We start from the raw sequence: 1,153,433 nt of genomic DNA on the forward strand, positions 1-1,153,433 counted from the left end.
GCAGTCCACTGACACGTAAATCCCTTCTTCCTGTTGTACCCAAGCTCCTGCAAGCCACACCACCAACTCCCTCAACGTCAACTTCCTCCTCAGTCAGGAACATCAGTATTCCTGCAAACCATGTCACTGGCAAGACTGACGAGTCCTCTCCTATTCGGGATTCCTCCAAAGGATACTTGAGTGGTACGCCTACTGCTACTGTTGCTGCCGCTGCTGTTGTAGCTGCTGGGAGTCGATCGTCCTCCCAGAGGGGAAGTCGGAAGACCACTTGTACTACTTCAACTTAGCAATTGACTGTCCAACAGTCCTTTGTGAGGAAGATGAAATATGACAGCAGTCATCCTGTTGGAAAGCAGATAACTGAGGCCTTGACAGCTATGTTGGTGTTAGACATTCATCCAGTATCTGCCATTAGTTCAGTGGGACTTAGAGAATTGTTTGAGGTAGTGTGTCCCCGGTACCAAATCCCATCTAGGTTCCACTTCACTAGGCAGGCGATACCGAGAATGTACAGAGACATCAGAAAAAGTGCCCTCAGTGTCCTATAAAATGCAGTTCTACGCACTGTCCACTTTACCACGGACATGTGGACAATTTGAACAGGGCAGACTAAGGACTATATGACTGTGACAGCCCACTGGGTAGATGTATTGCCTCCCGCAGCAACAACAGCAGCGGCACCTATAGAAGCATCTCGCAAACGCCAACTCGTTCCTAGACAGGCTACGCTATGTATCACTGCTTTCCATAAGAGGCACACAGCTGACAACCTCTTACGGAAACTGAGGGACATTATCGCACAATGGCTTACCCCAATTAGACTCTCCTGGGGATTTGTAATATCGGACAACGCCACCAATATTGTGCGTCCATTACATCTGGGCCATTTCCAGCACGTCCCATGTTTTGCACACACAATTCATTTGGTGGTGCGGAATTTTTTTTAAAATGACAGGGGTATGCAGGAGATGCTGTCGGTGGCCCGAAAAATTGCAGGCCACTTTCGACATTCAGCCACCGCGTGCCGAAGACTGGAGCGCCATCAAACACTCCTGAACTTGCCCTGCCATCAACTGAAGCAAGAGGTGGTAATGACGTGGAATTCAACGCTCTATGTGCTTCAGAGGATGGAGTAGCAGAAAAACGCCATTCAAGCCTATACATCCACCTACGATATAGGCAAAGGAGGGGGAATGCACCTGATCAAGGGCAGTGGATAATGATTTCCGTCTTGTGCAAGGTTGTCCAACCCTTCGAACTTTCCACACGTGAAGTCAGTTCAGACACTGCCAGCTTGAGTCAGGTCATTCGCCTCATCAGGCTTTTGCAGAAACAGCTGGATAAATTGAAGGAGGAGCTAAGACAGAGCGTTTCCGCAAAGTATGTGGGACTCGTGGATGGAGCCCTTCATTCGCTTTGCCAGGATTCAAGAGTAGTCAATCTGTTGAAATCAGAGCACTACATTTTGGCCACCGTGCTCGATCCTAGGTTTAAAGCCTACGTTGCAGCTCTCTTTCCAGCAAACACAAGTCTGCAGAGGTTCAAAGACCTGCTGGTGAGAAACTGTCAACTCAAGCGGAACGTGACCCATCAACAGCTCCTCCTTCATTTTCTCCCGCAACTAGGGCTGCGAGGAAAAGGCTAATATTTCCTAGCCCACCCGCTGGCGGTGATGCAGGGCAGTCAGGAGCAAGTGCTGACATCTGGTCCGGACTGAAGGACCTGCCAATGATTACTGACATGTCTACTGTCACTGCATATGAATCTGTCACCATTGAAAGAATGGTGGAGGATTATATGAGTGACAGCATCCAAGTATGCATGTCAGACAGCCTGTATGTACACTGGCAGGAAAAAGAGGCAATTTGGATGCCCTTGCACAAACGACTTTTTTTTTACCTATGTTGCCCCCCATCCAGTGTGTACTCCGAAAGAATGTTTAGTGCAGCCAGTAACCTTGTCAGCGATCGGCGTAGGAGGTTGCTTCCCCAAAATGTGGAGAAGATGAAGTTCATCAAAATGAATGATAAATTCCTCCGGGATGACCTTTACCTGCAATTGCCTCCAGAAAGTACACAGCGACCTGTGATGGTGGATTCCAGTGGGGACGAGTTAATACTTTGTAAAGAGGAGGAGCATGTACACACTGAAAGGGGCCACGGGGAGCTGCTGCTGCAGGAAGCCTGGCAAGTGCAGTGATGGCTTCTTGATTAATATGTGTATACAGTTTGTGTGATGTGTGTAGTGAATGTGTGTGTGTATATGTGGTGGTGGGTGGGTGTGTATAGTGTGTACTGTGTGTATATGTGGTGGTGGTGTGTGTGTACTTTGTGTGTGTGTGTGTGTGTGTGTGTGTGTGTATATATATATATATATATATAGTGATGGGGGTGTGTGTGTACTTTATATGTGAAGTGTGTAGTCACTGTAGTGGGTTCTGTGTGTGTGTTTAGTGTGTATATATGGTGGTGGAGGTGTGTGTGTACTTTCTGTGTGGGTGTGTGTAGTGTGTATATGTGGTGGTGGGTGGGTGTACTTTGTGTGTTTGTAGTGTGTACTGTATGTGTATATGTGGTGGTGGGTGGGTGTGTTTGTGTATATGTGGTGGTGGTGGGTGTGTTTGTGTATATGTGGTGGTGGTGGGTGTACTTTGTGTGTCTGTAGTGTGTACTGTATGTGTATATGTGGTGGTGGGTGGGTGTGTTTGTGTATATGTGGTGGGTGTGTATATAGTGTGTACCAGTGGTCGAAATGGAGTGGTATATTTTTTAATTAAATGAAAGTGTTCATGTTAAGCTTCTTTCGCAGGGAGCTGCGCCCTACCCCTTTTCTGAGTGACAGAATGCGCCCTGCTAATCACCAAAGGACTGCCTTCTCCCCCCGCTGCGCTGTCACTTCTCCCCCCGCAGCACTGTTACTCCTCCCCCCGCCGCGCTGATAGCTCTCAGCTGAAGGTGGAGACAGGGTCAGCATGCAGCGGGGAGGAGCAGCCAATCAGATCCTGCGGTGTCTCCTGCCAGTTCTCCGGCATGGTTTGATTCTGCCTCACCACGGCGCTGCGCGCTGACCTGGGCTCCGCCGTCAGCATCAAGAGACTGGCCCTGCTGATCCGGCACAGTGCCCTCCTCCGCAACGGTGAGTGCCGCTCTGCATCTGCCCTGTGCCTGTCCTTCCCTTCCTCCCAGTGCTCTCTACCTGGTGCAGTGTGCCTCAGTGCTCTCTACCTGGTGCAGTGTGCCTCAGTGCTCTCTACCTGGTGCAGTGTGTCTCAGTTCTCTCTACCTGGTGCAGTGTGTCTCAGTGCTCTCTACCTGGTGCAGTGTGTCTCAGTGCTCTCTACCTGGTGCAGTGTGTCTCAGTGCTCTCTACCTGGTGCAGTGTGCCTCAGTGCTCTCTACCTGGTGCAGTGTGCCTCAGTGCTCTCTACCTGGTGCAGTGTGTCTCAGTGCTCTCTACCTGGTGCAGTGTGTCTCAGTGCTCTCTACCTGGTGCAGTGTGTCTCAGTGCTCTCTACCTGGTGCATTGTGCCTCAGTGCTCTCTACCTGGTGCAGTGTGCCTCAGTGCTCTCTACCTGGTGCAGTGTGTCTCAGTGCTCTCTACCTGGTGCAGTGTGTCTCAGTGCTCTCTACCTGGTGCAGTGTGCCTCAGTGCTCTCTACCTGGTGCAGTGTGCCTCAGTGCTCTCTACCTGGTGCAGTGTGTCTCAGTGCTCTCTACCTGGTGCAGTGTGCCTCAGTGCTCTCTACCTGGTGCAGTGTGTCTCAGTGCTCTCTACCTGGTGCAGTGTGCCTCAGTGCTCTCTACCTGGTGCAGTGTGCCTCAGTGCTCTCTACCTGGTGCAGTGTGCCTCAGTGCTCTCTACCTGGTGCAGTGTGCCTCAGTGCTCTCTACCTGGTGCAGTGTGTCTCAGTGCTCTCTACCTGGTGCAGTGTGTATAACATGCTCTATCTGGCGCAATATGTATAACGTGCTCTACCTGTCGCAGTGTGTATAGGAGGTTCTACCTGGTGCAATGTGTATTAGGTGCACTACCGTGTGCTATAATGTGAATTTCGGCTTATTCAGTGTGCTATAATGTGAATTTCGGCTTATTCAGTGTTCTATAATGTGAATTTCTGCTCGTACCGTGTGCTATAATGTGAATTTCGGCTTATTCAGTGTTCTATAATGTGAATTTCGTCTCGTACCGTGTGCTATAATGGGAATTTCGGCTCATACCGTGTGCTGCAATGTGAATTTCGGCTCGTACCGTGTGCTGTAATGTGAATTTCGTCTCGCACCGTGTGCTATAATGTGAATTTTGGCTCGTACCGTGTGCTATAATGTGAATTTCGGCTTATTCATTGTGCTATAATGTGAATTTCGGCTTATTCATTGTGGTATAATGTGAATTTCGGCTTATTCAGTGTGCTATAATGTGAATTTCGGCTCGTACCTTGTGCTATAATGTGAATTTCAGCTCATACCGTGTGCTATAATGTGAATTTCGGCTCGTACCATGTGCTATAATGTGAATTTCGGCTTGTACCATGTGCTATAATGTGAATTTCGGCTCGTACCATGTGCTATAATGTGAATTTCGGCTCGTACCGTGTGCTATAATGTGAGTTTCAGCTCGTACCGTGTGCTGTAATGTGAATTTCGTCTTGTACCGTGTGCTATAATGTGAATTTCGGCTCGTACCATGTGCTGTAATGTGAATTTTGGCTCGTACCATGTGCTGTAATGTGAATTTCGGCTCGTACCGTGTGCTGTAATGTGAATTTCGGCTCGTACCATGTGCTATAATGTGAGTTTTGGCTCGTACCGTGTGCTATAAGGTGAAAGGGGCACCAGTACTAGATAGTATAAGGGGTTCTACTACACTGGACATGCCCCCTTTTGGGTGACCACGCCCCCTTTTCTGGAGCGAAGGCGCGCGCATAATTGCATTTTTGACTTTTCCATATCCCCACTTCAAAATTTCCACTTCGACCACTGGTGTGTACTGTGTGTGTTTGTGTATACATGGTGGTGGGTGTGTGTGTGTACTTTATGTGTTTATATGTGGGGGGGGTGTACTTTGTGTGTGTAGTGTGTACTATGTGTGTATATGTGGAGGGGGTGTACTTTATATGATGGGGGTCTGTGTGTATATGCTATGTTTGGGAGGGCTACGCTAACACCTATTTGTTATATGAGTAGCAGCTGAGGAGGGAAGGGGTTCCACCAGCCCATAGAAATTGGATGCTTAGCGTATTCAACTGTCAGCGCTCACTCCTAAACAAATAATATCACATATGCAGTTTACTTTTAAATTCTGGTATGCTCCAATTTATTAGGTTATAAAGCATAAAAATTAAAAACACAATATTATTTACAGTTTATATGGTTTATATAATGCTGATGGTTCTAATACTCGGGACTAACTAGGGTTAAAAATGTTTTTTTAAAAATACCCTCCTCAGGTCCAGATGTCGGCGGTGCTGTTGGCAGGTCCATGTGGCAGGCGGCTGTGCTATCGGCAGGTCCGGGCAGCAGGCGGCGGCTCCAGCAGGCGGTGAGTATGGGCGGGTTCGGGCATTCCAGGCCGGCGGCGAGGTTTATGCTGTGCGGCACAGTGTGACCTCTAACACCATGTCACGCTGCGCAGTGCACACAGCCGCACTGCCAGGGGCAGGGGGAGCCGAGCAGCATCTGAGCCGTGTGCTGAATTGGCTCAGACGCTGCCTGGCATTAAAAAAAAAAAGCGTTGGCCCAAATACCGGGATTGTAAGCCCCATTTTAGGCCAAAATCCCAGGATACTGCCGATCCCGATCTCAGGATTGGCCACCATATGAGTAACAGGTGCAGCTGTGTGAGTATAGTAATGGGTGCTGCTGTGAGTACAGTAATGGGTGCTACTGGTCTTGCCCCCCCCTTCCCACATCACTAGTCACACCCCCGGTGGCCCCATATAATAGGCCCTTTGTAAATTTCAGCTCCAGGCCTATGTGGACCTTAATCTGGCACTGTCCAGGGGTACTGCAGTATGAGTCCAGGGGTACTGCTGTATAAGTCCAGTCCTGTGGTGCTGTCTTGTGCTGCATCAGTCCAGTGGTGGTGGCATGTGCTGCCATAAGTCCAGTGGTGGTGTCCTGTGCTGTATATTATTTACTCCAAATAAAAGGCTTATGTACATTACTTATATTATTATCCAAATAATTTTTACAGGGTTTGCCCTGTGTGGTGTATGGGTACGCTCGCCTGTGCTGCACATTATTATATTAGCTCCAAATAAAAGGGTTATTATTATTCAAATTAATTTACAGGCTTGTGTGTGTGTGTGTGTGTGTGTGTGTGTGTGTATGTGTGTGTGGTTTAGGGGTACGCACTTCTGTGCCACCAATATTGTGCTTGTATTACATCTGGGCAAATTCCAGCATGTCCCATGTTTGTGCCGCACACTTGTGTCGCTTAGCTTAGTCATACAGCTACCTCATTGCACCACTTTTTCTTCTTTGCATGATGTGTTATGATCCCAGTACTTCTGACCGGAGGAGATCTTATGACAGAGGCCAGAGTACTGGAAGGAAATGCTGGTTACGGGAGCGGGAAAGCCTAGTAACCCCTGGCGCCCTAACTCCGTTGTCTCGCCCGTGTAATCAGAAATCCCCTGCGAGACTATGGTTGCTTGAGCCCATGGCAGCCGCGTTTGAAGGGCGGATTATGTCTGCCCAACTCCGATGCCCCCTCAGGTCTTAATGGGAGACAAAGGGAAATCCGAGACAGGGTGATAACAAGGGGCCCTCTGACTAAGCAACCAGGCCAGGGGCTACAAGCTAACTAACTTAAACCAGAAGTATGTGCGGACAAACCGCCAGGGAAAAGGACAACCAAAAATCCACTAATCCGTAACTCCTATCCAGCACCGCTGGATACCAGAGTGGATTTGTGGGAGCGGAATCCTCCGCAAAAGCTCCGAAACACAATATAACCAAATAATAAATAGTAAGCGGTCAAGCCGCAACACACGGCTACGCCGCGACTTACGAACACCACAGGATGTTAAAGGTGCTCGGTCTGGACTCCAGGAAAAGATGACAACTTCCGAGTACTGGACCACTGAGGACAGGAACGACCGGACAGAACAGGACTGGAAAACTCTCTGCAACTGACACAGCAAACAGGAAGCTATAACCGGCGTCTGTGAGAAGTCCTGAGAGTGCCTTTAAATGGGAGACCTCCAATCAGGAGCCAGACAGGGCTAATTACAACATGCCGTGCAGCTGCATGCTGCACGGCCAGGAACCAGTGAGGTGATTAACTTAGACCCAGCAACGGGGAACGCGGTCCGACAGTGGCGTCCCCGTTGCTAGGGTCTGTGCGGCTCCGTGCGCCCGGCGTCTAGCGTTGCTAGGGAGCCGGCGGCTGTCCGCATGCGGCGTCCCTAGTTGCTAGGCGCCGGGCCGCACTGACGAGCGGACCCTCGGCGCCTAACAGTACCCCCCCCTTGAGGAGGGGTCAAGGAACCCCTAAAGCCAGGTTTCTGAGGAAATTCTCGAAAAAATGCCCTCTTGAGCCTCGGGGCATGGAGATCCTTATCCAGGACCCAAGACCTTTCTTCTGGACCATAACCTCTCCAATGTACCAGAAAATAAAGCCGACCCCGGGACAACTTGGAATCGAGAACCTTCTCCACCAAGAACTCCTGCTGACCCTGTACATCTACTGGTGATTTCCCCTGAGAGACCTTTCGAGGAAATCTACTGGAAGAAACGTATGGTTTCAACAAGGAGCAATGGAACGTATTTCCGATCCGGAGAGTTCTTGGTAAACGTAACCGGAAAGCAACTGGATTGATCTTTTTTATAATATGAAATGGTCCAATAAATTTGGGGCCCAATCTGGCTGAGGTTTGTCGAAGTTTAATGTTGCGAGTCGACAACCATACCCTATCTCCTACTTTAAAAGTGCAAGGCCGCCGGAGCCTGTCAGAAATTTTTTTCTCCCGAAATGCCGCTTTTCTGAGAGCAAGGTGCACTTTTCTCCAAATGAGTCTGAGATGAGAGGTCAAGGTCAGCGAGGAGACAGAGGAATGTTGAAAAAAGGAATTAGCCCTGGGATGAAAACCGAAAACTGTAAAAAATGGAGACACATTGGTGGAGGAATGACAGGCATTGTTGTAAGCAAACTCCGCCAAAGGAAGAAACTCGGACCAATCATTTTGGAGTTTGGCCGAGTACAAACGCAAATACTGTTTTAATGATTGATTAACTCGCTCAGTCTGCCCGTTGGATTGGGGATGGTAGCCGGACGTTAAAGACAATTTCATCTTTAATGAGACACAAAAAGACTTCCAAAATTGTGCAATGAATTGTGGACCCCGATCAGAAACAATATCAGTGGGTAATCCATGGAGTCTGAAAACATGGCGGAGGAACAAAACTGCCAATCCCTGGGCAGATGGCAGTCGGGGAAGAGCAATGAAATGGGCCATCTTGCTAAAACGGTCCACTACTACCCATATGACTCGGCATCCGGCTGACAGAGGGAGGTCTACCACAAAATCCATGGAAATATGAGACCATGGCCTGAGAGGAACATTTAAGGGCATAAGTTGACCGATAGGCAAGGAACGGGGAACTTTATGCTGTGCACAGACTTGACAAGAAAAAACAAACTCCTTAATGTCTTTGGAAAGACCAGGCCACCATACTGAGCGGGAGACTAATTCCAAAGTCTTAGAGATCCCCGGATGCCCGGCAACTTTGCTATCATGAAACTCAGTCAAAACAGTTGCTCTCAAAAACTCAGGGACATAAAGATGACCAGCAGGAGTATTTCCAGGAGCTTGATGTTGAAGCTGCTTTAACTGGGTGAATAAATCTTGTGTGAGACCTGCCCGAATGACTGAAGACGGAAGTATGGGAGTAACAGGACTGTTATCATGAACTGGAAGAAAACTGCGTGACAGGGCATCCGCCTTGGTATTCTTGGAACCTGGCCTGAAGGTGATAAAAAACTTGAAACGAGTAAAAAATAAAGCCCAACGAGCCTGCCGGGCATTCAGCCGTTTAGCTGATTCGATGTACTGAAGATTTTTGTGATCAGTCAAAACTGAAATGGTATGTGTTGCTCCCTCAAGCCAATGCCTCCACTCCTCGAAAGCCCATTTAATAGCCAGTAATTCCCGGTTACCAACATCGTAGAGAATTTCCTGGACATAAAGGCACAAGGATGTAATTCTAGAGAGTCCGGATCCTTCTGAGACAGGATAGCCCCTACTCCAACCTCCGAGGCATCAACCTCAACAATGAAAGGCAATTCTGGGTTGGGATGTCTGAGGACTGGGGCTGAGATGAAGGCTTGTTTCAAGGCCTGAAAAGATACTTCAGCTTCACGTGACCAGTTGGTTGGATCCGCTCCCTTCTTAGTCAGTGCCACAATGGGAGCAACCAGGTCGGAAAAAGAATGAATAAATCTTCTATAATAATTCGCAAACCCTAAAAAGCGCTGAATTGCTTTTAAGTTGGTGGGTTGCGCCCAACTAAGGATGGCTTGGAGCTTCTTTGGTTCCATACAGAATCCCCGAGGGGAAATAATGTACCCTAAAAAGGATACCTCCGTGACATGAAATTCACACTTCTCCAGCTTGGCATATAGGTGATTTTCATGTAATTTTTGAAGAACCTGACGCACCTGGGTAACATGTAGTTCAATAGAGTCAGAATAGATCAAGATATCGTCTAAGTAGACGACTACGAATCTTCCAAGAAAATCACGGAGCACATTGTTAATGAGATCCTGGAAAACTGCCGGAGCGTTAGACAGGCCGAATGGCATAACCAGATACTCGTAGTGACCCGATTGAGTACTGAATGCCGTTTTCCACTCATCTCCTGACTTGATTCGGATGAGGTTATACGCTCCTCTCAGGTCAATCTTAGAAAAAATCACAGCCGAACATAGCTGATCAAAGAGGACAGAAATCAGCGGCAAAGGGTAAGTATTCTTTACTGAGATCTTATTCAAGGCTCTAAAGTCAATGCAGGGTCTGAGTGATCCATCTTTCTTCTCCACAAAGAAGAAGCCTGCACTTAAAGGGGATTTAGATGGCCTGATAAATCCTTTCCCTAAGCTCTCTTTAACATACTCATTCATGGCCACAGTTTCTGGTCCGGACAATGCATATAACCTTCCCTTTGGCAATGTGGCACCAGGAATTAGCTCAATAGCACAATCATAAGGCCGATGGGGAGGCAGAATGTCCGCATTGCCCTTGGAAAATACATCAACAAAATCCTGGTATTCCACAGGAATGGGTGCGGGAATGACAGCAGCAATTCTGAGGGGAAGCGTAATACATTCCTTATTACAGATGGTACCCCATTGTGAGATCTCCCCCGACTGCCAATCAATGATGGGATTATGAAAGGCCAGCCAAGGGTGACCTAGAACCACCGGAACTGCTGGGCAATGGGTAAGGAAAAATTCAATCTTTTCGGAGTGAAGAGCTCCTACCGAAAGTAGAACAGGGGGTGTACAGAGGGAAATAACCCCATTGGACAAGGGACTCCCATCTAAACCATGCATGGTGATACGCCTACCCAAGATTAACTGAGGAATACCTAAGGCCTTGGCCCACGTTAAGTCCATAAAGTTCCCTGCAGCTCCACTGTCAACAAACGCCGACACCGAAGAACAGAGGCTGCCAAAGGAAACTTTAGCTGGGACTAACAGGGAATTATTCGAGGAGATAAGCTGCAGACCAAAGTGAACCCCCTCACAATTCACTTGGTCGAGGCGTTTCCCGACTTGTTCGGACAGTTACGGGCAAAATGTCCCTTACCCCCACAGTACAAACAAAGACCAGAATTTTGCCTTCTGGTTCTTTCTTCAGGAGACAGCTTGGAGAGACCCATCTGCATGGGTTCCTCTATGTCCACAGGAATGGAAAAAACACAAGGAGTAGATCCGACAGGTGCTCCTTTTTCAGCCCTCCGCTCTCTGAGGCGACGATCAATCTTAATAGAAAGCTCCATGAGTTTATCGAGAGTCTCAGGAGCGGGATACTGAAGGAGACTGTCTTTTATAGACTCATATAAGCCGAGGCGAAACTGACTGCGCAGGGCTGGGTCATTCCAGCCACAGTCGTTCGACCAACGGCGAAACTCCGTACAATAAATCTCTGCGGGATTCCTGCCCTGTCTGAGAGCACGTAACTGACTCTCGGCGGATGCCTCTCTATCAGGGTCATCATACAAAAGCCCTAACGACCCCAGAAAGGCGTCTACCGACAACAATGCCGGATCCTCTGTTCTTAAACCAAAAGCCCAGGTCTGGGGATCCCCCTGAAGTAAAGAAATAATAATTCCGACCCGCTGAGCTTCAGTACCTGAGGAGATTGGTCTTAAACGAAAATAAAGTTTACAAGACTCTTTAAAATTAAAAAACTGCTTCCTATCACCAGAAAAACGATCAGGCAAATGCATTTTCGGTTCAGGGACGACCCTTGGGGAAGTCCGTAAAAGATCTTCCTGCGACTTCACCCGAAGGGAAAGATCCTGAACCATCTGAGTAAGTTCTTGAATCTGGCTAACTAGAAGCTGGCCAGGATTTGGCCCTAAACCAGTGGGATTCATGAGGCCGACAAATCTTCTAAACTGAATAAGGGAAAAAATCAAACCCTGTTTAATTTTAAGTTTTGGTCTGGCCGGTTATAATGTTATGATTCCAGTACTTCTGACCGGAGGAGATCTTATGACAGAGGCCAGAGTACTGGAAGGAAATGCTGGTTACGGGAGCGGGAAAGCCTAGTAACCCCTGGCGCCCTAACTCCGTTGTCTCGCCCGTGTAATCAGAAATCCCCTGCGAGACTATGGTTGCTTGAGCCCATGGCAGCCGCGTTTGAAGGGCGGATTATGTCTGCCCAACTCCGATGCCCCCTCAGGTCTTAATGGGAGACAAAGGGAAATCCGAGACAGGGTGATAACAAGGGGCCCTCTGACTAAGCAACCAGGCCAGGGGCTACAAGCTAACTAACTTAAACCAGAAGTATGTGCGGACAAACCGCCAGGGAAAAGGACAACCAAAAATCCACTAATCCGTAACTCCTATCCAGCACCGCTGGATACCAGAGTGGATTTGTGGGAGCGGAATCCTCCGCAAAAGCTCCGAAACACAATATAACCAAATAATAAATAGTAAGCGGTCAAGCCGCAACACACGGCTACGCCGCGACTCACGAACACCACAGGATGTTAAAGGTGCTCGGTCTGGACTCCAGGAAAAGATGACAACTTCCGAGTACTGGACCACTGAGGACAGGAACGACCGGATAGAACAGGACTGGAAAACTCTCTGCAACTGACACAGCAAACAGGAAGCTATAACCGGCGTCTGTGAGAAGTCCTGAGAGTGCCTTTAAATGGGAGACCTCCAATCAGGAGCCAGACAGGGCTAATTACAACATGCCGTGCAGCTGCATGCTGCACGACCAGGAACCAGTGAGGTGATTAACTTAGACCCAGCAACGGGGAACGCGGTCCGACAGTGGCGTCCCCGTTGCTAGGGTCTGTGCGGCTCCGTGCGCCCGGCGTCTAGCGTTGCTAGGGAGCCGGCGGCTGTCCGCATGCGGCGTCCCTAGTTGCTAGGCGCCGGGCCGCACTGACGAGCGGACCCTCGGCGCCTAACAGATGTGCTGTTTGGGGCCTAGTTTTTTAAGTGCCATCCCGTCTGCCATTGCAGTGTCACTCCTAGATTGGCCAGGTGTTTGTGCCGCACACTTGTGTCGCTTAGCTTAGTCATACAGCCACCTCGGTGCAACCTTTTGGCCTAAATACAATATTGTGAAGTGTGAGGTATTCAGAATAGACTGGAAATGAGTGGAAATGAAGCAAGAGGTGGAAATGAGGTGGAGTTCAACACTCTATATGCTTCAGAGGATGGAGTAGCAGCAAAAGGCCATTCAATCCTATACATCCACCTACGATATAGGCAAAGGAGGGGGAATGCACCTGACTCAAGCGCAGTGTAGAATGATTTCCGTCTTGTGTTTCCTAGTTTAGTCATCCAGCCACCTCTGTGCAACCTTTTGGCCTAAAAACAATATTGGTGGTCATTCCGAGTTGTTTGCTCGTTGCCGATTTTCGCTATGCTGCGATTTGTTGCTAAATGCACATGCGCATGGTATGCAGAGTGCATGCGCTAAGTTATTATACACAAAACTTAGTAGATTTGCTGGTGTTCGTGCGGCGCATTTCAGTCGCACTGCTGATCGGTGAATGATTGACAGGAAAGGGGCGTTTCTGGGTGGTAACTGAGCGTTTTCCGGGAGTGTGCTAAAAAACGCAGGCGTGTCAGGGAAAAACGCGGGAGTGTCTGGAGAAACGGGGGAGTGGCTGGCCGAATGCAGGGCATGTTTGTGTTGTCAAACCAGGAACTAAACGGACCGAGCTAATCGCAATCTAGTAGTAGGTCTGGAGCTACTCAGAAACTGCAAGAAAATATTTAGTAGCAGTTCTGCTAATCTTTTGTTCACAATTCTGCTAAGCTAAGATACACTCCCAGAGGGTGGCGGCCTAGCGTTTGCAATGCTGCTAAAAGCAGCTAGCGAGCGAACAACTCGGAATGACCACCTTAGTGAGGTGTGAGGTGTTCAGAATATACTGCAAATGAGTGGAAATGAAGCAAGAGGTGGTAACGAGGTGGAATTCAACACTCTATATGCTTCAGAGACTGGAAATGAGTGGAAATTAATGTAATTGAGGTTAATAATACCGTAGGATCAAAATGACCCCCAAATTATGTGATTTTAGCTGTTTTTTTGTTTTTATCAAAAATCATCCAGATCCAAAACCAAAACCAAAGCCAAAACACGAAAGGGTGGTTTTGGCAAAACCAATCCAGATCCTAAACACGAGCATGGAACCAGAACCAAAACCAAAACACAAAACACGAAAATTGGAAGCCGCACATCTCTACTTTATGATATCCTACCAGGCAGAAGGGGAACACATAGGGGGTCATTCCGACCCGATTGCACGTTGCAGTTGTTCACAGCGCAGTGATCGGGTTGGAACTGTGCATGCACCGGCGCCGCAGTGCACCGGTGCATGCCAGGCGGCCGAAGGCCGTCGTTTCTTAGCGATCGCCTCTGCCTGATGACAGGCAGAGGCAGTCACTGGGTGGGAGGGGGCGGCATTTGGCCGCCGTTTGGTTGCCGTTTTCGTGGTGCGGTCTGGTCAATGCAGGCGTGGCCGGACCATGCGGGGGTGGGCCGCAGTGGATGCGTGACATCACACGCAGCCACTGCGACCCAGGCAGCGACGAGTAATTCCCAGCTAGCCGCAGTTGCTGCGCTGGCTGGAAGTTACTCTACAAGTATAAAAGCATCGCCGCTGTGTATGCTTTTGTATTTGTGCGGGCGGGGCTGGACAGACATGCAGGGCAAACTAGCCCGGTGCTGCCCCCCCCCCTCCTCCCCCCTGCATGTCAGTGTCAGTGATTGAAGCTGTGCTAAATTTAGCTCAGCTACATTCAACTCGGAATGACCTCCATAATCAACAGGCCCCATAGCAAAAGATAAATATTAGCCAAAAGATGTCTACACACCATGCTGCTCTTCTGAGAATGTGCATGAAAGAGATGGTTTTCTACCATATAAGGTTAAGATAGAATTGTCATCCATAGCGGGTAACCCCACCGTAGGGCATGGTTGGCACATGTGCAATAAAGACTTGATTAAAGCCTGGATTATGATGTCACTTTGCACCAGTTCCATGCATTATCGCAAAAGGTCCTTTACGATAAATAATACAAAACAAAAAAGAGTCCCTAAAGTAGGTCCATCCTAGAATGATATGAACCCAAAGAGAAATGTACAGGCGAATAATAAACAGCACAATATGTGTTAGATTTCATCAGCAAATTATACAGTACAATGGGGGTCATTCCGAGTTGTTCGCTCGTTGCCGATTTTTGCAACTGAGCAATTAAGGCAAAAATGCGCATGCGCATGGTACGCAGTGCGCATGCGCATGGTACGCAGTGCGCATGCACTAAGTATTTTAGCACAAAACTTAGTAGATTTACTCATGTCCGAACGAAGAATTTTCATCGTTGAAGTGATCGGAGTGTGATTGACAGGAAGTGGGTGTTTCTGGGCGGAAACTGACCGTTTTCTGGAAGTGTGCGGAAAAACGCAGGCGTGCCAGGATAAAACGCGGGAGTGTCTGGAGAAACGGGGGAGTGGCTGGCCCAACACAGGGTGTGTTTGTGACATCAAACCAGGAACGAAATGGGCTGAGCTGATCGCAGTGTAGGAGTAGGTCTCGAGCTACTCAGAAACTGCTTAGAATTTTCTATTCGCAATTCTGCTAATCTTTCGTTCGCAATTCTGCTATGCTAAGATACACTCCCAGAGGGCGGCGGCCTAGTGTGTGCAATGCTGGTAAAATCTGCTAGCGAGCGAACAACTCAGAATGAGGGCCAATGTACAGTAGCACAGTCACTCATTTCCAGACAAGTAATGGATAATAATGTAGAAGATCTTTATTGTTGATTAGTGATGAGCGGATTCGGTTCCTCAGGATCCGAACCCCCCCGAACTTCACCCTTTTTTGCACGGGTCCGAGCAGACTCGGATCCTCCCACCGTGCTCAATTAACCCGAGCGCGCCCGAACATCATCATCCCGCTGTCGGATTCTCGCAAGATTCGGATTCTATATAAGGAGCCGCGCGTCGCCGCCATTTTTCACTCGTGCATTGGAGATGATCGTGAGAGGACGTGGCTGGCATCCTCTCAGTTTCTATGTTCAGTGTGCTGCAAATATCTGTGCGCAGTGTGCTGCAAATATCTGTGCTCAGTGTGCTGCAAATATCTACGTTCTCTGCCTGAAAAATGCTCCATATCTGTGCTCAGTGTGCTGCAAATATCTGTGCTCAGTGTGCTAATTTGCTTTATTGTGGGGACTGGGGACCAGCAGTATTATATAGTAGGAGGACAGTGCAGAGTTTTGCTGACCAGTGACCACCAGTATTATACGTTCTCTGCCTGAAAAACGCTCCATATTTGTGCTGCATTGTAGTATATAGTAGGAGGACAGTGCAGAATTTTGCTGACCATCAGTATATAATATATAGCAGTACGGTACAGTAGGCCACTGCTCTACCTACCTCTGTGTCATCAAGTATACTATCCATCCATACCTGTGGTGCATTTAAGTTTTGGACAGTATATATATAGTAGGAGGACAGTTCATAATTTTGCTGACCACCAGTATATAATATATAGCAGTACGGTACAGCAGGCCACTGCTCTACCTACCTCTGTGTCATCAAGTATACTATCCCATCCATACCTGTGGTGCATTTAAGTTTTGCACAGTATATATATAGTAGGAGGACAGTGCATAATTTTGCTGACCACCAGTATATAATATATAGCATTACGGTACAGTAGTCCACTGCTCTACCTACCTCTATGTAGTCAAGTATACTATCCATCCATACCTGTGGTGCATTTAAGTTTTGCACAGTATATATATTAGTAGGAGGACAGTGCATAATTTTTCTGACCACCAGTATATAATATATAGCAGTACGGTACAGTAGGCCACTGCTCTACCTACCTCTGTGTCATCAAGTATACTATCCCATCCATACCTGTGGTGCATTTAAGTTTTGCACAGTATATATATAGTAGGAGGACAGTGCATAATTTTGCTGACCACCAGTATATAATATATAGCAGTATGGTACAGTAGGCCACTGCTCTACCTACCTCTGTGTCATCAAGTATACTATCCCATCCATACCTGTGGTGCATTTAAGTTTTGCACAGTATATATATATAGTAGGAGGACAGTGCATAATTTTGCTGACCACCAGTATATAATATATAGCAGTACGGTACAGTAGGCCACTGCTCTACCTACCTCTGTGTCATCAAGTATACTATCCCATCCATACCTGTGGTGCATTTAAGTTTTGCACAGTATATATATAGTAGGAGGACAGTGCATAATTTTGCTGACCACCAGTATATAATATATAGCAGTACGGTACAGTAGGCCACTGCTCTACCTACCTCTGTGTCATCAAGTATACTATCCCATCCATACCTGTGGTGCATTTAAGTTTTGCACAGTATATATATAGTAGGAGGACAGTGTATAATTTTGCTGACCACCAGTATATAATATATAGCAGTACCGTACAGTAGGCCACTGCTCTACCTACCGCTGTGTCGTCAAGAATACTCTCCATCCATACCTGTGGTGCATTTAAGTTGTGCGCAGTATATATAGTAGTAGGCCATTGCTATTGATATATTACTGGCATATAATTCCACACATTAAAAAATGGAGAACAAAAATGTGGAGGTTTAAAATAGGGAAAGATCTAGATCCACTTCCACCTCGTGCTGAAGCTGCTGCCACTAGTCATTGCCGAGACGATGAAATGCCATCAACGTCGTCTGCCAAGGCCGATGCCCAATGTCATAGTAGAGAGCATGTAAAATCCAAAAAAATAAAGCTCAGTAAAATGACCCAAAAATCTAAATCAAAATCGTCTGAGGAGAAGTGGATATTTGCCAATGTGCCATTTACTACATGGAGTGGCAAGGAACGGCTGAGGGCCTGGCCTATGTTCATGGCTAGTGGTTCAGCTTCACATGAGGATGGAAGCACTCATCCTCCTGCTAGAAAACTTAAAAGAGTTAAGATGGCAAAAGCACAGCAAAGAACTGTGCGTTCTTCTAAATCACAAATCCCCAAGGAGAGTCCAATTGTGTCGGTTGCGATGCCTGACCTTCCCAACACTGGACGGGAAGAGGTGGCGCCTTCCACCATTTGCACGCTCCTGCAAGTGCTGGAAGGAGCACCCGCAGTCCAGTTCCTGATAGTCAAATTGAAGATGTCACTGTTGAAGTACACCAGGATGAGGATATTGGTGTTGCTGGCGCTGGGTAGGAAATTGACAAGGAGGATTCTGATGGTGAGGTGGTTTGTTTAAGTCAGGCACCCGGGGAGACACCTGTTGTCCGTGGGACGAATATGGCCATTGACATGCCTGGTCAAAATACAAAAAAAAATCACCTCTTCGGTGTGGAATTATTTCAACAGAAATGCGGACAACTGGTGTCAAGCCGTGTGTTGCCTTTGTCAAGCTGTAATAAGTAGGGGTAAGGACGTTAACCACCTCGGAACATCCTCCCTTATACGTCACCTAGAGCGCATTCATCAGAAATCATTGACAAGTTCAAAAACTTTGGGTGACAGTGGAAGCAGTCCACTGCCAACTAAATCCCTTCCTTTTGTAACCAAGCTCCTGCAAACCACACCACCAACTCCCTCAGTGTCAATTTCCTCCTTAGACAGGAACACCAATAGTCCTGCAGGCCATGTCACTGTCAAGTCTGACGAGTCCTCTCCTGCCTGGGATTCCTCCGATGCATCCTTGAGTGTAACGCCTACTGCTGCTGGCGCTGCTGTTGTTGCTGCTGGGAGTCGATCGTCATCCCAGAGGGGAAGTCGGAAGACCACTTGTACTACTTCCAGTAAGCAATTGACTGTCCAACAGTCCTTTGCGAGGAAGATGAAATATCACAGCAGTCATCCTGCTGCAAAGCGGATAACTCAGGCCTTGGCAGCCTGGGTGGTGAGAAACGTGTTTCCGGTATCCACCGTTAATTCACAGGGAACTGGAGAATTGATTGAGGTACTGTGTCCCCGGTATCAAATACCATCTAGGTTCCTTTTCTCTAGGCAGGCGATACCGAAAATGTACACAGACGTCAGAAAAAGAGTTACCAGTGTCCTAAAAAATGCAGTTGTACCCAATGTCCACTTAACCACGGACATGTGGACAAGTGGACCAGGGCAGACTCAGGACTATATGACTGTGACAGCCCACTGGGTAGATGTATTGCCTCCCGCAGCAAGAACAGCAGCGGCGGCACCAGTAGCAGCATCTCGCAAACGCCAACTCGTTCCTAGGCAGGCTACGCTTTGTATCACTGCTTTCCAGAAGAGGCACACAGCTGACAACCTATTACGGAAACTGAGGAACATCATCGCAGAATGGCTTACCCAAATTGGACTCTCCTGGGGATTTGTGACATCGGACAACGCCACAAATATTGTGCGTGCACTACATGTGGGCAAATTCCAGCACGTCCCATGTTTTGCACATACATTGAATTTGGTTGTGCAGAATTATTTAAAAAATGACAGTGGCGTGCAAGAGATGCTGTCGGTGGCCCGAAGAATTGCGGGCCACTTTCGTCATTCAGCCACCGCGTGCCGAAGACTGGAGCACCAGCAAACACTCCTGAACCTGCCCTGCCATCATCTGAAGCAAGAGGTGGTAACGAGGTGGAACTCAACCCTCTATATGCTTCAGAGGATGGAGAAGCAGCAAAAGGCCATTCAAGCCTATACAGCTACCTACGATACAGGGCAAAGGAGGGGGAATGCACCTGACTCAAGCGCAGTGGAGAATGATTTCAACGTTGTGCAAGGTTCTGCAACCCTTTGAACTTGCCACACGTGAAGTCAGTTCAGACACTGCCAACCTGAGTCAGGTCATTCCCCTTATCAGGCTTTTGCAGAAGAAGCTGGAGAGATTGAAGGAGGAGCAAAAACAGCGCGATTCCGCAAGGCATGTGGGACTTGTGGATGGAGCCCTTAATTCGCTTAACCAGGATTCACGGGTGGTCATTCTGTTGAAATCAGAGCACTACATTTTGGCCACCGTGCTCGATCCTAGATTTAAAACCTATGTTGTATCTCTCTTTCCGGCAGACACAACTCTGCAGAGGTTCAAAGACCTGCTGGTGACAAAATTGTCAAGTCAAGCGGAACGTGACCAATCAACAGCTCCACCTTCACATTCTCCCGCAACTGGTGCTGCGAGGAAAAGGCTAAGAATTCCGAGCCCACCCGCTGGCGGTGATGCAGGGCAGTATGGAGCGAGTGCTGACATCTGGTCCGGACTGAAGGACCTGCCAACGATTACTGACATGTCGTCTACTGTCACTGCATATGATTCTGTCACCATTGAAAGAATGGTGGAGGATTAAATGAGTGACCGCATCCACGTAGGCACGTCAGGCAGTCCGTACGTATACTGGCAGGAAAAAGAGGCAATTTGGAGGCCCTTGCACAAACTGGCTTTATTTTACCAAGGTTGCCCCCCCTCCAGTGTGTACTCCGAAAGAGTGTTTAGTGCAGCCGCTCACCTTGTCAGCAATCGGCGTACGAGGTTACTTCCACAAAATGTGGAGAAGATGATGTTCATCAAAATGAATTATAATCAATTCCTCCGTGGAGACATTCACCATCAATTGCCTCCAGAAAGTACACAGGGACCTGAGATGGTGGATTCCAGTGGGGACGAATTAATAATCTGTGAGGAGGGGGATGTACACAGTGAAAGGGGTGAGGAATCGGACGATGAGGAGGAGGTGGACATCTTGCCTCTGTAGAGCCAGTTTGCGCAAGGAGAGATTGATTGCTTCTTTTTTGGTGGGGGCCCAAACAAACCAGTCATTTCAGTCACAGTTGTGTGGCAGACCCTGTCGCTGAAATGATGGGTTTGTTAAAGTGTGCATGTCCTGTAGTTACAACATAAGGGCGGGTGGGAGGGCCCAAGGACAATTCCATCTTGCACCTCTTTTTTCTTTCATTTTTCTTTGCATTATGTGTTGTTTGGGGACTATTTTTTGAAGTTGTATCCTGTCTGACACTGCAGTGCCACTCCTAGATGGGCCAGGTGTTTGTGTCGGCCACTTGGGTCGCTTAGCTTAGTCACACAGCTACCTCATTGCGCCTCTTTTTTTCTTTGCATCATGTTCTGTTTGGGGACTATTTTTTTGAAGTTCCATCCTGTCTGACACTGGAGTGCCACTCCTAGATGGGCCAGGTGTTTGTGTCGGCCACTTGGGTCGCTTAGCTTAGTCACACAGCTACCTCATTGCGCCTCTTTTTTTCTTTGCATCATGTGCTGTTTGGGGACTATTTTTTTGAAGTGCCATCCTGTCTGACACTGCAGTGCCACTCCTAGATGGGCCAGGTGTTTGTGTCGGCCACTTGGGTCGCTTAGCTTAGTCACACAGCTACCTCATTGCGCCTCTTTTTTTCTTTACATCATGTGCTGTTTGGGGACAATTTTTTTAATCTGCCATCCTGTCTGACACTGCAGTGTCACTCCTAGATAGGCTAGGTGTTTGTGTCGGCCACTTGGGTCGCTTAGCTTAGTCACACAGCTACCTCATTGTGCCTCTTTTTTTCTTTGCTTCATGTGCTGTTTGTGGACAATTTTTTTAATCTGCCATCCTGTCTGACACTGCAGTGCCACTCCTAGATGGGCCAGGTGTTTGAGTCGGCCATTTGGGTCGCTTAGCTTAGTCATCCAGCGACCTCGGTGCAAATTTTAGGACTAAAAATAATATTGTGAGGTGTGAGGTATTCAGAATAGACTGGAAATTAGTGTAAATTATGGTTATTGAGGTTAATAATACTATGTGATCAAAATGACCCCCAATTCTATGATTTAAGCTGTTTTTGAGGGTTCTTTGTAAAAAAAACACCCGAATCCAAAACACACCCGAATCCGACAAAAAGTTTTCAGGGAGGTTTTGCCAAAATGTGTCCGAATCCAAAACACGGCCGCGGAACCGAATCCAAAACCAAAACCCCGAAAAATTTCCGGTGCACATCACTATTGTTGATTAATGTCGGTTGCTGAATTGTTGGAGGCAGAGGCGTAACTATTGGCGCTCAGGACAAATACCAATAAATGGCGCCCCTTGAAAACTATCATTGTGTTTAAAATTCTGGATGAATTTTTGATTAGTACTCAAAAGATGAAATCACAAGCTGTGTATTAAAAGAAGACTCTTTTTGTGGTACTCTCTTGTTTTTTGATGATTTTTATGATGATGATTTTTTTTTCTTTCATAGTTTACTATTAAAATGCAAAATAATAATCATATAGCATTTAACACAAGCTGGAGACACAAATTATGGAAATGCCTCTCTGCTAAGCTTATGAATAGAGTGGAGGTGAGGGAGACAGCGTCTTCTGAAGTGGAGACCACCTTGATATACATGCCACATAGGCCCAGGGCAGCATCTCACAATTGCTATGCAAGTATAGGCACCTTTTTTCTTACACAAAAACAATAGATAGATAGACAGACAGGAACGAGAGAGAGTGAGAGAGACAGACAGACAGACAGAAGAGAGAGAGAGAGACACAGATAGGAGAGAGACGAGAGCAAAACACAAGAAATAGAGAGAGGGGAAAGAGAAAAATGAGAGGAGGGATAGACTGGAAAGAGGGGGGGGAAGACAGGAGAGAGATGAGAGAAAGATAAGAGAGGGACCAGAGAGAGAAAGAGAGAAACAGGAGAGATGAGAGAGACAGGAGAGAGACAAGATAGAGAGACCAGAGAGAGAGGCAGAGACTAGAGAGACCAAAAAGAGACCAGAGAGAGAGAGACCAAAAAGAGAGAGACCACAGACAAAGAGACCAAAGAGAGAGAGTGAGAGACACAGGGGCATTTTTAAGAGAGGAGAGGGCTCACATGCAGCCTCTTTTGCAGGCCCCCTCCTCTCTGGCAGCGAGTAGACTCTGGCATTATTCCAGAGTCTACTGCGCATGCACCGATCTCCGGGAACATGTTCCTGGGGACATCTTCAGAGTGTATGCGCAAATCACTCTGAAATAGACGTGGCAGGACTCCGGAGGGGTAATTATATTATATATAGAAATGCCTATGGAGAGATAGAGAGAGAATAGTGCAAAATGTATCAGTAAATCTGTTCCAGACCACATAAAACTTCTTGCAATTCTTGAGAGCAAGAGAGACAGGAGAGAGAGAGAGAGAGAGAGAGAGAGAGAGAGGGAGAAACTAGAGAAAAGGAGGGAAAAGTAGAAAGGATAGGGAGAGGAGAGAGAGAGAGAGAGAAACAAGAGAGAGAGACCAGAGAGAGAGCGAGACACCAGAGACAGTGAGAGACAGAAGAGAGAGAGACATGAGTGAAACCAGAGAGAGAGAGACCAGAAACAGGAGTGATGCAAAATGAATCAGTGAATTAATTCCAGGTCACACATATCTTCTTGAAATTCAAGAGAGAGAGAGAAAGAGAGAGAGAGAGAGAGAGAGAGACCAGAGTGTAATACAAAAAGCATAAGTAAGTTCCAGGCCGCACGTATTCTCTTGTAATTCTTAAGAGAGAGAGGGGGGGGAAAGAGAGGGAGAGACAGTAGAAAGAGACAGAGACAAGAGACACTGGAAGGAGTGAGAGAGAGAGACTGGAGAGAGGCGGGTGACCAAACTAATTAAGGGTATGGAGACGCTGTAATACGAGGAAAGGCTTGCAAGACTAGGCATGTTTACACTGGAAAAGAGGAGATTAAGAGGGGACATGATCAACATTTACAAATATATAAGGGGACAATATACAGATCTTGTGCAGGACCTGTTTTTGGTTAGATCAACACAGAGAACTCGTGGACACTCGCTCAGGTTAGAGGAGAGGAGATTCTGCACAATACGGCGTAAAGGCTTTTTTACGGTAAGGACGATACATGTTTGGAATTCCCTGCCGGAGGTAATTGTAATGGCCGACTCAGTCAACACCTTTAAGAATAGGTTAGATAAATGCCTAATGGATAAGGATATCCAGGGTTACGGGGCATAGTCACGCACTATGGTTATTATAAAAAAGAGGGGTAAAACATAACGGCAGTCATCAACTTCAGACAAAATTTTATACAAAATAATCATGCATAGGAGACCACAAATAGGTTGAAATCTTTTTTCAACCTTAGATACTATGTTACTATGTTACTATGTTAAATGGAGAGAGAGAAATATAGGAGGGAGAGACAGGAAAGAGGGAGAGCGGGGCAGAAGAGAGACAAAGAGATAGGAGAGAGAGAGATATGAGAGAGACCAGAGAGAGACAGGAGAGAGAAACAAACAGGAGAGAGATAGGAGAGACCAGAGACAGAGACACTAGAGAGAGAGAGAGAGGTAGAGACTAGAGAGAGAGACCAGAGAGAGAGAGAGACTGGAGAGAGAGAGAAAAAAAGACTTGAGACAAAGAGAAAGGGGTCGAAGAAAGAGAGTAGGAAACAGGAGAGAGAGTAATGTAAAATGCCACAGTAAATCAGTAGGCCACACATATCTTCTTGTAATTCTTGAGAGAGAGACAGAGGGAGAGAAAGAGACAGATAGGAGAGAGAGACTAGAAAGAGGGAGAAAGAGAGAGACAGGAGGGAGAGAGACAGGAGAAGGAGAGAGTAATGCATAAAAGCATCAGTAAAAATTGAAATCAGCAACCATACATCGGTGGCCATTCAGACACTGCAGCTATTGCGTCGCGCAGCGCAGTTTGTTGGTGGCAGCATGCACAGTGGGTGCATGGACATACATATTGCGGTCGCATCCCCGATGGCTGCGACCACAATGTGCTGGACAGCGGCGGGTGCTTTTTTGGGTGGCAGCACGGTGTTGGGGAGGGCGGGGCAGGATGAACCAGGACGGGAACTTTGTCAGGGTGGCTGCGTGACGTCAAACACAGCTGCTCCGATAAAAAACATGGTCACTGACCACCTGCAAGTGGTCAACCCTAGATTCGATGCATTTGTAAATAGACTGCGGGCACATCGTGAGGCAGCCCCACACACGATGTGCCCTGTGCTGGGCAGCCCTCAGCATGTGCAGAGATGATCAGATGCTGAATGCATATGCAGCAATCTGCGTTCATCTCTGAATAATCCCCTTAGTGCACTACACTGCAGATGTGCAGTACACCAGCCCTGCACATGCACATCTGTGATTTATGTTATTTAGAAGTGGCCAAACATTTCTTATTTAACCCTGGGCCAGCCAAGCTACCCGATAGTGTGTTAATGTCAGTGGGATCCAGTACAAACAAGAAGAAAAATTTTATATATATATATATATATATATATATATATATATAATTGCTCAAAGAGTGGAACAAGGAGAAACATGCTATATATATTGAATTGCTCGAAGAGCTCACAGTCTAAGGGACTCATTCAGATCTGATCACAGTGGATGATTAGGTCCAAACTGCGCATGCATATGCACTGCAATGCGCAGGTGCGCCAGAGAGCTAAAACGGTCATCGACGGTCAGCAATGGGATGGTGCGAAGGATCCATTCACACGGGCATACGCAAGGTGATTAATAGGAAGAGGCAGTTTGTGGGTGTCAACGGACCGTTTACAGGGAGTGGCCAGAAAAATGCAGGCGTGTCCAAGTCTTTTGAAGGGAGGGTGTCTGACGTCAGCTCCGGCCCCAATCAGCAGGATCCAATCGCACTGGAAGAGTAAGTCCTGGGCTGCGCAGAGACTGCACAAACTGATTTTTAGCAGCTCTGTTAACACATGGGAACGCACACTTGCACAGCGAAAATACACCCCCCCATAGGCGATGACTATCTAATCACAGGACAGCAAAACATGCAGCCCAGCGATCAGATCTGAATTACCCCCTAACTTATTTAATGACTGTACAAAAGCAGTCAAAGTATAAAGCAGGGATAGAACTGCTACTAATGTGAGCAAATTCAACTATACACACCTATTTTCTGACAAGCGTTCACTTCACGTCAATTTCATCTTTGCCTGCAGCGTTCATGAGTGTCAACACTCACTACAATATAATGTTGTTCTACGGCAACATTCATTCAGTGGGTAGCACATAAGCTGCAGGAAGGGCTTGAGATTTTACTTGGAAAAAATATTTCTCAACAAAGCTTGCTTTCTTTCTTTCTTTCTTTCTTTCTTTCTTTCTTTCTTTCTTTCTTCTCTCACTTACACTCTCTCTTGGTGGGCTGCCTCTCTTTCTCTCATTCGCTTTCTCCTGGGTCACCTCTCTTTCTTATTTTTTTCTGGAATGCCTCTTTCTTTCACTCTCCCCCGGGCTACCTCTCTCTCTCTCTCTCTCTCTCTCTCTCTCTCTCTTACTCTCCCTATCCTTACTCTCTTTTTTTCTCTACCCTGTACTTCCTCTTTCCTGTTTAGTCTCTATTTCTCTCTGTCTCACTTTTTTCCTACTCTCCGTGCTGCTTTACTCTCCTGTTGGTCATCTCTTTCCGTTTGGATTACTTCCTTTTCACTCACTTGCATGCACCACTTATGGGGGGAGATGTATCAAGCACTGTAAAGTTTCCACGTCTTCATTCTTTACACTGTTAGCTCTTTCTCTTTCTCTCTTATTGGCTGTCTGTTTTTCTTACTCTCTCCCCTGCACCACCTTTCTCCTCTTGTCATCTTCTCTTTTTCTTTTCTTCCTATATAATTATTTGCCTGTGCTGCATCTTTCTCCTGTAAGGCTGTCTTTCTCTATGTATAATTTTTTTCTCATTCGCCCCCCTCCTCGCCTCTTTTTCTGTCTCAGTCTCCTCACTGTCTCATTACCCTACACTGTAAGATATTGTCCTCCGACTCCCATCTAGATGGTTGCAATGTCTCATCAGATCTGGTGAAGACTTCTGTCCACAAATAAAGAATAGCATAAGCTCAGCAAAGCCACCTTCAGTGCTAAAAGTAGGGTGGTAGGGTGATAAGATTTATGGTGGTACGCAGTACCACCAGCCCACAGCTGGGGCATAATTTATAAGGGGCATTTTTGTGTGTGGGACATAAAATGGTGTCAGTGGCACAACGGTGTGTGACATAATATATAATAGGCATTACGGTGTGGTATAATATGTAAGGCATTACGTTGTGTGGCATAAAGTGTAATAAACATTACGGTGTGTGGCATAATATGTAAATCACCAATGGAGCTTACCTTGAGAAAGACCCAGGCAGGGTTGGAATGCGTGGGTGCCCCATTGGATGATCCGGGAAGGAGAAGGACGTGGTGACAGCATTGCCGATCCAGAGAGGCAGACTGGAAACAGAGGAAATCCCTTGCTGCAGCCGGGAGGACCTGGTACTATTGTGCGCTTTAAGAACTGTCCGTTGTCAGTTCTTGCCTGAATCTGGTAATTAGCCATTGTCCATTCCTACCAGGGTTATACCCAATTGTGAATGCCCTGATTTTGTGCCATTCATCTATCTTGGCACTGGATTTTTTATGTGGATTTGTCCTATGTTACTAAATAAGTGTTTTTTAAAAAAGGTTTTACACTGTGTTCTGTCCATTCATTTCTCTTTCCGGTATAAACCTGAATTAAATACCCTGGGAGAGAAAGAGACTACAGGAGAGCATCAATTAAACCGACCCCCTATACAGCGCTGGTTCAGTGGTATTCTATGTATTGTGTTGTCTGTTTACTGTAGAGGTAGGAGAAACCTCTTTTTAGTGATAACCGCACTAGCAGCTGTTTTTTGCACACTGTGTGATCTTTCAACTCTTCTTTGTTGCATATTACTCACTTGCCTGGCATGGTCGCATCAGATGCGACCACACCAGCAAAGCCCCTTTCACATCTCCGATGCTGGATCCCAACCAGGAAAAACGGGTCCTTCCTGGGTGGGATTCGGCATTGGAGCCTAAGCGCACGCTTCCTGACCCAGCAATTTGCCGGGTCAGTTGCCATAGCGGTGGGGGGCGGAGCAGGCACTGTGAGATGAGCTCATCTCCGCCCGCCTCTCCCTATGTAGTAAACGGGTCCCGGGACGCATCGACCTGTGAACCCGTTTACAGTGCTACTGACCCGGTATTCAACCCGGGAATAACCCTTCTTCTAACCCAGGGTGAATTACCGGGTCAGGCGACCCGGGAATTCTCATGGGCCCCTTTCACATCACACAGTGACCCCTTTTCCAAACGGCAATAAGCTGGGTCGATACCGGGTTATTTTTGCGATGTGAAAGGGTACAAGTGTTTTATCTGACCTGGTCGCACAGGATGCGATCAGTCAGATAAAGAGCGTTAGCAGCGGCAGGGAAGATAAACTTCCCTCCACTGCTGCTCTCAGAGGGATCGGGAGGTCCCTTTGCCTCCCTACACCCTCCCCTCAGTGTTGCCATGCTGCTGAACATTGCTGATCGGTCAGCATGGCAGAACCCCCAACCCAGCGGCTGCAGACAATGGCAGTCACTTGGAAAGTGGAAAACAACCCCCCCAAGCCACCCCGGACCCCCCCTGTGTACCTGGCAGCTGTCTTGGGGGTAAAAAGTAACGTCGCTGTGGTCGCGATGTTACCGATGTTACTAATCATTCCAACCGATGTTCCGATGTTTTAGGGAGGGGGGATCTTTTTTTTTTTATTAAAAAAAAAAGATTTTCTTTTTTTTAAACTAAAATCATTTTGGATAAGATTAAATTCATGTTCTTCACCTAATTCACTCACACAAAAAACACGACGATTTTGGAGCAGTTTTTTGGGGAAAAAACATGTCAGTTAAGTGGTTAAACTGCTTATAAAGGGTCTGATTAAATAAGAAATAAATAATAATAATAATAATAACAACAAACAAAAAAGGAGCAATTTGCACCTGGGAATAAGCCATGTGGCAATGCAAGGGCTATAAATGCATTTATTTTTGTATGCTGGGAAAAAAACGGTTGCTTTTATATGTAGCATACAAATACTGGGCAGCTTTGTTTTTACACTAAAATTTTGAATTAAGGGGGTTATTCAGAGATGACCGCAGATCCAGCCAGATCTGCGTTCATCTCTACACATTACGGGGGGGGGGGGGGGGGGCGCCCTGCACAGGAAAAGGCCGCTCAGCATATTTGAGGCCACCTCCCAAGCCGTCCACAATCTAATTGCGGATGCATCGGAACTGAGGTCGACCCCTGGCAGTGCAGCAATGTGTAAGTCCATGCAACCGCAATGGGCGTGCGCAGTTTGACGAAATCAGCAAACTGCACTGCAAGATTAGCGGCAGGGTCTGAATGACCCCTTCAGTCAGGACAAACAACTCTTTCCAACTTTAAATCTCTTTGCACATTTTAAATCTGCCTTACCTGTAATGCGACGTCATTTTGCCACAGTGTGAATTGCTCCTTTTTACCCCTCCTTTTTCTGATTTGCTCCTAAAATGTACTTGCATTTTGTCGTTGTAACCTGAACAACACTCAAAAACACAAAAACATTTTTTTTTTAAACCAGCTACTGTCCTTCTTTCCATTCATATATAAGTCTCGGGGAAAAGTTTTCTGTATAATGCCTGTGCTTAGTTAGCACTTTCTTCTCCAGATGAATGGCCTTATTATGCCCTCCACTCTTTTGAAGACAGGTTGTCACCACCAAGCTGGCTTTGAGGTGGTATAGCAGCCAGTAATCCAGCAGCACAACACAGCACATGGGAAAGCTGCTCTCAGGCTGCTGCGAGATAGTAGCCAGCAGAGGGAAGCTGTACTTTGCTTGCAGCAGGCTATTCCTTCTTAGAGGAAACACTGCAGCCTTCTGGACTGCGTCTGCCTCTCCAGGGAGAGGCTGACTGTGCTGTTCCACCCACAGGCTGGAAGGAGGGGGTCTGAATGAAAGACAAGACAAGCCCTAAACACCAAGTCACACCGTCAGGGAGACAGCAGCAGCAACTAGGCTGGAAGGTTTTTTTTCCCTTTCTTTCTTAATTCCTTCCTTTCTTTTTCTTTTTTCCCCCCACCTATCAGGGGGAGGAGAGAGAGACAGAGAGAGAAAGAGAGAGACTGTGAGTAAGGAGGCTCTGCAGGAACCATCTGAGTTACAGCACACACAGCCCTCCTGCTTCCCATCACGGGACTATACTCACCACTGGCTGGATTATACTATATACAAGCTCATTTCATAAATAAGGAGAACATTAAAAATAAAAGGGGGAGGAAGACTGACTGGAAGCATTCTTTGCCTGTTGTTGTTTTTTTTTTATATCTAGAGATCTATATTTTTAAGGATAGATGTTTTTGTTGTTGTTTTGGAATTAAAGATTGCTGAAACAAATAAATACAAGGGCAAAGAACTCCTGGAAGAAGACCGCTGCTTCTGCTGCTGCCAGGGATAGTGGTCTCTGGTTGGGAAGAAGGGCCTGGGGGCATTACACCCTGTCAACGAGTTTTCTGCATCAGATATAAGGATTCCAGCTACATGGGCAAACGTTTGGAACAGCAACCAATGTACCCTCAGTACACGTACTACTACCCTCATTATCTCCAAACCAAGGTATGAGCCAGCACCTCTCCCCCAGCGGTGCCTGTGTGATGTGGTTACCCACGCAGGGGGTGATGGATAGGTGACTGTCACACAGAGCACCAGGAAGGTCATGCAATGTGGATTTGTCACCCCATGTACCAAATCCTCTGATTCTTTTTCTTAATGCTTTTTTTTTATTTCTACATTATACCTTTGTTTCAATGTAATCCTTTGTTGTCTGTCCCAGAGATTATATTGGTCTTTTATATTAGCGTAGAGCTCAGTTTTCTGTTATTCTCTTGACATAGGATGCAGATTGGCTTGGATGTCTCAGTGAGTCTCAGTGGCACTTTAGTGAGATCTGTACAATCTGGGCAGCAGAAAGCATGATCCAGCTGCAGGGGAATTCTGTGCTGATCAACTTTAAATGGGAAATGCACACAGCTAAAAGAGCCAAGACAATCTGATCAAGTGTTGTGTTGCAAGTTTGGGATATTGTAACTGTTTGTAACACAAGTGTGAGGGGAGGATGCAGCACTTTCACTGTCTATCAATAAACAAAAAGAAAAGTCATTCAGTCAATAGGGCTGATTAGTGGATAGTGCACTGCTCACATGTCAGAGGTCAAGGCAAGACAATGACCCGATGGGTCATCTGCACTCACTGGATAGGCGACAGACAACACAGACCTCAGGTTTCTGCCTACACAAAACAGCTAAGTCAGGTGGTCTATTTTACATACTGTATTGTCCTAAACATTGTCTTTTGTAGGAAGAACTTTACCGGCTAGTCTCACTCACAGAGGTGTCTCCTGTTCTGTTGTTTGCAATGTCAAGGTCAATTCCATAAGTATTTGTGCTTTTTAAGACCCTCTCAGTGCAGCAGAAATATTTCTTTGTCTTGTTTTCTACATTCATTCATTCATTGTTACTAGTAGAATTGCCGAAAATGACCAATAATACATAACTCAGACTTTAAAGCTTCATTTAAACATGTGTGGTCACTGTTAAATGAAAATCTAGATGTTTTGTGATAGTATTTAAAAAATACCACAAGTCGACACAGACAAGCAGCATCTGGATCTTGTTACTTTTACATGCTTTCAGCTTCTAGGGCATTTGGTTTCAGTCATCAGCATGCTATAGGGTGAGCCTAAATTCTGTATGGGAGAACCCCAAGTGAGAGCATGTCAGCTCAGTCCTCTGCTGGATAAACAGCTAGCACACGCTTTTATATGCTGACATGCTCCAATGAGCAACAATTACTCAGCGACATACACCCAGACACAATACCCATTAATTAATTATTGTCGTAGCTTTCCAGTTGAATCTCCAGATGTTTTGTGCCACACACTCCACAAATGGAAAAAATGTGTTGTATTTCTGACCATTGGAAGTTATCTGTGTAAGCTGAGAAATGAAGTTTGCAAACTGGGAAAAGTTCGCTCAAAGGGTACCTATCTTCTGCAGTTAGCGGAGGCTGCCATTTTGTGGGGTGACAATATTCAGCCAATCAGTTCACTTGCAACTGAAGATGTCACTGATTATTGAGGTATATGTGTCTCATGCTAAAGGGCTGTCACAAAGTCTAAACTGACAGCAGCTCATGATCATTGGTTCCTCACAAAATATGGTGGCGTCCATGGTGTGTAAGCGACACGTATGGTTTAAACAATAATTATTGTAGGGTATGAAAAAAAAATCTATCTTTGGATGACTACTCTTATTTTTTAAACAATAGACCTGAAAGATGGCCCGACATTTCTATGAACGGATGAGACAGTGGCTAGCATTTATCCTGAATGCTTGATTATCAAAAGATACAGTATTTTACTAATGTGAATTATTAATGATAACCATTAAGGGCTGTGTAATATTATATTCCATTCTCGTTTCCATGGTGAGCTTATAATTGATATAACTTGTACATAATATTCACAATTATGGGAATATCATGTAACCCTAGTATAAACTTCCTTTACAGAAATGGAAGGGCCCTTTACTGTGCACCAGCTGTATGCCAAAGTGCAGTGTGGTTATGTTGTTCTCGCTGTTAGTAATAAGCCAAGGGAAAGCGCCCATTATCAGTGTAATGGGTTCTCTTCAGAACTGGATCTGAATGAATGAAAGAAATAATTGTTGCTTGAGGAATTCAATTTGCACGTTTTAAAACTGCTTTAGGAAATGTTTCAAGAATGCTTCAGTGTTTCCTTTATGTTCCATGAGTGACATCATTTTCATTGTAGATCTTCCCACTTAGCATTAAGAAATTAACACCTTCATCTCTTATGTTTCTAGCCAGGTCTACCTACAGTACTGCTTATTGAAAATGTAATTTTGTGAGCAGTTATTATTATTATTATTATTATTATTATTATCATCATTATGGTTGCTTGTAATACCTGATATTTCTGTTTTAATTGAAGTGATGTACTTGACATCTGAGTATTTGAATGTTTGGCATTTAATTAAATATTTTGAATACCAGTCAACACAGCCATGCATATATTATGTTCTGCAATTAATATGTATGTCAAATAGTAAATCCATTAATACATAACTATAATAATAATAATAATAATAATAATAATATTTAAACAAGAAAAGCAGAGTTAAATACTTTTATATGCATATTGATCTTCCCATATGATTTGTGGAAATTCGGAAATGATTCTCTCCCCCTAATGAAGATAGATATCAGGACCAGAGAACTGTGTGCAAATAATCATGAAAAGAAATTAGGCTCAGTAATTGGCAATGACCTAAATGAAGCAGACTCACTAGGAAATCACATCTACTGATATACTAGTGATTCTTATATCTAATTATCTTTTCCATACAGTATTATGAGAAATTCTTTAACATGGCATACTAATTCCTGCTACTTTTGACGTGACAAAGTGCACTTTTATTTAACCATATCAACTGGTAACTTGAGACTCAGTCTGTTCTACTTTAAATCTGAGACCGAAGAGAAGCAGATCTGTTCTAGGATCTCTCCTTTTTTTCCATCCCATTTGTCCTCTGCAAGTCTGCACCGATTTGTAATCCCAGCTCTGGCTGTGCATCCCCACTCATGCTGACTGAGTGCAGATTTTCCAGACCCATCCCTGCTTAGTAGGTTTACTGCATTTTCCACGTTTGACCATCTGGACATACAGAAGGCCTTGTCGAAAGAATTCCAATATGTAGAAGAGGTATAGCTTCTCTAGCTGGTGGTGTCCTCTGGTGTGAGGTAATAGGTGTAAGGAGTAATTCATCAACCACACACTGATTTCAATCCACAATTCTAACCATCTGCAGCCTAGGCATGTGCCAGTGGCATGCTGATCTCATGATAATATTCTGTGCTTACAGACGCACCGGCTGGCGTGTTTAAAATCTGCTATAAATTATATGGCTTTGTAATATGTACTCTGGATTGTTGGTTAGATTCTTGTGTGTTCACTATTTAAATGTCCAACCTGTCATTGAAAAATCCAAAGTAGTGTTGATTAGTATACATATATGCCACTATATATGCTAAATCTCATTTTTAGAAATGTGATTTTGTGTTCTGGCAGTGTTTCAGTGTCATTCGATTTATTTCTAGTCATTTGTGTACGGATGAGTAGAAGCTGTGCTTGATCAGTGATATTAAACGTGACAGATCTTCCGTTTTGTGCTAATTATTGTTAATTTTGCTTTGATTGCATTATCTGTTATCAGAGATAGAGAATTAAACGTCAGATTGTTGACAGTTCTAGGACAACCCCGTTTGTGATTTTTAAGTATTTGTCTTTCCAGTTTCCCAGACATTATGTAACTGTATATCTAAGTTTGCAAATAATAAACGACAACCCAACCTCTGGAAAATATGTTGCAGAAAAGGCTGTAGGAGTAAACAGGACCTGATGTAAAAATCACAAATGGTGTTAGTGGGTGCAGAGACATTTCACTTTACATCCTTTCAAGGCAGATGAGAGCGGGAGAGTAAAACGCATAGGTTCATTTCAGGTCACGTTGGAAAGGGCCTGGACACAGTTGGCTATACACAGATATGATTTCACACAGCACTTTTCGTCTTTATGAGTACGCTTGGCAAGAACTGCTCATTCACTCACGAACATGCCAGTACTGAGGCTTCCAGGAAGTCAACTCTCCCACCCCCCCCCTTTTTTTTTTTTTAAATTCAGAATTCCTTCTAATGTGTTGTTTTGAAAATGCCTTTAATGGCGGAAATTTATACAAGTAGAACCCGTTGATATTTATCCAAAACTTGATTCCAAGGCTGTGCTAGAATTCTGTTTTCTAAGAGTGTTCAGGGCACAGCTGTATGCAATTAAACAGTGTAATATTAAAAGCATGTGCATAAGAGCTCTATTATGATAGAATTGTTCCATATAAAACGGCTGCTTATGGGAAGAACAGAGGAGCACTGAGCACGTATTGATTCATGCATTGTTGTGTTCTGTGTGTGATCTTTTGGGGATATGTTTTTCAAGTCGGTTTACACACTGGGTTGAGTAGGAGGAAACAACTGTGCAATCTCTGGTCTCAGAAAGCACACAGAATATTTCACCTTTTACGTCATGTGCTCTCGTTATAAAGAAATAACAAAACACTCATTATACATTTTATGTTGCTAATAAATAGTCTTATCTTTATGGTTCCAAAACTGTGGAGCTTGATTTCAATTTAAACCCAGGAATTTGATATCTTAGTTACTCTGGATATCCACTGAGCTTGTTTTATTTTCAGATACTTTTACATAGACCACAATAGCAAAAGAGCTGACAGGGTATGTAGATCAATGGGATTATTTTTAATGCAGGTCACAACTGCTGTCACTGCAAGAAGGGGCACAATTACCTTCATCTAGGCAACTGTTACTGTAATGTTTTAATTGTTCTGTTTAACAATATGCAAACGCAAAAGCACAAAGAAACAAAAAATGTAACGTTTAAATGAAGTGCTAGCTGTGGAACAAGTACTTAAAACACCTGCAGTCTCCTTGCCATGCAGGGGCACCGAGTAAGGGGGGCCACAATGGACCCAAGCTTCTCTAGCAGCAACTTTTTGAATGGGGGGGACCGTAAAACCATGTGACCCAGTATTTGCCACTGCAAGAGGGTAAATTAACAACCCACCAACCATCTTTCGCTTTCAATATATGCACCATAACAATGCGCTGTGCTAAATTTTATATCACTATCCAGATGCTATTTAACTGACAAAGGCAGATGCTCTGATGAATAAACTCTGTTTAGTGCATAGGACTCTTCCTTCATTAGCAGTGCATCATGAATCAGGACATATTGTATCTGCCCTGACAGCTTGGGACAGTCCATTATATCAGGACTGTATTACCAGAATCTGAATAGCTGTTAGAAAGTACTGCTATCTCCTACCTATTCTCTAGCAGATTAGACCCAGTACTACCGGGGTCCCAAACTGTATCGCCAGATCCATAATGTGCCTATATATCCCCCAAGGGCACACATTTTCAGGGGCATCCCACAAATATAAAGTATCTCCTGAATGTGTCTACAGGGGACCACAGCAGATATTGGGATAATGAATCTTTAATAACTGGGGCCTACCACAAAAAATAATAAAATATTAAATATTACACATTAATCAAAACAAACAGCAGTCTTTAGATCAATGTTCAATTGTTTTTATATTACCAATGTATCCCACAGAATTCAAAAATAAAATAAAATACAGTAATAAAAGGAAATCTATCTTACGGGAACATAAGAGATAGGGAACCCTTCTAGAGGAGCTGACACCTCTGTTATGGTAACCATTATAATAATAATGAAAATGCATCTTGAGAGGTTTTGGTGCTAAACTACTTATTGGAACACACAATACCACAATAGTATTAACAAACAAATGAACACTGCCTCGGGCGAGATGGGGGGCCCATGTGAATCTTATGTGCTGGTCCTGTGTGATTCAGGTATAGATAATCATTATAGGTACGACAGCGATTCTGAGATCCCGAACTGTAGGGAATAGTAGGTTTTCTATCACTGCAATAAAAAAAATCTCTTCTATCACTCCAAATTCCAAAACAGAGCCCTCTATGTGGTAGAATAGTTCTGCAAAGGGAGGAATTTTAGTTGTTACTTAAAGCCTAATGAAATTGCCAAATCCATACGTTCATCCTATATATGGCTACTGAGTATGAAAAGGGGTACTGGGCAATTTGAAAATTAAAATAAAATAAATTAGAAAAAAATATACTAGTTTGAATTGAATGCAGTGAATACTGATTGTAACAATAAATTGATGTGTGTATAATAAATAAGCAGTGCCCTTACCGGCAAATTGTGGTGAGAGCACCTTGCAATAGTTTTATTCCTCCCATCTGTCTGCTTTGCCAATTGTGGTGCTGCTATGGGTGGGTTCCAAGATGTGGAGAAGGAGGTATCCACTTTTCCCATCTTATGCTGCGTTCTGGCTTTCTGCTAACAGTACCTGCTGTCCCGAGTAGTCAGGTGACTCCTGTTGCTAAGAGATGCTTACAACTACAGAGGCCTACTGCTACCAAAAGACTTAAATTTGGCTGCTTTGACCCGCTGGAGGCAGGCCACACACTTTATCAGGGAAGTTCTTGTGATATGATGTGTCATTTCTGTGTTGCTAATCTGTGTGGCCCAGATTGGAAGGAAAGAATAACACAAGTGAGTTCACTGACTGGCCAATGCAGCCCAATATGCAACCAGCCTGGGAGGGGGACAGGGCTTGCCAGGGAGGCAGAACCACACATCACTAGGAGCACATAGTATGTGCGGAGAGCAACTGATACATTTTCGGACTAGGGCAAGAAGGACCCTATTTGTGAATGCAGTGGTATCGGCCCATGCTTAAGTAGTGGGGTCAGCCACCCATGGGGTTGTGGCCATCCACTACAAAGCCTTGGCTAATCATTAGAGAGGACATGGTCAGGGTCCCTTTTTAAATATATATAGTAAATACCCATATTTACCAGTTAGAGCATTGCTTATTACATGTACTAGACTGATAACAGCAATTCACCATAGTCCTGGAAATGAAGTATAATGTAACATGAATTATAATGTAACATATAGATAATAATTAATCAAATTATAGTGATTGTGTCTACATATACCATATTAATGCACTCTCTACATGGGAAGCGGTTAAGATATCGCTGCACAGGATCCCGGCAATCACAATGCAAACGCCGGAATCCTGCACAGCAGTACAATGCCGGCGCCAGAATACCGGCAAGCAGTGTAAAATGCAGGATTTCTAGAGGAGGGTTTCCAAATGCAATCCACAATCTCCCACTCTGCATAACATTGGAGCAATTATGGGAGTCCGAGGGAGTGGTAGAAGAACCCAGTAACAACCCTGTATATTAATGTAAACAATGGGTTTTTTATACACTGGAAACTGTATTGAATACAGTATTAATATTTTACACTATAGATTGTCTATAGTATTGGCTGTATCAAACATATTTAAATTATACAATCAATACAGTAAATAAGATAAGTGGCCCTGAAAAGATTAAACATACAGATGGAGCCATGCTCATCTGAGGCGGCTCCATCACAAATGAGCACTCCCGGCGTGACTAGGAGATCCATCCGCCTAGTCACGCTGGAGTGCACAGAGACGCTCCCATTCAGAGAGTCTCTGTCCGGGCGCGCGGACGGAGACACTCCCCATTCAAGTGAATGGGGCACGTCTCCGTCACAAACGCGCGCACCCAGATGGAGATGCCGAGTCCTAGGCGTACCTAGTCGGGCGCACGTAAGCACAGACGGAGCCACAGCTAGCGTGGATCCATCTGTAACATAATAAATAAATACACAAACATAATAGAACCAGTACTGCACTTTCTAACCACACATTCTCCCACCTCATGGTAATGCTCCTCTCTCTTCTTCCTGGCAGCTACTCTCTGGTCCAGTGCACTGTTTGATGACTCAGGTTCACAAACTCAGCAAACTTGGTGGAAGAAGCTGCTACCACTGGGCATGTGCAGCAGCTCTGCTCTGTCACTTGAACTGCATGATTTGCTGGCAGTTCTAGTAATTGTATTATATACCATTGCTATTGTTGTCATAAGTGGAACCACTTGATAAGAGGATGGGGATTTCCGGGCAACCAGAAACCCCCTTGCATTTGTCTATGGCAGGACAGGCTATTCTACCTCTGTCGGTGTCCATAACACCCACAGAGGGAGAATATAACCTGAGGCGAGCGCAGTGAGCCCACAAGGAGCTTACTAGAGCTCGTCCGCTACCGGCATACTGGTTGCCAGGATACTGCTGTTGGTATACTGACACCCTGCCCATCGGTATTTCATACCAAACCCCTCTTTATATGATAGGGTAACCCAGGACTGACGCTCAGTGTCTAAAACTCAATGTGCATTATATTCCATTGTAAAAAATAATAATAATATTAGAGATGAGCGGGTTCGGTTCCTCTGAATCCGAACCCGCCCGAACTTCATGTTTTTTCTCACGGGTCCGAGCGACTCGGATCTTCCCGCCTTGCTCGGTTAACCCGAGCGCGCCCGAACGTCATCATGACGCTGTCGGATTCTCGCGAGGCTCGGATTCTATCGCGAGACTCGGATTCTATATAAGGAGCCGCGCGTCGCCGCCATTTTCACACGTGCATTGAGATTGATAGGGAGAGGACGTGGCTGGCGTCCTCTCCATTTAGATTATAAGAGAGAGAGATTTACTGGAGCTTAGGACTAGGAGGAGTACTGTAGAAGTGTAGAGAGTGCAGAGAGTTTACTAGTGAGTGACCACCAGACAGTGCAGTTTATTTAATATATCCGTTCTCTGCCTGAAAAAAGTGATACACACAGTGACTCAGTCACATACCATATCTGTGTGCACTGCTCAGGCTCAGCCCAGTGTGCTGCATCATCTATATATATTATATATCTGTCTGACTGCTCAGCTCACACAGCTTATAATTGTGGGGGAGACTGGGGAGCACTGCAGTGCCCGTTATAGGTTATAGCAGGAGCCAGGAGTACATAATATTATATAGTGAGTGACCACCAGACAGTGCAGTTTATTTAATATATCCGTTCTCTGCCTGAAAAAAGCGATACACACAGTGACTCAGTCACATACCATATCTGTGTGCACTGCTCAGGCTCAGCCCAGTGTGCTGCATCATCTATATATATTATATATCTGTCTGACTGCTCAGCTCACACAGCTTATAATTGTGGGGGAGACTGGGGAGCACTGCAGTGCCAGTTATAGGTTATAGCAGGAGCCAGGAGTACATAATATTATATTAAAATTAAACAGTGCACACTTTTGCTGCAGGAGTGCCACTGCCAGTGTGACTGACCAGTGACCTGACCACACTGACCACCAGTATAGTTAGTAGTATACTTATATTGTGATTGCCTGAAAAAGTTAAACACTCGTCGTGTGACTTCACTTGTGTGTTTTTTTTTTTTTATTCTATAAAAATAAAACTCATTCTGCTGACAGACAGTGTCCAGCAGGTCCGTCATTATATAATATATAATATATACCTGTCCGGCTGCAGTAGTGATATATATATATTTTTTATATAATTTATCATCCAGTCGCAGCAGACACAGTACGGTAGTTCACGGCTGTGGCTACCTCTGTGTCTGCACTCGGCAGGCAGTCCGTCCATAATTATATACCACCTAACCGTGGTTTTTTTTTCTTCTTTATACATACATACTACTACGACATCTCTTTATCAACCAGTCTATATTAGCAGCAGACACAGTACAGTACGGTAGTTCACGGCTGTGGCTACCTCTGTGTCTGCACTCGTCAGGCAGTCCGTCCATAATTGTATACCACCTAACCGTGGTTTTTTTTTCTTTCTTCTTTATACATACATAGTTACATAGACATCTCTTTATCAACCAGTCTATATTAGCAGCAGACACAGTACAGTACGGTAGTTCACGGCTGTGGCTACCTCTGTGTCTGCACTCGGCAGGCAGTCCGTCCATAATTGTATACCACCTAACCGTGGTTTTTTTTCTTTCTTCTTTATACATACATAGTTACATAGACATCTCTTTATCAACCAGTCTATATTAGCAGCAGACACAGTACAGTACGGTAGTTCACGGCTGTGGCTACCTCTGTGTCTGCACTCGGCAGGCAGTCCGTCCATAATTGTATACCACCTAACCGTGGTTTTTTTTTCTTTCTTCTTTATACATACATAGTTACATAGACATCTCTTTATCAACCAGTCTATATTAGCAGCAGACACAGTACAGTACGGTAGTTCACGGCTGTGGCTACCTCTGTGTCTGCACTCGGCAGGCAGTCCGTCCATAATTGTATACCACCTAACCGTGGTTTTTTTTTCTTTCTTCTTTATACATACATAGTTACATAGACATCTCTTTATCAACCAGACTATATTAGCAGCAGACACAGTACAGTACGGTAGTTCACGGCTGTGGCTACCTCTGTGTCTGCACTCGGCAGGCAGTCCGTCCATAATTGTATACCACCTAACCGTGGTTTTTTTTTCTTTCTTCTTTATACATACATAGTTACATAGACATCTCTTTATCAACCAGTCTATATTAGCAGCAGACACAGTACAGTACGGTAGTTCACGGCTGTGGCTGCCTCTGTGTCTGCACTCGGCAGGCAGTCCGTCCATAATTGTATACCACCTAACCGTGGTTTTTTTTTCTTCTTTATACATACATACTACTACGACATCTCTTTATCAACCAGTCTATATTATTAGCAGCAGACACAGTACAGTACGGTAGTTCACGGCTGTGGCTACCTCTGTGTCTGCACTCGGCAGGCAGTCCGTCCATAATTGTATACCACCTAACCGTGGTTTTTTTTTCTTTCTTCTTTATACATACATAGTTACATAGACATCTCTTTATCAACCAGTCTATATTAGCAGCAGACACAGTACAGTACGGTAGTTCACGGCTGTGGCTACCTCTGTGTCTGCACTCGGCAGGCAGTCCGTCCATAATTGTATACCACCTAACCGTGGTTTTTTTTTCTTTCTTCTTTATACATACATAGTTACATAGACATCTCTTTATCAACCAGTCTATATTAGCAGCAGACACAGTACAGTACGGTAGTTCACGGCTGTGGCTACCTCTGTGTCTGCACTCGGCAGGCAGTCCGTCCATAATTGTATACCACCTAACCGTGGTTTTTTTTTCTTTCTTCTTTATACATACATAGTTACATAGACATCTCTTTATCAACCAGTCTATATTATTAGCAGCAGACACAGTACAGTACGGTAGTTCACGGCTGTGGCTACCTCTGTGTCTGCACTCGGCAGGCAGTCCGTCCATAATTGTATACCACCTAACCGTGGTTTTTTTTTCTTTCTTCTTTATACATACATACTACTACGACATCTCTTTATCAACCAGTCTATATTATTAGCAGCAGACACAGTACAGTACGGTAGTTCACGGCTGTGGCTACCTCTGTGTCTGCACTCGGCAGGCAGTCCGTCCATAATTGTATACCACCTAACCGTGGTTTTTTGTTCTTTCTTCTTTATACATACATACTACTACGACATCTCTTTATCAACCAGTCTATATTATTAGCAGCAGACACAGTACAGTACGGTAGTTCACGGCTGCTGCACTCGGCAGGCAGTCCGTCCATAATTGTATACCACCTAACCGTGGTTTTTTTTTCTTTCTTCTTTATACATACATAGTTACATAGACATCTCTTTATCAACCAGTCTATATTAGCAGCAGACACAGTACAGTACGGTAGTTCACGGCTGTGGCTACCTCTGTGTCTGCACTCGGCAGGCAGTCCATAATTGTATACTAGTATCCATCTCCATTGTTTACCTGAGGTGCCTTTTAGTTGTGCCTATTAAAATATGGAGAACAAAAATGTTGAGGTTCCAAAATTAGGGAAAGATCAAGATCCACTTCCACCTCGTGCTGAAGCTGCTGCCACTAGTCATGGCCGAGACGATGAAATGCCAGCAACGTCGTCTGCCAAGGCCGATGCCCAATGTCATAGTACAGAGCATGTCAAATCCAAAACACCAAATATCAGTAAAAAAAGGACTCCAAAACCTAAAATAAAATTGTCGGAGGAGAAGCGTAAACTTGCCAATATGCCATTTACCACACGGAGTGGCAAGGAACGGCTGAGGCCCTGGCCTATGTTCATGGCTAGTGGTTCAGCTTCACATGAGGATGGAAGCACTCAGCCTCTCGCTAGAAAACTGAAAAGACTCAAGCTGGCAAAAGCACCGCAAAGAACTGTGCGTTCTTCGAAATCCCAAATCCACAAGGAGAGTCCAATTGTGTCGGTTGCGATGCCTGACCTTCCCAACACTGGACGTGAAGAGCATGCGCCTTCCACCATTTGCACGCCCCCTGCAAGTGCTGGAAGGAGCACCCGCAGTCCAGTTCCTGATAGTCAGATTGAAGATGAAGATGTTGAAGTACACCAGGATGAGGAGGATATGGGTGTTGCTGGCGCTGGGGAGGAAATTGACCAGGAGGATTCTGATGGTGAGGTGGTTTGTTTAAGTCAGGCACCCGGGGAGACACCTGTTGTCCGTGGGAGGAATATGGCCGTTGACATGCCTGGTGAAAATACCAAAAAAATCAGCTCTTCAGTGTGGAGGTATTTCAACAGAAAAGCGGACAACAGGTGTCAAGCCGTGTGTTGCCTTTGTCAAGCTGTAATAAGTAGGGGTAAGGACGTTAACCACCTCGGAACATCCTCCCTTATACGTCACCTGCAGCGCATTCATAATAAGTCAGTGACAAGTTCAAAAACTTTGGGCGACAGCGGAAGCAGTCCACTGACCAGTAAATCCCTTCCTCTTGTAACCAAGCTCACGCAAACCACCCCACCAACTCCCTCAGTGTCAATTTCCTCCTTCCCCAGGAATGCCAATAGTCCTGCAGGCCATGTCACTGGCAATTCTGACGAGTCCTCTCCTGCCTGGGATTCCTCCGATGCATCCTTGCGTGTAACGCCTACTGCTGCTGGCGCTGCTGTTGTTGCTGCTGGGAGTCGATGGTCATCCCAGAGGGGAAGTCGTAAGCCCACTTGTACTACTTCCAGTAAGCAATTGACTGTCCAACAGTCCTTTGCGAGGAAGATGAAATATCACAGCAGTCATCCTGCTGCAAAGCGGATAACTGAGGCCTTGACAACTATGTTGGTGTTAGACGTGCGTCCGGTATCCGCCGTTAGTTCACAGGGAACTAGACAATTTATTGAGGCAGTGTGCCCCCGTTACCAAATACCATCTAGGTTCCACTTCTCTAGGCAGGCGATACCGAGAATGTACACGGACGTCAGAAAAAGACTCACCAGTGTCCTAAAAAATGCAGTTGTACCCAATGTCCACTTAACCACGGACATGTGGACAAGTGGAGCAGGGCAGGGTCAGGACTATATGACTGTGACAGCCCACTGGGTAGATGTATGGACTCCCGCCGCAAGAACAGCAGCGGCGGCACCAGTAGCAGCATCTCGCAAACGCCAACTCTTTCCTAGGCAGGCTACGCTTTGTATCACCGCTTTCCAGAATACGCACACAGCTGAAAACCTCTTACGGCAACTGAGGAAGATCATCGCGGAATGGCTTACCCCAATTGGACTCTCCTGTGGATTTGTGGCATCGGACAACGCCAGCAATATTGTGTGTGCATTAAATATGGGCAAATTCCAGCACGTCCCATGTTTTGCACATACCTTGAATTTGGTGGTGCAGAATTTTTTAAAAAACGACAGGGGCGTGCAAGAGATGCTGTCGGTGGCCAGAAGAATTGCGGGACACTTTCGGCATACAGGCACCACGTACAGAAGACTGGAGCACCACCAAAAACTACTGAACCTGCCCTGCCATCATCTGAAGCAAGAAGTGGTAACGAGGTGGAATTCAACCCTCTATATGCTTCAGAGGTTGGAGGAGCAGCAAAAGGCCATTCAAGCCTATACAATTGAGCACGATATAGTAGGTGGAATGCACCTGTCTCAAGCGCAGTGGAGAATGATTTCAACGTTGTGCAAGGTTCTGATGCCCTTTGAACTTGCCACACGTGAAGTCAGTTCAGACACTGCCAGCCTGAGTCAGGTCATTCCCCTCATCAGGCTTTTGCAGAAGAAGCTGGAGACATTGAAGGAGGAGCTAACACGGAGCGATTCCGCTAGGCATGTGGGACTTGTGGATGGAGCCCTTAATTCGCTTAACAAGGATTCACGGGTGGTCAATCTGTTGAAATCAGAGCACTACATTTTGGTCACCGTGCTCGATCCTAGATTTAAAGCCTACCTTGGATCTCTCTTTCCGGCAGACACAAGTCTGCTGGGGTTGAAAGACCTGCTGGTGACAAAATTGTCAAGTCAAGCGGAACGCGACCTGTCAACATCTCCTCCTTCACATTCTCCCGCAACTGGGGGTGCGAGGAAAAGGCTCAGAATTCCGAGCCCACCCGCTGGCGGTGATGCAGGGCAGTCTGGAGCGACTGCTGATGCTGACATCTGGTCCGGACTGAAGGACCTGACAACGATTACGGACATGTCGTCTACTGTCACTGCATATGATTCTCTCAACATTGATAGAATGGTGGAGGATTATATGAGTGACCGCATCCAAGTAGGCACGTCACACAGTCCGTACTTATACTGGCAGGAAAAAGAGGCAATTTGGAGGCCCTTGCACAAACTGGCTTTATTCTACCTAAGTTGCCCTCCCACAAGTGTGTACTCCGAAAGAGTGTTTAGTGCCGCCGCTCACCTTGTCAGCAATCGGCGTACGAGGTTACATCCAGAAAATGTGGAGAAGATGATGTTCATTAAAATTAATTATAATCAATTCCTCCGCGGAGACATTGACCAGCAGCAATTGCCTCCACAAAGTACACAGGGAGCTGAGATGGTGGATTCCAGTGGGGACGAATTGATAATCTGTGAGGAGGGGGATGTACACGGTGATATATCGGAGGGTGATGATGAGGTGGACATCTTGCCTCTGTAGAGCCAGTTTGTGCAAGGAGAGATTAATTGCTTCTTTTTTGGGGGGGGTCCAAACCAACCCGTCATATCAGTCACAGTCGTGTGGCAGACCCTGTCACTGAAATGATGGGTTGGTTAAAGTGTGCATGTCCTGTTTTGTTTATACAACATAAGGGTGGGTGGGAGGGCCCAAGGACAATTCCATCTTGCACCTCTTTTTTCTTTTCTTTTTCTTTGCATCATGTGCTGATTGGGGAGGGTTTTTTGGAAGGGACATCCTGCGTGACACTGCAGTGCCACTCCTAAATGGGCCCGGTGTTTGTGTCGGCCACTAGGGTCGCTAATCTTACTCACACAGTCAGCTACCTCATTGCGCCTCTTTTTTTCTTTGCGTCATGTGCTGTTTGGGGAGGGTTTTTTGGAAGGGACATCCTGCGTGACACTGCAGTGCCACTCCTAGATGGGCCCGGTGTTTGTGTCGGCCACTAGGGTCGCTAATCTTACTCACACAGCTACCTCATTGCGCCTCTTTTTTTCTTTGCGTCATGTGCTGTTTGGGGAGGGTTTTTTGGAAGGGCCATCCTGCGTGACACTGCAGTGCCACTCCTAGATGGGCCCGGTGTTTGTGTCGGCCACTAGGGTCGCTAATCTTACTCACACAGCTACCTCATTGCGCCTCTTTTTTTCTTTGCGTCATGTGCTGTTTGGGGAGGGTTTTTTGGAAGGGACATCCTGCGTGACACTGCAGTGCCACTCCTAGATGGGCCCGGTGTTTGTGTCGGCCACTAGGGTCGCTTATCTTACTCACACAGCGACCTCGGTGCAAATTTTAGGACTAAAAATAATATTGTGAGGTGTGAGGTATTCAGAATAGACTGAAAATGAGTGTAAATTATGGTTTTTGAGGTTAATAATACTTTGGGATCAAAATGACCCCCAAATTCTATGATTTAAGCTGTTTTTTAGTGTTTTTTGAAAAAAACACCCGAATCCAAAACACACCCGAATCCGACAAAAAAAATTCGGTGAGGTTTTGCCAAAACGCGTTCGAACCCAAAACACGGCCGCAGAACCGAACCCAAAACCAAAACACAAAACCCGAAAAATTTCAGGCGCTCATCTCTAAATAATATATATATATATATATATATATATATATATATATATATATATCAACTATCTAAGCTCTTTCCACTCGGATGACTTGATTGTATTTTAGTAAATGAATACTGCAATTCCAATCACTGGCAGGAACTATATTCATTTTAATTGTCAGGAATGCAAATCTTGATGTAGTAGCTATAGAAGCAAACCAACCACCCATGTAACTAGATGTATCATCAGTGATAAAATGGAGAGTGATAAACTCTCAGCCAACCAGCTCCTAACTGTCATTTTTCAAATGGCTTGTGACATGGCAGTTAGGAGCTGATTGGCTGGTACTTTATCTCTCTCCATTTAATTACTTTTCTAACTCTTAGTGGAGCTGGTGAATTTAACGGAATATGCCCTTTAACTAACCTAAATATTGGGTGTCCCACCTATTTTGTTTTCAACCATAATTTCTCAACTTTAACTCTCTACTGTAGACTTTGAGTTCATGGCACGCTGGTACTTGTAGTTCAACCACAGCTCTAATTTAACATATTGCTATAATTGTATTACCATTAAGACATTTCTTATATAAAACTATATATGTTTTCTGCAGTTTACAAGGACGTAGAGTGAAAAAGTTCTTTCAAATGAACCTACTGTAACTGAATAAGAATAACTAACTAACTAACTAACTAACTAAATTATCCATTGAAGCAACATGTAGCAAATTAGAGGTTTCTTTGCAAACTTCCTTGAAATATGGCCATGGGCTGATTATTATATTTGCTGCAGTTGAAAATGAAAAATTGGAATTTAAATCTTTGCTTAATATTCTGTGAAATGCTTATGTTTGTCTTGAAGGGAGAAAAGAACGCCTCAGTAATAGCATCACTCATTTAACTCATATATCAGTTATTTTCCTCAATTAAGAATTAACAGCATTTAAAATACATGCCGGAATCATGTCACATAATATTGTAATAATCCAATGACAAGTGAGGCATTACATAACAACTGAGAGAACTGTAGCAATGGAACTATATCAAATGGACCATATAAATATTAGTATTAGTAATGATCTATGTGATTAGGGAGATACTGTACAAGAATATATTAATGAAAATATTTCTTAAGATTACAAAAATATAACTTTATACGGTGTAACTCTTTATATTGGACACTTTTGTACCTAGGTTCTCAACCAGGGGTATATGTACCCCAAGGGATATTCAAATGTCTTCCAGGGGTACTTATGTCTCTTAAACACAGAACGTTAATAAGTCACTAATAAAAAAATTGACACAAGTAATTAAAAGGCATTTTTAAATGCATAAGGAGTGGCTCTGTATAAAATTAGAGGTAATTGAATATATTTACCTTTGAATAATATATATATATATATATATATATATACAAACAGAGAACCCAGCACTCACCAAAGTAAACTCACTTATCCTCAACAATTCAATAAATAAATGATGGGGGTTTAGTTGGTGGATTGGCCAATGCACGGAAGCCTGCATACCGATTTTCAAGGTACCCCACCTTCATGCAGGTCCTACACTATCACAGAGTCTTAAAACCTGACTACTTGACTGCTGCATCATCTGCCTGCTAGATGTAATGTGTACCTGCCACAGACTTTATGGCTTTTAAAGGCACACTAGTCACCTATTGCACTGGCTCAAAGATGATTGCTAAAGAACTGCTGAGACAGGTTCAGGATAATAAAGTCCACACAGGGGTGCATGAGAAAGCTAGTGGCCACGGTTAATAAGAGCTAACCATAGATTAACCCCTTCATATACACACAGAGGAAAAACCACAGCACTCACCACACCAGAAGCGGGGCACAGCTATGCACTTACCACTCACAGGGTGGGGTGCATGTAACACTGCACTGTCCACCACAGAAGCGGGGTACACAGCTGTACTTACCACTCACAGGGCGGGGTGCATGTAGCCCATGACCACATCGCTCTAATAAATACAAACAGAGAACCCAGCACTCACCAAAGTAAACTCACTTATCCTCAACAATTCAATAAATAAATGATGGGGGTTTAGTTGGTGGATTGGCCAATGCACGGAAGCCTGCATACCGATTTTCAAGGTACTCCACCTTCATGCAGGTCCTACACTATCACAGAGTCTTAAAACCTGACTACTTGACTGCTGCATCATCTGCCTGCTAGATGTAATGTGTACCTGCCACAGACTTTATGGCTTTTAAAGGCACACTAGTCACCTATTGCACTGGCTCAAAGATGATTGCTAAAGAACAGCTGAGACAGGTTCAGGATAATAAAGTCCACACAGGGGTGCATGAGAAAGCTAGTGGCCACGGTTAATAAGAGCTAACCATAGATTAACCCCTTCATATACACACAGAGGAAAAACCACAGCACTCACCACACCAGAAGCGGGGCACAGCTATGCACTTACCACTCACAGGGTGGGGTGCATGTAACACTGCACTGTCCACCACAGAAGCGGGGTACACAGCTGTACTTACCACTCACAGGGCGGGGTGCATGTAGCCCATGACCACATCGCTCTAATAAATACAAACAGAGAACCCAGCACTCACCAAAGTAAACTCACTTATCCTCAACAATTCAATAAATAAATGATGGGGGTTTAGTTGGTGGATTGGCCAATGCACGGAAGCCTGCATACCGATTTTCAAGGTACCCCACCTTCATGCAGGTCCTACACTATCACAGAGTCTTAAAACCTGACTACTTGACTGCTGCATCATCTGCCTGCTAGATGTAATGTGTACCTGCCACAGACTTTATGGCTTTTAAAGGCACACTAGTCACCTATTGCACTGGCTCAAAGATGATTGCTAAAGAACAGCTGAGACAGGTTCAGGATAATAAAGTCCACACAGGGGTGCATGAGAAAGCTAGTGGCCACGGTTAATAAGAGCTAACCATAGATTAACCCCTTCATATACACACAGAGATAAAACCACAGCACTCACCACACCAGAAGCGGGGCACAGCTATGCACTTACCACTCACAGGGTGGGGTGCATGTAACACTGCACTGTCCACCACAGAAGCGGGGTACACAGCTGTACTTACCACTCACAGGGCGGGGTGCATGTAGCCCATGACCACATCGCTCTAATAAATACAAACAGAGAACCCAGCACTCACCAAAGTAAACTCACTTATCCTCAACAATTCAATAAATAAATGATGGGGGTTTAGTTGGTGGATTGGCCAATGCACGGAAGCCTGCATACCGATTTTCAAGGTACCCCACCTTCATGCAGGTCCTACACTATCACAGAGTCTTAAAACCTGACTACTTGACTGCTGCATCATCTGCCTGCTAGATGTAATGTGTACCTGCCACAGACTTTATGGCTTTTAAAGGCACACTAGTCACCTATTGCACTGGCTCAAAGATGATTGCTAAAGAACAGCTGAGACAGGTTCAGGATAATAAAGTCCACACAGGGGTGCATGAGAAAGCTAGTGGCCACGGTTAATAAGAGCTAACCATAGATTAACCCCTTCATATACACACAGAGGAAAAACCACAGCACTCACCACACCAGAAGCGGGGCACAGCTATGCACTTACCACTCACAGGGTGGGGTGCATGTAACACTGCACTGTCCACCACAGAAGCGGGGTACACAGCAGTACTTACCACTCACAGGGCGGGGTGCATGTAGCCCATGACCACATCGCTCTAATAAATACAAACAGAGAACCCAGCACTCACCAAAGTAAACTCACTTATCCTCAACAATTCAATAAATAAATGATGGGGGTTTAGTTGGTGGATTGGCCAATGCACGGAAGCCTGCATACCGATTTTCAAGGTACTCCACCTTCATGCAGGTCCTACACTATCACAGAGTCTTAAAACCTGACTACTTGACTGCTGCATCATCTGCCTGCTAGATGTAATGTGTACCTGCCACAGACTTTATGGCTTTTAAAGGCACACTAGTCACCTATTGCACTGGCTCAAAGATGATTGCTAAAGAACAGCTGAGACAGGTTCAGGATAATAAAGTCCACACAGGGGTGCATGAGAAAGCTAGTGGCCACGGTTAATAAGAGCTAACCATAGATTAACCCCTTCATATACACACAGAGGAAAAACCACAGCACTCACCACACCAGAAGCGGGGCACAGCTATGCACTTACCACTCACAGGGTGGGGTGCATGTAACACTGCACTGTCCACCACAGAAGCGGGGTACACAGCTGTACTTACCACTCACAGGGCGGGGTGCATGTAGCCCATGACCACATCGCTCTAATAAATACAAACAGAGAACCCAGCACTCACCAAAGTAAACTCACTTATCCTCAACAATTCAATAAATAAATGATGGGGGTTTAGTTGGTGGATTGGCCAATGCACGGAAGCCTGCATACCGATTTTCAAGGTACCCCACCTTCATGCAGGTCCTACACTATCACAGAGTCTTAAAACCTGACTACTTGACTGCTGCATCATCTGCCTGCTAGATGTAATGTGTACCTGCCACAGACTTTATGGCTTTTAAAGGCACACTAGTCACCTATTGCACTGGCTCAAAGATGATTGCTAAAGAACAGCTGAGACAGGTTCATGATAATAAAGTCCACACAGGGGTGCATGAGAAAGCTAGTGGCCACGGTTAATAAGAGCTAACCATAGATTAACCCCTTCATATACACACAGAGATAAAACCACAGCACTCACCACACCAGAAGCGGGGCACAGCTATGCACTTACCACTCACAGGGTGGGGTGCATGTAACACTGCACTGTCCACCACAGAAGCGGGGTACACAGCTGTACTTACCACTCACAGGGCGGGGTGCATGTAGCCCATGACCACATCGCTCTAATAAATACAAACAGAGAACCCAGCACTCACCAAAGTAAACTCACTTATCCTCAACAATTCAATAAATAAATGATGGGGGTTTAGTTGGTGGATTGGCCAATGCACGGAAGCCTGCATACCGATTTTCAAGGTACCCCACCTTCATGCAGGTCCTACACTATCACAGAGTCTTAAAACCTGACTACTTGACTGCTGCATCATCTGCCTGCTAGATGTAATGTGTACCTGCCACAGACTTTATGGCTTTTAAAGGCACACTAGTCACCTATTGCACTGGCTCAAAGATGATTGCTAAAGAACAACTGAGACAGGTTCAGGATAATAAAGTCCACACAGGGGTGCATGAGAAAGCTAGTGGCCACGGTTAATAAGAGCTAACCATAGATTAACCCCTTCATATACACACAGAGGAAAAACCACAGCACTCACCACACCAGAAGCGGGGCACAGCTATGCACTTACCACTCACAGGGTGGGGTGCATGTAACACTGCACTGTCCACCACAGAAGCGGGGTACACAGCTGTACTTACCACTCACAGGGCGGGGTGCATGTAGCCCATGACCACATCACTCTAATAAATACAAACAGAGAACCCAGCACTCACCAAAGTAAACTCACTTATCCTCAACAATTCAATAAATAAATGATGGGGGTTTAGTTGGTGGATTGGCCAATGCACGGAAGCCTGCATACCGATTTTCAAGGTACTCCACCTTCATGCAGGTCCTACACTATCACAGAGTCTTAAAACCTGACTACTTGACTGCTGCATCATCTGCCTGCTAGATGTAATGTGTACCTGCCACAGACTTTATGGCTTTTAAAGGCACACTAGTCACCTATTGCACTGGCTCAAAGATGATTGCTAAAGAACAGCTGAGACAGGTTCAGGATAATAAAGTCCACACAGGGGTGCATGAGAAAGCTAGTGGCCACGGTTAATAAGAGCTAACCATAGATTAACCCCTTCATATACACACAGAGGAAAAACCACAGCACTCACCACACCAGAAGCGGGGCACAGCTATGCACTTACCACTCACAGGGTGGGGTGCATGTAACACTGCACTGTCCACCACAGAAGCAGGGTACACAGCTGTACTTACCACTCACAGGGCGGGGTGCATGTAGCCCATGACCACATCGCTCTAATAAATACAAACAGAGAACCCAGCACTCACCAAAGTAAACTCACTTATCCTCAACAATTCAATAAATAAATGATGGGGGTTTAGTTGGTGGATTGGCCAATGCACGGAAGCCTGCATACCGATTTTCAAGGTACCCCACCTTCATGCAGGTCCTACACTATCACAGAGTCTTAAAACCTGACTACTTGACTGCTGCATCATCTGCGTGCTAGATGTAATGTGTACCTGCCACAGACTTTATGGCTTTTAAAGGCACACTAGTCACCTATTGCACTGGCTCAAAGATGATTGCTAAAAAACAGCTGAGACAGGTTCAGGATAATAAAGTCCACACAGGGGTGCATGAGAAAGCTAGTGGCCACGGTTAATAAGAGCTAACCATAGATTAACCCCTTCATATACACACAGAGGAAAAACCACAGCACTCACCACACCAGAAGCGGGGCACAGCTATGCACTTACCACTCACAGGGTGGGGTGCATGTAACACTGCACTGTCCACCACAGAAGCGGGGTACACAGCTGTACTTACCACTCACAGGGCGGGGTGCATGTAGCCCATGACCACATCACTCTAATAAATACAAACAGAGAACCCAGCACTCACCAAAGTAAACTCACTTATCCTCAACAATTCAATAAATAAATGATGGGGGTTTAGTTGGTGGATTGGCCAATGCACGGAAGCCTGCATACCGATTTTCAAGGTACCCCACCTTCATGCAGGTCCTACACTATCACAGAGTCTTAAAACCTGACTACTTGACTGCTGCATCATCTGCCTGCTAGATGTAATGTGTACCTGCCACAGACTTTATGGCTTTTAAAGGCACACTAGTCACCTATTGCACTGGCTCAAAGATGATTGCTAAAGAACAGCTGAGACAGGTTCAGGATAATAAAGTCCACACAGGGGTGCATGAGAAAGCTAGTGGCCACGGTTAATAAGAGCTAACCATAGATTAACCCCTTCATATACACACAGAGGAAAAACCACAGCACTCACCACACCAGAAGCGGGGCACAGCTATGCACTTACCACTCACAGGGTGGGGTGCATGTAACACTGCACTGTCCACCACAGAAGCGGGGTACACAGCTGTACTTACCACTCACAGGGCGGGGTGCATGTAGCCCATGACCACATCGCTCTAATAAATACAAACAGAGAACCCAGCACTCACCAAAGTAAACTCACTTATCCTCAACAATTCAATAAATAGCGATGTGGTCATGGGCTACATGCACCCCGCCCTGTGAGTGGTAAGTACAGCTGTGTACCCCGCTTCTGTGGTGGACAGTGCAGTGTTACATGCACCCCACCCTGTGAGTGGTAAGTGCATAGCTGTGCCCCGCTTCTGGTGTGGTGAGTGCTGTGGTTTTTCCTCTGTGTGTATATGAAGGGGTTAATCTATGGTTAGCTCTTATTAACCGTGGCCACTAGCTTTCTCATGCACCCCTGTGTGGACTTTATTATCCTGAACCTGTCTCAGCTGTTCTTTAGCAATCATCTTTGAGCCAGTGCAATAGGTTACTAGTGTGCCTTTAAAAGCCATAAAGTCTGTGGCAGGTACACATTACATCTAGCAGGCAGATGATGCAGCAGTCAAGTAGTCAGGTTTTAAGACTCTGTGATAGTGTAGGATCTGCATGAAGGTGGGGTACCTTGAAAATCGGTATGCAGGCTTCCGTGCATTGGCCAATCCACCAACTAAACCCCCATCATTTATTTATTGAATTGTTGAGGATAAGTGAGTTTACTTTGGTGAGTGCTGGGTTCTCTGTTTGTATTTATAAGAGTGATGTGGTCATGGGCTACATGCACCCCGCCCTGTGAGTGGTAAGTACAGCTGTGTACCCCGCTTCTGTGGTGGAGAGTGCAGTGTTACATGCACCCCACCCTGTGAGTGGTAAGTGCATAGCTGTGCCCCGCTTCTGGTGTGGTGAGTGCTGTGGTTTTTCCTCTGTGTGTATATATATATATATATTTATTTATTCACACATTAGGGGACACTTAGGGGTCGATTCAATTTGTAACGGAGTGGGCCAACCTCATCCGGAATTGCAGATTTTTTTACGCAGCCCAACGGGACTGCAAACAAAAATCAGCGAGTCCATGGTCTTGCAGGGCAAGTCTAATTGAATTGACTCTTTTATGTTCACAACATACATATTAGAGGTTACTTGGTAAATATTTACCATTACATAGGTTTATAAATAAAATAAAATGTATTTATTTTTAAAAAGAGTTTGAGAAAATCTCTTTCTATCATTTTCTTTTAAAAGACCTCAATACTCACATAAAAATTCACAAAAAGTCTTTGAAGTCCTGTAGCATAATTCCATATCTGATATGCATCTAATTGGTTTATGAAATGCAATAACAATTTACTTGCATAGATTGCATAAAGAAGGGGATATAGCTCTTACATGCAGATAGCTGGATATGCTTCTTCATTTGACAGAGCTGAATTAGGAATGAGCCTGTGGTTCCGTTTTTTCCAACCACCTTGTCTCTTTAATAACTGTAGATTGCAATGAAATCTAGTCTTCAAGTGACACCATGCACAGTCAGGAACTCCTTTTGATGCTACAGTGGAAATGGTGAATGAACTGGGCTTACGGGAAGGAAGTCTTGCATATATACTTATCAGTAGCTTCAGGAAATAGCTCAGAAGCAACTACTGTATGCTTTTATATTTTATCTGTAGCCAACAAATAAACATTGGTATCCAGACAGCATCATAACAATTGTGCAATAGTCAAGATTATTTCCTTTTGAGAGATTGTCTATCACCATATTTGTCATTGTGAGGAATAGAACGTGTTCATTTTCTATTAGCAAAAACATTTTTCAGCTAGTTAAAACTGATTATAATTCAAAAGCAGCTGAAGAACACTGAATTAAGTGAACTGAATAAACATGAAACATTCATTTTAATCTAGCAAAGATATGTACTGTAATGGTAAAATACAGTCACTGCTGATGCATCCTTAAATCTAGCATATTCAAAATTTATCATCATCAGGACCCAGTTTTGCAAGCAATTAGTGTTCTCACATCATACAATACACAAATGCCCTTGCTGACAACTGTTCTTTATGCCCATAATATGTTAAGATTGCACAGATGGAGCAATTTTGTTTGAGTCAAGCAGCGCAATCTGGTTTTCTCTGTCTGATGTAATTGCACTGTGTTTGCTAACTTTACATATATTTCAGTCTGAGTGGCGATCAGCTTGAGTAAGTAAGGAGAGGGAGCACATCAACACACAAATGAAGAATGTATACATTCTTTAATAAATAATATTTACACCCAAAATAACAAGATGTTGTTTTCCATGAGGTTTAAGGAGTAATGATGGGCTCCCCAATGGCTGTAAAGGTACCAGGGCCCTCATTCCGAGTTGATCGCTCGCTAGCTGCTTTTAGCAGCATTGCACACGCTAGGCCGCCGCCTACTGGGAGTGTATCTTAGCTTAGCAGAATTGCGAACGAAAGATTAGCAGTTCTGCTATTAAAAATTTCCCTACAGTTTCTGAGTAGCTCCAGACCTACTCCTAGATTGCGATCACCTCAGTCCGTTTAGTTCCTGGTTTGACGTCACAAACACAGGGCGTTCGGCCAGCCACTCCCTCGTTTCTCCAGCCACTCCTGTGTTTTAGCCTGACATGCCTGCATTTTTTAGCACACTCCCGGAAAACGCTCAGTTTCCGCCCAGAAAAACCCACTTCCTGTCAATCACTCACCGATCAGCAGAGCGACTGAAAAGCGTTGCTCGGACCTGTGTAAAATTGCATAGTTTTGTGTGAAAATACTTAGCGCGTGCGCCCCGCGGCCCATACACATGCGCAGATTCGCCCATTTTTAGCCTGATCGCTATTCTGCTAAAAACGTCAGCGAGCGAATGACCACCCAGGTCTCCTCGTAGTATAAGTAATCAAAATGTTTGTTAGGCATACTGTACAGTTTATATAGACAATAGGAGATTTCATAATATTATGTTCAGAAAGCCCTAATTGTCATATTATAAATGTATGCATTTTATTTTTGGACCTGCCTTGGTTTCAATAATTTTTTGAATATTTTAGAATTATTTCTGGAATACAGAAAAAAAAAACTGCATCTACAGTACATCATGTGTAATATGACATTTGTCGCCTCTTGCATCTTTTTGGATGACAAATACAACAAAAAAGTTATATTCTCATAATACAGTACCTCTAGTTCTAGTAATCCATGTACAAAAGTAAGCATTCTGCTTTCACGATTTCCAGTGTAAAAATTCAGGTCTGTCCTGTGAAAATGTTATACATTAGTGCCCTAAGTATTGCAGATATATCAGTCTACAAATAACTCATGACATAATGACATATAACACAGTACACATGATATGTATGCACATTGTAAATGGAATATTTCTGTTCCTACATAACAGTGTTTGTTTCTCCCAGCGCTGGAACACACTGAAAAGCAATGCACCCTTAGAAAAGGCATAGTTTAAGGGAAAATCTGGACAGATGGTACTGATATGATGTATGGTGGCAGCATTCCTCCTTGTTGTGAATCAAATGACCTCATATCACATCCTCTAGCATCTAATGATTGGGTTTAATTGAAATTACGGTAACTTTATAAATTGAATCCTAACTTTCATTGAAACTAGTGATGTGCACCGGAAATTTTTTGGGTTTTGTATTTTGGTTTTGGATTCAGTTCCGCGGCCGTGTTTTGGATTCGGACGCGTTTTGGCAAAACCTCCCTGAAAATTTTTTGTCGGATTCGGGTGTGTTTTGGATTCGGGTGTTTTTTTACAAAAAACCCTCAAGAACAGCTTAAATCATAGAATTTGGGGGTCATTTGGATCCCATAGTATTATTAACCTCAATAACCATAATTTACACTCATTTTCAGTCTCTTCTGAACACCTCACACCTCACAATATTATTTTTAGTCCTAAAATTTGCACCGAGGTCGCTGGATGACTAAGCTAAGCGACCCAAGTGGCCGACACAAACACCTGTCCCATCTAGGAGAGGCACTGCAGTGTCAGACAGGATGGCACTTCAAAAAAATAGTCCCCAAACAGCACATGATGCAAAGAAAAAAAGAGGCACAATGAGGTAGCTGTGTGACTAAGCTAAGCGACCCAAGTGGCCGACACAAACACCTGGCCCATCTAGGAGTGGCACTGCAGTGTCAGACAGGATGGCACTTCAAAAAAATAGTCCCCAAACAGCACATGATGCAAAGAAAAAAAGAGGCGCAATGAGGTAGCTGTGTGACTAAGCCAAGCGACCCAAGTGGCAGACACAAACACCTGGCCCATCTAGGAGTGGCACTGCAGTGTCAGACAGGATGGCAGATTTAAAAAATAGTCCCCAAACCACATGATGCAAAGAAAAAAAGAGGTGCACCAAGGTCGCTGGATGGCTAAGCTAAGCACCCAAGTGGCCGACACAAACACCTGGTCCATCTAGGAGTGGCACTGCAGTGTCAGACAGGATGGCAGATTTAAAAAATAGTCCCCAAACAGCACATGATGCAAAGAAAAAAAGAGGCGCAATGAGGTAGCTGTGTGACTAAGCTAAGCGACCCAAGTGGCCGACACGAACGCCTGGCCCATCTAGGAGTGGCATGTAGTGTCAGACAAGATGGCAGATTTAAAAAATAGTCCCCAAACAGCATATGATGCAAAGATAAAAAGAGATGCAAGATGGAAGCTGTGTGACTAAGCTAAGCGACACAAGTGGCCGACACAAACACCTGTTCCATCTAGAAGTGGCACTGCAGTGTCAGACAGGATGGCACTTCAAAAAAATAGTCCCCAAACAGCACATGATGCAAAGAAAAAAAGAGATGCAAGATGGAAGCTGTGTGACTAAGCTAAGCGACACAAGTGGCCGACACAAACACCTGGCCCATCTAGAAGTGGCACTGCAGTGTCAGACAGGATGGCACTTCCAAAAAATAGTCCCCAAACAGCACATGATGCAAAGAAAAAAAGAGGCGCAATGAGGTAGCTGTGTGACTAAGCTAAGAGACCCAAGTGGCCGACACAAACACCTGGCCCACCTAGGAGTGGCACTGCAGTGTCAGACAGGATGGCACTTCAAAAAAATAGTCCCCAAACAGCACATGATGCAAAGAAAAATGAAAGAAAAAAGAGGTGCAGACATCGCAACCGACACAATTGGACTCTCCTTGGGGATTTGTGATTTAGAAGAACGCACAGTTCTTTGCTGTGCTTTTGCCATCTTAACTCTTTTAAGTTTTCTAGCAGGAGGATGAGTGCTTTCATCCTCATGTGAAGCTGAACTACTAGCCTTGAACATAGGCCAGGCCCTCAGCCGTTCCTTGCCACTCCGTGTCGTAAATGGCACATTGGCAAGTTTACGCTTCTCCTCAGACGATTTTGATTTAGATTTTTGGGTCATTTTACTGAGCTTTATTTCTTTGGATTTTACATGCTCTCTACTATGACATTGGGCATCGGCCTTGGCAGACGACGTTGATGGCATTTCATCGTCTCGGCCATGACTAGTGGCAGCAGCTTCAGCACGAGGTGGAAGTGGATCTTGATCTTTCCCTATTTTACCCTCCACATTTTTGTTCTCCATTTTTTAATGTGTGGAATTATATGCCAGTAATATATCAATAGCAATGGCCTACTACTATATATACTGCGCACAACTGAAATGCACCACAGGTATGGATTGGATAGTATACTTGACGACACAGAGGTAGGTAGAGCAGTGGCCTACTGTACCATACTGCTATATATTATATACTGGTGGTCAGCAAACTGGGCAAAACTGAAATGCACCACAGGTATGGATGGATAGTATACTTGACGACACAGAGGTAGGTAGAGCAGTGGCCTACTGTACCGTACTGCTATATAGTATATACTGGTGGTCAGCAAACTGTGCAAAAACTGAAATGCACAACAGGTATGGATGGATAGTATACTTGACGACACAGAGGTAGGTAGAGCAGTGGCCTACTGTACCGTACTGCTATATAGTATATACTGGTGGTCAGCAAACTGTGCAAAACTGAAATGCACCACAGGTATGGATGGATAGTATACTTAACGACACAGAGGTAGGTAGAGCAGTGGCCTACTGTACCGTACTGCTATATAGTATACTATATACTGGTGGTCAGCAAACTGTGCAAAATTGAAATGCACCACAGGTATGGATATATAGTATACTTGACGACACAGAGGTAGGTAGAGCAGTGGACTACTGTACCGTACTGCTATATATATAGTTAAACTGGTGGTCAGCAAAATTCTGCACTGTCCTACTATACACTACAATGCAGCACAGATATGGAGCATTTTTCAGGCAGAGAACGTATAATACTGGTGGTCACTGGTCAGCAAAACTCTGCACTGTCCTCCTACTATATAATACTGCTGGTCCCCAGTCCCCACAATAAAGCAATTAGCACACTGAGCACAGATATTTGCTGCACACTGAGCACAGTCAGATATGGAGCGTTTTTCAGGCAGAGAACATAGATATTTGCACTTGAAGCACACTGAGCACAGATATTTGCAGCACACTGAGCACAGATATTTGCAGCACACTGAGCACAGATATTTGCAGCACAATTTGCAGCCCACTGAACATAGAAACTGAGAGGATGCCAGCCACGTCCTCTCACGATCATCTCCAATGCAGGAGTGAAAAATGGCGGCGACGCGCGGCTCCTTATATAGAATACGAATCTCGTGAGAATCCGACCGCGGGATGATGACAGTCTGCCTCGGACCCGTGTAAAATGGGTGAAGTTCGGGGGGGTTTGGATCCCGAGGATCCGAACATGCTCATCACTAATTGAAACTCAAGTGAGCATGGAAATTGGTATGCTCGCAGCTTGTATCATAATGTAATGATGACAGCTCTGTATTAATTAACATTCCTAATTACTGTAATGCAGTTTTTCTGTTATTATAATACATATCTGTATTGCAAAAAAATGTACCTGTGTCAATTAGAAGCAAATGAAGGATTGAATAGATGCTTAAGGCAGTAACGAATCGCAAACTCATTTAGTCCATTCAAGAAGGTCGCTAAGCTTGATTTAGATGTGTGGTTCTGTATGTTACAGCTGCAGTCCCAATTTATTGTCAGTGATTAAATGTATTGCTCTTTACCTTTAGTGGGTCTTTTGGGGCTCTGCTGCTCTTTACCTTTAGTGGGTCTTTTCGGGCTCTGCTGCTCTTTACCTTTAGTGGGTCTTTTGGAGTTCTGCTGCTCTTCACCTTTAGTGGGTCTTTTGGGGCTCCGCTGCTCTTTATGTTTAGTGGGTCTTTTGGGGCTCTGCTGCTCTTTACCTTTAGTGGGTCTTTTGGAGTTCTGCTGCTCTTCACCTTTAGTGGGTCTTTTGGGGCTCCGCTGCTCTTTATGTTTAGTAGGTCTTTTGGAGTTCTGCTGCTCTTCACCTTTAGTGGGTCTTTTGGGGCTCCGCTGCTCTTTATGTTTAGTGGGTCTTTTGGGGCTCTGCTGCTCTTCACCTTTAGTGGGTCTTTTGGAGCTCCGCTGCTCTTTACCTTTAGTGGGTCTTTTAGGGCTCTGCTGCTCTTTATGTTTAGTGGGTCTTTTGGAGTTCTGCTGCTCTTCACCTTAAGTGGGTCTTTTGGGGCTCCGCTGCTCTTTATGTTTAGTGGGTCTTTTGGGGCTCTGCTGCTCTTCACCTTTAGTGGGTCTTTTGGAGCTCCGCTGCTCTTTACCTTTAGTGGGTCTTTTGGGGCTCTATGGCTCTTTATGTTTAGTGGGTCTTTTGGGGCTCTGCTGCTCTTCACCTTTAGTGGGTCTTTTGCAGCTACGCTGCTCTTCACCTTTAGTGGGTCTTTTGGTGTTCCACTGCTCTTTACGTTTAGTGGGTCTTTTGTGGCTCCGCTGCTCTTCACCTTTAGTGGGTCTTTTGGGGCTCTGCGGCTCTTCACCATAATTGAGTCTTTTGGGGCTCTGCTTCTCTTTACCTTTAGTGGGTCTTTTTGGGCTCCATTGCTCTTTAACTTTAGTGGGTCTTTTTGGGTTCTGCTGCTCTTTACCTTTAGTTGGTCTTTTGGGGATCTGCTGCTCTTCACCTTTAGTGGGACTTTTTGGGGGCTCCGTGGTCTTTACCTTTAGTGGGTCTTTTGGGGCACTGCTGCGCTTTACCTTTAGTGGGTCTTTTTTGGGGCTCTGCTGCTCTTTACCTTTAGTGGGTCTTTTGGGGCAATGCTACTCTTTACCTTTAGTGGGTCTTTTTTGAGGCTCTCCTGCTCTTCACCTTTAGTGGGTCTTTAGGGGCTCAGCTGCTCTTTACCTTTAGTGGGTCTTTTGGGGCTCTGCTGCTCTTTACGTTTAGTTGGTCTTTTGGGGCTCAGCTGCTCTTTACCTTTAGTGGGTCTTTTGGGGCTCCATTGCTCTTTAACTTTAGTGAGTCTTTTGGGGCTCCATTGCTCTTTACCTTTAGTGGGTCTTTTTTGGGGCACTGCTGCTCTTTACCTTTAGTGGGTCTTTTTTGGGGCACTGCTGCTCTTTACCTTTAGTGGGTCTTTTGGGGCTCTGCGGCTCTTCACCATAACTGAGTCTTTTGGGGCTCTGCTGCTCTTCACCTTTAGTGGGTCTTTTTGGGCTCCATTGCTCTTTAACTTTAGTGGGTCTTTTTGGGTTCTGCTGCTCTTTACCTTTAGTGGGTCTTTTGGGGATCTGCTGCTCTTCACCTTTAGTGGGATTTTTTGGGGGCTCCGTGGTCTTTACCTTTAGTGGGTCTTTTGGGGCACTGCTGCGCTTTGCCTTTAGTGGGTCTTTTTTGGGGCTCTGCTGCTCTTTAGCTTTAGTGGGTCTTTTGGGGCAATGCTACTCTTTACCTTTAGTGGGTCTTTTTTGAGGCTCTCCTGCTCTTCACCTTTAGTGGGTCTTTAGGGGCTCAGCTGCTCTTTAACTTTAGTGGGTCTTTTGGGGCTCTGCTGCTCTTTACGTTTAGTTGGTCTTTTGGGGCTCAGCTGCTCTTTACCTTTAGTGGGTCTATTGGGGCTCCATTGCTCTTTACCTTTAGTGAGTCTTTTGGGGCTCCATTGCTCTTTACCTTTAGTGGGTCTTTATTGGGGCACTGCTGCTCTTTACCTTTAGTGGGTCTATTTTGTGGTTCTGCGGCTCTTTACCTTTAGTGAGTCTTTTGGGGCACTGCTGCTCTTTACCTTTAGTGGGTCTTTTTTGTGGCTCTGCGGCTCTTTACCTTTAGTGGGTCTTTTGGGGCTCCGCTGCTCTTTACCTTTAGTGGGTCTTTTTTGGGGCTCTCCTGCTCTTCACCTTTAGTGGGTCTTTTGGGGCTCCGCTGCCCTTTACCTTGAGTGGGTCTTTTGGGGCTCCGCTGCTCTTTACCTTTAGTGGGTCTTTTGGGGCTCCACTGCTGTTCACCTTTAGTGGGTCTTTTGGGGCTCTGCTGCTCTTCACCTTTAGTGGGTCTTTTGGGGCACTGCTGCTCTTTACCTTTAGTGGGTCTTTTTGGAGCTCCGCTGCTCTTCACCTTTAGTGGGTCTTTTGGGGCACTGCTGCTCTTTACCTTTAGTGGGTCTTTTTGGAGCTCCACTGCTCTTTACCTTGAGTGGGTCTTTTGGGGCTCTCCTGCTCTTTACCTTTAGTGGGTCTTTTGGGGCTCCGCTGCTCTTCACCTTTAGTGGGTCTTTTGGGGCACTGCTGCTCTTTACCTTTAGTGGGTCTTTTTTGGGGCTCTCCTGCTCTTCACCTTTATTGGGTCTTTTGGGGCTCCGCTGCTCTTTACCTTGAGTGGGTCTTTTGTGGCTCCGCTGCTCTTTACCTTGAGTGGGTCTAAGATTCTGCAGTGTGGCATATGGCTTATGGCTGTGCAGACCAATAAGAAACCAGGGACATGGAGCTGCAGGTATCCTTTGCTCCTCCCACTCACACCCTATTTAGCAAACATATTTTAATCAGCAGACAAGCATCATTTAATTGTACTGTGATACAGAAACAACGGAGCCCCGTTTGCTTAGTAAAATGTGCAATATGTAGCTTGCAGGGCTCCACTATTCTGATGTACACCTCAATGAAAATATAATAACAGAGAATTGTGCTTTAAGGATTTGTCCCTGGAAGGTTTCTACTCTGACAATATTTTTGTAGTATTCATCATGTGTGAAAGTATCAGTTCTTGTTCTACATTCTAAATGGATTTTTCACAACGTGTTTTTATACCGCGTGCATGGAGAACTGCACAGCATCGCTCATCTTGTTATGTACAGTACACTGGAACAAACTCTCAGTATTTCCTCTTATTCTGCATGTTTCCACATTGGGCTACATCATTTCTCTTGTTGATTACATGCTGGTAGCATTCCAAATTCAAATAATGTTATTATGACTCTGTCATTGTGGTAATTTGACACGTGTTTCCTTACATTTACATAGAGGGCACCACTTGTGTCAAGTGTAGAATTCTGTTTAGTCATATGAGTTTTGTTACATCATATTCTGAAAGGCCCTTCATACTGTATATATTACCACTACCGATTGAAGTTTACAACACCCCGTTTTTCCAGTACAGTGGCCCTCATTCCGAGTTGTTCGCTCGCAAGCTGCTTTTAGCAGCTTTGCACACGCTAAGCCGCCGCCTACTGGGAGTGAATCTTAGCTTATCAAAATTGCGAACGAAAGATTAGCAAAATTGCGAATAGACACTTCTTAGCAGTTTCTGAGTAGCTCCAGACTTACTCGGCAACTGCGATCAGTTCATTCAGTTTCGTTCCTGGTTTGACGTCACAAACACTCACAGCGTTCGGCCAGACACTCCTCTATTTCTCCAGACACTCCCGCGTTTTTCCCAGAAACTGCAGCGTTTTTTCGTACACACCCATAAAACGGCCAGTTTCCGCCCAGAAACACCCACTTCCTGTCAATCACATTACGATCACCAGAACGAAGAAAAAACCTCGTAATGCCGTGAGTAAAAAACCTAACTGCATAGCAAATTTACTTGGCGCAGTCGCACTGCGGACATTGCGCATGCGCATTAGCGACTAATCGCTCCGTTGCGAGAAAAATATAATGAACGAACAACTCGGAATGACCCCCAGTGTTCTCTGAAATTAAAGCAGAGACCCTGATTCTAATTTGTATGTAATGCCGATGTTTTAGCAAAATGGTGAAGTTTTAGTAAAATGGCGATGTTTTGCTACTGCACATGCGCAAATATCCTCAGAAAACCTTACTGCGTACACGTGGACTGCATTTGCGAATGTGTTTGTAGTTGCGTACTTAGGCCCTAATTCAGACCTGATCGCTGTTGTGCGAAATCGCACAGTGGTTGATAATCGAATAACTGCGCTTGCGTATAAATAGCAATGCACACGTGCAAGGCCAAACTGTGAATGAATCGTTGAAAATATTGATTGTTAGGTATACGCAAGTTATTGACTGGAAGCAGATGTTTGGAAGTGGTGACTGGCCATTTTCTGGGAGTGTCAGAAAAAAAACAGGCATTCCCGAGCGTTTTCATGGAGGATGTGCGACGTCAGCTCTGGCCCCGATCAGCCTGTTTCTATTGCACTGTAGGAGTAGGTCCTGGGCTACGCACAGACTGCACACAATAGAAAAATCATTCAATGATGAGTGAGTTGCGAACGGATTTGCAGATGTCTGCTGTCTGGTGAAGTTTTCGCACACTTGCACAGGGTGGGTTTTCACTCTCTATGGGCGGCGGCTATCTGATTGCAGACCTCTGCAAAATTGGTCTGAATTAGGCCCATAACTGTTCACCGATGTTTTGCCGACGTTGCAGTGTGCATGGTCCATCCTGCGGATCTGCTCACTACTCAGATAAATAAGTCCATCTCAAGCTCATACTGCCTAAAACAGCATTTGCATAATTTAGCACTTTGACTGTGTAAGCGGTCGCATTTGCGGCAGCATTAGTGTATAAATTAGAATCAGACCCAGAACAGATAAATAGTTGCACATAAAAAAAATAATAATAGAATAATTTTGTTTAAAAGAATTCAATCTACGTTTTTGACTCATTAAAGAAGCCACCATTTACAGATATAACCCTGGTGGCATTCTTTCTACAGTGGAAATCAAATATTATTTGGGAAATTGTTTCCAAAGCACTTGCATAAGTTTGCCCAAATATGCTGCACTTGTTGGTTGTTTTGCTTTCACCCTACTGTCCAGTTTATTCCAGATCATTTCAATGGGGTTTATGTCTGGAGACTGTTCTGGCCATTCCATGATTTGATTCCTTGATCTCTTCCTCGAGGGCAGCTCTTACAAACTGTATCCTGGATTTGTTTTGTGTTACTTTCTTGCTGTAGAATGAACCCTTGACTAACTAGATGCTGTAAAATTCAGTGGTAGCCCTTTAGGTGCAGGATGCCACTCTATGCAAGTCGCTGACTGGGGATCCGGCGATAGAGCCCCAGACCATCCCGCTACTGATTCCATGGATGACAGCTGGTGTCACGGTTTTGTTTACTAAGCGGCAGCTTGTAAATGTTTCCACTCAGTGGATTTTTCATACCAGCTCTAGTCACGGTGTGTGATGATATGTTTCCTCACTCCAATGAAAGCATAAATCTTCCATTATTTGATTAAGGAAGACGTTTGCTTTTTCTAGTAATATTTAAGGCATATCATGTGGCATATAATTTATGTGCAGGGAAATTTTATAAGATTGTTATATATCGTTAACTGGCGTATAAAGTGTCTGATTCCCGCTCTAGGGGAACTGTATAGACCTCATATGTTACTAGGTGATGGATAGGCTTTGCAGAAGTACAAATTAGCATTTTCACAAAACAGTTGCACAGATTACTTACCCACTTGCCTGGCATGGTCGCATCAGATGCCACCACACCAGGCTGGGTTTTTCTCTGACACGGTTGCATCTGATGCTACCAGTCAGCCTACTGTGCGGCTGCCGCCATGGTAGAAGATATTCTTACAGAAGTTTCCACTATCAGTGGGACCTCACAGTCCCTCTGCTTACTGGTTCCCTCCCCCCAGTGTCTGCTGTGCTTCAGATCACTGCTGATTGGGGTGGAATACACAACCCTTGGAGATTATTACACAAATGCCTACACCAATCATGTATTATGCTTTCTGTGTGCCTGCTCAAGGTTTTTTTTCTTTTTATGTGGTTTATCTTTTGATGTATTACTTAAATCTTCTGTATTATGTGCATTGTTTGAGTTCGGTGCTGCTTTGCCAAGCAGCCTTCGTTTTTAGTTTTACATGTATAATATGTCTAATATGTTGAGTGTATCGCACAGTTGTAATGTGCAGTATGAACTCGTACGTGTAATGTTTGTAGTGCATGCTACGTCTTTCCCCCTTCTTATGCTACGTTGCTGCTTGGCAATGCATTGTACCACCTGCCCAATAAAGCTGATTCTGATTGGTCAGCCCAGGAGCACCCCCCACCCCACAGCTGAAGAGAGAGTATCCGCTGAAGAAATGTTAAAAAGTAGCCCCTCACCTTCTGTGAGGCCACCCGACACTGCAGAAAGCAGCAGTACCGGGAAAATATTGAGCCGCAATGGTCCGATATGTTTGTACCAATTTTTGTTGTTAAATTTATAACATTTTTTTTTTATATAAAATCCATATTGGATATGTTTAAAAAAAAAATTAGCCAGGTAAGTGATTAAATACTGATGCATACTTACGGGAAACTGAAATATAAACACTGAGGACTTGATTCAAACTAGCATGCAAATGGGGGCATTGAGTTCAGAAATAACAGCAAATATTTGCCTGTATTCAGAGTGGGTGGTATCTATGTGACTGCACCCCACCCATCTGCTTGTGAATGTACTGTAGCCAATGCCATCATTACTATCAGCATTCATTTGCATCAGTCCTATTCTTGGCACAAGAGATGTGTCTAATATCAGATGGATCTGTGCATACACACAACTCTGAATAACCTGCAGTTCCAGCAACACAACCACGGTACACTTATCCTACATTCAAAGCCCACTTGCCTCCCAGTTACACCCACTCATGTACAAGTGGAGTTGTGGCTGAGATGTGTATGACCCTGAATTGCTAATAGTGCTCAGACTAGCGTGTACAGGCTCCGATGCAGTTGCTAAAAATCACAACGTACGTACATAGGGCCTATTTCGGAGTTGATCGCAGCACAAATGTGATGGCAGTTGGGCAAAACCATGTGCACTTGCAGGTAAGGCAAATATAACATGTACAGAGAGAGTTAGATTCGGGTGGGGTGTGTTCAAACTGAAATCTAAATAGCAGTGTAAAAATAAAGCAGCATTGTTTGAGTTCATTTACCCTGCACAGAAACAAAAAACCCCACCCAAATCTAACTCTCTGCAAATGTTATATCTGCCCCCCCTCCCCACCCCCCAGTGCACATTTTTTTACCCAACTGCTAACAAATTTGCTGCTGCGATCACCTCTGAACTACCCCCATAGATGGATTATATGCAACTCTGAATCATACATGGAATGACTCCTAACAAATTCACTAAGTTTATATTGGTTATTATCAAGCAGGATACAGATGTGTCCTCATACATCTTTGTTGCAGTCACCAGGTCATGTGAGGTTCTTCTAGTACTTGGCATTTTTTGCTGAATTGCGTCTTAATTGCAATGCAACTAGGCCGCACGAGGGGACTGTGCTGATTAATTTGATATATCAGTGTGAGTCTCTGAATCTGTTCATGAAGTGCTACAATGTAGCAGCGGCAGCTTTTTTTTCAGTACAAGTTCAGTTCTGCTCGGTATACACACTCAGACACACACAGTATACAAGTGTCATATATCAAATTAATCAGCACAGTCTCCTCGTGTGCCATAGTCACATTGCATTGTGAATAAGATGCATTCGGCAGAAAACACACCCGGCGTTAGCAGAGATGCACGGGACCTGGCGGCTCACTCACGCCAGGCATCTTGCTTCATGGCGTATTAAGGCTGGATGTATGAGGACACATCTGTATATATCTTCGCAATATATAGCTCCTAAACATAAGCTGGCTTGTCCTGCTGCTGACACCCATACACACATATACAATATTAATGTGAATTGTATATGTGTGTATGGGCTTCTATGGGTTGGGGAGGTCGGTCCAACAAATATTAAACAGCAGATAAGATGCGACCTCTCGATCTTGCCCGTTGTAAGAGCATTATAATCCACTTATCGGCCAACACTCCCGAATCGGCAATGCATACACATCTATACAATAAATGGGCATTCCCCCCACTATCGGAAGAACGGTCTAATAATTGTATAGGGGGGCACCTGTATAGATAATTGTATAGGTGAGTAAATCAATGGGTAACTCAGAAGTAGAAATAGATTTTGTTCTGATGATAAAGCATATGTACTGTAGTTAGGGATTCTGGTCATTGCTACACATTCTAATATGAGAGCACATACCATGTCTACAATGAAATTGTCAAAATAATTATATTTTTTTATTTAAGCAAAAGATAATAGCAGTTTGTCTTTGTCAGCCCCCTGATATCTAAGATCAGATCATGATACATGACTAGTAATTGGGGATTCTATATACGGTAGGTTATCCAATACCTACTGGTGCAGAAGTGTGTTCCCTTCCCTATACCCCTTTGTTTAGACTTATTTAAACTAAATGTCTACAGGTTCCCTAGCAGTGCGGTGCTGTACTAACTAATAGATTAAGCCAGTGTATGTTCTGAGTGAGCACCCATGTGTTGGACATAGTCATCATGTGTCCAGCTGTCCATCACAGTTGTACAAGGTCATATTGTCTGGTTTTATAGTAGTTGGAAGGATAGAGCTTCTTGCTCGCATGTATGTTCTACAGACACATGGACATCACAGGTGCACATCAAATGCTTCATTGTTTATGCAGACATTGGATAAAACAACACCTATTAAACTGTAGATCTGTCTTTTTTTTCACACATCTCTACCTTTCCCGATCGGTCAGTGTGATGTGCGTTCTAATGCAACTGTCTCTGAAATGTTGAGTTACTGTCTTTGATCTGTCTAAACATTTGGCGACACAGTTGTACTGAAGACATAATTGCACCCAGTAGGGATTTCTGGCTTCACTAATAAGACTGATCTCTGAATTTGAACTTAATACAATAATTCCTTTAACAATTTTAAATTGTGTAGTGGTGGTGAATGCAGAGTAATGGGAGTCATAGTGGTAGCTTGTAGGCTATAATTATGTTAGTTGGGGGAGTGATACGATACGCAGTAGCTGTAATCTTAGATTGGCAACAACTTAAAGCCTGGCTTTATTAAACAGAGATGCTGTCTTATTGCACATTTATGGTGTTCTTACTGGTTTTATTACATTAGCTGTGAATCTGAAGCAGAGGAGACATGAAAATAAATAGAAAAAAATGATCTCTTTAACAAAGACAAATCCCTTCACATGAATACTGTATGTGTACAAATGACAGGCATAACATTGAAGATGTTTATTTCCCGGTAATGTTTTTATACGCACCCCTAGAAGACCCTTGTTTCAGTCTGGGCTGTTATAATAGAGTGAATATGTCCTAATGTATTATTAACTGATTGCTGTTCTTTTCTTTATGACATAAACAATTGCAGGGCATTTGTTATTGAATCAAAATCCTCACCTTCAGACAAGAATCTTGTTTGTTCTATCATTCTTCCCACCTAACACAGCTCTGCTCTACCAAGGCAGAAATAACCTGGAGCTATCTTTAATTAAATGGAGGCATTGTTATTAGTATAAACTATCATTATTATTACCTGAATAAATTGCTATTTGTCAACAAAATAGTAGAACGCAGCTTACAGTTTATAGTTAATGTGCTTTATATTTATTATGTGGAAAAAAGAAGGTAGTTTACTCCTGCGTTAATTGCTTCTGGAATTTCTTTATTTTAGATTTATTTTATAACTATTTAGTTACTGTGTAAGATGAGTTTAAAACGAGCTAAGTAAACATTAGGGAAAGCTCTCATCAAAACCTCTTTTAGCTAATAAAAGATATATAACACATCAAACAAGTCCAAATTTAGCAAGACTACATGAAAACATTATATGTAGTGTCACTTGCAAGTTTTTTTTTAATATACTATATGTTATGTTCATTGGTATTTTCTTATTTTATAGCTTCTTTCTTGCACAATGTGCATGTTTGTATGATTACGCATATATCCAAAAATTGGCAATGGCCCAAAAAACATTTGAAATTTATTATAAGCAAAACAGTTGCTTGTTTTACAGGTAATTTAATAGTCACCTGAACCCGCTTCAGTGGATGTAAAACACTACGGGCTCTACAGAACTACTAAGTAGATAATATTAATGTCTACTTACTGATTATATTATTATATTGAAACTAATCATGTGATACATTTACAGTGACATAAAAGAGGTTATAGGTAGAGATAAGAACAAGGGGAATTTAATTTAAAAAAAAAAGTGTTAATACACACAAAGCCGAACGTAGTGAAGTACAAGTCGGACGTTTCCTCTAAAAATGGCAATCATGTACAAGGCAAAACCATGCCTAGTTACACGATTACCGCTTTAAAGAAACGCCCAAATTCGGCCAGGATCCCGCACCTCCGGCCAAACCAGAATTTCATTACAAAAAATTCACATTGACAAAGCTTATGACAGTGTGGTAACCACTTATGTCTACCTTTGATTTACAGTACTTTATATACTTCGGGCCTAATTCAAGGTTGATTGCTAAACAAAATTTTCCTCTAATGGGCAAAACCATGTGCAGTGCAGTGGAGGCAGATATAACATGTGCAGAGAGAGTTAGATTTGGGCGGGGTTTGTTCAAACTGAAATCTAAATTGCAGTGTAAAAATAAAGCAGCCAGTGTTTACCCTACACAGAAACAATCTAACCCACCCAAATTTAACTCTCTCTGCACATGTTATATCCGTCCCCACCTGCAGTACACATGGTGTTGCCATTAGAGGAAAATTTTGTTTTGCAATCAACATTGTATTAGGCCCTTTGTATGTAATGTATGCAGTCTTTCAGACAAATGTACAGTATTAGAACAGTAGAAAGATTGAAATTCCCATCTTGGTTTAAAATAACCCTACAACTTACCAATGGCCTACATCAATCATTAGGTGCACCAGCAATATGCCTTTATAGCTAGCAGTATTTAATGTTTAGAAATACTTAACTTTGGGGCCAATTCAGTAAGGTTAGCAAATTCTGCTAATCAGCAGAATTTGCTAACCATTAGCACGCATGCTGGGGACCGCCCAGCATGCTGACCGGCACCTCCCCCCCTGCAACAAGCAGAAATTGCTAACAGCACACAATTTCTGCTTGTTAACAGAAATTAAGGATGACTCCTGCCGGCGCAGCTTAGCTGCGGCCGCAGGAGTCCCGGCGCCATTTTTCCTGTCGCAGCGGCTGCGTGTGACGTCTGCAGCCGCCGCGACCGCCCCCCCCCCCGATCCCCCCCGTTTGCGCGTACCAGCCCACCGTTTTGGCTGGCACGCCCCCGCAACGCTCCATTTCCTCCCAGAAAACGGAGCGTTGCCGCCCCCTACCGCCCCGCAACCGCCTCTGCCTGTTTGATAGGCAGAGACGATTGCATTTTCTGCGGGCCCCTGCAGAAAATGCGGGCGCATGCACCCACACCACCTCAGCAAAAATTCCGTACGAATCGCTACTTGCGATTCTTACTGAATTTGCCCCTTTATTTGGAGCCTATAGTAAATGCAAAAATAACTATACATAAATAATTGAAAAATTAGGAATTTATTTAAAAAATCCAATCTTCACGTAGAAAGTGAAAAGAGTGATTTCAAGCACTAGACGGGATGAATCTCTCTTCCAGCCAAGACTGCAGCTGATTTTTTTGTTTCTTGGAATTGGATGTTCTTAATACTGTTGGAAAGTATCTTGTTTTTGTGAACTGCAAGTGAGTATGTCAGACGTTCTCTGTACCCATTGTCTGAGAAACACAGCTGTCAAAAAAAACAACCCAGAAAGGACATTGGCAGCCCTCATTCAGCAGTAGTAGTAGTGAAATTCCCTGAAGTTCAGATTATGGCGATAGACAGAGCCGGCCCTAACCAATATGATGCCCTAGGCAAGATTTTGGCTGGTGCCCCCTAGCACCACCACCACTAGTTCCGCCTCTGACCCTGCACCCCTTTCCCAGCACCATCACCCCCCACCCATAGCAGTCCTTTTTATTTTGTTTTCCTACCCCCTGTAATTTAAATAAGAACAGCGTGCACATTCGGTGCACAGCCCAAAAAGGTATGAGTTTTTGCTAGCAAGGGGCATGGCCACACAATAGTACCCCCAATTCAAATTATGCTTCACAGTAGTACAACTTTATTCACAATTTATCATACAATAGTGTCCCTTATTCATATTACATCACACAGTAGTACCAATTTACCTTATATACGTTACTTCTCACAGTAGAGCCCCTTATTCACATACCATCATACTGAATTGCTCCTTATTCACATTACACACCATATTGCTCTTTATTCACATTACACCACACCATATTGCTCTTTATTCACATTAGACCACATAGTAGTGCCCTTTCTATATGTTACGCCACACAGTAGAGCACCTTAAACACATAATGCCACACATTAATAATGTATTTATACACATAATACCACACAGTAATGCCCCTTACACATGACACACATTATTAATGTCCTTATAAATATAATGCGCCTTACACATTATGCCAACTCTTATTAATGTCCTTATACACATAATTTCCCTTACATATATGCCTCATTGTTAATGCCCTTATACACATAATGACACACATAATGTCCCTTACACATATGCCACACATTATTAGTGCCCTTATACACATAATGACAGACATAGAGCCCCTTACACATATGTTACACATTATTAATGCCCTTTTACACATAATGACATATATAATAACTGGTGTGAGTCAGCTGGCAGCTTTGCTAACGTCGGGTGCCTATTTTTTGTGAAAGTGCATCTTATTTGCATTGCTACAGTATGTGGCTAGGATGCACAAGCAGCTTCTGCTGATTAAATTGATATGTGGCATGCCTATATACTGTGTGCGACTGTGGCTGTATCTGCATACGAAATGCTACACACAGAATATAGGCATGCCACATATCATTTTAATCAGCAGAAGCTGCTTGTGCCCCTAGGCATGCCAGATGCCCTAGACAATTGCCTAGTTTGCCTATACCTAGGGCCGGCTCTGGCGATAGATGTACATGAGGTAAAGACATAGAGGGTAATTCTGAGTTGATCACAGCAGCAAGTTTGTTAGCAATAGGGCAAAACCATGTGCACTGCAGGGGGGGCAGATATAACATTTGCAGAGTGAGTTAGATTTGGGTGGGTTATATTGTTTCTGTGCAGGGTAAATGCTGGCTGCTTTATTTTTACACTGCAATTTAGATTTCAGTTTGAACACACCCCAACCAAATCTAACTCTCTCTGCACATGTTATATCTGCCCCTCCTGCAGTGCACATGGGGGGTAATTCTGAGTTGATCGCAGCAGCAAGTATGTTAGCAATTGGGAAAAACCATGGCCCTCATTCCGAGTTGTTCTCTCGCTAGCTGCTTTTAGCAGCATTGCACACGCTAAGCCGCCGCCCTCTGGGAGTGTATCTTAGTTTAGCAGAATTGCAAACGAAAGATTAGCAGAATTGCAAATAGAAATTTCTTAGCAGTTTCTGAGTAGCTCCAGACTTACTCCTACAATGTGATCAGTTCAGTCAGTTTCTTTCCTGGTTTGATGTCACAAACACACCCAGCGTTCGCCCAGACACTCCCCCATTTCTCCAGACACTCCCGCGTTTTTCCCTGAAACGCCAGCGTTTTTTCGCACACTCCCAGAAAACGGGCAATTTCCGCCCAGAAACACCCACTTCCTGTCAATCACAGTACGATCACCAGAACGATGAAAAATCCATGTAATGCCGTGAGTAAAATACCTAACTTTTGTGTAAAATAACTAAGCGCATGCGCTCTGCGAACCTTGCACATGCACAGTAAGCGACTAATCGCAATATAGCGAAAATCGGCAATGAGCGAACAACTCAGAATGACCCCCCATGTGCACTGCAGGGGGGGCAGATATAACATTTGCAGAGAGAGTTAGATTTGGTTGGGTTATTTTATTTCTTTTTTAATTCTTTTGTTCGCAATTTTACTATGCTAAGATTCACTCCCAGTAGGCGGCGGCTTAGCGTGTGTAAAGCTGCTAAAAGCAGCTTGCGAGCGAACAACTCGGAATGAGGGCCCGAATTAGGCCCATAGTCCAGTGTTCTGTTGCTGGGCTGCTCTATATGAATGGTTTGTACAGCATAATAAAATCCTGTCTGAATGGAAAACGTTTCTAATAGAAGCATATTTTTGTGTCCCATTCATTTGACAATGCAACAGATGGGCTTACTCTGCTATGTGAGTGTGTTTTTCTTCATATTTACACCATTTTCCTCCTGTTACTTACTCCTTCACAATATATGTGCACAGCTGGGGACCAGGCTTGTTTACAGTGCATCAGTAAACCCAAGGATTTTAAATTCAGACTGGGTAAAAGAAACATTTACATACACATGTGGTGAGGCTGTGTTATTATACATATATATGTATCCGTAATAGCAGAGATAGTCCTAATAGTGCAATCAGCCTGCAGATTATAGGAGCCACAAGTACGCAATAACTTACTAAGTGACATTGGCGATAGCTGTAGGTACACAAAACTCTGTATTTATTTAAATGCAATTACTGATCAACCAGACCTCTTTCTCACTAACAGTGTTTATCATTGAACAACTGTTATTCATATAAAGTTGTGCTTAAATGCAAACAATCTTACTGTGCAACTGGGCATAGCAGCGTCCCTACACTGGTACTTTGGGTTTCACTGTGTGGACTCTTTTCTTCTCTCCTTACATGTACACACTAATGGGTATATTCAATTGAAGTCAAAACTACCGTCTTGGCGGAAAGACAGCAGTTTTCGACTTTTTCAGGTCGGAAGGCGTTCCGACCTATTCAATCCCCGGCGGAATAGCTGCTGATCCGCGTGCTTCTGTCGGAAACAGGGCCAAATCCTAAAGGTTTTGGCCCTGTTTCCGACCATCTCAATCCAACTTTAAAAAGTCAAATTGAGATAAGGGAGCTAAGAGGAGGAGAGGGGGGAGACCAGCGGGGAGACAGGGGAGAACCGGAAGGAGATGGGGGAGAGCAGTGGCTACAGCACAGCATATGCAGGAGGATGTGGCACAGCCCCCACTCACGGCAGCGGCCACATGGCTCCGGCAAGCGAGGTCTCGCTTGCTGGAGCTGGGTGGACGATGTCGTGAGTAGAGATGAGTGGGTTCGGTTTCTCTGAATCCGAACCCGCCAGAACTTCATGTTTTTTTTCACGGGTCCGAGCGACTCGGATCTTCCCGCCTTGCTCGGTTAACCCGAGCGCGCCCGAACGTCATCATGACGCTGTCGGATTCTCGCGAGGCTCGGATTCTATCGCGAGACTCGGATTCTATATAAGGAGCCGCGCGTCGCCGCCATTTTCACACGTGCATTGAGATTGATAGGGAGAGGACGTGGCTGGCGTCCTCTCCGTTTAGACACTTGATTTACTAATTTTGGGGAGCATTAGGAGTACTCAGTAGTGTACAGTGCAGAGTTTTGCTGATAGTGACCAGTGACCACCACTTTTATTTATAATCCGTTCTCTGCCTGAAAAAAGCGATACACAGCACACAGTGACTCAGTCACATACCATATCTGTGTGCACTGCTCAGGCTCAGGCCAGTGTGCTGCATCATCTATTATCTATATATAATATTATATATCTGTCTGACTGCTCAGCTCACACAGCTTATAATTGTGGGGGAGACTGGGGAGCACTACTGCAGTGCCAGTTATAGGTTATAGCAGGAGCCAGTAGTACATAATATATTATATAGTGAGTGACCACCAGACACACAGTGCAGTTTATTTAATATATCCGTTCTCTGCCTGAAAAAAGCGATACACACAGTGACTCAGTCAGTCACATACCATATCTGTGTGCACTGCTCAGGCTCAGGCCAGTGTGCTGCATCATCTATATATATTATATATCTGTCTGACTGCTCAGCTCACACAGCTTATAATTGTGGGGGAGACTGGGGAGCACTACTGCAGTGCCAGTTATAGGTTATAGCAGGAGCCAGGAGTACATAATATTATATTAAAATTAAACAGTGCACACTTTTGCTGCAGGAGTGCCACTGCCAGTGTGACTAGTGACCAGTGACCTGACCACCAGTATATAATATTAGTAGTATACTATCTCTTTATCAACCAGTCTATATTAGCAGCAGACACAGTACAGTGCGGTAGTTCACGGCTGTGGCTACCTCTGTGTCGGCACTCGGCAGCCCGTCCATAATTGTATATACCACCTAACCGTGGTTTTTTTTTCTTTCTTTATACATACATACTAGTTACGAGTATACTATCTCTTTATCAACCTGTCTATATATTAGCAGCAGACACAGTACAGTGCGGTAGTTCACGGCTGTGGCTACCTCTGTGTCGGCACTCGGCAGCCCGTCCATAATTGTATATACCACCTAACCGTGGTTTTTTTTTCTTTCTTTATACATACATACTAGTTACGAGTATACTATCTCTTTATCAACCAGTCTATATATTAGCAGCAGACACAGTACAGTGCGGTAGTTCACGGCTGTGGCTACCTCTGTGTCGGCACTCGGCAGCCCGTCCATAATTGTATATACCACCTAACCGTGGTTTTTTTTTCTTTCTTTATACATACATACTAGTTACGAGTATACTATCTCTTTATCAACCAGTCTATATTAGCAGCAGACACAGTACAGTGCGGTAGTTCACGGCTGTGGCTACCTCTGTGTCGGCACTCGGCAGCCCGTCCATAATTGTATATACCACCTAACCGTGGTTTTTTTTTCTTTCTTTATACATACATACTAGTTACGAGTATACTATCTCTTTATCAACCAGTCTATATATTAGCAGCAGACACAGTACAGTGCGGTAGTTCACGGCTGTGGCTACCTCTGTGTCGGCACTCGGCAGCCCGTCCATAATTGTATATACCACCTAACCGTGGGTTTTTTTTCTTTCTTTATACATACATACTAGTTACGAGTATACTATCTCTTTATCAACCAGTCTATATATTAGCAGCAGACACAGTACAGTGCGGTAGTTCACGGCTGTGGCTACCTCTGTGTCGGCACTCGGCAGCCCGTCCATAATTGTATATACCACCTAACCGTGGTTTTTTTTTCTTTCTTTATACATACATACTAGTTACGAGTATACTATCTCTTTATCAACCAGTCTATATATTAGCAGCAGACACAGTACAGTGCGGTAGTTCACGGCTGTGGCTACCTCTGTGTCGGCACTCGGCAGCCCGTCCATAATTGTATATACCACCTAACCGTGGTTTTTTTTTCTTTCTTTATACATACATACTAGTTACGAGTATACTATCTCTTTATCAACCAGTCTATATATTAGCAGCAGACAAAGTACAGTGCGGTAGTTCACGGCTGTGGCTACCTCTGTGTCGGCACTCGGCAGCCCGTCCATAATTGTATATACCACCTAACCGTGGTTTTTTTTTCTTTCTTTATACATACATACTAGTTACGAGTATACTATCTCTTTATCAACCAGTCTATATATTAGCAGCAGACACAGTACAGTGCGGTAGTTCACGGCTGTGGCTACCTCTGTGTCGGCACTCGGCAGCCCGTCCATAATTGTATATACCACCTAACCGTGGTTTTTTTTTCTTTCTTTATACATACATACTAGTTACGAGTATACTATCTCTTTATCAACCAGTCTATATATTAGCAGCAGACACAGTACAGTGCGGTAGTTCACGGCTGTGGCTACCTCTGTGTCGGCACTCGGCAGCCCGTCCATAATTGTATACTAGTATCCAATCCATCCATCTCCATTGTTTACCTGAGGTGCCTTTTAGTTGTGCCTATTAAAATATGGAGAACAAAAATGTTGAGGTTCCAAAATTAGGGAAAGATCAAGATCCACTTCCACCTCGTGCTGAAGCTGCTGCCACTAGTCATGGCCGAGACGATGAAATGCCAGCAACGTCGTCTGCCAAGGCCGATGCCCAATGGCATAGTACAGAGCATGTCAAAACCAAAACACCAAATATCAGTAAAAAAAGGACTCCAAAACCTAAAATAAAATTGTCGGAGGAGAAGCGTAAACTTGCCAATATGCCATTTACCACACGGAGTGGCAAGGAACGGCTGAGGCCCTGGCCTATGTTCATGGCTAGTGGTTCAGCTTCACATGAGGATGGAAGCACTCAGCCTCTCGCTAGAAAACTGAAAAGACTCAAGCTGGCAAAAGGCAAAGCACCGCAAAGAACTGTGCGTTCTTTGAAATCCCAAATCCACAAGGAGAGTCCAATTGTGTCGGTTGCGATGCCTGACCTTCCCAACACTGGACGTGAAGAGCATGCGCCTTCCACCATTTGCACGCCCCCTGCAAGTGCTGGAAGGAGCACCCGCAGTCCAGTTCCTGATAGTCAGATTGAAGATGTCAGTGTTGAAGTACACCAGGATGAGGAGGATATGGGTGTTGCTGGCGCTGGGGAGGAAATTGACCAGGAGGATTCTGATGGTGAGGTGGTTTGTTTAAGTCAGGCACCCGGGGAGACACCTGTTGTCCGTGGGAGGAATATGGCCGTTGACATGCCAGGTGAAAATACCAAAAAAATCAGCTCTTCGGTGTGGAGGTATTTCACCAGAAATGCGGACAACAGGTGTCAAGCCGTGTGTTCCCTTTGTCAAGCTGTAATAAGTAGGGGTAAGGACGTTAACCACCTCGGAACATCCTCCCTTATACGTCACCTGCAGCGCATTCATAATAAGTCAGTGACAAGTTCAAAAACTTTGGGTGACAGCGGAAGCAGTCCACTGACCAGTAAATCCCTTCCTCTTGTAACCAAGCTCACGCAAACCACCCCACCAACTCCCTCAGTGTCAATTTCCTCCTTCCCCAGGAATGCCAATAGTCCTGCAGGCCATGTCACTGGCAATTCTGACGAGTCCTCTCCTGCCTGGGATTCCTCCGATGCATCCTTGCGTGTAACGCCTACTGCTGCTGGCGCTGCTGTTGTTGCCGCTGGGAGTCGATGGTCATCCCAGAGGGGAAGTCGTAAGCCCACTTGTACTACTTCCAGTAAGCAATTGACTGTTCAACAGTCCTTTGCGAGGAAGATGAAATATCACAGCAGTCATCCTACTGCAAAGCGGATAACTGAGGCCTTGGCATCCTGGGTGGTGAGAAACGTGGTTCCGGTATCCATCATTACTGCAGAGCCAACTAGAGACTTGTTGGAGGTACTGTGTCCCCGGTACCAAATACCATCTAGGTTCCATTTCTCTAGGCAGGCGATACCGAAAATGTACACAGACCTCAGAAAAAGAGTCACCAGTGTCCTAAAAAATGCAGCTGTACCCAATGTCCACTTAACCACGGACATGTGGACAAGTGGAGCAGGGCAGGGTCAGGACTATATGACTGTGACAGCCCACTGGGTAGATGTATGGACTCCCGCCGCAAGAACAGCAGCAGCGGCACCAGTAGCAGCATCTCGCAAACGCCAACTCTTTCCTAGGCAGGCTACGCTTTGTATCACCGCTTTCCAGAATACGCACACAGCTGAAAACCTCTTACGGCAACTGAGGAAGATCATCGCGGAATGGCTTACCCCAATTGGACTCTCCTGTGGATTTGTGGCATCGGACAACGCCAGCAATATTGTGTGTGCATTAAATCTGGGCCAATTCCAGCACGTCCCATGTTTTGCACATACCTTGAATTTGGTGGTGCAGAATTTTTTAAAAAACGACAGGGGCGTGCAAGAGATGCTGTCGGTGGCCAGAAGAATTGCGGGACACTTTCGGCGTACAGGCACCACGTACAGAAAACTGGAGCACCACCAAAAACTACTGAACCTGCCCTGCCATCATCTGAAGCAAGAAGTGGTAACGAGGTGGAATTCAACCCTCTATATGCTTCAGAGGTTGGAGGAGCAGCAAAAGGCCATTCAAGCCTATACAATTGAGCACGATATAGTAGGTGGAATGCACCTGTCTCAAGTGCAGTGGAGAATGATTTCAACGTTGTGCAAGGTTCTGATGCCCTTTGAACTTGCCACACGTGAAGTCAGTTCAGACACTGCCAGCCTGAGTCAGGTCATTCCCCTCATCAGGCTTTTGCAGAAGAAGCTGGAGGCATTGAAGAAGGAGCTAAAAGGGAGCGATTCCGCTAGGCATGTGGGACTTGTGGATGCAGCCCTTAATTCGCTTAACAAGGATTCACGGGTGGTCAATCTGTTGAAATCAGAGCACTACATTTTGGCCACCGTGCTCGATCCTAGATTTAAAGCCTACCTTGGATCTCTCTTTCCGGCAGACACAGGTCTGCTGGGGTTGAAAGACCTGCTGGTGACAAAATTGTCAAGTCAAGCGGAACGCGACCTGTCAACATCTCCTCCTTCACATTCTCCCGCAACTGGGGGTGCGAGGAAAAGGCTCAGAATTCCGAGCCCACCCGCTGGCGGTGATGCAGGGCAGTCTGGAGCGACTGCTGATGCTGACATCTGGTCCGGACTGAAGGACCTGACAACGATTACGGACATGTCGTCTACTGTCACTGCATATGATTCTCTCAACATTGATAGAATGGTGGAGGATTATATGAGTGACCGCATCCAAGTAGGCACGTCACACAGTCCGTACTTATACTGGCAGGAAAAAGAGGCAATTTGGAGGCCCTTGCACAAACTGGCTTTATTCTACCTAAGTTGCCCTCCCACAAGTGTGTACTCCGAAAGAGTGTTTAGTGCCGCCGCTCACCTTGTCAGCAATCGGCGTACGAGGTTACATCCAGAAAATGTGGAGAAGATGATGTTCATTAAAATGAATTATAATCAATTCCTCCGCGGAGACATTGACCAGCAGCAATTGCCTCCACAAAGTACACAGGGAGCTGAGATGGTGGATTCCAGTGGGGACGAATTGATAATCTGTGAGGAGGGGGATGTACACGGTGATATATCGGAGGGTGAAGATGAGGTGGACATCTTGCCTCTGTAGAGCCAGTTTGTGCAAGGAGAGATTAATTGCTTCTTTTTTGGGGGGGGTCCAAACCAACCCGTCATATCAGTCACAGTCGTGTGGCAGACCCTGTCACTGAAATGATGGGTTGGTTAAAGTGTGCATGTCCTGTTTTGTTTATACAACATAAGGGTGGGTGGGAGGGCCCAAGGACAATTCCATCTTGCACCTCTTTTTTCTTTTCTTTTTCTTTGCATCATGTGCTGATTGGGGAGGGTTTTTTTGGAAGGGACATCCTGCGTGACACTGCAGTGCCACTCCTAGATGGGCCCGGTGTTTGTGTCGGCCACTAGGGTCGCTAATCTTACTCACACAGTCAGCTACCTCATTGCGCCTCTTTTTTTCTTTGCGTCATGTGCTGTTTGGGGAGGGTTTTTTGGAAGGGACATCCTGCGTGACACTGCAGTGCCACTCCTAGATGGGCCCGGTGTTTGTGTCGGCCACTAGGGTCGCTAATCTTACTCACACAGCTACCTCATTGCGCCTCTTTTTTTCTTTGCGTCATGTGCTGTTTGGGGAGGGTTTTTTGGAAGGGACATCCTGCGTGACACTGCAGTGCCACTCCTAGATGGGCCCGGTGTTTGTGTCGGCCACTAGGGTCGCTAATCTTACTCACACAGCTACCTCATTGCGCCTCTTTTTTTCTTTGCGTCATGTGCTGTTTGGGGAGGGTTTTTTGGAAGGGACATCCTGCGTGACACTGCAGTGCCACTCCTAGATGGGCCCGGTGTTTGTGTCGGCCACTAGGGTCGCTAATCTTACTCACACAGCTACCTCATTGCGCCTCTTTTTTTCTTTGCGTCATGTGCTGTTTGGGGAGGGTTTTTTGGAAGGGCCATCCTGCGTGACACTGCAGTGCCACTCCTAGATGGGCCCGGTGTTTGTGTCGGCCACTAGGGTCGCTAATCTTACTCACACAGCTACCTCATTGCGCCTCTTTTTTTCTTTGCGTCATGTGCTGTTTGGGGAGGGTTTTTTGGAAGGGCCATCCTGCGTGACACTGCAGTGCCACTCCTAGATGGGCCCGGTGTTTGTGTCGGCCACTAGGGTCGCTAATCTTACTCACACAGCTACCTCATTGCGCCTCTTTTTTTCTTTGCGTCATGTGCTGTTTGGGGAGGGTTTTTTGGAAGGGCCATCCTGCGTGACACTGCAGTGCCACTCCTAGATGGGCCCGGTGTTTGTGTCGGCCACTAGGGTCGCTAATCTTACTCACACAGCTACCTCATTGCGCCTCTTTTTTTCTTTGCGTCATGTGCTGTTTGGGGAGGGTTTTTTGGAAGGGACATCCTGCGTGACACTGCAGTGCCACTCCTAGATGGGCCCGGTGTTTGTGTCGGCCACTAGGGTCGCTTATCTTACTCACACAGCGACCTCGGTGCAAATTTTAGGACTAAAAATAATATTGTGAGGTGTGAGGTATTCAGAATAGACTGAAAATGAGTGTAAATTATGGTTTTTGAGGTTAATAATACTTTGGGATCAAAATGACCCCCAAATTCTATGATTTAAGCTGTTTTTTAGTGTTTTTTGAAAAAAACACCCGAATCCAAAACACACCCGAATCCGACAAAAAAATTTGGTGAGGTTTTGCCAAAACGTGTTCGAACCCAAAACACGGCCGCGGAACCGAACCCAAAACCAAAACACAAAACCCGAAAAATTTCAGGCGCTCATCTCTAGTCGTGAGGTCTGCTGTAGCGCTGCTCTCCCCCGTCTCCCCACGGCTCTCCCCTGTCTCCCCCTCCCCGGCTCCCTCATCACTTTTTTTAAAGTCGGATTGAGATGGTAATTGAATAGCCCTTGTCGGATGCATTCCAACAAATGCATGTCGGAATGGATCCGACTTCAATTGAATATACCCGTAAAAGTTCCTCCCATGTAGTGCATTTTTGCAACTGTAGTAGAAAGTTCTACGTATACACCGCAGATGTTTTGTCACTATACAAATAAAAAGTGGTTAGTACTATTAAAAAAAATATATAGTATATAGTTTTAGCATAAATGTCATTTAAACATAGGTTAAAGGTTCATATAATTATGAATAAGCATTTTGTAATCTAAAAACATGTAAATTGATTTTAGATCTTATCATGATCCGGACACAGCAGTAGCGTGCAGTGAGGTCAGAGGCTGGTGAGGCACTACAGCCATAATGTCCGCCGAATCCTGCCGATGACCCCTACCGCCGCCAAGCCAATGCCCGCTACTGCCACTGAGCCGATGCCTGCTGCCACCGCCAATGGCTTACATACTCGCCCACCATCAACTGACCCAGCCCTCCGCCACTAATTTGCACCTCAGTCCGATGCCGCCAATGCCCGCTGCCTGCCTGCTCATCATACTTGTGATATATTGTACATTTTTATAGAAAAAAAATAAAAATTAGTGTTTGGGAAGGGAGTGGGAGGAGGACATGAATGCAATTTTGTTGTCCAGGGCTTCCATTAACTTAATAGAGAAGGGTCTGAATGGGTTAAAAAATGTAAAAAAAAAATGTGTGAGGTCCCCCTTCCTAAGTATAACCAGCCTCGGGCTCTTTGAGCCGGTCCTGGTTGTTTAAATACTGGGAAAAAATTGGACAGGGGTTCCCCGTATTTAGACAACCAGCACCGGGCTCTTAGACCGGTCCTGGTTCCAAAAATACGGGGGACAAAAGATGTAGGGGTCCCCCGTATTTTTAAAACCAGCACCGGGCTCCACTAGCCAGGGACATAATGCCACAGCCGGGGGACACATTTATGTAGGTCCCTGCGGCCGTGGCATTACCCCCCCAACTAGTCACCCCTGGCCGGGGTTCCCTGGAGGACTGGGGACCCCTTAAATCAAGAGGTCCCCCCCCTCCAGGCACCCAAGGGCCAGGGGTGAAGCCCGAGGCTGTCCCCAGCACCCCTGGGCGGTGGGTGCCGGGCTGATAGCCATAAGTGTGTATAAAAAAGAATATTGTTTTTTTTTGTGGAACTACAAGGCCCAGCAAGCCTCCCCCGCTTGCTGGTACTTGGAGAACCTCAAGTGCCAGCATGCGGGGAAATAACGGGCCCGCTGGTACCTGTAGTTCTACAACAACAAAAATACCCAAATAAAAACACAACACACACACCGTGAAAGTAAAAATTTATTAAAACACACTTACACACTCACACATACTTACCTACATCCCACGCCGGTCACGTCCACTTGTCCATGTAGAATCCAATAGGTGGTTCCTGTAAAAATGAGAGAGAGATTACTTACCTACATCCCACGCCGGTCACGTCCACTTGTCCAGTAGAATCCAATAGGGCCGGTACCTGTAAAAATGAAAATTATACTTACAAACAAAGTAATCCACAGGAGGAGAGAGAGAAATTAATGAATATTATACACTCGCTGACGCGGGATGACTTTAGCACAGACAGGGGAGAGTGCTTCTGCTAACTGGGATGATGGAGCAGGCTCCCCCAATAGTTGTGAGCCTAGTAGCTGTACCCCTAGTAGCTTTGCCCCCTGTAGCAGTGCCCCCAGTAGCAGTGCCCCGAGTAGTTGTGACCCCTGTAGTTGTGCCCCCAGTCGCTGTGCCCCTTGTAGTTGTGACCCCTGTAGCTGTGCCCGTTGTAGCTGTGCCCCTTGTAGCAGTGCCCCTTGTAGCTTTGCCCCCAGTCGCTGTGGCCACTGTAGCTGTGCCCACAGTCGCTGTGCCCCCAGTAGTTGTGACCCCAGTCGCTGTGCCCCTTGTAGCTTTGCCCCCAATAGCTGTGCCCCCTAGCTGTGCCCCCAGTCGCTGTGCCCCCTGTAGCTTTGCCCCCAGTAGCTGTGACCCCTGTAATTGTGCCCCCAGTTGCTGTGCCCCTTGTAGTTGTGCCCCCCAGTTGCTGTGCCCCTTGTAGTTGAGCCCCCCAGTTGCTGTGCCCCTTGTAGTTGAGCCCCCCAGTTGCTGTGCCCTTTGTAGTTGTGCCCCTTGTAGTTGTGCCCCCAGTTGCTGTGCCCCTTGTAGTTGTGCCCCCAGTTGCTGTGCCCCGTGTAGTTGTGCCCCCCAGTTGCTGTGCCCCTTATCGTTGTGCCCCTTTTGCTGTGCCCCTTATAGTTGTGCCCCTGTTGCTGTGCCCCTGTTGCTGTGCCCCTGTTTTTGTGCCCCTTGTTGTTGTGCCCCTTGTTGCTGTGCCCCCCAGTTGCTGTGCCCCTGTTGCTGTGCCCCTTGTAGTTGAGCCCCCCAGTTGCTGTCCCCCTTGTAGTTGTGCCCCCCCAGTTGCTGTGCCCCTTGTAGTTGTGCCCCTTGTAGTTGTGCCCCCAGTTGCTGTGCCCCTTGTAGTTGTGCCCCCCAGTTGCTGTGCCCCTTATAGTTGTGCCCCTTATAGTTGTGCCCCTTTTGCTGTGCCCCTGTTGCTGTGCCCCTTGTTGTTGTGCCCCCCAGTTGCTGTGCCCCTGTTGTTGTGCCCCTTGTTGCTGTGCCCCCCAGTTGCTGTGCCCCTGTTGCTGTGCCCCCCAGTTGCTGTGCCCCTGTTGCTGTGCCCCTTGTTGTGCCCCCCAGTTGCTGTGCCCCTTGTTGTTGTGCCCCCCAGTTGCGGTGCCCCTGTTGCTGTGCCCCTTGTTGTTGTGCCCCTGTTGCTGCCCCCAACACAAACACATAAAAAAAAACAAAAAAAAACTAGAGATGAGCGGGTTCGGTTTCTCTGAATCCGAACCCGCCAGAACTTCATGTTTTTTTTCACGGGTCCGAGCGACTCGGATCTTCCCGCCTTGCTCGGTTAACCCGAGCGCGCCCGAACGTCATCATGACGCTGTCGGATTCTCGCGAGGCTCGGATTCTATCGCGAGACTCGGATTCTATATAAGGAGCCGCGCGTCGCCGCCATTTTCACACGTGCATTGAGATTGATAGGGAGAGGACGTGGCTGGCGTCCTCTCCGTTTAGAATTAGAATAGATTAGAGAGACACTTGATTTACTAATTTTGGGGAGCATTAGGAGTACTCAGTAGTGTACAGTGCAGAGTTTTGCTGATAGTGACCAGTGACCACCACTTTTATTTATAATCCGTTCTCTGCCTGAAAAAAGCGATACACAGCACACAGTGACTCAGTCACATACCATATCTGTGTGCACTGCTCAGGCTCAGGCCAGTGTGCTGCATCATCTATATATATTATATATCTGTCTGACTGCTCAGCTCACACAGCTTATAATTGTGGGGGAGACTGGGGAGCACTACTGCAGTGCCAGTTATAGGTTATAGCAGGAGCCAGGAGTACATAATATTATATTAAAATTAAACAGTGCACACTTTTGCTGCAGGAGTGCCACTGCCAGTGTGACTAGTGACCAGTGACCTGACCACCAGTATATAATATTAGTAGTATACTATCTCTTTATCAACCAGTCTATATTAGCAGCAGACACAGTACAGTGCGGTAGTTCACGGCTGTGGCTACCTCTGTGTCGGCACTCGGCAGCCCGTCCATAATTGTATATACCAGTGACCTAACCGTGGTTTTTTTTTCTTTCTTTATACATACATACTAGTTACGAGTATACTATCTCTTTATCAACCAGTCTATATATTAGCAGCAGACACAGTACAGTGCGGTAGTTCACGGCTGTGGCTACCTCTGTGTCGGCACTCGGCAGCCCGTCCATAATTGTATATACCACCTAACCGTGGTTTTTTTTTCTTTCTTTATACATACATACTAGTTACGAGTATACTATCTCTTTATCAACCAGTCTATATATTAGCAGCAGACACAGTACAGTGCGGTAGTTCACGGCTGTGGCTACCTCTGTGTCGGCACTCGGCAGCCCGTCCATAATTGTATATACCACCTAACCGTGGTTTTTTTTTCTTTCTTTATACATACATACTAGTTACGAGTATACTATCTCTTTATCAACCAGTCTATATATTAGCAGCAGACACAGTACAGTGCGGTAGTTCACGGCTGTGGCTACCTCTGTGTCGGCACTCGGCAGCCCGTCCATAATTGTATACTAGTATCCAATCCATCCATCTCCATTGTTTACCTGAGGTGCCTTTTAGTTGTGCCTATTAAAATATGGAGAACAAAAATGTTGAGGTTCCAAAATTAGGGAAAGATCAAGATCCACTTCCACCTCGTGCTGAAGCTGCTGCCACTAGTCATGGCCGAGACGATGAAATGCCAGCAACGTCGTCTGCCAAGGCCGATGCCCAATGTCATAGTACAGAGCATGTCAAATCCAAAACACCAAATATCAGTAAAAAGCCTCTTTTTTTCTTTGCGTCATGTGCTGTTTGGGGAGGGTTTTTTGGAAGGGACATCCTGCGTGACACTGCAGTGCCACTCCTAGATGGGCCCGGTGTTTGTGTCGGCCACTAGGGTCGCTAATCTTACTCACACAGCTACCTCATTGCGCCTCTTTTTTTCTTTGCGTCATGTGCTGTTTGGGGAGGGTTTTTTGGAAGGGCCATCCTGCGTGACACTGCAGTGCCACTCCTAGATGGGCCCGGTGTTTGTGTCGGCCACTAGGGTCGCTAATCTTACTCACACAGCTACCTCATTGCGCCTCTTTTTTTCTTTGCGTCATGTGCTGTTTGGGGAGGTTTTTTTGGAAGGGACATCCTGCGTGACACTGCAGTGCCACTCCTAGATGGGCCCGGTGTTTGTGTCGGCCACTAGGGTCGCTAATCTTACTCACACAGTCAGCTACCTCATTGCGCCTCTTTTTTTCTTTGCGTCATGTGCTGTTTGGGGAGGGTTTTTTGGAAGGGCCATCCTGCGTGACACTGCAGTGCCACTCCTAGATGGGCCCGGTGTTTGTGTCGGCCACTAGGGTCGCTAATCTTACTCACACAGCTACCTCATTGCGCCTCTTTTTTTCTTTGCGTCATGTGCTGTTTGGGGAGGGTTTTTTGGAAGGGACATCCTGCGTGACACTGCAGTGCCACTCCTAGATGGGCCCGGTGTTTGTGTCGGCCACTAGGGTCGCTAATCTTACTCACACAGCTACCTCATTGCGCCTCTTTTTTTCTTTGCGTCATGTGCTGTTTGGGGAGGGTTTTTTGGAAGGGACATCCTGCGTGACACTGCAGTGCCACTCCTAGATGGGCCCGGTGTTTGTGTCAGCCACTAGGGTCGCTTATCTTACTCACACAGCGACCTCGGTGCAAATTTTAGGACTAAAAATAATATTGTGAGGTGTGAGGTATTCAGAATAGACTGAAAATGAGTGTAAATTATGGTTTTTGAGGTTAATAATACTTTGGGATCAAAATGACCCCCAAATTCTATGATTTAAGCTGTTTTTTAGTGTTTTTGGAAAAAAACACCCGAATCCAAAACACACCCGAATCCGACAAAAAAAATTCGGTGAGGTTTTGCCAAAACGCGTTCGAACCCAAAACACGGCCGCGGAACCGAACCCAAAACCAAAACACAAAACCCGAAAAATTTCAGGCGCTCATCTCTAAAAAAAACACACACACATACTTACCGCTCCTGCAGCGCTGAACTCCGTCTCCGTCCGCCGGTTCGTCTCTGCTGTACTATGGGAGAGACGTCATGACTCATGACGTCTCTCCCATAGTAGCGGTGCTGGCTGCAGCGGGCGCCCACACACCCCACGGCGCCTGCTGCAGCCGGGAAGGGGGTGATTGGACAGCGGATCCAGCACTGGATCCGCTGGGCCAATCACATCTGGGGCACTGACAGGGGCGTGCATTCATCGCACGCCCCTGTCATTGCGACTGTGTTATAAATATCTTCTTTTTATTATTTTAATCATTATGACAGGGGAGGCACTGCCTCCCCTGCCTCCCTTGACTGCACGTACCTGGGACACAGGGGTCATCCTCGGAGGGGGTGACACCAAAAGTCCGTCTCCTCCGCAGTGACAGAAGAGGGTGCTGCAGTGTGACATTCTCCTACAACACAGAGAAGGAGCTGGCAGTGCAGAAACTGGTCTCCGTGGGCAGCCCAGTATCTCCGGGAATGTTGGGCAAGCCCCCGGATTGCTGTAATTGGGATTTAATACAAGGTGACCATAATTAAACTTTGCAAATTCAGTGCTGTCTGTCATTTGATCTAACAACCAGAATGTCATCAAATTGGGTAAGGAGACTAAATTAGCATATGGGAACCTGGGTTCGATGGAAGAAAAATGTAGTGCAAAAAAGTCACCAATAGTGGGAATATGGCGCTGTAGAATGTGAAGACATGGTGAAAATGGACAGACAAATGAATAACAAGACTAAGCTTTGAACAATTACCTTTATTGTGTTACACTAATGATAACACAGTGATAAAACATTTGCTGTTTTCAGTGCCATTATACAGTACCTAATACTGGTTTGGCACTATTTTTTTTTCTTTTCACAAAATCCTGCTTCCGGTGTCCTAATTAGTCTGCCTAGCGAATGTGGTAACATTCTGGTTGTTAGATCAAGCTACAGACGGCTTTTAATAGGGAACCCTGTATATATGCTTTGAGTTAGTTGTATGTGTCCCTTTTATTCCTAATTTCAGTGGAATTGCACATGATGATAGTTTTTCATTTAGGAGATTTTAGCTATGTCTTAATTTTGGTACTAAACTATTTTGGGCCTAATTCAGCATGAGTTGTAGTTTCGCGACGATTTGCCGCCAAAACACCCCACAAATGGTCCAGACACACCTTCGTTGTCCAGACTGCACCCCAAAATATCGATGCCCCTGCCGCATTGCTAGAAGTGAGATGCCATTGCACCTCACTGTAACATAGTAACATAGTATCTGAGGTTGAAAAAAGACAATTGTCCATCGAGTTCAACCTATTTATGGTGTCCTCTGCATGATGATTTGACTAAATAGTAACTATAATGCATGACTATGCACCATACCCCTGGATATCCTTATCCAATAGGAATTTATCTAACCCATTCTTAAAGGTGTTGACTAGAGATGAGCGGGTTCGGTTTCTCTGAATCCGAACCCGCCAGAACTTCATGTTTTTTTTCACGGGTCCGAGCGACTCGGATCTTCCCGCCTTGCTCGGTTAACCCGAGCGCGCCCGAACGTCATCATGACGCTGTCGGATTCTCGCGAGGCTCGGATTCTATCGCGAGACTCGGATTCTATATAAGGAGCCGCGCGTCGCCGCCATTTTCACACGTGCATTGAGATTGATAGGGAGAGGACGTGGCTGGCGTCCTCTCCGTTTAGAATAGATTAGAGAGACACTTGATTTACTAATTTTGGGGAGCATTAGGAGTACTCAGTACAGTGCAGAGTTTTGCTGATAGTGACCACCAGTTTTATTTATAATCCGTTCTCTGCCTGAAAAAAGCGATACACAGCACACAGTGACTCAGTCACATACCATATCTGTGTGCACTGCTCAGGCTCAGGCCAGTGTGCTGCATCATCTATTATCTATATATAATATTATATATATCTGTCTGACTGCTCAGCTCACACAGCTTATAATTGTGGGGGAGACTGGGGAGCACTACTGCAGTGCCAGTTATAGGTTATAGCAGGAGCCAGGAGTACATAATATATTATATAGTGAGTGACCACCAGACACACAGTGCAGTTTATTTAATATATCCGTTCTCTGCCTGAAAAAAGCGATACACACAGTGACTCAGTCAGTCACATACCATATCTGTGTGCACTGCTCAGGCTCAGGCCAGTGTGCTGCATCATCTATATATATTATATATCTGTCTGACTGCTCAGCTCACACAGCTTATAATTGTGGGGGAGACTGGGGAGCACTACTGCAGTGCCAGTTATAGGTTATAGCAGGAGCCAGGAGTACATAATATTATATTAAAATTAAACAGTGCACACTTTTGCTGCAGGAGTGCCACTGCCAGTGTGACTAGTGACCAGTGACCCGACCACCAGTATATATAATATTAGTAGTATACTATCTCTTTATCAACCAGTCTATATTAGCAGCAGACACAGTACAGTGCGGTAGTTCACGGCTGTGGCTACCTCTGTGTCGGCACTCGGCAGCCCGTCCATAATTGTATATACCACCTAACCGTGGTTTTTTTTTCTTTCTTTATACATACATACTAGTTACGAGTATACTATCTCTTTATCAACCAGTCTATATTAGCAGCAGACACAGTACAGTGCGGTAGTTCACGGCTGTGGCTACCTCTGTGTCGGCACTCGGCAGCCCGTCCATAATTGTATATACCACCTAACCGTGGTTTTTTTTTCTTTCTTTATACATACATACTAGTTACGAGTATACTATCTCTTTATCAACCAGTCTATATATTAGCAGCAGACACAGTACAGTGCGGTAGTTCACGGCTGTGGCTACCTCTGTGTCGGCACTCGGCAGCCCGTCCATAATTGTATATACCACCTAACCGTGGTTTTTTTTTCTTTCTTTATACATACATACTAGTTACGAGTATACTATCTCTTTATCAACCAGTCTATATTAGCAGCAGACACAGTACAGTGCGGTAGTTCACGGCTGTGGCTACCTCTGTGTCGGCACTCGGCAGCCCGTCCATAATTGTATATACCACCTAACCGTGGTTTTTTTTTCTTTCTTTATACATACATACTAGTTACGAGTATACTATCTCTTTATCAACCAGTCTATATATTAGCAGCAGACACAGTACAGTGCGGTAGTTCACGGCTGTGGCTACCTCTGTGTCGGCACTCGGCAGCCCGTCCATAATTGTATATACCACCTAACCGTGTTTTTTTTTCTTTCTTTATACATACATACTAGTTACGAGTATACTATCTCTTTATCAACCAGTCTATATTAGCAGCAGACACAGTACAGTGCGGTAGTTCACGGCTGTGGCTACCTCTGTGTCGGCACTCGGCAGCCCGTCCATAATTGTATATACCACCTAACCGTGGTTTTTTTTTCTTTCTTTATACATACATACTAGTTACGAGTATACTATCTCTTTATCAACCAGTCTATATATTAGCAGCAGACACAGTACAGTGCGGTAGTTCACGGCTGTGGCTACCTCTGTGTCGGAACTCGGCAGCCCGTCCATAATTGTATATACCACCTAACCGTGGTTTTTTTTTCTTTCTTTATACATACATACTAGTTACGAGTATACTATCTCTTTATCAACCAGTCTATATATTAGCAGCAGACACAGTACAGTGCGGTAGTTCACGGCTGTGGCTACCTCTGTGTCTCCACTCGGCAGCCCGTCCATAATTGTATACTAGTATCCAATCCATCCATCTCCATTGTTTACCTGAGGTGCCTTTTAGTTGTGCCTATTAAAATATGGAGAACAAAAATGTTGAGGTTCCAAAATTAGGGAAAGATCAAGATCCACTTCCACCTCGTGCTGAAGCTGCTGCCACTAGTCATGGCCGAGACGATGAAATGCCAGCAACGTCGTCTGCCAAGGCCGATGCCCAATGTCATAGTACAGAGCATGTCAAATCCAAAACACCAAATATCAGTAAAAAAAGGACTCCAAAACCTAAAATAAAATTGTCGGAGGAGAAGCGTAAACTTGCCAATATGCCATTTACCACACGGAGTAGCAAGGAACGGCTGAGGCCCTGGCCTATGTTCATGGCTAGTGGTTCAGCTTCACATGAGGATGGAAGCACTCAGCCTCTCGCTAGAAAAATGAAAAGACTCAAGCTGGCAAAAGCAGCACAGCAAAGAACTGTGCATTCTTCGAAATCCCAAATCCACAAGGAGAGTCCAATTGTGTCGGTTGCGATGCCTGACCTTCCCAACACTGGACGTGAAGAGCATGCGCCTTCCACCATTTGCACGCCCCCTGCAAGTGCTGGAAGGAGCACCCGCAGTCCAGTTCCTGATAGTCAGATTGAAGATGTCAGTGTTGAAGTACACCAGGATGAGGAGGATATGGGTGTTGCTGGCGCTGGGGAGGAAATTGACCAGGAGGATTCTGATGGTGAGGTGGTTTGTTTAAGTCAGGCACCCGGGGAGACACCTGTTGTCCGTGGGAGGAATATGGCCGTTGACATGCCAGGTGAAAATACCAAAAAAATCAGCTCTTCGGTGTGGAGGTATTTCACCAGAAATGCGGACAACAGGTGTCAAGCCGTGTGTTCCCTTTGTCAAGCTGTAATAAGTAGGGGTAAGGACGTTAACCACCTCGGAACATCCTCCCTTATACGTCACCTGCAGCGCATTCATAATAAGTCAGTGACAAGTTCAAAAACTTTGGGTGACAGCGGAAGCAGTCCACTGACCAGTAAATCCCTTCCTCTTGTAACCAAGCTCACGCAAACCACCCCACCAACTCCCTCAGTGTCAATTTCCTCCTTCCCCAGGAATGCCAATAGTCCTGCAGGCCATGTCACTGGCAATTCTGACGAGTCCTCTCCTGCCTGGGATTCCTCCGATGCATCCTTGCGTGTAACGCCTACTGCTGCTGGCGCTGCTGTTGTTGCCGCTGGGAGTCGATGGTCATCCCAGAGGGGAAGTCGTAAGCCCACTTGTACTACTTCCAGTAAGCAATTGACTGTTCAACAGTCCTTTGCGAGGAAGATGAAATATCACAGCAGTCATCCTACTGCAAAGCGGATAACTGAGGCCTTGGCATCCTGGGTGGTGAGAAACGTGGTTCCGGTATCCATCATTACTGCAGAGCCAACTAGAGACTTGTTGGAGGTACTGTGTCCCCGGTACCAAATACCATCTAGGTTCCATTTCTCTAGGCAGGCGATACCGAAAATGTACACAGACCTCAGAAAAAGAGTCACCAGTGTCCTAAAAAATGCAGCTGTACCCAATGTCCACTTAACCACGGACATGTGGACAAGTGGAGCAGGGCAGGGTCAGGACTATATGACTGTGACAGCCCACTGGGTAGATGTATGGACTCCCGCCGCAAGAACAGCAGCGGCGGCACCAGTAGCAGCATCTCGCAAACGCCAACTCTTTCCTAGGCAGGCTACGCTTTGTATCACCGGTTTCCAGAATACGCACACAGCTGAAAACCTCTTACGGCAACTGAGGAAGATCATCGCGGAATGGCTTACCCCAATTGGACTCTCCTGTGGATTTGTGGCATCGGACAACGCCAGCAATATTGTGTGTGCATTAAATATGGGCAAATTCCAGCACGTCCCATGTTTTGCACATACCTTGAATTTGGTGGTGCAGAATTTTTTAAAAAACGACAGGGGCGTGCAAGAGATGCTGTCGGTGGCCAGAAAAATTGCGGGACACTTTCGGCGTACAGGCACCACGTACAGAAGACTGGAGCACCACCAAAAACTACTGAACCTGCCCTGCCATCATCTGAAGCAAGAAGTGGTAACGAGGTGGAATTCAACCCTCTATATGCTTCAGAGGTTGGAGGAGCAGCAAAAGGCCATTCAAGCCTATACAATTGAGCACGATATAGTAGGTGGAATGCACCTGTCTCAAGTGCAGTGGAGAATGATTTCAACGTTGTGCAAGGTTCTGATGCCCTTTGAACTTGCCACACGTGAAGTCAGTTCAGACACTGCCAGCCTGAGTCAGGTCATTCCCCTCATCAGGCTTTTGCAGAAGAAGCTGGAGGCATTGAAGAAGGAGCTAAAAGGGAGCGATTCCGCTAGGCATGTGGGACTTGTGGATGCAGCCCTTAATTCGCTTAACAAGGATTCACGGGTGGTCAATCTGTTGAAATCAGAGCACTACATTTTGGCCACCGTGCTCGATCCTAGATTTAAAGCCTACCTTGGATCTCTCTTTCCGGCAGACACAGGTCTGCTGGGGTTGAAAGACCAGCTGGTGACAAAATTGTCAAGTCAAGCGGAACGCGACCTGTCAACATCTCCTCCTTCACATTCTCCCGCAACTGGGGGTGCGAGGAAAAGGCTCAGAATTCCGAGCCCACCCGCTGGCGGTGATGCAGGGCAGTCTGGAGCGACTGCTGATGCTGACATCTGGTCCGGACTGAAGGACCTGACAACGATTACGGACATGTCGTCTACTGTCACTGCATATGATTCTCTCAACATTGATAGAATGGTGGAGGATTATATGAGTGACCGCATCCAAGTAGGCACGTCACACAGTCCGTACTTATACTGGCAGGAAAAAGAGGCAATTTGGAGGCCCTTGCACAAACTGGCTTTATTCTACCTAAGTTGCCCTCCCACAAGTGTGTACTCCGAAAGAGTGTTTAGTGCCGCCGCTCACCTTGTCAGCAATCGGCGTACGAGGTTACATCCAGAAAATGTGGAGAAGATGATGTTCATTAAAATGAATTATAATCAATTCCTCCGCGGAGACATTGACCAGCAGCAATTGCCTCCACAAAGTACACAGGGAGCTGAGATGGTGGATTCCAGTGGGGACGAATTGATAATCTGTGAGGAGGGGGATGTACACGGTGATATATCGGAGGGTGAAGATGAGGTGGACATCTTGCCTCTGTAGAGCCAGTTTGTGCAAGGAGAGATTAATTGCTTCTTTTTTGGGGGGGGTCCAAACCAACCCGTCATATCAGTCACAGTCGTGTGGCAGACCCTGTCACTGAAATGATGGGTTGGTTAAAGTGTGCATGTCCTGTTTTGTTTATACAACATAAGGGTGGGTGGGAGGGCCCAAGGACAATTCCATCTTGCACCTCTTTTTTCTTTTCTTTTTCTTTGCATCATGTGCTGATTGGGGAGGGTTTTTTGGAAGGGACATCCTGCGTGACACTGCAGTGCCACTCCTAGATGGGCCCGGTGTTTGTGTCGGCCACTAGGGTCGCTAATCTTACTCACACAGTCAGCTACCTCATTGCGCCTCTTTTTTTCTTTGCGTCATGTGCTGTTTGGGGAGGGCTTTTTGGAAGGGACATCCTGCGTGACACTGCAGTGCCACTCCTAGATGGGCCCGGTGTTTGTGTCGGCCACTAGGGTCGCTAATCTTACTCACACAGCTACCTCATTGCGCCTCTTTTTTTCTTTGCGTCATGTGCTGTTTGGGGAGGGTTTTTTGGAAGGGACATCCTGCGTGACACTGCAGTGCCACTCCTAGATGGGCCCGGTGTTTGTGTCGGCCACTAGGGTCGCTTATCTTACTCACACAGCGACCTCGGTGCAAATTTTAGGACTAAAAATAATATTGTGAGGTGTGAGGTATTCAGAATAGACTGAAAATGAGTGTAAATTATGGTTTTTGAGGTTAATAATACTTTGGGATCAAAATGACCCCCAAATTCTATGATTTAAGCTGTTTTTTAGTGTTTTTTGAAAAAAACACCCGAATCCAAAACACACCCGAATCCGACAAAAAAAATTCGGTGAGGTTTTGCCAAAACGCGTTCGAACCCAAAACACGGCCGCGGAACCGAACCCAAAACCAAAACACAAAACCCGAAAAATTTCAGGCGCTCATCTCTAGTGTTGACAGATTCCGCCATTACAACTCCCTCGGGCAGGGAATTCCAAACACGTATTGTCCTTACCGTGAAAAAGCCTTTACGCCGTATTGTGCGGAATCTCCTCTCCTCTAACCTGAGCGAGTGTCCACGAGTCCTCTGTGTTGATCTAACCAAAAACAGGTCCCGCGCAAGCTCTGAGTATTGTCCCCTTATATATTTGTAGATGTTGATCATATCCCCTCTTAGTCTCCGCTTTTCCAATGTAAACATGCCTAGTCTATCAAGCCTTTCCTTGTATTCCATCGTCTCCATGCCCTTAATTAGTTTGGTCGCCCTCCTTTGTACCTTTTCAAGCTCCAGGATATCCTTTTTGTAGTACGGTGCCCAGAACTGTACACAGTATTCAAGGTGTGGCCTCACTAGTGATTTATATAATGGGAGTATAATACTCTCGTCCCTAGCATCAATACCCCGTTTTATGCATGCTAATATCTTATTAGCCTTCTTTGCTGCAGTCCTACTTTGGGTACTACTGCTTAGCTTGCTATCTATGAGGACACCTAAGTCCTTTTCCAGTACAGAATCCCCTAGTTTTACCCCATTTAGTAGGTAGGTGTAATTTTTGTTCTTGTTACCACAGTGCATTACCTTACACTTGTCTGTGTTGAAGCGCATTCTCCATTTGGCTGCCCATGCTTCTAATTTAACTAAGTCGTTCTGAAGAGACTCGGCATCCTCCTCTGTATTTATAGCCTTACACAATTTGGTATCATCTGCAAAAATTGACACCATGCTCTCTAGACCTTCTGTTAGGTCGTTAATGAAAATATTGAACAATAGCGGTCCTAATACTGAGCCTTGCGGCACACCACTTAGCACTTCAGTCCAAGTTGAAAAATATCCATTAACCACAACGCGCTGCTTCCTATTATCTAACCAGTTTTTGACCCAAGTGCATATTGTGCTTCCTAGCCCTGATTCTTGTAGCTTGTATATAAGTCTCATGTGTGGTACAGTATCAAACGCTTTGGCAAAGTCTAAAAAGATTACATCCACGTCTTTACCCTGATCTAGGTTTGCGCTTACTGTTTCATAAAAGCCAAGTAAGTTGGTTTGACAGGATCTGTCCTTCATAAACCCATGTTGATTCCTTTTAATGACCTTATTGGTTTCAAGGAACTTCTGAATACTATCTCTTAGAATACCTTCCAATACTTTCCCCACTATAGATGTAAGACTAACTGGTCTATAATTACCTGGTTCAGCTTTACTTCCCTTTTTGAATATAGGCACTACTTCCGCTATACGCCAGTCTTTGGGAACCATACCTGATATAACTGAATCCTCAAAGATCAGAGATAGCGGTTTTGCCAGTTCAGAGTGAAGCTCCATTAGAACCCTTGGATGAATACCATCGGGCCCTGGTGATTTATTAATCTTTAAATGTTTTAATCGGTGACAGACTACTTCCTCGCTTAAATAAGTACCTATCAGTGTGATATTGTCCTTATTGAGATTGTGTGTCAGTCCCTGAATTGGGTCCTCTCTAGTGAATACTGTTGAAAAAAACTCATTTAGTGTGTTCGCTATGTCATTATCATTTTTGCTTAAGACTCCCAACGTGTCCTTCAAAGGGCCTATACTCTCCTTTTTTAATCTCTTGCTATTGATGTATTTAAAGAATTTTTTGGGATTTGCTTTGCTTTCCTTTGCTACTAGTTTTTCAGTTTCTACTTTAGCCGCTCTTATTTCCTTTTTGCAATTTTTGTTACATTCCTTATAGTGCTGAAATGACTCTGCTTCCCCGTCAGATTTGTATTTTTTAAATGCTCGCCTTTTCTTGCCCATAAGTTCCTTAATCTTTTTGTTAAGCCACACCGGTTTATGATTTTTATTCCCTTTTTTGTTACTCATAGGAATATATTTGAGTGTATTTTTAGCTAGCAGGAATTTTAGTACCTCCCATTTCTCCGTAGTATTTTTTCCTAAAAACAAACCTTCCCATTCAATATCCCTGAAAAAATACCCTCATCATTTCAAAATTTGCTTTGCTAAAATTTAAAGTCCTAGTTGAGCCAGTATAGGGCTGTTTGTAGAAGCTGATATTGAATGTGACCATATTATGGTCGCTGTTTCCTATGGGTTCCCCTACTATAATACCCGATACCAAATCCTGATTGTTTGTTAATACCAGGTCTAAGATTGCATTGTACCTAGTTGGTTCCTTAATTAGTTGGACTAGGTAGTTATCATTTAGTGTGTTTAAAAACATACTGCCCCTAGCAGTATCACATGAATCGTTTTTCCAGTTTATCTCTGGATAGTTAAAATCTCCCATCACTACTATGTCTCCTACTCCTGCTGCTTTTTCAATTTGCTTTAGTAACAATTCATTATCAGATGCGTTGATACCAGGCGGCCTATAGCATACACCCAATACTAACTTTTTTGTTCCTTTTTCCCCGCATGCAATTTCTACCCATAATGTCTCAACAGTGTCCACAGTACCCTCCTGAGTATCTTCCCATATATTAGGTTTTAAAAATGGCTTTACGTACAGACACACCCCTCCACCCTTTTTATTTAGTCTGTCTCTCCTAAACAGTGTATAGCCCTCTAGATTGACTGTCCAGTCATGAGATTCATCCCACCAAGTTTCAGTAATGCCTATAATATCATACTGTTTGCTTGCTGCAAGTATTTCTAGTTCACCCTTTTTACCAGTAATGCTTCTGGCGTTTACATACATACAACTAAGATAAGTATTTTCCCTTGCATTAGGGACATCTTTCACCTTATGTGGCAAGGATGACCTGTAATAGTCATTGGTTAGTGCTTTGGTAAAATCCCTTTTAGTACCCATGTTAATAACCTTACTGCCTGCTCTTACCCTCCCCCCAACTTCTCCCCCATTTTGTTTACTACCGCCATCCCCACTATTCTCACTGCATGACCCGTAGTTTTTAGCTAAACCCTCCCCCCAGGCTCCTAGTTTAAAATCTCCTCCAACCTTCTAACCATCCTTCCCCCCAGCACCGCTGCCCCCTCCTCAGTCAGGTGCAATCCGTCACGACAAAAGAGATGGCGTCTGACTGAGAAGTCCGCCCAGTGTTCCAGGAACACAAACCCCTCTTTCCTGCACCAATCCCTAAGCCACACATTTACCTCCCTAATCTCCCTCTGCCTCCCTGGACTAGCGCGTGGCACGGGTAATAATTCCGAGAATATTACCTTAGATGTCCTTGCCTTCAGTTTCTTTCCTAAGTCCCTATAATCTTTCTTAAGGACATCCCACCTTCCGCTAACTTTGTCATTGGTGCCAACGTGCACCAAGACCGCCGGGTCTTTGCCAGCCCCTCCCAACAATCTATCTACCCGGTCCGCGATGTGCCGTACCCGAGCACCCGGGAGACAACAGACTGTACGGCGATCACGGTCCCGGTAGCAGATTGCCCTATCTGCCTTCCTGATGATAGAATCCCCTACCACCACCATTTGACTAGGTACCTCTCTATCTTTTATCCCAACCGCGCCAGAGGGACCGCACCTCTGGATGCTAGAGGGATCAGTCTCCTCCGGCACCGTCATTTCTTCGCTATCATCCTCCGATTCCTCGTCCAATCGGGCAAATTTGTTCGGGTTTGATAGTTCGGAGATGTTGTGCCTCCCCCTCTTATTCTTCCTTCTAACTGTGACCCAACTGGCTACCTGATCATCATCCTCTTCTACCAGTGACCCCTCCCGCAACTCCTCCACCGTTCTGTCTAAACTACGCTCGAGATTGTGAATCTCCCTCAGTCGCGTAACCGTTTGCTCTAGATCAGTTACCTGGGCTTCCAGGGCAACAGTTCGCACACACCTCGTGCAGATGTATTCACACTGGGCCGGTAGCTCCAGGTGTGCATACATCTTGCACGACATGCACTGAGTGAGGTCCTCAATCACAGCCCCTCCCATATTGTTTGCAAGGTCTAACTCCCTGTTACACTCAAAGAAAAAGCAGCAAAAATAAAAAATAGAAGACAAGCAATATCACTTATACAATAATTAAGCTGGCTTATACTTATCTATCTTTGTGCGGTTCTTGGTCCTTCACTTTTATGCAGCCGTAGTGCTCTCACCTGCGGCACCTATACTCCACTTAGCAGTTGCAGTTGTACCAGCTCACTGCTCCTCCTTTTCACTCGGCTTCCAGCTCCTGCTAAGAAAATAAATAAAAAAATGCCCCTCACACCCGCACAATCACAGCCCCTCTGCTACTCCAAGCAAGAGACCCTCTCACTCACTCACAAGGTCAGCCCCTTGCAGTCTCACCAGAAGTTTAATGGTACTGTAAATGTGTGTTCCTGATTGTGTATTAAAAAACTCACCTTTATCTGTATTCTAACTCACCTTTATACTGTTTCCAACTCACTTAGAAATCCCAGCAGCACTTTGAAGAGACCAGCCCCACAGAGCAGGCTCAAAGAGTCTGGTCACTGCTTATATAGGCTCACCCAGCTGTTTCAATCAGCCCCTCACCCTCCTGATTACTCCTGATTACTCACACCTGAGTTAACCCCTCAGGCTATCACCTCACTTTTTTTTTTCCCTCCAAAAGAAAAACAACACAAAAAAACCCCCAGTACAGATGTATTAAAACAAAAAGAAACAGTATAGATACAATAAATCAATCAATCAATCAATCAGAATCAGATTACTTTCTCTCACAAAATTAATATCTCTGTATGGATAGACAGAGATTAATCAGAGTTCACCTTTATACTGTTTCCAACTCACTTAGAAATCCCAGCAGCACTTTGAAGAGACCAGCCCCACAGAGCAGGCTCAAAGAGTCTGGTCACTGCTTATATAGGCTCACCCAGCTGTTTCAATCAGCCCCTCACCCTCCTGATTACTCCTGATTACTCACACCTGAGTTAACCCCTCAGGCTATCACCTCACTTTTTTTTTTTCCCCTCCAAAAGAAAAACACAAAAAAAAACCCAGTACAGATGTATTAAAACAAAAAGAAACAGTATAGATACAATCAATCAATCAATCAATCAATCAATCAATCAGAATCAGATTACTTTCTCTCACAAAATTAATATCTCTGTATGGATAGACAGAGATTAATCAGAGTTCACCTTTATACTGTTTCCAACTCACTTAGAAATCCCAGCAGCACTTTGAAGAGACCAGCCCCACAGAGCAGGCTCAAAGAGTCTGGTCACTGCTTATATAGGCTCACCCAGCTGTTTCAATCAGCCCCTCACCCTCCTGATTACTCCTGATTACTCACACCTGAGTTAACCCCTCAGGCTATCACCTCACTTTTTTTTTTCCCTCCAAAAGAAAAACAACACAAAAAAAACCCCAGTACAGATGTATTAAAACAAAAAGAAACAGTATAGATACAATAAATCAATCAATCAATCAATCAGAATCAGATTACTTTCTCTCACAAAATTAATATCTCTGTATGGATAGACAGAGATTAATCAGAGTTCACCTTTATACTGTTTCCAACTCACTTAGAAATCCCAGCAGCACTTTGAAGAGACCAGCCCCACAGAGCAGGCTCAAAGAGTCTGGTCACTGCTTATATAGGCTCACCCAGCTGTTTCAATCAGCCCCTCACCCTCCTGATTACTCCTGATTACTCACACCTGAGTTAACCCCTCAGGCTATCACCTCACTTTTTTTTTTTTCCCCTCCAAAAGAAAAACAACACTAGCTCATTGCAGCTCTTGTGTGTGCACAAACTGCACAGGGGCTTCAGCATGCGACCGTATCACATATGCATCTCATGCTGAATTCGGCCCTCTGTACCTAATATTTGCTTGGAGTTACTATGATTGTTTTACTACTAGTTTTGGATTTTTTTAAGCAAAAAATACACATTTTAAGGTAGGTAAAGTTAAATATCCTAGGTACAGTTTAAAACTGTGGTACACAACTATGACAGCGACATTCCGAAACATATTGGAAATATTTAGAAATATTTATTTGGATACATTTGCTGAACTAATAAAGTTGTCTTTGTGCTCAATGTCTTTCCCCAAAGCTGTGAGCGACTCTTTCATGCCTTCCTCAAACTTTTGGCCAAACATAAAATAGCAAGTGTTGGTATAACTTGCATTTTGGAAAACATGTTTAGTTTTGTGTATATAGAACTTATTCTTGAGACATATTTGTGCATTCAGTTCATATTTTGGTCAGTTATCCTTGGAAATAGGCATGCGGAATTGCAATAAGGTTTTCAGTATAATCCCAATAATCCTGCAACATTATGTATGAAAATGCAACATGCACTTAATAGAATGCCAGGGTACAGGACTTCTGTATTGTGTCCATCTACAGCAGAGGTTCTCAAACTCGGTCCTCGGGGGCCCACACAGTGCATGTTTTGCAGGTCTCCTCACAGAATCGCAAGTGAAATAATTAGCTCCACCTGTGGACCTTTTAAAATGTCTCAGTGAGTAATTAATACACCTGTGCACCTGCTGGGTTACCTGCAAAACATGCACTGTGTGGGCTCCCGAGGACCGAGTTTGAGAACCTCTGATCTACAGCATCAAATGTCCCCTGCTGGAAACAAAGATACTATACTGTTCATTTATTCTGCTCTCTGTACAAGACAGAAGAAAATAGCTGTTTTTATTATTATCTTTATCTAACATTTGTAAAATGCCAACACTATGCTTCACTATATAATTAGTACAAAGTGTTCTGTCATAACATAGAAACCAAAATAAATGGTAATGAAAGTTCTGCATTTAATAGCTTATTATCTAAAGGGAGAAAGGGAACAATAGAGTGTAAGATATGGGTGGTGTGAGGTGCCGTCTGCTCGCAAATTTGTTGGCTGGATATGTACTGGTAGCATCGGGTAATCGAAAAAGAAAACTGCTTAGTGGTGATGAGTAACCTCTTCAATAGTTTGAATGAGTGGGGCAGATATTTCCACAGAATGAGTGCAGCTCTTGAGAAGTCCATGAGACAATTATAAGAGGCAGTGTCGCCGAGAGCTGCCATGGGCCCAGGTTCAGAGGGGTGTGTGGCCAAATCTGGGGAGGTGTGGCCATGCCCTCAAAAAAAAAAAAAAAAAAACATTCATGGGGCACCAGCAGCCGCAACAGTAGGAATTTTGTCCCCTTTAGCAGTTGGCTCGGCCCCAGTTGGGCCCCTCTAATAAGTCTGAACCTGAGTACCTGCTTCTCCCCCTCTCTGCATCCCTGGTAAAATAATTTAATAAAACAAGTAAACAAGGAAGTTTTCTGAGGGGCATAGTGTATGGTTAGGAAAATACTTAGAAATTAGGTTATATATGAATGGTGTAGAAGGTCCCTGGCATGACAAAGTTTAATATACTTCAGTTGCCCAAGATAGGATGTGTAAATAATATGGGATTAGGACAGTAGCATTAAGCTGCTCCAACAAAGAATATTGTAGATGATAGCAGTGTATGCCCTTGTGGAATAAAATTAATGTTCAATTTGAAAGATAGCAAGTAAAACATTTAAAACAGAGTGATGTAGATCTATGATATTGATCAAATTACTTAAAGAATATGAAAAATGAAGGAGAATGGCTAGATAGTCATCAGTTAGGGCTCCTATACTTCTAAACATCTTTTCCCCATTCCCCCGACCTGACCTGGATCGCCGACCTGATCAGATTATTTGAAAAATACACAATTTGCCTATCGGATTTTTAATAGCGAAATTAAGATTTTTAAACATGGTTAATATTCCTTATTCCACGATCTGGAAATACTGTAGCGTCAATATATTGGTAATGTATAAGGGCCATTAGTTCAGTAAGTAAAGATTTCCTACCCTGGAAACCTAACTGAAGAGAGATAAGTACTGTAGGTGGTAGTATTAGCAGTGCCCTGGTTCCCAAACTGGGTGCCGTGGCAACCTGGGGCGACTTGGGGCATTTGTAGGGGCACCACTAAATTTCTCTATAAGAAACTTGTGTCCTAGGGGTGCCGTGAAAAATATTCTGATACTCTAGTGCACAGTGATTAAAAAAAAAATTGAAAACCACCACTGGTTTAGTGACTTCAGGTCTTTACTGATGATGTAGCAAGCTGGGTAATATTTTCACAAAACAAGTAGGGTGCAGTGAGGTATTAACAGAACATGGGTGAGTAGTGCATACTTTAGGGAAAAGGTAAATGTGACAGTAGAATAAAAAAAAAATAACAAACGCATTTAGCAAGAGAGGGGAGTCAATATTGTGACGTACATGACCTATTTTGAATAGTAATCATGAAGTGTGACACAAAAACACAGATCATACAAAGACAAACACAGAGAAAGTCAAGTGTATTAACGACTCACCATGGGGTAAATTTACTAAGATGGGAGTTCTATTTAAGATGGGATGTTGCCCATAGCAACCAATCAGACTCTCCTTCTCATTAATCTAGCACCTTCTAGAAGATAATACCTGGAATCTGATTGATTGCTATGGGCAACATCCCATCTTAAATAGAACTCCCATCTTAGTAAATTTACCCCCTTGTCTATTGTATTTTTCATTGATAAGTTTTTAAACAAGGTTAAAGCAAAGATTATTTTATTATGTAAATTGTCAATTACATTATGCTGCATCACTTTTTTGCAAGCTACTGTATGTCATTTTCTGCAAATACGCTAATTATAATTGTGAATATTTAATTAGCAAATATCCCACCAAAATATTTAAGCTTGAACATTTACATATAAATATCTGAAAATACAGGATAAAAAGTAAGACAGGCATATCTGTGCAAACTGTTTATTGATGTACTTAGTATGTATGGTTATGACATGTAGATGGTAAAGATGTATTGTGTACAAAGTACAGTAATATCTCTGTCATAGTAAAAAGGTCAAAATCAATTAAAGAGATGCTTTGGCATGTGGAATGCAGCAGGTATAAGGTCAGGTCATCTCTGTGCATGGAAATGGTTGAATTGGTAAAGAGAAAAAAAAACAATGTTTTTTTTTCCCCATTGGAACTAAAGCAGTTAGTTGGATATTTAGACAAATAATGAATATCATTATCAATTTGGATCCAATGAAGAATTATATCAGATAACTGAGAGTGAAAAAGTTCAAAGATACTGTAAATTAAAAGATAAATAAATAGACAGACAGATAGACAGACAGATTTTAGATAATATATATTGATATAAACGGGATGATAGGAGACATTTGAGATATATATCTCTATAATAGTTCTCCAAGATATGTTCTATTTCCAACATACATGTGCAACATCCGCTCAACGATTCCCACTGATAGGGAGATGGGACAGACCTTGGAGAAGAGGAGAATCAGAAACAAGGTAGGTACGGTAACGGGATGGAGTGGAGGGTGGGCCTGGACAAAACAGCAGAGAGTGAGGAGTGACAGAGCAGGGGCAGGATGGGGCAGAACAGGGGGCACACTGAGGTGGCCTATATGCCTGATCCCTTTACTAGAACATACACACCATACATATGCTCACACACCTACAGTACACACACACACATATACACACACACACACACACACACACACACACACACACACACACACACACACACACACACATATATACATACACATAGTGGTTAGATAGATTGATAGATAGGCATCTTATATCCATGCTTAATAGTATATCACAGTGTATTAAATATGGTCCATATATAGGACCACGGATTGACAAAACTTATTTTTGGTTTTCATGCTTTTAGTGGACAGACCCCCACCCATAATCAGCCATCACAAGCTAGCTCTATAATTGTGATCATATGGTCAAAGAGCTGAGATGGGGAACAAGTGTCATAGGCAGATTATACAGTTGAAGTCTGGGGTATACAAAGGGGTGTGGCTTAGTGTTGTGAATCCATGCCGCCTTATGTGACATTTTTGGGGTGTGACCACGTGTCACGTCTTTATTCTTGTCATGCTGGGGGCTAGAACAGCGCTCCGAGGGGGTGACACCAAAAATGCATAGCACCCCCCACCCTCCTTGTGATGCCGCTGATTCAGGGTTATGAAGCAATAGGTGGAGTGGGGAACAGGAGTATTTGAGAATGGGCTCTTGTTAGATTTTTCTGGGATGGAACTGAAGACGGGATAATGCAGTGGTTAAATCCAAAATCATGGTAGCTGGAGAGGGGTAGAGCCAGGGCCGGACTGGCCACCTGTTACTTCTGGCAAATGCCAGAAGGGCCGATGGCTGAATGGACTGGGCCAGCCACACAGAGAGTGTGGCTGGCTTACCAGCGCAGCATCCCAGTGCTCTGCTCAGCTGCTTGACATACAGATAGATGGGGGGGTGCTGCAAGGCCAGACCCCCATAACTCATGGCATGCCTCTGTGAGTCATAGATGTGCCCTTAGCCATGGGAATGCCCCCTCAACTGTGGCCATGCTGACCCCATGTCATGCGCACATGCACACTGGGCTGCTTCACAGCGCTAGTCTGTCCCTGGTGGTAGCTAAGCATTCTGGAGCTTGGTCCTAGTAGCTAATAACGGCCCTCATTCCGAGTTGTTCGCTCGCAAGCTGCTTTTAGCAGCTTTGCACACGCTAAGCCGCCGCCTACTGGGAGTGAATCTTAGCATAGTAAAATTGCGAACGAAAGATTAGCAGAATTGCGAATAGACACTTTTTAGCAGTTTCTGAGTAGCTCCAGACTTACTCGGCAACTGCGATCAGTTCAGTCAGTTTTGTTCCTGGTTTGACGTCACAAACACTCCCAGCGTTCGCCCAGACACTCCCGCGTTTTTCCCATAAACGGCAGCGTTTTTTCACACACACCCATAAAACGGCCAGTTTCCGCCCAGAAACACCCACTTCCTGTCAATCACATTACGATCACCAGAACGAAGAAAAAACCTCGTAATGCCGTGAGTAAAATACCTAACTGCATAGCAAATTTACTTGGCGCAGTCGCACTGCGGACATTGCGCATGCGCATTAGCGACTAATCGCTCCGTTGCGAAAAAAAAATAACGAGCGATCAACTCGGAATGACCACCAACATCTTTAGATTATCCATTATCCATTAGGCATTAGCCATTGTAGTCTGTCTCTGGGCACCATTTTGCAAAAGTTTCCAGGAAAGGATCCTTACTTTGCACTGGCCATTTGCACATGCCCAGTAACTCGGTCAGGTCCCACACCCAGTAGTAAAGTGATGACATTAGCGATCAGTTTATTTCTTACACTTTGCAGGGACTGGCTCCTGTCAAAGCTCCTGTCCTTGCATGTGTTTTTTCATTATTATTTTTTACATTTGGGCAATCCTGTATTTCTTATTGCTGCATTAAGCAGCCATTACAAATTATAATTATCGGGACCAAGTCCCAATAATTAATAAATATGCCCCATAGAGCAGATTTGGAAGTAAATTGGGCATACATTGCTAAAGAGAAGCGTGCACAATTTAAAATGTAATTTCACCCATATCCTGGCCGTAACTAGGGGAAGGGGGATGGGGAGGAGGGGGGGGGCACATGCCCCGGGTGCCAGATTTGAGGGGATTCAATTTGTTACCCCTCCCCACCCCCAACACTGCCGCATCCTCTCCTCTCCCATTCACCGGGATACATGCAGCAGCTATCACCATGTGCCTTGCTCCCAGCGTCGCTGCTGCAGCCTGTGTGGGTGTCACCACTCAGTCTCTCCTGGGCTGGGTAAACCTTGGGAAAGTGTCCCAGCCAGTCATAAGGTTGGGACTTCTATAATGGGCTGTGCATTACCCCGCCCCCCACGGTTCTCCTCCAATCACACTCCAGGACAGGAGCTGTGAGTGTACACAGAAACACAGACACTGGAGACAGCAGCCGCTGAGTTCAAGCACTGACCACACACCCTGCTCCTCTGAATATCATCAGGGCACACACACAATACTGCCTTGCCCCGGGTGACAAGAATCCTAGTTTCGGCCCTGCCCATATGTAGAGGGTTACGTATCTCAAGCTATGATTGCACCTGTGCATAAGCGCCTGTCTTATTGCTAGTCATCATCATCATCATCATCAGCGCACTCCATACTGAGTGCAACAGATGCACCTTCACACCGACATATTCACTTATTTCTAGCTCTGCATCAGCTGCATTTAAAACTGAGCATGTGAGAACATCATCTTACAACTCAGTTCTTCTAAGGTCGTAAGTCTAAATGCAATTGAAATATGTATGCTTCTTTATCGCCCGTGCTTGTGTGGGCCCTTTTCTGAGCGTGCGCAGTATGAATTAGTGCAAGATACAGTGCGCTAACAGTGAGCATATGTTCAACACTGCAGCAGCTAGATAGATAGATAGATAGATAGATAGATAGATAGATAGATAGATAGATAGATAGATATGAGATAGGTAAATTATTTTTCTCTATCGTCCTAGTGGATGCTGGGGTTCCTGAAAGGACCATGGGGAATAGCGGCTCCGCAGGAGACAGGGCACAAAAAGTAAAGCTTTCCGATCAGGTGGTGTGCACTGGCTCCTCCCCCTATGACCCTCCTCCAAGCCAGTTAGATTTTTGTGCCCGGCCGAGAAGGGTGCAATTCTAGGTGGCTCTCCTAAAGAGCTGCTTAGAGAAAGTTTAGCTTAGGTTTTTTACTTTACAGTGAGTCCTGCTGGCAACAGGATCACTGCAACGAGGGACAGAGGGGAGAAGAAGTGAACTCACCTGCGTGCAGGATGGATTGGCTTCTTGGCTACTGGACATCAGCTCCAGAGGGACGATCACAGGTACAGCCTGGATGGTCACCGGAGCCGCGCCGCCGGCCCCCTTGCAGATGCTGAAGTAAGAAGAGGTCCAGAATCGGCGGCAGAAGACTCCTCAGTCTTCTAAAGGTAGCGCACAGCACTGCAGCTGTGCGCCATTTTCCTCTCAGCACACTTCACACGGCAGTCACTGAGGGTGCAGGGCGCTGGGAGGGGGGCGCCCTGGGAGGCAAATGAATACCTATTTTGGCTAAAAATACCTCACATATAGCCTCCGGAGGCTATATGGAGATATTTAACCCCTGCCAGAATCCGTTAAGAGCGGGAGACGAGGCCGCCGAAAAAGGGGCGGGGCCTATCTCCTCAGCACACAGCGCCATTTTCCCTCACAGAAAGGCTGGAGGGAAGGCTCCCAGGCTCTCCCCTGCACTGCACTACAGAAACAGGGTTAAAACAGAGAGGGGGGGCACTAATTTGGCGATATGCTTATATATTAAGATGCTATAAGGGAAAACACTTATATAAGGTTGTCCCTATATAATTATAGCGTTTTTGGTGTGTGCTGGCAAACTCTCCCTCTGTCTCTCCAAAGGGCTAGTGGGTCCTGTCCTCTATCAGAGCATTCCCTGTGTGTGTGCTGTGTGTCGGTACGTGTGTGTCGACATGTAGGAGGACGATGTTGGTGAGGAGGCGGAGCAATTGCCTGTAATGGTGATGTCACTCTCTAGGGAGTCGACACCGGAATGGATGGCTTATTTAGGAAATTACGTGATAATGTCAACACGCTGCAAGGTCGGTTGACGACATGAGACGGCCGACAAAAAATTAGTACCGGTCCAGACGTCTCAAAAACACCGTCAGGGGTTTTAAAACGCCCGTTTACTTTAGTCGGTCGACACAGACACAGACAGGGACACTGAATCCAGTGTCGACGGTGAATAAACAAACGTATTCCTTATTAGGGCCACACGTTAAAGGCAATGAAGGAGGTGTTACATATTTCTGATACTACAAGTACCACAAAAGAGGGTATTATGTGGGATGTGAAAAAACTACCATAGTTTTTCCTGAATCAGATAAATTAAATAAAGTGTGTGATGATGCGTGGGTTCCCCCCGATAGAAAATTATGGGCGGTATACCCTTTCCCGCCAGAAGTTAGGGCGCGTTGGGAAACACCCCTTAAGGTGGATAAGACGCTCACACGCTTATCAAAACAAGTGGCGGTACCGTCTATAGATAGGGCCGTCCTCAAGGACCAGCTGACAGTAGGCTGGAAAAATATCATAAAAAGTATATACACACATACTGGTGTTATACTGCGACCAGCGATCGCCTCAGCCTGGATGTGCAGAGCTGGGGTGGCTTGGTCGGATTCCCTGACTAAAAATATTGATACCCTTGACAGGGACAGTATTTTATTGACTATAGAGCATTTAAAGGATGCATTTCTATATATGCGAGATGCACAGAGGGATATTTGCACTCTGGCATCATGAGTAAATGCGATGTCCATAACTGCCAAAAGATGTTATGGACACGACAGTGGTCAGGTGATGCAGATTCCAAACGGCACAAAGGTGTATTGCCGTATAAAGGAAGAGGAGTTATTTGGGGTCGGTCCATCGGACCTGGTGGCCACGGCAACTGCTGGAAAATCCACCGTTTTTTACCCTAAGTCACATCTCTGCAGAAAAAGACACCGTCTTTTCAGCCTCAGTCCTCTCGTCCCTATAAGATCATATCTGCCCAGGGATAGAGGAAAGGGAAGAAGACTGCAGCAGGCAGCCCATTCCCAGGAACAGAAGCGTTCCACCGCTTCTGACAAGTTCTCAGCATGGCGCTGAGACCGTACAGGACCCCTGGATCCTACAAGTAGTATCCCAGGGGTACAGATTGGAAGGTCGAGACGTTTCCCTTTCGCAGGCTCCTGAAGTCTGCTTTACCAAGGTCTCCCTCCGACAAGGAGGCAGTATGGGAAAAAATTCACAAGCTGTATTCCCAGCAGGTGATAACTAAATTACCCCTCCCACTACAAGAAAAGGGGTATTATTCCACCCTATATTGTGGTACTGAAGCCAGAAGGCTAGGTGAGACTTATTCTAAAAATTTTTTTGAACACTTACAAAGGTTCAAATCAAGATGCAGTCACTCAGAGCAGTGATAACGAACCAGGAAGAAGAGGACTATATAGTGTCCCGGGACATCAGGGATGCTTACCTCTATGTCCCAAATTTGCCCTTCTCACTAGGGGTACCTCAGGTTCGTGGTGCAGAACTGTCACTATCAGTTTCAGACGCTGCCGTTTGGATTGTCCACGGCACCCCGGGTCTTTACCAAGGTAATGGCCGAAATGATGATTCTTCTTCGAAGAAAAGGCGTCTTAAGTATCCCTTACTTGGATGATCTCCTGGTAAGGGCATAGTCCAGGGAACAGTTGGAGGTCGGAGTAGCACTATCTCGGATACTGCTACAACAGCACGGGTGGATTCTAAATATTCCAAAATCGCAGCTGATCCGACGACACGTCTGCTGTGCCTAGGGATGATTCTGGACACAGTCCAGAAGAAGGTGTTTCTCCCGGAAGAGAAAGCCAGGGAGTTATCCGAGCTAGTCAGGAACCTCCTAAAAACAGTGCATCATTGCACAAGGGTCCTGGTAAAAATGGTGGCTTCCTACGAAGAAATTCCATTCGGCAGATTTCACGCAAGAACTTTTCAGTGGGATCTGCTGGACAAATGGCCCGGATCGCATCTTCAGATGCATCAGCGGATAACCCTATATCCAAGGACAAGGGTGTCTCTCCTGTGGTGGTTATAGAGTGCTCATCTTCTAGAGGGCCGCAGATTCGGCATTCAGGATTGGATGCTGGTGACCACGGAGCCCAAGCCGAGAGGCTGGGGAGCAGTCACACAAGGAAAAAATTTCCAGGGAGTGTGATCAAGTCTGGAGACTTTTCTCCACATAAATATACTGGAGCTAAGGGTAAATTTATAATGCTCTAAGCTTAGCAAGACCTCTGCTTCAAGGTCAGCCGGTATTGATCCAGTGGGAAAAACATCACGGCAGTCGCCCACGTAAACAGACAGGGCGACACAAGAAGCAGGAGGGCAATGGCAATAACTGCAAGGACTTTTCGCTGGGCGGAAAATCATGTGATAGCACTGTCAGCAGTGTTTCATCCCGGGAATGGAAACTGGGAAGCAGACTTCCTCAGCAGGCACGACCTCCACCCGGGAGAGTGGAAACTTCATCGGGAAGTTTTTTCCACATGATTGTAAACCGTTGGGAAATACCAAAGGTGGACATGATGGCGTCCCGTCTGAACAAAAAACGGGACAGGTATTGCGCCAGGTCAAGAGACCCTCAGGCAATAGCTGTGGACGTTCTGGTAACACCGTGGGTGTACCAGTCGGTGTATGTGTTCCCTCCTCTGCTTCTCATACCTAAGGTGCTGAGAATTATAAGACGTAGAGGAGTAAGAACTATACTCATGGCTCCGGATTGGCCAAGAAGGACTTGGTACCCGGAACTTCAAGAGATGCTTACAGAGGTCTTATGGCCTCTGCCGCTAAGAAAGGACTTGCTTCAGCAAGTACCATGTCTGTTCCAAGACTTACCGCAGCTGCGTTTGTCGGCATGGCGGTGGAAAGCCGGATCCTAAGGGAAAAAGGCATTCCGGAAGAGGTCATTCCTACCCTGGTCAAAGCCAGAAAGGAGGTGACCGCACAACATTATCACCACAGGTGGCGAAAATATGTTGCGTGGTGTGAGGCCAGGAAGGCCCCACATAGAAATTTCAACTCGGTCGTTTCCTGCATTTCCTGCAAACAGGAGTGTCTATGGGCCTCAAATTGGGGTCCATTAAGGTTCAAATTTCGGCCCTGTCGATTTTCTTCCAGAAAGAATTGGCTTCAGTTCCTGAAGTCCAGAAGTTTGTCAAGGGAGTATTGCATATACAACCCCCTTTTGTGCCTCCAGTGGCACTGTGGGATCTCAACGTAGTTCTGGGATTCCTCAAATCACATTGGTTTAAAACCAGTCAAATCTGTGGATTTGAAGCATCTCACTTGAACAGTGACCATGCTCTTGGCCCTGGCCTGGACCAGGCGAGTGTCAAATTGGTGGTTTTTTCTCAAAAAAGCCCATATCTGTTTGTCCATTCGGACAGGGCAGAGCTGCGGACTCGTCCCCAGTTCTCTCCCTAAGGTGGTGTCAGTGTTTCACCTGAACCAGCTTATTGTGGTGCCTTGCACCTACTAGGGACTTGGAGGACTCCAAGTTGCTAGATGTTGTCAGGGCCCTGAAAATATGTTCCAGGACGGCTGGAGTCAGGAAAACTGACTTGCTGTTATCCTGTATGCACCCAACAAACTGGGTGCTCTTGCTTCTAAGCAGACTATTGCTAGTTGGATGTGTAATACAATTCAGCTTGCACATTCTGTGGCAGGCCTGCCACAGCCAAAATATGTAAATGCCCATTCCACAAGGAAGGTGGGCTCATCTTGGGCGGCTGCCCGAGGGGTCTCGGCTTTACAACTTTGCCGAGCAGCTACTTGGTCAGGGGCAAACACGTTTGCTAAATTCTACAAATTTGATACCCTGGCTAAGGAGGACCTGGAGTTCTCTCATTCGGTGCTGCAGAGTCATCCGCACTCTCCCTCCCGTTTGGGAGCTTTGGTATAATCCCCATGGTCCTTTCAGGAACCCCAGCATCCACTAGGACGATAGAGAAAATAAGAATTTACTTACCGATAATTCTATTTCTCGGAGTCCGTAGTGGATGCTGGGCGCCCATCCCAAGTGCGGATTATCTGCAATACTTGTACATAGTTACAAAAATCGGGTTATTATTGTTGTGAGCCATCTTTTCAGAGGCTCTGCTGTTATCATACTGTTAACTGGGTTTAGATCACAAGTTGTACGGTGTGATTGGTGTGGCTGGTATGAGTCTTACCCGGGATTCAAAATTCCTCCCTTATTGTGTACGCTCGTCCGGGCACAGTACCTAACTGGCTTGGAGGAGGGTCATAGGGGGAGGAGCCAGTGCACACCACCTGATCGGAAAGCTTTACTTTTTGTGCCCTGTCTCCTGCGGAGCCGCTATTCCCCATGGTCCTTTCAGGAACCCCAGCATCCACTACGGACTCCGAGAAATAGAATTATCGGTAAGTAAATTCTTATTTTTCCTGTTGTTATTATATTTTAAAATAGATATGGCATGCATACTAAAAAATGAAATAAACCAAAGTAGAATCACATTTATCTTAACTTCTGCTAGCGTGCCTGCTATATTGCTCATTAACGTGGAATTTATTTTAATTCATTGCAAATTATTTTAAAAATTTTCTTGTTCAGCTTGTAGCCATGAGTTTTCCTGAAAGCAGGAAGGTCTGTTATCTCTGGTTACTGGCTGAGGTAGAATCAGTGGTGTGACTGACTTGTGTAACACACGTGTTCACCTAAACTGTAGCTCATTCTCAAGGAACAGTGAACTGATGCCGACAATTCTGTTAACAGTTGCTTGGAAAAGTGTTTAGGAGAAAGTAAATGAACAAAAGAAACAAAAACTGCCTAGAAGGGGATGTTGTCTTTAAAATGAGATTCTTATAAAGAATTAACTGTCTTCCTGGAGCGCCTCAGGCAAGTCATCTTTTGTCATGAAAAGAAAAGGATCTGTGCTAAAATATTGGTGTCCTTTATAATTTTTTATGTGTTAGATAAACAATCAGTACGCCCTTTTTTATTCATCTAGTTGAATTGGAATGATTTATCTAAAATGTTCTTTATTGTGGTTTGAAGGATTACATAAATTGTCAGTTCATCTGCTGAATCTTGAACACATTTACACATCTCCAAGAGGGGCAGTTTAAGAAGAGGATAAAGAACATTCAATTTTATAATCAGTGCCACCACAGAAGATTCAGTCTTGCATAAGTCTCCCCTATTATTGAGCCGACCTGTGGAAACAAATAATAATTGAGAAACCAGGGCTGCAGACTAAGGGTGTACAATCAGTGCCATCAACCTAGGTGAAGGGTCTAGGGGGCAACAATGGTGCCTGGAACGGAACCTTGCAGACAGTAGCTGCCTGGAAAGTCCATTGTACGTTTGGTATGCGGATGATACATTGACAATAACAATGTATTGGTCGACAGTGAATAGGTCAACACCTTATGGTAGACATGAATTAGGTCGACAGTTACAAAAGATAATCAAGTAGAAAAGGTCGACATTTGAAAGGTCAACAGTGCTTAAGGTCAATAGGAACAGTTCAAAAGGTTGACATGTTCAAAAGATTTACATGAGACTGGTCGACACACAAATGGTCACAGTATTGTTTTTTGGGGAGTTTTCACGTTTTCTCAACATTTGTTTGATTTACGATCCATATAGACGTCTATTGGGAATAGTATCCTGTGCCAAGGGAAGCGAGCTCGCAAGGATACATGTTTGTGCTGATGGTGTTTGCATAATGTGGAATAAGAATTGGCCAAAATAAAACTGTGTATACCACATCTGTCCATTCTGGGCATACATCCTGCAGCCAGCAGTGCCCCCTGGAGTATCTTAAGAACACTCTGGGCAATGCTGTACTTTCTGATGCTGGTAGACCCACCCCTTGGTGTGATGTCATGTTTGGGGGGCGGAGAGCACAGGTCCATGTTCTGGCACTTACAGAAACACCATTAGTCAACACTCATTCCATAAGCTAACTTCATCTGCAAATTACTGAAATTAGAAAATACAATGGTTTACGATGTTGGGGAGGTATTTAACAGATAATTGCCATTAGTGCTGCAGTGTAAACTAGCTTTTTGCTGTATTGTTTTGGTAAAGTCTGTTATTAGTATTAGGCTGGGTATACACAGTCATGACTTAATGAGTTTATAAGGGGCAGATCATGTCAAACTAACTTAATTAGCATCTACGAGGAAGTGAGCGAGAATCTTGACCAGGGAAAAGTAGGGGATGTAGTGTATTTAGATTTTGCTAAAGCCAAATTAAGGGAACTTGGCCTAGGATATACTATTTGTACATGGATAGGTAATTGGATAACAGAGTACAACGAGTATTGGTCAATGGGATGTCCTCCAGCTCGGCACCAGTAGTCAGCGGAATATCACAAGGGTCCATGCTTGGCCCACTACTATTCAAAATATTTATAAATGATCTAGGTATAGGCCTGGAAAGCACAGTGTCAATCTTTGCAGATGATACTAAACTGTGTAAGGTAATTAAGTCAGAAAGCGATGTGGAGTCTCTACAGAATGACTTGAAACCTTGAAACCTGAGCGTCTAAATGGGGAATGAGGTTCAATATAGAAAAATGCAAAGTTATGCATTTTGGGACATAAAAAACAAATGCATTCTATACTCTAAATGGGGAAAATATAAAGGTACCTGTGGTGGAAAAAGATTGGGGAGTGCTCATAGATAATAGGCTTAATAACAGTACAAAATACAAAAAAACACAAATTGAGGGCGCTGTCTAAAGATAGAAATAATTTATTAAAAATAATTTATTAAAATTATATATATATATATCTTTCAATTGTACATAAAACAATATTGCACCATTCAATTACTCTTACTTTAAATGCATCAATTAAACAGTAGTTTGTATTACTTTAAAAATTGACTGCTAGCACAGTCATAATTAGTATTCCTGCTTAAGGATACATAAACTAATCACACCATCTGAAACAATTATATCACAGTGAGATATCTTTTTTTAGATCCTGCCTCTTAAGGAATAAATGTCCAGACTTATCCAGAGGAATAAAATTCCACATGCAGTGGTATTTAAATGCTCATATCCTCCCGCTGGTATAGATATTCACAATATTGTTCCTGAATAACGGATCTTTTTAAAAAGAAGCTGGTCAGTTTTTGCGGGTGTAGCATACACAGGTAATTAACGGGCGTCCCCGTATTTCATAGTCAGTAAAAACCCCTGTTTTTTAATGCTCACCCGTATCTCGTTATGACTGGCCGCCGAGAACTGCGTCTCTTTTCCGGTGTCCGTCTCCACGCTCACCCCAACGGTATTGCCGCTGCGCCGGAGGACTCACAGTGTGGCCGTCTGCCTCTGATCGAATCTGTTGAGGGCAGCTGGAGTCCAAGATGAATTTGCGGCTTAATGCAGGAGCGGCTGTGATGGTTTAGCCAGAGGCGTCTCCCGTCTCCCGTCTTCCGTGGGTGCAGCAAATTTGGATCTCACCGATATGGAAATTGATCTTTAGTTCAGATGGTTGTGTCCACAGGTATAAGGGTGACACTTAACGCGTTTCTCAGCCCTGTGTCGGTGGCTGTTTCCTCAGAAAATGCAGCAAAAAAGGCAAGTAAAGTGCTTGCGTGCATTAAACGGGCAGTTGAGACAAGGGACGAGGATGTAATCCTGCCTCTGTATAAATCATTGGTACGTCCACATCTTGAATATTGTGTTCAATTTTGGGCACCATATTATAAAAAAGATATTGGGAAACTAGAAAGAGTTCAAAGGCGAGCTACTAAATTGATTAAAGGGTTCGAGACATTGGAGTATGAGGAAAGGCTTACTAGGTTAAATATGTATACACTAGAAAAGAGGCGTCTAAGAGAAGACATTATTAATACAGTATCTTCAAATATGTAAAGGGTCATTACAAGGATATAGCAGGGGATTTGTTTATTAAAAGAACTCTGTATAGGACACGTGGGCACTCGCTGAGGCTAGAGGAGAGAAAATTCTACACAACGTAGGAAAGGGTTCTTCACGGTAAGGGCAATAAAGATTTGGAACTCCCTGCCGGAGAAGGTAATAACCGCAGACTCTGTAAATGCATTTAAAAAGGGATTGGACAGATTTTTAACTGGAAAAAGTGTCCAGGGTTATAGCATTTAACATATACTCCTTTCACATCGCATAAATAACCCGGTATCGACACAGCATATTGCCGTGTCGACACGTGTCAGTGTGCGATGTGAAAGCACTTTGCCCGAATTAGCGGGTCGCCTAACCCGGTAATTCAACCTGGTATAAAAGAAGGGTTATACCTGGGTTGAATACCGGGTCAGGCGCAGTGTGAATGGGAGCCGTGTCGCATAGGGAGAGGTGGCGCAGGAGATGAGCTCATCTCCCAGCACCGCCTCCACCCCCGCCCCTGCTGCTGCTGCTGCGCCCCCCCGCTGCTGTGGCAACCGACCTGGTATATTGCCGGGTCCGAAAGCCAGCAAAGCAGAGCAAATGCCGGATCCCACCCGGTAAGGACACATTTCTCTTCCCGGGTGGGATCCGGCATTTGCGATCTGAAAGCGGTAATAGTGACATTAATATCTGGGAGTGGAAAGAATCATACTGTAGTTGTCAATTGGTACAAACCATTACTTCAGCAGGTGCATTATAATATGAACAGCTTAACACAGAATACAAGTTGAACCCGATGGGTATTTTGCCTCTTTTCAACCTCACTAACTATGTAACTATGTAACGGCAAGCTTGCCATTGTGCTGACAGAGTGGCCAATCCAAGTAAGCATATACACTTACTGATAGTCCACTTAATATGTTGATCCTTGTCATCCAGCTGGGCGGACATTTGAATCTGCATGCACAGCTGTGACGTCAGCCATATATTTGAAGTTTTATTGGCCATCGTCTGTGCTACAGGGCCAAAACGAAATGTATGTGAATGACGTAGTTCACAGACATATCTGGTGTACATAACTGCTGACCCTGCAATAACAATGCTACAGTATGTGGAGATGGCATTACATAGATACATAGTTAGTGAGGTTGAAAAGAGGCAAAATGCCCATCGGGTTCAACCTGTATTCTGTGCTATTCTGTGTATTCTAGCATTAAGCAGGGTCTCATAGAGCCTCTGGGAGACTGGCCTAATCTTTCAGCAGTCCCAGAGAGTTACCCAAAACCTGAGATTCTCCCAGTATGACCTAACATCAGTATATACTGTAACACAGTCTGTGTTAGAATTTTAATATATTTTGTAGTCTTTTGTATTGATTTGCACTCAAAATATTTTTCTTAAGCACTTCTGTCATGTTTCAAATGACTTGTCAGGTTATGATGTCACAGTAAATCAATATTTTGATTTTCCAAATTAATAAAAAGTCTTCAATTAAACAGATTTATTACTTAATTTCACTGCAGTTAACTTTAATGAATTGTATTTTAGACTATCCGTTTCTGCTACAATTCATGAATGGTTATCTTGTTTTGTCTCCATAAACAGCCCCGGGGAATAACGATATCTTATAAATAAATTACACAAGTAATTGAAAAAGTAAAGTGAACACATGCATTTTTTTATTTGCAGATTTTTAAAATGTAAATACAAATTAATTCAGGATGTATTCAGTTATCCCTGTTGAGCTTATTCATTAAAAACATTAGCCTATGGGCAGATTTAAAGTAACTAACATGAAAGTAATTTAATTTAATTGTTTATAGGTTTTTCTAGGTGTTATAGGTTTTGTTAAATATTAAGTTACGGATCATTAATCCACAATAACAGTGTTAACATCAGTATATATGAAACAGATAATGGCATTTCTCAAAGTTTCTGAAGGGCTGGGTAGGCAGAAAGTTTTATACTTCTTTATATACTGTATGAGACACCATGGTTACCACTGTCTGTGATAGAACACTACAAATGAGAATGTTCTATATGATTGGTAAGACAAAGAATTATTTAGTTGGTTTTGTAGAGTTTTTTTTTCCCTGCATGATTTCCGGGCAGATTCGATTAGCCGCAATGTTTACTGTACGGGTAGAGGTCTGCATTTAATGCCCAGAGCCATCCAATTATTATGCGCTTCATCCGTGTGCTAAAACTGTGGCTAACACGCGTTAACCCATAGATTCTGTGGTAAGTGCCCAGAATCCATGGGATACCCAATGCATTTTTGCCATTATTTGTACAGTAATGTGTAATAAATTTTAGCTTACATGCAAAAAACAAAAACAAAAACAACAGTAAATGTACCAATACTGTTTTTTTTTTTTTAATCTTCTAATTGTCCCAGAGTTTATTATCACCACAAGAGTGACCCCACATAACCTCGCGGTCTACCGCTGACCGCAAAGTTCCCACCATTGGATACAATGGAGCGCCTATGCGCTACATTGTATCTCGAGTGCGCCACCTGACTGACAGTTCAGGCGCGCACAGCCAATCAGGAGAGTGCCATGACATGGCGCTCTCTGATTGGCTGAAGGGACCCTCTTTGACAGCAGTCACGGGGGGTCCCGCCAGTCAGGGAAAGGGGTCCCATGTGTAAACATGGGACCCCTTTCAGTGCATGGTTCGGGTTCTTCAATTTTTTTTTTACCAAGTACGTGGATTACAAACAAGAAGAGGACTGGAGAAGAGGACCGACAGCTTTGTGTCAACATAGGTAAGTATGTGTGTATGTAGGTGTGCATGTATGTAATAAAGTTGTACTGTCACGGTGTGTGTTTGTGTTTTTTGGGGGTATTTTTCGTAGTAGAACTACAGGTACCAGTGGGCCTGTTTTTCTCCCGCATGCTGGTATTTGTGGTTCTCCAAGTACCAGCTTGAGGGGGAGGCTTGCTGGGACTTGTGGCGCTGCTACAAAAAACAATATTCTTTTTTTTGTCACAAAAGGCTATCAGCCCCCCATCCGCCACCCTTGGATGGGGGGGACAGCCTCGGGCTTCACCCCTGGCCCTTGGGTGGTTGGAGGGGGGGACCCCTTGATTTAAGGGGTCCCCACTCCTCCAGGGTACCCCGGCCAGGGGTGACTAGTTGGGGATTTAATGCCACGGCCGCAGGGACCTATATAAAAGTGTCCCCCGGTTGTGGCATTATCTCTCTGACTAGTGGAGCCCGGTGCTGGTGGAAAAAATACGGGGGACCCCTACGTCTTTTGTCCCCCATATTTTTTACACCAGGACCAGGCGCAGAGCCCAGTGCTGGTTGTTTAAATATGGGGGAACCACAGTCAATTTTTCCCCCGTATTTTTACAACCAGGACCGGCTCAAAGAGCCCGAGGCTGGTTATGCTTATGCCCCACGCAATTTTTTTCAGGAATTTTAACACTTTCAACACCCCTGCCAACTGAAAAACATGCGCTGATCTCTCCATATTATTGTAGTTAGTGAAAAAAATAATATTCTTTTGAAAAATCGATTAAATAATACTTGTGGCTCCTAAATAGACAAACCAAGTAGATAATCACTTCAAATATAAATAGATATGCTGTTAGCAATCAAAAAAGCACCAAAAAAGACATGTTTTTTAAAAATTTTGTTAGATCATGACAGAAAAATGAGGAGGAATGAAATTGACGAAATGACTGTCGAAAAGCATTGTTGTCGAATCGACATTCTTCAATTGAATATACTTTTGTCGAAAAGCCGCATTTTAACATTGCAGACATGTCGTACTGAAAAAAATATCGAATTTCAAAAAGTCGAAAATGAAACAGCAGGTTTTTTGTCGAAAAGTACTGTATTGAATTGTCAAATCAAATTCGACAGGTTTTTTGTGTTGAAAATTACCCGTTTTTCGACAATTTCGGCAATTCGACCGCAATTGAATATACCCTTATGTATTTTAAATTTACAGTAAACATATGTTACAATATACTGCACAGAACTATGGTGTGTTTTCGACAGTGCCTTGCTGTTATTAGTCTGGTACATAATTATTCATGCACTAGCAGTATTTACAATATATATGATCAAGGGGCCCAGACCATGCTTTTTCTTTTTCTTTTTTTGTCTGTTGTGACTGGCCACACCCCCTCTGAAAGCTGGTTAGACCCCTAAGCATGGGCCCCTACCGCGGCATTCCACCAGTTGGCCCTTCATGCCCCAGTCTGACACTGATAGCATACTGTAGTTATTGGGTTTATTGATTTGATTTCTTTTCTTACAATAAAAAAAGAAGAAGAGGAACATGTTCAACAGTAGCAATAATCTATGTATGCATTTAGCTAAGGTAATTCCAAGGGGGATATCCAATTATCCCCGGTAAAACATTGGGTCCAAAAAACGTCAGTTTTCGGCCATTTTTTGGACTTTTTTCTGCTGTTTCACCTATTTTTATTTACAGGCTATCCAGATTAATCGCCTGTAAAAAAAAAACTTTCTCCCAAAATCACACAGGTTCAGTGAAAACGGGGATGTTTCCGGGAATTCTGCTTCGCCTTCCGGAGGCAGATGAAACAAAATCCCCGATAAGCCAGGACAATTAGCCTTGGTAAATTGCCGGGGCTAATTGGATAACCCCCTATGTCTGACAAGTTTGTGGAAACATTTGGGAAAATGTACTTGATTAGTACTGTACTGTACACTACTCAACAATATAATCACATAAATACAGTATAATGCTGAAATATCTTTACTACTGGACACAAATCATTATATGTATTATGCCCTATAATCAGGGCAGTAAAGAGCCTGGCTGGGCACTGGTAATTTTCAGTGGGCGTGGCCTAATCACAGGAGGCGTGGCCATGCACCCTTAGAAAAAAATAGAGAAACAATTGTATTTTAAGTGCCTCCCTACCCATACTGCAGCCCAGCAAACAGCAGCGTGTGCTGGGCTGAGGAGAAGAGCTGCAGTTGCTGCTGCCATGTATGGGAAGGTGGGGGCCTGGGCCCTCCATCAGACCTGTGCCTGTGTAATTTGTACTCTCACCAAACCCCCCTCCCCTCCTCCTTTCAGCGCCACTGCCTAGGATTAAAAAGATGCTAGTAAAAACACATATTGATTCCAATGGCTAAGGGCTGCAAGCCATGCAACATAACTTTATTAGTTTTAATTAAAAAAAAACATAAGAAATATATGCATTTCTTTTTACTGCAACACACATAGCTTATCTGTAGCTTATCTTTCTCTGGCTGCTGCTTCTATTTGCTCCACATTGGATACAGTGCTTGTATATGCCTGTGCACATAGGCGTGCGCACGGGGGGTGCCTGGTGCGCACAGGCACCTCCTAATGTTCGGCACCCCCCTGCACACACGCCTGCTGCTGTCGCCGATTCCCGTCTCTGGACATTGAAGGGAGGAGAGCGCTGCGCGCGTCTCTCCTGCCCCTCACTGTTTCCCCATCTCCGACAGTCAATTAAAATGTCTCTGGCTGTCAGCCAATCAGAGCTCGCAGACCGGCTCTTGATTGGCTGCTGGCCCATGAGCTTTGATTGGCTCACAAGCCGGCGCTATATTTCAAATGGCCGCCAGAGACAGGGACTCTGTGAAGTGAGGTGCAGGAGAGAAGAACGGTGTGCTTGCCTCCCCTCAGCGTCAGAGACGGTAATCGGCGGCACTGGCAGCAGGAGAGTGAGCACAAATGGGGGCATATATGTATCTGGCATCGCTGGGGGCATATGTATCTGGCACTGCTAGGGGCATGTGTATTTGGCACCACAGGGGGGCATATGGATCTGGCACCGCTAGGGGCATATGTATCTGGCACCACTGGGGAATATGTATCTGGCACCACTAGGGGCATATGTATCTGGCACCACTGGGGGTATATGCGATTAGCACCACTGGGAGCATTTGTGTATCTGGCACCACTGGGGGCATTTGTGTATCTGGCACCGCTCGGGGCATATGTATCTGACACCACTATGGGCATATGTATCTGGCACCACTATGGGCATATGTATCTGGCACCACTGGAGGCATTTGTGGATCTGGCACCGCAGGGGGAATTGGAGTATCTGGCACCGCTGGGGGCATTTGTGGATCTGGCACCGCTGGGGGCATATGTGGATCTGGTACCACTGGGGGCATATGTGTATATGGCATTGCTTGGTGTATTAAGTAAGGGGCACCGCTGGGGGCATATGTGTATCTGGCACTATGGGGGCATATGTTTATATTGCTTTGAGTGCCAATAGGCGGTGCAAGAGACGCCCAGTAGGTGGTGGTAAACACCCCTCCGACGGTGCACCCCTAATAAAATGTTCTGTGCACGCCTATGCCTGTGCAGTGCTGATCATAGCAGCGTTACCGGCAGCAGTTATAAAAGGATTTATCTGCAGGGCAAAGGCAACCTGCAGGTGGCACCCCCCAACCCCACCCCACCCCAGGAACGTGTCTAGTGGGAAATCCACCACTGCTTATCTGCATAGTCAGAAATTAAACAAAATTATAAACATAAACAAAAGAAAAAGTGTTAACAAGTGGAGTAAAACTATTATACAATCATGCTGTCCATTTTCTGCAGAAAGAGAAGTGGATCAGGCACATGAATAATGCTTGATCCATCGGCAGTGATTTCTCATTTCACATTGAGTCTCTCAATTTAAAATTATCAATTCAATTACCTCTAAGGCTAAATTACAGATGAGCAAAATTATTGCTTTCTGAATTAATTGTATTGCCTCTAGAATCAATACATGAAAGTTACAGTAATGTAAATAGATTATCAATAAACTTGTTAGATCCTATGCCCTTCTGTCCCTCTGCCTGTTGAAATAATGGCTGTCCAGAAAAAAAATCAAGATCGGTGTGGATATGCATAGAGATATGTACTGCTGTTGAAACACAATGTTTATTAGAGAGTAGGTCATGTGACATTGCTTTAGGAAAACTTGGAGATGGCACAAGACGCAAAGTGTAGTTCAAAACTAGGGTATATAAACACACGCACGCACGCACGCACGCACGCACGCACGCACGCACACACACACACACACACACACACACACACACTATACTGTATATAGATTCATAAATCTAAAGTACAGATTTGGTGTTTAATTCCAATCTGTGACCCATTGATGCGATGCACTTTATGGGTCTAATTTTGAGGTAGGAGTTAAGCAAAAAAAAGTGCAAGTAACTGTGTACTTGGACAAACCATGTTGCAATGCAAGGGGTGCACTTACATTTATGTTTTTGCATGCAGGGTAAATAGTAATTACTTTTGCATGCAGCTCACTCATACATACTAGGCAATGTACATTTGGATTTGGACACACCACTCCTGCAGTGCAATATGATTTTACCAGATACTTGCTCCTTTTTGCTTTATTCTCACTTCAGAATCAGGCCCTATGGGCCAGAGATCAGGACCATAACTAGGGTGGTGCAGATGATGCTTTCCTCACAGAGCATTTTTCCTTTGGGTTTACTGTCTGCATCTACCCCAATTGGACGGCTTTCTATGTGGTGAGAGCTGCAGTGCTGTCCACTAGACATTACAGCAGGCAGCGCTGGGAGGCTGACTAAGGGGGACATGTACTAAGCAGTGATAAAAGTGGAGAAGTCAGCCAGTGTAGAAGTTGCCCATGGCAACCAATCAGCATTGACATAACATTTATAATTTGCATACAGTGCAGCTGATTGGTTGCCATGGGCAACTTCTCCACTGGCTCATTTCTCCACTTTTATCACTGCTTAGTACATGTCCCCCTAAATCCCCTGTGTATGGTTGACCCTCCTTCTTGCTGTGCAAGCGCTGCAGACATGACAGCAGGCAGCTCTGGGCATAAGGGGCTCTACTCTGTGGTGTAATGTGACTAATGGACACTACTGTGCGGTGTAATTTGACTAACGGACACTAATGTGCGGTGTAGTGTGAATTGGTACTATTATGTGGCCATGCCTCTTCACCATTAAACCACGTCCCTAGATTTTAATGCGTGCCTTCGGAATGTAGTGATACTCTTACCAGTGGCTTGGCAAATCCTAGTAATTGGGTACAAATACGCTGTGGTGGTCGCAGAGCCTTTGATACTTGACTCCCCATGTAATCCTAAAGTCGTGCCGAATTGCCGTGGGAATAGAGACGTTGGCACCATGTTTTCTGCATAGGGGATCACAGTTGTAGATTAAGACATGCCACAAAACGGCCATGACATGCCTGTGTTTTTGCCACCACTCCCGTTACCTCCCCCTGACTGTCAATCACTTTGCAGAGAAATCCTCCCTGAAATGGCTAATGGCGCATGCTCTGTGCGACCGTGACGCCTGTGCAGTCGGCCGATAATCGATCAACTCCTTAAATATTGGCATTCTGTACATATCTGAATCAGGCGCTTTATGTGTGTTAGCATGTGTATATGTGTAGCATTGCATAGCACTATACTAGATTGCTTAAAGTGGTTGTATTAGAATGAGGCATTGAATACAGTGTACCGAAAATGCTCCCGAGAGTACTTAACACCTCCTTTCCAGTTATTAAGTGAATTTGTTTTATAGAGACCTTAAGTTGAATAAAATAAGCTGTGAGTCTACATAAATACAGTAATACAACCATTATATGATAATCGTAGTATGAGCAATACATCACCCTTCTACACTTTCCACTGTACAAATCACATATGAATTGAGCTGCAGAGAAAGCTGCAATCAAGTTGTCAAAAATACGAAACAAAGTAAAAGATCATTAAGGCTGTAACAGAAAGATGTCTGGGAAAGATATATTGCAATTAAATCAGACATTCACTGTGTCGGGAAATTGTTTCCTAACAGGGGCTGGCATGATTTCAGTATTGTGAGCTAAAATATGGTCACAACATAGTGTTGTTTCCTTTCATTCTGCACAATACCACTGTATTGCATGTTTGAAAGCACAGTTCTTTCTCATGTTGCTCTGTCAGCCTGTACAGAAATATTTTAGGTACAGCAAATTGCCTGCCAGTATGCACTAATAGCAACAACAAAAAAAAGAGAGATACAGGTTGAGTATCCCTTATCCAAAATGCTTGGGACCAGAGGTATTTTGGATATCAGATTTTTCTGCATTTTGGAATAATTGCATACCATAATGAGATATCATGGTGATGGGACCTAAGTCTAAGCACAGAATGCATTTATGTTTCATATACACCTTATACACACAGCCTGAAGTTTATTTTATCCAATATTTTTAATAACTTTGTGCATTAAACAATGTGTGTGTACATTCACACAATTCATTTATGTTTCATATACACCTTATACACACAGCCTGAAGGTCATTTAATATAATAGTTTTTATAACTTTGTGTATTAAACAAAGTTTGTGTACATTGAGCTATCAGAAAACAAAGGTTTCACTATCTCAGTCTCACTCAAAAAAGTCTGTATTTCGGAATATTACGTATTTCGGAATATTTGGATATGGGATACTCAACCTGTAGTTAGATAGATAGATAGATAGATAGATAGATAGATAGATAGATAGATAGATAGTGAAATGTTGATAGGTGAAGATTTATTATCTCTGTAAACTGATCATGTGATTGGCTAACATAATTAACAGTCACTGTGTGATGTCACTGACCTTTGAAATACAAGTGACTTAGGGGGACATGTACTAAGCAGTGATAAAAGTGGAGAATTGAGCCAGTGGAGAAGCTGTCCATGACAACCACACCCATAAGCATGGGCCCCTACCACTGCATTCCCCCCGGTGGGCCCTTCACTGTAGATGTTTATATAATATATCTTGTGTAAAAATTGTACTGTGTATGCTCAGAACCAGGGCCGTATTAAGATATGTGGGGGCCCCTGGGCAACAAATTTGTGTGGACCCCACACACTGTCCTCCCAACTGCAAAAAACCATCGGAGTAGGAGTACAGCATTTACCTGTTTCCTCTCCGTCCTCCTCGGCAGCTGAGACGTTTCACTATAACTGCGGACGCCGAGGAGCTTCACTCACAGCAGTCTCGCGAGATAATGTCAAATCTCGCGAGACTTCACACTGCAGTGAGTGAAGCTCCTCGGCGGCCGCAGCTGTAATGGAACATCTCAGCTGCCGAGGAGGACGGAGAGGAGACAAGTAAATTCTGTACTCCTACTCCAATGTTTTTTTTGCAGTTGTGAGGACAGTGTGTGGGGGCCCCACTTGTGTGGGGGCCCTGGGCCGACCGCCCCTTCCGCCCCGCCATTAATCCGGCTCTGCTCAGAACGTGTGGACACCCGCTTATGCGCCTATGCAGACTTGTATGATTTTGCCATTTATGCCCACCTACACCTACAGGTAGATTGAGGGAGGTAAGGGATGTTCTGACAAAAGCCTAGTTCAGTAAAGGCATGTATGCACAATTGTAAACAGATACAGTCTGGCACACAGAAACTTATATACCCAGAAAGCAGTATTACTTGCTGGTGTTCAGGTGCAGGGGCAAATAGTGGATGATCCATCATACAATACCATCAGGGTGGTGTCTGATTGGCTCCAAATGTATTCTTCAGCAGGACTATGAACCCAAACATACAGCCAATGTCATTAAGAATTATTTCAGCGTTCTTAATGACATTGAAAGTGGAAGTTTTCCAGGACAACACTGTAATGTAGCATTTCGTATTCAGATACAGCCGCAGTCACACACAGAATATAGCATACTTGCCTACCTGACCCTCTCCATGAGGGAGAAAATGCTCTGTTCCAGGACTTTCCTGGTAATGTATGATTGCCATCCAGGGCCGGTGCAGGGTTTCTCAGCACCCTAGGCAAATAGTTAGCGCCAACCCCCCCCCCGCCCCTGCCAAAACCCTCAGGTAAAATTTAGGGATAGGATAATAGGGTTGTTTTAGCAGTTTGGGTTAGGGCAGAGGTTCCCAAATGCGGTCCTCAAGGCACCCCAACAGTCCAGGTTTTAGGTATATCCATGGCTCAGCACAGATGGTTAAATCAAATTGACTAAGATGCTAATTAAATCACCTGTGGCCAAGCATGGATACATTTAAAACCAGGACCATTGGGGTGCCTTGAGGATCGCGTTTCGGAACCTCTGGGTTAAGGTGTTCAGATTAGGGGTTATTAGGGAGAGGTGTGTGTGTGTATATATATATATATATACATACATACACACACACACACATATACATACATACACACACACACACACAGTGGTCGAAGTGGAAATTTTGAAGTGGGGGTATGGGAAAGTGAAGGTTGTAATTAATCGCGCACTGCTCCGAAAAAGGGTGCGTGGCCACTCAAAAGGGTGCATGCCCTTCAGTGTAGTTTACCACCCCTTATACACATTTTGCACCACAATAGTAGGACCCCTTATACTTTCTAGTACTGGTACCCCTTTCACATTATACCACACAGTATGAGCCGCAAATCACATTATAGCACACGGTATGAGCCGAAAATCACATTACAGCACACAGTATGAGCCGCAAATCACATTATAGCACACGGTATGAGCTGAAAATCACATTATAGCACACAGTATGAGGCAAAATTCACATAAGAGCACACGGTATGAGGCGAAATTCACATTATAGCACATAATGAACCAAAATTCACATTATAGCACACGGTATGAGGCGAAATTCGCATTAGAGCACACGGTATGAGGCAAAATTTACATTCTAGCACATGGTATGAGGCGAAATTCGCATTATAGCACACGTTATGAGGCGAAATTCACATTAGAGCACACGGTATGAGCCGAAATTCACATTATACCACACGGTATCAGCCGAAAATCACATTATAGCACACGGTATGAGCCAAAATTCACATTAGAGCACACGATATTAGCCGAAATTCACATTAGAGCACATGGTATGAGCCGAAATTCACATTAGAGCACACAGTATGAGCCGAAATTCACATTAGAGCACATGGTATGAGCCGAAATTCGCATTAGAGCACACAGTATGAGCCGAAATTCACATTAGAGCACACGGTATTAGACAAAATTCACATTAGAGCACACGATATGAGCCGAAATTCACATTAGATCACATGGTATGAGCCGAAATTCACATTAGAGCACACAGTATGAGCCAAAATTCACATTATAGCACACAGTATGAGCCAAAATTCACATTATGCCACACACATAGCCACATATCTACATACTCACAGCCACATACAGTATACACACACACACATATACAAATACACACATATATACATATACACACACACAGCCACATATATATATACACACACACACACATATATACATTTACACAAACAGCCACATATACACACACACAGCCACATTTACACACACACACACACACACACACACACACACACTGTCCCCACCCTGACACTCTCCTCCATGAGTTCCCTTCTGCTCACCTGTTGCCAGGTAGCCGGGGTATCAGCATACATGAGCCGAAGCCGGGCAGCTTTGCTGTGGAGCGGGAGCCGGACACCCGAGTTGTCATCAGGAGAAAGCCAGAGCTAGGCAGCGGAGCTGTCAGGGGGGTGGGAGCCAGAGCTAGGCAGCGGAGCTGTCAGCGGGGCGGGAGCTGGAGCCTCGGCGTAATCATGCTGCATGGGGGAACCGAACCTTGCAGCCGCACTTGTCAGGGGTCAGGGACGGGAGCCGGGCACTGTACTATTTAAAATCTGCTGCGGACTGGCAGCAAATCAGGAGCGGCTGCCACTGATTGGCTGCCGGTCCGCGGCATATTTGAAATAGTAGCACCGAGGTCAGCATGATACGGTGGCAGACCGGCGGGGACAGTGCTCGAAAAAGTGCCAGTCCACTTCAGGCACTGGTATATATATATATATATATATATATATATATAGATATATATATAGATATATATAGATATATATATATATATATATATATATATAATTGATACTGCGGCACTTGGAGTTGTTTATAGAGAGCAAAGTGTAGTCAAAAAAATTTACATCACATCGCCCCCAGCCTAACCATCCCCAGGTGTGCCTAACCCTGACCCTCCCCCTACCCGCATCTTAATCCTAACCCTCCCCCCGCCCCACAGTTTACACCTAACCGTCCCACACGGCCGTCACGGTGTAGGAGGATGTGGCTCAATCCCGGCTGCACGGAGCACACAGGTGCAGGCCAGGGAGAGCAGACGCTGAACGCTGCCAGGGAGCAGTGTATGGTGCGGCGCCCGCACGTCCCGGCGCTGGTACTCACCTCTCGACAGGATGAGGTGGGGATAGGCATGAGGTGGGGGGGCAGCCGGAGCTCCCGGTGAAGACAACCACGAGGGTCACTTTCCCCGTACTGCCAGTTAGAAAAGTGTTGTAAATGGCAGGGGGATCTACCAGTGGTTGGGGAAGCCCTCTCCGCAGGAAGGTCCCGCCCCCTGCCTCCTCCACGGGCTCCAGCAGCTTCTTTGTTGCCTCCTTAGCTGGTTTGTAGACCCGGCGCCGGCGGAGGGAGCAGTCTCAGATGATGATCATCTGATAGATACATGGTCATCAGCTCGGGAGGGTGGGGGGCGCAGAGCAGTCAATTCCATCTCCTTCTTTTTTTTTTTTTGCTGCACTCAGCGCCGCCCTTCAAGTACTTCCGCCCATAGGCAGCTGCCTAAAGCTGCCTAATGGTGGCGCCGGCCCTGTTGCCATCACCTGTGGTGAAACACCTTTCTTATCAATTAACTAGCTCACCACAGGTGATGGCAATCATACATTACCAGGAAAGTCCAGTAACAAAGCATTTTCTCCCTCATGGAGAGGGTCAGGTAGGCAAGTAAGGAATATAGGCATGTCATTTTAATCAGCATAAGCTGCTTGGGCACCCTATTCACATAGCTGTGTGAATAAGATGCATTTTAACAGAAAAAGTAGCTGTTTGGTTCTACTGAATCATGGCTGTTTAACATGCCTGCGGCAAGGATGTAGGAGTATATATCTGCACCACCATAAGTTATTAGTCCTCTGGTTCTACGGGAATACCATACATTGGGGCATATAATCAAATAATAATTTCAGGATGTCCCCCCCCACCACCCCTCAAAAAACAACAACACTCAGGGGGTACCCACAAATATTAAGGATCCCCCCGAATGTACAGTTACATGGAGGGACTGCAGTAGATATCTAACATATCCCAGGGATGAGCTACTTTCTGGTGGTCCATCATTTCTTTTTTGCCACAAATCATTAGAAATTATAATTTTTGGGTCTAAAACTCAATAATTGATAAATACTGTATGTCTCAATGTAATACAGCTTTCAGGAATATGACCAGGTGGTAGCTGGCAGCTGCTGATGAGTACACAGCCATCAATCAGTTTGATTAGTCACATTTGCAGTAGCCAAATGAAGCTGATGTAGTGTTCTCAGCCAGTGCTGCAGAGGTGACTACTGTTATCACAATCCGAGTACCCTTTTCTGACACAGGTGGTGACTCACACAAGGGATTTATAATGTCCCACCTGCTAAAGTAACAGCGTGAATCCAAGCATCTTTGCCTTGTACATTTTCCTGCTGCCAAACAGCAGATTCTGCTTGAAACAATAAGTTCTGCGTGTTAAGCTGAGCTACAATGCAAGGGAAGAGATTACATTCATTAGAAGTACTTGTAACTCCCCTTCATTATCACGCCAGCAAGATCCATCTGCAAATAAAGGTATGCCTGTATGTGACATAGCTTCCAACACTTGACAGGGGGAGTCAGCGTGAAGGGGTGTGTATCCTCCTCACATCATGTGCTTGTTGCACGTCATATTGGTGCCCAGAGCTGCTGGGCTGCCCCCAGCCTTTCTATATGGAGTTAAGGTGATCAGGATGGTTGGGAGGTTTGATGTGATAAGGGAGTGAGGTCACACTAAGCCATAAATGGAATCCACCAATAATGCATACCTCCCAACATGATCCTCTCCAGGAGGGACACCATAGCGCATAGGTCTGCAAACTCGGTCCTCATTACCTCACTCAGTGCATGTTTTGCAGGTAACCCAGTTGGTGCACAGGTGTATTAATTACTCACAGACACATTTTAAAAGGTCCGTGAGGAGACCTGCAAAACATGCACTGTGTGGGGTAATGAGGAATAGAGGGACTGTCCCGCTGGAATCGGGACAGTTGGGAGGTATGTTCCTGGCTGAACGTAGAAGTTTTTGAAAGCGGCAGTAATGTACAAGGCATGGTCTTGCCTTGTCCGGCCAACTCGGACTTCATTATGGAATATATACTTGTTACTGGCAGCCGGGATCCTGGCTGTCATGATCCCGACAGCAGGATCTCGGCCACTAGTATGCCGGAAGCAGGGCAAGCTCCAGAAAGCCCCTTGTGGACTCGCTGTGCTCGCCACGCTGCGGGCGTGGTGGCTCACTGGCTCGCCACAGGTTATATTCTCTCTCCGTAGGTGTCATGGACACCCATAGAGGAAGAAATGCCTGTGGTGCCGGTAGTCCGCCGGCGGCATTTCACCACCTATTGGGATTCCGGCATCGGCATTGTAACCGCCGGGATCCCGACAGGCGGCCTCGTGATTGGCTCCCCTTTATTACATCCGGCCTCTTATTTTTTTATGGGATTGCTGCATAAAAGCAATAGCTACCAGTATTTCTCAATCAAGCACACTGTCATACTGCCAGGCAGATAGGTGAGAATGATTGCAAGCGGCTTTACGTGTTTTGTACTTGTAATTCATAATTATTAGAATTAATTTATGATATTTCTCTTATGCTACACTGTTTTATTCATCAGAGTCTATAGCAGCTGCTGTGTTCCTCAGCTTATACCCCTCCATTGTTTTCTAAAGGGCGTTCTATCCGTAGCACTCCTAAACCCTGCTACTGAACTACTGCATATTAGTTTATAACTCTTTTACTCTTCATTATTCAAAGTGAGTTTTATAAATTGTTTTCAGATAAAAGCCAAAGGCTTCATGGCATCCTGCAAAGCAATACAAATGAATGTTTATACAGTGTAATAGCGCTACAGATGGCAAGAGGCTGCCATGCTAATAACTTATGGTCTAATTCAGACCTGATCGCTAGCAAGCGATTTTTGCACTGCTGCGATCAGATAGTCACTGCCTACAGGGGGAGTGTATTTTAGCTGTGCAAGTGTGCGAACGCATGTGAAGCAGAGCTGTACAAACAGACTTTGTGCAGTCTCTGCGCAGCCCAGTACTTACTCAGCCGCTGCGATCACATCAGCCTGTCCGGGACCGGAATTGACGTCAGGAACCCTCCCTGCAAATGCATGGACACGCCTGCGTTTTTTCAGACACTCCCTGAAAATGGTCAGTTGCCCCCCCACAAACGCCTTCTTCCTGTCAATCTCCTTGCGATTGCCCGTGTGAACAGATCCATCACACAAACCCATCGCTGAGTGGCAATCCCCTTTGTACCTGTGCGACGTGCCTGCGCATTGTGGTGCATACACATGCGCAGTTTGGACCTGATCGCCCGCTGTGCGAAAACACACAACAGCGATCAGGTCTGACTTACCCCCTTAGTCTCTATATACTGTATTAACATAATGGTCAAAATCCTCATAATATAACATGATTGTATCAAAGTCTAAGCGGCATATTTATCACAACTCACAATTTGAATGCAGATGTGCTAAATATTTTTCATGTAAATTCACAAAGTGAAAATTATATTTTCACTCAAATCTACTAACAGTTTCTTGCAAGGAGACTGGTTCAGATAAGAGCCCGCCCTGACGAAGAGATGTAAAGCCGGCATGTATCACTTCCGACTTCCTCTCCATAAAAATGTGCGAATTAGTAGCTCAAAGACTGGTATAGGGTGACACCATCGGGAGATGGCGATATCTCATCCGGGCCCAGCTCTGGAGTGATATCCGGCTGCTATCACAAATGAAATACTTAATATTTGCTGGTATCTTGTTCAGGGAATATCAAATACTATTTGATAAAAAGCAACACTTTAGACCTTAACCACCATTTAAAATTTGTAGGGAGGGAAATATACAGTAGTATCATACCTCCCAATTATCCTGATTTAATAGCGATAGTCCGAAATAGTGCATGTTTGTCCTGACTCCTGATAATTTGGTCATTATGGTGTCACTTACCTTAAGAGTCACGTACCTTAAGAGTGGGACATCACCATTATGAGCTGGTTCAAGGGTGTTTTTTAAGGGAGGAAAAGGTGGTCATGCTTCCACCGCCAGTGTTGGTGAGGTATGGGAACAGGTTGTACCACCTTCCAGATTGTGTCATTAATAGGCAGATAACCACTGGACAAATCATTGTCTCCATAAGGTCCAGTGGAAATAAAATCCTTTATTAGCTACTATGCCAATATATCACTCTACATTAACTAGATTATCACTAATGAGATACAGGGCCTGATCAGAGTCAGACACAAATGTCGCCACCGCTGCTGCGGGAAAATAAGCAAAAGGCGCAAGAGGCATATTGTGTAAAAACTAAAAAGACACCCACTACAATATTGCGACCATCTGGCACAGCATCAGACCTCTGAGTAACTCTCACTGCCAGCGCCAGTGAACCTGTGTGTGAGGATGCAGTCACTGGCCTAGGCATGTCTAGAAAACAGGGCTGACAGCCCCGCTTTTTCTGCAACGTTCTTCATCCCCACCCACTTACGGAGCTAAAAACATTAGTCAATGGCGACCGATTAGCCACTACGTCCAGGTCTGAATCGAGACCACACTTTGTTGCTGTGAAAGTTGCATTATCATTACTGTATGAATGAAATTGACAATATTATCTATTGTTATATGTTTCTGAATAGTTCAAATAATTTCAGTAAATTGCAAAAACATTATGTACCACGGTGTGCTGTTCCCTGAAACAAACTGTACTCAGTCTGTATGAACACCTGTCCATCTCATGTAACTGAATGTGCAGCGAGTTGCAGCAGCATACTGTATGTGCAGACAATGCAGCTTAAAGCAGGCAGTATGTGTGAAGCTCAGAGAGATGTAAAATATAGATTTAGCTGACTTTGAAATGCAGCATGGTAGTGACCACCAATCAGGAATCAGGAACAGCAGCATTGCTGGGATTCTCACTTATGATGACAGTCTCACTGGTGATTCATCGTAGCCACCATTCAAACCACACAATGTATACTTGTATAATGTACTTACATTATCTGTACATATGGTGTAGGACTGTGGGGTAGATGTACTAAAACCTTTCTAGAGTGATAAAGTGGAAAGAGATAAGTTATACCTCACACCTTTGCTGTGGGGAGAAGCAGGTCTGTGCGCATGTGCCTGAAAAGGGGGTAGGGCCTAGACAAAAGGGGTGAGGCCTAGAGGCATCCCCATTCGAGATGCTGGGCTTTCTCCAGGTTCCACCCACACTCTGAATTGATGCATCTAACCTCCAGCAGTGTGTGCTCCTCCAACTACACCACCCCCACCATCCTACGGGACACTGCGGCCCGTGGATGGGACAGAGGACTGAATGTGGGACAGTTGGGAGGTTTGGATAAGGTACCAGACAATCAGCTCCTAGCTGCCATGTTACAGGCTGTGTTTGAAAAATCACAGTTAGGAGCTGGTTGGTTGGTACTTTATCTCTCTCCACTTTATCAATCTCCAAAGCTTAGTACATCTGCCCCTCTATAACTTAAAAAAATGATGATGAATTAAATACTTTCTTACTAAACCTGTAAATTCTTAGTACCAAAGTACAAGTGAAAGAAGACTATTTTGTGTTTCACTGGCCAATGAGCATACTGTAGCATGAACATTTATTAAAATAGTGTTCAACAGATGATATTTTATGTTGAATGTTTTCAGAAAGCTCTGTATAATTCATAAACACCAGATAAAATACAAGTAGCTACCATGTTTAGTCCGATGTTTGTTAAAAAAATACAATGAGCATTCTTAAACCATTTATCATAGTGATCTTCTGATTACTATTTTTACAAGTGTTCTAGCTGCCAGCATAATCTTTTGCAAGCACTGCAGAGAGACGCACCAGGGACAGATGAAAAACTGCCCATGAGTGCAAGCCCTTAGACAATTAGAGATTTGCAAATATATCTTAGTTCTTAACTCACAAAAGTTAATGAGATAATGGATTAAAGCTTGTATTCTAATTACCCTGTGTATATACTGTAGCACACCAGCTTCAGACCTTATCTGTGAAGTAGGCAATTTCTTGTCCAAGTTACCATGGAGATGGAATTTACCATAGAGGGTTTCTTCTTAGGAGATAATGTAACAAAGCAGGCTCTCGAAGTCAGTATTTCCACAATTAGTTGTCAAGTCTAAATCCATTTTTCCAGAAGGAAGTAATTAAGTTTTTTGCTGTCACATATTATAGCTTTTTTGTTATTCCATTTTACATAATAATATAACTATTATCCAGAGGAGAAGAAGAAAAAAGTACACAGCAGGGCAATTACAGCTGGAGCTCTATTGCTTCTAAAGCACCTGAGTGCCATATTGTGTTCCTGCTGACTGCTGGCATAGGAGACGTGGCAAGGGGTTTACTATAGGACGGCAATAACCCATGGCATCTGTTGCTTCTACACATGAGGGCGCACTGATAGAATACAAGACGTCCTTTAGTGCTGCTTATAATCCACAAGTGCACAGACACAGTAGATGGCACTGCTGAGGCTTCTTTTACTGGAGGTTACTCATCTGACTAGTTTTATAGTGTGATGAGATATCTGCTGAATGGTTTCTACCCCCATTTTCATTCTCTTAATAAGCTATTATCATAATACACAATACAATGGGGCTCCAATTTATATGGATTCCACACAGCAAGATGCATATAGTGAACTAATTCACACCCCCTACCAGGGCCGTCTTTTCGTATGGGCTCAATGGGCTCTTGCCCAAGGGCCCCTGGAGTGTAAGGGCCCTAGGCTGATAGCTGAGGGTCCCCTCTTTCCAGGGGTACCAGGTTTTTGAAAATCGGCCATGGGGAACTGGCGATATCCGACTTGAAAGCAGGGGTCCCCATCCAAGCCTGTTAATTGCTATTCCCAGAAAGATATCTCCGGTTCTGTCTGACTTAGAGTTTCTCTGAGTGGATAACCAAAAATCTGGGACTCTCCACTTTTGGTGGACACTGGCAGCTTGTCTGTACTATGCCCAGAACCAGAGATATCAGCCTTCCAGCAGCTGGTCCCTGCTCCAGCTCCACACACCTAATATGCAGTTTTAGATTTTCTTTGGTGGATTGCTCTGGCTCCTGAACTCTGATCCCCAAGTCCCCAGAACCTCCTGAAAGGTGGGACTCTCTAGGTTTATATCCCATTCAAAGCTAAGAAATATATTTTCAGGAACTTGAGATATCAGCAGTCACGCAAGCTGCCCTCCCACCGGAAAATGAAAAATATTAAGCCCACTCCACTATCCACCCCTCCCCTACGTATTAAACACCCCCTAACACCCTGGAAGTCATGTATCAGGGCTTTTTCATTCAGCCTAATGCCTCCTTCTACAGTTTATCCCCATCTGTGCAGTAAAGGAGTAATTATCATAAATTACTGCTCCAGGTCCTACATGCTGAGCGGAAGATAGAACACCCCCTACCGCCCGCGGGACATCAAAGCTGCCACTGATAGCACCCTCCAGCCCTACCGCTGGAGGATGGGTAGGGGGCCCAGTGCATTGCTGTGCCCAGGGGCCTACACTGCTGTTAAGACGGCCCTGCCCCCTACCCCAGTGCAATTAACCCTGGGATGTCTCAAATGGGAATTCTGTAAAGTGAGTGATAATGGCCAAGGCTCAGGAGCTTTGTTGCCTCATATTCTATGTGAGCTCAATGCGGATTGTGTTCCTCTTTGTATATGACCAGGGAAGGACCAACATGACCTGTAGTTTGTAGGAGGTTTACTAAACAGGGAGCACTAGTGATGATATTGCTGCACAGTACCCAAGGGATAATCAGCAGTTTCCTATATTTTGGGGCCCCAGCGGAGATTTTGCATGGGGACCAGGTTCCATTAGCTACACCACTAGCCATTAAGATTATCTTTCCATGTATAACAATATTTACTTATAACATACTTGGTATAATATATTTTTTCCAGTACATGTATTCTAATTCTTTACAATATCACAATAACATTATGTTGTTAGTACTTAAGGGCTGTTTTTTTGCCCTGAGTATTACTTTTAGGCTTGAAAAAGAAATGTTGTAGGTAGAATAATTGGAGAACAATGGAGAAATACTATTAGAAAGAGGCTTAATACTCACAATTATGTCTTCCAAATTTTTCACTACATGGACTGTTGCTTTAAGCTACTTGGCTATATAAATGAAATAAAATATGGCATATTTTAAAGATGATGCAGGTTTGTGTCAGAGCAGCTTATGACACAGCAGGGGGAGATTGGGATATGAAGTGTAGAGTGTCTTTTGAAGAGGTCTGTCTGCGCTGGTTTCTCAGCCAATGTATCACAAAAGTGCTTTAGATTAGTTGACATTTAACCAAGGATTCATTACCATATGCAAATTGAACTCAGAGTCTGAGTATTAGGTTTTCAAATCTTTCTGAAAAAATTTCGAGTTTTTTTCCAGCCATTTTGTTTCGTTTAACTTAGCGAAATTGCACGCAGTCATGCATTTAGGTATTGTAATTTTGTGCTCTTTTACCTTTATTTTTATTTACTCTTATATATGCTGTACTCTTTTCAGGTTGACAAGTTTTTTTGTACAGAATTAGAATGAATAATTTAAAATAAATATGAATATTATAAGCATCTAAACCTGTTTTTTTTGTTGTTGCAAATATTGACAAATTCCAGCTTTGCATACTGGACAAGTATATATCAAAATTCCCAAAATTTGAGTGTTTTGAACCGATAAGAGGGGCGTGGCTTTTGCACGCTGGGATCGTGATGACTCTCATAATGAGTGTGGGCACACATACAAGCCTGTACTTTTTAGCAAAATGTCATTGCCACATGCTGCGTCCAGCTCGGGAATACCCCATGCAAATAAAAGCAAATGTCACAATCACGGGATGACAGGACTGTCCCGATTAAATTGTGATGGTTGGGAGGTTTAACTCAGTTTTCTATCTAGTGCATGATCCAAATGTAATCTAGAGTACCCCCTTTTATTTAATTTCCTGAACAACATGAACCTGTAACATTTTTTAGGTTTCCTACAAAATAATGTGTGTGCTTTCCCCTGAACTGTAGATAAAACTATCAAGAAGGGGCCAGTTTCAAGTACATGGTGCATAATACCCCCCCCCCCCCCCCCCCACACAACCATCCTAGCTTTGGAGGCAACATCCTGCTTTCCAGGAGGCACTTCCCCATCATCCCATCTATGGGTCACAGTGCTCATGGAGGTGGGGGTGGGGGGTGGAACACTGCATCCATCATAGTAGCTGCTGGAGTGCAGGGTTTGCCCCCAGCATGATGAGAAATTGGGGCGTGACAGGTGATCACACTTCCAAAATGTCATGCACCAAGGGTCATGGGTCAGCGGGCATGAGGCCATGCCTTCTGTTACATGCATAAGTCTTCAACGTGCACGAGTAGATCCTCTACAGGGAATAATAATGCTGGGAGGTATGCTGGTGGAATTCAAAAGTGGGCCCATTCTTAAATTACATTTCAGAATGTCAACAAGCAGTATGTGGGTCCTGAAAGGCAGGTGCTGGGATGTTGGCAACGACTTAAAGCATTTTATACCTGCCAGCAGTACAACTGACAACCATACTTATCTACTTTTAATTTCTCCTCTCTGGGAGAAGCCGCAGTGAACTTCGGGGGCCAGGGCAAGGCTGTGACATCATCAAGCCCCGACACCATTCACATCATTTTAGTCCCTCCCCCACTCCACGGACCCGCGAATACCAGAGAGTATCTCTCCATCCTGCCTGCTTCACTAGGGTGCAGGCAAGATGTGGGAGATCTGCCTGCTCTTCCGGGGGTGCAAGGGGCAACTCCAAAAAACGGGAGCCTCCCACAGCTTCCGGGATAGTAGGCAGGTATGCTGTAAACATTATCGTTAAGGGCCATACACATGTATCGATGTGTACAGAGATGTGTGCTGAGCAATCTAGCACAGACCGCTCAGCACACATCCCTCCCCCACTCAGCAATCTGTCTAGATTGTCTGCTAGACTGTCTGCTGTTAGATTGTGCCTGCATGCAGGCCAATCTAGAGTCAGCGATAGCAATGAACGGGGCCGCGCATTGCTATCGCTATGGAGCATACACACAGAGAGATCCGTGCTTAATTTCTGCGCAATCTAGTCAGACTGCTTAGAAAGTAAGCACGGATCTCTCCGTGTGTACCCCCCTTATTTCATCATGTTTACAGTTTTAGTGCTGAGATGGATAATATGCTGCAACTAGCATTGCTGACATCCCATCACCTGCCTTCCAGGGTCCACATACTGTATGATTATCTACATTCTGATTGTTAACAAGCAAACTACATCCTGTTGGAAACATTTATCATGTAATTAAAGCCATAAAATGCTGCAGCCTCCATTACAAGTAGCCCTCAACCCCAAACTACCATTAAATTAATAATCTATTCCCATACTCATATTAAATGTTTCCCTGTCCCACGCTTACCTTCTTCCATCTGGTGCTATAAAATGCAAAGGTAGATTCTTCTGTCAATTGGGGCACACTCTATGTGACTTGCTATCAGTTGGTGGTGGAAGAAGGTTGAGAAGGGAGAGGTTCCAGAAACTCATGGGCATGCTGCCCCTCCACTCCGATTCTGACGAGACTCTGCCCCTTTTACTATCTTTTTTTGTTGTTGTCCTTTTGTGGGCTTAAAACATTAATCTTCTAGGCTCCTGGGCTGCACATATACGCCCACTCCTGAGACTACCCAGGATGCATCATTTGGGATGTAGTCTTTGTTCTGTGTCCATATAACAGCAGCAGCTAAATTGGGGTACTGGAAAGCTCTTATGCAGGGAGACTTCTGTGCTGCCCCCAGCTAAAAGCACCCCTAGGTATGTGCTTCACATGCCTAGTGGGAAATCTATCACTGCTCAGGGGAATAGGGAAGTTCAATACAAGGGGTCATTGAAAAGTGGAACCATAATAATAGTTTGTATGAACAGTGGACCTCAGAAATTGTGGATGCGCAAAAGATTTCTGTTGCCAACATGTCCTGGTGTCTGCAGCAGAATGGAGATAAACATCCATCTGATTATCCGTTGGAAAGATCCATGTCATGGTGGCAACAGGGGATGAAGAGGGTGGTGTAAGCAGAGCTGTTTCGAGGGCCATTCAAGTGGAGGAGCCAAATGGGGGCACTAATCCATAGGGGGCGCAGTGCGGCCACTTCCATCGGAACTGATGAACGGTGCTGACTGCCAGACAGCAGCGAAAGTACCCTGGCAGCACTTGGCTCAGCTTCCAGGTCAGATTCTGCCTGGGCATCCGGAAATCCCACAGGGACTATGGTGGCACTTGGCTCAGCTTCCAGGTCAGATTCAGGCCCAGGCAGCACTTGGCTTAGCTTCCAGGTCAGATTCTGCCTGGGCATCCGGAAATCCCACAGGGACTATGGCGGTGACACTAGTGACATTGGGGCTACTCTCTGCTTTAACTACCTCCTGCCTTCCAACCAGACTCCCACCTGCTATGTGGCTCGCCTACTCTGGAGATGGAAGTAAGCAGGACTCCAGCTGTATTATTCTGTAAGTGGGATAATTAACGAGTTTGGATTGTTCATACAATAGACTGGACGTTTAGATCAATAAGAGATGTTCTTTTATTTTTTAGCAGAGGGGAGAAAAAACCCTTCATTACGGATTCTGCAGAATTAATATGTTATTGATTATTCCTTCTATTAAATCATAACTATCTGGATTATTTTGATTGTGATACTTTTTGTGATTTTAATTTGATATATGTGTTTATGTTTAAATATTATTATTATTATTATTATTAGTAGTAGTAGTAGTAGTAGTAGTAGTAGTAGTAGTAGTAAAAACTGTTTCCTCAATGTGTACATTTTCCTGGCTTTTTTTATCCTATAAGCCAAAGTCGCTCAGCGCGTTGATCGTCATACCAGTTGATCACGGTGGACACAATCTGCTGCAGCCAGCATTAGTCAGTAAACATAGAAACAGAATTTGACGGTAGATAAGAATCACTTGGCCCAGTGGTTCTCAATCCTTTTTGAATCACGGCGCCCTAGATTATCAGAATTTTTTTCACGGCACCCCTAGACCAAAAGTTTCTTACTGAGAAATTTAGAAAGGAATATCACCTGAAGTAATTTTTGTTTATATGTCATCCTTGGGTTCAGTTTTGTGGTGGGAGACAAGATTTGCTTTTATTTGTCCACATATGTTATGATTAGCAGTAGTGATGTGCACCGGAAATTTTTCGGGTTTTGTGTTTAGGTTTTGGATTCGGTTCCGCGGCCGTGTTTTGGATTCGGTCGCGTTTTGGCAAAACCTCCCTGATCCCATACTATTATTAACCTCAATAACCATAATTTACACTCATTTTCAGTCTATTCTGAACACCTCACAATATTATTTTTAGTCCTAAAATTTGCACCGAGGTCGCTGGATGACTAAGCTTAGCAACCCAAGTGGCCGACACAAACACCTGGCCCATCTAGGAGTGGCACTGCAGTGTCAGACAGGATGGCACTTCAAAAAAATAGTCCCCAAACAGCACATGATGCAAAGAAAAAAAGAGGCGCAAAGAGGTAGCTGTGTGACTAAGCTAAGCGACCCAAGTGGCCGACACAAACACCTGGCCCATCTAGGAGTGGCACTGCAGTGTCAGACAGGATGGCAGATTTAAAAAATAGTCCCCAAACAGCACATGATGCAAAGAAAAAAAGAGGTGCACCAAGGTCGCTGGATGGCTAAGCTAAGCGACCCAAGTGGCCGACACAAACACCTGGCCCATCTTGGAGTGGCACTGAAGTGTCAGACAGGATGGCAGATTTAAAAAATAGTCCCCAAACAGCACATGATGCAAAGAAAAAAAGAGGTGCACCAAGGTCGCTGGATGGCTAAGCTAAGCGACCCAAGTGGCCGACACAAACACCTGGCCCATCTAGGAGTGGCACTGCAGTGTCAGACAGGATGGCAGATTTAAAAAATAGTCCCCAAACAGCACATGATGCAAAGAAAAAAAGAGGTGCACTAAGGTTGCTGGATGGCAAAGCTAAGCGACACAAGTGGCCGACACAAACACCTGGCCCATCTATGAGTGGCACTGCAAAAAAATAGTCCCCAAACAGCACATGATGCAAAGAAAAATGAAAGAAAAAAGAGGTGCAAGATGGAATTGTCCTTGGGCCCTCCCGCCCACCCTTATGTTGTATAAACAGGACATGCACACTTTAATAAACCCATCATTTCAGCGACAGGGTCTGCCACACGACTGTGACTAAAATGACTGGTTGGTTTGGGCCCCCACCAAAAAAGAAGCAATCAATCTCTCCTTGCACAAACTGGCTCTACAGAGGCAAGATGTCCACCTCCTCCTCATCGTCCGATTCCTCACCCCTTTCACTGTGTACATCCCCCTCCTCACAGATTATTAATTCGTTCCCACTGGAATCCACCATCTCAGGTCCCTGTGTACTCTCTGGAAGCAATTGCTGGTGAATGTCTCCACGGAGGAATTGATTATAATTCATTTTGATGAACATCATCTTCTCCACATTTTCTGGAAGTAACCTCGTACGCCGATTGCTGACAAGGTGAGCGGCTGCACTAAACACTCTTTCGGAGTACACACTGGAGGGGGGGCAACTTAGGTAAAATAAAGCCAGTTTGTGCAAGGGCCTCCAAATTGCCTCTTTTTCCTGCCAGTATACGTACGGACTGTCTGACGTGCCTACTTGGATGCGTTCACTCATATAATCCTCCACCATTCTTTCAATGGTGACAGAATCATAAGCAGTGACAGTAGACGACATGTCAGTAATCGTTGGCAGGTCCTTCAGTCCGGACCAGATGTCAGCACTCGCTCCAGACTGCCCTGCATCACCGCCAGTGGGTGGGCTCGGAAATCTTAGCCTTTTCCTCGCAGCCCCAGTTGCGGAAGAATGTGAAGGAGGAGCTGTTGACTGGTCACATTCCGCTTGACTTGACAATTTTCTCACCAGCAGGTCTTTGAACATCTGCAGACTTGTGTCTGCCGGAAAGAGAGATACAACATAGGTTTTAAATCTAGGATCGAGCACGGTGGCCAAAATGTAGTGCTCTGATTTCAACTGATTGACCACCCGTGAATCCTGGTTAAGCGAATTAAGGGCTCCATCCACAAGTCCCACATGCCTAGCGGAATCGCTCTGTTTTAGCTCCTCCTTCAATGTCTCCAGCTTCTTCTGCAACAGCAGAAGGCAATGACCTGAGGGGAATGACCTGACTCAGGCTGGCAGTGTCTGAACTGACTTCACGTGTGGCAAGCTCAAAGGGTTGCAGAACCTTGCACAATGTTGAAATCATTCTCCACTGCGCTTGAGTCAGGTGAATTCCCCCTCCTTTGCCTATATCGTAGGCAGATGTATAGGCTTGAATGGACTTTTGCTGCTCCTCCATCCTCTGAAGCGTATAGAGGGTTGAATTCCACCTCGTTACCACCTTTTGCTTCAGATGATGGCAGGGCAGGTTCAGGACTGTTTGCTGGTGCTCCAGTCTTCGGCATGCGGTGGCTGAATGCCGAAAGTGGCCCGCAATTCTTCGGGCCACCGACAGCATCTATTGCACGCCCCTGTCGTTTTTTAAATAATTCTGCACCACCAAATTCAATGTATGTGCAAAACATGGGACGTGCTGGAATTTGCCCAGATGTAATGCACGCACAAAATTGGTGGCGTTGTCCGATGTCATAAATCCCCAGGAGAGTCCAATTGGGGTAAGCCATTCTGCGATGATGTTCCTCAGTTTCCGTAATAGGTTGTCAGCTGTGTGCCTTTTATGGAAATTGGTGATACAAAGTGTAGCCTGCCTAGGAACGAGTTGGCGTTTGCGAGATGCTGCTACTGGTGCCGCCGCTGCTGTTCTTGCTGCGGGAGGCAATACATCTACCCAGTGGGCTGTCACAGTCATATAGTCCTGAGTCTGCCCTGCTCCACTTGTCCACATGTCCGTGGCTAAGTGGACATTGGGTACAACTGCATTTTTTAGGACACTGGTGACTCTTTTTCTGACGTCTGTGTACATTTTCGGTATCGCCTGCCTAGAGAAATGGAACCTAGATGGTATTTGGTACCGGGGACACAGTACCTCAATCAAGTCTCTAGTTCCCTGTGAATTAACGGTGGATACCGGAAACACGTTTCTCACCACCCAGGCTGCCAGGGCCTGAGTTATCCGCTTTGCAGCAGGATGACTGCTGTGATATTTCATCTTCCTCGCAAAGGACTGTTGGACAGTCAATTGCTTACTGGAAGTAGTACAAGTGGTCTTCCGACTTCCCCTCTGGGATGACGATCGACTCCCAGCAGCAACAACAGCAGCGCCAGCAGCAGTAGGCGTTACACTCAAGGATGCATCGGAGGAATCCCAGGCAGGAGAGTACTCGTCAGACTTGACAGTGACATGGCCTGCAGGACTATTGGCTTTCCTGTCTAAGGAGGAAATTGACACTGAGGGAGTTGGTGGTGTGGTTTGCAGGAGCTTGGTTACAAGAGGAAGGGATATAGTGGTCAGTGGACTGCTTCCGCTGTCATCCAAAGTTTTTGAACTTGTCACTGACTTCTGATGAATGCGGTCCAGGTGATGTATAAGGGAGGATGTTTCTAGGTGGTTAACGTACTTACCCCTACTTATTACAGCTTGACAAAGGCAACACACGGCTTGACACCAGTTGTCCGCATTTCTGTTGAAATAATTCCACACCGAAGAGGTGATTTTTTTTGTATTTTGACCAGGCATGTCAATGGCCATATTCGTCCTACGGACAACAGGTGTCTCCCCGGGTGCCTGACTTAAACAAACCACCTCACCATCAGAATCCTCCCTGTCAATTTCCTCCCCAGCGCCAGCAACACCCATATCCTCATCCTGGTGTACTTCAACAGTGACATCTTCAATTTGACTATCAGGAACTGGACTGCGGGTGCTCCTTCCAGCACTTGCAGGGGGCGTGCAAATGGTGGAAGGCGCAACCTCTTCCCGTCCAGTGTTGGGAAGGTCAGGCATCGCAACCGACACAATTGGACTCTCCTTGGGGATTTGTGATTTAGAAGAACGCACAGTTCTTTGCTGTGCTTTTGCCATCTTAACTCTTTTAAGTTTTCTAGCAGGAGGATGAGTGCTTCCATCCTCAGGTGAAGCTGAACCACTAGCCATGAACATAGGCCAGGGCCTCAGCCGTTCCTTGCCACTCCGTGTCGTAAATGGCACATTGGCAAGTTTACGCTTCTCCTCAGACGATTTTGATTTAGATTTTTGGGTCATTTTACTGAGCTTTATTTTTTGGGATTTTACATGCTCTCTACTATGACATTGGGCATCGTCCTTGGCAGACGACGTTGATGGCATTTCATCGTCTCGGCCATGACTAGTGGCAGCAGCTTCAGCACGAGGTGGAAGTGGATCTTGATCTTTCCCTATTTTACCCTCCACATTTTTGTTCTCCATTTTTAATGTGTGGAATTATATGCCAGTAATATATCAATAGCAATGGCCTACTACTATATATACTGCGCCCAACTGAAATGCACCACAGGTATGGATGGATAGTATACTTGACGACACAGAGGTAGGTAGAGCAGTGGCCTACTGTACCGTACTGCTATATATTATATACTGGTGGACAACAAACTGTGCAAAACTGAAATGCAGCACAGGTATGGATGGATAGCATATATATTTTTTTTTTTAATATATAATTTTTATTAAAGATTTTCAAGAAATATAAAGACAAAGACAAAAATCAAAAATCAATATAAAGGTGGCATAAACTTATCAGTCTGTGCGGTGTGCATCATCGGATAGGAAACATATTAGTCAAACAATAATCTTCATATTTTCAATATAATCCGAAAGGAGAAAATGAGCTAGGTCGGACTAAGTATGTACCAGCAATATTTTAGTGTATCGGAATCAAGATTAGAGAGTACAATAGTTATACACATATCAATAAAGCCACCTACAAAATAAAATACACACAAAGGAACTATACCTATACACACGACAGACAATAAGGGAATGTAGGGAAAGAGTAGAAAGGATAGAAAGAAGAGAGAAGGAAGAAAGGAGAGAAGGCAATCTGGCAAACCTGGATTTCAGTAAAGCGCAAACAGTATTAAGGGGTTCACTACGGCTGGCCGGCGGTCGGGCTCCCGGCGACCAGCATACCGGCGCCGGGAGGCCGACCACCGGCTTACCGACAGTGTGGCGAGCGCAAATGAGCCCCTTGCGGGCTCGCTGCGCTCGCCACGCTATGGGCACGGTGGCGCGCTACGCGCGCCACACTATTTTATTCTCCCTCTATGGGGGTCGTAGACCCACACGAGGGAAAATAAGTGTCGGTATGCCGGCTGTCGGGCTCCCGGCGGCGGTATACTGAGCGCCGGGAGCCCGACCGCCGGCATACAGAAGACCACCAGTATTAAGACCACAATAGGACGTTAAATCTATAGTTCACAAAGGCATCATTAAGTAGTAATTGTAGGGTGTACATGTTCAAAACACATCATAATATGGTTTTTCATGTGCACGTCTAGGGTAATAATAAAAGGCAACCATTTTTGATAAAATGTACGAACACCGGATTGTGCTTCCAATCTAGCATATTTTCGCTCAAAGTGCAATATTTGGAGAAGTTTCTGTTTCACTGCACCCAATTGGGGAGCCGATTTTTTGGTCCAGTGGGCCAAAATACATTTCCTGGCCACTGTTATAATCGTAATAAGTAGGGGAAAGGCAGATCTCTCCAATTTCTGTGCCGTCCAAACAGAAAAGTTGAGCCCCATGCATGCAAGCGGATCAAAAGTTAACTTGGTGGGAAAAAGTGAGTTGACATAAACAATTAACTTGGACCAAAAACGTTTCAACTTATAACAATTCCACATGCAGTGGGAATAATCTGCTATCATAGTTCCGCATTTCAGACAATAGCCTTTTTCCTCGATAACCATGTGGCGCCTTTGACTTGGTGTAATATAAGCCCTATGAAGAGTTTGGATATACACCTCTTGGAGATAACTGGACTGTAAAATTTTTAGTGAAAGAGTATGGAGGGATAAAACATCACTAATCTGAGTAACAGATGGGATATCTGATGCCCATTTGTGTACCAAAGTCAGCCATTGAGGGTGAGTGCTGTAACAGGCTTTCAAAAGTAATGTATACATGTATTTTACCTTGTAGGTTTTATTTAGCAGAAATTCTAGTAGAATATCAATGCTTACAAGTTGTGAGGGGAAAATTGGCGTGGGATGCCTAGTAGCCCAGTCTATCCTAATACTATTTAAATAGTGTCTGACTTGAAATACATAAATCTGTGGGGTAAATTTACTAAGATTCGTATTTTCCCGTTTCAGGTCAAAGTTCAATCACGAATGACATCGAAAGTGTAAAACTGCAACTTTTTGAATTGATTACGACTAATTTACTAAGCTGTCGTATTCGGGTTTTTCTTTTGTTCCGATGTCGATGTCATTCGTGTTTTTTTTTTCTATTTTTACGGCAGTGATTAGCAAAACACTGCCGACTTTTTTACAATGAATCTCGGCCGGATCTGTGTGATCCGTGCTGGGGTTCATTTTTTTTTATTTTTTAAATTAAACACTGTCAAATATTTTAAAAAAAATTGCGTGGGGTCCCCCCTCCTAAGCATAACCAGCCTCGGGCTCTTTGAGCCGATCCTGGTTGCCGAAATATGGGTAAAAAAATGACAGGGGTTCCCCCATATTTAAGCAACCAGCATCGGGCTCTGCGCCTGGTCCTGGTTCCAAAAATACGGGGGACAAAAAGAGTAGGGGTCCCCCGTATTTTTAAAACCAGCACCGGGCTCCACTAGCTGGACAGATAATGCCACAGCCGGGGGTCACTTTTATATAGTGCCCTGCGGCCGTGGCATCAAAAATCCAACTAGTCACCCCTGGCCGGGGTACCCTGGGGGAGTGGGGACCCCTTCAATCAAGGGGTCCCCCCCCCAGCCACCCAAGGGCCAGGGGTGAAGCCCGAGGCTGTCCCCCCCCATCCAATGGGCTGCGGATGGGGGGGGCTGATAGCCTTTGTTGTAAAAGAAAAGATATTGTTTTTAGTAGCAGTACTACAAGTCCCAGCAAGCCTCCCCCGCATGCTGGTACTTGGAGAACCACAAGTACCAGCATGCGGCGGAAAAACGGGCCCGCTGGTACCTGTAGTACTACTACTAAAAAAATACCCAAAAAAACACAAGACACACACACCGTGAAAGTATAATTTTATTACATACATACACACATACATACATACTTACCTTATGTTCCCACGCAGGTCGGTCCTCTTCTCCAGTAGAATCCAAGGGGTACCTGTTGAAGAAATTATACTCACGAGATCCAGGGGTCCAGGTTCCTCGGGGAATCCAGGTGTAATCCACGTACTTGAAAAAAATAACAAAACGGACACCCGAGCCACGCACTAAAAGGGGACCCATGTTTGCACATGGATCCCCTTTTCCCGACTGCCAGAAACCCACTCTGACTGATGTCTAAGTGGGTTTCTTCAGCCAATCAGGGAGTGCCACGTTGTAGCACTCTCCTGATCGGCTGTGTGCTCCTGTACTGAGTGACAGGCGGCACACGGCAGTGTTACAATGTAGCGCCTATGCGCTCCATTGTAACCAATGCTGGGAACTTTCTGCCCTGCGGTTGACCTAAAGTGACGTCACCGCTGAGCAGAAAGTTCCCACCATTGGTTACAATGGAGCGCATAGGCGCTACATTGTAACACTGCCGTGTGCCGCCTGTCACTCAGTACAGGAGCACACAGCCGATCAGGAGAGTGCTACAACGTGGCACTCCCTGATTGGCTGAAGAAACCCACTTAGACATCAGTCAGAGTGGGTTTCTGGCAGTCGGGAAAAGGGGATCCATGTGCAAACATGGGTCCCCTTTTAGTGCGTGGCTCGGGTGTCCGTTTTGTTATTTTTTTCAAGTACGTGGATTACACCTGGATTCCCCGAGGACCCAGGACCCCTGGATCTCGTGAGTATAATTTCTTCAACAGGTACCCCTTGGATTCTACTGGAGAAGAGGACCGACCTGCGTGGGAACATAAGGTAAGTATGTATGTATGTGTGTATGTATGTAATAAAATTATACTTTCACGGTGTGTGTGTCTTGTGTTTTTTTGGGTATTTTTTTAGTAGTAGTACTACAGGTACCAGCGGGCCCGTTTTTCCGCCGCATGCTGGTACTTGTGGTTCTCCAAGTACCAGCATGCGGGGGAGGCTTGCTGGGCCTTGTAGTACTGCTACTAAAAACAATATCTTTTCATTATCAAAAAAGGCTATCAGCCTCCCCATCCGCAGCCCATTGGATGGGGGGGGACAGCCTCGGGCTTCACCCCTGGCCCTTGGGTGGCTGGGGGGGGGGACCCCTTGATTGAAGGGGTCCCCACTCCCCCAGGGTACCCCGGCCAGGGGTGACTAGTTGGATTTTTGATGCCACGGCCGCAGGGCACTATATAAAAGTGACCCCCGGCTGTGGCATTATCTGTCCAGCTAGTGGAGCCCGGTGCTGGTTTTAAAAATACGGGGGACCCCTACTCTTTTTGTCCCCCATATTTTTGGAACCAGGACCAGGCGCAGAGCCCGATGCTGGTTGCTTAAATATGGGGGAACCCCTGTCAATTTTTTCCCCATATTTCTGCAACCAGGATCGGCTCAAAGAGCCCGAGGCTGGTTATGCTTAGGAGGGGGGACCCCACGCAATTTTTTTTAATAAAATAACAACTTTCCCACCCCTTCCCACTGATATACATGCACGGATCTCATGGATCCCTGCATGCCTATCCAATCACGGGAAAAAAAAGCAGGTCTGTTTTTTTTAAGCACTTTTTTACGAGTTGTAATTTTTCACGGCAGTGTTTGTTTTTTTTTGCTTTGCACTTCTTAGTAAATTACCGAGATTCATACTTAAACAGCCGCGTTTTGACCGATGGTGTATTCATTCGTAATTTTTTTCTTGGACTTGCAAAAAATTACGAATGCCCTCATCACTGCCGTGATTATTGCTTAGTAAATTACCGAGATGACACTTTGATGAAAAAACGGCATCTCGGTCAAAATCGGGAGCTTAGTAAATTTACCCCTGTGAGTGCAAGGCAGTTCAAAGCGGTCAAAAAGATCTGAGAATGGGAAAATAGATCCTCCGGGATCAAAAATCTTGTAGGAGGTATCAAGCCCTCTAGATTTCCAGTAATGGAATAGAGACTTAGTCAAGGATGGGGGAAAGGAAGGATTACCCCATAAGGGGAGCAAATGAGAAATGTAGGGATCTCTACGACAAATTTTGTTCAAGGTGACCCAGGCAGCGTATGTGTCTCTAAATAAAATATGGGATTTTATGTGGGTAGGGATATTAGACAATTTGGTCTGAATCAGGGCTCCAGGGGAATATAGGTAAAAAATAGCTTGGTCCAGGGTAGAATCTGTATAGGTGGAATTGTTCAGAATCCAGTCACTAATATATCTAAAAAAGGTAGCTAGAGAATAATTATGTAAATCCGGGTATCCCATTCCCCCATTCGCCCAAGGAGTGATGAGTTTAATCTTAGCAATCCTGGGCCTTTTGCTTTGCCATATAAATTTCGAAAATAAACTTTCTACCCTAGCAATATCTGACTTGTGTAATGCCAATAGAATCATCTGCATACAGTAGTAAAGCTTCGGGAAGATGATCGACTGGATTATAGCAAGTCTGCCTATCAAAGAGACCGGCAAGTCTTTTCATGATTCCAGTTTAGTTGCTATTTTGGATATAATGGGGGAAAAATTTAGGGAGTATAGTTTAGTTAGGTCCGAAGAAATTTGGACACCCAGATAGGGGAAATGGGAGGAAGCCAATTTAAAAGGGATATCGTGGTTGCCAATGGAGTCTGGCTTGGCTCCCCCAAGCAACATTATTTCAGATTTTGTCAAGTTGACTTTGAACCCCGAGAGAGTTCCAAAGGAGTCAAGAAGGTGAAGCAGGGCCGGTAGAGAGTGCGAGGGTTTGGAGAGGAAGATAAGTGTATCGTCAGCAAATAGAGCTATCTTCGATTCAAGTGAATGTATGCGAATTCCATGTATAAGAGGGGAGCTACGTATAGCAACAGCAAGAGGTTCAACAGCTAGAGTGAAGAGGAGAGGGGATAGAGGACATCCTTGGCGTGTACCTCTGTGAAGCAGAAAGGGGGAAGATAAAAGGCCGTTGCATGATACCAGCGATTTGGGGGAGGCATATAATGTACGAATTATCTGTATAAAATGAGGGGGGAAACCAAAATTGTGTAGAGTTTGAAAAAGATGGGGCCATAAAACTAAATCAAAAGCTTTTTCTGCATCTAACGTAATCACCATGTTAGGAGAGGAAGTGCCAGACAACGAAGAAGTTTGGTGAATGGCCGCTAACACTCTCCGCACATTCACTACAGAATGTCTACCGGTGATAAATCCTGTCTGGTCTGATTTGATCAATAAAGGTAATATAGGCTTCAATCTCTCTGCCAATATCTTTGTCAATATTTTGTAATCAACATTTAGCAGAGAGATTGGCCTATATGAACCAGGGAGGGCGAGGTCACGACCAGATTTGGGGATGACTTTTATAATAGCGTCAGAAAAGTACAGTGGGAGAGATTGTTGGTCAATCATAAAGTTGAAAGTTTCCGCCAGCGGTCGTGCTATCTGTGGAGACAATATTTTATAAAATTCATTGGAGAATCCATCGGGGCCGGGCGCTGAGGCCTGTTTCAACTTTCCGATAGCCCAAGAGATCTCCTCAGGGGTAATGCGGTTTAACAGGTTTACCATTAACGTTTCTGGTACTTGCGGTAAGGTCAGGGAATCCCAATAGGAAGAAGAAAGAGAAGAGGTAGGGGGTGAAGAAGAGGGAGGAGGAGGAGAGGTGGATAAGGAGGTAGAGTTCCCTAATGACTCCTCCGGAACCAATCCCGGGGCTGAGTACAGAGATTGATAGAAACATTTCATAGTCTCGACTATCTGTGAATCAGAGTCAGTCTTGGAGCCATCAGGACGTAGCAAAGGGTGGACAACCATATGTGGTCTAGACCCTTGTAGCAGATTCGTTAAGAGCCTCCCAACTTTATTCCCAAACTTATAAAATTTGGAGTGCACATTAAAAAGGTATTTATCTCCTGAATGTTGGAGAAACTCGTTATAAAGTAATTTAGTTTCTAGGTAAGCAGTTTTGTGTGCAGGTGAAGGGTGTGTCTTAAACATTTGGAAGGCAGTAGAGAGTTTCTCTTGCAACTGTAAATATTCTTGTTTATGTTGTCGTTTGGTATTTGAAACAATAGCTATCAGTTCACCTCGAAGGACCGATTTGGCCGTTTGCCAAAAGAGAGGCGGGTTAGATGAGGAATGAGACGCATTTGTTTCTGCGTACTTGTTCCATTCAGTTAAAAGTTTCTGCTTTAGACCTTGGGACTGAAACATGTGAGAAGGGAATCTCCACATCGGAGAAGCTGATTTAGATTTTTCAAGAGCTAACTTCACATTAATCAACGCATGGTCTGATAAAAGGGGGGTTCGATCCCCACCGAGGGTAGGGAGGGAAAAAGGGGTTCGGCAAGTAGTATATAGTCTATCCTGGACCAAGTATTGTGGGATAATGATAAGCAAGTAAAATCCCTCTACGTAGGATTAAGAGCTCTCCAAGAATCTACTAAATTAAGATCCTTGCTGAGATAAGGTACTCCCAATCTAGGGAGAGGAATATTTCGTTTGGGAGGGGGGGATCTATCTAGATACTGAGAAGATATTAAATTAAGGTCTCCACAGACTATCAAGGAGGACAAGTCGCAGGCATGTAAATGTGTGAGCAGTTCAACAAAAAAAGATTTTTTGTATTGAGTAGGGGCATAAACATTACAGATAGTGAAGGTGGTGTCAGCTAGGGAAAGGGACAAGGTCAAGTTTCTACCAAGCGGGTCAGCAAAGACGGAGGTCACCTGTATATTTAAGGCCTTTTTTGCTAGTATTGCCTCACCACATGATTTAGTGTTGAAGGAAGCTGAACCTAACAGGGACCAGTTCATAATTTGAAGCTTTTTCACTTCGTCTGGCATCAAATGGGTTTCCTGCAAACAAATAAGGTCAACATTGTGTTTGTTGAGATAGGTAAAGAGTTTGCGGCGCTTAGCCGGTGTGTGAATACCTCTAATATTGAGAGAGCCTATGTTAAGAGACATTAAAGTGGATTTCAAGTGTTAGCTGTAAGCGAATGCCAGAAGGAGAAAAGTGAAGAAAACAAAAGGGAAAAACATGAGGGTAAGGGGAGACAAAGGACAGGGGGAACCAAACCATCCCTAAAAGTGAAATAACGGACCTCCATAAAAATTCCTGGTACCTGTATCGCTGTGATTACAGGTAGCAGGGAGTGTCTCTTAATAACAAAACTTCAAAATAAACTATGCACGGAAGAGCTCCGCCCTCCCAGTTACTTCTTTAAACATGTAATATCAAAACATAAACAAAGACATCCATACAACATGGACTGCATTCCAATATAACATTATTGCAGTATATAAGTGTATAAAGAATTGCATGACATCGAACCCAAACTGAAACTGAAGTTCAGGTGCGCTGTCAGACAGGGTGAAACATTTGTCAGGTGTAAGATTAAACGCACGGCATATGCCTCATTACAGGGTTACCAATAAGATTTTAAAGTCAATTTCCACATAGTAGGGCAGCAGGAGTCTCACACAGCCATATCATCAGCTTCCGTACTAGGAACTGTCCCTATCTCCTCAGACTCTTCCTTGAGATAAGCTGCAGCATCCGCTGCGTTGGAAAAGTCAGCAAAGCCAGACGCTGTAAAGATTCTGAGTTTGGCCGGGAACAGCATATGAAACTTGCGGTTTGTTTGTATCAGATTAGTGCACACTGTTGAAAAGGAACACCGCGCTCTGGAAAGTTCCACAGAAAAGTCTTGAAACAGCCATAGGGTGTGGGATTCCCAGATGAAAGTATTGTGTTTTCTAGAGGCAGACCAAAGCACCTGCTTATGCAGGAAATTCAGAGTTTTAAAGATAACAACCCTCGGTTTGTGTGCTGAGGCAGGTTTCATCTCTCCCATCCTGTGTACCCTTTCAATCACTATATCAGAGCACTCTGATTCAACATGTAGTAGTTTAGGAAGTGTGTGACGGACAAAAAATTCCAACTGCCTCCCTTTAATGGACTCAGGGAGTCCGGTGATGCGTAGGTTATTACGTCGTGTCCTATTTTCAATATTGTCCAACTTGTCAGACATGCGTTTGTTGTCTAATATCAAGTCTTTAACTGACTTTTGTAATGTATGGATATCATCCATGTTCTGGCTAATGTGCGCTTCAGCCCCTGTTATGCGGTCAGACAGGCGAGAGATCTGTGTGGTAATGTCAGCGACCGCTTTCTGTAATAATGGCGCCATAGTGGCTTGCATAGCCTTAGTAAGTTCCTCATACGAAAGGGAAGCCATCTGTTTACCGTCTGAAATACCTGTGATCCCCTCCAAAGCAGAGATAGGTTTCTTTGCCGCTGGTGTCCCCGGACCAGCGTCCACGCCGGGCGCCATTTTGTGCTCGCCACGCCGCTTCTCCTGGCGTTGCTGCTGCGGTGCCGGAGGCTGTTTTACGGGAGGCGGGGGGCCCAGGAACTTGTCCATGTCTATACCCGATCTGCAGGGGGACTGGGAGCAGTGTCTCACAGAGACTGACAGGGTTAAAGCTGAACGAAGCAACGTGGGGAGCGGAGCTACAGGGAGAAGCTGCTCACTCTCCCATGCCGGAACCGGAAGTCCAGGATGGATAGCATACTTGACGACACAGAGGTAGGTAGAGCAGTGGCCTACTGTACCGTACTGCTATATATTATATACTGGTGGACAGCAAACTGTGCAAAACTGAAATGCACCACAGGTATGGATGGATAGTATACTTGACGACACAGAGGTAGGTAGAGCAGTGGCCTACTGTACCGTACTGCTATATAGTATACACTGGTGGTCAGCAAACTGTGCAAAACTGAAATGCACCACAGGTATGGATGGATAGTATACTTGACGACACAGAGGTAGGTAGAGCAGTGGCCTACTGTACCGTACTGCTATATAGTATATACTGGTGGTCAGCAAACTGTGCAAAACTGAAATGCAGCACAGGTATGGATGGATAGTATACTTGACGACACAGAGGTAGGTAGAGCAGTGGCCTACTGTACCGTACTGCTATATAGTATATACTGGTGGTCAGCAAACTGTGCAAAACTGAAATGCACCACAGGTATGGATGCATAGTACACTTGACGACACAGAGGTAGGTAGAGCAGTGGACTACTGTACCGTACTGCTATATATATAGTTATACTGGTGGTCAGCAAAATTCTGCACTGTCCTCCTACTATATACTACAATGCAGCACAGATATGGAGTGTTTTTCAGGCAATGAACATAAAATACTGGTGGTCACTGGTCACTGGTCAGCAAAACTCTGCACTGTCCTCGTACTATATAATACTGCTGGTCCCCAGTCCCCACAATAAAGCAATTAGCACACTGAGCACAGATGTTTGCAGCACACTGAGCACAGTCAGATATGGAGCGTTTTTCAGGCAGAGAACGTAGATATTTGCACTTGCAGCACACTGAGCACAGATATTTGCAGCACACTGAGCACAGATATTTGCAGCACAATTTGCAGCCCACTGAACATAGACACTGAGAGGACGCCAGCCACGTCCTCTCACGATCATCTCCAATGCAGGAGTGAAAAATGGCGGCGACGCGCGGCTCCTTATATAGAATACGAATCTCGCGAGAATCCGACCACGGGATGATGACGTTCGGGCGCGCTCTGGTTAACCGAGCAAGGCGGGAGGATCCGAGTTGCTCGGACCCGTGAAAAAAAAAGGTGAAGTTCGTGCGGTTTCGGATCGTGAGGATCCGAGCCCGCTCATCACTAATTAGCAGCCACCAGCACTGGTTTTGCCTATTACATTGACCATAAATTATTTGAATTGGTCCTGGACCACCAACCCAGGGTACCCCTGCAAGTCCCCCCGTGGCACCCCAGGGTGCCACGGCACACAGTTTAAGAACCACTGACTTGGCCCATCTAGTCTGCCCCTTTTTTAATCTTTAGGTAATCTCAATCCTATTTGACTCTTAGTTTTTTGTGAGGATATTCATATGCCTATCCAAAGCATATTTAAATTGCTCTTCTGACTTAGCCTCAACCACCTCTGGCGGGAGGCTATTCCACTCATACCCTACCCTTTCTGTGAAGTAGTTTTATCTTACATTTTCCCTGAACCTACCTCCCTCCAGTCTCAGTGCATATACTCGTGTTCTAATACTACTTGAAAGTTTATATCATGTCCCTCCCTTCCCTTCTCTGCTCCAAACTATACATGTTAAGATCTTTTAGTCTTTGCTGGTAAGTTTTGTGGTGTAGACTATGTACCATTTCTTTCACACCCTTCTTTGTACGGCCTCTAATGTATTTAGATATTTCAGGAGATATGGGGACGGATGTAATGACGCCCCAGATCGCCGGAGGCGCGAGATGCCTGCCAATCTCGGATGTTTTTTTTAAAAGGGCAATCACTTACAAGGCAAAACCATGACTTGTAAATGATTGCCCCTTTTAAAAAAGTCCAAGATCGGCTGGCATCTCTCACCTCCAGCAATCTCAGGCGTCATTACATCCGGCCCATGGTCTCCAGTACTAAACACAGTATTTTAGATGAGGCCATACCAATGACCTATACAGTGGCATTATTACTTCTTTCTTTCTGCTACTGATTCCTCTCCCTTTGCAACCCAGAATTTGACTTTCCTTTCTCATTGCTTTAATGCAACAGCGTTCATCCAAGTTGGCCGGAGGCAAGCTAGAGTTTTGTGCCCCCCCCCCCCTTTTAAAAAACAAAAGGGGAAAACAAACATGGTGTGTATGTAAACACACATGGCTTACTTAATTATATAGATAGCGCTCTCAGCAGGTCCACAGAGACCAGAGCCCACAGTGTATTGGCAGGACTCCAGCTACTCTGTGTGACAATGGCTGGTGGGTCAGGGTCATACTAGCAAGTTTCAGCCATCTGCAGCCTCAGTGTTCACCGGTGGGTCCCCTCTCACAGTCCAGCAGCAGTGGCAGGTGCACCGTCACTTGCTGCAGCACAGGCAGTAGCCATCCTGTCCCCTATTGCAGGTGTTAGCATGGCTCCTGGGACAGAGGTAAGTAACTCTGCAACGAAAGTGAGTGCGTTGCAGATCTCAGCTGGAAGAGCAGCAGTCGCACATGGATCCCGCTGTGAGCCACACAGGTGCTGCTGTACCCGCAGGTGCCCCTTCAGGGCTTGGAGGCAGGCATCTCTATTGCCTCTGGGAGTTACGCCCCTGGCTTCTATGCCTTTAAGTCACTTTCCTCCTCAGTAGTTTCCATTATTGTACCATTAGTACTATATTTAGCCTTTGGGTTTTTGAGACCCAAGTGCAAAATTTTGCATTTTTAGCATTAAACTGTAGTGCAACTTTCTTGAACATTCCTCAATAATTTGTTTTACCCTTCCTGGTGCGCCTACCCTGTTGCCTAGCTTTGTGTCATCTGCAAAAAATGCATATTTTCCCTTCAATACTGTTTGCAATGTCACCAACATAGATATTAAAGAGCACTTGTCCAAGTACAGATCCTTAAAGGTACTCCACTGGTAACATTTCCCTATTTAGAATGCATTTACTACAGGTGTCTGTTTCCTATTCTGCAACCAAGTTCTTACCCGTTCAACTGTTTTATAATCCGCTCCCACGCTTTTGAGTTTATTTAGCAGTCTGCGATGTGGGACCGTGCCAAATACCTTACTAAAGTCTAGATATGCCACATCTATGGCTCCCCCTTAAACTATTATTTTAGTAATGGAGTAAAAAAAAAATTAGGCTGATTCTTATTGGCTAGCTGCACACAAGTGAAGAGACCATAACCAGATGAAGCATCTGCTGTTTCTGTAGGCTGTCACTGTAACAGCAATAGCTAATAGAAATCAGCCTGAATCTTATTTCGATGATATGGCAGCTGGCGAGCTGTGTTGAGGGTGTGTGGTTTTTTTCCTATGGGGGCAATGTGTTTACATTTCTTCCTATGGAGGCAATGTACTTGAATTTAAACCTGTGAGGGCAATGTGTTTGAATTTTATCCTGTTGGGGCAATGTGTTTGAGTTTCTCCTGTGTTTCTATTTTTTCCTCTGTGGGACATTGTGTTTGAGATTTTTTCCTGTGGGGCAGTTTTCTTGATTTTTTGGGTGGGGGAATGTGTTTTTTTTTCTCCTGTGTTTATTACTGTGGGAGCTAATGTGTGATTTGGTGGAAGAGCCAGCTTCCATGAACCATGGAAATGCCAAGGCCAGCCTCCTACCATAGTCTAAATATGGCACCATGATATGTTGGGGTGAGTGTTCTACCAGGAAAACCCTAATAAGATCTGTAGCAAATTGATACCTTATTCTAAACATAGTATGCATGGATTTGGGAATGCATATTCTATATATACCATCCTATAGTTTCTCCCTGTGTCCTTAAAGAAAAATACAACTTTTGCATTCGCACACTAGTGAGAAAAGATAACAGAGTGTACAAGTTCCGTGCGCCATGGAAAGTCTTCTCCACCATATAATTTGTAAAAGAAGTGTTCTGTAAATGCCCTGCTTCTAATGCTATTATGGTAATTACATTTGGTTCATATAATCTGTATTTTCTTTGGTACTCCAAATTAGCTATTGTATATTACCATGACAGTGCTTTTGACAAAGATAACAAGGTTAAATGTAATAATTTAGAAACCTTGGTCTAGTGTTAACATTGTTAAATTTTCTTAACAGGAAAATGTGACATTATGAAATTTTGTATTAACTCTCAAGCAGTACTTGAAAGCTTTTCAAACTAATGCAGTCTAATACAGGTCTTTACAAGCGTTTAATATTCTCCTCTCAAATTAGCCACAACAAAAATCAGATGTTTTAAAAGAGCATCAATCCAAACATTATCGTGCTTGCTTGTTTTAAACTCCACATTTCACCTTTGACATTAACCCATTACTGCTCACTGTTCTTACATATGTCAATTGCAGGTGTATTCTACCACCAGGGCTGTTGATAGTTGTAGGGGACACTCGCCAGTTTTCCAGGTCCCTAAAAAGCAAGTGCGTCCTAAGCATCTAAGCATCATTATTATTTTATATATAGGCAATAGGGGCAGTGTGCTACAAAGAAAACCATGTATTTGGAGCATAGGAAATGCGGCTGAAAGCATGTGATAAGTCAACCAGAGCAGCTGTGGTCCCGCTTGCTGGAGCCGGGTGGACGCTGCAGTGAGCGGCGGCTGTGACATCCTCCGGCTACGCTGCCAGCTGCTGTAGCGCTGCGCTCCTGGCTCTCCCCCGTCTCCTCCAGCGCTGCTCTCACCCTGTGCTCGCGGCTCTCCCGTCTCCTCCGGCGCTGCTCTGCCCCTGTGCCCCCACCGTCTCCTCCGGCGCTGCTCTCCCCCTGTGCCCCCACCGTCTCCTCTGGCACTGCTCTCCCCCTCTGACCGCATCTCAATTCGACTTTTTTTAAAGTCGAATTGAGATTGCTTTGAATAGCCCAGGTCGGATCCATTCTGACAAATGAATGTCGGAATGGATCCTGCTTCAATTGAATATACCCCTTAATACATAAGGACATCCGGAAATAATTGTATCCTTAATCCATGATGGGATCCAAAAATAATTCTCGTAATATCTTGGCTTTATTTAGCACAAATATCTCTTAAAACAGGTACAACATTTAAAATGACAAAAGTTCAGTACACATTTGTGGACATGTACAGTATGCTGAACTTTTATCATTTCAAATGTTGTTGGTATATTATAATATATATCACCTTCATTTATTTTTGCAGTACTGTAGTTATCATTATACCTTGCTGAAGATCGATAACCCCCCTACTCCAACAGAAAACAAACGGAACATTAATTTACTAACAGAATTCAGTGGATTGCAAGTAACATCATATCCAGCCAATCCTGTGAGCATAATCCAGTTAATGGAAGCTGTGAAGAAAGAGAGTTGAGAGATTTTAAGTAATCATACTTGGCACAAGGACATATTTTGGGCAAAATGCCCTATCTCACTACAATACAACAACAAAGACGGACCACCAGCTCCAGTGGTACAAGTACTGTACTGTACAATCTTAGGATGGTGATCACAGAAGAAAAACATATGAAAAAGGCTACATAATATCTTACTCCTCCAGGCCTGTGTCTCTGAGCCAGCCGGGTATCACCTAGATGCCCAGGCAATATTTTATTGACAGATTAAAGGGTATGAGTAGTAAGAGAAAACCAGCCTCATTGCTGGAAACTGAAAAACAGGCCTTGTGATTTTGCATACTACGGATATGCAATTAGAGTTTGAATTCATATATACTGTAGCTCTGCATATTAGATGGGGCATGAGAGATGGCTCTGTATATTAGATGTGACATGAGATTTTGCTCTGTATATTGGTCTTTACACAGGCATGGCTCTGTAAATTAGTACCAGGTATATCTCTATTTACAAGGACTAGCACTATAGAAGGCATAAGCTAACATATTACATTTTGCACCAGGGAACATTAAACTGTGCCTCAACTTTGTATACTTGACCCCAGACATGGCTTGGAATATAGAGTAGGTAACAGGTCTGCCTAGTTAGGGGGATATTTATAAAAGCTTACAGCAAGATAAAGTGGAGAGAGATAAAGTACCAACCAATCAGCTCCTAACTGTCATATTTCAAACACAGCATGTAAATTAGCTAATTGGTTGGTATTTTAGCTCTCTCCACTTAATCTCTCTCCAAGTTTTCATAAATCTCCCCCTTTTATTTTTACATACCTGGCACCAGTATGTTCAGCTTGTGGCCTCCAAGCTTTTGGAGCCGGATCTGAGAGTTTGGGTGTCATTGTGTACACCTGCTTATTGTGTAATTGCCACTGGAGCCGACACTGCCAGTAGTTACAGGCACAGTGCTGAAACAGGTTGTTGCTACACAAAAACTCTGATTCAATAAACATACAGTATTGTCAGGCACGCTTTAGCTTCTTGGCACTTTTGTAATGCAGCTATAGGGGTGGTATTCATGTGACCGGCGGTCAGCAGACCGACGGTCACATGACCTCCCCCAAAATCCCGCCCCCTCACTATCCCGACGGTGCCAACCAACAGGGACTATTTCCACTTGTGGGTGTCCACGACACCCGTAGAGTAGGAATAGAACCCGTTGCGACTGCAGGTTGCCACCGAGCCCACAGTGTGGCGAGTGCAGTGAGCCCGCAAGGGGCTTGCTGCACTCGCCGCTCCCCGCCGGGATCCCGGCGTCGGTATACTGCCGTTATCCCAGAATCGGTATGCTGACCGGCGGACAGGAGGCCATTGATCAGCCATACCACACCCTTGCTATAGGTTTACCAGCCTTCTCTGGCCAATTCTGTTTAATACTGTCCAGATGTTGATAGGAAAAATACTGTACTTTGAACCTATATGTGCTGCTAGCTGTGGATAGGTGTTAGGTATGTGATGCCAGTGGCTGGGATCCCGGCGGTCAGCATACTGATGCTGGGATCCCACGACTAGAATGCCGACAGGTGGGCGAGTGCAAGGAAGCCCCTTGTGGGCTCGCTGCACTCGCCACAAGTTCTGTTCCCACTCTATGGGTATCGTGGACATCCACAAGTGTGAATAGCCCCTGTTACTTGGGATTCTGACTGGCGGCATTGTCAGTGGTCGGGATTCCTGCGTCTGTATTCTGACCATCTGGATCCCATCTGCCGGCAATGTAACTACATCCCATGGACAGTTATCTGACACATTTACTGTCTATAGTTGTGACTGTCGGTATTGATAAATACAGAGATTATTTTGTGGCGTAATGATGCTGCAGGTCATCTACCACATGCAATAACATTAGATGTAAAGAATTGTTAGTAACTTTTTGAATGTCTCGGATAGCTAATCAAAATTCCATGATTTCCGAAATAAACTTACATCAACACATAGGCCCTCATTCCGAGTCGTTAGCTCGGTATTTTTCATCGCATCGCAATGAAAATCCGCTTAGTACGCATGCGCAATATTCGCACTGCGACTGCGCCAAGTAATTTAACAATGAAGATAGTATTTTTACTCACGGCTTTTTCATCGCTCCGGCGATCGTAATGTGATTGACAGGAAATGGGTGTTACTGGGCGGAAACACGGCGTTTTATGGGCGTGTGGATGAAAACGCTACCGTTTCCGGAAAAAACGCAGGAGTGGCTGGAGAAACGGGGGAGTGTCTGAGCGAACGCTGGGTGTGTTTGTGACGTCAAACCAGGAACGACAAGCACTGAACTGATCGCACAGGCAGAGTAAGGTTGAAGTTACTCAGAAACTGCAAAGTAGTTTGTAATCGCAATATTGCGATTACATCGGTCGCAATTTTAAGAAGCTAAGATACACTCCCAGTAGGCGTAGGCTTAGCGTGTGTAACTCTGCTAAATTCGCCTTGCGACCGATCAACTCGGAATGAGGGCCATAGGCTGAGTGGCATGGAAATGACAAACTACATTTTAATTTGCCACTTTCCTTTTTTTTCTGCAATGGTCAATGGCCCTCATTCCGAGTTGTTCGCTCGCTAGCAGATTTTAGCAGCATTGCACACGCTAGGCCGCCGCCCTCTGGGAGTGTATCTTAGCTTAGCAGAATTGCGAACGAAAGATTAGCAGAACTGCTAATAAATAATTATTTGCAGTTTCTGAGTAGCTCCAGACCTACTCACAGATTGCTATCAGCTCAGGCCGTTTAGTTCCTGGTTTGACGTCACAAACACGCCCTGCGTTCGGCCAGCCACTCCCCCGTTTCTCCAGACACTCCCGCGTTTTTCCCTGACAAACCTACGTTTTTTAGCACACTCCCGGAACACGCTCAGTTACCACCCAGAAATGCCCCTTTCCTGTCAATCATTCACCGATCAGCAGAGCGACTGAAAAGCACCCCAGAATCCACAGCAAATTTGCTAAGTTTTTAGTTAAATAACTAAGCGCATGTGCCCTGCGTGCCTTGCGCATGCGCAATTAGCAACAAATCGCAGCATAGCAAAAATCAGCAACGAGCGAACAACTCGGAATGACCCCCAATAAGAGCTAATGAACCAACTTAATTTAGACATTACTTAATATATGATTTCTATTAAAAAAAGGATTGCAATATTTACCAGCAATGTTCAATTTTAAAACAATGTTGTTTATTGAATTAAGACAAGATTTTTTTTTGCTTTAATTATAACAGTACTTCTTTTCCACTTCAGTTGTTCCAGCTTTACTTTCTGTAGCTTATACAGGCAATTAACACTTCCCATTTACACTTCATACTGTGCAAATACTATAAAATATGCATGAAATTTTAATGTTGCAAGTTAATGACAATAATAGCAAATATTGTGAATATAATTATGTTTCAACATTAAAAAAGAATCACTGCTAAATTGCTATACTTTATAAAGTTATGGATAATGTCACATATGTGAATTATGTCTACAGTACTTTAATGGATCATTTTTGATTTCTAATGTGCTGTTGTTAAGTGACAGATAATGTAGTACTACAGTATGCCTTATATCAACGATAGGTAGAAGATGTTTGTATCAGGAGGTTGGAAGCCACTGGCGTTAGTGGTGGTGCGTGATGGGCACAAAATGTAGGGAGAGTGACTAATAATACCCCTTTCAAACCGCCTGAGGCGGGTCACACATGGGAGCCTGACACAAGAGCTCCCAGCATGCGCCCCGCTGCCACTGTCTGCAACCCGGCATATTGCCGAGTTGATGACGTCAACGGTGACTCGGTGCGGGCGGCGCTTGGAGATCTCCAAGCACCGTCCGTACACACACAGTCAATGGGAAACGGGATGCATCGACCCGGCTCCCGTTCACACCGCACAGTGAGCCGGGTTAAACACGATTTCAACCCTGCTCGCTAGCAGGGTTGAAATAGCGGGTCACTCCATACGGTATTTTTCCCCTTGCATCTTTCAGACTGCACACGAACATGGGTACTCATGTGCCAATAACACGTGTTCATAGCTGGTGGTCTGAAAGGGGTATTACTAAGAAGAAGCAAGGGGTGCTGGTGGATTCTTACATACAAATATATATTAAATACATTTATTTTTTTTACCATTTGCACATTTGCATCTCAGAGACCCCTTGACACCAGGGGCAGGATGTAATGCCGCCCGAGTTCAGCGGCTTTGCGAGATGCCAGCCGAACTCAAATGTTTTTTTAATGGGGCAATTACTTACTAGGCATGGTTTTGCCTTGTAAGTGATTGCACCTTTAAAAAACCCTCTGAGTTCATTGGCATCTCGCACAGCCGCCGAATTCGGTCGACTTTACATCCTGCCCCAGATGGCAGAACTGTTGGCTTCCGCAGAATCCAGTTTGTGAAATACTGCTCTGCATACAGCACATGGAGAGAAACCTATATTCACTAAATGGGTCTTTCCTGTCTAATTAAGGCTGGAAAAAAAAGTGTGCAAAAAATACATATCCATTAAGCATCTAGTACAGTGCAATCTTAGGAATACAACCATTCAGCCAAGTACAGTACCTATTACATGGCATTGAACTGTATATGCAAGGTTGAGCAGAGCTTTTCAGAGTCAGCTAAACTTTTTATTTTCTAGTTAATTAGCCCTGTTTCCTGTGTAAACTATTTATTGTTAGTTTTCCTGGGCAATCATGCAATCCAAAATACAATTCTTAGAGGCTTGACTATGTAGCTATGTAATGCAAATCTGTACATACATCAGCTCGGGACAGTTGGGAGGTATTGCATACATGACCTTTCATCCAACAATTAGGAATTTATCAAAACAATAAAAAATTAAAACAGTACATATATATATATATATATATATATATACACTAAATTCCTGAATTTTAGCTATTTACAACTATATTTACTGAATATTATCCTGTTCCCATATGAACAGGAATCATTATTATTATTATTATTATTATTATTATTATTATTATTAATAATAATAATAATAATAATAATAATAATAATATTATTATTGTTATTATAATAAGAGAAACAACGATTGCAAACATTAAAATGTATATATTAGAAAGACTATGTCATCACTTGAGACAACTATTGTATTTCATTCTGTGCCATACTCTGGTTTGTAAGTGAAGGGCTGAAGGTGAACAGCAGTAGACAGTATGATTGACATTCGGACTGCCATGCTCACCCTCCTGACATCACATGTTTATGTGTCCAGCTATGACCTTCTCTCTGCCATGCTGATACCTGTGAAATATGTCAAATATTCCTGTGGATTAAAGAGAAAGCCAGACTCTTTATGCAGAAAATTATTATATTACACTATAAATGTATGAATGAACCCCTTTGCTGCAGAGGAGGAGTAAGACTATGGAGGACGAGCAAAAAACCCCAAACCTTTCTATGCAGATGTTTTCCATATATGGGTTGAAGGACACCATGTGCCATATAACGGCCATAATTACAGTACATCTGTAAATGTGGGGTCACCCATATATGAAAGAGGACAGTTCCCTCTTTCAAATTATTTGGCCCACTTAGCAGCTATTGTTTGGTGAGCATCTGTGATCAACAGATAATATCGCCCAACGCTGTGGAATAGTTTTACATAGATGGAGGAAGGGCACATATTGCCATATCTCCCCCATACTGGCCCACACACCCCAGGGGACATCCTGTCTGGAAAGAGGGGAATCTCCTTTCACACGACATGCTCCCTTAGTATTTACTGTATGGTGATAACCAGGTAAAATGGGTCTGATAGTGAGGTGAGACTAAAGCAAAAAAGAACAGGTAACGGTGCAGGGGTGACTGTGCAGGGGTAACCTTCGCAGGGACGTAAATTCATCCCAGTTGGCCGGAGGTAAATCGGAGTTTGGTGCCCCCACCCTTATCAAAAAGGGAAAATAAATATGGTGTATGTAAATGTGTGTGTGTGAGAAGATAGATAGATAGATAGATAGATAGATAGATAGATAGATAGATAGATAGATAGATAGATAGACGATTTACAGAATTATATAGAGAGTGTTCTCAGCAGGTCTACAGGTAAATCGGAGTTTGGTGCCCCCACCCTTAACAAAAAGGGAAAACAAATATGGTGTGTGTAAATGTGTGTGTGTGAGAAGATAGATAGATAGATAGACAGATAGATAGATAGATAGATAGATAGATAGATAGATAGATAGATAGATAGATAGCATACCCTCCAACATGACCCATTCCATTAGGTACAAAATGCTCTGTTCCTGGACTTTCTTACAGTGGTGGCTCCAGAGATGAGGCTGCAGCACAGTCCAAAATTCTAATAGGGGAGCCACACCAACTGCTGCCCCAAACACTGCCAAACATTGCTGGCCAGGACTCACTGACAGTTGGTGTTGCTCCCCTGTTTGGATTTTGGACCTTGCTGCAGCCCCACCTCTGTAACTGCCACTGGCAACAAAAACCAGGAACAGAGCATTTTGTACCTAATGGAACGGGTCATGTTGGAGGGTATGAGATAGACGATTCACAGAATTATATAGACAGTGCTCTCAGCAGGTCTACAGGGACCGGAGCCTGCAGTGGATTGGCAGGGCTTTAGCTACGCTGAGTGACAACAGCCGGTGGGTCAGGGTCAGACTCATGAGATTCAACCGGATGCAGCATGAAGAATCAGTGTTCACCGGCTGGTCCCATCTCACAGTCCAGCAGCAGCGGTGGGTGCACTGTTGCTTGCTGCAGCACAGTCTGAGTGGTACTAGGCAGGAACCATCCTGTCCCCTATTGCATGTGTTAGCAGGGCCCCTCGAGTAGAGACAATTAACTCTGTAGCAACAGTGGGTGTGCCGCAGAGCTCAGCTGGAAGAGTAGCAGTCACACTTGGATCCCGCTGTGAACCACACAGGTGCTCCTGTACATGCAGGTGCCCCTTCAGCGCTTGTTGCCCAGTAGCAGGCATCTCCATTGCCTCGTGGGAATTCCGCCCCTGCACCTTGGCAAAACAGTGTTGCAAAAGAGATTTAGATTTGGGAAGGGTGTGTACAACCTAAGAACATTGTAGTGCAAAAATAAGTTTTTGGGCTACATGTAAAAGCAGCCAATATTTACCCTGCATGCAAATAAAAATGTATTTGCACCCCTTGTATTGCAGCATGGTTTATCCAGGTGCACTGTTACTTGCTCTGTTTTGCTTTACTCAACTCAGAATCAGGCCCAATAACTGATACAATACAAAAAATAAATAAAAGTTTCCACAGATGGGTGAATATAAAGCCCTTACAGATGTGTCCTCGTATATCATTGCTGCAATCGCTACTGTTTTTGATGTGGTTGGTACTTCCCTTGGTGAGTACTGGGGTGAGAAGTTCAAGCAGGTAGTTGAATGTAGGACCCGGACCGTGTTACAAGCCTATGGAGAGCCAGCTCACCGGTGCTTGGAGATGTCATCTTCAAGCACCGGCAAAACAGAAAGACTGTACACGTGCGTACATGTGACTTGGTTTGGAACCATATGAAAAAAACCCCGGTTGAACCCTGGATTTTTGTGGAAAAGGGGTATAAGTGTGAGGCATATTGTGTGACTCATCATGGCTAATGGGTTTTTCTGCATATCACTTTAGTTGCAATGGGAATCCTGGTTAATCGGGTAAATATATTGGGAATATGCTCTTTAAGGGGTAAATGCATCAAGAGATTGGTGATCTCAGCCACTAGACATATCCTGTATTGCCACTCATCAGGCTGATACAGGGGGAGGCATACAATTTGCTGGCTGTCAGGCTGTCAGGATCCCGGCTGTCAGGAGACCAATACTGGAATCCCAACACCTGTTGAAATACTAGCGGTCGGAATCCCGACTGCCATCCAAAATCCCCACTCAGGTGGTGGCCCTTAGCATGGCGAGCGCAGCTTGCCCATGAGGGGACACGCTGCGCTCGCTGACGGTAATCTGGCTGTTGGGATTTCGGCGTTGGTCTTTGACCGCCGGGATCCCGACAGCCGGATATCACACTGAATCTGATACAAAATGTGATAGCACTGCAGTATATCAATATGTTAGTCTTCGGAGAGGATTTGCATTATCCCCTCTATCACATCATGTCCCTGATAAGTCAGAGTGCGGAACTGACCCCTCCATCACCTCATGTCCCTGATAAGTCAGAGTGCGGAACTGACCGCTCCATCACCTCGTGTCCCTGATAAGTCAGAGTGTGGAACTGACCCCTCCATCAACTCGTGTCCCTGATAAGTCAGAGTGCGGAACTGACCGCTCCATCACCTCGTGTCCCTGATAAGTCAGAGTGCGGAACTGACCGCTCCATCACCTTGTGTCCCTGATAAGTCAGAGTGCGGAACTGACCCCTCCATCACCTCGTGTCCCTGATAATTCAGAGTGTGGAGCTGACCCCTCCATCACCTCGTGTCCCTGATAAGTCAGAGTGCGGAACTGACCCCTCCATCACCTCGTGTCCCTGATAAGTCAGAGTGCAGCTTTATTACCCTTGTAACAATAAGGCTGCATATGTGCTGCATGCTTTGTGGAATTTTTGCAGTCAAAAAGGAACCATTTTTTTGACTGCAAAAAATAAAAATAAAAAACACAGAAAAAGGGGTGTTACCTTTTGCATATTTCTCTTCAGTATTGTGTTATCAGAAGATTTATTTTCTGAACAGCAACTATATAGGTCATTTGTGCCGATTTAATTATAATGTGTTCAGTAAAGCATTACAGTATCTGAACTGATCTATCATAGGGGGTAATTCAGACCTGATCGCTAGGGTTCGTTTTTTGCATCCCTGTGATCAGGTAGTCACCGCCTACAGGGTGAGGATATTAGCTGTGTGCAGGTGTGCGATTGCATTTGTAGCAGAGCTGCACAAACATGAGTTTGTGCAGTCTCTGCGCAGCCCAGGACTTATTCAGCGATGCATTGATCGGGGCTGGAGCTGACATCAGAAACCCTCCCTCCAAACGCTGGTCCAGGCCCGGCGCTACCCGCTCAGCGAAGGGATGCAGTGCAGGGAGGCGCTGGGACGGAGAGGCGCTCCCCCTGCTCTGCATTCCTTCCCTGCTGCGCCGTCCTGGCCCCCCTGCTGCTGCTGCTGCTGCTGCTGCTGTGTCTGTCACTGTATGACTGTGACAGTCACTGGCAGCGGAGCCGGCAGCGTGAAAAGCCTCCTCCCTCCCCTCACCTGTGTGCAGCGGCTGTGTACGGGACGGAAGGGGGCGGGGCTAAACGGGACGGAAGGGGGCGGAGCTAAACGGCCCAGAAGGGGCGGGGCTACACGGACCAGGCTGCTGTACCGAGGGAGACTGGCTTAGGTAAGTAGAGGGTGAGAGAGAAGTGTGTGTTTGTATATATGGTGTGTGTGTGTGTATATGGTGTGTGTGTGTGTGTGTGTGTGTGTGTGTGTGTGTGCATACGGTGTGTGTGTGTATATGGTGGGTGTGTATGTGTGTGTATATATGTGTGTGTGTGTGTGTGTGTGTGAGGTATGTCTGTGTACGCGCACTTTATGGATGGTAGTACTGGGGGGGCATTACGTATAATGACGCTATTACTGTGGGGGGGGGGCATTACATGTAAGGACGCTACTACTACTGGGGGGGCATTTTGTGAAACAACGCTACTACTGGGGGGGCCATTACATATATGGACGATACTACTACTAGGGGGGAATTACGTATAAGGACGCTTCTACTACTGGGGGTGCACTACGTATAAGGACGCTACTACTACAGGGGGGCATTACGCGTAATGACGCTACTACTACTGGGGGGGGCATTACGTATAAGGACGATACTACTACTAGGGGGGAATTACGTATAAGGACGCTTCTACTACTGGGGGTGCACTACGTATAAGGACGCTACTACTACAGGGGGGCATTACGCGTAATGACGCTACTACTACTGGGGGGGGCATTACGTATAAGGACGATACTACTACTAGGGGGGAATTACGTATAAGGACGCTTCTACTACTGGGGGTGCACTACGTATAAGGACGCGTCTACTACTGGGGGCACACTACATATTAGGATGCTACTACTACTGGGGGGGCATTATGTATAAGGATACTACTACTACTGAGGGGCATTATGTATAAGGATGCTACTACTACTGGGGTGCATTACATATGACGCTACTACTACGGGTGGGGCATTATGTATAAGAGGAAAAAGTTTGTGCTACATTGTGGCGTAATTTTAAATGGGGGTACTATTGTGTGGCCATGCCCCTTACTTGTGAGCCCACACCCCTTTTCCCGGCGCGAATATGGGAGGGCGCAAATTTATAGTTTGCAGGGGGGCGCCGAACACCCTAGCACCGGCCCTGCGCTGGTCCCTCCTGTGTTTTCCTGTACACTCCTCTAAAATGCCACCCACAAATGGCCTCTTCCTGGGGGTAATTCTGAGTTGATCGCAGCAGCAAGTTTGTTAGCAATTGGGCAAAAACATGTGCACTGTGTGTGTGTGTGTGTGTGGGGGGGGGGGGGGGGGGGGCGCAGATATAACATTTGCAGAGAGAGTTAGATTTGGGTGGGTTATTTAGTTTCTGTGCGGGGTAAATACTGGCTGCTTTATTTTTACACTGCAATTTAGATTTCAGTTTGAATACACCCCACCCAAATCTAATTCGCTCTGCACATGTTATATCCCCCCCCCCCTGCAGTGCACATGGTTTTGCCCAACTGCTAACAAATTTGCTGCTGTGATCAACTCAGAATTAGGCCCCCTGTCAGTCACCTTGCGATCGCCCGTGCAATCGTTTTTTTTCGCACCATCCCGTCGATATGCACCGATGCTTGGTACAGTCGTCCGATGCGCTGGTGCAATGCGGTGCATACGCTTGCACAGTACAGACCTGATCGCCCGCTGGCGAAAACGCACAGCAGCGATCAGGTCTGAATTACCCCATAGTCTCATTTGAAAATACAGCAGTACAGCGTAATAAAGTATTATTCAGTTAACTAGGTTCTTCTTTTTAACTTTCCGCACAGAAAGTAGTGTGTCTGCTGCTGGGGAAGATTTTAATAGCGTTGCTGAATTGGCCAATTTGTGTGTGCATGTTAATACAAAATTATCTCCCAGCACAGCGTTACACTATGTCACTTACCGCATGAGTGGTTAGTTATCACAGAAGTGGGACACTTAGCACTTTTCCATCATTTATCTAAAACTTATTATTTGAGGTGTTCATGAGAGATTGTGTGCAATTTGCTTTCTTTTGTTCACTGGATTTTACCTTACAGCTTTGTCTCTAAGCAGCTTTATGAATGAAAAGGAGCATGAATAATGGATGAATAAAACAGACACATGGCCTTACTATCTATGTTAACCAAGTGAATTGTGTGGATTTCAAAATGTTTTGTTAAAACAAAGAAAATACTTCCAAACTAATGTATGTATGTAATTGTAATCCAAGGTACAGTATTTACATTCTACAGTACAAATCAGAAAACTTCTGTAGACTCTGGGGGTTATTCATAGTTGTTAGCAAATTATAAAATGTAGCAATTTGGCAAAACCATGTTGCACTGCAGGTGCACAATTAAACAACTGGAAACGTCAAAACTACTTTGAAGTGATATTTGTATATATATGCACATAACTGAGACTGAGTCTGTATACAAAGTGCTACAATGCTGCGGCCGCGGCTTTTTCCTTCAGTACCTTAAAGCCACAGCCCCACATCTGTAGTACACTGTGAGTGGTGTTTCTCTGTGTCTGCAATGCGAATAAAGGGCCCCATACACTAGAGCGATAATGCCCGATTTCATCCATTTTCGGGCATTCGGCCCGATATATCGGATGAAATCGGGCATTTTGGAGGTGTTTCCGATCCTATCCCGATGCGAGTTCCCGCGAGCATCGGATCGGATCCTCCAGATTGAATGTGCTGCACATTCAATCAGGTCCGACCTGGGGGCATAGCTGGGATCACCCAGGATTGCCCAAGATACATGGGGGTATATTTACTAAGCTCCCGATTTTGACCGATTTTTTTTTTTTTTCAAAGTGTCATCTCGGGAATTTACTAAACAGAAATCTCGGCAGTGATGAGGGCATTCGTATTTGTTTTGACGGCAGAGATCACAAATACGAATGAATACACCATCGGTCAAACACGCCTGTTATTTGATACAACTCGGTAATTTACTAAAAATTCGTATTCACAATCACTGCTGGCAATAGCCAAACACTGCCAGGAAATGTTAAAATTCGTAAAAAAAAAAAGCAGTTTTCAAATAGACCTGCTTTTTTTATCCATATTCTGATAGGCATGCACGGATCAGTGAGATCCGTGCATGTTTATCAGTAGGAAGGGGTGTGAATGGGTTAAAATTCGGAAAAAAAAATTGCGTGGGGTCCCACCTCCTAAGCATAATCAGCCTCGGGCTCTTTGTGCCGGTCCTGGTTGAAAAAATACAGAGGAAAAAATGACTGGGGTCCCCCCATATTTAATCAACCAGCACCGGGCTCTGCGTCCGGTCCTGGTTCAAAAAATACGGGGGACAAAAGACGTAAGGGTTCCCCGTATTTTTTAAACCAGCACCGGGCTCCACTAGCCAGAGAGATAATGCCACAGCCGGGGGACACTTTTATACTGGTCCATGCAGCCGTGGCATTACCCCCCCAACTAGTCACCCCTGGCCGGGGTACCCTGAAGGAGTGAGGACCCCTTAAATCAAGGGGTCCCCACGTGGGTCACACGCACCCGCTGCAGGCTGGAGAGCGATGAGTAGCTCCTGGCCAGCACGCTAAAGCTGCGCTGGTCGGGAGATACTCTGCTACGATGCCTTTGCACTTCTGCGGGGGAAGGGCAGCACTGACATGAAGGGCGGACTAGCCCTGTGCTGGGCGTCCCCCCGCATGTCAGTGTGAATGATCGTAGCTGTGCTAAATTTAGCACATTATGTTCACTACGTCTTTGAAATAGTGGGAGTTGAGAAGTTTGCATAACAAAAGACTTGGTTACTAATACTGATGATTTTAGTACCGGCACTAACTTACTGACATACCACAAAGAAAAAAACTGTGAAGTTCCACGACAGCCCTACAGTCCTATCTCTCATGTATAGCTAACCTTGCCTGGCTTGGCCTCTGGCTTGTCACTTCTCAAGATCACAAGCGCAGTCACAGAGCTTTTGTAGTCTTCTCTGCTTCCTGCAGATTTAGGTACTGGCCTCCTGCCCCAGTGGACCCTTTAGCTGCCACAGTCCCACTTGGACTACCTCCACAGGCTGCCTGACTAAATTCCACAACAGGCGGCACTTCACCTGGCTGCAACAGTCTATCCTTGACTGTCTCCACTCTGCAGCCATTTGGTGTAGGCAGAACCCTGTGAAGGTGGATCCCTCCAGCTCCACATAGAATCCATGAATCATGCTGTATAGGGACGGAACAGGGACGTGGCTGTGTGATCGCTTCATCATGGCCCCGCCCCCTGCAATGCAGTGCTGAGATTACCGGCATTGTAAGGCAGGGGGTGGGGCCATGATGATGCAATATGTATAATCGTACCCCCCCAGACCACCCACTTTGGACAGCGGCATGGGGTGCAGGGCTGTTGCTGGGTAATGCATGTGGACGGCACTCGGCCAGGAAACTTAGCAACTCTTCCGAAAAGCCAGGAGGGCCATCCAATTTTCGGGAGCCTCCCAGCCATTCCGGGAGAATTGGCAGGTATGCTTCAAGCCTTAATAGACCACATTGGCAGTATAAAGTTCTTGTCAGAATAGATGAATTATTCACATTCAGTACATACAGTATACAGTAAAATAGAATGCATCATTCTGCGCTAGGTTGAAAAATTTTGCACATTTTGACATGTGGAATCTGGTCTTAAGTGTTCTAGTCCTACTACACCCACATCACACAGTACAATTCATCTATGAATTCTGCAATAAATGATTTGACAGATACAGTGTGAATGCCATTGGGCAGGACGGCAGAGCAAACGCAGATTGCTAAGCCTGTGCTACCTTGTGCAGGATGAAAAAGTAAAAGTTGAATGCTAAGAGGCATATCTAATTAGCCAAGGGGTTTACAGCTTGGGAAAAACTGGAATCTATGGGTTTCCCTACATGTTAAACCCCAGTGACTGAATTTAACGCTGATCCTTCCTCCTATCTCTTGAGGCTGCGAGGAAAAATCTGCATTTAGCGCCAGGTTGATTAGGTCCAGGCTGTTGATAAGCTGCGGGGTAAACCCCGTGGCTAATTGGATATGCCCCTAAGACTGTATCACCGGAACTTCCGCAGTATCGCTATAATTCCCAGCAACTTTACTCGTAAAATAGTTCCAGAGACTATTTGTCTTTTACAATGACCTCATCTGAAGTTTGAAAACATGACCTTCCTTCTTTCCTCCCTCCCTCTATAGTGTTTTCCTACTAAAGTATTGCTTGACAGACTAATTGGAGTTATTTCCCAGAAGGACAGCATTGAAATTGTTTCCAGTGACTTCAGATCAAATGCTGTCACTAACCTAGTACATTTACCCCCGGGATTACACAACAGTATTTCTATAGGCGTTAACAATCCAACAAAATGAACTCTTACCAACATATATCCCACTGTAGTTCTAAGTTCTGTAGTTGCTGAATTCATGGACCGCCGCATATGGCATTAGAAAAATGTATAGAAAAATCACAAAAGAATAAATTGTGATTAGTGTTAGGCACCACTTCTTCTGTTACACAAATAGGTTTTTAGTGTTTAATTATTACTTTATTATTTAAGGATTAAAGATAATAAATAAAAATATTACAGAAAAATTCTAAAGATAGGTACACACACTATGATGAGTCGTCTCAGATATCATTCCAACACATATCGAAAAGATATTTCATACACATCATATAATGTGCACACCCGATCCATCGTTCTCGACCGCTGTTCAATAGATTGTCCCATTGGATGTGCTGCACGTCCAATGGAATGACACCCATAGCCCAAACAGTGTAGGTACATGCAGAATGTTACTTATTATAATAATTTTATTTATATAGCGCGTTTCTCCAGCAGGAAAAACATAGTGCATAAGATTTGGTATTACAGCAAGTAGAAAACCACTTAAAAATTATTTTAAAAAAACAGCAGAACCTTTAGAGCACACTGCACAGTAAGTATAATTCAGGGTTGGTGAAGACATTTTGGATAATAAATTCCATGGGTTATATATTGCACTTATGAAATATACCCTGGATGGAATAGGTCACAACTAGAAGAGATGAAACCCTGTATATGGGAGGAGGGGTTACAGGAAGAAATAATATAGGTATCACACAGATTTAGAAAGCAGGCATAAGTACAAGGTGAAAAAAAACCCCATAAATAAACTTATTCAATTTTTTTTGAGGGAATAGCTGAAGTATGACAGCAAAAACTTGCACACAAGGGAGTTGTGCTGTGAAAGCGTCAGCAAGGGATGTGGTGGAAATGGACAGAGAGGGGGACCAACGCAGGATGCAGAGGTCTGGGAGGTCCATTTGCAGCAGCAGGGGCATCAGTACCATACAGAGTGCTAGGGTAGCGATTGTGGACCATAGAGTCAGTGGAGGCAGCCAGGATCCGCCGAGGCAGGCAGGGAGCATGTGGTGCTTCTCATTCAACAGCAGGCGGAGGGGCCCATGGCACATTCAGGGTCCAGAGGATAGTGTGCAGACGGCAACATGGTGACCACTACAGGAAGGTACCCACTGGCAACTCCAGCATTAGCAGTATCCGAGGTTCTATGCGGGAAGATGCTCACCTCAGGAATGTTCTGGGCAAACATATCGTGAGGTGGCACCACGTCCGGCAGCAGGTAGCAAAGCTGGGCATTGTGTATGGGCTGCTGTGGTTGGTAGGCTACAACCCCCTTGGTCGACGTTGGACACACCGTTGACGCTGTGGTACATGGCTTCTCCTTGTTGAGTCACAGTAGTACTTGATTTCTTCAGGACCGCAGGGTGAGTGTAGTTTGTGGAGCAGAGGAGGGGAGCTCTGTGAGCATGCAACCATCCTTGACCCCTACCGAATGTACAGTAGTCAGTAGTCATACATTGTGCCGCCATACGGATCATTTAGTGTGTACAGTGGATGTGATGTATTGTTACTTCGCATCACTGGATCGCATTGTCGGAAATAATGAAAACAAATCTTTGTAAAGTGTGCTTAACCAGGGTAAATATTGATGTATACCACAGATGGTGATTTATCACTCTCCAAGACTTGATAAATCTGGGCACATATTTTCTATAAATCAATGATCAAATTAATTATTATGACATTTCTCATTTTTATTAGTCAGTGTGGAAAAAAATTAAAGTTCACATGGCTGATAAAAAGTTTCACTTTCAAACATACTTTAAAATCCCGGGTTTTTGTGCGTGAGTGCGCATCTACTCGGAATATCTGAAGTTTTCTGATGTCTGAAAGGCACCAACCTGAGAACATGTTCCCGAGTCGGTGCCCCTGCTATTAATAAGGGTTTTTACTGGGTTAGGTGTGAATGGTGCGACCCGGGATATTACTCCCAGGTCACACTCTGATAAGTTGTTCGGGGCTGCCGGGGATAGGGCGGGTGTACATACGCGCACGCAGGGGGGGTTTCTGAGTACCTAGAAACCCCCCCTGGCCGCCGATCTATCGCGCAGCAGTTTACCATTTAAAAAATATATATATTTTAGTTTTGTTTAATATATTTAATTTGCCGGAGCCCCGCGCGGCTGCAGCAGCTCCCTTACAGACGCGCTGAGAGGCTGACTGCCGGAATGTAGGGGGAGCAGCTCCTCCCATGCTGATCACGTGGTGGGGCTTGAGACTGCAAGACTGCAAGAGGCACATGGTGTGGCACAGTCTTCTGTGTCTTCACTCCCCGCTGCGGCACTGACTCCAGGTGATGTGGGTGTCATTATTTCATATTAAATGATGCTCTCCTTGGTGTGTGGGAATGCGGGGGAGATGGTTGTGATGCCTGTCTTCTGGAGAGGGGGGATGGTCGTGGTGCCTGTCTTCTGTCTATCTGGGGGGGGGGGGGTAAAGGATGTTCATGGTGCCTGTGTGCTATCCATGTGGGGGAGGGGGGGTTGTGGTGCTTGCCTTCTGGAGAGGGTATGGTCGTGGTGTCTGTCTTCTGTCTATCTGGGAATGGGGGGGGGGGGGTAGGGGTAGGGTAGAGGATGGTCATGGTGCCTGTGTGCTATCCACATGGGGGAGGGGGGTGGGGTTATGGTGCCTGTGTGCTATCTATATGGGGGGGGAGGGGGGGGTTGTGGTTCCTGTGTGCTGACTGTGTATGTAGGAAGGGGGTTCCTGGTGCCTGTGCAGTCTATCTATGTGTGGGGGGAGGGGGGGTTGTGGTTCCTATGTGCTGACTGTGTATGTAGGAAGGGGGTTCGTGGTGCCTGTGCAGTCTATCTATGTGTTGGGGGGAGGGGGGGTTGTGGTGCCTGTGTGCTGGCTGTCTATCCATGTGTGTGTGTGGGGGGGGGGGTGTCATGGTCCTTATTTGTTGTCTATCTATGTGGGGAGTGGGGGGAGTGGTCATGGTGCCTGTGTGCTATCTATGTAGGTGGGGGTGGCAATCCTGGTGCCTGTGTGCTGTTTATCTATGAATTTTTAATTTCATAGATCTATAATAAGTTATTTGGAAACCCCCCTTTCAAAATCCTGCGTTTGCCACTGGTGTAGGGCTGCCAGGAAGGGGCTGGGATTGTGCGTACACCCTGGCCTGTGTGCCGTCTTAGCTGTGCTTCCAACTTCCCTCACCCGGTGTGTGTGTATGACGTGTGTTTAGGAGTGTGACATGTATTAGTATGACATGTGTGTCTGAGTGTGATGTATGTGTGTGTGTGTGTGTGTGTGTGTGTGTGTGTGTGTGTGTGTGTGTGAGAGTGCGATGTGTGTATATGAAAAGCATATGTGTATATGATTTGTGTGTGTGTGTATATGACATGTATGTGTGTATTTGACATGTATGTGTGTGAGTCTGTGTGTATGTGCCATGAGAGCAGCCCTGGCTTGTAGAATGCCAGGGCAGACCAGGCTTATGTCTGAAAGGGGACGACCCAGGAATTTCCCAGGTCTCAGGTAAAGTGTGAAAGGGGTCCTCGAGCAAAAATCAGGGTTTTTTCAGAGGTGAAAAACCCAGGTCTGAGCAGGGAAATTCCTGAAAGTGGTATAAGTTTGTAATTTATTGCAATGCTTTTTCTTCATGGATTAAAACATTTGTTGAAAATCATTAAAAAACTAAATTTATTTGCATATTTTCTCTGATAATACCACACCCGGTACATATATAAAGTAAAATACACAAGCTAAAGTGCAAGTCTGGAATGTGTACATACAATAAGACATCACACTTAGTATTTGCATAGTTGCTGGCATTTAAGAACTCCCCATAGGAAGACGCAGAGGGGAATTTAGTGAAGTCAGCAGACAGCAGGTCTTCATTGTGTGATTTGCGCCATAGCACTGCCAACCCATAGGGGGCACTATGGTGTGAATAGCGTCACATGATGCAGTACAGTATGTGAAGCATGGTGACACAAGTTGCATTGTCATGTTGAGTTCCGGTTAACGCTTCTCATTCTGACCCAGCTGCCAGGAGATTGCTAGTCTCCCAGAAGCCTAGTCTCCCAGAAGCCTAGATCATCAACTACTTTGCAAGCCTTCAGCAAGTATTAATATTTGTCACTTAAAGAATAAAGCTTTTATTTTAAAAAAAAAATTAGGTCACGCTAACTGGCTATATTCTGAATGTGCACCAAAACAATGAATCTTCCCTTGACAATGATAGATAGATGAGGGTGCAAATGAGATACAGTAGAATGTTTGTGAGACAGACATTGATGATAGAGGACAGATACTGTACATGGGTGATAGATGTACATGGAAAGTAATGGAATCACATTCCCTGGAGATGGGGCACACAGCAGAAGGCACACAAGAAAAACAAAGTTCAAATGCTAATATTAACTAATCACAATTTATTTTATTAATAGGTTGATACTGTACTGTAACAGGAAATAGGTGCATATTCTTTCACACAGAAGATAAAACAAATCATTAAACAAACCCCTTTTCTGTCTGTCAAATGCAACTTTACTGAGACAGTTGTTTTAACAGCATTGTTTTCCTCGGCCAGCATAACCTGTTTACCCAGGCTCAAAGCAGTATGTGTACCAACACAACCGCCTCAAATCTCTGCAAGAGCCTGACAGCTGCTAGGCCAAAAACCCAAAATGGTCTCCTGAGGCACAATGTCCCCTAACACACAGTCCTCTCTCCAGGACTTCCTTTCCAGCTATTGTAGGGGGAAGAGAACGCTACAATACACATGGTATTAAGATTAATCTTGCTCTGCTCTGAAAACCTATTATATACTTCGCATTCTTCGCATGGGAGTTAATGATTTTCACGGTTGTAAATATAAATGAGTGTTAAAAATTTAAATTTGAGACGTCTTAATAAAAGTTAATATTAATCCATGGTTCTTGGCGTTACCTCAGGAGCACCTGTAGCAAATATGGTAAAAAGTAACAGGACCCTTTTTGTAGTTTATTAAATTCTACACACTGGAGGTGTAATCCAAATGTTGATCTGATTGTACATTTTGGTGTTAACGTACACGTTGCGTAATTGGTAATGACATCATTATGTCAACCCCTTTTCATCCCCTTAGGGGAGGTTTATTAATATTCTAATCATGTAGTTTTTCTATTTCCCACTTGTAGATTACCTATGTAAAATTTCAGCTTCCTAACATATCAGGAAGTAAGAGAATTAGGGGTATATTCAATTGAAGTCGAAAGCTGCCGTCTGTCGAAAAGATGGCAGTTTTCGACTTTTTTAGGTCGGAATGGGTTCCGACCTATTCAATATAACCCCAAATTTTTCAACAAGTCGATGAATTCGACTTGTCAAAAAGCACGTGGATCGGCGGAATAGCTGCCGATCCACGTGCTTGTGTCGAAAACGGGGATACAACCGACAGGTTTTGGCCCCCTTTTCGACCATCTCAGTTCAACTTTAAAAAAAGTCGAATGAGATGGGGACAGCAGCACCGGAGACGGAGACAGCCGAGGTGGGGACGGTGAGCAGCGCTGGAGAATGTCACAGCCGCCACTCACAGCAGTGTCCACCCGCCCCCAGCAAGCGAGACCTCGCTTGCTGGAGCCGGGTGGACGTGGCCATGAGCGGCGGCTGTGATGCAGGGAGGGATGGGGAGAGGCAGAGAGACTGGGGGGGGGGAGACAGGGGAGAGCCACGAGCAGACGGGGAAGAGCAGCGCTACAGCAGCGGCTATATAGCCATTGCTGTAGCGCTGCTCTCCCCCGTCTCCCCTCCCGCATCTCAATTCGACTTTTTTAATTGTCGAATTGAGATGCCATTGAATAGCCCAGGTCGGATCCATTCCGACAAATGAATGTCGGAATGGTTCCGACTTCGATTGAATATACCCCTTAGTGATGAATCAGTGAGTGAGGGCTTTCGCATATATATATATATATATATATATATATATATGTATTATTAGGAGCGAAGTTGAATGTTCTTTCTTGTCCTTCTCTGGTAGCAATCTCTGGAACCATTCTGGGGGTAATACATTTCTAATTATGGCAAGTTTTAATACTGATACTGGTCCATCTGTTTGCATTATGAATTAATGCAACATGCAGATATACTGTAGGTGGTCATTCCGAGTTGTTCGCTCGCTAGCAGTTTTTAGCAGCCGTGCAAACGCTATGTCGCCTCCCACCGGGAGTGTATTTTAGCTTAGCAGAAGTGCGAACGAAAGGATCGCAGAGCGGCTACAAAGATTTTTTGTGCAGTTTTAGAGTAGCTCAAAACCTACTCAGCGCTTGCGATCACTTCAGACTGTTCAGTTCCTGTTTTGACGTCACAAACACACCCTGCGTTCGCCCAGCCACGCCTGCATTTTTCCTGGCACGTCTGCATTTTTTCGAACACTCCCTGAAAGCGGTCAGTTGACACCCAAAAACACCCACTTCATGTCAATCACTCTGCGGCCAGCAGTGCGACTGAAAAGCTGCGCTAGACCCTGTGTGAAACTACATCGTCCGTTGTAACAGTACGTCGCACGTGCGCATTTCGGCGCATACACATGCACAGAAGTGCCGTTTTTTTTGCAGCTAGCGAACAACTCGGAATGACCACCATAGCCATTAGAACATTCAGTGCACTGATTGTCTTCAGGTTGCTGGGCAGAATGTACTAAGCCTTGGAGAGTGATAAAGTGGAGAGAGATAAGCTACCAACTACTCAGCTCCTGTAATTTCTTAAACACAACCTGTAACGTGACAGTTAGTAGTTGATTGGCTGGTTGGTACTTTATATCTCTCCACATTATCAGTATCACTCTCCAAGGCATAGTACATTTTCCCCTGTGATTGGCAAAAGTCAATTCAAAGTAATTTAGATACAGACAACATTGCTGGGAATAAATATAGATGTTCCCACATTGATACACGTGTGAAGCACTTGTGCTAGGTTTCAAATGCATAAAGAGTACACACACACACACACACACACACACACACACACACACACACACACACACACACACACACACACACACACACACACACACACACACATTCTGTAGGTAGACATCCATATCTAAACAACTGCTGGAAATAGAAATCTGGAAGATGCACACAGTAATATAAAGTCAAACATATTTTATGCCTTTACTTCCATAAGCTCATGATTTATATATGAGCTTCTGAAGCCACCTGTATAAATGTTATGGCGCTGATGTAGAAAAGTGCTCTTGTTTAGAAGAGGTGAAGCATTTGTCTTGAAGGGGGAACTTGGGGATTGAAAATAGAGCAAACTGCCAATTTGGCATTGCTTGTATTCAACATATAATACTATCTCTGGTTGCAGAAAGCCTTTCAGATGCTCACAGTACAGAACTGTTGAGCCAGCAATTATCAGTTTAATGAGGTTGGGTGGTGGAGGCAGATCAGGTAGTTGGCCTGTTACAGCACAGACATTTGGAAGCATATTGGAGGGATGCACTGACAGATTCTACCTAGAGATGAGCGGGTTCGGTTTCTCTGAATCCGAACCCGCCAGAACTTCATGTTTTTTTTCACGGGTCCGAGCGACTCGGATCTTCCCGCCTTGCTCGGTTAACCCGAGCGCGCCCGAACGTCATCATGACGCTGTCGGATTCTCGCGAGGCTCGGATTCTATCGCGAGACTCGGATTCTATATAAGGAGCCACGCGTCGCCGCCATTTTCACACGTGCATTGAGATTGATAGGGAGAGGACGTGGCTGGCGTCCTCTCCGTTTAGACACTTGATTTACTAATTTTGGGGAGCATTAGGAGTACTCAGTAGTGTACAGTGCAGAGTTTTGCTGATAGTGACCAGTGACCACCACTTTTATTTATAATCCGTTCTCTGCCTGAAAAAAGCGATACACAGCACACAGTGACTCAGTCACATACCATATCTGTGTGCACTGCTCAGGCTCAGGCCAGTGTGCTGCATCATCTATTATCTATATATAATATTATATATCTGTCTGACTGCTCAGCTCACACAGCTTATAATTGTGGGGGAGACTGGGGAGCACTACTGCAGTGCCAGTTATAGGTTATAGCAGGAGCCAGGAGTACATAATATATTATATAGTGAGTGACCACCAGACACACAGTGCAGTTTATTTAATATATCCGTTCTCTGCCTGAAAAAAGCGATACACACAGTGACTCAGTCAGTCACATACCATATCTGTGTGCACTGCTCAGGCTCAGGCCAGTGTGCTGCATCATCTATATATATTATATATCTGTCTGACTGCTCAGCTCACACAGCTTATAATTGTGGGGGAGACTGGGGAGCACTACTGCAGTGCCAGTTATAGGTTATAGCAGGAGCCAGGAGTACATAATATTATATTAAAATTAAACAGTGCACACTTTTGCTGCAGGAGTGCCACTGCCAGTGTGACTAGTGACCAGTGACCTGACCACCAGTATATATAATATTAGTAGTATACTATCTCTTTATCAACCAGTCTATATTAGCAGCAGACACAGTACAGTGCGGTAGTTCACGGCTGTGGCTACCTCTGTGTCGGCACTCGGCAGCCCGTCCATAATTGTATATACCACCTAACCGTGTTTTTTTTTTCTTTCTTTATACATACATACTAGTTACGAGTATACTATCTCTTTATCAACCAGTCTATATTAGCAGCAGACACAGTACAGTGCGGTAGTTCACGGCTGTGGCTACCTCTGTGTCGGCACTCGGCAGCCCGTCCATAATTGTATATACCACCTAACCGTGGTTTTTTTTTCTTTCTTTATACATACATACTAGTTACGAGTATACTATCTCTTTATCAACCAGTCTATATATTAGCAGCAGACACAGTACAGTGCGGTAGTTCACGGCTGTGGCTACCTCTGTGTCGGCACTCGGCAGCCCGTCCATAATTGTATATACCACCTAACCGTGGTTTTTTTTTTCTTTCTTTATACATACATACTAGTTACGAGTATACTATCTCTTTATCAACCAGTCTATATATTAGCAGCAGACACAGTACAGTGCGGTAGTTCACGGCTGTGGCTACCTCTGTGTCGGCACTCGGCAGCCCGTCCATAATTGTATATACCACCTAACCGTGGTTTTTTTTTTCTTTCTTTATACATACATACTAGTTACGAGTATACTATCTCTTTATCAACCAGTCTATATATTAGCAGCAGACACAGTACAGTGCGGTAGTTCACGGCTGTGGCTACCTCTGTGTCGGCACTCGGCAGCCCGTCCATAATTGTATATACCACCTAACCGTGGTTTTTTTTTCTTTCTTTATACATACATACTAGTTACGAGTATACTATCTCTTTATCAACCAGTCTATATATTAGCAGCAGACACAGTACAGTGCGGTAGTTCACGGCTGTGGCTACCTCTGTGTCGGCACTCGGCAGCCCGTCCATAATTGTATATACCACCTAACCGTGGTTTTTTTTTTCTTTCTTTATACATACATACTAGTTACGAGTATACTATCTCTTTATCAACCAGTCTATATATTAGCAGCAGACACAGTACAGTGCGGTAGTTCACGGCTGTGGCTACCTCTGTGTCGGCACTCGGCAGCCCGTCCATAATTGTATATACCACCTAACCGTGGTTTTTTTTTCTTTCTTTATACATACATACTAGTTACGAGTATACTATCTCTTTATCAACCAGTCTATATATTAGCAGCAGACACAGTACAGTGCGGTAGTTCACGGCTGTGGCTACCTCTGTGTCGGCACTCGGCAGCCCGTCCATAATTGTATATACCACCTAACCGTGTTTTTTTTTTCTTTCTTTATACATACATACTAGTTACGAGTATACTATCTCTTTATCAACCAGTCTATATATTAGCAGCAGACACAGTACAGTGCGGTAGTTCACGGCTGTGGCTACCTCTGTGTCGGCACTCGGCAGCCCGTCCATAATTGTATATACCACCTAACCGTGGTTTTTTTTTCTTTCTTTATACATACATACTAGTTACGAGTATACTATCTCTTTATCAACCAGTCTATATATTAGCAGCAGACACAGTACAGTGCGGTAGTTCACGGCTGTGGCTACCTCTGTGTCGGCACTCGGCAGCCCGTCCATAATTGTATATACCACCTAACCGTGGTTTTTTTTTCTTTCTTTATACATACATACTAGTTACGAGTATACTATCTCTTTATCAACCAGTCTATATATTAGCAGCAGACACAGTACAGTGCGGTAGTTCACGGCTGTGGCTACCTCTGTGTCGGCACTCGGCAGCCCGTCCATAATTGTATATACCACCTAACCGTGGTTTTTTTTTCTTTCTTTATACATACATACTAGTTACGAGTATACTATCTCTTTATCAACCAGTCTATATATTAGCAGCAGACACAGTACAGTGCGGTAGTTCACGGCTGTGGCTACCTCTGTGTCGGCACTCGGCAGCCCGTCCATAATTGTATATACCACCTAACCGTGGTTTTTTTTTTTTTCTTTATACATACATACTAGTTACGAGTATACTATCTCTTTATCAACCAGTCTATATATTAGCAGCAGACACAGTACAGTGCGGTAGTTCACGGCTGTGGCTACCTCTGTGTCGGCACTCGGCAGCCCGTCCATAATTGTATACTAGTATCCAATCCATCCATCTCCATTGTTTACCTGAGGTGCCTTTTAGTTGTGCCTATTAAAATATGGAGAACAAAAATGTTGAGGTTCCAAAATTAGGGAAAGATCAAGATCCACTTCCACCTCGTGCTGAAGCTGCTGCCACTAGTCATGGCCGAGACGATGAAATGCCAGCAACGTCGTCTGCCAAGGCCGATGCCCAATGGCATAGTACAGAGCATGTCAAAACCAAAACACCAAATATCAGTAAAAAAAGGACTCCAAAACCTAAAATAAAATTGTCGGAGGAGAAGCGTAAACTTGCCAATATGCCATTTACCACACGGAGTGGCAAGGAACGGCTGAGGCCCTGGCCTATGTTCATGGCTAGTGGTTCAGCTTCACATGAGGATGGAAGCACTCAGCCTCTCGCTAGAAAACTGAAAAGACTCAAGCTGGCAAAAGGCAAAGCACCGCAAAGAACTGTGCGTTCTTTGAAATCCCAAATCCACAAGGAGAGTCCAATTGTGTCGGTTGCGATGCCTGACCTTCCCAACACTGGACGTGAAGAGCATGCGCCTTCCACCATTTGCACGCCCCCTGCAAGTGCTGGAAGGAGCACCCGCAGTCCAGTTCCTGATAGTCAGATTGAAGATGTCAGTGTTGAAGTACACCAGGATGAGGAGGATATGGGTGTTGCTGGCGCTGGGGAGGAAATTGACCAGGAGGATTCTGATGGTGAGGTGGTTTGTTTAAGTCAGGCACCCGGGGAGACACCTGTTGTCCGTGGGAGGAATATGGCCGTTGACATGCCAGGTGAAAATACCAAAAAAATCAGCTCTTCGGTGTGGAGGTATTTCACCAGAAATGCGGACAACAGGTGTCAAGCCGTGTGTTCCCTTTGTCAAGCTGTAATAAGTAGGGGTAAGGACGTTAACCACCTCGGAACATCCTCCCTTATACGTCACCTGCAGCGCATTCATAATAAGTCAGTGACAAGTTCAAAAACTTTGGGTGACAGCGGAAGCAGTCCACTGACCAGTAAATCCCTTCCTCTTGTAACCAAGCTCACGCAAACCACCCCACCAACTCCCTCAGTGTCAATTTCCTCCTTCCCCAGGAATGCCAATAGTCCTGCAGGCCATGTCACTGGCAATTCTGACGAGTCCTCTCCTGCCTGGGATTCCTCCGATGCATCCTTGCGTGTAACGCCTACTGCTGCTGGCGCTGCTGTTGTTGCCGCTGGGAGTCGATGGTCATCCCAGAGGGGAAGTCGTAAGCCCACTTGTACTACTTCCAGTAAGCAATTGACTGTTCAACAGTCCTTTGCGAGGAAGATGAAATATCACAGCAGTCATCCTACTGCAAAGCGGATAACTGAGGCCTTGGCATCCTGGGTGGTGAGAAACGTGGTTCCGGTATCCATCATTACTGCAGAGCCAACTAGAGACTTGTTGGAGGTACTGTGTCCCCGGTACCAAATACCATCTAGGTTCCATTTCTCTAGGCAGGCGATACCGAAAATGTACACAGACCTCAGAAAAAGAGTCACCAGTGTCCTAAAAAATGCAGCTGTACCCAATGTCCACTTAACCACGGACATGTGGACAAGTGGAGCAGGGCAGGGTCAGGACTATATGACTGTGACAGCCCACTGGGTAGATGTATGGACTCCCGCCGCAAGAACAGCAGCGGCGGCACCAGTAGCAGCATCTCGCAAACGCCAACTCTTTCCTAGGCAGGCTACGCTTTGTATCACCGCTTTCCAGAATACGCACACAGCTGAAAACCTCTTACGGCAACTGAGGAAGATCATCGCGGAATGGCTTACCCCAATTGGACTCTCCTGTGGATTTGTGGCATCGGACAACGCCAGCAATATTGTGTGTGCATTAAATCTGGGCCAATTCCAGCACGTCCCATGTTTTGCACATACCTTGAATTTGGTGGTGCAGAATTTTTTAAAAAACGACAGGGGCGTGCAAGAGATGCTGTCGGTGGCCAGAAGAATTGCGGGACACTTTCGGCGTACAGGCACCACGTACAGAAAACTGGAGCACCACCAAAAACTACTGAACCTGCCCTGCCATCATCTGAAGCAAGAAGTGGTAACGAGGTGGAATTCAACCCTCTATATGCTTCAGAGGTTGGAGGAGCAGCAAAAGGCCATTCAAGCCTATACAATTGAGCACGATATAGTAGGTGGAATGCACCTGTCTCAAGTGCAGTGGAGAATGATTTCAACGTTGTGCAAGGTTCTGATGCCCTTTGAACTTGCCACACGTGAAGTCAGTTCAGACACTGCCAGCCTGAGTCAGGTCATTCCCCTCATCAGGCTTTTGCAGAAGAAGCTGGAGGCATTGAAGAAGGAGCTAAAAGGGAGCGATTCCGCTAGGCATGTGGGACTTGTGGATGCAGCCCTTAATTCGCTTAACAAGGATTCACGGGTGGTCAATCTGTTGAAATCAGAGCACTACATTTTGGCCACCGTGCTCGATCCTAGATTTAAAGCCTACCTTGGATCTCTCTTTCCGGCAGACACAGGTCTGCTGGGGTTGAAAGACCTGCTGGTGGCAAAATTGTCAAGTCAAGCGGAACGCGACCTGTCAACATCTCCTCCTTCACATTCTCCCGCAACTGGGGGTGCGAGGAAAAGGCTCAGAATTCTGAGCCCACCCGCTGGCGGTGATGCAGGGCAGTCTGGAGCGACTGCTGATGCTGACATCTGGTCCGGACTGAAGGACCTGACAATGATTACGACATGTCGTCTACTGTCACTGCATATGATTCTCTCAACATTGATAGAATGGTGGAGGATTATATGAGTGACCGCATCCAAGTAGGCACGTCACACAGTCCGTACTTATACTGGCAGGAAAAAGAGGCAATTTGGAGGCCCTTGCACAAACTGGCTTTATTCTACCTAAGTTGCCCTCCCACAAGTGTGTACTCCGAAAGAGTGTTTAGTGCTGCCGCTCACCTTGTCAGCAATCGGCGTACGAGGTTACATCCAGAAAATGTGGAGAAGATGATGTTCATTAAAATGAATTATAATCAATTCCTCCGCGGAGACATTGACCAGCAGCAATTGCCTCCACAAAGTACACAGGGAGCTGAGATGGTGGATTCCAGTGGGGACGAATTGATAATCTGTGAGGAGGGGGATGTACACGGTGATATATCGGAGGGTGAAGATGAGGTGGACATCTTGCCTCTGTAGAGCCAGTTTGTGCAAGGAGAGATTAATTGCTTCTTTTTTGGGGGGGGTCCAAACCAACCCGTCATATCAGTCACAGTCGTGTGGCAGACCCTGTCACTGAAATGATGGGTTGGTTAAAGTGTGCATGTCCTGTTTTGTTTATACAACATAAGGGTGGGTGGGAGGGCCCAAGGACAATTCCATCTTGCACCTCTTTTTTCTTTTCTTTTTCTTTGCATCATGTGCTGATTGGGGAGGGTTTTTTTGGAAGGGACATCCTGCGTGACACTGCAGTGCCACTCCTAGATGGGCCCGGTGTTTGTGTCGGCCACTAGGGTCGCTAATCTTACTCACACAGTCAGCTACCTCATTGCGCCTCTTTTTTTCTTTGCGTCATGTGCTGTTTGGGGAGGGTTTTTTGGAAGGGACATCCTGCGTGACACTGCAGTGCCACTCCTAGATGGGCCCGGTGTTTGTGTCGGCCACTAGGGTCGCTAATCTTACTCACACAGCTACCTCATTGCGCCTCTTTTTTTCTTTGCGTCATGTGCTGTTTGGGGAGGGTTTTTTGGAAGGGCCATCCTGCGTGACACTGCAGTGCCACTCCTAGATGGGCCCGGTGTTTGTGTCGGCCACTAGGGTCGCTAATCTTACTCACACAGCTACCTCATTGCGCCTCTTTTTTTCTTTGCGTCATGTGCTGTTTGGGGAGGGTTTTTTGGAAGGGCCATCCTGCGTGACACTGCAGTGCCACTCCTAGATGGGCCCGGTGTTTGTGTCGGCCACTAGGGTCGCTAATCTTACTCACACAGCTACCTCATTGCGCCTCTTTTTTTCTTTGCGTCATGTGCTGTTTGGGGAGGGTTTTTTGGAAGGGACATCCTGCGTGACACTGCAGTGCCACTCCTAGATGGGCCCGGTGTTTGTGTCGGCCACTAGGGTCGCTAATCTTACTCACACAGCTACCTCATTGCGCCTCTTTTTTTCTTTGCGTCATGTGCTGTTTGGGGAGGGTTTTTTGGAAGGGACATCCTGCGTGACACTGCAGTGCCACTCCTAGATGGGCCCGGTGTTTGTGTCGGCCACTAGGGTCGCTTATCTTACTCACACAGCGACCTCGGTGCAAATTTTAGGACTAAAAATAATATTGTGAGGTGTGAGGTATTCAGAATAGACTGAAAATGAGTGTAAATTATGGTTTTTGAGGTTAATAATACTTTGGGATCAAAATGACCCCCAAATTCTATGATTTAAGCTGTTTTTTAGTGTTTTTTGAAAAAAACACCCGAATCCAAAACACACCCGAATCCGACAAAAAAAATTCGGTGAGGTTTTGCCAAAACGCGTTCGAACCCAAAACACGGCCGCGGAACCGAACCCAAAACCAAAACACAAAACCCGAAAAATTTCAGGCGCTCATCTCTATTTCTACCACAAGCTCGTTTTGTACTATTGTTATACTGTAAATGTATTATTAAATATTTTAAACAAAGAGACATATTTTGTTTATTAGTGAAAAAAAATCATTAGATTTATATTGATACTGCAATGCTTGGCCTTCTAGGATGCATGTGGTATTATTATGTACGTTAACAATCCTACAGATGGAGCCACTGGATGATCCTGGGGGGGATTTATTTTTATTTGGTCGCTGCTGCCAGGACGGATGACTGGTGCACTTCTGACCACCAGCCAGCAGTAGCAGCACCCAGTAAACTTCTGGTCTGAGCAGACGGTTCTGGTTCAGGTGCTGCCCATGCTGTCCAGATATCACACAGGAGCCAGTGACAGCATCACTGCAGTACTGACATTGTGGCACTCTTGGCTGTAACTGCCTCCTGTCCACCATCTGGCCAGCCTCCTTCCCATCCCATCTGCACAGTAGAGATGAGCGCCGGAAATTTTTCGGGTTTTGTGTTTTGGTTTTGGGTTCGGTTCCGCGGCCGTGTTTTGGGTTCGACCGCGTTTTGGCAAAACCTCACCGAATTTTTTTTGTCGGATTCGGGTGTGTTTTGGATTCGGGTGTTTTTTTCAAAAAACACTAAAAAACAGCTTAAATCATAGAATTTGGGGGTCATTTTGATCCCAAAGTATTATTAACCTCAAAAACCATAATTTCCACTCATTTTCAGTCTATTCTGAATACCTCACACCTCACAATATTGTTTTTAGTCCTAAAATTTGCACCGAGGTCGCTGGATGACTAAGCTAAGCGACCCTAGTGGCCGACACAAACACCGGGCCCATCTAGGAGTGTCACTGCAGTGTCACGCAGGATGTCCCTTCCAAAAAACCCTCCCCAAACAGCACATGACGCAAAGAAAAAAAGAGGCGCAATGAGGTAGCTGTGTGAGTAAGATAAGCGACCCTAGTGGCCGACACAAACACCGGGCCCATCTAGGAGTGTCACTGCAGTGTCACGCAGGATGTCCCTTCCAAAAAACCCTCCCCAAACAGCACATGACGCAAAGAAAAAAAGAGGCGCAATGAGGTAGCTGTGTGAGTAAGATAAGTGACCCTAGTGGCCGACACAAACACCGGGCCCATCTAGGAGTGGCACTGCAGTGTCACGCAGGATGTCCCTTCCAAAAAACCCTCCCCAAACAGCACATGACGCAAAGAAAAAAAGAGGCGCAATGAGGTAGCTGTGTGAGTAAGATAAGCGACCCTAGTGGCCGACACAAACACCGGGCCCATCTAGGAGTGGCACTGCAGTGTCACGCAGGATGTCCCTTCCAAAAAACCCTCCCCAAACAGCACATGACGCAAAGAAAAATTAAAGAAAAAAGAGGTGCAAGATGGAATTGTCCTTGGGCCCTCCCACCCACCCTTATGTTGTATAAACAGGACATGCACACTTTAACCAACCCATCATTTCAGTGACAGGGTCTGCCACACGACTGTGACTGAAATGACGGGTTGGTTTGGACCCCCACCAAAAAAGAAGCAATTAATCTCTCCTTGCACAAACTGGCTCTACAGAGGCAAGATGTCCACCTCATCATCATCCTCCGATATATCACCGTGTACATCCCCCTCCTCACAGATTATCAATTCGTCCCCACTGGAATCCACCATCTCAGCTCCCTGTGTACTTTGTGGAGGCAATTGCTGCTGGTCAATGTCTCCACGGAGGAATTGATTATAATTCATTTTAATGAACATCATCTTCTCCACATTTTCTGGATGTAACCTCGTACGCCGATTGCTGACAAGGTGAGCGGCGGCACTAAACACTCTTTCGGAGTACACACTTGTGGGAGGGCAACTTAGGTAGAATAAAGCCAGTTTGTGCAAGGGCCTCCAAATTGCCTCTTTTTCCTGCCAGTATAAGTACGGACTGTGTGACGTGCCTACTTGGATGCGGTCACTCATATAATCCTCCACCATTCTTTCAATGGTGAGAGAATCATATGCAGTGACAGTAGACGACATGTCCGTAATCGTTGGCAGGTCCTTCAGTCCGGACCAGATGTCAGCATCAGCAGTCGCTCCAGACTGCCCTGCATCACCGCCAGCGGGTGGGCTCGGAATTCTGAGCCTTTTCCTCGCACCCCCAGTTGCGGGAGAATGTGAAGGAGGAGATGTTGACAGGTCGCGTTCCGCTTGACTTGACAATTTTGTCACCAGCAGGTCTTTCAACCCCAGCAGACTTGTGTCTGCCGGAAAGAGAGATCCAAGGTAGGCTTTAAATCTAGGATCGAGCACGGTGGCCAAAATGTAGTGCTCTGATTTCAACAGATTGAGCACCCGTGAATCCTTGTTAAGCGAATTAAGGGCTCCATCCACAAGTCCCACATGCCTAGCGGAATCGCTCCGTGTTAGCTCCTCCTTCAATGTCTCCAGCTTCTTCTGCAAAAGCCTGATGAGGGGAATGACCTGACTCAGGCTGGCAGTGTCTGAACTGACTTCACGTGTGGCAAGTTCAAAGGGCATCAGAACCTTGCACAACGTTGAAATCATTCTCCACTGCGCTTGAGACAGGTGCATTCCACCTCCTATATCGTGCTCAATTGTATAGGCTTGAATGGCCTTTTGCTGCTCCTCCAACCTCTGAAGCATATAGAGGGTTGAATTCCACCTCGTTACCACTTCTTGCTTCAGATGATGGCAGGGCAGGTTCAGTAGTTTTTGGTGGTGCTCCAGTCTTCTGTACATGGTGCCTGTACGCCGAAAGTGTCCCGCAATTCTTCTGGCCACCGACAGCATCTCTTGCACGCCCCTGTCGTTTTTTAAAAAATTCTGCACCACCAAATTCAAGGTATGTGCAAAACATGGGACGTGCTGGAATTTGCCCATATTTAATGCACACACAATATTGCTGGCGTTGTCCGATGCCACAAATCCACAGGAGAGTCCAATTGGGGTAAGCCATTCCGCGATGATCTTCCTCAGTTGCCGTAAGAGATTTTCAGCTGTGTGCGTATTCTGGAAAGCGGTGATACAAAGCGTAGCCTGCCTAGGAAAGAGTTGGCGTTTGCGAGATGCTGCTACTGGTGCCGCCGCTGCTGTTCTTGCGGCGGGAGTCCATACATCTACCCAGTGGGCTGTCACAGTCATATAGTCCTGACCCTGCCCTGCTCCACTTGTCCACATGTCCGTGGTTAAGTGGACATTGGGTACAACTGCATTTTTTAGGACACTGGTGAGTCTTTTTCTGATGTCCGTGTACATTCTCGGTATCGCCTGCCTAGAGAAGTGGAACCTAGATGGTATTTGGTAACGGGGGCACACTGCCTCAATAAATTGTCTAGTTCCCTGTGAACTAACGGCGGATACCGGACGCACGTCTAACACCAACATAGTTGTCAAGGCCTCAGTTATCCGCTTTGCAGCAGGATGACTGCTGTGATATTTCATTTTCCTCGCAAAGGACTGTTGGACAGTCAATTGCATACTGGAAGTAGTACAAGTGGGCTTACGACTTCCCCTCTGGGATGACGATCGACTCCCAGCAGCAACAACAGCAGCGCCAGCAGCAGTAGGCATTACACTCAAGGATGCATCGGAGGAATCCCAGGCAGGAGAGGACTCGTCAGAATTGCCAGTGACATGGCCTGCAGGACTATTGGCATTCCTGGGTAAGGAGGAAATTGACACTGAGGGAGTTGGTGGGGTGGTTTGCGTGAGCTTGGTTACAAGAGGAAGGGATTTACTGGTCAGTGGACTGCTTCCGCTGTCACCCAAAGTTTTTGAACTTGTCACTGACTTATTATGAATGCGCTGCAGGTGACGTATAAGGGAGGATGTTCCGAGGTGGTTAACGTCCTTACACCTACTTATTACAGCTTGACAAAGGCAACACACGACTTGACACCTGTTGTCCGCTTTTCTGTTGAAATACCTCCACACTGAAGAGCTGATTTTTTTGGTATTTTCACCAGGCATGTCAACGGCCATATTCCTCCCACGGACAACAGGTGTCTCCCCGGGTGCCTGACTTAAACAAACCACCTCACCATCAGAATCCTCCCTGTCAATTTCCTCCCCAGCGCCAGCAACACCCATATCCTTCTCATCCTGGTGTACTTCAACACTGACATCTTCAATCTGACTATCAGGAACTGGACTGCGGGTGCTCCTTCCAGCACTTGCAGGGGGCGTGCAAATGGTGGAAGGCGCATGCTCTTCACGTCCAGTGTTGGGAAGGTCAGGCATCGCAACCGACACAATTGGACTCTCCTTGTGGATTTGGGATTTCGAAGAACGCACAGTTCTTTGCGGTGCTTTTGCCAGCTTGAGTCTTTTCAGTTTTCTAGCGAGAGGCTGAGTGCTTCCATCCTCATGTGAAGCTGAACCACTAGCCATGAACATAGGCCAGGGCCTCAGCCGTTCCTTGCCACTCCGTGTGGTAAATGGCATATTGGCAAGTTTGAACTTCTCCTCCGACAATTTTATTTTAGGTTTTGGAGTCCTTTTTTTACTGATATTTGGTGTTTTGGATTTGACATGCTCTGTACTATGACATTGGGCATCGGCCTTGGCAGACGACGTTGCTGGCATTTCATCGTCTCGGCCATGACTAGTGGCAGCAGCTTCAGCACGAGGTGGAAGTGGATCTTGATCTTTCCCTAATTTTGGAACCTCAACATTTTTGTTCTCCATATTTTAATAGGCACAACTAAAAGGCACCTCAGGTAAACAATGGAGATGGATGGATACTAGTATACTTATGGATGGACTGCCGAGTGCCGACACAGAGGTAGCTACAGCCGTGGACTACCGTACTGTGTCTGCTGCTAATATAGACTGGATGATTGATAATGAGATGAAATCAATATATATATGTATGTATATATAATATCACTAGTACTGCAGCCGGACAGGTAGATAATATATTTATTAGGTAATGATGACTGATGACAGACCTGCTGGACACTGTCAGCTCAGCAGCACCGCAGACTGCTACACTAAGCTACTATACTCTATAGTAGTATGTACAAAGAAGAAAGAAAAAAAAAACCACGGGTAGGTGGTATACAATTATGGATGGACTGCCGAGTGCCGACACAGAGGTAGCTACAGCCGTGGACTAACGTACTGTGTCTGCTGCTAATATAGACTGGATGATTGATAATGAGATGAAATCAATATATATATGTATGTATATATAATATCACTAGTACTGCAGCCGGACAGGTAGATAATATATTTATTAGGTAATGATGACTGATGACGGACCTGCTGGACACTGTCAGCTCAGCAGCACCGCAGACTGCTACAGTAAGCTACTATACTCTATAGTAGTATGTACAAAGAAGAAAGAAAAAAAAAAAACCACGGGTAGGTGGTATACAATTATGGATGGACTGCCGAGTGCCGACACAGAGGTAGCTACAGCCGTGGACTAACGTACTGTGTCTGCTGCTAATATAGACTGGATGATTGATAATGAGATGAAATCAATATATATATGTATGTATATATAATATCACTAGTACTGCATCCGGACAGGTAGATAATATATTTATTAGGTAATGATGACTGATGACGGACCTGCTGGACACTGTCAGCTCAGCAGCACCGCAGACTGCTACAGTAAGCTACTATACTCTATAGTAGTATGTACAAAGAAGAAAGAAAGAAAAAACCACGGGTAGGTGGTATACAATTATGGATGGACTGCCGAGTGCCGACACAGAGGTAGCTACAGCCGTGGACTAACGTACTGTGTCTGCTGCTAATATAGACTGGATGATTGATAATGAGATGAAATCAATATATATATATGTATGTATATATAATATCACTAGTACTGCATCCGGACAGGTAGATAATATATTTATTAGGTAATGATGACTGATGACGGACCTGCTGGACACTGTCAGCTCAGCAGCACCGCAGACTGCTACAGTAAGCTACTATACTATAGTAGTATGTACAAAGAAGAAAGAAAAAAAAAAACCACGGGTAGGTGGTATACAATTATGGATGGACTGCCGAGTGCCGACACAGAGGTAGCTACAGCCGTGGACTAACGTACTGTGTCTGCTGCTAATATAGACTGGATGATTGATAATGAGATGAAATCAATATATATATGTATGTATATATAATATCACTAGTACTGCAGCCGGACAGGTAGATAATATATTTATTAGGTAATGATGACTGATGACGGACCTGCTGGACACTGTCAGCTCAGCAGCACCGCAGACTGCTACAGTAAGCTACTATACTCTATAGTAGTATGTACAAAGAAGAAAGAAAAAAAAAAACCACGGGTAGGTGGTATACAATTATGGATGGACTGCCGAGTGCCGACACAGAGGTAGCTACAGCCGTGGACTAACGTACTGTGTCTGCTGCTAATATAGACTGGATGATTGATAATGAGATGAAATCAATATATATATGTATGTATATATAATATCACTAGTACTGCAGCCGGACAGGTAGATAATATATTTATTAGGTAATGATGACTGATGACGGACCTGCTGGACACTGTCAGCTCAGCAGCACCGCAGACTGCTACAGTAAGCTACTATACTCTATAGTAGTATGTACAAAGAAGAAAGAAAGAAAAAAAACCACGGGTAGGCGGTATACAATTATGGATGGACTGCCGAGTGCCGACACAGAGGTAGCTACAGCCGTGGACTAACGTACTGTGTCTGCTGCTAATATAGAGTCTAGACTGGATGATAAATTATTGATAATGAGATGAAATCAATATAATATCACTAGTACTGCAGCCGGACAGGTACTATATATATTTATTATGTAATGACTGATGACGGACCTGCTGGACACTGTCAGGTCAGCACAGCACCGCAGACTGCTACAGTAAGCTACTATAGTAGTATGTATAAAGAAGAATGAAAAAAAAAAAACACGGGTAGGTGGTATACAATATTATATATATATATATATATATATATATTATATACAATTATATATATATATATATTAAACTGGTGGTGATTGATTATTAAACTGGTGGTCACTTCAGGTCACGTTGCAACTTGCAACTAGTACTCCGAGGCCTAAGCAGACAATCACAAAATATATTATTATACTGGTGGTCAGTGTGGTCACAACAATGGCAGTGTGGCACTGACTCTGGCAGCAAAAGTGTGCACTGTATGTTATATGTACTCCTGAGTCCTGCTCTCAGACTCTAAGGGGGAAATTTACTAAGCTCCCGATTTTGACCGAGATGCCGTTTTTTCATCAAAGTGTCATCTCGGTAATTTACTAAGCACTAATCACGGCAGTGATGAGGGCATTCATAATTTTTTGCAAGTTCAGGTAAAAAATTACGAATGAATACACCATCGGTCAAAATGCGGCTGTTTAAGTATGAATCTCGGTCATTTACTAAGAAGTGCAAAGCAAAAAAAGAACAAACACTGCCGTGAAAAATTACAACTCGTAAAAAAGTGCTAAAAAAAAACAGACCTTTTTTTTCCCCCCGTGATTAGATAGGCATGCAGGGATCCAGGAGATCCGTGCATGTATATCAATGGGAAGGGGTGGGAAAGTGCTTATTTTGTCAAAAAAAATTGCGTGGGGTCCCCCCTCCTAAGCATAACCAGCCTCGGGCTCTTTGAGCCGATCCTGGTTGCAAAAATATGGGGGGGAAAATGACAGGGGTTCCCCCATATTTAAGCAACCAGCATCGGGCTCTGCGCCTGGTCCTGGTCCCAAAAATACGGGGGACAAAAAGAGTAGGGGTCCCCCGTATTTTTAAAACCAGCACCGGGCTCCACTAGCTGGACAGATAATGCCACAGCCGGGGGTCACTTTTATATAGTGCCCTGCGGCCGTGGCATCAAAAATCCAACTAGTCACTCCTGGCCGGGGTACCCTGGGGGAGTGGGGACCCCTTCAATCAAGGGGTCCCCCCCCAGCCACCCAAGGGCCAGGGGTGAAGCCCGAGGCTGTCCCCCCCCATCCAATGGGCTGCGGATGGGGAGGCTGATAGCCTTTGTTGTAAAAGAAAAGATATTGTTTTTAGTAGCAGTACTACAAGGCCCAGCAAGCCTCCCCCGCATGCTGGTACTTGGAGAACCACAAGTACCAGCATGCGGCGGAAAAACTGGCCCGCTGGTACCTGTAGTACTAATACTAAAAAAATACCCAAAAAAAGACAAGACACACACACCGTGAAAGTATAATTTTATTACATACATACACACATACATACATACTTACCTTAAGTTCCCACGCAGGTCGGTCCTCTTCTCCAGTAGAATCCAAGGGGTACCTGTTGAAGAAATTATACTCACGAGATCCAGGGGTCCAGGCTCCTCGGGAAATCCAGGGGTAATCCACGTACTTGAAAAAAAAAAAAACGGTGTCCCGACCACGAACTGAAAGGGGACCCATGTTTGCACATGGGTCACCTTTCCACGAATGCCAGAAACCCACTCTGACTTCTGTCTAAGTGGGTTTCTTCAGCCAATCAGGGAGCGCCACGTTGTAGCACTCTCCTGATCAGCTGTGTGGTCCTGTCCTCACTGACAGGCAGCACACGGCAGTGTTACAATGTAGCGCCTATGCGCTACATTGTAACCAATGATGGGAACTTTCAGCTCAGCGGTGACGTCACTTTAGGTCAACCGCAGGGCAGAAAGTTCCCATCATTGGTTACAATGTAGCGCATAGGCGCTACATTGTAACACTGCCGTGTGCTGCCTGTCAGTGAGGACAAGAGCACACAGCTGATCAGGAGAGTGCTACAACGTGGCGCTCCCTGATTGGCTGCAGAAACCCACTTAGACAGAAGTCAAAGTGGGTTTCTGGCATTCGTGGAAAGGTGACCCATGTGCAAACATGGGTCCCCTTTCAGTTCGTGGTCGGGACACCGTTTTTTTTTTTTTTTTCAAGTACGTGGATTAACCCTGGATTTGCCGAGGAGCCTGGACCCCTGGATCTCGTGAGTATAATTTCTTCAACAGGTACCCCTTGGATTCTACTGGAGAAGAGGACCGACCTGCGTGGGAACTTAAGGTAAGTATGTATGTATGTGTGTATGTATGTAATAAAATTATACTTTCACGGTGTGTGTGTCTTGTCTTTTTTTTGGTATTTTTTTAGTAGTAGTACTACAGGTACCAGCGGGCCAGTTTTTCCGCCGCATGCTGGTACTTGTGGTTCTCCAAGTACCAGCATGCGGGGGAGGCTTGCTGGGACTTGTAGTACTGCTACTAAAAACAATATCTTTTCTTTAACATCAAAGGCTATCAGCCCCCTCATCCGCAGCCCATTGGATGGGGGGGGACAGCCTCGGGCTTCACCCCTGGCCCTTGGGTGGCTGGGGGGGGGGGACCCCTTGATTGAAGGGGTCCCCACTCCCCCAGGGTACCCCGGCCAGGGGTGACTAGTTGGATTTTTGATGCCACGGCCGCAGGGCACTATATAAAAGTGACCCCCGGCTGTGGCATTATCTGTCCAGCTAGTGGAGCCCGGTGCTGGTTTTAAAAATACGGGGGACCCCTACTCTTTTTGTCCCCCGTATTTTTGGGACCAGGACCAGGTGCAGAGCCCGATGCTGGTTGCTTAAATATGGGGGAACCCCTGTCATTTTTCCCCCCATATTTTTGCAACCAGGATCGGCTCAAAGAGCCCGAGGCTGGTTATGCTTAGGAGGGGGGACCCCACGCATTTTTTTTTATGATTTTACAGTGTTTAATTTAAAAAAAAAAAAAAAAAAACCCCAGCACGGATCACACAGATCCGGCCGAGATTGATTGTAAAAAAAGTCGGCAGTGTTTTGCTAATCACTGCCGTAAAAATAGGTAAAAAACCACGAATGACATCGACATCGGAAGAAAAGAAAAACCCGAATACGACAGCTTAGTAAATCCATCGTAATCAATTCAAAAAGTTGCAATTTTACACTGTCGATGTCATTCGTGATTGAACTTGGACATGATTCTGGAAAATACGAATCTTAGTAAATGTACCCCTAACTGCTCCCCACTGTCAGTGTCTCCCCCACAAGTCAGATAATACACTTACAGTCACACTATCTAATCTATAAATATCACTTCAGCAAGTAGTATAGTAGTATACAGTATAGTAGTACTCCTCCTAATAATGCTCCCCGAAAATACTGTGTCTCTCTCTCTTCTCTAAACGGAGAGGACGCCAGCCACGTCCTCTCCCTATGACTCTCAATGCACGTGTGAAAATGGCGGCGACGCGCGGCTCCTTATATAGAATCCGAGTCTCGCGATAGAATCTGAGCCTCGCGAGAATCCGACAGCGTGATGATGACGTTCGGGCGCGCTCGGGTTAGCCGAGCAAGGCGGGAAGATCCGAGCCTGCTCGGACCCGTGTAAAAAACCTGAAGTTCGGGCGGGTTCGGATTCAGAGGAACCGAACCCGTCTGGTGTTCCGAGACTTTCCCTCACTTAACTCAGTCTCTGCCTAATTGTGAATGCCATCCAGCAGTGTGCTCTTTCAGCCTCAAGTAGGGTTACTGCCAGCAGCCTTGGCAACAGAACATGCCCTTCTACATTCCAGCCACCTCACAGCTGTCATATACAGCTTCCCCCAGGGTTCCGTTATGAATGGTCGACCATGTTATGGTCGACAGTCATTAGTTCGACCACTATTGGTCGACATTGACATGGTCCTCATGAACACATGGTCGACACATGAAAATGGTCGACACATGAAAAGGTCGACACATGAAAAGGTCGACATTAGTTTTTTTTGTTGTTTTTTTTGGGTGTCGTTTTTTGCGTAAAGTGACAGGAAACCCCAAACAGTGCACGCGTCCCCTCGCATGGCTCGCTTCGCTCGCCATGCTTCCGGCAAGGTGCCTGGCTGCGCTCGGCACAGATTACCGTTCCCAATCGTAGTACACGTGGATCGTAAAGTATGGAAAAGTTCCACAAAAATTTTTTTTTTAAGAACTCATGTCGACCTTTTCATGTGTCGAACTTTCATGTGTCGACCATTTTCATGTGTCGACCATGTGTCAATGTCGACCATGTCAATGTCGACCAATAGTGGTCAACCTAATGACTGTCAACCATAACATCGTCGACAATCTGAATGGATACCTTCCCCCAGTCACCCACTATCTCTCTGTCACCCTCATCTCTGCCATCACCCACTGCCTCTCACTTTCTCCCTCTCCTGTAACCCTCTCCCTCTCCATCACCAACTCTCTCTCCCTGTCGCCCACTTCCTCACCCTAGGTTTCTCCTCTGTGTCACTATCTTCCCATCACCCTTTTCTCTTTCCTGTCACCCTCTGCCTCTCCTAGGAATCAGCTTCTTCCCATCATCCCCTGCTTCTCCCTGTCACCCTCTCCATCACTTACTGTCTCTCTCCATCACCTTCTCATTGTCACCCACTGTTTTCCCCCCATCACGCTTTCCGTCTCCCACTATCTCTCCTCATCACCTCTCCTGTCACCCAATGTCTCTCCCATCATCCTTTACATCACCCACTACTGCCCCTGGCATCACCCACTTCCACTGCCTGTCACCCATTCCCTGGTGTCACCTCTGCCTCTCCCTGTCACCTACTGCCTCTCCATTTCCAACTATCTCTCCCCATCACCCACTTGCCTCTCCCCTGCATCACCCTCTCTCTCTCTTCTCACCCTCTGCCTCTCCAAGACATCACCCTCTCCCTGTCATACGGATACAGCATTCCCATTGAGGCCACACCCCTTGTTGTGTGGCAACACCCTTGTTGTGAGTTCACACCCACTTTTACAGGATCGTGCCCACCTTCTACTCATTCAAACACCCCCCTTCCTCTGTCAAGGTGCCCCCCTCTCATTGGATCCGCTCCTAGATGGAGCAATGGTACGCCAATTGTACCTGATACTCCTAGCCTCACTATACTGATATAGGAAATTATGATGGTGGGCGAAGCTGCACTTTCAGCAAATAGACAAGTGCTGGAGTTTTTATGCACGCTTTGCAGATCTTACTGTAGCTTTCACTGAATCCTCTGTACATTATCGGGACAGCATCTTTGGTTTGTTTTGAGCATATTAGTATTATCTTTTATTCTAACAATATCTGTAAAGGTATTAACAATACCATAATTCCCAACTTTTGCAATGACAAAGACGGGGCATCCTACACATGCTGAATGTGTGCTTGCAAAAAGCGCCATGGCTTTTAGGGGAATGCATTATGTCCTCACTCCTCCTCCAGCTGGGGACGAGTCCAGTACTCTGACAGCATCCATTCCATTCACCACTGCACAGCAAAGGTGGACAGAGGTGCAATGGTGACAGAGATTGTGCTAGGATGAGAGTACAAGGGAAGGTAACACATGACTTATGAGGAGGGTTTGATTAGCTTTAATGAATAGATAAAATAGAATATGATAGGGTGAGATAGTAAGTTCCAGAGCAGTGGGACATCGTGGTCTAAATCTTGGATGTGGGAGTGAGAGTAAGTGACCAGAGTTGAGGCGAGGCAACGGTCAGAAAATAAATAAAGGGGGCGGGAGGGGGTTTGAAAATAAATTAGGTTGATGATGTAGGAGGAAGCGATTAGGGCGTTATATGTGACTGTGAGGAGATTGAATTGCACTCTGAGGTGGGAGTCAGTAAATCAGTTGGTAGAGTGGTGAGGCCAACACAGTGGTGGAAAAGGTAAATGAGATGGGCAGCAGCCACTGAAGTGGGGAGAGGCAGGTGAGGAGAAGGCCAGAGGTAGGCTGCATTAGTCCAGGAGGGAAATGACAAGTCATGAATACAAATTTTGCTGTCTTCTGTGGTGAGAAAGGGCTAAATTCTAGGTATAATCCGAAAGTGGAAGCGGCATGGTTGTGAAATTGACTGGATGTGGGGAGTGAATCAGAAGGTGGAGTTGAGGATTATGTCCAGTCAGGGGACTTGAGGAACAGAGGTAAGGATGGTGCTGTGAAATGATAGAGAGTGTCATGTTTGGGGGGATCAGGGGGTCCTGATGGGGCCCAAAGCTCCTCCAAGCTATCAGGTATGGAAACGCTTGCTTGAGGTAACTTCTGCTTAAACAGGTGCTTCTAGTAAGTAAATCAAAAGGTCACAGGTGAAATTTGCATCAATGTGTTTAGTAAATATATTCACTCTGAATGATTTTGAAATGCGTGTAATTACAAAAGTTTGGTTAATTTTGAATCTTTATGTTATGTATGTTATGTGCAGTCAATTGATTTCCTAGTGGGACATGCAGGAAGGCTGTTCTGTGATCCTCAGATACCATGACAATGGCCCTCATTCCGAGTTGTTCGCTCGTTATTTTTTTTCGCATCGGTGCGATTTTCCGCTAACTGCGCATGCGCAATGTTCGCACTGCGGCTGTGTCAAGTAAATTTGCTAAGAAGTTTGGTGTTTTACTCACGGCATTACGAGGTTTTTTCTTCGTTCTGGTGATCGAAGTGTGATTGACAGGAAGTGGGTGTTTCTGGGCGGAAACTGCCCCTTTTATGGGAGTGTGTGAAAAAACGCTGCCGTTTCTGGGAAAAACGCGGGAGTGGCTGGAGAAACGGGGGAGTGCCTGGGCGAACGCTGGGTGTGTTTGTGACGTCAAACCAGGAACAAAACTGACTGAACTGATCGCACTGGCAGAGTAAGTGTCGAGCTACTCAGGAACTGCTAAGAAATTTAAGCTAAGATTCACTCCCAGTAGGCGGCGGCTTAGCGTGTGCAATGCTGCTAAAAGCAGCTTGCAAGCGAACAACTCGGAATGAGGGCCAATGTCTCGAGCAGGCATTCCCAACCTCGGCCCTCAAGGCACACTAACAGTCCAGGTTTTTTTCATGCTTGAGCACAGGTGACTTAACATGTACCTCAGTTATTTTGATTTAACCACCTGTGCTGAAAACTGGATATCACACTGTTAGTGTGCCTTGAGGACAAAGGTTGGGAATGCCTGGTCTAGACACTCTATTTTATCATGCATGTGTGTTTGGGGGATTTAGTACATGTGTAAGTATATAAAAATGATCTGTGACCATAGGGAAATGACATATTATCATAATTTCCCCACCCCAACCATTAAGTGTAATGTACATTATTTAATTCAATCTCATAGTTGCTGCTGGTGGACTGTGCAAATTATCTTAATTGCTTATTTAATTTATTATTGGCAATTGTGATGCAAATTGCAATCATGCAGAGAAAGTGCAGCATTCATTCCCTGAGATATGTATGTAATACCACTTTTCCACCCAAGTGTCAGGTCTGACCTGAGATTTGGAACACATTTCCAAACCAGGTCAGACCAGGGACTCTGACCCTTTCCACCATGGCTCCTACTTGGATTATTCCTTGGGGGGGACTTGTTTACACTGCACACGGGTGCTGCAGCTGCTGGAGTCTCTCAGTAGCAGTAGAGACACCCCCTGATGTCACTGGCCCCACCACCAGATGTGTGTCAGTGCTGCAGGAAGCAGCGTCCCAGCTGTGTATCTCCCCATTGGGGTAAACGAGAGCCGGGTCGGATGACCTGCTTTACCCGTTTACACTGCCCCTTGACCTGCGTCCTTCTCGGGACCAACCCTGCAAGTTAGCTGGGTTGAAATCCCAGGTCACTGGACCTGAATGAATCCTTTTCCTCTGAGCCGCGACCCGGGTTTTTATGGCACTAACCCAGATTTTACCGACAGTGGGAAAGGGGTACAAGTTAGTCAGACACTTAGGGGTATATGCAATTAGCGGCGAATCGCGGCAATTTTTCGGCCGTTTTTCAATTCGACACAATTTGACAGTCGAATTTCGGCAAGTGGGTGCCGAAATTGACCATATTTAATAAAAAACGGATTCGACAGTCCCGCTGACGAAAAACAGCCGATTTGACGGATTTTGTTCCGATTTTTTAAAAACGGGTAAAAACGGGGAAAAACACGGAAAAAAATGGCGTGGGGTCCCCCCTCCAAAGCATAACCAGCCTCGGGCTCTTCGAGCTGGTCCTGGTTCTAAAAATCCGGGGGAAAAATGGACAGGGGATCCCCCGTATTTTTAAAACCAGCACCGGGCTCTGCGCCTGGTGCTGGTGCAAAAAATACGGGGGACAAAAAGAGTAGGGGTCCCCCGTATTTTTTACACCAGCATCGGGCTCCACTAGCTGGACAGATAATGCCACAGCCGGGGGTCACTTTTATACAGTCCCACACTCTTTTTGTCCCCCGTATTTTTTGCACCAGCACCAGGCGCAGAGCCCGGTGCTGGTTTTAAAAATACGGGGGATCCCCTGTCCATTTTCCCCCCGAAGAGCCCGAGGCTGGTTATGCTTTGGAGGGGGGACCCCACACCATTTTTTTTCGGGATTTTACCATTCCATTTAAAAAAAAATAATAATAATAATATTTTTAAAAATATGTAAATAATACTTGTGCTTCCCAAAAAGACAAACCAAGTACCTAATCCCTTCTAATATAAATAGATATGCTATTACCAATAAAAAAACACCAAAAAAACCATGTTTTAAATTTTTTTTTTAGATTCACCCACCAAAGTGTGGCGGATTGAAAATGACGAATTTACTGTCTAAAAGCACTGTTGTCGAATTTCCTAACTTCAATTGAATATACTTTTGTCGAATTGCCGCATTTGTATCATTGCAGAAAAGTCGAATTTGACAAATGTCGAATTTCAAAAAGTCGAATTTTGAAAGTCCGTTTTTTTGACGGAAAGTACTGAATTGCATTGTCGATTTTTTTTTTTGTGTGTGAAAAAGTCCAGTTTTTCGACAATTTCGGGAATTTGACCGCAATTGCATATACCCCTTGATGTTAGGAACAATTTAGGGAAATTAAACCAAACATGAGCACATTGATGCAGGGTGCCAGGCAGGGCTGGCCCGACGCATACGCGATGTACGCGGTTGCGTAGAGTGCCAGAGTGAAGAGGGCGATACGTCCGTGCGGCGGGTCCCAGAGCTGCAGCTGTCACTGATCAGCAGAGTACAGCGACACAGAACACGCTCCGTATATACTGCCCCCGCCATGCTGCTCCCTGGATGCAGGGGTGATTGGACTGCAGCCAGCAGACACAGATAGCGGACTGCAAATCGCGGACACACAGCCCCGGCCACCTGCAGCTTTGGATGCAGGAGCACTGTCACTCAGCCGCCGCCAGCACTAATCCCAGCAGGACACCGTACCCAGGCTGGGGGAGGCTGTAAGAGAAGAACGCTGTGAAGATGCCTCTGATTGCTAGAGAACACCGCGGTGGGGGCTGAGAGGAGCGGGAGATGGAGCAGTGCCAGTGGCTAAGGAGAAGGTGCACAGTAGGACAGTGGAGGAGGTGCTGGCACACTTCAGCGTCAAAGAGAGCACGGGACTGGGCTTGGGGCAAATAAAGGAGAGATTGGGGTCCAATAGTATGTCAGTCGGCTCTCAACCCTGTAGTGTCACATCCCCGCAGCGGCTGGAGTATCATCCCTTCGTTTGCAAGCACCACATACAAGCCGCTGCTGCCAGAGGCCAGGAATCCAGAATCCCACTGCATGCATCTCTGTTGTCCCAAGAGACAAAGCTGGGCCACAGTAGCCGGTGAGTGTGTGTGTGTGTGTGTGTGTGTGTGTGTGTGTGTGTGTGTCTGCTGTGTTGCCGACTGCTGAAGCACAGAAGGACTGGGGAGGAGGTATCACGAGGTGTAGGGAGCAAGGACCTAGGGGAGTGTGTATGAAGCAGGGACTGCAGCGTGATGTGTGTGTATAGGGAGCAGGGACTGCAGGGGGTGTGTATAGGGACTACAGAGAGGGTGTTTGTAGGGAGTAGGGAACAAGGACTAGGAGGGAGTGTGTAGGACACAGGCACATCAGGGTGGGGTGTGTGTGTAGTGAGCAGAGACCGCAAAGGGGTGGGTGGGTGGGTGTAGGGAGCGAGGGACCACAGGGTTGGTGCTGGTGTGTGTAGGGAGCAGGCACCACATATTATATATACACCCACTATCTCCCTGTCACCCCTGCCCAGTCACCCACTATCTCCTTGCATCCCCTGTCACCCACTACTGTATCTACCTGTCACCCACTATCCCCCTGTCAGCCCTGCCTCATTAGTCACCCACTATCTGCCTGTCATCTCCTGCCTCCCCTGTCACCCACTCTCTGTCTGTCATCCCTGCCTCCCTGGTTACCTACTATATCCCTGTACCCTAAGGGGTACAATTATGTGGCCATGCCCCTTTCTTGTGAGACCGCACCCTTTTTGTGGCACGCGGTGTCCCTTTAAGAAGTTTATCCCATCAAGGGGCGCCAAAATTTATATTTGCTTACCAAAAAAAATAAGCTTGGGCCGGCCCTGGTGCCAGGGCACACAGTTTGAGAACCACTGGTTTAGGGTTATTACACAATTACACTTGATAGTTTTTTCTTTATTTATTAATCTTTTAAATTAAATCTGAATTTTCTCCTGTTGTGGTATTAATAAATGACTAACTATAAACTTATTTTATGAATAAATGTACCAATATTTTTTGTATTTAATGGCACTTTTCCTTTAATATGTATTTTTATACATTCATGGAATGTTAAACACTAATAATTGAATTGCTTTGCACAATCTAACATTTCATTTCATTATGTTGCTCAGTAATTATACTAATACTGTACAAGCAAACACATTCTTTACCTGTGAAACACACTTTTGTTATGTGAGTGACAATATGTCGTGTATGCAATTTCCTACAAGGTAGCTTATAAAAGACAGCAATATCTCCTATTCTGCCTTGAGAACAAGACATGTAGTGAGATCAATTCCTGGCAAATGCCTTCCTTATGGTGGCTTTTTGTTCTGTGACCTGAATTCACTGCATGCTGCATGATAGAGAGCAAGTGTTTTCTTTTTTTTCTGAAATAACTGAAGGTGATAACAATGCACAGACTGCTTGTGGTTGTAGCAGTAGAGGACTTGTGTCTGTGGTGTGTGTGCTTGCTGGTATTCCAGCCTTGTGTAACTGAGAAGGCAGTGATTGTAATCTTCAGTCACACACAAAGTGCTGTCTGCGCTATTCAACTATGCAGGCAAAGAGGATAGATTGGCTTTTTAGCAATATCAAATGAGGTGGCTTAGAGAGAAATGATTACATTTTTATTTGTACTTTTATTCTTCAGGATGACAGTCAAGGCTACTTTAACAGCTTTTATTCTATATTTTAAATCCCTTGATCCTGAAAGGGGGATAACAATCTAGAAGCATAAATGTGTCAACACAATACAATTTCATCTCTCACTTCAGTTTTTAGTGTTCTGTTCTGAATTGTTTTATGTTTTCCCTCAATTTTGCATTGGTTTCATGAATTCGTAATAGTCATCTTGTTCAACTGTGGTGTGTACCACTCTGAAATGGAGCATACAGTATCGCTTATTGATCCCTATGTAGTTTTGATGCAGGTTTAGGGGGAGTGAAGACGTGATATCATACTTGCCTACTCTGGTCTCTACCAGGGTAGTCCTCCGCACCCCTGGAAGAGTGGGCACCCCGCCCGCATTCTGTCCACTTCCTAGTAAAGTGGGCAGAACACGGGGATAAATACAGGTAATCTTCGGCACTCGCTGAGGGAACAGAGCCTAATGACGCAATGATATACTAATTGCGTCATTTTAGCCCCACCCCTATGTAAATTGTGTCCATTCGCGGGTGGTTTCCAGTGAGGGGGCAGTGCCTAATGACACATTAGCCCTGCCCTGCCTCCATAGCCGCCACCTGCTTCTCCTCTTCAGGCATCTCCCGGAGAGGAAAAAGAAATGTCAGTAAGTATGCGTGATATGCAGCATCATAACTCCACCCCCACTAGAAAATTAATCAATTTCTGGCATCTTGTGGGCAGCAGGAATGGATTAAGCCTTGAGGGGGCCTGGGGCACTTAAGACAGGGGATCCCACCCCCACTCCTCCATCCCTCCACATTTGGTCAGCACAGATCCCACTTGTCATCCTGCCCGCCCACACTATGAGATTGCACAGTGCAAGTGTAGCAGTGGGGGCTGAGATGTATATTACACTGTGTATATTAAATGTAAACCAATGGTGTATATTAGATTGAAACTTATACAGTAGTTTAATAATTCCTGAATACATATATTTGAGAGACAACTATCTTATACAGTTTTCTTGCAGTGGAACAAAGACAACTTAAACAACCTTAAAATACACAAAAACAAATCTATTATCTATCTTGTCATACGTAGAAATAGCAGAAGCCTCTGTACTTTATACTGGGACAGGACTCAGGAGGACTCTCTATGTGTCTGTGTCACGTCTAGCAGAGTTTGAGGATCCGGCAGCTGAGATTTGCCTGAGGAGGTAGCAGGCTGTAAATGAACCAGATGAGGGGCTGGATATAGTTCCTTCGCATGGGACACGGAGCAATGAAGAATGTAGGCGGGGTTTGAGAGTCAATGGAAAGTATTTATTATGTACAGGGCTGAGGTAGAGAACCGAGGCTGGGGCACGATGGTTAAAGACGTGGCTGGAGGTGAAGAACTGTGGACTGAGATTTGTAAGACGAGACTGTAGATGATGAACTGTGGAACTGTAGATGGTGGTTGAAGACGTGGCTTGAGACAAGGACTGTGGTTTGGAAAATGAGGCTGAAGATAATAATCTGTAGGCTGTGGTCAGTGGTACAGAGGCGTGGCTTGTGAAGGAGATCTGTGGAGTGTGGCTTGAAAGACGAGGCAGAAGACCCAGGGCCGACTGTGCCCAAAGAGTCTTACTGGACCGGGTTTCCCAGGGGCGCTTCCACAGGCAGTAGCAGGCTAGAAATGGCAGGGCTGCAGCAGCAACAGAGAACCGATCAAGCAGGATCAGGAGGAACCAGAATACAGCAGGAATCCTGGGAGCACAGGCTAAAGCACCTACAACAGGGTTGTAACTTGAAGCACTGGCATCCCTGTCCTAAACCAGCCCCCTTTTATAGGGAGAGCTTCCCCTGGATTGGCTGGAAGAAACAGGAAACAGGAACTATGCGTAAAACTTGGTCTCCAACATGGCGGCGCCCAGTAATGCAGACCTTTTTGCAAAGCCACAATGCTCACTGCCCCTGGTCTCCTAGCAACGGCTCAACAAGAGCGACCTGCTGTAGCGGCGTCCCGCCACCACGAGCGGACCCCCTCACCGCCGCTACTGCTGACCATGGATCCTGCGCAGCAGCCCACCTCCGCCGCTGCCCGCACATCGCCAAGGAAGCCAGCCCCGCGGCCCCAGCATACCGGTAAGACTCCGGACGCTGACAGTCTGTCTCTTTTCAGTCCGGAATACTCTCATCAGATAATAAGTTACACTGGACTCAGACACATTAATCTAGCCTGCTGTGTAGGTGAGTTGGGGGTGGGGGGTGTCCCTGGGTCACTTACAGCTCTCTCCTCCCTCCTTCAGTCGGAATCAGGAAGCGCCATCAGCAGTTCACAAAACTTGATATTTCTGTGCCTCTGCCTACACTGCACACTGTCCTGCTTGCATTATGGCTGCCTGGTTCTTCCTTCTGCTGCTGCACAAGAGGGAGAGCTGGCGATGTCAGAGTGCTCTGATAGGGGTACCTCCCGGACTGAGGGGAACCTTGGTTACAGTGTCCCCTGTGCCCCATTCTCCCACCCCCTTAATCCGGTTCTTTTGGTCAGGGCTGCAATAAAACACCCTGCCCTCTTCAGTGAAAAGTTGGCACATTCAGAAATGTGGGCCAGTCACCTTGTAGTCCTTAACAAAATTTGTGAGTCTCCAGGACTGTATAGTGTATGATGTAAACATTAAAAAAAAATGTGAGTCTCCAGGGCTGTATGCTGTATGATGTAAGCATTTAACAAAAAGTAAGTATTTGTATGAAGCAGATGCCAGCAAATTGATATACTAAAAACATCAATGGTCTTTCTATAGCAGTTTGTTCTACCAGTTTTGAATCATTAGTCTCAGACAAGAGTGCTTGTTCGAGATTAGTAGGGACATACAGTACAATATGGAATTTATCTAGCAGCATTAGAGGTTCTACCTAGCAATGAGATTTGAAGAAAGATCAAGGTAAAGAAGCCTAGATTTGTTCTGTGTGATTTATAGGAATAAGCTCAGGACTATAGTGTTCTTGTGGAAAATAACATTATAAGGCATACATTTTACTTTATTGGTCAATAAGTGAAAATAATATGTCTATTTGCCTTTTGAAGAATTTAGAATCTTGGTTATGATGCACATTCAATAATTTCTCTCTGTACCTGTGCAACTAGGTGGTTCACCCCTGTATAGATCAAGGGGGCCTACACTCCCATATGCATCTGTAACCCAGAAGACCAGATCTGTAGACATGTGCAGAACTAGACAAAGAATAAGAAGAATGTCAATATCACAGTTTTGGACCCATCCCTTTTCATTAAATAAAATGATTCCATTTACTGCTAATATGATTCATGTATGGCTTAATTTAATAATGAGTGTCAGATTATGTGGGACTGTCTTTATTTCATGTGGCATTGTTGTATGTTTGAACCTTGGTTTTATGTTATACAAAGTACACCTACTAATGCATTACTCTGCCTTGGACTAGAAAATACAAAGTGACCAATACCATATCTTATTAAAAGTGTAAGATGAGACCTAAATTTTGATGAGATAATAACAGAGGAAGGTCCGCCGAGAGATCTGTCAGGCCCCAAAACTGGTGGGTATGACTAAGGATATGGGGGCATGACCATGCCCTGCTGTGAATACAAGGATCCTCTACAGAAGTTGAGCACTGTGAAAGGAACATGGTGAAACCATCTTAGGGGCATGGTTACTCCTCCCTTGCAGACCCATGCCCTCAGACTTTCAACCACATCCCTCTCTGCATCAATGACGGAGGATTGCAGTGAGAATACTGCCCTCACTCCTATCTCTGAAGCATTCATCTACATATAGAATTAAAGAGCATTGCTGATAGGGATCATAACTTCTGATATCTCAATATTTGGAAGGCCTGCAGTATTTACAGAAAGCAGTCTCAATTATTTTCTCTCCTTACAAAGGCTGTGATGGAGAGGAGAAATTGACAATAGTAATTGAGAAACCCCTCAAACATGTAATCACTTTGAGGTTATCTTGTTGAGACCATTCTGATCTAACCCATATCATAGAAGGAACAATGAAAAAACATTTATCAAAATTAGAGATGTGCACCGGAAATTTTACGGGTTTTGTGTTTTGGTTTTGGATTCGGTTCCTCGGCCGTGTTTTGGATTCGGACGCGTTTTGGCAAAACCTCCCTGAAATTTTTTTGTCGGATTCGGATGTGTTTTGGATTCAGGTGTTTTTTTACAAAAAACCCTCAAAAACAGCTTAAATCATAGAATTTGGGGGTCATTTTGATCCTATAGTATTATTAACCTCAATAACCACAATTTCCACTCATTTCCAGTCTATTCTGAACACCTTACACCTCACAATACTATTTTTAGTCCTAAAATTTGCACCGAGGTCGCTGGATGGCTAAGCTAAGCGACACAAGTAGCCGACACAAACACCTGGCCCATCTAGGAGTGGCACTGCAGTGTCAGGCAGGATGGCACTTCAAAAAAATAGTCCCCAAACAGCACATGATGCACGTAAAAAAAGAGGCGCACCAAGGCCGCTGTGTGACTAAGCTAAGCGAAACAAGTGGCCGACACAAACACCTGGCCCATCTAGGAGTGTCACTGCAGTGTAAGACAGGATGGCACTTCAAAAAAATTGTCCCCAAACAGCACATGATGCAAAGAAAAAAAGAGGCGCACCAAGGTCGCTGTGTGACTAAGCTAAGCGACCCAAGTGGCCGACACAAACACCTGGCCCATCTAGGAGTGGCACTGCAGTGTCAGACAGGATGGCACTTAAAAAAAATTGTCCCCAAACAGCACATGATGCAAAGAAAAAAAGAGGCGCACCAAGGTCGCTGTGTGACTAAGCTAAGCGACACAAGTGGCCGACACAAACACCTGGCCCATCTAGGAGTGGCACTGCAGTGTCAGACAGGATGGCACTTCAAAAAAATTGTCCCCAAACAGCACATGATGCAAAGAAAAAAAGAGACGCACCAAGCTCGCTGTGTGACTAAGCTAAGCGACACAAGTGGCCGACACAAACACCTGGCCCATCTAGGAGTGGCACTGCAGTCTTCTAGCGAGAGGATGAGTGCTTCCATCCTCATGTGAAGCTGAACCACTAGCCATGAACATAAGCCAGGGCCTCAGCCGTTCCTTGCCACTCTGTGTCGTAAATGGCATATTGGCAAGTTTACGCTTCTCCTCAGACGCTTTTAATTTTGATTTTTGGGTCATTTTACTGGATTTTCATCGTCTCGGCCATGACTAGTGGCAGCAGCTTCAGCACGAGGTGGAATTTGATCTTGCTCTTTCCCTATTTTACCCTCCACATTTTATTCTCCATTTTTGAATGTGTGGAATTATATGCCAGTATCAATAGCAATGGCCTACTACTATATATACTGCGCACAACTGAAATGCACCACAGGTATGGATGGATAGTATACTTGACGACACAGAGGTAGGTAGAGCAGTGGCCTTCCGTACCGTACTGCTATATATACTGGTGGTCACTGTCAGCAAACTGCAAAACTAAAATGCACCACAGGTATAGAATCTAGATGGATAGTATACTTGACGACACAGAGGTAGGTAGAGCAGTGGCCTTCCGTACCGTACTGCTATATATACTGGTGGTCACTGTCAGCAAACTGCAAAACTAAAATGCACCACAGGTATAGAATCTAGATGGATAGTATACTTGACGACACAGAGGTAGGTAGAGCACTGGCCTTCCGTACCGTACTGCTATATATACTGGTGGTCACTGTCAGCAAACTGCAAAACTAAAATGCACCACAGGTATAGAATCTAGATGGATAGTATACTTGACGACACAGAGGTAGGTAGAGCAGTGGCCTTCCGTACCGTACTGCTATATATACTGGTGGTCACTGTCAGCAAACTGCAAAACTAAAATGCACAACAGGTATAGAATCTAGATGGATAGTATACTTGACGACACAGAGGTAGGTAGAGCAGTGGCCTTCCGTACCGTACTGCTATATATACTGGTGGTCACTGGTCAGCAAACTGCAAAACTAAAATGCACCACAGGTATAGAATCTAGATGGATAGTATACCTGACGACACAGAGGTAGGTAGAGCAGTGGCCTTCCGTACCATACTGCTATATATACTGGTGGTCACTGTCAGCAAACTGCAAAACTAAAATGCACCACAGGTATAGAATCTAGATGGATAGTATACTTGATGACACAGAGGTAGGTAGAGCAGTGGCCTTCCGTACCGTACTGCTATATATACTGGTGGTCACTGTCAGCAAACTGCAAAACTAAAATGCACCACAGGTATAGAATCTAGATGGATAGTATACTTGATGACACAGAGATAGGTAGAGCAGTGGCCTTCCGTACTGTACTGCTATATATACTGGTGGTCACTGTCAGCAAACTGCAAAACTAAAATGCACCACAGGTATAGAATCTAGATGGATAGTATACTTGACGACACAGAGGTAGGTAAAGCAGTGGCCTTCCGTACCGTACTGCTATATATACTGGTGGTCACTGTCAGTAAACTGCAAAACTAAAATGCACCACAGGTATAGAATCTAGATGGATAGTATCCTTGACGACACAGAGGTAGGTAGAGCAGTGGCCTTCCGTACCGTACTGCTATATATACTGGTGGTCACTGTCAGCAAACTGCAAAACTAAAATGCACCACAGGTATAGAATCTAGATGGATAGTATACTTGACGACACAGAGGTAGGTAGAGCAGTGGCCTTCCGTACAGTACTGCTATATATACTGGTGGTCACTGGTCAGCAAAACTCTGCACTGTACTCCTCCTATATAATATACTGGTGGTCCCCAGTACCCACAATAAAGCAGTGTGAGCACAGATATATGCAGCACACTGAGCACAGATATGGAGCGTATTTCAGGCAGACAACGTATACTGGTGGTCACTGGTCAGAAAAACTCTGCACTGTACTCCTATATAATATACTGGTGGTCCCCAGTACCCACAATAAAGCAGTGTGAGCACAGATATATGCAGCACACTGAGCACAGATATGGAGCGTTTTTCAGGCAGACAACGTATACTGGTGGTCACTGGTCAGCAAAACTCTGCACTGTACTCCTCCTATATAATACTGCTGGTCCCCAGTCCCCACAATAAAGCAGTGTGAGCACAGATATATGCAGCACACTGAGCACAGATATGGAGCGTTTTTCAGGCAGAGAACGGATTAAACTGGTGGTCACTGATCAGCAAAACTCTACACTGTACTTCTCCTATATATAATACAGCTGCTCCCCAGTCCCCACAATTAAGCAATAAGCACAAATATTTGCAGCAACATTAATAAACGGAGAGGACGCCAGCCACGTCCTCTCCCTAACATTTCCAATGCACGAGTGAAAATGGCGGCGACGCGCGGCTCCTTATATAGAATCCGAATCTCGCGAGAATCCGACAGCGGGATGATGACGTTCGGGCGCGCTCGGGTTAACCGAGCCATACGGGAGAATCCGAGTATGCCTCAGACCCGTGTAAAATGGGTGAAGTTCGGGGGGGTTCGGTTTCCGAGGAACCGAACCCGCTCATCACTAATATATACTGCTCACAAAAATGCCGCACAGATATGGAATGGATACTTGCAGTGACACAGAGCTGCAAGATACAGCAATGGCCTACTGTACAACTATATACTGCTAGTCACCAAAATGATGCACTGTCTGTAATACTATATATACTGCTCACAAAAATGCTGCACAGATATGGAATGGATATTTGCAGTGACACAGAGCTGCAAGATACAGCAATGGCCTACTGTACAACTATATACTGTTGGTCACCAAAATGCTGCACTGTAATACTATATATACTGCTCACAAAAATGCTTCACAGATATGGAATGGATACTTGCAGTGACACAGAGCTGCAAGATACAGCAATGGCCTACTGTACTGTACTACTAATTATTATATAGGTGACAGATATAAAGTTACATTGTGAGGGAATCCAGTATACGTTCTATCACCAGGTACCAGTGAATGACCACATCATGTATATAGGTGACAGATATAAAGTTACATTATGGGGGAATCCAGTATACGTTCTGTCACCAGGTACCAGTGAATGGCCACATCATGTATATACTTATACTGGTGGTCCCCAGTCCCCACAATGCAGCACACTGATCAGATATTTGCAGCACACTGAGCACAGATATGGAGCATTTTCAGGCAGAGAACATAGATATTATCAGCACACTGAGCACAGATATTTGCTGCACACTGAGCACAGATATTTGCAGCACACTGAGCACAGATTACGGAGCTTTTCAGGGAGAGAACGCTGCCACATCCTCTCCGTTCAATCTCCAATGCACGAGTGAAAATGGCGGTGATGCGCGGCTCCTTATATAGAATACGAATCTCGTGAGAATCCGACAGCGGGATGATGACGTTCGTGGCGCGCTCTGGTTAACCAAGCAAGGCGGGAAGATCCGAGGCTGCATGTCCAAGCTAAGCTGCATAATGCAGTGTTAGCTAGAGATGAGCGGGTTCGGTTTCTCTGAATCCGAACCCGCCCGAACTTCATGTTTTTTTTCACGGGTCCGAGCGACTCGGATCTTCCCGCCTTGCTCGGTTAACCCGAGCGCGCCCCGAACGTCATCATGACGCTGTCGGATTCTCGCGAGGCTCGGATTCTATCGCGAGACTCGGATTCTATATAAGTCGCCGCCATTTTCACACGTGCATTGAGATTGATAGGGAGAGGACGTGGCTGGCGTCCTCTCCGTTTAGAATTAGAATAGATTAGAGAGACACTTGATTTACTAATTTTGGGGAGCATTAGGAGTACTCAGTAGTGTACAGTGCAGAGTTTTGCTGATAGTGACCAGTGACCACCACTTTTATTTATAATCCGTTCTCTGCCTGAAAAAAGCGATACACAGCACACAGTGACTCAGTCACATACCATATCTGTGTGCACTGCTCAGGCTCAGGCCAGTGTGCTGCATCATCTATTATCTATATATTATATATATCTGTCTGACTGCTCAGCTCACACAGCTTATAATTGTGGGGGAGACTGGGGAGCACTACTGCAGTGCCAGTTATAGGTTATAGCAGGAGCCAGGAGTACATAATATAATCCGTTCTCTGCCTGAAAAAAGCGATACACAGCACACAGTGACTCAGTCACATACCATATCTGTGTGCACTGCTCAGGCTCAGGCCAGTGTGCTGCATCATCTATTATCTATATATAATATTATATATATCTGTCTGACTGCTCAGCTCACACAGCTTATAATTGTGGGGGAGACTGGGGAGCACTACTGCAGTGCCAGTTATAGGTTATAGCAGGAGCCAGGAGTACATAATATATTATATAGTGAGTGACCACCAGACACACAGTGCAGTTTATTTAATATATCCGTTCTCTGCCTGAAAAAAGCGATACACACAGTGACTCAGTCAGTCACATACCATATCTGTGTGCACTGCTCAGGCTCAGGCCAGTGTGCTGCATCATCTATATATATTATATATCTGTCTGACTGCTCAGCTCACACAGCTTATAATTGTGGGGGAGACTGGGGAGCACTACTGCAGTGCCAGTTATAGGTTATAGCAGGAGCCAGGAGTACATAATATTATATTAAAATTAAACAGTGCACACTTTTGCTGCAGGAGTGCCACTGCCAGTGTGACTAGTGACCAGTGACCTGACCACCAGTATATAATATTAGTAGTATACTATCTCTTTATCAACCAGTCTATATATTAGCAGCAGACACAGTACAGTGCGGTAGTTCACGGCTGTGGCTACCTCTGTGTCGGCACTCGGCAGCCCGTCCATAATTGTATATACCACCTAACCGTGGTTTTTTTTTCTTTCTTTATACATACATACTAGTTACGAGTATACTATCTCTTTATCAACCAGTCTATATATTAGCAGCAGACACAGTACAGTGCGGTAGTTCACGGCTGTGGCTACCTCTGTGTCGGCACTCGGCAGCCCGTCCATAATTGTATATACCACCTAACCGTGGTTTTTTTTTCTTTCTTTATACATACATACTAGTTACGAGTATACTATCTCTTTATCAACCAGTCTATATATTAGCAGCAGACACAGTACAGTGCGGTAGTTCACGGCTGTGGCTACCTCTGTGTCGGCACTCGGCAGCCCGTCCATAATTGTATATACCACCTAACCGTGGTTTTTTTTTCTTTCTTTATACATACATACTAGTTACGAGTATACTATCTCTTTATCAACCAGTCTATATATTAGCAGCAGACACAGTACAGTGCGGTAGTTCACGGCTGTGGCTACCTCTGTGTCGGCACTCGGCAGCCCGTCCATAATTGTATATACCAGTGACCTAACCGTGGTTTTTTTTTCTTTCTTTATACATACATACTAGTTACGAGTATACTATCTCTTTATCAACCAGTCTATATATTAGCAGCAGACACAGTACAGTGCGGTAGTTCACGGCTGTGGCTACCTCTGTGTCGGCACTCGGCAGCCCGTCCATAATTGTATATACCAGTGACCTAACCGTGGTTTTTTTTTCTTTCTTTATACATACATACTAGTTACGAGTATACTACAGTATCTCTTTATCAACCAGTCTATATATTAGCAGCAGACACAGTACAGTGCGGTAGTTCACGGCTGTGGCTACCTCTGTGTCGGCACTCGGCAGCCCGTCCATAATTGTATATACCACCTAACCGTGGTTTTTTTTTCTTTCTTTATACATACATACTAGTTACGAGTATACTATCTCTTTATCAACCAGTCTATATATTAGCAGCAGACACAGTACAGTGCGGTAGTTCACGGCTGTGGCTACCTCTGTGTCGGCACTCGGCAGCCCGTCCATAATTGTATATACCACCTAACCGTGGTTTTTTTTTCTTTCTTTATACATACATACTAGTTACGAGTATACTATCTCTTTATCAACCAGTCTATATATTAGCAGCAGACACAGTACAGTGCGGTAGTTCACGGCTGTGGCTACCTCTGTGTCGGCACTCGGCAGCCCGTCCATAATTGTATATACCACCTAACCGTGGTTTTTTTTTCTTTCTTTATACATACATACTAGTTACGAGTATACTATCTCTTTATCAACCAGTCTATATATTAGCAGCAGACACAGTACAGTAGTTCACGGCTGTGGCTACCTCTGTGTCGGCACTCGGCAGCCCGTCCATAATTGTATATACCACCTAACCGTGGTTTTTTTTTCTTTCTTTATACATACATACTAGTTACGAGTATACTATCTCTTTATCAACCAGTCTATATATTAGCAGCAGACACAGTACAGTGCGGTAGTTCACGGCTGTGGCTACCTCTGTGTCGGCACTCGGCAGCCCGTCCATAATTGTATACTAGTATCCAATCCATCCATCTCCATTGTTTACCTGAGGTGCCTTTTAGTTGTGCCTATTAAAATATGGAGAACAAAAATGTTGAGGTTCCAAAATTAGGGAAAGATCAAGATCCACTTCCACCTCGTGCTGAAGCTGCTGCCACTAGTCATGGCCGAGACGATGAAATGCCAGCAACGTCGTCTGCCAAGGCCGATGCCAATGGCATAGTACAGAGCATGTCAAAACCAAAACACCAAATATCAGTAAAAAAAGGACTCCAAAACTCTAAAATAAAATTGTCGGAGGAGAAGCGTAAACTTGCCAATATGCCATTTACCACACCGGAGTGGCAAGGAACGGCTGAGGCCCTGGCCTATGTTTCATGGCTAGTGGTTCAGCTTCACATGAGGATGGAAGCACTCAGCCTCTCGCTAGAAAACTGAAAAAGACTCAAGCTGGCAAAAGCACCGCAAAGAACTGTGCGTTCTTTGAAATCCCAAATCCACAAGGAGAGTCAATTGTGTCGGTTGCGATGCCTGACCTTCCCAACACTGGACGTGAAGAGCATGCGCCTTCCACCATTTGCACGCCCCCTGCAAGTGCTGGAAGGAGCACCCGCAGTCCAGTTCCTGATAGTCAGATTGAAGATGTCAGTGTTGAAGTACACCAGGATGAGGAGGATATGGGTGTTGCTGGCGCTGGGGAGGAAATTGACCAGGAGGATTCTGATGGTGAGGTGGTTTGTTTAAGTCAGGGCACCCGGGGAGACACCTGTTGTCCGTGGGAGGAATATGGCCGTTGACATGCCAGGGTGAAAATACCAAAAAAATCAGCTCTTTCGGTGTGGAGGTATTTCACCAGAAATGCGGACAACAGGTGTCAAGGCCGTGTGTTCCCTTTGTCAAGCTGTAATAAGTAGGGGTAAGGACGTTAACCACCTCGGAACATCCTCCCTTATACGTCACCTGCAGCGCATTCATAATAAGTCAGTGACAAGTTCAAAAACTTTGGGGTGACAGCGGAAGCAGTCCACTGACCAGTAAATTCCCCTTCCTCTTGTAACCAAGCTCACGCAAACCACCCCACCAACTCCCTCAGTGTCAATTTCCTCCTTCCCCAGGAATGCCAATAGTCCTGCAGGCCATGTCACTGGCAAGTCTGACGAGTCCCTCTCCTGCCTGGGATTCCTCCGATGCATCCTTGCGTGTAACGCCTACTGCTGCTGGCGCTGCTGTTGTTGCCCGCTGGGAGTCGATGGTCATCCCAGAGGGGAAGTCGTAAGCCCACTTGTACTACTTCCAGTAAAGCAATTGACTGTTCAACAGTCCTTTGCGAGGAAGATGAAATATCACAGCAGTCATCCTACTGCAAAGCGGATAACTGAGTCCTTGACAACTATGTTGGTGTTAGACGTGCGTCCGGTATCAGCCGTTAGTTCACAGGGAACTAGACAATTTATTGAGGCAGTGTGCCACACCGTTACCAAATACCATCTAGGTTCCACTTCTCTAGGCAGGCGATACCGAGAATGTACACGGACGTCAGAAAAAGACTCACCAGTCTCCATAAAAAATGCAGTTGTACCCAATGTCCACTTAACCACGGACATGTGGACAAGTGGAGCAGGGCAGGGTCAGGACTATATGACTGTGACAGCCCACTGGGTAGATGTATGGACTCCCGCCGCAAGAACAGCAGCGGCGGCACCAGTAGCAGCATCTCGCAAACCGCCAACTCTTTCCTAGGCAGGCTACGCTTTGTATCACCGCTTTCCAGAATACGCACACAGCTGAAAACCTCTTACGGCAACTGAGGAAGATCATCGCGGAATGGCTTACCCCCAATTGGACTCTCCTGTGGATTTGTGGCATCGGACACGCCAGCAATATTGTGTGTGCATTAAATATGGGCAAATTCCAGCACGTCCCATGTTTTGCACATACCTTGAATTTGGTGGTGCAGAATTTTTTAAAAAACGACAGGGGCGTGCAAGAGATGCTGTCGGTGGCCAGAAAAATTGCGGGACACTTTCGGCGTACAGGCACCACGTACAGAAGACTGGAGCACCACCAAAAACTACTGAACCTGCCCTGCCATCATCTGAAGCAAGAAGTGGTAACGAGGTGGAATTCAACCCTCTATATGCTTCAGAGGTTGGAGGAGCAGCAAAAGGCCATTCAAGCCTATACAATTGAGCACGATATAGGAGATGGAATGCACCTGTCTCAAGTGCAGTGGAGAATGATTTCAACGTTGTGCAAGGTTCTGATGCCCTTTGAACTTGCCACACGTGAAGTCAGTTCAGACACTGCCAGCCTGAGTCAGGTCATTCCCCTCATCAGGCTTTTGCAGAAGAAGCTGGAGGCATTGAAGAAGGAGCTAAAAGGGAGCGATTCCGCTAGGCATGTGGGACTTGTGGATGCAGCCCTTAATTCGCTTAACAAGGATTCACGGGTGGTCAATCTGTTGAAATCAGAGCACTACATTTTGGCCACCGTGCTCGATCCTAGATTTAAAGCCTACCTTGGATCTCTCTTTCCGGCAGACACAGGTCTGCTGGGGTTGAAAGACCTGCTGGTGACAAAATTGTCAAGTCAAGCGGAACGCGACCTGTCAACATCTCCTCCTTCACATTCTCCCCGCAACTGGGGGTGCGAGGAAAAGGCTCAGAATTCCGAGCCCACCCGCTGGCGGTGATGCAGGGCAGTCTGGAGCGACTGCTGATGCTGACATCTGGTCCGGACTGAAGGACCTGACAACGATTACGGACATGTTGTCTACTGTCACTGCATATGATTCTCTCAACATTGATAGAATGGTGGAGGATTATATGAGTGACCGCATCCAAGTAGGCACGTCACACAGTCCGTACTTATACTGGCAGGAAAAAGAGGCAATTTGGAGGCCCTTGCACAAACTGGCTTTATTCTACCTAAGTTGCCCTCCCACAAGTGTGTACTCCGAAAGAGTGTTTAGTGCCGCCGCTCACCTTGTCAGCAATCGGCGTACGAGGTTACATCCAGAAAATGTGGAGAAGATGATGTTCATTAAAATGAATTATAATCAATTCCTCCGCGGAGACATTGACCAGCAGCAATTGCCTCCACAAAGTACACAGGGAGCTGAGATGGTGGATTCCAGTGGGGACGAATTGATAATCTGTGAGGAGGGGGATGTACACGGTGATATATCGGAGGGTGAAGATGAGGTGGACATCTTGCCTCTGTAGAGCCAGTTTGTGCAAGGAGAGATTAATTGCTTCTTTTTTGGGGGGGGTCCAAACCAACCCGTCATATCAGTCACAGTCGTGTGGCAGACCCTGTCACTGAAATGATGGGTTGGTTAAAGTGTGCATGTCCTGTTTTGTTTATACAACATAAGGGTGGGTGGGAGGGCCCAAGGACAATTCCATCTTGCACCTCTTTTTTCTTTTCTTTTTCTCTTGCATCATGTGCTGATTGGGGAGGGTTTTTTGGAAGGGACATCCTGCGTGACACTGCAGTGCCACTCCTAGATGGGCCCGGTGTTTGTGTCGGCCACTAGGGTCGCTAATCTTACTCACACAGTCAGCTACCTCATTGCGCCTCTTTTTTTCTTTGCGTCATGTGCTGTTTGGGGAGGGTTTTTTGGAAGGGACATCCTGCGTGACACTGCAGTGCCACTCCTAGATGGGCCCGGTGTTTGTGTCGGCCACTAGGGTCGCTAATCTTACTCACACAGCTACCTCATTGCGCCTCTTTTTTTCTTTGCGTCATGTGCTGTTTGGGGAGGGTTTTTTGGAAGGGCCATCCTGCGTGACACTGCAGTGCCACTCCTAGATGGGCCCGGTGTTTGTGTCGGCCACTAGGGTCGCTAATCTTACTCACACAGCTACCTCATTGCGCCTCTTTTTTTCTTTGCGTCATGTGCTGTTTGGGGAGGGTTTTTTGGAAGGGACATCCTGCGTGACACTGCAGTGCCACTCCTAGATGGGCCCGGTGTTTGTGTCGGCCACTAGGGTCGCTTATCTTACTCACACAGCGACCTCGGTGCAAATTTTAGGACTAAAAATAATATTGTGAGGTGTGAGGTATTCAGAATAGACTGAAAATGAGTGTAAATTATGGTTTTTGAGGTTAATAATACTTTGGGATCAAAATGACCCCCAAATTCTATGATTTAAGCTGTTTTTTAGTGTTTTTGGAAAAAAACACCCGAATCCAAAACACACCCGAATCCGACAAAAAAAATTCGGTGAGGTTTTGCCAAAACGCGTTCGAACCCAAAACACGGCCGCGGAACCGAACCCAAAACCAAAACACAAAACCCGAAAAATTTCAGGCGCTGTTAGCCTGTGGTGTGCATGGAAGAAAGTATGATTGGAAGGGACAAGTGGGAATGTAAAGGCCAACTTAAGGGGCCTACACAAGTGTGTAGGTAAAATCGACCATCGATAATATCGTTGGTCGATAATATCAATGGTTAAAAACATCGCCCAGTATGTAGACCCCTTTAGTGCACACCACCTACATTGTGAGGACATGCCCCCTTGTTTTATGCAGCCTCCTGTCAATAACATTTTCTATACTGTGTGCACTGCTAAACAGACTGCAGTGGATTAAGGGGGTAATGCAGACCTGATCGTGGATGTGCTAAATTTAGCACATTTTTACTATCAGTCTCACAGACATGTGGGGGGACGCCCAGCACAGGGCTATCCCGCCCAGCATGTCTGGCTCTGCCCCCCACCGCACAGGTACAAAAGCACAGCGGCGATGCTTTTGTACCTGACGAGTACCTTCCTGCTAGCACAGCTCCTGCGCGCTGGCAGGCCACTACTCGCCGCGTCCCGGGTCGCAGCGGCTGCGTGTGATATCACGCAGCCGCCACGACCTCGACCCCCCCAACGGTCCAGACATGCCTTAGTTGTCTGGGCCGCGCCCCACCATCGGTGTTCTAATGCTGTTGCCACGCCCCTCCCGCCCCGCGACCCGCCTCTGCCTGTCAATCAGGCAGATGCGATCGCACCAGTGAGATGCTGTTAGCATCTCACTGGGCTCCTGGGGTGCGCACTCCACAAAGTAATTCAGACTACGATCTCTGCAGCTGCAGCAATTCAGTCTGAATTACCCCCTAAGTTACAGCTAAATCTCACTGTAATAAAGAACTTTCTTTTCTAGTTAACGCATTTTATATCCTTGATTGCTAATGTCCTTTATTACTTTTTTCAACTTTTTTAATCTTGAGAAATTTACACTGAGCCAAAATGTTAATCAATTTCTTGATCTCTTAATAAAACTCCATTTAATTTTGTAATAAAAATAAAATATTTTCATATTGCTCTGCCATGTTCTGCATGCTGAATTGTTATCACCTTTTACATTTAGAGAGGGCAAACAGTCTCAGAATGTAATGCTACAGGGCTGACCCAGTCTCTTGGACAGTCTTGTGTGAGGGTTTGCACTGAAAGTAATTTACATATTCTAAGAAGTAGTAAGTCTGTTTATGGCAGATTATAAGGACATGTGATTTTATCACAATTAATTCTGTGACCAAAGGAAAAGTATGTTATGTAAGTTGAAACTAGTTGCGTTACTACCATTGCTGCACGTGGGGGGGTAATTCCGAGTGGATCGCAGCATCAAATTTGTTAGCAGTTGGGTAAAACCATGTGCACTGGAGGGGGGGCGGATATAACATTTGCAGAGAGACTTAAATTTGGGTGGGTTATATTGTTTCTGTGCAGGGTAAATACTGTCTGCTTTATTTTTACACTGCAATTTAGATTTCAGTTTGAACACACCCCACCCAAATCTAACTCTCTCTGCAAATGTTATATCTGCCTCCCCTGCAGTGCAAATGGTTTTGCCCAACTGCTAACAAAGTTCCTGCTGCGATCAACTCAGAATTACCCCCCCAGTCACGCAGCACTACAACAGTTAAAATAAGCGCAAAGTCAGGAGCTGCTGCGATGCTGCCTGCTCTTCTTGGACATCTGCAACTCCTCCCACTGGGAGGAGGCTTGGATATCCAGCATGGACGGCAATGCAGCACTGCAGCAGGGCAAGAATAGCGGAGGATGGGTATGTGCAGCAGGCTCGGACTTGTGAAGTTAGTCAGAATCAGATGGCCAGTGTACCAGCAGTGGTGACTGGATCTGGAGAATGGAGATGCTTTGGATGACACGGCATTCGCATCATTGAGGTGGAGGGAGACACCACGCAACGGGATCACACACCTGACTCGCATTCAACAACCAGCAGGAAGAAAGAACCAAATATTTCCTTGCATTAAACAGCCAGTCCTGAAGCGCACAAATGGCAGCAATAAAAGTTTTGCAGAATTTTTAATGTTGATTAATATCATATTTGCAGGGTGTGGGTTGATATGTAATGATGAGGCTCTCAGGGCATCAGTGGGTAGGAGGTGGGCTGGTATCTAATTATGGGTGTTTTTAGGGAAGCATTGTGTAGGGGGGTGTCAGGTGGTTGGTAAGTAATCATGAGCATATTTGGGGTAGCAGTGGGCAGTGCACACTGTGCCAGCATCCCTCAGCCTGCCCCTCTCCTGTCCCTGTCCTAAGGCACTTACAGAGTCGTCAGCTACATTTCCAGAGACTTTGGCTGGCAGCCATGGTCTCTGCAATGAGCACTGTCCTCACATGAACCTGGCTAGGCTGCCAGAGTCTATGGGGGTTATATACTAAGCAGTGATAAAAGGGGAGAAGTGAGATAGTAGAGAAGTTGCCCATGGCAACCAATCTGCTGCTCTGTATACTTTTATAATATACAAATTATAAATGTTATGTCAATGCTGATTGGTTGCCATGGGCATCTTCTCCACTGGCTCACATCTCCACTTTTATTACTGCTTAGTACATGTCCCCCTTTAAGAGGTAACACAACGGCCTCCAAAATCGTATTGGTCCAGGCACAGGTGGAAACATAAGCGCACACATATAGACTAGTGATGTGCACCGGAAATTTTTCGGGTTTTATGTTTTGGTTTTGGATTCGGTTCCGCGGCCCTGTTTTGGATTCGGACGCGTTTTGGCAAAACCTCCCTGAAAATTTTTCGTCGGATTCGGGGGTGTTTTGGATTCGGGTGTTTTTTTTTTACAAAAAACCCTCAAAAACAGCTTAAATCATAGAATTTGGGGGTCATTTTGATCCCATAGTATTATTAACCTCAATAACCATAATTTCCACTCATTTCCAGTCTATTCTGAACACCTCACACCTCACAATATTATTTTTAGTCCTAAAATTTGCACCGAGGTCGCTGGATGACTAAGCTAAGCGACACAAGTGGCCGACACAAACACCTGGCCCATCTAGGAGTGGCACTGCAGTGTCAGACAGGATGGCAGATTTAAAAAATAGTCCCCAAACAGCACATGATGTAAAGAAAAAAAGAGGTGCACCAAGGTTGCTGGATGGCTAAGCTAAGCGACCCAAGTGACCGACACAAACACCTGGCCCATCTAAGAGTGGCACTGCAGTGTCAGAGAGGATGGCACTTAAAAAAATAGTCCCCAAACAGCACATGATGCAAAGAAAAAAAGAGGTGCAATGAGGTAGCTGTGTGACTAAGCTAAGCGACACAAGTGGCCGACACAAACACCTGGCCCATCTAGGAGTGGCACTGCAGTTTTCTAGCTAGAGGATGAGTGCTTCCATTCTCATGTGAATCTGAACCACTAGCTATGAACATAGGCCAGTGCCTCAGCCGTTCCTTGCCACTCCGTGTCGTAAATGGCATATTGGCAAGTTTACGCTTGTCATCAGACGCTTTTAATTTTGATTTTTGGGTCATTTTACTGAACTTTTGTAGTATACTTGATGACACAGAGGTAGAGCAGTGGCCTTCTGTACCGTACTGCTATATATTATATACTGGTGGTCATCAAAATTCTGCACTGTCCTCCTACTATATATACTGCGCACAACTTAAATGCACCACAGGTATGGATGGATACTATACTTGACGACACAGAGCTAGGTAGAGCAGTGGACTACTGTACCGTACTGCTATATATTATATACTGATGGTCAGCAAAATTCTTCACTGTCCTCCTACTATATATATACTGCGCAAAACTTAAATGCACCACAGGTATGGATGAATAGTATACTTGATGACACAGAGGCAGGTAGAGCAGTGGACTACTGTACCGTACTGCTATATATTATATACTGGTGGTCAGCAAAATTCTGCACTGTCCTCCTACTATATATATACTGCGCAAAACTTAAATGCACCACAGGTATGGATGGATAGTATACTTGATGACACAGAGGTAGGTAGAGCAGTGGACTACTGTACCGTACTGCTATATATTATATACTGGTGGTCAGCAAAATTCTGCACTGTCCTCCTACTATATATATACTGCGCAAAACTAAAATGCACCACAGGTATGGATGAATAGTATACTTGATGACACAGAGGCAGGTAGAGCAGTGGACTACTGTACCGTACTGCTATATATTATATACTGGTGGTCAGCAAAATTCTGCACTGTCCTCCTACTATATATATACTGCGCAAAACTTAAATGCACGACAGGTATGGATGGATAGTATACTTGATGACACAGAGGTAGGTAGAGCAGTGGACTACTGTACCATACTGCTATATATTATATACTGGTGGTCAGCAAAATTATGCACTGTCCTCCTACTATATATATATACTGCGCAAAACTTAAATGCACCACAGGTATGGATGGATAGTATACTTGACGACACATAGGTAGGTAGAGTAGTGGACTACTGTACCGTACTGCTATATATTATATACTGGTGGTCAGCGAAATTCTTCACTGTCCTCCTACTATATATATACTGCGAAAAACTTAAATGCACCACAGGTATGGATGGATAGTATACTTGACGACACAGAGGTAGGTAAAGCAGTGGACTACTGTACCGTACTGCTATATATTATATACTGGTGGTCAGCAAAATTCTGCACTGTCCTCCTACTATATATATACTGCGCAAAACTTAAATGCACCACAGGTATGAATGGATAGTATACTTGATGACACAGAGGCAGGTAGAGCAGTGGACTACTGTACCGTACTGTTATATATTATATACTGGTGGTCAGTGAAATTCTGCACTGTCCTCCTACTATATATATACTGCGCAAAACTTAAATGCACCACAGGTATGGATGGATAGTATACTTGACGACACATAGGTAGGTAGAGCAGTGGACTACTGTACCGTACTGCTATATATTATATACTGGTGGTCAGCGAAATTATGCACTGTCCTCCTACTATATATATATTGCGCAAAACTTAAATGCACCACAGGTATGGATGGATAGTATACTTGACGACACAGAGGTAGGTAGAGCAGTGGACTACTGTACCGTACTGATATAATACTGGTGGTCACTGGTCAGCAAAATTCTGCACTGTCCTCCTACTATATACTACAATGCAGCACAGATATGGAGCGTTTTTCAGGCAGGGAACGTAGATATTTTCAGCACACTGAGCACAGATATTTGCAAGCACACTGAGCACAGATATTTGCAGCACACTGAGCACAGATATTTGCAGCACACTGAACACAACTGAGAGAACGCTGCACACGTCCTCTCCATATCATCTCCAATGCACGAGTGAAAATGGCGGCGACGCGCGGCTCCTTATATAGAATACGAATCTTGCGAGAATCCGACAGCGGGATGATGACGTTCGGGCGCGCTTGGTTTAACCGTGCAAAGCGGGAGGATCCGAGTCTGCCTCGGAACCGTGTAAAATGGGTGAAGTTCGGGGGGGGGGGTTCGGATTCCGAGGAACCGAACCAGCTCATCACTAATATAGACCTAAAAAATAAGTGAGTCTCAGAGCATTGACGGTATCCCTACTCTTTATACTTGCGGGGGCGACACGCAGGTGTTCTTTCTCACACACAGCGCTAAAATGTCTAGTAACAGTCTTGTGAAGATGAAAAGAGACACCTCTGAATCCCACTTCCCTCTGGTATTATGACACTGCACATGTGATCACAGTTCACAACGCAGGGACAGTCACTGGGCCTAATTCAGACCTGATCATAGCCGTGCAAAATTTTGCACAGCTACGATCAGCCACCCTGACATGCGGGGGGATGCCCAGCACAGGGCTAGTCCACCCCACATGTCTGGCCCTACCCCCCGCCGCACAGGTACAAAAGCATCTCACGGCGGCGATGCTTTTGTACCTGAACAGTAGCTCCCTATCAGTGCAGCTCTTGCGCGTTGGCAGGGAGCTACCAGTCGCTCTCTGGGTCGCAGCGGCTACGTGTGACATCACCAGCCGCCGCGGCCCACCGCACAGTCCGGGCGCGCCTGCGTTGCCAAGGCTGCGCCCCAAAAATGTCGGCCCAACGCCAGAGGCCCACCCCCTCCCATCCAGTGAATGCTTCTGCCTGTCAATCATGCAGAGGCGATCCCTGGGCTGAGATGCCGATCGCATCTCTGGCATGCGCCGGCGCACTGCGGTGCCTGCGCATGCGCAGTTCAGACCTGATCACCCGCTGTGCAAAAACGCACAGCAGTGATCAGGTTTGAATTAGCCCCACTGAGTACATGAAGTATCCAACAATGCCTCTCTCCACCCTCCCATTTAACAATGTGATTGCAGTGCACCCTGCCTAATATAACACACACTAATATCATACAGGAGGAACAAAGAATATCACAAGGGCTATCTCCCAGTATATATTACATTACCAACAGCACATAGACAATATGTACTAATATACAGGTGAACCAGCACAACCTGGGCAGCACTAGGCTTGCACACTTTTGCAGAGTGCTGCAGAGAAAGGCGTCTCCCTAGAAGCTGGGGGAGGGCTTTAAAAGTTTTGCTACAGGGCCCACAAATTTCTAGTTATGTCCGTGGTTGAAACTACATACCCCTGGAGCACAGACATAGGCATATTTATAATGGTTGCAGGGTGTGCCCCCAAAGTATACTTACCTAGTTCCTGCAGTTAGGTTCCTCCTCCTCTGTGGCTCCATCTTCCCAATGACTGTAACCTCTTCGGGATGATGGTGCCGTACAATGAAAGCAAATACTTTGGCATTGTGCCAGAGCCTTTGTTCTCTTATGCGCATACTGTACATCATCTTCCCAAATATAACTGAGAAATTGTTGTGGAGGAGGAGGAGGGACCAGCTTGGCAGCACAAGGTTTGATTTGGTGGGGGAGGGGTCTGCCTCTCGGGCTTTACCATGCCCCTGCAACAGTACACTGACATTGATGTTACACGTGTCATTTAGTCCACCTCTAGCACACTGCCGTGCCCAGGGCCAGGTTACACCTTGGGAGTGCCCGAGGCAATTAAGATAGGTTGGAGCTCGGTAGAAGGGAGGGTGGGGATATTAGATTGTGCATACCTCCCAACATGACCCATTCCAGGAGGGACAAAATTCTTTCTACCTGGACTTCCCTCCTAATATATGATTGGTGTCACCTGTGTTGAACTATTCAAGAAAGGTATTTTAACACAGGTGATTGCAGTCATAACTTAAGAAGGAAGTCCAGGTAGAGAGCATTTTGTCCCTCCTGGAATGGGTCATGTTTGTATGGGTTGTGTATATTAAATTTAAACCAATGGTGTATATTAGCTTTAAACTAATAGTTTAATAATGCCTGGGTACTGTTTATTGTGCAACCTAATTGAAAGACAACTACTTTATAAAATTTTCTTGCAGTGGAACAAAGAAAACTTAAACAACCTTAAAATACACATAGACAAATAAAATCTATAATTTATCTTGTCTCATGCAAGAATACCATCAGCCTCTGTACTACTTACACACTGGGACAGGACTCAGAAGGTCTGTGTGTGTGTGTGTGTGTGTGTGTGTGTGTGTGTGTGTGTGTGTGTGTGTGTGTCTCTCTAGACCCTCATTAGATAACAGATTTCACTGGACCCAGACACACAGCCAGGGATGAGAAGAAGCTGGAATCGCTGTGTCACTTACAGCTCTCTCCACCCTCCTATCTCTCCTCTGGTCAGAAAGCTCCATAGGTAGCTCAAGAAACCTGATACTCCTGTGTCTCTGTCTGCACTTCATACTGTCCTGCTCACATTTTGACTGCATGGGTCTGCTGCTGTATAAGAGGGAACGCTAGTCTAGTCATGTCAGTGTCATCCGGCTGGGGGGGGGGGGTGACAAATGGGGTGCCTGGGGTACAGTATGTTCTGGACCCCCCCACCTTAATCTGGCCATAGCCATGCCATAGTTACCCTATGCAATGGACACAGTTGGGGCAGTGTGATCCATCTCAGCCTTCTCATTGCAATAGGTCTTAGCTCGTGCTATGTATGCTCCATCTGTATATGGGAATATACTGTTTGTGCTGTTCTGTTGCCATACTGCTCTTCAGTACAATCACAGGGAGTTAAATTCCTCTTATATAGAAGCAAGTTTCCAAAACATTCAGTTCCTTCCAGGATCAATATTCCTGTTAGGAGGCTGTACTGTGCCCTTCGCATAAGTGACACACAGAAATAAAGTTACATGAAGAATAACTATACCTCAGAGAGTATCAGATATTTCAGGCAATCATAACTAATTACTTTTCAATATTAGCTGAGTGGAATGAGAAATACCACATCTTCCCCAAAGCTTTAACCTTAAGAATGAGTAAGTCAATGTGTATGCAATGAGAACAGAATAGATGCAGCCCTAATTATATAACTCGATGGAAACCATTTCTGAGTGGTGGTAAATTTGTTAGAAGATATCATACTTTCTACAGTGTTACATTTTCTTTTGGGAATGTTTTTTAAAAGGCAGTGATAACAATGATTTTCCTTTAATTTTATGTTTATCAGTAAAATGCCGCCACATAAAATAACTATTGCCACAATACTCTGTGGCCTCAGGAATACTGTCCCGGAGCAGGGCAGCTGAACTTATTGCTTGCCGGTAAAAAAAAGTATTAACAAAGTATATTTTCATTCCTTTTTTTCTGATATTACCATCGTTAGAAGAAGACAGAAGCTATTACAGCCAAAACCCAGCAAATCATATGCTTACTCCCGGTGATAGCAGTCAGGGGCGGTAATCCCTTGATATATAGGTCCATATATCTGGTGATACCATCTGCTTTTCACCTTTTAATAAATCGAGCCCTATGTGAGTTACAAATAAGTAGTTCTTCTGTTAAAATAATGAATGACAATAACCAGGGGTATTATTAGTCCTAAAGAGGCAGGTTTTTACACAACCCATTATTACCCAAGGCTCTTGATTTAGTTGGCGTCCTTCTTCTGCTACTGGGGAAATATATCCTTCAAAGTGCTTTGATTTAAAATAATTTTGGAAGTAATAATTCTAATTTCTAGCACTCTCTGATTGATACTGTATAGAGAAGTGTCCACAACAACAATCTCTGTAGTGCAAAAAAAATTGGAGATAGATGCAGAGAACAGAAAGTGCAGTCTAAGGCTGGATATACACTGTCAGATGTTGGGCTGATGCGCCATTGCAAACGATATATCGTAAGTGCATATACACTATACGATGTATCGGTGGTGATCGCATCCACCCACATCCTGGAGCATGCAGGGCTTTCACATATCTTCTGCTCTCAAGTGCAGAACAAAAGATATGTGACGTCGTATACAACCCACGGGAGCACGCATCGTATACAATATGACATGTACACACTGTCCGATGTGACCATTATATTGTATGATATATCGGGTGCACATTGGACAGTGTGTACCCAGCTTTACTCATAGAAAGTGAAGATACACAGATCTCCCAATCACGTTTTATACAGTATATTTGTTGTACATAAGTATATCTCATTTATATGCATGTGTATACTGTATGTATGATGTGCATCTAAAGCACAATAAAATTGTATCTTATTTCATTATACGTGAACTGCTGCAGATTTTTTTTTACCTTCATTTTTATGACTGAACGCAAATATAGATTTTTACTCTTCTGTTTGTGCAGCAATCAGGCATACATCTAGCATAACACTGAACTGATTTCTGTATAGTATTGTGTAGAGGCTTTCAGACTTATTTAATAAAGCAACTGAAAAGCTCAGTGCAAATATGCTTATTATTGCTTATTATTGCTCCAAGACGCTATCACTGTTCAGATCAACAGGTTTAATAGCTACATACGTTTGCTTAACATCCTAAACAGCGGCACACGCAGGGGCGGTTCTGAGTACCCAGCCCCCCCTCCCCCCTTTCATCCCAATCAGTAGAATTTTCTTTTTTAGAGATGGAGACAATTGTGCCTCTGTCTCAATACAAACCAGGGGGTGTTTCAAACCAGATCGCTGCTGTGCGTTTTCACACAGCGGGAGATCAGGTCATAACTGCGCATGTGTATGCACAGCAATGAACATGCACGTTGCATAACAACAACGGGCATCGCCAGTCAGCGACAGGATGGTGCGAAAATTCCGATCATACGGGCGTTCGCAAGGTGATTGACAGGAAGAGGCCGTTTGTGGGTGGCAACTGGCCGTTTACTGGGAGTGTCCAGAAAATCGCAGGCATGCCCAAATGTTTTAAGGGAGGGTGTGTGACATCAGCTCTGACCCGGATCAGCTTGTTCTCATCGCACTGGTGGAGTAAGTCCAGGGCTAGGCAGAGACTGCACACACTGGATTTTGGCAGCTCGACGTACACATGTGATCACACACTTGCACAGCAAATTTACATTCCCTATTGGGCGGCGACTATCTGAACGCAGGACAGCAAAGTTAGCAGCCCAGCGATCGGGTCTGAATCACCCCCACATGTCCGCTACTGCTTCCGTGATCGCAGCTGCTGCAGTGATCCCTGGATCTCTGGTCGGCAGAGCTCTCTGCGCAGAATGTTCGTAGGACATCAGTCAGCACCTCTCAGTCCTGGGTATGTGTGTGTATGTTTGTATGTATGTATGTATGTATGTATGTACTATGTACAGTACGTATGTGAAGTGCTGTGCATCTTTATACCATATACTATTGACTACTGTAGCACTTTAAATGTATATACCTGCTGCAGTGCCGTAACTAGACATTTTAGCGCTGTGTGCAAGAAACAACATTGGCGCCGCCCATATTTAAAATAGGGCTAGTTTGCGCCGTAGGCGTGCAAAAATATATAAGGGCATGGCTTCATGGGGCAGGGGCTTAGTCACAAAATAATACTAATTCAAATTACATTGTAGAGTAGTCTCCATTATTCAATTTACACCACTTATACACATTACTCCAGGTAAAGCCCCTTTTACACATTACGCCAGGTAGAGCTCCCTATACACATTATTCCAGGCAGAGACCCATTTATGTATTACGCCAGACAGAGCCCCCTCTTACACATTATGCCAGGTAGAGCCCCCTTTTACGCATTACGCCAGAGCCCACTTTTACACATTACAGCAGTTAGAGTCCCCTTTTACACAGTACTGCAGGCAGAGTCCCCTTTAGAAAGTATAGCAGGCAGAGCCGCCTTTTACACAGTACGGCAGAAAGAGTCCCCTTTTACACAGTACCGCAGGCAGAACCCCCTTTTACGCATTACGCCAGAGCCCCCCTTTACACATTACGGCAGGAAGAGTCCCCTTTTACACAGTGCGGTAGGTAGAGTCCCCTTTTACACAGTACAGCAGCCAGAGCTGGGAAAGAGAGGAAGAGACAGAAAGAGAGAAAGAGTGCGAGAGTCATACTTACATTTGGTTTCAGAGCAGCTGCTTCCACCAGGTGGCTGTATCTGTCCTCCTCTTCTTCCTGCCCTAATGCAGCGGCTCTTCGCGGCAGCAGGGCACTGTGAGGGGGCTGGGAGAGACATGTAAATGTTTGCAAAATCATCTATTATATAAATGGTCCCAATCTTAAAATGTTTCTTTCCCTGGTGAATACTGCTCTTTGCCAGTTAAGATATTGTTATAAATAGGCCCCTAAGTCACAGATATGTAAAAAACAAAAAAATCTTAATAAAAAAGATGTTCTAAAGATGTTACAAAAAGTAACATTGGTTTCTGCACAGTCCAAGGTTATAGCCATTTTAAGCGTATTCATTTAATTTTGACTGATGCAGAACTTAAATATTTAATTGTCTTCACTTATATTTACATAACTAATGTTTTTTCTTTTTAATACTAATGAATATTTTTATTTTTTTTTGCTTCATACTCATGCCTGCTAAATACAGAATTACCCTACTATGTTTTAAATTTAAACTATCCAAATACTTATAGGTAAAAATAAATGTAGAGATCTGTGGCCCTCATTCCGAGTTGTTCGCTAGCTGCTTTCGTTCGCAGAGCGGCAATTAGGTAAAAAAAATGGCAGTTCTGCACATGCGTATGGGGCGCAGTGCGCACGCGCGACGTACTTTCACAAAAACCGATGCAGTTTCACACAAGGTCTAGTGACGCTTTTCAGTCGCACTGTTGGCCGCTGAGTGATTGACAGGAATGGGGCGTTTCTGGGAGGTAACTGACCATTTTCCGGGAGGGTGCTAAAAAACGCAGGCGTGTCAGATAAAAACGCAGGCGTGCTGGGGAAACGGGGGAGTGGCTGGCCGGACGCAGGGCGTGTTTGTGACGTCAAAATAGGAACTAAATAGTCTGAAGTGATCGCAAGGTAGGAGTAGGTCTGGAGCTACTGCTTGAAAAAATGTAGACGCCGTTCTGCGATCCTTTCGGTCGCACTTCTGCTAAGTTAAGATACACTCCCAGAGGGCGGCGGCTTAGCGTTTGCACTGCTGCTAAAAGCAGCTAGCGAGCGATCAACTCGGAATGAGGGCCTGTGTTCCTAGTAGGTAGTTTGCTACAGTACATCTGTATAATTGCTTTGCCACTAACAGTTTTGGGGCCTAATTCAGACCTGATCGCTGTGCTGCAAATTTGCAGAGAGCTGCGATCAGATAGTCGCTGCCCCGGGAGAGTGAAAACTCGCCCCATGCAACTGTGCAAATGCATGAGTACGTAATGCAAAAACTTTGCCAGGCTGCGGATATCTCTCAAATATGTTTCCGTGATCTCTTAGTTTTTTATTTTTAATAAATTTGCAAAAAATCACAAAAAATTTTTTTTTCACATTGTCATTATGGGATATTGTGCGTAGAATTTTGAGGGGGAAAATGTATTTATTCCATTTTGGAATAAGGCTATAACATAACAAAATGTGGAAAATGTGAAGCGCTGCGAATACTTTCCGGATGCACTGTAACATTGATTCATGTTGCCATATTAAAACTATTGGCCACAGCCACCAATGATGGCTGTCTTTGACAAAGCATTGATTAGTAAATATACTTCCAAGACCATCACTGCTGAGAAAACAATTTCAGTAAAATGAATTTGCTCATTCTGGGCCTGTTAAGAGCAAATAAACAAGGAGCAATCAAGGAGCAATTTGCTTGTGTGTTTGCAAGGGGTACAAATGGAAAGTAAAGGCTGCTTTTGCATCATACTTACCTACTTTATTTATACTCCTCTCCAGGATAAGCCCGGAGAGGAGAAGCAGGTGGGTTCTTCAGGTGGTAGAGCCGGGTGTCCACCCCCCTAAATGGCAAAAATGATGATGCTTTGCGGGGTCGCAATTTTCGCTTTATCTTCATTTCCTGCACTCTTTACTAGAGATGAGCGGGTTCGGTTTCTCTGAATCCGAACCCGCCCGAACTTCATGTTTTTTTTCACGGGTCCGAGCGACTCGGATCTTCCCGCCTTGCTCGGTTAACCCGAGCGCGCCCGAACGTCATCATGACGCTGTCGGATTCTCGCGAGGCTCGGATTCTATCGCGAGACTCGGATTCTATATAAGGAGCCGCGCGTCGCCGCCATTTTCACACGTGCATTGAGATTGATAGGGAGAGGACGTGGCTGGCGTCCTCTCCATTTAGATTAGGGTTGAGAGAGAGAGAGAGAGAGAGATTGACCTGAGGCTGTGATACTGTAGAAGAGAGTGCAGAGTTTAGTGACTGACGACCACAGTGACCACCAGACAGTGCAGTTGTTTGTTTTATTTAATATATCCGTTCTCTGCCTGAAAAAAACGATACACACAGTGACTCAGTCACATACCATATCTGTGTGCACTGCTCAGCCCAGTGTGCTGCATCAATGTATATATATATCTGACTGTGCTCAGCTCACACAGCTTATAATTGTGGGGGAGACTGGGGAGCACTGCAGTGCCAGTTATAGGTTATAGCAGGAGCCAGGAGTACATAATATTATATTAAAATTAAACAGTGCACACTTTTGCTGCAGGAGTGCCACTGCCAGTGTGACTAGTGACCAGTGACCTGACCACCAGTATATATAATATTAGTAGTATACTATCTCTTTATCAACCAGTCTATATTAGCAGCAGACACAGTACAGTGCGGTAGTTCACGGCTGTGGCTACCTCTGTGTCGGCACTCGGCAGCCCGTCCATAATTGTATATACCACCTAACCGTGGTTTTTTTTTCTTTCTTTATAGTCATACTAGTTACGAGTATACTATCTCTTTATCAACCAGTCTATATTAGCAGCAGACACAGTACAGTGCGGTAGTTCACGGCTGTGGCTACCTCTGTGTCGGCACTCGGCAGCCCGTCCATAATTGTATATACCACCTAACCGTGGGTTTTTTTTCTTTCTTTATACATACATACTAGTTACGAGTATACTATCTCTTTATCAACCAGTCTATATTAGCAGCAGACACAGTACAGTGCGGTAGTTCACGGCTGTGGCTACCTCTGTGTCGGCACTCGGCAGCCCGTCCATAATTGTATATACCACCTAACCGTGGTTTTTTTTTCTTTCTTTATAGTCATACTAGTTACGAGTATACTATCTCTTTATCAACCAGTCTATATTAGCAGCAGACACAGTACAGTGCGGTAGTTCACTGCTGTGGCTACCTCTGTGTCGGCACTCGGCAGCCCGTCCATAATTGTATATACCACCTAACCGTGGTTTTTTTTTCTTTCTTTATACATACATACTAGTTACGAGTATACTATCTCTTTATCAACCAGTCTATATTAGCAGCAGACACAGTACAGTGCGGTAGTTCACGGCTGTGGCTACCTCTGTGTCGGCACTCGGCAGCCCGTCCATAATTGTATATACCACCTAACCGTGGTTTTTTTTTCTTTCTTTATACATACATACTAGTTACGAGTATACTATCTCTTTATCAACCAGTCTATATATTAGCAGCAGACACAGTACAGTGCGGTAGTTCACGGCTGTGGCTACCTCTGTGTCGGCACTCGGCAGCCCGTCCATAATTGTATATACCACCTAACCGTGGTTTTTTTTTCTTTCTTTATACATACATACTAGTTACGAGTATACTATCTCTTTATCAACCAGTCTATATATTAGCAGCAGACACAGTACAGTGCGGTAGTTCACGGCTGTGGCTACTTCTGTGTCGGCACTCGGCAGCCCGTCCATAATTGTATATACCACCTAACCGTGGTTTTTTTTCTTTCTTTATACATACATACTAGTTACGAGTATACTATCTCTTTATCAACCAGTCTATATATTAGCAGCAGACACAGTACAGTGCGGTAGTTCACGGCTGTGGCTACCTCTGTGTCGGCACTCGGCAGCCCGTCCATAATTGTATATACCACCTAACCGTGGTTTTTTTTTCTTTCTTTATACATACATACTAGTTACGAGTATACTATCTCTTTATCAACCAGTCTATATATTAGCAGCAGACACAGTACAGTGCGGTAGTTCACGGCTGTGGCTACCTCTGTGTCGGCACTCGGCAGCCCGTCCATAATTGTATACTAGTATCCAATCCATCCATCTCCATTGTTTACCTGAGGTGCCTTTTAGTTGTGCCTATTAAAATATGGAGAACAAAAATGTTGAGGTTCCAAAATTAGGGAAAGATCAAGATCCACTTCCACCTCGTGCTGAAGCTGCTGCCACTAGTCATGGCCGAGACGATGAAATGCCAGCAACGTCGTCTGCCAAGGCCGATGCCCAATGTCATAGTACAGAGCATGTCAAATCCAAAACACCAAATATCAGTAAAATAAGGACTCCAAAACCTAAAATAAAATTGTCGGAGGAGAAGCGTAAACTTGCCAATATGCCATTTACCACACGGAGTGGCAAGGAACGGCTGAGGCCCTGGCCTATGTTCATGGCTAGTGGTTCAGCTTCACATGAGGATGGAAGCACTCAGCCTCTCGCTAGAAAAATGAAAAGACTAAAGCTGGCAAAAGCAGTAGCACCGCAAAGAACTGTGCGTTCTTCGAAATCCCAAATCCACAAGGAGAGTCCGACTCCAATTGTGTCGGTTGCGATGCCTGACCTTCCCAACACTGGACGTGAAGAGCATGCGCCTTCCACCATTTGCACGCCCCCTGCAAGTGATGGAAGGAGCACCCGCAGTCCAGTTCCTGATAGTCAGATTGAAGATGTCAGTGTTGAAGTACACCAGGATGAGGAGGATATGGGTGTTGCTGGCGCTGGGGAGGAAATTGACCAGGAGGATTCTGATGGTGAGGTGGTTTGTTTAAGTCAGGCACCCGGGGAGACACCTGTTGTCCGTGGTAGGAATATGGCCGTTGACATGCCTGGTGAAAATACCAAAAAAATCAGCTCTTCGGTGTGGAAGTATTTCACCAGAAATGCGGACAACAGGTGTCAAGCCGTGTGTTCCCTTTGTCAAGCTGTAATAAGTAGGGGTAAGGACGTTAACCACCTCGGAACATCCTCCCTTATACGTCACCTGCAGCGCATTCATAATAAGTCAGTGACAAGTTCAAAAACTTTGGGTGACAGCGGAAGCAGTCCACTGACCAGTAAATCCCTTCCTCTTGTAACCAAGCTCACGCAAACCACCCCACCAACTCCCTCAGTGTCAATTTCCTCCTTCCCCAGGAATGCCAATAGTCCTGCAGGCAATGTCACTGGCAATTCTGACGAGTCCTCTCCTGCCTGGGTTTCCTCCGATGCATCCTTGCGTGTAACGCCTACTGCTGCTGGCGCTGCTGTTGTTGCTGCTGGGAGTCGATGGTCATCCCAGAGGGGAAGTCGTAAGCCCACTTGTACTACTTCCAGTAAGCAATTGACTGTTCAACAGTCCTTTGCGAGGAAGATGAAATATCACAGCAGTCATCCTGCTGCAAAGCGGATAACTGAGGCCTTGACAACTATGTTGGTGTTAGACGTGCGTCCGGTATCCGCCGTTAGTTCACAGGGAACTAGACAATTTATTGAGGCAGTGTGCCCCCGTTACCAAATACCATCTAGGTTCCACTTCTCTAGGCAGGCGATACCGAGAATGTACACGGACGTCAGAAAAAGACTCACCAGTGTCCTAAAAAATGCAGTTGTACCCAATGTCCACTTAACCACGGACATGTGGACAAGTGGAGCAGGGCAGGGTCAGGACTATATGACTGTGACAGCCCACTGGGTAGATGTATGGACTCCCGCCGCAAGAACAGCAGCGGCGGCACCAGTAGCAGCATCTCGCAAACGCCAACTCTTTCCTAGGCAGGCTACGCTTTGTATCACCGCTTTCCAGAATACGCACACAGCTGAAAACCTCTTACGGCAACTGAGGAAGATCATCGCGGAATGGCTTACCCCAATTGGACTCTCCTGTGGATTTGTGGCATCGGACAACGCCAGCAATATTGTGTGTGCATTAAATATGGGCAAATTCCAGCACGTCCCATGTTTTGCACATACCTTGAATTTGGTGGTGCAGAATTTTTTAAAAAACGACAGGGGCGTGCAAGAGATGCTGTCGGTGGCCAGAAGAATTGCGGGACACTTTCGGCGTACAGGCACCACGTACAGAAGACTGGAGCACCACCAAAAACTACTGAACCTGCCCTGCCATCATCTGAAGCAAGAAGTGGTAACGAGGTGGAATTCAACCCTCTATATGCTTCAGAGGTTGGAGGAGCAGCAAAAGGCCATTCAAGCCTATACAATTGAGCACGATATAGTAGGTGGAATGCACCTGTCTCAAGCGCAGTGGAGAATGATTTCAACGTTGTGCAAGGTTCTGATGCCCTTTGAACTTGCCACATGTGAAGTCAGTTCAGACACTGCCAGCCTGAGTCAGGTCATTCCCCTCATCAGGCTTTTGCAGAAGAAGCTGGAGACATTGAAGGAGGAGCTAACACGGAGCGATTCCGCTAGGCATGTGGGACTTGTGGATGGAGCCCTTAATTCGCTTAACAAGGATTCACGGGTGGTCAATCTGTTGAAATCAGAGCACTACATTTTGGCCACCGTGCTCGATCCTAGATTTAAAGCCTACCTTGGATCTCTCTTTCCGGCAGACACAAGTCTGCTGGGGTTGAAAGACCTGCTGGTGACAAAATTGTCAAGTCAAGCGGAACGCGACCTGTCAACATCTCCTCCTTCACATTCTCCCGCAACTGGGGGTGCGAGGAAAAGGCTCAGAATTCCGAGCCCACCCGCTGGCGGTGATGCAGGGCAGTCTGGAGCGACTGCTGATGCTGACATCTGGTCCGGACTGAAGGACCTGACAACGATTACGGACATGTCGTCTACTGTCACTGCATATGATTCTCTCAACATTGATAGAATGGTGGAGGATTATATGAGTGACCGCATCCAAGTAGGCACGTCACACAGTCCGTACTTATACTGGCAGGAAAAAGAGGCAATTTGGAGGCCCTTGCACAAACTGGCTTTATTCTACCTAAGTTGCCCTCCCACAAGTGTGTACTCCGAAAGAGTGTTTAGTGCCGCCGCTCACCTTGTCAGCAATCGGCGTACGAGGTTACATCCAGAAAATGTGGAGAAGATGATGTTCATTAAAATGAATTATAATCAATTCCTCCGCGGAGACATTGACCAGCAGCAATTGCCTCCACAAAGTACACAGGGAGCTGAGATGGTGGATTCCAGTGGGGACGAATTGATAATCTGTGAGGAGGGGGATGTACACGGTGATATATCGGAGGGTGATGATGAGGTGGACATCTTGCCTCTGTAGAGCCAGTTTGTGCAAGGAGAGATTAATTGCTTCTTTTTTGGGGGGGGTCCAAACCAACCCGTCATATCAGTCACAGTCGTGTGGCAGACCCTGTCACTGAAATGATGGGTTGGTTAAAGTGTGCATGTCCTGTTTTGTTTATACAACATAAGGGTGGGTGGGAGGGCCCAAGGACAATTCCATCTTGCACCTCTTTTTTCTTTTCTTTTTCTTTGCGTCATGTGCTGTTTGGGGAGGGTTTTTTGGAAGGGACATCCTGCGTGACACTGCAGTGCCACTCCTAGATGGGCCCGGTGTTTGTGTCGGCCACTAGGGTCGCTTATCTTACTCACACAGCTACCTCATTGCGCCTCTTTTTTTCTTTGCGTCATGTGCTGTTTGGGGAGGGTTTTTTGGAAGGGACATCCTGCGTGACACTGCAGTGACACTCCTAGATGGGCCCGGTGTTTGTGTCGGCCACTAGGGTCGCTTATCTTACTCACACAGCTACCTCATTGCGCCTCTTTTTTTCTTTGCGTCATGTGCTGTTTGGGGAGGGTTTTTTGGAAGGGACATCCTGCGTGACACTGCAGTGCCACTCCTAGATGGGCCCGGTGTTTGTGTCGGCCACTAGGGTCGCTAATCTTACTCACACAGCTACCTCATTGCGCCTCTTTTTTTCTTTGCGTCATGTGCTGTTTGGGGAGGGTTTTTTGGAAGGGCCATCCTGCGTGACACTGCAGTGCCACTCCTAGATGGGCCCGGTGTTTGTGTCGGCCACTAGGGTCGCTTATCTTACTCACACAGCGACCTCGGTGCAAATTTTAGGACTAAAAATAATATTGTGAGGTGTGAGGTATTCAGAATAGACTGAAAATGAGTGGAAATTATGGTTTTTGAGGTTAATAATACTTTGGGATCAAAATGACCGCCAAATTCTATGATTTAAGCTGTTTTTTAGGTTTTTGGGAAAAAAACACCCGAATCCAAAACACACCCGAATCCGACAAAAAAAATTCGGTGAGGTTTTGCCAAAACGCGGTCGAACCCAAAACACGGCCGCGGAACCGAACCCAAAACCAAAACACAAAACCCGAAAAATTTCCGGCGCTCATCTCTACTCTTTACTAGGAAGAGGGAGGGATGTGAGAGAGGCACCTACTCTTCCGCAGGTGACAGGAACTACCTGAAAAATCGGAGAGTACTGTAGGTATGCTTTGCATATAGTGAACTACTGAGCAGCTTTTTGTTACAGTGAAACTTAGGAATAAGTTAGTTCACACCCCCCTCCCAACTTTAAGTGTTTTTGCACAATTTAAAATTGCCCCAGCACCAATGCAATATGGTTTTGCCATAGTGCAGAGTGCTCCATTGTTTTATTTGCTCCTAAAAACTATGTTGTACTGCAGGAGGGGCAGATGTACCATGTACAGAGATTTTTAGATTTGGGTGGGGTGTATTAAAACTGAAATCTAAATTGCAGTGTCAAAATGAAGCAGCCAGTATTTACCCTGCACAGAAACAATATAACCCACCCAAATTTAACTCTCTCTGCACATGTTACATCTGCCCCATCTATAGGGCGACATGGTTTTGCCCATTAGTGTTCTTTTTTGGTTTACTAATAATTCTGAATAACCCCCAAAGGGCCTGATTCTGAGCTGAATGTAGGTTTGAATGTGGCCACATCTAGCAATGTTTCCCATACTGCGCATGCGTCATCAGATCCATGTGCATTTTTCAACCGTATTCATGATTCAGAGTGGTGTACAGTATATCACAGCCATTTCTCTGTGGACACTAAATGGGAGTTTCTGGGAGGCACCTGGGCTTGAAAATGTGAACACCTGCAAGAGCACTGTCCTTGCAGATGCATTGTGGGTGTGTAGGCAGAGTCACTCACTATTCTGAGAAGTGTGCATGCCTTTTGGACATCAAATTCAGAAGATTCTCCTGTACCTATGGTAGTGCTGCTGATAATGATGGCTGCTCTTGCATACAGAACAAGGGAGGGGGTGGTGGAATCACATAGATGTGTACACATTAAGACATGCATATTGGGGGTGACTCAGACCCGATCGCTGGAATGCTAACTTTGCTGTCCTGCGTTCAGATAGTCGCCGCACTATGGGGAATGTAAATTTGCTGTGCAAGTGTGTGATCGCATGTGTATGTCGAGCTGCAAAAATCCAGTGTGTGCAGCCTCTGTGCAGCCCAGGACTTACTCCTCCAGTGTGATAAGAACAGGCTGATCGGGGGCCGGAGCAGACATCAGACACCCTCCCTGAAAACGTTTGGGAATGCCTGCGTTTTTCCAGACACTCCCAGTAAACGGTCAGTTACCACCCGACAGATGGCCTCTTCCTGTCAATCACCTTGCGAACACCCATGCAAATTAAATTTTCACATCATCCTGTCGTTGACTGGTGATGCCCGTTGTTGGCCGACGTGTGTGCACATCACGGTGAATAAGCATGCGCAGTCTATTGCTGATCGCCCGCTGCGCGAAAAACCGCACAGCAGCAATCAGGTCTGAATCACCCCCGTAGTCGCATAAGGATTCCACTAATTACAACCCATTTGTAATAACAATGCGGCCGCCTATCATTCTGGAAAGTGCATAGTGCACAGTGACAACAACCTAATTGAATGCACATGAATCAATAAATAAGACTCTTGAAGCAACGACACTCCTAATGTTGGCTTATTATGATTCATTTACTACAGAAATGAGAGTTCAACAAACAATACTTTAAGAGTGTTACGCAAATGTGTAAATGAAACCAGCGGGATGATTGGACAAGTGCATTGGCCATTGGAGCACGACCAAATTGTCAGAAATGCATTAAACAATACACAACTACATTAAACCTCCCCTGTTGTCTTTTATGAAGAGTAGAACGCAAGTAGCTCCCTCTCACCATTAATGATTCTGGCTACATGAGCAACCGACAACAGATATACTTCACTATTTTTCATAGAGCGAATTACGTGATTCTGCTACTTGTCATTGTTTAATTTATTTCATGTCTGCATGTTTGCTACGTTGGATTTAGAAATGGTCTACTCAAGGAAACCGAATTCAGAAGCATTGTCTGTTTTAAATAGCACATCACATTCGTTGACAAAAATGGATAGCTTGTTATTTATATAACAGCCCAGACAATGAATGTACTTGTTAATTGTACAGACATGGATAACTGCCATTCTGTGCTACAATTCCTTTATATTTTGCTTTCAGCTTCTCATTTAAGATAGCTAATTACACAGCACAAACATACTGTATGCGGATTTCTTTTCTTCTCTCAGTTAGATGAGGGCATTTAAGGAGACGTAACTTTTGCTTCGAAGACTAATTGGTAAGAAAAAAAAGGAGACAGACTGCATGGGTGGTCCTGGGAACGGAGATTAATAGAGCAAAGGCAGTCAGTTCTTCTAAGTCATATATGATATACTGTCAAGGACAACTTGTCAAGCAGGAAAATATTGACAGTGAATGTAAAAAGTCTTACATAACTCATGTTATGATGAACAGTGTGCACATGCAGATTGAATTATAATAACATAGTTTTATTCAGATGCAACTACTAGTAGACCGGTGTGTAACATTCTGTAAATCAAGACTCATTTAAAATATTTAGATGAGATAATCTCACATAAGAACCATGCACTTTTGTTTGAATATGGACAGATGCTGTATACATAATTGGAATGGTTGTTTAAAGACTTAGGAGATGTATCAAACATTAGAGAAAGATAAAGTGGAAAGGGATTAAGCACCAACCAATCAGCTCCTGTCATTTTTCAAATACAGCCTGCAAAATACAAGTTAGAAGATGGTTTGGTTGGTACTTTAGCTTTCTCCACTTTATCGATCTCCAAGCTTTGGTACATCTCCTCCTTAGTATGTTGTATAAAATATGTTTTATCGACTATAACAAAAGAATAAGGGGTCATTCAGACCCAATCGCACGCTAGCTTTTTTGCAGCGGTGTGATCAGGTCTGAACTGCGCATGCGTATGCACCGCAATGCGCAGGCGCGTTGGCCACCAGCGATGGTGATTGCCGGACAGTGACGGAATCTATGAAGAAAGCGATCGCACCAGCAATCGCAAGAAGACTGACAGGAAGAGGCCGTATGTGGGTGTCAACTGACCGTTTCTTGGGAGTGTCTGGAAAAACGCAGGCGTGTGCAGCCGTTTGGAGGGAGGGTTCCTGACGTCAGCTCCTGGCCAGATCATCACAGCGGCTGAGTAAGTCCTGAGCTGTGCAGAGACTTGTGCAGCTCTCTGCACAAGCGATCGCACCCCTGCAAAGCGTTTACCCCCTACCGCTGTAGGCGGCAACTACCTGATCGCAGCACTGCAAAAAACCACCTGCGTCACCCCCTAGGTGACTTTGCAAATGTTTGAAATTAGTATGTGTAGAATAATTACACTGCATTATATATGTAGAATCATTATACTGGATTATATGTGTGGAATCATTATACTGGATTATATATGTAGAATCATTACACTGTATTATATATGTACAATCATTATACTGGATTATATGTGTAAAATCATTACAGTGCATTATATATGTACAATCATTATACTGGATTATATGTGTAAAATCATTACACTGCATTATATATGTAGAATCATTATACTGGATTATATGTGTATAATCATTATACTGGATTATATATGTGGAATCATTACACTGGATTATATGTAGAATTATTATACTGGATTATATGTGTAGAATCATTACACTGGATTATATATGTAGAATCATTATACTGGATTATATGTGTAGAATCATTGGTGGATAATATACAGTATGTAGAATCATTACACTCGATTATATATGTAGAATCATTACAGTTGATTATAGACCTGGAATGATTACACTTGATTATATATCTAGAATCATTACAATGGATTACTATATATAAGTAGAATCATTACATTGGATTATATATATTGAATCATTACACTGGATTACTGTATACTGTATATGTATAATGATTACACTGGATTATATATGTAGAATCATTACAATGGATTATATACCTGGAATCATTACACTGGAGGATATATCTAGAATCATTACACTGGATTACTGTATATATGTAGAGACATTACATTGGATTATATATGTAGAATCATTACATTGGATTATATATGTAGAGTCATTACATTATATTATATATGCAGAATCAATCATTACATTGTATTATATATGTAGAATCATTACACTGGATTATATATGTAGTCTTTACATTGTATTATATATGTAGAATCATTACATTGGATTATATATGTAGAATCATTACATTGGATTATATATGTAGAATCATTACATTGGATTATATATGTAGAATCATTACATTGGATTATATATGTAGAGTCATTACATTATATTATATATGTAGAATCAATCATTACATTGTATTATATATGTAGAATCATTACACTGGATTATATATGTAGTCTTTACATTGTATTATATATGTAGAATCATTACACTGGATTATATATGTAGTCTTTACATTGTATTATATATGTAGAATCATTACATTGGATTATATATGTAGAATCATTACATTGGATTATATATGTAGAATCATTACATTGGATTATATATGTAGAATCATTACATTGGATTATATATGTAGAATCATTACATTGGATTATATATGTAGAATCATTACATTGGATTATATATGTAGAATCATTACATTGGATTATATATGTAGAATCATTACATTGGATTATATATGTAGAATCATTACATTGGATTATATATGTAGAATCATTATATTGGATTATATATGTAGAATGCCCCACTTGCAGTGCAACATGCTTTTGCCTATTTCTAACTTTTTTTGGTTTGCTAACAAACCTCAATAACCATCTATATATGTAGAATTATTACAAAGGATTGTATATGTGGAATCATTACACTGGATTATACAGTATAGGTAGAATCATTGTATTGGATTATAGTTTTAGTGTAATATTAGAAAGATTTTCCTTGTATGCACACTACCATGCAGATCACTGTTAATTAATGTTTTATTTATGTTGAATATAATACAGAATTGGAGTACACTTAAACTATTGCATACATTACATATTGGGGAAAATTCAATTGTTTGAAAAGTCGGTTGGGTGTCTGTTTTTTCCTGTCTATTAGATAAGAAAAAACAGACACCCAAATGACTTTTCAAACAATTGAATATTCCCCTATATGTGTATGAATTGGAAATTCAGTGTTTAGAACATATGATGTTATTAATGAACATTACTGTTCACAGTATTAAGATATGAATAATGTGCTGCAGGAAAACCATCTGCATGGATTAGGTTAGAGGTGACTGGTTATTTCTTACATTGGCCCTCATTCCGAGTCGATCGCTTGCTAGCTGCTTTTAGCAGCAGTGCAAATGCTACTCCGCCGCCCTCTGGGAGTGTATCTTAGCTTAGCAGAAGTGCGAACGATAGGTTAGCAGAACAGTGCAGAAATTTTTTCAAGCAGTTTCAGAGTAGCTGCAGACCTACTCCTACCTTGCGATCACTTCAGTCTATTTAGTTCCTGTTTTGACGTCACAAAAACGCCCTGCGTCCGGCCAGCCACTCCCCCATTTCCCCAGGCACGCCTGCGTTTTTATCTGACACGCCTGCGTTTTTTAGCACACTCCCGGAAAATGGTCAGTTACCTCCCAGGAACACCCACTTCCTGTCAATCACTCACCGATCAACAGAGCGACTGAAAAGAGTCGCTCGGTCTTGTGTGAAACTGCATAGTTTTTTGTGAAAGTACCGTATTTTTCGGACCATAAGACGCACTTTTTCTCCCCAAAAATGTGGGGGAAAAAGTATGTGCATCTTATGGAGCGAATAAGACGTGTTTGCGGGTAGCGCCGGCGGCCGGCGGGTAGCGGCGGGTCCTGGATGCTGCTGCTGCGCCGTCATTAGAGGAGCGCAGAGCGCCCGCATCTCAGAGCCCATCTCAGCAGCAGAGCGGGCATCATGTGACTCCCCCGCTCCCCCCACCTCCTACCTCCTCACGAGTGCACCGCGGGCAGCGTTAGCTGAGAGCCTGGATGCAGGGAACCACTGGTACTGTCAGTGTGTGTGTGTGTGTGTGTGTGTGTGTGTGTGTGTGTGTGTGTGTGTGTGTCTATGTGTATGCTGGCTCTGATGTGTGTGTGTCTCTGTATGCTGGCTCTGACAGAAGGCTGCACTGTACAGAATCCTTGTAGGAGTCTGAGAAATCACACAGAAATATCTCTTAGAGGTTGGTGAAAACTAGGGAGGCAGCGCAAGGATGATAAAGCAGAAATGGTTCAGAATATTTTTTTTCCAGTTTTCCTACTCAAAAACTAGGTGCGTCTTATGGTCAGGTGCGTCTTATGGTCCGAAAAATCCGTACGTCGCGCGTGCGCACTGCGCCCCATACACATGCGCAGAAATGCAGATTTTTAGCCTGATCGCTGCGCTGCGAACAACGGCAGCTAGCGATCAACTTGGAATGACCCCCATTGCCTGGCTATGCGGCTGTAAACATTATATTATTGATTTTATCAACTACTTTTCCAAACAATGGGCAGATGTATTACGCCTGGAGAAGGAATAAAGAAGTGATAAAGCAGTGATAAGTGGAAGGTGACAACGCACCAGCCAATCATTATGGATTTTAAAAATGAAAGTTAAAAGTTGATTGGCTGGCGCGTTATCGCCTTCCACTTATCACTGCTTTATCACTTCTTTATCTCTTCTCCAGGCTTAATACATCTGCCCCAAGCTGTCATAGCTATATTTCTATTTGCACCATGATACATACCAAGGGTATATTAACGCCCGAGGGAACCCATATACAGTGGGCCCACTTCTCTGAGTTGCACCGTCCTCACCCAGCCCGCATCTGACCTTGTGGTCCCTCCTCCTCTATGGTGCCATCTTCCTAGTGAGTTTCAAAAAGATCGCACATGCATACAAGAGAGCAAAAGTGCTGGCATAGTGCCAGTGTCACTGGGACAATTGCGCCGCGAAGGAGGAGGGAGTGGTTTGTTGGCACAAGATAAGTATACTCTGGCTGCAGGGTATGTAGTGTGGGGCCTGTATGCAGTGCACACCCTGTACCCATTATAAATACACCTATGATATATACTGCACCTATGTTATCACTATGGTAACTAATGTGCATGACAGTGATGTCATTGAGGTGTTTCTTATATAGTAATTCGTATGCTACCACTTTGCTAGAAAATATTGAATATATGAATTTGTTAACGGATAATCATTTATAACTCGGGAAGGGAGAAGGTTAGAAGGGTAGTACATAGAAGCCTTAATCTTTGCAAACCTGAGTGACTGAATTGTTGCCTCCCAAGTAACATAATGCTGTGCAAAGGGCATACCTCCCAACTAAGCCAGACCCTTCGGACTCCTAAGGCGCCCACGCTCCCAAAAAGGGATGGAGTTTCAAAATGGAGTTGAGCTTAGAAAAAGGGGGCATGGCCCCATGGGTTCCCCCTCCCCTTTCCCCGATCACTTCACTGCTGAATGCAGGACTTTTGGGAGGTATGGAATAGGTGATGGATTCAAGCATAGGTTTGCTATATTACGTACAGTAATTGTATGTTTCAATAGCTACAGTACAGATGTGTCCTCATACATCATTCCTGCAATCGCGCCAAACAGCTCCTCTGGCGCACCAGGTCCCGTGAGACTCTGCTAGCGTCAGGTGTGGGGTTTTTTTTACAAAAATGTATCTTACTCACAACGAGATGCAACTGAGGAGCACCAAGAGACTGTGCTGAGTAATTTGATATATGACACTTGTGTGCGACTGTCTCTGAATCTGTACACAAAGTCCTAAAATGTAGCAGCCGCAGCTTTTTTCCAGTACAAGTTCCGTTGTGCTCCATATACAGTCTCTTGGTGCGTTCTTGCAGTGCGTTCCAACTAAGACACTTTTCCGGTAAAAAATGGCATCCTGGTGACTCACTCGCACCAGACATCTCACACCGTGTGGCGTATTGAGGCTAGTTATATGAGGGCACATCTCTGTGCTATATTTTACTATGAGTTTTTGTATTTTTATTTAAATCTGTTGTGTGTTTTGGTGTTAGTAACGAAGAAAATACTCTATAGTAAAAAAAGAAAGAAAAAAAAAAAAACAACAGTCAGCTGAATCATCCATACTGAAATTCAAACATACTGGGGGGGAATGTAATCGGGTGTGAGAATCAGAAAGTAAGAGATTTTGTGACAGTTCTGGTTTTTTTTGGGTTTTTTTTAAAGTGGCAATTATTTACATGGCAAAACCAGGTTGGTTTTGCCATGTAAATGATTGCCACTTTAAAAAAAAAAAAACAGGAGCTCTCACAAAATCTCTTACTTCCTGATTCTCACACCCTATTACATTCCCCCCCCCCCCACAGTATTTCAGCAAAATCTGAATTGATAAGTGAATGATCAGGTTCGCTCTAAGTTCAGCTAATAATTTGTTCCAAGTAGACGACGATCACAGAGAGTGGATCACAGTGTGTGGATGCATTGGCCATGTTATCAGTTATAAGTAACTGAGTGAATAGTGATGCGTCCCCTTTTATACATCCTACAGTAGTTTGAGTAACTGCTCCTACATTTGCAGAAAAAGCACTTGCGCTTTCAGGGCATGATCGCGGTTTTTGCAGAAGAGCAGAAGTTTGAGCATTTCAATGGAAGGAAATGGTCGGAGTTAGGATTTTCCTTACATAGAGGTCTATTTACTAAGACTTGGGGGTGTATTTACAAAGATTCGTGTTTTGGCCGTTTTGAAGGGTGTTTGAACTCGAATGGTATCGGGTGCATTTTACTGCAACTTTTTGAATCCTGATACGGTCATTCACTAAGCTGCCGACTTTTCACAATTCGTATTTTCCGATGTCGATGTGATTCGTAATATTAGGCAGTGTTTTACGGGAGTGATGAGTAAAACACTGCCTGACAAAACACAAGGAATCCCGGGCGGATCTGTGAGATCCGTGCAGGGCTTCATTGTGTACCTTAAAAAGGTTTTTAAAGTGTTTAAAAATCTGAAAAAAATTGCGTGGGGTCCCCCCTCCTAAGCATAACCAGCCTTTGAGCAGGTCCTGGTTGAAAAAATATGGGGGAAAAATTGACAGGGGTTCCCCCATATTGGCTCTGCGCCTGGTCCTGGTGCAAAAAATCCGGGGGACAAAAAGCGTAGGGGTCCCCCATATTTTTTAAACCAGCACCGGGCTCCACTAGTCAGAGAGATAATGCCACAGCCGGGGGACACTTTTATGTAGGTCCCTGCGGCCCTGGCATTAAATCACTAACTAGTCACCCCTGGCCAGGGTACCCTGGAGGAGTGGGGACCCCTTAAATCAAGGGGTCCCCCCCTCCAACCACCCAAGGGCCAGGGGTGAAGCCCAAGGCTGTCCCCCCCATCCATGGGTTGCGGATGGGGGGCTGCTAGCCAATTGTAAAATAAAAGAATATTGTTTTTTGCACAAGTCCCTGCAAGCCTCCCCCGCAAGCTGGTACTTGGAGAACCACAAGTACCAGCATGCGGGGGTTAAACGGGCCCGCTGGTACCTATAGTTCTTCTGCAAAAAAAATACCCAAATAAAAACAGGACACACACACCTTGAAAGTACAACTTTATTACATACATTCCGACACACACATACTTACCTATGTTCAGATACCGACTCGGCCCACGTCTCGACGTCGATTCCAGGGTACCTGAAAATAAAATTATACTCACCTAAATCCAGTGTGTCGTCTCCTTTTTTAATAATCCACGTACTTGGCAGCGGTGAGGTTACTTTCGATCAACCGCTGACCGCAAAGTTCCCACCATTGGCTACAATGGAGTGCATGGGTGCTACATTGTATCTCTGCCGTGTGCTGCCTCACAGACACTACAGGAGCACACAGCCAATCAGGAGAGTGCCACGACGTGGCGCTCCCTGATTGGCTGAAGGGACCCTCTTTGACAGGAGTCAGGGGGGGTCCTGGCAGTCGGGGAAAGGGGTCCCATGTGTAAACATGGAACCCCTTTCAGTGCGTGGTCGGGTTTCCATATTTTTGTTTTGCCAAGTACGTGGATTATACATTGGACAGAATCTACACTGGATTATGTGAGTATAATTTTTTTCACAGGTCCCCCAAGGATTCTACATGGAGAAGAGGACCGAGCCTCGTGGGAACATAGGTAAGTATGTATGTATGTATGTATGGAGGTGTGCATGTATGTAATAAACTTATACTTTCACGGTGTGTGTGTCCTGTTTTTTTGGGGGTATTTTTTTAGTAGTAGTACTACAGGTACCAGCGGGCCAGGTTTTCCACCGCATGCTGGTACTTGTGGTTCTCCAAGTACCAGCTTGCGGGGGAGGCTTGCTGGGACTTGTAGTACTACTACTAAAAACAATATTCAAATTTTTTACTCATGGCTATCAGCCCCCCACCCGCCACCCTTGGATGGGGGGGACAGCCTCGGGCTTCACCCCTGGCCCTTGGGTGGCTGGATGGGGGGGACCCCTTGATTTAAGGGGTTCCCACTCCTCCAGGGTACCCCGGCCAGGGGTGACTAGTTGGGTATGTAATGCCAGGGCCGCAGGGACCACTATAAAAGTATCCCCCGGCAGTGGCATTATGTACCTGGCTAGTGGAGCTCGGTGCTGGTTTCAAAAATACGGGGGACCCCTACGCTTTTTGTCCCCCTTATTTTTTGCACCAGGACCAGGCGCAGAGTTCGGTGCTGGTTGATTAAATATGGGGGAACCCCTGTCATTTTCCCCCCCATATTTTTTCAACCAGGACGGCTCAAAGAGCCCGAGGCTGGTTATGCTTAGGAGGGGGGACCCCACGCAATTTTTTTTCTGTTTTTACACTAAACTGACCCTTTCCCACAGATAACCATGCACAGATCTCACTGATCCGTGCATGGTTATCCAAACTCGACTTGAAAAAGCAGGTCTATTTTTTTGCTGCTTTTTTTAACGAATCAAAACAAATAGACCCGCACTTGAGCACTCAGAGACTAACACCCAAATACGAATGAATAGTGAATGCCCGTATTGTATGAAATAACAGCCGCGTTTGACCGATGGTCTATTCATTCGTATTTCAGAACTTTGCCAATCAAACCATTACGAATAGTCCAAACACTGCCGAGATTGGTGCTTAGTGAATTCCCGGATTGTGACTTAGAAAAAAAAACACAAATCGTCCAAACTCGGATTTTTAGTAAATACTGGCCTTGGATGGAGACAAAGGGCCTAATTCAGACATGATTGCAAAACCATGTGCATTGCAGGTGGGGCAGATGTAACATGTGCAGAGAGAGTTAGATTTGGGTGGGGTGTGTTCAAACTGAAATCTAAATTGCAGTGTAAAAATAAAGCAGCCAGTATTTACCCTGCATAAAAACAAAATAACCCACCCAAATCGAACTCTCTCTGCACATGTTATATCTGCCCCCCCTCCCCCTCCCATGCAGTGCACATGGTTTTGCCCAGGGGTTCTCAAACTCGGTCCTCAGGACCCCACACAGGGCATGTTTTGCAGGTAACCCAGCAGGTGTATTAATTACTCACTGACACATTGTCAAAGGTCCACAGGTGGAGCTAATTATTTCACTTGTGATTCTGTGAGGAGACCTGCAAAACATGCACCGTGTGGGGTCCTGAGGACCGAGTTTGAGAACCTATGGTTTTGCCCATCAGAGAAAGATTTTGCTGCTGCGATCAGGTCTGAATTAGACCCTAAGTACCAGCCAGCCAGCTCCTGTCATTTTTCAAACGCAGCCTATAACATGGCAGTAAGGAGCTGATTGGCTGGTACTTTATTTCCATCCACTTTATCTCCATCTAAGGCAGTGTTTCCCAACCACGGTCCTCAAGGCACACTAACAGTCCTGGTTTTAGTGATATCCATGCTTGAACACAGGTGACTTAATTAGTACCTCCGTTATTTTGATTTAACCATCTGTGCTGAAGCCTGGATATCACTAAAACCTGCACTGTTGGTGTGCTTTGAGGACCGCAGTTGGGAATGCCTGGTCTAAGGCTTAGTAAATACCACATAGTATGGGACAGCGAACCTAGTTTACAGAGTAATCTGAAAACAAGATTTTAGTCCATGGAGCGAGGTTACTGAAATGAAAAGAGAGGGTGAAGGAGAACCATTTCTAGGGGATTTCCATGCTCCAGAATGACTTGAATGTTGCACTTCTGTGGAGAGTCACATTTCTAGTCACACTACGAACAAATGTAACGAAAACATCACATACTCAAACGTTATATTTAACAGCATCAATTGGATGAGGGATTTGATAATAAAAGTAATTTGTAAAGTTACATTTTATTGTTTTATATAGGTTTCCTTGTGTTTTCACAGATGTGACCATGGGTAAATTGTTAGTCCAGAAAAAGGGAAACATGACGACATATCTTCAGCATTTTAAAGGATAATTATGTAGGTCATAGAGAACATCAGACTACAATTAATTTATCACTGTCAATGAATTAACTTTCCCTGGCATTTAGAAGGGCGATGTTCACCCAGAGCATTGCAAATCCAGGCTCATGCCAGATCCCAATATTGCACATAGATATATATCACAAGACAAAACAATATTTGTCAATGAGCAAGGTTTATGTTTTCCTGCTGTTTTGTTTTTTTAAATACTAGAAGATACTGTATCTTATATTGATTTCTATACTATTGTAACCACACTGCTATGGAGGGATGAGACTGTACTTGAAATATCGAATAAAGGCCCAGATTTATCAAGCCTTGGAGAGTGATAAATTGCATGGTGGTGATAAAGTAGCAGCCAATCACCTCCTAACTGCCATGTTACAAGATGTGTTTGAAAAATGACAGTTAGGAGTTGCATGTGGGTATTGCACATATTGGCCAGGGGATACGGTAGTTAGGTCGACACAGCTTAGGTCAACAGTCACTAGGTCGACCACTGAAGGTCGACATGCATTAGGTCGACATGGTCAATAGGTCGGCATGGTAATTTGGTTGACATGTACTAGGTCAACAGGTCAAAAAGTCAAAAAGTCGACTTGAGTTTTCCACCTTTTTTAAAAAAAAATCAGATTTTTTTAATACTTAATGATCCACGTGGACTACGATTATAGCGGTAACCTGTGCTGAGTGAAGCGAGACCCCTTGCCTGAAGCATGGCGAGCAAAGAGAGCTATGCGAGGGGACACAGTGCACTAATTGGGGTTCCCCGTCACTTTACAAAGAAAAGACGCCAAAAAGCGTTAAAAAAAATTGTCGTCCTTTTGACCTGTCGACCTAGTACATGTCAATCTAATGACCATGTCGACCTATTGTCCCTGTTGACCTAATGCATGTCGACCTTCCGTGGTCGACCTAATAACTGTCGACCTAAATTGTGTCTATCCAACGACCCATACCCCTGCGCCAGTTACTGTAATGCTGGCATTGCAAGTTTCCTGTGCACCTCTATTATGTGCGAGGCAAACCTTGCGAAGTGGTTGGACGTGATTTGCCATTCCAGAAAGGCAAACTGTATCTATCATGCTAAATTGAATACCAGCTATGAGTACTCAGTTTTCTTACATTTTAGATGATTGCAGTTAAGGTTATAGTTGGTATTAACTGTTGTCATGTTCTAAATAATTTTTAAATATATTTAACATCATAATATATTTGCTGTAAATGTGGTTATTGTACATATTTATATTATATACATGTATTTTACAGATGTCACACCGGATATATGAAAAAACTATTCTTAAAATAATTATTGTACCTTTGGAAAAATGAAAAATCTCATTTGTTATGTAACATAAGTAAAGAGATTACTATATCCTTAATTACTAAGCTTTTACATGCTTCAAACATTAAAAAGAGAAAAGATTGGTTTCTATGGTCTGCTGCTTACTGTACTATACATTTGTTAGTGTCCTGAAACAGCCATTTCTGCTTAGCTCCAGCCAGTATGCAGATTGCTGAAAAGCTCCATTAGGTTGTTTGAGGCAAAGGAAACTCATCTATCAGTGTCTGCGAGACATCATACTGTAGCTTAGCTGATCTTGAGCCACTGTCCTTGAGACACTGCTTCCAGATGGATATCTTTCTTCCGTTTCCTAGTTAGTCATCCTCTATGGATTTCACTGGGTTTTTGTTTTTTTTACTTTATCTTGAGGAAACTAAGAAGAAATACTATAGGTAGGTACCCAAAATGGGTTGCAAAATAAAACATGTTGTCTGATTCTGGCAACAATTAAGGCCAACTTTGTGACCATACACAGAATGAGAAAAATATTTTGTGCAACAGTTTTGAAAACATTGCTCATTAAGTATAATTATATCTGAATTGCTTGAATTTTGATGCAAATTGATGAATTTGTAACATCTGCATCATTCCCAAGAAAATGTGTATCTTTTGCTTTAATAGATTATTGGGTTGAGCAGTACAATTACTATGAATGGTGATACCCGGTGCGGCACCCATGACCGTGTGTCACACCCCTGTTCTCATCACACTTTGGGGCTTGCCACAGCACCAGTCTCTCCCAGTACAGCTGCATCACTGCTCGGTGGCACCTTCCATGTGTGTGTGTGGGGGGGACCAAAATAGCAGAGCAGCTGTACTAGTTTACTTTCACCCCCTCGTATGGTGTAACCTGGTGTGGTCCACAACCAACTGGGGTTGGGTTTGGATTGAGAAAACTGTATACCACATTCCAGCAGCTGCAAGCTATTTTTTTTATATAAAGTATGTTAATATCACCATTTCATGCTATGTGAAGAGTTTATAGAAGCATTTGCTGGCAATTCACATTCTCTCTCTGAAATACTGCATTGCAATTTTTGGTCATTTCATATGAAAGAAGATTTTGTTCATGGCATGCTGAGATCAAATATTAGTATCTTTGCTTTGTTGGGTGTTGATTTGCTTATGCATACGTTCTAGGTGTTGGACTTGTGTGGTTTGGTCATTGAGTTTTTAGTTTGTGGACCTTGCTAAGGTGACAGGCAGAGTTAATTATGGGAATTTGGTAATGGCTTTGTGAGCCTCTCCGCTTAAGGGAGAGCAAAGGGAATTGTGGGTATTGGTTGGGAAAAAGTAATACATTCTAATAACTTGATTTGGAATTGTGGTATTTTTAGAAGGTTTTCATTTAATCTCCAATAGCATCTACCTGTAGGAGAGTCCAGGAGGTCAAACATCGTGGAGACCACAGAATGAACTTACCAGGGGTTTGGGTGGAAAGCGGTATTTACCAGATGTTTATAAAGAGGAATACGGGACAAAGTCAGTTAAATTGTAGAATAAATTCTGTACAGACATAAGTATAAATGTATAAACTCATGGCTGTTTATAATATACAGTATTTATGAGTAGTCTGAAGGGACCAGACATGCTGATAATTCTTCAGTCAGGGCAGGTTTGGGTTCTATTGGGAGTAAAGTATATCAGAGATTCTCAAACACGGTCCTCAAGGTACACCAATTATGGCACCACAAGTGTTTTGCAGCGCTGTACAAAGGACAGCACAGGGACAGGGAGACAAAACTTAGTATTACATTAAATAAATAACAAAAATAGAGTACAGGTAACAAAGAGCACCACAATTCTCAAAACATAATAGTAGTGATGAGCGGGTTCGGTTCCGAACCCCCCCGAACTTCACCCATTTTACACGGTTCCGAGGCGGACTCGGATCTTCCCGCCTTGCTCGGTTAACCCGAGCGCGCCAGAACTTCATCATCCCGCTGTCAGATTCTCGCGAGATTCGTATTCAATATAAGGAGCCGCGCGTCACCGCCATTTTCACTCGTGCATTGGAGATGATAGCGAGAGGACGTGCAGCGTTCTCTCAGTTTCTGTGTTCAGTGTGCTGCAAATATCTGTGCTCAGTGTGCTGCAAATATCTGTGCTCAGTGTGCTGCAAATATCTGTGCTCAGTGTGCTGCAAATATCTGTGCTCAGTGTGCTTGCAAATATCTGTGCTCAGTGTGCTGAAAATATCTACGTTCTCTACCTGAAAAGCTCCATATCTGTGCTGCATTGTAGTATATAGTAGGAGGACAGTGCAGAATTTTGCTGTGATCACCAGTATATATATAGCAGTACGGTACAGTAGTCCACTGCTCTACCTCTGTGTCGTCAAGTATACTATGCATCCATACCTGTGCTGCATTTTAGTTGTGCGCAGTATATAGTAGGAGCACAGTGCAGAATTTTGCTGTGACCACCAGTATATATATAGCAGTACGGTACAGTAGTCCACTGTTCTACCTCTGTGTCGTCAAGTATACTATGCATCCATACCTGTGCTGCATTTTAGTTGTGCGCAGTATATAGTAGGAGGACAGTGCAGAATTTTGCTGACCACCAGTATATATATAGCAGTACGGTACAGTAGTCCACTGCTCTACCTCTGTGTCGTCAAGTATACTATGCATCCATACCTGTGCTGCATTTAAGTTGTGCGCAGTATATAGTAGGAGGGGACAGTGCAGAATGTTGCTGTGACCACCAGTATATATATAGCAGTACGGTACAGTAGTCCACTGCTCTACCTCTGTGTCGTCAAGTATACTATGCATCCATACCTGTGCTGCATTTTAGTTGGGCGCAGTATATAGTAGGAGGGGACAGTGCAGAATGTTGCTGTGACCACCAGTATATATATAGCAGTATGGTACAGTAGTCCACTGCTCTACCTCTGTGTCGTCAAGTATACTATGCATCCATACCTGTGCTGCATTTTAGTTGTGAGCAGTATATAGTAGGAGGGGACAGTGCAGGATGTTGCTGTGACCACCAGTATATATATAGCAGTACGGTACAGTAGTCCACTGCTCTACCTCTGTGTCGTCAAGTATACTACAAAAGTTCAGTAAAATGACCCAAAACTCAAAATTAAAAGCGTCTGATGAGAAGCATAAACTTGCCAATATGCCATTTACGACACGGAGTGGCAAGGAACGCCTGAGGCCCTGGCCTATGTTCATGGCTAGTGGTTCAGATTCACATGAGGATGGAAGCACTCATCCTCTCACTATAAAACTGCAGTGCCACTCCTAGATGGGCCAGGTGTTTGTGTCGGCCACTTGTGTCGCTTAGCTTAGTCACACAGCTACCTCATTGCACCTCTTTTTTTCTTTGCACCATGTGCTGTTTGGGGACTATTTTTTAAATCTGCCATCCTGTCTGACACTGCAGTGCCACTCCTAGATGGGCCAGGTGTTTGTGTCGGCCAGTTGGGTCGCTTAGCTTAGACATCCAGCGACCTTGGTGCACCTTTTTTTTTCTTTGCATCATGTGCTGTTTGGGGACTATTTTTTAAATCTGCCATCCTGTCTGACACTGCAGTGCCACTCCTAGATGGGCCAGGTGTTTGTGTCGGCCACTTGGGTCGCTTAGCTTAGTCACACAGCTACCTCATTGCACCTCTTTTTTTCTTTGCATCATGTGCTGTTTGAGGACAATTTTTTAAATCTGCCATCCTGTCTGACACTGCAGTGCCACTCCTAGATGGGCCAGGTGTTTGTGTCCGCCACTTGGGTCGCTTAGCTTAGTCACACAGCTACCTCATTGCACCTCTTTTTTCTTTGCATCATGTGCTGTTTGGGGACTATTTTTTAAATCTGCCATCCTGTCTGACACTGCAGTGCCACTCCTAGATGGGCCAGGTGTTTGTGTCGGCCACTTGGGTCGCTTAGCTTAGTCACACAGCTACCTCATTGCACCTCTTTTTTTCTTTGCATCATGTGCTGTTTGAGGACTATTTTTTAAATCTGCCATCCTGTCTGATACTGCAGTGCCACCCCTAGATGGGCCAGGTGTTTGTGTCGGCAACTTGGGTCGCTTAGCTTAGCCATCCAGTGACCTTGGTGCAAATTTTAGGACTAAAAATAATATTGTGAGGTGTAAGGTGTTCAGAATAGACTGGAAATGAGTGGAAATTGTTGTTATTGAGGTTAATAATACTATGGGATCAAATTGACCCCCAAATTCTATGATTTAAGCTGTTTTTGAGGGTTTTTTGAAAAACAACACCCGAAAACGTGTCTGAATCCAAAACACGGCCGCGGAACCGAATCCAAAACCAAAACACAAAACCCGAAAAATTTCCGGTGCACATCACTACATAATTCAGCTTAGATGTAACTAGCGAGGGAGTAATCACCGTACTACTTGGGGCTGGCGGCCATAGATAGAGATGAGCCTTTACCAGAGGGAGAAAAAGTGGGTAAAGATGGTCGCTGAGTAGGATAGAGCTGTGAGGTAAATGTGTCAAGAAGAGGTCTTTGACAACAAGAGGAAAGAGGGCCCTGCTGTGAAGAGTTAACAATCTAGTGGGAAGGGGCGACAGACAGATGACATGAGGTGCAAGCAAGCGGGAGGAAGCCTGATGGCATTATGTGAGCAAAGCAGAGATGTTCAAGGCATGAGGCAGGGGGATGAAGGAGCAACCTCAGGACTACGTTATGTATCGGAAGGGTATGCTTTGATGAATAGGTGGGATTTCAGTGCCTGTTTGAAGCTTTGCAAGGGTAAGGAGAGTCTAATGGAGCGGGGGAGCGCGTTCCACTGAAGGGGTGCAGCACAGGCAAAATCTTGAACTTGAACATGGGAAGCATTGACCAGAGTAGAGGAGAGGTGACGGTCATTGGCCAACAATAGGGGGCGGGAGGGAGTATGAAGGAAGAGGAGGCTGGAGATGTAGGGAGCAGTGAAATTAGAGATGGCCTTGATGTGAGGGTGAAGAGTTTGATTAGGATTCTGTGAGGGAATGGGAGCCAGTGCAGATTTTGTTGAAGGGGAGTGGCAGATGTGGAGTGGCGGGAGAGAAAGATAAGTGTAGCTGCGGAGTTGAGGACAGATTGGAGGGGAGCAAGATGTGAGCAAGTGAGGCCAGTGAGAACATTGCAGTAGTCGAGTCGTGAGGTGACCAGTGAGTGGATGATAAGTTTAGTTGCACTCTGGGAGAGAAATGGCCTGATGCGAGCAATGTTATGTAGCTGGAACTGGCAGGATTGCGCCAGAGCTTGGATGTGGGGTGCAAAGGAGAGGGATGAGTCAAGTGTGATGCCCAAGCAGCGGAGTTGGGAAATGGGGGAGATGGTGGTGTTGTCAACAGTGATAGAGATAGTGGCAGTGGGTGTTACTCTGGCTGGGGGAAACATAATGAGTTCAGTTTTGTCCATGTTGAGCTTTAGAGAGCGCTCAGACATCCAGGAGGAGATAGCGGAGAACCATCTGCCTTGAGGACCGCTTTTGAGAACCTGTGGTGTATATCATACTGCATAAAAGCATTAGCGTGGTAATGCAGCCAGTCATCTAACTACAATATGTTATATTTCACATTCCCAACCTTCTTTATGCACCACAGACTTTTGTTCCCCTTCTAGAATATCACTCTTATTTTTATATTATGCATCATTTGATTTACCCACTTCACTCAAAATTATGTTTAGAAATGTCAGGTATCGTAATGCTATTGCACAGATTTTAAATAGTAACATGGATATTGTGCTCCTGTCACTGACAACAAATTGGTGCACTGATGACTAGAAACTAATTCACAACCAGTGTTCATAAAGCTCCTTTGTTCTTACAATTGGAAAGAACTGGAGTAGTTCGCTGTTGCCATTTGAAAGCCATGTGCAGATTTCCTTCTGGCAGCTATCCAGCTACAGTATTTTACATGGGATGGCTGACTCAGAGACAGACAATAGCCAGGAAAACAATAGCAGTGTTTCTGCCACTAGAGCTCAATAATACCATAATAGAAATTACATATATTGTCATAGTGTGGAGAACTTTTCTAGGGTAGTTCAGAACCTTTTTAAAGTAACTATTGGAAATATGTATGTGTGTGTGTACAGTATATTCCATATGCTGGCACTCCAAAATAGCCTGCAGCTCATCAACTTGCTCTGGGGCCCTCCTTGATACGGCAAGATCATAAATACTACAATTCAACAGGCGGCACGCAGGAGACTGCTACCAGGTTCTGGTATGAATGGTCGACAATGTTAAGGTTGACAGTCATTAGATCGACCACTATTGGTCGACATGGACAAATGGCCTGCACATGAAAAGGGTTGACACATGAAAGGGTCAACATGGATTTTTGGACTGTTTTTGGTGTCATTTTTTCAATAACATGACCAGGAACCCCAATTAGTGTACCGCGCCCCTTGCATGGCTCGCTTCACTCGCCATGCTGTGGGCAAGGTGCCTCGCTCCGCTATCGCTGCGCTTGGCACAGGTTACCATTCCCAATCGTAGTCCACGTGGATCATAAAGTATGAAAAAGTTAAAAATCTATGAAAAAAAAACAACATGTCGACCTTTTCATGTGTCGACCTTTCATGTATCGGCAATTTTCATGTGTCAACCATTTGTCCATGTTGACCATGTCGGTGTCGACTATTAGTGGTCAACCTAATGAGTGTCGACCTTAACATTACCGACCATCTGAACGGATATCCTGCTACCAGTCCCCTGAGTACCTCCTGTTGAAGTGTAGTATATATATATGCGGAGCAGAGGGGTGGATCTCCCCGGACTTTTAATCAAAGAATTACTGCTACAACAGCTTCATCTTATTGAAGATGAAGTTGTTGTAGCAGTCATTCTTTGATTGGTCTGGGGAGTGCTGCCCCTCTGCTACGCATGTGTCAAGGGTTCTGAACAAGTCCATGGGAGGGCTCCCAGGCAATACAGTGTCAAGGTAGAGTGCCGGTCAAGCTACATGCTATACTACATGCTATATATAGCATGTAGTATAGCATGTATTTTAGCACCTCCAAATATGCAGACAGGTAAATAGGCAATACTCACAGTCTATACATGGGTGACCTGACAGCTGTTTCAGTGGATTTTTATTTGCCATGAACAGTATTTTTCCATTGATGTATATGTGTTGCAGTTGCATACAGATGTCTTCAAAGGCAATACAGATGCTATAATAGGTAGCATTACTGCCCCGCGGTATGAAGTCATGGGTTTCATTCCCATCATAGCCCTAACTGTGTGGAGTTTGCAGGGGTGGATTGACCATAGGGCTCAGTAAGAAGATTCCTGGTAGGCCGTCTTGTCTGTGGGGCCTGTTTTCTGTATTGTCCTGTGAGCCCACCGCCCACATGACAGGCAGCCCACTGCACTCATTACATTGCATTGTCCCCATTCATTCTGTCATTCTATCTCTGTGGAACATTAACTCAGCCATCCAGTGATGCTGCCATGGCTACACTGTATGTTATACCTCTTGTACTGCCCATGTCGGGCCACTTGTACAAAATTTTACAGGGCCACGTTTAGTTCCCAGTCCACCCTTTGGGCATGATGTAATGCCGCCTGAGTTGGGCAGCCATGTGGGATGCCGGCAGAACTCACAAGTTTTTTAAAGGGGTACTCACAAGGCAAAACCATGCCTTGCAACTGATTGCCCCTGTAAAAAAAAGTCCAGAGTTTGGCCGGCATCCCGCATGGCCGCCGAACATGGGAGGCATTTCATACTGCCCCTGGTCTCAGACAAAACCAGGGTTGGACTAGCCTACAGGGGCACGGTGGAGGGGACCCTTGGTGGGCCCCACATCCTGGGCCCATCTCTTCCTCTAGAGATCAGATTCCAGACTGTGTACTTGAATTACACATTATATATATGTTACCTTATACTGCACAAGACTATGATGTATTCTCTACAGTACGTTGCCGATATTTATCTGGCACATTATTATGCATGCACTAGCAGTATTTATATATTTATCAAGATGCCCAGATCATGCACTCTCTAATTGTTAGGCAAACCAATGTAGCAGCAGGCCACACCCCTAAACATGGGCCCCTACCACTGCATTCCCCAGAGGGACCTTCATGTCCCAGTCCGACACTGGACATAACTGCAGCAAAAGACGCAAAGATGGCTGCAATTGCATACAATCAGGCCCTATGAGGAGGGATCCCACCCCGATCAACAGACCAAACCCCCTCAACAAACCCCACCCCCATTAGGGCTGCTTCCATAAATTTCTCAGGCTAGTTTTCCATCCCAATCTGCCCCTGGGAGTTTGTATATTCTCCCTGTGCTTGCATAGATTTCTTCCAGGTACTCTGGTTTCCTCCCACAATCCAAAAATATACTGGTTTATGTGTGTATACAGTATGTGCATGGGCAGACTAGATGGGCCAAGTGGTTCTTACTGACATCAAATTCTATGTTTCTCTCTCTCTCTCTCTCTCTCTTGATATAGATATATATATATATATATATATTGTATATAGTATTGTTTATATATATAAACTCTAATGGTGTTATTTGGCTACTAATGATTGCATGTATTCATGTGGTAAACACTTTAGAAACACTGTAAGCTCCTGTGGGGCAGGGTATGATGTGAATGAGTAAGCATTTAAATAAGACAAAACCAAAATGCCCTTTTGACACTGCACAGTAATTAAGAAGTGTGACTAGGTTCCAGGATACTCTGTGTGATATGGGCTGCAGTCTCTGGCTGTGAGGGCTTGCTGAAAGTTGTACTTTTATAGCAGTACTTCATGCTTTAGTGAATTTACACTGTTCCCCCAAAGGGTGCCAGTGAAAGCTACAGTGCTACTGAGTCTGCTTTAGCATTTGGAGTCTCCCCTGTTTCCTGCAGCTTTTTCCCCTAATGCGTTATTGTATTTATTTAATTATTCCGTCTGGTTGTTTGCTTCTAGTATGAAAGACTTCTGCTGATTATCATATATAATGTATCTAGAAATGTGGCCTTATGACCAAGATGCTGCCACATTTATGTTAGAGATGAGCGCCGGAAATTTTTCGGGTTTTGTGTTTTGGTTTTGGGTTCGGTTCCGCGGCCGTGTTTTGGGTTCGACCGCGTTTTGGCAAAACCTAACCGAATTTTTTTTGTCGGATTCGGGTGTGTTTTGGATTCGGGTGTTTTTTTCCAAAAAACCTAAAAAACAGCTTAAATCATAGAATTTGGGGGTCATTTTGATCCCAAAGTATTATTAACCTCAAAAACCATCATTTCCACTCATTTTCAGTCTATTCTGAATACCTCACACCTCACAATATTATTTTTAGTCCTAAAATTTGCACCGAGGTCGCTGGATGACTAAGCTAAGCGACCCTAGTGGCCGACACAAACACCTAGCCCATCTAGGAGTGGCACTGCAGTGTCACGCAGGATGTCCCTTCCAAAAAACCCTCCCCAAACAGCACATGACGCAAAGAAAAAAAGAGGCGCAATGAGGTAGCTGTGTGAGTAAGATAAGCGACCCTAGTGGCCGACACAAACACCGGGCCCATCTAGGAGTGGCACTGCAGTGTCACGCAGGATGTCCCTTCCAAAAAACCCTCCCCAAACAGCACATGACGCAAAGAAAAAAAGAGGCGCAATGAGGTAGCTGTGTGAGTAAGATAAGCGACCCTAGTGGCCGACACAAACACCGGGCCCATCTAGGAGTGGCACTGCAGTGTCACGCAGGATGTCCCTTCCAAAAAACCCTCCCCAAACAGCACATGACGCAAAGAAAAAAAGAGGCGCAATGAGGTAGCTGTGTGAGTAAGATAAGCGACCCTAGTGGCCGACACAAACACCGGGCCCATCTAGGAGTGGCACTGCAGTGTCACGCAGGATGTCCCTTCCAAAAAACCCTCCCCAAACAGCACATGACGCAAAGAAAAAAAGAGGCGCAATGAGGTAGCTGTGTGAGTAAGATAAGCGACCCTAGTGGCCGACACAAACACCGGGCCCATCTAGGAGTGGCACTGCAGTGTCACGCAGGATGTCCCTTCCAAAAAACCCTCCCCAAACAGCACATGACGCAAAGAAAAAAAGAGGCGCAATGAGGTAGCTGTGTGAGTAAGATAAGCGACCCTAGTGGCCGACACAAACACCGGGCCCATCTAGGAGTGGCACTGCAGTGTCACGCAGGATGTCCCTTCCAAAAAACCCTCCCCAAACAGCACATGACGCAAAGAAAAAAAGAGGCGCAATGAGGTAGCTGTGTGAGTAAGATAAGCGACCCTAGTGGCCGACACAAACACCGGGCCCATCTAGGAGTGGCACTGCAGTGTCACGCAGGATGTCCCTTCCAAAAAACCCTCCCCAAACAGCACATGACGCAAAGAAAAAAAGAGGCGCAATGAGGTAGCTGTGTGAGTAAGATAAGCGACCCTAGTGGCCGACACAAACACCGGGCCCATCTAGGAGTGGCACTGCAGTGTCACGCAGGATGGCCCTTCCAAAAAACACTCCCCAAACAGCACATGACGCAAAGAAAAATTAAAGAAAAAAGAGGTGCAAGATGGAATTGTCCTTGGGCCCTCCCACCCACCCTTATGTTGTATAAACAGGACATGCACACTTTAACCAACCCATCATTTCAGTGACAGGGTCTGCCACACGACTGTGACTGATATGACGGGTTGGTTTGGACCCCCACCAAAAAAGAAGCAATTAATCTCTCCTTGCACAAACTGGCTCTACAGAGGCAAGATGTCCACCTCATCATCATCCTCCGATATATCACCGTGTACATCCCCCTCCTCACAGATTATCAATTCGTCCCCACTGGAATCCACCATCTCAGCTCCCTGTGTACTTTGTGGAGGCAATTGCTGCTGGTCAATGTCTCCGCGGAGGAATTGATTATAATTCATTTTAATGAACATCATCTTCTCCACATTTTCTGGATGTAACCTCGTACGCCGATTGCTGACAAGGTGAGCGGCGGCACTAAACACTCTTTCGGAGTACACACTTGTGGGAGGGCAACTTAGGTAGAATAAAGCCAGTTTGTGCAAGGGCCTCCAAATTGCCTCTTTTTCCTGCCAGTATAAGTACGGACTGTGTGACGTGCCTACTTGGATGCGGTCACTCATATAATCCTCCACCATTCTTTCAATGTTGAGAGAATCATATGCAGTGACAGTAGACGACATGTCCGTAATCGTTGTCAGGTCCTTCAGTCCGGACCAGATGTCAGCATCAGCAGTCGCTCCAGACTGCCCTGCATCACCGCCAGCGGGTGGGCTCGGAATTCTGAGCCTTTTCCTCGCACCCCCAGTTGCGGGAGAATGTGAAGGAGGAGATGTTGACAGGTCGCGTTCCGCTTGACTTGACAATTTTCTCACCAGCAGGTCTTTCAACCCCAGCAGACTTGTGTCTGCCGGAAAGAGAGATCCAAGGTAGGCTTTAAATCTAGGATCGAGCACGGTGGCCAAAATGTAGTGCTCTGATTTCAACAGATTGACCACCCGTGAATCCTTGTTAAGCGAATTAAGGGCTCCATCCACAAGTCCCACATGCCTAGCGGAATCGCTCCGTGTTAGCTCCTCCTTCAATGTCTCCAGCTTCTTCTGCAAAAGCCTGATGAGGGGAATGACCTGACTCAGGCTGGCAGTGTCTGAACTGACTTCACGTGTGGCAAGTTCAAAGGGCATCAGAACCTTGCACAACGTTGAAATCATTCTCCACTGCGCTTGAGACAGGTGCATTCCACCTCCTATATCGTGCTCAATTGTATAGGCTTGAATGGCCTTTTGCTGCTCCTCCAACCTCTGAAGCATATAGAGGGTTGAATTCCACCTCGTTACCACTTCTTGCTTCAGATGATGGCAGGGCAGGTTCAGTAGTTTTTGGTGGTGCTCCAGTCTTCTGTACGTGGTGCCTGTACGCCGAAAGTGTCCCGCAATTCTTCTGGCCACCGACAGCATCTCTTGCACGCCCCTGTTGTTTTTTAAAAAATTCTGCACCACCAAATTCAAGGTATGTGCAAAACATGGGACGTGCTGGAATTTGCCCATATTTAATGCACACACAATATTGCTGGCGTTGTCCGATGCCACAAATCCACAGGAGAGTCCAATTGGGGTAAGCCATTCCGCGATCATCTTCCTCAGTTGCCGTAAGAGATTTTCAGCTGTGTGCGTATTCTGGAAACCGGTGATACAAAGCGTAGCCTGCCTAGGAAAGAGTTGGCGTTTGCGAGATGCTGCTACTGGTGCCGCTGCTGCTGTTCTTGCGGCGGGAGTCCATAAATCTACCCAGTGGGCTGTCACAGTCATATAGTCCTGACCCTGCCCTGCTCCACTTGTCCACATGTCCGTGGTTAAGTGGACATTGGGTACAACTGCATTTTTTAGGACACTGGTGAGTCTTTTTCTGACGTCCGTGTACATTCTCGGTATCGCCTGCCTAGAGAAGTGGAACCTAGATGGTATTTGGTAACGGGGGCACACTGCCTCAATAAATTGTCTAGTTCCCTGTGAACTAACGGCGGATACCGGACGCACGTCTAACACCAACACAGTTGTCAAGGCCTCAGTTATCCGCTTTGCAGCAGGATGACTGCTGTGATATTTCATCTTCCTCGCAAAGGACTGTTGAACAGTCAATTGCTTACTGGAAGTAGTACAAGTGGGCTTACGACTTCCCCTCTGGGATGACCATCGACTCCCAGCAGCAACAACAGCAGCGCCAGCATCAGTAGGCGTTACACGCAAGGATGCATCGGAGGAATCCCAGGCAGGAGAGGAATCATCAGAATTGCCAGTGACATGGCCTGCAGGACTATTGGCATTCCTGGGGAAGGAGGAAATTGACACTGAGGCCAACTGAGGCCACTGAGGGAGTTGGTGGGGTGGTTTGCGTGAGCTTGGTTACAAGAGGAAGGGATTTACTGGTCAGTGGACTGCTTCCGCTGTCGCCCAAAGTTTTTGAACTTGTCACTGACTTATTATGAATGCGCTGCAGGTGACGTATAAGGGAGGATGTTCCGAGGTTGTTAACGTCCTTACCCCTACTTATTACAGCTTGACAAAGGCAACACACGGCTTGACACCTGTTGTCCGCATTTCTGTTGAAATACTTCCACACCGAAGAGCTGATTTTTTTGGTATTTTCACCAGGCATGTCAACGGCCATATTCCTCCCACGGACAACAGGTGTCTCCCCGGGTGCCTGACTTAAACAAACCACCTCACCATCAGAATCCTCCTGGTCAATTTCCTCCCCAGCGCCAGCAACACCCATATCCTCCTCATCCTGGTGTACTTCAACACTGACATCTTCAATCTGACTATCAGGAACTGGACTGCGGGTGCTCCTTCCAGCACTTGCAGGGGGCGTGCAAATGGTGGAAGGCGCATGCTCTTCACGTCCAGTGTTGGGAAGGTCAGGCATCGCAACCGACACAATTGGACTCTCCTTGTGGATTTGGGATTTCGAAGAACGCACAGTTCTTTGCGGTGCTACTGCTTTTGCCAGCTTGAGTCTTTTCATTTTTCTAGCGAGAGGCTGAGTGCTTCCATCCTCATGTGAAGCTGAACCACTAGCCATGAACATAGGCCAGGGCCTCAGCCGTTCCTTGCCACTCCGTGTGGTAAATGGCATATTGGCAAGTTTACGCTTCTCCTCCGACAATTTTATTTTAGGTTTTGGAGTCCTTTTTTTACTGATATTTGGTGTTTTGGATTTGACATGCTCTGTACTATGACATTGGGCATCGGCCTTGGCAGACGACGTTGCTGGCATTTCATGACTAGTGGCAGCAGCTTCAGCACGAGGTGGAAGTGGATCTTGATATTTCCCTAATTTTGGAACCTCAACATTTTTGTTCTCCATATTTTAATAGGCACAACTAAAAGGCACCTCAGGTAAACAATGGAGATGGATGGATACTAGTATACAATTATGGATGGACTGCCGAGTGCCGACACAGAGGTAGCTACAGCCGTGGACTACCGTACTGTGTCTGCTGCTAATATAGACTGGATGATAATGAGATGTAGTATGTATAAAGAAGAAAGAAAAAAAAACCACGGGTAGGTGGTATACAATTATGGATGGACTGCCGAGTGCCGACACAGAGGTAGCTACAGCCGTGGACTACCGTACTGTGTCTGCTGCTAATATAGACTGGTTGATAATGAGATGTAGTATGTATAAAGAAGAAAGAAAAAAAAAACCACGGGTAGGTGGTATACAATTATGGATGGACTGCCGAGTGCCGACACAGAGGTAGCTACAGCCGTGGACTACCGTACTGTGTCTGCTGCTAATATAGACTGGTTGATAATGAGATGTAGTATGTATAAAGAAGAAAAAAAAAAACCACGGGTAGGTGGTATACAATTATGGATGGACTGCCGAGTGCCGACACAGAGGTAGCTACAGCCGTGGACTACCGTACTGTGTCTGCTGCTAATATAGACTGGTTGATAATGAGATGTAGTATGTATAAAGAAGAAAGAAAAAAAAAACCACGGGTAGGTGGTATACAATTATGGATGGACTGCCGAGTGCCGACACAGAGGTAGCTACAGCCGTGGACTACCGTACTGTGTCTGCTGCTAATATAGACTGGATGATAATGAGATGTAGTATGTATAAAGAAGAAAGAAAGAAAAAACCACGGGTATGTGGTGGTATACAATTATGGATGGACTGCCGAGTGCCGACACAGAGGTAGCTACAGCCGTGGACTACCGTACTGTGTCTGCTGCTAATATAGACTGGATGATAATGAGATGTAGTATGTATAAAGAAGAAAGAAAGAAAAAACCACGGGTATGTGGTGGTATACAATTATGGATGGACTGCCGAGTGCCGACACAGATAGCTACAGCCGTGGACTACCGTACTGTACTGTGTCTGCTGCTAATATAGACTGGATGATAATGAGATGTAGTATGTATAAAGAAGAAAGAAAGAAAAAACCACGGGTAGGTGGTATACAATTATGGATGGACTGCCGAGTGCCGACACAGAGGTAGCTACAGCCGTGAACTACCGTACTGTGTCTGCTGCTAGTATAGACTGGATGATAAATAATGATATAAAAAATATATATATATCACTACTGCAGCCGGACAGGTATATATTATATAATGACGGACCTGCTGGACACTGTCTGTCAGCAGAATGAGTTTTTTATAGAATAAAAAAACACCACACAAGTCACACGACGAGTGTTTAACTTTTTCAGGCAGACAATCACAATATACTGGTGGTCAGTGTGGTCAGGTCACTGGTCAGTCACACTGGCAGTGGCACTCTGGCAGCAAAAGTGTGCACTGTTTAATATGTACTCCTGGCTCCTGCTATAACCTATAACTGCTCCCCAGTCTCCCCCACAATTAAGCTGTGTGAGCACAGTCAGATATTATACATAGATGATGCAGCACACTGGGCTGAGCACAGATATGGTATGTGACTGAGTCACTGTGTATCGTTTTTTTCAGGCAGAGAACGGATTATATTAAATAATAATAAAACTGCACTGGTGGTCTCACTGGTCAGTCACTAGTATAACTAACTAACTACTATCAGCAAAATTCTGCACTCTCTGAGTACTCCTCCTAAGCTCCAGTAAATGAAGTGTCTCACTCTCACTCTCCTATCTATTTCTAAACGGAGAGGACGCCAGCCACGTCCTCTCCCTATCAATCTCAATGCACGTGTGAAAATGGCGGCGACGCGCGGCTCCTTATATAGAATCCGAGTCTCGCGATAGAATCCGAGCCTCGCGAGAATCCGACAGCATGATGATGACGTTCGGGCGCGCTCGGGTTAACCGAGCAAGGCGGGAAGATCCGAGTCGCTCGGACCCGTGTAAAAAAACATGAAGTTCGGGCGGGTTCGGATTCAGAGGAACCGAACCCGCTCATCTCTAATTTATGTGTCTACTACCCTGTGCTATTTAACTCATTCATTTGAATGATATAACATGCACTATACAGTAGGGGAAGGTGGTGGTGGTGGTGGTGAGGGGTATATCAACAAAATAGTCCTGGCCTCAAAACCAGACACCCATGCTTTTATTGACAGCATAGACATGAACATAGACCTTTGGGCATGGTCTTCATATTTAGTGAATGTTTGTATGCACAGTCGAAGATAATGTGTTATCTCTAGATCATAGGTTCATACATCGTTTGGTTTTCAAGTCTTAAACTTAGAAAAATGTTATCAGGAAGATTATAAGGCAACTGTATCACTTGCAATCAAAATATATCTAGATCTTCATGTGCACTGTCAGACTTTCAACCCCATCCGATGTCTGATCAGACCACAACATCCTGATTGAAAACATAATGTAATTTAGCATTGGCAAATTAAATATGTTCTCTTGTAATGAGGTAAATTCTGACTCACTGTACAGATGGCCAGTGTTTTCAACTGCCAAGAAGTGAAGGAAAACATTTTTTACTATTTGGAAATATCATCAGTGAAACTGTCCAAAATCTTTTAACCCATATTTCTACGTAGGAACAAATTTTTTTAAAATAAATTATTTGTTTTTCTTTCCCATTCATTTCCTTTGTGGACAGCTTAAAATAACAGATGTGGCCCATTTCATTTGTTTGATCTTTAAATGACAACTAGCAAAGTGAGCACCATGTTCCTGCTGGTGAAGAGGAAAGCACAAACTATATTTAAAAGTAAACTATAAATGTTTATTAAAATATACCATGATCTGAAATTTTCCAACAACATTGTATGATACGTGTCTCCTCTCCATACTTTAGCAGATTCTATGTGGCAGAATTTTATTGTGTATTTCTCAATGGATACAGTAAATTACAATGACAATTCCTCTAACCCCTGTGCTCAAAATTTGGATTTCCACATTTACAGAGCAGGAACTTTCAGCACAAAATGCTACTAATTTAAACAATTTTTTATAATTTAAATTTTATATTTAAAGTATGGTAATTGAAAAGAAAATGTAATATATGATAGACATTCATACACCCGGAAAAAAATTAAGATAACAAGTTTGTATTTTATTAAATTAGTAATAAAACATATTTGAGGTCATAAACATTAAAGCTCTTGGTCAAAAAATCCACATATCGGTTATATATTACTGAAAAAGGACACCACACATTTGCCATCATAATTGTGCAAAGTATATTACAGGTTGAGTTTCCCATATCCAAATATTCAGAAATACGAAATATTCCAAAATACTGAATTTTTTAAGAGAGACTGAGATAGTGAAACATTTGTTTTCTGATGGCTCAATGTATACAAACTTTAATACACAAAGTTATTAAACATACTGTATTATATGACCTTCAGGCTGTGTGTATAAGGTGTATATGAAACAAATGTATTTTGTGTATGTATACAAACTTTGTTTAATGCACAGTTATTAAAAATATTGGCTAAAATTACCTTCAGGCTGTGTGTACAAGGTGTATATGAAACATAAATGCATTCTGTGCTTAGACTTGGTTCCCATCACCATGGTAACTATGGTTAACTGCTTTAATAATACACTGATGACCAGTCATAGTCTTCCTTTTAGTTACTTTATGGCCAAGGAGCTGACAATTGTCTGCAGCTTCTTTGAATTACAAAGAATGTGACAGAGAACACGAGCACCAACTACCATTGTGAGGGATCTACAAACACTACTAACATTGTGTTTCTACTACTAATATTGATCCAATACTGTAAATAGGTTCATAACCCTTAGAGAGGAAAATTTACGTATTTCTACTTTTAACTAATGCAAATTTAGAATTTTCATTGTGTGATTACAATTTTTTATTTGTTCTATAAATTATCTAGTGACATTTTTGTATATTTTTCATCCAGTTCCAAAAAGAGTTTTATTACTTTTGGGGCATCACTTCACAATAATATATTTTATTTCTGAAAATTGTATATTTGTACCATATACTAATGACTGGTGATTTACACATACTAGTATTTTGAACCCATCATTGTTGGATCGCTAGCTGTTGTGCAGACTGCAATCTCTTACTCTCCTCTGGTTTTCCCATCTTTCTCTTCATGTTCCCACTCTTCCCATCTTTCTCTCCCCCATCCTTCTCTCCCACCATCCCCCCACCTTTCATTCCAGAATGGTGCTGCAGGTCATTGTGGCACTTACTTATTCCAGTCATCTCCCAGGCATGGTATGTCTGCAATTTCCCCAGGTGCTGTCACTATATATATAATATACATGGTCGAGTCCCATTATTATGACCACCAGCTAATAGCCGTGTGCAGCATGGACAGCAGCTACACAGGCTAAACTGTCATTTTAGACACACGCCAGGTAGCCCCCAGGTTTATTTTGTTGGTGAGCTGCTCCCCTGTAGCATGTTGGTCGGCCCTCACACATCTTTTAAGCTGATGTTCACCTCTCACATCAATGGCACGTGGTGCTCCGCAGTTAAACACGTCGGTTATTCACAATGGTGTCATTTGTCCAGCCAGAATACACCTTCACCACAGCAGCATGCAAACAGTTCACAAACTGCACTGTTTTAACAATACTGCCACCCTTGGCCCAAAAGCCGATAATCATCCCTTTTTGCAACTCAGATAAATTGCCCCTTTTACCCATGACAGCAACGAGTGATATGTGTACAGACAGCCTGTTGCTCACATTATACTCATACTCACCATGCCAACGCAGGACACTTGACATACCTCATGGGCTACGCGCTGCCAATGTACGTATACATAGTAAAACTAGTATACGACTAGGGTGTTAGCAAGGTATCCAGGAGAAAAGTTTATACCGGCTGTGATAACCTCTCTCGCTGGGAAAGACTGTCATAACACTTTCCATTAGGTTCATGACTTGGTCCATGAGGCCTTGTTAGATAACTGCCATTGTTAAACTCAGAATAGGTCATTCCTAATTATATTGCAGTATATTAATGTACTGTACTGGCTTCCAATTTATTTTATGCATGTGAGCTTGTAATTGATTATTGAGATGTACAGTATCATTGAGTTCATGTGTTTATAGTTTTTAAGTTATGGTACCAGCATGTCTGTGTTTCTATTGACCAAAAACAATGTTACTTACATCATAGGGGAATATGTTTGGCTGCAACCAACAAGTTTGTGTCAGTCACCATGATCTGTGTTGTTTTAAAAAGTGTCAAAGAAAAAGAAAGCATGGCATGGGGTACTGCCCCCCAAAATAATAACCACCCTCTGTGCCTAGGCTGGTATTGAAAAATTGGGGGAGGGGGGTGTTAACATGTTGTGGGAATCCCCCTATTTTCATTAACCAGCACAAGGCTAAACCAGCCAGGGCTGCTGACGCTCTCACAGGAGCCCATGCAGCAAGGGGTCCCCCTGTCATAACGGCAACTGGCCCAATCCCTTGGGAAGTGGTAGCTCCCAATAAAATGGGGTTTCCTGACCCCAGTGCACACACTGGGGGTAATTCAGATCTGATCGCAGCAGCAAATTTGTTAGCTAATGGGCAAAACCATGTGCACTGCAGTGGGGGGCAGATATAACATGTGCAGAGAGAGTTAGATTTGGGTGGGGTATATTGTTTCTGTGTAGTGTGAATACTGGCTGCTTCATTTCTACACTGCAATTTAGATTTCAGTTTGAACACACCCCACCCAAATATAACTCTCTCTGCACATGTTATCCCTGCCCCCCCCCCCCCCTGCAGTGCACATGGTTTTGCCCAACTGCTAACAAATTTGCTGCTGCGATCAGATCTGAATTAGGCCCACTATCTGGACACGTGCAGTGTGACTTAGATGCAAAATCGTTCCACTGCACCTGACATTGACACTGCGTTTGATTCAGAATCGCAATTGACGCAGAATCAGATGTCTTTTTCATTGGCACTAAGGTATTATGGTAGGCATTACCAACCACGGTCCTCAAGGCACAATAACAGTGCAGGTTTTAGTGATATCCAGGCTTCAGCACAGGTGACTTAATTAGTAGCTCAGTTATTTTGAGTTAACCATCTGTGCTGAAGCCTGGATATCACTAAAACCTGCACTGTTGGTGTGCCTTGAGGACCGTGGTTGGGAATGCCTGTATTATGGCATCAGATGACTAGAACAGGGAAATATACCTAAAACAATTGTTGTAATATTCAGCATCTAAACAATTCTAAATGCTGCTCACTCATTGACAACTTCACACATGGAAAAAAATAACTAAATGTATAGCGTTTCACACCAGCAGTATTTATCTTGGCACACATCATTCTCTGTGTAAGGTAATAACCTACTGTAACATAGTGCTTTGTCACTCACAGCTGTATTGATTGTTCCACTTACAAGAAGTCAAAATGAGAAAGAAGTACACAATGGTGTCTTGAGATTGCTAACAATCCCCCAAGGGAGTGGGAGGCATGTGTTTAGTTCTTCTTCAATGGCTTGTTGAATAGAAGTGTTGTTTTTTTATTTTTTATATTTTACTTTTATGTTGCATTAAAGCAATTTTACAAAGATTTGTATGATCAAAATACAGCTGTTAGCTATACTTCTTATGAGGGGAGTAGGGGAGCTTTATTGAAGTCTATAAATACCCTGCATCTGGGCAGACGGTTGTGAGAGAATATAAAAGTTTTATTCTTCAAGCATGATCAGATTTGAAAAAATAAAAATTGAATACAAATTTGCAAACTAGTATGATTTCTTAAAGGGGATGCCCATTTGTGGGTCACTACATCATAAAACATGATGGCATTTCCATACAGCCAATAATATGGGGTATCACTGTCAGGAAATCCACCTGTTAACTGAAGCAAGATGCTGGAGCACATACAGTATAATGCTTTTCATTTTCCCTGTACTGATGATTAGACAATGTACATACAGTAGTGATACAATAGGGCAATATGAAGGCTTCCTTACAGTTTTACTGTAAGCGATCGATGGACTTAGCCCTCCTTTGGCTTGAGTTGCAACAGAAGTCGGCTATTTTATATTTTTTGTTATATATATTTTTTTTTTGTATAATAGTTTTTATTGGATTTTAAACAAACAGAAAACCAAAAGCAATAGTTCACAATACATAAGTATGAAAGAAGGGTTATAGAATTGAACAATCAGTAAAGATTAACATAACACAATAATTGTACAACAGATTGTTCAGTTTGCAAATCGTGTACTACCAAATTTGGCAACAAACAAATAAAGAATAAAGAAAACAACAGATAGTAGAGTGACAAAAGAGAGACAAGAAGAGAGACAATACAGTGACACAAATAGGGAAACATAAAGAGACAGGCCAGGTTCCACTCTAGCCAAGTTCCTAAAACGGCATAATCAAACAGTGAAATATAAAGGTAAGTAAGAAAGCCCAACATAATCAGGTAGTATCAGGTTGTGGGGAAAGTATTTGTGACATATCTGCAGAGGCAGAAATGACCAGGGGAAGTCCACGCCGCTCCCGGAATACCTCCCACTTCGACCATCCCTCCCGCACCAGAGCAGGGGACCTTGAATATATCCCTCCTGTTGTTTCAAATAAGAAATGCTTGTGGGTGTTGTTAATAATAGAGTGGATGGTGGGTATCGCCTGAGATTTCCACAGCTGTCCAATTGCAGCCTTGGTGGAAATTAGGACATGACCAGCCACATATCTGTCACGTAGCGGTAAATCAAACGTCGAGTAATGAAATAGAGAAAACAAAGGATTCATTGGTACCTCCATCCCCAGCACCTCCCGCAAAAGAGAGAACACTTCAGTCCACAGCGGCCGCAAAGCCGGGCATTCCCAGAAGTTATGCAAAATATTGCCCACAATTCCTCCAGCAAAGCCGGGAAACCGAAGGACAGATGCTATGAAGCCGCTGCGGAGTAAAGTATGCCCTGTGGCATAATTTATAATACATTTCAGAATGTTGTAGGCATCTAGAAATGTTAAAGCACCGTGAGGATATGGAGTCCCACTCTTCCTCTCGGAGGACAATAGAAAGGTCTTTTTCCCATTTTAGCTGTGAGGGAGTCTTACCCTGTTTAGTCAGAAGCACTATATATTGATACCATTTAGAAATCCCACCTCCATGAGCAGGAGAAGACAGTCTAGAGTGTAGGGAAGCAGGGAGCGGAGCGGGGCCCACTAACCTATCAGAACAGGAATGGAGCCAGTGACGTATTTGCAAGTATTTAAAAAAGTCCTGCTTTGGTATACCTGAACGGGTTTGTAAGCTATAGAAGGTCACTTAACCTCCTTCCGAACAGAGATTCCTCAAATGCACAATCCCAACATCTATCCAAGCGTCCAACGCAAGGTTAGGTATGACACAAGCGATAGTTCTAAGTGATAAGTCGGCCGACGGCAACAAAATAGTCGGGTCAGAAGCAACAACCGTGTGCTAAAGCTTCAGAGTATTTCTAATCGCTTCCCCTGGGCCTTTCCATTTTGGTACGCTATGAATGGGCAGTAGAAAGAGATCCCTCAAGTCTACGGGACCGAGGAAAGATCGTTCGATGAGGACCCACGGTTTGGGGTTGTACATATTGAACCAATCTCGAGCCTGACTGAGAGCACAGGCGATGTGGTACCCTTCTAAGTTAGGGTAGGCCACCCCTCCAACAGTCTTGGGTAACATCAAAACCTGCCTAGCAATGCGAGGCCAAGACCCCTTCCAGATATAGTGAGAAATAATTTTGTTAGCCCGTATAATAAGTGGTTTGGGAAAACTGCGAGGGATAGCCCGAAACAGGTATAAGAGTTTAGGGAGCAGGATCATCTTAGTTGCAGAGATACGTCCTAGCCAGGAAAGTTCGTGAAGGGACCATTCTTTAATTTATTTTTCAAATGCGTTTAATAAGGGTGTATAGTTACAGTCGTATAAATACCCATCTAAAGATAGATGGATACCCAAATACTTGATAGATCTCCCCTGCCAAGCATAACGGTATCTGTCTTTGAGCAAACCAACAGTGCGTGGTGGAGTGTGAAGCGGTAAGGCTTCCGTTTTGGAAGTGTTTAACTTATAATAGGAAATTCTGGAATAACGGTCCAGAATAGAATGGAGGGCAGGAAGGGAGGTGGCAGGATGGGTCAAACAAAGCAAAATGTCGTCAGCGAATAAACTGATTTTGTGCGTCAGACCTCCTATCTCTGGACCCGTAATTTTCAGCTCGGACCTAATGGTTTCGGCTAGAGGCTCAATAGCTAAGGCGAATATAAGGGGCGATAAGGGACAGCCCTGTCTAGTGCCATTCGAGATATCAAATCTACCTGACAAACATCCATTGACAAACACCCTCGCAGAGGGAGCAGAGTACAGAGCAAATATAGAGTCCAAGAACTCCCCAGCAAAACCGAATTTATCGAGAACCGCTCTCAAATATCCCCAATGGAGCCTGTCAAACACCTTTTCGGCGTCCAATGACAAAATGAGGAGGGGCGTCTTATGCACATCGTAATATTCCATTATGTTGTATACTCTACGAGTGTTGTCCGGGGCCTGCCTGCCTGGAACAAAGCCAACCTGGTCAGCAGCTATGAGAGATGGAAGCAGCGGGGATAGTCGGTTGGCGATAAGCTTTGCAAAAAGCTTGACATCTGTATTCAACAGAGCTATGGGATGGTAATTTTGGACAGCTGCAGGGGATTTGCCAGGTTTAGGAATAGCAACTATTTGTGCCTCAAGCATTTCCCCCGGAAACCTCCCCACAGCTGACGCCTCATTAAAAACAGACAGCAGCACAGGGGCCAAGTCAGCTTTAAATGATTTGTAGAAATTAGAAGGGAAGCCATCGGGGCCAGGGGCTTTGTCTCTCGGGAGTCCATCAATAGCCACTTCTAGTTCTTTTAATGTCCATGGGGAACTGAGGGACAGGCAGGCCGCGGAGTCCAACATCGGGAGGGAGAGTCCCTTTAGGAAGGACTGGATATCAGCTGCACTGGGTTGGGGAGTAGTCGGGTCCGATTTTAAACAGTATAGTGGAGAATAATACTCTGCAAAAGTGTTTGCAATATCATAAGGGTCCGACACTCTAGATCCCGTGGAGGAGCAAACATAGTGGATTCTGGCCTAGCTCGCCTACCGCGGAGCTTCCGAGCCAAAAGGCGACCCGCTTTATTCCCAAGTATATAAAACCTCTGATTCAGTCGTGCAATATTGCGTTGTACATCCCGAAGGGAAAATATGTTGACCTTTTCCCTAGCAGCTAATAAAAGCCTGAGAACAGATCTATTTCGAGGGTCAGCTTTATGCTGCAATTCAAGTCTGGCAACCTCTCTTTCAGCCATCGTGCGCTCAAGTAAGTGAGAGCGTTTAAGCTGTTTGAATGGCCACTCCCCGAACTACAGCCTTAAAGGAGCACCAGTTATTAAAGATCGAGGTATCCTCAGGTCTATTAGTGTCTAGGTATAACTGTATAGAGTGTTGTATAGCGAGAGAAGCTTCGGGATGGTTGAGTAAGAAATTCCCCAGCCTCCAGGGCCCTGGAGAAACTTTGCAGGTCTCTAGATCCCACACTACCCGCAATGGGGAATGATCTGACCAAGTCAATGGCAAAATAGTTATTTCCCGTATGGCTGTCAGAGTCTCCTTATTTGTCAAAACGAGGTCAATTCTAGAATATGAGGCGTGAACATGCGAATAGAAAGAGTAGTCTCTCACAGTGGGATGTTTGGACCTCCATGCATCATAAAGATCGTATTCACCTAGTAAAGGGCGAAGGCCAGTGTCCCCACCCCTGAGAGTCTGATTCACGGGGAGGGATCCTCAAGTAGTGCGAGATCTATGCATAACAGGATCAACAACTTGGTTGAAATCCCCCAAAATCAGAACGGCTCCCTTAGTGTACTTTTGTACAAAGGAACATAATTTCTTGCAGAACGCAAGCTGACCAGTGTTTGGTGCATAACAGGAAACTAAAGTGACCATAATGTTCTCAAGTAGTCCTATCAATATGAGGTACCGACCCTCAGGGTCTACAATTTGAGATTCTAGGGTAAAGAAGCAGTTCAGGGAAAATATTATCGCCACCCCAGCCTTTTTTGTGGGGCCATTAGCCATATAACAAGTAGGGAAATGGCTATCCTGGAATCTAGGGGGGTCTAGTTTCTTAAAATGAGTTTCTTGAAGTGCCACCACATTTGCCTTCATTTTATAAAAAGAGGACAGAGCTAGTTTACGCTTCTGAGGGGAGTTCAATCCTTTAACATTCAGTGAGACTATTTTGACCATATCTAATTAAATTGGGAAGCAGAACGACCGTTTGAGCCAAACAAATACATTCAGGAAGAATACCGTACCTTGAACATTGTGATATGGTGAAAACAAAGCCCTGGGGGAGACAAGACACAAAAGGGGAACACACAAGGGTGGACAATAGAAAGAATAGAGAGAAAGTAAAGAAACAGACCCCGTAGAGATACAGAGCCATAGTAAGATGCCAAAACATCCAGCACCTCACACAACTAAAGAGAGAGGTTGGTGGCCAACCCCCCCCCCCCCCCCGCAATCAACCAGCTGATGGTTGTGAATCTTAACATATAATAAAAAGAAAAAAAAGAAAGAATGGAAAGAAAAATCCACACGACCCACAGATCATAGAAATGTGAAACTATATAAACATGTTATCTTAGGAAAATCACGAAGATCTAGAATAAGCAGGTTAATCCAAAATCCGCAGCAAAACATAATAAGGCAGAGCGCGTATCTTGGCTCCTAAAACCAAGTTCCCAACTGCGCATATTTGTCCAACCTGGAGAGTTAAAACCACAAAACAAACGCAATTTTAGAAGTCAAGCGTGCATTAACAGCAGCAGTCTCTACAGTAACACATCTCTGAAAAGTAACCTCAGCTGACCAGAGGTCGCTCTTAGTAGATAGGCGTATCAGGGGTGTCTCTACTTCTCAACCGTCGACCAGTCCTGCTGGAGTCGGCGATCAGGAGAGCCAGACCCGCGATCACCCCCTAGATTCCATTTACGAAGAAGTCTCATACCTTCCTCCACCGAGGAAACAGCAATAGTGGAACCATCTCTGGAAATTAGCAGACGCGTGGGGAAACCCCATCTATAGACAATGCCAGCCTTCCGAAGAGCTACGGTAACAGGTTGGAAAGAGCGTCTTTTAATAAGGGTGTATTGCGACAAGTCTCCAAATAGTTGAAGCTGACCTAACGCCTCTGCTGAGTCAGAAGAAGGTCTAGCCACTTTGAGCAGAGACTCTTTAATATGGTAGAAGTGAACCCTCATTAGAACATCTCTGGACGATCCCTCTGGAGCACTCCGGGACTTCGGGAGCTGATGTATGCGGTCTATAAGCAGATCCGAGGAAGTGGCAGAGGGCAGTAGTTTCTTGAAAATCTCTATAGTATAGTCATGAAGACTGCTATTGGAGACCGATTCAGGAACCCCCCTGAGTTGTACCTGCGCGAGCGATCTTCCAAATCCGCAACCTTATCCCGTAGGGCAACTACTTCACCCTTGAGGGTATCATGAGAGTCTATAAGGGAATTATGTGAGCCCACCACTTCGCCCATTTTTGTTTCCAGTTGACCGGTCCTCTCACCCAAATCTTCAATAGAGCTCTGGCAGGATTTCAACATGGCTCTGAACTCAGATGTAACTTCATCTTTAAATTGATGTAGCAGGAGTTTCATACTGCCCACCGTTAAAGCCTCACTATCCTCTAGACGCGGTGAAGAGGGGGAGTCGGAAGGGGGGGATGCAGACGCCAGGGGAGAGGGCAGCATGGTCGAGGGTGTCGTGCCAGTCGCAGGAACTCCAGCTTCTTGAGGCTTGTTGCGATATGGAGAAGGCTTAAAAAAGGTGACCTGAGAGACTGGTTTGGAGGCTTTATGCTTCTTCTGAGGCATGACATCGCACTTTTCAAGAGAGACTTCAAATACAGTAGAAAAGGGGTACAGCGGGTCTCAATCCAACACAAGAGCGACCGTGTCGCGTTGAGAGATGTGTCGGCTAGAATGATTGCAGGGAGGCACTAGAAGGACATAATGCAGAGGAGGTCACATCTCAGCACACAGTAGCAGCACAGATTCATGAGAGCTTCCATCCATCCCCAGTTATCTCCTAGCATAGGGGATCTAAATTCAGGAGGCAGATGACCCTGGAGATAGAGAATCCCAATTCCGCAGCTGAAGGGGCTAACAATTAGAAGTGCCAGGCTGGAGGTTGCAGATAGTGTAGATAGACCCAATACCTAGGTGTCAGATATGCCAGGGAATTCAGTGGGATACACAAACACAGGCTACTGTGTGTAGAATGTAGCAGGGATTCCAGCAGCAGCCCTGAGCAAATAAAAATACCAGGGGGCTTATGTATATAATGTGTTCTGGTTTACTAATGCCTGTCCTTCTGCGCTGAACAACCAAGCCAGCGCAGGGAGAGGGCAAGCACATTCACAGCCGCCCAGCAGCAGATGAGAGCAGCCTTCCCCGCCCGCACCGCCTATGGAGCTGCCCACAGCCGTGGACAGGCTCCTGCAGATAACCGAACGCTTTAATGTGCACCGGAGCCCCAGGCACTGTAAGGTAAGCAAGCGGGAAGGGGGGGGGGGTGGAGACCACCGGCCGCTCAGGGCCGCCGCCAGCTCCTGGCAGAGCAAACTGCGAGCCGCTGAGTCACAGGGGGAGACAGCCGCGGGTACAGGCACCGCTCACCGCACTCGATCCTGACCACAGCCGCCGGGTCCCAAGGAGAGTAGGCACAGGTAGCGCTCCGTCCCTCCTCTTCAGGGTAGCCGCTTCTTTTCCCGAGCCCCTCCGCCGAGCGGCCCGTCCGGCCTCACTTCCGGTCAGTAGGGGAGCATACTGCAGTCCCTGGCTTCAAATGGAGGGGAGGGCCGCAACCCGCAGGGACCCTTAGAAGGATCCCCCGATTCCGCAGCCCAGACCCTCCGATTCTAGATGGAGAAGGTAATCAGCAGATGAGGATATGGGGGGGGGTGAGGATCCCCTGGGGCACTTTTTGATCGATCAGAGAATCAAATCTGGCAGGAGCTCTCCAAAGACACCACCTCACAGCTCACAGGCTAGGCCATGCCCCCTATATTTTATTTTTAAAGAAGGGTTTGTAGAAAACTTTTGTTTTTGTGCTTAAGGAGTTGTTGATGGTCAGAGAACTTAAATATATTGGTTAGTTCATATTGGTTCCGCTAGGAAATATCACAAAGCTGATCTCTTCATATAATTGTATTTACCACAGACAGTATGACTTTAGTGAAAAATTGCCTGTCATGTGTACTTCAATTTAAAAGGCAATCTATTGTTATTAACTTTTTTGCTGCTATCTGGTAGAAAAATAAGCATATACAAGTTTTTTTCTAAAGACTTCATTTATGACTTAGAGAGTTTAGACATATTTGGCAGGATGTAATGGAGTTCGAAATTTGCCGGAGGTGCGGATAGCTGGCCAACCTTGGATGTGTTTTTACAGGGGCAAATACTTACAGTACATGGCAAAACCATGCCTTGTAAGTGATTGCGCCTTTAAAAAAACGTCAGAGATTGGCAGACATCCCGCACCTCCTGCGATTTCTAACTCCATTATTTTTCCTGCCGATGATTTCAGTTTGAAAAGATAGTAGTAGGAGATATTAGTGCATCCCCCTCCCATAACTGTTCACTAGAATGGAATTTGGGAAATAGTTAAGATTAATAGTACGGTTTAATTTTAATGCAACAGTGATACAGTTCATTGCAAGACAACCATTACTGAGATCCGGTATGAAATAGTGGCAGACGGGATGCTAGCTCTCAATATAGCGACAGCGGCATACCGTGTGCTGGAATCTCGGCAACGAGTACACAAGCCCCCACGCAGGCTCGCTGTGCTTGCCATGCCATAGGTTCTATTCCCACCAACCAAATGGGAATAATGGGCAGGTGTCTGGATTCTGACCACCAGTATACTGTCGGCTGTTGGGATTCCAGCTTTTTTATACTGAATACTGGGATCATGACAACCGGCATTTTAACTGCATCCCCATTACTGAGGCATTGTACCTGACAATGTAATATTGTTTTCAACTATAAAGTTGCAGAAAAAGAAATTAAAATGTTTAGAAATCACCTTATTATTATTTTGTATATACTTCTTTCACCCAGAAATGCACTGTACATTGCAAGTAGTATGAAGTTGGTTGTTGTCCTAGTATACAAATAAGTAGCCACGTTCATCTTACCTGTGGCACGGCTGCATGGGCACACATGCTGTTCTGAACCGCGGGTGCACCTTAGTACGCCAAGCTGAGACTAAGTATGCCACCCATTCATTCCTACAGTTGTGCGTGTGCATACGCACATGCACATCATAGTCGTAGGCACATTAGTGGCCCCTCCTTTGAGCGGATGAGTACTTTTTGGCTTTGTATCACTGTCTGTGTATCCTTGACACTGTTTATTATGTCACTGTTCCTTATGGTTACATTTACTATGTGTACTTGTCTATTGCTCTATAAACCCTCACCACCCTTTTATTACTCTCAAAAACAGATTGCATAAAAAATCATCTTATCATTAATGGCAACTCCAGAGGTCCAAAATTCAAATAGGGTATTCACACCAGCTGCCAAACATCTCTGTCCAGGACTCACTGGCAGTTGGTGTGGTTCTCCATTTGAATTTTGGACTGCGCTGCGGCTCCACCTCTGGGGATGGCACTACTTATTATTAATTGTAAAATATAATCATCATTACCATTGTTTATTTTTAGGGTGTCACAGATTCCATTTCTGTAAACAGTCATCATACAGAAATTCCATTTATAAATACAATATGCATAAAAACACATACATGAATAGAGTAAGCATTAAAAATAATAATACATGAATACATATGAATTTAAACAATATAAGTGTGCCTCTCTTTCAAGTTAAAATCATCTGCAAAATGAAAATTTTTCTTAAGAACTTCTGCAAGTATAACAAGTAGTATTTTTTAATATATCATTCACTTTATAAGTAAAAACATTTTCAATGTATTTATTTGTCTGCAAAAGGGGTCCTTACGAAATATTTTAAAACATTTTTTTCTTGTGGACTACAAAATTTTCACTATGGTTTGTTTCAATAAAGTTTGTGAAATAATTCACAGTATTAGGAAGTAATTTTTAAATAAAAAAAATGCTTTGGGAATAAAAACACTAGTTGTTTAAAGTAAAAAGAAATAACATTTGTAATGCTTTTTAATAATAAATCTTTTTCACAAATAATATTTAAAATTATAATTTGTAATAATATAGAAACAATCTTACAAAAGTTATCTGTTTAATGTAGAAGTCAGTATAAAACACCTGACAAAAATCTAGTAAATTCAAGTCATTTTAGTCAAACTTTATAAATTATGAACTCATTTGTAATTAAAATAAAAATACATGCAAAGTGCAGTATAGTAATTACTCTTTTGCTTATGCTTTTTAATTTTTTCACTTTAAATGGCAACTTTTTGTTATCTATTTATGTTCAAACATGTTTATAGTCCTATAATGCAAACAAAATAAAAATGTACTCTCTACCTCCATATACTTACAGAATTTTTTTTCTAATTATTGCCCCAAAAAATCATATTCAGCAGAAAATGAATTTGTTAACATTACTTTGTTTTTTGTATTGAAGTACATTAGTAAAACATCTTTCTTGCCCAAATAGCTTGTTTTCTTTCGTAAAAATGCAACTATGCATACTTTCTTCGACCTAGATGTGCTGAACAATCTTTATTTTTTTTTAAAAGAGACAAATATAATTTAAGACTGAAAATTCATTACATAATTACCCATTTTCTCCTGGGAAGTAACTGGACTGAATGGTACAGACTTATGAACAAAATACATTTTTCTTTTGCTGACTGTGTTCAGCTGTCTCCAGATACAACTAAAGGTCATGATAAAAAATAGCATCTCATGTTCTACATTATTAAGATTTTAGCTTATTCTTTTGTTTCTGTAAAAGGAAACATTTTGTAATGTGTAAAATAAAAGCATGTCCTTTTAACAGCTATGTAAAAAAAATAATCCATGACTAGTTAATATATGTCCAGTTATTATCTATGCTAAAATATTACAATACATTCCTGTTTCTGCACTCTAGTCTCTACAGCATCTGTTTGCAATCTAAATGGGAACTTGCATCACTTGTTAGGAATGCTGGCTGAACATACTTTTCTAATCAATGCTTTGTTTTTGTTACAATGTTTAGTGCAAATTTCGAAGCATTATAAATTAGAGTCATTATATTAATTAACAACGGTCCACATTGGTTATTTCCGGACCACAGATATCTTATTTATAGTGTTTTTATACAGAAAAGGTCACCTGGTACTGGATTTCTACTAATTATTTTTTATATGTCAAACCAGATGCTCAAAAGGTCTTACTTTGCAGTTATTTGCCAAAAATCTTGACTATCAATACTATTCTATCTTTTATTATGAGCTAGTACCAAGAAACATCTGTACTTTTATATACTGTTGTTTTATGTTGACAGACAGTACGATATCATAATAGAAAAATGTATAGTAAAAATAAGTCTTCTTAAGGCATACTTGCTAACTTTTGGGATCTCCCTTCCAGAAATCCCATTAAGGGGGTGTCAAGTGGCATGTGCTGGGCGTATGGTGATGGGAGGTGGGTGGGATCTGGAATTATTCCTGGACCTACCAGGAATCAAGGAGAACTCAATGAAATTCATGAGTCTCTTGGACACACTGTGAGAGTAGGCAAGTATTTCTTATTCTGTTAAATAGAACAAATGTCCCATATGTATATTCAGTGACATTTGGATAAAGCATAGCATAGCTATATATGTAGAGTATTACATAGGCAATTAATCTCCATGGGGAATTTATTTCAAACATACTAGTGCAAAAAACTTGTTATTTGCAATATTATGTGTAGAGGTGGTCAAATACTCATGGCATCACATGGTGAAGTTTACTAGATACAATAACTGGTGCACTATATTTTTTATTCATATTTTTTTTAACAATTTAACTGACTAGGGGGAATCCAATTAGCCACAGGGTTTGACACGCAGGGAAAAGCACTCACAGAGCTATTCAATTAAACAGCCTTCTCCCCAAGTGGTAAACATTGGGTTCATGCACGCTAACCCACTGATTCTGTGTAAAGAGCAGAACTAATGAGTTACTTTCAGAGGGTGCATTTATTAATCATAGACCTTTCCTCGCAGCTCCTGAGACTGCGAGGAAAAGTGCATCACTGTGGTTTCATGTGTAGGCTAAACCCCGCTAATTGCATTGGTCAGCATGTTAATCCTGATGGCTGATTGAATTCCCACCATAGTCTATGTTATTGTTTTAAACTATGGTGCACCTGCTTTATATGCCAGCATTGTTACCAATTTAGAGCAGTTACTCCTCTGGTTGTGTTCAGGTTCATGCTGCTAGCGCCATTATCACTGCAATTTTCATCGTCATTACATTACAATGTTTGTTTGAAACAGAGATCACATTCTGCTAATGAAATTCTGGATCACAACTGAGAACCAATATTTCTCCATTCAACTAAACATTGGAATCATGATATGTGTAAATGTCTGGGATATCTTTGCTGCCTTGTGGGCAGTACAAATTCCACACACCTCCTGTTTTGCTTGTGTGCATAAACTATGAGTAGCAAGACATATAAAGCATACTAGCAATGTCAAGGAAGATTAGTGCCCCTTTAAACAGATCATATTGTGAAATAAATGCTCTTATCATGTTACAAAGACATTATCATTTCCCACAAACTCAGCTCATATATGATCTCCCTCCTAGATGGAATTCTAGCATAGCTAAGCTTGTGAGACTGTATACGAGTAGCCATTAATGGCTATATTATATTACAATCAAAACATGTGGGAACTGTCTTTTTTTCACCTAAGTAGCAACTAATGGAAGGCACATTTTTGGATTGCTGTGTTCTTTGATGAGGTGACCACGTTTGTTAGCAGGGATTATTGTGGTGTTAGCAACCTTTTACCTATTTTTTTCCCCAAAGGGAGTCTTTAGCAAGTCTTTAGCAAGTAACACATGCACATCCTCTGAAGGGTAAGAAAAGGAAAAATGTTAGATAGGAAATGTGTCAGTGATAATGAACATACAGTAGCAATGAAATACAAAAGACGCACAAAACCTCTTCCCCAGGGAAAACTATAAACTAGCACCAAGACAAAAAATATATATATTTTAATGGAAGTGATGCCGAAATTAAAAAAAAAATATAATAATTATGCAATGCGAAATTTAAAAAATAATAATAATTATGCAATTCTGAAATTTTTGAACAGAAAATTGGTGAAGCTTATCTCTACCAATACCATAAATTATTGCTTCCAGTATCGCTTCATTCTGATTGTGATTAACTGGAAAAATTGTGTTGCAGATTCGGGGGAAATGGGGTGGCGGGTTGGGTAGGACACCTACACACATGGGCGTAGGACACCTACACACATGAAGGCGTAGGACATACACAAAAAGATTTCCATTGTGCTCTGATGGTTTTGTGTTCCTTAAATAGCATATGAAGTCTTTAAAAAAACAAAACTGGACCACTTTTCATAATAAGATTAGTAGTAGTAGTATTGCAATAAAAATAAATTGATAATGAAAAGGTAACACAGAAATAAAAACAACCATGTAATTTAAATCAGGTAATGTTACAGTGCTGTTTACACAGTGTTGAAGCAAGTGCAGTATGGTGAGGTACTAATAGTATTAGTCATATGGACAATGTACTGTATAAAATTACCTATAGATCATTGCAGGAAGAATCATTTGTTGATATTCAATGATAAGTGGCTGTAAATTAATTTTTTTATTGTTGATACTGATTATTTACTTTCTATGTACTGTGACTGAACTGATTCTGCAGTTCGTATGATTTATTTTACACATTTTTGGCAAAGCTCTGAAATTAGCTTTCTAGCTTTTAATAGCCTTTATTGAACTACGTAGATCTTGTCTGAGGGATGACAGGCCCTCTGTACATGCAGATTGCCATAGAATTTTATGATGACACTGGTTTAGTAAGAATAGTGAGCATAGATAACTGTTTTGATACACTTATATGATATTTATTGTTGTACTGTATGTTAAAAACATGGTGAAACCTGGTTTAATGAGCTGTAACCTATAACAACCAATCAATCATACTATAGATGATATTGTCCTATCTTAGTTTTCAAATGAAAGCTAGCATCTGATTGGATGTTCTACGTTGCACCAAGTTATTAAACCAATCTCCGCATGTTGATTCTCTGATGCCAAACATTTGACTGTAGGGACTACTATTTTTTTACTCACACTTCTCACATTTCTTTTCCAGAAACGGCACGTTATTTGGCATCCAGAAATTTTCGCAAAATATTTATACCCCTGTCCAATTTAAGTACTAGACACATACTAGAATAACGTAGTATGATATCTATTTTATTTTTATGAATATTATTGCAGATTAGGTTAAGAAATAGCTGCCTCAGAAATGCAGGTGGTAGTTGTTTTGAAAAATCTGAACTATTTCTCCAGATGTCAGGTATTGAATTTTCCTCCATTTTTTAGCTGCCAGGTTCCGTCAAGCTGATTTTAGTAGAACACATAAGCCTATGCATTATACCTGTTTTCCTCTCTTGGGGAAGGCAGATGGCAGAATTCAGGAGCCTGTTCCTCCCCTCAAAGCCAACTCCTTCCATGCTAAGTCTCTAGGAAGCTAAGAAAAATAACTTACTTAGTATCAAGAGAAACTGTTCATAGCAAACATGCAACTACCGAAAATATGATCTCAATATGATCTCAACAAGTGAGATTTTCCAGTCATACGCAATACGGTCATCGCGTACATGGATTTCCAAACAATTTAAGTAAAAGAAACACAGTTAGAACAATAAATAGAATGTTCTGCTGTAACAGTGCTGTAAACATATCACCCTTCCCATAGCTGTCTGTTACATTTGGTATATACAATATACACAAAGGAAGATAAATAACTACAAGTTGGATGTTCTTTGTCTGATGTAGAGGAGCATTTAACAGTCAACCTGCTCCAGTTTTATAGGGATCTTACATGGCTGCTCTGTGCACAGAAATGCCTGTGTTAATGGCACAAAAAGTTACATGCACCTAACTCTAATTGAGGCCCTAAATGTTGTGGCTCTTATTATCACACTGATTCAGGGCAATAACACAGTACAGTATGCTCCTTCTTTCAGAGGCTTCCAGCCCCATGTAACACTTGTATATCTGTGTGTGCTATGAAGCACAACGGAACTTGGCATGGAAAAAAGCAGCAGCCTCTGCATTGTATCACTATGTATACAGATACAGAGACTCCGTTGCACATAAATATATAGTATATATAGAGTTACATATCAGATTAATTAGCACAGTCTCCGGATGCATCCTGGTCACATCACATTGCGATTTAGATGCGTTTTTGTCAGAAAAGATGCAAAAAAGATACTCAATGCAAGCATAGTCTCACTCATACTTCCCCACTCTCCTGGATCCTGCAGGAGACACACGATTTTTTGGGTAGTCCCCCACACCCCTGAAAGAGTGGGCAAGCTTCCCACATCCCGCCCACTTCCTAGTGAAGTGGTCAGAATGGGGGAGAAATGTACCTTAACTCTGCAGTCCGTGGGGGTGATTCCATTGTAATCGCACCATTTAGCCTTGCCCCCTATGCAAATCCGAACAAATCACAACATTTTAAACATGAGGGGGTGGGGTATAATGATGTGATTGTTCAGCCTAGCCCCCTTCACCACCCACCTGCTTCTCCTCTCCGGGCTTCTTCCAGATAGGACCAGGCACGCTGAGAGGGGCTGTTTAGCCCAACTGCAGTAATGATGTAGGACACATCTGTATGTCATGTGCACAGCAACTTTGTCTCTCTATATCAGTGATCTCCAACCCGTAGCTCATGAGCTACTGGTAGCCCGCCATAGTATTTTGGGTAGCTCACAGAGCGCACGGGCTTGGGCAGTCTCTGGCACTCCTCCCTTCGTTTTTAATATGGTGCCGGCCGTCAGCCAATCAGAGCTTGTGAACCAGCAGTGGTGGCACCTGACTGGCTGCCGGACCGCGAGTTTTGATTGGATCACTTACCGACACCATATTTTAAATGCCCGCCACCGCCGGAGACTCTATCATTTTAAATGGCACTGCGGGGGGAATTGTATCTGGCACTGGTGGGTGCATTGTATCTAGCACTGCTGGGGGGCATTATTTGTGTATCTGGCACTGCTGGGGGCATTATTTGTGTATCTGGCACTGCTGGGAGGCATTATTTGTGCATCTGGCACTGCTGAGGGGCATTATTTGTGTATCTGGCACTACGTGGGGGGCATTAATTGTAGTTGTGAGTCCACACCCACTTTGTGAGGCCACACCCACTTTGTGTCTCTCCTGCCCCTCAGTCTCCACTCTCCGGTGGCGTTGATTCTCTCTAATTAGGTGCTGGTCCGTGAGCCGGTTAGAGTTTGCAGACCGGCAGCTAAGATTCCTGATTGGCTGCCGGTCCGTGATCTCTGATTGGCTCACGGGCCGGTGCCTGGCACTGCGGACTAGGGCAGCGGGAGGTGCCGCATGCGGAGATAGAAAGAGCCGCGGGTTGGCCACCGCAGCTGTAGGCAATCTCAGAAATCCATGCTGAAACAGATAACATGTATTTAGTACGTACACGTGGAGCAGGAGATAGTACACTGTGGCAAATAATTAAATTAATAATCTGTGCTTTATAGTGACAGATTTCTGAATAGTTTAGATGTGAATAGCTCAGAATGTGGCATACAATTTTCTGTTATAAAGTCTACTTCTTCTGTATTATACAACATAGCTTTTCAGTTAGACAATTATAATACCCAATAGCAAAAATTATATAAAAAATGAATTATAGTGTGTATATTTGTTCTATATAAAATATAATATTAGTATGATTATTTATGGTTTTAATATTCCATTCTCTTTTTATTTCCAGCAGTCTTATGCACCAGCTCCCCACCCCATGGCTCCCCCCAGCCCCAGCACAAACAGTAGTAACAACAGCAGCAACAGCAGTGGGGAGCAGCTGAGTAAAACGAACCTGTATATAAGAGGACTTCCACCTGGCACCACAGACCAAGACCTCATTAAACTTTGTCAACCGTAAGTCAAACTGAAAATTGCATAATATATGTACTAGGATACAAGGCAATCATTTTGTTGGCTTCACGTGTTAAATAGTTTTTCATGCATACATTATTTAATTAAAGCTATTTTACTTAATTGTAATCAAATCCAATCATCAACAATAAAAAGTAAATCAAAATGCATTTACTGTGAAATATCACCGTGATTCAGGTGAAAACAGGAGTAGTGTATAAAACTTCAATGTTTGTGTTTAACAAATGGCAAGACTAGCCGTGTATAAAAATATACTGTATATAGCAGAAAAAGTTATAGACAATATCATGTGTGTCCATTTTTATGTATTATATTTAGTTATGTAAATCCTGGGAGGAATTTGGTATTCAATATCTGACTGAGGCATATTAACAGCTGATGGAGCATGTATGCAGTCTGTCCTATCCTCTGAGAGCCTTGCCCCCCCCCCCCCCCGAGAAATCCCACCCCCCACCCAGAATCACATCTCACCTTATGCAGGCAACTGGGTCCCTCCTACTCGGCAGCGCCATCTTCGCAGTAATATTTGGGAAGATGCACATTTGCACAAGAGAGCAAAGTCTATGGCCCAGTGCCAGAGTATTTTCTATGACTGCACAGCACCATCTTTCCAAAGATGCCAAGGAGGAGAAGGGATTCGCTAGCCGGTATTAGGTAAGTATCCTCTGGGTGCATTTTCCTAGTGATTTCTGTAGTCCGCATGCGCTGCTCTCCGAAAACATGGCAACAACACTATGTTCCCAGTGATATATGCGGCACTGATGGGAAGGAAAGGGCCCCACACTACACACCCTGCACCCATTAGGAATATGCCTAAGTTTCGGACACAATCAATACATTTTGCAAGGGTCTTTAGACCCAATCTATTTTCACATAGGACCAAATTCCACAACTTTCTTTTTATCTGTAATTTATTTTATGCATGGTCAGATTAAGCCTTGGATGGGCCCGGGGCACTAAGACAGGGGGGCCCGCCCCAACTCCTCTGGCCCTCCACTGCTTATCAGCACTGCCCCCCAGAGGCGGAACTACCGCCAGTGCAACCAGTGCGTTGCACTGGGGCCCGCCTCTGTCCAGGGGCCCAAAGCATGTAATGAGTCAAACTGACTCATTACATGCCGCTGTGCACGGGGGAGAAGGAGGAGGAGGGAGCTGAAGGAGGGAGCAGCAGCAGCGCTTTACTACTGGTGGAGGTGCTGCTGCTGCTGCCCCTCTGCTTCACTATAGGCTGTCTTCCGAGAACAGCCTATAGTGAAGCAGAGGGGCAGCAGCAGCAGCGCCTCCACCAATGACACAGCGCTGCTGCGGCTCCCTCCTCCACCTCCCTCCTCCTCCTTCTCTCCAGCCCGGGAATCGTCTGACGCTGCACCGAGGAGCCTGAGCCAGCGGAGACGCCGGAGAGGATAAGTATAATTCTTTCTTTCTGTCTCTTTCTTTCTGTCTCTTTCTTTCTTTGTTGGGACTGTCTGCCGCTATGTGTAAAAATGGGGGACTGCCTGCCGCAATGTGTAAAAATGGGGGACTGCCTGCCGCTATGTGTAAAAAGGGAGACTGCCTGCCGCAATGTGTAAAAAGGGGGAATCTGCCTGCCGCAATGTGTAAAAATGGGGAATCTGCCTGCCGCAATGTGTAAAAACGGGGGACTGCCTGCCGCAATGTGTAAAAAGGAGGAATCTGCCTGCCGCAATGTGTAAAAAGGGGGGACTGCCTGCCGCTATGTGTAAAAATGGGGAATCTGCCTGCCGCTATGTGTAAAAAGGGGGAATCTGCCTGCCGTAATGTGTAAAAAGGGGACGCTGTCTGCCGTTATGTGTAAAAAGTGCATGCTGTCTGCCGTAATGTGTAAAAAGGGGGACGCTGTCTGCCGTTATGTGTAAAAAGTGTACGCTGTCTGCCGCTATGTTTAACAAGGGCACGCTGTCTGCCGTTATGTGTAAAAAGTGTACGCTGTCTGCCGCTATGTGTAACAAGGGCACGCTGTCTGCCGTTATGTGTAAAAAGTAGAGATGAGCGGGTTCGGTTTCTCTGAATCCGAACCCGCCAGAACTTCATGTTTTTTTTCACGGGTCCGAGCGACTCGGATCTTCCCGCCTTGCTCGGTTAACCCGAGCGCGCCCGAACGTCATCATGACGCTGTCGGATTCTCGCGAGGCTCGGATTCTATCGCGAGACTCGGATTCTATATAAGGAGCCGCGCGTCGCCGCCATTTTCACACGTGCATTGAGATTGATAGGGAGAGGACGTGGCTGGCGTCCTCTCCGTTTAGAATAGATTAGAGAGACACTTGATTTACTAATTTTGGGGAGCATTAGGACTCAGTACTCAGTACAGTGCAGAGTTTTGCTGATAGTGACCACCAGTTTTATTTATAATCCGTTCTCTGCCTGAAAAAAGCGATACACAGCACACAGTGACTCAGTCACATACCATATCTGTGTGCACTGTTTAGGCTCAGGCCAGTGTGCTGCATCATCTATTATCATAATATCTATATATAATATTATATATATCTGTCTGACTGCTCAGCTCACACAGCTTATAATTGTGGGGGAGACTGGGGAGCACTACTGCAGTGCCAGTTATAGGTTATAGCAGGAGCCAGGAGTACATAATATATTATATAGTGAGTGACCACCAGACACACAGTGCAGTTTATTTAATATATCCGTTCTCTGCCTGAAAAAAGCGATACACACAGTGACTCAGTCAGTCACATACCATATCTGTGTGCACTGCTCAGGCTCAGGCCAGTGTGCTGCATCATCTATATATATTATATATCTGTCTGACTGCTCAGCTCACACAGCTTATAATTGTGGGGGAGACTGGGGAGCACTACTGCAGTGCCAGTTATAGGTTATAGCAGGAGCCAGGAGTACATAATATTATATTAAAATTAAACAGTGCACACTTTTGCTGCAGGAGTGCCACTGCCAGTGTGACTAGTGACCAGTGACCTGACCACCAGTATATATAATATTAGTAGTATACTATCTCTTTATCAACCAGTCTATATTAGCAGCAGACACAGTACAGTGCGGTAGTTCACGGCTGTGGCTACCTCTGTGTCGGCACTCGGCAGCCCGTCCATAATTGTATATACCACCTAACCGTGTTTTTTTTTTCTTTCTTTATACATACATACTAGTTACGAGTATACTATCTCTTTATCAACCAGTCTATATTAGCAGCAGACACAGTACAGTGCGGTAGTTCACGGCTGTGGCTACCTCTGTGTCGGCACTCGGCAGCCCGTCCATAATTGTATATACCACCTAACCGTGGTTTTTTTTTCTTTCTTTATACATACATACTAGTTACGAGTATACTATCTCTTTATCAACCAGTCTATATATTAGCAGCAGACACAGTACAGTGCGGTAGTTCACGGCTGTGGCTACCTCTGTGTCGGCACTCGGCAGCCCGTCCATAATTGTATATACCACCTAACCGTGGTTTTTTTTTCTTTCTTTATACATACATACTAGTTACGAGTATACTATCTCTTTATCAACCAGTCTATATTAGCAGCAGACACAGTACAGTGCGGTAGTTCACGGCTGTGGCTACCTCTGTGTCGGCACTCGGCAGCCCGTCCATAATTGTATATACCACCTAACCGTGGTTTTTTTTTCTTTCTTTATACATACATACTAGTTACGAGTATACTATCTCTTTATCAACCAGTCTATATATTAGCAGCAGACACAGTACAGTGCGGTAGTTCACGGCTGTGGCTACCTCTGTGTCGGCACTCGGCAGCCCGTCCATAATTGTATATACCACCTAACCGTGGTTTTTTTTTCTTTCTTTATACATACATACTAGTTACGAGTATACTATCTCTTTATCAACCAGTCTATATATTAGCAGCAGACACAGTACAGTGCGGTAGTTCACGGCTGTGGCTACCTCTGTGTCGGCACTCGGCAGCCCGTCCATAATTGTATATACCACCTAACCGTGGTTTTTTTTTCTTTCTTTATACATACATACTAGTTACGAGTATACTATCTCTTTATCAACCAGTCTATATATTAGCAGCAGACACAGTACAGTGCGGTAGTTCACGGCTGTGGCTACCTCTGTGTCGGCACTCGGCAGCCCGTCCATAATTGTATATACCACCTAACCGTGGTTTTTTTTTCTTTCTTTATACATACATACTAGTTACGAGTATACTATCTCTTTATCAACCAGTCTATATATTAGCAGCAGACACAGTACAGTGCGGTAGTTCACGGCTGTGGCTACCTCTGTGTCGGCACTCGGCAGCCCGTCCATAATTGTATACTAGTATCCAATCCATCCATCTCCATTGTTTACCTGAGGTGCCTTTTAGTTGTGCCTATTAAAATATGGAGAACAAAAATGTTGAGGTTCCAAAATTAGGGAAAGATCAAGATCCACTTCCACCTCGTGCTGAAGCTGCTGCCACTAGTCATGGCCGAGACGATGAAATGCCAGCAACGTCGTCTGCCAAGGCCGATGCCCAATGTCATAGTACAGAGCATGTCAAATCCAAAACACCAAATATCAGTAAAAAAAGGACTCCAAAACCTAAAATAAAATTGTCGGAGGAGAAGCGTAAACTTGCCAATATGCCATTTACCACACGGAGTGGCAAGGAACGGCTGAGGCCCTGGCCTATGTTCATGGCTAGTGGTTCAGCTTCACATGAGGATGGAAGCACTCAGCCTCTCGCTAGAAAAATGAAAAGACTCAAGCTGGCAAAAGCAGCACAGCAAAGAACTGTGCATTCTTCGAAATCCCAAATCCACAAGGAGAGTCCAATTGTGTCGGTTGCGATGCCTGACCTTCCCAACACTGGACGTGAAGAGCATGCGCCTTCCACCATTTGCACGCCCCCTGCAAGTGCTGGAAGGAGCACCCGCAGTCCAGTTCCTGATAGTCATATTGAAGATGTCAGTGTTGAAGTACACCAGGATGAGGAGGATATGGGTGTTGCTGGCGCTGGGGAGGAAATTGACCAGGAGGATTCTGATGGTGAGGTGGTTTGTTTAAGTCAGGCACCCGGGGAGACACCTGTTGTCCGTGGGAGGAATATGGCCGGTGACATGCCAGGTGAAAATACCAAAAAAATCAGCTCTTCGGTGTGGAGGTATTTCACCAGAAATGCGGACAACAGGTGTCAAGCCGTGTGTTCCCTTTGTCAAGCTGTAATAAGTAGGGGTAAGGACGTTAACCACCTCGGAACATCCTCCCTTATACGTCACCTGCAGCGCATTCATAATAAGTCAGTGACAAGTTCAAAAACTTTGGGTGACAGCGGAAGCAGTCCACTGACCAGTAAATCCCTTCCTCTTGTAACCAAGCTCACGCAAACCACCCCACCAACTCCCTCAGTGTCAATTTCCTCCTTCCCCAGGAATGCCAATAGTCCTGCAGGCCATGTCACTGGCAATTCTGACGAGTCCTCTCCTGCCTGGGATTCCTCCGATGCATCCTTGCGTGTAACGCCTACTGCTGCTGGCGCTGCTGTTGTTGCCGCTGGGAGTCGATGGTCATCCCAGAGGGGAAGTCGTAAGCCCACTTGTACTACTTCCAGTAAGCAATTGACTGTTCAACAGTCCTTTGCGAGGAAGATGAAATATCACAGCAGTCATCCTACTGCAAAGCGGATAACTGAGGCCTTGACAACTATGTTGGTGTTAGACGTGCGTCCGGTATCCGCCGTTAGTTCACAGGGAACTAGACAATTTATTGAGGCAGTGTGCCCCCGTTACCAAATACCATCTAGGTTCCACTTCTCTAGGCAGGCGATACCGAGAATGTACACGGACGTCAGAAAAAGACTCACCAGTGTCCTAAAAAATGCAGTTGTACCCAATGTCCACTTAACCACGGACATGTGGACAAGTGGAGCAGGGCAGGGTCAGGACTATATGACTGACAGCCCACTGGGTAGATGTATGGACTCCCGCCGCAAGAACAGCAGCGGCGGCACCAGTAGCAGCATCTCGCAAACGCCAACTCTTTCCTAGGCAGGCTACGCTTTGTATCACCGCTTTCCAGAATACGCACACAGCTGAAAACCTCTTACGGCAACTGAGGAAGATCATCGCGGAATGGCTTACCCCAATTGGACTCTCCTGTGGATTTGTGGCATCGGACAACGCCAGCAATATTGTGTGTGCATTAAATATGGGCAAATTCCAGCACGTCCCATGTTTTGCACATACCTTGAATTTGGTGGTGCAGAATTTTTTAAAAAACGACAGGGGTGTGCAAGAGATGCTGTCGGTGGCCAGAAAAATTGCGGGACACTTTCGGCGTACAGGCACCACGTACAGAAGACTGGAGCACCACCAAAAACTACTGAACCTGCCCTGCCATCATCTGAAGCAAGAAGTGGTAACGAGGTGGAATTCAACCCTCTATATGCTTCAGAGGTTGGAGGAGCAGCAAAAGGCCATTCAAGCCTATACAATTGAGCACGATATAGGAGGTGGAATGCACCTGTCTCAAGTGCAGTGGAGAATGATTTCAACGTTGTGCAAGGTTCTGATGCCCTTTGAACTTGCCACACGTGAAGTCAGTTCAGACACTGCCAGCCTGAGTCAGGTCATTCCCCTCATCAGGCTTTTGCAGAAGAAGCTGGAGGCATTGAAGAAGGAGCTAAAAGGGAGCGATTCCGCTAGGCATGTGGGACTTGTGGATGCAGCCCTTAATTCGCTTAACAAGGATTCACGGGTGGTCAATCTGTTGAAATCAGAGCACTACATTTTGGCCACCGTGCTCGATCCTAGATTTAAAGCCTACCTTGGATCTCTCTTTCCGGCAGACACAGGTCTGCTGGGGTTGAAAGACCTGCTGGTGACAAAATTGTCAAGTCAAGCGGAACGCGACCTGTCAACATCTCCTCCTTCACATTCTCCCGCAACTGGGGGTGCGAGGAAAAGGCTCAGAATTCCGAGCCCACCCGCTGGCGGTGATGCAGGGCAGTCTGGAGCGACTGCTGATGCTGACATCTGGTCCGGACTGAAGGACCTGACAACGATTACGGACATGTCGTCTACTGTCACTGCATATGATTCTCTCAACATTGATAGAATGGTGGAGGATTATATGAGTGACCGCATCCAAGTAGGCACGTCACACAGTCCGTACTTATACTGGCAGGAAAAAGAGGCAATTTGGAGGCCCTTGCACAAACTGGCTTTATTCTACCTAAGTTGCCCTCCCACAAGTGTGTACTCCGAAAGAGTGTTTAGTGCCGCCGCTCACCTTGTCAGCAATCGGCGTACGAGGTTACATCCAGAAAATGTGGAGAAGATGATGTTCATTAAAATGAATTATAATCAATTCCTCCGCGGAGACATTGACCAGCAGCAATTGCCTCCACAAAGTACACAGGGAGCTGAGATGGTGGATTCCAGTGGGGACGAATTGATAATCTGTGAGGAGGGGGATGTACACGGTGATATATCGGAGGGTGAAGATGAGGTGGACATCTTGCCTCTGTAGAGCCAGTTTGTGCAAGGAGAGATTAATTGCTTCTTTTTTGGGGGGGGGTCCAAACCAACCCGTCATATCAGTCACAGTCGTGTGGCAGACCCTGTCACTGAAATGATGGGTTGGTTAAAGTGTGCATGTCCTGTTTTGTTTATACAACATAAGGGTGGGTGGGAGGGCCCAAGGACAATTCCATCTTGCACCTCTTTTTTCTTTTCTTTTTCTTTGCATCATGTGCTGATTGGGGAGGTTTTTTTGGAAGGGACATCCTGCGTGACACTGCAGTGCCACTCCTAGATGGGCCCGGTGTTTGTGTCGGCCACTAGGGTCGCTAATCTTACTCACACAGCTACCTCATTGCGCCTCTTTTTTTCTTTGCGTCATGTGCTGTTTGGGGAGGGTTTTTTGGAAGGGACATCCTGCGTGACACTGCAGTGCCACTCCTAGATGGGCCCGGTGTTTGTGTCGGCCACTAGGGTCGCTAATCTTACTCACACAGCTACCTCATTGCGCCTCTTTTTTTCTTTGCGTCATGTGCTGTTTGGGGAGGGTTTTTTGGAAGGGCCATCCTGCGTGACACTGCAGTGCCACTCCTAGATGGGCCCGGTGTTTGTGTCGGCCACTAGGGTCGCTAATCTTACTCACACAGCTACCTCATTGCGCCTCTTTTTTTCTTTGCGTCATGTGCTGTTTGGGGAGGGTTTTTTGGAAGGGACATCCTGCGTGACACTGCAGTGCCACTCCTAGATGGGCCCGGTGTTTGTGTCAGCCACTAGGGTCGCTTATCTTACTCACACAGCGACCTCGGTGCAAATTTTAGGACTAAAAATAATATTGTGAGGTGTGAGGTATTCAGAATAGACTGAAAATGAGTGTAAATTATGGTTTTTGAGGTTAATAATACTTTGGGATCAAAATGACCCCCAAATTCTATGATTTAAGCTGTTTTTTAGTGTTTTTTGAAAAAAACACCCGAATCCAAAACACACCCGAATCCGACAAAAAAAATTCGGTGAGGTTTTGCCAAAACGCGTTCGAACCCAAAACACGGCCGCGGAACCGAACCCAAAACCAAAACACAAAACCCGAAAAATTTCAGGCGCTCATCTCTAGTAAAAAGGAGACGCTTTCTGCCGTTATGTGTAAAAAGTGCACGCTGTCTGCCGTAATGTGTAAAAAGGGGGACGCTGTCTGCCGTAATGTGTAAAAAGGGGGACGCTGTCTGCCGTAATGTGTAAAAAGGGGACGCTGTCTGCCGTAATGTGTAAAAAGAGGAATCTGTCCGCTGTAAGGTGTAAAAGGGTCTCTACCTGGTGTAGTGGTGCTACTGTGCTGCGTAATTTGAAGAATGGAGACTACTGTGCACCGTTTTATGAATTGGTATTATTTTGTGGCCACACCCCTTCCCCACGAAGCCACGCCACTATGTATTTTTGCGCTCGCCTACGGCGCGCACTGCCCCTGTTTTGCATGCAGGGGTGGGGCTCCGATGCCGTTTCTTGCACACAGTGCTAAAATGTCTAGTTACGGCACTGTTGCTAGGTATCCATTTCTCTGGCCCTGAGCAGGTCCCCCTCACCAGATCCTCTCCAGGGGTGAGGGGGTGGACTTGGATGGGATGTGGGGGGGGGGGGGGGGAGCAAAGCATTTTGTCGCACCTGGGCCCACCGCTCGCTAGTTCCGCCACTGCTGCCCCCATTTGTCATCCTGCCCACTCCCACTATGGAATTGCACAGTGCAAGTGCAGCCAGGTACAGTATATAAATTTTTAAACTAATGGTGTATATTAGGCTTAAGCTAATGGTTTAATAATGCCTGGGTACTATTTATAGCTACATATAATTGAGACATTACTGTATTTTATTAAGGTTTCTTGAAGTGGAACAAAGCCCGCTTAAACAACCTTAAAATATACCCATAGACAAATAAACACACTGGTACAAGACTCAAGGGGACTATCTTGTGTCTCTCTCTCCAGTCCCAAATGCTCTTATCAGATAACAGGTTACACAAAGGCTGCTGTGTATGAGGTCAAGGGGAGGTAAGCTAGGACCCCTGGGTCATTACAGCCCTCTTCCACTCCTGTTTCTCTTTTGGTAGCATTGTGCTATCCTGTTCGCATTCTGGCTGCTAGGATTTTCTGTCTGCTGCTGCACCACAAGAGAGAGAGCCAGTGATGTCTGTGTGCTTCGGCAAAAGAGTGCCCCCTTGACAGAGGGGGACTCAGGGTACAGTGTCTCCTGCACCCCTCTCCCCCCAGCCATTAATCCGGTCTGATTTTATGGCCACTTGCACACAAACACACATTGTCTCTGAAAAGAGTTTGTAATGACCTTTTTTACTTTCATCTTGGTTGCCATTGCATTACATCTAGTGACAGTTCTAGGGGTGGGCAAGCAGGGACCGTCGCCCAGAGCACTGCGGCCTGAGGGCATGGCCGCAGGCACTCTGCAGGCAGTTCCTACTCTCACCGCCATTTTTTTTATTCATCCCAGGCTCACAGCACTGCTGCTGGTGGGCTCTTTCCCTCCCACCTACCCAGAATGCTGGTGTGCACTGCATTATGAGCGTGTCGGGATGGATGTAGCAGCAGCACCTCATCATTGGGCAACGGTGCGTTGAACTACATGTAGCCAACCGCCCACAAGCAGCCAGTTTGCATCCTGGCAGCAGCCTGCCTGCCAAAGCCCCTGAAACTGAGGAGGAAACCCATCACCCAGGCAGTCCCAGATCCCGGCCCCAGCAGCAGCACAACACATTACTTGGCCAGCATCAGCACTGTAGGGAGCATCCTGCAAGAGCCCACTAATTGCTGTCCGGAAAGAGATCTGTGTGCCGGCCCCTTGCCAAGGTAAGTGTGGGTGTATACTTGCACTTTCTCACTAGCTTCTATGAGAGTAGACCAACCTCCCATGTCACATCCACTTCCCCAGAAGTATGGTGCCCAAATGACACAATTTGCAGTGAATTGCATCATTAAGCTTCCCTCCCTGTTGTATGAGGTGTGGATTAATAGATCAACAATGTCTAGGTAGACAGTCATTATTAGGTCAACACTATGTGGTTGACATGTAATAGGCCGACAGGTACAACAGGCGTACAGATGAAAAGTGGACAGTGTTTAAGGTCAACAGGTTCAAAAGTTCGACGTGAAAATGGTTGACACACAAATGGTCACCGCATTTATTTGTTATTTTGTCCCAAATGTAGTTCCTTTCCTATTATCTGACCATCATCAGTAGAAACGTCTACCCTCACGACTCGCTTTGCTCACCAGGCTTCAGCAAGTTACTATTTCCAAAAGTTGTTCACGTGGATAGTGAATAAAGCACATCCTAGATTTGGGAAAAAATATACAAAAACAAAAAAACATGTGTTGACCATTTTTATGTCAACCTTTTGAACCTGTCAACCTTTTGTACCTGTCGACCTTAAGCACTGGTGACCTTTCCACTGTCAACCTTTTGTACCTATCGACCATTTGTTCCTGTCAATCTAATGTATGTTGACCATATGGTGTTGACCTAATGACTGTCAACCTATACATGTCGATCTATATTCTGGATAACATTGTTTGATGTCCTAATTTATGTGAGTGGTCAGTGGAAACTGGAACTTAACTGCAACACCATGCCCCCTAACATCCCACCATGATCTCCCGGATGTGAGGCATACATAGAGGTGTCAAGTGTGTGTGGGGGGGAAGGGGCAGTATTGAACACCCGAGTCTGTGCTTGTTGGAGGGGCCCAGCAGGAGACCGGGACAGTTGCTGAGGGGGACATATACATATAGTATATTTCTTCTTTTTTCAGAAGGGGTATGGTCATGCTTCCCAGATTTGGCCATTCCCCATCCAGTACCCGAGCCTTGTTTAACTCTCAGTGGCCCTGGGCATTCAAGTATGCCCTATAGTGAATTATTTTATTTTCTCTTCTCCCATTCCATTTTCTCTTCATCTATGTTCTATCAGCTAAAATGTATGGTTTTTTACACCAGTTCATCCTCAATGTCACTGCTAAGGACATTTAAATGCAATAGTTTCAGTATGGATCCCAGAGGTACTTTTACAAATTCTGTTTATCACAACAACTGTGTTTGCTTTCTCTCTCAAAACCAATGTCTTGCAGTGTGTCAATTTACAACCCAGTCCCAGTGCATTTCGACTTGTTTATCCGTATTCCAGAAGAAAGTGTCAAAGGGTTAATTGAAAGCTAAGTAAGCCACATCTGCTTCTCTATTCTAAATTATCAAGTTATCTAGTCTGTGTGCAAGTACTGCTGTATACTGGGCAGAATATGTAGTAATCAACATTCTGGATCAATCTAAGAAAGACTGAATAACTTAATAACTTAATAATTAAAGGAGCACTGCTTTCCTCTTTATACCTCTTTATACATTTGGTGCACTGTATGTTGTCCTGTGACATTGACAACATTGTCAAGGTCATTGATCACAAATAAGTATCACTATTAAATGATCTAATATTCTCTGTTGGAGGTTTCTAATATGTATGAGATGATTATGAAATCTTAAATGAGTGATATTCTTATCACTTGTTGTGTATGATAAATGATGCTCCAGCCAATCAGTTCCTAACTGCCATGTGTTTGAAAAATGACAGGAGCTGATTGGCTGGAGCACCATTTATCATTTGCAATGAGTGATAACAAGAACATCGCCTGTTGTTAAATCTGCCCGTGTATTGAAGGGAAAATAAGTGTTCATAGAGTAAATACTTTGATAATAGAGCATTTAACTGTTTATTTAAGAAAGGAGTTAAGAGGAGGAGTGAAAATTATTGGCAAAAGTTGAGTAGTAATGAATAACAAAATAGTTTAATAAAATGATGATGATGATGATGATGATGATGATGATGACGACGACGACGACGAAGAAGACAATTATGTATGTCATTTTTAAATGAAATATTTCCAAATATACTATATTCCCTTTATCTGAATAGTTAGATCATATTAATTTCTTTATTTACTGTAATAGGAAAGTAAAGTAAAATTAAAGTATTATTCATGTGGCTGCAATCTATTAAACAAGAGCTGAGACAGCTTTGACAAATTATCTAATGCCACAAAACCCCTTATCAATTTGTTAACAACATGTCACTGTAATCCGTCAAACTGCTTTCAGAGGAACAGAGGCAGGCTATCATTAAATCTGAGCATTCATGTAAAGGAGCCCACTACCGATACTTTTATTACTGTACGTCTAACTATGTCTCATTTTTATATTGGACCTCACTTAGCTATTTTGTTTTCTTGTTGGAGTAGGAAATATAATGTACCTAGAATTAGTATTTTGCTTAAATATTTGACAATAATAGTGCCGGATAAACACAGAGGGCTCTAATCTACTATAAGGTGAGACACTACTATGCAGTTAGTTCACTCCATCACAGGCTACTTATGCATGATCTCCCTTACTTTAAACCAAAATATACAGTAGCAAGAAAAAGTATGTGAACCCTTTGGATTTTCCTGTATTTGTGTATAAATTGGTCATAAAATGTGTTCTGATCTTCATCTAAGTCACAACAATAGACAAACACAGTCTTCTGAAACTAATACCACACAAACAATTATATGATCTCATGTTTTTATTGAACACACCATGTAAACATTCACAGTGCATGGTGGACAAAGTATGTGAACCCTTGGATTTAATAACTGGTTGACCCTCCTTTGGCAGCAATAACCTCAACCAAACGTTTCCTATAGTTGCATATCAGACCTGCACAACGGTCAGGGGGAATTTTGAACCATTCCTCTATACAAAACTGTTTTAGTTCAGCAATATTCTTGGATTGTCTGGTGTGAATCACTCTCTTGAGGTCATGCTACAGCATCTCAATCAGGTTGAGGTTGTTTTGCTAACTTTCCATGGCATCATCAAGCATGGCAGTCCAGTACAATGAAAATCTACTCTAGTTTATACTGTCTAAATACCCCCTACTTAAAGTCTTTGTCCCTGTGGAGGTTGTTTAGGACCTTGGACTTCACAGTCCTTTTTTCTAAAAAGTTTCAACAGGCAGGAAGTGTCAGCCACTTTAGATTTGTGTAGTATGTCAGAAAGGAGGATGACAAGTGAAGGATGAGCAGAATGAGGGATGAAACAAAAATAAAAAAGTTTAATCAAAAAAAGGTGAAAGGGAATTCTCATAAACAAGAAAGTGATAATAAGAAAATGTTGACATTGTAAAACAGTTGTCTAGGACAGAGGTTCTCAAACTGTGTGCCGTGGCACCCTGGGGTGCCGCAAGGCTCTTGCAGGGGTGCTTTGGATTGGTGGTCCAGGACCAATTCAATTTATTTATGGTCAGTGTAATAGGCAAAACCAGTCCTGGTGGCCGCCAATATGTTGAAAAACAGGAGTGAATCATGTCCTCCACCACACAATTGAACCTAAGGATGACCTATAAACACAAGTAATTTAATTTCTCTAGAAACGTTTGGCCTAGGGTGACGTAAAAAAAATTCTGGTAATCTAGGGCGCAGCAATTTCAAAAAGTTTAGGAACCACTGGTCTAGGAGTAAAAGCAATGAAGAGAGAGACAGCTCAATAGAAATATAAAGCATTCTAGAAAAGCTGCCCATGTTTGGCTGCAAGGGAATGAAATCGTCACCAAGCTGGAGTTGCATAGGTAAATGACCTCTTCATATAATATATTATTTACAGTACATGCAGCCAGAGCTTCATGGGAAAACCCACTGATTGTTTGTAGTGGCGATGCATATGTTACTGAGTAAGCTGGGATAGCTGTTACTCAGAATCTGTTGCAAGATCAATTTGTTTTGGGTCTGATGAGTGCTCTTTTGAAGCAGGCCTTACATCATCAAGAAAGGCTGCAGTCCTGCTGGTATCAAGTATACAATTGGTTAGGTATAGGCAGAATTGGGAGGATTAGGGTTATGCTGTAGAGGAAGAGTGTGGGTGGGTAGGGGGTTGTTAGGTTTACATATTCGGGGGTGGGTTATGGAAGATATACTTACTGGAAAACTGGTGCATCAAATCAATCTGCTGGAACTGATGGTCACATGAAGAATATGCTGGAGACGTCGCTGCCATCAGGGCCAGGTAAATAACTGCTGGGCTGCCAGAGACGTTAGGTTGAAATTCTATTATGTCAGCATTTCATCCGTGTAGACATGAATGTCGACATGATCATTGTCAACATGCTAAGTATGTCAGCATTCTCATGTTGACTTAAAGTATATCAATGTGAGAACTGCCAACCAAACATGCCACACCCTTCTTGCTACCTTCTAAATTATTTTTAAGAGAGTCCATAGAGCAACAGAGTTTTTGAGTTGCACATACAGGATGCTCCTGCAGTATCAGCAGAGTGTTTGACTATAAACAAATGGGGTGGTGTAAAAGATCGACAATGAATAGGTTGACAGTTAATAGGTTGACACCATATGGTCGACATGCATTAGATTGACAGGGACAAAAGGTCAACAGTGTCAAAAGGGGTAAAAGGTCGAAAGATACAAAAGGCTGGCAGGGTCAAAAGGTTGACATGGAAAAGGATGACACATAAAACATTTTTGTGTCATTTTGTATGTTTAATTATATCTTAGAGAAATGAGTGGAATTGTGTACCCTCGTGGGCTCGCTTTGCTCACCACTCACAGGACAAGGTGCCTCACTCTACTACCGATGGACTCAGAAAAGGTTACTAAACACAGAAACATAGAATCTGAGGGCAGATAAGAACCACTTGGTCCATCTAGTCTACCCCTTTTCTACCATATTTTTATCTCAAACCTTATTTGATCCTTGTTTCTTTGTAAGGATATCCTTATGTCTATCCCATGCATGTTTTTTCCCTATAGATTGTAAGCTTGCGAGCAGGGCCTTCCTACCTCTATGACTGTTTGTTATCACCCAGTTTGTTATTGTTATTTCAAATTGTAAAGCGCAACGGAATTTGCTGCACTATATAAGAAACTGTTAATAAATAGTAATAAATAAATAATGTTTAAGTTGCTCTACTGTCTTAGTCTCTACCACCTCTGGTGGTAGGCTATTCCACTTGTCCACTACTCTTTCTGTGAAGTAATTTTTCCTCAAATTTACTATACTATAGCATACTATATTCCATATCATAGTCCACATGGATGAAAATTATTAAAAAGTTGAAAAAAACTGGGAAAAAACCCTATTTTGACCATATGTGTGCTGACTATTGCCATGTCGACCTTTTGAATCTGTTGAACTTTTGTACTTCTCGACCTAATGCATTGTAACAATATGATTTCGACCTTTTGACTGTCAAACTAATGACTGTTGATCTATCTTCCGGAACCCAAACAAATGACTAGGTCTTGAAATATCTTAGACACTCATTCACACCCGTGAAGCAATAAGTGTATGTTTTGATGAGGGAGATGAGACGTTTAAGCCACCATGGACACTTCATTCCCTCAAGAGACTGGCCAAACAGAGCTTATATCAAATATTATTACACAATTGTCCTGGGAACAACATATATCTGTTTGCAAACCTCCTGTAAAACTAATACCTGCCATTTAGGACTAAACAGTAGTTAATAAAAGGGGCGCTACACTTTGTGCTACTTCCCATTTGGATTGAAATTCCAATACTTGTGAAATAATTTATAATCAGGAGCAGCTACTTGTTGTTGTTATTATTATTTATACAGTATATAATCATTGTATACCAATGTGCTATAAAAAACATTTTTTGTCATTCACATTGGAGTTTATAGTCTACATTCCCTAACACACAGGTATAGACACATTATAAGGTCCGTTTTATTCAGAACTCAGGTTCAGGGGAGTAACTGTGCTTATAGTAAATGGAGGTTCAAACAAGGACTACAGTGTGCTAATGGGCATGACACTACTTCTGCACGCAGAAGCCAGTGTCAACCAAGTGTAGAATTTACTCCACTCAACAGCAGATGTAAGGGAATAACATTATTCCGTTATAATCTCCATGGTTATAATGGTTTTAGCCATGGCATTTTAAGCAAGTGGTGATAATGTAACTAACACTAACACCCACCCTACATCCCTTCATGCTGTTTTATGTGGCACCATAAGTCCGCATCAAGAGTTTGAGGAGTGGAATGATATGAATGAGTATTAACATCATCATCACTGTTAAAGGTCTGTAGTCAGTCCAAAATACCTACACTTTGTTACCGGTTTGTGTGTTACCCTAGTAATTCACTCCTGCACTGTAAGACGCTATATGTACAAGGTGGTGTTTGCAATGATAACTTCATTAGGTTTATGTATGTATGCATTTAGCATGTGTTTGATATGCTTCTACAAGTGTGTTCAATCTATTAAATTTATCTAGCAAAAACACTTTTCGGGGACTTCCTGGCAATATTAACTGGATGTGGTTAAGAAGAGATCACGGTTTCATTGAACAACACAGGTCTCTTCTGTGCAAGCAAGACTCAGATAAAAAAAAAAGAAAAAGTAAAATGAATGGAAAAATTGTAAAAGAAAAATTACAATTATTTAGCATGTTTTCTTGTGTATTGCTGTTGCCTTCCTGTGATAGGAGGACAATCAGTGAAACATGGCAATGCTTTTGCAGGAGATCACCAGAGAGGGCTACTGTCTACTGTGGAGCTTTATAAGACCTACAGTACCTCCGGGAAAGCTCTCCTTTGCTGTAGGATTTAGTGCTCACTATAACTAACCTCAGCCATAGTTCCCTAAGCATTGTACCTTTCCTGAGGTCAAAACATTTGCAGTGCTAGAGATAATCATCCTCAACCCATCCTAACCCATTCTCTTTTCTTGATAATCATATATAAGGTAAATGATTGCAGGGCTAGTGAGCAATGTGTGAATGACCATATTGTTAACGAAATGGAATGACTGCGCTATCACACTCTGGAATCTATCTACCATGTGTTCTCTAGTTCTCGTACGCTCTATTCCATTGCCTGTAAGCAAGAAACACTTTTATAAGCATAATATTGCTGCTTTCAAGAATGCTGTCATTGTTGAAGCTAGTGTAAAACTGTGAGAATGTCTGCAATGTTAGAACTGTTAAGTGTTGGCACAGAGAGACGGCTTAAAGTATGCTTCACATTGTAATACTGTATGTTTTACAGTAGCCTCACATAACCCTTCTTTTTCTCTGAGTACTGCTCAGTCTATGGCTTCCCTCTTGTCTCCACGCCTTACTCACATCATGTTACTGTCCCTTTGGTATACAGCTATTTTCTCACTGACATAGGCCCATAGTTGCCTACCCTCCCTCATTCTGCAGGAGACTCCCTGAAAGAGCAGCAATCTCCCTGACTCCCTGAATCTACCTGATTGCACCTTACCCCCATTATATAGCTGTTACATTCTTAGGGGAAAAAATTAATCAGAGATATAACATTCAAATGGGATCATCAGTGCTATTTCCCTACATTGTATAATTATAAGACTAGATTTTAAATAAGGTTTATCTGGGAAAATCTCATCGCATGATTTGTGTGCACCTCTGAATCCGGAAAATACTCACTCACTAGTGCACAGATCGCATCACACAAGATCACCACGCACATCTCAGGCTACTATCAATATCACATCCATTGAATTGGCTTTAAATGACTTCATTCTTTTCCACTTCAAAACTGTGGTCTTCCCAGACAGACATAACATCTAATACAATACCCTGGTTAAACACACCTTTAAAAGAAAAAGTGGGAAAAAATTGTTTATATATACAGTATATATATATATATATATATATATATATATATACACATATATATAATAGTGATGGGCGGATTCGATTTTACTCGGTTTTACACGGTTCTCAAAACGTCATCTTATTGGCTATCCAAAACACGTGACATCCGTGAGTCAATAAGATGCCGTTTTGAGAACCGAGTAAAACCGAGTAAAACCGAATCCGCTCATCACTAATATATATCCCCCCATTTTCTATACTTTTTAACAATACTATACCAGTGTTGCATTTTTAGGGTAGGGCTGACACCATTTTATAAGGTTACGTGGGCTTTTAGTGTTTTTATTGAAATTTTATAGTTCATTTACATAGATTTTACTGAGATTTTTCACCTCACAAGTGGCGCTATACCATCTCTTTGCACATGTGTATATATATATATACAGTATATATTCAGCACAGAAACAATGAAGTATAGAAAAGATTTTCGGAAAATACAGATAACATGGAGATACTAAAGGGACATTAAGGAAATGCTTGAGTAAACATGAAAGTCTTGAGTCTGTTTTTGGAGGATTCTACAGTGGGATCCTCTCACCCTATGTGGGTAAGCGAGTCCCAAAGAGTCAGAGTCGCATTGTTAAAAGCCCCAGATTAATTCCTGGAGATTCTAGGATGTAGAAAGTCCTCCGAAAGCAAATGGTATTCCGGTTTGTAGTAGGGGATGGTCCGGACTTCCAACAGTAAATTCCTTGCGAGGGACCCTGTGCTTTCGGATGAATTTCTACATCCAAGTTTAACCGATGAACCTTGTCTACCGCACTGCATGAGGAGCTCACCATCTAGAACCTTGGAGCATCATACCATCTAGCGGTAAAAGTATAGCATTGGACACTTGCATACCTCCTATAACTCATATGCTGGACATTCTTACCATTGGGGACAAAATCTTGGAACGGACTTCCTTTAGATCATTCTTCTTTCATACTCCTGGCGGTTTGGGTAACCCTTGAATTATTTACTGTATTATTTGAGCTTTTTAAAAAAAAAAATATTTATTGGTGCATGCATGTTATGGTATATTTATCCTAAAAATTTTAGTGTATCAACTCTTTATTATTAAATGTGATTTATTAGATACATCATTACTGTTGTCATATTGAACAAATTCAGCGCAGCCTCCATTTTGCTTTTTTTGTTTATCTTGTGGGAGCGACTTCCCGTATATGTCTGAGGCCGCTGCTTGACATAACATCTCACACCTCAAGCGCCCGAGTACCCCTGGGTAACCTTTCCTTTACACATTAATTCTAACCATAACCTTAAAATCTGCAAATATTGGCTGTCGATATTAACAATAAAAATGGTAACATTCTGTCTGTGTCGACATTCTGATGTCAAAATTCTGAATGCAGAATTACCTTCGGTGTTCATTATGTTATTATTGCTGGATAATGTAGAATCACAATTTAATATTAAGTGAATTTCTTCCACTTCTAAAGGCTGTAGTTTATCGCCTACAATATTCTTACAGGGTAACCGGTCTATAGATCTACATTAAAAAGGTCTACAGTCAATAGGTCGACCACTAATGGTAGACATGCATTAGGTCGAAAGGGTCAAAAGGCCAACAGGGTTAAAAGTAGCGACATGTAAAAGGTAGACAGGTCAAAAGTTTGACAGGGTCAAAAGATCGACATGACAGTGGTCGACACACATATGGTCTACACAATTTTTTAAATTTTTACTTCAAGTTTTTCATACCTTACCATCCATGTGGACTATGATTGGGAATAGTACCTTGCCCGTTGCGAGCCATGCGAGGGGGGTCGAGGTACACCAATGAGCTTGTTTGTTGCGGGAAAGTGACAAAACACGCCCAAAAAAAATTGTGTATCTTTTTTTCTGTCAACCATTTCCATGTCAACCCTTTGACCTTGTCGACCGTTTCTATTGTTTTCCTATTTTATGTTGACCTAATGCATGTCTACCATTAGTGGTAGACCTATTGACTATAGACCTTTTTAGTGTATATCTAATAATCCACACCCTTCTTACAGTATGATATTACTCAACCCTGTTACAGTAAATAATGTGATTATTTTAGCTAGATTTTTATAGCCAATACAATGTAATTTTTAAACAATAAAAACAAACATATACAGTATATATACATATATTTTATCTATCCATCTATCTAATAAATATATATATATATATATATATATGTATATATATATATATATATATATATATATATATATTTCTTCCCTATATGTTTAGAAAAATTCAGTCTACATCAAGTCCTTTTGATAAACAGCTTTGTTTAGAATGGATAGATCGAAACAGAAATTATTTTGTACTTCAACTCCCCTTAAGTGCTTTGTGGAATAGAGCGAGCTACCTTCAACAGCTGAGTGAATTTCAGGAGTCTGTATTAAATTATGCATGCACTTTTCCTCTCACACAAGTTCTAACAAGAGCATATCTCGTTACCACTCACCATGAAGACATCTGGATTTTATGGGAAATGGAGAGGTATGATAGCATTTGTGGGGAAGTAAAGAAAACATGATTGACAGGGTTGCTCTGATAAATGATCCGCTAATACTGCAGAGTTAGATAAATATCTTGGAGCATACCATTTTCACTTGTGCTGTGATTACTGTGAAAAAGTTATGCTCTACAATATAAAAATAAACTATGTTCCCAGATGGCTTTTTATTTCAAATATCAGTGTATTTAGCATGTGATGGTCTCTCCTGCACAGTGCACACATGGTAACTTGACAACTATTTATTAGAATCAGATCTAGATTGTCTAGTCCCTCAAACATGGTACTATATATATATATATATATATATATATATATAAATAAGGCTTTTTAATTTCCACTGCTGACCTGATTAGCATGGACTCAACTGACAACTACTGTAGGTCTCGTGTTGGCCTTACCTAGGTCATCTCCATGGTTCCCTCTACACAACACTGGAGTTGTGGATATAAAACTAAAACTAAACATTCCTTATGCCAATCAACTGTGCAGGGTTGTACTGAACAGCAGACACTAAATGTAAATTAGTGATGAGCGCCTGAAATTTTTCGGGTTTTGTGTTTTGGTTTTGGGTTCGGTTCCGCGGCCGTGTTTTGGGTTCGACCGCGTTTTGGCAAAACCTCACCGAATTTTTTTTGTCGGATTCGGGTGTGTTTTGGATTCGGGTGTTTTTTTCAAAAAACCCTAAAAAACAGCTTAAATCATAGAATTTGGGGGTCATTTTGATCCCATATTATTATTAACCTCAAAAACCATAATTTCCACTCATTTTCAGTCTATTCTGAATACCTCACACCTCACAATATTATTTTTAGTCCTAAAATTTGCACCGAGGTCGCTGGATGACTAAGCAAAGCGACCCTAGTGGCCGACACAAACACCTGGTCCATCTAGGAGTGGCACTGCAGTGTCACGCAGGATGTCCCCTCCAAAAAACCCTCACCAAACAGCACATGACGCAAAGAAAAAAAGAGGCGCAATGAGGTAGCTGTGTGAGTAAGATTAGCGACCCTAGTGGCCGACACAAACACCGGGCCCATTTAGGAGTGGCACTGCAGTGTCACGCAGGATGTCCCTTCCAAAAAACCCTCCCCAAACAGCACATGACGCAAAGAAAAAAAGAGGCGCAATGAGGTAGCTGTGTGAGTAAGATTAGCGACCCTAGTGGCCGACACAAACACCGGGCCCATCTAGGAGTGGCACTGCAGTGTCACGTAGGATGGCCCTTCCAAAAAACACTCCCCAAACAGCACATAACGCAAAGAAAAAAAGAGGCGCAATGAGGTAGCTGACTGTGTGAGTAAGATAAGCGACCCTAGTGGCCGACACAAACACCGGGCCCATTTAGGAGTGGCACTGCAGTGTCACGCAGGATGTCCCTTCCAAAAAACCCTCCCCAAACAGCACATGACGCAAAGAAAAAAAGAGGCGCAATGAGGTAGCTGTGTGAGTAAGATTAGCGACCGTAGTGGCCGACACAAACACCGGGCCCATTTAGGAGTGGCACTGCAGTGTCACGCAGGATGTCCCTTCCAAAAAACCCTCCCCAAACAGCACATGACGCAAAGAAAAAAAGAGGCGCAATGAGGTAGCTGTGTGAGTAAGATTAGCGACACTAGTGGCCGACACAAACACCGGGCCCATCTAGGAGTGGCACTGCAGTGTCACGTAGGATGTCCCTTCCAAAAAACCCTCCCCAAATAGCACATGACGCAAAGAAAAAAAGAGGCGCAATGAGGTAGCTGTGTGAGTAAGATTAGCGACCGTAGTGGCCGACACAAACACCGGGCCCATTTAGGAGTGGCACTGCAGTGTCACGCAGGATGTCCCTTCCAAAAAACCCTCCCCAAACAGCACATGACGCAAAGAAAAAAAGAGGCGCAATGAGGTAGCTGTGTGAGTAAGATTAGCGACCCTAGTGGCCGACACAAACACCGGGCCCATCTAGGAGTGGCACTGCAGTGTCACGCAGGATGTCCCTTCCCAAAAACCCTCCCCAAACAGCACATGACGCAAAGAAAAAAAGAGGCGCAATGAGGTAGCTGTGTGAGTAAGATTAGCGACCGTAGTGGCCGACACAAACACCGGGCCCATTTAGGAGTGGCACTGCAGTGTCACGCAGGATGTCCCTTCCAAAAAACCCTCCCCAAACAGCACATGACGCAAAGAAAAAAAGAGGCGCAATGAGGTAGCTGTGTGAGTAAGATTAGCGACCCTAGTGGCCGACACAAACACCGGGCCCATCTAGGAGTGGCACTGCAGTGTCACGTAGGATGTCCCTTCCAAAAAACCCTCCCCAAACAGCACATGACGCAAAGAAAAAAAGAGGCGCAATGAGGTAGCTGTGTGAGTAAGATTAGCGACCGTAGTGGCCGACACAAACACCGGGCCCATTTAGGAGTGGCACTGCAGTGTCACGCAGGATGTCCCTTCCAAAAAACCCTCCCCAAACAGCACATGACGCAAAGAAAAAAAGAGGCGCAATGAGGTAGCTGTGTGAGTAAGATTAGCGACCCTAGTGGCCGACACAAACACCGGGCCCATCTAGGAGTGGCACTGCAGTGTCACGCAGGATGGCCCTTCCAAAAAACCCTCCCCAAACAGCACATGACGCAAAGAAAAAAAGAGGCGCAATGAGGTAGCTGACTGTGTGAGTAAGATAAGCGACCCTAGTGGCCGACACAAACACCGGGCCCATTTAGGAGTGGCACTGCAGTGTCACGCAGGATGTCCCTTCCAAAAAACCCTCCCCAAACAGCACATGACGCAAAGAAAAATAAAAGAAAAAAGAGGTGCAAGATGGAATTGTCCTTGGGCCCTCCCACCCACCCTTATGTTGTATAAACAAAACAGGACATGCACACTTTAACCAACCCATCATTTCAGTGACAGGGTCTGCCACACGACTGTGACTGATATGACGGGTTGGTTTGGACCCCCCCCAAAAAAGAAGCAATTAATCTCTCCTTGCACAAACTGGCTCTACAGAGGCAAGATGTCCACCTCATCATCATCCTCCGATATATCACCGTGTACATCCCCCTCCTCACAGATTATCAATTCGTCCCCACTGGAATCCACCATCTCAGCTCCCTGTGTACTTTGTGGAGGCAATTGCTGCTGGTCAATGTCTCCGCGGAGGAATTGATTATAATTCATTTTAATGAACATCATCTTCTCCACATTTTCTGGATGTAACCTCGTACGCCGATTGCTGACAAGGTGAGCGGCGGCACTAAACACTCTTTCGGAGTACACACTTGTGGGAGGGCAACTTAGGTAGAATAAAGCCAGTTTGTGCAAGGGCCTCCAAATTGCCTCTTTTTCCTGCCAGTATAAGTATGGACTGTGTGACGTGCCTACTTGGATGCGGTCACTCATATAATCCTCCACCATTCTTTCAATGGTGAGAGAATCATATGCAGTGACAGTAGACGACATGTCCGTAATCGTTGTCAGGTCCTTCAGTCCGGACCAGATGTCAGCATCAGCAGTCGCTCCAGACTGCCCTGCATCACCGCCAGCGGGTGGGCTCGGAATTCTGAGCCTTTTCCTCGCACCCCCAGTTGCGGGAGAATGTGAAGGAGGAGATGTTGACAGGTCGCGTTCCGCTTGACTTGACAATTTTCTCACCAGCAGGTCTTTCAACCCCAGCAGACTTGTGTCTGTCGGAAAGAGAGATCCAAGGTAGGCTTTAAATCTAGGATCGAGCATGGTGGCCAAAATGTAGTGCTCTGATTTCAACAGATTGACCACCCGTGAATCCTTGTTAAGCGAATTAAGGGCTCCATCCACAAGTCCCACATGCCTAGCGGAATCGCTCCGTGTTAGCTCCTCCTTCAATGTCTCCAGCTTCTTCTGCAAAAGCCTGATGAGGGGAATGACCTGACTCAGGCTGGCAGTGTCTGAACTGACTTCACGTGTGGCAAGTTCAAAGGGCAGCAGAACCTTGCACAACGTTGAAATCATTCTCCACTGCGCTTGAGACAGGTGCATTCCACCTCCTATATCGTGCTCAATTGTATAGGCTTGAATGGCCTTTTGCTGCTCCTCCAACCTCTGAAGCATATAGAGGGTTGAATTCCACCTCGTTACCACTTCTTGCTTCAGATGATGGCAGGGCAGGTTCAGTAGTTTTTGGTGGTGCTCCAGTCTTCTGTACGTGGTGCCTGTACGCCGAAAGTGTCCCGCAATTCTTCTGGCCACCGACAGCATCTCTTGCACGCCCCTGTCGTTTTTTAAATAATTCTGCACCACCAAATTCAAGGTATGTGCAAAACATGGGACGTGCTGGAATTTGCCCATATTTAATGCACACACAATATTGCTGGCGTTGTCCGATGCCACAAATCCACAGGAGAGTCCAATTGGGGTAAGCCATTCCGCGATGATCTTCCTCAGTTGCCGTAAGAGGTTTTCAGCTGTGTGCGTATTCTGGAAAGCGGTGATACAAAGCGTAGCCTGCCTAGGAAAGAGTTGGCGTTTGCGAGATGCTGCTACTGGTGCCGCCGCTGCTGTTCTTGCGGCGGGAGTCCATACATCTACCCAGTGGGCTGTCACAGTCATATAGTCCTGACCCTGCCCTGCTCCACTTGTCCGTGGTTAAGTGGACATTGGGTACAGCTGCATTTTTTAGGACACTGGTGACTCTTTTTCTGAGGTCTGTGTACATTTTCGGTATCGCCTGCCTAGAGAAATGGAACCTAGATGGTATTTGGTACCGGGGACACAGTACCTCCAACAAGTCTCTAGTTGGCTCTGCAGTAATGATGGATACCGGAACCACGTTTCTCACCACCCAGGATGCCAAGGCCTCAGTTATCCGCTTTGCAGTAGGATGACTGCTGTGATATTTCATCTTCCTCGCAAAGGACTGTTGGACAGTCAATTGCTTGGTGGAAGTAGTAAAAGTGGTCTTACGACTTCCCCTCTGGGATGACCATCGACTCCCAGCAGCAACAACAGCAGCGCCAGCAGCAGTAGGCGTTACACGCAAGGATGCATCGGAGGAATCCCAGGCAGGAGAGGAATCATCAGAATTGCCAGTGACATGGCCTGCAGGACTATTGGCATTCCTGGGGAAGGAGGAAATTGACACTGAGGGAGTTGGTGGGGTGGTTTGCGTGAGCTTGGTTACAAGAGGAAGGGATTTACTGGTCAGTGGACTGCTTCCGCTGTCACCCAAAGTTTTTGAACTTGTCACTGACTTATTATGAATGCGCTGCAGGTGACGTATAAGGGAGGATGTTCCGAGGTGGTTAACGTCCTTACCCCTACTTATTACAGCTTGACAAAGGGAACACACGGCTTGACACCTGTTGTCCGCATTTCTGTTGAAATACCTCCACACCGAAGAGCTGATTTTTTTGGTATTTTCACCAGGCATGTCAACGGCCATATTCCTCCCACGGACAACAGGTGTCTCCCCGGGTGCCTGACTTAAACAAACCACCTCACCATCAGAATCCTCCTGGTCAATTTCCTCCCCAGCGCCAGCAACACCCATATCCTCCTCATCCTGGTGTACTTCAACACTGACATCTTCAATCTGACTATCAGGAACTGGACTGCGGGTGCTCCTTCCAGCACTTGCAGGGGGCGTGCAAATGGTGGAAGGCGCATGCTCTTCACGTCCAGTGTTGGGAAGGTCAGGCATCGCAACCGACACAATTGGACTCTCCTTGTGGATTTGGGATTTCGAAGAACGCACAGTTCTTTGCGGTGCTGCTGCTTTTGCCAGCTTGAGTCTTTTCATTTTTCTAGCGAGAGGCTGAGTGCCTCCATCCTCATGTGAAGCTGAACCACTAACCATGAACATAGGCCAGGGCCTCAGCCGTTCCTTGCCACTCCGTGTGGTAAATGGCATATTGGCAAGTTTACGCTTCTCCTCCGACAATTTTATTTTAGGTTTTGGAGTCCTTTTTTTACTGATATTTGGTGTTTTGGATTTGACATGCTCTGTACTATGACATTGGGCATCGGCCTTGGCAGACGACGTTGCTGGCATTTCATCGTCTCGGCCATGACTAGTGGCAGCAGCTTCAGCACGAGGTGGAAGTGGATCTTGATCTTTCCCTAATTTTGGAACCTCAACATTTTTGTTCTCCATATTTTAATAGGCACAACTAAAAGGCACCTCAGGTAAACAATGGAGATGGCTGGATACTAGTATACAATTATGGACGGACTGCCGAGTGCCGACACAGAGGTAGCTACAGCCGTGGACTACCGTACTGTACTGTGTCTGCTGCTAATATAGACTGGTTGATAAAGAGATGTAGTAGTATGTATGTATAAAGAAGAAAGAAAAAAAACCACGGGTAGGTGGTATACAATTATGGACGGACTGCCGAGTGCCGACACAGAGGTAGCTACAGCCGTGAACTACCGTACTGTACTGTGTCTGCTGCTAATATAGACTGGTTGATAAAGAGATGTAGTAGTATGTATGTATAAAGAAGAAAGAAAAAAAAACCACGGGTAGGTGGTATACAATTATGGACGGACTGCCGAGTGCCGACACAGAGGTAGCTACAGCCGTGGACTACCGTACTGTACTGTGTCTGCTGCTAATATAGACTGGTTGATAAAGAGATGTAGTAGTATGTATGTATAAAGAAGAAAGAAAAAAAAACCACGGGTAGGTGGTATACAATTATGGACGGACTGCCGAGTGCCGACACAGAGGTAGCTACAGCCGTGAACTACCGTACTGTACTGTGTCTGCTGCTAATATAGACTGGTTGATAAAGAGATGTAGTAGTATGTATGTATAAAGAAGAAAGAAAAAAAAACCACGGGTAGGTGGTATACAATTATGGACGGACTGCCGAGTTCCGACACAGAGGTAGTTACAGCCGTGAACTACCGTACTGTACTGTGTCTGCTGCTAATATAGACTGGTTGATAAAGAGATGTAGTAGTATGTATGTATAAAGAAGAAAGAAAAAAAACCACGGGTAGGTGGTATACAATTATGGACGGACTGCCGAGTGCCGACACAGAGGTAGCTACAGCCGTGGACTACCGTACTGTACTGTGTCTGCTGCTAATATAGACTGGTTGATAAAGAGATGTAGTAGTATGTATGTATAAAGAAGAAAGAAAAAAAAACACGGGTAGGTGGTATACAATTATGGACGGACTGCCGAGTGCCGACACAGAGGTAGCTACAGCCGTGAACTACCGTACTGTACTGTGTCTGCTGCTAATATAGACTGGTTGATAAAGAGATGTAGTAGTATGTATGTATAAAGAAGAAAGAAAAAAAAACCACGGGTAGGTGGTATACAATTATGGACGGACTGCCGAGTGCCGACACAGAGGTAGCTACAGCCGTGAACTACCGTACTGTACTGTGTCTGCTGCTAATATAGACTGGTTGATAAAGAGATGTAGTAGTATGTATGTATAAAGAAGAAAGAAAAAAAAACCACGGGTAGGTGGTATACAATTATGGACGGACTGCCGAGTGCCGACACAGAGGTAGCTACAGCCGTGGACTACCGTACTGTACTGTGTCTGCTGCTAATATAGACTGGTTGATAAAGAGATGTAGTAGTATGTATGTATAAAGAAGAAAGAAAAAAAAACCTCGGGTAGGTGGTATACAATTATGGACGGACTGCCGAGTGCCGACACAGAGGTAGCTACAGCCGTGAACTACCGTACTGTACTGTGTCTGCTGCTAATATAGACTGGTTGATAAAGAGATGTAGTAGTATGTATGTATAAAGAAGAAAGAAAAAAAAACCACGGGTAGGTGGTATACAATTATGGACGGACTGCCGAGTGCCGACACAGAGGTAGCTACAGCCGTGAACTACCGTACTGTACTGTGTCTGCTGCTAATATAGACTGGTTGATAAAGAGATGTAGTAGTATGTATGTATAAAGAAGAAAGAAAAAAAAACCACGGGTAGGTGGTATACAATTATGGATGGACTGCCGAGTGCCGACACAGAGGTAGCTACAGCCGTGAACTACCGTACTGTACTGTGTCTGCTGCTAATATAGACTGGTTGATAAAGAGATGTAGTAGTATGTATGTATAAAGAAGAAAGAAAAAAAAACCACGGGTAGGTGGTATACAATTATGGACGGACTGCCGAGTGCCGACACAGAGGTAGCTACAGCCGTGGACTACCGTACTGTACTGTGTCTGCTGCTAATATAGACTGGTTGATAAAGAGATGTAGTAGTATGTATGTATAAAGAAGAAAGAAAAAAAAACCACGGGTAGGTGGTATACAATTATGGATGGACTGCCGAGTGCCGACACAGAGGTAGCTACAGCCGTGAACTACCGTACTGTGTCTGCTGCGACTGGATGATAAATAATGATATAAAAAATATATATATATCACTACTGCAGCCGGACAGGTATATATTATATAATGACGGACCTGCTGGACACTGTCTGTCAGCAGAATGAGTTTTTTATAGAATAAAAAAAAAAACACCACACAAGTGAAGTCACACGACGAGTGTTTAACTTTTTCAGGCATTCACAATATAGTATACTACTAACTATACTGGTGGTCAGTGTGGTCAGGTCACTGGTCAGTCACACTGGCAGTGGCACTCCTGCAGCAAAAGTGTGCACTGTTTAATTTTAATATAATATGTACTCCTGGCTCCTGCTATAACCTATAACTGGCACTGCAGTGCTCCCCAGTCTCCCCCACAATTATAAGCTGTGTGAGCTGAGCACAGTCAGATATATATACATAGATGATGCAGCACACTGGGCTGAGCAGTGCACACAGATATGGTATGTGACTGAGTCACTGTGTGTATCGTTTTTTTCAGGCAGAGAACGGATATATTAAATAAAACTGCACTGTCTGGTGGTCACTGTGGTCAGTCACTAGTAAACTCTGCACTCTCTACACTTCTACAGTACTCCTAAGCTCCAGTAAATCAGGTCAATCTCTCTCTCTCTCTCTTCTAATCTAAATGGAGAGGACGCCAGCCACGTCCTCTCCCTATCAATCTCAATGCACGTGTGAAAATGGCGGCGACGCGCGGCTCCTTATATAGAATCCGAGTCTCGCGAGAATCCGACAGCGTCATGATGACGTTCGGGCGCGCTCGGGTTAACCGAGCAAGGCGGGAGGATCCGAGTCTGCTCGGACCCGTGAAAAAAACCATGAAGTTCGGGCGGGTTCGGATTCAGAGAAACCGAACCCGCTCATCTCTAATGTAAATGTGGCTATAATTTCATTACGCTTATTCAAGCTTTTAGTTTATGCTGTACATACCTCTCAACTGTTGGGATTTTCGTTGGACTGATTTTTTTGGGACTTTCCCGTTGTTCCACCCACTGGCAGCATTGTCTTGCGGTGGTGGTGGGGAGGGGGCAGTTGGGAGGCTCCTGCTACTCGCTGACCTCTTAGCAGAGCAGCAGTGAATAGACGCTGTGCACAGCGTACAGCGTCTATCAACAAAAGACAGAGGGGCTGGGGTCATGCCAGCAGCTCATAATGCGTTGGCCATGCCCCAACAGTTACAAAAACTGGGAGGCATGGCTCATAATTGTGGCCTGCCCATGAAGCCGTGCTCCCTTTCTATAAACCACCCCCCCTTTTTGGACAGGCATGGCCTCACCGTGCAAGGAAGTCCCTCTTTACAAGGTCTGGATGTTGGGAGGTATGGTTTACGTTTCATTTCAACAGCTTGCGATTTCGAAACATTTATGTGACCCTAATAATGATGAGCAGGTCTGTGACCCTAATAATGTGACCCTAATAATGATGAGCAACTGACTGGGATAATCTAAATGATAAATTATATCTGATTCCATAGCACAAATACTGTATATTGACAAAGATTAAGTATCAGTTAAATTATCGGCCTATTCTCTATTTGTGGAGACAAGAATCTGACACAGTTAACTTCCATATATTTGTCTGTTCCTGAGCATAGAAATTAACTTTTATAGCAATTGAACCCACGTTTTTTTAGTTATAAAAAAACCCTCAATGCCACAACAGGACATTTTTCTAGATAAAGGGGGAGATGTGTCAAGCCTCGGAGATAGATAAAATGGAGAGGTTGCCAAAGCAACCAATCAGCTTATAACTGTGATTTTTCTAGCACAGTCTAGGAAATGACAGAAGCTGATTGCTGTGGAAAACTTCTCCATTCATCTCTCTCCAAGGTTTGACACATCTACCCCATAATGAGTCACTTTGACATCTAATGACCCCATTCAGAGTTCGACACAAATGCAAAGGTAGAATGCGACTTGAGACATGTATTGCATTATGTTTCCTATTCAGAGTTGTCCGCAAACATGAGAGAGGACCAAATCTAAATAGGTAGCAAATGTAATGGGCCCTACATACATAACGATCCGCCGCCGAGCTGCCCGACGGCGAATACGGCCGACGAGCGACCCGACGGCGGGGGGGCAGTGACGGGGGGAGTGAAGTTTCTTCACTCCCCCCGTCACGTGGCTCCATTGAAGTGCAGGCAAATATGGACGAGATCGTCCATATTGGCCTGCATGCACAGCCGACGGGGGACCAGCGATGAACGAGCGCGGGGCCGCGCATCGTTCATCGCTGGAGCCTCCACACTGAAAGATATGAACGAGTTCTCGTTCATTTATGAACGAGATCGTTCATATCTTTCAAAAAATCGGCATGTGTGTAGGACCTATTACTCTCTCTTACAACCTCTCTGATATTCATTATTTCTGCATTATTCTTAGGCAAAACATCTGTAAATGCTATTTGTGAATGTGACGTACAATATGACATGAGCTGTAATTTATCAGTGGCCTCAGCTCTGACTATTCTAATTTTCATCTTCAATTTTGTTCTGGTCGACACATCTTCACAAACTTAATTTAGTTCAGTACTGTCATAAACCTAAAACCCATTTTCCCAGAGTTGAGATTACCAATATAGGTGTTCAAATACCCAGACTCGCTATCACAACTGTGACTGGCACAATTGGAAACATAAGCTTTCAAAGAGGTTTTTTCCCCCACAACACATTGGCTGGAACTAACAATTATATTTTATTAAATATTACTATTTTTTTTTTTTTTGTATGCACTTCATTAGTCATCATTAGTCAGTCTGTTCGCCCCCTTATTACAGTATATTGTGAAATCCTAATTTTAGGGTTATTGCATTGACTATGACTTGTGTGAGCAAAAGAAACTTCCCTGTAAAACTTCATTGAGATTGTGAACTGCCTACATGTATCACCAGTGATGATATTGGAACGTGTTTATCAAATTTTGGCACAGAACGAGATATATATATATATATATATATATATATCAATACATCCACAGCATGAGGCTCCAGCAGGGGCTGTGGTGCAGACAGGACCAGCACTCCATTTCAATAAATTATAATGTCATCCAAGACATGTGTGCAAAATTCATGCAAAATCAGCATGACAGGACATAGCACATAGGGGGTCATTCCGAGTTGATCGCACGTAGCAACTTTTTGCTGCTCATGCGATCAACTTGTTGCCGCCTATGGGGGAGTATATTTTAGCATAGCAGGGCTGCGATCGCCTGTGCAGCCCTGCTATGCTAAAAAAGTTTCCTGCAAATCATGACCAGGGTCAGACTTACTTACCCTGTGCGACGGATCCAGCGACGAAGGTCCCGGGATTGACGTCAGACATCCGCCCTCCAAACGCCTGGACACGCCTGCGTTCGGATCTCCACGCCTGGAAAACGGTGAGTATCTGCCCAGGAACGCCTCCTCGCTGTCAATCTTCTTGCGATCGCGCTAGTGATCACTTTCTTCTCTCTTCTGGTCGTTGCCCAGCGACAGCTTTCACCAGGCAACGACGCGCATGTGCATTGCGGGTGCCGCGCATGTGCAGTTCTGACCCGTTTGCACCGCAGCGAAGAACCGCTGCATGCGATCGGGTCTGAATGACTCCCATAGTATTTAAGGCATATCAAATAATCTCACGTATCCAGTATACAGGTATTACTGGGGATATAAATCCGACCCAGCACCAACTCCCAATGGCCGTTTCGGCATCCGCCGTTGTCAGAGGAGTATATATATATACATAGAAAAGGAAAATGAAGATCAGGCGCCTGATGGTGCAGTAATTTCAGATTTTGATTTCTGTCACGACAACACTCATATAGGTATTAAGCGTACCAGATGAGGAAATTTTAGCATGCACATCAAAAAACTGTTGTCTTCTATTGCTCACAGCCTAGGAAGTCGGAAAACTTCCAAGAAGACGACACGTCACGGTGAGTCTTAAATCATCCAAAGCTCAGAGTGTGGTAGAGTCAGCTCACAGCATAGGAGTTCTGACGCCGCTGTCTCCAGTTCAAAAATGAGCGCGTTGCGTGTGCGAGGGAGACGGCGGCTGCGCAGTGACAGGGAGCGAGGAGGAAGGGGGTGGGGGGAGGTGGACCGAGCCTCTCCGTGCTGTGTACAGGCGATGTTCCTTCGGCAGTCCCGGTAGTTACACACACAGCGTGTGTACACAGCACGGAGAGGCTCGGTCCACTTCCCCCCCACCCCCTACCTCCTTGCTCCCTGTCACTGCGCAGCCGCCGTCTCCCTCGCACACGCAACGCGCTCATTTTTTAACTGGAGACAGCGGCGTCAGAACTCCTGTGCTGTGAGCTGACTCTACCACACTCTGAGCTTTGGATGATTTAAGACTCACCGTGATGTGTCGTCTTCTTGGAAGTTTTCCGACTCCCTAGGCTGTGAGCAATAGAAGACAACAGTTTTTTGATGTGCATGCTAAAATTTCCTCATCTGGTACGCTTAATACCTATATGAGTGTTGTCGTGACAGAAATCAAAATCTGAAATTACTGCACCATCAGGCGCCTGTTCTTCATTTTCCTTTTCTAGATTTCTTCCACTATCACCTAGTGGCCTTTCGAAGGACAGAGCTGCCATCCATAGGTTCTCCTGTGGAATTCGGGTGCTATAACAGACAGACTACAGGAAAGACTTATTTAATATATATTTTGATGGTGGATAAAGGGGAAGTAGCGCACTGACCATTTTTTGATTCTCAAACATATATATATATATATATATATATATATATTTCAAACATTGTTTTATTTGATTTTTTAAACAAAGGACAAGAAGTAAAAACAGTTCAGAACAAGGAGTGTTGCTACAAGTCATATAGGGGCATTCAATAACCCTGTGATTCGGAGATATAAGAAAGCAAGGTCAGCATGGATGGTGTTATGGTTAGCATTACTGTCTCACAGCACTGAGGTCGTGGGTTCAATTACTACCATGGCCCTAACTGTGTGGAGTTTGTACTGTATATTCCTCTCACACAAAAATATACTGGTAGGTTAATTGGTTCCTGACAAAAAATGAACACTAATGTGTACACATAGATGTGTTTAGACAGATTAAATGGCCAAGTGGTTATTATATGCTGTCAAGATCAGTGTTCAATACATGTGGGAGAGCATAGGGCATGTATAAAACAGTAATAGAAAAGGGGAAGTCCAAGGTGCTGTCTCTACACTTCCCATGCACAATACGATCGAGTTTAGAATCCACTTACAATTTTCAATGGCGACCCACCCAGATCCGTTACCTTGGTATTTATGTCAGCAAGCAATACTCCCACTTGTATTGAGACAATTGCATCCCCCTTCTCAGAAGGCTTCAACAAGACATATTGACCCGGAAATCACTGTACATATCTTGGACTGGAAGGTTCAATGCAGTGAAAATGAATGCTCTCCCTAAATTATTATATTTATTCCAAATGCTCCCGATTAAGGTTCCAGCACATGTCCTACAATCCCTACAAGCTCTGTTCAGGAGATTCATCTGGGCAGGCAACAAAACGAGATTAAGCCATCTGATATTGTCCAAATCCACTGATACGGGCAGCCTAGGCCTCCCCATACTGCAAAATTACTACTATGACACACAGTTCAGCCACATTATTTCTCTGCATTCCCCTCCCACCCCTCAGTCTGAAAAAGTGGGTCGACAATGAAAATGCATTAACTCCAGATTTCAGTCTAGACTCCCTCCCGTGGTTGCCACTCATTCACAGACCAACCTTGGCCTATACTCACCCCACTATCCCCTTCACCCTGGCAACATGGGATACGATTAACAGATGCATTTCCCTTGCATCTTATCCTTCCCCTCTGACGTCTCTTTGGAGACATCCCTTATTTCCTCTGGGGTTTGCTGATAAATGGGCTGCCCCCTGGATATCGGCCGGAATAACTCATTTTATGCGCATTGTTGGACAAGCAGCCCCATCCACATCTGCAGATTTTCAAGAATGCCATAACCTTCCTGCCGCCCTTCACTACCCTTATCTGCAGATCCACCATTTTGTCCACACTCACTGCTACTCCAGACCCCTTCGCCTACCCTAACTTTTTGAACGTCAATGCCTATACTCAGTAGGTTGTACAGGGGCTATCTCTGTGCTATACCGCTCTGTTCTGTCCCCCGAGCCCCCCCCCCCCCCCCCTCCCACAAAGAACCTTTTGAAACAGCCTGGGAATGTGACCTTGGAATACAACTTGACAATGAGAAATGGTCTCGCATCCGACAACGGCTTACTAAAGCCTCCATCAATGTCGGCATTAGGGAAACAGTCTACAAAGTATACACCCGTTTGTACTTGACCCCCAATAAATTACATTGTATATACCCACACTCCTCAGATCATTGCTGGCGAAGCTGTGGCATGGTAGGCACCTTTTTCCACATCTGGTGGAAATGTCCAGTGATTCAACAGTTCTGGAACATGGTGGTAACCTTTATGGCAACTGTCACTTCCTATTCTGTGCCCATGAACCCTCCACATACCCCTTCGTTTGGCATCAAAATCGGAGAACAAACTGATTTTCCATATGTCCAACGCTTCTAAACTCCTAATCGCCAAATCATGGAAATCCCCATACCTCCAACCAAGAGCGCTCCTTTATCTTATGGATTTCCTCCTTCTAGGTTTTTTTTTTTTTTCTTCTTCACGTTTCCCTTCTCCTTTCTCCTTTGCTTTGCTTTTCTTTCTTTCTTGTATAATTTTTTTTTTTTAGATATGTTTATGGGTTTTTTCAGCCTCTCTTTTTGCCGTACCTTATTATCAACACGATAGAACTTAACACATCTTATGGCATTGTTTTATTGTTGAATTGTCCAGTTTTTTAAATAGCTGATTTATGTGACTGAATGTATTTTAAACCTTTTATACCGATTTTATTGTTGATTTACTGTTTCAGTCATGTATTACTTTTATAATACCATAAAATAAAATAAATTGTTTAAAAAAACAACAACCCAGTAATAGAAATATCTCAAGACATATTCATTGAACTGAGCTTAACTGACAAAGCAAAATGCATACAACTAAAACCATTCCCCCTTTTAAGAAAGGATCAAACGTTACGGAAAGGTTGTAATCAGATGTATAAATAACTGATGTGAGAGGACAGCACATACAGTAGCAGTAGAGCCACCAGACCTTCTTCACCCACTAATCTCAATAGGCAGGAGAGCTGGGCAGAACTGAAACATATTGGCAGGATGTTTTTTTTTTTTTTCGTTATTATCAGTTATTTATAGAGAGCATACATATTCTGCAGCGCTTTACAGAGAATATTTGGCCATTCACATCAGCCCCAGTAGAGCTTATAAACTAATGGGCAAAACCATGTTGCACAGCAGATGGGGCAGATGTAACATGTGCAGAGAGATTTAGATTTGGGTGAGGTGTGTTCAAACTGAATCTAAATTGCAGTGTAAAAATAAAGCAGCCAGTATTTACCATGCACAGAAACAATATAACCCACCAAAATATCTCTGCACATGTTACATGTGCCCCACCTGCAGTACAACATGGTTTTGCCCATTAGTTGTTTTTTTGGTTTCCAAACAAACCTGAATAGCCCCCTATATTCCCTACCACATGTACATGCACACACATTTATGCTGGGGTTAATTTTTGTTGGGAGCTAATTAACCTAGCAAAAAAGGAATTGTGGGAGGAAACTGGAGCACCCGGAATAAACCCACGCAAGCACCGAGAGAATATACAAACTCCACACAGTTAGGGCCATGGTGGGAATCGAACCCATGACCTCAGTGCTGTGAGGCAGTAATGCTAACCATTAAAACATCTGTGCTGCCTTGCATCATCACTTGGAGAGTGATATAGTGGAGAGAGATAAAGTACCATCCAACCAGCTCCTGTCATTTTTCAAACACAGCCTGTAACATGACCATTAGGAGTAGGTACTTTATCTCTCTCCACTTTATCACTCTCCAAGTGTTGATGCATATCATCTGTCCCTGTCTATATAAATACCAGTCAGTTGACTAACCTAGTTTCATAATATGAGATTGTGATTCTGTAATTAGCATACAAATTATACCCCCGACTTCTCATAGTATTGTAGACTGAGGGGCCAATTTATCACCATCCGCATCTGAGGATGCAGATGCGATGTGGTAAAATTGTCCCAATCCGTGATGCAATTATTGAATGCATCACATGGATATATCAATAATTGCATGTAGGGACAGAACTTGCGAGAAAGCTCTGTCCCTGTGAATGCATTCCACAGCATTTTCAAGGTATTTATCTTGAAAAATATCCAGACTATGTGCCAACTCCGGGCACCCCCATCCCATGGCCACTACCCCCCTCTTTGCGACGCGACTCCCCGAGCACTGCTCATACTCACTGGCACCCAAGGATCAATTATCAGTGCTCCAGGAGAGCTGCTGTTCATCGGATCCTCATCATGCGGTGCTGTAAAGTGAGCTGCTGCTTTGCAGCAGCACAGGAGGACCAGATGACCGGCAGCCGCCAACAGAACACTGATCACCGGTCCCTGGATCTGGTAAATATGATTTTTATTTTTATTTTACTTTGTTTCTCTTTTTTAGCATTGTGATCAGCTGGTGTGTCTATTGTGTGTACAGCTGATCATACTGTCAGATTCCTACACAGCTTTCTCTGTCAGCGGGCATAGAAAGCTCACGAAAAACTGCTCCAAAAGTCCTTTAATACATTTAGGTTATACTAAAATAATGTGAAAAGGATGTGAAAACAAACTTTTTCACATTATTATAGTGAAAATGTTAATACATCTGCCCCTGAGAATCAAAATCTAAAGTACCTTCATAGGGAAAAGGGTGTGGGAGATACCCATTTACAGAGTATTACTATCTCGGCAATTGTTAAAATAGCCGACAAGACACAGCCTGAGGGCAAATGAAGGCCAAAGGCGGAATTTGCAAATGATAAAGGTTTCTTCTAAAATGTGTCAATCATTCTTTTCAAAAAAGGCGTCATGCCTGTATTTAGGCACTGACCAGTTTCATTATTTTCTGCACTATGGGGGTAATTCCAAGTTGATCGCAGCAGGAATTTTGTTAGCAGTTGGGTAAAACCATGAGGGTAATTCTGAGTTGATCGCAGCAGGATCTTTGTTAGCAGTTGGGCAAAACCATGTGCACTGCAGGGGAGGCAGATATAACATGTGCAGAGAGAGTTAGATTTGGGTGTGGTGTGTTCAATCTGCAATCTAATGTGCAGTGTAAAAATAAAGCAGCCAGTATTTACCCTGCACAGAAACAAAATAACCCACCCAAATCTAACTCTCTCTGTACAGGTTATATCTGCCTCCCCTGCAGTGCACATGGTTTTGCCCAACTGCTAACAAATTTCCTGCTGCAATCAACTTGGAATTACCCCCAATATTATGCTATGTATCTGTTAAGCGCCTTGAGTCCTATTGGAGAAAGAGCGCTATAAAAATAAAATTATTATTATTATTATTATCTAAAACAAAATGTTTCCTCTGTGCGTGGAACAAGTATGCACACTTTATAATCCTTATATTAACTTGTAGATATGCAGAGTGCAGGTAATTATTAGAAAATATGAATAAAGGAATTACAAGGAAGGAGTAAAGGAAGGAGTAAATGGCATGTCTCACTCTCTGCCATTGTGGGGGAGGGATGAGGCCAGGATCTTCATCAAAGAACAGTGATTTCCTGGCCTCTAGGTAGGACTTGCAGTCACCGGCTTGCGCTACTACATGGGTCATGCTGCTGGCCGATGATCCAATGCTGCAGCCTAACGGGGGTCGGGACGCAAAGCCCCACCCACTCCTACAAAGCCATGCCCCCTTCTCTGAAGTCACACCCCCTACTTGCGGCACCGCACCAGGTGTCACGGCAGTAAATGACGCCTCTGCATTTATTATCCTTGTCTTCTCCAGCTTCTGCATTATTTGCAAGTAACATTTGTATGAAAGTATGTAAATGTATAAAAGAATTGTAAAACTATCATTATAACATTTCTGTACATACAGTAACATAGAAATGTCTAGAAACCAAAATCAGTAATATCCATATTTATCCATGTCACAGGGGTTTATTATATAACAACAACTTAGTAAATAGCCACAGATATATTGTGACTAAAATATTTTTAAATTTACTTAAATTTACTTAACAGTTTAGGGGAGATGTACTAAGCCATGAAAAGTGATAAATTTCACGATGATAAAGTACCAGCCAATCGGCTCCTAACTGCCATGTTACAGGCTGGGTTTGACAGAAGTCTTAGTACATCTGGCCCTTTATGAGTACAAAAATGAAAGGTAACATACACTGGCTTGTCTTTCCCTTTACTGTAATGCTAGGGAACATTGCAGGAGGTTGCAGTTAAAATGCGTGCTGTCGGGATCCCGGCGTGCAGGATACCGACGCCATAATCCTGACAGTTGACAATGCTGACAGACAAAATCCTGGCTCACCAGATCTCTTCCTACTCGTGGGTGTCCATGACACCATGGCGAGCACAGCAGGCCCACAAGGGGACTCTTAGCGCTCGCCCCACTGCCGGCATTCTGGTGGGCGGGATGCCACTGTCGAAATATTGACATCCGGCACCCAGTCCATTGGTAAAACATATGTAACCCATTACACTATAGAGATGGACAATGGAAATCCTTTTTGGTAGAGATGAGCGCCTGAAATTTTTCGGGTTTTGTGTTTTGGTTTTGGGTTCGGTTCCGCGGCCGTGTTTTGGGTTCGACCGCGTTTTGGCAAAACCTCACCGAATTTTTTTTGTCGGATTCGGGTGTGTTTTGGATTCGGGTGTTTTTTTAAAAAAACACTAAAAAACAGCTTAAATCATAGAATTTGGGGGTCATTTTGATCCCATATTATTATTAACCTCAAAAACCATAATTTCCACTCATTTTCAGTCTATTCTGAATACCTCACACCTCACAATATTATTTTTAGTCCTAAAATTTGCACCAAGGTCGCTGGATGACTAAGCTAAGCGACACTAGTGGCCGACACAAACACCTGGCCCATCTAGGAGTGGCACTGCAGTGTCACGCAGGATGTCCCTTCCAAAAAACCCTCCCCAATCAGCACATGACGCAAAGAAAAAAAGAGGCGCAATGAGGTAGCTGACTGTGTGAGTAAGATAAGCGACCCTAGTGGCCGACACAAACACCGGGCCCATTTAGGAGTGGCACTGCAGTGTCACGCAGGATGTCCCTTTCAAAAAACCCTCCCCAATCAGCACATGACGCAAAGAAAAAAAGAGGCGCAATGAGGTAGCTGACTGTGTGAGTAAGATTAGCGACCCTAGTGGCCGACACAAACACCGGGCCCATTTAGGAGTGGCACTGCAGTGTCACGCAGGATGTCCCTTCCAAAAAACCCTCCCCAATCAGCACATGATGCAAAGAAAAAAAGAGGCGCAATGAGGTAGCTGACTGTGTGAGTAAGATTAGCGACCCTAGTGGCCGACACAAACACCGGGCCCATTTAGGAGTGGCACTGCAGTGTCACGCAGGATGTCCCTTCCAAAAAACCCTCCCCAATCAGCACATGACGCAAAGAAAAAAAGAGGCGCAATGAGGTAGCTGACTGTGTGAGTAAGATTAGCGACCCTAGTGGCCGACACAAACACCGGGCCCATTTAGGAGTGGCACTGCAGTGTCACGCAGGATGTCCCTTCCAAAAAACCCTCCCCAATCAGCACATGACGCAAAGAAAAAAAGAGGCGCAATGAGGTAGCTGACTGTGTGAGTAAGATTAGCGACCCTAGTGGCCGACACAAACACCGGGCCCATTTAGGAGTGGCACTGCAGTGTCACGCAGGATGTCCCTTCCAAAAAACCCTCCCCAATCAGCACATGACGCAAAGAAAAAAAGAGGCGCAATGAGGTAGCTGACTGTGTGAGTAAGATTAGCGACCCTAGTGGCCGACACAAACACCGGGCCCATTTAGGAGTTGCACTGCAGTGTCACGCAGGATGTCCCTTCCAAAAAACCCTCCCCAATCAGCACATGACGCAAAGAAAAAAAGAGGCGCAATGAGGTAGCTGACTGTGTGAGTAAGATTAGCGACCCTAGTGGCCGACACAAACACCGGGCCCATTTAAGAGTGGCACTGCAGTGTCACGCAGGATGTCCCTTCCAAAAAACCCTCCCCAATCAGCACATGACGCAAAGAAAAAAAGAGGCGCAATGAGGTAGCTGACTGTGTGAGTAAGATTAGCGACCCTAGTGGCCGACACAAACACCGGGCCCATTTAGGAGTGGCACTGCAGTGTCACGCAGGATGTCCCTTCCAAAAAACCCTCCCCAATCAGCACATGACGCAAAGAAAAAAAGAGGCGCAATGAGGTAGCTGACTGTGTGAGTAAGATTAGCGACCCTAGTGGCCGACACAAACACCGGGCCCATTTAGGAGATGCACTGCAGTGTCACGCAGGATGTCCCTTCCAAAAAACCCTCCCCAATCAGCACATGACGCAAAGAAAAAAAGAGGCGCAATGAGGTAGCTGACTGTGTGAGTAAGATTAGCGACCCTAGTGGCCGACACAAACACCGGGCCCATTTAGGAGTGGCACTGCAGTGTCACGCAGGATGTCCCTTCCAAAAAACCCTCCCCAATCAGCACATGACGCAAAGAAAAAAAGAGGCGCAATGAGGTAGCTGACTGTGTGAGTAAGATTAGCGACCCTAGTGGCCGACACAAACACCGGGCCCATTTAGGAGTGGCACTGCAGTGTCACGCAGGATGTCCCTTCCAAAAAACCCTCCCCAAACAGGACATGACGCAAAGAAAAATAAAAGAAAAAAGAGGTGCAAGATGGAATTGTCCTTGGGCCCTCCCACCCACCCTTATGTTGTATAAACAAAACAGGACATGCACACTTTAACCAACCCATCATTTCAGTGACAGGGTCTGCCACACGACTGTGACTGATATGACGGGTTGGTTTGGACCCCCCCCAAAAAAGAAGCAATTAATCTCTCCTTGCACAAACTGGCTCTACAGAGGCAAGATGTCCACCTCATCATCACCCTCCGATATATCACCGTGTACATCCCCCTCCTCACAGATTATCAATTCGTCCCCACTGGAATCCACCATCTCAGCTCCCTGTGTACTTTGTGGAGGCAATTGCTGCTGGTCAATGTCTCCGCGGAGGAATTGATTATAATTCATTTTAATGAACATCATCTTCTCCACATTTTCTGGATGTAACCTCGTACGCCGATTGCTGACAAGGTGAGCGGCGGCACTAAACACTCTTTCGGAGTACACACTTGTGGGAGGGCAACTTAGGTAGAATAAAGCCAGTTTGTGCAATGGCCTCCAAATTGCCTCTTTTTCCTGCCAGTATAAGTATGGACTGTGTGACGTGCCTACTTGGATGCGGTCACTCATATAATCCTCCACCATTCTTTCAATGGTGAGAGAATCATATGCAGTGACAGTAGACAACATGTCCGTAATCGTTGTCAGGTCCTTCAGTCCGAACCAGATGTCAGCATCAGCAGTCGCTCCAGACTGCCCTGCATCACCGCCAGCGGGTGGGCTCGGAATTCTGAGCCTTTTCCTCGCACCCCCAGTTGCGGGAGAATGTGAAGGAGGAGATGTTGACAGGTCGCGTTCCGCTTGACTTGACAATTTTCTCACCAGCAGGTCTTTCAACCCCAACAGACTTGTGTCTGCTGGAAAGAGAGATCCAAGGTAGGCTTTAAATCTAGGATCGAGCACGGTGGCCAAAATGTAGTGCTCTGATTTCAACAGATTGACCACCCGTGAATCCTTGTTAAGCGAATTAAGGGCTCCATCCACAAGTCCCACATGCCTAGCGGAATCGCTCCGTGTTAGCTCCTCCTTCAATGTCTCCAGCTTCTTCTGCAAAAGCCTGATGAGGGGAATGACCTGACTCAGGCTGGCAGTGTCTGAACTGACTTCACGTGTGGCAAGTTCAAAGGGCATCAGAACCTTGCACAACGTTGAAATCATTCTCCACTGCGCTTGAGACAGGTGCATTCCACCTCCTATATCGTGCTCAATTGTATAGGCTTGAATGGCCTTTTGCTGCTCCTCCAACCTCTGAAGCATATAGAGGGTTGAATTCCACCTCGTTACCACTTCTTGCTTCAGATGATGGCAGGGCAGGTTCAGTAGTTTTTGGTGGTGCTCCAGTCTTCTGTACGTGGTGCCTGTACGCCGAAAGTGTCCCGCAATTTTTCTGGCCACCGACAGCATCTCTTGCACGCCCCTGTCGTTTTTTAAATAATTCTGCACCACCAAATTCAAGGTATGTGCAAAACATGGGACGTGCTGGAATTTGCCCATATTTAATGCACACACAATATTGCTGGCGTTGTCCGATGCCACAAATCCACAGGAGAGTCCAATTGGGGTAAGCCATTCCGCGATGATCTTCCTCAGTTGCCGTAAGAGGTTTTCAGCTGTGTGCGTATTCTGGAAAGCGGTGATACAAAGCGTAGCCTGCCTAGGAAAGAGTTGGCGTTTGCGAGATGCTGCTACTGGTGCCGCCGCTGCTGTTCTTGCGGCGGGAGTCCATACATCTACCCAGTGGGCTGTCACAGTCATATAGTCCTGACCCTGCCCTGCTCCACTTGTCCACATGTCCGTGGTTAAGTGGACATTGGGTACAACTGCATTTTTTAGGACACTGGTGAGTCTTTTTCTGACGTCCGTGTACATTCTCGGTATCGCCTGCCTAGAGAAGTGGAACCTAGATGGTATTTGGTAACGGGGGCACACTGCCTCAATAAATTGTCTAGTTCCCTGTGAACTAACGGCGGATACCGGACGCACGTCTAACACCAACATAGTTGTCAAGGCCTCAGTTATCCGCTTTGCAGCAGGATGACTGCTGTGATATTTCATCTTCCTCGCAAAGGACTGTTGAACAGTCAATTGCTTACTGGAAGTAGTACAAGTGGGCTTACGACTTCCCCTCTGGGATGACCATCGACTCCCAGCAGCAACAACAGCAGCGCCAGCAGCAGTAGGCGTTACACGCAAGGATGCATCGGAGGAATCCCAGGCAGGAGAGGACTCGTCAGAATTGCCAGTGACATTGCCTGCAGGACTATTGGCATTCCTGGGGAAGGAGGAAATTGACACTGAGGGAGTTGGTGGGGTGGTTTGCGTGAGCTTGGTTACAAGAGGAAGGGATTTACTGGTCAGTGGACTGCTTCCGCTGTCACCCAAAGTTTTTGAACTTGTCACTGACTTATTATGAATGCGCTGCAGGTGACGTATTAGGGAGGATGTTCCGAGGTGGTTAACGTCCTTACCCCTACTTATTACAGCTTGACAAAGGGAACACACGGCTTGACACCTGTTGTCCGCATTTCTGTTGAAATAGTTCCACACCGAAGAGCTGATTTTTTTGGTATTTTCACCAGGCATGTCAACGGCCATATTCCTCCCACGGACAACAGGTGTCTCCCCGGGTGCCTGACTTAAACAAACCACCTCACCATCAGAATCCTCCTGGTCAATTTCCTCCCCAGCGCCAGCAACACCCATATCCTCCTCATCCTGGTGTACTTCAACACTGACATCTTCAATCTGACTATCAGGAACTGGACTGCGGGTGCTCCTTCCAGCACTTGCAGGGGGCGTGCAAATGGTGGAAGGCGCATGCTCTTCACGTCCAGTGTTGGGAAGGTCAGGCATCGCAACCGACACAATTGGACTCTCCTTGTGGATTTGGGATTTCGAAGAACGCACAGTTCTTTGCGGTGCTACTGCTTTTGCCAGCTTGAGTCTTTTCATTTTTCTAGCGAGAGGCTGAGTGCCTCCATCCTCATGTGAAGCTGAACCACTAGCCATGAACATAGGCCAGGGCCTCAGCCGTTCCTTGCCACTCCGTGTGCTAAATGGCATATTGGCAAGTTTACGCTTCTCCTCCGACAATTTTATTTTAGGTTTTGGAGTCCTTTTTTTACTGATATTTGGTGTTTTGGATTTGACATGCTCTGTACTATGACATTGGGCATCGGCCTTGGCAGACGACGTTGCTGGCATTTCATCGTCTCGGCCATGACTAGTGGCAGCAGCTTCAGCACGAGGTGGAAGTGGATCTTGATCTTTCCCTAATTTTGGAACCTCAACATTTTTGTTCTCCATATTTTAATAGGCACAACTAAAAGGCACCTCAGGTAAACAATGGAGATGGATGGATACTAGTATACAATTATGGACGGACTGCCGAGTGCCGACACAGAGGTAGCTACAGCCGTGAACTACCGTACTGTGTCTGCTGCTAATATAGACTGGTTGATAAAGAGATGTCGTAGTATGTATGTATGAAGAAGAAAGAAAAAAAAACCACGGTTAGGTGGTATACAATTATGGACGGACTGCCGAGTGCCGACACAGAGGTAGCCACAGCCGTGAACTACCGTACTGTACTGTGTCTGCTGCTAATATAGACTGGTTGATAAAGAGATGTCGTAGTATGTATGTATGAAGAAGAAAGAAAAAAAAACCACGGGTAGGTGGTATACAATTATGGACGGACTGCCGAGTGCCGACACAGAGGTAGCCACAGCCGTGAACTACCGTACTGTACTGTGTCTGCTGCTAATATAGACTGGTTGATAAAGAGATGTAGTAGTATGTATGTATAAAGAAGAAAGAAAAAAAAACCACGGGTAGGTGGTATACAATTATGGACGGACTGCCGAGTGCCGACACAGAGGTAGCCACAGCCGTGAACTACCGTACTGTACTGTGTCTGCTGCTAATATAGACTGGTTGATAAAGAGATGTCGTAGTATGTATGTATGAAGAAGAAAGAAAAAAAAACCACGGTTAGGTGGTATACAATTATGGACGGACTGCCGAGTGCCGACACAGAGGTAGCCACAGCCGTGAACTACCGTACTGTACTGTGTCTGCTGCTAATATAGACTGGTTGATAAAGAGATGTCGTAGTATGTATGTATAAAGAAGAAAGAAAAAAAAACCACGGTTAGGTGGTATACAATTATGGACGGACTGCCGAGTGCCGACACAGAGGTAGCCACAGCCGTGAACTACCGTACTGTACTGTGTCTGCTGCTAATATAGACTGGTTGATAAAGAGATGTAGTAGTATGTATGTATAAAGAAGAAAGAAAAAAAAACCACGGGTAGGTGGTATACAATTATGGATGGACTGCCGAGTGCCGACACAGAGGTAGCTACAGCCGTGAACTACCGTACTGTGTCTGCTGCGACTGGATGATAAATAATGATATAAAAAATATATATATATCATATCACTACTGCAGCCGGACAGGTATATATATTATATAATGACGGACCTGCTGGACACTGTCTGTCAGCAAAATGAGTTTTTTATAGAATAAAAAAAAAAACACCACACAAGTGAAGTCACACGACGAGTGTTTAACTTTTTCAGGCAATCACAATATAGTATACTACTACTAACTATACTGGTGGTCAGTGTGGTCAGGTCACTGGTCAGTCACACTGGCAGTGGCACTCCTGCAGCAAAAGTGTGCACTGTTTAATTTTAATATAATATGTACTCCTGGCTCCTGCTATAACCTATAACTGGCACTGCAGTGCTCCCCAGTCTCCCCCACAATTATAAGCTGTGTGAGCTGAGCACAGTCAGATATATAATATATACATAGATGATGCAGCACACTGGGCTGAGCAGTGCACACAGATATGGTATGTGACTGTCTTGTACTCCTGGCTCCTGCTATAACCTATAACTGGCACTGCAGTGCTCCCCAGTCTCCCCCACAATTATAAGCTGTGTGAGCTGAGCACAGTCAGATATATAATATATACATAGATGATGCAGGCATGCAGCACACTGGGCTGAGCAGTGCACACAGATATGGTATGTGACTGAGTCACTGTGTGTACCGTTTTTTTCAGGCAGAGAACGGATATATTAAATAAAACAACTGCACTGCTGGTGGTCACTGTGGTCAGTCACTAAACTCTGCACTCTCTTCTACAGTATCAGCCTCAGGTCAATCTCTCTCTCTCTCTCCTAATCTAAATGGAGAGGACGCCAGCCACGTCCTCTCCCTATCAATCTCAATGCACGTGTGAAAATGGCGGCGACGCGCGGCTCCTTATATAGAATCCGAGTCTCGCGAGAATCCGACAGCGTCATGATGACGTTCGGGCGCGCTCGGGTTAACCGAGCAAGGCGGGAAGATCCGAGTCGCTCGGACCCGTGAAAAAAAACATGAAGTTCGTGCGGGTTCGGATTCAGAGAAACCGAACCCGCTCATCTCTACTTTTTGGGTAAACTTTCTAATTAATCTACTTTCAAATTCAGAATACAGGCCTAGGATTAGGAATTAATAAAAAAAAAAAAAAAACATACTTACATAACATACATACACAAACAATTACTAAGTTGGCAAGAAAAAAATCTGTTGACGAATAAACCTTGACATTCGCAAACTATACATTTTAAAATAAACAATGAAAAGAATACAGAGCCCTCTTAATGGAAATAAATTACTTGCTTCATTGACAATTAACTCCATTAACTTTAATGACAATTCTTTCCCCCACTGACTTCAATTATGTTTTTTTTCCCCATAAAAATAATAGCTAACGTCTGGTTTGAGTAGGTGTAAATTGTCAGTGCTACAGTAAGTGCCACATCAATGTTAAAGACACTGCACTTAAACAACAGGTATTGTCATTATTTGACATTATTACTGTACATCTGAAATGAAATGGTTATTTTACTGCACTAAATATTTCTTCTGTACTCTCTTACCACCCGTTGCAGCAGGCTGGTGATTCTCTAACTAAACAGAGTATGAATGGCAGCTTTGCAGGGTTATTTGCTGTACAGAAATGCATGGTTTGGATACATGGCTTCATATACTATACAATTCTAATATTTCTGAACTGCATCAGATCCCATCACTAAACTGATAAAGATGGGGCTTCCGGTCTTTGGAGTGGGGTAATGCTATTATTATTATTATTATTTATTTATTTATTTATTTATTTATTTATTTATTTTTTATTATATTTATGTATTTATTTACATAGAGCTGTACAGGGAAAATTACAAATTTAAATACCCAAATAATAAAATATATTCAAACAGGCATTAAAAGGAGGTAATATCAAACAATGATATTTCTATAAAGCTGAGAGATAACAGTAGCATTCAGTGATCCAGTCACCTGGGAAGGGCAGGCAGAAAGGACCAGAGCTACTGACAGGTAAGTGGGGGTGCACTGGAGACAAGTATAGTGCAGGGTGGGGGTGGATGGCAGAGCCTGATTAAGATGGGGGGAGGGGTGGTGGGGCAGGAGACACTGTACCCCAGGCTCCCCTATGTCAATGCAGCCCCCCAGCCGGAGCACACTGGCATCATCGGCTCTCTATCTTGTTCAGCAGCAGAAGGAAGAACCTGGCAGCCAGAATGTGAGCAGGATGGAACAGTGCTTCCCGACCAGAGGAGAGATAGTAGGGGAAAAGGACTGTAAGTGACCCAGGGATCCTAGTTTACCTCCTCTGGCCCCCCCCATACACAACAGCCTATGAGTAACCTGTTATCTGATGAGAGCATTCAGGATTTGAGAGAGGAACACATAGAGAGTCCTCCTGAGTTCTGTGCCAGTGTTTATTTTTCTATGTATATTTTAAGGTTGTTTAAGCTGTCTTTGTTCCACAGCAAGGAAACTTAATAAAATAGTTGTCCCAATTATTTGTAGCTACAATCAGTATCCAGTCATTATTAAACCATTAGTTTTAAATCTAATATACACTATTGGTTTAAAATCAGATATATACTTCTGGACTTGCACTGTGTAGTTCCATAGTGGGAGTGGGCAGGATGACAAGTGTGGGCAGTGCTGACAAACAGTGGAGGGCCAGAGGAGTAGGGGTTGGGACCACTGTCTTTGTGCCGGGCCCCCTCCACCCCAAGACTTAATCAGGCCCTGATGGAGGGCTCTACCCATAAGTCTACAGACTGCAGTTACAGTGCATCCAGAAAGTATTCACATAGCTTCACATTTCCACATTTTGCTATGTTACAGCCTTATTCTAAAATTAATGTTCTCCCTCAAAATTCTACACACAATACCCCATAATGACAACATGAAAAAAGTTTTTTTGAGATTTTTGCAAATGTATTAAAAATAAAAAACTAAGAAATCACATGTATATAAGTATTCACAGCCTTTGCTCAATACTTTCTGCATCAAGCACATTTGGCAGCAATTACAGCCTCAAGTTTTTTTAATATGATGCCACAAGCTTGGCACACCTATCTTTGGGCAGTTTCACCCATTCGTCTTTGCAGCACCTCTCAAGCTCCATCAGGTTGGATGGGAAGCGCCGGTGCACAGCCATTTTCAGATCTCACCAGATATGTTCAATCGGATTCAAGTCTGGGCTATGGCTGGGCCACTCAAGGACATTCACATAGTTGGCCTGAAGCCACTCCTTTGGTATCTTGGCTGTGTGCTTAGGGTCGTTGTCCTGCTGAAAGATGAACCGTCGCCCCAGTCTGAGGTCAAGAGCACTCTGGAGCAGGTTTTCATCCAGGATGTCTCTGTACATTGCTGCATTCATCTTTCCCTCTATCCTGACTAATCTCCCAGGTCCTGCCGCTAAAAAACATCCCCACAGCTGCCACCACTATGCTTCACTGTAGGGATGGTATTGGCCTGGTGATGAGCAGTGCCTGGTTTCCTCCAAGCATGATGCCTGGCATTCACGCCAAAGAGTTTAAACTTTGTCTCATCAGACCAGAGAATTTTGTTTCTCATGGTCTGAGAGTCCTTCAGGTGAATTTTGGCAAACTCTACCATACAGGCCTGATTGGTGGATTGATGCAGAGATAGTTGTCCTACTGTAAGGTTCTCCTCTATCCACAAAGGTATGCTGTAGCTCTGACAGAGAGACCATCAGGTTCTTTGTCACCTCCCTGACTAGGGCTCTTCTCCCCCGTTCGCTCAGTTTCGACAGCCGGCCAGCTCTAGGACGAGTCCTGGTGGTTCCGAACGTCTTCCATATACAGATGATGGAGGACACTGTGCTCATTGGGACCTTCAAAGCAGCAGATATTTTTCTGTACCCTTCCCCAGATTTGTGAATCGAGACAATCCTGTCTCGGAGGTCTACAGACAATTCCTTTGACTTCTTGCTTGGTTTGTGCTCAGACATGCACTGTTAAGTGTGGGACCTTATATAGACAGGTGTGTGCCTTTCCAAATCATGTCCAATCAACTGAATTTACCACAGGTGGACTCCAATTAAGCTGTAGGAACATCTCAAGAATGATCAGTGGAAACAGGATGCACCTGAGCTCAATTTTGAGCTTCATGGCAAAGGCTGTGAATACTTATGTACATGTGATTTCTTAGTTTTTTATTTGTAATAAATTTGCAAAAATCTCAAAAAAAATTTTTTTCATGTTGTCATTATGGGGTATTGTGTGTAGAATTTTGAGGGAAAAGATTAATTTATTCCATTGTGTAATAAGGCTGTAACATAACAAAATGTAGAAAAAGTGAAGCGCTGTGAATACTTTCCGGATGCACTGTATGTTCCTTCATAATAGAACTGTAGTGGAAAGTCAGTCTAACTCTGGACACATTTCTTCACTGTATATTTTCAGAGAAAATGAAGGACTGTGTAGTTGTTTGTTACCTGCAATCGCCCTCCCCCTACCCGAAAGTGCCTAGTGAAAAAGAAATCAAGCCATTACAACAGTTTGGATCAGGGCAGGGACCATTTCATTCTGTTGCTAGCCAGCTGACCGTTCCCCACCATGCTCCAGATGGATTCCCTGTTTCTCTATTATTTAGCATGTACTTATTACGTATTTAACATGTTCATTATGCTATATATTAATTTTTTGGGGTATTTGTATTCATAATATAGCTGCGTCATGACATTTTTTGTTCATCAAGCACAGATAGTTGATTATTTCATAATGTTGGTGGATAGTTATTCACACAGCTAATTTAGGTACAGTGTTTACTAAAGTGTCTCATTTGTCAGCTGCAAAATGGTGATAAAAATCAATGTAAAAGCATTGACAAAAATTTATTATAGAAAAAAACATTCAGCCTAGTCCGGCGGGAGTCATTACAACCATAGTGGTGCCTTTGTACTGGATGTGTTTCATTTTTGTGGTTAAAAGCTATTGTAGAAGAAATGGTGTTTTCAGTGCAGGGTTTGGGAATCAGGAAGCGGTTTGGGAATCATGTACTACGGTCTAACCACAACTGCCGAAATGTGAGCAAAATGGAAATAAGTGCAAATATGGCTTCTAGCTCTATCAATCACTCAGCTCATTAACAGAGGTGAGGGAACAGTTCCAGGCAGTCTGATACAAATGTTACTGTTTTGTGCAAATGGAACAATATAGCGGGCAACAGCATAGTGTGGTTTGGGGTTTGGACTAACAAAGCTGAGAAATGACATGACTACTTTCTAAAATTTGAAACACTGAATTATGAGTTTAAAGAAGAAAGATCAAAAGCAAATCAGATGTTCAGGGTTGCTGACAGTTTTGTCAGGCCCGTAACAGGGAGGGGGCGTGCACAGGAGGTATGCCAGACCCCTTCCTTAAAGAATATGAAAAATTATATATAAAGTGGCGTGGTCAATCCAGAGGATGGTGTGTGCGGGATTGCTTCCCCAAGCAGGGAGAAAGAGGACCAAATGTTGCTGCTGCCTTTCTCCTCAGCCCAGCACACAGCAGTAAGTGCTGGGGAGAGAGGGCTGCAGCAGCAGTCAGTTCTCTCTTTCTCTTCCCGAAATCTGTCTCTCTGCAACAGACCAAGGGGGACAGCGGACATGTGCCCCTCCAACAGGCCGTGGCCTGGGTAAAGAGTACCCGCACCTCCTCCCACTTAGCATCACTGCAGATGTTACACACATACCGTCCTGATTAGCGTGACAATCAGATTTGAGGAAAAATTGAGTTGTAACACAACCATAAAGTGTTTGACTCATTTTTATCACCCTTTGAGGCTCACAACTAAAGAGACCTCCAAGGTATCTGCCTGATTCATGAGGCATTAACCTGTGCTGCTGCCTTTATATTGTATTGTGTTGGCTGGGGAAAAAAGCATTCTTTAACTGTGAGATATTTTTTTACATTTCCTCTATGATGTTACAGTAAGTTTACATACATGGGCTATATGATATAGCATGAAAATTTTAATGCAGACCATCTAAGAGATATTAATAGTGCAAAACAGAACTCAATGCAAATATTATATTTCTGCACTATCCTACAGTCTCCTCCCAACTATGGGTTCTGGCACACATGCAGTATAGGGTAAGTTCCTCCCTATACGTGCTGAGGTCTCTTCATGCTCCTAAGTTCATATCCTTAAGATCAAGTGCCTGATACTATGTCACATGTAATACATTCACAATTGCAGATGGTTAAACTGATCATAAGTCTTTTGTAACCATCCTCCCTTATTTTGATGAATAGAAATCTCTGTGATAACACTGCCTATGGGCACGGGAGCAACAGTCATCATTAGTAATAGTATTTACACCTGCTCCATGCTTGGTGCAGAAGATGCGACTGAAAACTTGCTTGCACACTCCATATGCACAACTCAAAATAATTTGTCGTTCAGGCTACATATCCATTATACACCCATGAGATGTTTTTTTATATACAAACTCCCCACTGGCACCTATTTACCACCCAATAATTAAATTTTAGCCATCGGTGTGAAGCAATTGAGGCACATATTAACTCAGAAACGCTTGTAGATGTTGTGTATGTTGGCAGAGGCGCTTGCACAGTTTGCTACCGTTCAACCAGATTTTGACTTGCGTGCAACTCAGGCCTTACGTGTAAACTCCTGAAGATGCGGGTTATTAAATGACCAGATAAGCAGCTGCAACAGCTTGCATCTGTCTGGGTTCTTTTCAAGGGCACAGCTAGAACTTTGTGGGCCCCACATAGCTTCCATAGACAGATAACTGAGGTTGTGATGTGCTGGATACAGGGGGAGAAGAAGGCTGGCTGCGGACTGCTGGGAGCAGGTATGACCTCTTCGCCCCTCCAAGCAGGCTGGCAGAAATCTGTGTTGTCAGTGCTGGACGCAGGAAGTAGATGTCCGGGGATGCTGGGAGGAGGCTTTACATCATTGCCCCTCTCAACAGGCTGAAAGGTAAGAGTATGGCGTCACTGGATGCAGGGAGAGAGGACCGGGCAGCTGGGAGGTGTGTCATGACCAGCCCTCCCAGCAGGTAGGAATTTGAAATACTTCTTTGTGATGATTGTGAGCCTGTGAGGTGAGAGCTTGGTGCAGGAGAGGCAGGCCTGGATAGTAACCACACCTCCTGCATCTATATTAGCTATGCTCTTAGTTCTTTTCAAGTACCAAGTTGTGATCCTGAGAGCATCATAAGAAAAAGGATCTTGCTTATACTGTAACCATATAATTTTCCTGGACCAGGTGACAAATAATAAAAATTATGCAATCAACCAATTCCTAAAGAATTGAAGTTTGCATGGATATATATTTTGAATTATTAATCAGCATTGTTATTGCATTTTAGACGATCTAATTGAGAATTCATTAGGCACTAGGGGGGCCATTCAGATCTGATCGCTGGGCTGCAAATTTTGCAGTCCTGCGATCAGAAAGTCCCCGCCTCCAGTATATTCGCCGTGCAAGTGTGCAATCCAATGTGTATGCCGAGCTGCTAAAATTAATTTTGTGCAGTGTGTGCGCAGCCCAGGACTTACTCCTCCAGTGCGATAGATTCAGGCTGATCAGGGCCGGAGCTGATGTCAGACACCCTCCCTGAAAACGCTTGGGCATGCCTGCGTTTTTCCAGACACTTCCTGTAAACACTCAGTTACCACCCACGAATGGCCTCTTCCTGTCAATCACCTTGCGAATGCCCGTGAGATCGGATTTTTCGTACCATCCCGTCGCTGACCAGCGATGCCCATTGTTGATGTCCAACACGGGTGCAGACTGCGGTGCATACACAATACGCAGTTAGGAACTGATCGCCCGCTGTGCAAAATCACACAGCAGCGATCAGATCTGAAAGATCCCCTCGTCAGAGAGTGCACTGCGATCCCCATTGAGATCTTTTACATAGATTTAGAGAGGGACTGTCATTTATCATGGTTTGTCTATGTATGGTCCTGGTTGTCATTTAGAATGCTTGTTTTCTCATAAGACATAGGTTTAATATAAGGGACAATCGGCCTGTGCCTGGGGAAGGAGTGTGCATTGTGTTCATCAGCTTTGAGAAATGAACTGGAAGACTGAAAAAGATTAATCTGATGTGAGTTTAACTGATGAAAGAAAATGTCTTATTAATTGGGTGGGAGAGGTTTTGCCGATAACATGTTTTAATTGAATAAGAGAAGCGTGGGATAATGTCCCCTTGATCTTATCTGACAGGGCCAGTAAGGCTTTGGGATGTACTATATGAAAGATGGCTATGGGATGGGGTGAAGTTTAGGGCACCAACATTTCTCAGAATACAGAATATAAATGTAGATTAACTGGATTCATAGAAAAACAGATATAGAGCTGCCTTACTGTGTCTGGAGCATTAGGTTTTGATTACAGAATGAGCAAATGTCATGTCAAATTGTCCACTTTTACATTTCAATATGATAGTCCCACCTTAGATTTAGGGGCAGATTTAACTACAGCTGGGTACACACCTTTATCAAATGACTGGTTTGCCAGACATTGCATTAGTGTGTACTCTTCGCTGATCGACCCGCACACCCAATCCTGGTCGCTTGTCGGGGCTCCTGGTTTTTAAACATGCTATAATACTAGAAGACCCAACCTTAGACAAGTGTGTACCCTCTGCCGACCAAACTGCACACCCAGCCCTGGTCACCTGTCATTTCTCCTGTTTTTTTCAAAACATGCTTATAAACTGGGAGACCTGACCTCTGACCAACCAACCGATACATACATAGTATGTACTCTGCTGAGACCTGCAGCCAAGTACACTATCAGCGTGGCGGCAGTGCGGGCTTCTTCCGGATCTTCCGCACTGTCCAGCACTGCTGCAGGACTCAGCAAATGGTATGGTTGCGGGTAACAAGGAGGCGGGACAGGACACTTTAACTGTGCAAAGTTTGGCAGCAGGTGGCGTGCATAATGATGGCAGATGCAGCTTCCCATGTCAAAAATTATCGCTGCTCGCCACATCATTGACCTACTTCCTAGTGCTGGCTAATATTAGCCAGCATGAGGCAGAGGGTATCAGTCCTATGGGGAGGAGGAGCGATTAAGAGCCCTTCAAAATTAAAGACACCGGGAAAGCCCTGGATGGATGGCAGCCATGTAAAAGAGCGTAAAGGCCGCCACTCTCCAGGTAAGGTGCTGATTAATATTAAAACATTTGGTGTCCTGTTTTTATTTTAATATTTCTTTTACAGGGGGGCCTATAGGTACCAGCTGGCACTGAATGCCCCACATGCTGCTACTTGTGGTTCTCCAAGTACCAGCATGCAGGGGAGGCTTACTGGGACCTGTAGTCCTCATGTAAAATTCAATATTATTCTAACTTTCACTTAATGGACTATCAACTCTGCACCCACTGCCCAGGTGTGCCAAGGATAGCCTGGGCTTCAGCCCCGGCCTTGGGTGCCCTTAAGAGGGGGAACCCCTTTATTGGGGGTCCTCACTTTTCCAGGAATCCCTGGCCTGGGCTGACTAGTTAGGGGGCATGAATACTTTGGCCATGGGATCAAGTTAAGTGTGTTCCCTGGTTGTGGCATTACCCCCTGCTATTGGAGCCCAGTGCTGGTTCTGAAAATACAGGGGACCCCTACTTGTTTTGTTCCCCGTATTTTTAGAACCAGTGCTGGCTTCAAGAGCCTGGTGCTGATTCATTAAATATGAGGGTGACCCACACATTTCATTTTTTGGAAGGAACATTAAAATGCTGTCCCCATCCCCTTCACCATTATAATTCATTAAATTAAATTCCTCATTAATAAATCCCCCTCCCCCAGCCAAAATTATATATTTTTTCAGCAGAATGTTTCAGAAGACACACATATGTCTGCTCAAAAATTGGACAAGCATGTAGTGAGGATTGGATGCAGAATCTGTGAGCAGGTCTGCAGAAGGATTGTATAAACACTCTGATCTGTCGAGGATTGGAGAAGTGTGTACCCAGCTTACAACTGTTATCACTCTTTACTAATCTTAAATAGTGCCCCATCCAATCATCTTCTACCTGTCATGTGTTAAAATAACAGGAGCTGATTGGATTGAGCACCATCTAAGTAGTAACGAGTTATAACAGGAAATTCACTCATTGTTGAATTTGCTCCTTATTTTGTGCAGTGATGGGGCAGTAAAGGGTGGTTACATATATCATAGAGGAGAGAAAACAGAAACAACTGGGGCAGGGAATGCTATAGCAGTTTGTCCTGTGGCATGACATGATAGTATGTCCTGCTATATTTATTATTTTAACATACTTTTTGAAGTTAACTGTTATTGATAACTATCACCAGTGATTGATTAAACCCTGTGGAGGCCCCTAGGCAGTTGAAATCTCAGTGACCCCTCGCAAATTATCTCCAAATATGTTTTTCATTTTACCAACCAACAGTCTATGATCTGGAAACTGTAATGTGAATCTGATGTATATGGTTTATGTACTTTAAGTTGTTAATGGGTATATTACATTAATACACTATTTTCTCTATAGAGTATTTAATGTCAAGTTTTTGTTAATTTGAATTGGTTAAATTTTGCTATCTTTTGGAAACAATTTAAGAAATCAATATTATTTTGATTCGTTGTCGTAAGGCCCCTAAAAGGTGTGGGGCCCATGGGCCAGTGCCTACTCTGCCTATTTGATAATCCGGCAATGAGTCTATCACATATACTGTAATAATAGGCTATGCTCTGTGTGTGAAAACTTATGTATATTATACATATTCCTCCATCAAATATTTTAATTATATGAGTAAAGTAAAAGTAATAATAATTGGGAGCATTGTATTATATTGAAGATGTAAAGGATTATTCAGAGTGATGCAAGAATCCTGTTTTGGCACTTCCACAGAAATACTCCAATTTAATTAATTTCCCCTGTGGCACACTCGCTCTAAAATCATTATTTGGTTTACTTGTGCCAGTGTCGTGAAAAAAAAAGAAAGACCTTTTCTTTTATCTAATTTTAGTGCTAAATTTTCATAACTGTTTTGCAGGTCAATCCAAATGAGTTTCAAGTCAGAAAATACGGTACACAATAATGCAGAACATATGGATATTTATTAGTATACATTTGCTCCTGAATAATAATAATGAAGTGTAACGTGCAGTCTTTATTGAGAATGCACAATGTAGTACTGTAGTATATGTGAAGATTTGTTGGAGACAACTCTTTAAATTATGATAGTATTACATTACATGGAATATTGTTAGTCATAATAATACTCATATTTGCCAAGTTCTGGTCTGCCCCCTCGGGGAGGGGGAAGCCAGCTTGGTGAGGCAGTGGTGTGGCAAGGCAGAAGTGGGCAATACAGGGTACAAGACATGTCTTTGTGGAGATTTCTGGCATTGTATGAGATTGGTGAGGCAACACAATGATTTGATTCAATAGGAATTGGTCCACCCATTTCTCTTGGGGAGACTTGATTACTGTTTTGGGTGTCCTGCAGAGCCACCTGTATATTCTGGGAGAGTAGGCAAGTATGGTCCTACTAGAGAGCATTTTGTTTACACCTCCTAGCTTTTTATGGTGTGGAATCAGGGCTGTCCTAAATTCGCCATTAGAATCCTGTGCACACTGTGGGAGATGCACCTGGTACCCTTTAAGGGGAAATGTTTTCAATCCAAATGGTTACTCTCCCACCTAAATCAGGAGGTACAGTATGTTACATATAATGGGTAGTAATGCTGACCTTTCCAGCTGCAACCACTTACCTGGATATTGTATTAAATGGCTTCCCCTACATAGAACGTTGACAGCAGATAAGAACCACTTGGCTGATCTTGTCTGCCATAAACACATGCACATATTTACCTACAAGGTTTTTTTTTATTATTATTATTATTATTATTATTATTATTATTATTATTATTATTATTATTATTTATTTATTTTTTTGAGGGGGGACACCAATTAACCTACCAGTTTATTTTTGGATTGTGGAAAGAAACCCATGTAAGCACCAGGAGAATAGACAAACTCCACACAGCTAGGGCTGTGGTGGGAATCGTACCCATGATGTCAGTGCTATGAAAAAGTAATGCAAACCATTACACTATCCATGTTGCCTTTGAAGATGTTTGTTTGCTATGAAGACGCCTGCACAACATTAACAAAAAAAAATTGTCTTTGTAACTAAAATAACACACATATGGCAGTTCTAGCAGCCAATAGTTTTTACTTGTAATTGCAATCCGTTTCAAGTAGCAAATTACAGTACAAAGCATTGCTCAAGACATTGTTAAATAAAATGATAACACATTAACTAAAACATTACCACTTTAACTTAGTTTGCCATCAAGTTACAAGAGCAAACAGCTCTTAATGAATCTAGTCTTTGATTCTATACAAATCTCAACTCTACATACTTCACATAATAGGGATATTGGCCTATACTGCGGATCATTTAACATGCTTTGCTTACAATGTGAGGAGCAAAGAGATTTTCTCCTTCTTAATTAGATTTTATAATGATGTTCTTGAGTCAACTGGAGAGAATGTGCTTATTAGGCAAGCTTTAAGTGTTCCGTGAAGTGCCCTGCACTCTCATTACTAACAATCCCCTACTGACCTGTTCTTAACAGTAGTATGTAATTGCAGTAGTGATATAATTTCATACTGTGGTACTTAGTCATGACATTGACTGTGGTCTTGGACATTTAGAACATTTAGAAAATAACTACCTTGGGTAGAACAATTTCAAAACCAATGGTAATTTTCCTTAAGGACAGCGAGAGCAAAGCACTAAGATACACTGCATTGTCTTATAAGCCAATAAGGGCTGATACTACTTTGTTTGATATTGCCCTTGAGCCAGTGGTATTTCATGAGAGGAGGGAGCCCAAGTGTAGTCTCCATATGGGCCCTCTCTTCTCTAGCCGGCAGTGTAGGGTGTATGAGCGGTGAGCGATTGTAGACTCTAGTGCATTTCTGGAGTCTACTGCAGTTAGATTTCCCTGTTGCACATGTGCACAACCCTGGGAAAATGGGTGCTGCGTCATTTTCCTGGGAATTTTGCAGCACTGCCGACGCAGCACTCTCTGGATAGGTAAGTACTGGGCTCAGCATGTGTGGACCCAGGGACTGTGTGTACACTGCACCTATTGAATAATAATAATAATAATAATTGTATAATATAATATAAATGTGGCTCTAGATTAAATTAGCAAGACCCGGAAACGGGTATTAATATACTGTATTGGGGCACTGTTTAATATGACGGGATCGGTATGAAATACCTCCAATCAAAATCCCGACACCAATTGACCGATGGTCAAAATCCCGACAAGGTCAAAATCCCGACATGGACAAAATACCGACATTTAAAATACCGACAAGGTCAAAATACCGACATGTAAAATGCCGACCGGTCAAAATACCGACATGCGGTTTTTTGTGGTTTTTTGTGTGTATGTCGACATAAGTCAACATGGACACCATATAAAGTGTACCGCATCCCCTCGCATGGCTCGCTGCGCTCGCCATGCTTCGGGCACGGTGCCTCGCTGCGCTCGGCACACTATTATATTCCCCCTCCAGGTCCACTGGGATGGTAAAGTATGAACAAGTCGGTTTCAATGAAAAAAATAATGAAAAACTCATGTCGGTATTTTGACCTGTCGGCATTTTACATGTCGGTATTTTGACCATGTCGGTATTTTAAATGTCGGTATTTTGTCCATGTCGGGATTTTGACCTTGTCGGGATTTTGACCATCGGCCAATTGGTGTCGGGATTTTGAACGTCGGGATTTTGATTGGAGGTAAACTGACTGCATCCCAATATGACATGGGTGAAGAACATAGTTCCCTATGTCTTCACCTCACCCCCTGTAATTTGTCTCATTGTTGTTTACCTACAGATGTGTCCACCCATATCTAGCCTTCCTGCACGTTAAACAGCCCTTCTAGTCACGCTGTGGAGCTACTCGGTAGTGCCGAGCTTTTTACGTGCAACCTTTTTGCATTAAAATGCATCTTATTCGCATAATGATGTGAATAGAATGCGCAAGCAGCCTCTTCTAATTAAAATGATATGTGGCATGCTCAGAGCCTCACCCTCAGAAGGAGCACCCACCGCACCCCCCTTGTGACGCCACTGGGCATGCTTATATTCTGTGTGTGTCTGTATCTGCATACAAAATGGTACATTACAGTGTTTCCCTAGAAACCATTTAGTATGCAGTTACAGCCACAGAAGCACAGAAAATATAGGCATGCTGCACATCATTAATCAGCAGAGTCTCCTGGTGCATCATATTTGTATAGCAATGCATATAAGATGCATTTTCGCTTGTTGTCTTGATTTTTTAATCTATCTATCGAAATATATATGTCTATTTATATATATATATATTTTTTTTTTCTAGAAACAAAAGAAGAATGCGCTCATAGTGCAGATAAGTTTGATTTTATTTACACACAGGTAGGTCTATGCAGCTCGCAATGATTAAAGAGACTCGTACCCTGTTTTCCCACTCTGTGGGCTGATTACCACATGGTATAATAAGCTGCAACCCAGGCAAAACCTGCACACCGCCGTCCAAGGACCAGGACCAGAAACCCGTGCCGCCGGCTGAGGATATCAGCCGTGACTCATACGGACACCACGTCAAGGGAGCAGCCGGAGATACAGTGCACACGGGTGGATCGAACGTCTGGTAGACCACGCGTGGTAGGGGCGTTGTCTATCAGACGTTTGATCCACCCGTGTGCACTGTATCTCCGACTGCTCCCTTGACGTGGTGTCCGTACGAGTCACGGCTGATATCCTCAGCCGGCGGCGCGGGTTTCAGGTCCTGGTCCTTGGACGGCGGTGTGCAGGTTTTGCCTGGGTTGCAACTTATTATACCATGTGGTAATCAGCCCACAGAGTGGGAAAACAGGGTACGAGTCTCTTTAATCATTGCGAGCTGCATAGACCTACCTGTGTGTAAATAAAATCAAACTTATCTGCACTATGAGCGCATTCTTCTTTTGTTTCTAGAAATAAATCTTTGGCTCCAGGAGTCCGGAGTCCCCTGTTTGAAGTTTGCTGCGGCACCTACTAGTGCCTGTGCTTCAGCCCGGAGCTAGATGCCTGTGGACTGATTATCTATAACCAGCGCACCTGTATTGCTCTTGTTTGGACATATATATATATATATACACATACAGAAATGCCGGCACTCAAATGCTGTCAAGCCATTACTTGCCCTGGTGCCATCCCAGGTCAGATGATTCCCCATATATTCAGTGTGTAGAGGGCGGCAATCATCATGCTTCCAACGAGAGAATGAAGGACTACTGAGTCTGTTCAAATCATTTGTTCAATGTTTCGGTGTCTCCACCTTTATCAAGAACTCCTACTTCTCGTTGAAAGTCTGATGAGTGTTGCCCTCTACACACTGCATATATATATATATATATATATATATACATACACACACAAACACACACACACACACACACGCACACACACACATGAGATTTGTGCAGTATATATATGCGTGTGTGTATACACACAAACGAGATTGGTTCATGTGACCTCTCACATGTTGTAATGTTCTCCATTTCATTCTATCTTCCCACCAGGCCAGCGCAAGTAAACAACTGCTTCCCCTTAAGGTCATTTAGCTGTGCCTCATATCAGTCATACTATCCCAACATTAGTTGTAAGATGGCAGGGCTGGTGGAGACATGATCAAACTTTGAGGTGCGTAGTATGGTCAGATTTCTTCATCTAAAGGGCGCACCAGTTGCTGTAATTCATTGCCAGCTTGTCAAGTTGTACAATGATAACATCATGTCACGGAAATAGGTTATGGTTTGGTGCACTGCCTTTGATAATGGCAGGGCAGACGTTTAAGATGAGCACCAATCCGTACAGCCAAGCATGTCCACCATAGGCAGTGCACCATACCCAAGCCTGTCTATGTGCTGCCCCTTCATCGCTAGCACACCCCTTGCAATGGCCCTGGCTGAGTCTCTTAGTCATTACTGAAACCAGGATTTTCCCACTCTGACACCACTTCTCTTGCAGCTCTCTCCTCTGGAGGCCTCACATTCTTTTAAATCTTGGTGGTGTTGGGGGTCCTTCTAACCTTCATTTAATCCTACCAACTCAGAGCCATCTCTTCAATATCCCAATCGATTTCCCCACAAAATCCTCTGCCTCTATACTCCTTACCCTCACATCATCATTTGGTCTCTCCCAATGACTTCTTCACCCTTCCATGTGAGTTGGCACTCACCTGATTTTGTCTTCACTTCCCGTTGTGGTATTTCTGATTACTCCAATTTCCCAATCCCCCTATCTGACCATCACCTTCTCTATTTTAACTTATCCTTCTTCTCTTTTCCTCCTCTGCCGTCTAAGGCTACCATCAATAAGTGTAACACTGAGGCTATTGACACCATTTCATAATACTCCCTACTCGACTCGCTTCTTTCCTCTATTCTCTCTCTCTCCTGTCCTGAACAAGCCACTTCCATATACAATGCCTAACTTACGTCTGCAATCACTACACATCCTTGCAAACACACACCTAAATTCTGGCATTACATAAGGACCAGATACCTGTAAAAGTTTTCACAAACTGCCAAGTGATACAGGTTGAGTATCCCATATCCGGAATGCTCGGGACCAGGAGCATTCCGGATATGGGATTTTTCCGGATAACAGATTACCTGTTATCTGTATGGTTTTCGGGGATCCAGCAAGTCAGCAGGGGGGACCGCCGTGAGCCCAGCATGATGGTGAGGGTCCCGGGGGGAACTGGCGCATCAGTGGGGGAGTCCGAGGGGTCAGCGGCGGGTACTGGGAGTCAGCGGCGGTGAGGGAATGGCTGAAAAGCCACTCCCCCACCTGTCTGTGATTGGCCGCAGACTCCAGTGAAGTCATGACGCCGGCCGCGTCATGACGTCACTACAGGACTGAAATATTCCGGTTTTCGGAATATTTCGGTTAACGGGTGTCCGGATAACGGATACCCGACCTGTAGAGGAAGAAATCACGATCTATGGCAGTCTTCCTCCATTTCAAATTCATGCTTTCACCCTACAGTGCTACCCTTTCCATTTCTAAACATTTGAATTTCAAGAATCTCATCTTCTCCTAGTCCTCAATTCCCTGGTATCTCTTCACCACTTTTAACTCCCTCCTCTGCTCACCCCATCCTAACTTTCCCTCTTCCCTCCGACTCCCTCATCTGTCCTTGAATTTGCCACATACTTCACATCTAAAATTAACTCCATACATCAGGACCTCACATCCCACCAGACCATCAGCACCTGCCCCCCCCCCCCATTTCCCAGCCTACCCCTTCCCATCCATGTTATTTTTTCCTGTATCTTGACATAAAGTCATGACCCTCATCCGGTCCACCCCCATTCCACCTCACCCCTTTACCCTATCTCCTCCCGCCTCCTCCACTGCCTCTCTCCTTCTGCTTGTTCCCTTCTTGCCTACCTCACTCTCTCCCTCTCATCAGGCATGCCCTTATTTCCTCCAATCTTTTTTTTTTTTTAAGTGTTTTTATTGACCAGTGAAATATCAGTACAGCTGTATCAACAGTATGCATTATATAAACAATACATTATAAACAAATAGTAACAGTACATGTTATTATACTCCGTATAAGCCATTTTAGCCCAAGATAGTAGTGGTATCTAAACTGCAGAGGGTGTATGTCCACCACTGAAGTGTGAGAGAGTTAGGTAATATCCTTATATGATGTACATTAGTATAGAGTCAGGGGTTCAGAAGTTCAGAAGGGAGGAGGTGTGGAGTCTAATGTCTCCTGCAGGTACCATTTCGTATCTTTGAAACATTTTCGCAGGGCTTCCCTTGTAACCTGGGGAAGGACCTGGACATAGGGTAGCCAGGTTTGGAAAAAATTCTCTGTCAGTTTGTCTTTCTGTAAAGTGGTGTTGGTCCAGTCTAGATGGAATAGATGAGAGATTCTAGGATGTAGTAAGGAGATGTGGGTTGGGTCAGTGGATATCCATTGTGAGAGGATCGTTTTTTTTGTGGCTGCTGCTAGTTTAGTTAAGAGAATACGTTGTCCCTTGGACAGGTCAGGGGGATGTTGTTTCGGGAATATGCCCCAGAACGCCCACATCTTAGTAATGGTAAATTGTAGTTGTAAGACTGTTGTGATGTACGATTGGAGTGTATGCCAGAGTGTATACACCTTGGGGCATGACCATAGGCAGTGTACGAGGTCAGCTTCCGGAGCAGTGCATTTAAAGCAGTGAGAGGATGGTGCTGCTCCGATAAGGTGTCGTAGCTTGGGGGTGACATACGCTCTGTGTAAAAATTTTTGGTGCATTTCTGAGTATGTAACTGAGCCTAGTGTTTTGTCTAAGTAGGTGTTTGCCTCCAAGATTTGCTTCATTGTGAGATCCGTGAATTCCAGTTTCCACTTCAGGAGGCCTGTTGAGCCAGTGTCTACATCTAGTAGAGTGCGGGAATATGTATATATGAGTGCTGTGGGAAAGTTACCGTCACGGGTGCGTTGTAGTGTGTTGTCCAGGGCATGGGATCTATCCTGTATAGATAATGAGGATGTAACCTTTTGTACATAGCAGCATGCTTGAAGGAAAGGGAAGAACGGAATTGGTAAGGATGGGAAATGTGTTATGAGTTGGGAGTGTGTAAGTAAGGTTAGAGTTTCTGCATGTAAGAAATGGTGAATGAATTTCAGCCCACCATCGTGCCAGGTCTGAAATATGGGGGAGGTGTTATGAGGTTTGAATTCTGGGTTATTCCAGAGAGGTAGAAATAATGATGTATGTCGGGGTAGTTTCAATCGTGAGCGGGTCTGTCTCCATGCAAGGCAGGTGGTGGAAATAAGTATGTTGTTTGACACACTGTGTGGAATGGAGGCGGGAGTGGTGTGTAGTAAGGATGCCAGAGCCTGGGATGGGATAAAAGATTGCTCCAACTGTGTGTTGGCGTATACGTCTCGTCCGCCAATCCAGTCCAAGGCTATCCTGTAGTTGGCAGCCAGGGCGTAGGAATAAATGCGTGGTAAATTAAGGCCTCCAAGAGAGCGGGGTTGGCGTAGTTTGAATAGTGAAAATCTAGGATGTTTGTCCGCCCAAATGAATTTGGACAGTGCTTTGTCCAGTTGAGCTAGCGCATGTTTGGGCGGGATCAGTGGGAGCATCTGTAGTACATAAAGGAAGCGAGGGAAGCTAATCATTTTATACAGGTGGCTCCTGCCAGTATACGTAAGGGGGAGATGGGACCATCTGGCGAAGTCTGTATATGTCCTGGTCAATAATGGGGGAAAATTAAGTGAGTAAAGTTTGGATGGGTGATCAGGAAATTTAATGCCTAGGTATGTAATGCAATTGTTTGTGGCCCAATGGAATGGGAACGTGTCCCCCCAACCTGTCTTTATTGAGGGAAAGAAGGCTAAGGCTTCTGTTTTGGAGGGATTAATTTTGAAGCCAGAAACTAGTTCAAATGAGTCTAGGATGTTGAGTAGGTATGGCATGGCTTTTCGGGGGTTGCTAAAATAAAGTAGGATGTCATCTGCAAATGCTGAGAATTTGATTTCGTGATTGGCCAGTTTTATGCCGTGCCATCTATTTTCTCTGCAGAAGTGGCGAAGGAGGGGGTCTAAGGCTAAGTTAAATAATAGGGGGGACAAGGGGCAGCCTTGTCTGGTGCCTCGATGTAAGGAGAATAGTCTTGAATTGTGGCCATTCACCGTCAGAAATGCTTGTGGCGTTTGATAGATACTATGAAATACTTTAACAAAAGCAGTGCCAAAGTTTTGCAGTTTGAGTATTCTGTCAATGTGGGCATGACACTCGATCAAAGGCTTTGTCTGCGTCACAGCTTAGTACCATATTGTCTAGCTCTGATGAGTCGTGAGTTTTGTACATAGCTGCCAGTAATGAGCGAACATTGTGCACTGAGTGTTTGTGTCTCATAAATCCTGTTTGCGCAGGATGTAGTAGTTTTGGTAGAACTGCTTGGAGGCGTGTGGCAAGAATCTTTGTGAATATTTTGAAATCTTGGTTCAGCAGCGAGATTGGGCGATAGGATGACACTAAAGTGTGATCCTTGTTAGGTTTAGGAAGGATTATGACTCGGGCCGTGTTAAAATCTGTTGGGGCGGGGTGTCCCTCTAAAAGCGTGTTATACAATTGTCTAAGGTGTTCGCTTAAGTGTGGAAGAAGTAATTTGTAATAGGACGCTGACATACCGTCAGGCCCCGGGGATTTCCCATTTGTAAGGGATTTGATGGTTGATTCCAATTCTGCTGTGGTAACAGGGCTAGTGAGAAGGTCCCTTTCACTCACTGATAGTGTGGGGAGATTCGCCTGTGTCAAAAATTCTATGCCTGCTGCAGGATCATCAGGTGGTGCAGTGTATAATTTCTCGAAGAAAGTTAGGAAAGTATCACTAATCTGTTCTTGCGTCGTTGAGGGAGGACCGTCTGTGTCTTTAATTGTGGGGATGTACTTCGGTGTTGTATGAGTTTTTGCCATGTTAGCTAATAGCTTCCCTGGGCGATTACCCCAGCGAAAGTATTTATTAGACTGAAAGGAGAGGAATAGTTTGGCTCGTTCAGTACATAGAGTGTCATATACTGATTTAGTGTCCTTATATAGTTTCCTGTTGGTCTCTGATGGATTGGCTAATAATTGTGAATAGGTCAAGGCTACCAGGAGGGATGCCTCTGCCATCCTCTCCCTAAGTTGCCTTTTCCTGGCCGCTACATAAGAAATAATCTGTCCTCGGAGCACAGGTTTGGAGGCCTGCCAGAAAAGGTTTGGGTTATTGATATGTTCTGCATTGTCTTGTGTATAGTTAAGATATGATTGTGTCAAAAATAGCTTGAAGTCTTCAGTGTGGGCAAGATATTCAGGGAATCGCCAGGTATAAGAGTGTTGTCGGGGTGTGTTTAGTTTGATTGTTAAGGTAATGGGGGCATGGTCTGATATGAGTATAGCGGCTATGGTGGAGTCCAGGATTCTATGTATGGTAGAGGCCGGTACTAGCCAATAGTCTAGTCTGGAGAATATTTTATGTGGATGGGAGAAGAAGGAGTATTCCCTAGAGTCGGGGTGGAGGAATCTCCATGGGTCTAACAGCTGTAGGGAGTCTTGCAGTAGTGACAGGGATGGTGGTGTAGTTCTACTGTAGTTCAGTTGTCTGGGGCTGCCTGATACGTCTAGTAATGGGTCTAACACGATATTAAGGTCTCCCCCCATGATCAAGACTCCTTCCGTCCAATCTTGCAATTTAACGTAGATGTCTGAGAAGAAGGAGGTGTTCGGCCCTGTAGGGGCGTAAATACATGCCAGCGTAAAAAGTTCTCCCTCTACCTCCACCTTCAGGAATAGAAACCTGCCCTCAGTATCTACCCAATCGTCTTTGATCTTGTAGTTTAAAGATCTGCGGAATAGAAGAAGTACTCCCCTTGTTTTAGTAGTATAGGAAGCGCTCCTGAAGTCTCCCACCCAAGCGTCTCTAAGTGTGTTGGGATCATTGAGACGCCAGTGTGTCTCCTGTAGGAACACTATATCAGGGTGAAATTTTTTAAGGTGGGTCAATACCTTTTTCCTCTTGATTGGTGTGTTTAGACCCTCTACGTTCCATGAGACTAGTTTAAGAGACGTCTTTAAGCCGTCTTTAGGGGTCTTAGTGTCCCCAGGGGTCGTCATTATCCAATTCCCATTCTAGCGGAGCGTAGAAAGAGTAACCTTAAGCGGCAGCCCTTACCCCCGTCCCAGCTCGCTTGGGGAGGACTAGGATGATGTGTAGGATAAACTAACGGAGTTAAGGCATATATAAGATAACTGAACAATGCAATGCAGAGAGATAGTAGTAGCCGATATGGTATAGGCCACCAGTCATAACATTTTACAAATTTTTGAACCCAGGAAGACAGTAATAATAACCGTCTATCTGTAATAGAAGCTTTAAGTTGGTTACTAGGGGGGGGGGGAGAAAAGTGATAACAACCACAAAACAACTATCAACCATGTGCTATCCATTGGACAAGGGGAAGAGATGTAACAACGGAGGGAGATACTTGGGTCTGAGAAAGTCAGTCCGCATCATCCATTCGAGGATCAGGTTGCGATGTTGGTAATGATTTGAGGAAATTTCGAGCTGCATCTGGATTGTCGAAGAAGTAAGGTTTGCCGCCATGATGGATTCTCAGTTTTGCCGGGTACAGGAGGGCAAATCTGATGTTTTTAGCATGAAGTTCTTTGCATATTGGGGAGAACTCCCGCCGTTGTGTCGAGACTTGAAAGGAAAAGTCCTGAAACAAAAGAAGTTTGGATTCCTTGTATCGTAGGTCAGGGCATTTGCGATAGGCTTCCATGATTTTGACTTTGTCGAGGTAGTTGAGTAGCCTGAAAATGACTGGCCTGGGGCGTGGTGAAGAAGATTGTGAAGGTTGTTTATCAGGACCGATGCGGTGGGCTCTCTCCACCAGATATGAGGTGGGGGATGAGGGTAGATTAAGAGCTGAGGGGAGCCAATGTGTGACCAAGTCCATTAGATCTGTTTGTCTGATGGTTTCCGGCAGGCCAATCATGCGCAGGTTGTACCGACGATTTCGATTTTCTAAATCTTCGATCTTGTCGGCCATGGCCACTAGGGTGTTATCATGTGTTTGTTGTTGGGAGTGAATTGTATGATAGTCGTCCTCCAATGTAGATATTCGGTCTTCGGCTTCAGCCAGCCGTTGTGTGTGTTGGGTCAGTTGCGCTGCTGCTGATGTGATAGCTTCCATTAGAGGAGCCAATTTTGCGTCCAATAAAGGAGATATAATGTCTGATATTTCTCTGGCCCTTTGTATTGAGGAAGGACTGGCTTGGGTGTCGGTGGGTGTCGTATCGTCGGTGGTTCGCCTATTTGGTGAATAAGGGGATCCTTGTGGGATAAGGCTGGGCTCCCTTTCTTTGGCCATTGCCTTATTTTTGTTTTGGGAGTTTTTATTCGTGCGTGGTGTTTTGGCCACGTATTTTTCCATGGTGGGAGGTATATCCTCCAATGTGGTGATAGGTTTTAAACGTTGTCAAATCTCGAGTTATGAAGCAAGGAACCACTGCGTCTGTAGTGGTATGATGTATATTTGTAGCACTCGGTTGTGTTGCGCCGGGTTGGGTTGGGGGAGAGGGGTAGCTTGGGATCCAAGGGGCTAGCAATTAACAATCGCACGTTGTCATAAAATGCCAGGGATCCCTCAGGCAGCCGGGTCAACGCTTTCTTTGAGACCCAAGATGGCCGCCGTCATTTATTTGCACACTTGTTTGTGTGCGTTTCAGTGGGGAAGGTGGTGGGGGGGATGAGCGAGCGGATCGCAATTTTAGCACCAGGTGAGTAATGTGGGTGTGTGTAGTCTCACCCCTGCTCGAGGGTTAATGCTGAAGAGCACGGTGTTGGGAAAGTAGGTGCCTGGCGTAATATGTTGCACGCCCGTGTGTTCTGATTCAGGGGTCAGTTCCCAGCAGCGGGCACCCGGCGCCCCACGCCAACAGGCTTTGCACCCTATCTCCGGGTAATGATGTTTCAGGGAGGTGGAGGTGAGCGGGTCCCCAGGGGTTCACTGCCGCTGTTTATTCCCAGAGGAGCTACGGGGGCTAGCCGCAGGGCCACCTCGTTTTCTGGGGTCTAGTTCCGGGCTTCCCGTTGCGGTCGCTCGCTGATGAGCGGTGCTGATGTCAATAGTTGGGGGGGGTGAGTTGTTTAAGGGGTCAGCTCACCTCTGTTGCTGCGCGGAACTGCCGGGCCATCCGTCCGGTATGCTGTCCTCCCGCTCTGTGGGATCCAAGGCCCAGGACGCCCGCTGCCTCCGGCGCTCAGGGTCGCGCTCTGGTGGTCTCTCTTCCCTCCCGTGGAGCCGGTCGGCGTGGGGGTACGAAGGGCAGGTCAGGTCCCGGGTGACACCAACCAGCGTGTTCCGAGGGCGTCTTCCGGCCTGACAGTCCGTCCGGTCCGCAGCGTCAGCCTCCCAAATCTAGGCCCCGGCTTTGTGGTGGCAGGTAGGCCGCAATCCACGGGAGCCAGTAAAACGGCTCACCAATTCCGCGGCTCGATATTACCACTGTGGGTTGTTCCCACGGTCAGGGGGGTTAGCTTTAGTGAGGTTCAGCGGAGCAGGGGGAGAAATAAAAGGGTTTTATTTCGTGTTTTTTTGCAGAGCTCCTTGTGCAAGCTTCCTTCCACCTCAGCTTCCAGGCCACGCCCTCTATTTCCTCCAATCTTAAAAACCTACCCTTGATCCTAACACTCTCTCCAACTTCCAACCAATTTCCCTTGTCCCTTTTGCCTCAAAACTCCTTGACTGGATTGTTAACAACTGCAGTGTCGTGTGGGGAGGTGAGGCAAGTGAGGCTGAGCCTTTCCTGTCATACTAACAAATAGTCCAGAGTTTGGTTATATAAAGTAAATGAAAAATACTAAGAATATATTATAGATCATATGCCCTGCACTCTCACCTAACAGGAGCCAGCTCCTGGGGTGCCATTAAAGGAATACTGCAAGCAATATCCAAATAATACAGAAAAATACAGCCCCAGAGGGGGATGAAATGGCACTCTCCAGACTTCAGAGGTTTAGTTTTCAGTGTTTTTATTCCAAATGAATGAATGCCCAATGCCAATGTGTCGGTCTGAACAGGGACCTTTTTCAAGGCTAAATAGTGGAATCAAAATAAGACAACACAGAGGAGGAATGGTAACATGGAATATATTATAGATATCTTCTTTGTATTATTATAATCATTTTTATAGTCAAAACTCTGGATGAAAAAGTCTATGACAGGTGAGGCAGTGCCACCCCTGCTTACCTTTTCTGCACATCACTGATCAAAACTCACCAAATTTCCAGCAATATACTGTATACTGCTGCATCTTTGTAGTTGCCCACATGAACCCTTGGGCTCATGTATTGTGTGTAAATCTGGCTATGGTACTAGCCAGTGTCTCCCCAGCCATTTACCTCACAGCATGTCCCTGAACAACTGCTGTAATGCTTTTTTTACCTCCCACTCCTTGCTTGACCCATTTCAGTCTGGGTTCCTTCCTTTTCACTCAACTGAAACTGCCCTCATAAAAGAAAGCAGAATTCCATGCACCATATCCAAGGGCCATTACTCTCTCTGCTCATTGTCCTTTTCCTTTATGCTGTTTTTGACATTGTAGACTACCCTCTCCTCTTGCAAATCCTTCACTTCCTTGGCCTATGTGATACTGCACTTTTTTGGCTGTTTTCCTGCCTCTCTAACCATTCCTACTCTGTCTCCTTTCATGACTCATCTTCTCCCACTCTTCCACTAATGGTGGGTGTCCCCAAGGTTCTGTTCTAGCATCTCGTCCTCCCTCTATACATCCTCTTTAGGCTTGCTCATTATCTCTTTTGACCTCCATTATCATCTCTATGTGGATGAAATGCAGATTTACCATTCCTCCCTTGACCTCTTCTCCTCTCTCATTTCTCCACCTGTCTCTCTGCTATATCTTCCTTGATGTTCCAGAGCTTTCATAAACTTAACATGTCTAAGACTGAGCTGAACATCTTCCTACCCTCCCACATTACCACATTTCCCACAATTTTATTGTCTGTTGATGACAAAACTATCTCCTCTAGCCCCCAAATGCGCTGTCCTGGAGTTATCCTTAACTTTTCCTTCACCTTCGAACCACACATTTAGTACCTTTCGCAGTCCTGCCATTTCTGGCTCAAAAATATTTGCTTTCTCACTCTTGATGCTTATAAGATCCTTGTCCACTGACTGATCTTCTCCAGACTAGACTGCTATAATCTCCTCCAATCTGGCATTCATGACTATCACCTCTCTCCACTCCAAGTAATCCTCAGTGCTGCTGTTCAGCTCATCTTCCTCTCCAATGTATTATGTCTGCCTCCCCTCTCCTGCTCCTTTCAGATCCAAATTCAAGCTTTTCACACTCACAAGGACCTCACATATTCCTCTCCCATTTACTTTTCTGACCTTATCTCCTTTCACACTCCTGCCAGCCCTCTTCTTTCCACACATACATGCCACCTCTGCTGCCAACCGATTACTTCCTCCCACTCCTGCCTTCAAGATTTTGCACGTGCTACTTCCTTCCTCTGTAATTTTCTACACTATCTCTCCCTATCCACCTCTCTATTAAACTTCAAAAGGGCTCTCAAGACCCACTTCCTCATCCGTCATCCATTTCTCATCCAAACCCTCTGTCCCATGGTCACAGTCTACTTCATCTATCTGTGTCATCTCTGTCTGCCCCTCCCATTTAGAATGTACTGTAAGCTCTCCTGAGAAGAGCCCTCTTCCCCCATGTGTTTTCCTTTCCCTACTTATACTATAATCTAATCTATACCCCTACAATGGCAGCTAACCCTTGGTTTCTGCCACCCTGTTGCTTAATTGAGGGTTTTGGCCACTGATACAGCAATGTTTATAAACCATGTTCTTGTCCTGCATTGTCTCGTACTGTAATTCAGTGTTTTTTTGTTCTGCTCTTGTTTATGTACTTTGTAAGGCCCTGCGGGACCCTTGTGGTGTCAAATAAGTACAGGGTGGTAATAATAATAATAATAATAATAATAATAATAATAGTACTGGATTTAGCTTGGGGTGGTTACAAAGTCAAGTCAGTAATGTGTAAATAGAGTAACTGTCTATGCATTGATTTGTAGTGCAAAAATAAAAAATAGGAAGAGATGGAGTCACATTGCTTGCCAGATGAATTTCTGCCTTAGTAGAGCTTTCTTTGAACTTAATCAAGTCTGAAGTTCAATTTATTTACCAGTTGCTTCTAGTTAATCTTATTACAACTATCTAATAATGCATTTTATGTACTGCCTTGTGCTGAGTTATTAGCCAACCAATAAAGTCAAACTAAGTAACAAGCAAGGCAGATGGTTGATGAGGTGTATAACAACTGATAATGGTTTCTGTCATGCTATAGGATCCCAGTAAGAAAAAAGCAGAAAAATATATACTTGACAAACTCTTTATTTTGTTTTGTTGGGATATAACAAAACAAAATAAAGAGTTTGGTTGTCTCTAGCAGAAGTGTTATATATGTGTTTGTGTCGCACTATGAGTATTGCTAGAGATGACAATACAATCAATTTGACAGCTCTATTACAATAATGATACACTAAGAGTATGGCACTAGCTTCACTGGATGACTGGACTGTATCATGGTAGTATCAGTGGCATATCTATAATAAGTGCAGGGTGTACAGTGCACATAGACCCCTGGGTCCGCTGTATGTGCAGAACTCCGATGCTAGATTAGGAAATATGATGCCAGCACCATGTCTATAAAGACTATGGGAGGAATTCAATTAGGCACAAAAATGTTTTCGGGCACATAAAACAGTTTTAAAAAATGTTTCCCCCACTTTCACTATCTTTTGGGGCCTATCCAACTAGCCCTGTTTTTCGCCCAATAAAACACAAGGGGGGAGTGAATTGTGCCCAATACATTTCCACCCCCCATTTAGCCCGATTTTTGACTGATCGCCATTATTGAGATATTTTTGTAGCCAATTTTTTTTTTGGTTCCTGGATCAATGTTTTTTTGCAGTCACAATCGCGAAAAATGGGTCAGTTATATGGGAATTTTTTTTGCCTGACACCGGGCAGGTGAAAAAAATCTGCATTACTGCCAGCTTTCTGGGTTAATTGGATAGCCTCTGGCCGATCAATTAGCCACTGCAATTTACCGCGGCTGCTTGGATTCCCCCCATAGCTTCTGTGATAAGTACACAGACCTAGGTGTCTTATTATCAGGCTTTTTTTTCAAAAGCCTGCTGAGGCTCCGAAAAAAATCCCTGATAATAGCTGCTTGGGCCGTCGCTTCAGGATTAATTGTGGGGATCAATTAGCCCAAAGTAAATGGTTTCCCCCTATGCCGGGAATATACGCTTGCACAAAAGACTGCGGCACTGTGCCTGATTCTTTCATAATCTGCGCATGTGTGGCGTAGTTTATTTTTCCAAAGGGGGTGGGCGCCCATGGATGACCTCACACGAGCTTCCTCCAATCTTATAATGCCCCTGATTACAGTAGTATTATCCTGAGTTTTCTGGAATATCAGAGGATATTCAGGATCTCTGCAGAACATTTGCTTGTGTTTGAGAAAATTCAGGCATTAAAACAAATTACACCCAAATAAATAATAAATGAATACTAAAATCTTTGTTACAAATCATTAGAAACATTAAGCATATTTTAATAAATGTGAGTTTTTGAGGATCCACTGCAGCTGTAAAAAAAATTATATACTACAACATATTCCACGCAGGTTCAGAAAATACTGATTTAGCAAGATAGAGTAATATCTTTTGTACATCTCTTTGAACTTCAGTCTTTTAACCGGGAACCCTATTTTTGGATTGTTGGCAGTACAAGAAACATGTCTGAGCATCTAGCTAGTTCATATATCTGTAAGAACACATTATTATAAATCACAAGACAGGTTATTTTAAAAGGAGCTTAGTAGACTACAGTAGTTTAGGATAGATGGGAGACCAGTGTTTGAAAATTAACCTGTCAAAAAAGAAACCTGACCACAATAAAAGAAAAAAAAATGTATTTCCAAAAAACAATGATGTTATTTATAAAGGAGTAAGAACTATGAAGTGACATTGGTGGGTCTAATATTGGGTCTGTTCATGAAGAAAGTGATAACAGAATTGTAACTTATCACTTTAGAATGCATCAAATCTTTGCGATTTATAGCTTTAATAAGTAGGAATTCATGTATACGGATGTAGCCATGCTCATCATACTGCCATGCGGCATGCTGCAGGTGTGGATTATTAGATCTACACTAAAAAGGTCTACAGTCAATAGGTCTACCACTAATGGTAGACATGCATTAGGCCGACAGGGTCAAAAGGTTGACATAGAATAGGTAGACAATAGGAAAGGTCGACGGGGTCAAAAGGTCGACATGGTCAAAAGGTCTCGACGCAAAAAAGGTAGACAATTTTTTGTCTGTTTTTTGTAGTGTTTTGTCACTTTTCTCCCACAAACAAGCCCCATTAGTGTACCATGTCGCCTCGCATGGCTCGTGGTTCGGGCAAGGTGCTTCGCTCCACTACCGCTGCACTCGGCACAGGTTACTATTCCCAATCATAGTCCACATGGATGGTAAAGCATGAAAAAGTAAAAAACAAAAATGGAAAAATCCAAAAGTCAGCCAGCGGGTTCCTTCTGTGTATGCGATGGTGGCTGAAGTCCTGGGAGGCTACAATGGCTCCTGGGAGTTCAGAGGGCGGAGCAAGCGCCGAGTGCCGGGCAGAGAGCAGTGAAGCATTGAACTTCCCTGCTGTTTCGCATTGCAGTTCATATTATGCCATCCTGAGATGGCGAATCTGAACTCCCTGAAGAAGTGAAACGGGAACTTCTCCATGATAACCAGCTTCGAGAATAGCCCAAAGCAGAGAAAAGCCCTGTTTTCCGCAAAACAGGTTCTTGATCTGCTTTATGAATGTACACCCTATATAAATAACTTTTCCCATGTTCTGTCTAAAACCCTAATAAATGGCAAATCTTGAACCAACTGTAGAACATAATTTTACTCACATATAATCGTGAGCTATAGCAAAAATAAATGATCACTATTGCAACTTGCAAGTAATGATTAAAATGCTCTTTGTTGAATGAGGAAGTGGTCTGCCATCTGCAAAATATGTTACTTTTGGACACCACGCAGTGAGATTATTTTTTATTTTAAATCCTTATTTTATTTTTTAGGTTTTATTTTTGTTTTCATTTTCTATTGTTTAAAATCTATACATAATTTTATCATTCAGTTGCTGCTTTTAATACTATTATACCATGATATTTTTAGTAGAGATGTGCGCAGAGTGTTGTGTTTTGGTTCTAATTTTATCCTTGTGTTTTGGTTTTGATAAACCACCCTCAAGTGTTTTGGCTTTGGATTTGGACTTAAAAAAAATAAATTATAAAAACAAAAGATGTGCGGGTTCGTATTTACCTGGATTTACCCAGATCTCAAAACGGCTCTCAGATGTCTTCATGGATGTCTTCTTGGATCTCGGATGTCACAAGTTTTGGATAGCCAATAAGACTAATCCAAATAAATCCAAACCTGCGCTAATTTTGTCGTTAAGTACTGAGTAAATCCAAACCCGCACATCTGTAATAAAAACAGCAAAAATCATATCATTTTTGCAATCCAAAACCCAAAATTCAGATTCAAAATCAGAATTCCGAATTGAGAGAGTCACATCTTTGAATCACTGAGATCCACAAAATTCAGGTGGATTCGGATTTCTGGAGAACTGTTTTTGAGTGTACGCTATTTTGATCTTCTGATACTTATCAAATGCACTAATAACATATAAGTCCATTATAGGAGCACTTCACTCCAGAACACATCAGTGTATATATTTTACAATGTGTTCAGAGTAGTTGTTACCAATACTGTCTGTTCAGGTATTGGAGTATTGGAATGTTAACCTTCCAGGGCAAGGATATTAAAATGTTAATTATTAAATTAAAAGCATTTTAATCCTTATTTGCAGTAGTGAACATATACTGTTGCTATAGCTGGTGATATCACATGTACAATGATGTACTACAATGATGTTCCGGGGTAGGTTTGAAATTTGCCAATTATCAGGGTTTTATACAGCACTGGGGAAAAATGTGATATTTGCATAGCCCTTGGGAGTTATTTTGGGAGCTTGATCTCTCCCCCAAACTGCAGTCTTATTTATCCACAGGTACCCTAAAGGCACCAACCATACATCCTGTGATCACCTTTACCAGAATGCCTGGTACCATTAAAGGTCACCAACATGCAAATAGTTGTACAAAGTTTCTGCCTGTAGCAGTTCCTAAAAAAAGCATAATGTGAGGATTGGTGAAATATTTTTAGGATTCATATGGATAAATTTACTAAGATGGGAGTTCTGTTTAAGATGGGATGTTGTCCATAGCAACCAGTCGGATTCCAGGTATTATCTTCTAGACGGTGCTAAATAAATGAGAAGAAGAATCTGATTGGTTGCTATGGGCAACATCCCATCTTAAAAAGAACTCCCATCTTAGTAAATTTACCCCATAGTATTAATTAATTATGTAGGTTTTTTTTTAGGTTTTACATGTGCATCCTTGAATGTTTTTGCAGTGCGCATTGTCAGAAGCCAAGTGTTTGCGAGGTCATGCATCATACACAATTCATTCACATCTCCACTTTCAGCTGAAAAGGTATGACTGGGCTGTAATGCAGAGTTCGCACAAGTTTAGCGAGGCTGAATATAGCAAGGAGTGTACATACCTCATAGACTTAGCTATTTAAAGAAACTCGATGCTTGACTAGTAGAGCTGCAATTGCCAGGGACCTCCATCACTGCGGAGATACTCATCCGATTAGCAGACCAGCAACAGATGCCTGCTGGTGGCTGACTGCCAAAAAAACTGTCTGAGGTTGTCAGCAGCAAGTTGGAAAACCTCACTCACATGCTTTTATAACATCCGCTCACCTGTGCAGCCAAATTGGGAAACAAGGAGAGAACAAAAATAAAATTCACTTGAGCAATGTTCTTTTGACAATGTCATCAAGGATGAATGACTGTTACACTCGTCACCTTACAATCTAGCCAGGGACCACACCATATATATATTCCCAACATGTCAAACAGTTATTTGTATAGCGCACACATATTCTGCAGCAGTCTACAGAGAATATTTGGCCATTGACATCAGTCCCTGCCCCAGTGGAGTTTACAATCTAGCATGTTTAATTATTTTTAAACAAAGGCAGGTGCAAAACACTTTCATCTTATTGAATTATAATGATAGAATATCTTTTACTAAAAACAATGTGTTGCAAAGTGTATCCATTGCAGTTTACGTCTGACTAAACCCCACTACTGTTATACATAGTTATGTTGGTGCAATTTGGCACATCATCCTTATTTCCTGGTGACTAGGTTGTGCCTAAAATTATAAGAAATGTTTCATGCTTATAAATATATTGTAGAAATAAGTGTACTGGTGCTAATTTGGGTTGGGTACAAAATCCCAGTAGTTGTGATTTTGACAGTCAGAAGACAAACTTCAGAATCCAGCCAGATCCCGGTAAGTATTTTCACCCTACCCCTTGTCCTAACCCTAACCACCACCCCCTGCCACAGCCTAACCGTAACCAAACCCTCCCACAGCCTAACCCTAACCTCCCCTACCCTCGTAGACTAATCCTCCTTCTAGTGCCCAACCCTAGATCCCCATACTTTTACCTCGGGGAGTCATCCCACTGTTGGTCTTCTGACTGTCGGGCTTTTGACCACAACCAACTAATTGAATGTAAATTTAATTATAACTGATTGCCACTATACATTTAGTGCCAATCTTGCTGAAATTCCCCCAGTCCCGTACAATCAAAACCTCTTCCATAAACCATGAAGTGTCCCATTGCCATACTGATTTTGACTCATTGCCATAAATGTAATTATGTAAGTATACTAAACACAGAACCTCTCCTCTGCTGGCACAACATGTGTAAGCATTATCTAACTTTTCCTGAGAACTAATTGATCTAAACTAAAATATCAACAAAATAAAAATGTCCAGGCAGACTTGAATGTAAAAAGCAGATGTCATCAAAATCTATAAATGATTCATTTAATTAGGATGCAATGTATGTGAGGCTGAGATTACCACAGTACATTAACCATATAAAAACTAGAACCTAACATAACACAGTGGGGCTGGTGTAATGTTGAACAAATGTCTGTCTGCAAGGCATATTTTGGGCTTATTCACACTGTGAACCCTCTGAAAATGGGCGTACACAAGCCAGGGCATATTAATGTCTGCAATGGGTGCCCTCTTCTGAGCAGTTGGCCCAACCCCCAGCCTTGCATCTTACCTTGTGCCAGCAAGCGGGAACCTCCTCCTCCACTGCGCTATACCAGAGATACTGGTGCATGCACACAAGAGGGCAAAGGCTCTGGCAGAGTGCCAGTCTCTGCTTTCACTGCGCTGCATCTATCGTTGCAAAGATGTCACTGGGAAGATGGCACAACATAGAAGGAGTGCTCTGCTTGCTGGCACAAGGTAAGTACTCTGAGTGCAGAGTGTGTAGTGCATGCCCACCAGGACCGAGGAAACCATGTGCACAGCACACCCTTCACCAATTGTGAATACACCCATGCATGCAAGTATGGACAATGCAGAGTCATATGCATCTCAATTGCAACTATACTTGAGACTGAGTAGGCAGATCCGGGATGAGACAGGATGTTCTCACATAGGAAAAGGTCAGTGAGTTAATGAACTGTGGTCTGTGCATATATGGATGTAAGTGAATATATGCCTGCAATGAGGCACACCTTTTGCATCTAGTGTAGGTAGGTGCAAGTTCTCACTGATGATGATGATGATGATAATGATGATGATGATGATGACTCCTACTAAACAAGGCACCCATGGGGTCACATATCCAGGTGTGCACAGCTCTGCATATAGATGAATATACATATGTTTGCCATGCAGGTTTCTTTTGAACAATGTACGAACAGCTTTTTTATTCCAACTCTCTCTGAATCAGGCCCAGTGTATTCACATTTGATCTCCTAACCATACATATCAGATCTATTGGAATATTTTAATTAGTATATTTATTTGAAATTTGAACATATTAGTGATTTTCTGTTTTGCGTGCACAATTATCATTATAAGGGGGAGATTTATCAAACTTTCAAAATAGGTTTAATACAACTCCCCCTATGAGTTGTACATTATCACACAAACAAAAAGATTTATCTGAGAAGCGTATGGTTAAATCAGTGGGGTCACAATATGTTGAATGGTGCTTCCTATTTTACTGTTACTGTTACTGTTATACAGTACTTATACATGATCTTATATTACCATCAAATGCTGTTTTGAGATACTGTATGCATACAGTCTGCATTAAGGTTTGTGTCTTTCCTTGACCAGTAGAAGAGAGTTAAAGTACTGGTTTTGCGCAGTGAACCCTTATGGCTTGCTCTTATTGCAGTGCTGAAGTGCCCTCAAACATCTGCAAATAAATATGGCTACAAACTGTTAATATAATAACTGTTGGCCATACAGTATATTACAAATTATTATTTTCTATGAACTGTTGGAGAACCATTCTTTTTGCTATTTGTTTGTATAATTCTATAATATGATATCTTGTACCACTTTGTACAGTGGATTGTGCTACAGAAAAACCTTAACAATGACTAGATACTGTGTATTATTCAAGATTGGTATATTATTCAAGATTGAATGGAAATGGAATAAGATGATTTTACACTAAAGTATACTGTGCCTGTTGCCTACTGCCTTGTTTCACAGTGATATCACTGACACCAAATTAAATGGTTGGCTGTGTTCCTGAATATTGGCTCTGCCAACAAGATGGGTGTCTCCACTTTGTGTTAGCAAAATGGATTCATTTTTCATTCCATTATCTCATTTTATTTATTCCAATTTAACAGGTTACAGAATAAAAAAATAAAAAAACAAGAAATAATTAGGGATGTGCACTTGAAATTTTTCGGGTTTTGTGTTTTGGTTTTGGGTTCGGTTCCGCGGCCGTGTTTTGGGTTCGACCGCGTTTTGGCAAAACCTCACCGAATTTTTTTTGTCGGATTCGGGTGTGTTTTGGATTCGGGTGTTTTTTTCAAAAAACCCTAAAAAACAGCTTAAATCATAGAATTTGGGGGTCATTTTGATCCCAAAGTATTATTAACCTCAAAAACCATAATTTCCACTCATTTTCAGTCTATTCTGAATACCTCACACCTCACAATATTATTTTTAGTCCTAAAATTTGCACCGAGGTCGCTGGATGACTAAGCTAAGCGACCCTAGTGGCCGACACAAACACCTGGCCCATCTAGGAGTGGCACTGCAGTGTCACGCAGGATGGCCCTTCCAAAAAACACTCCCCAAACAGCACATGACGCAAAGAAGAAAAAAAGAGGCGCAATGAGGTAGCTGTGTGAGTAAGATTATGTTATGCACACCAGTGCCTGCAGGAAAGTACTAGTGTCAGAACTGTTATGCACTCCAGTGTCTGCAGGAATGTACTGGTGTTTGAACTGTTATGCAAAACAAATGGACTCACAGACAAACTGGGGAATATGACATAACGTACACAGAAGGTGATAGGGTAACAAAATACACACACAGTGAACAGAGAAGCCCAGAGGCTAAGGAACTGGGTATCTCCCTTGTATTAGAACTGCTCAGATGTAAAAAGCAAGATGTTGTGTTTTAATACGTAGAGAACCCGAAATGCTGTTGCTAAGGGCAACAGCAAAACCCTAAAGGGTTACCAACGGGTGTGGCAGTAAACTCCTTGGTCAGAGATGGAATGATAGACACAAGGAGAGCCTCCACAATCCTGATTCTCACTTGCAGTGCACAGGTTTAAGCTTACTGCCACTAAACTGACCCCTGACACCTAGCACAGTGAGACAGGATTAGACAGGCAAGTGTTAGAATACAGCCGCAAACTTGCTAAGTTCACAGAGTAATAACAGAACCCCAGCAAGCTAAACGACTGACTCCAGTCTTACTGCTAGGTCTGGATTGGCAGAGTGTAATACCAAATCCCCAGGCCTATTTGCAGTAAGCAACAAACAAATACAAAGCTACACAGTACTGGCTAACTTTCATGAACTGACTAACCAACAGAGATTCAGCAGCATCTGCTTACCCTGAAAAGAGGCCTTATAAAGCAGGTGCTGTCCACGCCCCACTCAGACCTCACAGACTGTGAGCACAAAAACCAGCACCGGATCCCCTGCCGTGCACAGAGCCTATAACCACTGCACAGCAAAAGACCCGAACTGGAGTATCAGCTGCGCTCAGGTTACTCCACTAGCACTTGTCTCCCGGTTGCCATGACGACGTGGCAGCACAGGGCAGGAGACCCTAACAGTACCCCCCCTCTGACGAGGGGTCAAAGAACCCCTACCACCGGGTTTATCGGGGAACTGCGAGAAGAAAGAGCGTATCAGTCTAGGGGCATGAAGATCACAACTGCGCACCCACGACCGCTCCTCCGGGCCATACCCCTTCCAGTGCACCAAAAATGACAGCCGACCCCGAACCACCTTGGAGTCAAGAATCCTTTCAACAACAAACTCCCTCTGGCCACGTATCAGAAGAGGGGAAGGTCTTCCACTGGAAGAAGGATTACTAATCACCCGTTTTAAAAGGGAACAATGAAATGTTTTATTGATACCCAAAGAACGGGGCAGATCTAACTGAAATGCCACCGGATTGATAACCCTGGTGATCTTATAAGGGCCGATGAACCGGGGCCCTAACTTATGAGATGGCTGTCTCAACTTCAAATTCTTGGTAGACAACCAGACGAAGTCTCCTAATTTGAAGCTGCAGGGTCTTTTCCGCTTATCAAAAACCCTTTTGGTCACTAATGACACAGACACAAGGGCTTTCTTCACTTTCCGCCAAATACCTCTAAGGACCGAAACCACAGAGGAACCACCAGGCGTGGAGTCCAGGGGGTCAAAAGAATTGGCCTTAGGATGATGCCCATACACACAAAGGAAGGGAGAGATCCCTGTAGCAGAGTGAGCCGCGTTGTTATAGGCAAACTCCGCCATGGACAGATGAGCAACCCAGTCAGTCTGACACTTGGAGACATAACACCTGAGGAACTGCTCCAAGGACTGGTTCACCCTTTCAGTCTGCCCATTAGACTGCGGATGGTAGCCTGACGACAAGCTGACAGAAATCTGGAGATCGGAACAAAATGCCCTCCAGAATTTGGCCACAAACTGGGATCCGCGGTCAGAGACCACATCAAGTGGCAACCCGTGGAGACGCACAACATGCAGCATAAATAATTCAGACAGGCGTCTGGCTGATGGCAGCCCAACCAGTGGAACGAAGTGCGCCATCTTCGAAAACCTGTCAACGACAACCCAGATGGCTGTCATCCCCGAGGATTTGGGCAAGTCCACCACAAAATCCATTGAAATGTGGGTCCATGGCTTAGATGGGATAGAGAGTGGATGTAGTGGGCCAACAGGAACCCCTCTAGGAGTCTTATTTCGGGCACAGATGTCACATGCCCGAACCCACTGATCCACATCCTTAGCCACCGAGGGCCACCACACCGCCCTAGATAGCAACTCCCGAGTTCTGGCAATACCCGGGTGACCTGCCGACTTCTTGGCATGGAATTCCAGGAACACTCGCTGTCTTAACCTAGGAGGCACAAACAAAAGACCTACCGGAAGGTCTGGAGGAGCCTGCTCCTGTGCTCTAAGGACTAATGATAAGAGGTCCTGGGTAATGCCCACTTTAATACATGATGGGGAAACAATGGGCAACGGCTCCTCGGTGGTCTCCTGGATTGGAGCAAAACTCCGCGAGAGCGCATCAGCCTTGATGTTTTTTGACCCAGGGCGATATGTTATCAAAAAATTAAAGCGAGCAAAAAACAAAGCCCATCGTGCCTGCCTGGCATTGAGACGCTTCGCTGACTCTAAATATGCCAGATTCTTATGGTCAGTGAGAATTGAGACCACAAACTTAGCCCCCTCAAGCCAGTGTCTCCACTCCTCGAGTGCATCCTTAATAGCCAACAATTCCCGGTTACCCACGTCATAATTCATCTCGGCAGGCGAAAATTTACGGGAAAAGTAAGCACAGGGATGAAGGCGATTATCAGACACTCCCATCTGAGAAAGCACTGCCCCAATACCCATCTCAGAGGCATCCACCTCCACCACAAAAGGACGCTCTGGATCTGGGTGTCGCAGCACCTTGGCCGAAACAAATGCCCTTTTGAGACGGGCAAAAGCCGCTTTAGCCTCACAAGACCAGTGAGCAACATCCGCCCCTTTCTTAGTGAGTGCCACCAAGGGCGCCACTATAGACGAAAATCCAGCGATAAATCGTCTATAAAAATTCGCAAAGCCCAGGAAACGCTGAAGCGCCTTCAAACTAGTGGGCTGCACCCAATCCAGGACTGCCTGTACCTTGGAACCCTCCATTTGGAAACCTTCTGGGGAGATAATATATCCTAGAAATGCGATTTGCTGATCTTCAAATTCGCACTTCTCCAGCTTCGCCCCAAGCCGGTGGTCTCTGAGTTTCTGGAGGACTAAGCGTACATGCTTCCGATGTTCCTCCAGGGAATGGGAGAAGATTAGGATGTCATCTAAGTATACAACTAAGAATCTATCCAAATATTCCCTGAGCACATCATTCATGAAATCCTGGAAGACTGCCGGGGCATTACAGAGCCCAAAAGGCATCACCAAATATTCATAATGCCCTGTGGGTATTAAAGGCAGTCTTCCATTCATCCCCCTCTCTTATTCGGATTAGATTGTACGCACCGCGTAGGTCAATCTTAGAAAAAATGGTGGCAGTACGAAGCTGGTCAAACAAGACCGAAATGAGAGGCAGTGGGTATGAGTTTTTAATCGTGATACGGTTCAATTCCCTGAAGTCGATGCAGGGTCGCAACGAACCGTCCTTTTTACCCACGAAGAAGAACCCCGACCCAACTGGAGACTGTGAAGGTCTGATAAATCCCTTATCCAAGTTCTCCTGAATGTACTCTGCCATAGCCTGAGTCTCAGGACGTGACAGGGAGTACAACCTGCTCTTGGGAAGCTTAGCATTTGGCAACAAATCAATGGCACAGTCATAGGGGCGATGGGGAGGTAGTACCTCTGCAACTTTTTTGGAGAACACGTCCGCAAAATCTGCATAACACCCTGGCAATCCTGGCAAACTTAGCTGCGAGAGCCTGACTGGAAGGCTCAAGCAACTCCTGAAACAATCAGTACCCCAACTAAGAATCTCCCCAGAGACCCAGTCAAATTGAGGATTGTGGGCCCTTAACCAGGGTAACCCCAACACCAATGGGGCAAAAGTACAGACAGTCACATAAAAGGACAATTTTTCAGAGTGTGTGGCTCCAATAAACAAAGAAATCTGGCTAGTGCAAGAGGTAATTTTACCTTGGGATAATGGTTCCCCGTTTAACCCACAAATCTCAATTTCCGATGCCAAGGGTACTAAGGGAACAGAGTGTTTTAGGGCGAATTGGCGGTCCATAAAAACCCCGTCGGCCCCACTGTCCACAAAGGCCTCAGTCTTGACAGTTTGACCGAGGATCTTCAAGGTCACCGGAATGATAAAAGTCTTCTTGGGAAATTCTGACTTCTGGCCTGACAGGATATTTCCCATCACCCTCAGGCCCTGAAGTTTTCCGGCTTTTCTGGGCATGATACTACCACATGACCTTTATTCCCACAGTACAAACACAACCCCTGCTGTCTCCTCCGCGTCTTCTCACGCGAGGAGAGGCGGGTAGCCCCAATCTGCATAGGCTCCTCAGAAAAATCCTCAGAGTCTGAGGTTCCCTTGGGAAGGAAGGAAATCTCAGTCTCCCTTTCAAGCCTACGCTCTCTCAGCCGTCTATCCACCCGGATGGATAACTGCATGAGCTGATCCAAGCTATCAGGCAAGGGATATTGTACCAGTTGGTCCTTTATCTGGTTAGAAAGACCTCTTCGGTACTGGTGTCTCAGGGCTGGGTCATTCCACTGGGTATCATGGGCCAACCTCTGAAACTCCGTACAGTAAACCTCAACTGGCCTTCGCCCTTGCTTAAGGATCGAAATCTGAGCCTCGGCTGAGGCCGTCTTGTCAGGGTCATCATACAACATGCCCAGTGCCGTAAAAAAAACATCAACACTTTTAAGCGACGGACAGTCAGGCTGCAACCCATATGCCCAGACCTGTGGGTCTCCTTGTAGCAAGGAAATCACTATGCCCACCCGCTGAATCTCCGACCCAGAAGACTGAGGCCTAAGCCGGAAGTATAGCTTGCAGCTCTCCTTGAAACAAAAGAACTGCGAGCGATCTCCAGAAAAACGATCCGGGAGATTTACTTTTGGCTCCTTAACCCCTGCAGGTGCTGCTGCTGCGGGAGCTCCGCCAGCAGCCTGGGAGGTGTGCATTTTAATGGACAAATCATTAAATTGTCGAGTCAGGACCTGCACCTGATCGACCACATGTTGCAACGTATTTTGAGGGGTATGCTCCATATTCCCACAAAATTTCAACAGGAGTATTAGGCTGCTGAATATGTTATGCACACCAGTGCCTGCAGGAAAGTACTAGTGTCAGAACTGTTATGCACTCCAGTGTCTGCAGGAATGTACTGGTGTTTGAACTGTTATGCAAAACAAATGGACTCACAGACAAACTGGGGAATATGACATAACGTACACAGAAGGTGATAGGGTAACAAAATACACACACAGTGAACAGAGAAGCCCAGAGGCTAAGGAACTGGGTATCTCCCTTGTATTAGAACTGCTCAGATGTAAAAAGCAAGATGTTGTGTTTTAATACGTAGAGAACCCGAAATGCTGTTGCTAAGGGCAACAGCAAAACCCTAAAGGGTTACCAACGGGTGTGGCAGTAAACTCCTTGGTCAGAGATGGAATGATAGACACAAGGAGAGCCTCCACAATCCTGATTCTCACTTGCAGTGCACAGGTTTAAGCTTACTGCCACTAAACTGACCCCTGACACCTAGCACAGTGAGACAGGATTAGACAGGCAAGTGTTAGAATACAGCCGCAAACTTGCTAAGTTCACAGAGTAATAACAGAACCCCAGCAAGCTAAACGACTGACTCCAGTCTTACTGCTAGGTCTGGATTGGCAGAGTGTAATACCAAATCCCCAGGCCTATTTGCAGTAAGCAACAAACAAATACAAAGCTACACAGTACTGGCTAACTTTCATGAACTGACTAACCAACAGAGATTCAGCAGCATCTGCTTACCCTGAAAAGAGGCCTTATAAAGCAGGTGCTGTCCACGCCCCACTCAGACCTCACAGACTGTGAGCACAAAAACCAGCACCGGATCCCCTGCCGTGCACAGAGCCTATAACCACTGCACAGCAAAAGACCCGAACCGGAGTATCAGCTGCGCTCAGGTTACTCCACTAGCACTTGTCTCCCGGTTGCCATGACGACGTGGCAGCACAGGGCAGGAGACCCTAACAGATAAGCGACCCTAGTGGCCGACACAAACACCTGGCCCATCTAGGAGTGGCACTGCAGTGTCACGCAGGATGGCCCTTCCAAAAAACACTCCCCAAACAGCACATGACGCAAATAAAAATGAAAGAAAAAAGAGGTGCAAGATGGAATTGTCCTTGGGCCCTCCCATCCACCCTTATGTTGTATAAACAGGACATGCACACTTTAACCAACCCATCATTTCAGTGACAGGGTCTGGCACACGACTGTGACTGAAATGACAGGTTGGTTTATACCCCCACCGAAAAAGAAGCAATTAATCTCTCCTTGCACAAACTGGCTCTACAGAGGCAAGATGTCCACCTCATCATCATCCTCCGATATATCACCGTGTACATCCCGCTCCTCACAGATTATCAATTCGTCCCCACTGGAATCCACCATCTCAGCTCCCTGTGTACTTTGTGGAGGCAATTGCTGCTGGTCAATGTCTCCACGGAGGAATTGATTATAATTCATTTTAATGAACATCATCTTCTCCACATTTTCTGGAAGTAACCTCGTACGCAGATTGCTGACAAGGTGAGCGGCGGCACTAAACACTCTTTCGGAGTACACACTTGTGGGAGGGCAACTTAGGTAGAATAAAGCCAGTTTGTGCAAGGGCCTCCAAATTGCCTCTTTTTCCAGCCAGTATAAGTACGGACTGTCTGACGTGCCTACTTGGATGCGGTCACTCATATAATCCTCCACCATTCTTTCAATGGTGAGAGAATCATATGCAGTGACAGTAGACGACATGTCCGTAATCGTTGTCAGGTCCTTCAGTCCGGACCAGATGTCAGCATCAGCAGTCGCTCCAGACTGCCCTGCATCACCGCCAGCGGGTGGACTCGGAATTCTGAGCCTTTTCCTCGCACCCCCAGTTGCGGGAGAATGTGAAGGAGGAGATGTTGACAGGTCGCGTTCCGCTTGACTTGACAATTTTGTCACCAGCAGGTCTTTGAACCCCAGCAGACTTGTGTCTGCCGGAAAGAGAGATCCAAGGTAGGTTTTAAATCTAGGATCGAGCACGGTGGCCAAAATGTAGTGCTCTGATTTCAACAGATTGACCACCCGTGAATCCTTGTTAAGCGAATTAAGGGCTCCATCCACAAGTCCCACATGCCTAGCGGAATCGCTCCCTTTTAGCTCCTCCTTCAATGCCTCCAGCTTCTTCTGCAAAAGCCTGATGAGGGGAATGACCTGACTCAGGCTGGCAGTGTCTGAACTGACTTCACGTGTGGCAATTTCAAAAGGTTTCAGAACCTTGCACAACGTTGAAATCATTCTCCACTGCGCTTGAGACAGGTACATTCCACCTCCTATATCGTGCTCAATTGTATAGGCTTGAATGGCCTTTTGCTGCTCCTCCAACCTCTGAAGCATATAGAGGGTTGAATTCCACCTCGTTACCACTTCTTGCTTCAGATGATGGCAGGGCAGGTTCAGGCGTTTTTGGTGGTGCTCCAGTCTTCTGTACGTGGTGCCTGTACGCCGAAAGTGTCCCGCAATTCTTCTGGCCACCGACAGCATCTCTTGCATGCCCCTGTCGTTTTTTAAAAAATTCTGCACCACCAAATTCAAGGTATGTGCAAAACATGGGACGTGCTGGAATTTGCCCATATTTAATGCACACACAATATTGCTGGCGTTGTCCGATGCCACAAATCCACAGGAGAGTCCAATTGGGGTAAGCCATTCCGCGATGATCTTCCTCAGTTGCCGTAAGAGGTTTTCAGCTGTGTGCGTATTCTGGAAACCGGTGATACAAAGCGTAGCCTGCCTAGGAAAGAGTTGGCGTTTGCGAGATGCTGCTACTGGTGCCGCCGCTGCTGTTCTTGCGGCGGGAGTCCATACATCTACCCAGTGGGCTGTCACAGTCATATAGTCCTGACCCTGCCCTGCTCCACTTGTCCACATGTCCGTGGTTAAGTGGACATTGGGTACAACTGCATTTTTTAGGACACTGGTGAGTCTTTTTCTGATGTCCGTGTACATTCTCGGTATCGCCTGCCTAGAGAAGTGGAACCTAGATGGTATTTGGTAACGGGGGCACACTGCCTCAAGAAATTGTCTAGTTCCCTGTGAACTAACGGCGGATACCGGACGCACGTCTAACACCAACATAGTTGTCAAGGCCTCAGTTATCCGCTTTGCAACAGGATGACTGCTGTGATATTTCATCTTCCTCGCAAAGGACTGTTGGACAGTCAATTGCTTGGTGGAAGTAGTAAAAGTGGGCTTACGACTTCCCCTCTGGGATGACCATCGACTCCCAGCAGCAACAACAGCAGCGCCAGCAGCAGTAGGCGTTACACGCAAGGATGCATCGGAGGAATCCCAGGCAGGAGAGGACTCGTCAGAATTGCCAGTGACATGGCATGCAGGACTATTGGCATTCCTGGGGAAGGAGGAAATTGACACTGAGGGAGATGGTGGGGTGGTTTGCGTGAGCTTGGTTACAAGAGGAAGGGATTTACTGGTCAGTGGACTGCTTCCGCTGTCGCCCAAAGTTTTTGAACTTGTCACTGACTTATTATGAATGCGCTGCAGGTGACGTATAAGGGAGGATGTTCCGAGGTGGTTAACGTCCTTACCCCTACTTATTACAGCTTGACAAAGGCAACACACGGCTTGACAAATGTTGTCCGCATTTCTGGTGAAATACTTCCACACCGAAGAGCTGATTTTTTTGGTATTTTCACCAGGCATGTCAACGGCCCTATTCCTCCCACGGACAACAGGTGTCTCCCCGGGTGCCTGACTTAAACAAACCACCTCACCATCAGAATCCTCCTTGTCAATTTCCTCCCCAGCGCCAGCAACACCCATATCCTCCTCATCCTGGTGTACTTCAACACTGACATCTTCAATCTGACTATCAGGAACTGGACTGCGGGTGCTCCTTCCAGCACTTGCAGGGGGCGTGCAAATGGTGGAAGGCGCATGCTCTTCACGTCCAGTGTTGGGAAGGTCAGGCATCGCAACCGACACAATTGGACTCTCCTTGTGGATTTGGGATTTCGAAGAACGCACAGTTCTTTGCGGTGCTTTTGCCAGCTTGAGTCTTTTCAGTTTTCTAGCAAGAGGCTGAGTGCTTCCATCCTCATGTGAAGCTGAACCACTAGCCATGAACATAGGCCAGGGCCTCAGCCGTTCCTTGCCACTCCGTGTGGTAAATGGCATATTGGCAAGTTTACGCTTCTCCTCCGACAATTTTATTTTAGATTTTGGAGTCCTTTTTTTACTGATATTTGGTGTTTTGGATTTTACATGCTCTGTACTATGACATTGGGCATCGGCCTTGGCAGACGACGTTGCTGGCATTTCATCGTCTCGGCCATGACTAGTGGCAGCAGCTTCAGCACGAGGTGGAAGTGGATCTTGATCTTTCCCTAATTTTGGAACCTCAACATTTTTGTTCTCCATATTTTAATAGGCACAACTAAAAGGCACCTCAGGTAAACAATGGAGATGGATGGATACTAGTATACTTATGGATGGACGAGCGACTGCCGACACAGAGGTAGCTACAGCCGTGGACTACCGTACTGTGTCTGCTGCTAATATAGACTGGATGATAAGGAGATGAAATTAATATATATATATATATATATATATATATAGATAGCTATGAAAGCTCGGCACTCACGCATAAAGTGAAAGGTGCTGCGGTGCCCTCCTGGAGGCGAAGACCTCTGGCAATAGAATGGTGGTGAAGGCGGCACTCAAGCAGGCATACACAGCGGTAAAGACTATGTCAGTTTATTCCAACATGTTTCGGGGTAAAGTCCCCCGTCCTCAGGGTCATCATAACAAAACTGAACATTACACCGTACATATATACCCCCAATACAATTACCATTAGAGCTCAAATCCTACTCACCTGTCACACGCCGCTCTGACCCGCCGGACGCTCAGCAGCACTTCCTGGTTGCTCAGCAGTGACGTCATTGGGACGTGCCCCCGTCCTGTAACCATGGGAACCGCCGGGCACGATCTCTGTGCACTGGTGATGCGGCTGGGAACTCCACGCTGCCGGCCCGTGACGCTGTCAGGCTGCGATGAGATAGGGAGGTGTCTAGGCAACAACAAGAGCACAGCAAACAAAACAATATTAACACATATAGTGCTGTACCACTACCATAAAATAAAAACAAAAACATTATCCCACCCCCACCCCCACCTGTCAGAGGTTAACTAGTGCATCAATAACATAGCTGTATATTTGAGTAAATGTCAAACAGCAGAATTGCTGAATGACTAGAAAATAGGAAATAGGAACATAATCTCCAACAGAGCTCATAGTTAGGTTACTAATCATTCTACAGGATTGCCATGTTGTTACTATATATCGTTATTAGTGCCTCACATAAAACAGGTTAATCCAAGATTTTCATTAAGGCCACGCGGTGATAGCGTGCCTAGTTTAAAAATCCACCTAGATTCTCTTTGTAGTAGGGTTCTATCACGATCACCCCCTCTGAGGTTTCTAGGAACATGGTCAATCAACATTGCCCTAATGCTTGGTATCCCATGTTTGTGCAACAGACAATGTCGTGCAAACGGTTGGTCACTATTGCCCTTTTCGAATGCTTTTTTTATAGCACTTCTATGTAGTGCCATTCGCTCACGAAACTGGCGAATGGTTTTACCTACATAGGCTAAGCCGCATGGGCATATTAATAGATACACTACATGTGTGGATGTGCAAGTTAGACGATGGCGAATAGGCAGCTTCTTGCCAGTATGGGGATGGTTGAAGGTGCTACCTGTCATAAGGGTGTTACATGTAGCGCACCCCAAGCATCTGAAACACCCTGGTTTGGTTCTCAGGAAATGTGTTTCCTGTATGCCTGTCATTTTAGAGACATCCAGTTTGACTATGTGATCACCTATGTTACGTCCTCTGGTATGACTAGGTAAAAGTGACGTGTTAGCCAAAGATGTTAATGACCCCTCAGTCTGAATGATAGGCCACAATGACTTGGCCCTACGTACCCTCCTAGTACTGGCTACTGTGTATCTGTTCACCCAAGGCAGTTTGGGGCCACGATTAGAGTGGTTACGACTCGAGGGACTAAGGGCCTCTGCTCTGGGGATACTAAGGGCCTTGGCTCTAGCCTGTTGTAAAACACCATGCGGGTAACCCCGTTCAATGAATTTAGCCTGCATGGCATCCATAGCTAACTCAGTTTCTTAGTCCCTCGAGTCGTAACCACTCTAATCGTGGCCCCAAACTGCCTTGGGTGAACAGATACACAGTAGCCAGTACTAGGAGGGTACGTAGGGCCAAGTCATTGTGGCCTATCATTCAGACTGAGGGGTCATTAACATCTTTGGCTAACACGTCACTTTTACCTAGTCATACCAGAGGACGTAACATAGGTGATCACATAGTCAAACTGGATGTCTCTAAAATGACAGGCATACAGGAAACACATTTCCTGAGAACCAAACCAGGGTGTTTCAGATGCTTGGGGTGCGCTACATGTAACACCCTTATGACAGGTAGCACCTTCAACCATCCCCATACTGGCAAGAAGCTGCCTATTCGCCATCGTCTAACTTGCACATCCACACATGTAGTGTATCTATTAATATGCCCATGCGGCTTAGCCTATGTAGGTAAAACCATTCGCCAGTTTCGTGAGCGAATGGCACTACATAGAAGTGCTATAAAAAAAGCATTCGAAAAGGGCAATAGTGACCAACCGTTTGCACGACATTGTCTGTTGCACAAACATGGGATACCAAGCATTAGGGCAATGTTGATTGACCATGTTCCTAGAAACCTCAGAGGGGGTGATCGTGATAGAACCCTACTACAAAGAGAATCTAGGTGGATTTTTAAACTAGGCACGCTATCACCGCGTGGCCTTAATGAAAATCTTGGATTAACCTGTTTTATGTGAGGCACTAATAACGATATATAGTAACAACATGGCAATCCTGTAGAATGATTAGTAACCTAACTATGAGCTCTGTTGGAGATTATGTTCCTCTTTCCTATTTTCTAGTCATTCAGCAATTCTGCTGTTTGACATTTACTCAAATATACAGCTATGTTATTGATGCACTAGTTAACCTCTGACAGGTGGGAGTGGGGGTGGGATAATGTTTTTGTTTTTATTTTATGGTAGTGGTACAGCACTATATGTGTTAATATTGTTTTGTTTGCTGTGCTCTTGTTGTTGCCTAGACACCTCCCTATCTCATCGCAGCCTGACAGCGTCACGGGCCGGCAGCGTGGAGTTCCCAGCCGCATCACCAGTGCACAGAGATCGTGCCCGGCGGTTCCCATGGTTACAGGACGGGGGCACGTCCCAATGACGTCACTGCTGAGCAACCAGGAAGTGCTGCTGAGCGTCCGGCGGGTCAGAGCGGCGTGTGACAGGTGAGTAGGATTTGAGCTCTAATGGTAATTGTATTGGGGGTATATATGTACGGTGTAATGTTCAGTTTTGTTATGATGACCCTGAGGACGGGGGACTTTACCCCGAAACATGTTGGAATAAACTGACATAGTCTTTACCGCTGTGTATGCCTGCTTGAGTGCCGCCTTCACCACCATTCTATATATATATATATATATATAATATCACTAGTACTGCAGCCGGACAGGTATATATATTTATTATGTAATGACTGATGACGGACCTGCTGGACACTGTCAGCTCAGCAGCACCGCAGACTGCTACAGTAAGCTACTATAGTAGTATGTATAAAGAAGAAAGAAAAAAAAAACACGGGTAGGTGGTATACAATTATGGATGGACGAGCGACTGCCGACACAGAGGTAGCAACAGCCGTGGACTACCGTACTGTGTCTGCTGCTATTATAGACTGGATGATAAGGAGATGAAATTAATATATATATATATATATATATATATATATAATATCACTAGTACTGCAGCCGGACAGGTATATATATTTATTATGTAATGACTGATGACGGACCTGCTGGACACTGTCAGCTCAGCAGCACCGCAGACTGCTACAGTAAGCTACTATAGTAGTATGTATAAAGAAGAAAGAAAAAAAAAAAAACACGGGTAGGTGGTATACAATTATGGATGGACGAGCGACTGCCGACACAGAGGTAGCTACAGCCGTGGACTACCGTACTGTGTCTGCTGCTAATATAGACTGGATGATAATGAGATGAAATCAATATATATTATATCACACTAGTACTGCAGCCGGACAGGTAGATATATTTATTATGTAATGACTGATGACGGACCTGCTGGACACTGTCAGCTCAGCAGCACCGCAGACTGCTACAGTAAGCTACTATAGTAGTATGTATAAAGAAGAAAGAAAAAAAAAAACCACGGGTAGGTGGTATACAATTATGGATGGACGAGCGACTGCCGACACAGAGGTAGCTACAGCCGTGGACTACCGTACTGTGTCTGCTGCTAATATAGACTGGATGATAATGAGATGAAATCAATATATATATATATAATATCACTAGCACTGCAGCCGGACAGGTATATATATTTATTATGTAATGACTGATGACGGACCTGCTGGACACAGTCAGCTCAGCAGCACCGCAGACTGCTACAGTAAGCTACTATAGTAGTATGTATAAAGAAGAAAGAAAAAAAAAAAACCACGGGTAGGTGGTATACAATATTATATATATATTATATACAATTATATATATATATATATATATATATATATATATATACATACAGGTTGAGTATCCCATATCCAAATATTCCGAAATACGGAATATTCCGAAATACGGACTTTTTTGAGTGAGAGTGAAATAGTGAAACCTTTGTTTTTTGATGGCTCAATGTACACAAACTTTGTTTAATACACAAAGTTATTAAAAATTTTGTATTAAATGACCTTCAGGCTGTGTGTATAAGGTGTATATGAAACATAAATAAATTGTGTGAATGTAGACACACTTTGTTTAATGCACAAAGTTATAAAAAATATTGGCTAAAATTACCTTCAGGCTGTGTGTATAAGGTGTATATATAACACAAATGCATTCTGTGCTTAGACTTAGGTCCCATCACCATGACATCTCATTATGGTATGCAATTATTCCAAAATACGGAAAAATCTGATATCCAAAATACCTCTGGTCCCAAGCATTTTGGATAAGGGATACTCAACCTGTATATATATTAAACTGGTGGTGACTGGTGGTCAGGTCACAGGTCACACTATCAGCAACTTGCAAGTAGTACTCCTAAGCAGACAATCACAATATATATTATACTGGTGGTCAGTGTGGTCACAATGGCAGTGTGGCACTCTGGCAGCAAAAGTGTGCACTGTACGTTATATGTACTCCTGAGTCCTGCTCTCAGACTCTAACTGCTCCCCACTGTCAGTGTCTCCCCCACAAGTCAGATAATATACAGTCACACTATCTATCACTTCAGCAAGTAACTAGTACTCCTCCTAATGCTCCCCAAAATTACTACTGTGTCTCTCTCTACTGTCTCACTCTCTTCTCTATAAACGGAGAGGACGCCAGCCACGTCCTCTCCCTATGAATCTCAATGCACGTGTGAAAATGGCGGCGACGCGCGGCTCCTTATATAGAATCCGAGTCTCGCGATAGAATCCGAGCCTCGCGAGAATCCGACAGCGGGATGATGACGTTCGGGCGCGCTCGGGTTAACCGAGCAAGGCGGGAAGATCCGAGTCGCTCGGCCCCGTGTAAAAAAACATGAAGTTCGGGCGGGTTCGGATTCCGAGGAACCGAACCCGCTCATCCCTAGAAATAATTAGCCCACATTTGTTAACAAGACTGTAGTTAGCGAGTGTAGACTTTGGCCCTCATTCCGAGTCGTTCGCTCGGTAATTTTCATCGCATCGCAGTAAAATTCCGCTTAGTACGCATGCGCAATAATCGCACTGCGACTGCGCCAAGTAATTTTACAATGAAGATAGTATTTTTACTCACGGCTTTTTCTTCGCTCCGGCGATCGTAGTGTGATTGACAGGAAATGGGTGTTACTGGGCGGAAACACGGCGTTTTCGGGGCGTGTGGATAAAAACGCTACCGTTTCCGGAAAAAACGCAGGAGTGGCCGGAGAAACGTGGGAGTGTCTGGGCGAACGCTGGGTGTGTTTATGACGTCAAACCAGGAACGACAAGCACTGAACTGATCGCAGATGCCGAGTAAGTCTGAAGCTACTCTGAAACTGCTAAGTAGTTTGTAATCGCAATATTGCGAATACATCGGTCGCAATTTTAAGAAGCTAAGATACACTCCCAGTAGGCGTAGGCTTAGCCTGAGCAACTCTGCTAAATTCGCCTTGCGAGCGATCAACTCGGAATGAGGGCCCTTGTGTCTTCAATGTCCTCCCACCTCTGCATGGTATGTTTCAAGTTCCTCAGTGGAGAAACTTCCTTCATTTAAATCCATTCAGGCACCATAACCTGCAAATGTATCTGTCATGTAAACCATCTTTTCATTTATCAAATACAAGTTCAACCTCAAACACAATTGAAACTCTTTGCAATTCCTCTCTGGCAGCCATATTCTAGCTTTAACATGTTATATACTATACACCATAGTGTACCTTAGTGCCTCATCAGCATTGCCTTCTGTATCCATCTAAGGGGGTCATTCCGAGTTTATCGCTAGCTGCATTCATTCGCTCTGCTGCGGTGATGCAAAAAAACGGCACTTCTGCGCATGAGTATGCGGTGCAATGCACATGCACGCGTACTATTACAACGAACGATGTAGTTTCACACAAGGTCTAGTGAAGCTTTCCAGTCGCACTGCTGGTCGCAGAGTGATTGACAGGAAGTGGGCGTTTCTGGGTGTCAAATTACCGTTTTCAGGGAGTGTTCAGAAAAATGCAGGCGTGCCAAGAAAAACGCAGGTGTGGCTGGGCGAACGCAGGGCGTGTTCGTGACGTCAAAACAGGAACTGAACAGTCTGAAGTGATCGCAAGCGCTGAGTAGGTATTGAGCTACTCTAAAACGGCACAAAAGAAGTTTGCCGCTACTCTACGATCCTTTCGTTTGCACTTCTGCTAAGCTAAAATACACTCCCAGTGGGAGGCGGCATAGCATTTGCACGGCTGCTAAAAACAGCTAGCGAGCGAACAACTCGGAATGACCCCCTAAGCCTTATCTGGGATGCGCCCCACTGCCGGCATTCTGGCGGGCTGGATGCCGCTGTCTGGATAATGACAGCCAGCATCCCGTCTGCCTGTAAACCATATTGAATCCCTTATCTAACAAACACATAAAAACTTCCATTCTGCCCTTACTCAGTATAAAACACACAATGTATTTCTGTTGTCATAGGAAATATAGCATTGTATGGAGAATATGCTATACTCGATTTTCCTTTTCATAAATTTATCTCTTTGTGTTGTATGGAGAAATAAGTAGACCTCTCGGGAATAGCCTAATTGCATCCGCTGAATTTCACAGTACACAGCATTAATACATATTCTGGAAGCATTTTCCATCACAATTGTTTATGTTACTACTAAACATTGGAGCTCTGTCAACAGAGGTTAGGCTCTAATATCACTTTTTGAAACTACATAACTAGCTACACAGTTATAATTACTTTTGCAGAAATCCATTAAATCTGTGTATGCAAATCGCTAAATATTTATCTGTAAGCACAAAGGGCCTGATGATGACTTGGACACATAATGGACATCATATTGGACATCACTCAAAAAGGTGCACATAAAATAGTGTATTCATTCTCATATGCTTATGCTGAAGCATATGCATCACAATATGGTCACTGTTCTGCTCAGGCAGAATATGCACCTGATTTATGTCCGGCATATATCAAAAGTTACACCCATGTTTTTAAAAGTTCACTTTCAAAATACACATTCACATTTCAGTTTTATTAAAACTTTAAAGATCTCTTTAATATAGCAGGTACAATGCTCTATCTTGTGTATGAAAAACAAAACTGGTAAAACATGCACACAAAAAAACATAATATAGACATAAACAACAAAGTATCAACCTCAAAGATTAATTCAAAATCAGAGAAGCAGAAGCGGGTGACCGTCCTCATTAGCAAGTATTTCCTCCTGTGCTCAGTACTGTGGCCACTTACCAGTGTATATGCAGCAGTGTCTCTCTGACATTAAGGACCTGGCCTAACCTACAAATGGCTGACAGAGGGCAGTATATTGTACCCAGTGCTACATAGAGGGCTGGCCCGAGATTAGTTTTTTTTGGTAAGCGAAAATAAATTTTGGCACCCCTTGATGGGATTAACTTTTTACAGGGACAGCACACACGCTGTCGCAAAAAGGCATGATTTCACAAGGAAGGGGCATGGCCACACAATAGGGCTACAGTGAGATATTGGGTGACTGGGGAGGTAGGAGTGACAGAGTTAGTAGATTATGGGAGGCAGGGAGGATAGTGGGTAACTGGATAGGTAGGAGTGACAGGGAGATAGTGGTGACTAGGGAGCCGGGGGGACAGGGCGATAGTGGGTGATTGGGAAGGCAGGGGTGACAGAGATATTGGGTGACTGGGGAGGCAGGGGTGACAGGGAGATAGTGGGTGACTGGGGATGCAGGGGTAACAAGGAGATAGTAGGTGACTGGGGAGGAAGGGGTGACAGGGAGATAGTAGGTGGCAGGGCCCGGGGCTGTTAGAATGGGAACCTGGCACAGTGCTTTCCCTCCCCATCTCCCGCTCACCTCACCCAGCGGTCCAGGCTCTCTGTGGACAATGCGGCAGGGGTGCGCGCCTCATGCTGTCAGTCTGTCACATCACCGGAGTCGGGAAACAGCAGCGGGCAGAGCAGTGACTCCATGTGCAGGTGACACTGTGGTATCCCCCATCCTGCACATATACATCAAAGGACGCTCCTCTGTCTACTGCTGCTCACGCTGTCTCCCTCTCATCACCAGAGGGTTTTCTCATGGCCCCAACCTTGGCTAAAGAGCCGGGTCACACTCGGAGTGCCAGCGGTCTGACTCTGAATGAGGGGCTTGCGCCATTCTATCAATTCGCCCCACACAGGAGAGCAGTAGCTGGGAGAGCAGCAGCAGCCACCATCATCATCGAAATACCCCCCCCCCGGAGTGCTGTGATTGGTTGCGGGTTCTGGCTGGGAGCAGTGAGAGTGTTCCATGCAGAGGTTACGTACTGGAGGCTACGTACATTACGTAACCTCACTCCTCTCACAGGCTTCCAGCAGCAATGCCCTCCACAGTGTGGCGCTCTATGCAGTACTCGGCGTATGTATTGGGCCGGTCATGGCTGCATAACAGGTTTACATATAAATATTACAGAGTCACAAGTTCACAAATAACAATACTAGCAAAGCTGATACTTCGTATCCAAGTGAATAAAGTCAACAACTTTGAGGGGGGTATCCAGTTAGCCACGGTCACTTACCACGGCTAATTGTCTTACTGGGGGATATCCCATTAGGCCTGATAAGCCGTCGTGGACCGTGGCTTATTGGAGTATTTGGAATGGCTAGTGAAGCCTTCTGCTGAGCCATGTGTATCAAGTTTTTGCCTGTGGCAGCGTTTGATCCGCCGGTGCCACAGGAGGGGGAAGTCACAACCCACTCCTGAGGGGGGGCTAGGGGCACCGCGGCTGCTAACAGTGTAAGAATGAGTGTAGCTGCCTGGCGGGTAAAATGGGGTAGCACGCTGGAAAACTTTGCAAATAGTGTGGCGTGGTAAGAGGGGGGAGGAAGATGGGCCGTCTGCTTCTATTGCTACTACAAAATAAAAACTACAATGCAAACATTGTAGTAGGTGGTGGTGGTGGGGATGGGCTGACTGCATCGTCTACTACAATTACTAGCTGCTACTTACCCTTACCCTCTCCCTACCCCCAGCACTGCCTGCACCTAATCCCCTCCTTGCCCCTCAGTACTGCCGCAGCTGTTATCTACCCTTACCCACAGGACTACATACCCCTAACCCCCTACTTCCCCCCCAGTATGGCCTATCTGCTGTCTGTTCTTGCCCCCTCCCGACCCCCATATTTCTGAAGTATCAATGTATACCAGAGAAATATTATCAGTAATTAATGATCATTAATTACCTGTCCCGGGTTTTCTTCTGCTGTGGTTCACCTTGAATAGTTGCCATGAGAAGTTTGGAGTCAAGTTGGACTCGCAATAGGCAGCGATGTCGTTTGCTTGATGTTCCCCTTACATGTGTCATGGAGAAGGCCCACATGGAAAAAGATAGAAACATGATAATATGTTCCTGGTTTACACTGGTACTTAGAAAACAAACACTACATGTATCTATCTATCTATCTATCTATCTATCTATCTATCTATCTATCTATCTATCTATCTATCTACCCAAAAGCAGCAAAAGGGACCTCCATAAATACACTATTGGTGATAGGGAAATAGAGGGATATAAAGGCTAATGCCATTATACCATACTTGCCTGCTTTATTAAGTACTGTATCACCTTCCTTTCCGGAAGAAGCCTGAAGAGGAGATGCAGGTTTCCTTACAGGACCCCGGGATACCATTCTATTTATCTCCAATTCTGCCCACTTCATTAGGAAGTTGGCGGAATATAGCAGGTGTGCCCACTTTTCTGGGGATGCGGGGGACTGCGTTAAAAATCAGATGTCTCCAGCATGTCTGTGAGAGCAGGTATGTATGCATTACATATTATGCCACACACCAAAATGCCCATTACACATTATGCCACACACAGTTATGCCCTTGACACCATTTTATGCCCCACACATAATAATACCCTTTACAAATTATGTTTCACAGTAAGGCTTCTAAATACTTTTAAATTACCTGCTCGTTGTCAGGGGTTTCGTTCTTGTTGCCAGGGGTTCCATGCTCGTTTCCAGGGTTTTCATGCTTGTTGCCAAGGATTACATGAATAGAAATCATCAATGGTTGATAGCTGATGTCAAATATTTACATGACTACATCAATGGTAGAGACACCACGATGGGTCCCCCCCAATGCCAGGCACGGAACCTAGCTCCACTCCCGACAGACCAGCCAAACGCTGCCCCCAGGCTCTAATTGGCAGGCGGCTTACTAATCCATTGCACAGGGATGACCATAGATTGTTGAAACCATTGATGGTTTACCTGTGAATGGTTTTATACCATTGAGGTTAACCATCAAAGGTACCATCGATGGTGACCATTGATGATTAACCCACTGATGGCCACCCCTACTACCTCCATCTTCAGCTGTGGGGGTCAATATCAGGAATTCTTCACATTCCTGATAAAGGTTGAGTATCTCTTAACCAAAATTCAAAATCCCACATTTTTGGGTCCCCTACTGAGATAAGGACATATGTATTATATATTATGTGTATATATAGATATAGTATATAGATATATAATATAATATACATATATATGTGTCATTATCTCAGCAGTGGAACAAAAAATATGTGATTTTGAATTATGGATAAGGGATACTCAACCCATTGGTAAACCTGGCAGCAATGCATCTTCTATAGAAACTAGTGATGTGCACCGGAAATTTTTCGGGTTTTGTGTTTTGGTTTTGGATTCGGTTCCGCGGCCGTGTTTAGGATTGGGACGCGTTTTGGCAAAACCTCCCTGAAAATTTTTTGTCGGATTCGGGTGTGTTTTTTTACAAAAAACCCTCAAAAACAGCTTAAATCATAGAATTTGGGGGTCATTTTGATCCCATGGTATTATTAACCTCAATAACCATAATTTCCACTCATTTCCAGTCTATTCTGAACACCTTACACCTCACAATATTATTTTTAGTCCTAAAATTTGCACCGAGGTCACTGGATGACTAAGCTAAGCGACCCAAGTGGCCGACACAAACACCTGGCCCATCTAGGAGTGGCAACGCAGTGTCAGACAGGATGGCACTTCAAAAAATAGTCCCCAAAAAACACATGATGCAAAGAAAAAAAGAGGTGCAATGAGGTAGCTGTGTGACTAACCTAAGCGACCCAACTGGCCGACACAAACACCTGGCTCATCTAGGAGTGGCACTGCAGTGTCAGACAGGATGGGCGATTTAAAAAATAGTCCCCAAACAGCACATGATGCAAAGAAAAAAAGAGGTGCACCAAGGTCGCTGGATGGCTAAGCTAAGCGACCCAAGTGGCCAACACAAACACCTGGCCCATCTAGGAGTGGCACTGCAGTGTCATACAGGATGGCAGATTTAAAAAATAGTCCCCAAACAGCACATGATGTAAAAAAAAAAAAAGAGGTGCACCAAGGTCGCTGGATGGCTAAGCTAAGCGACCCAAGTGGCTGACACAAACACCTGGCCCATCTAGGAGTGGCACTGCAGTTTTCTAGTGAGAGGATGAGTGCTTCCATCCTCATGCGAATCTGAACCACTAGCCATGAACATAGGCCAGGGCCTCAGCCGTTCCTTGCCACTCCGTGTCGTAAATGGCATATTGGCAAGTTTGCGCTTCTCATCAGATGCTTTTAGTTTTGATTTTTGGGTCATTTTACTGAACTTTTGTAGTATACTTGACGACACAGAGATAGAGCAATGGACTACTGTACCGTACTGCTATATATATACTGGTGGTCAGCAAAATTCTGCACTGTCCTCCTACTATATAGTATACTGCGAACAACTAAAATGCAGCACAGGCATGGATGCATAGTATACTTGACGACACAGAGGTAGAGCTATGGACTACTGTACCATACTGCTATATACTGTATATACTGGAGGTCAGCAAAATTCTGCACTGTCCTCCTACTATATAGTATACTGCGCACAACTAAAATGCAGCACAGGTATGGATGCAAAGTATACTTGACGACACAGAGGTAGAGCAGTTGACTACTGTACCGTACTGCTATATATATATACTGGTGGTCAGAAAAATTCTGCATTGTCCTCCTACTATATAGTATAATGCACACAACTAAAATGCAGCACAGGTATGGATGAATAGTATACTTGACGACACAGAGGTAGAGCAGTGGACTAATGTACCGTACTGCTATATATATACTGGTGGTCAGCAAAATTCTGCACTGTCCTCCTATATAGTATACTGCGCACAACTAAAATGCAGCACAGGTATGGATGCATAGTATACTTGACGACACAGAGGTAGAGCAGTGGACTACTGTACCGTACTGCTATATATATACTGGTGGTCAGCAAAATTCTGCACTGTCCTCCTACGATATAGTATACTGCGCACAACTAAAATGCTGCACAGGTATGGATGCATAGTATACTTGATGACACAGAGGTAGAGCAGTGGACTACTGTACCGTACTGCTATATATATACTAGTGGTCAGCAAAATTCTGCACTGTCCTCCTACTATATACTGCGCACAACTAAAATACAGCACAGGTATGGATGCATAGTATACTTGATGACACAGGTAGAGCAGTGGACTACTGTACCGTACTGCTATATATTTACTGGTGGTCAGCAAAATTCTGCATTGTCCTTCTACTATATACTGCACACAACTAAAATGCAGCACAGGTATGGATGCATAGTATACTTGATGACACAGAGGTAGAGCAGTGGACTACTGTACCGTACTGCTATATATATACTGGTGGTCAGCAAAATTCTGCACTGTTCTCCCATTATATAGTATACTGCGAACAACTAAAATGCAGCACAGGTATGGATGCATAGTATACTTGACGACACAGAGGTAGAGCAGTGGACTACTGTACCGTACTGCTATATATTTACTGGTGGTCAGCAAAATTCTGCATTGTCCTTCTACTATATACTGCACACAACTAAAATGCAGCACAGGTATGGATGCATAGTATACTTGATGACACAGAGGTAGAGCAGTGGACTACTGTACCGTACTGCTATATATATACTGGTGGTCAGCAAAATTCTGCAATGTCCTCCTACTATATAGTATACTGCGCAAAACTAAAATGCAGCAAACGTATGGATGCATAGTATACTTGACGACACAGAGGTAGAGCAGTGGACTACTGTACCGTACTGCTATATATATACTGGTGGTCAGCAAAATTCTGCACTGTCCTCCTACTATATACTGCGCACAACTAAAATGCAGCAAAGGTATGGATGCATAGTATACTTGACGACATAGAGGTATAGCAGTGGACTACTGTACCGTACTGCTATATATATACTGGTGGTCAGCAAAATTCTGCACTGTCCTCCTACTATATACTGCGCGCAATTAAAATGCAGCACAGGTATGGATGCATAGTATACTTGACGACACAGAGGTAGAGCAGTGGACTACTGTACCGTACTGCTATATATATACTGGTGGTCAGCAAAATTCTGCACTGTCCTCCTACTATATACTATGCACAACTAAAATGCAGCACAGGTATGGATGCATAGTATACTTGACGACACAGAGGTATAGCAGTGGACTACTGTACCGTACTGCTATATATATACTGGTGGTCAGCAAAATTCTGCACTGTCCTCCTACTATATACTGCGCGCAACTAAAATGCAGCACAGGTATGGATGCATAGTATACTTGACGACACAGAGGTAGAGCAGTGGACTACTGTACCGTACTGCTATATATATACTGGTGGTCAGCAAAATTCTGCACTGTCCTCCTACTATATACTGCGCGCAATTAAAATGCAGCACAGGTATGGATGCATAGTATACTTGACGACACAGAGGTAGAGCAGTGGACTACTGTACCGTACTGCTATATATATACTGGTGGTCAGCAAAATTCTGCACTGTCCTCCTACTATATACTATGCACAACTAAAATGCAGCACAGGTATGGATGCATAGTATACTTGACGACACAGAGGTATAGCAGTGGACTACTGTACCGTACTGCTATATATATACTGGTGGTCAGCAAAATTCTGCACTGTCCTCCTACTATATACTGCGCGCAACTAAAATGCAGCACAGGTATGGATGCATAGTATACTTGACGACACAGAGGTAGAGCAGTGGACTACTGTACCGTACTGCTATATATATACTGGTGGTCAGCAAAATTCTGCACTGTCCTCCTACTATATACTACGCACAACTAAAATGCAGCACAGGTATGGATGCATAGTATACTTGACGACACAGAGGTAGAGCAGTGGACTACTGTATCGTGCTGCTATATATATACTGGTGGTCAGCAAAATTCTGCACTGTCCTCCTATATAGTATACTGCGCACAGCTAAAATGCAGCACAGGTATGGATGCATAGTATACTTGACGACACAGAGCAGTGGACTACTGTACCGTACTGCTATATATATACTGGTGGTCAGCAAAATTCTGCACTGTCCTCCTACGATATAGTATACTGCGCACAACTAAAATGCTGCACAGGTATGGATGCATAGTATACTTGATGACACAGAGGTAGAGCAGTGGACTACTGTACCGTACTGCTATATATATACTGGTGGTCAGCAAAATTCTGCACTGTCCTCCTACTATATACTGCGCACAACTAAAATGCAGCACAGGTATGGATGCATAGTATACTTGACGACACAGGTAGAGCAGTGGACCACTATACCGTACTGCTATATATATACTGGTAGTCAGCAAAATTCTGCACCGTCCTCCCACTGTATAGTATACTGCGAACAACTAAAATGCTGCACAGGTATGGATGCATAGTATATTTGACCACACAGAGGTAGAGCAGTGGACGACTGTACCGTACTGCTATATATATATAATGGTGGTCAGCAAAATTCTGCATTGTTCTCCTACTATATACTGCACACAACTAAAATGCAGTACAGGTATGGATGCATAGTATACTTGATGACACAGAGGTAGAGCAGTGGACTACTGTACCGTACTGCTATATATATAGTGGTGGTCAGCAAAATTCTGCACTGTCCTCCTACTATATAGTATACTGCGCACAACTAAAATGCATCAAAGGTATGGATGCATAGTATACTTGACGACACAGAGGTAGAGCAGTGGACTACTGTACAGTACTGCTATATATATACTGGTGGTCAGCAAAATTCTGCACTGTCCTCCTACTATATACTGCGCACAACTAAAATGCAGCAAAGGTATGGATGCATAGTATACTTGACGATACAGAGGTAGAGCAGTGGACTACTGTACCGTACTGCTAAATATATACTGGTGGTCAGCAAAATTCTGCACTGTCCTCCTACTATATAGTATACTGCGCACAACTAAAATGCAGCACAGGTATGGGTGCATAGTATACTTGATGACACAGAGGTAGAGCAGTGGACTACTGTACCGTACTGCTATATATATACTGGTGGTCAGCAAAATCCTGCACTGTCCTCCCACTATATACTAAGCACAACTAAAATGCAGCACAGGTATGGATGCATAGTATTCTTGACGACACAGAGGTAGAGCAGTGGACTACTTTACCATACTGCTGTATATATACTGGTGGTCAGCAAAATTCTGCACTGTCCTCCCATTATATAGTATACTGCGAACAACTAAAATGCAGCACAGGTATGGATGCATAGTATACTTGACGACACAGAGGTAGAGCAGTGGACTACTGTACCGTACTGCTATATATATACTGGTGGTCAGCAAAATTCTGCAATGTCCTCCTACTATATAGTATACTGCGCAAAACTAAAATGCAGCAAACGTATGGATTCATAGTATACTTGACGACACAGAGGTAGAGCAGTGGACTACTGTACCGTACTGCTATATATATACTGGTGGTCAGCAAAATTCTGCACTGTCCTCCTACTATATACTGCGCACAACTAAAATGCAGCAAAGGTATGGATGCATAGTATACTTGACGACACAGAGGTATAGCAGTGGACTACTGTACCGTACTGCTATATATATACTGGTGGTCAGCAAAGTTCTGCACTGTCCTCCTACTATATACTGCGCGCAACTAAAATGCAGCACAAGTATGGATGCATAGTATACTTGACGACACAGAGGTAGAGCAGTGAACTACTGTACCGTACTGCTATATATATACTGGTGGTCAGCAAAATTCTGCACTGTCCTCCTACTATATACTATGCACAACTAAAATGCAGCACAGGTATGGATGCATAGTATACTTGACGACACAGAGGTATAGCAGTTGTCTACTGTACCGTACTGCTATATATATACTGGTGGTCAGCAAAATTCTGCACTGTCCTCCTACTATATACTGCGCGCAACTAAAATGCAGCACAGGTATGGATGCATAGTATACTTGACGACACAGAGGTAGAGCAGTGGACTACTGTACCGTACTGCTATATATATACTGGTGGTCAGCAAAATTCTGCACTGTCCTCCTACTATATACTACGCACAACTAAAATGCAGCACAGGTATGGATGCATAGTATACTTGACGACACAGAGGTAGAGCAGTGGACTACTGTATCGTGCTGCTATATATATACTGGTGGTCAGCAAAATTCTGCACTGTCCTCCTATATAGTATACTGCGCACAACTAAAATGCAGCACAGGTATGGATGCATAGTATACTTGACGACACAGAGGTAGAGCAGTGGACTACTGTACCGTACTGCTATATATATACTGGTGGTCAGCAAAATTCTGCACTGTCCTCCTACGATATAGTATACTGCGCACAACTAAAATGCTGCACAGGTATGGATGCATAGTATACTTGATGACACAGCGGTAGAGCAGTGGACTACTGTACCGTACTGCTATATATATACTGGTGGTCAGCAAAATTCTGCACTGTCCTCCTGCTATATACTGCGCACAACTAAAATGCAGCACAGGTATGGATGCAAAGTATACTTGACGACACAGGTAGAGCAGTGGACCACTATACCGTACTGCTATATATATACTGGTAGTCAGCAAAATTCTGCACCGTCCTCCCACTGTATAGTATACTGCGAACAACTAAAATGCTGCACAGGTATGGATGCATAGTATATTTGACCACACAGAGGTAGAGCAGTGGACGACTGTACCGTACTGCTATATATATACTGGTGGTCAGCAAAATTCTGCATTGTTCTCCTACTATATACTGCACACAACTAAAATGCAGTACAGGTATGGATGCATAGTATACTTGATGACACAGAGGTAGAGCAGTGGACTACTGTACCGTACTGCTATATATATAGTGGTGGTCAGCAAAATTCTGCACTGTCCTCCTAATATATAGTATACTGCGCACAACTAAAATGCAGCAAAGGTATGGATGCATAGTATACTTGACGACACAGAGGTAGAGCAGTGGACTACTGTACAGTTCTGCTATATATATACTGGTGGTCAGCAAAATTCTGCACTGTCCTCCTACTATATACTGCGCACAACTAAAATGCAGCAAAGGTATGGATGTATAGTATACTTGACGATACAGAGGTAGAGCAGAGGACTACTGTACCGTACTGCTAAATATATACTGGTGGTCAACAAAATTCTGCACTGTCCTCCTACTATATAGTATACTGCGCACAACTAAAATGCAGCACAGGTATGGATGCATAGTATACTTGATGACACAGAGGTAGAGCAGTGGACTACTGTACCGTACTGCTATATATATACTGGTGGTCAGCAAAATTCTGCACTGTCCTCCCACTATATACTAAGCACAACTAAAATGCAGCACAGGTATGGATGCATAGTATTCTTGACGACACAGAGGTAGAGCAGTGGACTACTTTACCATACTGCTATATATATACTGGTGGTCAGCAAAATTCTGCACTGTCCTCCTATATAGTATACTGCGCACAACTAAAATGCAGCACAGGTATGGATGCATAGTATACTTGATGACACAGAGGTAGAGCAGTGGACTACTGTACTGTACTGCTATATATATACTGCTGGTCAGCAAAATTCTGCACTGTCCTCCTACTATATACTGCGCACAACTAAAATGCAGCACAGGTATGGATGGATAGTATACTTGACGACACAGAGGTAGAGCAATGGACTACTGTACTGCTATATATATATATATACTGGTGGTCACAGCAAAATTCTGCACTATCCTCCTACTATATACTACAATGCAGCACAGATATGAAGCGTTTTTCACGCAGAGAACGTAGATATTTTCAGCACACTGGGCACAGATATTTGCAAGCACACTGAGCACAGATATTTGCAGCACACTGAGCACAGATATTTGCAGCACACTGATCACAGAAACTGAGAGAACGCAGCCACGTCCTCTCGCTATCATCTCCAAAGCACGAGTGAAAATGGCGGCAACGCGCGGCTAATTATATAGAATACGAATCTCGCGAGAATCCGACAGCGGGATGATGATGTTCGGGCGCGCTCGGGTTAACCGAGCAAGGCGGGAAGATCCGAGGCTGCCTCGGAACCGTGTAAAATGGGTGAAGTTCGGGGGGGTTCGGATCCCGAGGAACCGAACCCGCTCATCACTAATAGAAACCAATGGGGGCTGCTGGTGGGAATGAAGGGATAATTCATACATTTACAGTAGGCGTTAACTAATATTTGCAGCGTACCCCCGAAAACGGGTATTTTCAGAGAAATAGACGCAATGATAAATGGGCCCCTGTATCTTATAGTCTCGGCTGGCTAGGCAGGAAGTAAGTGTAGTAAATCAAGGGCAAACATTCAGAAATGCTGTACTCGGCTAGAGATGCGGTCTAATGAGACTTACAGGAACGCGGAATTGCAGTGCAAGCCAGGGATCAGTATGAAGTGTGAGCATAATTAAACCCTACAACATGTGATGTTAAGAAGATCGTTTTGTGTGACCCTTTAAATTTGGTAAATTTCTCCTTACTTATTACTTTTGAAAACAGTCTCTCTGTCCCTCTGCGTCCCTAATGGTTTCATTGCAAATTTACATTTCTATTCTCTACCCCCCTCACACTTGTCGTTTCTGTCTCATCTACCTTTCTTCTTCAGCCTGTTGTTTTACTTGTGCTCGTATGACCAGGCCCCACAATTGTGGCCCCCAGGGTCTCTGCTCACCTTTGGGTGTCTCCTAGCTCCTTCACCCTACTACTAGCACTCATCCTCCACCATCCTCGATTTAGAAGGAGGGCTGAGCAACCAGGTGGTCACGATGCTCTCGTACTGCACCCGCGCGCCGCAGTCGTTACTACTGACAGATAGAGGCTACTGTGACTTCACCATTAGTCTGATGGCTGTGAGTGAAGATAGAGCTAACACCGCCTCCCTCTGCCACCTATGCTGCTACCGCGCACCGCTGTTACTCATAACTCTGCCACCTCTGCTGCTGCTGTGGACCGCTGCTGGGTAAGGCTAATGCTGCTGGCACCGCATTCTAGTTTCATGGTCTTACAGCCTTTTCTTCTATTAACAGCAAAAACTGTTACCCACTGAACTGACACGGTCACCAGCCGTGCGACCACAATCATCTTTCGGTCTGCATTTTTCAGAGGAAATCTCTTCTGCCGACCAGCTGACAGCTATATAGTGACCTCTGATCTGTCGACTTCACTGCTGAGTTTGTGTCCCCGGATGCTGTACAAACACCCCCCCCCCCCCGCCACAGGGGGAGGGATTTATTGACACAGAGATATTTATTGCTACTGGTGTTGGGGTAATATTAGATTGGAGACATATGGACTCTGGGTGGCTTAGTGCTATAATGGATATCTCTAGACACAGTGAGCAACAATACTACAGTGGGGACATATGGACACCGGGGAATGGGGGCACAAGGCCATGGGGAGGATCTGTTGTCACTTGGATGACTGGAGCATTGCTGGATTAGCAATGTATTTGATGGAGCTGCAGCTCCAGGTTCTCCATCAAAATAGGCCTACAACATCTGCTTTGCTGATGCTGTAGGCAGGAAAAAATATTTTCCTGCTACAGCAGCCTGCCAGTTATCGCCCGAGGATCACCCTTGCAGTGCGTTGTGACTCCCCCTTCCTGTGGCACCGGCGCATCAAAAACTGCCACAGGCGAAATCTTGATACACATGGCGGCTCAGTGGAAGGCTTCACTAGCCCTCTCAAAATCTCCAGTAAACCACGGTTCTCTCCAGCTTATCGGGGCTAATGGGATATCCCCCTGTAAGACAATTAGCTGTGGTAATTGACCATGGCTAACTGGATACCCCACTCAAAGTTGTTGACTTTATTCACTGGAATTGTGACTCTGTGATATTAAATGTTTTTATATGTAGACCTGTTATGTAGCCAGGGCCCGACGCATATTCCTAAAACTCAGCTGCATAGAGCGCCACACTGTGGAGGGTGCCACTGCTGCAATACCTGGACTTCTAGCTGGAAGCATGTGAGAGGAGTGAGGTTACATAATGCACGTAGCCTTCAGTATGTAACCGCTGCATGGAACACTCTCACCGCTCCCGGCCAGCACCTGCGACTAATCAGAGCACTCCGGGGTGAGGTGCGATAATGGCGGCGGCCGCCGCTTCTGCTCTCCCAGCTACTGCTCTCCTGTGCGGGGTGACTAGAATGGCAAAGCCCCTCATTCAAAGTCAGACTGCTGGCGCTCCGAGAGTGACCCGACTCTTTAGCCAAGGTTGGGGCCATGAGATGGTGAGAAAACCTTCTGGTGATGAGAGGGAGATGAAGTGACCCGGGGGCACTGTACAGTCTACCCGGCAGCAGCAGTAGACAGAGGAGTGTCCTTTAATGTATATGTGCAGGATGGGGGATACCACAGGGTGACCTGCACATGGAGTCCCTTCTCTGCCCGCTGCTGCTTCCCGACTCCGGAGATGTGACAGACTGACAGCATAAGGCACGCACCCGTGCCACATTGCCCACAGAGAGTCTGGACCGCTGGGTGGGGTGAGGTGAGCGGGGAGATGGGGAGGGAAAGCACTCGGCCAGGTTTCCACTGTATCAGCCTCGGACCGCGCCACCTACTATCTCCCAGTCACCCCTTCCTCCCCAGTCACCCACTATCTGCCTCAGGCTGACAAAACAAAATCTACGGAAACAGCCCTGTTTTCATCTGAAAATGGGGCGTTTTCTATCAAAAATACGCAGGTTTCACTGAACCTGTGTGTTTCGTGAGAAAATTTATTTTTTTACAGGTGACCAAATTGGATAGCCTGTAAAGCACTATCGGGGAAACATTGGTAAAATGTTTTAAAAAAGTCAGTTCTTGTGCCCGATGTTTCTTCTCAGGTAATTGGATACCCCCCCTTAGTCAGCATATAAAAGACCAAGCTCATTAAGTACAACCTTTCTAAATTCTGGTGTTGATCCAGATTAAAGCTAAGTAAAACCACAACTTGTTCTCATAAATATTTTAAAAACCTCATGAGCGGCAATCAGATTAATTTCCTTAATCACTCCACTAATGCTTAACAATCATAGCAGGAGATACAAATTCCTTTTAAAAGCAACCAATTTCTGTAACTGTATCCTCTGATAAAGAATTTTAGTCTAACCATGGACTGTATTCAATTAGCCGTGGTCATGTACCACAATGGGAAAAGGGTGGCTCTGCAGCCTCGGGTTTTAACACCTGGGGTTAATCAATTAGATACGGATTTCTGTTCAAAATCTCCAGTAACTCCACATTTACTGCAGCTTGCAGTCTGATTGTGGGTCTAATTGAATAGCCATGTGGGATCAATTAGTCCATTGTAATTAATCACAGCTAATTGAATCTATCTGGCACATGTTTCTTCCCGTTGTACATTAGGGGATATATTCAATTGAAGTTGAAAGCTGCTGTCTGTCGAAAAGAAGGCAGTTTTCATCTTTTTTAGGTTGGAAGGGGTTCCGACCTATTCAATCTAACCCCAAATTATTCGACAAGTTGAGGAATTCGACTTGTCAAAAAGCACGTGGATCGGCGGAATAGCTGCCGATCCATGTGCTTGTGTCGAAAATAGGGCCAGGTTTTGGCCCCCTTTTCGACCATCTCAATTCGACTTTAAAAAAATTCGAAGGCAGATGCGGGAGAAGAGACGAGGAGAGCCGCGGGCAGCAAGACGGGAAGAGCAGTGCCGGAGGATGTATCACAGCAGCCACTCACAGCAGGGTCCACCCGGCTCAAGCAAGCGAGACCTCGCTTGCTGGTGCCAGGTGGACGCTGCCGTGAGCGGCGGCTGTGATGTGGGGACGGGGAGAGGAGGGATGGGGAGAGGCAAAGAGACGGGGTGGGGGGAGACGGGGGAGAGCCGTGGGCAGACGGGGGAGAGCAGCGCTACAGCATCGGCTATATAGCCACTGCTGTAGCGCTGCTCTCCCCCATCTGCCCGCGGCTCTCCCCCAGTCTAAGCTACCGCATCTCAATTCGACTTTTTTTAAAGTCGAATTGAGAATGCGTTGAATAGCCCAGGTCGGATCCGTTCCGACAAATGAATGTCGGAACGGATCCTTCTTCAATTGAATATACCCCTAGGTGTCCGTTCTTACCAGCACAGGCATGAGGTATGATAAACTCATTATTATTCAGGCATATTAATTAGGTCATCGATAAAGGATCTTTTGTCAATCTATTATTCAATGTTGATAACTAATCTAACCCCTCCATTCCCTTTATAAAGTCATGCTCCTGCAGCCTGAAGCCTCTCTTGTCCTTTCATGGTTGGTGAAATGGTACCAGTAGTACTGTAGCAGCCCCCAGAGAAATGCTCCATTATCTGCCCCCTCCCTCCACCACCTCCTCCTCCAGAATAAATGACTGTACCTACTATATTCTTACTTTTACTACACAGTGTGGCTTATATTTCTCAAAGGTGCACTACAGCAATACAAACCAAATCAGACTTTTGCTATCAGACATTTGTATTAGACAGATGAAAGGTCATTTCTGATTGGTTGCTATGATTTCAATAAAATGTTGTACCTTTCAACACTTTTAGGTAAAATTAGTTATGTTAAGTATAGTTTGAATTTCTGTTTTAGGGATTGTGGCTTTTAAATGTAAACCCTCTGACCCAGAACCACTGGAATTTTCATCTAGTTTTCCCTCATTTATCACAAATTATCACTAAAGCAAGGAATTGTCTATTTACTATACTATATGCTGCGGGTTTAATAAGCAGTATTGTGGGGTTTGTTGTTTGACAATGTATTGTATATCATGTTCCTTTTCCACATAAATGAACTTCCTCTGCAGGCCTTGTACAAGGATACTCACAAAAAGCAATCACTAAGAAGTTAGAAGGAAATGAAATAGGATTATTTTGTTTTCACGGCACATACAAAACTACGTGTCTGGCATCTGTAGGAGCTGGACTGGGGAAAGACATTTTAGGCTTCTTTCAGTAGTTTATCAGGTACAATGCCAACTGAAGAATGATATATCATTAAAATTCCCGACTGCAAAGAATGAGATATGCATTTTGTTGTACAGTATTTGCTTTGTGTTCCCAGGTGTTGCGGTTTTCTCAAGGCAGTCCCAGTTGTTATCACAGGAAAACATGCTTAAGCTGGTGCCTCACTTGGATTTGTGAATTTCCTATTTCATACCATCCATGATTTCCATTTCTGCCATAGGAACAGTGTGGATGCACCACTGTGTGCATGACCATTGCTGTGCCTCCCCCTGCTCTTTTTCCCACCCCTAAAATCATTCCTTCAATTCCCCTATATACCAGCATTGCAGGGACACCTTTCAGAAGGGTATACTGTACCTTCCAGCTGTCATGGAATCAAGAGGGATTAATGGTGAAAGGGACTGTATTCTGTTTAGATGCACTGGGTTCAGCACAGAGGGGATTGTTGAGGTTTGTTAGCAAACCAAAAAAGTTAACAACTGGGCAAAACCATGTGGCATTGCAGGTGGGGAAGATGAAACATGTGCAGAGAGAGCTAGATTTGGGTGGGTTATATTGTTTCTGTGCAGAGTAAATACTGGCTGCTTTATTTTTATACTACTATTTAGATTTCAGTTTCAATACACCACACCCAAATCTAAATATCTCTGCACATGTACCATCTGCCCCACCTGCAGTGCAACATGGTTTTGCCCAACTGCTAACTTTTTGGTTTGCAATTAAACTTAAATAAGGCCAAGAGTCCGTAAAAAATATTTTAATATTTTGGCAAGTACTGCGTACCTTATATATGTCTTATGACTGTAAATATTTCCCAAGTACCCCCTAGTGTATATCAGTACCCCAATAAAGGTATACATTTATATCAAGTGCATATAAATGTTTGACAAGTAACTGTACAGTATATCTTTAAAAGTATATTTAAAAAAATATAAATAAAATAACAGCACTTCGATTTTTTTTACTATATATGTACGGTCTCATGAGTAGCGCCTCTCTCATATTCCCTTCTTGTCTGCACTCTCTTGTATTTTGTTCTACTGTATTACGTTTCTTGTATGTACTGTACTGGGCTTATGACTGTTTTGTATTTTGTTTATTTCGTGTTATGCTTAATTTCACTATATTATTACATTGCGTCTTTTGCTCTGTATTTTGTTTGTTAGACCTTTATTTTGTATGTACAGTACTAGTGTCAGAGTGGGGCATGAAGGGTTCACCAGGGAAATGCAGTGGTAGAGACCCATGCTTAGAGTCTTAGCTAACCATTAGTGCATGGTCTGTGCCCCTTCAGAGATAAATATATGTAGTAAATACTGCTATTGCATGCATGATAATGTTCCAGATTAATAACAGCAATGCAGTATAGAAAATACACCACAGAACTTTTAGCGATTTTGCGATTTTCTCAGAACAGCTTCTGCTAAAAAATGCATGTAAAGAGCCGCCTAGAAAGGTAAAAGACGCACACCGATGCACTCGCAAATATGCGTAGGCATTCACATAATTACAATGCATATGCAGAAATCAAGTAACATTGACATTTCCGACTCATGCACATGCCGGAATAATACGTGAAAGCAGTTGCAGCCACGCCATGTTTTTAAATGCAGTAATCACAGCTGACATCAGAGGCATGCCATGAAAACGCCCATAACACATCTGCGTTTTCCCAACCACTCCCCACAAATGCCATGTAACCTCCCACAAACTACAACTTCCTGGTAATCACTATATGATCGCACTTTGGTGGGCCTGCGATCGCATTGTGAATGCATTTTGGCCTTTGTGCACACACAATGCGGTGCATGCACAGTTATCTGATAATTGGGTCAATTTGCGAATTTGCAATTTTGCAACTGAAGCTAAATTAAGCCCACAGTTATTTATGTTAAAATTCAACCATAAAGGGGTATATTTATCATTAAATATTTGCGGAATATTCTCCCATAACATCCGATTTTAGGGGGTACCAGCACATATTAAGGATGCCCCAGATGTACTATGGTGGGATCTCAGCAGATATCTCTGATCTCTGCTGCGGTTCCTCCATTTTCGTCCACAAATACAGACTCCTTAGGTTGCTGTGGTGGCTGCTGTGCTGCCGGATTTACAAAGCTCTGGAATGTGGATTGTGATAAATATGCCCCCAAATGTGAATTCAGTTCCAAGATTTTAAATCTTTTACAATTTTCAGGTTGTCCCATTGGAGTACCAGCTGAAATATAAAGATAACATCGAAAGTAAATAGAACATTTGGTAATGTAAGCATACTCTGCTTTATATAAAAAAAAATTATAAAAAACTTGGAAAAACCTCGGATTGCTTGAAAGTGTGCCAAGAATATAGCAAGGAAATGTCAACAAATAGCTACACACATAAATAAATGTACATATAAAAATACTATTAATTGAATAAATATATAAATGTAATTTTATATGATGTTTTATTTTTCATCAACGTCATCTAAGATTACTTAAATACAAGTACCGTTTATGTGTTCATTGACTGGGACTGTGCACTGAAAGCTAATTACCATGCATACTGTTTGGATGTCTGCCCATATAAATGTTTCAATATATCCTATTGACATTAACTTTATGTTAGAAAGTCATATTATTTATAATATACAATATTTCCACATCAAAACATAACATGCAATATCAAGATTGATACACATGAACCAACAACTAATACCAAGTACATTCTACCAAAGTAAAATCTTGCTTAGAGGGAAAATTTTATAAAAATAAATGTTCAACATAAAACCTATGCAAATATACTGTAGCAAAATGGGCAAATATCCTGTATATTAATTTAAAATACACTTTCAGTTATTGTAAATAGCCACCAATAACCTGTGCAAGGTCTGACCTGGTTATAGACAAGAGCATTAAAGGGTTATCCAATTACCCACGGTCAATGACCGCAGATACTGTAATTGTGCCACTGGGGGTTATCCAATTAGCCATGTTGCGGTGCGCTCTTCCCCCGATGCCGGCCTTTACCAGGGATTATTCTTCGGATGCCGCATAATCCGCGATGAGTGTCCTGTCAGAGCCTAGATAATTTATCCCCATTCCCATGTGTTATCACACGATCGCGGGTACAATTTCGGCCAATAAGAACCGCCTCTAATTGGATCCCGCAATATTGACCATTGGTCATTAATCGTTATAACCAGAGGTTTTTGTCAGCCGAAACTGCATTGAGGCTATTTTGATAGCTTGGTGTCTATCTGCCTTCCAGGACTAGGTCAGAGAGTGGATCTTATTTAAACTCCTGCCGGTGGCCTGCACTTCCTTCTAAATTGGGGCCCCGTACAAGTCGGGACTAGGTTGGGATTGCTAGAAACAATACTACTTACTTATATAGATAATGTGTAATAATATAGGCCTTATGAATCTTTCCCAATGAGACCCAGACTCTTTTTCTCAAGGTTAATTGGGATATTGAAAATTCCTGTGCACACGTGTCACATACACATACCCCCAAACCATTCTAATTTCATTGGACTGTCAGCAAATTTAACCCGAGTTACAGTAGGTATTTATTGTGCCCACTGCAACACAATTACAGCCCCAATGTGCCAACAATTTGGATTCTTCCATGTTTGGGGGGGGGGGGTATGCTTAACATTAAATATACCAACCCATAAAAATAAGATGCAGTACTGTATGTGAGACATATCACCCAGTATGCAAGAAAATAATTTATTTGATCCAGTGAGTTGTATAAAGCAAATTTGCAAATAATGGTTTAAAATTCTGAAATCAATTAGGAGTTTTACCATCCGTAATTCATTGTGGTAATTTCCCAGTATTTCCCACATATAGGGGGACATGTAGTAAGCCTTGGAGAGTGATAATGTGGAGAGAAGATATTGCAAGAACCAGTCAATCATCTCCTAACTGCCATGTAGCAGGCTGTTGTGCCTGAAAAATGACAGGAGCTAATTGTTGGTCCACTTTATCTTGGTATTACTGAACATGTATCATGGCCCCAAACTGATCACACATTGACCATTCTTGCATTTTAACCATAGAAGGAATGGAATTAACTGCACTTTCCAACATGCCAAATAATGTTCTGATGAATTTTGATTGGATGGTAATCAGACATTTCACTCATACTGGGCCAAATGCAAGATATTTCCAGCCAGCAACACTGCACTGTACACGGTCAGCTACAAAGGCAGTCTTAATGCTATGGTTAACAATGAAAAACTGGATAATGTAGACATTTTTTGGATGTTGACATAAAGAAGTGGTCAAGACAAGTGCAATAAATGAAACATATAACAGCAATGACAATGAAGAACTTGTGAAGACCTTTCAATATAATGAGGCAAAATTAATATTTGGATTTGTTCTTTCTTTTAGGTATGGGAAAATTGTATCAACTAAGGCAATTCTTGACAAAAACACAAATCAGTGCAAAGGTATGTAAAATGATTTCTTTGTATTTGCTTGGTTACTACTGCCTGATTGAACTACAATCTGTTCCGGATTAAGTTTGTGCTGATTATAGAAATGCTAAACTGTACGGCATGTTATATCTACAGAGTTAGCGTGGTATTTCTTGGCATGCAACCAAGGTCTTCTACTTAGAAAGCTCTATGATTTCAAGTATACAAAGCATTTTATTTTTTTCTGTTGCTAATGTTAGCGCTTCAGGATAATTAAGGGTAACTGTGACGTTCTATTGGTACAAGTGCTAATTCTTAATTGCTTAGGATCATGTGGTTATTGTGATTAGAATATAAAAGTTTGTATTGTTTTTAAATGGCTGAAAATATTTTTGTTAGTTTAATTTTATTTCTTATGGCGTGTACACACGGTGAGATCCTTGCTATGCCTGATTTTCACTTTGCGATTTCCCCTGAACTCCCCGGAGCCCAGCACCACCGATTTTGACTAACTTTTCTTGAGATATGGACTATGTGTGCTTACGATTTTGGCTTATGTGAGATTTTGGTTTATGTGAGATGTAATTGACATGTGAGATGAACTATATAGTACACCGATCTAGCAAGGATTGACTTGCCTGCACAGTCTATCTTTTCTTGCGATAACGACCTGGCGGGACCGCGCATCGGGAGCGTATCGAGATCGCAAGTGGCATAACACCTTGCGATTTGCACTAACTTTTCTTGCGATTTTGACTATATAGTCAAAATCGAAAGAAAAAATCTAACCGTGTGTACGCACCTTAAGGCTAATGTGGCAAAAGCAGCGTAGGTGGTAAAGTCACTTGAGCAGTGATAAGCTTTTTGAATACTGTTTCTATCAATTTATTTTAAGGATGATGGAAATCCCCAGCTACATCACAATATGGGCCGCACATTCTGAGTCACATGCAATGCATGTATTTGTGCAAATAGTACAGTAGATGTACTTGCATCTAAGGGCCTAATTCAGACCTGATCGTAGCCGTGCAAAGCTACGATCAGTTACTCAGACATGAGGGGGAATGCCCAGCACAGTGCTAGTCCGCCCCGCATGTCTGGCTCTGCTCTGCCGCACACGTACAAAAGCGCTTTTGTACTTGACGAGTAGCTCCCTATCAGCACAGCTCCTGCTCGCTGGCAGGGAGCTACTCATCGATGTCAGGGTCACAGCGGCTGCGTGTGATGTCAGCATCCACCATGGGCCACCCCCCGCATGGTCCGGGCACACCTGCGTTGCCCGGGCCGTGCCCCTAAAATGGCGGATAAACGCCACCTGCCCGCCCCCTTCTGCCTAGCGACTACCTCTGCCTGTCAATCAGGCAGAGGCGATCGCATGGCTGAGATGGCCATCAGCTGTCAGTCATGTGTCGGCACACTGTGGCGCAGGCGCATGCGCAGTTCAGACATTATCGGTTGCTGTGCGAAAACGCACAGCAGCGATCAGGTCTGAATTATGATCTAAGTCGCTAAAAAGTCACACAACGTATGCGTCCCACGGTTTGTATGTGCAGAGGTACAGTTGCAATTGAGATGCACAGTGGTCCTCATTCAGGTCCAGTTGTCACTGTGTCCTGATGTGCAAAGTGCCAATGTTTGGTACTCTGTGCATGCGCAGGACCCGTTTTGGCCTCATTGATTGACAGTCTGATTCCATTTGAGGACTGGGAGGGAGTGGCAACGACCTCTGTTTCTCCAAACGGAAGCATGCCGCCACTGTTGCAGGGGAGGGATGAGGCCAGGATCTCCGTCAGAGGTTTCCTGGCCTCTAGGAAGCAGCTATCGGCTTGCATAACCCCATGGGTCACCCAGCTGACTAATACTGTCGGCGATGATCTGATACCGCACCATAGGATGCAGTTCGGATCAGTAATGCAGCACGAGGTGTGACGCTTCCTGCTACATTACCATTAGTGGTATCACTGTTGTTTCTATGTAAGCAACAGTGATAGCACCTTCAACCACTTCTGAATGAGGGCCAGTGTTTTGGAAATTTGCTGGGTGTTTGTGGGCAGTAACAGGGAGGTGGCTATTAAAACAGGTGTGGTATAGGAGAACTACAGTAATTAGATAGTCTTAGGTTGACATGCATTAGTGTTAAAAGGTCAACATGGAAAAGGTTGACAGCAGAATAGGTCAACAGGTACAAAAGTGGCGTCTTAGGGCCTAATTCAGACCTGATCGCAGCAGCAAATTTGTTAGCTAATGGGCAAAACCGTGGGGGTCATTCCGAGTTGATCGCTCGCTGACGTTTTTTGCAGTGCATCGATCAGGTCACTACTGCGCATGCGTATGAACTGCAAAAGCGCAGGCGTGTCGTACGGGTACAAAGTGGATCGTTGCTGGGCGATGGATTTAATGAAGAATCTATTCGCACAGCGGATCGCAAGGAGATTGATAGGAAGAAGGCGTTTGTGGGTGTCAACTACCCATTTTCTGGGAGTGTTTGGGAAAACGCAGGCGTGTCCAAGTGTTTGCTGGATGGGTGTCTGACGTCAATTCCGGCACAAAAAAGACTGAAGTGATCACAAGGGCTGAGTAATTCCAGAGCTACTCAGAAACTGCACAAAATGTTTTTGCAGAGCTCAGCTGCAAAGGTGTTCGTACTCTTGCAAAGTGAAAATACACTAACCTGTGGGCGGCGACTATGCGTTTGCACGGCTGCAAAAAATAGCTAGCAAGCGATCAACTCGGAATGAGGGCCCATGTGCACTGCAGGTGTGGCAGATATAACACTTGAAGAGAGAGTTAGATTTGGGTGGGTTATATTATTTCTGTGCGGGGTAAATACTGGCTGCTTTATTTTTACACTGCAATGTAGATTTCAGTTTGAACAACCCCACCCAAATCTAATTCCCTCTGCACATGTTATATCATAACCCCCCCCCCTGCAGTTCACATGGTTTTGCCCATTGTCTAACAAATTTGCTGTTGCGATCAGGTTTGAATTAGGCCCCTAGTGCTTGCACATACAGATGCACGGATGTACACCAGGAAAGTGCTTGTAGCAGTATTAGCATAAAGTCGCACATGCTACAGCAGCAAAAGACGCACACATGGATGCAGCAGTGTCTGCATCAGCAGCAGACCCTAATTATCTTGTATGACTGTGAGACAGTGAGGTGTTCCTAGTCATAGTGGGATCCACATGACTATGGGGGTTATTCCGAGTTGTTAGCAAACCAAAAAAGCACACAAATGGGCAAAACCATGTGCCCTGCAGGGGCACATGTAACATGTGCAGAGAAAGTTAGATTTGGGTGGGGTGTGTTCAAACTGAAATCTAAATTGCAGTGTAAAAATAAAGCAGCCAGTATTTACCCTGCACAGAAAAAATATAATCCACGCAAATCTAACTCTCTGGTGCACATGGTTTTACTCAATTGCTAACTTTTTTAGTTTGCTAACAACTCTGAATAACCCCATATGTGAGCATAAAATAAATTCACTTCCTAGCCCAACATGCTCCCTTCATCTAGGGGCACCCACTGTGACTGGTTCTCTGGCCAGTCATGATGGATATTGTGGTGCTGGTGTGGTTTCACACAGGAGCGGTTCTTGGTGCGGGCAAGCAGTGCCTGCGCCCGGGGCGCTGCCGCAGTCACCCCGCAGGCACTGCCGCCTACCCGCTCCCTGGCTGCAGCGGACGCCGTGGGCTGTGTGGGCGTCCGCTGCAGCCGGCTCCAATGACAGACACTAGAGGTCATTATTGACCTCTAGTGTCTGTGCGGCGCTGCTATGGGAGAGACGTCATGACGTCTCTCACATAGAGAGGAGCCGCGGGAGGCCAGACGGAGCAGCAGCAGCAGCAGCGGTCGGGAAGCAGGAGCGGGGCAGTGGTAAGTATTGTATTTTTTATTTTTGTGTGTGTTTGTAAGCGGCTACTAAGGGGCACAGCGACAGAGGGCACAACTACTGGGGACAAAGCAACAGGGGGCACAACTACTGGGGCAAATCTACTGGGAGCATAGCTACAGGGGGCACAACTACTGGGGGCACAGCGACAGGGGGCACAACTACTGGGGCAAAGCAACAGGGGGCACAGTGACGGGGCAAATCTACTGGGGGCATAGCTATATGGGGGGCACAACTACTGGGGCAAATCTACTGGGGGCATAGCTACAGGGGGCACAGCTACTGGGGGCACAGCTACAGGGGGCAAATCTACTGGGGGCAAATCAACTGGGGGCACAACTACTTGGGGCAAATCTGGGGGCACAGCCATGCCCCTCCCTTATGAAGCCACTCCCCTATTTTTGACGCGCGCCTCAGGCGTGCACTAACTGTTTTGCCCAGGGGGGGTGGGAGCCAGGCGCCAGTGGAAACTTTCGCACTGGGCGCCACAAGGTGTAGAACCGGTCCTGGTTTCACACTGTGATTAAAACTACACAGTTCACTTTTACATCTCACATTTTGGGCCTAACTAACCCAGGCTCCTAGAATAGTTCGTAGAGATATACATGTCATCTGTACATGGCTGAATATGTCCAATGCCTAGAAAATAAGCGCTATTGGCTGATCTGACTACGCTCCTGTAAATAGGAAGCAAGAAAAATGGCAAGGCTGTGTGACATCCATGATTTACCTGTCACTGTATAAGCTGCTGAATGATGACACCAACTTATGTTTCAAACTCCATTTACTATAGAAGTCCAGGTATTGCAAGGCATGTAAGGCAAGGTGCATAAACCATGTAACACAGTGTTTGAGGTAGCTTTAAGCAGACAAATATTTGCAAATAACTTAGCACAGTCTTTGCAACAATCAATTTGGTATTTGTAATACAGGAACACTGCCAGAGACAGTCTGTGAATAGGCAAGAGATAATGGATGCTAAGCTCTCATTCTGGTTCCTTCAGATAAGTTTGGGCACTCACTTTCCAATCTCCAGAGAATCAGTTCTGTCCTGGCCTTCGGCAGCACTCACCAACTTATGTCGCTCTGCAGCATTTCAATCTTATACAGCTCTTATCCAATCTTATACAGCTCTTATCAAATCTTATACAGCTCTCTTACAGTACATATACAGCCTCCTGTGCATCTCTGACACTTGTCTCTTACAACTCTTTCCTCCAGCTCAGTGTTTTCCCACAGCAGCCACTGAGTAGAGATGCTTAAAAGTTGTTTTGAACTGATTCATCAATTCGGCTCTGAAGTTAAAAAAAAAAGATCAAACTTTGAAAGGAAAAGTTGGCGGTTTCAGCTATGTTTGAGGTGGTGAAAACATTTTAAAGCCAGTTCAAACACTTCAGGTTAATGGATGGTAGTTTTTTACCTCAAACTTCAAACTCAAACACAGTAATGTTTGCTTTTCAAGTAAAAAAGAAAAATGTTAAAAATACCATAAGATGTAGCAATTTAGGCTGAAGCAGGCAACAATTTATAGCTCATCCTAAAGTTCTTTTAAAACCTGTGAACTGCAAATTTTAATCATAAAACAGTTGAAATAAGCGGTCATAACACAAGCAAGTCATATTTAATGGCATGTTTACATTTTAGCATCTCAACTACTAACCAGCAGGACATATCATAGGAATAAAATCTATGCAGAAACTGCAGTTGATAACAATGGGCCAGATGTATGAAAGTGCGCTGTGGTTTCCGCTGACCACAGCACACCTTAAGCCTGCAATTAGCGCTTCCTCCTAATATATGAACGGCGTGTTAACGCCGTATGGCCTGGCCGCCGCGCGCCCCCGCCACTTACCGCTACCCCGCTGTAGTGAACGGGAGACGAAGAGCAGAGGCAATGTATGATTGCCTCTGCTGCCCCTTTTCGTCTCCTGAAGCTGACTGTCCGGAACGCCTCCCCCAGGCAGGCGATGTGGTCAAAATGTGCAGTGGCTTTGTTTTTTTTTGTTTTTTTAAATAAACTTTATTTAACGTGGACATTCTTCTGCTGGTCCACACAGCTCTACTGCGCATGCGTCGGGGGCCTCCGGCGGTGCACACAGGAAGAAGGGAGAAGGGCGCATGCGCACAGATTGCTGCGCCAAGCCGATGTGGAAGCTGCGCTACCGCAGGACAGGTAGGATAATGCACTCACACATCGGCGGGGGCCTTGATCATACATTGTGGCGGCGGCTGCGGGCGTATCACCACGATAATGTGGTGATACGCCCCTGGACACATAACGTCCGTTAGGACGTTTTTAATACATTACCCCCAATATTCACTGCGATATGTGGCAATAGATAACCACCGTTATCATTGTATATCGATAAATATGCCTCTAAGTCAGTGTTCTCAAACTGTGTGCCTAGGCATCCTGGGACACTTGCATATCCCTTATACCAGGCATTCCCAACCGCGGTCCTCAAGGCACACCAACAGTGCAGGTTTTAGTGATAGCCAGGCTTCAGCACAGCTGGTTAAATCAAAATAACTGAGGTACTAATTAAGGGGGTAATGTATTAAAAACGTCCTAACGGACGTTATGTGTCCAGGGGCGTATCACCACATTATCGTGGTGATACGCCCGCAGCCGCCGCCACAATGTATGATCAAGGCCCCCACCGATGTGTGAGTGCGTTATCCTACCTGTCCTGCGGTAGCGCAGCTTCCACATCGGCTCGGCGCCGCAATCTGTGCGCATGCGCCCTTCTCCCTTCTTCCTGTGTGCACCGCCGGAGGCCCCCGACGCATGCGCAGTAGAGCTGTGTGGACCAGCAGAAGAATGTCCACGTTAAATAAAGTTTATTTAAAAAACAAAAAAAAACAAAGCCACTGCACATTTTGACCACATCGCCTGCCTGGGGGAGGCGTTCCGGACAGTCGGCTTCAGGAGACGAAAAGGGGCAGCAGAGGAAATCATACATTGCCTCTGCTCTTCGTCTCCCGTTCACTACAGCGGGGTAGCGGTAAGTGGCGGGGGCGCGCGGCGGCCAGGCCATACGGCGTTAACACGCCGTTCATATATTAGGAGGAAGCGCTAATTGCAGGCTTAAGGTGCGCTGTGGTCAGCGGAAACCACAGCGCACTTTCATACATCTGGCCCTAAGTCACCTGTGTTCAAGCCTGGATATCACTAAAACCAGGACTGTTAGTGTGCCTTGAGGACTGAGGTTGGGAAACACTGCCTTATACCCTTATATTATATTCACTTCAATTTATTATTATAAAACATAGGTAACATTTACTTAAAATAGTTTATTCATGTTCAATAAACAGAGGAATAAAGTTCCTTTGCATAAGGCATAATACAATACATTTAATACAGTGGATTTTATATGCAACAATGACATAAAACCTGCTAATTCGTGAGAATATGATGTTATTTCCACCTCACCCTATCGGGTGTGAATTCATAGGGTGGGTTACCCCACAGAAGTTGCAGGCTGTTATGTAGATAACCCAATGCGTTTCATCCTCTTAATGGACTTCTTCAGGGGTATAAATCAATAGATCAATTGGATAGTAAACTGAATCCACGTAGATAAGTTATTATCTCTTTCATAAACCAATTGGGTTCCTCAGAATAATTTTAACACCAAGCAGTTCCTCTAATGGAAATACTTTAAAAGAATATCATGAACTCCCCTTCAATGGGTACCGACAAACTGGAGCTTACATTCTGAAGTATATGTATCTCCCTCTGTTTAGCAGCAATGTTAGGGGCAGCCAGGAGATGCTGGGCTTCAAAAAGGGGGGAAGCTGCAAGTGAAAGTAGTGAAAACAGATAATTGACAAGTGCTGCCAACAGCGCCCCTACCCTGCAGCGCTATGCGCTTTCTGCACACACAGTACATAGTTACGACCTTAGTGGTTTATGACCAATTCAAATTATTTATGGTCAATGTAATAGACAAAAACAGTGCAGGTGGCTGTCAGTCATAAAATATCTTGTCTCTCACCACACAATTGGACCTAAGGTGACATATAAACTAGTGATGAGCGGGTTCGGATCCTCAGGATCCGAACCCGCCCGAACTTCACCTTTTTTTTCACGGGTCCGAGCGACTCGGATCCTCCCGCCTTGCTCGGTTAACCCGAGCGCGCCCGAACGTCATCATCCCGCTGTCGGATTCTCGCGAGATTCGGATTCTATATAAGGACCCGCGCGTCGCCGCCATTTTCACACGTGCATTGAGATTGATAGGGAGAGGACGTGGCTGGCGTCCTCTCCGTTATAGTAGAAAAAGACTGAGTATAAAGACTGAGTGACTTACTTATAATTGTGGGGAGGATTGGGGACGGGGAGCAGCTGTTAGGGAGTACAGTGCATGGTTTTGATTATACCACCAGTGAGTTTAATCCTTTGTTTGTTTCTCTGCCTGAAAAAAACGCTCCACCATATCTGTGCTCACTCAGTGTGCTGCACTGCTGCATGATATATCTGTGCTGAGTGCACTGCTCACACTGCCTAATTGTGGGGACTGGGGAGCAGTTATAGCAGGAGTACAGTGCACAGTTTTGCTGACAGTGACCACCAGTCCAGTATACGTTTGTCTGCCTGAAAAACACTCCTGTCTGTGGTGGCTTTTTTTTTCTTCATACTAGTTTAGCAGTCTGCTGACAGTGTCCACCAGGTCCGTTATTATTTATTATATAGTATATTATATTTATTTTATATATATCAAGCAGTACTGTAGTCCACGGCTGTACCTACCTCTGTGTCGTCAGTGCACTCGTCGTCCATAAGTAATATAATACTATACTATCCATCCATCTACATTGTATACCTGTGGTGGCTTTTTTTTTCTTCATACTAGTTTAGCAGTCTAAAGAAAAAGAAAAAACACCCTAGGGTGGATTTTACTCCAGGCGCTGATTGGGGAGGTACAACACAGCAGCTAAAACAAAAGGAGGTTGGTCAGACCCCCAAGTCACAAGCAATATACAAAAGGAAAATTGAAGCGCTGATTGGTCATATATGAGAGAAGAAGGTCACATGGAAAATCACACATTGATTTGAATATTAAAAGAGAGAAAATATGTTTAAAAAATACACAATGTGAGAAAAATTGGAGAACACAAATGGGTGTTGGATCTCAAAAACAGCTGTGCCCCTCTCAATCTCAGTGAGAGATTAATGAGTGAAGTTCAAACCTGTTCCAAAAGACAGTCCCCTATTAATAAACTCTGGGTGACCCGTTAGTAATCCATCGTGTAAATAATTACCACCAGCAGTTGTCCAAGGTGTTTAAGCGGTTGGCATCCGCAGGAGCTTGTCCCTTGTATGGCTGTGTAAAAGTTCCACAATGGAAAGATGTCCTTCTATCGGGGTCCGCAAATGGAGGCAATGGTGGGGACCTGGTCCAGGTAGAAGTTCCTCAGGGAATTGAATGGTAGACAGTGGGCACGCACAGCAACAATCACCAACGCATTTCGTTGCGTTCACACTTTGAAAAAGTTGCGTGAACGCAACGAAACGCGTTGGCTACCTCATTGCGTTGGCTACCTCATTGCGTTGGCTACCTCATTGCGCCTCTTTTTTTCTTTGCGTCATGTGCTGTTTGGGAAGTATTTTTTTGAAGGGCCATCCTGCGTGACACTGCAGTGCCACTCCTAGATGGGCCAGGTGTTTGTGTCGGCCACTAGGGTCGCTTAGCTTAGCCATCCAGCGACCTCAGTGCAAATTTTAGGACTAAAAATAATATTGTGAGGTGTGAGGTGTTCAGAATAGACTGGAAATTAGTGTAAATTATGGTTATTGAGGTTAATAATACTATGGGATCAAAATGACCCCCAAGTTCTATGATTTAAGCTGTTTTTTAGGGTTTTTTGAAAAAAACACCCGAATCCAAAACACAACCGAATCCGACAAAAAAAATTCGGTGAGGATTTGCCAAAACGCGTTCGAACCCAAAACACGGCCGCGGAACCGAACCCAAAACCAAAACACAAAACCCGAAAAATTTCCGGTGCACATCACTAAATTATAAACACAGTTGACTTCATTTAACATTTCTTTTTACATTTCTTAATAAGATATCTGTGGCCTAGGGGTGCCGTGAAAAAAAAATTCCATTATTCTAGCGCGCCTTGAATCACAGTTTGGGAACCACTGCTCTAAGTGTGTTAGGGTCTCCTGCCCTGTGCTGCCACGTCGTCATGGCAACCGGGAGACAAGTGCTAGCGGAGTAACCTGAGCGCAGCTGATACTCCGGTTCGGGTCTTTTGCTGTGCAGTGGTTATAGGCTCTGTGCATGGCAGGGGATCCGGTGCTGGTTTTTGTGCTCACAGTCTGTGAGGTCTGAGTGGGGCGTGGACAGCACCTGCTTTATAAGGCCTCTTTTCAGGGTAAGCAGATGCTGCTGAATCTTTGTTGGTTAGTCAGTTTCTGAAAGTTAGCCAGTACTGTGTAGCTTTGTATTTGTTTGTTGCTTACTGCAAATAGGCCTGGGGATTTGGTATTACACTCTGCCAATCCAGACCTAGCAGTAAGACTGGAGTCAGTCGTTTAGCTTGCTGGGGTTCTGTTACTACTCTGTGAACTTAGCAAGTTTGCGGCTGTATTCTAAGACCTGCCTGTCTAATCCTGTCTCACTGTGCTAGGTGTCAGGGGTCAGTTTAGTGGCAGTAAACCGAACCTGTGCACTGCAAGTGAGAATTAGGATTGTGGAGAATCTCCTTGTGTCTATCATTCCATCTCTGACCAAGGAGTTTACTGCCACACCCGTTGGTAACCCTTTAGGGTTTTGCTGTTGCCCTTAGCAACAGCATTTCGGGTTTTCTATGTATTAAAACACAACATCTTGCTTTTCACATCTGAGCAGTTCTAATACAAGGGAGATACCCAGTTCCTTAGCCTCTGGGCTTCTCTGTTCACGTTGTGTGTATTTTGTTACCCTACCACCTTCTGTGTACGTTATGTCATATTCCCTAGTCTGTCTGTGAGTCCATTTGTTTTGCATAACAGTTCAAACACCAGTACATTCCTGCAGGCACTGGAGTGCATAACAGTCCTGACACCAGTACTTTCCTGCAGGCACTGGTGTGCATAACATATTCAGCAGCCCAATACTCCTGTTGAAATTTTGTGGGAATATGGAGCATACCCCTCAAAATACGTTGCAACAGGTGGTTGATCAGGTGCAGGTCCTGACTCAAAAATGTAATGATTTGTCCATTAAAATGCACACCTCCCAGGCTGCTGGCGGAGCTCCCGCAGCAGCAGCACCTGCAGGGGTTAAGGAGCCGAAAGTAAATCTCCCGGATCGTTTTTCTGGAGATCGCTCGCAGTTCTTTTGTTTCAAGGAGAGCTGCAAGCTATACTTCCGGCTTAGGCCTCAGTCTTCTGGGTCGGAGATTCAGCGGGTGGGCATAGTGATTTCCTTGCTACAAGGAGACCCACAGGTCTGGGCATATGGGTTGCAGCCTGACTGTCCGTCGCTTAAAAGTGTTGATGCTTTTTTTACGGTACTGGGCATGTTGTATGATGACCCTGACAAGACGGCCTCAGCCGAGGCTCAGATTTCGATCCTTAAGCAAGGGCGAAGGCCAGTTGAGGTTTACTGTACGGAGTTTCGGAGGTTGGCCCATGATACCCAGTGGAATGACCAAGCCCTGAGACACCAGTACCGAAGAGGTCTTTCTAACCAGATAAAGGACCAACTGGTACAACATCCCTTGCCTGATAGCTTGGATCAGCTCATGCAGTTATCCATCCGGGTGGATAGACGGCTGAGAGAGCGTAGGCTTGAAAGGGAGACTGAGATTTCCTTCCTTCCCAAGGGAACCTCAGACTCTGAGGAATTTTCCGAGGAGCCTATGCAGATTGGGGCTACCCGCCTCTCCTCGCGTGAGAAGATGCGGAGGAGACAGCAGGGGTTGTGTTTGTACTGTGGGAATAAAGGTCATGTGGTAGTATCATGCCCAGAAAAGCCGGAAAACTTCAGGGCCTGAGGGTGATGGGAAATATCCTGTCAGGCCAGAAGTCAGAATTTCCCAAGAAGACTTTTATCATTCCGGTGACCTTGAAGATCCTCGGTCAAACTGTCAAGACTGAGGCCTTTGTGGACAGTGGGGCCGACGGGGTTTTTATGGACCGCCAATTCGCCCTGAAACACTCTGTTCCCTTAGTACCCTTGGCATCGGAAATTGAGATTTGTGGGTTAAACGGGGAACCATTATCCCAAAGTAAAATTACCTCTTGCACTAGCCAGATTTCTTTGTTTATTGGAGCCACACACTCTGAAAAATTGTCCTTTTATGTGACTGTCTGTACTTTTGGCCCATTGGTGTTGGGGTTACCCTGGTTAAGGGCCCACAATCCTCAATTTGACTGGGTCTCTGGGGAGATTCTTAGTTGGAGTACTGATTGTTTCAGGAGTTGCTTGAGCCTTCCAGTCAGGTTCTCGCAGCTAAGTTTGCCAGGATTGCCAGGGTGTTATGCAGATTTTGCGGACGTGTTCTCCAAAAAAGTTGCAGAGGTACTACCTCCCCATCGCTCCTATGACTGTGCCATTGATTTGTTGCCAAATGCTAAGCTTCCCAAGAGCAGGTTGTACTCCCTGTCACGTCCTGAGACTCAGGCTATGGCAGAGTACATTCAGGAGAACTTGGATAAGGGATTTATCAGACCTTCACAGTCTCCAGTTGGGTCGGGGTTCTTCTTCGTGGGTAAAAAGGACGGTTCGTTGCGACCCTGCATCGACTTCAGGGAATTGAACCGTATCACGATTAAAAACTCATACCCACTGCCTCTCATTTCGGTCTTGTTTGACCAGCTTCGTACTGCCACCATTTTTTCTAAGATTGACCTACGCGGTGCGTACAATCTAATCCGAATAAGAGAGGGGGATGAATGGAAGACTGCCTTTAATACCCACTCGGGGCATTATGAATATTTGGTGATGCCTTTTGGGCTCTGTAATGCCCCGGCAGTCTTCCAGGATTTCATGAATGATGTGCTCAGGGAATATTTGGATAGATTCTTAGTTGTATACTTAGATGACATTCTAATCTTCTCCCATTCCCTGGAGGAACATCGGAAGCATGTACGCTTAGTCCTCCAGAAACTCAGAGACCACCGGCTTGGGGCGAAGCTGGAGAAGTGCGAATTTGAAGTTCAGCAAATCGCATTTCTAGGATATATTATCTCCCCAGAAGGTTTCCAAATGGAGGGTTCCAAGGTACAGGCAGTCCTGGATTGGGTGCAGCCCACTAGTTTGAAGGCGCTTCAGCGTTTCCTGGGCTTTGCGAATTTTTATAGACGATTTATCGCTGGATTTTCGTCTATAGTGGCGCCCTTGGTGGCACTCACTAAGAAAGGGGCGGATGTTGCTCACTGGTCTTGTGAGGCTAAAGCGGCTTTTGCCCGTCTCAAAAGGGCATTTGTTTCGGCCAAGGTGCTGCGACACCCAGATCCAGAGCGTCCTTTTGTGGTGGAGGTGGATGCCTCTGAGATGGGTATTGGGGCAGTGCTTTCTCAGATGGGAGTGTCAGATAATCGCCTTCATCCCTGTGCTTACTTTTCCCGTAAATTTTCGCCTGCCGAGATGAATTATGACGTGGGTAACCGGGAATTGTTGGCTATTAAGGATGCACTCGAGGAGTGGAGACACTGGCTTGAGGGGGCTAAGTTTGTGGTCTCAATTCTCACTGACCATAAGAATCTGGCATATTTAGAGTCAGCGAAGCGTCTCAATGCCAGGCAGGCACGATGGGCTTTGTTTTTTGCTCGCTTTAATTTTTTGATAACATATCGCCCTTGGTCAAAAAACATCAAGGCTGATGCGCTCTCGCGGAGTTTTGCTCCAATCCAGGAGACCACCGAGGAGCCGTTGCCCATTGTTTCCCCATCATGTATTAAAGTGGGCATTACCCAGGACCTCTTATCATTAGTCCTTAGAGCACAGGAGCAGGCTCCTCCAGACCTTCCGGTAGGTCTTTTGTTTGTGCCTCCTAGGTTAAGACAGCGAGTGTTCCTGGAATTCCATGCCAAGAAGTCTGCAGGTCACCCGGGTATTGCCAGAACTCGGGAGTTGCTATCTAGGGCGGTGTGGTGGCCCTCGTGGCTAAGGATGTGGATCAGTGGGTTCGGGCATGTGACATCTGTGCCCGAAATAAGACTCCTAGAGGGGTTCCTGTTGGCCCACTACATCCACTCTCTATCCCATCTAAGCCATGGACCCACATTTCAATGGATTTTGTGGTGGACTTGCCCAAATCCTCGGGGATGACAGCCATCTGGGTTGTCGTTGACAGGTTTTCGAAGATGGCGCACTTCGTTCCACTGGTTGGGCTGCCATCGGCCAGACGCCTGTCTGAATTATTTATGCTGCATGTTGTGCGTCTCCACGGGTTGCCACTTGATGTGGTCTCTGACCGCGGATCCCAGTTTGTGGCCAAATTCTGGAGGGCATTTTGTTCCGATCTCCAGATTTCTGTCAGCTTGTCGTCGGGCTACCATCCGCAGTCTAATGGGCAGACTGAAAGGGTGAACCAGTCCTTGGAGCAGTTCCTCAGGTGTTATGTCTCCAAGTGTCAGACTGACTGGGTTGCTCATCTGTCCATGGCGGAGTTTGCCTATAACAACGCGGCTCACTCTGCTACAGGGATCTCTCCCTTCCTTTGTGTGTATGGGCATCATCCTAAGGCCAATTCTTTTGACCCCCTGGACTCCACGCCTGGTGGTTCCTCTGTGGTTTCGGTCCTTAGAGGTATTTGGCGGAAAGTGAAGAAAGCCCTTGTGTCTGTGTCATTAGTGACCAAAAGGGTTTTTGATAAGCGGAAAAGACCCTGCAGCTTCAAATTAGGAGACTTCGTCTGGTTGTCTACCAAGAATTTGAAGTTAAGGCAGCCATCTCATAAGTTAGGCCCCCGGTTCATCGGCCCTTATAAGATCACCAGGGTTATCAATCCGGTGGCATTTCAGTTAGATCTGCCCCGTTCTTTGGGTATCAATAAAACATTTCATTGTTCCCTTTTAAAACGGGCGATTAGTAATCCTTCTTCCAGTGGAAGACCTTCCCCTCTTCTGATACGTGGCCAGAGGGAGTTTGTTGTTGAAAGGATTCTTGACTCCAAGGTGGTTCGGGGTCGGCTGTCATTTTTGGTGCACTGGAAGGGGTATGGCCCGGAGGAGCGGTCGTGGGTGCGCAGTTGTGATCTTCATGCCCCCAGACTGATACGCTCTTTCTTCTCGCAGTTCCCCGATAAACCCGGTGGTAGGGGTTCTTTGACCCCTCGTCAGAGGGGGGGTACTGTTAGGGTCTCCTGCCCTGTGCTGCCACGTTGTCATGGCAACCGGGAGACAAGTGCTAGCGGAGTTACCTGAGCGCAGCTGATACTCCGGTTCGGGTCTTTTGCTGTGCAGTGGTTATAGGCTCTGTGCATGGCAGGGGATCCGGTGCTGGTTTTTGTGCTCACAGTCTGTGAGGTCTGAGTGGGGCGTGGACAGCACCTGCTTTATAAGGCCTCTTTTCAGGGTAAGCAGATGCTGCTGAATCTTTGTTGGTTAGTCAGTTTCTGAAAGTTAGCCAGTACTGTGTAGCTTTGTATTTGTTTGTTGCTTACTGCAAATAGGCCTGGGGATTTGGTATTACACTCTGCCAATCCAGACCTAGCAGTAAGACTGGAGTAAGTCGTTTAGCTTGCTGGGGTTCTGTTACTACTCTGTGAACTTAGCAAGTTTGCGGCTGTATTCTAAGACCTGCCTGTCTAATCCTGTCTCACTGTGCTAGGTGTCAGGGGTCAGTTTAGTGGCAGTAAACCGAACCTGTGCACTGCAAGTGAGAATTAGGATTGTGGAGAATCTCCTTGTGTCTATCATTCCATCTCTGACCAAGGAGTTTACTGCCACACCCGTTGGTAACCCTTTAGGGTTTTGCTGTTGCCCTTAGCAACAGCATTTCAGGTTTTCTATGTATTAAAACACAACATCTTGCTTTTCACATCTGAGCAGTTCTAATACAAGGGAGATACCCAGTTCCTTAGCCTCTGGGCTTCTCTGTTCACGTTGTGTGTATTTTGTTACCCTACCACCTTCTGTGTACGTTATGTCATATTCCCTAGTCTGTCTGTGAGTCCATTTGTTTTGCATAACAGTTCAAACACCAGTACATTCCTGCAGGCACTGGAGTGCATAACAGTCCTGACACCAGTACTTTCCTGCAGGCACTGGTGTGCATAACAAAGTGCCCTATTGCCACCCATTGAAATGCATGTTAATATCTCATGCCACAAAAATGAAGTTTAGGGGGACATGTTCTAAGCAGCAATAAGAGCGGAGAAGTGAGCCAGTGGAGAAGTTGCCCATGGCAACCAAACAGCACTAAAGTAACATCTATAATTTGCATACTATAAAATTATACAGAGCTGCTGATTGTTTATGGGGCAACTTCTCCACTTGCTCACTTCTCCGCTCTTATCACTTCTTAGTACATGTCCCCCTAAGTCTTTCATTTGGATGCAGTACAAGGCAAACAGCCTGCATTCCACAAAAAAAGAAGCCCTCTACCACTACCCTCTCATCTTAGCTTGACATGCTAAACTATGTAGGTTATATTACTAGCAGATACAATAGTACATGGGAATAACTGGTATCTGCACTATGTGTTTGCATTATAGAAACTTTGCAAATTACCTTTTATGCCAACTTGGAAAACAGTCAAATGTTTTTGTTTTTTTACACTACAATTAAGCATCTGTCTTTGGCCATTTGAAGTTTGTATGTTTACAGTAATCAATTTCAAATCGCTTTCTTTGCTTTTTTTTTTTTGTTCTGTAGTTCATCCTAAGTGCAAGTGCTTGAAATCAACATCTAATCCTTTATAGTGGCACTGGTTAGTTATGAAATGGAGCTAAATACACAAATATTCACTGCCAATGTCTCAATAGTCTGTTAATAACTAGATACAGTATATGCTTTGAAAATATCACCGCGCTATGTAATAATTTGATTTCTCCATGTGTTAAGGTTATACCGTAGAAAGTAATTTTGTATTACCTTTAAGTATACAGTCGAACAATGTAATGTAGATATTTGACCTTTTGTTTTTCTATAGTATTGTACTTCTGCATTATAGATATATATATTTATACATAATGAATTGTGAGTTGTAAAATAGATTGTATGTTATTCTAGATGTGTAGTGTAATCGCTGTAGCTGCTTGAACTGGCGGCAGTTCCTAAGTTACTTTTATATCTTTGGGCGCTGACAGAATGAGTAATCTATGCCTCCCGGAAAGGGAATAGAAGGGAGTTAAAATGCCAAACATATAGGCACATTTCACTGAATGTGAATTACTATCATCTACATTCGTCCCCACTGACTGTTTAATTATGTGCATGCAGGCTTACTTGCAGTTGAATGAATACATATTGCCATCTATATTCCATCCCGATCTTCCATTGTGTATCATAAAGCAAACTGAGCAGCCGGAGGATCATTATATTTGTCAAACAAAATATGCTGCAACTATCATATTTACTGTTCAGTCTTCAGGTCTTGGTCATTCATCCATGCCGAAGTGCAACTGTGAACCTTGTTGAATAATATAACCTGTTTTGTTTGCATAGCGGTCAGCTTCACATTTGCAACTCCAATGCAATCAAATGAACAGGAGACATGGACAGTAGTGTTGCAGTATAGAATCATAAAACACTATTTTGTATAATTACAGTATATTAGTCCAACATGTTATCGTAATATTATAAACATAAGTATGGTAAATATCATATAAATAGGGATGCAGTCAGAATACTGACAGCAGGATCCTGATGGTCAGAATACCATGATTGGCTCACGGTGGGCGCTGGATTTGAAAAACCATGGCCAGTGCCTTCCACTGACTGCCAAATTGGCGCCAAGTTTAAATCACCACTGCCACGGCACTGCCCGTTGCCAGGAACAAACAGATGGTCCTGGCTCCGGACACCCGCTGCTGCTGCAGCACCAGTGTTGGGATTAGACACTTGATCCCCGCGCTGCCCACTGCTATGTCCCGCAGGGGACACAGATACCCTGCTCTGCTGCTTGCCTGGCACTGGGAGCAGATGCACCATCCTAGCGCTAGACCACATCTCCACATATACAAGGCTATACCAAAATCGGTCTGGCCCGTGTCACTGCCCATGGTATAATGCTAAGAGGTACTACAGTAGCTGCCCTGGTGGCTCCTTTGCCCATTTACTGGAGTGCCTGGATGGTGCATGACTTCCTGGAGAGCTGCTGGGCATCCTTAGCTTCCTGCACCCAGCCTCCTCCTTAGGTGGTAGGCACTGGTGACCCTACCAGGCTGCCCAATTGCCCTGGTACAGCAATGTATGTACATACAGTTTCAGAGAGTAACATGATACTACTATCAAGGATTGCTTTTTCCACTGTATAACATTTTCTTAATTCCTGGTAATTACTTAGCAGCTTGGCCTTCTTTGTTTTAATTTGGAGTCTTGTGTGTGTTCTTAGATTGTTCGGCCTAATCAATACTTCCCAACTGTACTGATTTTGCTGGTACAATGCTATCTTTGGGCACCTTCCTACTGTCCCACCCACGGGCTGCAATGTACTAGTGTGTGTGTGGTGGGTGGGGAGGGGGCAGTGTGCTCTTTCTCCCCTCTGCATGTGGCAATCCACTGTAGAGAGAGATGGGGGAGCAGCTTGGGAAGAGCTGGGCATAACCCCAGTGTGATACAGAATGGGCACATGATGTTTGGTCCCACCCCATTGCTTCTCTCAGTAATAGGAAATCTTTTTTGTGCCTATTTAAAATATAAAAACATTGCAGTGGTGGCTGAGTGAATTTCAAATCCCCGGCAATATTGGCTGGGAGTGGTAAGCAGAGACTAAACAATTTGCCAGCCAGTCTGGGTCTCTCCTGCTCATGCAGTTTGGCCAAACACTTGGCTGCATCTTGATCTCTGAAGCCTATTTCATACTTCAGAAGCAATGGATTCATACTAGCTAACTCCTCATTATCCAGATTGCTGCACCTCCACAAATGTCACCACGGTTCTCCTGACTGAGGTGCACTTGCACAAACTGAAGTCCATGGTGGGTCCATAGTTGCTTTTTGTTGCAGAGTCGCTGTTCTTCATAAATGACCTTCAATTTAAGTATATCACTGACATCTTCTTCCAACAAATAATCGCAGTTGATTGACAGCTGTGAACAAGCCAGTAAAGATTTCCAATACTAGCAAATAATAGTAGCAGCACAAGAAACTCACTGACCTTGGCTGTTGGGTAAAGCTCATCAAAAGTTAATTGGTTTACTTCACCTAGATCATGATTCCATAGGTGGAACAACCTTCCCCCCCTGATGCGCTTGGCATCCTCATGCTGGGTGCTGTGCAAGTTATGTGATAAATTCAACGGAACTGTACATAGTGAAGTCTATTCATAAGAAAACATAAGTAAAACTGACCACTTATAAAAATATACTTTACAAAATATTCTGCTACAAAGTACAGTATCAAGTGAGAATAAGCAAGAAATAAAACCTACAGCCCTCAGGTTTTCCTGCAGTGGCGTCATTTCTATTAGAACCTTCCCATCTTGATGTTACACTTTCTGCAGATTCATGTCAGGTAAAGTAGGTTTTTATACAGTTGATGAGATGAATACAAGCAATAGACAGTTCTCTATTAATCTGGAAGAATGATTTACTCTTCATTAAGTCATCTTTTTTACTTATTTTAATTATAATAAGGAAAATACTATATAGCAATTACTAGTCAGTATTGTATAAAAACAAGGCTATTGACATCTAGAATTTGAGATTTGCCTATTTTTAGCGAGGGAGCTATCACCAGAGGGACCGATTCAGACCTGATCGCTGCGCTGCTAATTTTGTTGTTCTGCGATCAGATAGTCACTGCCCAAGGGGAAGTGTAATTTCGGACCGTGCAAGTGTGCGATCGCATGTGTACGCCATGCGAAAATGTCCCTCAGTCAGCGGACAGCTGCAAATCCATTCGCAACTCACTCGCCATCAAATGTTTTTTTCCAGTGTGTGCAGTCTGTGCGCAGCCCAGGCCTTACTCCTACAGTGCAAAAAGAACAGGCTATTCTGGTCTGGAGCTGACGACACACACCCTCCCAGAAAATTCTTGGGAACACCTGTGTTTTTCCTGACACTCCCAGAAAACGGTCAGTTACCACAAAAAGCCTCTTCCTGTCAATCAGGTTGCGAATGGCTGTGCGATCTAAATTTTTGCACCAGCTTATCGCTGTTTAGTGACGCGCGTGAGCATTGTGGTGCATACACATGCATAGTCAATCGATAATCACCTGCTGTGCAAAAACACACAGCAGTGATCAGGTCTGAATTGGGCCCAGAGAGTTTCCTGTGGAGATTTTCTTTTCCCAGTGCTACAGTCTCTTGGTATACAGTATGGACTATTCCCGTGATGGCTAACCTTGACACTCCAGCTGTTGTTGAACTACATATCCCAGCATGCCCTGCTACAGTTTTGTTATTTGGCCATGCTAAAACTGATGCAGGGCATGCTGGGATGTGTAGTTCAACAACAGCTGGAGTGTCAAGGTTAGCCATCACTGGACTATTTGTTGGAGGCTATTTGCTCTTCACTACGGCTGCATTGTTTTATATAGTTCGCTTCCTACAAAGCTCTTTTTTTTTAACTTTACTTTACTTTTACTAGAAAGCAGTCAAACACACCAAGCATCTCCTGCCCTGCAGTAACTATAGGCTGTGAACAAGACTTAAACAAAGAAAAACCTAACGTATTTCATTGTCACTCAGCTCGCCTCCCTGACTGTGGTGGTTCTCTGAATGACAAAGGTACAACACTCTCGCCTAGGGCCTTAAATATTGATTTCAAATTACTCTCACATCTTTCATGTTAGAGTGGTGGCTAAATCATTGCAAAATAATCTCTTTTACTTGAATTCCCTTGCAGACAGGGTTCACTGAAATATGATTTGAGAAAGAAAACACTTCCCACTGAGTTATATAGTCCGTATACTTATGTGAGGAAAATTTACTCAACCATTTCATGTTAATAAAACTCCACTAAGAAAAGGATTTTCAAATTATAGCTGTAGAGTTGTGGTCTCACAACATGGTTTATGGTAGAAATAAAGCGTATTTGCCCTGGGGTCTAAATGAAAACAGATTATTTTTGCCGTTTAGCTGTCACACACTGTCTGTACAATGCTAGATTTAACCATTGTTAAAGCAAAGTGTAAGTCTTGCATATGATGCACAGATTTTATAGCCAGTTGATTGCAAATAACTCTATAGCCGCTGGCTGGTACCCTGTAATTTCACCACTAATAATACTCTTGTCAAACATTCATAATGGTACACTGGAAGCAATGTGTAATATGACAGCACTGATGTCTATGGTGCGTTTTTCAATTTCAGTGGAAAATACATCATCTATAACAGAAAATTATAACTTATGACCTGGGGGTATTTACCATTTCAGGTTGCTGACATTTTTATGTTTACATACCTGTGATGCAATGGTATATATATATATATATATATATATATATATATATATATCCAGGAAAAGTACAGGCACTCACCACGTCCTTGATAGTAGAAAATGTATTATACCTCACAGGTGTATCTCACATATACCCCTTTTCCACTTACGATCACGGGTCGCAGCCGGGAGCCTGACACGGGAGCTGCCCCCTGCTGCGACCCGTGCTCGTCCCCTTTCCCATCAGCAGTCACAACCCGGCATATGCCGGGTTGGTGACGCTTCTAGTGACGCGGCAGGGGCGGCGCAGGGAGATCACATGATCTCCCAGCGCCGCCCTTCCATACAGTGTAAACGGGAGCCGTGTCGCATCGACACGGCTCCCGTTTACACTAGAACCCTACCCGGATCATTCCCGTGTCCTACCCAGGTAAATAGCCGGGTAGGATTCACGGGTCACTTGATCCGGGTTGACCCTTTTCCACTTGCCAAAAACACGGGTAAATGCGCGCCCCCGTGCATTTACCCGTGTTTTTTGAGCTAGTGGAAAAGGAGTCATAGAGACAGACAACAGCAAAAGATGTCGACGTTTCGGCTCCGTCTGAACCTTTTTCAAGACAGGCAAATTCACATCAGGTTCATACCCAGAAGCCCCTAACACACACCAACCCCTGAAGCACCTTTATAGCAGAGGCACATCACAGACCCCACCCATCAATCAATTCACAGGAAATCACAAAAGCACTGGTAACGCAATGTCACACTTACACTGCAAATATATCCCACCAACTGAACCATAGCGCCCTGTACATATCCGACATTAAAATAGCTAATTGCGACTATTTGCTGCGATACCGGAAATGGCGTGCGTTCCACATCATTTGGAACGCACCCACGTGACCGGAAGCAGGAGCTGTATGGGACGGCTGCCAGCCGTCGCCAGGCAACCACACCAGCTGCACTGATCACTGCGGTGTGCGGTACACACCTGACGGAACGTCACACCACCGCATGATCAGGAAGCGCACGGTTAGCCGTTGCTAGGTTACCGCAATAACAAGTGAAAGTCTAACATAGTAAACAATAGATGGTGTCATATACAGTATATATCGGACCTGGCAGACAAAATATATGATGTTTTAGGGTGGGTATAAATTCCATAGAATCCTGGGTAGGGAAACAATACATATGATCTTAAAGCATATATAACAAAAGAAACACATGCTAGTTGATTATGCCACAGCCACTCTACCAATTAAAATGGCCATGTATCCCTATAGGGTGGACAACAGATATTGGTAGTCACCCACAATAACACAAGGCAGTAGGCATACAGTCCCCTAAGCATAAAAAAGCAACCATTAATTCAATAGAGATAAGGAAAAAACAAGAAAATGTACAGATCAAGGATACTGAATGCCACAAGATACATGGATGCACATACCCCAGGACACAATGGAATCTATATAGGGTGTGTGGTATAACCTCTGCTACTAGGTGTCCCAAGGAGGTCACCAACATAAAAGACAACATAATAAAACAAAAGAAAACAAAATCAAACATATAAACAAGAATATAGATATAATAATCATATATGTTTGAAAACATATATGTTTTTAAAAAAACATATATATATATATATATATGAAAGTCTAGACACAGCCCTATCCGAGAAAAATATTAAACGGATTCGCTTCATTCAGCCCTCGTGGTGCTAGAGTGTCTAACTCATAGATCCATTTGACCTCTCGTTGCCTCAATAGCCTTTCCCAGTCACCCCCTCGTGGAGGTTTTGGTACATGGTCGATAAACATACACTTCATACTTGATATCGAATGTCCTCTTGATGCAAAGTGTTGAGATACTGGTTTATCCGACACCTTGGAGACCAGCACAGCTCGAATTGATGTATGGTGATTGGCCATCCTATCACGAAAGTTTCTTGTTGTCATACCAACATAATAGTAGCCACAGGGGCAGATAATAATGTAAATTACATGGTCCATAGTACAGTGCAGCCGATGGCATATCTTAATTTGTTGGCCACTGTGTGGATGTGTAAAACTTGGGCCAGCCATCAGTGATCTGCATGTGGTGCAATTAGGGCACCGGTAGCAACCTTTCTTAGTATCTTTTAGCCAGGTGTTACTGGTTGCAGATGGTTGCAAAGTCGGACGCATTAGTAATTGTCGTAGGTTTTTCCACGTCTGTAGGCACAGAGCGGTGGCTGCTGGCTTAACCCCTTAAAGACTGGATCAGTGGCTATAATCGGCCAGTGCTTGCGTAGCACTTTTTCAGAATGTGATGAAGCCACGTCGTATGTAGACGTAAAGATCATTCTATTAGCAACTCTCTTGTCTTGTCGACTGTTATTGTTGTGGGAGTGCCTGTACCTTGCTTTGCCAAGACATCTTTCAATGGTTTTTATCGTGTAGCCACGTTCTTGGAATCTGTCTGCCATCGCCTTACTCTGTGTCTCTGTGTCTTCCTCTGTGGTATTATTGCGCAACACCCGCATAAACTGTGAAATGGGTAAGCTCTCTTTTAAATGTACAGGGTGGTGACTGGAGGCATGTAAAAGCGTGTTTCTAACAGTCTCCTTTCTGTAGAGGGTCGAGGCAAGTTTTCCATTGTGTCGGTAAAGTGACACATCTAAAAAGTTAACTTTATCACGGTCGATGTGATATGTAAAACGGATAGTGCTGTCTAGACTATGAAGATAAGCAATCATCCCATAGAACTCTGTGTCGGTCCCTAGCCAAATAATGAAAACGTCATCAATGTAACGAACAAAAAATAAACACTTGGACCCGATCCTTGGCATGATGTTATTAGATTCATATTTGTGCATGTATAAATTCGCGTATGCTGGGGCCAAATTTGACCCCATCGCGGTACCACTACATTGGACATAAAAGTCCTTACCATATGAGAAGTGGTTCTGTCTCAGTACTAAGCCCGCAAGTTCAATTAGAAATTCAGTGGGCGGGCCCTCGTGTGGACCTGCAATCAATGCCTCACGCATGGCCACTAAACCCTCTGTATGCGGAATAACTGTATATAAGGACTGGATGTCCATAGTAATTAACCACGCATCGTCAGGTATTGTACCAAGAGAACCTATCCTTTCAAGAAGATCCAAAGTATCTCTAATGTAACTGGGCATCATCGTCACCAATGGTTGGAGAAATGAATCAATAAAAATTGCCAATGGTTGTAGAACAGAACTCATTGCCGATATGATCGGCCGACCAGGAGGGTCGATCATGGATTTGTGTATCTTCGATAGTGTGTAGATGATTGGACATATTGGATTATCTACTGTCAAATAGCTTGCTATTTTTTGGTCCAACCATCCACACACCAAAGCCCAGTTGATGGTGGTATCAACCAGTTTTTTAATATGTAACATTGGACTACCTCTACATTTCGAATAAACCTTAGAATCTGACAACTGTCTAAGTACTTCAGCATTGTATTTACACCAGTCTGCACCACCACGGCACCGCCCTTATCCGCTTGCCGTATCACAATCTGATCATTATTGGTCAATTTTTTTAGCGCAGCCCTTTGTGCTGAAGAAAGGTTGCTGTACCGTGGTGGTGTAACGCCGGCATACATCTCCCTATCAGTTAGCCTGAGAAATGTGCGTATACTCGGGTTTGTCGACTGAGGATCAAATACACTAGGTCTGGTGAGACCAGTGACATGGCCCACCTCATTGGTCTCATTGGAAAAAAACCTCACGCAGCCTAAGCTTTCTCCCAAATTTATAATGGTCTACAGCCCACCCAAATTTATTGTGTGGGACAGTGAGAACAAATGAAAGACCTAACGCTAGTATATCCATTTCCACAGGTGAGAGCATATATTTAGACAAATTGAAAACAGTGTCTATTGGTATTTCCTTGGGCGCCCTCTTCGCTTTATAACTGCCCCTCCGTGAGGGAAACCTCGTTCTATGTTTCTGTTGGGGTTGGTATCGATCCGGGCGCTCCTCCCTAAAAAAGCACCAAAAGGAGGTCTGTTGTCAATCCCCTCACTTTCAGAGTTAGACTGAGATGAGGAGTTATCCAAGGGACCTTGATATCTACCTCTGGTCTGTAAACGTGGTCTCCGGCCTGCGTAGCCCTTAGACTCGCCCCTCAACCACCTATATACTTGGTTATTGGTGTAATCAGTGTTGACAGTGACCAGTTTCTTCTGCTTGAACGTGATAAGTTCCTGCTGATATGTGTTGATCTGCTCAGTCAAGCGATCAACCCACTTGTCGGCAGTATCAACAACTAATGTGGGCAAGTAGGTGGAATTAAATACGGCCAAGTCCTCTCCCACTTGTTTCAGTTTGACCCCAACCTCCTCAATAATCAGGAGGATGAGATCCAATGAACATTTATTTAGCACACCACACCATTTGGTGCAAAATGTAGGACTATTGCGACCAATGGTGGGTACATTGTTTACACGAAATCCTCTTGGGATTTTCTTGTTCCTATAGTAATCCGAGAGGAATTGGCCATGTAAAGTGAGATCAACCTCACGCTTCCTTAACCTCAATATTTTATGGAACAGGTCTAATGGTGTCTCATCAGGCAGTTTAGCAAATTCCATATGATCGAAAAGCACCTTTTCAGCGACATCATCAGTCAAAGATAAGAAAGTGCTATGTGCTAATTGAAAAGTGACTTCATCAACAAATTGATTAGGGTCATTTGACATACTGACCCAAAATTAAACAGCGCTATTAGATTACAATAATTACATACACAAAACTTGGACCAGGTACAGACACAAGAGTTCACAGATGTTTATCACAAAAATTATAAAAATCAGTTAAAAATCACCATTTGTTAGTGAAAAGAAGGGCATGAGGGCTGTAGGGAACATAAAAGTCCACAAAAAAGTATTATATAAGCATCAAAAAGAGGCGGGTGTCAGACTAAAGGAATGATTTGATACACAGACCATTCCCCAATATATCCATTATGTCCACACTCACTGCTGCAGTTTACAACATGGGCGGTGCTCCGTAAAGGGCTCTCAAGTAGTCCAAAATATATCCAGGAAAAGTACAGGCACTCACCACGTCCTTGATAGTAGAAAATTTATTATACCTCACAGGTGTATCTCACATAGAGACAGACAACAGCATGTCAGCAAAAGATGTCGACGTTTCGGCTCCGTCTGAGCCTTTTTCAAGACAGACAAATTCACATCAGGTTCATACCCAGCAGCCCCTAACACACACCAAACCCTGAAGCACCTTTATAGCAGAGGCACATCACAGACCCCACCCATCAATCAATTCACAGGAAATCACAAAAGCACTGGTAACGCAATGTCACACTTACACTGCAAATATATCCCACCAACTGAACCATAGCGCCCTGTACATATCCGACATGTGGGCATCATAAATTGTAAAACAGCTGCTTAAAATAGCTAATTGCGGCTATATATATATAATGGAAAAATCAATGCCCAAATGCTATTTTAGGATGAATGCTGTTCTTAGCACTTGAGCACTACCACTGAAAATGATAATTATTATTACTTGTAGTGTTATTCCTGTATCTCACTGCATTCTCACAACACTGTGCCTCAACTTAAATAACACATCTGTCCCACATTGATTACTGTAAAGACTTGATGACCCATTACCAATCTCTTTCTGCTCCATTCCGTTTAAAAGCAAAACAGCTAAATCTCCGAGTCAGTCCTTATATTGGACAGCTGTTTTTACTAAGATTCTATTTACAGATAGATTGTTACTTACTAAGCTATCAGTGACATTCTTTTTACTTATGTGCCTTGTCTCTCTCACCTGTTACAGTATCCCATCCTGCAAGGATCTTGTCTTTCCACTCTTTTTTTTTTGTACCATTTCCAGCTATTGATTATAAGACTTGTATTTGCTGCTTCTGTCATTTCTTTTTTCGCTCAATCCTAACCTTAACATCTTTAAATATTTCCTGAAAACTCAACTCAAAATCAGTGCTTGACTCTAGACATAGGGGTCTATTCAATAACTGTCGGAAGCTGCCGTCTTGTCGGAAAGACGGCAGCTTCCGACAGTTTTAGGCCAGAAGGGGTTCCGACCTATTCATTACGGCCCTGTTTATTCCGACAAGTTGGGAATCCGACTTGTCGGAATGCTGTCGGAATGCACGCCCGACAGGTTTTAGCCCCGTTTCCGACAATCTCAATCCGACTTTAACAAAAGTCGGATTGAGATGAGTGAGTTGAGAGCAGGAGACGAAGGAGCAGCGGGGAGAGCAGGGACCCAGCGGCAGCATCCAACCAGTTCCAGGAAATGAGGTCCCGCTTGCTGGAGTCGGGTGGACGCTGCCGTGAGCCTCCGCTGCTGCAGCCGCTGCTCCCCCCATCTCCTCCTCTCCTCCCTATGCGCTCCGTCTCCACCGTCTGGCAGCCTTTTAATTCCTCCCGGTGGTCTGTGCCCAACACCTCCCGGTGAGCTGCCCTCATCTTCTTCCCGGCGTGCTGCCTCCCCACCCTCTCCCCCGGTTTGGCCGCCTACGCCTCCTAACGCCATGGGTGCAGCGACCTCCCCCCAGCTGGCTGTCGCAACCTTCCCCCGGCGGGCCACCTACATCTCCTCCCGGCGCCGCAAACAGCTCCCTCCCCCAGGCGCCGCTGACAGCAGCAGCAGGCCATGACAACGGGAGCGGCCAAATCCGACAGTCAGAATTGGCCGCTCTTTTTAACAGGGGTTGTCGGGTCCATTCCGACAACTGCATGTCGGAATGAACCCGACTCTTATTGAATATACCCCATAAAGTGATAGATCTTTATTAGATAATGTTGCCAATTGGAATTAGTACTCAACACTATTACTAGGCACGACTAGGGCACCAAAGTTTAAGGGATATGGGTCATTAGGTCGACCACACTTAGGTCGACAGTCATTAGGTCGACCACTATTGGTCGACATGCATTAGGTGGACATGGTCATTAGGTTGACATTAACAAGATCGACGTGGAAAAAGGTCGACATGAGATTTTTTTACTTTATTTCGTGTATTTTTCTTACCAGCCCAGGGCACGTTAATGTCCTGCAATGCTGTGGCATGGTAATTACTTGTCAATAAATATACACCTATGGGAATGATTCACTATCACATTTCATGTGCAGCTATTTGTTGGTGTACAGTATGTACATTCCTCTTACTGCATACAGTATGTGTTAGACATAGTTGCCTACCCTCCGTCATTCTTCAGGAGACTCCCTGAAAAAGTAGCAATCTCCCTGACTCCCTGAATAGTCCAGCAATCTCCCTTTTTGCGCCTTACCACCATTATCCAGCTGTAACATTCTTGGGGGAAAAATAAATTAGAGTTCTATACATTTAAATGGGATCATCAGTGCCATTTCCCTGCATTGGTTATAAGGCACAATGGGGCAGATGTATTAACCTGGAGAAGGCATAAGGAAGTGATAAACCAGTGATATGTGCAAGGTGATAAACACACTAGCCAATCAGTTCCAATATGTAAATTAACAGTTAGGAACTGATTGGCTGGTGCGTTTATCACCTTGCACATATCACTGGTTTATCACTTCCTTATGCCATCTCCAGGCTTAATACATCTGCCCCAATGATCCCTGAAACACAAAACATGAACAAATCCTGCAAAATATCATTGTCTTTTCTTCAACAAGTAGATCTTACTAACTTTGGGTCTCATTTACTGTAGATTTGGAAGTAAGTCATTTTCATGACACGCCTCTGAGATGTAGCAGTACACGTCCGCGCTGATAGGTGTTACTTTCACACTCTTCCTGAAATGCTTTTTCAAAAGTAGGCAAGTATGGTGTTAGATGCTTTAGTTCATTCCTCTCTAGTGATTGTATTGTAGAAATTAGATGATTAATGGAAAATAAATTGCATGAAAGTTCATAAAATAACCACAAGAACATTTTTCCTAAATAATTGAGGGCTGAGGGAAATGACTGTGCGCTTTTCAGCCCTATTTCCTGTGTAAAAGATAGTTTAGATCGTAACTGGAATCACTCCAAATGTCGCTGAAACATAGCCTATCATCTTACACAATTAGTTGTAGCCACTGTAAAATACACAATTCCAAGATTTGTAAGAATCTATAAGGAGGCTATTATGATTTAGTAGCTAACATTTTATATTATATCTCAAACAATGTAAGTACGCCTCACAATATTAAGGAGTTTTGAATCGGAAAAGGGGCATGGAAGCAACGGATGGGAAAGTGTAACAGCGGAGGGCAGGTGGAGGCAGAGGGTGACAAGGGAAGCAGTGGGTGACAGGGAGAGACAGTGGGTGATAAGCATACAGTGGGTGATAAGGGTACAAGCACACTTGTGCTTCACTCAGTTTGGCACTCGGTCAGGCAGACTCTGACAGTGGCAGTTACATCGGTTGTGAGCTGCCTTTATTTCACAGACTGCAGTAAATCAGAAAAAATGTACAGCTGTCTGTTAATTAAAGGCAGTATGTAGCTGTGATAATCTACGCTGATAGGTGGTAGGACTTCTCTATCAGTCCGGCAAACACAAGGTTCCTCAGGCAGGTGGGCCCACCCTGCTCTCTGCACTGGGCCCTTGATCTGGCATTGCTTGAAAATGGTCTAGGGGGGCAAGGGAATAACTCATTGCTGGTCTGGGCTGCATTGGGCCCCTTAATGCTCAGGGTCCACGGTGCAATGCACCTGCTGCAACAATGGTACAGTAGTGCCGCCACTGATCAGCTCTAATTGGGACTGTCCTGACAAAATCTGAAAAGTTGGGTGGGCTGATTTAAAAATAAGTTAAGTTGAAGGTAGGAAACCTTTAAAGGCATACAGGAAATGCTGGGTCTACTTTCTCTACAACAGTGGGAAAACCTTAGTCTACTGAAGCCTGGCTTAGGTGTTACCTGAGATAGGAATGGGAACCACAATTCAATATCTTGTATCAGTACTTCTGTATGTTCTAGGTTTTATGCTGAGTGGTTGTTATTAATGATAAAAGTAAGTGAAGTACACTCTAAACAGTACAGCCCTTTGAGAACAAGAACAATCCATGATAATGGAAATCTTCATTCATTTCACAAACTTGGAGCATTAGGGCTAATCAGGTATAGAAATAAAATAAACTCTGCTGTAGCTTATATTGCTTTTACTGGAGCAGTTTAATCATTACTCCGTCCACAAAACCCATTTGCGAATGTAGAAAAAGGGAAGCTCGGAGCAAGCATATTAATCTGATCTCATGATGACATGCAAAAGTGAGATAACCGTAGTGATACACAGCATCAGGGATGGGGCTGCAGCAATAACTCTAGTGCTACAGTGACACCAATATATAATGTGAGGTTTTTATTTATATTACATTTTTTCAAACTTCCTTTCCCATCCTAGACCAAATCCACTGTAGTAGCTCAGTACAGCATTTGACCTACTTACTGTACTCAGCAAAACCATCCAATATTCTGTGTTCAGCAGGTAGTATCGTTACAGTTCCTTCTGTTTAATGTCCTTTCTGGACAGCCTTCTAAGGACCACAAGACCAAGAAAAAATAAAGATAGCCAAAATGTTTTAAAAGAGATAAAAGGACATTGTGCTGTATCTTTTTTTACCACTTCATTTTCACTGTCTACACATTCTTCTTTTGTAAATTGATCATTATGTTGTATATTAAGTCAAACCTCTTCTTTTCTAGGCAGATTACTTTTCTGTTATTTGCATGATATATTAAAAGACAGGATTGAGGCTTCTTGGTGTTATTTTGTAACAACTTCACGTAACAGCAAAGGGAATCACAATATTGGAGCTGCAGCACATCCTTGTAATCTGAATGAAGAGCTATGGAAGGATATTTCTCCGCCTGTTATGTGTTAGTAAAGATCATTCCAGCAATGGCTGAAGCTCAGTGAGGCTCATAATACACAATTAAAATTATATGTGGCTGTTATGTGCTGTTTCAATCAGTGTTTTTAACACAGTCTTTGTGGCTTGATATAAGGTATGCAATTCAAAAAGGAAATATAACCACTACTACTTAAGCTTGTTAACTTTAGCTTCTTGTTGTACTTTATCATGTACAGATGTGTCCTCATACATCTTTGCTGCAGTCGCGCCAAACAGCTCCTCTTGGCACGCCAGGTCAGGCGTCTTTTTTGTCCAAAATGCATCTTAGTTACAACACGACGTGACTAGGATGCACCAATAGACTGTGCTGACGACGCTTGTAAATCTGTGTGTGACTGAGTCTCTGAATCTGTATACAAAGTGCTACAATGCAGCAGCCACAGCTTCTTTCCAATACAAGTTCCCTTGTGCTCCATTGGGGTCATTCTGACCTGGTCGCACGCAGGCGGATTTTTGCACTGCTGGGACCAGGTAATCGCTGCCCACAGGGGAGGGGGTAAACGCTGTGCAGGGGAGCGATCGCTTGTGCAGAGAGCTGCACAAACAAAAGTTTGTGAAGTCTCTGCACAGCTCAGGACTTACTCAGCTGCTGCGACGATCCGGCCTGGAGGTGACGTCAGGATCCCTCCTTGGAAACGGCCGGGCACGCCTGCGTTCGGACGGACACTCCCAGGAAACGGTGAAGTTGACACCCCCAGCCAATCTCTTCCTGTCAATCTTCTTGCATTCACCTGCTGCAAATGCTTTCTTCGTTCTTTTCGTCGCTGCCAGGTGGCGGCCGTCACCGGGCAGCAATGTGCCTGCGCATTGCGGCCCGCATGCATGCGCTGTTGAGACCTGATCGCACGGCTGCAAAAAACTGCAGCGTGCGATTGGGTCGGAATGACCCCTATATACAGACTCAGTGACACACAGATACACAAGTGACACAAATAATATTAAATGAATCAGCAGAGTCTTATGGCGCATCCTATTCGACAAAAAAGAGATGCTTGATGCTAGCAGAGTTGCACGGGACCTGTCAGCTCACTCATGCCAGGCATCTCACACTGCATGGCATATTGAGGCTAAATGTATGAGGACACATCTGGATAGATAGATAGATAGATAGATAGATAGATAGATAGATAGATAGATAGATAGATAGATAGATAGATAGATAGATAGGTAGGTAGGTAGATAGATAGATAGATAGATAGATAGATAGATAGATAGATAGATAGATAGATAGATATTAAGTGAACAAATGTAATTGCACATAACTTGTTAGTATGATTTGTTCAGAAATTTTATTTGATAATCTAGAATTCCATCAATCCATTTCAAACAGACTGTATTCCAAACATTAACACTGGAATGCCTGAGGTGAATTATTCCTGAACTTCTCCTGTAAACACAAGACTATTTATTACACAAGATACAATACATCAGGGCTGCGCACCGGGTGTCAACACACCCGGTGACGCCTCTGCAATACACTCCATGTGTATAAAATAGATAATAGAATAAAACATCGTCTGAATTAGTAAGCAGTGGGGGCTGTACCAGATAATAGCTTTCAACACGGTTTGTAGTATATAGAGGCTGCAGCAGGGACATGCAATGAGCTAAATGGCTCAGGAGGCACTGGCTAGCACCAGAGCCAGATTTACACACAATATATGAACCAAGGGGTATATACAGGTGTAGCAGTATAAACTTCTGGAAATTTTGTGAGTTTTGATCAGAGATGTGTGTAAAAGATAGGCTCACCTGCCAGACTTTTATTCCACAGTTTTGTATATGAAAAATATTTGAATAATGCAAAGAAGATATTTCAAACATATTCTTTGTATTTTTCATATACTTTATACAGTAAAAACTCTGGCACAAATGTTAGTATGACAGGAAATGGTCTGCCTCACCCCATCACACGTCACTGGGCTGTGGATACTCCTGAACACCCTTCTGTGGGATGTAATAAAGGGCATGCAAAGTCCTTGTGCTTGTCAGCCAATCACACCCCCTGCAGCCTTCAACGCATTTCATGTGAAAAACTCTACATTCTTCACTGCCTTGACAAAGAGTTTGTCACTCGAAATGCATTGGTATCTACATGAGGAGTGATTGGCTGACAAGCACAAAGACTTTGCATGCACTAGTATTACCTCCCACAGACAGGTGTGCAGGAGTATCCATAACCTCTATATTCTACAAGCCATGTTGAAAGCTACTATCTGTTATAGTCCTCACTGCTTACTAATGTGAAAAATGGGGTTAGCCTTTTAACTTTAACGCCTGGGACTATTCAATTACAGCTCATTTTCTCACCCATTAAATTATCTGTTTTGGAGCATTAACACGTTGTCTCCTGGATAACTTCCCGGACCTATGTGTTAATGGGTACCGCGAATTCAAAAACTGGAAATTTATTGCATATTTCTTTTCAGGCCTGCTCAGTGCTGAAAGAAATATGGGCTAAGTGAAGTCTGAGGGCTGCACTTCAGGGTTAATTGGATAGCCCCAGGGGATCAATTAGCACACAGTAAATTAAAAACATAGAAACATAAACTTTGATGGCAGATAAGAACTATATGGCCCATCCAGTCTGCCTTTTAGGGCTACAGTATTAGGGCTAGGGGTTAGAGTATTAGGCTTAGTGTATTAGGATTAGTTATTAGGATTGGATTAGACTATTTGGGTTAGGGTGTGTTTAATGGATAGAGTATTAGGGTTAGTTTAGGGGATTGGGTTAGGGTATTAGAGGTAGGTGTTCTGCCAGCACTTGGAGATTTCATCATCTCCAAGTGCCGGTGATCTGGCTCAGCCTATGCTTTTAACAGGACCCAGGTTGGATTCCCGGGTAATTTTTCCGGGACCCTTTTACACTGAGAAGCGATCCGGGTTATTGTAGCAGTGGAAAAAGGATATTAGTGGCAGAGTTCCGGCAATGTTAGATATGCACTAAGTGTATGAGGCTCCTTTACTGTATGTGGGCTAAGAGGTACAGTAATTCTGCAGTGGGTCATGTAACTTGCATTTATGTATTCAGTGTGTTAACCCAAGATTTAAATTGCCCCCTTAGTTGTATAGACAATTGTCCGAATTTTGTTTGTTTGTTTGCATATATTGTATTATTTGGGTGTTTTATTGTCATTTTCCCTGCATGGAGCAACATACACTTTGTGATGCCATATGATAAAATATAATATTATTTATAGCAATAACAATTTCCTACTATTTCTGTTTATATACTCACTAATTCATTCCCTCTGCATTAATTAGTTCCTAGATATCAAGCTAATATAGAACCATAATTTACCATAAGGGAATAGGAAGTAAATGTAAGCATATCTATAGGTACTGGGTACAGTATAATTAAATTAAACCATAAATACTGATAAATGATATCTGATGTTTTAAATACAACATTTGAAAAAAAAAAAAAAAAAAAGCAATAGAATGTATTTATTTATGCATTCTATATAACTACATAAAAAGCATTGCTATGGGAAACCATATTCAGTTCCTGCTTGTTTTAGATTTTACTTCTCTAGATTATAACTACTAGATGAACAATCCACAGCTATTTAAAGCATACAGTATGCATTATTGTTCTTAACTACAACTGTACTATAAGTTCATAATGTACTGTACTTTCAACTTTTTGAACAGGTCAAGACCACTAAAAGCCATTGTGCAATGTTTGCTTTCTGACTTCTTCAAAGGTTGAAAATGTAGGGTTTGATGCTTTAGAGTTTATTTGAATGATATGGTGTGCTGCACTCCAGTCATGTAACTTAAGGGCTTTTAAATGATTAATCAGAGAATTGTTTGACTGTTTGGTTGTCTGGATAATTTTAGTTGTTTATTTAAAGCTATTTGTGCACTAACTGTTGGCTTAATGTCTAGAGCTGGAAAACTGTTGACTTCTAAGACAAGATTTCCTAAGGAATAATCCTGAGTTCAAAAGTCACATAATCTACAATATAATTCACATAAGAATACTGTCTAAGATTTGTTTCTTTAGAATTGTTACAACCAAGACACAGACACACAAACCCAACAACAAATGTTTCTTTAAGATGATAAACAATTTATATATCATATAAACTGTAATTAACAGGAATAACAAAGAGAGCCTAGAGATAATGGCTGACATACTGTCCTTGCTTGCATTGCATAAAGTGCTCCAGTGCTTACACCTTCTCCTTAGAAGTTCTCCTGAAGGCTGGCAGTTTAAACATGAGAGAAATTAAACCACAAGGGATTTTGAGTGATGCTGGTAGTTTCCCCTTTAAGGTAGGGTTCTTAGTGGAAGCAGCCAATAGTAGACAAGTTAGGGAGGAGTTTTTTGGTGATTATAGTGATGTGTGGCACTACCTACCTTCTTTGTTTTGACTTTCCCACCCTTTCCCCCTTGTTGTGGGTGCTTTGTTTGTTGTTGTGCTTGGTGGTATGAATGGTAGTTTAGTTGTGTTTTAGTTTTAGGCTTAGTGGGTGCTCTCTCCTTGCATAGGGATGCGTTGTGAGTCAATTTTCATGAACAGGAAATGGTTACACCATCTGAATGGGTGGGATGTGGAATGGAGAGTTGACCACCAATGTTTGGTTCTGTGTGTGCATGTTTGGTTGTCCTGTCTGTTGTTTTGTGGTGTCACCATTTCAAATTAATAATTTTACGTTTATTGTTTGTCAGTAAAAGTTTGACCAAACTTTAAATGCCAGCATTGTCTGTGTTTTACTGTTAGTGGTTTAAGATATATATTCTAAATTCAACAGTAACATTTGGTGTGTAACACAAAAATGCACCGTTAGTAAGTTTAAGGGGTTATTCCAAGTTGTTAGCAAACCAAAAAAGTAAGCAATTGGGCAAAACCACGTTGCATTGCATGTGGGGCAGATGTAACAAGTACAGAGAGATTTAGATTTGATTCTACCAAGTTTGCTGTGTGTGTGGATCTGAACCCTCAATCAGTGCACTGGATCAAAGAGTAGCTGCCAGGAAGAAGAAAAAGAAGCCTTACATTAGGTGGAAGAATGTGCTTACAAAATGTAGTTCTGTCTCCTACTGATTCTATTATGTTAAGGTCCATACACACTTAACGATAAAATGAGCGACGTCGCTCACTTTCCCCCTCCTCGAGTAACGTCGCTCATTTTATCGTCAAGTGTGTATGCCGCCAGCGACGACTGATGCGCGTCCCCGCGGGTCGGCAACGATCGTCGCTGTTGGTAGGGCATTCATGAAGGATGTGGACTGTCGTCCACGACCTTCATGCAGGGCTGGCGGAGGCGTGACGTCACTGAGTGATATGAGCGGTCATATCGCTCAGTGTGTACAGGCGGCCGCCGACCGGCCGGCCCGGGAGGGGGAAACATTAGACGATGTCGCATGTGTACGGGCCTTAAGTGTATTTATTTATTTATTAATTAATTATGGGATATTTAAAATATTTACTTAGCCACTTATTTTATTTATATTAGTTAAATATGTACAGCCTATACTATAGACCATCTATAGTGTTAATTATTAATACTGTATTCCATACACTATCCAGTATATAAAAAGACCAATGTGTACATTAATGTCCAGGGTAATACTAGGTTCTTCTACCACTTCCCCAGACTCCCGAACTTGCTCCAATGTTCTTCAGAGTGGAAGATTGTGGATTGCATTTGGAAACCCCCCTCTAGACTTTTGTTTATTTTACCTAACTTAGTGTTTATATTATATAATTGCATTAAAACATAATTTATATGTAAATACAAACTTTTATTTTATAATCTTATATTATTATTATTATTATTATAAGCTACCGTATATTTGTGTTTTTAAAGTACTGTAATTTGGCTAAAAAATATTTGAAAGGAAAAATAAATACTGGATTGTTTTAGATTAATGTGTAATAATTTACATATTGATAGATAAAACAAATTAATCTGTAAATGCACTTTAATAATTACTTTTGAATACATTATATATATATATATATATTTATTTATTTATTATTAGTATTATTATTAGGCCAATATTCTTCACTTAGGTTATTTCCTGTTGTTTTTCTATATTGACTTATTTATGTTCTGGCTGAGTATTCTTTCCACGTAGGTTTCCTTATCGGGTGCATGACTTTTTAATCACAACCACAGAAAGCTAAAGAACATTTTACACTCTGGCATATCCCCAAAATAGAGTTTGATCAGGCAGTTTATCAAAATAGTACCCAGGAAAAACATTCTTCAACTTGGACTTTTTGTCCTTACTTACTTCCTATTGACCTAACCATAACATTGTGTCTGGTCTAGTGCCAATTTGTTAACATACACCAACTCACATACGAGGCTTTATAACTGCAGCCCATTATTTTACATAACTTTGTTTTTCAGTTTGTTAATGCACATAGTTTCTTTATACAGACTTATTTCATGCATTTAATTTCATACATAGATCTCATACTCCATAAGACCTTGTGTATTAATATGATTACTATTTTTCATATTTTGTGCTACTTTCTGTTGTATAGTATATTAGACATTGACGCAGATGACTTCACTCAGTTATGGATATAAATCCAAATTGTTAAAATGTAGAGATGAGCGCCTGAAATTTTTCGGGTTTTGTGTTTTGGTTTTGGGTTCGGTTCCGCGGCCGTGTTTTGGGTTCGAACGCGTTTTGGCAAAACCTCACCGAATTATTTTTGTCGGATTCGGGTGTGTTTTGGATTCGGGTGTTTTTTTCAAAAAACACTAAAAAACAGCTTAAATCATAGAATTTGGGGGTCATTTTGATCCCAAAGTATTATTAACCTCAAAAACCATAATTTACACTAATTTTCAGTCTATTCTGAATACCTCACACCTCACAATATTATTTTTAGTCCTAAAATTTGCACCGAGGTCGCTGTGTGAGTAAGATAAGCGACCCTAGTGGCCGACACAAACACCGGGCCCATCTAGGAGTGGCACTGCAGTGTCACGCAGGATGTCCCTTCCAAAAAACCCTCCCCAAACAGCACATGACGCAAAGAAAAAAAGAGGCGCAATGAGGTAGCTGTGTGAGTAAGATTAGCGACCCTAGTGGCCGACACAAACACCGGGCCCATCTAGGAGTGGCACTGCAGTGTCACGCAGGATGGCCCTTCCAAAAAACCCTCCCCAAACAGCACATGACGCAAAGAAAAAAAGAGGTGCAATGAGGTAGCTGTGTGAGTAAGATTAGCGACCCTAGTGGCCGACACAAACACCGGGCCCATCTAGGAGTGGCACTGCAGTGTCACGCAGGATGTCCCTTCCAAAAAACCCTCCCCAAACAGCACATGACGCAAAGAAAAAAAGAGGCGCAATGAGGTAGCTGTGTGAGTAAGATTAGCGACCCTAGTGGCCGACACAAACACCGGGCCCATCTAGGAGTGGCACTGCAGTGTCACGCAGGATGTCCCTTCCAAAAAACCCTCCCCAAACAGCACATGACGCAAAGAAAAAAAGAGGCGCAATGAGGTAGCTGACTGTGTGAGTAAGATTAGCGACCCTAGTGGCCGACACAAACACCGGGCCCATCTAGGAGTGGCACTGCAGTGTCACGCAGGATGGCCCTTCCAAAAAAACCTCCCCAATCAGCACATGATGCAAAGAAAAAGAAAAGAAAAAAGAGGTGCAAGATGGAATTGTCCTTGGGCCCTCCCACCCACCCTTATGTTGTATAAACAAAACAGGACATGCACACTTTAACCAACCCATCATTTCAGTGACAGGGTCTAGCACACGACTGTGACTGATATGACGGGTTGGTTTGGACCCCCCCCAAAAAAGAAGCAATTAATCTCTCCTTGCACAAACTGGCTCTACAGAGGCAAGATGTCCACCTCATCTTCACCCTCCGATATATCACCGTGTACATCCCCCTCCTCACAGATTATCAATTCGTCCCCACTGGAATCCACCATCTCAGCTCCCTGTGTACTTTGTGGAGGCAATTGCTGCTGGTCAATGTCTCCGCGGAGGAATTGATTATAATTCATTTTAATGAACATCATCTTCTCCACATTTTCTGGATGTAACCTCGTACGCCGATTGCTGACAAGGTGAGCGGCGGCACTAAACACTCTTTCGGAGTACACACTTGTGGGAGGGCAACTTAGGTAGAATAAAGCCAGTTTGTGCAAGGGCCTCCAAATTGCCTCTTTTTCCTGCCAGTATAAGTACGGACTGTGTGACGTGCCTACTTGGATGCGGTCACTCATATAATCCTCCACCATTCTATCAATGTTGAGAGAATCATATGCAGTGACAGTAGACGACATGTCCGTAATCGTTGTCAGGTCCTTCAGTCCGGACCAGATGTCAGCATCAGCAGTCGCTCCAGACTGCCCTGCATCACCGCCAGCGGGTGGGCTCGGAATTCTGAGCCTTTTCCTCGCACCCCCAGTTGCGGGAGAATGTGAAGGAGGAGATGTTGACAGGTCGCGTTCCGCTTGACTTGACAATTTTGTCACCAGCAGGTCTTTCAACCCCAGCAGACTTGTGTCTGCCGGAAAGAGAGATCCAAGGTAGGCTTTAAATCTAGGATCGAGCACGGTGGCCAAAATGTAGTGCTCTGATTTCAACAGATTGACCACCCGTGAATCCTTGTTAAGCGAATTAAGGGCTGCATCCACAAGTCCCACATGCCTAGCGGAATCGCTCCCTTTTAGCTCCTTCTTCAATGCCTCCAGCTTCTTCTGCAAAAGCCTGATGAGGGGAATGACCTGTCTCAGGCTGGCAGTGTCTGAACTGACTTCACGTGTGGCAAGTTCAAAGGGCATCAGAACCTTGCACAACGTTGAAATCATTCTCCACTGCACTTGAGACAGGTGCATTCCACCTCCTATATCGTGCTCAATTGTATAGGCTTGAATGGCCTTTTGCTGCTCCTCCAACCTCTGAAGCATATAGAGGGTTGAATTCCACCTCGTTACCACTTCTTGCTTCAGATGATGGCAGGGCAGGTTCAGTAGTTTTTGGTGGTGCTCCAGTCTTCTGTACGTGGTGCCTGTACGCCGAAAGTGTCCCGCAATTTTTCTGGCCACCGACAGCATCTCTTGCACGCCCCTGTCGTTTTTTAAAAAATTCTGCACCACCAAATTCAAGGTATGTGCAAAACATGGGACGTGCTGGAATTTGCCCATATTTAATGCACACACAATATTGCTGGCGTTGTCCGATGCCACAAATCCACAGGAGAGTCCAATTGGGGTAAGCCATTCCGCGATGATCTTCCTCAGTTGCCGTAAGAGGTTTTCAGCTGTGTGCGTATTCTGGAAAGCGGTGATACAAAGCGTAGCCTGCCTAGGAAAGAGTTGGCGTTTGCGAGATGCTGCTACTGGTGCCGCCGCTGCTGTTCTTGCGGCGGGAGTCCATACATCTACCCAGTGGGCTGTCACAGTCATATAGTCCTGACCCTGCCCTGCTCCACTTGTCCACATGTCCGTGGTTAAGTGGACATTGGGTACAACTGCATTTTTAAGGACACTGGTGAGTCTTTTTCTGACGTCCGTGTACATTCTCGGTATCGCCTGCCTAGAGAAGTGGAACCTAGATGGTATTTGGTAACGGGGGCACACTGCCTCAATAAATTGTCTAGTTCCCTGTGAACTAACGGCGGATACCGGACGCACGTCTAACACCAACATAGTTGTCAAGGCCTCAGTTATCCGCTTTGCAGTAGGATGACTGCTGTGATATTTCATCTTCCTCGCAAAGGACTGTTGAACAGTCAATTGCTTACTGGAAGTAGTACAAGTGGGCTTACGACTTCCCCTCTGGGATGACCATCGACTCCCAGCGGCAACAACAGCAGCGCCAGCAGCAGTAGGCGTTACACGCAAGGATGCATCGGAGGAATCCCAGGCAGGAGAGGACTCGTCAGAATTGCCAGTGACATGGCCTGCAGGACTATTGGCATTCCTGGGGAAGGAGGAAATTGACACTGAGGGAGTTGGTGGGGTGGTTTGCGTGAGCTTGGTTACAAGAGGAAGGGATTTACTGGTCAGTGGACTGCTTCCGCTGTCACCCAAAGTTTTTGAACTTGTCACTGACTTATTATGAATGCGCTGCAGGTGACGTATAAGGGAGGATGTTCCGAGGTGGTTAACGTCCTTACCCCTACTTATTACAGCTTGACAAAGGGAACACACGGCTTGACACCTGTTGTCCGCATTTCTGGTGAAATACCTCCACACCGAAGAGCTGATTTTTTTGGTATTTTCACCTGGCATGTCAACGGCCATATTCCTCCCACGGACAACAGGTGTCTCCCCGGGTGCCTGACTTAAACAAACCACCTCACCATCAGAATCCTCCTGGTCAATTTCCTCCCCAGCGCCAGCAACACCCATATCCTCCTCATCCTGGTGTACTTCAACACTGACATCTTCAATCTGACTATCAGGAACTGGACTGCGGGTGCTCCTTCCAGCACTTGCAGGGGGCGTGCAAATGGTGGAAGGCGCATGCTCTTCACGTCCAGTGTTGGGAAGGTCAGGCATCGCAACCGACACAATTGGACTCTCCTTGTGGATTTGGGATTTCGAAGAATGCACAGTTCTTTGCTGTGCTGCTTTTGCCAGCTTGAGTCTTTTCATTTTTCTAGCGAGAGGCTGAGTGCTTCCATCCTCATGTGAAGCTGAACCACTAGCCATGAACATAGGCCAGGGCCTCAGCCGTTCCTTGCCACTCCGTGTGGTAAATGGCATATTGGCAAGTTTACGCTTCTCCTCCGACAATTTTATTTTAGGTTTTGGAGTCCTTTTTTTACTGATATTTGGTGTTTTGGATTTGACATGCTCTGTACTATGACATTGGGCATCGGCCTTGGCAGACGACGTTGCTGGCATTTCATCGTCTCGGCCATGACTAGTGGCAGCAGCTTCAGCACGAGGTGGAAGTGGATCTTGATCTTTCCCTAATTTTGGAACCTCAACATTTTTGTTCTCCATATTTTAATAGGCACAACTAAAAGGCACCTCAGGTAAACAATGGAGATGGATGGATTGGATACTAGTATACAATTATGGACGGGCTGCCGAGTGCCGACACAGAGGTAGCCACAGCCGTGAACTACCGCACTGTACTGTGTCTGCTGCTAATATATAGACTGGTTGATAAAGAGATAGTATACTCGTAACTAGTATGTATGTATAAAGAAAGAAAAAAAAACCACGGTTAGGTGGTATATACAATTATGGACGGGCTGCCGAGTGCCGACACAGAGGTAGCCACAGCCGTGAACTACCGCACTGTACTGTGTCTGCTGCTAATATAGACTGGTTGATAAAGAGATAGTATACTCGTAACTAGTATGACTATAAAGAAAGAAAAAAAAACCACGGTTAGGTGGTATATACAATTATGGACGGGCTGCCGAGTGCCGACACAGAGGTAGCCACAGCCGTGAACTACCGCACTGTACTGTGTCTGCTGCTAATATAGACTGGTTGATAAAGAGATAGTATACTACTAATATTATATATACTGGTGGTCAGGTCACTGGTCACTAGTCACACTGGCAGTGGCACTCCTGCAGCAAAAGTGTGCACTGTTTAATTTTAATATAATATTATGTACTCCTGGCTCCTGCTATAACCTATAACTGGCACTGCAGTAGTGCTCCCCAGTCTCCCCCACAATTATAAGCTGTGTGAGCTGAGCAGTCAGACAGATATATAATATATATAGATGATGCAGCACACTGGCCTGAGCCTGAGCAGTGCACACAGCTATGGTATGTGACTGACTGAGTCACTGTGTGTATCGCTTTTTTCAGGCAGAGAACGGATATATTAAATAAACTGCACTGTGTGTCTGGTGGTCACTCACTATATAATATATTATGTACTCCTGGCTCCTGCTATAACCTATAACTGGCACTGCAGTAGTGCTCCCCAGTCTCCCCCACAATTATAAGCTGTGTGAGCTGAGCAGTCAGACAGATATATATAATATTATATATAGATAATAGATGATGCAGCACACTGGCCTGAGCCTGAGCAGTGCACACAGATATGGTATGTGACTGAGTCACTGTGTGCTGTGTATCGCTTTTTTCAGGCAGAGAACGGATTATAAAGTAAACTGCACTGTCCTCACTAGTAAACTCTCTCCACTCAGTCTCTACACTTCTACAGTAACAGTACTCCTACTAGTCAGCTCCAGTAAATCTCTCTCAGTCTCTTATAATCTAAATGGAGAGGACGCCAGCCACGTCCTCTCCCTATCAATCTCAATGCACGTGTGAAAATGGCGGCGACGCGCGGCTCCTTATATAGAATCCGAGTCTCGCGATAGAATCCGAGCCTCGCGAGAATCCGACAGCGTCATGATGACGTTCGGGCGCGCTCGGGTTAACCGAGCAAGGCGGGAAGATCCGAGTCGCTCGGACCCGTGAAAAAAAACATGAAGTTCTGGCGGGTTCGGATTCAGAGAAACCGAACCCGCTCATCTCTATTAAAATGTTTATTTATTTATTTTGCATTGAGATTTTATATTTTTATTATTCGAATATAAAATTTGAATGGCATACCATACATTGACAAATGCCTAATTAGCCACTCAGTTTTCATGTTTGTTTAATGTTGTTTGGTCTTCAGTGTATATAAATGATTTTAAAACTGTACTTTATTTTTAGTAATAAAAATGGTTTATTGCAGAAACAGATGATGGTAACAAAGTTCTCACTAAAAACGTAATGTGTTGCACTGAACAGTGCCGTAACTAGGCATTTTAGCGCTGTGTGCAAGAAACGGCATTGGTGCCCCCCCCTTATGTAAAATATGGGCAGTGCACGCCGTAGGCAAACGCAAAAAATTGGAGGGGGGTGGCTTCATGGGGAAAGGGTGTGGCCACAAAACAATACCAATTCATACTACGGTGCACAGAAGTCTCCATTATTCAAATTACAAAGCATAATAGCGCACTATATCAGGTAGAGCCCCTTTTACACATTACGGCAGACAGCGCCCCCTTTTTACACATTACGGCAGACAGCGTCCCCTTTTTACACATTACGGCAGACAGCATCCCCCTTTTTACACATTACGGCAGACAGCGTCCCCTTTTTACACATTACGGCAGACAGCGTCCCCCTTTTTACACATTACGGCAGACAGCGTCCCCCTTTTTACACATTACGGCAGACAGCGTCCCCTTTTTACACATTACGGCAGACAGCGTCCCCCTTTTTACACATTACGGCAGACAGCGTCCCCTTTTTACACATTACGGCAGACAGCGTCCCCCTTTTTACACATTACGGCAGACAGCGTCCCCTTTTTACACATTACGGCAGCCAGTCCCCCTGTTTACACATTATGGCAGACAGTGTCGATAGAGAGAGAGACAGACAGACACTTATCATCTCTCCCCGCTGTCCTCTTTGACACTGGCTGGTGCTGCTGTGCTGTGCTGGGGCGGGCTGCGGCTGGGCAATGGAGCTGAGCAGCGCCTGTGGTTGGGGCATGTTGGCGGGTCCTCCCCGCTCTGAAGCTCTGTACAGTGGAGCTGAGGCTTGTGGCTGGGGCATGTTGGCGGGTCCTCCCCGCTCCCATGCTTCATAGTACTACAGAGCATGGGAGCGGGGAGGACCCGCCAACATGCCCCAGCCGCAAGCCTCAGCTCCACTGTACGGAGTCCATACAGTGAAGCTGAGGCAGCTTGCTGTGCTGGGGCGGGCTGCGGCTGTACTGAGCTCTGATGCTCCGTACAGTGATAAACAGGGCCGTGACTGTGCGCTCCCCAGGGCTCTGCCCTGTGTGCGAGGCCCCTCTTGCACACATCTAGTTACGGCCCTGGCACTGAAACTTTAAATGTGTACTGCAACCTGGTTCTGTGATCTGTTCTTTAGTGCATGTATATTATTAACTACAGTATCAACACTTAACAAGCCATCCACTAAAATATGGGCAGTATATATTTTAATGATTACCTTTTCTCATAGTTATCTCATAAAGTGCTCTTGTGGTTTTCAGTATCACCTCTATGTGAATGACACTCACATAAAGCGCCTTTTAGTCCTATTGGAGAAGGAGCACTATATAAATAAAATTATCATTATTCATCTATCCCCAGATCTTCCGCCATCTGTGTTGGTTAGTGTCACCTCTCACCACTGTAAACCCCACCTTGCCGGGATGCCGTCTCCAGCATTCCGAGGCATGTCCAGTGTTGTGTACCTTGTTGGGATGCCAGCATCGGCATTTTGACTGCCAGGATTCCGTCCGCCTGGATCCTGACCGGATCCCCTCAAAACTCACCTTTAGCCCAGCTTATCAAGTTCTCAAAAAACTCTCTTAACCTACATATAATATTCTTCCCAATTACTACCCATGTACACAGAAATTATGTGACCTGGCTGAGTGTGTGTAACTAAGAATTTGTATTTTATTTTTAGAATGCTGTCCATTTTACTGGTGTTTGGCAAAGTGTGTGTGTGTGTGTGTGTGTGTGTGTGTGTGTGTGTGTGTGTGTGTGTGTGTGTGTGGGGGGGGGCTGGGTTCTTGGCTAGCTACACTGACCACATTTCACGCACCTTTAGCCTACAGTATAACGTGTTTTGAGTAACTTCAGTTATGTACAATATAACCCTATAAACTTCATAAACAGTTTATTTTCTGTCACTTCTGTGCTGAAACAACCATCCTACTCCTAAAAAACATTTGCTTTGTGAGTGGATCATATAAATCCATTTCCCTTTGCAGTCTAGCTTGATCAGTATGTAATATGTTAAAGTTAAACTCATTTATCAAACTCTGAGTAAAGAGCAGGGCATTTGTAACTATTTCAACTCTCTTAATTTATGATTTTGTTTGCTCTAATTTGTAAATGCTTCTCTATGCTGGAGCCACATAAATAAATGTTAAAAATAAGCAGTAGTAGTAGTAGTAGTAGTAGTAGTAGTAGTAGTCGTCGTCGTCGTCATCATCATCATCATCATCATCATAATAATAATAATAATACACATCAAAGAAACAGATCACATTTTTCTTTAATGAGGTTTACTGCATATTTATGTTATGATGGTTTTCTGTGTAAAGGATTACGTGCAGTACATAAGCCATCTATCTGTACTGCCATTAATATCAACATCAACATCTCAGATGACATACAGAAGACAATACCCCTTTGTTAGGTCTACCAGTTCATACACAAAATGAATTGCTTTGGAAACTGTACACAGTGAATACAGTTTAATAATACTTTTTTTTTTGTCTGAGTTACATTAGAAACAAATTGAACATTTTTAGAACCGTGCTTGATTTCAGGTAATATAATCTTTCATCCATTGTAACATGGTTATCTTGCAACAGACTCCTGAGTCTGACATTTTTAAGTCATCATGTTGTTATTTACAATGTCGACATTTATAATGTCAATACAATCTTGACATCTATGGTGTTAAAATGTCAACATTGAAAATGTCGCCCCTTCAGGAGGTCGACATGTTCACAATGGCAATTTTAAAATGTTGACATTGTGCACAAACTGTCATTGAAGGGTAAGGCTTAGGCTACGGGAGAGGAGGTTATGGTTAGGAACTGGAGATTTAGGGTTATGCTATGGGAGGGGACGTTAAGTTTAGGCACTAGAGGGAGGGTTAGGTGACGGGAGAGGAAGTTAAGGATAGGCACTAGAGGGAGGGTTAGGCTGTGCGAGGGGAGGTTAAGTTAGGCACTAGAGGGAGGGTTATGGTTAGGCTACGAGAGGGGAGGTTAAGGTTAGGCACTAGAGGGAGGGTTAAGCTATGGGAGGGGAGGTTAAGGTTAGGCACTGGAGGGTTAGGCTATGGGAGGGGAGGTTAAGGTTAGGCTCTAGAGGGAGAGGTAGGCTACGGGAGGGGAGCTTAAGGTTAGACACTATAGAAAGGGTTAGGCTATGGGAGGGGAGGTTAGGGTTAGGCACTAGAGGGAGGGTTAGGTGACGGGAGGGGGGTTAAGGTTAGGTACTAGAGGTATGGTTAGGCTTTGGGAAGGGAGGTTAAGTTAGGCACTAGAGGGAGGGTTAGGCTGTGGGAGGGGAGGTTAAGTTAGGCACTAGAGGGAGGGTTAGTGTTAGGCTATGGGAGGGGAGGTTAAGGTTAGGCACTAGAGGGAGGGTTAGGCTATGGGATGGGAGGTTAAGGTTAGGCACTGAAGGGTTAAGCTATGGGAGGGGAGGTTAAGTTTAGGCACTAAAGGGAGGGTTAGGCTATGGTATGGGAGGTTAAGATTAGGCACTAGAGGAAGGATTAGGCTATGGGAGGGGAGGCTAAAGTTAGGCACTAGAGAGAGGGTTAGGCTATGGGATGGGAGGTTAGGGTTAGGCACAAGAGGGAGGGTTAAGGTTAGGCACTAGAGATAGGGTAAGGCTGTGGGAGCTGAGGTTAAGCTAGGCACTAGAGGGACGGTTAGGGATAGGCAATAGAGGGAGGGTTAGACTGTGGGAGAGGAGGGTAGGCACTAGAGGGAGGGTTAGGCTATGGGAGGTGACGTTAAGTTTAGACACTAGAGGGAAGGTTAGGCTATGGGAGGGGAGGTACGGTTAAGCACTAGAGGGAGGGTTAGGCTACGGGAGGGAGGTTAAAGTTATGCACTGGAGGGTTAGGGTTAGGCTATGGGAGGGGAAGTTATGGTTAGGTACTAGAGGGAGGGTTAGGCTATGGGAGGGGAGGTTAATCTTTGGCATAGGGGGATGGTTAGGTAACGAGAGAGCAAGTTAAGTTTAGGCATAGGCAGAGGGATAGGGATTACTGATACTCACAGCCAGAAGTCCTCATCAGCTGACTGCCATACCAGGTAAATTACCGCTCGACCACCAGGGACTTTTGGTTGACATTCTAATCGTGTGAACATTACATCAGTATCAACATAATGAATGATGATGTGGTCAATGTTGATATTGTGACCATGTCAACAAAATAAACTTCCATGTCAGGTCATTTGAAACTGTTATCACTTGATTGGATTTGTGATACTGACCACAAATGGGAAGAGCAAGGAGGACATTGTTGTTATTTTATATAAAACAGCATATAATGTGTAAGGCAATAATATATATCAATCCCCTCAGAATCCAGTTGGAAATGGCCCTTTTTTATATTGTGCATGCTTGTAAATCTCGTCAGCCAGCGACCACAATCTTTACGCGTCTGTGGTCATTGGGTTACCAGTGGTTGTGTGGTGAGCAAGCCAAATGACTCAGTCTACATGTACAGTATGTTGATAGGATGGTTTGCAATTGCTTTATCTTACTGAGCAAGCAAAGTAGTGTTAACAGGTTACAGTTCACTTATGTTGAGATTGTTGCAATCTGATAAATGTAAGAACAGTTACTGTAGTGTTGACCACAGGACAATCCATTTTGTTGTAAGACTAATATTGAACTGACTTTAGACTGTGATTAGACTAATACAGTATGTGAATTGAAGTCCCTTGTGCATCTATCTTATCCTATTGGGACAATTCAGTTAGCTGCGTACATCTACACTAGTTATTACGGCATCCGTTCAATTTGCCAGCTGTCAGGATCCCGGATGCCGCTGTCAGGATATGGACAGCCAGCATCCCGTCCGCTGGTAAATCATATGTATTCCGTTATTACGCCATATCAACATCACTGATTTTCCAGCATACCTCTATGTAGTGCAGAGAAAGATCTGCAGTGTTGGGGGCCAATAGGTGCACTGCCAGAGAAATGGTTGGCGCACCCCCTATGTCTTCATATGCCATTTTCAACATCTAAAATACTGTACTTAAGGGGGTTTATACATCTCTGTGTTACATACTTTGAGGATGGGCAGAGTTCAGTTCCATAGAATGTGGCATCTGATTATTTGATATTTAAACATCACCAATAATATTGCAGTTTCTACTGCACCAAATGCTCATCATTTGCAAAGCACTCCTGGACTTTATCATCATTTAGCACAGAGTACAGTTAAAGGTCAGTTTAACCTTTGTATCATAGGCAGTGCCCAGTGCTAGTCTAATTCTACACAGATACATTCCACTGATCTCAGCAAAAGGTTGTTGAGATGTTTCTAGAAAAATAGACCTTAAGTTATATCATGACTTACCTGCTATCAAATTACTAAGAAGTGGTTGTCCCGCTAAATATTTGTCCTTTTTTTTTAAAATAGATATTACCATCCATCCACATACAGATGTAAACATATCTAAAGATTTTTTTTTTCCTTACGGCATTTTATTTGGTTTAGGTTATAGTAGAATTGAACTTTGAGACAGCTAACCAATCTAATGGCTTCTGTAAATGTCAATATCCTCAAAGGGAAAGCATCACCTTTTTGGTTCTTTGATATATCAATTAATAATAAATATTTTTCTGAAGTTAGACAGTGTCGTGCAGATGCTTGCTTGTATTAATTTAATGTACGAAGATTTAATGCTTGATTTTATTTAAACTACGGAAATGTTTTTAGTTTAAAAATGTTAAAATGGTACTGCCATAAATGAAAGTGGTTATCCTGATTTTCACAAGATAAAAATGCCTACCCATGTAGTAGATACTGTAGAGAGGTTCTGACACAGGTGGTAATTCCGAGTTGTTAGCTCGTTGCTATTTTTAGCAGAATTGCTAATAGGCTAAAATCCGGCAGTTCTGCGCATGTGTATGCTAAACAATTTTACACAAAACTATGCTATTTTACTCACGGGCGAACAGTCGCTCTGTTGATTGGAGAATGATTGACAGGAAGTGGGTGTTTCTGGGTGGTAACTGAGCGTTTTCCGGGAGTGTGCTAAAAAATGCAGACGTACCAGCAGAAAACGCAGAAGTGGCTGGAGAAACGGGGGAGTGGCTGGCCGGACGCTGGGCGTGTTTGTGACGTCAAACCAGGAACTAAACGGACTGAGGTGATCGCAATCTAGGAGTAAGTCTGGAGCTACTCAGAAACTGCAAAGAAATACTTAACAGCAGAATTGCTAATCTTTCGTTAGCAATTCTGCTATGCTAAGATACACTCCCAGAGGGTGGCGGCTTTGTGTTTGCATTTCTGCTAAAAGTAGTTAGCGAGCGAACAACTCGGAATGAGGGCCATAGTGCACAGTTTTTCAATACAAGCTTAAAGTAAATAAATTAATTTGACTTATACCCCTTTTCCACCAAGGTCCTGGGTCTGACCTGGGATTTGGAACGCATTTCAAAACCGGGTCAGACGCGAGACAGACCCCTTTTCCACCACGGCGCTGATCAGGGTTATTCTTGGATCCGCACCATTCACACTGCATACAAGAGCAGTGCTGGCGCTTGGAGATGACATCATCTCTATGCTCTAGAATGCGGCTCGCCCCATGCTGTAAACAGCCACTGGATTTGATAAATCGGGTTACCAGTTTACACTGCGGCTCACCTGGGTCCTTCCTGTGTAAAACCCTGCTAGTTACTCGGGAAGGATTCACGGGTGACTGGACACGAGTGATGCCGTTTCCACTGACAAAAATCCCAGGATGTTTTGCGTTCTTGGGCAGTAAGTCAGTAGAAAGGGGTATAAGAAAATGCTGGAAATAATGTGCTCAAAGTAAGTAAGCTCAGTGAGAAAAAGATAATAAAATCTACCAATAGCTAGTAGGCAATTGAGGTTGGGCAGATGGATATCAAACTTCGTAGCTGCAGAGTCAGCATGAATGTGACAGGGTGCTCATGGACAATGCTAGAGACTCATTTCATACAAATAAATTCACTAACAGTATATTTGTGGTGTTGCATCTAAAATGTCACAATGAGTAACCTCACAATTTTAAATGATTTATATATAAATAAAACACAGACGACATTGCTGGCATTACAATTATGTCAAATTTTATTGACAAATAATCATTCAAATTGGTAGCAGCACTAAAGGACAGAGAGAACGACAAGCATGCATACAAAGCCAAATATTGGTATTCATCTCCCCACTTACCATAACACCCACCTGTTCAGATAGTATAGCCATTTCATGCACAATACAACTGGCCTACAATGTAGAATGCACCCAATAAGCCTAATGCTTAACTTTAAGAACCGGATTACCATTCTATAATACCATAGCCTAATCTGACCAACAACTACCATACATAACACATACTAAATCTCCTATACACTGAAATACCATCAAAACTGGTCATACCAACAGATGACCTATCGGACCAATATGTTTGGGCAGCCTTATGAATGAAATCACGTTTCACTACACAAAAATAAATTACTATGCTACTGCATTTTCTGTTTCCAGGCAACATCCAACCTTGTTCCAGACCTAACACCTCACCAAACATGCCTCAGCACCATATCCAGCCGCAAACTCTTACAGGAGGGCCAAGCCTCAGTGACAAAATGTATAGCATATATAACTGCCCCCAAAATGTAGTTTCAGAACATGAAGTGCTACTAAAGACTGCATCACCTTATCTTACAATGAATGGCAACACATGCTACGAAAACCCCATCAGTCTATGGGAATGAAATACAATCATTAGCCATGGCAAATTTGGAAGCCCAGAAACCCACCTGAAATGATATATAACATACCGGTAAGTCAGAACCACAAGGAAAAATAAAACAAGAGCAACTAAATCAGCCTCAATCATTCAGCACAAAGACATAGATGGGGAGGTAGGTGGTAAAACAGAGGTAAATAAAAAAATAACCAAGGGGTAGTATTAAATTAAATGAATTACCTATTTAATTGTTATGCCGATTAGACCCTGGGGGAGGGGGACATTCCAAATGGACCCCTACAGTATGTAAGTAATTAAGCCTCCAGTTAGCTACAGAGAAATATAGCTAACAAACACAATTAAATGCCACTAAACCAGATACTGAGTCTCTGTATCAGAAAGACCAATGGAAGCTGCTAAAGTAGCGGCTTCTATAAGAAATAAGTGAGTGCGAAACTCACCCAGAAAACAACCTAACAAGGAAAGGCAGTGTTTCAAGACCTGGCAATACTGGTACTTAGTACCTGGAGACCTGCCCATATGCATCAACCATGCTCCCTCCTGCCTCACTCTAATTTAAAAAGGCTCATGCCAAAGCACTGTCAAAGTCACGAATGAAGTGAAAGCCTGCACCGCTTACCAGCATGGTCAGTAAGGAACACCGCAAGTCACACATATTAACACCAGGTTGAACTAACACATCTAAAATAACAAGAGATGACTTGGCTTGTTAAGAAGAAGCAACCATTGACTAACATGGGGGCGCTATGTACTAATGCAGCTGGGTGTAAAAAATAGGGTAAGAGCTATTGATACCAGAAAGAGAAAGAAAAGGCAAAACCAGAAAGCAGTGGCATCAAAACTCCAACCAACGCCACTAGGGCAGTGACAGCTGCAATACGATCAGGAGAACAGGACAGATCCACCGCTGCCCGTATTGTGCATGCACTGCTCACAAGCAGTTACATCACTAGGGGTGTGTGGTCTGCACTGGGTGACACCATCTGAGGGTTTGCACCAAAATAGCAGAGCTGCTCTGGTATGTTGGTGTCACCCCTTGGATAGTGTCAACGTACAGTGTCCACATTATTTTCTTGTGTGGGGTCTTGGGAGGAAGGCTAGGGGCTGCCCAGCATGACAAGAGTGCCACGAGAGAGGCTGGGGCTGCTCAGAATGGGCTCAAATAATCACTCAGTTGGGCATGGCTTTGCACAGTGAGACCACTCCCAGTCTCACAAGCATGTACACCTTCACACAGGCATAGACTACATTAATGCCACACTGGGTGTCATCAAATGTAGCAACTCCTCTTCATTCAAGGTCCATCCAGGCTTTGCCATAGCTGCAGAGGCTGTAAAACGAAATAAGAGGAGCGCTAAATAAAATTGTACTAAATAATAATAAAAAAGTACCAAATAATAATAAAAACTAAAAATAAATAAAAAATGCACACACCTGTGAAAAAAAGAATTGGTTAGTGAGTAATGTTTACAGCACTTTTGTGCTGATGTGAAAGTCCTGTGTGGGAGTCCCTTTATAGATGCCGGAGCTGCGGTCCGTACTGCGGCTGCAGTGGGGAAACCTATCTATCTTTCTTTCCCTAGTGCTTCCTACCTTCAGTCACGTCCAGACTTTGGTTCTTTTCTTGTGGATCGCGTCCTGCCGGCTGGTCCCGATGCTGGTACACGCACTCTCGTCTCCACACCCATTTGGCGCAGGCGGGATGACGTCGGCAGGACGCGATCCACAAGAAAAGAACCAAAGTCTGGACATGACTGAAGGTAGGCAGCACTAGGGAAAGAAAGATAGATAGGTTTCCCCACTGCAGCCGCAGTACGGACCGCAGCTCCGGCATCTATAAAGGGACTCCCGCACAGGACTTTCACATCAGCACAAAAGTGCTGTAAACATTACTCACTAACCAATTCTTTTTTTCACAGGTGTTTGCATTTTTATTTATTTTTACTTTTTATTATTATTTGGTACTTTTTTATTATTATTTAGTACAATTTTATTTAGCGCTCCTCTTATTTCGTTTTACTGTTATTAATTTTTTTAAAGGAGCAGCTCCATAAAACCTTAAAGCGCGGGTTATCCTTCATATTTAATAGCTGCAGAGGCTGCTTCATATCCAGGCCCTGATACTGACTCCAAGAGGCTGATAGTGGGAAAAGACAGCCGCAGAGATAGAGGAAAGTTACAGTCAGAAATAGATCATATAAAACAGCAAAATTAAGATAAGGCTGGTAAATCAAAGTACAGCATGGAAAAAGGGGGAAGGAAAAGGAAAAAAAGAGTACAGGTAAAGGTGAGAGCAAACAGAGAAATATAAATAAAGACATTTAGCAAACAGATATTTTAGTACAATACATGACTTCTCTTCTTTTAGGATTTTCTTTTTCAGTCACCGATACTTCAGTTCCTATTACAGATTAAAAAAAAAACATTGAAGAGAATATAGGCTTTGGACAAATTATTTGTGTATTAGGGTGTGTAGTCCAGCCATAAGAAAAACCTGTAAGGCGCCCATCATTTTATTGTGATCACTTACACTTTAACTTTAAGCTAGCTTAGCACTACAAATAAAGACACGGACACCAATAGCTAGATTTAAAAGGTCAGACGGTATGTATTGATGACTGACTGGAACTTTAAACTAGATTTTATGTTGGAGGATGGCAAAGAATAAGGCGCTACCAAACGCCAGCTCCAGTCATCTGATTATATCACCGAAACTGAGGAGGGGACTACCACAACAACCACCTCCTACATGCCTAACCCGCATTGCACAGGACCCACCACTCTTTCCTCTGGCAAATATGGATGCTCCCCTAGGGGAGCGTCCGATTGTCCAACCGCAGGGTAAGGACACACTCGCCATCTATACCTAAAGAGGGTGCCCCACAATGACCACTTAGGCCTATATGACCGCTGGCTGGTAGCAACTTTCCCGCCTATCTGGCTTTTAATAGCCGACAAAAGAGAACACCAGAACAGAAAATTTACATCATTGAAAAACATGAGGGAGGGTGGGAGGGGCTGTCCAAATGGCAAGAGGAAGTATGAAGCACATGACCCAAGCTTTTATATGCACTGAAACCTACACCCACAAATACTGATGGACAAGGAAAACAACCTATGGAAAATTCCCAACGTCTCTTGGAAAAACTACCTAGCAACTGCTTTGTCATAAACAACCAATCACAAAAAATGGGGCTCTTATATGGTCTTGTGCTTATTCAGCCCTCATCTAATCTTAAAATAGTGGCATTGGATAAGATTAAGGTTTGTGTTGGCCCCATTGCAAATAAATTGTGGGGTCTCCTATCAATAAAATTGTCAATATGATATGCTGGCGATGTTTTAATAAATAAATACTCCCAGCACCACTAATGTGTTAAACACACTGTAGTGGCCCCAGTTCACATTATGCACACTCAACCCCCAGTCCACATATACCATAGTTCTCACCATTTTGGTGATATAGCTTTGTCTAGGGAACCCCAATGTATGGGGAACCCTGGGTGACCATCCCAGGTGCCCTGTTGTTAATCTAATACTATAGATGGCTAGCCTTTGTTTTTTTGTTTTTTCATTTTTAAAAAGTAATTAATTATGCAGTTTGTTGCCATACTTGTGAGTCTAATAACTAAAAACAAAGACATATTAGAGGCAGGTATGCAATTCATTCTCTGAAGCTTAGCAAGATGAGTTTAAGGCTGAGTACTCAGTACTGATTAGTACTCAGATCAGAGGCGTAACTCTGGGAGACAATAGAGTCAGCTGCCGCCGGGCTCCTGCTCTGAAGAAGGGCACCTCTCCTCCTGTTCCGTGTGTTCAGGGACACCATTCAATTAACTTAATTGACAGCAGCTGCTATCTCTTCCACGGCAAACTCCCTGTCCTCTAGTCCCTGCACCTTATAAGTGACACCCTCTTTATTATAGATACACATTTTACAAGTGTCATACCCAGGATTAGAACCCATGACCTATTACACTGGAAGCAGACACCTTACTGATGGAGCTATTTGCTTCTGTATAGCAATTCCGAGATTTGTAACTATATGAAGTTACTTCTCTGACAATTACAAGTGACTTCATATAGTTAGAATTCTGCGATCGCAATTTCTGCTTGTTGAAAGGGGGGGAGGCGGCAGTCAACATGCTGGGCAGCCTTGCCCTACGATAGGCGTCCCCCAGTATGCTAAGAAAGGGATTGCAAATTCTGCTAATTAGCAGAATTTGCAATCCTTACTTAATTAGGCCCTATGTTTGAACCTATATCTTATATATACAGAAATCCAAATGATCCGGCACTCCCACAATGCTGCAGTCTTTTCTTGGATCAATGAGTTGTTTGCTTGTGTGCCTTCCAATGGACGGTCCCCCCCATTAATAGTAATAGCAGGGAAATAAGGGCGGCACTCTAAGGCTGTGTTACCTAAGTAATCACTGCTTTATTGTGCTCTCAACGTTTCGGAGCACGTGACCCCGTCATCAGGATATAATATGATAAATATTTTTGATCTTAAAACAAAGAAAAAATAGCTTATCGTTGTATACTTTTGATGTTTAGATTGGGTCCTCTGCTTCTGCTTCTGTTTGGTGCCCTTCAGATAACGTGGGAAAAAGAGTAAAAGTGTCCAGGTAAGAGCTCCTTGTGTGTCACACAGGACAAATGATGTTCATCTGTAGCCATTGTGTCAGGCAAGGGACATGGATGGTAAGGTGGCAGGATGATACAGCATTTCCATTCCAACTTCAATGTCAGACATGCAGATGGTACAGTACTCTACATTCTCTCCTTCTGCATCTGCTATATGGGAATATTGGGCAGAATGGGCCTCAGGATGTTTGCCAGCCTCAAGAGCCCTTCCCTTAGTGCAGCTGCCCAATTTTCACTGGAACTGGGCTCATTTCTTCCTCTTTCTAATGATGGTCCAGTACTTCCTCTTCCCGATGATGGTCCAGCTCTTTCTCTTCTCAATGATGGTTTCACACTTTCTCTTCCCAATGATGGTGCCATTCTTTCTGATGATAGGCCAGCTTTTCCTCACACAGATGATGATCCAGCTGTTCCTTTTCCTGACGATGGTCTACGATTGGATGGTTGGCGGCGGCCTGACCTCAGCCATGTCTTGCTGATGTCATTTCCAAGCTAGCTGTGCTAACTCCGTTTGGATCATTGTAGCTGGTAACAATATCTGGAGATATGTAAAAAAAAAAAAAAAAAAAGAGTAAGAAAAAATAGATGTGACTGTGTGATGAGATCTGGTCTCTGGTGACCCGCTGGCAGCAAATACTAGTGACCAAACGTGATCTCTCTTGGGAGGCTCAAGAAATACCAGTGATATCGCTGTGTACTTGGGGTTTATGCCATGGAGAATTAAAATGTGGCATGCGGGCAGCAGTTGGCGATGGCAGTTGCTGATAGTCGTGCTTCACCAACATCGTCTTCCCACTGATATTACACATTGATGCATGTGGAAAATTAGATGTTAGTGCTGAGGAGTCATTACACCAATAATATGATGGTTTGGGGCAGGGGTAGCCAACCCTGGTCCTCGAGAGCTACCAACAGTTAACGTTTTCCAGGTCTCCTCACAGAATCCAACTGTGGATCTTTAAAATGTGTCAGTTAGTAGTGACTGCACCTGTGCACCTGCTAGGTGAGCAGGAAAACGTGAACTGTTGGCAGCTCTCGAGGACCAGGGTTGGCTACCACTGATTTGGGGCATCTAATGAAACTATCTCAGCTCTGCTGCTGGACCCAATGAGTTCAACTGTCATTGCTGCTGCCATCCCTATAGATATATATATATATATATATATATTTCCTTTAAAACATGGGCGGCACTCAGAGACTTGTAGACCAAAATTACATGTGAAGGGCCCCGTAGGGCATGCTTTAATGGTGACGTTTCGGGGTAACAATCCCCGTCCTCGCACACGCGACGTACGGGTACAAAGCTGTTTGTGGTTGTGCTCAGGTTCTAGTGAAGTTTTCAGCTGCACTGGCGGCCGCAAGAAGATTGACAGGAAGTGGGCACTTCTGGGTGTCAACTGACCGTTTTCAGGGAGTGTTTGCAAAAACACAGGCGTTTCTGAAAAAACGCAGGCGTGGCTGGGCGTTCGCTGGGCGGGTGTATGACGTCAAAGCCGGACACGAATAGGCTGAAGTGATCACAAGCGCTGAGTAGGTTCAGAGCTACTCTGAAACTGCACAAACTGTTTTTGCAGAGCTCGGCTGCACATGCGTTCACACTTTTGCTAAGCTAAAATACACTCCCCAGTGGGCGGCAGCATAGCGTTTGCACGGCTGCTAAAACTAGCTAGCAAGCGATCAACTTGGAATGTGCATTGCAGGGGAAGGCAGATGTAACATGTACAGAGAGAGTTAGATTTGGGTGTGGTGTGTTCAAACTGAAATCTAAATTGCAGTGTAAAAATAAAGCAGCCAGTATTTACCCTGCACAGAAACAAAATAACCCACCCAAATTTAACTCTCTCTGCAAATGTTATATCTACCCCACCTGCAGTGACGTGCGGTGGGGTGAGGCAGAGCCTTTGCTGTTATACTAACACTTATGCCAGAGTTTTGACTAAATAAAGTATATGAAAAATATGAGCAATATATTAGAAATATCTTCTTTGTATTATTATAATCATTTTTATAGTCAAAACTCTCAAGTAAAAAGTCTAGGGCAGGTGAGGCAGTGACTCCCCTGCCTCTCTTTTGCACACATCTCTGATCATAACTCAGCAAATTTCCAGCAGTATATACTGCTCAGAGCCAGCCCTAGGCATAGGCAAACTAGGCAATTGCCTAGGGTATTTGGCATGCCTAGAGGCATGCATGCCAAGCCTAGAGCTGGCTCAACCTAGGGCAGCGGCAGTTGTGCAAATCGCGTACTGCATCTTTCATGCTCCAGCCCCAGCAGCACTACCGCTAGCTGAAGCGCTGCCTGCGGTGATGTGCACCCACCCCCTTCCAAATCCCCACTCTTGGCGGCAGTATTTCCTGCTACTGACGTCTCTCCCAGCTCAGAGGTGTGCTAGTACCGTAGTGCCCTGCAGCCGCAAGGAGCTGCAGTGTTTGACTGAGGAGGGGAGCACTTCAGCGTCCAGCCTGAGAGAGTCAGTCCAGCCCAGTCTTCAGCAGCAGCATCGGGTACCCCCAGGTTGGAGTGGGACAGCAGCAGCCAGCAGCAGTGACTCCAGTAAGACACATCTATCTGTAACTGTCACCACTGTTTTGTTCTTTATACTAATCTCTGCCATGCCCTCTGTTCTTTCATGGCCCTGTCACTCCTTTAATTGCTCTGTCACCCCTATCCTGGTCCTGTCACCCCTGGCCTGGCCCTGTCAATCCTATCCTGGTCCTGTTACTCCTGTCCTTGCCCTGTCACTCATATCCTGGCCACGTCACCACTGTCCTTGTCCTGTCACCCCTGCTCTTGTCCTGTTACCCCAATCCTAGCCCTGTCACCCCTGTTCTGGCCCTGTCATTTCTGTCATGGTCCTGTCACCCCTACCCTGGCCCTGTCACCCCTATCCTGGCCCTATCACTCCTATACTGGCCCTGTCTCACCTATCCTGGTCCTGTCACCCCTATCCTGGTCACATCACTCCTGTCCTGGCCCTGTCATCCCTATCCTGGCCACGTCACCCCTATCCTGACCACATTACCTCTGTCCTGGCCACTTCACCCCTAACCTGGCCACTTTGCCACTGTCCTGGCCCCATCACCACTGTTCTGGCCCTGTCACCCCTGTCCTGGCCCTGTCACCCTTGTCCTGGCCTTGTCATTTCTGTCCTGGTCCTGTCGCCCATCTATCCTGTCCCTTTTGCTCTATCCTGGCCACATCACTCTGTCCTGGCCCCACTGTACTGTCCTTGTCATCTCAGTACTGTCCTTGTCATCACTGTCCTGGCCCTGTTCCTCCTGGTCCTGTCACCTTTATCCTAGCCCCATTGTCCTTATTCTGTCTGTTTCACCTCTGCCCTGGCCCTGTCACTTTTATTCTGTGTCTTTCACCTTTGTCCAGTCCCCTCTTTCCTGTACCCACTGTTCTGCCCCTGTCACCTCTGTATTGTGGGCAGGGCCAGAGTACGGCTTGTGGGGGCCCCACTAATTTATGGTATATATACACACACACACACACACACACACACACACACATTCACATTTTAAGGGAGAAGGAAACAGCCAGGACAGTCATGTGATGGCCACAAAATGTCATCTGGCATGACAGCTTTACACGCAGATGGTGCGACAGGCATGGTGTACAGTATGGGCAGCAATAGCTGCAAGAGGGGTCTAAGGGCAGCTGCTGAGAGTGGAGGAGGCGGCACCACCGTTCCCTGGCTGTCTGTATCCCAGCTTCCTCTCAGGTATGGGGCCCCGGAACTGTGCTGGGAGAGGGGTGCTGGGTCCTAGGTGGAACTAGCGCCTGTGCTAGGGGGCACCAGCCAAAATCTTGCCTAGAGCATCAAATTGGCTATGGCCGACTCTGATGCTGCTGCACCTGTTTATAATGCCCACATGTACCCTTTGGCTCATATATTGTGTGTAAATCCATCCCTGGTACAAGCCAGTGCCCCATGAGCCATTTACCTCACCGCACGTCCCTGCTGTCCACTTACATACATTTGATAAAGGCTGTATCATGTCATATATCTTAAGGGAGCACACAAATACTACACTTATTAGACAACCACAACCTTGATGCCCCTTGACTATTATGATATAATTAACACCTTTATAAGGGTCATATGAATAGAGCAGGTAACATTTAGAAAAAGTTATTTTTAATAAAATGTAAGGTTATGTACAAAAGGTAAGAAAACAGTGCACATAAATCAAGGCATACGGACTACTAATGCAAGTCTAGTATAGTAATGATCCCCAGTATTCAAGGCTATCACATGCTAACACTGTGACTCAGTATGTTATCAATAAAAATGAGCCTCTTTCCACCCACTAAATGTCTAGGTAGCTGCTATAAAGTTTTAAAGAAGATGCAGGAACAGTATCCAGCACTGACATTATTTGATCAGAAATTGTTGACGGTGACATATAAATTATGACCTGTGTGTGCTTCACTTATCCAGCAACCTTCAAGCACCGGCTTCAGCAGAGCTGCTGCTATATTACCCACTGATATTATATGTCATCATGAAGGCTGCATGATTAATTACATGGTTACAATTGCACATTAATTAACTATGAAAAAAGAGTAGGGTTTGATAAATGGGAATATCAAAAGAAACCTGAAGGGAAAAAAAGCTCAATTTTCCAAACAAAAATGTAATTATAGTGTTTTGACAGGCAATTGAAAACTAAACATTGTATCAAATGTGCACTTGTGATAATATAACAATTAACTACATTTACCTGCAAGGTTGCAAATAGTCCCGAAGCAGCGGAAATGGATGCCATGCAGTAATTACATATTTCGATGCAAAGACTAATTTGTGACTCATTCCAAATTAGTGTCTTTTAAATTAAGAACTATATAAGCCATTATAGCATATGAAATAAAATAGTTGCTTGTTATGTACTGTTACTATAAGACAGTTTGTAGGCTATTTCCTGTGTGACAGAGTAACTCAGGTGCCACAGTCCAAGGTGCTAAAAGGTTGTCCAGAACCCTGGAAGCAGGGGTGGGTTCCACCCTGCACACTGCAGAGAGACACTTCTCTTTTTAGCTGACCTAGAAAGAGTAGTCAGTGCTCCTGATGCCAGCAAGTGGCCAGGTGATAGGCACGGGTAAGCTAGTGGCAGGCAGGGGTGGATTAGGATGGAAAATGCAGCCCAGGAAATTTATAGAAGCAGCGGTGCGGGTGCAGTCCTCATAGGGCCTGACTATACGCAATTGCGGCCTTCTTTGCATATTTTGATGTAGTTGTGTCTGAGACCAGGGGCGGATTGGAAACTAACAGTGGCACTGTAAAATTCTGTAGAAGTGGCCCAACATTGGCAGCACAAGAGGTACAACATATCATGTAATCATGGCAGTATCACTGGATGGCAGAGTTGCTGTACTGCAGAGATGGAATAACAATAAAAATGGAGACAATGCAGTGTACTGAGGAATATTCTTGGTGAGCCCAATGGCCAATCAACCCCTGATGTCAGGAAGCCCTTTCCAACAGAGCTGAACAACGGGACCTGGGCAGTGGTGACCGTAAAATACCAACATGTTGTCCACTTTATGAACAAATTGTATCCAGCGCCCTACTTGTGTGGATAAATGCTGTGGCAGCAAGATTGTGGTGGAGGTTAAACCCAAAACCTCTAAGGATATACAACGTAAGGGTACACAATTGCGCCTGAATACTAGAGATGAGCGGGTTCGGTTTCTTTGAATCCGAACCCGCACGAACTTCACTTTTTTTTCCACGGGTCCGAGCGACTCGGATCTTCCCGCCTTGCTCGGTTAACCCGAGCGCGCCCGAACGTCATCATGACGCTGTCGGATTCTCGCGAGGCTCGGATTCTATCGCGAGACTCGGATTCTATATAAGGAGCCGCGCGTCGCCGCCATTTTCACTCGTGCATTGAGATTGATAGGGAGAGGACGTGTCTGGCGTCCTCTCCATTAGAATAGAGATAGATAGATTAGATAGAGAGAGATTGTGCAGAGTCGCAGACAGAGTTAGTTTACCACAGTCAGTGACCAGTGCAGTTGCTAGTTAACTTTTATTTAATATAATATATCCGTTCAGTTCTCTCTGCTATATCCGTTCTCTGCCTGAAAAAAAAAACGATACACAGCACAGTCAGTCACACAGTGTGACTCAGTCTGTGTGCACTCAGCTCAGCCCAGTGTGCTGCACAGTCATCAATGTATAAATTAAAAGCTTATAATTAATTGTGGGGGAGACTGGGGAGCACTGCAGGTTGTTAGCAGGAGCCAGGAGTACAATTATATTAATTAACAGTGCACACTTTTGCTGCAGGAGTGGTGACCAGTGCCTGACCACCAGTATAGTATTGTTGTATACTACTAATATCTCTTTAAATATCAACCAGTCTATATTAGCAGCAGACACAGTACAGTGCGGTAGTTCACGGCTGTGGCTACCTCTGTGTCGGCACACGGCAGGCAGTCAGTCCGACCAGAATTGTATTATTTATTATTATATACCTACCACCTAACCGTGGTTTTTTTTTCATTCTTTATACCGTCATAGTGTCATCCTAATTGTTACGAGTATACTACTATCTCTTTATCAACCAGTGTACAGTGCGGTAGTTCACGGCTGTGGCTACCTCTGTGTCGGCACACGGCAGGCAGTCCGTCCGACCAGAATTGTATTATTTATTATTATATACCTACCACCTAACCGTGGTTTTTTTTTCATTCTTTATACCGTCATAGTGTCATCCTAATTGTTACGAGTATACTACTATCTCTTTATCAACCAGTGTACAGTGCGGTAGTTCACGGCTGTGGCTACCTCTGTGTCGGCACACGGCAGGCAGTCCGTCCGACCAGAATTGTATTATTTATTATTATATACCTACCACCTAACCGTGGTTTTTTTTTCATTCTTTATACCGTCATAGTGTCATCCTAATTGTTACGAGTATACTACTATCTCTTTATCAACCAGTGTACAGTGCGGTAGTTCACGGCTGTGGCTACCTCTGTGTCGGCACACGGCAGGCAGTCCGTCCGACCAGAATTGTATTATTTATTATTATATACCTACCACCTAACCGTGGTTTTTTTTTTCATTCTTTATACCGTCATAGTGTCATCCTAATTGTTACGAGTATACTACTATCTCTTTATCAACCAGTGTACAGTGCGGTAGTTCACGGCTGTGGCTACCTCTGTGTCGGCACACGGCAGGCAGTCCGTCCGACCAGAATTGTATTATTTATTATTATATACCTACCACCTAACCGTGGTTTTTTTTTCATTCTTTATACCGTCATAGTGTCATCCTAATTGTTACGAGTATACTACTATCTCTTTATCAACCAGTGTACAGTGCGGTAGTTCACGGCTGTGGCTACCTCTGTGTCGGCACACGGCAGGCAGTCCGTCCGACCAGAATTGTATTATTTATTATTATATACCTACCACCTAACCGTGGTTTTTTTTTCATTCTTTATACCGTCATAGTGTCATCCTAATTGTTACGAGTATACTACTATCTCTTTATCAACCAGTGTACAGTGCGGTAGTTCACGGCTGTGGCTACCTCTGTGTCGGCACACGGCAGGCAGTCCGTCCGACCAGAATTGTATTATTTATTATTATATACCTACCACCTAACCGTGGTTTTTTTTTCATTCTTTATACCGTCATAGTGTCATCCTAATTGTTACGAGTATACTACTATCTCTTTATCAACCAGTGTACAGTGCGGTAGTTCACGGCTGTGGCTACCTCTGTGTCGGCAGTCGGCAGGCAGTCCGTCCATCCATAATTGTATTATTATTATAATATATACCACCTAACCGTGGTTTTTTTTTCATTCTTTATACCGTCGTCATAGTGTCATACTAGTTGTTACGAGTATACTACTATCTCTTTATCAACCAGTGTACAGTGCGGTAGTTCACGGCTGTGGCTACCTCTGTGTCGGCAGTCGGCAGGCAGTCCGTCCATCCATAATTGTATTATTATTATAATATATACCACCTAACCGTGGTTTTTTTTGCATTCTTTATACCGTCGTCATAGTGTCATACTAGTTGTTACGAGTATACTACTATCTCTTTATCAACCAGTGTACAGTGCGGTAGTTCACGGCTGTGGCTACCTCTGTGTCGGCAGTCGGCAGGCAGTCCGTCCATCCATAATTGTATTATTATTATAATATATACCACCTAACCGTGGTTTTTTTTGCATTCTTTATACCGTCGTCATAGTGTCATACTAGTTGTTACGAGTATACTACTATCTCTTTATCAACCAGTGTACAGTGCGGTAGTTCACGGCTGTGGCTACCTCTGTGTCGGCAGTCGGCAGGCAGTCCGTCCATCCATAATTGTATTATTATTATAATATATACCACCTAACCGTGGTTTTTTTTCCATTCTTTATACCGTCGTCATAGTGTCATACTAGTTGTTACGAGTATACTACTATCTCTTTATCAACCAGTGTACAGTGCGGTAGTTCACGGCTGTGGCTACCTCTGTGTCGGCAGTCGGCAGGCAGTCCGTCCATCCATAATTGTATTATTATTATAATATATACCACCTAACCGTGGTTTTTTTATACCACCTAACCGTGGCAGTCCGTCCATAATTGTATACTAGTAAACTATCCAATCCATCCATCTCCATTGTTTACCTGAGGTGCCTTTTAGTTCTGCCTATAAAATATGGAGAACAAAAAAGTTGAGGTTCCAAAATTAGGGAAAGATCAAGATCCACTTCCACCTCGTGCTGAAGCTGCTGCCACTAGTCATGGCCGAGACGATGAAATGCCAGCAACGTCGTCTGCCAAGGCCGATGCCCAATGTCATAGTACAGAGCATGTCAAATCCAAAACACCAAATATCAGAAAAAAAAGGACTCCAAAACCTAAAATAAAATTGTCGGAGGAGAAGCGTAAACTTGCCAATATGCCATTTACCACACGGAGTGGCAAGGAACGGCTGAGGCCCTGGCCTATGTTCATGGCTAGTGGTTCAGCTTCACATGAGGATGGAAGCACTCAGCCTCTCGCTAGAAAACTGAAAAGACTCAAGCTGGCAAAAGCACCGCAAAGAACTGTGCGTTCTTTGAAATCCCAAATCCACAAGGAGAGTCCAATTGTGTCGTTTGCGATGCCTGACCTTCCCAACACTGGACGTGAAGAGCATGCGCCTTCCACTATTTGCATGCCCCCTGCAAGTGCTGGAAGGAGCACCCGCAGTCCAGTTCCTGATAGTCAGATTGAAGATGTCAGTGTTGAAGTACACCAGGATGAGGAGGATATGGGTGTTGCTGGCGCTGGGGAGGAAATTGACCAGGAGGATTCTGATGGTGAGGTGGTTTGTTTAAGTCAGGCACCCGGGGAGACACCTGTTGTCCGTGGGAGGAATATGGCCGTTGACATGCCAGGTGAAAATACCAAAAAAATCAGCTCTTCGGTGTGGAGGTATTTCACCAGAAATGCGGACAACAGGTGTCAAGCCGTGTGTTCCCTTTGTCAAGCTGTAATAAGTAGGGGTAAGGACGTTAACCACCTCGGAACATCCTCCCTTATACGTCACCTGCAGCGCATTCATAATAAGTCAGTGACAAGTTCAAAAACTTTGGGTGACAGCGGAAGCAGTCCACTGACCAGTAAATCCCTTCCTCTTGTAACCAAGCTCACGCAAACCACCCCACCAACTCCCTCAGTGTCAATTTCCTCCTTCCCCAGGAATGCCAATAGTCCTGCAGGCCATGTCACTGGCAAGTCTGACGAGTCCTTTCCTGCCTGGGACTCCTCCGATGCATCCTTGCGTGTAACGCCTACTGCTGCTGGCGCTGCTGTTGTTGCCGCTGGGAGTCGATGGTCATCCCAGAGGGGAAGTCGTAAGCCCACTTGTACTACTTCCAGTAAGCAATTGACTGTTCAACAGTCCTTTGCGAGGAAGATGAAATATCACAGCAGTCATCCTACTGCAAAGCGGATAACTGAGTCCTTGACAACTATGTTGGTGTTAGACGTGCGTCCGGTATCCGCCGTTAGTTCACAGGGAACTAGACAATTTATTGAGGCAGTGTGCCCCCGTTACCAAATACCATCTAGGTTCCACTTCTCTAGGCAGGCGATACCGAGAATGTACACGGACGTCAGAAAAAGACTCACCAGTGTCCTAAAAAATGCAGTTGTACCCAATGTCCACTTAACCACGGACATGTGGACAAGTGGAGCAGGGCAGGGTCAGGACTATATGACTGTGACAGCCCACTGGGTAGATGTATGGACTCCCGCCGCAAGAACAGCAGCGGCGGCACCAGTAGCAGCATCTCGCAAACGCCAACTCTTTCCTAGGCAGGCTACGCTTTGTATCACCGCTTTCCAGAATACGCACACAGCTGAAAACCTCTTACGGCAACTGAGGAAGATCATCGCGGAATGGCTTACCCCAATTGGACTCTCCTGTGGATTTGTGGCATCGGACAACGCCAGCAATATTGTGTGTGCATTAAATATGGGCAAATTCCAGCACGTCCCATGTTTTGCACATACCTTGAATTTGGTGGTGCAGAATTTTTTAAAAAACGACAGGGGCGTGCAAGAGATGCTGTCGGTGGCCAGAAAAATTGCGGGACACTTTCGGCGTACAGGCACCACGTACAGAAGACTGGAGCACCACCAAAAACTACTGAACCTGCCCTGCCATCATCTGAAGCAAGAAGTGGTAACGAGGTGGAATTCAACCCTCTATATGCTTCAGAGGTTGGAGGAGCAGCAAAAGGCCATTCAAGCCTATACAATTGAGCACGATATAGGAGATGGAATGCACCTGTCTCAAGTGCAGTGGAGAATGATTTCAACGTTGTGCAAGGTTCTGATGCCCTTTGAACTTGCCACACGTGAAGTCAGTTCAGACACTGCCAGCCTGAGTCAGGTCATTCCCCTCATCAGGCTTTTGCAGAAGAAGCTGGAGGCATTGAAGAAGGAGCTAACACGGAGCGATTCCGCTAGGCATGTGGGACTTGTGGATGCAGCCCTTAATTCGCTTAACAAGGATTCACGGGTGGTCAATCTGTTGAAATCAGAGCACTACATTTTGGCCACCGTGCTCGATCCTAGATTTAAAGCCTACCTTGGATCTCTCTTTCCGGCAGACACAGGTCTGCTGGGGTTGAAAGACCTGCTGGTGACAAAATTGTCAAGTCAAGCGGAACGCGACCTGTCAACATCTCCTCCTTCACATTCTCCCGCAACTGGGGGTGCGAGGAAAAGGCTCAGAATTCCGAGCCCACCCGCTGGCGGTGATGCAGGGCAGTCTGGAGCGACTGCTGATGCTGACATCTGGTCCGGGCTGAAGGACCTGACAACGATTACGGACATGTCGTCTACTGTCACTGCATATGATTCTCTCAACATTGATAGAATGGTGGAGGATTATATGAGTGACCGCATCCAAGTAGGCACGTCACACAGTCCGTACTTATACTGGCAGGAAAAAGAGGCAATTTGGAGGCCCTTGCACAAACTGGCTTTATTCTACCTAAGTTGCCCTCCCACAAGTGTGTACTCCGAAAGAGTGTTTAGTGCCGCCGCTCACCTTGTCAGCAATCGGCGTACGAGGTTACATCCAGAAAATGTGGAGAAGATGATGTTCATTAAAATGAATTATAATCAATTCCTCCGCGGAGACATTGACCAGCAGCAATTGCCTCCACAAAGTACACAGGGAGCTGAGATGGTGGATTCCAGTGGGGACGAATTGATAATCTGTGAGGAGGGGGATGTACACGGTGATATATCGGAGGGTGAAGATGAGGTGGACATCTTGCCTCTGTAGAGCCAGTTTGTGCAAGGAGAGATTAATTGCTTCTTTTTTGGGGGGGGTCCAAACCAACCCGTCATATCAGTCACAGTCGTGTGGCAGACCCTGTCACTGAAATGATGGGTTGGTTAAAGTGTGCATGTCCTGTTTTGTTTATACAACATAAGGGTGGGTGGGAGGGCCCAAGGATAATTCCATCTTGCACCTCTTTTTTCTTTTCTTTTTCTTTGCATCATGTGCTGATTGGGGAGGGTTTTTTGGAAGGGCCATCCTGCGTGACACTGCAGTGCCACTCCTAGATGGGCCCGGTGTTTGTGTCGGCCACTAGGGTCGCTAATCTTACTCACACAGCTACCTCATTGCGCCTCTTTTTTTCTTTGCGTCATGTGCTGTTTGGGGAGGGTTTTTTGGAAGGGACATCCTGCGTGACACTGCAGTGCCACTCCTAGATGTGCCCGGTGTTTGTGTCGGCCACTAGGGTCGCTAATCTTACTCACACAGTCAGCTACCTCATTGCGCCTCTTTTTTTCTTTGCGTCATGTGCTGTTTGGGGAGGGTTTTTTGGAAGGGCCATCCTGCGTGACACTGCAGTGCCACTCCTAGATGGGCCCGGTGTTTGTGTCGGCCACTAGGGTCGCTAATCTTACTCACACAGCTACCTCATTGCGCCTCTTTTTTTCTTTGCGTCATGTGCTGTTTGGGGAGGGTTTTTTGGAAGGGCCATCCTGCGTGACACTGCAGTGCCACTCCTAGATGGGCCCGGTGTTTGTGTCCGCCACTAGGGTCGCTAATCTTACTCACACAGCTACCTCATTGCGCCTCTTTTTTTCTTTGCGTCATGTGCTGTTTGGGGAGGGTTTTTTGGAAGGGACATCCTGCGTGACACTGCAGTGCCACTCCTAGATGGGCCCGGTGTTTGTGTCGGCCACTAGGGTCGCTTATCTTACTCACACAGCGACCTCGGTGCAAATTTTAGGACTAAAAATAATATTGTGAGGTGTGATGTGTTCAGAATAGGCTGAAAATGAGTGTAAATTATGTTTTTTGAGGTTAATAATACTTTGGGATCAAAATTACCCCCAAATTCTATGATTTAAGCTGTTTTTTAGGGTTTTTTGAAAAAAACACCCGAATCCAAAACACACCCGAATCCGACAAAAATAATTCGGTGAGGTTTTGCCAAAACGCGTTCGAACCCAAAACACGGCCGCGGAACCGAACCCAAAACCAAAACACAAAACCCGAAAAATTTCAGGCGCTCATCTCTACTGAATACGTGGTAGTATTAATTGCGTTATTGAATGACAAATAGACAATATATAAATAAAGAATATGTGTATTTATTCTATAAAAACAGAATGACAGAAGGAAAGAATAGATGAAAAAGGTATGAATAAATGAAAAAAGTAAGTCCAAAGTCCAGTGCAATAGAGTGTGGCGTCCCACCTCGTTAAATTGCACTCAATCGTCTACCACAGTGTGTGGAGGGGCATATAACAACACAGTCCCAAAAGGAGCTCACTATGTGATGTATGGGTCACGGTAAAAAAGTCTATTGCAGAGGCTGGATCCTGTTTCGAGAGGGGGTGCGATCTTCCGACAGCGCTAGCAGTGATGGGGTACCCAAATGGCTGTGCGGGAGGGATAAGTTGCAGGAGACAGGTGATCGCTGGCTCTGGACTCGCCGCTCTCTAACTCAGTCCATGGCGGCGGAAGGTGCCCGTGTAAACAGGCGTCTGCCGCCAGCCAGATCCGAGGAGTGCGGTCGTGTCTCTGGGGGGGGGAAAGTGTCACTGACTTCTAGACCCGGAGCAGGACTGTCCGCAGTGCACCTCCCCACTTACAGAGCCCTTACCTCGTTCCTCTGTGCTCGGTTCCCAACATCCGCTGCCACCTCGCTTCCCTGTCAGTCTTGCAGCTTTTCGTCCGGTTTTCGTCTGGTTTCTCTTTCCTGTTCCTCGCGGTCACGTGACCCGGTCCTGTTCCTCAGAAACTTTTTAGCTGACACTCTGTCCTCTAGGCCAAAAATAGTTTACAGAAGAGCACCGGATTTAAAATCTAAATTATCACATAGTCATCTCAGTAAGACAGAAGTGGTACAGACTACTTTAACAGGACAGAAACTAAGCAAGGTTTTTTGTCACTGCGGCTCTTGCAGTTACTGTAAAACACACAAAGTTAGTACCAAGAAAATCATCAGCTTTGAATCTAACAGAACTGGAGAGAGTTTTGAAATACAAGAACACATCTCTTGCCAAAGCAAGGGAGTGATATACCTCATAGAATGCCCATGCCGACTACAGTATGTAGGCAGAACTATAAGACCACTGAAAACAAGAATATCTGAACACATCAGGAATGTGAAGAAGGGATTGGAGACACACAATTTGTCCAATCACTTCAAAGAAACACACGAGAGGAACCCTGCGGGGATGAAAGTTTTGGGGATTAAATTAGTGTCACCAAATTGGAGGGGAGGGGATTTTATTAAACAAATCAATAAAGAAGAGTTGAGGTGGATTTACACTCTAAAAACGCTGAAACCACGGGGCCTCAATCTAGATAATGAAATGAGATCAGTAGTCATGAATTAATCTCATACATAGGTTTGTTTTATACCTGTTAAGCCATTTAACCCCATTAGCTTATATTTTGGTGGGTCAAGGCATAAGAATCTGGAGATCTTATTTTCACAACATGTATCTATTTCTGTAGTAAAACGTATCAAAACACAAATGATTTTCCCGTATACAATTAGCTCTTATTAATTGGGTAATAATATATTAACATATTTTGTTCACATAATAAAGTTTTCAGCCACTCATTTAATTAAGGTTCTATCCATAACTTACAGACTGTCAATAACCCCATTTATTAACAAGTAACCCATAAACTAGACTGTCAATAACCCCAATTTAGTAACAGATAATGTTCACAAAACTAACCATTTCCCCAGAGATGAACTGCCATCACTTCCCACTATTCACTAATTATTCAGTTTCAAAATCATTTCTATATGGTCTTTATCCATATTATATATATTTTCTGTTTATTTCTATTATTATTATTACTATTATTATTTTCCTTTATCTCATTCTTCCCCTGCATATCTTTTCTAATGTATATATGTCTGTATAGTCGTTTTACAGCAATTCCCTAGTAAAAACCGAGAAGCGCACCCCCTTTCAATGACATAAGCAAGTATGGGCATAAATAGCCCATACTAAAGATGGCACTCAAGGACTCCCTGAGGAAGACCCAGAAAGGTCGATACGCATAGGAGAAAGCACAGGACACCTTTTCAAACAAACTGCTTTAATTCTTTTCAACACAGCGGAGCTCTATATTCCTCAATACATTTATCACCCACGGCGTTGGAGGCTTTGAGGAACAGGACCGGGTCACGTGACTGCGAGGAACAGGAAAAAGAAACTGGACGAAAAGCTGCAAGACTGACAGGGAAGCGAGGTGGCAGCGGACGTTGGGAACCGAGCGCAGAGGAACGAGGTAAGGGCTCTGTAAGTGGGGAGGTGCACTGCGGACAGTCCCGCTCCGGGTCTAGAAGTCAGTGACACTTTCCCCCCCCAGAGACACGACCGCACTCCTCGGATCTGGCTGGCGGCAGACGCCTGTTTACACGGGCACCTTCCGCCGCCATGGACTGAGTTAGAGAGCGGCGAGTCCAGAGCCAGCGATCACCTGTCTCCTGCAACTTATCCCTCCCGCACAGCCATTTGGGGTACCCCATCACTGCTAGCACTGTCGGAAGATCGCACCCCCTCTCGAAACAGGATCCAGCCTCTGCAATAGACTTTTTTACCGTGACCCATACATCACATAGTGAGCTCCTTTTGGGACTGTGTTGTTATATGCCCCTCCACACACTGTGGTAGACGATTGAGTGCAATTTAACGAGGTGGGACGCCACACTCTATTGCACTGGACTTTGGACTTACTTTTTTCATTTATTCATACCTTTTTCATCTATTCTTTCCTTCTGTCATTCTGTTTTTATAGAATAAATACACATATTCTTTATTTATATATTGTCTATTTGTCATTCAATAACGCAATTAATACTACCACGTATTCAGGCGCAATTGTGTACCCTTAGGTTGTCCACTTTATGCATCTGTGAGAAAATAAGGATCACTCTGCCTTGCAAAACTGCTGCTGTTTGTCCTACTTATATCTGAAGTGGTGCACAACAGGTACGTTTTTTATGGACAGCAAAATACGAACACACCATTTAACGAGGTTTCTGGTCCATTTGTACATACAGGTTGCAAGTTATTGTGATTTTGAAAATGAGGCTCATTGGCAAGCTTGGCCAGGGTACAAATGGGCATGTGCCCCCCAGACTGGACCCTTATCAGTGCATAGTTGTTCTTGTGCTTTATGTGATCTGAAGCTGATTGCATTTGTCTTAAAGGCTCCCAAGTTATGAGGTGACTGGCAGTGTATTGGTCCTACAGGCTCCCTTAGATTACTGGATGTTTTGAATGTGTCTGCTTAGGCTGAGATTTTGACTATCTGAGCTGCTGGATTCCTACTCATTGTGCTGACAGTACCCAATTAATTCACTGGAAGCCCTGTTATCAGTAGGCAAAAAAGATAAAATAGCAGTTGAAAAAACATACAGAGAAAAAAGAATACCATAGAGGAAAAAGAAATACCATAAATGTATAAAGCACAAAACTCAAAAAGAGATCTAGAAAAAAACAGTAATATGAAATAGAAACCCAGGTATAAAGTGGAAAACAAGAAAGACAGAAAAGGATGTACCAAGCATTGCAGTGATTAAAGTGGTCCTAGAGAAGTGGTGGAACTCACCCCCCCTCCCACTGGCGTCAATGCAAGAAAGGTATTGCACGCGCCTATGAGGGGCGTGGTCTCAAAAAGAAAGAAGGGTGGTCACATAATAGTATCCCCAATTAAAATTATGCCACACAGTAGCACAATATTATTCACATTACACAACATAGTAGTGTCCCTTATTCATGTTATGACACACATTAGTATCCCTTATACACAAAGCCACCAGTAGTAGCACCCCTAATACACATAATGCCCACAGTAGTAGCACCCCGTAATACACATAATGCCCACAGCAGTAGCACCCCTTTTATAATGCCCACAGTTTTAGTGCTCCTTATACAATGTCCACTGTACTGGTAGTGCCCACAGTGGTAGTGCCCCTTACATAGAGCCCATAGTAGTCATGCCCCTTTGCAGTACCCCCAGTGGTAGTGCCCATTATGTCCCCAGGAGTGATGCCCCTTATGAAGTGCCCCCTTTACAATGCCCTCATTAATAGTGCCCCAGTAGTAATGGCCTTAATGGTAATGCCCCCAGTCATTTGTAGTTATGCCCCCAGTAGTTTAGACCCCAGTGGTAATGCCCCTACGGTTATGACCCCAGTAGTTTACCCCCCTTTAGTTTAGCCCCCCAGTGGTAATGCCTCCAGTAGTTTAGCCCCTGTAGTTATACCCCCAGTAGTTTAGCCCCTGTAGTTATGCCCCCAGTAGTTTAGCCTCCCTGTAGCCCTCATGTAGTTTGCCCCATGTAGTTTAGCCCTCTGTAGTAATGCCCCCTGTAGTTTTGCCCCCTTGTAGTTTGCCCCCAGTAGTTAGAACTCCAGTAGTAATGACCCCAGTAGTTTTGCCCCCTTGTAGTTTGCCCCCAGTAGTTAGAACTCCAGTAGTAATGCCCCCAGTAGTAATGTCCCCTGGTAGTAATGCCCCCTGTAGATAGCCCCCTTGTAGTTTGCCCCTGTAGTTAGCACCCAGTAGTTTAGCCCACCAGTATTAATAAACCCTTGTAGTTAGCCCCCTTGTAGTTTGCCCCCTAGTAGAAGCATCGCTTTCACTCAAACATATGAAGAAAAAAAAAAACAATACCCACCAAGACCTGCACCCACACCTGACCGCTGCAGTCCTTCCGGCATGCGCTCCTCGGCACTACGGGAGAGACGTGTTACCAGCGGGCGCCCAGCATCTCCCTGTGCGGCTCCGGGCACACATCGGGTTAGGTGAGCCGGAGGAGGCGGAACTGCGTTCTGTCTACAAGTGGAACTGGCGGAATGCAGTTCCACCCCGTTCTGGCTCACTTTAAACCCTGATGCATTGCATTTAGGATGTAATACATCCCTCCACTTATCTGGTACATAACGGTGCTAATAATGCAGGTATGCACTTACAATATTTCAAAGGGCAGTTCTCCCGATAAGAACTGTCCTTTATGATACAAGGACTTCCGGGTTTATGACTCGAGAGTCCACCTGCATATGTGGTGAATGATGTGCACTGCAAGGGACACTGGGAGGATCCAATTCAATCCCTCTCAGTACACAATGTGAAGAGAAGCCCATAGGCTTTTATTAGGCAAAGATTGATTCATATCGGACTGAGGGATAAACTCTGAAAATGGCGGTTTTGCACACATTTTCAGCATTCGTACATTACATCCTGCCCACAATGAGAGAAACCAGAGAGAAAAGGCAGAATAAAAAAATAAAAAGAAATGTGCTTAGTTAAGTACATATGTAATCTTTCAATAAATGTATTTTTGGAAGCTTCAATTAAAATGATTTAAATTAATAAATATATTCTTTGTTGGGTACTTGGTAATTGTACAAACATCACTGCAGCTCATCAGCGCCGTGTCGCTTCTCCAACTGCAATCACGGTTGTTGAATCTTACACTTATAATTAACATGGACCATTTAAGTCCAAAAATACAATAATGTAAACACTTAAACAAAAACATTTTTCCAAGAATAAAACCATTTTATACTGTTTCTGAATAGGGAGTATGTGCTGTTTCTTTGATGCTTGTTATATATTGTAGGCTCTACTAACAGTGGTTATCATTAGCTGTATCCCAAGTAATATACAGGGTGAAGCAAGAACAGGCCCTTTCACTGGGGAAAACACAGTTTTCTCTTATTAAAGGTTTTTTTCAATCTGTGTTTTATACCTGTAACTACTAGGGATGAGCGGGTTCGGTTCCCTGAGACCCGAACCCCCCGGAACTTCACGTTCTAAGCCCGTCTCCGAGTCCGGCTCGGAACTTCCTGCCAGACTTGTAAACCAGAACGAGGCAAAACCTAATAGTCCCACTGTCGGATTCTCGTGGGATTTGGATTCCATATAAATAGCCACGCGACAATGCCATTTTCACTCTGAACTTGGAGAGTGAGGGAGACAGACCTCTGTCTCTCTGTGGGTGGTGGCGTTGGGTGGGGTTAGTGTGTTATCTAAAGGGTGCTGCGGCAGTCACTGTGGTGTACCTGTGCTATGTTAGGGGTGCTATCCTGGCTGTCCTGGATATCACTGGTGTTTCATGTGCTGTTATGGCCAGGTGCTGCAGCTGTACATGGGTGTTGCTGTCTTGGATGTCACTGTGTTGTAGAGGGTGCAGGGGCACTGTCCTCCTGTATGCCATAAAATACAGGGGTGCTGCTGGCCCTGTATGCTATAAAAATTCAGGGGTGCAGTTGTTAAAAATTATAAGCACACTGCTACTGTATGCTGTAAAATATAGGGATGCTGCTGGCCCTGTATGTTGTAAAAATTCAGAGGTGCAGTTGTTAAAAATTACATGCACACTGTTCCTGTATGCTGTAAAATATAAGGGTGCTGCTGTTCAAATAACATTACACTGCCCTTATATATTGTAAAAATTCAGGGGTGCAGTTGTTTAAAATTACAAGCACACTACTCCTGTATGCTGTAAAATATAGGGGTGCTGCTTTTCAAATAACATTATACTAGTCCTGTATGCTGTAAGAATACAGGGGTGCAGTTGTTAAAAATTACAAGCACACTGCTCCTGTATGCTGTAAAATATAGGGGTGATGCTGTTCAAATAACATTACACTGGTCCTGTATGCTGTAAGAATACAGGTGTGCTGTGAAAATAAAGGGGCACTGTTCTGTGTGCTGTAATAATAAAGGGGTGCTTTCCTGTGAAATGGAGAACAAAAATTTGGAGGGAAAAATAGTGGAAGATCAGGAATCACTTGCAGTTACTAGTACTAATGCTGAAGCTGCTGCTGCCACCAGTCATTACATTGACGATGCAATTCCATCAACGTCGTCTGCTAAGGCTGATGCCCATTGTCATAGGCCGATGCCCATTGTCAATCCAAGAAGCACAAATTAATAATCAGAAAAAAAAGAAATTATCTGATGAAAAACGCAAAATTGGCAATATGCCATTCACGACACGAAGTGGCAAGGAAAGGCTAAGGCCTTGGCCTATGTTCATGACTGGTGGCTTAGCTTCTTATCAGAATGGAAGCCCTCCTCCCTCTCGAAAAATAGAAAAAATTAAGATTGTTAAAGCACAGGAAAAACAACTGTGTGTTCAGAGATATCACAAATCCCCAAGGAGAGTCCAAGTGTGTCCGCAGTTGCGATGTCTAGGCCTGACCATCCCAAGACTGTATGGAAAGTGGAGGCTCCTACCACCATTTGCATGCCCCCTACAAGTGCACGGAAGAGCACCGCCAGTCCAGTTGCTGATATTGAGATTGAGGATGTCACTGTAGACGTACATCAGGATGAGGAGGATATAATGTAGGTGCAGCTGGTGCTAAGGAGGAAGTTGCCGATGAGGATTCTGATGGTGATGTGGTTTGTATGAATAAGGCACCAGTTGTTGTCCGTGGGATGAGAAAGCCCATTGTCATGCCTGGGCAATATACCAAAAAAGCCACCTCTTTGGTGTGGAATTATTTCACCACAAATCTGGACAACAGGTGTCAAGCCATGTGTTGCCTTTGTCAATACGTAAAAAGTAGGGGTAAGGACGTTAACTACCTAGGAACATTGGGGGTCATTCCGAGTTGTTCGCTCGTTGCCGATTTTCGCTATGCTGCGATTTGTTGTAAAATGCGCATGCGCAAGGCACGCAGGGCGCATGCGCTTAGTTATTTAACTAAAAACTTAGTAAATTTGCTGTGGATTCTGCAGCACTTTTCAGTCGCACTGCTGATCGGTGAATGATTGACAGGAAAGGGGCGTTTTTGGGTGGTAATTGAGCATTTTCCGGGAGTGTGCTAAAAAATGCAGGCGTGTCAGGGAAAAACGCGGGATTGTCTGGAGAAACGGGGGAGTGGCTGGCCGAACGCAGGGCGTGTTTGTGACGCCAAACCAGGAACTAAATGGACTGAGCTGATCGCAATCTGTGAGTAGGTCTGGAGCTACTCAGAAACTGCAAATAATTATTTATTAGCAGTTCTACTAATCTTTCGTTCGCTATTCTGCTAAGCTAAGATACACTTCCAGAGGGCAGCAGCCTAGCGTGTGCAATGCTGCTAAAAGCAGCTGGCGAGCGAACAACTCGGAATGAGGGCCATACTCCCTTATACGTCACCTGCAGCGCATTCATCAGAAGTCAGTGTCAAGTTCAGAAACTTTGGGAAAGAGCATAAGCAGTCCACTGACACATAAATCCTTTCTTCCTCTTGTACTCAAGCTCCTGCAAGCCACACCACCAACTCCCTCAACGTCAATTTCCTCCTCAGTCAGGAACGTCAGTAGTCTTGTAGGCCATGTCACTGGCATGACTGATGAGTCCTCTCCTAACTGGGATTTCTCCGGGGGATCCATGAGTGGCACGCCTACTGCTGCTGCTGCCGCTGCTGTTGTTGCTGCTGGGAGTTGATCATCATCCCAGAGGGAAAGTCGGAAGACCACTTGTACTACTTCAACTAAGCAATTGACTGTCCGAAAGTCCTTTGTGAGGAAGATGAAATACTACAGCAGTCACCCTGTTGCAAAGCAGATTACCAAGGCCATAACAACTATGCTGGTGTTAGATGTGCGTCCGGTATCCGCCATTAGTGCAGTCGGAATTAGTTGATGGACGTACTATGTCCCCGGTACCAAATCCCGTCTAGATTCCACTTCACTAGGAAAGCGATTCCCGGACTGTACAGGGACATTAAGAAAAGTGTCCTCAGTGTCCTAAAAATGCAGTTGTACCCACTGTCCACTTAGCCACAGACATGTGGACAAGTAGAGTAGGGCAAACTAATGACTACATAACTGTGACAGCCCACTGGGTAGATGTATTGCCTCCTGCAGCAACAACAGCAGCGGCACCAGTAGCAGCATCTCACAAATGCCAACTCGTTCCTAGGCAGGCTATGCTGTGTATCACTGGTTTCCGTAAGAGGCACACCGCTGACCTCTTACGGAAACTGAGGGACATCATCGCACAATGGCTTACCCCACTTAGACTCACCTGGGGATTTGTGATATCGGACAATGCCACCAATATTGTGTGTGCATAACATCTGAGCAAACTCTAGCACGTCCCATGTTTTGCACATACAATTTATTTGAAAAATGACAGGGGTGTGCAGGAGATGCTGTCAGTGGCCCAAAATATTGCAGGCCACTTTTGACATTCAGCCACTGCATGCCGCAGACTGGTGCGCCAGAAAACACTCATGAACCTGCCCTGCCATCACCTGAAGCAACGTAATGTTGAGAATTCAACCATCTATTTGCTTCAGAGGATTGAGGAGCAGCAAAAGGCCATACAAGCCTATACATCCACTTACGATATAGGCAAACGAGGGGAATGCACCTGACTCAAGCACAGTGGAGAATGGTTTTCATGTTGTGCAAGGTTCACCAACCCTTCGAACTTGTCACACGTGAAGTCAGTTCAGACGCTGCCAGCTTGAGTCAGGTCATTCCCCTCATCAGGGTTTTACAGAAGCAGCTAGAGAAACTGAAGGATGAGCCAATATGGAGCGATTCCGCAAAGTATGTGGGACTTGTGGATGGAGTCCTTCATTTGCTTTGCCAGGATTCAAGGGTGGTCAATCTGTTGAAATCAGAGCACTACATTTTGGCCACCGTGCAACCTTTTGGCCTAAAAACAATATTGTGAGGTGTGAGGTGTTCAGAATAGACTGGAAATGAGTGGAAATGAATGGTATTGAGGTTAATAATACCATAGGATCAAAATTACCCCCAAAGTTTGTGATTTTAGCTGTTTTAATGTGTTTTTTTTAAATCATCGAGATCCAAAACCAAAACCCGAAAGGGTGTTTTTGGCAAAACCAATCCAAATCCAAAACACGAGCGGGGATCCAGATCCAAAACCAAAACACGAAAAGTAACCTCCGCACATCTCTAGTAACCACCTTTTAGGTGGATGCATGAATGATTCCAGCCAGCCCCTGGTGGGGAGTCAAAGGCATGCAGTACTGTATGTATTGTACATGTTACAAATGTTAACACAGTACAATGCCTGCTATTGTATTTGGCCTCCCTTGTCATACATTTAAACTACTTCATTTTTCTGAGATCATACATTTCATCTATCTTCCATGTTTCATAGAATGCCAGAGCGTAAAGGAACATCAGAAATGCCTAAATAATATAATTTCTAAACACAATACTTTACGATGCATATTTATGCACAGGTTGTAAAGATTTGTCCTCCATGCCTCCTCAGGTTATCATCACAGATCATTATCCGCATCTCAATCAATTGAGCCCATTTAGTAAGCCTAGACCAGCCAAATATTGTTATTTATCTTTCAGTGTACTTATTTTTTCCTTATGAAATAGAATTTAACAGACACAATGCAAAGAGAAAAAAACATGTCTAACCCTCAAGCAAATTTTCTTGTGGGGGAATTCTAAAATCTTGTTGACATTAATGAACTAAGGGACATAGGGGGTGATTCCGACCCGTTCGCACGCAGCGGTTTATCGCTGCGGTGCGAATGGGTCGCGGCGGCCAGACAGGAGATGGACAGGAAGAAGGTGGACCTGGGCATCTCCACAGCGTTTGCAGACGTTTCAGGGAGTGGATTGGAAAACGCAGGCGTGTCCAGAACAACGGAGGGCGGATGTCTGATGTCAGAGGCAGCTTCAGCATCGCAGGGATCATCGCACAGGGTAAGTAGGTATAGGGCTAGTCAAGTTCTGCTTGAATTTTTTTTAGCTTAGCAGGGCTGCACAAGCGATCGCAGCCCTGCTAAGCTAAAATACACTCCCCCATAGGCGTGTACTAGTTGATCGCAGCAGCAGCAAAAAGTTGCTGGCTGCGATCAACTCGGAATGACCACCATATTTAATAACGATTGATTCTCTTGTTATCACTTGTAACTATTCCATACTTTCCTACCCTCCTTTTAAGCTGCAGGAGACTCACGATTATTTGGGTAGTCCTCCGCACCACCGGAAGAACAGGCGGATAGCCTGCACCCCCACCTGCTTCCTAGTGAAGCAGGCAGAATGTGATGATAATACAGGGATTTACTGATCCATGTAGATTGGAAGTGGCTAAATGATGCAAATTCGCTTAATTTTAGCCCACCCCTCTATGCGGAGCTACAATATTCAGCGTTTTTTGCTAAGGGGTGGGGCCTAATGATGCAAGTAAAACCCAGAGGCAAGTGTCACTTCCGGAAGAGTAGTAAAGTCTCCCAGAGCCTGCTCTTGGCTACCCAGTGATGCCCACTTTCCACAACGCATCCGTATTGACCCCCACACCACGCACATTTGTTGAGTGGTGGTGGGGGGCAGTCCAGAAGTTGGGAAGCATGTTTCCTTTATGCTCCAGGGAAAGCATAGAAAGACAGTGCACCCTGTGTGCAAATGTAGAGACTGTTATTGAACATAAGGGGGTAATTCCGACCTGATCGCACACTGCCGTTTTTCGCAGTACAGCAATCAGGTCACTACTGCGCATGTGTATGCACCGCAATGCGCAGGCATGTCGTACGGGTACAAAGCGGATCGTTGCTGTGCTATGGATTTAACGAAGAATCCATTCGCACAGCCGATCGCAAGGAGATTGACAGGAAGAAGGTGTTTATGGGTGTCAAATGACCGTTTTCTGGGAGTGGTTGGAAAAACACAGGCATGTCCAAGCGTTTGCAGGGCGGGTGTCTGACGTAATTTCTGGGACTGGACAGGCTGAAGTGATCGCAAGGGCTGAGTAAATTCTGAGCTACCCAGAAACTGCACAAACTATTTTTGTACCGCTCGGCTGCACATGCGATCGCACCCTTGCACAGCAAATATACACTCCCCATTGGGCGGCGACTATCTGTTCGCACGGCTGCAAAAAGTAGCTAGCGAGTGATGAACTCGGAATGACCCACGCAGCCGTGAAATTATTTTCTGTCCTAACTCATGGACATGTTCCGCCCTTCATCTCAGTTTCCCTGTATTGTGAGTAGTGATGTGCACCGGACATTTTTCGGGTTTTGTGTTTTGGTTTTGGATTCAGTTCCGCGGCCGTGTTTTGGATTCGGACGCGTTTTGGCAAAACCTCCCTGAAATTTTTTCGTCGGATTCGGGTGTGTTTTGGATTCGGGTGGTTTTTTTTACAAAAAACCCTCAAAAACAGCTTAAATCATAGAATTTGGGGGTCATTTTGATCCCATAGTATTATTAACCTCAATAACCATAATTTACACTCATTTTCAGTCTATTCTGAACACTGAACACCTCACAATATTATTTTTAGTCCTAAAATTTGCACCAAGGTCGCTGGATGGCTAAGCTAAGCGACTCAAGTGGCCGACACAAACACCTGGCCCATCTAGGAGTGGCACTGCAGTGTCAGGCAGGATGGCACTTCAAAAAAATTGTCCCCAAACAGCACATGATGCAAAGAAAAAAAGAGGTGCACCAAGGTCGCTGTGTGACTAAGCTAAGCGACACAAGTGGCCGATACAAACACCTTGCCCATCTAGGAGTGGCACTGCAGTGTCAGGCAGGATGGCACTTCAAAAAAATTGTCCCCAAACAGCACATGATGCAAAGAAAAATGAAAGAAAAAAGAGGTGCAAGATGGAATTGTCCTTGGGCCCTCCCACCCACCCTTATGTTGCATAAACAGGACATGCACACTTTAACGAACCCATCATTTCAGCGACAGGGTCTGCCACACGACTGTGACTGAAATGACTGGTTGGTTTGGGCCCCCACCAAAAAAGAAGCAATCAATCTCTCCTTGCACAAACTGGCTCTACAGAGGCAAGATGTCCACCTCATCATCATCCTCCGATTCCTCACCCCTTTCACTGTGTACATACCCCTCCTCACAGATTATTAATTCGTCCCCACTAGAATCCACCATCTCAGGTCCCTGTGTACTTTCTGGAGGCAATTGCTGCTGGTGAATGTCTCCACGGAGGAATTGATTATAATTCATTTTGATGAACATCATCTTCTCCACATTTTCTGGAAGTAACCTCGTACGCCGATTGCTGACAAGGTGAGCGGCTGCACTAAACACTCTTTCGGCGTACACACTGGAGGGAGGGCAACTTAGGTAGAATAAAGCCAGTTTGTGCAAGGGCCTCCAAATTGCCTCTTTTTACTGCCAGTATAAGTACGGACTGTCTGACGTGCCTACTTGGATGCGGTCACTCATATAATCCTCCACCATTCTTTCAATGGTGAGAGAATCATATGCAGTGACAGTAGACGACATGTCAGTAATCGTTGGCAGGTCCTTCAGTCCGGACCAGATGTCAGCACTCGCTCCAGACTGCCCTGCATCACCGCCAGCGGGTGGGCTCGAAATTCTTAGCCTTTTCCTCGCACCCCCAGTTGCGGGAGAATGTGAAGGAGGAGATGTTGACGGGTCACGTTCCGCTTGACTTGACAATTTTCTCACCAGCAGGTCTTTGAACCTCTGCAGACGTTTGTTTGCCGGAAAGAGAGATACAACGTAGGTTTTAAATCTAGGATCGAGCACGGTGGCCAAAATGTAGTGCTCTGATTTCAACAGATTGACCACCCGTGAATCCTGGCTAAGCGAATTAAGGGCTCCATCCACAAGTCCCACATGCCTAGCGGAATCGCTCTGTTTTAGCTCCTCCTTCAATGTCTCCAGCTTCTTCTGCAAAAGCCTGATGAGGGGAATGACCTGACTCAGGCTGGCAGTGTCTGAACTGACTTCACGTGTGGCAAGTTCAAAGGGTTGCAGAACCTTGCAATATGTTGAAATCATTCTCCACTGCGCTTGAGTCAGGTGCATTCCCCCTCCTTTGCCTATATCATGGGCAGATGTATAGGCTTGAATGACCTTTTGCTGCTCCTCCATCCTCTGAAGCATATAGAGGGTTGAATTCCACCTCGTTACCACCTCTTGCTTCAGATGACGGCAGGGCAGGTTCAGGAATGTTTGGTGGTGCTCCAGTCTTCGGCACCCGGTGGCTGAATGCCGAAAGTGGCCCGCAATTCTTCTGGCCACCGACAGCATCTCTTGCACGCCCCTGTTGTTTTTTAAATAATTCTGCACCACCAAATTCAATGTATGTGCAAAACATGGGACGTGCTGGAATTTGCCCAGATGTAATGCACGCACAATATTGGTGGCGTTGTCCGATGTCACAAATCCCCAGGAGAGTCCAATTGGTGTAAGCCATTCTGCGATGATGTTCCTCAGTTTCCGTAAGAGGTTGTCAGCTGTGTGCCTCTTATGGAAAGCGGTGATACAAAGCGTAGCCTGCCTAGGAACGAGTTGGCGTTTGCGAGATGCTGCTACTGGTGCCGCCGCTGCTGTTCTTGCTGCGGGAGGCAATTCATCTACCCAGTGGGCTGTGACAGTCATATAGTCCTGAGTCTGCCCTGCTCCACTTGTCCACATGTCCGTGGTTAAGTGGACATTCGGTACAACTGCATTTTTTAGGACATTGGTGACTCTTTTTCTGAGGTCTGTGTACATTTTAGGTATCGCCTGCCTAGAGAAATGGAACCTAGATGGTATTTGGTATCGGGGACACAGTACCTCAATCAAGTCTCTAGTTGCCTCTGAATTAACAGTGGATACCGGAACCACGTTTCTCACCGCCCAGGCTGCCAAGGCCTGAGTTATCCGCTTTGCAGCAGGATGAGTGCTGTGATATTTCATCTTCCTCGCAAAGGACTGTTGGACAGTCAATTGCTTACTGGAAGTAGTACAAGTGGTCTTCCGACTTCCCCTCTGGGATGACGATCGACTCCCAGCAGCAACAACAGCAGCGCCAGCAGCGCCAGCAGCAGTAGGCGTTACACTGAAGGATGCATCGGAGGAAACCCAGGCAGGAGAGGACTCGTCAGACTTGCCAGTGACATGGCCTGCAGGACTATTGGCTTTCCTGTGTAAGGTGGAAATTGACACTGAGGGAGTTAATGGTGTGGTTTGCAGGAGCTTGGTTACAACAAGAGGAAGGGATTTAGTGGTTAGTGGACTGCTTCCGCTGTCATCCAAAGTTTTTTAACTTGTCATTGACTTATGATGAATGCGCTACAGGTGACGTATAAGGGAGGATGTTCCAAAGTGGTTAACATCCTTACCCCTACTTATTACAGCTTGACAAAGGCAACACACGGCTTGACACCTGTTGTCCGCATTTGTGTTGAAATAATTCCACACCGAAGAGGTGATTTTTTTTGTATTTTAACCAGGCATGTCAATGGCCATATTCGTCCCACGGACAACAGGAGTCTCCCCGGGTGCCTGACTTAAACAAACCACCTCACCATCAGAATCCTCCTTGTCAATTTCCTCACCAGCGCCAGCAACACCCATATCCTCATCCTGGTGTACTTCAACAGTGACATCTTCAATTTGACTATCAGGAACTGGACTGCAGGTGCTCCTTCCAGCAATTGCAGGGGGCGTGCAAATGGTGGAAGGCGCAAGCTCTTCCCGTCCAGTGTTGGGAAGGTCAGGCATCGCAACCGACACAATTGGACTCTCCTTGGGAATTTGTGATTTAGAAGAACGCACAGTTCTTTGCTGTGCTTTTGCCAGCTTAAGTCTTTTCATTTTTCTAGCGAGAGGATGAGTGCTTCCATCCTCATGTGAATCTGAACCACTAGTCATAAACATAGGCCAGGGCCTCAGCCGTTCCTTGCCACTCTGTGTCGTAAATGGCATATTGGCAAGTTTACGCTTCTCATCAGACGCTTTCAATTTTGATTTTTGGGTCATTTTACTGAACTTTTGTTTTTTTGGATTTTACATGCTCTCTACTATGACATTGGGCACCGGCCTTGGCAGACGACGTTGATGGCATTTCATCGTCTCGGCCATGACTAGTGGCAGCAGCTTCAGCACGAGGTGGAAGTGGATCTTGATCTTTCCCTATTTTAACCTCCACATTTTTGTTCTCCATTTTTTAATGTGTGGAATTATATGCCAGTATCAATAGCAATGGCCTACTACTATATATACTGCGCACAAGTGAAATGCACCACATGTATGGATGGATAGTATACTTGACGACACAGAGGTAGGTACAGCAGTGGCCTACTGTACCGTAATGCTATATATTATATACTGGTGGTCAGCAAACTGTGCAAAACTGAAATGCACCACAGGTATGGATGGATAGTATACTTGACGACACAGAGGTAGGTACAGCAGTGGCCTACTGTACCGTAATGCCATATATTATATACTGGTGGTCAGCAAACTGTGCAAAACTGAAATGCACCACAGGTATGGATGGATAGTATACTTGACGACACAGAGGTAGGTACAGCAGTGACCTACTGTACCATAATGCTATATATTATATACTGGTGGTCAGCAAACTGTGCAAAACTGAAATGCACCACAGGTATGGATGGATAGTATACTTGACGACACAGAGGTAGGTACAGCAGTGGCCTTCTGTACCGTAATGCTATATATTATATACTGGTGGTCAGCAAACGGTGCAAAACTGAAATGCACCACAGGTATGGATGGATAGTATACTTGACGACACAGAGGTAGGTACAGCAGTGGCCTTCTGTACCGTACTCCTATATATTATATACTGGTGGTCAGCAAAATTATGCACTGTACTCCTACTATATACTACAATGCAGCACAGATATGGAGTGTTTTTCAGGCAAACAACGTATACTGGTGGTCACTGGTCAGCAAAACTCTGCACTGTACTCCTCCTATATAATACTGCTGGTCCCCAGTCCCCACAATAAAGCAGTGTGAGCACAGATATATGCAGCACACTGAGCACAGATATGGAGTGTTTTTCAGGCAGACAACGTATACTGGTGGTCACTGTCAGCAAAACTCTGCACTGTACTCCTCCTATATAATATACTGGTGGTCCCCAGTGCCCACAATAAAGCAGTGTGAGCACAGATATATGCAGCACACTGAGCACAGATAAGGAGCGTTTTTTTCAGGCAGAGAACGGATAAAACTGGTGGTCACTGATCATCAAAACTCTGCACTGTACTCCTCCTATATAATACAGCTGCTCCCCAGTCCCCACAATTAAGCAGTGTGAGCACAGATATATGCAGCACACTGAGCACTGATAAGGAGCGTCTTTTTCAGGCAGAGAACGGATAAAACTGGTGGTCACTGATCAGCAAAACTCTGCACTGTACTCCTCCTATATTAATAATACAGCTGCTCCCCAGTCCCCACAATTAAGATATAAGCAAGCACAAATATTTGCATCAACAATGAATAAACGGAGAGGACGCCAGCCACGTCCTCTCCCTAACATTTCCAATGCACGAGTGAAAATGGCGGCGACGCGCGGCTGCTTATATAGAATCCGAATCTCGCGAGAGTCCGACAGTGGGATGATGACGTTCGGGCGCGCTCGGGTTAACTGAGCCATACGGGAGAATCCGAGTATGCCTCGGACCCGTGTAAAATGGGTGAAGTTCGGGGGGGTTCGATTTCCGAGGAACCGAACCCGCTCATCACTAATTGTGAGTGGTTACTGAAGGAAGAAGGCTACCCTTTACCAAATGCTGCGTATAGGACCCCACACCATACTCACTACATTTGTATTTTTATCTGTGCTCTCTTCTGACAGATGGTGTTTCTATTTTTAATAAAAAAAAGTAACACTTTCTCTTTATCTGTTTTTGAAAAAGAAAAGGAAGCATTTTCTAATTTTTTTGTACTGTACTATATTCCAGTGATGAATAGCATACAGTAGTTATAAGGGAAACTGAATTGTAAAACTGGATACCATCCTTCCCCCACCTCCCACAAATAAAGATTTATGCACAAGAGAAAAAAATATAGTGTCCTACATAGAAATATAAAGTGTTAAACTCCAAACAGCAATTTGGAATACAATTGATGAGCTACTGCATTCATATAAAATATAGTTTACTGCATTTTGTAGGCAAAACATTTTCAAAATAATTAAGGGGGCTGAGGTTAATACAAAAAAACGTACTTTCCCTAATCCATCTCCTACCTTTATATTACCAGTCAGAATGGAACATGGCGATGCCGAGTAGTAAAATTTGCAGGAGGGCCTTGTTATGGCTGTGCACCCCCTCACAAGGCCACAGCAGTGCTTTTCTGAGAGTATGAGGTACTGGCAAATGCTCATTAGCCCAGTTTGGTAGGTCCCTACCCATGAACCTTTGCCTCACATGCTAATAAGAGAGATCTGAGGTTGGCCCAAAACCAGGCTTCTCCAGAGACACACTTCTCCTGCCTGGTGGCAACTTCCAGCAGTGTCAGAAATCAATTAGGGAGTTGCACGTGACGTTAGTAACCAATACTTTAGGTGCATACACACGGTGAGATTTTGGCTATCTCTAATTTTGACTATCTACAATTTTGACTATGTGATATGGACTATACAATAATGACTATGGGGCTAATTCAGACCTGATCGCTGCTGTACATTTTCATGCCAGACAGCCGACGGCTGTCTCAGCCCTGCGATCACCTCTGCCTGATTGACAAGCAGAGGCGTTCGCTGGGTGGGAAGGGGCGGGCCGTCGGCGTTTGGATGGCATTTTAAGGGCGCGTTCCGGGCAACGCAGGCGTGCCCGTACCGTGCGTGGGAAGGGCTGCAGCGGCTGCGTGACGTCACATGCAGCCGCAGCGACCCTCACAGCGATGGGTAGCTCCCTGCCAGCGCGCAGGAGCTACGCTGGTGGGGAGCTACTCTTCAAGTACAAAAGCATCGCCGCCGTGCGGTCCTTTTGTACTTGTGGGACGGGGGAAGGGCCTGACATGCGGGGCGGATTAGCCCTGTGCTGGGCGTCCCTCCTCATGTCAGGGAACCTGATCGTAGATGTGCTAAATTTAGCACATCTACAATCAGGTCTGAAACAGGCCCTATGTGTGCTTGCGATATTGGCTATGTGCGATTTTGACTAAGTGACAATTTTGACTATAATTTAGTACTTCAGTAGATAGTAAAAATGCACTTGCCTGCACAGTCTATCAAACCTTGCGATACCGACCCAGGGGGATGCGCATAGGGATTGCATCGGTATCGCAAGGTGGCTAACACCTTGCGATTTGCACACTAACTTTCCTGCGATTTTGACTATATAGTCAAAATTGCAAGGAAAACTCTCACTGTGCGGGTAATTCCAAGTTGATCGCAGCAGGAATTCTGTTAGCAATTGGGCAAAACCATGTGCACTGCAGGGGAGGCAGATTTAACATGTGCAGAGAGAATTAGATTTGGGTGGGATGTGTTCAATCTGCAATCTAATTTGCAGTGTAAAAATAAAGCAGCCAGTATTTACCCTGCACAGAAATAAAATAACCCACCCAAATCTAACTCTCTCTGCACATGTTAAATCTGCCTCCCCTGCAGTGCACATGGTTTTGCCCAATTGCTAACTAAATTCCTGCTGCGATCAACTTGGAATTACCCCCTGTGTCTACACACATTTACTGTACCTACTCTCCTGGAAGGTCTCCTTGCTGGAGACCCCTGGAATCCATAAGGATCTCCTGCATCCCACCATGGGGGTAATTCCAAGTTGATCGCAGCAGGAATTCTGTTAGCAACTGGGCAAAACCATGTGCACTGCAGGGGAGGCAGATATAACATGTGCAGAGAGAGATAGATTTGGGTGTGGTGTGTTCAATCTGCAATCTAATTTGCAGTGTAAAAATAAAGCAGCCAGTATTACCCTGCACAGAAATAAAATAACCCACCCAAATCTAACTCTTTCTGCAAATGTTATATCTGCCACACCTGCAGTGCACATGGTTTTGCCCAACTGCTAAAAAATGTCCTGCTGCGATCAACTTGGAATTACCCCCCATATTCTTAGTGAAGTGGGTAGGGAGGCAATACATGGAATTGTTTGTCAGGAGGGGGTGCGGCTAACATGATAAGATACAATGAGAATTGCCTCATTTAGCCCCATCCCCTCCCACAGGCCTACAATTCACAGCATTATGCTGCAACAGGGACGGGGCCTAATGATGCACCCCAGAGTGATTACCTGCTTCCCCTGTCTGGGCTTCTCCTGGAGAAGAGAGTAAAAGTTGACAAGTATGCTGAGCAACTCTGTAATTGGCTGTTTCCCCCAGGCTCTGGGAAGTAAAGATAAATATGGCTAGTGTGTTAAACTGCAAATGTACCCTTCTCTGGCAGTGAAAATTAGATTTGCTGAAAGTCCCACAGCACCCAAATAGCTGACGCTTATGTTTCATGTAACTACTTATTTTCCAAATCAGAGACAAATAAATAAAAAAACAGAAAAACAATTTTCTTTGTATCTGGCTGCAAGCATAAGGCACACATATTGAATCATCTAATTCTCCCCACCTAGTGATGACTGAAGATAGTTGTTACAGGCCTCCCTGAGAAATACACAGTTTAAAATAATGCACCTACTGTAGGCTTTATACTGATCAAAGCATATGTATTAATCCTGCTATCAGAGACACCCAGATAAGTATACACAGATATCAGTTGTGTGAAAGCAGAGAAGCGCTGGTTGAGCGTGTGATAGCTCTTTGTTGCTAGCAATAATAAATATTGGGAAGCTGAAGGCTCTCATTTCACCATTTATAGAAGTTTTCCTTGTGAATGAGAATGAAACAGCAAATAATAAATTACTATCTCAGAGGAGCTGCAGCAGATTTCATCAGATAAAAATGTATATTCTCTCAGCTGTTAAAAAGCTTATGATCTCTTGCTGATGTACCGTAATTATGCATATTAACAAAAATACTCCAGGGAAATTTAACCCCATATAAAATTAATGTACCATCTCTATGCACTCTGTACATTATTTTCATGAATTGATTGGAGCAACTGCCAAGCAAATCAGATATGTGTGGTTTGATTTTAATTTTAGTGTTATTGCTTATTATATATTGGTACCATAAATGTGTTAGAGGAATGTCTTTTTCTACCTCTGTGTTATGGGAAAGCAGTTTTACGAATTCTCTCTTACTGTCAATAACGCTATTACTGACCACTCCTGCTGGTGTTACTCGCCCTACTATACTCTCACAGGTTGTAGCAACGTAGCCACTATCACCATCAATCTCCTTCACCAGCAACTGGAACTGTTTGGTAAGACTGCTAGGTAGCGGGCAGATTGGTACAAGACAGCAGGTGCATGGGTTAGTGGTAGCTCAGTTCTGGATGTGTCTTGCAAGAGTAGAGCAGGAATATTAAGTAGTGTGTATTGATCAATAGTCTTTCTTTAAAAAACTGTTACACATTACATCACTGATAGGTAATTATGATAACTAGTCAAATAGAACATATATGGGTGGGGGATGGACATAGTGCAAGCTAAATCTGCCGGGAGGTACACACACACACACACACACACACACACACACACACAAACACACACAAGCCAAGCCACAGCCACGGGGGGCGGAGACACAGTGCAAGCCACAACTGGTAGATGGGAGAGTGAGGGGGGGCCAACACAGTGGAAGAGACAGCCAGCAAGTGGGAGCGGGGGGTACAGTGGAAGTAATTACACAGGCAGGCGGTGGCACAGCAGGATGTGGAGGAGGGGTGCCGCTGGCTGCCCAGTCAGGGTGGGAGAGGGGGTGGACACAGTGCAAGCCACAGCTGCCAGGTGGGAGAGTGGCGTGGGGGCACAGTGCAAGCAACAAGAGGTGATGGGGGTGGAGCACAAGTCAAGGCACAGCAGCCGTGTGGAAGGGGAAGGGGTACCTCAGGCCACCCGATCAATGTTGGTAACAGTGTTCGGGATTCAGAAGAACACAGAGAGGAATAAAAATCAGTGCTTCAAGTGCAGGTATGACATACCGTTGCACACTGGCACACTTTGAACACTGGTCCACCAAGAACCTTTTAATATTGCAATGTGTCTGGAGCAATTTGCAATATGTAACACTTATCCTCAAACGCTAATTCCCTGTCGATTTTAAACTTGTAAGCAGGGCCCCAGTACCTCTTGGTCTGTCTATTACCCAGTTTTATTTTATCACAGTTTTTTCCCCAATTATAAATTGCATCAGCATTTGCAGGAGATATATAAATAAACAGAGCTAATAAGAAGCTGCATTTAAAGAATTCTGGTTGGTCCTTTCAATCACACACTACCTTCTTAGCCAGATCAAAGACGAATACCTATAACAGGATTGAGCAATAATTTTCGATTTGACCTTACCTAAACCAAAATTAGAAATATCTTTGCATTGATACAAAGGGACCCTACAGTATCAGTTTTACAGGAACATCAGAGACTAAATTTACTAGGTGTGTATTGCCCCTTTAAATCCAGTGATTCAAACTGATGAAGCTGTGGTGGCTTTGAATAGCTCTGCTTAGTAAATTTAGCCCCAAATATAGACATAACACTACTAAGGGGAAGAAGAAACAGATTGGCAGGCACAAAAAATCTTTGTACAGCTATAATATAAATATCAAAACCAGTTATTATTATTATTATTATTATTATTATTATTATTATTATTATTATCCTTTATTTATATGGCGCTACAACACAAGGGTTCCACAGCGCCCAATTACAGAGTACATATGCACATAATCAAAACAGGAAAACAGTGACTTACAGTTCACTATATAACAATGTAACCCAGGATTGGTAAGAACCCTAACAATCACAAATAGCACCATGGGGAGAAATGTGTAAGCAGTGCCACCTTTGATAAAGCTGCAGTTTTCAGCAGCGAAATGCGTCAGCCACCACACATTACACCCCAGGTTTGGACCTTTATCTATTGGAGTTTCCAGACCAGCCACCCTTCAACACAGGCTCCCTTATTTCTAACAGCGGATCAGCCATTATCAGCTAACCAAAGGACCAGTAGTACAAATCGACCGGAACACTTCTTGAGGATTTTCTGCATCCAAGGGATAGTTACCCAGGAGATTTATCCTCTAACAGTGGACACTGGTAAATATATTCCTTCATGGATTTGCTGACTTAAGCTAAATGATCTGCTTTTTGAAAGAACTTTGGAGCTCTATTGCATAGGTGGCACTATAGGAATGGACACTCCTCCACATACAATAATCAGTCATTTCTGAACACTGCTTCCAATCCATGCTGTATATGTTATTGTGGGTGTGACAACCCATATATATAGTAGCTGCTTATCGAAGCAATCCATAGTAAGCGCCAAGGCAGTATTTATTACCTCATTTTTCTTTGTACCATCGCCCAGGGTGCAGGGTCCTGGGGGGCACCATTGCTGCTTCATGGCCCCTGCATCTGGCTAGTAGAACAGCACCCTGTGGCCAGGATTGCTGCCACAGTGATGCACGGAGCACACAATGGACTCCATCTCCTTTTCTGGCCCCCTCACATGAAGTTACGTGATCAGGATGGGCAAAGCACAGGGCAGCAGTGAACCCTGCTCTGGCGCTGATCACAAATATTGTGACTAGCCCAGCATACCCTGATTCCTCCAATCTGACAAAATACATACTACTTCCAAATATTACATACTTGGGCAAAACCTACTGTAGGAAAATTGCACCTTATTAACCAGGCAAAAGTAGCTGCTTTATTAAATAGCCAGTCTGGGAACACATTATTTCTGAAGCACATTTCCTATAGCACAGTGTTTGGTTGATAAGTATCTGTCTTATTCATGCAGAGGAAGTTATCTTATTAAATATGATACAACAAAAGAAGTATTAGATTCTTACTCCATGTGTCGTTCAAAGAAAATATTTGATCTATAGTATCAGAAATCTCAAATACGAAGAGAATCATTATCCTCTTCACAGCTGAAAATAACTTTTTATCTGCAATTTTATGAGTAATTTAAAAATAACTTTTCTTCACAGAGCGTTTAGTTTAAAAGCTGGACCTGCCGCGTTTCATAAAATGTACTTTGTAGATAGGGATTTTTATTATGAGTAGTCTACTATAATACAAATCATGCATTATATGACTAAATGGATAAAGTTCTGTATATAATATGTGTATAAATAATGAGCTTGTATGTTATTGCTTATAATAAGTGAATATAATATGATGAATAATGCACCACTTACAAGAAATCCGTTTCCTGCTAAAAAGTGTCAAGAAAACTTCTTGGTGACCTGGTAAATTTTTTCAAAGGTCAAGTTTTTTTATATGACAGAGTAAAATACCATGGCAACTTATGATTTGACAGTGTTATTTCACTCATCCCTACAAGCCAATTTATCAGTAATACAGTATATCACAGTTGTTCTATACTAGTTGTATACAATAAATACATACTACCTTGTTTGATAGTAATTACAAAGTGCAGGGGAGGTATAGCCACACCCTTAAACGTGCATTGTCACGCACCCCTTGCACAAGCTGGCATGCTGCTTATACGTATCACTTGTTTGCCAAGCACATTTCACAGTGTACATCCACTTCTTGGTCTTTGGAAGTCTAACACTAATGTTGGCTCTTACCCCTTCATTTTTTCTCCTAATATGCTACTCATTTTATCCTAATTTATAACCACCTGCATTGCTTGCCTCTGTGGCGCTCTGTAGCTCTATGGTGAAGTGCAGTAAACGGAGTGCATCCACATGGTCAGACTGCATTGCAATACAAAGTAAATATGATAAGAAATCTCAAGTCTGATATTTTAAGGGCTCTCTATAATGAGAAAAATACCCCAGGAAGTGCATTATGTAATACCCATTTCACACCACTTGGGTAATTGCCAGGTTAACCCAGGTCGCAGCTCAGTGTGAAAAGTTCCCCCCAAAAAATGTGGGTCCGGTGACCCAGGAATCCAGGAAGGTACCATTTTACAGGGCTTGTTATCGGGTAACCCGAGTCATCCAACCTGAGTCCTGTTAGTATGTGTTCCATTCATAGCCTATGGAGAGCTAGCTCACAGTCGCTTGGAGATTGTATCATTTCCAAGCAGAGGCGAAGTCCCAGAAAAAACCTGAGCCCATTCTGTGGTGTGAACGAGTTTCAAGCCACTGTGATATGGCTTGAAACCTGTGTTCAGTGACTCAGGCTGGACCTGGGATTGTGGTGTGAAAGGGGTATATGTCGGCACTTTGAATAATAGAACCATACTTGACACAGGGAGAAGAGCCTAAATTTAGTAAAACGGTTGTTTGTGCCAGAGATAGTTCTTCAGCCTATCAGCAAGCCCTGTAGCTAGCAAATACTGTCACAACTGCCTACTTTAGATGGATTCCAGTGGTACACTTCATGTCTGATAAATATTTGGGTGAGGGGAGTAGAGGAAAAATGCTTTATTTCAGAGGTTCCCAAACGCGGTCCTCAAGGCACCCCAACAGTCCAGGATTTAGGTATATCCATGGATCAGCACAGATGGTTAAATCAAATTGACTAAGGTGCTAATTAAGTCACCTGTGGCCAAGCATGGATACATTTAAAACCAGGACAGTTGGGGTGCCTTAAGGACCACGTTTGGGAACCTCTGCTTTATTTAATTAAAAATGCATTTATTTTCATTAATAGTTATATTAAAACCTAAATGTATTAAATAACAAATAATAACTATATTAAATAATAAGCGGGATATCCAGTTATCCTCGTTAAAACATTGGGGGCCAGATGTACTAAGCTTGAAAAGTGATAAATATCACTGTGATAAAGCACCAGCCAATCGGCTCCTAACTGTCATTTTTCAAACACAGCCTGTGACATGGCAGTTAGGAGCCGATTGGCTGGTGCTTTATCACAGTGATATTTATCACTTTTCAGGCTTAGTACATCTCCCCCAGAGTCTGAAAAACGGCACACGCCGGCTTATTGGGGCTAATTAGATAGCCCCCGGCGGGACAATTATCCCCTGTACAAAAACGGGGCTAATTGGATATCCCCCTAAATCTTTTAAACACTTATTTTTTTCATTTTATTTTTTTAACTGCTGCTGGAAGTAATACTGAATTACCGGTGGACCATCGGCCACACTCTCAATCACTGCACCAGTCTATGGTAGGTGCAGAAGGTCTGAGGGACAATGGCCGCCTGTGTCAGTGAAACTGCGTCTTTAGATGCAGTCACTAACAACAGCAACATGCCCTCGTCTGTTAACCCCATAGTTACTACACCCCCCCTTTCCCCAGTTACCACCATCAGGATGCATGTAGAGAGGGAAAACATTGGGCACTTGTTCTGATGCTCTCCCAATGTCTGACTCAGAATCACCCCTACAATGTCACCAGGAACCATCTGCTGAAAGGTAGAGCTGTGTGTCTGTATCAGCTCTCACATGCATGCCATTATTAGTAAATACTGTAAGAAAATGTTTCTCAGAGGGTAACAATCTAGTATTTTGTAACTACAAGTCTCAGCTTGCTCTCTGGCATGGACAATAAAAGTACACTGTTAAAAGTAATTAACTTACCTTACTTGCTGTCTGTAGTCCATCCTGACTCTTCTGGCTCTTCCAGTGAAGCAGGACTGTTTGACCCCCCTCACCCTCCATGGTCATGTGCTCAAACCATGTTACTCTGTATGGGAGCTGCATGCATATACTAAAAGGGTTCATGCTTGCTAGAGACATAGACAGCGATTTTGCACTAGGGATGACCATCGGTGTGTTTGCCAACTGTGAGTGGCCATCGATGGTCACTAACTATGCTATGGGAGACCATCAATGGTTTCACTAAACAATGACCATCCCTGAATGACCCGCGGGCCAATAACAGACCAGGGGCAGGGCTTCACGGGAGCTTGGGGTGGAGCTATGCTCCGTGTCCCATCATCTTTAAAAAAAAAAAACTATTTGTTTAGGCTAAGCCATCGATGGAGAGAAAACATCTGGCTCTCTCCCATCGATGGCAAAACTTTTCGACATCGGCCATAAACTATCAATGATTAGGAATCACCGATGGTCGATGGCCATCCCTATTCTGCACTGTACGGCAGCTGTACTACACAGCCAGCAGCTGCAAAAGGTAAATAAGGAGATTTATGAGTTTAGCCTGTTCCTGGCTTTGGTCTCATCATCTGCCTGAGCCATAGTTGACAACTTTATGGCTGCCCATTCTGGGAGGAGGCAAGCAGGTTGGCACAGCAATGAGGGGCTATACAATGCCATGATTACAGCATTCTACAGTGGGGGAGCATGGCCACCCAGTCCTACCATCTGCCCACTTTACTCGATAAGCGGATGGCGGAGTTCAGACGGCTCCTGGAGACTTGTACACTTTCCTCGGAGGCCAGGAGTTTCACCTGATTTTCGGGAACCTCCTGGACATTCCAGGAGAGTAGGCAAGTATGGCCTGAGCTCTTCCTGCTTCAGTAGAAGCAGCAGCAGCAACAGGGGCAGCCATGTTTATTCTCCCCGTGGTGTAGTCTCACAAAGTGTGTGTGTGGCTGTTGGGGGGTGATCTGCGGTATGAGGAAGGTAAAGGCCTCCTCTCTGTCCAGACTTGTGACTTCAGTACCGGCAGGCTTTCCCTGATGTAAATGTGACTATAAATGCACTCTCCTTATAAATTGCGATAAGGTGGTTCTAAAGGTAATGTAGCATCTGTGTAACTAACACCTCAGAGGACATGTAAAAGTCTGGTAAAGCTCTGTGGACATCTGCTAAACTATGGAAGCCCTAAAAATGAGCAGTTCCCACTTATTCCAATGATTACAATATTGTTTCTTCAAAACAAAGGGGTCTATTTACTAAGCCTTGGGATGGAGATAAAGTGGACGGAGATAAAGTACCAGACAATTAGCTTCTAACTGGCATTTTTCAAACCCAGCCTGTGGCATGGCAGTTTGGAGCTGATTGGTTGATACTTTATCTCCATCCATTTTATCTCCATCCAACGGTTAGTAAAAAGACCCCAAATTCTGCAAAGTGAAATGTTATTCTTCAAACAATGTATAAAATCCAAATAATAAATCGGACCTCTCAACTGGTGACCCAGATGCTTTTAGATTACAGGTTAGGTCTCCCATATTAGAAATGCTTGGGATCAGAAATATTTTGGATATCAAATTTTTCTGTATTTTGGAATATTTGCATACCATACTGAGAAATCTTGAGGATGGGACCCAAGTCTAAGTAGAGACAGCATGTATGTTTCATGTGCACCTTATACACATAGCCAAAAGTTAATTTAATACAATATTTTTTATATTTTTGTGCGTTAACCAAAGTTAGTTTACATTGAACCATCAGAGAGCCAAGGTATCATCATCCCAGTTGTGACAAAAAATTTCTGTAGTTTGGAATATTGCATATTTCATAATTTTGGATAAGGGAGACTCAACCTGTAGCAGCTTCTATTGATAAAAGTAACACATTTGTGTAAAGAATAGCTGGGCAATATTGCTACCTGGGCTGTCCACACCCACCACATATGTGACCTCACATCATCACCAAGAGGGGGACGGGACCAGGAAACATGGAACATGCTGGGTGACTCCCTGGTGGATCTCCAGGTACCCTGCAAGTCAATAACTGATTGTACTGCCCCATTGGCCTTGCTCCCTAGGAGCCATTCTTCAGAATACAAGAGCTGCTGCATAGATTACGTGTTTGTGTATTATTAAATACAACAGAATATGGTTAAGAAATGACAATTATGAATAGGTATAAAACTATTGTTACAGTATTTCCTTCTCATTGGCTACTATAACAAATGGATACTTGATTATGGCATGTTTTGCATGTTTTATTGCAATAGTGCTAAATGTAAGAGGCAGGCAAACATTGTTAATAAAACCATGAACAACAGATTATGGAGACTCTACACACTCTTCTGACCTCTATTTTCCTGACCTTCCTGATGGGGAAACAGTCCTCTGAGGCTGGATTACACTTTTCATCATCATGAAGCTTAGGATGACTAATCAGTTAGAGACAATACTAAAGAATAGTTTTGTACAAATAAATCATATAAAATGTAAACAATGCAGTTGCTGATGGGAATTGCTACACATTCAGCAATACCTGAATATCAACCAATCATTTTGTATTATTTTAAGTGATGTGCACCGGAAATTTTTCGGGTTTTGTGTTTTGGTTTTGGATTCGGGTCCGCGGCCGTGTTTTGGATTCGGACGCGTTTTGGAAAAACCTCCCTGAAATTATTTTGTCGGATTCGGGTGTGTTTTGGATTCGGGTGTTTTTTTTACAAAAAACCCTCAAAAACAGCTTAAATCATAGAATTTGGGGGTCATTTTGATCCCATAGTATTATTAACCTCAATAACCATAATTTCCACTCATTTTCAGTCTATTCTGAACACCTCACACCTCACAATATTATTTTTAGTCCTAAAATTTGCACCGAGGTCGCTGGATGGCTAAGCTAAGCGACACAAGTGGCTGACACAAACACCTGGCCCATCTAGGGGTGCCACTGCAGTGTCAGACAGGATGGCATTTCAAAAAAATAGTCCCCAAACAGCACATGATGCAAAGAAAAAAAGAGGTGCACCAAGGTCGCTGGATGGCTAAGCTAAGCGACACAAGTGGCCGACACAAACACCTGGCCCATCTAGGAGTGGCACTGCAGTGTCAGGCAGGATGGCACTTCAAAAAAATAGTCCCCAAACAGCACATGATGCAAAGAAAAAAAGAGGTGCACCAAGGTCGCTGTGTGACTAAGCTAAGCGACACAAGTGGCCGACACAAACACCTGGCCCATCTAGGAGTGGCACTGCAGTGTCAGGCAGGATGGCCCTTCAAAAAAATAGTCCCCAAACAGCACATGATGCAAAGAAAAAAAGAGGTGCACCAAGGTCGCTGTGTGACTAAGCTAAGCAACACAGTGGCCGACACAAACACCTGGCCCATCTAGGAGTGGCACTGCAGTGTCAGGCAGGATGGCACTTCAAAAAAATTTGTCCCCAAACAGCACATGATGCAAAGAAAAATGAAAGAAAAAAGAAGTGCAAGATGGAATTGTCCTTGGGCCCTCCCACCCACCCTTATGTTGTATAAACAGGACATGCACACTTTAATGAACCCATCATTTCAGCGACAGGGTCTGCCACACGACTGTGACTGGTTGGTTTGGGCCCCCACCAAAAAAGAAGCAATCAATCTCTCCTTGCACAAACTGGCTCTACAGAGGCAAGATGTCCACCTCATCATCATCCTCCGATTCCTCACCCCTTTCACTGTGTACATCCCCCTCCTCACAGATTATTAATTCATCCCCACTGGAATCCACCATCTCAGGTCCCTGTGTACTTTCTGGAGGCAATTGCTGGTGAATGTCTCCACGGAGGAATTGATTATAATTAATTTTGATGAACATCATCTTCTCCACATTTTCTGGAAGTAACCTCGTACGCCAATTTCTGACAAGGTGAGCGGCTGCACTAAACACTCTTTCGAAGTACACACTGGAGGGTGGGCTACTTAGGTAAAATACAGCCAGTTTGTGCAAGAGCCTCCAAATTGCTTCTTTTTCCTGCCAGTATAAGTACGGACTGTCTGACATGCCTACTTGGATGCGGTCACTCATATAATCCGCCACCATTCTTTCAATGGGTACAGAATCATATGCAGTGACAGTAGACGACATGTCAGTAATCGTTGGCAGGTCCTTCAGTCCGGACCAGATGTCAGCACTCGCTCCAGACTGCCCTGCATCACTGCCAGCGGGTGGGCTCGGAATTCTTAGCCTTTTCCTCGCACCCCCAGTTGCGGGAGAATGTGAAGGAGGAGCTGTTGACGGGTCACGTTCCGCTTGACTTGACAATTTTCTCACCAGCAGGTCTTTGAACCTCTGCAGACTTGTGTCTGCCGGAAAGAGAGATACAACGTAGGTTTTAAATCTAGGATCGAGCACGGTGGCCAAAATGTAGTGCTCTGATTTCAACAGAATGACCACCCGTGAATCCTGGTTAAGCGAATTAAGGGCTCCATCCACAAGTCCCACATGCCTAGCGGAATCGCTCTGTTTTAGCTCCTCCTTCAATGTCTTCAGCTTCTTCTGCAAAAGCCTGATGAGGGGAATGACCTGACTCAGGCTGGCAGTATCTGAACTGACTTCTCGTGTGGCAAGTTCAAACGGTTGCAGAACCTTGCACAACGTTGAAATCATTCTCCACTGCGCTTGAGTCAGGTGCATTCCCCCTCCTTTGCCTATATCGTGGGCAGATGTATAGGCTTGAATGGCCTTTTGCTGCTCCTCCATCCTCTGAAGCATATAGAGGGTTGAATTCCACCTCGTTACCACCTCTTGCTTCAGATGATGGCAGGGCAGGTTCAGGAGTGTTTGGTGGTGCTCCAGTCTTCGGCACGCGGTGGCTGAATGCCGAAAGTGGCCCGCAATTCTTCGAGCCACAGACAGCATCTCTTGCACGCCCCTGTCGTTTTTTAAATAATTCTGCACCACCAAATTCAATGTATGTGCAAAACATGGGACGTGCTGGAATTTGCCCAGATGTAATGCACGCACAATATTGGTGGCGTTATCCGATGTCACAAATCCCTAGGAGAGTCCAATTGGGGTAAGCCATTCTGCGATGATGTTCCTCAATTTCCGTAAGAGGTTGTCAGCTGTGTGCCTCTTATGGAAAGCGGTGATACAAAGCGTAGCCTGCCTAGGAACGAGTTGGCGTTTGCGAGATGCTGCTACTGGTGCCGCCGCTGCTGTTCTTGCTGCGGGAGGCAATACATCTACCGAGTGGGATGTCACAGTCATATAGTCCTGAGTCTGCCCTGCTCCACTTGTCCACATGTCCGTGGTTAAGTAGACATTGGGTACAACTGCATTTTTTAGGACACTGGTGACTCTTTTTCTGAGGTCTGTGTACATTTTCGGTATCGCCTGCCTAGATAAATGGAACCTAAATGGTATTTGGTACCGGGGACACAGTACCTCAATCAAGTCTCTAGTTGCCTCTGAATTAACGGTGGATACCGGAACCACGTTTCTCACCACCCAGGCTGACAAGACCTGAGTTATCCGCTTTGCAGCAGGATGACTGCTGTGATATTTCATCTTCCTCGCAAAGGACTGTTGGACAGTCAATTGCTTACTGGAAGTAGTACAAGTGGTCTTCCGACTTCCCCTCTGGGATGCCGATCAACTCCCAGCAGCAACAACAGCAGCGCCAGCAGCAGTAGGCGTTACACTCAAGGATGCATCGGAGGAATCCCTGGCAGGAGAGGACTCGTCAGACTTGCAAGTGACATGGCCTGCAGGACTATTGGCTTTCCTGTGTAAGGTGGAAATTGACACTGAGGGAGTTGGTGGTGTGGTTTGCAGGAGCTTGGTTACAAGAGGAAGGGATTTAGTGGTCAGTGGACTGCTTCCGCTGTCATCCAAAGTTTTTGAACTTGTCACTGACTTCTGATGAATGCGGACCAGGTGACGTATAAGGGAGGATGTTCCTAGGTGGTTAACGCCCTTACCCCTACTTATTACAGCTTGACAAAGGCAACACACGGCTTGACACCTGTTGTCCGCATTTGTGTTGAAATAATTCCACACCGAAGATGCAATTTTTTTTGTATTTTGACCAGGCATGTCAATGGCCATATTCGTCCCACGGACAACAGGTGTCTCCCCGGGTGCCTGACTTAAACAAACCACCTCACCATCAGAATCCTCTTTGTCAATTTCCTCCCCAGCGCCAGTAACACCCATATCCTCATCCTGATTTACTTCAACAGTGACATCTTCAATTTGACTATCAGGAACTGGACTGCGGGTGCTCCTTCCAGCACTTGCAGGGGGCGAGCAAAATGGTGGAAGCCGCAAGCTCTTCCCGTCCAGTGTTGGGAAGGTCAGGCATCGCAACCGACACAATTGGACTCTCCTTGGGGATTTGTGATTTAGAAGAACGCACAGTTCTTTGCTGTGCTTTTGCCAGCTTAAGTCTTTTCATTTTTCTAGCGAGAGGATGAGTGCTTCCATCCTCATGTGAATCTGAACCACTAGCCATGAACATAGGCCAGGGCCTCAGCCGTTCCTTGCCACTCCGTGTTGTAAATGGCATATTGGCAAGTTTACGCTTCTCATCAGACGCTTTCAATTTTGATTTTTGGGTCATTTTACTGAACTTTTGTTTTTTGGATTTTACATGCTCTCTACTATGACATTGGGCATCGGCCTTGGCAGACGACGTTGATGGCATTTCATCGTCTCGGCCATGACTAGTGGCAGCAGCTTCAGCACGAGGTGGAAGTGGATCTTGATCTTTCCCTATTTTAACCTCCAAATTTTTGTTCTCCATTTTTTAATGTGTGGAATTATATGCCAGTATCAATAGCAATGGCCTACTACTATATATACTGCGCACAACTGAAATGCACCACAGATATGGATGGATAGTATACTTGACGACACAGAGGTAGGTAGAGCAGTGGCCTTCCGTACCGTACTGCTATATATACTGGTGGTCATTGTCAGCAAAACTCTGTACTGTACTCCTCCTATATAATATACTGGTGGTCCCCAGTGCCCACAATAAAGCAGTGTGAGCACAGATATACTGTATGCAGCACACTGAGCACAGATATGGAGTGTTTTTCAGGCAGACAACGTATACTGGTGGTCACTGTCAGCAAAACTCTGCACTGTACTCCTCCTATATAATACAGCTGCTCCCCAGTCCCCACAATTAAGCAGTGTGAGCACAGATATATGCAGCACACTGAGCACAGATATGGAGTGTTTTTCAGGCAGACAACGTATACTGGCGGTCACTGGTCAGCAAAACTCTGCACTGTACTCCTCCTACATAATATACTGGTGGTCCCCAGTGCCCACAATAAAGCAGTGTGAGCACAGATATATGCAGCACACTGAGAACAGATATGGAGTGTTTTTCAGGCAGACAACGTATACTGGTGGTCACTGGTCAGCAAAACTCTGCACTGTACTCCTCCTATATAATATACTGGTGGTCCCCAGTGCCCACAATAAACAGTGTGAGCACAGATATATGCAGCACACTGAGCACAGATATGGAGTGTTTTTCAGGCAGAGAACGTATAATACTGGTGGTCACTGGTCAGCAAAACTCTGCACTGTACTCCTCGTATATAATATTATACTGGTGGTCCCCAGTCCCCACAATAAAGCAGCACACTGAGCACAGATATGGAGTGTTTTTCAGGCAGACAACGTATACTGGTGGTCACTGTCAGCAAAACTCTGCACTGTACTCCTCCTATATAATACAGCTGCTCCCCAGTCCCCACAATTAAGCAATAAGCACAAATATTATTAATAAACGGAGAGGACGCCAGCCACGTCCTCTCCCTAACATTTCCAATGCACGAGTGAAAATGGCGGCGATGCACGGCAGCTTATATAGAATCCGAATCTCTCGAGATTCCGACAGCGGGATGATGACGTTCGAGCGCGCTCGGGTTAACCGAGCCATACGGGAGAATCCGACTATGCCTCGGACCCGTGTAAAATGGGTGAAGTTCGAGGGGGTTCGGTTTCCGAGGAACCGAACCCGCTCATCACTAATTATTTTATGCCTTTTCTATCCTAATTTGCTGCAGAACAGGTACAGCTCTTGATCTAGGCATCACACATGTTCATTTTATTTAATAATTTTATAAATTACTTTTGTATTCCTTTGTGGCCCTTTTCTCTTCTAATTTGCTGCAAATTAGATGTCGATATACTGTAGTCCATATCTCAATTTAATTTTTTTTTAAATAATCTGTTTAATCGAACTATCATTCTTTTACATTCCTTCCACTACATATCCTGCCTCCATTTACCTGTACTTCCCTTGGGTCTCTGAGCTACTTCTTGATTAATGAAAACATTATTGGTTACTTTCTATGGGGCCATATAGGTTATTAAACTGCCATCCTACTGTCTGCCACTGCTGTGTGGCAATGTTTCATAGATGTGCTAGAAAATGCGGTTTGTTAGTGCCCTGTTGCTTAGTTTAGCGAGCTAGCCTTTGGCCAATATTGGAGAGAACAAGATTGCGAGCTGCAAGGTGGTCAAAACTGACTGGAAAATAATGTTATTGAGGTTAGTAATACGGTAGGAACAAAAACATGCCCAACTTACATGATTGTAGCATTTAAAAGAAATATATAGATAAAAAAAACTAAATCAAAACACTTGAGGGTAATTTTGTCGAATTAGAATCAAAACCTAAACACAAAATTAATACAGATCCAAGACCAAAACACAGACATCTCTAGTTCCATCGAAAGCACCAAATTAAATATACTATATGTATGCTACAATGTACAAGTGATAGAAAATAACATTCTGCAATAAGGCATAAAAAGCACTCTCTTGCGGACATTGCAGAGGAGTCTTGACATGTTGTTGACGAGTAAACAAGTCTGTAGAGATTAGAATGTCATCTACAGTAAGTATACTGTATAATTAAGTGTAACAGAAGATCGCCAAAAGTAAAAACAGTTTGGTAGTCCGCCTGTCAATTATAGAGATGTAATGTAATCACAAGATATTTTAAGGTCACTGAAAAATCTTTAAAAATGGTCTCACACTCCATATATGTAATCTGTACACGTGCAGCAGTGAATCAGTAATGCAGAAGTACATTGAAGAAATGTTATTCCACAAATTGATTTAAATCACTTGCAATCTGCAGTGACAATTCTTAATCCACACAGTAAAATATGTTTTAATCTGCAGGAGAATAATATAATCAATTGCAGTTCTTCCCAATCATCAAATGCTGCTGTTGCCCAAGAGATAAATATTCTGATTGTATTATAATACTTACAATTACAACTAGTTTATTAGAGGTCATCTTCATAGAAAGGGTTTGATAATACCAGTTCATCCCCATCATTTCCAATTCCACGCCTCAACTGCATTCTCTGGAACATTGAAAGTACATGAAATTTCCAGAACTACTTTTTTCCTCATATTGCATTCTGCTGAGAAATTCTGCAGGTTTTCCCAGTCTTGCCATTACCACTCTACACATCTGAATGGATTGTCAGAGGAGCATAAATTATACTTCACGATGGCAAAGCAAAAGCTGAACTGGAAGAAGATAACTTCGCTGGAACGTCACAGCTTTACTAATTGGCCAATTCTGTGTCAAATCTCGCAAAATGGCAGATATTCCACTAATCTCTGCCAGAAAGCAAAGCCTTTTGTCTACCCCAGCTAGTAGTAAAGCACAAAATCACAATACTGGATGATGCTCCTGCAAATCCAACCAAGTCCATAGAACCAATAAAATTCAAGGGTATTACAGTGCCCTGGGAGCTGGATATATTATCAGTGTCAGCCATGCTGCCTCAGGCCAATACGATTCATTTATCCCTCTCCTTAGGGTCCTCACCTCCATTACCTCCCTATTACTCTGTTTCTAGACCTAATTCTAAAACATGTCAATGGTACTGACATGCCTCAGAAGCAGGGTTTGCACAGTGGTTAGCACAGCTACCTCTCAGTGCTGGAATCATGAGATCAATCTAGGCAAGGGTCCTATCAGTTAATAGTTTATATGTTTCCCCATGTTTGCATAGGTATTTCATGATGCTCTTATCTCCTCCCTCCCGCACTTCAAAAGCATACTGGTAGCATTACTAGATTCTTACAAAATAAATGTGTGTGTGTGTATGTGCGTGTGTATACACCTGTGTGTTAGAGATTTTAGACTGTAATACCCCTTTCACACCAGCACCTCTGAACACGGGTTTTTGGCACATGAACGCGCATTACCCGTGTTCATGTGCAGTATGAAAGGGTGCCCGGGTTGAAATACCGGGTCCAGTGACCTTTGTTCAACCTTGCTCACTGTTTGGTTTGAACGGGAGCCAGGTCAATGCGCCCCGGCTCCCATTCACTCTCTATGTACAGGCGGCGCTTGGAGATCATGTGATCTCTAGCGCCGCCCCTGCTGTGTCACCGCTGACGTCAGCAACCCGGCAATATGCCGGGCTGCTGACTGCGGTATGAAAGGCGCCTTACCCGGGAATGTCCCTGCATGATCCCAGGACCGTATTCCCGGGTAAGACCCGCAGTTTTAGGTATGAAAGGGGTATAAGCTTCTATCAGGCAAGGGGGTAAATTTACTAAGATTCGTATTTTCCCGTTTCAGGTCAAAGTTCAATCACGAATGACATCGACAGTGTAAAATTGCAACTTTTTGAATTGGTTACGTCTAATTTACTAAGCTGCCGTATTTAGCCTTTTCGGGTTTTCCGATGTCGATGTCATTCGTTTTTTTTTTCTGTTTTTTACGGCAGTGATTAGCAAAACACTGCCGACTTTTTAACAATGAATCTCGGCCGGATCTGTGTGATCCGTGCTGGGGTTCATTTTTTTTTTTTTTTTTTAAATTAAACACTGTAAAATCCAAAAAAAAAATTGCGTGGGGTCCCCCCTCCTAAGCATAACCAGCCTCGGGCTCTTTGAGCCGATCCTGGTTGCAGAAATATGGGGGAAAAATTGACAGGGGTTCCCCCATATTTAAGCAACCAGCATCGGGCTCTGCGCCTGGTCCTGGTTCCAAAAATACGGGGGACAAAAAGAGTAGGGGTCCCCCGTATTTTTAAAACCAGCACCGGGCTCCACTAGCTGGACAGATAATGCCACAGCCGGGGGTCACTTTTATATAGTGCCCTGCGGCCGTGGCATCAAATATCCAACTAGTCACCCCTGGCCGGGGTACCCTGGGGGAGTGGGGACCCCTTCAATCAAGGGGTCCCCCCCCAGCCACCCAAGGGCCAGGGGTGAAGCCCGAGGCTATCCCCCCCATCCAATGGGCTGCGGATGGGGGGGCTGATAGCCTTTGTTGTAAATGAAAAGATATTGTTTTTAGTAGCAGTACTACAAGGCCCAGCAAGCCTCCCCCGCATGCTGGTACTTGGAGAACCACAAGTACCAGCATGCGGCGGAAAAACGGGCCCGCTGGTACCTGTAGTACTACTACTAAAAAAATACCCAAAAAAAGACAAGACACACACACCGTGAAAGTAAAGATTTATTACATACATGCACACAAACATACATACATACTTACCTTATGTTCACACGAGGGTCTGTCCTCTTCTCCAGTAGAATCCAAGGGGTACCTGTTGAATAAATTCTACTCACCAGATCCCGGGTCCCAGGGTCCTCGGGGCAACCATTTGTAATCCAGGTACTTGAATAAAATAACAAAACGGAAAGCCGAGCCACGAACTGAAAGGGGCCCCATGTTTTCACATGGGACTCCTTTCCCCGAATGCCAGAAACCCACTCTGACTGATGTCTAAGTGGGTTTCTTCAGCCAATCAGGGAGCGCTACGTTGTAGCACCCTCCTGATCGGCTGTGTGCTCCTGTACTGTCTGACAGGCGGCACACGGCAGTGTTACAATGTAGCGCCTATGCGCTCCATTGTAACCAATGGTGGGAACTTTCTGCCCTGCGGTTGACCTAAAGTGACGTCACCGCTGAGCAGAAAGTTCCCACCATTGGTTACAATGGAGCGCATAGGCGCTACATTGTAACACTGCCGTGTGCCGCCTGTCAGACAGTACAGGAGCACACAGCCGATCAGGAGGGTGCTACAACGTAGCGCTCCCTGATTGGCTGAAGAAACCCACTTAGACATCAGTCAGAGTGGGTTTCTGGCATTCGGGGAAAGGAGTCCCATGTGAAAACATGGGGCCCCTTTCAGTTCGTGGCTCGGCTTTCCGTTTTGTTATTTTATTCAAGTACCTGGATTACAAATGGTTGCCCCGAGGACCCTGGGACCCGGGATCTGGTGAGTAGAATTTATTCAACAGGTACCCCTTGGATTCTACTGGAGAAGAGGACAGACCCTCGTGTGAACATAAGGTAAGTATGTATGTATGTTTGTGTGGATGTATGTAATAAATCTTTACTTTCACGGTGTGTGTGTCTTGTGTTTATTTGGGTATTTTTTTAGTAGTAGTACTACAGGTACCAGCGGGCCCGTTTTTCCGCCGCATGCTGGTACTTGTGGTTCTCCAAGTACCAGCATGCGGGGGAGGCTTGCTGGGCCTTGTAGTACTGCTACTAAAAACAATATCTTTTCATTTACAACAAAGGCTATCAGCCCCCCCATCCGCAGCCCATTGGATGGGGGGGACAGCCTCGGGCTTCACCCCTGGCCCTTGGGTGGCTGGGGGGGGGAACCCTTGATTGAAGGGGTCCCCACTCCCCCAGGGTACCCCGGCCAGGGGTGACTAGTTGGATATTTGATGCCACGGCCGCAGGGCACTATATAAAAGTGACCCCCGGCTGTGGCATTATCTGTCCAGCTAGTGGAGCCCGGTGCTGGTTTTAAAAATACGGGGGACCCCTACTCTTTTTGTCCCCCGTATTTTTGGAACCAGGGCCAGGCGCAGAGCCCGATGCTGGTTGCTTAAATATGGGGGAACCCCTGTCATTTTTTTCCCCATATTTCTGCAACCAGGATCGGCTCAAAGAGCCCGAGGCTGGTTATGCTTAGGAGGGGGGACCCCACGCAATTTTTTTAAAGAAAATAATCACTTTCCCACCCCTTCCCACTGATATACATGCACGGATCTCATGGATCCGTGCATGCCTATACAATCACGGATTAAAAAAGCAGGTCTGGTTTTTTTTAGCACTTTTTTACGAGTTGTAATTTTTCACGGCAGTGTTTGGTTTTTTTTTGCTTTGCACTTCTTAGTAAATTACCGAGATTCATAGTTAAACAGCCGCGTTTTGACCGATGGTGTATTCATTCGTAATTTTTTTGTTAGACTTCCAAAAAATTACGAATGCCCTCATCACTGCCGTGATTATTGCTTAGTAAATTACCGAGATGACACTTTGATGAAAAAACGGCATCTCGGTCAAAATCGGGACCTTAGTAAATTTACCCCAAGGTCTGATCAGGGGTGGATTAAGAGTGGAGAGGACCTGTGTGCAGATTCTGTACAGGACCCTCTTCTCTGGCAGTGGTTGCAGCGCTGTAGACTCTGGGAACATGGCGTCCGCAACTTATTCCCAGGGATATCTCTACATGTGCAAATCATCGGTAAAATGGGAGCCACACATCCAGTGGGGATATTTTCACAGAGTCAAAATAACGTGGAGCCAGAATAATCATTTGATTACATTGACAAATTAAAATAAATATTCCAGTTAGTTTTTATGCGGGCGACATGTCCACCTTAAACCTATACTGAAATAGCGTGACACAATGAAATCCTGTTATCCCTTCCTGCTGTCTAGTTTTATATTTTAAATCATTCTGCATTTTAAAGTCTGTCTGGGTAGACTATTTCACTTTGTCACATTGTATAAACTTCTGGAAAAGCAAAGTAAACATGATGGACTGGAACTTTGGATTCTGTAGTTAATGATCAGTGGAGGTCAAAGATATATATCAGATACATATATTTTGTACATCTATTTATACAGTATGTATTTAGTGTTGTGGCAATAGCTTTAGTTATAGAAGTTTGAAGATGTTTGTTCAATGGGGGTCATTCCGAGTTGTTCGCTCGCAAGCTGCTTTTAGCAGCTTTGCACACGCCAAGCCGCCGCCTACTGGGAGTGAATCTTAGCTTCTTAAAATTGCGAACGAAAGATTCGCAATGTTGCGATAAGACATCTCTGTGCCGTTTCTGAGTAACTCAAAACTTACTCGGCATCTGCGATCAGTTCAGTGCTTGTCGTTCCTGGTTTGATGTCACAAACACACCCAGCGTTCGCCCAGACACTCCTCCGTTTCTCCAGCCACTCCCGCGTTTTTCCCAGAAACGGTAGCGTTTTTTCACACACACCCATAAAACGGCCAGTTTCCGCCCAAAAACACCCACTTCCTGTCAATCACAGTACGATCACCAGAACGAAGAAAAAAACGTGAGTAAAATTCCTAACTGCATAGCAAATTTACTTGGCGCAGTCGCAGTGCGAACATTGCGCATGCGCACATAGCGGAAAATCGCTGCGATGCGAAGAAATTTACCGAGCGAACAACTCGGAATGACCCCCAATGAAACTAATGAAAAGTGATTTGTGAAAGACTCTCTGCTGCCCCCTGGGTTGTGGTCATCTTTACACAAACATTATGGTAAATTTACTAAGATGGGAGTTCTATTTAATATTTAAATATGTTTGGTTGCCCATAGCAACCAAACATATTTCAGGTATTATCTGCTAGATAAATGAGAAGTAGAATCTAATTGGCTGCTATGGCTGACATCCCATCTTAAATAGAACTCCCATCTTAGTACATTTACCCTAGTATATCAGATTACAGGCCATTTGGTTTACAAACACTGTACTATACAATTTTCAGTAATAACTGAATTCGTAAACTACACGTAAATGAATGAATTACCTATATTAGACAGTTTAAAACAATCATGCCAAAGTGTTCTGTAGAAATGTTTTTTAAGGGTGAAAATCATAAAGTTGCTGAGAAGATTATTTTATGAGATGGAAGATATCATCTGATTATCCGCGTGTAACTGCATGCTCATACAAATCACTCAACAGTTTGTTTAGTTTACAACAAGAAAAAAAAAAAACCCAGAAAACACTGGTTCTCTTACAGGATACTGTAGCTCATCTACTGTACTTTAACTACCCATGTACTAACCTCTCTAGATTTTGTCTTGTTTCACAATACCTTTAACATGTTGTTATACTGTATATCCTCTCATACATCTTATATTGCAATACAGTATCTATATTAATTCTTTACTTTCTTTCCATTTGCAGTCAATATGTTTAGGAGGGTTATGTTCAATATCCCGGCTGTCAGGATCCTGTCAACCCGTTCAGGACAGCTTGTACATTTTCAGTCACCTGTACACTTCATACCATAAATTTGTATAGAGATATTTATGTGGTTATCACATGATTCCCACCTGATTTTTGCAAACATGCATATATGTGCAAATATCAGGGGCCGGATGTAATGGTTTTTAAAGAAGCAAATGTTTACAAGGCAACACCAGGTTTTGCCTTGTAAACGTTTGTTGCTTTAAAAAAATGTACGAGTTCATCCAGGGTCTCGGAGCTACGGCCGTCTCGCAAGCCATTACACCCGGCCCCATGCATGAGCATGGTTTGTATAAGGCAGAAATATATATATATATATATATATATATATATATAATTCACAGAACCAGCGCCAAAAAGGCTTTATGGCATCCTGTGCTGGCCACACACACTGATTGCATGACATCATACTGTGGGGGCGGGGCTGCCTGGAAGAACAGCACAGGTTGCATGTCTGAAGTGCCCAAAGGATGATTCAGGCAGCACTGGTAAGGCGATACTGCTAGCAAGATGGATGGACCTTGGGGCAGCGGCTATGCGCCCCAAGAGCCCTTCACTCTGGGAGACAGCGCCCCGAGTGACGGCCCTGAGCAGTACCACCCTTTTTTCTTATGTCTGCTTCTCATTTTATTATGTTTGTGAATTTTCTTGTTGCCCATTTTGCCCTTCATTTGGTCCCTATCCCAGCAATGGCGAATGGCTAGCAATAGGACAATTGTATCATTGTAAATTTCCATGCAATAGCTTGTCATACATATGCATCTGAGTATTCTCATGCATCTGAGTATTCTCATGCATATTAAATTCTCTTTTAGAAGAACTAATAGAAAAAAAGTAAATAGAAAAGATTTGGCTTGTGCTTTTTTTAGGGCATATAATTACTGAGTACGAGACGTAAAGCTAATTTCTATTTCTGCTCATATTTTAATCAAATTAGGGATAAAACCGTACAAATCCAATATTTATTTTAGCTAGGACTTCCTCTTCAAGTCTTGGCAGAAAAGGAAGAATAATATGACTTGCACATCATTCATATTTCAGTCTTATTAAAGATCTACCATACATTACAAATTTGTTTTTAAGCGTAAAATACAGTAGTGACTGACTAATCAACATTTATTTAAAGAGCTGAATTCCACACCTTTGATGGCATAATTATGGTGTTGAGATATGTTATTACTGCTTCCCACCATTATTCTATTTTCTTGAGGAATAGATTTGCATACTGTATTTTCTCTTGTTTACATATACGTCACTTTGAAAATGCTAATTGAAACTCAATGATCTATATTGCCCAGCACATCGGCAGTAGCTATAACTGCTGGGCGATTTATTATCCAATATGCTTCCGGTCCATTTTAATACAGGGGTCAAGGGGCCCTGTCTGGCCACTCTACCATACAGGCCTGATTGGTTGATTGCTGCAGAGATGGTTGTCCTTCTGGAATTTTCTCCTCTCCCCACAAAGGAATGCTGTAACTCTGACAGAGTGACCATCGGGTTCTTGGTCACCTCCCTAACTAGGGCCCTTCTCCCCCGATCACTCAGTTTAGATGGCCAGCCAGTTCTAGGAAGAATCCTGGTGGTTCCGAACTTCTTCCAATTATGGATGATGGAGGCCACTGTGCTCATTGGGACCTTCAAAGCAGCAGATATATTTCTGTACCCTTCCCCAGAATTGTGCCTCGAGACAATCCTGTCTCGGAGGTCTACAGACAATTTCTTTGACTTCATGCTTGGTTTGTGCTCAGACATGCACTCTCAAGTATGGGACCTTATATAGACAGGTGTGTATCTTTCCAAATCATGTCCAATCAACTGAATTTACCACAGGTGGACTCCAATTAAGCTGTAGGAACATCTCAAGGATGATCAGTGGAAACAGGATGCACCTGAGCTCAATTTTGAGCTTCATGGCAAAGGCTGTGAATACATATGTACATGTGATTTCTTCGTTTTTATTTTTAATAAATTTGCAAAAACAGAAATAAACTTTTTCACATTGTCATTATGGGGTATTGTGTGTGTAGAATTTTGAGGGGAAAAAATGAATTTATTCCATTTTGGAATAAGGCTGTAGCATAACAAAATGTGGAAAAAGTGAAACGCTGTGAATACTTTCTGGATGCACTGTATGTCTATGATTTTTAAAGGTGCCCAAGCATGTTAAAGTGAGGTGAATAAGAACTTTGGGGTAAACGTTATTTAGCGGAACAGATCGTGCCACTATAACACTTCCTCTTTTGCTTCATTACTGAGGTGAAGCAGGAAGGGACATTGATAAGATGTATTAACATCCTGTCTGCCGAAACGGGAGAGTGAACCCCCTCCAGTGATGCCCCCCGAGCACACAGTGCATCAGCTCAGTGCCGAGGCGCTGTGCCTGCTTGCTCGGCCGGCTGCACTGTGTATGTGCCAGATCTCACTACTCACGCACGATCTCCTGCACAGGACAGAGCCGGCACCCACCACACCCTGGGACAGCTGTCGAATAATGATAGCTGCAGGTGTCGGAAAGGTCAGCGATGCCAACTGTTCATACCTGAATATTGCCCCCTCATATCAGCGTGCCGATATGGACAAGGGCGCATAGACCCCCTGTCACTGAGCTTGCTCCGCCAGTGTCATATATGGGGGAGAGGCGGTATCAGTGCACATAACGTGCGCTGATGCCACTTCTCCCACATAACGACGGATCACACATTTACCCCATTATATCTTATAGAAAATATATTTAGCCACCATATCTCATACTTACATAATACAATATTAAATAAGGTATAAGCATAGATAGATTTAAAATACAACAATATATTCAGCAGTTGGATATGTTTCCCTTTAACATAACAGTTCTTGATTCATACTGTAGCTCTATTTTGCAATCTGAATAATATCTGTAAAATGTGGATAACCGATGTGGATAACAAGATGTTTTCATCCTCTATCATATAATTCAGTGGCCCTCTCTGTAGCCAGATAATCCCTGTAAAGCACTCTTGGGCAGATGTATTAAGCCTAGAGAAGTGATAAAGCAGTGATAAGTGCAATGTGATAATGCACCAGCTAATCAGCTGATAACTGTCAATTTACATATTGAACCTGATTGGCTGGTGCGTTATCACCTTGCACATATCACCGCTTTATCATTTTTTTATGCCTTCTCCAGGCTTAATACATCTGCCCCTCTGTTTTTTACAGAGAAAGTCAGGAGAGCAGCAGAATGGGAATTTACAAACTCTGATAACCAGAGTCTGAAATCCAGGATAATCACTATTCTGAATGAAATATTTCTCATTAACAAAAACTGTCATTATCTGTCTGTCCATAAAGGGGTTGCTGTGTCCTCCAGGGTGCGCTGTCCATCTACCAAGGGGCTTCTTTTGTACTATACCCCAGTGTACTATACTATTATTTTTCTGTGACACTTCCGGTCAGACCGTAGTGTATCATACAGGTATTGTTACACTGTAGGTGGTACACCAACTCATACTTGCCTACCTGCCCCTCTCCATGAGGGAGAAAATGCTCTGTTCCTGGACTGTCCTGGTAATGTATGATTGCCATCACCTGTGATGAGCTAGTTAATTGATAAGAAAGGTGTTTCACCACAGGTGATGGCAATCATACATTACCAGGAAAGTCCAGGAACAGAGCATTTTCTCCCTCATGGACAGGGTCAGGTAGGCAAGTATGCACCAACTGTAGGTGGTCCGTCCCCAGGGGTGCTTTGTTGTACATAATGGGGTGCTGTGTTGTTCATCAAGGGGCTGCTGTCTATGACAAGGGGCTGCTGTGCCTGACCCGGAGTGCTCTGTCCATCTGTCAAGGGGCTGCTGTGTCCAACAAGGGTTTGCTGTGTCCATCCAGGGGTGCTCTGTCCATACATCAAGTGGTTACTGTGTCCAACAAGGGGCTGCTGTGTCTGTCTAGCGGTGCTCTGTCAATCTAGGTGTGCTCTGTCAGTCCATCCAGGGGCTCTGCCCCAGGGTAAAAAAAAAAAAAGAAAGCTAAAAAAAATACATATGCTTTTTGTGCTATACCCCAGTGTACTATACTGTTATTTTCAATGCCGGTCAGACTGCAGTGTAATAATCATACATGTATTGTGACACTGTAGGTGGTACCTCAATTACATACAAGTATTATGATGCTGCAGGTCGTACCACAGCTTTGTAGGTAAGACCGCAGTGTAATGTTCATACAAGTATTTTGATGCTGCAGGCTAAACCCTAATTTCATACAAGTATTGTGACACTGCAGGTCGTACTGCAGCTTAATATTCATACACGTACTGCAGCTTAATATTCATACACATACTGTGACGCTGTAGGCCAAACTGTAGTGCAATATTCATGGTTGATGATATTTTAGGGATAGCATCCAAAAAAGCATATCAGACAGTACGTTTTACTACTGGCAGGAAATAAAAGACAATTTGTAGGCCCTAGCACAAACTGGCTTTGCTTTACTTAGGTTGGTCACCCTCCAGTGTGTACTCCGTAGTGCAATATTCATGGTTGATGATTATTTTAGGGATAGCATCCAAAAAAGCATATCAGACAGTCCGTTTCACTACTGGCAGGAAATAAAAGACAATTTGTAGGCCCTTGCACAAACTGGCTTTGCTTTTATTTAGGTTGGCCACCCTCCAGTGTGTACTCAAAAAGTTTTCAGCACAGCCGGGAACCTAGTGTCACAAAACGGAGGTTTACAGTGCTTCCCAGTCACACTTTGACATACATGCGGCGCAGTCCAAAGCACTGTCCGCCATTCGCTGGTCCATTCGGCATCCCACACTGTCAGTCACAGCATCCATTTCAGGATAGTTAGGCTTCGGTTCCTTCCCGGCCTGCTAGGCCTCAGTTCACTCTGAAGCCTAGCCTGGAATACTGCATGAAACTTCCTGATCGTCTGTTTCTGCAGAAAACTCTCCAATCAGGTAGTGTTTCACTGACATGTGATCCCTTCAGCCTATCACCAGAGAGCAAGCGGTATATATTCCAGCTCCAAGCACTGGGAAGCTGTCAGTGCTTTGTTGTCCTCAAGCCTGTAGAGAGCACCTGCAATCTCCTGCTTAAAGAGACAGTGCACTACCAACTTCAGCACTTCCTGATTCCTGTCTCCAGGTTATTTGTAAATCTGCTCCGCTGGTTATCTCATCTCCAGGATATCTGCTAACCTGCACCACTGGTTATCTCATCTACAGGATATCTGCAAGCCTGCACCACTGTTTGTCCTATATCCTGTATATCTGCAAACCTGCACCGCTGGTCAATACAATCTCCAGTTTATCTGCAAGCCTGCATCACTGAGCATCCAGCTATCCAGCTATCCTGTACTGGTTCAATCCCCGCTTCCAGCTATCCTGTACTGCTGGTTCAATCCCAGCATCCAGCTATCCTTTACTGCTGTTTATATCACATCATCCAGCTATCCAGTTTACCTGAACTGCTGGTTCAATCCCAGCTTTCAGCTATCCAGCTAACCTGTTCTGCTGGTTCAATCCCAGCTTCCAGCTATCCAGCTGTCCTGTACTGCTGGTTCAATCCCAGCTTCCAGTTATCAATCTCTACTACAAGTGTCACTCAACTTTCATTGCACTGGTGTCCTCAGTGTTCTAGTTACCCGTATTTGTACGAACACCTGTGGCCAGCCATAGACTTTAGCTGTACCTGTCACGCCTGTATGAGCAGGCCATATATCAAGCCCACACTATTCCGTCATCGGAACTCCACCCAACTAGCTACTAGACCTCGTCTGGTTCCACAAGTACCAACAACCGTGACACCTAATCAGTAAACGGTGTAGGAGGTGATAAAGCTGAATATTTATCGTATATAAAACCCTTTATGAGGTCTAAGAACACTGTACGCTATTTACGTATGAAGTACCGTAAGGGTACGCTCGTTGCGTTACAATCGCTTAGCCGTAGTCGAGACGCTCAAGCGCCACGTTCGCTCACGGCCAAGAGATCACAGGCAGGCACGCTATTGGCTGCTGACTAACGTAATGATTCGCTATAGCGTAGCGGACGCTCGGGACCACGAGGAGATCACCAGCGGCGCTGACGCTCACAATGTTAAACCTTTAAATCTAAACCATAAATAATGTAATATGCTGTAAAACCTTAGTGTAGAGATAGGGTGTAGATGCAACACAGTGTAACCTTATTAACTCAAAAGCTGTTTGAGCGTCACCGACGCTCTGAGAATACTTAATACTATAAGAAATACACAGATATCTGGGCTTAGGGTCCAACGCCTAATATATATATATTATGAATGATATACTTGCAAAAGAATTAATACAAATACAAATCATACACTACAATATAACATAAACTACCTAACCAGATAACTACACAGGAAATATAATACAATTACTATTTAAGGGAAAATAAGAGAGAAAGAGGAGAAGAGAGAGAGAGAGAAATTGGCCCACAATAACAAGAAGATCAATATAGTTGCGGAGAAAAACTTACGCACAAGGGGAAACGATCGCATGCGCCTCTGGACATCCAGCTCCCGATTTTCAGCAATGATAACCGTTGAAGAGTGAGAGCTGGATGTGATCGGCTTGTCTATTTATGCCCCACACACAATACAATTCAATGGTCCCTACAATCTCATTGTTCATTGGACACAGGAATTCCTCCTCGCATTATAACAAAAGGTCATAGGTTGATTCATACAGGTGGGCCGTGACTATTTCCAACAGCTCAGGTGGGAGGGAATCTGGGTTTCCCGCCGCATGGATAAGTAAGTGCAAATACAGTAAATGTTCATAAACTTCTTATGTCCATAACTATTCGCACGAGCGATTAATCCGCTTCAAACCAACACCGGAATATTGCTAATTAAATACTCTTCCGATGGGTACTAAACACCACTGTATTACTCCTGTCTGACCCTTCTTATCAAACAAAGAGGGATTTCTCTGTTCACGAACATTCTATATTAACCAAACTTTCAGAATCTATCAAAGGGACCATGATCTACAAAATACATTATATAGTGAAAATGTGTAACGATTGAGTCGCACGCTACGATCACATAAACTCTACCGTAAATACGCATACCGTGCGCCTGCGGGTGCCCGCGACAGTGAGTATGCGCACGTACGGGAGAGCGTACGCATGCGCAGCACGGACCTGTGTGAGGTGCAAATATGGTAGTGTGCATAGAGATATTTTTCTGACTTTGACAGTCCACCCTTTGGCAGTCAACAATAACTGCCACCTTCTAAAACATTTCAAAAAGAGAAAAATATATGTCAGGGGTTAATACATTTACATGGTTGGGTAGGGGAGGAGAGGAGAAGGTAGGAAAAGGGTATGACCTAGTGAGATAGCAGAAGCATGTGTGTATGAATCCGTGCTTGGGGGTCATGTATCATCGTGCCGTACGTGTTTTAAATCAAGCTTCGAGGTATTGCGAAGTATACATTTGAATTCCTTCTTATCCCGTGGTACGGGTCTGTGGATGGGCTGTCAAACTTTACCGAGCTCTTTTCGGCTTTGGTTGTAACAAAATGGGGGAGCACATTTTAGTTGATGATACATGAATGGGGGAGATATGTGATTGCTGATATCTGTGCCTGTATTCCCTATCGACTATGTGTGTCATTACCTGAGGGTTGTAGAAATGAAGAAAAGACATAATTACGGTAAATGCGGTGGTATTCTATGTCAGGTAAATGTACATTCGTCGATTGAGGTCTTGTTTGGTGTCTGTTGAATGCAGTCTTCTTTGTGCTTTTGCCCATAAGGTGCGAGCAAAAGCTGTCAATGTCCATAGATTTACAAAAGTGTTGGGCTAGCGTAATTTTAAAATTTCTAGGGAAACTGGGGATCCATGGCATAGTTCATCAAAAATCTGTGTATCAGGTTGTCAAAACTTCTTCTTTAATCCATCTGTTGTCTATATATCGGCTCATCAAAATTCCTCGTCCAAGTGGGTCTTTTTACCTTGGATGAAAACGGAAAAACAGGTGAAAGAAACGGACCGTAGAAATCGCATTTTCATCACATCATTGTTTCTACCGTTGGGTCATAAATCAAGTCCATTGGAATTACAGTTTCCTCACTCCTTAAACTCATTACCCTAGTACGACGATTGCACTTCATCAAAGCCTGCCCGCATCTAAATATCAAGCCAATCGTTATGATAACACCTAAGATACATAGGAGAAACTTCCCAACATCCATTATGACTCCTTGAGCCCAGTCTCCTAAACCAGAGAACCAATTTCGCGGGTTCAACCATGACACCCAACCAGTCAGCTCATTACCTACAGCAGCAAGAGTGAGATTGTGTCTCCTGCGAAATTCCCACTTCAGTTGGAGAATATCGTCCATCTTTTGGTCTATGACCTCGACCGGGTCCTCGGTGCTATTCGTAATATATGTGCAACATTTCACGCCGTATTGTGTTGCCAGTGTGACACAATATCCGCCTGTCACTGCTGTGAGGTAATTAAGAACCATTCTATGCTGTACCAGTTCTGTTTTATAAGCCTGAAGTTCTCTTCCAGTATACCTAAACGTGTCATCATACATTTCAGTGATATTATCTAACAAATTGGCGAGCGCAGAAATGTATTTATAATTCAACACTCCTCTGGCGGTGCGAGTGATGTCTAACGCGATTAGAAACTGAATCCCGGTGGATTCATGGATCATGTCAGAGGCCGGATGCTCTGTTCTTTCTATCAGGTGCCGTTTAACTACGTGCTCGTAATGGGTGTGAGTATAAGGAGTTTGGGCAACACGGTGTATGTCTTTCATTTTGTCATGTGATACAGTCATTACTTCAGGCAGTACTTTTCCAATATAACACAATCCTTCAGAGTTTGGGGCAAGCCACTTATACGCCTTTCTCCCGCATATGAAATATGCATCATCGGGGAGAACATATGGGACGGAGTAGGACATAACCATATTACACACCTTCCATGTGAAATCTCCTAACCCTAATTCTTCCATCTGCTTAGTACACGTATCAGGTTGTACGATATGTGCACAGTATCCTGGTGATACCTCTCCAACTCTCGTAATCCTATTTCCTAAGGTATACCTATATCGGAAAGATTTTCCTCTACTTGCTATGTGGCGTATAAGCTCTGTATCTGTAGGCATTCTATCTGCTCTATGCGAAAAGGTCATGGTTTGATTACTCCATGACACTTCCCAATTTCCCGGCTTTCGGGGATTGGAGATGTTAAAACATAATAGGGACCTATCCACATGGTATTGGTGGAGCTTCAAACTAGGAGGGCTGGAGATATTAAACCTCCTGTCCACCGGTCTCCCACCACTTAACTCAAGTACCTCCCCTAACGTTAAAGGAAATGGTACTAGCCCTGATTTGCTATGACCTTGAGGTACTTGAGAGCATACCCAACAATCTGTTTTATTTAACACACTACCCACTAAGGTGTGATAGTCACTCAATGGATGCCGGTCCATATGGATATTAAAACTGGATTGGCATTTCTTTATGCACCCATCCTCAATGACATTGTTACAGAGCCGACAGATACAGTTTTCTTCAGCTAACAATCCTTCACAATTCCTTCTATGGTCAATGCTATCGGATCGTTTTCTGATACTCGCCTTTACTTGTTGGTTAAGTTGTTCTTGGAAAACTACGCCTCCATCTCTGTCATCAGAACCATTTCCAGAACCCCTCTCGACCTCCATGGGACTCTCGCCGGAACAGACTGCTCTGGTCAACATCATGGTCAACAGGAAAATCCGGATCACAGTCTCTTGGGGCAAGTCCATCTTGTAGGAGGAAACGGAGAAGAATGAGAAGGGGAAAAAAAATAATTTGAGGGAAAGGGGATGGGAAGTTGGAGAAAAACAATAAAAGGGAACAGGGGATCGACAACTGCTTTTGGTCTTGTGATTTTCAATGCTCAGGTGCCGCCTCAATTCTCCTGGAACAGACACTCCAGTGATACAACCTCTACCGTCTGTTCCTTATCACGGGGCCTTTCTGGATCAGCAACCTTTTTACAGTGGGACGAATGAACCCAAGTCTCTCTCTCAGCAACCTTCAATGCTGTAGTGCTAGTCAATAAGACCTGGTATGGTCCTTCCCATCTGTCAATAAGGCAACCTGAGCATAGAAAATTCCGTATCATTACATAATCCCCAGGTTCAATGTCATGACAATTACTATCTGGTAAATCAGGAATCACTAACTTCAGATTATCATTTTGATTCCTTAACTGTTTACTCATGTTAATCAAGTATTTTACAGTCACTTCATTGTTACACTTCAAATCATCCGAGGGTTAATCATAACATGCGGTTGTCGACCAAACAAGATTTCAAAGGGAGACAGATTAAGAGGGGACCTGGGAGTGGTTCTGATGCTGTACAGTACAATGGGTAAAGCTTCTGGCCATGTCAATCCTGTCTCTGCCATCACTTTACTCAGTTTATTTTTAATAGTGCTGTTCACTCTTTCCACTTTAGCACTCGCCTGTGGACGGTATGGAGTGTGCAGCTTGCTATCAATTCCCATCAATTTACACATTCCTTGAAAGACATCACCTGTAAAATGGGTACCCCTATCACTTTCGATAATTCTAGGGATACCATATCTACATACAAATTCCTGCACAATTTTCTTAGCAGTAAACATAGCGGTATTTGTGGCCGCTGGAAATGCTTCGACCCAATTTGAGAAAACATCTATACAAACAAGTACATATTTCAAATTTCGACAAGGGGGTAATTGAATAAAGTCAATCTGTATTACCTGGAAAGGGCCGCCGGCAGGTGGGATATGAGATGGTTCTGTAGGTATTGCCTTTCCGATGTTCTTTCTCAGACAGGTAAGGCATGACATTGCTCTTTTACTCGCATGAGATGAAAATCCTGGGGCACACCAATATGCTCTTACCAACTTGCACATCCCTTCCTTGCCCAGATGAGTCAGCCCGTGAGCTGCCTCAGCTAAACATGGAAGGTATGCTCTGGGGGCCACTGGTTTACCGTGTCCATCCGTCCAGAGTCCTGAGGACTCCTGGCCATATCCTTTTGCCTTCCAGACTGCCTTTTCCTGTGTGGAACACAAATTTTGCATCTCACACAACTTCTGGGTGTTGATGGTATTAAATACCATCAGTTGTGTGGTGTCTGTCTGTCTGGGGGTAGCAGCTGCTAATTTAGCAGCTTCGTCTGCTCGGCTGTTACCAAGTGATACTGGGTCTTGGCTATATGTGTGTGCTTTACATTTGATAACAGCCACTCTGTCGGGTTCCTGTATCGCTGTTAGAAGCCTTTTTATGTGAGCTGCATGCGCTACCGGTGTACCAGCTGCCGTCATGAAATTTCTGAGGCGCCATAGGGCTCCGAAATCATGGACTACCCCGAATGCGTATCTAGAATCGGTGTAGATATTGGCTGATTTGCCCTTAGCCAATTCACATGCTCTGGTTAGGGCGACCAGTTCAGCAACCTGGGCTGAGTGAGGTGGGCCTAGCGGTTCCGCTTCTATGGTGCCTTGGTCATCTACGACTGCGTATCCAGTACACAAGTCTCCCGAGTCTGACTGTCTATGACAACTACCGTCCGTGTAGAACGTAAGTTCTACATCTTCCAGTGGGTTGTCACTGATGTCAGGCCTTGCGGTAAAATTTTGGGTCAAATATTCCATACAATCATGTGTGTCTTCCTTTGTATTAAATTCTCCTTCCCCACCACTCTCATCCTCCACCCTTTGTGCCTGTCCAGGCACACCTGGGAGATATGTTGCAGGATTTAATGCACTGCATCTCCTTATGGTGATGTTTACGGGGGCCATTAGTGCCAATTCCCATCTTGTAAACCGCGCTGATGAGACGTGTCTGGTTTGGGCAGAATTTAACAAGGCTGACACTGCATGTGGTGTATGAATTGTGAGGTTGTGACCTAGCACGACGTCTTCGCTTTTCGTTACTAGCAATGCTATCGCAGCATCGCTTCGCAAGCATGTGGGGAGGGATCGCGCTACCGTATCTAGCTGAGCGCTGTAACATGCTACTGGCCTGCTGGCATCACCGTGCTTTAGGGTTAGTACGCCTGCCGCGCAACCAGCACTTTCTGTTCCGTATAGTTCAAAGGGTTTCCCATAGTCTGGCATACCCAATGATGGTGCCTGCGTTAGGCACTGTTTAAGTCTCTCAAATGCTGTCTCGGACTCGTCTGTATGCGAAATCCGATCAGGTTTGTTTGAGGAGACCATCTCCTGCAAGGGTAACGCTAGAATGGAAAACCCTGGGATCCAGTTACGGCAATACCCACACATTCCTAAAAATGTTCTGATCTGTTGCTGGGTTTGTGGCAGAGTCATGTCTCTAATTGCTTGAATTCTATCAGCGGTCAGGTGTCTCAGTCCTTGTGTTAGACAGTGTCCCAAATATTTTACCTTAGTTTGGCATAATTGCAACTTGTCTTTGGAAACCTTGTGTCCTGTGTCTGAAAGATGAAACAGGAGCTGTTTCGTATCCTTCAGGGATGCTTCCAATGAATCAGAACACAGTAGTAGATCATCCACGTACTGTATTAATACTGATCCACTCACTGGTTGGAAAGACTGTAAACAATCATGCAAAGCCTGGGAAAATATACTTGGACTATCTATGAATCCTTGTGGCAATCGAGTCCATGTGTATTGGACTCCTCTGTATGTAAATGCAAACAAATATTGACTGTCAGGGTGCAGAGGTACCGAAAAGAAAGCGGAGCAGAGGTCAATAACAGTGAAAAATTTCGCAGTGGGAGGGATTTGCATTAGGATGACAGCTGGATTTGGCACTACGGGGAACTGACTCTCAACTATTTTGTTAATCCCCCTTAGATCCTGCACTAGCCGGTAACCCCTCCCCCCACTCTTTTTAACAGGGAAGATGGGACTATTGGCAGTGCTGGACGTTCTTACCAGAATGCCCTGTTGTAGCAAGCGCTCTATTACGGGATACACTCCTAATTCCACCTCTGGCTTCAGAGGGTACTGTGGGATTTTTGGAGCTATCCTACCATCTTTTACTTGTACAACTACCGGAGCTACGTTTGCCATTAATCCAGTGTCCTGTCCATCTTTAGTCCAAAGTGACTCTGGTATCTGAGATGTCATTTCTTCTACTTGGGAGGGAGTCCTATTTGTCATAATGGTATGTGACATTAATTTTGATGGGGAGTCTAACATGTCTCGTACTTCCTGAGCGTGATTCTCAGGTATGTCCAAGAATACACCTTCAGGAGTACAATAAATGACGCACCCCATTTTACACAGTAAGTCTCTTCCCAGGAGATTAGTCGGTGCCGATGCAGCCAGCAAAAAGGAATGCTTGGTATGTAAAGGCCCTACTGTAATCTCGGCTGGTTTGCTAACAGGGTAGTGCTGGACTACTCCCGTTACCCCTATGGCTGGAATTGTCTTACCAGTGGTTCTCATGCCCACTGTCGAATTTATCACTGATTTGGCCGCCCCTGCATCTACAAGAAAGTTTAATGATTTACCAGCTACATTGATTGCAATTTCTGGTTCACTCCCAAGGCTTGCAATCAATTTTACTGGCTGCAGATTACAGGTATGGCCACACCCCTATTGGGTATGGTGACCTCCCTGAATCCCGCTGGCAGCAACTACTTGTGATGGAGTTAATTGGGAGCTACCAGAGGCTTGCCAGTCTCTGTTCGGGGGATATCTTTTTGTTTCCCCTGCATGTGGCTCATAACTCCGTTTCTGCGGACCCTGATCCCAATGTCGTGTATCGTGTCGTTGTCTAGGGGGTTGATAATATTTTTTTATATTTCTCGATCTACAGTCTCGTGCAAAGTGTCCCTGTTTGTGACAAGAATAACATGTTACCACATTTGACTTACCCACAGGGTTTGGTGATATTAACACAGGCTGTTTTGTGGTCAAGGCCTGTATACTTACTGCCATTAACTTATCACCTTGTTGTTCCCTGTGTCTGGTGATATTCCGGTCGTGATCAATAGCAGCCTCTCTCAAAGTAGCCACAGACAGACCTCGCCAACATGGTTGTGTGGTCTGTACCCTAGTCTTTAATGACTCTTTTAAACCATCCATCAGTACCGATACTGCTACTTCTCGATGGTTTATGTTTGTTTTAATGTCCTCTATGCCTGTGTATTTTGCCATTTCTAATAATGCCCTGTGGAAATATTCTGCAGCAGTTTCTGACTCTTTCTGTCTAATGGAGAAAATCTTGTTCCATTTAACTACCGCTGGGAAATACTCTTTTAACTGTAAGCTTATTCTTTTTACATTGTCTTTGTTGTACACATCTGTAAGAGGTACATCCTGATCTAATCCACAGTCAGCTAAAAATTGAGTTGCGTCAACATTGGAGGGTAAACATGCTCTCAGCAATATCTGCCAGTCTTTGTTGTTGGGCTCTACCGTGTTACCTTGGTCTCTGATGTATTTTTGGCTGGCAACTAAGTCTTTTCTAGGGTCAGGGAATTCAGACACTATGGTCCTTAATTCCATTCGGGAAAATGGGCTATACATGGCAATGTTCCTAACAGGAGTGACTCCTGAAGTGTCTGTTTTCCCATTTGGAACTACTATTACCTTAACAGGATTAACTCTAACAACCTCATTCTGTGTAGATTCTACAGGCTGTGGTGAAATAGTTTCAGCATAGTGTATGGTGCCGTACTTACCCGTTGATACGACCTCACCTATCCCTCCGCTAGGGGCCTTTGTTACTAATCTCGGGGGTGGAGCTGTGCCTACTGTGGTCTCTGCTATGGTGGCTGCTAGAGAGAGCGCTGAAATTGTTGCCGATTCGTCCTCTTGATCACACTCCTGAGGAAAGTTCAAAACAGGGTACAACTTGCACGGGTTAATACTTGCATTGGTTAATTGGTTAACATTATCTTTAACATTTACACAGTTGCTAAGTGTTTGTGTGTTACACCTTAGTGCGTCATTCTCCGCAACCAATTTCTCTCCTGATATGTATGGTGGCGGTGGGGCCGTGGCTATCAGTTTCCTGATCGAGCCAGATCCCGCCGCCTGAGCCAATCCTCTCTGTATGTCACCCTCCTGTTGCCACAACTGCAAATAATCATAATGCTTGATTCGTCTCTTTGCTGATTTAATGAGACATATCTTTCTCCTTAAATTCGTTAACACTTCTGTGCTGAAGCTACCTACTCTTGGGAATTTCTCCCCGTCATGTACTGTCATTCTCTCCCATTCATCACATAAAGCTTCTGTGTGACTTCCGTACTTTTCACACATTACGTACCTTGCCGACCCGACTGGACGGTTTATGGAATCAACCCGAACCGAGGTTGATCGCCCCCTTCCTGAACAACTGGCCCCCATAATTTGCAGGTGTTACGGACCCTTACAAAAAACCAAGATATTCACGATAGGTTGACGGTAAGGTTTACCGAGCACCTTACTCACTCTGCCCACGCCGACCAATATGACCTGATCACACCGATATGGTGCTGGCGTACTCGACCCAGGGCACCTATTTAACCTTTGTTTACTGGAACATGCGAGGGATATCCGCAGAACACTTACTCTTTCCAGTAAAGGTGAGGTTGTTGGACAATTCCTGAGTGACCAGCGAACTTCCCTTTGTAAAAATAAAAAATTACACAAATCACGTCAGAATGTACAAGTAGCGTTTATGACCTTCGTACACAAATAGTACCGGTCAGGTTTACTAATGCACACAATTACGTGCGGTACAATCGTTCAGCACATAAGCAACTAATCTTATGTACGGAGCGACCAGTGGAATCGAAAATTGCGGCTGCGAATTCCTTCAGCAAGAGCTTGTATGGCCTATATGGGTGTTGCACCAACCCTTTTAGGTGTTGTGCCTGTGGACTGTATAGCGGACTTCCTTGTCTGCTGTACCTGAACCTGCTGGTCTGCTATGACCTCCTGGTCTGTTACAGTATGACCTCCTGGTCTGCTATACTCTAATGCTCAAATTTTATGTTTAACCAAGGATGCCTCCCTAGCCACCGTGCATGTCACTTACACGTATGTACCTCACGAGAACTCGATGATTTCTTTTGGTTCAACCTCAAAATTGTATGTAAAAACACTCACTCACCACATGTACACTTTTGTTTCTATTTCTATTTCTGCGCAGAAATTTCTCTTTAGACCAGATGTGTTACAAATTAGGAGAAGGATCTATTAATTTAAATTTTGAATGTTAAAATAAATTTTCGCTATTTATCGCCTGTTGCGTTATTTATCGCGTGTTGTTTGAGTTACGTGGGCGTACCCAGACGCTCCGTTGCGTAATTTACGCTGCGTGCGTCGGCCTTTGCGCACGCGAGTCTCAGCCCTTTGTTAGAGACACGTGTACACAAAACCAATGTCCACCGTAACACAACTAACACGTTTTATCAATGTAGATGATCCTTGATCATCTACCAAGCACCACACCAATCTCTCTTTATACCTTTAGGTAGAGTTGCGTGTATTTCTATACCTTAACTGTATTACCTTTACTTTTACACTTTAACTATGAAATAGCGACAACTCTCTTAGCACGTTTTATCAATTATAAAATGGCAAACAGGAGAGTGATATATGAAAATACACGAATGAAAAGAAATGCAGATATGCGTGTGTACGCAAGACAGAAATAAACAGTTTTAAAAGGACACTATCGTTTTGTTCTTACCTCCGGTCCCGGATTCCTTCAGCACCCTTTACTAAGCGAAGCAGACGCTTATCCAAACAGCACTACGAGGAATATGATCTCCCGCCCTTTGCTGCTGGATAATGTCTGCTGAAATTACCTAGTGCAGATATGTGAAGGACGGGCGAGCCGCCAATTGATAAAGCTGAATATTTATCGTATATAAAACCCTTTATGAGGTCTAAGAACACTGTACGCTATTTACGTATGAAGTACCGTAAGGGTACGCTCGTTGCGTTACAATCGCTTAGCCGTAGTCGAGACGCTCAAGCGTCACGTTCGCTCACGGCCAAGAGATCACAGGCAGGCACGCTATTGGCTGCTGACTAACGTAATGATTCGCTATAGCGTAGCGGACGCTCGGGACCACGAGGAGATCACCAGCGGCGCTGACGCTCACAATGTTAAACCTTTAAATCTAAACCATAAATAATGTAATATGCTGTAAAACCTTAGTGTAGAGATAGGGTGTAGATGCAACACAGTGTAACCTTATTAACTCAAAAGCTGTTTGAGCGTCACCGACGCTCTGAGAATACTTAATACTATAAGAAATACACAGATATCTGGGCTTAGGGTCCAACGCCTAATATATATATATTATGAATGATATACTTGCAAAAGAATTAATACAAATACAAATCATACACTACAATATAACATAAACTACCTAACCAGATAACTACACAGGAAATATAATACAATTACTATTTAAGGGAAAATAAGAGAGAAAGAGGAGAAGAGAGAGAGAGAGAGAAATTGGCCCACAATAACAAGAAGATCAATATAGTTGCGGAGAAAAACTTACGCACAAGGGGAAACGATCGCATGCGCCTCTGGACATCCAGCTCCCGATTTTCAGCAATGATAACCGTTGAAGAGTGAGAGCTGGATGTGATCGGCTTGTCTATTTATGCCCCACACACAATACAATTCAATGGTCCCTACAATCTCATTGTTCATTGGACACAGGAATTCCTCCTCGCATTATAACAAAAGGTCATAGGTTGATTCATACAGGTGGGCCGTGACTATTTCCAACAGCTCAGGTGGGAGGGAATCTGGGTTTCCCGCCGCATGGATAAGTAAGTGCAAATACAGTAAATGTTCATAAACTTCTTATGTCCATAACTATTCGCACGAGCGATTAATCCGCTTCAAACCAACACCGGAATATTGCTAATTAAATACTCTTCCGATGGGTACTAAACACCACTGTATTACTCCTGTCTGACCCTTCGTATCAAACAAAGAGGGATTTCTCTGTTCACGAACATTCTATATTAACCAAACTTTCAGAATCTATCAAAGGGACCATGATCTACAAAATACATTATATAGTGAAAATGTGTAACGATTGAGTCGCACGCTACGATCACATAAACTCTACCGTAAATACGCATACCGTGCGCCTGCGGGTGCCCGCGACTGTGAGTATGCGCACGTACGGGAGAGCGTACGCATGCGCAGCAAGGACCTGTGTGAGGTGCAAATATGGTAGTGTGCATAGAGATATTTTTCTGACTTTGACAGAGGTTATGTCCTCAAAATGTGGAAAAGATGATGTTCTTCGAAATGAATAACAAATTCCATGAGGAAGACCTTTACCAACAATTATCTTCATAGTTGGCTATGGAATACGCAACATGCATTGACAATCAAGAAAGGGGCTAGCAATGCGCCTGAGAATGTATGAATGAATGCTGGTATTCAAATAGAATCTATAGAAAAAATTTACTAAATGATTCAAAAAATATTACAAAGATAGTCACAATGTGCATCACAACTCACAAAATGTTTCAAGAAAATAAAAAAGAGGGGGGGGAGGAAATTGGGGGGAATAGGTAAAAAAGAAAAAAGAGTGGGTATTAGAAATATTCTTAGTTCATTAGAATTGAAATAGTCACATGTCTACTAGAGGGTGGCATCCCACCTCTCTGGGCTTGGAATATAATAAGTCATATGAGCTCCGATTAAAGTCCCCATATAAAGTAAGTAATGTCTCTGGGTCTGGTATACAATTTGTTTTGGGGACGATTGTCCACATAAGCCGGATAAGGCTTGTAGGTATGTTCCACATTTTTATAGGGGTACCCCTGTGCTGCTCTGGGCGGGGGGACTATCAGCAATGGTGCAAATAATTAACTCCAAACACACTTTCCTCACCGGGGTCCAGATATGGTCAGGGTGACGTTCTTCCACAATGCCCTCCTGATCTCCAGAAACTCCGGGGGTCAGTTCCAGACTTAGGTAAGGGAAATCTCGAGACCTGTGTAAGGCTGCCCGCCTGGGCCCAACCCCTCTCCTTACAGAGCCTTACCTGTCTTCCACAACTGTGTCCTGACGTCCGCAAGCGTCCATTCTCCAAAACACCTTCTCCGGCTGCTGTATTTCATGATGGCTTCCGGATACAGGCATCTGCTCACTTGGTCCTGTGATTACGGCTGCTGCGGCTGTTGCAGCTCCGTGTTAACCTTGTATACAGATGTTTGTTGTTAGTGGAGCGCGGGGGTGGGGATGGTTCGTTTAAAAGGAGCTCTTACATATGGGCATTGAATGCAGCTAGGTGACCATAGCTTTATTTTCTTGAAGCATTTTGTGAGTTGTGATGCACATTGTGGTTATCATTGCAATATTTTAAGAATAATGTAGTAAACTTTTTCTATACATTCTATTTGACTACCAGTGTTCATTCATACATTCTCATGTGCATTTGCTGGCCCCTTTCTTGATTGTCAATATATATTGCGTTTTCCATTGCCAACTGTGAAGGTTTATGCAAATTGTGATATTATTCAATTATTTCTTTATTATTAAGAATTATTAATATTTTTTAAGAACTTTTTTCAATTATCAATTATCTTCAGGGAGTATTTTGAGGTAACCTCCCCTTTGCAATGCTGCTGCCCAAACTAAGCTTGTGAGTGCGAAGTGAATCATTCTAATCACATTCACCAACAATTATGTCCAAAAATGTAATGGTGGATTCCAGCGGGGACGAATTAATAGTGTGTGAAGATGATGTACACACCGATATTGGTGAGGAATTGGATGATGAGGACAATGATGACATCTTGCCTATGAAGAGCCAGTTTGTGCATGTAGAGATCATTGCCAGCAACGCCCACTACTCATTGCCACTTGTTTTGTGGGGTCCAAACAAAACAATCATTTCAGCCACAAGGAGCAGTCCCCATCACTGAAGTGATTGGTTTGTTAAATTGTGCATGTCCTGTGTAATTTATACAACATAAGGGTAGGTGGGAGGGCCTAAGGACAATTCCATCCTGCACCTCTTTTCTTAGCATTATGCGCTGTTTGGAGCATTGCTGACTTCTTGTGTAGAAGACAAATATTTTCATCATTAAACTACCACTGCAGTGCCATTCTGTTTCCTAGATGTGCCATGTTGGAAGTTTAAGGGCCACATGTTTATGCCGCCCACTGCTGTCACTTAGTTTAGTTATCTAGCTACCTTGGTGCAACCTTTTGGCTTAAACTGGATGAAAACAATATTGTGAGCTGTGAGGTGGTAAAAATTGACTGTAAATGAGTAGAAATTAATGTTATTTTAGCTGTTTTTATGATTTTTGTAAAAAAAAAAAATACAGATGTTAAACCAAAACCCTAATGGGCAGTTTTGGTAAAACCAAATACAGTTCCAAAAAACTAAGGAGATACAGATCCAAAACCAAACCCATGACGGGGGCTGGCGCACATGCCTATATTAAATACAATTACAACTTGCTGGGATGTGTAGTTCCACGAATCATACCTAGGCTATTCAATCATGAAATTCATTTGACATAATCAGCAAATGCAGTACAACTTGCTGGGATGTGTAGTTCCACGAATCATACCTAGGCTATTCAATCATGAAATTCATTTGACATAATCAGCAAATGCAGTACAACTTGCTGGGATGTGTAGTTCCACGAATCATACCTGTTGAGCACAAAGAGTGATGAGGAGTTGGTTCACAAGTTCACAATCAACAACAGCTGATGATATAACTTAACGCAGGTATAACGCTATTTTTATAATAACACTTTTATGTCAGCACTTCTACTGCATTTGCTGATTATGTCAAATGAATTTCATGATTGAATAGCCTAGGTATATTGAAAAAGGGTGTTTTTTTTGTATGTTTTTCTCTTTGTAGAGATATAGTTGGCTGCCTTATTGGTATGTAATGTCTGTTTTTCTAAGCTAATTTATGGCCTTAGTTTAAAGGGGGATGGTTTTGGGTGGAGTTTGCAATCATTGCATTCACATGGATATTGTTCCTATTTGAAGTCTAGTATACGGCTGGATAGCCATCGGCTGGATGTGCTTCCATAGAAGTGCTGACATAAAAGTGTTATTATAAAAATAGCGTTATACCTGTGTTAAACCGAAGGAAACCAGAAGAAAAACATCAACACACCAACACTACCACAAAAGGACTGCCTTAATGCCTCAAAAGTATGTAATTCATCTTATGCATATCATCTGTTTTTAAAAAACCTATGAAAAGGCATCCCCAATCTGCTCACTACAGTTCTCTCTTATGCAAACTTATGTATGTTTCTTTATGTAATGATTTCTTGTAAATGTCATTGCATGTGGGGAAGTAGCTCAGTGAAACAGTTTATTATTGCATACTGACTGGTGATTACCTCCTTTGAACATTTACCCATTGTGGTCAGGTGTACTATGTCTTTATATTTAGTAAGGTATAGTCATGGTGTAAAGGACAGAGTATGATTACTGATTAGTAAAAGAAAACAAATACTGAGCAACATCCCCAAACAGGTAATTTCAACTTTAAACTTGTCATTTATTTTGTACGCTCTGGACATGGCTACTACTAACAAATGCACAGAAAAAATTCTTAAAGCTATGTCTGCAAATGCTAGGAGCTTAGGAGACAAAATTCCAGAGCTAATTGCGATAATGACAAGGGATAACCTGGATTTTGTGGCAATTACAGAGTCTTGGTGCAATGAGAATCATGACTGGGACTTAGCTATACCAGGATACAATTTATTTAGGAAAGATAGAATAGGAAGAATAGGAGGAGGAGTAGCAATGTATGTGAAAAAAAGCATAAATGCTACTTTAATACAAAATATTGAAGCCAAAACTGAGGCCCTTTGGGTCACCATAGAAACTGGGAAGAAAGACATTATTCGCATTGGGGTGATCTATAGACCACCAGGCCAGGGGCAGGATTTGGACAGGAACCTATTGTTGGACATCTCTAAAATGGCTTTTAAGGGAGAAGTCATAATCATGGGAGACTTTAATTTACCTAATGTAAATTGGGAGGGGTCTTTTGCAAGTTCAGCTACAAGTGGCAAATTTCTACATTCCTTACAGGGAGCATCTCTCAAGCAATTGGTGAGGGAGCCCACTCGCAAAGACTCAATATTAGATCTAATTCTTACAAATGGTGATAGGATATCTGATATATATGTGGGTGAGCACCTGGGATCCAGTGATCATCAAGCAGTATGGTTTAGTATAAAGACAGGATCCAACTCCTCTCACACAAAAACAAAGGTGTTGGATTTTAGAAATGCAGACTTTGCAAAAATGGGGAGATGTTTAAGTGATTCATTGGCAGACTGGAGGAACTTGGAAGGAGTGCAGGAGAGGTGGAAAAAAATGAAAAGTGCATTACTAAGTGCAACAGACCTTTGTATCAAAATGGTTAGGAAAAGCACCAGGAAAAGGAAGCCAGTGTGGTTCACAAAAGTAGTATCAACTAGCGTGAAAGCAAAAAAGATGGCTTTTAGGAAATACAAACAGACCCAAAATAATAACGACAAAGAGGTGTATCTGGACAGACGGAAGGATGCTAAGAAAGTGATCAGACGTGCAAAGGTAGAAGCTGAGGAGAAAATGGCCCAGTCAGTAGATAAAGGGGGCAAAACTTTTTTTAAGTATATAAGTGAAAGGAGAAAATCAAATGGAGGAATAATAAGACTTAAGACAGAGAGTGGGCATTTGGTGGAGGGAGACAAGGCAATAGCAGATCACCTAAATAATTATTTTTGCTCAGTATTTACTACAGAAGAAGGGATGGGGCCACAGTTAAATTGCAAGGACATTCATAAAAATAAGGTAGATGAAAATACATTTACAGAGGAGAAGGTCCTAACAGAACTTTCAAAACTAAAAGTGGATAAATCAATGGGACCAGATGGGATACACCCAAGGATACTCAAAGAGCTAAAAGATGTGCTGGTTACACCTTTAACAGATTTATTTAACCAGTCACTAAATACAGGTGCCATTCCAGAGGACTGGAAAAGAGCAAATGTAGTTCCACTGCACAAAAGTGGAAGCAAGGAAGAAGCAAGTAACTACAGACAAGTAAGCCTTACATCAGTAGTAGGGAAAGTAATCGAAAAACTATTAAAAGAAAGAGTAGTGGAATATCTTAAATCAAACAACTTACAGGATCCAAAACAGCATGGATTTACTGGTGGGAGATCATGCCAAACAAATCTTATTGACTTTTTTGACTCTGTGATGAAAATAATAGATCAAGGGGGAGCTGTAGATGTAGCATATCTAGACTTTAGTAAGGCATTTGACACTGTCCCACATCGCAGACTGCTAAATAAACTTGAAAGCCTGGGGGTGGATTATAAATCAGTTAAATGGATAAGAACCTGGTTGCAGGATAGGAAACAGACAGTCGTAGTTAATGGAGTGCAATCTATGGAGGGAAATGTTACCAGTGGAGTACCCCAGGGATCTGTACTTGGTCCAGTTCTCTTTAATATCTTTGTTGGTGACATTGCAGATGGTATTGAAGGGAAGATATGCCTTTTTGCAGATGATACAAAGATATGCAACAGGGTAGACACACCGGGAGGGGTCAAACAAATGATTAATGACCTAGGTAGGCTTGAGAAATGGTCAAGAACGTGGCAACTACAGTTTAATGCTAAAAAATGCAAAATCATGCACTTGCGTCTCAAAAACCCAAAGGCTAAGTATAGTATCAAGGGTACTATAATGGAAACTACTGAGGAGGAAAGAGATTTAGGAGTCACTATTTCAAGTGACTTGAAGGCAGGAAAGCAATGCAACAAAGCAATGAGAAAGGCAAGTCAGATGCTTGGTTGCATAGGGAGAGGAATCAGTAGCAGGAAAAAAGAAGTGATAATGCCACTGTATAGGTCATTGGTACGGTCCCATCTGGAATACTGTGTCCAGTTCTGGAGACCCTATCTCCAGAAGGATATAAATACATTAGAGAGTGTACAAAGAAGGGCAACTAAAATGGTGCATAGCCTACATCACAAAACTTACCCGGAAAGGCTAAAAGATCTTAACATGTATAGTTTGGAGGAGAGAAGGGAAAGGGGAGACATGATAGAAACTTTCAAATATATAAAGGGTCTTAACAAAGTTCAGGAGGGAAACATTCTTCAAAGGAAAAGAAGTATTAGAACTCGAGGGCATACATTGAGACTGGAGGGGGGGAGGTTCAGGGGAAATTTAAGGAAAAATTACTTCACAGAAGGGTAGTGGATAAGTGGAATAGCCTCCCATCAGAGGTGGTAGAGGCTAAGACTGTAGGGCAATTTAAACATGCTTGGGACAGGCATATGCATATCCTTACAAAGAATTAAGGTTAAAAAAGGGTTGAGATTGCCTAAAGGATAAAATAAAAAAGGGGCAGACTAGATGGGCCAAGTGGTTCTTATCTGCCGTCAAATTCTATGTTTCTATGTTTCTATGTTACTCCTGGGTTTGCATTTAATATTATTTTACTTTAACTCTCACAGCAGAAGAGAACGCAGTTTGAAAAACGTCTGAATAAATAAACCCCCTATTATTCACATTTTATTTGATAGAAGTTAAGTTTATTTAAAATTAAATATAACAGAATTCAATGAAGTATACTACATATGAAAATGCAGTTTCGTACAGTAAGTTAGGAAGTGTGCATAGGCTCTCTAGCTTGTTTATGATTTATGTGCACTAAGTAAATCAATCAATCTTTCTCTTAACGATTCTTAAACTCAGGTGCACTGCCAGAAAGGAATTCTGTACAGCAATATCCATTGTTTTCACGTATAGTCTTTTTTGTTCTATAAAACTTACTATAAAGCTTTTTCTTTTTGCCATCAAGAGTGCACACAAAAAGTGACCCAAGGGAAAATGTTGCAAGACAATAAAACAGTCAAAACATAAAAATTAGACATAATTAGGGAATAAAAGGCTACGTGATACTTTTTTCTGTTTTGTTTAATTGTATTTCCCTTAGCATACTGTATACTGGTTTGTAGACAGTTGTAATTGAAATATTTTGTTTTGACAGAACAGGAAAGGGAAGTTTTTTATTTGTACTATTCTAAAAAAACATTTCCTTTCAATATAGTATCATATAAAGTAGCAGGGCCAGTTACGTTATTCAGAAATACCATAAGGGATATTTTGATGCTATAACCTAAAACATTTACAACAAAACACTATTTTTTCTAAATGTATTTTATCATAGCTGCAATGGCCTTGGATCCAAGAACATATACCCATACAATCAATTGTGATTGATAATATTTCTATGTACTTTGTACACATGGACATTTAATACATACACCTTTTAGCTGTCAGGTGTGGCTATCGTCTGTTGCAATAACAACATTTAATATCGATCAAACATTCTGGTTTAAACAAGAGTTTCACACTTTGAAATATGCAAGAAGAGTGTGTTCTGTATGCAACACGCTGGATAGTGACTGATCAGCGATATTGAACATTTACTGATGTTGTAGGTAATGTGCCAGAATGATCAATTACCCTTTTCACAATGGACTAAATTCACCTTTCAGTAGAGTATTTAGCGACATAAGCAACATATAGCAAGCCTTGTTTCTGAAGAATAGCTAATCCTTAAAGTCTTTAAAAATAATTGTGTGAAGATGTTTGGGTATCAGTTTAGTGTTCTTCTGGTAGGGCTACTGCACACATCAACAGACACCCTATAACAAAGTCACAGTTCAGCAAATGTGGTGCAGCTAGTTCACAACTAGTTTTATATTTTACTTTTCTGTTTCCAAAAAAATAACATTAAAACAATGCCCTGCTTTAAGTATAATTATAAAGGTTCCCTCTCTACAATTGGTAAGCCTAGGACCGCAAGTTGGTGAAACTTATTTTAGATAAACTATAAAAATATTAATTTTATCCCAGCAAAAGGAGTGCATCATGGAATCTACATTATTCACTTAATCCCCCCACACAACTGAAAGACCATCAGGTTGATGTACCCGATATTGATATATTGGATCAATATATCATTAGCGAAAGTGCAAATCGTTTGCACTTCACTAACGATGACGATCCGATGTGCGGTCATATGTTGGTTCCTCTGATCTTATGTGCTGCACATAAGATCAGGCGAGCTGGGTAGCTGTGATTCACAGGGGTGCGATAGATTGTTGGGTACTTTTTCTGACCTAACGATTTATTGTACTCCTGGTGCTGCCTGGGAGCTGCCAGGAGAGCTGTGGGGGTAATCATAAGGACGCTAGTTATCCTAATGTATGGCCATCTTTCGATGCAGGAAGTACTAGATACTTCTTGCGGTCACACATACTTCTTGCGGTCACACACTGTATAAGATGCAGAGAAGGGCCCACATCTATGGCCTAACAATCAGGCTGTAATCTGACCAGATAGGGATTGCCATCAACTGTAGATGTTTAGCAAGCATCATTAGCTTGTCATCAATGGTTGATGGGTGTCCCATGGATGGTGGAAATCCTGTGTTTCTTCGCCATTGATAGCAAAGAAGGCAGCTATTTCTTTTCTCTTTCCTCTCCCTTTCAGGGTACATGGTGCTAAGCCTTCCCTCCAAGCACAACACTTAGTTCTGCTGCTGTCTTGATTGTCCTGCCACTTAGCACCACCTCCTGTGTAGCACTGCCAAACTGCTGCCCCCTCATGCCTGATTGGCCCGTGTAAAAGCTAGTTAGTGAAACTATTTCTTGGAAATCACTAATGGAACCATTAATGATGTGTGTGTGTGTGTGTGTGTGTGTGTGTGTGTGTGTGTATATATATATATATACTGTAGATATATATATATATATATACTGTATATAGACATGCACAAAGTAAAGGAGGGCACTCACCAATTTTTTAAGAAAGCTTAATAGGTCATTTATTTGTAGTAGAAAATCACAAGTCAGGTCAATGTTTTGATCATCGTCACAATCTTTTTCAAGACATAGTCTTCAAATGAAGTGGAGAGAGGACCCCAGAGCAGCCTGAGTGACCTGGACACATGCACAAATACCTAGCTCCATTAAATGAGCCACTCCCCTTAGCATCATCACTTCCTGTGGCACCACAAACCAGGAACTGAACAAATACAGCTCAATAGGGACACTATTTTATAACCAAATAACCCAGTCATAATAGACAAATAACAAAGGAGCAATTTCAAAGGCTTCATTTAGTCCTAACGGGGATAAGGTCTTTAATTCATGTATCCAGAACATTTCTCGTTTTGATAACTTATTTAAGATATCGCCCCCTCTTTCTCCAAGTTTCACCAGTTCAATTGCTTTGAATGAGATATCTTCCGGATTTGATTTATGCTTTTCTGTAAAATGTTTGGAGACTGTATGGTTGTCTATCTTATTCTTGATGTTTCTAATGTGCTCTTGGATTCGTAGCTTTAGGACCCTTTTCGTCTTTCCGACGTACTTTAATCCACATGTGCACTCCAGTAGATATATTACCATGGACCTAAAGCGAGAAATGTTCTGGATACATGAATTAAAGACCTTATCCCCGTTAGGACTAAATGAAGCCTTTGAAATTGCTCCTTTTCTCTGATACTTCATTTCTCACACATCTTTTATTTCCTTTCTTACTCTTTTGGCACATAATTATGTAAGAAACTGGTTTCCTTGTTATGCATACTTATATCTAGTTCAGATTTGATGTCATAAGCCATCCTATGGTTCTTTTTCAGTAAAACTCTCCACCAGACGATATTAAAACTGACAAACGTGGGAAGGAGTATAAGACGACTCTAAGTGATGTGCAAGACCAATTTTAAAGATACATCCAAACAATGGACATTTGAATGACCAAGAAATAATGAGTTCGCATTATTGTATCGCCCGTTTTAAAAAAATCAACTGGTCTAGGTCCTGTTTATATTACATATAAAATCATTAATATAATTTTTAGTGATAAATTGATAATATATAACTGCACTCAAAATAATAATATGGTACAGCACAAATGTATAGCACTGTCATTTTAAAATTAAAATATAGCAACATAATTCATGGCACTGTCACTTTAAATTATCACTATCTGGTATGATTTATAAATGGCGATACGCCATAAATATTGCCTACACCACAATAGTCATCTATAATATAAGACTATAATGTGATATTCACAACTTATTCTAAAATTTAAACATGGCTAAATAATCACTAAAAGTGGTCCTTCTTTTATTTATTCCTCAAATAATACATTTGTCATCACAACTTCTATGCACTTCTTTATCCTACGAATGGAGATGCGTGTCATCGTGATACATGTACTATCACTACGGCCAGAAGTTAATGGCGGTACGTTCCACCGCATTAACAAATATGTCACTCTCACTAGTCAGCTCACTTCCGCGTCTAGTACGGAAGTGACGCCACTGTCATGGCGGTGCGTGTCACCGCTATTTCTTTCCTTAATTCGTTACCAGTCTACTGGATCTCTCTTTCTTTCACTTCTACGAGTATAATCACCACTAACCACAATCTTCCTGTTTTTACCCACACGATAGCTACTATCTTCACTTCACTGCACTATAAGTATATCACGCCGGGTAGAAATGACGCATGCGTTCCACATGCGTTCCACCGCAATTTCCGATGGCAGTAGCTGTTACTATATGGTATTAATACCTTTTTTTCATTTTTTTCGGTTCTTTCATGCTTTATCCGTACCTAAATCTACTTGTCACTTTTTTGAGTGCCATTTAGAATATCAAAAATCGTTTTCCTCTAAGTACTTTAGTAAAACTAATGATAATCACAGGAAGTGATGTCATCATTAATCACCTCCTTTGGGCATAAATAGAGCAAAGCCTGCTCAGTGTGGTCATCCCCTTGATGAAGTCCTGTTGCTGACGGACGAAATGCGTTGGGAGTACCTGCAGACATCTCCTTTTATAGACAGATAAGCTTCAAACAATTTTAAATTCTGTACGCATGCATTCCAGCCATTGTTATGGACAGATAAGCTTGATATAATTTTTTATTCTGTACGCATGTTATCCAGCCATTTTATGTGTATTTTTATGTGATTATGTGTATTAAATTCTTTGTATTTTTAATATATACACTGCTCAGGCTATATATTGATCTCATTTGGGAATAAGCTAGTTCCCTAATTAGGCCTGTGAAATTAAGCAGTAACACAATACGAAATTCAAACGGTATACACTATGTTAGTTTTCTTCTGTTTTATCCGCATGTTTTAAGCCACAAAAGAGTGCTGCTTGAGCTGAGCTTCTCTTTACCAGATAAGTGTTTTAAGCCGATCCTTATCATCCCTTTCTTTATACCTTCTCTCCCCCTGAATTTATTCACTACACTCTTGGGCGCTTGTTTTTCACCAACTCTTGCAACAGATTTTATATGCATGCCAAGCATATGTTTATGTATTATAAGCTGCCGCTCATATAATTTATTGAGAAGTGTTTTTATTTGAAAAAAAAAGGTTTTTTTTATTATATTTTTATAATTTTATATTTATGGTATAATTATCACAAAACTGCACCTGAGCGCCGTAGTCTCCAATTCTATATATATATGCCTAATTTTGATGCATGTGACAATACATTACTAGGATAATCAATAACTACATACCTTCCTAATTTCAAAGGATTCCTTGTGTTCACATTGCATTAAGCGCACTTTGTTGTTGTGTCTGGCAGTTCTATAAAGAACATATTAGCTACGCTATGCCTGGGCTAAACACATTGCTCAGTTCCAGAGAATGCTTGCTCTGATGCCAGTGGATTGCTGCCAAATAAAGTTGGCAATCGATACTTGATAAATACTACAGCGAGTGCTAGTTTCAACATGTTTGGTAATTATTTGCACCACCAGACATTTGTATTTAACCAATTAATCTGATATTATATATTAATTAATATGTTTCATTGCGTAGTAGTGTCCATCCATTAACAAAAGGATGAAACAATATGGTGGGAAGTACCGAAACTTCTCTAATGATGACTGAATAATGTTTGTTTTCTAGCTACTGTAGTTAACTTGTATATTATATTTTGCCTTCACAATATGTTTATTTCTAATGATCTTTGTTAGAATAATCAGTTTCCTTTGGGAAATATCCATTGCTTGGCACTAACAGAAAATTACAAAGTAAACAGAATTATGTACAAAAGGACACTAATTTATCAAAGCATGTATAGAGATAAAGTGGAGAGAGATAAAGTACCAGCCAATTAGCTCTGACTTTTAAGTGACATTTTTCATACTCAGCCTGCAAAATTGCAGTTAGGAGGTGATCATTTGGTACTTTATCTCTCTCCAAGGTTTGATAAATCTCCCCCACTCCGATATATATTTAGTGCAGTAGGTTTCAACAGCTAACGCATTCGTAGCTTGGTAAATTTCGTATCTCCAATATTTGCTACGGTCCCCCATAGACACATTCAGGGGATCCTTAATATTTACGGGTGCCCCCCCAAAAGATGAGAAATGCAGAAGGTAGTACCAAACGTAATCAGCTCTAATGCTGAACAGTAATGAGAAAAGAAGAGTCAGGGTAATGAGTAGAGGTCGGACTGGGGAATGAAGGGTCCACCGGGGAAGTGTAGTGGTAGTAGCTAAAACCAATCAGTGCAGAGAATATGACCGGCCTCCAGATGAGTGGAGATCATGTGACTACAAGCATCCCCATAGCTATGCAGAAAAGAACTGCTAGTGGTGAACTAAAATGGTGCATGGCCTACCTCACAAAACATACACAGAAAGACTAAAAAATATGTATAGTTTGGAGCAGAGGAGGGAAAGGGGGGACAAATATATTAAGGGTTTTAACAAAGTCCAGGAGGGAAACATTTTCCAAGAGAAGCAATAGGACACGAGGACATGCACTGAGACTGGAGGTAAAGTTCAGGGTAAAGTTGATAAAAAAACTACTTCACAGAAAGGGTAGTGGACAAGTTGATTAGCCTCCTATCAGAGGTGGTACAGGCTAAGACAGTAGTGCAATTTAAACATGCATGGGATAGACATAAGGATATCCTTACAAAGAAATAAGGATCAAATAAGGTTTGAGATAAAAATATGGTAAAAAAAAGGGGCAGACTAGATGGGGAAAGTGGTTCTTATCTGCCATCAAATTCTATGTTTCAACCATAGAGAGAGAGACTATGGGCCTAATTTAGAGCTTGGCGTATTGCTGATGTTTGTGCAATTGAGCGATTATCTGCTACTGCACATGTGTGAAAAGTCTTGAAAAACCCCTACAGCACATGTGTTCCCCTGACTGTATGCAGAGACCGCTATTGTGTACAGTGGTTGCTGGCATTAGAACTGGTGGTGCAAGACCATGGGCATTTCTGGGTAGTGCGTGGGTGGTAGCCTGAAGTGAATGCAAAAGGACTGTCTCATTGGAGTGTCACAGGTATGTCAGTGAACACTGCTGTGTTCCCAAACACAGATCCACACCACATATGCCCTGTGTAGAAGAATTTTTGAAGGGGACACTGCGTATGCCATGATGATGTACAGATGGTGGAGCATTCAGAACTACCGGAGGAGTTGCACCGTTCATCTCTATTTAGCAAAAACTTGGCTGTACAGTGATACTAACAGTTATGCATGTAACAGACAACTTGCATGAAGCAGAGCTTGTGCGGAGCATACAGACACCAGCCAATCAATGTATGTAGTTAGCAGTGCAGATTGCAAGAAATATCACTGATTGTGGATTGCGTTATTCTTATGATCTCGCAGAGCTAAGTGGAACACGTCTGTGTCCAACTGTGGTGCTCTACCACAGTGACAAGATGGCGCCAAGCATACGCAGATGTAGAGAAGGTAGCCATCTTGGATGGGGAATGAAGCCTACATAAAGGAACCAATTTGGCATATGTGCAGTAGTGCTTTCCTGGCTTCAATAAGTACAGTATATGTGAAGGTCTGTGATTGGCTACTAACAAAAGGGAGCACCTGGGCAAAGTTAAAGCATCCAAATCATGTTAATTTTTGCTTCTGCCTTCACAACCCAGGCAGGAAGAGAAGAACCCCTGGACTTTTCTGCATGATGCTAATAGCATATGTGAGTCATTTTCAAATCTAGTAGGTTGCCCCATGCTGTGGTCTCTCTGTTTTAGTGGATTTAGTGCTGAGCTGGTTTGGAATTTGGGGTTGGGCATGCTGAATATTTTTCTATCACTAGGGTGGGACCAGGGGCGTTTCTAGAGAGGAGGAGACCCGTGTGCAGGCCCCATCTGGGCCCCTTCATCTCTAGCTTGTTTAGCACTGGGCAGTAGGGTCCATATGGGACTCTAGCACTGTCCCAGAGTCTACAGCGCATGCGCAGATCTCTGGGAAAATGTTGCGGTGGCCATTTTCCCAGTGATTTTTCTACTGCGCATGTGTGAAACACCAGGAAAATGGTGCCATGCCATTTTCCTAGTGATTTCTGCAGTGCTGCAGTGCTGCTGCTGTGCCGCGGGACTCAGTAGGGTAAGTTTTAAAAATAATGGTTGCACCCATTATAAATAAGCCAGTGGGTGGGACATTTTTACATTTGCTTGTAATTTTTGAGCCAAAATTTGGAAAGCTGGTGGAGGATTATGAGGGGAGGAATGTGGCTTTGTTGACTTGAGCACCACTAATTTGTTTGACAGTTGGCTCCTATGCTGTGGGTAGACAAGAACCCTCTAAATCAAAGTTAACTATGCCTGGCATTGAGCCTTGGTTAATATTATTATTTAAATATTACCTAACATTTTGTGGAGACTATTGGATAATTCACATCTTCTCTCAAGTACCCTGTCCCATAATTTCATGACTGCAGTCCTTCAGTACAATGAACAGGTTCTTCTGTTGTTTGGGAATGAGAACTGACTTACTGTAGTTATGACAAAGTAAATTAACCTATTCAACTAAGTTAATAATTATCTCATTTTTTCCCATTGTTGGACATTTCCCATTTTTAAAACATGCTGTGAATAGGATACTTAATGAAAAGAGTAAAAGTACTCTAAGGATGCCAAGCACAAAATACATATAGTGTGCGTTTTAATGCCTTTGAGTTCTATTGAAAGTGTTAATGAAACAGTAAAGCAGCAGAATCCAGATGGAGACTCTCATCTTAATTAAAAAAGATACTTTTTATGTGTTCAGGGATCCAGAACATGCTTTGCACACAGAAAGCGCTTACTCTTTCTACCATTATTGCTGAATATGCGCAATCTGTTACAAAGTGTTTAAATTAAGAGATACACAAGGACGTATTTTTCTACTTTACAATCCTTGAGTGAATGTATCATTAGTACAGTATGTCACAACAAATGAGAGGCACATCAGCAATGTCAAACTAGATCATGCATTAGGATTCAATAGACTGGCATTTGTTTAGTTCATTTACTGTAAAAATTGGTTAACTGCATTTGCAATGTACCATAACTGCATTTGCAATGTACCAAAACAGAACAGGCAAGAACAAAAATGCACTGTTTTCTTTTTGTGATCAACTTACGTGACCGGAAGGTCCCTCTGCCTCCCTGCACTCTCCCATACTGATTGCCGTGCTGCCGATCCCTGCTGATCGGTCAGCATGGCAGGATCCCCCACCCCCGGTGGCTGCAGACAATATCAGCCGCTGGTAAGTATAAGTCATTGCCCCCAAGACCCCCATGTACCTGCCAGCTGTTCGGGCTCTAAATACTAAAGTCGCGATGTTACTGATGTTCCGATGGTCGTGATGATCCCGATCAAAGTTCCCATGTTTAAAAAAAATAAATAAATATATATATATATATATACAGTCTATCCGGACCGGCACTCCCCCTCCTCAACTTTACTGCTTTGGTGCCATCTCAGGAATTGGTGGGTAGATGAAGCATGAAAAAAGCGGCACTCAAAGTCTGGTGAAGAAGTTAAATATATTTCACACGTAGTGGTGAACCGACGTTTCGGGGACCAAGCGCCCCTTTTTCAAGGTGAACAACAGTGTATACAAGAAAAACATACCTTTTAAAGAAGAAGAAATGCCCGCCAAGTGCTCCTGATCACGCCCGCCCGGCCGCTCGAGGTTCGTCCTCCGCTCCGGCACATCTAGATGACGTCATGTTCAGTGCGCCCTACGTGCGCGTCATTGCCATGGTTACCCGATGTAATCCTCGGCCGGGCTGCGGCGCTGATTGGAAAAATATGTACAGTTTGTGACATCAAAAATTACAGAATCAGCCACCACTAAATAAAATTATTGCAATAAGGTGATACTTGAGCAAATGGGTGTTATATGCAAACCTATTGGGAAATGAAAATGAACAGGAAATACACTCAAAACAATGGTCCACATGGCTGACTGGGTGGTAATTCTATTTAGACAGACTGGTGTGGAATGGATGTGAGGTGAAAATTCCATTGCTATATATATAACAGTGGGATTGTAACCATGAGCAACCCTAAACACTGAAAGGGTTGAAGGGGTTGAAGGGACTGTTGGAATAGTGGAATCGCCCCTGCTGGACCAACTAAGTTATCCCCAGGTATCACCTTGATTGCTGTCAGGTATAAATGCTCTATAGGAAAGAAAAATGTTATGCATGAGTGAAGTCACTAATATATAAGGACAATCACATCAGTTGGGCCCCTGCTAATTGTTATAAATTCAATGTTATTATTACTAAAAGATATTCCAATTCAGTCTCTCGTTCAAACCTAGGGGATTGGTAGTATTCAGTTCAAAAATCCATTTAGTTTCCAAACGTAAGAGTTTGCCATCTCTGTCTCCCCCTCTAATGTGTTTGGGAACATGATCTATGATCATGTGTTTCAGATCGTTCATGGAGTGTTTAGCCATCGCAAAATGTCTTGCCACCGGTTGCTCTGACTCCTTTCCTGCCAAAGCTTGCTTGATGGCCGACCGGTGGAGAGCCATCCTTTCCCTGAATGTCCTGACAGATTTGCCCACATAGTGGAGACCACATGGGCATTTAATGAGGTAGACGATGTGAGAAGTGGTGCAGGTGAGTACATGATTGATTTTATATGTTTTGTCTCGATGGGGATTGTCAAAACTGGAACCTACTATCATGTTTTCACATGTAGTGCATTTGATGCACTTGTAGCACCCGGGCTGTCTGGTCAGGAAAGTAGTTGAAGACTGTTCCTGTCGTTGGAAACCCGTGATGTCTGTGTGGACTATTACGTCCTTGATGTTTCTGCCCCTTGAAAAACACATCATTGGTCGTGTCCCTCTAAGTGACGGTAGCGACTGATCCGAAGTGATGATGGGCCATAAGGCTCTAGTCGCTCTCTGTACTACTGGACTTGTGGTGTTGAACCTAGAGATGAAAGGTATGGCCCGACTTTTTGCGCGTTTGCTGGGTTGGAGAAGAGTCTCTCTGGGCAATTGCATCACCTCCTGCTTGTGTTTTGCGAGGAGTTGACAATTATATCCTCGTTCCCTGAATTTCAGAACCATCTTATCCAGCTCTTCTTCCAGCTTATCTCGATCGCTGATCAGGCGTGATACCCTGATCATTTGAGAGCGAGGCAGACCATTCTTGAGGGCTTTAGGGTGGTGGCTGTTAGCTCTCAACAGGGTGTTCCTGTCTGTTGGTTTCGTGTAGACCCATGTTTGCAATGCGCCCTCTATGATGGAAATCTGTACATCCAGGTAGTGGATGGAACTTGTGCTGGTTTGATAGGTATATTTAACGCCTTCTGGTCTGGAGTTGGTAAGATGCATTAGCTGGTCAAAACTTTCCGATCCTCCTGTCCACAGGAGGAAAAGGTCATCTATATATCGGGAAAAGAATAAAATATGCTGGCAGACTGTTTGCTCTTGAAAAAACACCTTCTCTTCTTCCTCGAACATATAGATGTTTGCAAATGACGGGGAGACGTTGCTCCCCATCGCACACCCCACCTTTTGGCGATAAAATTTGCCATTAAATAGAAAGAAATTTTTTTCCAGGGTCATGCGGAGGAGGTTCATGAACAATGGAACTTCCAATTTGTCCATGTGATCTTTTTTCAAGAAAGCTTCCATGGCTGTTAATCCTGCCTCATGCGGTATGTTAGTATAAAGACTAACTACATCCACCACACACATGAGGGTTCCTTCCGGTACCTGCTGGATGGCTCTCAAACGATTAAGAAAACTGGTGGTATCTTTAATAAAGTACTTGTGAATAAGATGGGCACTTCTTCAAAAAAATCCCCTAGTGCCCATCTTATTCACGGTACCTAAACTGCACAAGAACCAACTTTCCCCACCAGGCAGACCCATCATTGCTGCTAGAGAATCCATCTTTCAACCAGTTTCTGTCTTCCTAGACAGTATACTGCAACCATTGATCTTAAAACACAAGTACTTTATTAAAGATACCACCAGTTTTCTTAATCGTTTGAGAGCCATCCAGCAGGTACCGGAAGGAACCCTCATGTGTGTGGTGGATGTAGTTAGTCTTTATACTAACATACCGCATGAGGCAGGATTAACAGCCATGGAAGCTTTCTTGAAAAAAGAACACATGGACAAATTGGAAGTTCCATTGTTCATGAACCTCCTCCGCATGACCCTGGAAAAAAATTTCTTTCTATTTAATGGCAAATTTTATCGCCAAAAGGTGGGGTGTGCGATGGGGAGCAACGTCTCCCCGTCATTTGCAAACATCTATATGTTCGAGGAAGAAGAGAAGGTGTTTTTTCAAGAACAAACAGTCTGCCAGCATATTTTATTCTTTTCCCGATATATAGATGACCTTTTCCTCCTGTGGACAGGAGGATCGGAAAGTTTTGACCAGCTAATGCATCTTACCAACTCCAGACCAGAAGGCGTTAAATATACCTATCAAACCAGCACAAGTTCCATCCACTACCTGGATGTACAGATTTCCATCATAGAGGGCGCATTGCAAACAGGGGTCTACACGAAACCAACAGACAGGAACACCCTGTTAAAAGCTAACAGCCACCACCCTAAAGCCCTCAAGAATGGTCTGCCTCGCTCTCAAATGATCAGGGTATCACGCCTGATCAGCGATCGAGATAAGCTGGAAGAAGAGCTGGATAAGATGGTTCTGAAATTCAGGGAACGAGGATATAATTGTCAACTCCTCGCAAAACACAAGCAGGAGGTGATGCAATTGCCCAGAGAGACTCTTCTCCAACCCAGCAAACGCGCAAAAAGTCGGGCCATACCTTTCATCTCTAGGTTCAACACCACAAGTCCGGTAGTACAGAGAGCGACTAGAGCCTTATGGCCCATCATCACTTCGGATCAGTCGCTACCGTCACTTAGAGGGACACGACCAATGATGTGTTTTTCAAGGGGCAGAAACATCAAGGACGTAATAGTCCACACAGACATCACGGGTTTCCAACGACAGGAACAGTCTTCAACTACTTTCCTGACCAGACAGCCCGGGTGCTACAAGTGCATCAAATGCACTACGTGTGAAAACATGATAGTAGGTTCCAGTTTTGACAATCCCCATCGAGACAAAACATATAAAATCAATCATGTACTCACCTGCACCACTTCTCACATCGTCTACCTCATTAAATGCCCATGTGGTCTCCACTATGTGGGCAAATCTGTCAGGACATTCAGGGAAAGGATGGCTCTCCACCGGTCGGCCATCAAGCAAGCTTTGGCAGGAAAGGAGTCAGAGCAACCGGTGGCAAGACATTTTGCGATGGCTAAACACTCCATGAACGATCTGAAACACATGATCATAGATCATGTTCCCAAACACATTAGAGGGGGAGACAGAGATGGCAAACTCTTACGTTTGGAAACTAAATGGATTTTTGAACTGAATACTACCAATCCCCTAGGTTTGAACGAGAGACTGAATTGGAATATCTTTTAGTAATAATAACATTGAATTTATAACAATTAGCAGGGGCCCAACTGATGTGATTGTCCTTATATATTAGTGACTTCACTCATGCATAACATTTTTCTTTCCTATAGAGCATTTATACCTGACAGCAATCAAGGTGATACCTGGGGATAACTTAGTTGGTCCAGCAGGGGCGATTCCACTATTCCAACAGTCCCTTCAACCCCTTCAACCCTTTCAGTGTTTAGGGTTGCTCATGGTTACAATCCCACTGTTATATATATAGCAATGGAAATTTCACCTCACATCCATTCCACACCAGTCTGTCTAAATAGAATTACCACCCAGTCAGCCATGTGGACCATTGTTTTGAGTGTATTTCCTGTTCATTTTCATTTCCCAATAGGTTTGCATATAACACCCATTTGCTCAAGTATCACCTTATTGCAATAATTTTATTTAGTGGTGGCTGATTCTGTAATTTTTGATGTCACAAACTGTACATATTTTTCCAATCAGCGCCGCAGCCCGGCCGAGGATTACATCGGGTAACCATGGCAATGACGCGCACGTAGGGCGCACTGAACATGACGTCATCTAGATGTGCCGGAGCGGAGGACGAACCACGAGCGGCCGGGCGGGCGTGATCAGGAGCACTTGGCGGGCATTTCTTCTTCTTTAAAAGGTATGTTTTTCTTGTATACACTGTTGTTCACCTTGAAAAAGGGGCGCTTGGTCCCCGAAACGTCGGTTCACCACTACGTGTGAAATATATTTAACTTCTTCACCAGACTTTGAGTGCCGCTTTTTTCATGCTTCATCTATATATATATATATATTTTTTTTTTTTTTTAATACCTGTACTACTTTTTTTTTTTTAACTAGAATCATTTTGGATAGGGTTAAATTCATTTTCTTCACCTAATTCACTCATAAAAAAAAAAACTATTTCAGAGCGGTTTTTGGAGAAATAATTGTCAGTTAAGTGGTTAATAATACTGTATTTCATACAGTATCCAGTGTATAAGGTGTGTAAGTCGGAGGAGACTAATGGGTGCATGTTTGTCTGGGATAGATGCAAGGTTCTTCTGCCACATTCCCAAACTCCAAGTACTGCTCCAGTGCTCCGCAGAGCTGGACTCTTGGATTGGGGAATGGTGCCCACATCCAGAAAACAAAAAACACATGACAGACAGGGCCTATTGCCACATCTAATGACTTACTGTGATTACTGGCCCTGCATACGTCTGAGGAATTCCATACCGAGCATTTTGTATGAACAAGACCATAGCTTGTTAAGTTCTTATTATGCTTGTTTCATGGGCTGGCCACACTCACTCTGAAATGAAGCTTTTTGGAAACCCCCTCCAGATATCCTGCATTTCCTCTGAGTGCAATTGTGTAGACATATCCTAACACAGTGTCTCTTTGTTCCTGTGCCCCACCTCTCACTAAAGCAATTTCTGAAATTATTATTTTTGAAGTTTATCTAGCTCTAGATTACACATAGCAAAAGTAGGCATTTGGCCTTTTGACAAAATTCATAGCAATGCAGTTTATCAATTCTCTAATAGCCAGAACGCCAGTTTGTCAAACCCTGATATACTGTAGTATCTGTAGTAATTTATCTATCTATCTATCTATCTATCTATCTATCTATCTATCTATCTATCTATCTATCTATCTATCTTTCTCTATGTACTGTATAGATCCAGTATGTAATACCAGCAGATGGGATTCCGGCTGTCAGTATACCATCAGCGGCATCCCATCTGCTTTAAAACCAGCAGCGAGGCAGGAAGTCTCCTCGCGGGCTCGCTACGCTCGCCACTCATCAGGCACGGTGGTGAGCTTCACTCACCACTGGTTCTATTCCCACTCGGTTGGTGGCATGGAATGGGAATTACAGGTAAGTGTCAGTGTTCCGCTCGTCAGTAAAATGACTGCTGTTGGGATTCCGACGTCGGTCTCCTGAACGTCAGGATCGAGACAGCTGGCATTTTGACTGCATCTCATATATATATATATATATATATATATATATATATTTATTTGTTTTTGTTAAATATACACACAGTGTTTCAATTGTTAATCCCCGTTTTAGGAACTTTCCAAACTTCTGTTACAGTATATGCATAGTCTCACACCCGTATTCAGTCTTTATCAGAAGTAATGTACAGAATACTTTTGACTAAAGGTCTCTTCATTTCATACAATACAGTAGAGGTTCCCAAACTTTCCTGTATCAAGGTGCCCAAGAGTATCAGCATTTTTTTCATAGAACCCAGAGGAAAAAAAGTTTTTTTTATTGATATATCAGGAAAAATATATTAAATGTAGTAAATCGAGCCAACCTGTCATCCTTAGGCTCATTTATGTAATGGTGCACACTACAGCTGTGCTTCTGATTCTCCATGTTTTATGATAGGCAGCCACTAGCAGTGGTTTTGCCTATCACTTTTGGTCTTGGACTAGCAATCCAAGGCACCCCTGCAAGAGCCTTGTGACAGCCCAGGGTGCATAGTTACAGAGTTTAAGAACCCCTGCAATAGAGTATAATCTGAGAAAAACTCTCCTCCTTCCACATCCTCAGTACCAGAACTGCACAGAATTAGACTGTCTTATGAAGAGTCTCTTATGTGCTGAAAGACTTTTCTCACCACTTCTCACATATATGAATGGTTGAACGCTTTGATTTTTTTTCCATTCAATGTTCGACTAATCAGAATTTTGATTAGAGGCTTTATAAGAGACCCTTCTCTGCGAATATCTAATTCTGCTCTTATAGTTAGGCAGGATGAATTGCTTTAGATTTTTTATTTGATTTGATTTTTCCTGCTGCACCAAATTTTAGCAAAGCATGATTTTCCCAACTGTGAAACTACAAGTCCCAGTGAGCCATAGGCAGGTTCCCTGGTATTTCTGGCCTGCTCCAACATTAGAGGGAGTAGCTATTGTGCCCAGTGATTGGCATTAGATCAACCTCTAGTGGGATGGTAGGAGCTGGAATTTTTAATAACCCATCCCGCATCACCCCCATGTTGGATTTTACTATGGGCCCAATTCAGACTGGATCGCTGCAGCGGCTGCGATCGCAGTCTGAATCCCTATACTGTGCGTGCGCACCCCGGGAGAACAGTAAGATGCTAAAATCATCTCAGGGCTGCGATTGTCTCTGCCTGTACTTGTATTCCTGAGTTACAGTACAGTGACACAAAAACTGCAGCTTAACACTAAAGAGAGGGTGAAACTTGCACTCATTTTGTGTTTTTGAAGCACATTTATTAATTATCGGTTTTTAGACCTGGTAATTATCACTTTTTGCCACTGCTTATTGCGGCAATAATAAATTAAGGACTGCTAGCAGTCATTAGGAAATACGTGCAGTGACAGGGACTCCAATAGGAGCCAATCCCTGCAATGCAAGCGACCATCCCCCTCCTGTACTTACTAACACATTGCAACCTATTGGACCCCCTAGCCCCACATGTATTTTTTTAATAACTGCCAGCGACCCCTAATTTAACCAGACTGCTCATGTGCAGAATTTAGCCCTTGGTTAACAATGTTTCAAGATGGCATTAAATACCATGGCCATGCTCCAGAAAGCTGCTCATTCTGGAGCTTGGTAAATTTGATATTTTAGCAGTCTCTGTAGATACCTATAGGGGCTGATTTTGTGGTTGAAAACTCAGAACTGCAGCAGATATCTGCTGTAGTTCTCCCTAGATAAATCCTGGGGATGCTTAATATCCCGTGAAACCCCTTCCCTCCCGAAATTGGGTGTTTTTGTTTTTGATAAATGTGCCCCTTAGAGAGAAAGAAAATGAGAAGGTGAGAATAGAGATGAGATAGCCTCATTATATAATATTATGCATCATTATAGCAACTAATTTCATCATTGTACAAAGAAAAGTAACTAAACAATATTATGATTTTAAGGGTGTGTAACATGTTTCCGGATGCACAAAAAATGTAATGTTCACTTTGTCAATATAATACTTTCTGTGCATCTGGAACCGTACTGCACACCACTCGTATGGAGCGACAGACACTTTGCGACGCTATATGATAAAATATAATTACATTTATAACAATAACAATTTACTGCTATTTCTGTTTATATACTCACTAATTTTATTCCCTCTGCACTAATTTTGGTTTATTAGCTCCTATTTATCAAGCTGGTATTAAACCATAACTTACGATAAGTGAAGAGGAAATAAATGTTGGCCTATCTATAGATACTGTATACAGTATAATTGAATGTAACCTTAAATGCTGATACAGTAATTATGTAAATAATGGGGGTCATTCCGAGTTGTTCGCTCGGTAAATTTTTTCGCATCACAGCGATTTTCCGCTTAGTGCGCATGCACAATGTCCGCACTGCGACTGCGCCAAGTAAATTTGCTATGCAGTTAGGAATTTTACTCACGGTTTTTTCTTCGTTCTGGTGATCGTAATGTGATTGACAGGAAGTGGGTGTTTCTGGGCGGAAACTGCCCGTTTTATGGGTGTGTGCGAAAAAACGCTACCGTTTCTGGGAAAAACGCGGGAGTGGCTGGAGAAACGGAGGAGTGTCTGGGCGAACGCTGGGTGTGTTTATGATGTCAAACCAGGAACGACAAGCACTGAACTGATCGCAGATGCCGAGTAGGTCTCGAGCTACTCAGAAACTGCACAGAGATGTCTTTTCGCTATATTGCGAATCTTTCGTTCGCAATTTTGAGAAGCTAAGATTCACTCCCAGTAGGCGGCGGCTTAGCGTGTGTAAAGCTGCTAAAAGCAGCTTGCGAGCGAACAACTCGGAATGAGGGCCAATATCTGATGTTTTAAATACAAAAGACTAATGTTCACTTAGTTTGTAAATATACTTTTCAAAGTATTCACCGGTGGAGTTGCATGTGCTTATGTCATGCTCCGTATGCAGACTTATTCACACACAGTATAAAAGTGCCATACTGTATATCAAATTAATCAGCACAGTCTTCTTGTGCATCCTAGTCACATTGCATTCTCAGCAAAGAAAGACGCCCAATGTTAGCAGAGTTGCATGGGACCTGGCGGGTCACTCATGCTAGGCATCTCGCACGCCATGGCCTACTGAGGTTAGATGTATGAGGACACCTCTGTGCTGTGCAGAAACCTTGCTCAGGCCAAGCATTTTATGGAGTATCAAGAAGATGGATGCCGATGCTAGCTCCTTCTCTAACTGGGACACAGTAACCCTGGCGTCCACTTCAACTATGTCCGACATGACAGAAACATTGTTCTTGGTGGGCTGCATCGCTCCTTGTCTTCCTGGTACCGTCTTCCGCGTTGAAATTCTGCAGAACACTCAAACACGGTGGTGCGGGGTGGTGCTTCCTCCCCAAAAGCAGCTCACAGTCGGTCAAAACTCTCCTGACGCAGACCACTCTAGTGGCCTCTATGAAGCTCCATAACAAGTTTGTGAAGGAAGTGAACATCCTGACTTCTTCAATATGAATTGCTGCTTATATATGGTTCTGGGCTTTGACATTTCACAAGAACTATAGTCAGAATTTACTCTTAACAACCAGTCAGAATGTCTCTACCTATGCACAGTGGCGATGATAGGGGCGGCGGATACAAATCAGACCAAGCCAGGGCTACCAGAGGGGCTCCTGACTGTAATTTTTTTTAAACTAATTTTTTTTAAACATTGGGCTGGATATATTGGAATGCGAGGCGGCCGGAGCTCCGAGTTCCGTTTTTTTAAAGCAGCAAACATTTACAAGGCAAAACCAACCCCTCGTGTCTGCAGGCTCTGGGAGCGTGGGCAGGTATGGCGCGTGACATCATGACACACGTGACATCCGCCGCACCTGCAGTGCTCCTCTGGGAATGGAACCAGGGCGAGAATTTTTGTAATGAGTCCGCGGGTGAGGTTGCCTTGTGGGAAATCCGGCCCGCCCACCCTCCCAAGACCCAGTGCTTCAGGCTGCAGTCTGATCAGCCTGATCAGGCCCTGGACAAGTTTTGACAGAAGCATGTACGGATCAGTGAGATCCGTGCATGCTTCTGTGTAAAAGTTAAAAAGTTAAAAAGTAAAAAAAAGATGTGGGGTCCCCCCCAAATGCATAACTATCACTGGGCACTTTGAAAAATATAAAGTAAAAGATTACTGAGGTCCCCCTGTATTTTCTTGAACCGGTCCTGGTTCCAAAAATACAGGAGGAAAAAGACATAGGAGTCCCACATATTTTTTTTAAAACAGCCTGGGCTCCACTAGCCAGGGAGGTAATGCCACAGCCGGGGAGACACATCTACAGTATATTAGTTCCGGTAGCCATAGCATTAGAGGTGACCATTGTGGTTTACATAGGATTCAGTGTAGCCATTCTCACCATTGAAATGTATGTAGTGGAGCCGCTCCATACACTTCCATAGAGAAGCCGTGATCGACAGTCTGGAAGCACAAAGCCAATCAGCAGGCTGTTACTAAGGTAGCGACTGCTGAATGGCTGGTTGCTCCTAAAGTGACAGGAGTCACCTGGGTGCTGCTCAGTCATGCAGAGAATATGTATGTGGACACACACTTACATTCTCAGGGGGTGATTCAGACTTGATCGCTGGGCTGCTAATTTTGTTGTCCTGCGTTCAGATAGTCACCGCCTCCACGGGAAGTGTATATTTGCTGTGCAAGTGTGTGATCCTATGTGTACACTGAGCTGCTAAAATCCAATGTGTGCAGTCTCTGCATAGCCTAGGACTTACTCCTCCAGTGTGATGAGAACAGGCTGATCGGGGCCGGAGCTGACGTCAGACACCCTCCCTGAAAACGCTTGGACACACCTGCGTTTTTCCGAATGCTGCCAGTAAACGATCAGTTGCCACCCACAAATGAGCTCTTCCCGTCAATCACATTGTGAATGCCCGTGCGAATGGAATTTTCACACCATCCCGTCACTGACCGACAATGTTGTCCAACGCGTGTGCGCATTGTGGTGTATAAGCATGTGCATTTATGACCTGAGCGATCATCTGTGAATAACCCCTTAGTCCTGTGGTTCGGGATTTCAGGTTCTTTGGCTTTTTTAACCCTTTTGATGTATACTTTGGAATGAAGAGGACTGATCTGCACTGAAATAGGTGAGTATTTTTTTTAAAGGTTACTGTGGATTTTACTAGAAAAGAGTACCAAATGGCTACAGGGGATGTAGGCAAGTTTGTATGAGTGTGAGTATGTATGTGAGGGTGCAAGAGTTTAATAAACTTGTACTATCTACTGTGTAATATTTATTTTATAAGGGGACTACAGGTACCAGTGGACCCTTATTGCCCTGCATGCTGGTACTTGTGGTTCTCCAAGTACCAGCATGCGGGGAGGCTTGCTGGGACCTGTAGTTCCACCTGTAAAAGACATTATTTTTTCTAATTTTAACAGATCAACGCTATCCACTCAGCACCCAATGCCCACAGGTTCCGGGGATAGCATCGGGCTTCAGCCCTGGCCTTGGGTTGCCTCAAGGGGTTAAATCCCTTTATTGGGGTGGTCCCTACTGCCTAGGAATCCCCGGCCAAGGCTGACTAATTGGGGGGTGGGTAATGCTCTGGCTCCCGGGACCAATAAAAACATGTCCCCCGGCTGTGCCTCCTAGGTAGTAAAGTGCTGGCTTAAAAAATATGAGGGACCCCTATGTCTTTTGTCCCCCATATTTGTTTGAACCAGGACTGGTCCAAGATCCCGGTGCTGGTTGTTAAACACAGGAGGACTTCAGTCATTTTTTCCCCTTTATATTTTCAACCAGGACCATCTCAAAGTGCCCAGTGCAGGTTATGCTTTTTTGGTCAAGACCCCACGTAATTTTTCTTTTTGTTTACTTTTTACTCTTTCTTAATTCTCACAGACAAAAGCATGCACGGATCTCATTGATCTGTGCATGCTTCTGTCAAACTCACATAATGTAATAAAACTAACGTTACAATGTGTATGTTTTCATACAAGAAAACTTATACACTTTCGCACAATGTAATAGAAAGGGTTTTGCGAGAGCAAGCAGACTATTAGTCCACAATGTAATAGCCCTGAACTTAAAAAATCACAGGCTATTACATTGGCTGCATTTTGGGATAAACTCGCACCTCGACAAGTTTGTCCTGCACAATAAACCCAGACCCTATTACATTTGGCCCGTTATGTTTCAGCTGATGATTGCCAGAAGAGGAAAGCCAGTATGAATGAATCATTTAATCTATAGTTTTGTAACAATTGTTTAAATAATCTAAATTCAGTACAGTTATTTTTGGATGTTACCATTTTCTAGCTTGAAATGCAGTGCTGTGAAGGAAAAATCTAATTACAATGAATAGGGACACAGTTCCTGTGGTGGGTATTTGCACTTCAGTGGTCAACATGAGTGCTCTGAAACCGTATACCCCATTCAATGAAGTGTCACTCTTTTTTGGTTGGAAAATCACCGCATTCTACAGTATGATGCCTATGTGACAATACCCTAAAGTGTTAAGTGCAGTATTTCATGGAATAATTGGAAATATGTTTTCTTTGAAAAGTGAATTAATAATGCCGGTGTAACGTTTCCTGTTAACAGAAAATGATTGGTAAAAAAAAAATCTAAGAGTGTGTTGTAATTTGCCTTGAGAATTAAATGTTAAAATAAATTACAGTAGTGAACATTCTTACAATTCATATAGACTAAAATGTAATCTTAATACTTAGGAAATGTTTTACAGGAAATGCAATGCAATAGCTCCTGTTTGAAAGAACTATGCTAGTATCTGTGAAACATCTGCTTTTAAATGTTCCACTTTATTTTTGGACATGCCAGATGTTTGGTTACAAGTTAAAAGAATAGTTATAAATATTATGCTTTGCTTTGGAAAATGTTCTCCAACTTAAGCACTTAGCTCTGTGATGTACATATTTAGCAACGGGGTAAATGGATGATTCGGAAACTGCTTGTGATTAGACACAGAACTGTAGGCTGTTACCCTTCACCTACAGCAAATATGTCACCCTTCACCTACAGTACATATTCCACCCTTCACCTATAGCACATATGTCACCCTTCACCCACAGTACGTATTCCACCCTTTACCTACAGCACAAATGTCACCCTTTACCTACAGAACATATTCCACCCTTCACCTACAGAACATGTCATCCTTCACCCACAGTACATATTCCACCCTTCACCTACAGCACATATGTCACCCTTCACCTACAGTACATATTCCACCCTTCACCTACAGCCAGGGCCGGCTCCACCGGCTTCCACCCATCCCTACAGCAGCGGCAGTGTCCAACTCCTAGCAGAGATGTACACTGCAACACAGCCCTAACCTCCTCCCCACTAACTGGCGCCGGCCGTGAGCCAATCAGAGCTCGCAGTCCGGCAGCTTAGGCTCCTGATTGGCTGCCAGACCGCAAGTTTTTATTGGCTTGCGGACCGGCGCCTAGTTGTAGCTAGCTACACACCGCCGCAGCCGCTGGAGACTGAGGGGCAGGAGAGGCGCATACTACGCTCTCCTCCCCGCACTTCAGAAGAGACACGCGGTGAGCAGCACGGTGGGGGGCATAACTGTCACTGTGTAGGGACATGTGTATCTGGCACTGGGGGCATATATGGCACTATGGGGACATGTGTATCTGGCATTGGGGGCATATCTGGCACTGGGGGGGCATGTGTATCTGACACTGGGGACATATCTGGCACTGGGGGGACATGTGTATCTGACACTGGGGAAATATCTGGCACCGGGAGCATATCTGGCACTATGGGGACATGTGTATCTGGCATTGGGGGCATATCTGACACTGGAGGGACATGTATATCTGGCATTGGGGGCATATCTGGCACTGGGGGGACATGTGTATCTGGCACTGGGGACATATCTTGCACTGGGGGCATATCTGGCACTATGGGGACATGTGTATCTGGCACTGGGGGCATATCTGGCACTATGGGGACATGTGTATCTGGCATAGGGGGCATATCTGGCACTGAGGACATATATGGCACTGGGGGTACATGTGTATCTGGCACTTGGGGCATATATGGCACTATGGTGACGTGTATCTGGCATTGGGGGCATATCTGGCACTGGGGACATATCTGGCACTGGGGGACATGTGTATCTGGCATTGGGGGCATATCTGGCGCTGGGGGGACATGTGTATGTGACATTGGGGGCATATATGGCACTGGGGGGATATGTGTATCTGGCACTGGGGCATATCTGCCACTATGGGGACATGTGTATCTGGCACTGGGGGCATATCTGGCACTGTGTGGGGCATATATGTATCTGGCACTGTGTGGGGCATATATGTATCTGGCACTGTGGGGCATATATGTATCAGGCACTGTGGGGACATGTGTATCTGGGGGGCATATCATGTGTATCTGGCACTGCTGTGGGGCATATCATATGTATCTGGCACTGCTGCGGGGCATATCATGTGTATCTGGCACTGCTGTGGGGCATATCATGTTTATCTGGCACTGCTGCGGGGCATATCATGTGTATCTGGCACTGCTGTGGGGCATATCATGTGTATCTGGCACTGCTGGGGGGCATATCATGTGTATCTAGCACTGCTGGGGGGCATATCATGTGTATCTGGCACTGCTGCGGGGCATATCATGTGTATCTGGCACTGCTGGGGGGCATATCACGTGTATCTGGCAAAGCTGGGGGCATATCATGTGTATCTGCCACTGCTGGGGGCATATCATATGTATCTGGCACTGCTGCGGGGCATATTGTGTCTATCTGGCACTTCTGGGCGGCATATTGTGTCTATCTGGCACTGCTGGGGGGCATGTTGTGTCTATATGGCAGTGCTGGGGGGCATGTTGTGTCTATCTGGCAGTGCTGGGGGGCACGTCATGTCTATCTGGCACTGCTGGGGGGCATGTCGTGTCTATCTGGCACTGCTGGGGGGCATGCCATGTCTATCTGGCACTGCACTACTGGGGTCATTATGTGTAAGGAACACTACTGTGGCTGTCATGTGTAAGGCTGCTAATTGTGTGTGTGTAGAGGGGGTGTGAAAATATATTTATTTATAGTTTGATAATATGAAGTTGCGAGGCCACGCCCACATTTCCTGGAGTGCATGCGCCTTCAGCGCGCGCATGGGGGGGGGTTGTGCTTCAAAATTTTCTCACTCCTGGTGCTAGTAGGCCTGGAGCCAGCCCTGCCTACAGCACATATGACACCCTTCACCCACAGTACATATTTCACCCTTTACCTACAGTACAAATGTCACCCTTCACCTACAGAATGTATGTCACCCTTCACCCATGGTACATATTCCACCCATCACTTACAGAACATATGAGCCCTCTCTGATCAGTCATTATAATCACATTTTAAGAATTTGTAGTATAACCCTTGTGTTTGTTTCGGGCTTAATTTTAGCTATACGCTTTTTACTGTATTTGTAAAAAATCATGGCAAACAGAAAAATATCCCCCGCACAGATGGGTCGCAGTCACTTTTGCGGTCTGAACAACACACATAAAAATGTTTCAGAATTCTTTATACTGAGCAGTTTTATATTGAATTGTCTCAGTGCATATGTAGTGAAAGTGTGTATTAATCTCTGCACCTTGTGTGGCAATTTATACTTATCCACCTAACTGAAAATTGTGACTGTCATTATTTTTAAATGCGCTCATTTTTTTAATTTAATGTTGTGATTTATTACAGATAAAGATATGATCTTAGAAGATCATGGCTCTCCATGCTTCTATAGTACCTTGACATTTCACAAAAACATTAGAGATTACAGTTCACACCCAGACTGTGTCTACTTTACCTACTGTATGCATTGCTCCTCTGGAAACTTACTGCACACCCCTCGTAAAGTATATACTGTACTCAGCCTCATAGAGAGGATTTCACTAATAGCTCATATCTTTTGCTAACAAAATGTATCATAGCTGTTATTATGTCGCCCTCCTTTAAAAAATAAAATTAGGCACCGAAGTTCTGTACCTTCTATTTCGATTTAAAGAAAAATTAGCAATTCTCTACCATACGGAATGAGTGTTGGTAGGATTGGAATAGGAAGGAAAAGTTGAAGTTTTGTTTGGGAAAACAACATGGATTCTCTTTCCCAATCTGTAAAACATGGACTTCTGAGCTGTCTCTTACTATGAACTGCATATTGCCCCACCCCCCTTCCTCCCGAGACACTACCCACCAAGGCTTCCCTGTTAGACTCTTTACACCTTGATTTTATGGAAAGTTTTCCCATTGAATAATATGTATTTAGGGTCTCCTGTTTTCATTCTTTTGGTGACCTCCTGCGCTGTACGGTGGATGGGTAGGGATCATATTGAAGTATGTAGTCCTTGGAGAGTTTTTATATGCATATTGCACATGGTGAACATCTTATTTGATTTGCGTTGTTTATTTCACTTTTAGTTAATTTTTGACTAGTTGCAATGCCTGCAGTATATTATCTGTATTTTTCTTCTTTTTATTAAATGTTACAATAACTTTTGCATGTATTTCGCTCCTGTTTTCTGTATTTTTATACATTTAAAAAATAAATAATACAAATTAAAATGCCTGATCACTTGATTAGCAATTGAGTTATTAGATATTACCTGGGTTATCAGTAAGTAAGCTGTCTTATAGCTAACTTTACTTTTGCTTTTATATATTTTGTGATATCAAAAAGCCCACAGAATCAATAGTACTTTCCTGATATAAAATGAAATAATAGCTCTTAATCCTTGGGTTTGATGACTGATTCCTGTGTTCATGTTCGCAGGTTATGGATTTGTAGATTTTGACAGTCCTGCAGCAGCGCAGAAAGCAGTTGCATCTCTGAAAGCCACTGGTGTACAAGCCCAAATGGCAAAGGTAAGGCTTTACTGCACAGTATACTGACTATGTGTAGTCAATTATAATATATGTATATTCAGTGTCATATTATTGCTATTAAATGATTTATGCTCAACAATGTTAATATTGTTCATTTATGATATAATTGGCATGTCCCTGTTGATTAAATACAAAATGTGCCATTGACTTGTTTTACTCATATGTATAATTGTTGATTTGTGTGCTTTTTTTAGTCCTTTGTTGGTGCTTTGCTGCTGTACATGTACTGTATATTAAGCTTTTGATTTTGTTTTTTCCGCATAATCATTTCGTTTGTTACTGTTTATCATGACTTTGTTTTATTATGCAATTATTTCTTATATATGTTATTGTGTATTTATTGTGTAATTAAAATGTTTATTTAGATAGATTTTCTTGTCTGTGTAGATAGTTTTAACTAACACTTGTTTGATTTGATTTTACAATCTGGTAAGCAGCAGCAGTATACAAAGCCATGATGTGAAATGTGTCTCTTGATTCCTAGTTGTGCATATTGTTTTGTGTGGTTGAAGTGAATATGTCACTATTAATGAAAAAGCATGAACATGCTGCAACATACAGTATATGTCTCTGTTCTCCAGTGTACCTACAGTTTAATATGTACTGTATTGTGGTCAGAAAACATCTGTACTATGTACTAAAATCTGTACTAACTGTAACTAATATTTATTCTTTAGGGTCCATAGGGATCTACAGGCAAGAAACTGTGGTATAGGTGATCCATGGGGTCTGACACTCCTTTTAACATAAGTTACATGTAACTTTGCAGGGTGCCGCCACTATATATTTCAATACACAATACCTCCCATACAGCAGTCCTAGCCCGGGATGTAGTTATGTGACCGGCACCGGTCACATTACCTCCCCCTACATCCCACCCACTTACAATCCCCACAGTCGGCGTGTAAACTAGCAGGGACTATTCCCACTCGTGGGTGTCCATGACACCCATATAGTGGGAATAGAACCTGTGGCGAGCTCAGCTCGCCACTGATTCCACAGCATGGTGAGCACAGCGAGTCCACAATGGGATTGTTGCACTCTGCCCCCCCACCGGCACACCGCCGCCGGTATCCCGCCGTCGGTATGGTGACCGGCGGTCTCCTGACTACTGGTCATGCATACCCAACCCCCTAGCTCATATTAAACCACACTCAGGACAGAAATGTATATAACATTTTCTTGCTGTTGATGTTTATTTAGTTTTAATCAGCAATAAATTTGCTAATTGCATATATAAATTGTCCACTAACATTGGATTAATGATGGAATTTGAAAATGTGTATCTGTGCCATGAGTCTTGAGTGCCAGCCTATATCAAGACTGTGTAATGTTGTTAATGTAGCTTGTTGGTAGAACTAATAAAAGAGCCTCAGTTTCTTTTAGATCTCACAGACCAAGTTGCTCTAAAAATATGTATATAAACATAAGGTTTAAACTTCTTTCTGGCATATTAAACCCACTAATGACTGTGACATGCATTAATAACTCAGGTCCCACCTTAGGTACACTGCACTAGCGATCACATGAACAGTGTAGACATTTAGTTTTCCACAAATATATATTACTAATTTGTTAAGTCTATATAGAAAACATTACTATGTAAAAACTGAACCAAATGAATATAATTTCACATTTTGTACCAGATTACAATGTAACAGTGAGTATAGGGATCAAAATATACTGTATGTAATCTGTAAAATTAAAAAGCATTTAGAGGTTTTGAATAGGAAGATCATTTATTTATTACAAATAGAAAAAAATGTTGGCTGATCTGTGAAGGAATTTAATTAACCACAAATTAATTCAATTATTCTACATATTCCATGGTTATGCACTGTACAAGTCCCTTGTGTATACGATTGTCATTTACCTTCAGTTAATATTCAATTTAAAGCATATTATGGCCTAAGGTTTTTCATTGTTTTTTTACCTGTGTTCTAAATATACAATAGTTTAAAACAAGTAGCGGTATAGCCTAACAAAGCTTCTTGTTCACAAAAGTATTGTCTTCCAGTAGTAAATATCTAGATTGGTATTCCAGATTATATGAAGTCATCACTTCTAGCCCATTTCATCAGCTGCAGTGGCATTTGGAGGATTTATAATCAGTTCTGTGCTGGTGAGACAGTGACACTTTGATCCAGTGGCACCAGTAAATTTGAGTGCTATTGGCCAGGATGACAATCCTGCCCCTCTTGAATATTCTTCTTGAATTAATTCCTCTTTTGATAAACCCCAAATTGCATATGGTACTCATATCATAATTTGGTTACCACTGCCAAAGTTTTCTTTGTTCTTCAGGCTTTAACAGAACACTGTTACCAAGTAGTAAGAAAAGCCCAACTTTTTGATACTGCCTAGTACAATTCGGGCTTTATTTACAAGGCAGTTGCTTTTGTAGTCCACCACTTCCTGGGAATATTGGAGGTGAGAATTTAAAATGGCACCCACAATTAGTGTAAAGAACAGGCTTTGCACTGACTGAAAGTGCCATTTTACATTTTCATCTCCAACCCGTTAGGAAACAGCGGCTTTTCACATATAAACCCTTCACGTTTTCTACTCAGAAGTGGATCTGTGGAAACATGACCAAAAATGTGCAGAAAGTCTTGATGTGACCATATAATAAATACAAAATTTGTAATTATCATCATTAATGATAATGCTTTATTTAAGAAAAAAATATTTTAATGTTCAATTTTTTTTTAAACGTTTTCAAAATATTACAAACAATATTTTTTTCTATCGAACTGGAAGTGCTAGTCCCCACAGTTCCACTACACATGTGGTCCCCCAAGAGACTGGCTCTGTAGGATTAAATTAATCTTTCCTGCTCCAGTGTCACTGCAAAATGTTATTGTTAAATTGTGGCAAATTAAAAACAATTATCACCTTGATAAGTAGCAATAAAAAAATTATTATCATCACCACTTTTCAATAAAATAGACCCCTTAGATAGAGTCATGAATAAACCAAATATTCTGGAAAACATTTGCAGTCTAAAGAGAGAAGGGAGAAAGGATTGCATGAATGGTTTCTTTATCATTTCAGATTATGAGCATTAGAATTGTGTAACTCACCGGCTATCGTATTTACAGTGCATCGCCAAGCTCTATTTTAATTTTAATTTTAATTTTCTCAAACACTGAAGAAGAAGAAAAATGTACTACTTTGCTCTTAAATCTGAAATGTCTATTTTTTTAATTAGAGGTTGGTTAAAAATATATATTAAGAGACATATTAAATAAGGTGCATAATAATAATAATAATAATAATAATAATAATACCATAATCCAATATTAATTTGAATGTTTTGGTTGAGTAACATATCTTACCCACTCCTACACTGGAAGAGGTAATGTTATTTGTTCCTATAGCTCTGTAATTGTGTTTAATAAAAAAAGAAACATAAATCATATGTCCTTTATCTGTAATTCAACTGCCGTTAAATATATTCTTATATAGTATTTGCATTTGACAGTAACAGCTGCTATATCTACAAGCTAATAAAATACTATTTTAGAGCCAGGTATGATGGAGTTTGTAATTTTATTGGGCAGTAAACAAAGAACCTATTTAAGTATAACTAGACCAGAGCCACTGGGAAAACATGTTACAAGACATATAATCAAATATAACAATCACCTTTATGAACAAGATCTCATAAATATTTAATATTACTGTGGTAAAATATTAATTTGTTCTTTTTACAAGTCTAGCTATTTAAAATGTGAATATTGATAGTGATTTTCCTTCTAAAGGAGTAAATTCCTTCAGGGCTATTGTGATAAATGGGCAAAAAGGGCAATTGCCATGAACGTAGCCCTGCCATTATATGTTCTAGTAATCATGCCCGTGTGGGAGGCCATAATAAATGCTCTAACTCAACCCCTTGACACCCTAGGAAGACACGTCACTACACGTTTAGTCTCCTCTGTCATGTGTGTTTAACTAAGATAGGTCTAAAATCTACTTAGACAAATTTTAAGCACTGACAGTTAAAACTATATATATATATATATATATATATATATATATATATATATATATATAAAAAAGTTATATTTAAATTGAATATATATAAATATATATATATATATATAATATATACATGTTCATATATAAATATATATATATATATATATATATATATATACACTGCTCAAAAAAATAAAGGGAACACTAAAATAACACATCCTAGATCTGAATGAATGAAATATTCTTATTAAATACTTTGTTCTTTACATAGTTGAATGTGCTGACAACAAAATCACACAAATATTATCAATGGAAATCAAATGTATTAACCCATGGAGGTCTGGATTTGGAGTCACACTCAAAATTAAAGTGGAAAAACACACTGCAGGCTGCTCCAACTTTGATGTAATGTCCTTAAAAATGAGGCTCAGTAGTGTGTGTGGCCTCCACGTGCCTGTATGACCTCCCTACAACCCACACAAGTGGCTCAGGTAGTGCAGCTCATCCAGGATGGCACATCAATGCGAGCTGTGGCAAGAAGGTTTGCTGTGTCTGTCAGGGTAGTGTCCAGAGCATGGAGGCGCTACCAGGAGACAGGCCAGTACATCAGGAGATGAGGAGGAGGCCGTAGGAGGGCAACAACCCAGCAGCAGGACCGCTACCTCCGCCTTTGTGCAAGGAGGAACAGGAGGAGCACTGCCAGAGCCCTGCAAAATGACCTCCAGCAAGCCACAAATGTACATCTGTCTACTCAACCGATCAGAAACAGACTCCATGAGGGTGGTATGAGGGCCCGACATCCACAGGTGGGCGTTGTGCTTACAGCCCAACACCATGCAGGAAGTTTTGCATTTGCCAGAGAACACCAAGATTGGCAAATTCGCCACTGGCGCTCTGTGCTCTTCCCAGATGAAAGCAGGTTCTCACTGAGCACATGTGACAGACATGACAGAGTCTGGAGATGCCAAGGAGAACGTTCTGCTGCCTGCAACATCCTCCAGCATGACCGGTTTGGCAGTGGGTCAGTAATGGTGTAGGGTGGCATTTCTTTGGGGGGCTGTGCAGCCCTCCATGTGCCCGCCAGAGGTAGCCTGACTGCCATTAGGTACCGAGATGAGATCCTCAGACCCCTTGTGAGACGATATGCTGGTGCGGTTGGCCCTGGGTTCCTCCTAATGCAAGACAATGCTAGACCTCATGTGGCTGGAGATTTTCAGCAGTTCCTGCAAGACGAAGGCATTGATGCTATGGACTGGCCCGCCCATTCCCCTGACCTGAATGCAATTGAGCACATCTGGGACATCATGTCTCACTCAATCCACCAACACCACGTTGCACCACAGACTGTCCAGGAGTTGGCGGATGCTTTAGTCCAGGTCTGGGAGGACATCCCTCTGGAGACCATCTGCCACCTCATCAGGAGCATGCCCAGGCATTGTAGGGAGGTCATACAGGCACGTGGAGGCCACACACACCACTGAGCCTCATTTTTACTTGTTTTAAGGACATTACATCAAAGTTGGATCAGCCTGTAGTATGTTTTTCCACTTTAATTTTGAGTGTGACTCCAAATCCAGACCTCCACGGGTTAATAAATTTGATTTCCATTGATAATTTTTGTGTGATTTTGTTGTCAGCACATTCAATTATGTAAAGAACAAAGTATTTAATAAGAATATTTCATTCATTCAGATCTAGGATGTTATTTTAGTGTTCCTTTTTTTTTTGAGCAGTGTATATATATATATATATTTAAGTCTAACTGTATATAATTAAAACAACCAAATTTTAAATCTGAATATTTTAGAGCAAGCCATAATCCAAGCATACGTCCTAACCATAACCCTATCAAACTATACCAACACAAATTTCTGATTTTCCTGCCCAAATTCTCAAGCAGCATCATTTTGACCATATTTCAATTGTATCCAGATTGGGGTAATGACTGTCCTGATTTGCAGATGGGTGGATCTTTACAGATCAGAATGAGTTTTGGGCTGAGCAGGGTAAGGTTTGGGCATATCGGAGTGAGGCTTATTTTGTTTCTCTAAATGTTTGGATGTGTGTTTGCCTATAGTTATATGCTCCCCATCATGTACTGCCAGTGACGTGTGGTGAGGTGAGGCAGGAGAGACAGGTGAGACAGGGCCTTTCCTGTCATCCTAACGTTTGTGCCAGAGTTTTGACTATATAAAGTATGTGGAATATACAAAGAATATGTTTGAAATATCTTCTTTGCATTATTCTAATAATTTTGAAAGGAAAAACTCTGGATTAAAAAGTCTATGGCAGGTGAGGCACTGTCTGTCTTTTCCACACATCTTTGATCAAAACTCAACACATTTCCAGGAATTTATACTGTTGCACCTGTGTATAATGCTCAGATGTATCCTTTGGCTGATATATTGCGTGCAAATCTGGCTCTGGTGCTAGACAGTGCCTCCTGAGGCTTTTAGCTTTCCGCTCGTCCCTTTGTTCTGCATATAATTACAGAAGCCACTTACGTAATTTTTATTCTGAGGTCACAATTACTGTATATTACAGCAGCATTTTACGCACCTGACAGTATTTATTATGTTAGTGGCAAAAACAAAACCCCCAATATTGAATAATGGACATTTTGGACTTTTGTTCACCACGCAGTAGAAGATCTTCACTTAGGGGTCTATTCAATTCCTGTCGGAATGCCTGACAGGTGGAAAAAACATCAGTTTTCGCCATTTTTAGGACGAATTTCGATACATCCTATTCAGTGAAAGACCCATTTTTTCGACTTGTCGGAAATTCCGTCATGTCAAAAAACAGGAGGATCGGCGAATTTGCCTGCTGATCCACCTGTTTTGTCTAATTCGCGGGCATTTCAGACAGGTTTTTGGCCCGTTTTTGACAGTGCCGATTTGACTTTAAGAAAAGTCTGATTGGCATTGTCAAAAACGGGCAAAAACCTGTCGGTAATGCCCGTAAATTGAATAGTGAAGTGTCAGATTCTCTCTGTCGGAGAGGATCCGACACAAATTGAATATACCCCTTAGTAAGAAATGACACAGTGCAGAGGTTTATAAAAAATTAAATCTCTGTAATATTAAGGTTTTTTTTTAATAGATATTTTAATGTAACATTATGATTTTGTACTGCATGATGACACATTTTACAGAGTTGCATTTCTTTTGGCTTTGTTTGATGGCTGTATTTTGGTAGAGTGGGTTGTCTATACATAATAAGATCATCACAATTATATAAGTAAGAACTGTTATCACCAAAATAGCTAAAATAGGGTTTTGTTCTTAGAGCAGAATGTTGAAATAAGCTACAAGTATAGGTATGCATAACTGAAGGCATATATGAATTTATGAGATGTAGCAAAATGTTTAGTTACACAAAAGGTGATAATTTTTACACCATCACTCCGATGTCTCCCTCCCAGTACTCCAGAGTTGTATAGCCCCAACCAGTGTTGGGGGCATTTTGCTGTTGAATGCATAATCTCTGCCCCGAAAACCTCCACTTTCCCCAGTAGATCACAACCCTGCTCCCTTTCTGTTGAATGCTGTGATTTGTGGAAGTCTGCAGTACTAAGTGATGCCATAATGAGGTAATTCACCATAAATCACATCACTGAGCTGCCAAACTACCTGCTTCCCAGGGTAAGTGGGCAGGTTCAAGGGTGATGGGAGAATTCTCTGAAATTTTTGAGTCTCCTGGACATTCCATGACAGTAGGTACTACAATTCTACAGTACTGGGAACCAGAATATATATGGCTGTTCTGCAACTCCTTCTTATTGCATTATCTTTGACATCATCAGAAACATTATTTTATCATCCAAGAAAAAGTCAATAGCCATAATACCATACTTGGCACTTGTGGGGGAGATAAAGTATATTTGATGCTTTTATATTATATGATATGGGTAAAAAAAAGTCTATATCACTTGAAACACTTTTGCTTAAATGTGGAGAAAACAATCATTGTTTGAATATATAAGGAGCTCTTTAATATTCCTGCAACCGAGGAAGAAAAATACATTTGCAAATGGAAATGGAACCAAACCAAGTACATAATCTTTTAATAATGGTGTCCATTAATTATTCAGACATCAAGTGAAGTAGTTCTGTTAGCAGAAGATTTTCATGGGAATGTGCTAATTACATGTGCCACATCATAGGTGAACTGAATGAGAGAAATACATGCTGAACCAAGTGATTTCAAACAATGTAGATGTAATGTCAAATTGTAAATGAAAGGGAATATGCATGAAACAGTGATTATTTCCGGAGATTAAAGTTTCCTGATCTGAATCCGAGTCTCAGATGTTATGCAACAAGTGTGGCCATTATGAACAAAGATTTTATCTTTGATTTATAGTACAAGTCCCCTGCAAAGTATGTTATACAGTATAGCTTTTTTTCCTTTTGCCCTTACTTTTATAAATGTCTTCCAACACTAGTGCATAGGGTGAAAAATATCATTATTGGTGAAATGTGTTAATGTTACGTTTTATGTGCGTTTTTTTAGAGACCAACATATGTTGTCAACTATTGCGGTCGTTCAAGTGGCAATATGCATTTGACACCAGTGCATGCTGGTACTTGTAGTTCCATTACAGTGGACATTATTATTACTCTTGTACCTCAGGAGTACCAGACAGGGCCCAGTGCTACTCAGTATTGTGCTGGACTTCTCTTGGTAAGGGGACCAGTTAATATTTTTGGTTATACCCATAGTAGGGATGGCCATATCGATCTTTTGGGACCATCTTTTGCATTTCATATAGAGACAAATCAGTAAAATAATATAGGGGGTAATTCAGAGTTGATCGCAGCAGCAAATTTGTTAGCAGTTGGGCAAAACCATGGCCTAATTCAGAGTTGATCGCAGCAGCAAATTTGTTAGCAGTTGGGCAAACCCATGTGCACTGCAGGGGGGGGGGGGGGGCAGATATAACATGTGCAGAGAGAGTTAGATTTGGGTGGGGGGGGGTGTTCACACTGAAATCTAAATTGCAGTGTAAAAATAAAGCAGCCATTATTTACCCTGCACAGAAACAAAATAACCCACCCAAATCTAACTCTCTCTGCAAATGTTATATCTGCCACTCCTGCAGTGCACATGGGTTTGCCCAACTGCTAACAAGTTTGCTGCTGCGATCAACTCTGAATTACCCCCTATGTGCACTGCAGGTGTCTGTTTAAACATGACACTGGAAAACAGACAGACGCTAAGACAAGTTGGTTTAATCAAACAGATTTAACCAGTTTGTCTGAATGACCATTTTTGTCTGTTTTCCAGTGTTTGGTAGGAAAAAGTTCATTATCACCCACACATTACCAGATTTTCCTTCCAACCAGCCAACTAGTTGGTTTTTTGGACAGATAACCTTATAGTGTATGGCCAGCTTTACATATATGAAAATGCAGCTTCTAATCGTGTTTGGTTTTCCCTCATCAACCTCTCCAATTTTTCCTAAAGTGTTCTTCACCATCATTTCTGGTTTAATAACACCTAAACATAAGGAAACAATTCTCTTATTTTAATACCTATTTAGAAATGTATTTCTGTCTACTCGCACCTCCATGGAGTAAAAAAAAAAGTAAAAATGCTTGGAAAGTTACTTTACTAAAATTACATGTTGCTACTAGTATTTAACCTTTAAGACATTATACTGTATATACTAAACATGACAATCATGTTAAACAAGCTCACTTTACAAGTTGAAATTTGAATGTTTGAACTTCATTAGAAATAGAGGATTGTTTCAGACTTACATGGCAGGAGGTAATCGCCCCTTAAAAAAAAAAAAACATGTGAGATTGTCCAGCATCCCGCACCTCTGGCGATCACAGACTCTATTACATCTCGCCGACAGTATATTTTGTTGGAATTTCTTTCCTGGTGAACATTCTACTTTTTGATTAAGATACATAAAAGGCAGTACATATTTGGTGTAGTCCTATGTACATTCTGATGCTCTAGTTCGCTACAGGCGCCTTCCTGACCCCATACATTTTCTAAATGATTCCAAACCATACATATTTACTCTTCGGTGAAGTGGGATGGGCCAATCTCACGCATTTTGAAGTGAAATGTGTCCTCACGTTTTGCCCCACTGTTTTACATAATGCTAAATATGAGGTTTTACACTGTGAGGGTGGACTCTATGTATCCCATGCATCTCTCAGCTGAAACTCTACAAAGGGAAACATTAAAGAGTAGGCAAGTTTGCTACATCTGAATTTTATGATAACATACTGTAAATATAATACAGGTTGAGTCTCCCTTATCCAAAATGCTTGGGACCAGAGGTATTTTGGATATGGGATTTTTCCGTATTTTGGAATAATTGCATAACATAATGAGATATCATGGTGATGGGACCTAAATCTAAGCACAGAATGCATTTATGTTACATATACACCTTATACACACAGCCTGAAGGTAATTTTAGCCAATATTTTTTATAACTTTGTACATTAAACAAAGTGTGTGTACATTCACACAATTCATTTTTGTTTCATATACACCTTATACACACAGCCTGAAGGTCATTTAATACAATATTTTTAATAACTTTGTGTATTAAACAAAGTTTGTGTACATTGAGCCATCAGAAAACAAAGGTTTCACTATCTCACTCTCACTCAAAAAAGTCCGTATTTCGGAATATTCCGTATTTCGGAATATTTGGATATGGGATACTCAACCTGTACAATCTCACCATCCAAATGAATGCTATACTTAGTGATCAACTCAGTTAGGAGCATGCAAAATTCTGGTACATTCTGGTGCAATGTATGGGAGATGTGCAGTGTGTATGATCATCGTCATTTGTGCATTTTAATATGGACCCCTATGGGCCTGCAAGATAAAGTGCATGATGTATGATGGGTGATGTACGGACAAATTAGAGATGAAATAGGCTGCTGTTGCCAGTGTTCCAACACCAACACAACAACTCACTGCCAGCACCAGCTGTACATCACTTCTGATTGAATTGACCCCGTAATGATGGCAATATAATAAATTATCATGAGACACCCATTTTGGATTAGATGCTATTTCTGTATTGAATCAAGCTGAGTAATATAAGTGACAAGGATACATTTTTCTTTCTGATATGTGCTAACTTAGTCTACTGACAGCGTAAATTTGGTGATAAATGATCTAACCAGTGAGACACTTTATTGTGTGCAGATGGTGTTTACTAGAATTTTACTGGCACAAGCCAGTATGTTGACACTGCTTAGTGAATAGGTGTTAGCTTGCAGTGACTACTACAGTAGCTATTGTAAATGTACATCTGATCAAGTTTTTACATGGACAAATAATCTGAGAGATTAGTAACTTTCACTTAGGGAATTTCATCATCAGAAAACTCTTACTGAGTTTTGCTATTGCTACTTTCATGCAGTTTTCTTTGCAATAATTTCTGTCCTTGTTCTTAGCTGCCATGAAATATTGACTCAGAGGCAGCCTTCCTTGCCTGAATACTTTTCAAATTTGTATAGTAAATGACTAGTTTTCTCAAGTGTAGCTTTGTCTGCGCATTATATGAAAATTAATTTGATCAAGGTTTAAAGCTTTAGCAATGAAATGTTTCAATACTCCACCATCCTAAGCACATTCAGTCATCTATGACACTTTTTTGTATCACCACTAGTGATTATCCATTTAAACTCCATTTTCCAAGCTGTAACTGAATTTATCAAACCAACAAATTTTGTTATTTCCTGTGGGAATTTTATATTTGATACTTGATGCAGTGTCTTCATTCCAGTTTTACAGGTGAAAAAATGTTGGAATGCTGAAAGCTAAAATGAAACAAAAGCAACACCGTAATCATTTCTGCTGAAATACAAACAATAAATAGGAGGAAGATTTGGTCTAAAAGTAAACTTAATACATCTTTAATTGGAATATGGCATAGTGAGAGACTTTTATTACATTGTTAAGAATTATAAATTAAGCCATTTCGTATGTACCTATTTATACAGTAATGTAATTTTATGTAACTAAACATATATTCATTTAATAATATGTGAATTTTATTTTGTGATTTTGACATAACATTAAAACTAATAGTTTTACTTTTAAATGTGCCGACAGATTTAGAAGGGGATGTCTTAGATCCGGGGTGGCCAACCAGTCAGAGTCAAAGAGCCAAAAAATCTTGTTAGGTACGTTAAAGATACAAAGGAAAGCACTGCGCTTAGGATATATATATATATAGTTGTAATACCATAAGTGTAACAAGCTGCACAAATATAAATGCTAGGAGACCTCTGCTTTGTACAAATATACACTAAATGTTATTAAAATACACATACACATAACATATCCCTAACTGATTTAAAATCACCCACTAGTACATAAATAATTCAGCTGCTGAAATAGCTTGTGAATAAAATTGAGTGGGAATAATATAACGACTCTGTATTTATTATTAGTACTAGGTATTTGTATCAATTAGAAAGATAAAAGAAAAGAAACAATTGAATGTCCATGGGCTGAATGAGAAAAATAGTCTCTGCTGCTGTATATCTGAAACAAAGCTGGCGTCCCGGCAATGATGAGTAATCAGTGACTGTGTTAGTCTTACCCTCCTTGGGCGGTGTAGAGTGTCCTCTGTTTGTAATGAATGAGATCCCCGTATCAGCGTGACCTCTGCCTCACTCCAAATGCAGCTGGTGCTGGAGTCTCTCCCGCTAATAGCGGCGATGTATACTGGACGCTGCTGTAGTCTTCCTTCTTTCTCCGGTGGTGAGGACATCACCGCTCCGAGTCAGGAGAGCACACTCGCAGGAGGAGATAGTATGATGGATAAATTACCGCTGTGGGTGGATTTCCACGGTCACAGTAGCAGTATTTCTTTGTATAGCCCACGGCACATCCAGTACAGGTAATACAGATGATGCGAATAATATTCATTTAATAATATGTGAATTTTATTTAGTGATTTTGACATTACATTAAAACTAATAGTTTTACTTTTAAATGTGCCGACAGATTTAGAGTTGGGAAGGGGATGTCCTAGATCAGGGGTGGCCAACCAGTCAGAGTCAAAGAGCCAAAAAATCTTGTTAGGTAGGTCAAAGAGCCGAAGGTGAGCATGCAAAAATGTGGTGTGGCCTTGTGCCTGCTAGGCACCACCCCTGGTATAAAATACATTGAAAAGGCCAGATCCACATAAAATAAAATTTTAAAGCCAGATCCAACATAAAATACATTGAAGAAGTCACTTCCGCATAAAATAATTGAAAAAGCCAGAACCACATAAAAAATAATGAAAGACGATTCACATAGTACACTTCAGCTCTCCCATGTGTCACTTCAGCCAGCACCCTGCTTTGTCACTCCAGTCAGCTCCCCCACTTGTCACTCCTGCCAGCACCCTCCTATGTCACTTCATCAGCTCTCCCATGTGTCACTCCTGCTAGAACCCTCATGTGTCACTTCAGAGCCCCCCCAACTCATGTCATTGTAGCAGCTCCTTATTACCCCTTTCACACCGCGAAAATATCCCGGTATCGACCCAGCATATTACACGGTGCACTGATTGGGGTTCCTGGTCACTTTACGAAGAAAACAACACCCAAAACCCCCAAAAACCTCATGTCGACCTTTTGACCTGTCGACCTAGCACATATCGACCTAGAAACCCTGTCAACCTTCCAACCCTGTCGACCTAGTGACTGTCGACCTAAAGTGGTCAACCTAAACATTGTCGACCTAGATACTGTCGATTTGATGATCCACACCCATATTCAGTTGGGGTTTACCGCTCAGGGAAAAGCTCTGGGTTTCACAGGCTGAGTTATTCAATTATTTAGCATGTTCCACACACAGTAGAACCTTGGGTAACATGAAGTAACCCATAGATTATGTGCAAAGTGCAGGAATCTAATTGTTTCATCACATGTTAAATTCCAATGGTTCACTTTAATGCAGATGTTTCCTTGCACCTCCCACAAGGAAAAATGCATCCACAGGGCTTAATGTAGGGGAATTCAGGACCTAACTGACTTGCCCCTAGTGTCTGAAAACTAGTATCATCATGTAACTATAATAGGTACCGGTACCTTTTTTCTTAGTTTCCTACTCCATAGAAAATATATAATTTAATTAGAGATGAGCGGGTTCGAATGTAACGCCAGAATTAACGCCAGTTCGGTTTTATCCGGATGTTTCTTATTGGCTATCCAAAACATGTGACGTCCGTGAGCCAATAAGATGCCATTTTGAGAACTGAGTAAATCCGAGTAAAACCGAGTAAAACCGAACCCGCACATCTCTAAATTTTATTTTTTCAAAAATGTACTTGCAATTAGAGTCTTATTGAAAAATAACTCTCAAACTTATTAATTTAACTTATAAACATCATAACTGGTGTGCACAGGAGCAGGAAATAGTGAACTGTTACTGCTGTCTGTTTTATAAAGACTACTTAGTTTTTTTCAGTGCACACTTAACAAATTATTCTCGAATCTGTTTATTCCTTGATTTTCCAGTTCCAAAAATTAACGAGTACAAAGGAACATTCCCTTGACTAAAATTTTAGAAATATCCTACAGCATATGTTGCTTTTCAATTATGGACAAGTTTTTATAAACATGCTTATTTGCCTAGAAGCATCTCACAATTTAGTTAAAAATTTTTACTGTAGTTTTTTCCCCCCCGTTAATGAGCTTTCAAGGTTAGACATCTCTATCTGCCTCAGGGCATTGTGTATGTTACCAGTGATGAAATAAGATGACAGGTACTGTCAGGTAAATGATACATCATATAGATTTCTCAGGTACTCTCTTTGAATATTTTACCACTGGTGAACTTTAACTTCTGTTAATATGATTGAAACAGGGGGAAATGAATATTGTCAGGGCAATTTAACAAAAGGATCCTGTAAAATTCATTACAGGCTTGGTAGTAAAATCACTTTGGAAAGCACATTTTTCAAACTTCAGCTTTATTCAGTAAACTACACAAGAGTGTGACCTTTTAAGAGCCCCAAATTCCTTGGGAAAAAGAAAAGCCCTTGTAAAAGTAACAATTTTAAATTATAAAGAGTGGAATGATTTCACTGCGCAGCATGACAGATTATATGAGAATTGCAAACAGAAAGTTAAATTGGCAGCTATTTAGTCGAGCTTGATGCATTTTCCCATAATTGTATCCTACTCTGAAGCACACAAAGACATTTTTTCTCTAGCATTTTTCAATCTGTAAATAAATGAGTGCACTTGTTGTAGTTTTGTAATTTACTTAAATTGTCCGAAGGCGGAAATGCTACCTGAAGACATTTTAGTCATTTAGTCAAATTGCGAAAATCTGCTTCAATCAGTCATGCGATTCCAGGATATATTTTTTGTATATGTGGCATGGTGATCTATTACAGAAAAATACGCACAAGCAAGAAAGACAATGAAAACCGCCTACAGACTCAATTTCACCTATGTCAGTGTGGCCAACCTTTCAAAATATTGTAGGCTGTTTTAGAAAAATGTACTGATGACCTGAATTTATTTACTGACACGATATTTATGAGATAGAGATATGTATAAAATATGAGATTAGGGGCATGTACAAAACAAGGAAGCCATAGTAACAAGAAATAAAGAATTCACAACTATATTTAGGAATAATTAAAGGGCCTTGATGCAGGTAATAGGTACTTTAGTATACTATAAAGATATTATGTTTATACTTATTATTTTCTAGACAAATTTATTAAGCTTAAAAAAGCTGAGATTTCTGACACTTGGCCCTTCTCGAATCTGTTTATTCCTTGATTTTCCAGTTCCAAAAATTAACGAGTACAAAGGAACATTCCCTTGACTATAATTTTAGAAATATCCTACAGTATATGTTGCTTTTCAATTATGGACAAGTTTTTATAAACATGCTTATTTGCCTAGAAGCATCTCACAATTTAGTTAAAATATTTTACTGTAGTTTTTTTTCCCCCGTTAATGAGCTTTCAAGGTTAGACATCTCTATCTGCCTCAGGGCATTGTGTATGTTACCAGTGATGAAATAAGATGGTAACATACACTAATGGTATTCCCTTGAAGAATCTTCTGATCGATCCCCATAGGGCAGTGGTTCTCAAACTGTGTGCCGTGGCACCCTGGGGTACTTCAGAGCATTTACAGGGGTGCCTTGATTTGGTGGTCCAGGGCCAATTCATATTATTTATGGCCAATCTAATAGGCAAAATCAATGCTTGTGGTTACAAATCATAAAAAATGTGGACAAAGAAGCAAATCTTGTCACTCACCATATCATTTAACCTAAGGATGACACAGGATGCTTGTCAGATTGACATTGTCGGAAACGGGGCTAAAACCTGTCGGATTTGGACGCAAATCCGACAAAACACGTGGATCAGTGGCTTAAGCCGCTGATCCACGTGCTTTCCGACAAGTTGGATTATCTGACTTGTCAGATCAATGGGAGTATGATTGAAGATTCGACCCTAAACTCACGTTAATCCAAGAAGTCGGGAAATCCGACTTGAATTGAATACACCCCATAAAAGCACAATTTACTTAATTTAATATTTTTTTCTATGGGTGCCATGAAAAAATTCTGATACTCTAGGGCGCTGTGATTCAAAAGAGTTTGGGAACCACTGCCATCAGGGGGCTTGCTGTGACAAATTATTACATAATCCTATTGTTTAACACATTAGGGACAGTTCAGTTACCTGCAATGGGGTATATTCAATAACTTTCGGAAGCTGCCGTCTTGTCAGAAAGACGTCAGCTTCCGACAGTTTTAGGTCGGAAGGGATTCCGACCTATTCATTAGGGCCCCGATTATTCTGACAAGTCGGGAAACCCGACTTGTCTGAATGCTGTCGGAATGCACGCTGATCGGCGGCTTCAGACGCTGATCAGTGTGCATTGTCGGAAGCGGGGCCAAACCCGACATGTTTTAGCCCCGTTTCCGACAAACTCAATCCGACTTGAAAACAAGTCGGATTGAGGTGAGGAGACGGGAAGCGGTGCGGCAGGCTATGGGGATCGGGGATGAGAGGTACCTTGACGGCCGTCCTCGGCCAGGCACCTCTCTCCTTGCAGCACCTCCCCCCACTGCCACAGACATCACCCTCCATTGGCTGCCACTGGAAGCTCCCACCACCATACACAGCTGCCAAGCTCCCCCCGCAGCCATCCAGCTCCCCCCGCCACCTGCAGCAGCCCAGCTCCCCCTGCCGCTGCTGTTAGCACACCCGGTAGCCACTGACAGCAGCGGCAGGAGAGGACCCCGGGTACGGCCAAATCCATCAGTTGGATTTGGCCATCCATTGAATAGGGGTTGTCGGGTCCATTCCGACAACTACATGTCGGAATGGACCCGACTCTTATTGAATATACCCCAATGTGTGGCAGCCACACGTATTGCTCATTTTACTGTGTACCCCTATATGGGGTGTAAGGTTAAATTAGCGGTCATGTACTGCTATTACAAATGTTACCACTCCATTCTGAAGGCATACAACCAGCATCATAATCAATTGAATTACCCCCATAATACCATGCCAACAGCAGACATACAATACCAAGGTAAGGTAAATTGTTTAATTGTGTTTTCAAGACAAATCACTACACTTATAGAAAAATAAATACATTTACCAAGTGTTTACTGGATTAAGATAAAGTGAAAAAGTTTCTTCCCAAAGTTTAAAACAAAAGAGATTAAGGGGTATATGCAATAGCGGGCGAATTTCAAAAAAAGGCGAATTCCGGAACGTTTTCGCCTCAAAAAATCAATTCGCCTATGCAGTGCAGTACTTTTTCGCAAAAAAACGGACCGTCAAAATTCGCCTTTTCTCAATTCGCCTTTTTCCGCATTCGCCTTTTCTGCAATGGTACAGATGCTGCAATTCGCCTCCAGCATATTCAATTCAAGTTTGGAAATTCGCCTGCAGTGCTTTTAGACAGCAAATTCGCGATTTTCAATCCGCCACACTTTGGAGGGTGAAAACAAATAAAAAAATTTTAAACATGTTTTTTTTTGTGTTTTTTTTTTTTGGGAATAGCAGATCTATTTATATTAGAAGGGATTAGGTACTTTTTTTTTTGGGGGGGGAGGCACAAATATTATTTATATATTTTTTAAAATATTATTTTTTTTTTTTTTTTTTATTGCTGGAACGGTAAAATCAGAAAAAAAAATGGCGTGGGGTCCCCCCTCCAAAGCATAACCAGCCTCGGGCTCATTGAGCTGGTCCTGGTTCTAAAAATGCGGGGAAAAAATTGACAGGGGATCCCCCGTATTTTTAAAACCAGCACCGGGCTCTGCGCCTGGTGCTGGTGCCAAAAATACGGGGGACAAAAAGAGTAGGGGTCCCCCGTATTTTTAACACCAGCATCGGGCTCCACTAGCTGGACAGATAATGCCACAGCCGGGGGTCACTTTTATGCCGTGCCCTGCGGCCGTGGCATCAAATATCCAACTAGTCACCCCTGGCCGGGGTACCCTGGGGGAGTGGGGACCCCTTCAATCAAGGGGTCCCCCCCCCCCAGCCACCCAAGGGCCAGGGGTGAAGCCCGAGGCTGTCCCCCCCCATCCAATGGGCTGCGGATGGGGGGGCTGATAGCCTTTGTGATAAAAAAAAGATATTGTTTTTTCCATTAGTACTACAAGTCCCAGCAAGCCTCCCCCGCAAGCTGGTACTTGGAGAACCACAAGTACCAGCATGCGGGAGAAAAACGGGCCTGCTGGTACCTGTAGTACTACTGGGAAAAAAATACCCAAATAAAAACAGGACACACACACCGTCGACAGTAAAACTTTATTTCACACTACCGACACACACATACTTACCTATGTTCACACGCCGACATCGGTCCTCTTCTCCATGTAGAATCCACGGATACCTGAAAAGCAAAGTTCAATATACTCACCTCAGGGTCCAGAGATAAATCCACGTACTTGGCAAAAAAAGAAAACGCAAATACCCGCTCCAGAACGGACTGAAAGGGGTCCCATGCTGACACATGGGACACCTTTCCACGATTGAGACCTGTCAGTGACAGCTGTCACTGACAGGTCTCTAAGCCAATCAGGAAGCGCAACTTCGTTGCGCTCACCTGATTGGCTGATCGCTGTGACAGCGCATCGCACAGCTCCCTCCATTATATTCAATGGTGGGAACTTAGCGGCTAGCGGTGAGGTCACCCGCCGGTCAGCGGCTGACCGGCGGGTGACCCCACCGCTAGCCGCTAAGTTCCCACCATTGAAATTAATGGAGCGGCTTTGCGAGGCGCTGTCAGAGTACAGACGGCGTCCAGCCAATCAGGTGAGCGCCACGGCAGTAGCGCTTCCTGATTGGCTGAAGGGACATCAGTGACAGGAGTCACGTGATGTCCCGGCATTCGGGGAAAGGAGTCTAATGTGAAAACATTGGACCCCTTTCATTAGTCCGGTGGATCGTGTTCGGTTTGTTTTTTTACAAAGTACGTGGATTTACCTCTGGACCTGGACCTCTGGACGCTGGAAGGTGAGTATAATTTTTTGACAGGTACCCTCGGATCGTCGGAGATCGTTGCAGTCGGCGTGTCAACACAGGTAAGTATGTGTGTGTCGGCGTATGAAATAAAGTTTTACTATCAAGGTGTGTGTGTCCTGTTTTTATTTGGGTATTTTTTTCCCAGTAGTACTACAGGTACCAGCGGGCCCGTTTTTCTCCCGCATGCTGGTACTTGTGGTTCTCCAAGTACCAGCTTGCGGGGGAGGCTTGCTGGGACTTGTAGTACTAATGGAAAAAACAATATCTTTTTTTTTATCACAAAGGCTATCAGCCCCCCCATCCGCAGCCCATTGGATGGGGGGGGACAGCCTCGGGCTTCACCCCTGGCCCTTGGGTGGCTGGGGGGGGGGGACCCCTTGATTGAAGGGGTCCCCACTCCCCCAGGGTACCCCGGCCAGGGGTGACTAGTTGGATATTTGATGCCACGGCCGCAGGGCGCTGTATAAAAGTGACCCCCGGCTGTGGCATTATCTGTCCAGCTAGTGGAGCCCGATGCTGGTGTTAAAAATACGGGGGACCCCTACTCTTTTTGTCCCCCGTATTTTTGGCACCAGCATCAGGCGCAGAGCCCGGTGCTGGTTTTAAAAATACGGGGGATCCCTGGCCGATTTTTCCCCTGCATTTTTAGAACCAGGACCAGCTCGATGAGCCCGAGGCTGGTTATGCTTTGGAGGGGGGACCCCACGCCATTTTTTTTTCGGGTTTTTCCCCGTTTTTTCCCGTTTTTTAAAATCGCGGCAAAATCCGCCAAATCGGCCGATTTTCGCCCGCGACTCTGGCGAATCCGTTTTTCATTGCATATGGTGAATTCCGGAAGCCACCTTCCGGAATTCACCTGGCGAATTTGGTCGAATTGAAAAAACGGCGATAATTGCCGCGAATTCGCCCGCTATTGCATATACCCCTAAGTGTTCTTTTCTCTATTTTATAGCATGAAGACAGGCAAGTTACTATAGTGATCATAGGAGGATTACACCATTATGGACAGACACAAGCCCATGTGACAGCACCATCACTTACAGAAATAAGGGAGCCAGCATCTACAGTAGTTTGAATGTAAAAATTGATTGTCATATGAACACTTGACAACTGGTAAATTGGGGTTGGGTACAAAATGTCAACAGTCATAATTTGACATTCATCGTATCAACATGAGAATGTTGACATGGTCACAGGGGCGGATTGGCCATATGGCTTACCAGGAAGATACCTGGTAAGCTGACATGTCTGTGGTGCCTGTTTTGTGTACTATCATGTGGCCCCACCCCTTACATGACAAGCCACCCACCGTGTAGTACAGTAATTCTGCCATCCAGTGATGCTGCCATGGCTACACAGTATGTTATACCTCTTGTGCTGCCTATGTTGGGCCACTTCTACAAAATTTTACAGGGCCTATTTTAGTTCCAAATCCACCCCTGGTGTCAGACACAACAGCAGCAAAAGATGCAAGTAAGGATGCAATTGCGTACAGTCAGGCCCTATGAGAAGGGATGCTGCCCCCCTCAACAGACACCACTCCTCATCAGACTGCACCCCCATTAGGGCTGCTGCCATAAATTTCCTGGGATGATTTTCCATCCCAATCTGCCCCTGCATGGTCATCAGGTCAATGTTTACCAATTCAACATTCATCATGTAGATAGTGATGAAATGTCGACATGTTAGAATGTTGACACAATCATCCCTGGTTTCTGAGAAGTGACTTACCTTCTCCTGGCAGCTGCAGCAGCGTCTTCTGGGTTTCAGCAGTCATGTTCGGACAATTGCTGTAGTATCAATATATCCATCCATTGCAAGCGGTATCAAAATTGCCTAAAGTACATATGATTGTAAATCAAACCTGGTGCTTCAAAGTAGAATAAAAACCATTTGGTTCAGATGAATGAATCATAAATAAGTGGCTTAATGCAACTACCACAGGTTTTAGCTACTGATTAATATTTATAATATGCATTTGGTTAATAATTTGTGCAGATGGAGTTATCTTGACCAGGTTTTGATATGATGTTTCATATTTTGGTAGTACTAGTCCAGAGCATATCAAAAAGGATCAAAGTGCCCTCTGATAGGCATAAAATAACAAAACTACAAAAATATCTAGAACAGCATTGTAACAGATTATTTCATACTTGTATACTGTATTTACATTTTTAAAGCACAAAACCTCATATTTAATAGTGTGGTTTTGAAAACAAAACCAATTTAAGGAACACAGTATATTAAGTAAACTTAATATACTGAAGCTACTGTACTCATCCTATATTATAAAAGATAGGACACTTTAGTTGTGGTTCATAACATTCTTGCTTGTGCACTGAGTATGATACCAGCAAAACTTAAACTGTTTCCAAACGACTAACATTATTTATTCTCCTATCAGCACATGATTTCATTCTTGATTTACAATTTGTGCCTTACAAAAGCTCATTATGATTCTAGAATTATAATTTTAAGTGGTCTTCTTACTACTTTTTATGCATCATTTCACAAAACAAATAGCCCTTTATGTCAAAAGGAATAAAACATTTTTATGAATAATACATTGAGACTTGATATCCATGCATGAGAAACAATTATAGATTTTACTCTTCTATGAAAATGGAGCCAAGACCAATATCATTCAATCTAGATAATTTAATGATTATGAGATCGACTTACAACCATACCTACAGTACTACACAAGACCTATCATTTTTTCAGTCTCCTCTTTAGACAAGTAGTTATGACTCTCCAGTAGCTATTCTGCTAAATATATAAGGCAAAACCTCAGTAAAAGAATGATCCTAGAAAACGATCATCTTAAAATGAAATGCGGTTTTATTTGATTAATGTAATTTGATAAGGGCACAAGGAGCAGAGATATAATTTACAGCGGAAGTTACTGGCTCAATTACTAACACCAAGTCAGATTATTTACTAATACTTTATCCCAATATCCTGGACAGTCTCAGCCTCCTCTGATATATTCAGTTATATGAGATGAGCTTGGTAGCAACAGGTAAGGCTGAAGTCTTAAATAAGACACAATAGTGAAGGAAAGCACGAGACTGTGAAAATGGAAGACAATGTTACTGGCTTATGAGACTGTATTTAAAAGAAGAGTAACATGAGAAGATAATTTTAAGAACAGATAGACAAGACATTTGTTTAAAACAGGAGAGAAGCTGAAATATCGTGATATACAGTGTTGTGTAAATTAGCACAAATAAGGTTTTTATGTTTGTGTTTGCTTTTATAAGGACATAGGAAACAGTGCATGTGTTTACAGTTACTGAAGATGGTGTAGGCTCATGATTGTTTTCTTGAGCGTACAAAACCAGCTTCTGCTGTTTCTGTTCATCTGCTGTCAAGTTTAGATTTGTTTAGAAACAATTTTGTCCAGTGGGTATTATTTTGCTCTCTCATTTCATGTTAAATTGTTATTCATTATTTCTTGAGTATTGATATTACATCCAGGAAAAAAGCTGAAATTGCACACATCAATGACTACAATTTAATGTTGCTGGCTGTGTTGTAGTCAGTAAATCTAGTGTTTCAAGGCTGCTTAAAACTAATAGAAAAAACTGAACTGTGTCATTAAGTTGCATGTGGAAATGCAGATGGAAACATAAAACAACACCCTAAAACGACAAACTATGATGTTATAAAACATGCTATTTTTCTTGATAAAACAGGCAAGGATTTTCAAATAGATTTTGCAGCTGGTGGTATACTGGCTGATTCTTCAACAGTGCACATAGAGTTATACTAGAGCAAAAACTGCAAGAAGATAGTTAAAAAAATTGCTGCAGTGGACCATAGGACCAAAAAAAAATGCAAGAACTGGACCAGTGATAATTGGAATAAGGTTATGTTTTCAGAGGAAACTTATTTGTTTGTAAGGAGCAGACAAGCTGAACCTCTTTAAAAGGAAGATCTTTAGCCGACAGTATATCTTCCCCTCAATAAAGATCTTTTGGGCATGTTTTACCTCTTTAGCGACTGAACGCTTAATTTCCATTGAAGGAATGATGAAGGCAGAAAATAGAGTGATATTCTTAAGTGCACAGTAATTCCAGATGCCATGAAGAACTTCCAAAAACAGTGAGGAAATTTTCCAACATGACCTTGCTCCTTGCCATACTACAAGAACTCCAAGAAAAGTGTAGAACATTATTGCACAACTGTTGGCTGGGCCTGATTTAACCACTTGAGAACTTATAGGATGTTGTGAAGTTAAGGCTTGGAAAAATAAAATAATTTAGGATAAGTTTGATGAAATTAATGAAAATTAAATGTTATGTTGATATGCCATATAGAGTAAATTAAGAAATTGCATACCACAGTAATGAATATTTTAGAAACAAATGGTCAAAAAAATTGGAAAGTGGTCATAGAGAGTCATTTTTTTGCTGACAACATCAAAAAATCCTGTTTACAGAGAATTGGTAGTCTGCAATTGTTATGTCCTGTAGGAAATATTCTCTCAGGTTGGTCACCTGCGGGCAGTTACCGCTACTTAAGGAGTAGGCACAGCACCATCACAGTCTACTGCAGGTACCAGGCTCTCAGTATGACATTGATGAACTATTCTGGTTGACTGAGCAAGTAGGTGACTGCAAATTGACATGTTTTGTAGCTTCTACAGTTCCCAGGGGCAAGCCGGGTTACAAAAGGATACTGTAATTTCTAAACTGTGATAAAACGTCATATAGTGATTTGAGAACAGCTCTTACCATATCCTTTTCATTACAATCAGTGACTTTTACATTTCAATTGAATGTGAACTATTCAAATGTCAAGTATTTTATACTACGCTCATGTCTAATGGGATTATTATATATGTTCTTAGTTTAACATTCCTCAAACATGTAAAGATGTCAGACATTTTTTAATCATAAATTGTTACTTGATTACAGTATAATACACTTTTTAAAACCAACTAATGGTTGTCATCTTGTCCTGTGTATTGACCTTTCTATTCCTAGGTTTAAAACTATTAGAATGTTTTTCATGCTTTCTCTTGATTCTTAATTTAAGCTCTTTGACTGTTGGTAATGTATCTGAGGGAGGGTGTGTTATCTGGGCGTAATTATAGTGGGTGCAAGGGGTACCATTGCTATGGGGCCCAGAGGCTTAGGGGGCCTGGACCTACATTGTATAATTTCCTATACATTTTCCCAGATTTGACTGATAAGCAATTGGGTTTGATGCTTTGGCCACTGTTAATTGTGTGATTTTACATTTTCAGTGAGAGGAGTGTGAAGTGCCTGTTATAATGGTAAGGAGGCACTGTAATGTGGCATAATTTGAACTGGAAGCCACTGTTATGTGGCACAATATGAACTGGAGTGCACTGTAATGTGTCATAATTCGATCTGCTCATTGTAACGTGGAGGGCACTATAATGTTACATAATAAGACCTAGGGAACTTTAATGTGGCACAATATGACATGGAGGCTCTATAGTGTGGCATAATATTAACTAGGACACTGTAACATGGCTTAATCTGTACTGGGGGCACTCTAATGTGGCACAGAATGAACAGAGGGCACTGTATTGTGGCATAATATGAACTGTGGACACTGTATGTCATAATGTGAATTGGGGATAATGTGTGGCATAATGTGTACTGGCAGGCCTACAATGTGACATAATGTAAACTAGGAAAACACGATGGTTCATAAAATAAGATAGGGCACTACTATGAGGCATAACAGTAATTGCTGCTGCAGAGGTTTCTCTCAAAAAGCACAGGGACAGGGGCACCTTCAGTATGTTGCCGTGGGGCCCACAAAGTTCTGGTTACGCCCCTGTATGTGATGCTAGCAGTTGCTGACTAACCTTAGGCATGGAGTTTAGTAGACAAGTCATCTTTACCAGGCATCACTAGAATTAGTTACACTAACTGGCTTCGGTGAAAGTTAACCACAGCACATGGATCCCCAAATGACCCCACTAAGCAGCAGCTCACAGTGCATAAATAAGATGACAATTAGCTGAGACATACAGTAGTCATAGTCTACGACAGGGGTAGTCAACATTGTACTCTTTGGGTGCCAGATGTTCAACATTACAAGCCACAAAGGTTTCCAGAGTGCCGCTATCACGATATCATATCCAAATAGTTTGCTTAAACTTCCAATACACCTAAAGATTTATTGTCCGATCTGGCTGGTTGGAACGAAAATCTGATAAAGGATGAGAGCAAATGACAATTGATCAATTGCTCTGAAATGCCGGAAAACTGACTAAATTGGTCGCTCAGACAAATTGGTTAAATCAAATAGATTTAACCAATTTGTCTGATTGACCATTTTTGTCTGTTGCCCAGTGTTTGGGAGCAAGTGGTCAATCGTCATTTGCTCCCATCCATTACTAGATTTTCATTACAACCAGCAAGCTTGGACAAATCTTTAGATGTATGGGCAGCTTTAGGTTTAAGTTTATAATTTGTTTATAATTTGTAGTCTGGTGATGAAGACATGCTTAATCATTTTTGTACTGTTATTTAAATGTTAGCAGGACTAACTGATGAGGTTCACTCACCAGAGGCCCAGGCTATTGTTAGGTGAGGGTCCAGCGCACCAAAAGAGTCTCCTGTATGAGGAAAGCAGATGGAGCAGGAGGGGAGGAGTAGCACAGCAGACCTAAAAAGGAATAGAGAGCGCAAACAGACTCAAATTTATTTATATTTATTATTAAAAAGATGAGTGATATTCAACCTTGAAGTGTTACACAGACAGTATCAATCACTTTGGTATCTATAATTAGTAACATGTTGACAATATATCACAGAACACACAATTTAAATAATTGCAGTCCTTAAAATGGTTACTTCAACTGAAAAAAAATGTGTATAGTAACTTTCCACAGACTGTTCTTGTAGGCAATTTAGAAACTACAATTAGACCGCTGTGATTCCTTTATTATAAGGAAGAGGAAACTGTCCCAATGAGTGTCACTCAAAAGATCCTTGAGTGACATTACAAAGTTAAAAATGGGCAGAAATGGTTCTAGGTCAGAGCATACAGTAAGCCAAAATTCATGGTCATAAGTGGACATTTATAGCAAGAAACGGGCTGAGTTACTAATAACTGGTCAGTACAGCAAAACATTTGGCATAAGGATGGTCAGATACAAACCAGAACCAGAACATGGCAGTCACAGACTGATACTAAATAAGAGCTGTAGCAGGGCTGTTCTGTGCCTTGTGCCGGCTACATCCCCCTGAGCGCATGTTGTAAGGGGTAGAGAGTAGGGCCGGCATCACTGGGACTTACACTGACTGTAGCATACTCAGGATGCTCTGAGGGGCTGTAAGAACTGCTGTGTGCACATCTGGATCTTCCACAGTATGCTCCAGAAGTACTGCCCCAGCAATTTGGCTGTTGCTCCCTACTATTCAGATGAAGGGGCCATGCATGAGTGGAGGTGTCGCCCAGAGGACTCTGTGCTCTGTACAACAGCACTGCTTGCACATCCCTAGTTACAGCACTGCTAAATAAGCACAACAGACAGTAACATAGCACAATGTGCTCAAAGCATTTTGTTAAATCTAAAAGCAATGTGGAACGTTATGTCTAAGCTACAACACATACATAGTAAAGAGGCATGGGAATGCCTCACTACAGAGACCCAGTACTAGGAGAAAGGGTACTGGATCGGGTAATGCTATATGAACACTTTTTAGTTGCAATATAAAAATCATTGTTAAATGACCATGGTACAAGAGTAGATAACTGTGAGAGTCTGGTGCCCAAACAAATGTTCTGTGGAGTTTTCAGAATTATAATAACTGTATTTTCTTTTTCCATTTCCTTCTCTTGCAAATAGATTGAGAGACATTGTAGTTATATCCCTAGTGATGCCTGTCTAGAGCTAGTAACTTGGAATTCTCGATGACCTCTCCTGCATGTAAATCTTTCACCACTGGAAACTGGAAACAGTTGGAAAAGAGATCAGCCACTAGAAAGTGCACTCCTATGAAAATATCCAGAGCCCACTCTTTCCTATGGTCAGATTGTGGTTGTCAACATCATGAATAGAGCTGCATTTAACTTTACAAAATCTAGATAGACAGAGCATCATTATATAAAAGGCAGTATTACATTAATCTTAATTTTAATTGATTTTATCTTTTAATGATTTCCAAATGAAATAGAGGAGAAGGTATTGTTAAGGTTATGAACATACTGAGAGGACAATTAATACTAATTAATGTTGAATTTGCTCACAGTGGCAGCTTCCGATCTAAATACAACTCAATCTAAGAATGAATTTAGTTTGTTTTGGATGATATTATTGACTTCGAGTAACAATATCTTTATTCAAGGTTTGCCAACATTGGCTAGAGGGATTTTTAGCTTAGTTTAGAAGTAACTTATGTATATTTTGTTACCTTGCTTGTTGATTGCAGATGGATACAATTTCCATGAAGTCTGATTAAAAATTAGACTGATTTGTGTATATAGCAATGCATGCAGTCTTACATAAAGCAGTGATTGAAAGATATACTGTAAACTATTTCTGCAAGCTAGGATACAGACTGCACTATGCTTGCTGGTGCGCTGCCAGGTTTAATCTAAGCTGTTATGAAAATATACACTGCACCATAAGAACGTACTTGCAGCGTTTGATAAATATAAACAAGGAGTTTAGACTTCCAGATGCTGACAAATGCTGGGGTGTGATTTATTAGATCTACACTATGAAAGGTCCACAGTCAATAGGTTGACCACTAATGATCGACCGTAGAAAAGGTCGACATGGTCAAAAGGTCAACATGGTCAAAATGGTTTAAAAAGGACATGGAAAGATTGACACAAAAAAGGTAGACACCATTTTTTATTTGTTTTTGGGTGTTTTGTCACCTTTCTGACACAAACAAGTCCCATTAGTGTACAGCGTCCTGTCGCAGCTTCGGGCAAGGTGCCTCACTCCACTACTGCTGTGCTCGGCACATGTTACTATTCCCAATAGTAGTCCACAGGGATGATAAAGTATGCAAAGGTTGTAAAAAATGAAAAAATAAAATAAAAATAAAAAACAGCATCGACCATATGTGTTGATCATTGCCATGTCGATATTTTGAACCTTTTGAACTGTCTACCATTTAAATGTCGACCTGTTGACCTTGTTGACCTTTTGACCCAGTCAACCTAATGCATGTTGACCATTTGTAGTTGACGAACTACTGCCTGTAGACCTGTTTAATGTAGATCTATAGACCGGATACCCAAATGCTGGTAGGGGAGTCCGAGGTAAGAACAGTGGGGGGAAGAGGGGAATGATTCAGCAAGCATGCATAAAAGGGACCTGCATATCCCAATACATCCAAATAATAAGAGCTAACTGACCTAATAGGTAAGTAAAAGGTGACTGTCAAGTGCTGTAGCTTTTAACTTAGCCAATAGAACAAAAGTTGATAAATTGCCAATGCTTTAGGTCACCTCTTTATGGAGAAGTAGATTTTATTTAGAAACATAAGGATGGCACAAAGAGAGCCGTACACTCTAGGACTGCCTTCATAGGGATTGTTGTGTAAGGTTACACTTAGGAAAATTTTGGCACTTTCCCTCTGAGCTGGTTAATTTGCAGACTTTGCATTCTATTTTCCTGGATGAAGGTCGCCTGAATCCAAAGCCTCTTGTTTGGACATTCCTCATAGTTGGCAGTGCTTAGCTGTAGTCTGCTAACGTCATTTAGCAAAGAACAAAACAAATAATTTGTATGCATTAATTGACATCACATAATTAATTGAATCAAACAGTTTACTCACTTTGTCAGCCCTAACACTCTCACATCTAATTAAGTTACACCTTGTTTATATTTATCAAATTTGTTTGGAAGAATGTATTGTAGGGTCATAAAATAAACAATGCATTTTTGAAAGCCTGCTCTATTTCACATTCAGAGTACTAGATGCATTTTCCGCTTATTGACATTGATTTGCTAAGCTTGACAATGCACGCTGTGATCCAGCTTAGCTCAGATGAAAACTTTTGACCTTCCCTGCAAGAGATGCTGTAAACACAGGCCAGTATAACTGGAGCACAGATAAAATAATGTATTTACGTGCTTCTATTATACCTGCAATTCCACAAGCTTTTAACATTTCATTTTGATAGGAAATGTAATAATATTTCTCTCTTACATAAAGCATGGGATTTGGCAATTGTATGTACTAGAATTGAACACATCGCTTGTCATACATACCAAAAAATTTCAAAATGTATTATTTTTACTAATAGTTATATTTTTCACTGTTTCCTTCTTTATTGTTTGAATTGCTGCAATTTGAACTTTTATTAGATATTACATATTAACCTCTCAAGAGTCAACAAAGATGGATACAAAGCCAATTTTTACTCAGTTGAGCAATTGTCGACCAATTACAAATGCATCATATTAGGTATGTGTTGCGATGGCCTTGTGACGACAGTCATAGACAGCAGTTATTCGCAAAGCAGTTGACAGTCGGGGACAATTTGGGGGTGTTTACAGGGAGTGGTGGCAAAAATGCAGGTGTGTCTTGTTTTTGGTGCATTGCAGAGGCAATGGCTGTGTAGTCTTACTTCCTGCGGCCATACTGCGTGACAATATGGCTCCTCAGAAGTACAGTAACTGATTGATTTTTGACCTATGCTGCATCTTATATGTAGCCTCTGACATTTTTCAATTCACCAGTGGGCGTCTCAATATAAATCCAGGCAGCAGCAACAGATTCACAGCTGCAAATGAATTTTTGTGCATTTCTGAATAAGGCCCATTAATGGGGTAGATGTATTAAGCCTGGAGAAGTGATAAAGCAGTGATAAGTGCAAAGTGATAACACACCAGCCAGTCAGCTCCTGTCAATTTACATATTGGAGTTGATTGGCTGGTGCGTTATCTCTTTGCACTTATCACTGCTTTATCACTTCTCCAGGCTATATACATCTACCCCATTGTTTTCTAGCAGAAATACTTTGTGGTACTAACTTCAGCATAATCCACTGTTCTAACACAGGAAATATAAAGATTCTACTAATGTATTTTCTGACCAAAATTGCACTTGCAAATAATAATAATAATAATAATAATAATTTACTTTTATGTATTTTTTAATGAAAAGCATAAAATATGTAGCAATAATGTGGTATTCCAATAAAGCTAAAACTAGAGAATAAAATTAGATTAATGAAGTCAGAATGCGCGAGATGTGGGTCTTCGCTGGGGTAGGAAAAATGGTGACTAATATATTTTTATTTCATAGTAATTAGGCTTTAACTATTTGTATATATAAATCTGAGATATTTTAATTGTTCACCAAAATAATTAATGAGATATCCACACAAATATTTATTTTATAATAAACCTCCATCCCTCCCAAGTAAAAGAACAGATGGAGTCTGATGCTTGAAACTGCTGCCATTTCGAAGATACTGCAACTCTAATGATACAATTTCATGTCATGGATACCGGGGTCATTCTGATATTCATTGTTTTTGCAAGTTACAAGCTTGTCATATGTCAAAACCCAGATGCATACTTGTTCTTGTCACATGAGAGACCCCTATGTGTAGGAGGTTTTGGGGATTTATTTTTCCATTTTATTCACTTATTTTTCTCATACTATTCAATTAGCCCCCATTTTTGTGCCCGGAAAAATATCTATTTTTGGACATAAACACATAGAACCATTGATAAGTTCATGGACCTATGTGTTTTGCTGCCGCCTTTGTAAAAATGGGCTATTTATGAGGGATTTTTTTTCCGAGCCTGCTGAGGTCCTGAAAAAAAATATCCCTGATGATATCTGCTGTCGGCCACGCATCAGGGCTAATTGTACAGCCTTCAGGGGATCAATTAGCTTGTGTTAAATTACTGCAGAAAATTGAATTCCCCACTGAATCATAATTCTTATGGGCTATAGGGGAATAAGCCAATATGGTGGCACCTATGAGCATCTTCAAAGCGGCTGAACTCCATGGAAAGTTTTCCATTCACCAACTGTCTGCCTTTCTAGAACTCCCGAGTGCTAGAGACTTCTATTTATTAGTATATCTCTATGAGAATAACATTTTCAAATGCCAGCCTACTGTAGATACTATTTAGGTGTTATTTTCCCAGACGTGCAAGTTACATTTAAAATGCTTCAGGCGATATAAAATGTGGGAGCAAGTTACTGACATGAATATTTTTTAAAGATTGCTAAAGATTTTGACATATGATATATTTTATGTTTTTTTTTTCAGTTCTCCCTTATCAAAACATTAATAATAAGTAATGAATATTGACTTTAAGGTTAAATTATAATATTGCGCAATAGCATTTTCTATGTTGTTGTAAAAATGACCACCACACAGTTGCAGAAGTTTGGTATGCCTTTTATTTTTGTAGAATGTATCAAAATAATATTAAGAATTAATTGTTTGCAGCATGTTAGTCTTAGTTTGCAAGAGTATGTATAGACATTGCTTTCCAAGTTCCACTGTAAATGCAGAGGACTAAGACATGTTAGCCACTGTTCATCAGTTTCAAGAATGGGAAATTAAATTGAAGAGCCTACATTAGGATTGAATTGCCCATCCTTTAAACTAGATATCATTGCTCACTTAACTATTACACCTTTCAGAGAACAGTAGATCATATCTCTGCCTTGAGGCTGTTGAAACGCTCAGTCCAGCTGCATCTACTAGCTGTAGCTGAGCAGTGATGACTACATGTAACATTTAAAGGGATGAGGAACTGCAGAATAGATGAGATTATCCCGACTACAGGGTGATCAGAGCCAGCATCTCACACTGCATAGTACCATCAGTGCTGTCTAGCAGTACAGTTTATTTTCAAGGTCACCTATATTTATTTTTATAGTTTACAGATCTATGAATGAATTAACCCCTCTTTACTTTTAACACTTAAAGAAAATTAATATGTAAATAAATGTAGTTGCTAATATTGAAACATTAACTGGTTTCAGATTAAAGCCATCATTGCACACCCCTCATCCACCAAAACCATGCCTCAAACCACACTCTTGTACTCTATTGATTGCACATTGCTGGTTGTTCCAGTCAGGATGTCTAAATTCAGACTGTCAACAATCAAAATGTCACCAATATAATGTTGACATGTTCTGAATACTGACAAGCAGGATGTCGAGATTTAGAATGTCTAAAACAACAATTGTTCAGGCGCTAATTGAAAATTATCACCAGTAATCTAGCATGCAGCGTAACTAAAAGATCACATCCAGTAAGGCTGTAATGCAGCAGTACCCTATTGTGAGCTTGTAGAAACTCATTATAAGTAGACCAATGATAAAAAACAAAATCAGGCACTGCACTAATAAATGATATTACAGTTTCTGAATGACCTCAATCAGGCAACATATAAGGTTTAAACATTTAATAACTAACAATAAAAATGCATTTGCTAATTTCTTAATAAAAGCAGAATACTGCATATCAATTATATAAATGACACCTTAAACAATATGAATAAATTATTTTCACCATGCTCTATTCATAAGAACTGAGACTAAATTCAGCACAAAGTTAAGTATGATGTTTCAAATCCCCAAACCACCCAATAGTAAAGGAAGTTACAGAAGTTACTGTACAATCAGGAGTCCCAGTTGCCAGCAGAAGTCTGGCATAAATAAGGCGATCCCTTTGGTGTGAGATGTAAGTGTTTAAGGCAGTAGTTGTACATGTAATGATACTGATCTGTACACTGTATGCTCACCCAAAATTGGTCTGGAACAGCTGTTATATTAACAGATGAACTGACTCTCAATGGGCTGCAGTAATTACTGCTAGGTGGTGCTCCTCGTAATTCCATTGTGACAGAAATGGCTCTTTGTAATGTAATATAGCTGATGCCCATGCACCGAAGTGGCTCTCCAGTATACGGATACTAGTTGTACCTGAATAGGCCATACGACTGGGAAGCACAAGAACAACAGTATCTAAGCATGCCAGTTGCTGGAGCCATCTTGTGAGTATGGTAGTACAGGAAATCCTAGAAATGTCACATCACAGTGCTCTAGATACAAGCCAACAAATGTAGGTATAGAAGGGTTACCAGTGACGGGTTTAGCTGAAATGAAATATGTTTATAATGTTGACAGATATACAGTAGTAACATGTTGACATCCACAAAAATCAAAATCTACAAAAATAATCTCAACATATTCAAAATGTCAACATTGGGAATGTTGACAGTCACAATGTCATCACATGCAGTTCAGGGTTAGGCCACAATAAGGCTAAAGGTCAGGTTTAGGCTGCAATTAAGGTTAGGTTTAGGTTAAGGCTAAAATATATCAGTGTCCACATTGTGACTGTCGACATATTGAAAATGTTAACATTGTGTCAGTGTCAACATTCCAGATGTTGACATGTTATCTGTTGACATTGTAGACATGCTGACTTCCTGAATGTCAACATTCACAACATGTTGACTTTATGGTGTTGACATTCTGCATACATATACCACACCCATACAGTCATCCCTGCAGCCCAAGTGCCGGTTGTTAAATCAGGAGCGTGGGAAAATATGGAGTGGATGAACAAAGGTAGGAACAGAGGGCTATAGATATTGGGCTCTCAACAAAACTCACTGGTTGCTTTATTCCTGGTGTTTTCCGTTTGTATGTATTTATGGAATATTAAACTTGCAGAGAAAGCAACTATTACTTTCTGTTATCACTCTTTAGAAAATACGCCTTGTAATTATGCATCAACAGTTTTTACATAATCACAGAATTAAATAACAATGTTGATCATAAGTGCCGTGCTGAATGTTAAGTTTTTACCCAGGAACCTTTGGGGAATGCTACTGTTACTGGAATCCACAAAGGTGCTGGCATTGTAATTATAATGCTGTGCACGACCATTCTTGCCTAAGCATAGTCAAGGCCATCAAGATGTATGGGAAATTAGAATGTAAAACCGAATGCACTGTTATAATTTTTTTTTAAAAATGTATGTAAATATGGACTGCTTATATGTATTCATCAGTAATTGCTTATGCAATATACTAAAATATATAATACAGTTTATTTGTGCTTTGTTTTGTGTATTGAATTAGTACTTTTATTTACAGTAGTTCACTGTGATGTATTTTACTTATTTCATTGTATTGTGTTTCAAAATCTGCAACTATGATGTAGTTTTAGTTACTTTACTGTATGCTGTTTTTTTTCCAAGTTTGCCTGACATCTGACTAGTAAATTTTCCTATGTTCTTTCCTAGCCTATTCCCCTGGCCATGGCTTTTATTTGTCATAAAACTTTCATGTGTCCCTGATCTCTGGCTTGCTTTGTAAAATCTCCTTCCTCTCTTGTCATTTCCACGCATTCCTCTTCTTCTCTAGAATACAAACTTTACCTTTCACACATAGCCATACTGTCTTTGACTGTTGCTGCTAAGACCTGGAGGCCACAGTGTATCTGAGGACCTATGCCCAGGGGAGAGTAGACTATTTTGGTGTAATTCAACTGTTTACAGGTCAGAGTGAGTAAAGCAAGCTTTAGTCTTACAGTATGAAATAGCTCTGGGATTTGAACGTTGGTTTTATGCATGTAGTTCAGCACTGTGTCAGAGACGGAACATGTTTACTGCAAGTCATGTAGGCTATGATGCTTTCCTACTTACAGCCTTGTAAACAAGGGGAAAGTTTACGCTTTTAACATTGCTTTAAAGGTAAAACAGCTTTGTTTTCTCAGAATATCATGTAGAAGAGATATTTTTGCCATTCTTAGAAATCTGGCTCATATCTCAAGTCCTTGATTTCAGTTAATACATAAACATTATGTATATTTATGTTTCAACATCACATTAAGGATGAAATGTTTATTTTGTATAGGAAAATTAAATGGAGTGATTTTAGTTTTGAAGTTTGCAGCTGTTATCATTGTAACTGTTCTTTTTCAATCTCAAAACTTTGAAACTTTTTCCTGTTCTTAAAAAAAATAGTGAGTTCCTATATTATTATTAATAGCTTATAATATAGTAAGCCCTAAATCTAAGTTGCTTGCTAATTGAATGAATGGAGCAAGATAATATCACCAGATGACTTGACTCTTGTAACGAAACAGATGTACCTGAAATATAGCCTGACATTTTATATTTTGACCTTTTTTCCAGGGTTCTGCTCTTTTCATTGTCTGGTTAAATTGGTTGTATGATGTTAAAAAGGAATACTCTTACATTAGCTACTATCTCGTTTATTTTTATATATCAGCAGGGGTGGATTGGCCATAGGGCTCAGTAGGAAGGTTCCTAGTAGGTCGACGTGTCTGTGGGGCCTGTTTTGTGTGTTGTCATGTGACCCCACCCCCCACATGACAGGCAGCCCACTGCACTTCTTTGTCCCCATTCATTGTGTCATTTCATCTCTGCAGTACAGCAACTCTGCAATCCATTGATGCTGGCATGGCTACACGGTATGTTATACCTCTTGCGGGCCACGTCTTCAAAATTGTACAGGGCCACTTTTAGTTCCCAATCCACCCTTTGGGCGGGAAGTAATGCCACCCGAGTTGGGATCCCACCCCCTCAACAGACCCCACCCCCTCAACAAACCCCGCCCCCATTAAGGCTGCTTCCATAAATCTCCTGGGCTGATTTTCCATCCCATTCCACCCCTGTATATCAGTACCAATCTGCATTATTCTTAAAATCTGATATATTTACAAGGCCAGGTCCAAAATAATTATTTGGCACAAGTTTGCAAACATTTGGGCTCAAACATATTTTGCATCTATATTGCAAGTATAAAATGTACCCCACAAAAAGGCATACTTTGATTAGTGCGGACTACTGACTGTATATACTGTATACAAGGGGTGTAACTAGATATCTTGTAGGCCACAAGGCAAAAGATTGTGAAGGCCCCTATGTGCCACCCAATGGTGAAATATGTATATGACACATGTTACTGTGACAGGGGAGGAAGGCCACTCTCAGCTCTGGGCCCCATAGCAGCTGCGCTCCCTGGTAGCATCTATTGCTGGATCACTCCCAGAATGTTTAGTAGTATATGACCATGGTTATGGCTTAACAGTGTTAGTAGTAAATGCTAAAAATACCGTACACAATTCATAAACAATACATAACTGGACAGTGTTATGAATACCTAATAATGGCACATTATTCATGTAAAAGTAAATCACACCAAGATGCAAATTCAACATTAAAGTTCAAACCGATAGGTAATTCTGTCACCTTTTACTTTAAATATAATTTATTTCTGCAGAGAGATTGGTAATTCAACTGGAATAGTGCAAACAAATCACAGAATCAACACTAAGGTTTGAAATTTTTGCCCTTCATCAGGCACACAGCATCCAAAGTAATCTCCACACTTCAACAAAAACAGCAACCATATAATTTAAAGGTGGAATTGTTTTTAATTACTTGGTGGGTATCACTGTCTGCATAACTGTAAACTCTTGCTAGGGGTAATTGAGGAAAGCCACATTATAAATACACTGCACTGGCTTGTTAACCGCATGGATTTATTGTAGTTCAATACCAAGAAAAATAGCAATGATGCTGCATGTCTAACATATTACAGGTTTATTAACGGTTCTAGGCATTCGCAGTTCATAGAAGATTCATGATGCAAATGCCATTTAAATGGTACTGTATCAACACTCAAAATAGATAAAACGTTTTATTGTATTTCTATAGAGTTCATGAATATATATTTTTTAGCTTTAGCACCTACAGTATTTAAAAACAGCATTGCATTTGCCACATATATTTATTTTTTCAGCTACATGATTTTATTTCAACTTATTACAGTAGGGTAGCATAAATTTCACCCATTCTAATGGGCATATTTAACAAGCCATGGGGTTTAGCTAATTGACAGCTAATTACCACATGGCATGGGGAAAGGCTATTCAATTAAATAGCCTTTATCCTGTGCCTAAAATCGTGGATTACTGTGTGTAAAGTCACTGATTCCTCAGAAACTGCAGAGTAAATGGGTTCCCCTGCATGTGAACCCCCAATTGTGCCTGAAGCTGCAATGAAAAGTACACACTCAGGGATTCACACGCAGGGGAACCCCATGCCTGATTGAATATGCCTGTAAGTTGTGAACAGTCAGTATCGATTACTATCATTTGGAGGCTAAGGAAGGAATTCATTTGCAGGTGAATCCCTTTGCCCGGCCGAATCAGTGTGAAAATAGCCACGCTGTGCGACAGCCTGATCGTGCACAAAAGTGTTTGCTGTACTTTTGTGGGAATCTGGCATTCAGCTGGCCAAGCAAAGGGTGCGAGATGGAGTACCATTGCCGGTGTTTAAACTCCACGTCAATGGCACTTTGCACCCTTTGCCGGCAATTTAATTCCCCCCTATGCGGTGCTTTATTTGACTAACTATCCATAGATAAAGGCTGTTCATGTTCCCTTTCAGTGGGAAAGTGGCTGTCTATTGCTCTTGAATTAGAGGGCTGTAGCTGGTATGATATTACGGCAATTACCTAATATCAGTATAAAGAGATAAGAACTTTATTGAATAAAATAATTATTTATTGCTGCATCATAATTCATTATGTAGAGGCTTAAACACATGATTGAAATATCTCTCAATTCATGATGCTGGTCAGTTTATTCATCAAATCACATGTAACTTCCAATATAATGCGGATAATGCCAAATAATCTATCATTTGATATATTGCACAATATTGTTAAATATATAATTGTTTACATGATCTTGATTCCTCTTTTCATTTGTTACTCCGATAAAAGATTGTGATCATTTAACACTTGATATTAGGTCACTTTACCCTCTTTAGCTTAGTACAAGATTGGCAGCGTCACACTCTGTACAGTTCCCCAAACCAGCGTACTTGGTGTTCATGGCAACATATCCTTCCTAACCTGATATTACTCTTCCAGAGATAGATCAGCTATTTCTCAACATTGCTTTTTACCTTTATTCTGCAAGCTCTATGCAATATATGCATGGCCCTCTGTAACATCTGTCTCCCGACTGCATTTCCTTTGTAAACCTTGCATTTTGTCCACCGTCTTACTCATATACAATGAGGATTGTGGCGCAAGTCTACCTACTTTATAACATCTTGTCTGTAATTTTAGCTTTTGGATCCAAATTTCCGAGTTATGTTCACTGAAATATTTGGAATTTAGGATTCAGTGTCAGCTAATGATTCTAAAATTTGAGCTAAATCCAAATTATGCTAAAAGCTCTTTGTTTTCATCCGCCAGACGTACAGAACCTAACCTATGTGTATTATATGATGAAATCCATGTTCTTTATTAAATGCACATTGTACTTATGAGGATCACTTTTATTATTACTGTAAATTATAGTAGTATACTGGTACAAACATCAAAGGAAATCTGTTTTTTATTTGCATAGGGAGAGTTTTATAATATTGCATTTAAAGAAGTTATCATGTTAACTATACCACAAACTAAACTTAACATAATGTCTGTCCATCCTAAATACAAAACACAAGACAGAGATGCATCTTGCAGGGTCATCTCAAGGATACTGTAATTGAGGCAATCACTTTAGGCACAACCATGAGGAAATCTCCATAAGACAAGATAAATTGATGGATAAAACAGTGGGTTGGTCATCTTTGAGTTGATGAGCTTATATTGGGCTTGTCTATCATAGATAAGATGTGCAAAGGAGATGTGTGATTCATTCTTTTCAGTCAGAGGCACAGTGACAAATTAGAAGTGACTAAAATGAATTCAGATACTCAGACATTCACCTGTTAAGAGTTAGGCATTGAATTGTCATGTAGGGATTTACAATTTGTCAAATTAGCTGATTATATAGCTGATGTACAATCTTTATGAATGCAACGTGCAAAGATGTTTTTGTCACAACACATAGAAGGTTTTCATTATATGGGCACATAATGTATGATCAAACTCATTGTGAATGTCTCCAACATAAATGTTGGAGGGTGGCTTTGTTGCCTCTCCTACCGCAATGTTAAAGGAATATACAAGAACATTCAAATTTAAATGGACGCTCTTTTCACAAATATTCTTTTAATTGCACATATCTAAATCTGGTAAACTTGATATAATGAGTAGTTACAGAAAATGTGTTCATTTAATTAAGAGCTTTCAATTAAGATCTTAAGGGTATATATACTAAAAGTTATTTTTCATCGATTTTTATCTCTTTTAAATCAAATAAAATCGATCTAAATCAATATTGAGTTTCAGGGGCAGTAACACACATCTACTAACAGATGTTTGATAATCATTTTAAATGTTAGTACATGGGTGTTTTAGCCCCAGAATCACAACAATGATTTAGATCGATTTTCACCTATATAAAATTTATAAAATCAATAAGAATTGACCTTTAGTAAATATACTCCTTAGTGTATGTTCCTCAACCTAAAGTGATTATTAGACCTCAACTAATATTTTATTGTCTATCGTGTCTGTGTACCAGGAACGGCACTCCAAGAGGCAATGCAGATGCCTGCCTCTGGGCTCCAAGCTCAGAAGGGGCACTCGCATGTACAGCAGCAGCTGTGAGGTTCACAGCGGGATCCAAGTATAACTGCTGCTCTTCCAGCTGAGATCTGCGTTGCACCCGCTGCTGCTGCAAAGTTAATTGGCTCTGTCCAAGGAGCTCTACTAACACCGGCAATAGGGGACAGGATGACGCCCTTCTGGTACCGCTCAGCCTGCAGTGCCGCAAGCAACGGTGCCCCCGCTGCTGCTGGACTGTGAGATGGGACCCCCCAGTGAAAGCTGATTCTGCATGCTGCAGATGGCTGAATCTCGTGAGTCTGACCCTGACCCACCAGCCATTGTCACACAGCATAGTTGGAGCCCTGCCAATTCACTGCAGGCTCCGGTCCCTGTAGACCGGCTGAGAGCAATATCTATATAATTTTGTAAGTTGTGTGTTTATATACAGTATATACTATATATATATATATGTATATATATTAGTGATGTGCAACGGACATTTTTCGGGTTTTGTGTTTTGGTTTTGTATTCGGTTCCGCGGCCGTGTTTTGGATTCGGACGCGTTTTGGCAAAACCTCACCGAAAAATTTTTGTCGGATTCGGGTGTTTTTTTCAAAAAACCCTAAAAAACAGCTTAAATCATAGAATTTGGGGGTAATTTTGATCCCATAGTATTATTAACCTCAATTACCATAATTTCCACTCATTTCCAGTCTATTCTGAACACCTCACACCTCACAATATTATTTTTAGTCCTACAATTTGCACCGAGGTCGCTGGATGGCTAAGCTAAGCGACACAAGTGGCCAACACAAACACCTGGCCCATCTAGGAGTGGCACTGCAGTGTCAGGCAGGATGGCACTTCAAAAAAAATTTCCCCAAACAGCACATGATGCAAAGAAAAAAAGAGGCGCACCAAGGTCGCTGTGTGACTAAGCTAAGCGACACAAGTGGCCGACACAAACACCTGGCCCATCTAGGAGTGGCCCTGCAGTGTCAAGACAGGATGGCACTTCAAAAAAATTGTCCCCAAACAGCACATGATGCAAAGAAAAAAAGAGGCGCACCAAGGTCGCAGTGTGACTAAGCTAAGCGACACAAGTGGCCGACACAAACACCTGGCCCATCTAGGAGTGGCACTGCAGTGTCAAGAAAGGATGGCACTTCAAAAAAATTGTCCCCAAACAGCACATGATGCAAAGAAAAAAAGAGGCGCACCAAGGTCGCTGTGTGACTAAGCTAAGCGACACAAGTGGCCGACACAAACACCTGGCCCATCTAGGAGTGGCACTGCAGTGTCAAGACAGGATGGCACTTCAAAAAAATTGTCCCCAAACAGCACATGATGCAAAGAAAAAAAGAGGCGCACCACAGGTATAGAATGTAGATGGATAGTATACTTAATGACGACACAGAGGTAGGCACAGCAGTGGCCTTCCGTATCGTACTGCTATATATAGTATACTGGTGGTCACTGTGTCAGCAAACTGCAAAACTAAAATGCACCACAGGTATAGAATGTAGATGGATAGTATACTTAATGACGACACAGAGGTAGGCACAGCAGTGGCCTTCCGTATCGTACTGCTATATATAGTATACTGGTGGTCACTGTGTCAGCAAACTGCAAAACTAAAATGCACCACAGGTATAGAATGTAGATGGATAGTATACTTAATGATGACACAGAGGTAGGCACAGCAGTGGCCTTCCGTATCGTACTGCTATATATAGTATACTGGTGGTCACTGTGTCAGCAAACTGCAAAACTAAAATGCACCTCAGGTATAGAATGTAGATGGATAGTATACTTAATGATGACACAGAGGTAGGCACAGTAATGGCCTTCCATATCGTACTGCTATATATAGTATACCGGTGGTCACTGTGTCAGCAAACTGCAAAACTAAAATGCACCACAGGTATAGAATGTAGATGGATAGTATACTTAATGACGACACAGAGGTAGGCACAGCAGTGGCCTTCCGTATCGTACTGCTATATATAGTATACTGGTGGTCACTGTGTCAGCAAACTGCAAAACTAAAATGCACCACAGGTATAGAATGTAGATGGATAGTATACTTAATGACGACACAGAGGTAGGCACAGCAGTGGCCTTCCGTATCGTACTGCTATATATAGTATACTGGTGGTCACTGTGTCAGCAAACTGCAAAACTAAAATGCACCACAGGTATAGAATGTAGATGGATAGTATACTTAATGATGATACAGAGGTAGGCACAGCAGTGTCCTTCCATATCGTACTCCTATATATTGTATACTGGTGGTCACTGTGTCAGCAAACTGCAAAACTAAAATGCACCACAGGTATAGAATGTAGATGGATAGTATACTTAATGACGACACAGAGGTAGGCACAGCAGTGGCCTTCCGTATCGTACTGCTATATATAGTATACTGGTGGTCACTGTGTCAGCAAACTGCAAAACTAAAATGCACCACAGGTATAGAATGTAGATGGATAGTATACTTAATGACGACACAGAGGTAGGCACAGCAGTGGCCTTCCGTATCGTACTGCTATATATAGTATACTGGTGGTCACTGTGTCAGCAAACTGCAAAACTAAAATGCACCACAGGTATAGAATGTAGATGGATAGTATACTTAATGACGACACAGAGGTAGGCACAGCAGTGGCCTTCCATATCGTACTGCTATATATAGTATACCGGTGGTCACTGTGTCAGCAAACTGCAAAACTAAAATGCACCACAGGTATAGAATGTAGATGGATAGTATACTTAATGACGACACAGAGGTAGGCACAGCAGTGGCCTTCCGTATCGTACTGCTATATATAGTATACTGGTGGTCACTGTGTCAGCAAACTGCAAAACTAAAATGCACCACAGGTATAGAATGTAGATGGATAGTATACTTAATGACGACACAGAGGTAGGCACAGCAGTGGCCTTCCGTATCGTACTGCTATATATAGTATACTGGTGGTCACTTTGTCAGCAAACTGCAAAACTAAAATGCACCACAGGTATAGAATGTAGATGGATAGTATACTTAATGACGACACAGAGGTAGGTACATCAGTGGCCTTCCGTATCGTACTGCTATATATAGTATACTGGTGGTCACTGTGTCAGCAAACTGCAAAACTAAAATGCACCACAGGTATAGAATGTAGATGGATAGTATACTTAATGACGACACAGAGGTAGGCACAGCAGTGGCCTTCCGTATCGTACTGCTATATATAGTATACTGGTGGTCACTGTGTCAGCAAACTGCAAAACTAAAATGCACCACAGGTATAGAATGTAGATGGATAGTATACTTAATGACGATACAGAGGTAGGCACAGCAGTGGCCTTCCGTATCGTACTGCTATATATAGTATACTGGTGGTCACTGTGTCAGCAAACTGCAAAACTAAAATGCACCACAGGTATAGAATGTAGATGGATAGTATACTTAATGACGACACAGAGGTAGGCACAGCAGTGGCCTTCCGTATCGTACTGCTATATATAGTATACTGGTGGTCACTGTGTCAGCAAACTGCAAAACTAAAATGCACCACAGGTATAGAATGTAGATGGATAGTATACTTAATGATGACACAGAGGTAGGCACAGCAGTGGCCTTCCGTATCGTACTGCTATATATAATATACTGGTGGTCACTGTGTCAGCAAACTGCAAAACTAAAATGCACCTCAGGTATAGAATGTAGATGGATAGTATACTTAATGACGACACAGAGGTAGGCACAGCAGTGGCCTTCCGTATCGTACTGCTATATATAGTATACTGGTGGTCACTGTGTCAGCAAACTGCAAAACTAAAATGCACCACAGGTATAGAATGTAGATGGATAGTATACTTAATGACGACACAGTGGTAGGCACAGCAGTGGCCTTCCGTATCGTACTGCTATATATAGTATACTGGTGGTCACTGTGTCAGCAAACTGCAAAACTAAAATGCACCACAGGTATAGAATGTAGATGGATAGTATACTTAATGACGACACAGAGGTAGGCACAGCAGTGGCCTTCCGTATCGTACTGCTATATATAGTATACTGGTGGTCACTGTGTCAGCAAACTGCAAAACTAAAATGCACCACAGGTATAGAATGTAGATGGATAGTATACTTAATGACGACACAAAGGTAGGCACAGCAGTGGCCTTCCGTATCGTACTGCTATATATAGTATACTGGTGGTCACTGTGTCAGCAAACTGCAAAACTAAAATGCACCACAGGTATAGAATGTAGATGGGTAGTATACTTAATGATGACACAGAGGTAGGCACAGCAGTGGCCTTCCGTATCGTACTGCTATATATAGTATACGGGTGGTCACTGTGTCAGCAAACTGCAAAACTAAAATGCACCACAGGTATAGAATGTAGATGGATAGTATACTTAATGATGACACAAAATGCACCACAGGTATAGAATGTAGATGGATAGTATACTTAATGATGACACAGAGGTAGGCACAGCAGTGGCCTTCCGTATCGTACTGCTATATATAGTATACTGGTGGTCACTGTGTCAGCAAACTGCAAAACTAAAATGCACCACAGGTATAGAATGTAGATGGATAGTATACTTAATGACGACACAGAGGTAGGCACAGCAGTGGCCTTCCGTATCGTACTGCTATATATAGTATACCGGTGGTCACTGTGTCAGCAAACTGCAAAACTAAAATGCACCACAGGTATAGAATGTAGATGGATAGTATACTTAATGACGACACAGAGGTAGGCATAGCAGTGGCCTTCCGTATCGTACTGCTATATATAGTATACTGGTGGTCTCTGGTCAGCAAAACTCTGCACTGTACTCCTCCTATATAATATTAATTATACTGGTGGTCCCCAGTCCCCACAATAAAGCAGCACACTGAGCACAGATATGGAGTGTTTTTCAGGCAGACAACGTATACTGGTGGTCACTGTCTGCAAAACTCTGCACTGTACTCCTGCTATATAATACAGCTGCTCCCCAGTCCCCACAATTAAGCAGTGTGAGCACAGATATATTATGCAGCACACTGAGCACAGATATGGAGCATTTTTTTCAGGCAGAGAACGGATAAAACTGGTGGTCACTGATCAGGAAAACTCTGCACTGTACTCCTCCTAACAGCTGCTCCCCAGTCCTCCCCACAATTAAGCAATAAAGCAATCAAGTTCAACAATAAACGGAGAGGACGCCAGCCACGTCCTCTCCCTATCATCTCCAATGCACGAGTGAAAATGGCGGCGACGCGCGGCTGCTTATATAGAATCCGAATCTCGCGAGAATCCGACAGCGGGATGATGACGTTCGGGCGCGCTCGGGTTAGCCGAGCAAGACGGGAAGGTTCGAACCTGCCTCGGACCCGTGTAAAATGGGTGAAGTTCGGGGGGTTCGGTTTCCGAGAAACCCAACCCGCTCATCACTAATATATATATATATACATACATATGTATGTATACAGAGAGGGAGAATAATTTGCTATGTGTAGTAAAAGAAAGGCACTCTCCAGTCTTTGAGGTTAAAAGTGTTCTTTGAAGTTTATTAGCATGCACATAGAAGTAGACAACGTTTCGGTTCCATTATGGAACCTTTGTCAAGGCTTTGTGATTTGTACAACTACAAACCAAGAATAACAATACAAAGTGTTACACATCGCACATAATAGCCTCCCAGGCCCTAACCTGTTTTTTTTATAGACAGATAACAAGATAGTTATCAAAATATGCTAAAATGATATTCTGCTGGAACATGGTAAATAACCAATTTTGACAATTAACCAATTAACACATATTACAATAATTACCAAGTCAGAATTCTTTTTTTGTATATACTATTCATCATATGGCATATGATGAATAGTATATACAAAAACATTTTCTTAACAGCAGCTAAAAAGGGGGCAGGGCCTCGCGAGAAGGGGTGGGGCCTCACATCACGATCCTCCATTTTTTGTCATTTTGGGGGTTTGACCAGTGCTCCCCGAGCAGCTGGGCAGCCCCCTACTCACCTCCCCACATCGTTTAGATGCTACGCACATGCACATGACATCCATTCAGTAATCACCAGCTGCTTTGCAAAGCAGAGTAGCAGTGATTACTGGCTCTCCCAACCTGGGAGAGCGGGACAGTGTCCAAATAGCGGGACTGACCCGCTAGAATTGGGACAGTTGGTTGGTATGGCCTCTGGGCAACTGGAGTGAACTTACTTATATTTACTATGGTACCCTGCTTAGGTTTTGTAATTAAACATGTTTTTTTAAGATGTGTGAGCGAGACCCTAAATCATAATAACAGATATTTGAGAATATTAATTAAATTATCAAACAAATCAAATAGGCTAGATTTTTTTCTGACAGATGCTGATTAGTAAATTTATGTATCTGTTTATACTGTATTTTAATTTCTACGAAAAAAATTCTGCCAACAGACAACTCTTACTCATTGCGATAGCTGTTTGGCTAGAAAAATATATGAAGCAATAAATTATCGTTCTCTTAGTGTGTTTCTGAAAACTCTTTACAGCCAGACGACCTGTTTGTATGAACATAAGCTCAGGAAATAGCCTGCTGTGCTTTGGGAGTGCAGACTTAATTTGATATGACTTCTAATAATTAAAAAAAAAATACTTATTATTGTGAAAGACTCCATTGGGAAATGTATATATCTGCTTCATCTTTTGAATAGTTAGGAATTATTTGCTTCTTTTTTCTTTCATGTTTTGTTTCAGGCTAAACAAAATATATTTTGGAGTTTGCCTCTTCTCCTTCTTAAGGTAACAAACTGTATGTCAGGGAACTGGAGGTCTGCGTCAATGATTGAAATGTGGCGGTTATGAACAACAGATTGATCAATGTTTTATATAGCGCACACATTTTAAGGGGATGGTATCAAGATCAGCTTGGTATGCCGATGATCAGAATATCGATAGTGGCAGCCCGATGTGCAGAATCCTGACACCTCCTTGATAAGTATTCTAATCTTCCCCCCAACCCTCTAAACCTCTCTAGCCACAGCCTGACCCTAACCCTTCCCCCCACAGCCTAACCCTAACCATCCCCCTTAATGCATAACCCTAACTCTCCCTCCCCTTAGCCTAACCCTTGCCTTCCCCACTGAGGGCCTAACCCTAACTCTCCCTCCCCACAGCCTAACCCTAACCTTCCCCCTTAGTGCCTAACCCTAACTCTCCCTCGCACAGCCTAACCCTAACCTTCCCCCTTAGTGCCTAACCCTAACCCTCCCTTTTTATGTGCCTAACCCTAACCCCCCCCCGCTGCCTAATCCTAACCATCCCTTTAGTGCCTAAACCTACACGACCCCCCTGCAGTCTAACCTTAACCCTTCCTGGCACACGTATGATCAGAGACGGGCAACCAAATTGTTAAGGGGATGGAGACACTCGAATACGAGGAAAGGCTTGCTAGGCTAGGCATGTTTAAACTGGAAAAAAGGATATTAAGCAGGGACATGATTAACATTTACAAATATACAAAGGGACAGTACACAGAGCTAGCGGTGGATTTGTTTTTGGTAAAATCAACACAAAGGACACGTGGACACCCGCTTAGGTTAGCAGAGAGGAGATTTCACACACAGAGGGGTAAATTTACTAAGATTCGTATTTTCCCGTTTGAGGTCAAAGTTCAATCACGAATGACATCGAAAGTGTAAATATGCAACTTTTTGAATTGATTACGACTAATTTACTAAGCTGCCGTATTCTGCATTTTCGGGCTTTCCGATGTCGATGTCATTCGTTTTTTTTGGCAGTGTTTTACGTGAGTGACTTGTAAAACACTGCCGACTTTAATACAATGAATCTCGGCCGGATCTGAGAGATCCGTGCTGGGCTTCATTGTGCACCTTGTTAAAAAAAAAAATATGTTTAAATGTAAAAAAAAAATTGCGTGGGGTCCCCCCTCCTAAGGCAAACCAGCCTCGGGCTCTTTGAGCCGATCCTGGTTGCAGAAATATGGGGAAAAAATGGACAGGGGTTCCCCCATATTTAAACAACCAGCATCGGGCTCTGCGCCTGGTCCTGGTTCCAAAAATACGGGGGACAAAAAGCGTAGGGGTCCCCCGTATTTTTGAAACCAGCACCGGGGTCCACTAGCTGGACAGATAATGCCACAGCCGGGGGTCACTTTTATACAGTGCCTTGCGGCCGTGGCATCAAATATCCAACTAGTCACCCCTGGCCGGGGTACCCTGGGGGAGTGGGGACCCCTTCAATCAAGGGGTCCCCCCCCAGCCACCCAAGGGCCAGGGGTGAAGCCCGAGGCTGTCCCCCCCATCCAATGGGCTGCGGATGGGAGGCTGATAGCCTTTGTTCAAAGTGAATGATATTGTTTTTAGTAGCAGTACTACAAGGCCCAGCAAGCCTCCCCCGCAAGCTGGTACTTGGAGAACCACAAGTACCAGCATGCGGCGGAAAAATGGGCCCGCTGGTACCTGTAGTACTACTACTAAAAAAATACCCCAATAAAGACAACACACACACACACCTTGAAAGTATAACTTTAATACATCTATCCACACCTCCATATACACATACTTACCTTATGTTCCCACGCAGGTCGGTCCTCTTCTCCAGTAGAATCCATGGTGTACCTGTTGAAAAAATTATACTCACATAATCCAGTGTCTTAGGCTCCTCGGTAAATCCTTTTGTAATCCACGTACTTGTAAAAATAAAAAAACGGATACCCGACCTCGCACTGAAAGGGGACCCATGTTTTCACATGGGTCCCCTTTCCCCGAATGCCTGGAACCCCCTCTGACTTAAGTCCAAGAAGGTTCCATCAGCCAATCAGGGAGCGCCACGTTGTGGCACCCTCCTGATCGGCTGTGTGCTCCTGTACTGTCTGACAGGCGGCACACGGCAGTGTTACAATGTAGCGCCTATGTGCTCCATTGTAACCAATGGTGGGAACTTTCAGGTCAGCGGTGAGGTCACTTTCGGTCAACCGCTGACCTGAAAGTTCCCACCATTGGTTACAATGGAGCGCATAGGCGCTACATTGTAACACTGCCGTGTGCCGCCTGTCAGACAGTACAGGAGCACACAGCCGATCAGGAGGGTGCCACAACGTGGCGCTCCCTGATTGGCTGATGGAACCTTCTTGGACTTAAGTCAGAGGGGGTTCCAGGCATTCGGGGAAAGGGGACCCATGTGAAAACATGGGTCCCCTTTCAGTTCGTGTTCGGGTGTCCCGTTTTTTTATTTTTACAAGTACGTGGATTACAAATGGATTATCCGAGGAGCCCTCTACACTGGATTTGGTGAGTAGGATTTTTTCAACAGGTACACCATGGATTCTACTGGAGAAGAGGACCGACCCTCGTGTGAACATAAGGTAAGTATGTGTATATGGTGGTGTGTATGTATGCATTAAAGTTATACTTTCAAGGTGTGTGTGTATTGTCTTTATTGGGGTATTTTTTTTGTAGTAGTACTACAGGTACCAGCGGGCCTGGTTTTCCGCCGCATGCTGGTACTTGTGTTCTCCAAGTACCAGCTTGCGGGGGAGGCTTGCTGGGACTTGTAGTACTGCTACTAAAAACAATATTCATTACTTTGAACAAAGGCTATCAGCCCCCCATCCGCAGCCCATTGGATGGGGGGGACAGCCTCGGGCTTCACCCCTGGCCCTTGGGTGGCTGGGGGGGACCCCTTGATTGAAGGGGTCCCCACTCCCCCAGGGTACCCCGGCCAGGGGTGGCTAGTTGGATATTTGATGCCACGGCCGCAAGGCACTGTATAAAAGTGACCCCCGGCTGTGGCATTATCTGTCCAGCTAGTGGAGCCCGGTGCTGGTTTCAAAAATACGGGGGACCCCTACGCTTTTTGTCCCCCGTATTTTTGGAACCAGGACCAGGCACAGAGCCCGGTGCTGGTTGCTTAAATATGGGGGAACCCCTGTCAATTTTTTCCACATATTTTTGCAACCAGGGCCGGCTCAAAGAGCCCGAGGCTGGTTTGGTTAAGGAGGGGGGACCCCACGCAATTTTTTTATGAAAAATTATAACATTTCCCACCCCTTCCCACTGATAAACATGCACGGATCTCATGGATCCGTGCATGCCTATACAAACACGGGATAAAAAAGCAGGTCTGTTTTTTTTTAGCACTTTTTCACGATTTGTATTTTAGCACGGCAGTGTTTGGCTATTGTCGGCAGTGTTTGTGTTTTGCACTTTTTAGTAAATTCCCGATTTCTACCAAATTGCAGGCGTATTTGACCGATGGTGTATTGATTCGTGATTTTTTCCTAGGACTTCCAAAATATTACGAATGCCCTCATCACTGCCGTGATTTTTGCTTAGTAAATTACCGAGATGACACTTTGAAGAAAAAAGGGCATCTCGGTCAAAATCGGGACCTTAGTAAATATACCCCAGAGATGGAAAGGTTTCTTCACAGTAAAGACAATACATATTTGGAATTCACTGCCAGAGAGAGTAGTAATGGCGGTCATTGCCTTTAAGAATGGGCTAGGTAAATTCCTGTAGGATAAGGATATACAGGGTTATGCTGGGTAAATTATGCACAATAGTAAAAAAAAGGAATAGACATAACGGCTAAACATTCACCACAGTAAAAAGTTAGTCTTAAATATATTACAGTGTAGGAGATAACTAACAGGTTGAACTCAATGGACAAAATTTATTTTTTCAACCTCAGAAACTATGTTACTATGTATGTTACTATGTATGATGGCAGTCAGGATTCTGGTATTGGGCTTAGGAGGGATTTTGGCTTCAGGATTCCGACTGCTGGCATCCTGAATGCCAGTGTAGTAAACAGATCCCATTTTATGGGTAGATATTATTAACCTAAAAGCAGGGCCGTTTTTTAGTATGGGCTCAATGGGCACTTGCCTAAGGGCCCCAGGAGTATAAGGGCCCTAGGCTGATCACCTAGGGTCCCCTTTTTCCAGTGGTACCAGATTTTTGAAAATTGGCCCTGGGGAACCAGAGATATCCAACTTCAAAGCAGTGGTCTCCATTCGAGCCTGTTAATGGCTCTTCCCAATCAGAAATCTCGGGTTTTGTCTGACTTAGAGTTTTTCTGAGGGTACATTACAAAAGCTGGGACTCTCCCCTTTTCGGTGGACACTGGCAGCTTGTCTCTACTATGTCCAGAACCAGAGATATCAGCCTTCCAGCAGCTGGTCCCTGCTCCAGCTCCACACGCCTGATAGGCAGTTTTATATTTTCATTGGTAGATTGCTCTGGCTCCTGAACTCTGATCCCCAAGTCCCCACTACCTCCTGAAAGGTGGGAATCTCTAGTGTTTTTTTTTTTAAATCCCATTGAAAGCTAAGAAATCTATTCCAGAAACTGGAGATATCTGCAGTCAAGCAAGCTACCCTCCCACTGGAAAATGATGAATATTAAGCCCACTCCACTATCCACCCCTCCCCTGCATATTAAACACCCCCTACCACCCTGGAAGTCATGTACCGGGGCCCCTTCATTCAGCCCAATGCCCCCTTCTACAGTTTAGTGTTCTTCCCCCCACCCCATCTCCCACCATCTGTGCAGTAAAGGAGTAATTAGCAGAAATTACTGCTCCAGGTCCTACATGCTGAGCATCAAACATCCTACATCAAAGCTGTCGCTGATAGCACCCCCCACCCCTAGTGCTGGAGAATGGGTAGGGGCCCCAGTGCATTGCTTTGCCCAGTGGCCTACACTGATGTTAAGACGGCCCTTCCTAAAAGAGAGAAATATATTCTACAGTGCTCTACTACAAAAAAATGTACTGCTTTATTTTACATAATTATAATTATTATTATTTTTCAACATATTGGGAACTAAGTTTAATTTTCCTTAAAAATAAATAACCTAGAGTGTTTTTTTCCCCTATTATCTGTGCACCTTGATCTTCTAAACATGGAGTCAGGATGTATGCTGAAATTAGCAATTTCCCCATCACATTTCCCATATCCTTGTCTATCACTTTGAGAGGATGGCTGCAGGTTTAGTTGAAGGAAGACTTACCCAGTTACATTTTAGAAAGTAAATTATGAATGCGCGTGTTGCCAGTTGTCTTTTAAAGTTTTAGATCTCTACCTTTTAATACTCTGAAGCAGTGTCAGCTCCTAGCATTCAGTGCTAGTTGATTGCCAGGGTTCATTTGAATCTATACTGCACATGGGGAATAATTCATGTTTGTACAAAATGATGATTATCATACAACAGAAAGATTATTTGCAGATTGCGCAAATCCACTGTGTTGTTGTTGTGTCTCGGTGTCACACACCAGAGGCGGCGTTCACCGCGCTTACCCCTGCGTGTCTGCAGGTCGGTGTTGCGGCCTTTGCCTTCGGTGGGTCACGGGCTCCGGCGTCTGGCTGGCGCAGCTCCCGGCGGTTCTCCGGGGCATGGGTGCCGCCATGACACCCGGCATCACGTGGACGGGGGGCAGGTGACGTCATCAGACTGCTCCGCCAATCCAGCACTGGCGGGAGATTCAAAGTCAGACGCCGGACAGAGCTTCAGTGCCTGAGTATCGTCTTTCCCTGACGTAGATGCCAGCGCTCTTGTTCCCGGCAAGGATCTCTGCAGTTGTACTCCAGTGTCTCCGGCATTTCCAGCTGCCAGTTCGCTGCACCGGTTCCAGTGTATTCAGCGTCCGGTATATCTCTCTGCGTTCCAGTCACCAGTGCTCCTAGGAATCAGCGTGGCTGTGGGCCTCAGTCTCCATTCTCAAGTTCTACAAATCAACAGCGTCTAAAACCCCTGTACTTCTGTTCCTCACATCACCAGCGTCTCAGTCTCCGTTCTCAAGTTCTAAAACCCCTGCACTTCAGTTCCTCACATCACCAGCGTCTCAGTCTCCGTTCTTAAGTTCTACAAATCAACAGCGTCTAAAACCCCTGCACTTCAGTTCCTCACATCACCAGCGTCTCTGTCACCGTTCACAAATTCTACAAATCAAACAGCGTCTTAAACCCTTGCACTTCAGTTCTTCACATCATCAGCGTCTCTTCACCGCTCACAAGTTCTTTATCCATCTGTGCCTTTAATCATCATTTATAAGTTCCTCAAGTTATCAGTGACTTTTAAACATCATCCAGAGTTTCTTCAATTACCAGCAGCTCTAATACTGCTCACAAAACCCTTCAGTAGGTCTGGACATTTCCCTCATTTATCCCTTTTTGGCATTTGACTTTAAGTTGTTTTTCCCTGCAATAAAGCTCTTCAATATTTCATCAAACTCCACTGTCAGCGTCCTGTATGAGGAAATCCTATATTAGGCCTCCCCTTTTCCAGCTCAGTTGTGGTTCCTCTTCCCAACCATCGGAAGAATCCCCGAGTTCACAACACCCTCAGTCTAGGCCAGTGACACTCGGGCAGGCCTTCATCAGCCCACAGAGCTCCTATACAAAGATGTTACAGATATAAGTCTGACATCTCAAGTTGGGCAGTCCCACTGGAGTTCCTGCTCCCACGTATGGGTCATTGGGTCAACTCAACTTAGGTCGACAGTCATTAGGTCGACCAAGGAAGGTCAACATGCATTAGGTCGATGGGGGCAATAGGTCGACATGGTCATTAAGTCGACGTGTACTTGGTCGACATGGGTTTTGGACTTTTTTGGTGTCACTTTCTTCGTAAATAAACGGGGGAAACCCACTTAGTGCACCATGTCACCTCGCATGGCGAACTTTGCTCGCCATGCTCCAGGCAAGGTGCCCCGCTGCACTAGGCACAGGTTACCGTTCCCAATTGTAGTCCACGTGGATTGTCAAGTTGAAAAAGTCCAAAAAATGGGGGGAACATTTGAAAAACTCATGTCGACCTTTTGACCTGTCGACCCAGTACATGTCGACTGAATGACCATGTTGACCTATTGACCATGTCGACCTAATGCATTTTGACCTTCAGTGGTTGACCTTATGACTGTTGACCTAAGCTGTGTCGACCTAATGACCATATCCCCTTGCTCCCAGGCTTGCATACTCTGCATTTCATACTGTAGGTCTGTCTTACAGGGACCATGGATAAAATACTGTCCTGACTAAAGGGTAATTCATATAATATTTTTAAAAAGAATGCTGTTTTTCTAGGTAATAAGGAAAACACTTAAAACAGTAAAAATGCATCTTTTACATACAGTATTGTTATGTATTGTTATTGTACAATGCTTGAGTTGGTAAAAGTTATATAAAAAAGTTATATGAATCTATGCTTTTTTATTATTATAATACAAAGCAGGCATTTGATGATAAGAATCAGAATTTAATCTGACAGTTCAGCCTAGGTAGTGTCCGAAAATGTAATTATTCAAGTACCTTGAAAGAAATGATGCACATCTGCCTCCCTTCAATCAGCTAATCACATTGTATGTGCATTACTAACCACAATGGCAGCCTTCTTATAAGTGGGCTTTTAAGCAATGAATGGTAGACTGAAACAATGTTAGAAAATGCATCTGCTAGATTTATTGTCTTGTCTTAATCTTTTATTATTCTCCTTTGTTAGTAGAAATACTTTTCTTTTATTGACTTGTATTATTAGTGAGTGACCCGTGCTTCAGGCTTTCTCAGTTAACTTGCACTTTTCAAATAATGTACAAAATAGGAATGAAATACATTTTATGTAGAAGTTATACACTTGTTGTTCCTTTGTTGCTTTGATTTCTGTATACAGGCCAGTGGATTTCAGGACATCCTCAAATGTTCCCAAAGTTGATAGCATAGCCACAAACACAACATTGTGCTATTGCAGTGTTGATACATACAGTATGAGACATATGTCCTCCCCACTCTTTCTCCATCACATATGCTCCTCCACTTATGTGCCATTGGCCACCCTCCCCTAAAGGCAGTGCTGTACTGTATTATCCATAAGGCTGGATAGGCTGAAGCCTAAGGTCCCCACAGGTACTAAGGGCCCATCAAACTGTGTTGCTTAGGCACTGTTACCTGCGTCCTAGGGCTTCAATGGTTAAAGGCACTTTGCACTCTGTGCAGTAGCAAGGCACACTCATAGTCCACTGAGGTTTGTTTTGAGACTTTGGGGGAAGGGGGCAGGGGGGATGACAGCAGACCAATAGCTAGGGCCATAACTAGCATGGTGACATCGATGCCTGGCATACAGCACATATGCAGACGCTTTTCGCCACAGGAGGTGGGGGAAGGAGCATAGGAGAAAGTCAAAAACAAGATGGAGGTACAGGGAAGATGCAGGGGGATGAAAATACAATCACATTTGTTGGGGATGAAGTTATAATGTCAACATTTACAATATCAAAATTCATAATGTTGACATCACAATACTGATAGTTATGATTAGAGATGTGCACCGGAAATTTTTCGGGTTTTGTGTTTTGGTTTTGGGTTCGGTTCCGCGGCCGTGTTTTGGGTTCGAACGCGTTTTGGCAAAACCTCACCGAATTTTTTTTGTCGGATTCGGGTGTGTTTTGGATTCGGGTGTTTTTTTCAAAAAACCCTAAAAAACAGCTTAAATCATAGAATTTGGGGGTCATTTTGATCCCAAAGTATTATTAACCTCAATAACCATAATTTCCACTCATTTTCAGTCTATTCTGAACACCTCACACCTCACAATATTATTTTTAGTCCTAAAATTTGCACCGAGGTCGCTGGATGACTAAGCTCAGCGACCCAAGTGGCCGACACAAACACCTGGCCCATCTAGGAGTGGCACTGCAGTGTCACGCAGGATGGCCCTTCCAAAAAACACTCCCCAAACAGCACATGACGCAAAGAAAAAAAGAGGCGCAATGAGGTAGCTGTGTGACTAAGCTCAGCGACCCAAGTGGCCGACACAAACACCTGGCCCATCTAGGAGTGGCACTGCAGTGTCAGGCAGGATGGCCCTTCCAAAAAATACTCCCCAAACAGCACATGACGCAAAGAAGAAAAAAAAGAGGCGCAATGAGGTAGCTGTGTGAGTAAGCTAAGCGACCCTAGTGGCCGACACAAACACCTGGCCCATCTAGGAGTGGCACTGCAGTGTCACGCAGGATGGCCCTTCCAAAAAACACTCCCCAAACAGCACATGACGCAAAGAAAAAAAGAGGCGCAATGAGGTAGCTGTGTGACTAAGCTCAGCGACCCAAGTGGCCGACACAAACACCTGGCCCATCTAGGAGTGGCACTGCAGTGTCAGGCAGGATGGCCCTTCCAAAAAATACTCCCCAAACAGCACATGACGCAAAGAAAAAAAGAGGCGCAATGAGGTAGCTGTGTGAGTAAGCTAAGCGACCCTAGTGGCCGACACAAACACCTGGCCCATCTAGGAGTGGCACTGCAGTGTCACGCAGGCTGGCCCTTCCAAAAAACACTCCCCAAACAGCACATGACGCAAAGAAAAATGAAAGAAAAAAGAGGTGCAAGATGGAATTGTCCTTGGGCCCTCCCACCCACCCTTATGTTGTATAAACAGGACATGCACACTTTAACCAACCCATCATTTCAGTGACAGGGTCTGCCACACGACTGTGACTGAAATGACGGGTTGGTTTGGACCCCCACCAAAAAAGAAGCAATTAATCTCTCCTTGCACAAACTGGCTCTACAGAGGCAAGATGTCCACCTCATCATCATCCTCCGATATATCACCGTGTACATCCCCCTCCTCACAGATTATCAATTCGTCCCCACTGGAATCCACCATCTCAGCTCCCTGTGTACTTTGTGGAGGCAATTGCTTCTGGTGAATGTCTCCACGGAGGAATTGATTATAATTCATTTTAATGAACATCATCTTCTCCACATTTTCTGGATGTAACCTCGTACGCCGATTGCTGACAAGGTGAGCGGCGGCACTAAACACTCTTTCGGAGTACACACTTGTGGGAGGGCAACTTAGGTAGAATAAAGCCAGTTTGTGCAAGGGCCTCCAAATTGCCTCTTTTTCCTGCCAGTATAAGTACGGACTGTCTGACGTGCCTACTTGGATGCGGTCACTCATATAATCCTCCACCGTTCTTTCAATGGGGAGAGAATCATATGCAGTGACGGTAGACGACATGTCCGTAATCGTTGTCAGGTCCTTCAGTCCGGACCAGATGTCAGCATCAGCAGTCGCTCCAGACTGCCCTGCATCACCGCCAGCGGGTGGGCTCGGAATTCTGAGCCTTTTCCTCGCACCCCCAGTTGCGGGAGAATGTGAAGGAGGAGATGTTGACAGGTCGCGTTCCGCTTGACTTGACAATTTTCTCACCAGCAGTTCTTTGAACCCCTGCAGACTTGTGTCTGCCGGAAAGAGAGATCCAAGGTAGGTTTTAAATCTAGGATCGAGCACGGTGGCCAAAATGTAGTGCTCTGATTTCAACAGATTGACCACCCGTGAATCCTTGTTAAGCGAATTAAGGGCTCCATCCACAAGTCCCACATGCCTAGCGGAATCGCTCTGTGTTAGCTCCTCCTTCAATGTCTCCAGCTTCTTCTGCAAAAGCCTGATGAGGGGAATGACCTGACTCAGGCTGGCAGTGTCTGAACTGACTTCACGTGTGGCAAGTTCAAAAGGTTGCAGAACCTTGCACAACGTTGAAATCATTCTCCACTGCACTTGAGACAGGTGCATTCCACCTCCTATATCGTGCTCAGTTGTATAGGCTTGAATGGCCTTTTGCTGCTCCTCCAACCTCTGAAGCATATAGAGGGTTGAATTCCACCTCGTTACCACTTCTTGCTTCAGATGATGGCAGGGCAGGTTCAGGCGTTTTTGGTGGTGCTCCAGTCTTCTGTACGTGGTGCCTGTACGCCGAAAGTGTGCCGCAATTCTTCTGGCCACCGACAGCATCTCTTGCACGCCCCTCTCGTTTTTTAAATAATTCTGCACCACCAAATTCAAGGTATGTGCAAAACATGGGACGTGCTGGAATTTGCCCATATTTAATGCACACACAATATTGCTGGCGTTGTCCGATGCCACAAATCCACAGGAGAGTCCAATTGGGGTAAGCCATTCTGCGATGATCTTCCTCAGCTGCCGTAAGAGGTTTTTAGCTGTGTGCGTATTCTGGAAAGCGGTGATACAAAGCGTAGCCTGCCTAGGAAAGAGTTGGCATTTGCGAGATGCTGCTACTGGTGCCGCCGCTGCTGTTCTTGCGGCGGGAGTCCATACATCTACCCAGTGGGCTGTCACAGTCATATAGTCCTTAGTCTGCCCTGCTCCACTTGTCCACATGTCCGTGGTTAAGTGGACATTGGGTACAACTGCATTTTTTAGGACACTGGTGAGTCTTTTTCTGAGGTCTGTGTACATTTTCGGTATCGCCTGCCTAGAGAAATGGAACCTAGATGGTATTTGGTACCGGGGACACAGTACCTCAAACAAGTCTATAGTTGGCTCTGCAGTAATGATGGATACCGGAACCACGTTTCTCACCGCCCAGGATGCCAAGGCCTCAGTTATCCGCTTTGCAGCAGGATGACTGCTGTGATATTTCATCTTCCTCGCAAAGGACTGTTGGACAGTCAATTGCTTGGTGGAAGTAGTAAAAGTGGGCTTACGACTTCCCCTCTGGGATGACCATCGACTCCCAGCAGCAACAACAGCAGCGCCAGCAGCAGTAGGCGTTACACGCAAGGATGCATCGGAGGAATCCCAGGCAGGAGAGGACTCGTCAGAATTGCCAGTGACATGGCCTGCAGGACTATTGGCATTCCTGGGGAAGGAGGAAATTGACACTGAGGGAGTTGGTGGGGTGGTTTGCGTGAGCTTGGTTACAAGAGGAAGGGATTTACTGGTCAGTGGACTGCTTCCGCTGTCGCCCAAAGTTTTTGAACTTGTCACTGACTTATTATGAATGCGCTGCAGGTGATGTATAAGGGAGGATGGTCCGAGGTGGTTAACGTCCTTACCCCTACTTATTACAGCTTGACAAAGGCAACACATGGCTTGACAAATGTTGTCCGCATTTCTGTTGAAATACTTCCACACCGAAGAGCTGATTTTTTTGGTATTTTCACCAGGCATGTCAATGGCCATATTCCTCCCACGGACAACAGGTGTCTCCCCGGGTGCCTGACTTAAACAAACCACCTCACCATCAGAATCCTCCTGGTCAATTTCCTCCCCAGCGCCAGCAACACCCATATCCTCCTCATCCTGGTGTACTTCAACACTGACATCTTCAATCTGACTATCAGGAACTGGACTGCGGGTGCTCCTTCCAGCACTTGCAGGGGGCGTGCAAATGGTGGAAGGCGCATGCTCTTCACGTCCAGTGTTGGGAAGGTCAGGCATCGCAACCGACACAATTGGACTCTCCTTGTGGATTTGGGATTTCGAAGAACGCACAGTTCTTTGCTGTGCTTTTGCCAGCTTAAGTCTTTTCATTTTTCTAGCGAGAGGCTGAGTGCTTCCATCCTCATGTGAAGCTGAACCACTAGCCATGAACATAGGCCAGGGCCTCAGCCGTTCCTTGCCACTCCGTGTGGTAAATGGCATATTGGCAAGTTTACGCTTCTCCTCCGACAATTTTATTTTAGATTTTTGAGTCCTTTTTTTACTGATATTTGGTGTTTTGGATTTTACATGCTCTGTACTATGACATTGGGCATCGGCCTTGGCAGACGACGTTGATGGCATTTCATCGTCTAGGCCATGACTAGTGGCAGCAGCTTCAGCACGAGGTGGAAGTCGATCTTGATCTTTCACCATTTTTGGAACCTCAACATTTTTGTTCTCCATATTTTAATAGGCACAACTAAAAGGCACCTCAGGTAAACAATGGAGATGGATGGATACTAGTATACTTATGGATGACGAGTGACTGCCGACACAGAGGTAGCTACAGCCGTGGACTACCGTACTGCATCTGCTAGTATAGACTGGATGATAATGATATAAAAAATATATATATATATCACTACTGCAGGACAGGTATATATTATATAATGACGGACCTGCTGGACACTGTCAGCAGACTCCTAAACTACTAGTATGAAGAAGATAGAAAAAAAAAAACCCACCACAGGTAGGTATACAATTATGGACGAGCACTGCCGACACAGAGGTAGCTACAGCCGTGGACTACCGTACTGCGTCTGCTAGTATAGACTGGATGATAATGATATAAAAAATATATATATATCACTACTGCAGGACAGGTATATATTATATAATGACGGACCTGCTGGACACTGTCAGCAGACTCCTAAACTACTAGTATGAAGAAGATAGAAAAAAAAACCACCACAGGTAGGTATACAATTATGGACGAGCGACTGCCGACACAGAGGTAGCTACAGCCGTGGACTACCGTACTGCATCTGCTAGTATAGACTGGATGATAATGATATAAAAAATATATATATATCACTACTGCAGGACAGGTATATGTTATATAATGACGGACCTGCTGGACACTGTCAGCAGACTCCTAAACTACTAGTATGAAGAAGATAGAAAAAAAAAAACCACCACAGGTAGGTATACAATTATGGACGAGCACTGCCGACACAGAGGTAGCTACAGCCGTGGACTACCGTACTGCGTCTGCTAGTATAGACTGGATGATAATTATATAAAAAATATATATATATATCACTACTGCAGGACAGGTATATATTATATAATGAAGGACCTGCTGGACACTGTCAGCAGACTCCTAAACTACTAGTATGAAGAAGATAGAAAAAAAAAACCCACCACAGGTAGGTATACAATTATGGACGAGCACTGCCGACACAGAGGTAGCTACAGCTGTGGACTACCGTACTGCGTCTGCTAGTATAGACTGGATGATAATGATATAAAAAATATATATATCACTACTGCAGGTATATATTATAATATAATGAATGACGGACCTGCTGGACACTGTCTGTCAGCAGAATGCGTTTATAGAATTAAAAAAAAAAACACCACACGAGTGTTTAACTTTTTCAGGCAGACAATATACTGGTGGTCACTGGTCAGTCACACTGGCAGCAAAAGTGTGCACTGTTATGTACTCCTGCTATAACTGCTCCCCAGTCTCCCCCACAATTAAGCTGTGTGAGCAGTGAGCACTCAGCACAGTCGGATATACATAGATGATATTATCAATCATGCAGCACACTGAGGCTGAGCACAGATATGGTATGTGACTGTGTATCGTTTTTTTTCAGGCAGAGAACGGATTTTAAATAATAAATAAAACTGGTGGTCACTAGTATAACTATCAGCAAAACTCTGCACTCTCTGAGTACTCCAGTCCTAATGCTCCCCAAAATTACTAAAATTAAATTACTAGTAAATCAAGTGTCTCACTCTCTATATAAACGGAGAGGACGCCAGCCACGTCCTCTCCCTATCAATCTCAATTCACATGTGAAAATGGCGGCGACGCGCGGCTCCTTATATAGAATCCGAGTCTCGCGATAGAATACGAGCCTCGCGAGAATCCGACAGCGGGATGATGACGTTCGGGCGCGCTCGGGTTAACCGAGCAAGGCGGGAAGATCCGAGTCTGCCTCGGACCCGTGTAAAAAGGCTGAAGTTCGGGGGGGTTCGGATTCCGAGGAACCGAACCCGCTCATCTCTAGTTATGATGTTGCTAAAATATTGACATTGAACATGTCAGCATGTGTAGAATGTTGATATATTAACATTGTGAGCATGTTGACATTCTGCATATGCCGACATGTTCAATATCGCCATTTTAACAATGGCAACATCATAACTGTCAACAATGTGCTGTCAACATTATGAATGTTGATATTGTAAATGTTGATATGGCTACATCTCTATACAATGTGATTTGATCTTTGTCTACAGTAAGTGTACACACAGTGAGATAAATCTGTGAGATTTTGACTATATAGTCAAAATCTTATGAAAAGTTAGTGCATATCTCATGGTGCTAGGCAGCTTGCGATACAGATCCGATCCCGATGCGCGCTCCCGTGGGGTCGGTATCGTAAGGCTAGATAGACTGTGCAGGCAAGTCAATCTTGACTATCTAGTGTACAATCTAGTACAAAGTATAGTCAAAATTGGCACTTAGTCAAAATTGTACATACTGTAGACAAAATCTTAAGTCAGATAGTCAAAATCTGTACAATCTGTGCTATCTGGGCTCTGGGGGAGTTCAAGGGAAATCGCATAGTCAAAATCGAACATAGCAGGGATCTCAGGTGTGTACACATGGTGAGATCCCTGCTATGTTCGATTTTGACTGTGATTTCCCTTGAACTCCCCCAGAGCCCAGATAGCACAGATTGTACAGATTTTGACTATCTGTGCTTGAGATTTTGTCTATGTACGATTTTGACTAAGTGCCAATTTTGACTATACTTTGTACTAGATTGTACACTTATTAGTCATAAGAATAAACAAAGGCAGTCTGCATAAACTATTAACAGATAAAAAAATTACACTTTGAGTAATTTACTTGAAGTACTGTGTAAACTTTCACAGTGCAGGGTTGAAAAAGTATTTTAACATTTGGATTTGATAACTGGTTGATTCTCCTTTTGTAGAAATAACCTCAACCAAACATATACTATAGCTGTACTGTAGATCAAATCGGCTCAATGGTTACAAGGAATTTTTGACCATTACTCCTTACAAAATCATTTTCTTCAGGTCATTCCACAGCATCTCAAATAGGTTGAGGTCAGGACTCTGACTGGGCCTCTCCAGAAGATTCATTTCTTCTGTTGAAGCCATTCACTTCCGCATTTATTCTGTGTTTTGAGTCATTTACCTGATGCATCTCCCAACTTTCTTTGAGCTTGAATTGATGGACAGCTAGCTTTACATTCTCCTACAAAATGCCTTGTCAAACTTTGGAATTCATTTTTCCACCAATGAAAGCAAGTACTGAGGCACAAAAGCAATCCCAAACCATGATATGCAGACCAACCATACATTACAGTTGGGTTGATGTTTTGATATTGGTGTGTTGTGCTTAGTTAGTGTAAGATTATTCTTGAGTGTTATTTGCTGTTCATCTGTAGTCTACTTAGTATAATACCCCTTTTACACCACCTGAAATATCCCGGGATTTTGCACGGGAGCGCGCAAAATCCTGGGACTGCAGGCAGTATAAAAGGGTCCTTCTCCTAAACCCCGGGTCCACTTTCCCGGGAATCCAACACAGCAAATACGCAGGGTTGGACATGGGAAAGACCCGGGAAGGATGCGGTGTAAATGGGTAAGCCGGGTCAGCCGACCCAGCACCCATTTACAGCATGGCAAACCTCCTGTACCGCAGTGTTCGGTGGGTGGTCGGGAGGCTGGGGGTCACGGCGCATGCTGTCTATGCAGACAGCATGCGCCATGCTGGTTGCCATGCTGCGGCTGGAGACATGGCACATGCTGTTTATGCAGACAGCAGTGCCATGTCTGGTGCCTGGAAGCGCCGGATGCTGGGGGCAGCACAGCAGCTTCCAGATTGCTGTGCTTGCCCCCGGCAAGATGCTCCGGAGTCCCGATCTGCAGTGTGGGCCGGCGCTTGGAGATGACATCATCTCTAAGCGCCGGCCCACAAGACACTGCACCCGGGTACAGTGTAAACGGTGACGATCCGTGAATATCCCGGATCGGCACAGCAGTGTAAATAGGGGGAGTCCCAGTCTGACCCGGCTTGGAACCGTGTTCCAAATCCTGGGTCAGACCCGGGATTTTGGTGTAAAAGGGGTATAAGTGTCACTCCTAGGGAGAGTTGGAACAATGCTAAATTTGATCAATTTAAAGACATTTTTTCACACCCTTGACTGAAGACCATCAAGACTTGACACTTTTATAACCACACTGGACTAATGACCATCAAGACTTGACACTTTTGTAACCATTTTCTGATGTGACTCATGAGACATTAGTCACATTAGACAATGCTTCCTGTGAATAGCAAATGTAACATTTTTGAGTAGTTTTCATAAAGCAGGGCAACTCTGACCAAAGCCTCTAATCTTGGAGTTTGGACTCCAGGTTAGCTAACTCCTGATACCATTTTTTTTTAACTCAAGGATCTATGGGTTCATGCCATCAGGGCCGTAACTACGTGTGTGCCAAGTGGGCTTGGCACACAGCGCAGTTGCCCTGAGGGCGCATGGCCAGCGGCATGTAATAAGTCAAATTGACTCATTACATGCCACCTCTGAAGTCTACGCCGTGCGCCGCCGCGCTGTGGAGGAGAGCTACAGCGCCGGGCAGGTGAGAAGGAGGAGGAGGGAGGGGGACTGGAGCCGCAGCAGCGCTATTTCATTGGTAGTAAGCACCACTGCAGCAGCCCCCTCTCCTTCCGTATTGGCTGCCCGGCGCTGCTGTGGATGCTGGGATGCGGTTCCTCCATCCCAGCATCCACAGCAGTGCCAGGAAGCCAATACGAAAGGAGAGGGGACTGGCTGCCGCAATGTGTAAAAAGGGGGATTGGCTGCCGCAATGAGTAAAAATGGGGACTGGCTGCTGCAATGTGTAAAAAGGGGGCCTGGCTGCCGCAATGTGTAAAATGATGGACTGGCTGCTGCAATGTGTAAAAAGGGGGACTGGCTGCCGCAATGTGTAAAAATGGGGACTGGCTGCCGCAATGTGTAAAAAGGGGGCCTGGCTGCCGCAATGTGTAAAAATGGGGACTGGCTGCCGCAATGTGTAAAAAGGGGGCCTGACTGCCGCAATGTGTAAAAAGGGGGACTGGCTGCCGCAATGTGTAAAAAGGGGGATTGGCTGCCGCAATGAGTAAAAAGGGGGCCTGGCTGCCACAATGTGTAAAAACGGGGACTGGCTGCCGCAATGTGTAAAAATGGGGACTGGCTGCCGCAATGTGTAAAAAGGGGGCCTGGCTGCCGCAATGTGTAAAAAGGGGGACTGGCTGCCGTAATGTGTAAAAAGGGGGACTGGCTGCCGCAATGTGTATAAAGGGGGACACCGTCTGCCGTAATGTGTAAAAACGGGGACGCTGTCTGCTGTAATGTGTAAAAAGGGGACGCTGTCTGCTGTAATGTTAAAAAAGGGGACGCTGTCTGCTGTAATGTGTAAAAAATGGGACGCTGTCTGCCGCAATGTGTAAAAAGGGGGACTGGCTGCCGCAATGTGTTAAAAGGGAGACTGTCTGCTGTAATGTGTAAAAAGGGGGACGCTTTCTGCGGTAATGTATAAAAGGGGCTCTACCTAGTGTAGTGGCGCTACTGTGCAGCGTAATTTGAATAATGTAGACTACTGTGCACCGTAGTATGAATTGCTATTATTTTGTGACCACGCCCCTTCCCCATGAAGCCACGCCCCTATATATTTTTCGCGCACCTACGGCGCGCACTGCCCCTATCTTGCATGGGGGGGCGCCAATGTCGTTTCTTGCACACAGCGCTAAAATGCCTAGTTACGGCACTGCATGCCATACTTTAATGTAAAATGTTGCATTTACTATGGACAAGAAAAATAATGTTGTTTATGTGTTATTAGTTTAACCAGACAATACATGTCTGGTTAAACTAATAACACAGTAGTTCCCAACTGCAATCCTCAAGTACCACCAAAAGGTCATGTATTCTGGATTCCTGTAATACTGTATGCACAGGTGATTTCATCTATTTTGCTTAGTCAGTAAGTATCCCACCTGCTTCCATAGACAGAAATCCCCAAAACATGAAATAATGGCCCTCATTCCGAGTTGATCGGTCGCAAGGCGAATTTAGCAGAGTTACACACGCTAAGCCGCCGCCTACTGGGAGTGAATCTTAGCTTCTTAAAATTGCGAACGATGTATTCGCAATATTGCGATTACTAACTACTTAGCAGTTTCAGAGTAGCTCCAGACTTACTCTGCCTGTGCGATCAGTTCAGTGCTTGTCGTTCCTGGTTGACGTCACAAACACACCCAGCGTTCGCCCAGGCACTCCCACCGTTTCTCCGGCCACTCCTGCGTTTTTTCCGGAAACGGTAGCGTTTGCAGCCACACGCCCCTGAAACGCCGTGTTTCCGCCTAGTAACACCCATTTCCTGTCAATCACATTACGATCGCCGGAGCGAAGAAAAAGCCGTGAGTAAAAATACTTTCTTCATAGTAAAGTTACTTGGCGCAGTCGCAGTGCGAACATTGCGCATGCGTACTAAGCGGATTTTCACTGCGATGCGATGAAAAATACCGAGCGAACAACTCGGAATGAGGGCTAATGTATCTGTATCATCACCATCATCATCATCATCATAGCTAGTTTTCATTAATGAATATTATCTCATAAGAAAAAAGTAAATATCTATATTTGCCACCATAATTCTGGACATAAATTTCTTAATAAATACTTACCCTTAATGGGCAACCATGCATCTATACAGTAACTACTGGCTTTCTAATATAAATACAAACAGGAAATGTTGACTACAGCATTTTTCACTGCTGAATAACTTGCAGGTTTACTGAACATTAATGGAAAAAGAAACTTAAAATGCATGCCACTAATAACTGGTGTACTTTACTTAAATATCGCTACTTGTAAATATTTTATTTTTCATGTAAATCTACTATCTATTTTACTGGAAAATGTAATTTAAATAAAGTGTTACTATAGCTTACAGTATGTTACTATAGCAATATCAAATAATGTTATTTTTCCATAAATATATTTGCTAATGTGTTTTTACTATATTTAAGCCATCATAGCTGTTCACCTGTTAAAGAATGTATGCACTTCTGGCTGATAAGTCAATAAATTATCAAATTAATGTTGTCAATATTACAGTTGGGAACAAATTCCACAGTACTGTATGAGTTGTGTTATGTGCTGGAACTGACTTCCAATGGCATTTTTGTGTTGGACTGAATATAAATATACACAGGATTCAGATTTTTTTTTTCACATTTTTTTTTTCTCCTCAATAATTATAATTAAAGCTAATAACTTCACTCATGAACTAGTTTGTCCTATATTTTTTATTTTAAAGAAAGGCAATATGACAACAGCTCCTGTTAGCCAGCATTTAGGGCAGTATTCAGTTCTTTCCACCCCCTTCCACACCTGTTTCTGCTGATGGGTGTGGTATCATCATTTCAGCTTGCTACCCACGGGGTGGTGAGGTGCCCAACCCTTTACGCACCTAAACCTGATTACTATGGGTGCAATATGCGCGATATCGGGGATCACTTTAGAAAGGAGATTTTCAGTAAACAGCTGTGCCAAGTTACCATCTTGGTGCATACGGCATGCTATTTTTAAGATATTAAGGGCAGTTGATTTTATATGTGCAAAGTTAAGAGAAGAAACACTACATAAAAGTCTAAAAAAATCTATTACCATATTAGTTACACCTCCACCATTTCTTTAAACATTCCCATTTTTTCCTAAAATAGAGTTTTGTTTAGCCTGATTTGAGTGTTCAATTAATCATGAAAGTAAGGGGATCTAAATATAGTCTATATTACAATATCAGTTTTGCATGTTCTTATGTTTTGTTTTATTACATTGCTTGAAAATGTCTAGAAAATTGGTCTAGAACAATGCCTTTCAATATATAGAATACTGTACCTTAAAGATGAATAAGTCATCAAAGTCAATATTTAGGTTGAGCTACCACCTAAAATGAGGGTGTCCTGTGGGAGAGATAAAGCTCTGCTGACCCTGCTAAAAAGAGAATTTTGTCTTAAATGACCCTTCTCTTACTTATACATAGAAATGATCCAGATTGTTTCAAAGTTGTTCTTCAAGAGAAAACATGAAACGTTTGCAATATTTATAGCAAAACATGTTAACTTTTTGAGCTTATATGGTTACATTGTATAGTATTTTCTTACATTACTCTTTACAGCAAATAGCAAATTCAGAAAAAGAAAACTTTATAGTCTGTGTTATATTTTCTTTTCTTGTCATGATATATGTGATGATGTTGGTGCAGAAAATAATCTTTAAATACAATAAATGTGTTAATGTCTGATGATGATTTGGTTGTATCACAACAGTAAGTAAATGGACAGACCTAGTAGTAGCGGTTAAATTTTTGGCCATCATTTATTTATGACAAAAAACAACAAAACAATAAACATAACTAATGTTGGTAAAGGTTCAAGTGTAGTCAAGATAAGGGCGCAACAAAAAAAAAGTGCAACCATGTTTATGCGCTGTGAAAACTACTACACTAACACAACTTTATTATGTATTAGAGGGGTTTAATTATAGACTAAGATGGGAAGGCAACATCCATCCTATGCCCCAACACATCCATCATATGTTGGGTAAGAACCATGGTGAGCAATAGTGCACCCACCAGTGACAATTTCATTTGTTTCCAGCCCTACTTCATATCATGCCACTATAAATACATCAATCTGGTTAGTTGGTTTGACCAATCCCCCAGTGTCAGCCTTACTGGAAGAAGATGGACCCAGTATAATGTACTGCTACTTTTACTTGTCAGCCACACGTACCGCCAGGGAACAATGAAGACAAAATAGGGAAGAGAGGGAGGATCAGACAAGAAAGAGGATGATTTTAACAAATTAAGTTCCTCTAACTCTATACTTAGTGTATCTCCCCACCTCAGTAGACTATTGGCTGGCTAAAATGAAAATGTTAAATTACAATCTATCCACAGCTCTCATGATTTAAGTTGACAGCAGCCTATTCATTAATCACAATGAGGTCTGGATAGTGAATATGAGACATGTTGTCTGGTGTGTGTGATGTAACTATTCACTTGTCACACATTTGCTTGAGTCTGACATATATGACATTTGACTATGACTTATGATGATGTCCTCAAATTGACACTGTGCTCTGTATTCTTTGATCTGGAATCAGATAATGTAGATAATTCCAAACCTATAACACCTACTGTATTTTAATGCAGTATTCCTGAACTGTGTTGGATTTGGATCCCAGTATAATATAATATAGTATTGCTACAGGTAATATTTTTTTTTATTGCTTTTCCAACACAGAGCTTACTTTACTTCAGAGATTTTGATCTATTAATCTGTTAGGCAGTGTACATATTGTGTCCACTCTTTAAATTAATATCTGCTGAATGAGCAGTGCTTTGTAGAACTTGAGCTTTGTGTCTTATTCAGTGTCTGGCATTGTGTCTGATTATGCCTCAGGAATTCTAAAGTGACAAGGCGTCTTTGTAAAAGGAGGGAAGAGAATCAGAGCCCTTCATTGCAGTATATAAATTATCAGTCAAACTTCAGAAGAAGCCATTTCTGCTTTAGTAATACAATACTAAGTTCACTTAATATAGTGGCACAGATAGAAATAATGTTAGTATTTCATCTACCTTCTTAAGCTGCACAATTTAATTATTATTATATATTATTATATATATTATATATATTATTATATATGGTATGCTATTGTAAAATTGTGTAAAATGTTTTGTGAAAAATAAAATTTATTATATACTTTAAAAGAGGCATATGTTGCAGTGCTTATTTGCGTATGATAAGCTATATATGAGATGGTATATTGCTTTATCGGCCAAGCAAAAATAAAACAGACAAGCAGTAATACAGTATAACAAGCAATACACCTGTGCCACCCAGTGACAAACGTATCATGAATGTTGGTCAAAGGTTTAGTCAATATTACTTATAAATAAAAATTACTTGTTGGATGTTGTTTAATGGCAGAAAGCCAGATGCACAATATGTAATGGTACTTTTTTTATTTTACTTTTTGCCTGTTTGTTAAAAGCTGGCTTTTGATATGTATATTTAATTTATCATTAGATTGTAAGCTTTGAGGACGGAGTTGTCTCTTTTATTAACCATCGCGCCCATATGTACAGTATATCCTTCTTTCTTGTATGTTCTGTACTACACTTTATGTTTGATCTGAATTTTGCCTATTACATCTTACATATTTAGCTTAATTATTGGCATTATTGCTATTATGCTTCTGTAATGTTTAGTATTTTGCCTTTGTTTGTACTGCTCTTTGCTTATTGGATCAATACTGTATATTATACTATGCTCTATATCCACACTGGACAGCACTGCAGAATTTAAAGTCTTAAAAAGTAATTTTAATTAAATACATTTTATTATATAGTAGATGGTTTTATTTTATAATTTATTTTGTACCAAATACAAGAGAAAATTTCAGAAACCACTTTATAAATACTGTACCACAATAGGGTGCTTATGTAAAATAATTGTCTTTACCTTTTCCTTCTAAATTAATATGACGAAAAGTGGTTCTAATTGTAAATATTATTTTGATAGATGCAAAAGACAATTCTGTTAAAGATGCTTAAAAATATTTTTCAGTCAATTCACAATAGGTGGTTCTATTTGTTATACCGGTTGAGTGTCACATATCCAAAATTCCGATATACGTAATATTCTGAAATAAAGAATTTTTTGAGTGCGACAGAGATAGTGATACTTTGCTTTCTGATAGTTCAATGTACACAAACTTTATTCATGCACACCAATATTTAAATTATTGTATAAAATGACCTTCAGGCTATGTGTATAAGGTATATATAAATCATAAATGCATTATTTGTTTAGACTTGGCTCCTATTCCCAAGATATCTCATTATGGTACGCAAATTTTCCAAAATACGGAATAATCCGTAAAATACTTCAGGTCAAAGGCATTTGGGATATTGGAGATTCAACCTGTAATATACCATAAAATTGTATGTTATCAAGGGTTGAAAAAAAATACCCTTTTTTTTAAACCAGTTTTTGTTATAAACCCTTTTATTTGCATTAATTTTTATTGAAAACAAATGAATTCTGCTTATTATATTAATACTGCCCATCATTGCTATGTATTAGAAACCTTGATCAACCATATTTTCATTATTTTTAACATTAGCAATACAAAGTTATTATGCTTTGATATGATTAATTTTACATCATTTAATATAACCATTTTTGGTATTCCTAATACATCTGAATATACTGTATGTAGATAAACTAAACATATTAAAACATACAAAGCACACTGAGAGACATCTCAATAGGACTGAAGGTTTTGAATTGAAATAAATATGGTTGAGATTAAACCATGAGTTATTTCTCTGTGTATTGCCTCTGTATTTTGTCTTGGAGTTGTTTACCCTTTAAGATTGAGAATATTAGTTGTGTTTTTTTACTGTCCTATAGGATTGTTAGGGAAGGAGTTTGAGGAGTATTATCTGATGCTAGACAGATTAGTACTTCTCTGATATGGGTGACCCTTGCACCCTCCCTATGTATCTCTTGTGTGGGAATTTACTGCATTGATTCACCTCACTCAAATGAAGACCACAAGAAACAAGAATGTGGCATAATACCAGGTGGATTCCCTGATAATATGCTTTTTTTATGAAATCACAGCAAGACAAAAAAAAAACATAGTGTTTTTTTAAATAAATAAATAAATAAACAAACAAACATTTGGTTTAATCAGCCAACCCTGCTGATAACCAAGGCATCCAAATATATACCACAATATCATTCCTAATTGTAATTTACACTATATAAATTACAAAATAAACTAACAATTAATACAATTTAATTTTTAAATAAATATTTAATACAATTATGTAAATATATTAATATATTAATTGAAATAGATTTGTAAATCAGAAAGAAATGCAAAACTAAAATAACAAAAGCTAAAACTAATGCTAACAAACAAAATCTGTAGTTCAATTTATGCTAGCTACACCAAACATGCACTAAAGCTCCTACTCATAGTCCAGAAGATCCTTTGGATTGGAAGACCACCTATTTAATAGGTTACTGGCAGGAATAAGGGGGTAATTCCGACCCGTTCACACGCTGCGGTTCATCGCAGCGGTGTGAACGGGTTGGTTCTGCGCATGCGTGGCGGATGCAATGCGCAGGAGCATCGTTGCTCAGCAACGGTAGTCGCTGGGCAACGATGCCGGGAATGAAAAAAAGCGGTTGCAGCGCAGAACGCAAGAAGATTGACAGGTGGGAGGTGGATCGGGGCGTCTACTCACCATTTTCGGTGCAAGAGAGATCCGAACGCAGGCTTGTCGAGACGTTTGGAGGGCGGATGTCTGACGTCAATACCGGGACCTTCATCGCTGGAACCATCGCACAGGGTAAGTAACTGCAGGGCTAGTCTTCTTTTACACAAGACTTTTTTAGCATAGCAGGGCTGCACAAGTGCACAAGGGCAGCCTTGCTATGCTAAAATACACTCCTCCATAGGCGGCATCTAGTTGATCGCATGAGCAGCAAAAAGTTGCTACGTGCGATCAACTCGGAATGACCCCCTAAATGCACTACACATGAAAATATTCAGTTTCAGGCCGAATAAAGATATTTTTAATTGTATGCACACTAATGGCCACTAATCAGTCAAGTGCATTACTTTTTTATTATTACTGTATCAATTCCAATGATCTACTGTACTTACACTATGCAAACCTTCTTAATATACAGGTAAATACCAGAGGTTCGCAAACTCGGTCCTCAAGGCACCCTGATGGTTCAGATTTTAAGAATAACCATACTTTAGCACATGTGTCTTAATTAAGACATCAGTTCATTTGATTTAACCATCTGTGCTCAGCAATGGAAATCCTTTAAACCTGGACTGTTAGGGTGCCTTGAGGACTGAGTTTGGGAACCTCTGTTATATACTATATTCTGGTGCTATTTTTAGTTTGATCATCATTTTAGTTTTTATCATTAAATGTATTTGATAACATTTTTGGCATTTTTAGTCAAATATATACCACAATAGTTATTTCTTTTTTTTAAATAAATTCTTTATTTTCAATTTTAAATCCATAAGGAAAATACAGACAATGTATATAAAATACAAGCCTTACAAAACATATAAAGTATTCGATTACAAAAAAGGGGGCTTACATCGAACATAAACAAGAGGAGAATGAAAACATTCACATACAAATTCTTGGTGTTATTTTGATGCAATATGGAAGGACACAATAATGTTAATCAAACATTGTAGTAAAAATAAACTATATGAGGTATCAAAAGAAAAGAAAAAGAAAACTGTAATCTTGTGCATTTAGGATTAAAGGAAATGAGAGAGTAAGGAGTAACAGGAATAGAAAGAAGAAGACAGAGGAGGAGCAGTTATCCGGTGACAAAAATACTATACTGAACTTATAGAACTCTCTAATGAAAGAGAGATAAAGATATCAATTTGCATGGACAATTGTCCATGCAAATTGTATCCACACCCAATACATGAAACAATAAGTTAGTTCAATAATATTCCACAGGTGCCAGGGCCCTACAGGAGGGGATCGATTTAAACTCCATCCAATCATGCCAGGTAGCCAAAAATGTGCCGTGCTTCTCGGGCATCAAAAAGTACATTTCATTCATTGACATGTAGATATCCATGCGTTGACACCAAACCCACATAGTAGTTGGCTTCAAGGAGCGCCAGTGGGTTGGCACTACAGCTCTCGCTGTGCTATTAATATGTCTCAGTAAGGACTTTTTATATTTGGAGATGAGAATCTTTGAGTGGGATAATAACCAGAAGTCTGAATCCAGAGGGAAAGGGTAACCCAAGATTTCCGACGATAATTTTTTTATTCCGTCCCAAAAGGGAATAATCCTGGGGCCATCCCACCAGATATGAATCAAGGTCCCCTGCACATCTCTAACACAAGAGAGATACTCCGGTACAATACTTGTGTACTATGGTAGGACAGCAATACCTCCTCGATAGTAATTTAAATTGAGTCTCCACTACATCCATACTAGATGAGCATGCACTAGCAGCCTGGTAGGATTTATCCCAATCTATATCAATTACCTTAAGAAAGAAGTCTCTATCCCATTAAACTTGATAAGTTGGACTGGAGGGTAATGACGCGAAAATGCAAATTTGATATATACTGTATTAGAGAGGCCATGGATGTGAGAGAGCGATTGTACACAAAGCTTTTCAAACTTAGCTGGATCTATCCCCCATCTATGAGGCACCTTTAAAGAGGAAATTAAATGCTGTACTTGGATATAGAACCAAAATTCCGACTCAGTGAGACCGGAATCAACCATTAAGCTTTGAAAAGATTTAAAGTAACCCTCTATAAGCAAATCACCTATCCTAGTTAGTCCAGCCGCTTTCCAGGGTGCAGCAGCCCTGTTTGAGATGCCTGGATTGAAGGCCGGGTTATGTACAATAGGGGTCACCAGGGACACCAGTGATGAGATATTCAACTTACTCCGTAATCTCCTCCACATCATCAAAGTGGGACCTACTGTAGGGTTGACAATTCGAGATACCTTCGAACACTAGGGAATATAATTTAAATGTGATTTGGCAGAGATTGATTCTATCATCACCCATTTTTTACCCCTTAGGTCTCTCGTACAGGCCAAAATTCTACTTAATAGGGACGCTTGATAATAGGTTAAAACCATGGGTAGTTGTCTTCTACCCTGAGACTTGAGTCTAAAAAGTGTTTGATGTTTAAATCGGGGTTTCTACCCCCCCCCCCCCCCCACACACACACACACACATAAAGTCACACAGGGTATTATGTAATAATGAAAGAAATTGTGAAAGGAGATAAATGGGGATAGTCTGAAATAAATAGAGAAGTCTGGGGAGCACATTCATTTTTATAACATTAATACGTCCTAGCCAGGAATTATTTTGCGGAAGCCAACGAGAGAGATCCGTTTTTATCTTTTTTAACCATTGTGAAGTTCAGTGCAAACAAATTATCTAGGTTTTTTGGAATCTGAATCCCAAGATATCGAATATGCAAGGAGCTCCACTTAAAGGGGAATGAGGTGGAAAGTAAATCTACCGTCTCGCTCCTGGAAGTAACATTGAGAGCCGCGGATTTGGTATAGTTTATCTTAAAATTGGATAGATTATTGAAATGGCCCAGTTCTCCCATCAAGCTTGGGAGAGACATCAATAGGTTGGTGATAGCGGCTAGCAAATGGTCAGCAAAGAGACACAATTTTTAATCCTGTGTTCCGGGTTTTCTCTAATTGCTCTCGCCAAAGCTTCCATACAAAGCACAAAGATCAATGGGGAAAGCGGGCAGCCTTGACTTGTGCTGTTTGAGATATGTATCGGCTTGGACAGTATGCCATTGATCCTCACCTGAGCCGACAGAGCTCTATATAGGTCAAGTATCTTATGTAGAAAGGTATGTCCTAGATCCAGCTTTCGTAGAACCCCCTCCATAAAATCCCAATCAATTCTGTCATACGCTTTTTCTGAATCCACCGATAGAGGAATATTATTGGTGGTCACATGAGATATCAAATCTATTACCTTAATCATATTGTCTCTAGCCTCCTGACCTGGGATAAATCCCACTTGGTCGAAGTGGATAATACTAGGGAGAAGTGGCTTTAAATGGTTAGCTATTAATTTGGCATAGAGCTTAATGTCTACATTAATTAAAGAAATAGGCCTGTAACTGGCTGGTAGACATGGATCCTTCCCCTCTTTAGGGATGACAGTGATATGTGCGGCTAGGGATTGGTTCGAAAACTGCGTCTGGGATGACACTGCATTACAAGCTTGTAATAACAGTGGGAGTAATTTATCTTGAAAAGATTTGTAATAGGCTATCGGAAAGTCATCAGGGCCTGGGCTTTTCCCATTACGAGACGCCTGAATGGCGTCCTTTAATTCATCCTCAGTAAACGGGGAGTCCAAAGCCTGTGACACCTCTTCAGGAAGAGACGGGAACTCAATATCCTCCAAATGAGTCATTCTGAATGTATCTGGGCAGGCCTGGGTAAGGTTATACAATTCCGAATAGTAGTCATGGAAGATGGTGGCGATATCCCCATCCGTGACACGTACCAGACCCAAAGAATCCTTCATTTTCTGGATATACATAAGGGATCTCTGTACTCTGAGGGCTCTCGCCAACATCTTCCCGGGTTTATTACCCGACCGAAAGTAAGTATGTCTGCAGCGCCTAAGCCCCCCTCTTCACCCCCTTATTCAACAGAGAATTCAATGATGTTTTGGCTGCCTGTAGTTGTATAAAAAATTTTGAGTCACCAGTGCTCTTAAGTGCTGTTTCTAATGACTTTATTTTAGACAAAAGGGCCTCCCTACATTCCTTTTTCTGTTTCTTAAGGTAAGTACCCAACTGGATACAACATCCTCTGATAACACATGTATGAGCTTCCCAGACCGTCATCAGGGAGACATTGTCAGTCACATTAGAAGCAACATAATCATCAATAAACCCCTGAAGCTAGGCTTTACAATAAGGATCTATAAGAAGTTGCTCATTGAATCTCCAATGCCACTGATGAGGTCCTAAAGGGTCTAAACGTAAGGTTAAGGAAATGGGGGCATGATCGAATTCTGTGATCTGACCAATTCCAACAATGTATCCAAACAGGAATGTCCAATGCAAAAATAATCTATATGCTAATATGTATTGTTGTGTGTGTGTGTGTGTGTGTGTGTGTGTGTGTGTGTGTCCACAAGTTGAAATTCATGTAAGATCATTCTAAATTGCCTTGTCTCCTTAAAAGAATATTGTGGTGAACCCCTGGTGTTCAAAAGTGGTTCTACGGCCCAGTTAAAATCAACCCCCACTATCAGACTCCCCTCAATATGGCATTCTATTGATTCTAAAGACCTACAGAAGAGTCAAGTCTGGCCCTGATTGGGCAGATACAGGTTAACAAATGTAACACTGAGACACAATAGTCGCCTTCACTAGAAGGCCTCTACCATCACCAATAGGGACTTATTGCATGTCTGATATACAGAGTTGTTTTGCAAATAAAATAGCTACCCCTCTAGCCTTGGCACCTGTGAAATCATTGAAGTAGTCTGTTGGAAAATATCGGGACAACAAACGTGGAGCAGAACCCCTTTTAAAATGTGTCTCCTGTAGGAAAGCTATATCAGTCTTGTCCATATGTAGGGTGTGCAATAGGCAAGAGTGTTTTCGGGGATGTTGAGACCCTTAACATTATTTGACGAAAGCTTAAGTTTAGCCACTAGACCAGAGGTTCTCAAACTTGGTCCTGGGGGGCACACACAGTGCATGTTTTGCAGGTAACCCAGCAGGTGGACAGGTGTATTAATTACTCACTGACACATTTTAAAAGGTCCACAGGTGGAGCTAATTATTTCACTTGCGATTCTGTGAGGAGACCTGCAAAACATGCACTGTGTGTGCCCCCGAGGACCGAGTTTGAGAACCTCTGCACTAGACAGATAGTTGATATGCATGAAAAAATCCCAAAACACCAACTCCTGTAAAAGAAGGGGAAAGAAGAGAAAAAGTAAGGAAGGAAAAGAAGAAAAGAGAATGTTTAAAAAAAGAGTGCAAAGATGAAAGAAAGGGATTAAACCATCCTTAAAGACGTGTATCAGTGATGGTAAACTATAGGTAACTGAAAAACGTCTTAGGGTCAGAGAGAAGTGACCCTGAAGCCCCGAAATAGAAACAGAAGAGGTAAGGAATAGAGGTCAACAAAGAAGTACTTCTGTTATCAATGATATATAGTATGCATAAGATCACATGTAAGGTCAGCAGCCCAGTAACATATATAACGATTCTTACTACTGGTAGCATAACATATTAACCACTTGTACAGATGAGCAAATTACTATATGGCAGAGGGGAGAACACAAAGTGGTCTAAACCGATAAACTGTCTAATACTTCAGAAACTGTAACTAAAAAACAACCCTCCCGGCAAGTATAATCAAAGAACCCTCAGAGAGTATGAAGAACCCTGACTGCTCCATGAGGAGCCACCCACAAACTCAAGGGGCAGGCAAACCTAAATGGGTAGAATACAAACACATGAAATACTCATCAAGGCACTGCAGCATCTTCCAATGCCTGAGAGCTGAATCTTTGTCTCCTGGAGGAACGAGGGGTCTTCCATCGTTCCTGTCTGGGTAGAGATGTTGTTGGCAGCAAGGGAAGGTTCATCCAATTTGGAAAATCCACTGAAGGAAGACGCAGAGCAGAACAAAACTTCTGGACATCCTCTGACTTATGAACCGCATGGGTAGATCTGTCAAGTATGACCTGAATACTAAGGGGATACCCCCAGCGGAATTTCAAATTCTTTTTGCGGAGTTCCTCCATAATTGGGCACAATAAACATCGTTGTTGCAGAGTATGCCAGGAGAGGTCTTGGAATATTTTGATGGAATTGCCATTAAAATTAATTTCCTGAGCACGGCATGCATGTTGTAGAATGTTCTCCTTAACTGTAAAGTAGTGTAGCCGGCAGATAATGTCCCTTGGCCATTCTGAAGGTAGACTCTTGGGACGTAAGGCCCTATGGGCACAATCAAACTTAATCTCCTCATTGGGATCAGACTTCAGAAGCTCACTGAAGATTTTTGTGAGAACATCAATTATGCCCCCTTGTGGAACATCTTCCGGAACACCCCTCACTCTCTGATTATTCTGGAGGCCTCTGTTGTCCATGTCATCCAATCTCATCTGAATATCGAGTAGTAAATGAGATTGTAGATTAATCACTTTGTCAACATCGCTCAGTTTAGAATCTATTTGTTCAGTATGATCCTCCAGCATTGCCACTCGATTGCCAATGTGAGTTAAATCTGATTGAATGGAGTCCATACGTATCTTAACCGCTTCCTGAATTCTCTGTTCAAGCGACTGCAAATCCTGTTGCAAGTCCTGCCTAGTAGGAAGGGAGCGTAGGTGATTCAGTATTTCAAAAATCTCTGAACTCCCTTTTTGAGAGCGCTGTTGTGGAGAGGGAGGTTGGGTCTATGGGATTTGACAACTCTCTGAATCTTCAGATACCAGAGCTGAAGGAGACAATGCCATTGGGACACTATTAGCGGCCACAAGGACTCCAAAGAGATTATGGAAAGCAGCAGATGATGTGACTTGACCGGGGTTGTCGCAGTAGTCTTGTTTGCATGTCGTTTCATCATAGGGCCATCCAGAAGAAACACTTATATGTATTTAATAAACAGAAGAAGCCTGCAGTGTTAAGGCATAGATGACACCAATTACTGTCTCCCCTTTTGAATCAGGTACTATTGATAATCTGGCAGACATCGCACAGAATGCCACAGATATAATGAAAAATCAGTGCACTGTGCCACATAAAAACAAAAAAGTTATAGAAATATTAAAAAGCAATGGTGCTGGTCTAGAGGTAAGCACACCTCGATTCCCGGTGCAAATTTGTCTAAGATAATTGGTTAATTAATTAAACATCAGCTGCACACACTAAAGGATTAGCTAGATCCTCACAGAACTAAACAAGAAAAAGGAAGTCCCGAGTTGTGACGGGACGAAACGTGTTGACGTCATTTCCCTGTTTGTATCTACACACTGACGGAAGCAATTCTACAAGTGCTGTCTCTAGCGCTGTCTCTAGCGGCTTCATTGGAAGAGGTAACAGGAGCTCATTTATCCGCTAGCCAGGACAGAGACTGCACCCTCTCCAGCGACTACACTGCATCAGCGGTAATTTGAGCACCATATACCCGCCCGCCAGGACAGAGATCTGCACCATTAATAGTGCCGGCGGTGGGCGCACTGACTGCAAGCTACACGTGTTTCTCTCTTGGTGTCTGCATCACTGGCTATTCCCGCAGGTTCGGGTAAATATTTCACAGCAGCAATCCTCTGCACTGGGACGCCAGTAGCAGGAGGATCTGAGAGACTCTCTCTGTGAACTTGTCAGTATTTGTTACAGTTGACACTTTGTGAAGTAGCAGATTTGAAAGAGTCTGTTTAGTGTCATATGAGCTATATTGTTGCCATTAATTATACAGCGCTAGAGTATATTTTGTTTTCTAATTGAGTGTGTGGAACACAATAATTGACTCCTTGAATTTACAGGTTTTTTTTAAATGTAATAAATTGTTTATTAATTGAAGTAAAAACTATTTTATTTTATAAAGCAGATTCTATGAATATTTATTGCATCTTTGAGAAAAAGCAGACACCATATTACATCTAATATATAAGATACATATTATATGAAGCGCATCACTTTTTTCTTTTTCATGGTGCTAGTCTGTTCATAAATCCTGGGAAGCTGTATTTGCTGTGGTAGTACTCCGAGTGATGGATGGAGATGGAGCCCCTGTGCATGCAATCTTATTCAAATGGAAAACAGGGAGAAGTAATAATAATTAAGAGCAAACTATATTCCATCCATATATCAATTGAATATTGCACCATGGGGCATATGAGCCTGTCAAATTCTCTATAATAATCCATCCTGAGCTTAGATGAACTTCACAGGATAGGGGTAAGGCTCCCTGCTGACCAAACCAGATGAGTAACCGCTGACACTGTGGGCTCCAGGAACTTAACCTCCCCTAGTGAATGGAGGTGTCTGTGGTAGTGTGTACACTCCTCCCCGGCTAATAGAGCAGTGTGAGGACGCATAAACCCTCCCGTGTGGTGCCGCGCATGTCACACGAGCCGGCAGCGGTTCAGAGACTGGGGTGTCGATACGACCAGCGGGACCCTGCAATGATGAACAGAGTGGCTCATCTCTTCCGGCGCGTGCGGCCAGACAGCAACAAGCGAGAGCGGGTCTTCTGAGCGGGCAGGAATCCGTCCTCCAGAGGCCCGGTGGCTCTTCCTAAATGCAGGTCCCGGCTTATAGATAGGGGAGACCGCAACCTGCAAGGAGGGTTCAAGAAACCCCTCCAGCTCCGCAATCTCCACCCCAGTACACAAAAGTGCAGGGAAACTGAGGCAGCGTTATAAGGGGCTCAGTGTGGCAGTTAGAGCGCTGAAAGAGGGCACAAAGTTGGATATATCCAGGAGCTCTATTACCCTGCGTCTACACAATATGGCTGCCAGGCCACGCCCCCACAATAGTTATTTGTAATTGCAATTTATATTGTACCAATTATGTGGTACATTAATAACTAAATAAACCTTACTTATAAACTAATAGCAAACAAATGCAGCATAACTATATATTGCGCTACTAGTTAACAAAAAATATTTGTGAATAGTTAATACAGAAGGATCTAAAGAAATTAAAAAACGAAATAGATTTTTTTTAGCAGTTCACCAATATCTAATTACTCTGATATGTATATATATATATTTCTTTCCCATACACTGCCAGCGGCAACACTTGGGTGGGTGACACTCAGCGGTATATTTATTAAAGTGCAGATTTATAGAAGTGGAGATGTTGCCCATAGCAACCAATCAGATTCCAGCTACTATCTTCTAGAAGGTGCTAGACAAATGAAAAGTACAATCTGATTGGTTGTTATGGAAAACATCTCCACTTTTATAAACCCATGCTTTAGTAAATATACAGTGTGGCACTGTGAGGGCTAGGGGCTGTTAGGTGCACTCACACAAGGAAGCAGCTCTGCTATTTTGGTGCCACCCACTCAAACTTTGTCACCTGGTGTGGCTCACACCCCCTGCACCCCCTTGTGATGCCACTGTATATAGTTACATGTTATGCTGTTATTCTGTGTATATACAGTAGTTACCCTTTACTGCAGATACAACGCGTTTCATCTTGTCAAGCATGTTACTGCATGTTCTACAGTATGCTAAGGATTTGATTAAGACAAATTCAGAAATTGAGTATCTACAAATATAATGTAGCTGCATATCTTACCTGCATATCTTATTTTGAAAAAGAGGAATCATTGTAATCACCTTGCACACCAGTAAAGTCACTTTTTCCTTCTGACAGCAGCGTAACAGGGTTCTATGCCCCCTGTACTGGTCCCTAGCACCACGCCACCAAGCACCAGGATGTGCAGCACTTCTTGAAATGTCCTGAGGTAGCTCTGAGCTGCTGTACAGTTGCCTGTCTAGAGTGTATAGTGCAGCATGCCTGTCTAGAGTGTCCAGTGAAACTGGCTGTGATACTGGCTGCAGGGTGCCCTTCTAGGCACCATGCTAGCCAGACACAAGGGCTGTGGGGTGGCGATGGTGCTGCCCACATGCTTTGCACTCTGTGCAGCGAAACTGCTTGTACTCCCATAGTTACTGTCCTTCTGAATTTTCAATATGTATTCTTCACACAAATTGTCCATACCCTCTGTATATATGATGTCAGAGCAATGTGTGCCCTGTGAGCATCTCATATTTGTAGTAAACAGGGATTGCATGTATATAAAACATGAGTCCCACACATGGCACAATAGAGGTTGATTATCCCTTATTTAAAATGCTTGGGACCAGAAATATTTGGATATCGGATTTTTCCATATTTTGGAATAATTGCATACCATAATGCAGGCATGTCCACACTGCTGCCCTCCAGCTGTTGTGAAACTACATATCCCAGCATGCCCTGACACAGTTTTGCTGTCAGAGAATGCTAAACCTGTGTCAGGGCATGCTGGGATGTGTAGTTTCTCAACAGCTGGAGGGCCGCAGTTTGGACATGCCTGCCATAATGAGATATCATGGTGATGGGATCTAAGACTAAGCACAGAATGCATTTATGTCTCATATACACCTTATACAAACAGCCTGAAGGTAATTTTAGCCAATATTTTTACTAACTTTGTGCATTAAACAAAGTGTGTGTACATTCACACAATTCAATTACAGTATGTTTCATATGCAACTTATATACACAGCCTGTAGGTCATTTAATACAATATTTTTAATAACGTTGTGTATTAAACAAAGTTTGTGTACATTGAGCCATCAGAAAACAAAGGTTTCACTATCTCACTCTCACTGAAAAAAATCTGTATTTCGTAATATTCCGTATTTCAGAATATTTGGATATGTGATACTCAACCTGTAATGATATTATGCAGTTACTTTCTCTAGCACATGTGGACCCCTAGTCAAAATCATAAAATAAGTACAATAAAAAATAGACCCTTGATCATCTTAGTGATGACTGAAATATAATGATAGAGTAGCATGGGAAAGCCAGTCATTAAGTTGTTATATGAATTGCCATAGTTGCAATGAATAATGTCTGCATCATTTTTAATATTGTGCTTTTCTCTATGCTGATGTTCGCAGAGCATTTAAGGGGCCTGTAAATTACAGTTATTGGATCTGCTTTTGGAGATCAGTGAAACATAAAAGGAAATTCATGCAGAATTTAGCTAATTTGTGCTCATTTAAAATGTATTCCATAATTTTCAAAGCCTTATTTTAACACAATACAGGCCAGTAAAATTTAATTCCACATGCAAATTTGAATTTGAATTAATGCTGGTTACAGATGCTGTTAAAAGACGCTGCAGTAATGAGTGTTCCATTTCCTGTTTTACTCATAACTGGTGATTTGTTCTGTATATTGCATGGAAGCGTTAAGAAAGAGATTCCTTTGTGGTGATATGACACATCTACATGAAATAACCCATTAGGCTTTACTTCAAACATTATTATCACCAAGGGCTAACATTACCCAAAATGCCATGTACTTGAAATGATTCATTAAATAATATACTGTTGTGACATTATATAGCCAAATCTTGAATATCTAAAGCAGGTCTCACATTTTAATAAAACTGACATTTATTTTAAGATATAGCACCATTGGTCCATCCAGACTTCTTTTGTGACTCATTAATACATAAACAGTATCTGGATAGAGTTATCTTTTATGCGTAATTGATTGGTCACCAAAGAGTATTTTTTGCTGTGCTTCGGCCATTTTGCACTTCGTACATGAGATGGCAGAGTAGCATACATGATTTTTATATTAAATTTAACTTTGGAGAATTTTTTAAATGAATGTGTGTGATATCTACAGCTGCGTTCACATACACCTTGGTTTGGCTTGCCATATACTGTACTCAGTAGATTGTTTAAGAAAGGTTTGTTATGCTTATTTATTTTTTACTCATTATGTATTTTTGTTACTTTTAGAAATAATGTAAACTGAGAGGAATGTATTAGATTGATCATCCCTCCCAACTGTCCCATTATTTTGGGACTGTCCCACCCACGGGCCGCAGTGTCCTGCGGTGGGGGTGGGGGGCAGTTGGGAGGCCTCCTGTCACTTACTGCTCTATTAGTAGATCAGCAGTAAATAGATGCTGTGATCATGCTCCCAGTGTCTATTCTTGGGAGACGACGGGACTGGGGGCATGCCAGCAGCTCATAGAGTGCTTAACATGACTCCACAATAACAAAGACAGTAGTTGTGGTTCACGATTGTGGAATTCCCATGAAGCCCAGCCCCCTTCTGCCGAGTCCACACCCCCTTTTTGGGTGCACACACCTTTGGCGCACAGAAGTTCCGAAACTGCTACTCCATAAATTGGGAAGTATGGACTGAAATTAGTATTAATTCTAAACAGTCCAGGGGGGAAATTTACTAAAGGTTGATTTTGACCGATTTAAAATCGATTATAATCGATCAAAATCGATATTGTACTTCCAGATCCAAAAGAAACATTTATGAATGTTTAGAAATGTATATATATATATATATATATATATACAGGTTGAGTATCCTTTATCCAAAATGCTTGGGACCAGAGGTATTTTGGATATCGGATTTTTCCGTATTTTGGAATAATTGCATACCGTACTGAGATATCATGGTGATGGGACCCAAGTCTAAGCACAGAATACATTTATGTTACATATACACCTTACACACACAGCCTGAACGGAATTTTTGCCAATATTTTTTATAACTTTGTGCATTAAACAAAGTGTGTCTGCATTCACACAATTCATTTATGGTTCATATACACCTTATACACACAGCCTGAAGGTCATTTAATACAATATTTTTAATAGCTTTGTGTATTAAACAAAGTTTGTGTGCATTGAGCCATCAAAAAACAAAGGTTTCACTATTGTACTCTCAGTCAAAAAAGTCCGTATTTCGGAATATTCCGTATTTCGGAATATTTGGATATGGGATACTCAACCTGTATACAGGTTGAGTATCCCTTATCCAAAATGCTTGGGACCAGAGGTATTTTGGATATCGGATTTTTCCGTATTTTGGAATAATTGCCTACCATAATGAGATATCATGGTGATGGGACCTAAATCTAAGCACAGAATGTATTAATGTTTCATATACACTTTATACACACAGCCTGAAGGTCATTTTAGACAATATTTTTTTTAACTTTGTACATTAAACAAAGTGTGTATACATTCACATAATTCATTTATGTTTCATATACACCTTATACACACAGCCTGAAGGTCATTTAATACAATATTTTTAATAACTTTGGGTATTAAACAAAGTTTGTGTACATTGAGTCATCAAAAAACAAAGGTTTCACTATCTCACTCTCACTAAAAAAGTCCGTATTTCGGAATATTCCGTATTTTGGAATATTTGGATATGGGATACTCAACCTGTATATATATATATATATATATATATATATATATAAAAACAGATCGCCTGTAAGCAAATGTGTGTTTTAACCACTGAAACCCATCATTGATTGAGAACGATGTCCACTAACCATGGTGAGTGTGTGCTGTTATTTTAAAGAGATAGATAGATAGATAGATAGATAGATAGATAGATAGACAGAAAGATAGATAGACAGATAGATAGATATTGAAATTACCTCAGTGTGCTAGTTTGAGTTTATAATTGTATTGGTTTTTATAAAATGTGTTGTTCAAAAAGGGTATCATAAAAATTTTTTGGGGTACCGTATATATTCGAGTATAAGTCGACCCGAATATAAGCCGAGGCACCTAATTTTACCACAAAAACCTGGGAAAACTCATTGACTCGAGTATAAGCCTAGGGTGGGAAATGCAGCTCTAGCTGTACACAGCCCTCATACTGCCAGATATGCCCTCATACTGCCAGATATGCCCCACAGTGCCAGATATGCCAGATATGCCCTCATGCTGCCAGATATGCCTCACAGTGCCAGATGTGCCCTCATGCTGCCAGATATGACAGATATGCCCCACAGTGCCAGATGTGCCCTCATGCTGCCAGATATGTCAGATATGCCCCACAGTGCCAGATGTGCCCTCATGCTGCCAGATATGCCCCACAGTGCCAGATGTGCCCTCATGCTGCCAGATATGTCAGATATGCCCCACAGTGCCAGATGTGCCCTCATGCTGCCAGATATGCCCCACAGTGCCAGGAAGGGTACTTACACCCTCCATCGCTCCCGCCTTGTCTTCTGAAGGAGGGACATGGAGGGCACAGCGCGCGGCTCTCCTGTGTCCCTCCTGCGTCTCGGTCTCCGGCGGCGTGTATGTGTTAAATGAAGTGCCGGTTCGTGAGCCAATCAGAGCTCACGAACGGGCAGTTCATTTAACACACACACATACACACACGCCGCTGGAGACGGAGACCCCGGAGGGACACAGGAGAGCCGCGCGCTGTGCCCTCCGTGTCCCTCCTTCCACTGACTCGGGTATAAGCCGAGGGGGCTTTTTCAGGACAAAAAAACGTGCTGAAAAAGTCGGCTTATACTCGAGTATATACGGTAATTTCATGTATCTAATAATTCTGTGAGAGAACTGCCTGCATTACACATTAACACAGGGGTGGGCAATTATTTCAGCTGAGGGGCCACTTACACTTTCCAGCGAATACTCGAGGGCTGCACAGAAAATATCGTGACCATGCATTGCGTCGCATGGTACCTAAAATGTGCATACAATCCTTTGATTTATCTCACAGATGTGGTTGAAATCGAAGGATTGTACCTGATATCACACAAGTGTATGGGCTACATAACAGCTATCATCTTCCCTCCCATCTGTCCCCTCCCTCCAAGCATGTACCTTACTTAGGTGCACTTTCCCGAGCACAGAAGGTGCTGTGCCTGTGCTGCTGCATGTATTCAAACTGCCTGCCGCATACCACCCACATCCACGCTGAGGTTCTACCTTTGGCTCCACCCCCAACAGTGCCTGAGGTCACGGTAATCCGGCCAGCGGTACCCAACATGACCAAGCTTCCTCAGTGGCGCCGGGAGGCAATGCAGTGCAATGACAAGCAGCTCAGCCAGTCGGGCCGCTTGTCATTGCACACTGATGGGAGGTATGGGGCCGGGCAGGTTCAGTTCGCGGGCCGCATCCGGCCCGCGGGACGTACTTTGCCCACCCCTGCATTAACATATTGACCAAAATCCAAGCAACAGCTCAGTCATTTCTTTTGTTGGTAATAAAACATCTCTTAGCATAGTATTCTTACTAGTTGCAACATACTTTATAGTATACTCATTTTATAATCTACCGCATGGATCTATAATTAGATGGGCACTGTGCACATTGCCTCTCCTGTAGGTTTCATTTATTTGCTATATGTTTATCAAATAGCTTTGCTTGAAAGCATTCGCTTTTGCTGCCGAGCCAAGGACTCGGAACATGTAATTAGACTGTGAGCAAAATACAGAAACATTTTATCCATTTGCAGTAATCTTATAGTAAATGACGTGTTGGGAAATGTTACATTATTGTACTTTAGTATTCCTATAAATCCATTCCCAGGATATGCCTTATAATAATATGCAACATTTATTTTTCACAATATGAAGATTTAACCTTTTGGGCATTAGGAGAGACCCCCAACATGGAAAGTGCCTATCTTACAGCTAAGAAAAAACATATTTTCAGTGATGTGTAGATGTGCTGGTATTAACAGATTGTATTCCTGCAGATTCAGCAGAGGAGCGTGCTTTTGATTTTTAAGCTTTGTCAGCTTTCAAAACTAATTAAAAATACACCTCTCCAGGTCCATCATCTGCAAGTGATTCTGGTCGCAGCTATTATCCGCTTTCAGATTTGATTTAGAGGTAAAATTAAACTACCTTATTCATATTACCATGAAACAAATTATTGCTTGTTTTCTTTATTAAGCTAGAATAAAATTCATCTCATCATGCAAATGATATGTGAAACAGCCCTGTGAGAGGCTGGGATACATGCTGTATATGTGGAGGAGGGATGCTGGGTTATATCCTTGTAGTCTAAGCAGAATGCTAGTGTTTGTGGAATGAGAGCTACACTTGGACAGTTTTATGTTTTCGTACTTCATCTCAATGCTTTTTAACTGTTTTTATCAACTGTTTTTATCATTGTTTTAAACAGGCTATTTCAGTTATTGAGCTAGACGAGGCAGTAGCGTGGGGTCCAGTTCTGTATTTTTATTCTCCGATAAAAAGAAAAGAAACTGTAGGTGAGATGAAAATAGCTGCAATAACGATTATATTGCTCATAACAGTTTAGATATACAGTATTATAGGTCTGCACTGAACTGCTCCTCATATGTCCCTTTACTACAGTGTTAAGGCACAAATTATACTTTTGAAACTATATACAACAATACTTTGAAACTAAAGCAGTTGGACACTATGCTACTTCCAATGCCAGAATATATCAAACTTGCACCTATTCAGTGCCACAATGCTTATGTCTAGTCTTACTGGGATGCGGTTACAGTCCTGATGGTGGGGATCGTGGCACGAGATACCTGGCGCTGGAATCCTGACACACAATGGAATGCTGAAAAGGGCCAGGACACCAACACCGGAAACCCGACTGTCAGGATTACAATCGTCAAGATAAAAGGGTGGGTAAGTACTACGCTGGAGATGGGGGGGTTAGGGTTAGGCAACCCCTGGAAGACTTAGGGTTAGGGTGCAGGAAAGGGGTAGGTTATGTTTAAGGTGTGGGGATAGGGGTTACGTTTGGGTGTCACCCTGGGGGGTTAGGGTTAGGCTGTGGGTGCGGGGGGGGGGGGGGGTTAGGCACCTACAAGGAGGGTTGAGGTAGAGTAGGGAGAGTGTTAGACTCCTTACCTCCCTTTGTCGGTATTTAGACTTTTGGGATGCTGCTGTCATTCTCCTGACCTCCGGCATCTCTACAGCTGGGATTTCATACCCATCCCGTCTTGCTATACTTACAGGTAAATTGGACATTTCTAAATTATTTAGGGGCCTATTTATCAAGCCCATTTTCATAAATTATGGAGAATCAGTAGTTTTCTTCATAATTTTATGTATACCCACTGTGTACTAACAGCAATTCAGGAGATTTCACAGAAATCTCCTGCAAAAGTCTCATTAGCACTGCAGACTACAGTCCCCATTATTATCAATGGGGAGTACGTTCTGAGCCCTATGTAGTTACGCTTTTCTTAATTTGGTCCTGTTGTTTTACTACACCTTCAGATGGAATTAACCGCTTTATGACTATTGTGGCATTTTTGCAGGAGAGGGAGTTTACCATCCCTCTCCCGCAGCCTCTGACCAGCTCTGGAAACTGACACTGGGGCTAATTCATATGTGGTTAGAGTAGCTACCGCTGCTGCTTCCTTAGCACCCATGAGGTCGCTGAAGGCCTATGTCACAGAGCCTCGTTAGAGGCCAGGAAATCTCCATCAAATGACAGAGATCCTGGCCTCTTCCCTTCCCTTAAACAGCAGCAACACCCATTCGCGCACACACAGAACGGGTCCTGCGCATGCGCAAAAAGTGCTTAAGATCAGTACTTTGCGCATCAGGATGCAGATCCTTCGGGATCTGAATCAGCCCCACTATGCACATGTGCAGTGTCAGATTCTCAGGAGGAGTACTTCGACAAGGGAAAAGATTTCTCTGAAATGCCCATTATGTAACTCGCAGGGACAGTGGTTCTCTATATCTAGGAGTTACATTTAGTACATAGCAAAGATAACATAGGCCCCTATTTTTTTTTTAATCTCTGCTTCTTCATTCAACATTGTTCACAGTAGTAATGTCAAGGTAGTCCAGACAGAGTGCTTAGTATAATAGCCAAAAGTGCCAAGACACAGATGAAATACAGTGTCAGTAATTAAACAAAATCCCTTGTACAGGGAACTAGCCTGCGTAAAAACAATATGAACATTTTCCTATCTGTAGTATATAGCTAGATGATTAATTCATTTGCAGATTGATTTGAGAGAGGCTGCTTTCTTTTCATTAGATCTTGATAGTGGCTTGCCAAATGCGCTCACCCTGTCCTATATTGCTTATTGATTCTCGGATAATTGTACACTTAGTTGCTATTAAACAATTTATACATGATAGTAAAATTCCATTCAAGCTTTTTTTTTCGCATTTTGAGGAATATCTATTTATATTATAGTAGCATAGATGCTTTACTTTTGAAGTCTAGCTATACTAATAAATTTACTTAAGAAATAAAAATATATTTCTGGAGTATATTTATGGCTTTAAATTAATGGAATGCTGTTGTATTATTCTCTCCAAGATGTGTTCTGTAGAAGGGAATGCATTTAAATCTCAGTCTAAAGGAATGCATTGGCAATCTGCTTTTCAATGCAGTGGCATTTTGTGGAATCAATTCTCAGCACCATTATCAGCAGGAACAGTGTCCTCTTCACTGGCATATCTATAATGGGGGTAGTGTGTACGGTGCACATGGGCCCAGAGGTGGCCCCCACTGCACATGCTGCACCAATTTTTTACCCCTCCGGAGTCCTGTGCCGATGCCAGCAGCGCTCTGGAATCACTGTGAAAATGTCGCAACAGACATTTTCACAGCGTTTCACATGTGCGGTAGGGAAATCACTGGGAAAATGGCCTCTGCGGCATTTTCCCGGTGATCTGCGCATGCGTAGTAGAGTCTGAGCCCTCTAGTGCTCAGATTCTCCAGCACTGTCTGCAGAAAGGAGTAGGCCCAAATGCAGGAGGCAGCACATGGGCCTCCTCCTCTCTTAAAGCGCCCCTGGTCCTCTAGTATATAGTATGTTGGGAACCAGTAAGAAACTCTTGCTTTGCATAAAGCTGCAGGCCAGGTGCTATTACAAAGAATTGAATCAGAAACCCAGGGTATGTTCTTCTTTTCAATGATATCATGGGCAGGGTGGATTAAGAATTGTGTGGGCACAGGGCAACTCTTTTGTAGGAGCCCACGCCAAAATAATTTTAGGGGCGGAATGCACTAAAACCTTATAGAAGCCTATGCCCATACTATGCTGTGAGAGGAATCCAATCGGATCCCTCCTAGCATGCCTCGCGGGTGCTGCTTCAGTCTCCGCATATGCAGATGGACTCCCGGGGCCAATACCCAGAAGTCCAGTGACAGGAGCACATCACAAAGGACAGCTCTTATAGGAAGAGCTGTCCTTTGCAGTACTATAAGCATATGTTAGTGCATATGTGATTAGTACCACTGCAATGTCAATGCGAAGTCTGGTGGAATGTATTCTGCATTCTTCATGCATCCCACCCAATGTCTCAAGGTGCCCCCATACTGTATGCTACATAGTGCACAAATACTATGAGGCACAGTGTCTACCTATTAAGCCATACAATGTCCCTCATATGCCACATTGTTCAAGTTATGCCCCATAGTGCCCCCAGTGAGTCCAGTTGGGCTTCTGAAGACTTTGCAGTGGTGGGCTCTATGTCTTCAAGTGGAGTCACTATGCAGTGACGGTAAATGTTGGTGATCAAAGGAGATTGTCTCTGTTTTCACAGCAGTTTCTGTGCGGAGCACATAGGTGAGATTGCAGTACTGTGATCAGTCTCTTTTCAGACAGACTGACACTGCTTAGGGCTACAGCGAGAGGTACTGGGTGGGCAGCTGCCTGTGTGATGGTGAGCTGTGTCTTATGTGCGTCAGGTAGTCCACAATCCTGCCGAATGGTCCACATTATTCGGCATTATCAGTGGGGAGCGGGTCCCGAGTTATTGCTGCCTCCCGGTATGGCTGGTTTACTCTCAGGTGCCTTAGTTATGCACATGTACAATACAGCACATACTCTGATTAAGATTTTTAACCTAGCATGGGGCTGCTGCAAGTCCAGATGGTGCTTCCGATGGTTGCAGATACACAAAGTGGTGGCCCTAGCCCTTGCACATTCAGACGCACACTTGTGGGAAGCACTGATACTGCATTAGTATACAGTCACAGATGTGACTACAACAAAAGACGCTAAAGTTGTCAGAGCATTATGCGACTCCTGATCAAACTCCATGGGCCAAAGTGGGAGATTTGGTAAGATTTTTAAGATTTTTTTTAAAGTGGCAATCATTTACACTGCAAAACCAGGTTGATCGTGCTATGTAAATGACTGCCACTTTAAAAAAAAAACCCTGCAAAACCTTACCAAATCTCTCACTTTTTGAAACTCTCACTCTATTACATTTGGCCCAATGTGTGCATTACAGTATAAACTACAAACCTGCAATATGGATAAAGTAAATACTATCAATGGGGATTGGTAATCTAAAATTCTGAAAATGTGATAATATTGAACTTTTCCTCTGTCGCATTAATATAATTCCTCCGTCACTTTAATTTATTGCCATTAGTCTGTTAATGCACTTGTAATTGCTTCTAGCGAGTTCATTTAACTTAGCTTTGCAGTGTCAAATAACCATATGATCTGCTTTGATGTACAAAAGAGTCATACCTTTAACAGAAGTCTCTCCTGTCAAAGCTAGCAGCAGCTAAGGCGTTTAAGCATCAAGATCAATGTTCTATAAGGTCACTGAGGTCTACAAGGATGAAAGAGAAGAGGAGCAATACAGTAACAGAACATAATAGTGAGTTTAGACATCAATAAGATGAAAAAAAAATAATGACCACAGGAAATGAGAGGCATGTGTTTACTGGAAGAGATGCATGCCATAGTAAGATAAATTCCAATTACTAATAGTTTCCTTTTATTAAACAATCTGACAGTAATATCTTTTGGAGTGATGTCATGCTTATATTTCCTCTCAGTGTTTAATGAGACTATAAGAATACAGATATGTGTAACAGGGCTTATGTTTGTGCTCACTATTACTATACTTATTTTACTATGCCTGGATGTCTATAGTGTGCAGATGAGTACAAGACTCGGAACACTATTTATGTACAGTATGGCTCTACTTTACTGTATTTAATTAAAGTGTACCTTCTCATCTATTGCCCTGAAGACAAATTCCCACTGTTAACAGAATAACTGGTGGAAGTTTCTGTCCAAGAGGAATGTGGTATCCAGATGCTAGGTCGACATGCATAAGGTTGACAGTCAACAGGTCGACCACTAATGGTTGACAGGCTTTAGGTCAACATGGTAAAAAGGTCGACATGGACAAAAGGTTGACATGTCAGTGGTCGGCATAAGAAAAGGTCGACATTACTTTTTTACAAATTTTTTTATTTAGTTTTTTTTTACTTTTTTCATACTTTAATATCCACGTGGACTATGAATGGGAATAGTAACCATAGCGAGGCACCCTGCCCGTAGCATAGTAAGTGAAGTGAGCCATGCAAGGGGACGCGGTACATTAAGGTTCCCGGTCACCTAATGGAGTAAACAACACCAAAAAAAAAACTTGAAAATCTATTGTCCTGTGTCGACCTGTTCTGTGTCACCCTTTTTGTCATATTTGAGTTTTTTGGGTGGTAACCTTTTGCCTGTCGACCTTTTGGGATCGACCTAGTCACTGTCGACCTTTTCCAGGTCGATTTAGACAGCCATACCTGAGTAATGTACCTTATATCTTATATACAGACCAGCTGGTCTAGACTGTTTCTCTTCTCCATGAAGTGTGCATTCAAAAAGTCTGCATGCATAGGCAATAGCTCAGTATAATTTCTGTTGACATTATATGCTGTCTGCGGTAACTGTTTTTATTTTGCATCCTGCATAACTGAAGCTTACTCAAGATCTTAAATTGCATTCCTAGTAAGGTCACACAATTAGGGTCCTGGTGATCCAGAGCCTAATTCTCATAACATTGCACAGTGCGCTACTAGTAATATATTTCTACAGTAAAGTTACAAGAAGCTAAAAGTGAGTGTTGATGTTAAGAAGTTACAGCATTAGGGCTGAAAGTTAATTTGAAGGATTATTTTTGGGAGAACCACAGGTTGGCCATGGCTGCCATAGTGTATACTTGATTACAAAGAGGGTGGTGGGTTGGTTTATTCCAGTGATTAGCTACTAAACATCTGTTCACAGTAAGGATTTGTCTGAGAAGTAACTTTTATCAAAGTATTTAGCCAGACCTTCAAGTGGCATATCTAAAAGAAAAGATCATTAATTTTTGGAAATGGAGATTTGGGTAATATTGGTGGAGATGGCGGAGATGCTGAGGTATATCAACTGTGGAAGAAAATCATTATTGCTTAACAATCTCTACAGCATTCGGTGCAGCTTGTGCCAGAGATCCTCGTAAGTCTGGTTGGTACTAAGTACCAGCTGTAGTACATTTTATAAGGATTTTTGTTGACTTGAGTAAAAATAGAAGAAATCAAAATTTTTTTCCCTTATTATATCTAACTCTGGTGGCCTGTCCATGTCTTCTTCCCAATTGAGCTTGTATTTTGGGATAGCCGTTTGCTTTATGGTCACTGATAGATTGTTAAATGATTGAGAGTTTACTCTTTGAGAAGGGATTGCATAAGAGAAAGATGAGTCTGGAGTCTACTAATATCTATCTTTGGGAAGGGGTACAAATATAGTGACTTATTTGTAAGGAATTCAAAGGGTCTTGCCAAGTTTTGTTTTTGTGCTTCCATGCAGCAACATTGGCCATTTTCTAAGAAAAATCATACATTTTTTGTTACTGTTCTTGAACCAGACTAAAGATTGTATTAGAGATTGCAAAAAAGGGGTAAATGAACAAATGCGCTGCTGGATATCATGCAGCCACACACTCAAAAAGGAACCTTCACAACAATTCCAAGAGAATAGAATTTATAAAAGAGAAATGAGGAGTGGCGCAAATACCAATAAGTCTTACATGAAATGTCCTTATCAATTCCAAGTATGGTGAGTTCTGTGTTGTAGGGGTCTCGTTCTACGTGCAACCTTTGATCCTGTAGTTGATATCCTTAACTTGATAAACAGAAACAGATCATGGTGCAGACCAACATTTTGGGGACCAAGAATTTATTTAAGGAAAAACTCACAATTAATATGAATTAAAAAAGCATATCACCACTCTGGGTAAGAAGAACAGGATGCTGGCGTAACTGATATTCCGAAATAAAACGGGGTCCCTTTATACGTGTAACCTTTGATCCTGTAGTTAATATCCTTAACTTGACAAACGGAAACAGATCATGGTGCAGACCAACATTTTAAGGGACCAAAAAATTTATTTACAGGAAAAACTCACAATTTATACAGATTAAAAAGCATATCACCACTCAGGGTAAAAACAGAACGGGGTGCTGGCGAGACTGGTATTCCAAAGTTACCCTCCCAGATGGTCCAAAGACTCCGCTAGTGGTTCCGGATACCACAAAAGGCAGGATGGAGGATAAATGAAGTCCAGCGTCAGGTCACCCACGGTCAGATAGAAACACCAATTGCTCGATGCGTTTCGGACACTCAGGTCCTTCCTCAGGAGCATAAAGATGTACAGCAAAAGAACATGTATTTATACCTAAATCTAATTAGACAATAACGTCCACATGGGGAGCTTTCTCCGCCCCAAACAGCCGAACGCGCATCCGCAACCGGAAATGACATTAACCGGAAGCGGAAGTTGTAATGCGTTCCACCGCTGAGATCCGGAAGTTCATTGTGCGTTCCAAATACGTATATGCACAAACGGAAGTCCATACAGTGGTATTCAAATTCCATATTCACAAAAACGAACATTTAGTAGTCCCAAAACAATCCAGGCTTAAAAGTATTTCCACATGTAACAAAAAAAAGGTAAATATATATCAATAGAATACCGTAAAAGAATAAAAATAACAACAAACATGTAAAATTACAATGGCAGTGTTAGAGTGATAACAGAGAATGGTAAAAATAGCAGCAGAAGTATTTTAAAAATATTTTAAAGTTAGAGGAACCACTTTAATTCGAATTCTCCATTTAAACCTTCTGGGGTTAGAGTTTTTAAAGTAAAAATCCACCTCATCTCGGCCTTTGCTAATTTACTTTCAACATCTTTATTTTTCCAAGATGAAGTGATACCCTCTATGCCCCAGAAAGCCTTAATAGCAGCAGGATTACAATTGTGGACCTTCTTAAAATGTGCGGACACAGTATGACTCTCCAATCCTTTTCTAATATTATAAGTATGTTCCGCCAGCCTAACTTTTAAGTTGCGTCTTGTCTTCCCTATGTAGACCAGGCCACATCTACACTCAAGGCCATATATAACATTTTTTGAGTTACAGGTCAAAAATTCTTTTATCGGGTAAGATTTGCCCCTAACACAAAAATCTTTAATTTTACTTGTGCCCTTAACTAATTTACATATGGTACAGAGTCCACATCTGTGGAAACCAATAGTCCTGATGCTCGTCCTCTTAACTTCATCTATGGCGCTATTAACAAGTTTATCTTTTAGAGATGGAGCACGTCTATATATAAAACTGGGGTTAGTTGGGAGTTTAGACCCAATAACTGGATCCTGTTGAAGAAGCTTCCAGTTCTTCCTAAAAACTGATTCAATCTCTCTATGATGCAAGTTATACTTACTGATGAAAGACCAATTAAAATTTTCATTATTTCTGTCTTTTATTCTTTCCCTTAAAAGGCTTTCTCTATCAGTATTTAGGGCTTTATCTTTAGCCTTTATTACTAAAGCTTTTTCATAACCTTTCTCTAAAAATCTTTCCCCCATTTCATCCATTTGCTCCTTACAGACACTATCCTCTGTACAGTTTCGTCTGACTCGTAGGAACTGCCCATAGGGTATGCCGTCGAGCCAGTTCCTATGGTGCAGACTCTGTCTGTCTATGTAACTGTTAGAGTCTGTAATTTTTCTACATGTTTTAGTCTGTAAAGCTCCTTCCTTTACATAGATACATAAATCTAGGAAGGGTAATTCGACCTTACTCCAAATAAAAGTAATAATGATATTAAAATCATTAGAATTCAGTTTTTCAAAAAATATTTTGAGGTCATCATCAGTGCCCTTCCACACCAAAAATATATTGTCAATGTACCGTTGCCATGACACCAGATCCGCACCCAGCACTCCATCACACCAAACTGTTGTATCCTCCCAATAGGCCATGAAGAGATTTGCATAGCTGGGTGCGAATCTGGTGCCCATGGCGGTACCTACCATTTGCAAATAATAATTACCATTATAATAAAAATAATTATACATTAAAATAAACCTAATACCTTTAATTAAAAAAAATCCGTAAATCTGTTGATAGATTGGATTTTTCCAAAAAATAAGACACTGCCTTGATGCCCAAATTGACATCAATAATGGTGTACAAAGAGGACACATCTCCACTGGCCATAATATAATTATCCTGCCATTCAGAATTACTCAAAGTGCATAGAATATCCCTCGTGTCCTTAAGGTAGGCTTTTGTTTCTTTCACAAGTGGCTGCAAATGGGAGTCGATCACAGCTGATAAGTTAGATGTAATACTATTCACACCAGAGACGATTGGTCTTCCTGGAGGGTGGAGGGGGTCCTTATGGACTTTGGGCAGAACATAAATAGTGGGGACTGACGGGTGTGCGATATTAATAAAATCAGACTCAGATTGACTAAGAGCGCCGTTAGATACGGCTTCTTTTATGAGATCTAACAGATCCTTCTGAATTCTTAGAGTCGGGTCACTCTTTAATTTCTTATAGGTGTCCCCACTAGATAATTGTTTTTCAATTTCTGCCATATAGTCTGATTTTTATTATAATGGTAATATTATTTTTATTATAATGGTAATTATTATTTGCAAATGGTAGGTACCGCCATGGGCACCAGATTCGCACCCAGCTATGCAAATCTCTTCATGGCCTATTGGGAGGATACAACAGTTTGGTGTGATGGAGTTCTGGGTGCGGATCTGGTGTCATGGCAACGGTACATTGACAATATATTTTTGGTGTGGAAGGGCACTGATGATGACCTCAAAATATTTTTTGAAAAACTGAATTCTAATGATTTTAATATCATTATTACTTTTATTTGGAGTAAGGTCGAATTACCCTTCCTAGATTTATGTATCTATGTAAAGGAAGAAGGAGCTTTACAGACTAAAACATATAGAAAAATTACAGACTCTAACAGTTACATAGACAGACAGAGTCTGCACCATAGGAACTGGCTCGACGGCATACCCTATGGGCAGTTCCTACGAGTCAGATGAAACTGTACAGAGGATAGTGTCTGTAAGGAGCAAATGGATGAAATGGGGGAAAGATTTTTAGAGAAAGGTTATGAAAAAGCTTTAGTAATAAAGGCTAAAGATAAAGCCCTAAATACTGATAGAGAAAGCCTTTTAAGGGAAAGAATAAAAGACAGAAATAATGAAAATTTTAATTGGTCTTTCATCAGTAAGTATAACTTGCATCATAGAGAGATTGAATCAGTTTTTAGGAAGAACTGGAAGCTTCTTCAACAGGATCCAGTTATTGGGTCTAAACTCCCAACTAACCCCAGTTTTATATATAGACGTGCTCCATCTCTAAAAGATAAACTTGTTAATAGCGCCATAGATGAAGTTAAGAGGACGAGCATCAGGACTATTGGTTTCCACAGATGTGGACTCTGTACCATATGTAAATTAGTTAAGGGCACAAGTAAAATTAAAGATTTTTGTGTTAGGGGCAAATCTTACCCGATAAAAGAATTTTTGACCTGTAACTCAAAAAATGTTATATATGGCCTTGAGTGTAGATGTGGCCTGGTCTACATAGGGAAGACAAGCCGCAACTTAAAAGTTAGGCTGGCGGAACATACTTATAATATTAGAAAAGGATTGGAGAGTCATAATGTGTCCGCACATTTTAAGAAGGTCCACAATTGTAATCCTGCTGCTATTAAGGCTTTCTGGGGCATAGAGGGTATCACTTCATCTTGGAAAAATAAAGATGTTGAAAGTAAATTAGCAAAGGCCGAGATGAGGTGGATTTTTACTTTAAAAACTCTAACCCCAGAAGGTTTAAATGGAGAATTCGAATTAAAGTGGTTCCTCTAACTTTAAAATATTTTTAAAATACTTCTGCTGCTATTTTTACCATTCTCTGTTATCACTCTAACACTGCCATTGTAATTTTACATGTTTGTTGTTATTTTTATTCTTTTACGGTATTCTATTGATATATATTTACCTTTTTTTTGTTACATGTGGAAATACTTTTAAGTCTGGATTGTTTTGGGACTACTAAATGTTCGTTTTTGTGAATATGGAATTTGAATACCACTGTATGGACTTCCGTTTGTGCATATACGTATTTGGAACGCACAATGAACTTCCGGATCTCAGCGGTGGAACGCATTACAACTTCCGCTTCCGGTTAATGTCATTTCCGGTTGCGGATGCGCGTTCGGCTGTTTGGGGCGGAGAAAGCTCCCCATGTGGACGTTATTGTCTAATTAGATTTAGGTATAAATACATGTTCTTTTGCTGTACATCTTTATGCTCCTGAGGAAGGACCTGAGCGTCCGAAACGCATCGAGCAATTGGTGTTTCTATCTGACCGTGGGTGACCTGACGCTGGACTTCATTTATCCTCCATCCTGCCTTTTGTGGTATCCGGAACCACTAGCGGAGTCTTTGGACCATCTGGGAGGGTAACTTTGGAATACCAGTCTCGCCAGCACCCCGTTCTGTTTTTACCCTGAGTGGTGATATGCTTTTTAATCTGTATAAATTGTGAGTTTTTCCTGTAAATAAATTTTTTGGTCCCTTAAAATGTTGGTCTGCACCATGATCTGTTTCCGTTTGTCAAGTTAAGGATATTAACTACAGGATCAAAGGTTACACGTATAAAGGGACCCCGTTTTATTTCGGAATATCAGTTACGCCAGCATCCTGTTCTTCTTACCCAGAGTGGTGATATGCTTTTTTAATTCATATTAATTGTGAGTTTTTCCTTAAATAAATTCTTGGTCCCCAAAATGTTGGTCTGCACCATGATCTGTTTCTGTTTATCAAGTTAAGGATATCAACTACAGGATCAAAGGTTGCACGTACAACGAGACCCCTAGAACACAGAACTCACCATACTTGGAATTGATATGGACATTTCATGTAAGACTTATTGGTATTTGCGCCACTCCTCATTTCTCTGTATTAGAGATTGGCCAGGAATGATTTCAAAGTTGTTCCAAAGTTAGGAAAGCGTTGTGGGGAGAGAAATGGTTCTAAAATGGAATTTAAAATAGTACCAAATTTGATATAATTATTTAGTGATCTGGTGTGAAGGACCAGTGTGGGTTTCCTACTATTTTGAATTCATACAATTGAGACTAGAGTAGAGATTTTGCAGGAGGAGGTTTCTATATCTCTCTACTTCAGGACAAAACTGGTTTAAAGCTTAACTGCTTGACTTAACTGGGAATCCAGGTTGTATAGACTAATTAGTAACTCTTTCCCTAATTGGAACTTAAATTAGTGAAACAGGTTTATGATGATAAGCTTGTTAGACATGATTCTCTGCAAAGGGTTAAAGAGTGGATTGTGTTGCCCCTCCAAAATATAGCTATATCACTCATTCAGTATTTAGGTGTCTCCTTGACCTTGGTACTAAATGCAACTACCTTAGTTCACCTAGTTGTAGTGATGGCCCTGATTATATGCATGAGGTAAGTCTTAAGATCCCAAATATGGTTATAAGCCTGTGGTGAGTCCCAAGATCCCAAATATCATACATGGCCATATTTGAGTTTTTCTAACAATGCTCATCTGAATAGAAGATGGGTGCAGGCACTGGGAACAATGATCCCAATGTGTATGCAGTATTTAGACCTGATTTTCTCATGTGTCTTTCAATTTGGAGCACATTGTGAACTAAAAAAAGTTTTCAAAAGTGCCACCTAATAATACCTGTAATCATTAACTTTAAAAAGGTACAAAACCCATGATCCGAGCCCAAGTCATGATTATAATTTTATGCTTAGCCCACTATATAGTTATAACAGAACCTCAACAATTTATTTCATTGACCTTGTATTATTGTGGATTTCAGTGCTTAATCATACATATTGTAAGAGTTATAAAGATGAAAGTATGGAAGGACCAGTACAGGTTGAGTTTCCTATATCCAAAATGCTTGAGACTAGGGGGTATATGCAATTGCAGTCGAATTGCTGCAAAAGTAGAAAAACGGGGCATTTTCGACAAAAAAAGCCTGTCGAATTGGATTCGACAATGCAATACAGTACTTTTCGCCAAAAACCTGCTGTTTCAGATTCGACTTTTTGCTATTCGACATTACTCAAATTCGACATGTCTGCAATGGTAAAATGCGGCTTTTCGACAAAAGTATATTCAATTGAAGAATGTCTATTCGACAACAGTGCTTTCGACAGTCATTTCGTCAATTTCATTCCGCCTCATTTTGCTGTTGTGATTTAATAAAAAATTTAAAAAACATGTTTTTTTTTGTGCTTTTTTGATTCCTAGTAGCATATCTATTTATATTAGAAGGGATTATCTACTTGGTTTGTCTATTTAGGAGCCACAAGTATTATTTCATAGATTTGTTAAAAGAATATTTTTTTTTACTGACTAACAAAAATAGGAGAGATCAGTGCATGTTTTTCAGTGGGAAGGGGTAGGAATGGGTTAAAATTCCTGAAAAAAATTGCATGGGGTCCCCCCTCCTAAGCATAACCAGCCTCGGGCTCTTTGAGCCGGTCCTGGTTGTAAAAATACGGGGGGGAAATGGCAGGGGATCCCCCGTATTTTAACAACCAGCACCGGGCTCTGCGCCTGGTCCTGGTGCCAAAAATACAGGGGACAAAACACATAGGGGTCCCCCATATTTTTGACACCAGCACTGGGCTCCACTAGCTAGAGAGATAATGCCACAGCCGGGGGACACTTTTATACCGGTCCCTGCGGCCGTGGCATTAAATACACAACTAGTCACCCCTGGCCGGGGTACCCTGGAGGAGTGGGGACCCCTTAAATCAAGAAGTGCCCCCTCCAGCCACCCAAGGGCCAGGGGTGAAGCCCGAGGCTGTCCCCCCCATCCAAGGGCGGCAGATGGGAGGCTGATAGCCAAGTCTCAAAAAAAATAATACTGTTTTTTGTAGCAGAACTAAAAGTCCCAGCAAGCCTCCCCAGCAAGCTGGTACTTGGAGACCCACAAGTACCAGCATGCGGGGGGAAAACAGGCCCGCTGGTACCTGTAGTTCTACTACAAAAAAATACCCAAATAAAAACAGTACACACACACCGTGACAGTACAACTTTATTACATACATGCACACCGACATACACACATACTTACCTATGTTGACACGAAGCTCGTCCCCTTGTCCAAGTAGAATCCACGGGGTACCTGTAAATAAAATTATGCTCACAACACTCCAGTGTAGATCGGTCCTCTTCAGAGTTTGTAATCCACGTACTTGGCAAAATAAAAAAATGCAAAACACGATCCACGCACTGAAAGGGGTCCCATGTTTACACATGGGACCCATTTCCCAAACTGCCAGGACCCCCCGTGACTGCTGTCAAAGAGGGTCCCTTGAGCCAATCAGGGAGCGCCACATTGTGGCACTCTCCTGATTGGCTGTGCGCGTCTGAGCTGTCAGGCGGCGCACTCGAGATACAACGTAGCGCATAGGTGCTCCATTATATTCAATGGTGGGAACTTTGCGGTCAGCGGTTGACCGCGAGTAACCTCAACCGCTGACCGCAAAGTTCCCACCATGTGTAAACATGGACCCCTTTCAGTGCGTGGATCGTGTTTTGCGTTTTTTTATTTTGCCAAGTACGTGGATTACAAACTCTGAAGAGGACCGATCTATACTGGAGTGTTGTGAGTATAATTTTATTTACAGGTACCCCGTGGATTCTACGTGGACAAGGGGAGAAGCCTCGTGTCAACATAGGTAAGTATGTGTGTATGTCGGTGTGCATGTATGTAATAAAGTTGTGAATAGAAGAGAAAAATCACCTTGACAAAGACCCTACCGGTTGAAACGCATTGGTGTTTACTGCGGCCCAGGACTCGGTGAAAGTAGAGCTAAATAGGGGAAGCTTCCTAATTACCCCTATATGCCATTTATTGTGCCTTCCTCTGAAGGTCACTGAGGGTACGCATGCTAATTCTTTTAATTGTAAACGTGTTTAAATAAACTTGTATAAGTCTGCACTATGATTCCCCATCATTTGTCTTGAATGTACCGTATTTGAGGACATTGACAAAGAATTGGAAACAGTGGGGACGACTGATTACAAGTTTTACAACATTTGCCATTTCCGTTTGGTTGGAGGACCTTAGGACGAGACCAGATAAGAGAATTTATTTCTGACTGTCAATTCCATTGGGACATTGTTTTGATTCTCTGATTCTCTACAAATAAGAGAGATCGGTACAAGTATTGATTTTAAAACCTCAGAAACTGACTGTTATTGTAATTGACTTTACTGGGACTTATTTTGATTTACTTTAAGAGATAATTACAGATGGGTTTTACACCCTTAGATATCTAACACAAAGTGTCTTATACCCTTTTATCAGTGCGCAGGATTTTTTTCTGTATTTATACCGGTATAAAAGTTTCCCCCGGCTGTGGCAATATCTCTCTAGCTAGTGGAGCCCGGTGCTGGTGTTAAAAATACGGGGGACCCCTACGTCTTTTGTCCCCCGTATTTTTGGCACCAGGACCGGACGCAAAGCCCGGTGCTGGGTGTTAAAATACGTGGGATCCCCTATCATTTTTTCCCCTGTATTTTTGCAACCAGGACCGGTTCAAAGAGCACGAGGCTGGTTATGCTTAGGAGGGGGGACCCCACACAATTTTTTTCAGGGTTTTTGAACACTTTTGTGCCATCCATGAAGTCGAATCCAGGACGCACAGTATCATCAATTGGTCCGTTTTTCGACAGCAGGACTGTCGAATCCGTTTTTTATTGAATATGTCGAATTCGGGTCCCGGCTGCCGGGATTCGACTGTCGAATTGTGTTGAATCCAAAAACGGTCGAATTCCAGCCAGAATTCGACCGCAATTGTATATACCCCATGAAGTACTTTGAATTGTGGATTTTTTCCATATTTTGGAATATTCTCATACCATAATAAGATATCCACGTCTAAACATGAAATGAATTTATGTTTCACATATACCTTATACATGGGTTGGGATTGAAATGCCGGTGTTGGGGGTGCCGACGCATCCTGAGGTTTAGAATCCCAACAGGGGAAGGTACTGTAAATATACTTACCTTCACCCAATGTCCCCTTAACCTTAACCTTCTTTTCTAGCAGTCTAAATCTAACCTCCCCCAGCTTACCTCTAACACCACCCTGTGGTGCCTAAACCTGACCCACCCCCCCTTCCCACCCCATAGACTAACCCTAACTTTCTCTGAAGGGTGCATAAACCTAACCTATTCCCCGCAGCCTAAACCTAACCCCACCGGACCACAGCCTAACCATAACCCTTCCCCTGCAGCCTAAACCTAATGTCCCCCCCCCCCCCCCCCCCCCCCCCGCAGACGCTCTTTTGTGATCTGGTTGGCCGAGACTCCTATTCGGGATGCCGGTGTCAGCATTCTGAGTGGTGTCAGGAGTCCGGCGTCAGTATATGGACCGCTGGGATTCTGACCGGATCCCTTTATAAGCATAGCCTGAAAGTAATTTTATACACTATTTTTTATATTTTTGCGGATGAAACAAAGTATATGTAGATTGAACCATCAGAATACACAATCTCACAAATGCTTACAATTTTTTGGATTTCTGACTAATTTGGATATGGGAGACTCAACCAGTACTGTATATTATAAACATCTTTATTGAACAAAAAAAATAATTTTTCTTTTGTGCTACTGCTGATTGTCATTAATGGGTGCTAGATTCACTTTCCAAAAATGCATGTACTTATTGTATGACAATCAGGCAAAAATAATATGTAGTTCATATGCTGTTCTTCTGCATATCCATGTATTTTCTCCATGTTATTCTTGAGAATAAATAGCTTTACTAAGAGGTAACACTTATTACAGCATGTCACATTCCTATAAAAAAGAGGTGGCCAAAGTGCCGATCGCAATTGACTGGTCGACCACAGTTACTCGACCAGTCGGTAGCGGACACTCAGCCAGCAGCATCCCAATCTGAAGCAGCCATGGCTAGCTGAAGCCGTGGCTGTCATTGTAGGGCTAGGTTGTCACTGCTGGGACAGCATAGCCAATAGGAATCGGGCTGATTTTTATTCATGTGGGGGACAGGGTGTGTGTGTGTGTGTGTGTGTGTGTGTGTGTGTGTGTGTGTGATTTTTTTTCCTGTGGGAGCAAATGTGTTTGGGTTTTTCCTGTGGGTTTAACTGTGTTTGGGTTTTCCTGTGGGGGCCAATGTGTATGTTGTTTTCCTGTAGAGGCCAATGTGTGACTTTGACAAAACAGTCCCCACACCCCATGCAGCGTTAAGCCATGCCCCATACTTATAAAAGTCTGGCTACCCCTGCCATAAAGTATCTCAGTATGTTAGCTGATTCTTCAGACCTGCATATTTCATCATTGTGCATTAAATAAAAACTATACTAAAAGTTACATATTTAGTGAGATTAGCAAATAAGTGTATTTTTGATGGTGTTCTAAAATAATGTTCTATACATGTTTCACGTTGTTTCAAATTGTGATATACTGTATGTTAATTGATACAAACACAAATCACAATCCTAGATTACATTTAAAAAATGCATACAATAGAAGCTTATGTGATGCAGCTGAGATTTGTAATTTAGTCTTTGGTGGAGATTCAGTTAGGACCAAGCTTCCTCCTACGCATTGTGTGGCTTCGCACAATGTGAATAATTATGAGACCAAAAGCCTTGCTATGATTTGCTTGCATATCTAAAAACCATCAAAGTTATCCTGCCATTATAGCAGCGCTTAAGGTCCTGAACCTTGCTGCTAATGTAATCTCCCTCTACATCAAGTATTAGTCAGAAAATCAAACAAATCTTCAGTTTCTTAGTGTTTTACCTGTAGTTTCAGTAGTTGCCAACAGTTAACTCGTTATAATTGCATATTTTGCTACCTTTGGGCTTTCTTTGCTTCCATGTCACAGCCATCCAGGCTTATTATTTTCTTTTGATACTGCCCTTTAATTCCTCACATTCAAGCACTCGGAAATGCCAGTTGTTCCCTCACGAACAAGACATTTACTTATCATATGCCATCTTGGCTACACTGCTACGTGATCTTTTGCTACAGTAAATGCTGCTTCCACTCCAATCTTTCAGGAGAACTACAGTAAGACATACTGTATACATTTCTCATCAAGTCAATCCAGGTGTAATTCCCTTATGCCAGTTATTTACAGAGGTAGCATTTCATTCATGATATAGCTCAAATTCCTTGTCTTAGCTCGCAAACTTTCTACATTGCTTGACATGTAACATTGCCCCTTTCAGTTACAAGTACTACCTAAATGTAACCTGTAATCATGTCCTCTCACTTACACCTCCAGGACATTTCATGCCACAGTTATGATTTGATAACCACCATTGCTCTCATGACTAGGTACTCAAAGAGTCTCCAATCATTTCTGTACTCCCTGAAGACTCCCTTCTTCAAGAAAGTATGTGACCTGATCCAGTAACTACTAGACTTTTACTGACCTGAAATGAACTGTTCTATAGGGTTCACTACGGCTGGCCGGCGGTCGGGCTCCCGGCGACCAGCATCCCGGCGCCGGGAGCCCAACCGCCGGCTTACCGACAGCGTGGCGAGCGCAAATGAGCCCCTTGCGGGCTCGCTGCGCTCGCCACGCTACGGCCACACTATTTTATTCTCCCTCTATGGGGGTCGTGGACCCCCACGAGGGAAAATAAGTGTCGGTATGCCGGTTGTCGGGCTCCCGGCGCCGGTATACTGAGCGCCGGGAGCCTGACCGCCGGCATACAGAAGACCACCCGTTCTATAATGCAGAACACTTACCACTCATTTGTGTTCCACCTCAAAGGTTCTCTATCCTCTATGCTTTCTGACTGTTAACTCCTTCTATTGTGTCTACATGCATGTTTACCTATCATTGCTGTTATTCTGCAGAGTAACTCTTTTTTTATTTCCCCAAGTTGTCAAACCTGAAAGAGCCTCTGTTAATAAAATTCCTTTACAAAGATAGGCTTTACATATTTATTATACTGTCTGAGTAAAGGAGAAAGCACTATAAAAGCATGAGTTCTTATGGGATATATGGGTTAGGAATGCGTTACTGCCGCTGGGGATTCCGTTGGTCAGCATACCAACTGTTGGATCCCGGCGGCGGAATGATGGTGGGGGGTGAGCACAACAAGCCCCTTGCAGGATCTGTGGCGCACAGGTTCTATTCCCACTCTATGGGTGTCATGGACACCCACGAGTGGGAATAGTCCCTGCAAGTTGGCATGCCGACTGTCGGGATTTAGAGGGAGGCGGGATGTAGCCGTCGGTAATGTGGGAGACCGCCGGTCACATAACTACATCCCGGATATAACAATGGTAATTTTGGCCTTTATAATGGACACCTTTTTATCCAAACCTATTGTTAGATATATGTTGTCGTTCATCATCATGATCATCGTCATCTTCATCAGTACTGTAGTACGTATTTGCACCAGCTCTATTCTTGGTGCAAGAGAACTTAATAAAATCAGACAGGTCTCTGCATATGCTTATTTCTGAATAGCCAGCAATTGCGTCACCTCACCCACCGAGCACTTATTCTAAATGCAAACACCTTATTACCACTCAGTAACACACACTCTTTTGCAAGTGTAGATATGACCGAAATGCATACAATACTGAGTCAGGCTGACAATCTTTCAACGTATAGAGCCTTTTAACTAAACAGATTACTATAGTGCTGTGAAGGAACCATGCTAAAAAATGCTGCACTTTACTACAGGCATTATCATAAGGAGGAAACTATCTTGCAAAAAATATTCTAATTCTGGTAGAATTTTTTATATTTTATCCATAACTTTAATACTGCCTTCTCTTTTTCATTGTGTTATCTTCTTAGACCATCACTTCCTCACTGTCGCTCATTTATTATTATTTTTTTCTCTTTCATCCTTCATTACTTATACATGGCTTGTACAGTCTCATTTCTTTCCAATTAACCTTGGGAAATGTGTGTGCATTTTCCTCAGTGGACATTGTTCAATATAAATTGCAAGGGAATGACATACAATGTCCCAATTAATAGTAACGCATTTAACACTGATTAATGTTATTACAAAATATACAAGGGATTAAACAGTTTGCTCCTTCATTTAAAGAGCGTATATCTTGGCTCCATTTATGAGATACCACATTAAAGTAGGACAATGATATAAAATAATGTGAAGATTCTATGACCATAAGTATGTACTATCTTTTACTGGACATACTGCTCGTAATCATGCACTCTGAAGAAGGTATAAAATAGCATATGCATATTACTGCTCTTATACATACTAGAAGGTATTTATGGCAATTGGAGAATAGGCAATGGCTCAAAAAAATGTTTTGGATCCCAAGGAAAAAAGTCAGATGTACAGTACTTTAATTTTGTAGACTCTACTAGAAAATGGCTTTCATACAGTAAATGGTCCATTACAAAATCCATGTTTTGTTTGCATAGCTAATAGCATAGTTCTAAGTAGAGATGAGCGGGTTCGGTTTTACTCGGATTTACTCAGACTTACCCGAATCTCCTTATTGGCTTACGGATGTCATGTGTTTTGGTTAGCCAATAAGAAAAATCCAGAAAAAAAGAACTTGCGATAGTTCTGGCGTTAAGAACCGAGTAAATCCGAACCCGCTCATCTCTACTTCTAATTAGGACTGGACTGGCCATCCGGCAGTTCTGGCAAATGCAGCTGCATATTTCTATTTGTTGAGATACAGTCACTGGCAAGAGGTCGAGGACGAGTGGGCAGTTTTGTATCAGCTCCGGTCTTGGTGTCATATTGCTAGGCATTTACTGGCATGCTGGTTTCTTTCCTTCTCCTCATCTCTAACATCTGCACTTCTCTGAACTCTCCCTTGATCACACTCACTGTAACCTTTCCTCTGAATGCCTCCTACTTTTCTCCCTCCTTTCTATCCCCTGCACCTTTTCTCTCCCCTCGGAATCCCCAAGTTTCTCTGTGTCCTCTTCTTTTAATTCACCCCATCTCTCCTCTTCTGCTTTTCCCTACACTGTCTGCCTCACCTTATCCGCTGCACCACTCTTCACTCCTCAGTTTCACCCTCCTCTCTATGTGTCCCCTTCCTTTCCTCCAGCTGACATTTAGTTCTCTACTCTCATACACTGTCTGCCCTATGCTGCACCGCTGCATGTTGCTCCAGTTTGCTCTCTTTCCCTCTCAAACATCTGATCTCCAAGAGGTTGCTTCTTCTCTGGCACCTAATGGACAGTGACACCCCTGTCTTCTCTCACCCATGCAGCACCTCTCTCAAGTGTTGTGAGATTCCACTCCCTCTGTCTCCACCAGTCCTGAGGCAGCACATCACACACTGTGTGGCATATGTATGAGGGCCATTACTGTGTAGCATAAGGGACACTACTACTGTGTAGCATAATCTGCAATAACGGGCACTACTACTGTGTGGCATATTGTCTAAGGTGTATTACTCTGTGACATAATGTGTTATAAGGGGCATTACTCTGTGGCATAATGTGTTATAAAATACATTTTCTGTGGCATAATTTGAAGTAGGAGCTACTGTTCTCTGGACATGTCTCTTCCTAGTAAGAAAGTGGCCCTATTTTTTTAGGCGCCTGCCTTTGTCGTGCGCTATTACTTTTCAGAGTATGGAGGGATGGGGTCATGCCAATACTTTTTATGTATAGTTTAAGAAGTAGGAGGATCCAGGAATAGTAAGGGAAGGAGTCTATACAAAGAGCCAGATGCTGACACCGAGGTGAGCCTGTGCCTATTTTTAATCCATGTCTGGCCCTGCCTCTAAGTCATCCCAACTTTGGTGGAAAAGTTGAGGTGACTTTCTGCAAGGTCTTTCCGCAATCAGCATGTGTATCCTGATTTATGGAAGATTGGGATATATTCCCAGCAGGGCTGTTTCTAGGTCCTAGTTAGCCGTGTAATCGCATGCCAGTGTCTGCAGCAGTGTTCTATGCAGTCTAGTCGACCATGTAGAATACTGATGAAAAAATCTCGCCCAAAATGTGATGCCTTAGAGGAGACAGATGCTTGAAGTTCTACTGGTAGACGAGAGAATGGCAGTACCTGGAAGTGCTGTAAGCCAATGGGGAGATGCTTGGAGTTGCCGTGGAGATGCTGAAGTGACCACGGGCGCCAAATTAGAGGCGGCCCACAGCGTGAAACCCCCTGACAATGAGCAAGAAGTTTAAAAGGTACCAATACTGTGGGGCTTATTAGGGTGTCAGGGGCATAACTGTGGGGCATACTAAGGTATCCTGGGCAGTACTTTGTGGGGCATAATAAAGTGTCATGGGCATTACTGTGTATGGCTTATTATGATGCAGAGGCATTTTGGCATTACTGTGTTTGGCATAATACGGTGCAGGGGGCATTACTGTGTGGTGCATAATATGGTGCAAGGGGCATTATGGTGTGGGGCATAATATGGAGCAGGAGGAATTTTGGTGTGGTGCATAATATGGTGCAAAGGGCATTACAGTGTGGGGCATAATATGATGCAAGGTGCATTACTGTGTGGGGCATAATATGGTGCAGGGTGCATTACTGTGTGGGGCACAATATGGTGCAAGGGGCATTACTGTGTGGGGCATATGGTACAAGGTGCAGTAATGTGTAAGGCATAATATAGTGCAAGGGGCATTACTGTGTGGGGCATAATATGGTACAAGGTGCATTGCAGTGTGGGACATAATTTGGTGCAAGGGGCATTACTGTGTGGGGCATATGGTGCAAGGTGTATTACTGTGTGGGGCATAATAGGGTGGAATTTATTCTTTCCTGTGGCTGCCAAGGTCTGGCAGTGCAGGGTCAAAAACTGGGGTGTAAGGTAGTCTTTTCCTGGAAGGCAACATCGATTGTATCGAGGCCACACCGCCTTTGTAGGTGCGCATTTTTCTACTGTTCTCTCTGGGAGTCAAATTGCCTATAAACATCCCTGATTCCCAGACTCGGGCAGTGGAGACAGGTGCCTCCATTGCATGCTGCAATGCAGCAAGGTTGCCTTGCACTTCAGAAGTGCTAAGTATGTCCCCAGGAAATGGCTTTTTTGATGTGGCCATGTCCTCAGCGTGCCGTAGCCTTGCACCCATGTCCCAGTTTCAGATTATGGAGTTTTGGGAGCTATGTACTCTTGTATGCCTTTTTCTCTCTTCTCCATTCCTCTCTTTTCACTCCTCAGTCTCTCTCTCTTTCTCTTATTATTTCACTCCATCTAACTTCATCTGTCTCATTTTGGGGAATATTCAGTAATATGCCTCCTTTGTCCCCCAATAGTACTCGTTGTGAGTTGCGGCGTTGGATACCATACTATTGGAGCAATTCAATATTGTTCCAGAGCAAGGCAGCTGCTCCAAAGAGGAGCTGTCCCCGTTATCCCTAACAGAGATGATGCCATTAGAAATTATTAGCAACAGAATTTTATCTGGTGGTATTAGGGCTCATGCATGACCTAAAGGGACGCAGGAGAGAGATAACCAATCGGATCTCTCTTTTCAGTCCTGACCTCCTTCCTATAGATCGTAGGAGTTCTCTGGGACCCAACACCATCTGGTGTAGTTTCCCACTGTTAAACTAAGAAAACTCGCAGTTTTTGGAGTTTGATGAAAAAAGGTCACTCAACATATACAAGCAAGTCATTTTACATCGATGCAGAAATATCACCAAGTTAATAAGGATTATTTTTTTTTATCTACACATATCACTGGAATAATTAGAAAAGCTTAGCTGCCTAGGCAATACTGTTGTTGGTAATAAAGAATACATATTTTAAAATGGGTGTATATATACTGTATATATATATATATATATATATATATACTGTATATATATATATAAAATCTGGTGATAAATACCCTGGTGTAGATGTTGAAGCACGGCGTTGTCCTGCAGGACTTTTAATAGATGCAGTAGTTATTTTAATGTTTCGGGGCTTGACATGCCCCGTCCTCAGAAACGTAAAACCTCAAGAATAAACAACCAATCTTACAACACCTTATAAACCCTAAGTAAAGGTCTCATTCTGCATGTCGTGCTGCTAACTGGGCTTCCGCTGTCAAGAGGGGTGTGTGTCGCCCTCCTATGATGTCATTCCCCGTCATTCCAGGCAGTTGCTATGGCAACGCTTCACCTTTTTCCTGACTGCCCCACTCTACAGGAACAGCTGTTTTATTAACAAAACCACTTCAGTGCATGAGCTAAAAACATGTACACATGTACACATATAACAAACATAAGAACATACAAAAACAACCTATGTTCATTGCTAATGTTCTATGCACTGAGGTGGTTTTGTTCATGATACGCCTGTTAATGCAGAGTGTGGCAGTCAGGGCGAATGCTGAAGTGAAACGTTCCCGTAGCAACCACTGGAAATGACAGGGAATTACATCATTGGAGGGCGACACACACTCCCTCTCAGCAGCGGAAGCCGTGGAGCCAGCACGTACTAAAGTAGTGAATGATCTAGTCACTCCTTATTCTTCTAGATCTCTCTGCTGCTTTTGACACTGTTGACCATTCTGTTCTCATACAAACACTACAATCCCTAGGTCTTCAAGACACAGCCTTTTTTTGGTTCCTATCCTACCTATCTAATCACTCCTTCAGTGTTCGATTATCTGAATCCACCTCCTCTTCGCTACCTCTTTCAGTTGGAGTACCACGATGTTCGGTCTTAGGTCCTCTGCTTTTCTCAATCTACTGTATAGCTCTTCTCTTGGTAAACTAATCAGCTCTTTTGGATTTCAGTATCATCTGTACACAGATGATACTAAAATCTACCTATCCTCCCCAGATTTGTCAACATCTGTATTGATCCATGTCACTGAATGCCTTTCTGCCATTTCATCTTGTATGTTATCTCGCCACCTCAAACTTTATATTTCCACAACAGAGTTAATTATATTTCCACCGGCCAATAGTAGTTCCAACCTGATATATCTATTACTGTTGAGAACTCAACTATCAATCCTACAGAACAAGCTCACTGCCTAGGTATCATCTTTGACTCAGAAATATCCTTTGCTCCCCACATTCAATCTGTCTCAAAATCATGTTACCTGCATCTAAAAAACATATCCAAAATTAGAGATGAGCGCCTGAAATTTTTCGGGTTTTGTGTTTTGGTTTTGGGTTCGGTTCCGCGGCCGTGTTTTGGGTTCGACCGCGTTTTGGCAAAACCTCACCGAATTTTTTTTGTCGGATTCGGGTGTGTTTTGGATTCGGGTGTTTTTTTCAAAAAACCCTAAAAAACAGCTTAAATCATAGAATTTGGGGGTAATTTTGATCCCAAAGTATTATTAACCTCAAAAAACATAATTTACACTCATTTTCAGCCTATTCTGAACACATCACACCTCACAATATTATTTTTAGTCCTAAAATTTGCACCGAGGTCGCTGTGTGAGTAAGATAAGCGACCCTAGTGGCCGACACAAACACCGGGCCCATCTAGGAGTGGCACTGCAGTGTCACGCAGGATGTCCCTTCCAAAAAACCCTCCCCAAACAGCACATGACGCAAAGAAAAAAAGAGGCGCAATGAGGTAGCTGACTGTGTGAGAAAGATAAGCGACCCTAGTGGCCGACACAAACACCGGGCCCATCTAGGAGTGGCACTGCAGTGTCACGCAGGATGTCCCTTCCAAAAAACCCTCCCCAATCAGCACATGATGCAAAGAAAAAGAAAAGAAAAAAGAGGTGCAAGATGGAATTATCCTTGGGCCCTCCCACCCACCCTTATGTTGTATAAACAAAACAGGACATGCACACTTTAACCAACCCATCATTTCAGTGACAGGGTCTGCCACACGACTGTGACTGATATGACGGGTTGGTTTGGACCCCCCCCAAAAAAGAAGCAATTAATCTCTCCTTGCACAAACTGGCTCTACAGAGGCAAGATGTCCACCTCATCTTCACCCTCCGATATATCACCGTGTACATCCCCCTCCTCACAGATTATCAATTCGTCCCCACTGGAATCCACCATCTCAGCTCCCTGTGTACTTTGTGGAGGCAATTGCTGCTGGTCAATGTCTCCGCGGAGGAATTGATTATAATTCATTTTAATGAACATCATCTTCTCCACATTTTCTGGATGTAACCTCGTACGCCGATTGCTGACAAGGTGAGCGGCGGCACTAAACACTCTTTCGGAGTACACACTTGTGGGAGGGCAACTTAGGTAGAATAAAGCCAGTTTGTGCAAGGGCCTCCAAATTGCCTCTTTTTCCTGCCAGTATAAGTACGGACTGTGTGACGTGCCTACTTGGATGCGGTCACTCATATAATCCTCCACCATTCTATCAATGTTGAGAGAATCATATGCAGTGACAGTAGACGACATGTCCGTAATCGTTGTCAGGTCCTTCAGTCCGGACCAGATGTCAGCATCAGCAGTCGCTCCAGACTGCCCTGCATCACCGCCAGCGGGTGGGCTCGGAATTCTGAGCCTTTTCCTCGCACCCCCAGTTGCGGGAGAATGTGAAGGAGGAGATGTTGACAGGTCGCGTTCCGCTTGACTTGACAATTTTGTCACCAGCAGGTCTTTCAACCCCAGCAGACCTGTGTCTGCCGGAAAGAGAGATCCAAGGTAGGCTTTAAATCTAGGATCGAGCACGGTGGCCAAAATGTAGTGCTCTGATTTCAACAGATTGACCACCCGTGAATCCTTGTTAAGCGAATTAAGGGCTGCATCCACAAGTCCCACATGCCTAGCGGAATCGCTCCGTGTTAGCTCCTTCTTCAATGCCTCCAGCTTCTTCTGCAAAAGCCTGATGAGGGGAATGACCTGACTCAGGCTGGCAGTGTCTGAACTGACTTCACGTGTGGCAAGTTCAAAGGGCATCAGAACCTTGCACAACGTTGAAATCATTCTCCACTGCACTTGAGACAGGTGCATTCCATCTCCTATATCGTGCTCAATTGTATAGGCTTGAATGGCCTTTTGCTGCTCCTCCAACCTCTGAAGCATATAGAGGGTTGAATTCCACCTCGTTACCACTTCTTGCTTCAGATGATGGCAGGGCAGGTTCAGTAGTTTTTGGTGGTGCTCCAGTCTTCTGTACGTGGTGCCTGTACGCCGAAAGTGTCCCGCAATTTTTCTGGCCACCGACAGCATCTCTTGCACGCCCCTGTCGTTTTTTAAAAAATTCTGCACCACCAAATTCAAGGTATGTGCAAAACATGGGACGTGCTGGAATTTGCCCATATTTAATGCACACACAATATTGCTGGCGTTGTCCGATGCCACAAATCCACAGGAGAGTCCAATTGGGGTAAGCCATTCCGCGATGATCTTCCTCAGTTGCCGTAAGAGGTTTTCAGCTGTGTGCGTATTCTGGAAAGCGGTGATACAAAGCGTAGCCTGCCTAGGAAAGAGTTGGCGTTTGCGAGATGCTGCTACTGGTGCCGCCGCTGCTGTTCTTGCGGCGGGAGTCCATACATCTACCCAGTGGGCTGTCACAGTCATATAGTCCTGACCCTGCCCTGCTCCACTTGTCCACATGTCCGTGGTTAAGTGGACATTGGGTACAACTGCATTTTTTAGGACACTGGTGAGTCTTTTTCTGACGTCCGTGTACATTCTCGGTATCGCCTGCCTAGAGAAGTGGAACCTAGATGGTATTTGGTAACGGGGGCACACTGCCTCAATAAATTGTCTAGTTCCCTGTGAACTAACGGCGGATACCGGACGCACGTCTAACACCAACATAGTTGTCAAGGACTCAGTTATCCGCTTTGCAGTAGGATGACTGCTGTGATATTTCATCTTCCTCGCAAAGGACTGTTGAACAGTCAATTGCTTACTGGAAGTAGTACAAGTGGGCTTACGACTTCCCCTCTGGGATGACCATCGACTCCCAGCGGCAACAACAGCAGCGCCAGCAGCAGTAGGCGTTACACGCAAGGATGCATCGGAGGAATCACAGGCAGGAGAGGACTCGTCAGACTTGCCAGTGACATGGCCTGCAGGACTATTGGCATTCCTGGGGAAGGAGGAAATTGACACTGAGGGAGTTGGTGGGGTGGTTTGCGTGAGCTTGGTTACAAGAGGAAGGGATTTACTGGTCAGTGGACTGCTTCCGCTGTCACCCAAAGTTTTTGAACTTGTCACTGACTTATTATGAATGCGCTGCAGGTGACGTATAAGGGAGGATGTTCCGAGGTGGTTAACGTCCTTACCCCTTCTTATTACAGCTTGACAAAGGGAACACACGGCTTGACACCTGTTGTCCGCATTTCTGGTGAAATACCTCCACACCGAAGAGCTGATTTTTTTGGTATTTTCACCTGGCATGTCAACGGCCATATTCCTCCCACGGACAACAGGTGTCTCCCCGGGTGCCTGACTTAAACAAACCACCTCACCATCAGAATCCTCCTGGTCAATTTCCTCCCCAGCGCCAGCAACACCCATATCCTCCTCATCCTGGTGTACTTCAACACTGACATCTTCAATCTGACTATCAGGAACTGGACTGCGGGTGCTCCTTCCAGCACTTGCAGGGGGCATGCAAATAGTGGAAGGCGCATGCTCTTCACGTCCAGTGTTGGGAAGGTCAGGCATCGCAAACGACACAATTGGACTCTCCTTGTGGATTTGGGATTTCAAAGAACGCACAGTTCTTTGCGGTGCTTTTGCCAGCTTGAGTCTTTTCAGTTTTCTAGCGAGAGGCTGAGTGCTTCCATCCTCATGTGAAGCTGAACCACTAGCCATGAACATAGGCCAGGGCCTCAGCCGTTCCTTGCCACTCCGTGTGGTAAATGGCATATTGGCAAGTTTACGCTTCTCCTCCGACAATTTTATTTTAGGTTTTGGAGTCCTTTTTTTTCTGATATTTGGTGTTTTGGATTTGACATGCTCTGTACTATGACATTGGGCATCGGCCTTGGCAGACGACGTTGCTGGCATTTCATCGTCTCGGCCATGACTAGTGGCAGCAGCTTCAGCACGAGGTGGAAGTGGATCTTGATCTTTCCCTAATTTTGGAACCTCAACTTTTTTGTTCTCCATATTTTATAGGCAGAACTAAAAGGCACCTCAGGTAAACAATGGAGATGGATGGATTGGATACTAGTATACAATTATGGACGGACTGCCACGGTTAGGTGGTATAAAAAAACCACGGTTAGGTGGTATATATTATAATAATAATACAATTATGGATGGACGGACTGCCTGCCGACTGCCGACACAGAGGTAGCCACAGCCGTGAACTACCGCACTGTACACTGGTTGATAAAGAGATAGTAGTATACTCGTAACAACTAGTATGACACTATGACGACGGTATAAAGAATGAAAAAAAAACCACGGTTAGGTGGTATATATTATAATAATAATACAATTATGGATGGACGGACTGCCTGCCGACTGCCGACACAGAGGTAGCCACAGCCGTGAACTACCGCACTGTACACTGGTTGATAAAGAGATAGTAGTATACTCGTAACAACTAGTATGACACTATGACGACGGTATAAAGAAAGAAAAAAAAATACCACAGTTAGGTGGTATATATTATAATAATAATACAATTATGGATGGACGGACTGCCTGCCGACTGCCGACACAGAGGTAGCCACAGCCGTGAACTACCGCACTGTACACTGGTTGATAAAGAGATAGTAGTATACTCGTAACAACTAGTATGACACTATGACGACGGTATAAAGAAAGAAAAAAAAATACCACAGTTAGGTGGTATATATTATAATAATAATACAATTATGGATGGACGGACTGCCTGCCGACTGCCGACACAGAGGTAGCCACAGCCGTGAACTACCGCACTGTACACTGGTTGATAAAGAGATAGTAGTATACTCGTAACAACTAGTATGACACTATGACGACGGTATAAAGAATGAAAAAAAAACCACGGTTAGGTGGTATATATTATAATAATAATACAATTATGGATGGACGGACTGCCTGCCGACTGCCGACACAGAGGTAGCCACAGCCGTGAACTACCGCACTGTACACTGGTTGATAAAGAGATAGTAGTATACTCGTAACAACTAGTATGACACTATGACGACGGTATAAAGAATGAAAAAAAAACCACGGTTAGGTGGTATATATTATAATAATAATACAATTATGGATGGACGGACTGCCTGCCGCCTGCCGACACAGAGGTAGCCACAGCCGTGAACTACCGCACTGTACACTGGTTGATAAAGAGATAGTAGTATACTCGTAACAACTAGTATGACACTATGACGGTATAAAGAATGAAAAAAAAACCACGGTTAGGTGGTATATATTATAATAATAATACAATTATGGATGGACGGACTGCCTGCCGACACAGAGGTAGCCACAGCCGTGAACTACCGCACTGTACACTGGTTGATAAAGAGATAGTAGTATACTCGTAACAACTAGTATGACACTATGACGACGGTATAAAGAAAGAAAAAAAAATACCACGGTTAGGTGGTATATATTGTAATACAATTATGGATGGACGGACTGCCTGCCGAGTTCCGACTGCCGACACAGAGGTAGCCACAGCCGTGAACTACCGCACTGTACTGTGTCTGCTGCTAATATAGACTGGTTGATAAAGAGATAGTATACAATACATACAACAATATACTACTATACTGGTGGTCAGGCACTGGTCACCACTAGTCACACTGGCAGTGGCACTCCTGCAGCAAAAGTGTGCACTGTTTAATTTTAAATTAATATAATATTATGTACTCCTGGGGGCTCCTGCTATAACAACCTGCAGTGCTCCCCAGTCTCCCCCACAATTATTATAAGCTTTGCCTTTTATACATTGATGTGCAGCACACTGGGCTGAGCTGAGTGCACACAGACTGAGTCACACTGTGTGACTGGCTGCTGCTGTGTATCGTTTTTTTTCAGGCAGAGAACGGATATAGCAGAGAACGGATATATTATATTAAAATAAATAAAAGTTAACTAACAACAACTGCACTGGTCACTGTGGTAAACTCTGTCTGACTCTGCACAATCTCTCTCTCTCTTCTAATCTAATTTCTAATGGAGAGGACGCCAGCCACGTCCTCTCCCTATCAATCTCAATGCACGTGTGAAAATGGCGGCGACGCGCGGCTCCTTATATAGAATCCGAGTCTCGCGAGAATCCGACAGCGTCATGATGACGTTCGGGCGCGCTCGGGTTAACCGAGCAAGGCGGGAGGATCCGAGTCTGCTCGGACCCGTAAAAAAAACATGAAGTTCGTGCGGGTTCGGTTTCAGAGAAACCGAACCCGCTCATCTCTATCCAAAATATGACCATACCTTACACAAGACAATGCAAAAACTCTAAACCATGCACTCATCTCCCGCCTTGATTATTGCAATAGTCTACTTACTTTTCTTACCAAAAAGAGACTCTCACCACTACAATTCATTCTGAATGCAGATACGAGGCTATTCTTCCTTGCTAGATGTTTATCAGCTGCAGATCCACTCTGTCAGTCCCTCCATTGGTTACCTGTATTCTATATATAAATACTTTTATTCACAAACAAGGCCATTAACCAAACTACACCAATGTACATCTCTTTGCTTATCTCAAAATATCTCCCAACCCAACCTCTCCGCTCTTCACAAGATATATGTCTCTCATCCACACTCATTACTCGCTTCCATGCACAATTGCAGGACTTTCTTCGGGCTGCACCCACTCTGTGGAATGCCCTACCACGCACAATAAGACTCTCCCCTAGTCTCCAAACCTTCAAGCATTACCTGAAAACTCACCTCTTCAGGCTAGCTTATTACATTCTAGACCCGCTCACCCAGCCTTCATAGGCTTTCCTATCCAATTAAATCCCCACTGTACAGTCCACACATATCCTCCACATATTTTCTATTTCTTCACTTTCCCTTCCTCCAGACCCTGGTTCATCATTGCTATGATGTGATACCATGCAGCCCACCTAGAACCTTTGCAATTCGGTGGACAACTATGCAATAGATAGCACCTATCCTTGTGTTTCCCTATAGATTGTAAGCTTGCGAGCAGGCTTTCCTACCTCTATGACTGTTTGTTATTTTTCAGGTTTGTTTTATCATTGTGTCCAATAATAAAGCGCAATGGAATTTGCTGCACTATATAAGAAACTGTTAATAATAAATACAATAATCATCTCACCCCTTTTAACCCCTTTGGGTTTGGAATTTTAAAAAATCCCTTCTTACCGGGTGCCTACGTCACAAAAACTCAAAAGCTGTCCAAATTTCAAGTCCCTAGTCCTTATGGTTAAGGAGATTTTGTGATGAGGCAGTCGTATTTTCCATATATATATATATATATACAGTGAAGGGATGACGGCGGCACTCAGTCAGACTTCGCAACTGGACTAAATTCTTTTTATTTTGCCAACATGTTTCGGGGATTAAACCCCGTCCTCAGGGCCAGACAAGCCTCACAGTGCCACAAAACATACATTTATAGACAAAAGGACAGACATTAACATTAACCCTACTCACCTGCTCCACGGCGCGACCGCCCGCCAGTCCGTCCAACCATGCTTCCACATTGGCGTCCTCTGACGTCAACGGTGCGCCGCGTCGCAGGGGAGTTCCCATAGCAACCAGCCAACGCTGGACGGGAGCTGGGAAAAAAAACATACATTACAGTAAATATATATTAAAAGGTGAATCAAGAATCAGATAAAAAAGCCTCCCCACTGGTCTGCAATTAAGGGATAGGCTACTGGAAGAAACAACATATTACTGACATATTACTTTGTAAACTGCCACAGGTACATAAGAATATACATAATATAGAAAACAACAAGAAAAAAGAGGATCAAGTGTAATCCCACTAAGGGATTAACCCCTGATGAACCCAAGATAGACATTACCTATTGACCAAGGTGATTAGTAATGATCTGCTACAAAAAGCATTGGATACCCAGGTTTTAATTTAATCCCTTGGGGGATATTGTCCCCAGTGTGAAAATCCACCTGGATTCTTTCTGTAACAATATCCTATCCCGGTTACCACCCCGTAGCGATGCTGGGACGTGGTCAATTAGTATAGCCCTAATACTAGCCACATTATGGCCTGCATTAAGGCAATGACGCGCAAAGGGCTGTTCACTAAAACCTTTTTCAAGGGCTTTCTTGATGGCACTCCGGTGTAATGCCATCCGTTCCCTGAACTGTCGTATGGTCTTGCCCACATAGGCAAGACCACACGGACAGGACAATATGTATACAACATGTGTGGTGGTACAGGTTAATCGGTGTAAGATCTTAATTTTCTTACCCGTATGGGGATGACTAAAAGTGGTCCCCGTAATCAAAGTGTTACAGGTGACACACCCTAAACACCTAAAACAACCTTTTTTGGTCCGCAAGAAATGTGATTCTCGACTCTTAGTAAGGTTGGTAATGTCAAGCTTAATCACATAATCACCAATGTTACGTCCCCGAGTATAACTCGGTAAGAGGGTAGTATCTGACAATGAGGATAATGCCTGATCTGACTGAACAATGGGCCATAATTGCTTAGCCCTTTTTGTCAATTTATCTGTCCCTGTGGTATATTTATTGACCCAGGGAAGCTTATTAGTTCCTAATCTGGCATTCCTATTGTTCCGGCCTGTGCCTAATGTTTGTTCTCTGGTCATATTCAATACTTTTTGTTTAGTCTGTTCTAATTCCCTCATGGGGTACCCTCTTTCTGCAAATTTTAATAACATCCGATCCATGGCTATTTTAGCCTCCTCAGGGTCTGATGTAATACGGCGTACTCTAAGGAATTGCGAAAATGGTAAACCTTTACGCAATGAGATAGGGTGGAAACTTTGGTGGTTTAGTAAAGTGTTTCTATCAGTGGCTTTAATAAAGATGGATGTGGCCAAAACTCCATCCTTAACTGTAATGGTGACGTCTAAGTAATTAACTGTGACGTCATTAATGACATAAGTAAACTGCACTTCATGTCGCGTGGAGTTATGATTATCCCATAGGGCCACCAGTTGTTCTCTAGGACCACCCCACAAAACCAACAATACTTTCTGCATTTGCATTTATGCACCTGGTAGAAACTCAGATGTTTTATTTGAATCCCCAGGTAACACAACATGTTGTATATTATAGACGATTCATAGACGACTTGTTGGTTTTGTGGGGTGGTCCTAGAGAACAACTGGTGGCCCTATGGGATAATCATAAATCCACGCGATATGAAGTGCAGTTTACTTATGTCATTAATGACGTCACAGTTAATTACTTAGACGTCACCATTACAGTTAAGGATGGAGTTTTGGCCACATCCATCTTTATTAAAGCCACTGATAGAAACACTTTACTAAACCACCAAAGTTTCCACCCTATCTCATTGCGTAAAGGTTTACCATTTTCGCAATTCCTTAGAGTACGCCGTATTACATCAGACCCTGAGGAGGCTAAAATAGCCATGGATTGGATGTTATTAAAATTTGCAGAAAGAGGGTACCCCATGAGGGAATTAGAACAGACTAAACAAAAAGTATTGAATATGACCAGAGAACAAACATTAGGCACAGGCCGGAACAATAGGAATGCCAGATTAGGAACTAATAAGCTTCCCTGGGTCAATAAATATACCACAGGGACAGATAAATTGACAAAAAGGGCTAAGCAATTATGGCCCATTGTTCAGTCAGATCAGGCATTATCCTCATTGTCAGATACTACCCTCTTACCGAGTTATACTCGGGGACGTAACATTGGTGATTATGTGATTAAGCTTGACATTACCAACCTTACTAAAAGTCGGGAATCACATTTCTTGCGGACCAAAAAAGGTTGTTTTAGGTGTTTAGGGTGTGTCACCTGTAACACTTTGATTACGGGGACCACTTTTAGTCATCCCCATACGGGTAAGAAAATTAAGATCTTACACCGATTAACCTGTACCACCACACATGTTGTATACATATTGTCCTGTCCGTGTGGTCTTGCCTATGTGGGCAAGACCATACGACAGTTCAGGGAACGGATGGCATTACACCGGAGTGCCATCAAGAAAGCCCTTGAAAAAGGTTTTAGTGAACAGCCCTTTGCGCGTCATTGCCTTAATGCAGGCCATAATGTGGCTAGTATTAGGGCTATACTAATTGACCACGTCCCAGCATCGCTACGGGGTGGTAACCGGGATAGGATATTGTTACAGAAAGAATCCAGGTGGATTTTCACACTGGGGACAATATCCCCCAAGGGATTAAATGAAAACCTGGGTATCCAATGCTTTTTGTAGCAGATCATTACTAATCACCTTGGTCAATAGGTAATGTCTATCTTGGGTTCATCAGGGGTTAATCCCTTAGTGGGATTACACTTGATCCTCTTTTTTCTTGTTGTTTTCTATATTATGTATATTCTTATGTACCTGTGGCAGTTTACAAAGTAATATGTCAGTAATATGTTGTTTCTTCCAGTAGCCTATCCCTTAATTGCAGACCAGTGGGGAGGCTTTTTTATCTGATTCTTGATTCACCTTTTAATATATATTTACTGTAATGTATGTTTTTTTTCCCAGCTCCCGTCCAGCGTTGGCTGGTTGCTATGGGAACTCCCCTGCGACGCGGCGCACCGTTGACGTCAGAGGACGCCAATGCGGAAGCATGGTTGGACGGACTGGCGGGCGGTCGCGCCGTGGAGCAGGTGAGTAGGGTTAATGTTAATGTCTGTCCTTTTGTCTATAAATGTATGTTTTGTGGCACTGTGCGGCTTGTCTGGCCCTGAGGACGGGGTTTAATCCCCGAAACATGTTGGCAAAATAAAAAGAATTTAGTCCAGTTGCGAAGTCTGACTGAGTGCCGCCGTCATCCCTTCACTGTGCATTGTGGAAAGCATATTCCACTAGGAGGGCACCGCAGCAATTCACAGCAGTTATCCAGGGGAGTGCCGGGACCATTTGTTCGTTATATATATATATATATATATATATATATATATATATATATACAGATGGGTCCACGGTTATCTTTGCTAGTTTGTTGCGCCTAGGCACAACATGGTTTATTAACATAAACCCTTCATCTGTTGTTCTCAGCTTCAATACAATACATAGAACAATACAGCAGGGGATTAAGTCTTTACAGCAGACTGGCAAATCTCAGTTAATCCTATTAAAGGTCAAGATAAACATGGACCCATCTGTATATATAGATGAAGTGAAGGTTGCTGGGCTTTCATTTTATTCAAGAGAAGTTCTTATCATGTCTCATTGTGGGCCATTCAATGCAAGGAGGTTTTACCTATGTATGTGCGTGTGCGATATACATAAAATATTTTAACATGGAAAAATGGCAGTAACAGAGGGAATGCTGGCAAATGTTGCCGATGTTATTAGCAGTGTTATCACCAATGGCAACCCTTTGATGTATGGCGCTATTGCCCTTTTATAAATATGCCCATTACTCCATTAGTCCTTTTACAAATGGAATTATTCCAAATGATACTTTCAGCTTATTTCCACACACTGAGTTCATCATTTGATTCATCATTCTGAATTTCTTAAATGCACTACAAAGGAAATCTCCTATATTACTGTCTGTGACCCTGAACTTGCCAGAGAGGTGAGATCTTCAGTTTATTACAATGAAACCATACTTATTTCTACTGCTCCACAGCCTGAGGGCTATTTTCACACCACTGCATATATTGACAAAGGGCATAAGAAATATATGTTCTACTTTTCCTCTGTATTAAATGTGAAATTGGTTTATTGAGGAAAAATGGAATTTCCAGTCTCAGCAGAACTCTCTCTAGATTATTCTGGCTTTGCAACTGCTTCCAGGGTCTTTACTGTGTGCATTAAAAACCCTATTAATGTCACAACATCTTGCAGGGAAGCAATATACTGTAGGAGACATCTGGTTCATATGAAATAATACACATAGCATATGTCAATGTTCATTTAGTGATTATAACATGGTTAATCACCATTTATGCAACATGTATGTATGTTAATAGTGGGAGCATTTGGCACATTTTGGGGGTTATTCAGGTTTGCTAGCAAACCCCAAAAAAACACCCTTATGGGCAATACCATGTTGCACTGCAGGTAGGGCAGATGTAACATGAACAGAGAGAGTTAGGTTTGGGTGGGTTATATTGTTTCTGTGCAGGGCAAATACTGGCTGTGTAATTTTTATACTGCAATTTAGATTTAAGTTTGTACACACCCCATCCATATCTAATTCTTTCTGCACACATTACATCTGCCCCACCTGCAGTGCAACATGGTTTTGCCCATTAGTGTGCGTTTGCTAACAAATCTGAATAAGGCCCTTTGTCCATTGTTGGTTACCAAATTGTATATCATGTGATGACACACAGGGTCCGTTCGCGGAACATGGTAAGCGAGGCAGGAGGGCAATATGCTGAAAATACTTTTTTCCCCAGCATGGGTGCTGTTACACTTTACAAGTCTTCCACTCTGAGAGCACATCAGAGCAAGTGGTAGAATGTAGGGGGGTGGCACTAAGACATCACTTTTGCGCAGGTGCCAAATAGACTTTATGGGAGTAATTTGGAATATTTTTTAAGTAGGACTCTTTTTTTTTATATATTTTTATATACTGCAAATTGAGTCTGGTTATTAGTTTACAGCTGCTTAAGCAATATTAGTTGTGCCAAAATGCATTCCTCTGGAAGGAGAAACATCACTTATACGTAAATGTACCAGACATGCTGGTCCTGCTCACTGAGCCATCCTGTGATATTTCAAAAATAGTCATTTGTGAAAATATTAAGTTGTAGAAAATAAATCACTACTTCTTGTACAAGTTGCATATTCTTCTTATAAGCAGTTTTACAGTGGGGGTTAATTCATGATGAAGAATAACAGGGGCTTCCTAGATGATTGTAGGGACTACTGGAAAATCTAAATTAATTTCAAAGACATAGAGGCAAATTCAATTGCCAACGTCAATTTTTTGTGCAGTAAAAATTGGACTTTACCTCATTTTTTGGGGAGCTATCCAATTAGAGCCCATTTTTATTGCACAAAACTGGGTGAAAAAACACAGGATCTGGGATAAGTTCCCAGACCTACAATATGTGTTTTCACGATCGTGGCCGCAAAAGCAGGTCACTTATTGGGGATTTATTTTCTCCTTTCTCCGAGCAGGTGAAGAAAAATCCCTGATTGTGCCAGCTATCAGGGACAATGAAATAACCCCTGGTGGATTAATTAGCCATGGTAATTTACTGCAGCTAAAGGAATTTCCACCCCATACAGTAGTGAAAATGTGTTAAACGTTCTAAGGAGTGGAGGAGTGGACAAGAGGAAAAGTTACTATAGCAATTAATCAGCTTCTAGCTAGTATTTATCAAGTGCAATAATAAGCAGAAATGTATCCAGTATTGGTATAATAGTATATGATCCCTGATAAAGGGAAACATATTGAGAGCAGTAGAGCTGAGTGAGAGCAAAAGGTAACAATGGGTGCTAAATGTGTAGCAATATGTGCAGCAGACTGGGAAAACACACAAACATGACATCACTTTGTAGAGTTCACTGCTGTAGCCAGATTCAAATGGTTAGGTGCAGGGCACTAGCAAATGCTTAAATACCCCTGGGTTGGAAACAAAGAAAGGTGCGGATTCACCGGCTGGGCCTGGGGCCAAGATAAGCTAGAAACCTCTCTGAAAGAGCTCAAAGTCAGATTATTAAGAAGCACCAAATAGGCCAAGAATAAAGACGCTGAAAGCACTTGATCCCTATGTTCCCGCTCTGGCTTTGCCACTGTGCTCCTAAGACTCATAATACATAAATAAAACATAGTGTTGCAATACATTGTATCCATCTCCATTCATTAATATTTTAAATATGAATAATACATTATATAAGCAACAATGAATCGCCAAACGAAAACCAGCAGTAAAAGAAAGTAATACAATGAAAGGTAAGTTGCAGTTACTGTATTTACTGTACTTTATCCAAAATGTAAACCTTAGACTGATATGATTCCAGTTATCCTTAAGGATAATTATTCAAATTGTAAAAATGTAATTAGCTGAGATGGACACACTTTGAATTACTTACTAAACTTTATGGTTTCTTTCTTTTCCAAAAATCAAATGATTCTATTATATTTCTTACATATCATAGACGATTTTCTTCAGCAAATTTTTTTTCTGCAGTAAACCAAGGGCCTATTACATTGATTCAATTATGTTGTTTTTTTTTTTTTTCAATTGAATCCATATAATGAAAATAACACTACATGAAAGCATTGTTACTTCTTGCTGTATCCACCGGGCAAATTGGTTTCGTTGTCCTTTTTTCCTCCTCTGTTTGACCCAGAAAAACAAAAATCTTAAATTATTCTCTGGGCATATACTTCAGAAACATTTATAATGTGCACTTGTGTTTTCATTAGCTGCAAAAAATAACACAATATTCTTGAGGGCTCTTGCTATTCTGAGCCAGGTCACAACTGTGTGAGGAGATGATGGTTCTTCCAGCCTCATAAATTACCAGTTTGTGCAACTTAGGTGACTATTCAATATGTTGCTGTAAGCTGTTCTCATTCCATGGTAGGTTAAATATCCCCTCCTCTTACTGCTGCTTGGTGATAAATGATCTCATTCTGGCATAGCATTATGTCTAGATGAACTGAAATAACTAAAATCAGGGGACCACTTGAATGCGAACTGAGAAACACTTGGCACAGTATTAATGAGTCCAGTGTACTGAATTTATCACAATGCTTTATAGAAGTCCATAGCTCACACAATTATTGCAATATGTTGTTTACAATTACTGGTTTTTGGGCCTGATTTAGATCTGTCTTTCATGTATTTTTTTTGAGTTGCACATAAAGATTGGTCCTCATACAACTAGCCTCAATATACCATGTGACTCAAAGCACCTGGCGAGAGTGACCTGCCAGGTCCCACGCAACTCTGCTATCATCCTTTTTTTTTTTTTTTTTGCGTTTCTGGTACCTGAAAATGTGTCTTAATCACAATGCAATGTGACTAGGATGCACCAGGAGTCTATGCTGATTAATATGCATCACTTGTTGTATATCTGTATATCTAATGACGCTGCTGCAGGGATTTGTACAGATACCTACTGATGATGTCTCTGATCTGCCGCTTGTGTACAAAAACACACCATCAGTCACACATGATTCACTCCAACAGCACTTTGAGCGACCCTATGTCTGCTTAGAATGTCCATCGCAAATTAGCTGTCAGAATCTTTACAAATGCATATGAAGATGCGGTCACAGGCTCAGACACAACCCTGAAACTGTTATGCCACATAACTGCGCTTTTGTAGCCACCCTTATTACCTCTGTCAAATGCTCACTATGTGTCACTTCCCTGGGCTCACCATTGCTAATCCATTGTGTACCTGCGCAGAGTGACTCTGACACAGGCACAGTGCAAATAAACCACTCAACTCCGCAAACACCAACATTGTGTCCACATTTGAATTAGGCCATCTGTAATAGGGATGAACATCGATAGCTGATATTTCAAATATAACAATATCCCAGAATAATGCAACACAATATTTAATATATCATGTAAACTGATTCCCCTGCTACTACACATTGTTTATATCCTGGCTGTCTTCTCAGATCAGAAGCTCTGTGCTCTGAACATACTGTAGTGTGTACATGCACATGTGCAGCAGCAATATCAGTATTTAGAAATACAGGTTGAGTATCCCATATCCAAATTTCCGAAATACAGAATATTCCGAAATACGGACTTTTTTGAGTGAGAGTGAGATAGTGAAACCTTTGTTTTTTGATGGCTCAATGTACACAAACTTTGTTTAATACACAAAGTTATTAAAAATATTGTATTAAATGACCTTCAGGCTGTCTGTATAAGGTGTATATGAAACATAAATGAATTGTGTGAATGTACACACATTTTGTTTAATGCACAAAGTTATAAAAAATATTGGCTAAAATGACTTTCAGGCTGTGTGTATAAGGTGTATATGTAACATAAATGTATTCTGTGCTTAGATTTAGGTCCCATCACCATGATATCTCATTATGGTATGCAATTATTCCAAAATACGGAAAAATCCGATATCCAAAATACCTCTGGTCCCAAGCATTTTGGATAAGGGATACTCAACCTGTATCAATATTGTTTTGCAGTTACATTTTATGTATCACCTTGGATATGGTGATCCCATATAGATCCAGAATATGAATATAGGTCCCTACTCGGTATACCAAGTCTTCATCTCCGCCTCCATCTTACTCACTGTCATCCCAGAGACCTTGAGGCTCAGCAGTAGAACTGTATCACACCACTTGTAGGAGCAGTGTAACCTATGACTACAGAGCACAGACCTCCACCTGCATAGCAACTGATCAGATAATCATCTTAGTTCACTCCTTCTTCCTTTTCTACCTAAAGCCAATTATAAATGTTGTTTTTTTATTGACTTATCATCATACTTTATAGACATTTTGTGCTTTTAGTGTTCAAAATTAAATTTTTAATTTCCGATCAGTTTTTACACAAAATATTTTTCTTGCTGAGTTAAAAATAATGGCCCTCATTCCGAGTCGTTCGCTCGGTATTTTTCATCGCATCGCAATGAAAATCCGCTTAGTATGCATGCGCAATATTCGCACTGCGACTGCGCCAAGTAATTTAACAATGAAGATAGTATTTTTACTCACGGCTTTTTCATCGCTCCGGCGATCGTAATGTGATTGACAGGAAATGGGTGTTACTGGGCGGAAACACGGCGTTTTATGGGCGTGTGGCTGAAAACGCTACCGTTTCCGGAAAAAACGCAGGAGTGGCCGGAGAAACGGGGGAGTGGTTGGGCGAACGCTGGGTGTGTTTGTGACGTCAAACCAGGAACGACAAGCACTGAACTGATCGCACAGGCAGAGTAAGTGTGGAGCTACTCTAAAACTGCTAAGTAGTTTGTGATCGCAATATTGCGAATACATCGATCGCAATTTTAAGATGCTAAGATACACTCCCAGTAGGCGGCGGCTTAGCGTGTGTAACTCTGCTAAATTCGCCTTGCGACCGATCAACTCGGAATGAGGGCCCATGTACAAAACCTTTCAAGACTGTCTTTTGAACACAGAACAATTTAAGATTGTCTATTTGCTACTTTACTGATTTTCTGATTATATACTTTATTGCATGATTTACAGTAAATCTTTGACTCTTAATAAGTAATGCCATGCAATTGGGTATTTGAAATAATAGATGAAAATTAGTTCTCTACACCGCACACAGTTCACTTTCAGCTTCACAAATTGGCTGGCCACTTGAAATGCAGCTGTGCTTTTTCCTGTGTTTTCATTCATAAGGGTAGGATTAAAGCCAATAAATTATTATTTAAAGAGTTAATGACTGCTATTGTGTATTTTGTACACATACATTTGAAAACATCTATATTTAGTCTTAAATGTATTATTTTTAGAGAGGTTGATTTGGGTCAATTCAATGGGATCGGTATGATTTACCGCAACCCGGGATGCCGAATGCCAGTATCCCGACGTTGGCATCCCGAGAGGTAGAATGCCGGTAGTGGGCGAGTGCAATGAAGTCCCTTGCGGACTTGCTGCGCTTGCCGCGCTGCGGGATCAGAGGCGAGCTACGCTCACCACAGGTTCTATTCTCCCTATATTGGTGTCGTGGACACCCATAGAGAGGGAATCACCTACCTCAGCGGTATACCGGCAGCAGTATGGTGCCCCTACCGGGATCCCAGCTTGGTATTGTGACAGCCAGGATCCCGACGAGCGGTATGCTAACCGCATACCAATTTAATCTATCTATGTCTGCATATTTGGATTTGTTTCTTATTACATTTTTGGTTTCTAAGAATAAAGTAATTTAATTAAATGTTTTCATAAAAGTGATTTTTTTTTTCTTTTGCTAGGAACGAGAATTTGGCTGTCTCATAGTGGGCACACACAGGAATACATAAAATATTAATGGCTGCTATATAACAGTAGTACAATTCTCCCTCAGCATCACTTGTGCTGAGAAAACAATGATAAAAAAGGATTGCTTTTGCAACGTTCCGTATGTTAAGTAACTCATACTGTAGATTACACTAATCTCCGGAGAGGCTTTCATGTAACAGTATCCTCTTAGACATTTCACACTTTAGCGACTAGAATTTTCCAAAACAAAGCATGAATCTTGAGAAGAAAAATGTCCTTTAAGGTAAATTCACATATTTAGACTACGCAATATGTACTGCAACCCCTGTTTTGTTACGTTATAATAATAGCTTAGTGGGATAAGAAAATACTTGTGTACATGGAATAAAGAGAGGGGGAGATGTACTAAGCAGTGAAAACAGTGAAGTAGTGACCCAGTGGAGAAGTTGCCCATGGCAACCAATCAGCTGCTCTGTATAATCTTTTTGTATGCAAATTTCAATGTTTCTTCAATACTGATTGGTTGCCATGGGCAACTTCTCCACTCTACTCACTGCTTAGTACATATACCAGTAAATCCCTCATACTTTATGACTTATACATTAGGTATGCAACATTTGGGGCAGAATGTTTGAGACAAAGGTTTTTTGGCAGGGATGTTTTAACAGAGCGTGTGCAGACTCAGGTAGGCCCCCTCCTCTGCACGGCGCAGTAGGCTCCAGCATTGTGCTGGAGTCAACTGTTTATGTGCAGGTCTCCAGAAACATGGCGCCCACCATGTTCCTGAAACCAATTTTACTACTGCGCCAAAGCGGAATGGTAAATATTAAAATATGGGTGCAGTGTGTGTGGTGTGGGCCCTACATGAACCCAGAGGCCTGTGTGCACCGCACACATTGCACCCATTATAGAATGGTTTTTGGTATACATTTACTTATTTTGGGAGCATTGTGGCTAAAATGTATTAAAACACCTTAAGAATTAGCCGTGATTTTTAAATTCTGATTCTGGCATTTCTGTGTTGGTCACCTTTCAAGTGTATCTAGTTACAGTAGCTATATATTGTATCAACATGCTACAATGTGTTTTTACATTTTTCCAGTCGTCCCGGACTTTGAATTATGTTGTTAAAATCTGAGATGTGTGCGAAAAGTGTTGTGTTTTGGTTTTGCTACAGATTTTTACTAGAGAAGTGCGGATGGCACTTTTCGTGTTTTGTGTTTCGGTTTTGGTTCTAATTCCACTTTCGTGTTTTGGTTTTGGTTTGGTTTTGCCAAAACCACCCTTTCGTGTTTTGGTTTTGGATCTGGATGATTTTTGAAAAAAACATAAAAACAGCTACAATCACAGAATTTTGGGGTGATTTTGCTCCTACTTTATTATTAACCTCAATAACATTCATTTCCACTCATTCCCAGTCTATTCCTCACACCTCACAATATTGTTTTAGGCCAAAAGGTTGCACGGAGGTTCCTGGATGACTAAACAAAGCGACACAAGTGGACAAAACAAACACCTGGCCTATCTAGGAGTGGCACTGCAGTGTCAGACAGGAGGGCAGATATAAAAAAAAATGGCCCCAAACAGCACATCATGCAAAGAAGAAAAATAATTGCAATGAGGTAGTTGTATGACTAAGCCAAGCGACACAAACAATTGGCCCATCTAGGCGTGGCACTGCAGTGGCAGACAAGAGGGCAGATATAAAAAAAAGGCCCTAAACAGCACATCATGCAAAGAAGAAAAATAATTGCAATGAGGTAGTTGTATGACTAAGGAGGGCAGATATATAAAAAAGGCCCCAAACAGCACATCATGCAAAGAAGAAAATAATTGCAATGAGGTAGTTGTATGACTAAGGAGGGCAGATATAAAAAAAAGGCCCCAAACAGCACATCATGCAAAAAAGAAAAAGAATTGCAGTGAGGTAGTTGTATGACTAAGCCAAGCGACACAAACAATTGGCCCATCTAGGAGTGGCACTGCAGTGGCAGACAGGAGGGCAGATATAAAAAAAGGCCCCTAACAGCATATGATGCAAAGAAGAAAAAAAGGTCCACAGAGGTTGCTGTATGACTAAGCTAAGCGACACAACCACCTGGCCCATCTAGTAGTGTCACGCAGTGGCTGAATGTTGAGAGTGGGCCGCAATTGTTTGGTCCACTTACAGCATCTCCAGAATGCTCCAGTCACTTTTTAAAAAATCTGCAATTGGTGGACTTATACTGCAGTACCCCAGGACTAATACAGCAGTACCCCTGGACTCATACAGGAGTGTCACACAGGATGGCACTTTTCAAAAACTAGGCCCCAAACAGCACCTCATGCAAAGATGTCAAAGAGGTGCAATGAGATAGCTGTATGACTAAGCCAAGCGACACAAACAATTCCAACTGGAATGATACATCCAAATCACTGGAATTAATTGGCAAGATCACTGTAATTATACGTCCAAATCACTGTAATTAAATGGCAAGATCACTGTAATTAATAATTATACGTCCAAATCACTGGAATTAATTAGCAAGATCACTGTAATTAATAATTATATGTCCAAATCACTGGAATTAATTGGCAAAATCTCGGCAACGCCTGCCTAGTGAAGTTGAATCTAGATGGGATTTGTTACTGGGGACACAATACCTCCATCAATTGTCTAAATCCCACTGCACTAATGGCAGACACCGGACGCACGTCTAACACCAACATAAGTGTCAAGGCCTCAGTTATGAAGGCTTCCATCGTCATGTGAAGCTGAACCACTAGTCATGAACATAGGCCAGGGCCTCAGCCATTCCTTGCCACTCTGTGTCATAAATGGCATATCGGCAAGTTTACGTTTCTCCTCAGACCATTTAAATTTCTTTTTTTGGGTCTTTTTACTGAACTTTGGCTTTTTGGATTTTACATGCACTATACTATCACAATGGGCATCGGCCTTGGCAGACGACGTTGATGGCATTTCATCGTCTATGTCATGGCTAGTGGCAGCAGCTTCATCACTAGGAGGAAGTGGCTCTTAATCTTTCCCTATGTTATCCTCCAAATGTTTGTTCTCCATTATTTTTCTGGAGTTATATAAGACAATGGGGGTAATTCTGAGTTGATCGCAGCAGCAATTTTGTTAGCAACTGGGCAAAACCATGTGCACTGCAGGGGGGGGGGCAGATATGTGCAGAGAGAGTTAGATTTGGGTGGGTTATTTTGTTTCTGTGCAGGGTAAATACTGGCTGCTTTATTTTTACACTGCAATTTAGATTTCAGTTTGAACACACCCCACCCAAATCTAACTCTCTCTGCACATGTTATATCTGCCACTCCTGCAGTGCACATGGTTTTGACCAACTGCTAACAAAATTGCTGCTACGATCAACTCAGAATTAGGCCCAATATGCGGCACAAGAGAGCGTACCCCTACACCTCACAGGGCAAACCCTGTAAAACTTATTCGGATTAAATATTAATAACTCCTTTATTTGGAGTAAATAATACACAGCACAGGACAGTACCACCGAACTTATATGGCAGCACCACTGGACTGGATTTATATGGAATTATATGGATTTATATGGAATTATACAGAAGGATAACTAGAATTATACGGCAGTATCACGGGAATTATACGGCAATATCACAGGAATTATACGCAAGTATCATAGGAATTATACGCCAGTATTCCAAGAATTATACGGCAATGTCACAGGAAATATACGCCAGTATTCCGAGAATTATATGGCAATGTCACAGGAATTATACGGCAATATCATATGAATTATACGCCAGTATTCCGAGAATTATACGGCAATATCATAGGAATTATACGCCAGCATTTCGAGAATTATACAGCAATGTCCAAGGAATTATACGCCAGTATCACGGAATTATACGGCAATATCACGGGAATTATACGCCAGTATTCCGAGAATTATACGGCAATGTCCCAGGAATTATACGCCAGTATCACGGTAATTATACGGCAATATCATAGGAATCATACGCCAGTATCACTGGAATTATACGCCAGTAACACTGGATACAGGGCCGGCTCCAGGCCTACTAGCACCCTGAGCGAGAAAATTTCAAAGCGCCCCCCTCCTATACTCTATGCGCGCTCCTGGAAAAGTGGGCGTGGTCTACTGGAAAAGTGGGCGGAGCCTCACAACTTCAAATTATCAAACTATAAATAAATATATTTTCACAATTAGCAGCATTAAACATAACAGCTACAGTAGTGTTCCTTACACACGTCTCCAGTATAGTGCCAGCTACACAATGTCTACAGTAGTGCAGTGCCAGATAGACATGACATGCCCCGCAGCAGTGCCAGCTACACATGACATGCCCCCCAGCAGTGCCAGATAGACATGGTATACCCCCCAGCAGTGCCAGCTACACGACATGCCCCCCAGCAGTGCCAGATAAACATGATATACCCCCCAGCAGTGCCAGATAGACATGACATGCCCTGCTGCAGGGCCAGCTACACATGATATGCCCCCCAGCAGTGCCAGCTACACATGATAGTGTTCATTCTAGGATTTTTTTTGCTGATCATGGGGAGGGCACATTTTGCATTCGGGAGGGCACATATTTAAGTTAGAAGGGCAAAATTATGTACATACTGTAATGCTTGTTGCTCCGCTCGAAAACATGGACCTTGCGCGCCAAAGGCGCGCATAAAAAATTTAGGGGCGTTGCTTCGTGGGGAAGGGGCGCAGCCACATAATAGTGGCAATTCGCATTACACCACACAGTAGTGCAGCTAATACACATTGCACCAGGTAGAACCTCCTATACACACTGAGACAGGCAGAGCACGTTAGACACTTTGCGACAGGCAGAGCACATTAGACACGGGAACACTACTTGATATGCCCCCCAGCCGTGCCAGCTACACGACATGCCCCCCAGCCATGCCAGGTGCACATGACATGCCCCCCAGCCGTGCGAGGTGCACATGACATGCCCCCCAGCTGTGCCAGGTGCACATGACATGCCCCCCAGCCGTGCCAGATGCACGTGACATGCCCCCACAGTGCCAGAAACATAATTGCCCCCACAGTGCCAGATACATAAATGCCCCCCACAGTGCCAGATACATAAATGCCCCCCACAGTGCCAGATACATAAATGCCCCCCACAGTGCCAGATACATAAATGCCCCCCACAGTACCAGATATGCCCCCACAGTCCCAGTTAGATAAATGACCCCACAGTGCCAGAAATGCCCTCACAGTGCCAGATACATTAATGCCCCCAGGCCCCCACAGTGCCAGAAATGCCCCCACAGTGCCGGATAAATGACCCCCACAGTGCCAGATAAATGACCCCCACAGTGCCAGATAAATGACCCCCACAGTGCCAGATAAATGACCCCCACAGTGCCAGATAAATGCCCCCCACAGTGCCAGATACATTAATGCCCCCCACAGTGCCAGATACATTAATGCCCCCCACAGTGCCAGATACATTAATGCCCCCCACAGTGCCAGATACATTAATGACCCCCACAGTGCCACATAAATGACCCCCACAGTGCCACATAAATGACCCCCACAGTGCCACATAAATGACCCCCACAGTGCCAGATACATTAATGCCCCCAGGCCCAGTAATGCCCCCACAGTGCCACATAAATGACCCCCACAGTGCCACATAAATGACCCCCACAGTGCCAGATACATTAATGCCCCCAACAGTGCCACATAAATGACCCCCACAGTGCCAGATACAAATGCCCCCTGGCCCAGTAATGCCCCCACAGTGCCAGATAAATGCCCCCCACAGTGCCAGATACATTAATGCCCCCAGGCCCCCACAGTGCCAGATACATTAATGCCCCCCACAGTCCAGGAATGCCCCCCACAGTGCCAGATAAATGCCCCCACAGTGCCACAGCACATAATATGCCCCCAGTACCTGTTGTGCTTGTGCCGAGGGAGGGGGAGTGCTGTTCGCGCCGCTGTCTGAAGCAGAACTGCGCGCGCTGTGCGGCGCCGGGGTCTGACATCAGGCGCCGCATAGCGCGCACAGCTCAAAGTACGGGAGGGAGGACAGCACAGCAGGACAGGGCCGGCTCCAGGCTCCGACATGGCGGCGCCAGCGTGCGGCGCCCTTTAAGGGTGGCGCCCTGCGCGGCCGCTCGTGTCGAACATGCCTCGAGCCGGCCCTGACTGGATATATGGCAGCAGAAGACACCACCACTGTGACTGGTTGCTGGACTGATGCACAAGAGACTTCCTCTTGTTTAATGCAGGACAACACAGCAAAACTGCAAGGGACTTATACAGCAGCCAGCAGCACTGGGGACATATAGCAGCAGAGGACATCAACATTGTGACTGGCTGGATTGATGCAGCACAATACACTGACTACACTGGACTGGACTGACCAGCACAACACAGCACAAGACTCGCCACCCCACTTTCCCGCCCCCACACAGACACTGAGAACAGAGACATATCCTCTCACTACACTCTCCGAGACTGGAGTGAAAATGGCCGCGACGCATATGGAATCCAAATCCCGCGAGAATCCGACAGCGGGATGATGATGATTTGCCTCATTTGGGTTTCCGAGTCAGGCGGGAAAACCCGAGACGGGCTCGGAACCGGGCTCAGAGCGTGAGGTTCGGTACGGTTCGGTTCTCTGAGAACCGAAACCGCTCATCTCTAATTTTTACATTTTTACATTTTGTTCTGTTGCTTACCTTTAGCTTCAGAGTGAACCATTTAAATCTGAGCTTGACTATCAGTTCATAATTCATATGGAATACTTTCCAGTGAGACCAAATATGAACAGACAACTCAAAAATGTATAGAATATCGTGTCAATAGTATGGGAAAATAAAATGAAAGCCTCAGATGACCGGTGTGCGTGAATATGCATACTTTTCTCCAAATGAAATAAATGTGTGTGGCTGAAAGTGGTAAGATTTAACATTTTAGAAATATAGTAAGATTTAACATTCTAGAAATATAGTAAGGTTTAACATTTTAGAAATATATCCCAGCTGATCTATATTCCCTGCCTATATTTAAATTTTGTTTGATATTTGATAGAATCATACTGGACATAAATATAATACAGAGGTGTCACCGGGTGTGGAGACACCTGGTGCACGTTTGCGGCAAAAAGGGGGGCATGTCCTTAAAAGGGGCGTGGCCTCACATGATCATCACTCTGGGGACGGTCTCGCAGCAAAAGGGGGCATGTCCATACATAAAGGGGATGTGGCGTGGGACCGTCACTCTGGGGGCATGCCCAGCATCTCTTGAGATGCCGGGCTGTACTGGGCTGCCTTCGGAGGCTGCTTCCCGGCTATGTCAGCTCCTCTTCTATGACAGGTGCCGGGTGTTGTAGCAGATTTTCACACTGCAGCACCTGGCTCCTGTCACTGCGGAGGAGGCGACATTTGGTGTTACTCCTTCCAGGCGTCACACCCAGGTGCGGGCCGCACCCCCCGGACCCGCCTTGTGACGCCACTGGTAATCCTTTGGGATATTCTGAAAATAATTTTTAGAACAGGCCATAGTCTCAAAACATACTATGGTGCATTTTATGCAATGTATTATAGAACAGGTATTTTGGTCTGTCATACAATGCTATAAAATTGAAAAAATATATATTTTTTTGCTAAGCTTAAATATTATTTTAAAATAACAACTAAAAAAAAACAAACCTCTAAATAAATTGCCCTCAAATGAAAAAAAAATATGTTTTGCTGTTTATTGTTATTACCTTTATGGATGCCTTCTAGTTTTCTTTTTAATTATATTTTTATTTTGATTGACACAACAATACAAGTTAAAAATCAAACAATCGGGAGATACAGATCTCAAGTTGGCTGCCGTCTAGTCAAATAATAAGTATGTGATACAGATGTTTCTTATTTATTTTTGACATGGATAAATTCTATTTGCAGATGGTAGTCATATTTTTCTCCATTTATCCCACTCCTTTCACTATTCATTACAAAAATAACATGTACTGTATGTAGATAGATACTGTTACTTTCTTACTGTGTTAACACATCTTGGAGATGTCTAAAAATATTATAACCACTCATGTTACAGAGAAGGTGAAACATATACTCTACAGATGATTTTTCAGCATAATGTTCCTTACTCACAGGATTTACTAACATTTTTAATTCTAGTAAAGCAAACTTATGGTAATGGAATTCAATGGTTCCAATTACACCATATTCCACAGGCACTTAGTGTAGGGAGCTCCTTATACCTCTGCACTACCCTAATTCATTGATCTTAAACTAGTGCAGCAGACACTTTTCGTGTTTTGTGTTTTGGTTTTGGATCTGGATTGCCCGCTCGTGTGTTGGATCGGGATTGGTTTTGCAAAAACCACCCTTTCGGGTTTTGGTTTTGGTTTCGGATCTGGATGATTTTTGAAAAAAACATGAAAACTGCTAAAATCACAGAATTTGGACCTTTTGCGAGAACTGTTGGATGAGTATCTGTGACTCCCTACACCAGCGTTATATGTTTGTAATTTGTTATACGTTTGTGAGTGCATTTTTAACCCATTAAATTTAGTAAATACGTATTTGGGTCTCTGCACTATTTGCGTATTTCTCCTTTCTAGTTTTCCACTGGAGTATTCATCTGACTTATGTAATCAAATCAGATGTTCGTGGACTACTATTATACTACATGCTTTTGAACACTCAAATGTTTGTGAGTGTATAATTTAAACCACAAATAAACGATTCTCCCTGCATTTGGTTGTCTGCACTATTGTGCTTCTTTTTAATTTTCAGCAGTATAAAGGATCCATTGAATTGAACTCATACAATAAGGAGTATTGCCAATTGCCTGTTGTGATTTTGGTGTGAATAAAAAGATCTACCTACTAGGAGGGTTGTAATCAGTGAATTCAGCCTATGTGTACATATTTTCAGTGTAAGCGCAATTGTACATTTTCAATTATTTTTTGTTCAGCTGTATTAATGGGAATATAGTGAAATTCCCTGAAAGTGTATTTGCTGCTAATATACTGATTAATCAGTGCAGATTATATAAGAAATGTATTTATTAGCATACAAGACAGGGCCAGTGTACATTGATTTTCACTGCACCCCTGAATTTTTATAGCATACAGGGCCAGTGTAATGTTATTTGAACAGCAACACCCCTATATTTTACAGCATACAGCAGTGTGATTTTAATTTTTAACAAACGCACCCCTGAATTTTTATAGCATACAGGGCTAGTGTAATGTTATATGAACAGCAACACCCCTATATTTTACAGCATACAGCAGTGTGCTTTTAATTTTTAACAAACGCACCCTTGAATTTTTATAGCATACAAGGCCTGTGTAATGTTATTTGAACAGCAACACCACTATATTTTACAGCATACAGCAGTGTGCTTTTAATTTTTAACAAACGCACCCCTGAATTTTTATTGCATACAGGGCCAGTGTAATGTTATTTGAACAGCAACACCCCATACAGCAGAGTGCTTTTAATTGTTAACAACTGCACCCTTGAATTTTTATAGCATACAGGGCCAGTGTAATGTTATTTGAACAGCAACACCCCTATATTTTATAGCATACAGCAGTGTGCTTTTAATTTTTAACAAACGCACCCCTGAATTTTTATTGCATACAGGGCCAGTGTAATGTTATTTGAACAGCAACACCCCATACAGCAGTGTGCTTTTAATTGTTAACAACTGCACCCCTGAATTTTTATAGCATACAGGGCCAGTGTAATGTTATTTGAACAGCAACACCTTACAGCATACAGCAGTGTGCTTTTAATTTTTAACAAATGCACCCCTGAAGTTTACTGTAATAGCATACAGGGCCAGGGTAATGTAATTTGAATAGCAGCACCCCAATATTTTACAGTATACAGGAGCAGTGTGCTTTTAATTTTTAACAACTGCACTCCTGAATTTTTAGAACATACCGGACCAGCAGCACCCCTATATTTTACAGCATACAGGAGCAGTGTGCTTATAATTTTTAACAACTGCACCCCTGAATTTTTACAACATAAATGGCCAGCAGCACCACTATATTTTACAGCATACAGGAGGACAGTGCCCCTGCACCCTGTACAACGCAGTGAAAGCCAGGACAGCAACACCCATGTACAGCTGCAGCACCTGGCCATAACAGCACATGAAACACCAGTGACAGCAAGGACAGCACCCCTAACACAGCATAGGTACACAACAGTGAATGCAGAAGCACCCCTACACACACACACACACACACACACACACACACACACACTAACTCCAACCGACATGACCACCCACAGAGATAGACAGAGGTCTGTCTTCCTCACTCTCCAAATCCAAAGTGAAAATGGCGGCGACGCGCGGCTGTTTATATGGAGTTCAAAGCCCGTGAGAATCCAACGGCAGGATGATGATGTTTTGCCTCGTTCTGGTTTCCGAGTCTGGCGGGAAGTCCCGATCCGGGCTCAGATACCGGCTTGTAGTATGAAGTTCAGGGGGGTTCAGTTCTCAGGGAACTGAACACGCTCATCTCTACCTTAAACACACAGTAAGATTCCTTGGTGGAACTCTGCCTCTTCAGTGCATTGTTTCCTGCTTTCTCCCTCCTTCACGTGATGAAGAGACTCACAGTAAAGGGGTCCATACATCAAATCGCCAGTTACGCCGGTCCAGGAACTGATTTGCAGATTCCTGATGTCTGATGTTTTGAGCATCTGCAAAATCCAACATGCTTAAAATACAGAATTAGCAGATTCTGATAATTTTTGAGGAATTATAACCTGTTTTATTTTGCAGATTGTCGGACATAATCAACGGCAAAACAGAGTATTATGCCGAGATTGCTGATGTAAAGGCCCATTATCTGATAAGCAGGGAATGTTCTGCATGATGATGAGGCTTTTATGAGCCACCGATGAGGCTTACTCCATCGCTGGGTCCCAGCCATTGCCAAGCAACTGAGATGCTGCATCACACCAGCCACATGGGCTGATGGTCCCTGTGGCTGCTAGGCAACCAGGATTCCTGGCGGCCGGAGTTGCTAATAATCCCAGGTGTTACTAAGCAGCCAGGAAGCTGTTCTGAGCATGTGCTGCATTGCAGCTGCAGATAATTACTAGTATTAGGGCTTGTCTCCCAGGAGGTCATCTTACTGTCTGGTATGGGTGATTAAAGGCAGGAAAAGCTCAGCCTCCTTGTTCTTTATAGCTTTATGTCCTGGTGTTTAGCCTTCTGGTCCTGCTGTCTTGGTGTAACTCTGTGCTGCTGAAGTCCTGGTTTTTCACTGCCTGTTCTACCTTGTCTGCAGTCTCCTGCCTCTGCATTCTCTGATCATTCAGATAATAGCCTCCAGTTCTGTACCTGGAATCTGCCATTATACAGTTCTGCTTTGTCTGCATCCTCATACCCCCTGCATCACCTGGACTACCAGTAAATTGTTTTCTGTTCGTTACCGTGATCCTGCCTATATATTTAGCTGCAGTTTTTGTATTGTATTTGTATTTTGTTCACTACTATTACAGTCAAATCCATATCTATTCCAGCCTAAATCCTGCAAACACTCGGTTACCTGTATAAACTCTTACTACCCTGAATTAAGTCCTGGCAGCATCCCAGTACCAGTGAGAGCATATTTTTCTATGGGAAAATTGTGACTGTTATAGGAGGTGACCTCTGTAATGTGGTTCTAAGAGTTTACCCAATATCAGAACCATAACAAAGGCCCCCATATGGTACTGTATGTTCCAATCTATTTGTGACTGGAAGCTGACTCAAGCTGGGATAACAGGTGGACCCTCTGACTCATAGGACTATGTGTACTATACATATTGAACTCTTTATAGATATGACTTTTTCTATACCAGTGTTCTTACATTTAGAAGATTGATTATTTAGCAACAAAATCACTCTGAGGTACCATACTCAGAGAATCATTGCCCATACATTGATAATCTATTTGCATGCTGTTGGTATTAGAATAGTGTCTTGCCAGTAATTATCATCTCTGAGAGCTGAGTAAGAAGCATTTAAAAGTAATAAAACTGACATAGAGCCTAATTAGGTGTTTCCTTTTCTATTAATGTAAAGACAAATAACAGTTGGAAATTTTTCAAAAACATTAGAAGGTGTACAGAGGTATAATTAGGTTGTCCTGTCATTAACAACTATGAGAAATAGGTTACAGAAATACAGTGTGTTATTTAATATGTAACTGCCAACTGGAAACATGTCTTTTGTTGTCCTGAGACTCATCGTAGTAATCAAAAACATGAAAATTGACACTTAATGGCTGATTTATGCTGATTATAGTGTCCTTCTATATCCCCTCTGTTACCTGGTCTTCTCCTGAGGTGAACTAAGGCAAAAGAGTCAAAATGTTTTATTTCTGGTTTCTTATAACGTGTACAGGAAATGTTTTCCTTATAAAAAAAACTACAACCCATGCACTTTAAATATTTAAAGTATTGCTTCTAAAGCAAAGTAGTATTTTCTCCTGGGGTTCATTTAGTAAACGTGTTTTGGAGTAATGGCTTACAGGATTGATCATTAAACTGCAAAGGAACATAGACCTGATGCATAATGAAGCACCAATAAAAAAAAACTGTACTTATTTTGAACATGTATTTACAATTGTTATATTTATTGTCTGATTTTATATTTATTGTCAGACTTTGTCTGCCAGCAGATTTAGGTCATGTGTGGATCCTCAATGGATGGCACCTCCCATACAGAAACACTTGCCACAGACCTCTCTGTTGAACTAGGAGTGAAAGCTCGGTTATCACACACAGTGGTGCTGAAAGGGGGGGGGGGGGGGCAGGTACTATTTACCTGGGCCCAGGTCTTATGGAGGGGCCCAGCAGAGGCAAAAAGTCTCCCACCCTTACCAGCCAGTGTTTAAAACTAAGGCTCCGATTCAGACCCAATCACTTTTGTGCGAATTCGCACAACTGTTCGAATGACTGTGCATGCGTATGCACCGCTATGTGCATGCGTGTCACTAAACAGTGACAGAATGGTGCGAAAGTTTCAATCGCTAGACGTGCACATGGTGATTGACAGGAAGAGGACGTTTGGGGGTGGTAACTGGCCATTTTCAGGAAGTGTCAGGAAAAATGCAGGCGTTCCCAAGCGTTTTCAGGGCAGGTGTGTGACATCAGCTCTGGTCCCGATCAGCCTGTTTGTATCGCACTGTAGGAGTAAGTCTTGGGCTACGCACAGACTGGAAAAATCATTTGATGGTGAGTGAGTTGCGAACGGATTTGCAGCTGTCCGCTGTCTGGGGGAATTTTCGCACGGTGTACACATGCAATCTCCCTGGGCGGAGACTACATACCATTGTTAAAAAATTACCTAAGTTATTACCACTGGAATGACTTTAATGTTGGCTATTTTTTGAGTATTTTCCAACGACATTCTTATTTTGCAATATGTTACATTTTAAATGTTATTTTCACACAAGAAAACATTCCATCTGTTAACTCAACAGCTAATTTGGTTTGGTTGAAGGGCAGTCTCTGTGTTGTTTCCATAGAAACAAACAAAGCACTTATGTTCATCCATGTTTCTTCCTTACCAGGTAAATGACCAACTAATAGAGTAACAATGTGTAATTCAAGCACACGGTCTTGACATTTGATGAGGGGATGGGGCCCTCGGGCAGTGGGGCCCACCATAGTGACTTATTACAGCTATAGTGACTTATACTGATGAACCACTATAGATACTGTGACTTATCAGCATGTGCCAAATCATTTTGTATTTTAAAAGTAAATAAATACAGTTATACAGTATTTATTCTCAACTTTATCCTCCAAAACACAGCAGGGACTTGTACACAAACATCGGAAAATAAAAGTCACAGAGATAGGAGACTTTCCACAACTTGTCATGATTAATAGTGTTTTTACCTTTTCCAAATGACAAGTACAGGTATGCCTGAGCGTTTACGTAAATAAATGGTCTTGTCTTATAAAGTGATCATTTTATTTAAGAAATCTTCCCTGTTGAAGAATGACTTTTGCAATTTTTCCTTTCTAGTATAAATATTTATGTTTAAACAAATGTGTAGAGGTTCCGACAGTACTTACACAATCAATATCACTGCGAGTATTTGTTTCTAGAAACATTTTCTTTTTCAAAATAAGTATTTAAAGCTGTGAACATTTTATTATTATATTTATATTATCACACTTGTAATACATCCATTAACAGCCTATGATAAAAAAATAAAACCCTCTCTGGGTCACGTAAGGAATTATTTCCTCCTTGAAGAACAGTGTCTGAGTCTGCAAACTACTCACTGTTCACACGTATTTGTTTGCATTGTTAGTTATGCCATGTTTGAGCGGAATTGTAATTACATTTACTTATGTCTTGAAACAAATTGATGCATGGAACAGAGGTTGACTTATCAAAATTAATTTATAGGAAACAAATTGGTTCCTTTACTGAATCTGATACAGTCATATAGGTTCAAGTTTCCAGCCTGAAGACTTTGATAAACGAGACTCATAATATTAAATGCATGCCAAAATCTGATGAGGAGAGGTTTGAAAGACTGAAGTGGCTTCTGGAGAATTATTAACCAACCACACAGACAATCACCGTGATAAATAACAGTGCTGCAGTATTTCAGTCTCAAACCTGTTGCTGTTTTTATTTTTTTTTATTTTACATTTTCCTAAAGTCGAATATTCTTTATTTTGATTTTCAAAAATGTCAACATTTTGCAATGTAAAGAGTTTGAAACCACTTTTGGTAGAGGTTGAAGGAGTGAATGAATGCATTTACAAAGACTGATAGACCAGTCAGTGCTAGCCTTGCTTTCTGTATAAATCCACCAAGCAATTCACAAATAGCAATATTGGATCGATTTTGGAAATTAATTCACTTTTATTTTTATTACTATTTTAAATAATAAAATAAGTAAAAGTTGTTTACAATAGAAATTTATTATATTTATAACTTTTTAAACTTGGTTTACAACATTATAGAACACAATTTTACAATAAATAGTATTTTTGTATTACAACCTTTGACTATCCAGTCTGTATCACTGCGATCAAATTGTTAGTCGCTATTGCCAAACAGTTATTTTGCATCTAGCGTCTAGTGATAATGTTTAAGCAATTTCTATTTTTTATTACCAGAGATGTGCTACAAAGATCTTATCTCATTGTAAATTGGATCAAAGTGTACTCTGGGTTCAACCTAGTGTCATCATAGTCTTCCTGTAGCTTGCCCATATTCACCATATAATTTCTGGGAGATTTTGATTTAAGAAGTAACAGAAATTTTTGTTAATTTTCTAAATTTTTCCTATATCTTAATCTTGGCAGTCAGGTTTTGGGATATCCTGTCTTGAGAATACTGAGCCCATAACTGCGAGGAGTCAAAATGAAATAATTGCCTTTAATTGAGCTCCAACCTAGGATGTTGCATTTTGGCGGTAACATCCAAATTCTTTAGGGTCTGGAGGGAGGAGAGGGTCCCTTTTCGCAACTCGGTACTCCTTCCCATAGGAAACAGCGGGGGTATGGGAATCCCGCTGCACAGTTACAAAAATGTAGTATTTTTGGAGCTTGATGACTTTAGGTCCCCATAGAATTATATGGGTAAAGTGGGCAAGATCGGACTAAAAGGTAATCTGTAGAAATCCATAATTAGCAATGATTGGTTATGATCAACTATTGAAGAGTGGCTAAAAGTAATACAATCACTGCAAATAATTGTAATTGTTATTATAAAATATTCTATATTGAGTTCTTGACATTCAAATCGTTATACAAGTTCAAAAGCACAACTAAAAGCAATTGTAGACAGCATTGTTTGACTTAAATACCACTAGCCTATAAAATGTCATCACTGATGTATGCAATGGATTGTGAATCCTGAGATGAATGCAAAATGGGATCTTCATGGGGCTGGTATTCAGTTTGCCGGCTGTTGGGATCCCGGAGCACAGTATACCGGCACCAGCATCCTGACACCCAGCATACCGACAACTTTTCTCCCTCTTGGGGGTCCACGCCCCCCCCTGGAGGGAGAATAAATAGCATAGCGCAAAACGTGCCACTGTGCCTGCAGCGTGGCAAGCGCAGCGAGCCTGCAAGGGGCTCATTTGCGCTCGCCCAGCTGTTGTATGCCGGCGGTAAGGATCCTGGCACCGGTATGCTGGCTGCCGGGAGCCCAGGCGCCGGCATACCATACTACACCCCTTCATAGATTGGTTAATGTGATTATTTATTATTGAGAGTTGTATAGAAAGACACCTTTGGGAATGCGGTATAAGGTGGTCTGTTGTACTTAAAAGTAGTTTCTATAAAATGAAGAATTTAATGATAAAAAAATTAATCCACAAAGTCACCCAACACACTGCAAAGAACCAGCAAATGAGATTTAAATAATACATAATAATAGCAAATGTTGAGATCTCAGTTGCACACATTTGCAAACGTGTGGTTTAACCATTAACCACGCCAAGGCATCTCTGCTTTGGTGATTCCTACGCTACATGATAATTGTACCCAGTATGGGTAATATATTTGAGTATTTTATTATGCTACATGATAATAGCACATACATTTATAGATTTCAAAAAAGAGAGCTAACTCAGCTGGTGGTACCCCAGGATCCTCCAAAATGGCACAACAAGAACCAGCTTGCCCACCAACTGATGATCCCATCTATGCCTTTCCCCACCAAACAATGAAAAAGAATAATGATTGCTCAATCAATGTATTGGTCTACCATGGGTGCATGATGGAAATAAAATGATTGAGCAACCAACATTCTGTATCAGAATTTGATGATAGCAATTCCGGGAGAAAATAAAGGACAATGTCACTTCTGGTTCTAGATCTGCCACTACATACAGTACCTGACTCTTATGGTGTAGCACCACTTCCAATAAGCCCTGTGGGTTTTTTGTTTTTATTTTTATTTTTATTAATGGTCTTTCACCTTGATTTTTATGTAATTTAATTAAAGCATGACACTTAAATGCCCTTTTTTATTGGGATATGGGTCTAATTATAGAGGGTGGCAATACTGTGATTCAAGAGATTTGAGAATGTCTCTGGTACCTTCATGCTATTTTGTAACTCTCCGCCTCTTTCTTTACAGTCTAAATATATGGGGTCCCAAAATTTTGTGTTTAGTTGTGTGTTTGAACTTGTTAGAATGTATGCAGTTTTACATATCTCTTTGACCACTAAATTGTAAGGCATAAGTAGATTTTTTTTATATTCATTTTGTTTATATAGGAATAGCATATATTCAAACTGTGCCACAGTTATACAATTCCATTTGATCTAGCTTTCTACACATTTGTATATAATCTGTCTCTACATAATCGGCTAAATAGTAACTATATACAATGCATTCATCTCTGGTAAAATTTAGAGGATAGGCTGGTAGCAGAAGTTTACTGGCAAATGCTTATTAAATGTCAAGTTCAAAGTGGAAGGAATAATTTGGGATTAAAGAAGGATAAATGAGAGTTGAAGAAGTTGTAGTTGATATAAAGTATTTAAGGAAAGGAGAGTATATTATTTTTTTTTAAAGAAAAATGATGAATACTTACATACTGTTTGAAAGAAGAGGAGTATTTGATTGTAATGCTGGGTAGAGTGGCTGAACGGCAGAGGTTTGGTAAAAGACTAGAGGCTGACTGAGGTGCTGCAAAGAGTAAATTGTATAGGTTTGGTAGATGTCTGATAAACCGAGAGAGGAACTGATGTGCATGCGCGGTGGCCATTTTGGCTGTGATTTTTACTGTATTGCAGCATCCAATGCCGGACTTTGTTAAGGTAATTATTAAAATATGGGTGCGGTGTGTGCGGTATGGACCCCCATTGGCCCGTGTGCACCGCACACATTGCACCCATTATAGAATGCTGAGGTTACACATAATAGCAAATACATGGATCACTTAGAATGTATTTATGAAGGAACATCCCACCTCGATTAGTACATCTCATCCCATCATAAGATACACAGTTTTGCAAAACTAGGTTCAGGATGTCACAAAACATGATTTTCATCTGTAACATCTATTTTCATCATATATAATGTATACAGTTCAGTCAAATAGCAGCTACTTTATTTATAGTTCTGTCTTCCTGGTCTTATCTTTTCTCTTTTGATCTGTTAGTGATGTGTTACGCCATCCTACAACTTGTGCTTACAGTGCACGCACGCACCCATGACTGGATTCAGACTTTTTCATCCACATGAGCTTTATTGTTTTAAAAGGCATAACTAGACTTCAAATTACTGCAGACATGCCAACTTCTAAACTCCCAGCAAAAAAGTGAAAGCTACTGTATATTGCTATGTGAATTTCATTGTGGCTGTCAGTAACACCATACGATGATATGGTCATTAAGGATATAATAACATGGCTTTGCACAGCCAGTAAAGATGCTCTGGAATTTTTATATGCCACTTCCTGCTATGAAGACAGACAAACAGTTGTCGGAATCTATCACCAACTAGATTTTCATGGTGGGATTGTGGCAGGATTGATGTAAAAATAAGGCAACGCTAGTGAATGCCCTGAATAGACTGTAAATGAGTGAATCTTCCCCAGTTCTCAGTTGTACATTCTAGTCCTCACATTTTTTTTTAAGTTCCCAAAACGGAAACTTAAAATAATGCTATCATATTATGATTATATATATATATATATATATATACACAATAAAATGTATGTATCGATAATTATGTTGATAGTAATAAACAGTTTTTGAGACCATTTACAAAGCTTCTTAACCACTTTACTGACAATTTTTCCCCCACAAAACTGCTCAGAAATGGTCAAGTTTTTTTTATTACTTAATAAAAGTTTAAAAAGTATTTTTAATGTATTAAAATATTTAAGAAGAGAAAATATATAGGGGGGTCCACCATCCCCGCCGTGTCCATAGGTCCCCATAATTAAATAACTCCCCCCCCCCCCATTCAGAACCTCTTATACGAATTCAACTTGGGTTATGTGGCACGAAACCCCCATAGAGATATGTTTACTCACGTAATATCAAAGGGACCTTGTGTTTCATGGAATCTCCCTTAAAAAAAATAATTCTTGAAAAACACTCTCATTTCATTCTATATTTCCAGCTGAAAAGAAGTTTGTGCTATTACTTAATACTGTACAAAGACACAGCTATGGTGCAATTAGTGTCCAGCTCTGAATCAGCTACAATGTTCATTGTGTGTATTGTTTACCTAGGTTTGGAAGTCTGCTTCATCCCAATGTACGGAGGGTGACACCATTGAGAGGGTCTTTGCACTCTCACATCTAAATCTAGAACAAGTTTATTGGTAACAGACATACAGTATTTCTTAATACAATAGATAACAATACATAAAACTGATTGATATAAATAGTTTCTTACTTGTCCGACAAGTATACAATAGGCTGTGCACCTGAGATGCCAATTGCTGCTTGTTTATGAAGGATAAATGTTTGATTGCTGTGTTTGATAAATGTTTGATTGTTGAGTAGGGTGAGGGGGTCATGGAACAACTGCATTCGCTCATTGTCTGATACCATCAGTAGCGGATCTTGCCATGGACACGCAGGATTTTTGCCCGGGGCGCCGCCATCCGGAGGGCGCTGCCGCCGTCCGGAGTGCGCTGCCGCCTTGGCGAGATCCGCTACTGGTGCCCCCCGGTGCTTGGTAGATGTGGTGCTGTGCGGTGCACTACATTGTGGGAGCGGCACATAGACACTAGGGGTCATAATTGACCTCTAGTGTCTATGCCGTGCTATGGGAGAGACGTCATGACATCTCTCCCATAGATCAGAGGAGCGGCGCTGTCGGCCGGAGACAGGGCAGCAGCGGTCGAGAAGCAGGAGGGAGGATTGTAAGTATTCATTTTTATTTTTTTATTTTTTAAGTGGCGCAACTAGGGGGCACAACTCTACAGGGGGCACAGTACTGTGGGCACGGCGCAACTAGGGGGCACAACTCTACTGGGAGCACAGTACTGGGGGCACGACGCAACTAGGGGGCACAACTCTACTGGGGGGTACTACTCTACAGGGGACATAAATGACCACATCCCTTCTATGTGAAGCCACGCCCCTATTTTTTCACCCAGGGCACCACAAAGTCTAGATCCGGCCCTGAATATCATATAGCTTTTCACTCAGCTATCAATGTCCTTGACTATACAGCAGTACTTGTATTTTTACATTTGCCTTGTATAAATGTAGAGGATGTTTGTAACACTATGCACACTTGTTAGTCAGTTTAAGACATCTGTTATGGGTGATGGGTTTTAAGTATTTCCTACTTGTGTACAGATTTCCTTCTGAGCTTTGGGAAGACATGAGTTGGAAATATAAATAAGCCATAATCAAAACATAACGTTACTTTCATAAATGATCTCTATACAGAATGTCCTCTAATGACTCTGATGTGGTTGGCACACAGCTGCTATATTTTCTTTACCTCACCTTACCGTAATTGCAGAGTACTCATTTTAGTCAATTACATTTTGGAGTTTATTCATTAATAATGCTGTAAATCATTTTAAATTGATGTTGTGTTCCTGCGGCTAAGACACACATGTACTAACATTTAAAAATTAAAGTCCCAGCATAAATATGTCACAATTTTGCTATTAGAGTATTCTAAAACTGGTGCAGGGCATGCTGGGATGTTTAGTTGCATAACAGCTGGGGAGCCACAGGCCTTATTTAGATTTATTCTCATCTATTCAAAATCGATATCAGTAGGATTTTAATTACCTACTGGTAAATCCCTTTCTCGTAGTCTGTAGAAAATACTGGGGTCCATATTAGTACCATGGGGTATATACGGGTCCACTAGGAGCCACAGGCACTTTAAGAGTTGAGTGTGGGCTGACTCCTCCCTCTATGCCGCTCCTACCAGACTCAGTCTAGAAACTGTGCCCGAGGAGACGGACATCTTTGAGAGAAGGATTTTACACAGATAGTGGCTAGATTCACACCAGCTCACACAACAAGGCAAACCAAGCCAACTAGCTTGAAACTCAGCAACAGGTGAAACATTACTAAACCAAGTAACAAGGCAGTACTTAACTAAGAACAAAGTCGTACTGAACCAAATAACCACTACAGGATAACGAAGCAAAGGGCGGGCGCCCAGCATCCTCTACGGACTACGAGAAAAGGATTTACCGGTAGGTAATTAAAATCCTATTTTCTGTTACGTCCTAGAGGATGCTGGGGTCCCGGGGGGGTTTCCAAAAAATAAAATAAAATTATATATATATATAAATACACATATATTCTATTATATATATATATATATATATATATATAATGTGTGTGTACCCTGAAGAAGGGTATTAATTGTTGGATCATTCCCAGCTGTATAGATATAGTGCACATGTATGTCTGACACACACGCATACAGCTGTATATTTAGCACACTTGTATGTCACAAGCACACACACAGCAATATATGGCACACATGTATGTCTCACACACACACACACACACACACACACACACACACACACACACACACACACACCACAGTTACAGTATATAGCACACATGTATGTCTCACACACACACACACACACACACACACACACACACACACCACAGTTACAGTATATAGCACACATATGTCAAACACACACACACACACACACACACACCGCAGTTACAGTATATAGCACACATGTATGTCAAACACACACACACCAGTTACAGTATATAGCACATATGTATGTCTCACATACACAAAGTTACAGTATATAGCACACATGTATGTCTCACACCCACACAGTTACAGTATATAGCACATTTACACTGTCACACACACACACCTTTTTAAAAATAAAATAAAACAGCCATGTAAAGCAAGTAAATAGTAAATAAGCACCCATAATTTATAAAAGCACCCCCCTCTCTCCCATTTACCCTGGAATACGTGAAAGAGTCAGATACACTCCTGCAGATGGAATTGCGGAGTACTGACCCAGCCAACATCAGTCACCCACCCATCACTCTCCGTGCCTGGCTCCCCCGAAAGAGACACAAACCTTTTGGCTGCTGCAGAGTCCGTGTAGCCTCACATCCGTAGAGCCTAACTATCTCTCCCCAAGGGAAGTTCCTGAGAGGAGCTCCCTCTACTGTTCATTCAGGCAGCCTCCAGCTCTCAGAATATATGTGGAAACAGCTGCCGCGTTATAAACACACCCTGCGGAGCTCCTCCATCTCCATAAAAAAAAACAGATGTATCGGTAAGTTGTGCAATGGATCGGTGGGCAGGGGGGGTTTCCAGTTACTCGGAAGCCCCCCCCCCCTGCATGCGCATATGGGTCCATATTAGTACCATGGGGCGGTACCAAAGTTCCCAGAATAAGAGGGAGAGTGTGGAGGCTCCTGCAGAACTGATTGACCAAACTTCAGGTCCTCAGAGGCCAAAGTATCGAACTTGTAGAACTTTGCAAACGTGTTCGACCCAGACCAAGTAGCCGCTCAGCAAAGCTGTAAAGCCGAGACACCCCGGGCAGCCGCCCAGGAAGAACCCGCCTTAACAGACGTAGAACATGGCAATCCTGCCGTAGAATATGCATGCTGGATAGTGAACCTGATCCAGCAAGAGATCATCTGCTTAGAAGCAGGACACCCAAGTTTCTTGGGATCATACAGGACAAACAGAGAGTCCGATTTTCTGTAACAAGCAGTCGTCTTCACATTATTTTCAGAGCCCTTACAACATCCAAGGACTTTGATGAAATTGAGGCGTCAGTAGCAACTGACACCAGAATAGGTTGGTTGATATGAAATGCCGACACAACCTTTGGAAGGAACTGCTGACATGTCCGGAGCTCAGCTCTATCTTCATGGAAGATCAAGTAGGGGCTCTTATAAGACAAAGCCCCCAACTCTGACACATGTCTAGCAGAGGCTAAGGCCAACAAAGTGATAGCCTTCCACATTAGAAACTTGACCTCAACCTCCTGTAGAAGTTCGAACCAATCCGATTGGGGAAACTGTAACACCACGTTGAGATCCCAGGGCGCCATAGGTGGCATAAAGGGAGGTTGGATGTGCAGAACGCCAATTGTTTCTGGAAGAAAATGGATAGGGACGAAATCTGGACCTTTACGAATCCCAACCTCAGGCCCATATTCACACCTGCTTGCAGGAAGAGGAGAAACCATCCCAGTTGAAACTCCACCGTAGAAAACCTCTTGAACTCACATCAAGATACATATTTTTTCCAAATACGATGGTAATGTTTAGACATTACTCCTTTCCTAGTCTGTATCAGGGTAGGAAAAATCTTGTTCGGAATGCCCTTCTGGGCTAATATCTGGCATTCAACGTCCATGCCGTCAAACGTAGCCGCGGTAAGTCTTGATAAGCGAATGGCCCCTGCTGCAGCAGGTCCTCCCAAAGAGGAAGAGGCCTTGGCTCTTCCAGCAGTAGATCCAGAAGATCCACGTACCAAGCCCTTCTCGGCCAGTCTGGAGCAATGAAGATTGCCTGAACTCTTATTCTCCTTATGATTTTTAGAAATCTTGGAATGAGTGGAAGTGGAGGAAACACGTACACCGACTGGAACACCCACGGAGTCACTAGGGCGTCCACCGCCACAGCTTGCGGGTCCCTTGACCTTGAACAATACCTCCGAAACTTCTTTTTGAGATGAGAGGCATTCATGTCTACTTGAGGTACACCACAAAGATCTGTTACCTCCGTGAACACCTCCAGGTGGAGTCCCCACTCTCCTGGATGGAGATCGTGTCTGTTGAGGAATTCAGTCTACTCCCAGAATGAAGATTGCAGACAGCGACAATGCTTGCTTTTCTGCACAGAGGATGATTATTGTTACCTCTGAAATTGCAGCTCTGCTCTTCGCTCCACCCTGTCGGTTTATGTAGGCCACCGTCGTTACATTGTCCAACTGCACTTGAATGGCTCGATCTCGCAGAAGATGAGCGGCTTGGAGAAGACCGTTGTAGACGGCTCTCAGTTCCAGAATGTTAATTTGAAGACTGGATTCCAGGCTTGACCACCTTCCTTAGGAGGTTTCCCCCTGAGTGACTGCGTCCCAGCCCCGGAGACTTGCATCTGTGGTAAGAAGGACCCAGTCCTGAATCCCGAACCTGCGGCCCTCCAGAAGGTGAGGCATTTGCAACCACCAGAGGAGTGAAATCCTGGCTTTTGGTGACATATGTATCCTCTGATGCATGTGTAGGTGAGATCCCAAACATTTGTCTAGGAGATCCAGTTGGAATGACTGAGCATGAAACCTTCCATAGAAGGCAACCATCTTCCCCAGAAGGCGAATGCACTGATGAACCGAAACCCAAGGTTGGCTTCAGGACATCCCGGACCATTGTTTGAATCACCAACGCTTTCTCCTCCAGCAGAAACACACTCTGCACTTCCGTGTCGAAGATCATCCCCAGAAAATACAATCTCCTTGTCGGCTCCAAATGTGACTTTGGAAGGTTCAGGATCCAACCGTGTTACCTGAGCAGATGAGTCGTGAGAACAATGGACTGCAACAACGTCTCCCGGGACGATGCCTTTATCAGCAGATCATCCAGATATGGGGCTATGTTCACCCCCTGTCTGTGGAGCAGAACCATCATCTCGGCCATCACCTTGGTGAACACCCTCGGTGCTGTGGAGAGGCCGAAAGGCAGTGTATGAAATTGATAGTGACTGTCTAACAGTGCAGATCTGAGATAAGCCTGGTGTGGTGGCCAAATCGGAATGTGGCGGTACGCATCCTTGATATCCAGGGATACCAGAAATTATTCCTCCTCTAGACCTGAAATCACTGCTCTGAGAGACTCCATTTTGAATTTGAACACCCTCAGGTAAGGGTTTAACGATTTCAAGTTCAAAATTGGTCTGACCGAACCATCCGGTTTTGGTACCTCGAAAAGGTTTGAATAATAACCCTTATTTTGCATATGAGGTGGAACTGGGACAATGACCTGTGACTTTTGCTATTTTAGGATGGCTTCCCGTAGGATAGCTCTGTCTGTCAGCAAACCTGGCCAGCCTGATTTGAAGAATCGGTGAGGCGGGGGTTTTTGAAACTCCAGTCTGTACTCCTGGGACACATTATCCTGTACCCAGGGATCCAGGCCGGACGACACCCAGACATGTCTGAAACATCTGAGTCTCGCACCCACCAGCCCATCCTCCAGGCTGTGCAGTCCACCATCATGCTGAGGATTTTGAGGAACCAGAAGCAGGTTTCTGTTCCTGGGAGCCTGCGGGTGCAGGCCTTTTGTATTTTGCACGACCACCTCTAAAGAAGGTGGTAGGAGGCTTGGACTTTTTTGTTTTAGCAGTCCGAAAGGACTGCGATGCAGAGGAAGAAAAGGGTTTCTTTGCAAAAGACGTAGTTGAGGGAAGGAAAAGTGACTTACCCGCGTTTGCCGTGGAAATCCATGCATCCAATGCTTTCCCAAATAGAGCCTGACCTGTGTAGGGTAGGGTCTCCACACTTCTCCTGGTTTCCGCATCTGCAGACCATTGGTGTAGCCAGAGCCCCTTGCGAGCTGATACCGACATGGAAGATATCTGCACAGTCAGCGTACCCAGGTCCTTCATGGATTCCACCATGAACCCCGCAGAATCCTGTATGTTATGCAGAAACAATTCAATGTCACTTCTATCCATTGTATCCAAATCCTCTAGTAATGTGCCTGACCACTTTACTATGGCTTTATAAATCCATGCACAGGCAATAGTGGGCCTTAACGCCACTCCTGAAGCAATGTAAATGGATTTAAGCGTAGTGTCAATCTTACGATCAGCCGGTACTTTTAACGCGGTAGATCCAGGGACAGGTAAAACCACCTTTTTAGACAGTCTGGAGTCAGATGAGTTCACTATGGGTGGGTTTTCCCATTTATTTCTATCCTCCTCAGGGAAGGGAAAAGCAATGAGATCCCTTTTTGGGATGGGATGGAAAGCGTTGATGCGCAACTATTTTCAGATCTTTTCAGAGATGTTAAATCAGATTCAATTGTGGGCTCTCATTGGGCCACTCAAGGACGTTTACAGAGTTGTCCTGAAACCACTCCTTTGATATCTTGGCTGTGTGCTTAGGGTTGTTGTCCTGCTAAAAGATGAACCGTTGCCCCAGTCTGAGGTCAAGAGCGCTATGGAGCAGATTTTCATCCAGGATGTCTTTGTACATTGCTGCAATCATCTTTCCCTCTATCCTGACTAGTCTACCAGTTCCTGGCACTGAAAAACATACCCAAACCATGATGCTGCCACCACCATGCTTCACTGTAGGGATGGTATTGGCCTGGTGATGAGCGGTGCCTGGTTTCCTCCAAACATGACGCTGCCATTCATGCCAAAGAGTTCAATCTTTGTCTCATCACACCAGAGAATTTTGTTTCTCATGGTCTAAGAGTCCTTCAGGTGCATTTTGGCAAACTCCATGAAGGCTGCCTTGTGCTTTTTTACTAAGGAGTGGCTTCCATCTGTCCACTCTACCATACAGGCCTGATTGGTGGATTGCTGCAGAGATGGTTGTCCTTCTGGAAGGTTCTCCTCTTCTCCTCTCTCCACAGAGGAATGCTGTAGCTCTGACAGAGTGACCATCAGGTTCTTTGTCACCTGCCTGACTAGGGCCATTCTCCTCCTATAGCTGAGTTTAGATGGCCGGCCAGCTCTAGGAAGAGTCCTGGTGGTTCCAAACTTCTTCCATTCATGGATGATGGAGGTCACTGTGCTCATTGGGACCTTCAAAGTAGCAGATATTTTTCTGTACCCTTCCCCAGATTTGTGCCTCAATACAATCCTGTCTCTACAGACAGTTCCTTTGACTTCATGCTTGGTTTGTGCTCAGACATGCACTGTCAAGTGTGGGACAGGTGTGTGCCTTTCCAAATCATGTCCAATCAACTGAATTTACCACAGGTGGACTACAATTAAGCTGTAGGAACATATCAAGGCTGATCAGTGGAAACAGGATGAACCTGAGCTAAATTTTGAGCTTCATAGCAAAGGCTATGAATACTTCTGTACATGTGATTTCTTAGTTTTTTATTTTTAATAAATTTGCAAAAATTTCAAAAACTTTTTTCAAGTTGTCATTATGGTGTATTGATCCTCATTCCGAGTTGATTGCACCAAGCAACTTTTTGCTGCTAGTGCGATCAACTAATCTCCGCCTATGGGGGAAGTGTATTTTAGCATAGCAGGGCTACGAATGCTTGGGCAGCCCAGCTATGCTACAAAGTTTCACACAAGACTAGCCCTAAACCTACTTACCCTGTGCGACGGATCCAGCGATGCAGGTCCCGGCTTTGACGTCAGACATCCGCTCTCCGAAGAATTGCTGCATGCGAATGGGTCGGAATGACCCCCATTGTGTGTAGAACTTTGAGGGAAAAATGAATTTATTCCATTTTGGAATAAGGTTGTAACATAACAAAATGTCGAAAATGTGAAGCGCTGTGAATACTTTCCAGATGCACTGTATATTCAAAATGCAGATTAAAAATGGAAAAAAGCACCAATAAGGCATCAATTGCTGGCACGGAGAGAAATTAATATGCAAAGGTTCACTGGAAATTTTAAGCATAGACATAAAGACAGCAAAGCATATCTCCAGCAGCTAGATCTAATGCCCCATGAGATTTTTTTTTAATTATACATATTGACCTTTATTATGATTTGTTCCTACTGTAGCAAGTGATGTTATAGGACACTGAAAAAAGTTATTTTCAGGTTTGTTAACTCTATCAGCATGTTAGGAGGCAGCTAACCCTAATTATCTTCCTCCCCCTAACCCTCCCTCCTTGCAGCCTAAAACTAACCCTCCCTCCCGCAGCTTTACAGTAATCCCCCACCTGCAGCCTAACACCTAACCTTTTTGGGATACTTATGTTCGGGATCCCGGCTGTCGGCATTCTGACTGCTGGTATTCTGAGCACCGGGATCCCAACTACATCCTGAACCAAAAAAGCCATCGCTACTATTTATTGCTGCATGCTGTCAGTCATGATATTTGTTTCCAATAAATCTGCTCCATCTGTATATGAGGTTACGGAATCATTTTAGGATGAAAAACAGTCTAAAGCTAGTAAGTGAAACAACAGTATTGTCTTACCATTACAAAATGCATAAAAGTGAATAACCTAACAGCTCCAGTTGCAAAGTCTCTGCATGAGCTCGAGCCTGGGCATCTTAACCCATTTTAGATGCCACAATTTACATATTTACCTTTCCGTTTGGAAATTTTTAATTTTCCTGAAATCTAGTAACTGCTGTGTTCCTTGAAAAAGCGACATTTGGTGAAACTGCATAAGGTATATTCAAAATGCAGATGAGAAATGGAAAAAAGCACCAACAAGGCATCAACTGCTGGCACGGAGAGAAATTAAAATGCAAAGGTTCACTGGAAATCTTAAGACTAGACATAAAGACAGCAAAAGCATACCTCCAGCAGCTAGATCTAATGCCCCATGAGATTTTTTTTTTATATATTGACCTTCAATATGATTTGTTCCTACTGTAGCAAGTGATGTTATAGGATACTGAAAAAAAGTTCTTTTCAGGTTTGTTAACTCTATCAGCATGTTAAATGATGGATGGGTAAGACCTCTCTGTTTGCAGAGATTGCTGTCATCGCTACCGTGCAGAAGGACAGCTCTGCATAAATGATGTTTCAAGGACTTCATCTCGTGTTGAGGGACAGAATGTGGGTGGCTGTAATGAAATCAGTATGATTAAAACTAAGATATACAGCTAAAAGTTTCACTATGCTAAACCCAATAATAAGGATCTGGCAGCAGGGAGCTCACAATTCACACTTGCAGCTTGGGATCAGCACGGCTAAGTTTTCCCTTCTCTTTTGATCACAAAATTAATATTGACTTTTCTGACAGCTTTGCTACTTTCATATAACATTTCATTTTTTTTCGAGATTATAAAGTATATTTCTTATGAAAGATAAGCTTTATAAACCCTTCGATTTCAAATGAGCAGGAACTTTGTTAACTAATTATACCAGTCTACCGTATAAACCAGGAGGAACATATTTTTGGAGCAGATATTTTTCTAATAAATTAAAGGGGTTCTAAGATGGGTTTCCATCATCTGATGAGCTTAAGGGGGATATCCAATTAGCCCTAATAAGCCGTCATGAGCGGCAGTTTATTGGGGGTTATCTGTTGCTGTACTGGGTGTCATCTCCTGACAGCTCCCGATGCAGCACTGCTCCTCTGGCTCCCCCTGGTCACATGGCCACTCCACCGTCATGTGACCACTGCTGCCGGGGGTGGGGGATGTGGGTCATGGTGATGCCCCAGCTTCCCCGCCGGAGGTCACAGAGCCGAGTGCAGGCTTTCCTGGCCGCGGCTATCGGGGATTTTGTTTTGCCCGCCTAAGGGGGGTGAAACCAAATTCCCAGAAATAGCCCCATTTTGATGCGAAAACGGGGCTGTTTAACTGAACCTGTGTGTTTTCGGGAGATAATGTATTTTTTTACAGCTGATCTGACCGCTTATTTGAGTATTGACTGCTGTCTTGTGACACAGGCACTGATGATGCAGCCACTCACATACTCAGTGTTGGGTGAAGCGGTCGACACTACCCACAACCCCACAGTGCTTGACTGGCTTATTTTGCATACTGATGTCAGGCATCCAGACCCTGCCCCCATCCAGACCCTGCTCCCGCAGACTGGATTTTTGATGATGTAGTGGGGAATCTGGGGACTTTTAATCAACTTTACAGGGCAGTGGGATACTCTTCACTAAAACCGGAGTCTCCCGCAGGGAGGGTTGGCAAGTTTGTGCTGAATTCTAATCAACTTTGTCTCTTCAGAAAAAGAAAGTCTGCCAGACATTGCAGAACATTGCTATATCCCTGGGTTAACTGTTTCAGCTTACTAATTTGAGGAACGGTTCATTTCCTGCATTGCTTGGACCTGTTCACAAGTCAATAACTGTAATCATCTGATTGCTGTCACTGACATGTCTGATAATCGCCCCATTGATTATGATGGAATCATTATTGGGCACTGCAGTCAATGTCACAGCAGGTGTAGCTAGCATAGGTCTTTTATACAGATTGTTATTGATTTATTTTCAATTACATACTGCTATAAAGTACTTTTCCTATACCTCAAATATATCATCATTCTATTCAACCTGTATAATACTGTATTGTGAGTGCAAGTTTTCTATGCTATTTGTCGCTGTGTTTATTAAAATGCTTTATATCTGTGTATGCAAAAAGTCTGTCACGATTTGTATGATAAGACATAAGTGCTAACAGTGACTCTAATCTGTTTGAAATTCTGAATATACTGCAATATGTCCTGCTCTCATTAGGAGATGCTGAGAATGGCACTCAGGGAAATGGTTTAAAATATAGTTTGATAAGGCATCTCATGAATTACTACAGCAAATACATTACCACAGCAGAACGTAAGCAGAATGTGCAAACTAGAGGATTATGGGTGTTTGTAATCCCCATAGCAGTTAAATACTGCTTGAATGGATGAAAACCACATGCCTGTCCCTGTAGAGACATTTCCTCTCACTGAACAAAACATTACTGATATGGGAGAAAATACAATAGAAGATTAGGCTATTCTAGGAAAATCAAGCGGTGTAAGTGAACTGTTTTCACATTTTGAAATTTGAAAGCCCAAATGATTTCTAATTTAGAAGGGACCATTTCTCCTGCTGCTCTTGCTTTATAGTCTGGTGTGGGATTAAACCAGAGTGTCAGAGATCAATGTCATCTATTTCACAGAGCGCTTCAGTGTCAGCATGTGGCTAGTGGTGTTCACAATCATCCAGCTGCTTGTTAAAAGTAAAACATGTCCTTACAAGATGAGATAATACTAAGGCAAAGAGTCAAGTGTTGAAGAGGTCATAGAATTTAAAGCTGGTTTCCTTTTTGTTCTGTGTATAATATAACCTTATAATAAAAGAGAATTATTATGAAAAAAAAATGAATTCATCAGGAGTCTATGGACTGTATTTATGATAGGGAGAAAAGTGATAAGCAGCCTTAAGAAATCTTTTTTAGCGCTGCTGTTTGCTCTATTGACCCCTGTATCTCTGATCTTTCTTTTATGTAAAAGGAAATTAATATGAACTATAAAAAAGACAAGTGCAAGACTTATTCCAAACATGAAATGGTATAGTAAACAGATAACGCTCAGTGGCAAATAGATGAGTTTTGGGGCACTGTTCTAGGGAAAAAAAACTATAACACAAGTAAACATACAGCACATGTAATACATCCAACTATAGTATACACAAATCATGCTATAGTACTGTCTATCCTAAAAGCCTCATTATACAGCAAAACAATTTAATGAATGCAGAATGGACGGTGTAATGGTTAGCAGTACTGCCTCACCGCAGTGAGGTCATGGGTTCGATTCCCACCATGGCCCTAACTGTGTGGAGTTTGTATGTTCTCCTAGTGGGTTTCCTCCGGTTACTCTGGTTTCCTCCCACAATCCAAAATATACTGGTAGGTTATTGGCTCCCAAAAAAATTAACCCTAACGTGAATGTGTGTGCGTGTACATGTGGTAGGGAATATACATTGTAAGCTCAACTGGGGCAGGGACTGATGTGAATGGCCAAATATTCTCTGTAAAGCGCTGTGGAATATGTGTGCGCTATATATTCAACTGGAAATAAATAAATAATATATATATATATATTGCACAATGTAGCAAATGTTTGTTCAACAATGCTGCTCCGGATGAGTTCAGTCATGTTGGAAATGAGACCCAGTGTGTTAACAGTTCATTATTATAACTTTACCTTTATTTTATACAGTAGTGTAATAGCCATAGTTTTGTTCTATATGGCTGCTTTGTTCTTTGTGCCACTGTAGTGGATTCTCTAGTAAAGATTTAGTACTCGCTATAGTATTGATGTCATTAGCACACAAATCATTGAATGGATGCAATGCACACTTGACGTTTTAACAGCTAACTTAAAATTAAGTGATTGAGTACTCCATAAAGAAAACAGCTGGTTCATAAGACAGAGCTGGATCAGAGACAAAGATAGTAGTGATCCGTGTTTACGAACCTCAGTAGTGTGACCAGGGCAATATAAAACATATGATTATAGGATTTTTCCATGTATAGAAACATGATGGAGTTGTGGATCTGTGTAGGGTAGATAACCAATGGTGTTGGCAATTTCTAAAAATTATAGGAATAGGAATAGGACATATTCAGTTTGGAATAAAGCTAATAGTGGGTGACTTAGAGATCAGTACTGGAGCCTGTTACCCCTGTGTTATTATCAGTGACCTGTAGAGAAATCTCAGAAGCAAGGTGTTACTCTTTTGCAGATGACACTAAACCATACTGTACCCTTCCCAAGACTGGGGAACCTGTAAAGTGCTTTTTGCAGGGAATGATCTCGCAAGCTCCTGCAAATCTGAATGCTGATGGCAGAATAGTCCCCTGAACTTGGTGCTGTCCTGCTAAAATTGGGACACTTGGGAGGAATGACATTGCTAAGACTATTTCTAGGACATTAACTTGCTTAAAAAGGATTTGCACCACATGATGAATTGGGAAGATATATAGCAGATAAGGTTCCACTTATAAAAAATGGAAGGCGATGCATTTAGGCTATGGTAATAAAAGTCATTACATTCTAATATATCTGCATCTCTTTATTTGAAGTTAATACACACATATATGACATGCAAATTCCATTAATTCTGAATAAATAAGCATTTCCGTCTATGAAACATATCCCTATATTGATGAGAACATGGCTGCCCAAGTAAAATAATCTATTTTATAATTTCAGACCTGCAGTAGAAAAATTCAGTTTCATTTAATCCTTCATCCCATAATAAAAATAGGTCACTTGTGGTTTTTTCATGTTGTAATAAACTATTTAAAAATCAAACTGTGTCTGTGACTTAAGGACAGAAAAAAATCAGACTAACCTTCCATTCACACGGTCAATTAACTCCAATTCATTACTCATTGCTCACTGTACAGTGCTTCATAGAAAATGAAACTTTAAAAGTTGTTCATAGAAATTTATGCACTGGGTGAATAGCCTTGGCACCTGTTAGCTGATCCCATTAAAATCGGTTTCATGAAGACATCCCACATTAAGTAATTCTTTTGTGTAATATTCATCATGTTAAAAGACCTAGAAAGAGCAAAATGGGAAAACGTAAGATAAATGGTAAAAATAATGGTGGAATTATGTGAGAATTTAAGAACATAAATTGGGGAAAGGCACCTTATGTTTTCTTAGCATTTGTAATTACTTCCATTCTCCAGGACTGTCATTCTTTATTTCACACAGTCCTCCCCTACAGAACACATTCTTCTCTTCTTGGTAATTAAAACAAGTCTCATATATATATTATTTTTCTATATATATGATAATTTATCTGGTTAAGCATATTACCTTGACAACTGTTTCTTTACAGACACCGGCATACCAGTACGAATGTTCACAGTTATAGAAATTTCCTTTCAAAGTCTTGCTATTTAAACCTACATCCACATTCCCACTTTTTAACCTTTTCTGTCTTAATGTCATCATTTAAGAATATCTACAAGTTTGTCACTTTTGTTTTCGCTATTCTTTACATGAAAGTAAAAAGTTTTAACTTGCTTTCTTTGCTTAAAAATAGTTTGTCACAAAATTTTCAGTGGGTACCACTTAATGAACGTGATAAGTAAATACATTAGGTTCCAACACAAATATCAGGAAACTGTTTTTTTTTTTTTTAAAGGAGCAAACATTTACACGGTAAAACCAACCTGGTTTTGCCTTGTAAATGTTTGCTGCTTTAAAAACGTACAAGTTCGGCCAGAATCTAGGAGATCCATCCGTCTCACACTCCATTACATCTGGACCATGCTCTTCGATCTGCTAACCAAGTAAACAAACTCCGTTGTTCATGATGATTACTTTTTTTTAACTTATATTTAATTTGAATGTGTTCAGCATGATCCAAAACAACTTGAGAGTTATCAATAATATAGACACAGCATTATTTTCCAATTAGGGCATACACTCCTTCATTTAAATTGTTCCCTATAGACACACAACATTAACTATTTCCTACTGGCATCATTTCATTGGTTACATAGTTGTTTTGCTGTTTAAAGCATATTAATGGAAAAAAAAGATGCACAGTTGTCCTTTTCCTGACTTCAGTAATAAGGATGGACTAGGTAGAGATTGGATGGGCGCTTAGCCTGTGAAGTGTCAGGGTACATGCTACAGCTATGTGAAATTATTGTTTGAATATAATAATTGTGATAACTGTGTGCAGGTAGAACGCAAGAGCTACCAAGTGGGGTGAGATGATGGAATTAACCCATAGGGGGAATTCAATTAGCCACGGTAATTAGCCTGTGTGTTTTTACCTTTTAAATTTGATTTTCTTTTAGGCAAAAAAAAGGGGGCCACAGTTAAATTGTCAGAGAAAACCATCAGGAAAAATATTGTGCTAAAGCCTGTCTTTGTAGTGTATATAGTGCCTCGTATTTCTAACCTCCATTCTCTACATATAGGTGTCATAAGAACTGCATTATGAGCAACAACAAAACAATTTGGAACTACAGTACAACACACTTTTGGCAAATATGATTGCAGATTGAATAGATTCTGTGATTCTTTTCTTTTACTTTGTTTTCCTCATACACATCTGGGCCCCATACACTAGGACGATTTTACACGATTTCATAAAATTCCGATATATCCGTCTGATATATTGTATGAAATTGTGTACAATCATATGTGTTTTAGATCGTGTCCAATCTGATGCGCGTCCCCGTGGCTGTCTGATAGGATCCCCTAGGTTGTTGGTGCTGCACTAATGATATATCGGAATTGGATGGAAAAAGTGTGTTTTTTGTGCATGTAATAGATTGCATGCGATGTATCACATGGAAGTTTGACTGGCATTCTCTGGACACTCCCAGCCCTCGTAGCCCTCTATCCAGCCCATCAGATATATCTTATGGTACAATTGTATGCAGTACAATATATTGCATGCGATGTGTAGCGGCTTCATCAATCGCATGTGATATATCTTATGCAAAAATAGCACAAAAGTACCAAATCGTATGGAATCATTCCCGGGAAGCTCCCAGGGGAGTTCAAGGGAAACTGCATCCGGCTTCAGCCTCAGACATATCGTTGTAGTGTATGGGGCCCTTAAGTTGTAAGGTAAACAAATGTATCCAAGATTTAATTATCATAATTAAATGGTTATCTATAACACTTTCATTCATTGTTTCATAACCCTCCTTATTTTTACAAGCCCAATAGAAAAGACACCAGACAAACAGTACGAGATTTATGAGAGATATCAAAAGGGTTGGCATAAAACACATTTTATACAACACCAATGAATCCGTTAATAGGTTTTTTTATTAGTAACATTCATTATATATAAATGTCCTCGTGCTGTCATGTTATAAACGCATTATCACAAAACTTGTTTACTATTCACAGTTCGATAACTTAGTATAAGCCTCTGCTTTGCATAAGTACAGGAAAATATTATATTGGCCATAACAGTGCTGTGACTATCAATGGTTCTGTTGCTCTCATAATGAGCTCTGCTGTTTTAATAGACTGTATTAGTTCTGTTGTCCATATTTAAGTGTTTTTGCTCTGCAGTGCTTTTGTATAACAGTTTTCATTTTCTGTTTAATATATACACTGGTGTAGGTGTCCCTAATATTACAGCTTCAACATGCAATGTTTATGCACTTAATTGGCTCGCCTAGCACAGTTTTTGATTTATGAGGCAACTAGAGATTCATTAATCTCTTCCTTTTGTTAACAATTGGAACTTGTTTCTCTTTTATATGCAAATGTTTTGTTTGGCCAAGGTAATATTGTAGCTTGCTAAAACTTTTAGACCTGTAATGCTTACTGTGTGTGTTTAGAATGAAATTACATTATCAATAAAAATACTAAAAATAAGCTGTCTAACTCTACAATACCAACTATACTGTTTTTGTTTTCATTTAAATGCTGGTAAAAAGCATCTAAATAGAGATAAGCGAGCGTGACACATTTCATTTGCCGCATCTGTTCATATTGTAACTCATTTGTTTCTTTTTGCAAATTAATTATGGAATACCAATAACATTAGCAAATTATACCTACAGTGTTATTTTGTATGATTTGTTTAGATATTTTAATATTGTGCCCAGGGGTGCAAAGATAGTGGAGGCAGGCACTAATTACCTGTGCCCGGGCATGTTGGTGCATGGGCCCGTTGCCCCTTCCCCGCATCTTACCTGTCAATTGCAGCAGCCTCTCTCTCCAGGCCAGCACACGCTGCTATGTGATGGGCTCTGGTGGTTCCAGGGAGGCTGCCTGCAGGATGTCTTGTAGGGGGAAAGCACAGATCGGACCCCTGGATCTGCCCCTGGCTGATGGGTGCAAAGCACCCCCCTGTGCAATGTAAATACTACTTTTTGACATTTTTATGTACGGGGCCTGGCCAAGCCTCATCACTTAGACCATGCCCCCTACAGCACCCATGCCTGGCCCTGCTATTTACAGCACTGATTGTGTCACCATTTAGCTCACCATTTGCTGTTTCACAATATGCAGCATTTCTGAACACTGTGTTCATTTTTAGATATGCTTTGCTGCTTTTAGAATCCACCATCAATTTATTAATTAAAAATGCTCAAAGCATCATTACATGTCGATTTTGTTAAAAATAAAAAAAAATCACAATTCAATCAAGAAGGCTGCAAGATGATTCATTGGGTCCTGGTATTAGGGGGTGTGTTCACTCCCAGTGGTGGTTCAAGAGGTGGGGCTACAATGCAGTCTAAAATTCAAATAAAGGAGCCACACCAACTGCCACTCCAAATGCTGCCAAACATCACTGTCTGGGACTCACTATTTGAATTTTGCACTGTGCTAGGGTTCGCACATCTGGAGCCACCACTGGTCACACCACTTTTCACAATGTAACTGCCCATTCAAAATATCCTGGGCCCTTGATAACAAAAACCCACTTTCATTGCATATCATAAACATTGGCCCGAGAGGGGACAGGTACTAATTACCCAGGCCCGTGCCTGATGGGGGGGCCCAGGTCAACTACTCACTCCACCCCTTCCCCTTACCTGGTAGCACCATGGATTCTGCCTGTCAGAACAGCACACACTGCTGTGTACTGGGCTGCAGTGGGTACAGCCATAGTGCAGCAATCTCCTCTGACTGTGCTAAGAGCACTTGCACTGATTATGCCCCCCTTGTTCTACTCCTAGCTGAGGGGTACAATGGTATCCCCCTTTGCGGTGCCACAAAAGCTCATTTTCTTGTATTTTTGTTGGAGTTTTTTTTCAAAGGAGTTTTGACAACTCCACCTTACATTAGACCATACCCCCTTAAAGTACCAGGGCCCAGCCATCCTCTATATGGCCATTTCAGAAAACCATGTGCTTTGCACAAAATAGGTGCTGTGGGCCTTAGAAAACAAAATTTTTGATTTTTCTAACATCAGAAACATCATTGTAACAATAGATATAGAGAAAGGATTGATTACATAACAATAAATCAGTTATTTCAATCCAAATCTTAAATTTGGATAACTAAAATAGAATATACATAGTAACATACATAATAAAGTGAAATATGCTGTTAAAATCTTTATTAAGGCAATCCCTCTAATCACATTGGTTAACTTGTGTGTATTCAAATATAATAAATACACACATACTGCAATAATACATGTTAGAACAATAGTTCATCATAACAAGTGTAATATTGTAAACTTCACATAAATTATTTATAGTCAACCCTTAAGTGGTATGTTTCATAGTTGCAACTAGTATGCAATTCATAGGAGTCACCATAATAATATATGCATCCATCATTTTTAAACTGCACAAAAGCCACTATCTGTAATCTTCCACATGGTGGAGAGAACCTTATTAAAATAATTCAGCAATCAACCCCATAATCAAAGCTTTTTTTTTATAAATCACTTATCTGTAACTGGAGTCACTCTTTGCTATACACTTGGGTCTATCAGACTTGCCTTATCTCTTTTTGACGGTGGTACTTCAAAAACTAATTTAATCAACTACAGTCACAGATACAAACTGTAACCTCTTTTACATGTTTTTCTGATTCACACATTGTGATTTTATCAGAGGAAATCTGCTAAATGTAAAGATTACAGCATCTTTTTGTGGTAATTTTTTTCCCCAGAAGTTCTCCATGAATGCTTTATGTTTTAAGTGTATGATGATTGGAATAAAAGTTAAAGCCTGACTTTTAAGTTGCTTTATATGAACATCTGACCTTTGCAAGCTATACCTCTTCAAGACTTCAAACACAAATGAAAATAATTTTGGCAAGTCCAACGTGCAAGTTTTTCTTCAGTAATGTTTAATGCTAGCTATTCCCGAGCCCAGATAACTGAGTGCTTAGTGCTGAGTGCAGATTCCTAAGTGCTTTGGAACCCAGTGGACTAGAGCACACAGCAATTCAAAGCCAATCAATCAGAGAGGAAAAAACATTAGCATGATATTTTCTCTTCATAATTTGAGATGCTTATAACATTTGAACAGATTTCTAAATTTAAATTTGATCAGATTGTATTGCAAGCAATACAGGTTGAGTATCCCTTATCCAAAATGCTTGGGACCAGAAGTATTTTGGATATCGGATTTTTCCGTATTTTGGAATAATTTAATTCCATAATGAGATATCATGGTGATGAGACCTAAGTTTAAGCACAGAATGCATTTATGTTTCATATACACCACACACAGCCTGAAGGTCATTTTAGACAATATTTTTAATAACTTTGTGCATTAAACAAAGTGTGTGTACATTCACACAATTCATTTATGTTTCATATACACCTTATACACACAGCCTGAAGGTCTTATAATACAATATTTTTAATAACTTTGTGTATTAGACAAAGTTTGTGTACATTGAGCCATCAGAAAACAAAGGTTTCACTTTCTCACTCTCACTCAAAAAAGTCCGTATTTCGGAATATTCAGTATTTCGGAATATTTGGATATGGGATACTCAACCTGTATAATTAGCAAAATACTTACAATACCATTTACAATTTTACATTTGAAATTTGTATATACTATTTTCAGCTTCTGTTTGAGGTTCATTATTCATGTCCAAGGTCCAAAAATGTAGATTTTTTTTGTTTAGAAAAAGTAATACCCCTTTCAGACCGCCAGCTTGTAACCTGGGTTATTGCACATGAGCGCGCATAACCCAAGTTGACGTGCGATCTGAATGGGCCCAGCAGAAATATCCAAGTGACCCGGTATTTCAACCTAGCCTGTGAAAGGGGCCTGAGGCAAGTCGCACCCGGGTAGCATCCGTGTACGGCTCCCGGGTGTGACCCACCATGTGCGGTCTAGAAGGTGTATAAGAAGCTGCTGTACATTACAGAAAGCTGTAAAAAGGTAAAAAGTATTTGTGGCAGCAAAGGTCAGAAGAGGGAAGATCTGCTACAGGGAATGGAGACAGATGTGGAATTTGTCTAGCCCAGAATGACCTGGAAGCTTGGAAGCTATTATTTATGGCCTCCTGAACCTAAGCTTGCATTTGTTATTAGAATCAGAGATATCTATGGGGTCTGAACAAAGGTTCATAACGTATTGCAATTACTCATCTGCGTGGATTCTTCATCTTCACTTTTGTATAACTCAACAAGATCAACAACATCAATAGAGTGAGATTGGTACAGCCCTACATTGTGGGAGCTTCAGTATGTAATACTGGCAGTCGGGATGGTGGTGGCCACATGACTGACAGTGACATCCTGACTCTGCAGATCCGAACACCTGATGGGGTAAGTATTTTTACACTCCCCTACCTTAACCCTCATGGGGGTGGTGGCTATGGCTATCCCTCTGGGGTGGTGGCTATGACTAACCCTTGGGGAGTGTTGGCTATGGCTAATCACCCCCCCTAGTGCCTAACACTAATACCCCTAGTACCTAACCCTAACCCCTCCCCCCCCCAGGCCCTAACCCTTACCTTTTGGATGTCAGCTGTTGGTGTTCTGGCACTGCTCTCCTGAGTGGTGTTAGAATTCTGGCATCAGTCACATGACCGCTGGCATCCCGACAGCCAGGATGCCAAACGCATCCTGTATGGGGTTATCCCAATCTGAAATTGGTAAAGGATCTCATCTACAAGCATGGATACCTGAAAATTAGTATATAGCATATATCTTTAACTAGCAGGTATATCATAATCTTTGAAGATCCAATCCATGAGATCTACTGTACACGATTGGCAAAAACTTTAAATCCACAAACAACTTTCTTCAGTCTTTCAATCAGTCCTATCAAATGGATGGCATGAAGATGAAAACTGCACACTTTGTAGAAGGTGGTGAAGTTGGAAACCAGTAAGACTGGTTATAAAGATGAACTCAAAAGTTTCCCACTATGGCCTGTTAATAATAAAAATCCAGTTAAAAAAAACCAAAACTATAAAGCTGATCTTAAATAGTTATACATATTGAATGGGTACCCACTTAATGTTACAAGTTGATGAATATTTTATAGTAGCTTACTTGTCCTGTTAAGTTTTCAGATGCTTTTTAACTCAATTCATTCTCAAAATTATTACACTGATTTCTTCTTGTCTGGTGAACTAGATCTAAGAATTTAAAATTAACCAAAAAAGATGATAGTTCTATGTACTGCGGAGAATGTGATATTTGTAATAATGTTTTGATTCTAATATTACTGTTTTTGAGTTCAAAGATTGCTGTTCGCACACAGTTTAAGGATAATTGTTCCCATTACTAAACTGTTAATTGAACATGTTTTAAAATAGTCGAACTGGCTTAAACATGGCCAAAGTATCACAATCATGGTATACTTTTTACTTATTTTGGGACATGTTTGAACTGTAGATCCAATCTTGCTAACAAATTCTAGAAACACTTAGGGGATCATTCCGAGTTGATCGCTAGCTGCATTTGTTCGCAGCGCAGCGATCAGGCTAAAAAACGGCAGTTCTGTGCATGCGTATGTGGCGCAATGTGCACCGCGTGATGTACGGGCACAACGAATGATGCAGTTTTGCACAGGGTCTAGTGATGTATTTCAGTCGCACTGGTTGCCGCAGAGTGATTGACATGAAGTGGGCGTTTCTGGGTGGCAACTGACCATTTTCAGGGAGTGTTCGGAAAAACGCAGGCGTGCCAGGAAAAATGCAGGCGTGGCTGGGCGAATGCTGGGCGGGTGTGTGACGTCAAATCCTGAACTGAATAGTCTGAAGTGATCGCAAGTGCTGAGTAGGTTTTGAGCTACTCTGAAACTACACAAAAATTTTTTGCAGGCGCTATGTGATACAACCGTTCACACTTCTGCTAAGCTAAAATACACTCCCAGTGGGCGGCGGCATAGCGTTTACACGGCTACTAAAAACTGCTAGCGAGCGATCAACTCGGAATGACCCTCTTAGAACATTTTTTTTTAGTATCTCTATTATGAAATTGTTCTCCAGCCAGAAGAATGCTATCCAATACTGTAGGTCAGTGGTTCTCAACCTCAACACTCAAGCTTTCCCAACAGGTGATATTTTGAGGATTTAGCTCTATAAATGGAGGTAGGGTTATTATTGACCCATGAAAATAGACTATCTCACCTGTCCATGATTAAATAATCTAAAATGAATTACATTTATTAATCTAAAAGGCACAATGAAGTAAAATTATAACAATAAAAGCTTAGATCACATATACAAATTGCCAGACATGTTGTTTCAGATTAGGCAGGCAACATAAACATCAGGTAGCAGCTGACACCTCCGGCAACCATTTTTGCAGGGAAATGCTGCACGTACAGCTGCCCCAATTGCGATAGCCTAACAGCAATCACTGCACAGCTATTAGTACACAATAACACCAAATATAGCCTAACAGCTAATGTTCAACTGCACCAAGGATAATGTACTGTCCTAGAATTCAGTTGCATATGAGGATTTTTTGAGATACTGCATATACTACATTAACTAAGAGGCTGTATTACGCTTTGGTAATGACCAAAGAGCAAACCTGTGTGGTTTAATCTTTATTGTTAGAATTTTACTTAATTGTGTGTTTTATATTAATAAATGTGATATATATTATACTATGAGTGGATGAATGTGCCGCCAATTCTTCTTATTGGCAGCAGCATTATGCTACTAGGCTGTACCGTGACATCAGAATGATATTTTGCATGAATAATTAAATCCATAAAATGTGACCTGTTGGGGGTGCTGGAAGTCTGGAGCTAAGAACCTGTGCTGTAATAAATAGACTAGAAAACATTTTGGGGTTGATGTATCAAGCTGTGAAAAGAGTGAAGTGGACCAGTGGAGAAGTTGCCCATACCAACTAATCATCACCTACCTACCTTTTTGTCGAGTGTACTTGATAAATGCTTCCTCAAAGTTTATATGGGGGCAACTAATCCACGGGTTCACTTCTCATTTTTTCACTACTAGACATTTCAACCTCTTTATTTAAAAAAGTTTCCTTTTAAATGAATGCAATGTTATATGCTTACAATAAAGTACTTACAAATGCTTAGTTCTAATAAATAATTACAGCTGTCACAGTTTACATTACAAACATTCCTCACTTAGTGCATACTGTAACTAGTTCAAATGTGTTTTAGTAGAAAAACAACAGTAGCAAAGTTCATGAGTTTATCCTTTGTGGAAAGACTGTTACTTAATATAAATTGCCACTTCCTGATAATGACAGCTGTGTTTACTGACGTGATTTTGTTGTGTAATATGTCATGATGCACAATATAATATTAACATTACATTTGAACTTTACTACTCTGTGTTCTTAACACATCTTTATTTCAACAATTGATTCAGTACATGCTAATATTTATCAGTTTTCGCTAGATTTGGCTAATATAGAACATTCAAATTTTATTGTTCAACTATATCAGTGTTGCTTTGGCCTTGTGCTTAGGATTGCTAAAAGATGAACTAATTGTAGGACCTACTGTAAGCTTTAGTTTTCTAGCACACTAATTCAGGTTATCTTGTAGTATTTGTGCAGTTTGTACTATGAATTTCTGCCCAACACTCAAAGAGCTGAATTAAATTCATAATATTGAACTTACTAATGATCCCTAGACTGTACAGAAGGGTCCCTGGCCAGGGTCGGACTGGCCCACAGGGCTACAGGGGAAACCACCGGTGGGCCCAGCTACCTGGGGGCCCACCCCCTCCTCTAGGGATCAGGTTCCAGACTGAGCACTTGAGTTATACACTATACATAGGTTACCTTATACTGCCCAGGACTATGCTGTATTCACTACAGTACATTGCTGTTATTAATCTGGTGCATTATCATGTATTCACTAGCAGTATTTACTATATATATTTTTCAAGGGGCCCAGACCATACATTAATGGTTTGCCAAGCCTCTAAACATGGGTCCTTACCACTGCATTTCCCCGGTGTGCCTTTCACGACCCAGTCCGACACTGTCCCTGGCACAAGTTTTTAATACTTTCAATCTTTCTTTACACTGCTAACCTATTTTTCAATTCCCAAGGGGGAAATTATGAATGTTTTAAATATATAACTAATAAAAGTTACGTTTTATTGTCTCAGTTAAACTTGATTCTAGCTAGTGCACCCAAATACTACCCCTTTTTTTTCTCTCTCGTGACTATGTTCTTCAGTGTTAACATGATGTTTTGTCCTTTCTAAGGAAAAGCATCCCCACAAGATATGCTGCCACCGAATACTTCACTGTTGGAATAATGTTTGCTGAGGAAATGGCTGTTTTAGGTTTGCACCACAGGGATGTAGTTATGTGACAAGCGGTCAGGAGACCACCGGTCACAATCCTGACCTCCACATCCCACCCGCTCCAAATCCCGACAGTTGGCATGCCGGCTAGCAGGGACTATTCCCACTTGTGGGTGTCCACGACACCCATAGAGGGGGAATAGAACCTGTGGTGAGCACTAGCCATCCCCCCGGCATTCTACAGGCCAGGATCTCAGCCACCAGTAAGCCATACCCAACCCGCACCACATATGGCATTCAGAATTTAAGTAAAAAAGTTAAATTTTTTACTCATCTGATCCCAAAACCTTATCCTAAATTTTAGCTGAGTCACTCTGATGTTTTCTTGTGCATGCCTATAATTTCATATTTTATTTTCTCATACCTCCCAACTTTTGATTGTTGGGTGTCAGGACAAGCCACGCCGGAGGCGTGCCCACTGCTGGGAATGGGGCGGGGCCTTGGGTGGAGGGGGAAAAGCCTAGCATTGCAACCCCCATTTTTGTCATTTTGGGGGCATACCCAGCACTCCCTGAGTGGCTGGGCATCCCCCGGCTCCACTCCCTGCACTGATAGATGCTGTGTCCAATTTGCGGGACAGTTCCGCTGTATTCGGTACAGTTGGGAGGTATCATTTACTTAGAATGCTTTAAGGTCTTCAATTTAACAATTTTCCTTCCTTACAGCTTGACCAACAGTATATTAATTAGGGGTTGTTATTTATAAAAGCTGACATATTTTTTTAATGATCCACAGGTAGAGAATATTTGAAAGCGAATTGTTAGGTCAATATCTTTCATCTGTGTAAACTTGGAGCTTTCACAGGACAGGGGTTCAATATTCAATCAAGCAGCATTTTTCAGTCTTCATTTATTTTTTTCAAATTTGCAGACACATAATGAATTATGAATTTGAAAGTTTATTTAAAAGACTACTGGTTTACAAGAAAAATGTTGTCTAGAATAATCCGTGTACACATGTAGCCATGCTCATCTTTGCTGTGATGCGGCAGAAAGCTGGCAGTGCATGCTGGGATATGTAGATTCACAGCAGCTGGAGTGCCACAAGTTGCCTACCTCTGTATTTTCCCATATGTGATTAATAACTTATAAACGTTAAAGCAAATATAGGAAACTTTGTTGACAGAATGCTGAATGTGCAGCATACTAGAAACATATACATTAAACAAAAACTATTTTTATTATGCATATTCCACAAGTTGTCTTCTTGAAAATTCAGAAATTTACAGTAGCTACCCAGGGAGTCAATAGTTTCAAGAATATGAGGTAGGCAACATAGGTTTTTATTGTTGCTATATGTTACTCTGTTGCATTCAATCAATGTAATACTAATCCTGTTGTATGTGCCCTGAGGCTAATGGCTCCAGTAGATCTTGCTTAAGTTGCTGTGGTACTTCAAGTAATGCAGACACTTTGAAAAAGTGATGTGCCTCTGAGGACTAGTTGATTTCTGCTGCTGCAGTGTGAATCAAGCTAAGAACCTGCGTTCATAAACAAAGTTTGAACTTGTGCAAAATGGGCCTAAACCTGTATCCCTGCCGGAATTCTAGACCAGGCTTCAGCCTTATTTATTGTTTATAGGATTTACAATCTTTCCTACAGTGTTCATCCTGTGAGATTAGAAGTACTGTATTGTCACTTTCTTTTTCTACAGTCTAATAGTTAAAATATACAGCAAAGAGTATTCAAGTTTTTCCTACCAATGATGTTAAATAGTACCTTATACAGGATATAAATAGTACCTTATACAGGATATAAATAGTACCTTATACAGGATATAAATAGTACCTTATAGAGGATATAAATAGTGTCTTATACGGATATAAATAGTATCTTATACAGGATATAAATAGTACCTTATACAGGATATAAATAGTACCTTATACAGGATATAAATAGTATCTTATACAGGATATAAATAGTACCTTATACAGGATATAAATAGTATCTTATACAGGACATAAATAGTACCTTATACAGGATATAAATAGTACCTTATACAGGATATAAATAGTATCTTATACAGGATATAAATAGTATCTTATACAGGATATAAATAGTACCTTATACAGGATATAAATAGTATCTTATACAGGATATAAATAGTACCTTATACAGGATATAAATACTACCTTATACAGGATATAAATAGTATCTTATACAGGACATAAATAGTACCTTATACAGGATATAAATAGTACCTTATACAGGATATAAATAGTATCTTATACAGGATATAAATAGTACCTTATACGGATATAAATAGTACCTTATACAGGATATAAATAGTATCTTGTACAGGAGGATATAGTCAAAAGATCGACAGTGACGACATTCACAATGTCAACATTGTTAAAATATCTTCAGGCAATTTATTGAAATTTTTCGAAATGTTGACAGGTGACATATCTACATTGTCAGAATGTCAACATTAGAGTTAGGATGCAGGAGATTTAGGGTTAGGCTGCTGAGGTAAATTAGGGATAGGATGCATTGGTAGGTTAGGGTTAGGCAGCAGGGGGAGGGTTAGGATTAGGGTGGAGGGTTAAGATTAGGCTGCTGGCGGGGGGGGGGGGTATTGTTAGGCTGCAGGGGGAGGTTAGGCTTAGGCTGAAGGGGGGTTGGGCTGCAGGGGGAGGTTAGGATTATGCTGAAGGGGGAGGTTAGGGTTAGGCTGATGGGGGAGGGTTAGGTTTAGACTGAAGTGGGGAGGGTTAGGGTTAGGCTGCCGGGGGGAGATTAGGGTTAGGCTGCAGGGCAAATTAAGGATTAGGCTGAGGGGGAAAGTTAAATTTAGGCTGAAGGGGGGTAAGGCTTCAGTGGGAGATTAGGGTTAGGCTGCAGAGTGAAGTCAGAGTTAGGCTGATGGGGAAGGGTAGGGTTAGGCTACAGGGGGAGGTTAGATTTAAGCTGTAGGAGGAGGTTATGGTTAGGCTGAGGGAAAAGGATAAGCCTTAGGCTGAAGGGGGCTCAGGCTGAAGGGGGAGGTTAGGGTTAGGCTAAGGGGGAGGTTAGGATTAGGCTGCAGGGGAAGGTTATGGTGTATCTACAGGTGGAGTTAGAGTTAGGCTGTAGGGGTAGGTTAGTTTAGGCTGCAGGAGGGAGGTTAGGGTTAGGCTGTAGGGGTAGGATAGGGTAAGGCAGAGGGGGAGGTTAGGGTTAGGCTGCATGAGAGAGGTTAGGGTTAGGCTGCAGGAGTAAGTTAGGTTTATGATGCAGGTGGTAGGTTAGAGTTAGGCTGCAGCTGTAGGTTAGGGTTAGGCTGAGGGGGGAGGCTAGTGGTTGCCACTAGAAGTGTTGCTGTGCATGCAATACGAGGGTGGTACTATAAGTAATGAAACTAGAACTCTCATGTGTAATGTTCTCTATTTCATTTTAATTTCCCACCAGAGCAGGTAGACACTGCTTCCCTTTAGGGCCATTAGATAGCGCCTCATATCAGTCATACTGTCACAATACCAGTTGTTAGGTGGTGGGGCTGGCGGAGACATGGTCAAACAATAAGGTGCACAGTGTGATCAGATTTCTGTGGCTAAAGGGCACATCAACAGCTGAAATTCATCACTAACTTGTTGAGGTGTAATTCATCACTAACTTGTTGAGGTGTACGGTGAAACATAATGTCCAGGTGCATGGTGTATTGAGGCAAGATGTATCAGGACACATCTGTATAGGCACACTGGGCAGCTGCCCAGGGCACCTCAATTCTAGGGACCTTCAAGCAGGGGTCGGACTGGTGCCTACAGAAATTCTTGGAAGGCAGGTAGAGAATGCTACCCATCCACTTTGATTGTGAATTACACACAATCAGAGCAACCACACAGCATTCATTATCTTCCTCCTAGCCTACAGCCAGACAGTGAATGGTTGCCAGCATGCTGATTGGTGGATGTCTAGAGCTATCCACTAATAAAAGTGCTGACAGCCATTCCCTGTATGAAAGAATGTGTATAGACAGTGCAGAATTGCTGGAGGGGTAATGTATGATTTTTATTATTATTATAATTTATCCCTGTCACTGAGCTCCAGTTTTTTGTCTTTCCCCGGGTCTACAATATCTGTAAAATTACCCTGAAAACACTATAGATGTAGCTTGATGTCTTGAGTTTCTGAAGTTTCACCCAGTCAGGTTGTCTAACTCTGTTTACTGGGTCCCAGAGTACCTCACACCTAACCCTTATCTATCCATAAACCCTTAACCTACTTTTAACCATAATTTCTACCTTACTGGCAATATAATTGTTTAAGTTGCATAAATATCCTGCAAGCAATTATTTACAGGGTAATAGTCTTTATGTTTTTAGACTTATTAGAAGTGTTTCAAATGTCCATACCTATTTCTAGAGGGTGATCAAAAAAATATGCTGGTAAAATGTTTTAATCATTTGTTTGCAATTATTTTTCAGTAGTTCATGTCTGTGTTCTCTTACAGCAACAAGAACAAGACCCAACAAATTTGTACATCTCAAACTTGCCAATTTCGATGGATGAGCAGGAATTAGAAAACATGCTGAAGCCATTTGGACATGTTATTTCTACTAGAATATTACGAGATGCGAATGGAGTGAGTAGAGGAGTAGGATTTGCTAGGTATGTTCCTTCTTTCAATTTTCATTGATCATGTATTCATTTTTGTATGTTTAGGCAGCAGAGATCATTTTTTAATTTTTTTGATTTTTCAGTTTCAGTTTTTTAATTTGTAAAATGAAAAACATAAATGTGTCAGTAGTGGTTCCCCAGGCGGCCAGTGGAGGGAGTTGGATTTGTGCTCTGAAAATGTCACAAGCAATCTCCCTGAGTAATTATCATTGCCATGCTTTATTAACTAGCTAAATAGCACTCATTAATTGTGTTCCCTTTGTATAGGAAATATGTAACCATCTCCCTAATTATCTTCTATCATGGCATCACTAGAGAGAGCAACATGGTGATCAGTAAGATTTTGCAAATAAAAACAATTCGAAATCAGTGACCAACAATCATAGATAAGAGAAGCTTCCAGTGTTATAGATACCAGATTGATGCCTTAATTATATTTGTAGTATTGAAACAACACTGACTTTTTGACAATCTGTAATGACCGACTATTGCAGAATTCCACTCTTTAAGAATTAAGAAATATCAGACCTGGGTAAGGATCTGTGAATAAATGCCAGACCCAGAGAACTTAGTTTCCTTTATCTTATTCATTGTATTTGCACTTCTCTTATTTCATTGCATTTGCACAGTAGTAGTGCCCCTTACACTAATGCCCACAGTAGTAGTGCACACATGATGCCCACAGTAGTAGTGCCCCTTACACATAATGCCCACTGTTGTAGTGCTCCTTACACTAACACCCACAGTAGTAGTGCCGCTTAATATGCCCACGGTAGTAGTGCCCCTTACACTTATGTCCACAGGAGGGGAGAGGAGAGAGGGGGAAGTGCAGTACTTACAGTGTCGGGTGCTGCCATCATAGAGGTCAGGTGGCTTGGAGGAGAGAGGCCCGAGGGAGGTAGATTACACTGGAAGAGACGTGCTTCACGTTGCCAGTGCCTCTGCATGTCATACAGTTTGACAGCCACAGGGGCAGCCGGCAGCAACAGCAAAGTGGGGAGAACACCTCTCCAGCCTGTCCCCTCCCTGCTCTGCATACTCTGTTGAGCGGGTTGCGCAGGCCCTGCTTGGCGGCATCAGGGTATCAAGCAGCCCAGCTTTGCTTAGCAGCAGCAGTGCAAGCCACGGGTACTCCCCCAGTGTTCCGACTGCTGACCACAGTGATCGGACACCACTGTTCCTCAGATTTACAGTCATAGTGCAGCTGTTGCTCTGCCCAGTGAGTCTCGTCCACTGTGGCCACAGTGACCTCAAAGACACTCCCCATCTGGCCAATTGTGTGTGTTTGTACATGTGTGTGTGATCTGCATACGTTGGCAGCTGCAGTGATATACAGTATATGCCATTTGTATCCCCCCCTGCCCACTCTGCCATGGCTCTGTGCCCTGTTGCTCTTTCATGCCCATTTTTGTAGGCTATAATTTTTATTATTTTTTTTAAATATCCCCAATATTTAAATTATCACATTATGTAAATAGCTATTTAAACTTGATTTTGCATGTTTGTTAAAATATATATATATATATATATATATATATATATATATATATATATGTAATTGGGCTTAAATAGCTTTCATTTACAACATTTAATAATAAAAAAATTCTACAGTTGTGGAGATATTTTTGGAAAAAAATTAAAAATTATTAGCCAGTTAAGTGGTTACCAAAATCAACATTTTTGAGATTTAAAAAAAACAAACAAATATTAGCTAGTAGTTTTAGAAAAACAACTTTTATAACTTTATAAAACTTTAAGGTGCTAAATTATGTTTCATATACTGTAGTGCGGCATTTTCTCTCCTCCAGCCTCAGCGAGTGCCCACGTGTCCTAAACAGAGTTCTTTTAATAAATAATTCCTCTGATAACTCTTTGTAGTGCTCCTTTACATATTTGAAGGCATTAGTAATGTCTCCTCTTAGACGCCTCTTTTCCAGTGTATACATGTTCAACCTAGTAAGCCTTTCCTTGAAATCCAGTCCCTCTAGCCCTTTAATCGGGTGGTAGTCATGTGACCGCCGGTCGGCTGACCGACAGTCACATGACCTCCTCCGTGAGCCCGACGGCTCACTATCCCGATGGTCGGCATGCCGACCAACAGGGACTATTTCCACTCGTGGGTGTCCACGACACCCATAGAGTGGGAATAGAACCCATGGCGACCACAGGTCGCCACCGAGCCCGCAGCGTGGCGAGCGCAGCGAGCCCGCAAGGGGCTTGCTGCACTCGCCCCTCCCCGCCGGGATCCCGGCGTCGGTATGCTGCCGGGATCCCGCCGTCGGTAAGGTGACCGGCGGTCAGGAGACCGCCGGTCACCCGTACTACACCCCTTTAATCAATTAAGTAGCTCGCCTTTGAACCCTTTCGAGTTCACCGATATCTTTTTTATACAGTGGTGCCCAAAACTGAACACGATATTCCAGGTGCGGACGTACCAATGATTTGTACAGCGGCAGAATTACATCCTTGTCCCTTATCTCAATTGCCCGTTTTTTGCACGCTAACATCTTACTATTATTAAGTTTATTACCATTGAGTACCCTCAAATCCTTTTCCAAAACTGTTACCCCTAGACTTTACCCGTTTAATATGTGGAATGCAAGTTTGTTTTTAGTCCCGAAATGCATAACCTTGCATTTTTCTATATTAAACCTCATTGTCCATTTAGACACCCAGATTTCAAGTTTAGATAAGTCATTCTGCAGAGACTCCACATCTATTTCTGAATTAATTACCCTACACAGTTTAGTATCATCTGCAAAGATTGACACTGTGCTTTCCAGGCCTATTTCTAGGTCATTGATAAATATGTTGAACAGTTGTGGCCCGAGTATGGACCCCTGTGGTATTCCGCTGACTACTGGTGTTCAGCTTGAGGACTTCCCGTTGACCACTGCTCGCTGTACCCTGTTGTCCAGCGAGTTACTTATCCATGTACAAACAGTTTTTTCTAGGCCAATCTCTTTTAATTTGATGATTAGTCTCATGTGAGGCACTGCATCGAAGGCTTTTGCAAAATCTAAATAGACCACATCCACTGCTTTTCCATGGTCAAGATTGTCGCTCACTTCCTCGTAGAAGTTAACTAAGTTAGTTTGACATGATCTGTCCATCACAAACCCATGCTGGTTCTTGCTAATAATCTTAGTGGTCTGCAGATACTCCTGTATGCTATCCCTTAGAATTCCTTCTAATATTCTCCCCACTATAGATGTCAAACTAACCGACCTGTAGTTACCCAGATGATTTTTGGATCCTTTTTTAAATAATGGCACTACCTCTGCTATACGCCAATCCTTCGGTACCATGCCAGATCTAGTTGAACTATTGAAAATCAAGTATAGGGGTCATGCTAGTATTGACCTAAGCTCCATAAGAACCCTCGGACGAAGTCCGTCCGGGTCAGGTGATTTATTAATCTTTATTTTGTGTAATCTCTCTCTGACTACTTCTTCACTTAAACAAGTATCTAACCACGAATCCTTACTGTAACTATCACTATGCACTACTCCCACCGTCAGTTCTTCTCTGGTGAATACTGATGAAAAAAATTTGTTCAGTATTTCTGATTTTAATGGACCTATGTTCTCCTTTTTTAACCTTTTACTGTTTATGTATTTAAAAACATTTTTAGGATTGGTTTTACTCTCTATAGCAATTTGCTTTTCGTTTTAAATTTTAGCTGCTCTTATTGCATTTTTGCTTCTTTTATTGCATTCCTTGTAGTACTGGAATGAATCCTCCTTTCCATTAGATATAAATGCTTTGAAAGCACGCTTCTTTTTATCGATTTCGGCCTTGACCTTCTTGTTAAGCCACATTGGTTTGAGTTTGGTACTCCTGTGCTTACTGCCCATGGGAATAAATTTGTGAATATTGCTATCTAGCAACCCTTTTCTTTTAAAGCATCCAAATCATTGGTCTGCTGAACACTGGTCTCTCTGTACTGTCAGCTCTAGATATTCAAATGTTAAAATGTTCTAAAGTATTATGGACTCTGCAATAAAATATTTTTTTTTACAATGAGCAAAATTGCTGAGAAATTTCATACAAATCAAGCCTTGCAGAGAAATAAATATAATGTGTATAAAATTCTTATTTTTCTAAGGATATTATTTTTAACTTCAAGTACAAGGAGGCTGTATTCTATAATTAGCCTCCGAGTCCATTTAGAAATGTAAAATTACTTTGGAGTTAATGTTTGTGGGCTCACTAGTTTTGATGAGTTTTTTTGGGCAACTTTCTAGACAAGAAGATACATTTATATGCACATATCAAGAAATGTAGAACATTAAACATTCAAATGTGACTCTTGAAATAGGGCAAAAGAAGACTCACTAATGGACTGATAACATTGACCTGCATATTCATGTGATTTAAGCATTGTCACTAGCTCAAATGTAGGCCAATTATATCACAAGTGAGCATTTGTTTTGTGGGTTTACATTTTAGTTTGGTGTTAGCCGAAACACTGTCAGCTAGAGATGGACTACAGCATGGGTCTTTAACCTACAGCCCTCCAGCTGCTGTGGAACTGCACATACCAACATGACCTGCCACAGTTTTGCTATTAGGTATGATAAAACTGAGCAGGGCATGCTGGGATGTGTAGTTCCACAACATCTGGAGGGCCACAGGTTGAAGACCGATGGACTACAGCAGGGCTGGCCAAACCGGTCCTCGAGATCTACCAACAGTTCATGTTTTCCAGGCCTCCTGGAGATCTGTAGAATTGTCAGTTAGGAATGAATGCAGCACATCTTAATTAGTAATGACTACACCTGTGCACCAGCTAGGTGGTCTGGAAAATGTGTACTGTTGGTAGATCTTGAGGACTGGTTTGGCCAGCCCTGGACTACAGTATTGCTTCCCCTATAGAAAGCTATGTGTGTTTTTCATCCAACTCAATAGCTATATAACTGATAGTAGCATTACCAGTAACTGGCTCATGCTACCTATCGATAACACTCAGCTTTTTCCCTTTGCTATGTCCCATGTTCCTACACCTCAACTTTGTGACTTGTTGAACCTACTGAAAGAATCTTTTGACCCAGAATGTACATTATTGTAATAATAGCAGAAGCACAACACTTCCTTATCTATATATTAGAATGGCCAACAGCTCGTGAAAGAGTAGTTGTTGCAATTTAAGAGCATGTGAAAAATGTACTCCATTATGTTTGGAACGTTTTCACAAATTGACTCATACATCAAATGTGTCATTTGGCTTGGAACAGTCCACACTGTATTTCTGAACAGCCAAGGCAGTGTTTCAGATTATCTTAATATTTATGTGACACTTCTCAACAAAAGCTTGGAGTTTGACCCATGCACTAGTTTCATTTCACCTTAAATCCCAGCTCGACAATTGATAAGATCAATACTGCTAGTAGCATCTGCATATAAATGGTTCTAAAGCAGTTAGATGCATTTCAGCGTCCTCATAATAATACTGTCTGTGAAATGTATCCATGTCTCATTTTAGGCTCTTACCACGTTTTAACGTTAATCAAAGCATGTAGACTACTACAGAAACATGGCTCATTGTTTTCAGTGATGTCATAACAGTTTGCATTGCAGGTGAAAACATTTGCATTGTGCCTTTTTATTGAGGAGATGCTGAGCACTCCATTTACAGTACTTGTTTTCACCAACACATTGGGGGTCACAGTGTAATATCAGATGCAGTGTTGTTTAATATGTGTTTCATTGGGTTTTTTAATCAACTCTAGAGGTCCATCAGCATTAAGGTCCTTTGTAAGAGTCTTTATATCCTATTGAGACATTTACTGTATTGTTACTGACAAAATGTACACATTATTACCTTATTGAAAATAGACTTTTGTGAATGTACAAAGTACTGTAGCAAGGTTCTTTCCATGTGCTTTAACCATCTTAGTTTGGATGGCGGTGCTCGCCATTGCAGATTAAACGAATGCCAAGCCACCAATTGATATCTCAGAACTGAGACTGTGATTGTGAAATCCGAGAACTAAATGGACACTTTCTTTCCAATATTCCTTTTCAAGTAATGGCATATTTTCTGCTCTTGGCTCACTGGCTTTTTCTGGGTTTTTTCCCTTGCCTTCAAAGAACAAAGCTTATTGAGGTTTTCACTCTTGGCAGCTCCCATATTGTATTCTTTTCTGGGATTGCCTTTGCTTATTAAAATGTGCCCAGTGTATTAAAATGAAATTGTCACTACTGTTTGATGCGGCCTAACACTGTTTGACACCAAGCGCCTGCAGCTACAAAAAGCAGATCTTCCTTCTACTTAGACTTCCCGAGACAATAGTCTCCAAAGACTAGCTTCAAACAGTCACTTAGTTTTACGTTCTCTGAAGTCAAAATGAAAAGCTGTAGTTTATACTGTGGAAGACATGCTTCCTTACATAATTTGCAGATCAGATTGAGAGTAAATGAAAATACAAAACAAACACCAAATATCTTAGCAAGCAGTTGTGTTCATGTTTATTTATACTGTAGTTTGATCAGTTGGCTACTAGAGTGCATTGCGATAAATACTGGTGACATTGCATGTTTTAGTATTCTGTTAGTGTTGTAATGGTGTATATATTACAATAAAGATGAATAAACAATGTAAAAAGGAATTTAGGAAGTACAGTGCAAAAACCTATCACCTGAGCTTACTTCTGCAGCTTTGACTTCAACAGTATGGTAAAAGGTAGCACATGAATATAGGTGAAGTGGAGGAATGATACTTCCACTCACTTCCTCGTTCATCTATGCTAGGGCATTGAAAGAGCCAATGTGTAGCCCTTGTCCACCCTTCCTCAAGTCCTTCTTACATGCTAGTGGCAGAAGGCTCTCTCCCAAATCCAGTACACACTGCTGAATTCTGGGTCAAGGGAGGCTGCTGCCACTAAGTAACAGGAGTCTCTTCTGCCTGCATAATGTGCAGGGAGGGGCAGAGCGATCACCCTGATTGCTGGATCTGCCTCTTTGTACAAAACACAATGCCACACATACTGATTTTCATAACTTTTGGGTTAAGACCACGTCTCAACGATTAGGCCACACATCCTACAGTACCAGGGCCTGGCCCTTCTTTCTTTGGTCCAGCATCTATCACACTATCAGTCATCAGTCATCACAATAATGGGCATATTTATCAATATTATTTTTATTCTTACTAAAATAATGTGACATTATTTTAGTATCACCTAAATGTACTAATGAGCAATTACAAAATTCCCGTCAAAGTCCTTAAATTCACATTTTATTTAGTTAGCAGATCACATTCCCCATACTTCTAATCAAAAATGTGATCTGCCAGAATTTACTAAAAATAAATAGTAAAAAAATACCGGAGGGAGCCCCATGATAATATCGCTTTCTTGAGATAGCATTATTCAGGCTTCCCTCTGGTTCCCCTACTGCTACACAGCTTTCCCTGTGCGCAGAGGTGGTGGTGGTGGTGGGGGGTTGTGTATGCACGGTTTAACTTAGTAGGGACAGAGATTTCTTGTGCCTGCATGCGATAATTGATACATCCCTATGCATTGTGGATTTGGGTGCATTTATCACTTCCCATATGCATCTGAGATGCAGATTGTGATAAATATGCCCCATATGAGCCCTACACACTTGCCAATGTGTGCGGGAGATATGAACAATCCTGTTAAGTAATAAATGAGAAATCGTTCGTATCACTCAGTGTGTATGCACCAACGATGAACAATGCATGGCCCCGCGGTTGTTCATTGTTCATTCTCCGTTGCTTTGCAATGCAAGTCAATTTGGGCAATGATTGATCATCATTCAGATCGATCATCATCAAGATTGAATGCATCGCCCAGTGTGTAGGGCCCTTCAGAAAGGGTTATGCTATGCTTCCTCCAGCAGTGAATGAGTCAGTACAGGAGCACAGAGGAAAGGAGTAATTTCTGAGGCAACAGGTGTTCAGGTAGCATATGTCTTAAGGAATACACCTGGTTATGTTAATGTAAAAAATGACCTCTTCATGTCTTCTGACAAATAGTAATTACACAATGTAGTAACAGGTTGGTCAGAGCGTATGATGTAAAGTCCACATAATTTCTAAAGCTTTCATTTACTATATAAAGACATTAGTACAACAAGAACACTTAGGGCCTAATGCAATAGCCTCCGATTTTATGGGAGCTGTCCAGATTCTGGCGAGACAGTCACTAGGCTTAAAATGCCGGTGACTGCAGTGGTTTTGCCTTTAAACTAATTGTCACTTTAAATATAGTGACTACTGTATATTGCCGAAATTGCATTGACTCCCTGGCTGAGAGGGGGCCCGGGTGGCAGCAATGAGGATCGTGGGGACAGGCCAGCTGCCTGCGTAGTGCGCTCCGGCAGGGCAGGCAGCCACGGAGGCACACAGGGCAGCAGTGTGTATTCTTTCTATTCAGCCGGCCATGAGCCAATCGGAGCTCACAGACCGGTGAGCTCCAATTCTGGGTGGTAACTCAGTGGCGACCATGCAAATGCCTGGGACTGTTCCAGCTAGTGGGAGTCTCATGTGAGTTCCATGGGAGTGTAAGCCGACTTCCATAGTGTGCGGATGGAGAGGGGATGCCTATTTCAGAAGGATCGTTTGCACCCAGCAAGGCCAGATGCTAATGGTTATGGCTGTGACTGCAGATGGGAAACCGGTGGGTGGGACGGCATTCCTCATGCAGTTGCATGGATGTTCTACATACACGGACAAATTCTCATTAATATAAACTAATAAGTAGCTAGCCGTGGCCATACTGTATGTAAAAGTGGCTGCAGATGCCTCCGACTCAGAATCAGGTCCAGTGTGTGTAAGTGTGCTCATTGTGACAATTGGTAATTGGCTTTTTTATTTGAAAGTAGTGGGCACTGTGGTGGTTGCTTATGAAGCAGGCATGCAACCATACAGATAATGTATATGTTCATTCAATTATAGAGATATTGACTATTGCATTTAATTCAAAAGTATAACCAGAGACAGGAAATGGGCAGTCACCATGTAACCCAATTGTCGTTGGTCTCAGATGCAATAATGCCATTGGAGCCATTTGTAATAAATTCATCGACTCTCAAGGCTATCCATTATATCCAATCAACCCCTAGATTGTAGAAGGCCAACACTAGCCCAAGCATTTGCATCAAACATTCACAGAAGAGACAGAATCATACTTACCTACTGATCAGCTCTCTCCCACAGGAGATGCAAAGAGGAGACATGCCACTGATTTGAGGTGGAGTTGGGGCCAGCTCTGTGCATCATTAAGCCTTGCCCCCTGCAGGGAATGCAGTGATTCATGGTTCTTTTGTGAGGAGCTGGGGTATATATGACATAGTTTGCATAAAATGGTGTCGTATTGACCCCACCCCCTTATGAATGACTAGAGAATTGCACCACTATCCTCACAGTAGTGTCCTCTTCCTTGGCAAGTGGGCAGGATGTGGCAGGACAGCCTACTCTTCTTAGGGTGCAGGGGACTGCCTGCAAATTCAGGTGTCTCCCACAAATTCCAGAAAAGTAGGCAAGTACCGACAAAGGGCCTAACTCATGTTTGCAAGTAAAACAAAAAAGCAAGCAATTGGGCAAAACCATGTTGTACTGCAGGTGGGGCAGATGTAACATGTGCAGAGAGAGTAAGATTTGGGTGGGGTGTGTTCAAACTAAAATCTAAATTACAGTGTAAAAATAAAGCTAACATTTGTTCCCCTTGCATGGCAACATGGTTTGTTCCAGACACAAGTTACTTATCTTTTTTTTTATGCTTTACTTGCCAACATGAATAAGGCCTAGAATCCAGTTGCAGATCAATAATAAGAAGGGAAGGGAGGTGCAGAGTATCTATAATGGATGCACACGTGCCCCTGGGTTAAAGGGGACCCACACCACACACCCTGCACCCATATAATTACACTTACCCCTCCGGAGTTACATGTCATCCAACCCTGCAGACATAAATCACTGGAAAAATGGCACAGTGGCTAATATTCTGGTGATTTGTGCATGTGCAGCAGCTTGTCCCCGGGAACAAGGCGCAGGCACCATTTTCCCGGAGACCTGCCAGAGCTGCAGAAGCTGCCAGGGAGTATGGGGCCTCTCCTCTCTTAATTTGTCCATGCCTAAATTTAAAAGCACATTTCAGTAGTATGGAAGCAGAATGATAGAGAGTTAAATATTGTAGTAATAATAAATATGGTGCATCCAGAAAGTATTAACAGCGCTTCACTTTTTCCACATTTTGTTATGTTACAGCCTTATTCCAAAATGGAATAAATTCATTTTTTCCCTTAAGATTCTACACACAATACCCCATAATGACAACGTGAAAAAAGTTTTGTTGAGATTTTTGCAAATTTATTGAAAATCTAAAAACTAAGAAATCACATGTACATAAGTATTCACAGCCTTTGCTCAATACATTGTTCATGCACCTTTGGCAGCATGTAAAGCCTCAAGTATTTTTGAATATGATAGTACAAGCTTGGCACACCTATCTTTCGGCAGTTTGACCATTCCTCTTTGCAGCACCTCTCAAGCTCCATCAGGTTGGATGGGAAGCGTCGGTGAACAGCCATTTTTAGTTCTCTCCAGATATGTTCAATCGAATTCAAGTCTGGGCTCTGGCTGGGCCACTCAAGGACATTCACAGAGTTGTCCTGAATACACTCCTTTTGTATCTTGGCTGTGTGCTTAGGGTCATTGTCCTGCGAAAGATGAACTGTTGCCCCAGTCTGAGGTCAAGAGTGCTCTGGAGCAGGTTTTCATCCAGGATGTCTCTGTACTGTACATTGCTGCATTCATCTTTCCCTCTATCCTGACTAGTCTACCAGTTCCTGCAGCTGAAAAACATCCCCACAGCATGATGCAGCCACCACCTTGCTTCACTCTAGGGATGGTATTGGCCTGGTGATGAGCGGTGCCTGATTTCCTCCAAACATGATGCCTGGCATTCACGCCAAAGAGTTCAATCTTTGTCTCATCAGACCAGAGAATATTGTTTATCATGGTCTGGGAGTCCTTCATATGCATTTTGGCAAACTCCAGGAGGGTTGCCATGTGCTTTTTACTAAGGAGTGGCTTCCGTCTGGCCACTCTACTATACAGGCCTGATTGGTGGATTGCATGCAGATATGGTTGTCCTTCTGGAAGGTTCTCCTCTCTCCACAGAGGTAATGCTGTAGCTCTCACAGAGTGACCATCAGTTTCTTGGTCACCTCCCTGACTAGTGTCCTTCTCCCCCGAATACTCAGTTTAGATAGCCGGCCAGCTCTACGAAGAATCCTGGTGGTTCCGACCTTCTCCCATTTACGGATGATGGAGGCCACTATGTTCATTGGGACCTTCAAAGCAGCAGATATTTTTCTGTACCCTTCCCCATATTTGTGCCTCAGGACAATCCTGTCTAGGAGGTCTACAGACAATTCCTTTGACTTCATGCTTGGTTTGTGCTTGTACATGCACTGTCAAGTGTGGGACCTTATATAGACATGTGTGTGCCTTTCCAAATCATGTTCAGTCAACTGAATTTACCACAGGTGGACTCCAATTAAGCTAGAACATCTCAAGGATGATCAGTGGAAACAAGATGCTCCTGAGCTAAATTTTGAGCTTCATGGCAAAGGCTGTGAATACTTATGTACATTTGACTTCTTAGTTTTTACTTTTCAATAAATTTGCAAAAAAACTTTTCATATTGTCATTATGGGGTATTGTGCATAGATTTTTGAGGGAAAAATTAATTTATTCTATTTTGGAATAAGGCTGTAACACAACAAAATGTGGAAAAAGTGAAGCGCTGTGAATACTTTCCGGATGGACTGTAATTGGCAACTTTAATTATTTGGCTAGTGACAATGGGGGCTAGTCGGCAAAGTTTTGCCTGAAGGGCAAGTACAAAGCACTGGCCAATGAGCAGGAGGTCATACAGAACCCCTTAACTGGCTAATATTTTTTCCAAAAATGTCCCCAAAATTGTTGATTTGTTATATTATCAATTTATGTAAATAATAGCTATATAAATCTGATTCAGTATAAGTTTATTAACAAATATGTAAAATGTGTTAAAAACACAGTCAAAATACAACTATTAGGACATAGTTCTGGTAAGCTTATGCAAAATAACTATTGTAAGGATAATTATTAAAAATAAAAAATCACCCTTTCCCCGGCTTCTGTCCTTATACAACATACAGACACAGTAAAGTACTCTGCATACTAAAAGATAAATTGCAACATTATCAATGCTGGTACACATTAATTTCAGTATGTGTATTTACTAAAGGCAAAACTGACTCAAAATTATAGATGAGCGGGTTCGGTTCCCTGAGAACCGAACCCCCCCGAACTTCACTACCCGAGCCCAGATCCTAATGAGGCTTGGGTTTTCCCGCCTGACTGGGAAACCAGAATGAGGCAAAACTTTATCATCCCACTGTCGGATTCTTCAGGGTTTGGATTCCATATAAGAAGCCGCATGTCGCAGCCATTTTCACACCAGCATTGGAGAGTGTAGCGAGAAGACGTGTCTCCGTCCTCAGTGTCCTTCAGTGTCCTGCATCAGTACAGTCGAGGCGTCTTGTGCTGCATCAGTCCAGTCACAGTGATGGTGTCCTCTGCTGCCATATGTCCAGTGCTACTGTATAAGTCAGTGCAGTGGTGCTGTGTTGTCCTGCATCAGTCCAGTGATAGTGTCTTGGGCTGCATCAGTCCAGTCACAGTGGTGGTGTCCTCTGCTGCCAAATGTCCAGTGCTGCTGTATAAGTCCAGTCCATTGCAGTGGTGCTGTGTTGTCCTGCATCAGTCCAGTGGTGGTGTCCCTGTGCTGCTGAATGTGTCCAGTGGCACTGCTGTATATGTCCAGTGATACTGCCGTATATGTCCAGTGATACTGCCGTATATGTCCAGCTGTACAGCCAGTGATACTGCTGTATATGTCCACTGGTACTGCCATGTTAATCAAGTGATACTGCCGTATATGTTCAGTGGTACTGCCATATAATTCCAGTGATACTTATCGTATATATATATGTCCAGTGGTACTGGCTTATAAATTCAGTGATACTGCCGTATAAATCTAGTGGTACTGGCATATAAATCCAGTGATACTGCTGTATAATTACAGTGATACTGCCATATACTTTCAATGGTACTGTGTAAAAGTACAGTGATACTGCCGTATGAATCCTGTCCAGTGGTACTGCTGTATAAGTTCAGTGGTACTGTCGTATAAGTTCAGTGATACTACCGTATATTTCCAGTGATACTGCCATATAATTCCAGTGATACTGCCTTATAATTCCAGTGGTACTGGCGTATAACTCCAGTGATACTGCTGTATAAATCCAGTCCAGTGGTACTGCCGAATAAGTCCAGTGGTACTGCCATATAATTCCAGTGATACTGCCATATAATTCCAGTGAAACTGCCATATAATTCCAGTGATACTGCCATCTAATTCCAGTGGTACTGGCATATAAATCCAGTGATACTGCCGTATATGTCCAGTGGTACTGCCGTATAAATCCAGTGATACTGCCGTATATGTCCAATGGTACTGTCATATATTTCCAGTGATACTGCCATATAATTCCAGTGGTACTGGCATATAAATGCAATGATACTGCTGTATAAAGCCAGTGATACTGGCATATAAATCCAGTCCAGTGATACTGCCGTATAAGTCCAGTGATACTGCCGTATAAATCCAGTGATACTGCCGTATATGTCCAGTGGTACTTCCATATAATTCCAGTGATACTACCGTATAAGTCCAGTGGCAGTATCACGCCAGGGATACTGCCGTATAAATCCAGTGATACTGCCGTATATGTCCAGTGGTACTGCTGTATATATCCAGTCCAGTGATACTGCCGTAAAAAAAGAGTAATACTGCCATATAAGTCCAGTGATACTGCCATATAAATCCAGTGGTACTGGCATATAAATCCAGTCCAGTGGTGCTGCCATATAAATTCAGTGGTGCTGTCCTGTGCTGTATAATATTTACTCCAAATAAAGGGGTTATTAATATTTAATCCAAATCATTTTTACAGGGTTTGCCCTGTGTGGTGTAGAGGTACGCTCTCCTTTGCTGCATTTTGTTAGATAACTCCAGAAAAATAATGGAGAACAAAAATTTGGAGGATAAAATAGGGAAAGATTAAGAACCACTTCTGCCTATTGCTGCTGCTGCTGTTGTTGCTGCTGGTAGTCGATCGGAATCCCAGCGGGGAAGTTGGTAGACCACTTGTACTACTTCAACTAAGCAAATGACTGTCCAACCATCTTTTGCGAGGAAGATGAAATATGACATCAGTCATCCTGTTGCAAAGCGGATACCTGAGGCCTTGACAGCTATGTTGGTGTTAGCCGTGCTTCTGGTAGCCGCCATTAGTGCAGTGGTACTGCAGTGCCAACCCTAGATGGGCCAGGTGTTTGTGCCGCACATTTGTGTCACTTAGCTTAGCCATACAGCTACCTCATTGCACCTCTTTTACTTCTTTACATGATGTGCTGTTTGGGGACAATTTCTTTTAAGTGCCATCCTGTCAGCCACTGCAGTGCCACTCCTAGATGGGCCAGCTGTTTGTGCCGCACACTTGTATCGCTTACAGTAGTTTAGTCATACAGCCACCTCGGTGCAACCTTTTGGCCTATAAACAATATTGTGAGGTGTGAGGTGTTCAGAATAGACTGGAAATGAGTGGAAATGAATGTTATTGAGGTTAATAATACAGTAGGATCAAAATAGACAGCAATAGTAAAAGCATATTTACTAACAGTCAGTTTGAAAATAAAACCTCAACAGAGCCAAAAATCGACCAAAAATCACAATTTTCAATAAAACCATCAGAAACATTTCTATTTGATATAAATCATATGGAATTGTCTGAAACATCAATATGATGAAAAAAATGTGAGAGAAGCATGTGGAGCACTCTGGCTGCATAAATCATGTCATTTAAAGGCACAGCAATGATTTAAAAAAATGTTGATATGCAATTTAGCACAGAAATGAAGGTGTTTGTTGGCAATAGGGATGCATTTATTTAATGATGTCAATTTTGAGTCTTTTTGAGGCGATTTTGAGTCATTTTTGAGTCGATTTGTGTGTGAATTCACCAGATTTAGAAATTCAAATAGAAATCACATCACCCTGCGATTTTAAAATGGAACTCAAAATCAACTTTTAGTAAATTAACTATTGGGAGTAGAAACACTGTAGTTGATTTTGTGGGGATGTTGGTTCTGTTGTGGACAATTTGAAATAGAATCCAAATCGACTTTTAGTAAATATATCCCCTGGAAAAAAAAATATAAAAATATAAAAAATAGTAATTACAGTAAAGAGTTACTTATTATCAGTTATTTTATATAGCACACGCATATTCCACAGGGCTTTACATAGAATAATTGGCCATTCACATCAGTCCCTGCCCCAGTAGAGCTTACATTCTATATTCCCTACCACCTGTACTGTACATGCACACACATTCACGCTAGTGATAATTTTTGCTTGGAGCCAATTGACCTATATGGATTGTGGGAGGAAACTAGAGTACCCAGAGTAAACCCATGCAAGCACAGGGTGAATATACAAGCTCCACGCAGTTAGGGATATGGTGAGAATCAAACCCATGACCTTAGTGTTGCGAGGCAGTAATGCTAACCATTACAGTATAACTGTTGTTTCTCTTTCAAGTAGGTACATGCTATACAGTATGCTGAGATACTTTAAAGGTGAATAGCTGTATTTAAAAAAGCAAAACACTAAGGTGGCAATTCAATTAAATGTGTGTTGTGATGTGTTCATTACGATACTTAAAGTAACCCAACATCGCTCATTTTACTGCGCACCTCTCTGGGGATTATTATTTATGTATTATTTATTAACAGTTTCCTATATAGCGCAGCATAATCCATTATGGTTTACAATTTAAAAAACAACAGTAATAGAACAAAACTGGGTAAAAACAGATAGTCCCAGAGGTAGGAAGGCCCTGCTCGCAAGCTTATAATCTGTAGCGAAATAGGCATTGATACACAAGGATAGATGCTACATATTGCATAATGGTCCACCAGATTGCAAAGGTTCTCAATGGGCCGTATGATATGGTCACCCAGCAATGTTGGCCAAGGGTCAGGAAGGTGTGAAAGTGAAGAAAGATAAAATTTTAGAGGTTATGTGTTGACTGTACAGAGGGGATGTAATTAGATAGGGAGGCATTGAATGTTATGTAGGTGGGTCCAGAATTTGATAAGCTTGTTTGAAGAAGTGAATTTTCAGGGAATGTTTGGAGACTGGAGGTGAGTCTTAGTGTACGGGATGTGGTGTACACTGAGCAGTGTAGCGACTGCGATGTGCTGTCATTATAGACATTCCCACACTATTCTGAGGCAACAAATTGCTCCCTAGAATTGCGATTCTTATTATACCACGGTCTTATACTGTTCTGTTTAAATCTGATAAACTATAGTCCGTGATTTCTTTTTTCCCTTGTTTCCTAATTTCCTCTCTAGTTCAGAGTTGCCCATTAGTGAATGCACCACTGGAGTGACATTATAGAATGGACAGGATTATTATTATATGTATTATATAGCGCTTTACAAAATTGGAATTAGTGCAATTAGTATGTTGCATATACTGTACATAATTTATATATCATGTATATCATTATCTATAGTGTTACATAAACAGCAATTACAATGGTACACCTTTATTCAGATCTTCACATTTATTATGAGAGTATGTACCAATTAGACTACAGAATGAAGCTACCTTTTTATGATTTTAATTAGAATGTCATTGGATATAGCACTGGCAAATTATACCACATATAACATGTATTTTAAGACAATAACACGGTTTCATTTTTATTACAGAATGGAGTCTACTGAAAAATGTGAAGTGGTCATTCAGCATTTCAATGGAAAATATTTGAAAACACCACCAGGTGTACCAGGTAGGTGTGAAATTAAAAGTTTATTCTCTTCCAGGTCAGTGCAATAAATAAATAAATAAATAGTGATGATGATGATGATGATTATTACTACTACAATATCTATACATGATACTTTGAAATGGTAGCTCTGCAGAAGAAAACTATGCTTAAATCGAAATAAAGAGGTTATTAAATCATGAAAATACATTGTCCTTTTATAGGAAATTAATCTTTCTGAAGCTAAACCTAAAATACATGATATACAGTAACAACAAACTAAAAGTAATGCTAAGTGTAGGCAGAAATTTACAATGCATCCTTTATATACAGTTTATACATTAGTTTGCTATAGAAGTGTTTTATATTGTCTAATTTAGTGGGAACATTGTTTAAGCTAGCTCTATACTCATTTTGGGGATGTACATCAGTTTGCACAGTGTGAAATCCACAAATGTGTACATGCCTACAAAAAAAGCTGCACGCTAGCAACCTTCTTGCTGCAAGAGATGTGGATGTGGTAGGAAAGGAGCAGTCTAATGTATGTTGGATGCAGTAAGGAGGCATTTGTGTCATTGCGAACCGATCCAGACCATCATGGGGTCAGTATCAGTATCAATTGCAAGTACCTGAGGTTATTGCAAATACATGAAATATGATTTTGTGGGTGTTTTTTGCAATTATTTTTTTGTTGTTGCTTTGATTTGTTACGTATTTAATTTCTGCTCAGGCACTCTGAGAATAATCCACGATAAGCAGCATTTACAGCTGTGATAACACATGGCTACGAATACTTATCTCAGATACCATGTGATATCGCACAATAGCAGAATTTTTTTTCTCCTGAAAATAACAGGCTTTAATTGAATAGCCCGATTATGACCATCAGGAGAAAAATTAACAGGGCTAATTGAATACCGGAAGAGAAAGAGAGGCGCCCGTGACTTACAACCTCGGTGAACTTCCTGATGCCGCACACTGTGGAAAAATGGGGAAGCTGTCAACCCCAAAAAAATAGCGCACGTTTTGGTTCTTTTTTCTTGTAATTGAATACCGGCCTTAGATTAGCTGAGGGCTGAATAAGCATGAGCCTATATAAGAGTCCTAATTTTTTTGTGTTTGGTTAGTTGTTAGGAACCTGTTGTGTTATTTATTGATTGGTTAAGTGTCAACCTATTAGGTTATTTTGGGACATGTACCTTAATGGAGCTTTTTAAGGCAAATATTTTATCTGGTTCAGTCTCTTCACTTTGAAAGTCCTGTCCATCCACCCAAAGCCTGTGCTATTATTTGTCCATTTGTCTTACTAAATATTTAAAAAAAAATTAGGCACAGCTAAGAAGGTGGGAAAGTGCTACTAGCCAGTGGCCACATGTTGCATATGTGGTTATTGTGTGGCATTTACACTTTTAAAGGATGACGGGAATGTCCTATGCCTGTGGTGGAACAGTGGATTTTTTTTGCAGTAGTGTCCGTACTGTGCCATAGTAAAGGGTGGTGTATCCTTCACAGCTCAGGTCATGCCTATATAGAAGGAGGAGTTAATCCCCTTCATTGCCATCCTTTACAAACTAAAATCTGGTCATCCAATTAATAAAAGATGTGACCTTTAATCCAATGCAGTGATGCTAGTGTCTTTATTTTTAGATGATAAGTTAACTTAAGGTGCATTATCAAGTTTAATTGTATTAAATTAATGGATGCCTTATTAATTATTAGGGGGTATATCAGAGGTTCTGAACCAAGTCCCGACATTTTTAGCTTAAAATAGAGATTGTTTTTATATGTTGCAACTACTCAGGGTCTGTGAACTAAAAGCCCTGTTAACTTGCTTTGAGACCCCATTTCTAATACCCCTTTTACACCTAAAATGTGGGTCGCAGTTGGGAGCCTGACATGGGTGCTACCTGGCTGCGACCTGCATTTTAGGTGTCACCAACCCCAGTGCCGTCCTTCCATACACTGTGAACAGGAGCCGGGTCGCATCGACCAGGCTTCCGTTTACACAGCACAGCTTGCCGGGTTGAACCCGTGTTCACCCTGCAAGCTACCTGAGTTGGAATACCAGGTCACTTGACCCGGATTATTTCAACTCTACCCTTTTACACCAACCAGCAACATGGGTTATGCGCGTTCATGTGCAATAACCCGTGTTATATGCTGGTTGGTGAAAAAGGGGTATAATTTAAGAACAAACAGTCACTGCCAGTGGAATTTATAACCAAGGTAACCAGCATTAACTGAGTCAGTGGCTAAATGAATATGCTCCTTAACACAATGGCATAACAGGGCAGCAGTGTGCCCTTTGCTGGCCTCACCCCCTGAGCACAGGACATCATGATGTCACCTAGAAGGGGTATGGCTGTGAGCTTCAGTAAGTGCAGCAATGCCCAGAGTGTCCTGCTTGAGTGTGTCACAGGCAGGCAGGTTACTAGAGCAAAGTTGCCCTGTGGGCATAAATCTGCTGCCACCACCACAATCTGTTGAGTGCCTGCTTCAATGCATATTACTAATCTACATCTGAGCAGTGGTTACCCAGCTTCTTCTCTTAGCAGTGCACCGTCCTGACTCTGGGTGGCTGAGCTGAGTGAGCTCCGCCTCCCTGGCACCCGGCTCCCATAGTGTCTGAAGGTAGCCTGGTGACTGCCACTGGGCATTGTGAAGTTGTGAAATCAGGAGCCGTAGTGAGCATAACAAAAAGGTAAGCAGCATAGCAGCTTGCCTTAAATAAATCTTGACTCCTGGATTGATTTTGAGGAGGAGGAGAAAGGATGATGATGAGGTGGAAATGAAGAGGAGAAATGATGATGATAATGAGGAGGAGGAATAATGATGATGATGATGATGATGATGATGATAATGAGGGGGAAATGAGGAGGTGGAGGAATAAGGATGAGGAAGAATAATGATGAGGAGAAATGAAGAAGAGGAATGATGTGGAGGAGGGGAGCAAGGAAAAGGAATGATGATGATGATGATGATGAGGAATAATGAGAAGGAAGAATGACGATGATGAGAATAAGGAGGAGCCTTGGCATCCATTTAAATGACATTCAGAACATAATAATAATAATAATAATAATAATAATAACAATGCCATTAATGTCCCAAGCAGTGGCGGAACTAGCAAGTGGTGGGCCCTGGTGTAACAATACGATTTGGTCCCCCTACCCCCACTCTTTTGCATACGCTATGCAAAAAAAAAATCAATAAAACAAAATGTAATTTCTTTTGAATTCCTATCACATCTTACCAACATAATTTCCCCTGCATCTCTCCAGAACCATATCCCTGCTCCTCAACAGCACCACTGCCCTACATTATACCAACATTATTTCCCCTGAGTCTCTCCTGCACCATCCCCCTGCTCCTCACCAGCATCATTCCCCCTGCATTTTACCAATGTCATTCCCCCTGTGTCTCTCCAGCACCATCCTCCCTGCTCCTCACCAGTGCCACAATCCTTGCATCTTACCAATATCATTCCCCCTGAGTCTCACCAACATCATCTCTCCTACTCCTCACCAGTGTCATTCCTCCTGCATTTTACCAACATCATTCCCCCTGAGTCTCACCAACATCATTCCCCAAGTCTCACCAACATCATCTCTCCTACTCCTCCTACCAGCATCATTCCTCCCACATTTTACCATCATCATTCCCCCTGCATCTCTCCAGCACCATCCCTCCAGCTCTTCACCAGCACCATTCCCCCTGTGTCTCACCACGTTCATACCCCTGCGTCTTTCAAGTACCATCTGCCCTGCTTCCCGCCAGCGACATTCACTCTGTGTCTCACCACTGTCATAACCCCTGTGTTTCTCCAGCATCATTCCACTGCTCCTCACCAGCACCATTCCCCCTGTTTCTTACCATCATACCCACTCCGTCTCTTTAGTACCATACCACTGCTCCTCACCAGCGCCATTCCCCTGCTTCTCACCGTCATACGAACTGCATCTCTCCAGCATCATCCCACTGCTCCTCACCAGTGCCATTCCCCCCGTGTCTTATCATCATACCTATTTTATTTTTTCCTTGTTATTGGTTACAACACTGACAAGCCAGCTTCTATTAGTGCTGCAGCGCTGTGGTGTGGTCAGTGTGAGGGGAGTCCACTTCCTAAGTGTCCAAGCTAGATGGTTGCCCTGCGCAGTATTTAAGAATGATGAGGCAGCTGCATTTTGCTCCAGTTACAAGAGGAGTTGGCTCCGTACAGTGGGTGCTCTCTGACTCATCTGACATGAGGATGATTGGCAGCCAGCCAGGACTGGGCAGGGTTTCAGCAGATGCAAAACCAAAGGGGACAAGGGAGGACTCAGGGAAGTAGCGGGGTCTCGGGAGGCAAGGCAGGTGCTTGGGGGGGCATAAGGGGCTCTAACATGTGGTGTAAAGTGAATAATGGGCACAACTGTGTGGTATAATGTTAAAAATAGACACTACTGTGTAGTGAAATATAAATAATGAATACTACTGAGTGGTGTAATGTGAATAATGGACACCACTGTGTGGCATATCATGTGTAAAGGGTACTACTGTGTGGTGTGGTGTAATGTGAATACCAGACACTACTGAGTGGTGTAATGTAAATAACAGACACTGGGGGTAATTCAGACTGAATTGCGGCAGCGATCACAGTCTGAATTACTTTGTGGAGTGCACACCCCGGGAGCCCACGTGTGCACACCCTGGGAGCCCAGTGAGATGCTATCAGCATCTCACTGGCTGTGATCACCTCTGCCTGATTGGCAGGCCGAGGTGGTCGCGTGGTGGGAGGGGGTGTGACAGCAGCATTAGAACGCCATTGCCGCGGTGTGGTCCAAACAATGGAGGCGTGTACGGACAGGGGGTGGGGGCGAGCCACGGTGGTTGCGTGACATCACATGCAGCTGCTGCAACACGGAACGTGACTGGTACCTCCATGCCAGGAGCTGTGCTGACAGGGAGCTACTCACCAGGTACAGATGATGCATCGCCACCGTGGGATGCTTGTGTACCTGTGCGGGGGGGGGGGGGGCCTGACATGTTGGGTGAACTAGCCCTATTCTGGGCACCCCCCCCACATGTCAGTGTGAATGATCGTAGATGTGCTAAATTTAGTACATTTACAGTCAACTCCGAACTATCCCAACTATTGTGTGGTGTAATGTGAATAATGGGCCTAATTCAGACATGATTGCTAGGCTGTGTTTTCATACAGTGGGTGATCAGATCTAAACTGCACATGTGTATGCACCGCAATGCGCAGGTGCATTGCACGGGTACAAAGCGGATCGCCACCCAGCGATGGGTTTGTGCGAAGAATCCATTCGCACAGGCATTCGCAAGGAGATTGACAGGAAGAAGCCATTTGTGGGTGTCAACTGACTGTTTTCTGGGAGTGGTTGGAAAAATGCAGACGTGTCCATGCGTTTGCAGGGAGGGTTCCTGACATAATTTCCGGTCCTGGACAGGCTAAAGTGTTCGCAGCGGCTGAGTAAGTCCTGGGTTGCTCAGGAACTGCACAAAATCTGTTTGTAAAGCTCTGCTACACATGCGTTCACACACTTGCAAAAATACCCTAGCGAGCGAACCAGTCTGAATTAGGCCACCTGGACATTACTGTATAACATATTGTGTGTAAAGGGTACTACTGTGTGGTTTGGTGTAATGTGAATAACGGACACTACTGAGTGGTGTAATATGAATAATGGACTGTGCAGTGTAGAGTGAATAATGGACATAACTGTACAGTGTAATGCGAATATTAGACACTACTGTGTGGCATATTGTGTATAAGGGGAGCTACTATGTGGTATAATGTGAATAATGGACACTACTGTGTGGTGTAATGTGAATAATGGACACTACTGTGTGGTGTAATGTGAATAATGGACACTACTGTGTGGTGTAATGTGAATAATGGACACTACTGTGTGGTGTAATGTGAATAATGGTCACTACTATGTGGTGTAATGTGAATAATGGACACTACTATGGGGTGTAATGTAAATAATGGACACTACTGTGTGCTGTAATGTGAATACTGGACACTACTGTGTGGTGTAATGTGAATAATGGACACTACTATGGGGTGTAATGTAAATAATGAACACTACTGTGTAATGTAATGTGAATAATGGACACTACTGTGGGGTGTAATGTAAATAATGGACACTACTATGTGGTATAATGTGAATAATGGACACTACTGTGTGGTGTAATGTGAATAATGGACACCACTATGGGGTGTAATGTAAATAATGAACACTACTGTGTAATGTAATGTGAAAAATGGACACTACTGTGTGGTGTAATGTGAATAATGGACACTACTATGGGGTGTAATGTAAATAATAGACACTACTGTGTAATGTAATGTGAATAATGGACACTGCTGTGCAGTGTAATGTGAAACGGTACTATTCTGTGGCTGCGCCCCTTCCCTGCAAAGCCACACCCCTCTATTTTTGGTGCACTGTCCCTATTTAAAATATGCAAAGGGTGGAAGGCACCCATTTCCTTTCTGGCACAGGGCACCAAAATGTCTAGATACAACTGTTGCCACAGGGGCATGGTCAAAACATGCAGAAAGTGCAGATTATAAAAAGGTTATGATTTACCACTAAGTAGTTCATCTGTAAAAACCAACAATATTTTTGATACCAATGCCCTTTTAGCCAGTATTTCTAGTTATAAACTCTTATACATAATATTTCAAATTTATATTGTTGTGTATGTACAGTATATACAAGCAAAATATTCTATAACAGCAGAATGTCCTTATTAAAACCAGTAGCACTCAAAGAGACTCCTGAAATGAAATATAAATTTAATTTTGTGTTGTATACTTTTTATTATTGCTATTAGCCCTGTAATAAGTGTTATAAAATTAAGATCTCAAGTCATTGCTTTAATTATTAATTATATTTTATATGAAAATGCAAATTAGCACTTAATAAATATCAATAAAATATCCACTCTGATGTATATGATACAGTGCTTTATACTGCAATGTGATTTTAGCAAAAAAGTCTGGCGCAAATACTTTTTATAAATAGACTAATTTGCGATATGGTCAAGTCAACATATACATAAAAAATATACAGTATATAGGGCCTAATTCACTAAGGATTGCAACTGCAACACTGTTGGCAGCAGCTTTGCAATTGCAATTCTTAGTAATGCAAATGCAGGGAGAGGTGCTCTTCCTTCCTGCATTTGCAATGCGATCGCATATGGGATGAACATCGTGATCATTGGTCGCATTTTTCATCTTCGACGGCAGGCTGAGTAAGCCTAAGTTCAAGGAAACTGCATCCACGAAGCAGTCCTTAACCTTGCCACTCCCGGAAAATGGGGCGACACCCCTTCATTTTTGGCAACGCTGGCCGTCCCCTTCCCTCCCTCTGAATGCCTTTGCCTGTCAATCAAGCAGAGGCTTTCACATCCCTGCAATGCGATCACAGGACCATTCTGCACTTGAGCAGAATGGGTTCCGCACGTGCGCAGTTTCCCGAACACCGGGAAACTGTGCTAAATTGGGGCCATAGGGTCTAATTCAGACCTGATCGCTAGCAAGCGATTTTTGCACTGCTGCGAACAGATAGTCGCCGCCTACAGGTGCAGTGTATTTTAGCTGTGCAAGTGTGCGAACGCATGTGTAACAGAGCTGTACAAACAGATTTTGTGCGGTCTCTGCGCAGCCCAGGACTTACTCAGCCGCTGCGATCTCTTCAGCCTGTTCAGAGCCGGAATTGACGTCAGACACCCGCCATGCAAACGCTTGGACACGCCTGCGTTTTTCCAAACACTCCCAGAAAACGGTCAGTTGCCCCCCACAAACTCCTTCTCCCTCTCAATCTCCTTGCGAACACCCGTGCTAATGGATCCTTTGCACAAACCCATTGCTGAGCGGCGATCCATTTTGTACCTGTGCGATGCACCTGCGCTTTGTGGTGCATACGCATGCGCAGTTTAGACCTGATCGCCCGCTGTACGAAAACGCAGCCTAGCGATCAGGTCTGAATTAGGCCCACAGTACGTAACTCTAAGGGGGAGATGTATCAAACCTTACAGAGAGATAAAGTGGAGAGAGATAAAGTACCAACCAAACACCTTCCAACTGTCATTTTACAGGCTGTGTTTATAAAATGATTTGAGCTGATTGGCTGGTACTTTATTTCTCTCCACTTTATCTCTCTTCAAGATTTGAAACTTCTTCCCCCTTATTGAGGCCCATTATGAGTTTTACAGTTCTTGTCTCCTCCCCAAAAATAATTTCATTTTTTTGTGGTATACTGCACTATATAAATGTAATTACTTTGAAATCTCTTTGATGGGCAATCAGTTAATGTTTATATTGGGTGCAGTGCCCCAAACAAGTTTTATGTCATGTGCACAATAGTTATTACTGTAGTTCCACAGAGAAAATAGTTGTTCAAATAGATTTTGCATCATCCTTTTCAGTGTTCCCATCCATCATTATTCTGTTATATATTCCATTCTGCCAACTGCATCCTAGTTTGTGTGGATGAATACAGTCATTTGCTGCTAAGTGCTCTGAACCAAAGTTGCATAAAATCTTTAAAAATTATTTCTGCTAAATCATTAGTATTTATGAATATTTCATTTTAATGGGAATCTGAGTCTCTTGATTATATTTTGTAGAAGTTTTCATTTTCCTCCAAGGAACAAAACATTGCATTAGTATTTCTTCTTCAGAATTATACCACATGAATTTCCCAGTTGTATCCAGATTAACATTAATTCTTCTTATTCATTTATGTCCATTTAGAACTGAGTCACATACTGTAACACATCACCAGGTCTCCTTTTGTTTCCTATAAAGTTATATTGTTCAAACTGCAGCAGAGTATTACTGAATACTTTCAAATGAATGAGTATGTAACAAAACAGTCAACACACAACACAAAAGTATCACTATATATATTCACCCTAAATCCGGGTTCACACTGGAGCGACATTGGCCCTATATGCTGTTTCCGGTCGAATCAGAAAGACATATCATGCCTATCGCTTAGTGTGTATGTCCAATATGCGGTTCCCCCGGTCACTAGCAACAACGCCCGGTTGACACTGCTGCACAGTCAACCGGACGATGATGCTAGTGACCTAGTTCTATGTAAAGGAAGGATGGAACGATATGTCGCTCTGTCCTTCATACATCATTCTGGTGTGTGCCCAGGATCCGATATGTCGACCCACCATACCACATGCCAACATATTGGCTGGGTACACATTCACCTAGTGTGTACCCAGCTTAACTCAAGTAATACACAGAAATATTACCACGGTGATTGAAAACTTGAAGGAAAGAATTGCTATAAAGTACAAAAGTCCCCTGATCAGTTGTAATGTTTTGCAGAGCATCCTGTGGTTTTTGTACCATTTTATCTTTTGCAGAACTTACACATGGCTCGAGTCTAGTATCCCATCCCATAATGTGAATATCTCAAAAGTGTAAGATGGCTATTTCATTTATCTCCAACAGACAGTGCAGAAAGCACAACAGCTGTCACCTGGAAATGAACATAGAAAATATCTCCCCTATCAGAGATATTGGCGGCATGTACTATGCACATTGCCTGCAGCAGATAACTGATAAACCTATTTATAACTAAGCTTTCCCAATACACTTTGATTCACTTTTATCTCAACCTACTGTATGTAAATCATTTGCGCGTTGTATGTATTTTCCCATCAATCCTCTTAAACTAGAAGCATGTTGAGTTTTAATTCTGACGAAAACTAGCATTTTGATTTAAGCTTGGTAATAGGATAGGGATAAAGAATTCTGGAATATTTTTTTTTAAAGTGGCAACAAAATAATGTATAGATGTGTTGACTGAGTTGCTAAAAATTTAGGATTTTATTTACTATTCTAATACATTTAACAGTGTTAAGGTCGCATATGGTGTTAAATTTTAAGGACAAGTGGCAAGTTAATCTTTTTGGTGCTTGATAAATCAGCATTGTTTCTGTCCCCATATATATGAATGGAGATGGATGGAGGTAATATGTGGCACTTCTTGAATGCTGAGAAGTGAATAAGCCAGTGTTTCCTAACCTCGATCCTCAAGGCACACTAACATTCCAGATTTTAAGGATAGCCATAATTGAGCAAAGGTGATTTAATTAGTGCCTGTTATTTTGATTTAACCATCTGTGCTCAAGCATGGATATCCTTAAAACGTGGACTGTTAGTAAGCCATTTTCCAGCTAAAACTTTTTAGGCTTATCGTTGCTATGTCCATTTGAAGAAGGGGACAATTTAAAAGCACCAGAAATCTAAATATTTTCTTTACTTAAAGTTGACTCATTTTGCTAGGCCCACAATTTACTGGAATATTTCCTAAGGAATGATTTAAACATGATTACTGCAGTCATTTTTTTTTATATTTCACACTAATAGTAGCAAAGGTAACCATGAAAACAAATTTTAGACTACTGTTTTAACAGTTATAAATGTTTTTTAAAATGTCTTAAGTATTCACAACATGTTATATTGTAGCCGCAACAGCCATATCAAAGGGGTACTGTATATTTATAAAGGGTCATGACAGTGCTAAGTGCATGATAACTTTTGATGTGTGTCCAACCAATGGCAACTACACACATTGCATGTCATCATGGATGACACAAACATGCTGGTATGTACTGTACTTCACTGGCGGAGAAAAAAAGTTTCCAAATAGCGGTTTGTGAGCAATTTCATTGCATGGGATTTAATAAGCAATAGGAGTGATTACTTTTGGGTCACTTGCTATGTAAACTGTTAGGTGGCCATCCAGAATCACAAAGTATTTATGAAAAATGCGTCCTGGATATTCCTGATCTTAACATTGTCTTTGTAGATCTGTTCTAATGAAAGGAGTATCCAAGAAACATGTCTACCAAGTAACAGCTACATTACAGTTACTGTTAAGGTGCCCATACACCTAAAGATTTATCTTCCAATCTGGCTGGTTGGAATGAAAATCTGGTAATGGATGGGAGCAAATGACAGTTGACCATTTGAAATGGTCAACTGTCATTTGCGCCCATCCATGTCATTTGCTCCCATCCATTACCAGATTTTTGTTCCAACCAGCCAGATTGGAAGAAAAATCTTTAGGTGTATGGGCACCTTTAGTCTGGACCCCTATCCTTCCCACCAGTGGCAGTTATAGCATTACCTGAGAGAGTAGTCACCTTTTTGGAGCATGTCACATAGGGGCGATGGGGAGATAGTGATACAGGGTAAAGGTATAGGGTGACAGGGAGCTATAGTGGGATGGAGAGACAGTGGGTGTCAGGATAGGGTGACAGTGAGAGCAGTGGGTGATGCGAGGGAATGGGTGAGAGGGGGAGATAGTGGGTGATGCCAGGGAATGGTTGACAGGAGGAGGAAGTGTTTGATGCCAGGGGGAGGCAGTGGGTGACATAGTGGATGACAGTGAAAGTCAGGGGTTACAGTGAGAGGCAGGGATGACAGTGAGAGGCAGTATATGACAGCTGTAAGGTGGCTTCAGTCAGAGATACGTTTACTTACTGATGGCTGGGGGGATTGGTCCACAGTTCAGCATCATGAATGGCTCAGTCTGGGAGAAAGGCCCTGGAAACAGGAACTGCAGGGTAGGCAGGAAGAGATAGTGACTTTACCCAGGCAGCTCTGCCTCCCCCTCGGCAGCTGCCAAGCCCAGCCACACAAAGTAACATAGTATCTACATAGTAACATAGTATCTAAGGTTGAAAAAAGACAATTTGTCCATCGTGTTCAACCTGTTTGTGGTCTCCTATGCAGTTTTATTTTAGGACTAGTTATTTTTATTTTAGGACTAGTTATACACACTATAATGCTTGTTTAGCACCATATCCCTGAATATCTTTATCCATAGGAATTTATCTAACCCATTCTTAAAGGTGTTAACTGAGTCCGCTGTTACTACTCTCTCAGACAGGGGATTCCAAACACGTATTGTCCTTACTGTGAAAAAAACCTTTTTGCCTCATTGTGTGGTAACTCCTCTCCTCTAACCTAAGTGACACACAGGAGGCAAAGAAGAGGAGCCATGGAGAGATGAGCAGAGGCCTCCCTACCATCACGCCACCTCCTCCGGCTGGACCAAGTCTTCTTCGTCGTAGAGCTGTGGTACAGTGGCTTACTAACGATGAGTCATTTTGACTTATTATATACCCACCGGCTGAGGGTCCCTTAATAGTAGTGGGCATCAGTGCAATGCAATGTACCGGCTATACCGCCGCTAGTTCCTGGAGGGCTGACAGGCAGACTGACAGCCAGCAACCACTGATTAAATAAAAAAAGATCTCCTAAATGATTTTATATATATATATATATATATATATATATATTTATACAGTGTATATATATACAGTATATACAGTATATAGTATATTAGGTAACACCTTACACATAGCTCCTGTTTCTTATTTTGATGCCTTGGGTCATTTGGCCCGTGCTTACTTGGGGAGTCCAATGCCATGGACTTGAACCTTAGTGTTAGGGACCCACCAGATGAGGTCACCTGGTCAGTTATACCCCTTTCACACCGCAGCTTTAACCCGGTAAATAGACGATTTTTAAGCCTTCCAAAACGGTTCTAGCTGCGGTGTGAAAGGGCCACCTTGAATTTACTATTTTCAAAATACCGGTATTTTGAAACGGTTAAAAAGCAGGGTCCTACACGGTTCAGACCCGTTTCATTGTGCAGTGTGAAAGGCTCAGAAACGGTATTTCCAAACCACAGAAGGTGATAGGTTGTCTCCATGCATGATGTCACCAGGCAGAAGCAGGAAATAAACTGGAGGAAACACATGAGAGTGAAGGGAGTGTTTTATTATACAGAATACAGTTTAAATGGCAAATTGGAGTGATGATGAGGTTAGGGAGCTGCTTAGGATCAGGGGGGATGAAGAAATATGTAAACAAATCACTGGGACAGTGAAGGATGCAGTAATCTACAAAAACATGGTAAAGATTCTTGAAGCTGCTGAGTTCCATCATACGACTAGCCAAATTATTAATAATTAATAATTAATAATTATTAATAATGTGTGGGCCAGAAAAGTCCATTTTCAATGACAACCACTGTTTTCTATGGGTGAAACGGGTTCAGTGTGAAAGGTACCAAAACGGTAATGAAATGGTAATATACTGGTTACAACATGCGATGTGAAGGGGGTTAAACTGCCCAGATCCGTTTTAAGACCCGTTTTAAGAAACATTTTAAAAGCAGGGTTTGCGATGTGAAAGCAGCATTAGTGGACCCATATATTTTTGGCCAAAATTATGCTAAGCACCTCAATTTTGCATCTATATTTTCATTTTTCCATGTATAAATACTATAAAATAAATACTCTTTTGAACTAATTTATGCCATTGTCTTCATTTTTTTTTTTTTTTTGTAAATTACAGTATCTTTCTGTATGGATACTGTCTAATGAGGTATTGCTTCTGTTGTGTGTTACAGTATGTACAGAAAATATAAAAAAGTGGTTGATTTTAGAATGTAATCCACACACACAAGTATGTGCTTGTATAAAAAAAAACCCTGAAAGGGTCTAGTTTTCATTTTGTGGCAAAAACTCTGACAAGACAGCTGGAATATTGGTTAGCAGCTGCATGATACTATTTTGCCTGTCACACATGCGCACTCAGTTGGGTTCCAGTTGCAGAATCTACAAACAGAAAAACGTAAAATGTAAAAAGAAACAGAACAAACCTGTTAATATATAAGAAAAAAATATATACATACTCTAATTAGAAAAAATGCTTTATTTTAGTAATAAAGTATTTTTTCCTCCAACACCTCTGCAATTAACAATCTCTGATGTCGATAGCAATAGAAGCGCAACTAGCTGCATTGCTGCTGTCCTTGCAAAATAGGCTGCTAATGCCAAAAGCACTGGTGAAAACTATCTCCCTAGCTTGGAGACTTCTAAAATGTGGAAATGCCCTAATTTGATTTAGGGCTCTTCTCAATTTAAAAAAAAAAAGATCTTTCTAAAAACATAAACAGTGGCTTAAACAATCGTACTTTGCAACATACTAATCTTTCAATCTGTGTGATTGATAGCCATCTGTAATTTAGAGGAGAGCCTTGGGTATAGATTGTGCAGTGGCTTGTTAAATCCAAGATGGGTTTGATAGAGTCTTTTCTCTATAGGACCCTGGGACCATCATTCTCTTAAATCGTGTCCTTAATTGTCTGTACTATTTACTTCAAAAAAAAAAAAAAATATTTAAATACTTACTCCTCAATGTCTCTAATGCAATATGTTTTGCTTATTTTTCTTTTGCCTAGAGCAGGCATTCCCAACCACGGTCCTCAAGGCACACTAACAGTGCAGGTTTTAGTGATATCCAGGCTTCAGCACAGGTGACTTAATTAGTAGCTCAGTTATTTTGATTTAACCATCTGTGTTGCAGCCTGGATATCACTAAAACCTGCACTGTTGGTGTGCCTTGAGGACCGTGGTTGGGAATGCCTGGCCTAGAGCAATGCCAGTAGCCAATACAATTTCTGCAGACCTTGCTTGGTTACTGAAAATGATGCATTATATAAAGCTGGGACTCTTTCAATACACAGGAAAGAGAAAATAATTTTGGCTGCATGTCTAAAGGCAAAACTTTACTAGTTATAAATAATGTCTTTGGTCTCTGTATGTTTATTGCATAGTTGACTGTTTAATTTAAAATGCATAATTTTAGTAGTGTCTATCCTATGTTGTCATCGTTTGGAATATATATTGTAATGAATAAAACTGTGCAAACAGACAATAATTCAAGTACAGCTTGAAAGGTGTTTATCATTTTATATTTCACTAGCTGAATACCCGAGCTTAATTACGGATTTTAAAGAATAATGATAACCTTTGTCAGGCCGCTCCTCTGGGCTTCCCCAGATTGATGCTGTCAACATGCTAGTGCTTAGGAGAATAATCCGCCTCCTGCTCTGCCCCATCCCACCTCTGATGCTGCCCTGCTCAGTGCTGTAAATGCTGGGACGAGAGCCCAAGCTACGCCCGCTGTATGTTAAATATGTAAGGTTTGCCTGCTGACTCTATTTCAAAGGGCACTAGGTCTCCTTGCTTAGCAACTCGCTCTCCTTGGGGCTCCTCCTCATGCTGATAGGGGCTGAACTCGACTGACACGGCATCGGGAGTGTCACTATTCATCTCAGCAACCCTGAAATCTATGGATTTTTACATGTCATCCCCTACCCAACCCCAACCCTAGTGGTGCTAGGGGTGTCTTACCCCCCCACAGTATTTTTTTTCCAGATTGTAAGTCATATGTGTACCAAGTTTGGTGTAAATTGCTCCAAGCATCCAGGAGTTATGCTGGAGCATATATAAACACCTCCACACATACATACACACATACATCCATATATATATATATATATATATATATATAATTATATTATTATTATTATTATTATTATTATATAATTGTTTGTTACAAATATACTGTGCATTTCTGCTTACAGTTCCTTTGTCTGGGTGTCTCAGGCTAAGACCACATTGAGAATTTTTATAATCTAACATATTATTTTTAAAATGTATTTTATGCTTATAGATTTTCAGGAACCCTTACCTAGCTTCTTCCTTCTCTCCCAAACACATGATACTGGGACCCCCGTTTGTTGGCTATGGTGCGGGGGAACCAAGCATGCCATGTTTTTGCTTAATTGAGGGAACGAGCATCTGTTGAATTTGAATATTTTTTAGGGTGTTTGAGAAGTGTCAGAGCCCCGATTTGTTTCCACTCTTAACTTCATGCACATTTGCGTGGCCCCAGGTTTGCAGCAGACACTGGGAGACCTACCTGTTGGAAATGTATTTATTTATTACCAGTTATTTATATACCACACACATATTCTGCAGCGCTTTTACAGAGAATATTTGACTATTCACATCAGTCCTTGGTAGCCATTTAACCTAGCAGTATATTTTTGGACCCGGAGGAAACCCACGCAAGAACAGGGAGAATATACAAACTCCACAGAGTTTGGGCCATGGTGGGAATTGAACCAATGACCTCAGGGCTGTGAGGCACTAATGCTAACCATTACACCATCCATACTGCCCAAGTAGAATGTGTTGGTATTATGAGAAGTGGTGTCTTCTCCACAAGTGATAATGTCAGTGAAGATAAGGATTTAAGAATTCTTTGTTGTATGAAAGCATTGGGATGATATTTTTGACAGCAAACAAGGAGCATCCTGACGCAGAGAAAGGACAACATTTGCAGATGATATCTATAGCTAGCACAGGAATGATTACAATCTGTCGACTGATGAGGTGCATTGTCAGACAAGACCCATTACAGTAATGGACTAATTAGTGCACTGTGACCATCCGACTGAGGACAGTAAGCAGTAGAGAGATATTATACTGTTCACAGTGATATTGAGTAATTCACAAAATACTATCCAGAAGCAAAATGGAGAAATTGTGCTCACCTATTCCAAATGTTTTTCTTAGGTTAGGCATGCAAGTAAAAAATCTCTTGGCGGGAAAGTAGGCAGTTATTTCAGTGGAATAAACTGTGTGTGTAATACAATAAACAGTGTGTAATACAATGAAATTGTGTAATACAATAAAATTAGTTGTATTATTGCCTTCCAAAGCAGACAATTCTGTGGAAAAAAAATCCAAAATTGATTTCCAAAGCCTCCACAGAATGAACAATGGTCAAAGGAGGCTTCAGATCAAGATGAGGGGCAACAGAGGGCTACTCAGAACAAGTGATGAATTACTGTCCAAAGCTTAAAGACTGCTAACATAAAGGGAGTGCAATTTTAGTACATATAATAAATACATATATATTGTATACAGGACACAATATGTTGTCCTCTTTTTTATTATGTATGGAGACACACTGCAGCAATCTCCCCCAAATAAGGGTTATTGCACTGCATTACCAATAGACAGCTCCGGAATACAAATCCATTTCCCATCGACCTGTTGCAGGGGCTACTGTAGGTTCTTGAGCTCCTGTTTTTCCTGATTGCAGCTCTAACATAGTATCAACACGGTCCCTACTGGCACAAGTCACCACTTCTACTGAAACCACATTTGCACTGGCAGATTCATTTTGTCATACAGTATGTGGTGCTCTACATAAATTATATTTGCTGTAATGTCACGTTCATTTACATATTTGGCGCTAATTGAATCCATTATAATGTCATCATTCAATGTACTAAAGTAAAACTTTGGTGGCCCATTTTAATCCCCACATTAAATTATCCCTTTAATAAAAGTATCTTGTATTCTCAACAATCTGATGGTAAAAGAAATAAAGTTGAGTCCGCATAAGCCTAGTTTTTGTTAGAAATAGGTAGATACTACAATTCCCATTAAATATAATAAAAATAGTAATATGGCAATGTCATTTAAGGAGCAAAATGTAATATTTTATGTAATACAGCCATGCCAGTTAAGGAGCGTGTGGCAGGAGAAATACTGACCAACTTCCCACAAATGGGGATGAATGTGCCAATTATACGACTGTCCCACTGAAATTGAGAGGTATTCTATCAGTTCATTTGGAATGATAGGATCATAAATATTAATCATGTCTTATGAATACAGGTCAGAAACGCCTTTTATAGCACGTCTGGTTCCTAGTGAAGTGATAGGTTACATCAGATAAAAATAGGGATTTGACCTTCCGACTGTATTATGTCAAAATGCGGTTTTCACCCTTTAACTCTTTCGCTACTAAAGAACACTGGAGGTCATTCCGAGTTGTTCGCTCGCAAGGCGATTTTAGCAGAGTTGCTCACGCTAAGCCGCCGCCTACTGGGAGTGAATCTTAGCATCTTAAAATTGCGAACGACGTATTCGCAATTTTGCGATTACAAACTTCTTAGCAGTTTCAGAGTAGCTTCAGACTTACTCGGCATCTGCGATCAGTTCAGTGCTTGTCGTTCCTGGTTTGACGTCACAAATACACCCAGCGTTCGCCCAGACACTCCCCCGTTTCTCCAGTCACTCCTGCGTTTTTTCCGGAAACGGTAGCGTTTTTTTCCACACGCCCATAAAACGGCCTGTTTCCGCCCAGAAACACCCATTTCCTGTCAATCACACTACGATCGCCTGAGCGAAGAAAAAGCCGTGAGTAAAAATCCTAACTTCATAGCAAATTTACTTGGCGCAGTCGCAGTGCGGACATTGCGCATGCGCACTAAGCGGAAAATCGCTGCGATGCGATGAAATTTACCGAGCAAACAACTCGGAATGAGGGCCACTGTGTAATAACTTTCTGGTCATAAATTATTATATAAGTTAATACAAATGGGATCCGGTCTTTAGATCAACAGTAAGTAGGTCAACACTGTCTAGGTCGAACACTATTGGTCAACAGTAAGTAGGTCGACATGGTTTCTAGGTCGACAGGGATGCTAGGTCGACATGTTCTAGGTCGACATGACAAAAGATCAACATGAGTTTTTCACTTTTTTTTTCATTTTTTGAACTTTTTCATACTTTACAATCCACGGGGAGTACAACTGGGAACGGTAGCCTGCCCGAGCGCAGCGGTAGCGGAGTGAGGCATCTTGCCCGAAGCCATGCGAGGGGACACGGTGCACTAATTGGGGTTCCCGGTCACTGTACGGAGAACACGACATCAAAAACAGTAAAAAAAACTCACGTCGACCTTTTCTCATGTCGACCTAGTACATGTTGACCTAAAGTTCCTGTCGACCTAGAAACCATGTCAACCTACTTACTGTCGATCAATAGTGGTCGACCTAGACACTGTCGACCTAAGTCTAATCTACCTAACATACCACACCAATAACAAATACACATACAACATAAATTTGTATAATTTCTTATATGCTGGATCAGCGTACTGTATTTTATAGCATTATGAACTATTACCAAAATAAGTAATGCAAAAGAGACACGACTAATAGAAACCCTGCAATAGCTCTGTGAATCTGGAAGTGTTAACACTTGGTCATGCCCTCCAGCTTCTCTCAATAAGATACTACTGTGGGACTTGTTCCATTACCCAGTTTAATCATCCTTTAACACTGGTTATTTGCTTACAGGCAAAAAGTAGTCAGAATGAATGCCTCAAAAAAAAAAAAAAAAAGTATATGAAAAGACCATCATATTCTAGTACTATATTAAAGCAAAAAAAGATAAAGGAGGAAATTGTCCAAACTGACAGCAATAAAATACAGTCTTTATGTTCACATTAGATTTGATAAATGACAGAACAAACATGTTATATTAGCGGAATGTGGGGCTTATACCTCTTGAGCTCCACGCTGCAAGATATTTGTTAACATGGTAGATAGATCTCTGGAGACTATCATTAGGACTAGCAAATGAGAGACAATATGACCTCTGGTCACAGTCTGAGAAGTAATTTTAGAGCTTAACGTTTGTCATTTGTCACCAGAATGGAGTTGCCACCTACTGCTTGCTTTGTAAAGGATGAAAATAATGGTTAACATTTTTGAACTATAAAGCTTATATTTACTGTGGCAAATTGTGCATTTCCAGCAAATGTAAATAAAATATAATGCAAAAAGCATTAAAAAGCTTTTATGTAACCCCCCCCCCCCCCCTCAAATGTAAATGTAAAATGTTGTCTCATATCAGGTTTGATATTTCCATATAAAGAGCAGTGATGGCTAACCATGACACTCCAGCTGTTGTTGAACTACACATCCCAGCATGCCCTGCATCAGTTTTAGCAAGGCCAAATAGCAAAACTGTAGCAGGGCATGCTGAGATGTGTAGTTCAACAACAGCTGGAGTATCAAGGTTAGCCATCACTGATATAGAGTTTTCATGTGCCTTTATTTTCGTGATGCTGTTTTATTTATGGAGTCATGAGGTGTGCTTTGTTGTTTTTCTGGTTTCCATTTACTACATATGTATCCTCATTCACTCAGCATTGTGCGCCTCATGGTGTGAGAGTTTTGGTGCGACTTAGATGCTCCGCCACAGGTAGCAATGTGTATTTTTTCCCAAATTGTGCACTTTGTTGCATCATAGCCTTATAGAGCCGCTCACAATATCAGCATAACAGGGACACTAGATTTGCACTTTTGTTGCACACAAATTGGTATACAGTTGCGCTTGAAACATAATGATACGTGACAAGATTGTCACTCTTATCAGAAATCTGTCTTTTGTCTTTTTTACACAGATTTGTGCCTTAGTTACGCACAGAAGTATGGGTTGGGGTTGGGAGACCGGTGCTTGGGATCCTGGCAGTCAGCATACCAACCCCGGGATCCCGACAGCAGAATGCCTGCGGGGAGTGGGGCAAGCACCACGGAGTGGGCTTGGTGGCTCGATGCGCTCTCTACAGGTTCTATTCCCACTTTATGGGTGTCTTGGACACCCACATGTGGGAATAGTGCCTGTGGATTGGCATTCTGTGTGCCGGCATTGCGATTGTTTGGTCTCTCGGCGTTGGCATTGTGATCTCCGGGATCCTGAGTACCAGTTACATGACCAGATCCCAGAAATACATGTAATGCTAGCCCCAGTGGTCTGTGCACCCTTGCATGTTCGTTTATTGCATTAGTGATATGACTAAAATGCAGTGCTTAAAGTGGTCCTAGAGAGGTGGTGGAACTCACCCACCTCCCCACGGCGCCCATGTAATAAAGGTATTGCGCGTGCCGTAGGCACGCACAGCAAAAATGGGGGTATGGTCTTGAAAAGAACAGGGCGTGGCCACACAATAGTAATAATGCCCACAGTAGTAGCACCCAGTGGTCGATGTGGAAATTTTAAAGTGGGGGTATGGACAAGCGAAGGTTATAATTATGTGCGTGCAGAAGGCGCATGCGCTCTGGAAAATGGGGTGTGGCTACTCAAAAGGGGGCATGTCCTTCAGTGTAGTTTACCACACCATATACGCCTTATACACATTATGCACCCCTAACTGGTGCCCCTTTTACATTATACCACACAGTATGAGCCGAAATTCACATTATAGCACACAGAATGAGCCGAAATTCACATTATAGCACATGGTATTATCCAAAATTCACATTATAGCAAACAGTATGAGACAAAATTCACATTATAGCACATTGTATGAGCCTAAATTCACATTATAGCAAACAGTATGAGCCGAAATTCACATTATAGCACACAGTATGAGCCGAAATTTACATTATAGAGTGACAGAGGGACAGGGAGAGTGACAGCAGGGACATGGAAAGTGACAGCAGGTACATGGAAAGTGACAGCAGGGACAAGGAGAGTGACAGAGAGAGGGACAGCAAGGGCATACAGTAGGGACTAGGGAGAGAGAAAGGCCGCAAGGTAAGATTACCTGTTTAGCAGCGGCTATGGTCTATGGTGTGGTGGATGAGGAGGCTGTGGTAGGCGTGGGGTGGAGATGCTGTGGGCCTCCGAGATACTGCGGAGGAGGAGGCTGTGGGCGTGCAGAGGTCTGAGGGTGGCAAAGGAGGCTGAGGGCGGCTGCAGCGGATCTGGGACCAGGCTGGCTTTATTATTCCTCAGTGGTAATGCCCCAGCAGTTATGACCCCAGTAGTTTACCACCCTTTAGTTTAGCCTCCCAGTGGTAATGCCCCCAGTAGTTTAGTCCTCACATAGTTTGCCCCATGTAGTTTAGCCCCAAGTGGTAATGCCCCCTGCAGTTATGCCCCCAGTAGTTTAGCCCCCAGTGGTTTGCCCCCTTGTAGTTTAGCCCCTGTAGTTATGCCCCCTTGTAGTTTTCCCCAGTAGTAATGCCCCCAAGTAGTTTAGCCCCTGTAGTTATGCCCCCAGTAGTTTATCCCCCTTGTAGTAATGACCCTGTAGTTATGCCCCCAGTAGTAATGCCCACAGTAGTAATGCCCTCCAGTAGCTTGCCCCCTTGTAGTCTGCTCCCCCATAGTTTAGCCCCCTTGCAGTAATGCCCCAAGTAGTAATGCCTCTGTAGTTATGCCCCCCGTAGTAATGCCCCCCAGTAGCATGCCCCCTTGTAGGTTGCCCCCAGTAGCTTGCCCCCAGTAGTAAAGCCCCCAATAGTTAGCCCCAGTAGAAGCACCGCTACACATATGAGAAAAAACAAAACACACCATACTCACCAATCCCCGCTCCTGCGTCATACCGCTGCAGTCCTCACAGCGTCCTCTTCTCGGCACTATGGGAGAGACATCATGACTGAGTGCCCCCAGTAGTTTAGCCCTTTATGTAGTTTGCCCCATGTAGTTTAGCCCCCAGTGGTAATTCCCCCTGCAGCTATGGCCCCAGTAGTTTAGCCCCCAGTTGTTTAGCCCCTATAGTATAGCCCCCATGTAGTTTGCCCCAGTAGTTAGCCCCCGTTAGTAATGCCCCCAGTAGTTTAGCCACCAGTAGTTTTCCCCCTTGTAGTTATGCCCCCTTGTAGTTTGCCCCAAGTAGTAATGCCCCCAAGTAGTTTAGCCCCTGTAGTTATGCCCCCAGTAGTTTAGCCCCCTTGTAGTAATGTCCCTGTATTTATGCCCCCAGTAGTAATGCCCCCCAGTAGCTTGCCCCCTTGTAGTCTGCCACCCTGTAGTTTAGCCCCCTTGTGGTAATGCCCCCAAGTAGTAATGCCCATGTAGTTATCCCCCCATAGTAATGCCCCCCCCCAGTAGCTTGCCCCCTTGTAGGTTGCCCCCTGTAGTAAAGCCCCCCAATAGTTAGCCCCAGTAGAAACTCCGCTACACATATGAGAAAAAACAAAACACACCATATTCACAAATCTCTGCTCCTGCGTCCCACCGCTGCAGTCCTCTCGGCGTCCGCTCCTCGGCACTATGGGAGAGACGTCATGACGTCTCTCCAATAAAGACCACTTGTACTGCTTCAACTAAGCAATTGACTGTCCAACAGTCCTTTGTGAGGAAGATGAAATATGACAGCAGTCATCCTTTTGCAAAGCGGATAACTGAGGCCTTGACAGCTATGTTGGTGTTAGACGTGCGTCCGGTATCCACCATTAGTTCAGTGGGACTTAGAGAATTGTTTGAGGTACTGTGTCCATGGTATCAAATCCCATCTAGTCCTACAAAATGCAGTTGTACCCACTGTCGACTTAACCACGGACATGTGGACAAGTGGAATAGGGCAGACTAAGGAATATAACTGTGACAGCCCACTGGGTAGAGTTATGGCCTCCCGCAGCAACAACAGCAGCGGCACCAGTAGCAGCATCTCGCAGACACCAACTCGTTCCTAGGCAGGCTAAGCTATGTATCACCGCTTTCCGTAAGAGGCACACCACTGACAACCTCTTACAGAAACTGAGGGACATCTTTGCACAATGGCTTACCGCAATTGACTCTCCCGGGGATTTGTGATATCGGACAATGCCACCAATATTGTACGTGCATTACATCTGGGCAAATTCCAGCATGTCCCATGTTTTGCACATACAATTAAATTTGGTGGTGCAGAATTTTTTGAAAAATGACAGGGGTGTGCAAGAGCTGCTGTCGGTGACCCAAAAAATTGGGGGCCACTTTTGGCATTCAGCCACCGCGTGCCAAAGACTGGAGTGCCATCAAACACACCTGAACCTGCCCTGCCATCACCTGAAGCAAGAGGCGCTGACGAGGTGGAATTCAACACTCTATATGCTTCAGAGGATGGAGGAGCAGCAAAAGGCCATTCAAGCCTATACATCCACCTACGATATAGGCAAAGGAGGGAGAAATGAACCTGACTCAGGTTCTCAAACCCTTTGAACTTGCCACACGTGAAGTCAGTTCAGACACTGCCAGCTTGAGTCAGGTCATTCCTCTCATCAGGATTTTGCAGAACCAGATGGAAAAATTGAAGGAGGAGCTAAGACAGAGCAATTCCACAAAGTATGTGGGACTTGTGGATGGAGCCTTTCATTCACTTTGCCAGGATTCAAGGGGGGTCAATCTGTTGAAATCAGAGCACTACATTTTGGCACCGTGCTCTATCCTAGGTTTAAAGCCTACGTTGTATCTCTCTTTCCGGCAGACACAAGTCTGCAGAGGTTCAAAGACCTGCTGGTGAGAAAATTATCAACTAAGTGGAACGTGACCCATCAACAGCTCGTCCTTCACTTTCTCCCGCAACTGGGACTGCGAGGAAAAGGATAAGATTTCCTAGCTCACCCGCTGGCGATGATGCGGGGCAGTCAGGAGCGAGTGTTGACATCTGGTCCAGACTGAAGGATCTGTCAATGATTACTGACATGTCTACTTTCACTGAATATGATTCTGTCACCATTGAAAGAATTGTGGACGATTATATGAGTGACAGCATCCAAGTTGGCATGTCAGACAGTCCGTATGTATACTGGCAGGAAAAAGAGGCAACTTGGATGCCCTTGCACAAACTGGCTTTATTTTACCTAAGTTGCCCCCCCCCCCTCCAGTGTGTACTCTGAAAGAGTGTTTAGTGCAGCCGGTAACCTTGTCAGCGATCAGCGTAGGAGGTTACTTTCACAAATGTGGAGAAGATGATGTTCATCAAAATGAATTATAAATTCCTCCAGGAAGACCTTGACCAGCAATTGCCTCCAGAAAGTACACAGGGACCTGTGATGGTGAATTTCAGTGGGGACGAACTAATACTCTGTGAGGAGGAGGATGTACACGGTGAAAGGGGTGAGGAATCAGAGAATGAGGATGAGGTTGACTTCTTGCCTCTGTAGAGCTAGTTTGTGCAAGGAGAGATTGATTGCTTCTTTTGGTGGGGGCCCAAACAAACCAGTCATTTCAGCCACAGTCATGTGGCAGACCCTGTCGCTGAAATGATTGGTTTGTTAAAGTGTGCATGTTTGTTTATAAACATAAGGGTGGGTGGGAGGGCCCAAGGACAATTCCATCTTGCACCTCTTTTTCTTCTTTGCATCACGTGCTGTTTGGGGCCTAGTTTTTTTAAGTGCCATCCTGTCTGCCACTGCAGTGCCACTCCGAAATGGGCCAGGTGTTTGTGCCGCAGACTTGAGTCGCTTAGCTTAGTCATACAGCTACCTCATTGCACCTCTTTTTCTTCTTTGCATCATGTGCTGTTTGGGGCCTAGTTTTTTTAAGTGCCATCCTGTCTGCATCTGCAGTGACACTCCTAGACGGGCCAGGTGTTTGTGCCGCACACTTGTGTCGCTTAGCTTCTTTTACTTCTTTGCATGATGTGCTGTTTGGGTCCTAGTTTTTTAAGTGCCATCCTGTCTGCAACTGCAGTGCCACTCCTAGATGGGCCAGGTGTTTGTGCCGCACACTTGTGTCACTTAGCTTAGTCATACAGCTACCTCATTGCACCTCTTTTTTTTCTTTGCATCATGTGCTGTTTGGGGCCTAGTTTTTTTAAGTGCCATCCTGTCTTCCACTGCAGTGCCACACCTAGATGGGCCACACTTGTGTCGCTTAGCATAGTTATACAGCCACCTCGGTGCAACCTTTTGGCCTAAAAACAATATTGTGAGGTGTGAGGTGTTCAGAATAGACTGGAAATTAGTGGAAATGAACGTTATTGAGGTTATTAATACTGTAGGATCAAAATTACTTCCACATTCTGTGATTTTAGCTGTTTTTATGTTTCTTTAAAAAATCATCCAGATCCAAAACCAAAACACGAAAGGGTGGTTTTGGCAAAACCAACCCAAAGCCAAAACACAAGCGGGGAATTAGAACCATAACCAAATCACAAAACACGAAAATTGCCCGCCACACATCTCTACTTTTGACCTTTAACACCATTAAATATTTTCTGCTTTCTCACAAGATTATTTTGTTAATAGAATTGCAGGTTGCTAATGGAGCGTTCCAAATACAAAAGTAATTTTAGGTAACACTTTCTACATTTTCCATATACTCACATTAATTACTTGATATATAAAGAAAACACATTTCTGCATATTGCAACCAGTTCTTGTTCATATCTAACACTTATTTATATAAATGTAACTATACCAATGCATAAATACAATCTCACACAGTATATTTTTGTTCTATCTATCTATCTATCTATCTATCTATCTATCTATCTATCTATCTATCTATCTATCTAATTATCTATCTATCTATCTATCTATCTATCTATCTATCTATCTATCTATGTATCTATCTATCTATCTATCTACAGTATGTCTGTCTATCCAGTGCATCTTGCACTGGAGAAATACACTCCATGCTGCCTCACAGTAGTGTCTTTATACTAATGTGGAGAGACTGGATGATATCCAGCTCCTTCATGTTAACATTCTGATTACAGTGATGAGCAGGAAGAAAGATCAGCTGCTGTAGTGTGTGAAGAACTTTATGTCATTTTGGAATGTTGAAGTCAAAAGTAAAAAAAATACTTTCATCTAAAATCCATTGAAGCAAAGGAATTGCCATAACCAGCTGTTTTTTTCCTAAAGAAAACAATGAAAAGCTTTAATTTTGACTTCTATATTATCTTCGACTGAGTCTGAAGTCTCAGTGGTGTATTTTATTTTTTTATTGTAGATGAGAAAGAAGAGGCGTTGGTTTTATAAAATAAAAAAAATAAAAAATAAATCTGTTGTGCAAAGCGAAGACGTTTTGAGCTATATTTCATTTTCATTTTCTTCTAGTGCAGCAAATTAAATTGCACAACAGAAAATATATATCATGCATTATTATAGTCATGGAAGACAAACATATGAACAACTATGGGGAATGCTGTGCATTAGCAACTTATCCATGCCTTGAATGGAAGTTCATGGGAAATTAGTCTGTTCAACTTTCCATGAAGTCCCAAGTGGGTAAACATATGGTGCGAATGCAGTTTTAAGCAATATTTACCTGCTATTTACTTTTGCCTTGTAAAACTAATGATTAAAAAAACCTAAATGTACCATACAGCAGACGTTGTAACATTGTTATAGATATCATTTCGGGTAGGAGCAATATAAAATGCACAGTACTATTTATAATTATAAAACAACTAGTATTTTTGACCCAGGTCACCTCAGTCTCCAGGGCTTTATTTACTAAATACAGATAAATGCTATTGGCCCATGCTCTACTCTTCTGGGCATCTACAAGGGATACCGGATGCACAGTGATGCTGAATTTGGGAGTTCGGTGTTGCAGATACAGATGTGTCCTCATGCATCTTGCCTCAATACGCCACATAGCGGGAGATGCCTTGTGTGAGTGAGCTGGCAGGTCCTGTACAACTCCGTTAGCATCGGGAGTATTTTTTTTGTTGTTGCAGAAAATGCATATAATTTGCATCGCTATGCGAAAAGAACACACAAGCAGTCTCTGCTGATTAAAATTATATATGGCATGTCTATATTCTATGTGTGTCTGAGGCTGTATCTGCATATGAAATGGTACCTTACAGTATTTTCTAGGAAAACACCTTAGTGTAGCATTTCTTATGCAGCTAGAGCCACGGTCACACACAAAATATAGGCATGAGGCATATCATTTTAATCAGCAAAAGCTGCATGTGCATCAGATTTACATAATTTTGCAAATAAGATGCATTTTAATGGAAAAAGTCGTACGAGTGACTAGAAGGTCTGTTTAACATGCAAGTAGGCTAGATGTATGTGGACACATCTGTACGCTTCTTTGTTAAAGCATCAAACATGTAGAAAAAGATTGCAGGATACATTTTGTGTGACCAGTACATGTAAACTTCATAACATGTAGTGTTACCCCCCACCCCCCAAAAAAAATATACAGTACACATGGACATCTTAACTTATGGCACCACCTATTGCCTCTCCAGCATAAATTACTGTTAAAATTAACCTCTTCAGGGATACTGGCACATATGTGTACATTTGGGTCAAAAAAAAAATCCCTAACTTGAAATTTAATTGTCAATAAAATATATATAAAAAAAACTTTACATTTTATGGGGGATTTTCAATTAGCCCCGGAAATTTACTGTTGCTAATTGTCCCGCTGGGGGCTATCTAATTAGCCCCGATAAGCCGGCACAAGCGATGGCTTATCTGATGCTGCATTGGGTGCCGGTTATGACAGCTCCCGGGGAAGCGATGCTCCTCTGCCCCCCCTTCCCCCGTCACATGGGCCCTCACCCGTCATGTGACCGCTTCCGAGGGCGGGGGAGAAGGGGGGATGTGGGTCACGGCACTCTCCCCGGCTTGCCTGCCGGCGGTCACTGCACCGAGTGGCCGCTCCAAGTTCTGGGCCGTGGCGCCATGCCTGTAGCCCCAGCCTGCTGCTGCAGCAGTGGGCATGGGACACTGCAGGTTGTCCATGGTCATCTGGGATTCTGGGTTGAGGAAAGCGCACCCCAGCAGTCACAGCAGCACCAGCCAGCCTATGCGGAAGGAGAGGGACAGCTGCAGCGGCGCCACTACCAATTACATTGCGCTACTGCGGCTCCAGTCCCGCTCCCATCTCCTCCTCCCCTGCCTCTGGAGCTGCTCCTCTCCTCCGGTGCAGCGCTCACACGTGGCACACAAGTAGTTACTGCTCTGATGCAATATGGCCTCAGTATTCCAGCTCAAATTAACAGCGAATGTTCAAGGTCAATGTACACTTACAAAAGTTCTTAAGACCCTTGCAAAAGATTACTGACCATAGCATCCACTGAGATTTTAGTTATCAGTTTAGATTTTATAAAATAAAAGCTTGAATCTGATTGGTTGCTATGGGCAACACTTCCACATGTCCTCTTTAAAAGGTTTGATATATTTATATAAAACCACCAATTTGTAACCAATTTTAGATGAATAGCTATTTTTTCACTTGTCAAAATATTGACCTAATAATACGGTATCCTACTTTGTAATTAAATCACACAAGTGAAAAACAATCAAAACCAGGGGACTGAGCATCTCGATGACATTAAAGTGATTGATAATGTTATCTTCATTTAATATACATCAGTCAGGAAAATTCTTACAGGAGTGTAAAAGTGGAGAATACATTTTTTTTAAAGAAATGAGAACAACTGCAACAGAAAATTAGCTTTTATGTAAGTCACTGTAACACATACAGCATTGCCGAGCTAAGATGATGAGAGTTCATGTCAACATGAGCTTATAAGATCAAAGAGAAGAGTAAATAACACACCCCTTAGTGGTACAAACTGACCCCCCACTTTACTTCACTTTATCAAGGTCAATGGCTGAAGTGGATGCAATAAACATGTACATTATGTTGACAAGAGACATTTTGTGGGGAACATTTAACTGCTTTAAAAGCTTTTTCTTTAAATCCGTTGTTAAGCACTGTGTAATTGTTTGATATTGTATCTTCCAGGCTAATAATGACATTTTATTCATGATACTTGTTAGAAACATTTGGTGAACTCCATTAGCTATACTCCATTAATACTCACTTAGGACCTGAAATCCTGTAATTGCCTAACATTAAGTTCTACCCTTAGACATACTCTGTTCTATCATCACGAGCAATATGACTAAATAATGTGTTTTTGTCATCTCTAATTATCATTTTTGATCCAGCAACACTAATATTATTATCACTGACTGACAGAACTGTGAGCTAGAAGTGTATACTGAGTGGGTGTACAAATTTATATTACAAATTCCAAGAAAAATAAATCAGGTTTCAAAGTCATATTTGGCTTGGTTTGTTTCTATTATATTGTCATTTAAGACCGTTTTGCAGGCTAAATGAGAAGGTGATACGTCTACCTGGAATTCAGGTTCTTAAAGTATCCACCGCTATTTTATATGATGCATACAGTCAGGTGTATTGACTGAGTACTCATAATAGACACTTGTTTAGCTGTGCACTTGTTCATTTAATACTATTTAATACAGTAGGCAGCCTTCACCTGATCATTCGGCAGTACTCCACACACATCGCCCTGTATAGAATTACCCCCTTAGTTGTGTCTTTATATCTCATGTCTATATGCTCTCATGCCCTTTTATGTCTTCTTGTACTTCTAACTGCTTATGGAGAGCCATGTCTGACAGCCAAGCAATGAGAAGAACAGATGCAGTTTGAAAATGCATGTACTTGTACTGTATGTGGTTTTAAGGGAACGAGGAAATGAATGTAAGACACAGGGGAGGGCTTAACATAGGAAACCTCGTCATCAGAAATTATATGAAACTTACCACCAAAAACTCAAACTATAATTCATTAAATTATTTCTGCACAATTAGCAGTGATGTCTGCAAGGTGTTGGCCTTGTCGCTGGAAACAGCAGATTATTCCTTGCATCCAATAAAGAGGTGCATGGATATCTGTGATGTTTGGCTACTCTACTAAGAGGTTATGTGTACAGCTGTACATTGCGACTGCACATCACCTCTAATTAAGCACAGGCCTAAAACTCCTTACTGTATGTTGGGAGGTATGCATGAGGGGATGGTATCTAGATCCGGGCGCTTGGGATACTGTCGGTCAGAATACTGACAAGGGCATCCCGATGTGCAGGGTCCCGACACCTAGTAGGTAAGTAGTCTAACCCTAACCCTCGCTTCCCGCAGCCTGACCTAAACCCCCCCCCCTTGCCACAGCCTAAACCTGGAGGTGCCTAACCCTCCCTCCCCAGAGCCTAACACTATCCCTCTCTCTTAGTGCCTAAACCTAACACTCCTTCTCCACAACCTAACATTAACCTTTCTCCCCGCAGCCTAACCCTCCCCCCGCAGCTTAAACCTCACCTCCCCCTGCAGCCTGACTCTTTCCCACCCCGGTATACTTACAATCGGGATGCTGGCAATCGGGGGGTTCCAGCACCGGTATTGTGAATCATTCCGAGATTCCGGCGTTGGTATTCTGATTGCTGGCAACATCCATTATAGATTTGAAAATAATACTGCAAGCATACATTTTATACATCTGTAACATAAACAGAGTATACAATAACATTAAAATAGTAAAAATATTTTGTTAATAGAAAACTTCAAAACAAAATGCATAGCAAAATTGAAGAAAGGGAAATTCAAAGGAGTTTATTACCCAAATTGTAGTAACAATAATGGTAAACAATAAATGAAAGCATTAGCTGACATGGGGGGGTCATTCTGAGTTGATCGCTAACTGCAGTTTTTCGCAGCGCAATGCGCAGGCACGTCGTACGGGTACAAAGCGAATCGTTGCTGGGTGATAGATTTAACGAAGAATCCATTCGCACAGCCGATCACGAGATTGACAGCAAGAAGGCGTTTATGGGTGTCTACTGACTGTTTTCAGTGAGTGTTTGGAAACACGCAGGCATGTCCAGGAGTTTGCAGGGCGGGTGTTTGACATCAATACCAGGACCAAAAAGACTGAAGTGATCGCAAGGGCTGCACACGCGTTCGCACACTTGCAAAGTGAAAATACACTCCCTCGTGGGTGGCAACTATGCGTTTGCATGGCTGCTAAAAGTAGCTAGCGAGCGAGCAACTCGGAATGGACCCCATTGTGAGGTGTATTGCTAATTTTGAATATTACAGCAAAAAGCATGGCAGGGGAATGGCAATGTTATTTGGCCAATATCAGCTTGGAGAAACTCTCTGCAAATCTTCTGGTTTTACAAGTTTGTAAATAATGTTTACTGAATTTTGCAGAATTTTTTTTTCTAAAAACATAACGGCAGCCAGGCATTTACCTTCCTGTACACAGCACATACAGAAAGTCCCTTTGTATTGTAGTTTCCTTAAGTAAAAACCTGTTCACCCTCCTAAAAAACATATCAATTAAATGTTGTTAGGTTTATTTCCAGTTGAAAGAAAAGAAGATATAAGATCCAGTCAGTCATATTTATTCAAAATGTATACTTCCAACTCATAGTATTATGATGTTGTACTATTAAGCAGTATGTATCATTACTGTGTAGTCTGGACTACAGCACTCATGACACAATGCCATTTGCTCAACAGGAATGTTGAAATAACAATGTGATGTCTGGTAATGCATGGCAAGTTCAGGACCAAGCAGTGTGGTACGATGATGCCTTACTAAAGAAAGAAATAGGTGATAATGAATCACTGTGCACTGTAATGTCCTGGTATAGCCCTAACAGATTGCTGTGATTAATGGCATGGCATCAGATCTTATTAAAAATGTACGGGTGCCACAAAAAAAACATCCCAACCTCGCAGAGCAATTACAGGACATACTGTAGCTGCAAAAACACCTTTAAGAGTCTGAAGAATGCTGTTAAATCGGTAACAAGTGCTGTAGAGAAGCCAGGTGTTTTCCACTCTGCCATATAAAATTCTCCACGTTTTCGTGTAAATGCACCCGACGAAAACCAGACAACAGAGCTTGCTCGATTCACAATCATGCCTGCTAATATGCTTAAAATGGTAAAAAGTCAAACTATAATTCGAAAAAATAAAATACTACTATAGCTATAGAATTTAATACACTGTAAATGTAACCTGCTATAGTGTTTAAGTTTAGGGTTGAATACTTAAAAAGGAATGCTCACTACAGCTGTCATATTTATATCAAAGTCCACTAGACATCTCATTATTGACTTGCCCCCACATCTCACTAATGACCTCTACCAGTTACAGTGTAATATACAGTATATATATATATATTATTATTTTTTTGCTTTTTCTTTTACTCATTTGCATAATGATAATTTTGTGCATGATCCAAGGCCATTCTTTATAGTACCAATGTGAATAGTATCTATTAGAAAATTGTTACTTTTCCAGTTAACAGACCAATGGAAGTAGCATGTATTTCCAGATACTGCATGTTAAGAGCTGGTAGCGAATGAGCAAGCCTAAAAGGGCATATACACTGGGCAACAGTAGCGATATTATCGACAATCAATATTACCCATGGTTGATATTTTCGCCAACGATTTATAGCCTACACACTGGACGATATCGATGGCCAGTTTGGACGATATGAGAGTACAGACATCGATATCGTCCAAATTGACTGGCATGTTTAACGATGATTGTTCAATGATGAATGATTGCAGGCACACGCATCATTCATCATTGTAGCATACACACTGAAAGATATGAACGATTTATCGTTCATTTATGAACAATATCGTTCATATCTTTCAAGATATCGCCCAGTGGGTAGGCCCCTTTACTATTGATTCTACAGACTAGAGAATTGGACCCCCTCAATTTAGATGCATTAAAGGAGCAACCACCAGCAGGTGAGAGGGTAAAGACCTCTTTATGAACTGCTTTACTAACTGTCATACTGTTGAGCTGAGTTACATGGCTGAGATCTAGTGCTGACATTTAATACTGATATGACTTACTATCCTGGTTGAATGGATGGACTAATATTGGGTCTGATTCATATTTGTATGGAGCTGCACAGCCGCAAGGAAGCAGCTGTGCAATGTAATCTATATATTATTAGACATACAGTATGACATATGCCTGTGATGCTGTTGTCTGAGAAGGGCGCATCCAAATTAAAGGACTTGGTCTTTATATTTGAATATATTATCAAATATTGGCAATGTAATTGGTTGCTTTGTTTCCGAGTCATGTGGCAAAATGTCCGCCTGCCATTTACAATGCATCTCCATTGTGCTCTGGAAATGTGGCAGTTGGTGAACTCTCCCTGTGCTCCTGCTGGGTGACCTGGAACATGTGACTTGCTGGGTGGTCTGGAAACTGTGACAGTTATTTTCAGCCACCCACTAAGCAGGGATATTTCAAAATTCAACTCCCTTGGGGGCAGATGTACTAAGCTTTGGAAAGTGATTAAGTGGAAAGAGATAAACTACTGTACCATCCAACCAGCTCCTAACTGCCATTTTTCAAACACAGCCTGTAACATGGCAGTTAGTAGCTCCTTGGCTGGTACTTTGGGGTCTATTTACTAAGCCTTGGATGGAGATAAAGCAGAGAGAGATAAAATATGAACCAACCAGCTCCTAACTGTCATTTTTCAAACAGCCTGTGACATGGAAGTTAGTATCTTGGTACTTTATCTCCATCCACTTTATCTCCACCCAAGGCTTAGTAAATAGACCCCTTTATCTCTACTGTATCTCCATCCAAGGCTTGGTACTGTACATCTCCCCCTGATGAGTCTGTCATAGGGTGTTACACAATTGTCATGTTATGCTTGATGATTGTTGAACATTTGTACAATCATACAGTATACCTTAAATGAGCGATTAGCGATATATCATTGAACAATATATCCATCAATGGTATAGTGCAGGGGTTCTCAAACTCGGTCCTCAGGACCCCACACAGTGCATGTTTTGCAGGTAACCCAGCAGGTGCACAGGTGTATTAATTACTCACTGACACATTTTAAAAGGCCCACAGGTGCAGCTAATTATTTCACTCGTGATTCTGTGAGGAGACCTGCAAAACATGCACTGTGTGGGGTCCTGAGGACTGAGTTTGAGAACCTATGGTATAGTGCATACAAACTGACCAATATCATTGAACGATATAGGTCAGTGACATCATCCCCTGCTTTCCCCGAACATGCAGCTCATCAATATAGTCAAAATAGCTTCTTGTTCAGTAGACCATAGATCAGTGGTTCTCAAACTCGGTCCTCAGGACCCCACACAGTGCATGTTGCACAGGTGTATTAATTACTCACTGACACATTTTAAAAGGTCTGCAGGTGGAGCTAATTATGTCACTTGTGATTCTGTGAGGAGACCTGCAAAACATGCACCGTGTGGGGTCCTGAGGACCGAGTTTGAGAACCTGTGCCATAGATGAATGACAATGAGCAGCATGTGCATGCATCATTCAGATACACACACTGGACGATATGAATGATAGATCTTTCAAAAGATATCGTTATCATTCATATCGTGCAGTGTTATCACTCAGTGTGTATGGGGCTTTTGATTCCAGAAGCAAATACAGAATGAGACGACTATTCTGCAAAATTATTTTATTAATTTTGCTCTGTGCTTGCTGGAAGGAAACAAGGAGGTGGTTGCTGTTAATAGTTGCTATATTATTCTTTTGTGAAGTCTTACATATTTATTCTATTAATCCTTGTATAAGTGCAATTCATCACAGTAGTTGCCTGTGATAGCTAAATACTCTCCTGTATCCATAACATGTATAACAGTGCTGTGCAGAAAGTGTTAATGTTCAGCAGAATTTTATGATCAAAAAGTCATTTTAACTGTTCAACGCAGCTGCAAGCTAGAAAAATGTAAAAGATCTTAACTAGCTTCAAAGATTTGTGCTATGGAGGACAGAGAGAGCTGCTAGCAGGATCATGTCTTGTGGATAATTGTAACAATCTAGCCGTATGACTTGTCATTTCAGCTCCACCAGAGCCTTTATTGTGTAAATTTGCGGATGGAGGACAAAAGAAAAGGCAAAATCAGAGCAAATACACACAGAATGGAAGGCCGTGGCCAAGGGATGGCGAGGTGAGTTCTAATAATAACAGTACTGAAAATGATCACCTCTCAATCACCTTATTTTATTGACTTGCAGAAGCCCTTAACTTTAAATACTGTCCATTGGTTTATCATAGTGACATCATTCTAAGTCTATAGTCCATTAGTTATACTGTCAGATAAAGTTTTTGTATTTGCCATTGGATAGTTAGTAGAATGTTAAGCTGTCTCTGGATGCAACATACTTTTGTCCTTTTGATACAGTTTTATTCAATATAAAGTAAAGTAGTTGATGTGTGTCTAGGTTCAACTAAAATGAAAAAGAAAAAACAAAAAAAACAAAAAAAACAACCAAAATAAAAACCAAAAAAATTATGTTGGTCATTCAGGTTTGTTAGCAAACCAAATTTAAATCTCTCTGCACATGTTACATCTGCCCCACCTGCAGTGCAATATGGTTTTTCTCATTAGTGTGCTTTTTACTTTGCTAACAGACCTGAATAAGACTCTATTTGCATGATAAAATATAAAGCAATCTACCCAGTAAAAGTTGCAGCAGTGCATATGTCAATTAACAAATAAAAGTAATCACATGGCTTAAATTAAAACAAAAGATTAAAAAACAGATTTAAAAAACTGTTCATAAACAGTTGAACAAACAGTGAGCAACATCAAGGAAAGGTAACTTTGATTTAAATAACTTATTCCTACACCACTTAACCCAAAATTAACTCACAAACTACCACAGCATGTTCACCATACTGCTGTTTCTTATTTCAATTCATGGAATTCTCACCAAATTTAACACATTCTGCACTCACCCTAAAACTCACCCCTCAGTGCACATTACAGCTTCTATTCTCCACTCCCCTCTTCATGAGCTTTATAATTACTTCTCTGCAAGTATTTTGACAACCACAATTGGCCACCATAATAAATACTCACAAACATCCACCAATATTTATTTCACTCTTCTGCTTTTTTTAGCTGGTGACATATCACCAAATCCAGGCCCCAACCACCTGTCCCACTCACACTCAGCTGTCTCAAAACAACATAGAAATCCATCTAACTTCATAAATATAACTTTTCTCCCATCCTCCTCCAAGTCACTAAAATGTGCCTTATTGAATGCACGCTCTGTAACAAATTAACATCCATCCATGACCTCTTTATCTCTCACAACTTTAATCTGCTGGCTATAAAAGAAACATGGCTTACACAATCAGACACAGCCTCCCCTGCAGCACTGGTACACGGTGGTTTCTACTTCACACACACATGCAGGCCTGGTAATAGTAATGGTGGTGGGGTTGGAATATTACTGTCCCAGTTTTTCACATACACAGTTCTACCTCAGGTTCCATCACTTGCATTCACAACAACTGAAGTTCACTCTATCAGGATTTTCACCCCCTTCTCTCTGTGTGTTGCAGCTATCTATCACCCTCCTGGGCAACCCAAACAACAATTTCTAGAAGATTTTTCTGTCTGGCTCCCACACTTCTTATCCTCTGACATCTCCACCCTCATTATGGGCGATTTCAATATAGCTCTTGACAGTCCAAAATCTACTCATGCCTCCAAACTCCTCTCTCTAACCTCTCTTGGCCTCACCCAATGGTCTGACTCCTCTACTCACCAGGGGGGCCACTGCCTTGATCTTGTGTTCACCAGGCTCTGCTCAGTTTCTGAATTCATTAACTCTCCTTTCCCTTTCTCTGATCACAACCTGATCACCTTCTCAATCTCTTCCATTACTCTAAACTCTATGACACTAAAAACAAGCAAGTCTCCTCGAACCCGCAGAAATACTAACAATATCAACTTTTACCAACTTTCCACTTCTCTTGAACAACTTCTCTCACCAATTTCTACATTTACCACACCTGAGACTGCTGAATCCCACCTGCACCAAACTGTAGAGCATGCCCTTGATGAAGTGGCTCCAGCTACCCATCACACTCCACGTAGGCTTAGATGCCAACCGTGGCACTCTAAATCAACCAGACACCTACAAAAACTGTCACATAAAGTATAACATCAGTGGCATAAATCTCAGAATCCAAGTAACTTTCTCACTTATAAGACCACCTACCACTCTTATCATCAGGCCCTGGACACTGCCAAACAAATATATTTCCAATCTCTCATCTCTTCTCATGCCACCAACCCCAAGTGACTTTTTAATACATTTAAATAACTACTTTACCCTCCCTCACCTCCCCACTAGCTACTATCCGTGCACAAGAACTTGCTTCCTACTTCAAGGATATGATCGATGAAATCCGAGAAGAAATGGTATTCTCTAACTCAGCCAGTGACCTGCTCAATTCCCTACCTGAACCCTCTGGCACTTTCTCTTCATTTGATCCCACAAGTGAAGTTGAATTATCAACACTCTTTTCATCCTCCTACTCCACTCCCTCTCTTCTGGATCCTATACCCTCACAAGTCAGTAAAACTTTATATCCTGTGCATATCCCAACCTTAACTGAAATCTGTAATCTCTCTCTCTCTCTCTCTCTCTCTCTCTCTCTCTCTACTGGTATCATTCCTTCTCTGTTTAAACATGCAGTGATTACTCCCATTCTGAAAAAACACAATTCTGACCCAAACACTCTCTCTAACAACCGTCCCATTTATCAGCTCCCATGTCTCTCCAAGCTACTTGAGAGTCTTGCCTACACTAGCCTTACACACGTTCTTAACTCCCACTACTTATTGGACCCACTTCAGTCAGGCTTTTGTGCCCAGCACTCCACAGAGATGGCCCTGTCCAAAGTAGTGAATGATCTGGTCACTGCTAGATCGAAAGGCCATTACACACTTCTTATTCTTCTAGAGCTCTCTGCTGCTTTTGACACTGTTGAACACTCTCTTCACATACAAACATTACAATCCCTAGGTCTTCAGGACACAGCCCTTACTCGGTTCTCATCCTACCTATCTAATCGCTCTTTCAGTGTTCACTTCTCTGATTCTACCTCTTCTTCTCTACCTCTGTCAGTTGGAGTACCGCAAGACTCTATACCTCATCTCTTGGTAAACTAATCAGCTCCTTCAGATTTCAGTATCATTTGTATGCTGATGATACTGAAATCTACCTATCCTCTCCAGATTTATCACTATCTGTTTTGGGGTTCCGGTATGAATGGTCGACAATGTTAAGGTTGACACTCATTAGGTCGACCACTATTGGTCTACATTGACATGGTTGACATGGACTAATGGTCAACGCATGAAAATGGTCGACACATAAAATGTCAACACTTGAAAAGGTCGACATGAGTTTTTTTAACTTTTTCTGGTGTAGTTTTCTGCGTAAAGTGATGGGGAACCCCAATTAGTTTACCGCGTCCCCTCGCATAGCTCGCTTAGCTCACCATGCTTCGGGCAAGATGCCTCGCTCCACTACCGCTGTGCTCGGCACAGGTTACCGTTCCCAATCGTAGTCCACGTGGATCAGAAAGTATGAAAAAGTTTTAAAAAAAGAAAAAAATTTGAAAAACTCATCTTTTCATGTGTCAACCATTTTCATTTGTCAACCAGTTGTCCATGTTGACCATGTCAAAGTCAACCAATAGTGGTCGACCTAATGAGTGTTAACCTTAACATTGTCGACCATCTGACCGGATACCCTGTATTAGTTCATGTCACTGAATGCCTGTCTGCCAATTCATCTTGGATGTCATCTTGCCACCTCAATCTCAACATTTCCAAAACAGAATTAATTATATTCCTACCAGCCAAGAGTAGTTACCAACCTGATATCTCCATAACTGTTGACAATACGACTATCCACCCTACCCCACAAGCTCGCTGCCTAGGTGTCACCCTTGACTCTGAACTGTCCTTTGTTCCACACATTCAATCTGTTTCTAAATCATGTTACATGCACCTAAAAAACATATCCAAAATACGTCTTTATCTTACACTAGACACTGTAAAAACTCTAATCCATGCACTCAACATCTCCTGCATTGATAATTGTAATAATCTCCTTACTGGTCTTCCCAAACATAGGCTCTAACCGCTACAATCCATTTTAAATGCAGCTGCGAGGCTAATCTTCCTTGCTAGACGTTCTTCCTCTGCTGATCCGCTCTGTCATTCCCTTCATTGGTTACCGGTATTCTACCGTCTTAAATATAAAATACTTTTACTTACATACAGGGCTATTAACCAAACTGCACAATCATACATCTCTTCACTCATCTCAAAATATCTCCCTACCAGACCTCTCCGCTCTGCGCAAGATCTGCATTTCTCTCCACATGTATTACTTGTTCCCACTCAAAATTACAGGACTTTATCCGGGCTTCTCCCACTCTGTGGAATGCCCTCCCACGCACAATAAGACTAACCTCTAGTCTATATAAGAAACTGCTAATAAATAATAATAATTCCATTTTCAAATCATCATTGCTGTGCAGGTTTGTTATATGCAAACCAGTACTAGAAAACAGACTCAGTCTGGAGGACAACTATTTTCCTAAAATCCTTCTGAACTCTTTTTGCCAGTCCATTGTTGACACACAAAATGAAAACAAGCTTTAATTCTCTCATCTAATAATATCTTTCACCTCTTTTTAAAAACTAGAGGCATAATAACAAAAACATTTTAAGATATGTTATATACATCTTTATTACATTCCTTAAAATACAAATATAATATTTAGTAACATAGCATTATTTAATACACAGAGTATGTTAGATGGTATATTGTCGCATAATATCATTGCAGTAAGTGTCTGCTGTATGTATGGATGTTAGATATTCACATAAATTCATGTTTAGGGCCTACCCAATTCACTCTGGGTTTTGTAGAAAGATTTTTAAAGGACCCACAACCATTCAAGATGCTTCTCAATTTAATGCATAGCTAAAATTATACCTACGCACTGGAATACACCATTTCCCCCCAAAAAAATAAATGCTGTAAATTATTCATTACATCTTTAATAATCTGATGTGAGTCGCTGCTGTGCGTATACATATAGAGTAGACTATAGATCATGCTGGGTTGTGTATGGAATACCGTCAGGGATGATGCCGGCGATCATAACACCGACACCGGCATCCTGATTGCCAAAATCCTGACAGCGGCAAGCAAGTAAACTAACCCTATCCCTCCCCTTCTGCAGCCTAACCCTAACCCTTCCCAACCCCCCCTGCATCCTATCCCTAACTCTTCCCCTACTGCCGAACCTTAACCACACCCCTCCCCCCCTTGCAGCCTAACCCTAACCCTCCCTAGCTTAATTATGTTCAAGATTCCGGCTGTTGGGATTTTGGCGCTGGTCTTCTAACCACCAGCTTCCCGTCCGTTGGGATGCCAACTACATCCCATCACATCAGATCATACACCCTTGAGTAGGGTAACACGGAATATAACTACAACCCATACAGTACATTTCAAAAGATCACCCCCTCTTTGTCTGCTATAGTTATCTTTAAAACTTCAAATAATAATTTGTCTTTTTTGAAATTGACATTTACAGTTACCGCTCTCCTACGTCCCCATAAAACAACAAATTCTGTTGAAATTGTTTTTCTTCACCTTTGCATAAAATATCACTGACATTTGAGAATGATTCCAAAAATAGCGAGATCACAGATAAAAGTTTAAAAAAAAAAACCTGAAAAATATTTATAGAACAAATATCTAACATACAGTCATCATCGACATGGATTAAATATAATTTTATTTGGTGATGAGTCTACTGAACCTTAAAAACTACAGGATGAATAGCCAGAGTGGATTGTGTTATGTTTACAGTGTGCCCAAAGGCATAATATATTCTGACAACCACACTGGGAATTTTCCGAAGATGTGCCAAGAGTGGTATACTATGATTTGGTGACCTTAACATTGGAACATACTGTATTATTTCTTACCTGCTCTACCAAAATGTCCGGGAGAAAAGACAAGCCTCCCAGATACTGCCTACTTCCCCTTAATAACTGTATTCAGTGACACAGATTGCGGCACCGGACAGTGAGAGGACAGGGTCATGATGCCACAGTTCACAATGGCTTGTCCCTGCACCCTCCACCCATCCAGAATTCCTGGCTAAGTCTGGGGGGACTAATTCAGATCTGGTTGTATCTGCAGCACACAGTGCAAAGTACCAATATTCAGTACTTTGTGCACACGCCAACACATGCATATTGCCGCCTTTTTTGGGAGAGTACCAGGGCCAGGTTCTCCATTAGAAGACAGAGATTTCCTGGCCTCTATGTAGGAACTGTGGGACCGGCTTGCATTTCCTCATGGGTTATGCAGACAGCAGATGGAGCCCCAGGTGATATGATGCTGCATCCTAGGATGCAGCCAGCCGATGGTGTCGCAGGTGATATGATGCTGCGTCCTATGATGCAGCCAGCCGATGGAGTCACAGGTTATATGATGCTACGTCCTAGGATGCAGCACAGACACAGTAGATGCCTCCTGCTACATTACCATATTTGTGTATCGCTGCTGCTTCCAAGAAGCAGCAGCGATGCCTCCTCCATCTGCATATGAATCAGGCCCAGAGTGAGCATGCCTATGTTTTTCCAACAGCTGTGTGTACTGCATTTGACAGCTAGTTGTGTATTTTAAAACCCCTTTACTCCTTAAGACAATCTATTTCTGAATTAAATATGTTCTTTAAACACACAAGCAGAAACATCTAAAATGTATACTTAAATGAGACAGACAGACAGATAGATAGATAGATAGATAGATAGATAGATAGATAGATAGATAGATAGATAGATACTATAGATTAGATTAGATTCCCATAGTCTTGCTGCTGCTCATAGGGCCTAATTCAGACCTGATCGCTGCTGTGCATTTTCTCACAGCAGCCGATCAGGTCTGAAGTGCGCATGCGCCGGCGCATTCCAGACAGCCGATGGCCGTCTCAGCCCTTATTGACAGGAAGAAGCGGTCACTGGGCGGGATGTGGCGAGCCGGCGGTGTTTGGTCGCTGTTTTAGGTGCGTGGTTCAGGTAGCGCAGGCGACCGTGCAGGGGGTGGGCCACGGCTGCTGCGTGACATCATATGCAGCTGCTGTGACCCGGTCAGCGACGAGTAGCTCCGTGCCAGTGCGCAGGAGCTGCGCTGGTAGGGAGCTACTGTTCATGTACAAAAGCATCGCCGCTGTGCAATGCTTTAGTACTTGTGCGGTGGGGTAGGGCCTGACATGCGGGGCGGACTAGTCCTATGCTGGGCGTCTCCCCACATGTCAGGGAAGCTGATCGTAGATGTGCGAAATTTAGCACATCTATGATCAGGTCTGAATTGGGCCCATTGTTTGGCTAAATCACGGAAAGCCAACCTACTTCTCTTCACTTAGATCTTGCGTTTGGTTCATGGCACATGGAAAAGATTACCTACTGTATTTGATAAGGAAAATTTCATTAGATCTAGGTTTCCTGGCTCTATACATAAATTGATCCTCCTCACACGCTAGTCTGCCCCAATGCTGTCTACAGTAACTTACCCTTACCTTGCCCTACTGTCACCCACCCATATATTGGAGCGAGTCCTTGTCCTCATTTCACCATCCTCCAAAGTCCGTATTTATTGATTCCCATTTGTCTGATGACTTACTGTCCCCTCTCCCCTTCCTTTTCACAAACTTTTCAAAATATGTTTTGGCAAATGCAGGGGTGCTCAACAAACGGCCCTTCAGCTGTAGTAGAACTACATATCCCAGCATATCATGTCACAGTTTCAGCGTTCCTTAATAGCAAAACTGCAGCAGGGCATGCTGACATGTTGAGCGCCCCTGGGCCATTGCCTCAGTATGTGTTTCCATACAATTGTTCTCTTTATTGCAATTCTCATTTGAACTGCATTCTGCTCTGTGCTTACATCGCCATTTGTTTATGTATGCAGCCTAAAATTCTAAAATACAAGTATATATATATGGGATCCAGTCTGAAGATCGACAGTATCTAGGTCGATAATGTTTAGGTCGACCACTATAGGTCGACAGTCACTAGGTCGACATGGATGGAAGGTCGACAGGGTTTTCATGTGCTAGGTCCTGAGGAGGAAAGGGATCTAGGAGTCACTATTTCAGATGACTTAAAGGCAGGTAAGCAATGTAACAAGGCAATAAGGAAGGCTAGTCAGATGCTTGGCTGCATTGGGAGAGGAATCAGCAGCAGAAAGAAAGAAGTAATAATGCCACTGTATAGGTCATTGGTACGGCCTCATCTAGAATACTGTATTCAGTTCTGGAGGCCATATCTTCAAAAGGATATTAATACATTAGAAACTGTACAAAGGAGGGCAACTAAAATGGTGCATGGCCTACATCACAAAACATACCCAGAAAGACTAAGAAATCTCAATATGTATAGTTTGGAGCAGAGAAGAGAAAGGGGGGACATGATAGAAACTTTCAAATATATGAAGGGTTTTAACAAAGTCCAGGAGGGAAACATTCTCCAAATGAAGAGAAGCAATAGGACACGAGGACATGCACTGAGACTGGAGGGGGGGAGGTTCAGGGGAAATTTGCGGAAAAATTATTTCACAGAAAGGGTAGTGGACAAGTGGAATAGCCTCCCATCAGAGGTGGTAGAGGCTAAGACAGTAGAGCAATTTAAACATGCATGGGATAGACATAAGGATATCCTTACAAAGAAATAAGGAACAAATAAGGTTAGTGATAAAAAAAAAATAATATATAAAAAAAAAAAAGGGGCAGACTAGATGGGCCAAGTGGTTCTTATCTGCCGACAAATTCTATGTTTCTATGTTTCTATGACATGAGTTTTTCACATTTTTTTTCGAATTTTTTTCATACTTAACGATCCACGTGGACTACGATTGGAACGGTAATCTGTGCCGAGCGAAGCGGTAGCGGAGCGAAGGCACCATGCCCGAAGCATGGCGAGCGAAGCGAGCCATGCGAGGTGACGTGGTGCACTAATTTGGGATCCCGGTCACTCTACGAAGAAAACGACACCCCAAAAAAAAAATCCTCATGTCGACCTTTAGACCCGTCGACCTAGCACATGTTGACCTAGAAACCCTGTCGACCTTCCATCCATGTCGACCTAGTGACTGTCGACCTATAGTGGTCGACCTAAACATTGTCGACCTAGATACTGTCGATTTGATGAACCACACCCATATATATATATATATATATATATATATATATACACACAGTATATATATATATATATATATATATATATATACTGTATGTTGTATTTACTGTAAATATAAAGTATATACTCGCAAAGAAGTGACACGTGTAATAAAAAAGTGTCAATATACCTTAAATCATCAGTTTAAGACTGGAAGTTAGAATGAACTATCATTTAATAAACATGGAATATTATTAAGCATTGAGTATGATTGCATGAGGGACAGGGCCGCATCTGGGACTGAGCAAGCAATGGCATTGCCCAGGGCACATGCACAGGGCCTAGGGGGCAGCACCATTGCTTAACTGGTGGCAGTGTCGCTGCCCAAATGTCACTTGTGTTTGGCCTGGAATGGCTACCTGCAGCCTGGACAGCCACTGCAAAGCTCATTTCTAGTCCGATTAGCCTTGCCCCCGGGGAGTTCTGCTATTGCCTTGCATGAGTATTTTCACTCATACACTTAGCAATAATGAGTGCTGCAAACCCCGGTGTGTGACTTCATCGTCTTGCCTTGGTGATGAGAGATTGCAGCGTACCCACTGAATCCTCTATGCTTTATTCTCAGCATTTCTGCACTTGTAAAGCTCACTAATGCCTTTTAGTTTTTGTCTTTTATAAATGAGCAACCCAGCTCCATCGGAGTCATTAATTTGGAAAGTAATCATAGAAAAAGATCATGTGAGAGATGACTTTTCCCATAGTGCCACAAATCCAGTAAGAGACGCCAGTTAGAGTTGTAATGGATGGTGCCAACTTTCCCCTTACAGACATTGTGAAATGATTAGTGGGTCTGCGCTGGGCACATGTATAATTCAAGCACACATTTCCATTTTTGTTTCTGTGAAGATGGGCAGCACTTCTGTTTGCTTTAGACGTCTGTGTTCAGGACTGATGCATTTGCCATTCAGACAAGCGATTCTAGTACCCTGTTCAGCAGCTGAATATTCCGTTACCATCCAGTTAGCAACAGTTTCCATTCCCTTCAGAAATAACATACAGATGTCAAAATATATAACAAACAAATGACAAAATGTACATAATGCTCATCATCAGCTTCCTGAATAAGTTATTAAATGTAAAGGCTTTCAGCTGAGCAACTATTGATTTCCACTGATGGGATATAATAGGAACTATGCTGTATAGGTTAAAACTGATGTGATCGTAGAAACTCATAGAATTCATATAATAGATGTAAAGCCATACTTTAATACAGCTAATACTGTTCTCAAGTATTCATTTTACACAAAAGATAGCAAAGGTTCTGTCACAGTCACCCTCTACACTGTCTACAGGCACCGTCTTGCTGAGGATGTCGCCTGTTGGGTCTACCACACACAGTGGGGCAGATGTATTAACTAGAGATGAGCGGGTTCGGTTTCTCTGAATCCGAACCCGCACGAACTTCATGTTTTTTTTCACGGGTCCGAGCGACTCGGATCTTCCCGCCTTGCTCGGTTAACCCGAGCGCGCCCGAACGTCATCATGACGCTGTCGGATTCTCGCGAGACTCGGATTCTATATAAGGAGCCGCGCGTCGCCGCCATTTTCACACGTGCATTGAGATTGATAGGGAGAGGACGTGGCTGGCGTCCTCTCCATTTAGATTAGAAGAGAGAGAGAGAGAGATTGACCTGATTTACTGGAGCTTAGGAGTACTGTAGAACTGTAGAGAGTGCAGAGTTTACTAGTGACTGACCACAGTGACCACCAGACAGTGCAGTTTTATTTAATATATCCGTTCTCTGCCTGAAAAAAACGATACACAGTGACTCAGTCACATACCATATCTGTGTGCACTGCTCAGCCCAGTGTGCTGCATCATCCATGTATATATCTGACTGTGCTCAGCTCACACATCTTATAATTGTGGGGGAGACTGGGGAGCACTGCAGTGCCAGTTATAGGTTATAGCAGGAGCCAGGAGTACATATTATTATTAAAATTAAACAGTGCACACTTTTGCTGCAGGAGTGCCACTGCCAGTGTGACTGACCAGTGACCTGACCACACTGACCACCAGTATAGTTAGTAGTATAGTATACTATATTGTGATTGCCTGAAAAAGTTAAACACTCGTATCTGACTGTGCTCAGCTCACACATCTTATAATTGTGGGGGAGACTGGGGAGCACTGCAGTGCCAGTTATAGGTTATAGCAGGAGCCAGGAGTACATATTATTATTAAAATTAAACAGTGCACACTTTTGCTGCAGGAGTGCCACTGCCAGTGTGACTGACCAGTGACCTGACCACACTGACCACCAGTATAGTTAGTAGTATAGTATACTATATTGTGATTGCCTGAAAAAGTTAAACACTCGTCGTGTGACTTCACTTGTGTGGTGTTTTTTTTTTTATTCTATAAAAAACTCATTCTGCTGACAGACAGTGTCCAGCAGGTCCGTCATTATATAATATATACCTGTCCGGCTGCAGTAGTGATATATATATATATTTTTTATATCATTATTTATCATCCAGTCGCAGCAGACACAGTACGGTAGTTCACGGCTGTAGCTACCTCTGTGTCGGCACTCGGCAGTCCGTCCATAATTGTATACCACCTACCCGTGGTTTTTTTTTCTTTCTTCTTTATACATACATACTACTACTACATCTCTTTATCAACCAGTCTATATTAGCAGCAGACACAGTACAGTACAGTAGTCCACGGCTGTAGCTACCTCTGTGTCGGCACTGGGCAGTCCGTCCATAATTGTATACCACCTACCCGTGGTTTTTTTTTCTTTCTTCTTTATACATACATACTACTACTACATCTCTTTATCAACCAGTCTATATTAGCAGCAGACACAGTACAGTACGGTAGTCCACGGCTGTAGCTACCTCTGTGTCGGCACTGGGCAGTCCGTCCATAATTGTATACCACCTACCCGTGGTTTTTTTTTCTTTCTTCTTTATACATACATACTACTACTACTACATCTCTTTATCAACCAGTCTATATTAGCAGCAGACACAGTACAGTACGGTAGTCCACGGCTGTAGCTACCTCTGTGTCGGCACTGGGCAGTCCGTCCATAATTGTATACCACCTACCCGTGGTTTTTTTTTCTTTCTTCTTTATACATACATACTACTACTACTACATCTCTTTATCAACCAGTCTATATTAGCAGCAGACACAGTACAGTACGGTAGTCCACGGCTGTAGCTACCTCTGTGTCGGCACTCGGCAGTCCGTCCATAATTGTATACCACCTACCCGTGGTTTTTTTTTCTTTCTTCTTTATACATACATACTACTACTACATCTCTTTATCAACCAGTCTATATTAGCAGCAGACACAGTACAGTACGGTAGTCCACGGCTGTAGCTACCTCTGTGTCGGCACTGGGCAGTCCGTCCATAATTGTATACCACCTACCCGTGTTTTTTTTTCTTTCTTCTTTATACATACATACTACTACTACATCTCTTTATCAACCAGTCTATATTAGCAGCAGACACAGTACAGTACGGTAGTCCACGGCTGTAGCTACCTCTGTGTCGGCACTGGGCAGTCCGTCCATAATTGTATACCACCTACCCGTGGTTTTTCTTTCTTTCTTCTTTATACATACATACTACTACTACATCTCTTTATCAACCAGTCTATATTAGCAGCAGACACAGTACAGTACGGTAGTCCACGGCTGTAGCTACCTCTGTGTCGGCACTCGGCAGTCCGTCCATAATTGTATACCACCTACCCGTGGTTTTTTTTTCTTTCTTCTTTATACATACATACTACTACTACATCTCTTTATCAACCAGTCTATATTAGCAGCAGACACAGTACAGTACGGTAGTCCACGGCTGTAGCTACCTCTGTGTCGGCACTCGGCAGTCCATCCATAATTGTATACTAGTATCCATCCATCTCCATTGTTTACCTGAGGTGCCTTTTAGTTGTGCCTATTAAAATATGGAGAACAAAAATGTTGAGGTCCCAAAATTAGGGAAAGATCAAGATCCACTTCCACCTCGTGCTGAAGCTGCTGCCACTAGTCATGGCCGAGACGATGAAATGCCAGCAACGTCGTCTGCCAAGGCCGATGCCCAATGTCATAGTACAGAGCATGTCAAATCCAAAACACCAAATATCAGTAAAAAAAGGACTCCAAGACCTAAAATAAAATTGTCGGAGGAGAAGCGTAAACTTGCCAATATGCCATTTACCACACGGAGTGGCAAGGAACGGCTGAGGCCCTGGCCTATGTTCATGGCTAGTGGTTCAGCTTCACATGAGGATGGAGGCACTCAGCCTCTCGCTAGAAAAATGAAAAGACTCAAGCTGGCAAAAGCAGTAGCACCGCAAAGAACTGTGCGTTCTTCGAAATCCCAAATCCACAAGGAGAGTCCAATTGTGTCGGTTGCGATGCCTGACCTTCCCAACACTGGACGTGAAGAGCATGCGCCTTCCACCATTTGCACGCCCCCTGCAAGTGCTGGAAGGAGCACCCGCAGTCCAGTTCCTGATAGTCAGATTGAAGATGTCAGTGTTGAAGTACACCAGGATGAGGAGGATATGGGTGTTGCTGGCGCTGGGGAGGAAATTGACCAGGAGGATTCTGATGGTGAGGTGGTTTGTTTAAGTCAGGCACCCGGGGAGACACCTGTTGTCCGTGGGAGGAATAGGGCCGTTGACATGCCTGGTGAAAATACCAAAAAAATCAGCTCTTCGGTGTGGAAGTATTTCACCAGAAATGCGGACAGCAGGTGTCAAGCCGTGTGTTCCCTTTGTCAAGCTGTAATAAGTAGGGGTAAGGACGTTAACCACCTCGGAACATCCTCCCTTATACGTCACCTGCAGCGCATTCATAATAAGTCAGTGACAAGTTCAAAAACTTGGGCCGACAGTGGAAGCAGTCCACTGACCAGTAAATCCCTTCCTCTTGTAACCAAGCTCACGCAAACCACCCCACCAACTCCCTCAGTGTCAATTTCCTCCTTCTCCAGGAATGCCAATAGTCCTGCAGGCCATGTCACTGGCAATTCTGACGAGTCCTCTCCTGCCTGGGATTCCTCCGATGCATCCTTGCGTGTAACGCCTACTGCTGCTGGCGCTGCTGTTGTTGCTGCTGGGAGTCGATGGTCATCCCAGAGGGGAAGTCGTAAGCCCACTTGTACTACTTCCAGTAAGCAATTGACTGTCCAACAGTCCTTTGCGAGGAAGATGAAATATCACAGCAGTCATCCTGTTGCAAAGCGGATAACTGAGTCCTTGACAACTATGTTGGTGTTAGACGTGCGTCCGGTATCCGCCGTTAGTTCACAGGGAACTAGACAATTTATTGAGGCAGTGTGCCCCCGTTACCAAATACCATCTAGGTTCCACTTCTGTAGGCAGGCGATACCGAGAATGTACACGGACGTCAGAAAAAGACTCACCAGTGTCCTAAAAAATGCAGTTGTACCCAATGTCCACTTAACCACGGACATGTGGACAAGTGGAGCAGGGCAGGGTCAGGACTATATGACTGTGACAGCCCACTGGGTAGATGTATGGACTCCCGCCGCAAGAACAGCAGCGGCGGCACCAGTAGCAGCATCTCGCAAACGCCAACTCTTTCCTAGGCAGGCTACGCTTTGTATCACCGCTTTCCAGAATACGCACACAGCTGAAAACCTCTTACGGCAACTGAGGAAGATCATCGCAGAATGGCTTACCCCAATTGGACTCTCCTGTGGATTTGTGGCATCGGACAACGCCAGCAATATTGTGTGTGCATTAAATATGGGCAAATTCCAGCACGTCCCATGTTTTGCACATACCTTGAATTTGGTGGTGCAGAATTTTTTAAAAAACGACAGGGGCGTGCAAGAGATGCTGTCGGTGGCCAGAAGAATTGCGGGACACTTTCGGCGTACAGGCACCACGTACAGAAGACTGGAGCACCACCAAAAACTACTGAACCTGCCCTGCCATCATCTGAAGCAAGAAGTGGTAACGAGGTGGAATTCAACCCTCTATATGCTTCAGAGGTTGGAGGAGCAGCAAAAGGCCATTCAAGCCTATACAATTGAGCACGATATAGGAGGTGGAATGCACCTGTCTCAAGTGCAGTGGAGAATGATTTCAACGTTGTGCAAGGTTCTGATGCCCTTTGAACTTGCCACACGTGAAGTCAGTTCAGACACTGCCAGCCTGAGTCAGGTCATTCCCCTCATCAGGCTTTTGCAGAAGAAGCTGGAGGCATTGAAGAAGGAGCTAAAAGGGAGCGATTCCGCTAGGCATGTGGGACTTGTGGATGCAGCCCTTAATTCGCTTAACAAGGATTCACGGGTGGTCAATCTGTTGAAATCAGAGCACTACATTTTGGCCACCGTGCTCGATCCTAGATTTAAAACCTACCTTGGATCTCTCTTTCCGGCAGACACAAGTCTGCTGGGGTGCAAAGACCTGCTGGTGACAAAATTGTCAAGTCAAGCGGAACGCGACCTGTCAACATCTCCTCCTTCACATTCTCCCGCAACTGGGGGTGCGAGGAAAAGGCTCAGAATTCCGAGCCCACCCGCTGGCGGTGATGCAGGGCAGTCTGGAGCGACTGCTGATGCTGACATCTGGTCCGGACTGAAGGACCTGACAACGATTACGGACATGTCGTCTACTGTCACTGCATATGATTCTCTCAACATTGAAAGAATGGTGGAGGATTATATGAGTGACCGCATCCAAGTAGGCACGTCACACAGTCCGTACTTATACTGGCAGGAAAAAGAGGCAATTTGGAGGCCCTTGCACAAACTGGCTTTATTCTACCTAAGTTGCCCTCCCACAAGTGTGTACTCCGAAAGAGTGTTTAGTGCCGCCGCTCACCTTGTCAGCAATCGGCGTACGAGGTTACATCCAGAAAATGTGGAGAAGATGATGTTCATTAAAATGAATTATAATCAATTCCTCCGCGGAGACATTGACCAGCAGCAATTGCCTCCACAAAGTACACAGGGAGCTGAGATGGTGGATTCCAGTGGGGACGAATTGATAATCTGTGAGGAGGGGGATGTACACGGTGATATATCGGAGGATGATGATGAGGTGGACATCTTGCCTCTGTAGAGCCAGTTTGTGCAAGGAGAGATTAATTGCTTCTTTTTTGGTGGGGGTCCAAACCAACCCGTCATATCAGTCACAGTCGTGTGGCAGACCCTGTCACTGAAATGATGGGTTGGTTAAAGTGTGCATGTCCTGTTTATACAACATAAGGGTGGGTGGGAGGGCCCAAGGACAATTCCATCTTGCACCTCTTTTTTCTGTTATTTTTCTTTGCGTCATGTGCTGTTTGGGGAGGGTTTTTTGGAAGGGACATCCTGCAGTGCCACTCCTAGATGGGCCCGGTGTTTGTGTCGGCCACTAGGGTCGCTAATCTTACTCACACAGCTACCTCATTGCGCCTCTTTTTTTCTTTGCGTCATGTGCTGTTTGGGGAGGGTTTTTTGGAAGGGACATCCTGCGTGACACTGCAGTGCCACTCCTAGATGGGCCAGGTGTTTGTGTCGGGCACTTGGGTCGCTGAGCTTAGTCACACAGCTACCTCATTGCACCTCTTTTTTTCTTTGCGTCATGTGCTGTTTGGGGAGTGTTTTTTGGAAGGGCCATCCTGCGTGACACTGCAGTGCCACTCCTAGATGGGCCAGGTGTTTGTGTCGGCCACTAGGGTCGCTTAGCTTAGTCATCCAGCGACCTCGGTGCAAATTTTAGGACTAAAAATAATATTGTGAGGTGTGAGGTATTCAGAATAGACTGAAAATGAGTGGAAATTATGGTTTTTGAGGTTAATAATAATATGGGATCAAAATGACCCCCAAATTCTATGATTTAAGCTGTTTTTTAGGGTTTTTTGAAAAAAACACCCGAATCCAAAACACACCCGAATCCGACAAAAAAAATTCGGTGAGGTTTTGCCAAAACGCGGTCGAACCCAAAACACGGCCGCGGAACCGAACCCAAAACCAAAACACAAAACCAGAAAAATTTCAGGCGCTCATCTCTAGTATTAACCTGGAGAAGGGATAAACCAGTGATAAGCGCAAGGTGATAACGCACCAGCCAATCATTACGGGTTTGAAAAATGACAGTTAGGAGCTGATTGGCCGGTGCGTTATCACCTTGCACTTATCACTGCTTTATCACTTCTTTATCCCTTCTTCTTTATCCCTTCTCCAGGCGTAATACATCCGCCCCACTGTTCTGGAAGCAGAGTGTATAGCATGCAATCTCCCTTGACCATATGTCCCACTCCCATATGCCACTGAGGATAAGCACTCAGGAAGCCACAGTCAGAGCATTAGTGAAAGGTATACAGTTCTCCAACAGCGCATAGGAAGGGTGTCGGGGTCTGTAAAAGGAATACATACGCGTTACCAGCGGTCAGGATGCATGCAACACAAGCATCCTGATGGTGAGAATCTCGTCAGTTTCACACTAGGGTGGGGAAATACATTGTACAAGGTCAGATGTTTATACTTTGTTATTATTTTGTCATCTCAAAAACTGACATTTGTGCTACATTTCTCCTTTAAGTGTTTATTTCTTATTTCATATTTCATTTTATAAAATATTGTATTAGAGCTCACAATGGGGATTTGTGTATCACAATGATAGCTACTAAGTAAATATAACTGTACAGTAGAGTATATGAATGTAGTATTGGGTGGGTTTGTAACATACTTTTGTATTTTGGGGTGTTCTTCCAGGGTTCTGGGATAGTAGACTGACCTCCCAGATCCAACTGTCCCCCTTCTAAAGAAGGCGGGGTCTTGATAATGCAATTAACATCATCTCCCAGTGCCCCAGCACTTGCCCTGTGGACCTTCTCTCATGGATCTCCCTGAGGGGACAAATAAAACCCTGGGGAAGTATGTGATTAGGGATGAGAAAACCTGACATGATTTGACTTACAGTATTTATGGGCCCGTGACATAAACCACCAACGGTGAAGAGTTTCATCTTGTTGGTCAGTAATATACCTACACAATTTGAATTCTGAAAATGTCCTACTATTATAATTTTTCAAATGTTACTGGCCTGAACCACTTGGAGATACCCTCTTAGCAGGTTCTCTATTGCCATATTATTACAACGTAAAATAGTGTTCTGAGCACTAGAGATGAGCGCCGGAAATTTTTCGGGTTTTGTGTTTTGGTTTTGGGTTCGGTTCCGCGGCCGTGTTTTGGGTTCGACCGCGTTTTGGCAAAACCTCACCGAATTTTTTTTGTCGGATTCGGGTGTGTTTTGGATTCGGGTGTTTTTTTAAAAAAACCCTAAAAAACAGCTTAAATCATAGAATTTGGGGGTAATTTTGATCCCAAAGTATTATTAACCTCAAAAAACATAATTTACACTCATTTTCAGCCTATTCTGAACACATCACACCTCACAATATTATTTTTAGTCCTAAAATTTGCACCGAGGTCGCTGTGTGAGTAAGATAAGCGACCCTAGTGGCCGACACAAACACCGGGCCCATCTAGGAGTGGCACTGCAGTGTCACGCAGGATGGCCCTTCCAAAAAACCCTCCCCAAACAGCACATGACGCAAAGAAAAAAAGAGGCGCAATGAGGTAGCTGACTGTGTGAGTAAGATTAGCGACCCTAGTGGCCGACACAAACACCGGGCACATCTAGGAGTGGCACTGCAGTGTCACGCAGGATGTCCCTTCCAAAAAACCCTCCCCAAACAGCACATGACGCAAAGAAAAAAAGAGGCGCAATGAGGTAGCTGTGTGAGTAAGATTAGCGACCCTAGTGGCCGACACAAACACCGGGCCCATCTAGGAGTGGCACTGCAGTGTCACGCAGGATGTCCCTTCCAAAAAACCCTCCCCAATCAGCACATGATGCAAAGAAAAAGAAAAGAAAAAAGAGGTGCAAGATGGAATTATCCTTGGGCCCTCCCACCCACCCTTATGTTGTATAAACAAAACAGGACATGCACACTTTAACCAACCCATCATTTCAGTGACAGGGTCTGCCACACGACTGTGACTGATATGACGGGTTGGTTTGGACCCCCCCCAAAAAAGAAGCAATTAATCTCTCCTTGCACAAACTGGCTCTACAGAGGCAAGATGTCCACCTCATCTTCACCCTCCGATATATCACCGTGTACATCCCCCTCCTCACAGATTATCAATTCGTCCCCACTGGAATCCACCATCTCAGCTCCCTGTGTACTTTGTGGAGGCAATTGCTGCTGGTCAATGTCTCCGCGGAGGAATTGATTATAATTCATTTTAATGAACATCATCTTCTCCACATTTTCTGGATGTAACCTCGTACGCCGATTGCTGACAAGGTGAGCGGCGGCACTAAACACTCTTTCGGAGTACACACTTGTGGGAGGGCAACTTAGGTAGAATAAAGCCAGTTTGTGCAAGGGCCTCCAAATTGCCTCTTTTTCCTGCCAGTATAAGTACGGACTGTGTGACGTGCCTACTTGGATGCGGTCACTCATATAATCCTCCACCATTCTATCAATGTTGAGAGAATCATATGCAGTGACAGTAGACGACATGTCCGTAATCGTTGTCAGGTCCTTCAGTCCGGACCAGATGTCAGCATCAGCAGTCGCTCCAGACTGCCCTGCATCACCGCCAGCGGGTGGGCTCGGAATTCTGAGCCTTTTCCTCGCACCCCCAGTTGCGGGAGAATGTGAAGGAGGAGATGTTGACAGGTCGCGTTCCGCTTGACTTGACAATTTTGTCACCAGCAGGTCTTTCAACCCCAGCAGACCTGTGTCTGCCGGAAAGAGAGATCCAAGGTAGGCTTTAAATCTAGGATCGAGCACGGTGGCCAAAATGTAGTGCTCTGATTTCAACAGATTGACCACCCGTGAATCCTTGTTAAGCGAATTAAGGGCTGCATCCACAAGTCCCACATGCCTAGCGGAATCGCTCCGTGTTAGCTCCTTCTTCAATGCCTCCAGCTTCTTCTGCAAAAGCCTGATGAGGGGAATGACCTGACTCAGGCTGGCAGTGTCTGAACTGACTTCACGTGTGGCAAGTTCAAAGGGCATCAGAACCTTGCACAACGTTGAAATCATTCTCCACTGCACTTGAGACAGGTGCATTCCACCTACTATATCGTGCTCAATTGTATAGGCTTGAATGGCCTTTTGCTGCTCCTCCAACCTCTGAAGCATATAGAGGGTTGAATTCCACCTCGTTACCACTTCTTGCTTCAGATGATGGCAGGGCAGGTTCAGTAGTTTTTGGTGGTGCTCCAGTTTTCTGTACGTGGTGCCTGTACGCCGAAAGTGTCCCGCAATTCTTCTGGCCACCAACAGCATCTCTTGCACGCCCCTGTCGTTTTTTAAAAAATTCTGCACCACCAAATTCAAGGTATGTGCAAAACATGGGACGTGCTGGAATTGGCCCAGATTTAATGCACACACAATATTGCTGGCGTTGTCCGATGCCACAAATCCACAGGAGAGTCCAATTGGGGTAAGCCATTCCGCGATGATCTTCCTCAGTTGCCGTAAGAGGTTTTCAGCTGTGTGCGTATTCTGGAAAGCGGTGATACAAAGCGTAGCCTGCCTAGGAAAGAGTTGGCGTTTGCGAGATGCTGCTACTGGTGCCGCCGCTGCTGTTCTTGCGGCGGGAGTCCATACATCTACCCAGTGGGCTGTCACAGTCATATAGTCCTGACCCTGCCCTGCTCCACTTGTCCACATGTCCGTGGTTAAGTGGACATTGGGTACAGCTGCATTTTTTAGGACACTGGTGACTCTTTTTCTGAGGTCTGTGTACATTTTCGGTATCGCCTGCCTAGAGAAATGGAACCTAGATGGTATTTGGTACCGGGGACACAGTACCTCCAACAAGTCTCTAGTTGGCTCTGCAGTAATGATGGATACCGGAACCACGTTTCTCACCACCCAGGATGCCAAGGCCTCAGTTATCCGCTTTGCAGTAGGATGACTGCTGTGATATTTCATCTTCCTCGCAAAGGACTGTTGAACAGTCAGTTGCTTACTGGAAGTAGTACAAGTGGGCTTACGACTTCCCCTCTGGGATGACCATCGACTCCCAGCGGCAACAACAGCAGCGCCAGCAGCAGTAGGCGTTACACGCAAGGATGCATCGGAGGAATCCCAGGCAGGAGAGGACTCGTCAGACTTGCCAGTGACATGGCCTGCAGGACTATTGGCATTCCTGGGGAAGGAGGAAATTGACACTGAGGGAGTTGGTGGGGTGGTTTGCGTGAGCTTGGTTACAAGAGGAAGGGATTTACTGGTCAGTGGACTGCTTCCGCTGTCACCCAAAGTTTTTGAACTTGTCACTGACTTATTATGAATGCGCTGCAGGTGACGTATAAGGGAGGATGTTCCGAGGTGGTTAACGTCCTTACCCCTACTTATTACAGCTTGACAAAGGGAACACACGGCTTGACACCTGTTGTCCGCATTTCTGGTGAAATACCTCCACACCGAAGAGCTGATTTTTTTGGTATTTTCACCTGGCATGTCAACGGCCATATTCCTCCCACGGACAACAGGTGTCTCCCCGGGTGCCTGACTTAAACAAACCACCTCACCATCAGAATCCTCCTGGTCAATTTCCTCCCCAGCGCCAGCAACACCCATATCCTCCTCATCCTGGTGTACTTCAACACTGACATCTTCAATCTGACTATCAGGAACTGGACTGCGGGTGCTCCTTCCAGCACTTGCAGGGGGCATGCAAATAGTGGAAGGCGCATGCTCTTCACGTCCAGTGTTGGGAAGGTCAGGCATCGCAAACGACACAATTGGACTCTCCTTGTGGATTTGGGATTTCAAAGAACGCACAGTTCTTTGCGGTGCTTTTGCCAGCTTGAGTCTTTTCAGTTTTCTAGCGAGAGGCTGAGTGCTTCCATCCTCATGTGAAGCTGAACCACTAGCCATGAACATAGGCCAGGGCCTCAGCCGTTCCTTGCCACTCCGTGTGGTAAATGGCATATTGGCAAGTTTACGCTTCTCCTCCGACAATTTTATTTTAGGTTTTGGAGTCCTTTTTTTTCTGATATTTGGTGTTTTGGATTTGACATGCTCTGTACTATGACATTGGGCATCGGCCTTGGCAGACGACGTTGCTGGCATTTCATCGTCTCGGCCATGACTAGTGGCAGCAGCTTCAGCACGAGGTGGAAGTGGATCTTGATCTTTCCCTAATTTTGGAACCTCAACTTTTTTGTTCTCCATATTTTATAGGCAGAACTAAAAGGCACCTCAGGTAAACAATGGAGATGGATGGATTGGATACTAGTATACAATTATGGACGGACTGCCACGGTTAGGTGGTATAAAAAAACCACGGTTAGGTGGTATATATTATAATAATAATACAATTATGGATGGACGGACTGCCTGCCGACTGCCGACACAGAGGTAGCCACAGCCGTGAACTACCGCACTGTACACTGGTTGATAAAGAGATAGTAGTATACTCGTAACAACTAGTATGACACTATGACGACGGTATAAAGAATGAAAAAAAAACCACGGTTAGGTGGTATATATTATAATAATAATACAATTATGGATGGACGGACTGCCTGCCGACTGCCGACACAGAGGTAGCCACAGCCGTGAACTACCGCACTGTACACTGGTTGATAAAGAGATAGTAGTATACTCGTAACAACTAGTATGACACTATGACGACGGTATAAAGAATGAAAAAAAAACCACGGTTAGGTGGTATATATTATAATAATAATACAATTATGGATGGACGGACTGCCTGCCGACTGCCGACACAGAGGTAGCCACAGCCGTGAACTACCGCACTGTACACTGGTTGATAAAGAGATAGTAGTATACTCGTAACAACTAGTATGACACTATGACGACGGTATAAAGAATGAAAAAAAAACCACGGTTAGGTGGTATATATTATAATAATAATACAATTATGGATGGACGGACTGCCTGCCGACTGCCGACACAGAGGTAGCCACAGCCGTGAACTACCGCACTGTACACTGGTTGATAAAGAGATAGTAGTATACTCGTAACAACTAGTATGACACTATGACGACGGTATAAAGAATGAAAAAAAAACCACGGTTAGGTGGTATATATTATAATAATAATACAATTATGGATGGACGGACTGCCTGCCGACTGCCGACACAGAGGTAGCCACAGCCGTGAACTACCGCACTGTACACTGGTTGATAAAGAGATAGTAGTATACTCGTAACAACTAGTATGACACTATGACGACGGTATAAAGAATGAAAAAAAAACCACGGTTAGGTGGTATATATTATAATAATAATACAATTATGGATGGACGGACTGCCTGCCGACTGCCGACACAGAGGTAGCCACAGCCGTGAACTACCGCACTGTACACTGGTTGATAAAGAGATAGTAGTATACTCGTAACAACTAGTATGACACTATGACGACGGTATAAAGAATGAAAAAAAAACCACGGTTAGGTGGTATATATTATAATAATAATACAATTATGGATGGACGGACTGTCTGCCGACTGCCGACACAGAGGTAGCCACAGCCGTGAACTACCGCACTGTACACTGGTTGATAAAGAGATAGTAGTATACTCGTAACAACTAGTATGACACTATGACGGTATAAAGAATGAAAAAAAAACCACGGTTAGGTGGTATATATTATAATAATAATACAATTATGGATGGACGGACTGCCTGCCGACTGCCGACACAGAGGTAGCCACAGCCGTGAACTACCGCACTGTACACTGGTTGATAAAGAGATAGTAGTATACTCGTAACAATTAGGATGACACTATGACGGTATAAAGAATGAAAAAAAAACCACGGTTAGGTGGTAGGTATATAATAATAAATAATACAATTCTGGTCGGACGGACTGCCTGCCGTGTGCCGACACAGAGGTAGCCACAGCCGTGAACTACCGCACTGTACACTGGTTGATAAAGAGATAGTAGTATACTCGTAACAATTAGGATGACACTATGACGGTATAAAGAATGAAAAAAAAACCACGGTTAGGTGGTAGGTATATAATAATAAATAATACAATTCTGGTCGGACGGACTGCCTGCCGTGTGCCGACACAGAGGTAGCCACAGCCGTGAACTACCGCACTGTACACTGGTTGATAAAGAGATAGTAGTATACTCGTAACAATTAGGATGACACTATGACGGTATAAAGAATGAAAAAAAAACCACGGTTAGGTGGTAGGTATATAATAATAAATAATACAATTCTGGTCGGACGGACTGCCTGCCGTGTGCCGACACAGAGGTAGCCACAGCCGTGAACTACCGCACTGTACACTGGTTGATAAAGAGATAGTAGTATACTCGTAACAATTAGGATGACACTATGACGGTATAAAGAATGAAAAAAAAACCACGGTTAGGTGGTAGGTATATAATAATAAATAATACAATTCTGGTCGGACGGACTGCCTGCCGTGTGCCGACACAGAGGTAGCCACAGCCGTGAACTACCGCACTGTACACTGGTTGATAAAGAGATAGTAGTATACTCGTAACAATTAGGATGACACTATGACGGTATAAAGAATGAAAAAAAAACCACGGTTAGGTGGTAGGTATATAATAATAAATAATACAATTCTGGTCGGACGGACTGCCTGCCGTGTGCCGACACAGAGGTAGCCACAGCCGTGAACTACCGCACTGTACACTGGTTGATAAAGAGATAGTAGTATACTCGTAACAATTAGGATGACACTATGACGGTATAAAGAATGAAAAAAAAACCACGGTTAGGTGGTAGGTATATAATAATAAATAATACAATTCTGGTCGGACGGACTGCCTGCCGTGTGCCGACACAGAGGTAGCCACAGCCGTGAACTACCGCACTGTACTGTGTCTGCTGCTAATATAGACTGGTTGATATTTAAAGAGATATTAGTAGTATACAACAATACTATACTGGTGGTCAGGCACTGGTCACCACTCCTGCAGCAAAAGTGTGCACTGTTAATTTATATAATTGTACTCCTGGCTCCTGCTAACAACCTGCAGTGCTCCCCAGTCTCCCCCACAATTAATTATAAGCTTTTAATTTATACATTGATGACTGTGCAGCACACTGGGCTGAGCTGAGTGCACACAGACTGAGTCACACTGTGTGACTGACTGTGCTGTGTATCGTTTTTTTTTTCAGGCAGAGAACGGATATAGCAGAGAGAAGTGAACGGATATATTATATTAAATAAAAGTTAACTAGCTGCTGCACTGGTCACTGACTGTGGTAAACTAACTCTGTCTGCGACTCTGCACAATCTCTCTCTATCTAATCTATCTATCTCTATTCTAATGGAGAGGACGCCAGACACGTCCTCTCCCTATCAATCTCAATGCACGAGTGAAAATGGCGGCGACGCGCGGCTCCTTATATAGAATCCGAGTCTCGCGATAGAATCCGAGCCTCGCGAGAATCCGACAGCGTCATGATGACGTTCGGGCGCGCTCGGGTTAACCGAGCAAGGCGGGAAGATCCGAGTCGCTCGGACCCGTGGAAAAAAAAGTGAAGTTCGTGCGGGTTCGGATTCAAAGAAACCGAACCCGCTCATCTCTACTGAGCACTATGTAGGTAGAAAACATATGGGATTGCTTTATGATCATAATCAACAGGGAGAGTTCACTTAACACAGTGGGGTAAATTTACTAAGATGGGAGTTCTATTTAAGATGGGATGTTGCCCATAGCAACCAATCAGATTTCAGGTATTATCTTCAAACAGCTGCTAGATAAATGAGAAATATAATCTGATTGGTTGCTATGGGCAACATCCCATCTTAAATAGAACTCCTATCTCAGTAAATTTACCCCTGTGTGTTCTCAGTGCTCTGTGCTCTAATTTGGGCTGTCTTCCTCCAGAGCTCATAGCAGGAGAGCTGTGAGGTATAGTACAGAGGTAGACAGCCCAGAAGTGAACATAGCTTTGTCTGAAGCTTAGCTGCCAGCTTAATATGCACATTGCCAACCTTGCTTCCTCTATACTTCACGCCTATCCTGTGAAGTCTGTGGGCAGCCGTCCCAGGAGCGAGCATAGTACATAAACACCATTCTTTATTAAACACTCTCTTCTGGGTCAGCTAGGTCATGAGAAACCCTCCTTTACAAGGCATTATGTAGTAAAGCAATAGAATAGGAACTGAATATGGCAAGTCCTCTTTAAGATTGCTTCTTTATTGCAATTGGTTTCCGATTTGTAAGTAAGATATCACTGTCATGGCTTTCTGTCTTATAGTATCCACAGATGCAGTTTACATGCATTTCTTTCACATGCTAAATGCGTGAATCCTAATTAGAAAAATGTCAGTACAATCCAATCACATAAAAGTAATGAAGTGTTCTGTATATTGTGTGAATGTCACATTTTTAACCTTTTGCCTTTTAAACAGCATTTAGTAAAACAAGGAGCGATTGTTTTTTGATCCAGCTTGCAAAAAGTAAAATTGTTATGTTCTATGTTGTATACTTTAGTAAGTTCCTGAGATTGCTGCTTGGGCAGAATTCAAATCTATTGCGCCACCTAGTGTGGAAAATTGAGAAATCATAGCTGTCTTCACATGTAACCTGCTTTCTGTTATTTTATTATGAGAACTTTAAAGCCTGTTTTAGCAAATAATGGCTACATGATAAAGACTTGAGAATCTGGAGCAGGATTTGTTAACGTCAATTTATGTCCTTGAAATTACATGAACCAAGTGACCCCAGGGGCCATTTGTAATTGAGGAATACAGTTAAATGAAAACATTCCCAACTTTATCCTGTTTATTTCAAGGACTGCTTATTATATCATGCAAACAATATTTTCTTTTTGTTTACCCATCACCAGATTTTGGAGAGTAAGCATTTATGCTTCAATTAGCTACAGTATGTATAGATTATTTTAGTGTAAACTGCGGGAAAGTTCTAACAATCCCTTAACATACATAAAAAACGTCAACTGTACTAAAATGCTTTGCAATTACATTTGTAAGTTAAATAGTTCCAGGAAATATTATTTTAATTTTTCAATGTACAATGTGCGCAGACTACAGTGTGCGCAGACGTTAGTGCGCAGACTAACGTCAAGTAGTGATCACCTTACACATTGGTGTTCACTATAACATATTACAGTTTATTTGTATCCATAAATGTCATCTAAAGTCAGGGCTGCCCAAATGGCATCAAAGCTTTGGGGGGAGTTTCACTAAACAGCAAATATTCAAAGTCAGTGATTGGCTGAGGTTTATCAAATGGCAATAGCAATTATTGCTAAATCGGGCTTGTTCAGCATTAATTACTATTGCCATTTGAAAAGCATCAGTCAAAGTTGATGATCATCATCAGCTTTGAAAATCCAATGGCTAGCAAATCTGCCCCTTGGTATGGAACAGGGGTATAGAGAGCCACGCCAGGCCACATTAATGAATGGGGGGCTGTCATTCTAATGCAGGAGGGCATGAGGGGCCACAGGAAAGAGCACCCGCATCCTACCTTGTTTGCAGGAAGCGAGTCCCTCCTCCTCGGCTGGCACCATCTCCCCAGTGATATTTGAGAAGATGGCGCATGTGCACTAAAGATCAAAGGCCTTTACTTTCATGTGCAGACGCCATCTTCCCAAAGATATCACTGGGACGATGGTGCTGGCCTTAAGCATAGATATACTTGGAAGGGGCACAGCGGACCCGGGTCCCGCCGGTCCACTTCAACAGCCCAGGCCTGGGAAATTAGTACACGCTCCTAACTCTCTACCCTCTTGGTGCCACTGGTATTGAATACCGTTATCCTGAAAACCTCCATATGAGGGGCTAGCAAATGGGAAACTTAGGCATCAAAGAATAACCTTATAAATTATTGAAACCATTTGGACTTTTTCTGTTTTTTCCCTTATTATATAAACAATGGGAATAGATAAAAATCATTAGGACAAAAAGAGAATGAAAATAAATGAGTAGCAGGGGGTTAGAAAGGATCATTCAGTTTGTGGGGGAATATCATATGTAAAACCGTACTTGTATATTTTCCCAATTGTCCAGGAGACACCAGACTTTTTTGAGTGTCCCGGGTGAATTGGCCATGCTCCCCCTTCCCAGGGATTTGATGATGTAATTCAAGTGGGCGGGGACCCAATAATGTAATCTAGTCATCATGGCCCCTTCCCAGACCTGTGCGATTCTGCAGATCTCAGCATTACCCAGCGGCGAGGGGTTACATTGAGATGAATCATGTCACCACGCTCCGCGCATTTGAAACTTGGACCTCCCCCTTGGACTCCTGAAGGAGAGGTCCATAAAGTTGGCAGTTAGGATAAAACTTGAACCTTGTCCCAAATGGTTACCTTTTGTACCTGGGACCTAATTCAGACCTGATCGCTGTTGTGCAAAATCACACAGTGGCTGATTATAGAATGACTGCGCAAGCGTATGCACCACAATGTGTAAGCGCAAGCCCAACCAGCGACAGAATGGTGAAAAAATTTCGACCACTAGGCATACGCAAGTTGATTGACAGGAAGCACATGTTTGTGGTTGGTAACTGCTCAATTTCTGGGAGTGTCAGGAAAAACGCAGATGTTCCCAAGCATTTTCAGGGAGGGTGTGTGACGTCAGCTCCAGCCTGCGAACAGCTTGTTTGTATCGCACTGTAGGAGTAAGTCCTGGGCTAAGCACAGACTGGAAAAAAATTATTTGATGGTGAGTGTGTTGCGAAGTTTTCGCACGGCGTACGTGTGCATTCGCACACTTGCACAGGGCAGGTTTTCACTCTCTATGGGCGGCAACTATCGGATCGCAGACCTCTGCAAATTTACAGAGGAGCGATCAGGTCTGAATTAGGCCCCTGGATTTCAGCATTCAGACTACCTGTTGGGATTCCTGATGCTCTGTACTTGCCTATCACTGCTGAGTTCTCCAGCACTTCCTCTTTGGCAGCATATTGTCGGGCAGTCACTTTGTTGTTCAGAGGCAACTGCTAGAGTGAGTGGGAGTAGAGTTATTTATGCATAAGATATCATTGGTCCTGACAGCCTGAGTGTCAGTACCCAGGTAGTAACGTTTTTGGGCCAGGTTATACTGAGGATATTCCAGATTTGGAAAAATGATTCTTTAAAGACTTGTGTTTGTACTATACATGTTTGACTTCAGTTGTTTTGTACAAGCCGCAATAGTCTCTAAGCATGTGTTATTCATATCCCAAGATACACACATCTTCTTTTATGGAACATTCTTTGTAGGTACTAGGTGTCACATCATAATCTTACGGAGGTGCTGCATTAATGCTAAGATATTAGTGATAGCAGAGGTATTATTGATAACAGAAGCATTAGTGATAGCAGAGGTATAAGTGATAAGAGAGGCATTAGTGATAGCAGAAGTATTAGTGATAAGAGAGGTGCTAGTGATAGCAGAAGAATTAGTGATAAGAGGGTATTAGTGATAGCAGAGGTATTGGTAATAAGAGAGGTATTAGTGATAGCAGAGGTATTGGTAATAAGAGAGGTATTAGTGATAGCAGAGGTATTAGTGATAATAGAGGCATTAGTGATAGCAGAAGTATTAGTGATAAGAGAGATATTAGTGATAGCAGAAGAATTAGTGATAAGAGGGTATTAGTGATAGCAGAGGTATTGGTAATAAGAGAGGTATTAGTGATAGCAGAGGTATTGGTAATAAGAGAGGTATTAATGATAGCAGAGGTATTAGTGATAAGAGAGGCATTAGTGATAGCAGATGTATAAGTGATAAGAGAGGTGCTAGTGATAGCAGAGGTATTAGTGTAAGAGGGTATTAGTGATAGCAGAAGAATTAGTGATAAGAGGGTATTAGTGATAGCAGAGGTATTGGTAATAAGAGAGGTATTAGTGATAGCAGAGGTATTAGTGATAAGAGAGGCATTAGTGATAGCAGAAGTATTAGTGATAAGAGAGGTGTTAGTGATAGCAGAGGTATTAGTGATAAGAGAAGTATCAATGCTTATGTATATTTATGAAACTTCAAATGTTGTGTCTGCTTTGAATTTAAAGGTATACACTTTATAAGTAATGTAATGTTGGTACTCTTATAGCTTAGAGTTAGAACCATCCATTTAGCAGAAACACCTTGAAATTGGAGAATTGGACAATTTAGCCTGTATTGTCAGAGAAACACATATGTTATTAGCGGTTAAAAACGTTTGCTACTCTGAATGACAGGACCTGGGTGGATCATTTTCCACTCTACCCTCTGCCTCTCCTTCTGCTATCTACTTCACTACAGTATCTCCCAATCTGGCTCGGAATACAGACTTCTGACCCTCTGTTATAAAACCTTAAATGACTCTTCACTTGTCTACATCTCTAACCTCTCATCTGTCCATACTCCCACTTGCCCTCTCTGCTTCTTTTCTGTCCAAAGCCTGTCCTCCGCCCTGGTCACTTCCTCTCATGCTTGCCTTCAGGATTTTTTGAGATGCCTCATTCTTCAGAACTTCCTCCCTCTCCCAGTTAGACACTCTAATAGGGCCAAATGTCATAGAGTCCGAGTTTTTTGTGCACAACAAGATCACACTACTTGCATATTAAAAGGTGCGAGTTTGTCCCAAAACTCAGCCAATATGAGTATTCTCATGATTTTGTCAAACTCGTACATTGTAATGAAATTCACATTACAATGTGTGAGTTTGACAGAAGCATGCACAGATTAGTGAGATCTGTTCATTCTTCTGTCTATAACAGTTAATAAAAAAGTTACAAATACAAAGAAAAATAACAATGTGGGGTTCCACCCCTTCAAAAGCATAACCCACCCCAGGCTCACGGACCAATCCTGTTTCCAAAAATACAGGGGGAAAAAGATGTAGGGATCCCTCATATTTTTGAAACCGGCGCCAGCTTCCGCTAGCCAGGGAGGTAATGTTACAGTCTGGGGACACTCTTATATTAGTCTGCACGGCTGTAACATTACCCCCCCAACTAGTTGGCACTGGCCATGGTACCCTGGAAGAGTGGGGACCGCTCTAATAAATTGCTCCCCCACCCCAGACACCCAAGGCCAGGGCTGAAGCCCGGTGCTATCCTAGGCACCCCTGGACAGTGGGTGCTGAGTTAATAGCATTAAAGTGTAAAAAGTAAGAAATAATGTTGTCTTTTACATGTGGAACTATAGGTCCCAGAAAGCCTCCCCGCATGCCGGTATTTGGAGAACCACAAGTACCAGCATACCGGGCATTAATGGCCTTCTGGCACCTGTAGTCTCTCTGTAAAAAAATATATATATAAAAAAGACAATTCACACACCGCAGAAAGTAAAAGTTTAATTGACACTCTTGCACAATCACATACATACGCACACTCACATATACTTACCTACATCCCCTGTACATCCTCTTGTCCAGTAGAATCCACAGTAACCTACTCACCTATTTCAGTGTAGATCAGTCCTCTTTGTGCCAAAGTAGGCACCAAAGGTATTAACCTTGTGGGTTACCTCAATTAAGCTTGTGGTTAGTTCAGTTGTGATTCACCAGCATTCCAACAGCCAGACCAAATGCGTTTTACATCAAGGTGCTTATATAATGGCATTTATTTTTTGTTTCTAATTTCCTCACTTACTGTATGTGTCCTTTTCCCTCATGTTTACACGCTTTCTGAGCAGGGTCATTGAGTTTGTGTAACACTGGATACAACTGTTACATGACAGAATGATGTTAAGCTCCACATATAGTACAGCCCTCAGAGGACTTTGGCACTTAATAGATAAATAATATTTTTGGGATGTAGCTTATTATTTGTTTGGGTTGTATGTATTTTTGATACTGTATGTTTGTGTGAATTGGGGGCTTGTTTATCTTTCAGCAGTTTTCCCAAAATAAAATGTCTGAAACTAGGTATTAATACATAATGCCTCATTAGGTAGCATTTGATTAGGAAAGCTGGAGTTAATCAAAGGCTTGCTGTGAACATTATGTAGGACTGTGTAATAAACTGTTTACTGCTCTTACCATCTGGAGCTCTGTTCAATGAATGGAGTAACGTAGTATGAGCATACACTCCAACTATCCTGCTTTGGGCGCCAGTCCCACTTTTAGGCTCTATCCCGCCATCCCACCTGCGTGCTGCAGTGCCCCATGGGAGAGAAAATTCTGGGGGAGCACTGTCACACCACTGCTCTGCATGTGACTAGATGCTGTGCATATGTGCATGACATCTACACAGGGAGGAGAGTCTGAGGGCAGCCCAGACTCAGGGATATGCCATGAGGCCATTTCCGCTTGTCATGAGACTGGCTCCATTTTCAGGCACACACAGGGAGTCCCAATTTTTAACTGACATGTTGGGAGGTTTTGGGTATGGTATAAGCAGAATTTGTGCTTCCACCTCTGGATCCGTTACTCTTATGCATTTGCTCAAAAACATGCTGTATATGTCCACTTGGAGAGTGATAAATCAGAGAGAGAGATAAACTACCAGACAATCAGTTCCAAGCTGCTATTTTTCAAACACAGCCTGTAACATTAGGATGATTAGGACAACTGATTAGCCAGTACCTTATCCATAGTCTTCCAACTTTACCGCATCAAGAGGGACTCCTGCGTGGAAAGGGGGCATGGCCTCAGAGAAGGGGCGTCGCTTCATGATAATATCGCAAGCAACGGCCCCCCGCTTCACGTCACTATGAGGGCATGATCAGCGCTCAGTGAGCTGCTGGCATGCCCACAGTCCTTCTGTCTCCGTGAGTAGATGCTGTGTGCGCATGCTAAGCAGGGCAGCAAGTGACTGACCCCCCCACCCCACCGCAGGACACTGCTGCTCACGGGTGGGACAGCGAGACAGTCCCCAACAAACTGTACTGTCCACTTTATCACTCTCCATATGTACAGTTATAGCCAACGTACAGAAGGTGGAATAATATAGATGTACAGAAAAGCAGATGCAAGCTCTGATTACTTTGAAAAACACAAGAATAATGTCAGACTGATGGAATGTTCTTATTAAGTAATTGTGGTGTTAGAAGATACTGGGAATGGGTCTAAGTTGGGAGCAAAGCAAAAGTAACAAGAACCCTTACACTAGAAAAGAGGCGCTAAGAGGAGACATTGTCAATATTTTTAAATATATAAAGTGATAATACATGGAGCTATCAGGCGACTTGTTTATTGAAAAATCTTTACACAGGATACGTGGACATCCTCTGAGGTTAGAGGATAGAAAATTTCATACCCAGCATAGGAAAGGGTTCTTTACAGTAAGGATATGGAATTCTCTGCCAGAGAAGGTTGTAATGGTGGACTCAGTCAATGGGTGGAATTCAATTGTTTGAAAAGTCAGTTGGGTATCTGTTTTTCCTATCTAATAGACAGGAAAAACCAGACACCCAACCGACTTTTCAAACATTTGAATTCCCCCCAATGGTTAAAAATGGATTAGATAAATTTCTAACTGAAAAAGATATCCAAGGATATAGCATTTAAAATTATTGTATTTTAATAACAGCGCAAATTATAGTGTTAGATAGATTTAAAACATAACTCCATCTGTGTGTCATTACACTATTTTACATTATATACATACTATATTACATTACTATATTACAATACTATATTACATTTTATATATATATATATATATATATATATATATATATATATATATATATATATACTACATATACATTGTCATTACACTATATATTATACAGGTTGAGTATCCCATATCCAAATATTCCGAAATACGGAATCTTTTGAGTGAGAGTGAGATAGTGAAACCTTTGTTTTCTGACGGCTCAATGTACACAAACTGTGTTTAATACACAAAGTTATTAAAAATATTGGCTAAAATGACCTTCAGGTTGTGTGTATAAGGTGTATATGTAACATAAATGTATTCTGTGCTTAGACTTAGGTCCCATCGCATGATATCTCATTATGGTATGCAATTATTCCAAAATATGGAAACATTCGATATCCAAAATACTTCTGGTCCCAAGCATTTTGAATAAGGGATACTCAATCTGTATTGTACTATAGTTGCATACAGAATAGTGTAAGATTTATACTACAGGTGTAACTCGATGGACAAATTGTCTTTTTTTTCAGCCTCATTAACTATGGGGGTAATTCAGATCTGAATGCAGCAGCAAATTTGTTAGCTAATGGGCAAAACCATGTACACTGCAGGTGGGGCAGATATAACATTTGCAGAGAGAGTTAGATTTGGGTGGGTTATATTGTTTCTGTGCATAGTAAATACTGGCTGCTTTATTTTTTCACTGCAATTTATATTTCAGTTTGAACACACCCCAACCAAATCTAACTCTCTCTGCATATGTTATATCTGCCCACCCCACCCCTGCTGCAGTGCACATGGTTTTGCCTATTAGCTAACAAATTTGCTGCTGCGATCAAATCTGAATTAGGCCCTGTTACTATGTTACTATAAAACCGTGTTGCACTGTGGGGTGGGGGGGGGGGGGAGGGGGGGCAGATTGAGATTATATTGCAGTATAACAAGAAATCATGCAGTATACGGGTAGCATCTCCTATATCTGAAAATTCAATATCCAAAATATTCTGAAATACAAAATTTTTTGAGCATGACTGAGATAGTGACACATCTGCTTTCTGATGGATCACTGTATACAAACTTTGTTCCACGCACGGAATTATTACACGTTATATAAAATAACCTTCAGGCTGTGTATAGGGTGTATATAAAGCATAAATGAATTATTGGGTCCCATCCATAAGATATCTCATTATGCCAATATCCAAATTACCTCTGGCCCCAAGCATTTTGGATATGGGTGACCTATATACAGTATGTACAGGTGCAGTGCAACATGGTTTGTTCCAGGTGCACAGCTTTTTTCACTTTGCTGCCAACCATTGCTGGCAGTTAGACAAATGCAAATCAACATATAGCCAGACGTAAAGTTCTTAGGGCCCGATTCAGACCTGATCGCTGCTGTGCATTTTCGCTCAGCAGGCAATTATCGATAGACTGCGCATGCGTTTGCACCACAATGCGCACACGCATTGCCAAACAACAATAGGCATCGCCGAACAGCAACAGGCTAGTGCGAAAATTTCAATCGCACAGCCATTCGCATGCTGATTGACAGAAAGAGGACGTTTGTGGGTGGTAACTGACCGTTTTCAGGGAGTGTCAGGGAAAATGCAGGCGTTCCCAAGTGTTTTCAGGGAGGGTGTGTGACGTCAGCTCCAGACCTGATCCGCCTGTTCTCATCACACTGTAGGAGTAAGTCCTGGGCTGCGCACAGACTGCACACACTGGTAAAATCATTCAATGGTATTTGCAGCTGTCCGCTGACTGAGGGATATTTTTAGCTTTACTTGGAGCTGAGAGGAATGTGTGTGTGTGTGTGTGTGTTGGGGGGGGGGGGGGTTTCGGGGCAAACTGCCCCACTAGGAGTCCATGGAGACAAGTATGGTATAACATTATACATAATAAAATATACAAAGCACATACAGGCATTACATCATAATGTTAAGTTACTACTGATTATAAGTGGCACCACTGGGAGTGGTATCACCCAGTGCGCACACATAAAAGGGGACGTGGCCTCATGTTTGATTCCACACTCCCTGATGTATGACATTTTGGGAGTGTTATTAAGTCTCACGATCCTATTGTCAATCAGACTGGGGGCTTGCCAGTGTTCAGGAGCTGCAGGCCATTCAAGTCTATACACCAGAAATAATAAAACCTAACTTTTAATCAGTTCAATAAAAATACATTAGAAAGTTAACACTCAAGAATTGTTTCAAAGGTGAAATATGACATAAACAACAACAACATGAAACACATAGAGATAAGATAAAAGATTCACAGGTTCAAGTATCAAATCCTCCTACAATTGCGCACGGCTTATACAGAATAATAATTAATGTGCATCAGAGGATTGGTGTTATAAGATGAAAGAATCTGGGAAAGTTATTTCCGGTAAGTCTCCATAGGGTTTATCATGGATTTCTCTTCACCATCTAAGAGCTGCGGATAAGTAGTGCAAAATCCCTATTTCAGGTAAAAAAAAACATCAGGATTTGTTTCAGAACCCCTGGGACACCCCGCTAATGACTAATTAGGCACTTTTTTACGTTTTTAATAATTTTTAATTGCCCAATAATATGCAAAAAATGCAAAGTGATGGAAATTGTGGACAGGTATGGGACAGGTATATTGGGGTGCTTTATGAGTTGGACAAGTGTTTTTAGGCTTACAGAAGGGAGTAGTTGGTCCGTTTCCACTTTTTTAACAGTCCCCTAAAATGACCAAATATATATACATTTACCCATTTTTATATACCCCAAATTCAAAGAGAGCATTTATTTTGCAGAAAAAAATAGATTTCTATCATTTTTCAGCATATAACAGCCATTCGACTCGATTTAGTAACCCCAGTTAGTTATATTATGGCCACTAATAAACTTCTATAATGTTTTGTGATGTTAGTTTGGCTTTTTGAGGAGTTCAGGGATATTTCCCCATTTATTCTTATGCTTTTGCTGGCTAGAATTATCGCACGATTGACGTTATCGACAATTTGTAATAAGATATGTGTGATTAACAGGAGCGCGCAGGCTGCGATAACCAGATATTTTGGGAGTTAGGTAGAATTAAGGATCGCATTATTGCGGCTAATTGGATACCCCCAATATATAATAATGATAATAATACTAATAAAAATGATAATACATTTTGTCACAATTTTCTGTTCTATAAAAAGGTTCACCATATAACGGTATACTGTACTTAAATAAAATTCAACTAAACTGTTATTTTGACTTACTGTACTATATAGCCTATAGCAACCTATATTACAGGCCTCTAGATTAGAATACATGCTGAACATTTGTCCATCTTACTGTTCATTTTATATATATACACACATATATATATATATATATATATATATATCACTGCCATTGATCAAGAATTTCTAAAAAGTAGAGGGAGGAGACCATGACAAAACATAATGACAAATAAAGATCTACATTAGTTACACATTTAAATCAGAAAAAATAAATTCAAAGTGAGAAATGTATTTGGGGGCTAATTATCAAGCCCTTGGAACCCGGTAACCATAATTACCATTAATTCAAGTAAGAATGCATGATGGAGATATCAGTATTTGGTAGAATGATATAATAGATACAGTAGGTCACAGATGGCCATAACCAGAGAATCCAGTTTATGTTCATCCTGTGTAATTATACCAAGTTGGTGGGTTCGATATGATTTACCGCCAGCCTCAATGTCAGCGGGGTGAGCGCAAAGAGTCCAATTGCGGACTCACTGCGCTCACCATGCAGTGGACTCGGTGGCTCACTGCACTCACCACAGGTTCTATTCCCACTCTATGGGGTATATGCAATTGCGGTCGAATTCCCGAAATTGTCGAATTTCGGGTCATTTTCGCCAAAAAAAAAAAAATTGTCAATGCAATTCAGTGCTTTCCGTCAAAAAAACGGACTTTCAAAATTCGACTTTTTGAAATTCGACTTTTTGCAAATTCGACTTTTCTGCAATGATACAAGTGCTGCAATTCGACAAAAGCATATTCAATTCAAGTTTGGAAATTCGACAGCAGTGCTTTTAGACAGTAAATTCGTCATTTTCAATCCGTCACACTTTGGAGGGTGAAAACAATAAAAAAAAATTTAAACATGTTTTTTTTTGTGTTTTTTTTTTGGGAATAGCATATCTATTTATATTAGAAGGGATTAGGTACTTTTTTTTTTTTTTTTGGAGGCACAAGTATTATTTATATATTTTTAAAAATATTATTTTTTTTTATTTATTTTTTATTGCTGGAACGGTAAAATAAAAAAAAAAATGGCGTGGGGTCCCCCCTCCAAAGCATAACCAGCCTCGGGCTCTTCGAGCTGGTCCTGGTTCTAAAAATGCGGGGAAAAATTGAGCAGGGGTCCCCCGTATTTTTAAAACCAGCACCGGGCTCTGCGCCTGGTGCTGGTGCAAAAAATACGGGGGACAAAACGAGCAGGGGTCCCCCGTATTTTTCACACCAGCATCGGGCTCCACTAGCTGGACAGATAATGCCACAGCCGGGGGTCACTTTTATACAGTGCCCTGCGGCCGTGGCATTAAATATCCAACTAGTCACCCCTGGCCGGGGTACCCTGGGGGAGTGGGGACCCCTTCAATCAAGGGGTCCCCCCCCCAGCCACCCAAGGGCCAGGGGTGAAGCCCGAGGCTGTCCCCCCCATCCAAAGGCTGCGGATGGGAGGCTGATAGCCTTGAGTAAAATGACAGAATATTGTTTTTTCCAGAAGAACTACAAGTCCCAGCAAGCCTCCCCCGCAAGCTGGTACTTGGAGAACCACAAGTACCAGCATGCGGGAGAAAAACGGGCCCGCTGGTACCTGTAGTTCTACTGGAAAAAAAATACCCAAATAAAAACAGTACACAGACACCGTGACAGTAAAACTTTATTACACACTGCCGACACACACATACTTACCTATGTTCACACGCCGACATCGGTCCTCTTCTCCATGTAGAATCCACGGATACCTGAAAAGAAAAGATCAATATACTCACCTCAGCCATGGTCCAGAGATAAAACCACGGACTTGGCAAAAAAAGAAAACGAACACCCGGACCACCGGACTGAAAGGGGTCCCATGCTGACACATGAGACCCTTTCCACGAATGAGACCTGTCAGTGACAGCTGTCACACAAAGGTCTCTAAAGCCAATCAGGAAGCGCAACTTCGTTGCGCTCACCTGATTGGCTGTGCGCTGTCTGAACTCAGACAGCGCATCGCACAGCTCCGTCCATTATATTCAATGGTGGGAACTTAGCGGCTAGCGGTGAGGTCACCCGCCGGTCAGCGGCTGACCGCGGGTAACCCCACCGCTGACGGCAAAGTTCCCACCATTGAAACTAATGGAGCGGCTTTGCGATGCGCTGTCTGACAGCTCAGACAGCGCACAGCCAATCAGGTGAGCGCCACGGAAGTAGCGCTTCCTGATTGGCTGAAGGGACTTCAGTGACAGGAGTCACGTGATGTCCCGGCATTCGTGGAAAGGGGTCTCATGTGAAAGCATGGGACCCCTTTCAGTCCGGCATGGAACGGGTGTTCGTTTTTTTTTTTAACAAGTTCGTGGATTATCTCTGGACGTGGATGTACCTCTGGACGCTGGAAGGTGAGTATAATTGTTTTCACAGGTACCCTCGGATCGTCGGAGACCGTGGCAGTCGGCGTGTCAACATAGGTAAGTATGTGTGTGTCGGCAGTGTGTAATAAAGTTTTACTTGTCACGGTGTGTGTGTCCTGTTTTTATTTTGGTATTTTTTTTCCAGTAGAACTACAGGTACCAGCGGGCCCGGTTTTCTCCCGCATGCAGGTACTTGTGGTTCGCCAAGTACCAGCTTGCGGGGGAGGCTTGCTGGGACTTGTAGTACTGCTGGAAAAAACAATATTCTTGTCATTTTACTCAAGGCTATCAGCCTCCCATCCGCAGCCTTTGGATGGGGGGGACAGCCTCAGGCTTCACCCCTGGCCCTTGGGTGGCTGGGGGGGGGGGGCTTGATTGAAGGGGTCCCCACTCCCCCAGGGTACCCCGGCCAGGGGTGACTAGTTGGATATTTAATGCCACGGCCGCAGGGCACTGTATAAAAGTGACCCCCGGCTGTGGCATTATCTGTCCAGCTAGTGGAGCCCGATGCTGGTGTGAAAAATACGGGGGACCCCTACTCGTTTTGTCCCCCATATTTTTTGCACCAGCACCAGGCGCAGAGCCCGGTGCTGGTTTTAAAAATACGGGGGATCCCTGCCCAATTTTTCCCCGCATTTTTAGAACCAGGACCAGCTCGAAGAGCCCGAGGCTGGTTATGCTTTGGAGGGGGGACCCCACGCCATTTTTTTTTCGGGTTTTTCCCGTTTTTTCCCTTTTTTTTAAATCGCGGCCAAATTCCGGCAAATCGGATGATTTTCGCCCGCGGGACTGTCGAATCCGTTTTTCATTGAATATGGTGAATTCCGGCAGCCACCTGCCGGAATTCACCTGTCGAATTGTGTCGAATTTAAAAACGGCGATAATTTGCCGCGATTCGCCGTGAATTGCATATACCCCTATGAGTGTCATGGACACCCTTGAGTGTGAATAGTCCTGTTTGGCCAGTATTGCCAGCTGTCGGGATTCCGGCGTCAGCATCCTGACCTCCGGGATCCCGAGAGCCGGCAATTTAAACATACCAGTTTGTGGGCTCCACTATCACAGACATTTGTAGAGTTGAATGTGTAAATGAATGTCTTAAATACATATGGTGTTGAATGGAAACAAAAGAGTACTAGAGTTAAATACCAGTAAAGATCAAATAGGGTATAATACAATGTAATATAGTATACCACAGGGACCAATTGCAGCAGGGTGTCTCTTCCGCCTGGATTTGACTTGTAATGTATCCATACCAGAAAGTATCTTCTCTACAATAATGTAACTTCCACTTCAAGGAGTCTCTGCACTATTACACGGTACACAGAGATCCCAATTTTCCTTCTATACTTGGTCTTCACAGCAGCTTTCTGCAGTCCCCAGCAATCCCTCACTCCAGTATAGCCTCTACCAGCCCCCTTCAAGCTCTTAGTAAATACTCCAAGTGCAATCTGAATCCTGACTCCTAACCTCAGATACAGTATACACTCGTCACTGCTCCACACTTCTGCCTAGGGATGGACATCGGAAGCCTGCCATAAAATGATTGCTGGCCTTCCACCAATTAAACTTTTGATGCGATGGTAACTAACCATTGCGTCAAAATAATTTTATGAGAAAAAAAATTGTGATGGTTCGTGCATGCTCCACAAAACATGTTTGCACATGTGCAATAGCACCCTTGGGCAATTAAAGATGTTTAACAGCTGTATTCAGCTGTATGATAACATTGAATGGCCAACACTTCCACTCCATTTGATGGCGGCTGCCATCGGAAAGCCACAATCAAATGGAAAAACACTGCCATCACAAGAAAAATGTCACTGGTGTTAAACCATCGGAATTCGATGTACATTCCTACTTCTGTCCCAGTAATTTCTCCCTTCATGACATGAACACTAATACTGTATTTTCTCCATACAGGTACAATCCTAAATGTGCAGCCCATAACATTAAACCCCAATTTTCCTGCTAAGAATTACCCCATGTGAATTACAGAACAGGCTGCTTTGGTTAGATGTTACGGTAATGCAATGTAAAGTTCTGAATTTGTTTCATCAGTCTCCATGTACAGCCCCCATAAATAATGTACACACCTGCACACTGCCTATCTCAAAAGCATAATTTTCCTGCTCACAACCTGCCACCCACAAGCAACCAGTGTGTGAAAAACTGCTAGTGATTGCCTTTAAGTGACAGAGGATTCTATGATCCCCTTCACTTTTATCATTTTGCAATGGATCTTTGTCTGCAGTAGTGTAGAAGCACATAGGGGGTTTTTTCTGGGGATTTTTATGTTGGGTTTTTTTGAGTTACTGGTAATTCGATGGCAAGAAAAATACAGGGGTAATGTTGTTTCAAATGAGTCAAATGTCCAGTGCAACAGTTTGGAAAATTTGGTTCGTATGCAAGCTGAGTATCATAAAAAAAAGTCGTATAGAGACACCTATGGGTGAAAAGTGGTAATGCTTAGTTACATAGTCTCTGAAGTTGGAAAAATGCACCCATTAAGTTCAGTGAATAATAATAATAATAATAATAATAATAATAATAATAATAATAATATGTTCTCTTTAGTGGTCTCTTCTTCGATGTAAACAAACACATCTTAACATTCACTTATTAATTTGTATACCTTCCTCTAGATTACACACAATAGGACAGTATAACTATAATACAGTTTTGGCATTATTGAATTGTTGGACCATAATCAGGTTAATAATAATCCATATCAGTATATAAGCTGTCTTTGGGTCATGCTAGTTGCCACTGTCATTCTTTGCTAGGATTTTGAATTAACAATTAATGTAAATATTCTATCAACTCGTAGGTACATTAAAAATATATTGTGTCACATACACCCTGGGAGTAACAGTAAATAATGCATATTATTCATATTTTCTAATTGGCAGTGTTTCCTTAATATGATGCCTCTCTACAGCACAGTGCAATGTGTTTCCACAAGTGTTACAAGCCTTAAAAAAAATAACATAATTTAGGCTGCCAAGTTCTCCTGTAGTGAATGAGTAATGCAATAGCTGGCATGGAGGGTTGGAAGGGAGGCTGGGGTGTGAAAACTAAGATTAAATAGTCGGCTAAATTCTTCCAGAGAAACACCTTTATAATGTGCAGTATTTCCACTACAATTAAGTCCAAAAAATGTCAATTCAATATTAACTATAAATGTACAATTCATAATTCACTCATACTGATCAGCGATAGTTTGTAAGCAGATTAATCCTCTTATTTTCTTTTGGGGGCAAATACAAAAGTATATATTACTATTTATTTAGTGTCACAGTCCAGGCTCCCGGACCCCGATGCATACCGCTCCGGGTCCTGTCGCGGCTCCAGTGAGGCTCCTCTGGCACCTGTAGTCTACTGCTTCTTGGCCACTGTCTTATGTCTTCTAGCCACGATTACTGTGCAGCCGGGATGCATGCTATCCTGGTGTTCTCTCTGGTGTGGTTCCCGATGGATTCATGTCTTGGGTGCCACCATATCGGAAAAGTTCATCTGATCAATGCACCAACAAAGGCAGCACCACTTCAGAGCAGCTGACTTAAGTCTCCAATCAGCAACCAGTAGCCCCTATAAAAGGACCTCCTGGAGAGCTGGCTGGTTGCAGTGCAACGTCACTCCCTGCCAGCAGTGTGTGGTTCAAGACTGCGCTCCATAGTTTTCTAACATTGTATCTCTATCTCAGTATACTGGTTCTAGTCCAGTCTCAAGCATCACCAGTTCTAGTCCAGTTAACAAGTACACTGGTTCCAGTCTGGTAATCAGCATCACTGGTTCCATTATGGTCAGCAAGTCTATCGGTCCCATTCAAGCCATCAGCATCACCGGTTCCAGTCCGATTAGCAAGTCCACCAGTTCCAGATCAGTCGGCAAGTCCACTGGTTCCTTTCTGGTTAGCAAGTACAGTTCCTGCCAAGCTGTTAGAACCTTTGAGACAGTGCTTCCTACTCAGCTCTAGTATTACACTTTGCTGGTCTAAGCCTGGTTCCAGAGTTATGCATTAAGGGTTCCAAATATAGCCAGAACTGGTTCACGTCTGGTTCCAGAGATACGCAATACCGGTCCCAACTTGTTTGAAGAGATACACATTACTGGTCCCAGCCTGGTTCCAGAGCTACTCCTTGTTGGTCTCAGCCCGGCTGTTTATCTCTCTGTATTAGCTCCTAGTTCTTCAGAGTCTACAGTCTCCTGCTCCTGCCTACCTACTGTAAGATTCCTGCTGTCAACATACACCTCCCATGCACAGGAACTTCATAAGGTTGCCCAGTTTCTGCCCACAGCCTATACTCAACTTCCACTCTAGACCACAGTGCAGGAACACAAACTGAGGATTAACAGATAGCACATATCCAATAGTATGAACGCTGTGTAATGTTGTTAGTTCCATGTGAGATTACCAATTTCCATGTTTTCATATGGAATTGGTGCAATTAACAAGAATTTAAAGGTTACTGTATGTACATGGCTTTGGAGCTTTTTATTTTTGGGGGTTAAGTATGTTAAATAGAATATTTACCTGTCCTGCAGTTTTAGGAAGGGCAGTCTATAGTGGGTTCTTAATCCATTGCTGCCATTCTCTACCGTGTTATTTTGTCTACATCATCGGATTTGAACAGAGTAATGTAATCAGCTTAAGACATGAGGTTTGTGACTTGGCGAAGGGAGTTTGCTATTGACAGTGCAGTCAGTATAGTTTTCACCGAGGAATGCAGCAGCAAGGCTTTACAATGCATAAACTAGCACCAGAGCATGTTAATAAGAGCAGAGCGGGGCTTACATAGTGGATGAGAAGCATGGCCAGTGTCACCCCAAAATTTTGTTATGTCGTCAGTTGGCTATAGATTACACCATAGGTTCTTAAACATGTTCCTCAAGGCACCACAGTGGTCCAGGTTTTAGGTATACCCATGGCTCAGTACAGATGGTTAATTCAAATTGACTTGAGGTGTTACTTAAATCGCCTATGGCCAACCATGGATAAACTTAAAAACTGGACCACTGAGGTGCCTTGAGGACCACTTTTCAGAACCTCTGAATTACACCCTTGCTTATAAGTAGTATGTTTCTGAAATCCCTTCTTCTTTTGCGGAGTCCTATTTGAATATTTTTTACAGAGATAATATACTGAAGGTCTCACTAGCGCTACTCATCCACGTTTAGGCTACATTATAAAGTGCAGTGGGTTGCAAACAATCATTTATGAAATGTATGATCAGATTTCTTAAAATATATTTGAAAATTAAATGGGTTGAAAACCTCTGCCTGCATTGTGACCTACGGTATATAATTATGCTGCTGGGGTGAGCCTACACCATCTGTAGGTGGCACTTGTCGAGCTGGAAGAAATTAGTGTGTGCACCCCGGCAAGGTGCATGCATAAACTCAGTTCACACATGCACACTAATTAACACTGCCGTCTTAGGGATATCCTACGCTGCTGCTTGTGGCAAGGCGGATACCAAACTATCATGTCACCTTAAGGGCATATTGAAAAAAAGCCCCTTAATTTTTGGTCACATTATGACAATTTGAGACTTTTCAAATCCAATAACTTGGTTTAAGCTTATTAGACCTAATTCAGGTGCGGTTGTTCTTGCTGCTGCCATTGCTATCTTTTCCTGCTCGCAATTGCGACTATATGTTAACTTGAGCAGAAGCTAACCTGAGCATAGGGACGTCCACTGCTGACGCATCATTTCCATACGATGGCCTATAATTGCTGATACATTGGGACCATCTTCGCAAATCAGGTCATGTTGCAGAGTCTGAGGGCCTCTGTAGACGCACAGGGCTCTCCTGGATCACTGGCTCTCCTCTGAGCTGCTCTCCTGGAACACTGAGGGCTGTCCAGTAGCAAGAAAAGTTGCAACTTCTAATTGCCGTCTGAACGGCCATGACACGCCAGCTTTTACCCAACCACTTCCCATTCCCGCCCCCAAACGCTGTCTTCCTGTCACTCAGTTTGTGACCAATTCCTTGGTGCGACCACCATAGCAGTTTAATCTCTGTTCACGTGCAGTGTGGCTCAGATGCATGTGCAGTAAGAAAACAGCGACGACTTGCGTACAATAACCGCTTTGTGACCGCTTCTGAATTAGTCCCATTGTGCTTTAGTGTTAAAACAAAGCATTATATCATTACAACCTTTAATAATAATACCTGCAAGGCAGCACTTCATACTGTGATATATACAGATACATGCAACTGTTTTGCCATCCCTGGTCAAACTGCATGTTCCACTGAATTTTCTTCAGGGTACAATGACCTATTTCTGAACATTTACTTGCTGAACAGATAAAAATAAAGCTGTGAATGTGGCATGTACAAAAGCTTTAACAGGAATCACAGGTTCCAAACATCTGCTTCTAGCCAGATAAGAGTCTTTCTTTACTGTCAGATTTTTTTCCCCCAGCGCTTGCAGAACTATTCTATCGCAAAAATATTCTTAGGTCTTCTTGCATGCACTACATGTGTGAGATCTCCCCACAGATTCTCAATAATATACAAGTCTGGGGACTGTGCGGTTATTCCAAAATCGTAATCTTCTGCTCATCTAAATACTGCATGATTCATATTTAGCTATGTTATGGATTGTTGTCATAGTGAAAAATCCAACCTCTTTTCAGCTTTAAATTCTTCACTGGCTCTGGGATATTAGTTTCAAGTATTTGTTGATGTTTAGCTGTGTCCATCCTTCTTTCCACATGGTCAATATTTCCTGTGACGCTGGCTGCCACACAGCCTCAAAGAATAGTAGAACCGCCCCCATAATTAAAAGTTAGCAATGTGTTCTTTTCTACAAATGATTCACTTTTTTTCCTCAAATGTATCTTTTGTGCTTGTGGCCAAAAAAAGTACAATTTGGTTTTATCTGTCCACAGTAATTTCTTTCAAAAAGTTTCTGGAACTGTCTGCACTCAGAGGTTCAGAAATAAGTCATGTTTAAGTTTCTGTCAAAATGTGATCATGTCAACCCTCAAACCAGAATTTTTTACATTGCAAGAGCACCCACTGTGATCATATAATGGGATACATTTTCTAAGGTGGGAGTTTTATTTAGAACTGGTGATGTTGCTCATAGCAACCAATCAGATGCTGCTTAACATTTATCTAGCTGCCTCTAGAAGATAATAGAATGAATTGGATTGGTTGATATGGGAAACATCACCAGTTCTAAGAAAAACTCCCACCTTAATAAATGTATCCCCATGAATCTTACTGTTACTTTAATGATTTGCTAGTATATATTTTTAAAACAGCGACAAGCTGGTGCAAAAATTTAGAACGCACAGCCATTCTTCTTGTGCATCCTAGTCGCATTGCGTTGCAACTAAGACACGCCTGATGTTACCAGCCATCTCGCGCTGCATGGTGTATTGAGGCAAGAAAAAAATGGGCATATATTTCTACAGTCTGAAATTACGTTTTTATATAACACAAAGGGAACCTGTGCTTAAAAAACAAAACAAAAACGAAATACAACGTTTTTTTCATACTATAAGTCTTGGTAAGTTTTTGCACACAGAGCATTTTGTGAATGTATAAACTATAAGAATGAAACTTGGCTGGATCTCTTTCTGTGAAACTAAGTGTTTTGGGGCAGCCACTAGGCAGCAACTATGCAAGTGTATGGAACCGCCCTGTCTTCTGCGAGTGTCACAGATGTATATCCATGTCACGTGTACAGTGAAAGGTGTGTAATATGGTATGCCGGCAGACGGGATCCCGGTGGCCAGCATACCGGCGCCAGTATCCCAACCGCTGTCATACCGACAGCTGGGCGAGCACAAATTAGCCCCTTGCGGGCTCATTGCGCACACTACACTGCACGCGCCACGCTATTTTTTTCTCCCTCCAGGGGCGTCGTGGACCCCCAAGAGGGAGAATAGTTGTCATATGCTGGCTGTCGGGATTCCGGCGCTGGTATACTGAGCGTCGGGATCCCAACAGCCGGCATACTGAATACCACCCCAGTGAAAGGAATCCTGTCTCAGATCTCTTGCACCTAGTAAGAGCCAGTACTAATAACGTCAGTTGCATTGGCTGGTGTAAAATAAATAGTCAGCACGGCTTCATGCTTGCAGATGCACTAACCCCTGCATTAGCCTTATGGCATTTCGCATTAGCATACGTTAGAAAATCAGGCTTCTGCATGCTGTCTGCAACTACAGCCACTTTGTGTGTGAATGAGAATGAGCTCCTAACATAGAACTCCACTGATAGCATAATATTTAACAGTGGGTGGAGTTCGGTTGGTAGAAATGCTAAGCAGAACTTTACTTACCAGGTATGTGTATTGTACGCTGGTCCAAAATGGCTAGTTAATGCTTTCAAGCAGGCCATCAGGAGATATTTTGCACCAGGTGCAAGGGTGCATGACAAAGTGGGCAGCACTGATAGCGTAATGGTTGTATTACTGTCTCACAGCACTGAGGTCATGTGTTCTGTTCCCACCATGGCACTGACTGTGTTGAGTTTGTATATTCTCCCTGTACTTTCGTGAGATGCCTCCAGGTACTTTGGTTTTCTCCCATAATCCAAAAATATAACGGCAGGTTAATTGTCTCCCAACAAAATTAACCCTAGTGAGTATGAGTGTGCGTGTACATGTGGTGGTAGGGAATATAGATTGTAAGCTCCATTCCATTAGGACAGAGACCAGTGGCTGTTCCATAAATGGGGCTGCAGCATAGTCCAAAATTCAAATATCAGAGTCACATCAACTGCCAGTCATTCCTGGCTGATGATATTTGGCAGTGTTTGTGGTGGCAGTGTTTCTGGTTTCCCTCAGGGGCGGAACTACTGGCAGTGCAGCCAGTGCATTGCACTGGGGCCCCACCACACTCAAGGGGCCCACAGCCGCCGGCATTACAATGAGTCACAATGACTCATTGTATCATGCCGCGGCCGCCGCACACCAGGCACCAGCAACGCTCCCGTCGGGTCTGCGTCCCGCCACCCGCCCGTGTCACCAATAGATCAGGGCAGCACCAGACACACTGCCACGGCTGCCGCCCGCCGCCAGTGTAACACACTCAGCGCCTGCGGTAGCCTGGCTGAAGGGGAAGGAGGGGTCCCAGCCGAAGAGGGAGGAGGATCCGTCCCTCCCTCATACAAACTTACTGGTCGGTCAGGTCTCACTGGCTGCTGCTGTAAGGAGGGAACGCTCTCTCCAGCGCCTCCTCCTCCACACGTCCTCCTATAATAAAATGCTGCTGCAAGATGTCAATCAGGAAAGCGAGGAGGGGCAGCTAATTCAGCTCCTCCCCCTTACTGTTTATATTCCGCCCCTCCCTCGGCTTCCTCTCTCTCTCTGTGTTTGGGCGCTGGGGATCTGACAAGCATCACACCAAGATCTTGTGGCCGCCCCCGGCGCCCACTGTCATAATGGAAGGAAGGGAGAGAGAGGAGCTGGAGCTGCTGGTCATTCCCTATGTGCAGCAACAGCCCCTGGTAGGAATTAGTTATTTTAAATGTCTTTAATTGTGTTGCATATGTATAAACACAATTTTTATATATATATATATATATGTGTGTGTGTGTATATATATATATATATATATGTATTTATTTTATTTATTTATTTTTATATTGAGTTTGCATCTCTTGCCTTGTAAAAATGGGACACTGTCTGCCGTAATGTGTAAAAATGGGGACGCTGTCTGCCGTAATGTGTAAAAATGGGGACGCTGTCTGCCGTAATGTGTAAAAAGGGGACACTGTCTGCCGTAATGAAAAGGGAATGCTGTCTGCCGTAGTGTGTATAAGGTTGACGCTGTCTGCCGTAATGTGTAAAAGGTTGACGCTGTCTATTGTAATGTGTAAAAAGGGGAATCTGTCTGCCGTAAGGTGTAAAAGGGGCTCTACCTAGTGTAGTGGTGCTACCGTGCGGCGTAATTTTAATAATAGAGACTACTGTGCATCGTTATATGAATTGGTATTATGTTGTGGCCACACCCCTTCCCCACGGAGCCACGCCCCTATATTTTGCGCACGCCTTCGGCGCACACTGCCCCTGTTTTGCATGGAGTAGGGGGGGCTCCGATACCGTTTCTTGCACACAGTGCTAAAATGTCTAGTTACGGCACTGTTGCTAGGTATCCATTTCTCTGGCCCTGAGCAGGTCCCCCTCACCAGATCCTCTCCAGGGGTGAGGGGGTGGACTTGGATGGGATGAGGATGGGGGGGCCAAAGCATTTTGTCGCACATGGGCCCACCGCTCGCTAGTTCCGCCACTGGTTCCCCTATTTGAATTTTGGACTGTGCTGTAGTCCCTGCCGTTACTGGCAGGGACTAATGTTAATGACCAAATATTCTTTGTAAAGCAATGCAGAATATTTATGTGCTATAAAGGCAACTGGTAATAAATAAATAGTGTGCTATGGAGTGGCTACATCCGGCTGTGCATATCAGACCCTCTTCACATGCTGTTTTACTGAAACAACATGACTGTGTAGTCTTTGGGGTATGGCCACCTTCTCTTGTGGAGCAGCTGCACATACCTTTGTACCCCCTTCCCCCCACATTCCACCACCACCACCACCTCTCAGCACCCCTGCATTCAAAAAAGTGGAATATTCTCACATGGGGTAGAAATCAATTGATTAAGTTGTTTGAAAAATTCTGGGAAGTAGGTCCATAGAGCAGAACAACATGGGACAGTCCTTGCTGAACGGCATATATTTGATCATTAAAACTCAGATTTGCAAATTATTATATTTCACTGCTGCCTTATGGCTAATGGAAAACCAACCACATTAATAAGTATACACTAAGGTGTACTTATTTAAAATTTGCAATGTGGATATCTGCAGGAGTCCTTTCTCAAACCAATTCTCAGATACTATATGGAAGGAGAGGATGCAATTCTCCATTACTAATTATAGCCCAGAAGAGAATATAAAATACTGTACTTCTACTAACAGAAAAGGCAATGAACAAGGCTGCACGAACGCACATCTCTTCCTTGTCTCAAAATACCTTCCAATTGACTCCTTTGCTCGGACCATGACTTGCCTCTCTTATTCACATCCATTACCCGCTATTATTCCAGATTGCTGGACTTTTTTGGGCCGCATTCACTATGTGGATTACACAAAAACTCCAAGCATTACTAGAAAACTCATCTATTTTCAATATTCCCAAGTCATATTTTTACCCTTCTTGATCTATTCTACCCAATTACCACCACTCTATAGAGATTTCTCACTAACATTTATTCTCTTATAATCAATAACCCTGTGGCCCATGACTGCATTGCATAGCTCTAGTGTTTTTCCCATTGCTGTCTGGCTAATCCAGTATTCAATGAGTAGCACCTAACCTCATGTATCTAACTCACATTTCCCTATAGATTGTAAGCTTGCAAGCAAAGCCCTCCCCACTATGGGGGTAATTCAGACCTGATCGTAGCAGCAAATTTGTTAGCAATTGGGCAAAACCATGTGAACTGCAGGGGGGGAGGGCAGATATAACATGTGCAAAGAGAGTTAGATTTGGGTGGGGTGTGTTCAAACTGAAATCTAAATTGCAGTGTAAAAATAAAGCAGACAGTATTTACCATGCACAGAAACAATATAAGCATACTTGCATACCTGACCCTCTCCATGAGGGAGAAAATGCTCTGTTCCTGGACTTTCCTGGTAATGTATGATTGCCATCACCTGTGGTGAAACATCTTTCTTACCAATTAACTAGCTCACCACAGGTGATGGCAATTATACATTACCAGGAAAATACAGGAACAGAGCATTTTCTCCCTCATGGAGAGGGTCAGGTAGGCAAATATGAATATAACCCACCCAAATCTAACTCTCTCTGCACATGTTATATCTGCCGCACCTGCAGTGCACATGGTTTTGCCCAACTGCTAACAAAGTTGCTGCTATGATCAGGTCTGAATTACCCCCTATGTTTGTCTATTAATACCAACTCTTACTTTATTATTGTGTTTGTCCTTGACTGTAAGGTTTGCTGATGCTATATAAATAAATGTTAATAATAATAATAATAATAATAATAATAATATATTTTTTACTGCAGCCTATGCTCATAATTCTCTTTCAATTCCTAATACAGGTTGAGTATCCCATATCCAAATATTCCGAAATACGGAATATTCCGAAATACGGACTTTTTTGAGTGAGAGTGAGATAGTGAAACCTTTGTTTTTTGATGGCTCAATGTACACAAACTTTGTTTAATACACAAAGTTATTAAAATATTGTATTAAATTACCTTCAGGCTGTGTGTATAAGGTGTATATGAAACATAAATGAATTGTGTGAATGTAGACACACTTTGTTTAATGCACAAAGTTATAAAAAATATTGGCTAAAATTACCTTCAGGCTGTGTGTATAAGGTGTATATGTAACATAAATGCATTCTGTGCTTAGATTTAGGTCCCATCACCATGATATCTCATTATGGTATGCAATTATTCCAAAATACGGAAAATTCCCATATCCAAAATACCTCTGGTCCCAAGCATTTTGGATAAGGGAGACTCAACCTGTATTCTGAGCAGGAAAACTTTTAGGTATTCAGCAATGTGTATATATGTATGTGTACTTTGATTTAGGAAAGAACAAAACTCTGTATCCTTTTACTAAAGAAAGATAAAAACTGATACAACTCGTTGCTTAACTGTTTTCTAAACAGTAGTGTCAAAGCAATCAGCAATCAATAGCCTGGCAGTGTTCGTATATAATCACTGATGAGTGGAAGTGTTCAGTCACAGCTCAGGCTGCTTAGAAAAAATTTCTGTGATGTCTCACTTACTAAACTTTGATCTTGGTTTAGAAAGACATGAAAAAGAAATATAAATACTAGCAAAAGGTTCTGAATCCAGACAAAGGAAACAAAAGTTTGTGTCATAAAATGTAGAGAACATTACAGTAACCTCCATATAATGCAGAGAACATCATGGTGACCACTACATAATGAAGAGAAAATTAAAGTGATCACTTTATAATGCAGAGACCAAATAACCCAGATATTAGAGTTACAGTAAGGACAGTGGCATTTTAAGAGAGGAGGGGGCCCATGTGCGGACTCTATACGGGCCTACTCCTCTCTCTCTTACCAGCAGCGTAGTCTTCATCATGGGACTCACAGCGCCACTAGTAAACTCTAGCACTGTGCTACAGTCTATTATTTATGCACACAGCTCTAGGAAATGCCTGCCACGCCATTTTCCCAGCCCTATTACAAGGCTGCCATAGCGGACTCCAGACTCCAGAGAGGTGAGTACTAAAAACATGGGTGCAGTGTATGCGGTGTGGTGGGGGCAACCCTGGACCCGAGAAGCCCGTGTGCACTGCACACACTGCACCCATTATAGATACGCCAGTGTAAGGGGGCAGGGTCTCGGGCAGAGAAAGAAGGGAGTAAAAGCACAGACAGACCTGGTAGAGGAGAGGGCAAAGTCAGGTTGCAGGGTCTACGGCAGCAACAGGAGGGAGTAGAAGAATAGAATCTTGACAGTTAAGGTTGAGAACAGAAGTGTGTGTTGTCTCAGGGTCACAGGCAAGAGGGGAAGGAGTACTTGAGCCATTTGCAACACAGTGCCGACACTGGTAAAAACCAGCTACCACTAAATAATCAGTACAGCAGCACAACCAGTTTTTCTGGCTGGCACCCTGCACTTCCATTACCCAAGGCACATGCCTTACCACACACCCCCAGCTGCATCTCTGAACATTGTGCACAGTGGGGTTGAAGACGAGTATATCTGTTTGCATGATAGTCGGATCTTGCATGAATTTGCTATGCAAATGTCAGAAAATGACTATGCAAGAATGCAGAGGGTACCAACACTTAACACATGAGAGGCAGAGCAGGTGTGTCATGGGGCATTCTCACATAGACAATATTCAGTAAAAGCATGTTCACACAAATGCGGCCCATGCAAACCAGCTACTGTAGACCAGGAACAGGCAAAGTTCTGCGCTCCAGCAACTGTGGAACTATGCATTCCAGCATAACCCTTCCATGGTTTTAGAGTGCCTCAATAGTAAAACTGTAGCAGGACCTTACTGAATGTGTGGGTCCACAGCAGGTGGAATGTTGCTCAGTGTCTTACACAATATAATGTAGTAACATTAATATTAAGCTATTTTTAAGTGCCTATTTGATATTTCTTTTACAACACAACCTTTGATATAACCCCATATAAACTAGTGATGTGCACCGGAAATTGATTTGGTTTTGGATTCGGTTCCGCGGCCGTGTTTTGGATTTGGACGCATTTTGGCAAAACCTCCCTGAAATTTTTTTGTCAGATTCCGGTGTGTTTTGGATTCGGGTGTTTTTTACAAAACCCCCTCAAAAACAGCTTAAATCATAGAATTTGGGGGTCATTTTGATCCCATAGTATTACTAACCTCAATAACCATAATTTCCACTCATTTCCAGTCTATTCTGAACACCTCACAATATAATTTTTAGTCCTAAAATTTGCACCGAAGTCGCTGGATGACTAAGATAAGTGACCCAAGTGGCCGACACAAACACCTGGCCCATCTAGGAGTGGCACTGCAGTGTCAGACAGGATGGCCGATTTAAAAAATAGTCCCCAAACAGCACATGATGCAAAGAAAAAAAGAGGTGCACCAAGGTTGCTGGATGGCTAAGCTAAGTGACCCAAGTGGCCGACACAAACACCTGGCCCATCTAGGAGTGGCACTGCAGTGTCAGACAGGATGGCCGATTTAAAATATAGTCCCCAAACAGCACATGATGCAAAGAAAAAAAGAGGTGCACCAAGGTCACTGGATGACTAAGCTAAGCGACCCAAGTGGCCGACACAAACACCTGGCCCATCTAGGAGTGGCACTGCAGTGTCAGACAGGATGGCCGATTTAAAAAATAGTCCCCAAACAGCACATGATGCAAAGAAAAAAAGAGGTGCACCAAGGTCGCTGGATGGCTATGCTAAGTGACCCAAGTGGCCGACACAAACACCTGGCCCATCTAGGAGTGGCACTGCAGTGTCAGACAGGATAGCCGATTTAAAATATAGTCCCCAAACAGCACATGATGCAAAGAAAAAAAGAGGTGCACCAAGGTTACTGGATGACTAAGCTAAGCGACCAAAGTGGCCGACACAAACACCTGGCCCATCTAGGAGTGGCACTGCAGTGTCAGACAGGATGGCACTTCAAAAAATAGTCCCCAAACAGCACATGATGCAAAGATAAATGAAAGAAAAAAGAGGTGCAAGATGGAATTGTCCTTGGGCCCTCCCACCCACCCTTATGTTGTATAAACAGGACATGCACACTTTAACAAACCCATCATTTCAGCGACAGGGTATGCCACACGACTGTGACTGAAATGACTGGTTGGTTTGGGCCCCCACCAAAAAAGAAGCAATCAATCTCTCCTTGCACAAACTGGCTCTACAGAGGCAAGATGTCCACCTCCTCCTCATCCTCCGATTCCTCACCCCTTTCACTGTGTACATCTCCCTCCTCACAGATTATTAATTCGTCCCCACTGGAATCCACCATATCAGGTCCCTGTGTACTTTCTGGAGGCAATTGCTGGTGAATGTCTCCACGCAGGAATTGATTATAATTCATTTTGATGAACATCATCTTCTCCACATTTTCTGGAAGTAACCTCGTAAGCCGATTGCTGACAAGGTGAGCGGCTGCACTAAACACTCTTTCGGAGTACACACTGGAGGGGGGGCAACTTAGGTAAAATAAAGCCAGTTTATGCAAATTGCCTCTTTTTCCTGCCAGTATATGTACGGACTGTCTGACGTGCCTACTTGGATGCAGTCACTCATATAATCCTCCACCATTCTTTCAATGGTGACAGAATCATATGCAGTGACAGTAGACGACATGTCAGTAATCGTTGGCAGGTCCTTCAGTCTGGACCAGATGTTAGCACTCGCTCCAGACTGCCCTGCATCACCGTCAGCGGGTGGGCTCTGAAATATTAGCCTTATCCTTGCAGCCCCAGCTGTGGGAGAATGTGGGAGAATGTGAAGGAGGAGCTGTTGACGGGTCACGTTCTGCTTGACTTTACAAGTGTCTCACCAGCAGGTCTTTGAACCTCTGCAGACTTGTGTCTGCCGGAAAGAGAGATACAACATAGGTTTTAAATCTAGGATCGAGCACGGTGGCCAAAATGTAGTGCTCTGATTTCAACAGATTGACCACCCGTGAATCCTGGTTAAGTGAATTAAGGGCTCCATCCACAAGAGCCACATGCCTAGAGGAATCACTCTGTTTTAGCTCCTCCTTCAATCTCTCCAGCTTCTTCTGCAAAAGCCTGATGAGGGGAATAACCTGGAAGTGTCTGAACTGACTTCACGTGTGGCAAGTTCAAAGGGTTGCAGAACTTTGCACAATGTTGAAATCATTCTCCACTGCGCTTGAGTCAGGTGCATTCCCCCTCCTTTGCCTATATTGTAGGTAGCTGTATAGGCTTGAATGGCCTTTTGCTGCTCCTCCATCCTCTGAAGCATATAGAGGGTTGAATTCCACCTCGTTACCACCTCTTGCTTCAGATGCTGGCGGGGCAGGTTCAGGAGTGTTTGCTGGTGCTCCAGTCTTCGGCACGCGGTGGCTGAATGCCGAAAGTGGCCTGCAATTCTTTGGGCCACCGACAGCATTTCTTGCATGCCCCTGTCGTTTTTTAAATAATTCTGCACCACCAAATTCAATGTATGTGCAAAACATGGGACATGCTGGAATTTGCTGACATACAATGCCCGCACAATATTGGTGGCGTTGTCCGATGTCACAGATCCCCAGGAGAGTCCAATTGGGGTAAGCCATTCTGCGATGATGTTCCTCAGTTTCCGTAAGAGGTTGTCAGCTGTGTGCCTCTTATGGAAAGCGGTGATACAAAGCGTAGCCTGCCTAGGAACGAGTTGGCGTTTGCGAGATGCTGCTACTGGTGCCGCCGCTGCTGTTCTTGCTGCGGGAGGCAATACATCTACCCAGTGGGCTGTCACAGTCATATAGTCCTGAGTCTGCCCTGCTCCACTTGTCCACATGTCCGTGGTTAAGTGGACATTGGGTACAACTGCATTTTTTAGGACACTGGTGACTCTTTTTCTGAGGTCTGTGTACATTCTAGGTATCGCCTGCCTAGAGAAGTGGAACCTAGATGATATTTGGTACCGGGGACACACTAACTCAATAAATTCTCTAATTCCCTGTGAATTAACGGTGGATACCGGACACACGTTTGACACTACCCAGGCTGCCAAGGCCTGAGTTATCTGCTTTGCAGCAGGAAGACTGCTGTGATATTTCATCTTCCTCGCAAAGGACTGTTGGACAGTCAATTGTTTTATGGAAGTAGTACAAGTGGTCTTCCGACTTACCCTCTGGGATGACGATCGACTCCCAGCAGCAACAACAGCAGTGCCAGCAGCAGTAGGCGTTACACTCAAGGATGCATCGGAGGAATCCCAGGCAGGAGAGGACTTGTCCGACTTGACAGTGACATGGCCTGCAGAACTATTGTCTTTCCTGTCTAAGGAGGAAATTGACACTGAGGGAGTTGGTGGTGTGGTTTGCAGGAGCTTGGTTACAAGAGGAAGGGATTTAGTTGTCAGTGGACTGCTTCCGCTGTCACCCAAAGTTTTTGAACTTGTCAATGACTTCTGATGAATGCGCTCCAGGTGACGTATAAGGGAGGATATTCCTAGGTGGTTAACGTACTTACCCCTACTTATTACAGCTTGACAAAGGCAACATACAGCTTGACAAATGACAAATGTTGTCCGCATTTCTGTTAAAATAATTCCACACCGAAGAGGTGATTTTTTTTTGTAATTTGACCAGCATGTCATATTCGTCCCACGGACAACAGGTGTCTCCCCGGGTGCCTGACTTAAACAAACCACCTCACCATCAGAATCCTCCTTGTCAATTTCCTCCTCAGCGCTAGCAACACCAATATCCTCATCCTGGTGTACTTCAACAGTGACATATTCAATTTGACTATCAGGAACTGGACTGCGGGTGCTCCTTCCAGCACTTGCAGGGGGCGTGCAAATGGTGGAAGGCGCCACCTCTTCCCGTCCAGTGTTGGGAACGTCAGGCATCGCAACCGACACCATTGGACTCTCCTTGGGGATTTGTGATTTAGAAGAATGCACAGTTCTTTGCTGTGCTTTTGCCAGCTTAAGTCTTTTCATTTTTCTAGCGAGAGGATGAGTGCTTCCATCCTCATGTGAATCTGAACCACTAGCTATGAACATAGGCCAGGGCCTCAGCCGTTCCTTGCCACTCCGTGTCGTAAATGTCATATTGGCAAGTTTACGCTTCTCATCAGACGCTTTTAATTTTGATTTTTGGGTCATTTTACTGAACTTTTGTTTTTTGGATTTTACATGCTCTCTACTATGACATTGGGCATCGGCCTTGGCAGACGACGTTGATTGCATTTCATCGTCTCGGCCATGACTAGTGGCAGCAGCTTCAGCACGAGGTGGAAGTGGATCTTGTTCTTTCCCTATTTTACCCTCCACATTTTTGTTCTCCATTTTTTAATGTGTGGAATTATATGCCAGTAATATATCAATAGCAATGGCCTACTGTATCGTACTGCTATATATATACTGGTGGTCAGCAAAATTCTGCACTGTCCTCCTACTATATATACTGCGCACAGCTAAAATGCAGCACAGGTATGGATGGATAGTATACTTGATGACACAGAGGTAGAGCAGTGTACTACTGTACCGTACTGCTATATACTGTATATACTGGTGGTCAGCAAAATTCTGTACTGTCCTCCTACTATATATACTGTGCACAACTAAAATGCAGCACAGGCATGGATGGATAGTATACTTGACGACACAGAGGTAGGTAGAGTAGTGGACTACTGTACCGTGCTGCTATATATATACTGCTGGTCAGCAAAATTCTGCACTGTCCTCCTACTATATAATACTGCGCACAACTAAAATGCAGCACAGGTATGGATTGATAGTATACTTGACGACACAGAGGTAGGTAGAGCAGTGGACTACTGTACCGTACTGCTATATATATACTGGTGGTCAGCAAAATTCTGCACTGTACTCCTACTATATATACTGCGCACAACTAAAATGCAGCACAGGTATGGATGGATAGTATACTTGACGACACAGAGGTAGGTAGAGCAGGGGACTACTGTACCATACTGCTATATAATACTGGTGGTCAGCAAAATTCTGCACTGTCCTCCTACTATATACTACAATGCAGCACAGATATGGTGCGTTTTTCAGGCAGAGAATGTAGATATTTTCAGCACACTGAGCACAGATATTTGCAAGCACACTGAGCACAGATATTTGCAGCACACTGAGCACAGATATTTGCAGCACACTGAACACAGAAACTGAGAGAACGCTGCATGTCCTCTCCCTATCATCTCCAATGCACGATTGAAAATGGCGGCGACGCGCGGCTCCTTATATAGAATGCGAATCTCGCGAGAATCCGACAGCGGGATGATGATGTTCGGGCGCGCTCGGGTTAACCGAGCAACGCGGGAAGATCCTAGTCTATCTCAGAACCGTGTAAAATGGGTGAAGTTCAGGGGGGTTCGGATTCCGAGGAAACGAACCCGCTCATCGCTAATATAAACATTATGTTTGATGTCTTTTTTAAATCAATTCTGATTGTTAAATTACTATTGTCATTTGTTCTTAAATTAAACAGATTTATGTCACAATTATGACTTCCACAGAAAACAACAGCAAACAAAACAGAATCCAGTAATTGACTAAGCAGCAGATGTGTGAGGGCAGCTTTCTATAAAAGAGGAACATTTACCTTGTAATTTACTTACATGTGTTATATAAAACATGGACAGAAAAAGATTTGTTTTCTCAAATGCATAAAATATTAATCAAGTGCTTTAAATGGATGAAAAGCTGATGATATACGTCCTCCTCACAGATGCAGCTCCTGAGATTTTTTAACTTAATATTGTAACACCAATTCATTATAAAACATTAATGGTGTGCAAACATCATAGAGGCAGAATAATGAATGACTTCGTTATACTTTAGGAAATGGAAGATGAGGACTAATTTAATTTTAGAGACTTGACAAAGTAAAAACGCGGGGTATTTTTCCAATCCTTAAATATGCAGCATAATATATTAGACTGTGTCTTAAAATATGTATTTTGCATGCTGGGAACAATTCTCAATCTTGGTGATTTTCTCCTCAAGTCATGCTGAAACGTATGATGGCATATTCAATTAATTCATTTCTGGTATTGCCTTAAAAATTAGAAAACAGTAATAATATAACAGGAGACCGTTATTAAATGTACTCCAAAATGAAAACTATGTGCACAATGTATAAAAATAACTATTCTGCGTTAAAACTCTATAGTTTGTGTTTATTTAATAAATTCATTAAATAAAAAATTATCGATCAATTATGATTTATTTATAATTGGTGACTTTTTTTGCTGCTGCTTTATAATAGCCACACTTTCTCCTCCAGCAGCTACAATTGTTATTCTAGTAATATATGTTTCATATGTTCAAAATGGGTTGGTGTTGGAATAATGGCGGGCGGGATCTTGGAGGTCAGAATACCTACCCCGGGATCCCGGTCGCCAGAATAGCAGCAGGGCGAACTACTGTCAAAGTCAGAAAAATGTCTCTATGCACGTTGCCATATTTGCACCGCACACTGGTCCGTGCTGCGCATGCGTACGCTCTCCCGTGAAGGCGCATACCCGCAATAGCGTGCACTCGCAGGCGCGGTATGCGTATTTACGGTAGAGTTTATGTAGTCGTAGCGTGCGACTCATTCGTTACATATTTTCACAATTAATGTAGTTTATAGATCATGGTCCCTTTGATAGTTTCTGAAAGTTTGGTTAATATAGAAGGTCCCTGAGCTAAGGAATCCCTCTTTGTATCGTACGAAGGGTCTAACAGGAATCATACAGCAGTGTTTGGTACCCATCGGAAGAGTATTTAATTAGCAATATTCCGGTGTTGGTTTGGAGCGTATTAATCGCTCGTGCGAGTAGTTATGGACATAAGAAGTTTATGTCCATTTCTACTATTTACTCATACTCAGGTATGCGGCGGGAAACCTAGTTCCCCACCCACCTGAGCTGTTTGAAATCGTCACAGCCCACCTGTATGAATCACCCTATGACCTTTTGTTGTGATACAGGGTCGAATTCCTTCATCCAATGGACAATGGGATTGTAGGGACTGTAGGATTGCATTGTGTGTGGGGCATAAATAGGCAGGCCGACCACATCCAGCTCTCACTCTTCAACGGTTCTCATTGCTGAAAATCGGGTGCTGGATGTCCAGGCGCATGCGATCGTTTACCCTTGTGCGTAAGTTTCTCTCCGTTATCATTGTCTTTCTGTGAGCCAATTTCTCTCATCTCTCTCCGTCTCCCTCTCTCTCTTTCCCTTCTCTCTCTCTCTCGTATCTCCCCTAGACTAGTATTGTATTGTATTAGATAGTATTGTTTAGTTCTGTGGTTAGGAAGTCTCTGTTATATTGTAGTGTATCATTTGTACTGTTATCCCCTTTTTACAAGTATACTAGATATAATACAGTTAATAGGCTTTGGAACCTAAACCAGTATCTGTGTGTTTTCTATAGTGTTAAGTGTTCACTTGAGCGTCGGTGACGCTCAAGCAGCTTTGTAGTTAGTCAGGTTACACAAGGTTGCACTTACACCCTGTATTCACATTAAGGTATTCCGTGTATTTCATTGGTATAAGGTTTAGACATAAAGGTATAGCGTTGTGAGCGTCTGCGCCGCTGGTGATCTCCTCGTGGTCTCGAGCGTCCGCTACGCCATAGCGAATCATTACTCTAGTCATAGCCAATAACGTGTCCTGTGATCGCTGGGCCGTGAGCGAACGTGACGCTTGAGCGTCTCGCCTACGGCTGAGCGATCGTTACGCAACTAGCGTACCATTACGGTACTTCTTAAGTAAACAGCGTACAGTGTTCTTAGCTTCATAAAGGGTTGTTTATACGACAAGGGAATTTAGCATTGTCAATTGAGGACTCGTCCTATCCTTCTCATATCTGCACTAGGTAGATCAGCAGACATTATCCATCAGCAAAGGGCGGGATCATATTCCTTGCAGTGCTGATTGGATAAGCGTCTGCTTCGCTTAGATAAAGAGTGCTGAAGGAATCCGGGAACCGGAAGTAAGAACAAGTAAGAACACGCTTGTGTCTTTTAAAACTGTTTTATTTTTCTTCTGTCTTGCGTATACACGCACGCATACATTTATCTGTATTTCTTTTTCAAATTTCGTATATCACTATTCCTGTTTGCCAAGTTTTATAGTTGATAGAAAGTGCAAAAAGAGATTTGCTGTTATTTCATAGTAGAGGTAATAGTTAAAGTATAGACCAACACACGGCTTGTCTGGGAGATAAGACAGTCAGTGTGGTGTGCGGTAGATGATCAGAGATCATCTACATTGATAAAGGTAGAAATTGTGTTACGGTGGATCTTTGTTTTGCGTACACGTGTCCCTAACAAAAGACTTGCGTACGCAATCCAAACGGCAGACGCACGCAGCGTACATTACGCAACGTAGCGTCTGGTTACGCCCACGTAGCTCAAGTCACGAAAAGTTGAATTAGCGCAAAGCGATAATTAGCGCAAAGGCGATAAATAACGCGACGCGGTAAAATAACGCAAATCTATTTTTGGAAAATCTGAAATTTAGTTTAACAGATCCTGCTCCTAATTAGTAACACTGTTGGACTGAAGACAATTTCTGCGCAGAAATAGATATAGAAACAAAAGTGTACATGTGTTGAGTGAGTGTGGTTTTGTATACAAAAGTTTATATAACTTTAAGGTGGAACCAAAAGGAAAGTCGGGTACTCGTCAAGGGACACACGTGTAAGTGACATATACGGTGGCTAGGGAGGCATCCCTGGTTAAATAATATTTGAGCATTAGAGTTTAGCGGACCATAAGGTAACAGACCAGGAGGTCATTAACAGAAGGTAACAAGACCAGGAGGTCGTAAGGTACTAAAGAGGTCCGCTATAAAAGTCCAGTGGCACAACGCCTGGGGTGTTGGTGCAGAACCCATATAGGCCATAAGCTCTTGCTGAAGGAATCGCGGCCGGAAACATCGATTCCATTGATCTTTCAGTACATGACAAGTAGTGCTTGTGTACTGAACGATTGGACCACACGTAATTGTGTGCAGTAGTTAGTAATCTGACCTAATACCATTAGAGTAAAGTGGTCACAAACGCTATCTGTACATTCTGACGTGATTTGTGTAATTTTTTATTTTTGGAAGGGAAGTTCGCTGGTCACTCAGGAACTATCTAACAACCCCACCTTTACTGGAAAGAGTAAGTGTCCTGCGGGTAACCCTCATATGTTCCAGTAAACTGAAGGTTCCATAGGGGCCCTGTATCGAGTACGCCAGCACCATATCGGTGTGATCAGGTCGTATTGGTCGAGGTGGGCGAGTGAGTGGGGTACTCGGTAAACCGCCACCGCCGGCCTACTGTGGAGTAATTTGGTTGTCTGTAAAGGCTTGCTGAAAACCTTGATACAGAAATCCAAGGAGGACTAAGCAACACCTGCAGACTATGGGGGCCAGTTGCTCAGGTAGGGGGCGATCAACCCTGGTTCAGGTTGATTCTGTGAACCGACCAGTTGGGTCGGCACGATATGTAATGTGTGAAAAATATGGAAGTCACACCGAATCTTTATGTGATGAATGGGAGAGAATGACTGTACAAGACAGGGACAAATTCCCAAGAATAGGTAGCTTCAGTCCAGACGTGTTACAAAATTTAAGGAGGAGGATATGTCTCGTAAAATCAACAAAGAGACGAATTCAGCATCATGATTACTTACAGTTATGGCACCAGGAAGGTGAGATACAGAGAGGTTTGGCTCTGGCGGCGGGATCTGGGGCAGTCAGGAAGCTGATAGCCACAGCTCCACCTCCACCATACATTGCAGGAGAGAAGCTGATTACGGAGAGAAACGCACTGGGTTGTAAAACACAAACTCTTAGTAACCCTGTAAATGTTAATGATGTTAACCAAATAACTCATGCAAGTATTAACCCGTGCAAGATGTACCCTGTTTTGAACCTTCCTCAGGAGTGTGATCAAGAAGAAGATTCGGCAACAATTTCAGCGCTCTCTCTAGCGGCCACCATATCAGAAACCACAGTAGGAACTGCACCACCCACGAGATTAGTTAAGGCCCCTAGCGGAGGGATAGGTGAGGTCGTGTCAACGGGTAAGTACGGCACCATGCACTACACTGAAACAATTGTACCACAAGTTGTAGAATCTACGCAGAATGAGGCTGTTAGAATTGCTCCTGTAAAGGTGATAGTAGTTCCCAATGGGAAAACAGATGCATCAGGAGCCACACCCGTCAGGAACATTGCCATGTATTGCCCGTTCACTAGAATGGAATTGAGGACCATAGTGTCTGAATTCCCAGACCCCAGAAAAGATTTAGTGGCAAGCCAAAAATACATCAGGGATCTAGGAAACACTTTAGAGCCCAATAATAAGGATTGGCAGATAGTGCTAAGAGCTTGCTTACCTTCCAATGTCGACTCAGTTAAATTCTTGGCTGATTGTGGACTAGATAAAGATGTACCGCTTACAGATGTGTACGACCAGGATAATGTAAGAAGGATAAATTTACAGCTAAAGGAGTATTTCCCAGCCGTTGTTAAATGGAATAAAATATTTTCCATTAAGCAAAAGGAGTCCGAAACGGCAGCAGAATATTTCCACCGGGCACTATCAGAAATGGCAAAATACACTGGTATAGAAGACATTAAGACCAACCCAAACCATCGAGAAGTAGCAGTATCTGTACTGATGGATGGTTTGAAAGAAACATTAAAAGCTAGGGTACAGACCACACAACCATGTTGGCGAGGTCTGTCAGTGTCCACCTTGAGAGAGGCTGCTGTTGATCACGACAAAAACATCACTAGACACAGGGAGTCGCAAAGTGATAAGTTGATGTCCGTAAGTATACAGGCGCTGACCACAAGGCAGCCTGCGTATGTACCACCGAATCCTGTGGGTAAGGCAAGTGTAATAACATGGTTTTTCTTGTAACAGACCGGGACACTTTGCACGAGAATGTAGAACAAAGAATGTACAAAGATCTTTTCAACCCCCTAGACAACAACACAACACACGACATTGGGAGCAGGGTCCACAGAGGCGGAGTTTTGAGCCACATACAGGGGAAACAAAAAGATATCCCCCGAACAGAGACTGGCAGGCCTCTGGTAGTTCCCAGCTAACTCCCCCACAAGTAGTTGCTGCCAATGGGATTCAGGGAGGTCAGCATACCCAATAGGGGTGTGGCCACACCTGTAATCTGCAGCCAGTTAAATTGATTGCCAGTCTTGGAAGCGAACCAGAGATTGCAATCAATGTAGCTGGTAAAACTTTAAACTTTCTTGTAGACACAGGGGCGGCCAAGTCAGTGATAAATTCGACAGTGGGCATGAGAACCACTGGTAGGACAATTCCAGCCATGGGAGTAACAGGAGTAGTCCAGCACTACCCTGTTAGCAAACCAGCCGAGATTACAATAGGGCCTTTGCATACCAAACATTCCTTTTTGCTGGCTGCATCGGCACCAACTAATCTCCTGGGGAGAGACTTACTATGTAAAATGGGTTGCGTCATTTATTGTACTCCTGAAGGTGTATTCTTGGACATTCCTGAGAATCACGCTCAGGAGGTACGAGACATGTTAGACTCCCCATCAAAATTAATGTCACATTCCATTATGACAAATAGGAACCCATCCCAAGTAGAAGAGATGACCTCTCAGATACCAGAGTCACTTTGGACAAAAGATGGACAGGACACTGGATTAATGGCAAACGTAGCTCCAGTAGTTGTACAAGTAAAAGATGGTAGGATAGCTCCAAAAATCCCACAGTATCCTCTGAAGCCAGAGGTGGAGTTAGGAGTTTTCCCAGTAATAGAACGCTTGCTGCAACAGGGCATTCTGGTAAGAACGTCCAGCACAGCCAATAGTCCCATCTTCCCTGTTAAAAAGAGTGGGGGGAGGGGTTACAGGCTAGTGCAGGATCTAAGGGGGATTAACAAAATAGTTGAAAGTCAGTTCCCCGTAGTGCCTAATCCAGCTGTCATCCTAATGCAAATTCCTCCCACTGCCAAATTTTTCACTGTTATTGACCTCTGCTCCGCTTTCTTTTCGGTACCTCTGCACCCTGACAGCCAATATTTGTTTGCATTCACATACAGAGGAGTCCAATACACGTGGACTCGGTTACCCCAAGGTTTCATAGATAGTCCAAGTATATTTTCTCAGGCTTTGCATGATTGTTTACAGTCTTTCCAACCAGACAGTGGATCAGTATTGATACAGTATGTGGACGATTTATTACTGTGTTCAGATTCACTGGAAGCATCCCTGAAGGATACGAAACAGCTCCTGTTTCATCTTTCAGACACAGGTCACAAGGTTTCCAAAGACAAGTTACAATTATGCCAAACTAAGGTAAAATATTTGGGACACTGTCTAACACAAGGACTGAGACACCTGACCGCTGATAGAATCCAAGCCATTAGAGACATGACACTGCCACAAACCCAGCAACAGATCAGGACGTTTTTAGGAATGTGTGGGTATTGCCGTAACTGGATCCCAGGGTTTTCCATATTGGCGTTACCTTTGCAGGAAATGGTCTCTTCAAACAAACCTGACCGGATTTCGCATACAGACGAATCCGAAACAGCATTTGAGAGACTCAAACAGTGCCTAACGCAGGCACCAGCACTAGGTATGCCAGACTATGGGAAACCCTTTGAACTATACGGAACAGAAAGTGCTGGGTGCGCAGCAGGTGTACTAACCCAAAAACACGGTGACGCCAGCAGGCCAGTCGCATACTACAGCGCCCAGCTAGACACGGTAGCGCGATCCCTCCCCACATGCTTGCGTAGCGTTGCGGCGATAGCATTGCTAGTGACGAAAAGCGAAGATGTCGTGCTAGGCCACAACCTCACAATCCATACACCACATGCGGTATCTGCCTTATTGAATTCTGCCCAAACCAGACACGTCTCATCAGCAAGGTTTACAAGATGGGAATTGGCATTAATGGCCCCAGTAAACATCACCATAAGGAGATGCAGTGCATTAAATCCTGCAACATTTCTCCCAGGTGTGCCTGGTCAGGCACAAAGGGTGGAAGGTGAGAGTGATGGGGAAGGAGGATTTAATGCAAAGGGAGGTACACATGATTGTATGGAATATTTGACCCAAAATTTTACCGCAAGGCCTGACATCAGTGACAATCCACTGGAAGATGCAGAACTAACGTTCTACACGGACGGTAGTTGTCATAGACAGTCAGACTCGGGAGACTTGTGTACTGGATACGCAGTCGTAGATGACCAAGGCACCATAGAAGCGGAACCGCTAGGCCCACCTCACTCAGCCCAGGTTGCTGAACTGGTCGCCCTAACCAGAGCATGTGAATTGGCTAAGGGTAAGTCAGCCAATATCTACACCGATTCTAGATACGCCTTCGGGGTAGTCCATGATTTCGGAGCCCTATGGCGGCTCAGAAATTTCATGACGGCGGCTGGTACACCGATAGCGCATGCAGCTCACATAAAAAGGCTTCTAACAGCGATACAGGAACCCGACAGAGTGGCTGTTATCAAATGTAAAGCACATACATATAGCCAAGACCCAATATCCCTTGGTAACAGCCGAGCAGACGAAGCCGCAAAGCTTGCAGCTGCTACCCCCATACAGACAGACACCACACAACTGATGGTATTTAATACCATCAACACACAAAAGTTGTGTGAGATGCAGAATTTGTGTTCCACACAGGAAAGAGCAGTCTGGAAAGCAAAGGGATATGGCCAGGAGTCCTCAGGGCTCTGGACGGATGGACATGGTAAACCAGTGGCCCCCAGGGCATACCTTCCATGTCTGGCTGAAGCAGCTCACGGGCTGACTCATCTAGGCAAGGAGGGGATGTGCAAATTGGTAAGAGCATACTGGTGCGCCCCAGGATTCTCCTCTCATGCGAGTAAAAGAGCAATGTCATGCCTTACCTGTCTGAGAAAGAATATTGGAAAAGCAATACCTACAGAACCATCCCATGTCCCACCTGCCGGCGGCCCTTTCCAGGTAATACAAATTGACTTCATTCAATTACCCCCATGTCGAAATTTGAAATATGTACTTGTTTGTATAGATGTTTTCTCGAATTGGGTCGAAGCTTTCCCAGCAGCTACAAATACCGCTATGTTTACAGCTAAGAAAATTGTGCAGGAATTTGTATGTAGATATGGTATCCCTAGAATCATTGAAAGTGATAGGGGTACCCATTTTACAGGTGATGTCTTTCAAGGAATGTGTAAGTTGATGGGAATTGATAGCAAGCTGCACACTCCGTACCGTCCACAGGCGAGCGCGAAGGTCGAAAGAGTGAACAGCACTATTAAAAATAAATTGAGTAAAGTAATGGCAGAGACAGGATTGACGTGGCCAGAAGCTTTACCCATTGTTTTGTATAGCATCAGAACCACTCCCAGGTCCCCTCTTAATCTGTCTCCTTTTGAAATCTTGTTTGGTCGACAACCGCATGTCATGATTAACCCTCAGGATGATTTGAAATGTAACAATGAAGTAACTGTAAAGTACTTGATTAACATGAGTAAGCAGTTGAGGAATCAAAATGATAATCTGAAGTTGATGATTCCTGATTTACCAGATAGTAATTGTCATGACATTGAACCTGGGGATTATGTAATGATACGAAATTTTCTACGCTCAGGTTGCCTTATTGATAGATGGGAAGGACCATACCAGGTCTTATTGACTAGCACCACAGCATTGAAGGTGGCTGAGAGAGAGACTTGGGTCCATTCATCCCACTGCAAAAAGGTTGCTGATCCAGAGAAGTCCCGTGATAAGGAACAGACGGTAGAGGTTGTATCACTGGAGTGTCTGTTCCAGGAGGACTGAGGCGGCACCTGAGCCTTGAAGACCGAAAGCAGTTGTCGACTCCCTTCTCCCTTTTATTGTTTTTCCCCACTTCCCATCCCCTCTTCCTTGAAATTTCTTTTTCCCCCTTCTCATTCTTCTCTATTTCCTCCTCAAAGATGGACTTGCCCCAAGAGACTGTGATCCGGATTGTGATGTTAACCATGATGTTGACCAGAGCAGTCTGTTCCGGCGAGAGTACCATAGAGGTCGAGAGAGGTTCTGGAATGGGTTCCGATTATGATGATGGAGGCGTAGTTTTCCAAGATCAACCAAACCAACAAGCAAAGGCGAGTATCAGAAAACGATCCGATAGAAGAAATTGTGATGGATTGTTAGCTGAAGAAAATTGTATCTGTAGGCTCTGTGATAATCTGGTTGAAGATGGATGCATAAAGAAATGCCAATCTAGTTTTAATATCCATATAGACCGGCATCCATTGAGTGACTATCACTCCTTAGTGGGTAACGTGTTAAACCAAACAGATTGTTGGGTATGCTCTCAAGTACCTCAGGGTCACAGCAAATCAGGGCTAGTACCATTTCCTTTAACGTTAGGGGAGGTACTTGAGCTAAGTGGTGGGAGACCGGTGGACCGGAGGTTTAATATCTCCAGCCCTCCTAGTTTGAAGCTCCACCAATACCATGTGGATAGGTCCCTCTTATGTTTTAATATCTCCAATCCCAGAAAACCGGGAAATTGGGAAGTGTCATGGAGCAACCTTACCATGACCTTTTCACACAGAGCAGATAGAATGCCTACAGATACAGAGCTGGTACGCCACATAGCCAGTAGAGGAAAATCTTTTCGGTATCGATATACCTTAGGAAATAGGATTACTAGAGTTGGAGAGGTATCACCAGGATACTGTGCACATATCGTACAAACTGATACGTGCATTAAGCAGATGGAAGAATTAGGGTCAGGAGATTTCACCTGGAAGGTTTGTAACATGATCATGTCCTTCTCCGTCCCATATGTTCTCCCCGATGACGCATATTTCATATGCGGGAGAAAGGCGTACAAGTGGCTTGCCCCAAACTCTGAAGGATTGTGTTATATTGGAAAAGTATTGCCTGAAGTGATGACTGTTACACATGACAAAATGAAGGACATACACCGTGGTGCCCAAGCTCCTTATACTCACACTCACTACGAGCACCGAGTTAAAAGACAACTGTCAGAAAGGTTAGAGTATCCGGCCTCCGATCTTATCCATGAATCCACCGGGATTCAGGTTCTGGTAGCGTTAGATTTCACTCGTACCGCTCGGGGAGTGATGAATTATAGATACATTTCCGCACTCGCCAATTTGTTAGATAATATCACTGAAATGTATGATGACACGTTTAGATACACTGGAAGAGAACTTCAAGCTTATAAAACAGAACTAGTTCAGCATAGGATGGTTCTTAATTATCTTACAGCAGTAACAGGCGGATATTGTGTTACATTAGCAACACAGTACGGCATAAAGTGTTGCACGTATATCACAAATAGCACAGAGGATCCGGTAGAGGTCATAGACCAAAAGATGGATGATATTCTCCAATTGAAGTGGGAATTTCGTCGAAAACACAATCTCACCCTTGCTGCTGTAGGTAATGAGCTGACTGGTTGGGTGTCATGGTTGAACCCGCGAAATTGGTTCTCCGGTTTGGGGGACTGGGCTCAAGGAGTCATAATGGATGTTGGAAAGTTTCTACTATGTATCTTGGGTGTCGTTATATCGATTGGATTGATATTTAGATGCGGGCAGGCTTTAATGAGGTGCAAACAAAGTACAAAAGTGATGAGCTTGAGGAGTGAGGAAACTGTAATTAACCTGGATTTGATTTATGACCCAATGATAGAAACCAGGATGTGATGAAAATGCGATTATACGGTCCGTTTCTTTCACCTGTTTTTCTGCTTTTCTCCAAGATACAAAGACCCCCTTGGACGAGGAAGCTGACGAGACGAGATGTATACAGACAACGGATTGACCAAAGAAGAAGATTTGACAACTTTAAATATGGACACTTGATGAACTTTGCCATGGATCCCCAGTTTCCCTAGTACTTTTAAACTCACGCTAGCCCAACATTTTTTGTAAATCTGATGGCTCAGACAAAGCTATTTGCTCATGCCCAAGGAGCAATACAGCGCAAAGAAGACGACTCTCAACAGATACCGAACACAACTTCGACGACAGATGTACATTTCCCTGACATAGAATATCATTGCATTTTCCATAAGTGTTCTTTATCTTCATCTCTACAACCCTCAGGTAATGACACACATAGACGATAGGGAATACAGGCACAGATATCAGCAACCACATACCTCCCCCATTCATGTATCATCAACTAAAATGTGCTCCCCATTTTGTTCAAAATCCGAAAAGAGCTCGGTAAAGTTTGACAGCCCATCCACAGACCTGTACCACAGGATAAGAAGGAATTCAAATGTATACTTCGCAATACCTCGAAGCTTGATTTACCACACGTACGGCACGATGATACATGACCCTCCAAACATGGATTCATACACACATGCTTCTGCTATCTCACTAGGTCATACCCTCTTCACACCTTCTCCTCTCTCCTCCCTTACCCAACCATGGAAATCAATTAACCCCTGACTTGCATTTTTCTCCTTAAATGTTTTGTGGCAGTTATTATTGACTGCCAAAGGGTGGACTGTCAAAGTCAGAAAAATGTCTCTATGCACGTTGCCATATTTGCACCGCACACTGGTCCGTGCTGCGCATGCGTACGCTCTCCCGTGAAGGCGCATACCCGCAATAGCGTGCACTCGCAGGCGCGGTATGCGTATTTACGGTAGAGTTTATGTAGTCGTAGCGTGCGACTCATTCGTTACATATTTTCACAATTAATGTAGTTTATAGATCATGGTCCCTTTGATAGTTTCTGAAAGTTTGGTTAATATAGAAGGTCCCTGAGCTAAGGAATCCCTCTTTGTATCGTACGAAGGGTCTAACAGGAATCATACAGCAGTGTTTGGTACCCATCGGAAGAGTATTTAATTAGCAATATTCCGGTGTTGGTTTGGAGCGTATTAATCGCTCGTGCGAGTAGTTATGGACATAAGAAGTTTATGTCCATTTCTACTATTTACTCATACTCAGGTATGCGGCGGGAAACCTAGTTCCCCACCCACCTGAGCTGTTTGAAATCGTCACAGCCCACCTGTATGAATCACCCTATGACCTTTTGTTGTGATACAGGGTCGAATTCCTTCATCCAATGGACAATGGGATTGTAGGGACTGTAGGATTGCATTGTGTGTGGGGCATAAATAGGCAGGCCGACCACATCCAGCTCTCACTCTTCAACGGTTCTCATTGCTGAAAATCGGGTGCTGGATGTCCAGGCGCATGCGATCGTTTACCCTTGTGCGTAAGTTTCTCTCCGTTATCATTGTCTTTCTGTGAGCCAATTTCTCTCATCTCTCTCCGTCTCCCTCTCTCTCTTTCCCTTCTCTCTCTCTCTCGTATCTCCCCTAGACTAGTATTGTATTGTATTAGATAGTATTGTTTAGTTCTGTGGTTAGGAAGTCTCTGTTATATTGTAGTGTATCATTTGTACTGTTATCCCCTTTTTACAAGTATACTAGATATAATACAGTTAATAGGCTTTGGAACCTAAACCAGTATCTGTGTATTTTCTATAGTGTTAAGTGTTCACTTGAGCGTCGGTGACGCTCAAGCAGCTTTGTAGTTAGTCAGGTTACACAAGGTTGCACTTACACCCTGTATTCACATTAAGGTATTCCGTGTATTTCATTGGTATAAGGTTTAGACATAAAGGTATAGCGTTGTGAGCGTCTGCGCCGCTGGTGATCTCCTCGTGGTCTCGAGCGTCCGCTACGCCATAGCGAATCATTACTCTAGTCATAGCCAATAACGTGTCCTGTGATCGCTGGGCCGTGAGCGAACGTGACGCTTGAGCGTCTCGCCTACGGCTGAGCGATCGTTACGCAACTAGCGTACCATTACGGTACTTCTTAAGTAAACAGCGTACAGTGTTCTTAGCTTCATAAAGGGTTGTTTATACGACAAGGGAATTTAGCATTGTCACTCTTAAGGCCCCCATACTTCAGCAATCGATTGGGGCAGTTTTCCAATATGCAGACGGTAGTGCAAATAAATCTGCAATGTATAGGGTTCACAGATCGCGGTTTCAGACCAAAAATCAATTAGGATTGTTAAATCAGGTTGTCCAACATGTTGGATTGGATCAATTGGGGGTGTAGATTTCTAGTGTATGGTAACAATCAGCAGATTTGCAGACTGGTTCTTGCAGTGGTGCAAGTAGAAATATTTTCTTATGGGTACTGAGTGGTGAAAAATGGGCGTGGTCATGTGTTGTGATGGGGTGTGGCCACATGTTGCTAGTGGGAATGGCTACATGACACTAGCGGCTTGGCCACATGACACAGCCCCTTTTTGGGGGGATTCTGGAGGCATGGCTAAAAATATATAATAATGCCTCCAGTATAATAGAAGTATATAGTGATACCTCCAGTATAAAATAAATATATAGTAATGCCTCCAGTTTAAAAGAAATATATGGTGATACCTCCAGTATAATAGAAATATATAGTAATGCTCCCAATTTAATTACAATATATAGTAATGCCCCCATTATAACAGGAAAATACAGCCACTGTCGCACTCCCAGTAACCCTGACAAAGTGGGAGGAGCCGTCATGCTGCCAAGCACCATGGTCTTGTTGCTTTGTGGCACATTATAATTGTGGTAATGGCAAAGTGCGTGGTAGGTGGTACTGCGTACCCGCTGCCAGATTCTTAAGGGTACTCTGTACCCGAGTGTACCCGCATACTTGCACCACTGGTTTCTTGTAAACTGATGAGCCTTTCAAGATTGTCAGATCTGTTTTTACTGAAAATTATCTGCAAATAACTGAAATATCTGTAATGTATGGGAGCAGATTGGGGGATTGGGGATCTTTAAATATGGTAAAAAATCTCAGGGGTAAATTTACTAAGATTCGTATTTTCCCGTTTCAGGTCAAAGTTCAATCACGAATGACATCGAAAGTGTAAAACTGCAACTTTTTGAATTGATTACGACTAATTTACTAAGCTGTCGTATTCGGGTTTTTCTTTTGTTCCGATGTCGATGTCATTCGTGGTTTTTTTTCTATTTTTACGGCAGTGATTAGCAAAACACTGCCGACTTTTTTACAATGAATCTCGGCCGGATCTGTGTGATCCGTGCTGGGGTTCATTTTTTTTTTTTTTTAATTAAACACTGTCAAATATTTTAAAAAAAATTGCGTGGGGTCCCCCCTCCTAAGCATAACCAGCCTCGGGCTCTTTGAGCCGATCCTGGTTGCAGAAATATGGTGAAAAAATTGACAGGGGTTCCCCCATATTTAAGCAACCAGCATCGGGCTCTGCGCCTGGTCCTGGTTCCAAAAATACGGGGGACAAAAAGAGTAGGGGTCCCCCGTATTTTTAAAACCAGCACCGGGCTCCACTAGCTGGACAGATAATGCCACAGCCGGGGGTCACTTTTATATAGTGCCCTGCGGCCGTGGCATCAAAAATCCAACTAGTCACCCCTGGCCGGGGTACCCTGGGGGAGTGGGGACCCCTTCAATCAAGGGGTCCCCCCCCCCAGCCACCCAAGGGCCAGGGGTGAAGCCCGAGGCTGTGTCCCCCCCATCCAATGGGCTGCGGATGGGGGGGCTGATAGCCTTTGTTGTAAAAGAAAAGATATTGTTTTTAGTAGCAGTACTACAAGTCCCAGCAAGCCTCCCCCGCATGCTGGTACTTGGAGAACCACAAGTACCAGCATGCGGCGGAAAAACGGGCCCGCTGGTACCTGTAGTACTACTACTAAAAAAAATACCCAAAAAAACACAAGACACACACACCGTGAAAGTATAATTTTCTTACATACATACACACATACATACATACTTACCTTATGTTCCCACGCAGGTCGGTCCTCTTCTCCAGTAGAATCCAAGGGGTACCTGTTGAAGAAATTATACTCACGAGATCCAGGGGTCCAGGGTCCTCGGGGAATCCAGGTGTAATCCACGTACTTGAAAAAAATAACAAAACGGACACCCGAGCCACGCACTAAAAGGGGACCCATGTTTGCACATGGATCCCCTTTTCCCGACTGCCAGAAACCCACTCTGACTGATGTCTAAGTGGGTTTCTTCAGCCAATCAGGGAGTGCCACGTTGTAGCACTCTCCTGATCGGCTGTGTGCTCCTGTACTGAGTGACAGGCGGCACACGGCAGTGTTACAATGTAGCGCCTATGCGCTCCATTGTAACCAATGCTGGGAACTTTCTGCTCAGCGGTGACGTCACTTTAGGTCAACCGCAGGGCAGAAAGTTCCCAGCATTGGTTACAATGGAGCGCATAGGCGCTACTTTGTAACACTGCCGTGTGCCGCCTGTCACTCAGTACAGGAGCACACAGCCGATCAGGAGAGTGCTACAACGTGGCACTCCCTGATTGGCTGAAGAAACCCACTTAGACATCAGTCAGAGTGGGTTTCTGGCAGTCGGGAAAAGGGGATCCATGTGCAAACATGGGTCCCCTTTTAGTGCGTGGCTCGGGTGTCCGTTTTGTTATTTTTTTCAAGTACGTGGATTACACCTGGATTCCCTGAGGACCCTGGACCCCTGGATCTCGTGAGTATAATTTCTTCAACAGGTACCCCTTGGATTCTACTGGAGAAGAGGACCGACCTGCGTGGGAACATAAGGTAAGTATGTATGTATGTGTGTATGTATGTAAGAAAATTATACTTTCACGGTGTGTGTGTCTTGTGTTTTTTTGGGTATTTTTTTTTAGTAGTAGTACTACAGGTACCAGCGGGCCCGTTTTTCCGCCGCATGCTGGTACTTGTGGTTCTCCAAGTACCAGCATGCGGGGGAGGCTTGCTGGGACTTGTAGTACTGCTACTAAAAACAATATCTTTTCTTTTACAACAAAGGCTATCAGCCCCCCCATCCGCAGCCCATTGGATGGGGGGGGACAGCCTCGGGCTTCACCCCTGGCCCTTGGGTGGCTGGGGGGGGACCCCTTGATTGAAGGGGTCCCCACTCCCCCAGGGTACCCCGGCCAGGGGTGACTAGTTGGATTTTTGATGCCACGGCCGCAGGGCACTGTATAAAAGTGACCCCCGGCTGTGGCATTATCTGTCCAGCTAGTGGAGCCCGGTGCTGGTTTTAAAAATACGGGGGACCCCTACTCTTTTTGTCCCCCGCATTTTTGGAACCAGGACCAGGCGCAGAGCCCGATGCTGGTTGCTTAAATATGGGGGAACCCCTGTCAATTTTTTCACCATATTTCTGCAACCAGGATCGGCTCAAAGAGCCCGAGGCTGGTTATGCTTAGGAGGGGGGACCCCACGCAATTTTTTTTGAAAAAATAAGCACTTTCCCACCCCTTCCCACTGATATACATGCACGGATCTCATGGATCCGTGCATGCCTATCCAATCACGAATAAAAAAAAAAGGTCTGTTTTTTTTTAGCACTTTTTTACGAGTTGTCATTTTTCACGGCAGTGTTTGGTTTTTTTTTGCTTTGCACTTCTTAGTAAATGACCGAGATTCATACTTAAACAGCCGCGTTTTGACCGATGGTGTATTCATTTGTGATTTTTTTCCTAGGACTTCAAAATATTACGAATGCCCTCATCACTGCCGTGATTATTGCTTAGTAAATTACCGAGATGACACTTTGATGAAAAAACGGCATCTCGGTCAAAATCGGGAGCTTAGTAAATTTACCCCTCAGAATCTGTTTTTTATCTGTGATTGCTGATGTTATAAGCTCATATGAGCAGGCAAGGCCATCTTTAAATTCCGTTCCATATTATTGTATGTAATTTGTGTGCATGTCATGATCTCCTGTTAGTACAGGTTGAGTATCCCATAGCCAAATATTCCGAAATATGGAATATTCCGAAATACAGACATTTTTGCGTGAGAGTGAGATAGTGAAACCTTTGTTTTTTTAATGGCTCAATGTACACAAACTTTGTTTAAATTAATACACACAGTTATTAAAGATATTGTATTACATGACCTTCAGGCTGTGTGTATAAGGTGTATATGAAACATAAATGAATTGTGTGAATGTACATACACTATGTTCAATGCACAAAGTTACAAAAAATATTGGCTAAAATTACCTTCAGGCTGTGTGTATAAGGTGTATATGTAACATAAATGCATTCTGTGCTTAGATTTAGGTCCCATCACCATGATATCTCATTATGGTATGCAATTATTCCAAAATACGGAAAAATCCCATATCCAAAATACCTCTGGTCCCAAGCATTTTGGATAAGGGATACTCAACCTGTATACAGCTGAATAATATGTCAACAACTTATAAATAGCAGATAACAATAATTATAAAATACACAGTTTTTTACAACCAGGGAAAATACTAATTTAAACTTTCTTATTTGTATTTATTTTTGTGTGAAGTTTAGCTATTTATTAATGGGCAACAGTTATTTTAGGCTTCATTATATCTTATACAGTAAAAACATTAATAAGTAAATTAATCCCATGCTGCTGCTAGTTTACATGAAACAGCCTAAGGTCACTGTCAGACAGGTGGTTTAGAACTCTGCAGCAAGCAGAATTCCCCATTCACTTTAATGTTATGCTGACTGTTTCCACACTTAGAACTCAGTGGTATCCTGATCAGCAATGCTCTAGAACACCTGTCAACACTGTGCTTATTCCACAAAACCTAAGTGTGAAATACTGAATCCTCCCCATTGTAAGTGTGTTGGTGGAAGCATTCAAATTGCTCATTATTTACACCTGAGGCCAATAAGTATATAATTTTATGGCCATTTCAATGACATTGAAACAGATATAAATCTAAGTTGCAGACAGCTGTATCAATTTTTATTAGTTCTCAGTGGAAGAAATTCACCAATCACGTTTGGGAGATCTAATTAAGATGAAGTGTGATATTTGGATATACCGAATTAAAAAATTTTGGCACAAGGTTTGTCTTATTATTATGTTGTTTAAATCAACAGTTTATTCCACAAAAATGACTCAAGAACCTAAAATGGTCAATTACACAAATCAAATGATTAACAATGATGTAATTAATTTTGACTTTTGCAGCCCAAAAAATTATACTTTTTAATATTAACTTATTTGCATTTTGCTTCCTATCAAAACCTGCAGCCTGAAAAAAATGCTTCATTCCATCAAATAGTCTTGCAGAAAAAATGTTAATGATCTGGTAGAAGTGCCCAGTTTTTTCTTGCTTGTGTGCTGTCTCAATGAACTGTATAGGATGGCATGAAAACCACGCTTGATGAAGAACTTGGTTACCCACCAGCTATTTAACTGAAGATCACAGTATACTCTTCAGTTCATTATATCATTTTAATAATTACGCATAATACAGCTTGTCTTTAAAGAATAATTCAATTTTTTTATTTAAAAAATAAAAATCCATTCACGTCCATTGTTACCTCTTACGAAATTGTGAGGTCTCATTTCTGTAAGTTCTCCTCTGCTTTGCAGTCCATGACAAAATGCGGATTTCACAAAGCAGGGCCTGGATTGTGAGCAGTGCCAGATTAAACCCTATGGAGGCCCCTAGGCAGTTGAAATCTCTGAGCCCCGCTCTCAAACTATCTCCTAACATGTTTTTGATTTTACCAACCAACACTCTACGATCTGGAAACTGTAATGTGAATCTGATGTCTATGGTTTATGTACTTTCAGTTATTAATGAGTATATTACATTAATTTAGACTCTATAAAGTCTTTAATGTAAAGTTTTTGTTTCTTTGAGTTTATTAATTTTTTTCTATCTTTTGGAAACAATTTAAGTTTGCTTGATTGTAGTTTTCTTTCAAGATCAAATCAATATTATTTTAATCCATTGTCGCAGGGCCCATAGGCTAGTGCCTACTCCGCCTATTTGGTAATCAGTCCCTGTTTCTGTCACTTTGCTGAAATTCAAAGTGCAAGCACTAATAGTTATTGTGCTAGGACAAATGCTTTAGAGACCTGTAATTTAATCTTCTTTAATTTGGAAATTGAGTATTAAGTATAAATTGTTTTTTTTCCCCTGACTACAGACTGGAATGACATTGACATATGACCCTACAGCAGCTATGCAGAATGGGTAAGTACAATTTGTTTGGTTTTCAATAATGTATTATCTTACTATTAGACCAAAATTTATTTCTGCCTTTAAAATACGTGATGGACTTTAACAGTTATACGGTAGCATGTAGCATGACTTTCTAATTGTGAGAACATGCAGTTTACCACCCTCTTTTAGAGTGTTTAGGTCTCCATTAATTTAACTATATTACAAATAGCTATGTGCTTGGTGTGTGAGTATTAGATAATGTTGATATTTTAGAATAGATTTGCTACCTGACATTATGGGGGTGTGGTGTGTGTGTGTGTGTGTGTGTGTGTGTGTGTGTGTGTGTGTGTGTGTGGGGGGGGGGGGGGTGTAATAGGGTGTGAGAATCAGAAAGTGAGAGATTTTGGGAGAGTTCTTCTGGGGTTTTTTTTTAAGTGGCAATCATTTACATGGCAAAACCAGTTTGATTTTGCAATGCAAATGATTGCCTCTTAAAAAAAAAAAAACAGTAGAACTGTCCCAGAATCTCTCACTTTCTGATTCTTACACTCTGTTACATTCCCCCCTCCCCTAGATTTCAAATTTAGACATAAAAAAAAAAGTTCAAGATTTTTAAATTTTGTTGTGAGTGGAAACTTAGTAAAGTCCTAGCTCTTTTGTATTTTGTGGTAGGATTAATTTAGTAGTGGTTATAGGCTTATTACTTGCATGTCTTTATGGAAAAGAAATAGAAAGCCTGATTTAGAGTTGCATGTTAAGCCCCATACACACTAGACGAGAAAGTAAAATAACTCGCTCAGAAGGGCCAATCTGAGCGAGATCTTTTACAATCTCGTCCAGTGTGTAAACTCAATGTTGTTAACGATGTGTGCTTCCGTGCATCGTTAACGACCCCCTCCCTCATCTGAACATGTACAGATGAGAGAGGTCCTTGTTAACGACAGTGGGTGTCTTTCCACCCACCGCCCCCCACCACCGTCGAATCCTTCCCCATTCGCATCTGCAAGTGTGTATGCACTTGCCGTTACAGGCACCCCGCTGGGTCCCAGCCGCTGCCAATACTGGTGTCAGTGGGGACTCGTTTAGTGTGTATTGGGCTTTAGTGAAGAAGCTTCTTATTTTAAACCTGCTGCACTACTGTATGGGTGCGCACAACCTATATCTGGATTTAAAGCTGCATGTGTCTTGTATGTATTTGCGCCTATGTAAGCCATCTGAAAGTTTTGAAGTCAATAATGATGACTCACATATTACGATCACAGTGCATCTACAGTATACACAAGATTTAAGGTTGCCCATAAAATGCATGCAAGTAAAACTACAGAAATATAAAACTGTATATTAGGGGTGATCTCTGCAGCTTAGTGTACTCCTATGCTTCATATTCAGCAGTCTCTAAATTGTGAATTTTAATAAGCACCACTATCGGAATGCAAATGAAAATGCATGATTTAATGGCAATTTGGGGTACAATCGGTGAGTTTAGGAGTTTTTGTGTGCTGACATTCCAGTGCCATTGCAAAAGCATATTGATGACATATCCATCAATTCGCCTCTAATTCAATTGACCCCTACGACTATTGCACAGAAGGCATACAGTAGATTTCAATGCAGGCATTGTTTAGCTGCTTGTGATGAGATATAAAGCAGTAGATCCAAGGCAACACAGAATGATAATTAAGCAAACCAATCCTCCACAAATTCAAAGGTGTGACAGTTCCAATTGTGTGAATGTTCGTCCTCTTGTTCGGATTTCCTCCAATGGATGAAACAATGTGTAGCAATTACTTATATTCAATAATTTTACATGTCTGTGTTAAGGGAAAAGAAAAGATGAGATAACAATTCTGAAAGACCCTCTAGATAATGAATATGACTCTCATCACCAGATATAACATAATTAGGGCATACCAAAAACTCACTTAAGAAGTGAATGGGATGTGTGTATCAGTGATGTGTAGCGGGGTGAGGCAGGTGAGGCAGAGCCTTTCCTATCATACTAACGTTTGTGCCAGAGTTTTGACTGTATAACGCTCTAAAGAGAACATTTACTGGTATGTATTACACCTACTGTTCTTAAAATGTGGTAACAGCAAGAATCAAATCACCCAAATTGAAGTACATTCTTAAATAGCGTACCCAAGAGTACCCAACGTCAGTGGTGGTTAGTATCCACTCATAATGGTTACTTTTTATGCACTCAGTGCCACTTTCTTACAGGAACATATGTTAACAAATATTTATTCCAAATGATAAACTAAAATAAATTCAAAGGAAAAGGAGTCCATACAGAGTCCAATGCAAAAGGAGTGGGTATAGATCTCATAGCATTATGCCTAGGGACTGGATGTAATGACGCCTAAGTTCGCCTGCCATGCGGGATGCTGGCTGAACTTGGATATTTTTTTATAGGGGCAATCCCTGCGGCCGCTGAACTCGGACGCCATTACATACGGCCCTAGGTGCGCAAAGTGTGGACTGTCAAGGACCATTAGAAAGACTTTATTCTAAAACTGAAGTTATGCAGTGCCCAATGTACATGCTGTAGTCCGGACTTTTTTTACACCTGTACTAAGGCATATAACATATTTCTATAATCTGCCAAACAGACATTCCACCTAACCATCAAGGAAGAGGAGGCTGAGGTGAAGTACAGTATACACTGTCATAATCAGAGCCATACTCCAAGAGGACCCCTTTGAAATTAACTGATCCTAACAAATTATATTTTAGCTCAGTACATAAAGAAATACAGTACTAATTTTTTGCATCAGAAAAAAAAAACATTGAAGTACAACTGAGTTGAGTACACTGCAATGCACCTTAATAAACAGATCAGGCCTGGATACCCTGTGGCTCTCTAGGTGGTTTGAAACTACAGCTATCAGCTAGCAGGACATACTGGAGTTTAATAGCTTTATAACACTTGGAGAGTCATAGGTTGTCCAGGTCTGAAATAGACAATGGCAAAAATATGCCAGAAAATAGCATTTTACATTTTCATCTTTCATTGTTTTATTAAATATATGCAAAACCTGTTATGTTACGTTATGCCCTGAATAAGAACACTGATAAGAACTCTCCTCTTGAGTGTGCCCAAATTGTTGTTGGAACAGATAGTGCTTTCTTTATGTAGAATAGTCAACATTCTTTTACATAATTATTTCTTAGAGAGGTTTTAATTCATTGGCTGGAATAGGGATACCAAGTATAAGTCCTACATATAAAATATGACTCCGTTATATAATTATTGATATAGCAGTTTTACTTGCTAATTTTATTTACAGTATCTATTTATTTATTTTGACCAGTGAGTCTCATGTGTTGCCTTATGCCAGAATTTAGCGTAACATGTCAGTCAATGTTATATCAAAATTACAATCAATCTATCAATCTGACACCAATACCCCCTACACCACCAGGTGCTTCGCTTTGTTCATAGACATCTGTGATCATGCCCAGCGCTACCCACTCAGCAAAGGGATGCAGGGCAGGGAGCTGGATAGGCGCTCTCCCTGCACTGCATTCCTGTGCTGAGGTCCCTGCTGCTGCTGCTGCTGCCGCTGCGCTTGTCACACTACAGACACAGGCAGCGGCGCTGGCAGCTTGAAGAGTCCGCACCACCTCTCCCTTCAGCAGTGTTGTGGATGGGAAAATGGGGTAGGGCTAAACGGATGGTGGGGGAGGAGCTACATGGGACCAGGCTGCTGTGTGTGAAGAGGGAGAGGATGCTGCTCCCGATCCAACCAGACAAACTTAGGTGAGTGGGAGAAAGTGTGTGTATGTGTGTGGTGGTGGGGAAATTATGGCACTACTATTGGGTGTATTATGCATAACTACTACTAGGGGCACTATATTTCTAAGTGGCACTACTACTGGGGGCACTGTGTATAAGCAGCACAACTACTGGGGGCACTGTGTATAAGTGGCACTACTCCTAGGGGCACTTTGTGTGTAAGCGACGCTACTACTGGAGGCACTACTACTGGGAGTGCTACTACTGGGGGCACTATGCGTGTCAGCTGCGCTACCACTGGAGGCACTATGCGTGTCAGCGGCGCTACTACTGGGGGCACTATGCGTGTCAGCGGTGCTACAACTGTGGGCACTATGCACGTCAGTGGTGCTCCTACTTTGGGCACTATGCGTGTCCGCAGCGCTTCTACTGGGGGCATTATGCGTGTCAGTGGCACTTCTACTGGTGGTACTATGCATGTCAGCGGTGCTACTATTGGGGGCACTATGCGTGTCAGCAGTGCTACTACTGGGGGCACTATGCATGTCAGTGGCGCTACTACTGGGGTCACTATGCATGTAATCAGCGCTACTACTGGGGGCACTATGTGTATAAGCGGCGCTACTACTGGGGGCACTATGCGTGTACTCGGTGCTACTACTAGTAACACTATGCGTATAAGTGGTGCTGCTACTGGGGGCTCTATGCGTGTAATTGGCGCTACTACGGGGGGCACTATGCATATAAGCGGCGCTACTACTGGAGGCACTATGCATGTAATCGGCGCTACTACTGGTAGCACTATACGTGTAATTGGCGCTACTACTGGGGGCACTATGCGTATAAGCAGCGGTACTACTGGGGGCATTATGCATGTAATCGGTGCTACTACTGGGGGCACTATGCGTGTAATCTGTGCTACTACTGGGGGCACTATGCGTATAAGCGATGCTACTGCGTGCGGTGTAATGTGAATAGGATTGTGCTACTGTGTGGAGTAATTTGACATGGGGGTACTATTGTGTGGCCACACCCCTTTCTTGTGAGACCACATACCTTTTTTTCGCTGCGTGCTGTCCCTCTGTAAAGTATAGGAGGGTGCAAATTTATAATTTACAGGGAGCGCCAAACACCCTAGCACTGGCCCTGTCTGTGATCTTGTGATCTAACATGATTTTTCTGAGATCATTGCAGACACTCAGACTCCCCCACTGAGATGTACATAGTGGTATTTTGGCTTATTAACAGTTCCTGTCAACTTCATTGGACCATGAAGTCATTGACAGCCAGTATGTGGCCGCAAGCTGCAGCACATGGCTGTTATATCTAGTGGCTTTAATTAACGTTGGCTGTGAGTAAAGCCCAGCTCCTGATGAACAGAAGTGGGATGGAAAAGGCTTAGCAAGCTTCCTGCCATATTGTCAGTTATGCCACCCTAGGCCTGAACCTGTGTCATTTCCACAAATCCAGGCCTGATTAATTGCTGCTATTAAAAATGGTTGTCATGATTTGAGATGTATGCAAAATGATATGCTATAACACAAAGGTTCCTGAATCAGGATCCTGCGTGCTGATTACTGCTGCTCTGCAGCTAAAGCTGTGCTGTAACAAAGTGTCTCCCAGCTTCCCGCCCACCCGTGGGACACTGCGGCCAGCGGGTGGGACAGCTGGACAGTGGCCAAAGAATAGGACTGTCCCACTGAAATCGGGACGTTTGGGAGGTATGATACTGTACTTTTCAATGTCCAATAATAAAGCAAACAATCACAGACTAAGTTCATCCAATCACATTATTGCTGGTTGCATCATTGAAAAAATAAAATATAAACAGAGTTGCCCATCCTGAAAAAGTGACGTTCACAAATATACTTATGTTCAGAGATAAAGATATTGAGAAAGTATTTAATCATGTGGAGACCTGTTCTAACATATTTCTACCCAAAACTTAAAATTTAGTATTGGGTTAAACTGACAATTTTTTTTCTTGTCTACAGTAAGTAGTTAGTAACCCACATCACGTCCCAAGCACCTACACTACGCGTCTTGTTCCAACTAACAGCTATCTGATTCGAACAGCTGATACCAAAATGTGAAGCTCATTAGGGAGGGGCAGTCAGGGTTGGAACGAGTAGAGGGAACCCCCCCAGTGGGCCCCACTGCCTGGGGCCCTACCTCTTCCTCTAGGGATCAGGTTCCAGTCTGTGCACCTGAATTATACATTTGCTACCTTTTATTGGAGAGGACTATGGCGTATTCTCTACAGTACATTGCTGTTATTAATCTTGATCATTATCATGATGCGCTAGCAGTACTATATATACTGTATTTATCAAGGGGCCCAGCCCATGTACCCTCTAATGGTTAGCCAAGCTGCTGTGGCAGCTGGTCACACCCCCTCTGGAAACATGGGCACCTATATTTGCATTCCCCTGATTGGCCCTTCATGCCCCAGTCTGACACTGGGGGCAGTGGCAGCAATACTGAGAGTTTAAAAATGTTGCCACTAAGAGTGAAAGAGGAAGCATGGCTGGATCTTTAGATCCTCCAGGATGACAATCTTCCTCTTCTGGTAGCCATTCTAAAATTATATGTGTATATCAACAAATATATATAAACTCATATGCAACTTCACTTGATTATTACCAACAATATAGGTCATTTATTTGATGTGTTCTAATAAAATAATTTACTTGGTTGTTTTTTTCCCCAGATTTTATTCTCCGCCCTATAATATTGCAACAAACAGAATGATTCCACAGACATCCATCACACCTTTTATTGCTGCTTCCCCTGTATCTACGTATCAGGTATGCCCTGCGTGTTGAAATGATCATGACAAACTTTAATACAAAAAAGTCTTGCACTATTAATACACCCGCACTATACATAGCAACTATTTAACAATAGTGTTGTTGTCCAGTCTGGTGGAAGCGATCTACTGAAACGTCTGATTGGTTTTGCTTAGTTAATGTATTTTAGTAGTATTTGAATATTATTCTATACAAAGTAATGGAAATGTGGCATCTAGTTATGTTTCTAAAACTTTTGATTATTTAAGAATATGTGTGTAAGCTGTGGCTTTGCCTCATTCATTATATACCATTTAACTTGCGTATTATCCTACCATTGGTTGCTAAAAAATTTAAGTATTTGCTTCTTTTTTTTACTAATGTTCCATTTTCTTTTCTTTTTTTATACATTATTTATACAGTATGTAAATACATTTTAATTCTTTGCTTTACTTTTCATTAATATTATTGGTGCTACTTATTCCTGCCATTTAGAGGTGAGAAAAATAATTAAAAGTGCTAAGTGAATATTCTCGTTTCATACAGTACTTATATATATTTTTTTTATGTCTCTGGTTTTGTGCTTCAATAAAAACTACCTAAAAATGGTCTGCAAAATATTAAACTTTTTCTACATTTGATTGTGGAATAGTTCATATTTCGCCTTGCAAAATTTGGCTCCCACTCCTACTGTAAACTCTGTCTTCATATGTCTTCATACCCCAGAATGCAAATGTACAAATATTGCATACTGTATAATGGCATTCCGTGGAATGGAGAAGCAAAAGTGGGACTTTGTAATGCTGAAACCTGGTATCTCAGCAACTCAGACTTTTTCGCACCAAGGGTCTAATTTAGAGTTGGTCGCTAATGTGGCCACATTGTACTTTGCCATACATTGGCAAACTGCGCACGCTCATTGCATGCGCACCCCCGAAGGGTGCATCTGATTGACAGCGTCAGCCGGCGTTTTGCGGGCATAGCGGGTCAAACGAGGATGTTCTGGGAGCATTTTTGGGGCAGGTGCGTGATATCACATGCAGATGCTCTGATTAAAAAATGGTGGCGGTCCGCCTGACAGCCAGCCAGGCTGCGCTGGCAGGGGTCAACCTTAATTCAATACATCCACAATTTAATTGCAGATACATAGTGAGGTGACGCCACACATGCTTCCTGGCTTTGCCCTGTGCTGGGCAGCCCCCAGCATGTGAGGAGATGGATGCAGATCTTGCTGCTTATGCGGCGATCTGCATCCATCTCTGAATAACCCTCAGAAACTTGATTTGCACTAAAGTTCACAGCAATTTTGCTTCTCTCAATTGCCAAGGTGCAATAAGGTCTTCTCAATAGGCACCAACAGCATAGCACCACCTAGTGGCAGAATTGTTATAGAATAAAGTTAATATATTTAAGTTAGCGTTTTGTAAACTGCGAATATAAATCTACAAAGTATATACAGTATTAGTTTCCCAATATGTCATACTTTGCCACAACACTTTAACTCATTTCAGATAGCGTGACCTCAGTGTTTGTTTCATGTCACCTTTTGTGTTCTCCGTTTTAAAGAAAATATGTTTTGGTAATAAAATAATTACTAGGATTTAGTGAGCTTGTCACTATGTAATGCGTTTTATTTAATATTTCTAATGGTGTAAAGTAGCCTACAGTATATTCCACGATTAATGTTAGAAGGTAATACATTCATTTTAAGATAGCAATGTAATTACAGAATTAAATAGTACACTCAGAGAAATGATTCAAGACTATTTGCAGCCAGAGCTGTGCTTAGAGCTTGAAATAGGTTTCCAGATAATTTTCACTGGCTCGTTATCAAGGCATTAATCACATACTTACATGTACTGCACCCTCGCCCTAATACTAGTTCTTTCTCACCTTAGGTGCAGAGTACATCATGGATGCCTCACCACCAATATGTTATGCAACCAACGGTAGGTACCAGCTTATCACAGATGTCTTTTAATTACCTTACATTTTAGTGCTAATGATTAATGGTGCTGTCTGTATGTATTTTTAAAAGTAATTTCAATTACCACATTTCCATATGGTGCATAAATTATTATATTTTAATCCATAATGTTATGATTAAATGTTACCTTCAGTTCTAGAATCCCTCAAGGTTTTAGGCAGGTAAAGCAACCGAGAGATCCTCATTTCTGCAAATGACTTTAATTTGCATAGTAATATAGCTCAATCAGTGTACATGTACAGTAACAGTATGTAAAGGGCAAAGCTCGAGAATGAAAATGATTAAAGATAATTCAGTAACACTGTATTGTCTTAATGCCTGTCAACAATATTTTTAAATAATGTTATTTTTGAAGACGTAAACACCTTCAGAAGTAAGTTGTTATTTGCATGTCAATCACATACTGTAGTTCCTATATTTCATAAAGGTCCCCATACATCCCTGGCTCCCCGATTTCCCTATTCAATGGCACTGCTGAACCGTCGACCAGATATGCCGATCAGCGATAATCAGAGATCCATTGAAGAATCAGGGAAATTAAACATGTTTAAAATCCAAGATTTGCCCATGAAAATGGGGGGGATCTGGATTTTTAGACATATTTAATATTCTCAATTTCTTGACACGGCCGTCAGGGGATCGGGACGATTCTTATTTAAATTCATTCACCCAAAAATATTGGCAATATTCTTATGTACCAGCTACGTTTAACTGACATAAATCTTTTAAACCTTTGTACTGTAGATGCTGTTTGTCGATTTGAGATACAGTATGCTTTATTTTCACCTTTTACTGTAATATATAGTTAAAGTATATGTTTAAAGGGAAAGTAGCACTGAATATTGACATTTTATATTACATAAATATTATAGTGCATGGCTTCTTCTTTCTCATGGGCATGTGTCAAAAACTTGGGTTTGACCCATAACCATGTTCAACCCATTGATACAGTAGTCATGCATTCATAGAATGAAGGGTAGCGGTGCTAAATGTAGTGGCGTTATATAATATTATATCATCTATTGGGGAACTCAGTTAAGCGTGGTGTTTGTGGCATGGGAATAGCTCCGGGGTTCTTGTCTGGAGCTACTCATTGAATTGCCATTGGGTTAACCATGAGTTAACGCGCACCAACCCATAGAGTCCGCACAAAGTGCTGGAATCTATGGCTTTTGCCACATATTAGAATACAGCGTCTGCATTCTATCGCAGATTTTTTCTTACTAAAGCCTGCCTGAGGCTTAGCATTTGGGGTTTCAGTGGCTAACTGAATCGGTCACCATGTTCTATTGAATGTTTAATGTGTTGTGTAGTACAAGTCATATTTCATTAGCTACTGAACTTGCTTACAAAAATTAAGAATTCATTGGGCAATCACCCCAATATCACAGTGGGCTTGATGCAAGAAAAATGATCCAATTGAATCAATTGGCTTATCAGGTACTGCGTATTGGTAATCTGGATCACAAGATGATAACTATGAGTCTGTGTATGCAGTCATCGTTCCACAACATTTTCTGGCCTCCGCGATACTCCCTGGGCCCAAGGCTATGTCCTATTTACTAACCTACATATGCAACCTTCAGATATTTTCTGAAAAATTGTATTTGTTTTATTTTTAATGCTATCTATTTTACAGATGAATCTGGAAAGCAATAAAACTACAAATTAAATTTTCTCCTAAAAATAAGCTTGTGACTGTGCTAAATAGCGTAGTCTCTTCTTTATTTAGCATGATGCTTAAAAACCATAGGAAAGATATTGTGATGAAGATATTAAGCATGTGTATTACCTACTTCACTTTTAATAGTAAATACACTAAAATACACAAAAAAAATGAATTATGATAATTGAGATCTGATGGCAAATTAAATAAATGTCCAGTTGTGACTTTTCTAGGTTACTGTATTTTGGAAAGTTTTAACCATACATGAAATTAGTTGATAGGAAATTGATGATTTATTATTATTATTATTATTATTATTATTATTATTAAAGAAGCTAATTAAATATCATGTTTATCAAAATTCTGCATAATGTTGTTGCTGTAGCTTAAATGTAGCACAGCACATATATTGTATGGAAACGGTACATTTTACAGGTGGACTTTTTCATTGAGTGCTTTAAGGATCTATAATTAAAGTAACTATAAGCTCTGGTTGGAAGGGCCCTGTTTAATGATTGTTCATTACATTTCATATTACCAATTAACTGCTTCTGTGCATCACATTTTAATCGTTTCACTCAATTTCGTTTTAGACATCTTTTATGCACAACCTCATTAATTCATTTTGATACATGGGAACACACAAAAAAATCTAGCTAATTAATGCCTCTGCTGCTTGCTATTATGATATTGATTAGCACTACAACTTATCACTACTTTAGAAGGCAAGTAGAAATTCAGTTTGTTGGAAGAAATATTCAGTGCTTGTTTAATTTGTCAGTAGCTTGTTATTTTACTTTTGTCAAACATTATAGTGAGAAAAAAAGAACTGTTTCACGGCCTACCTGCACTCGTATGTATAATGAGATCCACAGCTAGATTTAATTAATAGCAACATGTAGACCTGTGCTTCCCAAGTCTGGTCAAGTTCCACATCACTCCACATGTCTTGTCCTAGCAAACATATTCTCCAGTATAGTCTGCCAGCATTACTGTCCTCTTACTTTTGTAAAATGTAGAGCTCCAGTGACTAAGTTAACAGTGGAGGAAGTAGGAGAATAGGCTCCAAAATACTATATAGGGGTCTATTCAAGGAGGAGGTTTTCCAAGAGTTTCCTTATGCCCCAATAATCACTTCTCCTTTATGCTGCACAATATTGCTATTGTTCTTGAGAGTATCTGGTCAACAGAATGTCAACATTAGAATGTTGACAAGTTCTGAATGTTGACAATCAGAATGTCAACACAAACGTTCGACAACCACTATGGGGCAGATGTACTAAGCAGTGATAAGAGTGGAGAAGTGAGCCAGTGGAGGAGTTGCCCATGGCAACCAATCAGCTGATCTGTATGATTTTATAGTGTGCATTATAAATGTTACTGACTCATGTCCCCACTCTTTTCACTCCTTAGTACATCTCCCCCTTAGTCTACAAACACTTAGGTCTACATGCTTAAAATGTCACCACGTTCTGGAATGTCTTTATAGCTAAGGCCCTAATTCCGAGTTGTTCGCTCGCTAGCTGCTTTTAGCAGCATTGCAAACGCTAGGCAGCCGCCCTCTGGGAGTGTATCTTAGCTTAGCAGAATAGCAAACGAAAGGTTAGCAGAACTGCTACTAAATAATTTGCTGCAGTTTCTGAGTAGCTCCAGACCTACTCCTAGACTGCGATCACCTCAGTCCGTTTAGTTCCTGGTTTGATGTCACAAACACGCCCTGCGTTCGGCCAGCCACTCCCCCATTTCTCCAGCCACTCCTGCATTTTTACCTGACACGCCTGCGTTTTTTAGCACACTCCCTGAAAACGGCCAGTTTCCGCCCAGAAACACCCACTTCTTGTCAATCACACACCGATCACTTGAGCGATGAAAAAACGTGGCTCGAGCGTGTGTAAATATACAAAGTTTTGTGTGAAAGTATTTAGCGCATGCGCACTGCGTACCATGCGCATGCACAGAATTGCCGTTTTTTCACTTGATCGCTGCACTGCGAAAATCGGCAACGAGCGATCAACTCGGACTGACCACCTAAGTTCCCTATTAATTTGAAAAAACTGCTTTCATTCTTAACTCACCAACCCCATAATACTTTAAATTAATTCAAATATCCTTGGCAACTAACTGTGGTATTTATAATTTTAAGTAAACTTTACAAATTAAACAATAGTATGTTGTGACAAAATTCTCCTTGTAAAGAAGATAATTATGTATTTACACATTCTCCACATTATAACCGAGCAGTTAAATTATTCCGGATCAGCCTTTGTTACATTGATTATTTTTGCTGTGGGTGTTGGAGGATGAATATTTCTGTATCCTCCTGGTAGTGGGTGGCCTGTAATGTTCCACTTAAGTGAGCAACACTTTTTGCCGCGTCTTACATTTTATTTTTTACCAAAGTAAGTAAATGGCTGTGTCAAGCATCTTCCTGCTGTTAAATAGATGAATGCTAACTCCATGGGTTTGATTAATGGAGAAGGTAATGATATGCAAATTTTCAACAATATTGCAGTGTGCCTACATGCATTTTAATTAGTCCTTAAAAAATTGTAGTAGCTCTGTAAATATTGGAATAAAGCAGCATAGATATATCAAAGATATAGCTGATGATAAAATGAAATGTTGCTAAGGAAGGACACTCTTGTGATTCATTTAAACGTATCAGCCCCTAGCTAACTACTGTCTGTATATGATTTTAGTTGTATTATTCATAATGCTAACATCAAATTGGAAACATGCATATCATATATTTTCTAAATATGATAATAATAGTGTAGCATCTACTATGGTATTTATTATGTTTTATAAATATTTTTTGTTTGGCACAATTATAGTACTTGCCAAGTGGCAAGTGCAGGGGTTGTGCTGATGCCCTGCTTTCCTAGGAATCTTATTGTACACCCCAAAATCCTGTAACCTCGAAACTTACCAGTGGTGGCTCCTAAAGGAGGGGTGTTGCCATACTTGTGCTGCCTGGAGGAGAGGAAACACCTCCCAATAGGACTGCCTATCCTGCAGGTGACTGGCAGGTAGCACTTCCAATAGTAAGTCACTGCCAGCCACAGTGAAGCCAGTACAGTTATAGACTACAACTTGCTCGCTGAATTGGTGGATTTTACTGGGGTGCACTGCAGTCTTGCAGTCCATAGGTAAAATCCACCACTGAATGTTACTAACATGCTCATTCCAGTTCCTGGTACACAGCAGTTCCCAAATTTGCAAGATAAATTTAATGACAGGGTGCACAAGAGATGAAGGTAACCTGTGTTGTTAGGGGAACTTCCAAATGAGAGGGTAGTGAAATCACCTTGTTTGCGCAGGTTTCCAAATCGGTTCAGTTCAGATCAGAGTGTGTTCTGGTGCAAAGCTAAGCTCTGACCTCCATTCATCATACTACATCTAAGAAATTGAAAACCCATGGAAGTTTTATATTGAATTTCACAACCCATTTATTTAGTTGATCCATACTGGTCTCTGAAAACTTCACTGGCAGTGTTTGGAATAGATATAGGCTGCTCTTCTCCCTGTACACAAATGACTGCACCTCAGAGTCACAATCAGTAAAGATCATCAAATTTGCTGACGACACCACCGTCATCGGCCTTATCAAGGACGGGGACGAATACACCTATAGATGGGAAGTAGACTGGTGGGCCCAGTGGTGCAGCCACAACAACCTTGAGCTCAACCCCCTCAAACCTGCCGAGATGATAGTGGACTTCAGGAAGTCAGCTAGTGCACCTCAGCTAACGTATGCTGACAGTGTGGTATCGCTAGTGGACTCCTTCAAGTTCCTGGGAACCACAATCTACCGGGACCTTAAATGGGGGTCCAACGCTGACGGCACTGTCGGGAAAATGCAGCAGAGGTTGTTCTTCCTCAGGCAACTAAGGAAGTTCAACATCCCACAGAAGCTCCTCTTCTACTCCACTGTTGTGGAGTCAGTACTGTGCTCCTTGATACTGGTACGGTACGGCTCAGCCAGTGCAAGAAACAGATGCAGGCTCCAAAAGGTGGACAGAACCGCAGAGAAGATCATCAGGGCCGCCCTTCCCTCAGTCCAGGACCTGTACCTGTACAGAGCTAAAAAGCAGGCAATGAAGATAGTAAAGGACCAGCTACACCCCGGCCACAGCATATTTAACTTGCTTCCTTCAGGTAGGCATTACAGGGCCGTCCCTGCCAGGTCCACAAGAAGCCTTGAAAGTTTCTTTCCCCAAGCAGTCCGCTTGCTGAACTCCTTAACATTGACTGACTAGATGTACATGTAACTCAATCATGTCCCTATGGTATACCTATCTGTCTGACTTTACTTCCCCCCCCCCCCCCTCCTGCTTATCTGTTACCTACTTGGCTGTTGTATAGCAAGCTGAAGACAAATTCCTAGTATACGCAATGAAGATGATTCTGATTCTGAGGATGCTCAATGATTGGTGTATCATAATTACTCCCTAGCCAGGAAATAATTTGATTCAGCCACCTGAACAGGTCCACTTTCATGGTTTTAATAATAATAGGGTAACTTCCTATATTGAAAAAGTTATAATACTGTAGGTGAGAAAAACTTCTAAATAATTTCTTGTCTTGGTTTTTGTACACAAAATTATTTAATTGGAGTTCAGAAGATCCAAAAGAGGAGATGGTGTATGTATAGAGCACAGGTTCTCAAACTCGGTCCTCAGGACCCCACACAGTGCATGTTTTGCAGGTCTCCTCACAGAATCACAAGTGAAATAATTAGCTGCACCTGTGGACCTTTTAAAATGTGTCTGTGAGTAATTAATACACCTGTGTACTTGCTGGGTTACCTGCAAAACATGCACTGTGTGGGGTCCTGAGGACCGAGTTTGAGAACTACTGGTATAGAGAGATCATCTGTCCTCTCATAGGCCAGTGATTCTCAGCTCATTCATCAAGACTCCAAATAACAACAAGGCAGAAACTATGATTTTTGTCATCGAGGCAAGGCAGTCATTTGATGTTGCTCCACCCCCACCTGGTGTCTCTGCAGTAGCCTGTGCCCCCTGATGTCTCTAAAGAGGTCTGTGTCTACCCCTAACCCTTCCTGTATCACTGCAGCATCTTGTGTATCTCCTCCCTGTATCTCTGAAGCAGCCTGTGTTTGTCTTACTCCTCCCCACCACCACTTACCTGGATCTTCGCCTTGCTCTTCCTTAAGGCAGTGGCAGTGTCAGGCTCGTCACACACTGTTCATGTGTACGCATGATGTCATGACATCATGCGTGCATTGCAGATGGGGTAAAAAAACTTTATTGTGCTGGGGGATCCCAGTCCCTCACTCCACCAGTGAAGACACAGAGCCCGGTCACAATCCCTGGACTAGACATCAGCTAAAGATGGGTTGGTGGAGCTTCGGCCAGGTGGGCGACTGAAAGAGGGGATCATCGGAGCACTCTCCCCTGTGCCCCCCTTCCCTTAATCTGGCCCTGGCCTACCCCCAAAACCTACCCCCACCATGGCATGCTACCGGCCCATCACATGTTTCCCTCTTTTTGTCTCCATCTGTCTTGGCGCCCCCTCAGGTGTAGTTTCCAGAGTTCCAGCATTGGTCTCCACTTATGGGCATAACCATTTTGCAAAGCATCAACTCTCCAGTTTTTCCTTCAGTCTACCAATATATAACTTCCTCTTTGCCAGATCTTTGTCTAAAACCGAGCTGACTGAACCTCTGCGCCTTTGCGTGTGACCTCGACCTTTTGGCTTGCCTTTCCATTTATGAACCTCTGCTAGTGGCCCTTACATTAAGCTTGTTTGACCTCACCTAGTATTCTGCCTCTGTACTGAGATTTTCCACCTTTACTTACAGTATACTCCAAGAAAGTCCTTTGGTAATCATCTGGAGGGTCTGTGATCTGTAGGGTTCTTGTAGCAAAGTCCATATCTCCTTGTAGGGTCTCCTGGCAAAAACCAGGTCCCTCTTAGTCTCTTTTAGAATCCTTAAAATTCCTGTGAATCTTTACAGCATTAATGTAGCCCACACTGCTATGTGTCAACTATTACATTCAAATGGCAACTGCTATGGATACGCTACTTTTGGGTTAGTGTGAAATGGCATGATCATACAGTATGTTAAAAAAAGATTTCTGGAATTGTACTGTGACATTCAAAATCATGTTTAAAAAGTTTTATTGTGCTACTCAGATCATGTTCAACGATCTAAAGTCAAATGTATTAGATTGTGATTAGCACGTGCTGGTGGGGTTTAAATGTTTAAAGGCAAAATATATAGGCAGCTACTGTAATACATTTGGCCCTATGTCTGTAAATACGGGATCTGGTCAGCATGCCGGCGTTACGGATGCTGGCAGTTGGAATATCAACACCAGAATCCTGTGACTGGTCAGAAAACAGATGCTGGGATCACGACATGGATGACATTGCTTGCTCCGGAATCTAAACTATTGGCATCCCGATCATAAGTATGCCGGGGAGGGTAAGGGCTAGACTGTGGGGAGAGGGGAAGCTTAGGTTTAGGTACTAGAGGGAGAGTTAGGCTACATGGAGAGAGGGTCAGGGTTAAGAACTAAGCAGGAAGGGTTATGGTTAGGCTATGGAGGGGGGGATAGGGTTAGGCTTCAGGGGGGGTGTGGGAGGGTTAGGCTGTGGGGTGGGTTGGGGGGTACAGGAGGAGGGTTAGTATACTTACCAAGCAGGTGTCAAGATTCTGCACGTCGGGTTGCCGCTGTTGGTATCCTCACCACCAGCTTCCCAAGCCCCAGGATCCTGATGCCATACCGTAAAAATGTATTAACATTACTTAGATATACACAATGATGGTGACTGTAGGGGAGATGTATGAAACTTTTTAAAGAAGTCAAGTGGAAAAGATGAACATTACAACCAATCAGATTCTAGCTATCTAGCTAAAATGTACTAGGTAAAAGATATATAGAATCAGATTGGTCATCCTCTTTAGAAGGATTAATACATCTCTCTCTATGTACAGTATCATGTATGCAAAGTTTTGTGATCATAGGCATGCGCAGCTAATTTTAATAGGGGGTGCACCGCCGGAGGTGTGTCTAGTACTGCCTTTTGGGCGTGTCCAGCACCACCCAGGGACATATCTAGCACTATTTTACATTCTCTCAGTAAAATCACATGGCTTAATCTAATTTCTTTTTAGCTCCTGATAATATAGTAGATATAATACACACCAGAGAAATAAAATGAAACATAAAGGTGCGACCACTGGCCGCTATGGCATAACCCTGAGTCCTAGCTGTTGCTGCACCCTATCGCTGCTCACACTTCCCGAACCTAACCCTGACCCAGTAGTGGCACTATAGAGTGGGGGCCTAGTGCATATACATTCCCCTCCCCCCCACACACCCCACCATTTGCACCCCCTAGCACCTACGTCCTGATTTTGAGTGGGCCACTGTGAAAAGTACAGGAGATTTAAGGTGCCCAACATTTAAGTTTTAATATAACACAAGTAAAGTTTAAAATTTTCACATATGCCCATCAGAGTTACATTTGCCTCTTTCTATGCCATCAGACCTCAACTATGCGGGGCACCAGCATTTCTCACACATATACCAATGTTCACCAGCTACTGACAGTAGTGCCCCTTATTCACATTACGCCACACAGTATGAGCTAAATTCACATTACGCCACATGGTATAAGCCGAATTCACATTACAACACACAGTATGAGCTGAATTCACATTACGCCACACAGTATGAGCTGAATTCACATTACGCAATATTGTAGATATACCCCTGATGAAGTATCTGTATGAGACGAAATGCATTGAGTTATCAGTCTTTTTGTGATGTGACCTCCAATCTACAGTCTTAGAAGGAGGGGTTCATGAAAGAAATGTCTGTACACTTGCTTTAATTTGGACCCCCACTGGATGTTAGTAGGGGATAAAAATGATCAAGGAACTTTTATACCATTACGGACACTAATTCTTTTAATGAATTTTAATAAAAATTTGTGTATTGGAACCCATCACCATTTTCTGCTATTGTGTCATACCATTTTGTGGTTTGATTGAAGTAGGGGTGTTACATCAGCCCTAAGGCACCAATTTCACTATATATATATATATATATATATATACACAGTTGTGCTCATAAGTTTATATACCCTAGCAGAATTTGTGATTTTTTTGGCCATTTGTCAGAGAATGTGATTGATAGCTCTCAAACTTTTCTTTCACTCATGGTTAGTGGTTGGGTGAAGCCATTTATTGTCAAACAACTGTGTTTACTCTTTTTAAATCATAATAACAACAGAAACTACCCTAATGACCCTGATCAAAAGTTTACATACCCTGGAGATTTTGGCCGGGTAACATGCACACAAGTTGACACAAACGAGTTTGAATGGCTACTAAAGGTAACCATCCTCACCTGTGATCTGTTTGCTTGTAATCAGTGTGTGTGTATAAAAGGTCAGTGAGTTTCTGGACTCCTGAAAAACCTTGCATCTTTCATCTAGTGCTGCACTGACGTGTCTGGATTCTGAGTGATGGGGAAAGCAAAAGAATTGTCAAAGGATCTGCGGGAAAAGGTAATTGAACTGTATAAAACAGGAAAGGGATATAAAAAGATATCCAACCAATTGAGAATGCCAATCAGCAGTGTTCAAACTCTAATTAAGAAGTGGAAAATGAGTGATTCTGTGGAAACCAAATCACGGTCAGGTAGACCAACAAAAATTTCAGCCACAACTGCCAGGAAAATTGTTCGGGATGCAAAGAAAAATCCACAAATAACTTCAGCTGAAATACAGGACTCTCTGAAAAAAAGTGGTGTAGTTGTTTCAAGATGCACAATAAAGAGGCATTTGAAGAAAAATGGGCTGCATGGTCGAGTCACCAGAAGAAAGCCATTACTACGTAAATGCCACAAAGCATCCCGCTTACAATAATCCAAACAGCACAGAGACAAACCTCAAAACTTCTGGAACAAAGTCATTTGGAGTGATGAGACCAAAATTGAACTTTTTGGCCACAACCATAAACGTTACATTTGGAGAGGAGTCAACAAGGCCTATGGTTAAAGGTACACCATTCCTACTGTGAAACACGGAGGTGGATCGCTGATGTTTTGGGGATGTGTGAGAGCTACAAAGGCACTGGAAACTTAGTCAAAATTGTTGGCAAGATGAATGCAGCATGTTATCAGAAAATACTGGAGGAAAATTTGCACTCATCAGCCCGGAAGCTGCGCATGGGACGTACTTGGACATTCCAACATGACAATGATCCAAAACACAAGGCCAAGTCGACCTGTCATTGGCTACAGCAGAATAAAGTAAAGGTTCTGGAGTGGCCATCTCAGTCTCCTGACCTCAATATCATTGAGCCACTCTGGGGAGATCTCAAACGTGCAGTTCATGCAAGACAGCCCAAGAATTTACAGGAACTGGAGGCTTTTTGCCAAGAAGAATTGGCAGCTTTACCATCTGAGAAAATAAATAGCCTCATCCACAACTACTACAAAAGACTTCAAGCTGTCATTGATGTTAAAGGGCGCAATACACGGTATTAAGAACTGGGGTATGTAAACTTCTGATCAGGGTCATTTGGGTAGTTTCTGTTGTCATTATGATTTAAAAAGAGTAAACACAGTTGTTTGACAATAAATGGCTTCACCCAACCACTAACCATGAGTAAAAGAAAAGTTTGTGAGTTATCATTCACATTCTCTGACAAATGGGCAAAAAATCACAAATTCTGCTGCGGTATGTAAACTTATGAGCACAACTGTATATATGAAAAAAATGTATGAGCGCAAAAGACAAGAAAGGGTTAAAAGTCCCGTGGAACTGCAAGTCCCAGGCTGAACAAGAATCAACAGTTTCTCACAATCACTGACACCCAGTCTCACTGGTCGATTGGTCTTTATCAGTGTGCACCTCTGGGATTTCCAGCTGTCGCTTCCCCACCAGAGACCCGATTCCGGACGGGTAATGATCCTGCCGAGAAATTTTGAAAGAAGCAGGGAGCGCCAATAGTGCATTAAAAGTGTAACAATTTATTTTTAACACATCCAAATACGATGATCAAATAAAACCCGTACCATAAAATGCGGTTAAACCACCGCTTGTATAACCAACATGAAATTATCCCACAATACAACTCAGCATACGTGATTCAGTATCCATACGTCAGACCACGCCCACGTGGGCGTGGTCTGACGTATGGATACTGAATCACGTATGCTGAGTTGTATTGTGGGATAATTTCATGCTGGTTATACAAGCAGTGGTTTAACCGCCTTTTATGGTACGGGTTTTATTTGATCATCGTATTTGGATGTGTTAAAAATAAATTGTTACACTTTTAATGCACTATTGGCGCTCCCTGCTTCTTTCAAAATTTCTCGACAACTGTATATATATATATATATATATATATATATACATACTATGTCCGCATATGGGGTCTGGTGTGGACATTTTAATGTATGTGTATACATACATATATACACACATACATATATTTGTATGCTCCTTATTGTGTTCCATCGCCATCTGTAAGTTCATTACTGACACCCCCTCTTCTATGTGTACTGTATTGTTCTGTGTTTTCCCTATTATGCTGTTTACAAGTGTAAACCACTGATGGGGCTGTAAGATATGTACTGTCTGTGGTCCTGCAGAAAGTGCACCACTCGGGGTCAATAGTTACATCCACCACCTATGTGCCTTCACATGACTTTTGATGCTACATGTGTCAGCATGGAGGAAGCACTGAGACACTGGGGCAGATTTATTAAGCTCGGTGGAGTGATAAAGTGAAAGGTGATAACGCACCAGCCAATCAGATCCTAACTGCCATGTCACAGGCTGGGTTTGAAAAATGTCAGTTAGGAGCTTACTGGCTGGTCCTTTATCACCTTCCAATTTATCACTTCACCAAGCTTAATAAATCTGCCCCACTATGTGGTACTGCTTGATAGCGGAGGCTGCACCTGATTAGATCTGCAGCAGCAGCCAGCATAGTGTTAAAGGAGGAGGCAGCATACAGAGACATCCTTCAGTTTTTTGCTAGATGAATTCAGTGGTGCCCTCGAGAGGTCAGCACTCCTGGGCAGCCACCTAAAGCTGCCTAATGGTAGAGCCGACCCTGAATTGCAAGCATAAAGTGCCTGCTGATCCTATCAAAGGCTTTCTCTGCATCCAGAGAAATAAGGTAGCAGGAGTCTTAGTAGAAATAATAGTATGAATAAGATAAAGTTATACTAACCTATTGTTGTGCACTAAGTATGGTAAAAGATAGAGATAGGTTACAATAATTTATACCTACTGTAATTTTTGATGTCTGTGTTTAACCATAATGCAGGCCTACAGTGAGCTCAATTAGTTGGATAGGGATAACTATAATTCTGCACTCAGAAGTTAAGTTTGAAAAAGTGATCACCCTTCATATGGTGTTAAACAGGACCATTATGTGGGCGCAACTATATTGGTCTCTAGTCATCTGAGGTCAGCTCTCCGGGCGGTATATAGCCGGGAAAGGGAGCTCCTGGACAGCGGCACACCTCACACACAGGTCCGGCTCTGCCGTCAGGATTTATAGTGGGAGCAGACATAGGATGCCGAGAGAGTCCCGCTTCTGCCAGCGTCTGACGTCACTGGAGGCTGATGTCCGAACTTCCGGTTGGACTATAAAGCTCATACAGTGGTAATCTGACTGTGGCTGAATGTAGGGTAAGCTAAGGTCAGCGCCTATCACAAATAGGCTGGACTGGGACTACACCCACCAAGTGTCTAACAGCTCCAACAAAACACAGAGAAGGAGCTGTAAACATTGAGTCATTTGACCTTTATATTTTTAGTTTTACTAATTTTAACCACATTTTCTCTTTCTTATTGTTCTTATCTTTTCTTTAATTTTCCACAGCTGCACCCACTTTACTCTTTTCTTCTCATTTCATATCCATAAGCTGCAATTTTATTGGTTATTTTCATTTTCTCTTTTATTTATTTTTTATTTATTTTCACAACCACACTAATGATATATACAGCGCTTGGTTAAACTCTTCAAATACTTGATATTTTGAACCATAGTTGCCTACACTCTTACATTCTGCGAGAGACTCCCGCTTCTGTGTGGAGTCTACCTCTGCCCGCAAAGGTAAACACGTCCCCTGCATTCCCTAATGCCTCATTGGGAATCCATACTGCACATGTGGGAGTCCGGATTGGACGGAGCCTAGTGCAGAATAGCAGCTGGCAGGGAGTGGAAGTGGGTGAGCATGCCCCAGCCTCCAGGAAGGACAAGAGTGGAGTTTCGTTCCTTGCCAGTGACAACCTTTCCTCCAGGTGCCAGAGAGGGCCATCTTCAGGATTCTTCTTTGCAGTCCCAGGCCCAGCACTTCATAGCTGCTGCTGGCTGCTCTTCACTCACACACTGGTTGGTGGCCCCAATTCCCTCCAGCACACATGCACCTCCTTGATTTGGCTCCAAATCAAAATCACAAGAACTGGATCCATAGGGCAGAGAGACCCTGTCCCATTTCTGCTACCAGAGAGAGGTGACTGAGGCTGGGGTATACGTATGTGAGGGAGGTTGTTGGGTTCAGGGCTGGTCCATATATGTGTGAGGGAGGTTGCTGGGTACACGGATGGACTTTTTATGTGTGAGTGAGGTTGTTGGGTACAGAACTGGGCTTTATATGTGTGAGGGCGGTTGCTGTGTGCAGGGCTGGCTTTATATGTGAGAGAGGTTGCTGGGTGCAGGGCTTGGGTTTATATGTGTGGCGGTGGTTACAGGATACAGGGCTGGGTTTTATATGTGTGAGAGAGGTTGCTGGGACCGGGGCTGGGGTATATGCGTGTGAGGGAGTTGACTGCGGCAGGGCTGGGGTATAAATGTGTGAGGGAGGTTGTTGGATGCAGGGCTGGGCTTTTTATGTGTTAGGGAGGTTGCTGGGTGCAAGGCAGGGTTTTATATGTGTGAGAGAGGTTGCTTGGTGTGGGGCCGGGGTATATGTGTGTGGGGGCGGTGACTGGGGCAGGGCTGGGGTTTAAATGTGTGAGGGAGGTTGTTGGGTGCAGGGTTGGGCTTTATATGTGTAAGGGAGGTTGCTGGGTGCAGGGCTGGGGTATAAGTGTGTGAGAGAGGTTGCTGGGTGCAGGGCTGGAGTATATGTGTGTAAGGGAGGTTGCTGGGTGCAGGGCTGGGGTATAAGTGTGTGAGGGAGGTTTCTGAATGCAGGGCTGGGGTATAAGTGTGTGAGAGGTTGCTAGGTGCATGGCTGATTTATATTTGTTTGAAGGAGGTTAATGGGTGCAGGGATTGGGTACATGTGTGTGAGAGATGGCTGGTGCATATGTTTCATTCTGAGGTGTCTGTGGCATATGTGTGAGAGAGGTAACCGGGGAAGGGCTTGGGTACATGTGTATGAGAGGTAGCTCGGGCGGGGGTTATTTATCTATCATTCTGAGGTGGCAGGGCTGGGGAGGGAGGTGGCTGGGGTATATGTGTGAGTTGGAGGTGGTTGGTGCAGGGGCATAGTTATGTATCTCAGGGGGTAATTCAGACCTGATCGCTGCTGTGCATTTTTGCACAGCGGGTGATCAAGCCTGTACTGCACATGCACCGCAATGCATCAAACGACTGCACCGGGAATCGGTGCATAAAGATGGGATGGTGTGAAAAAAATTATTGCACTGGTGATCACAAGGTGACTGACAGGAAGAGGCCATTTGTGGGTGGCAACTGTCCGTTTTAGAGGAGTGTCCGGGAAAATGCAGGAGAGACCAGGCATTTGGAGAGAGGGTGTCTGACGTCAGTTCCGGCCCCGATCATCGCAGCGGCTGAGTAAGTCCTGGGCTGAGCAGAAACTACACAAACTGATGTTTGTGCAGTTCTGCCACAAATGCAATCACACAGCTGCACACAGCTAATACCCTCCCCCTGTAGGCGGCGACTACCTGATTGCAGGGATGCATAAAACGCACCCTAGTGATCAAGTCTGAGTTACTACACTTGGAACTGGAGAGTAACAGCAGGAAGTGCCCAGTCCCGGGATGAGTGTCTGCGGTTCTACTTACAGCTCTCTATAGGCTAAGACTGTACCATCTGTGTATAGGCTGGGACTGTCCCCTGTGTGTTTGTGTAGGCTGACATTGACCCCTGAGAGTCCAAACAGTGGAGGTTTCAAAAATACTTTGTCAGAGGACTCATTTTGGTTGAATCACTCAGTGCCACATACTGGGGCTGATTTGGATTTGGAGGCAATGACAATGGTCACATAACTTAGCTAATTTTTGTGACTTAACCTGCAACTAATACACAAACCCCTCAGGCAGCAAGCTGCACTTAGTACTGTACTTTAGTTTTCACCTGCCACTGCAAAACACAGCCCTGAGTGGTAATAAATATGCCCATAGGTGGCGCTAGACATGCACTTTCAGTGGTGCAAACCCCTCTACCCCCTGCAGTCTCCGTGAAACTAGTTTTCAAAAGTAGATAAGTATGTTTTGAACTGTTTTGAACTTTTGTAGTATGTGGCTATGAAGCCATCTGCGCCTGAGACTGTGTGGGTTTTTTCAGGTTATGATTGAGCAACTTCTAAATATCTAACCTCTATTGCTGCAACAGTTCTGGTAACAGTCAAGCTAGTTTTCACTGTCCTAGGGATTGATAGGTTAACTCTTTAGATGAAGGCATTCATTCTGAGTGTTGCGCTGCATTGTAATATTTTTCATAAAATGAAATTAATTCTCAGTAATGTTTATGGTTGTGGAATATATTCCCTAATGAGCTTTTTATAGATAAAAAGTTATTTTGTGAAATCTTGGACCTCATCCTAGAGCAGAGACGTCCAAACTTTTTTCATGGAGTGCTGTATTAAGAAAATGTTTTTGGAACGGAGAGTTACTCAGAATTTTCTCACAGTTAGCTTCCCAGCAATTAGGTAATGGTTCTTTGCTGAGTAAATCTTATTCAGTAAACACTACAACTAATAAAATAAAAATTTGTGAAATAAACACATTTTACCTCACTGCATGAGATGCATAATATGCCACACAACAATGCCTTCAATTCATAACATGCCACACAGCAGTACCTCCAGTTCATAAATTGCCACACATCACCATTTTCAATAGAACTATCAGAAACAGTTCTATTTGATTTCAAATTATGTGGAATTGTCTGAAACCTCAATACAGTATGTTGGAAAAACACATGGGAGAGAAACATTTGGGGCACTCTCACTGGCAGCCTCAGAGGCCCCTCAAGCATGCACTGCTTTATGCTAACCTCAGTGCCCCCTCTGTCTTGCCACTTTATATGTAAATCTCAGAGCCCCCTCACTCATGCCCCTTTATATCCCAGCCTCAGAGCTCCCTCAGTCATTCCCCTTTATATGCTGCTCCTCCGCCAGTTCACCATGCGTCTGCCTCCTCTGAGTATTGCTTAAAACTGCAGGGTGAACAGGAGGCAGTGCAGAAGAGAATTGGCCATGATGCACTCACCATGTCACCAGTCCTGCATCCAGTGTTACTAATGGGCCCCAATGGAGCAATACAATTATTGCTCTGATTTGATGTGAGTGCTGTGGGCACCCAAATTTCTACTTGCAGCCTCCGGAGGTGGCAAACAGAAATGTACAAGTCTGTGATTTGGGTACCCAAGCTGTAGTTTACGTACAGAATAAATAAAAGTTTGGTGCTTTAAAAACGGGGTGCAGCTCTATCCTAAAGCCCACCTGCAGGGCCAAAGCTTATATAAAATTTAAGAAAATATGAACACAGCGCAAACCCCTATGGAGTAAAATGTCTGTGATGAAAATCCTGACTGTAATGGCCATTTACAATGGCCCAGTTACAGTGAGACAGTCCATTTAAAATGTTCTTTAGTCACCAACTCTAGCCCAAGAATTCTTCTATGTCCTTCAAAGCCAATCGACTGTAAACTTTCTCCTCCCTTTGTTTCACTCTCAGGTGATGATGTTTAATGCACACCAATTCTCACAAGTGGTTAAAGGGATCTTTTCTGGTACTTCCCGGCAACAGAGTCCCCCTTCTCACAGAGTCCTGGATAGGCAGCAGCAAAAGGTCTTTCACCGACGCGTTTCGGCTCCTTGGAGCCTTTATCAAGGTGTATTAGGCTATAGTGTGTTGGTGATATTTATACTAGAGATGAGCGGATTCGGTTTTACTCGGTTTTACTCGGTTCTCAAAACCGAATCTTATTGGCTATCCAAAACACGTGACATCCGTGAGCCAATTAGATGCCGTTTTGAGAACCGAGTAAAACCGAGTAAAACCGAACCCGCTCATCTCTAATTTATACTTCCTCCCAGGACTCTATTGGTGGGCTGGTTCCAGGAAGTGTCAGTTACAGATAATTTTTTTAAATAATCAAAATACAAAGATTCTCATCCATTGGTTTTGAAGGACATAGAAGAATTCTTGGGCTAGAGTTGGTGACTAAAGAACATTTTAAATGGACTGTCTCACTGTAACTGGGCCATTGTAAATGGCCATTACAGTCAGGATTTTCATCACAGACATTTTACTCCATAGGGGTTTGCGCTGTTTTCATATTTTCTTAAATTTTATACAAGCTGTAGTTTAGGTACTCGATCCAGGACTTTAGATGGGTTTAGGTGCTATATACTGCTAAACCCGGTGCTATGGGGTGCCATAAGCGTGATAACTGATGGGTGCCAAAAACAACTGAATTGCTCCATCATGCCCCCATTAATTATTGCTACACTAAAAACAATTGCATCACCCCTAAGAGTCTTATTTGTTCAGGGAGATCTAAAAATTTTTCACTGTAGTTTTTTTGACATAGACTGATGCCCCAATAAGTTGATCGCTGTCACTGACTTCCTCGTGTCACACAGTAATAAGGAGGAGATCATACAGTAGTAGCACTATTGGTGATAAATAAAATTGATCTAGCTGAATTTTTAATGTAGTGCTAAGAAGAGTTGTATCATTAAAGTGCCATGGTTAGGAATGCCATATTGATTGGTATCTATAGTATCAGACCATGATCTAAACATCTACTGGGGAGTACAGAGGCACTGACCATACATTGGCTGTTCCACACTTGGCATTCATATCTGGTTCTACAATCTACTGTAGTGGTTTGGAGTATGGGGCAGGGATACCTGTTTCATACAATATTTAAGGAAAATAAGTATAAATATATTGATACTTGGAAGTTCCTGGTAGGAAGATCATTCACATCAATGTCTAGGCATATGCCACATCTCCTGAAACTATTTGCTGCCTTTTGCATTCAAAAATAAATACTAGTCAGCAACTGTTGACTGTCTTGACATGATTTCTGCCCTAACACCAACATTACTCTTGCATACTGTAAATATTACATTTATATCCTACTAGTACTTGCACAATTCGAGGGTCAGGACTAGTATCAAATGTTTTCTTTTTCTCAGTTTGGTAGGCCAGTGTACTCCTGGCATTTTGCGCAGGAAATATTCTCTGCGGGAGCAAGCAGTAAGTGGATGTGCTATAATTGAAGGGTTGGGTGGCAGTGATTGCTCAGATTCAAGATTATTATTTTAGCACAGCTGCATTTAAAATGGGGATTTCCCTTGATGAATCAAGTTGAACGACACAATGCTAAGCATCTGTTACATTTGGAACAAATAAAAGCAGTGAGGTTTTTTTAAAGCACATCTTCATGTCAGCTTTTTCATATATCAGTAATTGCTATATTTATTAAAAAAACAAACATACTGTATTGCGTATAAGAACCATACACTATACACAAAACCATGCCAGAAGCTCATAAAAATAAGGTTCATTTTACAACATGTCCTTTTATTGTGGTTTTGCACACTTAGAAATGCAGAAGGAATCTAAAGGAAGCTAAAGAGCTCTCAGTGTATTATCAGCATAATTCCAGGCAGAGAGATGTAGATTGTGGATGCTATGCACTCAGTATTTTTCGTAAAGCAAAGGTTTCTATTCCTGGAGCATACAATAGTCAGGGATGAGTAAACTTTTCCATTTTATTATCCTTAAAGTCAGCTGACTGATTCATTGTTGAATATGGTACACTATAATGGTGTCCGAAAATTAACTGACTCTGTAGAGATGTTTATATTCATGCATCAACAGGATTGCATAAGCACACAAAACAATCTATCAATAACATCCACAAAGAGAAATACAAATGACAAATAAGGAATATATAAAAATGCAGTGACTTACAAACGTATTCATCTGTCAAAAAAGTCAACATATTTGTCTGTATTACAAATGACACTTACATACTGTACATTGTCCCAGAAAGTATTCATTATTATTAACCAGCAGGCTCTTAAACTAAAGTTTCAAATTCATAATTCATGTCTACTGGTTTTTTTTTTATAAATAAAGACAGAAAAATGCTGCTTCCATAAGTGTTCAACCCAGGTGCTGTGGAAGCTCCAAGTTTACATTGATGAAAGATATTGCCATAACAATTGAATTACAATTAGATTCTACCTGTGAATCATTAAAAATGTCAGCTTTTTTTGACAGTATAACTAATGCTATTTCAAGTAATATTGATCATAATGTGAATCTTAAAGAAATCAGTGTAAATGTAGACCAACAAGAAATCAAATAAATGTAAAGACAAAGTTATAGACATGCAGAAACTAGGAAAATACAACAGTCATTTCCTAATGCTTATTTTTCCCAGTGAGCACTGCTAGGATGCTGCATCATGCCACTCAGGCGCTGCCTAAACCAGGCCGTCCCTCAAAACAATCATAGAATGATACCTGTGATAGAGAAGCCATCCAGAGACAAAATATCACTTAGAACGAGCTACAGAGTTCAGTGGCTGAGACTGGAGTGAAGGTGCACCAGTCATCCATATCACGAGTAGTGATGAGCGGGTTCGGTTCCTCGGAAACCGAACACCCCGAACTTCACCCATTTTACACGGGTCCGAGGCATACTCGGATTCTCCCGTATGGCTCGGTTAACCCGAGCGCGCCCAAACGTCATCATCCCGCTGTCGGATTCTCGCGAGATTCGGATTCTATATAATGATGCAAAAATATTTGTGCTTATTGCTTAATTGTGGGGACTGGGGAACAACTGTATTATATAGGAGGAGTACAGTGCAGAGTTTTGCTGACAGTGACCACCAGTATACGTTGTCTGCCTGAAAAACACTCCATATCTGTGCTCAGTGTGCTGCATATATCTGTGCTCACACTGCTTAATTGTGGAGACTGGGGAGTAGCTGTATTATATAGGAGGAGTACAGTGCAGAGTTTTGCTGACAGTGACCACCAGTATACGTTGTCTGCCTGAAAAACACTCCATATCTGTGCTCAGTGTGCTGCATATATCTGTGCTCACACTGCTTTATTGTGGGGACTGGGGACCACCAGTATATTATATAGGAGGAGTACAGTGCAGAGTTTTGCTGACAGTGACCACCAGTATACGTTGTCTGCCTGAAAAACACTCCATATCTGTGCTCAGTGTGCTGCATATATCTGTGCTCACACTGCAATATTGTGGGGACTGGGGACCACCAGTATATTATATAGGAGGAGTACAGTGCAGAGTTTTGCTGACAGTGACCACCAGTATACGATGTCTGCCTGAAAAACACTCCATATCTGTGCTCAGTGTGCTGCATATATCTGTGCTCATACTGCTTTATTGTGGGGACTGGGGACCACCAGTATATTATATAGGAGGAGTACAGTGCAGAGTTTTGCTGACAGTGACCACCAGTATACGCTGTCTGCCTGAAAAACACTCCATATCTGTGCTCAGTGTGCTGCATATATCTGTGCTCACACTGCTTTATTGTGGGGACTGGGGACCACCAATATATTATATAGGAGGAGTACAGTGCAGAGTTTTGCTGACAGTGACCACCAGTATACGTTGTCTGCCTGAAAAACACTCCATATCTGTGCTCAGTGTGCTGCATATATCTGTGCTCACACTGCTTAATTGTGGAGACTGGGGAGTAGCTGTATTATATAGGAGGAGTACAGTGCAGAGTTTTGCTGACAGTGACCACCAGTATACGTTGTCTGCCTGAAAAACACTCCATATCTGTGCTCAGTGTGCTGCATATATCTGTGCTCACACTGCTTTATTGTGGGGACTGGGGACCACCAGTATATTATATAGGAGGAGTACAGTGCAGAGTTTTGCTGACAGTGACCACCAGTATACGTTGTCTGCCTGAAAAACACTCCATATCTGTGCTCAGTGTGCTGCATATATCTGTGCTCACACTGCAATATTGTGGGGACTGGGGACCACCAGTATATTATATAGGAGGAGTACAGTGCAGAGTTTTGCTGACAGTGACCACCAGTATACGATGTCTGCCTGAAAAACACTCCATATCTGTGCTCAGTGTGCTGCATATATCTGTGCTCATACTGCTTTATTGTGGGGACTGGGGACCACCAGTATATTATATAGGAGGAGTACAGTGCAGAGTTTTGCTGACAGTGACCACCAGTATACGCTGTCTGCCTGAAAAACACTCCATATCTGTGCTCAGTGTGCTGCATATATCTGTGCTCACACTGCTTTATTGTGGGGACTGGGGACCACCAGTATATTATATAGGAGGAGTACAGTGCAGAGTTTTGCTGACAGTGACCACCAGTATACGTTGTCTGCCTGAAAAACACTCCATATCTGTGCTCAGTGTGCTGCATATATCTGTGCTCACACTGCTTAATTGTGGAGACTGGGGAGTAGCTGTATTATATAGGAGGAGTACAGTGCAGAGTTTTGCTGACAGTGACCACCAGTATACGTTGTCTGCCTGAAAAACACTCCATATCTGTGCTCAGTGTGCTGCATATATCTGTGCTCACACTGCTTTATTGTGGGGACTGGGGACCACCAGTATATTATATAGGAGGAGTACAGTGCAGAGTTTTGCTGACAGTGACCACCAGTATACGTTGTCTGCCTGAAAAACACTCCATATCTGTGCTCAGTGTGCTGCATATATCTGTGCTCACACTGCTTTATTGTGGGGACTGGGGACCACCAGTATATTATATAGGAGGAGTACAGTGCAGAGTTTTGCTGACAGTGACCACCAGTATACGATGTCTGCCTGAAAAACACTCCATATCTGTGCTCAGTGTGCTGCATATATCTGTGCTCATACTGCTTTATTGTGGGGACTGGGGACCACCAGTATATTATATAGGAGGAGTACAGTGCAGAGTTTTGCTGACAGTGACCACCAGTATACGCTGTCTGCCTGAAAAACACTCCATATCTGTGCTCAGTGTGCTGCATATATCTGTGCTCACACTTCTTTATTGTGGGGACTGGGGACCACCAGTATATTATATAGGAGGAGTACAGTGCAGAGTTTTGCTGACAGTGACCACCAGTATACGTTGTCTGCCTGAAAAACACTCCATATCTGTGCTCAGTGTGCTGCTTATATCTGTGCTCACACTGCTTTATTGTGGGGACTGGGGACCACCAGTATATTATATAGGAGGAGTACAGTGCAGAGTTTTGCTGACAGTGACCACCAGTATACGTTGTCTGCCTGAAAAACACTCCATATCTGTGCTCAGTGTGCTGCATATATCTGTGCTCACACTGCTTTATTGTGGGGACTGGGGACCACCAGTATATTATATAGGAGGAGTACAGTGCAGAGTTTTGCTGACCAGTGACCACCAGTATACGTTGTCTGCCTGAAAAACACTCCATATCTGTGCTCAGTGTGCTGCATATATCTGTGCTCACACTGCTTTATTGTGGGGACTGGGGACCACCAGTATATTATATAGGAGGAGTACAGTGCAGAGTTTTGCTGACCAGTGACCACCAGTATACGTTGTCTGCCTGAAAAACACTCCATATCTGTGCTCAGTGTGCTGCATATATCTGTGCTCACACTGCTTTATTGTGGGGACTGGGGACCAGCAGTATTATATAGGATGAGTACAGTGCAGAGTTTTGCTGACAGTGACCACCAGTATATATAGCAGTACGGTACGGAAGGCCACTGCTCTACCTACCTCTGTGTCGTCAAGTATACTATCCATCTAGATTCTATACCTGTGGTGCATTTTAGTTTTGCAGTTTGCTGACAGTGACCACCAGTATATATAGCAGTACGGTACGGAAGGCCACTGCTCTACCTACCTCTGTGTCGTCAAGTATACTATCCATCTAGATTCTATACCTGTGGTGCATTTTAGTTTTGCAGTTTGCTGACAGTGACCACCAGTATATATAGCAGTACGGTACGGAAGGCCACTGCTCTACCTACCTCTGTGTCGTCAAGTATACTATCCATCTAGATTCTATACCTGTGGTGCATTTTAGCTTTGCAGTTTGCTGACAGTGACCACCAGTATATATAGCAGTACGGTACGGAAGGCCACTGCTCTACCTACCTCTGTGTCGTCAAGTATACTATCCATCTAGATTCTATACCTGTGGTGCATTTTAGCTTTGCAGTTTGCTGACAGTGACCACCAGTATATATAGCAGTACGGTACGGAAGGCCACTGCTCTACCTACCTCTGTGTCATCAAGTATACTATCCATCCATACCTGTGGTGCATTTCAGTTGTGCGCAGCATATATAGTAGTAGGCCATTGCTATTGATACTGGCATATAATTCCACACATTAAAAAATGGAGAACAAAAATGTGGAGGTTAAAATAGGGAAAGATCCACTTCCACCTCGTGCTGAAGCTGCTGCCACTAGTCATGGCCGAGACGATGAAATGCCATCAATGTCGTCTGCCAAGGCCGATGCCCAATGTCATAGTAGAGAGCATGTAAAATTCAAGAAACAAAAGTTCAGTAAAATGACCCAAAAATCAAAATTGAAAGCGTCTGATGAGAAGCGTAAACTTGCCAATATGCCATTTATGACACGGAGTGGCAAGGAACGGCTGAGGCCCTGGCCTATGTTCATGGCTAGTGGTTCAGATTCACATGAGGATGGAAGCACTCTTCCTCTCGCTAGAAAAATGAAAAGACTTAAGCTGGCAAAAGCACAGCAAAGAACTGTGCGTTCTTCTAAATCCCAAATCCCCAAGGAGAGTCCAATTGTGTCGGTTGCGATGCCTGACCTTCCCAACACTGGACGGGAAGAGCTTGCGCCTTCCACCATTTGCACGCCCCCCTGCAAGTGCTGGAAGGAGCACCCGCAGTCCAGTTCCTGATAGTCAAATTGAAGATGTCACTGTTGAAGTACACCAGGATGAGGATATGGGTGTTGCTGGCGCTGGGGAGGAAATTGACAAGGAGGATTCTGATGATGAGGTGGTTTGTTTAAGTCAGGCACCCGGGGAGACACCTGTTGTCCGTGGGACGAATATGGCCATTGACATGCCTGGTTAAAATACTAAAAAATCACCTCTTCGGTGTGGAATTATTTCAACACAAATGCGGACAACAGGTGTCAAGCCGTGTGTTGCCTTTGTCAAGCTGTAATAAGTATGGGTAAGGACGTTAACCACCTAGGAACATCCTCCCTTATACGTCACCTGGTCCGCATTCATCAGAAGTCAGTGACAAGTTCAAAAACTTTGGATGACAGCGGAAGCAGTCCACTGACCACTCAATCCCTTCCTCTTGTAACCAAGCTCCTGCAAACCACACCACCAACTCCCTCAGTGTCAATTTCCACCTTACACAGGAAAGCCAATAGTTCTGCAGGCAATGTCACTGGCAAGTCTGACGAGTCCTCTCCTGCCTGGGATTCCTCCGATGCATCCTTGAGTGTAACGCCTACTGCTGCTGGCGCTGCTGTTGTTGCTGCTGGGAGTCGATCGTCATCCCAGAGGGGAAGTCGGAAGACCACTTGTACTACTTCCAGTAACCAATTGACTGTCCAACAGTCCTTTGCGAGGAAGATGAAATATCACAGCAGTCATCCTGCTGCAAAGCGGATAACTCAGGTCTTGTCAGCCTGGGTGGTGAGAAACGTGGTTCCGGTATCCACCGTTAATTCAGTGTCAACTAGAGACTTGTTTGAGGTACTGTGTCCCCGATACCAAATACCATCTAGGTTCCATTTCTCTAGGCAGGCGATACCGAAAATGTACACAGACCTCAGAAAAAGAGTCACCAGTGTCCTAAAAAATGCAGTTGAACCCAATGTCCACTTAACCACGGACATGTGGACAAGTGGAGCAGGGCAGACTCAGGACTATATGACTGTGACAGCCCACTGGGTAGATGTATTGCCTCCCGCAGCAAGAACAGCAGCGGCGGCACCAGAATGGTTAGATAAATTCCTAATGGATAAGGATATCCAGGGGTATGGTGCATAGTCATGCATTATAGTTACTATAAATAGGGATAAAATGCAACGGCTGACAGCAGCATCAGTCAGAAATTTTAGTCAAATCATCATGCATAGGAGACCACAAATAGGTTGAAATCGATGAACAATTGTCTTTTTTCAACCTCAGATACTAGATGTTACTATGTTACCAGTAGCAGCATCTCGCAAACGCCAACTCGTTCCTAGGCAGGCTATGCTTTGTATCACCGCTTTCCATAAGAGGCACACAGCTGACAACCTCTTACGGAAACTGAGGAACATCATCGCAGAATGGCTTACCCCAATTGGACTCTCCTCGGGATTTGTGACATCGGACAATGCCACCAATATTGTGCGTGCATTACATCTGGGCAAATTCCAGCACATCCCATGTTTTGCACATACATTGAATTTGGTGGTGCAGAATTATTTAAAAAACGTCAGGGGCGTGCAAGAGATGCTGTTGGTGGCCCGAAGAATTGCGGGCCACTTTCGGCATTCAGCCACCGCATGCCGAAGACTGGAGCACCAGCAAACAGTCCTGAACCTGCCCTGACATCATCTGAAGCAAGAGGTGATAACGAGGTGGAATTCAACCCTCTATATGCTTCAGAGGATGGAGGAGCAGCAAAAGGCCATTCAAGCCTATACATCTGCCCACGATATAGGCAAAGGAGGGGGAATGCACCTGACTCAAGCACAGTGGAGAATGATTTCAACGTTGTGCAAGGTTCTGCAACCCTTTGAACTTGCCACACGTGAAGTCAGTTCAGACACTACCAGCCTGAGTCAGGTCATTCCCCTCATCAGGCTTTTGCAGAAGAAGCTGGAGACATTGAAGGAGGAGCTAAAACAGAGCAATTCTGCTAGGCATGTGGGACTTGTGGATGGAGCCCTTAATTCGCTTAACCAGGATTCACGGGTGGTCAATCTGTTGAAATCAGAGCACTACATTTTGGCCACCGTGCTCGATCCTAGATTTAAAACCTACGCTGTATCTCTCTTTCTGGCAGACACAAGTCTGCAGAGGTTCAAAGACCTGCTGGTGAGAAAATTGTCAAGTCAAGCGGAACGTGACCCGTCAACAGCTCCTCCTTCACATTCTCCCGCAACTGGGGGTGCGAGGAAAAGGCTAAGAATTCCGAGCCCACCCGCTGGCGGTGATGCAGGGCAGTCTGGAGCAAGTGCTGACATCTGGTCCGGACTGAAAGACCTGGCAACGATTACTGACATGTCGTCTACTGTCACTGCATATGATTCTGTCGCCATTGAAAGAATGGTGGAGGATTATATGAGTGACCGCATCCAAGTAGACACTTCAGACAGTCCGTACGTATACTGGCAGGAAAAAGAGGCAATTTGGATGCCCTTGCACAAACTGGCTTTATTCTACCTAAGTTGCCCTCCCTCCAGTGTGTACTCCGAAAGAGTGTTTAGTGCAGCCGCTCACCTTGTCAGCAATCAGCGTATGAGGTTGCTTCCAGAAAATGTGGAGAAGATGATGTTCATCAAAATGAATTATAATCAATTCCTCCGTGGAGACATTCACCAGCAATTGCCTCCAGAAAGTACACAGGGATCTGAGATGGTGGATTCCAGTGGGGACGAATTAATAATCTGTGAGGAGGGGGATGTACACAGTGAAAGGGGTGAGGAATCGGAGGATGATGATGAGGTGGACATCTTGCCTCTGTAGAGCCAGTTTGTGCAAGGAGAGATTGATTGCTTCTTTTTTGGTGGGGGCCCAAACCAACCAGTCATTTCAGTCACAGTCGTGTGGCAGACCCTGTCGCTGAAATGATGGGTTCGTTAAAGTGTGCATGTCCTGTTTATACAACATAAGGGTGGGTGGGAGGGCCCAAGGACAATTCCATCTTGCACCTCTTTTTTCTTTCATTTTTCTTTGCATCATGTGCTGTTTGGGGACAATTTTTTTTGAAGTGCCATCCTGCCTGACACTGCAGTGCCCTTCCTAGATGTGCCAGGTGTTTGTGTCGGCCACTTGTGTTGCTTAGCTTAGTCACACAGCGACCTTGGTGCGCCTCTTTTTTTCTTTGCATCATGTGCTGTTTGGGAACAATTTTTTTGAAGTGCCATCCTGCCTGTCACTGCAGTGCCACTCCTAGATGGGCCAGGTGTTTGTGACGGCCACTTGTGTCGCTTAGCTTAGTCACACAGCGACCTTGGTGCGCCTCTTTTTTTCTTTGCATCATGTGCTGTTTGGGGATAATTTTTTTGAAGTGCCATCCTGTCTGACACTGCAGTGCCACTCCTAGATGGGCCAGGTGTTTGTGTCGGCCACTTGTGTCGCTTAGCTTAGTCACACAGCGACCTTGGTGCGCCTCTTTTTTTCTTTGCATCATGTGCTGTTTGGGGACAATTTTTTTAAAGTGCCATCCTGCCTGATACTGCAGTGGCACTCCTAGATGGGCCAGGTGTTTGTGTCGGCCACTTGTGTCGCTTAGCTTAGCCATCCAGCGACCTCGGTGCAAATTTTAAGACTAAAAATAATATTGTGAGGTGTGAGGTGTTCAGAATAGACTGAAAATGAGTGTAAATTATGGTTATTGAGGTTAATAATACTATGGGATCAAAATGACCCCCAAATTCTATGATTTAAGCTGTTTTTGAGGTTTTTTGTAAAAAAACACCCGAATCCAAAACACACCCGAATCCGACAAAACATTTTCAGGGTGGTTTTGCCAAAACGCGTCCGAATCCAAAACACGGCCACGGAACCGAATCCAAAACCAAACACAAAAAAACACCGAAACATTTTCGGTGCACATCACTAATCACGAGCTGTGTATTTAACGGACCTGTATGAGAGGCTTGCTAGAAAGAGGTAATTTCTGAAGAAACACCACCTCAAACAAGCTTTGGAAAACATCAGAGTGACCCAGCTAAGTTTGAGTTAGAATGTTTTATGAGTAAACAAGACAAAAATTTAGCCTTTTGACCACAATTTAAAATGCTATGTGTGGCACAAGTCTAACAACATCCCAACAGTGAAATATGGGAGTGGCAACATAATTTTGTGGTGACTGAACATTGTGTTAAAACTGAAGAACGGATGAATGGTGCAAAATACAGGGAGAGACTGTCAAACAACCTGCTTCAGTCTGCTAGAAAACTAAAAGCTTGGCTAGGTCAAGGTTCAGATCTCAACCAAACTGTAGTCTGCAAGTGTCATCTAACCAACCTGAAATATGTGTAGTAAGTCTTAATGGAAGAATGGGCAAAGATCACTCCCAAACAGTGTGCAAACATGGTAGAAACTTACCCCAACAGAGTTGTAACTGGACAAATTAACATAGTGATAAATAAAATGTACATTTTTAACTTTTTGTTGAGAATGCCTTCCAGGCAATTCTGGAAGTCTGGAACCCTGAAGTCTGGAACCCATTGACATCACCAAATGCTGGGTATCAACCGTTGTTATCCTTTGCCAGGCTTTTGCTGTCTTTAGTTGCTGTTTATTTATAAGTCTTTTTGCCTTTAGCATTGTCTTCAGCAAGTATAATACTTGCTTGATTGGCTGAGATTAGGTGATTGACTCAGCCATTGGAGAATATTGTGGTATACTATTATGGTTGGAAGATCCTTTGTATACTTTATATACAGTAGCTCAATGACATTTATTGTAAATTTCAATTGTCTGTACAAGGGCCCTCATTCCGAGTTGTTCGCTCGCAAGCTGCTTTTAGCAGCTTTGCACACGCTAAGCCGCCGCCTACTGGGAGTGAATCTTAGCTTAGCAAAATTGCGAACTAAAGATTCGCAATATTGCGAAAAGACTTCTCTGTGCAGTTTCTGAGTAGCTCAAGACTTACTCTTCCAGTGCGATCAGTTCAGTGCTTGTCGTTCCTGGTTTGACGTCACAAACACACCCAGCATTCGCCCAGACACTCCTCCGTTTCTCCAGCCACTCCCGCCTTTTTCCCAGAAACGGTTTCGTTTTTTCACACACTCCCATAAAACGGCCTGTTTCCGCCCAGAAACACCCACTTCCTGTCAATCACATTACGATCACCAGAACGAAGAAAAAACCTCGTAATGCCGTGAGTAAAATACCTAACTGCATAGCAAATTTACTTGGCACAGTCGCAGTGCGAACATTGCGCATGCGCAGTTAGCGGAAAGTCGCTGCGATGCGAAGAAAATTACAGAGCGAACAACTCGGAATGACCACCAATATGTCTCTCATCCAGTGCCTTAATAAAAACAATGTTTAAAACGTCTGGGTCGCTTTCGCAGTATTATTTATCCAATCAACTTTGCAGAGTTTGGCTTAAGCTGAGTAGAAAGTACAGTATATCCCTATGCACTTCAGAATTCATCTGGCTGTCACATCAACAGTAAATTCTAGTTACCCAGTGCCATTGGAAGCCATGCATGCCCATGTCATTACACCACTGCCACAGTGTTTTACAGATGATTTGGTATGCATTAGATCATGATCCATTCCAAGCCTTCTCCATACTTCTGTTTCCCATCATTCTGGTACAGTATCTTAGTTTCATATGGCCAAAGAATGCTGTTCCAGAACTGGTCTGGCTTTTTTAGATGTGTTTTTTGGCCAAGTCTAATGTGGCATTTTTGTTCTTGAAGCTTATGAATGGTTTTCCCCTTGTGGTGAATTCTCTATATTTGCTCTTGTGAAGTTTCCTCTGTATTATAGACTTTTATAATGACATGCCTACCCCCAGGAGAGTATTCTTCACTTAACTGGATGTTGTGATGGGGTCTTTCTTCACCATCGAAAGGATCCTGTGTTCATCCACCACTGTTGTCTTCTGTGAAAGTCCTGGGCTTTTTGTGTTGCCAGGGTCTCCAGTGCGTTTTTATTTTCTCTCAGAATGTAGCTAACTGATTTGGGCACTCCTACGTTTCCTGCTATATCTCTGATTTTTTTTGTTTTTTTTGCAACTTAAGGATGGCCTCTTCACTTGCATTGAGAGCTCCTTTTACCATGTCGTGGGTTCTCAGTAAGAGCTTCCAAATGCAAATGCTATGCTTGCAATGAACTCCAGACCCTTTGCCTTTAAATTGATTAAGCAATAATGAAATCGATTGTACTTTTGATTCCTTCAAAAAAGGAGACTACATTTTAAAAAGGTGTAATTCCTAAACCCTTCCTTCAATTTGGATGTGAATACCCATTTCATTATATAACTGTAACTTAAACATATGTTTTGTTAAACAGCTAAAGTAACAAAAATTGTGTCAGTGTCCATATACAGTGCATCCGGAAAGTATTCACAGCGCTTCACTTTTTCCACATTTTGTTATGCCTTATTCCAAAATGGAATAAATTCATTTTTGTCCTCAAAATTCTACACACAATACCCCGTAATGACAACTTGAAACAAGTATTTTTATGATTTTTGCAAATTTATTAAAAATAAAAAATGAAGAAATCACATGCACATAAGTATTCACAGCCTTTGCCATGTAGCTCAAAATTGAGCTCAGGTGCATCCTATTCCCACTGATCATCCTTGAGATGCTCCTATAGCTTAATTGGAGTCCACCTGTGGTAAATTCAGTTGATTGGACATGATTTGGAAAGGCACACACCTGTTTGTATAAGGTCCCACACTTGACAGTGCATGTCTGAGCACAAACCAAACATGAAGTCAAAGGAATTGTATGTAGACCTCCAAGACAGGATTGTCTTGAGGCACAAATCTGGGGAAGGGTACATAAAAATATCTGCTGCTTTGAAGGGCCCAATGAGCACAGTGGCCTCCATCATCCGTAAATGGAAGAAGTTCGGAACCACCAGGACTCTTCCTAGAGCCGTCTAAACTGAGCGATCAGGGAAGAAAGGCCCTAGTCAGTGAGGGGAGCAAGAACCCAATGGTCACTCTGTCAGAGCTACAGCATTCCTCTGCTGAGAGAGGAGAACCTTCCAGAAGGACAACCATCTCTGCAGCAATCCACCAATCAGGCCTGTATAGTAGAGTGGCCAGACGAAAGCCACTCCTTAAAAAAAGGAAAAGCCACTCCTAAGTAAAAAGCACATGGCAGCCCACATGGAGTTTGCCAAAATGCACCTGAAGGACTCTCAGACTATGAGAAACAAAATTCTCTGGTCTGATGAGACCTAGATTGAACTCTTTGGTGTGAATGCCAGGCATCATGTACAGAGGAAACCTAGCACCGTTCATCACCAGGCCAATACCATCCCTACAGTGAAGCATGGTGGTGGCAGTATCATGCTGTGGGGATGTTTTTCAGCGGCAGCGGCAGGAACTGGGAGACTAGTCAGGATAGAGGGAAAGATGAATGCTACAATGTACAGAGACATCCTGGATGGAAACCTGGTCCAGAGTGCTCTTGACCTCAGACTGGGGCGACGGTTCATCTTTCAGCAGGACAATGACCCTAAGCACACAGTCAAGATATCAAAGGAGTGGCTTCAGGACAACTCTGTGAATTTCCTTGAGTGGCCCAGCCAGAGTCCAGACTTGAATCCGATTGAACATCTCTGGAGAGATCTGAAAATGGCTGTGCACCGACGCTTCCCATCCAACCTTATGGAGCTTGAGAGGTGCTGCAAAGAGGACTGGGCAAAACTGCCCAAAGTTACGTGTGCCAAGCTTGTGGCATCATATTCAAAAAGACTTGAGGCTGTAATTGCTAACAAAGGTGCATCAACAAAGTATTGAGCAAAGGCTGTGAATACTTATGTACATGTGATTTCTTAGTTTTTTAATTTTAATAAATATGCAAAAATCTCCCAAAAACTTTGTTCACTTTGTCAATAATGGGGTATTGTGTGTAGAATTTTGAGGGGAAAAAACTAATTTATCCCATTTTGGAATAAGGCTGTAATATAACAAAATGTGGAAAAAGTGAAGTGCTGTGAATACTTTCCGGATGCACTGTATTTATGGATCTAACTATATTTCAAAAGAGTAAAACAATATTTATCAAAATATTTGTATGGATTATTTTATTAATATCAACAACATTTTATATTTGTAGGGTGCTGTTATAACACCAACGATGGACCACACCATGTCAATGCAGCCAGCCAGTATGATGGGCCCTCTAACACAACAAATGAATCATCTCTCTTTGGGGACAACCGGAACGGTGAAGATAAAATTTCTGTTTTAAATTTTGTATCTTATTTTTTTCAAACTAGTTTGCTGATTCCAATCACTAACATTTTGAATAGTGTTAGACAACAAAGATATCAAATTATTTGTAAGGTGGCTTCAAAGGGGATTTATCTACTTGTAGAAAGCAGAATGGATGATCCTTCACCCTTACCTCTGTGTAACCTCAGATTTTGGCAGTTCTCCACAGTACAATACATCACCAAATATGCAAGAGCATGAAATGACATAAGCATGAACAATGGGGCTTTGTATTGTTAAACGTTATTATCTGTATTTGCCCATCCTTGTAAAATTATTGGTGGTCCATTTAAGCAGTAATATACCCTAATATGATGAACTTAATATATTCTAGTGAGGTGGACCCACCACATTTGGTCTCATTGAATATTCATTCAGTGTTAGGTTCATGGGTTCAGTTTATCTGACCAATGGTATAAACTGCAGGATATATTGGTGCTATATAATTATAAAGAATAATAATATAAAAACAATAAAGCATTTACTGTACGTTCAGTAGAGATTTCTTGTTGATGTTACCAAACCTACAAATCAGTCTTCCAGTCTGTAGCAGCCTAAACTCTATTCATGTTCGATAACCTTACCTGCAACATTGTTCATGAAGTCTGGAGCAGCGTTTAAAAGGCTGACAGCTGAAATGTGCATAGAATGCTCCAAATCACATCACTGTTTTTTCTTCCAACCTATACAGTGAGTTGCACCTGACATCATAAAATTACTGTGTCAGGATAGCAAAGTATAAATAATGGTAGTCAAGTGAATACCAGCATTCAGATCCAGACAGGAGCTGCAAGAGCTATAGTAACGGGATGCGGTCAACATCCCGCTGGACGGGATCCCGGCGGTCGAAATACCGACGCCGGAATCCCGACCGCCACAATCCCGACCGCCACAATCCTGACCGCCACACTCCCGACATATTCTCCCTCCATGGGTGTCCACGACACCCATAGAGGGAGAATATAATAGTGTGCCGAGCGTTCCGCTCGCCACCCCTGTCAGAATTGTGTGGTCGGGATTCCGGCGTCGGTATTTCGACCGCCGGGAACCCGTCCAGCGGGATTACGTACTGATCCCACAGTAACACACATTCAAGGTCTATTAAATTGCAATAAATGGACAAGATGCACATTTTTACAATTGTATATGTCACTCGCTATTGTACAAGGTGAATGATAAGTAAAGTTTTGGCCACATGTGTATATGTGTTTAAGTACTCGAGATCTTACTCTATTGAAAAGAATTGTAAAAATGTACCTTAAAAATGTTTATACCCTGGGCTGTGTAGTGGTAACTGCTCTCACTGTGACAAGAGGAAAGGCATTTTCATACTGATATTCTTAACAAAGGAGTTTTTCACTGCAAGAGATTAGAGATGTGCACCGGAAATTTTTCGGGTTTTGGTTTTGGGTTCGGTTCCGCGGCCGTGTTTTGGGTTCGAACGCGTTTTGGCAAAACCTCACCGATTTTTTTTTTGTCGGATTCGGGTGTGTTTTGGATTCGGGTGTTTTTTTCAAAAAACCCTAAAAAACAGCTTAAATCATAGAATTTGGGGGTCATTTTGATCCCAAAGTATTATTAACCTCAATAACCATAATTTCCACTCATTTTCAGTCTATTCTGAACACCTCACACCTCACAATATTATTTTTAGTCCTAAAATTTGCACCGAGGTCGCTGGATGACTAAGCTCAGCGACCCAAGTGGCCGACACAAACACCTGGCCTATCTAGGAGTGGCACTGCAGTGTCACGCAGGATGGCCCTTCCAAAAAACACTCCCCAAACAGCACATGACGCAAAGAAAAAAAGAGGCGCAATGAGGTAGCTGTGTGACTAAGCTCAGCGACCCAAGTGGCCGACACAAACACCTGGCCCATCTAGGAGTGGCACTGCAGTGTCAGGCAGGATGGCCCTTCCAAAAAATACTCCCCAAACAGCACATGACGCAAAGAAGAAAAAAAAGAGGCGCAATGAGGTAGCTATGTGAGTAAGCTAAGCGACCCTAGTGGCCGACACAAACACCTGGCCCATCTAGGAGTGGCACTGCAGTGTCACGCAGGCTGGCCCTTCCAAAAAACACTCCCCAAACAGCACATGACGCAAAGAAAAATGAAAGAAAAAAGAGGTGCAAGATGGAATTGTCCTTGGGCCCTCCCACCCACCCTTATGTTGTATAAACAGGACATGCACACTTTAACCAACCCATCATTTCAGTGACAGGGTCTGCCACACGACTGTGACTGAAATGACGTGTTGGTTTGGACCTCCACCAAAAAAGAAGCAATTAATCTCTCCTTGCACAAACTGGCTCTACAGAGGCAAGATGTCCACCTCATCATCATCCTCCGATTCATCACCGTGTACATCCCCCTCCTCACAGATTATCAATTCGTCCCCACTGGAATCCACCATCACAGCTCCCTGTGTACTTTGTGGAGGCAATTGCTGCTGGTGAATGTCTCCATGGAGGAATTGATTATAATTCATTTTAATGAACATCATCTTCTCCACATTTTCTGGAAGTAACCTCGTACGCCGATTGCTGACAAGGTGAGCGGCGGCACTAAACACTCTTTCAGAGTACACACTTGTGGGAGGGCAACTTAGGTAGAATAAAGCCAGTTTGTGCAAGGGCCTCCAAATTGCCTCTTTTTCCTGCCAGTATACGTACGGACTGTCTGACGTGCCTACTTGGATGCGGTCACTCATATAATCCTCCACCATTCTTTCAATGGGGAGAGAATCATATGCAGTGACAGTAGACGACATGTCCGTAATCGTTGTCAGGTCCTTCAGTCCGGACCAGATGTCAGTATCAGCAGTCGCTCCAGACTGCCCTGCATCACCGCCAGCGGGTGGGCTCGGAATTCTGAGCCTTTTCCTCGCACCCCCAGTTGCGGGAGAATGTGAAGGAGGAGATGTTGACAGGTCGCGTTCCGCTTGACTTGACAATTTTCTCACCAGCAGTTCTTTGAACCCCTGCAGACTTGTGTCTGCCGGAAAGAGAGATCCAAGGTAGGTTTTAAATCTCGGATCGAGCACGGTGGCCAAAATGTAGTGCTCTGATTTCAACAGATTGACCACCCGTGAATCCTTGTTAAGCGAATTAAGGGCTCCATCCACAAGTCCCACATGCCTAGCGGAATCGCTCAGTGTTAGCTCCTCCTTCAATGTCTCCAGCTTCTTCTGCAAAAGCCTGATGAGGGGAATGACCTGACTCAGGCTGGCAGTGTCTGAACTGACTTCACGTGTGGCAAGTTCAAAAGGATGCAGAACCTTGCACAACGTTGAAATCATTCTCCACTGCGCTTGAGACAGGTGCATTCCACCTCCTATATCGTGGTCAGTTGTATAGGCTTGAATGGCCTTTTGCTGCTCCTCCAACCTCTGAAGCATATAGAGGGTTGAATTCCACCTCGTTACCACCTCTTGCTTCAGATGATGGCAGGGCAGGTTCAGGCGTTTTTGGTGTTGCTCCAGTCTTCTGTACGTGGTGCCTGTACGCCGAAAGTGTCCCGCAATTCTTCTGGCCACCGACAGCATCTCTTGCACGCCCCTCTCGTTTTTTAAATAATTCTGCACCACCAAATTCAAGGTATGTGCAAAACATGGGACGTGCTGGAATTTGCCCATATTTAATGCACACACAATATTGCTGGCGTTGTCCGATGCCACAAATCCACAGGAGAGTCCAATTGGGGTAAGCCATTCTGCGATGATCTTCCTCAGTTGCCGTAAGAGGTTTTTAGCTGTGTGCGTATTCTGGAAAGCGGTGATACAAAGCGTAGCCTGCCTAGGAAAGAGTTGGCGTTTGCGAGATGCTGCTACTGGTGCCGCCGCTGCTGTTCTTGCGGCGGGAGTCAATACATCTACCCAGTGGGCTGTCACAGTCATATAGTCCTGAGTCTGCCCTACTCCACTTGTCCACATGTCCGTGGTTAAGTGGACATTGGGTACAACTGCATTTTTTAGGACACTGGTGAGTCTTTTTCTGAGGTCTGTGTACATTTTCGGTATCGCCTGCCTAGAGAAATGGAACCTAGATGGTATTTGGTACCGGGGACACAGTACCTCAATCAAGTCTATAGTTGGCTCTGCAGTAATGATGGATACCGGAACCACGTTTCTCACCGCCCAGGATGCCAAGGCCTCAGTTATCCGCTTTGCAGCAGGATGACTGCTGTGATATTTCATCTTCCTCGCAAAGGACTGTTGGACAGTCAATTGCTTGGTGGAAGTAGTAAAAGTGGTCTTACGACTTCCCCTCTGGGATGACCATCGACTCCCAGCAGCAACAACAGCAGCGCCAGCAGCAGTAGGTGTTACACGCAAGGATGCATCGGAGGAATCCCAGGCAGGAGAGGACTCGTCAGAATTGCCAGTGACATGGCCTGCAGGACTATTGGCATTCCTGGGGAAGGAGGAAATTGACACTGAGGGAGTTGGTGGGGTGGTTTGCGTGAGCTTGGTTACAAGAGGAAGGGATTTACTGGTCAGTGGACTGCTTCCGCTGTCGCCCAAAGTTTTTGAACTTGTCACTGACTTATGATGAATGCGCTGCAGGTGACGTATAAGGGAGGATGTTCCGAGGTGGTTAACGTCCTTACCCCTACTTATTACAGCTTGACAAAGGCAACACACGGCTTGACAAATGTTGTCCGCATTTCTGTTGAAATACTTCCACACCGAAGAGCTGATTTTTTTGGTATTTTCACCAGGCATGTCAATGGCCATATTCCTCCCACGGACAACAAGTGTCTCCCCGGGTGCCTGACTTAAACAAACCACCTCACCATCAGAATCCTCCTGGTCAATTTCCTCCCCAGCGCCAGCAACACCCATATCCTCCTCATCCTGGTGTACTTCAACACTGACATCTTCAATCTGACTATCAGGAACTGGACTGCGGGTGCTCCTTCCAGCACTTGCAGGGGGCGTGCAAATGGTGGAAGGCGCATGCTCTTCACGTCCAGTGTTGGGAAGGTCAGGCATCGCAACCGACACAATTGGACTCTCCTTGTGGATTTGTGATTTCGAAGAACGCACAGTTCTTTGCTGTGCTTTTGCCAGCTTAAGTCTTTTCATTTTTCTAGCGAGAGGCTGAGTGCTTCCATCCTCATGTGAAGCTGAACCACTAGCCATGAACATAGGCCAGGGCCTCAGCCGTTCCTTGCCACTCCGTGTGGTAAATGGCATATTGGCAAGTTTACGCTTCTCCTCCGACGATTTTATTTTAGATTTTTGAGTCCTTTTTTTACTGATATTTGGTGTTTTGGATTTTACATGCTCTGTACTATGACATTGGGCATCGGCCTTGGCAGACGACGTTGATGGCATTTCATCGTCTCGGCCATGACTAGTGGCAGCAGCTTCAGCACGAGGTGGAAGTCGATCTTGATCTTTCCCTATTTTTGGAACCTCAACATTTTTGTTCTCCATATTTTAATAGGCACAACTAAAAGGCACCTCAGGTATACAATGGAGATGGATGGATACTAGTATACTTATGGATGACGAGTGACTGCCGACACAGAGGTAGCTACAGCCGTGGACTACCGTACTGCGTCTGCTAGTATAGACTGGATGATAATGATATAAAAAATATATATATATCACTACTGCAGGACAGGTATATATTATATAATGACGGACCTGCTGGACACTGTCAGCAGACTCCTAAACTACTAGTATGAAGAAGATAGAAAAAAAAACCCACCACAGGTAGGTATACAATTATGGATGAGCGACTGCCGACACAGAGGTAGCTACAGCCGTGGACTACCGTACTGCGTCAGTGCTAGTATAGACTGGATGATAATGATATAAAAAATATATATATATCACTACTGCAGGACAGGTATATATTATATAATGACGGACCTGCTGGACACTGTCAGCAGACTCCTAAACTACTAGTATGAAGAAGATAGAAAAAAAAAACCCCACCACAGGTAGGTATACAATTATGGACGAGCACTGCCGACACAGAGGTAGCTACAGCCGTGGACTACCGTACTGCGTCTGCTAGTATAGACTGGATGATAATGATATAAAAAATATATATATATCACTACTGCAGGACAGGTATATATTATATAATGACGGACCTGCTGGACACTGTCAGCAGACTCATAAACTACTAGTATGAAGAAGATAGAAAAAAAAAAACCACCACAGGTAGGTATACAATTATGGATGAGCGACTGCCGACACAAAGGTAGCTACAGCCGTGGACTACCGTACTGCGTCTGCTAGTATAGACTGGATGATAATGATATAAAAAATATATATATATCACTACTGCAGGACAGGTATATATTATATAATGACGGACCTGCTGGACACTGTCAGCAGACTCCTAAACTACTAGTATGAAGAAGATAGAAAAAAAAAACCCACCACAGGTAGGTATACAATTATGGACGAGCACTGCCGACACAGAGGTAGCTACAGCCGTGGACTACCGTACTGCGTCTGCTAGTATAGACTGGATGATAATGATATAAAAAATATATATATATCACTACTGCAGGACAGGTATATATTATATAATGACGGACCTGCTGGACACTGTCAGCAGACTCCTAAACTACTAGCATGAAGAAGATAGAAAAAAAAACCCACCACAGGTAGGTATACAATTATGGACGAGCGACTGCCGACACAGAGGTAGCTACAGCCGTGGACTACCGTACTGCGTCTGCTAGTATAGACTGGATGATGATATAAAATATATATATATATATCACTACTGCAGGACAGGTATATATTATATAATGACGGACCTGCTGGACACTGTCAGCAGACTCCTAAACTACTAGTATGAAGAAGATAGAAAAAAAAAACCCACCACAGGTAGGTATACAACTATGGACGAGCACTGCCGACACAGAGGTAGCTACAGCCGTAGACTACCGTACTGCGTCTGCTAGTATAGACTGGATGATAATGATATAAAAAATATATATATATCACTACTGCAGGACAGGTATATATTATATAATGACGGACCTGCTGGACACTGTCAGCAGACTCCTAAACTACTAGTATGAAGAAGATAGAAAAAAAAAAACCACCACAGGTAGGTATACAATTATGGACGAGCACTGCCGACACAGAGGTAGCTACAGCCGTGGACTACCGTACTGCGTCTGCTAGTATAGACTGGATGATAATGATATAAAATAAATATATATATATATATATATCACTACTGCAGGACAGGTATATATTATATAATGACGGACCTGCTGGACACTGTCAGCAGACTCCTAAACTACTAGTATGAAGAAGAGAGAAAAACAAAAACCCACCACAGGTAGGTATACAATTATGGACGAGCACTGCCGACACAGAGGTAGCTACAGCCGTGGACTACCGTACTGCGTCTGCTAGTATAGACTGGATGATAATGATATAAAAAATATATATATATCACTACTGCAGGTATATATTATAATATAATGAATGACGGACCTGCTGGACACTGTCTGTCAGCAGAATGCGTTTATAGAATTAAAAAAAAAAACACCACACGAGTGTTTAACTTTTTCAGGCAGACAATATACTGGTGGTCACTGGTCAGTCACACTGGCAGCAAAAGTGTGCACTGTTATGTACTCCTGCTATAACTGCTCCCCAGTCTCCCCCACAATTAAGCTGTGTGAGCAGTGAGCACTCAGCACAGTCAGATATACATAGATGATATTATCATGCAGCACACTGAGGCTGAGCACAGATATGGTATGTGACTGTGTATCGTTTTTTTTCAGGCAGAGAACGGATTTTAAATAATAAATAAAACTGGTGGTCACTAGTATAACTATCAGCAAAACTCTGCACTCTCTGAGTACTCCAGTCCTAATGCTCCCCAAAATTACTAAAATTAAATTACTAGTAAATCAAGTGTCTCACTCTCTATCTAAACGGAGAGGACGCCAGCCACGTCCTCTCCCTATCAATCTCAATGCACGTGTGAAAATGGCGGCGACGCGCGGCTCCTTATATAGAATCCGAGTCTCGCGATAGAATACGAGCCTCGCGAGAATCCGACAGCGGGATGATGACGTTCGGGCGCGCTCGGGTTAACCGAGCAAGGCGGGAAGATCCGAGTCTGCCTCGGACCCGTGTAAAAAGGCTGAAGTTCGGGGGGGTTCGGATTCCGAGGAACCGAACTCGCTCATCTCTACAAGAGATGTGAGGCTGTGGAAATTCTTGCCAAGAGATGCTGTGATGACAAATGAATTAAAGGAGTTTAAAAATGTTTTATATAATAAAAAGTGACAAATACAGGGAAATAATATGGGATGTACTTAAATTGCTGGCAGTTGGGATCCCACAGTCAGGATGCCGACACCGGAATCCCGACAGCTGACAGTGCCGCCACACGGAATCCCAGCTCACAGGAATTATTCCCACTCGTGGTTGTCCACGACACCCATAGCACAGCGAGCCCGCAAAAGGACTCTGCGCTCGCTCCACTGCAGGCAAAGTGGCGGCAGGGATGCCGTTGTTTTTATACTTATGGCCGGCATCCCCAACCATCGGTAATTCATACTGATCCCAAATAATATATACAATCATCAAGGAATGTTACACCTTGTGAAGTTTCAGTGGAAGCTGCCTTGCTGAATGTTGTGTTATTCATTGTTCTGCACCAACACAACTAAGACCTGATTCTGAGTAGCAGGTAATGCTGATCTCCGTGCAAATGGCCTGTGATTTTCAACTATGCATGTGTCTGTGTAGCTGATATGTTGCACAGCGCATGCATAGCGTGGTGTATACACACAGCCAGTCGCAGTAATGATATACGCGGTCTGAGAAATATATTGTAAATGTGCTGGGAGGTGGCTATTCAGTAGAGATGTGCGCCGACCCCCGTGTTTTGATTGTGGTTCTAATTTATCTTCGTGTTTTGGTTTTGGCAAAACCACCATCAAGTGTTTTGGTTCAAATTCGTTTTTGGTCTGGTTACAAAATAAATAAAAAAATCGATAATCATTGAAACAAATCGATAAAACAGCTAAAATCATGTAATTTTTGCTACGAGAGGATACAAACAGGGACTTGGCTTGGATTTGATCTTCTCTGGGAGATCCGGACCGGTTTTTGTTCGGTTTGGATTCACAAAATTCGTATGGATTAGGATTTCTGGAGAACCAAATCGCACATCTCTACTATTCAGATGCACAAAGATTCACCATCCTATGGGCGTGTTTATGGGAGTGCTGTGGGCATGTTGCACAACTGGTTGCCAACCCACTTACTCATTCTGCTCCTAACATGGGGCAAGTGCAAGTTTCCATGGTGTAGCCAATTGTAGTGTTAAAAACATGCCAAGAGGACTTGTTGTGTCTAAGTAAAGACACACAAAGTAGGCGTCATAATCCTTGCAAATTTACATACACTCTTGTGTGTGATATTACAGTTTCATTGCCATAAAGTCACAGATGCAGCTATGGCAAAATACACTACAGCTTTGTGTAACAGTGAATCATGTAGTATTTTCATTTTGCAATAAAAAAAAATGCTAGAAGTACATTTATTAATATAACTAATAAGATATTATTTTTGTTTGTAGTATATGACTGCTGCACCTATGCAAGGGGCCTATATTCCCCAGTATACCCCTGTGCCTCCCACAGCTGTTCAAGTTGAGGTAAGTGTGTAACATACATGAGATCCTTTGTAATATATTTACAATTAATTAATTGAAAGTGTACTGTATTGCATGTAATGAAAAAGCACGTTTGTATGTTATGCTTATGTATTGAGTAAGATGCAATAGCAAAATTACCATGTCCAAAATTCTAGGGCATTATTTACAATGCAGCACTTTTCAAAGCCATTCTGTCTTCATTGGTTTCAGCAGGTGAAATTAATGAGACAATTATATACAATAAAATACAAAAAAAGTCTGCTTATGCTGTGGCTTTGAAAAGCACAGTGTAGCATACTTGCTTCCATTATGGCTGACCCATCTGGGAGGAGACAGCCAGGTTGGCTCAACAGGGGGCATAGGCAGGCGGGGTGGGGGTGTGGAGGCACGATCACGTCATCATGGCCCCGTCCTCTGCTATTCAATGCCCAGATTACCGGCATTGTAAACCGAGGGTGGGGCTACAATGATGCGATTCATCGCCCACTTAACCTCTGCAAAAGGGAATGGATGAGGGCGGAGCCAGGAGTATGCGGGTAGCTGGCTAGTTCCAGGAGACTTCCCTTCTTTTCTAAGTGGCCGGGAGTGCCACCTCATTTTTGGGATCCTCCCGGCCTTTCTGGGAGAGTAGACAAGTGTGCTTTAAAGTAAAAATGCTGTTATACCAAATATTTTAAATCTATAACCTTCATTTTAGGTACTGCTCCATTAGATTATTTTGTAAATTATATTCGATGCTAAATAGTGGAGCAGCGGTTTTATAGGATTGACAGTAGCAAAGCAAAACTGATTTTCCCTCTAAACACAAAAGTTTGGGGGTCACTAGTGCTTATACACATTGTATATTATGCTATTTATCTTATTGTTTTTAACGTACAAATTTTTATTACAAATTTTGAAAGTACAGCTAAAATTGGCCTTGATTCAGCAAACAGAAAGTAACAAGCGTATAGTTAGTTTATTGTTGTTTTATTATCCTTTTGCACTTGAAGTTAAAGTTGATTTTATTTTTCCTGAAAGTTCTTTTTTTTCATGCAAAATCATTATGTGGTATACTGTACATATATAGGCAAAATGTCTCTCTGCACTTGAAAAGGCAGGAGGTTTCAAATGCTTGATTTTGGAACAATACAAAAACAAAATTACTGCAATAAACCTGCAATAAACACTTAAAGAAGGAAAGAAGAGGGTACTAGACTGAGCCTTCTGTCTTTATGGGCGGGCTGTATCAAGTAGCGCAAATACATTACAATACATCCCACCCCTATTCCAAAGCATACCAGCATTTTTTAACAACCCGGAAGTGCAATTGCTCATGCCAGGCCATTAGCCTGCTCATCGGAAAGCTGAGGGAGAAGGAGTGGGATCCATCTTATTCCTTTCCAGAGGATTTCGCGAAAAGTATTGGCAGATGCTTAGTCCACACGTTGATTCCAAACTAGAGTAGGTTTTTTTGAAGATAACAGGATATAAGTGATAGAAAATAAACAGCAGTCAATACGATAAGGCATCAATCTCTCTTGGGATAAGTACTATACAGCCGTACAGCACTTAGATGCTCCAATAACACAGAGAAAGGCTTTTATAGAGCCAGGTAAACAGCATGCACCTGCAGTCTAATCAGCAGTCTGGTGACTCAGACATGTGAAGTTATTGTGGATGGTGAGTCATTCACAATAACATTCAGTTAAGAGACAGCTTGTAGAGTTTATCCATTTAACTATATCTATATCAGGCTTATATAGCCTATACCATCAATTGATGCCGATGTCTTTCGTGTACAAGCTGTGGAAATATATGCTTTCTGGAGCTTGCTATATATGGGCATATCACAGCCCCATACAATTCTATGGGCACTGCTGTTGCATCAGGGGGGTGGGGGTGGGGGACAGGACTTTTTAATACATACAGTATTTGGGTCTATATGTATTACAGTAAACCTTTAGAAAACTGCAATTTTCTTTGTTTTGTTTTGTTTTTTGCATATTATGCTTTGAAACATCCTGTCCTACAGTATGTCCTTATTCTAGTTCATGGACACAGTTTTCCAGCAGCTGACAAACACCACAAACAGTGCTGTGTGAGCTGAGGCAATATTATACAGCAAGAGATTATTTTAGTGGAGTTTCACCAACTGCTTGTTCTCTGTGTTTTTATCTGGAGTGTGTAAACCATGAGATTTACTCGAGATCAAACAGTACATTACTTAGCATTATTTGAAAACAGTACTGTGGAAAAAATACAAATCATGCAATGTATAAAGCTGCTTTTCGCAAAACTGCATGTCAAACCACCAGAAAAAAATACAGTAGCAAATATGATAGACATGGTTCTGATATATGAGATTGTTCAAATCACATACCATTGCAGGGTGAAAAACCTTTCTACTGATGAATGTTTCCACCAGAGTAGTAACTAGATTTTTTGGTGCCATGTGCCAGACAGAGAATTGGCGCCCTGTCCCCCTTTTTTTTTCAATAGTAAGGCGCATGCCTCATGGAGAAGGGGCATGACAAGATTGATCCCAGAGTAACCCGATGCTATGATGCCCCTTCCATATATATATATATATATATATATATATATAATTAATACACACACATTTATAAGCCACTGCAAGAAAATGGATTTGGACACAAATACTCTTTATAGCACATTCGTGCACTTAACTTGAGAGCTTGTTGTTATTCAGTTACAATACTCTTTATTAAATAACACATTTCAATATACTGCCAAACCCAGGATTCAAACCTATAACCTGCTAAATTCTAATCAAACACCCTACTCATTGAGCTATTTGATCTTGCATAAAAGCTATGAACACTATATAAAGCTACTGGTGCTTTGTAAAAAAAATAATAATAATAATAATCAGCATTGCAATTGAGCAAATCTATGTAGTGTGCAGCCACACATCCAATCTCTTGCAGCCACACCCTACATAGATCTGCTCAGCCGCAATGCTGACCATTTTTTCACAAAGCACAAGTTAATATTCAAATAGTTAAAATTCTCTAGTTTAGAATTATCTATCTTTCTATGCAAGAGCAGATAGCACAATAAATAGATTGTCTGACTGCAATGCCGCAGCTAATGGGTTCAAATCCCTGGTATGTCAGCATTTTCAAATGTAATAAAGAACAGTGTGACTGAATAACAAAGAAATCTCAAGATGAATTCATGAATGTTTTTTATTGGTATTAGTGACAGAAGGGGTCAGGGAAGGAGACAGCGGCAGTCAGAAGATGCTGGGCTTCAAAAAGGGGGGGAAGCTGCAAGTAAAAGTAATTAAAACAGATAATTGACAAGTGCCACTAACAGCGGCCCTTACCCTGCAGCGCTATTTGCGGTGTTCCCTCTGCACACACCTATTGTAGTTATGGCCCTGGTTTCCACTAACAAATTCTGCAAGTGATTTCTGATGCAGCAAGGGTGTTATGCTTTGTTTTAAACTATTTTGCTGCATCAGAGGATTTAAATACTTTTACATAACTGTTACATAACAGGAGATTTGTTTCGCCACTATTCTTTTTTGTTGTGTTTGGTTGTAATTTTCTGATATCTATTAGTTAGTGTAGATTGCCATTACTTTAGTTAAGGCTGCTTGACATAGATAAAAGGTCTGTATACTGAAAAACCCACTTCACAGTGTGAGAAACTCTCACCAGAGGTATTACATGACACAAAAGTTCAAATCACGCTTACTGAATGTTTTTGGGAGTAGAGAGATGGTAAAAAGTAATAACATATTGCTCTTTTTTATGGTACTGTAGTTCAAAGTTTTGCCCACTGATGAAACAAAACAGCAACAGCAAGATACTTTAACAGTTCTAAAATTGCTTTTCAACTACAGTTTTTTTTTCTTTAGCAAGAGAGCAGTAACCTGCCTGCAGTAAATGTATTTGTTTTGGTAATATTTATTTATTTGAGCTTTTCTTCTTTTCCTCTGGATCTCACCTATCCTTTTCTCTGGTCAGTGTGACCTAATAGTTTGACTTTTTACAGTAAAGTTTGATTTGAAAATCAGCTGTTTGCTTCTCTAAACCACACGTGGTTTGGATCCTTGCAGTCTACCATACTTAAAATGCAGTTCACATTTTTGGGCTCCAAATTGCAGGATAGTTAATCTGTTGGTTTGGATCTGAAAATTCTGTGTCGTGGTTTGTAAACTGCATAGAGAACCTCTGCCCAGTAAATTTTCCCCATACTGTCGATACTCATGAATAAGTGATTTATTCTAGCTAAAGGTAACATGTCTTTTAAGAAGACAAACAAAACATTTAAATCTGTATTTTGTAGTTTCCTAAGGACAAGGACATGCAAGAGCATACAATCAATTTATTTATGAGCTAAACACTACGTGAAATATGAAACAAAAAGCAAAAAGGTGCCTCCCAGTACAGTACAGTATTTAAAAATATACAAAAAGGTGCCTCCCAGTACAGTACAGTATTTCAAAATATACAAAAAGGTGCCTCCCAGTACAGTACAGTATTTCAAAATATACAAAAAGGTGCCTCTCAGTACAGTACAGTATTTCAAAATATACAAATATGTGATCAAAAAATCTATGTATTCTCTGCATAGACCTGTACCCAGTGTCAATAATAAAGTCTTTACTGAATCTGATCCAAACTTGGAACACCTTCCCAGTTGATATTAATTTCCGGGTCCAAATTAGGATAAATCATGCCTCCATACTATATTCAGTTTACACTCAGAAAAGAAGAAAATAGAACATCAGAGTGTACTCTACACAAAAGAGATATATTAATGCAAAACGTGATGCACATACAATTTAAACAAAATCAAGAGATTATCTCAAATTTCCAAGTCATTTAGGGAAGATCACCTGCCCACGGGATTTACAGAACCAAAACCTCACGTCATACTACTATGTTAAATATGTAAACTGACAGAACTATTGAAATGCTATCAGTGTGTTACCCAAGAAGATAGTAATTGTATGATCAGATCTTACAGAGGGGTCTTCAGGGACGATCTGCCATAGGGTAATATGTAAATATAATCATGTTCACAGCCTGACATTACTGTGACATCACATACCAAACCATGTTATTATTACATCGTTACCTACGTTCCTGGAATACCTGCAAAAATAATGTATAATCACCTACTGCTGCCCAAGGAGGGTAGGCAAGGATCCCTAAATTGTGAATGCGATGTCAATGCACAGGCGTGAGAACACATTGCAGCAATGTGCAGGCTAAGGTAGGAGATGCATATAATCTGCAGAGCTTCATGGTGGGCATCCTCATGGCTACCTTTGGAGTTGATCCTCACCCTCCCAGTGTACACCTACCCAGCAGCTGCAGAGAGGAGCAATCGACAGAAAAATGTAAAGCCACAATGGGGGCAATTCAGACCTGATCACTATGGTGCGTTTTTTCCAGCCCTGCGATCAGATAATCGCCTCCGGCTCCTACAGGGGGAGGGGAAAAGGTCTGTGCAGGTGTGTGAATGCATTTATAGCAGAGCTGCACAAACATCAGTTTATACAGTCTCAGCTCAGCCCAGGACTTACTTAGCCACTGCAATGGACTTCTGGTGATCTGGGCCGGAGCTGACATCAGAAACCTTCCCTCCAAACGCCTGAGCCCACCTGCATTTTCCCGGACCCTGCTGCAAAACGGTCAGCTGACACCCACAAATGGCCTCTTCCTGTCAATCACCCTGTGATCGTCCGTATGATCACTTTTTTCGCACCATCTCGTCACTAGGCACCGATGCCTGGTGCAGTTGTCCAACGCGCTGGCGCATTGCAGTGCATATGCCTGCGCAGTTCAGATTTGATCACCTGCTGTGCGAAAATGCACATCAGCGATCAGGTCTGAATTACCCCCAATGCTGCGATGTTCCTGTAATCTATGGTCAGATGTATCGGTCATCTACAGTCAGATGTATCGGTCACCTATTTAAAAATAGATTTTTTCATTTTTTTTATAAAATCATGCAGGCAAAGTCTTAAACAGATGTTTGTAACCTAATGCAATCATTAAAAAAAAACAATTTCTGAGCAGTTTTGAAAAAATAATAAAAACCAGTTAAGTGGTTAAGGTCATTCTGTCTAGAATACTAGTTTCCATATACTTAATACATTATTCTAAAATGCTGTTACTAGGGAATATATTGTAAACCTACTGTTACTAAATATAAATAAATACATGGATTAACTAATATGCAGTATGTACATGCAATGTTGATACACTCCATAGGTGGAGCAAGGCATGAATATTTGGCAGAGCAGGAAACACACCCACGGCAGTGCCTTGCACTTTCTTTAAGCCACAGTCATTTCCATTAAATACATTTTCAAAGGTAGGCAAGTATGTATCATCTTTAATATATGTAGCGTCAACATATTCTCACTGGGGAAGAACAAGAATTTGCAAAAATGCCATGTAAAATTATGATTAAAATATAACTTTGTTGTTAATACAGGATAAAATACTTTGATAGCATTATATGAAACAATATAAATGTATTATATTATATTACTCATGAGGAATAGTGAAATAAAAGCAAAGAATTGAGGTGAAAGAAAAATAAAGATTGCAATTAAAAAATTGTCAATGATTGTCTTTTCTTATTCTGCTATATTATACTTATGTGCTGCATCTAAAATGTAACCAACAGAGCCACAAAAATGTGCAAATCTATTGTATTGTACCCAAGTATAATATTAAATGATTATCAGTGGTAATTTGCAACTAATCAGTTGCAATTCTTCAGTTCCCTTTAAACTCTGTATGCTGGTTCATATGGGATGTAGATATGATCCCGGCGGTTTAGGTCCTGGCGGTCAGCATACCAACGCCGGGATCCCAGCCACCAGAATGCCGACAGGGGGCCCACGACTATTCTCACTCATGGGTGTCCTTTGTTGTGCTAACCCCCTGTTGGCATTGTGGCGACCTGGATCCCAGTGTCGATAAGCTGACTGCCGGGATCCTGACTGCTGGTCACCCGTACCCAACCCGTTCACACTCTATAGACTGTATGTAGATAATAAATCTGCTAATCTCTGCAGATGTTAGTGTGTAATGTTTTATTGAGGTGATGTAGCTAACCATTATATGTTGCAAAATATATCATTCACTACGTTACAGACTTAATCTTTAGCATGGTCTCCTGTGAATTTTATAGGATTGTGTTGATTCTATTCACCACACACATTCATAGCTGAATGAGATTGCAAATACTGTTATATGTTTAGGAAAAATATCTTTATTTGCAGCCCTGGGAGGCACTTCTTTATTAATCAAGGAGAATATATTGTGCTAATTGGCACATATGTAAAAGCAATAAAGGAATAGTAAGGGAGCAGTCTCTTACAAAAATCTGTATTGTTGGTTAATGAAGATATTCTATATCTAAACAATGCTAAACAAAGACCTTTGTGTAATGTGTTAGTGCGGCTAAACAGCCACATTATATAATAAGATATTATTCATATGTAGTTTTAATTTAACCTCATTGTTAATATGTCAAGAATACCATATATATGTTCCGCCAACAATAGCGGTGTTTCAACATAATACAACCACTGTCATTGTATTAAAATAGATGGTATTATACGATGGTATCATTTAATATCTATGTATGGTTACTGCAGCATCTGAATCCACATGCCCCTATTATCTCAGCAATACACACATTATTATGTGATGCATTTGTCTTCTTCATATTGGGCTAAATGGTGCTTAGTAACAATTCCACTTCATGCATTTGTGTGGTCTAATAGATGTCTATCACATGAGCCAACAATTATACAGAGCAGTAGAAGCCTAATTTTGTATAATACAGATGTTTTATTAATACTAAACCTAATGATATCCAGATGTTGTGGGACTTGATTAAAGTGGTCTGATAGCTTCTTTACAGACAAGCCGGTATTTGCATAAAGCAGTTATGATTTATTGTTATATTATACTCCCATTCCCACTGTTTGTTTACTGAACCGGGCAGAGTTTAATAATGATGCCGCTTGATGTCAGTATGATCTGATAGTTACATTGCAAGTCTACCTGCGTTGATATGGAGCAGCACACTCAAAATAAAGGAACAATGATTTGTTATTGCATTATGCTCCCATGCCTATTTATGTGCTGAGCCAAGCAATGTTTAATAATGGTGCATCTTTAGGTCAAAATAGTCTGAAAGCTGCATTACACATCCACTAGTGATTATATGGAGCAGTGCTTTCACAAGTTATTATATTCCTATATGTATATATACTATGAAGGAATGGAAGCACAGCCATTAACTCACACAATTTCTCTAGTGCCCATCTGCAGGCAATCCCAGAACGGAGTCCAAATACAGTAGTGGTAAGCAGTGGCACATGGTAATAAATAAGTCCACAACAGCAAATTAATGCAAATTATTGTGCCTGATGACGATACAATAAAGCATCAAAATGTTGCATTCATCTTCTGTTGTGGACTTACTGATTAATGTGTGCTGCCGCTTACCAATACTGTATATGTATATATAGATATTGAAACGTTGCAGCCATAGTTGTCTAATGTGTTATTGGCACACACACCATGTGGACTACTGCCTAATGCACGTTTCGCTACCTGAGCTATTGGCTGAGAAAGCTTAGATAGTGAAACGTGCATTAGGCAGTTTTAAATTGTGATCTTTATTTTTCTTTCACTTCAGATCTTTTTATTTTTAATTCTTTTTATTATTTATACATATATTGTTACATATAATTATATCAAAGTATCTTATCCTGTAATACCAATAAAACAAAAAATGCACCAATATGGATTTATTTATTTTTCCTTCTTTTGGAATTTTTGTATTTTTAATCTCTGTCAATGGTAGCACCCCCTTCTGTATTGAATCAGGAGTACTCAGATATACCGTATAAACTATATTAATTTAACAGATAGCGTAATATTTGAAGGCACCAGTATAATTTGTTTTATGATACATTGCAATAACCAGTGCAGTTAAACTATCTTCCATATATAATTAATGACCCTGTTCTCATAATTGCCATACCAGAAACTGGGCTCACATGCCACACAGTGCTTCTATATGGTATTACTGTTCCCCAGTGTGCTCTATACATAATCAGTGTAACAAAACTTGCTGCACTCTGCCCCAACATGTTTTCAATCAGTGACTTCCCCATATATTTGATTGTGCTCCTCATGCTATTATTACATACTTCAAGTTCCATTATTGGTTCCATTTCTGATGCTAGGCTACCCAATTTACTACTTTGCTATACTAATACTAATACTATGTATCACATTACCAGTGATTTGAATCAGTGAATCAACTTTTTCCTGTTGCAAAAGAAGTATGGGTAGGCAGCAATTTCAATGTTTCCTCTCTGAAGTTTTGTCTTTGTATCAGACCCCTTAAGGGGCATATCCATTCGCCACATTTATATTTCACACAGCGCAAGAATTTATGGCCGGACACAGGGCTTTTTCTATTTAATTGGCTGTGAGAAATTTATGTAAAACCAAAAACTGCAGTCACTGTGTATAGTGCATCACACTTACTCTGCCCTGGCTGGTCATGGGTTTAGGCACAGATAATAGAGGGTCCCCTGAATAATCAGGTGTTTAATTACAGTTGCATTGTGGGAGTGGACTACAGGTGTCGGTGTAGTGTATAAAGATTTGGGCGCTAGGCCATCTCATAAAACAGCATAAAGTTTATGTAACATAAAACAGGGATATAGCAAGGATAACTTCTGAACACTCCTCCAGCACAAAGCATAATGGTTACATTAGATCCCACATCAGGGCACCTCCTCCAGCACATCACTTAATTGCAGCGGCATAAATATGGTGAACAGCAGTATGTACCAGGGTATTCTGTGACCAGTAGTGCTACACATACCAGGTTACTGACCCTCTCTCTGTCTTATCGAGGACTCTTGTCCATGGGGGGCTTCTAATCATGCCGCGTGGCTTCCAACCACTCACCCAGATACATCCTCTCCTGAGACTCACACCTTTAAAACACTCTTCTCCTGGCATCACCCTTTCACTGGATTCTGAGTACTGCTGCTCTCACACTGCAGTCTCTCCCTCTGTCAGGTGCCTTGCTGCGTCTGGCATCTCTCCCCACATAAACATGTTAAGAGCTCTCACTGAGGCTACATCTTTCTAGCTCACACACCATGCTTCTCTCTTGGCTAACACACGTGCTTCTCCTAGCTAACACTCCAGGCTTCAGGGCTGCAAAGACTATGCTGCTGCATGACAACCTTTTCTAACCTTTTATTCCCGGGGAGACATTTCATCTGGGATTTCCCGCCCTGAGCTGCAAATTGGTGAGCCCTGCCTTTGCTTTTTGCAGGCTGATCTGTCTTGCTGTGAGCTGGGCTGATAACCCCTTCTGTGCTGCAAGCTGTAGACTGCTGGCTCAGTTCTATGCAGCTCCAGCAACCCTTTTACTTTTATTACACAGTCATGCTAGCACCTGTAGTGCCACAGTTGCTTGGTGCTTGCAGGCCCTTGCAGTGTTTTAACCCTTGCAGTTCCAGGGTATTACATTTAGCCATGGTAATTTCAATAAAAAATGAATACACCTTTTTCTTGCAGTCCCAGAGTTGGGGAAATAATTAATTTAAGGTAAAAATGTTGGGACATGGTTCAAAACCCCTGGGACATCCATCCTTATGATTAATTAGACAATTTAAAGTTTTTAATTAGCTCAATTAGGCTAATAATTACATGTCATGATTGAGGTGAAATTCTGCAAAGTCAAAATAATTGGTTAAAAGATATGGGACTGGTATTTTAAACATTGCAGGTGAAAGTTACAGTGGTTTAAAATTAGCCAAAAATAAACTTTTTTTGCATTTTTATGCACCCCAAATTTTACCTACATTTAGTTAAATGATAAAACTTGTGTTTTATATTTTTTATTTTTCTAAAAAATGCAAAAATCAGTCATTTGAAACATTTTAAAAGCACAAAATAGTTAATAGACATCCATACTGTTATCCAATATTTAAACTGATTTCCCCAGTTTTTTTTAAGCAGCTTTTTGCAAAAAAATGATTGCGTTCAATTTATTGGCAATTGGATAGCATGAGAATTGGGAGGGCACAGAGCTGCAGTAATCAAAAATTGGTCTCAATAGCTGCGTCAATTTTTGTTGAAAAGATCTCACAACCAATTGAATACACCCCTAAGACAGAGGCATCCAAACTTTTTCCTGGAGTGACATATTAATAAAATTAACTTGTTTGGATGGAGGGCTACAAAATATTTACTTAGTTATCCTTCCAGCAATTAGGTCATTATTATTTTGTTGCTCAGTGCAGTTTATATTATTTCACAAAGTAATGCACCAATAGAAAATAAGCCACACCATAATGTCATGAATTGTTATGCCACCATAATGCTCTCAATTATTAACAAGCCACACAGTAATGCTCCCAACTGGTAATATGGCACATACAGCCATTCAGTCATGCCCCTTTATATGTCAGCTTCAGAGCTCTCTCACTCCTTTATATTCCAGCCTTACAGCCCCCTTAGTTATGCCCTTAATATGCTCAAAGTCCACTAATGCTATTGTATTGCAAGTGCAGACATCCCCTAATGCTCTTGCCTTACTTACCTTCACAATGGAAGGTCCAATTTTCTCCATCATCCATGCACCACACATGTCAATCCAGTCATGCCAAACCTCTACTGCTCCACCTTCAGTCTGCCCCATGGGCACTTCCCTGAGTAATCCTTCTGGCCACAGGGAGCCAGCCATGATGCACTCACAGTGACATCACTAGCAGGACCGGCAAGAATGGCCATGGGCCCAGGTATTGGGAGGATGGGGCAGGAGGCATTACCAAATCTGGAGAGGTGTGTCCACCCCACTTACATTTTGTTTTTTAGAAAAACAGTACTTATAGTGGTGTCTGCACAATGGGGCAGTGGCGGATGCAGAAGGGGACATTTTTCCCCCTTAGCAATGCTGAATGGGTGCCCCCACCAGACCTCTTCAGCAAACTTCCCCCATCTCAGCACCATTTGTTACTGGCCTTGTGTCCAATGGCGCAGAGCTGCTGAATTCCTGTCCAGAGGAATCTGGGATGGGGCTAGATTTCTGCAGGTGGCAGGACACATTTGGCCCATGGGCTGTTGTTTGGCAACCCCTGTTTTAATACATGATTTATAAATGATACATGGAGGAAAGGTTTGCATTAGTCATTACCTCAGAAGTTCAAAAGAGACCGCTTGCATCCTGGTGCTAGAGGAGGAGATATTTTTTGTGAGAAGTACAGACATTCATTATAATTGTAAAGCTCAATGGAATCTTTTGGCGCTATAACAATTTATGTTAATAAATACATTATAGGCTACAGATAGCAATAGTTAGCAGGTGAGGTATTGGTCATGTGTGCATTAGCGATCCCTTCACTTGTACACCACCGCAAGGAGCCCCTGTCCCTGTAGGTGTCTTACTGCTGCGAATAGCAGCATTAAGAAAATGTAATTATGGTGTCTAGGATTGAATCAATATGCCCCTTAGTGAGAGAGAGAGAGAGAGAGAGAGAGGGTGGGGTGGAATTGGGTGGGAGAGGAAGAGAGGGATAAAGAGAAGGAGGTTGAGTGAGAACGGAGGAAGAGGGATTGATGGAGAGGGAGAAAGAGAATTTGTGTGTGTTTGTGTGTGAGATACAGGGTCTAATTCAGACCTGATTGCTAGGCTGCGTTTTCATACAGCCTGCAATCAAGTCTGATCTGCGCATGCATATGCACCGCAATGCGCAGGCACGTTGGTCTGCAGCGCCGGGCAGCAATGGGATGTTGCGAGAAAAGTGATCGCAGGGGCGATCGCAAGGTGACTGACAGGAAGAGCCCATTTGTGGGTGGCAACTGACCATTTTCAGGGAGTGTCCGGAAAAATGCAGGAGGGACCAGGCATTTGAAGGGAGGGTTTGTGATGTCAGCTCTGGCCCCGATCATCGCACTGGAAGAGTAAGTCCTGGGCTGTGCAGAGACTGCACAAACTTCTGTTTGTACAGCTGTCCTGAACAGCGATTTCCCCCTCCCCTGTAGGTGGCGACTACCTGATCACAGGGTTGCAAAAAACGCACCCTAGAGATCAGGTCTGAATTAGGCCCATAGTGAGAGCAGGTGGGGTGGAGGGAGTCGGAGAAAGAGAGGGATAGGGAGAATGAGGAAGAGAGGCATAGAGAGTGAGGAAGAGGGAGAGTGAGTACGTGGATTGAGAGAAAGAGAGTGTTAAAGAGAGATGGTGTATGTGTAGAGAGAGAGAGAGAGAGAGAGAGAGAGAAAGAGAGAAATAAGATAAGTAATTTGATGATTTATTGAATAAATTAGATGAAGGGAAAGGTGATAGTTATTGGAGTCAAATGAGAAATCATTTATGTGATTCTCTGACAGCTAGAGTGTGGTTCATTGTAATAAACTAAATGGTGTAGAGTACATTATTAAATACAGTAGAACTTATGTTAGCGAAAGCAAAAGGAAAATAAATTTGTTCTCCGAAGAACTGTCAGCGGGTATAAATGATAAGAAAACAACATATGAGGAAAAGACCCAATCATAGGAGGATAGAAAGCTAGTCCAAGGCAGACTAGACTCACAATATAAAATACTGATGAAAAACAAGGAGAAAAGATTGTCAGTAAATAAAAATGACAAAATGTTATTTAGATACAATAGTAGTCTTTCTAAATAACTATTATTGCTTTGTATTTATTGCTGACATTTTAAAGGGGTCACCTACACCAAACTGTAAAGGCATATATACTCCATTGTACTGGATTTCCATGGTATTTACTACAGATTTGTTACTTGCACTCTAAAAATTAAATGTATATAACCAAGAGCAATACTTGCAGTGGCATTAACCAAACCTTTTAAACAGTAACTGCTGACAGTTATTATGGAATGACAAAGGCAGTTCTATGCAAAAAGAGCAGTGGGTAAGAATGTGATAACTACATTATGACCAGTATCACACCAATAGTGAGAATATTAATGGAATAATTTTGGAAAGAAGTATTGTTGACTATTTAGAGTCAAATTCTAATCTCCATGGCAGCCTGGATCTGCTACTGGATGATAATGTCAAACAAATCTAGTGGAATTTTTTGACTTACAGTATAGCTGATTTTGATTTAAGCTAGTCATTTAATACAGTACCTCAAAATAAATTATAGATATGTCCCCATACATCCAGCCTTAATATGCCAAGCACTGCTAAATGCCTGGCGTGATTGAGCCACCAGGTCCCTTGCAACTCTGATATAGTTGGACATCTTTTTTTGCCGATAAAGCATGTTACTCACAACACAATATGACTAGGATGCACCAGGAGACAGTGCTGATTAAATTGATATGTGATACTTGTATTTCTGTGTGCAACTCTGTTTATGAAGTACAACAGAATTTGGCATGGAAAAAAGCAGTGTCTGCTGCGTCATAGCACTTCGTATACAGGTTCAGAGACTCAGTTGCCCACAGATATACAAGTGATGGATACTATACAAAATTAATCAGCACAATCTTCTGGTAGGTACATCCTAGTCTCATCAGATTGCAACTAAGATGCCTATTCAGCAAAAAAGATGCCCAAACCTAGAAGAGTCTTACTGGACCTGGCGCGTTTAGAGGGTCTATTTAAATAAAACACCTCCACAAACACCCCTTCTCAGAATTAAAAATAATAATAATTGGAATTCTGTGTATCTATGTATTCCCTTGCCTACTCAGCCACTAATGAATTCAGAGAGGTGTGATAGTGCAAACCACTCCCTCTCCTTAGCATGGACCTACTGCTTGCAGCTGCACACTGCATTGATGTGCCTGGGGGCAGAGAGGTAGACAGAGTATCCTGTTTGAAACACAATTGGAACAGCTAGGCAGCTTCCTCTTCTGCTGCTTTGGTGAAGCCATGGAGTATGTAGCTGTAGTAGCACACCTTGGTGAATGACTCTGATTATCCACCAATCAGTGTGCATGAGGGGGGCTTTGCTGATCCCCCCCCCTACACACGCACACACACACACACACACACACACAAAACCATGTCATCCGGATATGCCTTGGCTGTTGAAGGGTTAAGACACGTTCTTACATTTTACTTTTTGCTATTGCACAGGAACAGACTTTGTTTATTCCAATTTATAGGGTGTTGTTGCTGATACTTCTCCTCAAACAGTGCCATCTTCATCACAGGACGCAAGTGGACAGCAGCAACAAATAACTGTAGAGACAAGTAATGAACACTCACCTGCATACTCCTACCAACAGTCTAAGTAAGCACTTGGTAATGTTATATCCTACTAATGTGTAACAACTATAATGTTACTGCTTCACTTTTCATGAAAAATCTGTTTTTGCTAAACTCAGTTTGTTTCTGCTAATAAAGCAGACAAAATATAATGTAAATATATAACTTCAAGAACGGAAAAAGATTGTCTGGAGAGTAGATGTCATTTATGAAGCGCACTCCATGGGAACTGCAGAACAGCTTTATTTTCTATGTACTGTAGATCTGGGAATCAGATGGTCTGGTATTGCCAGCAGTGGTCAGGAAACCGACGGCGGAATCCCGACCCCTAACAATACCACCAGCCAGAATCCCGGCTAACAGGGGCTATTCCAACTCTTAGGTGTCAGTGACATGCAAGGGGCTTTGTTGTGCTCAACCCCCTGACAGCATTATAGCACCCGGGATCCTGGCGTCGGTATGCTGACAGCTGGGATCCCGGCCACTGGCACCCCAACCCTGCCCAGCACATGTTTCATAGTGACTCATAGTAGGTCTAGCCATGGAAATATTTCCAGAGGCGCAGTGTGCGTATTTGTCAAAGTCCAACCTCCTACCACTTTAGTATCAAACTTTTTTCACACTAAAAATAGGACTTTCTTTATTGTATGTGGAAATTTTCTGTGCTTGTGAAAGTTTTTATGAAATTGTGTAGTGGCCAATTTATTAATTACCTGATTTTTGATCCAATAATTTTCATTTCTTATCACTGCTAATCGTGGCAATAAGAAATTAAGTATCGCAAGCATGTATCATAGTTCACAGACAGAGGGGTATATTTACTAAGCTCCCGATTTTGACCAATTTGGTGTTTTTTCTTCAAAGTGTCATCTCGGGAATTTACTAAACTGAAATCTCGGCAGTGATGAGGGCATTCAGATTTTTTTGGAAGTCAAAGAAAAAAAATACGAATGAATACACCGTCGGTCAAATACACCTGTTATTTTATACAACTCGGTAATTTACTAAAATTTCGTATTCACAATCACTGCCGGCAATAGCCAAACACTGCCGGGAAAAAATACAAATCGTAAAAAAAAGCAGTTTTCAAATAGACCTGCATTTTTTTTACCATGTTCTGATAGGCATGCACGGATCTGTGAGATTCATGCATGTTTATCAGTGGGAAGGGGTGGGTAAGAGCTAAAAATCTGAAAAAAAATTGTGTGGGGTCCCCCCTCCTAAGCCTGACCAGCCTCGGGCTCTTTGAGCCGGTCCTGGTTGTAAAAATATGGGGGAAAAATTGACATGGGTTCCCCCATATTTTAACAACCAGCACCAGGCTCTGCACCTGGTCCTGGTGTAAAAAATACGGGGGACAAAAGATGTAGGGGTCCCCCGTATTTTTAACACCAGCACCGGGCTCCACCAGTCAGCGAAATAATGCCACTGCCAGGGGACACTTTTATATTGGTCCCTTCAGCCCTGGCATTAAATCACCAACTAGTCACCCCTGGCCGTGGTACCCTGGAGGAGTGTGGACCCCTTAAATCAAGGGGTCCCCCCCTCCAGCCACCCAAGGGCCAGGGGTGAAGTCCGAGGCTGACCCCCCCATCCAAGGGCGGCGGATGGGGGGCTGATAGCCATAGTGTAAAAAAAATATTGTTTTTTGTAGCAGTACTACAAGTCCCAGCAAGCCTCCCCCGCAAGCTGGTACTTGGAGAACCACAAGTACCAGCATGCGGGGGAAAAACAGGCCCGCTAATACCTCTAGTTCTACAAAAATAATACCCAAATAAAAACAGAACACACACACCTTGAAAGTAAAATTTTATTAAACACACATGCAAACTTACATTCATACATACTTACCTATGTTGACATGAAGCAGTTTGTCCTCTTCTCCAGTAGAATCCACGGGGTACCTGTAAATAAAAATCATACTCACAAAAAATCCTGTGTAGATCGGTCCTCTTCTTTAAATTTGTAATCCAGGGACTTGGCAAAATAAAAAAATGGATTACCCGAACCATGCACTGAAAGGGGACCCCGGCCAGGGGTGACTAGTTGGTGATTTAATGCCAGGGCTGCAGGGACCAATATAAAAGTGTCCCCCAGCTGTGGCATTATCTCGCTGACTAGTGGAGCCTGGTGCTGGTGTTAAAAATACGGGGGACCCCTACGTCTTTTGTACCCCGTATTTTTTACACCAGGACCAGGCGCAGAGCCCGGTGCTGGTTGTTAAAATATGGGGGAACCCCTGTCAATTTTTCCCCCATATTTTTACAACCAGGACGGTCTCAAAGAGCCCGAGGCTGGTTATTCTTAGGAGGGGGGACCTCATGCAATTTTTTTGTGTGATTTTTAACACTTTCCACACTTCTTTAAGGTACACAATGAAGCCCTGCACGGATCACACTGATGCGGCCGGGATTCATTGTGTTAAGTCCGGCAGTGTTTTACTAATCACTCCCGTAAAACACTGCCAGACATTACGAATGACATCGACATCGGAAAACACGACAATGCAGAATACAACAGCATAGTAAATGAGGCATAAAAAAAACAAAAAGTTGCAAATTATCACTCCCGATGTCATTCGTGTTTCATCTTCAACCAAATGCCAAAAATTATGAATTTTAGTAAATATACCCCTTGGACGGGGATTCGATATGTATAAAAGTAAAGTAGCTATCAAGCAAATATTAATTGGTAAATAGGTCCTTTAGGGTGGAGCAAATATTAATACATAAGTAGGACCCTTAGAGTGGAGGATATAGGCTTCATAGAGTGGAGGAAATGTGAATTGATATATAGGCTCTGTAGAATGGAGGAAATAATATTTGATAAATACGCTCCATAGAGTGGAGCAAACATTAATTTATAAATAGGATCCATAGAGTGGGGAAAATGTTTATTGATATATAGGCTCTGTAGAATGGAGGAACTATTAATTGATAAATTGGCTCCTTAGAGTTGAGCATTAGGAGCTATTGGGAGTAAAATTTGTAACAGGAAAAATCATGGTGTGCTGCAAGGACAGATGTCAACTGCACAACCTGACTGAGTTGTACTTGGCCCCAAATACCCCAATTTTAAAATGTCATGCAGCAACCTGGCCAGTATGTGTATATGCAGCATACAAGTGCATGCAGAATTTGCACACCTAGCAGTGCAATATGGTTTGCTCAAATATAAATTCTGCACCTGTGTGATGTGCAAATTGGATTCAATTAAAACTACAAGATGAGACCTAAAGGCTACCAGCTGGTGAGTTAATTTTAATAATTTTTGGAATCCCTTATATAAAATGTGCGAGCTTCACACCTTCATTTCATTTTAAAAATTCTTGTACCACAAGAGGAAAACTTTTTTTCTGTACTGCTCCCCATGACTAGACAAATATACTTTGAAGTATAAACCCCTATCCTATTCCTCACAACCACTCTTCCTGGCAACCTTCTGCTCCCTTGCAAACCCATAAACTTTGGTAGACATGTAAACGCACTTGTGCAGATCACGGGGCACAATGGGACTAAACGTGATTTTGCACTGCGCAGTTAAATTGTGTGCTATGTAAATGACCTCCATTATGTTTTGTGGGATACTCTTATTTTATTTGTAACAGATTTCAAGTTCTGCTAAGACACAAAGTTTGTCTATAAGACTACAAATAGATGGAGCAGAAAACCATTTAGAGTCATTAATGATGACTTATGGTACACTTGCTAGCATTACCTTTCATGGAAGTGAAATCGCAGAATGCAGACACATATTTGGTTTGAGATGTGTGGGTTAATGTTATCATATATTTGCTACGATTATAAGCAACTTTGACCATAGAATTTAAAATGATAATAATAATAATAATAATAATAATAATAATAATAACAACAAACAAAGCCTGATTTTGAATGTATTACTATTGCTGTTTAAACAAATTCATCAGACAAAGCTGATGATAATTAGTAGCTTTTAAAAACTCCTATTTAATAAATATATCCCTCAGTCTTATATTGTGCTTCAAAGCTGAATTTAGGTTGTTATTGATTCCTAACTTGTACATTGTATGAAACTTTGGACTTTAATACTCAGTATAATTTCTCATCCATTGGAATTAATGCAATATGTTTTGCAGACAATGAACAGGACTGAAGAATGTTGGTGTGAAAACCTTGCCTTGAATGGAACACTTCATCAGGAAGTTGACGTCCACTTTGCACAGGCATCAAACAAAAGAGTCCCCCCCTTTTAATTTTTTCTACCTTGCTCAACAGTGTTTTTTATGTGCAGTGCTTAAAAAAAAAAAAGAACAAAAAAAAAAGTTCAGTTATGTAGTCTGACAATTTTATTTTTGCTACTCTTTCTTAATGAAGACATACCCAGGGAGAAACATGCTGGGTTATCATTTCATCTGGATCTTGAAGAACATTGCAATCTGCAGGTGTACAGCTGATACAGTAGTACAGACATTTGAGAAGAGAGAAACTGATGACAAGAGGCTGCACTTCAGATGGAACCATACCTGTCTTCCTCTAAAATTAAGATACCCATTTTTTTTCTTTTCATTTATTTCAGATGCTTCTGTTTATTCTTTCTTCCATAGGAATGATTATCATGAATTCTACTTGCCTTAATTTTAAGGACGTCTGAAGATCTAACAGCAAGAAATCAGCATACAAATAGGACATGAGGCATACGATTCGGCATTTTCATTTTACCTAACTGGTGTTGAAATATCATATGGTTTCCAGGGTTAGATATGTGATCTACAGATTGAGATGAAATTCTTTTAAAGAGACATTTTGCTGATAAAAAAATGGCGTCTGCAAGAATTCAAAAAATGTCTGGACTTCTCTGAACTTTATCTTAAGTGTTAATAGGAAAAAAACTATAGATAGCTGTAGCTTTTTACATTGTAATTAATGAACTATGAAAAAAATGAACTGCATTGAGGGAAATGCAGTTATTTTGGTTGAATGCTGTTTTTTATTTGAATTTTTATTTTCAGTTTATTTACCAAGTGTGATCGCTAGCATAGGCATTAGTGCTTTCTATCTGCAATCTTTTTTATGAGCTTTAAGAGATTTCTAGTCAGCTTTGCTTGTCATATTGCAAAAAAAGATAGCTTAGTAGTGTTAAAATTAGGTAGGAGTTTACGGTTAAAAAAAATTGCAAAAAAACAGCAATAGCTTGAAGAAATTGTTGACAATTTCTGTAGTATTTCCTAGTTGTAATCAAATGCAGCCTATGGATGGCCAATTTTATACCAAAGAGGAAGTGACACCTAAAGCAGTCATGAAGACAGTATGTTTTGTTTTGTTTGTTTAGCTTTTATTTCTTTTTATTTGACCTACATGGCCGGACCAATTTTTACTTTCATTTCTGTTTAAACTACAGTAGCTTCCACTGGTATTCTGTGTCATACATACAGTATTGTTTGTAAAACAATGGTAAGTTAGTACTGATAAATCCCACATAGTACCTGCAGCCTTTAAAAAAAAAAAAAAAAAAAATCGTAAGCCAACTATCATTTATCTATGGCATCTAAAATCCTTTTTATGGTATCGCTTTATATTTTGTATACTTATAAGTCTTCCTTGTTTTTCTAACTAGACCTCTCAGTAGCTCAGTTTGTTAAACCTGCATACAATGACAGCATATTTTGTTTACAATTTAAGTGTTGTCTGTCGTTTTTTACATGAATCATTGACAATCATTTACTTGGTATAAAAGAGGACACTAAAACAGAACATACATTTTGGGGAAAGAAACATTAAATGTTTACTTATTTCATAAAAAAGGGCTTTAATAAGTCAATGGAAACTACAGAACTAATTTTTAGAAACCCAAATCCCTCAAATTGAATAATAATGAGAGCTGGCTAATGGGAAGCCATGGGTAACATTACTCATCCAATTGATTTTCACCGCTTTAAAAAAAGTCTTAAATAATTGATATTTTGTGGTTCTGCCTCCAGAGGGCAGTGTATGTTCTAAAAGTTGGACTCCCAATTTTTTGCTGATAAGGTGAGGTGGGGGCTAAGAATGGAACTACATTTTTGGTAATTGCCCCTTTTGCACTTATTATAAAGTAGCCCTTGGTACTACTGTATGTACTTTGCATTTGAGAAACATTTAACTATTTTTTTTGGCCATACCATGTCCCTTTCTTGCTTTACCAGTGAGGTTTGAACGTAGAAAATAAAATATTTTTCCATTGCTTCATTTTCACTCTATGTACAAGCATATCCAGAAGTGTTCAGGACACATTTCATGCATTTCCATAATAAATTACAAAAGTGTAAGTGTAACTGAAGGAGCAGTCATGATTTGGATGCAAACCCATCTGCATATTTTTTTTACTGATGATAGATATGAGAGTAATTGGTGAGCCAACAGGTCTACAGATAAATGCCAGACCCACAAAACCATCTACAAAATTAAAAATAAGAAGAGTAAAGCATTTTGCTCATCACTAATTAACTAGATAAATTACAGGAGTTGTGCACCTTTAGCTGGTGTCAGGAATCCCTTTTAAGGAACATTTCAGTAACATTCACAAATGCATATGCTGTTTCCACGTGTTTGTGGGTTAGTAGAGACCCATAAGTGCCCCATAAGACTTGTTTTCTCTCTGGTTATCTGTATTTTTATAATGAATCAGTAAATACACAACAGGTAAAACCATAATGTGTAGTATGGGTATTTGTGAATGTAATAAAATGATCTTTTAGAGGAAAATACCCTTGATCCTAGTTATAATTGTTCCCAAACATGTAATAGACATGTTATAATTAATGTACAAATTGATATCATTCTATTCAATACATATATATTTTCAGTCGTGATTGGATGTTCATATGAGTTCATCCAAAAAAGTATCTGTTTGTTCCCATCACATACAAAAGACAGTTCACATCAAGAATCCACGTGTCTTTAAATGTATTATTGTTTTCTGTGGTTTGTTATTTAAAGGGATGTCCACTCAAGCCACCTAAACATTTAATGCTCAATGGTCACCTACAGAACTGCTCTCTAATATGATTTAATTTGAAGTTAGAAATGATCTTTGTGTTGTATTATTTAATTTTGTTTTTTATTAATGGCTTCTGTGCAGAGCTTCTATCCAATAAAAGCATAAGTATAGACAACTGAGCAGCTAATAATATAATTATGTTCTGCTGCTGATGTTGGAAGGAACTACATTTACCATAATCCAGCTCACAGTGCTACAAGTCACCATATATTGTAGGTATGCAGTTAAGGACTGCAAACTTGCTCCTATTCAAGTGAACTCACGTATCATATGGAACTTCAACCTTTAGTACTGTATATTCAAATTATGTGATCACAGGTGACAAGGATTAAAAAACCTCATACTTTGGAAGAGGGTTTGCCACCTCTTTCTAACCTGAGTGCCCATTAATTACCAGAAACCAGGATACATCTTCCCCTATACCAGGACCTCATAATGTGTCTGTATTGTAGGAGGTTAATGTCTTTTGATCACATCTATACAAATTTTATGGTTCTCCTAGTTTTGAAAGACTATATGTGGGTGGGGAAGATTTTTTTTATTCTATATCCCCCTGTCACTGTGGAGGATGAGTGAGGCTCATCCTTGGTAGTCTTACAGTACACGAGAAGGGTAATACATGTTAAAGAAAAATAGTTATCAAAAGCATTAAGTGCTACAAGGCACCATATATTGCAGGTGTGCAGTTAAGGACTGCAAACTTGCTCCTATTCGAGTGATTACATATCATAGGGGACTTCAACCTTTAGCACTGTATATTTAAATTAGGTAAACTATTGTGAAAACAAAGCAAAAAACAGCCATACTGTATATTATTCCACATAAGATACTGTATGATCAAATATAGAAAGACTGCTTTGAGTGGACATCACCTTTACACAATGGTTTTTATTGGAATTCTTTTTTATATATACTGTGCTGGCAGCTTTTTTCTTTCTTTCATGAAAATGCAGTATACATGTTATAGTAGCCAGAAAATATTGTTTAATATGAGTGGACACAGTTTTTATTTTTTAATCTTTTCAAACTAAGAAAGCCTCAATAATTATCAGCACTTAGGTTCTGATGTAGCTACCATGTGGGCAATGGTAAAGAGGAAAATAATCTTTGTCTGGTCCAAACACTGCTGCTATTTTTACTTGTGTAAACTAAACAACTACCCACTTTAAGCTGCTAAATGGTAAAGAGTCTCTATTAAAATAAAATAAAAATCTCATGCCTGGGGCATATGTTGTTTTTTTCTTCTACAAATGGTGTTGTGTGTAATGGGGACATACTGTAAATGTTTGCTTTGTTAAAGTCTTACAGATTATGGCATATTTTTGTTTTTGGTTCATTAGAGCATTTATTATAGAAATATATTTTTGTTTCAGTTCACATTATACACAAAATCTGTAATACTAAGGGCTAAATATACCATTGGGAGATCTAGAGAATGAATTGTTATGAACATTTGTACTACGCCATTTTTATGTTGCAGCTACTATTTGTCATTACCATTGAAGTGTCATATTTTGTAGATTTAGATGTATCCACATTTTTGAGACAGCTCTTCCCATGTCAAATCACCCAAGTGTATATTTAGCATTAAAATGTGTTTTTTGTGTGTGATTGAAATAAACAAATCATTTGACTTGCACCTAGTTATGTGATTACATGATGAAAGTTGCAAGTAGGTTCAAAAAAGGATACACATTCTAAGTACCATTCATTACAAAGCATATAATTTTGAAAGCTAAAATGTGAATTTGTTATTTGACAGATAGAAAAAAAACCCCATAGCTACGATGTGTTTGATTTGGTGTAATTTGCTGGTATATATTGAACACAATGAGCTTGGTGGCTTTATAAGTGGATACAAATGGCAAGCATTTCCAACCAGTGCATGTTAATGGCTTAATGTGCACTTATTCAACTGCCAGTCTTATCAATATATGACGCAGAAGGAATGAAATTGTATATCAACCATACAGTATTTCACACGTGACTTAACGTACTGTTAATCCATTATACACATGTTGCAATCATGAGGATATAACATGCAATCCATATTATAATGCTCATTTAATAACATATCAAATAGTATTGTACTGTAATGCTGTATCTAGAGATGTGTGGGTTCGGATTTATCCGGATTTACCTGGATCTCAAAACAGCATCTTATTGGCTATCCGGCTGTCACATGTTTTGGATAGCCAATAAGAAAAATCCAGATAAATCCAAACTTGTGCTAATGTAGCATTAAGAACTAAGTAAATCTGAACCCACACATCTCTAGCTGTAACATGTACTGGTCAATTAAACATTGGAATAACATTGAACATTATAGAGCCATCCTTAGATATTGGATGATCTTAATAGGCCTATTTATCAAGGAATATCGGTGGCCCTTTCCACTCATACATGCATGGGCAGCAGGAGGAGGAGTGAAGTGGTCACATTAGCAATTACTTAACTTCTAACACATTGTAGGAATGGCCCCTATTGAGCGATCTTTCATTTCTTATTGCTGCGATAAGCACAATAAGAAATTATTATTGGGTCTAGAATGCAATAATTAAGGAATATGCCCCAAGAATCAATCTCTTAAACATATGGACCTCAAATTTAAGCAGATTAAATAACACATTTGACTTACACAATTTAAATACAAATGCCACTAATATGGAGGTACTAATAGTTTCCAGTAATTCATTTAAAACACACAAGGAGTAACACTAACAGCTGACAAAAGAAGGTCATGAAAGCCAAGGGACTATGGGATCTATGTACTTAGCCTTGGAGAGAGATAAAGTGGCAGATATAAAGTACCAACCAACAAGCTCCTGTGATTTTTCAAACACAAAAACAATCTCAAATAATTGGGCACAGGAAGCTGTATTCTCTAACTTCTACCAGAATGACAGAGGACTTTATTGCACTTTACTGGAGACCAAAATTACCATAAACGGTGTACTAAGCTTTGTTAACAGAGTTTTTTCTTGCCACCATGGCAGATTTTACCTCTCACTGCATCTCGTCCGTACCACAATATGAAATACCTTTGATTTTTCTGAGTAGTTTAAATTTACTAAGCTGTGATGTAAGAAGTTACTGTCACCACTGTCTTCTGATATTGATGGTTGATGCCGACTTTAAGTCTTTTCTCTTACATCCTAGAGGATGCTGGGGACTCCGTAAGGACCATGGGGTATAGATGGGCTCCGCAGGAGACATGGGCACCTATAAAGAACTTTTAGTATGGGTGTGCACTGGCTCCTCCCTCTATGCCCCTCCTCCAGACCTCAGTTAGATCTTGTGCCCAGAGGAGATAGGGTGCATTACAGGGAGCTCTCCTGAGTTTTCTGTGTAAGAGAAGAAGAGAAGACTTCAAGGCGGCAGAAGACTTCAGATCTTCATGCAATTGCTCCCACACAACACACACAGGCACAGATGGGTGCAGGGCGCAGGGGGGGGGGGGGGGGGCGCCCTGGGCAGCAATAAACCTCATTTTTGGCACAAATATATATATTAGGCTGCAGAGGCAGAAAATAGACGATCCCCCGCCATTTTTATGAAATTGAAGCAGGACCGAAGACCGCCGCTGGAGGGGGCGGAGCTTGATCCCTCAGCACTAACCAGCGCCATTTTCTCCACAGAAGCTGCAGAGAACGCTGGCTCCCCGGACTCTCCCCTGCTGAACGCATCAGAGGGCTGAAAAAAAGAGGAGGGGGGCACATTTCAAGCGCAGTGAGTGGGAATAGCATTGGCATTATATATAAAAGCGCTATCTGGATTTTCCAGTGTCAGTTGGGCGCTGGGTGTGTGCTGGCATACTCTCTCTCTCCAAAGGGCCTGGTTGGGGAATTGTCCCCGTATAGTTATATCCCTGTGTGTGTGAGGGTGTCGGTACGTGCGTGTCAGCATGTCTGAAGCGGAAGGCTTATCAAAGGAGGTGGAGGAGATGAGTGGTGTGTCCCCGTCGGTAGTGCCGACTTAGGAATGGATGGATATGTGGCATATGTTAAATGCAAGTGTAGCGTAATTGCATAAGAGGCTAGACAAAGCAGAATCCAGGGAGACATCAGGGGGTCAATCCACAGATTGGACTGACTCACAGGGCCCGTCAGGGTCTCAAAAGCATCACTTGTCACAAATTGTGGACACAGATACCGACATGGACTCTGATTCCAGTGTCGACTATGATGATGCTAGATTGCAACCTAGGGTGGCAAAAACTATTCAGTATATGATTATTGCAATAAAAGATGTTTTGCATATCACAGACGACCCCTCTGTTCCCGACACGAGGGTGCGCATGTATAAGGAAAAGAAACCTGTGGTAAACTTTCCTTCATCTCATGAACTTAATGAGTTATTTGAAAAAGCTTGGGAATCTCCAGATAAGAGACTGCAGATTCCCAAAAGGGTTCTGATGGCGTACCTTTTCCCTACACAGAACAGGGCACGTTGGGAATCCTCGCCCATAGTGGACAAAGCTCTAACATGCCTGTCCAAGAAGGTGGCACTGCCGTCTCCAGATACAGCGGCCCTCAAGGACCCTGCAGACCGCAGGCAGGAGACTACATTAAAGTCTATTTATACACATACTGGTACTTTACTTAGACCGGCAATTGCATCGGCATGGGTATGTAGTGCAGTTGCAGCTTGGACAGATACCCTGTCAGCTGACCTTGATACCCTAGATAGGGATACTATTTTGTTAATTTTAGCACATATTAAAGGCGCAGTCTTATATATGAGAGACGCTCAAAGAGACATTGGATTGTTAAATTCCAGAGCCAATGCCATAGCTATTTCATCGAGACGATCCTTATGGACCCGCCAATGGATGGGTGATGCGGATTAAAAAAAGCATATGGAGGTTTTATCCTATAAGGGTGATGTGTTGTTTGGGGATGGGCTCGCGGACCTGGTTTCCACAGCTACCACAGGTAAATCTACCTTTTTACCTTTTGTTCCCCAACAGCAAAAGAAAACTCCACAGTATCAGATGCAGTACTTTCGGTCGCACAAGCCCAGAAGAGGTCGTGGGCTCCGCCTTCTTTGCCAGAGGTAAGGGTAGAGGGAAAAGAACACCTGCCGCGGCGGGTTCCCAGAAACAGAAGTCCTCCCCGGCTTCTACAAAATCCACTGCATGACGCTGGGGCTCCCCTGCGGGAGTCCGCACCAGTGGGGGCACGCCTTTGACTCTTCAGCCAGGTCTGGGTTCGGTCAGACGTAGTTCCTTGGGCATTGGAGATAGTTTCCCAAGGCTACAAGCTGGAATTCGAAGAGGTGCCCCCACGCCGATTTTTCAAGTCGGCCTTACCAGCTTCTACCCCAGAGCGGGAAGTAGTGTTAGCTGCAATTCAAACACTGTGTCAACAGCAAGTGATTATCGGGGTTCCCCTGAGCCAACAGGGAAAAGGGTACTATTCGACCCTCTTTGTGGTCCCGAAGCCGGATCGTTCGGTCAGGCCCATTTTAAATCTAAAATCCCTAAATCTGTACTTGAAACGTTTCAAATTCAAGATGGAATCACTCCGAGCTGTAATATCCAGGCTGGAAGGGGGGGATTTTATGGTGTCACTGGACATAAAGGATGCTTACCTTCATGTCCCCATATATCCCGCTCATCAGGAGTACCTGAGATTCGCGGTACAGGATTCTCATTTCCAGTTTCAGACGTTGCCGTTTGGGCTTTCAACGGCCCCAAGGATTTTCACCAAGATAATGGCGGAGATGATGGTGATCCTGCGCAGGCAAGAAGTCACAATTTTCCCATACTTGGACGATCTCCTGATAAAGGCGAGATCAAAAGATCAATTACTGAAGAACGTGTCTCTCTCTCTGGGAGTGCTCTAGCAACACGGTTGGATTATCAATCTGCCAAAGTCACAGTTGGTTCCAACAACTCGACTATCGTTCATAGGCATGATACTAGACACGGAACGTAAGAAGGTTTTTCTCCCGTTGCAAAAAGCCCAGGACCTCCAGAACATGGTCAGAGACCCGCTAAAGCCAAAAAGAGTGTCAGTTCATCAATGCACTCGAGTTCTGGGGGAAATGGTGGCAGCCTACGAGGCCATTCCCTTCGGCAGGTTCCATGCAAGGACGTTTCAATGGGACCTTCTGGACAAGTGGTCCGGGTCCCATCTACAAATACATCAGAAAATAACACTGTCCCCCAGGGCTAGGGTGTCTCTCCTATGGTGGCTGCAAAGTGCTCACCTTCTAGAGGGTCGCAGGCTCGGCATTCAGGACTGGGTTCTGGTGACCACGGACGCGAGCCTCCGAGGATGGGGAGCAGTCACCCAAGGAAGAAACTTTCAAGGACTATGGTCAAGCCAGGAGTCCTGTCTGCACATCAACGTGCTAGAATTAAGGGCCATATACAACGGCCTTCGACAAGCCTCCGTTTTAGTCGCAACCTACCGGTTCTGATTCAATCAGACAATGTCACAGCCGTGGCTCATGTGAACCGCCAAGGCGGGACAAGGAGCAGAGTCGCGATGGCGGAAGCCACCAGGATTCTTCACTGGGCGGAAAATCAGTGTTCTGTCAGCTGTCTTCATTCCGGGAGTGGACAACTGGGAAGCAGATTTCCTCAGCAGACACGATCTCCATCCAGGAGAGTGGGGACTTCATCAAGACGTCTTTGCAGAGATAACGGGTCTCTGGGGAGTTCCTCAAATAGACATGATGGCATCACGCCTCAACAAGAAGCTTCGGAGGTACTGTGCCAGGTCCCGGGACCCTCAGGCAATAGCAGTAGATGCTCTGGTAACGCCATGGGTGTTCCAGTCAGTCTATGTGTTTCCTCCTCTGCCTCTCATCACAAGGGTGTTGAGGATCATAAGACTGAAAAGAGTACAGACAATACTCATTGTTCCAGACTGGCCTCGAAGGGCATGGTACTCAGAACTTCAGGAGATGCTCGCAGAAGATCCTTGGCCTCTTCCACTAAGGGAGGACCTGATACAGCAGGGACCCTGCACGTTCCAAGACTTACCGCGGTTACGTTTGATGGCATGGCGGTTGAACGCCGGATCCTAGCTGAGAAGGGTATTCTGGAGGAGGTCATCCCTACTCTAATAAAGGCTAGGAAGGAGGTGACGGCGAAACATTATCACCGTATCTGGAGGAAGTGTGTATCTTGGTGTGAAGCCAAAAATGCTCCTATAGAAGATTTCCACCTGGGCCGTCTTCTCCACTTTCTACAGACAGGAGTGGATATGGGCCTGAAGTTAGGCTCTGTTAAGGTACAGATTTCGGCCTTATCGATATTCTTTCAGAAGGAATTGGCTTCTCTTCCAGAAGTCCAGACTTTTGTGAAGGGAGTGCTACACATCCAGCCTCCTTTTGTGGCCCCAGTGGCGCCATGGGACCTGAACGTGGTGTTACAGTTCCTTAAGTCACACTGGTTTGAACCCCTTAAAACGGTTGAGTTGAAATTTCTCACCTGGAAGGCGGTCATGTTATTGGCCTTAGCTTCGGCAAGGCGGGTGTCTGAATTGGCGGCATTGTCTCACAAGAGCCCCTACTTGATTTTTCATGTGGATAGAGCAGAATTGAGGACTCGTCCTCAATTTTTACCTAAGGTGGTGTCTTCATTTCATATGAACCAACCTATCGTGGTGCCTGTGGCTACGAGTGACTTGGTGGATTCCATGTCCCTGGATGTAGTCAGGGCCTTAAAGATTTATGTAGCCAGGACGGCTAGAATTAGGAAAACAGAGGCTCTGTTTGTCCTGTATGCAGCCAACAAGATTGGCGCGCCTGCTTCAAAGCAGACTATTGCTCGCTGGATCTGTAACACGATTCAGCAGGCTTATGTTACGGCTAGATTGCCGTTACCACATTCAGTAAAGGCCCATTCCACTAGGAAGGTGGGCTCTTCTTGGGCGGCTGCCCGAGGCGTCTCGGCATTACAGCTTTGCCGAGCGGCGACTTGGTTGGGTTCAAACACTTTTGCAAAATTTTACAAGTTTGATACCCTGGCTGATGAGGACCTAGCATTTGCTCAGTCGGTGCTACAGAGTCATCCGCACTCTCCCGTCCGATTGGGAGCTTTGGTATAAACCCCATGGTCCTTATGGAGTCCCCAGCATCCTCTAGGACGTTAGAGAAAATAAGATTTTAAACCTACCGGTAAATCTTTTTCTCCTAGTCCGTAGAGGATTCTGGGCACCCGTCCCAGTGCGGAAAATCTGCAAGACTTGTATATAGTTATTGCTTACATAAGGGTTATGTTACAGTTGGAATCGGTCTTGGACCGATGCTGTTGTTTTGTTCATACTGTTAACTGGTTTTGGGTATTCCAGGTTATATGGTATGATTGGTGTGGGCTGGTATGAATCTTGCCCTTAGATTAACAAAATCCTTTCCTCGTGTTGTCCATCTCCTCTGGGCACAGTTCTCTAACTGAGGTCTGGAGGAAGGGCATAGAGGGAGGAGCCAGTGCACACCCATACTAAAAGTTCTTTATAGGTGCCCATGTCTCCTGCGGAGCCCGTCTATACCCCATGGTCCTTACGGAGTCCCCAGCATCCTCTACGGACTAGGAGAAAAAGATTTACCGGTAGGTTTAAAATCTTATTTTCTCAGTCTTTTGAGGCTTAGACAAGTTGTTTTTTTCTCAGCGCAATATGTAATTCCTACCTTCTAAAGACAAAATAGAACACAGGGGTCTATGCACAGTACTAAGCTTTGGAGAGAGATAAATTGGAGGGAGAAACAGTATCTGCCAATCAGATCCTAACTGTCATCTTACAGGCTGTGTTTGAAAAATAACAGTTAGGATCTGGATGCTTGGTACTTTATCTCTGTCCACTTTATCTCTCTCCAAGACTTAGTACATAGACCCTATAATTACTGCACAGTACTGGGTTCATCATTAGTAGAAAGACTGAGATGAGATTTTTCTACATCTTTACCTCCATTTCACACTGTAAATCACTACTGCAGCCTAATAAAATTATGAAATGCTTTGATCATGAAAATTTAATTTGGAGTGCACCTAAGCCGGTCACACATGGGGTGATCAGTATCAGCCCCCAGTGATTCGGCTGCACCTAAAACAGTGATTCAGCTGCACCAACGATTCAGGGGCATCTAAGCCGGTCACACATGGATTGATCACATTAACAGGCCCCAGTGATTCAGCGGCACCTGCATTGACTGTGCAGCTGAATAACTGGGGCCTGTTAATGTGCTCAGAAGGCAAGAGAACTCACAGGACAATAGCAGTGATTTTTATTTCACATTTATTGACATGCTCAATAAAGTAATAATTTCTGTAGTCCAAACATGACTTAAGTGCCCAATAGGGTCACTGTAAGGTACGGTAGGAATTAAGTCAGGTGAAGAATGCTGTCAGTTGTATGTGTGCTCATCTTACAAACAATTTGCCTAATTTTGTCCAATTGTCCAAATTAGTAAAACGATAATACTGCCACTCAACTCGCAGGTGTAGAGTTAGGATCAGGCCGCGCATGGGCACACAAAGTGTATTGCAACCCACCAGCCATCCCAATATTAGCTTTAATTAGTGCAATGTCTCATTTATTGTACTAAATTAAACCACATCTATGTTCTTTACATAATGTTAATAAATAAGCTTCGATACTGTGGAAAGTAAGATTTTTGTTAATGGCTATACAGAATTGATCAGGATATTTTGTAATGCACATAACAAAAAAAAAAAAACATTTTTAACTGGCAAGTAATGTATTTATTATTTATTTCTTCTTCTTCCATGTTTCATTAATTTACATGTAATGAGCATGGATTCACAATTAGCATTTTAAAATACAATTTATTTTCTAAATGTTTATCATATTGGTTTAATTTATTAAAACAATTGTATTTGCAGAGATGTATCATTAAAAAAGCTTTATCTATTAATTTCAAGCGATTTTGCTGAAAGGTAGCAGTACTCTCATACAACCAGTGGGAGTGCTATAGGCTATTTTTTTAGTGACAATCTCATTATTTCATGGGGTACAGGAGCCTATAAGCAAAAATCAATTATGGTTATACTGTATATTTTTTCTTCAGATTCTAAAAGGAAGAGTTACAAAGATATACAGAGGAGTTTGTTAAACTAAAATTACTGTTTTCAAAACAAAATAAATGTGTTCTTGTATGATAATGCATCATTGTTGCTGAAAATTTAGATACATAGATAAAAGTCATTATTATTTCTTTTTGTTTCAAAATGTATACTTAGAATCATTGTAAATCTCCCCAAGGATCCGCCTTCAATACTAATAAGACCAGATCTTAAAAATTAAAATGTACTTCTGGTCTTTAAATACTGGAAAACAGCTTGTATCTAAAATAATAATCATATTGTTATGGTTGTAATGGCAAAATATTAGTAAAGTTTTTTTTTTTTTGCATATATGTAATTGTAACAACTATTGCTAATTCCAATCTAGGATTTCATCACCGGCGTTTTTGCATCCAGTGTCAAACCAAGTTATGCAGTTCATACCTTGCCTCTTAATGAGCTCAAGCATCTCATAAATCTACTGCATCTCTTAATGTTGTACAGCTGATATAAGCAGTAACATATTAGATAAACGAGTAGCACTTACATGTGGTTGATAATCAAATCAACGTGCAAGTTTATGTAGCATTAATTCCCTTTACCTGCCAGAAGTGGTGGGAATTTTGTCATAAATATATAATTAAGAAAAATATATACATCACATTTATTGTCCACAGCTTTGTGCTTATTTTCAAGATATTACATCTAAACTAGTGGTTTACAGATAGCCGGATAGTGACAAATTGTATTACAGATTGTACAGTATATGGCTTCAATTTTTTTATTGATAATATTTTAACTTTCACTTATTGTGAACAATATTTAGAGAACAAATTGCATGTTCTTCATGAGTATTGTTTTTCATTCTAGTTTCTGAATAACATTTTTCCTGATAAATGATTCCATACCTGTTGTTGTTGTTGTTGTTATTATTATTATTATTATTATTATTATTATTAATAATAATACTAATAATGTAACTTATATAACAATTTTCTCCCAGTAGGACTCATAATGCTTAATATTTGCATTTACAGTACAAAATACAAAGAGAACTAAGCATTTGGGTTGTATTTTTTTAGGAACTAAAGGGACATTAGTGAAATGCTTGAGTAAGCAGGTAAGTCTTGATTCTGTTTTTGAGGGACTCTAGAGTTAGAGCCTCAAAGCTAAAAGCTCAACCCCAGATGATTTCAGGGAGATCCTGGGTACTGCTAATAGTCCTTCATCTACAGATTGCAGTGATCGAGTGGGCATTAAGGAATCAGAAGCTGGTTTCAATACCTTAGCTTAGGCCCTGGTCATGCAAAGATTTAAAAGTCATTAAACCAGTAAATAGATTTTCCATCTCACAGGCAGACAGTGAAGGGGGTAGAGAATAGGCGTTATATGGCAGGAAAGAGGTTGGTTGGTTAATAGCCTGGCAGCTACAGTTTGTACCAGCTGCAAGCACTGCTATTGTTTTGCTGGGAGACCCAGTTAAAGGGCATTGCAGTTGTTTAGGTGTGATGATACAGATGCATGTATGACTTTAGGCAGATCTTCTGAGGGAATTAAGTGCTTGATTCTTGCTATGTTCCTCAGATGAAAGAATGAGGATCTGACTGTGGCTGATAACTGATGGCTAAGTGTCAATCCACTATCCAGGACAACAGCAAGATTCTGCACATGTTTGTAATTCTCAACCACCAAGTGTAAGCCCAGTTGGTTGGCTATACTGCAATATTGTAGTATGACCTATTATAAGGACCTCTGTTTTATCAGGATTAATACATGTATTATTATTACAATTGTTTAAACAAGTTACTTTAATGTTCCTTTATTTTGTATTTGAAAATACATTATTACTATATGATCCAGTAAAAATAGGCCCCCAAAAAAGTATGTTAATACTGTAGAAAGCAAAAATTTTGCTCAAACTCAGGTTACATACAGTGAATATAAGTTACCTGACAAAAGAATAATTAAAATAACAGTATATTTAAACTTTTTTCTACCATTCAAAAAGTGTTATAAAATACTCAGACTCATTAACATGATATATTTGGAAGCTCCCAGAATAGATTTTTTATTTTAGATTGTTTAGTATAATTGAGATAATATTTGCTTTGGAGAGTTAGAACCTTTTAGCAATATTTGCTTAGCCAAATTGCTAGTCATTCTATCATGGTCTTGTTTGCTAATACGCCACACAAGCCTGATGTAGTGTTTAAATCAGCGCATCAGAATCACAACTGAAGCGCAGCTTACTGAAAGCATGAAAGTGATGTGTATGAGCTGTGGCAGGTCAAACTAAGGTTTACTTTTTTTCTTTACTAATTCAAATGTAAAGCAATATAGAATTCTGATCATCAAATAATAGTGTGTAATAACTGTAGAACTACTAGTAAATACACAATTTGTAAACTGAAACAAATAATAACAAAAAGTATATATACTGTATGAACTACATATAAAATTACTACAGATGGAGCCTCCCTCATATTTGCCGTTTCTCTTCCTAAACTGAGGTTAAGTCGCACCTAGGCGATAGCTTAGGTTGTTTAGTTAGGCTAGGACAGGCGCGTTGAGGCATGACTACATACTCAGCATGCAATACACATCTCTAATGCTCCACTAATCCAGTACTTTAGAGCGAATAGCTGCGAATTGATCTACAAGCTGTGGTGAATGGTTAGTGATGACTGTAATGTTACTGTATACTGTACACACAGACCAATGGTCAGACGGAGAGAGTCAACAAAAAAAAAACAATAGTTTATACAGATGCAAACGAACATGTTAAAACACTGGTCCATTGCCGTGTTACTGTATGTGAGGGCCAAGTCCTGCAGACAAAGCAATATATAAAATAGTGTATACAGACGCAACTAATGTGTTAAAGCAATACTGTAGCTCATTGATGTTGACAAATGAATAAATAAAAATAGTGTATACAGTTACAACTAATGTGTTAAAGCAATACTGTAGTTCATTGACATTATAGATGCTGTACTGTTTGTGAGCATCCAAGTCCCATATATCCCATGAGGCGTCGTGGTCAAGCAGTGAAGTGTACCACTCCCCATGCTTGCTCAGAGACCCGAGTTCGATTCCCAAAGTGCGAATGCATTTTTTGTTTTCTGACACTTTATTAATTGTTTTTTTAGTCTATTGTAATATACCTTCACATTCAATAGAAATATGCATACAGGTTCTACATCAATCAAGGCAATGTTGTAGGAGCGTCTCATTCCACTATCTAAAATACACAGCAGCTATGAGGATAAGCACACATACAGTACTGGAGCAGGCCAGATTCGATCACAGAGCGGGTTCACAAAATGGCTGCCGCTCATGACCCAGTGCCTCACGGAAGCCCACAGCTATAGAGCGAGCGATGGCATTGATTTTGCAAGAAACAGGGCAATGCTGAAGGAGCGCCTCATTACGCTAGTTAAAATATACACAGTGGCAATGAGGTTCCGTAGAATGAGCAATTAATAAAAATAGTGTATACAGATGCAAAAGATTGTGTTAGAGCTACAGCTATAGAATGTGTTAAAACTATGGTGTATTGACATTAGGGATATACTGTATTGTACAGTATGAGTGTCCAAGTCCCATAGCTATTACAGCATAAACAAAAACCAATGGGAAGGGATCACAGCTTATACTTGCATATGAGCTTGTGTATCTATCATGAGGCATCATGGGCAAGTGGTGAAGTTTGCTGCTTCCCATGCTTAGAGTCCCGGGTTCAATTCCCAAAGTGCAAATGCATGTTTAATGTTTCCTGACACTTTTTTTAAATCTATTGTAATATACTTTCACATTTAATAGTGTGCACACAGGTTTTACATAAATCAGGGCAATGCGGAGCGTCTCATTCCGCTATCTAAAGTACACAGTGGCAATGAGGTCCTGTAGACTGTAGTTCATTGATGTTAGAGAATCTGAGCTGTACTGTATGTGAGCGTCCAAGTCCCAGGTTACTGCACAGTATTATGGCATAAGCAAAACCAATGAGAAGGGATCACTAACATTTACACTTGAGCTTGTGTCTCTATCAAAGTGACTGCAGTTCTTATCAGCCCTTCATTTACATACAGCACTGTGTTGTCAATTTATTGTAACCTGACCTCCCTCTCTGTCTGTGAAATGAGCAGGCTCCCAGTGGACGGGGAAGGTGGAAGGGGGAGGGGGGAGGTGGTGGCAAAATACCATGTTCAAAGACACCACAGAAATTGTTTATTCTCTATTGGCACCCAAAAAATGAACTAATAAATCAATCAATTTAAATAGTGTTTACAGACACAAGCGAACATGGTAAAACAAAGGTACTTATGATGTTAGGGTTCTGTCAGTGTATAATTCCCGTAGAATGAGCAATTAATAAAAATAGTGTATACAGTTGCAAATGAACATGTTAGATCTACAGCTATAGAACATGTTAAAAATATGGTTAATTGATGTTAGTGATATACTGTATTGTACGGTATGAGTGTCCAAGTCCCATAGCCATTATGGCCTCATGATAGATACACAAACTCATGTGTAAATGTAAGCAGTGATACCTTCCCATTGGTTTTTGTTTATGCCATAATGGCTACAGGATCTGACACACACATATCCCTGCGTATCTGTGATTGTGACTAATTCCTCTGCCAGCATAGATGAGCAAGGCTCCATCTGTCTAAGCAAATAGATGAATCCATGTCATAATACTAGTGATATTGCTATAGGTAAAGAGCAATCTCCATACTTGCTAATTTCTGGACCTCCCTCAGAATACCATGATTTGTATAATTGTCACACAGAAAAAAAATTGCAGGTGCACACTCTGAAGCCCTAAGAATACTGATCATCTAAATAATTATAATAAACTCTACAATTTAACGGAGTAAAAATTAGGTTTTTAGCACAGTTTTGGCTTAAAATGTGGGCCCACCTAACACATCACGGTGATCTCATCAGGTAGGTTCCTAACATCACTAATATTGACATATTATATACATTTAACAAGGTTTTGCCTATCATAGTGCCCATTCTAATATGTAGACAGCAAATGCAAAGACCCATACTAATTACAAAAAAACCTAAGGGCAGGTGGGTGGTGTGCTAGACCAGGTAAAAAGAGACTCCACCTTCAAGTGTGCATACATACACAATTACCTAGAAAGGGTGGTGGCGGGGGCACATTTTTGACCAAAATTGTGTGAAGAACCTCAATTTTACTCATGTTAAATTGTAGAGTTTATTATAGTTATTTTGTTTATCAGTAGTTTTAATGTTTAGGTCGTGCACCTGCAATTTAATTTTTTCTGTGTGGCACTACAAGTCTTCGCAAGGTAGCACCTCTTATGTTTAAAATTAGGTCATTCCAGCCCCCCCCCCCCCCCTTAACTTGTTTCATTGTCATCAAGACCCCACCTACTTTGTATAGGGTCACACAGCATCCCAGGCATTTTAGGAAAGTAGGCAAATATAATGTCAACTGCCTCAGAAATGTGAAAGGCAGTCTTAAGGGAAATAGCATGTGTGCATATTGGGGTTTTTGTTCCATATTGTACAAATCTGTTTGCAGATATTGTACATATTTAATAGGGTCCTACTCCCCAATATTTAGAAGGTGATTTTACTAATAATTCTATGTGATGTTGGAGTTGGGCCTGTGTAACAGCATATAACACAGATAATTGCAGCACAACTTTGCTCCAGCATCATCTCAACATCATGTATGTGGTAGTGTGTAGGACTGCACAGTAAAATACATGATGTTGGGTTAGCATATCTAAGGGCGATGTGCACACCAGATGTACCATCACTCAGAATTGAGTCTGCCCCTTAGACATGCCAAATTGGAATAAAATAAGAATACATTTACTCCAATCTACTGAGAATCACTAAGTTTTGGCCAGAACTCAATCCCTTTCAAGGCCCATTACTCAGGAATGTCCCATCAAATTCTTATAGTTTTGTACAGTAGTTCTTAAAGGAATGACTGTTAGTCTGGTTATGCAGACATACAGTAATGGTCATAGATTGAAAATATTCATATACTATAACCAATGGCTGCGCTGAAGTGCAGTAAGCTTTATAGTTGCAACCATCCAATAGCAAGGGTTTTTTTTGTTGCCTTTTTTAGTTATTGTGGTCATGGTGTGGGTAACAGATGGGGGTTTCCATACCCCCTCCGTAGCCCACACCAGAAACCCCCATCCGTAGCCCACACCATGACCACAATAACAATTGTATATGATACAATTTTAATAGAGCTGCACAGTATCACAAAAAATAATTAGCACCACCTGTGGATCTTTTAAAATGTGTTAGTATACACCTGCACACCAACTAGGAGATCTGGAAAACATGCACTGTTAGGGGTGCGCTGCTGTAGTGCATCTATAGGGTTATTATTATTACTCTATAACATTCACTATCCAGTACATATATGTCCAGGGCAGTAATGGGTTCTTCTGCTGCTCCCCCAGACTCCCAGATTTGCTCCATTGATCTGGATTGGTGCCCACAACTGAAATAACGTTCAGCTCAGGCAGGATGGCCCTACTGCCACATCTAATGTCTTACTGTGTTTGCTGGCCCTATATATGTCAGAATTATGATATATACACTTTATATGATGCATTTAATATCTGGTTAAGTGCTATTTATGCCCTCTTCATGGACTGGCTATGCTCACTCTAAAATGTAATATTTGGAAACCCTCCTCTATATAGCCTGCGTTTGCTCCTCCATCCGTATTATTTGCAATAATTTTACTTATGCATTTTGCATTATTCTACATTTAAATGAAATGAGAATCCAAATATATTTAAATGGCTGTAGCTGTTGTGATTTATTAAAATGGATGGATTATAGTGTAATTGGAAAGAGAAATCATGTTTCATTATTTTTATACACATTAATAAATGGGACCTCAAAATGGAAATTATTTTGTCTCCTAAACAGGCAATTAACTCAAATACTTAAAAGTCTCTTCCGTATAAAATATACAGTATGTAAAAAAAAAAAAAAAACACAACACTTCCCTGCTCCAGAAATTCAATATCATCTGCTTTTTGGACATATCTCTGCAAATACTGTATTGTTTTTTTGTTCCAAATAAGCAACTAAGTCTGTAATTCTAGCTGTATTGAGGATTCCGTACTTTTTTGGTTGTTTTATATTCATGGGTTATCGTCTTGTTCCTTAAAAATTCTCTGCACATAGAAAATACTGCAGTGCATTCTGCTTAATTGAAAAGTGAAACAGATCTTTAAATGTAACTGATCATATATACTGCTTTAATTATGTTCCTGGAATTGCCTGTTTTACCTTTACAGAGTTCATATTAATTTTGTTTTTAGAATCTAGGATTACGTGTAAATATAAAAAATTGCATTAAACATTAATTGACATTAAATCCAAACGTTTAACTTCTGATACAAAATTAGTAAAAAGGCCCTGTACAAACAATGGGGGTGATTATGTCAACAATGTCACAGATCATACCATTGCAAGCTGTACTGTAATTACATATTACATTTGAGCTATGATACTTATTAATATACAGTAGTCAAGATTAGGAATCTAAATCACAGCCAAGAGAATTAAAGAAACACAATCTGATGCCCTAATTGTCTATAAAGTGTCAGTTTCTTAATGGAATGGTTTGTATTGGTTGTTTAATACTGTATGTGATAGGACACACATGTCAATCTGTTCTCCAATCTTGGGGCTTTCTGTTATACAGTGGATGCTAAGTTTAAACTTTTTTTTTTTATTTGATGAAGCTTTCAATAAAAATATTGAAAAAATAAAAACAAATGTAGAAATGTTATGACTTCTTTAGTTGAAAAGACACTGTAAAGGTTTTAGTATTTTTCTTTTGTATGTTGTTTTTCCTTTGTGGACATCACTCCAAGCAGTAGCAGTTCTTGCCATGGGCAAGCAGGCTTTTTGCCTGGGGTACCGCGGTCCCCAGGGCGCTGCCGTGGCAAGAGCCGCTACTGATCCCCGCTCCTCGGCTGCAGCAGGCGCCATGGGCAGTGTGGATGCCCGCTATAGCCGGCTCCACTGACAGAGATTAGAGGTCATAATTGACCACTAGTGTCAGTGCGGCGCTGCTATGAGAGAGACGTCATGACGTCTCTCCCATAAAGAGGAGCCAGCGGCCGGAGACGGAAGGCAGCGCAGCAGTGGTCTGGGAGCAGGAGCGGGGCTGGTAAGTATTGTGTAGTTGTTGTTGTTTTTTTTATTGTGTGTGTTTGTAAGCGGCGCTACTGGGACACAGCTACAGGGGTCACAACTACTGGTGGCACAGCTACTGGGGCAGAACTACAGGAGGCACAACTACTGGGGGCACAACTACCAGGGACGTGCAGTCAGGGGAGGCAGGGGAGGCAGTGCCTCCCCTGTCATAATGATTAATATAATAAAAAGAAGATATTTATAACAGAGTCTGTGATAAATATATTCTTTTATTATTTTAATAATCTCCCCCCGTGAAAATGTTAGGCTGGGAGGCAGCGGGAGAGGTGCCTCCCGCACCTAACATTAAAGTCCGGGCAGCGGGGGGCGGGCAGGGGGCGGGGCGCAGCAATGGGCTGTGAAAGCCCATTGAAAAAGAATGGGGAAGCGCCACCTTTACTGATGCCTCAATGACAGGGGCGTGCATTCAGCCCCGATGAATGCACGCCCCTGTCATTCCCCCAGATGTGGTTGGCCCAGCGGATCCAGTGCTGGATCCGCTGTCCAATCACTAGCGATGCCCCTTCCCGGCTGCAGCAGGCGCCGTGGGCTGTGTGGGCGCCCGCTGCAGCCGGCGCCGCTGACTGACACTAGAGGTCATAATTGACCCCTAGTGTCTGAGCGGCGCTACAGTGGGAGAGACGTCGTGAGTCATGACGTCTCTTCCATAGTACAGCAGAAAGGAGCCGGCGGATGGAGAAGGAGGCAGCGCTGCAGGAGCGGTAAGTATGTGTGTGTGTATTTTTTTTTTAATGTGTGTGTGTTTGAGGCACAGCAGCAGGGGCACAATTACAAGGGGCACAGTACAAGGGGGCAGCTACAGGGGCACAACTACAAGGGGCACAGTACAAGGGGCGCAGCTACAGGGGCACAACTACAAGGGGCACAGTACAAGGGGTGCAGCTACAGGGGCACAACTACAAGGGGCACAGTACAAAGGGCGCAGCTACAGGGGCACAACTACAAGGGGCACAGTACAAGGGGCGCAGCTACAGGGGCACAGCTACAGGGGCACAACTACAAGGGGCACAGTACAAGGGGCGCAGCTACAGGGGCACAGCTACAAGGGGCACAGTACAAGGGGCGCAGCTACAGGGGCACAACTACAAGGGGCACAACTACAAGGGGCGCAGCAACAGGGGCACAACTACAAGGGGCGAAGCTACAGGGGCACAACTACAAGGGGCGCAGCTACAGGGGCACAACTACAAGGGGCGCAGCTACAGGGGCACAGCAACAAGGGGCACAGTACAAGGGGCGCAGCTACAGGGGCACAACTACAAGGGGCACAGTACAAGGGGTGCAGCTACAGGGGCACAACTACAAGGGGCACAGTACAAGGGGCGCAGCTACAAGGGCACAACTACAAGGGGCGAACGTCTTCCCGCGTCAGTGAGGGCATAATATTCATTCATTCGTTTGTAAGTATAATTTTCATTTTTATAGGTACCCCTTTTGGATTCTACTGGACAAGTGGACGTGACCGGCGTGGGATGTAGGTAAGTAATCTCTCTCATTTTTAGAGGAACCACCTATTGGATTCTACATGGACAAGTGGACGTGACCGGCGTGGGATGTAGGTAAGTATGTGTGAGTGTGTAAGTGTGTTTTAATAAATTTTTACTTTCACGGTGTGTGTTGTGTTTTTATTTGGGTATTTTTGTTGTTGTAGAACTACAAGTACCAGCGGGCCCGTTATTTCCCCACATGCTGGTACTTGAGGTTCTCCAAGTACCAGCAAGCGGGGGAGGCTTGCTGGGCCTTGTAGCTCCACAACAAAAAACAATATTCTGTTTTTTTTACACACTTATGGCTATCAGCCCGGCACCCACTGCCCAAGGGTGCGGGGGACAGCCTCGGGCTTCACCCCTGGCCCTTGGGTGCCTGGAGGGGGGGACCCCTTGATTTAAGGGGTCCCCACTCCTCCAGGGAACCCCGGCCAGGGGTGACTAGTTGGGGGGGTAATGCCACGGTCGCAGGGACCTACATAAATGTGTCCCCCGGCTGTGGCATTATGTCCCTGGCTAGTGGAGCCCGGTGCTGGTTTTAAAAATACGGGGGACCCCTACATCTTTTGTCCCCCGTATTTTTGGAACCAGGACCGGTCTAAGAGCCCGGTGCTGGTTGTCTAAATACTCCCCTGTCCAATTTTTTCCCAGTATTTAAACAACCAGGACCGGCTCAAAGAGCCCGAGGCTGGTTATGCTTAGGAGGGGGGACCTCACGCATTTTTTTTTACATTTTTTAACCCATTAAGACCCTTCTCCATTAAGTTAATGGAAGCCCTGGACAACAAAATTGCATTCATGTCTTCCTCCCACTCCCTTCCCAGTTCCAAACACTCATTTTTATTTTTTTTCTATAAAAATTTACAATATATCACAAGTATGATGAGATGCAGGCAGCGGGCATTGGCGGCATCGGACTGAGATGCAAATTAGTGGCGGAGGGCTGGGTCAGTTGATGGTAGGCAAGTTTGTAAGCCATTGGCGGTGGCAGCAGGCATTGGCTCAGAGGCAGTAGCGGGCATTGGCTCAGTGGCGGTAGGGGTCATCGGCAGGATCCGGTGGACATTATGGCTGTAGTGCCTCACCAGCCCAGCTAGGGGGCACAGCTACAAGGGGCAAATCTACTGGGGGCACAGCTACAGGGGGCACAGCTACTGGGGGCACAACTACATGGGGCACAGATACAGAGGGCACAACTACTGGGGGCACAGCTACTGGGGGCAAAACTACAGGGGGCACATCTAGAGGGGGTACAACTACTGGAGCACAGCTAGGGGGCATTGCTACAGGGGGCACAGCTATTTTTTGTTCATTCTTTGATATAATGCACTTTGTGAGTTATTTCCTGTTTCACTTCCTTGCTATTGAACCACTATTAGTACATCCTCCACTCCACACCCACTATATGTTGTTGTTGTTGTTGTTGTTGTTGTTGTTGTTGTTGTTGTTATTATATCAGTTATTTATATAGCACACATATATTCCACAGTGCTTTACAATATTTGGCCATTCACATCAGTCCCTGCCCCAGTGGAGCTTACAAACTATATTCCCTGTCACATGTACACACAGACACATTCATGCTAGGGTTAATTTGTTGGGAGCCAATTAACCTACCTGTATATTTTTGGAGTGTGGAAGGAAACCGAAGCACCCAGAGGAAACCCACGCAAGTACGAGGAGAATATACAAAGTCCACACAGACATAACAACATAGTAACATAGTAATTGAGGTTGAATAGAGGCAAAATACCCATCGTGTTCAACCTGTATTCTGTATTAAGTTGAATTGATTATAATGTACCTGCTGAAGTAATGTTTTATGACTAGTTAACAACTATAAATCATGTTACGCCCGGATTATCAACATCAATATTTTAAATGTTATAGCCTTGAATATCATTTTCAATCAGAAATTTATCCAATCCATTTTTAAATGCATTTACGGAGTCCGCCATTACCACCTTCCCTGGCAGGGAATTCCAAATCCTTACTGCCCTAACAGTGAAGAACCCTTTCCTCCATTGCGTATGGAATTTTCTCTCCTCCAGCCTCAGCGCGTGCCCACATGTCCTAAACAGAATTATTTTAATAAATAATTCCTCTGATAACTCCTTGTAATGTCCCTTTACATATTTGAAGATATTAATAATGTCTCCTCTTAGACACCTCTTTTCCAGTGTATACATATTCATCTTAGTAAGCCTTTCCTCGTAATCCAGCCCCTTCTAATATTTTACCCACTATAGACGTCATACTAACCGGTCTGTAGTTACCCGGATGATTTTTGGATCCCTTTTTAAATAATGGCACTACCTCAGCTATACGCCAATCCTTTGGTGCCATGTCTGATCTAATTGAACTATTGAAAATCAAGTATAGGGGTCTTTCTAGTTGTGACCTAAGCTCCATAAGAACGCACGGGGGAAGTCCATCAGGATCGGGTGATTTAGTAATCTTAATTTTGCTTAGTCTCTCCCAGACTACTTCTTCACTTAAGCAAGTATCTAACCACGAATCATTACTGTCACTATCGTTATGCACTACTCCCACCATCAATTCTTCTCTGGTGAATACTGATGAAAAAAATGTGTTCAGTATTTTTGCTTTTATTTCATCATCATTTATCAATACTCCAAATTCATCATTTATTGGATCTATGTTCTCCTTTTTTAACCATTTACTGTTTATGTATTTAAAAAACTTTTTAGGATTGGTTTTACTCTCTATAGCGATTTGCTTTTCATTTTCCATTTTAGCTGCTCTTATTGCTTTTTTGAATTTTTAATTGCATTCCTTTTAATACTGGAATGACTCCTCCTTTCCATTAGATTTAAATGCTTTGAAAGCACGCTTTTTTTTATCCATTTCTGCCTTGACCTTGTTAAGACACATCGGTTTGAGTTTAGTACTCCTGCGTGTACTGCCCATGGGAATAAATTTGTGAATATTGCTGTCTAGCAACCCTTTTAAAGCTTCCCACATTTCCAAAGTGTTCTTGCTATGAAACAAAACTTCCTACTCAATGTCATTATGTGCACATCTCAGCATACTGAAATTAGCCTTCCTAAAGTTAAATGTTTTGGTTGAACCCTTATAGCTATGTTTCCTGAAACTGATGTCGAATGTGATCATATAGTGATCACATTCGACCCAAAGTCTCCCCAACTTTAATGTTTGATATAATGTCCACATTATTAGTAATTACTAGGTTCAGAGTAGTTTTACCCCTAGTTGGGTCCTCGGGCTAATTGAGACAAGTAGTGATCCTTTAACATATTTAAGAACCTGTTACCCCTAGCTTTAACACATGAACCGTTACTCCAATTTATATCAGGATAATTAAAATCCCCAATCACTAGGATGTCCCCCAATCCCGCAGCCCTTTCGATTTGCTGCAAGAGTTGTTCTTCCTCATGTATGCTAATATCCGGCTGTTTGTAGCATGTGCCTATGACTATTTTTTTGCATCAATACCCCCACTTGAGATTTCAACCCATAGTGACTCCACATTATCACCAGTCCCCTCATAAATAACCTCCTTTAAGTATGGTTTAAGAGATGATTTAACATAAAGACATACACCTCCTCCTCTTTTGCTTGCCCTGTCCCTCCTGAAAAGAGAATATCCCTCCAAGTTTGCAACCCAGTCATGAGAGTCTTCCCACCATGTTTCTGTAATACCTATAATATCATACTCAGCCTTTGATGCTAACAATTCCAATTCCCCCATTTTACCTGCTAGGCTTCTTGCGTTTGCAAGCATACATTTTAGTTTAGCGGTTCCCTTGTCCATTTGTTTTTTTAAAGGTATCTTATCATGGTTTACTAGTGCCTTCCTAGAGTTACTCTTACTGACTGTCCTTCTCGCTCCCTCTCCACGCCCACCATACTTAATACTGCCCACCTTACTCTTCTCTTTGAGCAACCCAATGTTTCCGTCTTAACTCTCCGCCCTGACATAATTATTTTCCCTTTTGCTCCATACATTATTTTCTATGTGCTGTAATGATGACACATAACTGTTGTTGGTTAATGTTCTGCCAATACCTTTGTTAGTACCCTTTTTAGAACCCATGTAAATACAGTTGCCGGCTGCTCTTTCCCTCCCCCTTCTCCACCCCCATTTAATTTACTACCACCATTCTTACCATTCTCACTGCATGACCCATAGTTTCTAGCTAAACCCACCCCTCAGGCTCCCAGTTTAATAGCTCCTCCAACCTACTAACCATCCTTCCCCCCAGCACTGCAGCACCCTCCTTATTCATTTGCAATCCATCGCAACAAAAAATATGGCGCCTGACTGGGAAGTCCGCCCAGTGTTCCAGGAACAAAAACCCCTCCTTCCTACACCAGTCTCTAAGCCACACATTTACCTCCCTGATCTCCCTCTGGTGGGAATCGAACACATGACCTCAGTGCTGTGAGGCAGTAATGCTAACCATTACACCATCCCTTGTTGAGGTCCCGCAAGGATTTGTTCTTAGCTCTCTGCTTTTCTCACTGTACACCTATTTTCTTAGTCAACTAATTTGTTCACTTAAAACAGATTGATGCAGCACTCAGCTTTATGGTGCTCGTATGTGATAAATTGGTAATGGATCTCAGGAAACAAATGTATGTGCTAGTGAATGACTTGGTAGATTTATCTTTACTAATGCACATATAAAACATACATTGGTGTAAAAACACTTGCGGTGAAAAGCAATGCAGGATATTGATCTAAAAGTTCCAAACAGTATGTTGTCATGCACACCCTCTTAAATGGGAGTGTGATATGTCCAGACAAGTGGCTGTAAATGGTAGTTGAAACAAATGTCCTTTTAGTTCTTTAATGCAGTGGCGTATGTTGTTGCCACTTCTAAGTCTTTAAAGTTGCAGAGTGCGGCGTCCCGCTGCTCTGTGCAGTGTCAGATAGGATGGGATTGCTTAGATCATTGGTTGCGGTGGTACCCCGGGGTTAGGACCACTAGTGAGTGCTGGGTGGGTTGTAGGGATGTCGGGTGCTCTGGACTGCCTCCTGACCCTGCTAGATCAGCTCCCAAATGCTTGTCAGGGTACAGACATAGCATAGGGTGCTGATCATTTGTGGAAAGTATGCAGTCTTAGGCAGAGACCCGTCGGGTCGGGCTTGTTGAGCCGGTATCCGTGGGTTCACATGCTGAGAACGGAGGGTGCCCTGCTTCCTCTCCCCCCTCTCTGCCAGCATGCACACAGTCCCACCAGCTTACCTTCTTTGGCCTCCAATGCAACCTCTATGTTGATGAAACACAAATCTACCTCTCCTCACCTTACTTCTGTATCTCTGAAGATCAACCTAAAGCCCAAATGTCCAACAGAGGGCTTATAATCTTCCTTCATCCCAGAGTCACAAACACCTCAATCTCCTGCCAATGTCGCCAGCCCTCAACTTGATGCCCTTTCCCAACAACTTTCTTTAATCCAGATACACAAATTTCTTCTTTAACAAATCCTATATTTTATTTGCCACATCAAAATGTGACTAGTCCCCAGTTCCATTCACCAACACTCTAACAGGCAGATTTATTAATCTTTTTTTACTAAAATAATATAAAAAAGGGTGTTTTCACACCCTTTCATATAATTTTAGTATCACTTGAATGTATTAAAGGGCTTTTGGAGCAGTTTTGTGGAAAACTGCTCCAAACCCATTACAGATGGAGCCACGCTAATCATGGCTCCATCTGTGACTAGGTGCGCCATGTCGGGTGCACCGAGGGGAATGAATGGGATGGGCATGCATTGTAGATGCACCCCATTCACTTTGAATAAGACCGTCTGTATATGCTTGATGGAGGGCTGAAGCGCAGGTGCACCTAGACATGCCGCTTGCCCCTGCCTGCTATGCAGCCACGCTCAATGAACGTGGTTCCATCTGTAATTAACTTTTTTTTAACAACCAGATCGCATTTCCCGATGGACACACAAGCTTATCACTATGTAAATAAAAAGTTAAAAAAAATCATACTCACCTACCCAGGGATCTATGATCGGTACTCCGGTGCGGGCTGCCGGTCACCAGGGCTCCCTGCCGCTCCTATGACCACCGATGCAGTAAAGTGATCCTCACTGTACAGCAGCAGAGGTAATAGCAGCAGGGAACATGTGAGTATGATCAGCGGTGGTGGGGGACTCTCAGAATGCAGGGGTAGTCGTGATGGGGGTCGACCCGGTTGTGGTAGTGGCGATGTGGATTTTATCATATCCCATCCGCATCCTCAGATGCAGATGGTGATGAATCATTCCCTAACTTTTTCTGCTTCTCACCCTAGTTATGACTTTTATTTACTCTAACCATAGATTTGCCCTAGTTAACTAGTTAGCTAAAAGTAATAATTGTTCTATATTCTAGTACACGTCTCTAAACATTTGTATGTGTTATACATTGAACTGGTTTCAGGAATGAATAGCAATTAATAACATTCCCTGGTTAACTTTCCCACAGTACTTACATATGTGTCCTCATACACTGTGTCTTCAGTCATGCCAAATGCGTTGGGTATGGTATGCTGGCAGGCAGCATCCTGGCCGTCAGAATGACAGCAGGGGGTGAGCGGAATGATCCCCTTGCAGGCTCACTGCGCTTGCCATACTGCAGGCTCGGTGGCTCGCTGCGCTCACCACAAGTTCTATTCCCACTCTATGGGTGTCGTGGACACCCACAAGTGGGAATATCCCATGTAAGCCGGGATTCCGGCTGTCGGCATTGTCAGTGGTCAGGATTCCGGTATCGGTATCCTGCCCGTCAGGATCCTGACTGCTGGCAATGTAACCTCATCCCTGCCAAACAGCCCCACTCAGCAGCACAGAGCATTTTCTTCACAACTTGTCAACTAATTGTCAACTGTAGATGACAAAACTACATTTCTAGCTTGCACTGATCAGTTTGATGTACGACATTTGTATATCTGTGCGCGCCTGGGTCTAAATCTATATACAAAATGCTACAATACAGCAGCAGTGTCTTTTTCTCATGGCAAGTTCCATTGTGCTTCATCTGTGACTATGTATGTGGGTAAAACTAATTCATGTGTGGTTAAAGTTGCAGCCAAGTGTTTCTAGTACACTCTGATTGATGTTTTGCTGAGTCTGTGAAGTGAATAAGATACAAAATTTATAGGAAAACATGCTGATCAGAGCAGCTCAGTCATTTTGGGCATGTCATGCTATATGGTATATACAGTGCCTTGCTAAAGTATTCACCCTCATTTGCATTTTTCATGTTTTGTTGCCTCACAACCTGGAAATGAAATGGATTGTTTGAAGGTTTGCATCATTTAATTCACAGAACATGCCTACAATTTTGAAGATGTTTTTTTTTTATTGTGAAGCAAACAGCAAATAGGACAAAATAACAGAAAACTTCAGTGTGCATAACTATTCACCCCCCTGAAGTCAGTACTTTGTAGAGCCACCTTTTGTGGCAATTAGAGCTGCAAGTCGCTTTGGATAAGTCTCTATGAGCTTGCCACATCTAGCCACTGGGATTTTTGCCCATTCCTCAAGGCAAAACTGCTCCAGCTCCTTCATGTTGGATGGTTTCCGCTTGTGAACAGAAATCTTCAAGTCTGACCACAGATTATCAATTGGATTGAGATCTGGGCTTTGACTAGGCCATTTCAACACATTTAAATGATTCCCCTTAAACCACTCGAGTGTTGCTTTAGCAGTATGCTTCAGGTCATTGTCCTGCTGGAAGGTGAACCTCCGTCCCAGTCTCAAATCACAGGCAGACTGAAACACGTAAAATAATTTTACTTGCTCCTATAAGCTTAAAACAGGAGATGTGCGGCTGGCACTTTTCGTGTTTTGGTTTTGGTTCTAATTCCACTTTCGTGTTTTGGTTTTGGCTTGGTTTTGCCAAAACCACCCTTTCGTGTTTTGGTTTTGGATCTGGATGATTTTTGGGGAAAAAACACAAAAACAGTTAAAAGCACAGAATTTGGGGGTAATTTTGATCCTACGGTATTATTAACCTCAATAACAATCATTTCCACTCATTTCCAGTCTATTCTGAACACCTCACAATATTTTTTTTAGGCCAAAAGGTTGCACCGAGGTTGCTGGATGACTAAGCTAAGCGACACAAGTGGACAACACAAACACCTGGCTCATCTAAGCGTGGCATTGCAGTTGGCAGACAGGAGGGCAGATATATAAAAAAAAGGCCCCAAACAGCACATCATGCAAAGAAGAAAAAGAATTGCAATGAGCAGAGCGCAAAGTCTTGCAAAGCAGGGAGGCGCAGGCATGGAGAGGCGCTCTCCCTGCTCTGCAAGCCTGCTGCTGAGACTGGGAGGCCCACCCACAGATGTTTCCGGGATACAGAAGCAGGGGGCAGCTGCTGTAGAACCAGTAACACCTAACTGAGCAGGGTCAGCATAGGGACACACTGCCCAGACGCTGTTCTCATATGGACCCTTTACAGTGACGTGCTGCAGCTGTGGTTGCCTGCTGTGCTGTGGTCCGTGTGCTGTGAGATTGAGGAAGTTGTCTAGTTTCCCCCAATGTCAATCACACTCCATCTCCGTCCTTATTAGGCTCCGCGCCTTCTTTCCCAAGGCTCCGCCTCTTCTTTCCAGATGCTCTGCCCCTTCCTGACATTTACTTATCTCTAGCCTCCCCTCCCTGAAGCTCCGTCCCCTTCCCTCCAATATCAGAATGCTATCGCTGATAGCTCTCCTCCCCAAAGTCCCCTCCTCCTTCTCCTGCAGTTCCACTTTCCATCCTTCTGAGCTCAGTAGTGTGCACACTCAGAGACCAAAGAGCCTTCTTCCAGCTGAGGTAAGTATATAGGGTGGGTTGTGTCTATTAATGCAACTTGCAGACGTATGTACATTGCAGTTTGTTTTTTAGGTTTTAAGTTGTACTCAGAACCAACGCTACCCTCTCAGCACTCTCCCTGCTCTGCTACTCTCATGTTTCTGGATGCAGTGGCGCCTGCAGCGTGAAGTGCTGTTCTTCTAGCATAAGCTACCTACCCCCCACCTCTATTCCCCAGCCTCCTCACTGCCTGCACCTACATGACGGCAGTTGCGCCCGCAGTGTGAAGTGCATCTCTTTAGTGTCAGCTCCCTCCCTCCTCTCTACTCCCCCTCCTCCCCACTGCCTTCACCTGTATGACAGCAGTGGCACCTGCAGCGTTAAGCACAGCTCTTCCGGCGTCAGCTACTCCCCCTCCTTCCTACTGCCTGCACTGCCGTCATGGCAGTGGTGCCTGCAGCGTGAAGTGCAGTTCTTCTACCCTCAACTACCTCTCTTTCTCCTCCCCCTCCTCCCCACTGCCTGCACCTGTACGATGGCAGTGGCACCTGCAGCGTGAATCGCGGCTCTTCCGGCGTCAGCTACTCCCCTCTCTCCTCTCTCCTCCCCTCTCCTCCCAGTTGTCTGCTCCTGTATGATAGCAGTGGCACCGGCAGCGTGAAGTGTTGCTCTTCTGGCATCAGCTACTCCCCTCCCCTCTCCTCCCCCCTCCTCCCCGTTGTCTGCTCCTGTATGATGGCAATGGCACCTGCAGCGTGAAGCATGGCTCTGCCGGCGTCAGCTACTCCCCTCTCTCCTCTCTCCTCCCCATTGTCTGCTCCTGTATGATGGCAGTGGCACTGGCAGCGTGAAGTGCAGCTCCTCCGGTGTCAGCTACTCCCCTCTCTCCTCCCCCCTCCTCTCCACTGCCTGCTCCTGTATGATGGCAGTGGCACCTGCAGCGTGAAGCGCGGCTCTTCTGGCATCAGCTACTCCCCTCTCCTCCCCCCTCCTCCCCGTTGTCTGCTCCTGTATGAGGGCAATGGCACCTGCAGCGTGAAGCGTGGCTCTGCCGGCGTCAGCTACTCCCCTCTCTCCTCCCCATTGTCTGCTCCTGTATGATGGCAGTGGCACCTGCAGCGTGAAGCGTGGCTCTTCCGGCATCAGCTAATCCCCTCTCTCCGCCCCCCTCCCCCCGTTGTCTGCTCCTGTATGACAGTAGTGGAACCAGCTGTGTGAAGCGCAGCTCTTCCTGCGTCAGCTACTCCCCTCTCTCCTCCCGGTTGTCTGCTCCTGTATGATGGCAGTGGCACCGGCAGCATGAAGCACGGCTCTTCCGGCGTCAGCTACTCCCCTCCCTTCTCTCTCCTCCCCCCTCCTCCCTATTGTCTGTTCCTGTATGATGGCAGTGGCACCAACAGCGTGAAGCGTGGCTATTCCGGCATCAGCTACTCACCTCTCTCTTCCCCTCTCCTCCCCGTTGTCTGCTCCTCTATGATGGCAATGGCACCGGCAGCATGAAGCACGGCTTTTCTGGCATCAGATACTCCCCTCCCTCCACTCTCCTTCCCCCTCCTCCCCTTTGTCTGCTCCTGTATGATGGCAGTTGCACCAACAGCATGAAGCAAAGCTCTACTAACGTCAGCTACCTCCCTCCCTCCTCTCTTCTCCCTGCTGCCTGCACCAGTATGATGGTGGCAGTGCCAGCAGCATGAAGTGGCTCTTCAGTCACTAGTCCACCCGGCACTGCTCTCACGTGTAATGCTGGGCATACACACTACCATTTTTTGGCCATTCAGCCTGATATAAGTGGATCAGCCAGATAATTGCAGAATGTATGTGGCCGGCTGACACAAAAAAAAATTGAGCTGTCAGGCATGCCGGATCATCCAGCACGTTCCTCCAATACAATACTTTCTAAGTGTCCCGTCAGCAGCAACAGGCAATGTAAGCACTACCACGGCCAACTGGGGCAGAACACCAATATCATGTGGCGTACACTGTGAGAGATCTCAAAGTGTATGTTCCGTATATCGGCAGGGTCAGCTAAAATGCCTGACCGTTATTTTATCTGCCCATGTATGCCCAGCATAAGTACTGCACTCCACCCTCTCTCCACTCCGCTCCTGTGGACATGTGTAAGGGGCACTACTGCAGTGGCTATTATGTGTGGCACTACTGTGGACATTATGTGTGGTACTACTGTGTGCATTATGTGTAGCACTACTGCTGGGGGCATTATGTGTTGTACTACTGTGGGTATTATGTGTGGCACTACTACTGTGGGCATTGTGCAAGGGGCACTACTACTGTGGTCATTATATGTTAGTGGCACTACTGTGTGTGTTATTTGTAAGGGGCACTACATACTGTGGGAGTTGTGTATAAGGACACTACTGTGGGCATTGTGTATAAGGAGCATTACGTGTGTAGCATAATGTGACTAGGGGTCACTTGTAACATGAATAAGGGGCATTACTATGTGGTGTAATATGAATCAGGGGCACTATGTGTGGTGTAATATGAATAAGATGTGTTACTGTGTGGCATCATTTACATTTTGGCATCATTTAAATTTGGTTATTACTGTTATTACTGTTGTGTGGCCACATCCCTTTCTTGTGAGACCACACCACATTTCGGTGGAAGCGGGCACTGTCCCTTTATTATGTATGGGAGGGAGGGTGCAAATTTATCGTTTGCAGGAGGGCGCCGAACACACTAGCACCGGCCCTGGCAATGAGGTAGTAGCATGACTAAGCCAAGCGACACAAACATTTGGCCCATCTAGGCGTGGCACTGCAGTGGCAGGCAGGAGGGCAGATTTAAAAAAAAGGCCCCAAACAGCACATCATGCAAAGGAGAAAAAGAATTGCAATGAGGTAGTTGTATGAATAAGCCAAGCAACAGAAACAATTGGCCATTCTAGGCGTGGTACTGCAGTGGCAGACAAGAGGGCAGATATAAAAGAAAGGCCCCAAACAGCACATCATGCAAAGGAGAAAAAGAATTGCAATGAGGTAGTTGAATAAGCCAAGCGACACAAACAATTGGCCCATCTAGGCATGGCACTGCAGTGGCAGACAGGTAAGCAAATATAAAAAAAGGCCCCAAACAGCACATCATGCAAAGATATAGAAGAGGTGCAATGAGGTAGCTGTATGACTAAGCCAAGCGACACAAACAACTGGCCCATCTAGGAGTGGCACTGCAGGGGCAGACAGGAAGGCAGATATCAAAAAAGGCCCCTAACAGCACATGATGCAAAGAAGAAAAAAAGGTGCACCAAGGATGATGTATGACTAAGCTAAGCAACACAACCACCTGGCCCATCTAGTAGTGTCACACAGTGGCTGAATGTCGAGAGTGGGCTGCAATTGCTCAGTCCACTGACAGCATATCCATCACGCTCCAGTCATTTTAAAAAAATCTGCAATTGGTTGACTTGACTACGGCAGTACCCCAGGACTAATACTGCAGTACCCCTGGACTCATATGGCAGTGTCACACAGGATGGCACTTTTTAAAAACTAGGCCCCACTCAGCACCTCATGCAAAGATGTTGAAGAGGTGCAATGAGGTAGCTGTGTGACTAAGCCAAGCAACACAAACAGTTCCAACTGGAATTATACGTCCAAATCACTGGAATAAATTGCCAAAATCACTGTAATTATACATCCAAATCACTGTAATTAATAATTATTCATCCAAATCACTGTAATTAATTGACAAAATCACTGTAATTAAAAATTATGCGCCCAAATTACTGGAATTAATTGGCAAAATCACTGTAATTATACATCCAAATCACTGAATTTTATTGGCAAAATCACTGTAATTAATAATTATACATCCAAATTACTGGAATTAATTGGCAAAATCACTGTAATTAATAATTATACATCTAAATCACTGGAATTAATTAGCAAAAGCACTGTACTTAATAATTAGACATCCAAATCACTGGAATTAATTGGCAAATTCACTGTAATTATACATCCAAATCACTGGGATTAATGGGCAAAATCACTGTAATTATTAATTATACGTCCAAATCACTAGAATTAATTGGCAAAATTATGGTAATTATACGTCCAAATCACTGGAATTAAATTGGCAAAATCACTGTAATTAATAATTATACATCCAAATCACTAGAATTAACTGGCAAAATCACTGGAATTAATAATTATATGTCCAAATCACTGGAATTAATTGGCAAAATCACAGTGATTATACGTCCAAATCACTAGAATTAAATGGCAAAATCTCGCTATCGCCTGCCTAGTGAAGTGGAATCTAGATGGGATTTTTTATCGGGGACACAATACCTCCATCTATTGTCTAAATCCCACTGCACTAATTTCAGATACCGGATGCACATCTAACACCAACATAAGTGTCAAGGCCTCAGTTATGAGGGCTTCCATCGTAATGTGAAGCTGAACCACTAGTCATGAACATAGGCCAGGCGCTCAGCCGTTCCATGCCACTCCGTATCGTAAATGGCATATTGGCTAGTTTACGTTTCTCCTCAGACCATTTAAAAAAAATTTGAGGTCTTTTTACTGAACTTTGGCTGTTTGGATTTTACATGCCCTCTACTATCACAATGGGCATTGGCCTTGGCAGACGACGTTGATGGCATTTCATCATCTATGTCATAGCTAGTGGCAGCAGCTTCAGCACTAGGAGGAAGTGGTTCTTGATCTTTCCCTATTTTATCCTCCAAATGTTTGTTTTCCATTATTTTTCTGGAGTTATATAACACAATATGCGGCACAGGAGAGCATACCCCTACACCTCACAGGGCAAACCCTGTAAAAATTATTTGGATTAAATATTAATAACCCCTTTATTTGGGGTAAATAATATACAGCACAGTACAGCACCACTGGACTGTATTTATACGGAATTATATGGACTTATATGGAATTATACGGCAGGATAACTGGAATTATACAGCAATATTCCGAGAATTATATGGCAATATCACAGGAATTATACGCCAGTATTTCGAGAATTATATGGCAATATCACAGGAATTATACGGCAATATCACAGGAATTTTACACCAGTATTCCGAGAATTATATAGCAATGTCACAGGAATTATACGCCAGTATTCCGAGAATTATACAGCAATATCACAGGAATTATACACCAGTATTTTGAGAATTATATGGCAATATCACAGGAATTATACGGCAATATCTTAGGAATTATACGCCAGTATTCCGAGAATTATATGGCAATGTCACAGGAATTATACGCCAGTATTCCGAGAATTATATGGCAATATCACAGGAATTATATGACATTATTCTGAGAATTATATTGCAATATCACAGGAATTATACGGCAATATCATAGAAATTATACGCCAGTATTCCGAGAATTATATGGCAACGTCACAGGAATTATACGCCTGTATTCCGAGAATTATACGGCAATATCACAGGAATTATATGCCAGTATTCTGAGAATTATATGGCAATATCACAGGAATTATACGGCAGTATCATAGGAATTATACGCCAGTATTCCGAGAATTATACGGCAATATCACAGGAATTATATGCCAGTATTCTGAGAATTATATGGCAATATCACAGGAATTATACGGCAATGTCACAGGAATTATACGCCAGTATCACGGGAATTATACGGCAATATCATGGGAATTATACGCCAGTATCACAGGAATTATACGCCAGTAACACTGGATATATGCAGCAGAGGACACCACCACTGTGACTGGTTACTGGACTGATGCTGCACAAGACATTCCCTCTGTCTAATGCAGGACAACACAACACCACTGAAAGGGACTTATACAGCTACACTGTATATATGACAGCAGAGGACAATACCACTGTGACTGGTCACTGGACTGATGCTGCACAAGACACTACCCCTGGTCTGATGCAAGACAACACAGCACCACTGAAAGGGACTTATACTGTTACACTGGATATATGGCAGCAGAGGACACCACCACTGTGACTTAGATTTTGCAAAAGCCTTCGATACAGTGCCTCACAGGAGACTGATCATCAAATTAAAGGAGCTTGGCCTAGGAAAAACTATTTGTACAGGATAAGTAATTGGCTGGATAACAGGGTACAGCGAGTAGTGGTCAATGGGATGTCCTCCAGCTGGGCACCAGTAGTCAGCGGAATACCACAAGGGTCCGTACTTGGGCCACTACTGTTCAACATATTTATCAATGACCTGGAAATAGGCCTAGAAAGCACAGAGTCAATCTTTGCAGATGATACTAAATTGTGTAAGGTAATTAATTCTGAAATAGATGTGGAGTCTCTACAGAACGACTTATCTAAACTTGAAACCTGGGCGTCTAAATGGAAAATGGGATTCAATATAGAAAAATGCAAGTTATGCACTTCGGGACCAAAAACAAACTTGCAACCTACATATTAAATGGGGAAAATCTAGGGGTAACAGTATTGGAAAAAGATTTGCAGGTACTGATTGATAATAGGCTAAACAACTGTACACAATGTCAAAGTGCAGCAAAGAAGGCAAGTAAGGTGCTAGCATGCATAAAACAGGGAATTGAGACAAGGGACAAGAGTGTATTCCTGCCGCTGTACAAATCATTGGTACATCCGCACCTGGAATATTGTGTTCAATTTTGGGCACCACATTATAAAAAAGATATCTGTAAACTCGAAAGGATTCAAAGGCGAGCTACTAAATTGATTAAAGGGCTAGAGGGACTGGAGTATGAGGAAAGGCTCGCTAGGTTGAAACTGTATAAGATGCGTCTAAGAGGAGACATTATCAATATCTTCAAATATATAAATGGAAATTACATAGAGTTATTAGAGGAATTGTTTATTAAAATAACTCTGTATAAGACGCGAGGTAACATAGTAACATAGTAACATAGTATCTGAGGTTGAAAAAAGACAATTGTCCATCGAGTTCAACCTATTTGTGGTCTCCTATGCATGATGATTTGACTAAAATTTCTGACTGATGCTGCTGTCAGCCGTTACATTTTATCCCTATTTATAGTAACTATAATGCATGACTATGCACCATACCCCTGGATATCCTTATCCATTAGGAATTTATCTAACCCATTCTTAAAGGTGTTGACAGATTCCGCCATTACAACTCCCTCGGGCAGGGAATTCCAAACATGTATTGTCCTTACCGTGAAAAAGCCTTTACGCCGTAATGTGCGGAATCTCCTCTCCTCTAACCTGAGCGACTGTCCACGAGTCCTCTGTGTTGATCTAACCAAAAACAGGTCCCGCGCAAGCTCTGTGTATTGTCCCCTTATATATTTGTAGATGTTGATCATATCCCCTCTTAGTCTCCGCTTTTCCAATGTAAACATGCCTAGTCTTTCAAGCCTTTCCTTGTATTCCATCGTCTCCATGCCCTTAATTAGTTTGGTCGCCCTCCTCTGTACCTTTTCAAGCTCCAGGATATCCTTTTTGTAGTACGGTGCCCAGAATTGTACACAGTATTCAAGGTGTGGCCTCACTAGTGATTTATATAACGGGAGTATAATACTCTCGTCCCTAGCATCAATACCCCGTTTTATGCATGCTAATATCTTATTAGCCTTCTTTGCTGCAGTCCTATTTGGGTACTACTGCTTAGCTTGCTATCTATGAGGACACCTAAGTCCTTTTCCAGTACAGTATCCCCTAATTTTACCCCATTTAGTAGGTAGGTGTAATTTATGTTCTTGTTACCACAGTGCATTACCTTACACTTGTCTGTGTTGAAGCGCATTCTCCATTTGGCTGCCCATGCTTCTAATTTAACTAAGTTGTTCTGAAGAGACTCGGCATCCTCCTCTGTATTTATAGCCTTACACAATTTGGTATCATCTGCAAAAATTGACACCATGCTCTCTAGACCTTCTGTTAGGTCGTTAATGAAAATATTGAACAATAGTCGTCCTAATACTGAGCCTTGCGGCACACCACTTAGCACTTCAGTCCAAGTTGAAAAAGATCCATTAACCACAACGTGCTGCTTCCTATTATCTAACCAGTTTTTGACCCAAGTGCATATTGTGCTTCCTAGCCCTGATTCTTGTAGCTTGTAGATAAGTCTCATGTGTGGTACAGTATCGAACGCTTTGGCAAAGTCTAAAAAGATTACATCCACGTCTTTACCCTGATCTAGGTTTGCGCTTACTGTTTCATAAAAGCCAAGTAAGTTGGTTTGACAGGATCTGTGCTTCATAAACCCATGTTGATTCCTTTTAATGACCTTATTGGTTTCAAGGAACTTCTGAATACTATCTCTTAGAATACCTTCCAATACTTTCCCCACTATAGATGTAAGACTAACTGGTCTATAATTACCTGGTTCAGCTTTACTTCCCTTTTTGAATATAGGCACTACTTCCGCTATACGCCAGTCTTTGGGAACCATACCTGATATAACTGAATCCTTAAAGATCAAAGATAGCGGTTTTGCCAGTTCAGAGTGAAGCTCCATTAGAACCCTTGGATGAATACCACCGGGCCCTGGTGATTTATTAATCTTTAAATGTTTTAATTCGGTCATAGATTACTTCCTCGCTTAAATAAGTACCTATCAGTGTGATATTCTCATTATTGAGATTGTGCTTTAGTCCCTGAATTGGGTCCTCACAAGTGAATACTGTTGAAAAAAACTCATTTAGTGTGTCCGCTATGTCATTATCATTTTTGCTTAAGACTCCCAACTTGTCTTTTAAAGGGCCTATACTCTCCTTCTTTAATCTCTTGCTATTAATGTATTTAAAGAATTTTTTGGGATTCGCTTTGCTTTCCTTTGCTACTAGTTTTTCAGTTTCTACTTTAGCCGCTCTTATTTCCTTTTTGCAAATTTTGTTACATTCCTTATAGTGCTGAAATGACTCTGCTTCCCCGTCAGATTTGTATTTTTTAAATGCTCGCCTTTTCTTGCCCATAAGTTCCTTAATCTTTTTGTTAAGCCACATCGGTTTATGATTTTTATTCCTTTTTTTGCTACTTATAGGAATACATTTGAGTGTATTTTTAGCTAGCAGGAATTTTAGTACCTCCCATTTCTCCGTAGAATTTTTTCCTAAAAACAAACCTTCCCATTCAATATCCCTGAAAAATACCCTCATCTTTTCAAAATTTGCTTTGCTAAAGTTTAAAGTCCTAGTTGAGCCTGTATAGGGCTGTTTATAGAAACTGATATTGAATGTGACCATATTGTGGTCGCTGTTTCCTATGGGTTCCCCTACTATAATACCTGATACCAAATCCCCATTGTTTGTTAATACCAGGTCTAAGATTGCATTGTACCTAGTTGGTTCCTCAATTAGTTGGACTAAGTAGTTATCATTAAGTGTGTTTAAAAACATATTGCCCCTAGCAGTATCACATGAATCGTTTTTCCAGTTTATCTCTGGATAGTTAAAATCTCCCATCACTACTATGTCTCCTACTCCTGCTGCTCTTTCAATTTGCTTTAGTAACAATTCATCATCAGATGCGTTGATACCAGGCGGCCTATAGCATACACCCAATACTAACTTTTTTATTCCTTTTTCCCCGCATGCAATTTCTACCCATAATGTCTCGACAGTGTCTACAGTCCCCTCCTGAATATCTTCCCATATATTAGGTTTTAAAAACGGCTTTACGTAAAGACACACCCCTCCACCCTTTTTATTTAGTCTGTCTCTCCTAAACAGTGTATAGCCCTCTAGATTGACTGTCCAATCATGAGATTCATCCCACCAAGTTTCAGTAATGCCTATAATTTCATACTGTTTGCTTGCTGCAAGTATTTCTAGTTCACCCTTTTTACCAGTAATGCTTCTGGCGTTTACATACATACAACTAAGATAAGTATTTTCCCTTGCGTTAGGGACATCTTTCACCTTATGTAGCAAGGATGACCTGTAATCGTCATTGGTTAGTGCTTTGGTAAAATCCCTTTTAGTACCCATGTTAGTAACCTTACCGGCTGCTCTTACCCTCCCCCCAACTTCTCCCCCATTTCGTTTACTACCGCCATCCCCACTTTTCTCACTGCATGACCCGTAGTTTCTAGCTAAACCCTCCCCCCAGGCTCCTAGTTTAAAATCTCCTCCAACCTTCTAACCATCCTTCCCCCCAGCACCGCTGCCCCCTCCTCAGTCAGGTGCAATCCGTCACGACAAAAGAGATGGCGCCTGACTGAGAAGTCCGCCCAGTGTTCCAGGAACACAAACCCCTCTTTCCTGCACCAATCCCTAAGCCACACATTTACCTCCCTAATCTCCCTATGCCTCCCTGGACTAGCGCGTGGCACGGGTAATAATTCCGAGAATATTACCTTAGATGTCCTTGCCTTCAGTTTCTTTCCTAAGTCCCTATAGTCTTTCTTAAGGACATCCCACCTTCCGCTAACTTTGTCATTCGTGCCAACGTGCACAAAGACCGCCGGGTCTTTGCTAGCCCCTCCCAACAATCTATCTACCCGGTCCGCGATGTGCCGTACCCGAGCACCCGGGAGACAACAGACTGTACGGCGATCACGGTCCCGGTAGCAGATTGCCCTATCTGCCTTCCTGATGATAGAATCCCCTGCCACCACCATCTGACTAGGTACCTCTCTATCTTTTATCCCAACCGCACCAGAGGGACCGCACCTCTGGATGCTAGAGGGAGCAGTCTCCTCCAGTACCGTCATTTCTTCACTATCATCCTTCGATTCCTCGTCCAATCGGGAAAATTTGTTCGGGTTTGATAGTTCGGAGATGTCGTGCCTCCCCCTCTTTTTATTCCTTCTAACTGTGACCCAACTGGCTACCTGATCATCATCCTCTTCTACCAGTGACCCCTCCCGCAACTCCTCCACCGTTCTGTCTAAACTACGCTCGAGATTGTGAATCTCCCTCAGTCGTGTAACGGTTTGCTCTAGATCAGTTACCTGGGTTTCCAGGGCAACAGTTCGCACACACCTCGTGCAGATGTAATCACACTGGGCCGGTAGCTCCAGGTGTGCATACATCTTGCACGACATGCACTGAGTGAGGTCCTCAATCACAGCCCCTCCCATATTGTTTGTAAGGTCTAACTCCCTGTTACTCTCACAGAAAAAGCAGCAAAAATAAAAAGTAGAAGACAAGCAATCTCACTTATACAATAAATTAAGCCGGCTTATACTTATCTATCTTGGTGCGGTTCTTGGTACTTTGCTTTTATGCAGCCGTAGTACTCTCTCCTGCGGCACCTATACTCCACTTAGCAGTTGCAGTTGTTCCAGCTCACTGCACCTCCTTTTCACTCGGCTTCCAGCTCCTGCTAATAAAAAAAGAGAAAAGAAAAGCCCCTCACACACGCACAATCACAGCCCCTCTGCTACTCCAAGTAAGAGACCCTCTCACTCACTCACAAGGTCAGCCCCTTGCAGCCTCACCAGAAGTTTAATGGTACTGCAAATGTGTGTTCCTGATTGTGTATTATAAAACTCACCTTTTTGCTGTTTAAAACTCACACTTAGAAGTCCAAGCAGCACTTGGAAGAGACAAGTCCACAGAGCAAGACAAGTCCACAGAGGTCACTTGCTGAGGCTTGAGTAGAGAAAATTCCATACGCTATGTAGGAAAGGGTACTTCACTGTTAGGGCAATAAGGATCTGGAATTCCCTGCTATTGAAGGTGGCAATGGCGGACACTATATATGCATTTAAAAACGGATTAGATAAATTACTGACTGAAAAAGATATCCAAGGTTATAACATTTAAAATATTGACATTTTTAATCTGGGAGGAACATGATTTTCAGTTGTTAACCAAACATAAATCATTATTTCAATATGGACATTATAATGAACTCATATTAAGACAGATTACAGGTTGAACCCGATGGGCATTTTGCCTCTTTTCAACCTCATTAACTATGTACTATATTAACTATGTACTATGGTCACTGGACTGATGCTGCACAAGACACTTCCCCTGGTCTAATGCAGGACAACACAGCACCACTGAAAGGGACTTATACAGCTACACAGGATATATGGCAGCAGAGGACACCAACACTGTGACTGGTCACTGGACTGATGCTGCACAAGACACTACCCCTGGTCTGATGCAAGACAACACAGCAAAAATGCAAGGGACTTATACAGCAGCCAGCAGCACTGGGGACATATAGCAGCAGAGGACACCAACAATGTGACTGACTGGACTGATGCAGCATAAGACACTGACTACACTGGACTGGACTGAGCAGCACAATACAGCGCAAGACTCGCCACCCCACTTTCCCACCCCCACACAGACACTGAGGACGGAGACACGTCCTCTCACTACACTCTCCGAGACCGGAGTGAAAATGGCCGCACACGGCTCCTTATATGGAATCCAAATCCCGCGAGAATGGTGAAGTTCGGTAGGGTTTGGTTCTCTGAGAACCAAACCCGCTCATCTCCACTTAAAACCATATGTGAAAATATATAAAATCTCCCATATCAGTTGGAAAATCGGTACAGGTGTAAGATTATACTGATCAACTCATTTTATTGTCAATCATCTTATCATATCAGCAACTTTAAGTTAACTGTGTTGTGCTGATTCCGAATATGACATCGGTTTTGCTAGATTGGTTCTAATTTTTGAGAGAAAAGGACAAGAAAAACACAATAGACAATGTGAATCGCTCAACTGCCAACTGTGTACTGACAGTGGCCAATTATATATATACGGAAGGGGAATTTTCTAAGATAATCGTATAGTGCGCAACTATAAAACTCACTTTCTAGAATGTTCCTGTAGATTCCCATATGTTTGTGTTGTGACAATTTGAAAAAAAACTACCTTCATTATTGAAATCAGCAACCCCAAAATACCCTAAATATGTTCAAATATCTTTGGAAACTAAGCAAATGTTGTTGTTGTTGTTGTTGTTGTTGTTGTTGTTGTTGTTGAGCTGTATATATGAACATTAATTTAACATGAAATGTATACTGTACTTTATACATGTGGACTGACACACATAATATTTAGCTTTGAAAAAGAGACTACTGTATTGCAGGCTGAAGAGATGATGTATACTTAAAAGACCTGTGTATGCTATATGCTAATTGAGCGAGACCTCAGCTGAATCACCAAAGATGAGGTATATGGATGCTAGGACGACAGTACTCAAGTTGTCAGTCAATAGGTTGACCACTATTGGTCAACATGCATTAGGTCAACATGGAAAAAAGATCAACATTGTCAAAAGGTCGACATTGCAATGGTCGAAATGGAAAAAGGTCGACGTGAGTTTTTATTAGAGATGAGCGCCTGAAATTTTTCGGGTTTTGTGTTTTGGTTTTGGGTTCGGTTCCGCGGCCGTGTTTTGGGTTCGAACGCGTTTTGGCAAAACCTCACCGAATTTTTTTTGTCGGATTCGGGTGTGTTTTGGATTCGGGTGTTTTTTTCAAAAAACACTAAAAAACAGCTTAAATCATAGAATTTGGGGGTCATTTTGATCCCAAAGTATTATTAACCTCAAAAACCATAATTTACACTCATTTTCAGTCTATTCTGAATACCTCACACCTCACAATATTATTTTTAGTCCTAAAATTTGCACCGAGGTCGCTGTGTGAGTAAGATAAGCGACCCTAGTGGCCGACACAAACACCGGGCCCATCTAGGAGTGGCACTGCAGTGTCACGCAGGATGTCCCTTCCAAAAAACACTCCCCAAACAGCACATGACGCAAAGAAAAAAATAGGCGCAATGAGGTAGCTGTGTGAGTAAGATTAGCGACCCTAGTGGCCGACACAAACACCGGGCCCATCTAGGAGTGGCACTGCAGTGTCACGCAGGATGGCCCTTCCAAAAAACCCTCCCCAAACAGCACATGACGCAAAGAAAAAAAGAGGCGCAATGAGGTAGCTGTGTGAGTAAGATTAGCGACCCTAGTGGCCGACACAAACACCGGGCCCATCTAGGAGTGGCACTGCAGTGTCACGCAGGATGTCCCTTCCAAAAAACCCTCCCCAAACAGCACATGACGCAAAGAAAAAAAGAGGCGCAATGAGGTAGCTGTGTGAGTAAGATTAGCGACCCTAGTGGCCGACACAAACACCGGGCCCATCTAGGAGTGGCACTGCAGTGTCACGCAGGATGTCCCTTCCAAAAAACCCTCCCCAAACAGCACATGACGCAAAGAAAAAAAGAGGCGCAATGAGGTAGCTGACTGTGTGAGTAAGATTAGCGACCCTAGTGGCCGACACAAACACCGGGCCCATTTAGGAGTGGCACTGCAGTGTCACGCAGGATGTCCCTTCCAAAAAACCCTCCCCAATCAGCACATGATGCAAAGAAAAAGAAAAGAAAAAAGAGGTGCAAGATGGAATTGTCCTTGGGCCCTCCCACCCACCCTTATGTTGTATAAACAAAACAGGACATGCACACTTTAACCAACCCATCATTTCAGTGACAGGGTCTGCCACACGACTGTGACTGATATGACGGGTTGGTTTGGACCCCCCCAAAAAAGAAGCAATTAATCTCTCCTTGCACAAACTGGCTCTACAGAGGCAAGATGTCCACCTCATCATCACCCTCCGATATATCACCGTGTACATCCCCCTCCTCACAGATTATCAATTCGTCCCCACTGGAATCCACCATCTCAGCTCCCTGTGTACTTTGTGGAGGCAATTGCTGCTGGTCAATGTCTCCACGGAGGAATTGATTATAATTCATTTTAATGAACATCATCTTCTCCACATTTTCTGGATGTAACCTCGTACGCCGATTGCTGACAAGGTGAGCGGCGGCACTAAACACTCTTTCGGAGTACACACTTGTGGGAGGGCAACTTAGGTAGAATAAAGCCAGTTTGTGCAAGGGCCTCCAAATTGCCTCTTTTTCCTGCCAGTATAAGTACGGACTGTGTGACGTGCCTACTTGGATGCGGTCACTCATATAATCCTCCACCATTCTATCAATGTTGAGAGAATCATATGCAGTGACAGTAGACGACATGTCCGTAATCGTTGTCAGGTCCTTCAGTCCGGACCAGATGTCAGCATCAGCAGTCGCTCCAGACTGCCCTGCATCACCGCCAGCGGGTGGGCTCGGAATTCTGAGCCTTTTCCTCGCACCCCCAGTTGCGGGAGAATGTGAAGGAGGAGATGTTGACAGGTCGCGTTCCGCTTGACTTGACAATTTTGTCACCAGCAGGTCTTTCAACCCCAGCAGACTTGTGTCTGCCGGAAAGAGAGATCCAAGGTAGGCTTTAAATCTAGGATCGAGCACGGTGGCCAAAATGTAGTGCTCTGATTTCAACAGATTGACCACCCGTGAATCCTTGTTAAGCGAATTAAGGGCTCCATCCACAAGTCCCACATGCCTAGCGGAATCGCTCCGTGTTAGCTCCTCCTTCAATGTCTCCAGCTTCTTCTGCAAAAGCCTGATGAGGGGAATGACCTGACTCAGGCTGGCAGTGTCTGAACTGACTTCACGTGTGGCAAGTTCAAAGGGCATCAGAACCTTGCACAACGTTGAAATCATTCTCCACTGCGCCTGAGACAGGTGCATTCCACCTACTATATCGTGCTCAATTGTATAGGCTTGAATGGCCTTTTGCTGCTCCTCCAACCTCTGAAGCATATAGAGGGTTGAATTCCACCTCGTTACCACTTCTTGCTTCAGATGATGGCAGGGCAGGTTCAGTAGTTTTTGGTGGTGCTCCAGTCTTCTGTACGTGGTGCCTGTACGCCGAAAGTGTCCCGCAATTCTTCTGGCCACCGACAGCATCTCTTGCACGCCCCTGTCGTTTTTTAAAAAATTCTGCACCACCAAATTCAAGGTATGTGCAAAACATGGGACGTGCTGGAATTTGCCCATATTTAATGCACACACAATATTGCTGGCGTTGTCCGATGCCACAAATCCACAGGAGAGTCCAATTGGGGTAAGCCATTCCGCGATGATCTTCCTCAGTTGCCGTAAGAGGTTTTCAGCTGTGTGCGTATTCTGGAAAGCGGTGATACAAAGCGTAGCCTGCCTAGGAAAGAGTTGGCGTTTGCGAGATGCTGCTACTGGTGCCGCCGCTGCTGTTCTTGCGGCGGGAGTCCATACATCTACCCAGTGGGCTGTCACAGTCATATAGTCCTGACCCTGCCCTGCTCCACTTGTCCACATGTCCGTGGTTAAGTGGACATGGGCCCTCATTCCGAGTTGATCGGTCGCAAGGCGAATTTAGCAGAGTTACACACGCTAAGCCGCCGCCTACTGGGAGTGAATCTTAGCTTCTTAAAATTGCGACCGATGTATTCGCAATATTGCGATTACTAACTACTTAGCAGTTTCAGAGTAGCTCCAGACTTACTCTGCCTGTGCGATCAGTTCAGTGCTTGTCGTTCCTGGTTGACGTCACAAACACACCCAGCGTTCGCCCAGGCACTCCCACCGTTTCTCCGGCCACTCCTGCGTTTTTTCCGGAAACGGTAGCGTTTTCAGCCACACGCCCCTGAAACGCCGTGTTTCCGCCCAGTAACACCCATTTCCTGTCAATCACATTACGATCGCCGGAGCGAAGAAAAAGCCGTGAGTAAAAATACTTTCTTTATAGTAAAGTTACTTGGCGCAGTCGCAGTGCGAACATTGCGCATGCGTACTAAGCGGATTTTCACTGCGATGCGATGAAAAATACCGAGCGAACAACTCGGAATGAGGGCCATTGGGTACAACTGCATTTTTTAGGACACTGGTGAGTCTTTTTCTGACGTCCGTGTACATTCTCGGTATCGCCTGCCTAGAGAAGTGGAACCTAGATGGTATTTGGTAACGGGGGCACACTGCCTCAATAAATTGTCTAGTTCCCTGTGAACTAACGGCGGATACCGGACGCACGTCTAACACCAACATAGTTGTCAAGGCCTCAGTTATCCGCTTTGCAGCAGGATGACTGCTGTGATATTTCATCTTCCTCGCAAAGGACTGTTGAACAGTCAATTGCTTACTGGAAGTAGTACAAGTGGGCTTACGACTTCCCCTCTGGGATGACCATCGACTCCCAGCAGCAACAACAGCAGCGCCAGCAGCAGTAGGCGTTACACGCAAGGATGCATCGGAGGAATCCCAGGCAGGAGAGGAATCGTCAGAATTGCCAGTGACATGGCCTGCAGGACTATTGGCATTCCTGGGGAAGGAGGAAATTGACACTGAGGGAGTTGGTGGGGTGGTTTGCGTGAGCTTGGTTACAAGAGGAAGGGATTTACTGGTCAGTGGACTGCTTCCGCTGTCACCCAAAGTTTTTGAACTTGTCACTGACTTATTATGAATGCGCTGCAGGTGACGTATAAGGGAGGATGTTCCGAGGTGGTTAACGTCCTTACCCCTACTTATTACAGCTTGACAAAGGGAACACACGGCTTGACACCTGTTGTCCGCATTTCTGGTGAAATACCTCCACACCGAAGAGCTGATTTTTTTGGTATTTTCACCTGGCATGTCAACGGCCATATTCCTCCCACGGACAACAGGTGTCTCCCCGGGTGCCTGACTTAAACAAACCACCTCACCATCAGAATCCTCCTGGTCAATTTCCTCCCCAGCGCCAGCAACACCCATATCCTCCTCATCCTGGTGTACTTCAACACTGACATCTTCAATCTGACTATCAGGAACTGGACTGCGGGTGCTCCTTCCAGCACTTGCAGGGGGCGTGCAAATGGTGGAAGGCGCATGCTCTTCACGTCCAGTGTTGGGAAGGTCAGGCATCGCAACCGACACAATTGGACTCTCCTTGTGGATTTGGGATTTCGAAGAATGCACAGTTCTTTGCTGTGCTGCTTTTGCCAGCTTGAGTCTTTTCATTTTTCTAGCGAGAGGCTGAGTGCTTCCATCCTCATGTGAAGCTGAACCACTAGCCATGAACATAGGCCAGGGCCTCAGCCGTTCCTTGCCACTCCGTGTCGTAAATGGCATATTGGCAAGTTTACGCTTCTCCTCCGACAATTTTATTTTAGGTTTTGGAGTCCTTTTTTTTCTGATATTTGGTGTTTTGGATTTGACATGCTCTGTACTATGACATTGGGCATCGGCCTTGGCAGACGACGTTGCTGGCATTTCATCGTCTCGGCCATGACTAGTGGCAGCAGCTTCAGCACGAGGTGGAAGTGGATCTTGATCTTTCCCTAATTTTGGAACCTCAACATTTTTGTTCTCCATATTTTAATAGGCACAACTAAAAGGCACCTCAGGTAAACAATGGAGATGGATACTAGTATACAATTATGGACTGCCTGCCGAGTGCAGACACAGAGGTAGCCACAGCCGTGAACTACCGCACTGTACTGTGTCTGCTGCTAATATAGACTGGTTGATAAAGAGATAGTATACTCGTAACTAGTATGTATGTATAAAGAAAGAAAAAAAAACCACGGTTAGGTGGTATATACAATTATGGACGGGCTGCCGAGTGCCGACACAGAGGTAGCCACAGCCGTGAACTACCGCACTGTACTGTGTCTGCTGCTAATATATAGACTGGTTGATAAAGAGATAGTATACTCGTAACTAGTATGTATGTATAAAGAAAGAAAAAAAAAACACGGTTAGGTGGTATATACAATTATGGACGGGCTGCCGAGTGCCGACACAGAGGTAGCCACAGCCGTGAACTACCGCACTGTACTGTGTCTGCTGCTAATATAGACTGGTTGATAAAGAGATAGTATACTCGTAACTAGTATGTATGTATAAAGAAAGAAAAAAAAAACCACGGTTAGGTGGTATATACAATTATGGACGGGCTGCCGAGTGCCGACACAGAGGTAGCCACAGCCGTGAACTACCGCACTGTACTGTGTCTGCTGCTAATATATAGACTGGTTGATAAAGAGATAGTATACTCGTAACTAGTATGTATGTATAAAGAAAGAAAAAAAAACCACGGTTAGGTGGTATATACAATTATGGACGGGCTGCCGAGTGCCGACACAGAGGTAGCCACAGCCGTGAACTACCGCACTGTACTGTGTCTGCTGCTAATATATAGACTGGTTGATAAAGAGATAGTATACTCGTAACTAGTATGTATGTATAAAGAAAGAAAAAAAAACACGGTTAGGTGGTATATACAATTATGGACGGGCTGCCGAGTGCCGACACAGAGGTAGCCACAGCCGTGAACTACCGCACTGTACTGTGTCTGCTGCTAATATAGACTGGTTGATAAAGAGATAGTATACTCGTAACTAGTATGTATGTATAAAGAAAGAAAAAAAAACCACGGTTAGGTGGTATATACAATTATGGACGGGCTGCCGAGTGCCGACACAGAGGTAGCCACAGCCGTGAACTACCGCACTGTACTGTGTCTGCTGCTAATATATAGACTGGTTGATAAAGAGATAGTATACTCGTAACTAGTATGTATGTATAAAGAAAGAAAAAAAAACCACGGTTAGGTGGTATATACAATTATGGACGGGCTGCCGAGTGCCGACACAGAGGTAGCCACAGCCGTGAACTACCGCACTGTACTGTGTCTGCTGCTAATATATAGACTGGTTGATAAAGAGATAGTATACTCGTAACTAGTATGTATGTATAAAGAAAGAAAAAAAAACCACGGTTAGGTGGTATATACAATTATGGACGGGCTGCCGAGTGCCGACACAGAGGTAGCCACAGCCGTGAACTACCGCACTGTACTGTGTCTGCTGCTAATATAGACTGGTTGATAAAGAGATAGTATACTCGTAACTAGTATGTATGTATAAAGAAAGAAAAAAAAACCACGGTTAGGTGGTATATACAATTATGGACGGGCTGCCGAGTGCCGACACAGAGGTAGCCACAGCCGTGAACTACCGCACTGTACTGTGTCTGCTGCTAATATAGACTGGTTGATAAAGAGATAGTATACTCGTAACTAGTATGTATGTATAAAGAAAGAAAAAAAAACCACGGTTAGGTGGTATATACAATTATGGACGGGCTGCCGAGTGCCAACACAGAGGTAGCCACAGCCGTGAACTACCGCACTGTACTGTGTCTGCTGCTAATATATAGACTGGTTGATAAAGAGATAGTATACTCGTAACTAGTATGTATGTATAAAGAAAGAAAAAAAAACCACGGTTAGGTGGTATATACAATTATGGACGGGCTGCCGAGTGCCGACACAGAGGTAGCCACAGCCGTGAACTACCGCACTGTACTGTGTCTGCTGCTAATATATAGACTGGTTGATAAAGAGATAGTATACTCGTAACTAGTATGTATGTATAAAGAAAGAAAAAAAAAACACGGTTAGGTGGTATATACAATTATGGACGGGCTGCCGAGTGCCGACACAGAGGTAGCCACAGCCGTGAACTACCGCACTGTACTGTGTCTGCTGCTAATATAGACTGGTTGATAAAGAGATAGTATACTCGTAACTAGTATGTATGTATAAAGAAAGAAAAAAAAACCACGGTTAGGTGGTATATACAATTATGGACGGGCTGCCGAGTGCCGACACAGAGGTAGCCACAGCCGTGAACTACCGCACTGTACTGTGTCTGCTGCTAATATAGACTGGTTGATAAAGTGATAGTATACTCGTAACTAGTATGACTATAAAGAAAGAAAAAAAACCACGGTTAGGTGGTATATACAATTATGGACGGGCTGCCGAGTGCCGACACAGAGGTAGCCACAGCCGTGAACTACCGCACTGTACTGTGTCTGCTGCTAATATAGACTGGTTGATAAAGAGATAGTATACTACTAATATTATATATACTGGTGGTCAGGTCACTGGTCACTAGTCACACTGGCAGTGGCACTCCTGCAGCAAAAGTGTGCACTGTTTAATTTTAATATAATATTATGTACTCCTGGCTCCTGCTATAACCTATAACTGGCACTGCAGTGCTCCCCAGTCTCCCCCACAATTATAAGCTGTGTGAGCTGAGCACAGTCAGATATATATATACATTGATGCAGCACACTGGGCTGAGCAGTGCACACAGATATGGTATGTGACTGAGTCACTGTGTGTATCGTTTTTTTCAGGCAGAGAGCGGATATATTAAATAAAACAAACAACTGCACTGTCTGGTGGTCACTGTGGTCGTCAGTCACTAAACTCTGCACTCTCTTCTACAGTATCACAGCCTCAGGTCAATCTCTCTCTCTCTCTCTCAACCCTAATCTAAATGGAGAGGACGCCAGCCACGTCCTCTCCCTATCAATCTCAATGCACGTGTGAAAATGGCGGCGACGCGCGGCTCCTTATATAGAATCCGAGTCTCGCGAGAATCCGACAGCGTCATGATGACGTTCGGGCGCGCTCGGGTTAACCGAGCAAGGCGGGAGGATCCGAGTCTGCTCGGACCCGTGAAAAAAACATGAAGTTCGTGCGGGTTCGGATTCAGAGAAACCGAACCCGCTCATCTCTAGTTTTTATTACAATTTTTTTTTTCATTTTCAACTTTTTCATACTTTACCATCCACGTGGACTACAACTGGAAATATTTACCTGTGCCAACCGCAGCAGTAGCAGATCCAGGTACCTTGCCTGTAGCATGGTAAGCGAAGTGAGCCATGCAAGGAGATGCGGTGCACTAATTGGGGTTCCCGGTTCCTTCATGGAAAAAAAAACGACGACAATTTTTTAAACTAATGTCGACCTATTCCTGTGTCGACCGTTTTACCAAGTCAACCTTTTTTACATGTCAACTTTGTGCATGTTGACCTTTTGTGTCAACCTAGACACTGTCAATATTTTGCAGGTCAACCCATTGATCCATAACCCGAAGAACACACAGTACTTACTGGGTGGCCACCCTTAGTAACAGAACTCTGCTTAGAGGTCTAAGGACACCATTCTTTTGCTCCACCTGTTTTTATTTGCATGGTCTGGATTCAGTGATTTACATACTGTAGTGAAATAAGGACCTTGATCTGGAGGTATGTGAAGTGCCCCCTAAGACAGAACCAATTACTGGAATTTTTGGGACAATATAATGTTCATCATTTTGAGGAGAAGCATTTTTTTAAAACTAATATTTGATACATCTATGATATACACTATAGTGAAAGATAATTAGAATCACCTATACAGGGTTCAAAGTGTTGCACTCCCAAGTAGGGTGTTCATTTTTCAAGTATTACTGTATTTTTCTTTTGTATTACATGGATTGTATGATAAAGTAGTCTCTTGGTAACGCTGCGGTAGGCGCGCCCAGGTGCTTATCGCTTTCAGCGATAGGCGCCGGACCGCGCCTAGCACCAAGAAAGTCCACGTCCGGCCGGGCGCATGCGCATGTGACGGAGATGCGCCCCATTCCCTTGAATGGAGAGTGTCTCCATACGTGCACCCGTACAGAGACGCTCTGAATGGGAGCATCTCTGTGCACTCCCGGCGTGACTAGGCGGACGGATCGCCTAGTTGCACGGGGAGTGCACGTTTGCGATGGAGCCGCCTCTGATGAGCGCAGCTCCACCTGTACCACAAAAAGTGATAAAGGTCTCTTGGTGATTCTGCTATAAAAGTACATTTAAGTGAACGCCGTAAACAAACTAGTGATTTGTTCTTTTTTTTTTTCATTTCCATCAGGTACACTTTAAGCAGATTCGGTATGAAATCCCGACTGTTGGGATCCCGGTGGTAGAAATACTGATGCTGGAATCCCGACAGTCGGAATCCCGACCTCGAGCACCACATGTCTCCTCGCAGGCTCGCTGTGCTCACCACGCTTTGGGCCTGATAGCGACCTTTGGTTGCCACACTAATCTATTCCCCCTAGGGTGGTGGCGTGGACCACCACCCAAATGGGGATTCTAGCGTCGGTATTTCGACTGCCGGATCCCGACAGTCAGGAAATTAACTGCGTCCTCTTTCAGCATAGGTGGATGTGATTATCATGCACACTTTATATAATCACTGTTCATCAAGGCATGCAACCGCAGATGGTAATAACCTGTAATTTAACATCCAGAACCTATAACTTTTAGTATACATTTTTGTCATTGGAAATTTTGGAAGGCACAATGTAAGTTTTCATAAAGTAAATAAAAATATTAGTAATATGAATCTGAAGACACAATGTTTCCTCATTGACATTCGAAAATACAATATTATCATGAGCATACATTCAGTGCCTGGTGATTATTGATAAAGAACTAAATCTACAGAAAATGATGGAATAAGAGAGAATATAAGTAACTAACAACGTGTAATGCAGCATAACAGATTCTTTAAAAACAGCAAATGTTCATAAATGTAATCAATATGAATATATAGAAGAAAATGGAAATAATGCACAGTGAAGTTTGTAGAAACTTGGTGGAAGATGTAGGTTGAACCACTTCTACAAGCTGCTGTTTCTTTTTGCAGAAATGTTAATGGTATTGCTTCTGTGAATAATTAGTCCCCATGCATGCATTCATTAAATTCTCCTTGCAGAATGCTACCTGGAATGGACTTGAGCTATTGATTAAACAATTTTCTAATGAATTCCAAGACAGACTGCAAGTAAGAAAGTAGACTTAGCGAAATAAATGAACTGTTTCTAGTTTGCTTCCATTGAAACAATAACAAGAACTAAAAATACATAGTGCTGCAGTCAGAAAGAATATAGAGAATTTTTACTGCTTTAGTTCTAAGTCTCCATATGTATGAAATACATGCAGCTGAGAATTCACAAGTGAGATCGGAATCTGGGTTGGCTGGTACTATGGCCCTCATTCCGAGTTGTTCGCTCGTTCTTTTTCATCGCATTGCAGCGATTTTCCGCAAACTGCACATGCGCAATGTTCGCACTGCGACTGCGCCAAGTAAATTTGCTAAGAAGTTTGGTATTTTACTCACGGCATTACGAGGTTTTTTCTTCATTCTGGTGATCAGAGTGTGATTGACAGGAAGTGGGTGTTTCTGGGCGGAAACTGGTCGTTTTATGGGAGTGTGTGAAAAAACGCTGACGTTTCTGGGAAAAACGCGGGAGTGGCTGAAGAAACGGGGGAGTGTCTGGGCGAACGCTGGGTGTGTTTGTGACGTCAAACCAGGAACGACAAGCACTGAACTGATCGCACTGGAAGAGTAAGTCTCGAGCTACTCAGAAACTGCACAGAAAAATCTTTTTGCAATATTGCGAATACTTCGTTCGCAATTCTGCTAAGCTAAGATACACTCCCAGAGGGCGGCGGCTTAGCATGTGTACTGCTGCGAAAAGCGGCTAGCGAGCGAACAACTCGGAATGAGGGCCTATAAGTAGTATTATATTCTATCAGGGTATGGAACCATTAATGACATATTAAAAGCCCCAATCACTGATGTCAAATATGAGGCTCTCTTGAGTCTTGACATCATCCCACCTTCCTAGCGCACTCCTGACTCATGATCTGAGTTGCATTTACTAACATTGGTGGTCATTCCGAGTTGTTCGCTCTGTATTTTTTTTCGCATCGCAGCGATTTTCCGCTAACTGCGCATGCGCAATGTTCGCACTGCGACTGCGCCAAGTAAATTTGCTATGCAGTTAAGTATTTTACTCACGGCATTATGAGGTTTTTTCTTCGTTCTGGTGATCGTAATGTGATTGACAGGAAGTGGGTGTTTCTGGGCCGAAACTGGCCGTTTTATGGGAGTGTTTGAAAAAACGCTACCGTTTCTGGGAAAAACGCGGGAGTGGCTGGAGAAACGGAGGAGTGTCTGAGCGAACGCTGGGTGTGTTTGTGACGTCAAACCAGGATCAACAAGCACTGAACTGATCGCACTGGAAGAGTAAGTCTCGAGCTACTCAGAAACTGCACAGAGAAGTCTTTTCGCAATATTGCGAATCTTTCGTTCGCAATTTTGATAAGCTAAGATTCACTCCCAGTAGGCGGCGGCTTAGCGTGTGCAAAGGTGCAAAAAGCAGCTTGCGAGCGAACAACTCGGAATGAGGGCCCTTGTTATTACACCATATCCTTGTTCTTATCATGTTGTCACTTTGGGCCTGATTCATATTTGTAAGTGAAGCAAAAAAGTAAAAAAGTTGGTGTCTGGAACAAACCTTTTTTTTCTGTGCAGGGTAAATACTGGCTGCTTTTGCATGTATCCCACAAATGTTAGACAGCTTTATTTTTTACTCTACAATTTAGATTTCAGTTTGAACACACCCCACCCAAATCTAGCTTTCTCTGCACATGTTACATCTGCCCAGTGCTTAAAGTAGTCCTAGAGAGGTGATGGAATTCACCACCCCAGTGCCCATGTAATAAAAGGGGCATGGTTTAAAAAATAAAGGGGCGTGGTCACACAATAGTATCCCCAATTAAAATGATGCTGCACAGTAGCACAATCTTATTCACATTACCACATAGTAGTGTCCCTTATTCATGTTAAGACACACATTAGTGCCCCTTATACACAAAGCCCACAGTAGTAGCACCCCTAATACACATAATTCCCACAGTAGTAGCACCCCTAATACACATAATGCCCACAGCAGTTGCACCCCTTATACAATGCCCACAGTTTTAGTGCCCCATATGCAATGTCCACTGTAGGGGTAGTGCCCACAGTGGTAGTGCCCCTTATGTAGAGCCCTTAGTAGAGGTGCCGATTATGCAATGGCCCCAGTAGAAGTGAACCTTATGTCCCCAGGAGTGATGCCCTTATACAGTGCCCTCATTAGTAGTGCCCCCAGTAGCAAAGCCCTTAGTGGTAATGCCCATATGTTGTATTGCCCCCGTTAGTAATGTCCCTGTAGTAGTGCCACCTGAAGTTATGCCCCCTCTAGTTTAGCCCCCAGTAGTATAGCCTCCTGTAGTTTAGCCCCCAGTGGTAATGCCCCTGTAATTATGCCCCCAGTAGTTTAAACCCCAGTGGTAATACCCACAGTAGTTTACCCTTTGTAGTTATGCCCCCTGTAGTTTTGCCCCCAGTAGTTTTGCCCCCTGTAGTTTAGCCTCCAGTAGCATAGCCCCCTGCAGTTTAGCCCCAAGTAGTTTAGCCCTTATTTGTAATGCCCCCTGTAGTTTAACCCCTATAGTTATAGCCCCTGTAGTTATAGCCCCTGTAGTTATGCCCCCAATAGTTTAGCCCCCAGTGATAATGCCCCCTGTAGTTATAGCCCTTGTAGTTATGCCCCTGTAGTTATAGCCCCTGTAGTTATAGCACCTGTAGTTATAGCCCTTGTAGTTATAGCCCCTGTAATTATAGCCCCTGTAGTTATGCCTCCAATAGTGTAGCCCCCTGTGGTACTGCCCCTTTAGAAGCGCTGGCACTTACACACATTAAAAAAACAACCCACAATACTCACCAAGCCCCACTCCTGCTTCCGGACCGCTGCCCTCTGCCTGGCCACCCGCTCCTCGGAACTATGGGAGAGACGTCATGACATCTCTCCCATAGCGCACAGCCACACACTTCCTGAGCCGGAAGCCGAAGCTCAGGAGTGAGCTCCTGCCTCTGGCTGCCACTGAGGGGAGGGAGCCAGGCGCCTGCTGGTAACACAATCTCAGCGAGCGCCCGGCATCCCCCTGCGCATCGGCTGACGTTGTGGGTTAGGTGAGCCGGAGGAGGCGGAACTGGTTCCGTCTCCGAATGGAACGGATGGAACGCAGTTCCGCCCCATTCCAGCTCACTTTAACTCCTGCATCTGCCCCACCTGCAGTGCAGCATGGATTGCCCAGTTGCTTGCTTTTTTGCTTTGCTTGCAAATCTGAAAAGGCTCTGTGTTTTTTGTCATGAGAATTAAGGGTTTTCTCACCCCTGTGATGACTAAGTGGGTGATTCAGAGATATATGCAGTTACATTAGCAACTGTGTCTTTTGGCACAGCCACTACTGCGTCTGTGTGGTAATGCTGTGGCCGTTGGGCATCACATTGAGATGAGATGCTACAAAGACTCACTATCAGTGCACCATTGGCAGGTGTAGAATGCCTGACTGACCATGGCAGTGATGTCAGAGCAACTGCGTTTTTATACACCGTCACTGATATGCTACAACTGGTAGCCACCCCCATTCTAGTTACCACCCAGAAACACCCATCATTATTGCATAGATTCTATGTAAGTTCGATCTGCATCTCTGTGCAGTAACCATTGCATGTGCAGAGGGAAGCCATCGGGCACTTATGCTCAATGGCTTCCTTGCATTTACCTCAGAATTGCCCACTATGGTGTACATTTTTGTGGTGACTGGGAGGTAACAGGGGGTCACTAAAAAGATGCATAGAGAATTTGTGTAATGCAGCAGTGTCACAGGCGTGTCACTAAAAATAGTTGTGTACACAACTGCTGACCCACAAACATAGAAGGCCACACTCAGTTGAAGAACTGCATCTGCTATAGGGCTGGTACAAGTTTTAATGGTGCGATTGATGGACAGTAATGCAGAATCCATAGACACTTCATCTGGGTATCCCCGTCCATATTCGGAAACATTGATGTGCACCAGGTTTGTAGCAGCATTAGCATAAACTTGCAGGCATGACTGCGGCAAATTATGGAAGAACGGCCGCAACTTCATCAGACTCAGAGTCAGGTCCATTGTGTTGGAATACTAGGGTAGCCAAGCAAGGCCTGCCTTTTTTAATACTAGAAGACCTACCACATTAAATGAAGAGTCAAGGTTTTAGTTAACACAAGATGAGGGCATCTGGGCATAAGAAACCTCGCATATTTCAAAACTGTATTTCTTTCTATAGCGTTGGGTGTAATTGTCTGGTGATCAGAGATGATGGAACGCTTAGCTAGGGCTTGCTACGGTAGAGAAGAATAAAGAAATAACATCTAAAGTTTATGTACCCTAAAAGGACGCACACAACCTACTGACATATCATAGAGAATAAATCCTAATTTTAGGGTGCCATTATTACAAGGAGCACTGTGTTGTTTGTGTGTTCAGGCACTATACTTTAAAAATATATAATGGGCCAGATGTACTAAGCTTGAAAAGTGATAAATATCACTGTGATAAAGCACCAGCCAATCGGCTCCTAACTGCCATGTCACAGGCTGTGTTTGAAAAAAGACAGTTAGGAGCCTATTGGCTGGTGCTTTATCACAGTGATATTTATCACTTTTCAAGCTTAGTACATCTGGCTGAATGTCATTTTTTGGTGACATTTTTACTAGGAGCACTGTGTTTGTGTGTTCAGGCACTGTGCTTTAAAAAATATGTCATCTTAGGGTGCCATTTTTACTACGAGCACTTTGTGTGTTCAGGCACTGTGCTTTAAAAAATATAATGTCATATTAGGGTGACATTTTTACTAGGAGACATTTTTACTAGGAGAATGGTGTTTGTGTGTTCAGGCACTGTGCTTTAAAAAATATAATGTAATTTTAGGGTGACATTTTTACTAGGAGCACGGTGTTTGTGTGTTCAGGCACTGTGCTTTAAAAAATATAATGTCATTTTAGGGTGACATTTTTACAAGGAGCACTTTGTTTGTGTGTTCAGGCACTGTGCTTTAAAAAATATAATGTCATTTTAGGGTGACATTTTTACTACGAGCACATTGTGTATTTAGGTACTCTGCTTTAAAAAATATAATGTCATTTTAGGGTGACATTTTTACTAGGAGCACGTTCTTTGTGTGTTCAGGCACTCTGCTTTAAAAAATATAATATCATTTTAGGGTGCCATTATTACTAGAAACACTGTGTCTGTGTATTAAGGCACTGTGATTTAAAAAATATAATGTAATTTTAGGGTACCATTAATGTGAACCTACAGCTTTTTTTGCTAAGAAATCTATTACTGCAATATACTATATGATATTGTTTATTAATTTATTTGTCAAAAAAAGTATACTATTTACTCTACTGTGTTATAGGCTGCTGCACCCCAAGAAGACATCTTTGTTTTGATGATTTTCAGTTACATAAAATTGTTTCCGTTATATAAAACAATTTGGTTTGATTTTTAAATTTTTATTGTGTATGTGTTTAGTGTGTGTTCAGATGAGTGACATAGCATATACTACTGCTCTGAGGGCCTAATTCCGACCTGATCGCTAGCAGGCGATTTTTGCACTGCTGCGATCAGATAGTCGCCGCCTACTGGGGGAGTGTATTTTACCTGTGCAAGTGTGCAAACGCATGTGTAGCAGATCTGTACAAACAGATCTTGTGCAGTCTCTGCACAGCCCAGGACTTATTCAGCTGCTGCGATCACTTCAGCCTGTCTGGGACCGGAATTGACGTCAGGAACCCTCCCTGCAAACGCATGGACACGCCTGCGTTTTTCCAACCACTCCCTGAAAATGGTCAATTGCCACCCACAAACGCCCTCTTCCTGTCAATCTCCTTGCGATCGCCCATGCAAATGCATTTTTTGTACAAAGCCATCGCTGAACGGCAATCCACTTTGTACCCGTGCGATGCGTCTGCGCATTGCAGTGCATACGCATGCGCAGATTTGACCTGATTGCAGGCTGTATGAAAACACAGCCTAGCAATCAGGTCTGAATTACCCCCAATGTGCGGTGGTGTCCTCCATCATCTACACCACCAAAGCAATTCTCAAGTGTAAAAAAATAATTTCTTGGCTGGTATCAAAAATAAAACCAATCATGAATCAGTTGATAGAAGTGCAGGAGCAGCAACCTAGTACTAGTGCTGTGGCTGGTACCAGGAAAAAACTGACCTTTTCCAAGAAACCCAGTGGTGATGAGGATGAGTCAACTCAGCAAACAGCATTATTATGACATCTGGGCAGGCCTAAAAAGTGCAAATTAGAATGTCAGACAGTCCTTTTGAAAAATTGGGAAAAAAGGCACTTTGGAACCCCTTGTGCAAACTAGCTCTGCTTTACTTAACCAATGTGCACTCAAAGAGAGTGTTTAACACGGGTTCACTACGGCTGGCCGGCGATCGGGCTCCCGGCGACCAGCATACCGGCGCCGGGAGGCCGACCGCCGGCTTACCGACAGTGTGGCGAGCGCAAATGAGCCCCTTGCGGGCTCGCTGCGCTCGCCATGCTGCGCTCGCCGCGCTACGCGCGCCACACTATTTTATTCTCCCTTTATGGGGGTCGTGGACCCCCACGAGGGAAAATAAGTGTCGGTATGCGGCTGTCGGGCTCCCGGCGCCGGTATACTGAGCGCCGGGAGCTCGACCGCCGGCATACAGAAGACCACCCTTTAACACAGCAGGGAACCTTGTAAATGATCAGCGTATGATGCTACTTCATAAAAATGTATAAAAGCTAATGTTCATAAACATGAACTACAATTTCCATGAGGAAGACCTTTCCTGCCAATTATGTCAAAGTACAAAGACTTCTGTAATGGTGGATTCCAGTGGGGATGAGTTAATGTTGCGTGATTATATTAATACTGATTAAGGTGAAAATGGAAATTACATCTTCCAACTGTTGGTAGCTTTGCTGGGTGTGCCCAAACAAACTGAGCACTTCAGCCACAAAAGCAAAGCAGAAGCACTTGGCTTGTTAAACTGTTCATGACCTTTTAATATACAACATACGGTTGTGTGGGAGGGGCCCAAGTACAATTCCATCTTACACCACATTTCTTTTCATAATGGACTGTATTTTTGGGAGGCATTGGTGATGGTCTTTTGTGCATAGACAATCATTTTTATTAGTTATTGTTCTAATACATTACTAATTTGCAGCACATTTTTAATCAGCAATAGTGTGGTGTATCGCAAACAAAACTTAACAGAATTCTGAAGCATATTTCGTATTATTCAGTAATATGCACAGGATAAATTATCCACCAAAGTCACTCCCTAGTGCACTTCATACTGTTATTAGGAGGCGGGGAAGGGGGGGGGGGGTAGTATGGCCAGCAGGTCAGCTTCCTAATATTTGTTAGTGTAAAATAGGCTGATTTGCCGTTTGCTTCTCTTTCAAGTTTCAACCCTTGTTGTTAGGAATCCTTAAACATCTATAAACATTGCATTCTTTGGTTTTCATTTTCTAAATTAATGAATTAATCAATTTGAATCAATTAATAATCAATCAATCAATGTTTTACCTGCCTGCCATCCATTACATACTTGACCTCCACTTCCCTCTTCTTGATTATTTAAACATTCCTTCTACGGAGCTGTATACTTTATTAAACTTCCATCCTATCTGCCACTTCTGTGCTGCAATGTTTCATAGATTTCCTATATTCCTTTAAACTGCCTTGTGTTTGTGCCACTGCTCTGTTGTTTAGTTTAGCCAGCCTTTGGCCAATATTGGCAAACAATATTGTGAGTTGTGAAGTGGTCAAAACTGTCTGGAAATGACTGGAATTGAACGTTATTGGTGTTAATAATACTGTAGGAACAAAAAAGAAGGTCCAAATTACATTTTACCTGTTTTTAGCAAATTTGTAAAAAAAAAAAAAATGTCACGCATTGCAGTGTTTTTCAGAAAATCACTGTAATGTATCAGAGGCCTTGAGAAAGATACCCAGGTATCAAAACGCGTTGGCAGGGAAGGTGAACAGACAGTGGGACCCTTACCAAGGATCTGAAGGTTGAGACCTAGGGACGTCTGATACTCCAGAGGAATCATGTGCTTGTGTCTACCATTTGCCAGTAGACAATAACTTCTGGTAGGAGTCCCATCATCTGTGTTTTATGCAACTGTGTCTACCTGTAAATAGTAGACCATTTTACTTGGTAGGAGTACTTTTTCTGTCAGTGTATGTTCCAATAAATGTTGTTATACGTTTACACTATGGAAGCATTCTCTTTGATTTTTATGTCACCGTAGTAACATCTTATAAAGATTCCGCCTGAAACCGGATCTGGTTAAAATGGTGTCATCTGCTCCATAAGGCTCTGTCTACACAAGTGTAGACCATCCCAAGGGGTAAGAATTACTGACATCATATATGACAAAATATCAGACTGTTATACAGTATCACACTATTCCGTGTATGTTCTATTTTTGAGGTACTGAGGGACACCGAGGAATCATAACCGAAGTTCCTGAGATATTCTGTGGTGGACTTAAACCCTCCTTCCGTGATCCGTTTATAAGTATTGTGTGCGCTTTTTGTGTGATGGTATTGTGTGTTGAAAACCTCACTGAACAACCTCTCCGATATCAACTTTAGAGGTATGTTTTATATGTATGCTTGTCATTTTTAAGATTTGGCCTCCAAATTACTAAATACATTTCTCTTAAACTTCCTCAGTCCCAGATATTGTTGGAGGTATTCTAGCAACTGAAAGATGGTTACTGGGTCAACTGTAACCTTCAACTGAGTAATATGGTACTATTATGAAACTATACTAGAATACTCTAATGGTAGCCCCTACTGAATGTGACAGGCAAGGCTTAATACTCCATTACATTGCAGATCCCTTCAAGAGCTATAAAAAGGTAAGGGTGTATCAGCTAGCCTCTCCTCTATACACCAGACTGCCCCCTATCTTTAGTTTACAAAGCAAACTGCCTGCTGAAAATGAGGTACTGTAAGAGGCACATTTGTACCAATCTCTTTAATATCCAGTGAAGCTGAGAATGCTTCATAATCATTGTCTTCTCCTCAACTAACCAACCAAGCATAGCTCTGGGTATGTGAAGAGATTTATTTGTATCCTGCTTTGCGCAAAGAGAAATGTACTAGAGTCTTTTACTCAATAGGAAAGCTTTAGTACCACGGATGTTACTGTAGATGTTCAATATGGTGGTCATTCCTGTTTCCCTATCTTTGGAGCATCAAGGATCTAGACATTTAGAGACAGTGAACATATTCTGCTGTTGTCTAATATTGCTTCAGGGCTTACAGTATTTCACCAGAGCAACTTTGATTGATTCACTACTACACCACCGTCTCATATCATAATGACAATTTAAATGACAATTTAAATAAATCAAAGATTAAGGGCTGAACGTACTAAAAGGAAAATGCTGCCAAAAATCCAAAAACTGAAATTTTCAAAATTTGGCTACATTTTCCATACGTACCGAGTTCCAGAATGCAATACTTTCAGGAGCATGCTCTCAGGGGATAATGTCATCTTTACAAGGTGTTGCCGAGTAGAAACCTATTAGTTTCTGACAGGGATCCAATTGCAATCCCTCCTAGTGTCCCCTGCAATGCGTGGGTCATTCTGCACAGAAGAAGTCTGGGGGTCCTAAACCCTGAAATCCGTCTATCGCAAAAAGCAGCTCTTATCAGGAGAGCTGTGCTTTGCGATTTTCTAGGTACATACTGGTGTTGGGCGGGATGTATCGCAACCACAATGCGATGCATAGTACTATCTGCCATAAGTCTGATTCTAACTTAAGGAATTTTTAAAACATTGGATATTTAATTACTAAATTTATTTTCACAACAAAATTCATATGCCTTCAACACAGCCACTCACTAGCCCCTTGATACATATAAAATCATGCAGGGGTGGATCCAGAAGAAAATGATAGGGGGGGCACCATGGAAGGGGCAAGTATATTTGCGTGTGGCTTTGGTGCATGTGAGGTGGCGCTTCTTACACAATGCCCACAGTTGTAGCGCTCATTATGCAATGTTCACTGTACTGGTAGTGCCTCTTATATAGACCCCATAGTAGTGGTGCCCCTTATGCAATGCCCGTATTGCCCCCCAGTAGTAATGTTGCCTGTAGTAATGCCCCCAGTCATTTAGCGCCCTAGTAGTTATGCCTCCAGTGGTAATGCCCCTGCAGTTATGACCCCAGTAGTTTACCCCCCCTTTAGTTTAGCCTCCCAGTGGTAATGCCCCCAGTAGTTTGCCTGCTTGTAGTTTAGCCACCAGTAGTAATGCCCCCCTGTAGTTTGACCCATTGTAGTTTAGCCCATGTAGTTATGCCCCCTTGTAGTTTAGCCCCCAGTAGTAATGCCCCCAGTAGTTTGGCCCCTGTAGTTATCCCGCAGTAGTTTGGCCCCTGTAGTTATGCCCCCAGTAGTTTGGCCCCCCTCTAGTTTAGCCCCCAAGTAGTGATGCCCCTGTAGTTACCCCACCAGTAGTAATGCCCCTGTAGTTAAGCCACCAGTAGTAATGCCCTCCTGTAGTATGCCCCCAGTAGTTAGCCCCTTTGTAGTTGGCCCCCAGTAATAATGTCCCCCAATAGTTTGCCCCCAGTAGATGCCCCCAGTAATAATGTCCCCCAGTAGTTTGCCCCAGTAGATGCCCCCCAGTAATAATGTCCTCCAGTAGTTTGCCCCCAGTAGATGCCCCCCAGTAATAATGTCCTCCAGTAGTTTGCCCCCAGTAGTAATGCCCGCTAGGAGTTTGCCCCCAATAGATAACCCCCCGTAGTAATGCCCCCAGTAGATGCCCCCCAGTAATAATGCCCTCAGTAGATGGCACCCAGTAAAAATGTCCCCCCATAGCTGCCCCCAGTAGTAATGCCCCCAATATATGACCCCCCAGTAGTAATGCCCCCAGAAGATGCCCCCCAGTAATAATGCCCCCAGTAGTTTGCACCCAGTAGTAATGCCCCTTGTTGATGCCCCTCCAGTAGTAATGTCCCCCCCGTAGTTTGCCCCCAGTAGATGCCCCCACTGCACTAAGGAAGAAAAAAACATCATACTTACCGAGCCCCGTTCCCGCTTCCAGACTGCTGCAGTCCTCCTCTCTAGGCGTCCGCTCCTCAGTCAGCACTATGAGAGAGACGTCATGACTGACGTCTCTCCCATAGCGCATGCCGCACAGTGACAGCGCCGAAAGCCAGAGCTCAGTACTGAGCTCCAGCCTCTGGCTGCCGCTGTGCAGGGAGTCGGGCGCCCGCTGGTAACACAATCTCAGCGGGCGCCCGTCATCTCCCTGTGCGGCGCCGGGGGGGTGACGGGGGGGGGCACAAATGACAGGGGGGCACAGGCCCGAGTGCCCCACCCTGGATCCGCCACTGAAATCATGTATTAAAATATATGTTACAGTATTAAACAATGCCAAAATATAAGAGGAACTTTTGCATTTGATATGCGCTTCTTGTATTTCTGTGTGCGACTGTGTCTGTATACGGTGCACAAAAGAACTTGTCATGGAAAAAAGCTGTGGCTGCTACACTGTAGCACTTCATATACAGATTCAGAGACTTAGTCGCACACAGATATACAAGGTCGCATATCACATTACTCAGCATAGTCTCCTGGTGTATCCGACGAAGAAGCATTTGTAGCAAAAAAAGACGCAGAGTCTCGTGGGACCTGACATTCCAAGAGTGGCTGTTTGGCGCGACTGCTGAAATAATGTATGAGGACACAGCTGTATATGGTTAATTGTGACTTGTGTGATCCTCTAACTTACTGTAACAGGCAATGCCCTGCACTATAACATTACTTACTGCTGTGAAACCATATCTAATATTATAAAGGTAATTTTTCCAGCATGATAAAATGTCTTGTTTACTCTTTATGATATTTTAAGTTTTTGCTAAACAAGGACATTTAATGCATATTTTTTTAATGCTGTACTTATGTAAATTCCCTATCATCTTCAAATGATTTGCTGGGTTGTGAATTATATTTGTTGCCTGCTTGTCTCTGCATAGTTTAGCAAATGTGCAAATTTGATTATAAAATGGACACATAAAAAATCAGTGATCCATGTCATATTTTATCTGCATAAAATGTTAGATTCTAGTTAGTAATTCCTTGATTGTTTAAGTTTAAAGGCAAACTCCGGGATTGTTAATATTTTACAGTTCGGCGACCTCTACTCAAGCCAATAAAATAGCAGTAACCGTTAGTGGGATACTCGCCCCTGCCGACACTCTGCTCCATTATTTTTGTGAACAGCAGATGTGGAGTTCTGGCATCCAAGTTGGTAATTATTTAGTAAAAGTCACTTATGTAATTGCAATACATGGGACATGTAGAGCTTTCATTTTTTGGGGAAAAAAGAGCCTGTTAATATACATGGGAAGAAAGAATGACAATATTGCCTCAATGTACACCATTTTCATACATTCCTGTTCAATTGTTTGAATTTTTCTCAAAAAAAAAAAAGTTTTATCATGTTGGTCGAAATGAGTCTACAAATGCTCTTCTCATTCTAAGTACACGATGGGGGTCATTCCGAGTTGTTCGCTCGCTAGCAGATTTTAGCAGCATTGCACACGCTAGGTCGCCGCCCTCTGGGAGTGTATCTTAGCTTAGCAGAATTGCGAATGAAAGATTAGCAGAATTGCGAATAGAAATTTCTTAGCAGTTTCTGAGTAGCTCGAGACTTACTCCTACACTGCGATCAGCTCAGCCCGTTTCGTTCCTGGTTTGACGTTACAAACACGCCCTGCGTTCGGCCAGCCACTCCCCCGTTTCTCCAGACACTCCCGCGTTTTATCCTGGCACGCCTGCGTTTTTCCGCACACTCCCAGAAAATGATCAGTTTCCACCCAGAAACACCCACTTCCTGTCAATCACACTCCGATCACTTCAACGATGAAAATTCTTCATTCGGACGTGAGTAAATCTACTAAGTTTTGTGCTAAAATACTTAGCGCATGCGCACTGCGTACCATGTGCATTTTCGCCTTAATTGCTCCGTTACGAAAATCGGCAACAAGCGAACAACTCGGAATGACCCCCTATATTAGAGATAATGTTATAAATAATGTTGGCACATAAAGTTCAAACAATGTCAATGTCATGGAATGAGAAAGTCTGTGATCCGTATTGGGACCCTTGGGCTCTGCTGACGTAGGTGTATGAGTGACATGAGCAGGATGTAATATGGGAATGCTCATGGAGTGATAGTAATTGAGGCTTGATGGTCACAGGCTCATAAGTTTTAAATGAGATTAAGCACTCTAGTGATGCCTTGGACCCACTGACTGGTGATATGGAAGGATACTGAAATGGAATCAGGAGCCACCAGGTCACTGGGTGATCTCTCACCTAATAATGACTAAAAACCAGTCAGAACAGAGACCCACACCAGAAGCAAGGCAACCCCTAGAACTCAAAGCAGTATAGTACTGACAGAATGAAACTGGAATTTAAATCAGAAATTGGAATCATATGGAACCAAAAAATAGCTTGAGGAAGATATATCCCTGGTACTGTTCTAATGCAAGTACTGTTCCCAGAATACGGATAAATAATTCAGAACAGGGGAACAATCCAAAAACAGTACTGGACACCAGAGTGCATAGACTGTAACCCTATCACGTACTCTAGCCCTAGGACCTGTACACTAAACTGCCAGCCCAAGGCAATAGCAGACAGTACTGGGAAACCAATAATAGATAGCGAATGCCGTAACCTGAGTAAACCACAGAGTATAGGTAATACTTACAAACACAGTCGAATGAAAGTATCCAGCACAACACAGAGCGGAATCCACAGGAAAGTGGTGAGTACAGCAGCAGATAAGATGAACCACTGGTACACCACCTGGACTGGAGATGGAGTGTTGGAAGCAAGTATGTGTGCAGCGTGGAAGCCGCAGTGCTACTAGATTTTACACAGCAGAAATTAAGTTCATTAAAAGCCGGCAGATGCAGGAAATCCAGATATACTGGCAATGTAGCAGATGCCTGATTAGCAGGTATACTGATGATTGCAGATATAGGATATGCAGATATATTGAAGACAGGTACAGGAGATGCAGATAGCCTAGAGATGTATGGAGATGCAGTTAATTTAGATATGCTGGAAATGTAGCAGATGCAGGGAATCCAGATATGCTGTACTGAGAACAGTGTTGATCAGTACACACAGTAGTTGGAGGCAGCGCTGAGAAGGAAACTAGGATTAGCTGATAGCAGCACTGAGCAGGGCACATGGAAGTGCTCGACAAAACACATGGATAACTGGAATCGGCATTGAAGCAGGGCACATGGAAGTGCTGGACAGGACACACGGATGAGCTGAAGGCAAGAACACACTGACACTGGAGAGGCACAGTGATATAGCACTAGCAGCATTCAGGTAACAAAGGCCTGTGTTTAGGGACTATCCCAGAGAGAAGACATTACTCTGACCAGGAACAGTTGCCTGTCTCAGGTTAAAATAGTAACAGAATGAAGTCCATTGGAGAATGAAGTCAGATGACTGCTGCAGCACAGAGGTTGGCTGAATGAATCAAATAAGAGAGTCCAAGAGAGCTACAGGGAACATGCAGGATGTTTAGAGGTTAATAACAGATCAGGATTTCAGGATCATTGCTGTAAGAAAAGTAATGTATTAACCAGCAACTAGTAACACTTGTGCAATTAGTAACTGCAGTCTGGGAATCAAAGGTGCATAGAGGATTACTGATACAGAGTCTGAGCAGAGCAATGATGAGATTAGAAACTTTCAGAGTATACTGATATGACTGTACTGGGGTTAGTTAAGTAATGCTAAGTCCCTGATTTGTGGCAGTCAAAATGTATTTTACTCATGGCCTGTCAAAGTCGAAAAATATCATGATGCATATCCTTTTGTACTAAACCCTAATGCACATGCACGCTGCTCGGGCACCTGGTCCCCCGTGCGTACACATACCCGCAAGTTGCGTAGGGGACGCTCTAGCGTCTCATGCGCATAAGATGTGTATTTATGGCGGAGTTTGTGAGCGTGTAGCGTGCGACTCGATCGTAGCATATTTAACCCAAATAGTGCATTTTGTAGTTAATATTCCCCTAGACCATGTCAGCGAGTATGATTAGTTTAAACAGTTCGTGGACAGAGAGATTCCTCTTTGCATGATAGGAAGGGTCAGATAAAGGTTGAAAGGTGATGTCTAGTATCCAGCTGTAGGGTATTTTGAGAGTAACATTCCGGTGTTAGTTAGGAGAAGATTGCATGTTCCTGCGTATAGTTATGTGCAAAAGTAGAATATGAACATTGACTGTGTTTACTGTGTATTGTGTATACGAGAGGGGGGAATCCAGAGGATACCACCCACTAGAGCAGTTGGGGAAAGACACAGCCCACCTTTTCAAATCCACCTATGACCTTTGCTGTAATGTAGAGACATATCCCTGTGTCCAATGAACAAAGGGATTACAGTGACCATTGTATTGTTTTGGATGAAGTGAATAAATAGAGCTTGCAGCAGGCTTGGTCACACAAGACTCTGAAGGCTTTCTCCCTGATAGCTGAGGACTGAATTCAGGTTGCGCCTGCGAAACATTCTCACGTATGTATATTCTCTGTAGCCATTATTCTCCATTATTCTGTTTAGATTTACTTGTTAGTTTGTAGTGTATGACTTGTATTGTTTTACCTTTTATTAGAATCAATCCACGGCGGTGTTAGAGCTGCTGTGGTTGTAACCAAAACAAACGGTGTTGTGTTTCCTCTTTCCTGCCTGGGCTTTTAAAGTAGTTTAACCTGTTTAAAGTGTATAAGCATTGTTAAGGTGTATGCACTGCGGATACTTTGTATCACCAGCGCTATTTAAGGTTTAAAGGTATTAACATTGTTGCAGTGCTTTGCTGTTAAGGTTTAGAGTATAAGCATATTCTTACTGTGTTTTATTAACAAGGTTTAAAGGTTATCAACTGTGGGTGCGCCCGCTGTGTGTATTCCGTACACTCAGCGCAGCGTGTTTACGCCAAGTGCGTACCATGTGCGGGACTTTGTACGCAAATAGCGTACAAAGTGCGTAGCACGTGCACGTGGTCTAGCGGCCATAGCGGCTCCACGGTAATGATATATAGCTTAATGTTTGAAGATAATAATTGACATTATCAATTGGGGGCCACGTCCTGGTTTTCCTCATACCCACAGCCTAGCAGGTTAAAGCAGACTCTATCTATCAGCAAAAGGGCGGACAGGTATCCTATGTAAGTTTTTTGGCTGTAGAATACACTGGTAAACCCTATTTCATTGCTGATAAGATGGTGTCTGCTCTGCAAGGTTTGTTGGGATGCTGGTGGGATCCGGAAGATAAGAACGCAAAGCTATTTTAAATCTGTAAATTTCTGTTTTGCGCCAAATGCGCACACAATACAAGCATACACCTGTACTCGGCATATCTGATCATATTGTTGCAAAACAAGGTAAAATAACTTCAGGGGCTCGCATGATGTGTGATTTCTTAGTGAAAAAGGAAGCCGCATGGTTTGTCCTCCATTTTGGACTAACCACATGGCCTGTCCACCATTTTGTGTAACCCTTATGGATGTGGAAGGGGGAGGAGCAGCGGCCATTTTGGGAAGGTCATTTTTTTTCTAAATGGCTGATTTTCACTGCCCGAATAATCAGCCGTCCTTGGTCAAAAATAAATCACCATTTATGAGTTACCAATGCATTTATTTAACCCATGCCATAGTCAATTACAAATAGATTCAGATGGGGCTTAATAAAAGTTAATAGTAAGATGAATACGTCATGTAAGAACCACATACAGAGATAAACAAAGTTTTTTTTTCTTTACCTCTAGGATTCAGTTAAACTCTGCTTGTTGTAAGATAGCCATTGAAATGCAAATTAACCTGTGTGGCTGCTTTTTCCTGGCAGTGAAAAACCACCTTCACAGACAGTCAAAAGCACATTCATATGCAAATTAGAAGCACTTAATGAGTAAATGAGTCTCAGGAGACCAGTGAATGGTACATAGATATAATATTATAATTATGTGTGTGTGTTTATATCAATGTATGTTCTGCAAGATAGCTATCCAATATGAATCATACTATTGGAAGCATTGATTACTAGATTCATTTAGACCTGTATTTTGTGTATTTTGCATATCTACCCGCTTGTTTGCCATTAGCATTGATTACGTACTGAGAAATTTGTTGCTATTTAGTTAAAAGTAAAAAGTAATATTTAAGGGAGTAAGTGTAAAACACACACGTAGCCTGGCCCAGTTATAAAGGTTTATACAGGAGATACTGTGTGGTGTTTGGTAAGCGATTATAGTTGAATATCGTTTACATTTATAGAAGCGTGTTATTTGTATGGCGGCGGACGTATCCGGCCTTTGTACACGTGTCTCGGACAGCGTGCGAGACTGCGTATGCAATGCAAAGGCCTACACACGTGGCGTATATTACGCAACGTGCGTACAGATACGCCCACTAAATACAAATCACACGATAGCATTGTTTTAGTTTAGGCGATAGGGTAGCCACGCGATAATAGCACAAATTTGTTTAGTTTCCAATATTTTAGTTTAAAAGATCCTTCTCTTATTGCATCACCTCTGGGATTAGCCTGTTTCACCTGAATGAAAGTAATTTTCTGTACAGAAAAATCAAAGAGTATATGAGTGAACAAGAGTGAGTGTGCAAATAAAGGTTTTGGACCCAAGGGAATTCGGGATCCCGTAGGAGAGTACATCAGTGGAGTGGACACTTGGTGGCGTGAGATTGGCTTGCTCACGTTAACATTGATAAGAGTATAAAGGAGCAAGGTAGCAATCCGCTGACCAGGTCAACCGAAGTTCTGAAAACCCTGGCCTGAGAAAGGTCAGAGGTAGAGAGCGCAGCCCCGGGGGTTTGCGTAGTACCCATATAGGACCGTTTTGAGAATACGCTCCAGCTGAGGTTTCGCAGCCTAAACAATCGATTTCGCTGGTCGTTCGGGGGATAAGTAATAGTTACTTATACGCAGTGCGACTGTACCGCACGTTACTGTGTGCATTAGTTAGTTCACCTTGATACCCACTCAATTTGCGGGATCATAGACGCTAATTGTACACGTAACGTGATTTGTGTAACAGTTTTTTTATTTTAAGGGAGTTTCGCTGTTCACTCAGGAAATCTCCAACAACTGATATTTACTGGGATGGGTAGCATACTCCCACACGCTCTCAGTAAATAACGGTTACACAGGAGCCCGAGGTTGGGTACGACCGGCACTGAGCACAGTGTTCGGTTTATTAGCCAGCAGGGGCGTGGGTGGGTGAGAGCACTCGGAGAACTTTCACCGTTGCCTTATATTGAGTAATTTGGTTTTTGTAGGAATTCGCTGAGAAGGCAATACCTGCAAAGAATGGGGGCCAGTTGCTCAAGTAAGGGACGATCAACCAGGGTTCAGGTTGGTATTCCGCGGCCCAAAGGGTCGGCGAGGTACATAATGTGTGAGAAATATGGATCACACGCAGAGGTCTTATGCAATGAGTGGGAACGTATGACTGTGAACGATAGGGTAGGCAGTTTTAATCCTGAGGTGTTGCAAAATTTAAGGAGAAGGATATGTCTGATAAAATCCAAGAAACAAAGGATTAGACATTATGATTATTTACAGTTATGGCAACAGGAGGGTGAGATACAACAGGGATTAGCTCAAGCAGCTGGTTCCAACCCTAGCAGAAAACTGATAGCAACAGCACCACCACCACCATACATAACAGGAGAGAAAATGGCTACAGAGAATGGCATACTGGTATACGATAAAAGTGCACTTAATAAATGTATTAATGGTGATAAGAGTAAAGTAGATAAGTGTATTGATGCTAATGCTAACCCGTGCAAGTTGTATCCCATCTTAAACTTCCCTCAGGACTACGACCAGGAAGATGAGCCCACCACGATATCGGCACTCTCTCTAGCAGCCACCATACAAGATACTACAGTGGGCACGGCCCAACCAGTAAGAGCAGTAGTGAAGGCTACTAGTGGGGGGACAGGTGAGGTTGTGTCCACAGGTAAGTACGGTACTGTACATTATGCACAGACAATTGCACCTCACATTGTAGAGTAAGGATAATGTGCATCATAGAGAGGTAGCGGTGTCCGTATTAATGGAAGGTTTAAAAGAAATGTTGAGAACCATAGTACAAACCACTCAACCTAACTGGAGAGGTTTTTCGGTAGCTGCATTAAGAGAGTCCGCTGTTAAGCACGATCGGAACATCAGTAAACATAAACACAGGGAGTCACAGGGGGGTAAGCTGATGACAATAAGTATAAAAGTCCTGACAACGAAGCCACATCAGCCTAAACCCCAGACCCCTGTTGGTAAGTCGTATGTGGTAAAATGTTATAACTGCCAGCGGGAAGGACATTATGCACGGAGTTGCAGATTTAGAGACCCACATAAGGTATATCGACCCCCTAGACCTGAACATGACACACTGTATGACGCACGGAATTGTAATCAGGGATCATATAGGAAAAATTTTGGGCCGCACCTGTAATTTGCAACCAGTGAAGTTGATTATTAGCCTAGGTAGTAAACCTGAGGTCACAGTTGATGTAATTGGTAGGTCATTCCTTGTAGACACAGGGGTGGCCAGGTAAACTCTGTGATTTATCTTCAAATGTTTCCTCTTCATCTCTGGCGTTCACCAGCAGAACTACAGCTCAAACGTCACATGTCTACTTGGTCTTTTCAGAGGTCTGCCCAACCCCAGTATATCTTACCAGCATCATTGTGCCTGGCCATGCACAGAGGGTGGAGAGTGGAAATACTGGTGGGGGAGACTGTGCAGAGATACCGATAGACATGTTGGTGTGACAGCCTGATGGTGAACGGAAATCTGACAATTTTTCTCTTTTTCTATTATTCTCTCTCTTTTTGTTTTTTCATGTTCTACGGATGGTATGTCACACAACAGTTAAACAAATGATAATGCAAGATTTATGCTCCTTACAGAAAGGTCGCTGATTCGGAAAGAATATCGTATCACTGTAGTGTCCGTTTTGGGAAGACTGAGAGGCAGCACTGTTGAGATGGCATCTGAGCAAGGAGAACAACAAGACTAGAGGTGGTTATCGTACCAATTTTCTTTCCCTTCTATTATTTTCTTTACCTCCTATTACCACTCTTTCTTTCTCCTCCTGCAAGATGGACTTACCCCAAGAGACTGCGTTCCGGGTTTTTCCTGTTGACCCTGTTGTTGACCAGAACAGTCTATTCCGGTGAGAGTACCAGAGAGGTCGAGAAAGGATCTGGAATGGGTTCTGATGACAAGGACGGATTAGTAGAATTCCAAGAGCAACACAGTCACCGAGCAAAGGCGAGTATCAGAAAACGATCTGGTAGTCATGACACTAGGAGACATTGTGAAGGATTGTTAGCTGAGGAGAATTGTATCTGTAGAAATTGTGAAAACATAGTTGAGGACGGGTGCATCCAGAGATGTCAGTACAGCCTTAATATCAACATGGACCGTCATCCATTGAGTGACTATCACTCATTAGTGGGTAAGGTTTTAAACCAAACGGAATGCTGGGTGTGCTCACAAGTACCTCAAGGTCAGAGCAAGTCAGGATTAGTACCGTACCCTTTAACACTAGATGAGGTACTTGAATTAAGGGGTGGGAGACCGGTGGACAAGAAATTTTTTATTTCTAGGCCTCCTAGTTTGAAGCTCCACCAATATCATGTGGATAGGTCCTTAATATGTTTCAACATTTCCAATCCCCGAAAGCCGGGAAATTGGGAAGTGACATGGAACAACCAAACCATGGCATTTTCACACAGAGCCGATAGAATGCCCGTAGACTTAGAACTTATACGCTAAATAGCCAACGGTGGGAGATATTTTCAGTATAGGTATACTCTAGGAAGTAGGACCATGCGGGTTGGAGAAGTATCACCAGGATACTGTGCGCATATCATACAGCCTGATACGTGTACTGAACAGATGAGAGAGTTAGGGATAGGATTTTTCACCTGGAAGGTTTGCAATATGGTGATGTCATATTCTGTACCATATGTCCTCCCCGATGATGCATATTTCATATGGGTCTGGGACTCAGGGTCGACAGCACAAAGGTCGACACACTTTAGGTCGACGCCAATTGGTCGACACACATTAGGTCGACAGGGTCAAAAGGTCGACATGGTCAAAAGGTCGACAACGACAAGGTCGACATGGAAAAAAGGTCGACATGAGTTTTTTATGTTTTTTTGGTGTCGTTTTCTTCGTAGAGTGACCGGGAACCCGAATTAGTGCACCGCGTCCCCTCGCATGGTGCCTTCGCTCCGCTCCGCTTCGCTCGGCACACTTTACCGTTCCAATCGTAGTCCACGTGGATCGTTAAGTATGAAAAGGTTCAAAAAAAGAAAAAAATCGTGAAAAACTCATGTCGACCTTTTTCCATGTCGACCTTGTTCCTGTCGACCTTTTGACCCTGTCGACCTTTTGACCCTGTCGACCTAATGTGTGTCGACCAATTGGCGTCGACCTAAAGTGTGTCGACCTTTGTGCTGTCGACCTGGAGTCCGGATACCATTTCATATGTGGGAGGAAGGCGTATAAGTGGCTTGCCCCAAACTCAGAGGGATTGTGTTACATTGGAAGAGTGTTGCCAGAAGTAATGACCATTACCCATGATAAGATGAAAGACGTTCACCGCAATGCTCAAGCTCCTTACACTCACACTCATTACGAACACATTGTTAAGAGACACCTTATAGATAGGACAGAGCACGCAGCCTCTGATTTGATCCACGAGTCCACCGGGATTCAATTTCTACTCGCGCTAGATATCACCCGTACCGCCAGAGGAGTTATAAATTTTAGGTATATAAATGCGCTAGCGAACCTGATAGACAATATTACCGAGATGTATGATGACACCTTCAGGTATACTGGGAGGGAATTGCAAGCTTACAAAACGGAACTGATCCAGCACAGGATGGTTCTCAATTACATCACAGCGGTGACGGGCGGGTATTGTGTCACCCTAGAAACTCAGTATGGTGTGAAGTGCTGTACGTATATCACAAACAGCACGGATGACCCAACCGAGGTCATAGATCAAAAGATGGACTATATCTTGCAATTGAAGTGGGAGTTCCGAAGGAGACACAACCTTACCCTTACTGCTGTGAGTAATGAACTGACCGGCTGGGTTTCATGGTTGAACCCACGCAATTGGTTCTCAGGTTTAGGAGAATGGGCTCAAAATGTTATCGTGAATGTAGGGAAATTTCTCCTTTGTATCCTAGGAGTTGTCATAATGATTGGATTGATATTTAGATGTGTTTGGATTTTAATGCATTGCAAGCGCAGTACCAAATTGATGAGTTTGAGGAGCGAGGGCATTGTTACAACAACTGGTTTAATTTATGACCCATCAATCGAGACAATGTTGTGATAAGACGTGATTCCACGGTCCGTTTCTTTCACCCGTTTCTCCTTTGTTTTTCTCCAAGGTAAAAAGACATCCACTCGGAAGAAGATTTTGATGAACATTTCTACAGACCTTTGTTGAACTTTTTCACAGACTTTGTGAGACACTTTAGAGACTTTAACTTTCTATGGACACTTGAAAAACTTTGCTTACCACCCACAGCAAAGATACACCTATCCGGACAAGACTTCAACAGACATCCAAGGACAATTACACATATTATCATATGAATGCATTTGTAACACATGTTTCTTATCTTCATCTCTACGATCTTCAGGTAGTGACACACATAGTCGATAGGTGATATAGGTACATATATTAGCACTCACATATTTCTCCCCCTCCATGTATCATCAAATAATGTGCACCCCATTTGTTGGAACAAAAAAAAAAGCCGAAAAGAGCTCGGTAGTGTTTGTTAGCCCAATTACAGACCCTTAATACGGGATAAGAAGGATTTTATGTATACTTTGCAATACCTTGAAGCTTATCTAGAACATGTACGGCACGATGATACATGACCTCTCAGACATGAATTTTATACATACATGCTTTTACTATCCCACTAGGTCATACATTTCCCACCTTCTACTCTCCTCCCTCCACCCAATCATTTATAGGTATTTCATTGTATTGTATATTTTTCTGCTTAATTGTTTGGATAGTGGCAGTTATTGTTGACTGCCAAAGGGTGGACTGTCAAAGTCGAAAAATATCATGATGCATATCCTTTTGTACTAACCCCTAATGCACATGCACGCTGCTCGGGCACCTGGTCCCCCATGCGTACACAAACCCGCAAGTTGCGTAGGGGACGCTCTAGCGTCTCGTGCGCATAAGATGTGTATTTATGGCGGAGTTTGTGAGCGTGTAGCGTGCGACTCGATCGTAGCATATTTAACCCAAATAGTGCATTTTGTAGTTAACATTCCCCTAGACCATGTCAGCGAGTATGATTAGTTTAAACAGTTCCTGGACAGAGAGAGTCCTCTTTGCATGATAGGAATGGTCAGATAAAGGTTGAAAGGTGATGTCTAGTATCCAGCTGTAGGGTATTTTGAGAGTAACATTCCGGTGTTAGTTAGGAGAAGATTGCATGTTCCTGCGTATAGTTATGTGCAAAAGTAGAATATGAACATTGACTGTGTTTACTGTGTATTGTGTATGCGAGGGGGGAGGGATCCAGAGGATACCACCCACTAGAGCAGTTGGGGAAAGACACAGCCCACCTTTTCAAATCCACCTATGACCTTTGCTGTAATGTAGAGACATATCCCTGTGTCCAATGAACAAAGGGATTACAGTGACCATTGTATTGTTTTGGATGAAGTGAATAAATAGAGCTTGCAGCAGGCTTGGTCACACAAGACTCTGAAGGCTTTCTCCCTGATAACTGAGGACTGAATTCAGGTTGCGCCTGCGAAACATTCTCACGTATGTATATTCTCTGTAGCCATTATTCTCCATTATTCTGTTTAGATTTACTCGTTAGTTTGTAGTGTATGACTTGTATTGTTTTACCTTTTATTAGAATCAATCCACGGCGGTGTTAGAGCTGCTGTGGTTGTAACCAAAACAAACGGTGTTGTGTTTCCTCTTTCCTGCCTGGGCTTTTAAAGTAGTTTAACCTGTTTAAAGTGTATAAGCATTGTTAAGGTGTATGCACTGCGGATACTTTGTATCACCAGCGCTACTTAAGGTTTAAAGGTATTAACATTGTTGCAGTGCTTTGCTGTTAAGGTTTAGAGTATAAGCATATTCTTACTGTGTTTTATTAACAAGGTTTAAAGGTTATCAACTGTGGGTGCGCCCGCTGTGTGTATTCCATACACTCAGCGCAGCGTGTTTACGCCAAGTGCGTACCACGTGCGGGACTTTGTACGCAAATAGCGTACAAAGTGCGTAGCACGTGCACGTGGTCTAGCGGCCATAGCGGCTCCACGGTAATGGTATATAGCTTAATGTTTGAAGATAATAATTGACATTATCAGGCCAAACACCAATTTTGCACTGGACTCCTCTTGGTATGCCAGCCCACAGGGTACCAGGAAAATAGTAAATACTTAAAAAATGTTTGCTCAGTAATAAGTCAATACAATGTACTGCAGTGTGCCTACAAATGCAATACAGCATATATTAAGCATTGATGCCCCTCCCCAATATTTTTCAAATATGGATAGAAGTTGAACCCCATGCACCCAGAGAAAGCAACTGTTTTAATGGCCCTTCCCACATGATATTCAAACTCATGACCCTACATGTTGCAGTCAGATACCTTACTCGTGGAGCAATGTGATCCTTTATAGGAAGTATGAAAATTCTAAAGTGTACCTTAAATAAAGGTACATTTTAAAATTAAATAAATGTGGGTGGCAAGGGGATGCCAGGGATTAATGAGGAGGAAGTTGCAAGTGAGATTGCCGTGGCACATGTCGCACCACTCTAGTTACGGCCCTGTCCTTAAATACTCCTTGGTTGAGCTTTATGCACTATATGGCTTACATTAATCATGAGAGTGAGGTAATATTAGCATTTTATACTTACTTAAGCATACACACATGGTAACAAAATTGTACCTTTACATCTATATTTTATGATGCTTGTATTGAAGTGTGGCCCATGAGATCTTAACCTCAGTAATCCTTGATTTTCAAGGCTTCCCATTCCCACTCTGTAGAGTTTATAGGAAAGTGTTTGCAACAAAAAACAGTATTTAACATGATCAAATGCTAACAGATTTAAGCAGCAGAATATCATGACACAAATCTTGGACCTTTAAATTCAATTAACTAAGCCTACTTTAGGAAGTCCAGTGAGTCTCAGTAGTATACATACTGTACATTATCTTCATTTTATGAACACAAAGGGCAGAAATGGCACTTAACAGACATCTGTGCAATGAACAACTCATCATTGAAAACCATCAAACAACATTAATGAGTACAGTAAGTCACAGTTTTAACTTAAAGGTTGTCCTGCAGGCAAGAGTGTATATCAGCTGCCCTGGGACTGACAGGAATGTTGACTAGTAAGCAATATTTATTATTAATTTGCACTCAATGAATCCCGACTGTGGCATTCCGTATAATCAACTTAAGATTCTTGATCCCAGCAAAGCAGGCAGAAAGATCACAATCACTTTGGTAACTTAATCAACCTCTGTGTCAATAATGCCTTCAGGGAATACTTTGCACCCTGTCTGGATATCAAACCCTGCCCTACCTGTTGATGCACAGTCCACAGGGAACATATACTGTAATATTAGTGCATTTGTCTTTTACATAATAAACCTGATATACAGTATATTCGACATAATTGAAGAGCCCAGTAACAGATAAACCTCCACTCCATCGTACCTTACTCCTCTATCGGTTTCTTTGACGTTGGGAAAAGTCAGACCAATTGGGAATCTCGGGTACTGAGATGACTTTAGCACTTACTGCTACTAAACTGTTCTCTTACCATATCTTGAATTTATTATGACACCCTTACTACTTTTCACTTTTTCGTGGGTGATGGAGATTATAACTTACTACAACTACAGGTTCCATTACTTCATAGGGTCTTTGTGAGCAAACAGATTGCTCTTTTTCATGGGAGCAAGCAGCAATTTTGACCCTCGTTTAAATGACCCAATTACAGCTATCTCTCTATAACTTGTTATTTCTTTCCTTGGGTTTCTACAAAGTCCCTGCTAGTATGGGTTCTGGTCACTATGTGTGGGTATCAAAGGGAGCCCTGTAAGTAGGTGTAGAAGACAAGACTGGCAATATCTTTTATAGATAGATTGTTTCACTCTGCGCTCACAAGTATCAGTTACACTGTTTTAGGCAGCAAGATTGCAAGGGGAGGAGATTACCTCTAAAACCTCCTTAGAAGTCAATACCAATAACAAATTTGGCAATTGCGCCTGAGAAATGATAGGTGCAATATATTTGAATGCAAAAAAATATATTCTTTACTTAATAATAGAACAGTAGGATAAAACAGATATCTGTAAATGTGCACTATTATATGAAGAACAAAAAAGGAAGAATGGAGAGGGATATATGCATATGTGGGAAGATGGAGGAGGAAGAGATGGGGAAGACATATTAAAATATGACAATGAGCACCCTAATTCCTGGATTGTAAATGAGGTGTCTTTGGAAAAAAATGACAGTCTCTGTATTTAAGTATGTGTTTGTAGCGGATGATGATTGGAAAGGTGATTAAAGGTCTGAAGCCGTGTATGTCCCTCTCCCCTACACCCTAACCCTAATCCATCCTTCCCATAGCCTGTAAGGCTGAGAGACGCTGACGCTGAGAAGCCAGAACCGGAAGTAACGAGCGAGTGCGGGTGCGCGCACAAGCGGGGAAGGGACGGTACGGAGCGGCAGCGCCAGCACCTGCTGTAAGGTGCAAGTGCCACTACCAGTAACGAGCCAGGCGGAGGGCAGTGCGGTGAGGGAAGGGCCGCACATTGAACCTGGGAGCCGCGCCAGGGGGGAGATCTGAGCAGGGAGCAGTGCCTGGAGCCTGAGACACTGCACCTGTGAACCTGTGAACAGATAAGAAGGGAGCAGATAAGTATCAACTTTCCAACTTTTTCACTTTTCTGTATATTTGATTGTCTGCCCTTGTCCTTAACTATAAAATTTGTATTATTTAATTCTTGTACTTATCAGTTCTTTTTTATTTATTGACCCCTTGTACCTTATATATTGTCCTATACATATAGATTGCCCATGTCTTTTTAATTTTTTTTTTACTTTTTATTTGTACTTAATTTATTCTTAGTTTATCCTTTATTGTCCTTTATTTATCTGCTCATTTATTGTCTTTTGTCCCGTATTTATTGTATTTTTATATAGATTGTCCCTGTGTTTGTTTCTTTTTAAGGTAACAGAGAGTTAGCACTTATTAAAAATGGGAGGGGCCAAGATTGGGGAACTCACTCAATGTGTGTCGTGCATGTTGTATGCACACCTGGCTCAACTGTCCGAGTGCGGGTACATCTGTGCGAAATGTGAGCGAACGGCTGCCCTGGAAGCCCAGGTAACTGATCTAGAGCAGACCGTTAAGCGACTGAGAGACATTCACAATCTTGAGCAAAGATTAGAACGGTGGAGGAGTTGCAGGGGGGGGCACTGGTAGATGAGGAGGATCAGGTAGCCAGTTGCGTCATGGTTAGAAGGAAGAAGAAAAGGGGGAGGGGGAGACAGGACATTTCCGATATGCCAAACCCTAATAAATTCACCAGATTGGCCGAAGATTCTGGGGATGACATTGAGGAAATGACGGAACCGGAGGAGATTGTTTCCTCTAGCAACCAGAGGAGCGGTGCCTCCGGTACATATGGGAAAAAAGATAGTAAGGTACCTAGTCATATTGTGGTGGTAGGGGATTCTATCATCAGGAGAATAGACAGGGCAATCTGTTACTGGGACCGTGATCGCCGTACAGTCTGTTGTCTCCCGGGTGCTCGGATATGGCACATCGCGGACCGGGTAGATAGATTGTTGGGAGGGGCTGGTAAAGACTCTGTGGTCTTGGTGCATGCTGGCACCAATGACAAAGTTAGTGGTAGGTGGGATGTCCTTAAGAAAGACTATAGGGAATTAGGCAAGAAATTAAAGGCAAGAACATCTAAGGTAATATTCTCAGAAATATTACCAGTGCCACGCGCTAGTCCAGGAAGGCAGAGGGAGATCAGGGAGGTAAATGTGTGGCTTAGAGACTGGTGTAGGAAGGAGGGGTTTGTGTTCTTGGAACACTGGGTAGACTTCTCAGTCAGGCGCCATCTTTTTTTTTGTCATGATGGATTGCATCTGAATGAGGAGGGGGCTGTGGTGCTGGGAGTTAGGATGGTTAGAAGGTTGGAGGAGCTTTTAAACTAGGAGCCTGGGGGGGGGGGTTTAGCTAGAATCTACAGGACAAACAGGGAGAACAGTAAAGATCGGGGTAAGGAACAATTTGGGGGAGGAGAAGGGGGGAGCGAAAGATCAGCAGGCAAGGGTATCTGCTTGGGTATTGACACCGGATTTACGGACACTGGTATTGTCCGAGATATTCCAAATTTATTACCTACGGATGAGTATTTATTACCTACGGACGAATATTCCACAACAATACGGAATATAGAAAAGGATGTCCAAAGCATAAGGGAAGATACTAGCAGCAGGGGGCGGGACTTGGAAAGACTTATTACATCAAATAGTGCTAGTAGAGAGGAAGGAGGTATTAAATATGATGGGGGTGGTAATGGAGGGAGGAGATTAAAAATAGGTAAGAGTAATTCTAGAAGGACACATCTAAATACAGAAAAGATACCTTTAAAATAAACCATCAAGGGAAACACTAAACTAAAATGTATGCTTGCGAATGCAAGAAGCCTATCGGGTAAAATGGGAGAATTGGAATGTCTTGTATCAAAATTCCAGTACGATATTATAGGTATTATGGAAACATGGTGGGACGACTCTCACGACTGGGTTGCGTTTTTGGAGGGTTATTCTCTTTTTAGGAGGGATAGGGCTACCAAAACTGGAGGAGGGATATGTCTCTTCGTTAAACCATCACTTAAACCATGCATAATAGATACTATCTACAAGGGGATTGGAGATAACGTGGAGTCGCTATGGGTTGAGATCACAAGTGAGGGCACTGAACCGAAGAAACTAGTCATTGACACATGTTACAAGCAACCGGATATCTGCATACATGAGGAGGAACAACTCTTACAGCAAATAGAAAAAGCAGTAGGAATGGGGAACATCCTAGTGTTAGGAGACTTTAACTATCCTGATATAAACTGGAGAAACAATTTGTGTTTAAAAACTAGTAGCAGCAGGTTTTTAAATACATTGAAGGATCAATTCCTGACTCAATTAGTCGAGTACCCAACTAGAGGTAAATCTATTCTGGACCTAGTTTTTTCCAATAATGTGGACATAATATCAAACATTAAAGTTGGGGAGACCTTGGGAAAAAGCGATCACTATATGATCACTTTTGACATCAGTTTCAAGAAAAATAGCTATAAGGGAGCAACCAAAACATTCAACTTTAGAATAGCTAACTTCAATATGCTGAGACGGGCACTAAACGGCATTGACTGGGAAGAGTTGTTTCATGGCAAGGACACTTCGGAAATGTGGGATGCTTTAAAAGGGTTGCTTGAAAGCAAAATTCACAAATTCATTCCAATGAGCAGTAAACGCAGGAGTATTAAGCACAAACCAATGTGGCTTAATAAGGAGGTCAAAGAAGCAATGGCTAATAAGAGGCGTGCTTTTAAAACATTTAAATCTAATGGATGGGAGGAGTCATTCCGGTTTTACAAGGAATGCAGTAAAAGATGCAAAAAAGTAATGAGCTGCTAAAATTGCAAACGAAAAGCAAATCGCTATAGAGAGTAAAACCAATCCTAGAAAGTTTTATAAATATATAAACAGCAAAAGGTTGAAGAAGGAGAACGTGGGCCCATTAGAAGATGAATTGGGATCATTGACAAACGATGACAAATTAAAAGCGGAAATATTGAACAATTTTTTTCCGGCAGTATTCACCAGGGAGGATGCACAGGTGACAGTAGTGCTTAACGACAGTGAAGGTAATGACTCTTGGCTAGATACATGTTTAAGTGAGGAAGTAGTCCTGGAGAGGCTAAGCAAGATAAAGATTAATAAATCACCAGGCCCAGACGGTTTTCATCCAAGGGTTATTATGGAGCTTAGGACACAGCTAGCAAAACCCCTATACCTGATTTTCAATAGTTCAATAAGATCAGGCATGGTACCAAAGGATTGGCGCATAGCTGAGGTAGTGCCTTTATTTAAAAAGGAAACTAAAAATAATCCTGGAAACTATAGACCAGTTAGTTTAACCTCTATAGTGGGTAAAATATTAGAAGGCATTTTGAGGGATAGCATAGAGGAGCACCTACAGGCAACTAAGTTATTACTAAAAGTCAGCATGGGTTTGTAAGGAACAGATCATGTCAAACCAACTTAATTAGCTTCTACGAGGAAGTGAGCAAGAATCTTGACCATGGAAAAGCAGTGGACGTGGTTTACTTAGATTTTGCAAAAGCTTTTGATACAGTGCCACATAGGAGACTGGTCCACAAATTAAGGGAACTTGGCCTAGGAAATACTATTTGTACATGGATAGGTAATTGGCTGGATAACAGGGTACAACGAGTAGTGGTCAATGGGATGTTCTCCAGCTGGGCACCAGTAGTCAGTGGAATACCACAAGGGTCCATTCTTGGCCCACTGCTGTTCATTATATTTATCAATGATCTAGGAATAGGCCTGGAAAGCACAGTGTCAATCTTTGCAGATGACACTAAACTGTGTAAGGTAATTAACTCAGAAACCGATGTGGAGTCTCTACAGAATGACTTAGTTAAACTGGAATTTTGGGCATCTAAATGGAAAATGAGGTTCAACATAGAAAAATGCAAAGTTATGCATTTTGGGACAAAAAACACACTTGTATCCTACACTCTAGATGGAGAAAATCTAGGGGTAACTATGGTGGAAAAAGATTTGGGGGTTCTCATAGACCATAGGCTTAGTAGCAGTACACAATGCCAAACTGCAGCAAAGAAGGCAAGTAAAGTGCTTGCGTGCATTAAACGGGGCATTGAGACCAGGGATGAGGATGTAATTCTGCCGTTGTACAAATCATTGGTATGCCCACACCTGGAATATTGCGTTCAGTTCTGGGCCCCATATTACAAAAAGGATATCGGGGAACTAGAAAGAGTTCAAAGACGAGCTACTAAATTGATTAAAGGGTTAGAGACACTGGAATATGAGGAGAGGCTTACTAAATTAAATATGTATTCACTAGAAAAGAGGAGACTAAGAGGAGACATTGTTAATATCTTCAAATATGTAAAGGGTCATTACAAGGAGTTAGCAGCGGATTTGTTTATTAAAAGAACTCTGTATAGGACGCGTGGGCACTCACTGAGGCTAGAAGAGAGAAAATTCCATACACAAAGTAGGAAAGGGTTCTTCTCCGTAAGGGGAATAAAGATTTGGAACTCACTGCCGGAGAAGGTAGTAATGGTAGACTCTGTAATTGCATTTAAAAACGGATTGGACAGATTTTTAACAGGAAAGTGTATCAAGGGCTTTAGCATTTAGCATATTGACATTAATATTATCTGGGAGTGGTTGGAATCATTGCTGTAAATCGGTACTAAACCATTACTTCAGCATGCACAGTATAATATGAACAGATTAACGCAGAATACAGGTTGAACCCGATGGGCATTTTGCCTCTTTTCAACCTCATTGACTATGTAACTATGTAACTATGCAGGTCTATGTTGGGGGAACAACAGCAGCAAGGGTAGGCAATCAGACTCCAGACACGCTGTCTCTACTGGTGTTCAGACTGGTCAGGGTGACACGTTGGTACAGGCACCCTCCTGACTCCTGAAACTCCCGTGAGTCAGTGCAGTCTCAGGTTTGGGGGAGATTTAACATCAACTTTGAGCCCTGAGTAGGGCTGTCCACTGGGACAAACCCCTTTCCCTTGCAGTCTTACCTTATTCTCGCTGCTGTGTCCCCGCGTCTGCCGGCTGATCCTCTCCTCGTCTCTGCTCTGGCTGCAAGTTCCTGGTCACGTGACCACATAGTCACGTGGTCGCTGCTCCGTTCAACACTGTCCTTATACACCAGTGTTCCTGTTGGGGCCCGAATAAGTAAAACTGGAGCTGATTATGAGCTGGTTGTGATATTTTATAATCTTTGTCTATGTTGAACAATCTCCTACGCATATCAACCCGCTTGGGTCTTCTTCAGGGAGTCTTGAGTGGCCATCTTGGTTCTGGGCATTATATGCCCATTGATGTGTGACGTCATTGTGGGTGTGTTTGGACTTCCATAAAGATATAATGGCATACGGAGGGGCCATTCGCTCAGTTGGGTGTCAATATATCAGAGAAATCAGTTGTTGACGTTAACAGTGTTAGATATATAGAATGATTAGATAATTATAATATAATTAGAAATAATAAACTAAATATAATTGAAAGAAAATAATAGTAGTAGTAGTAGTAGCAGTAATAATAAATAAACAAATAAAATAAGGTAGAGTGAAATGGTAATAAGCAAATTTTAGGTCTTATGTGTATATTAGTTAGACTTGCTACATGGATGGTTATATATAAAGATTAAATATAAATTAAAATTGTGCTTCAATATTTTTGATAAAGTAGTCTACCTGATGATGCGTATTATTCATATCAGACATGGCATTTAGATTGCTAGCATCAATGAAGATGGACAAAAGAAATAGAAAATGAAGGGGTTTGTGCATTGGTAAGGAGATGTGGAGGGGAAAGGAGAATATAGTTGAGTAAAGGGGTGTCTGCAGATTTAAATGTTGTCTATATATAGGTTTAATGTAAGGATGTATTTGCTGATGGTTTAAAATACATAATCCTGGGGATTTCTGTGGACTAATAAGGTCTTAAGTTCCTATACTGTGATGACTGCCCTTTCTTCATTATCCACATTGAGACCATGTGGTTTCAGTGTTTTTAATGTGAAGATCCACTTTAGTTCTTCTTTATTTATTAATTTTGTGAAATGCCCTCCCCTTTAGTTTTGTTGAACTAGTTTGATGCCTAGGAACGTAATCCCGGTAGGGTTCTGGTCATATTTTTCTCTGAAGTGGTTTGACAAATTATGCGTTTCAAGACCCCTTTTTAAATTTCTAATGTGTTCTGAAATGCGTGTTTTCAGAGTTCTCACTGTCCTCCCTACATACTGTAGGTGACTGGAATTTTTAATTTGAGTATCACACCTTTGAAAAAAGAACACATTACCCTATTAAACAAAGGCCTAAAATTAGCACCCACGAAGAGTCTCAACAAATTTGAAACCTACGTTGATTTGCATTGATTTACACGATTTACACTAGCCAAATATTACAATAAGGGGTCTATTGCCCGTGTAGAACACAACACCAATAAAGACGCATTTAAACACTCAAATCTTAAACCCACCTCAAATTTTTATCCACAACACATGAGCAACACATGAGCGGATGTCTCATAGATACGTTCAAACAACTTGTAACAAGATACATAGACAAAATAAACAGTAAAACTAACAACATAATTTTAATGACAACTGAAAAACATACACTAAAGGAACTAAGCAGAAACAGTGGGCTAGTCATTAAACCAGCAGATAAGGGAGGGGGGATAGTCCTTTTAGACAAAAAGGACTATATAGCTGAAAGCCAGAGAATCTTGAATGACAAGAAAATATATGAGGTACTTCCACACAACCCAACTACAGAGTATAAAAAAACTATTAGGAACCTTATTGAGCGTCGGCCTTGAGAAAGGTATTCTAACAAAAAAAGAACATGCATTCCTAGACATTCAAAATCCAATCATCCCAATGTTCTATTACCTGCCTAAGGTACATAAGAACAAAACACATCCCCCAGGCCGCCCAATAATATCCGGGATTGGCTCACTTACAGCTTGTGCCTCACAGTATATTGACACATATTTAGAAACATATGTAGAAACTCAGAGATCACACATAAAGGATACAACAGACATTATTAGGACTTTAAATGCAGATGGTCTGATGACTACTGGTTATGTACAAGTGACGTATCTTCGCTTTACACATAGACCAAAAACAAGGGTTAGACGCAATACAACACTTCTTAACTATAGATGCCACAATGGAAATAACACAGTCTGATTTCATTTTAAAGTGTATAGATTTCATCTTGCAACACAACATCTTTTGGTTTGAAGATACACACTACAGACAAACAAAAGGCACAGCCATGGGGACTAGGTTTGCCCAGAGTTATGCAAATCTATTCATGTTTAGGTGGGAGGACATGAATATTTAAGGCGAGCATGACTTTGGGGCAAACCTAGTCCTCTAGGGCAGGTACATAGATGATGTCATTTTCATCTGGCAGGGTAGAGAAACAAAACTGACAGAATTTCTGAGCTACATTAACACCAATCAAAATAATCTTATATTCACCACAGATTACAGTAAAACCTTAGGCCATTATATCCTTAGGGAAGTCCAAACACACCCACAATGATGTCACACATCAATGGGCATATAATGTCCATACCAAGATGGCCACTCAAGACGCCCTGAAGAAGACCCAAGCAGGTTGATACGCGTAGGAGATTGTTCAACATAGTATATTCAATAACTTTCGGAAGCTGCCGTCTTGTCAGGAAGACGGCAGCTTCTGACAGTTTTAGGTCGGAAGGGGTTCCGACCTATTCATTACGGCCCCATTTATTCCGACAAGTCGGGAAACCTGACTTGTCGGAATGCTGTCGGAATGCATGCTGATCGGCGGCTTCAGCCGCTGATCAGCGTGCATTGTCGGAAGCGGGGCCAAATCCGACAGGTTTTAGCCCCGCTTCTGACAATCTCGATCCGATCTAAGAGCAGGAGACGGCGGAGCAGCGGGGTGAGCAGGGACCCAGCGGCAGCGTCCACCCGGCTCCAGCAAGCGACGACCCGCTTGCTGGAGCCGGGTGGATGTTGCCGTGAGACTCTGCTGCTGCTCCTGCTGCTCCCCCATCTCCTCCTCTCCCCGTCCGCTCACCTCCCCGCTCCCCCCTCACCTCCGGCGCCGCTGACCGCTCCCCCTCAACTCCGGCACTGCTGACTACTCCCACCTCACCTCCGGCGCCGCTGACAGCTCCCTCTACCGCTGCTGTCAGCGCACCCGCAGTGCTGACGGCAGCAGCAGGTCAGGAAACAGGGAACGGTTAAATCCGACAATCGGATTTGGCCGCTCTTTTGAATAGGGGTTGTCGGGGCCATTCCGACAACTGCATGTTGGAATGGATCCGACTCTTATTGAATATACCCCAAAGGGGTATAATCAAGAGGAGTCGGATCCATTCCGACATGCAGTTGTCGGAATGGATCTGATAACCCATATTCAATGGACGGCCAAATCTGACTGTCGGATTTGGCCGTCCTGTCAGGCAGCTGCTGTCAGCGGCTGCAGATGCGCTGACAGCAGTAGCAAGGGGAGCAGAGAGCCGCGGCCGTGAGCGGGAGGGGCTGGCTGCGGGGGACAAGTGTGGAGCCACTGGCAGCAGGAAGAGAGGTGCTGCAGCGGTGGGGGGAGTATTGATCTGCAGCCCGCGGGAGGTGCTGGCAGCAGGGTAACATGTCTGCGGCGGCAGGGGGAGGCTCTGCAGGAGGAGAGGTGCACTGGCCGGGGACGGCCAGGCACCTCTCTCCCTGCAGCACCTCCCTCCGCCTCCACAGACATGTCCTCCCGCAGCCAGCTCCCCCCGCCGGCCGCCGATCTCAGCTCCCCACCGCCTGCAGCACCGCTCCTCTCCTCACTTCAATCCGACTTGTTTTCAAGTCGGATTGAGTTTGTCGGAAAAGAGGACAAAACCTGTCTGATTTGGCCCCGTTTCCGACAGAAGCACGTGGATCGGTGTCTATTCCACTGATCCACGTGTTTTCCGTCAAGTCGGGAAATCCCGACTTGTCGGAAAAAATCAGCCGCTATTTAATAGGTCGGAACCCCTTCCGACCTATTTCTGTCGGAAGCTGCCATCTTTCCAACAAGACGGCAGCTTCCGACAGTTATTAAATATAGCCCAAAGATTATAAAATATCACAACCAGCTCATAACCAGCTCCAGTTTTACTTATTCAGGCCCCACCAAGAACACCGTTGTATAAGGACAGTGTTTAACTGAGCCGAGACCAAGTGACCATGCGGTCACGTGACCAGGAACTTGGATCCAGAATCCTCCAGCGGGTAGCGGCAGCCGGAGCAGAGACGAGGAGAGGATCAGCCAGCAGATGCAGGTCACAGTGGTGAGGAAAAGGTAAGACTCTGTAAGGGAAAGGAGTTGGTCAGAGCAGACAGCCCTACTCAGGGCTTGAAGTTGATGTTAAATCTCACCCAAACCTGAGACTGCACTGACTCCCGAGAGTTTCGGTCGTCAGGAGGGCGCCTGTACCAACGCGTCACCCTGACCAGTCTGAACACCGGTAGAGACAGCGTGTCCGGAGTCCAATTGCCTATCCTTGCCGCTGTTGTTCCCCCAATACAGACCTGCATAGGGGTACCCTACACAGCGTGGGACTTTTAATCTCCTTTCCAACCATCATCCATCAACCATCAAACACATACTTAAATACTGAGACTGTCATTTTTCTCCCTTTGGGATTATGTCTGGCGCTAACGTATATAACTTCGCCCAAAATAGAGAGGTGGGACGCCAACCTCTAGTGGACTAAAAGACACTCCATTTACCATCCAGGAGTGCTCATTGTCATATTTTAATATTTCTTCCCCATCTCTCCCTCCCCTCATCCTCCCACGTATGCATATATCCCTCTTCATTCTTCGTTTTTTGTTCTTCATATAATTGTGCACATTTACAGATATCTGTTTTACCCTACTGTTCTATTATTAAGTAAAGACTATATTTTTTTGCATACAAATACATTGCACCCATCATTTCTCAAGCGCGATTGCCAAATTTGTTATTGGTATTGGCAATATCTTTTGACTGCCTCATTGACTTCAGACTAAAAGAATAGAATCTATGTATTGTCTTCATCTAGATTCCTCCTACATAAATTAGAGTGTACCATTCTATTACCAATAAAACATACTTCTGTAGAATCAGCTGCTGTTCTGTTTTCTTCCCTATAAAGGTTTTACATCAAGTCATCTATCATAAAATGTAACACTAGCAGGCTTAAAAGGTTTACCTACCCCATTACTGTAACTCTTATTATTACAGCTGTATAGTAAATGCATTTGTTATGGTAGCATTATTAAACTGTGCAAAATCCTGAGGGGAGAGCTGTCCTCACATCAGGTAAGTGTTCTAATCTCTTTCTCCAGTTTCATTTATGATCTGTACCAGTAAGACAGCACTGCAACTATCTTTCCAATGCCTCCTCTCAAGATGCCTTCCTTCATGGATTTGGCATGGTTTGTCCATTACATTTCACAAGTTAAGATCCTGGAAAAACAGTTGTTCAGACTAGCATTCTCCTTCTTCCCTTGCTCATGGAAGATATCAATCTTGCCCAAAGATGAGAGAGTATGGTAGGCTCAGCCTCATGGCAGTTATTAGCTTGACAGTCCTTTAACTATTTAGAAGGTTTTGCCATTCACCTCATGTACAGTTTACAACAAACCTGAACCTTAGAAAATTGTACAAAAAATCTGTAGAGTTGCCAACTAGTACAGTGCCTCTTGGAGTTGAGAAAAGAAGACTCTTTGTTGGGGGCATGCTTTAAATTATGATTACACTGTAGTGCAGCCTGTGCAGGCATGTCAAACTCATGGTCATCAAGCCGTTGTGAAACTACAAGTCCCAGCATGCTTTACCAGTTGATCAGTGGAAGGTATGCTGGCAAAGCATGCTGGGACTTGTAGTTTCACAACAGCTGGAGGGCCATGAGTTTGACACGCCTGCTGTAGTGTATTTAAAAAACGTAATTTTTATGAATAGATCGCATAAGATAAGGTGAGAAACAATATTATTTAAAAAAGGATTTAAGATCCAGACTTGTAACTTGGGTTTAATTGCTCTTTAATGCAAGATAATACATATGTATAATAATAATAATAATAATAATAATAATAATAATAATAATAATAATAGTAATAATAATCTGGTATGGTATTTCACTTTGCTGAGTTTTTTGTTTTCAATACAATTCATAAGGTATTTTACCTTCTCAATCTACATAACAGGCTTATAATTCAGGAGGAGTAGTTAATAGACCTTTTTATTCACTGGTAAGAGCTCCTATAATCTCTCATAACACCCACTTTGTACCTAGGCAGTAATACAGTAAATAGGTCTCTCGCTTAACAGTAGTAATGATTGTAGCCACCAAAATGCAACTGTATCTCTGTCTTACAGCTTCATTATACTTTCTCCTAGATCATTAGTAAAAAGGAAACATTCAAAATGTAATTTAGGGGGTGGTTCAGATCTGATCACTGCTGTGCACTTTAGCACAGCGGGCGATCAGCAATAGACTGCGCATGGGTATGCACCGCAATGCACATGCGCATCGGCAAACAGCAACAGGCATCGGCGGTCAGCCACAGGCTGGTGTGAAAAATGCAATCGCACAGCCATTCACATGCTGATTGACAGGAAGAGGCCGTCCTTGGGTGCTAACTGACCGTTTTCTGGGAGTGTCAGGGAAAACACAGGTGTTCCCAAGAGTTTTCAGGGAGGGTGTTTGTCGTCAGCTCCAGACCTGATCCGCCTGTTCTCATCGCACAGTAGGAGTAAGTCCTGGGCTGCGCACAGACTGCACACACTGGTAAAAAACAGCCACTGGTGAATGAGCTGCGAATAGACTTGCAGTTGTCTTCTGACTGAGGGATTTTCAGCAGCTCGGCGTACACATGCGATCACATACTTGCACGACGAATATACACTCCCCTTGGGCGGCGACTAATTGAACGCAGTACAACAATTTTAGCAGCCAAGCGATCAGGTCTGAATCACCCCGTTAAGACCCATACACACTAGACGAGTTTTTCCATAGATATGAGCGATAACGATGGGATTGAACGATCTGATTGCTAGTGTGTACACAGTGAGCGATGAACGATGCGCGCACCCGCGCTTGTTAAAGCAGGTTGTCAGTCGTCCATGCATGCAGCTCAATCCCCTCAATCCCAGCAGAACAGATCATTCATCGTTCAGATCATTTGTAACAATGCTCAGTTTGTACACTCATTCTCGTTTGTCAGGGATTTTTAAGGTCCCTACACACTGGCCGATTGGCCACCGAGGTGTCTGTCACCCAGCCCCTAGCCCTGCATGCTAATATGGAAGATATTGTCCATATTGGCTTGCAGACATAAACGAGCCGTCACCAACAATGAACGAGCGCGGAGCCGCGCATCGTTCATCATTGGTGCATACACACTGAAAGATATGAATGATATCTCGTTCATTAATGAACGAGATTGTTCATATCTTTCAGTGTTATCGGTAAACATGTAGGACACATAAGGGAAATTGCTAATTTTCCTCATCTTTCACATTGTTCAAGTCTTCTAGTGTGTATGGGCCTTTACACATACCTCCCAACTGTCCCGATTTTCGCGGGACAGTCCCGTTTTTTGGGGACTGTCCCGCTGTCCCACCCGCGGGCCGCAGTGTCCCGCGGTGGGGGGGCAGTTGGGAGGCTCTGTCTCTCGCTGCCCTGCTTAGCAGAGCAGCGGTGAATAGACGCTGTGCGCATGTGCACAGCATCTATTCATTGGAGACAGAGGGAGACGGGGCATGCCAGCGGCTCACAGAGCGCTGGGCATGCCCCTTTAGTGATGAAAACGGGGGCGTGGCTCGCGACCGCGGGTCCTCCCGTGAAGCCACGCCCCCTTTTGTAGGCCACACCCCCTTTTCGGGAGCGCGCGGCTTCGTCGCGCGGGTGTCACGCTTTCAAGAAGCAAAAAGTTGGGAGGTATGCTTTACAGTATTAAGTCAACTTAAATATATGCATCACCCTGCTACAAAAAAGTATAGATACATTGTTTGGTAACATAGATTTAGTCATAGAGTGCTAGAAATAGTTGCAGTTTTCAATATAATTACACATCACTGACGTGTCTATAATGGTTGCAAGGTGTAAGGTACACATAGGCCCTGGCTCCAGAAGGCCCACACACCACACATCCTGCATCCATATAATTATACTATATTACTGCTCCGTTGGCCCGGCACTGGCTGCAGAGCTGCAAAAATCACCAGGAAAATGGCTGCCATTGCCATTTTCCCAGTATTTTGCACATGCGCAGTAGAGTTGCCCTCGGGAACAAGGCGTGGGTGCCGTGATTCTGGAGACTTGCACATGCTCAGTAGACTCTGGCACAATACCAGAGAGGAGGGGCTAGGGCCGATTTAGGGGTGAGGGTGCCCATAGGCACAACAGTAATGGCTGCCCCCCGCCTGCCAATTTAACAGAATAATAAAAAAGGCCACTTACTATGACATTTATTTATTTTTTCATTATTATGTATGCATATTTACTAAGTTGGACAGCTTACGTGGCAATATGTGCATGTCCTACCCATTTACACTCCATTCAAGATGGCAAATGATACAGTACAATAGATATATTTTGCAGTTACTGGTGCATTTTGGCCTGACAGTACCAACACAAGCATCCAAGTGCCGCCCGCAAAGAAGTGCCGTCCCTAGGCATATGACTGATGTGCCTAATGGGAAATTTGCCACTGAAGGGGGGGCCGGTTGGAGCCTGCACATGGGCATCCTCCTCTCTTAACCACTTGCCTGGCATGGTCGCATCAGATGCGACCATGCCTGTAAGTGCTCCATCTGACCTAGTCGCACAGAATGCGACCAGTCAGATAGAGAATGTTAGCAGCGGCAGGGAAGAAAAACTTCCCTCTGCTGCTGCTGTCAGAGGGACCAGAAGGTCCCTCTGCCTCCCTGCACTCTCCCCCACTGATTGCCGTGCTGCCGATCACTGCTGATCGGTCAGCACGGCAGGATCACCCCCTCCAGCGGCTGCAGACAATGGCAGCCGCTGGGAAGAGTAAATGAACCCTCCCAAGCCATGCCCAGGCCCCCCCTGTATACCTGCAGGCTGTCCCGGCTTTCAAAATGAAATTTGTGATGGTTGCGATGTTACCGATGTTCCAATGGTCGCGATGTTCCCAATCGATGCTTTCATGTTGGGATTTTTTTTTACAAAAAATAAAAAAGTATATATTTTTTCCTTTTTTTTATAAAATCATTTGGGATAGGGTTAAATTCATGTTCTTCACCTAATTCACTCATTAAAAAAAATAGACAATTTCGGAGCGGTTTTTGGCGAAATAGTCAATTAAGTGGTTAAACCGTCTCTGTTACATATATTGCCAAGTCAATAGCTTTGATTGTATAGAATAGTATAGGATAAGCAGTACTGTTCTTGCTTCTTGTACAGAATCATCAAAAATAATTTTAAAGAAATATACTCTGTCAATTACATCACATAACTTCAATTTTAGTGACCAAATTAATGCATCACATATCTTGACAGAAAACACACCCAGTCCACTGTCTATTTAGACTTTACCTTATCCTTGAAAAAATTTGTACACACTGGTCTAGGAATCTCACTATATCATGGGTGAGTGAGAACAAAGCAATTGGCAATTACTGGAATGTAATTAGCAACCAACATATAATTATGCACACTGGTGTAAGAATAGCACCTCAATATCCCAGAGTCAGTCTGAACCACGTAATTAGCACTCAGTGCATATATACAGTATATATATAATTAACACATCCCCTTTGTGTGACCCTAGATAATACTGTATGTCTAGAATTTTAGAGATGGTATGCAGACAAACTGTATTTTTTTCATTTTTATTAGAGATGAGCGGGTTCCCCGAATCCCCCTGAACTTCACGTCCCAATCCCGGATCCGAGCCCGGCTCGGGTTCTCTCGCCTAACTCGGAAACCAGAACGCTGTCGGATTCTCGTGGGTTTTGGATTCCATATAAGGAGCCGTATAAGGATTCCGCTCGTCACCGCCATTTTCACTCCAGTCCTGGAGAGTGTAGCAAGAGGACATGTCTCTCTCCTCAGTCTCTGTGCGGGAAAGTGGTGTGGCGACCTGCTCTATCTTATGTGTGTCATTCCAGTGCTGTCTTGTGCTGCATCAGTCCAGTGGTGGTGTCTTGTGCTGCATCAGTCCAGTCACAGTGGTGATGTCCTCTGCTGCCATATGTCCAGTGCTGCTGTATAAGTCCAGTCCATTGCAGTGGTTCTGTGTTGCCCTGCATCAGTCCATTGGTGGTGTCCATGTGCTGCTGTATAAGTCCAGTGGTACTGCCGTATAAGTCCAGTGGTACTGCCGTATATGTCCAGTTATACTGCCATATAAGTCCACAGATACTGCCGTATATGTCCAGTGGTACTGCCGTATAAGTCCATTGATACTGCCGTATAAGTCCAGTGGTACTGCCGTATAAATCCAGTCTAGTGGAACTGCCGTATAAGTCCAGTAATACTGCCATATAAGTCCAGTGATACTGTCATATATGTCCAGTGGTGCTGTCATATAAATCCAGTGGTACTGCCGTATAAATCCAGTCCAGTGGTACTGCCATATAAGTCCAGTGATACTGCCATATAAGTCCAGTGGTACTGCTGTATAAATCCAGTGGTACTGCTGTATAAGTCCAGTGGTACTGCCATATAAGTCCAGTGGTACTGCCATATAAATCCAGTGGTACTGCCGTATAAGTCCAGTGGTACTGCCGTATAAGTCCATTGGTACTGCCATATAAGTCCAGTGAAACTGCCGTATAAATCTAGTGGTACTGCCGTATAAGTACAGTGGTACTGCCGTATAAGTACAGTGGTACTGCCATATAAGTCCAGTGATACTGCCATATCAGTCCAGTGGTACTGCTGTTTAAGTCCAGTGGTACTGCTGTATAAGTCCAGTCCAGTGGTGCAGCCATATAAGTTCAGGGGTACTGCCGTATTAGTCCAGTGGTGCTGTCCTGTGCTGTATATTATTTACTACAAATAAAGGTGTGTTAATATTTAATCCAAATACTTTTTACAGGGTTTGCCCTGTGTGGTTTAGGGGTACGCTCTTCTGTGCCGCATATTTTTATATAATTCCATCCAAATAAAAGGATTATTATTATTCAAATTATTTTTGCAGGCTTTGCCGTGTGTGTGTGGTTTAGGGGTACACTCTCCTGTGCCACCAATATTGTGCATTTATTACATCTGGGCAAATTCCAGCACGTCCCATGTTTTGCACATACAATTAATTTGATGGTGCACAATTTTTTGAGAAATGACAGGGGCATGCAGGAGATGCAGTCAGTGGTCCAAAAAATTGCCGGCCACTTTTGACATTCAGACACTGCGTGCCACTCCTAGATAGGCCAGGTGTTTGTGCCGCACACTTGTGTCGCTTAGCTTAGCCATCCAGCGACCTTGGTGCACCTCTTTTTTTATTTGCATCATGTTCTGTTTGGGGACTAAGTGCCATCCTGTCTGACACTGCAGTGCCACTCCTAGATGGGCCAAGTGTTTGTGCCTCACACTTGTGCCACTTAGCTTAGTCATACAGCCACATCATTGCATCTATTTTACTTCTTTGCATGATGTGCTGTTTAGGGCTTACTTTTTGAAAAGTGCAATCCTGTCTGCCACTGCAGTTCCACTCCTAGATGGGCCAGGTTTTTGTGCTGCACACATGTGTCGCTTAGGTTAGTCATCCAATGACCTCGGTGCAACTTTTAGGCCTAAAAACAATATTGTGAGGTGTGAGGTGTTCAGAATAGACTGGAAATCAGTGGAAATGAATGCTATTCAGGTTAATAATACCGTAGGATCAAAATTACCCCCTAATTCTGTGATTTTAGCTATTTCTATGTTTTTTTATAAAATCATCCAGATCCAAAACCAAAACCTGAAAGGGTGGTTTTGGAAAAACCTATCCAGATCCAAAACACGAGCGGGGATCCAGATCCAAACACAAAACACGAAAAGTGCCTGCCGCACATCTCTAATTTTTATATTGTGTTACCATTGTTCAGTTAATTACATAAAAGAAAAGAGATTCAGCGTGCCTGTTCCCCCTGCTTCTACTGTCTCGCTGTCATGCTTAGTCAAAGGATGGCAGTTGAGAGAGTAGTAGGGGCTGCTAAGTGGAAAAGACAGAAAAAGCGAGCACTTCTGCTTCAACATGTCTACAGCTGATGAGTCCTGATATCGGAAGACACTGCAGGACACAGTGCTGGGACAGCTGATGAGAGAGTGCCCTAAACATAAGTGCCTGTCTGGGAAAAGCCAGATGTTAATTCAGGTGGAGAGATTATTGTGAAGTGGAGCTTGTCTGTGTGGTCCACATCTGCCGTTGGTGGCACACTTCAAATTGATGACATACTATATGTTTCACCGCTAGGGACCCAGTGACCAAGATCACAGTGAGTTTACTTTCTCACTCAACTAAGGACAACACCACTTTTGCATCCAGCTCCACAGCCACCCGAAACAAAAAGGGCTTACTGTACCTGCTTCAGGATTAAAATTGCAATATGCAGGGTAAACTGGACCAAGAGACATAATGCAATCCTTGGGCTAGTATAACAGGGGAAATTGTGCCCAGAAATGATCTGCACACTTAAAACAGTACAGTTACTTCCTTTGCTAAACCTTTTTTTAATTGAAGACTCCTTTTGGGCAACAATACACAGGTTATTTGAGGTATAACTGTAGGCAGACATCTGCTATAGAAAAAGAAAAAAGTACGATCTCACTTTTGCGCTCAATGTCCAGAAAATTCAGTTTTGCCACAGTGGACCGATGTAGTTCATTCAATATGAAAAAGAAAAAAATGCAACATAGTATAATACTGCATTGAGACCAGATCTTTCACCACTGTGTAATACAGGGAATGGAAATGTGGATATAGTCCCAAAACTGGAAAGTTCAAGCTTCCACCTCTTTTTCAAGGCACCCAACGTGATATGCAGGATTTATGGTGATGGACGCTTACATGTAAGCTTACTTCTGTAAGACGTGATGAAAACTCATAAAGGTTTCTTTTGTTGGCCTTACGATCACTTCATATAGGTAGATGGACCCCAATATCCCTCGTAACAAATCAAAGCCAGAGATACAATCCAATTAGTCCTAATTGGATTGTATCTCTGGCTTTGATTTGTTACGAGGGATATTGGGGTCCATCTACCTATATGAAGTGATCGTAAGGCCAACAAAAGAAACCTTTATGAGTTTTCATCACGTCTTACAGAAGTAAGCTTACATGTAAGCGTCCATCACCATAAATCCTGCATATCACGTTGGGTGCCTTGAAAAAGAGGTGGAAGCTTGAACTTTCCAGTTTTGGGACTATATCCACATTTCCATTCCCTGTATTACACAGTGGTGAAAGATCTGGTCTCAATGCAGTATTATACTATGTTGCATTTTTTTCTTTTTCATATTGAATGAACTACATCGGTCCACTGTGGCAAAACTGAATTTTCTGGACATTGAGCGCAAAAGTGAGATCGTACTTTTTTCTTTTTCTACAAGGTTGTATAGATTGGTGTTCTATTTAGTACTTTCCTGTGCAGCTCATTTGCGGCGCCCAGAGAGGAATTATTTTCTTATTGCTTTGTACTGACATCTGCTATATTGCCACAAATTTTTCCAAAATGTTCCCTTGAAAGTTTGTGGATCCCTTTGGAGACACGCCCTCTCTAAGCCCTGGTCAAGACCTCAAATTAAGTGATCTCTTTCAAAGCACCAATCTTGAAATTGTTAGGCTCTCCTGGCAGCTGCATCTTTAGTGCAAGACTATATTTCATCCAAATCCATATAGGTATTCTAAAATAATGTAAACAAAATGGGAAGGCAAAAGTCTTGTGGCAATCCTGTTTCAGTTCTCAAACAGATCGGTATAATCAATCCATGATGTCTTTACTAGAAGTCCCTTACAGCATAGTAGGTTCTCAGGAGTTTTTATATGTGAAATAAAAAATACATGTATTAGATGTATTTTTGTAGGGAGAAAATCTCAGTAGGTGAATATAGATGTATTTTGCCCAAATAAACTGACACCCAAATGGAATAGATATCAGGATGCTCAAATTTCTGCTTACTGTACATGCAAAGACTGTGAACTCTCATAAAGGTATCTTTTAAAAAGTCTCATGTTGTTACAGAAAAAACCCTCAGTGCAACCTCATAGCATATATCCTATATCTAACACCATTAGATTTTGACCATGATTAGATTTTGGTAAATTTGCATTGACCATAAATTTTTTCACCTACAACAAATCTCACTATCTCTAGATTAGTGGAACAGCAATGGGAACAGTGTGTGCCCTCACCTATGCCTACCTTTACCTGGGGTGGTATGAGAAAGAGGTAGTCTTAACATACATAGTAACATAGTATCTGAGGTTGAAAAAAGACAATTGTCCATCGAGTTCAACCTATTTGTGGTGTCCTATGCATGATGATTTGACTAAAATTTCTGACTGATGCTGCTGTCAGCCATTGCATTTTATCCCTATTTACAGTAACTATAATGCATGACTATGCATCATACCCCTGGATATCCTTATCCAATAAAAATGTATCTAACCCATTCTTAAAGGCGTTGACAGATTCCGCCATTACAACTCCCTCGGGCAGGGAATTCCAAACACGTATTGTCCTTACCGTGAAAAAGCCTTTACGCCGTATTGTGCGGAATCTCCTCTCCTCTAACCTGAGCGAGTGTCCACGAGTCCTCTGTGTTGATCTAACCAAAAACAGGTCCCGCGCAAGCTCTGTGTATTGTCCCCTTATATATTTGTAGATGTTGATCATATCCCCTCTTAGTCTCCGCTTTTCCAATGTAAACATGCCTAGTCTTTCAAGCCTTTCCTTGTATTCCATCGTCTCCATGCCCTTAATTAGTTTGGTCGCCCTCCTCTGTACCTTTTCAAGCTCCAGGATATCCTTTTTGTAGTATGATGCACAGAATTGTACACAGTATTCAAGGTGTGGCCTCACTAGTGATTTATATAACGGGAGTATAATACTCTCGTCCCTAGCATCAATACCCCGTTTTATGCATGCTAATATCTTATTAGCCTTCTTTGCTGCAGTCCTACTTTGGGTACTACTGCTTAGCTTGCTATCTATGAGGACACCTAAGTCCTTTTCCAGTACAGAATCCCCTAATTTTACCCCATTTAGTAGGTAGGTGTAATTTTTGTTCTTGTTACCACAGTGCATTACCTTACACTTGTCTGTGTTGAAGCGCATTCTCCATTTGGCTTCCCATGCTTCTAATTTAACTAAGTCGTTCTGAAGAGACTCGGCATCCTCCTCTGTATTTTTAGCCTTACACAATTTGGTATCATCTGCAAAAATTGACACCATGCTCTCTAGACCTTCTGTTAGGTCGTTAATGAAAATATTGAACAATAGCGGTCCTAATACTGAGCCTTGCGGCACACCACTTAGCACTTCAGTCCAAGTTGAAAAAGATCCATTAACCACAACGCGCTGCTTCCTATTATCTAACCAGTTTTTGACCCAAGTGCATATTGTGCTTCCTAGCCCTGATTCTTGTAGCTTGTAGATAAGTCTCATGTGTGGTACAGTATCGAACGCTTTGGCAATGTCTAAAAAGATTACATCCACGTCTTTACCCTGATCTAGGTTTGCACTTACTGTTTCATAAAAGCCAAGTAAGTTGGTTTGACAGGATTTGTCCTTCATAAACCCATGTTGATTCCTTTTAATGACCTTATTGACTTCAAGGAACTTCTGAATACTATCTCTTAGAATACCTTCCAATACTTTCCCCACTATAGATGTAAGACTAACTGGTCTATAATTACCTGGTTCAGCTTTACTTCCCTTTTTGAATATAGGCACTACTTCCGCTATACGCCAGTCTTTGGGAACCATACCTGATATAACTGAATCCTCAAAGATCAAAGATAGCGGTTTTGCCAGTTCAGAGTGAAGCTCCATTAGAACCCTTGGATGAATACCATCGGGCCCTGGTGATTTATTAATCTTTAAATGTTTTAATCGGTAACAGACTACTTCCTCGCTTAAATAAGTACCTATCAGTGTGATATTCTCATTATTGAGATTGTGTGTCAGTCCCTGAATTGGGTCCTCTCTAGTGAATACTGTTGAAAAAAACTCATTTAGTGTGTCCGCTATGTCATTATCATTTTTGCTTAAGACTCCCAACTTGTCTTTTAAAGGGCCTATACTCTCCTTCTTTAATCTCTTGCTATTAATGTATTTAAAGAATTTTTTGGGATTCGCTTTGCTTTCCTTTGCTACTAGTTTTTCAGTTTCTACTTTAGCCGCTCTTATTTCCTTTTTACAATTTTTGTTACATTCCTTATAGTGCTGAAATGACTCTGCTTCCCCGTCAGATTTGTATTTTTTAAATGCTCGCCTTTTCTTGCCCATAAGTTCCTTAATCTTTTTGTTAAGCCACATCGGTTTATGATTTTTATTCCCTTTTTTGCTACTCATAGGAATATATTTGAGTGTACTTTTAGCTAGCAGGAATTTTAGTACCTCCCATTTCTCCGTAGTATTTTTTCCTAAAAACAAACCTTCCCATTCAATATCCCTGAAAAATACCCTCATCTTTTCAAAATTTGCTTTGCTAAAGTTTAAAGTCCTAGTTGAGCCAGTATAGGGCTGTTTGTAGAAACTGATATTGAATGTGACCATATTGTGGTCGCTGTTTCCTATGGGTTCCCCTACTATAATACCTGATACCAAATCCACATTGTTTGTTAATACCAGGTCTAAGATTGCATTGTACCTAGTTGGTTCCTCAATTAGTTGGACTAAGTAGTTATCATTTAGTGCGTTTAAAAACATATTGCCCCTAGCAGTATCACATGAATCGTTTTTCCAGTTTATCTCTGGATAGTTAAAATCTCCCATCACTACTATGTCTCCTACTCCTGCTGCTCTTTCAATTTGCTTTAGTAACAATTCATCATCAGATGCGTTGATACCAGGCGGCCTATAGCATACACCCAATACTAACTTTTTTATTCCTTTTTCCCCGCATGCAATTTCTACCCATAATGTCTCAACAGTGTCTACAGTCCCCTCCTGAATATCTTCCCATATATTAGGTTTTAAAAACGGCTTTACGTACAGACACACCCCTCCACCCTTTTTATTTAGTCTGTCTCTCCTAAACAGTATATAGCCCTCTAGATTGACTGTCCAATCATGAGATTCATCCCACCAAGTTTCAGTAATGCCTATAATATCATACTGTTTGCTTGCTGCAAGTATTTCTAGTTCACCCTTTTTACCAGTAATGCTTCTGGCGTTTACATACATACAACTTAGATAAGTATTTTCCCTTGCGATAGGGACATCTTTTACCTTATGTGGCAAGGATGACCTGTAATCGTCATTGGTTAGTGCTTTGGTAAAATCCCTTTTAGTACCCATGTTAGTAACCTTACTGCCTGCTCTTACCCTCCCCACAACTTCTCCCCCATTTCGTTTACTACCGCCATCCCCACTATTCTCACTGCATGACCCATAGTTTCTAGCTAAACCCTCCCCCCAGGCTCCTAGTTTAAAATCTCCTCCAACCTTCTAACCATCCTTCCCCCCAGCATCGCTGCCCCCTCCTCAGTCAGGTGCAATCCGTCACGACAAAAGAGATGGCGCCTGACTGAGAAGTCCGCCCAGTGTTCCAGGAACACAAACCCCTCTTTCCTGCACCAATCCCTAAGCCACACATTTACCTCCCTAATCTCCCTCTGCCTCCCTGGACTAGCGCGTGGCACGGGTAATAATTCCGAGAATATTACCTTAGATGTCCTTGCCTTCAGTTTCTTTCCTAATTCCCTATAGTCTTTCTTAAGGACATCCCACCTTCCGCTAACTTTGTCATTGGTGCCAACGTGCACCAAGACCGCCGGTTCTTTGCCAGCCCCTCCCAACAATCTATCTACCCGGTCCGCGATGTGCCGTACCCGAGCACCCGGGAGACAACAGACTGTACGGAGATCACGGTCCCTGTAGCAGATTGCCCTATCTGCCTTCCTGATGATAGAATCCCCTACCACCACCATCTGACTAGGTACCTCTCTATCTTTTATCCCAACCGCGCCAGAGGGACCGCACCTCTGGATGCTAGAGGGAGCAGTCTCCTCCGGCACCGTCATTTCTTCACTATCATCCTCCGATTCCTCGTCCAATCGGGCAAATTTGTTCGGGTTTGATAGTACGGAGATGTCGTGCCTCCCCCTCTTTTTCTTCCTTCTAACTGTGACCCAACTGGCTACCTGATCATCATCCTCTTCTACCAGTGACCCCTCCCGCAACTCCTCCACCGTTCTGTCTAAACTACGCTCGAGATTGTGAATCTCCCTCAGTCGCGTAACGGTTTGCTCTAGATCAGTTACCTGGGCTTCCAGGGCAACCGTTCGCACACACCTCGTGCAGATGTATTCACACTGGGCCGGTAGCTCCAGGTGTGCATACATCTTGCACGACATGCACTGAGTGAGGTCCTCAATCACAGCCCCTCCCATATTGTTTGTAAGGTCTAACTCCCTGTTACACTCAAAGAAAAAGCGGCAAAAATAAAAAATAGAAGACAAGCAATCTCACTTATACAATAATTAAGCTGGCTTATACTTATCTATCTTTGTGCGGTTCTTGGTCCTTCACTTTTATGCAGCCGTAGTACTCTCTCCTGCGGCGCCTATACTCCACTTAGCAGTTGCAGTTGTTCCAGCTCACTGCTCCTCCATTTCACTCGGCTTCCAGCTCCTGCTAAGAAAAAAAAAAAAAATGCCCCTCACACCCGCACAATCACAGCCCCTCTGCTACTACAAGTAAGAGACCCTCTCACTCCCTCACAAGGTCAGCCCCTTGCAGCCTCACCAGAAGTTTAATGGTACTGCAAATGTGTGTTCCTGATTGTGTATTATAAAACTCACCTTTTTCTGTATTCTAACTCACCTTTTTGCTGTTTACAACTCACACTTAGAAATCCCAGCAGCACTTGGAAGAGAACAGCCCCACACTGGAAAAATATACAGATAACATGATAACTGATAACATACTTGATGTATTTTCGAGAAATCAGCAATATTTTGATAGTGTGGGAAGGTCAACAAAATGATTTGATGGATTTTTTCTCCATCTTGAATTCTAATGATCTCAATTTAAAATGTACCTATGAAATAAGTCATAAGATGGATAACCCATCAATGGCCATCCCTAGTTCTGTTATTAGCCAAACACTGACTCTGCATTAGCTGGCTATTGGGGGTCATTCCGACCTGTTCGCATGCAGCGGTTCTTCGCTGCGGTGAAAACGGGTCAGAAATGCGCATGCACGGTGGATGCATTGCACATGCATGCCGTTGCTTGGTGACGATCGTCGCCGGGCAACGACGACGCCAGCAAGAAATGTGATCGCAGCAGAGATCGCAAGAAGACGGACAGGCGGGAGGCGTTCCGGGGCGGCTACTCACCGTTTTCCAGGTGTGGTGAGTCCAACACAGGCGTGTCCAGGCATTTGGAGGGCGGATGTCTGAAGTCAGGACCGGGACTTTGATCGCTGGATCCATCACACTGGGTGAGTAACTGCAGCCCTAGACTTGTTTTGCTTAAAACTTTTTTTAGCATAGCAGGGCTGCACAAGCGCTCGCAGCCCTCCTATGCTAAAATACACTCCCCATTAGGCGCCTTCAGGTTGATCGCACGAGCAGCAAAAAGATGCTATGTGCGATCAACTCGGAATGAGCCCCATTGATGGTTAACAACAAATAGTAGATGGTTATGTCATTGAGAGTGGAAACCCAATGGAGCAGAGTCCCCCAATGCTTTTCCACTTGGTGACTGGACACAGTCCAGCCCTCTAGTTATGATTGGTCCACAGTCACCTGATGAATACAGCAGTGATTTCTCTGCTGTTTATTGTTTTATGCTACTGAGAGTGTAGAACCAATGTTTCTGCTGCGGGGTACACTGGGCTCCACAAGGATAGACATTGGGGTGTAGAGTAGGATCTTGATCCGAGGCACCAACAGGCTCAAAGCTTTGACTGTTCCCAGAATGCACAGCGCCGCCTCCTCTATAACCCCGCCTCCCTGCACAGGAGCTCAGTTTTGTAGTTGGTGCTTCAGTAAGCAGGCACATAGCAGAGGGGCTGCTCCAGGCAGCCCTAAGAAGAGCTTTTTTTGAAGAAAAAAGTGAAGACTACTAGGGCAGCAGCGGTGGTAAATGTCAGAAGACATTCATTGCTGCAGTTCCAGCTCTCTCCAGCGGCGCTGTACACTCCCGAGCCCTGGTTGCCGGGTAACTACTGCAGGAGGCTCCGGTTTTCTTCACAATCAGGCACACACGACGGGGGCTCTCCAGGATCGCGTGGTCATGCTTCGGGAGGTGGTAAGTGGGTCCCGCTTGCGGGACCCGGTCTTTATCACGATCCGGCTCGGTCAGTGGGAGGCAGGCCGCGCGCGCTGGCGGTGGAAACTGTGGCAGTACAAGTGATCCCACTAGATCACCAGGGAACGGGTGCAGGTCAGGTTTTCTCTCTAAACCATTTTCAGTAGCCCACAGTACCCGGTGGTTTTGCCAGCAGGGGGATAAGGCTTAGACCTGAAGCCCCTCCCCCAGCCCCAGGGCGCCATTTCCCGCAAATGTTCCCACCCTGGAGCTGCATATCTGTCTCTCCCTCACTCCCTGTCAGTGTCTGGGCACCATTATCTCTCAGCTTCACTGTTCCTGGGACTGCTTGGGCAAATCCTCCTGTGTAAAGCCACCTGGTTGTCAGTGCGTGACTTTACATGACACTTAAGTATTCTACCTGCCTTTTTAGACAGTGCTAGTTAAGAAAGAGTGCATTTAATCAGGGTTTTCTAGTACAATTACCCTGTGATATACATCCAGTTCTTACTGTGCAGTGTTATATCTATTGACTACTTAGCTATATATATAAGCTAGTCCAGTGCAGTATTATTGTTAGTAATAACCTCTGCATTGTACAAACTGTGACTATCTGTGTGTGCATTAGCTAGCTGAGTGGTGTCCATTTTGTGTCTTTCACTCAACTTGCTATCCCTATATTCTAGAACCTGAGCGGGCTTGGTGCGTCAGGTTTTATATTGATATAGGATTTTCACAAAGATATACTTTAGTACGTATTTTTCTCTGTGATTTATTCACCATATCTCTCCTTTATCTCTGCTAGTGCTGACTACACTGCGCAGGGGTTTGGGTAAGAGGTATTGTGCTGCTGATTATTGTACTGTGTTACCTGATACTGCAAGTTATATCATGTCTGCTTCTGAGGGTAACGGTTCTGTGGCTGAACACACTGCCGGTGTTGCTGAAGCCACAGACCCCTATGAGGAAAATATAGCAGCTGGGGGCTCTGGTTCTGGGGGCTCCTTGTCCCCCAGTGGGACTGTGGCAATGGGGGTACATAACGACCCACCATGGGCCGCTTTTTCCACGCTTCTACATACGTTAGTTAATAAACTAACACCCCCTATGGGACCCCCTATGCCGGTACAGCCATATGTGGTCCCTGCGGTTAACCCACCGTGGGCGGACAATTTATCTGCTCAATTGAGGAAGTTGAACCAGTCCCTGACTACTAAAAAGTCTGACCATCGCTCGCCTAAGCCCAAGGGGTCGTCTAAGCGAGCTCTTGTCTCCTCACAATCCACTGCTGTCACTGACACCTCGTCTAATGAAGACACCACTTACACTGACCCCACAGGTTCTGACTCAGATACGGCTGATGGGGAGGGTAGTTCACATGTGGATGTTCCTGATCTTTTGGAGGCTATTGATTCTGCAGATTACGGATGATCCCGAGCCATCCGTCCCTCCTAAGAAACCAGATAGGTTCAAGCGTCAGAAGGTGGTTAAACAAGTTTTACCTCACTCTGACCACCTAGTGGATATACGTCAGGAACCCTGGGAAAACCCGGGTATGAAGTTTGTTCCTCAAAAGAAGATGCTGGCTCGCTATCCCTTCGTACCAGAGCTGTCTAAGAATTGGGAAACGCCTCTTCCAGTAGACTCACATGTGGCTAGGATGGTGGTTTCCTCAGCTCTGCCTGTCACTAACGTCACATCTCTAAAAGAGCATACGGATAAACGTGTGGAGGGTTGTCTGAAAGCGATTTACACCCTCACGGGTGCTGCACAAAGGCCCACTATTGCAGCAACATGGGCTGCAGAGGCTATTGAAGAATGGGCCTTGGAGTTAGATACTGAAATCTCTTCTGACCATGCTAGACAATGCTTGTCATATATTGTCACAGCTTCTCGCTATATTAAAGAGGCGGCTTCTGATGCCAGTATCCTAGCAGCCAAGGCCTCTACTATGTCAGTCCTGGCTCGCCGGATATTGTGGCTGAGATCCTGGTCTGTGGATCTGGACTCTAGAAAAACCCTGGAGGTACTCCCTTTCAAGGGAGATATTCTGTTTGGGGAGGACTTAAATAAGATTGTGACTGACTTGGCTACTGCCAAAACTGCCTGTCTACCAAGTACCGCTCCTTCTGTGTCGAAGGCTAAAGGTACTTCCTTTCGCCCCTTTCGTCCTTCAGGTAAAGCAAAAGGTCAGGCGTACAACAAGCAGGCCCGCACTTCCAAACCTGGTAAGCCAAAGCAAAAAAGAGCCTGGGCGGCCCGTCAGCCAGCTTCCAAGACCGATAAGCCTGCCGCATGATGGGGCGGGCCTCCCCCTGTGGGATCCCAGGGTGGGGGGCCAGCTTCTAGGGTATACCCAGGAATGGTTGAAGACCACTACAGATGCCTGGGTACGGGAAGTCGTCACTCGAGGTTACGACATAGCCTTCAAAAACCGACCCCCTCATCGATTTTGCCGAACAGACGTCCCATTGGACCAGACAAAGGCAAACAGACCCTCCTGGATACAGGAGTTGTAGTACAGGTGCCTCTTGCGCAGGGGGTCCGGGGGAACTATTCTCTGCCCATTCTCAACCTCAAGGCATTGAACAGGTTTGTGAAGATTTCCAAGTTCCGTATGGAAACCCTTCGCTATATAATTCTGGCCTTGGAACCTGGGGACTACATGGTCTCCCTGGATATACAGGATGCTTACCTGCATATTCCTATAGCAGAGTCGCATCAGCAATTCCTCAGGTTTGCGATTGGCAACATCCATTACCAGTTTCAGGAATTACCTTTTGGTTTAACTACGGCTCCGCGAGTCTTCACCAAAGTCATGGCGGTGATGACGTTGGTACTCCGCCATCAAGGGGTCAGGATACTGCCGTATCTGGACGACTTGTTAATCCTGGCAAATTCCCCAGAAATTCTCCTGCGTCATCTGGATATGACTGTCCAGTTTCTACAAGCCCACGGGTGGCTCATCTACTGGAAGAAATCCTCCCTGGTCCCTGCTCAGAGCATGGTGCACCTTGGAGCACTATTGGACACTCACAACCAGCGGTTGTTCTTGTCTCAGGAGAAAGTCCTGAAGCTTCAGGACAGGATTCATTGCTTCCTATCTCGTCCGCAAGTGTCGATACATTCGGCGATGCAGGTGCTGGGTCTCATGGTATCAGCATTCAACATGGTGGAGTATGCTCAATTCCATTCTTGCCCCCTCCAGAAGCTGATTCAAGCCAAGTGGGACGGCCTGCCTCACCGGATCAGGTCTCACATGATCTCATTGACTCCGGAGGTCCGTCTGTCGCAGCTCTGGTGGCTCCAGGACCGACAATTTTGCAGGGGCCATCCATTCTGGATATCCAACTGGGTCCTGTTGACGACAGATGCCAGTCTAAGAGGTTGGGGCGTGGTGCTGGAGCAACACTCCCTTCAGGGTCGGTGGACCAAGGAGGAATCCCTCCTCTCGATCAACATTCTGGAATTGCTGGCAGTCTTCAATGAGTTGAACCTGGCCCAGCATTTAATTCAGAACCGTCCTGTTCAAGTACAGTCAGACAACGCCACTTCAGTGGCTTACATAAATCATCAAGGCGGCACTCGAAGCCTTTTGGCAATGAAGGAAGTCTCACGGATTCTACATTGGGCAGAACGCCATCTACCGGCCATATCAGCAATATTCATTCCGGGAGTCCTGAATTGGGAAGCGGACTTTCTCAGTCATCAAGACGTACATGCCGGCGAGTGGGGCCTCCATCCAGAAGTGTTTCAACTCCTAGTGTAAAAGTGGGGCCTTCCAGACGTAGATCTGATGGCGTCTCGACACAATCACAAGGTTCTGGTCTTCGGAGCAAGAACAAGGGATCCTCAAGCAGCATTCAGGGATGCGCTGGTGGTTCTGTGGAGGTTTCGGATACCGTACGTGTTCCCTCCAGTGTCACTCCTGCCCAGGGTAATTCGGAAGTTCAAGCAAGAAAAAGGAAATCTGCTTCTCATAGATGGCACTGGTTCTCAGACCTGCAAGGCCTATCGTCAGAGCGTCCAATTCTACTTCCACAACGCACAGACCTCCTCGTTCAAGGCCCCTGTGTCTACCAGGACCTAGCCCGGCTGTCTTTGACGGCGTGGCTCTTGAAGCTTCTGTCTTAAAGGCTAAAGGGTTTTCTGAGGCGGTCATTCAAACTATGTTGCGGGCCCAGAAACCGGCTTCGGCTTGGATTTACTATAGGGTCTTGCATTCTTACTTTGTTTGGTGCGCATCTAATGATTATGACGCTTCCAAGTTTAGTATAGCAAAGTTGTTGGCTTTCCTTCAGCAGGGCCTGGACTTAGGCCTGCGTCTGGCCTCCCTCAAGGTTCAAATATCTGCCTTGTCAGTGGGGTTTCAGAGAAAAATTGCAACCTTACCTGATGTGCATACCTTTACTCAGGGTGTATTGCGTATCCAACCCCCATATGTCCCGCCTGTGGCTCCGTGGGACTTGTTGGTGGTTTTGGAGGCATTACAAGAGTCTCCGTTTGAACCTCTTGGTTCAGCTGATCTTAAGTGGCTTTCCCTTAAGGTGGTGTTTCTGCTGGCTATTAGCTCAGCTAGAAGAGTGTCGGATTTGGGTGCCTTGTCCTGTAGTTCCCCATATCTGATTTTTCACCGTGACCGGACGGTTCTTAGGACTCGTCTCGGATACTTACCTAAGGTGGTTTCTTCGTTCCACCTTATCCAGGAGATTGTGGTTTCCGGCACTTGTTTCTGCTGATCTGGCTTCCAAAGAGCAGTCTTTGGATGTGGTACGGGCTCTTCATATCTATGTGAAGAGAACTGCTTCTATTAGGAAATCTGATTCTCTCTTTGTGCTGTTTGGATTTCACAAACGGGGCTGGCCTGCTCACAAGCAAACTTTGGCCAGATGGATTAGAATGGTGATTGAACAGGCTTATGTGAGGGCTGGCCTCTCGGCTCCTGCTCACATTATGGCCCATTCTACTCGGTCTGTGGGACCTTCTTGGGCGGCCCGCCGTGGTGCAACCCTTGAACAATTGTGCAAGGCGGCTACGTGGTCATCGGTGAACACGTTCATATGGTTCTATGCCTTCGATACTGCCGCTTCCCAGGTTGCTTCCTTTGGACGCAGGTTTCTTGTGCCCACTACAGTACATCCCCTCCCATAAGGAACTGCTTTAGGACATCCTCAATGTCTATCCTTGTGGAGCCAAGTGTACCCCGCAGCAGAAAATGAGATTTATGGTAAGAACTTACCTTTGTTAAATCTCTTTCTGCGAGGTACACTGGGCTCCACAAGGCGCCCACCCTGACGCACTTAGCTTCTTTGGGTTGGTATGGCATTAGCCGCTGACACTTCTCTTGTCGTGAGAGTGTGGTGTATGTGGCTACTAACTGTTGTCGTCTCTTTTCCTGCTACTGCATTTGGCTGGTTAACTAAAAACTGAGCTCCTGTGCAGGGAGGCGGGGTTATAGAGGAGGCAGCGCTGTGCATTCTGGGAACAGTCAAAGCTTTGAGCCTGTTGGTGCCTCGGATCAAGATCCTACTCTACACCCCAATGTCTATCCTTGTGGAGCCCAGTGTACCTCGCAGAAATAGATTTAACAAAGGTAAGTTCTTACCATAAATCTCGTTTTTATTCAATATCTATGATAGACAGAGCCACTCTTTGTTTATCTAGTTTTCCAACTGTTGCCGTGACCATCTGTAGGTGACACCATTGACAGTGTTCCTGTAAACAGTCTTAAATCAGCAAAGCTAACCAACAAAGGTTAATTCACAAGCCTCTAGCTGGCCTTACAGTTTTATAGAATCCTAGTGTTGAGAACTGTCTATCTTTATCAGAGAGATCTTTATTATGATAGACGTCAACTTTATGCAAATCACTGTGAATTTTAAGTGCTTCTGGGTGGTTTATGCAGATTAGTACCCCTTTAAGAATTCTGGGATCTGCTTAGGGATAGCCATCGACCATCAATGATTCAAAATCATTGATGGTCTATGACTGATGTTGAATACTTTTACCATCGATGGGGGAGAGCCAGGTGGTTTTCTGCCATCGATGGTTCAGTGCTACCAATTTCTTTTTCCCCCCCATACTGTCAGGGCATAGACCTCAGCCACACTCCCGGACTCCGATTGGCCCACATTTCACTGTACAGTAATGCATGGGTGACCATCGATGGGTAAAACCATTGATGGTTACCTTACAGTTGGTTTTACAACTGTGAGATTACCCATCAATGGTACCATCGATGGTGACCATCAATGGATAACCCATTGATGGCCATCCCTAGTTCTGCTTCTAGCCAAACACTGACTCTGCATTGGCTGGCTATTGATAGTTAACAACCAATAGTAGATGGTATGTCACTGAGAGTGGAGACCCAAAGGAGGAGAGTCCCCCAATGCTTTTCCACTTGGTGATTGGACCCATCCCAACCAAGCCCCCTAGTTATGATTGGTCCACAGTCACCTGATGAATACAGCATTGATTTCTCTGCTGTTTATTGTTTTATGCTATTGAGAGTGGAGGACCAATGTTTTATTCAACATCTATGGTACACATAGCTACTCTTTATCTATTTTTCCAACTGTTGCCGGGACCATCTGTAGTTAAGACCATTGACGCTCTACTGTAAACAGTCTTAAACCAGCAAAGCTAACCAACAAAGGTTAACTCACAAGCCTCTAACTAGCCTTACATTTTTATAGAATCAAGAAAATATAGTGGTAGATGCTCAATTAGCTTAGTGATATCATTCAGGTGCTTGAAAGGGAGGGGTATTTCTAAGCAAGAAAAAAAAACATATTTTATTTCCCCCAGCACCCTGGATAATAGCAGTAACCAGATTTAAATCCCATACAATATCTTAGAATTCAGAGATCTTAGTTATATATATCTGCACAAATGTATGTGTGAGCCCTCAAGCCGCGTAAAGGCCTCTCTGTATATATGTATTGGCAGTCCATAGCGCTATATCTAGGTGCAGGGTGAGGCACCCAAAAAATCAGCATAAGCCAGACAGCCCAGGACAGCATACCAGTGAAAAAACTATAATGTTAATAGATTAGTGTTTAAGAAGCCGAAGCTATAGAGAAAGTGGTACAAAAATTAGATGTAATTAAAATAAGAAATAGCGTTAAAGAAATTTGTATGTGATAAGTGTTAATGTAAGGGTATGCCACACTAAAGCCACCCAGCTCCGCCAATCCAGGGGCACCACACCCCACACCTCCACAACCACAATCTGGGTCTATGTTTAACCAGCAAGGAGCCACATGATAATGGCTCCCTGCTTCAATGTATCTAAGCTAAGAGCTACCCACCTTGGAGCAACCCCATAATGCCCCATATGGCATGTCAGGACCTGCATCTCCTCCTAATGCAAGCTCCTCTCTGCCTCTCACAAGAAGCAAATATAGTTGTAGATGCTCAATTAGCTTAGTGATATCATTCAGGTGCTTGAAAAGGAGGGGTATTTCTAAGCAAGAAAAAAAAAAACATTTTGTTTCTCCCAGCACCCTGAATGATAGCAGTAACCAGATATAAATCCCATACAATATCTTAGAATTCAGAGATCTTGGTTACATATATCTGAGCAAATGTATGTGTAAGCCCCCAAGCCGCGTCAAGGCCTCTCTGTATACACAGTATATTGGGTGTCCCTAGCACTATATATAGGTACAGGTTGTGGCACTCCCAAAAAAATCAGCATAAGCCAGACAGCCCAGGGTAGCATATCAGTGAAAAAAGTACTATGTTAATAGATTAGTGTTTAAGAAGCTGAAGCTATAGTAATATACTATTTTTATAGAATCACAGTGTTGAGCACTGTCTATCTTTATCAGAGAGATCTTTATTATGATAGAAGTCAACTTTATGCAAATATCTGTGATTATTAAGTGCTTTTGGGTGGTTTATGCAGATTAGTGCCCCTTTATGAATTCTGGGTTTTGCTTAGGGATCGCCATCCATCATCAATGATTCAAAATTATTGATGGTCTATGACCGATTTTGAATCCTTTTACCATCCATGGTTCAGTGCTACCAATTTTTCCCTGCAAAGTGTCAAGGCACTGAGCTTAGCCATGCCCCAGGGTAAAACCATCGATGGTTACCTTACAGATGGTTTTACACCAGTGAGGTTACCCATCAATGGTAACATTGATGGTGACCATCGATGGCTAACCCACTGATGGTTATCCCTAGTTCTGCTATTAGCCAAACACTGACTCTGCATTGGATGGCTATTGATGGTTAACAACCAATAGCAGATGGTTGTGTCATTGAGAGTGGAGACCCAATGGTGCAGAGTCCCCCAATGCTTTGGCGTGGCCATGGGTAAAAGGGGAGTGGTCACGCCCCTTTTCCTATACTTTCAATGTTAATTTGTAGAGACAAAAATCGGTACAAAGCCCTTTTTGGCAGGTACAGACCATAAAAAAGGTACTGTACCTGCCAAAAAGATACAGTTGGAGGGTATGTAAAGATCTCAATGAAATTTTACCATCCAAGGTGCAGACAAGCTGGAGAAAATCTCATAATATCAAAGACCAACTAGTACACAGTCATCTGTCTGCAATAAGAGATAAAAACATTTATAATAGAGGATTCTCATATTGTGGACATTGCAAGGCATGCCGCTACATGATTCCCAAGAAGTGGTTTTAAGACAAATTGAACAAGTAATGGATGATTTCCAGTCCTATACCATGCAAAACTGTGGGCACATTTTACCATCTAGAATGCCTGTGTTAAAAGTATACATACGGTAGGTAAACATCCAGATATTTAAAAGTCCACATTTTGGAATACGTATAAGCAATGGCAATAATGATCTGGCTAAATTGAGGACATTGACTTCAGTAGCAAAATATTTTCTGAACTTTTATAACAACAACCCCAATGGTTTGAAAGCATATGAGATGACATACAGGGCTGGTTCTACACCAAGTGGTGAATGTTTCCTTTGGTGCCTCTACTCCATTTAAGGCATGCATCAAAAATTGTGTGGCTTCATGGGGAAGGGGCGTAGCCACAGAATAGTGTCAATTCACAATACACCACACAGTAGTGTCTGTCAGTCATATTACCCCACACAGTAGTACCCCTTATACACATTATGCCAGGTAGAGCCCCTTATACATAATGCGCCAGGTAGAGCCCCTTATACACATTGCACCAGGTAGATCCTCTTAGGTGAGAGAGAGTGAGTGTGTGTTTGTGTAAGTGTATGTGTGTTAATCACCAGCTCTCCAGATGCAGTAGGTCCCCCTCCTCCTCTCCTTTGAGGTCCCAGGCACATCCTCTCAATGCTAGCAGGAAACAGGGGCAGGGAGGCGGACATCATGGTATGGGGACTGGGCGGTAGTAGACAGTGTGGTGCAGCCAGTAGGGCTGTTGTTGGCTGCTACTCTCCTCCTCTGGCACATCACATTTGGGTGTAACCGGTCTCTCTTCCTACAGCCACTGCTGTTACACCTCCCGATACTTAGATGCTGGTGCGGCTCATAGCCCCTCTATCATCAGTCCAGCGCTACCTCCAGAGTGGGAAGGCTGAGCTAATGCTGCTGCTGTCACCCAAATCTCTTACCACCCAATCTTCTCTGTCATGAACCGGTTGTGGCGGGGTCTGCACCCACCTCTCTGTTGCTCTTTGTGTGTCCGGGGTGGAATTCAGATGCTCTGCAGCCAGGTGTGTTCGGCGGGATCGTGGCATCCATGTGTGGGATCCTCCCACCGTCCATGGTCAGTGGGCCCCGCCATGTTCTCCGGAGGTCAGCTGATCAAAGTTTCCAATCCTCAAGTACCAGCAGGTCACATGACTCGGGAAGCCAATTGGTTGAAAGAGGGTGGTTTGAGAGGGAGCGCCAGGCGCAGCCTCGGCACCTATACAGCATCGCTCACTAGTTACATTCCAGGTTCCAGTGATAATCGGTAACCAGCCCAGTTCAGTTATATCCGGTAACCAGCCTTGTCAGTGATAACCGGTAACCAACCCAGTTCAGTTATATCTGGTAACCAGCCTTGTTCAGTGATAACTGGTGACCAGCCTGGTTCAGGTCTATCCGGTAACCAGCCTAGTCCAGTGATAACCGGTAACCAGCCCAGTTTAATTATATCCGATCACCAGCCCAGTACAGTGATAACTGGTAACCAGCCCAGTACAGTTATATCCAGTAACCAGTCCGGTCCAGTGATAACTGGTAACCAGCCCAGTAAAGTTACATTTGGTAACCAGCCAGGTCCAGTGATAACTGGTAACTAGCCCAGTTCAGTTATACCCAATAACCAGCCCAGTCCAGTGATTATCTGGTAACCCACCCGGTTCAGTTATATCCGGGAACCTGCCCGGTTCTGTGATCACCAGTGCATAGTTTGATTCCTAGTCTGTCATAGCCATTTTAGTCTACAAGCAGTTCTCTTGGCGACCGCTGCAGCCATTCTGGGGCTTACACGTCCAGTAGAACTCCTCCTAGTTGCATCATCTTCTGTATGAAGAGGTCCTATATCAAGTCTCCACAGTTCCTGAACATGGCTGGCCATTCGTACTGCGCACCGGAAGATACTCCAGGTACAAATCTTACTAGCCCCATGGCATCCTCTCTGCAGTTGTAAATGGTGGCAGGCTGCAATGAGTGCAGGCAGGGCCGGTTCTGGCGCTCTGTGCGCCCCGGGCGACAACAGGGGGCGTGGCTTCGTACAGGGGGCGTGGTCATTTACGCCCCCTGTACAGACCGAAATGATGTGCGGTGCGCGATGACGTCATCGTGCACCGCACAGCAAAGGTCCTCTCCACGAAGGGAAACTAGACGCGTAGCGTCTAGTTCCCTTCGTGGAGAGGACCTTTGCTGTGCGGTGCGCGATGACGTCATCGCGCTCCGCACAGTAAAGGACCTCTCCACAAAGGGAAACTAGACGCGTACGCGTCTAGTTTCCCTTCACAGCGGCAGCGGGGGGCAGCGGCCAGCGGCAGTAGGGGGGCAGCGGGGGGCACACAGCAGCAGCGGATCTTGCCCTGGTGCGGCGCCCTCCGGATGGCGCCCTGCACCCTCCGGAAGGCGGCGCTCCGGGCAAAAGTCCTGCTTGCCCGTGGCAAGATCCGCTACTGAGTGCAGGCAGGTGCCAGCGGGGTGACTGCGGTGCTCCCTGAGGAAACATCTACCCGGGCGGAAGCCCTGCTTGCCCACACCTAGAACAGCCAACGATGAAACATATCCAACTAGGAATATGTAGAGGGGATCTAGATTGGGAACTCCTTAAAGTGGAAATAAAGATGATCTTCATAATTGATAGTTTATATCCAAATGGACTAAATGAAGCTAATAGTTATGTTTCTTTTTTTATAATGATTTATTTTGCTGATAACCCTGCCACATTGACCCAACAAAGCAATCAATTTTAATCTATAAATATACATAACCTCTACTATTTATATTTAACAGCTACTATTTGAATGGTGATTATCTTACAATACATACTTCAGATAATGTTGGAAATTATCCATATACTGTATAATGAATTAGAACAGTTACAATACAAAAATGGGGGTTGGGATTGATTTGCCAGCGGTATGTGTGCCGGCGGTCAGAATATCAACTGTGGCACCCCTACATTTAGAATTCTGTCCCCCTAACCCTCCCTTTCTGTAGCCTGAACCTAACTGCCCCCCCCCCCCCCTCACCCACAGCCTAACCCTAACATTCCCTGGTGGTGCCTAAAACTAACCCCCCCTCCTGCAGCCTAACCCTAACCCTCCCCCGCAGCCTATTCCTAACCCTGCCTAGGGGGTGCCTAAACATAACACCCCCCTTCCCACAGCTTAACCTTAACCACCGCGGGGCACAGCCTAATCCTAACCATCCCCCCGCAGCCTAAACTAACCCCCACCCCCCAACACCACCTCTCCAGTGTGGCGGTGGATGAGCATTCAGGATCCTGTCTGTCAGGATTGCGGCTCTGGGATGCCAGTGTTGGCATTCCGAATAGTGTCGGCATTCTGACTGCCAGGATCCCGATCACTGGGATCCTGGCCAGATCCCCCAAAAATTAATATTAATTATGTCTAAAGGTGCATACACACAGTGCGATGTTTGTTTACGATTTTGACTATATAGTCAAAATCGTATGAAAAGTTAGCACATATTGCACTGTGTGTACCAATGCATGCTCCCGTGGGGTCGCAATCACAAGAAAAAATAGACTGTGAAGGCAATTTGACTATATTGTATTAGAGATGAGCGGGTTCGGTTCCTCGGAATCCGAACCCCCCCGAACTTCAGCCTTTTTACACGGGTCCGAGGCAGACTCGGATCTTCCCGCCTTGCTCGGCTAACCCGAGCGCGCCCGAACGTCATCATCCCGCTGTCGGATTCTCGCGAGGCTCGTATTCTATCGCGAGACTCGGATTCTATATAAGGAGCCGCGCGTCGCCGCCATTTTCACACGTGCATTGAGATTGATAGGGAGAGGACGTGGCTGGCGTCCTCTCCGTTAGAATAGATAGAGACACTTGAGTTGATTACTTAGTAATTTTGGGGAGCATTAGGAGTACTCAGAGTGCAGAGTTTTGCTGATAGTTACTAGTGACTGACCACCACCAGTTTTATTTATTATTTAATATAATCCGTTCTCTGCCTGAAAAAAAACGATACACAGTCACATACCATATCTGTGCTCAGCCTCAGTGTGCTGCATGATAATATCATCTATATGTATATCTGACTGTGCTGAGTGCTCACTGCTCACACAGCTGAATTGTGGGGGAGACTGGGGTGCAGTTATAGCAGGAGTACAGTGCACACTTTTGCTGCCAGTGTGACTGACCAGTGACCACCAGTATATTGTCTGCCTGAAAAAGTTAAACACTCCTGTGGTGTTTTTTTTTTTTATTCTATAAACGCATTCTGCTGACAGTGTCCAGCAGGTCTGTCATTCATTATATTATATAAATATTTACCTGCAGTAGTGTTATATTTTTTTTGTTCATCTCTATCATCTTTATCATCTCTATATTAGCAGACGCAGTACGGTAGTCCACGGCTGTGGCTACCTCTGTGTCGTCAGTGCTCGTCCATAATTGTATACCTACCTGTGGTGGGGGTTTTTTTTCTATCTTCTTCTTACTAGTAGTTTAGGAGTCTGCTGACAGTGTCCAGCAGGTCCGTCATTATATTATATATACCTGCAGTAGTGATATATATATATTTTTTATATCATTATCATCTCTATACTAGCAGACGCAGTACGGTAGTCCACGGCTGTAGCTACCTCTGTGTCGTCAGTGCTCGTCCATAATTGTATACCTACCTGTGGTGGGGTTTTTTTTTCTATCTTCTTCATACTAGTAGTTTAGGAGTCTACTGACAGTGTCCAGCAGGTCCGTCATTATATTATATATACCTGCAGTAGTGATATATATATATTTTTTATATCATTATCATCTCTATACTAGCAGACGCAGTACGGTAGTCCACGGCTGTAGCTACCTCTGTGTCGTCAGTGCTCGTCCATAATTGTATACCTACCTGTGGTGGGGTTTTTTTTTCTATCTTCTTCATACTAGTAGTTTAGGAGTCTGCTGACAGTGTCCAGCAGGTCCGTCATTATATTATATATACCTGCAGTAGTGATATATATATATTTTTTATATCATTATCATCTCTATACTAGCAGACGCAGTACGGTAGTCAACGGCTGTAGCTACCTCTGTGTCGTCAGTGCTCGTCCATAATTGTATACCTACCTGTGGTGGGTTTTTTTTTTCTATCTTCTTCATACTAGTAGTTTAGGAGTCTGCTGACAGTGTCCAGCAGGTCCGTCATTATATTATATATACCTGCAGTAGTGATATATATATATTTTTTATATCATTATCATCTCTATACTAGCAGACGCAGTACGGTAGTCCACGGCTGTAGCTACCTCTGTGTCGTCAGTCACTCGTCATCCATAAGTATCCATCCATCTCCATTGTTTACCTGAGGTGCCTTTTAGTTGTGCCTATTAAAATATGGAGAACAAAAATGTTGAGGTTCCAAAAATAGGGAAAGATCAAGATCCACTTCCACCTCGTGCTAAGCTGCTGCCACTAGTCATGGCCGAGACGATGAAATTCCATCAACGTCGTCTGCCAAGGCCGATGCCCAATGTCATAGTACAGAGCATGTAAAATCCAAAACACAAAATATCAGTAAAAAAAGGACTCAAAAATCTAAAATAAAATCGTCGGAGGAGAAGCGTAAACTTGCCAATATGCCATTTACCACACGGAGTGGCAAGGAACGGCTGAGGCCCTGGCCTATGTTCATGGCTAGTGGTTCAGCTTCACATGAGGATGGAAGCACTCAGCCTCTCGCTAGAAAAATGAAAAGACTTAAGCTGGCAAAAGCACAGCAAAGAACTGTGCGTTCTTCGAAATCACAAATCCACAAGGAGAGTCCAATTGTGTCGGTTGCGATGCCTGACCTTCCCAACACTGGACGTGAAGAGCATGCGCCTTCCACCATTTGCACGCCCCCTGCAAGTGCTGGAAGGAGCACCCGCAGTCCAGTTCCTGATAGTCAGATTGAAGATGTCAGTGTTGAAGTACACCAGGATGAGGAGGATATAGGTGTTGCTGGCGCTGGGGAGGAAATTGACAAGGAGGATTCTGATGGTGAGGTGGTTTGTTTAAGTCAGGCACCCGGGGAGACACCTGTTGTCCGTGGGAGGAATATGGCCATTGACATGCCTGGTGAAAATACCAAAAAAATCAGCTCTTCGGTGTGGAAGTATTTCAACAGAAATGCGGACAACAGGTGTCAAGCCGTGTGTTGCCTTTGTCAAGCTGTAATAAGTAGGGGTAAGGACGTTAACCACCTCGGTACATCCTCCCTTATACGTCACCTGCAGCGCATTCATCATAAGTCAGTGACAAGTTCAAAAACTTTGGGCGACAGCGGAAGCAGTCCACTGACCAGTAAATCCCTTCCACTTGTAACCAAGCTCATGCAAACCACCCCACCAACTCCCTCAGTGTCAATTTCCTCCTTCCCCAGGAATGCCAATAGTCCTGCAGGCCATGTCACTGGCAATTCTGACGAGTCCTCTCCTGCCTGGGATTCCTCCGATGCATCCTTGCGTGTAACGCCTACTGCTGCTGGCGCTGCTGTTGTTGCTGCTGGGAGTCGATGGTCATCCCAGAGGGGAAGTCGTAAGATGACTTTTACTACTTCCACCAAGCAATTGACTGTCCAACAGTCCTTTGCGAGGAAGATGAAATATCACAGCAGTCATCCTGCTGCAAAGCGGATAACTGAGGCCTTGGCATCCTGGGCGGTGAGAAACGTGGTTCCGGTATCCATCATTACTGCAGAGCCAACTATAGACTTGATTGAGGTACTGTGTCCCCGGTACCAAATACCATCTAGGTTCCATTTCTCTAGGCAGGCGATACCGAAAATGTACACAGACCTCAGAAAAAGACTCACCAGTGTCCTAAAAAATGCAGTTGTACCCAATGTCCACTTAACCACGGACATGTGGACAAGTGGAGCAGGGCAGACTCAGGACTATATGACTGTGACAGCCCACTGGGTAGATGTATTGACTCCCGCCGCAAGAACAGCAGCGGCGGCACCAGTAGCAGCATCTCGCAAACGCCAACTCTTTCCTAGGCAGGCTACGCTTTGTATCACCGCTTTCCAGAATACGCACACAGCTGAAAACCTCTTACGGCAACTGAGGAAGATCATCGCAGAATGGCTTACCCCAATTGGACTCTCCTGTGGATTTGTGGCATCGGACAACGCCAGCAATATTGTGTGTGCATTAAATATGGGCAAATTCCAGCACGTCCCATGTTTTGCACATACCTTGAATTTGGTGGTGCAGAATTATTTAAAAAACGAGAGGGGCGTGCAAGAGATGCTGTCGGTGGCCAGAAGAATTGCGGGACACTTTCGGCGTACAGGCACCACGTACAGAAGACTGGAGCAACACCAAAAACGCCTGAACCTGCCCTGCCATCATCTGAAGCAAGAAGTGGTAACGAGGTGGAATTCAACCCTCTATATGCTTCAGAGGTTGGAGGAGCAGCAAAAGGCCATTCAAGCCTATACAACTGACCACGATATAGGAGGTGGAATGCACCTGTCTCAAGCGCAGTGGAGAATGATTTCAACGTTGTGCAAGGTTCTGCAACCTTTTGAACTTGCCACACGTGAAGTCAGTTCAGACACTGCCAGCCTGAGTCAGGTCATTCCCCTCATCAGGCTTTTGCAGAAGAAGCTGGAGACATTGAAGGAGGAGCTAACACTGAGCGATTCCGCTAGGCATGTGGGACTTGTGGATGGAGCCCTTAATTCGCTTAACAAGGATTCACAGGTGGTCAATCTGTTGATATCAGAGCACTACATTTTGGCCACCGTGCTCGATCCTAGATTTAAAACCTACCTTGGATCTCTCTTTCCGGCAGACACAAGTCTGCAGGGGTTCAAAGAACTGCTGGTGAGAAAATTGTCAAGTCAAGCGGAACGCGACCTGTCAACATCTCCTCCTTCACATTCTCCCGCAACTGGGGGTGCGAGGAAAAGGCTCAGAATTCCGAGCCCACCCGCTGGCGGTGTAGCAGGGCAGTCTGGAGCGACTGCTGATGCTGACATCTGGTCCGGACTGAAGGACCTGACAACGATTACGGACATGTCGTCTACTGTCACTGCATATGATTCTCTCACCATTGAAAGAATGGTGGAGGATTATATGAGTGACCGCATCCAAGTAGGCACGTCAGACAGTCCGTACTTATACTGGCAGGAAAAAGAGGCAATTTGGAGGCCCTTGCACAAACTGGCTTTATTCTACCTAAGTTGCCCTCCCACAAGTGTGTACTCCGAAAGAGTGTTTAGTGCCGCCGCTCACCTTGTCAGCAATTGGCGTACGAGGTTACTTCCAGAAAATGTGGAGAAGATGATGTTCATTAAAATGAATTATAATCAATTCCTCCATGGAGACATTCACCAGCAGCAATTGCCTCCACAAAGTACACAGGGAGCTGTGATGGTGGATTCCAGTGGGGACGAATTGATAATCTGTGAGGAGGGGGATGTACACGGTGATGAATCGGAGGATGATGATGAGGTGGACATCTTGCCTCTGTAGAGCCAGTTTGTGCAAGGAGAGATTAATTGCTTCTTTTTTGGTGGGGGTCCAAACCAACCCGTCATTTCAGTCACAGTCGTGTGGCAGACCCTGTCACTGAAATGATGGGTTGGTTAAAGTGTGCATGTCCTGTTTATACAACATAAGGGTGGGTGGGAGGGCCCAAGGACAATTCCATCTTGCACCTCTTTTTTCTTTCATTTTTCTTTGCGTCATGTGCTGTTTGGGGAGTGTTTTTTGGAAGGGCCATCCTGCGTGACACTGCAGTGCCACTCCTAGATGTGCCAGGTGTTTGTGTCGGCCACTAGGGTCGCTTATCTTAGTCACACAGCTACCTCATTGCGCCTCTTTTTTTTCTTCTTTGCGTCATGTGCTGTTTGGGGAGTATTTTTTGGAAGGGCCATCCGGCCTGACACTGCAGTGCCACTCCTAGATGGGCCAGGTGTTTGTGTCGGCCACTAGGGTCGCTTAGCTTACTCACACAGCTACCTCATTGCGCCTCTTTTTTTCTTTGCGTCATGTGCTGTTTGGGGAGTGTTTTTTGGAAGGGCCATCCTGCGTGACACTGCAGTGCCACTCCTAGGTGGGCCAGGTGTTTGTGTCGGCCACTTGGGTCGCTGAGCTTAGTCACACAGCTACCTCATTGCGCCTCTTTTTCCTTTGCGTCATGTGCTGTTTGGGGAGTGTTTTTTGGAAGGGCCATCCTGCGTGACACTGCAGTGCCACTCCTAGATGGGCCAGGTGTTTGTGTCGGCCACTTGGGTCGCTGAGCTTAGTCATCCAGCGACCTCGGTGCAAATTTTAGGACTAAAAATAATATTGTGAGGTGTGAGGTGTTCAGAATAGACTGAAAATGAGTGGAAATTATGGTTATTGAGGTTAATAATACTTTGGGATCAAAATGACCCCCAAATTCTATGATTTAAGCTGTTTTTTAGGGTTTTTTGAAAAAAACACCTGAATCCAAAACACACCCGAATCCGACAAAAAAAATTCGGTGAGGTTTTGCCAAAACGCGTTCGAACCCAAAACACGGCCACGGAACCGAACCCAAAACCAAAACACAAAACCCGAAAAATTTCCGGTGCACATCTCTATATTGTATACATTCCAGTTTCTGGTATAGTCAAAATTGGCACTTAGTCAAAATCGCAGATAGTCAAAATCGCAAATAAAGATAGTCAAAACTCAAAATCGGTGGTTTTGGGCTCCAGGGAGTTCAAGGGAAATTGCAAAGTCAAAATCAGCACTCAGGGCCTAATTCAGACCCGATTGCTAGCAAGCAAATTTTGCACTGCTGCGATCAGTCGCTGCGATCACATCAGCCTTTCCCAGGACCGGAATTGACATCAGGAACCCTCCTGCAAACGCATGGACACGCCTGGGTTTTTCCTGACACTCCCTGAAAACGGTCAGTTGACACCCACAAACGCCTTTTTCCTGTCAATCTCCTTGCGATAGCCCATGCGAATGGATCCGTCGCACAAACCCATCGCTGAGCGGCGATCTGCTGTGTACCCGTGCGATGTGCCTGCGCATTGCGGTGCATACGCATGCACAGTTTGGACCTGATCGCCCGCTGTACAAAAATGCACAGCAGTGATCAGGTCTGACTTACCCCCTTAGTCAATATCTCACCGTGTGTATGCACCTTAAGAACTGTTATAAGTCTTTCCAGGACACTATTTTTAATCAACAGTCATATGTTATTATAAGGTATACAATGTCACCTTACATCAAGATCAACTTCTGTGTTTATATATAATTTTTATATTTGTTATACATTTTTTTATATTGATGTATTCATATTTACTTAACTGAGTTATCAGACATAGGCCCTCATTCCGAGTTGTTCGCTCGCTAGCTGCTTTTAGCAGCATTGCAAACGCTAGGCCGCCGCCCTCTGGGAGTGTATCTTAGCTTAACAGAATAGCGAACGAAAGATTAGCAGAACTGCTACTAAATATTTTCTTGCAGTTTCTGAGTAGCTCCAGACCTACTCCTAGATTGCGATCACCTCAGTCCGTTTAGTTCCTGGTTTGACGTCACAAACACGCCCTGCGTTCGGCCAGCCACTCCCCCGTTTTTCCCTGACATGCCTGCGTTTTTTAGCACACTCCCAGAAAATGCTCAGTTACCACACAGAAACACCCCTTTCCTGTCAATCATTCACCGATCAGCAGTGCGACTGAAAAGCGCCGCACGTACACCAGCAAATCTACTAAATTTTGTGTAAAATAACTTAGCGCCTGCGCTCTGCATACCATGCGCATGTGCATTTAGCGACAAATCGCAGCATAGCAAAAATCGGCAACGAGCGAGCAACTCGGAATGACCACCATAGAGTTTCATATATATTCACGCATTAACCACTTTTAATGCATTTAACAAGTCACTTTTAATTTAGTCACATTATTTTATCGTATTTAATTAATTTATTATTCTAAGACTTCACGTGTATTCACTTACCTTCAGGACATACAATTTTTATTCATGTTCATAACACATTGATTTGATATTGCTTTTCACTGTATTAATTTGATTGAATATACTTATCACACAGGTAGTTTATCACATTCCCACTATATTGATTTAGTTATTCACATGTTTTGCTTTTTACTGTATATCCATAATGTCTCATAAAATTCAAGATATGATTAATTTTTATGATATATTTGCTTTATTGAATATATCTATGATTACCTATATTGAGGTTTTTCTAATAACATACACTACAGTATGTATTCCTGCACAAATATATTGTATACTGTACTTGTTGACCTAACGGCCATGTTGACATGCATTAGGTCGACATGTACTAGGTCGACAGGTCAAAAGGTCGACATGAGTTTTTTGACTGTTTTTGGTGTGTTTTCTTCGTAAAGTGACGGGGAACCCAAATTAGTGCACCGTGTCCCCTCGCAATCGTAGTCCACGTGGAACGTTAAGTATGAAAAAATCCCCCCCAAAAAATGTCGACCGTTTGACCTGTTGACCTAGTACATGTCGACCTAATGGCCATGTTGACCTAATGCATGTTGACCTAAAGGCAATGTCAACCTTCAGTGGTCGACCTAATGAGTGTCGACCTAAGTTGGGTCGACCTAACGACCCTATCCCCACACAAATATATAATATTTTCATAAATAATTAATAGATAGCAACATAGTATAAAAGCACAAAAGCACTTTGCAATAATAGACCTTTAATGACATATCCACATGAATTCATATATTTATACATTACACAAGGCTTCATGGCAGGGCTCCGATGTACTGATTTACTTCCGGGTATTTCTAATTTGGCATATACGATTGGTGGAAAGGTATCACGTGACCCAACAGACATCATCATATTGGCTCACGTGCCCTTTGATCAGTGGTGAATTTTGCATTAGGTACGTGAGACACGTGCCTAGTGATGACACTAGTTTGTGGCCAACACATGGATGCTGGTGTTGGTACTGTCAGCCCAAAATGTTCCAGTAGCTACAAATATTTACACTCAGGGTCGGACTGGCCCAGAGGGGAACAGGGGAAACCACCGGTGGGCCCTACTGCCTGTGGGCCGTCCTACTCCTGTAAGGATCAAGTTCCAGACTATCCTAGTGCACTGGATTAATGCATTATACATATTTTACATTATACTTCACAATAATTTGGTTTATTATATATTTACCAAGGGGCACAGAACATGTAATGGTTATCCAAACCTCTGTGGTGGCTGGCCACGCCCCTACTGAAACCTGGCTACACCTTCAAGCATGGGCCCCTACAGCAGCAGCATTCCCCGGTGGGCCCTTCATGCCCCAGTCCGACATTGTTTACACTGTACAGATGTGTCTTTTGCAGTGTTGCACACTGCACGTGGTATAGCAGGGCGTGTGCTATGCATTCACTTCTATGAGAGCCAACAGGCACATTGATGTCCATTAGAGCCGGCTAGTGATGTGTATGAGGCGGCATGCTGCGCTGCAGACAGAATGCTGCTATATGCAGCAAGAATGTAGCGAGACACATCTCTACTGCACCATATGCCATCTTGAATGAAGTGTAAATGGTTAAGACATGCACATACTATCCTGTAAGCTGTTCTACTGATACCCCTTTCACATCGACAAAATAACCCATTATTGCCAGGTCGAGGTGCAGTGTGAAAGCACCAAACTTAAAAAAACTAGGTCGAACAACCCGGGATTAAAGCAGGGTTATACATGGATCTGACCTGGGACGTAGTGCAGTGAAAGCATCTGACCATGGGTTATACAACCCAGAACTCACAAAACACTGCTGATTGCATGTTCCTGTGTCTCTCTGATGATGTCAGCAACCAACGCCCTGGACAAAGCCTGAAAATTTCCATTTTAAAGGACATCCATAGTGTTTACAGGGCTGACCGGGTTCAGTATGAATGGGGCCAACCTGGGAATTACCCAGGTTGAAGTGTAGGAATAACCCAAGTTGAAAGAGGTCGGACTCAGGTTGATGCCAGGTTGGATCCATGTACAAATTCCCTGGTCAGACCCGGGTTTGCGATGTAAAAGGAATATCAGTCACACTGTCCAATATTACATTTCAAGATGCTGACATACCCAGGATTCGTACCCACTGCATGTGGCATTGCAGTCAGATACTCTATTCATTGAGCTATCTGACCTCACATATAACCCTTTCCCATCACCAAAATTACCCGGGTTATTGTCGGGTCGACACCGGTAATAACCCGTGTTGAAGTGCTGTGTGAAAGGAGTCTGACCGGGGGCGATGCCCGGTTGGACCCATGTCTAAATTCCTGGGTCGGACCCAGGTTTGCAATGTGAAAGTTGTAATAGTAAATATTAGAGATGAGCGGGTTTGGATCTCAGAGATCTAAACCCCCGTCAAACTTCACAATCCAAACCGGGAACTGAGTCCGGCTCGGGACTTCCATATAAAAAGCAGTGCATCCCTGCCATTTTTACTCTGGACTTGGAGAGTGAGGGAGACAGACCTCTGTCTCTCTGTGGGTGGTGGCGTCAGGTGAGGTCAATGTGTGCTCTTTAGGGGTGTTGTTCTGTGTGCTGTTAGGGGTGCTGTCCTGTCACAGTGGTGTCCTGTCACTGTGCTGTTAGGGGGGCTGCAGCTGTACATTGGTGTTGCTGTCCTGTCACTGTACTGTACAGGGGCAGTCTTGTATGCTGTAAAAATGCAGGGGTGCTATGAAAATACATGGGTGCTGGTTCTGTCCTTTATGCTGTAAAAAATAAAGGGGTGTTGTAAATGTACACTGGCCCTGTCTTGTATGCTGTAAAAATACAGGGGTGCTGTAAAAATAAATGTACACTGGCCCTGTCTTGTATGCAGTAAAAATACAGGCGTGCTATGAAAATAAATGTACACTGGCCCTGTCCTGTATGCTGCAAAAATACAGGGGTGCTGTGAAAATAAATGTAGAATGGCCCAGTCTTGTATGTTGTAAAAATACAGGGGTGCCATAAAAAATAAATGGCCCTGTCCTGTATGCTGTAAAAATACATGGGTGCTTTGAAAATAAATGTACACTGACCCTTTCTTGTATGTTGTAAAAATACAGGGGTGCTGTGGAAATAAAGGGGCACTGTTCTGTGTGCTGTAATAATAATAGGGTGCTGTCCTGTGAAATGGAGGAACCACTAGTGAAAGATCAGGAACCACTTCCAGTTCCTACTACTAGTGCTGAATCTGCAGCTGCCACCAGTCATGACATTGATGATGCAATTCCATCAACATCGTCTGTTAATGCCAATGCCCAATGTCATAGAGGGCATGTAAAATCAAAGAAGCAAAAATGAATAACCAAAAAAAAAAAATTATCTGATGAGAAACGTAAAATTGGCAATATGCCATTCACGACACAAAGTGGCAAGGAAAGGCTAAGGCCTTGGCCTATGTTCATGACTGGTGGTTCAGCTTCTCATGAAGATGAAAGCCCTCCTCCCTCTTGAAAAAATAAATAAAGCTTGTTAAAGCACAGGAAAAAACAACTGTGCGTTCAGAGATATCACAAATCCCCAATGAGAGACTAAGTGTATCCGCGGTTGCGATGTCTAAGCCTGACCTTTCCAAGACTCTATGGGAAGAGGAGGCTCCTACCACCATTTCCATGCCCTCTGCAGGTGCTGGGAGGAGCACTGCCAGTCCAGTTGCTGATATTGAGATTGAGGATGTCACTGAAGTACACCAGGAAGGATATTGGTGCAGTTGACGCGGAGGAGGAATTTTATGAGGATGGTGATGTGGTTTGTTTGAATAAGGTACCAGTGGAGACGGTTGTGGGCCATGTAATGAAAAAGCCCATTGTCATGCCTGGGCAAAATACCAAAAAATCCACCTATTTGGTGTGGAATTATTTCTTTGTGAGGATGAGGATGTAAACACTGAAGGGGGTGAGGAATCGGAAGATGAGGACAACATCTTGCCTATGTAGAGCCAGTTTGTGCAAGGAGAGATTAATTACTTCTTTTTTGGTGGGGGCCCAAACAAAGCAATCATTTCAGCCACAGTCATGTGGCAGAACCTGTCGCTGAAATGATTGGTTAATTAAAGTGTGTATGTCTTGTTTATACAACATAAGGGTGGGTGGGAGGGCCGAAGGACAATTCCATATTGCACGTCTTATCTTTGTCTGCCACATCATTTCAGAGGTGCTGCCCTATATGCGGTGATGCCCCTCTGCCCTATCATTCCAGGGGTGCTGCCCCACTGCAGTTTAGGTCCAGGGGTGCTGCCTATCTACTGTATAAGTCCAGAGGCGTTGTCGTATAATTCCAGAGGTGCTGCTGTACTTGATCCTAGGTTTAAATTAAAGCCTAGAGCAGAATATGAAACAAGCTTCAACATCACAACCAGATTTATGAAAACATATAGCCGCAAAGGTGGAAATGGAAATAGCAAGTTTGATAAAGTTTTTTTTAATAAAGTGGGGAGAGACCACATTTGTGGCCAGTCAGTCAGACTCAGAAGAGACAGAATCTTCGGGAGGTTAAGACGGAGCTGCACGCTATAGGAGACCGTACGGACCATCTGGAGAGGAAAGTAGAGGAATTGGTCTCGTCTCATAATGACCTCTTAACGGCCCACGACCAGCAGCAAAGTGACCTGGAGGCGTTTAAACTCAAGATTGCAGATATAGAGGACAGATCCCGTCGTAATAATATTAAGATCCGTGGCATCCCCGACTCCATGCAGAATTCCGAGTTGGAAAATTACGCTACTGTCCTGTTCCAGAAGCTTCTGCCTAGAACCGACGCTAGAGAGCTGCTTATTGACAGAATTCACAGACTGCCTAAACCACTCTCAGTTGCCCCCTCGCTCCCGAGAGATACACTCCTGAGGGTGCATTTCTTTACAATCAAAGAACGCATCCTGAAAGCGGCCAGAGAAGCGGGCGACTCCGACTCAGATGTTCTTGGAGGTTTACAACTGTTCCCGGACAGAATCTTCGGGAGGTTAAGACGGAGCTGCACGCTATAGGAGACCGTACGGACCATCTGGAGAGGAAAGTAGAGGAATTGGTCTCGTCTCATAATGACCTCATAACGGCCCACGACCAGCAGCAAAGTGACCTGGAGGCGTTTAAACTCAAGATTGCAGATATAGAGGACAGATCCCATCGTAATAATATTAAGATCCGTGGCATCCCCGACTCCATGCAGAATTCCGAGTTGGAAAATTACGCTACTGTCCTGTTCCAGAAGCTTCTGCCTAGAACCGACGCTAGAGAGCTGCTTATTGACAGAATTCACAGACTGCCTAAACCACGCTCAGTTGCCCCCTCGCTCCCGAGAGATACACTCCTGAGGGTGCATTTCTTTACAATCAAAGAACGCATCCTGAAAGCGGCCAGAGAAGCGGGCGACTCCGACTCAGATGTTCTTGGAGGTTTACAACTGTTCCCGGACTTCTCCGCTCTAACCTTGGCCAAACGACGAGCATTTCTTCCCGTCACTTTGGCACTTCGCGACCAAGACATCACGTACAGATGGGGTTTTCCGGTGAAGCTCGTCATCTCGTATGAAAATAAGTCTTACACAGTGACTTCATTGGAGACTGGAGTTAAATTACTAGCGGAGTGGGATATCTCTGTTACGCTACCTCCTGGATCCAAGAAACAGCCCACCATCCGCTCGGAATGGGTCACCGCCTGATGCTGATACATCCAGCTTGGGTTTTCAAGTTGAACTGTCTCCGGTACCGTTATCGCAGAATGGACTTAGCCATCGTCCTTGTTGGGGTCACGTGAGTTGCCCTGCGTCCTGTTGTGATAGTGGCGTCCTAGCCTTTCATGTTCTATCTGAGTTTATTTGTATCTGTTTTTTTTTTATTTTTCATGTGCTCGCATGTATATTGTTGGTAGGCATATTTGTTTCTGCTTACTCTTAATTTTTCTGTTTAGCTCCATGGGTGGTGGCGCTAGGCCACATGTTCCCCCTGGTAATATACTACTGCATTTTTTTACTTTCCGTGCATTAGTTATGCCGACCTGATATACTGGGTCGTTTTGGTTTTTTCCTTCCCTCTCACCCCGGCTAGTGATGTGTATGAGGCAGCATGCTGCGCTGCAGACAGAATGCTGCTATATGCAGCAAGAATGTAGCGAGACACATCTCTACTGCACCATATGCCATCTTGAATGAAGTGTAAATGGGTAAGACATGCACATACTATCCTGTAAGCTGTTCTACTGATACCCCTTTCACATCGACAAAATAACCCATTATTGCCAGGTCGAGGTGCAGTGTGAAAGCACCAAACTTAAAAAAACTAGGTCGAACAACCCGGGATTAAAGCAGGGTTATACATGGATCTGACCTGGGACGTAGTGCAGTGAAAGCATCTGACCATGGGTTATACAACCCAGAACTCACAAAACACTGCTGATTGCATGTTCCTGTGTCTCTCTGATGATGTCAGCAACCAACGCCCTGGACAAAGCCTGAAAATTTCCATTTTAAAGGACAACCATAGTGTTTACAGGGCTGACCGGGTTCAGTATGAATGGGGCCAACCTGGGAATTACCCAGGTTGAAGTGTAGGAATAACCCAAGTTGAAAGAGGTCGGACTCAGGTTGATGCCAGGTTGGATCCATGTACAAATTCCCTGGTCAGACCCGGGTTTGCGATGTAAAAGGAATATCAGTCACACTGTCCAATATTACATTTCAAGATGCTGACATACCCAGGATTCGTACCCACTGCATGTGGCATTGCAGTCAGATACTCTATTCATTGAGCTATCTGACCTCACATATAACCCTTTCCCATCACCAAAATTACCCGGGTTATTGTCGGGTCGACACCGGTAATAACCCGTGTTGAAGTGCTGTGTGAAAGGAGTCTGACCGGGGGCGATGCCCGGTTGGACCCATGTCTAAATTCCTGGGTCGGACCCAGGTTTGCAATGTGAAAGTTGTAATAGTAAATATTAGAGATGAGCGGGTTTGGATCTCAGAGATCTAAACCCCCGTCAAACTTCACAATCCAAACCGGGAACTGAGTCCGGCTCGGGACTTCCATATAAAAAGCAGTGCATCCCTGCCATTTTTACTCTGGACTTGGAGAGTGAGGGAGACAGACCTCTGTCTCTCTGTGGGTGGTGGCGTCAGGTGAGGTCAATGTATGCTCTCTAGGGGTGTTGTTCTGTGTGCTGTTAGGGGTGCTGTCCTGTCACAGTGGTGTCCTGTCACTGTGCTGTTAGGGGGGCTGCAGCTGTACATTGGTGTTGCTGTCCTGTCACTGTACTGTACAGGGGCAGTCTTGTATGCTGTAAAAATGCAGGGGTGCTATGAAAATACATGGGTGCTGGTTCTGTCCTTTATGCTGTAAAAAATAAAGGGGTGTTGTAAATGTACACTGGCCCTGTCTTGTATGCTGTAAAAATACAGGGGTGCTGTAAAAATAAATGTACACTGGCCCTGTCTTGTATGCAGTAAAAATACAGGCGTGCTATGAAAATAAATGTACACTGGCCCTGTCCTGTATGCTGCAAAAATACAGGGGTGCTGTGAAAATAAATGTAGAATGGCCCAGTCTTGTATGTTGTAAAAATACAGGGGTGCCATAAAAAATAAATGGCCCTGTCCTGTATGCTGTAAAAATACATGGGTGCTTTGAAAATAAATGTACACTGACCCTTTCTTGTATGTTGTAAAAATACAGGGGTGCTGTGGAAATAAAGGGGCACTGTTCTGTGTGCTGTAATAATAATAGGGTGCTGTCCTGTGAAATGGAGGAACCACTAGTGAAAGATCAGGAACCACTTCCAGTTCCTACTACTAGTGCTGAATCTGCAGCTGCCACCAGTCATGACATTGATGATGCAATTCCATCAACATCGTCTGTTAATGCCAATGCCCAATGTCATAGAGGGCATGTAAAATCAAAGAAGCAAAAATGAATAACCAAAAAAAAAAAATTATCTGATGAGAAACGTAAAATTGGCAATATGCCATTCACGACACAAAGTGGCAAGGAAAGGCTAAGGCCTTGGCCTATGTTCATGACTGGTGGTTCAGCTTCTCATGAAGATGAAAGCCCTCCTCCCTCTTGAAAAAATAAATAAAGCTTGTTAAAGCACAGGAAAAAACAACTGTGCGTTCAGAGATATCACAAATCCCCAATGAGAGACTAAGTGTATCCGCGGTTGCGATGTCTAAGCCTGACCTTTCCAAGACTCTATGGGAAGAGGAGGCTCCTACCACCATTTCCATGCCCTCTGCAGGTGCTGGGAGGAGCACTGCCAGTCCAGTTGCTGATATTGAGATTGAGGATGTCACTGAAGTACACCAGGAAGGATATTGGTGCAGTTGACGCGGATGAGGAATTTTATGAGGATGGTGATGTGGTTTGTTTGAATAAGGTACCAGTGGAGACGGTTGTGGGCCATGTAATGAAAAAGCCCATTGTCATGCCTGGGCAAAATACCAAAAAATCCACCTATTTGGTGTGGAATTATTTCTTTGTGAGGATGAGGATGTAAACACTGAAGGGGGTGAGGAATCGGAAGATGAGGACAACATCTTGCCTATGTAGAGCCAGTTTGTGCAAGGAGAGATTAATTACTTCTTTTTTGGTGGGGGCCCAAACAAAGCAATCATTTCAGCCACAGTCATGTGGCAGAACCTGTCGCTGAAATGATTGGTTAATTAAAGTGTGTATGTCTTGTTTATACAACATAAGGGTGGGTGGGAGGGCCGAAGGACAATTCCATATTGCACGTCTTATCTTTGTCTGCCACATCATTCCAGAGGTGCTGCCCTATATGCGGTGATGCCCCTCTGCCCTATCATTCCAGGGGTGCTGCCCCACTGCAGTTTAGGTCCAGGGGTGCTGCCTATCTACTGTATAAGTCCAGAGGCGTTGTCGTATAATTCCAGAGGTGCTGCTGTACTTGATCCTAGGTTTAAATTAAAGCCTAGAGCAGAATATGAAACAAGCTTCAACATCACAACCAGATTTATGAAAACATATAGCCGCAAAGGTGGAAATGGAAATAGCAAGTTTGATAAAGTTTTTTTTAATAAAGTGGGGAGAGACCACATTTGTGGCCAGTCAGTCAGACTCAGAAGAGACAGAATCTTCGGGAGGTTAAGACGGAGCTGCACGCTATAGGAGACCGTACGGACCATCTGGAGAGGAAAGTAGAGGAATTGGTCTCGTCTCATAATGACCTCATAACGGCCCACGACCAGCAGCAAAGTGACCTGGAGGCGTTTAAACTCAAGATTGCAGATATAGAGGACAGATCCCGTCGTAATAATATTAAGATCCGTGGCATCCCCGACTCCATGCAGAATTCCGAGTTGGAAAATTACGCTACTGTCCTGTTCCAGAAGCTTCTGCCTAGAACCGACGCTAGAGAGCTGCTTATTGACAGAATTCACAGACTGCCTAAACCACTCTCAGTTGCCCCCTCGCTCCCGAGAGATACACTCCTGAGGGTGCATTTCTTTACAATCAAAGAACGCATCCTGAAAGCGGCCAGAGAAGCGGGCGACTCCGACTCAGATGTTCTTGGAGGTTTACAACTGTTCCCGGACAGAATCTTCGGGAGGTTAAGACGGAGCTGCACGCTATAGGAGACCGTACGGACCATCTGGAGAGGAAAGTAGAGGAATTGGTCTCGTCTCATAATGACCTCATAACGGCCCACGACCAGCAGCAAAGTGACCTGGAGGCGTTTAAACTCAAGATTGCAGATATAGAGGACAGATCCCGTCGTAATAATATTAAGATCCGTGGCATCCCCGACTCCATGCAGAATTCCGAGTTGGAAAATTACGCTACTGTCCTGTTCCAGAAGCTTCTGCCTAGAACCGACGCTAGAGAGCTGCTTATTGACAGAATTCACAGACTGCCTAAACCACGCTCAGTTGCCCCCTCGCTCCCGAGAGATACACTCCTGAGGGTGCATTTCTTTACAATCAAAGAACGCATCCTGAAAGCGGCCAGAGAAGCGGGCGACTCCGACTCAGATGTTCTTGGAGGTTTACAACTGTTCCCGGACTTCTCCGCTCTAACCTTGGCCAAACGACGAGCATTTCTTCCCGTCACTTTGGCACTTCGCGACCAAGACATCACGTACAGATGGGGTTTTCCGGTGAAGCTCGTCATCTCGTATGAAAATAAGTCTTACACAGTGACTTCATTGGAGACTGGAGTTAAATTACTAGCGGAGTGGGATATCTCTGTTACGCTACCTCCTGGATCCAAGAAACAGCCCACCATCCGCTCGGAATGGGTCACCGCCTGATGCTGATACATCCAGCTTGGGTTTTCAAGTTGAACTGTCTCCGGTACCGTTATCGCAGAATGGACTTAGCCATCGTCCTTGTTGGGGTCACGTGAGTTGCCCTGCGTCCTGTTGTGATAGTGGCGTCCTAGCCTTTCATGTTCTATCTGAGTTTATTTGTATCTGTTTTTTTTTTATTTTTCATGTGCTCGCATGTATATTGTTGGTAGGCATATTTGTTTCTGCTTACTCTTAATTTTTCTGCTTAGCTCCATGGGTGGTGGCGCTAGGCCACATGTTCCCCCTGGTAATATAGTACTGCATTTTTTTACTTTCCGTGCAGTAGTTATGCCGACCTGATATACTGGGTCGTTTTGGTTTTTTCCTTCCCTCTCACCCCCCTGTACCCTTCCTCCCCTCCCCCACCCTCTGTTTTATGATGTAGGTACTCGCTGCTCAAGACAATTCTATTTTTGTATGTGTCAAGGCCCTTCACCTCCCACAACGTACTTTAGCTTGCCCCGATGGATCAGGTATTATCTATGAATGTCAAGGGGCTGAATTCCCCAAATAAGCGTAGGCTGGCTTTGGGTTATTTTACTAGGAATAAAGCTGATATTGTTACCCTACAGGAGACACACTTTTCATCTGTAGCACCCCCTATTTTTAAAGATCGTAGATTCCCTCTAGGTTATTTTGCTAATGGGCCTTTTAAGAGGAACGGTGTGGCTATATTATTTAGGGACTCCGTCTCCTTCATTTTGCACTCTCAGTTAGCTGATAAAAATGTCCGGTTTCTTATACTAAACGGCCTTTTAAATGACAAGCCGGTCACTCTGGTCTCGGCATATGCCCCAAACTCAAACCAAGTTGCTTTTATCCGAAAGTTATGTGTGGCTATTCAGAGGATTCGTATGGGCTCCCTTTTGCTCACGGGGGATTTTAATTTAGTTCTTGACCCTAAGCTGGACAGGTCTCCTAGGACCTCTCCCCTCACTTCCGCCTCCCCCAACGCCAACTCCTTAGCCTTTCGTAACCTCTGGGCTGAATTTGATCTCTATGACATATGGCGAGTACAATACCCCACAGGGCGGGAGTACACCTATTATTCCCCCGTCCACAACTCTTACTCCCGTTTTGATTTTATATTTTCGGACAAATGGACCCTCCAGTTCGCCAGATCCTTAGATATTCTCCCTATAACTTGGTCAGACCATGCCCCGCTGATTCTTAAATGGAGTGTAGCTAACCAACTCTCTCCCCCCCGCCCTTGGAGACTCTATCCTCATTTGCTGTCCAACCCAGTCTCAAAAAAAATTATAGTTGACAGTATTTCGTCCTATATGGAATGTAATTCCCCCTCGGACACGTCCACCCTGAACTTCTGGTGCGCACTTAAAGCTGTCACCCGGGGAGCAGCAATTCAGGCGGGAGCACAGCTCAAGAAACTCAACCTACAACGCCAGGCCGATTTGGAGCTCAAACTGAAGGAATTAGAGGACAAAAATCAATCTAGACCTACGAAATCTTTACAGAAGCAGTTAGCCGATATTAGATCTCAACTCCAGACATTACTAATGGCGCGCACCCAGGCTTCCTTGAATAGGATACGTCAGAACTTGTATATAGATACAGCTGGAGATGAATCTCAAACTGTATATATCTGGCGCTATAAATAATAATTAATAATAAATTTACCAACTGGTGATCAATATAGAGATGGTGATATTGCGGCTGCTGAGCAAAATAGGCTGGCTAGGCTGAAAAACAATATGAAACACAAACAAAAGGAATGCTCTGCACTCCAAAAATCACTTAAAATCAATTGATTAATTAATTAAATGCAGTCTATCATGGAGAATAATTGACTCAATGAGGCTTGACCTTTTAAAAAGAAAATATTTTATCAAACAGTTAAATACCACATAGACACATAAACCAAACAATACATAGAAGATTAGCAGTTTAAAAATTCAGAGGTTACTACCTCTAATATATGTAAGCCGAAACACTGTATCTATAATTGTAAACGTGCTGTTACAATAGTATACAATATATCTAAAGTGCAAAAATGCTTATCTTGAGAGAGAAGCTCTCTAACAAAGAATGTCAATTGATTCTATCACTGGCGTCCCAGTGTAAAATGATATGGACTGTCCACAGAAGGCTCCGCATTAGCTAATAAAAAAGTTATTAGAGGCAAAAACAATAATAATTACCCCCGTGCTGGTTCCTGGAGTTTATCACAGGGTCCTGTGTGCAAATGCACGAGGTAGAGATGAAGATTTTTGGTTGATGCCTCAGTAATAATTGGAAAGCAAACTTGCTAAAATGCTCTGACCTCCGTTAGAGAAGCCGTCAATTGACCATAAGATGGTGTTATAATAGGAACTTCCCCACAAGGGACGTAATTTATTCAGCTGATGGTAGCAGTATGGAAAAGCACATCCGCTGATGGCTGGTGTTATAGTGGTCTCACTGCGGAGATCCGTTCATATCCATAGCCGCAGCAGTTTCCAAATAACAAAATGCCGTGAATAGCTGAAATAACTTTTTACCTCACAGCGGAGGTGCGGTGCGGTTCCTAGAGGTCACTTGGCTGTAGTATGTACACCGGACGGGGTGTCGGGAGCCGAGATGGTAAAGAGCCTGTCTGCCAAATAACGGGTGTCCAATGATGAACTCGTAGAAAAGGGGCGTCAACGCGTTTCGTCTCCTAGCAACGGAGACTTCCTCAAGACGAATACCTTCCTACTGAGAGCTGCAACATTTATACCTAGCTGATTGCACAAATCGATTCTGATGCGTCAATTAGTAGTCAAATTGAAATAAAACATATTCCTAATCTCACAAATACATTAAACTGAATAAAGAAAAAAGATTGCTCATAACTAAAATAAGATAATCATAAAGAATCAAGAAACATTGAGTCAATAATGATAATAGATCATCAATTAAATGGATACAAGATAATAAGAAGTCATATAGAACCTGCCTTTACATATTAAGACTAATCAGATCTTCCTTGAAGCAACTTTGAAACACAGAGAAGAAAGACTGGTCTTAGTTTAACCCTCTCTACACTGAGACAGGGGTAATTTAGAATTAATGTGCATTTGTTGTATTGCACACAATCCTAAATACGGAGTTTTACTAACACCTCATATAGGTATTAGTCAGATTATTGGCATCTATTTTTGTCCAAATACACACTATATGTTTATTAACTTATTAGTTTTATAGTAAATATTTCTTTAATGATAAGATCTTTATTCTTCTGTCGTACAGCCTTATCTAGGCGGACGATATAAAGAATTCATGGTGGTACCGACAACATAGATAATTATTAAATTATACAGTATAATTCCACTAGATTGAGTTATAACCAAGTGTACAAAAATATGAACACACTAAATATTTCTACATACGTACATATATATATGAAAATAAATACTTGAAACATGTATGTGCGCAATATTTTCATGATGTTTTTATATTATTTTTAAAGTGATAGGGTGAAATAATGGTTCTTAACTATTATATTCATGTTTATTGTATAATTCCTAAATTTATATGAATTATAATGAAATATAGTAGAAAACAACCCTATGAGTATAAATTATTCGTAATAACTATCCCAATAAAAGGATCTATAGAAAATGTATCATAAAAGAATAATAATAATAATAATAATAATAATAATTTATTTTTTATTTTTTTTATTTATTTTTTTAAACAGACCGGATCACCAATCAATATGCTTATAGATAATTTGTGGCTCTTGAATATATAGTCAAAACTCACTCTCTTTCTTATAATGTGAATTTACAACCGTCTGCATAGACAGTGTGTATAACCAAGCAACTAAAAATGGAGAAAGACACCCCTCAGATAAAGGGAGAATGTTACTGAAAAAGGTTTTTCAGATAGCATAGTAAAACATTACTATAAAGGGAAACATACATATATATATATATGTACATACAAATACATGCAAATACATATCTATATATACTAGCATCCCAAATTAATCCAAACAGGTGTAGTCCAGGGCTTCATTTAGACCTTTAGGATATAATGTATCTAGTTTGAATATCCATGATGATTCTCCTATACAGAGTTTGCGGAATCTGTCCCCCCCTCTTTTTGTGCTTGAAAATTGTTCTAAACCCATTACTGTCAAGGAAGATGGGTCGCCATTATGTACTCTCGAAAAATGACGTGATACACTATGGGTTTGTAATTTTTTGATAATATTGAGTCTATGTTCTCTGAACCTGGATTTTAAAGATCGGGTAGTCCTCCCTATGTATTGGAGAGAGCATGAACATTGTAATACATATACACAGTATTCTGAATCGCAATTTATAAACTGTTTAATTTGAAAGGAGTTACCATTAACAGTAGACACAATCGATGACACCCTATTTCTCATAAATTTACAAGTGAGACAAATTTGTTTATTACAGCAAAAATTGCCCAGAGGTTTAGTTGGTAACCAGGAAGGATTTTTTTGCTGGAATAGCTGGTTTAAGGAGACTAGGAGCTAACATTTCCTTCAGGTTGATATTTCTTCTGAATATAACTAGAGGCTTATCAGGTAAACATTTGCTTAAAACTGGATCTTGTTTAATTAGTTGATAGTTAGTTTGAACTATTTTCTTAATGGTATTGGATTGTTTATTAAACTTAGAGATAAACTTTATTGAATCCCTCATGGGTGCCTCATCTTGCTTATGATTCAGCTGCTTGTTCTTTGACTTACTACCTTGAACAAATTTTGAGGATGAATTTTTATTACCTATAAGGGTATTTGCATATAGTCTAGATTCTTCTAACATATACAGTGGATATCCTCTTTCCTGAAACTGTTTTAATAAAGTTTCAACTTGTGAGAGGAATACTGAATCCAAAGAACAATTACGCCTTAATCTAACTATTTGATTTTTTGGAATATTTTTGACCCATGGTCTGTAATGACCACTTGTGAAATGTAAAAAATTCCCTGATCCTACTGGTTTATTGTAATTTGTTGAAATAATTTTATTATCAATTATTGAAAAGGTGACATCAAGGAAGTTCATTGATACTGTATCAAAATTGTGAGTGAATTTAAGATTATAAGAATTAGTATTCAAAAAATCAACAAAATCAAGTGCTTTTTGATAACCCCCATTCCAAATAATAAATAAGTCGTCAATGTAACGGCCATAAAGGACCAGGTTCTCTCTATATGGACCACACCAGATGTATTCTTCTTCGAAGCGGCCCATATAGAGGTTGGCAAAACTAGGTGCAAACCTGGTCCCCATGGCCGTTCCAAGACGTTGTAAATAAAAGTGATCTTCAAATAAAAAATAATTATGTGTTAGGATAAACAATATAGCTTGTAAGACAAAGTCACGTCGTCCTTGGGTGATGCTTGAATCTCTATCTAAATAATATTTAACTGAATCAATTCCCTTTTCATGGGGTATATTGGTGTAAAGAGATTGGACATCCAGGGTAAGAAAACCCCAATCATTAGTCCAATCCCTACCCACAGTTTGTTGCAAGATGCATTGAGTATCTTTCACATAGGAACTCAAGGTAGCGACGTGACTCTGTAAATGAAAATCAACAAAATGTGATAAATTAGAAGTTAGTGATTCTACTCCCGAAATAATAGGTCTCCCAGGTGGATGTGATAAATCTTTATGTATTTTTGGTAAGTGATAAAAAATGGGAGTGACAGGGTGTGAGGGTAACAAAAAATAATACTCATCCTCTGATATCACATTTTCATTTTTAGCCTCTAATAAAATGTTCTTAAATTCCAGTGTAAAGGGGATAGTGGGGTTGGTATGCAAAACATGATAATAGTTTGTATCTTTAAGCTGTCTATGCGCCTCCTCCACATAGTCAGCCCTGTTCTGCAAGACTATCGCCCCCCCCCCCCTTATCCGCCTGTTTTATGACCAGAGACAGATCTTGCTGAAAAGTTTTAATTGCATCCCTTTCTGCTTTGGTAAGATTTTGTGTATGATACACAGAAGACTTTCTTTTATTCCTATCTGTCTTTTGACATAAGGTTTTGAAGTCCTGAAGGGTTTTATTATAAAAAACAGTTATCGCAGCACTTTTTTGTTCTAATGGAAAGAAATTAGATTTCTTTTTGAACTTGGGGCGTGTACATTCTGAGTTGTTTATAGAACTATCAAAAACTTTTACCTCTGTATTATTGCTTTCCTGAAACAATTCCTCCAGGGTGAGTAAACCCTCTTTGTCTGTGCTATCTAAAATGATAGGGTGAATATCTTCATTAGGATGATGTCTATCTAATTGTTTAATAGCGAAATACCGCTTCCTACACAAATCACGGGTAAATTTGTTTAAATCAACAAATAGCTCAAAAATGTTGGGTTCTTTGTTAGGAACGAAGTTCAAACCTTTTTTTAAGAGTCGTATTTGGTCAATGGTTAGAACATGGGGTGTAAGATTAACAATCCCCTTGGTGTCTATCTGTATCTCGCTTTTCTGAAGTCTCTTTCTTCCACCTCTACATCCTCGTATTCTCTGTTTCTTTTTGGGGTATGAGTCAACAGAGATTTGTGAGGATTGAGGTGGTGGTGGGGATTTGGCCTGGAAAAATCCCCTGAGTAATTAGGACGTTCATCCTCAACTCTATAGTTGTTCTGAAAATGTTCCCGATCTCTATTCATATTTCTATATTTAAAGGACGTATTATTCGTCCTGGTTTGTCTAGGAGAGCGAGTAAATGTTCGTGGTTTAGTTTGTAAATTACTCCGGGGGGATTTATAAGTAGAATTACTGGTAAACGAGTTAGAGTATCTTTCACTATTAATTCTTACCCTCTGTTTATTATAAGACCGAATCTGATTTGATCTATAGTCTTCTTGATCTCTTGACCACTTCTTTTTCTTATTATAGATGAGATCCTTTTCAAACCTTTCAACTCTTGAATTAACTTGTTCATCTCTTTCCTTAAAAGATGGTTGTTCCCTAAATCTCAGGAGATCATCCTTGACCTTTTCTATTTTTGTCACCGTGTGGTCAACTTTTTCATTTCTATAGGTCACAAGGAGTCTCATGAGGGAAAGGGAGCACCCATCCAAAATCTCGTCCCATTCTTTTTGGAGGTTAGGGTTGTCAATAATAGAAAGATGTTTAAACACCCTTAAACCTCTGGGGACGATTTTTGCATCTATATATTTCTGCAAGGAAATGCTGTCCCACCAATTACGCATCTCATCTTTCAACAAATCTTCCAATTGATAGAATAGTTTATTAATATCAGGGTTAGAATTGGTTGTCACAGTTTCATTAACTTCACTCTGAGTAAACGTGGATAGATATTGATCACATCTATTCTTCCTATCATTATAACTCCTAAATTCTGCCATGATAGACTGCACAAGTTTTAATCAAAGCTGCCAGAAATTACCAAAAAACTTGAAGTAAAAACTTGTATATAGATACAGCTGGAGATGAATCTCAAACTGTATATATCTGGCGCTATAAATAATAATTAATAATAAATTTACCAACTGGTGATCAATATAGAGATGGTGATATTGCGGCTGCTGAGCAAAACAGCTGGCTAGATAGCACAGACAAAGAGGGTTTACTCACCCTGGAGGAATTGTTTCAGGAAAGCAATAATACAGAGGTAAAAGTTTTTGATAGTTCTATAAACAACTCAGAATGTACATGCCCCAAGTTCAAAAAGAAATCTAATTTCTTTCCATTAGAACAAAAAAGTGCTGCAATAACTGTTTTTTATAATAAAACCCTTCAGGACTTCAAAACCTTATGTCAAAAGACAGATAGGAATAAAAGAAAGTCTTCTGTATATCATACACAACATCTTACCAAAGTAGAAAGGGATGCAATTAAAACTTTTCAGCAAGATCTGTCTCTGGTCATAAAACAGGCGGATAAGGGGGGGGGGGGGCGATAGTCTTGCAGAACAGGGCTGACTATGTGGAGGAGGTGCATAGACAGCTTAAAGATACAAACTATTATCATGTTTTGCATACCAACCCCACTATCCCCTTTACACTGGAATTTAAGAACATTTTATTAGAGGCTAAAAATGAAAATGTGATATCAGAGGATGAGTATTATTTTTTGTTACCCTCACACCCTGTCACTCCCATTTTTTATCACTTACCAAAAATACATAAAGATTTATCACATCCACCTGGGAGACCTATTATTTCGGGAGTAGAATCACTAACTTCTAATTTATCACATTTTGTTGATTTTCATTTACAGAGTCACGTCGCTACCTTGAGTTCCTATGTGAAAGATACTCAATGCATCTTGCAACAAACTGTGGGTAGGGATTGGACTAATGATTGGGGTTTTCTTACCCTGGATGTCCAATCTCTTTACACCAATATACCCCATGAAAAGGGAATTGATTCAGTTAAATATTATTTAGATAGAGATTCAAGCATCACCCAAGGACGACGTGACTTTGTCTTACAAGCTATATTGTTTATCCTAACACATAATTATTTTTTATTTGAAGATCACTTTTATTTACAACGTCTTGGAACGGCCATGGGGACCAGGTTTGCACCTAGTTTTGCCAACCTCTATATGGGCCGCTTCGAAGAAGAATACATCTGGTGCGGTCCATATAGAGAGAACCTGGTCCTTTATGGCCATTACATTGACGACTTATTTATTATTTGGAATGGGGGTTATCAAAAAGCACTTGATTTTGTTGATTTTTTGAATACTAATTCTTATAATCTTAAATTCACTCACAATTTTGATACAGTATCAATGAACTTCCTTGATGTCACCTTTTCAATAATTGATAATAAAATTATTTCAACAAATTACAATAAACCAGTAGGATCAGGGAATTTTTTACATTTCACAAGTGGTCATTACAGACCATGGGTCAAAAATATTCCAAAAAATCAAATAGTTAGATTAAGGCGTAATTGTTCTTTGGATTCAGTATTCCTCTCACAAGTTGAAACTTTATTAAAACAGTTTCAGGAAAGAGGATATCCACTGTATATGTTAGAAGAATCTAGACTATATGCAAATACCCTTATAGGTAATAAAAATTCATCCTCAAAATTTGTTCAAGGTAGTAAGTCAAAGAACAAGCAGCTGAATCATACGGAAGATGAGGCACCCATGAGGGATTCAATAAAGTTTATCTCTAAGTTTAATAAACAATCCAATACCATTAAGAAAATAGTTCAAACTAACTATCAACTAATTAAACAAGATCCAGTTTTAAGCAAATGTTTACCTGATAAGCCTCTAGTTATATTCAGAAGAAATATCAACCTGAAGGAAATGTTAGCTCCTAGTCTCCTTAAACCAGCTATTCCAGCAAAAAATCCTTCCTGGTTACCAACTAAACCTCTGGGCAATTTTTGCTGTAATAAACAAATTTGTCTCACTTGTAAATTTATGAGAAATAGGGTGTCATCGATTGTGTCTACTGTTAATGGTAACTCCTTTCAAATTAAACAGTTTATAAATTGCAATTCAGAATACTGTGTATATGTATTACAATGTTCATGCTCTCTCCAATACATAGGGAGGACTACCCGATCTTTAAAATCCAGGTTCAGAGAACATAGACTCAATATTATCAAAAAATTACAAACCCATAGTGTATCACGTAATTTTCGAGAGTACATAATGGCGACCCATCTTCCTTGACAGTAATGGGTTTAGAACAATTTTCAAGCACAAAAAGAGGGGGGGGGACAGATTCCGCAAACTCTGTATAGGAGAATCATCATGGATATTCAAACTGGATATATTATATCCTAAAGGTCTAAATGAAGCCCTGGACTACACCTGTTTGGATTAATTTGGGATGCCAGTAAATATAGATATATGTATTTGCATGTATTTGTATGTACATATATATATATGTATGTTTCCCTTTATAGTAATGTTTTACTATGCTATCTGAAAAACCTTTTTCAGTAACATTCTCCCTTTATCTGAGGGGTGTCTTTCTCCATTTTTAGTTGCTTGGTTATACACACTGTTTATGCAGACGGTTGTAAATTCACATTATAAGAAAGAGAGTGAGTTTTGACTATATATTCAAGAGCCACAAATTATCTATAAGCATATTGATTGGTGATCCGGTCTGTTTAAAAAAATAAAAAAATAAATAAATTATTATTATTATTATTATTCTTTTATGATACATTTTCTATAGATCCTTTTATTGGGATAGTTATTACGAATAATTTATACTCATAGGGTTGTTTTCTACTATATTTCATTATAATTCATATAAATTTAGGAATTATACAATAAACATGAATATAATAGTTAAGAACCATTATTTCACCCTATCACTTTAAAAATAATATAAAAACATCATGAAAATATTGCGCACACACATGTTTCAAGTATTTATTTTCATATATATATATATGTACGTACGTATGTAGAAATATTTAGTGTGTTCATATTTTTGTACACTTGGTTATAACTCAATCTAGTGGAATTATACTGTATAATTTAATAATTATCTATGTTGTCGGTACCACCATGAATTCTTTATATCGTCCGCCTAGATAAGGCTGTACGACAGAAGAATAAAGATCTTATCATTAAAGAAATATTTACTATAAAACTAATAAGTTAATAAACATATAGTGTGTATTTGGACAAAAATAGATGCCAATAATCTGACTAATACCTATATGAGGTGTTAGTAAAACTCCGTATTTAGGATTGTGTGCAATACAACAAATGCACATTAATTCTAAATTACCCCTGTCTCAGTGTAGAGAGGGTTAAACTAAGACCAGTCTTTCTTCTCTGTGTTTCAAAGTTGCTTCAAGGAAGATCTGATTAGTCTTAATATGTAAAGGCAGGTTCTATATGACTTCTTATTATCTTGTATCCATTTAATTGATGATCTATTATCATTATTGACTCAATGTTTCTTGATTATTTATGATTATCTTATTTTAGTTATGAGCAATCTTTTTTCTTTATTCAGTTTAATGTATTTGTGAGATTAGGAATATGTTTTATTTCAATTTGACTACTAATTGACACATCAGAATCGATTTGTGCAATCAGCTAGGTATAAATGCTGCAGCTCTCAGTAGGAAGGTATTCGTCTTGAGGAAGTCTCCGTTGCTAGGAGACGAAACGCGTTGACGCCCCTTTTCTACGAGTTCATCATTGGACACCCGTTATTTGGCAGACAGGCTCTTTACCATCTCGGCTCCCGACACCCCGTCCGGTGTACATACTACAGCCAAGTGACCTCTAGGAACCGCACCGCACCTCCGCTGTGAGGTAAAAAGTTATTTCAGCTATTCACGGCATTTTGCTATTTGGAAACTGCTGCGGCTATGGATATGAACGGATCTCCGCAGTGAGACCACTATAACACCAGCCATCAGCGGATGTGCTTTTCCATACTGCTACCATCAGCTGAATAAATTACGTCCCTTGTGGGGAAGTTCCTATTATAACACCATCTTATGGTCAATTGACGGCTTCTCTAACGGAGGTCAGAGCATTTTAGCAAGTTTGCTTTCCAATTATTACTGAGGCATCAACCAAAAATCTTAATCTCTACCTCGTGCATTTGCACACAGGACCCTGTGATAAACTCCAGGAACCAGCACGGGGGTAATTATTATTGTTTTTGCCTCTAATAACTTTTTTATTAGCTAATGCGGAGCCTTCTGTGGACAGTCCATATCATTTTACACTGGGACGCCAGTGATAGAATCAATTGACATTCTTTGTTAGAGAGCTTCTCTCTCAAGATAAGCATTTTTGCACTTTAGATATATTGTATACTATTGTAACAGCACGTTTACAATTATAGATACAGTGTTTCTGCTTACATATATTAGAGGTAGTAACCTCTGAATTTTTAAACTGCTAATCTTCTATGTATTGTTTGGTTTATGTGTCTATGTGGTATTTAACTGTTTGATAAAATATTTTCTTTTTAAAAGGTCAAGCCTCATTGAGTCAATTATTCTCCATGCTAGATTGCATTTAATTAATTAATCGATTGATTTTAAGTGATTTTTGGAGCGCAGAGCATTCCTTTTGTTTGTGTTTCATATTGTTTTTCAGCCTAGCCAGCTGTTTTGCTCAGCAGCCGCAATATCACCATCTCTATATTGATCACCAGTTGGTAAATTTATTATTAATTATTATTTATAGCGCCAGATATATACAGTTTGAGATTCATCTCCAGCTGTATCTATATACAAGTTTTTACGTCAAGTTTTTTGGTAATTTCTGGCAGCTTTGATTAAAACTTGTGCAGTCTATCATGGCAGAATTTAGGAGTTATAATGATAGGAAGAATAGACGTGATCAATATCTATCCACGTTTACTCAGAGTGAAGTTAATGAAACTGTGACAACCAATTCTAACCCTGATATGAATAAACTATTCTATCAATTGGAAGATTTGTTGAAAGATGAGATGCGTAATTGGTGGGACAGCATTTCCTTGCAGAAATATATAGATGCAAAAATCGTCCCCAGAGGTTTAAGGGTGTTTAAACATCTTTCTATTATTGACAACCCTAACCTCCAAAAAGAATGGGACGAGATTTTGGATGGGTGCTCCCTTTCCCTCATGAGACTCCTTGTGACCTATAGAAATGAAAAAGTTGACCACACGGTGACAAAAATAGAAAAGGTCAAGGATGATCTCCTGAGATTTAGGGAACAACCATCTTTTAAGGAAAGAGATGAACAAGTTAATTCAAGAGTTGAAAGGTTTGAAAAGGATCTCATCTATAATAAGAAAAAGAAGTGGTCAAGAGATCAAGAAGACTATAGATCAAATCAGATTCGGTCTTATAATAAACAGAGGGTAAGAATTAATAGTGAAAGATACTCTAACTCGTTTACCAGTAATTCTACTTATAAATCCCCCCGGAGTAATTTACAAACTAAACCACGAACATTTACTCGCTCTCCTAGACAAACCAGGACGAATAATACGTCCTTTAAATATAGAAATATGAATAGAGATCGGGAACATTTTCAGAACAACTATAGAGTTGAGGATGAACGTCCTAATTACTCAGGGGATTTTTCCAGGCCAAATCCCCACCACCACCTCAATCCTCACAAATCTCTGTTGACTCATACCACAAAAAGAAACAGAGAATACGAGGATGTAGAGGTGGAAGAAAGAGACTTCAGAAAAGCGAGATACAGATAGACACCAAGGGGATTGTTAATCTTACACCCCATGTTCTAACCATTGACCAAATACGACTCTTAAAAAAAGGTTTGAACTTCGTTCCTAACAAAGAACCCAACATTTTTGAGCTATTTGTTGATTTAAACAAATTTACCCGTGATTTGTGTAGGAAGCGGTATTTCGCTATTAAACAATTAGATAGACATCATTCTAATGAAGATATTCACCCTATCATTTTAGATAGCACAGACAAAGAGGGTTTACTCACCCTGGAGGAATTGTTTCAGGAAAGCAATTATACAGAGGTAAAAGTTTTTGATAGTTCTATAAACAACTCAGAATGTACACGCCCCAAGTTCAAAAAGAAATCTAATTTCTTTCCATTAGAACAAAAAAGTGCTGCGATAACTGTTTTTTTATAATAAAACCCTTCAGGACTTCAAAACCTTATGTCAAAAGACAGATAGGAATAAAAGAAAGTCTTCTGTGTATCATACACAAAATCTTACCAAAGCAGAAAGGGATGCAATTAAAACTTTTCAGCAAGATCTGTCTCTGGTCATAAAACAGGCGGATAAGGGGGGGCGATAGTCTTGCAGAACAGGGCTGACTATGTGGAGGAGGCGCATAGACAGCTTAAAGATACAAACTATTATCATGTTTTGCATACCAACCCCACAATCCCCTTTACACTGGAATTTAAGAACATTTTATTAGAGGCTAAAAATGAAAATGTGATATCAGAGGATGAGTATTATTTTTTGTTACCCTCACACCCTGTCACTCCCATTTTTTATCACTTACCAAAAATACATAAAGATTTATCATATCCACCTGGGAGACCTATTATTTCGGGAGTAGAATCACTAACTTCTAATTTATCACATTTTGTTGATTTTCATTTACAGAGTCACGTCGCTACCTTGAGTTCCTATGTGAAAGATACTCAATGCATCTTGCAACAAACTGTGGGTAGGGATTGGACTAATGATTGGGGTTTTCTTACCCTGGATGTCCAATCTCTTTACACCAATATACCCCATGAAAAGGGAATTGATTCAGTTAAATATTATTTAGATAGAGATTCAAGCATCACCCAAGGACGACGTGACTTTGTCTTACAAGCTATATTGTTTATCCTAACACATAATTATTTTTTATTTGAAGATCACTTTTATTTACAACGTCTTGGAACGGCCATGGGGACCAGGTTTGCACCTAGTTTTGCCAACCTCTATATGGGCCGCTTCGAAGAAGAATACATCTGGTGCGGTCCATATAGAGAGAACCTGGTCCTTTATGGCCGTTACATTGACGACTTATTTATTATTTGGAATGGGGGTTATCAAAAAGCACTTGATTTTGTTGATTTTTTGAATACTAATTCTTATAATCTTAAATTCACTCACAATTTTGATACAGTATCAATGAACTTCCTTGATGTCACCTTTTCAATAATTGATAATAAAATTATTTCAACAAATTACAATAAACCAGTAGGATCAGGGAATTTTTTACATTTCACAAGTGGTCATTACAGACCATGGGTCAAAAATATTCCAAAAAATCAAATAGTTAGATTAAGGCGTAATTGTTCTTTGGATTCAGTATTCCTCTCACAAGTTGAAACTTTATTAAAACAGTTTCAGGAAAGAGGATATCCACTGTATATGCTAGAAGAATCTAGACTATATGCAAATACCCTTATAGGTAATAAAAATTCATCCTCAAAATTTGTTCAAGGTAGTAAGTCAAAGAACAAGCAGCTGAATCATACGGAAGATGAGGCACCCATGAGGGATTCAATAAAGTTTATCTCTAAGTTTAATAAACAATCCAATACCATTAAGAAAATAGTTCAAACTAACTATCAACTAATTAAACAAGATCCAGTTTTAAGCAAATGTTTACCTGATAAGCCTCTAGTTATATTCAGAAGAAATATCAACCCGAAGGAAATGTTAGCTCCTAGTCTCCTTAAACCAGCTATTCCAGCAAAAAATCCTTCCTGGTTACCAACTAAACCTCTGGGCAATTTTTGCTGTAATAAACAAATTTGTCTCACTTGTAAATTTATGAGAAATAGGGTGTCATCGATTGTGTCTACTGTTAATGGTAACTCCTTTCAAATTAAACAGTTTATAAATTGCGATTCAGAATACTGTGTATATGTATTACAATGTTCATGCTCTCTCCAATACATAGGGAGGACTACCCGATCTTTAAAATCCAGGTTCAGAGAACATAGACTCAATATTATCAAAAAATTACAAACCCATAGTGTATCACGTCATTTTTCGAGAGTACATAATGGCGACCCATCTTCCTTGACAGTAATGGGTTTAGAACAATTTTCAAGCACAAAAAGAGGGGGGGGGATAGATTCCGCAAACTCTGTATAGGAGAATCATCATGGATATTCAAACTGGATACATTATATCCTAAAGGTCTAAATGAAGCCCTGGACTACACCTGTTTGGATTAATTTGGGATGCTTGTATATATAGATATATGTATTTGCATGTATTTGTATGTACATATATATATATATATATATGTATGTTTCCCTTTATAGTAATGTTTTACTATGCTATCTGAAAAACCTTTTTCAGTAACATTCTCCCTTTATCTGAGGGGTGTCTTTCTCCATTTTTAGTTGCTTGGTTATACACACTGTTTATGCAGACGGTTGTAAATTCACATTATAAGAAAGAGAGTGAGTTTTGACTATATATTCAAGAGCCACAAATTATCTATAAGCATATTGATTGGTGATCAGGTCTGTTTAAAAAAATAAATAAAAAAATAAATAAATAAATTATTATTATTATTATTCTTTTATGATACATTTTCTATAGATCCTTTTATTGGGATAGTTATTACGAATAATTTATACTCATAGGGTTGTTTTCTACTATATTTCATTATAATTCATATAAATTTAGGAATTATACAATAAACATGAATATAATAGTTAAGAACCATTATTTCACCCTATCACTTTAAAAATAATATAAAAACATCATGAAAATATTGCGCACATACATGTTTCAAGTATTTATTTTCATATATATATATATGTACGTATGTAGAAATATTTAGTGTGTTCATATTTTTGTACACTTGGTTATAACTCAATCTAGTGGAATTATACTGTATAATTTAATAATTATCTATGTTGTCGGTACCACCATGAATTCTTTATATCGTCCGCCTAGATAAGGCTGTACGACAGAAGAATAAAGATCTTATCATTAAAGAAATATTTACTATAAAACTAATAAGTTAATAAACATATAGTGTGTATTTGGACAAAAATAGATGCCAATAATCTGACTAATACCTATATGAGGTGTTAGTAAAACTCTGTATTTAGGATTGTGTGCAATACAACAAATGCACATTAATTCTAAATTACCCCTGTCTCAGTGTAGAGAGGGTTCAACTAAGACCAGTCTTTCTTCTCTGTGTTTCAAAGTTGCTTCAAGGAAGATCTGATTAGTCTTAATATGTAAAGGCAGGTTCTATATGACTTCTTATTATCTTGTATCCATTTAATTGATGATCTATTATCATTATTGACTCAATGTTTCTTGATTCTTTATGATTATCTTATTTTAGTTATGAGCAATCTTTTTTCTTTATTCAGTTTAATGTATTTGTGAGATTAGGAATATGTTTTATTTCAATTTGACTACTAATTGACACATCAGAATCGATTTGTGCAATCAGCTAGGTATAAATGCTGCAGCTCTCAGTAGGAAGGTATTCGTCTTGAGGAAGTCTCCGTTGCTAGGAGACGAAACGCGTTGATGCCCCTTTTCTACGAGTTCATCATTGGACACCCGTTATTTGGCAGACAGGCTCTTTACCATCTCGGCTCCCGACACCCGTCCGGTGTACATACTACAGCCAAGTGACCTGTAGGGACCGCACCGCACCTCCGCTGTGAGGTAAAAAGTTATTTCAGCTATTCACGGCATTTTGTTATTTGGAAACTGCTGCGGCTATGGATATGAACGGATCTCCGCAGTGAGACCACTATAACACCAGCCATCAGCGGATGTGCTTTTCCATACTGCTACCATCAGCTGAATAAATTACGTCCCTTGTGGGGAAGTTCCTATTATAACACCATCTTATGGTCAATTGACGGCTTCTCTAACGGAGGTCAGAGCATTTTAGCAAGTTTGCTTTCCAATTATTACTGAGGCATCAACCAAAAATCTTCATCTCTACCTCGTGCATTTGCACACAGGACCCTGTGATAAACTCCAGGAACCAGCACGGGGGTAATTATTATTGTTTTTGCCTCTAATAACTTTTTTATTAGCTAATGCGGAGCCTTCTGTGGACAGTCCATATGATTTTACACTGGGACGCCAGTGATAGAATCAATTGACATTCTTTGTTAGAGAGCTTCTCTCTCAAGACAACCATTTTTGCACTTTAGATATATTGTATACTATTGTAACAGCACGTTTACAATTATAGATACAGTGTTTCTGCTTACATATATTAGAGGTAGTAACCTCTGAATTTTTAAACTGCTAATCTTCTATGTATTGTTTGGTTTATGTGTCTATGTGGTATTTAACTGTTTGATAAAATATTTTTTTTTTAAAAGGTCAAGCCTCATTGAGTCAATTAGTCTCCATGCTAGACTGCATTTAATTAATTAATCAATTGATTTTAAGTGATTTTAGGATACGTCAGAAGTTTTATCTAGCGGGGAACAGGCCGGGGAAAATGCTTGCCCGGAAGCTTAGGGCTCAGCAGGCTCGGAATAGAATCAAGCTCATTATATCCCCCACAGGCACCAAAATTTCTAACCCAAGAGAGATAGCTAACCAATTTGCCAACTTTTACTTCCAACTCTATAACCTATCGTCAGACCCTGCCACCCCACAACCTACCCCTTCCTCTATCAACTCCTTCTTAGCGGATTTAAACCTTCCAAATATCTCAGACGATCAACTAGCATTACTGAATGCCCCATGGTCCTGATCAGAAACCCTCCATGTGATCAAGTCCCTCCCTCAAGGTAAGGCGCCTGGCCCCGATGGCTTTATTAATGACTTCTATGTTTCGTTCCAAGACCTTCTGGCTTCCTCTTTGGTGGCAGTCTACACCGATATTACCTCACAGGGCACCCTCCCTCAGGAGATCCTCGAGGCGCGTATTGTCACGATCCCTAAACCGGGCAAAGATGTGACCTTTTGTCAAAATTATCGTCCCATTGCGTTACTGAATGGGGATATTAAAATGTACGCTAAATGAATAGCCTCTCGATTGAACGCCCTCCTCCCCTCCCTGATACATCCGGACCAAGTTGGCTTTATCCCGGGAAGACAGGCGTCCGACAATACCCGCAGGGTATTCAACCTTGTCGATTCCCTAGCCCCCAAGCAAGGTCTCCTTCTGCTATCTTTGGACGCAGAGAAGGCCTTTGATCGCTTAAACTGGTCTTATATGCGAGAAGTCCTACTAAAATTTGGCCTACGTGATCACATCCTCTCTTCAATATTAGCTCTGTATAGCTCCCCGATGGCCCGGGTATTCAGTAATGTTTTTTTATCTCGTTCTTTTCCAATCTATAATGGCACCCGCCAGGGCTGCCCTCTCTCCCCTCTCATATTCGTTCTGGCCATTGAACCACTGGCAGCTAGGCTCCGTGCGGACCCGCAGTTCCCTGGAATGCGATCGGGCGCCACGTCGCACAAACTATGTTTGTTCGCAGACGATGTTCTTTTATTTGTAACGGATCCAGCCACAACACTTCCCCACTTACACAATGTTTTAGATAGGTACTCTGCAGCATCGTATTATAAATTAAATGCCTCTAAGACGGATGCTTTGCCCATCAATCTCTCTAACTCTTTGCCCCTATTACGCGCTAAGTATCCATATAACTGGCAAACATCCTCGATACGATATCTGGGTATATACATCCCTCCATCTTCCTCTTCTGTATTTGATGTCAATCTTCCTCCTCTGCTGTCCTCCCTTCAGTTGTTCAGCAAATCATGGCTCAACTATGAAGTTTCTTGGTTGGGCCGTCTGGCCGCCTTTAAGATGTCGCTGCTCCCTAAATTAATGTTCTTGTTTCGCACTATTCCTTTTATCTTCCCCAAGAAGTATCTAGATAAGGCCACTACAATCCTCACTAATTATATATGGTCTTCGCGCCCGCCTAAACTTGCTCGCGCGAGGATGTCTCTACCGAGGAGAGTTGGTGGCCAGAATATGCCCAATCTATCACTGTACCAGGAGGCCTCCCTTCTGGCCCAGATTAAAGAATTCTACAAAAACGTGCGTCCGGAGTGGACGTGTCTGGAGGAGGCGACCTGCCCCCGTTTTCCCCTGAAAGATCTTTTTTCGATCCCTAAACCCCTTCGCACACGGAGCTTAAACCTCCTCCCCTCTACCCGAGCCACGCTCCAGGTTTGGGACAAATTGACTGCGGCCATATCCCCTTCCTATCAGAATTTCTCCCTGATATCGCTACGAATGGTGGCCGCCCTAGTCCCTAATCTTAACCTGGCGGTCTGGAGGTCCAGGGGGATGGAGGTCCTGGGGGACGCTTCTCTCTGCCTGACTCTGAGAGGCTTCGATATTACCAAATACAGCACTAGTGGACTAGCCTCCACCTCTCTCCCTCCCCACCACCACCTGGTATTCTGCAAGTTATAGACCGATTTTCTAGTGCTACTTCTAGAGGGGAGATCTCCTTCTGGTATAAAACATTGCTCTCATTGCTCCCTGCTCCTAAATCTAGAGCCCAAATCAGGTGGGAGGCAGATGTGGGATGTGTTCTCCATGATTCTCAATGGCAACGCATTTTTATGTCATCTTTTACTATGTCTAAATTTCTGAATCACTCCGAAATGCATGTTAAGCTACTCCATAGATTATACCTCACACCGGAAAGGCTACATACGATTTGGCCTGCATGTTCGAAGTTTTGTTGGCGCCTATGTGGAGAGGTAGGCCACCTCTTTCATATTTTTTGGTCATGCCCCCATGTCCAGGGGTACTGGACAGAGGTATTTGGCCTTATCAATAAAGTTTTGAATCTCGACCTGTCCCCCTCCCCTCTTATAGCTTTATTGAATATATACCCGCGAGGCGTGGGTGTACATCTACACTATGTCTTAGGCCACATCTGTCTAGCCGCGCGGGCGGCTTTAGCCCAAAACTGGAAACAGGCCACACCGCCTCCATTGTCGAAGGTAATACACAAAATACAGCTGCAACTCTTGATGGAGACTGATCACATCCCATACTTCTTCACTGCTAAATCTTCGTTTGTGCGCTGGATGCCTTGGCATCTGTTTACCACGGAGGGAGAGGGTGCTGCATTGATGTTGTGTCCCCACCCCCCTCGACAGCCACCTCCCAGCCCCATCGGCTGATGGGGCCCCCTCCTTCAAAGACTACAATGACCCCCTATTTGGGTTGTATTTATAGCAAGCCCATTGCCGTCCTTCCATCTCCATAAAAAAAAAAAAATTGTTGTTGTTTTCCTCACGATGTACCTGTGTGATCAACTTTGAACTGTTTGCACTTGTTTGCACGTCTGTTGTAACGTTCTCTTATGTGTTTATGTACCTACTCCCCCCCTCTCTCTTCCTTTTGTACCCCTGTTTGCAATGCAAAAAATTCAATAAAAACTATTGATGATAAAAAAAAAGAAGAGACAGAATCATAATCCAGCGGAACATGACATGGCAACATCTCATACTTCATTTTCTCTGGCAACTGCTGGAGAAAACGAGATTTATGGTAAGAACTTACCGTTGCTAAATCTCTTTCTGCAAGGTACACTGGGCTCCACAAGGATTGGACAATGGGATGTAGAGTAGGATCTTGATCCGAGGCACCAACAGGCCAAAGCTTTGAATGCTTCCAGAATGCACTGCGCCTCCTCCTCTATAACCCCGCCTCCCTGCACAGGAGCTCAGTTTTTAGTTAACCAGCCCAATGCAGTAGCAGGAAAAGAGACGACAACGGTTAGAAGCCACATACACCACACTCTCACGACAAGAGAAGTGTCAGCGGCTAATGCCATACCAACCCAAAGAAGCTAAGTGCGTCAGGGTGGGCGCCTTGTCGAGCCCAGTGTACCTCGCAGAAAGAGATTTAACAAAGGTAAGTTCTTACCATAAATCTCGTTTTCTGCTGCGGGGTACACTGGGCTCCACAAGGATTGGACAATGGGGATGTCCTAAAGCAGTTCCTTATGGGAGGGGACGCACTGTAGCAGGCACAAGAACCCGGCGTCCAAAGGAAGCATCCTGGGAAGCGGCAGTATTGATGGCATAGAACCTTATGAACATGTTCACGGAGGACCACGTAGCCGCCTTGCACAATTGTTCAAGGGTCGCAACACGTTGGGCCGCCCAAGAAGGTCCAACAGACCGAGTAGAATGGGCCGTAATGTGAGAAGGAGCTGATAGACCAGCCTTCACATAAGCATGTGCAATCACCATTTTAATCCATCTGGCCAGGGTCTGCTTGTGAGCAGGCCAGCCACGTTTGTGAAATCCAAACAAAACAAAGAGAGAATCAGATTTTCGAACAGAAGCAGTTCTCTTCACGTAGATACGGAGAGCCCGTACCACATCCAAAGACCTCTCTTTGGGAGACAGATCAGGAGAGACAAGGGCCGGAACCACAATCTCCTGATTAAGGTGGAACGAAGAAACCACCTTAGGTAAATATCAGGGACGAGTCCTAAGAACCGCCCGGTCACGGTGAAAAATCAGATATGGGGAACTACAAGACAAGGCACCCAGAACCGACACTCTCTAGCAGAGGCAATAGCCAGCAAGAACACCACCTTAAGGGAAAGCCACTTAAGGTCAGCTGAACCCAGGGGTTCAAACGGAGGCTCCTGAAATGCCTCCAAAGCCACCGACAAGTCCCAAGGAGCCACAGGCGGGACATAGGGTGGTTGGATACGCAACACACCCTGAGTGAAAGTATAAACATCAGGTAAAGTCACAATTTTTCTCTGAAACCACACCGACAAGGCAGAAATATCTACCTTGAGGGAGGCCAGACCCAGGCCTAAATCTAGGCCCTGCTGCAGAAAAGCCAAAAGTTTGGCTGTACTAAACTTGGAAGCGTCATAATTATTAGATGCGCACCAAACAAAGTAGGATTGCCAGACCTATAGTAAATCCGAGCAGACGGAAGCTTCAAGAGCCACGCCGTCAAAGACAGCTGGGCTAGGTCCTGGTAGACACAGGGGCCCTGAACGAGGAGGTCTGGGTGTTGTGGAAGCAGAAGTGGATGCTCTGACGATAGGCCTTGCAGGTCTGAGAACCAGTGCCGTCTGGGCCACGCCGGAGCTATGAGAAGCATATGACGTGGCCGTCTGGGCCACGCCGGAGCTATGGGAAGTTCTTCCTTGAACTGCCGAATTACCCTGGGCAGGAGTGACACTGGAGGGAACACGTACGGCAGCCGAAACCTCCACGGCACCGCCAGCGCATCCACGAATGCTGCTTGAGGATCCCTTGTTCTTGCTCCGAAGACTGGAACCTTGTAATTGTGTTGAGACGCCATCAGATCTACATCTGGAAGACCCCACTTTTCCACTAGGAGTTAAAACACTTCTGGATGGAGGCTCCACTCGCCGGCATGCATGTCCTGACGACTGAGAAAGTCCGCTTCCCAATTCAGGACTCCCGGAATGAATATTGCCGATATGGCCGGTGGATGGCGTTCCACCCAACGTAGAATCCGTGAGACTTCCTTCATTGCTGAACAGCTTCGAGTGCCGCCTTGATGATTTATGTAAGCCACAGTGGTGTCGTTGTCCGACTGTATTTGAACAGGACGGTTCTGAATTAAATGCTGGGCCAGGTTCAACGCATTGAAGACCGCCCGCAATTCCAGAATGTTGATCGAGAGGAGAGACTCCTACTTGGTCCACCGACCCTGAAGGGAGTGTTGCTCCATCACTATGCCCCAACCTCTTAGACTGGCATCTGTCATCAACAGGACCCAGTTGGATATCCAGAAGGGACGGCCCCTGCACAACTGTTGGTCCCGAAGCCACCAAAGTAGCGACAGACGGACCTCCGGAGTCAATGAGATCATGTGAGACCTGATCCGGTGAGGCAAGCCGTCCCACTTGGCTAGAATTAGCCTCTGGAGGGGGCGAGAATGGAATTGAGCATACTCCACCATGTCGAATGCTGAAACCATGAGGCCCAGCACCTGCATTGCCGAATGTATTGACACTTGCGGACGAGAAAGGAAGCAACTAATCCTGTCCTGAAGCTTCAGGACTTTCTCCTGAGACAAGAATAACCACTGGTTGTGAGTGTCCAATAGCGCTCCCAGGTGCACCATGCTCTGAGCAGGGACCAGGGAGGATTTCTTCCAGTTGATGAGCCACCCGTGGGCTTGTAGAAACCGGACCGTCATATCCAGATGACACAGGAGACGTTCTGGGGAAATTGCCAGGATTAACAAGTCGTCCAGGTACGGCAGTATCCTGACCCCTTGACGGCGGAGTACCACCGTCATCACCGCCATTACTTTGGTGAAGACTCACGGAGCCATTGTCAAACCAAAAGGTAACGCCCGAAACTGGTAATGAAGGTTGCCAATAGCGAACCTCAGGTATTGCTGATGTGACGCTCCTACAGGAATATGCAGGTAAGCATCCTGTATATCCAGGGAGACCATGTAGTCCCCAGGTTCCAAGGCCAGAACTATAGAGCGAAGGGTTTCCATACGGAACTTGGAAACCTTCACAAACCTGTTCAATGCCTTGAGGTTGAGAATGGGCCAGGAGGACCCATTCGGTTTCTGGACTAGAAACAGCGGAGAATAGTACCCCCGGCCCATCTGAGCAAGAGGCACCTGTACTACGACTCCTGTATCCAGGAGGGTCTGTACCACCGAATGCAGAGTGTTTGCCTTTGTCTGATCCGACAGGACGTCTGTCCGGCAAAATCGATGAGGGGGTCGGTTTATGAAGGCTATGGAGTAACCTCAAGTGACGACTTCTCGTACCCAGGCATCTGAAGTGGTCTTCAACCCTTCCTGGGTATACCCTAGAAGCCGGCCTCCCACCCTGGGATCCCCCAGGGGGAGGCCCGCCCCGTTATGCGGCAGGCTTATCGGTCTTGGAAGCTGGCTGACGGGCAGCCCAGGCTCTTTTGGGCTTCGGCTTACCAGGTTTGGAAGCGCGGGCCTGCTTGTGGTACGCCTGACCTTTTGCTTTACCTGAAAGGCGAAAGGGGCGAAAGGACATACCTTTAGCCTTCGACACAGAAGGAGCGGTATTTGGTAGACAGGCAGTTTTGGCAGTAGCCAAGTCAGCCACTATCTTATTTAAGTCCTCCCCAAACAGAATATCTTCCTTGAAAGGGAGTACCTCCAGGGTTTTTCTAGAGTCCAGATCCACAGACCAGGATCTCAGCCACAATATCCGGCGAGCCAGGACTGACATAGTAGAGGCCTTGGCTGCTAGGATACCGGCATCCGAAGCCGCCTCTTTAATATAGCGAGAAGCTGTGACAATATATGACAAGCATTGTCTAGCATGGTCAGAGGGGATATTCCAGTATCTAACTCCAAGGCCCACGCTTCAATAGCCTCGGCAGCCCATGTTGCTGCAATAGTGGGCCTTTGCACAGCACCCGTGAGGGTGTAAATCGCTTTCAGACAACCCTCCACACGCTTATCCGTAGGCTCTTTTAGAGATGTGACGGTAGTGACAGGCAGAGCTGAGGAAACCACCATCCTAGCCACATGTGAGTCCACTGGAGGAGGCGTTTCCCAATTCTTAGATAGCTCTGGCGCGAGGGGATAGCGAGCCAGCATTTTCTTGTGAGGCACAAACTTCATACCGGGGTTTTCCCAGGGTTCCTGACGTATATCCACTGGGTGGTCAGAGTGAGGTAAAACTTGTTTAACCACCTTCTGACGCTTGAAACTATCTGGTTTCTTAGGAGGGACGGATGGCTCGGGATCATCCGTAATCTGTAGAATCAACTTAATAGCCTCCATAAGATCAGGAACATCCACATGTGAACTACCCTCCCCATCAGCCGTATCTGAGTCAGAACCTGTGGGGTCAGTATACGTGCCGTCTTCATCAGACGAGGTGTCAGTGACAGCAGTGGATTGTGAGGAGACAAGCGCTCACTTAGAGGACCCCTTGGACTTAGGCGAGCGATGGTTAGACTTTTTAGTAGTCAGGGACTGGTTCAACTTCTTTAACTGAGCAGATAAATCGTCCGCCCACGGCGGGTTAGCTGCAGGGACCACATACGGATGTACCGCCATTGGGGGGTCCCATAGGGGGTGTTAGTTTATGAACTAGCGTATGCAGAAGCGTGGAAAAAGCGGCCCACGGTGGGTTAGTATGTGCCTCCGTTGCCACAGTCCCACTGGGAGGCAAGGAGCCCCTAGAACCAGAGCCCACAGCTGTTTCCGGAGTCAGTATTGCAACTGCCGGGATCCTGGCAGCTGGCATCTTGACCGCATACCTTTGGGTTTAATCGGGTTCTGCCTTGATTAAGCTGTTAAGCAGTGACATGTGCATGTTGGCAGTGTGTCTAATCTATATTTCCTAATGAAATATAAATTATGTTCAATTATACTGTGAGATGGACCTGGATAATTATTAATTGGACAAGGAGCAGCTCAGAAATAGAGGAAAGCTCTGAACACTCAGTGACACAGCCATAGCTAATCCTTTCACCTCAGACTTGAGATACATTGTTTCTATAGCTCATAGATTATGTAGACAAATAAACTCTCAATTGGAGAACTAAGTGGAACACTGAATTCCACTAATCTCATTGCTGGAAAATACAAATAGTTTCTTTAAACATGTGCAATAAACAGGAGCCAAAGGTCGCAGATCATTGGAAAATAAATCAGTTTATTAATATGAATGGTACGTGCATACGGCCTTAGTGCCTCAGCACATATTGATAGAAGCCTAAATACACTATTGACATCTACTTACAAAATGTATTGGCAATTGAAACTGGAGCATTATCTTTCTCTCATTATTCTTCTAATGAAATAAAGGAGTAATAGAAACAGCAACATATTAGACATTGTGTTGTTTTTAAACACTTCATTTTGCGAGCACACTTTGTGTATTCCTATGTTCTGTTATTTTTAACCTGTACATATCGCTGTTTGTTTGTTTGTTTGTTTGTTTGTTTGTTTGTTTCCCCAGTAATAATGTGAAAAACTTTTAAGGACATTTCATTAAGTGATGTTTTAAATAAAACTATTTTTTTGTGCGCCTGCCAAATACAACCCTTTTCTATCCTCACTATACATCTTAAATATCCATGACAACAGATTTACAGTATAGCATTCAACAATTGTTGAAGTAGAGACAAATTAATGTTATACCACCAGATGGCACTATAGACTGCTTGTAAGATTAATTTGATGCTTTAAAAAAAATCCTTCCTGCTAAATTAAATTGACAGGCTGGGAATCTCCAAATGAGAATGCTATGTTGAATTTCTGCATATAATTGCATCCATTGAGTTAAAAAATAAGGTGTCACAAGGTAAAGATGTTAAGCTTGACTGATTTTATTTGCTCTATTTGCATTTCTTGCCAGTAACCCCAGCAGGATGTACTGCAGCTCACTGCTCACTGGTATGGTAATGTTACCAGCACGTCTCAGACTAAACCACAAACACATAATTTTATATTACAAGCACAGGCAGGTTTATTATTAGTCTCCGTTTTAGAAAAAAAAAACACCCTATAGTACTGTTACATCTTGTGTGGCATTCAGAAATCATATTAAAGCTGTCATGTCATAAAATTCCCATTTTTCAATAGCTAATTTGTGGTCAGCTGCTTTCACTAGTTGAATAGAATGGGTAAAAATTCAATTTTGCAGATTTAGAAACTGCATGATTTTTATATGCTACATGCGCTTACAGGGACACACAGCTATATGGTAAGATGTACCATCGTATATGGTGACTGGCTAGCGTTACAGGCAACTTTTATGCTATAGCTATGTGGCTTGTGTATTCCCCTTGGTCTATATAACTATACCCTCCTTGTATATAGAAAATGGCACATTGTTTAGTATATTCCGCAGAGTTCTTCTGTTATGTCACCCTGCTGTAGTTTGAAGGTTGTAGTATCGTTAGTTCTGGCTGTCAGTCTGGTACAAATACACAATATATATACTGCAGTATACACCAGTCATTTTTTTTAATTAGAATTTAAGGGAAAATTACCAAAACAAAATAATGGCATTGCAGAAACATCTACTGACTTCAAGGAGGTTATAGCACATCTCATACAGTAGATCCTCAATTTTCATAATAATGTGGCCCCCACATACAGTATACTTTATTGTAGCAAGAACTTCTTGACTCTATTGTTTTCAACATGACACATAACCCTCCCCCCTACCCCTAACCCTCCCTTGCCACACCTAACCCTAACCCCTCCCTTCTTGCATGCCTCTCAGCATAATAACCCTAGCCCTACCATTTTGCAGCCTAACCCTAACCTCCCTCCCAGCATCCTAACTCCAGCCCTCCCTTTTCGCAGCCTAACCCTAACCCTCCTGCTAGTGCCTAACCTGAGAACCCCCCACAATCTACCCCACTCCTCTCCGGCATACTTACGTTGACAGTCAGGATTCCAGTGTCAGAACTCTGATAGTTGTTGGGATACCAGCGCCAGTCTTCTGACCACCGGAATTCTAAGCATTGGGATGCCAACTACATCCCAAATAAACCATGTGTACATAAGAATCAAATACTGAAATATGAAGTAAGTAAGTTACTACCTTCCCACAGAGACAACATTGGGCCTAATTCAAGTTGATTGAAAAACAACATTTTCCTCTAAAGGGCAAAACCATATGCACTGCAGGTGGGGCAGATATAGCATGTGTAGAGAGAGTTAGATGTGGGTGAGGTGTGTTCAAACTGAAATCTAAATTGCAGTGTAAAAATAAAGCAGCCAAGTTTTTACCCTGCACAGAAACAAAATAACCCACTCAAATCTAACACTCTCTGCACATGTTATATCTGCCCCCCCCTGCAGTGCACATGGTTTTGCCCATTAGAGGAAAATTTTGTTTTACAATCAACCTTGAATTAGGCCCATTGTTTAAAGTTTGTGTAATTTATATTTAATTATAATTTAAACATGACAAGACTAGAGATGAGAGGGTTCGGATTTAACGCCAGAATTAACGCCAGTTCGGTTTTATCTCGATTTTTCCTATTGGCTATCCAAAACACGTGACATCCATGAGCCAATAAGATGCTGCTTTGAGAACCGAGTAAATCCGAGTAAAACCGAACCCGCTCATCTCTAGACAAGACACTTGTGGTAGACAATATTAACGGTAAGCTATTGTGATGAAAGAGTGTTGTGGAAGGAGAGACACATGTTTGCAAAAACATGTACTGGGTTTAAATAACTTGTTTGTTTGCCATAGATTGGCCATTAACCCAAAAAAAAGAAACATCCAAGTTCAAGTGTTCTCATATAACATGGTCATTACAAAGGAATAATTGTAAAACTCAAGTGACTTTATTGCCCTCTTGTCACGATCCGGGTATCTGGACGCCATTTCTTACCCATCAGATGCCTCCTAAGGCTGGCTCAGCGCTCCAGGACCGGATTCCATCTGTTTTCCTGATGTGTACATTCCTGTATCCTCTCCTGTCACTCTGGGACGCTGTCACAGTAAACGCCATATTACACCTGGCATGGCGTCTCCCGCGGCCTCCGCCGCCGTCCCTGAACTTCTGCATGCAGAGTGTCTGAGTGGCGATTACGTCAGCCGCGGCCTCCGCTGTGTCCGCGTGGTTGGATGTGCATCTGTCAGCCTGGCGCCTCCTGTCTCCGGTGGCCGGCGCCACCATTACTGTTTTCATTACCACATGGATTACAAACCAAACTTCCCTCCAAGTGTCTGCATGGGCGCAGCCATCTTGGATTCTGTCAGCTGATCATTTTCCACCAATCTGTTGTCTGTAATAATTATTTGCATAATTGCCTAGCCAATCCCTTCCTTGCTGCAGGTATAAATACACTGTGCCTGAGCAAGGAAGGCGTCAGTGCTTTGGTTGTCAAACCTAGTTCCTGTTTGTCTCTCTCCTGTGATTGTCTTCCAGGTTCCAGCTCCTGTCTCAAGACTTCCACCATAGAGACCCGCACCAGCATTCCACCTGTGGTGTAGCCTGACTCTCCGATCCATTTTGGATTCATCTGTTTCCAGCTACAACTTTACCTGCTTCCAGCCCAGCTTCCAGCAGAGTACAGCTTCTCTTAAAGGGCCGGTGTCCTTTCTACAGTTTACCACTCTCCACCGGTATTATAATTTCACCGCTCTCAAACTCCTAACTTCAGCTCATATTTCATCGCTCCCAAGTTCATTTATTATTTAACTGGTTCCAGCCAGTATCCACTCCGTGCCAACAACAGTCTGGTTCCAGCCAGTATCCACAGCAGCCGTTTTATCTACAGCAGCCCAGCTTTTCCTGGAACACCAGCTGGTACAATCCTGGGTTATCTCCATTGCTACAGTCGGGCCTGGTAAGGACTTTCCATCTAGAAGATTATAAGAACTATCTCACACTACCAGTGCCCTGTGGCTCCTGCCACCCTGTAGTCCCCAGGAACTGTATTTATTCTTTGCTGACTTTTATGTTTCTTTTACTGCTACTGTGATGCATGGAGTTTGTCATAAATAAACATCATTGACTTTTATTCAAGTTGTCGTGGTCACGCCTTCGGGCGGTTATTCTTCATGTTACTTACATGTCCAGGGGTCTGATACAACCTCCCAGGTTCCGGTACATCTCAGCCCCTACAACTGAGGCTGCCTCCCGTCAGCTCAGGCCCTCAGTTGTGACAGTAAGCACTGACCTAATGAATCCAGCCGGAGACCAGGATCAAGCGGCCAGGCCGATGCAAGAACTGGCAGCCCGACTAGAACATCAGGAGGCTGCACAGGGCCACATCATCCGCTGTCTCCAGGATCTCTCTACTCGGCTGGATGGGATTCAGACAACTCTCCGTGGATCAGGCGCGTCTGGTGCATCAACCACAGTGACTCCAGCTATAACCCCACCCACCTTACCCATTTCTGCTCCACGTCTTCATCTTCCAACGCCAGCAAAATTTGACGGATCTCCAAGATTCTGCAGGGGATTTCTCAACCAGTGTGAGATTCAGTTTGAGCTACAACCTGGCAATTTTCCCAGTGACCGTACAAAAATTGCCTACATTATTTCTCTTCTCAGTGGCTCAGCCCTTGATTGGGCATCACCGTTATGGGAGAGGTCCGACACCCTGCTATCTTCTTACACTGCATTCGTCTCAACATTCAGGCGCATCTTCGACGAGCCAGGCCGGGTAACCTCAGCTTCATCCGAGATTCTCCGTTTACGCCAGGGGTCATGTACTGTAGGACAATATCTGATACAGTTCCAGATCCTGGCATCCGAACTGGCATGGAACGACGAGGCCCTGTATGCTGCATTCTGGCATGGCTTATCTGAGCGTATTAAAGATGAGTTAGCTACCAGAGACTTACCCTCTAAGTTAGATGAGCTAATCTCACTCTGCACGAAAGTTGATTTACGTTTCAGAGAGAGAGCAACTGAGCGTGGAAGATCATCTGCTCCAAAATCTTCTGCTCCTCCTCCTCGCCAACTGTCACCATCTAAAGACGAGCCCATGCAAATTGGCCGTTCCCGTTTAACTCCTGCTGAGCGCCGAAGACGTCTCTCTGAGTCTCTTTGTCTTTACTGTGCAGCTCCGTCTCACACCATCAATGCCTGTCCCGAACGTCCGGGAAAACTCCAAACCCTAGCTCGCCCAGGAGAGGGCCGGCTAGGAGTAATGATCTCCTCTCCATCTCCTCATGATTGTAATCTCCCAGTGTCGCTCCAAATTGCTCAACGTTATCGGAACGTCATTGCCCTCCTTGATTCCGGAGCAGCTGGGAACTTTATTACCGAAGCCTATGTTAAACGGTGGTCCCTACCCACCGAGAGACTTCCTTCGTCCATCTCCTTAACTGCCGTGGATGGCAGCAAGATTTTTGATGCAGTTATTTCCCTAAGGACTCTACCAGTTCGTCTGAGAGTGGGAGTTCTTCATTCCGAATTTATTTCTTTTTTAGTGATTCCAAGAGCCACACATCCTGTGGTCCTGGGCCTTCCATGGCTCCGTCTTCACAATCCTACAATTGATTGGACGAATACGCAAATCCTGGCATGGGGTTCCTCCTGTGCTGAGACATGTTTGTTTAAAGTATTGCCTGTCTGTTCTTCCTCCCCCAGGTCGTCTGATGTTCCACCTCCTCCATATCAAGATTTCACGGATGTGTTCAGTAAAGCTTCTGCTGATATCCTTCCTCCTCATAGAGAATGGGACTGCCCGATTGATCTCGTTCCAGGGAAGGTTCCACCTCGAGGCCGAACTTATCCGTTGTCTCTGCCTGATACGCATTCTATGGAGGAATACATTAAAGAGAACCTAGCAAAGGGGTTCATTCGACCTTCTTCTTCTCCAGCCGGCGCAGGCTTCTTTTTTGTAAAAAAGAAAGATGGTGGTCTGCGGCCGTGCATCGACTACAGAGGTTTGAACGACATTACCATCAAGAACCGTTATCCTTTACCCCTGATTACTGAGCTCTTTGACAGAGTTAGCGGAGCTACCATCTTTACAAAGCTGGACTTGAGAGGTGCATACAATCTCATCCGGATCCGTGAGGGTGACGAGTGGAAGACCGCCTTTAACACCTGTGACGGACATTATGAGTACCTCGTCATGCCCTTCGGATTGAGCAATGCTCCAGCTGTCTTCCAGCATTTTGTCAATGAGATCTTCAGAGACATTCTATACCGTCATGTCGTGGTCTATCTAGACGATATCCTCATTTTTGCCAACGATTTAGAGGAACATCGTTTTTGGGTTAAAGAGGTTCTGTCCTGTCTCCGTGTCAATCATCTCTATTGCAAATTAGAGAAATGCGTCTTTGAAGTCAAGTCCATTCCGTTTCTAGGGTACATTGTGTCCGGTTCCGGACTAGAGATGGATCCTGAGAAACTACAAGCAATCCAAAATTGGCCGGTACCCTTAACCCTCAAAGGGGTCCAGAGGTTCTTAGGGTTCGCCAACTATTACCGAAAGTTTATACGAGACTTTTCCACCATTGTGGCGCCTATTACTGCTTTCACTAAGAAGGGTGCTAACCCGTCCAAGTGGTCTGAAGAAGCCATGCAAGCATTTCATCTTTTAAAACAAAGGTTCATCTCTGCGCCTGTTCTGAAACAGCCTGACATCGACTCTCCTTTCATCTTAGAGGTGGATGCCTCCTCCGTTGGAGTAGGAGCGGTGTTATCTCAGAGGGCTAAAGATGGCCATTTACACCCTTGCAGTTTCTTCTCCCGGAAGTTCTCCCCAGCTGAGCGCAACTATGCCATTGGCGACCAGGAGTTGCTAGCCATCAAGCTCGCTCTAGAAGAGTGGAGGTATCTGTTGGAGGGAGCTTCTCATTCAATCACCATACTTACAGACCACAAGAACCTTTTATATCTGAAAGGCGCACAATGTCTCAACCCTCGTCAGGCCAGATGGGCACTTTTCTTTTCCAGGTTCGACTTTAAACTCCAGTTCTGTCCGGGCTCTCAGAATCGCAAGGCCGATGCCCTTTCCCGCTCATGGGAGCAAGAAAATGAGTCAGAGTCTTCAGACAAGCATCCTATTATAAATCCGTTGGCATTCTCCACGGTAGGGATGGACTCTATGCCCCCATCAGGGAAAAGTTTTGTGAAACCGATGCTAAGGAAGAAGCTCATGCATTGGGCCCATGCTTCCCGTTTTGCCGGACATACAGGTATCCAAAAAACCCTGGAGTTTATCTCTAGGTCCTATTGGTGGCCAACTCTGAAAAAGGACGTCTTGGAGTTTATTGCATCTTGCCCAAAGTGTGCTCAACATAAGGTATCCCGCCAGTCGCCTGCGGGGCAACTGGTTCCACTATCTGTTCCCCGTCGACCTTGGACCCATTTGTCGATGGATTTTATTACAGATTTACCCATGTGCAACAAGTTCAATACCATCTGGGTGGTAGTTGACCGGTTCACCAAGATGGCACACTTCATTCCTCTCACCGGTCTTCCGTCAGCTTCCAAGTTGGCTCTAGTATTCATACAAGAGATCTTCCGACTCCACGGTCTTCCTGAAGAAATTATCTCAGATCGAGGAGTTCAATTCACAGCCAAATTCTGGCGAAGTTTATGTCAAGTCCTCCAAGTCAAGCTAAAGTTTTCCACGGCTTACCATCCTCAGACCAATGGTCAAACCGAGAGGGTGAATCAGGACTTGGAGGCCTTCCTCCGCATCTATGTGTCCTCCTCTCAAGATGACTGGGTTCAATTACTTCCCTGGGCCGAGTTCTGTCATAACAACCAGTATCATTCTTCATCTGCTTCAACACCATTCTTCACTAACTTTGGATTCCACCCTAAAGTCCCTGAGTTCCAACCGCTTCCAGCAACTTCTGTTCCCGCAGTGGATATCACCTTGCATCAGTTTGCCAATATCTGGAAGAGCGTACGATCAGCTCTGCTCAAGGCATCGTTCAGGTACAAGAAGTTTGCGGATAAGAAGCGTCGAGCAGTTCCTGCTCTCAAGGTGGGTGATCGGGTATGGTTATCCACGAAGAATTTGAGGTTAAGAGTTCCCAGTATGAAGTTTGCACCTCGCTATATCGGTCCTTTCAAGATTGAACAAGTCATCAATCCTGTTGCTTACAGACTCCAGTTGCCTCCCTTCTTAAAAATACCCAGGACATTCCATGTTTCCCTGTTGAAACCGCTGATCTTGAATCGGTTTCATTCCTCACTTCCTCCAACTCCGAAAGTCCAAACTCAACGAGGCGTTGAGTATGAAGTGGCCAAGATCCTGGACTCACGTCACCGTTACGGTCAACTACAATATCTTATTGACTGGAAGGGTTATGGTCCTGAGGAACGTTCATGGACCAATGCTTCTGATGTCCATGCTCCTGCCTTGGTCCGGAGATTCCATTCCAAGTTTCCTCAAAAGCCAAAGAAGTGTCCTGGGGCCACTCCTAAAGGGGGGGGGGGTGCTGTCACGATCCGGGTATCTGGACGCCATTTCTTACCCATCAGATGCCTCCTAAGGCTGGCTCAGCGCTCCAGGACCGGATTCCATCTGTTATCCTGATGTGTACATTCCTGTATCCTCTCCTGTCACTCTGGGACGCTGTCACAGTAAACGCCATATTACACCTGGCATGGCGTCTCCCGCGGCCTCCGCCGCCGTCCCTGAACTTCTGCATGCAGAGTGTCTGAGTGGCGATTACGTCAGCCGCGGCCTCCGCTGTGTCCGCGTGGTTGGATGTGCATCTGTCAGCCTGGCGCCTCCTGTCTCCGGTGGCCGGCGCCGCCATTACTGTTTTCATTACCACATGGATTACAAACCAAACTTCCCTCCAAGTGTCTGCATGGGCGCAGCCATCTTGGATTCTGTCAGCTGATCATTTTCCACCAATCTGTTGTCTGTATTAATTATTTGCATAATTGCCTAGCCAATCCCTTCCTTGCTGCAGGTATAAATACACTGTGCCTGAGCAAGGAAGGCGTCAGTGCTTTGGTTGTCAAACCTAGTTCCTGTTTGTCTCTCTCCTGTGATTGTCTTCCAGGTTCCAGCTCCTGTCTCAAGACTTCCACCATAGAGACCCGCACCAGCATTCCACCTGCGGTGTAGCCTGACTCTCCGATCCATTTTGGATTCATCTGTTTCCAGCTACAACTTTACCTGCTTCCAGCCCAGCTTCCAGCAGAGTACAGCTTCTCTTAAAGGGCCGGTGTCCTTTCTACAGTTTACCACTCTCCACCGGTATTATAATTTCACCGCTCTCAAACTCCTAACTTCAGCTCATATTTCATCGCTCCCAAGTTCATTTATTATTTAACTGGTTCCAGCCAGTATCCACTCCGTGCCAACAACAGTCTGGTTCCAGCCAGTATCCACAGCAGCCGTTTTATCTACAGCAGCCCAGCTTTTCCTGGAACACCAGCTGGTACAATCCTGGGTTATCTCCATTGCTACAGTCGGGCCTGGTAAGGACTTTCCATCTAGAAGATTATAAGAACTATCTCATACTACCAGTGCCCTGTGGCTCCTGCCACCCTGTAGTCCCCAGGAACTGTATTTATTCTTTGCTGACTTTTATGTTTCTTTTACTGCTACTGTGATGCATGGAGTTTGTCATAAATAAACATCATTGACTTTTATTCAAGTTGTCGTGGTCACGCCTTCGGGCGGTTATTCTTCATGTTACTTACATGTCCAGGGGTCTGATACAACCTCCCAGGTTCCGGTACATCTCAGCCCCTACAACTGAGGCTGCCTCCCGTCAGCTCAGGCCCTCAGTTGTGACACCTCTGATAAAACAAAATAAAACATCAATATTATTAATCAAGTGAATCCACTAAAAATTATTGTATATTTGTACATTCAATTTCTATTCTACATGAGCAATATTATTTAAATCTTATTTAATCTTCAGTGTTTGCTGTTAACCTACAAGTTCTGTGCAGCATACAGTACCTTATAAATTCATTTATTTCATTATATTCATTTGTAAAGGTTGTGTACAGCATGCCTAATAGTCAAATTTGAATAATGAACTTGTTTTGGTCATGCAGTAAGAATTTCCCAATATATTTCCCAATATATATATTTTTGTAGTACGGATGGTGTAATGGTTAGCATTACTGCCTCACAGCACTGAAGTCATGGGTTCAATTGCCGCAATGGCTCTAACTGTGTAGAGTTTGTATATTCTCCCCATACTTGCGTGGGTTTCCTCCAGGTACTCCATTTCCTCCCACAATCATAGTAACATACATAGTAACATAGTATCTGAGGTTGAAAACAGACAATTATCCATCGAGTTAAACCTATTTGTGGTCTCCTATGCATGATGATTTGACTAAAATTTCTGACTGATGCTGCTGTCAGCCGTTGCATTTTATCCCTATTTATAGTAACTATAATGCATGACTATGCACCATACCCCTGGATATCCTTATCCATTAGGAATTTATCTAACCCATTCTTAAAGGTGTTGACAGATTCCGCCATTACAACTCCCTCAGGCACGGAATTCCAAACACGTATTGTCCTTACCGTGAAAAAGCCTTTACGCCGTATTGTGCGGAATCTCCTCTCCTCTAACCTGAGCGAGTGTCCACGAGTCCTCTGTGTTGACCTAACCAAAAACAGGTCCCGCGCAAGCTCTGTGTATTGTCCCCTTATATATTTGTAGATGTTGATCATATCCCCTCTTAGTCTCCGCTTTTCCAATGTAAACATGCCTAGTCTTTCAAGCCTTTCCTTGTATTCCATCGTCTCCATGCCCTTAATTAGTTTGGTCGCCCTCCTCTGAACCTTTTCTAGCTCCAGGATATCCTTTTTGTAGTACGGTGCCCAGAATTGTACAGAGTATTCAAGGTGTGGCCTCACTAGTGATTTATATAACGGGAGTATAATACTCTCGTCCCTAGCATCAATACCCCGTTTTATGCATGCTAATATCTTATTAGCCTTCTTTGCTGCAGTCCTACTTTGGGTACTACTGCTTAGTTTGCTATTTATGAGGACACATAAGTCATTTTCCAGTACAGAATCCCCTAATTTTACCCCATTTAGTAGGTAGGTGTAATTTTTGTTCTTGTTACCACAGTGCATTACCTTACACTTGTCTGTGTTGAAGCGCATTCTCCATTTGGCTGCCCATGCTTCTAATTTAACTAAGTCATTCTGAAGAGACTCGGCATCCTCTTCTGTATTTATAGCCTTACACAATTTGGTATCATCTGCAAAAATTGACACCATGCTCTCTAGACCTTCTGTTAGGTCTTTAATGAAGATATTGAACAATAGCGGTCCTAATACCGAGCCTTGCGACACACCACTTAGCACTTCAGTCCAAGTTGAAAAAGATCCATTAACCACAACGCGCTGCTCCCTATTATCTAACCAGTTTTTGACCCAAGTGCATATTGTGCTTCCTAGCCCTGATTCTTGTAGCTTGTAGATAAGTCTCATGTGTATACAGTATCGAACGCTTTGGCAATGTCTAAAAAGATTACATCCACGTCTTTACCCTGATCTAGGTTTGCGCTTACTGTTTCATAAAAGCCAAGTAAGTTGGTTTGACAGGATTTGTCCTTCATAAACCCATGTTAATTCCTTTTAATGACCTTATTGACTTCAAGGAACTTCTGAATACTATCTCTTAGAATACCTTCCAATACTTTCCCCACTATAGATGTAAGACTAACTGGTCTATAATTACCTGGTTCAGCTTTACTTCCCTTTTTGAATATAGGCACTACTTCCGCTATACGCCAGTCTTTGGGAACCATACCTGATATAACTGAATCCTTAAAGATCAAAGATAGCGATTTTGCCAGTTCAGAGTGAAGCTCCATTAGAACCCTTGGGTGAATACCATCGGGCCCTGGTGATTTATTAATCTTTAAATGTTTTAATCGGTCACAGACTACTTCCTCGCTTAAATAAGTACCTATCAGTGGGATATTCTCATTATTGAGATTGTGTGTCAGTCCCTGAATTGGGTCCTCTCTAGTGAATACTGTTGAAAAAAAACTCATTTAGTGTGTCCGCTATGTCATTATCATTTTTGCTTAAGACTCCCAACTTGTCTTTTAAAGGGCCTATACTCTCCTTCTTTAATCTCTTGCTATTAATGTATTTAAAGAATTTTTGGGGATTCGCTTTGCTTTCCTTTGCTACTAGTTTTTCAGTTTCTACTTTAGCCGCTCTTATTTCCTTTTTGCAAATTTTGTTACATTCCTTATAGTGCTGAAATGACTGTGCTTCCCCGTCAGATTTGTATTTTTTAAATGCTCGCCTTTTCTTGCCCATAAGTTGCTTAATCTTTTTGTTAAGCCACATCGGTTTATGATTTTTATTCCTTTTTTTGCTGCTCATAGGAATAAATTTGAGTGTATTTTTAGCTAGCAGGAATTTTAGTACCTCCCATTTCTCCATAGTATTTTTTCCTAAAAACAAAGCTTCCCATTCAATATCCCTGAAAAATACCCTCATCTTTTCAAAATTTGCTTTGCTAAAGTTAAGAGTCCTAGTTGAGCCAGTATAGGGCTGTTTATGGAAACTGATATTGAATGTGACCATATTGTGGTCGCTGTTTCCTATGGGTTCCCCTACTATAATACCTGATACCAAATCCCCATTGTTTGTTAATACCAGGTCTAAGATTGCATTGTACCTAGTTGGTTCCTCAATTAGTTGGACTAAGTAGTTATCATTAAGTGTGTTTAAAAACATATTGCCCCTAGCAGTATCACATGAATCGTTTTTCCAGTTTATCTCTGGATAGTTAAAATCTCCCATCACTACTATGTCTCCTACTCCTGCTGCTCTTTCAATTTGCTTTAGTAACAATTCCTCATCAGATGCGTTGATACCAGGCGGCCTATAGCATACACCCAATACTAACTTTTTTATTCCTTTTTCCCCGCATGCAATTTCTACCCATAATGTCTCGACAGTGTCTACAATCACCTCCTGAATATCTTCCCGTATATCAGGTTTTAAAAACGGCTTTACATAAAGACACACCCCTCCATCCTTTTTATTTAGTCTGTCTCTCCTAAACAGTGTATAGTCCTCTAGATTGACTGTCCAATCATGAGATTCATCCCACCAAGTTTCAGTAATGCCTATAATATCATACTGTTTGCTTGCTGCAAGTATTTCTAGTTCACCCTTTTTACCAGTAATGCTTCTGGCGTTTACATACATACAACTAAGATAAGTATTTTCCCTTGCGTTAGGGACATCTTTCACCTTATGTAGCAATGATGACCTGTAATCGTCATTGGTTAGTGCTTTGGTAAAATCTCTTTTAGTACCCATGTTAGTAACCTTACCGCCTGCTCTTACCCTCCCCCCAACTTCTCCCCAATTTCGTTTACTACCACCATCCCCACTATTCTCACTGCATGACCCGTAGTTTCTAACTAAACCCTCCCCCAGGCTCCTAGTTTAAAATCTCCTCCAACCTTCTAACCATCCTTCCCCCCAGCACCGCTGCCCCCTCCTCAGTCAGGTGCAATCCGTCACGACAAAAGAGATGGCGCCTGACTGAGAAGACCCAGTGTTCCAGGAACACAAACCCCTCTTTCCTGCACCAATCCCTAAGCCACACATTTACCTCCCTAATCTCCATCTGCCTCCCTGGACTAGCGCGTGGCACGGGTAATAATTCCGAGAATATTACCTTAGATGTCCTTGCCTTCAGTTTCTTTCCTAAATCCCTATAGTCCCTATAATCCAAAAATATACTGGTAGGTTAATTGGATCCCAACAAAATTAGCCCTAGTGTGAATGTGTGTGCAAGTACATGTGATAGGGAATACAGATTGTAAGCTCCACTATGGCAGGGACTGATGTGAATGGCCAAATATTCTCTCTGTAAAGTGATGCAGAATATGTGTGCACTTTATAAATAACTGGTAATAAATAAATATTTATAGTCTGTAACAGTGCCATCCAAATTCCAGAAACACATATAAATACATAACTAAAAAAAAAAGAATGGAAGGTTCACCTATTTGGCGCAAAGCAGCTCGTACACTAAGACAATCAAGAATAGATGTCACCACATCTATGCACCAAATTCAAAACAAAGAAAATATATTAATATGTGTCCAGGGTGCTCTAAAGGCCCGTACACACTGGTCGATATATCGGCCATTCTCTTGAATGGCCGATATATCGCGGGACCATCGGCCAGTGTGTACGGAGTTCACAGATGTATTGCGTCGGCCATGAAGCACAACCGACGGCCAATATATCTACCGATATATTGGCGCGTCGCTGTGTGTGTACGGGCGGTCGGCCGACCACCCGTACACATGCTGCGGCGGCCGGCGGTGATTGACAGCTGTACTGGGTAGGCGTGTGTACACGCCCGCCCAGTTCATGATGTCAGTCCCGACGGATCAGGCAGTGTGTATGCACAGCACACTGCCCGTCCATAGATATATCTGCAGATCAATTGATCTGCAGATATATCTATTAGTGTGTACCCACCTTAACACAAAATCACTGTATATATACAAACAAAATTAGATACATTCCTTTTGTATAAAAGATGACTTGTACATCTTGTTGATCTTCAGTTCAAGTGATAAAAGTTCAATGCAGGTTCTGGATTTTCCAGCCCGTTTGGGATGACTTCTCCAGACTTATACAGAGAGGGGGAAAAACATAAAAGAACAACATATGTGTAGACGAGCTTCATAAAGAATAAAGACAGGACTTCCTTAGCATATCCAATAGAAAGGAGCGTACCCCAAGTTATAGACAATATAAACACATTAAGGTATCTTTAGGTGGAGAATGCTTCATATATTCAACTGTGTCAATCATATCCTCAGAAAGAAAGAGACATTCAAATGGAGTTCAATAGCTTAGCATACCCGACACTCACACAGGGTCTAGCTGGAAACTCCTATAAAGGTATCTTTAACACTGTTATGGACAGCCGAGATGCATACCCCAACTCACATAGATCATGGCTGGTCGAATCTCATCAAGGTATCTTTAGTCAGTCCTCCCCAGGATGTGATATTGTCACTTTAAATCAAGTAGTATATTCCAAAATCACCAGAAAAAGGGAGGAAGTATTTCTTCAAAAATACAAATGTTTTAATGACACAGGTTTCACCATAAAAAAAATCCACAGCAATTCCATAAAAGACGCAAAAAAATTATAAAAATATAAAAACTAAAAAATATATATACAGTAGTCCAGAATATATTCCCTTGAGGCTACTCACAGTGCAATAGTCGATGCGTTTCAGGCAACACTGACCTTTATCAAGACATATCTGCACTGAGAGAAGCCCCGGTATTTATGATACCAATAGCCAATCAGGGAGTAGCAGGAAATGACATCGGTAATTTAACCTCAAAATTAACAATCAGAAAAAACTTTGGTGGAAGGAATATCATTCATACTCAATAATAATTTTTTCCTCTTCCGTGATCAATTTTACATACAGAAAACTGGCTCAGCAATGGGCACCAGGTTCGCTCCGAGCTATGCCAACTTATTTTTGGGTTTATGGGAACTGAACACAGTTTGGTCAAACAACCCCTTCGGAGCGAATCTGGTGGGCTATGCTAGATATACAGTATAGATAATATCGTCTTCCTGTGGAGGGAAGACATGGCTTCTTTGGAAGGCTTCTGTGCCCTTCTCGATGAGAACAATAAAAACATTGTCCTTTCTTTTGAGAAGAGTACAGAGACTGTCAATTTCCTTGATATTACTGTGTATATCAAGGAGGGACAAATACACACTAAAACTTATTGTAAACTCACCGATTCTGGGAGTTACATCATGGCCAATAGCTGTCATCATGACAGCTGGCAGAATTCCATACTGACAGGGCAATTAAAAAGATTAAAAAGGAACTGCACCGAGAATAAAGGTTTTTGAACTTCAAGCTACTGAAATGAGTGAGAGGTTCCTTGCCTGCGATTATAGTAAAGGAAAGATTGAAAAGACCAGATCAGAGGTTGCCACACATGAATGGAATTAACTTTTTAAGGACAAAACCAGTAATAAGGAGAAGGATAAAAGATTTGAATGGGCTTTTATAACCCGATACAATTCCCAACATAGAGATATAGAAAGAGTGCTAAAGAGGCACTGGGGGCTGTTGAGAAAAGACCCTGTAATTGGAACTCTCGTTCCCGAGAGGCCAATTCATATATATCGAAAAGCCCCCAATTTGAGTGACAAATTAGTCTCCAGTGCCTTACCCATTGTACAGTCGACACCTAGAGTGCTTTCAAAAGGTTTCTTTAGGTGTGGCAATTGCATAGGCTGTAGAAATACTTTATTAAAAGCAAAGGTACCAGTTAGATTGAAAACTTTGTGATTAATGGCAAAACAGCCACTATCAAAGATTTCATTACATGTGATAGTAAAAATTTTATATATGCGATCAAATGCACTTGCAATATGTTTTATATAGGACGAACTACCCGAGCACTTAAAGTTCGCCTAGGCAAACATTTAAGAAATCTAAGAAAGGGTTTACAAACTCATTCCCTCTCATCACACTTCAAGAATAAACATAATTGCTCTGTATCAGAAATAATAAGATTTTATGGGATTAAACAGATTAGGGGGAATCTGAGGAATAAGGATCTAACATCCCAATTTGCTAAAACTGAGATGAATTGCATCTATTCTTATAATACTTTAAGCCCCCATGGCCTTAATTGCGATTTTAAGTTGAAGTGGTTCCTTTAAATACTCTTCCTTTTTTTCTTCTTTTTTATTACTGGTTAAACTAATGTTAATTTTCCCTGTGTGCAGTTTGAGACGTTATGTGGACCCTTTGGTTTTTATACATCAGATTTTGCTGGATCTGTACTAAATCTTTGTTTTTCTTTAAGATAAATATGGATTACAACAAGAAAGCGCGCTATTCTGTAGGGTTAAGAATGGCTCTTCTAAATTGTTACAAGATTTCCATTAGGCAAAACTACATTTATTATGCTGCTTCCTGTTGTCAATACGGTATCCATGGTGCCCCACAGTCCCGGACTACATCCCCCATGAGTCTTTGAGGCAGCATTTGGGAGCGAGACGTCATTTCCGGAGATGGGTCTCATACCAGCACTACATCTCCCGTGCCTCTTTAAGGTGGTAGTCGAGAGCAGGACGTCACTTCTGGTGACGGATAACTATACGGAACTATCAGTCTGATATACTAAGTCCCGGAGGATAAATTCCAGAGTGACACTGTTGGAGGACCCAGTTTCCTGCGGAACTTCCATATATGGTCGTATGTTATCCATGTTGAATACTAAATTTACCATGATGCATCACTGGATCCGATTAAAATTGTTTTACAATAACAATATTAATGGTTCTTATCATGTTCTTATATTCTTGATGTATTTTTATTTGGATATGTCTATTCTTAAGCCAAGTATGGAACTGTACTAAAGTTTTTTCTGATTGTTAATTTTGAGGTTAAATTACCAATGTAATTTCCTGCTACTCCCTGATTGGCTATTGGTATCATAAATACCAGGGCTTCTCTCAGTGCAGATATGTCTTGATAAAGGTCAGTGTTGCCTGAAATGCATCGACTATTGCACTGTGAGTAGCCTCAAGGGAATATATTCTGGACTTTTGTATATATATTTTTTAGTTTTTATCTTTTTATAATATTTTTGTGTCTTTATGGAATTGCTGTGAATTTTTTTTATGGTGAAACCTGTGTCATTAAAACATTTGTATTTTTGAAGAAATACTTCCTTTTTCTGGTGATTTTGGAATATACTACTTGATTTAAAGTGACAATATCACATCCTGGGGAGGACTGACTAAAGATACCTTGATGAGATTTGATCAGCCATGATCTATGTGAGTTGGGGTATGCAACTCGGCTATCCATACCAGTGTTAAAGATACCTTTATAGGCATTTCCAACTAGACCCTGTGTGAGTGTCGGGTACGCTAAGCTATTGAACTCCATTTGAATGGATGTCTCTTTCTGAGGATATGATTAACACAGTATGAGGTTGAATATATGAAGCATTTTCCACCTAAAGATACCTTGATGTGTTTATATTGTCTATAACTTGTGTGAGTGGGATATGTTCAAGTTCTGTCCTTATTCTTTATGAAGCTGGTCTACACATATGTTGTTTTTTATGTATTTCCCCCTCTCTGTATGAGTCTGGAGAAGTCATCCTAAACGGGCTGGAAAATCCAGAACCTGCATTGAACTTTTATCACTTGAACTGAAGATCAACAAGATGTACAAGTCATCTTTTATACAAAAGGAATGTATCTAATTTTGTTTGTTTATTCACTAGTTCATATACAGTGATTTTGTGTTAGAGCGCCCTGGACACAAATTAATATATTTTCTTTGTTTTGACATATAAATACATAACCTTGGCTACACAAGTAAATCACAACTATCACCAGGATGAGGCATGGCAACTAAATGTCTGCTCTGAGCATTAGGGACGGAGAGATGGATGACACTACCTTGACAACCATATTCCTTCATTAAGACTGATGACCAAAACAGCCATCTGCCCCCATGCAGTATATGTGCCGAGTCCGTAACCAGAAGCGGAGAGATAGTGTAAGCCAGCGGTGGCCAACCCGCGTCTCTCTCATCCTCCGCATGCGGCTCGGTCGGCTCTTTCATCCTCTGCATGCGGCTCGATCCGCTCCCAGCCACCGCTGCCCGACACAGCCCAGCACACAAGGTCTCCGGCGGCACTGAATATCTTCAATTTGGTGCTGGCCCATGAGCCAATCAGAGCTCGCGGACTGGCAGCTAAGGCTCCTGACTGGCTGCCGGACTGCGAGATCTGATTGGTTTACGGACCGGCGCAGAATTGAAGATAGACACCACCGCCGGAGACTGAGGTGTGGGAGAGGAGCATGCTGCGCTCTCCTCCCCTCACAAACAGCAAAGCAGCACGGCGGTGAGCTGCACTGGGGGGGGGCACTGTGGGGACATGTATAATCTGGCACTGGGGGAATGTCTGGCACTGTGGGGACAAGTGTAATCTGGCACTGGGGGCATGTCTGCAACTGTGGTAACATGTGTAATCTGGCACTGGGGGCATGTCTGGCACTGTAGGGATATGTGTAATCTGGCACTGGAGGCATGTCTGGCACTGTGGGGACATGTATAATCTGGCACTGGGGGCATGTCTGGCACTGTGGAGACATGTGTAAAATGGCACTGGGTGCATAGCTGGCACTGTGGGGACATGTGTATCTGGCACTGGGAGCAAATCTGTATCTGACACTGGAGGGATATCTTGCACTGGGGGCACATGTGTATCTGGCACTGGGGGCATATCTGGCACTGCGGGGACATGTGTATCTGGCACTGAGGGCAAATCTGTATCTGGCACTGGGGGCATATCTGTATCTGGCACTGGGGGCATATCTGGCACTGTGGGGAAATGTGTATCTGGCACTGGGGGCATATCTGGAACTGTGGGGACATGTGTATCTGGCACTGGGGGCAAATTATATTTGGCACTGGGGGAAAATATGTATCTGGCACTGGGGGCATATCAGGCACTGTGGGGACATGTGTATCTGGCACTGTGGGGGCATATATGTATCTGACACTGTGGAGGCACCCATTTTTGGGGCATTTTTATATGTATGTGGCACTGTATTAGGGTATCATATGTATGTGGCACTGTACAACATGACTAAAAACGGGGTTATGACACAAGGTCATACTCCTATAAACGTCATACCAAAAGGTGTGCACACAGAAATGTAGTGTGGCTTTGTGTCAACTAGGTCATGCCCCCATTTTGTGCGTGCACCTTCGGCGCGCAGATGGTAGTGGCTCTTGCCCTTGACTACAGATCTTTTTTGGCTCTTCGCCTCTGGCTGGTTGGCCACCCCTGGTGTAAACTATCATTCCGCACAGAGCCAGTGCTAGGGTGTTTTGCACCCTCCCATACTTTATAAAGGGACAGCGCACACAATACCCCCTGTACCTGTGACGCTTACACACGTAACGCACCCCTGTACCAGAGATGCTTACACACATAACGCCCCCTGTACCAGTGCCGCTTACACACATAACACCCCCTGTACCAGTGACAAAACACGTAACACCCCCTGTACCAGTGCTGCTTAGACACGTAACACCCCCTGTACCAGTGATGCTTACACGCGTAACACCCCCTGTACCAGAGACACTTAAACACATAACGCCCCCTGTACCAGTGCCCTTTACACACGTAACACCCCCTGTAGTAGTGACGCTTACTTATCCCAGTAGTTGATGTGCCCCACAACTACACTTTCCCTCAGGCGTGCAACTGGAAAGTGCAGTACATCAGAGGAGGAAAAAAGTGCCTTTACAGGAAGGAAAAAGCAACCTACACTGTGATGTTAGTGTATTAGAATAATATTTATTATAATAATATTAGCTTAATATTTGTAGACACTCCCTTACTAATCTGTGTAAGCCTGACTCTTCAGTGATGGTCCCTGGGTCCAGGGGGATGCTGGGAAGTAGGTGGTCCAGTGTGCAGTGTGCCTGGAGTTGGTGAGGGAATAAACAGCACAGCAGTGAACTCACATGTCTCTGTGTCCTGATGACTGGATTTACAAATGTATGAACAAAACATGGTGTCAGAAGAAGTTTAACTTGGACTGCTAGTGCTCTCAGAGTGTGAAAGAATCTTGCAGAAGTCTGTGGCTGTAATGCTCGGTGTCTGCAAAGCCTGCCGTGTGCTCCTATCTTAAAACAGTGAGTAACCATGGATAAACTAGCTCCTCCAACCGGCATGCTGATGTCTGGTAACTTGTCTGAAAACTGGAAAAGATTTAAGCAAAGGTTTAATATATATCTTGATGCATGTGGAGCTGATTCAGAGGCTGACAAAACGAAGGCATCCATTTTCCTCCATGTGATAGGAAAGGATGTGCTGGACATTTATAATAGTTTTCAGTTTGATGAGGGGCAGAATATGGTGCTATCTTCTATAATGCAAAAGTTTGAAGATTACTTTGTGCCAAGGAAAAATGTGACATATGAAAGATATAAGTTTTTCACATGTGATCAGAAGTCTGTAGATGGATTTGATCAGTATGTTACAGAGCTGCAATCACTCAGTAAAACCTGTGAGTTTGGTGATTTAAAGGATTCACTGATTAGAGATCGTATTGTCTGTGGAATACCTGATAATGGACTCAGAGAGAGATTGCTGAGAGAGCAAGACCTAAAACTAGAAAAGGCAGTGACTATGTGTAGATCTGCAGAAATAACTAGATTTCAAGCCAAAAAGTTACACAAGGAAGCTGATGTGCATGTAGTGCAGAAAACAGAGCCATGCAAACCTACATTCTAAAGAATGAAGCAGTCTAAGCCACAGTCTAATAAGGAAATGTGTAGTAGATGTGGAAATGCTCACAATCCTAAAATGTGCCCTGCTTATGGTAAAACCTGCATGAAATGTGGTAGACTTAATCACTTTGCCAAATGCTGTAAAATTAAAAGTAAAACAACCAAAGTGCATGCTGTTAAACAAACAGATGAATTCTTTGTGGATTGCATTGAACTTTGCAGTGCAGATAAGAAAGAATGGATTGTCCCTTTAACTGTGAACAAGATTGTCATTCCCTTTAAGCTTGATACTGGTGCGCAGGTGAATTTAATATCATTTCAAGACTATAAGACTTTTAGAGTAAAACCTAAAATTCACCCAGCCAAAGTGAAAGTTACAGGGTACACTGGGGAGGAAATTCCTGTGAAAGGTACATGCTTAGTGACACTGAAATATAAGGGACAACAGTTTAAAACATCTCTACTGATTGTGGATAAAAATGTGCAACCGATTCTAGGATTAAGTTCCTGTGAGAAACTAAGCTTGCTAAAGAAAGTTTTTATGATGACATCACAAGTAGAAGATGACTGCAAATCGATGTTTACAGAATACAGAGACTTGTTTGAAGGTCTAGGTTGTTTGCCTGGAGAGCATAAAATAAATATAGACACGCAAGTTTCTTCAGTGATACACCCCTGTAGAAAAGTGCCATTTGTACTGAGATAAAAACTGAAACAAGAGTTAAATCGCATGGAAGCCTTGGGTGTGATACAGAAAGTTGATGAGCCTACTGAATGGGTAAGCTCCTTAGTAATTGTTGAAAAGAAAAATGGACAACTCAGAATATGTCTAGACCCCAGAGATTTAAACAAAGCTATTAAACGAGAACATTTCAAACTACCAACCAGAGATGAAATCATGTGGCAATTTGCAGGAGCAAAATGGTTCAGTAAATTGGACGCATCTTCAGGATTCTGGCAAATGAAGCTAGATGAGGCCAGCTCAAAGCCTTGTACATTTAATACACCAGAAGGTCGATACAGACTTGTTCGACTACCATATGGAATATTGTCTGCTCCAGAAGTATATCACAAAAAGATACACATGATTTTTGAACATATTCCAGGTGTTGAAACAATGATGGATGACATTATTGTCTGGGGATCTACAAAGGAAGAACATGATTCTAGATTGAGACAAGTAATGGAAAATGTCAAGAAAGTGAATCTAAAGCTAACCAAGGACAAATGTGAATTTGGCGTGAATACACTTACCTTTATGGGCGACGTGGTCTCGGATCAAGGTGTAAAACCAAACCCAAAAGGGAAATACGCAGACCTGAGAAACTCATTGAAACGTGTTAGATGATGTTCTTAATATGACGTTGTTAATTGTTGCATTGAAGCATACAGGGCTTATCTTTAAAGAAAAGAGGATGTGATGTTAGTGTATTAGAATGCTTAATATTTGTAGACACTCCCTTACTAATCTGTGTAAGCCTGAATCTTCAGTTATGGTCCCTGGGACTAGGGGGATGCTGGGAAGTGGGTGGTCCAGTGTGCAGTGTCCCTGGAGTTGGTGAGGGAATAAACAGCACAGCAGTGAACTCACATGTCTCTGTGTCCTGATGACTGGATTTACAAATGTATGAATAAAACATACACTAGCAGGAAATGCTCTCAATCCACCCATCAACCATTGCAAATTTGTATGACCTCATAAATGCTGCCATCTTGGCCTGAAAATCCAGCTGCTTTCCTGTAATGTTTGGTGCAATTACAAAATAGCAGGCATTTAATGCTACAAAAGAACATTTGCATAGTTGTTTTACACTTCGTGGTTAGTGAATGACCCTCACTGATTGCTATTGTTTTGTGCATATTTGCACATTTAAGTAATGTTAGTGGATAACGCTGAATGATTTACACTTTTTCCTATTTCCTCCAGGCCTGTTATAGCTGAGCCCAGTACATTTTTATTTCTAAGGCAATGTCACTGTCTGATGAACCATTCCTGTCTGGCAAAGTTATGTCATGTCTGGTATTCTCAACCTTATTTGCATTGAATTCCATGGTTTTCTGACCGTGGCATTGCACAGAGCCTTGATTCTGAATGAGTTATAATTATCCAGTGTTTATAAGCACTTTACATACTGTAGCACTGTACAATTTGTAAGAGGTACACAGGTACTACATAGTAACACAAGCCCAATGCAGCTCTAGCATTACAAGACATTACATGTGAATGTAAAAAAGGTGATCTGCCATTTAACTCTCAGAGACTTCTTACTTAAGTGCAGCTGTATCTACTATATTCCTCAGCTAAGATCAAAGCATTAATTAACTTGACCTTAAAGTAGAATGTTTCATGGGTTATTATGGTGAATTACTATATGTGACCTATGCTATGAAAATAAAGTTATGCAAATTAACTTGTACAAATATTTTAATAACTGTGCAATGGCAGAGCAGTGTTACTATTTGCTGTAAATTCACCCTCAGATGTGTTTAACAAGTACAGTTACTATTATTGATGATAATCCAGCTACTCACATTTTCATGTCTACTCTTGCATTACAGATTTTGTTTCTATGGTATTCCTGTATTTTCAGTGAATATGTTACAATATTTACATACAATAGTTAGATATCATATCAATGGTGAACATAACTAAATGAAATTTGCCTTTTGGACCAAAGGCTTAATAACACCTGACGGCTGACGCACCATATCTGTCTCCATACTGGACATTACAGGCCCTGACTTACCTTCCTGCTTTACTACTGTGATTGTTGTTGCATGTAAAGCTGTACCCTTATGTTCCTGAGTTGCTGATGGTACTTCTGTTTAAGAAGCCCTTGCACTGGCTGTGCCTATTTTCTAGAATAAAAGCTTTCTTGTTTTAGGTATATATATTTGTTTGTATGCGTATATATATATATATATAAAACCAAAAAAACCTAGCGGCACTCAGTGACAGTGGATCAACAAAAACGTGTATTGTAAATCACAGGTCTATGTTTTGGGGACAGTCTCCCCGTCTTCAGGACTAAAGTGCAAGTGCAAAATATGAACTATATGTAGAGAGCAAACAACTTACCCCCAAAGCGACTCCCCCCACCACACGCGGTGTCCGTGGTCCGGGGCCACGGACAGCGCGTGTGGTGGGGGGGAGTCGCATTGGGGTAAGTTGTTTGCTCTCTACATATAGTTCATATTTTGCACTCGAACATTTTGATAATCAACCCAAAAAATCAAATTCTTTAGAGACGGTCTCTACTTCATCCAAGGCATTCAGCAATCCTAGTACTTTCGATCCCGTCTCCAATAATGCAAGCCTGCGAACCTTTATGAGATTAACCAACTCTGATGTGACTAGGGCCGCTAGCAGCAGTAAGAAACACTATTCCAATCTCACTAGCGACGAATGGAAAGCGCTGAGAGGTTTGAGGGACGATACCGCTCTTGTCATCAGAAATGCTGACAAGGGCGGTGCTGTTGTACTACAAAACTTTTCTGACTATGATGAGGAGATTAGATCCCAGTTGGCCAATAAAGAGATCTATACTCAGGTTGAGTTTAATCCAATCCCACGAACTAAGAAGGAAGTTGACTACATATTATGTACTGCTTTCCAGCATGGTTGGATTACTGAGGATGTTTACGATTTTTTGACTGTTGAATTTCCGGTGTGTCCAGTAATTTATACCCTCCCGAAAGTCCACAAGTCCTTGAGCAAACCTCCTGGGCGTCCCATCATCTCCGCACGTTGCTCTCTTTTGCAACCGTTGGCGGTGTTTGTAGACTATTTTTTACAACCTTGTGTTAAGAGTATGAAGAGCTATTTACGGGACACCGGTGACTTTCTGGAGGGTCTAAATTCACTGGACTGTATTTCAGCTGGGTACCAACTAGCGACTCTTGATGTTAACTCGTTGTATACCGTCATTCCCCATGATGAAGGATTAATGTCAGTATGTGAAGCACTTCTAGCAGGCCCTTATGAAGGTCCTCCCATTGTTTTCATATTGAATCTTATTAGACTAGTATTGTCACATAACCTCTTACAATATCAGGGGGAGTATTTTATCCAGCGCACTGGGACAGCGATGGGGTCGAATTTGGCCCCGGGGTTCGCTAACCTGTACATGGCTAAATATGAGAATGAATATATTCTTCCTAGGTATGGGGAACAGATGGTTTACTATAGAAGATATATTGACGATCTCTTTATGATATGGAGTGGCACCACTGAGTCATTTTATGCCATGGTTGATGCACTCAATGATCTGAACACCCCGATTAGATTTACTGCAAACATTAATAATTCTACAATTGATTTTTTAGATGTGACGGTTTTGAGTCGACCACCTGCTTTAGAATACACCTTATACCGAAAGCCAACTGACCGAAACATGCTATTGTGGGCCACAAGTCATCATCCAGACAAGCTCAAATTGAACTTACCTGTTTCGCAGTTACTTAGAATCCTTAGGAACAACTCTGATGCTGGTCGAGCAGAGATACAGTTACAGGATTGTGTTGACCGGTTTGTGAGTCGTGGATACAAAAGAAGTAATGTGCTGAAATGCCTTGCTAAGGCACGTGCCATCCACGCCAAAGGTGGTAATTCATCTAAACAACCAAGAGAGTCTAACCGTCTGATCTTTAAGACCAGTTGCAGCACCAACCTAAAGTCTATACAGAAAACTGTCACGGACAATTGGCCAATTGTTTGCTCTGACCCCAGGTTTAAGTCCATTGGTCCAAAGCCTCCCTTATTCAGTATACAACGTGGCCAGAATTTGAAGGATATTCTTCTCAGACCAACCATGAGTGCCGTTAGCTCAAGCGGTGGAAAATGGCTTGGTAAAAGACCAGGGTGCTACAAATGTTTGCAGTGCACCACATGCCGGTCCATGGTTACTGGACAGTTTTTCAATCATCCACTGTATGGGACCAAAATCAAGCTGAGACATCATCTGGTCTGTACTATGGACCATGTTGTATACTACCTGACGTGTCCCTGTGGCAAGATGTATGTTGGTAAGACGATACGTACCTTTTGTGAAAGGATGAACCAGCATTGGTCCTCAATTCATTTGGCTTACTTGACCGGTAAGACTGACAAACTGGTGGCAGCACATTTCTTGCAATTCAAGCACCAACTTTCCACCATGCGGTCCATGATAATTGACTGGGTGCCTCCTCTTGCCAGGGGAGGGGACAGGAACAAGTTGTTACTAAAACGCGAAGCACATTGGATCCATTTCTTGTGGACAATGTCACCGAAAGGACTCAATGAACAGAACCCATTGCACATGTTTTTGTGATTTGGCATCGTCTGAGGCTGATGCCAGTCTGATTTTTGCTAATTTTTTGTTTCATTATTTTTATGTAACAGTGCAGGGGTGTTCAGCTCTTTGAGTGATCTATCAGTCATGTCCTCTGATCCTTTTGTGTTTTTTGTTTTTTTGATTGAGTTTATATGTACTCCACTAGGTTTATGTGCATCTCGTGATGCGATTTTTCCTTGTGGTTTTTTTATAGGTTTTGGGGATCTATGTTTAGTCATTTTTAAATGTATATACTTGCAATGCCCTGATGACTATTTTGATGGGTGCCTGTGTGCTATTGGTGCAGCCCACCTGTTAATCATACTATCGATTGTGACATTCCTGTTTACTTTGGTAGTAAGGGGATAGGATTGGTTCTTGCTGACCCTTACGTATGTTTGCTATATATTGGGGGAGTTCAACAGCCGTGTACATTTATGCACAATGTTTTTTCAATCTGAGGTTAACGTAATTTGTGTTAGCAACTGGGTATTTGTTGCCTGGCTACAAGCGACCGGAAGTGATGCGGTATAGAAATCCCTGTGGCAGCTCAAATACCACAGGTTGCTAGGTGATCGATTGATTTATCCTGATTATGTATCTGGCCTATATGAGGATCTGTAGTGGATACTTTGGTTGTTCACTCCGATGTGGTTTACATAAGCTAATGTGGTCTGCTTTACTCACGGCACCGTTACTTGGCAACGCTGGACGGGAAGTGATGCGCGACTCACAGGAAGTGCCGTGCGTGTCACTGTACCGATGTGCGTTCCACACACGATGTTAGACTCCTTGTGTGGCCACAATGAGTTGTTTTAAAATCAATTTATGTGTGTGTTTGGTTTGTGCTGTGTATATGTATTTGGCCTTATCCTGTGACAGCTGGCTGATATTAGCTTAATGATGGCCTGTTTGTTCATGCTGCTAATTGCATGATTGGGGGGTGTGGCTGCACCAAGGGTATATATGGTTTCACTATTCAGAGCAGTGCTAGGGAGATGGCAACCTGGTAATCTGGTCTTGACAAAGGCTCTGCTGTGAGCCGAAACGTTGACCTTCTGTTTGTGAGTATGTGCTGTCTGGATTAAAATCTATCAATTTCACCTGGAGAAATCTGGTGAGTGCATCCTTATTTGTGCACATGTATCGTGGAACTTTGTTCTGATAGGACCTGTTCCTGGATTTTGCACCCCAGCAACTGTGATTATTAATGACATGTGAGTACGGCTCTTCTACAATGGATATATATATATACACACTAGCTGTTCTACCCGTTCTTTGGGAGTTTATGATTTTCACGGTTGGAAATGGTGAAGCTATAGAGATGTAAATTTGAGACGTCCTAATGTAAGTAAATATTATTGGTTCTTGGCATTACCCGTGGGGCACCCATAGCATTTTCGGTAAAAAGAGACTGGATAATTTTTGTAGTTTATTAAATTCTACACACTGGAGGTGCAATCCAAGTTTTGATTTGATTGTCCGTTTAGGCGTTATCATTCACGCAACGCAAGCCACACATCGGTAATGACATCATTATGTCAACCCCCTGTTCATCCCTTTAGGGGAGGTTTATTAAAAATGTTATTACATAGTTTTCCTATTTCCCACCTGTAGAATACATACAGTATGTTAAATTTCATCTTCCTAACATATCGGGAAGTAAGAGAATTAGTGATGAGTCAGTAAGTGAGTGAGTAAAGGCTTTTGCATTTTGTAGTTTATAAAATTGTACACACTGGAGGTGCAATTCAAATTTTTATCTGATTGTCCGTTTGGGCGTTATCATTCACACAATGCAACCTCCTTTTCATCCACTTAGGGGAGGTTTATTAATATTCTATTTACATAGTTTTCCTATTGCCTGTCACAACTGAGGGCCTGAGCTGACGGGAGGCAGCCTCAGTTGTAGGGGCTGAGATGTACCGGAACCTGGGAGGTTGTATCAGACCCCTGGACATGTAAATAACATGAATAATAACTGCCCGAAGGCGTGACCACGACAACTTGGATAAAAGTCAATGATGTTTATTATGACAACTCCGCAACACAGCAGCAGTAAAAGAAAACGTAAAAGTCAGCAAAGAATAAATACAGTTCCTGGGTACTACAGGATGGCAGGAGCCACAGGGCACTGGTAGTGTGAGATAGTTCTTATGATCTTCTAGATGGAAAGTCCTTACCAGGCCCGACTGTAGCAATGGAGATAACCCAGGATTGTGCCAGCTGGTGTTCCAGGAAAAGCTGGGTTGCTGAAGATAAAACAGCTGCTGTGGATACTGGCTGGAACCAGACTGTTGTTAGCACGGAGTGGATACTGGCTGGAACCAGTTAAATAATAAATGAACTTGGGAGCGATGAAATATAAACTGAAATGTAGAACTTGAGAGCGGAGAAATAATAATACCGGTGGAGAGTGGTAAAGTGTAGAAAGGACACCGGCCCTTTAAGGGAAGCTGTACTCTGCTGGAAGCTGAGCTGGAAGCAGGTAATGTTGTAGCTGGAAACAGATGAATCCACCATGGATTGGAGAGTCAGGCTACACCGCAGGTGGAATGCTGGTGCGGGTCTCTATGGTGGAAGTCTTGAGACAGGAGCTGGAACCTGGAAGACAATCACAGGAGAGAGACAAACAGGAACTAGGTTTGACAACCAAAGCACTGACACCTTCCTTGCTCAGGCACAGTGTATTTATACCTGCAGCAAGGAAGGGATTGGCTAGGCAATTATGCAGATTAACAATACTGACAACAGATTGGAGGAAATGATCAGCTGACAGAATCCAAGATGGCTGCGCCCATGCAAACACTTGGAGGGAAGTTTGGTTTGTAATCCATGTGGTAATGAAAACAGTAATGGCGGCGCCGGCCACTGGAGACAGGAGACGCCAGGCTGACAAGTGCACATCCAACCACGTGGACACAGCGGAGGCCGCGGCTGACGTAATCGCCACTCTGACACTCTGCATGCAGAAGCTCAGGGACGGCGGCGGAGGCCGCGGGAGACGCCATGCCAGATGTAATAAGGCGTTACTGTGACAGCGTCTCAGAGAGACAGGAGAGGATGCAGGAATGTGAACATTAGGATAACAGATGGGATCCGGTCCTGGAGCGCTGAGCCAGCCTTAGGAGGCATCTGATGGGTAAGAAATGGCGTCCAGATACCCGGATCGTGACAGCACCCCCCCCTTTAGGAGTGGCCCCAGGACACTTCTTTGGCTTTTGAGGAAACTTGGAATGGAATCTCCGGACCAAGGCAGGAGCATGGACATCAGAAGCATTGGTCCATGAACGTTCCTCAGGACCATAACCCTTCCAGTCAATAAGATATTGTAGTTGACCGTAACGGTGACGTGAGTCCAGGATCTTGGCCACTTCATACTCAACGCCTCGTTGAGTTTGGACTTTCGGAGTTGGAGGAAGTGAGGAATGAAACCGATTCAAGATCAGCGGTTTCAACAGGGAAACATGGAATGTCCTGGGTATTTTTAAGAAGGGAGGCAACTGGAGTCTGTAAGCAACAGGATTGATGACTTGTTCAATCTTGAAAGGACCGATATAGCGAGGTGCAAACTTCATACTGGGAACTCTTAACCTCAAATTCTTCGTGGATAACCATACCCGATCACCCACCTTGAGAGCAGGAACTGCTCGACGCTTCTTATCCGCAAACTTCTTGTACCTGAACGATGCCTTGAGCAGAGCTGATCGTACGCTCTTCCAGATATTGGCAAACTGATGCAAGGTGATATCCACTGCGGGAACAGAAGTTGCTGGAAGCGGTTGGAACTCAGGGACTTTAGGGTGGAATCCAAAGTTAGTGAAGAATGGTGTTGAAGCAGATGAAGAATGATACTGGTTGTTATGACAGAACTCGGCCCAGGGAAGTAATTGAACCCAGTCATCTTGAGAGGAGGACACATAGATGCGGAGGAAGGCCTCCAAGTCCTGATTCACCCTCTCGGTTTGACCATTGGTCTGAGGATGGTAAGCCGTGGAAAACTTTAGCTTGACTTGGAGGACTTGACATAAACTTCGCCAGAATTTGGCTGTGAATTGAACTCCTCGATCTGAGATAATTTCTTCAGGAAGACCGTGGAGTCGGAAGATCTCTTGTATGAATACTTGAGCCAACTTGGAAGCTGACGGAAGACCGGTGAGAGGAATGAAGTGTGCCATCTTGGTGAACCGGTCAACTACCACCCAGATGGTATTGAACTTGTTGCACATGGGTAAGTCTGTAATGAAATCCATCGACAAGTGGGTCCATGGTCGACGGGGAACGGATAGTGGAACCAGTTGCCCCGCAGGCGACTGGCGGGATACTTTATGTTGGGCACACTTTGGGCAAGATGCAATAAACTCCAAGACGTCCTTTTTCAGAGTTGGCCACCAATAGGACCTAGAGATAAACTCCAGGGTTTTTTGGATACCTGTATGTCCGGCAAAACGGGAAGCATGGGCCCAATGCATGAGCTTCTTCCTTAGCATCGGCTTCACAAAACTTTTCCCTGATGGGGGCGTAGAGTCCATCCCTACCGTGGAGAATGCCAACGGATTTATAATAGGATGCTTGTCTGAAGACTCTGACTCATTTTCTTGCTCCCATGAGCGGGAAAGGGCATCGGCCTTGCGATTCTGAGAGCCCGGACAGAACTGGAGTTTAAAGTCGAACCTGGAAAAGAAAAGTGCCCATCTGGCCTGACGAGGGTTGAGACATTGTGCGCCCTTCAGGTATAAAAGGTTCTTGTGGTCTGTAAGTATGGTGATTGAATGAGAAGCTCCCTCCAACAGATACCTCCACTCTTCTAGAGCGAGCTTGATGGCTAGCAACTCCTGGTCGCCAATGGCATAGTTGCGCTCAGCTGGGGAGAACTTCCGGGAGAAGAAACTGCAAGGGTGTAAATGGCCATCTTTAGCCCTTTGAGATAACACCGCTCCTACTCCAACGGAGGAGGCATCCACCTCTAAGATGAAAGGAGAGTCGATGTCAGGCTGTTTCAGAACAGGCGCAGAGATGAACCTTTGTTTTAAAAGATGAAATGCTTGCATGGCTTCTTCAGACCACTTGGACGGGTTAGCACCCTTCTTAGTGAAAGCAGTAATAGGCGCCACAATGGTGGAAAAGTCTCGTATAAACTTTTGGTAATAGTTGGCGAACCCTAAGAACCTCTGGACCCCTTTGAGGGTTAAGGGTACCGGCCAATTTTGGATTGCTTGTAGTTTCTCAGGATCCATCTCTAGTCCGGAACCGGACACAATGTACCCTAGAAACGGAATGGACTTGACTTCAAAGACGCATTTTTCTAATTTGCAATAGAGATGATTGACACGGAGACGGGACAGAACCTCTTTAACCCAAAAACGATGTTCCTCTAAATCGTTGGCAAAAATGAGGATATCGTCTAGATAGACCACGTCATGACGGTATAGAATGTCTCTGAAGATCTCATTGACAAAATGCTGGAAGACAGCTGGAGCATTGCTCAATCCGAAGGGCATGACGAGGTACTCATAATGTCCGTCACGGGTGTTAAAGGCGGTCTTCCACTCGTCACCCTCACGGATCCGGATGAGATTGTATGCACCTCGCAAGTCCAGCTTTGTAAAGATGGTAGCTCCGCTAACTCTGTCAAAGAGCTCAGTAATCAGGGGTAAAGGATAACGGTTCTTGATGGTAATGTCGTTCAAACCTCTGTAGTCGATGCACGGCCGCAGACCACCATCTTTCTTTTTTACAAAAAAGAAGCCTGCGCCGGCTGGAGAAGAAGAAGGTCGAATGAACCCCTTTGCTAGGTTCTCTTTAATATATTCCTCCATAGAATGCGTCTCAGGCAGAGACAACGGATAAGTTCGGCCTCGAGGTGGAACCTTCCCTGGAACGAGATCAATCGGACAGTCCCATTCTCTATGAGGAGGAAGGATATCAGCAGAAGCTTTACTGAACACATCCGTGAAATCTTGATATGGAGGAGGTGGAACATCAGACGACCTGGGGGAGGAAGAACAGACAGGCAATACTTTAAACAAACATGTCTCAGCACAGGAGGAACCCCATGCCAGGATTTGCGTAGTCGTCCAATCAATTGTATTATTGTGAAGACGGAGCCATGGAAGGCCCAGGACCACAGGATGTGTGGCTCTTGGAATCACTAAAAAAGAAA

General features: G+C 43.2%; 1 protein-coding gene across 3 annotated transcripts; it reads left to right on the top strand.

The window, feature by feature from the left end:
* Positions 1-29,347: 29,347 nt before the first annotated feature.
* RBMS3 (RNA binding motif single stranded interacting protein 3) lies at positions 29,348-962,057 on the top strand. Of its 3 annotated transcripts, none has more exons than XM_063922277.1 (14): positions 29,348-30,118; positions 296,155-296,318; positions 415,260-415,318; positions 576,919-577,010; positions 756,021-756,178; positions 773,052-773,131; positions 808,276-808,382; positions 886,862-886,908; positions 893,325-893,421; positions 895,302-895,352; positions 928,328-928,438; positions 938,071-938,148; positions 953,316-953,443; positions 957,536-962,057. In XM_063922277.1, exons 1-14 carry the CDS (start codon positions 30,044-30,046, stop codon positions 957,540-957,542), a joined length of 1,254 nt encoding a protein of 417 aa, XP_063778347.1. In that variant the 5' UTR covers positions 29,348-30,043; the 3' UTR covers positions 957,543-962,057. The 3 variants fall into 3 exon arrangements, with proteins under 3 accessions (XP_063778347.1, XP_063778348.1, XP_063778346.1); XM_063922278.1 differs by having other exon boundaries at positions 29,349-30,118; positions 296,152-296,318; positions 953,364-953,443; positions 957,536-962,056; XM_063922276.1 differs by having other exon boundaries at positions 29,353-30,118; positions 296,152-296,318; positions 957,536-962,056.
* Positions 962,058-1,153,433: the final 191,376 nt, after the last annotated feature.

The sequence above is a fragment of the Pseudophryne corroboree genome, chromosome 5 (genome assembly GCF_028390025.1).
Source record: "Pseudophryne corroboree isolate aPseCor3 chromosome 5, aPseCor3.hap2, whole genome shotgun sequence".
NCBI classification, from domain to species: Eukaryota; Metazoa; Chordata; class Amphibia; order Anura; family Myobatrachidae; genus Pseudophryne; species Pseudophryne corroboree.

Bases quoted from the DNA above. Each gene is read 5' to 3' on its own strand.
- RBMS3 (XM_063922276.1), top strand. From the start codon at position 30,044: ATGGGCAAACGTTTGGAACAGCAACCAATGTACCCTCAGTACACGTAC. The intron at 577,011-756,020 runs GTAAGGCTTTAC...GTTCTCTTACAG, and splicing joins TACAAGCCCAAATGGCAAAG to CAACAAGAACAAGACCCAAC. The intron at 895,353-928,327 runs GTAGGTACCAGC...TTATATTTGTAG, and splicing joins AATATGTTATGCAACCAACG to GGTGCTGTTATAACACCAAC.